The 1,142,462-nt window shown below is 40.6% G+C and overlaps 4 protein-coding genes and 1 non-coding gene across 11 annotated transcripts; 2 read left to right on the forward strand and 3 right to left on the reverse strand.

The window, feature by feature from the left end:
• Positions 1 to 30,596: 30,596 nt before the first annotated feature.
• Positions 30,597 to 33,934, reverse strand: OXSM (3-oxoacyl-ACP synthase, mitochondrial). Its single transcript, XM_016198876.2, has 2 exons — positions 32,829 to 33,934; positions 30,597 to 31,114 (listed from the first exon to the last, which is right to left on the reverse strand). The coding sequence occupies exons 1-2, from the start codon at positions 33,806 to 33,808 to the stop codon at positions 30,712 to 30,714; spliced, it is 1,383 nt and encodes a 460-aa protein (XP_016054362.2). The 5' UTR covers positions 33,809 to 33,934; the 3' UTR covers positions 30,597 to 30,711.
• Positions 33,935 to 39,291: 5,357 nt separating this feature from the next.
• On the forward strand, positions 39,292 to 70,806 carry NGLY1 (N-glycanase 1). Of its 3 annotated transcripts, none has more exons than XM_016198798.2 (12): positions 39,292 to 39,422; positions 43,555 to 43,669; positions 46,254 to 46,499; positions 48,221 to 48,386; positions 51,817 to 52,039; positions 54,192 to 54,313; positions 55,306 to 55,451; positions 57,192 to 57,302; positions 58,511 to 58,675; positions 61,959 to 62,144; positions 69,357 to 69,534; positions 69,904 to 70,806. In XM_016198798.2, exons 1-12 carry the CDS (start codon positions 39,292 to 39,294, stop codon positions 70,077 to 70,079), a joined length of 1,965 nt encoding a protein of 654 aa, XP_016054284.2. In that variant the 3' UTR covers positions 70,080 to 70,806. The 3 variants fall into 3 exon arrangements, with proteins under 3 accessions (XP_016054284.2, XP_087681039.1, XP_016054283.2); XM_016198797.2 differs by lacking the exon at positions 39,292 to 39,422 and adding an exon at positions 39,982 to 40,055; XM_087824913.1 differs by lacking the exon at positions 69,357 to 69,534 and having other exon boundaries at positions 69,904 to 70,058.
• Positions 70,807 to 103,090: 32,284 nt separating this feature from the next.
• TOP2B (DNA topoisomerase II beta) lies at positions 103,091 to 157,884 on the forward strand. 2 transcript variants are annotated; one of them, XM_087824914.1, is made up of 36 exons: positions 103,091 to 103,171; positions 114,334 to 114,504; positions 115,408 to 115,498; positions 116,807 to 116,870; positions 119,894 to 120,039; positions 120,892 to 120,989; positions 121,705 to 121,917; positions 124,905 to 125,078; positions 126,490 to 126,591; positions 126,681 to 126,818; positions 128,666 to 128,804; positions 129,111 to 129,268; positions 129,411 to 129,536; positions 130,476 to 130,586; positions 130,669 to 130,774; positions 132,057 to 132,166; positions 132,485 to 132,577; positions 132,672 to 132,786; positions 134,131 to 134,252; positions 134,452 to 134,600; positions 135,342 to 135,573; positions 137,230 to 137,364; positions 138,002 to 138,202; positions 139,208 to 139,403; positions 139,549 to 139,640; positions 142,449 to 142,604; positions 142,752 to 142,835; positions 145,195 to 145,389; positions 147,693 to 147,837; positions 148,083 to 148,250; positions 149,737 to 149,938; positions 150,828 to 150,907; positions 152,134 to 152,244; positions 154,742 to 154,864; positions 156,358 to 156,452; positions 157,394 to 157,884. In XM_087824914.1, the coding sequence occupies exons 1-36, from the start codon at positions 103,115 to 103,117 to the stop codon at positions 157,559 to 157,561; spliced, it is 4,866 nt and encodes a 1,621-aa protein (XP_087681040.1). In that variant the 5' UTR covers positions 103,091 to 103,114; the 3' UTR covers positions 157,562 to 157,884. The 2 variants fall into 2 exon arrangements, with proteins under 2 accessions (XP_087681040.1, XP_087681041.1); XM_087824915.1 differs by having other exon boundaries at positions 103,098 to 103,171; positions 114,349 to 114,504.
• Positions 157,885 to 157,935: 51 nt separating this feature from the next.
• RARB (retinoic acid receptor beta) lies at positions 157,936 to 707,485 on the reverse strand. Of its 4 annotated transcripts, XM_016198793.2 has the most exons (11): positions 707,362 to 707,485; positions 703,080 to 703,158; positions 559,200 to 559,251; positions 471,807 to 472,260; positions 264,651 to 264,799; positions 227,669 to 227,810; positions 177,603 to 177,763; positions 171,430 to 171,606; positions 162,122 to 162,326; positions 161,158 to 161,316; positions 157,936 to 159,424 (listed from the first exon to the last, which is right to left on the reverse strand). In XM_016198793.2, exons 4-11 carry the CDS (start codon positions 471,982 to 471,984, stop codon positions 159,228 to 159,230), a joined length of 1,368 nt encoding a protein of 455 aa, XP_016054279.1. In that variant the 5' UTR covers positions 471,985 to 472,260; positions 559,200 to 559,251; positions 703,080 to 703,158; positions 707,362 to 707,485; the 3' UTR covers positions 157,936 to 159,227. The 4 variants fall into 4 exon arrangements, with proteins under 4 accessions (XP_016054279.1, XP_087681042.1, XP_016054281.1 ...); XM_087824916.1 differs by lacking the exons at positions 471,807 to 472,260; positions 559,200 to 559,251; positions 703,080 to 703,158; positions 707,362 to 707,485 and adding an exon at positions 293,844 to 293,912; XM_016198795.2 differs by lacking the exons at positions 471,807 to 472,260; positions 559,200 to 559,251; positions 703,080 to 703,158; positions 707,362 to 707,485 and adding an exon at positions 292,988 to 293,485.
• Positions 707,486 to 907,036: 199,551 nt separating this feature from the next.
• Positions 907,037 to 907,172, reverse strand: LOC148091417 (small nucleolar RNA SNORA8). The gene has a single exon (XR_015715744.1). It is a non-coding gene; the product is annotated as a small nucleolar RNA SNORA8 (small nucleolar RNA).
• Between the last annotated feature and the right edge of the window lie 235,290 nt (positions 907,173 to 1,142,462).

The following is a 1,142,462-nucleotide window of genomic DNA, read 5'->3' on the forward strand; positions in this document are numbered from 1 at the left end:
AAAAGATCAATGGGAACTTTTACTTATTGAATAACCTAAATCTCAGGTATCATTGACCCATTTACTAATGCAACAGGAATGTAGAGAGAAAGGAAGAGAGGAAGGGAAACGGATGAGAGGGAAGGTTGAGGAGAAAGAGAACAGAAGGAGAGAAAGAGAAGACAGGAAAAGACGAAGGAAAACTACATCACGACTACCTCATGAGGCAGGTATTACCAACCTCATTTTTCAGATCAAGAAACTGTGACTAAAGATTATGCAAATTACCCAAGATCACTAATTAGTAGGTGGAAAAATTGGGATTCCAGTTCAAGTGTGTCTACCTGACCCCAAAGTATATGTCTTCTCCACCGCATGGTTACCCACATTTTTGACACTTGACACGAAATTCTTAGAAAAGACATTAGAGGGCATTAAAATAGCTTACTAAAAATTCACGAGGTACTTGAATTTTTTAATACTATATGAAAGTCTGAAGTTGAAACAATAGCCTATTTGGAGCCAGAGTGTGACACCAAATAAAGGTAAACACAAATTATTCTGCCCCCTGAATGTGTAGCCCCAAAATGCTGCCCTGCTTACTGCTTGGGGCCTAAAATTTCCAAGAGGGAAACTTTGGTCTCAGGTAAAATTAAAATAATCAAACCTAAATACAAAGAAGGAACAATGAAGAAAAAATTGATACATCACGTTACAGAAAAATTAAAGCTATGTATGAGCCAATAATAAAGTTAAACTAGAAATCATGTTTATAATATTTATGACAGTTACTATTCTTAATAAAGAGCTCATATTCAGAAAAAAATTAATGCCTCAATAAAAGTAGGCAAAGGACAAGATAAGTGCATTTGGCAAATAAATGTATGAAAATATGTCCATGCTTATTAGTAACTTTACTATTTGTCTATCCAACTACAAGTCTTCTCTGTGTCTCTCCTTTTTTTAATGATCAGGTTTGTGAAAGATATTATAAAATTTGCTTTCTTAAATATTGCAAGTGAGTGTATAGAATGTTATGTATTTTCTGTGCCCTAATTAGTCAGCAGTATCAAAAGCACCTAACGTCTCACTACCCTTTGACCCAGCACTTGCATCTTTTGGAATGGATTTTAAGATAAAAATTAGACCTCAAAAACTATAAACAGTAATATGTTTATACAAAAGTACAAAAAACAAACCCCCACACACAAAAAAAATCAAAAACAACCTAATGTGCAAAAATAGCAATTGTATAAAGAAAGTTGATTCATCCACATGTTAAATTTCTTTGCAACCACTAGAAAGTAGCTATAACAGAATGGTAATGTCCTGAATAATTAAGTGAAAAGGGAAAATTACGAGACTGTCTGTAATTATCTATACAATTTTATATACACAAACATATATATTATATATAACATATCTATAAATTATATACACATTTTTTAAAATATTCATCAGATATATACCAAAATATTAACAGTGGCTTTTTCCGGGTAGTAGAGTTTTAGGAGATTTTTACTTTGCATATGTATGTTATCTCTATTTTTCAGTTTCCACAATAAATTAAGTAGCATTTTTATAATCAGAAAACAATTATTTCAAAATTAAAATGCAACTTCTTCAATGAGGAGGCCTCTCTATCTTCACCGTGTGAAGGATGATTCCAACGCAACAAAACACGCAGCACGTTTCTAACAAGAGCAATTTGCTTTTGATGATGAGTGTTTGCCAAAATAATTGAGACCTTGCTCAGAACCTTCAAAAGCAACTAACATTATAACATACAATATAAAGAATAAAACACAAAATCAAAACAAGGTCATCTCATCAAAAGCAAGGGATTACTGTTGACAGCGCCTAGACCCCCATTAAAGGCATTTAATTTCTTTAATAATGGTTTTGATTCGGGAATGCTCATGCCAAAACGGCTTGATTTTCCTCTCTTAATGGAACTGTCACGATCACGTTCGGAAATCTCTGAGAGTGCTCGGTGGTTGTCTGCTAAGAAGAGTGTGATTGGCGAGAGAGAAACTGTATAATCTGCAGTAATCAAAAGAAACAAAACAGATTAGGCTTTGTGCTTATAAAGAATAAGAATGTATTTTTTTTAGTTGCCTACAATCATGGTACAAGCTGAATTAGGTGGAAGCAGGTTTGGACCTCTCTGCCTGCTCTTCTCTCCTTCCCAAACACTTCTCCCACCGCATGCCAACGCGGCCAAAGTACACCCTGGGGTGTATTGAAGGCATTTACTTTATCAAGAGACTTTCGTTGTTTAAAAGCAAACACTGAGCTAAACTCAGTTCCGTTCTTGATTAGCTGCAGTCACCTGAGAGTAAGAAATGACCAGCAAGAGCATCCCAGGTGAGGGGACTGTTTGCCAAGGACATATGGGAAGACATATGGAAAGCAAAACAGATGATGGATATAATCATCAAATTCCAGGGGGCGGGAGGGGGGGGATGATGTACTTTTAAAGCCAAGGAAGCCCCATCCCCTTTATCCCATCCTATTGATGAGAGGAAGGAAACCACCTGCTCCCCAGGAGGAGCTGCCTCCTCCCCTAAACACAAGGCGGGCCCTCTTTAGGATCTCCCAGCGCAGATTCCACACTCAGAGCTGCAACAGCGAGGGCCTCGCATAAGAAACACCACTGACCAAAGAGCTTACATGCATATATGCACGACCCAGGGACACAGAGGACGGTGTGGCGAAGGCCTGGGGGGCAGGCAGGGGGTGGGGGGCTGGGGGGCCGGTGCAGAGTGGAAGGGATCAGTGGAGTAAAAAGGGGGACATCTGTAATATTTCCAACAATCAAGATACATTTTTAAAAAGAAACACCATTTAGAGACCATGCTCCCCCCAGTCATTTCCATTCTAAAGAGAACTCGCGGCTATGGGCCACCCTACCCAGGTAGAGAGGCTTCTGTCCGAGGGGAGCCTTCATTACTGGTGCGGCGCCCACAGGGCACAGGCCTGGAGCCTGCCCTCTGCCTCAGATCTCCTCTTCCCCTGCCCCTTCCTCTTCATTTCACTCACACACTCCCACGGCCATTGACCGTATTGCCCAGGAGAAAGGACACGCCCAGTTCCTCCAGTCAGGTGTTTCTCTGGTAAGGTCACTTGGACACTTCTCTCTCCCATCTCTCACGTTCAAGGCGAGAAACATCTGACACATGGCGTGCAGGGCTGTATAAGTACATAGCATGTTATTTAAATGCTTCCGTTTCAGAGGAGCCGAGAGAGATAAATGGCATGTTTATAATTATTCCTCTGCCATCAATAAGCTTCAAATCACTCTCTGTTCTCAAGGGCAGAGGAAATTTGAAAGATTTTCATTAAATATCAGAAGTTTCATATTCAGTAATTTGCTGTATCATGGAGTGCTAGATGCAGGAGGTGTCTTGAGATTCTATTTATATAAAGGAAAGTTTTCAGTTTATTGTATTGGGATATAAGAAGACTGCCAAGAAAAGCCTGACCACTAAGCAAATCAGGTTCCTTGAGGTTCACAAAAACTTTCCCCCGAATTACCAGCCACTGATGTTACAATACTTGATTCAACTTATCTTCCTATCAATTTCCTTCTTTCTAACAATATTTTCTATTACTTTATTGATTTATATATCTAGTCAACAGACATTCATTAAACAGAATTGCACACAAGCATAGTGGCGGGCCCTAGGAAGACATAAGGCATGGTCCTGGATCTCCACAAAAAGGATTCACAGGCAGACAGATACAGCTGCATAACAAAGCATTTCAATACCACATGCCTAATGGAATGGAACATGGGCTGCTTGGGGGATCATGGAAGAGGGAAACCCAACTTAGCACAGAAAGAGAGTTTAAGAAACATTTCTCAGAGATAGCTTCTGAGTTGTCTTAAACAATGAACAGAAGTTACCTCTCTGCACTGTAGATATATTCAAGCCCAGCTGCTCTCAGCACATCCACCTCTACCGACCTAGTCCATCATCCGTCTACCTGGATTATTGGCAATAGCTTCTAACAGGTATCCCTGCTGCAAACTCTTGCCCCTATAGTAGCCAGAGTGAGCCTCTTAAAAGGTAAATCAGATGGCATCACCACTCCAATGACTTTCCTGCATTTTAAAACCACACTCCCTGTATGGTCTGGTGTGTGGCTACCTACTGGACCACATTTCCTACTAGTGTTCCCTTGGCTAACTGTTCTCTATTTACACTTGTACCTTTGACATTCTTCAAATCCACCACAAAATATACCTCAGGGCCTTTGCACTTGCTGTTCTCTCTGCCTAGAAATATTCTAATGCCTTACTCATTTCATTTGGGTCTCTGGTCAAATGTCTCCTCCTCCGGGAGGAAGCCCTTCATGACCATGATCATACCATCGAAAATAATACTCTCAATTCTCCTACTTGGCTTAATTTTTCATCTTAGTACTTGTCACTATCTAATGTTATATGTATTTATCCATAGTGTACCTCCCCTCTAGAATTCATGTCCTGTCAGAGCAAGATTTTATTCAATTCACTGCTGTATCCCCAGCACCTGCAGCAATTCCTGCACATAGTAGGCACTGGATAGACATTTGTTTAATAAATGAATCCATCACATGTCCCCATGACTCCAAAAAAAGAAATCAAAGAACAGTGTGTTCAGAAGTTGTTTACATGACAGGCCCAGGTTCTTCCTTCCCATTTTAATTGAGCTAAATGGTTTGTTCCAGCTAACAACATGAAGCCAAACAAAAAGACCAGGTTCAAAGTGAGTACAAAGGGGAGAAGGTATTTCTTTATGAAAAGCTTTAGAAAAAGCATTGTCAAGAATCAGAGCCATGATACTAAAGGGCTTTTAAATCCAACAAGTTCTAAGTGATGGCAAGGCCCAAGTCCACTTGGAGACACATGTTCAGCCACCAGGCTTGATGTCACACTCTAAGGAAAGGGTTTTCTGATGGACAAGGGTTCCTGGAAAAACTTTGCTGTCCATGCTCAGTGGGAAGGTATGAAGAATTTCCTACACGCAGAGGCAAGAGTCTTTAAGATGGCAACCAAGATGCCATTCTGTAATCAGAGACTCGGGAGTGCGGGAGCTAAACTGTATTTTTAGCTTTTTTAATTCATTGCCTCCATTCAAACATTAGATTTTATATCAAAATCCATATTTTCTATTATCTCTTGAAATTAGAAAGATCTAGTGACACATAGTAGTCAGCTGGAGTCTAGTTGCAGCTGCTCCCTTCAGACAGGGCCAGCGCTCTGCAGCTTGCTGTCACACTTAACATGACTTCTTTATGGCCTCAGGTGGTTCTAGCATTTATTTGACTTGTCTGAGCCATGGAGACATTTACTTTTTTTTTTTAACCTTCACCCGAGGATATTTTTTCCAATGATTTTTAGAGAGAGTGGAAGGGAGAGAGAGAGAAACATCAATGTGAGAGAGACACATCGGTTAGTTGCCTCCCTCACAAGCTCCCTCTGGGGCTGGGAGTGAACCTGCAACCCAAGCACATGCCCTTGACTGGGAATCAAACCAGCGACCCTTCGGTGCATGGTCCCATGTTCTAACCACCGAGCCACACTGGCCAGGGAGAAACACTTACATTTTGATTCCTGACATTAACCTTGATTAGTTATTTGTCCCAGAATCAGGAAGATTATAAAAGAAGCAGAAACGCGCGTAATGGCCATGAAGAACCACCAGCTATTAAAATGACATAAGTCCCTGGAGAAGTGTAGAGCTGGAAGGGGCCTCAGAAATTATTCAGTCGGCTTCATTATTACAGATGAGGAAACAGAGGTGCAGGTAAGTCAAACACTGAACAGAGATTGGATCTTCTGACGCCCAACACGGGTCTTATACCTCCCACTGAGTGGCTATCACAACAGGTATTTGCAGGTCAGCAAACATCACCACAAAACCGGGATCAATGTCATAGCCACTCAATGGCTCCCATCTCTAATATTGTGAAAACATTTTTAAAGCCTAAATATTAAGAAAAGGTACTATTTCTAACTATTTAGGGGAAATTAAGAGAAATCCAAAGAATAAAATTCTCACAAGGCAAGGATAGGATCTGGAGAACTGAAGTTGGCCTAGATCACAGATGAGAAAATTCTTCTGGTAAAAGGCAGAGGGTAAATATTTTCAGTTTCGTGGGCCATATGGTCTCTATGGCAACAACTCAACTCTGCTGTTGTAGGACAAAAGCAGCCACAGCTAACGTATAAATGCATGTTACTGTGTTCCAATAAAACTTTATGGACACTGAAAGTTGAATTTCATATAATTTTTATGTCGTGAAATAATATTCTTCTTTGAATTTTTTTGGAACCACTTAAAAACGTGATGAGCATTCTTAGCTCAAAGGCCTTAGCAGAACAGGCAGGCAGGCGGGATTTGGCCTGTGGACCGTAGCTTGCCTAACGCTGGCCGAGATCGTGGGGATGGATAACAGAAGCAGCCAAGCCTGCTTGTCCTGGTCTCCCAGGGCTTCATTCAGCCTGAGTACAGAGCTCTTCTTCCAGCCAGACAGGCCTGGCACTTTAACAGTAGTATTTGAATTTTCTTACAGTTTATTAATTTTCTTCCACTTACTCATATTCTCTTGTTTTTGTCTTCACAATGATCCTCTGAGGTATTTTTCTATTATCTGTACCAAAATATGAACAAATTTGAAATGCAATATACATTTTTGTACAGATTATAATGACATATAACAGAAGAGAAATGCACCCAAATATCCACCTCAGGAAAAGAATATTTGACATCTGCTTTATATTCCTCTGCCCTTTTTTCATATGGATGCAAAATTTTACTGAATTGCCATCATAATGTGGAGAGAAAGGTATATTCCAGTTTTCCACATAACGAATCTCTGCATTACAGTGTTTTACTAAATAGACCTCCTGAAGAATATTAACAATATTAACAGGTAAAAGAATAATAACACCATTCGATTTTTAATATGCTTTGGAAATTTCTTTCAAAGAAGTTACAGCAAAGCCACCAGCACCGCCTGGATATACCAAAGCAGAGTTTTCATTAGCGCAGAGTTAGAAGAATGGGCCTCGGAGCAGCCCAGCTCCGTCAGCCTCTCCCGTGTGAACCTGGGAAAGTAACTTCTACTTTCAGTTTCCATTTCCCCACGTGTCACAGGAGGAAAATGATCTACGCTTTCCCTGAAGATTAAAAAGGGTAACCCATGTAAAGGTGACCCGTATAAGCGATTTCCAAACACTGGAGAAGACATCATGGTGATAAAGATGTTGAGGAGAACAGGACACGGGTGATGGTGATGGTGATGATGAAGGTGGTGATGACGCGATGAGCTTCAGTTGGTTTACAAAGGGCAGAGGCTCAGCCTTAAGGGTCTTGCCCAGTGCCACCCCGTGGGGAAATAGCACTTCAGACACTGATCCGTGTTTTTTCTTGTTTCTCTTTGATGGCACCCAAGGATCTCCCAGGGCTTTGGACGTGCCAATAGTTTTGATCACTCTCAGGGGCATAGTCCTGTGCGGACTGACTAGAAGTCCCAGGCATCGGCCCATCTGTTCCTCATGGAGCTGAGGGCCGTCTCGGTCCATCTCTAACCTGCTACACAAACCCAGAGGTGACGCTTTTTTTCTTCATATTCTTTTTTAAATGAAGCAAGTAACAAATGAACATTATATGACATAATATTCTGGCTTCAAGCCCTCTTATCAGCCGAGTCACCAAACTTGCCACAACAGCCCTTTCCCTTCTGACACTGTTGCGTTTGCTATTTAAAGTAGATGCCAACATGAACTCATTTATATTCATAGTCTTTTATCTGCACTCTGATATTTCAAGGTTAATGAAATCATTACTTCTGAAACTGAGAATTAATATCCAAGAAGAGTTCATGTATGAAAAAAATGTATTACTTCCTCCTCTTTATTTCTTCTTTTACAAAATCAGCATCCCTAAGAAAGGTCAAAATTACAGCGTCAATAGCAATCATGAGAATTTTGATGAAACTTACCATCTTTGTCTATATTCTATAATCGCATTCTGAATGCAATGCAAAGGAAAGAGTCTACAAATTTTCTGGGCAGCTTTCCCCAGGGCTGAATCACTCCTCCAAGATGCTTTCTGTAGGCTCACTCGTGGACACAGTTGTGTTTCTGGTTGCACTTGATAGCAGCTCTGATTTAAAGTATTTGAGGCAAATCTAGTTCTAGGAATTACGGCACTTGTCAGATAGTAAAGATTTTATAGGCTTTGCAGGCAAAAGGCCTCTGTTGCAACTACCCCTCTGCCAGCAGGGCACAAAAGCAGCACAGACAATGCGTAAATGAGTAGGCGCCGTTGCATTCCCAGGGAACGGCGTTGACCAAAGCAGGCGTCGGGCCGCTGACCAGGACTGGCTGTCCCCTGGCCTAGGAGCTGATAGAACTTACGCTCTTAGACTTCATTGACACTGGTATTGTCTTGGCACTTTGGGGCCCTTGATAACACTTAAATGGCACATCTGATTCTAATTTCTGGTGTTTTCTGGCACTTTAAGGAACCAGCATGTGGTAAAGGCGTCTTGGGGCTCAGTGGCACAAACGGTTCTAGACCTTGACAGCATTTGCGGCTCTGCCCCCGGGGATCCTTGGCTGTGAGTGCTGGTGGCATCTACATTTCTAGAAGGTTGTTGTTTAATGGCATTAAGGGTCATTTGCTAATCCTAAAGTCATAGCCCCAAGCCCATAGTAAATACTCAAAGAATGTTTGTTGAATGAATCAATCACCCCTTCTTGGGTCGCCAAGGTGTGCTAAAAATTATAGCTGTAATATTTACAAATTTCTACACTCCATGCCTTGTATTCAGCAAAAGCCAGCTACTTAATTTGGAAAAAGTGACAGATTTTGGCCAACAGGTAGTTTGGGTTTTCATTAATTTATACTTGCAGTCACTGTGCCAGCACATATTAATTTAGAATCTACTATGGATGAGTACAGGACTTCTAACTAATCACCTCAACGATTGTGCCAAGGCACCTGGCTTCACTAGCTTTATAAATACCTCTTACTGAAGTTTGGTATATCTTCCAAAGTACTATATAGAAATTCCAAAGGAATGGGAATGCTATTCGATACAGATTCTGCTGGTCTCATTCTTAAATAAATAACTATAGGATTGTATTTCTCTCTGCACCACCCTGAGAATGCACTATATTCTGTTTAGAAAACTCTAATTTTACAACAATAAAATAATGAGAAATGTCAGGTCTACCTGCCGACGTAAGAGCATGATTAGAAATAAAACATTACTTTGAAAACACAATTTTTTTTTTTAATTTGTGCTCAATGAATTTGTTTGTGTGTTAAAATAAAATAAACAGCCAGGGTCGCAACATCCCTGTAGAAGGAGTTTGCAGGCAGTTCTGAAAAGCTGTATCAACTACCAAGCTTTTGGCGCCATCATGTGGCCATTTAGATTTATCCACTAACAACTCAAGTAAATTCTGCATAGCCAATGAATGTATTTCCCCCCAAAATCACAACCAGTATCTGAAAATAAAGGGGAAACACTTCAAGTCTGTGTTTCCATCGAGCCTGTTCTTCGTCTGACATAGGACAAAAAAATTATGATAACCAAATTACTACCTGACTTACACAGTTAGCCTGCCGATTTGAACCCATTTATGGTCAGGCCCTGTAAAACTGACCGGGTAACTGCGACCTTATAACTTTCTGTCTTTCCCCACTGCCAACACCTTCACCCAGGAACTTGTGTCTGGTGCTCAGCCAACCTGTCTCAGAGTCTCCTAAACCCAATTCCCTGTGTATACTCTCGACTCCCCCAATTCACTCTCCACTCTGCTGCCACAGTCATTTGTGTTAATATAAAACTGATCGTGCAGTTCCTAAACCCTACCTAAAACCCTTCAATAACATCCCGCTTCTCCTAAGAAAAATATCCCAATGCCAACATAGCAAACCACATAGCACTGTCCAGTACAGCAGCCTTGAGTCACGGTTGACTGTTGAGGACTTGAAATGTGACTTGTGCAAATTAAATGTGCTGTTGGTGTAAAATATACCCCAGACTGTGAAGACTTAAAACACAGAAAAGAATGTATATTATCTCCTTAATAATTTTTATAGCCATTACATGTTGAAATGATCATGCTTTGGATATGATGAGTTAAACACAGTATATTATTAAACTTATTTTCACCTGTTTCTTTTTACTTTTTAATGTGAACCTGGAACCTGGAGATATGAAGCAAACAGGAAACGCTCCTTTCTCTATGGAGCTTACACTGTCTTGGGGAAAATGTATGAGATAAACAACAGACATCAAATAAAGTTTGTAAGATAGTGACACATTCTAAAGAGGCGCGGGATAGGAAGCCCCAGTACAATGGGCTTGAGTTTTAGGGAAGCAATTCTAGGCACTGCATCCTTGAGGAGGTGATTTTGGAGTCCTGGAAAAAGCGAGGGAAGATACCAGAAGAAAGTCATCACAGGCAGAGGAAACAGCGAGGGCCAAGGCTGAGGCAGGAGCAGCCCTTGTTTATTTAAGAAATAGCGAAGAGGTGGCGTGACTCCAACTCTGGGACCAGGCCGGAAGGGGAGAGGTGGAGGTCAGGGAAATGACAAGAGCCGGGTCATCTCGACTCTTAGGGAGCACAGTCAGGGCTTGAGCTGGGGGGCAGGAAACCCCCAGAGGCTTTAAATACCACAGTGATGTCGATACAGAAATTTTCATCTCCAGCCCCAACTCTTTCCTCTGTTGTCCAAAAACCCTTTCAGACATTGTGTATTTAAAACCGATTCCTGATATCGCACCCCAAGGCCTGTTCCTCCTCCATATAAACCTATGCAGCACTTAAATAAAAACGATTTACAGTAAAAAGCTCCCGATTTCAGCTCCAATATGGAAAATGATGGGAAGACGTCACTCCTACCTTATAACAAGAAAAGCCTGAACAAACTGAAGATCAATGACTTTTCTAAGACCCATCGGAGAACTGAGGTCGGAGGGCAAAGAGCACCCTGGCATCTGGAGAGGCAGGTGCCTGAGGACCCAAGGCCACACCCTGCTCACCTGGAGCAGAAGCCGCCGGAGTCAGAAACTGGTAGCTACACTCCCCGTGGTTTGCTACAATTAGAATGAGAATTGGACCCCCAGGCACCTGGCAGGTGGCAAAGGCTTTTGTCAGTGAGAAATGAAACCCAGAAGTAAAACACTTGCACAAGCCTTGGAGCCTAAAAGAGGGGTTTGACTACATAGAAATGAAGAACTTCTGCACAACAAAAGGGAAACAAAGTTAAAAGACAACTAGGAAATTGTAATTATTTGCAGGATAGGTAACAAAAGGCCAATGTCCATAATATGTAAACAGCACCCACAAATCATTTTTAAGACAACCCAATATACTGAAGTGTAAGCAGGCACTCTGAAAGAAATATATATATTGGGGAAAGCCTGGTAGACTGAGAAAAAATCTTAAAGGGATAGGTAACATTCAGTGTTAATAGGAATATAAAGAAAAAGGCACTATAAAAAGGCATTGGAAGTGTCTATATTAATAAACCTTTCTTGGAGGGCAGTTTGACATAATTTGCCAGAATTTTAAATATGTAGGCTTTTCGAGCCAGGGATACACTTCTAGAAATGTATTTAGTGGATCTATAGACATAAATGTATGAGCAAGTTCTTGCAGCATTGTCGTCAATGCAGAAAAATTGGAAACAATCTAATATTTACCATTAGGAACTGATATGGTCGGGTGTAGCTTCAATAAGGTTCTATGCGACCGATGAAAGCACCGTTATAATTCACCTACTGTCTCAGAGGAACCCCCAGGATTTGTATTTAAATGACAAGAGCATGACAAATGTTGAGAGTCTTAGCGCAAAACAAAGTATTTAATTTATTTATTCCAGACTTCTTTTATAGCCCCACGGTGGAGTTTACAGTTTTCCTCCAAATGGTCCTTTACCTTTTTTGTTAAGTTTATTTATGGGTATCTTACAGGTTTTGATGTAAATATGAACAGAATATACTCTTTCATTGTATTTTCTATATAAATTTTTAATAGCTTATATAAAATTTAGTACTTTTATATAAAAAATCTGCTGTTTTGTGTATTATTAACAATTGGGCACCTTATTTTTTTTAGTAGTTTGGTAACTGTACCTACCCATGTATTTCTTACTTTTCCTCTCTATTCTCCAAGAGAAGCTGTTAAAAATGATTGCGGTTCAGGGGAATTTTATTGCTAAATGCCCAGGGAAAGAGAGTAGGGAACCATAAATTACACATGTTTGAAATAAAAGAGTTTTACAAAATCAGAAAAGTAACTATGTTGTCCCTGAACTAAAGTTGCTAAAGTCACTCTCGGTCAAGGAAGTGGGTGGTGTTCACACATTTTTTCAGGCAAAGTAGCTCTTTTCCAAATGAAATTTGGGGCAGAAGCACAAAATCTAAAGCTGAGTTTGTCTGCTTGACGCTACATGCCAGGGGCTGGGGCAGGGGCTGGGGGGGGTGGGGTGCAGCTTCCCGGGTAGAAGTGAAAACCTCTGTTCAACCCTTGAAAGGCTTTCTCAGAACAGCGCACTGAGCACAGTCTGAAAACCCCCACGGGTTCCTATTCTTCCTCCCCACTCATTCCCGAGAATTGTGCTCAAAATGATTTTCTTCCACAGTCCCATACTATTCTCATAATTTACATTTCTCTCCAGCCATAAAAATTCATCTTTTTCAATGCATGGGGGTCCCCAAGACAACTTTTGGACACAAGTATAGAGCATTTGCACACAGTCCCAATGGGATGTTCCATGTTCATCTTCTGGAATTGGATTTGGCTTCAAGGAACCAGAAAACAACAACAACAAAAATGCACGTGGTGATTCTTCATTTTGCAAATTATTTAACCAGTTCTTGAGAATTCCTACCAGTTGACCTTAAATATATCTGAATAATTAAAATCCCGTTGTTTCTGCCCATTTAGGTCTTTCCAAAGGTTACCAGCTCCACAGAGGTCTTACTCTGTGTGCCCACGGTGGCTGGAGGAGAGAGCACCTCTGCACACGTCAGGAAAATTAAATCAAATCAAAACTGGAAAGGAAGCCAGAAACTTAAAACAGCCCTGACCCAGGAGAGGGCTTTGCAGCAGCAGGGCTTCCTCCCGGCACCGTGCCTGGTACAAAGCCTTCCTCCAGCCCTGTTTACAGAACTGGCTAAACAGAGAGGCCTGCTGCCTGGCAAGCACTCGCGTGTCAACCCAGCTCTCCAGCTCCGACGTCAGGCTGGGCTGGAGGCTTCTCTGCCCACCCCGAATTCCACCTGGTGGGAGTGGGGTGATTTGCCTCGCAAGGCCCCACGTGGTAAGTGGATGAGATAACGCATCGGTGTTCCACATGACGAAATTGCACCTCCAAGCATCATACTTTGGGGTTAAGTGACTAGGCTGAGCCACTTTGTTTTCGAGCAAAAGCCTTTCTGTGGACATTACGGCAGAAGGAGCTGCCGTGCTCCGAGCTCCGAGTGATCGCCCCGGCCAGAGGCCTTGAAAGTAAACCTGGCAGCTGTCCCAGGCTCTAGACAGAGCACAGTATGGCGCAGGGCTTAGACGAGTATATTTGAAAACTGCTCTGCCACTATTGGTATAAAGAGAATAAATACACAGCTGAGGAAATTATAGCTGTCCAGACGCACGTTACTTAACCAGGTTAGCCAGGACCGAATGCACTAAGCGTCTCCCCCGCAGGCCCTGCTTTCCCTTCTCTTTCCTACCAGTGCCTTGTGCTCCTGTCCCCAGGCTCAGGCCAGGCTCTAGGTGTCTGTCCAGGTGCAGGTCCCGCCTTCTAAGCTGCTGGATGCAACAGAGCCACACGGTGCGTTTACAAGCTGCATTGGTGCCCACAGAACCCTCCCATGGATTCTGAATATGCCGCCCGCTTGGTTTGAATATACTGATGAAAACTATGATGTCATTCTGATTTTCTTTCCTTTGTAGGTACTGTGTTTTGGTGTGTTTTTTATCATAGCCTTTAGGACTTTCTCTTTAGCCCTAGTGTTTTGGGGTTCTACTACAATGTGTAAGGTCTAGTGCCTTGGGGCTTCTTGTTGTTTGTTTGGTTTTTTTGGCATATGCACCTCCAAGTGTTCCAGCACCATCCGTTGAAAAGATTGTCCTTTCTCTATTGAACTGCATTTGCTCCATTGTCGAAGATCTGTGAGGGTCTAGTTCTGAGTTCTCTATTCTGTTCATTACCCCACATCAGTCCTGTGTCTGTTCTCTCACCAATACCCTGCAAGGAAGGCTCACCGGTATCTATTCCCACCAACACGGTTTCACATCGGCCTTTCCTCCACATTCTCGTCAACACCGAATGTTATCTGTCTTTTTTTTTTTTTTCCAATCTACTAGACTCTCCGTCCCAAATATCTTATTTTTACAATATGCCTCCTACCCTTCAATATATTGGGCTGTATTTTTAATGATTTGTCAGCACTGTTTACATATTCGAGACATTGACTTTTTGTTACTCGTGTTGCAAATAGTTGCCTTTAGCTTCCTAGTTCCCTTTCGCTCTTCTATTGTGCAGGATTTCTTCATTTTTATGTAGTCAAACCTGTCTTTTAGGTTTTATGGCTTATGTAAACATTGTGCGCCTGGGTTTCATTTCTAACTTAGTGGGGAAAAAGCCTTTGACATCTGCCAGGTGCTTAGGAGTCAAATTCTCAACTTAATTGTAGCAACCGTGTGAAACCTGTGGTTATCAAGTTTTCATTTGAAAGTTTTGCTTTCTCATCGCAACATTCAACCTTTCTTAATGTTATCTAATATCCTGTTTAGCTAACATATTGACTACTATCTCTATAAAAGTTTGTGTCTTACAGGAAATATATTCCAGAATGAAAAATAAATGGGTAAAAATAATTGTACGTCCCACTCTCAAGCATATACACAAAAGAATTGAAACCAGGTGTTCAAACACAAACTTGTACACAGATGTTCACAGCAGCACTATTCACGAGTGCCAGAAGGTGGAAATAACCCAAATGTCCAGGAAGAGATGTGGTAACAACATGGGGTGTATCATACATTGGAACAGTAGTCGATTGTTACTAGGAATGAAAGACTAAACATGCTACAGCCTAATGAACCTTGAAAAACATTATGCTAAACAAAAGAAGCCAGACACAAGAGTTCACATATTTTATGATTTCATTTATATGAAATATTGAGACTAAGTAAACCCACAGAGACGGAGAGCAGATTAGCGGTTGCCAGGGACGGAGCTGAGTAATGAAGACTGACGGACGGGGTTTCCTTAGGAGGGGATTAAAATGTTTTGGAACTAGATAGAGGCCGTGGTTGCACAACATTTGTGATGATATTAAATGCCACTGAGTTGTATACTTTAAATGGTTAAATTTATATTCTGCAAATTTTACCTGTTTTTTTGTTGTGGGTTTTTTTTTGTAAGTACAGATATATCAAAACATGTCTTTCCATGGTGGGGATCGTAATCCCTACCTATAGCAAATGATTGTTATAATACTTAGAGGCTATGCAGTAAGTTAAAGCATCGTATAAACATATCACGATCAAATATATCACAATCATGATCCTTTTCCTTCCTGGGACACATTCTGCCTTCCTTTCAAAGCCTCTCAGCCGTGGTGTGTCATTTGGAAATCTGTTAGGCCAACGAATTGCTTGGTTTTTACCACTGCTCTTCTTGAATTTCAATCTAAGGAAGGTCTCGGTTAAAATTCTAGCCCATCTCTGTCTTTGCTCCGATTAGGACCAGGCAGCTGGTGTTCGTGCTGAGTGGGTTACAAGCTATGCGGGCCCAAAAAAGCATGACTGTGAGCCCCTTTCCTGAGGGCGGGATTCACTTCAGTGTACCCACCAGGGAGTGTTGCTTTTTCATTAAAAAAAAAATTTTTTTTAAATATGTCTTTATTGATTTCAGAGAGAGGAAGAGAGAGAGGGAGAGAGAGAGAGAAACGTCAATGATGAGAGAGTCATTGATCAGCCGCCTCCTGCAGGCCCCTGACTGGGAATCGAGCCTGCAGCCCGGGCATGTGCCCTGACCAGGAATCAAACCCCAATCGCCTGGATCCTAGGCCGATGCTCAATCGCTGATTTACACCGAGCGGGTGCTCTTTCATTTTCTTAATCAAAAATTAAACGTTCTGAGCACCAACTATGTGCTAGTCACTATTTCAGGTCTTGGGATACATTCACCAACTAACCAGTCAAAGGTGCCAGCGGTTGTGGAACTTGCCTTCTGTGAAAGTCGAGAGAAAAATAACTAATAAACCTACTAAGGAAGTAAATTTTATAGTATGTTAGAAGGTGATGAAATGCGATGGAAAACAGGAAAGGTAAGGAGCAGGAGGAGGGTAAGAGGGTGACATTTTCAATAGGTGACCAGAAGAGCGGCCTGTGATGGGTTTGAGAAGAGGCAGGGAGGTGAAACTTTCAAATGCCCACCCCTGCCCTGGCCGGGCGGCTCAGGTGGCTGGAAAGTCGTCCATACGCCAAAAGGCTGTGGGTTCAATTCCAGGGCAGGGCACATACGTAGGTTGTGGATTCGATCCCTGGTAGGAGCGCAGGTAGGAGGCAACCGCTCGATATTTCTCTCTCACATCGATGTTTTTTCTCTCTCTCTTCCTGTCTCAAAAGAATTTTTTTTTTAAAAAAAAAAAGGTTCATCTTACTGCTTTATTACAATTCTGAATGGAAGGCTTGGTATTTAATACATGGATACTAATCACGCAAATGAGGTTTGGGGATTATCTGTGGATTTCAAGGATAATTGGACTGAATATGGAATGAAATTCAATCCTGCTTTAACTTATGGGAACTAATTATCTCATTTCAAAGTCTAAAGTGAGAATGGACAAAAACTTTCCGTTAGTTCAGCATAAATATTAATACGAGCCCATGGGCAGGGCCCGAAAAATGAAGTCAGAGTCATGGCTCTAAATTTATATAGAGTAATGCTCACTGTGGTCAGAAACTAAATTGCACAGCATTTTAAGGGTTGATGAGTCTGATTAAAAATATAAGTAAATTAACCATCTTTTATGCCAACTTTCAAAATAAATTTGGCTTATCGAGTTAGTCATTTTCCCTTGTTCTTAGTAATTTTACTTTTCCATTTTCTTTCTGTAATTGAACAAGTAATTATTGATCTTCCTTTTTACCACTGAAAATATTTTCATCTATATGAAAAATAAATAGCCCAGGTAAATACAAATAGGAATGAAGTCTAGGAACTACTAAGGAGGTTTTTGTTTGTTTGTTTTGGTAATGGGTGTACATCATCACTTCAGCTAAAGTGCATTTATTATCTTGGGGAAAAAAAATCTAGAAAAATATATTAAGGTTTAAAAAACTACAAGTAAATATATGTACCAATAAAAAATATATAGCTAAATCACAATGTATCCGTTTTCTGTTGCCACATTAATGCTGTGGAGCAAACAGCTACAAAGTCTCATTGGCAGACAACAAGCATTTAGTGTTCACGTGTCCATGAGTTGGCCATGGGGTTCTGCTGATCTTGCTGGGCTCACTCAAGTGTCTGTGGGTTGGGGAGGTGGCTCTGATGGATCAGAGCTATATTGGATCCACTTAATTGGGCAGCTCTGTTTTCACTGTCCTTCTGGAACCATCGGACTAGCCAGGAGCATCCTTCTCAGGGCAATGGCCTAAGCTCAACTGCAAAAACACTTTTCAAGACTTTGCTTGTATCACATTTCTAACATCCCATTGGCCAAAACAAATCAAAAGAGTCTAACGTATATCCCTTGGTCTTGCCTTAGATTGACTATGCACACAAATTCAGCTGTCACATTTTTCACGCATTGTCCTCTACTTTCTACCAAAACTGGCGATTCCAGCTATCCGTATGTTAACATAGTCGGCAACAGCTTGGCATCGTCATGAAGCAACATATTGCAGCCAGACTTCCTCGTGGAATACGGAGTTGGTGGTATGTTCATTTTAGTAATTGAACAGCAAATACCAGTTAGAGATCACTTTTGTTTCTTCCCTCTAAACTCCCGTAGTTCATTTTTTTCAATACAATTGCACTTCCATATTAATTTACAATTTAAATTCTTTCCTTTCAGGCCCTGCTTTCCTTCATTGATCATATATTCCTTAAAGGCAAGACAAGCATCTATTAATTATTAAAGCTTCTGAATACCTACTGCGCTGCCCGGAAAATTCTAATTCTATTTCCATTTCTGAGCATTAAAAAATAAACCCGATGAGATAAAATTACAAGAGCTCTGAACTTTGCAGAGATGCAGTAGACACCATTCACTTCCCAATACTGTCATCTGTCACCGAGAAACCTGGCTCCGGTGAGAGGCTGCAAGTGCCAGATGTTTACTCTTGTAGCCTTGCTGGCAGCTAGGGAATTAACCGAGGTCTGGAAAATGAGATCTATGGAGAATTATTTCTCTGAGGGATGGACCTCCTAATTGAAGACAGGGGAGAAGGAAAGAATGTGAAGGGGGGGGAGAGACGGAAAGGGGGAGGAAGGAGAAATGAAAGGGGGAGGCGGAGGAGGTGTCGCTTCCTGCTTTGGTTTGATTCTGTATGTTCTGACCAATTCCAAGAATTGGTGTTTTTCATGTTAATACTATAACATGATTTTAAATAACATGAATTGTGTTTTTCTTAAATTTTTTGAAAGTTGGCTAAGAGACATTTTTCTAGAACATAGTTGTAGCAAATCTAGACTAATGACAGGATAAATTCAAAGGCCGTTTTCCTAGGCCAGGTCGGCTCAGTCACTTACAAGAGCATATAATTACTCAGCATTTACACCAAGTACTTTTCATGCCTTTGCCAAATGAAACCATGCAAATGCTATAGAACAGACTTTAAGCAGAGCAACTGATTCAAGAAAAGCATAAGCGTTTCACTTTCAGGTTGCCCAATCTACCACAGAGGATGGTTTGGCCTTCGACGGTCACGCATTTGTGCGGGCGAACTCCAGCCTGTTTAAATGCAAACACGCAGAGGCAGAGCTCAAGCTGCCCTTCGGGGCTCGGCCTTGCTGTTCACAGCGGGCCCAAGTTAACTGTTCATGTCTGCTTAGCATGCACACTTTCCTCTCTCCTTTGTTCTGGTAGCAAACTCTGCACACGAATCACAGGCCTGGACATGTGACCCAAACTGAACCGGTCCAGCGAAACATCCTCCTGACCCCAGGAGCAAATTGCTTCCAAATGTGCATGTGATGGACACAGAATCCTGCTCTCGGCTTACTGTGTGAATGCTTTTAAAAGTCTGTCTCCAATAAGAGGGAATCAGCTCAGCACAGAGAAAGAACGCGTTTCCTTGTCTGGATCAGGCTTTTAGCTCACGCATAACCAGCAGGGTACGGAGCCAAGTGATCTATGGCAAATAGTCACTGGTTATTCTAAGGATGTGACTCAACTGCTCCTCCAAGTAGTAGCCAGCAAAAAGTGGGTAGTCAAGTCAGCTGCTGTCTAAATTCAGGCAGAATTTAGAAATGACTTGTATTAGCTATCTCACTGAAACACTGATTAGCATAAAAGCACAAATGGGGAACAATCGAGAGGGAAGATTAATTGACCCAAAGAAGAATCTGGAGCAGCACTGTCCTACAGAAACATCATGTGAGCCACATGTGTAATTTTATTTTATTTATTTATTTTTACTTTACTATACTTATTTTATTTTAAATATATTTTTATTGATTTCAGAGAAAGGAAGAGAGAGAGAGCTGAAACATCAATGATGAGAGAGTCATTGATCGGCTGCCTAGCCCACAACCTGGGCATGTGCCCTGACCGGGAATCGAACCCCAATCTCCTGGATCCTAGGTCGATGCTCAACCGCTGAGCCACGCCCGGCCGGGCCCCATGTGTATTTTATACTTACAGCTACTATATTGGATAGTGAAGGTCCAGAGAATAAAATTTATTGGTTTTTAATTTTTGCTGGTAGCTCCCTGATATCTTTTTGAGCTGAGAATTGGCGTGATTCCCTTAAATCCAAAGCTTCATTTATTAGTATAATAAATAAAATTCCACCCTGGGTATTTTAAATGGAAAATTCCAAGGTTACATGTGGGTGTGGGTGCACCCAAGCCTGTGTGCACCCCTTGCGGACTATTACACCTCCCACTGAAAACACACCTTGAATCATCTCTTCTGCACTTGCACCCAGGTTGCTGAGGTCTCTCTTGGAGAAAAATCACACAGGTCTGAACATTGGTACCATCGCAAATTCAGGCTTCAAACCTCAACTGGAAACTCACACTACCCAAAAGCCCTGGTTAATTCCCTTTCCCCGGGTCCTCAACAGCTATTTCACACCCTCACCATTTCCCTTAAGCCGGCTACCTGGGCATCCCACCTCCTTCTGTCACTTTTTCCATGGATAACTCTGATCTTGCTTCATAGAGAAACGTGAGCCTCACATAAGTGCTCCATTTCCCTACATGTTTCCTCCTTCAGACTTCAACCTTTATCCGTCCCTTTTTGCCTCCTGTCTAAGTCCAGTTCTAGCCACCTCCCAACTTTTTCAGGATTTGCTCCGTCAACTCACCACCCCCTGATCATTCAACCTTCCTTCTCTGCTTCAGTTTTTCTTCAGCATATAAACATACTCAAAGTTCTGTTTATTGAAAATCATATACATCGAGTTACTGCTACTGCTGGCTTTCTCTGGGCCCTTTTTAAGCAACCTACCCACCTTCCTCCATCAGAGCCGCCCTAAGACCATCAGACGCCTCTTCCTGCAAAATACAACAGAGGCTGTCCTATCTCTGTGCTCTTGTTTCTCAGCAACCTGTAAGAGTTGAAAATGCTGTCTGTCTTGAAAATCTTTCTACCGTTCACTTCATGGCACCACTAACTCTACTGATTTCTTACATTTGGGCTACTCTTATCAATCTCTTTGCAGCCTCTCCCCCCCCCCTTTGTCTGTTATTTAAAAGTTGCCGTTTCTTAAGTCTTAATCATCTATCTCCTTGGCTTTGTAAGCGCGGTCCCTGGACCAGCAGTCTCGGGGGCTTGGTGGATGTTCAGAATGTTGGGCCTCACCCCAGAACTGAATCAGAATTCGCATTCTAGCAAAGTCCCCAGGTAACTGGTGAGCACATTCAGGTTTGAGAAGCACTGCTTTCTACCTGCCGCTCCTCCTTCTACACATTTTCCCCACGTGATCTGATCCACTCATGACTTTCGTCGCAACCCATGCATTGACGGCTCTCGAATGTGCACCTCCCGCCAGCTCTCTCTCCTCGGCCTCATCCACATATATAAAATTTCTCACTGGACATCTCTACTTGTTTGCACAGTAGCCACAGCAAACTTAGTATAATCGCACAAGCATATCTGACCCCCTGTTCAGATAAGGGGGAGCTCGCGAGAGAGGAAGGATCATAAAAGAACTCATGTTGGAGTTGGGATGAACTTGACCTAAGCCAACAAGGATGGGGAGGACTGGGATTCAGATAAAGGGAAAGTAACGCGAGACATAAAGCACATTTATCTTAATAGTTGATATGTAGCCCTTTCTCGGAGGCCTTGGTGTTCCCCCCGAAAACCTAAGGAAAAGGTCACTGTTCAGGGTTTCTTCAGCTGGTGTGTGAGTTCACCTAGACCTCTTGGTCTCTATTCTCTTCAAATTTCTTTTCACTCATTGAACCGCTGTTTATTGCTCCCACTGTGTGTCAGGTACTGTTTTAGACGCTGGAGATAGTGCAATGAACAAAACACAAAAATTGCTGCATTCACATTCTTGATAGAAACATTTCTTTTCTCCCCCTTAATGAGTCATTTAAAAAACAGATTTTTATGCAAATCAAGTCCTTTTGTGATGAAGTCCCTGTCAAGCTCCAGGGCTCAGGAAGAATTCCAAAACATCACATGACATACTTCAAGGAAAAGACTTTACTTAGGTGAAACTTAATAGCAAGGGTCAGTGGGCAAAGAAGGCCCGGCTCCTTGTTCCCATTGTCCCTACAAAGAGGTTTGCTGGCAGCTGACCCCTTTGTAGCCTGAAATGACTGATGCATTTATTCAGGGCTTATATATACCCTGACATCACAAAGAATAATAACATCTGTGGCCCTGCAGCAGGGACAGGAGGTCATGTGCATGGAACAGTGCAAACCCACCCCCACGTCTCAGAAACTTTTTCCAAGTAGATTAATAGGTTCATCAGCACACATAAAAACACTATGAAACATTCTATTACATCTTTTCTTTTATACACATTTCACTTGTGATAAATTCCCCATTGCTTTGATAGGCTAATTCAGAGCAGCACCAAAGTTCAACTACCATAGTACACCATAAAAAATAAACCAGTGACACATGCCCACAAATGTGCAAGTGAGTCTGTTAGAATTCAGTGATGAGCAGAAAAATATTGATAACAAAACACTAAACCACAGAAAATTTACAGTGGAGTTACAGATGAACTGCGAAAATGGAGCGTTCCCCTGACACTTTCATAAATTGATATTTTCCTCACCCCTCAAAGATCGTGCCCTTAAATATGTTTGATCATTGCAAAAATTTGAACTGCAAGTCACCACACTTATCTCTTTACAGTTTGCTTTTTAGACTACATTTTAGTGCTGATAAAACAAAACAGGAGAGAAATAAAGTAGATCTTTGATATCAAGCCTCTTACCTTTTCATTTGATTTCAATCCCATTATCACAGAAATATACAATAGTGCCTAATAGCTTTCTCAATCTTGGGTTGATTTTCCCGTATATTAGCTGTCATTGTAAAATGATTGTGCCTCCTGGAGACTAAAATTCCAGACAATGGTTACTGACAAATTTCTCTATAGTTCACTGATTCCTCAAAGAAAATGGATTTTCTACCCAGCTAAAATTAATTACCATTGTTACAGAAATTGGAATGCATCTGACAGCTTGAACAGAAAGTACTGTGTGCTTTGGTTTCCTTTTTATCGTCTCAGTAATCACTTTCTCCAAAATCAATTTGTGTTCTATACTCTTTCTAAAGAAATAGCTACCCACTATAAATGCTTACTGTGGAAGAGTCATGGAGTTTGCGTATCCCCCAGCCACAAAAATCTCATGAACACTGGGGATGCAGGTTTGGGAAATAAGAGAAGGCATCAAGGGATAGTTGATCACCTCCAGCCTGCCCACAAAATATGCAGGGTCTGGGAAAGTGAGACGACTGTACAGAGCAGCCAAGATGGGAAGTGCCAGGGTATTTAAATGAGTACTTCTGCCTACCAAACCACCCAAAACTTAGTGGCTCAAAACAGGTGTGTTATTTCTCACTCACCTACGGGGAAGCCAGGCAGTTTGCTAATCTGAGACCTCTTCTGTGTCTGCAGTCAACGGGCAGGTTGGTTAGATACTGGCTGATCACCAATGGCTTTTTCAGCAGGAACAACTTGGAGGTCTCAGCTCTCCCCAAAATGGTCTTCTCACCTTTTAGCAAGCTAGCCTTGGCTTATTCTCATGATGGTAGCAAGGAGAGAAAGCCCCTGGGTGACCAGGCTTGATATTGGCATCCCGTGAGGTCCCCTGCATGCTATTAGCCAAAGCGAGTCACCAGTCAGCCCAGATTCAAGAGGCAGGGAAATGAACTCTTAACTCTTGAGAATATCTTCAAAGTCACATGGCAAAGGACTTAAATATTGGGGTAGAATATTATTAGAGTGTTTTAGCTATAAATCTAACATATATAGGAAATCCCTGGATAACCTCCTTGGGTAATACATTTCTACCTGGCACATCCTTGGGGATCATGTTCTTGCTGTGACTTTATCTTACTGTGGCCCAATCCTGCAGATGCCGTTACACTCTAAAGGGCAAGTCTGAGAAAAGATGGGGCAAACCAAAAGAGGAAGACACTGCCTGTGTCTGCAGGACTTTATTATCTCTTAGCTCCCACCAATGATACACCCAAAACCCTTGCTATGGCCTCCTGGTGGGAAGAGTAAGCTTCCCTGCCCCTTGACTTTGGGAGAGCCATGTGCCTTGCTTTGGCCAGTGAGCTAGGCCACCTGCAAAAATTTAAAATGTGTTTCTGCATTAAGCTTATTCTATTACACTTAGGCTTTTGCCCTGACAAAAGCATACCCTGGATAGACACTGCCTCCTTAGCATGCAGCAAACCAGCCCGGGCAACGCACAGATGCATGAGCCAAAAACAAATGCTTACAGTTGTATGCCACTGAAATTGTGATTGTTACACAGCAAACATTGACTGAATTATTGATACACTGAATTAAAAGAGTAGAAGATGAGGCAAGGAAGAGAATGGGAATTTTAAAGGCAGGATACCAGCAAAGAAGTGACAGAGTCACCATCTTTAATCCATGTTTATTCAACACATGAATTTTCTGGACACAAATCATGCATGGAGTCCATTTCTTCACTTAGCATAACAAGCATTGATGAAAGAGCATCTTTTCTACCACACGTGCCCGTGTGTGTGTGTGTGTGTGTGTGTGTGTAAATATGTTTGTTTAAATAGTAGGTGCTAGTCGTGGCCAACCATTAGAAGAGAACTTTGCACTATTTTTGTAAGGATAACAGGATACATCAGTGTTTGCTCAAGAACTGTCCCATGTTCCCTGATCTGTGAAATGGAGATTAACATTCTGAGATACCTCAAAGTGTTTGTTTTCTGTTTTTTTAGCTTTTTCTCCCCCCAAAGAAAGGAAAAAATAATTGAAAGCATTTAAGGAGCACAAAGTGATATAAACACTAACTAATAATCACTTGTGATAATTGAAATAAGAATTGCTTTGCCAAGAATCTTGAGTTGGATTATAGCCCCATATTTGTGAAGAACAGCTAATGAGAATCTTCATTAAAATTTCTAATTTTCTACTGATGGACTCTTTACCAAATCAAAATTATTAGCAAATCTATATTAACCATCGTGAAACAGAATGATATGCAGGTCAATCAGCTTCATTTTGTTAGGGACACGGTTGACCAGGATGTCAGAAGTTACATAGCTGTTGCAAAAAGACACGGTACTTCCAATTAGAGGGGAAAAACAATGTTTTCCCAGGCAGATAACGCTTCACTAAGATACTAGGCTGGGGCCTCTAGTTAGTCAGTTGGAAAGCTAAATGATGTATTTATACTACCACCATTCTGAAAGTCCTATTGCTGATTTACTTTTGCACACTAATAATAACAGTAATAATAGCTATGACTTATTGAACAACTACTGTGCACCAGGCACTTTATATATTATCTTATCCCCAATATCTATTAGGTACAGTTCTTTATACATAATAGCTCCCAATAAATGCTTAATGAATAAACACAAGGTAAGTATTGTGAAATCCTTACAGATAAGAACAGTGGGACTCAGTGAACTTAAATAACTTGGGTAGTAAATGACAAAGTCAGAATTTTTTTTTTTTAAATATATCTTTATTGATTTCAGAGAGAGGAAAGGAGAGGGAGAGAGAGAGAGATAGAAACGTCAATGATGAGAAAGTCATTGATTGAGCCCGCAACCCGGGCATGTGCCCTGACCGGGAATCAAACCCCAATCGCCTGGATCCTAGGCCGATGCTCAACCACTGAGCCACGCCCGGCCGGGCCAAAGTCAGAATTTAAAGAAACTTTTTCTGAATCCAAAGCCTAGTCTCTTTCTATTGCATCTCACTCCCTCTCCAGTGTAGACACAAAGAACAGAATATAAACCAACAGAATCTTTGCTCTTTAGACATTTCTAGCCAAAACCAGGGCAGCAAAGTTACCTGCTGCAACCTGAGTTCAGCTGGGTCCAGCCACCCTGTGTAAGGTAAGATGGACCATCACGGGCCCGACACATTCCTCTCTGATGCCCTGGAGGCTGTGCCCATTGAAAATCAGTTTGAAGCAAGATATCCTGGTGCTTCCAAGCAGAGCCCACCCAGTAGGGCTCTCAGCTTCACCCCTTCCCAAGTTCTTCTAATTGGTCTACGCCCCGCTCAAGTACTAACCTGCCCTTGTTCCTCCTATTCTACAAAGTTGTCCCTGTTACTCAGCTCCAGGGAAACACATGGGAAAACTGGGGCTTCCTGTGTAATTTCCTTCTTATCTGCCTAGCTGCCCAGAACACTCCCTCCATCACCTTAGCTCACCATATACCTCTCTAGTGTTTGCTATAGTACCATGAGCTTAAAATTTGAAGCCAGAAATCCCAGGCCTATCATTTACTAACTGACTTTAAGGCTGTCTCAAAATTATTGCAAGCCTTGGTTTCCTCATCTATAAAGTGAGGATGAACCTAAACAGAAAAAAATTGTACTTTAATACAGGCCTTTGAAATCTCACGGAAGGTATCATTAATCTAAGAACTTCAAATAGAATATCATGACAAGCTAGGGTGAAGTAGAGTGATTTTGTGTAGGGGGAGCTTTCTCTATGACCCTAAGATCAAACCCCGGGGAGACTTCCAGATCCCTTGTCTACATCAGCCCTGAATCATAGCTCTTAAAGAAGCAGAATTATCTGTTCTCTGCTAACAATGACTCTTTTCTAGTTAATATGCTGCTCCAGTAATGTCTTGTCTCAAGGCTTACCTCCTGGATCTTTGCGTTCTACATTATTATTTATTCATCTTTCTGAACTGCAATATGATAACTAAGCTTAGTTATTAAAATAATCTAAATCCTTCTGTTTCTGAATGCATTTTTAATCAACCTTCCCCCTCTTGCTTCAGTCTAAAATCCAATTTTAAAAAATTCTTGAGAGAAAAAAAGACCCAATGGCTTGTATAAAAACATAAGCATTTGAGTCTTGTTAATCTCAAGTATACAATTGTAACCAGGCAGGGACAGATTCAGGTCAGGAGCCGGTATTTTCTACCATCACTGTGTACAAAGGATTTCACATCAGCAGTATTAGCATAATATTTAAATAGATATCAAAAAAACAAAACCACAGGCTACAAGGAACCTTGAGAGGTCATCTAATCCCTCCTCTCCCAGCTGCTAGGAAGGGCAGGGCCTGAATCAGCCAAGAGAGGCAGCTTTCTAACCTTTTATCTCTTCAGAAGGGATTTCATAAGCTTCTTTGTTAACATTTCTACGCTTCACACCACTTATTTTAGGGGAAATTCCTAAAGTCTGGGAATGATGCTTTTTACCTTGACAAAGCTTTTCATCATTTAATAACAGGTTACAAGGATGATGCAATAACAATTTAATAATAATAATAATCATGAATCAATAGAGATATAGAGATATAAAAACAATAAAATCCTAAACCAAGTTTTTCGGACTTATTAACCAAGCTCCTAGAGAACTTATTAATATGGAAAAGATGACACTTGTCTCTTAACATAATAGCCATTCTGTACAGGGAATTACATTTAGTGTATTAATCAACCTTATTTGAGGCTCAAAACCATTTTTGCGAAAGTAATGCTATTGATTCTATTTACAGGTGAGAAAACTGAGGCCCAGTGAGTGTGACTTAAAACTAGATCTATCGAGAACATATTTGCCAATGACACATTTGATAAAGGGTTAATATCCAAAATATATAAGAAACTCATACAACTTAACAAAAGAAAGACAAACAATCCAATTTAAAAATGGGCAAAGGACCTAAATAGACACTTCTCCAAGAGGACATACAAATGGCTAAAAGACATATGAAAAAATGTTCAGCGTCGCTAATCATCAGAGAGATGCAAATTAAAACCACAATGAGGCATCAACTCACACCTGTCAGAATGGCCCCATCAACAAATCAATGAACTACAAGTGCTGGCGAGGATGTGGAGAAAAGGGCACCCTAGTACACTGCTGGTGGGAATGCAGACTGGGGCAGCCACTTTGGAAAGCAGTATGGAGTTTCCTCAGAAGATTAAAAATTGACCTGCCATTTGGCCCAGTGATCCCACTTCTAGGAATATATCCTAAGAAACCCAGAACACCAGTCAGAAAGAATGTATGCACCCCTATGTTCATAGCAGCGCAATTTACAATAGCTAAGATCTAGAAACAGCCCAAGTGCCCATCAGTAGATGAGTGGATAAAAAAGCTGTGGGACATTCACATCATGGAATACTATGCAGCTGTAAAAAAGAAGGATCTTTTATCTTTTGGGACAGCATAGAGGGAACTAAAAAGTATTATGCTAAGTGAAATAAGCCAGTCAGATAAAGACAAATACCACATGATCGCACTTGTATGTGGAATATAATAAACAAAATAAACTGATGAACAAAATGGATCCAGAGACACAGAAACATGGAACAGACTAAGGGATCTCAAAAGGAAGGTGGGGAGTGGGTGGGAGAGATTAATCAAAGAACCTATATGTTTATAAGCATAACCCATGGACACAGACACTGGTCTGGGAAAGGCCTGGGGGTGGGATGGATGCGGGGTGGAGAGGACCAATGGGGGTAAATAGAGGACATCTGTAATATTTTCAACAATAAAGATAAAGAAACTTAAAAACAAAAACAAAAACTAACCATAGGTCTATCGAGTCCAAATCTCCCATATTCTCCATCATATGTCATGCTGGAAAGCAAGATCTTCAGGTGGGTTATTTGCCACCAGGCTGCCTTGGATAGGACTTGGCTGGGTAGAATTAACCAGTGAAATGATAAAGAAAATTCTTATGTGCTGTTTGCTAAAGTTAGGCAAGACCAAAATGGCAACACACATTTTAATTCCTTTGAGGTTATGTTATTAGCCAGTGTGAGGGTAGTGTAGAATAGGCTGACTTATATTCTTCTGCACTGCCTTAATTGTTTAAAATGAGCATGTACCACATACCATCTGATGGTAAATGAAAAATATACCATCAGTGTTTTTACCTATAAGTTAATACATCCTTTCTTTAAGATACTATGATGGTTTTAATTATAAATGAAAATGTACATATGTTAAACCTGGAAAGATTACATATATTTATACCTAAGGAAGGATCATTTTGTTTAAAGTTGGGTTTGGTTATCAGACTTCATACATTCTAATATAATGTACCTGCATCTTTATTATTTTTTCAAACAAAAGGAGACGTTTAATAAACTCTGCCTCATTCATTCCTCCAACTCAGAAATGAGTTAGCTCTGCCCCTCCCCAGAGGATCTCCCTTGGTAGAGAGGCTCAGTCCTTGCTCTTGGGCAGCTGACATATTTACGAGCTTAAAAGCCTGCTCTTTGGAATCAGAGGTCACTCGAGTCCCTGCTCTGCCACTGCTTGACTGTTATGTTAACTTTGGACCAGCTTTTAAATTTCAAATTCCTTATGCATAAAATGGGACACCTATATTACTAAATCACATAGTTGTTGTGAGAATTAAATGAAAAGATATTAAGAAAGGTACTTAAACAATGCTGGGTATGTAAGTACTATACAAACATTAACTATTGATATTATAATTATTATTCCAGTACTAAAATCCAGTTTTCCAATCTTACACGGCAAAATTTCTGGATACCCTAGTAACACAAAAAATTAGCTAGCTAAACCTTTCAGAGAATGTGCTTCTTTGAAGAGTTAGAGTAGTTTTCAAACTACAGCACATTGGCCAACTCTGCTTCTCCCCTCCCTGAAGGCAAATCTTCCCACACCCACCTATTTGCATGGTCTAAGGCTGCCTTTGCTCTACTACAGCAGAGCTGAGAAGTTGCAACTGAGACCTTATGACCCACAAATAAGCCCTTGTGGGGTCAGCATTTATGGAAAGACATCTGGATCCACCAACTCCCATCCTTCAGAAGCTGGTTGTTGCCCCTAGTGAATCTGTGCCCTTTTCCATCCAAACACTTCCAGCCAATGGAGATGAATGTGACCCATTGGCTTTAGAGAAAGCCTCAAGGTAGAAGAGTAGTAACACCAGCACTTGTGGTGAGATGGTGGAAGGAAACAAAAAACGATCTACTATAGCCGCAGTAATGTGAGAGGTGGAACAAGGTAATGTGTCTTGAATCACCAACTTCTGTTCCACTTCCTAAGGACCCTCATCTCCATTAATCACTAGGTGCTGCCATCAATACAAAAAGACTAAGAAAAACCAAACCAATTTCACTTCCTTCTTTCAGGGAACTGATGGCTTGGGAGTTTAGGAAAATTCCACTAATTTACTGAATCTCGGTACAGATAATATGAAGAAAAGAGAACGAGACAGGTAATGGGTAAAAAGATCGTTGCTGGCTGACTGCTTTACTCAAAGAATGTTGATCGATGATACAAGCTTTGTTATACCTGTATCCCCTTCCTATGTATGGTACGGGAATGGCATGCCTGGAGGTGTACCATGTGGTAACCCTACCTAGCGCAAAGCAGCTACTCACCAAATGGTTAGGAAAGAGACAAGAGCAGGTGAAATGTCATAAAGACCTGTTTGATCTAGAGTATTAGAAAAAGTTAGATCAGTGCTTTTCACATGGGGGCTGTTTTGCCCCACAGGATACATTTGGTAATGTCTAGAGACATTTTTGGTTGTCACAACAGGGGAAGGGTATGCTTGCTATTGCAATCTAGTGGGTAGAGAATAGGATGCTGTGAAGCATCTTACAATGTAAAGGACAACTGCCCTTTCCCCAACAAAGAATTATCCAGCCGAAAATATCAGTAGTGCCAAGACTGAGAAACCCTGACATAAATAAACGGTATCTGGGTGCTAATATATAAATATATAAATTTATATAAACATAGTATTTCTCCACTTAATATAGTTTGTTTATAACATTTTAAAAAAGCAATATTTAATTACAAATGATGTGTCTGTCCTACATGCCAGCAATGCAAAGTGTTGCATTAGTACCACCAAAACCAAAGGAATTGGTGAGTCCAATACGTCTTTTCTCAGTTTTCCATTCCTGTGCCTTTAGGGGAACATAATTGAGATCAAATTCTGGTTCTGTGCAATCCAGGTTTAAAGTAGGTGGTAGCTGTCGATGATAACAAGCCAGAGCAGTAAACGCTGCCTCAACCGCCCCTGCAGCTCCCAGCAGGTGTCCCGTGGCTGCCTTAGTTGAGGAAACGGCAAGGGCATGTGCATGGTCTTTGAAAAGATGTTTGATAGCTTTGTTCTCAGCAGCGTCTCCTAGTGGTGTGGAAGTAGCATGTGCGTTGATGTAGGATATCTCTTCAGGCTGTACATTTGCATTCTTTACAGCGGCAACCATACATCTAATAAAATAAAAGAAATTTATCAGAACTAAGTTTAATTTTAATATGGGATTCATTATCTGTATGGCTTATGTGAAAGAAATACCCAAGTACACTGGATGAAAATAATCCTTTGTCTAATAACAGAACCCCATCTTGGATTACTATGTGAGTTAGAAAGCAATCTGCTTGAGAATATTGAGTCACCCCAGTACCCTGTACTGATTCATCATGAAGAGATAAACATATATACCTATGGATTATATAATCTCTAACAAAATATATTTCCATTTATCTTAACAAAATATATTATCCATTTTTCCCTTGGGGAGGGGAACACATTGATTCAAGCCTAAAATAATTTTTCTTCCTAGAATTTTTATCAATGTGTGTGTGTGGGGGGGGGGGGGTGCCTATGTGCATGTGTGTGTGTGTGTGTGTGTGTGTGTGTGTGTGTAGATTTGAAATGTGGAGAAAAATTTTTAATTTTTTTCTCATATTTAAATATAAAATTTGGCATATGTCCCAATAATCTAAAAATGTCTGCACCATTACTTCACTGCTTCAAATAACCTTTCAAAATCCTCTTTATTTGGGCTATAAGAGTTCTAAATAAATGAAGTTCAAAGCTAAGCCAAAAACAAACAAATCCAAAAATAAAACATTTCTCAGGAAGAACCACTGAAAATTTCATGGATGTCAACACCTTCTTTTTTAGTTCCTGATCTCTGGGCTGCATATATTTCCTTAAGAGGCAGCTCAGAATATAATATAAAGTTTGCTGAAAGGTTTCATCTAAACATAACTACTTCTTCATCTAGCTGGCTACATCACATTTCTAGCACTAGCAACTACGCAAAAGTATAATTCAGGGGTAGGTAAATTATGGCCCCCGCCAGATGCCTGTTTTTGTGAATAGTTTCACTGGAATATGCCCATTCATTTATGCGCTGTCTACGGATGATTTCACACTAGAGGCAGAACTGAGTAGTTGTGACAGAGACCCTATGGAGCAAAACGCTGAAAATATTTACTATTTGTCCCTTTATACAAAGGTTTGCCAACCTTTAGCTAATTTAACTGGTTACAATATGATATGATCTAAGCAGGGTAACCTATTAGCTAACACATTAACAGGGATTTTTTTTAAAACTTAACTCACTATCTCTTCTACAATAGCAACTAGCAACTTGCTTTTCAAAGTATGGTCCTCAGACCAGCAGCATTAGCATCACTGGGAGCTTGTCAGAAATGCAGAAGCTCAGACACCACCCTAGACCTATAGAGTCAGAGTTTGCATTTTAATAAGATCCCTGGATGCTTAAAGGTTGGTAAAGGCCAATTTAATAACAGCAGAACCCTGCAGAAATGGAGCACAGACCAGACACATCAAGAAGAAAGGGTTGACTTTACTGTCCAAGTCTGATGAAGGGCCAAAGAGGAGGGTTTTGGGAGGAAGCAGTCTGACAGTTGTTAAGCACAATCAGAGGTATGATAAGTTAGCAAAGACATACATGGTCTTCTTCACCACTTTTGGCCTTAACTAAAATCCAAATGCTTTCAAATGCTTGAAACATGTTAAAGCAAAGAACTCAAAAACACTATGTGTAGTCTAAAATGGAACAACAGAGATACCATACACCAAGGCCAGAGACAATTTCCCCTCATTTGACACTCTGATAAAATGTCTTATTTGAATAAATATTTTGACTGAAAAGAAAAAAACCACCTTTACCTTAAGGCACCTTCTCCTTCAGAGTCGGGGGCAGTTATGTGACCAGCATCACCTGAGAGTCCATAGCCCAAAACTTCTGCATAGATGCGGGCTCCTCTTTGAATAGCATGTTCATGTTCCTCCAGCACCAGCACGGCTGCCCCTTCTCCCATTACAAAACCATCTCTCTTTGGATGAAACGGTCGACATGCCAACTTAGGATCAGGGTTTGTGCTCAGAGCGCGGGCTCTCGCAAACCCAGCAAGAGATAAAGGGCTAATGCAAGAATCCGTACCTCCGGCCACCATCACATCAGCATCGCCATGGGCTATAAATCTGAAAGAGTCTCCCACAGCATGAGCTCCTGTGGTACAGGCCGTGGACACTGCATGATTGGGGCCCCTGAGTTTGTAGCGGATGCTGACCTGGCCTGCTGCCATATTGACCAGAACCTTAGGGACAAAGAACGGGCTGACCTTATTGTAACCTTTTGTCTGAAACATCAAAGCAGTTTCGGAAATAACTTCAAGAGGAACCATGCCCATGCCAATTGCAACACCAGTAGCCACCTGATCAGCTTCTGACTGCGGATGCCAGCCAGAATCTTCCAGGGCTAACTCTGCAGCCCCGATGGCCATAATGGTTGGAGAAGACATGGCCTTCAAATCGGATTTGGACACAAAGTTCTGTTCGTTGAACTGACCTTCATCACCACCTCTTGGCACGAAAGCAGCCACGCTGCAAGGGAGACCGCGATAGCCTTCGCCAGCCAGTGACACAATCCCACTCTCCCCGCGGATCAGCCGGTCCCACACCAGCTGAGTCCCAACACCCAGCGGGGTCACGAAGCCAATGCCTGTGACGACAACCCGCCGGCGCCGCCCGGGTGCCGGCCCGGTTCCGAAAAACCTCCTTTTATTTACTACCCGGTGGCAGAATCCTGAATATAGAATGTGAGCAGTTGTAATTTTTACGATATTCTGCGAGCAGTTTGAAAGCATGGCCGAGATGGAGATGATCAGAAACACTGCAGGACGGGACCTGGGCGCCCGGGAGGTGGCGGTGCGAGCAGCTGACGGGCCTACGACAGGCTCCGGGGCTGGTGCGGGGCCGGGGAGCTGGGAACGAGCACAGGGAACATAACGTTACAGAGCATCAGACCACCTGCCTGGGCTTCATTTCCTTTTTAGGCTGTAAGTGCCCTCAGACACTCCGAGAGAAGGAGGGGACAGGACGATTCATTCAACTCACCGAGGCAGAGCCCTAGGATAAAAAGCACACACACCCTGCGAGCCCGATCGGGCCGCGGGAAGCACCCCTTTCCGGGATCACCGAGGCCTTATTCCAAACTGCAGTTCCGGCGCCAGGGGCACTAAACACGTTTCAGGGCCTATAGTCTCTGAGGCGGGAAGGAGTTAACAGACTTGATTGATTTTCAAAGAGTAGAGACAGCCAGGGTTTCCGGGCCCTCGGCGGCCACGGGCGGGGAGCTAAGGGGCGTGGCCAACCCCCCCCCCCCGCCTCTCAAGCGGCATCACACACCCCCGAAGGAAGCAGGCGAGAGGAAAAGAGGCCAGACCCCGGGTCCTTAGACTCCCCCGTCCCGCCCTAACAGCGCCCCGACTCGGCGGTGAAGGGGCGGAATAACAGGAGCACCCAGCAGCCGGTACCTTTAACTAGCGCTCCCGCCGCTCGCGCAGCCGCAGGACCCGCGCATGCGCACGCGCAGACGCGCGCCCGCCCGCCCGCGCATGCGCATGCAGAGGCACGCGGCCCGCCCGAGCCCGCGTCACCTTGGCGGAGGTCAGGCTGCGGGGCGCTGGGGTCTGGAGCCCTGGAGGCATCGCCTCGCCTTCAAGCTCAGGGATCCCAAGTTGCTCGAGAGCACGCACCGAACCGGATGCCGTGGCATTTTTGCCCATCACAACGGAATTCTTTTTTTTTTTTTTTTGGTAATGATTATGCCCACCTAGCACCCTGTCGTGGGAGCAGAACGCGCTCAATTCTACTGGAATCCTAGGAAAGAAGGACATTCCTGTAGCCTTAAAGCTGTTAACCTACCTCCCAGAGTTATTGATAATAATAAAGAAGAACTAATCGAAATGTCCAGTGCCAGGCAATTGGGGGTGTATTCTGTGAGGACATCGAAATGCTGTGCAACTGTTTAAAATAACTTTATAAATGACTATTAATACGGGAAGATATTGAAACTGTGTTAGGAGATACAAATTACAAAAAAGTGTTTATCCATTTTTTTTAGAGTTTTTAAAGTATGCAAGGGTGTACAATAATTGTGATGTTACCGCCCTTCCCCCTTTTTAAATATGTTTTCTACAATAAATAATGCTTTTGCAATAATAATTATTTTTACTTTTTAAAAATTGTTGGATCTGGAGCAGTGCTCAAAATATCACACCCAATGTCTGACAAAAATAGAGACAACAGAAGAATGGAGAAGCTTATTTCTAAGTGTCTGAAAAATTCAGTATTTTTATTTGCTCAGAGCTGGCTTTGAGTCTGTGAATGGGAAATGCAGTATGAAACTATTTTAAAAGGCAAGAAATCATCGAGGTGGCATGTAGATAAGCATCTCTGTTGCTCACGTGTCCTCAAGGTGTGAGCTTGGTATTATTCTTCCTCCTTTAGATAAAGGATTGACTAAATAATCTGCACCTGAACCTTCCAACCATTTGGCTTCTTTTTGGGCAATGTTTCTTTTTTTTTTCCCCTTAATCTTCACCCAAGGATATGTTTTTATTGATTTTAGAGAGAGGAAGGGGGCGGGGGAGAGAGAGAGAGAAACATATGATAGAGAAACACCCATCCGTTGCCCAGGATGCCCCCCTACCAGGGATCAGACAGCAACCTAGGTATGTGCCCGGACCGGAAACCGAACCCACAGCTGTGTGGTGTACAGACAATGCTCCATCCAACTCAGCCACCTGGCCACGGCGGGGCACTGTCTCGAAGTGATCGCTTCCAATTAGAGTGCTCAACCTTCTTTCCCAGGCCAAAGAAGAATTTGGGTCAAGTTTAGCTCTTTCTGGTTAGTACTGGATTTAAATGAGTTTAGAAATGTACTTTGTCTAAAAATAGTTCTGTGAAGCCCAGTATGACCTTAAGTCATACTTGATCCAATGCCCATTCAGTCACTTCTTAGCATGACCTTTCTTCTATAATAATAGTTACTTTAAGATAAACACATGTAGTTATAGAATAACTTAAAACTTGATAAGTAACCAAAGTTGTACTCTTTCATTTTAATATAATATTTTTAAATCACAGTGTGAAAAGAACTACAATATTTTCTTTAAAGCCAAACTCATACAAAACATAGTTTTAATATGCTGTTTTATGTGTGTGTGTGTATTTATATCACAAAATTATCTTGGATAAGAACTGAAAAATCAAAATTCTTTCCAAAAGAAAAGTAAAACCACAAAAAGTCATTTCATTTTTCATTCTACCTCTGATCTCCTTTCTCTTTGTTTGGATAGGGGTGGAAAATGTTATATTTTAATAGCTATATGTGATTTAGTACCACATTCCTCGCTACATAACACCATGGTGTTTTCTGGCATCAAAATCTTCAAAAGTGCTCCACTTACCATAGCCTTCTGTTCAGACTTCCCAGGTTTACTTAAATATGTTATAATCTTATCCCAAACTATCTTTCCAGATATAGCTCCCATTCTCTACTAAATAGACTTCCACCCAGCAAAACTGATCTCCCTATCTTTGGGTTGACTTTAGCTTTTCTTTTTCATCTTTGTATCTTTGATCATTCTTTCTTCAGTGTCCGTTTTCCTCCTACCTTGTGCTAGAAGCTGGCATACAAAAATGAGGACATGCTCTTGCGTTTGAAAAGTTTACAGGCTAATAGAGGGAGACAGCCATGGAAGCATATGTGCAAAGTACTGAAACAGGTGCTTTCATAGAAGAATATAATAGAATTTTATATAATAACACAGAGGGACAAGTAGGTCAATGCTCCCTTCCAAATTCAGGAAAGCCTTCAAACAAGTGGTCTTTGAGCTGCATCTTGAAAACGAGTAAATGTTTGTCCTAGAAAATTGGGTGGAAAAAAGCATCCTGACAAAGGCCTGGAGACAAACTACTAGTAGTTCAATATTGCCAATATTGGATTTGAGGTATGGGACAAAACAACAATAAAAGCATGAGGGTAAAGCAGGGGCCAATCACCAAAAGTCTTGGGTGTCATGCTGAAGATTTTGGATTAGAGCCTGTAGGTCAGAGCTGATAGACAGTCCTGGTCTAATTGGTACTGCAATCATTTATTGAATCTATATTCCTCTAGGAAAGATGTAAATTTATTCCCTTCACCAGGGTCTCTGCTACTCCTTTTTGACTTGAACAAAGCCACTTTATACGTTGAAGTTACTTGCATGGGTCCTGACACCATTTGACCTTAGAGTGTGGGCAAGGAGTAATCATAGGAAACAATTTATTATAGAGTAGTAGGTGGTACCTGTGCAGCCAGGGACTACATTTCCCAGCCTGTCCTCCTTTTGTCTAGATGGGGCTTCATTTTTGCCAACAGCATGCTAGAGAAAATGCTGTATGTCATTTCTGGGCCCATGGGGGTAAGCAGGTAGGCCTTTTTTCTGCTCAACCATTAACTAAATGCAGACGTCTCTATAAATCTCTCTGTGGCGGGAGTTTGCAAACTACCGGTCAATCCAGCAGTTTTTATATATAGTTTCATTGGAACACAGTCAAGCCCATACATTTTAAAGTACTGTCTCTGGAAGGAGAACTGCAGAGACAGAGTTAAATAGTTGAAACAGAGACCCTATGGCTACAAAGCCTTAAACATTTACTCCTGGTCCTTTACAAAAAGTATTTGTTGACCTCCATTCTATGGGATGGAAGGAGCCTGAGCCCCTGAATCATTACATGGAAGAAAGCAACCCTCTGACTAATGACACCTGCATTATTAAACTGTTATGTGAGCAAGAAAGACATTTCTCTTGTGTTAAGTCACTGAAAGTTTTAGCTATAGCAGCTAGGAACATACTACCAATTAAACAAACTATTCTTGGCAGCTGGCCCAACACTTACATATTAAAAACTTCTCACAAATATTTGGCAGATGTGAACAGTAACTGAAGTAGATGGCATAGGCAGGGTCTTGCTCATAGATATTGGGAGAAAATTTCAAATTTTAAAAGCAAACAGAAGATAAGTATCAAGAACAGTTAAAGAAGTTACTTAGGCAAGTAGCTTCTCTTAAAAACATAAGGTCAAGACAAATATTTGTTGAGGTTAGGGAAGGAATTTCTGCCAAGACGGAAGTACAGTACTGTACGTTTTCAAGGACACGGTAAAGGCAGAGAATGGATTAGAGAGGTTAGGATTCGTCTCCTAAAAGGAGTGATGGACACTGATCACATCATCTACCTGCAAAACAAAGCCACAAAGTCATGCTTGCCCTTACTCTGTGGGATGTGTATTTTTACCGCCTTTGCCCTCCCCCCACTGTCTTCTACTTCGCCCTTACTGTGTATGTATGTGTTCTGTGCGGGTCACACCACAAGGTAAATTGAGTCCACGAGACACTGTATTGCAACCTGCGGTCTGAAAAACACTTCTTTAAAGAGCCGTCACGCTATCTGAGCTGGGACTTACTCAAGAAATTCTTCGCCTAATTCTAGAAATAATTCGTATACCAGGAACCCAGCAGGGCGGTGGTTCTCGCCCGTCGGCCGCTCCTCGCTCCGAGTCTTGCCCCGCGTCTCCGCGGGAAGGCTGCGGCTCGCCGAGGGGGAAGCCCGCGGGCTGTGTCACTGGGGGAAAAGCGTGGCCGGAGCTATGGGGGCTCCCCACCTCGGTACCTGGCTCTATTTAAGTCGGGAAGACCCCACCCCCGGCCTTGACCACAAGCCAACCCATCAGTCCTCCACAGTCCCCGCCCCCATCCTTGGACACCCACCAGCAAGCACCCCACCCTTTCCGGTCGAAGCCCCGCGAGCCCTGACAACCAGGCCTCTGCCCTTCCTGGTCAGAGCCCCCTCACCCTCCCGGAGCAGCCCCCATCCCGCCACGCCGAGGACCCCGCCCCTCGGAAACCCGCAACCCGGCTCCTCCGCAGGCCCCGCCCTCCCCAGGCCCCTGCCCTCTCCGGCCCGAGACCCGCCTCTGCCCCCGGCCCCGGCCTCCCCAGGCCCCGCCCCCACAGGCCCCGCCCCCACAGGCTCCCGCCCGCCCCCTGCCGGTCAGGCCCCCTGCCCTCCCGACCAGGACCCGCCTCCGCCCTCAGGCCCCCGCCCTCCCGCTCCCGGCTGAGCCCCGGCGCGTCCCCGCAGCCCCTCCCCCCTTCCCGGTGGAAGCCCCGGCTCCGGGCTCCCGGCTCCGCGCGCCCAGCCCCCCGCCCTCCCTGCTCGCCGCGGGGGCGGCCGCGCCGCGGCGCCTGCTCAGTGCGGGACGCGGCGCGCGAGGGGCGGCGACGGCCGGGCGCTCCAGCATGGCGGCGGCGGCGCTGGGCAGCTCCTCGGACGCCCCGTCCCCGGCCGTGGCCGAGCTCTGCCAGAACAGCCCCGAGACCTTCCTGGAGGCCTCCAAGCTGTTGCTCACCTACGCGGACAACATCCTCAGGTTGCCCCCCGCGGGGTCGGACGGGGCTGTGGGGTCGGGCGCGGCGCCTGCTCCGCCTGGGTTTGGGGGCGCCCGGGCCCCCGAGGGCGGCAGGTCGGAGAGGCTGGGGGCCTGGCCCTGGCTCAGTGCCCTCCGGGGGCCTGGAGGTCCGGGCTAGACCCCACCCGCCCGAGAAGAGGGAGTTTCTTTGCACTTGCGACTTGGCACCTGACGTCGGGGTGTTGGGCGAAATGGAGGGCCCCGGGGTAGGGCAGGGCGAGGGAGGTGGGAAGGCGCGCCCCCAGGCTCGGCCTCGGACCCCCCTGTCTGACACTTTCACGTGACGGGTCATCAGCGAACCGGCCTTTAGTGCCCACTGCCCGGATTTGTACCGAGCGGGGTGCCGTCCATTTCCACGTGCTTATCAGAAGTTAGCAGCCACCAGACATTTTCTTCCTAACATTTTGCGAACATATTAAGCATCATACCAAATTAGTGAGGTGGTTTTGGGGGGTTTTTTAACCCTTTTATGGCCTTTTCTGCCCATTTTGGCGATTGAAACATTATTAGCCGCATTGCTTTTAAAGTTACAGCCTTCATGTTCACATCTGGGGTCCGCCGTCGACGCGCCTCTTTCAATAGTGATTCGGGAAGGTGAGCGCCTTGGGTGAGAGTAATTGGTTTCATTCTCCTGTGAGCAGACTTGCAGCTCTAGGCCTCTGAGGGGCCTGTAGGGGAACTGGGGGGCAAGTGTGGTCATTGATTCGGGACCATTACCGCCCCATCCCCTGGACGGACCGACGTGGCGCCCCCAGGAGGGACCCGGTGGGCGGGGGAGGGAGGTGGCACCGAGCTTGAAGGAGCCCCGGGCGCCCGGGGCTGTGCCTGCTGCCTGTTTATCAGGTCAGGATGCTGGCCTAGGTTCTCGCCCAGAGTGCACTTGATTTTCTGAGTGGTGGGTGTTGTTGGCATGAAGTCTAAAAGGAAGTCCCTCCTTAGTTTCCGGTTACAGATTTCACGTGGCTCAATTTTAGAGACATTAGTTGCAAGTGCAGTGTTTTAACCCTTGGCAGTTATAGTCGTCATATAGGTAACATTAATGATTTGAAAATAAATGAAAGGAAAAGCAGAGCAAGCCCTGTATTAGGTGCCAGGTGGTACATGGGGTGCAGCGTGCGCACTGTGCACAGCTACACAGCCGTGACCTCTGTGGGACCACCTTCCTCCTCTGTGACCCCTTCTCAACTCACCTTCGCCCTTAGGGGTCTTCAGAGTGCCAGGAGGATGCCAGTGGACTGTGCATGAGTGAACTCAATAGTTTGAGTTCTCCAGACCCCATCTCCTACGTGGAAAGCCACCAAACTTTTTAAACCCCACTATTCAGAAAAGGGAGGCAGCCTTGAAATGAGGATTTACTTCTGCTTTCAATGTGATGAAACCAGAAAATTCTAAGATCAAGGTATTTTGAGGAAGGAGATCCTTTGCACGCAAATGTCTTGGCATTATGGTCGTCATTATGAATGTTTACCAAGCTCACAGAAAAAACTGGCATGCTGTCAGTTCATGTTACAGCCTTGTGTTTCTAATCTTTAAAAAGTGTTTATCTAAAAAGGGAATTTGGAGTTTGGAACTCCTATAACTGGAGATGGTACAAAAGCTACCCTTTTAGTTTGTTTTAAGTAATAGTATTAGTGGCTGTCCTCATATTCTTAGAATTTAAACTCCTGCAGGCGTCAGGGAGGGAACACTACCTTTCCTTTCTCTTTCAAGTCCAGTGACTTGCTAACCTCTTAACAGAAAAGCTTCAGATTTCTTCTTTATTTCTAGCCACACTACATTACAGATCTGCTAATCTAACTTATTTGAGAGTTGAGAACACCAAGGTTTTCTCTTTTGTTGTTTGGGGAAATCTGTTAGTGTTAGGGATAAGGGGCTGTAAGTGGTGTCTTGATATCTCTTGTTTCTACCTCAGAGTCTGACATAGTATTTCATAGACTAAGAGCTGAAATGAGAATTTCATTAGCAGTGTTTTGGTTTTTTCTGGCACTGATACTTAGCACTACGCACAAGTGAAAATAAAACTTGTGGCCAAGTTTTAAGTTTCAGTTTTGGGTGATGTTTTTCCTATTCCCCCAACTAAGAGTCATAAAGCTAATGAAATTGCAGAATAAAAGATATGCTAATTTGCATACACAATCGGCCATGGATTTGAACCTCTTACCTTTTTCCAGTTCACTGACTTCTAAATAAAATGGTCCTTCTTCAGTGATACCTACTTTCTCAAAAATCTGTAATCGTTTCACTGGCATTCCACATGGGTTTCTTAGATAATTTATTCCATTTGTTCTTTTTAAAATTTTTTATTTTCCACTAATTTCTTTTGCAAACTTCACACAGTTATTGGTTATGACAGCACTATATATGATTGGGAAGCAAGAATGGAAAGTGGGTTTTTTCCTTCCAAGAAAATAAATATGTTGGGAGAAAGACACGGGTGTGGAAAATAGCCACAGCATAAAATCTAGAGAACAATTCCAAGACAATGTTTAATCACATGTTTATGTGAGGAGATAGCAGGGGAACCTAACTTGGAACAGCTTTGAGAACAGAGGTTTGGTAAGATGTGTCCAGTTGATGGAGTAGCAGAGAACATATATTTGACATGATAGGCAAGACAAAGTAATTAGTTTCTAGACTGAAAGAGAAGCATATGAAGGAGGTTTGTGTAGAATAATGATGTAAGAAGACACCAGGCATGGATTTCTTTTGTGAAGCTCTTGCAGTAATCATAAGCATAAATGCGGATAGAATGGAGAGAGAAGTATTATAGGCAGGGATTGGCAATTCTTGATGACTGAATGCAAGGAGAACTGGTGATGGGAGGAGACGACCGAAATAACTTCAGATTTCTATTCTAGGTTACTATGGACACCTGGAGACATTGAGAGAGGGTAGTTAAATGATTGGGGAGTTTGTTGGCATCTTGCATGGTGGAGAACATGTAAGCTTGTAATCAGGCTGGTGGGTTTAAATCCCAGTCAACCATTTCCTAAAAGTGTGATTGTAGGCAGTTTCTGTAAATTCCGTGGGCTTCAGTTTCCTCATTTTTAAAAGGAAAGAGAAATACCTACATTGTAGGATTGTTACAAAAGATAGAAAAAAGGACCTGGCACATATGTCATCTATTGTTGTTACTCAGTTTTTCATGTTAAAAAAGCTAGATTACCTGTATGTTTCCCTTGCTGCCAGCTACAGAGGATGAGTAGAGTTAGAGCCAGAGATGGGTCTAAGGCAGATATTTTGGAAATTTATGTGTATCTCAGAATAACAGATTTTCAGAAGGACTAGAAATAATTTTCAAAATGACCTACAAAGCAACTTTTGTGATTAGTAATGAAAATACAAGAGTAGAGGATGTACTCATGTACTAGGTTTCCATTTATGTGAACCCTCCTTGGATTTTGTGTTCCAAAGAGGGAGAGGGCTAGTAAATGATCAGATATATTTAATTCTCAGTGTTTCTTTCTTTTTTTTTTTTTAATGTCTTTATTGATTTCAGAGAGAGGAAGGGAGAGGGAGAGAGAGAGAGATAGAAACATCAATGATGAGAGTCATTGATTGGCTGCCTCCTGCACATCCTCTTACTGGTGATGGAGCCTGTAACCTGGGCATGTGCCCTTACTAGGAATTGAACAGTGACCTCCTGGTTCATGGGTCTATGCTCGACCACTGAGCCACTCTGGCTTGGCTCATACACCATTCTTGATGATTGAAATCCATCAAAACAACATAGGCAAAACCTTCTCCCCCACATCTCTGAGGCTGACATGGATTTTTTCCTTAGCAACCTAAAAACTCATAAAGGTATCTCACTTTAAAAGCACAGAATTAAAATGTCATATGGATTTCCTTATGGCAGCATTAATATTTTCATCTGTAAAGTTAAACAGTGAGGTTGTAGTAAATGGATAGTGAGAAACAAATCACAAAATGCACTTTTCCAGACTGTGCTCCCCATTTCTTTAAAGTTGGGACTTATCCTACCCTGTAGGAGTATAGCTAGTATAAAATGTGAAAAGGAATGCAAAAAACATTGTGAAAAATATTAACTGTTACATATAACATGTAATCAGACTTTTTTTTTTTAAATCAGAAACCCTAATGATGAAAAATACAGATCTATCCGGATTGGAAACACAGCTTTTTCCACTAGACTCCTGCCCGTCAGAGGAGCAGTTGAATGTCTATTTGAAATGGGCTTTGAAGAGGTAAGTCTCTTTAAGGGTTCCTTCTCCTCAATTCATGTACAAAACATTCACTATTATTTTGATGGATAATTACCTAAATAAGATAATATTTTGGAAATCTGTGGAACTAGTTATTTCTTCACCTATTAAACATTTAAAAGTCACAATAAATATACTGTAAAATCACAGTAAAATATAACAAATCTCCCACAGGGAAAAGTCTCCATCCAAACTGTGAGGTGAGACATGCAACCCAAGTACTAAATTATGCCTCACTTTAAACTTTTAGCAAAAACCTGATTTGTGAGAACACATGAATACTAATAAGGTGCAACCAACTGTCTCAGTAATAAATGAAAAGAGTAAACACAGAAAAGCTGAACTTAGTTGTTGCATATAAGTTCTGTAACAGGAGAAAAGAACTTCTGTGTGTTTTTTTGTTTTAGGTCAAAAGATAAGTATGGTGTTTCCATCTTCTGTCATTTGGGGCATAGTTTAATTTTATGACACAATGAAAGTAGTCATCAAGATTGTGAATTTTCTTTGTATATGCTTGACCATTTATAGTTTATGGAATGCTGAAAGAAGTTGGACCAGGTTATGAAGACTGTCGTCAGTAGCAGTCAGAATTGACAAGGCTGTAGAAATTGTTAAAGAAACATGCTGATTTGCTATAGGATATACTTTTCCTTCCTGCCTCTCTGCTTGGCTGCCCCACATTCTGTTCCAGGCCCTGGGGATATAGTGTTGAACTAGGTAAATACAGATCTTTTCTTACGTGAAGCTTGCATTCTAGTAGGTTAGACAGATAGTAGACATGAGGCATTGGAGGAGGGCAGTTTGGTTGTCTTGGTGACTGGAAGATATTAATTACCAGCATTTAGTGGGCAGGCGGGGACCACATTTGCTTAACATCTGGCAACGAGAACTGTCTCAGCAAAAATGTGTTGAGAAACACAGGTTTGTTAAATACTAGAATTCTCATTGACGTCTTAAAATGTTATTGGATCTATTACATTAAGCCTGTAATTTTTTCCTTTAATGAAAATATAGTGCTATTGATTAAACCTGTTTGGTACAGATACTTTGGCTATAATCATTTGTTCTATTAGAACTTGTCCTGAAAAGAATGGAGGGAAGAGAGCCAAGGCATGAGCAGCATCTCTGTCTTATCAGGAGCCTCTCTGACGTGTGGACTGAGACACAGTCCCAGATACTTGTCAGCTATTTTTCCATCGCTGTCCATGGTGTCAGCTATCTTACTCAGTGCTCCTCCACTAACAGCAGTATGAGATCAGAAGCCTCTATATTTGGCTTTAAACCAGATGTCTGGTTTCTCTTCGCAGACCTCACCATAGATGTGAGCTGGTTCCTTCTAATGTTGGAAAAATCATTGTGTTCCAGTCTGTTCCAGTTATCATGTAGGTTATCATCACAACTGTAGAAAAATTATTTTTGCTCAGCCCTCCCAACTGTACAGACATGTGGGTTTTGGTCTGTGTTCAGTCTAAGAGTCAGTTATAGCTTAATTAAGATCATGCAGTTTGAATCCTTGCTCTGACAATTCTGTAGCATCAGGCAGGTTAACTTTTCTGAGCTTTCATATTTTCATGTAAAAAGTGGAGATTAACCTAATGCCTCTCAGGCTGGTTGTGACAATTACTTGAGATAATATATGTAAAGAGCTTAGCACAAGGCTACAACACATAAACACAATAAATGGAAATAGTCTTTTTTATAGCTATTATGAGTAATGTATGGAACTTGCTGGCCTCTTTCAGTTTTTTTAAAAGGATTCATGTGGAACTGATTTTCATGTCATTATTGAGTAATATCTTGGCCAGTTAATTCCTTTAGGTCTGCCATCACCAGGAAAATAAGGTTATTCTCAGTTGTGGGGTTTAATTTAAATGCTTACAGTCTATAAGTCTGCTGCACTTTGTAACAACTGTTTCATCTCATTTGCAGTTGGTAGAATTAGTGTTGTAACACTGCTGCTTCTCAACACTTTGAAAATTGATTGAATATACTTTCATTTCACCTTTTTTCTTATTTTTTAATTTGTATTTTACATTGTGAATTTTGTTATGTTTATTGTATCTCAAAGCACACTGATAAAATTATGGATATTTATTAAATGAACTACATAAAATATTGGATTTTTTTAATTGATATTTTGTTTTGTTTGGACCAAAGACATGCTCTTAGTAGACTAGTATATATATCAGCTTTTATTTCTCTAGTCCTTGGAACAAGTATTGCTGTTAACAATCATCATTTTGAATTAACCATCAGGGTGTACTTCGTGTTATCTTGGTGGAATTATGAGGCTTTCTGAAAAGATAAATATTTTTCTGAACGTTCTTTGAACTAATAAAATAGGCTTTAGCATTATATGCTAACAAAAAGCCAAATTTTCTTAATTTTCTGGTTTTTGTTAGGCATTACCTTTATATATTTAAAAAGTGCCATACGATAAGAAAACAGAATGATTATTAAAATATGACATATTCTATAGTATTGGCTTCCTTTATACATATTTATAAAAGAATGACTATCAGTATAAAGCGAAGGTTAAAATTTTTTCTAATTTTATAAATTCCAGGGAGAAACACACCTTATCTTTCCTAAGAAAGCGTCAGTGGAGCAGCTGCAAAAAATTCGTGACCTCATTGCCACAGAGAGAAGTAGCAGATTGGATGGATCAAATAAGAGCCACAAAGTAGAATTATCTCAGCAACCTGTAGCTAGTACCCAGCTTCCTACAGCACAGTCTTCAAATCCTAATGGGTTAACCCAGCATGCAAGGAACAGTGAAGGGCGGTCATCAAATCCACCATCTGCTCCAATGGTAATGTTAGAATTAAACCTTCCTTAACTGTTTTTTATAAAGTGTTGAAACAGCAAAAGCTTTGAAATATGTTAGGACTTATTCCTGAATTTATGCCTCAGCTATTCTAATACATCCAAATTTTCCCAACTCTAAAGAATTGTCAAATTTGTAACAAAAATGGGGGAAATGGCTTTCTTTTGTTTATACTTTTAAATCTTAACTTGTGGTTTATTGCTTCTGAGGGTAAGTTTTGCTTATTAATAGGCATATCCCCTGTACACATGCTCCCTAGCTACCTCCATGCTGTTCCTCTGACAGAAATGGTCTTTTCCTTTCCCTATTTACGAGCTGCTTCTCCTCCTTCATATTTTACCACAGACATCTTATACTCAGGGAATGCTGGGGCCAGAACCCTGTAAAAGCCTCACTGTCCTCATTATTTGCTTTGTAACTCTTATCATACTTATGAATAAGTTTTCTAATTTACCATTATATCCCCAGTACCTAGCAAATAATAAAAGGTCATTAAATGCTTGAATAATTGAACATTGTTTTTCAGTGTGTGTTTGTTTCTGTATCCATAGATGACTTACTCTTTGAGGATAATGTCCTTGTCTGTTTTGGTTCTGTCATTCTTCTTTGCTAATGCCCCTCCCCCATAGACCATAAAGTGATCATGTCTGTCTTGTGCATTCATCCCCAGTGCTTAATACAGTACCTGACATTGAAGTAAGTATTTCACAATGGTTCTGTTTTTTTTTAATCTATCTCTACCTTTTAATACACTCATTTAACCAATTCATATTTACTGTAATTGAACTTATTTCTGACATTTTATTTTGTATTTTCTATGTTCCTGCTTTCTTGGTTTTTTCTCTTTCTTTCTTTCTTTCTTTCTTTCTTTCTTTCTTTCTTTCTTCTTTTCTTTTCTTTTCTTTTCTTTTCTTTTCTTTTCTTTTCTTTTCTTTTCTTTTCTTTTCTTTTCTTTTCTTTTCTTTTCTTTTCTTTTCTTTTCTTTTTTTGTGTAAGTGGGCTGTGCAAGAAGTAATTGTTCTTAGCGTGCACACTCCTTTTAAGAATCTAAGCGTCTCCCAGCACTTTTCAGAGGCATATTCTTTGTTGACAAGGAGTGTTGGGGTGAAGGGTTGCAAAATGTCTAGGTGTTCTGTTTGCAGGGCCCATCCAGTCTCCCTAAGGCTTGCTTACTCCAAGGCCTCTTCCTGCTCTGTGGACTCTGTGGCTCCTCTGCCTTTGGGATTATTTTGAGAACATTTTTTAGTTTTTGTAAACACTCTCTGGAGGACATATTGCTGTGGTTCCTTCCTTTAATTCATTTGTATCTGCCTTTCCTCTTTAAGAGTGTTTCTCCTTTGCTAATGCTGAGTAGAGTTTTAAAAAGTTATATTACTTATTACTTACAGGAATTTGAAGTGGAAGGGGTTGTCCTATGCATTGCACAGAGCATTGTCATGATCCAAGCTTCTGGTCAAGAATTCATAGTACCCTTGTTTAAATATATTCTCAGTAATATAAGATACTCAAAGAGAAAAAGTAGATATATCTTAGACTGTGACACAGATACGGCTATCTCCTAATACTAATTTTGTAAAAGTTTTAAGTGTAATTATTTCAGTAAATCCATATATTCCTCTTTATGAAATCATAGATCCAGTGTTTTTTATGTTTTTTTTGTAGAATATGGAGAAAAAAACTAATTTCAATTTTTTTTTTTCTATTAGATTACTGCTGATTCAATCATTCTGAAAGTTCTTCGATCCAACCTTCAGCATGTACTGGTCTATGAGAATCTTGCTCTCCAGGAGAAAGCATTGGCTTGTATTCCAGTCCAAGAACTAAAAGAGAGATCTCAAGAGAAATTATCTAGAGCTAGAAAATTGGATAAAGGTAGTGGCTTTCCATAACCATTCATTGCTAAAAATGCATCATTGCTAAATAAACAGAAACACTAAATGGAGCCTTTTGCTGCGTACATTGTAAATATCTAACCTATTTCTATTTGGATTTTTAAAGAATACAATAACAGCATAACTGTATTGCATATACCTAATGGACACATCTGTTAACATTTTTTTTTTTTTACCTGAATGTGTATTTGCAGTTTAATCATAATCATTGGTATGTGAATTTTTTTAGGTATAGTAGAACTTGAGTCCATGGAATATATGATGGCATTATTAGCGAATTTTAATTTTAATGTGAATTTGACAGAAATCATATTCACAATTCATAAGATTAGACCGTTGATTCACTTTGGTTAAGAGAGAGACATTATTTACTAATTAAGAATGTAGATTTTGAAGCCAAGTGCCTGGATATAAATTTAGCTCTGCCACTTACTGTGCATCACTGAGCAAGTAATTTAATCTCTATGCCTCAATTTCTTCATTTTAAAATGGGGATGATAATTTTAAGAAATAAATGAGATATTACTTGGAAATGGCTCTGAACAATTCCTGCCACATTCATTTACCAATAATTATATGTTATCATTAATGGTCTTCAGATTTTAGTTGTTAAATTATTCCAACTTCTGCATTTTACTATGAGTTTCTATGTACTTCTTATCTGGCTGTTGTAGGGACTCTAAAGAGAAAGATGATGGCAGTGCTATATTTCTAGAAGTTCATTTTTAATCTAACATTCATGAATATCTTTTTTGTTGGGAAACTCATATTATGCAGGAAAATCTAAATTCTCCTTGCCAGTCCTACTCTTCTTCCATAGGTAACAGCTAATACCTCGTGATGTGTTTCTTTTCATATATTTTTCTCTGTATTTACTCATTTACAGTTATCTGTAAAAATTAATAGTTTAAGTTGTGTGGGTTTACATAAAATTTATCATCCCATGTATCTTCAGCTCCTTGGTGCTTTTCATTTACTGTTATGTCTTAGAAATCTTTTTAACTCTCCATGGTGTCCTATAGTATGCATATACTATTGTTTGTACAGTTCCCTATCGAAGGACATTGAGATTTTTTAACAGTTTTCTCTATTCCAAATGCTGCTTCAGTGAAGATTCTTGTAAAGCATGCCTCCTGGTATATGTGCACAAATGTTTCCCTGAGATAGATATAGAAGTGTCATGAGTGTGTAGTGGGTGTTTGTTATAGTGGATTCTGCCAAAGAAATCGACTTCCAGTTTATACCAGAAGTGCCTGAGAAGTATTGGTTTCCACTTAATGAAAGTATTGAACTTCTTTTATGGACTTTTAAATTTTTTCTGATGGGTTTGTTAGTATTGTTACTGATTTGTAGAAGTTCTTTATATATTCTGGGTACTTTTCTTTGTTAGACATGTTACTTTTTTTTTACCCCAGTGTTCTTTGTTTAATTTCACTTAGTATATATTTTCATATACAAAGTTATAAATTTTATAAGAAATTTAATTGTTTTCGGTATTTTACAATTTTTGTCTTGGTTAAGATCATAAACATATTCATGAACAAAAGTTATAAACATATTCTCTTGTAACTTCTATTACTTTCTAATACTTTTATAGTATTTCCTCTTTATATGTAATATATCAAAGATATAAAATTAACCAAAGAACTTACATGTTTATAAGCATAACTCATGGACACAGACATTGGTATGGGGAAGGCCTGGGGGTGGGGTGGATGTGGGGTGGAGGGGATCAATGGGGGATAAAGGGAGACATCTATAAAAAAAAATTATATATACATATTAGGATGAATTAAGTACAGTTGGGATCCATTATTTTGATAGCTACCTGTCCCAATATTTATTAAACATTCCATCCTCTTAGAACTACTTTGAAAGACTAACTTTATTAAATATAGTTTATTTTAGTAAAATCTCAGACATTTCTCGTAGCAATATTTTTCTGATAATATCTCCTGAGGCAAGGGAAACAAAAGAAAAAACAAAAAACAAGTGGAACTACATCAAACTAAAAAGGTTTTGCACAGCGAAGGAAACCATCAACAAAATGAAAAGATAATCCACTGAATGGGAGAACAAGGGGTTAATATCCAAAATTTATAAAAAACTTATAAAACTTAATACCAGAAAACCAAACAATCCAATTAAGAAATGGGCAGAGGACCTGAATAGATACTTCTGCAAAGAGGACATACAGGTGGCCAATAGGCATATGAAAAGATGCTCAATATCACTAATCAGAGAAACACAAATTAAAACCACAATGAGGTATCACCTCACACCTGTAAGAATGGCTACCAATAAATCAACAAACGTATTGGCAAGGATGTGGAGAGAAGGGAACCATCGTGCACTGTTGGTGGGAATGCAGATTGGTGCAACCACTGTGGAAAGCAGTATGGAGCTGCCTTACGACCCAGTGATTCCACTTCTAGGAATATATCCAAAGAAACCTGAAACACTAATTCAAAAGAATACATGCACCCCTATGTTCATTGCAGCATTATTTACAATAGACAAGATTTGGGAGTAGTCCAAGTGCCCATCAGTAGATAAGTGGATAAAAAAACTGTGGTACATTTACACCATGGAGTACTACTTGGCTATAAAAATGAAGAAAATCCACCTTTGTGACAGCATGGATGGACCTGGAGAGCATTATGCTAAGTGAAATAAGCCAGTCAGAGAAAGACAAGTACCATATGATTTCACTCATATATGGAATCTAATGAACAAAATGAACTCTCTAGCAAAACAGAGACCCATAGATAGAGAGCAGGCTGACAGCTCTCAGGGGTGGGGGGATTGAGAAAAATGACACAACAGTGTGAGGATTGCCGGGGCAGGTGCGGTGGGGGAGGTTAGACATGCTCGTGTTTTTATGTGTTTTGTGGAGAGTATCCATTAATTATGTTGTATGTTGAAGCACTGATAGAAAAGCTAATAAGATGATTTTTAAAGTGTCTGAAATTTCATGATTTCTGCCTGTGCTTTTGTGATTGTTTCATATTTACTTGTATATGTACTTGACAAATTTAACATAGTAATTTTAAAATGTTTTTCCAAATCAGGCTTTTTTCGTTACTTCCCATGTGTTTCAGAATCAATTCCAAACTGATAGTTCCCTGAGAGATTGTTGTGTTCAGCTCATAGGTTAATGGGTAATGTCAGTTAGAAGGTACAAAGTGTAGATGTCCTACTGCTCTAAGTGTGCAGTGTATCATTAGTGTATTCCAGCTTCGTTCACAGTATACTGACGTTTAGTTTCCTTCTTGCATCAATATTTATGCAAACCTTGTAGATCACCTTATATTTTCATATATTTCAGCTCATATTTGAGAATAAAATATGTGGATGTTTTTAGTTTTTGTAAGCTTTAGCTCTTACTTGGTTCTGTGTTAATTTCTCAGGTACTAATTTAAGTGATGAGGATTTTCTTTTGCTGGAGCTTTTACACTGGTTTAAGGAAGAATTTTTTCAATGGGTGAATGACATTTTGTGCAGCAAATGTGGTGGCAAGACTAAGTCTAGAGGTGAAGCGTTATTTCCCACTGACGATGAGTTGAAGTGGGGTGCAAACAGAGTGGAAGATCATTATTGTGATGTGTGCCAGTTCAGCAATCGATTCCCGAGGTGGGTATCCACTAGACAGGAAAGTCTTAATGTAATGGGTAGAAGAGAATTTTTATTAAATGAACTTTTTAATCTTCATTTTAATTATTAGGACAGGGATCAACAAGCTTTGGCTAGCAGGCTGAATCCAGCCCACATCCTGTTTTTGTAAATAAAGTTTTGTTGGAACACATCCGGGCTGATTTCATTTGTGTGTGGTCTATAACTACTTTTACATTACAGTGGCAGAGTTGAATACAGGTAACAGAAATTATACAGCCTGCAAAGTCTAAAATACTTACTGTCGGTCTTTTTATAGGAAAAGCTTTTCAACTCTCGCTCTTGAATATAAATTGAGTGTAGTCCTAGTGCATTTAATGTTATTAATTTTGTATTCTTTTAATGGAATAATTTTAAATTTCTGATAACTTTAATATTGGCATTTGATAGAATATAAAAATACTACTAACAACATTAATAATACTGATGGTTGTGATAGCAAATACAATGCTGTACCTTATCATCAGATGGTAATATGGAAGGTGAAAGTATAGTACCATCATATATATATATATAAATTTAGTACTATATAAATTTATACTATATATATAGAGAGAGAGAACCATCATATATATATATATATATATATATATATATAAATTTCTAACTACAGAAATTTGTTCTAATTAGGTGCCTCCCCCACCCAACCTAACCTAGCCTCATATCTTTAAATTTTCAACTAGGGAAGCTTGAACTTTTTAATTAATTTTTTAATTAATATAAAGGCCTCTTATCAGGTTTTCTTAATTGGCAATACTTGCAAAGTTTGGTTGTATCAGGCAAGAAAATATATCATGTGTTTGAGATATCTAATTTGGAGGGCTTAGGGACTTAGTACTTTCCTAATGAGAACCATCCCTGTGATACACAGAATATAGGATAAACAAAACCCAATATCCAATAATTATCTAAAATTTGTACAAGTTATTTCTTCATTCAGCATACATTTGCACAGACATTTTGCAAAGATTTGAAGATAAAAGATATACATATATAATTAAATCCCTCTCTTCATAAATTCTTTCTAGGCAATTGGATGTAAATTGATAATGTAGTGTGCAGGGGCCCAGGCTAACAAAGATACTTATACAGTGTTACATTTTTTCTTTCTAAGCATTTGCTCACACTGTTAGCTGCTCTCTGTATAGGGCTGGGATGACGAGCACTGTATTTAGAGGCTGAGTTGGTCATTCAACTTGGCACAAGTAGTATACAGAAGATGGAGGCATAGGATTCTGCTATGTTACTTCTTAATGTAAATTTATAACTTTTCCATGACTTAATTACCTAAATTATAAATTCATTTAACTTAGCTTAAGCAAGAGCATCTGCTTAAGACAAACTTCTCATTGCAGAGTCAGTTCATTCATGCAACTCTGTCCTTCCCTCCCAGACTCAAGGCCAGCATTTTTGCTCAGCTGGGGCACTTAGCTTTATCAGCTCAAAGTCCTTCTCAACACAAATGCAAAATTTGCTCTTGTCCAGTTTTGTGATAATTTTATAATTGGAGACATAGCAAATATCTTTTAAAAAGCAACTTCCGAATTAGCGCCTTTAAGTAGTTCAGAAGAAGAGCATTTCAATCAAAATAATTATTAGAGACAAAAATAGTATTTTAAGTAAAATTGAGTTCAACCTAGCTGAAGAGCTTTATTGAGTAGTCTGTTAAAGTTGTTTACCTTCTAAATACAATGAGCTACTTATACTACTTGTTAGGATAATACTAATGCCCAAAGCAGATTTCCTGGAGAACCTTTGCCTGTGCAAATCCTGTCTGTCCTTCAAGGCAGGTTCAAATACAAGCTTTCCCCCCGCAACCACTCTCCTGTAACCCTAACCTGACCTATTGTATGGTCTGTATCACATTCTGCTGTGTATTAAAGTTAGTCATGTTAATCCCTTCTCCATCTTAGGACTGTAAACTCCTTGAAGATTGTACCACTGTTTAATCATTTTTTCCAAAGATTCTAGTACACTGCCTCATATATTCTAGGCTCTTTAATCGTTACAAATGAAAGAAATATTACTGTTTAGCACAGAGGTAACATGAATTCTTTAAAATTCTTATTTTTTATAATGAATCAAATTTTTTTCTGTTGTTATTTAAAACCAGGTATAATCACCCTGAGAAACTTTTGGAAACGAGGCGTGGACGGTGTGGCGAGTGGGCCAATTGTTTTACACTGTGCTGCCGAGCCTTAGGGTTTGAAGCTCGCTACGTCTGGGATTACACAGGTACAGAACTGGAATGAGCAGAGAGCATTTGGGCTTTGCAGATTTAAGGACTGGGCTTTACAGTCTGGGCTTATTCTGTTCTGTCTGTTACTACTTTCTGGCTTTGTCGGTCTGAGCTTCCATTTGCCTTTTGTAAAATGACAATATACCAATCTCTCACGGGTTTTATGTGAGGATCACAAGATTTTGTAGTACACTTAGCATTTCGCCTAGTACTTTGCACTATGAACATTCTTTTATTAATAATTTACCATGACATTTTTAGTAATGGTGTTTCAGTGTGGATAAGAACATGTGTAATGATGTGCTATAGAAATCTTCACTTTTGTAGGGATTAGTATAAAAGACTTAGTAATCTTAATATACAAAAAGGTAATTAAAGCCATGTGAAATTTATATTGTCCCTTTTAGAAATGACTTGTCTTCTACACATTAAAAAGTTGTTTTCCTTGTCCTCAGTGTTTTACTTGTGTTTCATTGCTGTTGTTTTTTAAATAATAAAATGAAAGCTTCATTTAATAGTTATTGCTCTCTTACAGTCAAACGTAGAACATCAATAACCAGAGATCCTCTGATAGAACTGGTTCTGGATCGTAAAGGCTGAGAGAGACTGCATTTTCAAAAGTGGCGTTAACATCTTCACATTAGCAAACTGATCCCTGGTTTCTTTATGCTATTTTTCAATATGTTAACCATCTTTTAAAGTTATAGCTCACATCATTTTTAATTAAGACTAAAACTGACCGTACTAACGGAGATACTCCACAAACATTTTCAAGGATTTCAAAGAGACAGAGAAAACAAGTGTTCTAGAGTCTTGTGTGCTACAAAATGTTCAGTCTTAACTAAAATTTAGAATATTACACATAACTTTATTTGTGATTCTTCTCTCAGGAGTTTGTATGTATATAGTTATTGGAAGTCATTGTGGTTTTATAAACTTAACTTTTTCCCCCCCTTTTTCCTGTTGCTCTCTCGTCTCACTTGAGTAGACCATGTCTGGACAGAAGTCTACTCTCCTTCTCAGCAGCGGTGGCTGCACTGTGATGCCTGTGAAGATGTCTGTGACAAACCTCTCCTTTATGAAGTAGGGTGGGGCAAGAAGCTGTCCTACATCCTAGCATTTTCTAAAGATGAGGTAGGGCATAAGAGAAAAAAGAATAAAATAAAAAATTGTCAGCTTTTGAAATTATAGTTGACATACAAAACATGGCATATATTTAAAGTGTACAATTTAATAAATTTTATCCTTTATATACACCTATGAAATTACCTTTACAAAATGAGGAAAGTGAACATAGCCACTGTCCCTGGAAGTTTCCACATGTCCCTTTGTTATCCCTGCTGCTTGTCCCTATCCAGGCAAACACAGATCTAGAGTTTTATGCAAATGGAATCATATATACAGATGGTTGGACTTACAATTTTTCAGCTTTGTGAAGGTGCAAAAGCAATGCGCATTCAGTAGAAACTGTACTTCGAATTTTTGAATTTTGATATTTTTCTGGGCTAGTGATGTGCAGTATCTTGATGCTGGGCAGAGGCAGTGACCTGCAGCTCCCAGTAAACCATTGAGACACACGGTACCCAACCAGTACTCTATAGTGGACTAGTATTAAGTGCATTTTCCACTTACGGTATTTTCAGCTTATGATGGGGTTACTGGGATGTAACCCATCACAAGTCAGGGAGCACCTCTATCCTCTGTGGTGGGCGGGGAGGGGAGAGTCTGGTTTCTTTTACTCAGTGTAATTATTTTGAGATTCGTCCGTGTGTTTTCATGTATCAATGGTTATTATTTTTATTGCTGAATTTCCGTTGTATGGCTTTACCATAGTTTGTGTATTCATTCACCTGTTGATGGACATTATTTATTTACTTTAACAAATTTTTTTATTGTTGACACTACTAAAGATGTCCCCTATTTTCCTCCTTTTGTCCACCCCCCCCTCCTCTGGCCATCACCACGCTCTTGCCTGTGTCTGTGGGTCATGCGTATATGTTCTTTGGCTAATCTCCTCACCTTTTACCCAGTCCCCCTACGCCCCTCCCCTCTGAGGTCTGTCCGTCTGTTCCACGTATCCATGTAGTACTGAGCATCTTTTTATGGGCTTATTTGCTATGCACATGCCCACTCTGCCCATTTTTTTTTAATTGGGTTTTTTTAATTGATGAGTTTGAGAGCTCCTTATATATTCTGAATGCAAGTCTTAGATACATGCTTTTCAAAAAATGTTCTCCTTATCTGTGGCTTATCTTTTCATTCTCTCAATGAAGAAAAGAAATTGATGAAGTCCAGTTTGTCAATTTGTTCTTTCAAGGACAAATGCTCTTTGATGTTGTATCTAAGAAATTTTTGCCTAACCCAAGAAACAATGATTTTCTCCTTAGTCTTTTTTCTTTTAGAAGTTTTATACTTTTAATTTTACAGTTGGGTCTGTGATCCGTTTTGAGTTAATTTTGTGTGTACTTTGGGTGTGGACAGAAATTCATTGTTTTGCATATGGATAATGGATTGTTCTAGAAGATTATCTTGTCTCCATTGAATTGCTTTTGTACCTTTATCAAAAATTAGTTCTATCATATAATTTTATACAATAAAGATAGAAAAGGTTTTTTATTTGTTGAATTTTGTGAAGTCAACTTTGTAGATAAGTTTTAAAAAGCCTAAATGTTCTGAAAACTTCATCTTACTACAGTCTTTCTTGGAAGCACGCCCCTTAGAAAATGAATAAGAGGCATGTTCTCTGATTGTTCCCCACAGGTTTTCAAACTTGTAACAAAGAATGGCACTTAAATTTTATATTTAAGAATTGTATTCTAGGTATTTAAGGTTGATGGTTGTAACTTATTAAGTATTTGTATTCTGTAATTGGAGGTGGTTGATGTCACTTGGCGATATTCTTGTAAACATGAAGAGGTGATTTCCAGAAGAACTCAGATTAAAGAAGAATTACTTCGAGAAACTATTAATGGACTTAATAAGCAGGTGGGTGATGGGCATTTGTCCTTTTTGAGAGGACATTAGAAATTTTTTATGTAATCAAGAGCTGGTTTTTTAAGTTGTAGCATTCTTTTACAAGCAGAAATATTTTAATATGTTAAATGTCTTTTTGTTCATTGAAAATTTTGATGACCTGTTTTATATATTGTACTTTTTTCCTTTAATTTGTCATGTCTCTTAAAGTTCAGTGAAACAAAATTTAAGTATATATAATACTTGACAAAAAGTATGTTGTTTTATTATCCAAGTAATTGTGTCTTGAATGTACTTATACATACACACTTGTCCAAGTATGGAAATTTCTGAAACAAGACACAGGAAATTGTTAACAGTGACTGCTTCTGAGAAGACCTGGGGGTCCAAGAGGGAAGATTCAGTTTTTATTTTCGTACCCCTTTGGTGGTAGTGAAATTTTTTAACTTTATACTTGTATGATTTTTTTTCGCTTCTGTGATTAAGTCGAAGGTGAAGTTTCAGTCTGTTTGGAATTTCACCTTCTAAGGTGTAGCTCTTCAGAGATGCTAAGCTGAAAACCTAAAGTATTTACTAGAGACCCCCCCTCACCTTGGAAGGCTCTGAACTCCAATTATTTATTTTCCAGCACTTTGTTTTTGCCAAAAATTCTGCTTTGTTTTTCAGTGCTTTAGCCTCTGCTTTGTGCTTGGTTTCTGAGCCTCTCCTCCTCATTTCAGTTAATCATTAGCAAGTGCCTAGAAGGGAAAGAGGTGCAGCCTTGGTCCACCTGTTTAGTTCTCTTGGGGTCTTAGCTTCTTCAGTTCTGGCTACGTTGGTAGTTTTCTGTTGCATTCAAACAGGTGTTTGTATGTATATCTGTGTGTGTGTTTTCCCCCTTTTCTAGCTTTTCTCAGCAGGACAGTTGGTCTGATACAAGCTAGTTTATTGTGGCCAAAAACAGAGGTTGCTACCTTCATTTTAAATCTAGGACAGTAAAAGTCATGCAGGGTTGGATATGGGTATACAATGATCTCTTTACATAAGTTTTATAAAATTATTTTGAATTTTCTAGTGCCCATTTTATTTTCCAAATAATTATACATATGAAAATAAAGTTTGTTTGTTTTTCTTTTAAGATTCCCTTAAAATACAAATGTTTTAAGTATATTCTGACTTTGAGATGGACCTCAACATTTTTCCTAACTTTGATAACTGCTTTTTTTAAACACAAATTGCAGAGGCAAATATCTTTGTCAGAAAACAGAAGAAAAGAACTTCTCCAGAGGATAATTGTGGAGCTTGTTGAATTTATATCTCCCAAAACCCCCAAACCTGGAGAACTTGGTGGACGAATATCTGGGTCAGTGGCTTGGAGAGTAGCCCGAGGTGAAATGGGCCTAGAGGTATTTCATTCATTATAGAATGATAATCTTCTCACTTTCCTGCTTCTCATACTATGCTCTCTACTTCCTGAAAAATGCATTGGCCGTGACCTTTCGATTTTCAGCTTAATTACTAAAAAATGTAAACATTTGAAAAGCAGTGAGTGACTGACATCTAATCGCATACAAGAGAGTTGGCAAAACATTTTAAAATAGGATTTTTCTATTTATCTTAGGTAAATTTTGAGCGTAGTATAACTTCTACTGAAGTATATACAGAAAAATGCACAAATTGTAAGTGTACAGCTGAACAAATTTTTACAAATTGAGCACCCATGTAACCACCAGCCAGAATAAGAAATAGACTTGCATACATCTGGTATTGGCTAGAAATTATTGCTTCTGGTATGATTACTATTATATTGTCAAACTTATTTTAAGATATCTCTTGATTAACCTCCCAAAATTAAATAATGAATAATGGAAATATGATGTCTATAATTAGCAGCTTAGTGAAAAGCTCTAACAGACATAAAGAAAGTACAATAGCCCTGGCCGATTTTGCCCAATGGTTAGAGCGTCAGCCCTCGGACTGAAGGGCCCTGGGTTTGATTCCAGCCAAGCGCACATACCTCGGTTGCAGACTCCATCCCCGTTCAGGGGATGTGGGGGAGGCAACCAGTCGATGTGTGTCTCTCTCACATCAGTGTTTCTCTCTCTCCCCTCTTCCACTCTTTCTGAAAAAGCAGTGGAAAAAATATTCTCAAGTGAGGATTAAAAAAAAAAGAAGAAAGTACATACAATGACTGTCCCTTGCCCTTAGGGAGTTTAAAGGTGACTCACTAGAAAGTATTTTTACATGAAGGTCTAAGATGATATGTGGTGAAAATGCTTGAAAGGAAAATAACCCATCACAGTATCAGTATCGACAGTTCTAAACAAATTAAAGTTTTATGTCTACTTTTTCTAAATTTGCCATTGTTGCAACTCATTTCTCCAGTAAAAAATGTGTCCAAAAGGGGTGAATTATCCCCAGTAACTTTGTTTACTTTTTAATTTACCCCAGCATCTTTAGCAGGCAGTTGGAAGTGTTGGTTCAGCCATAGAATTACAAAATCTAAATTCAACAAGTCATTCAAATCACTGCTGATGCAGTGCAAGCTGCAAGTATAAATCTAAATGAAGCCAATTTAAAAGATCTAATTTAATTCACAGCTGTGCTCAATTTAAAACATTGATATTATTTGGTCTTCATTTCTTTTTCTTTTTATGGATGGGTGTGCTTCCTCTTGAATGGCATATAAGTTGATTAAACTTTTAAAATATGAACTGGGTCACATTCCCAGATTGTTTCCCCTTTTGGATTTTTTTTAAATTTCTCAATTACTGATTTTTTTTTAATTTCTCAATTACTGTATTAGGGCCATGGATTTAAAGTGTCATTTTCCTCTTTAGCAATAGATGCTTATTTTAAAAGTAAATTGAAAAATGTCAGTCCTAAAAAATTATGGAACTATACCTTGAAATGAATTGGAAAAAGAAGAAAACATTGGTGATATTTCCAGAAAGAAGTTTCATCTTAACTTTAGATTTAAGAGAGTTTATGAAATATTGTTACTCCAGATTGTTTGTTCAATTGCATACATTTTATGTTCAGTAACATATATTTTTCTTTTCCCTTTTGCAATTAGTTATCCTTTGTAAAATATAGATAATGCTACTTTAAATTTTATTTCCATTTGGCTTATGTTGACCCTGAAATATTTTTGTTGTTACATGCTTGTTTTGAAGTATAGTACACTAATTTATAATACCAATTTCTAAAAATAATAAACTGCTTTTATTTTACCTTTATGGCAGTAATATTCACAGGTTCTATAGGGAATTATCTTATTTATACATTTAATGTTACTATTTTGTCATTCTAACAGTGATCATTACACATATACATATGTAATTATTTTTTTCTCTGTTTCTAATATATATTTTTACTGATTCTTGTACAAAGTTTTTATAATGTTTAATACCTAGTACCCAGTGTTGACCAAAAAAGCATTGCCTACTGTCTTGATTGATTAGTAAGTACTGTAGCAAGACATTAACACAGACTAGAGCACTGGTTCTGCAAAGGTGCATGATTTTGCCTTCCAGGAGATATTTGGCAATGTCTGGGAGGAGGGAAGCCACTGGCATCAAGTGGGCAGAGGTCTGGGATGCTGCTAAACAACCTGCAAGGCATAGGGCACCCCACAACAAAGAATTATCTGACTCAAAATGCTACTAAGCCCATGTCTAAGGGAGAGGGACCATTGTGTCAGTGGTACGTAAAGACCAGATGAATATATCATCTTTCTCAAACTTTAGATTCACTCAGTGATTTTAGGATTTCTGGGGACTGTTTTACATTAAAACAAACATGGATTTATTTGGGGCTAGAGTACACAATTTGCCTGGAATTTTAAGGTAAAACATGAGCTTTTGTAGTAATTGCACACATGCAGACTGTTATTTCAAGCTCCCAGACACTCTTCTACCTTAGGGTATTAGGAAAGGACACTCCGATGAAATGGCTTTAGGTTTAGGCTTGAAGGATGAGAAAGAATCAAATTTATGGAAAGTAGAAAGCACAGCATTCCTGAAGGGGGGAACAGCATGTGTCAAGGCCGTGAGGCAAAAATAGGCTGGGTCTTTTTGAGAAACTAAAGGAGAAGTAGTAGGTGGGAGCATAGAGACAAAGGGGAAGAGTAACATGAGATCTGGTTGGAGAAGTGGGCAGGGGACAGGTCATGTGGCCCTGTAAGCCTTGGTAACGGTTTAGAGTTTAAGTACAGTGGACGTCAGTGTAGCGAGTTAAGCAAGGAAATCACATATTGCAATTTACATTTTTTTAAATCACTTTCATGACTATGTGGAACATGGACAGGAGAGGTAAAACTTGAAAGCTGGGAATCAATTTCATAATAGTCCAGTTAGAAGATGGTGATGGTGGAAATGAAGAAAAAGAAACTACTTTAGATGCACTTGTAAAATCACAAAAACATAAGTCAGATCTGTTATTTGTACTTCTCATTTTCTGTCTTGTAGCAGTTGGTTCTATATCAACATTATACTGATCATGTTAACCTATAAAAGATTTTCTGAATTTTTGATGGCACCAGCATTTCATTTTCAAGTTGATGGAATCTCTTACCGTTATACATAGCAGTCTCTCACTCTCCCCGCCTCCTCCCTCCCTGCCCCATATTTATTTATATATATATATTTCATTATCTTGAAAAAAGGCTAATTCTTCTTTCTTTTTAAGAAAAAAGAAACCATGTTCACCCCCTCTGAAAATGAGAAGATTTCTAAACAGCTTCACCTTTGTTATAATATTGTGAAAGATCATTACATTCGAGTTTCAGATAATCATCAAACCACTTCTGGATGGGAAAGTGGTGTGTGGAAGACGGAATCCATATTCAGAAAAGTTGAAACAGACTGGAACATGGTAACTTAATGCATGAAACTGTTTAAAACCTTTGTCATTGTTTAGACAGGTATAGATTGGCTTCATTTTTCGGTTGTGCATGATGTGAAAACTGGTATGTCAAAATTAGTTTTAGTATTCCTTAAACCTGTAGAAGAAAATTGTTTCCAACATTGAAATCAAGAGACCATAAGAAATTTGTGCACTTAAAACAAGGAAGTATCTGTTTTCATCAAAGAGGCTGAGTTTAATGCTTTCGTGGGGAAAAATGTTCCAGTATATGACCAATCCATGTGACTCATTTTTGCATCAATATATAAAGTATATTGTTATTTAATTTCTTCATAGATATGTATTGATTGCAGGTTATTGTGGAATATAGCATTAGGTCAAATTCCTAAGAGCTTAACCATTTAACACCCCTTCACTGCATAATAATGTGGATGCCTGAGCAGCGATGTTAGTTATTTCTACTTTGTCTTGAAGAATGAAGAAGTGGGTTGCTAGGACTATAGTGGTTCCCACAGGGCAGCTTGCATATAACTTATATAGGGAGCTTTTAAAATTAACTTGGCAAGTGTCTGAGTGGGAAGGGAGTTGTTCACTTGTAAGACATTGGATAGATTAAAGAATGAATCACAGATGAACAGCCACTAGGGCGATGAGCATCTACTCCATGCGCATCACTGTCCTTGGCTTTAATCGGAATACAGAAGATGTACAGAGATGAGGCCCCTGTGCTTTATTCCAATCATAAGTTTTTGTTTTAAAACTCATCCTGGTGATCTTTTTGTATTAAACCAAGAATAACTTTAGCATTGTTAAAATTGTAGATTTAGGAATTGTCTTCTTTAGGTAAAGAAGGGCATAAAAAAATAGAACTAGATAAAATTTTAAAAAGATTGGAATCTGTATCTGTAATTGATTACATAGTTGAGAGGCGCTGAGCAACTTCTGGAAGACTGTCCTTGGCCTAAAAATTTTTCTGAACAGATGCAGGATAGAATAGACATGTGTTCTATCCAAGACCTAAACTCGCCTGGCACGCCATTCTTGTAACCAGCAGTGTGAAGGCAGAAAGTCATGGCAGAAGATGCGATGTGCTGAGAAAGTCTGTTCTGTGGCTTATTTCTTCTTTGTGTGACTCACTCATTGGTTCTTCAGCAGACACATGCTGAGTGCCTGTCGTGCTAGGCATTGTTGTCAGCCACGTGGATAAAAAATGAAGGTACGGTTTCCGCGCTCTCAGTCTGCGGAAACCAAAGCATAAACAGCCGTCTTAACTGTGACGAGGAGCGCGCTAGTGAGGGTGTCAGCACATCGCCATGGAGACACCAGGAGGGCGGGATGAACCCCACAGAGCAGGCGGCACTTGAGCTGACGCTGAAGGATGAGGAGCGTTCCTAAGGCAAGGGAACGGCAGGGGAAAAGCGTGGAGTACGTGGCATGTTCTGAGATTTCTAAATAGAGCCTTGCGGCCAGGGGATGTATCGTCATGAGAAAGATTTAAATAATGTAAATGAGATGCAGAGGCCATTAAATGAAAAACAGGCTCTCACTCAAAGTTGAGTGAATCCATTTTCAGTTATAATATTTAGTGCCAAATGAAGAAAAATAGTAGAATCTTAACTATATTGTAGAGACTAATAACTCAGAAATAATATATTGCCACTAAAACTTGACTTTTCCCCCTAACTCAGCATTTTTAGTTCTCTACTAGCATGTCCCGTTAGGGATTCTCTAGCTCCACGGAAGAGAAGCAGCCTATTTCTTTTTTTCTTTTTAATTTTTTTGCCGATTATAGTTGACATTCAGTATTTTATATTGGTTTCCGATGCACAGCATAGTGATTAGACATTCATATAATTTATGAAGTGATTCTCCCGAGAAACCCAGTGCCCACCTGGCCCCACACATAGTAACACAACATTATTGACCATTTTCCCTGTGCTGTGCTCTACATCCCCGTGACTGTTTTGTAACTGCCAGCTTGTATTTAATACCTTCACCTGGACTGTTTCTCAAGTCTATTTCTCACCACACCTTTCTTCAGTAATCTCCGGCATGGAATCAACATAGATCACATGCAGCCTGCTCTTGGGTATTTGGAACAGATTCTTACTCTCAGTGTGGTAGCCTTCCAGGAGCACTGGGACTTACTGTATTGTACTGCTTAGCAAGTACATCCTTCAGTGATATGTGGACTTGAAAGGAATATAAAAAGCTAAATCAAGAAGACCGGTATACTTTTTAGGAGGCAAGTGATAACACCTTGATAAAAGTGATGTTAATAGTTTCCCAACTAGTCTCCCTGCATCTGTCCTGGTCCCTTCAAAGATGTTCTCTCTGCTGTCGCCATAAAAACTTTTTCAAAACCTCAATCATTACCAAATGCTCTTAGGGCAAGAAACAGCTCAAGTGTCTTCCCAGTCTGGCCCTTGCTTCTCTGGCCTCACCCCGACCGTGCTCCTCCCTCCCCTAGTCCTCCACCCTCCCCTTTGCATTGTAGCTGCCCTGCCCTCGGCCCTCTCCACAGAACTTCCTTTACTTGCTTTTTTGTTAGATTAACTGACTCTTGCCCTTAGAACTTGGCTGAAGCCTTACTTCCTCTAGTCCCAGCAAACTGGACTAATTTCTCCCTTTATGGACTTACTACGCCATGTACCTCTCCTTCATGATGTTTATTCAACAAATATGTGTAGGAATAGATTGCATCTTGCCTATTAGATTATAAACCTTACCCGGGCAGAGACCTTGTGTTTTTCTACTCACTTTGGTACTACTCTCAGTATTCATATATTTATAATAGTATCTGATATATAAAAATGTTCAGTAAAGTTTGGTGAATGTAAGAAAGAATGATTGAGTGTACATGGCATAAATTGTTCATCACCCTAGGGCTACATAGACCACCACAGACTGTGTCGCTTGACTGGTCTTAGATACTTTGCATTTTTGAGCAATTTTATCATTCTCTTTGTTGCTAGAGTCATTTTAGCACTTTTTGATGTATGGCATTATATCAAGAATTGATTCATTTAGTTATTCAGCAAACATGCACTTTGTCAGACATTGAGTTTGACACTTGACACTTAGGATATAATGTTTTTTAATGTCTTTTTTTAAAAAAAGCCTTGGCCGGTATGTCTAAATGGTTAGCACATCAGCCCTCAGACCAAAGGATGGCAAGTTCGATTCCCTGTCAAGGGCACATACTCGGCTGGAGGTTTCCTGCCCTGTCCAGGCCTGTGTGGGAGGCAACCTGTCAATGTGTCTCACATCGATGTTTCTCTGTTTCTGTTTCTCTCTCTCCCCATCTCCCCTCCTTTCCCCCCTCCTTCCTCCCTTCCACTCTCTCTAGAAATCAATGGAGAAAATGTCCTCAGGTGAGGGTTTAAAAAAAAAAAAAGGCAAGCGTCAAGGTGAGCATAGGCTAGTGTAGGAGAAAGACACATGGACCAGCAGTTTAGATGAGTAAGGTAAGTGCAGAAGCATATGATGCTAAGGGAGAGAAGACAGGAGGAGGAGCAATTGTCCCTTCTTGAGAGAAGCCCTTGCAGAAGAAGTAATATCTGAGTGGGCTTTTGGAGGAGGTGCCAGAGGGAGAGATTCTCAGTGTAAGGACAGGATGTGGAAGGGGAGGGTGTTTGGGGGCATGAGAAAGAGCATGTGCAAAGGCACTGAGGAGAGAAACACCTGACATCCAGGGAAGGGTGCATAGTAGGGGGCATGGGGCAGAATAGTGGGAAGTGAGAGGAGAGAGGTAAACAGTTGTCAGGTACCCTGGATGTTGAGTACCTTGCAGCTATGTAGTAGAAACCCATGAAAGAGTTCAGGCAAGGAAAGGACATGATCACTCCAGGGCTCCAGAGGTCATTGCAGAGGCTGCAAGCAGAAAGAATCAGAAACGTCGTCCAGAGAGATGACGGTGGGGTCTGATCTGTGACCAAATGGAGTAACCAAATGCAAGGCCCGTGAGCAAACCAGTTTACTGCATCCAGCTAGAATCTCTTGAAGTACAGCTGCTCTGCTGGGCATCTGTAGGAATGACTGCCTGCACGGTGTCTGCCGTACGGTGAACTTGTTCGAGTGAATCCTAGCAGCCTAAGTGAGGAATAATGTTAAGAGCATCCTAGAGAACAACTTCAAATAGTGCAGTAAAAAGGAGCCTCCAGGAATCCATAGCAGCTGGCAAAGCAGCCTGGCAGGTAGTTGTCAGAAAATCTCTAGGTGAAGATCTCCTGTAGAACCTGAACTATGTAAAAAAGCTGACATGCAAATTGTTCTCCGTCTTGAAAACAGTGGCTACAGGCACAACCCAGAGGACAGGTTTCATTGGTGTACATTGCGAGTGCTGTAACTTAGACCTTAAGCCACAGACACATGGTCTTGTTCCCACCTACGGGTGTGATGTGCCTGCTTGTCCTTACAGATGCCAGACAGGGCAAGGGGGGACCGCTGGGGCTGCTGCATAGACTTCAGGCAGTAGGGGAGCAACTCCATGACTTCTGTAATATCACTGCTGCCAACGGGGTAGCAGCACTCACCTCTTAGTAGTCCCATAAATTACAAAAACGAGGAAGCAGAACTATATACGATAATGACCCCTATGAATTTAAAAAGCCAACAGGCAAAAAGTTGTCTAACATAACTTCAGAAAGTTAGAGACGTACAGCAGTTACAAAAATGCTTTTTGGGGGTCTCAACCTAAAAATTGAATATCTGAGACCTTATATTGTTCTAAATAAGTTAAAATTATTCATTCTGTTGGTATTACAGGACCACATTTGGAGGTTTATATAAATCCTATTGTTTTGGTTTATTTCAAATCACCAGTCTGAGTATGCATGCTCTTGGTAACTTCCTACCACCTCTAAAAATGCTGAGTTAGAATAATTTGGTTAAAATGCTCCAGACAGACTGTGTGAAAAAGATGATATGAGTTTTCAATATAAATAGGGTCTGTTTTATCTCCATATACCATGTCTTTGGCCTGAGACCTTTTATTTGCCCACAGTATGTGTGACATTAAGTGTTCTAAGAATTCAGTGATGATCCATCTTATTTAACTATTCAGAGTCGTAAAAGGTGATGCCTTTAGGATTGACAAGTGTAAGTCTTAGAGCAAGCAGTTCTCTCAGACACGTTCAACAGCTGTGTGTTCCTGTAACAGTTAAAACCACAATTCTGGCCCAGAGCCACATGATATAATAAAGACAGTTCTTGGAGTAAGCTAGAAATCTGAAATTTACTCGACTTCAGCCTATCATATTTTATACCCAAACTTATCGGGGAACATTTAAAACTACTGAGCTCTGAAAAATCTATTACATAGAAGTATATACTGAGATATGAATTTGAAAGTATTAAGTATTTCTGTATTAAGTATTTGAAAGTATTTCTGTATTAAGATTACTTTCCCCTAGTCTTTTAATTCTTTCCAACCCCCTTCCTGTAACCCTGCTGTTTAGCTCATCTTTTCGAGTTAATGTCTTTTACTAGCCTCTTCTTTGAAGGAGTAATTAAGCTATGGATAGTCGTAGTTTAGGGTAGGTGAAACCAGCGACTCCCAGGGGAGCATGGGTGCATTCCTGAGCCCCAGGTTCTCCTTACTAACAGCTATAAGAGGAGCATGCAGTAGGAACATGTGAGCATTAGAGGATGTTATAGTGAGGTTGCCCTGAACTTCAGTGGAGCAGTTGACAGTGCCATACATCTAGGTTTGCCATCCAGAACAATTGTTGATTGTACAGATCTAGTCTAAGGAGTTCAAATCATTTTCCTTGGAGGGTGACTGTTCAGTTGTTTTATAATCTCCAGCTCACTGATTTAAAAAACTTTAAAATTAGATTAACTGACATTTAACCAGGAAGAAAAATATTCATAGGCTGCCAAATACAGTAGAGTATCAATAGAATGCTGGAAGTGATTTCTTACTTGATGACTGAAGACATGGAGCAGGACAGTTTCATGCAGGTGTGTTTCATATGGTACTTCCAGCTATTTGCCCCTGAGAAGTAGATTTGGCATTTCTAAGAGAATATGTGTGTGTAATTTTTAATACTTAAATACTAATTAAGTCCTCCCATTCAGAGCTGTGCCCCGAGAGAGCTATGATTTGGCTAAGTCAGATCATACAAGTACAAAAGTAAAATAGTTGCATTTGAGTAAGGGAATATTGGTAGTTCAAGGTGGGGTAAAATTCTGGAGGACCATGAAAGCTAAGAGTTTGGATTTAATGCAAGAGCCAGGTGCTTGCTGTACATTTTAGACCAGGCAAATGATAGGAAGGAAGTGGGGTTTTATAAACATTAGTTAGGCAGTTGCACAAAGATAAGGCAAAGTCGTGACTGCGGTGGTAAGTGCAGTATAAATGAAGAAAGGGCTTTTTTCCCTACAAGATTTATTTTTTTTTAAATGCATAGATTATTGTTGAGGACTCTCTAATCCTAATGATTAAAGAGTCAGATCCTTAGGGGTTTGAGCCTGGGTGAATGCAGTTACCCATGAAAGACCATGGCTGTGGGGATGTCAGTTTTCATGTCATCACATCGTTTTGAAGAGTGTAGATGAAACAGAGGAGACAAGCTGAAGGAGCCAATAAACTTGGATGCCTTAAATAGTGTAGGTTCAGAGTGGGAAGGGGGGGCATTGATGGGGAGGGAGTGGGGGTGCAGAGTGTACTATTTAGGAGGCAAGCATGGTTATTACCGTTTATTAAACCATTACTTAGCGATGACTGAGGTGGGTTTTGTTTGTTTGTTTGTTTGTTTATTTAGAGGATATGGCCCATCTCACTTCTAGGAAAGCTTATATGAAAGTCCAGACTTTGAAAAGAAGACAAATTAAGAAATAATTGTATTTAAAAGGATTCTTCATTTTCAGCAGGATTCATCATAAAGTTTATTTTAAATAGCTGGACTTATTTTAAAAAATACAACTTACCAAAATTTGGTCAGCATGTGGCCCTTAAGGGCTGTACTTGTTGGGCTGCCTGTATTCAAATAATACCTTCCTTCCACAGCTAAAGATACTGTAGGAAAAACTGCTAATGAAAATTTTAGCCATAAAAATGTTTTCAGTGGGGAAAAAATTAGGTTTTTAATAACCATTTGTACATAGTGCCCTATAACACTAGGACTTTGACTATATGTGTTTTCCACTTTGACTATATGTGTTTTCTGTACTATTTCATTTTTTCTGACAATTCCTCTCTTTCCTCCTACCTTGTAGGTGTATTTAGCCCGAAGAGAAGGATCATCTTCTGCTTATATTTCCTGGAAGTTTGAGTGTGGGTCGGTTGGCCTAAAACTAAATAGCATTTCCATTAGAACAAGCAGTCAGACCTTTCAGACTGGAGAAATACAGTGGAAACTGCGATCTGATACAGCACAAGTAGAACTGCGGGGCGGTAAGCATTTGCCTGGAGAATTAGTCGCAATGGTATGTTTGACACTATGCGGAGGAGTTGTACTTACCTGAGAGGTAGCTTTGAGCTTTTGATACCCAGGAGTTCCTCATACTGTTGCAGACAAATGTTAACTAAACCTGTATAACCTCATTCTGTAGAAGGACTTGTGTTTCATTGTGAAACACAAATGGAAGAAGAAAAGTAATTTCTTTGTTTCAAAGGACGCATTTCCTCCATAAAGAATAATTTGTATTTCTATTTATTTTTTAAGGGTTGATTTTTACTTACAAGTAAGGTGTATAAAGTGCATTCCAAAACTCTATGTTCTTTAAGTTTCCAGAAGCAAAGGTATTTTCTTTCCTCCAACAGATGGAATTCTTCGCTCATATGATGATTTTTCTGGTGCCACTGAAGTTATTTTGGAAGCAGAATTGAGCAGAGGAGATGGTGTTGTTGCTTGGCAACATACTCAACTATTTAGACAAAGCTTAAATGACCATGAAGAAAATTGTTTGGAGATAATTATGAAATTCAGTGACCTTTAAGAACCTGAGCATTATAGAAAAGCTGGCAATAATCAAGGACTTACCGTGTTTTAAATTAGCCTGTTGGTTCAGTGCATGCTTAGTGGGCAATTTACTACCCTCCGCTAGCATATTTCTTTTGCTGGCTATCCATCATGTAACCCTCATGAAAATATATCTTTGTACTATGGACCATAATGAAACCTTGAATTAAAAGCTCCCTTCCATATGTAACTATAATCTGGAGTAAAGTCTTATTGCCCCAATATGAGATTTTCATCTAAAAAGTGTTAGTTTAAAAGTAAAATGAAGGTATTCATGATTAAATGCTGTTCATGATTATGGTAAAATCTTAAGCTAATAATAGTAACTTGATATTTTCTGTTCAGCCATTAATTTCTTCATAAGTTAAGTCAGGTTTTCTAATATTTTTAATTTTTAATAACTGAAAGTGTCATATCTCATAAGTTATAATGCATGAAAATTTTTATGATTGTAAATACATAGGCATTTAAGAAATAAAATGAATTATTTTGCTTTATATCTTTTTAGTGGTTACTCTGCCTAAATAAAAATCTTGGAAACTGCTTGAATAGACAAGAGTTATGAAAACATTTTACATTGACTGCATAAGTTCAGATATATTATAAATCCATAATATGTAGACACTTCAGAAAATGCTTTACCTGATTTTCGTTTTGAGCATTTTTATCTACCTCATTGAATAAACTCTGTCTTGACTTTGAAACTGTGTAACTGTGTTATACAGTACTTATATATGCTGTATCAAGAGTTGTTTGTATGTGTTTCATATAACCTCTCCAGTTAAACTCAGTGTACATTTATTAGCATGTGTGTGCAAAAGCGTTGTGATGGCACTGGGAAGGAGGCAGTGGGGAAGAAGGCACAGCCCCTGTCCTCCAAATGCCTTCGTGATGTTCTGCAAGAACACTTTTCATACAAGAGAAGTACATTCTCTGAGATTCTCACTCTGTGCACCTCAGTAAAACATGTACATGTATTATGAAATATATACTACGATCCCAGAACAAAGGTTTATATTTGCTTTTTAATCATAGTCAAACTCAGTTGAGGATCGCTTTCTTGCCAAAAAGTTTAATTTCAAAAAAAGTCGTTTGTGCATCTGAAGTTATATGTTTTAATGTTAGAAAGTTTTCAGGAATTGTCAAGACCCTTGAATTAATAGCATCATATGGATACCAAATACCTAAAACTGGAGACTTGCCTCTTCTCTGTCTTGAGGTGTCTGTCTGGTGTTGGCACGTGAGTATTTTGATGATCAAGTGAACCAGCCCTCTCAACCCTCATGAGAAAAACTGGAGGATCTACAAGCAGTTTTATAAAGATGGGGAGCTCACCTGAATAAAAATGTGGGGAATTCCACTGAATGTACTTTATCTGTAAAAAGAATACATTGTAATTCTTACTGTGGCTTTGAGCAGAAAAATGATTGGAGTTCAGATGTCCTACATGTTACAGAGCTGGACTGCCGAAGAGAAAAGGTAGTTGCACACCTTTCTCAAATGTATTCCGTGAGAGTTTCCACCCCAGTCCATGTTAATAGATACTTTATTACACAGAAAAAGGTTGGAAATCGTACAGAGAAGGTACGGGACAAAACGGTCCTGGGTAATGTATCAAGCTAAGTGACGGTGAACTGGCCAGGCAAAGGCAGCTTGGCAACGGCGGCCGTTAGGACCGACGCACTCAGCAAACTGGCGCCAAGATTAGGGGTCGCTCTTTACAGCCGTCACTTGGTCTGTTGTGACTAAAGAATGAGTGCAAAGCACTGAAGACATAACTGCCCCCCATTCTTGAAACACTGATTAGCCTGCTGCCGCTGCTCATTGTTTAAAAAGAATTTATTCCTTGGTATCAGGTCTGAGCCCATCACGATGAGTTTCACAGTCTGTTTTCCGATGCAGTGTCTTTGTTTTTTAAAGTAAGTCGTTTGCTGAAAATCACATTCTCAAGATGAACAGGAGACATCTGGTGCTCTGATCAGTTTACAAGGAGAGAAGGTGCCTCGGATGAGGGGAGGGCTAGAGAACACCGTATCGTGGACTGTTGAGGTGGGAAGGGTTGTCAGAGATCACTTCACCCAGACTCCTCACTTTTCACTGAGTAAACTCAAGCCCGGAGGAGTTGCAGGACCATCGTCCAAACGATTCAGTGGGTTTGTAACACAGGCGGGATTCACATATACACCTGTCTTTCCTTTTATCACGTTGCAGGGTTGTAGAATTAGAGTCCTGTGGTGTGGGTTGCTGGTTTAGTAGGTGTGTCATGAATACAGATACTTTGATAGGAACATGCTATTTGAGGAGGTAATGAAATTGATATTAGAACCAATGACTTTTCTAACTATAGTTAAACTTTTCTGGAAAATACATTTTCATTTGATGGTAGAATAGATATGGATGCATTTGTATTTGTGTGATAACTTTTGAAGGTTTATGATTCCTCTACAGCAGATTAAAGTGGGTTTTGATTTTGTAGTTAGAGTGAGTGCCCTCATAAGCTAATAGTGCTGGCCTGACCCAGGGGGTGTTTCTTCCTTAAGTACTCCTGGAGAAAGAAAAAGAGGAAACCAACACAGGTCATGGTTGGCTTCACTCCATTCAGCACGGACTCCGTCACCTCTTCACATTGGCCAAAACAGTGCTTTATTTCTGAGAAGAGATTTGGAAAGGACCCAAATTAAAACGGCCACCTTTCGAGTGTCTAGTAAGCGCCAATGACCAGTGTTTCACTTGATGATAATCGCATTGTACAGTAGGTAGTGGGCTTATCCCCATTTTTTAGATGATGAAACAGGCTGAGAGCCAGCCTCTTACTGTCCAGGTCCAACTGCCATTCCCTCTTCCTTACACCACAAGTGGAAACAAGCTCAAGTTGAGACCTTGCTTCTCTTAATCTTCTAAAGGTTTGCTCTGAGATCAGTGAAATTGTGGCAGCAACTAAAAACCCATAAGGCAGAAAGGGCCTCTGAAGAGCTAAAATAAATATAAAGTCTAACCAGTAAAGCCCATACTCTTTCGTAGAAGAGGGCATTTGGGGTTCTCAAAGTCTGTTATTCACCAATTGTTTACATTTTTAAAGCCATTTTTGTTAAAAATTCAAGCAATACAATATTATAAAGCAAAAGTGCTGCCTGCAGTCCCCACACACTACCATTTTCAGAAGTAACTGCCAAAATTGTTATGTCTTTCCAGAGCTTTACTGTAGACTTCCACATTTGTACATATATACACAGACAAAATCGGTTTTCATAAATTTATTTCTTTTTATGTAAGAGGAAGTGTATTTTCTTTTTGTTTGCTTAACAATATGTATTATTTAGAAATCTTTCTTGGTTTTTAACTGTGCCACAGGGTTCCTGTACCCATTCCCTTATTTACAGGTACTTCGGTTTTTCACTTTTTGTTGTTTTTGTGATTGCGACCACTGCTGTAGCGGACTTGCTTATTCCTATTTCTTTCACACCCACCCTCATGGGTAACCACATTTATTTGGTTTGTTTGGGCTTTTTTTTTTTTTAATGTAAGCAAAACTTTCCTCCCCCTTTTCATCATGATAAAAACTGTACTGTCTTACAGACACTGTTTTGCACATTGCCTTTTCTTACTTGCTGCCTCCTGAGATCGCTCAGTATTTAACATTGTTTGCGGGTAGTTTTTATCGCGCGCTCTACTACCAGTCAACGTAAAACGTATAAATACGCTTCCCGCATACAATGTGTTAAGAGCTCCCTCGGCCCTTTTGCAGGCGCACAGCATTCCTCTGAGTGGCTATCTCCAGCCTTTTGCAGACAACAATTTAAAGTTCTATTAGTAGATTTAACAAAATCTGGGTTTCAACTTACGTGGAAAAAGTGCATAATGTGACAGCACTGTGCTCATAGTGGCAGACCGGTAGCTGTGCCTCACAGGACCTGTATCCCCACACCCTGCCCCAGTTCCATGCCGAGGCCCAGCGTCAGCCACCGCTTACTCTAATACTAGCACTATTTGCTCTTCTTCGAGAAATATTTTTCCATTTTCTCACGTATACAAAAATTGTAAAATCAAAGGCTAAATGGATTGCATGGTTTTATTTATTCATTAATTTATTCTTACCTACAGTCGCTTTACTCATAAAAGTTATCTGCCTGTACGTGTTGGAGTTTGTAGCTACCCTGAGGGAATGTACTATTTCACTTGTGCATACCTCGGTCGAGTTTAAAGTAATTGCTTTATATTACAAGTTGCTTAAAGCAAGATAATTTGACATGTTGACTAGCCTTTGGGGAGAAGACTGTCTTTGAATTTTCAGGAATTTAGAATCCATCAATAACTTAAGATTGTAGGAATTATCTCCATGATCAAATACAAATGTACAAGACTTTATTTTTAAATCTTTATTTCTAAAATGTGTGCCTTTCCCAACTTCTTTCAATTTTCTGTGAGGCAAATATATTTAGTTCTTTCTTATAGTCACCTTTGGATACTATAAGAATAATGACTGCTTCTCAGAATGCTTATAAATACCACCATTGCGTTTTGTGACACTAGCTCTGCAGGCTGGCCAGCCCCACCGTGTCACTCGCATTAAAAAGCACTTAGCATCTGTAGTTTGTTGTTTTTTCACATTTCCCCTGCTAGTCCTTGTTACTATTTTAACTTTTTTCTGATACAGAGAAATCCAAAGGATGAAGTGACAAAAATCCAGTGTCCTCTCCCCTCAAAAGTGAAATGTATTATCGTCTTGTTTCATTTGCTTATGCTTGTAATGAAAAAGCAGCCCTTAAGAAGTTGGAGCCCCCTGTGGACCTTATTTCAGTCCCATTCCCTGTTTCTTCCCCTTCCTCAGAAGCGACTATAGTCAGGAATTCAGAGTTTATTTTTTTAACTTTTACTCTATACGTACATTAAATAATACCTAATATTGACTTGGGTACTTTTGAATCTACCCGAGTGGTATTATAAGTAGTACATAATGTTCTGCAGTTTGCTTTTTCAGTCATTTTCTAACCTGTGTTGATACAGATTGACCTATCTTAACTCCTGCAAGGGTTTCATCACTGAACAGCTCCCTGGGTTATTCCCCCCTTGCCAACCTCCTGGCTGTCGGCTTATTCTCAGTGCTTATTACAAGCAGGTATTGTTACTATTACAACCGATGCTGGCTGTGTTTCCTTGTGGATAAATGCAGTTTCTCTAGGATATATTCCTAGAAATAGAACTGCTGAGTCACGGGCTATGGGCTTTTCAAACGTATTGCCAAGTGTCCTCCAAGGTGTTCCGCGCCAGCTTGCAGTGTTATTTGGCAGTTTACTCAGATCGCTGCTGCTCTGCACCCTGGCCTACACGAAGCACCGTTAAACTTCCTAATTTTTGCCATTATGATCTGAGTTAAATAGTATTTTGCTGCTTTACTTTGTATTTCCCTGACTACTGATGAGTTTGAGGAGCCTTTCACATTAGATTGATCATTTTGATCCCCTATTCTGTCATTGCCAGTCCAATATTTTGCCCCCTTTTCTATTGGGCTGTCCTTTCTCGCTGATTTTTTAGTTCTTTGTGTACTGGGGACAGCAGTTATGTGCCTGTTATGTATTTCTCTGCACATATGACCTGTCTTTTAATATTGTCGATGGTCCTTTGTCAGAAACACCACATAGCACAACAAAAAGCCGTCTCCCCTGCAAGACCTATTTAGGAAGATAGACAAGCCCCCGAAGCCAGTCTTACTAGGAAAAGGGCTTTGCGGGAAGAAATGGGGCAAAGCGGTATCTGGTGGCAATAAAGAATCGTGCCGACTTCCTGGCGTTCTTGAAATGTAGGCCTGACTGGCATTCCATGCCTGATGGCAGCATGCCTGTAATTTGGAGATGTTTCAGCTTAGGGAGAAATAAGTGCTTGAAAATGAAAGCATCCTCATGCCGCATTCTTTGGTAGAAAGAAATACTGTCCATTTGAAACGTTATGTCATCCCTCGCAGATGTAAAAGACTAAAAAAAGCAAAGAGAGCCTTTGATCTTCACTTAATAAATATGGAACCATCAAAGCTCTGAGACTTCTTGTAAACTTAAATTTGAAACAGATTAAACGCTCAGGGGGAATGATGGCGGGGGGACTTTGTAAAATGAATCCCGGAAGCAGTTGAATTACAAAAAAAAAAAATTCATGGTTGAAAAAACCAGTGCTGTAATTTCAGTTGGACCCAACTCATCTCACGAATGAGTGTTAGCACTGAATGGTCATGCAATCGAGTCATGCATCTTTGCCACTAAGGAAAAATGTGATATTTTTATCAATAAAATGCTATTAGCCTGAAAATGCCAGGTGGCAGAGGAGTTGTCCAAAAGATAGAGTGCAAACCTAGGTAGCAATCTTTCCTTACCCAGATGTATGGGAATGTGTGTCTGCCCTGAGGTGTCACAGGTCCCTGTTCTACCTGAACTGCCAGGCAGGGCTGGGCGCTTCACCCCGCATCTCTGTGGAGTCCTTCATGCCATAGGGCAGCTCAAAATGACTCAAAGAGCACACAGGTCGAACAAATCTGTGAGCGGGTTGAAACAGTTCCGAAGGTGAATCTGGTGCATTCTCTCTCCCCTACGATCCCAGCTGATAACCACTGCTAGCCTCTGCCACAGCCAGGCGTTAGAACTCTAAATATTTATTCAGTGATGGGAAAGTTTTCCTGTTCTCTCAGCTTAACTCCTGTAAGTACTCCTGAAAAATGTACAACTTGCTGACCAGTGGCTGCCAGTGAGGGAAGTAAAGTAGGTTAACCAGATCAATTCTGGGTAATATTAGATGATTCTGGATCGTTAACTCCCTAACAATGGACTGGAATATGTGTATTTCTTTGGTGTGTAGTCAGAAGCTCTTTTAGTTCTTCCGAGTGCCCGCTCTGAGCTTTCTAATTGTAGTTGTCCATGTTCCAAGCGGACTGGGAAGAAATGTGGGAAGTCAGCTTATGTTTCAAAGTTATTTAAAATGTGTATAGCTCTTTTAAGCTATGGTGGGCTCTTCTTGCCAATAAGCTAAGTTTAACATTTCTCGCAATGTGCTGGAGTGATGTTGCTCCTGGAAATTGCTATTGTGTAGATTAGAACCTTAAAGAGTAATTATATGTTCCAAGGGCGTCAAGCCCAGTTCTACTACATGTTTCTTGACAATTTTGCCTCCAGCCAGTGTGATAATACTACAAGCTTCTCCTTCGGTACAAGACAACACCTGTAGCAGAATCTGAAAACACCTGACGGCGACCTCTGAACAAGTGGGAGTCGGCAGGAATATGTGATGTGATACATGAAAGAGGCAGGGACTTCCTTTGAATGCCTCACAGTGGGAATTATGTTTCATATCTTTTATTTTTACACAGGGAGCACTGCCTTCTTCAGAAGCCTTTTCTAGTTTATTTTAGTATTATCAAAGCTGTTCTGTTATTTGAATTAGAAAATGTCAAAAGAATGTACATTATTGATTTGATTCTGTTCGTACCAGACAACCAAGAGCATTAAGGCAATAATTGGAGGCATGTTTTGCAGAGATTTTTGGAAAAGTTATATATTATGAAGGCTTTTTTCTTTCTTTTTAAAAATAAATCAGTGGTTCTGCTATTCATAAATACAGGCTCCAGTTTACCGACAAGTTGTGTTCCATAAGTCTTTTTTGAAGTCTGTTAGTCAACAGAGTGGAAAGACCAAGGGCTGTTAAGTAAGCCAGACCCTGCCAAATCTTGGTTCTATTGTTTCTTAACTGGATGAGGTCCCTAACCTTTCAGAACCTCTTTTTACATGTGTGGAAAGGGAATAATATCTTCCCTACTGAGCTGTTGGATAGTTTAAAGAGAATATATGTAAAATGCAGAGTATAGGGCTTGGGACATAGTATTTAAATAACAACACTAATAGATTAAGCTGTAGTAGACATAGCTACAGTTGTCACAATTTAGAAATATAGGTTACTACACTGTGTTACTAAACTCATTTGAGTTTTTGTGGAGCAGCCTGGAGATTCATCCTATCTTATTTAAAACCAAGTCGAACAAAATTTTTTTAAAAAGTTTCCATTTGTAAGAGCACTAATCCCTATTCTGAGGGCTCCACCCTCATGATTAAGAACCTCCCAAAGGCCCCACCTCCTAAAACCACATCAGGCATTAGGATTTCAACATATGAATTTTGGGGGGATGAAAACATTCAGACCACAGCACCCCCCTACCAGTGCACACATATTCTGGAAGGTCTCAGAACCAGAGTGGTGGGGGGAATTCCAGAAAGTCTGCATCACTCAGATTGGGGTCTTTTGGTTATTAACTACGTAATAGTTGACCACTGACCAACTGTTAGTAGGGTACCTCTTGAAGCATCAGGAGTTAGTGCACCTTGTTCTCTAAAATTCAACTACATTCTATGATTATCAGGATCTTCGAAAGAGCTTTTAAAGTGTTTTCGAAGTTTTTAAAAGCCTGAAAAAAACTTTGCATTCTAGTTCTGGAGAGCTCTAGCACAAGGCTGAAACAACATACAGACAAATGTGTAGGGTAGAGGTTTTAGTTTTTAAGAACAGGAAATACGGCTTTATTTTTTCTCCTTTCGCATTGTTCACAGCATTTTAATAACAGAGCCCATGACTAAATAAATTGGGGTTTTGAGGTTTTCAGGATTCAGATCATGAGTTGGTTTTATTACTTTTCTCCAAAGCATAATATATTACTGGGTTTCTTTCCCCAAATCCAAACAGCTAATAGGTTTGTTGAACTGTGCTCTCCTCCCCCAAAAAGGAAATTCTAATTAACTCAAGCACTTTGATTCAACCTCTAAGCAATTTAAAGACGGGGGATGGAGCTACATTTGGTCTTAGTTTCTTCTAACGTCCTTTGTTAGCCTCATAAAAACTCCTATGGATATGAATCTTAATAGATTTCAGTTCTGTTCTATTTTCACATTCCTGCCTGTCCTGAGGGAGTAGTATAGCTTGGTTATTGTTGGTCTGGCATGCAGCTGGAAGAAGAATGTGGAGTTTATGGGAGTAGGGGGCCTCTCTGCTGGTTGCTGCTGCCAGAAATGTGTATCTTGCAACTCCTAGGTTTTGTGCAAGACATGTTAAGAAAGGATCCACGGACCCTGATGGGTATAAGTGAGCCGGCTGAGGTCGGACTTACTTGTGTGTAACTTAGTCAATGAGGAGCTAGAAAGATTATATTCTGAAATATTTTCTCCCCTCTTCCCTCCTCCCATTCTTTTCAAATGACTTTCCATTCTTAGAGTTACTTGTTTGGGTTAAGACACTGAACTTTGAAGATGCCTCTTAACATGCTGATCAGATAGCTGATTTGTCATCTGAAATGGCAGAGGCCAGAACGTTGGCACAGTTGAGCATGGGATGGGCCGATTTTGAGAGAGACGTTAAGGGACAGGTTCAAGGTTACACAGCTAGTACGTGTTACACCTACAACTGATCTCTGACTTCTTCCATTGCTCCAAGCTTCTCAACCTGCCCGTGGCTTTGCTTCCTTCCCTGCTCAGCCTAGACTCTGGTTGAATTATTTCGGCTTCTGCCTCACTCACCTACCAACGCCCGTCTCTCCTCAGGTCTGCTTTTCCCTGCATACCTGGGGTTTGTCAGGCTGCTGGTGAAAACCGATCGCCTTGCAGCCTCTTCCCACTTTGCATGCTCTTCCCGGGCCAGTGTACCTACCTTTAGTGCTTCACCTAGTAAACCTGTGCTGGCAAGTTGCAGACTTTCGTCTGCAGAGCAGCTTCTGTCCTGAGACCCATTTCCTCCCAGTGGAGATACTTAGACATTCAGGCAGGACTCATCTACTTCTCTTTCAAAGCCACAACTCCCTCTGTAGTCAAGACCCCAGGGGGAGCATACAGTGGAGTAAAGACAGTCTCTTCAATAAATGGTTTTGCAAAAATTGGACAGGTACTTGCGAAAAAGTAAGAGATGAAACAAGACCACCAAATTATACCATACACAAGAATAAATTCAAAATGGATAAAAGACTTAAATGTAAGCCACAAAACCATAAAAACCCTAGAAGAAAACATAGGCAGTAAAATCTCGGACATCTCACATAGCAGTATTTTTGCCAGCACATCTCCTAACAAAAGGGAAACAAAGGAAAAAGTAAACAAATGCGACTACATCAAACAAAAATGCTTCCGCACACCAAAGAAACCATCAACAAAATGAAAAGGGAACCCACTGTCGGGGAGAACATATTCGCCAATGATACACCTGATAAGGGGTTAATTTCCAAAATACACAAAGAACTCACACAACTCAACACCAGGAAGACAATCCAATGAAAAAATGGGCAAAGGACCTGAACAGACACTTCTCCAAACCGGACACACCGGTGGCCAATAGACGTAAGAAAACATGCTCAACGTCCCCAATCATCAGAGGAATGGAAATTAAAACCACAATGAGGGGCAGTGCCCTCAGCGGTCCCCCAGATCTGTCTCTTGCTTCAACAGTGTTTGGAAGGAACAGACCCAGAGCCGCCCCTTCAGCCTCTGGCCACCCTCCGGCCTCTTTTCCAGGCACCGCCTTGGGAACCCCCTCAGCCACCCTCAGCCTCCGAGGCCAGCCAACGCCGTTTTCTTACCTTAACTCCTTATTGCCGAACAACCACGAGCTCCCGAACTCATCAGAATTATTGCATCGAGGTGGAGGCCGCCTTCAGCCACCCGGCCACCCTGCATCTGCAGGCCCCCCGCACCTACCTCCGGGCTGCTGCTCCGCCGCGAGGACGGGCTCTGCAGGCCGCGGGCCGCTGCTCCCTGGGCTTGGTGGAAACGCTGCGTGAGGGCGCTGAGCGGCTCCTAAAGATACAAAACCAGCAAGGTGGCCGGGTTCTCTTCCAGGACCTGCTGAAGCCTCCCCAAGATGAGGGGGCAAAACTCAGGGCGCCGTGGAAGCCGCCCCGGCCTTGGAGAAGCGCCTGAGCCGGGCGCTCCGGGGCCTGCGGCCTGGGCTCCCCCCGCACAGAGCCCGCACCAGGGAGCCCCGGGAGAGCCGCCTGCAGGGCGGGCAGGTGGAGCTCATGGGGAAGCGGGGCAGCAGCTGCCCGGCCTCCGCAGCGGGCAGGCCCCGGCTGGCCGGCCAGCGTCTCCCGGAGAGGCTCGCCCGCAAGCGCCGGGAGGAGCCCTCGGGGCCCAGAGGCCTCTGAGGCCCCTCTGCGTCCCCCGGGGTCTGGCTTTGCTGAGCCTCTCCCTGAAACCACTAGCCATTCTTTTAACCACCCTGGAGCCCTGTCCCATGCATTGGACCAAATGGAAACAATAAAGGTTCTTGCAGGAAAAAAAAAAGAAAGAAAGAAAAGAAACCTACAATGAGGTATCACCTCACACCTGCCAGAATGGTTACCACCAATAAATCAACAAACAAGTGCTGGCGAGGGTGTGGAGAAAGGGGAGCCCTGGTACACCACTGGTGGGAATGCAGACTGGGGCAGCCACCATGGGGAACGGCGTGGAGTTCCCTCAAAAAATTAAAAATGGAGCTGCCATTTGACCCAGTGATTCCACTTCTGGGAATATATCCTAAGAATCCCAAAACACCAATCAGAAAGAAGGTATGCACCCCTATGTTCATAGCAGCACAGTTTACAATAGCTAAGATCAGGAAACAGCCCAAGTGCCCATCAGTAGATGAGTGGACAGAAAGGCTGTGGGACATTTACATCGTGGAATACTATGCAGCTGTAAAGAGGAAGGATGTTGTACCCTTTGGGACAGCATGGATGAACCTGGAGGATATTATGCTAAGTGAAATAAGCCAGGCAGAGAAAGACAAACATCACAAGATCTCACTTATATGTGGCATCTAATGAACAAAATAAACTGACGAACAAAATGGGACAAGAGGCATGGATGCATGGAACAGACTGAGGGGTCTCAGAGGGGAAGGGGGAGGGGGGACTAGAAGAGATTAGCCATATATGTCCATGCATATATGCCCATGGACACAGACAATAATGTGGTAAAGGCCTGGGGTGGAGTGGGGGCTGGGTGGAGGGGGGCAAAGGGGTAGTGGAAATGGGGGACAGCTGTCATAGTATCAACAATAATAAATAAATGAATTAATTAATTAATAAACCCTAGAGGGGGAAAAACCAAGAAATCAAGAGCCAAGAACCTGGAATCATTAGCCTCTTCCCCTCATCCAAAGCTAATTAGAGCCTAGTGCATTGAAAGCTAGGCTGACATCGCCTCATGCTTTCATCAGCAACATTATGATCTAAGTCATTGTGCACAGAAGTTCAAAGTTTCAGGATGGGACATGTTCATTCATTTATTAGGTATCATTAATGATGCCAGATATGGGCCTGGATAAGGAGAGTTATTTAGACAAAGAATGCCTGGGCGTGCTGGTTTCTTTATATGCACTGGGGTATGTTAAATATTTCTTGAATAACCAGTCTCCCTGGGATATGCACACTCCTTTTAAACATCTGTACACTACCCACCTCCACCCTCTTACCGTGGGAGTAATTTGTATTTAAAGCATCACCCTGAATGTATACCTTTCGAAAAGGGGCCACAAAGAAGACCATTGATTTCCTTTGGGATTTATATAAAATAAATGTCACACTGAATGGGGGAAAAATCATATGCTTTAGCCAGGAAAGAACTGTAAGATCAGGTGTGATTAGACCTTCCCTGAAGGGCTGAGCTAGATGAGAAGCTTTCAAGTTGTGGGCAGGTTCCTTGTTGTAACTTGATTACCATGATTGCAGAGACTCGCGCACTTGTCCGAGCACAGTTCCGACGGCCTCCGAGCGTGCCTTGACCTTGCCGCAGCAATGAACATGTCTTGCCATTGCCTTTACAAAAGAACACCGTGATGATTTCGTTTTTACTTCTCCAACAAAGATTGTCCAAAAATAAAGGTGCACCTGTCGAGGTTTGGCTTTTTTTGCAGGGATATGTTAAAGTGGAGAAAACAAGGATCCAGAAGCCGGTTTATGTTCCTATGAGCTGTGTGATCTGAGCCAGGTCACTCTACTTTTCCAGCTTTGGTTTCCTCTTGTGTCAAATGATGGTAACACTCGGGAATTTATTGCTGTGTGACAAATATGTTTTCCCAATACAGAAACACCAACTATCTTACTTTAAGATCTCTGTTATTTTGATTCTAAGATAATACCTGTGTTTTCTTTAAAAAAAAATAACAACACACACACACAACAGTCGTTAGATTTGAAGTAATTTTATTACTTGTTGGATGTGGAAAATTAATGTTAAAACTCTGGTTACGGCATTACCGACTGGGAGCTGTTAGCCACCAGGATCCCTCGTACAGCCTAATGGTATACTTTAAACTGGAGTAATTTATTGGAGTGGAGGGTGGGGGCCTATGAATCAGAAAGAAAACTGTAAGAGTCAAGATGACGGAAGGGCCTCTCACTAAGGTGAAGAATACAGGAGAGAGCAGGCTGGGGACTGTGGAGTCTGGGTGGATATGAATCAAGTTGGCATGTGCCACCCTCCTGCTCAAAACTCAAGTGGCTCCCACGTCACTAAGTAAAGCACTGAAGTCCTTTCTACAGCCTACTGGACCCTGTTACCAGCTGGTCGGTCACTGCTGCTTCTCCAGGCTCACCTCCCCCCTCCCTCCCTTGCACCCTGTGGCTCCCGCTGGCCATTCCTGGGACAGACCAGCACACCTCTGCCTCGGGGCTTCGGGCTTCCTGCCTCGGCCTGGAATTCTCACCCCTCCCGGCCCCCACCGCGGCTCACTGCCTCGCTTTCTTCAGCTCTCTACTCAAATGCCAGCTTATCAAGGGGCCTTTCCCGACCACCACACACAAAACGACACACCTCGTCCCACTGCCTTGGCTCCAGCCTCCTTTCTTTTCCTTACCTGCCTTTCTTTTTCTCATGCTCTTACCACCATCCAATGTCTGTTTGCTTGTTTATGGTCTGTAGGCTCCGGTTGTGTGAACTTCAGCGCAGGGGGGAGGGGATGCTAAATTATTACTGTATCTCCAGCATCGAGGACTGGGGCAGAGGAGAGGTGGCGAGGGGAGAGGCCGGTTAGTTGAGTCGGTAACAAAATGTTTAAACGAAGATGGCAGATTAAATTTGTCTGCCGATGGAGTGAAACCCGGGAGGTGGAGGGACAAGATGGATTTGAGGGTACAGACGACCTGACCACATCTCCTCCGCTGTTGAGCAGAGGGAGATGTAAGCAAACTTGTGACAGCGTTTAGGCAGCGGGAGCAGCAAGAGGACGTCCTGCCTGGGGCCCTCGGTTTATTTACTTTTTTGCAATAGAGGAAGAGGTAATGCTATTTGTTGACAAGAAGGAAAAAGTAATGGGTGGATTTCCACAAAGAGTGCAGTAGTCCCCCCTTACCCGTGGTTTCACTTTCCATGGTTTCAGTTACTTACGGTCAAGCACAGTCTGAAAATATGAAATGGAATGTTCCGGAAACAATCACTTCAAAAGTTTAGCGCAGGTCTGAGGGGCCTGGTGGAACCTCGCACACTGTCCCTCGCGAGAGGTGAACCACTCTGCTGTCTGGCATCTCCACACTGCGTACACTCCCCGCTCCTTAGTCTTTTAGGGCCCAGCTCTGTATCAGATCAGCTATCGAGGTATCGCAGTGCTTGGGGTCAAGTAACCCTTATTTTAATTAATAATGGCCCCAAAGAGCAAGAGAAGTGATGTTGGCAATTTGGATACGCCAAACAGAAGCTGTCAAGTGCTTCCTTTAAGTGAAAATTTGAGTACAGTGTGATATTTTGTAAGAAAGAGGGAAGAGAGGCCGCAGTCATGTAACTTTTATTACAAGATATTGTTATCTATTTTATTACTAGTTATTATTGTTAATCCCTTACTGAGCCTAATTTACAAATTAAACTTTATTATAGGTAGTTATGTATAGAAACAATATAGTGTATATACGGGTGGGTATAATCTATAGTTTCAGGCACCCAGTGGGGGGTCTAGAAACATATTCCCCACGGATAAGGGGGGGCTGCTATATCAAGTTTGAAATCACAGCTCTTGGGACTGGGGTAACGCGCTGCCTAGGAAAGCCTGCCTAGGGTGCCCAGCGACGGCCGAAGCCAGTTGTGACCGGAGACCATGACTCTTGCAGCCGCACCAGTGTTTTGAGTCGATGCCTGCCCATTTTAATGTGCACGGGAATCACCAGGAGATCTTGCTACAATGCAGGTTCCCGTTCCGTGGACCTGCGGCAGGGCTGAGGTTCTGCAAGGCCCGTAAGCTCGCAGGTGGCGCCAATGCCGAGGCCCTTTGCTAGGAGGTGGGCTTTGCACTCAATAGCCCTGGAGTCAGAGTGGAGCTGGGGGAACGTGGGAGCTGGTGGAAAATGGGAGCCAGGGCTGGGTTCTGCCAGGTGGGTTTACTAGAAGGAATGGGGGAAAGGGAAGCTGAGGAGTTTCAAAGGAGACGCTGAAGCAGGGAGCTACTGGTCTCATGAGGATGGAGGACTTGAAGGTGGGAGAAGGCGTCTGGTGGGGTGAGAGTAAAGCAGGTAGGTGCAAGTTATCAGATGTGCTTGGCAAGACAGATCAGAAACAACTGATGCAGTTCCTGGGGGCTGAGACAGAAATGCAGCTACAACTATACATAAAACATTAAAGGAAAAATACTGCCCACTATCAGTTTATAGTACTTTCTAAACACAAAAGTTAAACTGAGTGCATTAAAATTCTTTTTTTTAAAAAAAATATATCTTTATTGATTTCAGAGATAGGAAGGGAGAGGGGGAGACAGAGATAGAAACATCAATGATGAGAGAGTCATTGATCGGCTGCAGCCCACAACCCAGGCATGTGCCCTGACCGGGAATCGAACCCCGATCTCCTGGATCCTAGGTCGACGCTCAACCGCTGAGCCACGCCTGGCCGGGCTCCATTAAAATTCTTATCCTCTCTCTTTTTAATTTAACACTCCCTTGTCCCTTGTTATCTTTGCTCTGGATTTGAAATTTCTGCTGGGCAGAGATTTTACTTTGAGATTAGCATTTATATAGTCCTACATTGCACAGGGAGCTTGGCCGATTAATATATTCAAGTACTTTTCTTCCGGGCAAGTAGGTGGACTTAAATGATCCATGAATCTAATCATTCTTTCTCAGTAAAACAGGGTAATCCTATTATTTCAAAGTTTATTTTTCTTTTGAACAAGGCATCACCGACTTTCTTAGAAACACAACTCTGTCCAGAAAAGGACTGAAATAACGTGGCAAGCAAATAGTCTAAGCACTACGCTGTCCAGTTATACTGTTTTCATAGCAAGGATCTTTTATATTTGAATAAATCATTATTAGCAATCCTTAGGACATGGTGCTACAATGCGTGACTGGAAAACAAAGAGACATAAGATAGGGCCCCTTCTCTATGCTCAATTCAGAGACCAAGATACACACCATACGGGTGTACAAACAACACCAGGCAGTATGGCCATTACGTATTGGGATGAATGAAATAGAGTTTGTACTAAAGGCACCTTGAAAGGAAAAGTAAATACAGGTAATTAAAAGCAAAATGCAGTTACCAGCCCAGCTACAGTGTGGCTTAGTTGGTTGGGTGTCATCCCCTCCACCAGGAGGTCACGGTTGGATTCCTGGTCAGGGCCTGTGCTGGGGTTGTGGGCTCGATCCCCAGCAGGGCGTGTGCAGAAGGCAGTCGATCAATGTTTCTATCTCTCTCCCTCTCCCTTTCTCTCGCACTAAAAAGCAATAAAAACATTTTTTTTTTTTTTTTAAAAGTCATTACCAGATTTTTTGACCTTGGGATTAAATTGAAGGCATAATTTCCACTCAGTATTAATCCTAACTCGGCCATGAGTGCTATAGTTTTTTTTTTTCAAAACCTGAAATCAATAATATTAGCGATTATTAGTTATCCACCAGCACTAAAACTGAACAATTTACTGCTTTAAAATCATTTATCATGAGCTATTCAGACATACAAAAAGGCATAAAGAATAATAAAACAGATACAAAATAACTATTCTTTCCTGCTCATCAGTCTTCAGCCTCAGTAAATGTTTGTTGAATGAATAAATGATTCTCATTTATTATTTAATGCCTTGTCTCTCCATATTTATAGTATCCTTGGAACCAAGGACAATGTTTTAAATCTGTCTTCCTCTCCATGGTGCCTATATAATGATCGTTATGTGCTCAGTGTTCAATAAATACTTGCAGGTTGTCGATTATTTAAGTCTAGTCCCCCTATGTTTGTAGCTATCTTTAAACTTTAACCCTAACCCATAGGTCTCTTTAACACAATACTTATCCTAATTGAAAACTTTTTAACTGTAACGCATTGATAGACACACACCTCTACAACACTAAAGTGAGAAAAGCTGAAAATGATTTAAACTACAGCTTTTACTTAATTTTATTACAGGGATAACTCATTTTATTTCCCTTTATTGTGCTTCACAGATGTTGCATTTTTTACAAATTGAAGGCATGACCCTTCACCAACAAAAGAATTGCAACTCACTTTACCGCGGTGGTCTGGCACTGAACCCACAATATCTCCAAGGTATGACTGTACATCCTAACATTCCTTATTATTACCTATCACCCGTCAGTCCTCCCACCCCTCCTTCCCCAAGCTGGTCACCAATCTACTTCCTGTCACTATATGCTTTCCTGTTCTGGATATTTCATATAAATAGAATAATATATGATCTCTTGCGACTTCTTTCACTTAGGATAATATTTCTAAAGTTATCTACGTTGTACCATGTGTTAGTACTTTATTCCTTTCATGGCCAAGTAATATTCCATTGTGCGGACATGTTTTGTTAATTCACCCATCAGTTGATGGGCAGATGGGCAGTTTCCACCTTTTGGTTATTGTGAATGACGCTGCTGTGAACATTCCTGTGCACGCTTTTGTGTGGATGTACGATTTCAGTTCTCTTGGGTGGAACTGCAGAGTCAAATGGAAATTCTGTGTTTGTATGTTGAAGAACTGTTGGGCTGTTTTCCAAAGTGGCCAAACCATTTTATTTCCTATCAGCAGAGCGTGAGGGTTCTGTTTTCTTCACATTCTGGTAACACTTATTACTATCTGATTTTTTAGTGTGGCCATTCTACTGGTGTGAGTGGTTTCTCATTTTCGTTTGATTTGAGTTTCCCTGGTGACTGATGATGTTGAGCATTTCCTTCACATGCTTATTGGCCATTTGTTTATCTTCAGAAAAATGTCAATTCAGATCTTTTTGCCCTTTTAAAAACTGGATTATTTGGGGTTTTCTTATTATTATCAGGAATTATAAATGCCTTATTAGGTATATGATTTGCAAATATTTCCTCCTATTCTGTGGCTTGTCTTTTCACTGTCTTGCTAGTATCTTTTGCAGCATAAAAGTGACTAATTTTGATCAAGTCCAGTGGCCTACATTTTTGTTGATGCTTCTGCTTTTGGTGTTATATTTAAACATTCATTCCGAATCCAAGGTCATGAAGATTTACCTCTACATATTTTTGACACTTCCATTTAGATCTTTGATGCATTTTTTAAGTTATTTTTTGTATGTGGTGTGAAGTAAGGGTCCCACTGCAGTCATCCGCTGTGGCTATCCAGTTGTTCCAGCACCACTTGTCTACAAGACTGTTCTTTCCTTATTGAGTGATCTTGGCACCCTTGCTGAAAATCAATTGACTATATTATAAGGATTTATTTCTGGGCTCTGAACTCTATTTCATTGACCAGCATGTTTATTCTTATGCTGGTTCCACATTGTATTGATTACTGTTACTTTGTATTAAGTCTTGAAATTGGGATTTGGGGGGGTCTTCCAACTTTGTTTTTTGCTTGCTTGTTTGTTTCAAGATCATTTTAGCTATTCTGGGTCCTTCTCGTTTTGTATAAATTTTAGGATCAGCTTGTCAGTTTCTACAAAGAAGCCAGCTAGTATTCTGCTAAGGATTTCATTAAATCTATCTATCAATTTGGGGAGTATTGTCATATGAATAGAGTTAAGATTTCCACTTTATGAACATGAGATATCATTCTACTGATTTGGATCTTATTTAATTTCTTTAACACTGTTTTGTAGTTTTTAGAGTATAAGTTTGAACTTCCTGTGTTAAATTTATTCTAAAGTATTTTATCATTTTTGATGCCATTGAAAATAGCTTTATTTCCTTAATTTTCTTTTTGGACCATTCATTCATTGTTTTTACTCAGTAAGGACACACAGAGGAAAATTCAACTGTTGGTATTTGCATGGAAAACTTTGCTCGTGTCCTATGAGCCAGCATTTCTCAAAACGCATTCCTTGAGATTTTATGTGGAGAAAGAAGTGTTCTGTGTCAAATAATTTAAAGCTTCATAATGCCTGTAAACATATAGATGGGCCTGAGAAGTCAGGCAGCACCCTGAAGCTTTCAATCCTATAACAAGGAAAGCCCTTTGTCTCTTTTGAAGTACTTATTCCTGAATACAGATGATTTTTACATCCCTCTTAAGATGTGATAAGACACAGAATTTATGTGGCTGAGATCTTGAAAGACAAAGTTAGGCTATTTCATAATTTTGCCTAGAGGAGACATTAATAGTTGGTCAGGATATTTGTTGTAAAATGCACTCTTAGTGCCAATGAAAATAGTTCTTTTTTAAAAGTGACATTTAAATTCAGCCAGTAAAGTTCTGATTTTTATTGGATTTTTTTCCTTTGGATTAAGTATTCTAAATAGAATTCTAACTAAATGTTTATATCAATACTCCATAATGACCAGAGTAGGATATTTAAGATTGGAGAAATGGGACCTTGGGGAACTAGTAGATGGAAAAGCATACAGTAACTTTAAGTCTAGGAAAGTAAGGTATAAAAAAGCAACATGGTCTGAGATGACCATACTCATATCGACTCTTAGCTCTATCTGAATGGCTTGAGTTCGAGGGGACATATCTAACGGCCTCCCCAAATCTCATTTGCATCACATTAAAAATGCTCTTAATAGTTATATCACTTTATAAAATACACGGCACGGTACATACATAACTCAGATGTAAAATGGCTTTGTTCCCTGAAGCAGGGATACAGTATTTATTATGCCATTTCGCACTTGCTTTAGCTGTATCCTTCAGATTTGTGTCTGATGTGAAGGAACACTGGAACTTAAATTCTGGAACCAGTTCCTGGGCTAAAGAAAGTGGATTCAGGTGTTCCACCTATTTGAACTCAAAGACGGCCCTTGGCAAAATTTGTACCCAGGGGATTTATCTCCAGTGTTCCCCCAACTCTTTTTTCATCTTCTTGTTCCGTAACACATTCGCTGTTTCTCTCTAAAATACCAGTCTGTCCTGACAAAACCGAATTTCTGAAAGTCCAATGTGTCTCAGTCTGTTTGAGCTGCTGTAACAAAATGGGTGACTTATAAACAGCAAACGCGTATTTCTTACTGTTCCGGGGGCTGGTGAGTCCGGGATCATGGTGGCAGTAGATTCAGTGTCCAGGGAAGGACCTCTTCTGGGTGGCAGAATGCCAACTTCTTGGTGTATACCAATGGGATGGTGCAAGGCAATTTGCGTAGTCTTTTTTTGATGAATAAACAAATATTAAGACTATAATTAGTTTTGTAGATTGTTCCCCCTAGTTTGTGATTTCCTCAAGGGCAAGGCCATCCCATATTCAGTTTCTGTTAAGCTTCTTCTTAATAAGGTCCTTCATCTCATTCATGAGGGCTGTGCCCTCAGGACTTAAACACTTCCCCAAAGGCCCCACCTCCAAATACTGTCATCACATTGAGGTTTCACTATGAATTTTGGGAGGACACCAACATTCACACTGTAGCGTAATGTTAAGTAAAATTGAGTCAAGTTACCTGTAGCAGTGATATTGCAATTTTTCTGTCCTCTCTAAACGTGGGTTGCAAGGCAGTATTTCTAGTTAAATAAATTTTGGAGCTTTGTCAAGGAGGGTAGCGAGAAGGTATTTTGAAGAGATGATCCTTTCCTAATGCTCCGGTTGCATTATGTTTGCCTGATGACCAATAATCCCATTCCACCTCATCTGCTTGGTTCTAAATCATCAACTTTCTGGGGAAGGAAAGAATTAACTTCAGATTTTTTATGCTTTTTTGGCTTGAGGTCTGGTGCTAGGAAGCTGGGGTGGGAAGGAGGAAAGGAAAGCTGGCTCACGAGGAGACTAAGTAGACAGACGAAAATATTAGTAGAATTTAGGCCCAACAGTAAAGCACGACAATGTGGCCGCTAGTCTTTCTTGTTACAATCTCCAAAAGGTATTTTGTACTAGAGATAACTCTCCAAACATACTTGTTGGCATGAAAATAGAATTATAAGCAAATTACTGAAGGCTATGGCATTGAATTTTTTTTTTTACTCTTGATTTTCTTACAGTTTAAATTTATTAGAAAACAATTTTGTGACTTATTTTAAGCTGATGATTAAAATTTAACATAGGCCCAGCCAGTGCGGCTCAGTGGTTGAGCGTCAACCAGGAGGTCGTGGTTCAGTTCCGATCAGGGCACATGCCCGGGTTTTGAGCACAATCCCCAGCAGGGGGCGTGCAGGAGGCAGCCGATCAATGACTCTCTCATCATTGGTGTTTCTTTCTCTCCCTCTCCCTTCCTCTCTCCAAAATCAATAAAGACATAAAAAAATTAGTCAAGGGGTAGAACAGGGAGTTTCAGAAATAAAAACAAATCCGTTCAATAAAAGTTCACCCAGCCCATGTGGAGGCCTCTAAGGGGCAGGCAAAGTCTAGATGGCTGCTCCTCAGAAGTGAAATGAGTGATGAGCTCTCTTGGGGTCTGGACAGCCCTAAGCACTAGGAATTTTCTTTCATGGGGACTCCAGGCTCAGCTCTCTCCAGTGGAAAGGGAAGCGGGGTGATGACGTCAGGTGAAACTAGAGTCCCCAGAAGGATGACTGTTCCCCACCACGACCTCTGATGAGGACACTTTAAGGGCGAGATAACAAAATGATGTTTTTTTTAACAGCAAAATTCATTTTTGACATTGCCAAGACCACACCCAAAATGGATCCAGTCACATGTCTCTCTCTCCTAATTTCAAATGAGAATATTTGAGTTTTGAGGCCTGCTGGTAAACAATGGGGCTGTCATTCGGGCTGTTGAAAGAAGCCTGGCTGCGTTCATTCTTTCAAAAGCCAGCAGCGTGGGCAAAATGTGAAATGTTTGGTATCAAGTGACAAAAAAAGAAGGTTCTCTAAAGCGGTGAGGGGAGAAGGCAACTCATTTGTCATGTTCTCAAATTACTACTCTTACACTTGAGTCACGAGGAGAGTAAAAAATTCATAGAACTATTTAGCTTGAAGGAAGTATCAGAGCCAAACTCCTTACATTTTAAGATGAAGACACGAGAGACCCAGAGAAATTATACTTTGAAACGGTGGATTTAACAACAAAGAGAACCTGTAACACTGAGGCCAGGGAGTTAAAAAAACGGCTGTGAAAAACATTATGTGAGGTTAATTCCTGCAGACAATTGAACAAACAAGAAATGTAATGCGAAGAAGTGAAGGTGGGAGATGGTGTGGTATAATAAATTCCCTGGGAGAAATTCGTGACCGACGTGATGGCAAAGACACTTCCTGGCCTTGCTGCTCTTTAGTATCAGATGTCCACAGTCAGGTGAGGCCGTCGCCATGTGGTTGTCGGAGACCCTCTGGGACCCAGCTATCAGGAGGTGACCTCAGCACAGGTAAAAAAGCAGCGAAATTATGGATGATGCATTCGGGGAGGCAGGTTTTTAAATGACAGCCTATAAAGGCTGGCTGCCTGGACTCGGTATCAGGATCCCTGGGAATTTTTTGTTCCTAGAACTCTGTTAGCAATCACTCTTTATTCAGCATGTTATTCCCGATCAGAATATTCATCAGAAGGCATCGTCTCATTCTACAGGTCTCAGAATTGAAGAACAAACTAGAAGCAGAGCTTCAATAGTAACATATCCTCTGCTAAGCTCTCAAGGCCTCGGTTCATTGTTTAAGCAGAGGTCCCATGATCCCCAACAAATTTAAGGCTAATACTCTAAAGGAGCCATTACTTGTTAGTAAGAGGGAGGCGGTAATAACCCTGGCCATCTTTATTTCATTTTTCTAGTAGTGAAATAATTTATTGTAATGAGCCAATTATTTAATTTCTAAGACTTGGTCTCTGATTTCCTTTTCTCTGAGAACGAGATAATGGTGATAATTAGAGCAAATAGGATAGGAAAGTCCAAATGTAATCATGATGCTCCACCGCTTAAAAATCCTTCATTGGTTTTCCGTGGATGTTTTAGGACCAAAGAGAAAAGTCCCTAACGTCGTCCCATATGCCCTGCTTGATCTGGCCTGAGCACAGATGTCTTCTCTCACTCCCTCAGCTACACCGTGATCCACCCTGCCTGGGAGTCTCACGCATGCTGTTGCTGGTCTTGGCTGTTAATTCACATTCCATCTCAGGGCTCATTTTTTTTTAGGAAATCCTCTCCAATACCCTACCTCATTATGTTTCCCCCCACTAATCACAGTTATTGAAAGAACCAGTTACTTAATGTCTTTCACACACGTTCATAGAGGCACGTTTTGTGCCTCTAGTTTACTCCTGTATCTGAGGCTCCTGGGCTACCATCGGGCACATAATAGGTGCTTAAATATTTGTGGAACAAAATAATAGCTGATTTAAATACTCAGTGCAGAATACATAATCCATATTAATAGCGATATTAATTTTGAATTTGTTTCCCTCTCCCTCGGTTGCCTGATCTGCCTTATCATCAGTTGTTTGGGGTTACAAGCTATCTGCCCAGCACTGGGGGTGAAATCTGGGGTGGTATGCACTAGGAGCGGGATACACATCTGTAATCTTTAACGATGGTGACAGCAAAGCTGCTTGGGCCATAAAGATCTAGAACCCTGATCTTGGGCCTCTTACTAAATTAAACTAGGCTTTCTCCCAGGGGCGCTTCCTCATAGTTAAATACATTAACTGTGGTGATACTACATTAACTATCTGTTTTAAAATTCATAAAGTTTAGTTTAAATGTTTATTATAAGTGACTTGTTCTGCTATGGACACTTTTAGAAAGCTGAAAAGTTTTAACTCCTAGTTCTGTCCGAAGAAGCCGAAGGATGTTTGTCAGAGCTAAGAGATCTTTAATTTATTTATTTTATGCTCAACAAGCAGCGATATTCACTGTTCTGATGATCTCCCTTAGAGGGTCTCTAAAACAACCCGCAGGGTAGTAACATTACAGAATTAGAAAGGACATTAAAATGACAAACTTGGGGGGGGGGCACTAGGTTCATAACTCACTTTTGCTACCTATAGCAATGGGACCTTGGGCAGATCAACGTTCCTGACCTTTGTTTATTCTTCTGTAAAATTAATAATATCAAGATGTTCAGTGAATCCCTTTTGCCTTGTTGAAAATAACAACATAAATATCCTTCTGTACCAGTGAGAGTGGTGGGAGGGAAGGATTTGGTCTCCCAGGGGACAAAATGCCTGGACACGTTTTTGTTTGTCACAGTGGGGGTGGGTAGGTGGTGGGTGGGGAGAGGTGGCATGCTGCTGGCTTCTAGTGGGTAGGGGCCAGGAATGCTGATAAACATCTCACAATGCACAGGGCAGGTCTTCAAAGAATTATCCAGCTTAAAAAGTCAATAGAGTTCCTGGCTGAGTGCCTATTTATAGTGATATGGTTAAACCATCACTGCGGTCATTAAAAAAGTGAGCTAGATCCATGGGCAGACAGAAAGATTTCTAGGAGATTGAGTTAAAGTAAAGCAACCCACAGAGATGTATTAATATGATCCCATTAATTGCTGAGCTCTCTTCTGTATGCACGTGTGTATTTCCCCACACATATAAAAGGCCTGGAAGAACACATACGGACCTGTTAATCAGTGACGTTTATGGGGGAAAGACATGTTAAAGAATGTTTGCATTTCTTACTGGACACACTTTTTATTGGGTTTTTACAACCAGAAGGTATTACATTTATAATTTGGAAAACTTCTGCAAATAAATTCTTAACTCAAAGAGTTCTTGTGAGTATTAAAGTACATAATGCAAGCAAAGTGTAAGCACAGTGCCAGTATGTAGCAACCGCCAATAAAAAATAGTTACAATTATTGTTTGTTACTAGGAAAATTGTATACTTTTTCTTCTTGAAAATTGAGGAAGTTAGCTCAGGAAGTGAAGGCATGCAGGTAAATGTAGTAATTAAAAGGTGTCACTAATGGTTTTGCAGAGCTTCAGTTGTGGCAGCATTCTTTTTTTTTTTTTTATCACTTTTCATTTTGTGCTCACTGAAAGATCTCTTCAACCTTATCATTTCATGCACCCATAAAAAGGAAACATACGTGAAATGAATTGGTAATGGTATTCCTACCACTTCACATTTAGCGTATAAATCTTCTAAATCGCTGATCAACTGAGAGGCATCCATGGCCCTGTCTCTCCATATACTCTCATCCTTATTTCTGTCAAGTGTTGGCAATACAGCATTTTTAAAAATAAACTTTCAAATTGAAAGATAATATTCATATAGGAAAATGTAAAATTCAAGAGTATACAGCTGGGTGAATTCTCAAAAGGAATATAATAATATATTCACCACCTGGTTCAAAAAGTAGAAATGATCAGCACCCAGAATCTTCCTCCTGCAGGTAACCACATCCTGACTTCTCACGTCATAGGTTACTTTTGCCTGTTTCTAAATTGCACACATAGGGAATCGCACAGTATAGTTTTACTGTTTGACTTCATCTGAGCATTTTATTTGTGAAATTCACATGTTAGGTGTAGCATATCACTCATTTTCATTGCTGAGCACTATTCCAGTCTATGTATATACAATATATCCATTCTGCCATTGATGGGCATTTGGGTTGGCTGGGCTATGACAACATTGTTGCCATGTATCTTCTTGTGCGTCTTTTGGTACATGTAAGTGTGCATTTCTATTTGTGTATACCTTGGAGTGGAATTTTTGGTTCATACTTTCTGTGGATGTTTCACTTTAGTAAATGCTACTGAACAGTCTTCCAGAATGGCATTACTAAGCTACAGAGTAGCCGCAGTATGTGAGAATTCCTGTTGCTCCACACTCTCGCCAACAGTTGGGATTTTCATTTTAGCCGTTCTGGTACAATAAGCTTATTTAAAAATTTTAAATCACTTACTGGAGCTATATTTATAAAAGGAATAGAATGCTATTCATCAAATTGTGAATAGTAATTATCTGAGTGGTGGAATTGTGGGTCATTTTGTTCTTTGCTTTATATTTATGTATACTTTCTAAACTTGGAAAATAAACATGTTGTAATAACAGAGAGAATATAAAAAGTGGCAGTATCTCTCAAAGTCTTTTCATTAAAATAAAAGTTCCAAGGGCATTAATAGATACTCCTGAAAATAGAGTTTCAAAGCTAAGCAAGTTTAACTTGGTTTTTGCAGGATTGCTCAAAGGCTCAAAAATGCTAATGTGTTCTATGAACCCTTTATGCATGGGTACTATACAATAGTGTGCATGGCTTCTAGGACCTATTCTTTCCGAAATACCCATTTATACCTCAAGGAATTAGTATACTAAGAGACGTCATTTGCAAAATATTGGAATGGGAGATGCCAAAATGTAATACATAAAAATAAATCACAAAAAGGCAAATAATCCTTATAATAGGTGTCTATGAACAAGTCCTCCCTATATGACTGAAAACTTTTGAGAATTTTTTTATGCTTCTTTAAGGATCTTCTACTATGAATTTTTAGTTGCCCAAAATGTGAATCCAAAAGTCCAGTCCCATGGTACTTCTGTGTTTTTCCTCTTACATTTGAAAGTTAGCTCTTTGAGAGTCTATCATTATAACACTGATTTAGAGTCTAAGGCTTACAAGCGTATGGGTAGAGAGATGTCACAGGACCCACAGGTTTTTTGAGGTTTTGTGATGATCCTTTGTCTCTGAAAAGCAACTTATTTTTTAACGAGGTCAGAAAAAGCAGATTCAGGCTGGTTTCAAAGAACTTCTAGTTAGTCATACAAATTGTAGATGCATGTCATCATAGTTCAACAATAAAATTTAACCACCAAAGGGTTCTACCGAGGGCCAGAATCATTCACCAGTATCGCCAAGTTCCTCGTCCCTTGCCAAAGAAGCTATATTGCCAAGTATGTTAGCCAAATTGTCAGTGTGACAAATAGGTGTGGCTTGGAGTGAGAGAAGCTTGGGTTTGAATTTCAGTTCCACCAAGCACTGGGCATGTGGCTTTCTGAGTTTTCATTTCCTTGACTGTGAACTAAGAATGATAATCCCTCGCTGAGGGTTGTTGAAAGTTAATTACGCTCATAGGTAGGAAAGCGCCCGCCTGGTACGTTAACAGACAGATAGCAGCGTTCTCAGGAAATGGGCTTTTCCTCCTTAATGAACTGAAGAGTAAGCACTGAGGGGGCTACGGCTGATCTGCCCCCCAGCAGAATGCGTTCCCTTTCTCCACTCAGTTTCACACGATGGGGTGCCTTTGTTACTCGGATGTCTGCCCCCCCATTCTTTCTCTTGGTACCATAACCTCTGGCTTCTTTCCCTCCTCCTATCATGCTGATTTGCATTCCTAAAGAGGAGCCAGGCTTCAACCAATTCTTGATCACTGATAACAGGTAAAGAGTAAGGTACTTTCTGCTCTCTGGTATTCAACCAAGAACACTTGGAAAAACCAAAGACTTAAGGATCCTGGCCAAGTGTCAGCACCATCAGGGGCGGTGGGTGAGATGTTTTAATTCGAGGAACTTCTCGATCTGACTCAAATTCATTCCATGAGCAATTATTTATTGAACTCCTATGTTCCAGGTGCTTTCTAGGGTCAGTTAACACTGCACAGTGTACCATGAACAGGCTGGTCTTGTTCTTATACTTTTCTCAAACGCCATTTAAAGCAGAGATAATATTCCTTGAAGAGTCGGCATGCTTTTGGGTCTTTTGACAATCAGACAACACTTTCAAAGTAAAGAAGGAAGCTTATAGACAAAGATCTTGGCTAGTATTATGTAACACATCTGGGCTTAACTGTTCCGAAAATAGGAACAGTTGCATTTTTGTTGCTGTTAATCGACACAGTAAAAGATGGTACCTTTTCAAAGTTCTATTTTTTAATTATCACCTTAGATAACTTGCAGGTGCCTTTTTGGTTCTGTTCCAGAAACCCCTCTAACTTGAAGGCTTTATATCTTAAATTCTTCTTTTGTAAATATTTCTCACACTTCCTGGGCTTCCCCTGTCCCTATTAAAATTTTTTAACATACTGCAGAATGAAAATAACTTGGCAACTCAAGCTTTAGAGTCCCCAGCTCTTCTGAAATGGAAACAATTTTAGTTAGGAAAGTCACTGCTATCTTATTTCTTTAGATCTGAGTCTTCTAAACCTACTGAGTAACTGAATCAGATGACTCTGGGGAACCAGAAACTTCGAATACAATTTAGCAATCCACATGCTAGAATCTATTGGTGAAAGTTAGGTGAATGATGGCATGTAATGTTCCCCCAAAGCTGGGTTTTCCTACAACAAAATGCTTCTTTGAAAGTCCAAACCTAATAATAGGCCCTTTCAAAGGTCAAGAATAGCCTTTTTAACTAAGGCATGTGCTAATTATATTCTCCAGGATATGTAATTCAGTATAGTTAAGAGCCCTCCCAAGAGCATCCTCACCTGGTGAGGAAACAATGACAGATAGGCAGCCTGCAACCGGAAAGAGGGCCCTCGCCAGAACTGGGCCACCCTGGCATCCTGATGTCAGACTTGCAGCCTCCAGAACTGTGAGACATAAATTTCTGTTGTTTATTTTTTTAAAAAAAGAGCCCTGAGTTATTGCTGATCCATATAATCTAAAACAAGTGAAACATCCCTTCCATCTGTACAAGTCATTAGAGACATTGCTGGAGGGTTATTATAGCTTAATTGGTCACAACCAATCAAAACAAACTTCTCTACACCAAAAAAGTCAAACAAAACAAATATCCCATACTTATTATAGGTAGAAAATGTTTTCCCAGTGGTGATAATATGCAGAAATGTGGTGATCATTGATGTCTTCGGTCATCCATAAACACCTGTTACCTTTGGTGCTTAAATACCCCTTTAAAAGTAAAAACATACTTATGAAATGTTCAGAGCAATTAAATAGTCACAAAAATTAGAGTTAATAATCTATTATAGTAGTTACTATAGAAATACTTATACCCAAAGCTTGAGAGTAGCTTCCTTTCCTACCGTGAGCTCACTTCTAAAAAATACAACCAACTAAATTACACTGAAAACATTTAGTAGTCATTACCTGGATAACCATTTATTGAGCTAACTGTAAGCTCTAGGTTTTCTTCTCATTCTTAGCATAGCAACTTTGGCTACATTAAGGATCCATAAAAACTAACACAGTGAGAGGGAGAGGTAAAGTTGCAGACATTGAATTTTGAATTTAAATGTTATTTTATTTAAGTGCTCACTGGAGTAAAGATTAGTCCCCCAGGCTCCAAGGGAATCTCAATGTTGGAACAATACATGATTTGAATGAAAACTATTGAAACTTTGTCAGGTTACAGAGGCATACAGTTTTGAGTTACTGTCTTCTTAGACAAAATTTTTTTTAATGGATGAAATTACCTACTTTATAAAAAGTACCATAATAGGTGTGACTCATCAGGTAAACTATGTATTAAATAGCAGATGAATAAATATAAACTTGCTTTTTGATTTGGAAGATTAGCTAAGAACTATGTAAGTCAAGGTGTAAAGTCAAGACAGAGGCCTAATTTCACCCCTTTTTTGAATTCCTAGGTCCTGACTACCTAACACATAGTAGGCACAATAAATATGTTTTGGTTTTTTTTGATTACTAGAATAAGGAAATGTAAGATCTAAAAATAAAAATTCTAGAGTTGTTAGAATAAGCTCCCATGGAAGTTACTCAGAAAGCTTAATTAAATAAAGGCCTTTATTTTTACAGTTCATAGACCTGACTTTGATTTTTGTAATTCTTTATTTTGGTTGGTGTTGTTATGGAGTGAAAATTATCTTTAAATATAGTATACACGTATGGATAAAGTAGTATTTCAAACAAGACAAACCTGATATAGAAGCTTTTTAATGTGGCAATTATTGCTATAATTACTGTGTAAATGAAAATTATTTGACAAAACCCCAGAAGGGAAAGCTGTGCTTAAGATGAGTACAGCCAATTTTATCACAGATATGTTCAGTCTGCTGCACACAGCTGCAAAGGCTAACAGTTCTTCAGGAACTGAGATACTTTTTTTCTTTTAGGTGGGAATATAATATTTACAGGGCTTAGCAAAAGTAGGTTCAGAGTTGTAATGCAAATAATTAATGCCATAATTAATAATAATACAGGAATAAACTCTGTTTCAGGTCTTCACAGCTGTAAACCCACTTTTGCCCACCCCTGTATTAGTTACAAAGAAAAATAATGGTAGCTTTTGTAGAGAAACCTGGCAAATTGCACCTTGAGAGATACTTTTGATCTAGACGCTTTCTCCCATTCATTTATCACAAATCTCTGCTCTAAACTGGTGATCCGCATCCACATATAATCAACAACTTTTATCTGCGATTCTTTTAAGTTAGCGTTTTCATAAGCGTCAAGCCAGCTACATTTACTAGCCTGTTTTCTGTTTAGAAAACAGACTCAATGCCTCACGTAGGAGGCGAATGAAAAGATAACCGTGACTTTCATGCATTAACCTACTTGACTTCGAATATAGTTTATTCACTTCAAAATCTGAGGCTGAGGAGCCTGGAAACATGAAGTTCTAAAAAAAAAAATTAAAAAAAATGAGACGGCTACATATTTCATAGCTTGGCTTTTACTTAGTGCATGCATCTTTATTAAAAAAAAAACAACAAAAAGAACTCACAGCCTTTAAAACTATTTACCCCCTTTCCAAGTTATAAAATACGTGTACTTTGAAGATCTAAAGCCACAGTAACTCTAAGAGCAAAAACCCTGATGTTAACGAGGCGCGGAGGCTCAGGGAAGTTAAATGCCAGGCCCAGGTCCTTCAGCCGGTCAGGTTCAGAGCCCAGATTGGGCCCTGCTGTGTCTTGATTTACAAGCTTGCACCTCAAGTTCAAGGTAAAGAAAGGCCTCCCTGTTCTGAACCCAGGTTCCAAATACGCCGAGATGACATGGCCACTGGAGAGCTCATTAAGAAAAAAAAAACACCCAAAACTGTGTTTAAAGCATTCCCACGTCCTAGAGGTCCCCACCTCTCTGGGTCGGAAGGCCGCTGGAAGATGCGCCCGAGACATTCGCGCTCCCCCTCCAGAGGCAAAGCCCAGCTGGAAGAGAAGCTGAGACAGTCCCCAGGCCCGACTGCGCGGGGTCTGCAGCCAGGGGCCCGTCCCTGCGCGCGGCCGGCCGGGGCAGGGGGCGCGCGCCCGCGGGACTTGTTGAGCGGCCGGGACGCAGCCCCCGGCGCGGGGGCGACGCCGCCTTGCAGCCCCGGCGACTGCGGCGCGGCGCGGCCCGTGGGGCCTTTCTGTTCTTAGAAAGCTTTCCCGCGGGCGAAGGGTGCCTTAGCGCGGGGACGGGCATTGGAAATACTCAGCGCGCCTTCGTAGAGGGAGCAGGCACACGGCCTGGACCGAGAAGGAAGAAGGGACAGTGACATTTCCGCATCGTTTCAGGGCAGAGAGAAAGGTCAGCGGAGAGGAGCGGCAGAGCCCCCGGCGCGACCTGCGGGAACGCCGGGTCTCTAAGCATTTAAGCGCTTTCAATGCAGTTGTCTGCAAACGGACCGTAACCCTGCCTTTCGGGACGCAGGGGTGGAGGAGGGGAGGTCTGAGCAAAGCATTCTTTAGGCAGCAGCGGCCACTTGGGGCCTCGCGGAGGCCGGGGTCACAGGGCCCTCCCGGCACCAGCGATCTACAACGTCTTGCTTGTGGTTTACAACCGCTCTTTAAAAATACTTTCCCTTTGGGACAGCCCGGGGCTGCTTCCTGCCCCTCCCCCTCCCCTCCCCTCCCCCCTCCAGCAGCCCGAGTCAAAGACGTGCCTTGGCTTTGAGCAGGTCTTAGCGTAAACAGCACGCTCGGAGGATTACAATCGACCCCAGGCGGACTCTACCCTTTCCCTCCGCTGCCCTCAAATGACCCTTGACAGCAGCCCCTGATCTCCCTTCAAATGGAAAACCCACCGACACACACACACAAACAAAAAACCCCAAGTCTTCCCTTCGGTTGCTACCCGCAATGACGTTTCCCCCGCGGGTCCCGCCCCTCAGGGGCTTGGAATTTTGGGATTGGCCAAGAGGCTGGGCCACAAGGCCCCGATTGGGCGGCGAGGTGCTGACTGACAGCGGGGGCGGCCGCCGCACCCTCCCTCCCTGGTGTGCGAGTGTGTGTGTGTGTGTGTGTGTGTGGTGTGTGCGCGCGCGGTGTTATGCCGGACAAGAGGGAGGCGACCGCGGCGGAGGCTCTGTTTATTGTCCCTCTTGGTGTGTGGATGTGAGGAAGTCGGGGCTGCAGCTCGGGGCCACGAAGTCCGCCTCGGAGGCAGCAGCGACAGGCGTCGACTCCGGCACCCGGGAGCAGCCCGCCTTCGCGGAGCGCGAGGAAGGACAAGGCGCCTCTGCGTCCCCGCCACGTCCGGACGCCCCGGGCTCCCCGGCCGAGCTCGCCGCTTGCACCTCTGGACCTCGGCCCCGCTCGCTGAGGCGCCGACCCGAGGACGAGGAGGCACCGCTGTCGCGGAGCTGCCGCCTGGCGCCCTCCCGCTTCCTCCTCCGCCTTTTCCTCAGCGGCGGCGCTAGGCCCCGGCGACGCTGCTGCTGCCGCGCCTCGAGTTTGAGGGCAGCGGGCGGCGCGGCCTCCTCGGCGGGCTCGGCCGGGCGTCCTCCCCGGGTCTCGGCGATGGGGCGCGGGGGACGACGTCGCTAGGAGCCCGGCGAGCGGAGCGGTCGGTGGGGAGCAGCGGGGCCGAGCGGCCCGCAGGGAGGCGGGAGCGGCGGCGGGGCCTCGGGGCCTGTGAGCGGAGGCACAGCCATGGCCAAGGCGGGCGGCGGCGCGGGAGCCGGCGGCAACGGGGCGCTGACCTGGGTGGTGAGTGCGGGCGGCTGGGGGGCGGGGGTCCGGCCTCGGCATTGTTCCTGGCCCGCAGCTGGGCCGGAATTCCGCCGGGCCACGGGGTGGGTGGGGTGGGTGGGGTGGGGTGGGGGGAAGGGGAGAGAGGGAAATCCGGCCCTCGGGACGAACGGGCCAGGTCGGGCTGCTTCCAGCGGAACCCCCAGCTCCCCGCCCCCTTTCTTTCTTCTCTTCACCTCCGTGGAGGCTCCGGCTGCAGGAGCATAATGTGCACTTGAAACTTTGGGGGACGAACCCTGGACGTGACAGCCCCCCCCCTCCGCTGTCCCGTACTCTTCCAGGGTACTCGGGACGAGGTCACGGGGTGGCGACCTGCATGTGCTGTCTCTGTGGGTCAGCACTTTCTCCCCGTGCGGCTTAAGAAAATCCCAGAGGAAAGTGTGTGTGTATGGAACGTGCAACCATTTCCGCCGCTCTGAGAAGAATGGATTCACTCGGCGGGGGGATGTGTACGTGTGCGGCAGCTGACACTTCAGTTCCGAGAGCCCCGCTCGGGACGGTCGCCGCTTCGCAGCCGGGACTGTGCGGCCGGCTCGGGCTGTCAGGCCCGAGGGTTGAAAGCGCGCTCGCCGCTCGCGGGTGTGGGCGCGCCGGGGCCGGGGCGGGGCGTGCGGAGGGTGGGAGCGACTGGGGTGGTTTGTCCCCGAGTTGAAGGATTCCCGCGCGCAGGTCCTGCTGGGAAGCGGTAGCGGAGGGAAGACCTAGAGAGACCCAATTCCCACGGCGGATCGATAATTCACTGGCGTTTCCCTGGCTCAGCATAGAGTTCACAGCGGGGTCATTTCCGACACCGAAAAGGACGCAGCTCAGCCAACTGACTGGGTACCCAGGAGAAAGGGGGAAAGGCGGCACGGTCTCCAGGGACTTTTCACAGACCCTCCCTTTCTGGAAGCACCTGAGGAAACTTTCAGACTGGCATTTTTATTACTCCATTCTTTATTATCTCTTTGCTTGGGTGAGGTTTAGGTGAGTTTGCGAGGCCCTTCTGCCGTGTGGACAAGTATTCCGTGTACAAAGCATGCTGCTGGCAGCAGGACAGCATTGCGACCGCTTGTGTACGTGTGCCACGAGGTGCCTCGCCAGGCGCTCACTGCCGAATCTCCCCAGAATGTGTGTGTTACTTCAGTAATGCAACAGGAACAGACCGGAGGCCAGAGACGTAAAATGTCATCTGACATAAGATAATGGTCCATGTGGACATTCCGGGGAGAGGGCGGATGTATAAACACACAAAAAATGACCTTTTAAATGGGTGGGTGGCCCTTACGCGTTATAAAATCAGACAACTTCTAAAAATGGACTTAGTTTGCCAGGTGGTTCTCATTGGCTCTTTGGAAGTGTTGGGGCCTGATCAGTGCTTTCTCTGAGGACCTCTGAGAAATGGTAAACATGTTGCTCCAAGACTGAATGAATGTGCTGGCTTTAACATTTGATAGCAACATCTTAATTTACTGCTATTTAACTAGCAGTAAATTAAACAACCACTTTTTCTTTGAAACTCAGTAAGAAACTTTCATTTATATAAGAAAGTTTGTGAAACTTAGAGGGTCTCATTCAGTATCAGAAAAATTCATTTGAAACTGAAATTGATGTATTGATTTTTTTTTTCGTTATAAAACTAATAATATAGGAAATGTAGTAAAATGAGAAGAAAAAAATTGGTATTTTATTTATAGATTATATTCTTTTGAAGAATTAGTTTATTAAAAAGATAATTACCCGAGAAGTCTACTTTAAGATTTGATGCATGCTTTATTTAAGTCAGATTATCTGAGCATCTTTATGTCCATAATATATACCGTTGATCACAGACTTGCTTAATTTTGTGGGAAGTGATAGAGTGAGGTGATTATGAGCATGGACTTTGAGGTTAGATTGATGTAGATTCAGATCCTGTCTCCAGCACATAGTCAACGGGACTTTGCACAAGGAACTTAATCTTTTTAAGCTTGTTTTCTCATCTGTAAAATAAGGTTACATTGAAAATTGAGATAATATACATAGCACAGTGCTGGGCTTAATAAATGTTTATTTATTTTTTTATTGGTGAAGTTCAAGAAATGCACAATCAGAATGATAGTTATCTTACATAAAATATCTTTAAGCCAGGGTGAAACCAAATTATTATTTTTTGCTAAGTTCAGGGGTTTGCTGCAGTGGTCATCTGTTTCTGAAGAAGGGTAACTTTGTCTGCTTTGTTGAAACTAGTGTTATGTTGCCACCTGCTTGTGGGTAACAGGAAGAAGTAAAATGGAATTAGCCTCTGACATCATCATTTTGGGGATTGGTGGGTAATGCCATGTGTTCCTGGTATTGACTTCTGTTGAGATGCATGCCAGTATGTAGTGTTAACATTGTCACTGCATGAAAGTTTACATCACAATATCTGAAACCACAAAGCAAAGTCGTTTAAGACTGAGATTAACTTCTTAATAGTGTATTTGGTTAGTGTTGAATTTGCAGTTATCTAAAATTTTAAGGAGTGAAAAATATAAATACAGTAAAACTATTTTGAATTAAAATAGCTATGAAGACTTCTCTGAACCAAGAAGAGTTTCTTGAATTAACTTTTAGTTTGTAAAATTTTGATTAGTAGACCCTAATAGTCTATTTTATGCCAGTGTTTTATCACCTTTAAGTGGTAGTAAAAAATAAATTTGTGGAAAGATTAGAATACAGTCAATCACTTTGTGAATATTTCCCCCCAATAATATTCTAATTTGGCAAGGTTAAAAATATTGTAGTAGAAAATATAAACATATAAAAAAAGTGGTGGCCAAAAAAGTATAAAAACTTTCCCTGTATCATTAATCTTCAGAAATTATCAATTCAAGGTCGCACACCTTTCCCTTTCCCATTATTTTGAAGCAAAGTAAATCCTAGAATTATATCACATTGTAAATATTTCAGCATTTATTTCTAAAACATGTTTCTTTTTAAAAAATACTAAACCACAATGTAGCATTTTTAAAAATATATATGTATTGATTTCAGAGAGAGGAAGGGAAAGGGAGAGAGAGAGAGTTGAAACATCAGTGATGAGAGAGTCGCAATTGATCAGCTGCGAGCCTGCAACCGGGCATGTGCCCTGGCCCGGAATCGAACCGCGATCTCCTGGATCCTAGGTTGATGCTCAACAGCTGAGCCATGCCCGACCGGGCTGTAGTATTTTTAAAGTTTTGATGAAATATGAAACATAATTTTGTTTTGACGGTGAATATTTCTAATTCAGGATTTGTTTTAAGAACCTTGTTTTAGTGGCTCATTATCACAAGTCTAATCTGCTCAAACAGATTTTCAAAGCCATTTCTTTTATAAATTATGTGCCCTCCTAAACAAAATATATTTCAGGTAGTTCTCATAGTCAGATTTATCCCTTCACATTCTCCTGCATGTCGTATTTATTTTGGTCAGTTTGCTTTTGCATGCTTACCTTTCATCGGGAATGTCTCCTTCTCTCTTTACCAGTCTAAATCTTAATTACTCTGTGTGAGAGTCTCACCAACCTTGTATCCTCCAGTGTATACTCATCTTCTTCTGCTACTCTTATGGATCATAAAGTGTAAATGTCTTTTTCTGTAACTTTCATGTGGGATACTTTTGTCTTAACAATTAGATTATAAACTCCCGAAGTCAGAGTCCATGTACTTTACTAGTTTGTGTCCTTTATAGTATTTAGCAAAGAGCTGGATACATAATCCAACCTCAGTTATTGTTAACAAATTGGATAGTTAATATTGTACTTAACTTCCTGAAAATAGTTAATCAAGTAGTTGAACAAGTAATCATGTAGCAGTGTTCTTTAGATACATTCTCAAATAACATAATAGCAATATTTAGTAACAGTTTTTATAAACTGTGCTAGCTTTTCTGAACAGAAGTGAGTGTGTTCATCTGTATGGTTTCAGATCTGTTTAATACTTAGGTGATAACAACAGTTGCATTTTTCTAAGTATGTTTTTTTTTTTAAATAAGCCTATTTAAAAAAATACAAATATGACCCCGTTTTAAAGAAAAGGTGATTTTTATTTAAAGAAAAGGTATAATTATTCCCATTTACAGAGAACGAAACGGTCCTAGAGATCAGGTAACAAAATATTAGGGCATGGCTAAGGCAAAGGTGGGATTTAAATCAGTCTTATGTTCTTAACCATTATATACTCTAACCCCGCCACCCCCATTTGAAAACATTAAGAACCCAAACAGCTTATCTTTTATACCCTGATGGGGTAGGATAAACAAAGCCTTCTGGGATATACCTGTATCTTTTTCTACAAACCTTTTTCATTCACACAGAAAGCTAGGAAGTACATTTCCTTTATGGGGTATATAAATTTTGTATAGCATAATGCTCTTTAAGAGTATGGGCTATAAAATCACATCATTTGATTTAAGTACTAGCTTTGCTAGCTTTGGGAAAATACCTAACTTCTCCAGACCTAGTTTCCTCACTTGTAAAAAGAGTGTTATAATAATGATGTCCACTTTATGAATTCTTATGAATGTGTAAAGAAAATGTGAGGATTAATTGAGATTATTCATATAATTCCTATAGTTCTTGGCACATAGTAAACTCTCAAATGGGTACTCAAACAAAAATTTTTCTCTTTTAAATCCACTGATAGGTATTTTCATTTCTTTTGTCTGACAAAAAGTGTATTTTTTAATATTAAGCAATTATCACCACAATAACTCTAAGTTAACATCCACCATTCTCTTAGCAACTTTCAGATATACAATAAAGTATTATTATCTATAGTTGCCATGCTGTACATTATACCTCCGGGACTTACTTTGACTATTTCCACCCTTCTCCCCCTCTATTCCCCACCTCTGGCAATCTCTGTGTCTATTAGTTTGGGTTTTTGTTTGTTTTGTTTTAGATTCTTCATAATTGAGATCATATAGTATCTGCCTTTCTCAGACTTATTTCACTTAGCATAATGACTTCAAGGTTTATTCATATTATCACAATGGGCAAGATTTCCTTTTTTATGGCTGAATAATATTTCTGTGTGTGTGTGTATGTGTGTGTGTGTGTGTGTGAGAGAGAGAGAGAGAGAGAGAGAGAGAGAGAGAGAGAGAGATTTTCTTTATACATTCCTTCATCGATGAACACTTTAGCTTGCTTCCATGTCTTGACTATTGAAAAATAACATTGCAGTGTGTGGGGGGTGCATATATCTTTTTTGAGTCATTATTTTCATTTTCTTCAGGTAAATACCCAGAAGTGAAATTGCTTGATCATATGGTAGTTCTATTTTTAATTTTTAGAAGAATCTCCATACCAGTTTTCATAGTGGCTGCACCAACTTACCTTCCCACCAGCAGTGCATAAGGATTCTATTTTGTTCACATCCTCACCAACAATTGTTATTTCATGTCCTCTTGGTAATAGTTTTCTAACAGATATGAGGTGATATCATTATGGTTTTGACTTGCATTTCTCTGATGCTGAGCACCTTTTCATGGATTGGTGGCTATCTGTATATCTCTGGAAAATATTTATTCAGATTCTCTGCCCATTTTAAAAATCAGATTGCTTGTTTTTTTGCTGTTGAGTTGTATGAGGTCTTTATATGTTTTGAATATTAACCCCTTATCAGATATATGATTTGCAAATATTTTCTCCCACTTGGTAGGTTGCCTTTCATTTGTTGATGGTTTCTTTTGCTATGTAGAAAGAAGCTTTGTATTTTGATGTAGTCCCATTTGTTTGTTTGTGCTTTTGTTGCCTCTGCTTTTGGTGTCAGAGTCTAAAAATCACCAAGACTGATGTCAGGGAGCTTACCATCTATTTTTTTTTCTAGGAGTTTTATGGTTTTAGAGCTTACATTCAAGCCTTTAATCCATTTTGAGTTAACTTTTATTTGATTTCTGTGAAGAAAAAAAAAGCTGTTGGAATTTTGATAGGGATTGCATTGAATCTGTAGTTGCTTTGGGGCAGTATGGACATTTTAATAATATTAATTCTTCCAATCCATGAGCATGGTATATCTTACATTGATTTGTGTCTTCTTCAGTTTCTTTTATCAATGTCTCATAATTTTCAGTACACAGGTCTTCACCTTCTTGGTTAAATTTTTTCCTAGGTATTTTATTCATTTTGATGCAGTTTCAAGTTGGATTGTTTTCTTAATTTCTTTCTGATTGATTGTTATCAGTGAACCGAAACATAACAGATTTTTTTATATTGCCTTTGTATCCTACAACTTTACTAAATTCATTGATTAGCTCTAGTAGTTTTTTGGTGGAGTCCTTAGGGTTTTTTATATATGATAGGTCATCTGTAAATAGTGATCATTTTTTTTTTTCTTTCAGATTTGGATGCCTTTTACAGAAAGTATTTTTATTATTATTATTTTCACAGTAGACATTTTAGCGTTTTTTATGATCTTAAGTAACCCTCATCTTCCACATTTCTCCATGTCTTTGTCCTTGGGATGACATTTCTGGAGGAGCATAGATGGAAGGCAAATTGATGGTTTTCATTTGCAATAATGGTGGGTAGATAACATGGCCCTTGCCATTGTTATGTAGGTGAAATATGGCTAACATGGATATCAAGCATGGCAGCCTTGAGGGAGAAAAGGGGAGATGGTACAAAAAGGTAATCGAAAGTCTGAGGGGATCCGACAGAAGACAGAAGAGACTTGTTGCTAAAGCTTTTGCTAGTCCCACTCTTGTTTGCTTGAGAATGGTGAGATGTCTGTGCTGATTATGTGAATGAGTGGCTCAGTTCCTTTTTAGCACCAACTGGCAGACCATCTCCTTTCTCCTCTTTGGCAGCAATTTATTCTCCTTAGAAAAACAGGAACTGTGGGTGATTGCCCCAAATTGCTATATTTTAGGTGACAACTCTGTGCAAGAAAAATATTTTTTTTTACAAAATGATCTTGGTTTATACTCATTCTAAAATAAGGAGTTCATTTTATTGGAATGTTTTTCTTTTCTGGTGGTTGAGAAGTATTCTTGATAAAGGTTGTGTCTTGCATAAGTATGAAATCTGTATTCTTATACTAGGAGTTAGAGGTATTGCAAAAGTGTTATAAAATAGATTAATATTTTAAAATAGATTTTATGTATTATTTTGATGCTTCTGTTATAATTTAAAAGTCCTATTAATGTATTATTTAATTTGGCAGCCAACTTTTGAACTTTAGAAAGAGTCAATTATGTTATCACCAAAGAATAGAATTAAAACAACATTTTTAGATATCTGAAGGATATTTATCTTAATATGAGATTACTTAACATTTTATTGTATTTAATTTACCTGGGAATGAACATGTTGTTCTGATTTCTTAGATTCCAGTGTGATTGGGTGCTGGAATTATTTATTACTATAGACATTTTGGTAATTGAACCACAGAATGAATAAAATAAATTACAAGTAAACTTAAATAATGTTTTCAGTTTTTATCAAACTTTGATGAAAGTTTATTTGGAATGCTTTTGGTAATTGATTATCTTTAAGGACATATTGTTAACTTTTAGGCAATGTGGAATAATTAGCGTAGTTACTATAGTACAAGGTATCATTACTATGAACGTATAAAAAAAAGAAAAGGTTAAATCATTTTGAATCAAAAGACCTTTCTTTTCAATATTTAAAATGAGCATAATTCTCTTAGTCTACAGATATCAAGTACATATCACTCTCCTCCATCATCTGTGGATCGAGCATGCTTTTTATAAACGTGTACGTATGAGTTTGCTGGTCTGCTTTTGTTCCGGCTAGTTTCTTGATCTTTTTTTTTCTGAATATTATCAGTAACTGTTGCAACTGAAGAGCTACTCTGGGTGACCTTTCCTTCCTTCCCTCCTTCCTAAGATGAAGATAGTGATAATTACATCTGGTGAGCAACATATATTTTCTCATTTAATTTCTCTGTTCTTAGGCTGTGGTTGTTTGTATTCATACCTGCTCTAGGGATGGAACCATCCCACTGAAAGGGGAGGGATGTTGTCCTCTCTTGCTTTACCCCCAGACTTTGATTTTTAATGGCATAATGAGCATTACTCAGGTAGTAACTTTGCTAATAAACAGGAGCTGAAAGAGACCATTATTCTAGGTTTCTGTAAGAAAAACTTACAGACCTCTCTGGAGAGAACCGTCTTTCTTTGTTGCTCATGAGCCAGTGAACACTGCAAACTACCATTTGTTGAGAATGGGGAGGGAGACAAATTGGACAGCACTGTGAATTTCTGCTTTCTGCTCTCTTAAGGCTACCAACATTATTTGGGTTTCACTCACCTTTTTGCCAAGATTCTAGTTAGAAAGTTGGGACAGCAGAAGTAATAAGAAGGTATAAACTTCCTCGGGATAGAGGAAACCTTCAGTTTTATTCTAGCTTAATTATGTTTTTACATAAATAGGTTAATACGCTTTTAAAATACTTCTATATGTGTACATTGTAGAAAATTAGAAAGAGTGTTTATGTGAAGTTTTAGAAATTATTTAATATCATAATTGAGTTGATTTGCAATATGTACAAAAGACCTCAAAACCTCTGTTTTATTATGGTATTCTATAAATAATATGTATTCCTTAATGGTTTTCATTACTTTAAATAGAATGGTACCTCTTTTTCTTCAACACCTGTCACATGATACTTAGGAAAATATATTGTGGCACAAAATGTGTTAAATATATTCTCACATTTCTAATTATGTAAATACAGGGGTGGGCAAAGTAGGTTTATAACTGTGAGTACGTGAAACAGTTTATTCTTGTATTATTTATTAATTGTATTTTCCATATGAACAACTGGAAACCTACTTTTGACCACCCGGTATTATTCCTAGAGAAAATTACAAATAGTAATCTGACAAAGCCAACTACACTTCACATGCTGTCTGATTTTTGAGACATTCTAGCAAAAAAGACAACCTTTTGAACTTTATAAGAATCTGATATGTACAAGCCAGACATTTCTTATTTTCATGTATCCATCTGGGAGGAGGTGGTGGCAATTGGTAGTAAGGGGTTGTGGTAAAAGTTGTAAATTCTTGAAAAAGCAGTTAGGTTGAGCTTCACTCCTGTTTTCCATACTTGTGAGCCACTTTAGTTCAGTGTAACTCATCAGGGCCAAATGCAGAAGTCCAAATTAAGGAGACGTGAATCTCTGGTTGAGTCTAATCGTTAAAATGCTTTCTTTGTGGTGGGATTTATTTTGGAAGAGTAGCCTCGAATAGAAAAAAGGACTTTACTTGCATGGTATTACAAATTCCTGACCTTCACGCCAATAATTGCAAAGAGTTCTAGGCTAATGGTAAGAAGTTACCCACCTTGGGTTCCATTGCATTTATCATCATTAAAACATTTTTGTAAAGAGTGTGATCTTAGTCATTATGATCTTTGTTCTATTTTGTTTTCATCATTAGATTTGTTTCTCTAAATTAATCATCTCAGCATGAAAAGCAAGGAACATAATTAAAATATGGAGACTATCTGTTATTTTATTTTAATATGGTTTTTTAAATTGATTTTAGAGAGAGGAAGGGAAAGGGAGAGATAGAAACATCAATGATGAGAGAGAATCATTGATTGGCTGCCTCCTGCATGCCCCCTACTGGGATTAAGCCCAAAACCTGGGTATGCACCCTGATGGAATTGAACCATGACCTCCTGGTTCATGGGTCAATGCTCAGCCACTGAGCCATGCTATCCAGGCAACTGTTATTTTAAAAATACAGTTCATATTTCTGGCCAGCTAGTTCATAATCTAACTCTTGTCAGAAATATAAGACTTTATGAAGATTTTATGAAACAGAATTATTTTCTTTGGTCCAAAGCTATTTTTAATCGACTCTGAGCAGGGTTAATGGGTAACTTTATAAATGAGAGAATGTATAAAAATATAGCTTAAAATCTAGAAAATGAGTTATAATACTGTTTACTATTTTTAAATATTTAAAGCTCTTTGATTTTAAGTTTGTGGAATTAGAATATTATAATTAACATTTGAATTTTCATAGGGTTTGTATGTTACAATTCTTGTGTTGGTTCAGACTCCTCATAGGTTCTTTATTTTGATTTTTAAACATACATGTAAAGGCTATGTAATGACATTTAAAAAAAAAACAACTTTAACGATGATGGTATGGCTGTGTCTAGGACCTGAACTGAAGTGGTATACTGCTTGTTCAAATGCACAAAATCTCTCTCTCTTCCATTGTTTGTCTTCTGATTGTTTCATTACTACTAAAGTTCAAAGACCTGCAAAGATACCTCATTTTTTCATTGTGTCTTATATTTGAGTTATTTTTTTGACTCTGAAAAAAACAGGCCTCATAATACCTTTCTTTTGGTGGAATTTCTTAAGTGTCAGTATTAGTGAATTCCAGAAGGAGAGAGGTGTTCTCTGATGCTGTAAGGAGACAGGGAAATCTCCAGATGTTGGGAATTTGAGTTTGGGGTTCTTATCTGCTGCAATGGTTAGAATTAGGATCACCAAACTTTGCCTCCTTGGAACTAGCAGAGAAACTAGAATCATAGAGTGCTTCAATAGTGGGGCACCCATCACTGATAATATAAGGAATTATGACATGACCTGCAAAAGTGTGAAATTTGAGATTTCATAAGCCATGCTTAGTATTTATTCTAAGCCCTATTAGTATATACTAACTACATAGGTTACTAATTTATGTAAGTTACTTTTGCCCATTCTTTACTATGATCTTTAGTAGGTTAATGGCAGGGAACTTAATTTGGAAGTTTTGGGGACCTTTGCAGCCAGCCAGGTTCAGTCATTGTGAACCTGTAACCTGATCAGAGCTAACACTTTTTGGGTAGTTTTGAGAACTACAAAAATTAACTTGATTATCATATAGAATTGGGGGATGTTTAGATTTCTGGATTGAACAGATACAGCCTGTTCTAGCTATTCTGGTTACTATGTATACCTACTTTTTGAGCTCAGTAAAAACTGCAGTTTCATACTATATTATAAAAAGAACTTCACTGTCAGTAAACAGATTGTTCTCTTAGGACTTAAAAATCAGTGAGCCTGAAAGATAATTTTGCTATTAAAAAGAAAACCTATGTCATGTGTCCATATACATTTTAGTTTACCCCTTGGTAGGTTATTTAAATTTGATTTTTTGGTTAATTTTAGACTCTTTTTGATCAGAACAATGCTGCAAAAAAAGAAGAGTCAGAAACTGCAAACAGAAATGATTCTTCAAAGAAGTTGTCTGTTGAGAGAGTGTATCAGAAAAAGACACAACTTGAACACATTCTCCTTCGTCCTGATACATACATTGGGTCAGTGGAGCCACTGACACAGGTAATTATTTTTAAATTTTATTGGAATTAGGATATGTATATTTACATCTACTTTTTAATAAAATTTTTAAGATTATATGCTTTGTAAGTACATAATTTCATGTCTCTGTGGTCATAAGCAAAATAGGGAGAGGAATCTAAGAGAGGTAGAAATGTCTTTATTTTTTGTTAGAGATTTAAAAGAAACAACCTAGGAGATAAAACCTACCAGAGGTAAGAAGTATAGAGTAAAATAGATATATGAACATTTTAAAAAGTGCTTAAGTTCATGCATGCTGCGGTTTACAGATATTTTAAATTCTAGAATTTATACATACACATTAATGACTTATTTAATGCTTACTATGGACTTGGTTTACACATATTACCTTGCTTGATTTTAACAATTTTGCCAAGTAGGTGCTGTTATCTCCATTTTATAGGTGAGGAAACTGAAGTTTAAAGTACCTTGCTCAGATTTACAATTAGCAAGAAGAGCTGGGATTCAAAGCTGGGTCTCTGTGACACCACTCATGCTGTGTTCATATCATTTTACTCTCAGCTCCTTATATAATAGAAAGATATATAGCTTGAAGTAAAAGTGTAAAGTAAATATAAGATATTTTCATTTTTTCCTATTTTATTTAAATACTGTTTCTAACAATCCTTGGTGCCTTATATTAAAGCTAATTTTATGGATAAGACACATGTTAAAAAATGAAAAATTTTTCAATTTTGAGGTTATTTAAATTGATTGTGAATACAATGACATTGTCACTGAAGTATATGTGTGTGTTTTTGTTTGTTTTTTACTTTGAAGATCTAAGTATTTACATCAGAAGTGGCAGATGTGGGTTTATCCTGTGTGAAATTGATGGTAAACACTTTTAACTTCATAAGTCCTTTTGAATTTTTCTCAATGCAGCTAATGTGGGTGTATGATGAAGATGTAGGAATGAATTGCAGAGAGGTTACCTTTGTGCCAGGTTTATACAAGATCTTTGATGAAATCTTGGGTGAGTACTTGCTTAATATTTGATGCATCTGTTTCTACTGATGTCATTATAAGGCCATATTAAGGCCAGACTTACACTATACATTTTAAAGGCATAGTTCTTTTTTTACGTTGGATATAAACATTCTTCAGAAAATTTATATAATTTGCTGTAATATTTTCATATCTGCTTATATCTCTGTGTTTTAATTATTCATTTGTAAAATGAATGTGTTATATTTGATTAGTAATTCCAAGTTGGTTTGTGGTCCTGTATGTGCAATAATCTGGGAGTTGCTTGCATCCCAGTCACCTGGGGGCATGTTAAAAATAGACATTACAGGCCCTGAGTCTTGCAGATTCAGTGAGTTTGAGGTGAAACATGTTTTTCACCAACAAATTAAGTATTTCTGTTGGGCAGTAAAGTTTAACAACCTTAGTTCTGAATGACCTCTTTCCTCTCCAAATCACATTATTAATTAAATCACAATGAAGTTCCTAGTCTAATTGACTCCTAGGGATACTTGCACTTGGGAAATGTTTTTAGCCAAGGGCTTTCTGGAGACCGTGCTGTGTCCTCATCAGTGCCACCTGAGGTTTCCTAGACAGCAGAGTTGTGTGGGTCTGAGCTTCTTCCAGTGGGTCTTTAGGAGGATAGGAGAGTAAAACCGGTTACTTACGTTTTGTTTTTTTCACTATTGCCTCCCAACTGTCCACCCAGTTTTACTTTTAGGTGTTTATCAGGAACGTATTCCCTCTATGATTGAAGTTTAATTTGACAGCTAGCTTGTATTCAGATTTACTGAAGCAGTGATTAATGTATACAAGTATATTATTATTAGTTATAGTGCATAAGATTTAGAGATTTCTAAGGATGCTAAAGACGGCCTTTGTAATTCAAAAATAACTGATTGGCTTTAGCTCATTCTGTCCATAAAATCACTAGTTTATTGAAGGAGATCAAGAGAAAGTGGTTATTTTTTGCGAAGATTAAAATATAATTAAATCCAATTTTTTGCTGTTAGATCTGGAGTAGGGGGTTGTAACTGCAGATGTTTGCTCTTATTTAATTTGTTTTTATATATCATAAAATAGTCCCCATTCCTTGTTTTGTGATATAAGACGTGAGAATAATTTGGTATGATATAAAATTTAAGAATATTATTTGGAAAATAAGGTTTTGTATTAGAAGTTAACAGTAATTATTTCCATTAACTATTACCATATGTAAATGTTTATATTAAGTCATGATGCACATGCAGTTGTGTCCATGTATTTATTTATATAACTTTACATTTTTGATTACTTATTGAAATATTTAATTTCATAGTTAATGCAGCTGACAATAAACAGAGAGATAAGAACATGACCTGTATTAAAGTTTCCATCGATCCGTAAGTATATTTCAAGTTTAATTTTTTTATGCTAAGTTGTTTTATTCAGATATTCCCCAACTTATGAGTTTTCCTCAAATGAATAATGTACACTATCAGTGCTCTGTAGTGTCCCTATTGTTTAGGCCTTCTTATTTTCTCTCCTTTTAGCCAGAACATTATACTTTTTTTTTTTTAATCTTCACCTGAGGATATTTTTTCCATTGCTTTTCAGAGAGAGTGGGAGGGAGGGGGAGAGAGAGAGAGAAAGACATTGATGTGAGAGAGACACATCAATTGGTTGCCTCCTGTACATACAGGGATTGAACTGAAACCTGACCTGCAATTGAACAGTGACCCTTTGGTGCATGGGATGATGCTCCAGCCAACTGAGCCATACCAGCCAGGGCTGAAGTTTTAAGTTAGAAATATAGTTGTTACATTTATCTTGCTTTCATTAGCATGCCTTTTATTCAATATTACATTACATTTATCCTTTATAATTTCATTAGTAATTTAACATGATTTTAAGATATCTCTCTAACATGAAAATTTAACAATTTAGGTATAGCCTTCCTGTCAATAACCTGATTTCAGATGGCATGGTTAATATTAATGATATAATTAAAATATAATTTATATTTGGTTATATCATGAAATTAACTGTATCTTATATGAAATAATTACCACATAACTATGCTTTTAAAGTTCTTGATTTTTCTTTTTCTTTTTTAATTTATTTTTAAAAATTTGGATCATTTTTATAATGAATTTATTCTTGAGAATTTATATGGTAAGATATGTAAGATACTTATAAATTACAACATATACAGAAGTTTAAGAAAATTTTAGCTGTCAAGATTCCATTTCTTCCATATTTAAGAAATTATCTGTTAAAAACTATAATTTATTATGTTTTAGGAGACCTAGTTAGGAGTAATAGATGTTAAATGTTTTGTATGTTTAATTTTTTTGAAAAAAATAGTATATCGATTAGAGAGGGGGAGGGAGGGGAGAGAGAGAAGGAGAGAGGGAGGGGAAGGGAGAGAGAAGGGGGAAGGAAAGAAGGGAGAGAGGGAGAGAGGGATGGGGAGGGGAGGGAGAGAAAAAGAAAGAAATATCAATGTGAGAGAGAAGCATCGATCTTGGCTGCCTCCTGCACACCCCTCACCGGGGGTGGAGCCCACACCTGGGCACGTGCCCTGACTGGGAATTGAACTGGCAACCTTTCAGTGCACAGGGATGATGCCCAACCAACTGAGCTGCACCGGCCAGGACAGTTTATGCATTTTTAAAATTTAGATTTGAAAGATTCTGATTGAAAACTAAGGAAGAAGGGGCTTTCCTTAAATACATTCTTGATGAACATGGTTATGATTGTTTGGTTCTTTTCATTGTTTTGGCCACTTTAATCCAACAACATGGACTTTAAAAAGAGCTTACAAAGAATACCATTATAACAGAGTGATCAGGAAGTGGACTATAAAACAACTCTGTAGATCAAATAATAGCTCTTGGAGGCATGATACCTTAGGGTTATTACAGGCTCTCGACAAGGAGTAATTCTATGCCTTTATTACTCTCTTTCTAACTCCCTTTTCAGTCAACAAACATTTTTATATGGGAGTAAGATCATACCTATTTTTAAAAAATATATCTTTATTGATTTCAGAGAGAGGAAGGAAGAGGGAGAGAGTTGAAATATCAGTGATGAGAGCGTCATTGTTGACCGGCTGCCTCCTGCACACCCCTGACTGGGGATCGAGCTCGCAACCTGGGCATGTGCCCTGACCGAGAATCAAACCACGATCTCCTGGATCCTCGATTGACGCTCAACCGCTGAGCCATGCCCGACTGGGCCATACCTATTTATTTTTGTAAAATCATATCAGTCATCTATCTCCCTTCCTTTCTCTCCAAAAATCAATTAAAAAATAAAAAAGATACAAAATTTGAGCTTATGAGATTTGGACAGTGAACCTATATATGGAAAGTGGAGGAAAGAAAAGTTGGTTGCTGATTTGGGGAAAGAAGATAATGTATTAAAAGTCATTTTTTAGTTTTTTGTTTTAAATTACTTTTTTATTCAATTAATTTCCTCTTGAATCTTTGATTTTCACTTTGACTTTTATAACATTTTTAAGTTGCAATAATTACTTCTAATAACTATTTAGAGATTAAGTTATATGTGAAGTGTATTAAGAATATGAATCAGATTGGCAAATGGTAGCTTTTTAAGCAAATTCGTAGTGTTTGTTATGAAGCTGTGTTTCTTTGCAATTTTGGATCTTAAATGAGTAAAGGAACTGCAGTATATACTACTTAAAACAGCAGGGTAGGCAAAAGTTTTCATTGGGACTACTGCCTATATCAAACTTCTGTTAGCTATAGGATCCTCTACTCCATACCATTCAGAGCTAAAATGTGTGTTTTTTTGTGATAGAAAAACCTAAAAGAACCTGAAATTGGCAATATCTACATAGTATAATACCATTAAAATTAGTCTAGTGCAGTGATTGCTACAATACAAATAGCCCTCTAATATTTAGCATGAAAATAGAATATAGTTCAGGCTGTCTATCCTTTTATCACCTGTACTGCTGCAGCAGTTTGGTAGGAAAGGAAAATGACAATGGCTGCTGGCTCTTCAGAGCTAGCTTGTGGTTCGTAGCTGTTTCACTGGTAGAATGAAGCAGGAAGATCATGGGTAATGTACATGAAAAGAAAACGGAATCTCTGGCTGACTTCTTACTGTAAAAGCTTCACTGCTTTCACTCTTTTCTGGGAGGTTGAGAAGAACTTTTCCTGAGAAATTTTGCAGTATTACTTGCAGATCTTAGTGATCTTAATTTGAGTTATAACCCAGGGATAGAAATGTATTTCCTCAGTAAGTAGTTTCTGGAAAGGTGATTGAGTGTCTTTTAATTAGTAATGACTGGTGTTTTGCTTATAATTATTCAGGTCTACTCTGGATTACTTTGCTTTTGATGGAAATTAATGTCTTTAAACTATTTAAACTCTAAACTCTGCTTATTTATTTACAGTGAATCTAACATTATAAGCATTTGGAATAATGGGAAAGGCATTCCAGTAGTAGAACATAAAGTAGAGAAAGTTTATGTTCCTGCCTTAATTTTTGGACAGCTTTTAACATCCAGTAACTATGATGATGATGAGAAAAAAGTAACAGGTAAAGAAAGTCTAAATGGCTGATTAGAATTTTTATTAAAAAATATTGCTCTCAACATAAAAGCTCTTATTATTCTCATATAAAATATTACAGAAGAGGAAACCTGTGAGTTTTATTGTGAGAAAAATTCCAAAACTATCATGTGTAAGCACTGTCTTGATTATAGTCTGATAGATGTTTTAAAAGTTGAACTTGATAGTACATCGATTAATGTTAGATCTCCTGGAACTCTAAGCTGGCTGACAGATTGAGTTTTGAATTACTGAGGGAAGTAAGATGTGTGATCCCTGTATGTGTGAGTTTGTTATTTCATAAACACCATGTATTTTGGTATCAATTAAATTACTCTTAAACTGTTATCTTTAAGAGGGTCAAGACTGAAAATATAGAGTCTGTAAACAGAGTTGAAAATGTTTTAACCAGACCAACCAAATGTCTTCCTACTTATTATGTTACCCAAGGAGGTTGATAGTTTGTTTTTTTTGTGTGTGTGTTTAAAACCAAAAATTAAAAATTTATAATAGAGAAGTGACTTTGATAAAAAGTTTAAATTTTGTACTCAACATGGATTTTCCTGGATTATAGGAGATACCAAGCTTAATGTTAAAAATTGTGATGAAGATAATGAATGTACAAAATGCATATTTTAATTATACTACTATATATGCTAAATCTTAATTGTATTTTTCTTTAAATGAAAAAATCTGTATTCTGAAATATTCAATTGATGATTGTTAAGATAGTGCAATAAGTGAAACTGTTTTGCAACAGACCTGTCCTGTGGTAGGTAAGTTAACAAAGTTCCTTTAAAATCATTTTCATTAAACCTTTCACATTTAATTGTTCTTACAGGTGGTCGAAATGGTTATGGTGCAAAACTTTGTAATATTTTCAGTACAAAGTTTACAGTAGAAACTGCTTGCAAAGAATACAAACATAGTTTTAAACAGGTATGATAGAAATGTGTCTAATTGATTTTTTAAAATAATCATGTTTTGTTGCTTTGCTAAGATAATAGAACCTTAGGTAAATTGCAGTGACACACACACACACACATTTTTATGTGTTAAGCACATGATCATAGTATAAAAGACTTTAGAATGCCCGGGAGATTTTATATAAGCCTATCTTTCTCCTTTTCCTTGAAAACAAAGTACTTTATTTAACAGACTTTTCTTTGAACCTAGTTAAGCTTTAGTGAAAATCCTCTGAACCTCAAAGATAATAGAAGTATATCCACTTTGGATGTTCAAAAAATTCCTCCTTAAATCATGAAATTCATATTTAAAAATTGTTAACTTATGTTACTCTTCTATGCCTTTGGAAATAGTTTGAAATTTTATATAAGCTAAAATAATTTTCTTAGGAAAGCACCATACCTATTTATTTTTGTAAAATTCTATATAGTCATGTTGAAGAACTTGATATTTTATTAATAGTGTATAAAGTTGTGGAGTTTATTTTGCTTATTTTCAATATGAGGTTGTTTTAATAGTAGTATTTAAAATTTTTTCATCTTTAATATCAGGTTCAAAAATTTGCTTGGTTTATTGTGAAGCTGAAAAATGTATATAGTTGTGGTAATCATATTTCATGAACTGAGTCTTTACGTATTATAAAATTTAGAAGCATTATAAAATATTTGAATATTTTTTTCTTTTAAAGACATGGATGAATAATATGATGAAGACTTCTGAAGCCAAAATTAAACATTTTGATGGTGAAGATTACACATGCATAACATTCCAACCAGATCTGTCCAAATTTAAGATGGAAAAACTTGACAAGGATATTGTGGCCCTCATGACCAGAAGAGCGTATGATTTGGCTGGTTCATGCAAAGGGGTCAAGGTTATGTTTAATGGAAAGAAATTGCCTGTAAGCATGTTCTAAAATAGTTAATGCTTTGTTATTTTGTAGATGTCTTATGGTTAGATTTTTGAAAAAATCTAATATCATAACCGCTTTCTTTTAACTGGTGTGTTGAGGTGATTCAGTTTAAAGTGATTATTGATATATTTGGATTAAAACATCTTGCTAGCTGTTTTCTATTCATTGTTTTTGTTCCTTATTTCTTATTTCCTTTTATTCTGCCTTCTCTGGTTTTAATTGAGCATTTTTTAATGATTCCATTTTATCACCTACATTTAGTTATACCTCTTTTTAAAACTTTTTTAGTGGTTGCCCTAGGGTTTACAATTTCACTTGTAAATATTTTGAGTCTACTCTCACATAATTGATCACTTCATGTGTAGTGAAAGGACTTTATAACAGTGTATCTTCAGACTCTTCCTCTCATTTCTTGTGTCACTGCCGTCATATATTTCATTTTTACATATAGTGTAAACACCAGAAGAAGAAAGAGAATGAGGCAGAGGAAACATTGGAGAAAATGACTGCAGACATTTTCCCACTGTTCGTAATGTTGTGTTAATGCTTTAAGCATTCAGTTATCTTTTAGAGAAATTAAAAATACAATACCTTCATTCACTCCATTTCTAATGCTCTTAATTTCTTGGTGTAGGTTTAAGTTTCTGATTTTAATTATATTCCTTTTGCCTGGAGATCTTTCTGTAACATTTTTGTAGGACATTTTTGCTGGCAATAAATTCCCTCAGTTTATGTTTGTCAGAGAGAGTCTTTGTTTTCCTTCACTTTCAAAGACTATAGAAATTTCATTGGATACAGAATTATGGGTTGACATTTTTTTCTTTCGATACTTAAAGATGTCACTCTGTTGTCTTCTTGCTTGCATGGTTTCTGATGAGAAGTCTGCTGTAGTTCATATCCTTCTTCCTCTGTTGGTAAGGTGTTTCATTTTCCTCTGGCTGCCTTGAAGATTTTCTCTTTGTCTTTGTTTACTTTGAGTGTGAATATGCTTAGGTGTGTATATGGGTGTTTTTGTGTGTGTGTGTTTTTGCATTTATTCTGTTCGGTGTTTGTTGCCCGTCACTGATTTTGGAAAATTTTTGGCAATTATTTCTTCCAGTATTTCTTTTGTACTGTTCTTTCTTTTTCTTCTATTGTTTCATTTATGCACATGTTATATGACTTGGTATTGTTCCAAGCTCTTGGATGTTTTGCTCTGCTTTACTCATTCTTTTTCTTTCTGTTTCAGTTCTATTGCCCTATTTTTTTTTTTAGATGAAATGGTATTTTAATTATTTTATGACCTATTTTTAATTTTAATGATTTTTTCCTTTATTGTGTCAAGTTTACTGATGAGTCTGCCAAAGGCATTCTTCATGTCTTCTGTTTCTGATCCTGGCATTTCCATTTGATTCTTTCTTATAGCATCCATCTCTGCTGAAGTTGCATGTTGCCTACCTTCTCCATTAGAGCCTTTAACATATGAATCAGTTATTTTAAATGCCCTATCTGATAGTTAAAATACTTGTGACATTATCTGAGTTTGATTCTGATGATTGCTTTATCTTTTCAGACTGTTTTTCTCCTTGCCTTTTGGCATACCCTGCAAGTTTTTGTAGAAAAACAGCCATGCTATATAGGTAGTAGATATGGAATAAATAGGCTTTAGTATGAGGATTTATGTTAATTTATACAGGAAGTGGGATTTGTTTGCAGTTTGTTGTTGTTGTAGTTACTGGGATTGAAGTTTGTTGTTACTGTGGGCAACAGAGACTTCAAATTCTTTCTTGTTCTTGTCTTTCCTCTTTGATTTGGGCCTTCCCTTTGAGTTGCCCCTCAAGGAGGTATATCTCTTGCAGCTCCTCCAGCTGAAGCCTACCATTATTATTGCAGGCCTGCTAGCATGGTGGTAGGTTATACCTGACAATGTCTTAGACTTTGGAGTGTATAGTGGGTCTGTGTCTCAAGGGTTTGGCCTTTAAGAATATTTCTATTCCTCTTCTAGAAGTAGAGATTTTTCTTTGCCCTCTGTTCCTTTCCCTAGTTGCAGTAGTTATCTGCCAGTATTCTCATTCAGTATTCTTGAGGCTCCCTGCCCTGCAGAATAATAAGTCTCTTTTTGTTTTTAACTTAAATGACTTGGGGGTGGGATGGGGTAAGCCTGGGCAGAATTACTTCATTCCAGCTACAGTGATATTTTTGCCAATGCTCTCCAGCAGTATCCCTCTCCTGGCAAATAAAGGTTTTTATTGGTAAGGGAGATGGGTATGGGTGGAATTTCCAGGGGCTGCTCTCTCCTCCCCCAGCCAGCACCATTGGAGGATCTTTTTAAAGATTTTCTCTTCCCTGTGAGAACCTGCTGGGGTTCCTGAAGGAAAAGCCTGCAAAAGAGTGGGAACCCCTTATGACTATAGCCCTCAGGGGCTTCACATACTCATATTGGTCCACACTTGTCCTATAGCAATTTGTCAAATTTTCTGGTTTAATGTTCCTACTGGCTTATATGACATTACACAGCTTCTGGCCCAGTTAAGGAAATGTTTAGGTTCTGTCTCCTACAGACTCCTGACTCTCTTCAGACTCAGGATGGCCAGATGTCTTGTGATCTCAATTTTTTGAGGGTTCATAAATTATCACTTTTCCTGACCAGCTCTTGTAAGGGCAGAAGCTTCTTTTTTTCCCCCAGCCCTCTCCATGTCTGAACTCAAACTAGAAGTCTGCTTTGTTATTTAAAAAACTTAAACTTTTGAAAGATTTTATAATACTTTGTCCAGCTATCTATTCATAACCTTTCTTTATCAAGTACATATGAAATGAATTGCTTTTTAAAGGGTAAGGATCAAGGATTAGAATAGGGGAAAGTCATGAAGGTTTGGGTCTGCTGAATAAGCTGTTGTGAATAAGGGGAAATGGAAGTATAAGAGTACCTGCTGGCACTCACCCAGTTGAGCTGCCAATGTAAGATTGTTTATTGTTTTTGTTTTTCAAATTAATAGGTAAATGGGTTTCGAAGTTATGTAGATCTTTATGTGAAAGACAAATTGGATGAAACTGGAGTGGCCCTGAAAGTTATTCATGAACTCGCAAATGAAAGATGGGATGTTTGCCTGACACTGAGTGAGAAAGGATTTCAGCAAATCAGCTTTGTAAATAGTATTGCAACGACAAAAGTAAGTAGGCTAATTCTCTTTTATTTTTAAGTCAGTGATAGAACAATGCTTCATTAAAAACAAGAAGATAAACAATAACAACAGCAAAAAAAAACCACCCAAAGCTGCTTTGGTGAAATCAAAATTGACTTATGAAAATGAAAGCTTATTGTCTGTGAAATAGCTGTCTTATAATTTATTATCCACTGAGAAATAAGTTTATACTATTAGTGTTTATAGTTAAATACATTTATATTTTTTGAAATTTAGAATGATAAATTCCTTATTCTGTGTTCTTAGTTTAAAATGTAGAAGAAAGACTAATAGGAGATGAATGTGTTTAGGATGGCCATTCTACTGAGTTTAAACCCTCTAAGCTTTTGGATTTCAAAATTAAATGAAATTCTTCTCATTTAAAAGCATTTATCCATGACCATAATAAAGTATTATTAGGCAATACAAGCAAGCATGTATCCTTAGAATAATCTAAAGCAGTAATTTATTACTTTGTCACTCTTCTTTAAGCTTTAACTTTTTAATGTTAAATTTTAAAAATAATTTAGCATCACTTTCTCTGGTCAACAGAAATACTGCATCCATTATGATTGCATTTTATTATATGTAATAGAAACCTAATGTAAACATGTAAAGATTTTATTTTTCCTCCTTTATCTAGGGACCAGGGGTAGGCAGTCTTAGTTTAGTACTGTGACTCCACAGCATCATCAGCGATTTATGCTCTCCCTGGCTTTCTTTTCTGCCACCTTTAGTATCTGGCTTTTATTTTCATGACTTTTAAGTTGCCTGCTACACCTCTACGTCTCATTTCTAAGTTCCAGGGAAAGAGAATCGGGTCGGGAAATTGCACATGCCAACTAAATTTCTCCCTTTTTATCAGGGATGTAATAGCTTTTTTGGAAGCCCCATCCAGTAGGCCTCTACTAACATCTCTGGCTAGAACTGGGTCATGTGGATACCTCTAACTGCAAGGGAGTCCAGACTGGTGATATTTGTAATTGGGCATGTCATCAGATAAAAACAAAAAAATTTGGATTTGTCAATAAAGTAAAAGGGGAGAGTGGATATTGGATGGACAACTGCCAATGGCTGCCACAGTCCCTAAGTTGAAATATTGTGAATGTCATTACCACCCCCATGCCAATATTCATTCTCACTTCCATGTCTTTTTCCCCCCCAATTGTTTTTACTTTGTATGAAATTGGCTAATTGACTCTGGCCAAAGAAACCTTATTTTTTAAATCCCAACTCTGCTATTCTGACACTCATATTACTCTTCTGGAAAATGGGTTTAATAATACTGACTTCACAAAGTTGTTGTAAAGATTAAACACTCATTTTAGAAAAAAAATGAATATTTAAGTACTTTGCTACCCTACTATAGAAGACTTTGGATTCTTTTTTTTCTCTTTAGGGTGGACGACATGTGGATTATGTAGTTGATCAAGTTGTTGGTAAACTGATTGAAGTAGTCAAGAAAAAGAACAAAGCTGGTGTATCAGTGAAACCATTTCAAGTAAGTGATGGTTTATGTATTCTGTTAAAATAGTAAATAATATCAGTTCTGATGTTGACCTTTTTTTTTTTTATGTGTGTTTTCAACAGGTAAAAAATCATATATGGGTTTTTATTAATTGCCTTATTGAAAACCCAACTTTTGATTCTCAGACTAAGGAAAACATGACTCTGCAGCCCAAAAGTTTTGGGTCCAAATGCCAACTGTCAGAAAAATTTTTCAAAGCAGTAAGTAAAACTTATATTATTTTTCAGTGTGTTTTTATTGAGAGTTAAGTAGTTTTCTTTATTTATTCTGTTTGTGATTAGTTTCTTATATTAATTGTAGGTATAGGTGTATTTATACTACAAACTAATACACTTAATTCTGCAGACTTCAAAGGGTAATCTTTGTTTTGTAAGAATGGATTATTTTGCCAAGAATTAAAATAGGTAATCATGTATTTAATTGTGTTTTTAACTTTGCATTGGCCATTATAAAGCTAGATATCCCCTAACAGCTGTTCAGGTCCTTATAGGACTTCTGATTTCAACTTTTCTACTCATTTCAACTTGATGTCCAGATTTTTACCATTACATAGTTTTAAAAAAAAACTGTGGTAACGTGTATAACAAAATTTTTTTTATTCTACAAATTTTAAAATTTTATTTTACTTTGCACATATTTATTTAGGCTGCCTTAACCCTTCTGAAACAGGTGAGAGTACAAATAAATAATAAATCTTAGATTTATAACCAAGATTTGTGACTGCTAATAGCTTCTTATAGTTTGTTGTCTATAAGTGAGATTTTCCTCAGTTCCCTTATTCAGCCATAACAACAAACATGTTAAATAAGCATATATAAAGTTCCTTTAAATAGTTTGCACTGAGGATGTAAGGCTCAATAAATCATAGCTCCCCCAGTTTGGCAATTTATAGTTTGATGGAGGAGTAATTGTGATAGTGGTAACATACTTATGAAATTCTATTATCAGAATTTCAATGGTAGGTTCTCAAAAACAAAAACAGAAGTTTTTTTTAGATTGTAACTTAAGGCCTATAGAGCCTGGCCAGGTGTGGCTCAGCAGTTGAGCGTCAACCTGGGATCCAGGCAATCAGGGTTCGATTCCCGGTCAGGACACATGCCTGGGTTGCTGGCTAAATCCCCAGTCGGGGGCGTGCAGAAGGCAGCCGATCAATGACTGTCTCATCATTGATGTTTCTATCTCTCTCTAAAAAAAAAAAAAAAAAAAGGCCTATAGAAATAGTACTTTTGGATCTGATCATAATCCATTCAGAATACAAATGACCCTATGTTAATGCTTTCCCAAATTTATGCCCTCATATAAGTTCTCATTATGAACTGATTTGATTTTAGATTTTATACTCTTTTATTTTTGGCAGATTAAATTTAAATTTGGCAATATACTTCACCTCTTTTTATATCTTAAACATTCCAGAAAACTCTTCCATACACCTAAAATCAAACTACCCAGGATGATGAAAAATAAATAACTCCCACTTGGAGGTGCTTCACTTTTTTTCTTTTTGGGTAAACGTGTTGATTAATTGCAGAGTGACACAATTTGCAATGTTGAAATAAATGCTCATTGTCAAACTTTATTAAGAATAAGGACTATTCATAAGTTCTCGAATTTATCCTGATGTTCCCTTCATGTTAATATTTTTTATTTGTCAGCAAATTCAAGATTCATATTTTTGTATTGACAGATATCAAAAATGTCAGTGTCTAGAATTTACCAGCTGGTAAATTCAAGGGTGGATCAGCTTTACCTGTGTTAATTTTAGCAAAATTAGCTTGTAAGAAAAGCTATGTATATTTTCCATGGAGTTTATTATAAATGAATTTTTTCATATCTAGTAAAGTCACCCTTTCTTCATGTGTTTATATTTCAGTATAGTTACTGCTAGAATTAGTTTTACTATAGTTAGAATAAAATTTACTAGCACTTACCATTGTTATCATCATTATTGTTTTGCCCTATAACTGCACAGATAGCAAGTATTACATTAATTTTAGGTAAGTGTATGAACTTCTGGCTTGTTTGTATATCATTATTCTTTGATTTTTAGGCCTCTAATTGTGGCATTGTAGAAAGTATCCTGAACTGGGTGAAATTTAAGGCTCAGACTCAGCTAAACAAGAAGTGTTCATCAGTAAAGTATAGTAAAATCAAAGGTATTCCTAAACTGGATGATGCAAATGATGCTGGTAAGATTTAGATTTTTAAAAAAATATTTAAGTTTTTATTTATCCAGTTATAGAAAATTTTCATTTTCCACATACATTTATACTATGAACATAAAACCCTATAGTCTGATTTCACTTAATTAAAATTGCTACATGTACCACATTTTCAGGGGATAGGAATTCAATAAAATATATAATATTTAAACTATACTGAGCGTAATGTAAGATGACTCTTACAGTCTTTCACTATCATTATTGTGATTATTAAGTTTTCTCATTGGTAAAATTGAGGAATGTGGAGTATATGTCTTTTTAAATTTCTCTCAGGTGGCAAACATTCCTTGGATTGTACACTGATATTAACAGAGGGAGACTCTGCCAAATCGCTGGCGGTGTCTGGATTAGGTGTGATTGGGCGAGACAGATATGGAGTCTTTCCACTCAGGGGAAAAATTCTTAACGTACGGGAAGCTTCTCATAAACAGGTATATATTTGTGTATTCACACGCTATATAAAGTATGACATTTTCATACTTCACTGAAATTGTTGAATTTTTAAATGTAAATTGTGACTCATTTTTTGCATATTTCAATACTTTAAAATACTTTCCATTCTTTTATATACAGATCATGGAAAACGCAGAAATAAACAATATTATTAAAATAGTTGGTCTACAATACAAGAAAAGTTATGATGATGCAGAATCTCTGAAAACTTTGCGCTATGGAAAGATTATGATTATGACTGATCAGGTTGGTTTAAAAATTGTTAAATATTTAAAATTAATATCTTTTTCAGATTGTCCTCTCAATATTTGTTTTGAGACTTGCTCCAAGATAGTACAAGTGAAAGTAATTGTACATCAGTGGGGAAGAAAACATTGTTTAATGGCACTGTTTGTGTGAAGCACATTTTACATTGTCTAATTTATTGGGTAACCATTTTTTTGGTTATTTATTATAAAAATGTTTTAAAATATGACAAATATGAGAAGAGTAGAACATATTGTACTACTAAAAGGTTGAAGCCTACCTATAAGTAGGAAGGAAATGATGAAATTTATAAGTAAGAAAGATTAATCAATAGGATACTGGTTAATATTTTTATATGATGGCATAATTTCGTATCCACAAAAACTAGAAGGACTTGAACAGTAAAATGACAGTAACTAGGAAAGAACTAGAAAATTGAAAAGGAAGAATTTTATATGCATCCAACTGCTTTTCTTTTATGTACTCTAATTAAAAGCATTTGTAGAGAAAAATTTTCAACTGAAAAAGCTGCTTACAGTGTTAAGCAGAAATATAGCAGTTTTTATGTCAAAAGGCGGCTTGTGAATACCTGTTCTCCATGGATGATTTTGCCTCCCATTGCCCAGTGAAGTTGCATTATAACCATGTTTTCTGTATGGCTTAGGGGAATCTGGGTAAACCATAAAACAGATATAATGATAATATATTTTGTAATCATAGGAAAATTCAATCTATTATTAGCTATATTTTTTATTTGAATTTTAAGAAAAATTCATGACTGTGATAATCTAAAGAATAACAACTACTGTTTTGTAACATGCTGTTGTAAAATTTGAATGGAATTTTGCCTCTGCTGCATTAATACATTTTAAAATTTGATTATATAAGTAATTATATTTCATAAAATTATTATAGCTCTCTTTACTAACATTTATTTAGGATCAAGATGGTTCTCACATAAAAGGCCTGCTTATTAATTTCATCCACCACAATTGGCCATCACTTTTGAAGCATGGTTTTCTTGAAGAGTTCATTACTCCAATTGTAAAGGTACTATTTACATTAATATATTTTTATACTGTTGTCCTAAGGTTAGTAGGAAAACTAATTTTTTTATTTTTATTAATTTAAGGCAAGCAAAAATAAGCAGGAACTTTCCTTCTACAGTATTCCTGAATTTGATGAGTGGAAAAAACATATAGAAAACCAGAAAGCCTGGAAAATAAAATACTACAAAGGTTTGTATTTTAAAATATTTAATTTTTGTGAAGTTACTACTGACATAAATTTATTTTTATTAGAGCATTATAAAATATTTTGAAGGTTTGTCTCTTTTAGACTTTAAAAGTAGCTATTGCTAATTTTAAAATAGTTATTATGGAATAGTTTATAAAGTACAGAGAGTAGTATAATGGACTTCCCATGTACTTAAACAGTCACCATTTCATGGCCAATCTTGTTTCACTAAACTCTTCTTATTGCCACCCTTTTAGTTTGGAGTAATTTCCAGATATTATATTATTTCTATAATACTTTTATATGTATTGCTTAATGTTTTTTAAAAAGTCCATAATACCATTTTCATATCTTTCTTTAATAATCTAAAATAGTCACCGTTAAAATTCTCCTGCTTGTATTAAAAAAATGTTTATAATGTTTTGTTTTGTTTATTTATGTTGAGTCAGGGTCCAAACAAGGTTCACACATTGCATTTGGTTGATAAGTTTCTTAAATCTTAGTATATTGTTTCTCTTTTCATATTTTTCTTGTAATTTATTTGTTCAAAAAGTTAGATTGATTGTCCTGTATCATTTTTCACATTCTTGATTTTGCTGAGTGTCCCTGTAGTGTCATTACATTCCTCTGCCCTTATTCTCTGACAGCTGGTAGTTACATTGGAGACTTGATCAGGTGTGGATTAGATTTATGTGGCAAAAACATTTAATAAGTTGTGTTGTATACTTATGTCAGGGGGCATGTAATATATGGTTTGTCCTCCTTTGTCCACTAAAATTAATCAGTTGGTACAACTGTTGCCAGCTTGAGCCATCAGCTTTTCACATAATGACTTTAAACAACCATTGATGTTCATGATTTATTTAAAAATTTTTTCAGCTTTATTGAGATATAACTGACAGATAAAATTGTATACATTTAAGGTATACAACATGATTCGTTGATAGACATGTACATATCCATCACCTCACAGTTACCCTTTTTTTTGTGTATGTGGGGAGAACATTTAACATCCACTCTCAGCGTATTTCAAGTATACAGTATATAGTACTATTAACAATAGGCGCCATGATATTCATTATATCCCCAAAACTTAACATCTTATAACTCAGAGTTTGTACTCTTTGACAGACATCTCACTTCCCCTGCCCCTTCCCCAGCCCCTGGCAACCACCATTCTACTCTCTGAGTTCAACTTTTTTAGTTTCCACATATAAGTGAGAGCATACAGTATTTGTCTTTCTCTGTCTGGCTATTTTCATTTTTATTTTTTAAACTGTGCAGGGTTGGGTACCAGTACAGCTAAAGAAGCAAAGGAATATTTTGCTGACATGGAAAGGCACCGCATCTTGTTTAGATATGCTGGTCCTGAAGATGATGCTGCCATTACGTTGGTAATAAAGCTAATTTTAAAAAGTCTCTCCTCATATCCATCTCCCTACCTTCTATATGTTTCTTCCCAGTCTGGGTTTTTTATAGTAAGTCTCTTTTGAATTCTAATGCCCAAACTAGTTAATTTTAGTGTTTTTCCCTGATTATGCCCTGTTTTCATAGTCTTTAACTGAAATACCTCTGTTCAAATGTATTTTTGATAAAAGTATATTGGAAAAACCAAATTTCCAAGAAATTAATTAGTTATTTGCCTTTATAAATTTTAATTTTATAATGAAATTTATTTTTAATATGTGAAATAATTTCCTGAAATCTTTCAGGCATTCAGTAAAAAGAAGATTGATGACAGAAAAGAATGGTTAACAAATTTTATGGAAGATCGGAGACAGCGTAGGTTACATGGATTACCAGAGGTTAGTCATATGGAGTGGTGATCTGGGGGGAGAAAGAAAGAGATAAAACTGATAAAGTAATAATGATAATATTGCTATATAACTTTTCTCTTAGCAATTTTTATATGGTACAGCAACAAAGCATTTGACATACAATGATTTCATCAATAAGGAATTGATTCTCTTCTCAAACTCAGACAATGAAAGATCTATACCATCTCTTGTTGATGGTAAGTAGCTGTCATTTAAATTTTTTTCTCATTTTTGTATATTATTGAGTGTAATTTAATTTCATGTACTTTAAGTCATCCCTATAATAAATTTTAAAATCTAGAAGTTGCTTTAGAGATACTATGTAGGACTGAAATCTTTTATATTTCTTTATTTGAATCTTTTAAAACCATTTTTGAATTTTTCAGGAAAATTAACTTTAAGGCAAAATTTAAACGCTCTTGACTCAAGTTGATTGTAGACTTCCTAAAATAAATAGTAAAATGGGATTTTGATAAGTTCTAAAATATTTATTAGAAACTAAATTTTAAAAACACCTTTATACTTCAATACTTTATTTTATTTGACAAAATGAAAATTTAGAAACTGCTACCTTGTGATTAGAGCAGCTTTTGATCTTCTATCTAGCACTTTTTAATTTTTATAACTTTTAGCAAGTAAGTTGGTCATTGTGTTCCTTGGTTTTTCAGCTAATAGCAAATGATTCTACTTGCCCGTCAAGTTTTAGCTTTAAGCTATATCCCTTCAATGAAGTCTTTCCTAACAATTTCAGTCTAACTTGGTCTCAGATGCCTAAACTTCTGTGCCAATAACTGTGTGCCTGTTATTTTGTGTTAATTTTGCCTTCTCAAGTAGATTATAAAATTCTCAAGGAAAGGGGCCATGTTATTATCCTCTTGTTTCTACATTGCTCTGGGCCCACGATGATGATGACTATAGCTAGCATATACTGAAAAATGTATTACTATGCTCATTGGTCTAGAGCAAGAAAAATGATAAGGAACCGGAGTGCTCTCCTTGTATTATCTCATGTAATCCTTATGATCACCCTATTAGGAAGGTAATTATTTCTATTAAACTGATGAAGAAATCGAGACTTACTGGTTTAGTAATTTGTGCAAAGGCACATGATAAATAGCCTAGCTGAGAAGAGTATCCAGATTAGTAACTTCCACATACATCTCTTATTTGTAAAGGTTATCCTGATTTGGGATATTCTAATAAAAGTTTCAGACTCATTGATGGTTTGTTGCTTCTTTAATTACAACTGACATTTTGGGACATGTGAGTGTTTGAACTCTCCTATGAAAGAAGTTTGGTGCCACTGAGCAGTTCTTTAAGATCAGAAGGTGGTCTTTCAATTAGTACTTCACTTTTGGAATAGATTGAGATGATAACAAAACATGTTAGTTTGTACTCACTTTATTAGAGAATCTCAATTATTTTTAGTTATTTTTCAAAAGCAAACTCTTTTTCTTTCTTGAATATATAGTTGTAAAGGAAACATTACAACTATATTTTAAGTAATATTTTTAAAAGAGGATTGTTCTTTTTAAAAATAGGTTTTAAACCAGGCCAACGAAAAGTTTTATTTACCTGTTTCAAAAGGAATGACAAACGCGAAGTTAAAGTTGCCCAGCTGGCTGGATCTGTTGCTGAGATGTCTGCTTATCATCATGGAGAAGTAAGCATTAAGTTTGGAGTCAATTGAGAATTATGCTTATAGGCATAAAAAATGATAATGAAGCATAAAGTATTTTTCCTTTTATAAGGTCTTTGAAAATGTAAAAGAATTGAGAGTTTGGATTTTAATAAAAATTAGGGAATACATATAGAAAATTAAATTCAGAATATTAATGTTATATTCTGTTTCAATTCTGCAGCAAGCATTGATGATGACTATTGTGAATTTGGCTCAGAACTTTGTGGGAAGTAACAACATTAACTTGCTTCAACCTATTGGTCAGTTTGGAACTCGGCTTCATGGTGGCAAAGATGCTGCAAGCCCTCGTTACATTTTCACAATGTTAAGGTAACAGTTTGCTAATGTCATAGTATAAAGTTTTGTTTAAAGTTTATTGGAACTAAATATTTAATAGAATTGTAAGTATGGAGAAGTATGATTGGGGATACTGTTGAGGATGAATATTTTAAATTATTTGATAGTAAATAAAATGAAGTTTGTTGATCTAAAGTTTTATGCATTATTGGTGAAACCAGTTGTAATAAATGTAAGGATTTTTTCTGACCCAACTTTACTCTTTAGGCTGAAGATGGGTTTTATGATTTAGTCAGAGTAAGAGGAAATTCTTAAAAAGTTATTTATCGCCTGGCTGGGCATGGCTCAGGGGTTGAGCGTCCACCTGGGATCCAGGCAATGAGGGTTCGATTCCTGGTCAGGGCACATGCCTGGGTTGCGGGCTAGCCGATCAATGACTCTCTCATCATTGATGTTTCTATCTCTCTCTCCCCCTCTCCTTTCCTTTCTCTGAGATCAATAAAGATATATTTTTTTAAAAAAGTTATTTATCAGTACTAAGAATTTAGGTAGATAAGTACTGAAGTAAAATTGAGTTATTTTATTCTGGCTTTATGTCTGAGAAAAATATATCTAGTAATTAGGCTAGGTAATATTTACTGTGAAGCACATGTAATCAAAATTTTTAAAATGCGCTCTTTTAAAAGGATTGTTTTGAAATATAGTCTTTAATTATGTATAAAATTTTGTTTCCAAAAACCATGACATTTTCCCCCTTTTTCCCCCTTTCATTAGCTCTTTAGCAAGACGGCTTTTTCCTGTTGTGGATGACAACCTGCTTAAATTCCTTTACGATGACAATCAACGAGTAGAGCCTGAGTGGTATATTCCCATAATTCCCATGGTTTTAATAAATGGTGCTGAGGGCATTGGTACTGGATGGGCTTGTAAATTACCCAACTATGATGCTAGGGAAATTGTGAACAATGTCAGGCGAATGCTGGATGGCTTGGATCCCCATCCCATGGTAATTATTTAGATTTTATGCTTATATTGTTTATTTAACAAACAGTAATGTGTAAACTACAAAGCCCAGTTATTTTAGTAAAGTAATGGAACCGTTTTTATTTTAGAACATATTATAAACAATAACCACTTTATTAGTGTGTAATTTGATATGTACTTATTGTAAAAGATATAAACTTTGGAAAAAGCCTAGACCTGGAGACAAGGTTTATGGGGAGACACTATTGAAATTTAAAAATACTCAGTATTTCAGGCTTTTATATGTCTAAAGTATATAGAGAATAATGTTTTTATGACAAAATTATGTAACTTTGGGATATGTTCTCAAACTACTGAGTTATATTAGAGTTGTGAGGATGCTTAAAAACGCATTGTATATATTTTAATGTATCCCATACTTTTTATATTTGCCCTTTTATTACATCACTCACTGTGCTCAGCTCTTCCCCAAAAAACTCCCTCCAAGAAAAACCTCTCAAAAAAGTGTCCATCCCTCTTCTACATGATTTAAAATCATCTGGAAATTTTCTTTTTATCATGATACACTTAAATAAGTGTATTTTTATTACAAAAATGGTAATGCTCATTGTAGAAAATATAAATAAGCAAAGAGGAAAATATACTTCATAAACCTACCATATAGAAACAATCTTAATATTTTAATGTATTTCTCTACAAGTTTTATTTTTGTATTTTAAAAGAAAACAAAAATTAGGTTATATGATTTAAAATTTGTTTTCCCTCTTAAATAGTTCAAAGTATCTAAAAATATTTCTAACAGAAGCCATCAAACTACTTTATGATTATAGTGTTTAATTCTTTCAGATATATTTTAGAGTATTTAAGTCCATGTAATTAACCATTCCATACTTTTTGTATGCCTGATTTATCTACTTATCTTGATCTGTATCTATCATCTATCAATTTATCTATCTTTGAGACGCTGTGCTAAGTGGTGAGATAAAAAACTGTGATCTCTGTCTTCAAAATGATAATCTGTTAACAAGACAAGACATCAGGGCATGAAGTTTATAGGAACAAAAGATCATTGCTTAGTGTGTCCTGTGCTATATGTCCAACTTCTTAGTGATATAACAAATATGAATTTTAGAAGAGGATGAGAGCACTTGTAATTAGGCTGAGAAAAATGAGTAAGATTTCTATAAATGAATTGGGTGTGGGGAGCTAAATATGTGTCAGGGCTTCTGGATAGAGTGAAAGTGAGAATAGCAAAATATGGAAGAAGAGTAGTGGTCTGGAAGGCAAATCACTGGAGAAGAGGTAGAATGTTAGATTGGATAAAGGCTGTGGAAGGCTTTCAAAGCAATGTCCAAGCAGTTTGAATTAAAAGGGTTATTAGTCTAGGAGAGAAGGAGGTGTGGAGACTATAGGCTGGGAACAAAGGTAATATTCTAGGAAGACTAGGAAAGGTGATGCTAAGGTTTTGAGATGGGGGATATTCAGATTATTTTAACAGAAGCTGTGAATTCAAGAATGAGTGATTTTTTTTGGAGAGGGACTATGGAGGATGAGGAATTGAGTTTCAGTTATGTTCATCTGGCAGTAGCAGTAGACCATAGACTAAGAGGCATTCAAATGTGCTATTGGAACTCAGGACAGGTGTCAGAGCCTTAGTTATTTTTCTTTTTCTTTGCAGCTTCCAAACTACAAAAACTTTAAAGGAACAATCCAAGAACTTGGTCAGAACCAATATGCAGTCAGTGGTGAAATTTTTGTGGTGGATAGAAACACAGTGGAGATTACAGAGCTTCCAGTTAGGACTTGGACACAGGTTAGTATAAGTATGTGAGCTGTCTGTGAAGAGGGACTGCATTAAGCAGTTCTTTCTGGGAAGAATATGTATGATTCCATCTTTGTTTGCCCTGAGTCTGTATAGTGTTTAAAAATTCCTATATACATTTTTGACCCATTCCATTGAACTTGTGCTTTGAAGATTCAAATAGTAATTTTAAAGTTTTTCTAACTTCTCTAAATGTAGAATAACTTAAGCTAGCTTTTGAAGAGACTGTTATCTTTGTTTATCTTGAAATTAGTAGAATATATGTAAGAAATAGTTTTAAACCCTTATAAATATGGCCAATAAATTCATGTCAGTATCAGCTGTTACAAATCTAAAGGTATGCATGTCATCTTTTGTCAGTTCTAGTTGATGTCATCGTTTTTTATATGCTCAGCCTTTCCCTTACCCTTTGGAGTATGAGCAATCAGAACCATTATCTTATATATTTTCTTTCACTATTGAGGTCCCCATAGTGGCTGTCTTCTATGGTGACTGGACAGGAGATGATAGTGATGGTGGTTCTCCCCTCCCCCCCCAGGAGCTGAGAATTTTAAAAAATTGCGTGACTTGTGGTATGAGAACATGAGTGTGTCATGAAAAACATTACTTATTTTTAAATCTTTTATAGGTATACAAAGAGCAGGTTTTAGAACCTATGCTAAATGGAACAGATAAAACACCAGCATTAATTTCTGATTATAAAGAATATCACACTGATACAACTGTGAAATTTGTCGTGAAAATGACTGAAGAGAAACTAGCACAAGCAGAAGCTGCTGGACTGCACAAAGTTTTTAAACTTCAAACTACTCTTACTTGTAATTCCATGGTAACTATTTAGATTTACTATTAACCTTTCTTGCATGCCGTAAGTTGTATTTTTGTAACTGGTTTCATGATGGGAGTGGCTATAGTAACTCTGAACGCATCCCCCATACATTTGCTGTAGAATCAAGACGTACATTTATGCCTTTTCCTCTACTATTATCCACTACTCTTAATCCCAACTCCGCATTTGTGCATCTGGGCTTGCACACACAGGATACACACACTGACTAAAAGTTATGAGAGTGATTGTTGCAGGCTTTTTATTTGCCTTATGTCTGTCTCCATTAGCACTTTAATTACAAAGTACTTACCTCCTCCTAACTCTAACCTGTGATATTAAAACTTGTATATTTGTGTTTATATATAATTGTGGAGGAAGGTAGAAAATTAGTATGTTTGATTACCCTCCATTCCCATCCATTCCCAATTAGCTTTTAGATTTAAAGAAAAGAAAAAGTCCAGCAATAGTATAGTGTCTGAGAAAAAGTGCCATAAAAAATGTCAAGAAAACCTGACAGAAAAAGAAGAAAAACGATAGAGAAGAAGTAAAATTTCTAAAAAAAATTGAGAAAGTTTGGGTGAATTATAGCACAGTTATAAAAAAAAAAGAAAGAGGAAAATGCACATCCATTGAGTATATGGGAGAGAGGACTTTAAATTTAACAATTTTAAACTTAGAATGTGTTTATTTTTAGTTTGAAAAATCTTTTTTCATAGGTGGTTTTATAGCCACATTAAATAAGAACCTTCTTGTAAGAACCTATTTTTACCTTTCAAAATTAATTCTATTTTAAATATTTTCACAGCTTTGAGAATTCAGTTCATCAGTTTCTTGGATTCATGAAAGAAACACAGAAATGTTAATAGTTTTGGTTTTGTTTAATGGCTTTTAGGGGTGGTGTGTGTTACATAAGTGTATTAAGATTTTAAGTACTGTAGATGTCACATAAGTTAAAAATACTGGTACAGATTTATGTAATCTTCAAAAACTTTGTGTTTTGCTTAGGTACTCTTTGATCATATGGGATGTCTGAAGAAGTATGAAACTGTACAAGACATTTTGAAAGAATTCTTTGATTTGCGATTAAGTTACTATGGTTTACGTAAGGAGTGGCTTGTAGGGATGTTGGGCGCAGAATCTACAAAGCTTAACAATCAAGCTCGTTTCATTTTAGAGAAGATACAAGGGAAAATTACTATAGGTAAGACACAACTTTTAAAAATTTGAACATTAGTTAAAATGGAAAAAAATCTTTATTAAATAGAAGACATTTTTATCAGTAGAATATAAACAAATACAAATTGAATCTCTTTTCTTGATCCTAACTTTATTTTTCCCTCACATAGAGAATAGGTCAAAGAAAGATTTGATTCAAATGTTAGTCCAGAGAGGTTATGAATCTGACCCAGTGAAAGCCTGGAAAGAAGCACAAGAAAAGGTAATCATTTGCAGAACAAGACATTCAGAGAAGCTTTTAAAAGCAACTTCCGAAACAAAAAACCCAACCCCTAAAATTTAAATTTGGTACTGCTTAAGGTGCTGAGTTGTCTGTTTGGAGACTGAAGTCTTCTGTTTATCCACAGAACAGATACAGTACAGGAATTTGCAGTGCACACCCACCACAAAGCACTTTGCCAGTGTGACTCAGCCGGGGCCTGGAGAAATGGCTCCAGGTGTGAGAAGGTAGCTCAGTCTCCTTGGCCTTTTTTCTGAGCCTGCCATTAAAGGGTGACAGTTATGGTGGTGGTTTTTGTGAGGTGCATGTATATTTTCTAGGAACTACACTGGTAGTACATAAGTCATTTCACACTGGTCAGTCTCGGGTCACAACATGGTATCCAGTCACATTCACTTGATCTGGTTTCATTTTTTTCTGGGAAGCGTAGAGGCAAAATGTTGAATATTATAGTAATTATCAAGCACCATCTCTTCTGTATTCTGTCCCGGGCTTAGATCTTTGGCTGGAGATTTAAAGCCTGGAACTCCAGATTAAAAGTCTGATGTTTTAATTAAGTTGTCCATTTCAGATCATAAAGTACTAATATTAGTTCAGTGAATGGAATATTGAAACTTTAACATTCCTCTCGAGAATTAGTTTCTTGCTGTCATGTATAATTAAAAGAAAGTTTTACAAAGGCAGTACAACATTATGACTGAGAACACAAATGTACAAAAGGAAGAAAATGGTAAATGATTAATTTTTTGATACTTAATTAGGCTATTAATACAAATGATACTGATAATGTTAGAGTCTTTAAAATACAGTTATGATTATGTGACATAACTTGACCTGAAACTTTAAACTTCCCTACATTTATGAGTTCTCAACCATAATGTTTTTCAGATTTTTCATCAAACTACATTGAAATGCTGTTCATTTACACTCTTATAGCTTTTTTCAATTTTGAACACTGAATACAATGCTATACATTAGAGTGAGTAAAATTTGAGTAAATTATATATTTTGCAAATCCTATTAATAGACTTATTCATCATTTGAGGAAAAAAGGGTAGGAAAACATGGGGAGCATTCAGAATTAAGATGACCTAAGCATTTTCTTTCCTTTCAATGTGTTTTATTGCATTCTTAAACCCCAAATTATAGTTTATAGACTACTTGCCCTTCTGTGTCACTGTTGGTTTAAACTGTATATTAAAAAAATTAACTAGTGAGCTAATGAACTTAATGCTTAGTTTTAAAAGATATGTGTTTAGAGTCTGAGAATTCCCTTCTGGTGGAAATAGACTTGATGGGTAAAATCTAGGTCTTGGTTTTAATGATTTTATTGCCACCATCAAAATGTTCTCTGCATCTTGGTCATGGGTTCATTTTGTGGGTTTGAGTAACAAAAGGAGCTGCCCTGACAAGCATGTCCTATTGTGTAGAGTTGGAGAAGATTATAGTTTTTTTCAAAAACATAGAATTTGATCATTGGAACTTGAAAAGTTTTATTTATTTTTTTATTTCTGAAAGTATCCTTAGTCACCTTCAAGTTAACAATGATAGATACACATCTTTTAGAGTGCTCACTAACAAACAATACTCTGGTGTCATCAAAACCTAGAGCATAGATTTCTAAACAGGATTTTATGACACTCTAATAATATTTTAATAGTAGTGTAACAATCTAAATATTCCATAGCAACACAGTTTCATAATGAATTTTTTAAAATTGTAGAATTTATTAATTTACCATGAGTTATCTAGGTACTTATTAATCATCTATCAGCTCAACAACAGTATTCCTTATTTGGCTACTGTTGCTTAATTTAATTTATAGTTTTGTTTATATAATGAGGCATCTTGCTCTGTAATTTTTATCCCTTTGCTTCTAGAGTATACTTACTTAAACTTGACTTCATTTATATATATTATTTTACTGAACATTTTAAGTTAAATTGTAAAGCTTTTTTTTTTTTTGGTTATCAAACGTGAACTTTTTGTTTTATGGAGTGTCATGGTTAACTCAGTCATTTTTAATTATCTACGTGCCTTAAGTAATTTAGGTGCAATTTTATGTAATGGCTGTTATTTTAAAAAAATTAAAGGTGATATCACCTACAGTTTCTATTAAATTCACTTGATTTTGAAATTTAATATTAGCATGAGGATTTTTATTGTAATCCTTTCTATGAAAAAGACCTTATGAGTCAAACTTTAGAATAGCCCTCATATCTCATACTCTTATTTACCAGCTCTTAAGTTCTTAAGTGAATTTTCTCTTGGTCCTTACATGACTAGTCTTGCTTTAGAGAATTTTTATTAAGAATTCATCCTTAGACTGACTGTACCTTAACATATTTAGTATAATTGTAAAACATTTTTCATAAGGGATATTTATTTTGGGTTTCAAATTGTTCATTCACTCTAATATAAAAATCTGACAAGATGCAGTGATAAAACATTAGTTCCACTCTATTAATTTTAAAATGTCGTGTCTTCTCATTTTGTGAATTATAGTGCCTGGGCAAAGCAGTTAATATTTTATCACATTCCTGGATAAATAGGGACTGAATATACCACTCCTTTTGAAGACTTTATTATATATTTTTAGAAAATTTAAACTTTTTATAGGAAATATATTTTTTAGGTAATTTTGAAGATAATGTAAAATAACTCCACTAACTGAAGATGTAGCATTAAGAGTATAGCATTAGTGGAATTTTAAAATCCGTATTCAATAAAATTCAACGATGATTTTATGCTATACAGGACTTTAATATAAAGTTTATTATTTTTTTACAGGCAACAGAAGAGGAAGAAACACAAAACCAGCATGATGATAGTTCCTCTGATTCAGGAACTCCTTCAGGCCCTGATTTTAATTATATTTTAAATATGTCTCTGTGGTGTCTTACTAAAGAAAAAGTTGAAGAACTGATTAAGCAGAGAGATACAAAAGTATGAACCTTTGTGGGTTAAATAAATTGAAACTATTTCAGTGTTAGCCATATCTTTTACTTTTTTCAAAAATAAGTATTTTGATTTACCACTTATACATTTTTTCAATTATTGGATGTTTAAATCATACTACTTTTTTTATCATAGGGGCGAGAGGTTAATGATCTTAAAAGAAAATCTCCTTCGGATCTTTGGAAAGAAGACTTAGCAGCATTTGTTGAAGAACTGGATGTAGGTTAAGTCTCCATTAAGACATATTTAGAAAAGTAATATTCATGAAACCAGAATGAAAGTTCTTTTTAATTATTTGTTTCCTTTAACTCTCTGAGGTTAATGTGTGTATAAGCTGCATTAGAATTAAGCTTCTATGAAGTTACAAAGAAAAGTTATGTCTGGTATGAATGAATATATAAAGCTATTGAGTTGAAATTTAGACTAAATTAAATACTAATAATTTCCATTAGTTAAGATTTCATTAGTTAAAATTTCTTAACTGACTTCAAATTAGCTTAATGATGATTTCAGTTTAATGTTTTTCCCCCAAAGAGCAATTATCATGTATATATGATAGAATATAGGTACTTTGATTTTCAGAAAGTAGAATGATAGTCTCTTTAGGTTTATAACAGAACAATTTTAATATTTTTTGTTGTAACTTATTTTTCTCCAGGTAGAATTCTAATTTTAAAAAAAATTTAAAAAGTAGAGAAAGATATAAAATGTAAACATTTTCTAAAATTGGCCAGTTTGTTTTTAAGCAATTAACTCACTTAAACTTATAGAATTAAATTAATGTAGTAATATGGTCATTTGATTTTGAGTAGCACAAGGTAATTAATATTTATTATTACTCATATGATACTAATTTTTAAAAATTTGTCATTGTTTCACATACTCTAGTTTTATTTTCATGGCCTAAGTCAGAATCAGAACTATTAACAATGAGTGTGGTATGTTAGTTGCCTAATAAAATTTCTGGAATATTTTAATGCTATTGTTCTGGGTTCTCTTAGTGATCTTCCAGGTGCCACAAACATGAGTTTGCCTTGACTCATGCTTTTCTTATATTGTCAATGAATTACATTTTTAAAAATTTGAGACCCTTTTAATCTGCTGACATACATTTAAAAATATCCTTTAAATATGAAACAATCATATATTTATTCAAAGGGAAAGTATTGTTCCTGATTAATACTAATGACATTCTAATATTGCTTTATTTTATTTTTATTTAAAATATTACAAATGTCCCTTTATCTCCTCAATGACCCATTCCACCAGTTTAGATTTGATCTCTGGCTGCTAACATGAGACATAGAAATTTTTTGTGGTTATGCCTATAAATTTCCTTATTATTGAAAAGGCATCACTCAAAATAATCCCAGTGAATAAAACACTATTTTTTTAATTCCTCAACTTATTTTATTATTTGATAGTTAGCAAAGTAGATCCAAAGAACTAATTTATTCTGGATATTTTTTTTTTACATTAAAAATATTTAGACCTAAATTTCATGTTTATCCATGTCATTTAAAGTCTAATGATGCAATTAATTGAATCTCTATTGTCTGTTGGCACTGCATTCTTTATAATCCTTAGAGTGACTCACTCCCACCACCACCCAAAATGAGAGAGGTTATTTATTATTAACCTGAAATATAATTATGAAGGAGGTGGGGTGAGAACAGGTGCACAAATGAAGATCCTGAAGCTTAGAGAGGTTAAGTAACTGACTTAAAGAGGAATTATATCATTATGATTAAGAGTAATTACTTATCCTCTCAAGAGTCCCAGCTTCCCCATCCATAAATTGGGGATCACATGATTTTTAATGCCTAGCACATATGAATTGTAAATGTAATTTCCCAAGGATTTATAACTAATAGTGGAAGTGCTAAGATTGGAATCCAGATCTGGTTTCAAAGCTTATTTCTGTTAAGCTATCATACTACAAGGTTTTCTTAAATAACTTTTCAAGAGATTAAGATGACATTTTCCCTAGTACCTTTCAAAGTTTGCTAATTATTTGAAGGGATAATCTTGTAAAATAAAGAATTTTAAACATTTTAATCATGATTATATATCCTCATTTATTATTACATAGGACCTCCTTAGTTCGATCTAACTGTATTGGCCCTTTTAATTTTCATACTTTATGACTTTGTTTATGAACAATTTTTTTTCCATATTTTCTGTTACTGCTAAAGCAATAGTAAAGAATAGCTTCTTGCTTAACAGAACTGCCTTTTTTGGATGATTTGCTAGGATTCTGGTGATACCATATCATCAGAAGTTTTGATTCCATAATACAACATAGGATCCTAGAATTGGAGGGGACCATATAAGTCATTTAGTTACTACTCTTGTATTACAAATGAGAAGCTAGTTAGACAGAATTGGGACTACAACCCAGGTCTTAGAATTATTGTTATTTTTTCCCTTTACTTATCTTAGATCACTTGAAAGGAAAGCTTTATTCCTTACTGAGTGAATAAAATTAGTTTTCTTTTTTTATGTAGTAGTATTATCTTTTCTAATGAGTTATTTATGCACCTGTTCTCGCCCCACTTCCTTTATAATTGTATTTCAGAAAGTGGAAGCGCAAGAACGAGAAGATTTAATGGCTGGAATGGCTGGAAAAGCAATAAAAGGTAAAGTTGGCAAACCTAAGGTGAAGAAACTTCAATTGGAAGAGACAATGCCCTCACCTTATGGGAGGAGAATAGTTCCCGAAATTACTGCTATGAAGGCAGATGCCAGCAAAAAGTTGCTGAAGAAGAAAAAGGTATGACGTATCTCTTAGCTCATTAGTAAAAACCACCTCCATAAGGATGTATATATGTATTTTAGCTTTACTATTTGCTTAAATAATGCTTTATTTTGTTTCTAATATATTCACTTGTAATGGGAAAGCATTTGCTGTATAAGAGCAGTTGATCCATAGAAGGAAAACATTAGTCAAGGACCCACATATATGTAAAGAGCTACCTGCTTGATTCCATTTTTTAAAATGAGAGATAGAAGTACTCTACTCAGCAGCATTCTAAATTAAAATCATGGAACAACAACAAAAGATGTATATAAACTTTATAAACTTTAGTACTATGTCATGACCAATTAAGAAAGTCTTAACAGCGGAAAAGGGTTTGTTTGGTTGTTAAAATAAGGTACCATGTTTTATTATTTATTTGTTTTTACTATTAGTTAAAAAATCATTAAGCACATCCTATGCCATTGGCATTGATTGGTGCCATTGAGGATTTAAAAGTATGAGACTTACCTACCCTCCAGCATATGGGCAAGAGTTAGCCAGAGGAAGGAAACATTGAGGATACTGTTCAGAGCTGAGGAAACAGGAGGCCTGATGTTCTGAAAGAGGCTAATTTTTCTGGGCATGTTGATTTTAGAACCCAGGGGATATACAGATAGGTAGGTCCAACAGTCTAATTAGAGCTTGGGAAATGAGCCTAAGAGCTGGAGTGAGATTGGAGAATGTTCTGTACAGACCTAATATTTGAAGTACAGGAGCATTGTGATATCAGAGAGATCACTTCTCTTCTACTGTTCTAATAACCTGAAATCTATACTACTTCTCTCTTACCTGGCTCCCCACCACACAGGTTAATTTAAACATGGACTTGCTTTCTCCTTGGGAAAATGCCTTCTCTTCAGTTGGTGTTTCTCAGGTTCAGAGCTTAGCGCTGTTTTCTTCACCTCACGTAGTTCCCTTGAGTAACGTTATCTATGCCCAGAGCTTTTCCCACTGATACAATGACTCTTACATCTATGTCCCTAAGCTTTTCAGGAGTGCCAGGCTACTACAGCCATTTCAATGCCCAGAGCCCCTCAAATTCAGCATTTCTGAAACTGGACTTACTATCCTAATTCCAAAACCATGATTTTCGCCTCTCTGCTTTATCCCAGTTACTGGCACTATCAGCCATCACTAACATAAGCCAAAAACCTGGGAATTTTCCCATTTAATCAGTAACTAAATCATACTGACTGCCTATGAAGCAATTCCAAAATCCACCTCCTTATCTCGGTTCCCATCGACACTGCCTTAGGATTCTGTTTTCTCTGAGATAATTTAAAGTGGTCCTCTTAACTAGTCTTCCTGTCTCTAGTCATCTAATCATGAATTCTACCTTTTTCCACTTCATTCCTCTCAGTCTTCTCTCTTACTACCAGAGTGATATTTCCAAAAAGTAAGTCTGATTATTATACAAGTGCTTGAAGGCTTTCAGTGATTCTCCGCTGACTACACACAGACTCCTGTACACAGTGATTTAGCCCCTGCCTGCCTCCCTGTGTTTCTGTATGACTAATCTTTCCTCTCACCTTACTTTGAATCCTAGCAGACTATTTGTAATTCTCTGAACAATGTAGCAATTCATTCCACTGTGTCTTTTGCCCAGGATGCTCTTTCTTCCTTCCTTCTCCTTACCTGACAAATGTGATTACTTCAAAACCCAATCATAAAGGCCCCTTGATGTAGTCTTCTGTCACCCTGCCCTAGGCAGAGTTGCTCACTTCTACCCATGGGTCACTGTTATGTATTGTAATGACTTGTTCTCTCTCTCTCTCTCCCTCCCCCCCCCTCCTCTCTCTTTTGCTCTCTCCTCTCTCCCTCTCTCTCATCTTAGAGGCAGAGGACTCTGTCCTGTAATGCCTGGCTAGCAGTGCATGGCTGTGTTTGTGTGGCTTATTTTCCTTTTTCTAATATATAAAGACCAGAGCTATAGCAACTTATTTTGCAGGTAACTTTTGGTGTAGTTAGCCATTGGTCTTAAAGTCCCATTGATAATCAAAAGTGGCTTTCTTATTTTTTATGGTTGCTTTTAAGTAGCTGTCATCTCATAGTGCTTACCAGAAGATTAGAGTGGTAAGCAATACCATTTACTACAGATAAATAAAGTAAAATATGGTCTGATCAAAGTTATCTGTTAAGACCTCAATAGAATTACATTTTACTATTCTCATTTAATATGAAGAAGCAATATATTGGCTGAAAATGTATCTCTAAAATACATGGTATTAATTTAACTTTCATTTTTATTCATGGTTTATTTTGTTTTTAATGTGTAGGGTGATCTTGATACCTCAGCAGTAAAAGTGGAATTTGATGAAGAATTCAGTGGAACACCAGTAGAAGGTACAGGAGAAGAAGCATTGATCCAGTCAGTGCCTATAAATAAAGGTCCCAAACCCAAAAGGGAGAAGAAGGAGCCTGGTGAGGATTTGTTCAAGTTTTGTGTGTGTGTGTGTGTTGTGCGTGTTGTGTGTGAGAGAGAGAGAGAGAAAATCTATATATACAGATTACTAGATTCTTTTTATTATGCTTTTTTCTAATATGTACTATCTCCAATGTTCATGAACATTTGTTATTTTATAATGGACTTTTCATTAGAACAGTTTTATTTTTGTTAATGGCATTTGTATGTGTTGTTACATATATTATTGTTCTTTTGGTCTTAGGTACCAGGGTGAGAAAAAGAAAAGCATCTACATCATCTGGCAAAACCAGTACAAAGAAAGTGAAGAAGCGGAATCCTTGGTCAGATGATGAGTCCAAGTCAGAAAGTGACTTGGAAGAAACAGAACCTGTGGTTATTCCAAGAGATTCTTTGCTTAGGAGAGCAGCTGGTATTGTGATACATTTTATATTTATTTTATTGTATATTGTAGTTTGACAAAGTATTACTCACATAAATTGGTATCCTTAGTATTTGTTATTAAAGTACTAAACTATTAGTATTCCAGAAGTTATAGTTTATGAAGACAAAAATTGCTTTATAGAATCTTTTCTAGCAAAGTTGGACATAAAACAAATTTTCCCAGGTTCACATGTACATTTCTATGATACATGATCTGTATATTGCATTGTGTGCCCACCACCCAAAGTCACATTGTTTTCTTATTGATATTTATTATAAAGTTTGGGTTATATTTCCTCCATGGTTTGAAGATTTTTGGTAAAAGATGTATTTTGGTAGTATACCAAGTGTGGCAGGTCAATAGAAGTACTTCATAGTTTTGTTTTTGTTTTAGTTTCCTACTTTAGGAGCCTAGAGTTAGGCTGCAGGTTCCCATTTTGTTATTATATATTGCTGTTAAGCATGTGATTTGATCATGTCTGAATATTAACTTGAAGTCTTCCAATAATTAATAACTGATGAGTGTCCTATTTTATACTTCTTCTCAAATTTTAAGTCCTAATTTACTTAAAATGAATAATAGGGCATTATGGTTTTTTTACCTCTGGGAGATACTTTTTAAATTATATCTCAGGCCTTACACTTTTTTGGTTCTCTAATCACAAAGTGATTGAATTTCTTTTCCTAATGTGCACAGGTAGTGCAATATGTGTGAATTTTTAACATGTGTAACTTAAGTTACATGAAAATTTATTTATTAAATTATATTCTTCAAAATTATATTTATGCTTTTTCCATATATCTAGAATGAAGTAAAAACTTACATAGCATCCAAATGATTTTTTAAATTTTATGTCATAGCATATGCTAGAAACTGTGATAAAACTTATTTGTATTATACCAATGTGTCTTTCCCCACAGCTGGTACCTTTTTAAATATATTATATTAAATTATTGTTTTTCATATTGAGGTCTTACCTCTACTTTTTCTTCTGAAAAATTACGATCTCTGTTATTTTGTAGTAAAACTATCATATATATAAGATAGAAGTTTTTGTGCAAAAGGTTAAGAGAAAGATTAGCATTTTTTTAAACACCTGTAAAATTTGTGTTTTGTAATTTTAGAAATGGGAAATCTTATATTCATAGTCACTTTTACAGTGGCCATAAGGACTACTTCCCTGTTTTTGAGTAATATTTAACTATGACAAGCAACATCCTCATAATTAATCTCATCAGTTTATGCTCTCCTAACATACACAGCCTTATTACCCTATAGCCTCCTGAGAAGTACAAGATAGATGTCAACACTATTAAAATAAAGTTATTGGTGTTTATTCTCTAAATGCTTGTCTCTTTTTTCTTCTTGAGTGTTTTCAGAGATAGCTGGAATATTTTTAAAATGCATTACTCATCATAACATTTCATGTGGGTAAAGCTGGATTTGGTTTTTACATTACTTTTCACTCTTCTAGCTGAGAGGCCTAAGTACACATTCGACTTCTCAGAAGAGGAGGATGATGATGCTGATGATGATGATGACAATAATGACTTAGAGGAATTAAAAGTTAAAGCATCTCCCATAACGAATGATGGGGAAGATGAATTTGTTCCTTCAGATGGCCTAGATAAAGATGAATATACATTTTCACCAGGCAAATCAAAAACTATTCCAGAGTAAGTAATGAAGCTTTTCAGTTATATGGAGCAGTTAGTTAACCTCTCTCTAAGAAACTGTTACTATTCTAGGTAAGGTCCTCCTCATGAAGCAGTACATTTGGTTAGTATTGCAGCTGTTTACATAACTGTTGCTATAGTTATAGAACATAGGTTGGCAAAATTTGTTCCATAAAGGGCTCAATAATAAATATTTTAGGCTTTGCTGGCCATATGGTCAATGCCACAACTACTCAGTGCTGCTGTTGCAGCAAGAAAACAGCCATAAACAATATGTAAAAGAACTAATGTAGCTTTGTTCCAGTAAAACTTTATTTACAAAAATAGGCAGCAGGCTTATGGGACATAGTTTGACAACCCTCTGGTTCAGAGAAAAGTTAATAGATCTTTAGAAATGGGAAGTTTAGTTTTCTTTCCTAGCTTTGGCCTTGATTGATTTTTCTTGCATGAAGGATGTGAAGTGTGTGAGCTAGTTAAGATTTTTTAAGGAAGTATTTTACCACATGTAATCTAGGATCAAAAATAGCATTATTGTCTACTCTGATGGAGATTCTGACTTTCTTTGTGGATTTTTGCCAATAATTTACTGATGTTAAATTCTGGAATGATTCTACCAACCATAAAATTTAATTTAGTGACATTTTTTAATAACTAAGCCTTTATTCAGTTTCCAGTCTCTTACATTAAATCACTGGTTTGTCTGGTGTCTGTATGTGTATGCACATTTGTGCGTATTAGAGAAAAAGTTTGGTTGCTGTATCTTTAACAGAGAGAAAAACAAAATTCTGTTCTATGATTATAATCCTGCAGTATATATTATATATAATTTACCAAGGTTGAAACCAGATATTTAAATTATATTGTGGTGTTTAATTTTTCTTTCTAATAGAAAATCTTCACATGACAAAAAAACTCAGGATTTTGGGAATCTCTTCTCATTTCCTTCATACTCTCAGAAGTCAGAAGATGGTATGCTCATTTCATCTTTTCACTGGTCACTTATATTATTGCTATGACTTAGTGGGGAAGAAAAACAGTAGGTAAATCATTAGGTCATGATTTAATTTCAGGATGTTTTTTGACTAGATAACTTACATTCTTTTTACATTTTCCTCAATGTAATAAGGTTTATTTACTTTTCTTGAGGTGATTTCCCAATCACAGGAAAAGTTTGTTTGGTAAAAATAGGCATCATGGAAGCACTTAGGTGGATAGGCAGATGCTAATCAGTGTGTGTGTAGGGAGTATGGGTGTGGGGGTAGTGTTTTAATTAGAGAAAAAATATAGAAAAATTCTGGAAGATTGAAATCTGATTTTCATAGCAACATGAATGTATATATGACAATATATTTTAAAGCTACATGGGTACCAATATGCAGATTTGTTTTACTAAACCCTAGTAGCTGAAAGACTAAACCTTTCATAGAAGCAAACTTAATCAGGGTGTGTATTTTTTATTTCCTGTATTTATGTGTGTGGAATTTTTAAGGTCAAAACAATCTGGTTAGACTGAATTGACTTACTGTCTTGAATTTTTTAATACACACATACATATAGACAGATATACATAGATCTGGTACATGTTCTATATGTATAGATAGTTATGCATTTTGACAGCATGTCAAAATAGTTATATGAAAGTAGCCATTTTAAGAATCCCTATGGGGATAATAGAAGGAGGAATTAATTTGAATGTGAAAGTAAACTGAATACAAGCCTACATGCCTTTTAAATTAATCTTCAATGATTTAAAATTGATTTAAAAAGAATAATTACCACTGTCTTAGATTTGACCATTATTACTTTAATTCCTGAAATGGTTAATAGCATTAGATGTGTAGATACTAAAATAACCACAGTGAGAGCTTTTTCATATTTCATTTTTAAATAAATCATCAGTATTTATTTTTTAATTGGTCAGTTAACTTTAAATGATTAGCTTTTAAGACTATTAAAAATTCATTACTCTATGCATTTCTATACTGTTTTAAAACAGAGTTAGCATTTTTGAAATATAACATTGTTATATTTTTTATTTTCAGCTGTTTGTATATTGTGGATTATAAGATCACAAAATAGAAACTTATAAGATCAATTATCTAGCTAAAGAGAAGTCATCAGTAAAAGAATCAAAGTTTAACTTTATGTGATCCTTACAGAATCTCTTTATTGAAAAAAAGCTTTGTAATTTTTAGATTCAGCTAAATTTGACAGTAATGAAGAAGATTCTGCTTCTGTTTTTTCACCATCATTTGGTCTGAAACAAATAGATAAAGTTCCAAGTAAAACAGTAGCTGCTAAAAAGGGTATGTACTTATATTTGATTTTTGTAAGCATTGCATAAACCATGTAGAGATAGTTGATATTAAAGGAAATTTAATATAATTTGAAACTAGTTGCACTAGGACTTCAATAGAATATAAAGTATAAATGTGTATAAGGAGAAGTCCTCTTGTTTTCTAACCATGTGAGGTAATTTAAAATGATTTTAAGACCTTGTTTTAAAGCTGTAATTATAGGATAATCCCGTGCATTGATACTAAGATAGTACAGATAGTAAAGCTCTCCTGTAGTTGTTAGGTTGTAAAGTAGATTAAAATTTTGTCTTGCTTGTAGCCTGATTGTGTTATCTATGTAGGTCATGCCTTAACTTCTCGTGTGGAATGACTGGTCAGTTCAGTTGGGTTCCTCTTTTGAGTCATAGGGCGTCTTTCTTTTCCATAGCCTTAGATAGTCTATGAAACACTAAGTTGATTCATGAATCTGTTACTAGTACCAAGGTACATACCTTGGTGTTTTTGAAGAAGTTAAGTATTAAGTGTTTTGTGTTTAAAAGATAATTGCTACTTATACAGCAAGTAACAAACAGTATGGACTGTCCCTTCAGGACCTTAAAAATGCACAATAGACAACACTATTGTAGAAACAAATGTATTAGATGTAGCAGAACAATAATAAAAGTCCCTACTTATTCTGAATGCACTAGGAACGTGGTGAGAATTGGTTGGCTACAGGAGCCCCTCTAGCCAACATACTGCGTGCCCTGCCCATATTCCCTTGCCCTTACTTCAGCGCACGTGGGCCAATGTCTGTATTTCTTTGCCTCAGGACTTGCTCTTTATTGCTATGCTGGAATATTAACATTTCCCCACCCAGCCACCCTCTACCAGTGATTGAGGAAAGCTGGTCTTGACCCTCTGGGATAGGTTTTACATTGGCTCCAAGAGATTCCTCATGGGATTAGGCTCCCAGATCAATGACAGTCTTGACAGAACGTACCAATCACTGGCTGCCGTCTCTTCATCGTCTCATTTTTGTACTCGTTTTCCTTTACCTTCCAAATAAGTACTTGATTGAGTCTTTGTCCTATGATCAAATGGGGTCTGCTTCTGGGGAACTCAAATCCAGATGCCCTATTATTTTATTTCCCTTTTAGCACTTTTTTTTTTTTTCAATCTTCATATTAGCATCTTTTAACAACCCTGACAACTTGGGAGCCTTATCAGTTCTTTCAACCTGTTTCCTTCAAGCTATTCACTCCTATTTAACCTAAAGAGTTAGAGTTTAGCATTAACTAAAAGGATGTATATCATTGGTTGTTTTACCAGGAGCTGAACTAGCCTTATGTCAGTTGACTGAGTGACACCTGTGTGGTGTGATTGCAGGGACCCAGCAAGCCCTCAACCTTCCTCCAAAAATACAGTTCCCACAAAATACTAAGGAGAGGGTGCATTATGTCCCTCTGAGGGATCATGTATGCTAACTCCAGACACATAAATATACAAGTTAAATTCTGTAGCTCCAGTAAGTTTACAGAAAAAGGCTGTTCATAGTACTCTGATGTATGATTTAATATTTGCCCAGTACAGTTGAAAGTGCCACCTAACACTATAAGCCTGGAAACCCTTCTGAAGAAAAAAGGTGGTCCCTAGAACACCCTGCTATGCCAAGGCCATACTTCTGCTAGGAGCTGCTATGTGGCTTTTGTGGTAGATTTCAGCATGAGGACTCAGAAGGGGAAAAGCCACAAGAGTATGGGTTCCTCCTATTGTTTTAAAAAGGGGCTTTAGCTCTAGCATCTCAAATTGGCACTGGAAATACATTTTCCACAGAATTAGCGTGTTTGTTTTTAAATAGAAGTCTGTGGTTAATTAAAAAAATTTTTTTCAAATTAGGTTTTACTAATCACACAAGTGATCAGTGATAATTTTCACATTGACTGTAAATGAAGCTCAAAGCAAGATGTATTTTTAAAACAAAATTCACCAAAACAAATGTCTTTGGGTCTGTTGCCTACTTTTCTAGAATTTTCATATTTTTTTCCATATAAAAGTGCCAAGTCTGAATTTCAACTTAGTGGAAGTGAATTGGTTTCTGTTCTTGGTATTTGAGGGTCACATAAAAATGATTTTATTCCTCTAAAATATTTTAGAAGTTAGAACTTAACATATGGTTATACTTGGGTTATAATTAATATGTCAAATAGTTTATTGTCTTGAGTATACTGCATTTTTACCACCTTTTAAGTTACTGCTTAATTCATTTTTTAATGGCCCTTACTTAAAACATTCACTTGAATTATCAAAAGCAAATGAAAATGCGTAATTAAATAAAAAGCATTTTATCATCTATGAGAAATTGTTTGCCTTTACATTGGCACCAAGTGAAGAGAACCATTTTATTACTTAAGGCTATTCAATTTCATGTCAGCTGTAAGAAATTCCATTGTTTTAGGACTCACTTCAGCTTGGTTTGTTGGTAAGTACATTACATTGATCTAAGCAATGGAAATTTGCTTAATAGGAAAACCATCTTCAGATATAGCCCCTAAGCCCAAGAGAACCCCCAAACAGAAGAAAGTGGAGACTATAAACTCTGACTCAGATTCAGAATTTGGCATTCCAAAGAAGACTACAACACCAAAAGGTGAGGATTATCTTTGTATAACCCTCAAACGTGCCGTGTGGAAAATATCTAGTCTTTTCTACTCATTGAATTTAGAAAGACTAGGTACTTATTTTATTTTAAATTGCTTTACTCCTCAATAAGCAGTGTATCTAAGAATCAGTGCTGAATCAATCCAAAGGGAAATGTAGCAATTTAGTCACTTTGTTTTACAAATCAAGAAATGGAGACTCAAAGAGGTAAGCAAGCAATCTGCATATCTAGGTAAGGTTCAAAGACCCCATGCGGCGGGCGCACTGGAAGCAGTTACTAAAATGGTAGGTGAGAGTGTAACGGCCGGGGGTGGGGGGGGTGGGGGGTGGGGGGGGCTAGGACTCCTGGACCGGAGCCTTTTGCTGATCTAGGAAATGAAGTAGCTGTGCTCAGGGCCCCGCAGGGGCACCAGCACCTGTTCTCCCTGGTACCCTCTTTGCCTTCAATATTTAGAAAGTACTTACAGATCTTTCAAAAATATTAAGACATGACTTTCTCTAAGGGTAGCTGTTAAGCCTTTTATCCAACTGTGTTAATTTTATTTCTTAAAGTGGCAGCTGGGATAAGGAGAGGTAGACCTACAGGAAAAGCAGGGAGAAGAGCAGGGTGGAAAAGGAACCTTGTGATTGGGGCGTCACTGCTGAACAAGGTTTCAAACCAGGACCATAAATACAAAAATGCCATTTCATTGATTCAGTTCATCAAACATGAATCCCAAGGACATCCCAAGGTCATCTAGGTTATCTTTCCTTACTAGTACAATCTAGTTGGTCACAGCTGTTAAGGAAATTTTACAAATTTAGAATTGCATTTTGGTTCCATTTTCTTGCACTCACTGGAATCATTAGAATAGAGAACATTTAAATACCTCTTCCCCTTCTCCAATGACGAGAGTAAGAAGTTGGATAGATGAAAGCAATAGGCTACATGTGGTAATTCTAGGTCTGAGAAGGGATATAGATTTGACAGATTATTTCCTTGTTAACTTGGGTTTATTCTAAGATTGTGCCACTTAAAGTGGGATCTGCAATTGGTTGTTACTAGTGTGTGATAAGTAAAATTTAGAGTAAGGATTTAAACCTTTATACTTTGTGTTAAAGTATGTATTACTTTCTAGTAATTCATATTATAGTTTTAAAAATTTTGGTCTGTGACAAATTAGAAACTAAATTTGTTTCTCATCACATACAATTTAAAAAGCACTCTTTTAAGACATTTTTCTTTTAAGGCCCAAGGATGACAAGTGCAAAATACAAATGTTTTATGCATTAGGGGCTTGGTCATTAAAATTTGTCATGAGGACCTTAAATGTATTTGTAAAATACTCTTTCATCATGTCAACTCCAGAACTGAAATGATGCTGCCAAATTGTTTCTACACCATTCATATCAAGAGATCAGGGATGCCAAAGAAGTAATGTTTTTGTCTTTCTATATTGTACTTAACCTTGGGGGAAAAAAACCCCTTTGTATCATTTTAAGGTAAAGGCCGAGGGGCAAGGAAAAGAAAAGCATCTGGCTCTGAAAATGAAGGCGATTATAACCCTGGCAGGAAAACAGCCAGACCACCAAGCAAGGTAACCAGGAGCATCTGTGTAATGCTTGGTTTTGTTTAAGATGATCTATAACTGGCTTAGTTTTCTTATTACTATAATGTCTTGTAATAACTTTAAACCTAGCATCTTTATCCTTAGGGGGCTTGTATATGGTTAAAGAATCATCCAAGTCTAGATCTATATAATCAGGACTATTTCTTGGATAAAAGTGTGGTATAAATTAACCTACTTAAGAGTATCTCATCCAACGAGCAGTAAAAATTGTATATTACTTGTCTGGAATATTACTTTCTTAGACCAAATAAAGGCTGTTTCTTTATTTGATCAGGGCTAATTTAATTTTTTAACTTAAATTTATTTGACTGTGGCTAATTTTCCCAATTAGTCTGACCCTTCTCCAGAAGTAACTATCTCTTTTAGGTAAATGAAAAACATCAGCTATCCCCCCCTTTTTCCTTTTGTCCATTAAAACTTAACAACATAAGTGACTTTAGCTTTATGTTGCTTTCCACACTGACCTCTTCCATCCAGTCTTCTACACCTCTGGTCCGTCTTGGTGACTTTTCTCTGCATTTTTATAAACATAGTGTGCAGGACTTACTGTGCATAAGTCTTGTTTTCCTCTCATGAACTCATAGGTACTTACAAATTAGACAATTTGAATTTTTACTAATCTGGTCATTGTGCATATTTGCTGAGTGATATATAAATTCTGAAAGAAATAAGTAATGGTGATAATACAAGATTACTGAGGTGGCAAATTATTATACTCAATCCTTTTTTCCCTTCATAAAGATGATTAGGTAAATCCTTAAGTTATTACAGTTCTAATTTTAAAAGCATCATTATTTATAATTCCCAAATGTAAGTGAAGTGTAAGGAATGAGAGTTCTTTTTAACAGTAGTCTAGTAGTCTTGTCTTTTATTTTCTCAACTTTGGGGTTTTGAATCTACTGTTTTAGAAACTGAAGAAAACATCTTTTGATCAGGATTCAGATGTGGACATCTTCCCCTCAGACTTCACTTCTGAACCACCTTCTCTGCCACGGACCGGTCGAGCTAGGAAAGAAGTAAAATATTTTGTAGAGTCTGATGAAGAAGAAGATGTTGACTTTGCAATGTTTAATTAAGTGCCCAAAGAGCACAAACATTTTTCAGCAGATAACTTGTGTTGTCTTTTTGTCTTTTCTGTCTCAGACTTTTGTACATCTGGCTTATTTTAATGTGATGATGTAATTGATGGTTTTTTATTATTGTGGTAGGCCTTTTAACATTTTGTTCTTACACATACAGTTTTATGCTCTTTTTTACTCATTGAAATGTCATGTACTGTCTGATTGGCTTGTAGTATTGTTATAGATTGCCGTGCATTAGCACAGATTTTAACTGTCATGATTGCAGACTACAGACCTGCTTTTTGAAATGAAATTTAAACATTAAAAATGGAACTGTTTCTTCTGTCTCTTTACTGAAAATGAAAGTGTAATGAAGGCTCCCACACACCTTTAAAATAAATATATTTTATTCTTTGCCAGGAGACTCCATGGAAAAAGGTAAACAGTATATGAACATAGAAAGCATTGTTAAACAATCTCAATGTACAAACAGAGCCAGTGAAAGTACATCACAGACTTGCTAAAATATCCAAAAGAAATCCACTAGTGCTTAAATGAAAACTAAGAAACTGACACTTGTATCTGTTAACCACTCTACCACAGCTTTCACTCTGCTTCATAGTGATTGAACAAGGTCAAAGAATGCATATTCTCCGCCCATGCCCCTGGGAGTTAGGGTTAGCCCCTGGACATCAAGAAGGCTGGGAAACCCCCAGTGTCAGGCATGAGTCAGGAAGGACACTAGTTACATGGGACAGGCCGTAGACCAGCCTGTTAATTATACCAAGAAATTTCCCTAATGGCTTGTGAATAGGTAAACAAAAACTTATTAACACTGAAAAGTGTTTTGCCTTGGAGGCTATCATTACTGTAAAAATGTATCTTTTTTAAAAAATCGTGTAGTTATGTCATTAAACAAGTAATAAACCACTTTTAATTTAAAGTGACATTAACAATTGAACAATGACATTTGATTAACTGAACTGGCAGTTACACTGATACAGAATTCTCTTCTGCTAGTACAGTGACTTTGTATACTTTTACTGGGCAACATGAAATAAAAGATGCAGTCTGAGAGCATCAGAAAGAGCAAGGACAAGCTTCCACACTAACTAAATTAGAATGCCGTTAGCCTTATCTGTTCACACTGTACGCCAGTCCCGTTGCCTTACCTTGATGTCCTGGTTATCTGCGAAGGCAACAGTTACCTTGCGGAACCTCTCTCAGCTGGACGTGTACAGTAGTCTGTTTCATGACCTTGGTGTCTTGGCTATTTTGAGTATGCAAGACAAAAGGGAAGCACCAAACATACAGGATAGAAAGAACAGAGCCATATTTCTGTATGTACAAAGTCTTCAGAAACTTAACCAGGGCGTAATCATTCTGACTGGGTCTTTGCCATGCAATCTTGAGTGTTCAAAGAGGAAAATAGAAGCTTTTAACTAGTTTCTGGTTGCATGAAATGGCCGATTTTTAGAATTTAAAAAGTTTGTATTTCTAGGTAAGTTAGACAGTGAGGAGTATAGTATATATGGATACATACGAAAACGTCTTGGTCCTTCTTGAGTTTTAATATATTTTCAGTCCAAAAACTAAGCAGCAGTAAAAATGTTTGTTTTTCTTGCATTTCAAATCCCGGAACTGAAGGTACTGGGAATGTTGGAAGTAGCTGGGAAGTGTCTTATTGCACCAGCGGTGACTGACTGACACCGCTGTTTTCCACTGAGCTGGGCGAGATGCTGGGACTGTGCTCTGCTGTGTTCCCACTTGAACTTGGGGTCAAGGGCTCATGTCCTTCGGAATTCTCCAGCATTTCCTGAATAAGAGGTGGCATTGATCCGGGAATTTCCATTTTCAAGGTAATTACACGTTCTGCACCTTTTAAAGAGAGATAATAGGAACCCGGTAGAGATAAGGAGTGAAGCTAAGTGAGTAACTAGGGATCAACCTTCATCTAATTGAACAAGATTGAAAATGGTGTCACCAGTGCCTCCCAGAACCTCTGTTGATTTTACATTAAAATAGGTTTACTCTGATCTGTAGATAGGGCGACGTGTTTAAATTTGGTAATTCCATGCCTCAAGTGGGTTTCAGGAAACAGTATTAGTATGTATTTACTTGACATAATTTACAAAGAAGTTCCTGATAAAAGACCAGAATGAGTATGTATCTTGAAAATGAGACCATAGGAAGGACACCAGTAACCAACAAACGGAGGGAGGGAGCGATCTGAGTGATGAAAGTGTGGCGATGGTGAATGTGATGTAGCACTGCACTGTTCAGCGTGGCGCTGTATATTTGAATTTGTTAAATGCAATTAAGAGGACAGTGCCGCAGTTGCACTGGCCACATTTCAAGTGCTCGAGAGCCACAGGTGGCTAGTGGCTACCATAGAGGACAATGCAGATTACAGGATATTCCCATAATCCCATAAATTCTATTCGCACTGGTCTAGCTAGATACAGGAAACGGCCATGTTACGTTAAATAGCCGCCCTGCTTTAAAGTTCGAGACGTCGTAATTACAGTGGCCAAGCACCGGTATCTACTGTTTGCCCTGCTTTTAATCCCATGCTAGGGACGAGCTCATCACCTCACTGAAGACACCTCTTAGGAGATCAGGGAATGAGACTCTGTCAAGCAAGTTCACGGGGCCTCGACGCGCTTTCTGAAATGTGGAGCTTGTTCCTTGGCCCACCAAGGTCATCGGGGACAGAGTATGCTAATGGGGAAGGAGAAGGCAGGATCTGGCGCTAGGGATGGCCGCCGTGTTCTCTACCTGGAAAAACCCCGCGCTCACGCAACTGTGACAGGGCTCCTGGCACTTCTGTCACTGCTCGGATTGCCAGACGCTGAAAATCACTAGGCCAGGCACATGCCTCTCAGGGAAGCAAGAATTCCTTTGCTGAGAAGCGCGCAGAAGTAAATCTGCGCCCACACACGAGGGCAGGGCTACTGGCTGACAGAAACGTAACCAACGACGACACTAAGCACGAGTCACTTTTCTGGGCGCTTGGATGTTCAGAAAAACGAGGCGAGTTTACATAAACCAGAGCGTGTGTGGGAATCTGGAATGAGATGCATAAAACTAGCACATTTAAAAGCTTGTCATAGGGTACGTGCCCTTTTTAACCTCACCCGAGGATATATTCTGACTTTAGAGAGAAGGGAAGGGAGAGAGAGAGAGAGAAACATCGACGGCTGCCTCCCATATGGGCCCCAACCCGGGATCGAACACGCAACCTAGGCATGTGCCCTGACCAGAATCGAACTGGCAACCTTTTGGTGAGCAGGACGAAGCTCCAACCAACCGAGACGCACCCTACGGCTAGTACATACGTTCTCTTAAAACAGCTTCTCCAGTTCTTAGTCATCGGATTTTAAAGCTCTCATAATCTAAGATTGAGTCGGGTAAAAGTTCCTATTTTCTTTTTAAGAGTGGGTACTATTTAATTCCTTTTGATTACAATGAGAAATAAATTCTAAAACAAACAACACAAAAGCAGCTATTATCAAACATCCTGAATTAAAACACAGGGTTTAGAAAAGCAATATGACCTGGCCAGGACTGCAAGCTCCCGGTCAGGGAGGCAGCGCAGACTGAACACATACCTTTAGCGCTGATGCTGCGGAGATCCGTGATTTTCATTAAGATCTTTGGGAACATGTGAGGCTTGCTGGGTCGTCTCTTTCTGATATAAATTTTTAGGGCTTCCAGCAGTGGTTCTTGTAGCTTATCTACTTTTGTTGGTTCCTCAAGGTCCTGGCGGTCTAGACACCAGAAATAAAGTATTAAACAATTAGTATCAAGACTGAGTTTTGCCCTTCCCAGGCTAGAGGGTTCTCCCTGGTTCCAACGATGTTATGTCTTTATTAACTTGATGATTCAATCACATATACGAATTTGAAGATATATGCAACTGCTTCAGGCAGTGATACTTGGAAATGATTGTCCCCCTTGTTGGTGGAAGGCACACTTTGATGGCTGGTTGCTTTTGTCCCAGGGAGTTACTTCTCATGACCAGGAGGTGTCACTACTGAACTGAATTAAAACAAACCTTGAGCAGGACGGTTATGAACGCGAGGTAAGTCGGCCCCCTCATTAAAACCATTACGTTTTAGCCACTATGATTCAGCCTCCTGGAGGCCGGTAGGGGTCAATACAAAGAAGAAAGCTTTTATTTTATACCAGTCATCTCAGGGTTGGTACGGGGCCAACCCAGTGACTTGTATTCCCGGCCACTAAGTTGGCAAACAGCACATGCAGGTCCCTTGGATCATCACTAAAATGTCCCTAGGCAGTTTATCCCATAGTCCAATCCTACCTTAAAAAACAAAACAAACCTGTGGCAATGGGAGAAATAGCATTTTAATATTTTAGAGCTGAAGGACCCCACGTACCTTTATTTAATTTATAACAATATGGAAAAATGCAACAAACCCCAAGCATGCATGCCTGGCTTTATTCGCGTCTTTTTCCAAGTAAAATAACTCCAAAATGGAGATGAAGTTTCCCCCATAAATGACAAGTGTGTTATTCTTGGAACCTTGAGAGGGTTTTCTAGGTAGTCGGTACCTCCACAGATTAAGCAGATGGCACTGAGAAGGCCTGTTTCTGTGTCATCCATTTCCAAAGGCAGGAGCTGGTTGGCAAAGGTGAACACAAGGTCAGTCAGGGGACCAAATCCAGCATTGTGCATCTGAGTTCGATTTAGGGTAAGGCCATCTGAAAAAGTCATGGTGTCTTGTTCTGGGGTATACCTGGTGCAAATTCTAAGAATCTGGAAGAAAAAAAAAAGCCAGATTTGATGGATCGTGAAAGCCAGCCTGTCCTGAGCATCACTCAGACCTAGGCGGGAGATGGCACGAGGATTTCCAAGGTGCTCCTGCCTCCTGCCCCCCTTTCGGATGCTGAACGTCTCCTCCAGCTCTTTCTGGAGTATAGAAGTCACAACACGGGATAAAGTTATTTTAGGAATAATAAGTAGGACACAAGAAATATCTAAAAGTAATCTATTTGAGTCAAATAAACATTTACCAAGTACCTACTTACAATCCTAGGCACTATGCCAGGTGCTGAGGAGAGAAAAATGAATGAGTCTGTTTTTTTAAAGAGCTTACAGCCTACAAAAAGGGGGGGCAATATCTATCATTTATTAAGTGCAGAGTGTATATCAAGTGATACACATGCCCTAATTAAAACTTTCAAATGACTCGGTGAAGTGAATTATTATTCATATTTTACCGGTGAGGGGCTGAAGCTCAGAAATGTTGAGCCATTTTGCCCAGTGTCACACAGTCAACACGTGACTGAACTGGATTCACACCCGTTAGGCTCCCTCTTCCACTGCCTCTGGTCACACAGTTCCGCAGACAACAAGGGGAGAAGCGGACCCAGCAGGGAGCCAGGGAGCCAGGGAGCCCAGGAGGAGGCAAGTTCAGGCACAGCCAGGAGGGAGCGGAGCGGACTTATGAAGAGAAAGGCGTATGGTGGGATTTCTAAGGCAAGAGGCCCGGTCTCCCTGCCGCAGGCTCCCAGTCCTACCAGACTGGCCCCTGGTACATGCATGGCCCTGGGCCACCCGAGGACACTTGCTCCCCAGGAGCCACCTGCTCGCTGCACTGTAAACAGACAGACGGACAACCCCGGCTCGTGCTCCACTGCCCCATGGGTCCTAACTGCGGCACCGAGCTCCGTGCGGCCCGGGGCACTCACCCACCAGAGCACGCTCCTGCGCCAACTGTGAGCCTGCCAACCAGGGTCCTGCGCTTGAATTTCCCTTGAAAAAGGCTCGGGGCTGCTTGGAGCACAGACAGAAATGAACCCGCCTGGACAGAAGCGACAAACCCAGCAGGTGCGGGGAGCTCGGGGTGTTCCCCGGATGCTGGTGCTCAGGTGATCAAGAAGTCTGACTGGGTGTCTTCTTGGGTGGAAGACGACATCTCCTCGGGGAAGGGTGAGTGATTAGCACTCAGCCCCCAACACAGGACGGAAGCTGACGTCTGACTGGTCGCGGGTACACGCCAGCTGCATTTTTACACGTTACCCAATTCTCTCCTCGGCCCAGGAGCCCGGTATTACTGTTACCCGTTTAACAGATGGGGAAACAAGCCCAGTCAGCTTGTCCTTGGTGGCGTGACCTGCTGTCTGTCTCCAGTGCCTGTGCTGCTAACCTCTGCGGTGAGGTGGCCGGCCCTGATTTGGAGATCAGCCCCGTTTGTCCCCTCGGCTGGGGGCCTTGTGCAGCTCCCTGCTCATGGGAGCCTATGGCCTGTGGCCTCGAGATAGAAAATTCTACAAACTTCACTTTGTTTCTAAATTGAGACATGTTCTCACACCTCTTGATGTTCCTATTGTATGGTCACGTGGCACTTGAATGAAATGGTTATGAAACATCACAAAGGTTCCTTCCTCTTCACTGGCTGGGGCTCATCCTCAGCTCTCAGGTACCTGCCCAGGGGCCTCTGAGCCCGGCTGGCTGACCTGTGGCACTTCATCCTGGCGGCGGATGGGGATGAAGCCATTCCAAGGTCAGAGCAGCAAAGGAGCCCAGAGGTCATTGTGTATCAGCCTTTCCTCCCCCTGCAAGCCCTGGGAGGTGAAGTACGGTGCTCGGGATCACACAATAACGGTGCCAGGGCAAACACGGGACTCCTAATGCCCAGTCCAGCTCCTTCAACCTCCTGGAGAAACAGGAGGAAGCGCTTCCCACACAGGGAGCGACCACGTGATGGGCAGTCAGTACGCTCAGTGTCCATGGCTCAAAGTCTCTAGACACGGGTCTGATCTGGAATTAAGTCTGTGTAGTGTCAGCAGGCTGCCAAGATGTGAATGCATGAGCTCTGTCCCTGCAAGAAGGGAAGAGGCCGGGACTCGCTGGAAAGGGACAGGCGGCTGGGAATCCGCCGTCTACAAGCTGCCAGTGGCTCGGAAGAATCCAGGTCCAAACTGCAGGGCACGAACACCGCCGTCACACTGCTCTCGTATCTGGGTTCTGACGAAGCATTTAAACTAGGCCCAGTTGCTTTCCTCCCTAGAAAGTCCAAAACCCAAACCAAGGGCAAACGGGCCATCCAGAGAGGAAGGTGCGTGGCCTCAGGTGGAAGGACGGTCAATGTCTTCTTTTACTAGGGAGCCTGTGCCCACGCCCTGCCCTCGCCAGGCCCACTGGGCAGCGCCCCCTCTCGGCTCTGGCCAGGCTGCCGCTGGAGGGAAACCAAGGACTTTGATTTTGTCACACTAACCTCAAATGCCAGTGGCAAATACCCAGTGCTTCCCCAGGATTAAAACACCCTTTGTTTGAAAGGAGGGCATTGCATCTGGAGAGAAGACGTAAACGCCATGAGATGGGTGCAAAAGAGCCCAGGCAAGGCTGGCTCACCCAAGGAGGGCCCTTTCTGAATCTCCAACAACTCGTTGCTGCCGCAGGCCATTTGCACCTGCTGCTGGCTCTGCCTTTGACGCTGTTCTCCCGATCTTCACGTGGCTGACTTCCCACCAGAGCTCAGCTTGCGTCACCCCCTTGAAAAGCACAGGAACACCACTTCCTAACACCCATGACCTTCTATCATAAAATAAACCCACAAATCCATTGCCAAGAGTCCTTCTAAAGAGTGAAGCTTCATTCCCCTCCCCTTGAGTGTGGGATGCACCCAGTCACTCGAGCCTATTGAAAGAATACGGGGGAAGTGATGGGCGTGACTTCAGAGGTGAGGCCACGAAAGTCATCATGGCTCCCTTCTTGCTCTAGTTTCAGGGGGAGCTGGCTGACCTGTCACAGGGACACTCAGGCAGCCCCATGAAGAGGGCCATGTGGCAAGGAATTGAGCTCTTCCGTTGCCAACAGGCACTAACTCACTAGGCAAACATAATAAGCGACCTTGGAAGCAGCCCTACCCTGCCAGCCCGTCAAGCCTTCAGCTGATGCAGCCCCAGGCCACGACCTGACTGCAACCTCAGGAGAGACACTGAGCCAGGATTTCCCAGCTAAGTCAGGTCCTGACCTACAGGGACTATGTGAGCTAATAACAATTATTGTTTTAAGCTGCTAAGTTTTGTGGCAACTAGTTTTGCAGCAACAGATAACTGCCACATACTGGTCTTGAGCTGTGCACACATCTCAAGTGCAGCTGACTCCCTTCCCTAAGAGTACGCCTCGGTGACCACCACGCAGATCAAAACACTCATGGTTCTGGCACCTGTCAGCTCCCTGGGCGCCTCCCGATCAAACCCCTCCCCCAAAGTAACCACAACTTTGACTTCTCTTCCTGCAGGTTAGTTCTGCCTGTTCTTGAACTTTAGACAGATGGAATCACACAGTAGTCTCTCCTGCATCTGGCTTTTACGCCACATCACATCTGCGAGATTCCCCAGGTAGTGCACGTAACAGTGGCGCTTTTTCGTCGCCGTGTAGTATTCCACAGCATGGCCCACCGCCCTGCTTCCTTTTCTCCACAGCACCGTTCCCCTCTGAGCGCACCGACCCATCGCCCCCGAGACGATGAGCTCTTAGGAGACAGAGCTGTTGCCTTGCTCCCTGCCGCCTCTTTAGCAAGCAGGGCAGTGTCATCCACACAGCAGACGGCCAGTGACGATTTGTGGAATAAAGGAACTGGGTGCCCCATCAGAATCTCTCCCACCTTGTAATGCCCTGCAGGGGCATCCGGGGATTTCTGTTCTTAGGCAAAGGAGGAAGCTGAAATGGCTCGCCCAGATCATTCGGAGCACTAACTGTGTTAGGCAACCGGTGGGCAGATCCTGATCTGATTTGGCCGTTTACCCCCCAGTGCTTGTGGGAATGTTGAAGTCGTGATAATAGTAACAATAACGCACAGAGCGGGCACAGCCGCCCTCCCTGGCAGCACATGGCACCTATCGTATGAGCTCCTGGGAACAAACTGTTTCCCAGAGGGACCTGCCACCAGCCTGCCGTTCCTGAGGAGGAACCGAGCTCGGGGCAGCAGTCTCGTCCTACTGTTACTGCTTCCAGACCAGCGCTCCAGGAGCCGTTATTTTAAAATGCTAAGAGAATTATGTGGAATTAAATTTAATAGAATATTTTATTTAACTGAATAGATCCAAAGTATTTTTGTTTCAACATCTAATCAATACAAAAATCATTAAAAAGATATTTTACATTTTTAAACACTTAAGTCTTTGAAATCAAGTGTGTATTTTTATAATTACAGCACTTCAGATGCTCAACAGCCACAGGTGGCCCGTGGCTAACGTGCTGGAGAGCACAGGTCGCGTGTGTGTGCGTGCGTGCGTGTGTGCGTGTGCACACGTGTGTGAGCACGGCCTCACAGTGACTTCGGGTGACTGCAGGGTGACTGCTCCACACTGCAGGCGAGAAAGCGGAGACTCAGAGACACGGGACCTCCTCCCAGCGGCCCGGCGCTGGAGGCGATGCTGAAGCCTGAACTCAGGCTGCGGGGCCCGAGGGCAGAGTTCACGCCTCTACTGAGTCCCTGGGAAGGCGAGGAGGCCGGGTCCCCGTGGGAATGGCCCTTCATTGCTGCACAGTCACTGGTCCCCAGGGCCCCAGGAGCCACAAATCATGTTTTGAAGTCAGGCAGGGCAGTCACTTTGCGTCACCGGAAGCAAGGTGCCACTGTGACGGGCATGGGAACGTTTTCCTCGGGGGAGTGAAGGCGGCAGGTGGCAGGACCCAGGGAAGCCCCGTGTCCCATCGGGAAAGACCTCACACTTGAGGCGTCTGTGGACGCAGTCCTCGGACAGCAGTCCATGCTCTGCAATTCCGATTCTGATCTTAAATTCACTTGCTCACGCATCCGTCCATCCATCCATTCACACGTATCCAGCAAATGCCTCTTTGGTGCCTGGGATTCTGCCAGTGACCAAACCCGCGTGGCCCTGCCCTCACTGAGCAGCGGGCCAGTGCAGACCCAGCAAACACGATCCCAACGACAGGACATGTCTTGCATGCAACGAGGGAGACCAGCGGGGAGGGTTAAGAATCGAGGGGCTGGTCAGGAAAGGCTTTTCCGAAGAGGTGGCATCTAAGCTGAAATGAGGAGTTGGCCAGAAAAAAAAAGTGGGGGGCTGAGGGGGGCAGAGGGAGGGTATTCTAGATCAGGGAATCCTCGGGGGAGCCCTGGGGGCCTTTAGCTTCCCGTTGGGCCTGTCTGCAATCGGGGATGGTAACAGAATCCCCGGGATGGTGCAGTGAGGCTCAATACTATGTAAGGTAGCTGAGGCCTACAGGCTCCCAGCACTGCCCAAGCCCGTGTGCTCGTTTCATTCTCCCCAGGCCCTGAAGGAAGCGCCCATTAGCACCCTCGTTTTCAGTGTGAGGAGACTGAAGCTCAGAGAGAAGTAGTTTTCCCAAGGCCACACAGCTGTAAGCAGCAGAGCCCGATTTTGAACCCAGGCGAGCTGGCTTCAGGGCTCACACTCACAACTACGGCCAACGGCTGGAACAAGCTGAAGGGAGCTTGGACAGATGTGCAGCCTTGCTGGGGAAGGGAGGGTGGCAGGGACACGCTCTACGGTAAAAGTAGGAGCAGGTGCAGGGCCAGTTCAAGGCCTGGGCTGCAAATTCGTGGGGGGCAAGACTCAACTCTCCTCTCTACCATCCCATCCCCAGTGCCTGGCACATAGTAAGTGCTCATTAAATACGTGTGGAGTTTCTTCCTTCAACCTACACTCACTCATGCTGTATGACAAGACAAATGAACATGTAAAACAAAAGCCAGACCACGGCTCACCTCTGATCAAACCCCAGTGACTCCTTGTGACACTGAATGAACATCTACTTGCGATCTCTGGCCCCCTTTCCTCTCGGATGAAGGCCCTCCTGCCCCCTCACTCACTCCCCTCCAGGCACACTCACCTCCTCACTGTTCATCAGCCTCCCAGGGCCTCCCCTGCCCTGCGGCCCTTGAACTCCACTTTCTCCAGGCCCCCCTTCTACTTGTACCCCTCTCAAACGAGTGATTTTACTAGTTCCAGCTCTTCCTGTCCCCTCATTCAGGTCTCTCCAAAGGTCACCTCTCCCTAACCACACTGTAGAACCAGCTCCTGCCCCCCAGTCATGCTCTCTTTCCAGATCCTGCTTCTATTTTCCTTTGTAGCACTTAAGACATTGCCTAACACCCGTCTCCCCACAGCAGGAGGTCAGCCCCACGAGGGCAGGGATTAGGGTCTGTCTTGTTGGCTGCTCTGTTGTCAGAGCCTAGAACAGTGCCTGGCGCACAGCAGGTCCTCAGTGAGTGTTTGTAGAAGAGGGAGGAAGGCTGTCCTTCCCCTTGGACCTGTTTCCTGAGGGCCTCCCACCTCATGATTATAAATCAACTCTCCTGCCAGGGCCTCAGGCGACCATCGAGACCAGCCACACACAATGCACGACGCACTGGTGGCCGAGAATGGGTCACGGCTAGTGACTTTCGGCACAACTTCTACTTTCCCTTCCAGGGGCTGAGAATCACCTCAGCCTGTGTCCGCCCGTCCATCCTTCTGGTCTGTCTGTCTCACTCTATCTGTACATCAATGGTTTAGATGAGAACATTCTTCTAAACAGCTCAGCCAGTTGACATTCTCAACCAACAGATGCTCTTTGAAGTTGTGCATTTTCAGGATCTTGGATGAGTTGCCTTTGCTACAAATTCTTGGAAATAAGTTCTTTTCTGGGGCCAAATAAGTATTCCTTCTGCCTTGTGTCACATGACTGCAGGTCTCTGCCCTTCCCTGGGCTTGTGCCAGTTTTGCCCGTTTTCAAAACCACTGATGGGACCTACTATATGCCCCATTATACCCATGACCGCGATTAAGCCCATTTAAGGAATTACCTTAGTTAATGCCCTATTGATTTGTATTCCTATTTTACATATGGGTAAACTGAGGCTTAGAGAGGTTAAATAACTTGATGAACGTCACAGTATTAGTCCCTTTTCTCTCTTCACCAAGCAGCTAAGGGCTGAGCCTGAGATCCATGAGCAAACCTGGGGAGCACCATAGGGTTCAGTGTAAACAAGAGACATGGGGAGATGGCTGCTGGAAGTTGGATAGGATTTTAAGAGGGGATCTGACCACGAGGCAGGTGGCATTGTAGAAACGGTAATTCCCTGGACGATCTCAAAGCATCCCTCTCATTCCATCTTTCCCAAAGGGCTGGAGTCGAGGGACTCACAGATTGTCACCACCTGGCAGCTAGACAAACGGGGAACTAAGAAATGAGCTGAGGGCCAAAGTAGGGGCCTGAGCATCCAGAAGGTTCCGAGCCCCGCTGGGTGGCCACGTGATACAGGGGACTCAGAATCCCACAGCCTTCCCTGGTGCAGACACTGACTAGCTGTGTGTCACCTCACCCATCTCTCAGCCACTCTAGGGGTCTGGGGCACCTCTCTCTAATCATGTGGCAATCGCTCCAGTCTCCACTAATATCTGGGGGGTGTTCTGAGGCTTAGGGGAAATTCTACTGAGCAATACATCTGAAGCATTTGTAAACCAAGCATTAAAAAGGTAATTATTCTACAAGATCATTATTAACATCATTATTGATTTGCCCAAGTTGCCTCTTGTATAATCTCTGGTGGTCTGGCTGGTTCTCCCTACGAGGCCGACACCTCCCACATCATGTCCTGTTTATGCATCTAATCCTCCTGTGTCTGCACTTCTCATGGCTTTGGAGTCCAAAGGTTTGGGGCTTGACTTTTGGCTCCAGCACTCACCCGAGTTGGGTCACTCACATGGCCTCTAGCTCCTTATCTGTAAAATGGGCTCCATGTCTATGCCCGGGCTCACTGAGCTGTGTGAGGCACAAACGAGCTGAGATCTGCAAACTCTCCAGGGTGTGGGTAGGTGACAGATTGATGCTGCTCTGATGTTTTTGTTTTTTTTTCTGAACATTCCTAGGTTCATCCCAAACCCTCTGATTTTAGGAGAAGAAAAAAATACCACATACACTCTCAGGATCCCTGGCGCCTGTAGGTTACCGAGTAATCATTACCACTCCCCCTCAGATCCAACCTGCGAGCAGAAAGACCCGTAAACATTCACGCTTCCTGCACACCTGCCCTGCCCAGGGTCCTTTCTCCTCCTAAGCAGGGCTGCGTGTGTGTTTAATTATAGTAAGTAACTCTTTGCTTTGCAGAATTGTTCACACCCAAAGATGTAATAAAAAGAAAAATCTACCCTTTTAAAGTATCTCAAAAGCTAATTTTCCTTTCCAGATTTCTGATGCCTCCCTGGGGCCAGCCTGGGAGCTGCTTCCCTGTGTAAGAAAGCCACTCCAGGCAGCACTGGCCGCCCCACCCCTGAAGCCCCCAACAGGGAGAGGCGGCCATCCAGCCAGCAGAGACCTGCAGAGGACCGGGTGTGACAGTGCCCTGACCCATCCGAGGGCCCTAGAAGCCACAATGCGAGACTAGCAGGATGTGGACAGGCATCAGGGATCCCCTTTGCCGTTTGGAAACTGAGGCCCACGGAAGAAAAAGATTTTCAAGGCCACCAATGGCAGTGGTGTGAGATCAGGGGGTGGGACAAGGCTGCTATGTGCCACCTCCAGTCGGTTTAGCCTGGAGGCTTTTCAAAGACCCACAGGCTGTCCCATGGAAGGGACTGGGGGTGAGCAAGCTGTCACCAAAGGCCTGTGACCAAGACTGGCTGGGCCTGTTCCCAAAGTCACGTAGAGGGGGTTCGCACACTGGGTAGGGAGGGTTGGAAGGGCTCTCCAACTCCAGAGGGTCTCTGAGCTTTTGGCAACTGAACTGAAATGCTGGCAGGGAGGACGGGACTCATGGGCCAAGGCGGTGGCAGGAAGAGAGGCTGGGAAACCAAAGCCTCTGGAGGTCTTCAAAGCAACTCGGTCCCCAGTTCCCCGCGCCCCAAGCCCCTGAGTAGGAGTTCAGAAGGGCACCTACCAGGATGTCCAGGCAGGCGGCCTTCAGCAGGGTGATCTGGTCTGCGATGGTCAAGCTGGTGAAGCCCGGCAGACGTTTAGCAAACTCCACGATCTTAATAATGCACTTGGTGGCCAGTTCACTGAATTTGTCCCAGAGGCCCAGGTCCAGTCGGACTCGATGGTCAGCACTGGAATTCTAAGAGGGAGAGAAAACACCATAGTTGTCCTGGACTGTGGCCTGGGCTTCCCCGAGGCCTCAGGTGCCTCTGAAGGCAGAACTGAGCCATCTGGTGACAGGCAAGGCTCCCAGCCGGGCACTGGGGCCTCTACCCAACGTCAGTAGTTCAGCTGAGGGTACCATGCATCCCAATCAATGTCTTTAGTGCCTCACCTCAGTGGAAATCAGTTTCCAGAGTCAGTAAAACTAGCTCTTGGGTTTTTTGTTTGTTTGTTTAAATACATTTTTATTGATTTTAGAGAGAGAGTAAGGGAGAGGGAGAGAGAGATAGAAACATCAATGATGAGAAACATCGACTGGCTGCCTCCTGCAGGCCCCCTATTGGGGAAGGAGCCCGCCACCCAGGCATGTGCCCTGACGGGAACGAACAGATGACCTCTTGGTTCATGGGTCAACGCTCAACCAGGGAGCTGGCCAGCTGGGCCAGCTCTTGTTCTGAATGCAGGCGAGGAAAGCCCGAAAGAAACGTTTGCATAAGGGATACATCCACGCCCTAAAATGCTGGAGCCAGCACTGCCTTCTGCAGCTTTCTTTGGGAAAGCAGGCCCGCGCCCTGCAGATTTATTGTGCTCCCTCCGCAAGGACCTTGGCGGAACGCAGTGCACTCGAGGGAGCGGAGATCAAAATGTGCGCCGCTCGGGCTGTAATTAAATTTAATAGGCAGTTTATCCGGTTCGGAGGAAGACGCGGCTGAGGGGGCAGAGAGGCGAGCCCACCGCGGGGAATCACTTTACAGTGGGGTACCCATCTGGAAGCAGAGGCATCGCCCCGACGCGGCCCGCGTGAGCGGGGTCCCCATCGGCACCCTACGCGGCTGCTCCGCCACCGGCTGAGCGGGCGCGGCCTGCGCACCTGCTATTAAAAATAACGCGCCCGTCTCTACGGCATGTAAATCTCTCAGTATTATGCAAACTGAAGGCAAGAGCCAGTTAATAAAACACAAAATAACCTGGTGTTTTATTAGACTGGCTGCTGGATTCATGGGCACGGGCTGAAAATGGCTTATATGTGATCTCCCGGCTGCGGCAAGTGGGCAGCGCCGCCTGGCGTGGTCGGAGGAAGGCGGTTGCAGGGGGCTCGGAGGACGCCTGGGTTTCCTGCAGCCGTTCTGAGGCCAGGGCGGGGGAGGAGAGGGGCGGGAGAAATGGGGCACGGGGGGGGGGGGGGGGCTGTTGGCAGCTAATGAGAAGCAGAGGCAAAGCGGGAGGAGGCGAGGCAGGCCTTCCCCAAACTCACCACCCTGCCTCTGCTGCCTTCAACCTGGAGGGGAGCCTCCTCCAGGCAGGCGCCCGGCCGCCTTCCCAGGGGCCCAGACGGAGGGCACCTCCCGAGGCCCCCCAGGGCCATCTTCAGCAGCAGAAGAGCCTAACCCCACTCTGAAGCCAACGGAACGGCCGTTTCTTGCCCCGCAGCCGAATGCCTCCCCTGGTTCTGCGCAGCCACGTGCCGCTGTTCCGACTGGCCTCACGCTCAGAACAAGACCGTCGGTGCCGGAGGACTCGGCAGTGTCTCCACCCCCCGGCTGGGCCAGCCCCTGGGGCTTGGGCAGGGCTGCCGCCTGCTCCTTTTTAGCTAAAGAGGACCCTCGGTTTCTTCAAAGGAAGAAAGAGCCAAGGCTCCCTGGGGTGGCCGCCTTCCCCCCTTTCATGTTTCTCAGGGAGCCACCCCTTCCTTGGGCCGGCCCCAGCCAGGCTCCTTAGGTGCCTCACAAGGAGCCCCTTTCCTGCCCACAGCACCTGCATGAGGCAGGTACCGTTGCCATCCCCGGAGGCTGAGGCCCAGAGAGGCTAAGCAACTGGTACAGGACGCCCCAGCGGTTAGGTGGAGGGTGCAGGATCCGCACCAAGCGCCGGGCTGCGGCATCGGGCTCCCCTCCCGGGCTTGGGGCGGCGTGCAGCCTGCCTCCCGGGCTCCTGCAGCGTGCTGATTTGTGATCTCCCTCCTGGCTGCAACTCTGGCCTCCAGGCGGTGGCGAAAAGACACCCAGCATCGCTGTGAAGGAAATGTTACGTGCCAGGCCAGCACCTCTTTGTGGTCAACAAACACATCCGGGCACTATGACAACGTGGCCTCTGGAATGTTCCAGCTGGGTGTGTCCATCAGTGGGCATATGTAACATTCTCCTCGGAACCGGCTGCTTCCAACAGGTGGGGACACAGGCGGCTTGGCAGCCACCCTGCGACTGTGAGCGGAAAGACAGGCGACGTCTTAAAGGCGCAGCGCAGCCCAGGGTGGAGAGGGCTCTGGGCCCCGGGAAGGGGCAGGTAGCGAGGACCCCGAAGGACCTCCAAATGTTTCCTGGAGGTCTGGCTAAAAAGCAAGGGGGATGCTGCAGGACCTCCCTGAAGGTGATGCTTTAGGAGTGGTTCTGGGCCCCCTCTGTCTAAGATTCCTGGGCTGGGACAGGAGCCGGGAGGGGCCCCTCTGGACAGCTGCAGCCCCTCCACTCCTGGTATCCCAGGGTTCAGAGACCTCATGGAGCGCAGGGGGATGGCCTTCGCAATGGCCCAGCTGCAGGATGCAGGGTGGAGATGAGTGCTGGACGCTCAGGAGATGCTAGATTCTGATTCTCGGCTGATCACAGTGTGAGTTGCTAAGATGAAAGCCAAGTCCACACATGGCTGGAACTTCTCGCAACATCCTTCCTTTTCTAAAGCACTCATCTCCTGGAAAGTCTTTGGGAGGTTTAATGATTCTGTTGGCGGTCATTTTTATTGAGTAGATTCAAGGCTCCTTAAATCTCCATAGCTCAAGCTCACGAGCCCCTCGGAGGGCAGCTTATGTCCCACAAGCTCTGCAAGGTGATGGAGGGCTGTACACGGCCCTGCAGTGGGACACGGAGCAGATGCAGCCCCGAGCCAACGGCCAGGCTGGGGCCGGGACGCCTGGACCCCTCGCTTTCCCGCCCTCCCCTTTACTTTTCCAAAACCTGGGCACATGGCTCTGAAAAATGACAAGATGTTCACAGCAGGGCCACGAGGAGGAGCTTTGCTCATCCTGCACATTCCTGTGCCAGAAACTGCACGAGGCGCTCTGGAATATTTATCTCATTTAACCATCCCAGCAACCCCATCGGGTAGTTACTATTTAAACCCCACTATAGAGATGAGGGAGCTGGGGCTCCAAGGATGCTCCAAGGTCATGAAACTCTTAAGTAGCACAGGCAAGATTTGAACCTGGGTCTAAGGGGCCCCAAAGCCTAAGTGACAGTCACTAGGGTTTGTCCCAAGAAAGCAGAGCAAACACCCTCGGAGCCGGATGCTTCCTCTCGTTCTCACTCTCCTCCCGTTTGCAGAGCTCAGTATAGACAGCCACGATCCTGCCACCGCCTTTCTACATGGAGTCCCCCTCCTCCCCTTTGTTTTTGGAGGGATCACTGGTTAGAAATCTTCCCAAAGTGACTAGCTCTGAGGCACCCTGCCCAGGCCTGGACACAAAAGGTGGAGGGCATACGTTTCTGCCTCCCCTACCCATTCCTGTGGGCTCCTGGGCCTGATCCTTGCTCTCAAGTCTACCCAAATTAGGGAAGAAAAAGGAAGTACTCTATCAAAGACCTGTAGGGGGGCAGCTAGCTGCCGTTTTAATTCCTCTCTGCCTACTTATTCCCAAGGCATCCGACAGGGATGCCAGGCTGGTGAACATGGCAGGAAGTTTCCTGGCAGTGGAAACCACCACCTAGCTAAAAAAAGCTCTCTATAAAAAAAATGCTCGCCTCGGAACTAGGAGCTTGCAGAGAATGTGTTATGGCTGCTGTTATTTATTTATATCGCCACCTACTTCCAGAAAGGATTTGAAGTTGCTTACAATAAAAACAGAGCTAGGACTGTGTGCAGAGAGTAGAAATCAAGAGACATCCGGAGGAGACACTATCGGAGCACCTCTGCTGCTCCTGCAAACAGGCCGTGTGCACCTGGAGGGAGGTCGGGCTGCCCTGTGCTGGGGGATCAGCCTCTGAAGATCGAAATTGTGTTTCCATTTTCCCTGCTGGGTCAAGAGGTGCACAAAGTCCCTGCAAAGTGCTTAGAACAACAGGTACCGACTGGGGACTGATGGTGTCTTGTCCCCAAAGAGGAGTGAATGGGAAGGAGCCCTGGAGGTCCTCAGGGACCCACCTGCAGAAGCAGACCATGAGATTGGGATTTGAATGCGAAGATCTTATTTGGGAGGAGATCCCAGAAGCCTGGAGGGAGAGCGGGGGCATTATCCTCCACCCCCTCTTGGTTCATGGGCCTGCTTTATCTCCCGAATTAAACTGAAAGTGCCCGTATGGTGTTCAGCCTTGTCCAGCTCTGTGTCTGCTTTGGGCTAGGACAGTGCTCCCCAAGCTCAATGAGGGCTTGTCCACTGAGTCCAGCACCTCCCTCGGCCTGGCAGGTAGGTCCACAGCCTCACAGATTAGAGAGTAGGGCACCCCAGGGTCTCTCCTCCTTGACACCAAGGGTCTGGGTGTGTCCCTGAAGGTCATCCTGGGTCTTGCTACTCAGAGTAGGTTCACGGCCTTTGCTGTTCAGAGTGTGGTCTGTATACGAGCGGGATCAGCTCGACCTGGGAGCTCATTAGAAATGTCCCACCCAGACCTGCTGATCAGAACCTCCCTTTTAATAAGAATGCCAGGTGCTTCATAAGCACACTGAGGTTTGGGCTCTAGGTCCTTCCTCTGTTTCCTAAGCCAGTGGTTGGTTTGGCCAGCGGACTTGTCTAGGACTACTGCCAGCCCTTCGGAAGCTGGTGCCACCCAACTGCACAGTCTCATGCTCACCTGAGAAGCTGCCCTGGCACGTTCTAGCAACAATTTCCACAGCAAACCCTCTGGGCCTGCTCCTGGCCTCATTCACAGATAAAATTGTAGCACCCACACCCAAATGCATGACTGCATGTGCCCCAAGAACTGCTTCCCACCCCCTGCACTCACTGTTTGTTTTTATCCAGCAACACCGTTTCATCTTATGTCTGTGACCTTTCACCTGTCCTTTCCTAGCACACCAGTCACGGAACCAGCAAATGCGGCAATATTTGCATTTTTAAAAAAGTACGTTTACTAACATCTAGGCCAGAACACCATTCTAGTTATATTTATTCATTCATTCCCTCAACAAATATTCATTGAGTGCCACAAACTAGGACTATACATCAAGGAACATAATACATGCAAAAAACACTTTAAAAAAGTAAAGCACTTCATGGCGTCTCTACCGGCTCATCCCAGACCAGGAAACATGCCTCCTCTGATCCCACTTTCTCTCCCTCCACCTTCTCTTTATTTCTAACCCCAGTGAAAGCCATTCCCAGCAGAACCCTGGGAACAAAGTGGGACCACCCGCCTACCTGGGGAAGGGCCACACCTATTTTGCACTTTTCCAGGCCTTGGCTTAGGGGTTGAATACAAACCCTTTCTCACGCCAGACCCTGGCCCAGGGGAGGACCCCAATAACCTCTGGTGGATCTTACAGTTGGGTCAATGTTTTTAAAAGATTGAGCCCTTACCCCTCTGGGTTCCCACTGGGCTCTGTACAGGTGTCTGTTCTGATCCAAGTAACACCTCACTAGTTTCACTTGTCTCCTTCCCAGACCCTGAGTCCCTGCAAGCAGCAACCTTACCTTATTGGTTCATGTTGCCAGTGCCTCCCACACGGCCTGGCATATAGCAGGTGCTCAATTAGTGTTTCTTAAGTGAATGCACGCACGAGTGACTGAGTCGGACAAAACACCACCCTGCTCAGAGAGTGTCCAAAGGCTACTCCAAGGAGGAAGAAGGTGGCGACTGCAAGGCCCCAGAGCCAGCACGCACGTCCTGGGCCGAGTTTGGGTTTGGGTGAAGGTCCCCTCCAGACCCAGGGCAGATGGTGCGTGTGTGTGTGTGTGTGTATGCGCGCATGCATGTGCATGCATGCATGTGTGCACAAGGGCCTGAGCCCATCCCCCCGGCAGCCCAGGGAGGGGGAAGCATCTCTTACCGTGGTGTATTTACCCAGCTGGCAGAGCGAGGGGAAGGTTTCCTGGTGCGCTTTTCGGATCTTCTCCGTGAGATCGTCCAGCTCGGCTGTCATTTCATAGCTCTCCGTGCATTCCTGCTTCGAAGGCTCCTTCTTTTTCTTGTTTCTGTCATTCCTGACAGCTGGAAACGAGAGACAGGGCACATCAGGGGTCACTGGCGGCTGGGCCTGTGCTGCCTGAGAGGGAGGCTCCAGCTCCCCACGCCTTGGGTTCATTTGGCACTGGGAGCAGGAACAGCGGGGAAAGGTGCTGTAAACACATCTCCCAAGGAAGAGGCTCGGCGGCCGGGAGGGCCAGGCAGAGCCGAGATGGTCTTTCTGTGTCTGCATGTGCCAACCGCCTCTGAAGGAGAGCCTGGGCGCGCCCAGAAGGCTGAGAGTCTCTGTGTGTGGGGAGAGCTTTCTACGTGGACTGGTCCTTACAGACAGAATTTTCCCAAGCATGTTCCCCCAACTCCAGGGGGGATGGCTGGAGAGGCATCGCAAAGGAACCGCTTCTGCCTGGGAGACATGTCCCCAGACAGAGCCCTGGTGGCATCATAATCGGTGATTCCAAGCTAAGCTTTGTGGTTTGCTATTTTGCTTTTTAGTTTTTTCAATGAACTAACTGGCATGTCCGAAGAAATTCATCTTAAAGGTAATGGGATTATGGTTTTTGTCCCTTCATGCTTTTCTGCCTCCAGAATTTTCTGTATTAATCATGTTTTATTATTTATAAAGTTATTTAAAAAATAATAATCTATGGACTTTGAACCCTGGACCTGGAAAACCATTCATTCATTCGCTTATTCATCCACAGCCGCTCGGCTCCATGTCTTGTCTGACGCCCAGACCCTCAGCTGGTGTGTGCCTTGGGCTCTGCAGGCATCACCGAGCTCAGTACTGGGCAGAGCTGGGGCCCAGGATCCTGGGGCTGTGGAAGCTGGTGCTTCCTCGCACAGCACAGGCCTCTCAGGTGACTTCAAATCTGCTGTAACTCAAAGCTCTGGCCTCTGGCCTGGCTCTCTTGGGGAAGGAAACTGAAACCCGGGATGCCAACAGGTAGAACTAGCCCAGGTGCCCCCCTCTGGGCATCCACATTCCCTGGGGACCCAGGGGTGGCCAGGCTAGACACTGCCCAGCTGTGTGTGCCACCACTGTGACCTGGGAATCTGTGCTGCCAACCGACCCAGGGCACAATCCAATCGCCCTAAGAGGATGGGGCCTGGGCTGCCTCTTGAGAGCATCCGGGCGAGCTGAGAACTGGCAGTTCCCTGGGTCCACACGGGGGGAGGGGATCCGAGGCCCTGCTTGGAGCTGGAGCTGAAGGCAGAATAAAAGGAAGGCATGGGAGAGGAGAAAACAGGAAAGGGAAGAGATGGGAATGAGGAGGGCGGGGGAGAGAGAAAAAAGGGGGAGGGAATGAAGGGAACTGAAAAATACCAGTGTGTATATAAGCCGCTCATGTCTGACCTGAAAGCAGGGTGGCCGGGGAAAAACCCCACATTTCTTGAGTATCTTGAGCATAAGAACGTCTGCAGTGTCTCTCACTTAAACCCCTTATCAGGGAAGCAACTTTACACCCATTTTACAGATAAAGAGACTGAGCCTCGGAGGGGCTAAAGTGCCCACGTTTACGCAGCTGACAAGTTCTTCCCTCCCTCGCACTCACTTATTCCTAAGGAAGTGGATGTCCGAGGAGAAAACAAAACCTCCAAGGTGACTGTCCTCCCCTGGGGCTCTGAAATGACGCTGCTCTTTGGCTCAGAACATTTCCTGATCTAGAATGAGTGGGCAAAGGCAGTGGGAGGTACCCCGGCCTCAGAGGCGGTCTTTTCCACGTCCCTAGACTGTCCCCCGCGGTTCAGGACACAGGGTGAAGGCTGAGGGTGGCGTGGTTTACAGCAGGGAGAACACAACACAGTCAGCAAAGGAAAGACAATCAGGGAGGAAGCAGGCAGCTCGTGGCGGCAGGGACGCCCCGTGTCTCTACGGGGACGGAGTCTGGGTTTGTGAGCGGAGGCCGAGGCCTGAAGGTTTGTGTGTGGGCACAGTGGCTCTCGGTGCAGGTTAGACCTCCTCCTCTCCTGGGTCCTGCCAATGACCGTCCTCTTTAGCCAACACAAAAGTCACATCAGAGTAACGACAGTCCTTCCAAAACAGAGCCCTGAGGAAGACAGTTTGCAGCGCCTCAAAAAGTTAACCATGTAGTTACCAAGGGACCCAGAAACTCCACGTTTAGAGACATACCCAGGAAAACAGGAAATATATGTCCATGCAAAACCTGTACACAAATGCTCAGACAGCACTGTTCATAACAGCCAAAAAGTACAAGCAACCCACGTGCCCCTCAACTGATGAATGGAGAAAGGTAACGCAAAGGAATACAAAGGAATATTACTCAGCCAGAAAAAGGAATGAAATACTGATTCACGCGACAACATGGATGAACCTTGAAAACGCTGTGCTCAGTGAAAGAAGACAGTCACAAAAGGTCGCATGTTGATTGGCTGTATTTATATAAGATGCTCAGAATACGCAGATTCCCAGACAGCAGATCAGTGGTTGCCTGGGGCTGGGGTGGGGGCGGATGGGAAGTGATGCTAATGGGTATGGGGTTTCTTTTTGGGGAGATGAAATGTTCTGGAATTAGATAGTTGTAAGAGTTGTACAACCTTGTGAGTATACAACAAATCACTGAATTCTTTAAAATGATGAATGTTACACTGTTTGAATTATACCTTTAAACAACAACAAAACCCAGAGCCCCGGGGGAGGCCACAGGTCACTGGACACCAGAAACTGCTCAGACTAGAATCAGAAGCCAATGGCACCTAGGACCACCTCACCCAGCAGTCACAGTCATGCCAGTTATTGACTGCTTAGCAAGGGCCAGCCATGGCCTTAAGCAACTAAAGAAATCGAGCTCACTGAATTCCACAGTGAACCAGGTAAGGAGAACATTCTAACTCCGTTTCTATACTCTAGGAATCTGAGGCCCAAGATCAAGTAATCAAGTCGGGATTTCAGGGGAATGTACAGAAAAGCAGAGAGAGGAATGACAGCCCAAACTGCCAGTCATCCAACCCCCAGGCAGGTCTGCGGGCCTGTGTCTGCATTCCTAAGCTTTCTGCCTCACTGTTCCCGAGCCACCAGGGCCCCCTGGACAACTCAGATGAGCCACCACAGCTTTGGAGGGTTACCTAGGAGAGAGGGATGGAAGGAGGGACACTCTGAGTTACCACCACTGAGCATGTACACCAAGCCAGAAAGTGAAAGGCAAGGTCAGGGGGAAGGGGAACTCAGGGAGCTGTGGCAAGGATGTGGAGGGGGCGCACTGCATTGGGTTGTGCAGTAACAGCTCCCACCATTTGCAATATAATAGCTGCAAAGCCAAAGCTCCATCCTCTGTGATTTGGGGCCCAAATTTGGGGAGCTCTTAGCAATTGACCATTGGCCAGGGGACCAGTGTATAGCCTCATGCTCCTTTCCAGAAGGCTCCTGCTCTCCCAAGGCAGAGTGCCTCCCCACAACCCCACTGTCTCTGCGACTAAAGGACTCCTGGGACTCTCAGGAACTCCCCACAACTGCCTAGACACCTCATGACTAGGCCCCAATTGTGCAAAGGTTCCTAAGTTCATGGACACATGTTCTCCGCACGTGGCCTCAGCAGCTGCTTTGCTCGATGGCTTCAGACTGCTGTGGAATGCAGACATGGCATCTGGGCCAAGTGTGGGGACGGCTGCCAAGAGCCCGCAGAACCAAGGAGATGATGCGGTGCCCGGAACACCAGGCGGGCCTGAGCACCGTGGCTGTGTCCAGCCTCCACGCTTCACGGTCAGCAGCTGCTGGGACCAGGCAGGGGGTGACACCGGTAACCCAGGCGGGGGCAGGGGACCTGGCACAAGCAGCAGCTCCACTGCTTTCCATCACAGGAGTCAGAGCCTCGCTCCTTGGACGGGAGCACCCTCCCAGACGCGCGCTAGGTGGGAAGGGGGGCTGCTGTAAAGGCTAACGGAGGCCCGTCACACAGGGAGGGGGGGTAAGGGCCCCTGACTGTGGAAATGGGGGAACCCAGATGCGGAGGACTAGTGGGCATTGCTGGGGGCCCGTGCTGTGCGTGGCCATGCTGCTTTTGAAGAAGCCGTCTGACAGCAACAGCAAGTGAGCGGGAGGACTCATTCATTCCTCATTGCTTTGCCCCTTCATTCATTCATTCATTCATTCATTCATTCATTCATTCATTCATTCATTCATTCAAACTATTATTTGAGCCTCTAATACGTGCCATCTGCTGTGGGGATAAAATGATGAGCCCACAGATGGCTGCTCCTGCCATGGAGCTCGCTAGGGTAGGAGACATTAATCCTATAATAACAGTGATGGTAACAAAATAATGAGCGTAATGTCGACGTCACTATTGTCACACGTTCTGTGACTTAGATGGAGAATCAGTCATCACACTCCTGCAAATGTTCATTACAACTACACAGCCGCTCCGGGGCACTTGCTGAAACCCTGTATTCATATTAGGTCATTCGATCCTCACAAACCTGACAGGAAATATCATTATTACACCCACTTTGCAGATGAGAAAACTGAGGCACAGAAAAGTAAGTGACCTGCATACGGCCATGCCTTCTGTGAATGACAGAGCCAGGATCTGAACTCAGAAAACCTGGCCCAGGGCCCCCACTCTTAACCACTGTGCTCTGCTGGGTCTGTCACACACATACATGACTCTACAGTGTGGCAAGTGCTATGAAGGATGCTTCAGGAGCTCCGCATTTGTATCACAGGTGTGTGTGTGTGTGTAGGGATGGTCCAGGTTCAGGGGGCTGATACTGGGTAAGGGGAGGGGTGAATTAATGATGGGAAGGATGGGATGGTGGGCCGGGAGCTGGGCTCTGAAACTGATGCTCAGCCCCAAACGCTGCCTGCGATGCTAGATGGTTGGGCCCTTCTTTCACTCTGGTTGCAACTGGCTGGCACGTGCACCAATACCCCTGAGACAAATCAAGGGCTCTAACAAACTGCTTTCAGGGGCAGTGTGTCACTGGGAGGGCGTGGGAAGCAGGGGAGGGGCACACCACGCAGTGAGTGGGGCAATTACTGTCCACACAGCCTTTCCCTCCTCATCTGTGGACATCTGGAAGGCAAGGGCCAGATTTTACTAGCATCTGTGTTCTCAGGGCTTAACAGAGCGTCAAACCCACAATGGGGGCTTAAAATCAGTTCTGTGAAGATGAGCAGGTGACCAAATGTGGGATTCTGTCAGCTGTCAGGGCCTCTGTGGGACAACACGGAGCTCACACCATCCCCTCGGGGCCTGCAGAGGTCTCACTCCCCACTCTCCACCCTAAGGTAGGAGTCAGGAGGTTGATAAAGCAGGTGGGGCATCCAAAGGGTCGAGTGCATGATTTACACACTTGGGAGAAGCCTGCCGATGTCGGCCAAGCGCTTCCTGGACGAAAGGTGCTCCATAAAATATCAAGTATTCTCCTCGTGAGGGCTAAGTGCTACAAATCAGATTTGGTGGCATAAAAGTAACGTATTTATGATCCACTATCATATTGCAAATGAAATGAATGCAATAAAAGTGTCACTTATACAAATACCTCTGATGTACGGATCTCGACCTATGAATATGAAAACAGACACCCCAGCACTTTTATTTCAATGTCTAATCATGAAAATAAATGAAGTCATGTTCATTTTAATGTGTGCACTTGTGCATGTACCTGGAATATTGATTTCCATGCGCACAATAAAAAAGCAATGCAGGAAACATGCAAGAGATGTGGATTTCACTTGGATTCAGAAAACAACGCTTTATGAAAAATTTCTTCACGGCAAAAGAAAAAGGAAGGAAAATACAATCGACAGTGCTTTTGTCCATAAAATTTTCTATATCTTGTTTAGCAAAGGAAGCACAATGGTCTATTTATTCTCACTTGAATATCAAAGTCTGGAATTTGTTCATCTTGACTCTTGGCCTCCTTGCTAACTGTACGAATCATGGGCCACGGCTGGGGATTAGAGCCATCTGGCTGCCATCCGTGGGAGAGGGCCTGTCACTAACATACAGATAGGCTTAAAAGAAAAACACAAAAATATTTTAATCTGAGCTTAAAAATAATTTTTAAAATTTATTATGCAAATGGACTACCCATGGATTTGAAGCCAGGTGGACCTATGATAGATAGAGACATAATTATCCCATAATTCCAGGATTTGGGGGCTGGCGCTCAAGCGTTTTATACACCAGGTTCCCACTGTACGGGTGGGTAGAGTTGGGTGAGTTAATACTCCAAGATCAGAATCCCCTTGAAGGTGGAGACTGTCTATCTCTTAATAGAGTACTTGCCATGTTAAAGCTAGTAGAAATTTGAACAAATACAGAGAGAGAGGAGGTTGGAAAGCTTAGACGGCTAAGTTTTCTCTGTCTCTCTGTCACTGAGGAGACTCATGCCTTTGGGAACAAGCTGAAGGCATGGTCCCAAGTGTCTGTTTCATGAATACAGTCCCGTGACTGGACCTCGATTGCAGGGTTTGGGAAACAGAGGTCAAAATAGCATCCTCGGAGGACTGCTGTAGCCCTGCTGCGTGGCCGCATGTGTGCAAGGACTTCAGGGGCAAGTGATGGCCCGCACAGTGCCGAGTGTAAGGGACGGCTTAGCATTCACAGTGCCAGCGGCCGAGTACAGAGCATAGGTAGCATTTTTACTGCATATTAAATATGCACGTCTTGGGGGGAAATAATCTGGACGTAGCATTCGGAGAGTTGAACAGGGATCTACCGGCCCAACTCAGCTGTTAGTTATTCAAAGCACTTATAGAAAATGCCTGAATATCAGGATGTGCAAGTGCCAAACACTTCTTTCTAGTTAAAGTGGTAAATTATACTAATCAGACTTTCAAAACAATCTTTGCTTTTTTTTTTTTTAAATTTATTGATTTTTGGAGACAGAGGGGGGCAGGGGAGGAAACGACAAAAACAAACTTCCCAGCAGAAGACTGTTCCAGGTAAACCTACAACCTTCCCTGTGTAATATATATTCTTCACAGCAAGTTATGAGCTTTCAAATATTTAACAACAATCTCTGTCATGATGAATTCTAATGACCAAATTGTCCCATGCCTCCTTTCCTCTAAACCCAATTAATTTTCAGAAAATGAACTGCAGTTCTCCTTGACATTCCTATATTTTCCCTCTTAACATGTTTTTAAAAATAGAAATGAGGTACTTCTCTTAGCTTGGAGAAATTTCTGAGAAGCAGCCTCTGTGATTCCCCGTGGGGACTAAAACCCTTGGCAAACTGTGCAGAACTAGAGGGACAGGCTGAGAGTGGCAGGAAATGGGGACTGTGCCTGCATGGTGGCTCAACTGCAAAGATGACCCTAATCCTCCCGGTCTCCCTGTATGCAGCATTTTGCATTGTGATTTTGCAGCCTCTCCCATCGATAGATGGAGACTCTTCTACACCCTTGTACCTGGATGGCCATGACTCACGTTAACAGCTAGACTCCAGTGGTAGTAATGTTGTACCATTTCCAAGCCTAGAGGAAAGCTGGACAATTTTACAACTTTCAATGGGTTCATTTTTTATGGTAGGATTTTGCATGTGAACTTGGCTTAGTTAACAGATATGACCATGTTCACCTCCTTGGGATCCAACTTTTTCAGATACTACTTGACACATCTGATGACCTTCTGCCTGAGTCATCCATGCATTTATCAGTGAGGCATCTGAGAGACAGACAAATGTTCTGCAAGTCTGCCCAATGCTTGCCAAATACCCAACTTAGATATTAATGTAGAGAAGCTCCTGCACATTGTCAAATAAATGTTAGAAATCCAAATCATCACATGTAGAAACTGTCTACATGTGAATGTGTGTACACACTTAGTTTAAATGAAAAAATCTCACTTTAAGACATTTAAAAGGGTTATGTCAGCCTCTATACCCCTCAGTGATTCTCACGGGGGTCCTTGAAACACTAATGTTCCTAAGGGTTTTCAGAATCATCAAGTAAGAATATTGTTCAGTATAGCTTTTGTTCCAAATACATTCTATTAATTTTAATTTTTAGAGAATTGGCAATCCATGTATGAGATATATACTAGCCAGCTATTGGATATGGCTAGTCAATTAACCATAACCTCCTTTCCTATTAATTATGGATAAATTTAAGTTTACTGTTACTGTTTTTGAAGGCTGACTTAACTCTCAAGGTTATTTTAAATGGAACTCTTATGATGGGTGGGAGATAACCACTAAGGTCACTCTTAACTGCAGGCTTTTCTTTTCATCATCCGTCTGTCTATCCATTCATCTATTCATCCATCTATCCATTCATTTATTTGTTTATTTATACCATCCATCTGTCCAGCTATTCATTCACCTTCCATCTATCCATTCTTTCATCTATCCATTTGCCCTTCCATTCAGCTGTCTGTCGCTCTGTTCAACTACCCATCCATCATCCATCCATCCATCCATCCATCCATCCATTTTTTCCTCCATTGATTGGTCCAGCCACCTACCTATCCATTTGTCCATCTGTCTCTTATCAATTTTTCTGTACATCCAAATGTCCATCCATCCACCTGTCCATTCATCCATCTGTCTAGCCATCCATCCATTTATTTATTTCTCCATGTGTTCAAACAGTTATTGAGTACTTACAATGCACCTGATGCTGCGATGAATGTTAAAGAACCAAGAATGAGAAGGTATTATTCAAAAGACTCCCATTCCAGAAAAGATACAGTCACCTTAACAAATAACTATCATGCAGTGAATGCGATATCAGGAAGGAGATATTCATTTACTAATTTAAGCAACAGGAATACAAAAACTAAGGGGTAGGTTATGAAAGAGTACTCAGGCCCACAGATGAGGGAGCTGATAGCTCAGTCTGTGGGAGTCATAAAAAGCATCGCAGGAGAGAGGAATCTTGAGCTGAATGCTCTGCAGGACTGTGCTAGGTCTCACTCCTTCAGGTGTCTTCCATGCACAGGACAGTGTCTTTTCCATAAGGGATGCTCAACAAATCTCTCTTAAAGGAATGAGCCCTGGAGGTCTGGGAAGCATCTTGGGTCAAGAGAACTACATGCAATGGCCTAAGGGTGGGAAACAGCATAGATACACGAGGGAAGTTAGCTCTGCCATGGTCTTTAAAGGACCTCCCATTGGGGAGGCAGAAAGAGGCGGGAAGAACATTCTGGATGTGGCGGATATGAGGAAATGCTTTCAGGAACGACTGCATCATGTCTGTAGGACAGTAAGGCGGCTGGTGTGACTAGAAAAAAGAAGTGAAGACAAGGATTGGCGGGGAGAAAAGATAAGGTCGGTGCATTGAGGAGGGAAAGGAGGGATCTGAGAGAGGCACTGCAGTGAGAAATCTGCTGGACTCGGTAATGAACATGGGGAACGAAAGGGAAGACTCAGAGGCAACAGTAAGATTTTAACACCGGTCCTGGGACTGATGGGATCACAACAGAGAAGGAAATTGGGGAGGCTGGTGGGAAATAGGGAATCCAGTTTGGGGCAGAAAAATGAGCTTGGCTTGAGGGGAAGGGGGTCAGAAATCCAGACAGCAATCTCAGAGGTTGTTAGGGAGATGGCACTGTGGGCTTGGTGAGGGAACAGGTCTGAGGTTAGATTATTTAAGAACCAAAACCTTAGCAATGACTGCTGAAGTCATGAGAGGGATGAACAATCTCATGATGAAAGGAAAGAAAAAAAAAGAGAAACTGATCCTCTAAAGAGTTGCCAGTAGTTGGTGGAGAAGAGAATTCAGTGAGGGAAGCGGATGAATGGTGGGCAGGATAATAAAAAATCACAGAAATCAGTAAAAAATAGAATTTGGTGGTGGCAGCCCGGCCAAGAGGCCCATGCAGCCGACAGTCAGAAAAAATGAAGAGGGGAGCAACGCTCGTGGGTTTCAGCCATGGAGAAAGCGGTGACTTTTCTAGAACATTGAGAGCAGAGCAGTGAGAATGGAAGCCAGGCTGCGGGCTGGGGAGGTTAAGAGGAGCCCAGAGAGAGACCTTCAAGGTCAACCTCGGACATAAGCCAGGGTCCAGGTCCTGGAAAACTTGCTTTTCTGTAATCAAACCTGCACGAGACGTCAGCGGAAGCACCCGTGTTTACAGACACCAGGAGGCTGTGTGACCGTCCCAGGGAATGTGGCTTCATTTGTAAGGGCTCAGTGGAAGGTGAGCACGGGGCAGGGCCTTAGAGACGCGCTCGCGTAGGAACTGTCTACGCGGGCAGGCTTCGGCCGGCTAACCGAAGGCCAGACGGTGGCAGGGCTTCCAGGCAGAGGCGGAGCAGGACTGAAGGCACTCACGCGAGCGACGGGGCAGCTTCGGGGCTCTGCGAAGAGCAGGCCCAGCCCCCGATTCGGAGTTGAGGCTGGGCCACAGCTCATGGGATCTTGTGAAGCGTGCCAAGGAGATTGGGGTGTTAGGTTCATCTGGGGACACAGTGGCAGTGGCATGATCAGAGTTGCATTTTAGAGGGTTCACTCTGTTCATGGTGGAGAAATGGTTGGGGGGGGCGGTTGGAGAGATCACTGAGGTGGTTGCTGGAAGTCCCAAGTAAGAAAAGAGGGATGTCTGAGCTGGGGAGGGACTGTGGGGGAGGGACGGGGTGCCAGGTGGTGGGGAGGGTCAAGGGTGACAAGCTGCTTTCTGGATTGGACAATGGTGAGGGGACACGGGGGAGGAAAGGATGTACTAACTTCCAGGTGTCCGTGTGGCGTCCAAGTGGTGGTGTCTGGTGTGTGTGGTACGCAGCTGGCTATCAGGGACTCGGGCTCAGGACAGTGACTGGCTGGAGACAGTCCCAGGGAAAATCCACTTATGACGGGGACGGTAGCCATGGAAAGTGAAGGCAAACCCCTCAGTCCCTCTGGGTTTGGTTTCTTCCAGCTCTTGTCTTCTGGATTCTGACTTAATGAGAAGTTAACTCAGCAGTTTGGAACTCGACATTTATTTATTCATTCTACTGATAATTCCTGAGCTGTAATTATCAGCTCTGTGTGTCAGGCACTGGGCTGCGGCAGGAAATCTAAAGTCCCTGCTTTCATGGACATAGCATGGTGTGAGTGTGTGTGCAATACCACGTAGAAGCAAAGCACCCAAAGGGAAACTTCTTTAAAGTGTAGTCTAAAAACCCCCAAATGAGAAGTGCCTTATTCAAATTCATAGGGTGAATCCATATCATTATCGGTCTACCTTGGATATCAGAAACTGTCTATGAGAAAACACTGACTAGTCTTCACCCTTGGCTTTGAAATGCCAAGAGGGAAGAAACTGACCCATCATGGAAATTCAAACTTGATATTCTGTGCTCATGGATCAGAAGAAATAATATTGTTAAAATGTCTATACTACCCAAAGAAATTAGAGAGTCACTCAATACAATCCCTATCAAAGTTCCGATGACATTTTCACACAAACAGAACAAATAATCCTCAAATTTGTATGGAACCACGAAAGACTCCGAGTTGCCAAAGAGATCTTGAGAAAGAAGAACAAAGCTGGAGGCACCACACCCCGTGATTTTAAACTACAGTAATGAAAGCCTAATGGCACTAACATAAAAACAGACACATAGATCAATGGGCTAGAACACAGAGCCCAGAAATAAACCCACGCATATATGGTCAATTAATTTACAAAAAAGAGCCAAGAAGATACAATGGGGAAAGGATAGTCTCTTCAGTAAATGGTGTTAAAAAACAAACAAAACAAAACTGGACAGCCGCATGCAAAAGAGTGAAACTGGACCGCTCTCTTACACCACACACAAAAATCAACTTGAAATCGTTTAAAGACTTGAATTTAAGATCTGAAACGATAAAACTACCAGAAGTAAACACAGGTGGTAAGCTCAGAATCTCTCACTGTCTCAGACCAGGGCTCAGCCAGAAGGACGGTTTGGTGATAATAGGAAATGTCACCCCCACGGCCAGCCCCATCCCTTCAGCAGGAGGGCTTCTCAGTGCCGTGCTAAGTGGTCTACACAAATTACCTCATTTAATTCTCACAGCAACCCGACGCAGGTGGTACTATTACTCCTGCCCCAGAAAACGGAGGCTAAGGGACCTTAGATGTCACCTAGCCAGTCACTGAAAGGGTCAGAATTCGAACCCGGTTCTAACTCCCAATGATATACTGCTCATAAAATGATTCTTACAATGGTTTGCTTTTTTAAAAAAAGATTAGTGTTTATAACAAGAATGCACGAGAACTGTAATTAAGGAAATTTCCTCCTTGGCCTTGGCTGCCCTGAATGGCATCAAGGGGTCACTCTCAGGCCACACGTGTGACTGAAAGGAAATGTTACAAATGAAACAGCAGAAATAAGCCACAGCCTCCAAGTCAATCTCAGCATGTGAAGTGTTGGCCAGAATTGGAGCCAACTTAGCTTTCCCCCGAGTGAACTTATCAGTTTCTCAATATAAATAGATCATCCCAAACTGCCCTCATCGGCGAAGGATTGCTAAAATCCTATTTAGTTCGCAAAAAATACTCTTTCTGGCCTACAGAACTTTAATTCTCAGGTATTTATTTCTCTGGGGAGTCATTGGGGAAAGAAATAAAGCCATCTTCACCATTCTCTGCATAGCTCCCAGCCACATACTTGGATGTTTGACATGAACGGAGAAATGAGTTTCTATTCCCGGGAATGCTTCTGCTAAGGAGTCAAAAAAACACAGAGGTTCAAGAGATAACAGCGTTCCTGCCAGACCTGCACAACTCACTTCCCTCTGCCCTTCCTTTTCCCTTCCTCTGACACCCACACCCACATCCACAACGTGCTTTTCTCTCCTTTTAATCAAAAAGACATCTGCTAACGCTTTCTGGGGGAGAGGGAGCCTCAGGACTCCGGAGAGGAAGGCAGTGCCTAGAACAGAAGGCGGTGGAGAGCTCCAGCCTCCCCGTGGCCTCCTATTTATTAGCAATCCTACCTTGGGGACGTAAGTTCAGATCTAGTGCAACGGCAGCTCACACCCAAAGAAACAACGAGGGGACACACAATGAAGTCCTGAACTGCATGCAATTGATTCTAGATGCGATCATTAATTTATAAATATTTACTGAACGCCCACTATGTTCCAGGCACTGTTCCAGGCGCTGGGGATGTAACAGTGAATCAAGCAATGCTCCTGACTTCTAGGAGTTTATTTTCTCCTTGGGGAAGGCAGACAATAAGCAAATACATATACAATATAGTGTCAGACGATGATAAGTGTTATGGAGAAAAGTCATGCGAGGAGAGATGGATGGGGAGGTCGGGTTATGAAGTGTGGGCAGAAGAGGCCTCTGTGGAGATGTTTGAGAAGAGATGAGGGAGGGAAGAAGCACGTACTGTGGATATCTGGCGGCAGAAGGTGCCTCAGAGACTAGGGGGGAAAGTGCTTTTCATGAATTAAAGATATGAGCTCCAGTAGCAGTTTGTTAATGTACTTGTTCATTCATTCATTTTCTTGAGATGTTTATAGGGAACCCCACTATCAAGCACGTGTGTCCAGAAGGCTCGAATCCCCCATCTCCAGCCCAGACCTTTCTCCTAAGCATCAGGTGTGTGTCTCCGACTGCCCACTAGACATCTCAGCCCCTCACATCGATCCTCTCCAAAAAGGGGCACTCAGCTGTCCTTACATGACTCCTCCTTGGTGCTGTCATCTCAGTGACTGGAACCGTAACCCATCCAGGGGCCCATGTCCCCGTGAGAGAGGCAGGGCCATCCTCCTCTGTCCCTTGTCCTATGTATCCCAACAAGGTCCACTTTGCCTACCCACTACTGCTTTGCAGACACCAGCTCATCTGAAAAGGTAGCAAAATACAATGTAATACAATAAAAAGTAAAAGTAGTCCTGTTACAGGCTGCCTGGTTCCACAGATGTCCTCATCTGTTCTCTTCTGGGCACCAAAAAAAAAAAAAAAATCCTGTGAACCTCTCCGATACCCTTGGGTCCTTACCACAAGGCCATCAATTAAAGTCCTCTCCTTCCCACCTAAGTACTATCTGCTAAAACTCTGTCCCTAAAGTCCACAATGATTTTTCTCATTAATATTATAAGCCATCTCCTTCTTAACCCCTAAGACACACACACACACACACACACACACACACACACACACACACAGTCCCTTTCCTTAAGGTTCTAAGAAATTGCAGGATGGTGAGCCAGCCTCAGAAACTGCCATTTTCAACGGTTCAGATCCTTGGTTAATCAGATCATGAAAGACCACCACAACTCTCCATATTTGTGGCTGGTCAGAGCACAGTTTGAAAAATTATTGTTTTTTGTTCCGGGCACCTCATTTGAAAAAGGTAGTTATCTAGAACCGAAAGCATGATCCCAAGCAGGGTGACCTGACTTGGCTTTTACTGCCAAGTACCTAAGTGCAACGGGTCCTCTCTCTCTCAAGCCACACTTATTTAAGCAGCAAGTGTTCTCATACTAACATCTTACTTGGGTGCGATGAGAGAGTACTCCCTCCTTATGCTGGGACCATTTCTGAATATCAAGAAATGACCGTGAACATGTATCCTGAGTGGAGACCTACTGAATTTTACAGTTGGAAGGGGCCTTCATGATCATTTAGAATCAGTCTATGGAGAGTCCTGGTTATGGCATAGATCACAAGGGCTGGGTGAGAGAGACCTGGGTTTAAATCTTGACTTGATGGCTTAGTAGTTGAGTAAATTTGGGCAACGGATCTGGCCCCTCTCAGTGTTAGTTGCCATGACCATTAAGAAATGGTAATCTAAGAGAGGGGTTACAAAGATCTAGCATTCAATAAATGATGGCAAACTTTCCTCTTCTGCTCAGAGCCCCTCAAGCAGTGTAGAGCAATGATCTTCTCCCTATATCTGATTTCCTCCACCCTATGTATTTTCAGTGAGTTCAGTTCTATCTCATAGCAGACAGTGTGTTGATTTCATGCCACCGTGGTCACCCTGCTTTGGATCATACTCTCAGTTCTAGGTAACTTTCTTTTTCAAATGAGGTGCTTGGAACAAACAACAAAAACGTTTCAAAATGTGCTCTGACCAGCCACAAATATGGAGAGCTATGGTGGTCTTTCGTGATCTGATTAACCAAGATCTTAAGAGGGGGGACATGTTACTATGCTGAGCTGGTTCAGAGCAAGCCTGTGGCCCTCAGATCATCAGCTCTGGTCTTCCCCAGCCGGTCCTTCTGCTCCTGATCTGGCTGACTCTGAATCAAGACTCAGTGTTCGCCTCTAATAAATGGCATCTTGTGTGTACCAGCCCATTGTTTGCTTCTGTTGAGACCTTCTGGAAGCTTCGAATCTTCAGAACTTCTCATTCTGCCAGGTTCATATCTGGGACCAATTGTAGGAGAGGCCTTTTGAGTCTCTAAATGTCCTGAGACTTGAAAGCTCTTCAGCCTCCTTCATTCTGCCTGCTGCCCCTAGGTGCTCCCACTGGAGCTCATAAAAGAGGCAACTCTGAAGTGCTATTGCTTGTTGGGTGACCGGGTTTTGATATCATTTCATACATGCCAGATCATCCAACTCAGCCACAATAGGGGATCCCATCATTACTAACCTAGATTTCGACATGACTGGAATTGGTTAGAAGTCACAATTATAAAAAGCACAAGTTACTTCCCCAGGTGAGTCAGGCCTCTTAGAAAAAACCAAGAAGCACAATCAGGTAAGTATTAGGCTCTAAATATAGTCAAACCGCCTCAAAATTAGATATCCTGTGGCTTTCCCTGAAACATTCGTAATGTCAGCTGCTGCTACAATGGATATTGGAAAAATATTTAGAACTAAAATATGGTATTTCTCCAGGGGATGTATATCAAAAATGGGGAGAAAGCAGCAATTACTAGAGAAACTCAATAAATAACCTGGCAGCCTGTCAGTCTTCTCCAGGTGCACCAATATCATATATTAAAGGATTCAAATCCTGCTGCTTCCTCCCGAGAATTTTTTTTGGTGGGGGTCAGGTCTGGCAAAGTTCCATTCAGATCACGAGCAGGAAAAAACACCCTATATAATGCAGTCAAAGGCTTAGAAGGTACTTCACATTTCAAGGAATGGGCTTACCTAAGACTTTCCCTTGGCAGTGCCTTAAAAATCAAGGGAACCCGAATGTCGGCCCTCCTGTATTATTCATTATATAATTGCTGTGTTTTATGAGAAATATGATCTATTATAACCTTGAATAGAGTACATTAAATGACATTGAAAATTAGATTATTCTGATTATTAGAGAAGTGAGAAATGTGCTAAACATTTGTAAGACTGATAATCAATCAGGGTATCCATTTGAGTGTAATAAAAATCAATCTGGAGCCAGTGGGTTTAAATCTAATTTTTTAAGCATGACATTTTCCTCAGAGTTTCTTTCTAAAATGTCACCATCTTCTACAACGGTGATTGATTCTGTCTCTAGGGAGAAGCACTCAATCCAATTACTTCATCCACTGCACACAAACCATGGTCCACTTTAAAAAAAGCCAAATGAATCACAGCAATAATAATATATTTTATTGGGGGGGGATACAGATTTATGTCACTCAAGTTAGAAAATCACTCATCTTTCTCCCCACCCCCCAGCTCAGACAGACAAAATATGCTACTTAGATCATAATGTGGCTCCCCTGACTTTCCTGCAACAGAAATGAGGGATTTTCATATTGGGTTGTTATTTCATATGAGGAAAAAAGAGGAAAAGAGATTGGCTTATATAAAAACACTATTCCCCTCACCATCTTTATAGAAAAAGAAACAGTACAATGACTGTTAATTTACCCTTCCTACCATCCATCCTAAACTTTTCTCCCTCCCTCCTTCCCTTCCTTTCTTCCATCCTCCCATCCATCCATCCATGCATGCATGCATGCATCCACCCACCCATCTATCCATTCACCCATCTATCCATCCATCCTTTCATCCATCAATAACCATTATTGAACTCCAACTGAGTTTCAAAAGACTGGTCAGCCTGGAGCTCTTTTTTCTCTTGAGTATATCTGAATGTATACAAGGTCAGAAGGATGGCTAATGAAATTATGACCAAAGAAAAGTTACTGAACTCATCCTACATGCAGAGAGCTCACTAGGTTGGCACAAATAGGAACAACTGTCCATTAACTCGACTTGGTCCCTTAGATTCGCACATGTGAATATTTCCTTTATGGAATTTTGGTATTTTCCTGGAAATGGTAGGGGAAGGGGGAAGATGACTTTTATTGAACATTTCCCATGACCAAGAACTTGACATTCATTACTCATTACATCCTCAGTGGTAGGAGGGCACCTCTGTGTCCTTAGCCTTGGGTTTCTTTGTGCAGTTGCTTCAGTAGAGTGACACTCTTAACCTTCCTCCCCACCTCACTTTCTCATTTCCCCGGGGGGGGGGTGGGGTGGGGATGACTTGTCTTGGTGAGCCTAAGGGAAGACACTTAGTGTTCTGGGTTCAAGTCCTTCCAGGCCTTCTTTATATCTGCCTGCCTTGCAGGAAAGGGCACACGGGCCTGCTCTCCATGATATGGAAGCTCCCAGAAGCAGGCCCTGCTGTAGGAGGTGGCTTTCAGGTAGCAACATGGCCTGTGACAGGGCAGGTAAGCTTATATGATTTGGGGGTGAAGTTTAAGAATCCCACTGGGCCACACATGTGAGCTGCATCTTCCAATAGGCACATGCCTATATAAAGATATTCATATCCATATTTTTTGCTAATATACATAATACTGCAATGAACATCTTTGTATATTATCATTGCATACATTGCTATTTTGTTAAAATAGCTTCCAGGAAGGGGGAGTGTAAAGACCTTTGAAATACAGGGCCAAATACAGGCAGTTTCTAGTGTCCAGTGGGCGTTTATCTGCCATAAGCTTGGTTCTTGCTTTTCTTTGCAGAGCATGGGATACCTTCTGTGGATGGAGGTTACTTTTGCATTTCCAATCTCACTTACCTTTGTGGGGAGTAGACAAGTTCCACTCCTGTCAGAACGGCCCATCTGCTAACCCCTGTTAGCAGGACTATTACACAATATTTTTAGTCAATCCACTGTTCCAAAGAACATTGCTATCGTCCATCTCACTTAGGTCAGTGCTGCTGGCTTAATAGTTCCCCATTGGGCCACAGATGGCCAATGAGCGGATATAGCAACATAATCTGATTACAGGACAACGGTGACCCCTTCGGCCAACCTCAGCCTTGCTTTGCAAACAGCCGCCACCCAGAGGGAGTGGATTTGCCAGGCTGCCTCTCCACACAGAGCTATTGAGGTGCTCACGGAGGGCCCATCCTGAAACCGAGGGTTTTAATCAGTCTCACTGCCTGAGCAGACCCACTGACCTTTGTCCGTTTTGAAAGATGTGTGTCAAGAGAGAGTAGAAGCTGGAGGGTCTTGGAGCAAGATTTCTTCCCGACAACTCACAGTTAAGAAAATATTAACAGCTGATTTCTACTCACAGTGAGTTTCATCTTCTAAGAGCTAATTCATGTGCACGTTCAGACCCCCAAACACTATGAGCACTTTATGAGGTCACAAACCACGCATCCATATGTATATACATCAGGGTTTCTCAACGTTGGCTCGACTGACATTTGGGGCCAGATAATTCTGTCATGGGGCCTGTCCATGCATCCTGTGCATGACAGGATGTTTAGCAGCATTCCTGGCCTCTACCCACCATAAGTCACTCCAACTGTAACAACCAAAAATGTCTCCAGATCCTGCCAATGTGTCTGGGGGACAAAATCACCTGTGAAGTCCAAATGTGACTTTCATACAAGGTGATGTGAAAGGAAGAGCTCTGGCCAAGCTTGCCTCCAGACAGAGCTAGATTCATTCATCCATTTCCCACACATATGTGCCCAGCACTGTTCCAGGCACCGGGGAGACAGAAGTGTACAAAGAGACAAAAATCTGTGCCTTCGTGTATGTTTCCAGTTGAAGTAAGGGTCAAAATGGAAGACAGAAAAAGAGTGGTCAGAGAGACAAGGATTCACTGTCACAGTGGAGAAAAAAAAAGACACTGTCAAGAATAGTGGTCAGGAGAACCAAAGGCAGCCGAGAGGCTGAAGCGAGTGAGGCTAGATCAATGGATTTAGTAACAGAACAGAGGTCAGCAAAATGACTTTTGTAAAGGACAAGATAGTACATATTTCAGGCTTTGGGGGCCATCCAGTCTCTGTCACAGCTATTCAATTCTGTGGTTGTATTGGGAAAGCAGCCACAGACAATTAGGGTCAACAAATGGGCATGGCTGTGTTCCAATAAAACTTTATTTACAAAAACAGGTGACCCGCTGGCTTTGGCCCATGGACTGTGGTTTGGTGACCTCTGAATTAGGTCATTAGCAGGCTTGGGAAAGTGTTTCCCCTCCCCCCCCTAGTGTGGTTAGGGTAGAGGCCCCATGTAGGGAGTTAGGAAATGAGTGGGTCAGAGTAAGTCAGGCAGCCCCCAAGGAGGGTTCCACTATGAACTGAACTCTAGTCAACCAGCAAGGAGGGGTGAGTTCTTTCTTTTCCCTTTAATCTTTTCTATTATTACTTTCCTTAATTACAAGAGTCATACATGCTTATTATAACATGTGAAACGATGTTAATGGTCTCCTGCCCACTCCTCCTCCATCCCTGGCCCCCTGAGGCAAACCACATAAACTGTGTGGTCTGGTCCTAGGCCACAGGGACCATGCCATCAGAGGCTGGGGTGCTGGGTATAATCAGATGCGCAATCTGCATGTTATGGAAACAGATGTCACGAAGTCACAGCAAAGAGACCTCCCTGATCAGCAGTTCTCCAAGGGAAGGGTGATGAGGGAGGCAGCCAAAACCAATGGCATGTCCACCTTGGGGGCTTGCTGATCAACTCATGTTCTGGAGAGTTCAGCAGCTAGTTGGGATTTTGTTAATTGGCTCACCATACCCTGAGGTGTGGACCAAAGAGCAGGTGCCCACCCAGACACTGAGGCTCCAGATCAAATTAACTGGGAAGATTAAAAGGATGGAACTGCTTTCCTTCCACTGGGCATGACTTTTTCTCAAATTAAATTATAGGATTAAAATTCTGAAGCAGATATTGTAGAATTCCACTGGTTGGTTGGCTGGCTGGATGCTGGGCTGGATGGTGGGCAAAGGGAGGAATGAATCGATTAATAAATTAGTGGGTCAATAAATGGAAAAACTCGCCCAATGAAGATGCTCGTATAAAAGAGACAGCATTTTTATCTTATTCTGAGACAGCAAGGTGATGTGGCTGCTAAATAGGGAACAGTATTAAGGTGCATCATAAGAAATACAGCATGTGGACTGAGGGAGGTGGTCGGTTTCCTACATTCTGGACAGGCCACCTTGGGAACGCCAGTTTCACTTTGGGAGGACTCTCCCGTTTTAGGATGGACACCGACTACAGAGAATGTAGAGTGTGGCTAGAGGGTGAGACTGGGGATGGAGCACCGAATCCACACCACACGAGGAACCATTAAAAAACCAGAGATATTTGGCTTGGGGCAAGGATGGAGATTCGGGAGGGGGATGTGCCCAAGACCAAATACTGGGACTTATTCTTAGTATCTTGAAGAGGTAGATCTAGGGCCAAAAGTAGAAGTTAGAGAGGTAGGGGTGGGCACGACACAAGGAAGGACTTTAACTGTCCCTACTGAATGCTGTGTACCGTGGCACATTTCTCCACAGCACATGGACTGTCCGCTGGACAAATCAATGCCAAGGGGCCGCATGGACCTCAAGGGTCTCTTCCAAACCTTGAGCATCTAAGCAGTTACAATCTTTTAACTGCTTTAGGAAATTAGCCAGTCTGTTGGAGTCTCAATGGTTTTATGAATTAGAACGCAAATGTTATTTGTTCACAGGCCATTCAAGGTCAACTGTACACAGAGACCTCCTTCACAAAGCTTAGGTAAGAATATTTGCAGATGAGCTTCCTTTAGAGTAGAGCTAGAAGGTGACACCACACATGTGACAGGCTAGCTTTTCTTACCTCTCTGAGCCCAGGTTTATCTATCTGTAAAATGGGCCTTACAATGCGATCCCCACTTCCCTTGTGACACTCGCAGCATCAGGTGAGATGAGGGATGCTGTAACCACAGCTTTCCTCAACTACCTGTGGGGAAGGACCAGGATCTTTTTTTGCCTGTTTCTAATCCATAACAAATACTTTTACAAAATACAATAAAAAGGAATCGCTAGAAAAATGAAATGCTGCTTGGATGTTGAAGCAATAATAAGTTGCTGAAAGTTTCTAAACGTCTACTCTCGACTTCTGTACCTACGTCATCGGGTCTGGTAATAGTTTCGGGACCAGCTTTGGTCCACGGACCCCATCTTGAGTTGCTTGACTCTAAAATGTTGAGAAGCATTATTACACAACAGCATTACTGGAATGTGAAAACATTAAAAAAATCACAATTGTAAGACAGAATCTAAAACACAAATGACAAGATAATATAACTCAAAATAATATGTAGCAACCAAAAGGCCCCCCTTCTCTTTTGATAACCAGTGTGAGTTTAATGATATTTACTGGGTCAAATTACAGGAATAAGAAGGAAAAGTCCATAATTATGAAATGGATCCCAGCCTCCCATTCTGTCAGACGCATGGCGATCTCCCTGGACACTGATGTACTGGCCTTGGCAATTTCACTTAAAGTCCTTTCACAATCGAAAAGGCTGAACTGATTTAGAGTCTGACAAAACCGTTAAAAAGATAGACACTTGTTACCGGGAAACAGTATTTCTAAAAAAGAAAAAAAAAGAAGGGTTTTCATTGTTGATTTTAAATCTAAGTGATTACTTGGAGGCCTCTGCAAACTTCCAAAGAAAAGGCCCTAGACACTAGGGACTCTGTTTCTCTAAAGCATCAAGGCACAGTTTGCACAGTTAACTCAATAAAATAACACTTTCTACATGGATAACCTGACCTAGATTTTCTGACTTCCATGCAGAAACAGCACAGGCAGGTTGAGATCTTGGGAGCTGTCTGTGAGGAGAGCAAAGGTAGGAGATCAGGGCTGGGGCAAGGTCCTGGGTGATCAGCAAGATTCCTTATTTTGATTCTAATGAAAATTTCCATCCTCTGCTTTCTGAACTGCAGGGGTCTGTCCCCAGCTTTCAGGGAGTTCCTAAGTCAAATGATATCTCCATTCAAGGTTGGGCCAATAGAAGAGATCCTCCTGATAAAACAGTTCAGAAATACACGCTGGGACATGCATTCCTCTCATTCCAGAAGCATTTTAAGGATATGGCAAAGTGGGCTTAGGAATTAAGTGCCGCAGCCAAACAGCCCTTACACCGGCAATATGGGAATTATAGTATCTGCCATGTTAAATAATGAATTGTGAAAACTGAATCAGTCAGTGCGCAGTACTGGGAATAGAGACTATTATCAATAAACCATGTGTGTGCACACGCACACGCACACCCGCACACGCAGAGTTACAGCCCACACAGAGCCTGTTCAAACACAACCAATCCTGACCTGCAGGGTAAGGCAACCTCAGGGAAAGCTCCATACACAGTTGCAATAATTTACAAGAGCACAGCTCACATTACTCAATTAGCTTGGCATGAGTTTAAAGCAGCAAATGGCCCTTTCCAGATGCTTCTCGTTTTCAGCCACTTTTCTGTTAGCAGGCCTCTCTTCACCAACCTCCCTTCTTTCCCACTAGGCCAAACCACATTTTCAACTCCCTCAGTCCCTGTGGATTTGGGGTCTTTCCTTGGCTCAGGTCCAAGTCACCACCTCCCGCCTCTTACTGCAGCAGGCCCTCCCTCGGCAACCTGCAGAGATCCCCCGAGCCAGCGTTTTGATCCGGATGCTCCTCAGGGACGTCTTGGATGAGTCTTTCCTCATGATTCTTGGAATTGAGTCTCTTACTCAATTTCTCTGAATCCGGTCTGCCATCTTGTTTGGCAAAATGTAGGGTTTTTTCCCCTTTCTCAAGCCAAAGTTTCACGGGAAAACTCCCCAACTTTCTTTTTCTAGGGCTCCTCTGGTTTTTGGTTCATGGTCATGCTCCTGCCCTCCTAAGGGGGAGGCCTTGGAGGGACCAATGCAGCCCTGACTCCACCCCAGCAGCAGAGGCAGGAATTGCTCCAGTTTTCAGTGCACTGGCTGTGCTGCCTTTTTTCTGTTCTTTTAGAAAGATCTCAAAGGACTCTACACAAATCAAAATGCAAATCTGAAACACGCTAGGATGTGTTTACAGTCATGCACCGCACAAGGACGTTTTGGTCAATGATGAGCTGCATGTATGATTCTGATCCTATAAGACTGTAACGGAGCTGAAAAAGTCCCAGTGACATCACAGCTGTCCCAGGGCACCACGCCACACACGTGGCTGTGCTGATGCTGGTGCAAACAAACCTACTGAGCTGCCAGTCATGTGAAAGCACAGCACACACAATTACGTATGGTACATAACACTCGGTAATGATAAAAATGACTATGTTACTGGTTCATGTATTTACTATACTATAATTTTTATTGTTATTTTAGAGTGTAATCTTTCCACTTAATAAAAAAAGTCTGCTATAAAACAGGATGCCATGTCACACCATACATCTCGTGTCTACCTCATCTCTTGATTTCACCATTTTCTCTTGTGCCTGACTCAGTCTTATGTGGTTTTGTACAGTAACATGCTGTCCAGGCTTGTAGCCCAGGAGCAACAGGCTCTGCCACACAGCCTGGGTGTGTCGTAGGCTCTACCATCTAGGTCTGTGTAAGTGCCCTCTACCTATGATGTTCGCACAACGATGAAATCGCCTACTGGTGCATTTCTCAGAGTCTATTCCCGTCGTTAAGCGACACACGACTGCATTTATAACATTTTTCTGAAAAGAAATATGGCCTCTGACAAGAAAAAGGCTGCATCCAAACAGGAGTGTTCAGCAAACACTGTGCCACAGGGGCCCAGGACACTGGTTGTGTGCTTACACCAGATGCTTAATGGAAAGGGGAGAGTGGGAAAAGCACGGGCGATATTCCCACAGGATTTATGAAGCAGGGACCGCTCTCTGCTTTTACCTAAAGTAGAAAATCAAGTTTGAGAACCCTGAGTATTCCTCAGATTCAAAAAAGGTCATTGAACACCTAAAATTAATGATAATGATAATAATAGTAATAAAAATAACATAATGGTAAAGTAATAAAAATAACCAACATTTACTGAGTTGAGTACTTAGCATGTACCAGGTACAGGTACACAGAACCTAAGCACGTAAGTTCCCATCCAACCTTCTCTACCTTTGAGGTAGGTACCATTTTTACTCTAATTTTACAAATATTCTTGGTTATTTGCTCAAGATTTCATGGCCAGGAAGTGGTGAGGAGGGGTTTCCAACTCAATGGATTGATTCCAAAGTCTATACTCCTTGGGATTTCCATTCACTGTCTATGAAAGAATCAATCTAACCCTTAATACTGGAAGAAGTTAGGGCTGAGTTGATTGAAACATAATCTGGGGGTTTCTTCAAGGGGCACATGGTAAAAGCATTTCTTAAGTTGGGATACATGGAAAAGATGAGGAAGGAATGGTCTTGGCTTCTCTAAAGGAACTCCGAGAAGCCCCAGAAGAGCACTGGAGGTTCAGCAGGAGTCAATGTCACTACCGCAAGGGAGAGAACCAGGGTTTAATTTAAGATTAATTCAAAAATGTTAGTGTTAAATAGTAAAACATTTTGATTTTGCCCAGGAGTTCAGTTTTCTTTAAATCATGCTCTCACTTATATAACTTAATAACTTTTTATTACAGACAGTCCCTGCTTTACCTTAAACTTTATAACTGATTTTCTTCGTTCATTTAGCACTGTCTACTTGAGAGTTCTGAGTTACTTTTTGCTCCTTCAGATCACTTTATGATTTCCGCCAATAATTGAGCATATCAAAGCAGCAAAGTAGAAACTTAGATATATCATTTGCAAAGTAAGTTCTTATTTTATTTGCTGGCATATAAAATGCAATCTGCCCTCTCCTTTCCCACCAATAAAACATATCAAAACATTATCCTCCATTCTGTGTGTTTGTACTGCCCATGGAAACCAAAAATCCAAGTTGTAAAATTATAAACAATTCTACCTTCTTGTGAAATAACAAACCACAAGCCAGGCAACTCATTAGACGTTAAGTGTGACCCATTATCTTAACGTTTTAGATTTACTTACGTTAGTACTATTGTAACCTTGCTATATTCTATTATTTCCTGATACCAATATATTTATTTTATCTCTGGGATTTCTTATTCAAAATTAGTAAACCACCACCATATATCCAGAACTTGTTACATCTTGTACAGAGCACAGTACATTTCCATGAACACAATAATGTCCCCCCTATAAAACCACATTAGAATTCTTTTCAATGATTTTTGTTGGTATGCACTGACATAGCCTTTACAATGAATCCATTGGATCTAAAAGTGGAGGAGGCCTCTGTAGTATTTTTAGGGAGTGTTATTCTTTCATAAATAATTCTCTTTTGGTTCCTCAAGACCTTTCAAGTCAGCCCTAGCTGTGTATAATAGGACATCTGGCATGACCTAGGCACTGCCTGCCACCAGGTGTCACCATGCTGAAATTGCAAGCATAGGGCTCAAGCAGGTTCGGGAGCGCTGGAATCGGAGAGGCTAGCCTCTAAAATGAACTTTAAATGTTCTGGAGAGCAGTGCCTCTTTCCAAATTACTTAATTGCATTCCCTGGGAAGAATCCCCTCATCTGGTGGCTCAGTGCCTGGGCTACTCTCCACTAAGAACGAAGTTAAATTCTCACTTTAGAGACAGTTATAGGAAGCCTCGTCAAGGCTCCAGCCATTTGGACCATGCTCTTAATTATCTGAGAGCTGGATCTTTAACTCTTCTACCTGGATCTTCGCCAGAGAGCATTTGCTAACCAAATCAGTTGGTCAAGCATATTCATGTAATATATGGCAGGTTTCAAACATAATATTACTCTTGGGAAGGAAAGGGCTTCAAAAAGAAAATAAATGGTCTCCAGAGAAACTACCCAAAGTCTCTAAGTAGTTTCCTCTCTCGCTTTGGGAAAAACAGTATCATAAATAGGAGAGATTTCTTCTAAAATAAAAAATGCTATTTGTTTTTTAACAGCTCCTCTCTCATCCCTCCCCCTCCCCAGTTAACAACATCTCATCTTACATTTAAGCAGGAAGAAAATGCAGTCACATGATTTAAAAAGCGTGTGTTTATGACTTGCCATGTTTAAGCACTGCTGAATAAATGTATATTGAACACATATTTCAAGAGAGAAGCCATAATAAGGGGTTTGGAGATATTCAATATTACTCTACTAATTCATAGCACACCATAATTATGGAATATGTAGACTTTCTACATGTAAATTATCATCCATGACTCGGCAAGAGCCCTTTAAAGCTCTAACACCCCACAACACTACACTCTTCAGGCAAATTGACACACAGTAGAATAAATTATGTCAAAAGCTACATAGGACCATTATTCCAGCCTTAAACATTTCATTAAAACTAAACAGCTTGAAATCTCCCTTCCCCACTCCTCCCTCCCAGCCTGTGTTGAAATGAAGTCCAAAGATTCTGAATGATGGAACTTTTCACATTTTGGGGATGGAAAGATTATTTTTACCAACAAAACTAAATCCAGATTTCTGTTCTTGTCCCTTCAGCAAAGACCCCGAGGGAAATTAAACTGAGCTCTTCTTTGCCTCCCTCAAATTCCTACCTGGCAGGAAAGATTCCTGACACACAATTTTTATAACTTGTAGACCAAGAAAGTGTTTTTCTTTCTTTCTTTTTTTTTCTTCCTTTAAGTGTCTGTATCTTTTCTTTTTCTCAGATAAAATCTATCAACATAAAAAAGAGAAAAGTGAGTGCCTTCGGCTGAAGGAGGGATGGGTTAGGGACTTTCCTGCTAGGAGCCCGGGACTTCTCTACAGAATCCTTCAGAATACAAGTTGGAAAGCTCCTGAACTCTCCTTAAAGGAACCCTTTTAGTCACTCGGCACCATGATTCTACTACAACGATTTTCAACCTCCTTCATCTCATGGCACACATAAACTAATTACTAAAATTCTAGGGCACACCAAAGTCTATTTTTTTGCCTATCTCTCACACACACACTCACACACACTCACACACACACACACACGGCATAATTTTGATTCATTTGCACCGGACAGCTACTGTTGTGTTGCTGGTTGTCATTTTTTTATTTGACAATCCAAGGGAAAAGAGGTCAGTGCCCCTAACTAAATAGTTAGGTATTGGATGTTTTACAAAGTCTTGTGGCACACTGGTTGTAAATCGCTGTTCTACTACGTTCAGATTTCCAAAATTCCAATGCAAGTGTAACAGACATTGCTGGTGCTCTGCATATATATGTACGTACCCCATTCTGGCCTGACTGCCAACTGCCAACACTTGCATTTCGTTGCTTGAGGGCTTTCTTTGGCCCTGGAGTGCAAGTGGTCCACAGGGACTGGGAAATAAATTCCCCTAAGAGCCGCACCTCAACCAAAAATTAATGCTTCTTGGGAAATAACCGAGCCTCATATTTCCCGCTGCCCCTCATGGTTCCCAGGTTAAGTTCCACCTACACACGGGTAAATACCTTGTAACACCCTCTTTATTGCCGTCTGCTCTTCCCCAGCTCCCTGGCCTTCCCACCACATGGGATCACATGGTAGAAAGCGAGCTCTCCCCCATTCCTTCTCCAGATGAAACTAAGCTTGAAAGAGGGAAACATCTGGGCGTGTGCGTTACCTCAGCTCAACACCAGGGGAGGGCTGGCTCCAGGCATAGTGTGTGGCTGGTGCTGGAATTGCCCCTGGCCCCCCACCCCAGTTCAGTGCCCCTAAAATGCTGCCTAACAGGATCTCAGGCCGCCGGTGCACGGAGTCATCTGGCCTCCAGAGGGCGCACCTGAGACTCGGCTCCAGTCCCTGCCCCGCTGCTCCCACAGTCCAGCTCTGCTAGGAGTAATTAATGCTGGGCCCCTCCAGGCACGCTGTCCTTCAGCGGTTTAATTGACCATTTCAAAACTGTTTGACAAACTCCCTTGGACTCCATGTTGGCCAGGCTCTTTCTCCTGGATCTCGATGCCTGGCTTTGAGTCTGTCTTCCTTCCTCAAAGTCCACCAGCCTCTTTAGTTTCCTTTCTCCTGGTGCCAACTCCCCAGACATTACCGATTAGTCGAACATCAGTGCCTGGCAAGCGTTTTCCTAAGGCCCTGGCTCAGCTTCCCTCCTCTGCAGGCCTCCCGCTGGCTCTGTGAGGGGCCTTGTCGCGGGAGCAAACGCAGGGCCCATTATGCTTTGAATAGGAGAGACTGGGGTACAGAAACAAACAGTGAGAAATCTGGGGGGAAAGAGCTTTTCTTCTGAGGTTTACAGAGTGAACTGTTTGTTTGCTTTTTCTCTTAAGTTCCGCAGAGGCAAAGATAATTACCTACAGCTAATTTTTATCCACTCAAGGAGAAATAATCACATGTAGGTTTGTTAGAGCAATGCCAAGAACATCCAGTCACCCTCCAAAAACCCCTCCTTGCCTCAAAACATAAGCAGATAACTGTCCTTTGTTCTACTTACCCTGTGCTTGGAAGGATCTGGACTAACTATACAAGCAGATCCTCTCACAACGTACCACTGAGGTAGGCTTAGCCCCATTCTGCACTCACGGGAACTCCAGTTCACTGACAGCTTGGGGTTGTTTGGAATCGAACTCACAGCTAAGCTGCTTCAAAGCCCGGTCTCCTTGACCTCTATGCTACAAGGAATTGGTGTACTTGAAACATACAATTACTTTTCACTACCATTTTCAGTGCTTCTCAGTCGAGGGTCTCCCAGCTAGGTCTCCCCACAGAGGAAACCGAGTCACGAAGGGCCCACCACTAGTTGACATCACAAGGAATCCCTGGAGCCTTTGTCTGAGGAACGACGCTAGAACAGTGGATGCTTATGCTGAGGTGCAAGATTTTGGTCACTTAATTACACAGAAAAAGGAAATTTGGAGGGTTGGATAGAGTAGACTTTGAAGGTTCCAATTTGGGTCAGAGAGAGAGCCATTCCTGCCACTGACCTGATGTGACCTCAAGCAAATGCTCCGCCTTCTCTAAGCTTCAGGTTCTCCACCTATACAAGGGGCTGGATGGTGTCGACCTCATTGGGCAGCCCTGAAGCAGCCTGTGATAAACAGTCACCACGTGCCTGGTCCAATACAAGCCTCCACAAAAGCTGGTTCTCCACATACCCTGCTCTCAGGTGAAAACACACACACACACACACGCGCACACACGCACGCACACATGCATGCAGCTAGTTGCTTCCTTAACCACAAATCAGGTTTCTGGCAAGATCAGTGGAAAACAATATACCTTCACCAGCAGAACTCCATCACTATAATCATGAGTCACGAATCATGGGAATCTAGGGACCCATTTGAGGAAGGGGAACATCACTGGGCACTAGCACCCTATTTAAAGGTGTATCACCCAATTCTCTTTAAAGGTTGAGATTGGCCTGCCAGAGTTGTATTGAAGGCCAGAGAACTAGTAGCTATCCATCCATCCATCCATCCACCCACCCACCCACCCATCCAGTCCAACATTCCCCATGTGCCTTTTACGTGCAATGTAATGTTGGTTCTAGCTCCAATTTATTTATCGAAATCTACCCACTTCTCTTTATTTTCAAACTCTATTTTTCACTGCCACTGTCTTAGTCCAAGCCATCATCCTCTCCTGCTTGGACTTCTTAACTGGTTCCCCCACTCTCATTGCTGGCCCCTTCCCTAACCCATCCCCCACACTGGGCAGTCAATATTTTAAAACTGCAAATGTGATTCTGTTGCTCAGTGTTTATCACTTATCAATGGTGCGCTGCTTTACACTGAGAATAAAGCCAAACTCCTCCAGCAGGCTACAAGAGCCTGCCAACCTACCCTCTGGCTTCCTCCCCTCACTCACTGTGCGCAGCCCCACTGGTCACCTTTCATTTGGGCTCCCACAAGACACGACTTATCCCTGCAGCAAGACCCTCTCTCATGCTGTTCCACTGCCTCTAAAGACCTCACCCCTCTATTGCATCAACTCCTTTTCTGACTTTACACCTCCTCACTGAGGTCTCCTCTCATCGGCAACCCTGAATCCTTTCTCCCACTTATTGCCTATCACAGCGTGATGCTGAGCTATGTATGTACTCTTACTATATATGTATATTCCTAGTTTAATGTCTACCTGACTTGTAAAATGAAAGGTCCAAGACCATGTCCATGATTATATCTGTTTCCTTTACCACTTGACCCTCAGCATAAAGCACAGAGCTTTGCACCTGCTGTTCCTCTGCCTGGAACCCTTACCCTCATATCTACATGGCCCACTCCCTTGCTTCCTTTATGTCCTTGCCCAAATGTTACCGTGCCAGATAGATGTGCTCTGACCATCTTTTATCAAATAGCCCCCTTCAGCCCCATAATGCTCTGCTTTATATTTTTCTTTATAGTTCAAATGTTCAGTAGCCATAAGTACTGGCTACCATATTGCACAACACAGTTCTAAACTGTGATGACCACCTGATGTATTACATCAAATTGCTTATTAATATCTGTCTACCCTCTCCCCTGCCCCAAAGAGAAGCTCCATGACATCAGAGACTTGCTTCAATGTTGACTCTCTGCACCTAAAACAGTATCTGGCATATAACAGACACAGAATACGTATTTTTTGTTGAAAGACAAAATGGCAAATACTCAGGAATTATGTGCATAATTAAGTGAACTCATGGAAGCATGAGCCAGAAACGATTTTCTGACGCATCTGTAAAGACAATGAAGGCAAAATTTCTGACTTCAAGGGGTTCGCTATTAAGGACAGGAGACAGGGGCAATTTGGAGTCACATAAATGTCCACCTTGTCTGCATCCAGCCCCTCTCTACTCCTCCCACACCAGCACACCCCAGCACCCTTGGAGTTTTATTTTCATGATAGAGAGATTTTTAAGTGTTTTCCCCCATCCATTTACCACCACAAGCTTGCAGGCTCTTTGAAGAGCTTTGTCGGTTCACTTCATGGGGCTGAACACTGAAAATGTTCCACATCAAGTATAATTTCTGATTGCACCCCAGCGCCATAAAAGCAAACCTTCTCAAAATGGAGAGCGAGCGAAGACAAGAACTCCTTTTGAAGGCGGTGTGTTCATCTGAGGTTTTAATTCTTACCTTTATGAGATGAAAAAGACTTGTGCAAAATTACTTAGGAGCCTCACCTTTATTCCAATCAAGACGGAGGGAATGGTGATAGCAGTGAGGCTGCTGATGACTTAACCCTAATTTCTCCTGGGGAAAGGTTCTGATTAAATTCTCCTTTGATCTTTTTGTTCTGGCCAACACCTTGACTAAAGAGACCTTAAAAGCACTAATGCACTTTACCTCTCTTTCCTTGTTGTGCATTCTGACTTTTCAAGGAGTTAGAACATTTATGCTGGGTGCCGTGGTAACAGAAGTAGGTCACCCTGATTTGGCTGCTCGTCTTTCTGACTCCATCAGAACTGGCAGGTGGGTGAGGGCCCGGGCTGGCACTCCTCGGGAAGGAAAGCGAGCATTGGCCAGGAAAAAGGCAGCGCCCCATTTAGCTCTGCCTTCAAAACGCTTCTTAGGCAACCTTCAGAAATCCCTTCACTTTTTAAACGAATTCCCTCCTGGCTGCAAGGAGTCTCCTATACTGTATTGAGGACACAGCAGCGAAACCCCACAGAAAATTAAATGCATCAGCCTTGGGCATTGCCCATAGGATATAAAGCTATAGCTTTTTAAGAAGCAGTTTTCAAACTGTATTTTCTATGGGAATGAGATGGAGAGATCCGCCCACCCCTTACTTCTGTTACTAAAAATGGCCCATTTTAAAAATTATGCCGTGCTACTAATAGGTCCTGTACAGGTGAAAAGGAGTTCGTAAGAATCGCTGTGAAAGTTTTATGGTCGTTCTCTCCCCTTTTCAATCCTGAAAAGTGTGAGTAAGGGCTGATTCTTTATTCAGATAGGAACGTGGCAAGCAAGCTATCTTCCCATCATGTTTAAAAGGCATTTGTTAAGCGTTTGTTTATTTATTTTTGAGGGCACTGCATCAAGTACATGGGGCAAACGTGGCCCCCGACTTCTAGATGCTTCCGATTTGTAGTTTATACAGAGCAGCTGGTGAACATGCACTCCCGAGAGCAGGACGCGACGGCAATAAATGAAGACGCGCTCCCCTCGGAGTCAGGGCTCCCAGGTCCCATTCCTGGCACAGCCACCGCGCGCCACTGACAGCAGCCAAGTCACTTTGGTTCTGTAAATCTTATACTCCTAGGTCTTTAAATAGGATTTGAAAACAGTATCTCCCTTGCTTGCTTCACATGATACTTGCCAACATCCAGTTACCTGAAGGGGACTGCTCCTGTTATAAAAGGATCCCTCACTTTACGAAAAACTTGCCCCACCCTGCCCTATACCTAAAAAAAACCCTCCCCATTTCTGAGGACTTGATTTATCCTGCAAGGGGCCAGAAGTCAAGCGAGTACAAGGGCAGAGAGCCATCCCGCTGGGCAGACATCTCTCAGCTTCTCATACATAAAGAGAAAATGCTTCTGGTTACCTTGGCAGAACTTGCTGGAAACCAGTGATATTCTCAGTGCATTCAGGCATTTGTTTATTATGACACCACTGTGTGTTGGGCAGTGGGTTTCTGAGAAAAGTTGTCACCCATCGAAACATTTCTCTGTGTTAAATATGACACCATAACCGTGTAGACCAGAAGCTGGATTCTGACCAGAAGCGTGTGTACATTCGTCCCTCATCCAGCGCCCATGGGGGCCATGCCCTGGACGGGAACTTGGGGACCAGACAGCCTGTGTCTCCTGCTCTATGTACAGAGCCCTGAGCCAAGAATCCGGGGCCATAACCATGATCCCCAAACATATCTCAGAGTCTGTTACAGACACGGACGAGGGGGGCAGGACAGGGCCACCTCAGGAGTGGAGATGCTGGGGAGGCTCTGAGAAGGCCCCCGGACCTCTCGCTTCCCCCGGACCAAGCTTCCAGGGCGGAGCTGCTCCAGGCCAGGCCTTGCCCGCGTTCTCCAGGCCTTCCCGAAGCCCCTCGGACTCTCCTTCCTTCCTCTTTCTCCACGTGCCCTGATGCGACGGAGCCAACACTGACTTCCTCTGAAGTCCCCCAAAGTGATCTAACCTGCCACCTCTCCCGGGACAGCTTCCCTCTTCAGGGACCATACAGAGAACCCGCCTGCGGAACGAAGAATGCTTCCAGGGGGGAAGCCGGCGATGGGCGGGCTTCGCCTGGGACCAGGGGGGTGGGGACGGGTGTAAACTGTCACCTAATCCTAGATATGCCCAGCTCCCTGTGACTACCGAGGGGTCGTTGACATCCATTTCCTTAGTTTCTCTCTTCCCAATTACAGTCTAGGGGCAGTCTAGGGACAAAGAAGTGCAAGTCTTCTCATTATTTTAAAATCTATACATTCCCACTAGATCCCTGTGAATCGTAGAGTGTAAAATTATAACTGTCCTTCTCTGACCGTCCATCGAGGCATAGAGCTCCTCCTCCTGACCATTCCGCTTGAAGGATTTTCTTTCTCTTCTTGGGCAAGGTAATTAACCTCTTTGTGTCTTAGGTATTTCACCTCTAAAACGATCATACTCTGTTATAGCTGGCCATGACGGGATGTTCAGAGACTCCCCGCATTAAAAACTGACATATGAAGAAAAAGCAGTGAGAAAAGTCAACCCTGGTACATCATTATGTTCGAAAATTTTATGAGGGGCAGAGCCCAGGATGAATTAGGCTTCGCTGCAGTTGTGTCCTGGAAGCAAATGTGATTTTCAATGAAGAGGTCTTACCAACTCTAATTAAAGGGATGTTACAGTCTATTGTTTCGGATTGTGCGATGCCTGGAAGGGAGCCTACCAATCGTTGCCTCGAAGCTCTTGTTTTACAGATGTGTAGTACCCAGAGAGGTTAACTGACTTGCACACGGTCACCCAGCTAGCCTCTAGGTCTCACCTTGGGGATGCTCAGTGAGGTGCTTTTTAACAGGCCGCTATTACATTAAACCACAGAGGGTGTATTCATGACTATTGCACGGATCTCTTCTCCATTTATCAATGAATTACAGTCCAGCAGAACCAAAGCCCCAGTGGATCTTTTTTTCAAACATCCTAGAAACTGTTGGAGGCACCAGGAATATCTTAGAGACGCTGTCAGCTCCTGCGGCAGCAAAGAACACGTGTTGATTTACCCTTGAAGCAGGTCCCTCTGTGATGAGACCGGATATGAGGCAATGTTTGGAGCACCCCTGGTTCTGCATAATTAGACTCTAGGAAGAAATTCTCAGGGAGATGACTGTGTCTTTTAGATGAGCAAAGTTTGAAAGCTAAGTAGGTCGGGAAAGTTCTTCTGGGACAACAATATGCAGAGAGTACGTTGCTCCACTGGAGGTGGGCTCTGCATTGCGCAGATGGGAAGTCTTGGGATTGCAGGAGAAAAGTAGTGCCTTGTCCTTTGTCTGATGGGGGGGGTGTCCCCAGACAGAGATTCTTCTGCAGCCTTGGATCAGTAAAATTAATCACAATTCTATCTTCTGTTTCTCCAGCACTGTCATCTGGCAAAGGACTTTCACTTTTCCAAACTTTTGTTCTCACAAACTCCCTTAGATGTGAAAAGGGTAGGAATGTGTATCTTGATATTACAAGTTACAAAACTTGTAACTGCCATCTTTAAAATGGGCCAGGACACCATGCTAGCCCATTGAAGCATGCTTGTTTTAATTTTCTCTTTGGTAGTTTATAAAAGGCATCAGTGAAGAGTAATACATTTGCCATGAGTTGATGTAAATGTTAAAGCATTTCACTATATATAACGTATGGGGTTTAACATAACGTGACCATTTAGACAAAAAGATGTCATCCTGAAACACTACCTGTTCCAACCCTGGTGCCCCTGCGCACAACAATTTCCTCTCTTTGTCTAGAACAGCTTTCACAGCCAATTTCTAGGCAAGAAAATCAAGCTCATTTATTCACAGTTTCTACTTATTTCACCCCCAAAAGAGCTACTGGTTGGATGTTTAAGTTTTCTTCACCTGTGTGTGTTTAAAAAAGTTACATGGCTTTATGGTTAGCTGCATTTCTATCCAGAACAAAATCCTTTCATTTTTCCTGCACCTAACATGAAGGATTTGGGGGAGGGGGGGTGCTGGGAGATGATTTGTTTGTGAATTTTCAATCCCAAATTGAAATTAGATGTGGTCCCTATTGAATTATCAAGACATGACTGCAAGGCACGTAACCACTGAGCAGGTCATAGGAATCGGGACAGAAAGGAAGGTATGGCTACAAACTGCACATATGTTTGCCATTGAACTAAACTCTCATAACCATTGTTTGAATTAAAATGGAAAATTTAAAGAGTGAATGGATTATGGCAGGGGTTGGCAAACTCCTCTGTAAAAGGCCAGATACTAAGCATTTTCGGCTTTGTGGGCTCTATGGCCTCTGTCGAAACGACTCAACTCTGCAGTTAAAGCAGGGAAGCAGCCGTAGATAATATGTAAATGAATGTACGAGGCTGTGTTCCAATAAAATTTTATTGATAAAAGCAGGCAGTCGGCCAGGTTTGGCTCACAGACTGACCCCTGCTTTATGGTCTATTAAATTGAGGTAAATATGGACGTTATCCTCAGGCATCAAGATGTGTGAATGTACAGGAACGGATTTGCTCCCCGGGGGAAACAGACAAATGCAAAACAGTAGCAGCGTCTATTTTCTCGGCTGTTTCTATCTAAAGCATTGTCAACACCCAATGTTCCTTAGCCTAAAGTGCTAGATAAATAGAAAAACAGAAGTTCTGCCTCAACCTAAGGGGCAAACCCGATTTTTAAAAAATAGCGTTTCTTCTTTTCTTTATCATACAACTAACAAATGTGCACGGAATTGAAACAATAAAATAAAAATACAGGTAAGCCCAAGGAAGAATATAACAAGGTATTTTGAGCTGTATCGTTCAAACCTGTGTTTTTATAAATGAGATCAAACTGTGCAGAGTTTTGTTTTATATTTTCTAATTTAGCACCACGGTTTTCTATGCCCTTTATATTCCAATTTGGAAAACACGAGATTTAACGATGTGGAGGGATTTCCTAAAGAAAAGCAATGAAAATGTCAAGGACATCCTAAAGAACATCTCCCAGTTCTCGCTTTATAAGGACCCCAGGAGACATTCATCCCCAACATCAGTATCTGGAAAACCTGTGATTCTCCTGAACACTGAGGCTGTTTTCATCTTGTGGACACAGAGTATCCTGCCTGGGACTTTGCTCTACCAGGAACATCAGAACCAAATGGATGCCCTTGTCCAACATGTACTCACTCGGTGCGCAGATCGGACTCCAAGGTTAATTCTCCTGTGTTCCCTTAAGTCAATTAGTCTAACATTTTTAAAAAAATCCTTTGGCTGTTTTTAAAAAATTAAGATGAGTTTCTGTAAATGCAGAGCTTTGTCTTTAAATGTGAACAGTCTCCCAGAGAAATTCTTTTGGTGGCTGTAAAAAAACGTAGGTTGTCTATTCTACCAGACTTTCTTGTTAACATTGCTAAGCCAGTCTCCATTTGAACACTTACTAGTTTAAAGTCTCATTGGCTTTAATGATTGAGTCAACATGAAAAGACATCTTATTGGGATTCTTCTTAATTATGGAAAAGTGAAATAGTCAACTAATTATTAAACTAGATTCTACACAGCTTCTTAAATCCTACTTTGACTATGTTACATATCTGAGAGGAATTTACTGACACTACTGGCAACTCATCATTTAAAAATAACAATTCTTATGTTATCTTTTTTTAAAGCTGTTTATTATTTGATGGCTGAAATAGTTTTCCAAAACACAACATGCTGTAAATGGATCCATGGCTATTAATTTGCAGGGCATGGCACTGAAGGGAAAAGCTCGTTAGGTAGGTTGATGCAATTACAGGTATTACATAACCATCCTCAGAGAACTCAGAGTGAATCGGGGATAACATCCCATTGCTGCCTTCCAAGCCGCCTGTGATAAAGGTCCAGATCAGATGAAAAGGCAAAAGACAGAGAGGTGCAAACACCTCCTGAACAAATGTTAATGTGTTAAAAGGGAAGATTCTTCCAAAGAGAGGATGTTATAGTTCTCATCTGTGATAACATGATTTCTCTACCCACAGGAGGGAATGGCCATCCATGGCCCTCTCCAGCACCACTTCCACGTTCCAATCTTTTCTTTTCTTTTTGATTGAGATAAAACTTACATGACATACATAATTGTGTATATGCCCACAAGGCTCCTGGGGGCAAGGCAACCACCATGCTCAACTCTATCATGTAGATTAGTTTTGCTCATTTATACAAATGGAAATACACAGAATGCTCTGTTTTATTCTGAGTTCTTTTATTCAACATTACGTGTCTGAGATTCCTCCATGCTGTCACACTTACCAGTAGTTAGTTCCCTCTTTATTGCTGCGCATATCCGTTATTTGAATTTGTCACAACTTATTTACGCATTTTACTGATGATGACATGTGGGTTGTTTCCAGCTCTGGGCTATTCAGAACAGAGCTCCTGTGAACATCCTTGTATATATCTTTTGGTGGCCTCTGCACTCACTTCTCTTGAGGATGTTCCCAAGAGGGGAATTACTGAGTCACACAGATACTTTTGGCTCAGTTTATACTCCCACCAGCCACCCATGTGTGCTAGTTGCTTCACATCCTGCCAACACTTGGTACTGTCGATGTTTTTAACGTCAGCACTGCATTTCAATTTGCTGGACAGGATTATTATTCAGGAACACAAAGCCAGGCACAAGGCACTCTTTGGGAGAACAGGGCTTTGCCTTCTGAGAACTGGATGCCATCGTCACCCTGGGGAGCCAGGGACGGCGCAGCCCCAGGGCCCAGCACGGGGAAGTCCTGGTGTCTCTCATCCTGAAATCACGAGCTGGGTTGCACCCCTGTGTGGGGTTGGGGGTACATTCTCAGCCTGCCTATTTTCACATTTCTGAGAGCTCAAAGTCCAAGAGCACCACGGCCAAGTTTCCGTTCAGTTTACAACTGCTCAAGCATTTTGTCCGGACACTTTCGGCACACAAAGTGGGAATCCTTCACTCATTACATTTCACACTTGACTCTCTTCCTGTCCTCATTAAATCTCCTGGGCCGACAGACTTTACAAGGAACAACATTTACCACTCTCTTTGGGAGGGCAGATCATGACTGGCTTCTAAGGGGGCCGTTTAGAAGCTTCAGTGAAATCCCTTAGTTCTATTTTAATATTTAAACAATGTTGCTGAATCAAAATACTGTTTACAGGCCTGACCGAGTGATGTTATAAAATGCCCCCCAGAAACAAAGAAAAGTGGGGGATTTGCATTCTCCAACATCAAAACAACACTTCTGTCCTAAAATCATTTTGAACATAAAGCAATCCGAAAGTTTTAAAAAGTCAATGCAATGAAATGTTGGGACAATTAGGTGTGTCTTTGGGACAAAAACATTCCTTCTCTTGAGGAAATTGGGTGTTCACTCTCCTTGGTCCCAGTACTAAAATGATGCCTGTCTCCACTAATCTAGCTCATCGAATAGCTGATCAAATCATTGTTTTCCAGTTTTAAAGGGAGACGAGTAAGAGAAATAACTGTGGCAGTTAATATTTTGTGAGGGCAGAGGGAAAGGAGACGGGTGGTAAGTGCTCAATACCACTCCAAGAAGAGCAAATTCCAGACTGTACTCGACGCATGGATTTATTGAGCAATTTAGGTAGCCACCCGCCAGAGAACTGCTGTCACTGGGAGATGGTACTTAAAGGCCATGTTCGTCGCCTGGAACACAGGGACTGCGAGAGAATTTCGGGTTCCTGTTTTCACGGAGACATCTGCTTCCAAACCAAGGGCTCTCTGCCAGCTATTTTAGAAGTGCTTGCATGTTTATTCAGCCCGCTCTCTGTGCTGGGGATTGTCTTTGGGCTCTGAGGTTTTACCAAAGTCTGTTTCAAGCAGAATGAAAAAACAGCTCAAGATGAAAACATAGGCTATCTCCAGCCTAGAGTGTGAGATGCTTCCTTTTCTCACAGGGCTGATGTTTGGTTTCTCCCTCACTCCCGATCTGTCTTACAACCTTCAGTGTGTCTCAGTTTCGTTGCTGCTGTTCGCTTTTTAGTGGTACTTAAAAATCAGTGCACCTAACAAATTCTACATTTGATGAAATATGGTGTGTAGGTGTTTCAGTTTTGAGAGGAAGCGAATCTTCTCTATTAGGACATATTTACAAGCCCTGTCTGATCATGTCCCCTATGGAACACACCAGGTCAAGACTTCATGTCATCAAAGGGGTAAAATGCTAGTATCCATATGGTGCAAATTAGAGGAGGCGGCAAAGTGGAAAAGGCAAAGACTGGCTCGTTGTATCAGTGGGACATAATCAACTCTCTAACTCTTGGGAAGATCAGACAAAAGTTCCTGATTTAGCATCTCTACTCCTCAAGCGCACTGTTTCCAATCCATTCCAGAAATTTCTTTTAAGTACAAGGTGTTGGACTTACAGTTGAGGAACCAAATGGGAATAGAATGAGACTGAGCCTACCCTTAAGACGCTCACAGCCAGTGCAGAGAACACTTGTGCACATTCCCTCTCCCTCTCTCTCTCTCTCTCTCTCTCTCTCTCACACACACACACACACACCCCTACTTACATACCTGCCTACCTCCTGGACTCAAAAATAGGTTTGACTTTCAAAGTCACCCAATGGAGGTGCCACTGACATGTCACACTGTGGAGAGGTGAGAGTAGGTCACACCCGCCCCGTCGGAGCTGTGTGTTTGCGTGTTCAGGAGAGAGGTGGCGGAAGGATGAGGGGGAAGGGTAGGGGCTGTGCACCCAGGCAGACAGAACAGCACGCACACCTGGAGGCTGCACCCCGTGACAGGGTGCTGAGGGCGAGGCAGCGGCTGGTATGGGGGGCGTTTTGGGGAGCTGACAGGGTCCTGGGTGGGCTGGGGCAGGCTGAGCAGCTATGCAGGGCTCTGCCCACTCTGACACACTTGAAGACGATTCTGTAAAGAGATGAAGGGCCAGGAATCCTAGCACAGGATCATCTGGCTCAGAGCTGGCATGTCTTTAGTTCCTACCAGAAATTCATTCATGTATTACTCCCAGCAGCCATATGAGGTAGGTCCTATTATTAGAGAGGGAACCAGAGGCACAAAGATGCTCAATAACCTGCCCCAAATCACACAGAGCTAAGGGGTGTGCTGGGTTCAAATCCAGCTGCCCCTCAAGTCTGTGCTTTATGCCACAACACTACCCTACCGGATTTCAGAAGGTCTTGAGGTCTCCCTGGTTCCTCATATTCCCCACATCAGTTCACCTAACTGCTTGAATCCCACACTACCAGTTCCACCCATTCATCGACCCTTCATTGTACAGAACAGGACTAAAGCCTGAGGATCCAAGAAAAGCAAGACCCAGCTGCCCATCCTCGAGTTGTGTACAGCTCAGGATAGGGGAAGGGTTGAGGGGTGGCTCAGTGGATCCCAAAAACAGCTGAGGCATTACAGGGGGCTCTGAGGGGCTGAGACTCCCCCAGACTCTGCTCTATTCCTGTTAGGATACAAGAACACTTGACCAGCTAACATATAAAAACAGATTTCATCGAACTTCAGTACTTCCAGTACGATCTTGACCATTTCCACACACTCACATGGCCTTTCCACTTCCACTATACTCTTATGGCTTCTGTCTAAATTGATTTTTTTTGCTCAAATAAAATTTAGAGAATTTTATATTACTACTATAAAAAAATCGTTTACTCTCCATAAAGAGGAAGGTAAAAAGTCAACAGGGTTTTCAGGTCCAGTGCCTGATTTTGTAAATAAAGTTTTATTGGAACAAAGCCATATTCATTCATGAAGCTTTCATGATGCAATAGCAGAGCGAGTCAAGTAGTTGCAACAAACACTGAATGGCCTGCAGAGCCTAAAATACGTGCTATCTGGCTGCTGAAGCAACAGTGTACAGGCCTCTGAAATAAATACAATTTAGTGTTGACTAGGTATGGCTACCTGTCCTCTCTCTGTATAAAAGGGGGATTAGTATAAAAGTTCAAGAGCTAATAATTAAGACTGTTCTGGCATCAAACTGAGATTTTCTTACTGGCAATAAAAGACTGAATACTGAAAAGGGAATAACTTTATCACTACATGATTTGATATTAGTCCGTGCTAAATTCAATACTCCCTAAAATTATGTCTCATATCACCGTGTGCAGAGTTTGCACTTGGGAAAACACTGCATTAAACTAGTACATAAATCAAATCATGTATGTAAATCAGAATACGTGATTTGGGAGCAAAGATGGGTGAAGATTCTGAAAAGTTTTTAGCACTAAAAGCACACAAGAACTCTACTTGTAAATACTGGGACTGGAATTGGGTAGGACCCGTAGGTTAGAGCCAGCGTTGTGGCTTTAGACAGGTTTCTTGGCCTCTCTGAATCTCAGGACACTGAGGATCATCATACTATGCCTGTCCCACCTGCCACTTCGGATGACCTGAAGTCTTGGGAGGCTGTGCTGATGGTAAAACACTTTGTGACCATCAGCTATCCTGTTATCACCAATGTCCTCCCCAGCCTTCCTTCCAAATGGGTGACAAAGGGAGATACTGCAAGGGAGGGAGACTTTGCCTCCTTGGTGATTGGGTGTGGCTTTGGCACTGCTTGGGAGACCCCGATGGCCTCAGCCTGAGCTAACTGATGCAGGAAGGGGGCCAGGCGTCCTTTCTAACACCCCAGTTCGGTTTTCCCCTTGGCGTTGGGTTCCACGATACCAGGATCCTGTCCCATTCTCTGATTACACACGTTTCAGCATCTCCAGGCAAATGAACCATCTGCCTCCCAGTTTCCAGTAGCCGAGGAAGGTGGATATTTATGTTGGAAACGATGCCTTCAAGTTTTATTTTTAATGCTGTGACTTGATATTGGGGCTGTACACCTACACTGTGGCATTATAAACCATTCAGAGTGAATAGAGTCTCCACACATCACTTTTCTCCTGACATAACCCCCCCCCCCCCCCGAAATACCAAAAAACCCCACAGCTGTGGCAGCAGCAGCAAGAGCAGGGAACACGGCCTGTGTCACCACTAGAGGAAGAACCCAAGAGAACAGCTATCATTTATTTAGCACCTACTGGGTGCCAAGCATGGTGTTAAATGCATTATCCTCACGAAGTTCAATGCACAACATAATCCTGCAAAGTTTCCATAAGCCCCATGTTGTGGGTTAGCTTGTCCTACCTGAAGCAAAATTACACATCTTGCCCAAGATGAGACAGCTACAGGGTGCGGTCAGATTTGAACCCAGCTCAGGCTAACCCCAAAGCCCTTGGTTCCCTCCTCTGCTCTGTCCCACTGTGTAATGAAAACTTCTTTTTCTAAGGTGAGAATGTGCTGAGCATCCCCTTTCCAGGATACAGGCTGCAGGGAGAAATGTGTTAGTAAAGCTGAAGGAATTTTAATACTTCCTTTGCAGTCTGAGTGTTAATGGGCTTCAAGTCCCACGGTGGCAGTGACATCACTGGGCTGTCGGTGCCCAAACGGAATTTGTGGGTTTTTTTTTAATCTCCTGGACAGATGCAGGAAAACATTAACATTTGGCAAGTGGAAAGGGGCAGCAGATTTTTAGTTTCAAGCTCCAATGACATTTTAAAATATAAAAATATAAAGTTTCCAGCCTTTCATTTACTTTTGTGGGGGCTCTTTGGGGAAAGGAGAAGGTGGGGGGTTAATGCTGCATCTCTGGTGAGCAGAACAAAATGATCACAGTGAACCCTGGAAACGCAGTAACAGGCTAGGATGTAACTAGGGAACAAATGAAGAAATAAACTAAAATTAGAAAGACATTAAGTGCCCTGATGATGATTTTTATGTAATTTCCCAAGTACACAGGGCAACCTACAATATGAATTTCCTCATTATTAAGCCAGTAAAATCCAGCCGTAGGACCAATGCGCACATCAATATAATTTGTGCACCAACAAAGTGATTTTAACTGAGGTTAAGTGCCTTTAATCCAAAAGGTTTGTTTTAATGTAAGTTTAACATTAACGGGGAAATGAGAGACACACACAACAACAGAAACCTCTCATGGAAGTATCTAAGCATCCGTACAAAGCTCATTCATTCCATCCAATCGACCCATGGGGACATTCCTGTCTAAAGTATAAATCGGAATTTAGAGACTTTATAAAAAGCGGTTTTTAAGCTCAATACGCCCCAAATGAGAAGGTGTCAATGAGTGCTTAGGGACTCTTAAATTCAGAGATTATTCAATTGCTCTATTCTACAAGTACACTTATGAAACTGTCATAGGAAAAAATGCTGTGAAATAAACGCTAAACGGTATTCTCAAACAAAATCAAAGACATGCTTTGCCCGCCACTCAAAGGCAGGGGTCACGCACACCTAAGCTCAAAGAGCAACCTGAAGTTCCTTTGTGAATCAATGGCCAGTGGTCTTCAGGAAGAAAAGAAATAGAATGGGGGTGGCAGCCACAATACCTTGCAAAGTTTCTCTGTTACAGACACGGGGTGGGGGACACCCCATCTTCAAGGGCAGAGGACCATGGGAACTGGTCAAACGCTAGAAGTATCCAGGGCCCACTACTTTCCCCTTCATCACAGCGCATGGCCTAATTCTTATCTTCCGTTTGTCCCACTGGCCTCCTGACCCTGATGACTGTCCTATCCTGTCCCTGGATCCTCTCCTTTTGTCAATGAGCAACTCGATAGCCAAGGTGTAGCGAAAGTGAGCGAGCCCCAACCCCGCCATTGTCCACTGCCGCCTGCCCACCTGAACGGGGCCCCTGCCACGCAGAGTTGCACAAGATGCCCGCACCGGTCGAGCGTTTTCAACAGCAAACGCACGAGAGGCTGCAGTGTCTTCTAGCGGAGGGAGCTGGCGAGGGGAGGCAGATCACAGAAACGCTGTTGTCTAAACAGGATTAAAAGCATCGATTCTCACATCATGCCCGTGCTCTCAGTCAACCCTGATGTTCCTCTGATCCTGGGAGAAAACACAAACCCAAAGAAGCTGAATTACTTGTTCTGGGCCTGGATCAAAGAAGAGAATGGCTGAGAGCTGAACAGATGCACACCCAGAATTGTTCTGAGTCTGACAGCTTTTCAGAAAGTAAAGCCAGGGAGATGCTGGATTTGGCTGTCTTCAAAGGGCCACATTGAACCACGTGACCAACCTGTCACTGAGCAAAGCACCAAGCTACCTGGGACTACAGAATGAGGAAGACTGATCCTTGCCTTTTAGGGGTTTAAATCAAGCCAGGGCGCCTCCCTGGTGTGTGCACAATCACACTGTAATAAAGGTGGTTCACAGAGGTGTGTTCAAAGCACTACAGGGACATGGGGAAGAACGAATAACTGCCTAGAGCGCGGGGCGGGGTGGGGTCCAATGGAGGTGTCAAAGAGGAAGGGACATTACAGCAGCCTTGGGGCTCAGCTGAAGGAGGGGGAGGGGGAAGTCCAATGCCAGGGAACAGCCTCTGCGAAAATATGGAGGTATGAGGCTCGTGGGTCCCGGGGGGGCTGGAAGCTGCAGTGGCCATTGGTAGGAGATGAGTAGATGAGAGTGGGAACTGGAGAGGAGATCACACAGCAGCCATAAGTGGCATCCCGGCCTTTGGGTGAGCTACTTAGAGCAGAAGTAGGCAAACTATAGCCTTCGGTCTAAACCAGCCCTTCCCCTGCTTTTGTAAATAAAGTTTTATTGGAACACAACCATGCCCATTTGTTATCTATTTTCTATGGCTACTTTTGTGCTATGGCAGAGTTGAGTGATTGAGGGAGATCATAGGGCCCACAAAGCCCAAAATATTTTCTATTAGGCCCTTTAAAAAACATTTCCTGATCCCTGGCTTAAAGGTTTGAACTGTTTATTTGAATTTCTGTAACTGACTCAAATGCCTTCATCAGACTTTCAATCCTCCTACAGTCTCTAAGCAGCATCGTCTTAAAACTTCTCCTTCCCCATCTCGGACAATTAGCTGTTTATCTAAATCATAAGCTTATCCAGACATCTCATTCTCAATCCCAAATTTTGTCTTCATGTACTGTTTCTCTTTTTCATTTGTTGTTTTTATTTTAGGGCTTAGCCACATACTTGCCTGTGCTGACACTGGTATAAGCCTCCCGCCCCACCAGCAGAAGCTCATCACTCAACGCTGAGGCATTTTGCTTCCTTTGCCTCCTTCCCAAGTCCTTCATAAATTTTTGTACCACTTTTAGAATGCTGCTGAAAATCGATTTTTTTCACTTGCTGTTACCGCTTTCAAATTCCATGCTCTGACAAATAGCTATTCCTCTGTAAAAAGGCTCCCCCAGCCTTACAAACCCCTTGGAAAATATAAGGTATACCAACTTGCATTTACAGAAGAATGAAAAAATATTCATGCTTTTCTGATGGGCCACACTAAAGGATTTCTTTTCCTAGTAAATCCCCCTATACATTTAAAACCAAATTGGATCTATAAAAATTAAACTTGCACATAATTTTCCAGGGGTTTATCTCTAATATAGAGCAAGGAGGGTGATTATTGTTTTATTAATAACCACTGGCAATAAGGTGGAGTCGAAAAGGCAACTCAGAGTTTTAAAAGCTGCTTTCTATAGCATGCAGTGTATATTACTACCTGGGTCCAAATCCCCTTACTGTGTTACCCTGAGTAAGTTAATTAACCTCTCTGTGCCTCAGCTTCCTCATCTGCCAAAAAAAAGGGGGGGTGGGAAGATTTTAACTTATAGGGCTGTTGTGAGTGGCAAATGGGACCAAGTATTTGAAGAGGTGAACCCAGTTCCTGGCACATAGGAAACACCTTCTCTTAGCTATTACTATAATATGATTCTTAGGTTTCTTTCTTTCTCTCTCCCCATCCCACTCCCCCTCCTGCTCCCCTCCCCTCCCCTCCCCTCCCCCTTGCATCAGCATAAAGAATAAGAATATCCTGGCGACAGCACTGTGTGACCATCCTGGTGGACGCAACCTAGTTCCTGCCTCCTGCCTCTCAGGCCTCCCCACGCCGGGCCTGGTCTGGGCGAGGTGGCACTCAACCCTGTCTCCAGGGGCTGGCGTGTCACTCAGACCTGGTAATCACAGCAGCCCTCTCCCAGCCCAGCCCAGGGCAATCTGCTCCTAGAGGGGCACATGGCCTAAGTGTCCCTGGGCACTGGTGAAGTCCCCCTAGCTGCCCGCTAGACTACAGGCCTGGAGCTGCTGGTAGTTATCTTGACGGGCCCCAGGAAGAATCGTCCTGGAAGTGAAACCAACATGGCAAAAAACAGCTGTGACAGACGAAGAACATCGTCCCGAAAAGGAACACGAGCCCTTGGATCCAGCTGTGTTACCCTGAACTGTTAAGTTACACGTGCCGATTTATTTTTTATTTTTTTTAGCTTATGCCAGTTTAGCTGGGTTTTCTGTTACTTACAGTCAAAGAGTTCTGACACATAACTAACTAACTGCCCTGCCCTGTGACTACAACTGAATGCGGATCTTGCTACTCTTGGTATTGCAAAGGAAGCATGGCAAGGAGGGGTGGCAGGCGTGACCTGCAATCTTGGTGTGTCTTAGCCAGCTGGGGATCGCTGGGAAACCCGTTTCACCTTTCTGGGTCCTAGTGTACTTGTATGTCAAATGAGAGAGGTGAGTGAAAATCAATCTCTGAGATCTCTTTTCAGTTCTAACATTCCACGAGTCTCTATTATTCTTGGGTTCCTTTCAGTTATGTATATTGTGGTATAAATGGTTACCGATTCTCACATTTTCCTGCTTCCTCCTGTTTCAACTTTTAAAATATTCTATTAGAGCCTCTGTCCCTATACTCCAAGTGTTTATTTCTTTCCCTTCAATTGCCTTCTACAGAAAATATATTTATTTTTGTGTACTTGGGCATAATGATCCCATTTTCTTTCCATTTCTATATTTTTAAATCTAATTAAGGTGATACATTCCTTGAGAGTTGAAATTAGAGTTTTCCTGTGGGTGTAAACATTTTTTTTTTTTTAATTGCTAACCAAGTTGCCAGTTTTTACAGAGCAGCAGGATATGGGTTTTAAGTAATGTAAGCAGGAAATGGGTCTCCAACCCACACAAAATAAATGCAAAAGTACTGATTTTCCTTGAGTCCACATCTGGCTTACTCATTTATAATTTCATCTTGAACTGAAAGTCTCCCACAGAGCCACAGTGTGACACCCATGTTACGCCAAGTGTCACACCGAATGTCAGACCAAAAATGGAGCATTAGGTGATCATCCTGTGAGTCCCACTTGCACCTATAAATAATATGGCTATTTCAGATAATATCATGCTTTTCTCTTGAATGATAGGATGTGGGGCCTGAGCTAAGTGAATATTAGCTTCATATCTTCACATTCACTGATTTTAAGTAATTCAATAGCTCTAAAGTTTGGAGGGATCAAAAGGAGCTGGCATAAATGTGGCCAACTAATCCATCATCTAGAGAGAACCGTCCAGAGGAAAAAGACTCTCCCAAATGGGATGACACATGTAGGATGCTTTCCTATCTGATGACCCAGTCCATTCTTTTCTATCAGGACCCAAAATATGCACAAGACCCCAACCTCAACTGCCTTCATGGCTACTTCTTGGCAAATATAACAAAATGATCTGGAGGCAGAGGTTTCAGGGTTGGTTTGTTTAGCAATTCAATGATGCCATTCAGGGTGTGATTTCTCTCTCTCTTTCTGCTCTCCCATCCACACTGCCTGCTTTGCCCCACAGTGAACTTCCCTTGCGGGTGGAGAACAGCTACTCGTGGCTACTTGCCTCCTTGTTCATGTGCACTGGAAGGGAGGGCAGGTCTGTCTCAATATTCTAAGCATGAGGTCTTTTGTTTTGGCAATTTTATTTTGATAAAATTTCAAATTTGCTGAAAAGTTGCAAGAATAGTACAAAGAATTCCTGTATACCCTTCTTCCAGATTCACATTTCTTAATATTTTGCCACATTTTCTTTCTCTTTTTCTTTCTTTGCTACACACCCATCCATACACCCCCCCCCCCACACACACACACCCACACACAACCCTTGAACTATGGAGAGTTAGGGGCAGAAATGGGAACAAAAACATTCTCTTTCATGACAATAACCCAGTGATCAAAGTCAGGAAATTTAAAGTTGATACAATGCTTATTCTAATCTATAGTCCATATTCAAACTTCACTATCATAATAATGTCCTTTATAGCTATTTTACCTCTGATCTCGGATCCAATCTGGATTATGCATTGCATTTAGTTGTCATGTCTCTTTAAATCTGGAAGAGTTCCTCAGTCTTTGTCTTTCATAATCTTGACTTTTTTTTTTTAAGGGGACTGGCTATTTTTTGTAATGGAGCTATTTGCTTTCTTATTATTGAGTTTTATATATTCTAGATACAAGGCCTTTATCAGATGTCTGCAAATATTTTCTCCTAGTCTGTGGCTTGTCTTTTCATGAATTTCACAGTGTCCTCTGGAGAGCAGACATTTTTAATTTTGACGAAGTCTAATTTATCATTTTTTTCTTTTATGGATCATGAGCATGAGTTTTAAATTCATTCCCATTGGACTAGACTAGGTTACATGTTCACAGCATGAACCAATCACTGTGTCTGGGACATAGAAAGTGCTAATTGGCTTGAGTCAACTGAGTTGGTCCCAACCCTGAAGTGTAGAACTCTAAGAGGTAGAAAAGCAAATTAAACTCGGTACAGTTAGGATGCTGGGCAGGACACCAAGAAACATCCCCAGGCAGTGGCTCCCAGCAGAGAGCCCGTCTGCTAGGTGAGCACCCTCAGAGCCATGCTGCGTGGTTATGGGGCGTTGCCTCCCCAGTAAGCGTCCTCCTCTGTGGCCTCACTTCCCAGTGCCCAAATCCAAGAGCCCTTAACTGGTAACATAAGTCTTCAAACCCCACTGTGGGATTGTGGCTAAGACACCTGGCTTTTAGTCCCACACTCTTAGAGGGCAGTGATCATGTCTCAGTCATCTCCAGAGTCCCCTCACAGACCTAGCCCAGTGCCCAAGTCACAGTCTGCCTTTGCCAAATACCGGTGATGGGATGAATGAAACGAAAGCAATCCCATTAGGTGCTTCACCGGCACACATCCCAGCGTCTTCCTTAGGGCTGCCTGAACCAAGCCATTTGCCCACCAATTTCTTATTCCCTGCATTTGAAAGCATCAGAGAGAGAGTGTGAGAGTGAAGTATTGTGTACTCTGTCTACATTAAAGCACGTCTAATTCAAACCCCTATTATATGATGTTTATAGACCACTAATTTTTAATCTACTAAAGTGTGTTTTTTTTGCATTAATAAACTGTATAATTGTTTGGAAGAGTGGGTGGCTGGGAGAAAAGAAATCTACATCAAGTTTGGAAAAATGTCAACATGCCAAATTTCTCCATGCTTCTTCCACAACAAAAATTTTACGCTTTCTCCCCTCTAAAAAATTAGGGCAAATTATCGCTACTGTCAACATTCATGCCTCATTTTATACTCACCAGTACAAGCAAAACTCTTTATTCCCATTGTCAAGATGGGGAAATGGGGTCTCCAAGAAGCTGTGTGGTATGTCGGAGATACTATTGGCTCTGAAATACCCAGTGAGTAACTGCTCTGGAATACAAATCTGCCATCCACGACACCCAACTCCTATGTTTTCACCAACTGCCACTCAAGTTTTATCTAAAAAAATCCCCACAGTCATTCTATTTTCATGCCATCTCTGTTTACACCTGCCCTTGGCAATATATCATTAGTGTCACGTCTGAATTCCACATGCTGATGCCCCCATGACTCAATTTGGGAAGTGGAGCAAATCATATTTATAGATAAGGCAAACGGGAAAAAAGGTTTTGAGATCCACTTACATTCTTTGGACATTCCCACTTCAAAGCACTTCTGGAGTCGACAGTACTGGCATCGATTCCTGGTGACTTTATTAATAACACAGTTCTTATCTCGGTGACAAGTGTAAATCATGTTCTTCTGGATACTTCTGCGGAAGAACCCCTGCAAGTCAGCAAGCAAGAGAAAACTGAGTGAAACTACGGAGCTTCGTGAGAAATCAAAGGCAACCTTATCGATGCATTAATGGCTCGTTCTGAGTAATGAAGTGACGGCAGCAGAAATGTTAACTTAGTTAAGCCTGAAAGTCCTTGTGAAATATTAATAGTCGGTTCTCCCTTTTTTGCAAACCAGAGAGTCCCTTTTAATCAAAACTAGACCTGACTGTTATTATCTTGCTAAAGGAAATTAATACCAAGCTGATTCACTTGGAAAACATAATGCAGAGTTGGGTTCCCTCCAAACAGGCTAACTTCGTAAGTGGTTCCCTTGCCGGCCAGAATGATTTCAGATGAGTCCGCTATCAAGAAACCCAATATAAGAGGCACCAGATTTGCAAAAGAAATGATTTGATTAGGGACAGAATTAGATCTTTTCAAAGGAGTCTTCTCTGAGTTCTTTTACATATTTAACTCCTGTTATAATATTTAAAACAGGATATAATTTATAAAATGTTTAGAAAAAAATTATCCAGAAAATAAAACAGCAAAATGACTGCCTGTTTAATGGCATATTAGAGTTGGTCTTTCCAATATAATAGCCACCAATCACATGTGACTGTTTAAATCAAAATTAGTGGAAATTAAAAAAAATTAAAATTCCAACTCCTCATTTTCACTGGCTACATTTCAAATGCTCAATGGCCAGTGGCTACCACACCACACTGCACAGCACATATACACAGTATTTTCATAATTGCAGAAAGTACTGCTGGGCAGCGCTTACTACATCATTGACTGACAAGCTTACCCGAGTCATCTAATGCTCTTGAGAAATGTTACTTTGTTTGATTTCCTATTTACTACTGATTAGACCCAAACTCTGCAAGGATTGTAGAAGACTGGGAAATTACAGATAATAATTGTCTAGTGTAGGTACAAAGGATTTCTGCTTGGTTGAAATATACCCCCACAAATTACTGTTTTATTGCCATGTAGGGCATTCACGAGTTTTATATCTAACTTTGCAATCTTATGCCGGTATTCTTTTTTCCTTTTATTCCATCCGTCTGTCCATCCATCCATCCATCCATCCATCCACCCACCCTACCTATCCACCTACCTAGGACCAGTTTAGTCACTGGTTCCCTCATTAATGAGTTAAATAAGTCTTCAATGCGTGCTTACTGCATATTTGGATGAATTACTGTTTTTTAACTCTTTGAAAATTATATTTTGACAACAGAAGAGATGTTTGCTGATTTTTGTGAAGCACTGATGAAATACAGCAGGCTTGGGCTCCATGAGCACAGGTCCTGGCCTTCTCTTTGTCTTCCCCACTTCTAGATACAGCCCTGCAGACAACAGATAACCCAGCGATGCTGGCGAAACACGCAGACGGACGGACGGGGAGTGAGGGTGTACCCGCTGCCTTTCCTCTCTTCCGTTGCCCAACAAAAACCTCTATGTCACTGTGAGTATTAAAAGCAAGGAGTTTTACACTCTCAATTGCCATGTAACTTTTACCTACACGAGAAACAATTCTCTTGAATGGAAGAAACAACCATCTAAACGTGTTGAACGGCAAATAAGACTCGCCATCTGAGTTCAACTTTCCCTGTAGTACATTAACACTCCAGGAGCCAGAACTAAACACATTCAAAGCTAAAGCACATTAGCGAAGAAAGCTCATGTAGCACATTGTTTAGGATATTTACGTGGGCACCCTAGGATCTTAATGTCTAAATAAACATATTTTTACTGGCATGCTTCAACTGTAAACGCCTGGAAATCTTATTTAAGGTTACTGCTCCTGTCACATCCCAGACACATACATTTTCCAAGAAAACACAGTTTATTTTTATACCTCGGGAGCTACAAATATGCCCAGAATTGAAAATAACAGGTTGCAAATACTCGGAAACCCTCACTGAATCTGTGCAGAGTGGTCATCTCCAAACACATTTTTTTTGTGCAAAAAACCCCTACAGGACCCTTTTGGCTGCCACATGCACACACTCACTTTACAAAAGCTTCTTGCTCTCCTGCCAAAAACCACCCACCCAATGGAAGACCCAGTCTTTCCCGCATGTGAGAAGCAAGTGAGCTATGGACAGAGCTGACCTCCGTTTAAACACTGAATATTCAGCTCAGCAAATTCTCAGTGAGTGACCGTGGAGGAGAGAAAAACAACCTCACGATGCTGGGATGAAAGAAGAAGACAGAACTTTATATGTCACTAATTATCCAGTCAATGTGGTTCAGTAACAATGACAGCAGAAACTAAATAGGACTTCTTGGTTTTCCAAATCAGATTTTTGGCTGGATTTCAGGAGAAGGTCTAAGTTTCAGTAAATCATTTCCACCAAGGTAGAATACTTGCTGACGAAACTATACGCTGTGAGGTATTTTTATACCTGGGTCAGGCAAACAGAAATGCCCTGTAAGGCCAAAAAGTGGTTTCCGTTGTATGAATCCTCCTTGTCTCTAGTAGATATTGTGAACTGTTACATAAAACTGGCTTCCTCTCAGACCTCTGGCTTGAAGACCTAGTGAGTGTATGTGCGTGCACACATGCTAAGTTTTACTTATTTAATATTTTTGTTTAGGTTGACTCTTTTTATAGTTAACATTATTTAAAATGGAAACTTTTAAACTCTAGCTTAATTGGAAGACCAACCCCAACTGTTGGTATTAGAAGGCACTCATAAATAAAATGGAAGTCACACCAAACAATAATCAGATGTTATTTTACTTTCAATGGACACTGGATCTGCTAAGGGCTTAGAGCCTCAAGTCTCCTCACTCCTTGCTGAAAAGGGAGCTGGGTGGCTTATTTCTAAGATCCTTCCCAGCAATAAATTTCTGGGTTTCCCATGTGGAATCACACCAGGGAGTGACAAGTTGGGATGGCCTCGGAGCTGAGAATGAGGGAGTTCCTGTGGACAGAGATAAAGGCCAAGGAGGAGGAGGTATTGGAAGACTAAGGAAGGAAAGACCCTCCACCTGTGTGGGCAAAATGGCAATTTCCTGGGACTAACCTGGGGCTTAACAGACACCCATATGAGTGCTTTCATATGGTTTTTATCTTTATCTTGGAACTGAGTCTTCACAACACCTCTGTGCGGGACCTCAGGCAGATACAGGTAGCTAGATGGAAGCTGGAACACTTCACTAAATGGCCCATAAGCTCATGGCTGTCAGTCTTCAGAAAGTGTTCAGGTTTGGTTTTGACACCAAGTCTAGGGTTGCTGACACCACAATTTCACTCTTTCACTTTCCTGGGACATCTTTTTCTGAGTAAACCCAGAAAACTACTATTAGGTCTTCAAGATGTACATCACCTCCTCCACAATGCTCTCTCTGATAGATCTGAGCACACATGAATGCTTCTTCCTCTAAGCAACCTTGGTATTTTGCTTTCCCTTCTCTGTTACAACTATTTAAGTATGATATTGAAAATATTAAACAATAGAAATATCTACTTCTGAGGTTCCATGGGCAACATAGGGGAATGCCAGCCTGTGGCCAGTGGTCACAGCCTCAGGGAGCTAAATGGGATCATATATTTTCACATTAAGATGCCATGGTACCACCACCAAGTGTGACATCTTCCTTGCTGGGATCCAGGCCTCCTTGACAGAGGGGAAGAAAAGTCATGGGGCCCAGAACTAAGGTGGACAGTTTAGTGGGCTCCAATATGGTCTCGGGGCACTGCTTATATGGTTTCTCTGGAATCAAGACAGTGGGCGTGGTTAAGGGGAGGGAGAGACTCAAGGCAATGGCTACTAAACAACTGGTAGGAAAGTATTTCAATACTTCAACACCTAATAAAGTTGTATTGGTACATATCCCCAAGAGTGGGACAGATGCTGGCATACAGTAGATATCAATAAATAAACGTTGGTTGAATGTATGAATGAACTCCTCGGCCATAACCAAAGCCAGATGGACAGTCCTGGATGTATTATATCTTAATTCCATAAAAATTCTTCAATAGAAACGTATTCCTTGAGGGTGATATTATCTGTACCTAAGAAAACAAGCAACCAATGCTATTTTACTACGGTTTTGCAAATGTTGCCTTTGGAAAAACGAATATATGGGACACAGGGAAAACAAGAAAAAAAGCAACCAGATATCTCTGAGTTAATAGAAGATCCACTGATTTAAGTTGTAATCAGGTTAGCCAATCAGAACTTCTGTTGGTTAATCATGACTCTTGTTAATCAATCACGACTTTCTACAGGGCAGAAACAACTCTAAATCAGAAGGAAAGATAGTCTCTTTTAAAACAAAATATTCTCCTATACCTAAAAATCTAAAATTCATAATTCCCTGATGAACTAGTCTCAAAGCCCAAATCTATAGAGACCATGGAGAAACTAAAAGTGGTTTATGTCACTCCTTATTCTGATATGAGATGAAGTCGGGCCACCTTTTCTCTGCTAATACTCTCAGATCACTGCTCTAGGTCTTATAATGTCTTTTTCCCCCTATTCATGGAGCCTGTCTCACCTTCTGGTTTTCAGATGTTATCACACATCACATTTTCCACCTTCTCCCACAGAGGGTGAGTTTTATCAGTTTAGATATGGCCTAGTGATTAAGAATTAGGCTTTAGTTCAGGCACATGTGTACTTAAACTCTGACTCTGTCACTTACTACCTGTGTGATGTTGAGTGAGTTACACTAAGGCCTCAGTTTTCTATTCTGTAAAATAAGGACAATAAAAATATCTGCCTTGCCCTGTCGGGCATGGCTCAGTGGCTGAGCATCGACCTAGGATCCAGGAGATCGTGGTTTGATTCCCTGTCAGGGCACATGCCCAGATTGTGGGCTTGATCCCCAGTCGGGGGCCTGCAGGAGGCAGCCGGTCAATGATGACTCTCTCACCATTGATGTTTCTCTCTCTCTCTCTCCCTCTCCTTTCCTCTCTCTGAAATCAATCAAGATATATTTAAAAAAACAAAACAAAACCCTACCTCATGGGATGACGGAGTGTACCCAGTTAGGGAATGCATGTGAAGTGTTAGCACAATGCCCAACACGTAGCAAGTGCCCAGGAATGGGATCTATGGTTATTGACAAAACCTCTTTTTTCAAAGCTTTCTTCTGAGTAATTTTCAATATACTTTATGTTTAAAACCAAGATTCCCGAGTAGGATAGAACACTCTGCTGGATCTCTGGACAGGACAGGCTGTCGTGGGTAGACAGCTTCATGATTCCAAAGGCCATCTCGATCTCTGCTGGCTCCTTCTTCCCTCCAGTGCCCATTAACTGGGCCTCTTGGACACACCAAGATACACGGCTGACCCTTGACCAACATGGCTTTGAACTGCATGGGCCCACTGATACAAGGATTTTTTCCCCCAATAAATATGCACAGTATTATAGATATATTTTCTCTCTTACAATTTTCTTAACATTTTCTTTTCTCTAGCTTACTTTAAGAATACAGTATATAAAACATATAACCTAAAAAATATATGTTAATCGATTGTTTATATTATCAGTAGGCTTCCAGTCAACAGTAGGCTATTCGAAGTTAAGTTTTGGAGGAGTCAAAAGTTATACTCAAATTTTCCACTGCATGGGTGGGTTGGTGCCCCTAACCCCCATATTGTTCAAGGGTCAACTGTATAAGGCATGGTTTCTGCCCTTTCTCAGTCCACCAGGAGTGGCAGTCAAGTGAACACAATGTAGCAGATGCGACACCAAGCACTGTGATAATTTTAATGGAAGCACAAAGTGAAAAAGTGCCCAGGATAGTGCCTGGGTGCATAGAGTAGGCACCCATAAAGACCATCAGAATCCGAAGGACTTAGGGGGTGAGAAAGCACAGGAAAGGGCCAGCGGTCCAGTTTAGCAGAGATGTGAATGGAATGTGTGTGTGTGAGAGAGAGCGAGCAAGAGAGACAGACAGACAGCTGGAAGACTGGACTGATGTTCAGATTGAGTAAGATCATGAAGACTACACAAGGCATTTACTGGAGAGGCATTTCCTTTTCCGTACAGGAGAAAGTTAGGGTCAGAATTATATTCTGCCAAGATTATTCAGAAAGCTGTGAATCACTGCTTTCCTCATGCTATTTTTTTACACATAATAAAGTAGATAGTGAACTCTGGGTATCAATACAAACACCTGAAACCCCAAGCCTGCCCTCAAATCTGGGCAGAAATGTAGACCAAGATGCCTTGATTTCTGAAATAACATTGCAATCTGCTGATGCATGTTGAATTATAACGTTGTGAGAATTCATACCGCGGTGTTTTGAATGGAAGTTGCTTTTTAGCATCAAAACCACTGACAACAGGTTTCACATGTGCAGAATGCGTCATGATCATCTGAAGAAAGGCACAGAGTAAAAACTATTTCTTTTTTTAAAAATAAAGGCAACTTGGCACTATATTAGTCATAAAAAGCATTGGCTCAGAAGAGATTCGCCCCAAAAATAGTGTGGGAGGCACATCTGTCTGAGTTGGGCTTTTGCAGAGTTAATTTCTATTCCATGTAAAGTTCAAAAGGGTAATTTCTCCTGCCAGAGGGAAAGAAGAGAAAGAAAGTAGGGAAATCAGTTCTGTCTTGGTCATTAGAAGAAAAAGATTTCAATCCCATCTCAACCAAAAAGTAACCAGGTGGCTGCCCCAAATAGCCCTTCACCCCGGCCACAGGCTGGAGCGCAGTGCGGTGCGACCCCAGGCCTGCATGGAGCTGCGATTCCCATTTCCAACCAGACGCAAAGCAGCCGCCAGTAGGAGGTGAGTATGGAATAATCCCATCACAGCCACTTTGGGAAACAGTTTTCAGACCAGGAAACACGTTGCCTTAAACAAACAAAAAACACCCTCCGGAGTGAGTGGAAGTCTATGCGTGACAACGTCTAAAAAGTTATTAATAGCAAGATTTGGGAGGGAGAAAGAGAAAAGTAAAGACCTTTTCACCCCATTGAAAGACAATGGGTAAGAGGGAGGGAGAAAGTAGAAAAACAGCCTCCTGTTCTGATGAGAGACCTAGAGTTTCCTCCTGAGCCTGGAGGGTGGGCATGAATGTACCACAAAGGACACCGAATCAACCCAGTTAGGGAGGGGCCGCACTCTGAGCCACAAAAAAGAAAACAAGGTAAGATTCTTACTCTAAACAAGAAAGTTGAGAAGCTGAGTTCTCCCAAGGGATAGAGGCTTAGAATTGTTTATTTTTTGTTAAAAAAAAAAAAAATGTGCACCAGGACAAGGCCTCACTGTTAAGAATTTAGTGAAGATGAATGGATGACAATAGTGAAGATTGAGTGCTCTGGTGTCTAACAGCCATGGCTCCTATAATCAGAACAAGTGATTTCCCTACTTTTATTCTGCAGCGCCTCTTGCCTGCTAACTGGGAAAAATCTCTTCTGTCCTTTCCTTTTGAACCTGACCATGTATTTTAGGCCTAAACTGCCTCCTTTCAACTTCCTCGGACCAGAAGTTTCCTTAGCACGTTCACTCTTGCCTAGGTTAGAAAAACGAGCCTTTATTTTGGGAGATGCCCGGACAGATGGTTCTAAAGAAGGCAATGACTACAGAATTAGCAAAAACATCGTCTCCGTGAGAACTAATCTTTCCGGAAGAGTGTGATCACGGCATTTTCCTGGACTTTGTCAGGTGAAGCCCTGAGAGCTCAACCTCTGCTAGACCCAAAGGCCAATGCTCTCAATCCTTTTAATCCCCAATTAATTAAAACTCCCTGGGAATACTGATGAAAAGGCAGCCCAAGTTCTTAACTGAGAACCTGAACTCACAACATCAGAGATCAAGGCCTAAAATGCCAAAGTTTAGATGGCCCAGGAAGGGCAGTGAGCCAATGCATTCAGGTCATGATGTTCTTTACTTTAGAGGAACACAATCCAGGGAAGAAATGCTACTAGGTAATATAAACTGAAAACCAGCAGCAAAGCCAGTTAATCAGTTCGCTAAAGTATTTTTTGATTTAGGTTAAAAAAGAAAGTCTTTTTTGTATTTCCAACACATGACCTTGTTTAAAATAATCATATATTAAAGTGACCGGCTATCCTATAGGTCTGATTATTATAACCGCTAATTGGCAGGCAACTAATCCATCAGGTTTTATGGTCAGTAATCTCCAAACAAAATTTTGGGGTAGAAAGTTTCCTAAGGCAAGGAAACGCTTTTAGTTAAACCAGCTCTTTTAAAAAAGGGACCAGTGACAGGCAGGGCCAGCTTCGGGAGTGTGCAGCCTGTATTGTCACTAAGGGCCCCGTACTTAGAAGCACCTCATGTATGGTTTATTGCTCTGTAGTCAATGTCTTGAAATTCTGAATCTTTGAAACAAGAGGCAAGCATTTTCATTTTGCATTGCTTCTTGCAAATTAAGAAGCAGTCCTGGCTCTAGAATACCATCTATAGCAAAGGTTTCCAGCCTTTTTCCTTCGTGAGGATATGGAAGTCTTGGATAGCCTCTCTTCGCCTCTGGTTGACCTTAATGCTAGTTTTAAGATTGTAGATCAGACAGAGTTAAGCAAGTCTACCGCAAGCACACTGTCCCCTCAGGACCCCCCTGGAAGCTTCAGAGCAATTCCATGACCCCAGCAAGAACCGGAAAGAAAAGCCATTCAGGAGGTATTTTATGTTCTACTACTGGACTTTATTTCCCACATGCATAATGGCCTTTGGAGGGGACTGGGAGGAACAGGGAGAATACAAAGAACTTTTTCAGAACTGGATAAAATTTCCTCCCTAATAGCATATATATTTAGGTGCAATTTCGGGAGGGTGCTCAGCAGCTCATTCATAGACCTCTTAGCTGCCTCTGACCCCCACTTGGGAGCCATCTAAATAAAGAGTGAATTAGAAATAGGGGGAAGATTGGGGGTTTGAGAAGTTAATCTGTTATCCAAAGAATTTCTGTACAGCAGGTTAAATATTATAAATACAGCTTGGGGGCCACTTCCCCTGTTCTCAAGGATCTGAGTTGAGATGTGGCAGAAAAAAAACTTAAGACAGGAAAAAACTAAAATGGATGATTTCACTGGGCTCCATGTAGCTTTCTTTAAATCTGGGCTTGAGAATTTAAACCAACTAAAGACATCTGTTTTCTAGATTACTTGGGTCAGTTATTTTGTGCCCTTCCATGGCGAAACCCATAGTTACCGATTTATTATCAGGATTACTCTAAATATAACAGGGCAAAAAGCCAATGCATTTTAAGTTTTTTAATTCTCAATTATTTTACTGAGAAAATGCACCAAAATAGCTCCTAAGCTACAGCCCAGAAGTTAGCAGACCCCAGCTGCTTTGCACATTAATTACTAAATCTCATCTGGCCCCAAATTAAAGATTCTCATCTGGACTGAAGAGGGGGAAAAAAAGGTAGGCAGAAGAAAACAGAGCCAAAACGTGCTCAAATCTATTTAAACTCTGCAGAAGAGCATGACTTTTAAAATCTCTTTTAGAAGTTTGGTATGCAACATTTTGCCATCAACAAAGCTAGGACTTAGCTCTGTCATAACTGCAGATTGATGACAATGTCCATCACCACGGCAACCGCATATCACATAATTCAAAGGCCTTTCACAGGCACCAATAATTATGATGTACTTGCATTGTTTCATGATGTTAAAAGGGACCTAAATTAGAAAAAAGAGAGATGCTTGTCCACAATTTGTGGTCCTTTTTCCAAGTTAATTTAATTTTCAATGTCATTCTGAGATCTTCTCACTCAAGCTTTTTCTCACTCATTTTAAAAGTGGCTACATCCTGAATCTGAAGTGAAAAGAAATCAGAGGAGGTATGAGTAGAAGGGAAGCCAGTCGGGCATTTACACTGAAGTCTTCACGAGCCAGACAACTAAAATCATGGGCATTTACTGGATGTCGCCTTCTGTTTCTCTGCTCTGACAGTGCAAAGATCTCACTAACAGTTTATGGAGAAAATATTGCTTAAGCTCCAGCTTTCAAAATGGATTCTGTCCTTGTATGGAAAAGCCATGGTGACTCCGGGCTAAGACCTGATCCAGTGAATTATCCCAAATCCACAGAATGGTTTAGAGTCCGCCTGCCCTCAAAGTTGCACATGCCCTTTGCCCAGTCATAGTTATCCAGGACCCCAAACCTAGAGTGTTCTCTCTCTCCTCTGTGCCATGCTATTGCCTGTAACTCAAAAGTCCTTTCCCTGCTTTATCCTTTGGTTCCCACCTGCTGATGCTCCAAGATATAGCCCCCAAGAGGGGTCAGGCACCCGTGAATGCCGACCTCCCATCCTAGTATATCCTGTTGCAACATTCATTCTACAACATTGCAATGACTGATTTTTGTGCCTAATTTTTCCTCCAACAGGAGTCCTTTGCAGGGAGGGATGTATCTTAATCATCTTTGTGATGGAACATGAGCAAGGTTTATAATTTAAAAATAACACGTCACAAGTTATCTTGCCTTTTAAATATCATATGGAGATTCCGTGTAGAAGGGAAGGGAGGAAATGAAAGGTCAACATAGAAACCTAAATTCAATAAATATAACCACCAACCAAATTCCTTAAATGTAAGGAAAAGGGAAAAGGGAAGTTATATTTTCAACAGTGAAATTCTAGTATCATAAATTCAGACAGAAATACTAACTTCATGATTTATCCCAACCTCCCTTCTTTCTGATTCCAAATTAGCAAGAAATAGGCTCAAATTTCACCCATAGCTCCTATTTCTTGATCTTTAAAATTCAAGTTGCTATATTATGTCAGCACGGTGCCAAGACTTGAAATTAAATAGGTCCCCAAAGTAAAAGGTAAAGCTCTTTTAAACAACATGAACTTGCTCACAATTAGCACATTAGAGCTTTTACCTAAGTACCATGTGTATAAAAATACACGCCAGCAGCTACTGCTGTTTTGAGGGAACTTGACTTTTCTCCTTTCTATACTGATCTTATAAGAGAAAATCGGGCAGAATACACGCAATTAAGTTTTTAAGTGTTTCTTCTCCGCTTTTCCATTTCATACCTGACTTTAGATGCTAAAGAGAATGGCAGCCTCTTGATTCCACCAGAGAGAAGGGGGAAAGATGGTCCTCGTAATAAAAGAGGTACCTGCCAATTAGTTAGATTGTACTTCAGTTTTCAATTAAAGGCAGCCTAATGGATGTAGGGGGACCTGTTTTATTTTCCCTGACAGAGCCCTTATTTTTAAACTCAGCTTCATTTTCCAAAATTGCTGGCTTTAGACAGAAGAAACATATATCTTGAGTGAAAGCGGTACGTTCCTCTTGTATTTCCTGTATCAAAATTACATTTTTCTCCTTGGTGGCTACTTCCCAACGCTTCCTGCGGCCCAGGTCGGGCTTGTTTAAGGGGTGGCCGTGCCTGATGTGCCACCTGCTCCAGCAAACGGCCCAGCAGACCCGCCTCCCCTGCTCCCTGGCCGGGAAGCCTTGCCAGGGAGCTGGGAGGATGTTTTGTCCTATTTCTGCTCTTTTCAGATGGTCATTCCATGAAACTGCATTTACCCTCCGAATTTTCTCCAGAAAGACAAACAAAATAACTTTGGTGGGCGTGTTTATTTTGAACTCATCTAAAAGCACTTCAGTCTCTCTTAAGCATCCGCCTGTGTATGGAACTGGGGAATTATGCCTCTCAGATCAAACAGGACTAGAAATTTCCTTGGATGTGTTTGGCCTTCATCCTTGGAACACACACGTTCAGGATTCATATTTTTACCCAGAGTTTTCTCCAATGAATAATTAAAAGATGTCCAGAGGCAGGTGTAGGGAAAAGAGTTGGGCCCCCAGAAATCCTCACCAAGCTACATTTAACCACCGAAGGACTGAAAGGCTTTTTGTAAACAGCTTAGCAGTTTTGTTTCTGTGAGACAGCCCTGTCCCTAGACTTTGGGGATTTGTGGGGCAATTCCCTTTACTGCCACCAGCAGCTGGAAGAATCCTTCAGGACTGGATCAACCACCCGCTCAGGACTGGAAAATAAGTTGTGAATCACTTCGTCCTGCTAATGTGAGATTTAGCCTGTCTATGGGGGAAGGTAAAAGGCATCACTTATTAATTCCTATTTGTTTTTAACATCACCTGAAGTTTACTCGGCTCAGACCAAAGACGGCTGCGAGAGACACATTAGGACTGAGCATCACACCTTAGCGAGCATTAGAACAGACCTTGTGAAAACACCAGGCGGTGCCACAAAATCATGCTTTCATCCTGCCAAGAAAACGGAAAGGGCTTTCAGGGGCCCCTCACAAGGAGGGTCTGAATTAATTTGTAATTTCAGGTTTCCAAATGGCTTTTAGGAGCTTGCTTATCCAAAGCATTTCAGAGCATCATCCCCTTTAATTTTTAATTTTTATCCACGCGCTGTGCTCCAAAAATATCCCGATCTGAATCATTGCCCCTCATCTTGTTATCTTAATGGGGGAAGGGTAGGGTGTCACGCCGCCCATTCCGCATTAAGTGTCCTCATTTACAGATGGCAAAAGAAAAAAAAGTGCCGGGCGTAAATTATTTAAAATCTATTGTATCAGTGTGTGTACTGTAAGCATTCACTACCGGCAAAGCAGACAGATTATTTTTCACTTTTAATTGTGTTGCTACCTTATCTGCTCTGTGGAAAGTGGAGAGTGGTATGTGAAACCACCGCTCACGCCGGGAAGCCGAGAAGCTATGGGTCTATCATTTAAAGCCAAAGTCACCCACTTAGTGGACGTGCCTCTAACACGCTCCAAAGGAAGGGGAATGTGCGGTTGCTCTTTACGTTTGTGATGCGTCTATTACCGGGCCACGTACGAATGAAGCTAACACGGAGCGGGGTTCCCTAAAGAAGCTCTTAGCTGAGGAACCGGTGACAGCAGCCCCTTCGCGTCACCGCCCAGGCACAAAGGCAGCCATCGTGTGTGGGTGAGAAGGGGCATCGCCCTCCCCCGTCTGCCCTCTAATCTCAGGCGTGCTGTAAAGCACGAAATCATAAATCGGATGAGATCCTCTCCAGGTGTGGGTGAAGACCCTGTCCTAACCTGAAGCAAATCTTTAGCACAATGGAAAGAGATTTAGATAATAAAGTTACTAATCACTGATTGCGATAAAATTATACATAGGATGCAAGGATGCGGTACTGGGAGTTCAAACGGAGCCCTGATCGCTCCCGTCCCTTTTGACCCCCGAAAACTAGCAGCAAGAAGTGCCCACAGGTACGGGGTACATCAGCACGTTGCCCAACGTATGTCACCATTATCTGAATTTAAAATACCCCTTCCAAGCACAGCAACTCGCGAATTCCTTTTGGTTCGTTGACAGATGAGCGGTAGAGTGTATACAGACAGCGGCTGGAGCTTTTTCTGATGTAGTTTTATTAAGTTGAAGACTTGTCATAACTCTTTTGTATCCTCAGCACCAAATCCGGTACCTTATCTGGCTTTTGGGAAATATTTGTGTATATGAATGGGTGGGAGGCTGCACGGGGAGTGACTCAGGTCCCCAAACTTCCTCTGCAGGGTGGTGGGGAGGCCGAAGGAAAAAAGGACCCGAGTGGAAGTCCCAAGGGCCGGGAGCTGGTTTTACGCTCTGCCTTTAACTGGCTCTGGGGCCCCAGGCAAACTTGAACTCCTCTTGCGATTCCATTTCACACATTTGGAACGATCTCTACACGCCTTCCAGCGCTGACACCTGAGATTTCTACGCGTCTGGACAAGGAGACGACCATTCTCATGTCCCCAGTGTGAGCCTCAGGTCTGTACCTTTTGTGATGTGTCTGGCTCGGTAAACGCAAGGAGGCGGAGAGAGCCCAAATATGGGTGCTTTTCGCACCGAGTCAAAATCCAGCAAACGGACAACTCCCAGCAAAATAACCAAATCAATACCGGGCCACAGAAAATGAACTGCACCCCATGTGACATGTGTGAGTTTCATTTCCACACTGTCAAATATAATTTGTGGCAACCCACTTCAGTGAAAGCCAAAAGTTAGTCACCACGCTGTTCTTACTCTCCAAACCTCAGCACCCCAATCCAGTGTGAGCTTCAGACTGAACTCCTGACCTCGCCGGCAATTATCCCCGGAATCTAGACAGCCCCTCATCACCTCCAGCCAGCGTGCGAGAGACGAGGCAGCCAGGAATGTTCTGCCTCTGCTCCCGAAGGGCACCAGAGCGAGGGCGAGGCTCCTGCCTTCCTTTCCATCTGGTTTCTCCAATAAAAAGGAAAAAAATAGATGGAAATGAAAAGTATACAATTAAAAAAAATTACATTTAACTTCCTTTTGCTAATGTCTGTAAGATGATTTCTGGCCTGGCAGGAGATTCCAGATGGGCTGTATAATGAATATAATTTAATACGAAAAACCAGAGTTCAAAGGAACACATTTTTCCAAGTCAGGAGGTAGTGGGTTGTCTCACACTGTTTAATGCAAAACACCGGGACAAATCATTGCGTTTCTTTTCTTATTGCAGATTGGCCTTTAAACCCAATATCAGTGTGGCCAGACCCGAAGCCATCAAAACCAGAAGCGATCCCCCTCCAAAATGGGGCCGGCTCTGGTGCTCGCTCACCCAAAGGGCCAAAGACCACTAACCACGCCATGTGTTTTCCTCTCGGGTCTCAGGATTTATACCACCAATTAAGGCCATAATGAGTGCCCCAAGTTGACCTCCTAGGAGCAAGAATTAATTAAGCACAGTATTTCTTAGAAAGAATGACATTTTTCCAAACGAGTTACATAAGGTAGCTGTATTTCCTGACATTACTGAGCTGCTGTGGACAATCCTTAATTGTTAACACCAATAGAGCATCCCAGGAATGGGGCTTAGTTTATGTTTTTAATTTGACAAGAAAACAGTCTTTACTCGCATCCTTACTTTGGGGGCAAAGAGAACGTTCTGAGTACACTGTGGGTAGAAACACAAAGTTACTGGCATCACTGGGACACTGGCACTTCTTTTCATTATTGATATTGCCACAAAAGAAGGGAGCCAGGGCTCCTACTTACCTTTCCTCCTCAGCTTTCAAAAACAAAGAGCTGTGTTTTGAACCTCTTTGCTCCCCCAAAGTTCTTATGATTCTATACATTTAGTAATCAAGCTGTTTTAAAAGGCTAAGGCTTCTATTTTGTAAACTACACCTAGGGGGTTTAAGCCAGGGCTTGGCCGCTGTAAGCCTTTCGGGCTGTGGACCACATAGTCTCTGCCGCAAACCCTCAGCTCCGCACGGGGACAGCGGCCCCGGGCAATTCCGAATGGACGGGCCTGGCCGTGTTCTGAGACCACTACTCATAAACACCGAATCTGGTTTCACCCCACTGGCACGTGTCATAAAATAGTCTATTTAAGATTTTTTTTTCAAACTTTTAAAATGCAAAAAGATATGCATTGCTTTCGGCTGTACAAAAACAGGTGGTGGACCAGGTTTGACCTGTGGGCTGTAGTTTGGCAACCTCTGGTCTAAAGCATATGTGTATTTTTAAGTAGTCAGCGAGGTCTGAGAAAACAGGATCTCTGTCTGTCTCTCTGTTTCTCTTTCTCACACACACGCATTCACAGTTAAACACAAATACACCCTAATTACCAACATCATGGTCTCTGGCACCGCTGATGTAGTACAGAAAGAATGTGGCTTCGAGCGTGTCTCTTTAGTGCTGTGAACCAGAATATGAAGGAAATCTGCCCTGAAGAAGCGTTATGAGGGTGATGGAAGGAAAGACCTCCTTGCTCATGGAGAAAATTCCCACTCTAAATCAGAAACCAGGTCCTCGCTTCCTTGAAGGAGTTAAGGCAGCCAGCTCAGATCTGCAAATCCCTGCAGCCTACTTGCCAATTAATGTATTTAACTCTAAAGAGCAGGGCCTTTTTCATTTGGTTCATCCATCACTCATGGAACATTTTGGAAGAAAATATTAGGATTTCCAAATAACTTTATAGCTCTGTAAATTGCCAACATACCATCTGCAATCGAATTAACATTTATAACCAAACTGAAATAATAAATAAAGCAAATTATGCTGCAAATATTCGCGAGTGCCCAATATGCACTTGAGAACGATAATTAGCATTTGATAATCACGCTTCATTTTCTTTACCCAACTCCCTGTCACATTAATGATAAAATATTTTAAACTGTGCTCTATCAGCGGATGGCAGAACAGTCTCTACATTAGCCATTCACTAACACGGAGAATGAAACAGTTTGTGCTGCTGACATTATGCATCCAGAGAAGTTTTACTCCTAATCACATTCTCCAGTCTCCCTGGCTCTTATCTCTGTTTTTATTTTTATTTTTCCATACTACCAAAAAAAAAAAAAAAAAAAAAAAGAGCCCAGGACACCACGGTTTTATTTGTACCACCTGAAGCTGAAGCTCTGTAAGAGCTAAGGGTGCACATTCTTTCACCAGTAGGGGGAAAAAAAAAAAGAAATATGATTTTAAAATGTATTATGCTCCTCTGATCTAAAAAAACTGAAAGGGGTCTAGAGGTCAAGAAGCTTAAGTCACTCAAATGGAATAACTCTGGTCCTCAAATAATTCCTTCCGAAGTTCTCTCTCATTATTATCTGACATCCTCGACTGTGGTTTGTGCAATTTTTTCCTAGCTCCAAACAAAAATTAACTTGACCAAATAAATCAGTAAAGAATAAACACACACATATATGTATTTTTTTCACTGCACCAATTAGCAAAATTTCCCCAAAGTTTCCCATTATCTCCTTCCAAAACCACTTCTTTAAAACAATTGCATCCAGATGCTTTGTTGATCCCTTTCTGCCTTGTGCTCCCCCCCCCCCCCCTTGACATTTCAGGGTTTTCTCACTGGGCTGCTTGGCTCTGTGTGTAATTCCCACATCTCTTTGGTCCAAACTGAGATGTGTTATAAGTGTGAAAGTAACTTCCGATTCTGAAGACCAAGTAAGAAAAATAATGTAAATCTCTCAATAGTTTGATATGAACTCATTGTTGACATGGTAATATTTTGGCTATTGAGTTAGATGACATACATTATTGCAATTAACTTGTTTCTTTTTACTTTTTTAAAAATGTGGCTACTGGAAAATTTTAAGTTACATATCTAAGTCACATTTGTGGCTAACATTATATTTTTATTGGACAGTGCTGGTGTAGTGGGTCCTAAATGGAATGATGCCTGAAATTTTTTGAGTTCATGCTCTGTTATTGACCAAAATGATTATCACTAAGAGGCCAAATCAAGTAAAGCTTTTGATCAAATAAATCCTTCATGAGTCCCATCGGGCAACTCCAGGCATTTCAAAGAGCAGTAAGCCTGGTCTCAGCCTGCAGGCTATGCATAATCATATTTTTATTGCAATAAAGGTTCAATGAACCAGATGTTTACTTGGAGATAGAGGGAAAGTAGAAATCATTCTATGGGCTGCAGTGTGCTCAGCCTGCTCACCCGTCCAGGTCCTATTTTCAGGGGTTAAAACCCTTACTGTAGAGGTAGCATAGTGGTTGTGGGCTTGGCTCCTGCTGCTGGACTGCCTGGGTTCAAATCTCACCTCTGCCTGATATTCACTGTGTGATGTTGGACAAGTCACTTAACCTCTCTGTGCCTTGTTTCCTCGTCTTTAAAATGGGGAAAGTAATATTTTCTATCTCATGAGGTTGTTATGAAGATGAAAGGAGCTAACAGATTAAGAGCCTAAAAAACATAAATACTCAAAAACAGTAGCTATTATTATTGCCTGTCCACCTTTAAAGGTAGACAGCAGCTTACACGAGGCAAATGGAAGTGGCAGAAGGTGCTAGTGAAGCTGAAACCAAAAGTAAGATGAGACCACGAAAAAAAGAAAGCTAGATGTAGGAGGTGAGAAGAAGGGGGAAAAGTCTGGGAGGTACCAAAGGTACAGGAAGGCGAGGGTGAAAAGAAACACTGTCCCGCTAGGCTCCTTCACACGAGCATGCCTGTCCCTCGCTGAGCTTTTCACTGACCACGACTCACAGGTTGCACATGCCAACCCAGGGAAATACCTTAATTTTAACAATTCGTAATTTGCATTTCAGGTTAAAAGGAAAGTACATGCTGTGGGTTTCTGGACTAGCTTTTTTCCCTTAATGTAAAATTTTTCATATTTTTAATCGCAGGGAAGAAATTCAAAAAGCTTCGTTCTCTCACTCCCATCAGTGATATCTTCTTAGCATCCAAAGCAGAAAGTGCAAACTGCTGATCTGCAAGCCAAAAGACATGTTTATTTTGGCTCAGGCGGTGGAGGCCCGCACAGTCTTTTAAAAACTTTAAAATGTGTTGCCAGCATTTAAAAAGTAGGAGATTTCAATTACAAAAGAGGTTGGCTTAATGTTTCTGCTTAATATTGTCTTGATTAATCATTGTATGGTCAGAGGGTTTTCCAGGAGTGAAATGTCTTAAGAGAACCAGACAAGATCTTGAATAAACCACAGTCCCCAAGTCATAGAGTGAATCACTTAAAGTATTGGAAATCCTGGGAAGGCTAGTCCCAGTTTCCCATAGGGCAGTGGCTCTCAAAATGGGGTCCCCAGACCAGCACCCCACATTACCTGGGAGCTCATTGGAAATGCAAATTCTCAGGCTCTATCCCAGACCTCCTGGGGGTGGTGGTGCAGCAATCTATAGTTTAACAAGCCATCCTGGTGAGTGGGGCCCATGCTGAAGCTTGAACTCCATTAATACACAGTAGCAATCAATGAGGAGATAGCTGCTGTCTCTGTCACACTCCCCACCACTCTCTATTGTGCCAAATTAGCTTATCTCCTGGTCCTCCTGATAAGGAACCCAAATTCTCAACTCCAAACAGTAAAAGTAAATACAACTGCTCGATGGGGCTAATTTTTGCAGAAAATGATCAGGTATTCTTTTACCCTGAACTCAATTTCAATGGAATGAAATATGCAGTGCCTTTTACATTCCGAATTACATGAAACATAACCGAAATGCATTCTTGCCCTCCTTTCAAGAAGTAATGAATCAGAGGATGTCAAAGATGAAAGTAAGTAACCTTAGTAATTATTTGAAACTATCCTGGCTTACCTGACAGGTGGCGAATCATGTCCTTAAAGGAAAAGAGAAAGCGAAGTGAGCTGGGGCCCACTGACTTGGCCCAGGTCTTACACCTCCTGCGAAATGGAGCAGCAACAGTAGCTTCCTCACAGAGCTGTAGTGAGGATGAACTGAGTTAAAATATGTGTCTGGCACATAGTAAGTGCTAGATCAGTGCTTTTCTCACTAAAGAAACACTGGGCTTACACTACAGTGTTTCTTTCGCAAAATCTAACTCTCAGATGAGTTACTCTCCCCATTCTTTGAAACAAAGCTGGGTTTCAGTGGCTTGTCCAAGAAAGGAGAGGAGGCAGGATTTGAACCCAGTTCCCAGTCCAATGAAAATCATGAGCTCAGGCTGAGGGGGCGCCAACCAGCAATAGGACAAGCAGGTACCACACCACTGCAATGTTCCATCTCACCAAGATTGAGCCCACTGTGAAGTATACAAACCTCTCTTTTCTAAAAAAATACAACCCATCTTTCGTTATTCTGGGATAATGTTCAGTTTGTGGGCCATTCAAAATTTCCCCCCGCTTTCTGGTCATCGCCTGGCAGGTAATGCGTGAACAGGGGAAGGGAGAGAAGTCAAATCAGTCTATTTCACTCCATTTGGCTGTAACGCAAAACATCCGGTGGGAGTAACATGACCTGTGGACTCTGTGACCAGTGATAATCCAGCCTCTTTTATAACAGAGAGTGGAGGCTTGGTAGGTGGTAATCCAATGAAACGTTTGAGACCAGTAATAGATCTGAAGACGTCTGCTCCCTCAACTCTTGCCTAACCAAGTAACAATTAAAAGTCACCCCAAAACACTTCCATCGTTCTATAGATCACCTTAAAACCCACAAAATTCAATACTTTAAAGTCATTGCCGCAAGTATTTATTTAGAAAAACAAAATTGGGCACGTTTTACTTGGTTTTGTGTTTAAATTTTAAATAGGAGCAAATTATTACATAGCTGGGTGAAAAAGGTGAAGCACTTAGGAAAAAAAAAAAAATTAATAGACACAGACAAAGCATGGTGATCGATCACCAGAGAGAAATAGGGGGCAGATAGAAGAGGGTATGGGGGGATAAATGGTGATGGAAGGAGACTTGACTTGGGATGGTAAACACACAATACAATGTACATAAGTTGTACTATAGAATTGTATACCTGAAACCTACATCATTTTATTAACCAATGCCACCTCAATAAATTCAATTAAAAATTAATTAAGTAATAGGTTGTGGGCTTCTAATCTAGTTTGAAATGTAAAAAAAGGAAAATAAAATATATGGTCAGAGAGGGCATGAATTGCACAACAAGGCTGAGATTCTTTTTGTTTTTTATCTTAGCAAGAAGAAGGGAGGAAGGGGGGGAGAGAGGGAGGGAGAGAGGGGGGAGAGAGAAACATCTATGTGAGAGAGAAACATTGATTGGTTGCCTCCCATACATGCCCGGACCAAGGTTCAAACCCTCAACCTGGGTATGTGCCCTGACTGAGAATCGAACCTGCCTCCTTTTGGTGTATGGGACCACACTCCAACCAACTGAGCCACACCGGCCAGGGTGCAAGGTTGAGATTTATAAAAGCAGCCATCTAAAATACAATAAAACATCTCTCATTTAATAATCCAGTCTACCACAGTAAAACCAATGAACATACCATGATGGATTCACTGAGTAATTTTCAAGTAAATACCCCTGCATATTTTCTCACTGCCCTTACCCTGACATGCTGTACTTTATAAAAATTCATGTCCGAGTTCAAAGAGAAAAAGAAGAAGAAAGACAGACAGCATTTTTTACACAGCCCAGCCTTGGAAATATGTACAAAATTTATGCGTGTTTCAAGTGTTCTTTCTCCTTTGCCAGAGGGTGTAATTAAGGGCCCATAGACAACTTCCAAACTGAGGCCAAAGAGAATTTCCGTCCAAGTCAATGGGAGTTCAGCACCCTGACCATGCACAGGAATAGCGTGCCCAAAAAGGAATAAATAACTCTCGGCTGGGAGCTCAGGGAAGCACAGGAAAGAGAGCATCTCACATTAGAACCCACATTTCGTGAAACTAAAAATCCACTCAGTGGCCCAGAATCAATAAGATGATAATCATATGATCTGACACAAGCCAGGGGAGGGCAGGGGGCATGAACTTGAGGCTGGCTCCCTGGGAGATCAGCCGGCAGTCTGGTTCAATAAAGCTGGCAGAGCTGGGTTCAACCTGGGCCTTCTGGTTTACTCTTTCCTTCTCTGCTGTCACAGGCATTATGTACACACTAAGTGTATTTCATGTTTTAAGTTACCTGTGAAGCAGGAACCCACTCAGAGCAGCTTTAAAGGTGGGTGGTAGCCAGATGCTCCCCACCATTTAACTCAGTGAGCACACACCCTAACAGGGCAAGACTGGTGGCTGGTGGCAGGAAGCCACGGTTCTCTCAGTCCCTTTAGGTTCCCACCTCTTTTACAAAGTGAGCTATGTGTCTTCCTACTACTTACAGATGCAAATTTTTTCCTACAATAGACTCCTACGGACAAGCCACTCACTGCATCTGGCAGCTACCTGGAGAAAGAGCCTCTGGTGCAAAACCAAACCCAGTTTGAAGCAGACTGGATTTTCCAAAGATGACCACCACGGTATCTCTCACTTATAGATTCTCTTCTAGAGTGACTCTGGCTCTATCCCAATGAGAAAAGAGTCTATGTTCTTTCCCCTTGAATCTAGGTGACTTTATGACTCCTTTAACAATAGAATTTGACAAAAGGGACACTATGGGACTTCCAAGGAAATAAAAGGCCATGCGGCTTCCACCTTGTCTTCTACAGCCTTAGCTTTTGGACCTCTGAACGCCACGTAATAGGTTTGATGCTCTGAGACTGCCATTTTGTGAGGAAGCCCAAGCCACATCAAGAAGCTGCATGGAGGTGCTCTGGTCAATAGGCAAGATCAACTACCAGATGCCTAACTTAAGACACCTCCAAATGATTCCACCTCCCAGACAGTTATTTTATGTCTCTGAGATTTGCAATGGTTTGTTATGTGGTAATGATAACTGGAACACACTATCAAGGGTCATTTTATCTCTATAATTTTTATCTCATACACTTACATTAGAAATTAAATCCAAAGGAAGAAGGCATCCCCTCTCTCTGTCCTACCTATATAACAGAGTTATAAAAAGCAAGAAGTAAGCTGCAGTATGCCCTGTAAGATTTATCATTTCATAATGAAAAGGCATCTGTATTTCACTGGTGTATATGACAAATGGGGAAAGACCAATATTTGAAATTCAAAACCAGTTCAACTTGAGGCTAAGAAGTGACCTTAATAATTGATAAGAAAAGTCACCCTTGGCAGACACCAGCAAGCCATCTCATCAGGTAGCAAACAGAGCCCAAATGTCGTTCTTGGTCATCTATTCCACACCCAAGAGCAGTGTGGCAATGGGTAGCGGGGAAAAGACAGCAAGACAGATGGAGTGAACCCCCTGCACACTTCTGAGTGCTCAGAGAACGTGCGTCCTAAAAATAAAAATGGGTGAATAATGATGCCTCCTGAAATTGTCATTCTTCACGTCTTTCCTGTCTAATCCATTCTCAGCAACATTGTTCTAACCACGTCTCTATCTGTCCCCTCGCCTCTCCCTGTGACAGCTTGGACCTAACACTCATTGGGCGCGAATGCGCTCTAATCCTGTTTGGTTTTCCCCTACCTCTTCCACATATTATCTATTACAGATTCCTTCCAACAAACATTTATTGAGTGTCCGCGTCATGCCAAGCTTTGTGGTAGGGGCTGAAAATAAAGAACAGAATAAGACTTACAAGTCCCCTATTCTCATGGTGCTTACATACTAGTGGGAGGGGGAGAAAAACAGTGAACGCAAAGCAGTCAATCACATAATTTCAAACAGCAGGAAATACTACACAGGAAGGAACACTACGGGAACCCTGGCACGAAGGATGGCCATCAGCACTTTTATTTTAATGAAGACGCAACAGGCCACTTTGGATAAATGGTGATTATACAGAACAGGACAGCTTGTGGTCCTAGCTGGGGCTCTCACACAAAGAGAGGGCTAGAAACTGTCCTTGAACTTCTTGGGGTGTTCCCTAGAGAGGTAGGGAAAATTATTAAAAAACAAAATTAGAGATATGTTATGATCAAACTCAGTTCAGAGAGAGGAAATTTTGGGTGGAACATAACAGTTTTTCCTGAATCTATCCTGTGAACTATGCTTAAGGAACCTGTAAAAAAAAAAAAAAAAAAAATTGGCAGAGAAGAATGGTGTAGCAAATAGAAGGCACAGGCAATTAAGAGTGTTTTTACCCGAGCGGCTTTCCATAAACCAACAGAGTTTGATGCCGATGGGGAGAGAATTCTCCTTCCACAGCATGTGAATGCAGTCATATGTTCATATGTATGAGACTACGGCACTGGCAGTCACATGAATATGGGAAAGAAACAATCCGCCGTGATTCTCGGAGCAGAGCAGGTTCAACGTTAGAGATGTTTCATCAACATTGTCCATTCTCCTTCTAGACCCATTCTCCTTCTAGATCCTTTTAGAGAGTTTCCAAAAACTCTCTAAATCATGTTCTCTATCCAATTTGTTTTACATGTCCTTGTAGGTATTTCAGCTTTTTTATTTTAAAATAAGTTATTAAAATACTAAACACTAAAATACTTAAACACATCTTCAGTTTCCACCGTAAGCCTAGAGCAACTGACAGTTGCCCACCAACCTTGACATAATACATGCAAAGAATAGTTCTTGGAGGTCACTATTGTCCCCTCTCGTCCAATGCTCTTACTGCTATTAGTGTACATAGTTGAGAACGGCAATGATACTTCTGAGGCCCAGAGCTCATAAAAGATAAGATGGATGAAGTAGAATCAAATAATAAAGGAATATCTGATCTAAACTCACTAAATCAAAATACTCTTTTAGGTTTCTTATACTACCATTTCCATGGTATCAATCCTGTGAACTCTTTTACAGCAAACTTCCCATCATGTGGATAGCAAAAGAAATGGCTTCATTATGAGTCTGGGTTTAAAACCAACTACATTAGGTGGTGATAATTACACTCATTTAGGCTTTGTTATGCAATTTATAATTTTGTGCAGATGCTCTCTGCCATAAATATTTACATAAATAAATTCATTATCTTTATATGTTTTTGGTCAACAGGCAAGGATTAGCACCAAATAATCATTTAAATAGAGCATTATTCCCACCTCACTCTTAAAGCAGGAAGTAATCATTTGAGACCAAAATACAATATTGGATGAGAAATTTTACATTTAATTCTATTTCAGAGAAATAAGCAGAATTAGTGGACTCGAACTCTTATGTCCTCTTCCATAATATCTGGCATTGGACTGATAACTTTCAGACTTTTTCTATCACAATTCAACACAACAAATATACTGAAAGTTATTCAAGCATTTTAGTGTAATGTTTTTGATGGAATATTAAACATAGTATATTATACATTCAACTGGAAAAGATGCCATCAAAGGATATAATGAAGTACTGCATCTATACATTTGCTAATTTAGGGTCCAACGTTAAAGGAGCATCTTACACAGCAGGACACGACTCTGGAAACTGATATTTTTAAAAAAACAAGTCTCCCCACCAAATTTTATTATCCAGTAACTAATTCTTTATGTTAATAAGGAGTAATATAAATTACATCATCAGCTTTCAAAAGTATTTCTGGGCTAAGAGTATGGCCACACGCTCAAAGTCCCCAGATATAGAGCAGCTCATCTACAATTTGAGTACAATATACAGAAATAAGATCCAAACTGAAATTCTCGTTTCCCTGAGGAGCAGTCTGATGATCCCTGCTGGGCTGGACTTACAAGGACAACTTTCCTGATTTGGGGGACTTTCCAGGCCCGCATGAATGGTGGTGTTGTGTACTTAGTATGCTGCTATTTTCAGATTCAGAAGCACAGAAGAGAACTCACACAGCTTAATCATTCCAGTTTCTCCAAATTTGATGAACCATGACAATCCTTTAAAGTCTTCTCCCCCTCACTGACCTACCTTAGCGTTTTCTACAGCTCATTATATTCAGGCTCACAAGAACCTGGGAACTGCATCTGACATGCCCCAGTTCAGAGCTGCAACCAATATAAAGGACTTTCCAGGCACAGAAAAAGCCTCGACAGATGCAGAACTCAAGGGGTCACTCAAGATTTTGCCTTTTTTTTTATTGGAATATTTACTTTGCAAATCCAGCAATCTCTGTTATAAATGAAGCATCACGTGAAATCCCGAAAGGGGGGTGGGTGCCCATGTTAAAATCCACGAGCTGCTTCTGGGACACTTGCGAACAAGTTAATGAGTTAAATTTACTGTGTATGCTTCTCACACTTGGACACCGGCGAACAGGAAGCAGGCGCCCTGGCAGACGGGCCACCTTGACTGTCCTGACAAGTTGCATGGCCAACTTTATAAAAACAGTCCTACCTTGTACACTTAAGCAGCCTGCACTTTGCCGCTTTGAAGTAAAACAAATCCAACGCAAACAAAAATGCCCCAGGCGACAGCGCTGGCCACAGAACTGGTGCCAGAAATCCGGGCAGGACGTTGCTAGCAAAGGAATGCCATCCTTTCAGCATGGAACAAGCAACAAGACTCTAATGGGGCAGGCCTGCCAGGGCCCCAGCTTTTCCCCTTCGCCCCGGACAATGCCAGCATTGTGCCGGCTGGAGATGCACGCAGATTTTCATTGCCCTCTCTAGGTTCTTTTCAGGGATGAGTTCTAGGATCCGCAGGACAAAATCTTCCCCATCCTGGCACTGCTTACCCGCATGACACATCTAGCTGCCTTCCTGAAGCGGAAAAATACCGAACATCATCAAAAAGACACAGCTCGTAAAAGGATCAAGAGAAATTCCAATCCCAGAGAAACTATTATGGTAAGAGAAGCTCAGTGACAAGGAAATATCTAGAAAGATGAGTGGTTTTCGTGACATGAGCACTGTGTTGTGCTAGTCTGATGCCTGTGCATAAGGGCAGATATTTTTGGTACAATAGAAAACAACTATTTCATCTGGGGCTCCGCAGCACGAACCCCAATCTGTTTCCAAAGCTGGAGGAAGAACTGGCTTTGCAGGGCTTAATAAGAGACATATGTCAGTCTCCAACTGTCTGCTTACCAAAGGGATTTTCTGGGGTCATTCCAACTACATGCGATGTTTGCCTTGTGAGATGTCACTGGAATCAAACCCGATAAAGGTCGCATTCTCCTGGGTAAGGCTTTCCCAGCCTCTCAAAATGTCAAACAGAACATACGAGGAATATGAAGATGTTTAGAATCATCCAAAAAAAAGATAATTTGATAAGATTCAGGAAAAATTAAGTGCAGAAATGCATCCATGTTTGTTTCCACAACAGCCATTTCAGCGACAGAATCAGATTATAAATCAAGGGCTCAGAGGGTAAATTTTAGTCCCATGAACTCTATTTTAGCTTCTTCATCTGGGAAACTAATTCCACCTACTTCTCTAATTGTTATGAGGGTCAAATACTAAACCCAAGGCAGAAACTGTTAGCTCTTCACTGAATTCATTCTTTCTTTCTATAATAATAGCTCTGTGCCTGGGCACGTGGCTAGATGACATCTCTTGCAGTTGGTTTTGGTCCTGTGAGCAGCTGCAGCCAGTGACATCTGCACTCTGGGCCCTGGGCCCTAGGAAGCAGGTACACTGCCTCCTCCACGCTCTCCTTCCTATTGCAGGCCACGCTAAGGACATAGTGGACGCCAAGCTGTCCCACTGGAAGGAGCCTGGCCGCCTAATCTCTGTGTGGAAAACCAACCAGGAATACACGCCTCGAACTGTTGCATGAGATAGAAAGAAATTCTGTATGAGATACTGCACATTTTGGAGGTTCCTATTTTGTACCATGGCTAAGCTCAGCCCAATTTAATCCCATATGTGAAAGTACTTTAGAAACACTAAGAAGCAATAGAAATGTAAGATATTTTTATTGTTTCTATGGTTTTATAGTTGTGCAGGTGGGGAGAGAGGCAACCATGCAGAGTGGGAAGACGGGGGGCAAAGAGCTGTGTCCTCATGAAGAGAAATACAGGAGCTGATACAACAGGAAGAGCTTCCCAGAACATTTCACTTCTTATTACTTCTTTCCTAGAGCTCCCCCAGGAAAAGAAACACAGAACTGAAAGCTTTCTATTTAACCTCTCGAGTAAAAGGTTTAGGAAGAGGGAAGGCTGAAATACCCCTCTCTCAAAAGTAACTAAATCGTTACCTATGATGGTGTACATTTTATTTAAACAGGAATGATTTTCAGTCATAATTTATAAACACTCTCAGGAAACCCCCAAAGTATACGTCTATTTCTCTGATGAAAACACATTTTTGGTTTTGTTTGGTGTAATCGCGATGCATTGCCATAATTCATTTTTAGATGATGGTCAGTCCCTAGGAATTTTGTAAAAGTAACTTATTTTACTCTTCATTTGATGTAAATCAGAAAACAGTGTTGATTTCTGGTGATATTTTTTAAAAGTTGACCAAAACTTCATGAAACAGGCTTGAGACCTCAATCGACAGGTTAACTACAAATATTGGAAATTATTTTTCTACTGCACATCAAAGGTAAAATCTTTACCAAAACTTGCAGACTTTTAGCTTGCTTGATTCACCAAAAATAGCAAATGAAAGTGTTCTTGATATTTTAAAACAACACAGCATTTAAATAAGCATTTATAAACTTTTAACTATTAAAAGATTTATAAACCACTTAAAACCAACAATTTAAACAAACTATTATCACCCGGCCAACGCACACACAAATTCAGGGTTGTGGGCTAATTCAGAATTCACTTTCCACTTCCTGTTTATTTATGCACCAGAAGGAAAAAAAAAAAAAAAGACAGATTTTCCTGTCTTTCCAACCCAAAATGATTTCTCAATTTAGAACAACATTTATCCTGAAGAAAAAAAGTTTTCTTTTCCTGTAGGAACTATTACTAGACCACCATCTCAGCAGTTCTGATGTGACCAGATCTGGAGGTATAATCTAGATGTTGAGATTTTTATTTTCTTTATATTACTAAGATCCCACAGCATTCTTGAGTACATCATTCCAGTTGCTAGTCCTTAACAGTTTGCTTAAAGACACCTCAAAGAGAACAGATCTTTTGCAGTGAAGGGTTAACTCAGAGGTGGGAGGCAGAAATTACTGAGAAAATGACCTGGGCTTTGGCCACCAAAGGCCTTGTCCAGTTTGGAAAATTTCACAAAAATTTACATGTACATATCATCACAAACCCTATATGAGATGCAATTCATTACACAATTAGAATATATAAACTTATACTATTATGTGCATTATCATATAATTATATCTGCTTTATTATGTGTCATTTATAACTATATTAATTACTATATATTCAGATCTAATTTCTGATAAAAACACTAATGCATTGAGGCCCTACTATTTGTAGAGCACTATGCTAGGCATGGGTAGTAAGTCTGTGATGAAGGACCAGCTCCAGCCCTCCTGGAGTTTATAGTCTGACAGAAGGGGATGGTATCAAGCAAATGAGTCCATAAATAATAAGTTAACCACAGTTAAGTGCTACAAGGTAGAACAACAGAAAAGGTAAAAAAAGGGGGGACCTATCCTGGGGGTTCTAGAGAAGGCATCTCTGAAGAAATGATATGTAATGAGCCCCATCTGAGCAAATGCCTGGCTGATTCACAGTTGCTCGCACAGATCTATGCAAAATTCATGTTAACAGTGTGGGTGAGTTTCCATTTTTCCACAATATTTTTTCAAAAGAATTTTTATTGATTTTTTTTTTAGAGAGAGAGGAAGGGAGAGGGGAGATAGAAACATTGATATGAGAGTGAAACATGGATCAGCTGCCTCCTGCACACCCTACTGGGGATCGAGCCCCCAACCAAGGCATGTGCCCTGCCTGGGAACTGAATCGGCAACCTTTCAGTGCACAGGTCGATGCTCAACCCACTGAGCCACACCAGCCAGGGCATTTTTCCACAAAATTTTTTATAGGTTATTTCAAGTTCCCTTGTTTTCCTGTTCATCTACAACTTCTCCCTAAAACAGCCTCTCCCCTTCCTCATCTGAAAAATGCTCACACCCCTTTTAACTGTCTCTTCCATAAAGCCTTCCCTGAAGGTGTCAGAGGGGTCTGAGGCTCCTCTGAGCCCATCAGGCCCCCTCACGACAAGAATCACAGCACATGGCACATGCGTGTTTACATCCTTGCCCATTCACTTATCCCTACATTCAATAAATATTTACTATGCGCCTATTATTTAACAGGCACTGTTCTATGTACTTTCTAAAAACAATGGGACACAATGCTGGGAACAAAATACATAAAAACCTTTGGATTTGTGTGTATATGATTTAATTCTGTTTTAATTTTGATTTCATTTTTGTAGAATGGAGATTAAACTTCAGATCTCCTATCTAAGAGTGATATTGTAAAGATAAAGGAACAGGTCAATTCAAGGCCTTTAAATACGTTATTTGAGCTCAAGACAATGTGATCTAAGGTGTTTTTATTGCCTATTTCTTGTATAAGTTAATGCAGCCACAAATTAAAATGCAATATAAAAGTTCACTACGTATTTTGATCCATAAGAAGCTGCCCCCATGAGACTTGGCCATGATGACAAACCAAAGCACAGTCCACTCAGATGTGACCATGGGTCACACAGCTCAGAAAGTTTTCTTTAAATTAAGAAATTTAAAACTTAAGCAATAAAACATCCCCATGTCTTAAACACACACACACATCTTTAATTCCTATACCTAGAGTCTGTCTCACAGAAGATGTTTAATAAATGTCTGATGAATGAGAGAATAAATAAATTCTCTGTCGGTCGATTTTAATAAGGAGAACAGCTCTTTGGGTCTATAAGGGGATCTACTACCCTGGTTCAGGGACCAGAATAATGAATTTGATGGCAGGCTTCATAATTCAGTTTTAGCTACTACAGCATGCAGACGCTGTCCTGTTTTCATTATTGCCTTTAGTGTATTATATTGTTTTTGGGGCCCAATACTGTGATGAACAACTAAACAGAAGCAACTATTGGGGTGCGCAAAGTAAAAAATGTTCCAAGCAGAGCAGAATGTTCATGTTTACCCACGCCAATTAAAATTAAAAAAACAATGTCCTCTGAAAGGGCCTTGGTCAAATAAAATCACTAAGCACATTTATAGTATTTAATAGAAGTTCTAAAATTAAGCACAGACATCCATCTTCCTGATTGCAAAACTTTCTGTGCCTGACCACACTACTTGCTGTCTGCCAGGAAAAAAACAGCCCAGCAGCCGAACACCGTCATGGAGATGAGGGCTCCCCCATTCAGAGGCAAGGAAAACAAAGGCAGATGAGAAAATGGACAAAATTAGCCCGGAGGGACCCAGGGGGCTGGTGGAGTTTAATCTCCTAAAGGCTGCTTTAAATAGAAGGCGGCCAATGTGACCTTGAGCAAGCATTTCCTCTGCGCCCTAGCGGAGCGGGCGCGCCACCGGGGCTGCACCCGGCCTCACCCCAGGGGCTCCGCATGTGGGGGACAGTGGCTCCCAAGTGCTGCGTGTGGATGGGAAGTTTCCACCCATCAGTGGCCAAGCAGAGGGAACAGGACAAGCACCAGTTGGGAGGGTGCCCGTGGGTGGGTCTGTCTGTTAACTGTCCCTTCTTAGAAAAAGGCTGACTTGTGAGCTCTTCCTTTTTTATGTTTTGTTGTAAAGATGCCTTTTCTTTTATGAAATGATCAAAACAATAGGGTTGTTTTTCTTTTAAGGATGCCCCCACCTGTTGTTGTTTTTACTCTGTTGCCCCATGAAACCCCCAACCTAGGCCGTACCACACCACTGCTTCCTACCTTCTGTTTCCAAGTGGCTGAAGCAATGGGGTGTTTTCCAACAGGCACAGGATTTCAATCCTAGCCCTTACAAAGGCAGGCTGTGTGACCTCAGTCAAGTTTCTTAACTTCTCTGAACGTCAGTTTCCGCCTCTGTAAAATTATAAAGCCTACCCCCTGGCAGGGCTGCTGTGAGAATTAAATTAAATATGGGCATAAAATGCCCAAATGCCTGGGTTAGAGTAGGTATCTAACACGGGCAGTTCCCCGCTCCCCCCACCCCAGGGACTCCCATGCCCCGTGAGCCATCCCTAACAAGAAATCAGTTCAATTTGGGGGTTCACTGTTTTTAGTGTTCGTATTTGGCATAGCACTGGGTTCAAACTCGTGGATTTGCTTTCGTTTTGCAGATTTGCTGAGGCCCAGACAAGTCCATGGACACAGCCCAGAGGGGAAGAAATGGCCCTCGATCCAGTGTTCAGTTTCTGAGCTAAGATGCCTTCCCCTATTACTCACACATCTTGTTCCTGCTTAGCCATGAGATCTCACCTGACCCCTATCAAATCAGGTACCCTTCCATTATTCTTTACCCCACGGTTCTGTTCATTTCCTTCCCCCTGTGAACTGTTTATCATCTGCCTTCCTGTACAAGAAGGAACTTGTCTGTGGGGTTCACTGTTGTATCTCCAGCACCTGGCCCAGGACCTGAAACTTAGGGGGCCTTCAATAAAGATCTGATGATGAAATGGTGAATATAGCTGTCTGAAGAGACTTACTCATGAAACCGGGGGAAACAGAAGACAGCACACAATCAAATGCCACCTCGGGTATACTCAGCCTGTTGCAAAGTGACTTTGCCACTTTTCCGCTTAAGGGATGCCGCCTATTTCGCCACCCGTGATGCAGGCCTGAACGCGTAACTGGTCTGGCTAAGGGGACATTAGCAAGTGTGATGCAACCAGGGGTTTGTACATTGGTGATGTTTTTTCTTACTGATGAGAACCCATCCACCGCCACGTGAACAAGTCCAGGCTAGGCTAATGCATGAGGAACGACAACACGGGAAGAAGATGCAGTCATCCTGCCAAAGCCTCAGTCATGGGAGCGAGGCCATCCTAGACCGCCTGGCCCAAGCCAAGCCAGCCAGGCCAAAAAACCTACACAGAATTAGAGCAAGTAAATGTATTGTTTTAAGCCAACAAGCATTTGGATTATTTCTTAAGCAGGAAGATCTAATACATTCCCAAAACCACTCCAAAGTAAGATACCAGGTGCTTTAGATAGTAGCAAAAGCTACTTTCTGACTTATAAGAAAATTATGAATTTTTCTGACTTTGGGAGATAAGAGGGAGCTGAGTGAGAAAAAAGAGGTAGAGGAACACCAGACAGGGACAGTGGTCTTGAAGCTCCCGCCACAGAGCCCTGGGCAAGCGGATATCAGCTCTTGTTAGGCAACTTTCCTGAAGCCAGTGGAGAGGAGGAGCGGCAGTCCCAAGCCTGCAGTCCACCAGAACCGGCTGGCCTGCCGCCTTTGGCATGAGTGCTTTGGACTATGAGTTCTGAGTTTCAGAAACTGTAAGAAATGACACACCACCGTATACTTTAGCAGAGGCCAGGGAACAAGGCCCAAGGGCCAAAGGTGACCGACTGCTTGTTTCTGTAGAGTTTTATTGGAACACAGCCATGCCCATTCCGTTACATATTGTCTATGGCTCCTTTCATGCTGCAGTGGCAGAGTTGAGTAGTTGCAACAGAGGCCATATGGCCTTCAGAGCCTGAAGTGTTTACTATCTGGCTCTTTATGGAAACAGTTGGCCCTAGTAATCAGGGGAGGGTCCATGGAGTCATTGGGTCTTAAGCTGAGTCTTGAAGGAAAGAGGCAGTGTTCATTTTGGTGTAAAGAAATGGGAACTGTTGGAAGAACATGATAAGAAAGAATACTAAGATGATAACCGATGTTACATCAGTGTGTGCAAAAGTCAGTGTAAGTTAATGACAATAACTAAGCACGTATACCTCATAGTATGTTCCAGGTATTATTCTATATGCTTCATAGTTATTCATTTTATCTTCACGGTATTATCATTTCCATTTTTCCAAGTAAGAAAAGAGAGACACTGAGAATTAAAAATGATTTCCCAGAGTCACGAAGCTAGCAAGTGCCTAGCCAAGATTCGGACCCTGGTAGTCTCACCCCAGACTCCAAACTCTTTTGAAAGCCACAAAAATGGAAATGTAAAATATGAAGAATGCCAAAACTGTGCATAAATTCTAGCCATGAACAATGAGACCGTTTCTTACATGAAAATCAGCTTTATTACTTTATATTATTAAACCTTGTTGGCTAACCACACCACATGTTCATTTTATGTACGCTTTGTCTTCTGCAAAAAATTGTCACTGCTCAGCTGGAAATCCCCTCAGGGGGCATCCCTATGGCAGCGCATCCAGTGGTTATGTTGCCGGGGTGATGCTGTGTCAACACAGCAGCCACTGGCCATTCCCATGGGCGGACTACAACCTATTATTCTCTGGGGTTGAGACTGCCACCTGGTTCCTAGAGACAGAAGGTTCTCTTCCCCAAACAGTAATCAATATGGTCATCCTGGTAATGACAGGTAGAAGCCACTTCTTTAAGAAGGCCATTATTTCTTACAATTATCAAGTGGGTTCTGTTTGGGAGCCCTGCTTTAGAGCAGAGGCTCTGCCCAGAGGAGTGACCTCTGATCTCCAGCCAAAGGATGGGCAGCTCTTACAGGTCCACCAGGGGCCCGGATGCTGGTATCCCAACATGGTACCAAGCATGGGGCCCAATATGAACCACCACATTAAATGTAGGCAGAATTCCAGAATAGAAGTTGTTTCTTGACTCATTACCTTACTATCACAAGAGAGAAATTCCTAATAGAGAGTTTCCAATAAGATTAGTTGTTACAGATTAACAGCTTAAATTTATATACCTTTTCTAGAGGGTCTTTTGGTAATTTGTATCAAAAGTCTTAAAACTGTATAAAGCCAATGACCTAGAAATTCTACTTGTACTAATTTATCCCAAGGAAATTACCACATACATACTTAAAGTCTATACATTAAAGCATGAGTTATAACAAAGAAACACTGGAAAGACCCTAATTGTACGATAGGTGATTAATTAAATAAATTATGATATAACCATAAGCCACTACATTAATGGTATAACCATAAAAACTATGCAGCTTAAATTTTGGTCCTGAAAGATTAAACCAGGTTAAAAACCAATGTGCAAGGTAAAATTCTATTTTTGTAAAAAACAAAAAAATATACACATAGAAAAACAGGGTCGGGGGGGTTCTCTCCCAGGGTGGAACTATGGTTGTTTTGGTTTTGTAGTTTTTTATATAATAAATTCTGCACTGTATTGGTAATTATAAAAAAATGATAATAAAAGTTATTTTTTTTCTTTGGGTGTTACATTATACTTTCACATTCTCGTTTTTCAGTTCTGTGAATTGTGTCACTGCATTTTCCCAGCAAGACAAAATGCTGACCAGTCTTTACCAAAGGCAAAAGGCAGTCCCCATTTTCCGAGACCCGCCTACAAGGCAGAAATTCTCAAATTTGACAACTAGCTGGCTGGCGAGCTCATCTGACCTTACCGGGCTTGTAGCTCTGCTAAAAGATTTATTACAACATGACTTGGAAGAGCTTAACCAAGTTTATCAAAGTTGCTTGTGTTGATATGGGTTTTGTTTTCATTGGGGGTTTTCCTAAAAAGAGTCAGAATCCTAAATTAAAACAAGAGATTCATGGAATTAGCTAAAGGCTGATTACAACAGTTTGTACCATGCAGATTGTGAAACAGCTCGACATGCAGGGCCTGGGGTCTGGCACGAGAAGAGTCGGGCTGGGAAATTTCTTTTCCAGCATAATGGGAGCAGGTAAGCTGAGTTATAACCAACCTCATTAAGATTTCTGGACATGAGATGACTTAAAAGTTTTTGAAATAAAGGAGTGTCTTTTCATTTAACTTTCAAATGAGTATTAGAAAAGAATGTTAATATTGCACAACAAATTATTTACATATTGGACAAAGTGAACTGGTACTCTGAAGTCTTGCCAAATCTCAGGATACATCTAGATTCAGCTAGAGGTTACCAATAATAAAGCGATAATGAGAGGCACAAATGTTTGCTTTCTATTCAGCTACCAACTGGTTGCCGTGTTAACTTTCCTGAAACTACTGAAGGAAAGGGAATTCCTTTAAAACAACCAACACAGTCCCAGAGGCAGAGAGATGATCCTACGTCTTTAATGAATGTCCTCAAACTGGCCTTACCCTGTAAAGTAATACATGTTTACTCAAACGATTTGAAAGAAGGGAAAGCACACATAGTTTTGTTGAGGGGCTGAGTGACATTTATGTGTTTGTTCGACCTGCATCTTTAAGCACCCCCTGCATGAGAGATTGTGTGTGAGGTGCTGGGCAACAGAGCTCGAGTCCTATCTACTGTGTGTTCATAGGCAGCTAGACGTGCAGTATAGTAGAGTGAATGTCAAAATAACCCCAATTTCCCTCCCCCTGTATTCCTGCCTCTTACAATATGACTTTGCAGCTCCTTGAATGAAGAAGTTGAGTTTATGTTCCTACCTCTTGAGTATGGACTGGCCTTATGATTTGCTTTGGCCAATGGAATGGGTCAGAATGACAGTGTGCCACTTCCGAGCCTAGGCCTTCAGAGACCTGTGTGCCCCTGTCCTCTCTTCTGGAATTCTGCCTATGGGAACAGCCAGGCCCAAGGGGAATGAGAGACCACATAGAAGGAAGCTGAGCTGAGGGTCCCCAGCCAACAGGAAGTACTACCCTCAGAAGCAGAGCCAACTAGCTAATCTGCAGCTGACCAGAGATACACAGTGGAGCACCGCTAGGAGCAGAGGAAGCACCCAGAGGAGCCTGGCCTAAAGTGCTGACCCAGAGAACTGTAGGCTACATAAAAAGTTATTGTGTTAAGCCACTCAGTTTTAGGATGGTTTGTTACACAATAGTGCCTAACCAATACACACAGGAACAAGTGCTAACTCCGATGAACCAAATGCAAAATGCCATAAAGCACCTGTAAGATTACTCCAACATGTTTACGATTACAAATGAATCATGCAATTTAGGTATATAAACAGCAGACCTGAACACCCATTGGAGAAGACATAAAGAAGCTGTATATCTAGAGAAGGGCTGGCTCAAGACAGCCATAGTTCCTTTGAAAAATTGTCTATGGATGACTTAGATTTGCCTGTGAAGTCATTCTTTGTTTCTTTTCTCTCTTAAAAAAAAAAAAAAAAAAAAAAAAAAAAAAAAGCTCTTTCACTCAATTAAGCCTGCTGGACTCGATAACAATTGTCCAGCTTGATTCAAAGCAGCCATAGCCTCCCTGACACATGTTCAGCCTCCACTACTCTGAAGGCTGGAATTTTAAATCCGGTCCCCCTGAATTTATGACACACACACAGTAGCAAGTCCCTACAGGCTGAAAATCAAACTATAATTCAAAGGCCACAGGGCTGAGGAAGCAGCCAGAAGATAAATCCCAATTTCAACCCTGGATTCTCTGCAAGTTGATTCAGTGGCCTGTCAGTCATATTTAAAAATAAAATAAAACTACAGAGACGCCAGACGGCACGTTTTAAAGAGAAACAGGATGATGCTTTTCAGAACTCCTTCAAAAGGCTCTTGTTACCTGAAAAGGACTGTTCTGTGTTATTTTAAGGGCCCTAGAACATTTGGCCCCCATCAGTCATTTGTGGAAGTTTCTGAATTTTTAACTAATGAGATATAAGTAAGAAGTGAAATCATGAAATGCAACTGAGGCCACCACACTGATGGAAGGTGATGTGACAGATGTCAAAGCAGCCCATTTCCGGAGCCGGGAGGTCACCCTGGCCGAGCACGTGGAGAATGGGCGCATCAGGCACAGAGCCGTGGCACTCACCTTACAGCCCTCGCAGGCGCTGACCCCATAGTGGTACCCCGATGATTTGTCCTGGCAGACGAAGCAGGGTTTGTACACGCGAGGGGGAGGAAGCGGAGACGGAGGGCTCGGGACGAGTTCCTCAGAGCTGGTGCTCTGTGTTTCAATCGCTACAAGGGAGATGGGCAGGGGAGAAACAGAGAAAATGGATTTCAGTTCATTTCTGTTTTACCAGTGAATTCATAGGACTCTGTCCCAAACTCAGCAATAACGCTAGCAAAGATGGGTCCACAAAAGCAGTCATCACAGTAGGCACAGCGGTGGGGATACTGACTCACATTGATGGGGTGCCCGACAGTTTATGAAGCGACCCATATGTCTCTCTCATTGCGAGGGAGATGCTTTTATCACCATTTACCCTTAAGAGAAACGGAGAGTCTGAGGCACACAGTGACTTGTCCAAGATCAATAGGGCAGTGGTAGAGCCTAGATACGGTCAGATCTTCATACTGCAGACCCCAGGTTCTTTCTACCTTTTGTTTCCACTAGCTTCTGATTTAGTTAGAGGCTCAGAAATAACTTGCTTGACCCTGTTGCTCATTTAACCAAAAGCAAATTTCCTGAGGACAAATGAAGAAAATGCCCCAAGTTGCCATTCAGCAAGTATATGAGGAGGGCCTCTGGCATGTGTCCATAACCAATCTTCATCAATAATAATATTGGCAAGACCTTTGCTACTCAAAGACGGCTCCCTGGACCCGCAGCATGAGCGTCACTTCAGAACTTAGTAGAAAACATAGTATCAGGCCCCATCTTAAGCCTATGGAATCAGAATCTGCATTTTAACAAAACCCCCAGGACACCAAATGTACAATTAATGTTTGAGGAGCACTGTTTTGCACTGACCATGGCACTGATTCATGTTGCTCTTTAGTCTAGATTTAAAAATACATAATTCCCCCATTTCACTGTTTAATCACTCAAATTCCAGGGGAAATAGGAATTTGTAGAACTTAAGATCCAAGTATTCTCCAATCCCTATTCTCCAGATTTTATGTACAAAGTCAAAGCAAAGCCCAGCCTACTCCAATCACAGGCAAAAATGCTCACAAAGTATGATGGATATGGGGAAAGGAGTGATTGAAAGTGATCAAAAAATGTTCCAGAATCTTCCAATCTCCAAACCACTTGACAACATACAGATTTCCCAGGTATAACATTTCCAGTTGTTCTACTGCCCCTAGGCTCCCAGATCGGATATTCTGCTGACTGAATTTTCCTATAGCCAAACTTTCAGCAAGTCAAGTCAACTGTCCCACTAGACATACTGTTAAGCCTCATCTCGAAATCCTGCTGCTACAGCAGGCTAGGAATCCACCTCAACTACTGCAATAGCCTCTTCACTGTACCTACTCCTCTACACTGGAGTCCAGTTTTCAAACAAGCAGTAAGATAACTGTTCAAAAATTTTAATTCATTCGCTCTCACTTACCTGTCTAAAGCTCTCTGGTAGTCACCAATTAGATCAAAGCCCAACTCCTTACTATGTTCTATGAAGCTGTACATGATGTGGCCCATTAGCGACATCAATGATTCTCCTAACTTATTGACTTCTAAACATTTGGCTTCTATCCTCTCTCTTAAATAGGCCAAGTTCTTATACCAACTTAAGGCAACTAAATACTAACCATTACCCCTACCTGGAAATTCTCAGACCTTCACATCCCTGGTTCCTTTTCATCTCTTAGTTCTTAGAACAAATGTCACTTTCTCAAAGATGACTTCTCTAAGTAAAATGCCCTACCCCATTCCTCACTCCTGGTCATTTTATCCCATTATTTTATCTTATTTTCTGTAAAACTCTCTAACAAATTCTACCTTTAGAAACTTTGTATACAATTTTATATTATGCCTCTGGCACACCCTCAAGTATGGGCTTAATGAGGCTAAAGGAATTATCTACATTGTTTACAACTGTGCCCCAGGCCTAGAGGAGGTCCTGGTCCATAACAGGTAAGTAATCAATAAATATTTGTTGAATTAATACATAAACATTTTCTTCTTCATTACAAACACTAAGTGCCCCTTTAAGTCATGAAATTATAAAACTGGAAATCGAATAGCTTTCATACACTCCTTTACTTACTTAAAAAATTATCCCTTTGGAATAGAACCAACTATTATAGAATTTACATAATTCAGAAAAATCTTGGAATGAATTCATTAGAGTAGCACAGGTCTAGTAGTAGATAAACCTATTTGAGTCTTCACTGGTTAGAACCTCGGTATCTGGGACAAAGAAAGCCCTTACTCTGCATAGCTTGGCACAATTATGTCAAGTGTCCTACAGATGGGTTGGCATCTGAGGTGTCCCTAAAGCTTATCAGATCACTTATTAGGCTGTGAAGGCAAAAGCATTCCTCATAGTAATCAACGTCACTGAAAACAAAAGAGTACTAATGACATCAAGAAGAAAGCAGTACTTGTTAAAAGTACAAAATAAGCCCTGGCCGGCGTGGCTCAGTGGTTAGAGCGTCAGCCTGCGGCCCAAAGGGTCACGGGTTCGATTCTGGTCAAGGGCATGTACCTGGGTTGCAGGTTCGTTCCCTGGCTCTGGTCAGGGCGGATTCATGAGGCAACCAATCGATGCCTCTTTCTCAAATCAATGCCTCTTTCTCACATTCATGTTTCTCTCTCTCTCCCCCACTCCCTCCCTCCCTGCCACTCTCTCTAAAAAATCAATGAAAAAAATATCCTTCGGTGAGCATTAACAACAACAAAAAGTACAAAATAATATACTACTTTGTTAAAACCAAAACAAAAATAACAAACACACACACACACAATCACCCACAATCCTCTCACTCAGAGAAAAATCACTGTTATCATTTTGGCATACACCTTCCAGCCCATTTTTCTATGCATATAAGTATTTTTTATTTGTTTGTTTGTTTACTAAAATGGAATTATACTGTAGAGTCTATTTGGGAATTAGTCTGTTTAACTTTTTCGGTCTGGAGTTTACTTCCTTATAAAAAAAAAAATATTTCCCCACAAAACATTCCATTAGGATGGAGATCTTTTCAGCTAATCTCAGCACATCTCTGACTATTTCCTTAGGATAAAGTCTCAGAAGTGGAATTATTCATTCAAATGGTATGGTTATTTAAAAATATTTTGTTAGTTTTTAATTCATGTGGGTAAATTGACTTCTAGAAAGGCTGTGTCCATTAACACTCCTAAAATCAATAAATGAGTCCCTCCCTAGATGCTTCTCAAAACTTTTAGATTGGTTCTACTTGTGTGCCTCTATTTCTACCCAAGTGCTCCCCCAACTCTGACAGAGCCCTGTCCTCACCACCACTCAATCCTGCATTGTGTTCTCTACAGAAGCAATGGCGGGGGGAGTTAATGTCCTACTCGCTCATGTAGAACAGCTAATCTGGCTTGACTAGGGAAGTTGTAAATAGAATTGTTAGGGCTGGATTCAGCTGTCAGAGCTATGCCCTGAATTTCAAAAGTGGGTGGTAATTTCCATAAATATGCCACTTCAAATACATGTACTCAAGGGAGTCCAGCATTTCACCCTCCCAAAGAGAGGAGCAGAACTGCAGGCAATTTAATACCCAAGAAACTCTGGGCAAAGTACACAAAAAAGAGGGAGACCTCAAAAATCCCAAAACATTTTACAAAGGTTGGACAAAGATTTTTTTCTATGGATGAGAGCCATTGATAACAAATGAATGACTCTAGAAGGCTTTTCCTGAATGACTGCCATGACTGGAAATGTTCTATTGTAAGCAGTCAATTGTGAGGGCTCTGGACTTTTATTAAAGCTGCAGGGATTCCACCTGCAATGGTATGAACTTTCCCATATCTGGACAACGGATGCTCACATCTTCGATCGTTTATTTTTGCTGAGTGACTATAACATACCAAGCATTGTGTCTTATGCCATGGGCAGTGCATGGTATAATCCCTTAGCCTTGACAAGTTTGGCCTAACAGAGGGTAAATCAATGATTAGACTATAACAATAGTTCCCAAACGTGGCTATCTATTAGAACTACCTGGGGAGTTTTCAACCATCCTAGCGCACAGGTTATATCCCAGATCTATTATGCCAGAATGTCTGGGAGTGGAAGCTAGGCATGAATATGTGTTTTAAAAAATACACTCCCAGGTGAATCCAAATTGCAGCAGTTTGGGAACCACTGGTATAATAATAAAGGTGGTTGCAAGCTTTATTCTGCCCAGGACAAATCAAGGGAGGCTTCCCAGAGGAGATGACCAGGCTGTGTTTTGAAGGATAAATTATTCCTTCTATTGTGGTTTGAATTTGAATCCTAAGAATGCCATAGACGAATCCCACACAAACATAAACAGAGACGTTTTACATATGACAATAAATAATCATCTTTAGAAAAAAATTCCCTACCGGTAATAAAGAATTAAATATTTGTGATTTCATATGCTCCAATATCAGCCTCTAAACTGGTAATCCCTGGTCCTTTATTTCCTGTGTGGCCTACAACACTGAGCATAATGCAAAACTAAACAAGAAATAAAGAAAAAGTCTCAGTGGTCTAGTCAGACTGCCAAAGCTAGTCTCAAACAAACTCTCCACAGCAAGTTCTAGAATCAGGGGCAGGATACGGCCTCAATATAAAAGCAGATTCCTACTTGAATGCAACCTCTGGCCTTTTTGATAATGTAGCAAAATACTCTGGCAAAGTTTATTAGTGCTCCTCTTTCCCTTCCACCCCCTCCCACCACCAGCACCAGTAAAGGCAGTGGGAAACAAGGGAGGCAGGGCGCCTAATGACTCCCCTTTCACTAGTCATTTTGGTGTTTAAGGTAGCTACAGAGTGCTTGGCCATTGATTTGTTCACTGTCATCCCGCTTAAATCAATAATCTATTAGTCCCTTTAAATTAGAGTTAGATTCATCAAATGCCCTTGAGAGGCCTCAAACATTCCGTTCCTTATCCAGGCAAGCGCAATCACAGTCTATGGAATGATAAAATTTTTGCTGGAAAACTCTGCAGGCTCAGCAGACAACGCGTCCTGTATTAGCTCATTCAGCTATCTCGGGCAGGCCAAAAAAGCAGTTTTTAGACTTCCCAGGGGGCAAAAAGGAGGCTTGTGTCATTCAATCAAACAATTGCACTCCGGCCATCCCGATGTGATTTCAGTTTGGGGAAGCAGCCTTTGAGGAATGATTTGGATCTGCGTTTTGCCTCTTGCTTTTTTATTTATCTCCTTGCTTACTTATAGTCCTATTCAGTGCTCTTTGGTGATTGCATCCCAGACAAGCAGCAGCCTCCGATGTGGCATCTAAACTGCTCACCAGATGGGCTGCCTTGCTTCGTCAGGGAATGGTCAAGACCGAGAAACTTCTGCTTGACTCCGTGGGTCCTGCCCAGAGCAGAGTCAGCACCAGAGGTGCTGAGGGGGCTTCTCTGGGCTGCACACATGCAGGAGACAGCAAGCTGCACCAACCTGCACAGACAGACACAAGCTTCCAGCCCGTATTTTAAACCCCTCCATCCCTGCAACATAGAGATGGCTGTCACTAAAAAAATGAAGCTCGAATCACTTTCCTTGTATAAAAATTCATTATAGGTCTTGTTTGTCTCTAAATCAATGCTCGTCAAGGTGTGCTCCAGACCAGCAACCAGCAAGAGAATTCCTGGGGTGAGGGGGGTGCTTTAAATTAGTAATTTTCACTCTATCTATGGTAAAAGACCATTTCTTACCCCCCCCCCAAATCCATCATGGATTGATAAAATTCAGTGAAAACAAATCCCTAGGAAAAAAAATATATAAAATGGATCTCTAGAAAAAAGGAATTAAGAAAAAGGTGTTAAAAAACAACAACAACACACAAGCTCCAACTTAGAAAAAAATGTTAGTAGACATAAGATCACTCTGTCCAATTACAGTAAAATTTTCTAAACACTTGCTCTCAGTTTCTGCACTTACTATGGACTGGCCACAGGCAGTTTAGGAAAGGACACCGGTCCGAAGATGGCATTTTAGAAGCACTGCTCTGAAGGACTTCAAACTCAGGTTGTTTGCAGGCAAAACAAAACCAAACTAAACAAAATTTCCACCCACAGAGATGGCGCGAGGTAGAATGCCTGCACTGCCAGTGACACAGCTTCTTGAAACAGGGCCACAGTTCTGGGGGTTAATTCATTCCCGAAATTCAAAAGAAAACCACAAATTTAATGCTGCTGCCTGTTAAGAGGACTTGGCACTTACAAACTTAACTCACCTGAGAAAACACAGCATAAATGTCCTTGTTGTTACAACACACCTGAGTGTCATTTAAACACACAGAAAGTCTCCAACAATAGCTCCCTTCACAATTCCTAACATGCTTGGCATTTTTCTAAAGGTTAGACTAAGTAGCAGATACCATTTTTAAGAGAGAGCTCAGTATACAGGTTTTTTTTCTTTTTCTTTGTGAGAACTAATTTACTGCTGCCTAAACCATGTTGACAGATTTCAGGATTTTATGTTGGGCCTGATTAGAGGCAGGCATCTCGCATTATGAAAACCCTGCCTTTTTACTAGAACCTTCCATGATTAAGACAGTCTTTTAATGCACTCTCTGGGCAGCTGAGCCTTAAAAGAAAAAAAAAAAGAGTTGTAAAGCAAAAGGCATTTCCTGCACAGCCCCCAGGGAATTCTAGCCCAGAGCTCCAGACCCTGTGGGAGGGAGTAATTTCGGCTAATTAAGGGAGACGAGCAAAGTGTTGCATTTGGTCAAAACATTCAGTTGGGCTTCATTTTTGTTGGCACCAAAGAGAGCCGGTCTGGATTTTTTCCCCTCTTTTTCTGTGGATTCACTGCAGGATTGCAAGGCCCACAGCTCACATACATTAGGGAGAAAGTCAAAGGAAACGCCAAAGTTCAACTAAAGTACAAGTAATTAGAACCAGATTGTCCTCTGCATGCGTGTGCGCATGCGTGTGCGCGGCGTGTATAGATATTTTATTAAAATATAATTTACATGCCTCCAAATGTTAGGGTGGCGGCAAAAGAACTCCATCCCGTCGCTCACTTAATTTTCCTGTCGCCTCTTCGTGAGGGGCTCTGCTTTTAATCAACTTTCAGGAGAAGCGTTTGTTTCCACCCGCACGGGTTCTGCAAGCCTGGGAACTGCATTCTGAAATCAGGGAATTGCCAAGCAAGGAAAACTCGGCTTTAAAATGGCCTTGCCGCACACCGCTGCTGGCTTTGTTATTATTAAGCAGCTCCAAGATTAGTGCCGGGTTTGGGGCAGGCAGGGGAAGGAGGGGGTGTTGGGAAAAGGAAAACATCATTGTGGGGCTTTGGCAGCCCTGACTCAGTAACCTGCCCGTGACCCTGCAGGAGTGTGTGTTTGCCCGGGTCACCCGGGATCCTGGCGGAGCGCTGGAGCTGGCTTATGAGAATCCCTGCTATTCTGACCACACATGCAACAGGTGCGGAACCCGGACAGGGGACAAAAGCAGGGCCAGGGGGGAGACTTTGATTTCTCACTCCATTAAAGAAAGCCTTGTTTTGCAAAATATGGTCCAGGGCGGGCAGCAATACCATCACCTGGCAACTGGTGAAAATGGGGCTCTCAGCTCCACCCAGGAACGCCTGTCCATCAAAACAGGCATCCTAAGAAAATCCTCAATTAATTCCCAGGAGCATGAACAACATCTGAGACACCCTGACTTATAAAATTGTCTTGTTACTGCCCTCGCCTCCCCAGAATCCCAAGCACTGTGCTGAGTCAATCTGGCATGGGAACTCAGTCAGCTTCCCTTTTGCACAGGTCCTCGCTAAATGCCCCACCTTGTTAAGTACTTAATATATTAAGATCTCCAAGCTGGGTGTGTGTTTATGCTCACCAGAAACCAGAAGCCTTCGTCCTGTCCCACGGAATTTTGGCAGTGGATTTGAGTTGGCAGGGGGTTCAAAGTTGCACGGGAAGAGCCTGAACTAATAGTATCTACTATTTACTGAGCCCTTACTGTGTGCCTGGGGCTGTGCTAAGTGCTTAATACCCTTCACTCATTTACTCCTCCCAAAACCACACGGGGGGAACCAGGAACTCTGCACCTGAGAATTAGGAAATTTAAAAAGAAAGCACCTCTCTCAGCCTTTACAGGAGAGATGTAAACAGCTTCCTACATACTACTATTATTTCACAAGAGCCCACAGCTCTTTAACTTCTCATTTTCCATCTCCCTCATTTATTTCCTTTGCTAGAAACATTACTGGGTATGGTCTTATTTACCCAAATTTGAGAACTGCAGAATTGCATCCCTTCCTTTCCTTTAATTCACGGTTATAATTTTCCAAACACCGATTTGATCCCAGACATGGTTATATCTAACAAGATCGTTTGGGCCTTTAAAAGAGAGAGTGAGGCTCAGCATCCACTAATCACTGTATTGTAGCTACACCTGCCTGGGCTCCCGGCCAGCAGCAGAAATTATTTCTGGGACTGACTTCTAGCATGGGAAGTGCTGTCATATTTTCATAAGGGACCATGACACGTTCAACACCTACATTTCATTTTTATAATGTGCTTTCTTGCTTCAAGGAATATAGTCGAAAATTATCTCACAGGTTGTTTTGGGTGACGTTTTTAACAGACGATGCCTTATATCACTATTTTCTAGGGCATACTAAGGTAGCTTTGACAGGGTTCAAATAAATTCTCCCTTAAAATCACTTAACAGGCAGACCCGTCTAAGTACTTATTAATGATCTGAACTGAGGGGCATCAGAAATGGAACTGTATTAACTGAACAAATGCTGGAACGGGCCTCGGGAGTCGTGTGTGCATGAAGCTAATTGCATCGCAATATTAAGGTCCCCCTGAAGAGTTTATCTCCATACCAAGCGATTCAGTTCCATATTCTAATCAGGAATCTCATCATTTCTAAAAAGCTATTATTGCACTAATAAATGACATTCTATTATCTGTTCAAATTTCCTGCACACAAAGTAGATTAAAATAGGAAAGCATTAAAATGTATATCATCTCAGATACACAATTCGTGGCTTCTGTACTGTAAATATATTTTTAAACCACGTTGGGGCAGCCTTACAGAAAAGCAATGGGGGAGGTACTTTTTGGAATGCTTAAGGAAGATGCAAATGAAATTTTGCTTTGTCACATGGGAATCCTTGCCAGTCTTCTGAGGTCTGAGAAAGTTGAAGTGCAGTTACACCAGAATTCAGCCAAACCCCTGTTAACGAAATAACGCTCTGTTTACTCGGTGATGTTTGCTGCAAAGGATCTTTTCTGTTTTGTTTTTTATAGGTATACATTCATCTTAGTGGTCTCAAAACAAATTTAATCCTCACTGTGTGGGTTTTTTTAGTTCCAAAAAAGAACTGAAACACCATGAACCTGCAGAAAACTGTGTTGCAAGAAGTGATGGGAAGGGCACAGGTTTTACTGCCAGATGGGCCTGAATCTGAGTCCCTCTTCTGTCACTTTACTTCTCTGGGCCCTAGTGTCTCCTTCCTGAACATGCTGACACTCCTAAAATTCCTGTTGGTGAATTGGTGAAAGGCAGACAGTATTTGCAACTTGTCTGACACCATACATACAGTAAGTGCTTAATAAGTGATAGCCAACCCTGACTCCCCCACTCCCCCCCCCTACACACACATTTCTCTTCTACTTCCTTAATCCAGGGCAGCTGTTCTTAACCAACACAGATTTTGCCCCCCCAAGAGACATTTTGCAGTGTCTGAGGACATTTTGGCTATCATAATTGGGGGCCTCCACTGGCTTTTAGTGGGTACAGGCCAGGGATGTTACCATACATTTCACAATGCACAGGAGAGTCCCCCTCCAAAAAACAACAATGAATTATCTGGCCCACATTATAAATAGTGCAGAGGTTGAAAAGCCTTGATCTAGGGTAAGGATGCTACTTGTGGGGAGATTTTAGGACAAATGAGTGGGATAGTAAATAAAATCATTTCCTGTAGCACCAGGGAAGTGGGAGCTGCCACAGCCAAGAAGACAGAACGAGCCCTGGCCAGGTGGCTCAGTTGGTTGGAGCATCTTCCCATACACCATACACCAAAAGATTGTGGGTTTGATTCCGGGTCAGGGCACAAACCTAGGCTGTGGGTTCTATCCTCGGTGGGGACACATACAGGAGGCAACTGATGGATGTTCCTCTCTCACATCCATGTTTCTCTCTCACTCCCTTCCTCTCTCTCTAAAATCAATGAACGTATCCTCGGGTGAGTATAAAAATTTTTTAAAAAGACAGAATGCATATGCTCAGCTCCTAACTCTGCCTCTAGGCAGTCGCTTCACCTGCCTGAGCCTCAGTTGCCTAATCTGAAAGGCGGAGATGACAAGTACTCATACCACACTGCAGGGTTTACATTTTGTAAACTACAAAACCGTAAAAACACATAAAAATAATCGTTAGCACTTCGTTATTAGAGTACTTCAAAAGGTGGGTAAGCCATATCTTAATCTGATATTATGACCTTAGAAGATGATAGAAACATCTCCAGAGCCTAGTGCAATAATAACTTACAATACTAATAACAGTTACGGAGCGAGCGTGCACTGTGGGGTAGCCACCCCCCATTCTGCTGTGAGCATTTTACACCTATTCATTCACTTGACCCGCAAATGATCCTGAGATAGCTACTCTTAGTTTCTCTTTTTTACTAGAAAGAACTGGAGACACAGGGTGGTTAGGCATCTTGCTGAAGGCCATGCAGACAGAAACTCTGAGCAGGGATTTGAAGGCAAATGGTCTTGGATTCAAGAGAATGGGTGTGAACCAGGTGTTGGGAGAAGACAATGACATTCTCTCTTAGGACTACACAGGACTTTCTGGCAAGAGGTTGGCAAAATCTGGCAGCAAGTTTGAGAACATATAGACTATGTCCAAGTCAAAGAGACACACGGTTACCCCACGGTGAGGACCAACAGTTAAACTGGAACACTAAAAAGAACCTAAGGGGACAGAAATAAAGCCCTTTTTTTTTTCTTTCCAGTCAGAGCAATCAAGTAGGAAAGTCCCCAGACGCAAACACAGGAATGAGTGCACACACACACACACACACACCCCCTCTAACCCCTCCGGCATCTTCCCCGCTGAGAAACCAACCCCAGCAGGCAGAATGGCAGCAGCTAAGACCCAGGTTCCAAAGGCCTTTGGCTGCGGTCCAAGGGCGGCCAAATGTGGTCAGCCTACGGCCAGCTGCCTCGGGCTCTGCGGGGGTGGGGGACTCTAAAACGCCACCACCACCCGCCCCTGCCCCTAAGCTGCTTCTCGTCTCTTCCATGGGCCACATGCACTCCTTCAGCCAGCGCGTATTTGGCACAAGAATGAAACGAGCGTGGAGAACTGTCGCTGCCTGCAGATTTGGAATGTCCCCATGGGGGGCTGAGCTACTCTCTTCCCTGAGACCCAGGGGGTGTGGGAGTGACTAGAAGCAGAAAGATAGTAAATAAACATCCTTACCAAACCTTCTCCTTGACCAATATGAAGATTTTTGGTAGTGCTGGAGTGGAGCAGAACACATCAGTTCAAAAGGATACACTTGGGGATATTTTGTTTTAAAAGATTCTTAAGTTTCGATATGGAATTGTTCATATTAGAGAAACGCTATACCACTCATTATTTTTCTTTCATAACAGTGATTTCTCAAGACTTCTTGATGTGAGAAGAATGAAGATTTCAAAGTGCTTTACTTTTACTTCTTAAAGAAGAAATTGCTAAGGAAAACTTGAAAAAATCAAAGACATTTTCACTAATCTCCCAACTATGAGCAGGCCCCAAGGCTCAAGTGTTTTGGGATATTTCTTCCTCTAGGAAACTTTCTATCTTTGCAGAAAAATTGAGGCATGTCGTTGGAAATGTGAACTCTGGAGCCAGCCTGCCTGGCTTCAATTCCAACTCTCCTACTTATTAGCTGTGTGACTTTGGGCAAGTTACTTAACCTCTCTGAGAGTCAATTTTTCCTTATATAAAATGATAGTATATCCCTCCTCAGATCATTGGAAGCATTAAATAATAAAGCACTGTAAAGCACTTGACACAGTGCCTGTCATGTAGCAATGTTATGCAGTTATCATTGTTACTCTATCAAGGATTGATGAATCTCAATGTTACCTTCCCTTCTTTCTCCTGCCCATCAACCTAATATCATGATTGCCTGACCTTCACTTCCATTTCCCTATCAGAATAGTAGTCCCTCCTGATGTGTCTAAGAGATTCCTTACAAGCTAATATGAATACAGCAGGTTGAGTCATCTTTGCCTCCTTACACTCTCAACTGTCCCTCCCCAGCCTCTCGGGCATTAATCTAAAGTATTGCAATGACCATTTCCTCTTGGTTTTCCTGGCCCATCCCCAACCCACATGCCTAGAAGCCTCAGAAACAGCTTCTTTAAACAACTCCTTACCATAGAAATTTGTCATTGGAGAGCCTTCCATAGTTGCTGTAAACCCCAAGTGGCAGACCTTTGGATGGGCCGAATGGGGAGGCTGGGCAGCACGGGGCACTGACGACCAACCAACAACATCCAGCTGCTGACAAATCTTTATCGAGCACCTGGCAGGTCCAGACACCGTGCTAAAGGCTGGGTTATAGGGAAGTTAGAAGACACTGTTCTTGGCCCACGCAAATGGACAACTAAAAATACCAGATGGTAAAAACGGCCCAACCTGGAAGAAGGACCTGAAGGGTGCCTGAGGCTGCCATGACCTGGCATATTACACACACAGAGGCTTCGGCTGCCTTGCCTTTAAACACCCAGGGCTTAAAAGAGTGCTCGGTACAGAGCGTGAGCATGATAAATGTTGGTTGAAAAAAATTAATGAGCGAAAAGAATGCAATCTGCATAGATAACAAAGGAATAATGGCAGTTTTGGCCAATTCGGCAGAATCTGCCAACGGCACACATTATGTGGGGGTGGGTGACTTGAGGTGTTTTCACTCACATCACCCCACTTGCTCCCTCATGATAGAAGTGTAAAGAAGAGCAGGGACTATTTTCATGACCAGTTTTTAAATCTCTATTATCGCAGGAAGAAACTGAAGCTTAGAGAAGGTAAGTGACTTGGCCAAGGTCACACAGTTAGACAAGATGATTATGAATGAGAAACAAAGCACTCACTTATAGTCTAAGCCGTCCTATGAATTTTTTAATGTCTTAAGACAAGGTCGGCAAATTTTTTCTGTAAAAGGCTAGATACTGAGTACTTTAGGCTTTGTGAGCCATATAGCTGGTTTCTGTCACAGCCACTCAGGTCTGGCATTGTCAGGGGAAAGCAATTACAGGCAAGATTTAAATGAACACGTATGGCATGTTCCAATAAAACTTTATTTATAAAAACGGGCTGCAGGTTAGATTTGGTTCAGTTTTCTAACCTCTGCTTTAAGATAAGGGATTTTTTTTAATTGATTTTTAGAGAATGGGGAGAGAGAGAGAGAGGTCAATTTGCTGTTCCACCCATTTATGCATTCATTGGTTGATTCTTTGTATGTGCCCTGACTGGGGATTGAACCTGCAACCTTGGTTATCAGGATGATGCTCCAACCAACTGAGCTTCTGGGCCAGGGCTAAGATATTAAAACTATTTCTTCATATAGTAACTGCACATGTTACTATAAAATCCATGCTTTTCTTTGCTTCCAGGGTAAAGACAGTATGATAGCTATATGTCAGAGATGTGGGAAATATTTTAGGATGCCCACACTACAGTGTATATAATATTTATATACACCATAAATGTGTAAGGTCTGCACCTTTCCCTCAAAACCAACCTCATGCATACATTTTTATTAGTTAGGGAGGTCAATATGTCTTATCATAAGTTCATTTTAAAAGTCCTCCCTACATATTCTGTCTATTGAGATTATTTATCACGCCTTGTTCCCTGGCCTAGAGCCAGGCAGAATATGGGGGTTTTAATACCTTTAATCCATTACATGGATTTTTTAGAGCTCCATAAGACAAAATAAAATGCACTCTCATGGTCATACATGCAATAAACCTGATATGCCACTTAATATTTCACATCCCACTTTATATTTCAGTGTGATGGTTTCCAGCTTTCAATGTGCAAAATGACACAATTTCAACCATCTTTTTTCTCCAACTTTTGTTTGTTTGGTTAGAGAACTCCTGAGAATTCAAAAATAATAAATCTCACTATGACTTTGAGGGGTGATTACTAGTGCTCCCCAATTTTCTGAAAAAAGTAATGACGTAATTGTCCACTGACATATGCCACCCAGTTGGCAATCTGAATTGGTCCTTGTTTATTTTTATTAGGCCATGTTACCTTGTTTTGAGTGCATTTATTCCTATAGCTTGTTAGCATGGTATCTGGGCTCTGAAGACAGCCTGCTCAATGAACCATACCTCTAGGAATCCACACCATCGTGTGGGCCTTTACCCTCGAAACTGAGCTGCTACTGTGATTTCCTTTTGATTAACAGAATGTGGCGAGGGCAACTCTGTGTTACACATGAGGCTAGACCATAAGGAGCCCTACAGCTTCCATCTGGGTTTCTCTGTAATGCTTATTCTGGGGGAAGCCATGTAAAGGGCCCTGGGACCACCATGCTGTAAGGAAGCCCACATCACAAGAGGAGGCCATGTGGAGACAGAGATGCTCAGGCAGCGTCCAGCTGTTCCATGGATCTCAGCTGAGGAACTAGACATGTGAATGGAGACCCATGTTGAGCATCCAGCCTAGTCAGTCTCTCAGGTGAGTAGAGCCCCAGCACCATCTCACTGCAGCCGCATGAAAGACCTCAAGAGAGATGGAACCTTGAAAGTTTTAAGCCACTAAGTACCGGGTTGGTCTGTTAGGTAGCAATAGATAACTGAAATTAATTCTATTGTTATTATTAACTTAAGATTATTTATTGTGGAGCCATGAAGAACTTGTGGTGAGGGCCCACCTCAACTCTTCCAGAACCTGGTAGATAATAATTTGACACCACATGCACTGTCCAAGCTTAACATGCATCTCTGCCAGATACAAGAGCAATGGGATAATTCCATCAAAAAATCAAGAATTAAGACATTCTAGATAAATAAAAAAAGAGCATGATAATTGCTTGGCTATAAATTCAAAGACTGTAATGATTAAAACATCATGGAACAAGGCCCTTAAAAAATAAAAATATCAACTGTAATCTAATGGTATTTTTTTCTCAAATTGCTTCTAAAACTCACTCATATCCACCTGAGCCCACATGTGAACACCACCTGCCTATCACCTGCACACATTTTATTTTGAAATGCAGCTGTCTCCTTATAGGGTCGTTGTTTTTAATTTGTTCCTCCAGGGGACAGATTGAATTAGCCTCCCCACACTGGACATTGCAACTCAAAATAATAGCAAAAGACCTGCAGGTAATGAGCCATAATACTCACTTGATACCCACTAAGGAGGGTTTAGATCACTTGCTCTCTGTTACCTTTCGTGAAACATCTGTTTCATATGAGCCAGTTAAAAGTGCATACATCTGTAAATAATAAGCCTGTGTGTGCACATAATTTAATGAATTAGGACATAAAAAGGAATTGAACAGTAGGGGCAAAGCAATTAGAGTAACTGCCCATTTTGTTAAAAAAATGTATTGTTTCCAGCTTTCACTTGGAAACCCTTTTATTATTCTGTGGGTTCTGAGGCTTCCAACCTTCCTCATTCCCCCTCCCCACAAAGAAAACAGGAGGGTACTTTGCATAGTTGGCAGAGGGATGGGAACCCACATTATGCAAAGCTGGGCGGGGAGCTTCCACCTCACTTTCTCCTATTCAAGAGATCTGAAGTGGGTACCTGACCCGCTCTGTGCCTGGGAATTCTCATCGGCAGAGTTGAGAAATAACTGCGCCTCCTCTTCAGGGGGCTGTGACGTTTAGATGACATAAGCCATTTTGTGCACTTGGCAGATAATAAGCGTTTAATATTAATTATGAGGATGACAGTGACTATTTCATTAAAAAAAAATTACAGCTTGCAAACATTCAGGGGGGAAAACACAAAATCAAAAGTTCCTGTTGTCCTAGCCAGTGTGGTTGGGCACCGTCCAGTGCACCGAAGGGTTGCTGGTTCGATTCCGGTCAGGGCACATGCGTGGGGGTTGGGGGGGGGGCGTGCGGGAGGCAGCCAATGTTTCTCTCTCTCCCTGTCCCTTCCTCTCTCTCTGAAAATCAGTGAAAATATATATTTTTACAGTTCCTCTTAATTTGGTACTATTTCTATTTACTTTCTTCACACCATTTCTAGGGATGGGCAGAAAAAAAACAGTGGGGTGGGGTAGGGAGGAGCAGCAATATGTTGGTTAATTGAAACACAATTAAAAAATCTACTCCTAGGGAATCAAAGTAAGTGCCAGAAGCTCAGGGAAATATTCCACTCTTGTATCTTCAGGCCCATTTTCCAGCTAATACATTTATAAGAGCTTCCAAAACTGCCAACTCGAACCTCCTAAGTTTTGATAGCGCCCTCAAGTTTGCTTTAGGTGTTTTGAGTCATCCACAAACACGCAAATAAACAAAAACTGACACCACTTGTTATGTTCTCAATTTTAAGTTTGTTGTCACTGAATTACTTTCAGTATCTTTCTTGAACACCTACTGTGTGCCAGGCACTCGGTTACAAAGCAGAGCACATATGTATGAGCAGGAGAGGGCACTGTGGGAGAAAGAGCATGGAATTTTCTAGAATGCACACTGAGGCTTCCATAGAGTACAGCTTGTTTTTGTCTGCTTCTCTGAAGTTTAAGTTGAAAGCAGCTGAAAAAATGTTGGAAGATACTCTGTGTCCATTTGAAAACCAAGCAGGAGTGGAGCACAGGGCTAGAAAAGGTATGCCACCCTGATAGGATTGCTACAAAGAACAGGATTAAGCCCAGCCCACTGGGATCCTGTGCAAATCTTGGTTCAGTTCCGCAAAATAAGTGTTGGCAAAGCAAGTGCTAGCAAAATATGTGCTAAGTATTTGCCAGGCCCCAGGAAAAACAGTTCCACCCAGAAGGAAAGCAAGTTAAACAATGACTGAAATCACCATCCCGCAGCTTTCTGTTTACATTCCCCCCAGTCTATTTACCAGCTACATAAAGAGATAATTAGGCCTCCGTAATGGCAACAGGAAAGAAGAATGGAGGAAAAGGGAACTAGAGAATGAACAACTATTTAAAAAATATTAACAGCTGACGTAGATAGGGCTGCATTGTTCCATATGGTAGCCACTAGCCACATGTGGCTACCTAGAGCTAAACAGACTGAAATGAAATAAAATTAAAAATTTAGTTCCTCAGACATTTGGCCACATCTCAAGTGCTCAAGAACCACACGTGGCCAGCAACTACCGTATTGGACAACCCAGAATTACAGAGGATTTCCATCACTCTAGAAAGTTCAACTGGACAGGCTAATACCCAGTAGAGTAAGTGGTGATATGCTTGAACATGCCCATGACTCAACCAGAGTAAACTGAGTACTGACCAGGTAGGTACAAATACTCCACTTGCCTCGGAAAAGCAGAAGTAAAGGGCACATGATCTAACCTCAAAGACTTCCCAGGTGAGTAAGGGACCCCAACCAATAAAACAGCCTCCCCCCCCCCACACACACACACGGAGAAATGGGTAGAAAACAAACCTGTTAACTTTAACGATAGATGGTGAGAGTATCTGGGGTTCCCTATAGGATTCTTTCAACTTTTTTGCATTTAAAAAGTTTTTCATAATAAAGTATTGGGGGGAAAAATCTCTTACTGAGTCTTATATATCAGGTCCTTTAAATACATCTTTTCTTATTTAAGTCTATGATAAGCTTGCGAGGCAAGCATTATGGATCCATTCTATGGATGAAAACACTGAGGCAACTCAGAGCTCCAGCTCCCACAGCAGAGGCACAGCATGAAGGGCGCCCAGCTCCACTGTATGCCACTGCAGGCCACCATGCTGGACACACTGTAGCACATAGCAGCACCTTCTAGATTTAGATCTACTTCCATCTACAACCCACTACATGACCTTTAGTAAGTCACTTCAAGTCGTCTGTCTCTCTACTTCCTCAAAATACAGAATTCAAAATTAGATTTCAAACAAAAACAAAAGGAACAGGTAGAATATGGCACATAAAAATCCCAAACAATATATGCATTTAAAATCACCAAAATAAAAGCATTATGCAAGAGGCTAACTTCATTATTATTAATGTAAACTTCATGAAATAGTAATAGTTTTCTTGGATTTGGGGCACTCTAAACAAAACAGACACTTAAAATAGGAGGCAAATACTAAAATACTGATTCAACTCCATCGCCTCTTAGGAAGTTGCCTCCCTTTTTTAAAGTGGTAGAAGACACAATTGTGCTGCTTAACTAAGAGACACCAGCTAGTAGGAACCACTGGTACCCATTTCTAGATGAGGGTTACGAGTGAGCCAGGGTAACATGAACCCTTTATTTCTCATCTCTCACTCTCCTGATTTCCTGATGAATACAACACTAAGCCTGACCCAACGCCAGTGAGCCGTAGGGCTAGGCCAGCACAGACTTCAGCAACAAACAGGAGGCAAAAATAAGGACAACAAAGCCAAACAGCTTCAGAGGTTCTTGTACAATTTAAAAGGCTGGAGCTTCTATTAGAGAGATAAGGTCATCAGAGGGAATTATGGGAGTTACAGTTCTTTCTCTCTCTCCTTTCTGCATTGCCCCCAAATCAAAACACGCTGTGGTCCTTTCTTGGCATTATTAGGGCATAAAAAGTGTTTCAGGAATTCTTCACTCAGCTGGCAGAGATGACAGCGGAAGCTGATGACCCCTCGGTGAGTAACTGCACGTGGAGCGTGGCGAGAGCTTCCTGGGATTTAACCCAGCTCCAGAGCTGTGTGACTTCGGTCACGTCGCTCACCTTCTCTGAGCTTCATTTTCCTCTTCTGTAAAACGAGGTTAACCATTCTGTCCTCACAGAATTGTTTGTGAAGATTAACTGACAATAATGTATATACAGTCATGAGAGTAGAATTTTGTTAAGTATTTGACCAGCCAAAAAAACACACACCCCAAACTAAAATCCCACTGTGCCTCAACTTAGTCTCTATTGTCAGAAGACAGTAATTTCTGTTACCCTGGGGCATATATGTGATGACTGTGATGGTGGACTGAAGATGCTGCACATTCTCTGTCCCTCCCCCACTGAGACCTAGACTCACCGAAACTGGCCTGGCCCCGTGGCTGCTTAGCAACAGAATATGATGAAAGGGACTCTGTGCCAGCTCAGAGGACTGGGAGCTCCGCTTCCTCCCTCCAGGAACGCTCCCTCTGGGAAGATCTGTGCCATGCTGCGAGAAGCAAGACACACGCAGCCACTCCAGTGGACGGCCCCAGCTGAGCTCTGCACCAACAACATCGGCTGCCAGCCAGGGGAGGGGACATTCTGGGGCTTCCCGCCCAGTTGAGGCCTGGCTGATGCGGCCTCAGCTGACAGCACGTGGAACAGAGGATCTGCCCAGCTGAGCCCGGTCCATCCGCAGAATCATGAGACAATGATGTTAGGCCACTAAGCTTTGGGGAAGTTTGTTACACAGCAAAATGTCACAGAAACAATCATAAGGAAATAAGAGATGTTTTAAAACCTCACCTAATCAGGCTCAACCCCAAAAGAACATTATTTAACAAACACTCCAGAAACATTCATATGAGAGTCTTTAGGAAGCATGTTTGGAAGGTATGCACTTATTCTGTTGCTCAAGATAAGCCCAAAATTCTGCTCTGTGAATTACATTTAGAAATCACCTATGAGGCCTACACACCGGAAAACTTCAAGCCTGCTCCTTGCGACAAAAATGTGTCACCCACTTGATCCCTCACCTTACGCACCAGCTGTGGTTCTCAGTGGTTTTTAATTCTTACCAAAATGAAACTCAGGTTCAAAGCTCTGAGGAGATTCTTGTGTTTGTGCAATAAAGGGGCTGTATCACAAGGACTGTATGCACAAGTTTGTCCCATACATTGGGAGTCCTGGGAGAGCAGGGAGAGAGCCATTCATCCTGGTGTCCCCCACAGAACATATTAGGGAGCCTGGAACATGGCAGACACCCAAGAGCCCTTTGTTGAATGGAACGCTGCAAGATCTAATCCATCAGCGAGTAATAAAAACGTACTGCGCCCCTGACAGCATCCTTGGGCGATGTGTATTGTGACAACTTCGAAGGTGACAATGCTCACTTGTAAAAGTCAATCTATTTGTACTAAATCTGGGGGCTTGGCTGAACGGATGGCGCTGAATCAGGACCACAGTGCTATCCAAACTGTGACAAACGGGAAGGACTATCACTTAAGTTATGAGCCGCAGAGAGAGGAACCATTGCACAGAGGAAGAGGGAGACCGACTGAAAAAAACCTGTTCACTATTAGCCAAGGCACATAAGCTACAGGTGTTATGGAATCTGAGCAGAGGGGCTACTCAGTGATGGCGCATGTGTGTTTTCAGGACAAGAATGGAACCTCATTTACTTTATCTCTCATCTTTCCACAAATCCTGCAGTGTAGACATTATTATTCCCATTTCATAGCTGTAGAAATCGATCCTGTGTCAAGTCGGACTATCTCCATTATCTCAGACCATCAGGCAGGGAGGGGGCTACAGGTGGAGAGGTGCAGGGGAGGGTGACGGATGTGAGTGGGAGTGCAGGGGAGAGGCAGGAAAACTCTCAGAGAGTGACAACTTTTCACAGGGCGAGGAAATCATTACCCCTTCTCTAGAGAGCTCTCGGCGGACAGGTGACAGGACAACCTCTGTGACAGTATTTGCAACGTCTGCCCACTGGAAGCCCAACATGGGTTTCTGGAAACTCTCGCTCAATTATCAGAGAGATGCCTGTTCCTCAGCATCTTCCAACTCTCCAGAAGCCAAACCTGTTCATCCTATCTCGAGTTCCTATTGTTTCCTCTGATAAGCAGGGCCCCAGTGAACAATTAAAGCTTTCAATAAATAATCTCTAAGTACATTCATTTGATTGACTGTTATTTGATACAGCAGTTAGTTTCAATGGGGCAGTTAATATTGATCACATAAAGTACTCCAGACAAACATGAAACAGTTCCAGAACTCCATGGATTATTACCCTTTATCTGCCAGTCATCTGGGTTACTTGTAATGGTCACGGAATTTAAAATCAATAATAACAATTAGTGTTCTGTACACCAAAACGGATGAATCATGTGAAATGGGTTTTCATATAAAATCAAAGGGGAAGTGGGCCTATAACCATGGAGAAAGGCTCCCTGCATTTCCAGGGCACACTTGGCAAAGTCCTTTTAGGCAAGTCTTCAAGATGGGCAGCAAGAGAGAAAGAAAGGTACTTAGGAGGAGATGTGGCCATAAAAACGCACGTGAAACCCTTGACAGTCTTAATCCTAAAAGATGAAGCGTGAAAGATAAAAAGTGATCCAAATAAGTGCTAACAAATGTAGTGAAATTAATGGGACTGGCAATTTACTTCCTCTGAGATGTGGTTCTAGCTACCTTTCTCAGCTTCCTATTCATAGGCATTAATCATGATTTTTTTTTTTTGTAATAAAATGGCAACAACGGTATTTTAGCTCACCGGCCCCACCACTGCAATGTCTGGATAATTAAAATGCAAAGCAATAGAGAAATGTTTCATCATTAAACTGTAACCAGCGCACTATGTGAAATCATCCATTCCAAAGACTTGTTTTTCATCAATTATTTGTTATTTATCTGATGTAAATATAAGGAGAACTAATTAAAATGTATGCCTTTTTATACAGCTTCTTGTCATTAAAGCCAATGAAAGCATTCTGAGGCCCATAATGAAATAATTATGTTTGCCTTTAAGAATTCTCTTCAATAACACATGGCAGTACTGAGCTAAATTAAAACATCAGGAACTAAATTTCGCTTGCCTCCATTTCCATTTTAGTTAATTATACCCCCAAGCTTTCCAATAGACCAGACCCTAAAAAATCTTTTGAAGCTGAAATGACCTTGAGATCATCGGCCTTTTCATAATTATGGACTTTGATGACAAGACAAAGGTACTGTAGCCCTGAAAGCTTTAATATTTGTGAGAACAGGAATTTATTCTATGAGGTCTTCATTTGCTCTGTAAATCAGAGAAAAATTGTGATAAATGTGATCCCTACCACGTCCCAGTAAACGGATGCACTGGTCCTATCTGCCTTACTTCTATCGTAGTATTTTGAATTCAGCTATTTTTTTTTCCTGACTTGGTAAGATGTTTATCCTCCTGGCGAACAGTAATTGATGAAAAACAACAACAAACATTTCACTGAATCTTATCAAATTAGGAGACTAACTCCTATTCAAAACTAAAACTTAAAAAAAAAAAAAAAAAAAAGGAGTCTTTACGAAAGGAGTAGACTGAAGACAACCTATGAACTTGAAAAAATAAAATAGGACACTTCTATTCTAATTTCTCCTTCTCCAAACCACCAATTGGATATGCTTACGAAAGTAAAAAAAAAAAAAAAAAAAAAAAAGCGCTTAAGAGAAAAGGAAGGTGGAAAGAGGGGAGGAGAATCTGCCCAGTGTTTTCTGGGCTGGTGCCTAATGAAACGGCTTTGACGACGCTGTCATATGATGCGGATGGGGGTGGGTGCTTGGTACTTAGAAAAGTAAACAGGAGTCCCAGGGATTAACTCTGACAATGTGAACTCCCTCCCATTTTGCTCTATATGGAGACCTGGCATGATTCATGGGTTATAATATTTGGTGGCTGCTGGATAGGCTGTCTCATGAGACATCGGAGGGTAACTGTTGACAGCCACGAAACAAATACCAACTGCCATTATAATCTTCAGTGTTTTTATTAAAATCACTCCTTTCCGCCCAAATAATTCTTTGTTCCGTTTAGAGCAACCTCCTTTTGGGAATGAGGGACACTGTCACCCACGATCACCCCTGTTCAAATGAACTTTCTTCTCCCAGCCTGAGCTGGTTCACTTCAGCAGCTGCTGTGGGAGGCCTGGGGGCTCCTGGGGTCCCTGTGCCCTGCAGAGAGGAAAGGCTTGGCCAGCCTGAGTCGCTTGGCTGACGTCAGCTCCTGTTATCCCCGCCTTATCATGCTGGGGACCAAGGGTCTTATCTTAGTGAATGGCCCCCTTTGAGCTCCCCACCCTGCAAGGCCAGAGAAAAATCAAGTCAGCAGTTCCATCGCCTGTTCGAATTCCCATCTAAGAAGCTCCAAAGCTCAGGATAAATAACATAATGCCTGCAGAGTCACCCTCTATTGCTTCCTAGGTACAGAGAACTTCTGCAACTTAAAAAAAAGAAATTCATTTAAAAGGGTTTAGGGGGATGGGATGGGGCAGGAATCATGCTTCTTGATTATGAAGTAAGGAAGCTGGGAAGGAAGAGGAGAATTCAGGGCAACATATTGACTGATGAGGTTGTGTTATTAGATCTTACAGATGGGGCAGGTTATCTCATCTCCTATTTAACATGAGGTACTTAGGCCAAGACACTTACAGACAGAATACTGATAAATCTGAAACCCGAGTTTACTCTGCTCTCCTCTTTCCATCACCCCCAATTCCAACTTTTTAAGATGAAGCTGAAGAAAAACTGATACAGATTTGTTCACGGTAATTCAATTTAATAATTCTACCCCCTCCCTGACTCCCAACACACACACACACTCGCGAGCACACGCGCACGGGCGATGGAGTCAGAACCACGATCACAATCCACAAATGCATTTTGCAAGGGATGTCTTCTATTTACACAAAAGGAATTGCCCCAAAAGAATTCACGTTCAGAAGAATGACCCAGAAGCACAAGGAGATCTTCAGTAATAATGTAAAAATTAAGCTGTGAGCACTCTAGTTATATTGACCATAGAATCCAAACAAAGACTTTCTGTGCCACTCCTGGGATCAAGGGGCAGCCTAGGAGATGTCGTAATATTGAAATATCTGGCATATTTCAATGATTTATGTGGGAACTGTGGCAGTATATTTGAAAGTGGGTTATTCTAGAGAGCCAGAGATATATGATTGCCATAACTACCCTATAATTTGAAAGGCAAGATTCCACATTAATATCTTTTGGAAAGGTTTTTAGCCAAGATTTTTCTGATTAACCTTCATCAAAACTCCCATTTCCGAAATGGTCTATTTAATTGATAGTTAACTGAATTTATATTAGAACATTCAAAGTATAAAAATGTCATTTAAGGATAAATTTATTGGCAGTTACATGTAACTCAAACTCTATAGAAGATTCTTTATAAGATGTTCTAAATTGAACACTGCACGTATTGTTTCTAGTAAGTCCTGTGCGAGTTGAAAAAAGTTTTATATTTTGCATCTTGGTTTACATCTCCATCTGCCTCCCAGAGAGTTACTTTCTAACGAAAAATTTCAAGCCCTTAAAAAATTGTTTTGCTTTAAAGATAATAAATTTCTCGAGAGCAGAATTTATCACCTTTATCATTTATCATGTATTTCCCTTCTGAAATCCTTTATTGATGCTTGTGGACTATATAAAGGAGAAAATCGTAAGGTTTCCTTTTCTTTTCAGCCAACTCGGGGGCTTAACATGCTGAAAGTAAATTATAAACATCTGATATCCAGAAGAACTTTCTTTTACTTTTATACTGTAAAGAAAAGTTCATGACAATACTGATTGGTGATATATGGCCAAAGCCAGGCTTCTAGAAATGAGAAGAAAACTGATTCAGGACAGCTAACTTATCAGAAATTCTCTTCCTGATCATTTATCTACAAAAAAAAAAAAAAAAAAAAAAGGCCTGTTCCAATTCGAGGGCTTTGCATTTGGGCTGGAGACTGACTAGAGCTTTCAAATCAATTCCATAGGCAAAGTTTATCTACCGCTCCTACTGTTTTGTTTTACTTTTGGAAACTATACTTTACTGGTGATAAAATTTGAACTCATGCACTTCTTCTTCTAAGTTGCCCATCAATACCTCCCTACCCAAAGCACCAAGTTATCTGGATACTGACAATACTTATTTTAGTAAATGTCCTTTTTAATACAGGGAAGAAAATTTTGTGACTCTTCCACTTGTTTTCAACCGATCCTGTCCTGCACATTCTGAGATTTAAGCAAAAGTCCCTTTTCTTCTGTTCTGATGGTATTACTTACCACCGTCATGTGGCCGAGCAGCAGAAAATTATGTCCTACTTTAGAAAAACAATTGAGCCTTTTCACCGAAATATTTATTCAAAACCCCATTCAATTCGTAAGGTGGCTGTCAGTCTTTATTTAGTCTCTCTTTCAGAGGGTATCTTTGATTTTGCCACTTTGACCCCAATTTATATCTCACTAGGAGAGGATTTAGATACTGTTTAATACTTAAAATTCAGGTCCCAGGGCTCTGAGAAGGGGATTTTTTTTCGTTCCTTAATCACACATAGCCACAGTTTTGTGGGTTTTAAAAAAAAAACAACAAACAAAAACCCCCAGTTTATTTCTTCTCATTAATGGGCAAAATACTGTTTCAAAAAGAATTTTTTCCCCATTTTTCTTTTGATGTGTTGAGTAGGGAGAAGACAGGGAAAAGGGCCAAGAAATTGTCACACTCATTTCACTGAAAGCAACTATATTTAGACCACAAATATTAGGATTTATCCTATGCCCACTGAGCAATTAATGCTGAAAACATCTGGAGCAGCCTAAAACCAAGATAATCCAGGAGACATCTGAACAGAAACTTAGAGACTCCATACCTTCCAGGGGCAGTCTTAAATCGTATTATTTAAAGTACATTCCCTTAGTAGCCCACTAATCCTGACTTCACATTTTTATAACCAGCAATTCACAGGCCCTACTCCAACAGCAGCTGGTTGGCATATCATTTTTCTGTCTTTAAAATTAAAAATTAAGAAAAAGAATATTCTAACACTTTTCAAAGAAAGCCTCTGGTATTTTTGAGTTCAAAGGGTTACTCTAATTCCTACACACACACACACACACACACACACACACCATTAAAAAATCAGTAGGATCTCAAAACAGAAAATAGTTTTGGTTGGAATTTAGTACAAATTTTTTTTTCCTTCTTGCCCACTGTTTCCTCTGCCTTAAGAGCACAAACAGATCTGCTTCTCGTCAAAACAGTCATTAAGTAAAATGGAAAGGTTGTGGCTTTTATGTTCTTACTTACACAAACGTAGCCCTAATATGCTTTTATTTCAAAAGCCCTAACTAGCTACGTCCTCTGGACCAAACACCCCGTGGCAGACATTTGGTAGAATTTTTATTTATGCTTAAAAAGTTAATCACTTGAACACCTAAACTGACCAGTCTTAGAGAGGTTTATGGGAGAGAGAAAGCAGCTCTGAATGGGGCATAAGCAATATTTATATTGTATTCATTTAACCTAAAGTTAGGGTGTGGGATCCAAACGCTTGTGAAATTGGCCACAATGAGCACTAATTGCCCTGCTTACAAAAATGAGACACTGGAATTTCTGAAATCCCTTTGTCAAATGTCTTTATTTACTTTTCCTAATGCAAGTTTCTTTGATTAGCTGAACTTTGCTGTTATCAACACTTCTTGCTTATCGACTGGCCCTAGGCGAATGACACATTTACCGCTCCTCTTCCTAGATAAGGCAAATCCCTTGTTTAACTTGCTCAAGAACAAACAAAGCTTTTTCCCCTACTCCTACAACTTAATGGGCATGTTTGGAGGCTTAATTACAAAAGGGAGAATGCCTGCTTGTAAAAGCTCTATTAGGTCTAATAGCTTTATGCCAGGGTCTTCAGCATTTTTCCCCCTTCTTAAAAAATGTTTCATTGGAACTTTCTCCTACAAGAAAAAGTTTGAGAGAGTCCCAGTTCCCTGAGATCCCAAGTGAGATTGTTCACAGTTTTAATTGCTAGAGAGGACGGGTCTAAAAGATCCATCAGTGAGTTCGAAAATTATTTTGTAACACTAAGTTTCTGCAAAGAAACTAGGGAGCAGGAAAGAAAAGGCATTTGGGGAGCAGTTGAAGACTAAGACGCCTTCTGAAAATGATATTCTTTTTTGCCCTGGTTATGGCTCTACGAAATATTAAGTCAGCCAGCCAGACTGTTGGCATCAAACGGTTATTGATTTTTCAGCTGCAAACCTGTTGATTTCCTGGCCCAAGAAGCAAGTCTTTATCCTTAAGAAAAGTTTCAGAGAGGGCAATTTAAATCTTGTCATTGTCCCCTCTCCTCTTTCTTCTCTCTTTAGATAAGCCACCATGTTATTAGGAAAACTCAATTTCTCCCAGTTAAACTTTGACCTCTTTGAAAACAAAGATTTAAAATGTCATTTTCAGGCTAATGCTCCAATGAATTGTCAAATAAAGTACTAAAAACATTTTGATAGATAGCTGAGCCATTTATCTAAATCACTGTCAGGACTAAGATGCATCCTGCAGGCTCCCACTACAGCCACCGAAGGTGGGATTTTCTGGGACTTCTGGTCATTTCTCAAGCCTGCAGCCAGGCTACTGTTGACCAGATGCGTGCCTCGGCACCGTGTCAGCATCAGATAACCAAATAGTCAATATTTTTTTAAAAAGCTGGGCTACCCCACTTTTATTCCCTTTCCTATAACCGATGTCCAGGTTCCTGACTGAATTGCAAGATATGGAAAATAATGAATGGCTCAGCCCAAGGGGTGATCATTGCCAGTAGTTTTCTAGCAAAACAGCAACTTCTTAGAGCAACAAAGTGACTCGGAAAGGTGGCAGCAGGGTCAATGCTAAGAAATATTGCTTTTCCTTAGCAAGGAAAACATTGGAGGCTGCAGCTTTAACTGGTGGTTTACGAACTTCAGGAGCTGCAAGCCATCTTAATCAGGCTAAGTTCCTTGCAAGGAAGATGTCATATTTTAATTACTTTGGACTGTTGAAACACACGGGGAGGGGTGGGGGGATATATACAACTGGTAGCTAATCCAAAGAACAGCAAAGTTAAATTCCCCTCTGCATACATCTCAGTAAAAACTGCACAATGTGTCAAACTGCCTCACTTGAAGAATGTTTCAAAGTCCTGTGGTCACCCTCTACTCTTTTTCCCCCCGTCCATGCAGATTTTTAAAACTGTTTTCAAGAGATTGTAAGGTTGGCAAGGAGGGGAGCAGGGGTCCGGAGGGGTTGTTTGGGAAGAAAACATCTAACAGGAAATTTTCAGCAGAGGGGATCAATATGCACACGCCAGCATATCACACCCTTTCAGCATTAAATCATTAAATCCTTTGTCTTGCTACCAGTGCAGTTTGTTTCCAATGTCTTTATTGCATGCAAGAGAGACAATTAATTTTTTTTTTCTTGGTAGAAGAAGGGAAAAAATAAACCTACATTGAGCAGTGTGCCGATGTTGCCATTCGGTTTGGGTCAATCCACTGAAGCATGCTTTGAGAGCTTTCTCCTGGAGCATGCAGGAAGACGGGCTCGCAGTGTAGAAATCCAGGATTTGCCCAGGACTCACTGACAGAACATCCATACAGTCAAACATGATCTCCCCTGCACCGAATGTCTGCAAAAGTGCTTATCCTCTAGGTGTGGAGGCAAATGGCATAGAAAAGTCCACCCAACTCCATCAAACTCTGCCCCTTTTTTGGCACGTAGGCTGTTGGTCTTTTTCCCAGCCCCGAATCATGAATTATGACAGACAAGCCAGCTAAAAGCCTGTAATTGATCCAAATGATCATTTACCATTTTCCAGGCTTGCTCGGCCAATCCAGCCGGGGCGGGGGTTCCCAGAAAGATCCCAAGTTCTCCTTCCAAGCCAGTGCTTGCAAAAAGCCTTCCGAATGCAGTCCGGGTCCTACCCCGACGGCGCCCAGGCCGGCCCCGCGCGGCTCGCTCGCGTCCTCCGCATCCCAGTCCTGAACGGCGCGCGTGGGGGAGTGCCGGTCCCCCCTCGGGCAGAGAATAGACCCTCCTGCCTCTGAACAGCTCACTTCCTACTACTTCTGTCACACGGAATGAAAGATTGAATTGCCTAATATATGCGAGTGAACTTTCGGTGAACCCTTCCCGGGCTGCTAACCTTCAAATGACCCAACGAGTCTGACATCACCAACTCCCAGGATTCTCACAGCGCTTAGACCCTCCCCGCAGCCCGCAGACGCAGCAGCCGGCGGCGCCCCGCGCCCCGCGCCGCGCCCGCGCCCCGCGCCCGCCCGCCGCCTCTTTCTCTCCCATTTCTCACCTTAAAAACAATGCAAGAAGAGCTTTTAAAGCGAGCGGGGGAGGAGCCAGCAGGGCGCTCCCGGCTCACGCTGGGCGCCGGCTTCTCCCCCTTTTCGCCTTTTTATTTGCAGCCGCCGAGCTCGCCCGCGCCCGCTCCCCCTCGCCCTCCCCTCTCCCCCCAGCCCCCAGCCCCCAGCCCCCAGCCCACCCTTTAAATTCCTCTGTGCGCCTCTCTGTCTGTTAAATGCCTTGTAACATGTATTTTTCCACTCCGGGAAAAGCGCAGGCAAGCCCTGAGCTGTAGAATAGGGAACAGCCACCCCTCGGGGAAGCCTTGCGATGAGAAACTTTCCATTTCATAGTGTTTTTCTTCTTATGCCCCTTTGCAAGCCCTGGCCGAAGGCGCTGCACTGGCGCTGGAGTGAAAAAGCCAGCTTTCTGGATTCGGTGACTTTGTAAAAACTCTCAAGTCTATGGGCAAGCATAGGGAGTGGTCGGGAATTAGCGACTCCCGCCCCGAACACGCAAACAATGACAGGCGGGATTTCAGGCCCTGACCTGAGCCAACATCGCACACAGTGGTCAGGAGCATGGGTGTGGGAGTCAGACGGAACTAGATTCCCAAGTCCAGTGCCTGTTCTGTCACTTACCAGCTGTGGGATCTGGGACATGAATTTAACCTCCCGGCCTCAGTTTTCTCATCTGTAAAATAGGGATATACTACCACCCGCCTCAGTGGGGTGCTGTGAGGACAAAAAGAAATAGTGCTTTTATGACACTTAGGACATATCCTGGAATAAACATTAGCTGTGAGTCATCCTCTTATTTTTTTTTTAAGTTTATTTATTGACTTTTTAGAGAGAGAGAGAGGAAAACGTTGATGTGCTGTTCCCCTTATTTATGCATTCGTTGGTTGCTTCTTGTACATGCCCTGACTGGGGATTGAACCCGCAACCTTGGCATATCCAGAGGACACTCCAACCAACTGAACTTGGCCAGGGCCTCACCCTCTTATTTTTCAACCAGGGAAATAAGAGCCCAGGGAAGCTGAGACCTGCCTGAGGTCATATAGCTCAGAATGACAACTAGAGCCCAGCTCTCTGGAATCGCAGTGTAATGCAGAAGTTACTTTGCTGTTCCCACAGCCTTGCACCCCGATAGCACACTGGTGGCCTCTCTCATCACACAATCACCACCACCACCAAATTAAATACATGTTTTGAAAACTAGTTAAGTGTGAGGGTTTTGTATTTCCAAGGGCCAATTTTCACCAACACTAGCCCCTGTCCCCAATCTGGCTACTTATTTAGAAGAGCTTGAAGAGAAAAGAATTATTTTTGGACTTCCTACACTGACCCTACCTAGAGGAAGGAGAAGCTTTTGAACCAAGTCTTAAAACATTGAGAGGGACAGATGCAGTATTTACAAATAAACTCAGGCAGACAGAGGGCTTTAAAGGGGACAGCCAATCCACCCTGCAGCCATTTTGCTTAAAGAGAGCAACTGTCTGTCCTTCAAAGAAAGGGAGCTCTGGGGAGGAATTAAAACACCCTACCTCTTCCACTGCCTCTCCAAGATTTACTTATAATTCTCCCAGAAAATAGGGTAGGCAAGTGGACAGCCTCCTTGGCCCTGGTGAGGAAGAATGCTGCTCCCATCTCCTTTCCGTGGACAGTGCTGGGATGTGCACTGGCATCCAGGCTTTTACAAAGCCCATTGGGGGGCACCCCGCCCCACACTGAAACGCTGCTCTGTCTAGTGGGGTTGCTAAGTGGCACTTGGGGTGTAACATGAAAAGTATGCATAGCACACACGTACCAAGTTCAAGATCCCTTTATGAAAGTACATTAAAACAATTTTCAGTCCAGCAAGCTCAGTTCTTGCTTTTGAAAAGCCCAGAGTGATAAAGGGGTGAGATTTTGCTGCATCTGTGTGTTTATGTTCTCTCTCTCTCTTTTAAGAAACCCTTTAGTTACAAAGAAAACACATTTTAAACAAGGAGTTCAGAAGAATTTACAAAACATTTAACACACTGTCGTTAAGATAGTTGTAAAGATACACAAAGCACAACATTATGTGGCAATTTCTCTGTGGTCCATGGGACTTATAGCTCTAAATGTTTATGTAAGGTCCTCAGAGTTCCTTGGAAACTGGGCTCATTTTATAACTGATACTGGAAGTGGGTGAAAAGTTGTTGAGGGAGATTGGAGGAAGCATCTCTATTTAAAGTACAGCAGGAGAAACTAAGAGATGAGACAGTGCAGCACTGCCAGGTGTGTGTGTACAGGTATCTGCTACCAGGAGAGGCCGTGGCACTTCTTACTCAATATCCTTCCACAGGGTAAGGTGCACTGGTCACAGGGAAATGAAGATGGGGTTAGTGTCCCCCGAATTCTGTTCACTCTCATTTCTGAAGCTAGAGAATCACCCTCATCTCATAAGGGACACACCTGCTCCCAAATTTCTTCCCTCAAAACTATGTCATAGCACAAAAACAGTAACAAAGTGTGTGTGTAGTAGGGGCTGGGAGATTTGGAGATTTCTTTGCACAAGAAAATTTAAAATTTATAATCACCTTAGGGTTTTCTTGACTGTAGAGAAATAAACTTGGGCCTTGAAATGAACGATCGGTATTTAAATCCCTGTGAACAGAATACTATGGGTTTCTTATACTGCAACAGCGTTCAGTCTATTCATCATTTCTCATCATGAATTAATTATGCTGAAAGCAATTATGAGAACTATTATTTAAGCCAAGTATTAATTTATAAAGCAGCCCCACAATTTAGCCACATGTTCCTTATCATTTCTTCATCAGTAAATCTAATTCTTATACTTCTTCAAAACTTGATTCTTACTCCAAATTTTCATCTTAAGTTAAGGAAAGACACACAAATAAACCACAATTCTTTAAATATATATCCATGCATTAGAAAGATTAATGAATAGGTAGAAGGTGAAAAATGGCCTAGTTATTTCTTGATAATGAAGTTTAAATTATTGACACCTCTTTTAAACATTAATCAGTTGGAAGAAACCTTTCCCAAATATCCTCTTGGTATACAGAATAAAATAAGATTTGGATACATGTCATCTCCTCTGCAGTAAATCCTCACTTAATGTTGTCAAAAGGTTCTGCGACTGTAAGCAAAACAATGTATAACAAAACCAATTTTACCATAGGCTAATTGATATAAATAAGTTGTTTCTAATACATTTCATCAACATCATAACGAAACCACATTGAACGAAATGATGTTATTCGAGGACCTGTATTTCCTTTGTGTTTGATCCATGATAAAAGAAACTCTAATAAACGTATTTCCAACCCAAACAAACAAAAAAAGCAAAAGTTTGAGACCAAAAGCCATTTTGTTTCGGAGTAACTGTGTATTTGTCAGTGTGACACAGCACATTTGAAACCCATAATCATAAAACAAAAATTTATAGCCAGGGTTCAGGGTCTACATCTGTTTCTCTGGTTTTCGCACAGCAATTACCCACTGGACAATCCAGAAGGAAACACCATGAATCATGCTTTGCAAACATGTTGGAACTGGGCAGTTTTGTGAAGAAAGAACAGGCGTCTCTGTGCAACAGTATTGCAGCCGGCCGTGTTCAAAATTGGTCGAATGCTTTGTGTGATGTCTAAATAAAGTGACTCTTACAGGCGCAGACACATCCAACCCAGGCACAAGTCATGCAAAGTGCAGGAGCTCACGGGAGGGGGCTGTGGAGGGAGGTGGACACTGACTGTTTTAAAAAGACACACCTGCCTCTTTCAAGTTTAAAAAAAAAAAAGTATTTATTTATTTTTGCCCTTAATCTCATATAAACCGCTCTTGCCACAATGCTGCCAGAAGAACAAATGGTTAGCACTGAGTGATGTGCGTGTTTCACAGGGGGGCCAAGGCAGAGATGTGTTGCCAGCACAAGCCAAGTGCTGAGGCTGCTCCCAGGGCCTCCACAGCACCAGCAGAGCTGCTGGGAGAAGTTCTAACATCGTCACACAGAGACACTGCTCCAGGCCCTGCAGTCGGAGCACCTGCTAACGTACCAGGACTGTTGGTGTCCGCGGATCTTATACCAGAAGACACCGAAGCACTTTCCAAACGTGAACCTGCAAGGTGGCTGTCCGCATCACTGCAGACTGGGCCCTCTTAGGGCCCCAAGAAGCATTTGGTTTTCCTCAAACACTTCTCTCCACTTTGTGTGTTGGCCACTGTGTCTTTCTTTTATTTGGCTCCTTTCTCTCCAGCTTCCTGCTTTTCCCAGTTTCCTCCTGGTTACTTAAAAACATCATTTTCCCCAAGACAAGGGGCATACTTCTCTCTTCCCCCACTTCTGAGTTGTTTTCTTTAGTACCTCTCGGCTTTTGCTGTGCATGACTCATAAAGATACCTCTTCAAGCCCAACAGTTTCTGTGGGTGCCAGCTTGACACTTAAATACATCCCTTCCTGAATGCCTCAGTACTGAGCAATAAGCTGCCGGCCGTGTCTCAGCTGACGGCCACTGCTGGTGGCATCACCTCAATGATCAATTTGGCAGAGACCTATTTTTGGCTATTTCCTCTTATTTACTTCCCCTCTTCTTTAATTTAGATTTTTAAAAAAGTAAGACATATTCATAAAAACTCAGAGAGTCTATCTAGTCTGGAAGATATAAAGGGATATATATATCCTTTATGTATTCACTCATCAAATGTTGAACACCTACTATGTGCCAGTCACTGTGATAGGTGTTGGGCACATACTTGTATATCTCTTAGGGAGGATTGGTTTTTGCTTTTACACAAATATAATCAAATAATACATATTGTTCTGCAACATTTTTTTTATTTAACAATATTTCCTGAACATCTTTTCATGATAAACAGGACTTTCTCATTTAAGAAACAAGTACATAGAGATCTCTTTTAAAAACTTGCCCTAGCCAGTTTGGCTCAGTAGTTAGAGCATGGGCCTGCAGACTGAAGGGCCTTGGGTTCAATTCCAGTCAAGAGCATGTACCTTGGTTGCAGGCTCGATCCCTGGCCTGGAAGGCAACCAATCGATGTATCTCTCTCACATGGATGTCTCTCTCTCTCTCTCTCTCTCCCTCTTTCACTCTCTCCGAAAAGCAATGGAAAATAATATCCTTGGGTGAGGAATTAAAAAAAACAAAAAACTAAACAGAGTCTCTGCATTAATGTGCTCTAATTCATTTAACCAGTGTCCAGCTACATTTAGGTTGTTTCCAGCTTTTCAGTATTCTAAGAAGTACTGTGCATATGTGTACTAAAACATCTGCTGGATAAAATTCTAGGAGCAATATTGCCAGGTCAAAGATGATATGCATTTTTAAATTCGATGGTCCCACAAAACTGTACTCCGGGATGGTGGTGCTAATATAATATGTATTCCCCTTTTTTTCTAAAATATGGGTCAGTAAACGTGTCTATATAGGGCCACAGGAAATATGTTAGGCTTTGCAGATTGTAAAGTTTCTGCTACAACTGCTCAACTCTGCTACTGTAGTATAAAGGAGGAGCTGTAGGCTATATATATATGTGTGTGTGTGTGTATACACATATATACATATATATAGTGGTGTATATATATATAGCGGTATATATATGTACATGTACATATTTATAGTGATATATAGTGGTACATATATATGTAAATGAAGGGGAATGAGTGGGTTCAAGGAAACTTTATAAGAATTAGCAGTGGGCTGGAGCTGCAGCTTGTCCACCTCTGCTCTAAATCAACATTTCACCCAATTCTGCATTGCCTTGTCTCTATCCCTATAAAACCTACTTATATACATTGGGGTTTTGTTAACACTTTAATCTGCCTTCTCCTTTAAAAACTTCACCCAGTTTCAGTGTGTGTACCACATGAATAACTGGGTCTTTATTATATTCCTTCATCTAGAATCACCTCTCCTTCTGTCTTGGCCCCTACTTTCCCGCGTCCTACTTCACTGTCTTACCTCCCTTCTGTAAGGAAGGGTAAGATTCCATTTCTGCCTTCGGACGAGCCCAGGTGCCCCCGTATTTCCTTTTCTCCACCCCCAACCCTTGCTTTGAAGCCTATGCTTTTCCTCAGCCCCTCTCTCCCCTCAACAGATGACGGCAGCATTGGGGAGATGGAAGATTTGACAGCGATTCCTGAGAATACATGTCAGCGGCCCCACCATGCTACAACATGCCCACGACGTCCCTGCGTTATTCTGCCTGAACTGTTTTAACGTCTCATCTCAATACATCCCCCACTGAGCTAAGATTAGATGTGCCACCCGGTTGGCAGAGGGCTGAGAGGAACAGCGAGACTCTTTCAAGGGTGGGAAGAAGCAGAAAGGATCCTAAGAGTGCTTTGCAATTATTTCATGTTAATATTATTAATAAAAGATAATGTCTACAGCTGAGATGCCTAACTTAATTCCTAGCTCAACACTTCATTTTTCGAAGATCCTATGTATGAACAGAGGCGATAAGTTGGCTCTGAAACTGCTGTTTAAATTAATTAAAATTCAATACAATTAAAAACTTAGTTCCTCAGTCACCCTGGCTACACTTCAAGTGCTCAAAAGCCACATGTGGCTGGTGGCTACCATTTTAGCAGCACAGATATAGAGCATTTTCATCACAGCAGAAAGTCCTGTTGGACCACAGGGCTCTCAAAGGCCAGCTCAGTGAGCAGAGAGGCAGGGTAGCATGGTGGGCGGGACCATGGAGTCAGGACATCAACTGACTGTGCCCGAGTCCCAGGCTCCGCTCTACTCGTGTGATCCTCGGCAAGCAAGTTAATCTCTATATGCCTAATTCTCTCGCCAGCAAAATGGAAATACTAATGGTACCTATGTTACAGGGCTATAGAAAAGATGAAGTGAGGCAACACAAGATAAATGTACTTAGAGCATTGCCTGAGATATAAGCGATTCAAAAACATTGTGTGGAGAAGGCCTGTGGGGGACACGGAGGGGACAGATGTGGGGTGGAGGGGATCAATGGGGAAAAAGGGGACATCTGTAATACTTTCAACAATAAAAATAAATTTTTAAAAATGTTAGCGGAAGGTCTGCAAGGAGAAAATGGAGTCAGGAACCCATAGCTCAAATACTAGTGCCACCATACAGTCTCCTGCCAGGCGGTCACTCTCCACCAGGCCACGACTTCCAGGCTGTGGGGCTCAGGTGCGTGCAACTAGGGCAAGTTCTCCAAGAGAGGCTACCTACCACTGCCCTGAAGTGTGCGTGAGTGCACGCATGGGTAGTCTAAAGGAGGGTGGTTTCTTTTCTTTTACAAAGCAGACACTGAGTCAGAATGGCAGGGAGCTATGTGACCAGCCCCACCCTGCTGCTCCAGCCGGAGGCAGGAAATACATCACATGACTTGGTGTTTTCTGCAGAAGTGGTATTTAGCCTCAGCGACATCAGCCCAATGACAGCTACTAAAATGGCAAGGGTATTGTACAATATGGAAGGCTTGTGTTTTCTGTCCTATCCCACCTTATCTTTCCTTCCCTCCACCCATCGCCCCAGTCGTCCCTCCATCCATCAACCCCATCCACCTGCTCATTCATCCGCCTGACACCTACCCGCCTGCCCTCCACCCAGGTACCCTCTACCCTTCTAGCTACCCACCCACTTGTGCACCTGCCCACTTACTCAGCCAGCTGCCCATCACCCCAAGCTCTGATCGGTGGCAATACAGAGAGCGTGGCTTTTTGGCAGGCCATGCGCAGAGTTAGGGAGAGGCACAAAAGTAAAGCTCCTCAGATTACACACATGTCTTTCTCCAGAATCCTTGAAAGGATTTCCTGGTGAGATGTGCTGGCAGAAATAAGGTCAAAGGCACTGGCCCCTGGAGGTTTCAGTTAAACAGGTTTGATGATGCGGTTGTGGCTGGGCACCCCCCAGATCTAACGCTGATCCCTAACAGCAGCCCCGGATTTGAAATGCTAATGAGGCCGAGTTCTATTAGCAACACAAAAGTTTCTGACTCCGCAGGGAAGCTGAAGGCCCTGGAGGAATTTCCATCGGCTTCTACTAGCAAAAGGGATGGAAAAAGTCACAAATGCCTCGGAGAAGCCATTGGAGAGGGACTGGAGTTTAAATTCACCCTGGTGTCTGACAGGGTAAAAGGAAAATGAAAACGCCCAGTGTGACCGCGGGGACTTGTGAGGGGAACAAAAAGCCAGATAGAAACTTCTCTGAAATTTCTGTCGGGGAAACGATATGTCTATGCATACATCGCACGCGCATGCACACGATAGGAATACGACATAAATATTTTTATGAAAAAATGTCATTTTTCTCTCTCTTTTCAAACAGCAGGGTATAAAGCCACCCCTCAACATCTACTTCAACGAAGGGCTTTGGCAACTTCTATTTCAAACAGTACCACTGTGGCTTCCAAAATTAGTTTTTGACATTTTGTCATTGTTTGCTTTTTTTTGTTTTGAGTTAGAGGTGCTCCTAAAGAGAGCAGCAAAGGTTTTTCAGAAGGCAACAGTTTTAAAATTTAAGGTAACAAATTTAAGGGAGGGCAAGAAAGTGAACTAAGAGAACTATGAACATCTCCCTCTCTGTTTAAGTCAAGTGCCATGATAAAATATAAGATCACTGCAATGATTCCCAAAGCATTGCAGTTCTAGGGCTTCCCGCCCAGAGCTACATCATGAAAATTACTAGGGTTGGGGTGAAGTAGTCTGCATTTTAATCAAGGTCCTCAGGTATTTCCTCTGCACACTAAAGTGTTAGACCCTCCGCTCTGCTGGGACCGTCCACTTGGTGAATGTCAAGACACAGGCCTTTAGAGGGACCCGTGTGAAGAAAAAGGAATTGCTAGGCGTGGAAATGGCAGAGCTCTGAGCCTGGAGGGAAGCCCTGGCTTTGTACTTAGTGGCTGTGTGGCTTTGGGCATTCTCACAATCCTTCTGAGCCTTACTTTGTCATCTAATAAATGAAGATGATGTCTACTTCAAATGATAATGTCTACCTACCTCAAAGGAAGATAATGTTGAAGAATGAAATGAAATAATGTGTGAGAAAAAACTTTATAAATCTCTAAAGTATCATGTAATGTTAGACATTACTATTCACACTTTAGGTAAAAACATACAGAAAAATATTTTCACCACTTTTTATAAACTCTGTGGCAAACTGTCAACTCCAGCCTCCCTCATAATTCATAATCCTCTTTAAAAATCCACAATCGATTTTTAGCTGAGCACATGGCTACCCAGATAGAGATGTTTCCCAGATTCCTTTGCAGCTAGGTAGTGGCTATGTGCCTATGTTCTTATTGACAAAATATGATCATCATTCCTTAAAAAGCGATTTCCCGTGTTTAACTTGCTATCTTTTCCCTTCCCTGCCAGCTGGAATGCTGTGGGACCTGGAAGACAAAGCAAAAAGATGGAAGGCACCTGAGTCCCTGAATGTCCCTGTGGAGAAGAGCTACCCTGCCAGCCTGGACGATTTATCTCTAGACAATTACACCAAGAGAAATACACTTCTACTTTACTTATGCCATCATAGGTTTTTTTGGGGGGGAGGGGTCTCTATATTCCAATTAATCAAATTTCCTTTGATGTGTTTAAAATTTAAAATAAGAAAAAAGATGATATTAATATTCCGCATGCAACTGCCCAACCCCTGTGAGGTCTAAAGGTTAAAGCCCTGTTTTTCTTCCCTAGTTGGCCCAAGGTCTCGTCTTCCTTGCTGGGAGGACTGGTCAGTGGTTAGAGACCACAGCTGATATCCACTCCATGTTCTAGATTCAAAGAAAAAATGACAGAGTTTCTCTGTGTGGCATTACAGAATGTGTCACAACTCTAAATATTACCAGGAGCTTCATAGCAAGGGCTCCCATCCAGGCCTCAGCTCGTTCTAGCCCGTGTGGGCTGCCCTTGAAGAGGTAGGCCGCCCTCAAAGCTCTATTTTGGTCATATATGTAATTTGTGGTAGATCTGGAGGGGTAAGGACAGGCTAGTGTACCAGAACTGAGTTGGGAGGCCAGAGGTCTATCTTAACACACACAGCTTGTGAGAACTTGTCTGGTGCGATCAGTAACATGAGGAGCTGTTGTGACTCATGGTGGCAAATACATGGCTGGAGTACCTCCTCCAAGCCCACGCCAGAATTACTAATGTGTATCTGAAAGGCCTGGGTAAGGCTGCCCAGCACCAGACTAGCCCAGAAGTTGGCAGATTCCAAGGCCAAACCCAGCCTACCACCTGTTGTGGTGAAACAGTTTTATTGGAGGACAGGTGTGCATTTATTTGTTTACTGATTGTCCATGACAGCTTTCAACAAACAACAGCGTCGAGTGGTTGCAACAGAAATGGTGTTTCCCACAAAGCTGAAAATATCTATGACCTGCACCTTTATTTTAAAGAATTGCTTACCCCACCTCTGTAGGCATTCACTACCAATCCATCTGAATTGGCTTTGAAGGTGAAATCGACCGGCAGTCCCCGAACTGGATGCTATGGAAGGTTTCTTCAAGATCTAAAATTCTCAATTCAAAGATCTAAAATGCCCCAAGAACCCTCTGCAGCCATTTTTCAGATGTGCCAAACATACTCCTTCAGCATCTTTGAGTGTCCTTTTGCTCTGCCAGGAATACTCTTTGCTTAGATATCAATATGAGTTATTAAACCCCTTTCTTCTGTTTCTTTATGAATAGGCTGCCTTACTTGAAACACTAATGATCCTACTTAAAATAGGACTCTAGGTCATGTTCATCGCTATCTGTTCCTTGGTTCTACAGTTCAAAATTTGTAGTCATTATTACTACCTGGCATACATTTATTCTTTATTGTGTGTCTCTGATAATAGAAAGTTATCCCCTTGAGGGCAGCAACCCTATCCAGTTCACTGTGGTGGCCCCAATAATAAATAGTAATGACACATAATAATCATTCAATAAATATATTGAATAAATAAATAATGAGTGAGTAAACAAATGTCATTCTTAGAAGACAGTGATTAATAAAGCCATGGACAACTTGATAGAAATCTGAAATTGGCAGAAACTACAATCTAGTGTATCAAGGCAATTAGAATGGCCTCACTGAAAGTAAAATAAAATTAGGACTAATTGTTAAAAGACATCATTTAAAAAATAAAATCTATGGCATAAGCCTTATACTTTCAATTCACTGATAAGGAAGTTAACCTATATGCAGACCAGGAGAAAGGATGGTCATTTCAAAAAACAGCCCTGGAACAATTGCATATCCATTGCAAAAAACAAACAAATAAACAAATGATCTGCAGCTCACTCCAAGTACAAAAATTAACTCAACATGGGTCATGGACCTAAAAATTAAAACATAAAGCTATCAATTTTTAGAAGAAAAATAGAAGAAAATCTTGTGACCTTGGGTTGGGCACAAGTTTCTTAGATATGACACTAAAGTACAACACATAAAAAACAAATTGATGATTTGGATTTTATCACAATTAAAAATGTCTTTCCTTTGAAAAAAACTGCTAAAAAAAATGAGAACACAAATAACAGATTAAGGTTTTCCCCTTAATCTGAAAATGAATTTGTATCCACAATACATAAAGAAATTTCAAAATTTAATAATAATAATTAAAGCACCTCACCTTCACCCCCAGTGGGCAAATGATTTGAACAGAAATGTCATTGAAGACAAAATGCAATGACAACGAACATCTCAAAAGATGCTCGACATCATTAGTTATTACGGAGATGCAAATGAAAACCACAATAAAATACCACTAACTGCGTATCACTGTGATTACAAAGACCACCGCCCCGAGTGTTGCTGGGGATGTGGAGGAACTGAAACTCTCACACGCTACTACGAGAAGTCTAAAACCACTCCAAGACTTTGAGAGGAGTTTGGAAATTTCTTGAAAAGTTAAACATGCACCTACCAGATAATCCAGCCGTCCCACTCCTCGGTATTTACTCAAGAAACATTAAAGTATGTATTTAGTGAATAACATGAATGTTCATAGAAATTTTATTTGTAATAGCCAAACACTGGAAACAATCCAACTGTCCATCAAGAGGTGAATTGATAAACATACAATGGAAGACTCTTGGCAATAAAAAGGAATGAACTGATATGTACTGTGATGTAGATGAATCTCCTAATAATTATGCTGAGTGAAAGAAGACAGACACAAAATAATATTTAATGTATGGTTCCATTTATATAAGGAAATTCTAGGAAATTTAATATATTGTAGCAGATTGCTGATCAGTGGTTGTCTAAAGACAGGATTTGGGGGAACAGAGATGGACAGGAGGACAAGATTACAAAAGCACATAGAGAAACTTCTGGGGAAGGTGGTGGATCTGTTCATTATTACAATTTTTAATTGAGATATAATTGACATATAATGTTACATTAGTTTCAGGTGTATAACATAATGACCTGATCTGCAATAGCACTGCACACCCACCAGCACAGCTAAGCTGAGAACAAACCAACGAACAGTGATACCAAGGATACACGAAGATGTGGAGAAACCTGAATTTTCATATACTGCCAGTGGAATTGAAATTTGTACAACTTCTTGGAAAACCATTTTTCAATTTCTACTGAAATCTGACACACCTCCATTCCTGTATATATACCCAGTAGAAATGCATACATATGTTCATATAAAAACCATGTACAAAAAACTGGCCATAGCAGCACTAATCATAATAGCAAAAACCAGAAAACTACCCAAATATCCATTAATCAGAGAATAAATAAATAAAATGATATATTCATTCTTTAAAATACTATCCCGCCATAAGAACAAATGAACTTCAACCACATGCAATAGCATGGATAAATGCCACAAACATGATGTTGAATGAAAGAAGCCAGAAACACACAAAAAAGTATAATTCTATGCTCCTATTTATATAGAGTTCAAAAATAGGTCTAATTAATGTATGCCTTTGGAAGTCAGGATCCCTGTTACCCTTGGGTCAGGATTAGTGACTAGAAGAAGAAACAAAGGGGCTCTTGGTTTTCTGTTTCTTGATCTGGGTGCTGGTTAAATGTGTATGTTCAGTTGTTAAAAAAAATTCCAAACTGTGAACTTATGATTTGTGCACTTCTTTCTATGTATATTTCAATAAAAGTGTTTACTTAAAAAATAAAGAGTGGATGAGACTGATGACTCTCAGATTTATTTTTAACTCCTCTCAATTGGTCCTTGGATTGAAAAAGTTTTAGAACAACTGCTCCTGTCAACAATCTTGAGAGGGTGAGGAGCTCTTACCATAAGCACATCAAACAGTTGGGGGAAGGAGGGTTGGGGAGCTTAGAAATCACTGCAGAACTAGCTTTGAATATTTAACTCTAAAGTACAAAGAGCATTTTGATGGAACCTCATGTCAGGATCGATATAACCAGGTTCCTTGGTTTAATAGCAACATCTAATAAGGAAACACCAAAGCCTCAGCATATCAGGATATAATTTTTATCTTTAAAATAAATATCTAAGAAATCAGATTCAGGGGAAAAAATAAAATGAGGACAACAGGAAAATAAGATATGCGTTTTCCTCTAGGTAATTGTTTGCTATCAATTCCCCACCAAGAAGCACCTTAACCACAATGTATTAAAAGAAGCCAAGAATGATTGGATAATTTAGAGTCATTTCCAGGGAGTCCCTGGCTCTGTAATGCCCCTTAATGATTGTTCCTCATGCCACCTACAATTCCTGGATGACGGACAATTTTTTAAGCAGGGCTGGTGATTCCACTTGATTGCCATTTCCCCAATGTCGCTGCTTCTGCCCTCTTTCTCACACAGCCGCCCAGCTCCCAGGCTCCTGCTGCACCGACCTGCTGGAAAGGAGCCTTTCTGCACTGTCCCTTTCCCTAGAGCTCCCTATTGTCTCTCCCCATTATCTCCGCATCCTCTGGCCTTGCTGCAAGTTTGGGTAGCTTGAGACCTCCTCTCTGGATGCCTAGGTATCACTCTCAGCCAAGAAATTCCTTTTTGATACAAGCTCATCAAGTTAAAGGGGGTACATACAAGGCCAGGCCCTCCAGGGCAAATCTTTGGCCTTGATTTGGAGTATGGTTCTCACCCAGGGCAGCGCTATTCTTAGGCTGCTTTGAAAGATATTTTGGTTGCCTCTTTAACTGGGGAACTACTGGCATTTAGTGGGAGGTGCTGGAGATGTCAGTTGTTCTGTAGAATGAAGTACAGCTACCCACGTCCCACAGGACTTTAGAATGTAAGTATTACTTACCTGAGCCTAGAAACAAATTCCTTCTTTAAAAAATTTTTTTTTTAAATCCACACTGGAGGACATGTTTAGAGAGAGGAGGGAGAGAGGGAGGGAGGAAGGGGAGAGAGAGAGAAACAGAGAGAGAGAGAAACACTGATTGGTTGCCTTCCATATGTGCCCTGACCTGGGATCAAACCCACAACCCAGGTACGTGCCCTGGTCGAGTCAAACCAGCAACCTTTTGATGCGTGGGATGACACTCCAATCAATTCAGCCACTCTGGCCGGGCACAAATTCCTTCCTATGTACATAAACACAAACTATTTTTGCATGGTTTTAATATGTACTTGTTCTTTCAAGATGTATCTACCTTGTGGATTGAAGGAAGAGTGTATTTTGTCTGGAGCGGAATTTTACCAAGAGTTGTTTATCATTCCAGAAAATCATATTGATTCACCCAACCTCACCTCTGCCAGTCGGCATTCTGCTTTCATACTGGTTCTAAAAGGTATAAATATTTGGCACCTTATCTTCTAGTGTAGTCATGCCCAAACATTTACATATCAAAATATAAATGAATCTATTATACTTAACTTTCTTTTCATTTTTATTTATATTATCATTAGGATATGATGCTGATTTAAAAAAAAAAAAAGGTTTGTAGCCAGTAGGTTATATAATATAGGGGATATTTTGTAAAATATTTAGTATACAAAGGAGATACTAGGTATCAAAGGGCTGGGATCCACTGGTATAGAAAAATAGCTCCAATTCCTTTGAAAAATTTCCAAAGGCTTTTGTAAGATCTTTATTTTTTATGCCAAATACAGACTGACCTTTGCCCAATGGTGTGCTGGTAAATATTTAACAACTGGCTCTCTTTGGGGGAGAAGTGCAGATTTGCAGTGCATGCTGATTTCTATGGTGTAAATACTTTGATCATGGCCAATTTTAAGAATCATTTAACATGACATCACTGGACACAGAGTTGGGTAGATACACCAAATATTAGCTCTTATGAACTTATACAGGTAAGGGGACCTGAGGACCCATTAGTTATCAAATTTCTGCCCTGACACCACTCTATTTTTTTCCAACAGGACTTTAGAATAAGTTAGATTTTCTCTAACAGGGTTCAGGGGACCATGAAACAAATTAAACATAAATAAAAAAATAAAAAAACTCAACAAGTCACCACCATATATGGGTAACACATGCCTCTAGGCTCAGATAGCTCACTGATCCAAGATTCAAAGGCAGTGAAGACAAGCATGAATTAAATAATTCTTTATCAAGTCAGCTGATATCAGTTGAAATTCCAGGATAAAAGAACTGCCTTGTTCAGATGAGAGCTAGAGGACATGGCAATATGTTCTCAGCATTTATTCTGCTGCCACTTTGAGAGAAAACACTGGAGACAGATTTGTGAAACTGTTTAGACTTGTGAAACTATTAAGGACAGGACCTGGAAAAGCACCATTTAATTAGCCAGGTAATGGGGATTCATGAGTGGCAGACCAGGCGTACTTGGTTGTCCCTTAGCTTGTGAATGTGCGCTACATGAAAGGAACAGCAATCTAGTGTGGGCGGCACCATAGCTCACACTCAGTTGTTTTGTTACCAGTCACTTTTTAGGACGGAGGGATCAGCACAGTGTGTTTTGGCCAGAGTACAAAATCTCAGCACGAGAGAATGATGGATGGATTATGGACTAAGAGAATGGTGCCTGACGTGAAAAAGGGATCTAGAGCTATAGCAATGAGAAACTGTCTAACGCAAATACATGTCTGATTTAGAACCTGTCCGGGGTACAAATCAGAAATATTTCTGTTGTTTCTCCAACTCCCTGCTAGAATTCTTGTGACAGGGAAGTAAGACCCCATTGTGTACAAGGCATGAAAGTACTTTCTGTCCTTATAGGGACTTGAACAGTAACATTTCTGGTGGGTGAACATGGGGGAACTGCTCAGCTGGTTTGGACATGAACCCTACATTTGATTGGCTAATTTAAATTCTGCATATGATTAAAGGGGACCCCACCACCAAGTCCTTTGTAATAAAGAAAGCAACATTTTGTACAGTTTATACTCTGTGTACCTCTTTAGTGCTTTCAAATCTTGAGAAATTTCAAGCACAGTCCCATTTTAGATATTCTAATGGCCAATCAAATTCTGGGATTTTGTTTGCCTTCTCTATAAATCCCAAATATTCAAGTTGATTCCAGAAGGTTCTTACACCCCATGGCCCTGTAGAAGTAATACAATTTTGAACAAGGCCTTGAGTTTATGATAAATGTGTTCCAGACATGCCCAAGTTTACGGTGACTGTCCACCAGGAAAATGCACAAGCCCAGCAGATAGCGGCATATGGCGTGCGACCCGGGGGGGAAAGAAGGTTCGCAGAGCCTTCACTAGCAGATGCTCAATGACAAGAGCAAAGTCAGTCGTACGGTCTCTTGGGAAAAACAACAAGAAAGTAAATGTGAAAAAAAAATTGTGTTGTGTCAGTAGAAGATATTCATGAGCTATGCATTTTCCTCCGGTAACAGGAATGGAGAAAGTCTATAGTCGTGGGCTTAGGCCACTGTGGCCAGAGGGTCCTAGGTCATCAGAGAGAATCGCAAAGAACCTGCTGCCTTGGCACACTCAGTCTTAAGCATTTTATAGCATCCCAGCCTTTCTTGTTCTGTTTCATAAGCCATGGCGGCATCTACCATGGCACTGCTTGCTTTGCCTGCTTTGTGGAGCTAGGCGCGTCTCCCTTTAACAATCTGTAATGGGAAAAGGACTCTGGTGGTGCTGGAGACACTACATGAACCATAGCTCCCAACTTCCTCGTGACAATTGTCTGGAGTGAGCACCAGTTGTCCGCAGTCCATTATGTTGAGTGTTACTGCTGAGTTAAGAAGTGAGAGACTAAGCCTCTTCCGTGTAGTTGATGAAAGACGGCACATGTTAGGTTACTGTCTTAGTTGGGTTCCCCCAGAAACAGACATTGAGAGAAGGCTTTGAGTGTATATAGTTAATGCAGGAGAATTCCATGGTGAAGGGACATTGTTGTTGAGAAACTGACATTGTGGGCAATTGGGATTCAATCCTGCTGGGATCTTGGCAGAGAGGGTAGAATACACTTGAGAGTTATCCCCCCAAAAGGACAGAAAGGCTTGGAGATTTATCCATCAACTTCCCATCTGTCCTTGTTGAGGGCTGTTTAATTTTCCGAGTCTTTCAGCTGGGTTGCTTGAGAGCCAAGGACACTCTCATGGCCAGGAAAGAATGCCTTCAGACAGGGAACTGCAGGTGTTCACATAAGCTGCCCCTTTGGTGTACCGAGGCCAGGGGGACAGTATATGCATGAGACTCTGACAGTTTTTTGCAACATGGAGTAAGCAGAGAAATAAAGCTAAGCCCACCTCTCAGATCTGTAAATGTCATTTAGCTAGATTTGCAGTTTGCCTTAAGGGATTTAGGATTATACTCCTTGTATTTTTTTCTCTGGTCCTATAGAATCACTTTTATTTCCCATGGATTGAAAAATATTTACAATAAATACGAACTGGGCATGAGGCCTGTTGAGATCCTTGACAAAACATAGTAAGCAAATTATGTTCTTTGAGAAGCAATCAACAAAGGAAGGATGGGTGTGAAAGAAGAGTGTATGTGTGTGTGTGGGGGGGTGTTTTCCAGGACAGAAATGCTGAAAAACTTCACTCGTTTTATGTGACTGTAACTAACATTAATGTATTATCCATGAGGATCTTTCTTGTAGGCAATCCTTCAACTACAGGGGCCCTGCCTAATTCATTGTGGTCCCCTCTCCCCATCCCATCTTTACCCTCCACTGTGGGACCTTGCCAATAATTACTGATCAAAATGTCTGTTAGAGAATGAAAAGGAGAGAATGCTGAGAAATATTTCTGCTTACCTTCTCTATACTGGGCCAAGTCTCCATTCCCTAGAACCATACCCCTTATAACAATGGAAGAGAGGAAGTCAGCCATCCTGTCTTCTTTTGCCCTAGTAAGCAATAACTCTTAGAAAAAAACAGTGGCTCCAGTGAGTTAAAGGGGGACAAGCATTAGCAAGTCAACTTTCTACCAAGGAGTATGTTACTGTTGGCTACACAACACTCCAGGCCGGCTAAGCTAACTCTGCTGGTATGTGAGATGGAGTGCAGCCAACACCTTGTGCTCATGGAAGGAAACCATCAAGACTTTGCCAAGACTACTCATCAGTGAGAATAGACTTCTGGAAAAAATGAAGTAACAAATATTGCTGAAGAAAGTGTAAAACAACCTGAGAATCCATTGACATTTCGACAAATCTCACTCCTCCCCGCTTTCCTCAAATCAGAATCAAGCAGTGAAAGGCTGAGCAATTTTTTAAATAGAGTTTTCATAGTCCAAGATTAAGCTTTTCCTTGCCTTATCAGCAGCCTCTGAAAGGCTTCTGATCCTGTCCAGGAAAAAAAGAAATTCACTAAAAAGTAATTAGGGAAGCTTTGCCTTTCAACTATTGGCTTCTTGGTGGTGGTGGTGGGGGGGGGGGGGCGGGGGGCGGGAATCTAGTTTAAAAATATTTCTATAAAATGGAATTCACAGCTTGTGAAACCTGGCATCTTAAAAAAATAAAGACGATAGCTGATTTCTTAAAAGAAAAATAATTTGAAATAAAGTGCTAAAATACTAGCACTTAAATGTCAAAGAAGAAAAGATTTTGCAGGAAAATATCAGAACTGATCAAAAAAGCTGAAAAAGTTATTAGGATGGCAGTACAGTTTGGGACATAGCCTCTTCTCACATGAGAGAAAATACAAAAAAAATAAAATCACAGAGCTAAAACTTTCATTTTTGTTCTGATTCTAAAGGTAAGCCAGGGTAACTTTATTCTAACCTGATTTTCCTAGGTTTACTCAGGTTTAAAGGCAAAGCTGAGGTCAAATTTAACTCTAGTACCTCATTCTCCAGCCGAAATCACATGAACCATGAACTCAATGAAGCTTCACATGGTTTTCCTTCTAAACTGCGAACAAATCAATAGTGTTGGATGAAACTGGCTTTGAGTAATTGGGTTTTATGTAGCTTGGGGGTTTCAGATTATATTCTTTAACTGGTAGTGATGTTTTCCACCAATTTTGGAAAATTCATGGCCTTTTTCTCCTTAAAATTTCTTCTGTCCCATTCTCTCTCTTTTTTCCTTCTGGGAATCCAAATTTATATAAAATTTTCACTGCTTCCTATGTTACTTTTCTATATTTCTATCTATTTAGCTTTATTCCATGCTTCACTCTGAATATTTTTCCCTAATCTATCTTACAGGTCTCTTATCTTTTGCTGTGTCCAATGGGCAATTAAACTTATCTCCTGAGATCTTTATTTCCATTAATATTTTTTATTCCAGAATTTCTACTTGATTCTTTTAAAATAAAGTCTAGTTTGCTGGTTAAATTTTCCATACTACCATGTATTTCTTGCATATACTAATCACATTTATTTTAAAGATAAGTACAATATCTTCATCATCTATGGGTCTGTTTCTATTATCTATTTCTTCTTGGTCCTGTTCCATAGTATATTTGGTAAGTTTTGATTGAATGAGGGATACTGAGTATGAAAAATCTTAGAGGCTCTGGATGATGTCTTCTTTCTTTAGAGAATATTTACCCTCTCTGAAGGTAAAAAGTAAATCTAGATATTTAGGTAAATCTAGTTTCCCTAAAGACTCAGTTGACCAGAGAGAGTTTTACCTTTCTTAGACCTGGTCTTCTTTGGGTTCACCTACTCCTATGGTGTTGCCTTTTAGGGGTCCCATGAGGAGCCTGAGATATTATATGAGCCTCTCCTCCTGAATTTGAATTTTTGTCTTTCCAGTACCATAAGATTCTGAAAACCCACTCTGCTTTTTAACAGCTTTTCTTTTACTCGGCTTTTTAACCTCTTGCCTTATACAATTGAGAATGAAAAATAAAAAATGACTAAAAGGGGAAAAGTCCGGGGCCTTTCTTCCTCAGCAGGTTTGTCCCCTCAAGTGCTGGATGCCTTCCTTGGCAGATCTGATGCCTTCAGACAGAATTTTATTTTAATTTTCTCTGGCCTCTTTTTTTTCTTGAGATCATCAGTCTGCTACAAGCTACTTCATCAGAGCCAGAAGTAGAAGTGTTGAATAACTGTGGTTTTTGCAAAAGCAAAATCCCAGAGGCAGAAAACTATCAAAAACCCAACTGGGAAACTTCACTCTAGTATACTGGTACTGGAGTTTCAAAGTGAGTAAGATGATATTTTACCCCAGGGGCGCTCACATCCTATCAGGCCTCTTCTAGGGTGTACTTGATTCCATTCCATACTGATTCTCTTTTTTGCTCATTTTAATACTTAGTCCAAGACCCCCAATAAACCTTTGCTGAGAGATTCCGGCAAATATGAAGATCCTCTTTCTCTGACACCTTGTTACTTATTATTAGCACCTCGTAGAACAGCATGTCACAATGTGCGAGCTGTTTAACACGCTGTTCCCTGCTCCCTCACCCACCAGATTGCGAGTTCTCTTGAAGACAAGAACTACGTTTGATACTTATGCCGAAACCCGAAACCTCCAAATCCACCCAATATAGATTTTTTGGCATTTTTCTTTTTTTCATCATGATCGCTCCTAAGGCAAACTCCCACACCCTTAGTATCTTTTGTGCGGGAAAGAATGGGGAGAAGGAAGTGGCGATTTTTATGGGGATCCTGTCTGTGGAAAGGGGAGAACTGCACGGATTGTGTTGCTAGGGGTCAGTTCTTTTTGCCTATGCAGAATTGTTAATGCTTGGCCTTTCTTTTCCCAGGTCATAGTAATAATGGGTAGTATTTATTATGTGCTTCCAGGATGCCTGGCAGTATTCTAAGCACATTATGTATTATGTTATTAAATCTTTAAAGCAATTCTAAGAGGTAGGCTCTATTGACATCCCTATTTTGCAAATAAAGAAACAGAGATATAAAGCGGCAAATTACAAAACCCAGCCATAAGGCTCAGCTCTCTGGAAACATCGGCTGAGACCCTAACCCAAGGCATTCCTGGCCATGGTCCCTCATCCTAACTCAAGGCAATCCTGGCGATGGGGCTTAGCCAGGGGTGGATAGCTGATGGGAGACTTGCTGACTATATATATTCTCTGCCTGAGTGACAAACCTTGAATTTTCTTCTGGTTCCATCTAACATTTTTTCCTTTCCTTTCTAGTTTGTTTCACTCTGTCGATCAGGCCTGAGCTCAGTCACAGCAGCTACAATGGCTTCATGAGCTAGGGGCTTATGTTTGTCGCAGAAGGAGGATTCTGGAGGTAGGGAGTCAGGTCTCATCCAGTGGCTCCCTAACGCCCTGGGGGACCCAAGCTCTTTCCACCTTTCTGCTCTGTTAGGTTCATATGCAACTTTCATCATCACACTTGCAAGCTGGTTGCTACCTCTCCAGCCTTCTGTCTGCAGGTCAGGTAAGAAGGAAAATGATCGAGGGGAGAAGATAAAACGTTAAGCCAACCATTGGGTTCCCATTTCAGTAGCTTTCTCCGAGGCCCCATTAAGGGACTTCCTTTCCATCTAGTTGGCCAGGACTAGGTCAGACACGCTGCACCTCGTTACAAAGGACACCGGAGGTGGAATATTTTAAATGGGTAGATTCTATACGGAAGAAAAGCAAGGTTCTTTTCATAAGGAAGAAAGGACAATAGCAACCCAAAGGATCTGCCACAGTTATTAAAGTATTAATTGAAGTTAGAGGAGACAAGTTCATCAGAAAGAAGCAGGTGCAGTAGACCATAGTCCTCAGTGCGCACCACAGTGATACATGGAGCTAGAGGAAGAAATCCACAGCCTCCTGGGTCATGTCTGGGCATGTCCCCATCCGCAAATGACCTCATGTCCTAAAGCCATGATGGTACAGCGAGAAGAGCCCTGAACTCAGCAGCAGCAGAAGAATGGGGATCACATGCTGCTTTTGCCACATATAATCTGGGGGCCTTGGGCGAGATATGAACTTCGCACGCCTTATCGGTAAGATGGGCACCAATGCACAGGTCCTGCCCACTTCACAGAATTGGGCGGGTCACCATAATGAACACAGAAAGCTTTGAAATCTACTGACCTTTGCGTTTTACTTATTTCTTATGACATATTTAAAAACTAAAAATGGAGGAGTATAAATGGAACCCAGCTAATTATTTTAAAAACCTTTTTATAAGTTCATCTAAAAATATATATACATTTATAACATTTTAACTTTTGTATATAAAAAATATATGAATGTAGTAATTTTATAACATTACAGCATACATACACATATGCATACAGTTTCTTGTTTAATAACATGTTGTGATTCTTCGTAGTGGAATGTGGTGGATTTTGCAATGCTCAGTTTTAATAATTACTTCAGCTCCTGGAACCCACCTGGTTGCCTAATTTACTTCTTTAGCTCATCCCATATAATGGGGGGAAAGGGCTGGAAATTATCAGTGTATCTGAACATTAAAACTGTCATCTCTCTCATTGGAAATATGGCAACTGTGCTGTGTTTTCCAAGATATATGCCAGCAATATTTCAAAATATGATTAACAGTGCCAATACCTTGTAAAGTTGGCACATCTTTTCTCGTTGTGTCTTAGTGATGTCGTCTATCTTTGTGAAAGCTGATATATTAAATAGCTTTTTAAAAGCCTTATTGTGGCCTTTTTCTCCCCTCGGTATAGTAGTGTAACTTTTATCGATAATAATGGGAGTTATGCTGGGGCATATGGGGTGGTTATGTGGCTCCTGTAGTTAATGGTGATGGACCAGCCTTGAAACCACCACCTGGAGTTCAGGAGCCTGTCTCAATTACCTAAACCCTCAGAGGGGAATGAAAGGTGCCTGCCCATATCTCTTTTAGCCAGTCCCCCAAACTTGGAGCTTTTTCTGCCTTTTTATTTTGGCAGAAACTAGTGAATGGACACATAAATTATGTGAGATGGAATGATAATAAATTTCATGTAAAATTGTATGGCACCCAAAATCTAAAATTAGGGGAAGTTTCACCCAAAAGATTTACCTTTGCATCAGTCTGAATTTTCATGAAAGAGTATATGAAATGCGATAATTTTCAGTTAAAGTTTGTATATATAAGCTCTTGAGACTTATACAAGGAAGCATATTTTTTCCTAATGAAAAGAGCCCACCTATTTTTAAAAAAATCACACAGTTATTGAGATGGAAAAAACCCTGTAATAATGGAATTACTTCACAGATGAGGAAATTGAGGCCAACTGTGGTTGCATGAACTACCTAAAGTAATAGTTCTAATCCCTGATCATGGATATAGAAAACATTATAATAATGTGGAATTTGACCACTGGGAAAATATATATGTATAGTTGGGGCAGAATGGATACTCAATAAATACTTTTAAAATAAATTCAATATTTAGGGTTTTTAAATGCAAAGGACAGAGCTAACCTAATACAAAAATTTTTATCAAAATTATTCATGTTTTACTGAAAGTACTAGGAAAAGTAAAACTAATATAATAGTCCTATAGGGCTTAGCAGAATGCCCAGCATAGAATAAGAGCTGAATAAACATTTGTTGACTGAAGGAAGGGTGTTAAAAGTTTATTGTGCACAAGATAAAATATCCCCAACAGAGTAATTTTTAAAGCTACATTACTTTTTCCTTTGATGGTGGCTTTTATTATTGTGATGCTCAAACTTGATAAAGATGACAGACTATGTATTTGGTTATTCTACTACATATTAAAAAACCCGTGCTATTTTTTGAAGAGGAAAAATGAATGTATCTACTAATACCCAGGTACATCTGGCGCTTTACGTCCCACAGGCTGCCTCTTACCTGATAAATAAGCCCGGCCCTGGCCAGGCCTTCAGCCCCATCTCTCACCAGCCTCACTGTGCCTCTCCAGCCACAGCCCAGTCACATTTCTTACAGCTGCTGCTCATCTGTGTAGACCTTTAGTCTTGCTGGACCCCTGCCTCAGTGCTCTTCCCACCTGGTGCGCCTTCATTCAAGACTCAGATGCCTATCATCTTCTCTTTTAGTCCTTTTCAAGCTCTAAGGCTCTTCTCTGTGCCCCATGCAACCCAAACCTAACCACTAGTATTTCAATTATTTCTCTACACAATTTTATTTTCTATTGGATTGTGAATTCTGAGGGGGCAGATAGCCACACAGTCTATTTATTTCTGTGTCCGCAGTAAATAAGCCCTGCTGAGAACAGACTGGATGGACAGTGACTACTGGTAAGATGAATGAACGAAAAATGGCAAGCCCTCCCACAGACTAGACACCCAGTTCTCTTCACTGGGCCTCTCTACAGGCTACGTTAGTTAGCTTCCTACGTGCTGCAGAGCAATGGCTAGATGCATGACCACATTTCATCCCCACTGCAACCCAATGGAGCTGATTCTCTTACTGGCACCTTTTTACTGAAGAGCAAACAGACTTGAGGGATGTTTAATGATTTTCTCAAACTTAAACAGCTATTCAGAATGGTGTGCTGTGGAAAAACGAGAACCGTGAAACAAATGGACCTTGCCCGGTAAAAGCCACAGCAGTAACAAAAGCCATCCAAACCCAGGATTTCCATAAAGAAGCCATAGAACAACAACTCCCAGCTTATTACTGTGTAAAACAGGAAGGGCAGGGCAGCCAGAGAACTGATAGGCCGCCCAGTCAATTCTCATACCTGGAATTTGGTCAGAAAGATCTCCAGCTTAAGAATTTTTGCTGCCTCCCCCAGGAAGCCCTTCTGGATTCCCACCATGTGGAAATGTGCCCTTTAGCTAACTTGAATCTGGCACGCTGCTCTCTGAGCACAGCTGGCTCCACACATCCTGTGAAACTGCTTCTACCCTCTTCCCTTTCCTTTCTCCTGCAACCAGCACATTTCTGTCGCCTAGTTTATTCAAAGGGCTCATGCTTTTCTATTCAATGAAACAGATCAGTGGATTTTCTACCACTAAATCAAAAGATCTCTCTCCTCTGACAAGTTCAAAGAAAAACAGTTAATATCCAAAACAGTTTCTAGATTCTTTTTTTCTAATGCCTAGAAAGTCACATGGCAAAGGAAACAGGAAAAAAATCTTCCCCACCTAGCCCATGCGTCTGTGAATATTTACAACGCCGGCATTGTTTACGTTCAGTTCTGTTCATTTTTGTCAGCAGGCTTCCTTTGTACAGTTTAACTACCTTCTCATGCCATGCTCTCTGTGAATTGTCACAATGGTTAATGGGACATTCTGTATCAAATACGATTTAATTTTAAGGCATTGCTGCCTGCTAATTTATTACCAACTGCAAATTTCGTTTTGCCAGGGCAAAAATCAATTTGTTTGTTTCATGTTGAAAATAGTTTTTCAAATAAATTCTGATGGTACACTTATCAAGCCCTCTTATCTTTCATTAAACTAATGCTTTCAAGCATAATTAAGAAGGGACTGGAAACTAAGTATATTGTAATCCTCTGATATTAAAGAAGACATATCAAAATAAATTTGCAATCGTATCATTACATCAATCTCTGCTATGACTGCAATAGTATTATAACCATAATTAATTAGCTAAAGGCACAAATTACTAATAAATCTTTAGAAATTAAATGCCTAATTTTTCAAAACCAAGTCTTCGTAAATTGATTATTTAGAATTTAGAGGCTTTTTAATTAGGAAGAAATTTATGCAATGCTGTATGGAATAATTAGGAATCAGGTCTTCTGCCATACTTCTGAACATCAGCAAAAAATTAAATCTTGGGAAAGGAGTCTGGGTTAATTATAGTATTTCACTGTCAAAAACCAACACATAGGTAAAATTTAGAGGTTAATGCGGCCTTTCCATTTCTTTAACTTCCACCCAGCCTTATGTTCTCAGTGCTGGGATCGTTAACCGAAGCCAAAAGTCAATGAGAGGGGGGGAAAAAATCTCCCCAGTGATTTATGCCTCTAGGAAAGTTTTTATTTTATCTAATAGTTTCAGCAAACCTCATCAATCCAGGTTAAACATTTAACACTCTTTCCCCCCGACCTTATTCCCCAGGGATAAAGCAGAGATATTTCTGAGTCTAGCCCATCATTTTGGGCGAGTGATTATTTTGACATAAGACACAAAAGCTGCTTTGTCAGAAGGGTGGGAACATCATTTGGGGTCGAACAAAGGCATTGCTGAAGTGCGACCTCATTATGTGTGTGGTCAAAAGCCCTAAAGAGTCGGGGAAGAAGACCTGATGGTGAGCTACTTTACACCCACAGAGGCCTGCTGCGTGCGGGTTTCAAAGCCAAGGCCCTCCTGTGTCCCCAAGACTGGCTGGGAGGTATCCAGATCTTGTTCCTGTTTACACTCGGGCCTGCAGGGAAATGCTAATGCGATACCACAGATTCTATGAAAACCAGAATGATTGCCTGCACAATCCAGAAACCAATTGTTTCTCCCTTCCTGCTTTACCTCTTCCTCACTTCAGGCCTCTGGATTCGATCCCGCCAATGTGCTTTGCTCCACAGGTGCTAGAGGGATAAGGCCATCCTGGGTGAACTCAGTTTTGCTCATCTAAGCACTTTCCCTTATGTCTTCCTTTCGAATCCATCTTCCTCAATAAGGAACTGAATCCTGAGTTCTCCCAGAGCCAGTGTTCCCTGGTCTGCCCAGGAAACAGGATTATACTTCCCTGCTAGCTCCAAAAGGAGTTAAGCCCCTGTTTTCTCCTCTTGGGTTTCCGTTGTATATCACCAAGCCATTTCTTCAACTGAAGGTCTTCCGGAAAAACTATTAAAACTCTCGAGCACATGACTCAAGAGTGACAATCGCTAACAGATGCATTTGTGCTCGGGCAGAATTGGTCTGTAATTGTTGCTCGTAGGAGAGAGGAAGGGAGACTGTAGCACCTCTGTTCACTGTTGCTGGCAGATAACAAACTGGAGATGAAGCCACACTGATGGGGGAAAAATTGCTTACGCCCACAGAATGAAATTTCAGGCTCTGACAGCTGCTAGGTAAGTAAATGAGGATCATTTTATTCTGGGTAAATGCAACACTGCACATCTTGAACAATGGGAAGGAGCTGGTGGCCCGAGGGTGGTGACACCCAGGTTATACATGTTCGGAAGAGTCTCCTAGGAGGAGAAATATGGAACAAGTGGCCAAACAATTGTCCCCTTGTCAAAGCATGAAGATTTCTCATAATCTTTAGTGGAAGGCACAGCTCCCCTCAAAGGGAGCTTTGAGAAAGTGGCTTTGATTCCCCTCTTTTCAATGCAACTGACAAATACCACATGCACACAAACTCAGAGGAAGCCCTACTTGAATGCCTAAGGCTGGCCAGAATCCAGGAGACCTTCATCTCATGCCTGGATGCTTTTAACGGCCTCCCAGTGGGTATCCTGACTTCAATCTCCACTGTGCAGCCAGAAAAGAAGCCTTCTAAAAGGCTATTACTCCCCTGCTTGAAGTCCTTCAAGGGCCCTGGCCTGCCATCAGGAGAAGTCCCACTTCTTTAGCTTGATGTACAAGGCCCTCCCACACTAGTCCCCTGTTAACCTTCCCAAACCCATTTCTCACCATAAGCCTCCAGGCATTCGAGACTGTTCCCTCTTTTTCCTCTCTCTGGCCAATTCCTATTCATCCTTCAGGTGTCAGCTTAATCGCTCATTTCCTCCAGAAGCCGTCTCTGACTCTATAAGTTGGGTCAGGTAGCCTCCTTTGCGGTCCTGGGACAGCTCTGTCAGACTGTATTGTTTACTCTTTTGTTGTTTTTTGTCTCTCGATTTTTCAAGGTTGCAAGGGACAGAAACTCAACTCGAATCAGCTTAAACTACAAAGGAAATTTATTGGACTGGGTTTGCTCACAGAGCCGAAGGAAATGCTGAACAATCAAGCTTGAGGAAAACAGAAATTAGGGTCCCTTCCAGGTTCTGCACCAGGGCCCTGAAGACTGGCCTGGGTGTGTCAGTCTGTTCCTGCTCCCTGCCTCTGTCTGTCTGTCTCTCACCCCTCCCTCTGTCAACAACATGTTCACTCTTATCAGAGGGATGGAATCAAGTCTGCCAGGGGCCCAAGCTCACATTTTTCTTGGCTCTAATATGAAAGGTCTTAGGGAAAGTCTGATTGTTCCTCTTTGGGCCTCATACTTGCTCTGGACCAAAAACTGTGACTCTGACTCAGGAAGGATGTCAGACGATGGTAATTCCATTTGGACCACATTTCAAGCTCTTGGGTAGAGGGAAGAGCACCTAGGAGGACAGGGCAAGGGTGGGGTCAGCATAGGATCACCTATAGTTGCAAAACCAACAACCACAAGATCTCAGTGGGAAAGTACAATAAGCACTGATTTTTCATGCAGTTGCAGGTTGGCCGGGTGTTGGCCAGTATAGACCAGGGGACTCTGCTTCAAGCTGCAGGTCTGGCTGAGCTGGGCTCCTTGTGGTGGGTCAAACTCAGGCCTTTTCCATTAACGAGCCTCATTCTGGTGCCCAGGCTGAAGGAGAAGTTCTTAAGGCAGTAACAAGGGCAACAAGGGAGGAAGTGAAAGCCCGCAGTGGATCTTAAGGACCAGGCTCCGAAAGGGCACACTGCGTTCTACAGGCTAAATCAACTCACATAGCTGAGCACCACGCCAAGGGCTGGGGAAAGGTACTGTCCCCTCCGTGGGAGGGACTGCACAGTCCCAAGGCAAAAGGCATGGATACAGGAGGGGGTGAAGACTGGGGACCAATGATTCCAATTACAGGAAGAATTTTTCAAAGGAAGGGTGATATAATCTCCAAAGATGAAATAGGTCCAAACAGGCAAAAATGATGATGCCCATTACATTCTCCCTGCTTATGGCCTAACTTTTGTGCAGGCAGGAAATATGGAATACTGACCTGTTTCCATAGGCCTGTCTAACAGTGCTTGGCACACAGAATGCACTCAAAAATTACATGTTGCATTTAATGTAAGTGATTCGGGCATTACAGAGAGAGCAGACACTCAAACCACTTCCTCTAAAAACTCGAAATAAGTTGAGTAGACTGAATTTCATGAAAATAACTGGTACGAAAAAGGAAGAAATATGCTCTCCTTTAGTCCAGGCAACAAGCTATTGGTATGATGGGGAGGGAGAGATGAATTCCAATCAAGTAAACTTAGGAGGTGTCCTTGGAATAGGTGGGATTTAAGCAGAACTTTAAAGGAGAAAGAAGCAACTTTGAGTATTTACTTCGTGCCAGCCATTCAACCAAGCTGTGGGCTGTCACCGCCCTCCCCTACACATCCGAGAGGGAGGCAGCCTTCCTAGGATTTTCCACAAAGAGGTTTAGTAACTCGAGTGCCCCAAAGTTCTCCAGGTAGATGGTGACAGGGCCTGATTTGGACACAGGTAACTGGTCTGTCACCTTTTCATTGTCTGTGTCTTGTTCAGCCACTGACAATACAGATGCTCCCTAAATGTGAATTGAATAAGTGAGTAGATGTATGGAGTCCAGTTCTCTTTCTTCAAAACTTTGGCAAGTGGAGGTCAGGAAAAGGCATTCAAGACAAAGGGAAGAGTCTGAGTCTGCTGTAGATGCCCCGTGGATGTGCGTGTCTGGAGTATCACATATGTGGAGTGCATGGCAAGCCACAAGCTATGAAGGGAAACGGGAGCAGCCTGGAGGGAAGGGTGTGTGTTTTATTTTGCCTAAAGGTATCTGTTAGGGCCACAGTACTACTCAATATATGACCCCAAAGATAAACGTTTATGATGCATTAAGACAGAACAGATTGTAAATGCTGTGCAATGTAATAATTTGGTGCACCTCACAATTCTTTACTATCAGCACTCTAATTTCTCCCCCCCAACCCTTTAAGAATTGGCTGGCTGGTCTTCTACTCTTAAAAGCATACAGAAGGCTGGACTGTCTGAAACTGCTCTTTTTTGGAGCTGAAATAAATAGCTCACTGCTGCCGAACATGTCACACATCAGCCCCCCTCCTGCCACTGCAAGCTCCTAGCTAAGAAAAGATCAGTCTCAGGTGAGGATTCCGGAGGAAGGGGAGCCAGTTCTGTGTGCGGGTGTGACCACTGGGCCCGGGCTCCGACGCTTTAAAGAGGACAAGGCTGAGGGGCTGGTCCCTGCCCTAATTTCTAACATGCTGTCACCCAATGGCTATGCATGACCTTCACCACTGACGCCTTTTCACTTCTAAAGGCAGGATTCAAGAGTCCAGTTTATAGTTCTTAATGCCAGGCCTCTGCCCAACACAGAGGACAAGTCTTTCCCTGTTAGTCTGTACAATGACTCTCGCCCCACCCTGTTGGTTAATAGGAAATAACAACAATAAATAAGCTAGAGAGAGAGAGAAAGGGAGAGAGAGCGCTACTGTCTGGCTATTCAGATAACAACCAGACAATTTAACAAGTGCCATGCAGCAATGGGGGCTCTTCTGGGGGCACATGGACCCCAGGTCATTCTAAATAGACATACTGGATATTTGGGAGAAAGTGGATTTTGTTTATTTGTTTTGAGAGGTTGACGGGACAGCAGTTAAATTATGTTTTTGTGTTTTTCTTCTTCCAAGTAGAACCCATCCTAACACCCAACTGAAAAATGACCTTATAGACCTGTGTGGTCTATTTTAATTAACATGAAATAAAATTAAAAATGTAATTCCTCATCTATGGCTGCCATATTGGATTGCACAGATACAGAACATTTCCATAGCAGCAAAAGTTCTATTGGCTTTCACGCCTACATACTAATGTGGCCATCCTCTACAGCCCCTCTTTCTACCAGGCTGAAGTTTGGGAGGCTAGCAGAGGCTATCAATACGTAGGCTGCCAAATCTAGGAAGGAAATTACTTTCTCATTTCTTAGAATCAAAAAGGGGCCTCCCTCTGGAGCAGCAATGCTCCTTTCATGCTGAAGACCTGCAGGGCATTCCGTGCTGTGGGCTGGCAGAGAGGAGCCATGTAGTGGAAGGGAAAATGCCCTGGGCTGGGATTCAGAGGTCATGGATTTGTAGCTGCACCATGACCTGCATTCAGGAATTATTGCTCTAAGACTGAAATGTGCACGCCGAGCCTTCTAGCCTAGATGTCCTCACTTTGTTTCTTCTCTGAGGATTTCTGGGAAGTCTGCCTGTGTTTGGGGGTGTTTCTAGCAGCAGGTGTCAGCTGTGTTTTTTTAATGCAATTAATAAGAGAGATGTATGTGACCCTCCCCCACATTCAACAGATAGTTTCACAAGTGCCGGTGGATCACCTGGTGCTTATCAGGACATAGGCAATGCCACACGGGTCACATCTATGGATGGGGCTACCTAGTCAATGTCCCTGAAAGAGGACCGTCTCCAACCACCAAGGAGCTTCCTAAGGAGAACACAATGATTTGCCCTAAAAAGTATCAACCTCAACAGGTCCCAAACATAAACCAAAGTGGACAACTTAGAACATGAAAGAGAGGTGATCTGATCATTCACTGCCAGGTGACCTGATTACTTTGAGAGGTGAAAGGCCAATGCTGAAGCCTATGTCCGGACTATGAGTTGCCTATTTTGAGAACGAAGGCCATCTCTTTGTTTTGATCTGTCTTCAGCTACCGAACACTTAGGAGCTCTATTCTTAGACCCAAAGAGACAGTTTCTTTACTGTGAGAGGAGATGACACCATACAGTTAGAATATTGCTACCTCACACCCACAGCTTGCTCGCTACTCAAGTTGCTCCAAAGAGCATGCCACGGACCATACAAAGGCTCACCATGCTGCTGGTGGTGGTTGGGGAGAGGTGGGTATGGCTAAATTTTGTATTTGGACACACTTTTAGAGCAGAGAGGATATCTACCATCGGGCATGGTTCTGAAACTTCAGCATCATCAGAATTACTTGAAGAGCTTGTTAAAACTCGAATTTCCTGTCTCTAGTCTTGAAGTTTCTGATCCAGTTGGCCAGGGTGTGGGTCAGGGGTAGGGCTTGAGAGTTTGCATTCCAAGGACTAAACTTTGAGAACCACTACTTTTTCAGCCTTCTCAAACTTGATCTCAGGTGGACGTATGCGAGATGAAATATGTTTCCCAAAGTGTATATTTTCTTAGGTTTGAGACCAATTTAAGTAACTTAGACAAATGATAATAGTTAATTCTATATAGATTTATAGTGTTATAGGCATGGTCCTAAGTGCTTAAATGTATCGACTCATTTAATTTAAGACAGGCATTATATTGCCATCTCTATTTGGCAAATGTGGCTTGGAGAAGTAACTTTCCTAAGGTTACACAGCTAAAGTGAGAAGTAGAGCTGGGGTTTAGACACAGGAAGCCTGGCCCTGGGGGCCTCGGCCATCATATGACACTGCCTCGCCCTCCCACCTCCTCTTGTCTTCTTCCCTGGGTAAATGACAACATTCCTTTAAGGGGGTACTCCTTGGGAGGGTCTCCTAAATGCAGTGCTAGCAGCCTCAAGGCTGCAGGATGGTGGTCTTGGCCCAGTTTATTTTTAATACCCACTAACCATAACAGAGCACAGCTTCTCATTTACCTACACGCTGACGTTTTGGGAGTATCTTTGATTCAATAGTTACTTTATGAGGGATGTGGAACTGCTCGACAAATAGAAAAACGGAAACCTGAGCGAAGGAAGAGAAATAGTAAACAGGAAAGAGAAAATAATAAAGCAATAGGAAGAAGGGTAAAAATAACCAGATGGAAAGGTCGAGATAGATAAAACGTGGGAAATAAGGATTCTATAGAAGAAAAAAATCCCAAAAACTAAACATGCATGATAGAAAAGTTAAACTCTGGGTCGATGTCACACTGAGAAAACAGAAATATAAAATCTCCAAGTAACACCAGTCAAGAGGGGAGAATGCAGGAAACAGAAGGAGGGGAAACTCAGAGGGGGAGGGAGACAACCGATGCCATTAATTGGGTTTTGAACTCCAGTTGTTATAATCGGGCATTTAAGCTATATCAACATTCTTTTTCATCGTTAAAATATTTTGCAAGCTTTTAAAAGACAGGAAACGCCATTCGATTTTATCCCAACTCTGGTCACTGGAGTCTTGGTTGCTTGTTTATTTTTTCTTGAGCTAAAGAAGTTGCACTAAAGGTTGGCATGCAGGATAAATCTTTTAGAGGAAAAGGGGGAAATAATTCAACGGGAAGGAAGGATTCATTATGACAAGGGCCGGGTCAGGGAAATGGCCACATAACTGCATTCCTGAAAGCAAAGGCCTGCAGAAAACTAAACCTGCAGTTAGGCTGTTTGCTCTGCCCTGGGATTGAATTGGGGTCGCCTCGGAGGCCGGTCACAGGGCCTGAGCCTCTGAACGTTCTGTTTTAGATTAAGAGCCGGGTTCACGCAAGGGGTACAGCGCGGAGAAGAGTATGGGTGATGTCAGCTCTGGTCTAAGGGCCTGCGTCCCGCATGGGGCACCTGATTGCTCTGGAACGTCTCTAGGAATGAACCGCTCCACTCAGTGAGGCAAAGGAAGGTGGGTGGCAGGGAGGCAGCGTCCACCTTTCAGTCTGCCTCCTTCCCCTTACCTGCCAGATCCTTTTATCTACACTTCTCTCTTGATGTCATAGGAAACTGTTGAATTTTACAATGGAATGCTCGCAAAATTTATCACCTTCCTCCACAAACTAGTTCCTACCCAGCTCAAAAGTTAATTTTCCAGCCATGGAGCTGACAAAGTCTCTTTTCCTGCAAAGTCTTTTAGCATCTTCCCTCCAGGGTTCCATTGCCCTCTTCCCTCCGCTCCCTCAATCCAAGAAGAGTCATCTGTGAGGCCATGTGACTACGTTTCATTGACTCTAAGGCACTACTGAGTATAAGGAAGAGGCATCATTTATTTCATGTGCCACCAAGAAAATAAAAAGTCTGCTTATTCGACCATGATACACTAGCGGTTATCAGGTATGCTCAATTTCAGAGAGGTTACAATGTTAAATAAACGAGGGATGTGGCATCTCCCCTACTGGACTGTAAGCTCTTTGCACATATTGGCTGTGCCTTAGTCTCATGACTCTTAAGCCACCCCCAAGGCAGAAAATAGCTGTTTGTATTTCCCAAGCTATCTTGCTAACAACTTTGAATTGAGAGGGAGAGGAGAGTTTGAATGTGTGTGTTTGAATATGCATTTGTAGAGCATGTTATTCCCGTCTCGCCCTTACATTTTCCCAGGACACTTAGGAACTAGGCAGGAACTGAATTTTCCCTGTTTTACAGCTGACCAGCCTGAGGCTCGGAGACACGATCTGATGTACCCACATCACAGCACCGATACGAGTTGAAACAAAGATCTAAAGCCAGGTCTGAGTCTGGCCTTTTCCTGTGCTTTCTACATCCAAGAAATAGTATACATTCCAGCTGCTGAGAAAAACCCTGCAGTTGGTTGGAAAAAAGGAAGGTTTCATGTCCCTGCTGGGGTCCCTTATTTTATCTCTGTGGCAGCTACCTGTCAATGTGTGGTGCTTGGAGCTGATGGCAGGGAGTTTGTACACACCGAGACTATCTAAACAGACCATTAAGTGGTAGTAAAGTAACACATGTGAACGACAGGTCAATAAATTCCCAAGAACTTATGTTGCCTGCAAGGAGCTGGCTGTTGCTGAGTGTTTTTGTGTTTACATAAAATCAATTTTACAAGCGATCTTAAATAATTAGGAAGACGCCATCATACAGAGGATATTTTACATTCTCGATAATAGCTTTGGCATTCATCTCATTGATCTTTTTTTTGTTTGATATTGTGTGGGGGGTTTTTTTCTCTCCAAACCAGCTATCTTTTCTGATAGCCTCTTTATGAGATGCTGAAATGCTATAAGGAACCAAGACACATTTTTACTAGTATTTTATAGACTAAAGACCCTGAAGTTACTTATTAGCAGAGTCTTCATGAAACTCAGCTTCACAAGTATTTTCCTTTCATTCTCTAATCTCAAGTGCTTTTGGGGGAGAGAGAAATCAGGGGAAGAGAGTATGTAGCATACATACTAAATACAAAAGTTGGAAGAAAAAGAAAACTGTGTTGGGTTGACGATAAAAGCAGAGAACATTTAGACTAATGTGAGCTTCTGTCTTAACCACCTAGCCTTCTGGGTGATGCTTAGTTATCTTCATAAAGTTAAACAAAATGGATCTTTAAATGACATCAAGCGCCCATTCATGATGCATTGCGGGGGTACAGGATGAAGCCAAAGGTACCTGTGGACAAAATCTCCTTAAGGGACTTGTGTGCCATTGAGTCACAGACCGGCGGCATCGCATCGCCTCAGCTGCTCCCTCAGGTAGAAGGGGCCGCTCTGGCCCGTGCCGGGGGTGCTATAAATCCACTCGCCACGGAGGCCCCAGGCTCCATATGTTCCCTCGAGTGCCTGCGTGCACGGAGCCCCTGAAAGACATCTGCGAGGTGCTCTCGCGCACACATGCCGGAGTCTTGCGCTAATGCAATGTGGTGATTGTGCAGCTTCAAATAGCGTCTGTTTTCATTGCCATTGTTAAGATCAAATGCTTTGCAGCTGTCTCTCTTTTGCAGATGAAAAACATAAGTTTGATGCTGACGTGATGAACCCTCACGTTCTATTTCCCCATCTTCGCGCCACGCTTCCGCTCCTGTGTGTACTATGTGCTTAACAAATATTTTTAAATTAAAAAAAACTGTGACTAGGAAGAGGCGGTAGGCAGCAATGTGGAAAAAATATGACTCTCAGATAAAAAAAAAAAAAAAAGTGCGTTCTGGGTTTTGCTAGGCTACCGATGAGCCACACGACCCTGGCAGTGTGGCCAAACCCTCTTGTGCCCCTTTCCCCATTTGTAAAATGGGCATGTTGGATGAAGGGACTCAGATTTTTGCCAGCTCTAAAATTTGGGTTCTAATTTTTTTTAAACTTTCATTAGCATATATTTTATGCTAAATTTACTCCCGGGCCATAAGATTTGTTTCTTTAGTTTCTTCTGTGTTCTGTGATATCTTTTCTTTTGCTTTTTGCCTTTAGCTTTTCTTTCTTTTTTTGTTGTTGGTGCAACCGCCTCGCCTGGGTTAGGAACAATCTGCTCTTTTTCAGTAGGATCATCTCCGCGTGGCAGGGAAGCTCATGTAGGGGCTGAGCCGCCCATGAGCTGTATGAGTTCTGCGCTGCATCTGGGGAGCTCTGTTCACCTGGATGTGCTCAACTACCAGAGAATCTACATCTAAACCCTTCGGTTCAGCACTACTCCCTGCAAGTGTAAGTACGTGCACAAAAACTCAGCACTCTTTTTGGACCAATGACCCTGTGCCCAGCACCACTGTTTGGCCTGGGCACACCTACCAACTCCACCATTTTAATGACGGATGGTACACATTGCTTCTGTAAAGTGACATCCTTCACATACTTGATGGCTTTCGGATATGCATACCCTCGAAGGCCTGGGCAGTTTCATGAGTGTTCTTAAAGTGAACACGAAGATTTGAACCTCTTGATTTGCATGTTTTTTGTGGGGGGTTTCTAGGTCAAGTGAATAGTGACCCATTTTCAGGGGGGACCTCAGGCCACTTACAGAAAGAGCTGAGTTCTAAATGTTAACCATATGCCTCTCTTGGGTAACTCTAAGCCGTGTGAATTTTCTTATCTAGGGAACATGACTCAGTTGGGAACTTATGTCTCCTCTCCTTTCCTTTACTCTAAAATCCCAGCTAAACCTTATATATAAACCAGCACAGAGAGTTTCAGTTATCATTAATCACTTATTTTAAATGAAACTACATATAGTACTATAAAAGATGACTTAATTAACTCTGCCTGGTGATTTTTATCTGCTTATGAGGCCCTCTTTCCTACTACCATACTTTAGATAAATTATTTTTTTATTTTTTATTTTTACTTGAAGAAATATCTGACCTATGCAATGCCATGCCTAGCACTTAAGAATGTTCCTATTCTGTTAGGACTGTTTATGTGACGTCCACATCTGCCTATCTGCACATTTCCCCTCTGTCTGCCCTGCACAGGACAAAAGCAACACACCACTCTGAACACTGTTTTGTTCAGTCCCCTTTCAATATGGTTGGTATTTAGTTTAACAAGAAAAGCAAAGAAAGGACAATTAGACAAAATCCAGGAATACCTGTTCTTTCAGCACTGATAAGCTCAATTGCGTGGGGCATGTCTGAGCGGAATCTGTCATTAACACAATGTACTATTTGTCCAAACATTCGCAGTTCACATTATTTCTCTACAAGCCAGTGAGAGCAAGAGCAAAACCAAGAGGAGTTATTAATCACTTACTCAGTATTTCTCAAGCAACACCGAAAAGAAAAAAAAAGGGCTAACATAATGGATTGAAAGAAGATTACACAGAAGAAACACAAGGCATTTTTCATTACTGGGAAATGAGCCCACCCAAGTCCCACTAGGTCCACGTCTTACACGTGGTGTACCAGGTAGGCTCTGGGGGCCACGCAGGGCTGGAAGTGGGACCAGCGCCTAAGGAGGGACACCCCGGTGGAGTTCTCATTTCCTCCAGAAGGAAAAAGAAGTTCATGTCTGCACGTCTTCAATATTTGTTGGAATTGCTTCACTAGGGGCGTGGGACACCCAACGAATGCACTGAGCTGAACAATGCTTGGATCAGACTGATACCATCAGAAACAGGGAGACTTGGGGAGAGAGATTCCAGGGTCTGTGAGTGTTAAATAGAAAGAAATGGTGTATTTTCCTGCTACCCACAGCTGCCAAGGTAAGAGGGAATTATACAAGTAGCTTGCATTTTTACACATCTGTCAGCAAAGACTGTTTCCAAATTTAAAAACCTACTACTCAGGAACAGCATGTGTTCTGTTGACCTGCCCAGGAGGACTTCCATTTTAGAACAAGCATGGATTACAAGGTGACATAAAAAGACATAAAGACACGGCTGTATCTGGGGCCACAGGACTATAATTACTGACAGAGACAAAAATTTCTTTTTCTTTCAGTGTTCTCTGCACTAACAAAAGATAACCTTTTGAAACTAATTGGAATCGTGTCTTATTGGACTACAGACATCCCACAAACATTAATGGAGTCCCTACTCTGTGTCACCCATCAGGCACTTTTCTGGGGTGGTTCATAATGGGCCTACAGGGAGGTAGTATTGTGGTGGTAGAGGCATGGTAAGATATCCAAGGTGGAGTGAGAACAATGCCATTTTATGTAGTGGGTTCTACACAATACTCACAGCTTGTCTTCGAGGTTTTCTTAATAAACAGGGCAATGCATTAGACCTGCAATAAAATAATACTCTAAGAGCTAGCAGTGACAGGGTACCCCTGTGAGTCGGCCACGGTTGTAAGAGCTTTACATGGATTAGCTCATTTACTCTTCCTTCATCCTGAAGAGGGAGATGTAATTTTAGCCCCATCTCAATGATGAGGAAATTGGACCACAGGGGGCTCAGTAATGCCCCTCAAGGACACATAGCTAGTAAGTGGTGGGTGGAAACTTGAGTCCTGGAAGTCTGGCTTTGGAGTCCATGTTCTTCATCATTCTCACTAAAAGAAAAACGGTGTTGCTAAACGCTTGTAGCTTATCACAGAGAGAACCGCAACGTTGACCGTGGCACATGGGCCCCAGCATCCGTCTGTATGTTTATGGTAGTCAGAGGGATTGTACAGGTTCTTTCATCTAACAGGTGGTGTCCATTTATAAACTGAAGGATCACAAAAGGATCCAAGTTTGCCTGAGACAAATGTATTCATTATTTAACCGATATGTAATAGCCCCATTTAGTCCCTTTATCCATCAAAAGTGTGAAATGGTACTTATTCAATCCTAACAATTAATCATAAAAGCCAAAGGACCCCCCCCCCAAAAAAAAAAATCACCTTCCCTGACTCTGTCATCATATCTTTGCAGAGCTCCTTAGTAAGGCGGTAACCACTGGTATTAAAACAACAATAGCACTTAGTACAGGAAACTTAACGATTGAGGGTTGATGGTTGTGATGTAGACTACAACACCATGGTTTTCTAGACATGAAATAGATCATCATTATGAGGTAATTCAGCTCCAATGACACAGTGGTAGAAATACACCATTATCATTGAGAGGGCCCTGGCTCACCTACTATGCGTAGGGTCCTATTTTATTGCCTTGTTTGAAGCTAATGATTTTTCATGGGTGAGATATGCTGATGGAGGATAATTTTCCAGGCTTTATTTTCTCCCTGGCAAATATCCCTTAACAGTTTTGGTGACTACCACCTTGGAGTAATGATTTCTCATTGTTTTTTGACAACCTGGTTTATTTCTCTCTGCTTTAAGTTATCAGGAAAAGGCTATTCTCAGCCTGGGAGATAATCACTGCTTCCTGCAATAAATAAATAGTTTGGGTTTCAGAAAAGATATTCAGGGAAAAAAGGAGAGACAAAATAATCTTAGAATTTTCCCCGTGGAGTTTTCCTGGATGTGGTCCTGTAGTTCTTTCCTAGGCAAAGTCCAGGTTAGAATTGCTTAGTGAGGTTAAATTTCTGCTAAAATCATTAGCATCTGAAGAGAGACACCCTACTCACTCCGAAAAGCAGAACATACATGTTAGGCCGAATCCACTCATACCAGAGGGAGCCTGTGGGGGAAGTCTTCCGTTTTCCCTCTATGTCTATATTCCCCACTCTTCTTTGTGTCCCAAGAAGCTAACACTTACTCCGGCTTCTGGCTGACTGGCAAGTATCAGGAGACTGAGGCTGAGATGCTTACTCCCCAGATCCCTCCCAAATGGGGGCAGCAGGTTGGCTGCATTCAATTCAGAAGGCCGGGGCTCCTGTGGGGTGTGCCCTCCCCACAATCTGATAAGTGTTTCCTTCTCACACCCCGCATAATAACGAAGCCCTGATACTGCTAGCACCAGGATGCTTCTTCATCTCTGTTGATCTCTCTGAACCCTTCCCACACCTTCAGATTCTCCTCAACTAGCCAACCTGTTTCCTGCTGGGAACTTACCTGATGCAAAATGCTGTTCTGGGATCACTGGTCCTGAGACTTGCTCATCTGTTCTCGATCCTTGGACCCCGTTCCTGTTTCCCACTACTCTGTGCACAGCGTGAGCATAGTGTATAAATGTATCGTCATGTCTGACTGTGCTATTTTGATGCCGGCCCCAGTCCCTGACTGCCACATCCAGCTCTGTCCACCCAGCCTTCCCACTCTGGACGGTCACCGTGCTCCTGCCTGCCTGTGCTTGGGCCTTTCAAGGCTTAGTATGATTCCAATGTGAGCTTGACTTTGTTTGCTAGTGGCTTGAAATATTAAAACATACCTGAGGACTTAATGCAATCATGAGTCTCCTTCACTTTTGAAAAAAATTAATATACAATGATTTCCTCACCATATCCGTCCAGGTATTATTCTGGCTTCTCATCTGTGAGCTATTCTGATTTCTGGTTCATTCTTTTCCTATCTATTTGTCTTCCATCACCTGGGGCTGAACATCAAACCAAGACATAGAAAAATGGCTTCTCTATTTTGACATAGTTTGGGTGACTAATGGGTATTAGCACTGATTCACAGAGTTAGAAGGCTTTGTGAGAATTTACATGGTCTATCCCTTGCTATGACCATAGAAGGGAGTCTAAGACCCCTTTCAATGACCAGAAAAGAATAATACTTGAAAACGCAGGTCTTAAGAATCTGAAGCGAATAGTTCTTTAGGACATCGGGCATCTCATTTACAGACTAGACTTTTTCGCTGAAGTGATTCGGAGAGAAGAAACATTTTGGATCTCTCAATGCTACTAAGGTTTTTCATTCTGACTTTTGGGAAATGCTTACCTCTCCTTGTCTTTCTGGTTCAACAAAAGCAGCAGCTAAAAAGTGTAAGGTCTTTCATGAGCCTTAGAAGATCCTCCGTTGTTTTTCAGAACCACCTTTACTCACTGGGCCCTGTTTCTTGATTTCTTATTTTGGCTTCTCCTCTAACACAACTTCAAGAGTGGGAGACCCCAAGCTCAGTCCGGTAACCCCCTTTCCTCCACCCTACGCCTACACTCTCTCCTCTCTTCCAGTCTTCCTCCTCTTTCCTCTCTCCCCGCCCTTGCTGAAATCTCATCTTGACCATGGCCTTAAAGATCATTTACATGCCCCAAACTCCTAAAGTTATACTGCTAGCTAGACCTCTCTCCTGAACTCTAGACTTGGACAGCTAGTAGCCTACTTGACTTACTTTCTCCCTTGGGTGTCTAATAGGTGCTGCAAGCAAACATGTGACTTTCAGAAATCAGAACGTGGACTTTCCTTCCCACACTGTGCCCTCCACCCAACCTCGGTCCTCTGTCATTCTTCCTCATGTCAGTAATAGATACGCTATTCACCCCATTGCCCATGCCACAGACCTTCTTTGAGTCTTCTCTTTCTCTTCCACCCACACTTCTAATCCACCAGGAAATCCTGAGACTCTACCTCCAGCACGTATTCCAAATTTACTTGTTTCTTTCTCTCCCTGCAATTAGAAACCACTATTTTCTCTTGCTGGGGCATAATACAGCCTCCTAATTGGTCTTTTGGCTTCCACTATTACCTCCCCTACAAATATTTCTCTGCATGGTAGCCAGAGAGTGATTTATTAAATCAATGGTTCTCATCTGGAGATATTTTTGGTTGTCATAGGTAGGGAAAGTGGGCTTTACTGGCATGTAGTGGGTAGAAGGCAGCTTTCCTACTTTGTGTAGGAAAGCCCCCCCAAACAAAAAATTGTCTGGCCTCAAATGTCCATAGTGTCAAGGTTGAGGAACCATATTCAAGTGGAAATAATATCATGTCATGCTCCTCTTTAAAATCCACCAATGGCTTCAGCTTGTATTTAAAATCCATACTTTTTATTATGACTTCCAAGGCATTAAATGACGCGATCCCTCATCACATACTCCTTTTTCCCATTCTCACTGTCCCTCAGACAGGCTAGGCTTGTCCCTCAAGTTACTGATAGTAGCTGTGAGCCTGAAATGTCCATCACCCAGATTTTCCCAGGGTTCACTGTCACATGCCACCTCCAGGAAAGGTTAGCAAGGCCTTTCCTGACCACCCAGTCTCACACTGTCATATATTATTTTCTCTTAGCATTTGTTACTCTGCTATATTTTTCTGGTTTGCATATTGTTTATGTATTGCTTGTTAGCTCATGAGAGCTGAGAACATTCTCACCCTTTATTTAGAACGCCACAGTAAATGCTCTGTAAATATTTGTTGAATGAATTAACTTTATGTTTGTACAGTAAGACTTCACTGGCTTTGTGTGTTTTTGAGCGGCCTAATAAGGAACACCTACATGCAAGAATAAGTTTTGCTCCAGGACCAACATTTGCTCAAAAACACTTAATGAGCACCTTCCACAGGGCAAATACTCTTCTCATCTCTAAATGTTTACAATCTTTCCTTTACTGGTTTGCTTGCAAACTCATTCATTTGTTCAGTATTTTAATAATCAGCATGTTAGAAACCATGGAAGGTGCTTTGCTCTTAACAATGACAAAAACATCTCCAGTCCTTGAGAAACACTCAGGCTTGGCTTGCTTGTACCAGCTTCCAAGAAATGAAATCTGATAATATTACTTCTCTGCTTACGATTTGCCCCATCAGCCCTGTAATGGGTTGGGGTGTCCCCCTGCTCTGCTCTCTCCCCCAGCCCAATAGGACTTGTCCACATCCTAATTCCAACCTATGAATTTGACCTTATTTGGGAAAAGGGTCTTTACAGATGTATAAGTTAATAATTTCTAGATGAAATCCTCCTGGATTATCTAGGTGGGCCCTAAATCCAATGACTAGCATTTCTTAAGAGACCTACAAACAGAAGAGAAGAGGCAATGTGAGGGTAGAGGCAGAGACTGGAACTATGGAGCTACTAGCCAAGAAACGTCTGGTGCCATCAAAAGCTAGAAGCAAGGAAGGATTCTCCCCTAGGGCTCCCGGAGAAAGCATGGTCCTGCTGGATTTCAAATTTCTGGTCTTCAGAACTGTGAGAGAAAAAATTGCTCTTGTTTTAAGCCACCAAGTTTCTGGTAATCTCCTTTGCAGCCACAGGAAACTAACCTAAGTACCTTAACAATACACATCTAGTTCTTCAGCATGTCACTCAAGGCTCTCCTGGCTTCGGCCTCTACCTGTTTTTCCAGTCTCGTCTCCAGGTTCTGTCACTGCTTTCCACATGCCACACCTTTTCCCAGGCACACAAGCCATGCTTGAGGCAGATGGGATTATTTATGTTCCCTCTTCCTTTATGCTTATTCAGCTGGTCCTTTTGCCGGCCCTGCTCGTCTACCCCTTCCCACTCTAGGTAAGCCAGAAAACTCTTACTCATATTTCAAGGCCCAATTTATATTTTTCTGGTTCCTCACTTTTTCTTCAGCATCTTTCTACCCTTATTATACCAATTACTCCCCTATGGAGTCTCCACAGCTTGGAGTACCCACCTTTACTATAGTGCTAATTTTTATGCTACTATATTTTAAGAATTAATATTTATTAATAACAAAGTATTTGTATAAAACTGTACCCTGTTTTTCAGTTCTCTAAGATTCCTTCTAGGGGCTAATCAAAATCAGCATAAGCAAAAGAGATTGCTACGTAGTTAAAAAAATAGAAGCTATGTTCCTGACTTACTCCTCTGCCCAACTGAAAACAATTATAATTGGAGATTTCAGAATCCACTCATAAAATGCCACCAGCATTTGAAATATGTAATTAAAAATACATAAGTAGGGCTTTTTCAAGAGCATGTAACTATGATGTGGCTCAGCTTCCTCCCCTGTGTTCCTACCGTGGTGCATGTGGACAGCTGATTGCAGTGAGCAGGGTCTGTCCAGATCCTCGGTTAGAATTTACAGGTAAGAAATAGAGGCCGGGGGTAAAACAAGAGGAGCAATGGATCCCACTGGCTGATCCCTGGGCTAGCACCACATAAAATGAGGCAGATTTTGTTTAGAATGTAAGGAGCACACATGGAAATGTGCTCGCAGCCAGAAAGGGGCAAGGAGCTCATCCAGCAAGGCCAGGCCCGTGTGTCAGCAGCCTGGACGGCAGGGCCAGGAATGCCTTGTGATGGGGGAGGTTTTCAATGAAAACACATAACGAGCCCTTGCAAGCAGATTGTCACCTCTTGTACTTGTAGATATATTTTTGGTATTTAGCTTTATGAGAGTGTGTGCGTATTTAAATAACATATGATAATGAATATCTTTGAACTTGTCTGCTTGTGTATAGGTGCTGTATACATCCGAATTATAGCACATATAAAGGATAAATACTATTTTTCCCAAGTAAGGTGCTATAGCTACTTATCAACTTCGTTGCCAAGCGTACTATTTAAAGAATTCTTTGCTTTCTCTAAAATGGCATGGCAAAAATTCTCAATTGCCTGATCTACAAGTTCTCAGATCTTCGGGGTCTGCTAGAGTGGCCAATTTTTCATTTCGCCAAAGGAAGACATTCAAAAAGAAATTCAACTATCATTTACTGCCATCACCATTTCATAAAAGGAAAGATTTTTATGCCCTCCACCACCCAAAAAGCTCAGAAGGACATTTTCAGAATAAAGGGAAGTCTTTTAGTTTGAAGAAATGTAAGGTTATAAAAAATTTAGGTTTACAGAAAGATTTCCTTATATGTTTTTGTTTCACAGAGGAGCCCTGTCAACCTGATCGCCCACAAGCCCCAGCACAGGCACAGTGCTGAGAAACCACCTCTCCAGCCTGGCTGCTTCAATACACCCTGGGCTCTCCTGAGTTTCTTCTATGAAATCCAATACAGCCACAGTTAGGCAAGAAGGTTGATGCAATTCCACCAGCATTTACAGAGGCCCTACTACGCGCTCAGCCCTGAGGGAGGTGCTTCGCCAAAGGCTACAAAGGCAGAAATGCTAGCTTGTAAGTTAAGACGTGTTCATTCCTGTGCTCACTTTTGCCATTTCAGGGGGAGGAGTTCCTGGCAAAAACCAGAGAGTGGAAAGAAAATTCTGATGACAAAGTGTGACTGATGTCATTATTCCGGGTATCAAAAAAAGCTCTATGCCAATGTTGAAAACCCAATTTTCAAGTAAACTTTAATAAGCATGTCCATCTTTTGCTTTTCCTGGTGGGTATTCCAACCTTTTTAGAACTCTAGTTTTACACATTTAGGTTAACAGGAAGGAAACGAGGGAGTATCGACCCTTGTCTGGTTTAAAGAGGGTATGAGAGAGGCTGCCAGTTTAAGAGTCATTCTCTCCTTCCCCTCTCTCAATCCAAATTTCTTTAGGACATCTGTCTGTTGCTATAATCCCAAGGATCTGTAGCAGGAAAGGCAAAAATGGCTAAATATGGGCCTGTCCGTATGTTCGCCACTCTGGGAGTGATCTGCTTACCTCGTAAGGTAAAGTGAGGCCCATGAACCATTCTGTGTGTGTAGATAATATTCAGGAAATGCCCTCACTCAATACCCATGTTCTCTGTCCCACAGAGAGTTCATTCGCACTCACAGAGACCCAACATATGCAGACAATATAACAACTCTTAATATAGATTAATAAGAGCAAGTTGCCCTCACGAAGGTACACTTTTGGCAAGAGTAGTTGATGGCTGTTTAGAAACCATGAGCTATAAATAATTTGATTGTGTCTAGAAATTATTTATTTGTAATTGTCCAACTCATGTCCCTCCCAACCCCACCCCAGTTTTCAGAGATCTGGCTCCTTAAATTTTCTAGGAATCTTAGCGCTATGCACATAGATTCTACAGCCCCTCAAAACAGAGGTTGTTTCTGTTAATCTGATTATTTATCTCACACAGTTAGGACTTAGTTGCAATTTTGTGCAGGCACTGAATAAATGGTGAGTATAGTTGAGATTCACACCTATAGGGAAAAGTCTGTAATAGGTAATATGTCCTATGCTCTCCATAAAGATGCTGCTTATATTTGTAAGAGTGTGGTGTTAAAAGAAACAAAGAGCCAGACTGTTCTTTGACTCTCTTCCCACAGAGAGGTGGGTCTTTGCTCCTCTCCTTGAATGGAGGCACAGTGTGACTACTTCAGTAGAACAGAAGTGTTGCCATGTGATTGTGAATGTTAGGTCATAAAAAGTTATGCTGTTTCCACTTTGTTCATTAGAACAGTTGCAATGTAGCCACCACATAAATTTGATTACCCCAAGGCCTCCATGCTGTGAGGAAGCACAAATCACATGGGAAGTTAGACGCTTCAGTCCACAATCCCAGCCTTTGAGCCCCCCAGCCAGGCGTCGCACATGAGTAATCCTCCACGTGATCGCAGTCTCCAGCCTGTATGTCTCAGGTGTTTTCGGCTGAGACTAGATATTGTAGAACAGAGATATGCCCTGCCCAAATTCTTCAGTTGGAATCTGTGAGCAGAACAGAATGGTCGCTTTATGGCACCAGATTTTGAAGTTTGTTACACAGCAATTGTAACTGGAACATGGAACATATTTTTAATTTGGGGGACAGAAAACACAGATGGTTCATTTCTCTTAAGGTACACAGGACATTCCGGGAGAGGAGCTAGGAGCCCAGGTGGTCTCACTTCATGTATTCTCACATTCGGAGGGGTTTTTAGGGCTTTCAGGTGATGGGGCAATTCTTCCAGATATCCCCTAAATAACAATCAAAACACAGCACAAGATGGACAATATCAAATTGAAAACTTAGTTCTCATTGAGTCAAATGGCAGCCATAATAATAATCAGATACTAGTGGAATGATACAACTGAGACATGCTCTCCCAAGTGTAATGGGAGTATGCTGATAAACTAGAACAGTTTTCATGGGCTATGGGCGCATGTTAATTGTCATAGTGATGAAGTATGCAGCCACGCCTTTTGCAAGAGGGAGCTTGTCTTTCAGAAATTCTATTAATTTCTGAAATTGAAGACAAACAAGTTGTGCAAAGTTTCACACTGAATTAGAGATGAGTACAGGGCAGAATTAGCAGCTCCTCATAGCTCCCTATCACCTTCCATGTTCAATAGAAATGGCCTCGCCCTGGCACTCCAGGCCCTATACAATACAGCCCAAACTTGCCTTCTAGTATTCTCCTTTATTACATATTCAAGCCAAATGGGTCCTGCTGAGTCTCTAACACAAGCCACACATTCCCTCCACTGAGCCTTTGTTCTTTCTGCCTAGGACATAGGTCCTTAATCTTGGGTTCATGGATGAGTCTCAGGGTGTGTGTGAGCCTCCTGGAAGTGCATGCAAATTTTTTGCATAAATTTGCATATGCATATCATTCTGGGAAGGAGGTACATAAGATTTACCAGACTTACAAAGGGGGCTGTGATCCAGTTGTTTAAATAGTACTCACTACCTCTTTTTTTTTGTTGTTTTTTTTAAATAACTCTAATTCCCTCATGAGTCACCCTATTCATTTATCACAAATATTTCTTGAGCACCTGCTATATGCCAGGCACTTAGGATACAGCAGTGAACAAAACAAATAAGGATCCTACCCTTTTGGAACTGATATTCTAGCAGAAGAATGTAGGCAAAAACATAATAAACAAAAAATTATATAGTAAGCTAAAAGGTAAGTTCTGTGGAAAAAATAGCCTATAAGGAGAATCAGAAGTTGGAGGTGGGAGCATTCCTATTTTAAACAGAATGGTTAGGATGGGCACTATTAAGAAAATGCCATTTGAGCAAAGAGTTGAAGGTGGTAAAGGAGTGATCCATAGGAATATCTGAGAGAAAAGCATTTCAGATTGTGGGGAAAACTAGTGCAAAGGCCCTGAGGTGAGAGTCTGTCTGGTATGTAAGGCGAACAGCAAGGAGGCCAATGTAGCTGAAGCAAAGTCAGGGAAGGTGCGAGTAGTGGGAGAAGAGAGCGAGAAGCACTGCTGATCACGTAGAGCTTCAAGAGAAACAGAGCCTAGGAGAATTCGGAAAAATAGATGATGGGATCTGATCTGTGTTGTGCTGAGAAAAAGCAACAAGAAATGGAAAGGGTGGAGGCAAAAAGAGCAGCTAGTAGGTTACTTTAAGAATAATCTAGATGAGAAACAGTGGTGGCTTGGCCCAGGATGACAGGAGTGGAGAAGTTGTCCGAGTCTGGATAAAGGGCACTAAAGGGAGAGTCAATAGGATTTCCTCATAGATCAGATGTGGTGTGAGAGAGAAAGAAAGGAGCCAAGGACGACGCCAAGGTCTGTGGCCTGATCAATTAGAAGGATGTTGGCCATCAGTTAGGATGGGGAAGACTGTAAGGCGCAGGTTTCGGGGTGAGGTTGGGAATTCGGCTTTGGCATCTGCATCAGATATCCAGGTGGAGATGTCAGGCTGGCAGCTTTATGTGTCAGGAGTTCCAGGGAAAGTTTCGGCTGGGGACAAATATTTGGGAGTCATCTATTGTAGATATTAAGGACAGCCATTCCCAACAGCCTCCATCCCCTCTCCGATCCTCTGAAACATTTTGATGTACTTTCCTGGTGAACATTCTTTCATTTTTCTTAGTACTATAGTTTTCTAAATACTTTTCTCACTCTCCTTACAGGGAAAGAAAGTCCTCAGAGTTGTGTCGTATCCAACTCTGAATCCCTTGTTCTGCCTCCAAAAAAAATATTGATTTAAGCTCCTCTCCATGAGACTTTCATATGTCAATTGCCAAGACTTGTCAATGGATTGAAAGTAATAATTTAGATTTTTCTTCTTATTCATCAAGACTTGCCATAAAATCCATTTTCTCTCTAATGTGACTCCATTCTTCTCAAGCCAATTTTCTCTTTAAAATAGACTACTTTTAAAACACTACGAATATTTATTGTAAATGAAACAAGAAAAAAAATGTCCAAAAGGAAAAAATGAACTTAAAAAAAAAAATTCTCCTCTTATAGTTTCCCTGAAAATTAGCTTTTGTACTCTGCTTACACTTAGCTGGGTGCAATGAGCTCTGTGGGTCTCAAGTTTCTCATCCAAAAGATAAAGAAACTGGGCTAGAAGGATCTAAAATTTTACAAACACTTCTTCTGAAAAATGCAGAATGGGTCGGTTAAATCACTCAAGTTGCTGGAGATGCATCATTTATTCTGCTTTAAACAACATGCGATCAGAATCAACAACAGTAAGAAATAGATCTTGCATTCAGTAATCTTCACTACAGCTCTTTTCTACTAACTTGCAAATAAAGAATATTCTTTTAAATACAAGGGAGTTTCCAAGAATGACACTGAGCATTTTCTTTGGAAGAATGAAAGAGTCATTTTCCCAAGTTTCTGTTTACTATTTTTTAAAAATTAATGATAGTGAAGTCTATTATAGATCCATCTCATAAAACAATAAGAGACCCATCACAAGGTAAACAAAACTATTCTCTGTGTTCTGGCCTAAGAGTATTTCATGAGACTCTAGGCTACAATTTGCATGACTAAACTGAATCTTGTGATTCTTCCATTAAAACTATTTTAGCTAATTATGAGGTTTTGAAAAGTATTGTGTTCACAATGTCTTGCTTTCTTTTTTGTTCAAGTCTGCTAACAGAGGGTTATATTTAATCATGAACATCATGGTGACTTGCAAATGGCTCTTCTCAAAACTACTTTAGGGACTCTCTTTAGACTAATGATAATTAAAGTAAAAAGGTCAGATCAGGCTCAGTGGTTAGGAGGGGAAGTCAACCACAGGTGGAGAGGGGAAGACCAACAAATAAACAAACAAAAAACACCCTGTGGCTAAAGAAATTCCTGTCAAGAAGAGGCTAAGTGAGACTTTGATTGAAGTGCCTCATTGTATGACAAAGGAGTTAAAACACAGGGATTCCATCAGATTGTCTCAGATCTGAAAGCCCTTGGAGCAAGTGGAGGCCAGCCAAGGAAAACCTTGCCCTCAATAGAGTTGAATGGAAAAGATTAAAAAAAAAAACAAAACACCAAAAGACAGAAAACCCAAAAAACCCCCACTACTACCAACCAGCCCAATGGTGATAACAGGCTTCTCGGGCTTGATCCTGGATGGATGTATCCATATAAACACCCATATTACTCTCTACAATCTGACTTTTTTTAAATATACATATATAGCACTTTGTGCATGTCAAACAGTATTCTAAGAGCTTAGCAAATATTTAATTTTCCTATAAACCCCATGAGGTAAGCAGTATTAGTATCTCTATTCCTTAGATGAGGACTGTAGACACAGAGAGGTCCTATAACTTGCCCAAAGTTGCACAACTAGTAAGTGGCAGAGCCGGGGTTTTCAAACCCAGACATTCTGGATCCAGAGTGTGTGCTCGTGGTCACTGACTAGCCTGTGCTGGAGGAAATGGGTAAAAGACAATGCAAGTGAATTTATGGGATTCCAAACTTCTCCTTTTCCCACTTTATGAAACTCCCAGTGAGCATGCTGCATCCTTTAACCACTGAGCTGCAGCAAAGCATAGGTTGTTTTGTAATATTAGCACCTCCGGTCCCCTAAGTGTGTAAAACTCTTTTACCAATTCATCAAATGCAACAAGGGCAATAACAAAATAACTGGGGCATTTCATGTGGAATAGACAACAGGGATGCACAGTTTAGTTTACACTGAGTGGCTGAGAGAGGCGTTGAGGGGAGGCCAGTGAGTTCCGCTTCCAGCTCTACACGTTATGAGGCCTAATGACCTGGTTCGCTTACACCACGGGCAGGTTTTCCATGGCTTATGATAGTTCCTTTTCTCCATTGTACAAAATAACATAAAATGAAATAAATTGGTAGCTTATATTTCAGGGTCTAAGAGGATGTTGATACGAGTTTTAGAAACGCAACAGACCACCCCCAAGAAGAAATTTCAGGGGGGAAAAACATAACATCAGGGTACACATGATCCTAACCTGATTTAGCATCCTTTAAAACCACAGTCTCCTCAAGGATTTTCCTGATTACTGTCTTCAGAAGCATGAAAAAGTTACATGGGATTTTCCTGATTATTGAAAGTAAAAGCATGAGAAAGTTCCATGAGTCACAGGACAGACTTGTCTGGTTTGAAGCCTACCACCAGGCAGTTTTGAGGGTTACATTTTTATTACTGCTACATAGCAGTTCTGGGAAAAGGAAAATATGAACTCCTATTCTCCAAGTGGCCCAGAATCCCTCCATCAATCATTTTTCACATTTTCTTTTTGGTGGTGGGAGTGGGGAGGGTGACGGATCCCTGTGAGAATCTGAGGAAAGCTGGGGAGCATCAATGCACTCCCTAGAAAAATGCATGGGCATGTAGTCATAATATACTGCATTCTATTCCACGGGGCTCACAAACCCATGAACTCCCTGTCCTTAGGAACCATGTGATATATTTAGGTCCTAATGGAATTCCATAGATGGTTTAAGATGATCGTATAGAACTACTTGAAGGTTGGACTTACTGTTGCAACTGGGTCAAAGACTGCTGTGCCTAACTCGGGCAACTGCCTGGTCTCCCCATAATCACCGGGCCAAAGGAGAAAAATCTATGGGTAAGAAGTATGAAAATACCCAGCGATGGTCGGCCACGTCCAACATTGTTATCAGAGAGGCAAAGAATAATCTGAATTTTGGTTTCAATTGTGTTTTTCACAAACATTACTGAATCTACTTGGGGTAAGACAAAATAATCTCAGCAGTAGTTTTCCCCCCGAGAAGTTCAACCTTACAGTTAAGTTGAACAAGTTAAGAGAGAATCAGTTTCCAGTGAAAACTAACTGGAATCAGCTAAAAAAGGGCGATAAGACCTTCCCAGAAATCCTCATTGATACTTCCAAGCACAAGAAGCAAATTGAAATTGTCCAGGATAAAATTTCCTCATTCAGTCACTCATTTATGATTTATTCATAAATCCCTTTAAGCAACTTTCCATTGAGACTCTACTATGTGGCAGATTCTATGGTGTGGTGATACTCAATTGATTCAACAGATCTTGTCCAGGGGTGACAATAAAGTACTGTGGGGATTCAGAGCCAGGTTTCCTGACTGTTGATGTCAACTGCATCATCACTGACCAGTGGAAAAGGTAAATGAGACCAAAAGCTAAACTGTGGGCCCCATGCTCTCATGGGTCTGAACATTAAAGTGAAGGCAGCTGTGTGCTGCTGCTGCTGACGCTGACCCCTCTGAAGGGCAGGAAGGACCTTTCCTCTATCTCTGAATTCTAAGAGCCTGATATTACTTGGTACATAATAAATGCACCATTAGTGCTTGCTGAGTAGATGAAAGCTCTTAGTTCTCACTTGGCTGTTCAACGACTCCACAGCAGCAGGGTAATCATGACTGTTCCTTTCATACAGATGAGAAAAACTCAGTCTTAAAGAGGTAAGGGGATGCCCAAAGGTACCATCACACATTGCACATCCATGACTAGAACTCAAGACTTTCAGCTCCTGGTACAGTGTTCTTCCCACGATACGCACAGGCCAACAGGATGGTGGGAAATAAGGAGTGATTTTTTATACCCCCCTGAAATGGATGCAGTAAATCATGGAAGATGAGAGTTATAAAGCTGGACTTGATCCTGTTCAGAGCTGCCCATAATTCTGTGCCGCTGACATTAAATGGGCCAGTTTTGACAGAAATGAGCAATAATCTAATTAGTGACTGAAATGGAACCAGACAGAAGGAGAGAAAGAAAAAGACAATAAATAAAAAACATTACTGCCCTGGCCAGTGTGGCTCAGTTGGTTGGGCATTGTCCTGGGCACTAAGGGTTGCCAGTTTGATTACTGATCAGGGCACATGCCCTGGATGAGGGCTTGATCCCCACTGAGGGTCATGCAGGAGGCATTTGATCAAAGTTACACTCTCACACGCTCTCCCTCTCCCTCTCCCTTCTTCTGTCTCTAAAAACCAATAAACTATAAAAAACAAACAAACAAAATTATGTTCCTTAAAAACTGGGACAGGTTAAACCTGCAGAAATCAGACACGAGCAACTCAAAAGGGACTTGCTTGCCAAAGGTGAAATAAATAACAGGGTGTTTTAATCTAGCTTCTGGGACGCTTCTGTTATCAGAGGCTTCAAGGCCGTTGCCAAACCCAAGAGAATTTGGGACTGTTTTCTTGTCCTAGTTCTGAAGAGCCAAGGGGCATGTTCACATCAGGAAAGATGGGGATTCAGAGGGAGAGAGGGAGAAAGGAATCTGGGGTGATTCCAAAGGGGATAGAGGTTCACATTCTTGTTGAGGTTCTGCCACACCCACGGCCAGGTCTCGGTTTGCTTTCAGGAGCTCAACTGAACTATTTCAATGCAGAATCCCAGATTCACACACAGACTCAAAGCTGTTTCTGGGTTAAGTGGAGTGGAGTGGTGTTTGCATATGGGGTGCACACTCCACAGGCCATGAGGGTCTCTTACTCGGATCTAAAACACACGTTGTGTTCTAGCATCTCTAGGCATAGGGTCTGAGATGTCTCAGAAAACTCTGATGCGCAGCTATAGCTGGTTAAGGTCATCACGATCAGAAACAACACTCGCATTAGTGCTTCTGAGCCTGTGGATGAAGTTGTCACACTCCAGTAACACAAGCAGAGCTGGGAATGGGCACGCGGTGGGGGTTGGAACATGGGAAAACAAAAAGACGTGGAGGAAAACAACCAGGACGCAATCCAAGAGAAACATTTAAAATGCTTTTTCAAAGCAATTACTTAACCTTGTTTGAAAACACACACAGATGCCTCCTGGGCTGGTGAAATGGTTGAAAACCGCAGCACTGAGGGCTGCTTTGCACGGAGCCAGGATGAATGGGTTTCAGATAAAGAAACTCCTTAAAAGATAATAAATAGGCTGGGCATTCAAATGAGAGGCCTCCCAAGTGAAAGATATAGGTGACCTGTAACCAAATCAGAAGCAGGCACGTAAAATTCATTAAGCAAATCTGATCTGTTTTTCTGCGATCGATAAACAATCAAAAGAACAAATGGACAGGAGGACTGAGCAGAAACAGGGACTCAAACCCAAAACACCAAATTTCAAGGGAATGCTATAGGAAAGCAGCACAGAAAGAAAACAAAATTGGTAGGAAGCAAAAAAGAGAGAGGGGGAGAAAGAAAGCAACTCCCTCCCCACAGCCCAGTGAAAGGCAGAGCATAATGAAAAAAAGCTATGTGGTTAAGCCTCTTTTTAGGAATGAATAGCTAATGCCCACTAACCAGTTTTAGCAAGGAGGGGGCTACCCAAGGTTTAATTGGAAATAATATAGCACTGCACCAGAGGCTGCTCCTTAAAACGAAGGCATTAGATAAAGCCAGGTTCATGTTTCTCTCACCTCTGTATTTGGAAACAGGAGCACAAAGCCTAATTGGCCAAATAAAGGAGCTGGAGGCTGCATAGAAAACCCTCTAAACCCATGATTGATGCCCACTGACACCTCTGAACAATGACACCCTGGGAACCGGCAGAAGGTGCACACCATACACAACAAGGGGCGCAGCCCAAGCCCGATGGAGAAGACGCAAACCCCAGCCATGGCCCTGCATCAGGACAACAAACTTCGGAACTGTCTTGTCTGCCTCGTAGGCATATTCTTAAATAGGACATTTCTGTATTCATTTATTCAACAGATATTTTTGCAGAGACTTGTATGTGCCAGGCTCTGTTGTCGGGGCTGGGCATCCAGCAGAGAGCAAAAGAAACTGAGTGCCTTCCCCTGGGAGTTTTCCATTTACACTGAGAGGAGACAGACAATAACCAAGTAAAGAAGTACTTAGTGAAGTGTTAGGTGGTGGTGAGTGCTGTGAAGGAAAAAAAAAAAAAGAGGCAGCAAGATACGGCAGAGAGAGTTACTGGAGGAATGTTTCAGTGGGAAGTTAAACAGAGATGCCTGTTCAGCAGATACAGGTCCTTGCACTCTGAAAATTCTCAGATAAAGTCAAAGCTATGTTTCCCTCTTTAGGAGGCACCGATGTCCATCTCGAGACTGACTCTCTGCCCCTGTTTGTGCAGAAGTGCCTGACAATGGAATGGAATGCAAAGCTCTCAAGCAGCAGGGAGTAGAAGATGCTGTCACTTTGGTGGCCCCAATGACCCACCCTTCTTGGAGTTCATGCCCTGTGTAGACTGTCCTCTTGAGTTTGGGTTGACCCAGTACTTCTTTTAACCAAAAGGATGTGATGGAAGCAATGTTATGCCAGTTCCAGGCTCAATTCTTTATAAACTTGATTTTTAAAATATTTTTTTTATTGATTTTTAGAGAGAGAGAGGAAGGGAGAGAAACAGCCATGTGAGAGCGAACATTGATCGGCTGTCTCCTGCATGCCCCCTACCAGGGATCAAGCCTACAACCCAAGCATGTGCCCTGACAGGGAACTGAACCAGCAACCTTTCGGTGCACAGGATGACGTCCAACGAACTGAGTCACACTGGCCAGGGCAGGCTCAATTATTAAGGAGGACTGGTAGTTTCTGCTTTTGCACACTGCACCTTATAACAAGTTCTACTACCCTGAGGCCGTCCTGCTGTGAGCCCAAACTAGCCATATGGTGAGACCACAAAGAGGAAAACCCAGGCGCCAGTCAACAGCCCCGGCACCAACTCATCAATGGAGGTGAGTGAAGCCAACTTGGCAGTCGGCTGTCTTGCCCCAGTCGAGCACCCAGCTGACCGCACCTGGAGCAGAGGCAAGCTGTTCTAGGGAGCACTGTACACATTGCAGAAACATGAGCAAAAGAAAGAAAATGATAGATTAAACCATTAAATTTGGGGGCCTTTTTGTTATTAGTAAACCAAAGCAATGAATTTTAATTTCAGATACTAAACATAGTAACTTTTTATGCACAGTTTTCCCTTGGAAAAAACCCTTTTTCTGGTTTTGATTTTTTTTTGGTTTTGTTGTCTATGTGTTTCATTTTAAAATACCTCATTTGAGGACATGAATTGCTGGATCTCAAAGAGGGGGGAAAATATGACTTAAGGCTTAGAGATAGGGACGTCTGCTATTAGGAAGACAAGAATACATTTCTGCTGACCTATTCCTCTCATGCGGGCCAAACTTACGTCCTGCTATAATTTTGTAGGTAGGAAGCTGAACTAGAATTGACCTCAGTTAGCATTTCCCAACTCAAGTGACAGCACCCCGCCCTGGAATTCCTGACAACACTATCAACCTCCTACAGCAGCCACTTTCTGGCCATCCTCGGAAAGTGCTGGCAAGAAAGTCTTTCTAAACAGGGGACAAATCTGCCTGGCTTTATGCAAAGGAAAAGGAAAAGCAGAGTAATTAATTCACTCTGGGGAAACATGCTGAGGTTATGAATTCGCCAGGTAGTGCAAACTGTCAGCTGTATTCACAGAGAGGATGCGCCATCCTTCCCTTGTCCTCTGGGCCCTTTCCGCCTCCATTGTGGGGGAAGGGCAATGGGTGATGTGGGAAGGGTGGTAAATTATCCATTTAGGGCACAAATGGATAATGTAAACCAGAATATAGTGGGAACATCACTTCTTGATGGCATTGATCTTAACTATATTTGTGTCATATGCATCAAAATTCTGGGGCAGGAAACAACCCACAGGGGTCTTCAAGATGATCGACTGAGTGGTTCTCAAAGTATGGTCCTGAGACCAGCAGTGTCAGCATCACCTGGGAACTTATCAGAAATGCAAATTCCTGGGCCTTACCTAAGACTGACTGAATCAGAAACTCTGGGAGCAGGGCCCAGCAATCTGCATCCTAACCAGCCTTCCAGTTCACTTTGAGGCACACTCAAGTTTGGGAACCACTAGTGTATTGCCACTCAGGAAGAAAAATTTGAACATCTACTTATATTTATTTTTCACTTTAAAAGGAAAAACAGTAAGCTTTACTAACATTTAAATGCAGTTAACTTTCCTGTTCTCATCTGATTCTGAAGTCTTGTGTCATATGTGATATGAAGTTTCCACAACCTAAAGGATTTGAGATTATTATGCCGACTTGTTCATTCATTTTTAGCTTCTTTTAAAACATTACTCTTTACTTATGCCCACTGGTGTATTTGCAAATGATAGTACCTAGTTTTAAGCTCATTTACCTGTCTCAAATGGCCAAGTGTCTTAAAGGATTCCTGCAAAGAAAGTAGCCAAGCTGGAGCAAATAAGAAAATGGGCAGAATCGACCCTTACAATCTGCTCCCACTTTTACAAGCCACAATGTTATTCCCTTTCCATAAATATTATTGAAAATATTTTAGTGAGGACCAAAATAAAAATTTATGCAATATAATAAAATTTAAAATATTTAAGATATTATTTATTTCACCCTGTATCATCTCTTAATATATCTATTTTATATGGTTTGATAATATAAAATATATTAGCACAGAAGTACATTTTTATATATTCTATACATATTTTGGGAACTGATTCTCAAATACCTTTTATTGATAGGATATACTGATATACTCCATCATGGTCTTTTAAATTGAATTTCTCGGTAGCAAGTGTGCAGATATGCACAATAAATTCTCGAGACTGTACAGCCAACGTACATTTTTTATCCAAGGCAAGTGGAAGATATCAGATACAATAATCAGAAACAATTTGGAAATGGTGGCACTTGGGTACCTTTTTGTAGTATATAAATATAAAATATGAAAGACGGTTAAAGTTCACAGAATCAATGCCATAAAATTAGCTGATATTGCTACATAAAAACAATCATGTGTAGGATTTAGGATAGTTTACATATAAGAATGAGATTTAGCTTTTACCTATTTCAAATCAGTACTTGGTCAACCCCATTTGACAGGTAAGGAAACTGAGCTCACAGAGCTTACATGAATTTATCAAAAATCTAAGGGAAATGGACCTTGAGGGCATTATGTTAGGTAAAATAAGTCAGACAGCCAAAGACAAAGAGTATATAATTTCACTTGTTTGTGAATCTAAAAAAAAATAAACTCAGATACAGAGAAGAGACTGCTTTTGGACTGCTAACTTAGACTCCCTTGTCACTGTGTTTGGAAAAATAAATTCGAACGAAGCGAACTTTATGTAAACGTGATAATAAATAAGATAGAGAAGATAAAACTTCACTTAAAAATCTAAGTGTACTTAAAGACAATATTCTTTGTTACCTATCACTGATCATTTTTTTATAACATCATCAAGTGTCATTTTCAGCCGAGGGGCAACGGCTCCATTAGATGGGCGACTCCACTGAACACGACACTCTGTATTTCTCTTCACAGGCTCAAGACCACTGGTCGAGTGCCATTGGGGTGGGACGCCTCACGCATTTTTCACTTACGTGATTGAGCTTGCGTTTCCCATTTCATTATCTCAGAACTCTCTTGCCCATGCTTTAAATTACCTTGGACCCTGGCAACTTCCTCAGAATCCAACTTTCATGACCCTCACCCTGGATATACCCAGTTATCTCTTTTCTTAGGCTCTGCACTGGGGCAGCTGAGCCCTGCAGAAGAAAACTCACGCTAGCTTCATGGCATCAGTTGTACCATCTCATACTCGGGTATGTTTTCCTGGTTAACTTGCTCCTTCATTCCCAACAACCACAATATTGACCCTCCTTCCCTGTCCTCAAACCTGTATTTCCAGTGCTTTCTCTTCACAGCACTCATTGCAGCTTGTATTGACCTATTTGGAAGATTATTAGTAACAATGCTCTCGTCAGCTCGGCTAGAACTTCATGAGGGCAGAGCTGGCATCAGCTGTGCCCCCCATCCTCTCCTTTTCGGGGTCTAGCACAGGGTAGATGCTCCAGTGTGTATTTGAATATTTACTGCTGCATGAGAGAGGAGCGGCTGATTTCAAACCCTGACCTTTGGGCCGAGTCCCTCTCCCAAATGCCAGCGGGCCTTGTAGGGGGCCTCAGACATTCTTGTCTAAACAGCTGTGTCACAACATCCTGTGCTGATGGAGGCTGCAATCAGTCACTTCAAGTTTCCTGATTAATTGGTGAGGGAAACCTAGGGCACATTCTGCAGTGGCTGCAGAGTTTATAAGTGGGGTCCCATGTTAGCCATGGAATAAAGTTTCTAAGGGCAAAATTGCCAGGGGCTGGTGAGCTTCTCTGAGACATACAGGAAATGGGAAGGAGAAATAAAAAGCACAAAATTCAATAAAGATGCTAATTCATTTCGCCATCAATTTTTAATCATTTGACCATCTAATTAATCAGTCAATTAGTTTTGTTTGGACTGTGGCTCCTTCCTGAAAGCATTTGGGGCCAATGGCCATAAAAGACACAAATAGAATCATCCCCAAAAGTTATTAAAAATAAGTCACACGAAATGTTGGCTCTCTCCCTACCCTGTCTCAAAGAAAATCCAGGCAACCAGGTTCAAGGGTGTTACGCTTGGGGATGTTCTAATATGGCACAGATTGAAGAACTTATAAAAGGAATTTAGAGACAGGGCCAGATTAAAAATAAGTGGAAGTTTTATCTGAATAAAGACCAGGCTGAGAGAGCACAGGGAGAGAGGCCTCAGCTGTCCTTGCTTTGGCCATTGTAGACCAGATAGCCCACAACTAACAGCAGCTGACTACAGATTCATGCACAAACCCAACTGAGATCAGGCAGCCCCGGCCCAGATCAGAAGAACCACTCATTTTAGCCCACCCCAAAGGGCAGACTTGCGGAATCAGGAGCTTATTAAATTGCTTGATTTAAGCTACACGTTTTGCAGATGTTCCGTATACAGCAAAAGCTAACTAATATAGTTCATTTCACATAATCACCTTTTGAGAAACAAATACTTATTTGCTTCCATCTGCAGCTTCAACACACTTTAAAATCTTTTTAAGCTTTTCCAGAGTCCATTTAAATTTAGTCCTTTCATAAACTTCACGTAGCTTAACCCTTTTCTGTGATGGACATAATATATGGCCATTAGACATAATATCCAGAGGGGGAAAATAAAGTACTATGAATACCTGCTCGGTAGTCTCAGTTGCTTCTTTTTGAAACAAACTTAAAAATACTCCAGAGGTTAAATTTGGCTCCTACAGCACAGGGCAAGCACTCTGGTGGATTCTGTTTGTTCAGTTTTTTAATGTTCTGGGGGGTGGGGTGGGGGTGGGTATTAATACTACTGAGTTTGACTTGGGAACACTCTTTCTTTTTTGGAAGCTTGAGTCAGGGACTAACCTAGCAAATCAACACCCACATTTATTTTTTATAAGGTGGTAAATCAAACAATCCAAACCTCAACATGTCTGCCCTCCCATATCAAGATGGTCTCTATTTGTAAACCAAACAAGCAGGCAGGGAAAAAGAAAGAAAATGCTTAAGAACACAAATGTATACTTTAACTTACCAACACAAACATGCCGAATACTTTTCAGCCAGCATGCGTGAGGACAAACAAGTTCAGCTTAAGCCCTAAAAGCTTTCTACTCTCCCTGGCTCCCACAAGTATATAAAAGGTTGAAATGAACACGAAAAACATGTTGGGATTAGGATTTGATTCCAAAAAGCTTTTATAGTCATATAGAATGACAGGGAGTTACACTAGCTTCAAAAGACACACCAAACAAAAACTGATTTTTATCAAATAGCATTAATACTTTATGGAGCGAAGTTGTTTTCACAAAGTATTTACATAAATGAGGAGCTCGCCTAGCTGTGTAAATGTTTATGGCTTTAGGGTACTCATTTTAGAGCTTTCAAATTCAGTCAACAGGAAAAATCATGTGTTTGTTTATTTGAACTTTAAAATTTGTCACCAGGTATCAAACACAATACTTTTGAAACATGAATTCTAGGCCCGATCCTGACTCAGTTTACCACTTTGACACAGTGATCATTTCCCCTTCCACACTAGCGTGCAGCGGATGCATTTTCCTAAGTCATTTCATTTCTTTGTTAATTGACCCAACCACTGGCAAGTCTCTCTGACATAAACATTACTCAGAAATTAATTGTTCTTGATTTGTTAATGTGAAAACTTGCCCAAGACCCCAGGACCTTAGACAAAAATTAATCAACACAACTGTTTTTTCACAAAGTACCATTTCTTGACACATACGTTATCTGGCTCTTCTTAAAATAACTCTAAAGTTTTCCACAAACATGAGCTTCTAACTCATTTCAAATACAAGTATGTGAAAGAAGGCACAAGGGGCTCAATTATCCCCTTACCCCTGAGGCAACTGGGTTAGAGAAGTGGCTAAGTCATTAGAGGAAGTTTCTGGAACACACCACCAGGCTCTTCATGCTTAGCTTAAAACTTCTGCCAAATGCTTTCTTTGGGCTCCACACTGAGCCACACATTTAGAGACTGTCAGAGCAGGCACAGAACTCAAACTTTCCTCTTAGAACTTCTGTGTCTTTCTGTCGGCTTGAATTTTCCATTTTATTCTAGAATTGCCTTCTTCTATCCTTTCAGTCCTTCTTCCTGTAGCCCCCTTGTCTCCTCATTACAGGCCTGATGATGCATGACAGCAGCTCCCAGACTCTGCCACGAGGGAGAAATGGTTTGGTAATCATTAATCCATGATTTTTTAATTTATTTTTTCATCCTGGGACCCTTTTCGGGTTTCCCAATTAAATAGGGTTTTGAAGAGCAGCAAACCATATACCTCTTAGAAAGGCACAGCACACACTAGCATCTCAAAGGCAGCAACTGCTAAAGCCAGTATTTCCTAAAGAATGGTGTCCCTTCACAATTACACACTTAAAAGACTAAAGGGAAAAAACCATAGTGTTCAACTAAGAAAATACTGACTGAAAATGCCCTATAGACATGGCACTCGGCTGGAACCGAGACGACAGCAAGAAGACACGGCCCTTGTCTCCCAGAAGCTCACAGTCTAGTGGAGAAAATAGAGCCGCAGAAGGAGGTGCACTTTGAAGCCCGCATCCAGCAAATCTGTAGAGCAGCTGCTTCATGCTAAGGTCTTTCCCTCCCTGCAGAACCTTTAAACCTGCATCTGAAATTCTCATTTTCTAACACCCACTCACTACCCAAAAAAGGGGGCCTGCAAAATGTAAATGGGCAGCTAGCCAGGTACACTTTGTATCCCTAGTATTTGACTTTTCCCACTTACACCTCGAGCTCTGGTATCTCCCTATTGTACTCACCACAGTGGAGACTGGATCCCCCCATTTCAACGCCACAACCTCTACTGCCTCAGATTCTTTTTTTTTTTTTTTTTTTAACTTTGTGCTTTAGATAAGATTTAAGCCCAGACCAAGTCATGCTAGCTATCATCTCCGTTTCTACCCTTGCATCATTAAAATGATCACGGAGGAAGATTAGCTGCCAAGGCAGAAGACAGTATCATCAGGTAGGACTGTGTTCAGTTGGAGGTAAGAGAAAACTCTGACCGTAGAGGCTGAAGCAAAATGGGTGAGTTTCCTCACTGAACCATCAGCCCAGACGTAATCATTTTGCTGATGTTGGTCCAGCCAGGAGAAAGAAGGTTGGTGCCTGTTTGCCTCTCCCTTTCATGAGGAAAGCAAAAGCTTTTCCAGAACTCTTATCTTAGCAGACCTTGGTTTTAGCCCATTGACCAGAGCGTGTCACATGGCTGTGGGAGGGAGAGAGCATAAGAAAATGAACCTGGATAGGTATTATGGGAGCCAATAAGTCTTTGCCACAAGGTCATTCCTGGTTCAACTTCCAAAGATTTTTTTGTTGTGGTGGTTGATATCCAAGTTCTTTTACTGGTAGACCACTAAAATGCTGAAATACTCAATAAGTCTATAAATTAAAACTTTATACACAGAGGTGTTTGAATATTAGTTTTACTTCCCCTTCACACCATGAACTCATCACTTTCTTAAACTGAAATAGAGGAATGATCCAAAACTATCTGACACACTTCAGGTGATGACTAAAACTACAGCTCTACTTAACAACCTGAGTATGTTCTGCTCATTTTATAATATTGGTCATTTGTTGATTCATCCATTCAACAAAGATTTATTGGAGTTCTACTATAGTGATAGGTGCTGGCATTCTGATAGGTGCTAGGATACAGTGCTGAATGAATTATAATTTCTTTTTACAGGAGGCTTCGTTTTTAATGAAAGGAACAAAATAATGTATTTAATTATAATTGTGATAAATCCTATGAAGGGGAAGTATAAAATGAGATGAGGATTTGTGGGGAGTTAGTACAGTCTGAGGTGTGTCAGGGAATCCTTCTGTAAGGTACACTGAAACCAGGGTTTCTAAGCCCCTGCACCGCTGACGTTCTGGGTTGGATAAGTCTTTGTTGTGATGGGCTGCCCTGTGCATTGTAGGGGGTTCAGCAGCCTCTCTGGCCTCTACCCACTAGATGCCAAGAGCTCGCCTCTCCCAGTTGTGACAACCCAAAATAGCTCTAGACGTTGACAAATACTCCCTGGAGGCAAAACTGTCCCCAGTTCAGAATCACTGACTTAAACAAAGCCTTGAAAGATGACTAGGAGACTCTATTACACCAAGAGGGAGAGGTCAACAATTCAGAGAGTTCATCTTTCACCTAAACCTCTTCCTTTGGTAAATTTTTAAAACCCTCTTGCTTTATTCAAAGAGCTTTAAAAATCACTTCTTCTAAAAGTGTTTGTCGAATAACTAGAAAACAGGTGCTAAATTCCCTGTGGTCCGCACCCTGAATAAATAGTAAATGTTATGGCCTTTTCTTCTACTTACTGTTTCACAAGCTACAAAGTATGAAGTCTGGAAACACAATGTTATTTCACCTTTCACAGGCTGAGGATGTCTTTGATGAGATTATGTTTATTTGTCTATGTTTCTGGACTTCATGGACAACCTGTGTACTTACTCCTGTTCCTTTGACCACTCCACAGACAGGCATTGAGCGCCTGTTTCCACACCAGGCACTGTCCTAGATGTTATAGTATAAATATAAATAAGGAAAGACCTGTGGTCTCCATGAATTTATTCTCTTGTTTCATTCAGGTGCAATACTGAGTTGTAGAGACAAACCTTTAGTGTTCAATCAGTTATATTCTGATACCTGTATGTCCTTTTGAATGAAAACAGATTGAGAGGCCAGAGCAAAGCCTATTTAGCTCATGATTCAGCACCTATGACATTATAAAGAGAATATTAGCAGATTTGATTGATAACTCTGATATTAAATGATTAATGACAGTGATTCTGCAACTCACTCAGACAACCTGCAGCTGAACTGGCAATTCCACTAGGCATGATTCTTCATAATTATTTGCTGAATCAATTAAGACTTGGTTTTCATTGGCTTCAAGCTCTATGGATACCTTCCCAAAGTGAGACCTCTCCAAAAATTCCTTGCTAGGCTTCTGACATACTTCCTTCTTATCCTTTCTCCCCGAGACAGACCTTCCCCCCAAAGCTCTCTTGTTCATCGCCTGCCTGGCCAAGTCAACTGCCAAGGACAGGAAAGCTAAAGGGAGGCAAAACACTTCTTTCCTGCCTTGTGGGGCCAGATACTTGAAGTGAAACATTTAGAAAGTACTCTTTTGCTTTCTAATTAATGTTTTCTTTTGATCAGAACCACACACGGATTCACACATCCCCAAGCAGTTCATAAAATAAAACCAGAGGCATAAAGGCTGACAAGAATACACATTTCTATTTCCTTTTTCTACAAAAGGGAGCTTGATGGTGGTGGCTCATCTTGTGTGTACTGAAGAATAAAATTGAAATTTTAAAGAAAACAGGGCTCAAAATGGAGAGATAGGTACAACTGGAATTCAAATAATTGGGAGATTGAACTTTTATCTGATGGAGGTGAAAGCAACTCATCAAGGAAGCTCCCTAAAGAAAAGAAGATCACTAAAATGGTGCAATGAGGTAAGCACAGCGGTACAATAGAGCCCCCTTTCCTTCCATTGGCCATTCAGAATTTTGTGGAGTCAGCGCAGTGTGACGAGTGAGGTCAGCACCCACACACCTCACTTTCTCAGAGGAAGAAAAATATCAGCAGGTCTTTGGACTTGAATGTCAATGAATGACATTTGTCCCAAGTGTTCCCCCTTGCTTTACATGTTCCTTTCCAATGGTTTAGTAGGCTGAATACGAACCATTTAGTAGGTCTTTGTATTCAGATGTCCATGCAAGGACCTTTCAACCAGTTCAAGATCTCCTGCTTATCTTAAGCTCCTGCTCATCTCCACAGTGGGGCTCTGATTCATTTATTTCGGAGAAATCATGTAAATCACAGCATAGAAACGATGGCCAGAGTTATGAGAGATTCAAGCGGTGTTACATGGAAACTGCCGAGGACAAAGTTCTTTTCCAGAAAATGAACAGGTTGCCAAGCATTGCAATATATATTATTAGCTGGACCCAGTCCTCAGACCTTCTCTGGAAGCACAAGTCTGTGGCGCCTGGGAATGCAATACATTGGGCTCATATATCCCAGCTGCAGAGGCAATTTAGCAACGGAGGAGGAGATCCCACTGCATTTGTGGGTGTATGTGTTGAAAGCAGAATGTCCTTTCTTTAGAATTGCTCTCAAATTTGGCAAAGTGTGTGAGGTTTGTTCGGGTAGGGCAAGGCCACAGAAACATATCTTGGATGACTTCTCCTTTAGGATGTCTCAAAACAGTTCAATATTTTCAGATTATGTGAGTTCCATCTCTGTTAAGCTACTCTTGGATTTATTATGAAGTAAGGGACATAAAACTTTCAAATGAAAGTCTCATTGCCATTACATCTCAGGCAGGGTGACACTCAAATATTTATCACGTGGAAGGTAATGGGCCCTGCTACTCAGAATGGACCTCAGCTAGTCTTTCACAGAAGGCTCCCTGCTATGCCAGGCAACAATATTTTAGTGGTGATTTTGGGAAGGTCTGGTGAGGGACTCTTTTGGGGGAAACCCAGGTGACCCTGTAGGAGGGGGCTCAGGATGGAGAATACTTGCCAAGTGGACACAAGTACTTCAGTATTTTAATAACCAAGTACAGCTATATTGGTGTAAATGGCTGAACACCAGCCTGAGTTTCCTGGGTGAAATTAAATGAATGGATGAGTGACTTTGCTTTTATGAATAATTAAGTTGTCCAGAGACCTCTAGAAAACCATAGAAGCTTCTAAGGGTCAGTTCAGCTTGTCAAAGCTTCTCTTAGGAACTTTTCTATGGATGAAAGGTTGTGAAGAGCCAAGTAGGCTAGCAGCTGCCTTTTGGCCCTATGTCAAAGTAACTAGAGAGGTTAAATGATTCCAGCCAAAGCTATCAATAATTGACGGCGGGTAATTCAGTACATATATTCCCCAGCCGCCTTTCTACAAAGGTGGCAAAGAGAATGTCTCTCTGTTTCTCTTCACCCATTCAATTTAGACACTAGCCCACCCTCAAATAGTGTCACACATTCCAATCACGAAACAACAAACGGTGTAACAATAGCCAGGGACCTTCAGACCAGAGCATTCCCTTGGTAAACAGCCTCTAGATGCTATCTCCAGCTCTCCCCTGGGATGCCTGCTGCACCAGAGGCTGAAACTCACAGTTGGGTGGGTTTGGAAATTATGGGTTATATCATCTGTGTGACCAAAATATAGCACATGGGCTCAAGAAAATGTCTTTGTTTTGGCACTCCGTTTAGGGGTGTATGTGTGTGTGTGTGTGTGTGTGTGTGTGTGTGTGTTAGGGTGCTCAGTAATGGTGATTTCACTCTAAAGCCTATGACTCAATGAAAGATACAGCGTTAATTATTTGTAGAATGAACTTTTACAATTTTTTGATCTAATTTTCTTGAGCTTTCAACTATTCTCCGTAGGTAAACTCAATTCAACCCAATTAATTCATTTATTCACTCAACCAATATTTATTGAGTATCCACTGCATTATCTACTCTTTTAGGCTCTGGGGATGTAGGAGGGAAGAGCAAACAATAAATCTATACTTATGGAAGTTATTCTAGAGAGAAAATAGATAAATAATAAGCAAATACATATCTTACAATGATCAGGTAATAGTAAGTTCTCTAAAGCAAATTAAGCCAGAGGGTAGAGATACCTTAGCTGGGACAGTCAGGGAAGCCCTTTGTAAAGAGATGACCTCTGAACAAGGAACTGGGCAATTTGAGGGAGGGAGACCTGTAGCTACTTGGCTGGAAAGTGTTCCAGGCATAGAGGGGACTAAAAGCAAAAGCCTTGAGGTGGGAATGAGCCTGGTGCATTCAAGTCACAATGTCTGGAGTGGACTGAACAAGTGCCAGTGTAGGACATGAGGGGAAATGTTGCTCTTGCTATAGCCGCTCAAGCTCCTGCCTTCCATCAGATTGAGGAGACTTTTCAAATAAATGCCATTAAGTCCTCTCTGAAGAACCAAACATTTCCTCAGCTACAAATGTGGGGATCAGGCTACTGAATTGGAGAATGATATTCCTAAAAAAATTTCTTTATTACTGTTGTTACCTAGAATGATTTCCCATATGATTCAATAGTGAACATGCTCTAATTTTCCCTTTGTTTTTCCTGTGAGGGAAGAGAGGTGAGTATGGTGGTGCTAGTTGTTGACATATCAAGACTCAGAACTAAACACAAGATAGAGCAAAGCATGCATTTCTGATTCCTGCCTCTTCTGATTTACTGAAGAGCCCCCACTCCCCCTTTTCACACACTCTCACTGTTGCACAGCATCTCCTTCCAACAGACTGGGATCTATGAAGTTTCCCCACTAGAATGTAGTTTCCGTGAGGGCAGGTTTGTTTATCACTGTATCCATGGGGACTTGAAAATAGATTCTGAATGCATGTCCACACTCTGCCCAGCTTCACCTACTTCCTTGTCATTTCCGTTTCCTCCCTTAAGCCTCACACACTAGGACACGACTCTGAGAGGAACCCCACAGGACACTCTGGGTCTCGCCAGCGAGCAGTTCTCCGGTGCCAATCACACCCTCTCATCCTGAACATAATGTGCTACAGGCCATTTCTTGGAAAAACCCCAATCCCCCTGGTATTGCTCAGCCACATTAACCTCTAGGTAATTGGCACTAAAGTTAGGAACAGTTCAGTGGAGTTCCGGGTAATGAGAGAGGTGGCCCCCTTGGTCCAAATAGTTCCTGCCATTGTTGAGAACTGGCTCCAAGTATCCTAAGCTGGTGGGCAGAGAGAACACCCCACGCCCTCCCTCTCCAAAGCTGGGGATTTACAAGCACTGAACATCAGAAGAAAATGGGGCCAGGCATCTGTGTCACAGAGAAGACAACCCCTGGTTCTTGCCTGCAGGAGGTTTAAAATCTACTGAGGTAACAGTACTAATAAGATGCTATTAAACTAAATGCTAAATGAATAAAGTAAATTTCATTACCAAAGTGCACTGAATCCTAAACGTGTCCAACAGGGTATTAGAAAACAAGTACTTAAGTATTTGTGGAATTAAATTTAATTGCATTATTTATCTAGAGGTTATTACTACTTATTTTTTAATCACATAGATTTTTCTCATGATGAAATAATAGTCGTTCTAAATAAAAACACAAAGAAAAGAAAGGGAGTAAGGAAGGAAATAAAAACTATTCATAATCTTTGAACCCAGAATGACCTCTTTTAACATTTTGGCTTATTTCCTTCCAGTTGCGTGTGTTTTTTCTCCTTACATAGATAAGATCAGATGGAATACATAATTTTATTTCCTATTTTCCTCTTAAGATCGTAGCATGTTTCACATGTTTTTAAAACCTCTGTTTATTGGCTAAGTAATAATCAAATAAAAGCTTTATTAATTAGACTTTGAAAGTTGTCCTATGGCTGTATTTATTACTGCATACTCCAGCAAAATTTCTTGGCTTTGGATGCTTCATACAGACTACTCTGCTTTCCCTGGTCACATAGGTGAGAAAATATCAAGAAAAGAATTCAGCCCGGAGCACAGAGACAAGGTCTTTAGAGGCAGAAGCTGGGTGTTTGCTTGTCTGCCCTTGCAAAAAGTAAACATGTGGGATCTGCCTATTTGGCTGGGTTATCTGTTCTCCAGCAGGGCTCCTCTCAGGAAGTCAACTCTCGGTGGCCTTTCAGTTGACAGCCAAAAGATGGGGTGATTGTTGTTAGCAGCGATGCCGGGGCAGAATCCTTCGGAGGCGACGGCACCAGTGGAGCCAGTGGAGCCAAGAGAAGGTAATGAAGTGACAAACCTGGCCTGACGTGCAAAATGCAGGAGGCCGAAGCCAAGCACATACGCATCCACATGCTGGCTCAGGAGGTCTGCCCAACAGTGGATTGCTTTTGCAGAGCTTTTCAGTTCAAAATCAGGGCCCTGTAACTAACAATTATTTTTATCAGCAAATTGTTTTTTAAAAAGTCCATGGGCTTTGCTTCCTAAGCATTGTGGATGGCTTTCTAGCATGCACTTAACATTTTATGATGTGTGTTATTAACTGAAATATAGTGATAACTACTGCTTACAGAGCATTTTGTATATGTTAGGAACTGAAGCACTCCCCAGATATGTATCCACTCTTTTAATCTTCCCAACAAACCTACACAATATGCTTGTTTTAGTTCCATTCCCATATTACAGATGAGAAAACAGAGGCACAGAGAGGTTAGCCAGGGCCCATGCTCTTCACGATTCTAATCTTTCTCCCTCCTGAAGTGACCCCCAAAAGGAACATGGTTGTGTCTTATCATCACATCCTTCACAACTCACATTGATTTGAAAACAGGAAAGTGACCAAAAATAATGTTGGCTTGAACCGAATTAAGCCATGCTGGAGATCCTTCTTTTTGTGTCCTTTTAATTTCTTTGTCAAAGTAATACATATACATAGTTTAAAAAAACAGTGACAAAAGAAATAGAGCGATTAAACTCCACCTCCCTCCCTATACTCCCATCTCTTTCCTTTCAATCTCCTTTGGAGATTTATTCTGGTCTCCAGATGGCCAAGTGGCTTATGTTGATATTCCTTAGTGTATCCGTTTTATACATTGTATACTGATATCCTTTATGAGACATGAGACTCTAGCTTTTATACTATTATCTTCACCCTATTTTTAAATATATGTATTTCTAATAATAAATTAAGAATATTTTATAATTCCTAATAGTGTTTTGTTAAATCAACAGTGTTTTAAGAACCGTGTGTGATTTCCTGCAGAGCCAAGGAGTGTACTATGATTATTTTTCATTTCTAATACAAATCTGTTCGTAACTGCTTCTCTCTTAAAATTTGCTTTGTTTTCTATATATCCATCTTTAATTTTCTTTTAAATGCCCCATTATTAGTATTATTTTCTAATAGTCAAATAGACCAGATAATACATCGATTTCCTTTAGCTCCCTCCTCACCTACCTTTGGAGAAGTCCTTCCCAGAGCACTTTGTTCTCTTGATCTAATCTGAACTCCTTTCTTTCTAGACTCATGGTTCAGTTTGTCACCTGCAACTTAACCTTTCCCATCATCTGGATATTGTTTTACATTTTTAATTCCCTATGTTGGATACCCTATTTCATTGATCCTTTGTATTTAGTTAACTGCCTCATTTAGCTAAAGCTAAACCTCATGGATCAGATTAGAAAAGCAGGCAAGAGAGATAAATATTCTGAAACCCTGCATATCTGAAGATGTATTTATTCCATGTTTACTCTGTATTAAAAGTTTAGACAGGCGTGGAATTCTAGAGTGAAACTCTTTCCTCTCTGAATTATAAAAATATTGCTTTTATGTTTTCCTCTCTTCTAATGTGGCTAATAGGAAGTCTGATGCCTTTCTGATTCCAATTACTTTGAGTACGACTTCCCCCCCCTTTTTTGAATACTTTGGATCTTCTTATATTTGTTATTTTAAAATATCCCAGTGATGTATGTTGGTGTGTATCTTTTTATTTGTTGATTTTTATATCACTTTACCTAAGCATTTACTGTGACCTTTTAGTCTGGAACTTCATGTCCTCCAGATCTTGGAAACTTTCCCCCTTTAAAAAAAATTCTTCTCATCCATTTTCTTTCTTTCTGGAATTATTAACAGTCAAACGTTAAACCTTCTGGGTTGATTTAAATCTTTTTTTCTCCCTCTCGTACAAACCCTTTATGGTATTTACTCTACAATTTATAGAGAGCTTCACGATATTTTAATTTAGCCTACCTATTAATTATTATAATTTCTATTAAAGAATGTTAATTGTGACTTTACAGGTTGTCTCCAAGTTTCAAGAGAGACTCCAGGGGCTGACAACAGAACTTACAGATCCATTAAGGAGATGCTGGAGGCTGATGAAACCACAAGGTAACTAGTTTATTGAAAAAAAAAGTTGGACTTAGAAGGCTGAAATTGGGAAATTAATTAATTAATTTTTTAAATACCATAGTCTGTCAATGACATTATTTTTGATATTTTCTTCCTGCCTTTGAAAGAAATTTGGGCCATTTCCAGGTATTAAAAATAGTCTCAATCAGACAATTGTCTTCACAGACAATTGGGGACATCGTGCCTAAGGGCCCCTTCAGGATGACTCAATTTCTGCTCCTTTCCATAGTTCCCACCTGTGACCTGTGGAAGGCACAAAGCTTTGTTCAACACCCAGCGGCATGCAGGCTACTCTCACTACAGCCTTTCTCTTGATTCTACAGTTGGGGCAGCTAGGAACCAATTACTCTGTCCCCCAAAACAATTTTAGGGAGACATATGGCAACAGCGTGGAGTGTTTCTGTGTAAGCTAATTTCCTCTCCCCAGAAGGAAAGGAGCAATGAAGAACACACTGGTAACTCACTCTAAAGACATTCTCACTGTAAATCTACTCACCTCTCACACATGCTTAAGGTGAGTCATGCAAAACTGCCTTATATTCTCTTATGTGGGCTAACTAGGTGATCTGGAATCTGTTGATCTTGGATTTAGCTAAAACTGAGGCCATAAGAAAATTCTCATTTAATGTCCTGTTTCACCTTAGCAATTGTATTTTTATTTCCAACGTGTTTTTATTCTTTCAGTTTCTTGCACTTTATTAACAAACAATATCTTCAAAATAATCTGAGCCTACAAACTAGTCATTTTCACGATTTTCTTCCATTGCCTTTATCATCTCTGTTTCTTTCAGGTTCCTCTTTTGTTTGTTTATGCTATTTCACACCGGAAGCTTTCCTTAAATGCTCGGTGATTCTTGACTGTCTCTTGTCATTCAAGAGTGAGGTACTAGAGTCTGAGGGGGGTTTTGGAAGAAAGATAAACTTGTGGTTAAAATTTATCACGTTTAACTGGAAGGTCTCTTGGACTTTGAGATCATAAATTCACTTTAATTTTTAAATCTTATCACCACATTAATCCATTTTAAAGGCCGAGGTTTGTGTTTTTTTCTCCCAGCTGTTCCTCTTGGTGTGGGCATAAGAGGTCCGGCATAAAAATGTGATCCTTCATTATTCAGGACAGCTAAGGGATTCTGAAGAGTTTCCAAACCAGAGCTTTCCAAGTCATGGGCAAAATACTTTGTATCAAAATGAATGAAATGTAATATAATATATCAGCCCAAGTTATGGCATCTACTTCCTTATTCCATTCATTCTGTCATAGTTCTTATTTTGGGGGATTTTGAATAAAAGTTGGGTATTTAAATTGAGTAGGCTACTATTAAAGATTATGGTCACTCCCAGATTATTTCTGTTGAGGATAAATACTGGGGCACAAATGGACAAGGTCATCTTTCGGGAAAATGTGGCACATTTTCAGAGTCGTACTGTGGAAGATTGTTTTAAAAAATGGCCACAGCAATCCCCACCACATCCCAGGTGCCTTTTTGCAGTATGACTAGGCCAGCCCTCCCACCGTGAGTCTATTTCACCTCACCTCGAATCTGGGCTGGCCCTTGAAGTTGCTTTGACCCACAGAATGTGATAAAAATGACACTGTGTGACTGCCAGGGTCAGGTCTTTAGAGATTACATGGCTTCTGTGTTTGCTCTAAGCCTCCAAGTAGCTAAATCCAGTGCATGCTGTTGAACAGAGGTCACATGGAAGATTATGAGGCACCCCCGCCCAGAGACAGGACCATGGCCCCAACGTGGAAGTGAGGCCTCCTTGGATCTTCCAACCTCAGTGATGTTCAGACAACCTCACCTGAAACAGAGACAAGCTGTACTTGCTGAGTCCTGCCCGAATTTCTGACCCACAGAATCATGAGCAATAAAATGGTTCAGGTTTTAAGCCACTCAGTTTGGGGGTGGTCATGCAGCAATGAAAACTGTGACTAACTCACTTTAGAAGAACCAGTCAGAGCAGGGGTGTCTGTACCTATGTGTACTTTTCACAGGATGGAGTCCACAGCTTTCATCTGATTCTTAAAGAGTCTTCTCTCCAAAAAGACTGCACGCCATTGATGTATGAGTCATATCAAAGTTAAATAGGGTATCAACACAGGTTTTAGTTTTTGTTTATCAAAATAATATGTCTGTACTATTATTAAAATGAGGTTACAAAATTGAATAAAAGATTGTCTCCAAGGCATGGTACAAATCTTGGTGGATATCCTTCCAGAGTATAGAAATATTAAGAATCTATTGGGAGAAATTAAAATGGCATATGGGTACCTATAGAGTGTGTCTCTATGTGTACATGTATACTCATATATAAATGAATTACTTGGCTCAGTAAGAAAACCAGATCTTTGAACTATGTATTGCAAATATGTCGTATTAGTTTGTTGTTTTCTGACTCTTGATGAGAGCCTAATTTTGTTTTGTGGTCAAATGTACCAATATTTTACTTTATAGCTCCTGCATTTCATGTCACTCCTAGAAAAGTCCTCCTTCCTTTAGCATAAATTGTATCCATGATTTCTTTCAGAATTTTGCACTTTCTACTTTTCCTCCAAAACAATTTTTTATCCCTTTATGGTTTATCTGAAGTTTATTTTATATGGTTTAGCTGAAGTTTATTTTGGTGGGAGGAATGAAGTAGGAAGCTTGCTTTATTTTCTCTCCCAACATTAAATAGTATATCCTTTTACCACTCATTTAAATGGCCACCTAATATACTGATTTTTCATATGTATTGGGGTTTCCTCTAGAATCAATGTTGTTCTACTCATCTTGCTGTTCCTGTACCAGTAATTTAGTGGTTTTTGTTTTAATTTATCTTTATCATTGAAAGTATTACTGATAGCTTCCCTTTTCCCCCCCAATTAGTCCCCTCCACCCTTTTTCTGCTCCCTCCCCGGGTCTTTCCCTCACTATTGTCTGCCCATGGACTATTCATATATCCATATAAGTTCATTGGTTGCTTATCATTAAATAACTCTCTTCTTTGTCTCTTTTTACAACCTTTTTTCCCCTTTAACTATTAACATCTTTTTAATTCTCCAAGATAAACTTAAGAATCATCGCATCAATTGTGTATCCATCTTCCAACTGCCTGTGTCTACAAGTTCCTCAAACATCTTTTATAGTTTGGAGGGCATCACACTGGGCTCAAAATTCATTCTGGGGAGAATTACAACTTTATAACACTGAGCCCTCTTACCAAGAACAAGACCTATCTGCATGTATCCAAGAACCACAATGGCTGATGACTCAATTTAAAATTTTTCATTTGATCTCTGTTAAGTTTATCTCCAGATATTTAAACTTTTTTGGTAAAAAAAAAAAAAAAAAAAAAAAGACAGTTTACAATACAAATATTTAGTTAGCTCCAGCTTGAAAGAAGCAGATACATTACTGCTCTATCCAAGTAAACACCCATGGCTTTCCCCCATATGTTTCAAAGACATTTCAGTCAAGTTCTCAAAGTTGAAATGTGCCACACATAACTTTTAATGAGTCATCTGTCCTGTTTAGCTCAGAGATAATTGCATTTGACAGCCTTGATGGTTTTCAAACTTACTGTGCCCAGTACTAAAAGGTCCTCCTGTTGCAGTGAGGCAGATCTGCACACAGGCACTGTAACACTTAGAAAACAGTGCTCCTAAAGAGAAGCCTAAAGTTCCTTTGACGGGCTTATACAGCTCACAATTAAAAGGAGAATATAAAGAAAAAAACCACTTTTAAATATCAGTGTTGTGTGGATACCTCAAAATTTCCCGGGTACAAGCCTCTGTTCTATAAATCAAAGTGTGTTGAAGGGATTAAATGATGAACAGTGGGGCTTTACCTGGGATCTTATGATGTGCTTTGAGAATGAAGAAAGAAATAGTTGGATTAATTTACTGGGAAAGAAGCCAAATAATCCCTCTGGTGCAAATATGTATGTAAATCCTAGATTTCAGCAAAAGGCCCTTTAGTACTTTTTTGAGAGACATGTTAACATCAGTAATTCCACCCATGGACCCACATAAATGAAAACCTTAATTCTAAATGGTACTTTGGCACTACAAGGAAGACATAAGAATTTAGAAACAATAAAGTAGATATTTGACGTGAGGAACAATTTAAAACCCAGTGATATGGGGGTGGCACAGTCCAAGGAAATGGCAGAGGAGAAAAGATGTGGGAGACACTGGGCAGGTGGGATGGTCAATTGGGATGAAGTCAGAGCAAGAAGGCCCCTCAATGGCGAGTCTTTAGATTGTGTGCTTTGGCCCCGAAGAGCTTCTTTTCCTGAGTCATAATACAGTGGGTCAGTTCCCAAAGGTGATCAGACAGAAATTCAAACTGAAGCTGGTGTGAGAGAACAGAGCAGAGAAAACAAGGTCTTATGCGGCAGTGGTCAGGCCTTATGAACCATTTAAATTTACTACAATATTTTGAGGAAAACTAGTGAAGGTGTGAGGAAAAAAGAAAACACCCTAATATTCTTTACAGAAACATCTTGGCAATCTCTGATGACTGCGTAGATGTGTGTGTGTGTGTGTGTGTAAAGGAACCCTAAAGTTTAGGACCTGGGGATCAGCGGGTTCTAAGGTTGGGGAGCTTTTTGGGGTCAGAAGTATCTCGGCACCCCTTGCCTTGCTCTTTTCTAGATTGATGCATCAAGAGATCCAAAAGCAACATATTCATTAGTAAAAAGATGGTCCTTATCACTTTCATGTTTAGTTGCTCATTCCAGAGAAAATATCCACACTATTCCAGAAATAGACTGATGTACAACAAGACTTTGACCTCCCAAATTAAGTAAGGTTATCAAGATATCTCCAGTTACTTTCTGCACTGAATAGCTCCAGGCTATGTCACCTTTTCAAAACAATAATAATAAAAAAATGGCCTGAGAGTGTATCCTGAATAAATAAATGTCTGAAATCCACACAGTACCGAATCCACTGTCAACATTATTTTTTCTGTTACGGAATGTAAAACTCCTTAACTCCACAAACACAGTGTTCACTTCGTCCTCAGATTGCATTCTCACCATGACCGTGCCTTTTCAGGCACTGAACTCTGCTGTCGAAGAGAAGGAACCTAAAACTGCCACGTTTGCATGGCATTCTGCTGAAGTCAGTTCCCAGGCCTGCGGGGGAAGGCCCCTCACTCGGCCTGCATGGTGCTTGGCCACTCCTCAGTGATGGCTGGCAGAGGAGCTTGTCTGGGCTGAGCCATGGGCAATGGGTATAAATTCAGAAAGCGATGGGGGGAGTATGGGTAAGGAGTTCATGAGCATCCTACCCATAATGCAGCAGTTGGGTTCAAAATACTCAAGTTCTCTCACCCCTGGGAACAGCATGGCCACGCCACAAGAGGGAAAAAAAAACTAGTATTCCTTCCCATGAACGAGATAAATACTACTAAGGTAATTCTTTGAAGATTCAGTAATTGGGTGAGAATTGCCTATGTCATCAAACTGTATCCCAGGAGGGTCATGGAACTGTGATGGCAGAAACATAGGATCCCATGGATGGGAGGGTCTGAAAACATTTATGTAAATTTCATTATTCCTCATATTCCCCTACTTTTTGGAAGATGAAACGGTATCATTCATTTAAACCTGTCTTCAGTCATAAAAGAATTTCCTTTCATCTCCCTGGCCCAAGAACACAAATATATTGGCCCAATATATCACTAAAAACCACCTTTGATATTGTTGTTACTAAGAATTAACAGCTAAATCAGGTCTTCACAGAACTACCTTATTCAGTAATCCAGCACAAACATGGAGCTCAGGGTAAAGATGCAGCATGAATTACCACAAATGCTGGGCACCGCAAGAGTTAAAATAAAAGGTTTGCAAATGGACACAGAGAGAAAAGGACATTAAGGATATGGCCTAAGGACAATGCTGAAAGTAATCAAAACCTTCCTGAAATTCCCTTTGTCTTGCAGGTCATGAGAGAGTCTCAAGATGATAATTTTAAAATGTGGGGGCCCCTTACAATTTTTCTAAGAACGGTTATAGTGGCCACATGGTTGGGTGGATATCATTCTTTTGGGAAGACCAGAGAACTCTGCATTTTTCCTCCCTAAAGAGTCTCTCCTTTAATAAGGACTGGAGCAGATCCCTGTCACTGTTCTAGATAATAGATTACCTATACATACATTTTCAAGTGTAATGACACTCTTGCTTATTAAAGACCTCTCAGCTGAAGGGGCAGAATATTATGAACTGGCCGAGCCATTCATTTTCTTGAATATGTTACTCAGTATTTTATGCTAAACCAGCAATACACCATCCATTTTAGTACAATGATCCTTATGTTCAATAAAATTGAAGTGTCGCATCATAAATCATTATAGTTATTTATTTTACATTAGACACATTAGCCACTATATTCCATAATCTATTACAATAAGGTGGATTTAAATGTACCCCAAGGAACTGCAATAATAACTCAAGAACCAAATATAGCAATTTATGGATAAAATATGCTTAACCTAAAACTGCACTAGCTGTCGTGATGGTTCTGAACTCTGAATGGAATTTAGTGCTGATGGTGACTGAACTTAGCTACACACAGAGAGAGAAGGAAATGGCACTTCCCTCTAATTTTCTCTTCATTAGTTTTGAAAATGTATAAGATGAATAATTACACAATTAGTGAGTGAGACAGACAAAATTCACCGGGGGAAGGCATGCTCAAATGAAACTTTTTCTGAGTAACATATGTTCAAGATCTCTAGTTAACCATTCAACAGGATGTCTATTGTTTCCAACAATAGTGGAGTCCTGGAAAGTTCATCAAATTAGACTAAATCCACTCATTCCAAACTTGTGAAAATTCAGCCAGAGGCCAGGTGGTGTGAAGAAAAGGGTTTGCACATCTAATTAATAGTGCAAATGAAGTCCCAGGAGAAGATTTCGGTACCAGATAACTGTCTAAAAGCATCCTTAGTTTGTAGAAGGCATCCTTTCACTTCTAACTGAGATGCTAGTTACACAGTCTTATCAACTGATGAAAAGAGATTCCCAATGATCTCTTCTAGATAAAATTTTATTGGGCTACTCCATTTTCTTGTAGGTATCTAAAAGCCATAAGATTGTGTTCTATACTTCCCATTCTCCACTAATTTTGTATCTCTCCACTTAGTCATAAATACTGAGGTCTTGTTTGTAATTTATGCAAGTGATTACTTATCCATGCTATTGACACTCTTGGGCACCTCTCTTGGCAATCTCAAGTCTAGTGACCATAAAAATTAGACTGGTTTTATTGTATTACCTGATACCAAGTACTTGCTGCTTAGGATTGTTAAAAAGTGTGTTCACTGCTGTATTCAATCTGAGAACATGGCCCAGAATTGCCAAGGTCAGTTCTTCCTTGAAATTAGAGCCCAGATTAAATTTCCCCCTTGAACGTCACTCACATGTCCTTCGACCCACCCTCTTACCCTCTCCTCCTCCCTCCTTCCCTTCCTTCCTTTCACCCAACCATCTAATAATCAACCAGTGATCCAGCTAATAAATATACAACATCTATGATGCCTTCTCTGTGCCAGACACAAAGTAGGCACTAAGGATACAATGAAGAACCAGACACAGCAGCTCCCTTTGTAACAAGATACGGTAAGGGGCCATAACCGTGCAAGCTTATTTAACCTCACTTAACATGGTGGGGAGGGTCTGTGACTTTAAGCAAAATGACATATAACAAAACGAATTTCACCACAGGCTAACTGATATAAACAAGACTTAGGTTTCCACGGCCTCTCATCAATGTTATAACAGAAAGGTGTTATTTGGAGACCTGTTCTACCTTTGACGATTATCTTATTTTTAACCTATTCAAACATGTGGTTTGTCACACCATTTGTAATTATCAAAAGAGTATGGTTAGGTACGAACATTTCCCTCAGTCAACATTTATAGAATTGTAAGTCCACACATAACGTAAAATTCTCAGGGGAAAGAGAGAACCTTGTTTGATTAACTGACCTGATAGGAATTATTTATTCTTCATCTGTACCATAAGGGGGTTAACCAGGTAGTTTCTAGGATCCCTTTTCAAGTTCTAGGATTGCATAACTTTTGCTGTCCTTTAATGAAAATGTCTATCACACACACGACAAAAAAAGAAGTACACAATTTCATCATTGTTGTATTTGCTGGTCCTCGGCAATGCAATCTGAACTGCTTTGTCTTTTCTTTTTACCATTTACTACTAGCATCAGGTTTGCTGTTCTCTCATCCATTTGCAGTCTAGGTTATGCTGTTAAAAATTGTTATCATCTGATTATAGTGCTAACACCAAATTCATTGTCACTATTTTAACCCTCTTTCAGCATCAACACCACCCTGGGTTTTTCTCTTCTACTGATATGTCTGAATTATATATTATTTCCCCCGGGCATGCTTTTCCAAATGAAATAAAATTTCATTTTCTGTTCCAGTTCTAATCCACTAGATTCCTTGGCTTAAAATATTTATAAATACCACTTTGTATCATTTTTTATAATTTGGCCCTATTACATGTAATATATCTGGGGCTTTCAAGGGGTTCTGAACTGTGTTCAACCAGAATTAAGGTTTTTTTCTAATACAATATGTCACCTTTTGTGTGTCTGTCAATTATGGAGAAAAATGACACTCCCATCTCTCAATAAATAAATAGAATAGAAATGATATAAATATATAAAAAGGACACATGATGTAATGGCCCTCAGATTAACCTGTGAGCTCAACTAGGTGCCACATATAAAATGTTTATTGGAGACATTAGGCATCTCCCTGTACAAAATCTTTAGGTCACATCTGGAAATAATACAAAAATTTTTAAGCATATTCTTTTAAGCAGAAATAGAGTACAGACTGGAGACCAGTTAGGAAAACAATCCCATTCCGTGTGATCCAGTGGAATGAACTGAATATAGTAACTAGTCTAAACTGTTTTGTAAGAGCTAAAAACTGAAGGGGAAGGTGATGGAGACTAACATAGGTAGGAGGCCACTACCTGTCCTAAGGGTGGAGGGATAAGTCGAAGAGAAGGTGCTTACAAAGGCCAAACCCAGCTGGGAGCAGCAGGTTGAGAGGGGAGTTAGTGAGGCCGAGGCTTAAGGGACTCTCACTATGTAGGCCCTTTATACAAGGCCCCGGGAGGGCACTAGCAATTTGTATACATATGTACACGGTCATATGTATACAGTTTGAAAACGATGCTATTTTAACTGGTTACAACTGCTTTCTCTTTGTACTCTGACACCCCTATCATCAGACTTTCTCTCAAGTTAGGTGGCATTAGAGTTGCCAGGGCACATTTAGGGGCTGGCTAGGGTGGTTGATTTTAGTTGGTGTCTGGTGGGATCTCTGTATGTAGCTCACATTTATTTCTGTGTAGAGCTGAGTCTGGTTGTGGTTGCCACAAGAGTTGTGGGTTAGTAGTACCACTAAGTATGTAGAGGCTGGAGAGGCTGGACAGCCTGCTGACGCCAGACGGTCCCACACTCCTAAGGATTTTCCTACTTCTTGCATGAATTGAAATGTCCCATCGGACATTCAGACGGGTGGAAAAGGTTTTGCACGGTGTCAGAATGGCCTGCAGTGAAACACGCCTGTGCACTGTGCCATTTCACCAGGTTTTCAGCTCAGATGTCTTAAGTTGAGCACACTCCTGACAACCAGCAGCATAACAAACTTAAACTGACTTAAAATTTTACAGCTCTTCTTTGATAGCAACTTGGTAGAGGTTTGCCCGTAATTAACAATGATCCCCAAAGTTTATAGAACCACATTAATAGTGAATTGAGAAGAAAAACTTTGCCACGTTAAAATAAAAGTTATTCCAGTCAGCTCATTGAATTATATTTATGCTTTTTTTCCTGTAGCAATTATTGTCATAGGAAGAAACAAACAAAAGAGTATAAAGTCAAAAGTTCTAGGGAAAAAATTATGAGAGACATAATTCAGTAGTTAACTAATAAAAATATGACCTTAATTTTCCATTTGTTCTATTTTTTTCTCATTCTAAGTAAATTTTAAAAATTTGTGATTTGCTGTAATTTTTTTCCTCATTAAAATCCTCCCTTTTGTACATAACCCTGTGTTCATAATTCTGAATTATTCTTATATGAGAAGGTCCCCAAATTGCATACACAGCTGCTGAGGCAGGAGCCTGGGAAATATACTTTACAGCAGTTGCTTTGTGTGACACAGTAGAATAGGGGAAGGATGGGAATGAATCTGAGAGCCAATGGGCAGAAGACAGGACTACAGGATCTTAAGGAGCTCACAGTTTCTTTGTGGGGGTAGAGAACAGACTTGGAAGTTATACAACCAGAGGTAATAGCTGACCTCACACCAGGAACCGGAAAAAGCCCAGCTGCTTCCTATCCTGCCACACATCCCAGCCCGCACTGCCAACTGCTGACGGGGGTTATTGAGTGGCACCACTGACACATCTGCCATAGCTGTCGCCAGAGGTGCAGTGCAGCTCTTGTGAGATGAACCACACTCATGCATGTTCCTTTGAGTCATTAGGTGTCACATCTAAGTTCTGGTTCATCTCCATTTGATCAGAGGAGCCAGGGTCACTCACTTGTGTCCTTGATACCAGGGAGGCTTAGAAAACACATGGGTTTCCTTATCTTCATAAGATGGGGAAGAAAGAAATAATGTTGAAAGAAAAAAAAAATCCCAAATATCCACTATAAATTGAAATAAAAACAAAAGCTTAAAGAGTGAGAGCAATCTGCCCACGTTCACATGGCTAGAAACTGGTAGAGCTAGGAGGCTGCCTCCAGACCTGGGGACACAAATTCAAATGCCTCCAGAATCCAGGGGGTGATGCAGATGAGCAGGGGCAAAATGACAGCACAGGTGAGATGAGCAAGCTCAACTAATCCTTGGTCTCCAGGACTGGGGATAACAGAGAGCGGAAGGGACTGTGGCAAACTAGAGCGCTCATGGCGACAGAAAGGGACAGCTGTTCCTAGGCTCTTGCTGATTGTGGCCATGGGGAACACTGGCCTGTGAGACAGATACGGTGATTTTTAAGAAACAGGATAAAAATCTTGATTTTACTGTGAACTGTCCTGATTTTTAAATGTTGTTAAAAAATGTTAAGAACTTCACAAATATCGTTTGGGCCATAATTGTGCAAGCTCATCTGCTACTAGATTAGGACCTTAGGCTTCTATTTGCATTTTCTTCTCCAGGGTGAGCCCTTGCCCACTGAATTACATTGCCACACGTCCTCTCTTAAGTGGACAGCATTTTATACACCCACTGTTAACTTCCAGGCTTTGCTTTTCCTCTATACTTGTCCAGACCAGAGTTAGAATAACTGTTTTTAGTTCTGGCTTTCCTACTTTTTAGCTGCATGATCTTGAGTGAGTCCTACAACTTCTCATATTAGCTTCTTATCTGTATAATGAAGACTAACCCCCCCTACAGAACTCGACCTACCTTCCAGGCTTGTGACGGAAGTCAAACAGAAAAACGGATCTGAATGTTTTCAAAACCATCATGATCTACAGAAAAGTCAGTATATCATTTTAATAATAACCTTAATTTTCCAAAAGCTAATTAGCCAAAATTCCCCCTTTCCATTTATAGAAAATACCACAATAATTTTCCCTCTGTCTCTGCTTCTACCGCCATCCTCTTTGGCATTTCAGAAATGATTGCGTTAAATTCACTAAGTTCATTAAATACTTCCCCTTATACCGCAGGAAACAACTCATCTGTCCCAACTCACATTTTGGACACAGCATTTATTTTTTCACGTATCTCTGTTTTTCTTTCTTTCTTTCTTCTTTCTTTCTTTTTTTTATTTAACCAAGTACAGCAGTAATGAGTTTTGTTTTCAGAGTTTGTGTCACGAGCCTGAACTGTCTACGTGCCATATGTGCCCTGGGGAAAGCCATTGTCATTGAAAGGCAAAATAAGCCCATCGCTTACATGAAGAACAGACCCCATTTGGCAAAGGTATTACTTCCACAGTTCCCTTCTCCAAATGTTTCGCTGCAGCGCAGTGACGGGCTTCGGCCTCTCCCCCAGCTTCCCAGTGGGAGCCCTCGATGGCCCCATTTATACTGACATGGCAATATCTGCCACCAATGCAAGGCATGTCCAGGGAGGTACATCTATAACTGGATACTGTAGCTATTGTTAATTAAATAAAAACTGTAAATAAACAGAGAATCTGTGATAAAAGGAAAAGGCCCAGATAGGCAAAACTCTTTTTTTAAGCTATGGTAAGACTTTTTGATTAATGAAGATATCTCTCACTACAGACCTAGATAGTATGGCTGGCTGGTATTTTATCTTTCAAAATTTGTATCAGTGGACTCTTCCAATAATTGTCCACACAGGGCTGGTCAGAATCTGGTGCTCACTCCCAGTCTCTGATCCTGCGGGGTGCGACATTGTTCCGCTTCACAATACACTACGTTCACCCTCTCTGCTTTTCCTCTTGTCTGACATGGCCCTCCCTGATGTCCCCCACCTACCTAGAATCTACAGTCCTTCCAAGCTGGGCACAAGTCCAACACCCTCCATGAAGCCTTCCTCGATCACCTCACCCTCATCCCCACTACACCTCCCTTTCCCTGACTCTGACCCACAATGTCACACCTTGTGTCGTGTCCTGGTACCTAACTGTCAGTCTCATCTGCCTAATTGAACTTTAAGTTTCAGGCCATTGTGTATACTTCTCTAATCTCCAGAGTGTCTAGTCCAAGGGGGGGACTTGCACAGAATAGGAGCTCAGTCAAAAAATTGATTCACATGCAAATTCTGACATTGGGGGTTTCACCACAAAGTGTAATTGCTTACATTTCCTGGCTTCCAAGGCTTGGGAGCTTTGGAGAAAAAACATTCAAGCAGATAAAGGTGCTCAGGGATGTAACACTTCCTCGGGAAGCAGTGAGCACACCATTTCTGAAAACATTCAAGCAGAGTCTGGGCATCATTGGTATAAATGGTATAGAGTGGATTTAAGCATGACTGAAAAGGGGTAAAGGAAACAGTGGCCTAGACAGATGGAGCGGTCAGCCCAAAGTCATACAGTAGATAAATGGCAAAGCTAGCACTTAAAGGCCCTGGCACTTCTGTCCCCAGCTGGGATCCCTTCTCATGTACTCCCTGATAGCCACACACCTGAAGACATTCAGGCTGAACATGTGACATTTTGTCTGCCACATTGTATTTGGAGGAGCCCAAGTCTAAATGATCAAACCATCTATTTCTACAAGGGTAGAGACTATTGTTTGGTTTACTGTGCTAGGCCAAGTACTTATTATATAGTAGGCAACAGACAAAGAGTTGCCCAATGTTGAATGAATGAATGCCTGGGAAATGTGATTAGCAGTCAGACAGACTAGGCTATATTGCAAAAACAACCCCCAAATACAGGCACTTATAAAACCAATCATTTCTCACTCAGGTTCTATGTCCATCCTGACTTATCAGGAGACTGTTCCATGCCAGCATATTTTGAGAGCCAGACTGATAAATAGCTACCGTCTTCAATGCTGCTGGTCACCATGCCAGAGCTGACCAAGACAGCTGATTTCATGCATAGTCTGAATCAACAGTGAGATGTGGTCTCCCAAAAGCAAACTAAATTTTAGTTTACAGTAACAGAAATGTAACTGCTAGAATGATGGTAGTAATGATGTTACCTAGTTCCATACTGGTAGAACTACAATTGGAATATTGCATTAGTACCTGGTGATGGATTAATACATCCAGAGGAATGTGACTGGGCAGATAAAGGACTTGCTACTCTACCATAAAAGGAATAAAGAAAGTAAACACTCATTCAAAAATCCATGGTTTTAAATTCATGATTTAACCTACTCTTACACTTACTTCTCAGGACGCAGCTCTGAACAGTAGTAGCAGCTACCCTGGGCCACCGTGACGTAGGAGAAGATTTTGAAGAAACACAATACTCTATGGCAGGGGTTTGCCAAGGGCCAGACAGTAAATATTTTAGGCTCTGCTGGCCATATAGTCTCTATTGCAACTATTAACCCTGGTGTTGTAGTGCAAAAACAGCCACAGACAATATGTCAACAAATGGAGCGGCTGTGTTCCAATAATACTTTATTTATAAAAGTAGGTATCAAGGTGGATTTGGTTCATGAATCATAATTTGCTGGGGACACAGAGGAGGATTCTAGCTAGAGAAGCTGCTTGTCCAAGAAACTGACACTCTCTGAGTGCCTCACCTTCCTTCTAGTAATAAAGACACTGAAACAAAAACGTCAGAGGATCTACTGCTCTCTGTCTGAAGACAAGGAAACTTAATAGTCCCTGGCTTAGCAAGAGGTAGAGAGAGCTCTGTAGAAAGCACTGATATTTGTGATAATGGCTTGAAAACACAGGAGAGTATAGTAAAAGAAAATGGGATTTGAGGAGAGATAGTTTTGCTTGACTTTCAAACCTGGCTCATGGCACATCTTAAGAAAACAAAAACCAGAGATACCATCGAGGCCTTGCCTGTTGGCCGAAGGACTTTAGAGATGGGCAGTAACTGTGTAATAAAATCAGGACTAGGCCAGGAACGTATGCGGCTATATTATAGTTCTTAACTAACTTGGAGGAACAACGAATAGGGGCCATCGGCGATTTCTGGACCACAGGAAGACCAGACGTAGGTCTCCGAGCCTAGGAGAACATGAAGGAATGGGCCTTAGCATGGTCAGCTTAACACGCCAACCTCAACAGGCCGGGACAGTTGAAGTTTGTACATCCATGCCTCTCGCCAAGGGTGACGCCAAGGCAAGCAGGCAATTAAAACAGATTAATGGCTTTTGATTTAAACTAAGAAAAGCGTGCAACCCACCCTGCTATCAGCAATGTTTAGCTCATCCTCAGGCATTATTCTAATGGCATGCAAATTGGAGAAACGGCAGGCATTCCTTCCAACTATGTTTTCATTAAAGATTCAGCTTTTTTCTTCCCTCAGAATAATAGTAAATGACATGCGAACTTCATATGAACTATAGGTCATGAAAGGATTTAGTATTGGCATTTTTAATCTAAAAAGTCTGGTGCCAGAAAATCAATATGTTTCAGTTGCCGCATTCGAATGCAATTTTCCTCACGTAACAGGGTTTCTTTCTTTCCTCCTTTCTTTTCCTTCTGAGTCTTTTTTTTTTTTTTTTCCAAAGAATGAATAATTCCTGGTTTTTCTATGAAACAAGCCGCTGTATTATAAGGTAATGACATCAATAACACATTACATGTAAACAGAAAATGAACAAAAAATCATTCAAGGCCCTTTTGAAACTGGAGCGCTTTTCATCAGCACTATTACAGGTTCCATTCACATTATCGGATTGAACCATCCTGCATAACCGAGGTGCTGACAAGTCCTGATTACCCAATAACTCCTGGATCCCTTTCAGGCAGGTTCACGGAGAGGACAGGAATACCAGGCCTTCCTGGGGGGCAGCCAGCCCGCCACGGAGACCCAATCAATGAAACCCAATGCTCTCTCACTCCCCTTCACCGAAAATGGGGCGCTGGACTTCCCGGTGTGTAATTGGCCTTTTCTTCCCATGTTCTCAATTGTTTCAGATAAGAACTGTTTATAATAGAGTCGAGGAGGGGCCAGGCTAAGCCTTGGAAACTCTTTCTTCCAGATACTTACAAGGCTCCAGTTGGGCCACCTGAGTGTTGCTTAAGTACAGGAACAACAGAAAGAGCTGGGACGCTCAGGACAAGGTGGGCCCCAGACAGGTAGAATCACTTGCCTGTTTGAATGTTTTCAACAACCAATCACTTACTTGCTTTTTACTCCTCACACTTGAGTGACACCTCTACCAGGATATCCAAAGACCCTTCTCTGTCATTGTTTTTTAATTTAATTTAATTTTTTTAATCCTCACGCGAGGATATTTTTTCCATTGCTTTTCAGAGAGAATAGGGGTGGGGAGAGAGAGAAACATTGACGTGTCACATTGATTGGTTGCATCCTGCATGTGCCCCAACCAGTGCTTGGGATCGTTGAGCCTGCAATCAAGGTACGTGCCCTTGGTCAGAATCGAACCTGGGACCCTTCAGTCCGAGGGCCAACGCTCTAACCACTGAGCCAAACCGGCTAGGGCGTCTGTCATTGTTTATTATTCCACTGGGAGATAGTATACTCTTTCTTGGGGAATTCTAGTGGAAGCCCAAGCCTGCCACTCAACAAATGGACTTCTCCCTCCTCACAAGGTAGAGAGTGTGGAGGACACTATCCCTCAGGTGTGGCAATAACGAAAGCCTGATGTTTGCAAGCCAAGGATGGTCTTCCAAAGGCAGAAAGTCAGGGCTGGAAGGACCACAGTTCCTTTTTTCTAGACAACTTTTCAACTCTTGTCCGGGACCTGCAGCCCACTGCTTGTGATGCAGCTCTGAGCAGCCGCCAAGCCAACCTAAAACAGCCTTTAAACAAGCAAACTGTGGTTTTGCCTTTTGGGTGGTATATCACCATATATTTGACGTAATCTTCAGCTTGGGGGAGATCATATTTTTAAAACAAATTTCTTGGCTTCCAGCTTGGCTCTGGGATATTGCTGTCTGAGCAACTTGGGCTTCCCTAATTAATTCTGGCTCCAGACTTCCCCCCCCCCCCATTCCTTAAAACCTTTCCTCCAACAGTTTAAGTCACACACTGATACATTTGCAAACATAAAACAACAAATAGAGTGCTGGACTCCTTACAGAAACATCTAAAATTAAAATGAGGGTCTAACAGTATGGCTTTGCCACAGTTTAGTGTATCCTCTGTCTAGAGGCAGGGTGGGGCAGTGGTCAAGCCCATGGATTAGGTTTAAATCCCAGCTCACCACTTACTGGCTTTGTACTTTGTGGAAAGTTTCCTAACCTCTTCATGCCTCAGTTTCCAATCATGTAAAACATGTAAAAGGCTTAGAACAGTAAGCACTCATTAAATACTAGCTATTATTATTAATGTGAATAGTAAAACTCAGTGGAGAAAGTCTGACTTGTTAGGGTGGCTTGGCAGAACTTGGCGGATTTGGGATTTCATCCTATGGGTGGTGACAGCCTTGGAAAGCTCTGAGTAGGGGAATGGCACGACTGGAGTTATAATCTAAAGGATCACTCTGGCTGATAATGTGGAAGCCAGTCCATTAGGGGAGAATTATTGGGGGGTTATTACAGTAACTCAGGTGGGATCAAATGGAGCCTTGGGCTTGTGGCGGTGGTAAGCAGTGGTAAGACTCTGGATGGCTTTCAGGATGTAGCCCATAGACTTGTGGCAGGACTAGATTTGGGGAATGAAGAGAAGGACAGAGCCAAAGATTATTCCAGAGGTGGATGGAGCAAATGGAATTGATCAAGGTCAATAAAAAAAAGTCCAAAGGAGTGAAGATGAGAGGCCAGCTGAATAATGAAGAAACAGGCCATTCTGGGTGGCCTAAGGAGATAGTACTAGAGCACTGCAGGTTCTGATGCCTGGAGCAAAGAGGTGGACAGGTTTGAGATCCTGGCCAAGGGGCAAGGGCTTAAAGGACATTCAAATCAGAAGGAAAAACTTGAACAAAGGTGTGGGAATGGAATAAACATTTAATGTCAAGCAAGGAGGAGACTTGCAGAATTGAATTGAGAAGTTTTGCTCAGAAACAATAAAAATAAGGTCAAAGGAGTCAGGTGTAGCCAGGGTTTGAAAGGCCTCGACTACCTGCCAGACGTACTCCCGTCTAGTAACAGGCTGGGCGTCTGGGCACTGGCTTCTAGGTTCAGCCATGGTCTGTGCATCACGTAAGAGGCCACTTTATTCTATGAACCCCTGGATGGCTGTAAATATATGACCAGAGATATGTTATGAAAACACTCAGACCTTAAAATTCCCATTGGGTCATCCAAAATTTAAAGATCATTCCTTTACATGAATACTGCTCTGACTCCAAGTTTGGACAGTGGAACACATCTTTTGTGCATTTTACTAACCTAAATTCAACACAATGTGTGCTTCTGGTTATGTAATTAACATAGCAAAATTACATTTTGCACATGCACCATTTACTATATGCACTGCATTTCTGGGTGCACTAAGCACCTACATTTACATTAACCCTTCAGGGCTACAGATGTAGAGCCACTTATACGCTAGTTCATGAGCAACTTAAAGGATTTTTTGAGAGTAAATTTTTTCTATTCTCAATTTTTGCCTTGGATATGGGAATGTAAATCTTAAAGATGTCACTTTGGGCCAAGCACTAGTTCACAGTCTTGGCTGCACACTGGAATCACCTGGGGAGTTTTAGAAATAAGTGCCCCACAGGTGCTGATTTCAGTGATGTGGGATGAGGCCTGGGCAGCAAGATTGTTCAGCTCTTCTGCTTTGAGTCAAATGTACAGCAAAGTTTAAGAATCACTCAAGTTTATTTTGCTTATTTTAAGGATATTTTTAAGATCAGCAGTGGAATGGCGTGCATGCGCCCGTGTTACTGAGGACAAGGCGGTTCAGTGTGTCTTCCCCCACGTCTCCATGTGCCTGTGGCAGAGGTGAGATGCACCCAGGAGGGGCTTCCACGTTTTGTTTCTCTGGAACTGTGTAGCTGTTCTGTGTTCGTTTTCATACCAGGTACCACTAAGCCTCAGGATAGTACTGGCTATGCCCTGGCAGCATTCCCAAGCCTTGTTAAACAAGCGGGCCACCCACAGTCCCACTGCATCCTTGAACCCTGGACTCTGTAATCTGCAATTAAGAAAAAAACACACCAAGACCAAACAAAATAAAATGAAATGCAAACACGCTGCCAGGCTGGCGGTGGCTCGACTGGGTTCAAAAAGTAGCTCTATTGAAATTCCGCCAGTGAGTGTGGCAAGTTGTTCTTGTATCAGAGTTTCACAGAGAAGGAAACCTGAGCATCTAAACAAGCCCTTTATCGAGGGAAGAGGGATGCTGAACGCCAACCGCCAGGCAGAGAAGAAATCACTTTCACTTGGAGAGGTTTCTGCGCTGTGGTGGGTGCCTGCTGGTGCCCGCCCAGCTACAGATCGTGGGGGATTAGAGAGAAAAACCAAATACAGACAGGACGGGGGTCTTCATGCTGGCTTTCATCCAGCCGTGGCCTTCTGTTTTACATATTCTTTGGGCTAGCTCAAAAATACCAGCTGAAGCTCAGCGTTGCTACTGTTGTCAAATATTATGTTCTAGCTTAATTGGGGTGATTACCGAAGAGAAAGCCATAGGACAAAGTTCGCCAACAGGGGCTCATTGTTAAACGCACTTGAATCAGATGAAAGGGGCTTGGCAAACTTGAGGATAAAACCCAGTGTCAGTTTTCTTGGCTTCTTGGGTCACAGTCCCTCTGAGCTCGAGTTTTCTCAGCTGCACACGGAGGTCATGAGACCTCGCAACGTTCTGCCGAGGCTGCTGGGCTTCGGGCCGGGCCTGCCGCGCCTGCCATGTGGCTGCTTGTGGAAAGGGCCAAGGAGCCTCCTGGGGGGGGACTCAAGGGGATGAAGTCAGGCTGCCGGCCGTCGATGGGCAGAGTCAATCGAAGGAAAGCAGGGAGCCTGCATGCAGAGTCTCTTCTAGACCAGCCCCTTTAACACCAGGGAAATGTGGATGTAAAGAAAAATACTGGAAAAGCTCTCTCTCTCTGTCTCTCTGTCTCTCTCTCTCCGTCTCTATGTCTCTCTCTCACATGTACACAGATTGTGTGCCATGGAGAACAGCATTCTAACACCCAAACCATAAAAGTGCAGGATAAGAGGAGCTACTCTCCCAGGACCCAGTCTGATCGCCACGGGGCTCAGCCCCGCTTTGGTGGGAACTCACTGTTTTCTTCTAACAGCTGAGATAGAATTCACACAGCATAAAATTTACCCTTTTATTTTTTATTCTATTTTATTTTGTTAATCCTCACTCAAGGATATTTTTCCCATTGATTTTTTTTAGAGACAGTGTAAGGGAGGGAGGTGGGGGGAGAGGGAAAGAAACGTCCATGGGAGAGAGACACACTGATTGGTTGCCTCCCGAATGCGACCAGACAGGGAGGGGAATAAACCCGAAACCCACTTATGTGCCCTGGACTGGAATCAAATCTCCACCCTTCGGTCTGCAGGCTGATGCTCTGACCACTGAGCCACGCCAGCCAGGGCAAAATGCACCCATTTAAAGTGCACATTCAGTGCTTGTAAGTAGTCACAAAGTTGTGTAACCATACCACTGTCTAATTCCAGAACATTTCATCAGCATTGGGGTCATGGTGACAGAGAAATACCCTCCAGCAGCCTCTGAAACAGAGGAGGCCCAGCCATCGCCATCATTTAAGAGGCCACGCAGAAGGAACATGGCCCACGTGGGGGAAGTTGGCAGGCGGATGTCAGACACCCACAGGAGGTGCCAGGAAATTGTTTTGTGCATGAGGCCGGGACTCCCGGAAATAGCATTAAAGGGAAGGACTAGAATCCCATAAAGAAATTCCATCAGATAAATACCAGCAGGTGCAGCCTGGAGAAATCTGAGGATTCAATGGATGATGTACATAAAAATGACCTAACACAGAGTCACTCATGTAAAAGGCCCTCTTATGTTCCCTGAGTATATACCTGAACATGGAAAGAACTGTGAGCCTGCTCCTCCTGCTAAAGTCTCTGTATCAGTCTGGCCCCCCAAGGGGATGTACTGTCAGCCTTCATAGGCAGGGATCTATCCCACCCAGGCTCCCTCCATTCCTCTCAGAGGACTGCCCACCTAGAGGGGTCCCTGCAGGGTTGCTTGTATTGCAGGACCTTGTCCCCTTGGCCTCCCTCATGGACCCAGGAGCACATCAGACGTGGACAGTCACATTCTCTCTTCTGGAATTTGGAATGAATGATTCAGAGACTAGGCTGTCTCTGCTAATGGTCCATCCAAGAGACCACGTGGGTTGAGAAACTACGCAGACACTGTGTTTTGCACGAGACAGTGTCTTACGTGCTGTGAAAAATCAGAGTATTTCAGGCACATGTTCGACAAAGCACAATCTAGAAGTTGTGCCACACTTTGCAGGGTTTTAATCAGTTTTCCACATCAAGAAGCATGTGTTTGTGCTGAACAAATTACAATGCAAGGATATTTTGTAGAAAATAGTGTCATCTTTTGTCACAGAGGAGAGTGTTTATCAGAGACTGCAGCAGCGGTAATGGCAGCACAGGTTAAATTCAGAGTCGTGATTCTCAAGTGATTTCACGTGATATCTCCTCCTGCACCGTATCTTACTAAGGCATGGACTATGAAACTATAAAGACTGCTGAAATGAACAGTTTGGTGTTGAAATCGAATCAAATGAACTAAAAATCAATTTGATATATGTTTAATGCCATGGGTAGTTGTAATTATACTGAATGGCAATTAGACTTAAAGGCAAACTGTTCAGGTGGATTCACACAATTATGATGACTTTTCCACAGTCAGCCGAGGAGGGCAAATGATTCTCAAAAGGAGAGACAAAGGAATTAATATTTCCTAGTCTTTAACTTTATCAAAATCTTTCTCTTTTTTTGGTGCTACAGACCTTTTAGTAGCCTGGTGAGGACCATGAACCCCCTTTCAGAATAATGTTTCATCAGATAAAATATATAGGATTGTAAAGGATACCACTTTTATTAAAAGACAGTTAAAATATTTTTTAAAAATGTGGATTATGTTCCTCTTTATTAACTCATTAAATAATATATTACTGGTAGCTTTCAACAATTAGCATAACTTTGAAATAGTGATGAGCATGAATAATATTTTGAGATATTGCAACAATTTCAATTTCAATTAGGAGTGATTGATAATGAAGATACAATCTTTTTTTCCTATCAAAGTTGACTGATCTTCCGAATTTATGTTAAGAAGCCTATCCTGAAGGGAGAGGCCAAAAGCAATGAACCACCATTCTCCAGCACAAGCTCACTAAATGTAATTTCTCATAAAAAATAAAAGCTGCACTACTACTAACTGTTTTCATATTACCTAAAACTGAGCTAATACACTGATTTTTTTTTTTTTTTTAGAACAAGTCACCTTAATGCCATCTGCCAGAAAACTGTTTTAATAACTGCACAAGTCCTTGATATCTACGATGTGAAGGGTGTCCCCTTAGATGTGCCGTGAACACTGACACATCAAACATGGCAGCCTTGGCACGAGGCCCCTCCCGGCTGCACCAGCAGTGACTCGCTCGGTCTCTCCAGTTCTCTCCCGGCCCATGGAATCAGAACTGACTCTCTTCGCCTGAGTAAAGCCCTAATAGTCCTGGGACAATCTGGGGAGAGTTGAAGAGGCCTCCTACCCCCAGAATCAGGTTGTATACAGCAGTTATTGGAAAGCCTTTGGAATTCTGCAGTTTTCATTCCCAAGCCCTCCCAGGGAGGCTGGGAAGTTTTGCTCTTCCTTGGAATCAGCAGGCCCATGCATCCTGCCTCCTGCAGCACTCGAATCCAGGACAGGTGATGAAACTGGGCGCATTACCAGTGTTGGTGGGATCAGTGCACCTGGGACTGGACATCAGAGATCAGCCTTAACTTCCCACTACACGTTCCTGAGACACAGACACACGGTAAGTTGTTGAATTAAGGGAACTTTAGAGCAGCCTGTGCTGGTTCTTTATCACTGTATCTAAGCCGAATTTTTAAACTATACTAGATGAAAAGATCTGGTAGCAACTCTTAATAAAATTATATGAGTGTTTACATAGTCAAAATGGTCCTTTTGTAAGCTGCACAAATAAATACGACTGCCCCCTCCCTCGGAACCTCTTCTTTGAAGAAAGAACACACGCTTAGCTGTCCTTTGTCCTATAATACAAAAGAAAAGCCCTTTTCTGGGGAATATCTGAATCATCCACTGGCAGTTTCTCAAGGTAAACAGAGTAAATTAAAAATTAATGTTTCTCATATGTATATACACACACATAAGAGAATGCTTGCCTCACCAGGCATTAAGTGCAGTTGAGCCCATCCGTCATTACAAAAAGCCACTAAAAAAAGTGGAAATGCTAGGACAACATCAAAAAATTATGAAAACAATCTCCTGGATAAAGATAAATGTTCCTTCAGTGATTCGTCTTGTCTAATTAATCCCATGCGTGACACTAGACAGAAGGATGAGGGGGGAAAATTGGATCGACTCTTGCTTTTAATAGGGGAGAAAACAAAGGAAAAAAATATAATACTTTATAGTTCTGATATCTTAAAGGAAAGAAAAAAAAACAGAAAACACCCACAAGGATCTGCTTTTTCCTGCATGATTACCTTCTCATGAATTGGGTTTCTGATAAAAGCTGTTTCAGATTACAAGAAAACAAACAAACCATGATTCTTATGAGTTCATATTGTATTACATCTTGGTAGAGAAGGCAGGAAAGCCTTTGACCGGTCTAAATCCAAAATAAAAGGAAAAGTAAATGATAAGTTGGAAAAAAGAAAAGTGGCTTCGGGAGCTGCAGTTTTTTTTACCTGTAATGTCAGGGTAGGAAGGGGGGGCCTGCAGGTTTAAATGAGTTGATGATAAGCTCCTTTCTCTAATAGTCTATGTTTTAGTTATCGGTCAGATTATTCTGCAGGTGGGAATTCTGGGCCTTAATTCCCCTTCATTCCCCTGTGGCTGCTGGTGGTGAGGGGGTTGAAGAGTCACGGAGCTTGTTCTCAACATGTTCCTTTCTGCTTCTGATGGCCTGCCTCACGCTTAGGCTGGTATCTAATACCTAGTATTTTGGTACCTTAAAAATTCCATTTCATCAGCCTATCACATCAATTAAAGCAGGACATGGACAGGCCACGACTTTAGGAGGGGCCTCAGAAAATTTTCAGTTAATACTTAGAACACAGTCCTCACCATTAGGCAGATTTTTAAAACTGCCATCAGGTTGGGACTATTTTTAATCTTACTTTACAGACAAGGAAACCGAGGAAAAGAGAAGTTAAATGGCTCAACATCACACAGCAGACGTGGCCAGGATTTGAGCCCAAATGCTAAGCAGTCTTGTTCTTAACCTTGACACGATACTGCTTCTCTAGCGTAAGAGAGTTACAGGGTAAATGGTAACATGTAAGTCCACCACTTAGGGTTATACATGGTCCTTTGGGAAAATGAACAGATTAAGACTGTCTTTACAGAAAAACATATAGAAATACTTTCTGGTATCCCATGAGGTTAGGGTAGAGGACTGATCACAGAGTGAAGGGTTAACTGGGCCACTGTTATCTACTTATATGCCTTGGTATCCTGTGATAAGGGGCAGAGCAGGGGAAAGACGGAATGGATTTGAGAGCAAATCAGCAAAACTTGTGATTTTTTTCTTTTACTTTTATAGGAGCAGGAGGGGAAAAGACTGGGAAAACATTAATAAGTTGAGGACTGGCTCCCAGGAGTTCCCACAAATGGGTGGGGTGCAGCAGAGGGAAGAAGCCAGGACATCACTCCCTCTCTCCCTCGCCTTAGGTGGCTTCCCTATGTGACAGGATCTCCTCTGGAGTTCTAGCTCCCACCATCTGCCCCGCTCTTAGGCTCAGGTTGCACCATCTCTTCCTACCGTCCCTTCAGCCTCAGCAGTTTCCTGCTGAAGCTAACATCTGGGTTGTTCCAACTTCCAAAGTTCTTCTTTCAGCTCTTCCATCAATCAGTTTCCTATGTTAAATTCCTTCTGTTAGCAATAGCTGAAATGGTGTTTATTTTTCTTACTAAATGCTGACTGATGGACAGCTGGGATGAATTCAAGACTGAGACTTGACTAAGGCCACACAATAAGTACTGAAGTTCTTGGGGTTCACATGGCTTTCTACAAGACCTAAACCTTTCCAGTTAGAACATGCTGCTCCAGCGAGTACCCAATGATGAAAATTCACTTCTTAACTGATGACAAAATATACATATTTTAAAAAACCCTTAGTCTTCTTCATTTTTTCATTTCCTTTGATCTTTTTGGCAAGTTCTGATTTGTTCACAAAATTCTTATAAATGTGGGGTCCTTTCCTGGGAAGCAGGCTGCATTTTCCTTGGTGAATCCTTTGGTGAGCATCCCTTCTTACCTCCTGGGAAGTTATTGTCTCCTTGATACTTGGGCTGAAGCCGAGGAGGCTGACTGAAGGGAACAAAGCCCTTCAAACAAACCAGCAGGGTAAGGGCAAATGGGTCCTGAGTAGCTACCCCTGGCTATGACATGTGAAATTAGGGGACAGCGTTCTCTGCTTAGACTGTGAAAATGCAACTAGGCTGTGACCCTGTGAGACTGGCAAGGGTAGGTGCGGAGAGCCAGCTCTTTATTTTGGTGGCAGAGAACAGACAGGAGGCAGGAAACACAGCTAGACACATACACACACACACACACACAGCCAGAACCCCAGAGCCTGAGGTGCTTCCATCAAACAGGATTATAGAAAGGGATGGGGATACCAGGTTGTGATGGTTTTAGCAAACTGGATGAGTTGTTGCCATAGACTCAAGCTGATTCCTAGCTCTGCATTTTCTTAGTGAGTGACTCCAGCCTTGGGAAATTACTTTCTTTTTGTCCAGTGTTCTGCAAAATGTCACCTGAACTTGGAAAATGTTGTGTTGTATGTTGGGTAATGTCATGTGCATCCTTCCTGTAGTGAGCAATGTCAACAATACAACAGCATCAACTACAACGAAAACATTAAACATGTTCATAGGAACTAACATTGGAGGGCTAATGATGGGCCAGGCTAAGTGATTTATTATAACATGATGAATACTCTTAACAGCTCTGTGAGGTAGGTACTATTATAACTTTATCTTACAAATGAGGAAACTGAGTGCAGGGAGGTGGCATCACTTTCCAGAAGTGATGAAATCAGTAAGAGGCAGAGCTAGGATTCGAACACTGACAATTCAGTGACTTTGCCCACAATTTTGACGATTGCCCTGTACAGCCTCTCCAAGGTGCATCAGAACACAGATATAGGCATGTGGTGAAACATCAGGCACGAAGTGTGTAATCTGGTGGTGTGACCACACGGCCAGGCTGTAAGTAACTCGCATAGCTAACCTTGGGGCTCCACGTGGCCCCCGGCCACAGAAAACAAAACCTGACTCCCTTTACTGAATGTCTAGGATCTTTTTCTGCTCTCGAGGGGATCTCTAACACACTGTACTTATTCTGCTTACATTTTTAGGGGGGCTCTTCAGTTTCACAGACCCCCAAAGTTGCCTTCAGGCTAATGCTATGACACAAGCTATTTCTGAGTGGTCAGCCCTGAATAGCATGAGATAAGTTTTTCTCTTAACACAGAGCTCCGACTAAAATAACGGGCAAGTTCACACAGGCACATTTTGAAACCGGGCCTTTATTTCCCTCTTGCCGATGGGGACAGCTGACCATATCAAAGGGAAGGGAACTCCTGAAGCATCTGATTTCTGAGGACTTAAGAAAGCTAAAGAGGGAGGCATTAATATAAATCTTTTCTTGCCCAACTGCATCTGTGATATGAAGCTACACAGAGCAACGCAAGCTCCCTCTTGTTTTAGAAGTACCTTTTCATCTCATAATCTACTTTTTAAAAAAAACTACAAAGGTTTGTTTCTGTAGGCTTTTCCCCATCTCCTCTCCCTGCCTCCAAGAAGACAGGGCCCAGCGCTTGCCGCCTCCCCCACCCCCCCCAAGAGAAAGCGCACCATTTATTTAGCAATGTGACCCTGCCCACATGAAAGGAAGCTCTCAGTGTGTCCCACTTTGTGTTTATACTTTAGGACACTGGGGAGGACTGGCTCCATGCAGGGCATGTCTTGGGTTCATTTCCAAATTACATTTTGGTGGGATGGGGGTGTGAGGGGGCCAAGATACCATCTGATGGCCCTTCTCTTCATAAGAGGAGCGAGGAGCATCCCTTGTCTTTTTGTTAATTAGCGCAATTCTCCTATTGGGGACCAGAGAGCCAACTTCCCTCAGCAGCAGTCCCTGAAACAGAGTATTCTCCAAGCAAGGGCGGGGAGGCCTAGAAACAATTCATCTCTATCAGGGTTTGGCAAAACAATGGGAGGAAGGCTTACTCCCCCTTCCCACGTATTAAAAACAAAGTCCTATTAAATTGGTAAAAATTTTAATGAGAGGAGAGGTTCTGTTGGACCCCCGGGGGGGTTGGGTGGTTAAAGTCTTGGTTAAAGATTAATATTCCAAGTTCAGAACAAAAGGATGCTCTTTTGTGGCTCTGTGCTTATGCCTCTGAATGTAAACATTGTTCTGAGAGCCATTTTTTCTTAGCCAGATCTTTAAAGGGTAATAAATTAGCCCGTGGACAGCCATACAAGCTGCTACTAGATGTGAATGTGAATGTGTCTGAAGAAAAGGCTGACTTTCAATCAAAGTCTATTGAAAGAATGGTTGGATTTTCTAAAGAAGCATGTTGTGCCTATTAACCAACTTACAAAAGGGGCCATTTCCTTGATTTATGTTTGGTTGCTATAGAGATCCTGCAGCCCAGACTGGCAGGTGAAGCTCCCCTCTAACAATCTCAGAGGTTTTTCTTAGTTATCCTCAGAGGCCAAACCGTGGCGCTGGGTAAAAGGCCGTGTGCAAACAAGCTGTGTGTGTTTAAAAAAAAAAAAAAATCAAACATCTGGCTCAAGCATTTTCACACATCTCTCTTAAATGATGACTTATATGCAAGACTTCGGGCAAGCGTTTTTACAGCCCTTACAAACATGAGTACAAAGCAAAGTTAATTGTTCTATTTGGGACAATTAATGATTGGTTTCTGCAAGTGAAGCTTATTGCTTAAATAATTTTACAGACAACACAGCATTCGGAGTTTGAATTCAAAGTGATCCTCAAGCACAGGCTGTGCCTTCATGACCTGAGGGGAGAGATGCATGTGTCTGTATTTTTGTTGAGCAGATGGATGTGAATCATTGCATGTCAATGCTGGAGGGATCTTAAAGATAATTTGACCCTGGCCCTCTATTTTTCAGAAGTTAAAACTGAGGTCTTACAGAAAAGAGGGAATGTCCCAGGGTGACATAGATGATACGCAGTATGGCAGAGACTGTCCCTTTAACAATGCTCTTGCCACATCCCCTACCTCATGAGTAAGCCATAGAAAATTCCAGGGTCAGAGGTGAGGAGAGGGCTTAGACATTGATGATGGGGTAATTTTACATATAATTCTCAAGGAAAACATTACCATGGGTCAGACACAAACCAAAGCTGATGTTCTGGGGGAGAGGGGGAGAAGGGTAGAGGCAGGGGAGTGAGTGAGCAGAAAGCTGAGTGCATTCCTCACTGTCAAAGGTCCTTAGAAAGGCAACAATGTCCTGGAAAGAGGTCAAGACAGCCAGGGGCCGGTTATCAACCGAGAAAGCACAGTCTCTTCAAGGAGGTGACCTGCATGGGTAGGGTCACTTCTGATTCCTGAACCTTTTTACCATGCACCCCGTTAGAGCTTCCTTGTGTCAGGGCTACTCCTCATGAAGCCTCTTGGATATTTTGGGGGAGACCATGAAGGAATCTTCTTCCCCAGCCAAGAGGGTATGTTGCGTGAGTCCCTTAACACACAGTGTATGAGTTTGCTAGGGTTGCCATAACAAAATGCCATGGACTGGGTGGCTTAAACACAGCCTGGTAGCTAGAAGTCAAAGACTGAGCATTGATTGGGTTATTTCTTCCCAGACCTCTCTTCTTGGCTTGTAGATGGCTGTCTTCTTTGGGTGTCTTCACATGACTGGTTCCCTCTGTGTGTCTAAGTCCTAATCTCTTCTCATAAGGACACCAGTTAGATTGGATTAAGGCCTATCCTAGTGGCTTTATTTAACCTTAATTATCTCTTTAAAGGCTTTATCTCCAAATAGAGTCTCATTCTTAGGTCCTGGGGATAGGAATTTAACAGATGAGTTTTTAGGGAGACACGACTCGGACCATAACACATAGTTATAAGAGATGTCTATTGGAATAGTGGAGCACTTCATCAGCCCAAAGAAGGGAAAATTCTCTAGAAGGCTCTCCTAAACCCCCAACTCCAAGCCCCATAGGGGGATTTCCACAGCCCCTACCAATACCAGCCAAAGCCTTCTTCTAACTTCCAGTAAAGCCAGGATTTCTTCACAGCTCAGAGTTGTGGTGACATCCTTTCAGCCCCTCAGAATTCCTGGTAGCCTCAGGAATCTTGGAGTCTTTTGGCTAAGAACTGCTTGCTAGTGGCTGAAAAATGAATCCTTTGGTTTAATTCCAAAAATAATTTATGGCTTATTCCATTTCTCTCTAGTACTTCCAAGAAACTGAAGGGAATGGCCCAGACAGGGGGAAAAAAAAAAATCTTTTTCCTCCCTCCCACTCTTTTATTATGCTATAAACATTTGTTAATAGAGCAATTATCTTTTGAGTTGTAGAGGCTAAGTAAGTATGAGGAAGAAAGGGGTGAAGGGAAAGTGCAATTCTTCAAGCTTAATGAAGTCAAGTGAGATTATCTCAAGTGGTTGGGAGTTATAGAGAACAGAATCATTTAGGGTTTGTGTGTGTGTGTGTGTGTTTTTTGCCAAAGTTTAATAAATGATAACATGCCATTCTGTTGATCTAAACCTCCCTATAGTTCAGTTTTGTCAAACTTCATACATGAATACATGATAAAGACATCTGTGGACAGGCCTGGCCTTTTGGAAAGGGAACTTTGTGCTTGGGAGATGGTTGGGAGTAATGAGGAATATGGTTGTCTCTTTGATAGCCTGTAGTTCGTAAAGCTATTTTCATTGAGCATTGGCAAAGTGTCCACTATCATGCTCAGTGTTTACACACGTCTCTCATGTCAACTTCCGAGCATCCCTGGGAGAGATGCCTTATTTATCGTTTTGGCAAATGAGGAAATAGGGTCAGATACAGTAGGAAACTTGACCAGGGTACTGCATGCAGCATGTGGGAGGCAGAGCTGATATCTGAATTCAACTTCTTTGGCTCTAAACCTGGGCTCTAACCCAACACATGACCCATCTGAAAAGGATTCTTTGCTGCTCTCGGCCATGGTGTGCATTTGGATGGCATAAAGCCTTGCCTCAATGGTGCAACAGTAAACTGAATTAGCATCATCTTTGGCTCATGGGATTATTATTCCCAAACATAAGGCCTCCAAATACAGGTGAAGGAGGAAGGGTGAGGGATAATGGAGGTTTCTGATCCTTGGACTGTTGGAAAATGACCAATGGATGGGAATTTGCATAAAAGGGAGGGTTATAGAAAAGGGGACAGGTGGGGAAAGATCAGTGTTTCAAGTTTCTGCAGAGGCAGTTAAAAACAGAAATTTCAATCCTTAAGAGATGAGAAAAGGAAGAGAGGATGACACATTCTCTTGGAAGGTGGCAGCTCTGGGATGATTTTACTTGGCTCTCTTTCATTGTTTCTGCTGTAGGGCGTTCTGCTGGTGATCAGGAGTGGAAGCATTTCCAGGGCAAAGACAGTCTGTGGCCAGGTAATCATTTACCAAATGGATACCACCTGGGGTAGAGTTCCTCATACATGCAAATTGGCTGGAGTCAAGTCCTGCGCTCATGGGGTATTTAAATGAATGCACAGCTGGTATTTGATTTCAAGGGGCAGCAAAAAATACTGAGACTATTCTGCACCAAAGATTTGGACCAAAGAAATTAGCACATTGTCTGTGTCCTCTCTGCCTCAATTAGCTCCAAATCTTGCAGTAACTCCCACCACCAGCCTGGCATGATTAGCTGGGGAAGAAGTGATCAACTGCTTTATAATCTGCTTTTGAACTCAGTTCCAAAGTCTCCCTACATCATTTATTTTGTGGCTCTGTGTTTATTTATTCTTTATATTCCAGGGCATCTTAGCCATTCCTCCCCCCCCCACCCCCACCCCAAGCCTGGACTACAGCACAAACAGAATTGATTGCTAAATGCAGTATTGCCTGTAAACCACAGTGGACAATTTCCTGTAAATGCTTTATAGTATTTGCAGCTTGAATTTCTTTGACAATGTTTTGCTATATTGGCCACTTGCTTTTAATACTAAATGTAATATTTTTAACTGTATGAATGGAAAAAATATTTTATTTTTATTAAGCATAAATTTTATTTTAAAAAATTTAATGGTGAAAACTTTCTTTCCCCTCCTGGCTTTTTAATGCCCATCGAATGTCTCAGTTTGTTCCCCTACATGCACATCTGCTTTTATCAAGCTCTAATGAATATGACTGACAACGAATGGAAGAGAAATGTTCCTATCACAAGCTACAATTATTTCTCAAGATGTCTATTTGCATCCTTCCTGGATTTAGTTTTCAAAAGAAACTAAATAGGGAAAAATATGAAATACACAAGATATTATATCAACACAGAACATTCTGTAATTTACAAAAGATTTTTCCATGCATTTCATCAGCTGACAAAGCGGAAGTTCCTTTAAAATTTTTCAACTCATACAGAAGGAGCTGGAATTTTCGAGGTGATTCCTGATGCTGGAGAAGGCTGCTGGCCCGATACTAAGGGAGGCTGAGGGTGTCTATGTGTGGACCAGGATGGATGGGAGCATTTACCATCCACACTTCCTCCTTCTGCCCTGCTAATGACCTCAGTTCTGGCCGGCGGGACCAACATCCCTTAGAATGAGAGGTTATTTAGCTTTGATATGAGTGCAGCCTTGGGACTCTCTGTAGAGAAACTGCTTATTCCAAAAATTTAGCTTCTTTCTCTTTCTTATAAGTAGAAACATAGGGAGAAAATGTGGCTTGGAATAAAGAGTACATGAGAGAAACAACGCCAAGTCAGAAATGAATTTCAGGTGGAAAGAGTGGTATAATCGTTGCCTGCAGAGAGAGAACACCAGGATCTATACAAGAGCACTAGGATGGTTAACTTTGTTCAGGCTGGTGTGCATTTCATCAATGCATTTTTTTCCACAAGACACAAAACCTGCATCAATGGTAGGATTTGAGTTAATTTATGTGGCACACAAACACAAATGACAAAATTGAGTCACACAGTGAGAAACAAATAGCTTCTTTCATTGCATTTAATTGTAGTCCAGAGAATGTCTTTATAGTCTCAATGAGTCTTAACCACCTCTCTAGTCTCATAGGGGATAGGGCCATGATATATAAAGTTTTAAATATAGTTAAGTAAAAACACAGGTGTATTTAAAGAGGAGTATTGAAAGAGAATTAGTATGGGTGCCACTCACTGTGGGGGTCTAACCCCTTGAGCCTTGATCTACTCCTCTGTGAAATGTGAAAATGCTAACCTGACAGGAAGGGCAGAGATGGGGAGAGGGCTGGTTCCACACCCACATGTGGCAGGTAAAAATTGGGAGGAATATCTCAGCTGCAGAGGCAACCCCTGAGGAGTGAGGAATCCCAGCCCCATACCAGGTCCCCCAGCCCGGGGTTCCAGTGCCAGGAAGAGAAGTCCCTGTAACTTCTGGCTGTAAAAACCAGTGGGAGCAGGCCTGCGCCTTTCCCATCACCCTCTTCTGTACCCCCCAGGCGTGTTACCTCTGCCTTTTCCTCTCCTAAGCTTCAGGGGGCGTTCTTTTGCTTCTGAAATTTGTTTCTGGAGCCTATCCAGCCCAGATGACTCACTTCTACTACCTCTGTAACTTTCTAAATAAACTTTCTCTTATAATTTGAAAATGAACGGGCAAAACCCCACACAAGAACAGCAGGGATTATGGTTGAGTCAGATGGGGGGCTGCTGGCATCCCAGGCATTCCTCTTAAAGGGCCTGCACATGGACGTACTTGGACTCACTCACTCTGAGCTCCAGTGTTGACGCAGGAGCCGAAAGGCACCAAGGACATATGGGGAGGAACTGAACTGTCTGGCATCAGGGTGAGAGCTGCAGGGGCAGCTCAGTTTCCCTCTGACTGGTTTTCCACACTGCAGCCAGAGTGATCTTTCCAAAATATAATTCTGATCATCTCGCTACCAAGTGCCCATGTATCTCCTTTCCTCTCTTGTGATTGCATCAAACAAGGGGTCTCCCAACACATGGCTTTTTTATATACTATTTCCTTTGAGTGGAAAGCTGCCCCTTTCCTTCTTCACCTAGTTAATTCATTCCCTTATTGGCATTAACTGAGCTTCTTCAGCGAAGCAGTCTCTGATCACACATGTGGCTCAGTCTCCTTTATCAGGGCTATTCACATACTTTGAAAAACTCATCTCAGGTTTTAATTATGCATTCACTATTGTGATCATTGAGGCAATGCTGTTCTCACCTGTAAAACTGGAAGCTCCACAAGGGCCCCACACTACCTGGAGATACGCAGGTAAAGAAATGAGTAAATAAATGAATAAACACATGTATGAATGACTATTGGGGCACTTATCTCACAGAGCTTCTCTAAGGACACTTGGTAAATGCAACTACCATTCAAACACGAGTCAAGATTTTGATTAATAAGTCTGAATATTCCTGAATGCACATCCAAGTGGTTTTACTAAGTATCTTGAGACCCTCTTCTATTTTTCATCTTATAGGAATTTATAGAGCACTGAGTACCCATATATTAGAATGCTGCCTCCCTCATTATATTTACTATTGCCGCATAAAAAAATTACGCAAAGCTAAGGCTTAAAGCAACAACGTTTATAATCTTTCAGTTTCTTTTGGTTAGGAATCTGGGAATGGCTACCTAGGTTTCCCTACTGGCTGCAATCAAGGTCTGACTAGGCTGTGGTCATCTTAAGGCCTGACTGGGGAAGAATCAACTTTCAAGTTCATGTGTATCTTTGCAGGATTTAGTTCCTCAGGAGCTGTTAGACTGATGGCCTTAGTTCCACAATGGATATTGGCTGAAGACTAATTGCCATGTAGACCTTTCCAACATGGCAGCTGGCTCCATCAAAACAAGGGGGAGACACAGACAGAGAGAGAAAGGACAGAGACAGAGAAGAGCTTCAGCAGGACACAAGTCAGTCTATTATCACCTAATGTTGGAAAGGACCCCATCATTCTTGCCATAGCTATTTATTAGAAAATCACTAGGTCCACTCCGCACACACAAAGGGAGAGGATTATACAGGGAGTGAATGGCAGGAGGAGGGATCATTGGGAGTCATTTTAGAAGGCTGCCTGCCCTGCTCATACAAATGCCCAAGGTGGAATTCCTTAGAGCCCCTACCCTAATCCTGTTTGCCTGGGCACCTAACCCAGTGCCATCCACACACTGGCCCCTTAGAAATGTGTGTGAATTCTCTTGATAATGGAATAATCCTGCTTGGTATGGCAGCCCCACAGCACATGACCTTATTGATTCACAGCTTAAACTTTCTCTGTTTCTTCACAAGGTGTGTCAGGGAGAGAAACAGTCAGTTTGACCCAGCAAGGTCATGCTCACTCCATTTCCATTAAATAAATATTCATACACTCTAGGGAGACACCTCTGAGGTGTCAGGTATTACGCACTAATTTCAGCAATTATGTGGCCTCCTGTCAGACTGATGTGACACCAGCGCTTAGATACAGAGGAACCGGAGCATTTCCATTGGGGGTCAGGCCCAAAATAGAGAGGGAGGTCACTGAATGTTCTTCGACCTGAATAGACTGGGTGTTAGCAAGGAACCTGCCATCGAAAAGGTTCACGCTGTCAGTTGCTATTCTCAGGGTTCAGATTCATTTCCACAAGCCCAGCCCTGCTTTCTGGTCTGGTCCACACTGGTAAGAGTTAGGGTCACTGTGGTAATTCTAGCAGAGAACAAAGCCTTCCTGGGGACTTACACTCTTGACTGTGGCTTTATTAAGACTATGCTGTGAGCAACCAAAAGAGATGATGTGAAGGGAAACAAGGGCTTCAGAATGCGGAGGCCGGATGGTGAGCCTGACCTAGCGAATGACTTGTGCAATATTATGCAACCCTGAGCCTCAGCCTGCCCATCCGAAACGGTGACAGTGGCCCTCCTTCACGTGCCCATAAGGTCCTATGGCAGATGGTGGGATTGGCTTCCCTGGACCTCATTATACCACCTTCTATTTCGAGACGTTAAACATAGATACCGCACTTGTCCAATTGTCTTCCTTGAGGTTTGGAAAGGGGGGAGCGAAGCAGAAGCCACCGTCCTCTGGCTGTGAAGGCTGATGAGGAAGCTCCCAAAGACGTGAGTGGCTGCAGTGGCAGGCTGTCCCAGCGGCACACTTGCAGGACATTGGCATAGTCTCCGGGTGCTGGGACCTTGAACCTGTAATTCTAGCGGTAGCTTCCTGGCTTCCTCTCCACTAGGTCTTCCAGTGATGCTATAAGCAACTAATTCACTCAGTAAATATTTATCTAACACCATCTACAGTCCAGGCATGGATCTGAGCCCTTGGGGCGCATCAGTGAGTAAGGGATACAGAATCCTATGTGCAGACCTGACATTCTACTATGTATGTGGGAATAAACGTATTAAGTAAATATTTTGTATTTTAAAAGTTAAGCGATGCGAAAAACAAAAAAAATAAATAAAATGGTCTAAGGCATCAGAAGTACTGAAAGTGAAAGTGAGTAGCAATTTTAAAGAGGGCAGCTGGGTAGGCCTCGCTGCAAAGGACATCTGAGGAAAGATTTGAAGGAAGGGGAGTTGGCCATGGTCTCTGAGGAGAGAACATTCCTAAGGGAACAGTCAGTGGGAGTGTGCCTGGGGAATTCAAAGAACAGGGAGGAGTCCAGTGAGGTTGAAGCAGGGCAGGGAAGGGCGGGAGAGGACAGGAGATGAGGTCAGTCAGGTACCAGAAGCCCAGATCTGATACCTATTTCCCTATATTAAATCCCCTTCTGCTTGAAACAACTAAGATGATCTCTCCTCTACTAACCTGTGATTGACATACCCTCTGCACAATTTTATCCTGGTCTTTATCAGACTGCATTGAAATTATGCTTTGGGTCTGCACCCACCCACCCCGAACACAGTGCCTCATTCATCTCTGTACTCCAAACAGCTAGCCCAGGCCTTACAGAGTGGGAACGTGATATAAAATGATTGACAACACAAGCATAGTCATATCCAAACCACTGCCTCTTCCAAACAGGAGGCTGCTCTATGGGAAGATGGAGCCTCCAACAGGGCTGGGTACGTGGGGGGATAAAGATCTTCCTTACTGAAGTAATCCATTTAGTATTCTAATGAAGTAATTATAAAAGTAAGTAATTATTGAAATAACCACATCAACTCCCAGTCATTAAAATCCTCCTAAACAGAGCTGGCAGGATGGCTTAGGCTATTAGAAACCTTGGCAACCACCCAACGCCTACAATAGCTTCTAATTAATTGATCTCACCTCTAATCTGCTATTGTTAGCCCAGTGCCGATCATTTGTTTGGCCTACAGATCCTATTGCCCCTTCCTTTTGATTGTATTTGTTACTGTACACTCTCTATCTCTTTCAATTAAGCACAGGTTAAGTGGTTCACCCGCAAGAGAATAGGAGATAATGGCACCAATCAAAGTAATCTCTTTAATTTGCTAAATGGATTACAGGGAAACCCCAGCCAAAGTGAAGTCATAGCTAGTGGCCTTCACTTGAACTATACACAAAGAGTATCTAATTATTAACCCACCATAAGCCAAGCTTCATTGCGGAATAAATGTCTACAGAGTTAGCCAGGTAGAAGCAGTTTTCAATAGCAGAGATGGCTGTCCGTGACTAAATTGTTTTCATGGTAATATGTCCCCCCTGGCTCCTTCCCAAATTTCTCGCTTCCCTTAACTTTCAAGTGCAACACACATCCTCATATACCAATCAAAGTACTGCCCAGCATGCCAGTCAAGAGAGTGGATTTATAATCTCCTTAAGGACATGCTCTAGCTAACATTCATTTTTCTTATTTATACTATAAATGCAAATGCAGTTGCATAGGCAGGATGACTCTAGCTTTTGCTGACTCTGGAAAAAAAGATATATTGAAGAGTAAACAAGTTTGTCCTTAAGCTGGTAAGTGATCTTCCTTCTCTTTGTGACCCTGCTTTTTCTCTCCCTTAAACACATACCTGACTCTGAGACCCAGGGTGGGGTAGAATCCACACCGATAGGATTCTGGCTTTGCATGTCGCCTTGGTTTGTCATGTGAGCAGGCAAGCGGGGGGGGGGGGGGGGGGGGGGGGGCAAAGAATGTTAGAGTGAGTCATTTTTCAGTAGATGAAGAACAATGGGTAACAGCAAAATAAAACTCTGCAAACTTTTCAAAGATTGAGGTATTTGTATCCTAATTTGAATAATTCAGTAAATATTGGTGTAACCACTGTCTTTAAGTCTTTCAGTTTTCTGGGATCACCCCTTTTTTCAATATCCCCTTAATATGATTTGACCCCCAATCTCCTATGTTCTGCAGAAAGCCTAGTGACCTTTCCAACATGTCAAAGTATTTCTGAGGAGGCTTAGGTCCAGGTTATTTCCACTCAGCATTCTTCTCTTGACTCAGCCCTCCACCTCCACTTCCTGTCCTGCCCCCTGGGACACTTGACCTTCTGATCTTCCCTCTTCAACCTCAAGGCTGGTCTAACCCCTCCTCCTTTATTTTTTAGCCTACCACTGACACAGGATGTGTAATATAATTTTACTGAAGTTTGGGGCAAAATCATCCAGAGGGGGCTTATAACACAGAGTAGAAAAGGAAATGCCAGCCTTGTTTGTCCCAAGGCCTTTCCCAGGCTAAGTGTCCCCCATCATTTCTATGATCACTCTCTGAAAGTAGAGGGGCACATCTTGACATGCTCTCTTTTTCCAGAAACTTTATAAGTAGTTAATAAATAGTCTGGGATTACTAAGACTCACTCTCTAGTTATTGAGAGAGGAAAATAAGATGTGGAACGAGTCTAATAAAATTCCTTCTATATGTTTCACTTCACTTGGTTTTCTATATTCCCATTCCACTGAGACCTATTTATCTATTTATTTGTTAGGATTTTGCTATACACATATATTTTAAGGCTTTTACATGAATTATCTCATGTAATTCTTACATCATCCCCACGATGTAAATTTTATATTTTACAAACCTCATTTTACAGAATAGGAAACCGAGCAACCCAGGGATATTTTGGTTTCATGAGGCCATCTATATGGCTCTAACCTTGCCGCTCATTTTATTTTATATATTTTTTAAATCCTCAGCCAACGATATTTTTCCCATTACTTTTCAATGAGAATGGAAGGGAGAGAGAGAGAAACATTGACGTGAGAGAGATACATCGATTTGTTGCCTCCCTCACATGGGGGATCGAGCCTGCGTCCGAGGTACTTGCCCTTGGCTGGAATCGAACCTGAGACCCTTCAGTCTGAGGGCTGATGCTCTAACCACTGAGCCAAATCGGCTAGGGCCTTGCTGCTCATTTTAGGATAATCTCATTTAACTGAACAAACACTTACTAGGAACCCATGGTGTTCCAGCCATTGAACTTGGCATTGGAGATTCACCCACAAACAAAGTGGGCCCAGTTACTGCCCTCATGGGCTCCTAGGCTATAGGGTGTACAAATATTGAACATGCACGATTCTGAGCGTAGTGCATTTTGTCACAAAGGGCAGAGCAGAGTCTTCCTGTGGTTGACAGTATAAGGGGGCAGCTTTAGGATGTTTCAGGCAATGAGTCAGGTGCTGAAAAATCCAGAACCTAATGACTTAGGGCTCTGAGTTCTTAAGGGAGCTGCATGGAGAGCCTGTGAGTACAATGTTGTAACCGCTATGATTGAGAGGCATGCAGGTCGCTGAGAGCACAGGGGAGGAGCACCTGAGAGCATGGGGCAGAGAGACACTTCAGAAGTTACTTTTTTTAAAAGACAACATCTCTAAGCTTCTAAGCAAAAGTTGACCAGCTAGTTATCCTTAGATGGAATATGGAGTTGATTACAGTCTCACACCGTTTCCTTCCCTCTTTGTCCTGCCATGGTCTCTGTGGGCCCAGGGCCTTCCCCATGCCATTGCTGTCAGTCTTGCTCATTGACTTGGCCAATGGACTGTGTATAAGAGTGACAGTGGGCCAGTCCCAAGCTCAAGTCTTCAGATGCTTTAAGTGTTTCCTGTTACCCCTCTCATACTTCGGCAGCATCGTGGAAAGAATATGTAAGAGGCAGAGGCTGGTCACAGAGTAAGGAGACAGGAGGAGCCTGGGCGCAGCCCTCACTCTCACCAAGCCCTGCAAGGCCCTGTAGAGCCGAGCTGACCTACAGCCAAAAGATGCCTGCTGTTACAAACCCTGGGGATTTGGGGGATGTTTCACAGCCTTATTACAGCAAATACACACAGATGTGCCTTGCGCCCCATTTCCAGACAGCCGGGCTCCGTTTTCACCAGTTTCATCACTGTCTCAGCAGGCCCACTGTTCCCTGGTCATCTGGTATAAAGGGGCAGTCCCTCTCCATCCCCCCATCTCAGTTACTCTTTGTTTTTTCTCCTGCTTTATTTTTCCTTACACTATAGAACAGTGATTTTCAACCGGTATACTGAAAGAATTTTTAAAATGTCCAATACCTGACTATTTGGCCAGAGGCACTGACCTCTTTTCCCTTAGATTGTCAAAAAAAAAAAAAAAAGACAACAGCCAACACAGCAATAGCTGTCTGGTGTGAATAAATAAAAATTGTACTTTTTTTTCCTTCAGATTGGCAAAAAATATAACGCACTTTTTGGTGTGCTGCTGAATTTTAGTAATTAGTTTACGTGCGCCATGAGATGAAAAGGGTTGAAAATCACTGCTATAGAAAACCATTTTACACATGCTGTATTTATTTACTTCCTGCCTCCTCTTCAATCCTCTATTCTACTGGGAATTGCTCGGCTAATATATACTTTGTTGTGCAACTGAGTGACTCAGTCTAGAGTGGTTCCGAGTCATGGCTGCACACTGGAATCACCTGGGGGAATTTAATACCCCCTCACCCCAAACTGCAGCCTGGGTCCCACTAACATTCTGATCAAACTGATCTGTAGAGAGGCTTGGTCTGCAGGCTTTAAAAAAGCGTCTGGGGTGGTTCTCATGTGTAGCAAAAGCTGAGAACCCCTGAACAATGGGTGTGTTGGGAACTGAGGTCCGAGATGTTTTCCTAAGTGCAATGCCTGATCTGAGTCTTACAAGATGAGGGTGGGGCAGGGCTAGAACTGCACTGTCCAGTAGGGCAGTCTATAGCCACCAACCACATCGGAGCACTTTGAAATGTATCTTGTCCAAACCGAGATGTCCTGTAAGTATAAAATACACACTGGATTTTCAAGACTTAGTATGAAAAAGGGAATGTAAACTATTTCATTAATTTTTATATTGGCTACTTGTTGAGACAGTATTTTGAATGTGCCCGGTTAAATAAAATATATTATGGAAATTAATTTCACCTGCTTCTTACTTTTTTTTTTTTTAATGTGTAATAAGAAAGTTTACAAATTCATAGGTGGCTCAGAGCATATGTCTACGGGGCAGCTCTGGCCTACAGGGCTTTTCAGGCCAGGGAGACAACACAAGCAAAGTCCAGAGTAAGAACTATCCCAGGGTGGGGGCGGGTAACTACATGGAGCTTGGTTGGGGCACACAAGGCAAGCAGTGCGGGCAGTGGCGGGCCAGGAGGACTCCCGGAGGCAGGATACTGAGACCTGATCACCATGTTTAAGGTGGCAGCTGTACCCTGGAAGTGCTTGGGAAGGGTCTTTCTAAAAGCAGGGTGCCAGTGCACGGCACAGACATTTGGTGGTGGACTACAGAGGGGACTGGAAGATACTAAGGACGTGAAATATTTGTAATAGTGGAGCCAAGTGCAGGCTAGCAACCACTCTCCTATTCTAAGGCACTTACAGCTTGATTCATGGGCAATTTGAAACTATAAGCAGTTATGGTGATGAAACACACAGACCAAATGATATCACATTCCTTATCTTTGCCAGTGAGCACACTTGCCCCTCTGCCTGCTGTCACACACATTGTCACCTTGAAAGGTGTTATCCCATCACCGTCTCTGACGGGCTGAGCAGGGAGATGTCACTTCTAACAGCACCATGAGCTATGGGCCCATTTGAAGAAGTATTAGGCTGTTTCTAAGAGAGCCAGCCTGCTTTGGTAAGAGACAAGAGGAAAGAAACTGAAGGCATAACCAGATTAGAATGTCATGTAAACATGACTTCCACCTCAGTGCCCATTAGGTGATGATTTTAAAGGCCAGTTGTAAACACTCCTGGAGAAGGAAATGGAATGATTGTACAAATGAGCAGCTGGAAAGACTTGGGATATAAAAAGAAACATTAGCTGATCATGCACAATAACTGAGGCTGGTTAGAGCCCTTTGTTAGATATGCAAACATCCGTGATGATGCTACACTCAATGCAACATGTGGATCCACATAGAAGACGCTAAATAGTCAGCTGGAATCTAAACACAGTAGATGAAACCACTTAGTATTGGTCACCCCATTCCCCCCCAGCATGCTGAGACAGCTGTGCTATTTGGGTAAACACAGGGTGCTAGTTGGCTTGCATAGCATCATCTTATGATGAATATAAAATGCATATGAAGTAGCTAGGATATCAAAAGATAAAAGATTTCTATCCATAATTATTATGAAGAGTTCTATTTGATCAGATTAAGTAGGAACTGGTGTTCCACAGACTGATAGAATTTGGGTATGAGTGAAGATAAACCCTCTCACTGAACAGGGGAAGACACTGAGGCCCAGGAGGGATAGTGACATCCAAGGTCCACAAGTCAGTAGGAGGGCTGGAAATGAAGCCTGAGTCTCCTGTGTCCCTCTTCAGTGTTCTTGTTTAACTTGCTACCTGTGGTTGACCCAGGGGCTGAGATGTCCTAGAATAGAACTACTTGAGATGCTTGGAACAGGTCTTAGGGTAGTAGTTCTCAACCTTGGCTGCATACCAGAATACCTGGAGGAATTTTTAAAAAATCCTGGTTATAAACCAGAGCAATTAATTCAGACTCTCTGGGATGGACCTTAAGCATGTTCATTTTTTAAAAGCTCTACTGGTGGTTCTAATTTGTAGTTGAGAATTACTGCCCAATGCGCTACCTGAGCGATCCTGGAGACCCAGCCTTCAAAGGCAGGGCATCACCTGCCTGAGATGACTGTCATGTCCACATCCATCTAGAGGCCTCTGCTATAGAGAAGGCGGAGCTCACACCAGCAATATTATCCTGACCTTAAAACTTTTTTGTTAGATACTGGCTGAGTTGCAAAGTCACCTTACTGGTGCACGTAGTAGGAGATCATGGCATATCTACCAGCCCACCAGCTGATGCCAGCTTTGTGCTTAGTGGGGCAATGGTAGATTTTCCCACCCCAACCCCATGTCACCAGTGTGATACATAATCTAAGTTAAACAAGTTTTTAAAGCAAGCATAAAACTGTACACAGAACTTTCCTCAATGATGAAAATGTTCTATATCTGCACTAATACAGCTGCCACCAGCCACATGGCTACTGAGTAATGTTGCAAGTATAATTAAGAAGCTGAATTTTAACTCACTTTATTTTAATTATTTTATACTTAAATTTAAATAGCCACACATGGTTAGTGACCACTGTATTGAACAATGAAAAAAAAGGTCTTAGGATTGTTTTAAGTGATATAGAATTTGTAGATGACAAGAATAAGCATTTTAATCTTAAACTACATTGTTGTCCTTTCATTCTACGCGCATGTCATTCACTTGCTCAGAGGGACTGGACATTAAACAAACAAACAAACAACCTTAGCAGACAGTGGCCTGTGACAATAACGGCACAGGTAACATTAATTTTTAGAAGGCCATTTGAGCATTTGGTTTTCCTTTGTAAGCAAGCTTAGCGAGTCGAGTGAGAAAATTCCTGACTTGGAATGTTAAAGTCTATAATGAGAACAAGTTTTAGGAATGGCGAGGGTCTCATAGCAACTGCCTTGCTCTTAGATGCTTAAGAGTTATGTTGCAGGAATGATGGAGCTAATGACAACCTTTCCGTGGAAACTCTTCCAAAAGCAAGTTATTTGAATGCCAATGTCAACTTATTCTTTCAGGAGCACAGAAAGCAACAAATTCTCTTAATACAGAGGCCCTTGGCCAAGGAACATGACTAAACTTTTCTGATCACTTCTTTCAGTCCAAGAAACAGACATTCTTTCAGGCCCTGCATTTGCAATGAGATTTTTGGGATGTTGGAATGCTTATCCTATATGACACTCCAACGGTTAAGTTATTTTTGGTTAGCACCTTATTTTTCATATGAAAAACCACATCATGTTGATGGAAATATAAACCTGCTGCCATCTCTATCTTGGTATTTTATCTCATTCTTAAATATTTGACAGTGTTTCTTGATTGACACGAATAAAAAGTGAGGAATTGTAAATTTAAGCCATATCCCATCATACTTGGTGGTTTTAATAACTGACCAACCTCACTTTACTACTGTAGAACCAGAGGTTATGAGAGACCCCTGATTCTTTGTCAGCGGGGGTATGAGTATGTTTTGTATTTCACTGAAAGGAGGAATAGGCGATTCGTTCCTGGAGTGAAAGAAGATCTGGTCAAGGGATGGTTTAGAAGACAGCACGGCTGTGGGTGCCTCAGGCTGAGGTTCAAATCCTGACCCCAAACTTACCAGTAATGTAACCTCGGGGACTTAGCTTTTCTGAGATCCATTTTCCTTAGCTACACAATAGGTGTAGGAACAATATTACTTCAAGGGGCTGTGAGAACGCGAGGTGATGTGTTTTCTCATGTTTTGTAAACTGAAGGTTTTATCCAGGTGTGAATTATCAGTGTGGGATAACACAGCCAATTCCTCTCCCAGTAAGTCCTGTATATAACCTTTCTTTTTTGGGTTTATGGTGGACATGAGCCAGTATGTACACATTCCATTTGCTTCAAACATAACATTCTTTAAAAGAAAAATTTTGTGGTAAAATATACAGAACATGCAATTTAATATTTAACTTTTAAAAGTGTACAGTGCAAGAGCATCAAGTACACTCACAGTGTTGTGCAACCATCTCCAGAAGTTTTTCATCTTTCCAAACTGAAACCCGTTGCCCACTAAACAAAAGGTCCCATTCCTCCCTCCCTTCCCCCGCTCTAACCTCTGGCAACCACCATCCTACTTTTTTGTCTTTATGAATTTGACTCATCTAGGTACCTCATTATAAGTAGAATTATATAAATATTTGTCCTTTTGTGTCTGACTTATTTAACTTAATATACAGTTGACCATTGAACAACATGGGATTGATGGTTCATGGGTCCACTTACATATTTTTTCCATAAATATGTACAGTACTATAAATGTATTTTTCCTTATGATTTTCTCTAGCTTACTTTACTGTAAAAATACAGTATGTTATACATATAACGTACAAAATTTGTGTTACTCGACTGTTATCAGTAAAGCTTCCAGTCAACAGTGGGCTTTTAGTTACATTTCAGGGGGGTCAAGTTATACGCAGACTTTCAATTATGGTGTTGGGTGGGGGAGTTGGCATCCCTACTGCATCGTGTAATGTCTTCAAGTTTCATCCATGTTGTAGCATGAACCAGATTTTCATTATTTTTAAGGTTAAATAATATTGAATTGTATGAATATACCAATTTTGTTTATCCATTCATCTGTCAATGGACATTTTGGGTTGTTTCTGCCTTTTGGCCATTGTGACTAGTGTTACTATGAATGTGTGTGTATGGATATCTGTTTCAGTCTCTGTTTTCAATTCTTTGGGTTTATACTCAGAAATGGAATTGCTGGATCATTTGGTAATTCTATTTTTAATTTTTAGAGTAATGCCACAGTTTTCCTACCAGCAATACACAAACATCCCAATTTTTCTACATGCTCTCACACACACTTATTTTCTGTCTTTTGTTTGTTTTTGTTTTAATAATCACCATAATGGGCATGAGGTGGATTCTCATTTTGGTTTTGGTTTGCATTTCCCTACTTACTAGTGATGTTAAACATCTTCACATATGCTTGTTGCTATTTGTATATGTTCTTTGGAGAAAATTTTACTCAAGTCCTTTGACCATTTAACCATGGCATTCTTCATGCCAATGAGTATATACACATTTTGTTAAAAAATACTTTTTTAGGATCTACCAGCAAAGTTATAATGTCCTTGGACTTGTTGGATCTTCACACCTGCTCTGTTAGTATTCCTATTTCATAGTTAAGGAAACAGACTTCAAAAAGCTAAGTAACTTGTCCAAGCCCCATGCAGCTATTAAGTGGAAATAGTGGGATTTGAACTCAGGCAGTCAGACTAAAGCCCTTGTTCTCAACCACTGCACATTACTATTTCTCAGTGATGGATGCTGCTCAATGATCCGCTGACGAACCTTATGGGACATGCATGTTAGAGGAACAATAAATAATAGGTTATTGCTCATGATCTCTCATTTCAGAATACTTAAGGAGATTCATGGACTCATTTCTATGACTACTCTATGTTCTTCTGAAGTGATCCAGCAATATGGCTATCATTTGCTATTATTTAATATCCCAAAGATGAGATATATTTTGGAACATACCTGAAAAGTTATATCCTCAACACCATACTGTCTTTTTTTTTTTTTTTAAACACCATACTGTCTTGGCTTGACAGTTTACTAGACGGAAAAGGTAAGTCATAATTGTGTTTGGTATTGAGCATTCTTATATACTGGAAGAGACATTAAACCTTTTCCATGTATTCCACAAATCTTTATTGACTGACTCATGTGCGAGGTACTATTCCAGGTTCCAGGCATACAAACAGATAAAAAGATAAAAAGCCTTGCTCTAATGGGTGGTGAAGGGAGATATGACAGGCACTGAACATGCGATTGCATAAATATTTCATTATCCAGTAATGGTGGGGAGTAGGAAGAAGAGTAGAGCAGGTAAGAGAAGAGAGAGTTTCTAAGGTGCAGGGAGGGACTGACAGGGCTGTCAGGGAAGGCTTCTACGATGAGATGATGTTTCAGAGAGACCAGATCAAAATGAGGAAATGAACATTGGTAAAGGGCATCTCAGACAAAGTAAACAGCTGGTGCAAAGGCCCTGAGGCAAGAACCTCCCTGGAAGGTTTGTGCAACAGCAAGGAAGCCAGGGTGAGTGGAATAGAGTGAAAAGGAGGTTGAAATATATTAACCCTGCTGTTCCTTGAATTCTCTATGGTAACAATGAAATTTATCAAAAGTCACGGACCAGGTGGGGGCCAGTATTGAAATACACCATATCTAATATATGGGGAAATAACATGGAAAACATAAATTCGCTTTCGTAGAGCATATAGAATCTGGCTTATTTTTCTATTTTCTATGCAACCATGATTCAGAAGTGTTATGAAAGAAAAACTTTTTTCTCTGGATTAAAGATACTGTATGTGTTTACCTGCACATGCACACTCCCAAATGGAAGTTGAGTTATTTCTTCTATATCAAATGATAAGCCCTTCAATCCTGGATGCATTTGCTCTTTCAAAAAACCAATGATGGTCACCAAAACCTCTCAAATGGAGAAAGAAAAAGAAACCTATAGTTGAGATTTGTTAAAAGATTAAAAGAAGGGGATTCATGTGTGAGGGTTTGTCTGAGTCCAAGTACAGATTTTTAATTTTTATTTTTGGGTAAAATTTTGTTGAAAAAGTTTTACCATTCAACTATATGTTCCAAGAAATTTGACACTGGAAACCACAGATAATTCAAAAAAAAATATATACCTCTTCTAGCATTTGACAAAACCTTTGAGAAATTATCAAAATTAAGAAAGTATATTAGTTTCAGTAGTATGTGTATACCTCTGCCAATATTCCATATTGGATTTCCAGAGTTAATTCTGAATATCTCGATCTATAAACACTGGAAAATAAGAGTACTTAATTCTATGCCATTATTACATATAATGGCCTGATTTTTACTATATACTTAACCAAATACTGGAGTAACCACAAATTATAGCCCTTCAGCTCAAATAAAATGAACTCCCACCTAGATAACTCCCAAATTTGAGCAACTTAAATGACTGTATTTCAGAATAATACCCAAACATTAAAAATCTCTTTGCAAAAATAGCCTGTCGTATTTGCTGTGGAATAAAAACACCCCCAGTCAAGTGTGGGAAAGGAAGGTTTCTGTAGGGTGGTAGCTCCCAATCACCGCTGTTGAGCATGGAATTTCCTTCTTACAAACCAGAGGATCCTGAACCAGAGGTGGCAAGTTGAAGACAGATCAAAGAAGCAGGTGGAAGAGTTAGGAAAACCTGGAGTGTAAACTTGGAGACAGAGAGAGACTAAAAATAAAGACGATGAAATCATCTGGGAAGAGGATTCGCAGCAGCAGCGTGAGGTGGACACAAGGCTCGCTAAAGGCCACCGTGGGGCTGATGACCGCAACCTGGTCGCTAAAGAGAGCCCTTTGCCATGTGAACAATCACATAAGGCTGTGTTGCCACCGTTTCCCTACAATGCCTACTATATTATAGCTGCTTAAAATTAATATTATATAATCTATAATTAAAGTCTGAAGAAAATGCAGGTGCTTAATAAATACTGAGAGTCAAACCCTTCCTCCATCTCGAGGTGGGAGCAGAGGAGAATGTCAGCTTCTACCAGTATTTGTGATGTTTCGAGTTTATAAAAATTCATAAACATGTTAATTTTCTATTTTATGGAAGACATTTTCATTGGATTGCACTAAAATAAAATAAAGCAATATGTAAACTTGGCTCCAAAGTAATTAAAAGTAAATAAAATAAAGCAATATGTAATTCTGTCTCTAAAGTAATTAAGAGTAAGTTAATTGCTAATAAGCTGTTCAATTAGTTCTCTCAGACTTTTGGAAGATGCCAGCAACAAAAACCCAGGAGAGGCCTGGCAAGCGTGGTTGAGTGGTTGGGCGTCGTCCTGTGCACCGAAAGGTTACTGGTTCAATTCCCGGTCAGGGCACATGCCTGGGTTGATGGCTCTATCACTGGTGGGGGTCATGCAGGAGGCAGCGAATCGATGTGTCGCTTGGATGTTTCTCTCTCTCCCTCTCCCTTTCTCTCTCTCTAAGCCAATAAACACACACACACATACCCACATAACCGGAGAAATGTGGACTTTTCATGGCACTGTTCAAGCTTTTTGCGAGAAGTCATTAGAAAACAAAATAGTGGCTTCTGCCCACCCTACCTGTAAAATGAAGGAAAAAAGCACCCCTTTGCCTCAGGGTTCTCCAAGGTGTTCTGGGGTGATGGTACCCCTTGAGTCTTTTACACTTTCTTCCCCATTTCCTCAGGTCACAGATCGACCAGGTTACAATTTAGCAAGAGCTTTGACCTCAGTGAAAAACAGTGTCAGCTTTATATACAAAGTTGTCTGCAACAAAACAGAATCAACCCCTAAAAAAACAAAAGTACCCAAACTAACATATATTTTATTAGTTTACCCTGCCGCTAATTGAACTACCGAAAAAGTGAGGAAGTCGCCTGAAAACATATGAATTCTGTGGCTGTCGCGCCAAACAACCTCCTAATATCCCTTCCCTTTGATGGCTTCTATTACATTCTAGAGCCCTAAGAGAAATAAGCTTGTCAGTACAAAATGCCTTAAAGGCCTCTCCCCCTTCAGAACTGCTGAGAAGACACAGAATTTGTTGACTATGAGGAAGCGATCAGTGTGTCCCCCAGAGACAGCATCAAAGGCAGATGCTGTAAGCAACCACAGATTTAATGCGTTTCTTCCCTCCGCCTTCCCTCCCTGCACGCTGGCCTTCCCCTGGGACTGACTCTCATTAAACTGACAAAATGATCATGTGTGGACTCATGGTTAGGCCCAAGGATTTTCCCGAAGACCAAGGTGGCTTTGAAAGATAATACACAGCTCATTTTTACACTTGAGGCCCAGATCCTAAGTGTCTTAGAAGTTGGCCGGCTGAAAAATGCCAAATGGAGCCAGCTAATTCACTCAGTTCTTTCCTTAAACCCATGAGGCTACAGGCTATTGAGTTTCATGAGAAATAAACAAAATTTCAAATTAACTACAGTGACCTCCTATTCATGTAGACTGGTCACAGGAGGGATTGTTTGGGTTGGCAGAATAAAGTGGTTAACTCAGAGTTAACTGTATACCATGTCGGCTGACACCAGGCAAGTTATTTACTCTTTCATGCCTCAGTTTCCACATTCATAATATTGGCAATAATAATTGTGCCTATACCAGAACACTGTTATAAAAACTAAACGAATTAACACATGAAAAGCACAAAGGACAATGTCTTACATGTAATAAAAAAATAAATGTTAGCTATGGTAATAAGAATAATGCAACTTATATTATTAATATCACATATTCGTTGACCAATTTTCATAGAAATGGAATTATTAACATGAATAACTGTAATTACTGAGCACAGGTTAATCTCTCTTCTGTGCTGGTCCTTAAAGAGATTTTAGGTTATGTCTAGGTATTTGAATTATCTGTATTATTTTAAAAACATTTATTGAGGGTCTACTATTTGTTCTTAATACAGGAATTAAAAAATGAGTAAGACCATAAGAAGGTCAAAGTTAAGTCAGGGAGACAGACAGATACAGGAATGCTGAAGTAATATACAAATGTATCAAATCAACAAATGTATCAAATCACCTCAAACTTGCACAACATTATATGTCAATTACATCTCAATTTTAAAAAAACAGGAACAAATACTATGATGATATTTATTATGATAGAGATAATAGAGTTTTATGGGAACATGGAAAGGACATCGTGGTAGGCAGAATAATAGCCTGTCCAAAGATGTTCATGTCTTAACCCCCAGAAACTATGAGTATGCTATCTACCTGTCGAAGAGGAATTAAGGATGCTAAACAGCTGACCTTGAAATAGGGAAATTATCCTGGATTTTGTGGGTGGGTCCAATGTAAACAGAAGGATGCTTAAAAGTGGGAGAGGGAAGTGGAAGAGTAGAAAGGATGCAACGTGAGAAGGACTTAACCAGCCATCATTGGAACTGAAGCTAGAGGAAGGGGACCATGTGCCAAGGAATGTAGGTGGCTTGGGGAGCCTGAAAAAGGAAAGGAAACAGATCCAATTCAAAGCCTAAGGAAAGAGACAAGCCCTGCAGAAACTCTGATTTTAGTCCAGTGAGACCCATAGTAGACTTTAGACCAACAGAACTGTAGGATAATAAATTTGTGTTGTTTTAAAACACTGCAGTTGTGGTAATCTGTCACAGCAAACATAGAAAACTAGCAAGGGTGGCATCCCAGGAGCCAAGGAAATAGTTTTAAGCAGAAGGAAAGGGAACACTGGGTCAACTGTAGCATGGTTCAGAAAAATAGTAACAGGTGATGGTGGCCATGATCATTGCCATCCTATAATTGTAATAACAATGACAATAGCAACTAACACTTCCTGATCATTCACTATGAGACAAGTACTGTGCTTTATTTAACCAATGCATATCCCACACTTCCTATCAGAAACTACTCCAAGTGCTTTATAAGTTTTAACTCATTTAATTCCTATAACAACCCTATGAGGTAGAAACTATTACTAGCTCCATTTTACAGATGAAGAAATAGAAACAGAGAGGTTAAGTGACTTGCCCAAAATTACTCAGTTAGTAAGCAACGAATCAAGACTCTCTAGAGGCTACTTTATTAACCTTAAGTTCTGCTGGCCATGCCCTATATCATTTAATTTTTGCCATACAGTAGCTAATGAGTAGGTTCTGCCATCCTAATGAAACAGATAATGTAGCCAAGGAATAACAAAATTAAGTAACTTGTCCAAGGTCAGCCAGCTCCAGGGAAAGGCCTGGACAGGTGAGATCAGGCTGAATGAACCAGCCTGCATACTGAAATTAACACCATTGTAACTGGAAGGAGGAAGTTCCAGATGACATCTCTCACAAGACACAGGTCCCCCCCTCTCTTCTGTTTAAGACACAGGGTCCCTCTTTCCTCTTATCTGGCAAATAAGATGAAAAGCTGATCCAGTCCACCTAAGAACTGAGCTGGGTTGGGGGTGGGTGTCTGTTACGTAAGACTTGATTCAATTCTGACTTGATATTATCCCTTGGGTATGGGTGCTCTGACTCCTGATTGAGAGCCTGGTGGGTCTCTGTCTCCTGCTGGATTATGGAACATTCTGTCCTACCCTTTGGAGTTTTGTTATTTCCCCCCCTCCCCCCCATATCAAGGAATGTGAACAAACCCCAATTAAGTGAACTTTTTGGTCATTTGGTTCATGTATAACCAAATGGTTGGCCAATATCTGGGACATTTCTCCTTTAGATTAGGAATTCTCTACTGGCTTAAATCAGCACATGAAAACCCATATCTAAAAAATCAGAACATGAAAACACATATCTAAAAACCCATATCTGTTTTTCTCATGCTACACAAAATACCGCAGCTTTCTTCTCTGTGAATAAAGTCTTGCAAAGCCCTGGTTCTTGCATTTGCTGTCTTCCAGCTGGACTTAAAGGAATGCAAACGGGGTCCCCTATTCGAGGGAACTCTGAGCACTGGGTATCAGAGGCTGATCTCAGAGCAGAGACAGTACAAACAACAAACAAAGCTGATATTCAGCTGGGCTTTGTGCCCAAGAAAACGAGCCACACACGAACTCACACCATGGGGGAAGGAGAAAGGGGAAAAAAGTTCCAAAAACAAAATGAGGAGAGAAAAAGGCAGGCTGAAAGGCTGGCTCCACACTGACTGGCCCCCAACATGAATGTGAGAGACAAAGCCTGAGAAAATCTTCCCTACATTAGCCCAGGAAATGAGCTCCAATCTCTCGTCTTATTTGGAAAATAGTGTCAGAGACCAAGAGCTCTGACTCTATGGAGAAAAGAGGTGGCTTCGGTTCATGAATAAAATAAAATAAGTTTTGTTTTAAAAAATCAGAAATGCTTTAACAGCTCTATTTTTATATGTAGAAGTCATCCTAATTGAAGCATTTATTTGGAGTTGTATGGATTAATTAAGATAAATGTCTTAATTTTCTTTTAAATGTTCTTTGTACTTGAGGGAACCTCAGAGGTTCCTTAGTCCAATGTTCTACCTAATGCTCAACCCTTTCTATCATGCCTCTGCCAGCAATCCTTCAACCTTTATTAATCAACAGCATATGTCCTGAGGCACTTCCTTGAAGCTGAGGACAATGGAGTGATGAACACCAGTTACTGACTTCATAATTTAATAAGGAAGATCACTATGTACACAGATATTTACAATATAAGTAGGTAAATGCCATAGCTAAGGCAGGAAGGGATTGCTGTGGAATACAAATAAGGGGTGGACTAAATGAGCTTCAAGAGTAGACACTGAGTTGTACTTTGATGGAAAAGGTTGAATTTTCCAGAATTGAAAAGGTAGGGTGGTAGGAGGGGTATCATAGGAATGGGCTTGAAGGACTACAGGTGTTATAAGGGCCTGGGGGAGGGAAGGGGTCTAAAAATGAAAGAATAAGGGGCCTGGAAAAGATAGAAGGGGAACAAGGTAGGTGAACAGAAGTTGGATAGAAAGGGAAGGTCTGGGAGAACTCCTGTGAAACAGAGAGCATACAGAGCCCAAGAAGGAGTGGAGGCAGCAAGCACACGGTTGGGCTTGAAGGGACTTAGAAACAGGGTCTTTAGCTTAAAAATCTCTAATGATACAGACGTCGTGATGAAACTAACTTTATATCTGAACAATTTTATTTATTTTTATTATTATTATTATTTTTATTATATCTTCATTTATTTCAGAGAGAGGAAGGGAGAGGGAGAAAGAGAGAGACATCAATGATGAGAGAGTCATTGATTGGCTGCCTCCTGCAGGCTCCCTACTGGGGATCGAGCACGCAACCCGGGCGTGTGCCCTGACCAGGAATCGAACCGTGATCTTCTGGAACATAGTTGATGCTCAACTGCTGAGCCACGCCCGGCTGGGCTATATTTGGACAACTTTAGATGTTGTGAAGGCCTTCTCAATATTCAGCCCAAATCTGTCTCACCATAGCTCCTACACTTTTGCCCTGATTCTACTCTTCTAGACGTGTAGATTGAGCATAATTTCTTTTCCACAGATCAACCCTTCAAGAATCTGAAGACAGTTGTTACGACTCCATGAGTATCTTCTCTTTTCTAGGCTAAACGCCCTCTTCATGTGTTTTCTGTGAGGATGGTTTTAATCCCCTATTCTTTCTTATCACAGTCCTCTATGCTGGACGTATTCAAGTCAGGCAACATTTCCCTTCAAACGTGGTACCCAGATGGAGCATGCTATTCCAAGTGTGGTTCACCAGCACAATCTTTGATCTGCATTCGAGCATCAAATGAAGTCACCGAGCAGACATACCGTGTTACTAATCACGCTGAACTTCCTGTCAATCATCAGGAGTGCTGCTGGTAAGCTCATTCCCTATTCCATTTAGGGGCAGATGGTTTTTGAATGTGAGAGTGTAATTTTATATTGATCCATTTACATTTCCCTTGGTAAAAGATTTGGTCTATTTTTCCAGGCTGTCAAGAGCTTTTAGGAAAGTACTTCGACTTTTATGATGTCTTGGACAAGCATGATACACACAAAGCCAATGTCCTCCTCTAAGTTCTTGGTAATGAGACAAGGCTAAGACAGAGCTGCAGAAGCTGCCACCTAAGACCCCTCAAACACAGGCTGTCTGCGCCACTTTTTATCTTCAGCCTTGGATATTCTCACTTTCTCCCATATTTTAAGATCTTTCATTTTCATATCTGGGTTCGTGAGAGAACTACAGAAGCAGCCAAATTAGTTTCTTGAATTTTCTTTATCTTTTCTACTCCCTGGACTAGAGAGTCGGAATTTCATTTCTGACACTGTCCTATCCTTTGTGAGAAGGCTGTCTTCTGAGTCATTGTTCATAAATTTCTACTAAAGTTTGCTCAAATATTTAAAAAGTATGAAGTTATGGTTATATGTCTGATTATGAGCCACTTGCCAATATAGTGTTTTGTGGTTTTGGGGGGGTTTTTTTGGTATAAATTTCAGAAATACAGGGTTATCCTTGGAGGGTCTACCTCTTTCATCAATTCCTTTAATTCCTCCTTAATGATTAGACAAGTTTCCCTCATTGTCACTCTTCCATTCTAGGAGATTATGTCAACAAGGGTGGTACAACACAGGGAAATGGATTTTCTAGACTGAGAGAGCAATATGAGGAAAGACAGCTACGTAAACATAACAGCATATTCTGTGGGTTCTTCATGTATGTATATGCAGTTCATAATTCTTAAGTAGACTGGCATTTTCTTGATGGCAGGAAGGGACCACATCTTTTCTATGGCATATTGGTCCTTTTGCTTCTATCACACTGGAGTGTTAAGCTCACAATAGGGGCTCTGTGAATATTTTTGATAAACTAACCACAACTTCAACAACGACATGGTTTAATGTTTAGATGCACACATACTTTACTTACTGGTTGAAGCAATTAAGGTCTTGGAGATTAGTCCAATATAACTGTAACACTATTCCTCATATAAATATTTATAAACATAGAGACATTTACATGATTGATCAAGAAATAGTCACAAATAAGTCAAAATTTAGTAGAAATTCACTTTTAATAAATCTCTATGTTGTATACCTGAAACTAATGTTATGTCAATTAGGCTCCAATTTTTAAAAAAAGAAATCTCAATGAAAAGTCAGCAAACCTATATGAAATAAATGTTATGAATTCTCACACACACACACACACACACACACACACACACACACACACACCCCTATACCCACAGTGGCCTTTACTTGCTAAGCCCAAAGTTATAAAAATAATCACTTTATTTTTTTTTAAAAGTTGTACATTTAAAAGGTCAGGTTCTGGTTGTCTTTGGACTTTATCAGCTCAACTAAAAAATAGAACTATACTGCATAAACCACTCTAATCTGATGTAAAATCTCACTGAAACCAGAATCTAAAATTATGTGTGTTTTTTCCATGCATATTATCAGCTCTGTAAGAGACCTATATGGCACTTATTCATGAGGGTAAAATATTAGCTCTTATTTTTTCACTTACAAGGTGCATAATGATTAAGAATTCTTGTTGCCAAGGGTGAAATGCTGCTTCCAACTTGAAGTTCAATTGTTTTGTGAATTTGTAATTGCACCCTTTCTGAGGGATAGGAAAGGCAGAGGAGGAAATTCACAAAAGCGACACAAAGCAGATAATAACATAGTCTATGAAGAATTTATAATGATGTTCAACATGTGAGGGAAAGAAATTGTTTTTTCACAAAGAATGATCTCTAATCACCCCCACTAGTTAGAGAGTTGTAGGTCTAAGGACCCACCTTGTGTTCCAACAACAAATTAAACATCAAAGTCCTGATCCCCAGAGGAAATTCCCATTTGTCTGTGAAGATGGGGGTAAGGTGGTGTTGTTTTTTTGAGAGAACTCATCAGGCACTCACTTTATTCTCATTCTAGGTGACAGAAATGAGTAGGCGTTAACCCAAAACTAAAACCAAATTTAAATCAATCAGCAAAGTTGACTTCTTAACCAATATTGAGGGCAGCTCCAAGGTTAGACTGAGAGAGAACCATAAAAATGAATTTTGGTGGAGAATGCACTAGGTATCAGGAATAGTGCTGTTCCACGTCAACTAATTCAGTAATCATTAATATATCCAATTTATAGACAAGATCACCAAACATCCTAGAAACACGGAAGTTGCCAGTGTTACGAAGTCAGTTAGTGGCAGAGCCTAGAATCTCTCTGAATATCATTACACTGTCTTCAGCTTCATCCTACCTCAATCTTGTACTCTCCCTCCTTTTGCCCAGATTCAGTTCCAAGTACTTTTGTGAGGTGGTTCCCTCCCACCCAAATTATCCAGCACCCTCCCTGTCTCCTACACATATACCCCAAGGCCATGCCTTGACATTAAATATTTCAAGCATGTTTTCAATGCCTTCTTTTTAGGTCATGCATGTAAGGAAAGCTGTAAGGGAAGAAAAGAACCAATTGGCTGCTAGAGGAGGCCCTCAATAATGGCATTGTCTTGGTGTGACATCCATCAGTTTCTTAGCTTTGCAAAAGCAGAAGTGTGATGTCATTAGCTCATTCAGAGATGATCAGGCCATAGGTCATTAACTAATAATCACCAAACTTGCAAAAAAACTGCATACTAACACAGATACTCATTTACTAAGTTAAGAAGCTACCTATGCCCACAGATATAAATCTTGTTCTCCAGAGAACTGCTTCTCAGCAGTAAAGGTACCAGAGAAATCAAAGAACAGAGGAAATATTCCTGAAGTCTATCATCCAGGCTGCAGAAAGGCTGGAAAGCTATGTCCATTCCACAATAAATGCATATCTTTTCTCTGATGACCTGTATCAGCTACATCTTTCTCCTTGACCTAATTTATGCTCAGGAAATACTGACAAATTTTTAATGTTATATTTCCTTTCTTTTTTTCTGTGAGTCATTACATGTCTCTTGATATCATGCGAACCAACAGGTTGACATTTTATTTCAGATCATTTTACCATATCTTCCTTAGAATACACTATTTTAGTAACACGTTTACACTCTTGTCTTAGGGTGTTTGGTCTGGATAGGTTAAGTTCATCCATTATGAAATGGATGATGGGACAACTGGATAGCCACATTCAAAGGAATGAGTTTGGACCATACCTCACACCATATACAAAAATTAATTGAAAATGGATCAGAAACCTACATGTAAGAGCTAAAACTAGAAAACTGTTAGAAGGAAGCATAAGTGTACATTTTTGTGACCTTAGATTAAGCAATGATTTCTAAGATATGACACCAAAATCATAAGCAAAAAAGGGGGGGAAGATAAATTGGACTTTATTAAAATTAAAAACTTTTGTGCTTCAAATGATACCATCAAAAAAGTGAGAAGGAAACTCAAAGAATGGGAGGAAGTATTTGAAAAAATCATAGAACCGATAAGTGATTTTTATTCAGGATATATGAAGACCTCTTATGACGCAACAACAAAAAGACAAATAACCCAATTAAAAATGGGCAAAGTATTTTAATCGACATCTCCAAAGAAGATATTAAAATAGCTAAATAAGCACATGAAAAGATGCTCAGAATCACTAGTCAGGAGGGAAAAGCAAGTCAAAACCACAACAAGATGCATGGCAGGCTTGCTAGGATGGCTACAACCACAGATAGACAAGCACGAATGCGGGCGGGAAGGTGGAGAAGATGGAACCCTCACACATTGCTAGTGGGAATGCAAAATTGTGCAGCTGCTTTGAGAAAGTTTGTCCCTCAAACAGACAGATACAGAGGTAGCAAACGACTCAGAAATTCTACTCCTAGGTATATATCCAAGAGAACTGAAAATATATGTCCACACAAAAAGTTGTACATAAATATTTATAGCAGCATTATTCATAACAGGAAACAAGTAGGACAAACCCAAACATCCATTAACTCAAGAATGGATAAGCAAAACCATGTATCTGCACAATAGATAGTATTTGGTCATGAAAACGTATAAAGCACTGATAGATGCTACAACACATTGAATACATTTATTATAAGTAAAAGAAGTTAGTCACAAAAGACCACATATTGTATAAGCCCTTTTGTATTAAAAGCCCAGAATAGGCAAAACCATAGCGACAGAAATAGAATAGTAGTTGCCAAGATCAAGGGGAGGTGGAATGAAGAGTGACTGCTAATGGGTATGGGGTTTCTTCTTGGGGTGATAAAAAAGTTCTGGAATTAGATAGTGGTGATGGTTACACAATTTTGTGAATATACTAAAATCCACTATATTGTTTACTTTAAAATAGTGAGCTTTATGATATGTGATTTATATCTTAATAAAGCTATTTTTTTAAAAGAGTATATCTGAGTTACTGAGGAAAAGCTTATACATTATCATATTTTTGGATTTGCTTTTTAAACAAAAATTACTTGCCTATGTAAAACAAAGCACTATTTATAGTATACATCTCTCCCTCTCCGTAAGATATAGTAAAATGCCAGACAGTATTTGAAATGTTTAAGTTGAAAGAGGAAAATAAATGACAAAAGGGAAAAGAAACAGAATATTTATTAAAATAATATTCTGGTTACTTTCAGATCATTTATTAATGCTGTCTTGGGAAGCCATCCTGAGAGATTGTCTAATAAAGGGCACCAACTTATTTTAAGATCATTTTAGCTCTTTAGTAACCAAATTCTCTAAATGGATTGCCCAAAGTATACTGAATATTGTTCTATATAGAATTCTTCTGTTGTGAGGTATTAATGCAAGAAAGCTTTTAACTGTTAAAGGAAATCTTTTCAGATAAAAAGAGAATTTTAATAAATGGAAAGATGGCAATTATGATAATAGCATAAGATATCTGCTTTTAAGCAAGACCAAAAGTACAGAAAAACTATCAAATGTGGAAAGGGCACAGTCTGATTAGTTCGGTACTGGAAACTTATTAACCTGTATTTAGAGTTAGGTAAAGAAATAGAATAATAGCACAGACAAATATCAGAATCATGTTATTTTCATAATCCCTGAGGTTTTAAATGAAAATGACAATATTAAAGAATATTATAATATTAAAGAAGTACATTAACCATATAAGCATTGATGTGAGATCTTCCAGATAAATCATAATGTCTAAATTAAAAAATGGTCCTACTACTCTTTATAAAAAAATATTATATGAGGAAGAGTTCTGATCTATTTCTCTAATACCCTCTACCAAATACAAAATTCAATATAAAATGCTAGATCATTGAAACAATAGAAGAGTGTTGATGCAAACTTTAGCATTTATTCTCTCTATGACACATGTATGTATTCATGTTATAGCTTGAAGCACTAGCTCCTTCATAGTTCTTAAAGTGCATAGTGAGGGGAAAAAATAATACTCCTTCCTTTCCTTTCCTCCACCCTTCTCCCCTCCCTCCCTCCCTCCCTCCCTCCCTCCCTCCCTCCCTCCCTCCCTCCCTCCCTCCCTCCCTCCCTCCCTCCCTCCTTCTTTTCTTCCTTCCTTCCTTCTATCTTATACTCCCCATCACCCCTCCACCACATTAATGTCTTTACTTACTGTTTAATTCTAATAATCAATATTGTTCTTGGCACAATTACTATCTGTCGAATGAATGTAGCGAGACATACAGCTATATTTATAAGGTCATCCGTTTATATAATGAGATAACCACATCATGACTACAACAGAACTGTGACTATGTCTGGGGGATACACAAAAAGGCCAAAGAAGATGAAATTAAAGCTAAGATCCCCTGAAACAATTCCCATGTTCTCTTTTCTCAGGCTATGTAGACTTGGGGTTGACGATCTTATAGGGTATCTGGAGATCTTTGATTTATATGACCCCAGAGTTGATTTTAATGTAAAAAACAGAAGTGAGCAAAGTCTCTTGTATCTGAATAAGTATTGCAGTACTTTTTGGCACCACAGATACAAGCACCATGAGGAAAATCTTGAGATTTCTATTTCTATTTTAATGCACAAATAAAAAAGTGAGTACTAGTCAAAGAAGGACTTTTGTAACAAAGCATTTCTCCCCCATGTGTGCATCTGCATGTGTTTCTCCGTCTGCCCTGTAACCTCGTAACCTCACTGGGGGCTGTAATAAGTAATAGAAGAGTGGTTAGCCACATGAAACAGGCGATTTGCTTATTACATCTTCGGAATGTTGTGTCTGTGATTCGAGTGAGTAAAAAGCATGATGACTATCACAGGCACACAGGAAAAGGCAGCTGAACTGCAACCACAGTGAAGAGTGAACACCCTCCACCTTTTCTGAGACTCTGAACCTAAACCCAAACTCCTTTTGGTGACAAGAAAGATGCTAACTCACCTCAAAGGTCTGTCAACCTTTCAATCGACTGTCATTCTAAGCTCCACTTCCAGAAGAATTTTTTTTTCTGGTCTTCTGAGTCGAATTTTGCTTATAATATTTGATGGCAAAAATGTGCATTACTTGCCAAGACAGAATAAGTCTGTAAGAAATTCTCTCTCTGCATATTACAGCCAAAGAGTTCAGAGAGGATACAAAAGGCAATTCCCTGAGGACTGTGGAAAGTAAATATTCAGTTGTAGGCAGAGAGTGAGGAAAGTCAAGACTTGAAGCATGACCAGGCCATTGAAGTTTCTGGTTCACTGAGGGCAACCTGAAGGCCTGAGCCGCAGAGCTATGCAACGGGCTTATGCAGTAACAACTGAGAACACCCCCTCTTTCTGGCCAGAGGACCAGAAAAAGGGGTTCCTGTGAGCCAGAAGTCATAGGAGGAATACCAGAGCTTTCTCCCCCTCACCCAGCACTGCTCTGAGGACAGTCCCAGTCATGAGGGTAGTAGGGGCAGGACTTGGGTATACAAAACTCCAAGAGGAACACTTGCCTCTCCGGCCACAGGAACCAGAAAAGGTGGTCCCTGAAGTCTGGAGAGCATGGGGAAACCTCTGTTACTTATTTCCTTCACCCCTTTTCTTCTTCCTTCCCCCAGTGGTGAATGTGGCAGTTCAGAAACGTGCAAGAGTCTAAGGGGAGAAACCCATCTTTCTGGACAGAGAAGGGGTCTTGCTGGAACTAGAGAATATGGAAACATCCCAGCGAGGAGAGGACCGAGAACGCAGAGGAAGCAGAGGAAGTGACGGGAGACAGTGGTCACGCTGTCCTTCCCCATTTCATGGAATTATAAATAAAAATGGGACCCTTCCTCTTCTCCCACTAATCCCCACATCTCAGGAAGATGGACTGACAGGTAGAAATCAAAGCAATGCCCCATTTACCAACAGGAACTGTTATTAAAAACTGGAATGGCTCATTTCCAGTATGAATTCTGTATTATGAGCTGATACGGGTCCCAAGGTCACCCCCCAGATATGCACGCATGGAACAAACGTAAATGACAGGATTCAGAGCGTGCTGCCCCAGAGGATGCACCTAGGTGCACCGACTCTCAAGCTGCAGGAACTGGAGGAACGACAGGTGCAGGAAGGACTCTCCGAACTCGCCCTTCTCCCCTGAAGCAATACACAAGACCCTGTGGCGAGCGGTGGCCCCCTACAGAGCCCCTCATCCCCAACGATGGAGGCTGCAGACAGGAGCCCAAGGGAACAGGCCTTGCTGAGTTTCCCCGGTTCTCTCCTTAGCTCCCCCCATTTTGTTCTACCCCATTTCCCCATGTCTTCCCACTCTTCCTCAAGCCTAGTCTAAAAAGGCTCAAGTCTAACCATTTCTTCAGGTATTCATTTCCTTGTGAAGGCTCCCATTATATATAACCTATAATAAATAAGTTTGTATGATTTTCTTTCTTATTCTGTCTTTTGTCAATGCAATTTACAGGGCCTCAGCCAGAATCCCTCAAAGAAGATGTGTGGATGACAAGCATTTCTGGGTTTGACTGCAGATGAGCTGGAGCAGACCCAGTAATCAAAGGGACCTTGCTTTTGTGGCTTCAGAAGGAGACTGCTGTGGGAGGGTCAAATAAGAAGGTACAGCTCTTCTGTTTTCTGAGAAGAGTAGGCACTTCCTTGCTGCGCTGTTTACTGACGAACAGTCTTTTAGTTAAACTTTCCAGAACTACTGAGTTCTTACTTTCAAATGTCTCTCTGGAATAACCCTTCAAATTTAACAGCAAAGTGTAAGTTTGTTCTTAGATACTGGGTATTAAATATTTGTTTGTTTGTTTTAAGAAGGGGGCTATTTCCCAAAAGTTGAGAGCCAATAAAACGAACTTGTAAGGCAAGTTCTGTATTTTGGTAAGATTTTCTTATTTTCATAAGATTTTCAATAGAGGAATTTTAGAGATATCATAGTTCTTGTTCAGTCATTGGCTATCTAGTATTGTATAACAGAAAAAAAATTAATCTTATAGAAGACCAGCTAGATCTGTGGTATTTAATATGATAGTGCTATATGGTTATTTAAATTTTAATGAAATAAATGATTCAGCTTCTCCTCGCATTAGCCACATTTCAAGTACTCTATAGGTACACATTCTAGTGGCTACCGTATAGGACAGCACTGCAATAGTATAGTCTAGAGACAAAGGCTGTGGTTTCCATCCTATAATTCTGGGCTAACCTCAGCTTTTGGTAAACTGAAGAAAGAGTGCTTCCTATCTGGGAAGATGAAACTAGGTGGTATGTATAAAATGCCTATTGGCATGCCTGACATGAAATAAGTACTAAATAAATTTTAACTATAATGATAATTATTGTTAGAAATTGACAACTGGGCAAGTATAATTCAACTGAAGAATGTAGCTTGTCTTTGAAAGAATCTACTCCAGTTTGGAGGCATAATTTATGTGGGCGAATAGGGCATTATTTTGATTTCTTCCTGAGATTTGGAGATTAGTGGGGAAGGGGGAAATGTCTCACTTTTATTTATAATTTCATGAAGTGGGGAGGGAAATCTTGACCACTATCTCACTTCATTTTCTATGTATCTCTGTGTTCCCAGTGTGTGAAGAGGCTTGATATATGTTGAGTTCTGGAAAAAAATAGCTATAAGTTTATAGCTATTATATTGTCCATAATAATTATAAAATCACTCTTCTCCAAATAACTATGAAGAAATGAAAGCATTTGGAATAGAGTGTGTTTGCATGTAAGAGAGAAGGGCAGTAGGAATGCAGAAGAAAGAAGGGAGATCTTATGTATACCAGAGATTCCTAGGCTAAAACTTCAGGATAAGCGTACTTTATTCATTATTTGTTTTCAGTCCTTTGGTGTCACTAGGCACCATCATTCATAATGTATTTACTGAAGATCCTTCCTCACTCCAGAAATATGGTTTGCGACGTAAGTCTTTGGTGGTCTGAAAGACTAGAGTACACTTCATAACCAAGTATCCTTGGAGGGAGGATGAGCTTCAGTTGGGTGACCTGCTACACCCAGCTCATCCATTACAGCTCTTGTCACAACTGTTTACTTTTTCACACTGTGCTGGAACCATTAAGAAGGAACACTAAGGTAGGATTGGCTACATGCTGTTCTCCTTTTGACCTGCCAGGGAATTAATCTTAAATGCTCAATTTAATGCTTTCTAACAATGACTACTGGGGGTGGGGAGGTAGGGCGGGGGAGTCAGTTGCCTTTTTTTTTTTTAAAGTCACCTATTTAAAACACAAAACTAAATTTTACTGATGTATATGTCTATCACTTTGTCTTTAACAGAGAAATAGTAGCAAAAGACCCACACATCTCTTTACCATTACACCATATAGCCCGTGATTATGGGGGTAGAATGCTTATTTACAGATTAAGGTGAACAGATACAAGATACCAATTTGTAAAGGTCATTGCAAATGATGGTAATTGATGGAGAATCATGATTGTATAGCAGTGATTTGAGAGAGGACTTTAAATCTTTTTTTATATTCATCAAATACAATTTAGGAATCTTTATATTTGTACACTTTCAAGAAGTCACAGGAAACTCATACAGAGATTACAAAGTACAAGTATATGTATCTTCTTTCCTAAAGTTCATGGAAATGAACAAAAGGAATTAAAAATAGGGTAGAAAATAGAATTCATAATTAAATTAGAATATAACCATAGATCAGGACTGTGAAGATAGTTTACCCAAGACAGTGACATTGGTTCCAAATTGTGATTTTAAAAATGCCAATAAATCCTTGCAAACCTCTTTAGCAGGCTACAAACTGTCCTAACGGTGAGTTAGTGAGTCCTGAGAGACCCAGGTAATAGTCTCTCCCTTGGAAGACCGAGGACTGAATTAGTAGATGGGATATCAAGGACAAAAAATGTCCCTGCAGACGTCTAGTTCCTTGTAATGTTGAGATAAGTTACTAGAGGTGAGATGAACGGAGAAGAAATGAGGAAAAATGAAGAGAAACGAACTGGAACTTGGTGAGGAAACCTCACGATGAGTCACCTAACCTCCACCTCAGTGATTTGCTTCCCCAGGGGAGAAAGAGTCTTTGAGAGCAGAAGGTCCACTAGTGAGAGTGTCCTTGTTAGTCTCAGCCTACTCCCCATATGCATGCTTTGGCTTATGCTAGTGGTGACAGAACAGAAAGTCACACACAGATGACAGGTACTCAACAAAGATCCAGCATGACACCTGCACGTGGTTGCCATTACATGTCCTTGTCTCCCATCTACAAAAAAATAAAAAGTTAAAAAGATACATAAAAAGCAATCCATAAATTTCAGCAGAGTGGAAATAAAGAAGACTACAGACAAATACTCCTCTATACTTTTTTAAAAAATGGAAAGAAACATGGAATCCTTGATAGGTGGGAGGAATATCAAAGAATCAATATAGGAGATGAGAGAAGAGATGAGGTAATTAAAAAGATGTAAAGCAATCTGGCCATGGTTAGGAAAGAAATGAAAGAAAGCAATAAAACAATTACTAAAGAAGAGAAAACCACATCAGAACAGCCGGAAGGGGAATGGATTCTGCTAAAAATAGAGGCCATGCCGTGGAGGACAGCACAGGGAAACAGCATAAATGCAAAGGAAAACAAAAAATCATTAAAAGTTATTTTTATCAGGTATGGCAGACAGAGACCGAAGTATCCTTAAAATAAGAAACTGGCAAGTGAGTAACCAACCAACCAAACAAAATCCAAAAACCCTCACAGCCCTCATAGAAGAAAAATTTCCTGAGAAAAAGGAAGTTCTGTATCTGTAGATCCAAACGGCACGGCTGTTTTTCATTAAAAAAATAGTTACAGAATAATTAGTAACATAATATATTTTGAGGCAGTTTTTGAACTGCAAGGATAGAGAAAGAAATCTGAGGATACGGAGACAAAAAGTATTATATCAGTGACAAGATAGAAAGATCAGGCTGGCCTCAGACTTGCCCCAGCCACACTAAGTCCCAGAAGACAATGAAGCAATGCCTACTGGTTATTAAAAGAAAAACAAAACTACTATACCCTATGCAGATTTCAGTCACTTTTCAATGGGAGTAAATGTAACTGAGCCACTTTCTTTGCCTTCCATAGCCAGATGTAAAGATTCCCTCTAAAGGTACCTCTGTGTGTCAGCATGGACTGTACTTGTGTTATGAGAAGTGAAAAAAACCAGGCACAGAGTATATGAGTCTAATTGTGAACTCTGAGGGGGAAGGGTAGGACTGGTAAAATAAAGATCTTTTAAGTAGAACTTATGACCAGTATGAAATTTCTGCAGCACTTTTGTAATTAATATCAAACGAAATCCCCCTTTGAATGGATAAATATTGTACCTTCCACACTTCATCAAAATGCCAAGTTGATGATTTGAGCGGTTTCATTGCACAACTTATTCTGCTGGAAATATTTCCTTTATTTCACTCAAGGTAAAATACTCAGACTTATATTTCTCTCTAGTTTCTATATTTTCTAAATGTAGTTTCGGGAGAACTATTTACCTGCCAGTGAACTCAGAAACCTATCAAATGGCCATCTTTTAAACTGGACATGTGCTGTCCCAGTACTGGGGATCTCTGTAAACAAAATCGTCAGAGTGTCCAACTGTCAGCTTCTGGAATAAAAACCACACCCTAGAGTTTGAAAGTAACTGGGCTCATCAAGGAAAGCAAAGCACCTAATCAAGTCAATCAACAATAATTATGCTAAGTTTAAATGTTGTGGGCTATTGTATAATCGGTCTCTTCTGATCAGTAGGAAGATCATGGAGTTCAGTCTTCCTGGGGTGACACTGTGGATAACTGTAAGCCCTCCCAAAGTCCCTGCCTTCGGCCTTTCTGAACCTGTCACATCCTGATCCGTTTCTAGTGTGTCTCCCTGTGTTTGAGCGCAGAGCGGTCTGCTGAGGTGAGACATGGAGGCTGGAAGAATCTGCCAGAAAAGTGAAGAGAGACATTATTTTTGATTGAGTTCCCGCTGGCAATTCATACAGCAGCCAACGTGCTCGAAGACAAGTAGAATATAAAATCAAATTCATGTCCCTCAGCAGATGCTGTACTTGTTCACCTGTCATAGATGTAGCAGAGATTATATTAAGACATAAGAATTGGCAGGTGTGCAGGTTTTATTCAGAGAAAACAGGAAAACTTGTATAGAGAGCTCCATAAAGTGCTGGTAAAATTAATCATAAGGCTGATTTTAAGTTCCCTTTCAAAAGAGATGGGGTCATAATACCTTTTTCCTAAGAGAAATAGTGCAATGGAGCTATTTGGGGACAAAACTAGATGATCCTGAAGTCAGAGCAAGTTCACTGCTTTTAGAGTAATTGTAACCTAGCTCCATTGTTTGTTTAATAAAGGCTCTTGTACTACCTACTAAAATAAACTTCGATAATTCCCTGGCCGGTGGCTTGGTTGGAGCGTCATACAGATGCACCGGGGTTGCAGGTTCCATCCCCGGTCAGGACACATATAAGAATCAATCAATGAGAGCATGAATAAATGGAACAACAAATCGATGTCTCTCTCTCTTTCTCTCTCTCTTTCCTTTCCTCTCTCTCTCTAAATAAATTAATAATTAAAAAAAACTTCAATAATATAATAGAAGTGCTTAATTTTATAGAGTAATCATGAAATTTAATCGAGGATATTTATAACTCTATGGATTCTCTAAATGAACAAGAAAACACAACATTAAAAAAACCCAAAGGCAAATAATTTAGAAAAGTGGACCTCCTCCTTCCCTGACACATCATATAAAACTGAATGTTCATGTGGGCAGTTTGCCTGAAAAGGCTACAGTTTTCTTGATCAATTATAGCTATCCGTGGACATTTAAAACAACCAGGGACTCAAAAATTACTTTATTATATAGATAAAATTACTTTATCTATTTTCTGGTTTCAGGGGTAATAAATGCATCCTTATTTGGAAGGTGACCAAAGAACTCCACAGCACATAAATCTGTAATGGGTGCTAGGATGTTCAAATCTAGCTTTTCTTTTTTCCTTTTTCTTTTATTATTATTATTTTTTTAATCCTTACCCGAGGATATTTTTCCATTGCTTTTCAGAGAGAGTGGAAGGGAAAGAGAGACCCTTCCCCCCCATCAATTGGTTGCCTCCCGCACACCCCCAACCAGGGGCTGAGCCTGCAGCCGCGGTACATGCCCTGGGCTGGAATCATACTCGGGGTCCTTCGGCACACAGGCCGACGCTCTAACCACTGAGCAAACCAGCCAGGGCCAACTTTTCTTTTTTTAAAGTCCAATCAAAGATATCCTATTGAAGCAAATGAAAATAACCTATTGATCAGAAATTACTATTGTCAATATTGGTGTGGTTATCTCCATTCAAGTGTGCGTGTGTGTGCGTGTGTGTGTATACGTGTCCATATCATCTATATCTAGTTGTCATGTTGCATATGAAATTCTTTCTTATTTTTAATTGAACATTATAACAGAAAGCTCCAGGTAATGCTTTCTTCTCTTTTTTTTTAAAGCCAAATCATGATATTCTGTTCTATCAATATCTCATTTTGAGAGACTTCAACACTTTTGTTATGGTAAATTAATTATTAGAAATTTAAGGATTCCAGAAAGTATGGGATCTTAAATTATGCTGCGTCCCATCTGCTTGGTATTTAAATCTGACCAAATATGATGTATAACTCCCTTTGAAAGCATTTATGCATCTCCAAAATGGATCCAGGGAGGAGACGCCTGCTATTGCCCTTTGCATAGAGTTCCTTTGCATCCTCAGGAACACCTTCACGATGTTAACCTAATAAAATGCATCACCTCGTACAAGGCCCAGCTCACATGCTGCCTTCTCTTGAAGTCTTCCTTAATTCCCTTCCCACATTGCAACCCTTTGTTTTTTTCCAGAGAAAAACACTACTAGAGAACATTACTCCTTCCTGTGTTACAGCACTCAAGCACTTAATATTTAATAAGTAATTTTTGAGTTGATGGATGGATGGAGCGAGCCAGAGTTTTATCTAGTGGCAAGGGAACACTAAAGCACTGATTTGGGCATAATCTTACTGAATTTGTAAAACCAACACAGATCAGTTGTATCTTAGCGATTTACCACATCTATGAAATCTATGGTATTGAAGAGACCTAAATCTGAATAAGTTGTATCAGCTGAATTCAAATCCTTGTGAATGTTATGTTGTATAGACAGAGTGTATGACAAGAGCTGAAATTAGCCTATTAAGATTTCAGGTGCAATGCATTCCACTTGAAATTTCTGGAATATTTAGTGATTTGGTAAAGAGAATACATCTTAAAGGCCAAGCAAAGGTTTAGTTTAAGACGTATAATTAATAAATGTTGACACCTACTGAGACATCCAGTTGAGTTGAGGTTTAGCCTGTTTCAGTATAGAATTTGGCCTTCTTTTATCTATTTTACTTGCCTTGGCACAGATTCTAGTTCAAGGTATGTAGCTTCTTGTGAAAGCTATTTTTTCTCGACTTATTCTAAAATACCAATCAATGTAATAGACTGCACACTCCCCCTTCTCCCGAGTCAAGTTTGAATATGAACTAGTAAGCAAACTAAGAGATCCCCTTTGTTTTTGGTTCAGTTCTGCAAAATAACTGCTTGCTTATTGGGATGAATAGCCCATTAAAAAAATTATCTTTGATTTCACAAAACTCACCAGCAAATATTGTGTGAATTGTGGCAACTCATTTTTGAGAGTTCAGCTTCCTGTTCTGTTAAAATGAGGACATTAGACTAAACCACCTTTAAGTGTTAGTATTCTACGGTGTTCTGTTTCCAAGTGTAGCATCCTTTGGTTATACTTTTATATGTTTAGAAAAACTCTTAAGAGTGAAGAGAATGCATGATTCAGAAAATTACTAAATATTTAGAAATACTTTTAAGGCAAAGAAAAGGACAGGGCATAATAAATGTCCTGAGCTGATTATCTTAAAGCTGGCAGTTCAGGATAAAATACACTGGAACAAAAAGGTTTTAAAAATGCACAGGTGATAGAGCTAAAAATAGGCCTGTAAAGAACTTGAAATATGTACAGAGCACCAAGTCACTTTGCAAGCACTTTTATGCTAAGTGCTCAATAAGTGGTAACGAATGTAATTTTTATATTTTACTATTCCTTCTCTTGAGGGACTGCTCTTTTCACATGGCTGTTGTGCATGGATGATGAGCGTCTATTAATGTCTTCATTCACTCATTTAACAATGATTTGTAAAGTACCTAGTAAAAGCAGGCACTGGGTAGATACTGCAGATTAACAGCAAAGCGAGAGAACATGGTTCTTGCCATCACTTAGCTTTCAAGACTGCCACTGTAAAGTGTTACATATACTGGAATAGAGGCATTCGTTTTCTAAACAAGAATACATATTGCCACCTCTATGCCTGTTATTAAATTTACATGGGTATTCTTTCTAGCTAATATTTTTAATATCCTTTAAACTTTTTTCTTGTAAAAATAAATCTTAATGAAATACTACTCCTCAATAAAAATGAAAAAACAAAGAACAAAAAAACAACAACCCATGAATATATACAACAACCTAGAGGCAACATAAAAGAAGTCAAACACAAAAGACTACATGTGTATTTCATTTATATGGAGTTCTAGGAAAGGCAACATTACAGTGGCAGAAAGGAGATCGGTGATTGCCTAGAGCTGGGTGTTTGGGGATGGGATCCACAGCCAAGGAGCATGAGGGAACTTTTTAGCGTGATGGCATTGTTCAACATCTTGAGTGTGGTGGTGGTCACATGACTGCATACAGTGACTGAAATTCATCAAAACGTGTACTTACAAAGGGTAAATTTTATTGATTGTAAATTATACCTCGATAAAGCTAAAAAAAATCATAAATTGTTATTTACCTCCAAAAAAATTTCAGAGGAGAGAAGTGATATTAGAAAAAATAGTAGAAAGAAATGGTTCCATTCATTCCTACAGGGTTTCTAACTCTATTCCAAAAATAAATTATATAGCTGAATCATATTAGTTTTGCTTTCCACATAAATGAACATGTTTTAGTTAAAATATATCATTGACTTTATCAAAAAATGAGAGTAAGACATCATTATGAAGAATACTACTGCATTTTCAATGATATTACCATTGAAGGGAAAGCCAGTAAATTTTTTGTTTCCTAAGATATGCATCTAAATAAACATTCTTAGACTATTAAAAAGTAAGTTTTCAAAAAAAATTGGTTTTCATCCTTTCAATCCATTATGCCTTTTTGATTTTGTTGTCAGGAAGCTCAGAGGTAAATATAATACCAGCCATATTAGCCTTGATTTCTTTTTTTAAAAGAGAATCTTTTATTTTTGTGTGTGATGTAACTGACATACAACATTGTATAAATATAAGCTGTACTACATATTGATTTCATAGATTCATATTGCAACATGATTGCCATTGTAGTATTAGCTTACATCCTTATTGTGTCACATAATCATTTCTTCTAGTAATAGGAACAATTAAGATATAGCCTTTTATGCAAATTAAAACCACAATTCGATATCACCTCACACCTGTCAGAATGGTTATCATCAACAAATCAACAAACAACAAGTGCTGGCGAGGGTGTGGAGAAAGGGGAAGCCTAGGACACTGCTCGTGGGAATGCAGACTGGTGCAGCCACTGTGGAAAGCAGTAAGGAGTTTCCTCAAAAAATTAAAAATGGACCTGCCTTTCGACCCAGTGATCCCACTTCTTGGAATATATCCGAAGAAGCTCCAAACACTAATGTGAAAGAACGTGTGCACCCCTATGTTCATTGCAGGGTTATTTACAATAGCCGAAATCTGGAAACAGCCCAAGTGCCTATCAGTAGATGAATTTTTAAAAAAGGCTGTGGTACATTTACACAATGGAATACTACTTGGCTGTAAAAAGAAAAAAAAAAAGAAAGAAATCTTACCTTTTGGGACAGCATGGATGGACCTGGAGAGTATTATGCTAAGTGAAAAAATCCAGTCAGAGAAAGACAAATACCATATGATCTCACTTATATGTGGAATCTAATGAACAATATAAACTGATGAACAAAATAGAAACAAGCATGGATACATGGAATAGACTGATAGGTGTCAGAGGGGAGAGGGCTTGGAGGCTGAGTGAAGGGTGATGGGACTGAGCAAAAAAACCCCGCGTATACAACTCATAGACACAGACAGTGTGGTGTTAGCCAGAGGGAAGGGGTGGGGGAGCAGGCGGAGGCAGGAAAAGAGGGGATAGGGAGGGTAAGAGACTGCTTGGGGGGATGAGCACACGACCCAGTGTGCAGATGTTTTTTTGAGTTGTACACTTGAAACTTGCATGATTTTGTGAATCAACGTCAACCTAATAAACTCAATGAAAAAAATCATCCTTTGAAGTAGTCTGTTAGTAAGTGTAATGTTTATACTACAGTTTTATTGACTGCAATCCCTGTGCTATGTATTAGGTCTCCAGGACTTACTACCTACTAGTGGTAAGGCCTTGATTTTTAGTATCATTATCTCCTACCTTCTTTTTATTGGAGTGGCATCATTGTATGGGTTTCTTTTTTAAAAAAAAAATTGGATCCACTTTAGAATCATGTAGGGTAGGAATCAGACAGAATTCCAGAGGTGCTTCAATGATGACAGCTCTGAAACTAAATATTCTCAAAGTGTAACTCTTCAGGAAAGACCCAATGGCTCATTCCTACACCCAAAGGAATGAAAGTTGGGTATCTCTAGACCAGTAAAGAATCCTGAGATTAGTCAGAATAGAAAAATCAGAAGAGTCTGAGGACAGATGGGCATTCATCTGAATAGTTTAAAAATAGCTAAACTTCATAGGGTAAGAAGAAGGGTGGGGAAATCCATTATACAGAGCCTCTTGGGCCTTAGGCTGTATCATGCCGAATCTGCCCCCGGAGGCTTTCTGCACTGGATGGCCCTGCCTCTGGAATAACACCTTATTAGTGGGATTCGCTCTGTTGATGAATTACACTAATGCATCATTAGAATGACAGGTCACACTGGTGATGTATTGCCAAGTAACTTAATGAGAGCAATAGCTCATTCCGATTACGCTCCCATGAAAGGAGGGCTCTGTCTTCAGAAGAGCTCATCTACAAGCCGACTCTGCTTAATTACAGGATACAACATACGCTAATAGTAATGTCAAGATGTTCTTTGGCACCAAGTTTTTGGCACTGATAAAAATATAATTTATGGCTCTGCTCTGCACACTTGGAAACATTCACATAGGACACACAGTCTCAAGATGAGAGGCAAGATACTCTGGAATCTACTTGGTTTTGGGGCTGGAAAAACAAACACATTTCTACTGTAGATCTCTAAATAGGAGCCTGAAAGATACAGGTTTGAGTGCTTGTGTCAATCAAGTTGTCTTGGAAGCTGCATTTGGTTCAAGGGGGGGGGGGGGAGAAACAGTGACTTCCCTTCAAGACTGGCAGAACCTATTTATTACACAGGTTCTCTTCACAATGACAGATTTCTTTCATATAGATTTGACATAAAAATAAACCCACCAATGCCAGACTTGTGCAGAATTTTGATAGTACCATTATCGGGAAAGCAATAAAAACATAATAATAATGAGGAAGAGGAGGGCTATTCATAAAACTATTAATAATAAACAGTACCATTTATTACTTGCCTAAACAATGTTATCCCCATGAATCTAATTTAAAAATATTTCTGCTTTTGTTTTAAAATTCCACTTAATAGTCAAAAGACCATAAAGACACTCATCAGTTCAGGTTTAGGTTATACTTGAGTTATAGGTCAGATTTGCTGTCAAGTGAGTTATAAAAAATATTTCTGAATACTGGACATATATAATCGTAGAGAAGGGAAGTGGAACTGTAATGACTGTTATGTACTGATGGCAGCACTGTACCTCTCAAAGAGCAACTCAACAACAAGTAGGATTTGGTGGTCCCATTGTGCGGGTGGGGAAACTAAAGATCACATATACTAAGTGACCTTCTTAAGGCCACCCAGTAAATGCCAAAGCTTGGATATAAACTCCTGTCTATGTGGCTGTAAAACCAGAATCTCTCCAATGAAGGATGCAGCCTTTAAGACTTCATGGGTCTATAAGGTAAACTTTCCTCCTCAACTTGAACCCAGGTATATGGTTGAATTTGGTAATAATCTAATTCATTTTTAAATTTCTTAGTATCCCCTTTAAGGTCCAGATATCACACTAGGAATCAGTAAAAAAAATAGAGAGCTATGAATATAATTCATTGCTCAGGTCATTTCTGGAGTATACAAATGCAGACATGCCAGGCATATGTGTGCCCCTCATATGATATAAAGATGTTATGAAAATGCACAACCTAAATTCTTACAAGGGTGTTTTCCATACGTTCAACATGTGGACATATCAGTAGAAAGGTGGCTTTTATTTAACAATATTCTAAAATAGGTTTGAGCAAGACTGAGTCACAAAAAATTAATCAGTTTTATGTGCAGCAACAACGCTTTACCAAATGAAGTACATGAAGAACACAGGTCGTATTTTAAATAAGATATAGTGAAAGGACAAGGGGCCTCTCAATCAGACTGGAAAGGCTATGCAAAATGTGTGTTTTCCCTGTTGTCTCAACTGCTCGGAAGCTTAGGAAATTTTATTTTCCTTGATGGTAGTTCTTTCTGATTTCTCTTGCCTCCATTATCTGGTTGCTGCTCATGCATCCTTGTTCAACTGATTCTATTATATCTGTGTCCTGCATCATAAGACGCTTCAAAAAAAATTTTTGGAAGTGGAGCATAAGCTACAACTAAAACAGGAGCAGATCTGCAAAGCTGTTGAGTGTTTGTGTGTCTCTCTGTGTAAAAACAAAACCTAAAGAATGTCTCACACTACTTATCGCTTTACACTTCTGCAAGTGCTATTTATTCATCTCACTTGACCTGCATCCGTGACCCCATTAGACAGCCAAGACCATGAATGGCCATCTGCACTTAATACATGACTGTCGAATATCACATCAGGAATAAGAGGCTGAGTTAGCTTTTGAACCTGGGTCTTGTAACCTCAAGATCAGTCAGTTCTCTTTCTCTTCTAGAGGGCTTTCTCCAAAAGAATCACAGCACTAATCAAGAGAGTTTTGATAACTGTTAAATACTGGTTAGAAATGTAAGAGCTAAGCTAGTGCAGGATGAATTCTCATATACAGAAAAATGGTTGCTCTGTTTTTCTAAAGAGAAGCAAACGGTCTATTGGCTGGTGTGTGCTGAACCACGCGGTTAGGGAGACACAGCTGTCGGAGTAACTGAGCCAGAGTCAAGGCGAAGGAGCCCAAAGGCAGTTCAGTTACGACACTTAATCAATGGTTGCACATGAGGGCTTTGAGAAACATGTTAAACGGCTGATTTTTATGTAAGATGATACAGACGTGTTCTTTGAGATCATTCTGTAACCCTATTTAATAACTGTCTATAGAAAAAAAGAATTCAAATCAACATATTTTCCTCAAACGTGTTACTCTGAGCAGAGTGATACTAGTTTTAAAATGAGGTGTGTGCGCCACATTATACAGATTTACTCCTGTTTCCGATCGCAGGACATTCTTTCCATTTCAGGGCTCGCACCCCAGCCTCTGCGTGAGCCCACACGCCGCTACGAGGCCGGCGGGCGAGTGTGCAGCCGCCTGCGTGCTCAGCCACGCCAGGGGCGAGTCAGCCCTGGACAAACGGCGGGGACTTCCTGAGGCCTCACGCTGTGGTTCACGAGCCAACACGAGTGTCCAGAAAATGCCATGTTTTGAAACAAAAACAGCGAGCACGTGTTTTATCCAAAGATTCTGATAAAACAGGGTTTGGACGTGGGGAGGGAGGAGGGCAGTGTGCAGCCCCTTGGCCCGTGTGATATAACAGCAAGGGACAGACCCCTGCAGATCCTGTCCTGGCACCAAGAACCACTAGGTTCTGGAAAGCAAATTGTTGATTGTGGGTCACAAACAACACATTAGTGTCGCTTCAAATTGTAAAGACAAAATGGCTCAGGCCCAAGAACAACTCAGAGCTGTTAAATGTGTTACATGCTTACTCTCCAACTTCGTGTGAATGTGCACACTCTTTTTTTTTTTTTCACCAAAGCAGCCAGAAAATGAGAAGAAAGCGGCTTTAGAGATCCTTACTCTTAATACAAGGTGATGTGTGGATACGCATTGATTGATTGGCCTCGAGGCAATTTTTTAATTAATTTCCTTTTAAGAAAGCAGATCATTAAAAGTTGGTTTTCATAGGGGTCTTCAATTACTATATATAATAATATATAATTATATATCAATTACTATATTTAATATATCAATTACTATATATAATAATATATCAATTACTATATTTAATATATCAATTACTATATATAATAATATATAATTATATATACATACATATACGATCATTCTTCTACTCGACTATAAGCACCTTGAGGGTACTTGGTTCCCTACTACCAGGGACATAGTGCTTGACACATAGTAGGTGCTGAATAAATACTTATAGGTGAATAAATGGACCCTTGCCTGATGGGTAGACTGAAAGGAAAGATCAGATTCAAGCGTCTGTATCAACTGGGAGTTCGAGTGCAGGGGCCAGGAGCCATCTCACCAGGGGCAAGGCTAGAAACTCACACTGCCCGAGATAAGTAGAGACCCAGGGTGGGGGGCACAGAGACCACTGGATGGGGAGGAGGGACAGCTGAGTGCTAGCCCGGCTCTAGCAGCTCTGTGACCCCGAGTCACCTTGCTGAGTCTCAGTCTTCTGTTTCATAACATGGGGATAGAAGTGTTGCCTTAGTCTTCCTCACGACTGTTGCAAGGATAGTGGAAGCATAGTTTTGGACATTGTGTAGCCATGAAAGCATTCTTCCAGAAGAGATGATAAATCACAACTGTGATAGATTAAAACAAATAAAACGTCTTATTTAGGAATTCCTAAGGATACCAAAAATCAATTCGCCACCTTTTTGGGAGAATGCTAGAGAGAAAACTGAACCACCAGGTAATCAAATAGTAGATGAGGGGACATTTTTCCTCACAGGGATATTTTGATAAATAAAAGAAGAAAGAATGATAGAATTGGAATATCAACCCTTACCCTGTAATGAGTGAAGGGTAAGTCAGTGGCTGTTTCCAAGACAAAAAAAGGATCAGACTCTTGATAAAGAACACAACACCTAAGAACATGTCTTCCTCCAAACAATCAAACCTGAATATGGTTAAGCCTCTAGATTCAACTACCAACTTGCAGGAAATACAGAGGCCAAAGACAGATGTTGAACCACAGCGTGGGGATGCAACCAGCAAAACTGAGGTGAGGCAAACTGCACAGAAGAGATGACCTGGTTTCTTCAACAGATTAATTGCAATGAGGTAAAAGAGAAACGATGGGGCAAAACTATCGACTAAATGACAGCTAAATGATACTGAAAAATGAGAATAAGCAATGCTAACTCTAGTGTTTGGGGATGTACATTTGGATAATAAAACTATGAAAAAAAGTAAAAAGTTGATTAGCATAAAGTCAGGATAGTGGTTCCTCTTGGGGGTGGTGGGAGGGCTGTGTTTGGGAGAAGGCAGCTGGAGGGCTCCCGGGGTACTCAGCAAAGTGTAGGTTCTTCCATGGGTGGTGGTTATAAGGGTGTCCATTTCAGTAAGTAAGCTGTGCATCTGTTACTTGAACAATAATAGGTGTTTTTTAAATATACGGCTGTGTGTGTGTGTGTGTGTGTGATTGCTCCTCTCTGACTTGCTGCAAGCACATCTTTTCAAGTAGTAGTGTAGGGCTCTGAGGTCTAAAAGAGTTAGGTAATGGCCTAGAGTATAAAGTGCATTTCTGGGGAGAATCCTTTTAAAAACCTAGCTTATTTAAAATGAAAATTCAAGGTTCTTTCTTCTTTATAAACCGTTAGTTCCAGTTTGGTTTAACAAATACTAGAGACCCCTACCAAAATACATCAGGAATTACTTTCTTAAATCACAGAGCAACTCCTTTGGTAGAACAGTCCATGGAAAGCCGCTGATTCTGCTGACTCTGAGACCCAGCAGCCTCTTATTTTCCACCTTTATGTACCACTGGTCTCTCTTCACTCCAAGTTTCCTTTCCAAGGCCTGAAGGCCAGAGGGGCTGTGATGGGCCAGTCACGGGAGACGCTGGCTTCAAATCATCCCATAAACAAAACTCTCCTTGGTAGCCTTCAACATGCCCATCTCCCCCCCCACCAGGTGTCCAATTACTTTCATAAATTATGTTCTTCATTTGTCTCTTCACTAACATGCCTTATGTATAACAGTTTGCACTTTGTCAAACCCTCTCACACTGATGCTTTCATTTCATTTTCAAGCTTTTTTTAAAAAATCACATTCATGATTTAGATTTAATTGCTTAGTCTACAAAGGCATTTCATCTCAATCTGCGCTTCTCAACCCTGGCTGCAGAGAATCACCTGGGAAGCGTTTCAAATCCAGGGCTGCCAGGGCTTCATCCTGAACCAAATGAGACAGAAACTCGGGTCCTGGAGCCTGGGCCCCAGGTGACTCTGTGTGCAGCTGCGATTGACAGCCACTGGCTGGGATCTTCACAAGCTTGGGTGAAATCAATCAGCCCCATCTGACAGGTGTTTATTTCTTTGCATATTTCCCATTTTGTAGTCACTGTACCTATGTTCCAACCACCATTCGCTCCTTCCCTAGCCATTCCGACTATCGTGTGTGGTTTACATGCACCCTCAGAAAGGGCCTCTGCAAATCCTCCCCGAGGTAAGAGTGTGATAATGGGAAGGGAATCGGTGAAGGTCACAGCTCTATCTATTCCTTGCTAACTACATGACCTTGGGAAGGTGGCTTAGCCCCTCTTAGCCTCTGCCTTTGCATATGTAAAATGGGAGCAATAAAGTAACCCTTTCAGGGTTACCGTGAAGATAGAAAATGATACTGGCCCATAGTCAGAGCATAGAACATGGGAACTTTGAATCTTATAATTCCCTTGGGAAGCCTGTAACTTGTGCCAGAACCACTCAATCCCTGAAGTCCTTTCAGATACATTTTCTGATACCTGTCAAATTTGTGCTCAGGATACTTACAGTATTGAAATTCTTCTGCAGTCACATGAACCCAATGTGAAAAATATGTAAGACTTAAACACAAATATGTATATCACATATTTATATTTAAATTGATATCTATTTGTATTATTTTAAATGGCAAAAAGCCACTGAACTCTATTAGCTCAGATGAAGTCCCCGTGTGTGGCTGAAATACCTATAACTAGCACTCCTCAAAGTTAGCAAAGTGCTCTCCATTAGCAAGAGTCCTTACTGGTGGGAAATGCTCCCACACAACCCATTGGCTCATCTCACTCCCTCTGGAATGCTTCTTTTACCAGGCCAGAAGCTCTCCTTTTGAAGTCAACACAAGTTCTTCCAGAACAAAGAGAAAGAAATCAGCAAAGCCAAGGACAGGGCCCCATGGAGAGCTTCCTCCTACATGCATGTGCTTTCAGGCCTGAGTTCCAAACTTCTGAACTTCTGTTATGTTGGGAGACCTCACACATTACATTTGACCTCAGAACTTCCATATATCAAAGTCCTCTATCCTGATTATAAAATTATAATAGAAATGTTGCAGCTTCAAAGAAATATCTAAAATGCTCTGTATGCATATTTTTGGTGAATTGGCTCCTCCGGATTATTAAAGTCATATTTTTACTAGTACTTCCATGCTCTGATAAGCCAACAGTCTAGGAACATACCACAGAATTCATTAGTTTATTCACCAAAAAAGAGTGAGGCATAGTGGAAAATGAAGGATTTCAAAAATGACTTTTTTTAAAAGATAAATTTATCAATGTAAGGGTGGAGACTTTAAAAATGACGGCTGCCTTTCAAAGGTGTTCTTCCTTGCCATTTTAAACAGCAGTGATTGACCATGGTTTGACATTTTTGCTCAGTCAAGGTCAACATAGTTAAGATCAGTTATTGCTGCTCTGCCAAAGCACAGCAATGCTCCTATGGTAAACACTGTTCTAAGCACTCCTAAATGTTACTCCAGTTCTCATCACTTGCCATCTGCATGCCTGCCGTTAGCAGGACTCATTTCTAATGTGTTGTTTAAAAATTGCTGTGAGCATCAGAAAACTGTTCGATAGAAACTATTAAAGCTGAGCATATTCACACCCTGTGGCTCAGCAGTTACACTTGCAGGTGTATAGTCAGTGGTCATGTGCATATATGGAAACCAAAAGACAAGTCCTGCAAGCTCATAGAAGCCATATCTGCAATAGTCCAAAATGGAAAACTTCTCAAAGTCCCATCGATAACAGAATAGATAAGTAAAACTCTATATACTCTTGCAATGGAAAACCTTAAGAAAGTGAAACAGAAGAAACAATAGGGACCTGCAACAATATGGATGATCTCACAAACATAACGTTGAGTCAAAGGAGCCAACACAAAAGAGCCCAGACTGTGTGACCGCAGTACACAGAGCACAAAAACAAGCCGCACAAACCTATCCTGCCAGAATCAGGACAGTGAGACTCTTGGGGGGCAGTGATGAGAGAGGGAAGGGGCTCCAGAATGCTGAGAATCTGGTTTCTGACCCGGAAACTGTGAATTCATTAAACTGTTTATATATAATGTATATTTTTCTATATGTGTGGTATGCTTCCCTAAAATGTTGAAAATAAAGAGCTGTAATGAGCAAGAAAAACACACAGAGAAAAATCTATTTGAATTAAGACTATGTGAACTCTGAGGAAAGCCTGAGAGGTTGGTTTCTGAGCCAAGAACAAAAGCTTTAGTTGTCATGATGCTCAGGGACATCCCTTACTTCCTTTCTGTGCCCTAGTTTGGGTTCCCAAGTAAATAATCTCTGATAATTAAGATTTTTACTATACATAGCTTTACCTAGAATTTCCTTGGTGGAATTGCTTTATTTTTTCAGTTCATGCAGATATGGACTTCAAGCTCATAATCAGAGGTTTTAAAGCTGTTTTTTTCTTCTTCACATTCATAAAAAAGTAATTGGCACAATCATTAAAAAAGCACCAGACTGAGACATAATTTGATAAATGATATGAAGATTTAGTAACAATGATCTGGATAGCACACTGTCTCATTTAACAACATACTCATTCCTTTAGAAATGAAATCAGTATCTTAAGAGATGTCTGCACCCCCATATTCATAGCAGCACTATTCACAGTAGCCAACGTAGTGACATAATCTGAATGTCTGTCCACTAATGGCTGAATGATACATAAACAGAAAAAGTTTTCCAACCCCTGGTTTAAATGACAAAATTTACATTTAGATTTCAAATTTTAGATTTGAACCATGGGGAGATGAAATAGGCAGCTGTTCTATCCCTTGATGCTCTCAGGGTATAGAAAAAAATTCCATATATCTTTTTCTATGTTATTGATGTTTATTAATAAATTTTCGTTAGACCATAATAGCTCTTGCAATATATTGCAAAATATACTACATGCAGGGCATTACGCCTTCCATTACTTTTGCAATTTGCTGAGTGTTTAATATGTCCCAGGCATGGGTCTGAGTGCTTTACACTTATTAACTAAATTAATCCTCACAATTATATCAGGTAGGTATGGTTATCTCCTTTTTGACAAGATGAGGAAACTATAGTGCAGAAAGGTAATTTGCCAAAGCTTTACAGTTAATCAGGGTCTGGACCAGAAACTAAATTCATACTGATATTTAAAAAATAATATTTATTGAACAGTAGATCTAAAGCATGAGTCTGCCAATTTTCTTCTATAAAGGGTCAGGGAGAAAATATTTTAGGCTTTGAGCGTCAGATGAGTTCTCTTCGCACATTCTGACTTTGTATCGAGAAAGCACCCATAGACAATACACAAGGCAATGGACACAGCTGTGTCCCAAGAAAATCTTGTTTACAAAAGCAGGCTGCAGACTAGATCTGGCCCACAGGTGTAATTTGCCAATCCTTGGTCTAGATATTCCTATTAACCTACAGATCTTACTATCCTATGTGCCTAGAACTGTGCTGGGTATGTTGGATGGGAATGAGGAATATTCTCTCTAGAATCAACCAATACAGTGTAGACTGTCATTGAAAATCCATCCTCAGTTGTCTGACTTCACAAATCTTATCTGCTAACTAGTATCTAATTCTATTACTATCTGGCCGAAACTGATAACCTGAGAGTTAGGGAGCCTGTCCAGAAGCCTCATCTCCAGAAAGCAGAACCAGCCCTGGAGGCAAATGTTGGTGAAAGATACCCAAGAGAGCCCTGTGGGTTAATTTCAGGGCCATGTTTTCTACAATAATATGTCATAAATGGGATAGTCAAAGTTACTTTTTACTACAGAATTTCTGTTTTTTAACTTCAAGGTCAAAATTAAATGTAGGAAGATGGCAGATGAAAGCTTTCCGGTAGTATTTTCAGTTATACCACAGGGCGGATAGGTGCACAAGGTCTAAAATTCATTCTGAAGATGAGCTAACCTTCCAGCAAAAGGGAGGGAGATGTTTTCACTGACTCTTTAGTTTATTTTTAAATAGGATTGCATTGTAAGTTAGAGAACCAAGTCAGTTTTTTTTGTATTTTGTTTTTTTAAAAATATATCTTTATTGATTTCAGAGAGAGGAAAAGAGAGAGAGAGAGAGAGAGAAACACTGATGATGAGACAGTCGTCATTGATCGGCTGCCTCCTGCATGCCCCGACTGGACAGCGAGCCCACAACCGGGGCATGTGCCCTGACCAGGAATCAAACCTCGATCTCCTGGATCCTAGGTCGATGCTCAACCGCTGAGCCACACCCGGCTGGGCCCAAGTGGTTTTTGATTTCTAAAGTGATGTGGTGGGGAACAGGAGAGCTAGGAATGTCCATGCTGTACAATTGTGTATGTTGCTCCCAGCAGAAGCAGGTCCAGCTAAGGGGCTGTGGCGGGGCTGAAGTGCACTGTCCCAGCCATGCATCCATGGGGTCTCCCTCCCTCCAGGATTTTTCCTTTCTTGGATCTCATAAAGACACCCCATGGTTTATCAACTGTCTTATAAAAAAGCAACTTGGGCAAATCTTTGTGTTAATTATGAGTGCATGGACAAGAAGTATAATTTCATCCTACCCTATATGATTACAGGTCCTCATCGCATCTATATATGTGCCTGTTAGGAAGAAAGGTCAAGGTATCTTCAACACCCACCCAAGGAATGACTGTACACCTAAGAGGGCGCTCGTGCTTCCAAACAGAAGACATAAATAAAGTAACAGTAAGCCAGGAAAAACAAAGGGAGGAGTCAATAACTTCCTTTGGTCTCCAGTGATCTTTGCCTAACTAAACTGACTCTGCCACCTGCACATGGAGCTCCAGTTGACTGATGAGGGGGTCCAGTGGTTGGGACACACAGCAGCAGAGTATAGACTCAGCCGGCCTGTGGACTCATATATTTGTGGTCACTTGTCACAATGACAGTGAGAATAGGTGGCACGTCCTCAGCCTTCTGCTTCCTTTTAACTTAAAGCCCTTGTCTCAACACAGGGAGCCGTGATTCATGTTTGTTTTCTAGCGTCAGACGGAGCTCGGGCACTTGACTGCTTACGCATTCTGTGGGCCCACTTGATTAAGTGAAGAGCTCCTTGATAAGAGGAAAGACCTTTTCATGACCTGCAAGGATAATGAAAGAGTGAGCAGCTTCCTAGGAGGACGACTGGCCCTGTGTCCAGGTCACCTTCCCTTGATGGTTAAGAGAAGGTACAAGTTCAGCAGCTTGGGAACTGGCAGCCAAATCTGAGGGGCTCAGTGTGATCCCACGACATTGTTTAAGAGAGGAAAAGCAGTTCTTCTGTAACACAAGTGTGGAAGAAGAGACAAAAGTGGCATGTCAGAGGCTGGATCAAATGCACTGTGCAGGGGATATTCTGTCTCTTTTGTAAGAAAAAGAAGACTGAAACAAATTCAAAAATGGTAGGGAATAATGCTATTTTTTTAAGACAGAATGATGCTATACAGACAGCAAAGGAATCGTCAACAAAATGAAAAGGCAACCTGAGGAATGGGAGATAATATTTGCAAATCATCTATGTGATAAGGGGTTCATATCCAAGAATATAAATTTAAAAACTGCTTAAAAAATGGGCAGATGGTCTGAATAGACATTTCTCCAAAAAGGACATACGGATGGCCAACAGGCTGATCTAAAGATGCTCAACCTCACTAATCGTCAGGGAAATGCAAATCTATTAGAATGGCTATCATCAAAAGGACAAGAGACAAGTGCTAGCAGTGATGTGAAGAAAAGGGAACCCTTATGCACCATTGGTAGGAATGTAAATTGGTACAGCCATTTTGGAAAACAGTATGGAGGTTCCTAAAAATCAAAAAACGAACCATAAGATCCAGCAATTCCACTTCTCGATATTCATTCAAGTGAAACAAAATCACAAAAAGACATCTGAACCCCCATGTTCACTGAAACATTATTTACAATAGCTAAGACATGGAAACAAACTAAGTGTCTATCAGCGGGTGAATGGATAAAGAAGATGTTCTATCTATCTATATCTAGATAAATGCATTTGTATAAGTTTTAAATTTTAAAAAAAAGAAATGTAAAATGATAGCACATGACTTGCCTGAAAAGTCAGCAGTAGAAATCCTACTGAATCCTTGGAATAAAGCTGAGCAATCAGTTCCTAACTGTCAATATGTGGGTGAGCCTTTTGATGAATCAAGATCTTCAAACAGAATTTATTCGGATATCCTGAATTCAAATTTTCAGAATATTAGAACAGGAGCTTCCTCCTATTCTATAATTAGCTTCCTCCGATAGAAACAGGGATCTTTGGATCCTTCAGGTTTAATAAAAACCCCCATAAAATATGCTACCCCTATGAAGAGTCGGGATTACATTCATCCATTCATTCGACAAATATTTACTGAGCTCCTTGAGGCTGTTCTAAGTGCTTGCAGGACCTCAGTGAATGAAACAGGCAAATGTCTTTACTCCTTCAGAGTTTTCAGTCTAGTAGGAAAAGAAAGACAAGATAAGCAGATGCGCTGGTGCACAGAGAGGTCTAAGCACAGAGAGAATGAAATAGGAGGGAAGAGGAATATTGGCATTTTAATTGATCTTTGTTTTGCAATTTTACTAGTTATTACTACCTGTCAAAAGAGAAGGATTGCTTGTTGTATGTGTTTGATATGTGCTTTGCTTAGTGCTATGCCGAGTATGTAGGCAAAACATTAAACTAGAAAAGAGGAAAGGAGATGTGAGAGCACGGCCCAGATCGGCTGTGTTCCTTGGGCAAAGCCCATGACCTTTCTCAATCTCATGCCCTCATCATGAGCCTAAGGGCATTGAACTTGATCATGACTCGGTGATTCTAAGAAGGAATCATTACTTTCATCAGAGAGAATTAAACAACCATGAAAAGAAAGGTGCCGGGGGCAAAATCCCGTCCGTCATGAAACTCACTGTTGCTCACTCTCCCGTGACTAAGTGGCTTATGAGTGCAAGAACTGTCCCCAGCCACAAGCTTGGGATGGGTGACCGCAAAGTTCCTAAAAATAGATTCCAACACTCAGGGTAGCTGTCAGTCTAGGTAAGTTGTAAACATGGGTGAGGAAAAGTAGAGCCAGGGTTTAGGGCATCTCTTGGAAGTTAGGGGCTCCATAGCACACTCGCACTGTGGCAGTACTCACCCTAATCTATTTTTTCAGGAAGAACTGAACAAGTTCAATCTGCAAAATGAATCCCAATATAAATTTTATGTGTCTTGTTCTGCTACTGTGCTGCATCCAAACACTATTAATTTGGCAATCTACTTCTCTTTAAATGGTTCCTCAAGCACACTTGAAGCTAGAAAGAAGGGTTGTCTGGATTGCATAAGATGGGAACGGGGGATGACTCTGAGGGAGTTCTTCAGTTAAGGCTCAAAATAAAAACATATTCTGGAGACCTGAGCTGGCACTATATCCCCAGGCAAATGACCTCATTACTCCCTGACGACCAGCAAAATTTCCACTGGAAAGCATCAGCGATTTATGCATTTTTACCTGAAAGTTAAAATGTGACCTGAATGATTTAGGAGTAAAAACTTGAGTAAGCAATAGAGATTTCCTCTTTAGAATGAGAAATTTCACTTGGACAAGACTTAAAATAGCAAATAAAGAAAGGATACCAGCAACTAAATTCTAGAGGCAGCCTTACACTGCATGGGCAAACAGAACCAGGGATGGGGACCATCCAAGATGAAATATGGCCACTGCCGGTAAGTGGAGTTGGGCAAACAGTAAGCTGTCTTAGCATCTGTAGTATATAGGCATTCGGGCAATTAGGTAAAGCGGAAAAGGCACCTGAGGGTAGGTAGTATCTATCCTGCTTTAAAATCATTTGTGGTGAGTTGAGTGTTCATTTTACAGGAAAATGGCAGTGGACTATTTCTCTGATGATCAAAAGGCTAGGTGGCCACGAATTAGTAACTGATGCAGATGCCCTCACTAGGAGAGGCAGGCCCATGTCGACACTGATCGTTTCACAGCATCCCCACTGCCAGCACCTGCATCCCTTTGTGAGAGGGCTTTCTCTGCTACCTGAGCCCACTTCTGCTGTGGGTGTGGTAGCTGGATGTACTGGGCACTGAGCATCTTTCCCCAAAAATCTCAGTTAGTGAGATGGTGGGTAAATAACCAAGGTGCTTACCCCTCGGGTGGGGTAACTGAAAAATGCATGTTCTGCCCCATGGTAATTTGTATGATAATGCATACTTCACTGGCTTCCTTCTCCTACCTGTTTTAACTCCCCACACCCCTCATTTGCCTGCACCTCCTAATATAACTACTTGCCCTCATATCTTTGTCTCACAGTCTGTTTCTAAGGGAACCCAAACTAAGAAACTGACAGAGGCCTCTGGTATGCTTCAGTTTTTCTGGCCTGTAATAGCTCCCCTTGAGAGATATAATAATAGTAAGGCATAAGAATGTCCTGCTTAAAAGTCAAGTGCTATGGAGAAAATTTCATCTACATATATAAGAGATTTTGAAAATTTAATAAAAATTCTATTACTGGTACACCTGGTGACCTACTTTGCAGGTAGATGCAGACCATGATAAAGAATTTTTTAACGGCTCAAAGGAAACAGGAGAACAAAGCAAATATAATGACAAAACTCCCCAGCAACCTTGTATGCAAGAACTCATTAAACACAGAATTGATTTAAATAGAGTCACTGGTTCTAGAAAATTAACAGACTGCACATACTTCAGATATGTACAGTTTTGGATATTTTATGGAAGTTGTTTATATTTTGATGTATCACTGCAAATGTTTTATCAAGCCATGGTTTTTCCTTTAAATATGTGATTAGATCCATAAAATTTCTACAAATAATTTTAATTAGACTTCATACTCCCCCTTTTTTTTATCCTGAGAATGAAGCTATAATTTCACAATAAGTCAATGGTAAAATGTAATCCATTGCACTGAAATTCACTATCAAGTTCAATTTCTAATGTGCTTTTGTTCCATTAAAAGCATTTTGAACTCACTGAACTTTATAAGGTGCTAAGAAAATGCTTGAGAGTTCAGTAAAGAATGGAAAGAGGAGTAATAGAAGTGAAATTTGATAAATTTATCTGGAATAAATTCAGAAACTGAACATGATATTACGAATAACTGAGCTAATGCCACAAGTACTTTTTTTGAATGTCTGAATCATATTAAGAAATACTACTTTAGCATGTTACTACTAAAACCTACCAACCAAATCCAATGATGTTAAAAATCTATTTCCTTTGCCATAAATAACTATAAAAAGCTTTTTATCAATTACAGCATCAGAAATTGCATATATAAAACACTGTATATTTTTAAGTGATTTTATTTCAAGAATAAGGCCTGCATTGATGAGGAATTGGTAGGCTCTCAAGAAATAAATATCTGCAGGTGAAACTGTTTGAAAAAGAAATTCTCATCTCAAGACCTACAGAGAGAACAGGCACCAGTTTGTGTGGTGTGATTTTAGTGGTACCATAAAGACCTTTTGTACCGAGAAATAGCTCTAGTCTTTCAAAGACTGGCTGATGTCAAACATGCACTTTTAGAGTCACATTCTAATATTTTTAGTTAAAACTTGTGTTTTTGTTAAAACAAAAACACATGGGTAGTGTATGATAGTAGGCCCTATTAGTCATTTCTCCTTGAGTATAAATTTCTATCCTTTGAGCATGCCTTAAAGAGAGGGAGTCAGGAGAAGAGAGCACCACTGAGTTTCGAAGAGGTTCAGCCCAGAACAACTGTCGTCACTTTTTGCTACTGTGGTTCACAGATATCAACAATATCGAACAGTCTTATCTTAATACACAAATGTGTCCATCTAAACTGAATAGCTAAATAATAATTTTCCTAACTGGTTAATCACATATGTAATTTTAAATATTTTTGCTATATATTTAAAAACCGAGTATAAGTATGTGTTATGAAAATAAGTCATATAAACATATAAATGATCACAGCACATGCTTTATATAGTCTCTTCCATTTCCCATCTTCCTTTCCCATCTGATCATTTTCTTTCTTACTCTAAAAAGCAATAATCTACATATAAAACTGAAAGAAAATTAGAAAGGAAATTGTTAAAATGTCTCCCTACAAAACACATCACAACAGCTGCTACCAAGAGAATATATTCCAAAGTTGCATGAACAGATAAGGGAAATAAACACTAAAATGATGAACAATGAAATTTGATTATTTCTACTCTTTTTTATGACAAATTTATTGCTTAGAATAAAATGCTGACAAGCAATTACAATTGAGTTAATTGAGACATATAAAACAATAAAAAGCACAATCAGATTGCAGTTTGATGGAACAGAGAAGTGATTCCTGAACTTTTTAGGGTCTTAATGTTCTTATATTTTTACTCCCATGCAAACAGATTTGTTTTTTGCTTGAAAGTTAATTTTTAAAAGACTTCTTTCTACGTTGGAACAATCTTTGAGGTATCTAAATACCAGTGGGATATTGGATTCCATTCCATGGGAAATTAATTTTCTTTGGATTAGGCAGAATGTAAAATTGAGGGTTTGGGAGAAATTGGGATCAGTGGAAAAGGGAGACACACAACTAAGCCCAAATGGTCAAGATCAAAAGTGGAGGGGTTAATGGAGTGAGTGATATAATGCTTTTCCATTGTCTGGAATAAGGGAAATAGCTACTACTTGAGGCCTCCATCCCTGTAACTCAAAGTTTCCTTTTGCTTATTTATCTGGCTCAATCGCGAATGAAGTTTTACATACTGCTTTTTCCACTTACACAGCCTGCAGTAGCACTGATTAAGAACCTCTTTCTTGAACGTAAGTTTCATGAGGGGCTGACCCTTTGTTTCATTCCCAGATGTATGTGTATTCAAAGTGCCTAGAAGAGTGCCAGACACACAGTAGGTGCTCAGTGTTTGTCTACAATAGACCAGGCTCCAAGTCAATCACCTGCTCCCACAGACACTTGTGTTTCTCAACACAGATGCAGGCTACTGGCATTCTGAGCAGAGCAATTCCTTCCTTCCTTCCTTCCTTCCTTCCTTCCTTCCTTCCTTCCTTCCTTCCTTCCTTCCTTCCTTCCTTCCTTCCTCCCTCCCTCCCTCCCTCCCTCCCTCCCTCTTTCTTCCTTTCTTCCTTTCTTCCTTTCTTCCTCTCTCTCTCTCTCTCTCTCTCTCTCTCCCTCTCTCTCTCTCTCTCTCTCTCTCTCTCTCTCTCTCTCTCTCTCTTTCTTTCTTTCTTTCTTTCTTTCTTTCTTTCTTTCTCGTGGCACAAGATTGTTTGGTCCACTACAGATGCTGAACATCATTGGCTGGTATCCATTAGTTGCCAGTGACAGCCCTTAGCTGTAAATGACAAACGAAAAAATTCCTCCGTATTTCCAAATGCTTTTATAAAAAGGTTTTAATTCTTATTACATGTATATTAAAAGTTCACTTTTAGTGTCTGTTATTTTATTGAGTAGATGTATCTTAATTTCAGTAATTTTTCTTTCACTGATCAAGAACAATATTTACATTGTGTTCAGACTTTTAAGGCCCAGATTCACTTCGGCCCAACTCTACATAGAAGTGATTTATTCACTGCGCAGACTGGAACATGAAGGTCCAGTGACTTCCTGTGACAACTAAATTTCCAGTAATAATTATACCCCTTAGTAAACCTGTAAATACAGGTGTACCATGGATTTATCTTCCTTTCTACCTTCAAAAAAAGGCCAAAATTGATATTAGTTGTCAGCATTAAACTTTTTAAATCAGTCATTTCATTCTTAAAAACTTATCCAAACTAAATTTTTTTAAATGGGGAAAAGAAAACACTTGGCTGTGAAAATTACAATTTTTTGCAACAGTAGAAAAGTTAGAAACCATATAAGTACTAAAGATGCATATAACAGTTTACCTCTACTCTATAAAATGTCATTCAGAAATTAAAATAATTCTGAAGCGTATATAATAATAATAAAAGAAAGAGTTTCTTGTATAAAGGATTATGTAAGTGCCTTATGTAACATAAAACAAAATTAAAAAAACACACACACAGAAAGTTGGTGGAAAAAGTAGAATTGGAGGAGGGAAAGAAAATGTGATGCGCGAAGGGAGGCAAGTATGGAAAACATCGCTCGTAAGTCCTGAATGTAAAGCAGACCACAAAGGTGACTAAGCCTTCTAGGGAGCAATGCAAAAAGGGAAAAGTCATCATCGAGTGGGTCTCTGTGGTTATAAGATAAAAAAGGTTTTGGTTTTTTCGCTCACCAGAAATATGATGATTTGTGCTGCAGAAATCAGAAAAGATCTTTCCCCTATAAGGGCTCATAAAGAGAACTGTGGATATACAGCAGGCCATATCCGCAGCAACATGCAGCAGAGCAACAAGCGGCAGTGTGCCTCGGTAACAGAAAGAGAAGCGGAAACCATGAGGAACAACTGTCTTTGCTTCATGGCTACAACGACATAAAATTGTGAATGCCTATGAACCAAGCCCAAAATAAAAGCAAGGAAAATATAGTTTAATTTTCTAGGGTAATATTTTAGACAAATTACATTCTAATGACTCAATATTGGGGCATTTATCCTATTCAATAAATGCACGTGTTGAAATAAACTGCAGGCTATAGTATGTAATAATAAACACGAGAAAATAATCTAAGCTGTAGTGGCTAATATCTATCTTTATTGTATCATTCTTGAAAACGTACTTAACTCCGCAAAAATGACCGACCAATAGTTTTGAAATAATTACATTGATGTCTACCAATCAAAATCTTTTAAAAGGGTAGCAGGAAATCTGGAGAATAATTAGCTTATGAGAGACCCCAAGGGGCTACAGGGTTTCATTCTATTTGATCTATAAATTATTTAACTATGAGACATTATTTAGTTGTACATAAAGCAATCAAAAAGATTTCTGATTCCTATTCTGATATTTACAAAGTCTTTGGGCAATAATACTACCTTTATGTCCTGTAAGATCCAAAGAAAAAGAATTACATAAATACTAGATTTTGAGCATTCAAACATCTGTCATTGTTGCACTTCTGCAAAGCTGTTTAAATAAGCCCTTGCAGAGTAACTGCTGTGACTCTGTATCATGTCAACACTCGGTCTCTTCCCCTAAGAGACTCTATGTTCCCACCTCTACTCCTTCCTCTTCTCCATGCCCCCTCCCCACATTCTTGCCTGCTTATATTAAAGGAAAACGTACACATCAGCAAATTCACAGGATGCCTTGACTATGTAATCAGAGACAACATGAAAAATTTTTTCTCCCAAAGATTTAATTTGTCATCAAAGCACACTACTGTGCCTTGTTACACTGGATTATAGATAATTTAATCTCCACTGAGAGGCTGTGATTTAGGAATGTAGAATTCCTGCTTCGGGAAGGTACCATTTCAAGTCCTTGCTCAGATGATATAAACCAAGTTCAGGTCTCCCCCCCATGCAAGTTGCTTCATGACTGCTCAACTCAGTGACTGTAACACAACCCAGCAAAGTGGTTTAAAAGCTCAGTAGGATCTCTCCACTTATTCCCCCACATGTTTTGGAACAGAAATTCATAGTTATTCATTTTTTGGATATTTTTCTTTCATTCAACAAAATTAGTGAGAATCTCCCTGGTGAAAGGTATCATCCTAAGTGAAGTCAGACATAATGTGGGACTTACCCTCAGCTAGATGAGCATTTCATGGGTTTAAACCACTGACCACATTATAAGGTGAAATAAGCAGCATTATTTCTTACAGACATAGAACTCATGTGGTGAGGGTCCAGAGGAAGTAAACATGAATTCTGAAGGGAACTTTTATCCAAAAGGGGAAAATATTATCCCACAGGCAACGTCTACGTTATTTATGCGATGCTAACGCCAGCACTGTGAGTGACAGGCTATATGGGAAATATGATTGTCTGGGGTTCTTCACACTGTCTCCTCCTATCTCTTTCATTGGACTAAAATGTCCTTTTAGCACATGAGAAAAACACAGAAATTATGCTAGGGTCTTTAATACACATGGACAACCTTCCAGTAACTCTGAGTTTACAAAATTCTTTTTGTCTTCTTCACATGGATGGAGAATAGCAACAAGATGGGCGAGGCCCCCAACACAAACCCATGTAAACCAACCAGTTGTCTTCAGGGGATTAAGGGACTCTGACTCCATCTATCACAAGTTTCTGAACCGGATGATATTTTTTGATGGCACATCTGGCAACATCATAAAAACTCCAGGTCCCAAGTGATTAGACAGGAATTACTTTTGTAAATCATTTATGACTGTTACTGATGTGAGCTCATTCTGAGCAGCAATGGACAGAAGTAGCCAAGGACAAAGAAGGAAAAAAAAAACATCGGGGGGTGGGGGTGGAAGGAAGATCCTTTCTCTTTGAGATGCCTTTTAGAAAATGCTGCCATTTATCATTTGAAACTAGAAAATTACCATCATTAATAGGTGGGAATTAACTAAGCATACCTCAAGGAATCACCAGACAGTTTCTTTTTCATTTACCTGTTAAAGAAAAGTATTCTTTAGTTGAGCAGTTGAAGCTTTCCATGAAAAAATGTGGCACATAGAGACCTCAGAGAGAACTTGCCAGTTAAGCATCTCTGCTGTGCTTTGTAATGCAAGATCCATAAGATTAGGAAATACTTCATATTTCCCCCAAGTTAAAAAACCAACAACATATTGTCACATGTATCTATACCTTAACGACCACACAAAAACAAGGCATCATCCTTTGGAAACATAAATCATCTCCTCCCATGAGTGTTTTTATTGAGTGTGTGTTTCTGGGGATGGGGCCGAGAGAGGCAAGGGGGTCATGGAGTATATTCATTGACAATTTCTTCCAGTGTCCACAGAAATAACCTGATTGGAGAAAATGCACCCTTGAATCCATTTCTTTCCATGAGAAAGAGTCTTACTTCTGGATATTATTTTCCATTTTCCCCAACTCCTTGTCTCCCTATTAATAAATAAAATTTAATCCCACGTAAAGGGATAAATTAGGCCTAAGTGAGGCTCTATGCAAAGTCCTCCCCAAGCATACTTTCATTCAGTCCTCACACTGACCTACTTCAGGCAGATAAAATTTGGGTATGGCAGTGCCAAGAGGACAGTGAGAGTTGAGGTAATTTGTCTAATTGTCACACAACTGAGTGACAATGGAGGTGCTTCTGACCCCCAAGTCTATGCCTTAAAAAATTCCACCAAAAAAACTACTAGATCTGATAAATAAATTCTGTAAAGTAGCAGGATACAAAATAAATATCCAGAAATCAGGTGCACTTTTATACACCGATGATGAACTATCAGAAAGGGAAACTAAGAAAACAGTCCTATTTACAATTGCATAAAACAAAACAAAATAAAAAAACAAGCCTTAGAAATAAATTTAACCAAGAATGCAAAAGACCTGTGCTCAGAAAATTATAAGACACTGAAGAAAGAAATTGAAGAAGATATAAATAAGTGAGAGCATACACCGTGTTCACAAATAGAAAGAACTGACATCATTAAAATGTACATACTACCCAAAGCAATCTATAGATTCAATGCAATTCCTATCAAGATACCAATGGTGTATTTCACAGAACTAGAATAAATATTCCAAAAATGTATATGGAACCACAAAAGACCATGAATAGTCATAGTAATATTGAGAAAAAAGAACAAAGTTAGAGAAATCATGCTACTTGATATCAGTCTATACTATAAGGCTCTAATAATCCAAACAGCATGGTACTGGCATAAAAACAGACATATAGATCAATGGAACAGAATAGACAGCCCAGAAATGAACCACACCTTTACAGTCAATTAGTATTTGACAAAGGAGGCAAGAACATACAATGGGGTAAAGATAGTCTATTCAATAAATGATGTTGGGAAAATTGGACAGGTACATGCAAAAAAATGAAACTAGACTACTTTCTTACACCATACACAAGAATAAACTCAAAATGATTACAGACATAAATGTAAGACTCAAAACTGTAAAAGTCCTAGAAGAAAACATAGGCAGTAAAATCTCAGACATTTCTTGTAGCAATATTTTTTCTGATATATCTCCTCAGGCAAGGGAAACAAAAGAAAAATAAACAAATGGAACTACACCAAACTGAAAAGTTTTTGCACAGCAAAGGAAACCATCACAAAATGAAAAGATAACCTACTGAATGGGAGAACATATTCTCCAATGATATGTCTGATAAGGGGTTAATATCAAAAATGTATAAAAAACTTATACAACTCCACACCAAAAAAAACAAGCAATCAAATTTAAAAATGGGCAAAGAGCCTGAATAGCTACTTCTCCAAAAAGGACATACAGAAGGCCAATAGATATATAGAAAAATGCTCAAAGTCACTAATCATCAGAGAAATACAAATGGGGGGAGGGGGAGCTGGGAAGAGATTAACCAAAGAATTTATATGCATATATGCATAACCGATGGATACAGACAATAGTGTGGTGAAAACCTGGGGAGTGGGTGGGAGGAGGGTGGAAGGGGTCAATGGCAGGGAAAAGGGGACATCTGTAAAACTTTCAACAATAAAGATTTTAAAAAAACCCACAGTGAAAAATCACCTCACACCTGTCAGGATGGCTATCATCAGTAGATCAACAAACAAGTGTTGGCGAGGGTGTGGAGAAAGGGGACCCTCGTGCACTGTTGGTGGGAATGCAGGCTGGTGCAGCCACTGTGGAAAGCAGTATGGAGGGTCCTCAAAGAATTAAAAACAAAACTGCCTTATGCCCCAGCAATTCCACTCCCGGGAATATATCTGAAGAAACACAAAATATTAGTTGGAAATACTGTATGCACCCCTATGTTCATTGCAGGTTATTTACAATAGCCAAGATCTGAGGCAGCCCAAGTGCCCATCGGTAGATGAGTGGTTAGAAAAGCTGTGGGACATACACACAATGGAATACTACTTGACTGTAAAAGAGAAGGAAATCTTATCTTTTGAGACGACATGGAAGGACCTGGAAAGTGTTATGCTAAGAGAAATAAGCCAGTCAGAGAAAGACAAGTACCATGTGATCTCACTTATATGTGGAATCTACTGAACAAAATAATCAAACAAAATAGAAACACTAATAGATACAAAGAACAGACTGACAGCTCTCAGAGGGAAGGGGGTTTGGAGGTGCTGGGTGAAAAATGTAAAGGGATTATGCAAAAACCCCAAAAAACTCATAGACACAGACAACAGTGTGGTGATTAGCAGAGGGAAAGGAGGGTGGGGGCAGATAGGAGAGGGTAAAGGGGGATAAATGGTGATGGAGGGAGACTGACTTTGGGTGGTGAGCACACAACACAATATACAGATGTATTGTAGAACTGCACACTTGAAACTTATATACTTTTATTAACCAATGTTACCCCAATAAATTCAATAAAAATTTTTTAAAAAAGGAAAAATAAATAAATAAACATGCTGCTCAATATTTTCCATGGCCTGGTGTTTGTTGGAGCTGATTCAACGTTATTTTGTAAGGGAAATCCCTGTTTCTAGGGGTGGGACAGGCCTTCAGCTCCTTGGGTCCTTGTTAAGGGAGTATAACCTCAAATTCATGGGTTCTCAGCGCTCACAAAAATCCCTGGCTGAGGAAAATGGTTTTTATGGAGAAGTGCCTGAAGGCTATGAAGACCATTTATTTATCTTGACACTCTAATATTTATTTTTGGATTAAGTTCAGATTGTGAGAGAGCTATGTACCTAGAGACATTGTTTGGGATCCCCACAGGGACCTGCTTTCACTGACTGAGCTCTAGAATGATTAATTGGATCTACATTGAGGGATGTTATTAAAAACACAAATATACATAAACAGAGTTGGATTTACAATATTATTAGGCTATGCCTGTCTGGGTGGCTGAGTGACTTCATGTTATGAACCCTATACTATATAAGCATGTGAATTCTCTTCTTGGGATAGGCTTTTTTTTTAGGTCATCTGAGCAACACTATTATCTACCTCATAGGATATATTTAATGCACCTGCCTCAAATTGGTTTCAACCAATTTTCCCCATACTTATTTTCTCTATCCCCAAAGGTACTCCTTTGTGATTTTAAAAAATTGCACATGTAATTTGTATAAGTTGTTATAAGGTCTTTATTCTCAAATAAAATAGGATATACATAAGTTAATTTTTAAAAATACCTCACATATTTGTTGCAGAAAAAAATGAGATGATGGATATACTTTCTCATATAGGAGGTAATTATAATTTTTATAGGCAGTAATGTTAATAATAATTGTAATCTAGCTGGAGTCTATTTAAGCAGAAGGGGACTTGGGCATAGATGGATTACATGGCTATCATATGGTAAAGTCTTTGAAAAAGCTGATAGAATAATTTGGAAATTCTACCACTGCAGTCAGCACCTTAACTTAAAAGTTACCATTTCAAAATGCAAATGTCCCTTGGAAGGGTTAATTCCTTGGAAATGGAATCAGACATGAATACCTTTAATATGCTACTTAGCTCTTGAAAAGTAAGAATTCTGATTTAGGTAAGACACTAGTTTCAGTTGAATACAACTGAATTAACTCACTAAAAGGTCTCCCTTCTTTTAATTAATTACACAAGCTATTTAATGCATTAATTCATACAACAAACATTTAGTGAGCACCTACTATGTGCTAAGCACCTAAGAGCAAGGATACCACAGTGAGCAAGACAATCATGATCACTGAATAAAGAAAGATAAAGAAAACATCATGGATAATTCCGTGACCTAGAAACAAATACTATTAATATGCTCCCCAGACTTTGTCCTACACCCAAATTAACACCCATGAACATATAACATATTATATCTGTTAAAAAAGAATAAGTATTCTTAATACTTAAAACTAAATTCTATTAGTTCTATAACTAGTTTTTCCCATTGAACATTTTCATGTCAATATATTTACTCCTCCATCAAAATTTTAAAGAACTGCTTAGTATGTTCATTATATCTATATTTTATTCAATCCCTTTTTATTAGGCAGGAAGGTTGTCTCCAGCTTTTTTTTTTTTTTTTAATTATAAACAAGTCTGCGCTAATATCTGTGTTCTCCCAAGCACACCAAAACATTTACTTCTTAGGAACAAATTAATTGGAGCAAAAATGCAAAGCCATCATTTTGAATATTTTCAGGCTTTTGTCATTTACTGCAAAATTATTCCATAGAAAGAATTTATCAATTTTCATTCTCACCATCAAGGCTGTATATGAGTATTTATTTCTCTATAGCCTGGAAAACAATGGCAACTTTCATTTAAATCTCTGTCTTCTCATGAACAAGAAATAAAATCTTAATTTGCATTTCATTTTAAAATTTGCATTTGTATAATTACTTTTAAGGCTAACATTTTTTTACTGGCCTTTTGTCTTTTTTTTTAATATGCAAATTTTCTGTTCCAGGCTATTGTCATTCCTTTTCTCTACTTTTCCTTTCTCTTGTCTATTGCTAACACATGAAGGGTATATGTAGTCATACTTTTTCTTATCTTTTTATGTACTTATAACTACAAAAAATAAATGTAACATATATATGCATATGGTACGAAGTACATTAGTAAAAGGAACATTTAAGAATCGGCACTAACACTTCTGCTGCATTCCCCTCTCCCGTGTGCTCCTCCCCTATCTCATCCACTTACCTATCCCCTTTAACTCCTAGGAGATATCTATTATCTTGAATTTGGCCTTTATTATTCTCTTGAATAATAAATGTACCTTACTATAAACATCACTGAAATTAAATGGAGCATCATCCAAGAATATTTTTAAAGTATATTTTGATTTCTTAAAGTATATTTTTCTCAACAATGCTTCTTTTAGATTTATAAAAATGTTAGCATCCTATACGTAGCCTTAAAGAATTTGTTTTTCTCAATATTATGTTTCTATATCTATCCATGTTGTTGCCTGTAACTTCATTTTCACTGATGCATTATTGAATTTAGTGACTATGCCATGATTTAACCTTATATTCATCTGCTCATAGATATTGGGATGGTATCTTATTTTTTTAACAATTTGCAAACAGTACTCTGTGAACATTCTTAAACATGGGTCCTGGTATTCATAGTAAAGAGTTTCTCTAATAGAAACTAGAAGACTAATTGCTTGGTCATAGGCAATCTGCATATTCAATTTGACAGGATAGTGCTAAGACATTTTCAAGGTGATTATAGTAATTTACACTCTCAGGGGCAATCTCTCTCTGAGTATCTGTTGATCAATATTCTCTCCAGTGCTTGGTATTGTCACCACACTTCTTAATTCGTGCAACTTTGATACAAAATGGCATTGCGTGGTGATCTTGATTAGCATTTCCTTAAATACCAATGCGAGATTGATACGGGATATTTGAATTATTTTTTAGTAAAATGAAGTCTATTGTCTATTTTTGGCTTGAATTATTTGTCTTTTCCTTCTGATTTGTAAAATCTCTTTACATATCCTTTATATATTCTGTCTTTGTTCATTGTGTTGGCAATGTGAGTGCTGAATTTCTGGAGTCAAGCCTTGTCTTTTTCCATTATTCCAAAGCACTTCCCAATACTGGACATAAGGCCTCTTCTCTGTTCTCAAAGTGGAGATCAGAAGACTGTGGAAAGTACTAAAGATGACGTTAACCTTTGCAGCAATGTGTATATACTTAAACCTATTAGGGGATTCAGGATTGAACCAAAAAATAGTATCGATAGTGGCATATGCATCCTTTGATTCGTTATATTGGCTTTAGTTCTAGAATAAGATTTCTTGCAGAAGAAAAAAGAAATCCTGAAATTACCTACAGGAAATCAGGGCAGGAGTCCAGGATGGTGTAAAGGTCATTTCATATCTCGGAGATTTTCATCAGAACTCAAGGAAATCCCTATTTTCTCGAATATTCCCTCAGGCCATTCTGATAAAAAAGGTTTACTAAATATGCTGAAGGGTAGCTTTCCTTGTAACCATGCAGTCCTCACCAAAGTGCTATTTGCTTGTATGAAATGTCATTATTAATGTTTTTTTCTTTAGGTGTCTTTTTGTGGATTGGCCCACTTTGCAACCATTAAGCAATTAACATTAGAGTACCTTGGTATTAACAGAAGCAAAACCATAATGTTTGAGAAATGTACCTTACTATAAGCATCACATGCCAAGGGAGCCACATAACAGAAAAACAAAGTCACTATGAGGATACAATTATGCAAATAACCAGAGAGGTGAATATCCAGATACTTTCAGAGGGGCCAAAGATCAAATAGTTTTTTCTTCTTCGGTGACAGGAAGGTATAGTTCCTATTAGTTTCCCATGGCTGCTATAATGAAGAACCACAGACAGTTCTGGAGGCTAAAGGTTCAAAATCAAGGTGCTGGCAGGGTTGGTCCCTTCTGAGGGCTCAGGGGAGAATCCATTCCACAGCTCTCCCCTAGCTTTGGGTGGTCTGCTGGCAATCTCGGGAGGCACTCTTTGTCTGGTAGCAGAGTAACTCCAATCTTTACACTGGCATTCTCCCACATCCAAATATCCCCTTTTGACCTCATCTTCACTTGATCATCCGAGAAGACCCTATATCTATGTCAAGTTACATCCACAGATACTGGGGATTAGGACATCAATATCTTTTGAGGAGACACAATTCAACCCACAATAGCCCCATAAGTATTTCCTGGTAAATCCTAAAATGACATCTCCTTAGAGGTAGACTATGACATGATGCACAAGTGAGAACCAATCACTCTGATGGATTTACCCAGCAAATCATAGGACAGACTCTGAGGTACCGACTGCAGTACCTAACACATAAGTGTTAAATAAATATTGGAAGAGTGAATTCATGAACAACAGTACACTTATGCCCTTTTGTCTACCTTGGGGTCACTGGTAACACACCAAGAAATGGAGGCAAGGGCTGGGGGTTCCTTGCCAACCTTACATGCCATCCAAGATGGGAAACCTAAAACATTTTCCTACTTTCTATGGTTCTTCTGAATATGGCTTTTTCCAGGGCCATGTCCATTGTCCCACATCTGGCATAATTAATGGATTTTTGATTTTGCAAACCCCTCCCTATGCATTTCTCTTATAAACTTTCTTCTTCTCCTCTCAACTGGTAGATAGTTTACTCTTGAAGCAGTTTACTTGACACTTTTAGTTATTTTCCACTGATTCATTCATGTATTCATCCATCTATTCACCCATTCCAGTAATCTTTAACATTTTGGAATCCGTGCTTCTTTTTAGTAATATATTTTATAACACCCACTTTCCTATTTCAAACTGAAAGTTATAGATAATAAAGTCCACCTACACATATAATTTCAAAGTGGTTAATATAATTCCCTAACTACAATATCAAGGATGAATTCAAACAAAGTAATTTGTGATAAAATAATAGTTATTTCAATATGTAACGGCTAGACATAAAGAAGTATAAGATACCTGCCCCTATGTGCATAATTATAGGAATATTTTAGCTACAAATGCAGATCAAAAAGAACGTATGGTATTGGTGACTCAAATACCAAGAATAGCAATAATCAGTGATGTGATTTTCTGAAATGGTAGATGACTCTCAGAAATGTTCAAATAAAAGATCAGCCGAGGCTTGATTTACATGGCAATTGCAGTCCTAAATAATTCAGGGTATAATAAAAGCACACAATATGTTACATTTATATATAAAATGGAGTTATGGTTTAGGTTTTAGGTAATCATAATTTATTCCTGGGGAGCTCTTAACATAACTGTCTAGTGAGACATTGAGAAGTCACAAGCATGTGAGATAATTCTTTATATTATTTGCAACTGTTGTGCACAGTGCAGGACACTCAGCCTCCTGGCCCCTGCCCACTAAATGCCTATAGAGCTCCCTCATTGTGACATCCTAAAGCACGTCCCCAAATTTCCCAAATCCTCGACCAGTGAGAACCACTGAGTCAGTCACTCCACATACCTCCACATGTGTCAGGCATCAGGTTAACAGAGCAGCAGAGGAGGAAACGTTATGAAAACAACTAAAGACAGCAGAATAGAACATGTATTATAAATCAAAGCATGCATAGTGGGTGTGTAAGTGGGAGGGGATGTTACAGGCTTTACAAAATCAAGGCATTAGAAGGCAAAGAGCAATCATGGTTTTAGATCTAAATGGTTTTAGGTAATTACGACTTCCCAGTAGGAGTGCAACATCCTTGAAGACAGATACAGTGTTTTAAAAATATTTTTAATGCCTTGATATTCACAGCCAACATGCAGCTTTTGTGTGTGTGTCGGGGGGGGGGGGGGAATGATCCTTACCAGAAGACATGTTTAGAGAGAGGAGGGGAGAGGGAGGGAGGGAGAGGGGGAAAGAGAGAGAAAGAGAGAGAGAGACTGATTGATGTGAAAGATAAACACTGATTGGTTGCTTTCTGTATATGCCCCAACCCTGGAGACCTAACCACAACCCAGGTATGTGCCCCAACTGGGAACAGAATCTGCAACCTTTTGGTGCACAGGACACTGCTCAACCAACTGAGCCACTCCACCTGGGCCAATGTGGAATTGTTAAAAGAAGACTGATTTCAGTCAGAGCAAGAAGATTTCAAACCCAGTCTCACCATTTTTGTCTAAGCAACCTTATGAAAGTTGGTTACCTGGGTCTATTTCTCTTTTCCAGTTGGCAGACAGAGATAACTACATGTAGTACACTAAATAAATGGTAACTACTTTTAATACTGATTCTCATGACAAAGAAAAAAAAAAGCAAGAGAATTGATGGTACCACCTGGCAATTGGTTGGCCTGGTGGCCTCAAGTTCTTGGAGGTGGCCTAGAGCTCAAAGAACAGAATTCATTAGCCTCCCTCTGTCTTTTCTTGTCTGTCAATCTCTTTCTCTTTCCCTCCCTCCTTCCTTGCCTCCTCCCTCTTTCTCCTCTTCTCTGTTTCCAGTTTAAATTACCAAGAATCATTCAAATATCAGAAGGAGCCAAAGTAGGAAAACAGAGAAGCAAAGATGGAATATGGAATGACATCATTTTAATGACACAGCATAAATCTCTAGAGCTTCTGCTGGACTGCCTGACATATGCCCTGAAGAAGGTCCAGAGGGTGGCCATCTGGTGGTGATTCTACCTGTCCCCATGTCCATCCACCTGTACAGAGGTTAATCTCCCATCACTCAAGTTCATCTCAATGGGTTTTTCTTCATTAGGGGAAAAATAGACCATATGAAATATATAGGAGCTGTAAATTGATGAATTCATCAAGACAGAAATTTGGATCACATCCAAGTTCTCATATATCATAGTCAACTGTTTTGGCAATTCCAAATTTTACAGGTTCAATTTTCATAAGGTCAGAAAATTTTTTTAATGTCTCTGTTTAATTTAACTAATAAGTACAACAGCAAAAGGTATTCTAATATAACTTCTGAACCATCACTCTCTTTTCTCCATTTTCCATTTCCTTCTCTTTTTTTGTATATTTTTCCAAACATGCTCTCCTTAGGAGTAATCATTGGCAGGAAACTTAGAGATAAATCCATTACTGTTTTTATAATATCCTCTGTGGGCTGAAAGCCTATTTATATTGAAGAACACACTTCCAGAGTTGAGATTCTCCTTTGGGCATTGTAGTTAATTTGATAAAATTGAACAATAATCTTTTTGTTTCTAATTCATGTTCACATACTCTTGATCCCTTTGGAGTAAAGTTCAACAAACAGAATGAGCCCAGCTTCTCATTAGAACTATTCAGAGAATTACACACTGTACTCAACCAGAGAGTCTGGGGAAACTGTAGATATTAAGAAGACACAAAAATTCCTTTATCTTAGCGCAAGAGAGGCACTGTACACAAACAATCACTACCTGTCCACCTTTAAGAAATTAACTCATATAATACACATGTGGCTCTAGGCCTATGCAAGACCACTAGAACGATTCAATCATCCCAAAAATGTAAACTCTATTTCTAAAACATTCAGGTAAAAGCATTTACCTCTCTCAGTCTCAGAACTTCAAAGTACCCAATGACCAAAGGCAGATGAAATGGGCCAAACTGTTATAACAATTTTCTTTCACTTTCTTTTACCTTATTTTTATTTGGCTTAAAAATGGGAAGGATACATATATATGACCTAAGTATGTATACATATATATACATATTTGGTATTCACTAAATACCAACGATATACTAGACATCTTAAAATTAGATGTTATCCTTGTTCAGTGGGGTCATTGTGTATGTTTAAGGACAATTATAACTCACAGTAGGAAGAAGACAAGACCACAGAGCAAGAGTGATGGATATTAGGAATTAATGCATTGGTTTCAGTAACCATTGATCTGCATGTATCTGAAACAGAATCAACATCTTTGGGCCAACTGTCCTCAACATGCAGTAAGAAAGTTTAATCTGGCCACACACGCTGCTTTAGACAAGTTGAGTAACAAGGCTCCCCTTAGTTTAAGACAACTTATAGAAATAAGACTCATTTTATGTCCTGTCGGTAATTGTGAGACTCACAGTCTGTCTCTCCAGAATGTTGGGCTTTTTTTAAGCGAATTCCCCATTTTGTAATTTTGACAGGGAGCACTTTCTGATCATTAAAGGAGCAGGGGAAAGAATTCTCATTTTAAGATGCTGAAGTTAAACTGAGATCATTTTGAGGGCAGCTCTACAGCCAAAACTTTTAACAATATTTCCAGCTTACAACAACCTATAAAAAAAGCACATGTGTGGCAGTAAAACAGAAAAAGCAGCATGAAATGAACATAAAGAGACAGACAGACAGTTGTCCAACTCTCACAGAGCTCAGGAACATGAAATTTTGAGTGTTCCCTGGCATGGCATATCAGTTTCCCTCTCGTTGGACGTCACGCTTGCCTGGAGGTGACAGGCTCTCTGCTCATAGGATAGAGCTAAGCAGAGGCATATGCCCTAAATTGACTCCTTGACTACAGGGTCAACCCTCATTTCCCCATTTTCATGAAAAATGATAGCTGCTTCCACAGCAGTTGGTGAAACTAAAGAGGCTGTGAGATCCTTTCAATGTCCTTCATCTCCAAGGACTTCATGAAGCATCACGAGAAAGAGATATCCTTTAATTGCTCATTGTGGATCTAAGGTTTGAGCTTGGAATTTGGCTCCAACATTAACTATCTGTGTAAGCTCTTTACTTTCTCTAAGCTTCATGGTCTTCATCTATAAAATGGGACTGCCTCTCATGGCCTGGGAGCAATGTTAGGAGGCTATTATAAAAAATTAAGAATGATATACATTATATACTATGCTCAGTGGATTATCCAGGAGTTGCTTGATACACAGCAGTTTTTTATTACTTATTTTAACTCCCTCTTTTCTTATATGTTTCCTGATTTCTAAGCTTGTAGAGACTCCATGATACATGAATTAAGTCAGAACTCAAAGACAAGAATGTGTAAACGTAGAAGATGCTTTAAGTTCACCTCTCTCCTGAAAACCATTTTTTCTTCCCCCCTCTCCTGAGGGTTAGAAGGTTCTGGAGAACACAGTATCTGAAAAGTGGCCACATCTTTCCCTCTGAATTGTGAATGGTGACAAATGGTTACACCAACAGCTAAGAATTTCATGCTGCCACTACTGGCACCAACCAAATAAATATGGGTTGTTTGCCTGCAAATGGCTTGGGGGCCAGGAGAAAAAATCTGACTATACATCTCCTGCTAGAGTTGAAAAGGACTTGGAGATGATCTGATTTCATCCCTTTATAGTACAACTTTTCTTTCTAATTTATACCCTCCTTCATCCTTAAAATATTTGAACATGGTAATTAAAGAAGACTATTCTTTAAATAAAAAATATTTTATACTTGATGGGAGAGAAATTCCAAGAGGTTATATAGCTGATACGCAGGGTCAAGGACGTCTTTATATGTGGGAATGGAGACATGTGTACTATAGGAAAGAGTGATTAAATATACAGAGTTCAGGTTCTAATCCACGAGGACAGGTGACCAGAGAATCAGAAGTGAATTGACGGAGGAGTAAGGAGTGGGTGTGACATCGGCAGCCATATGGAAATTGCTCTCACTCCCTTTTGAGGTGGAAAGTTCTTGAGCCTTTATAATACGAGATACTTAAAAGAACCTTGTTACAGGGCAGGAGAATCTGGACAGGTACTGATTTTGAAAGAAACGCCAGCAAATCCCATAGTTCAATGACATGACCCCATAAATGTCTGTTCCCTTTACATCCCAGATTAGCCGGCTTTTCCACCCAAGCGTGGGTTTTGCTAGTTATTGAGACTTTATAGAATTTGGCTACCGCCCTAATTAACCTCAGGACATGAATAAAACTCTCAGTTTATTTTTAGCCAAGAAAAAGTCTGCGTGTAACTTTTAAGACCTTATCGTTGTTCCCCGGTCTTTCCACACCACAAGCTCTAACAAGGACAACTCCCTACCCAAGGGCCAACTGACAGCATAGTAACAGTAACTTCTTTCAATAATTTTCATCTGAGTGGCTTTCATGTGCTTTGTCTGTAGCTACAAGGAATAAAACATATTAGCCAGGGTTTGAAGTAAGCCAACATTACGGCTTCCAGCCTGAACTTTCTGTCCCTCAGTTCTCTTTCTGCTCCTTCCCCAGCCACCTTCAAGGTGCAGCTACCTAGCACCCTAAGGCCCTCAGAAAAAACTGTCATCAATTAGGTACCCCGCTTTTTTGAACTGCAAACCCTCTCCTTCTAAAGGTTGAATTGTATAAAAATTCCACGGTTTGACTTATTTTGGTATAGAAAAATAGCAATTGTCTTGTGGTTTAACCCAGGAGTGATAGCATCGTGTGCTTTATTAGTAATTGTGAAATGAAAAGAACAGTCTTGTATTTAGAGGTATTTAGATATGATACAGCCCAGTTCCTTTAGGGTACAGGCTGGGAAGAATATTATGTCTTGCTTAACTCCTTGGCTATATCTACAAAACATACTTCTGATCTTGGGAAAGAAATGCATTAGACATGTTGTCCATCAGGCTGGCTGAGTTATAGAATTAGATACAGAGGCTCTTGGGTGAAATTTTAACAGCTTTAACAATCATTTAGTCAGACTCCCTTTATGTGTTAGCTGAAAGCAACTTAATTATATCATTTACAATAGTTGAACAATATTTTGAATACAGGAACTTTTTCTATCTCTCCTGATACCCAAGAAGTTACTTTGACTATGTCTACTCTCAATTTGAACTTGAGAAGCATGGGAGGATGCTATTAAGCATTTAAAAAATAATTATAGATCACATGCTCTGATCAGAAATCTAAAACACAGAAGAGTTATAGTCAGGTGATTCCAAGAAGGAAAACAAGTCTATGTTTATCAGGCATGACAATACTGTGATTGCCACCAACATCACTGCAGTGAAAACCTGTCCATCCGTCCGCTCATCTGTCCATCCATGCATCCAGACATGCAGACATTGAAACATCCCCTACTATTGTACCAGGAGCTAAGGGATCCTAGTTAGGAGGGATGGCCTCCTGCTCCCGGTGAGCTAAAAATGTAGTAGGAGAGAGAAGATACAAAGAACACAATACAAAAAAAATTAAGGCAGTTCTTCAAAATAAAAGCTTCTAAGCACCAAGCAAATATTTGGAGGAATTCTTTAAAAAGCTTCAAAAAGCAAAATAATCACCAGGAAGACCTCTGAAGTGCTCCTGTCAAGCTATGAACCAGCAAGAATCTAGGATATGTGCTGTGGATTCCTGACGCAGCACAGTGGAATCAACATATCTTTTTACCTCCAGATACCAAACCAGGCAACCTTTGAAAAGGTGGGAGAGCTCACTGGCTACCATAGTTTGTCCTCAAAGAAGCAAAATATTTTTTAAAATCACATGACATAGATGCTTTCTATAAGTAAGTCATATCAGTCTTGAAGAATTCTAACTCTATTTTTATTCTATTGTACTTTATACCCAACATTTTAGAGAAGATAGGAAGTAGGAAACAGCTTAGTAGAGTCAAAAGTGGTCAAGGACATTTAAAAAGCTTATGTGATATGAATTGGTAGCAAAGGTCCCTGGGAAGTTAAGAACAATTATGGATATTATCAGTGACTGGGAAATGAGTAAGAGATTCAAAGGGAACTTTACAACCCAAATCAATTTTCAATCCAGGATTAGCATTAGTGATTTTTATGGCGCCAAATACTAATTCACTGTTCACATCATTAAGTGGCCAATTTCTTCAGGTATATTGGTCACATATGCTGATTACTTTCTGTGTTTACATTTTATAAAATCAAGCAAAACATTAGCATGGTTTTGAATTACCCAAATTCTAAAATTCACCATTTATCTGGTTTCATATTTCTTCCAATGGCACTAAACTCTAGACCAAGAGAAATCTACGTCCAATGGAATAAAAACTCACTCTGGATATGAACTATCCTGTTCTCTCAGGTCCATTAAGCCAATCAAGAGAAAAAAGAGCAAATTCCAGTGGTACTTACTTGCAGGTGACGGGGTGCTGCATCCACTTGGAGGAGGGTGCCCGTGAAGGCCATGGAGGGGAGGCAGGGAAAGTCCTCCGATGACCGGCGGAAAGAGTAAGGGGTAGGGTGCGGCTGGGTAGTGAGTCATGTGTCCATTCACTGCTGGGACGGGACATGCGTGGCTACTGGTGGTCATGTTTCAGGCTTCACAGAATGGAAGGTGCTCTGGGATGGGAACACATCACTCCAGGCCTTGAACCAAAGTTGGAGAGGTAAGTTCAGGGCAAGACTTGAGTCTGAGCTGTGTTCTGGACCAAAGGCAAGACAGTTCAACAGATGACCTTGCTTCTTCCCAGCACAGTTCACCCACCTCTCATTTTGCCACGGTGATTATGGATGTCTGTTTTCTTTATTTTCTTTTCAGTTTGAGGCTGGCAAATGTTATCACTTTAAAACTCCAGACCTGCTAATCCTGTAAGAAAAACATGTATGCATGTATATATTTCACAAGTCAAAAATATTATCCTCTTAATCAAGTTATGTGAAAAATCTATAATATTAATCTGTCTTTTAATCTGTCCCAGTTGTTCCCCTACACTCTCTACTTTAATTTTCTTAAATGTTCACATTCTAATATAAAATGAAACTTATACACAATTTCAAAATAACTCCACCTGTTATTAAATAGCGATCTCCACCCACCATCATTCCTACAGTCCTCACCCTGCTTAATTTTCTCCATGACACTTAACTTGATCTGTTACACAGTGGGAGTGTTTGTTTTTGTCTGTCTGCCCTATTAGAATGTGCTCTCCAGGAGGGCAAAGTTTTTCTGTTTTGTTAACAGCTATGTTTTAAGCTCCTATAAGAGTACCAGACAGGCAACAGATGCTCAATAAATATTTATTGAATAAATGAATGAAAAAATGATGTTCTGGCTTCTTTTAGAAAAGTGGATTAATGCTGTCGTAACCTTTGTGCTTCCAAGATCTTACATGTTTCATAAGAAGAACTTTGAATTTTAATGCAGCCATTGGGAAGGACATGCCCAACAAGATAAATATAATTGTGAGAGAAAGCTATAATCTAATGAAAGGTAAGTACAAGATACAGTCATCAAGGATCAGAGAAATATTTTATATCAATTCCTTACTGTCAACAATATACACTTTTCTTATAACAACACCATCTACCCATCCATCTCTCCATCACTTGATCCATACAGCCATCATCCATGTGTCCGTCCATTCAATCACCCATCAGTCAGTCAAATCACAACTTACTCTTATGTGCCAGGTGCTTCCGTAAGTGCCAAAGATAACAGAGTGGAGTAAACTAATCTGGTTTCTGTTCTCATGGAGTTTCTAGTTTTAACAGCTCCTGATCGAGGTCATGTTGTTCAGGAGGAGGAACCTGTCCTGTCCTTGCAAAGGACATTTTAAGGATGCTCAGCATTTAGAATTCCTCAAGACTGGGGATGGAAGAAGACTGAAACAGATTCTCGGGTGGGCTGGCTATGAACTTCAGAGGTTTACCTTGACCCTGATGACCAATATTCTGTAAAAATCTCAAATTCTGGAGCTCACTGAATGGCAAGCCCTGGATGTAAGCCATGTGTCAAGGTCAGCATAAGGGCCAGTAGTTAAGAACCTGATTCTAGACTCAGACTACCTAGGTTCAAATCATGGCTCTGCCCCTTGGGCAATTATCTACCTCTCAATATGTCCGCTTTTATTTTAAAATTGAGATAGTAATAGAATTTACTTCAGAGGCATGTTATGAGGATTAAATGAGGTAATATCAAAAGAAGAACAGTACCTGGTGCGGAGTAAAGAGTAGGTAAATAGTAAACACTAGGCAAAAGCTTGCTATAAACACATGTATTGTCCCATTAAATGATATGCTCCTGAGAACAAGCCTGTTGGAATGGACAAGGGCAGGGAAGAGAACACATTACAGTAGTCCTAAGAGAAGGGTGTTAGGACTAAAACATTTGTCATCACAGTAAAGAAGAAGAGGTAGGATCTAGGTAAATTTAAGAACAAAGACTCATAAAAGCTTACGGATTCCTCAGTTTGTGGAGTTAGCCAGTTTGATTATTACTAATCCTAAAATGTTCTTATATGTAACAACTTCCATTGATTTGTTTACCACATGTCAGGTGCTTCACTTATGGGCTCTAAGCTGTGTAGCTCTAGGAATAGTCCCGTAGGAAGTTATTTCTATCCCTATTTTCCAGAGGAAAACACCAAGTCTCAGTGGGTTTCAATGATTTGCCCCCAATGCCACAGAGTCAGCCTGTGGCTAAGCCAGAATTTGCACCTAGATCTGCCTGGTTGCACCATCGTTGCCCTTTCCCCTCAAAAATGCTGTGCTTATATTTATTCTGAGGGCCTGCATTGCCCTGGTTGTACCCCACAACAAAAACAGTACGTGAGCAGTTGTGATGTAAGTGGTTGTCCTCACTTAGATGACATTCTCTGCGGGCCTTGAATCCCTGGCCTATTAATATTAAAAATGAGCATCATCAACAGTCAGGCCATATGGTCCCAGGCTCCCTGCAACTGCTCGAAACCTTACAAAGGAGACTAAATTCCTGGTTGGCTTATGTAACACTCAAAAGGGTTGTCCCATCCGAAATATCAATGTCCTTTTCAAACTTTCAAACCATGGCTTGTTTCTCTAATGAAAAGAAAGCAAATGGACTATGAGAGGTGAATGTATCGGTGCTTTCTCTCCTAAAAATCACACACCATCTAACATATTTAGCACTTGAATTTTGTAGTTTGTAGCAAATTAATTAGAAAATAAACAATACCATTTAGTGTTTGCTGCATTTCCACTCAATTTGATTTTTAAATCACACACACAAAGCTCAGCATTGTTATAAGTGGTCTTTTCTATCTCCATTAGACAAACTGCCTCATTAACTGGTAGAGCTGACAGTTCAGCAAACCCACCCCCGCAGGGCGCAATTCTTAGATTTTTAAAGCTGTTTGTTTGTTTGTTTTTATCAACCAGGGACTATTTCTACCCTCAATAGCCTTTATTTCTCTTTGCTTTCAAACACTTCAGATCTTTGGCATCCTGCCTGCCTGGTTGAAAGGTCTGGTATCATGCCTAGGATCTTAAAAAAAAAAATTACTGATACTGATAATGGGCAAAAGAAAAAAAAAAAAATCAATGTGTCGGGAAAATCCTGTTATGTTGGTGGAAAACCATCTGAACAGTCACCGGGTCTGTGTTCACATATGTGACTGATTAAGGCTATTCCTGGAAGCAGAGAATTTTCTTTGTTTCGGGCTTTTAGAAAAAACGATGATCACTGGTATTAGCAGTGCTTTTTTTTTTCATGCCCGATTTGAGTTTGGGCTCATTCAGGGTTCTTTCTTCACCACCTGAGGCAAAACAAACAGGAGCTGGGGTGCAGGAGGGGAAGGAAGCAGGGACTGGGTCAGGAGGTCTTGGCTCTACCACCCATCATCTCTGGGTGTCAGTTTCTTCGTCTGTGAAAAGGGTCAAGAGAAGACGATTAGGTTTTAAATCAAGTTTCTTAAACCGTGTTGTTCAGAAGACAACTGTCTTATAAGGAGATAAGAAATTTTAAAAATGCTGAAAATAGTATTTTAGAGCAGGAAACAGAAAAGATTTCTAGATAACTGTTCGCATAGTTGATGTTGTTATATAGCAGCCTGCCTTTGACGAGCAGTAGAATGACAGGAGGCAGAGCCATAGGCCTGCTCTCCAGCGGCTGGGAGGATACGTGCCAGGGCGGTGGCGGAGGCCACAGAACTTGTGAACATCTATGCCTGTATGCGTGAGATCACATTATCCATAAAGCACAGTATGTTTTCTCCAGTTCAATTTGTTAAGGTTTTTGTTCCCATATAAGGTTTAAAAAATTATACTTTAATCATTTCAAGTCACATTTAATCCACTGGGGGTTGTTTTTGTAGTCCTTTCAGAGTAAATTTTCATGCATGCTTCCAAGCTTATACTTCTAAATATTTATTTTATAAACATGACCCTTACATATGAGTTTTTTAAAAGCCACACAGTTCCTTTAGCCCAGTGGTTCTCAAAGCAGAGCCCCTGAGCCAGAAGCATCAGCATCACCTGGAAACTTATTGGAAACACAGATTCCTCAGGCCCCACCCGAGAGCTACAGAATCAGAAATTCTAGGAGAGCCCAGCAATCTGTGTTCTAACAAGCCCTCAGATGGTTCTGATTCAGCTAAAAGTAGAGAACCACTGCTCTAGACATGAGATTGGCAAATTTCTCCTGCAAGGAAAGCAAATATTTTGGATGGCAGGCCATACTGCCTCTGTCACAACCACTCAACTCTGCTTTTGTATCAACTTCTTCGGGCACAAAAGCAACCACAGGCAATCCATAAACGAGTAGGCATGGCTGTACTCCAATAAAACATTATTTACAGAACCGGCAGCCTGCCAAATTTGGCCCATGAACCATGGCTTTCTGACCCTGCTTAAGGTTCATAAAGAAAAACAGCAATCGACCTTCCCCATCCTTAAGCTCTCTTCCCTACAAGCAACTACTTGAAAATATTTTAGCTGGACTTTTTTTCCTGTTGTTTATATTTATAGGTCATATACTTAAACAATTTTTTTCATAATTTTGTAAAATTTTCTTTACTACCTATTGGTTTTTTACTGTAAACATGATTTAGCTCTTTCAGGCTATTGCCCACACATACAAAACTCTTCCTCCTCTCTTCCTCCCAACATAATTTTATCACAATTTAAAAAATAAAAATCATTCAATCATTTATATTATCATGCTTATATAATTCTGACTCGATAAATATTGTTACAGCTGAGCCACACAGCCCTATATTTACATTTCTTTTCTTATAAAATTTTTGTTTTTTCCTGGAGTTAATAATTGCTTTGTTTATATAATTTTTATTTATTTTTTGTATCTATGAATAATTCTTTCCCAACTCTCTGACAATTTTGCCAGACATGTCATATGATATACGAGTTCTACAATTGGGGACATTCCTCCCACCCCAGGGCTGACTGGCTGCTTTCCTAGTCTCATGCATAGCTGTCAAACTACAACTTTCTATTATTGCTTTTCTGGTTTTTTGGAACTCTATCTTGTAGATCTCATGTCTTTCGTTTTCTTGGTTGACTCCTTCATCTTGGTGGCTTTTTTCCTAAAAGCTTTCTGAGAAGTGGTGCATGGGAGGAAAAAGTATTTTGAGACTTTGCATGTACTAAAAAATTTATGCTACACCACACACCTGATGGGTTGGCTAGGTTAAAATTGAAGTACATTGCACCACTTTTCAAGCTTTCTACATCACTCTGGAAATTTCTAATATTATTGTGATTTCAGATCCTTTGTGTGTGACAATTTTCTTTTTCCGGAAGTCTTTACAATCTTCTCTTTCTCCTCTGTGGATCTTTTCCTACATTGTATGAAGACATTTGGGAGGGGTCTTCAATTTGGTAACTCATGTTCTTCTGTTAGGGAGAATTTTATTTTATGCTTTCTTTGATAATATCTTTTTTACTATTTATTTTGTTCTCTCCTTTTGGAAGTCTTATTAGATAATAGACCTTCTAAATTGAGTCTCTAATTTTATTAGGTTTTTTCTCATCTTCTACTTCTTCATCCATTTGTTCTATTTTCTGCAAGATATCCCCACCTTTAACTTCCAATTACTGTATTGAGTTTTATTTTTTAAATTGTTTATTGATTTTAGAGCAAGGAAAAGGAGAGAGGCAGAGAGGCAGAGAGGCAGAGAGAGATATTGATTTGTTCCACTTATTTATGCATTTATTGGTTGCTTCTTATATGTGCCCTGACTAGAGATGGACCTGCAAACTTGACATGTTGGGATGACGCTCCAACCAACTGAACTACCCTGCCAGAGCTTTACTCTATTGAATTTTTATATTTATGCTACCATACTTGTAACATACAAGAGTTTTTACCATTTTTTTTCTCTATTTATGGTTCTGCTTTTTGTCATGAATGCCTTATCTTTCCTGAATACCTTTAGGACATTAAGAATAGTTTTTATCTTATTCTGCTCTCTACATTGACTCTGTTTCTTTTCACTTTTTTCTGTTGCTTTATTTCCTTTAATACTATATGCATTTCTCAATTGTATTTGTGCAGTTCTAGTTTTGTTCATTTATATCTAAAAGGGAAAACCTATGGCAAGCTCTGTTTTCATGAGCAAACCTTGTCAAAAGGGTGAGTTTCATGAAAAAGTAATCTAACTTGGACATTTCATTGTGGGATTCCCCAAATGTGAGTTTTAGGCTTTTCATTTGGGGGTTGGAAGGGAGAATATGCCACCCCCAAAATATGTTGCTTTAGTATATTAATTATTTTGAGAAGTAGGCATTTGAAAAACACACACACAAAAACAACAACAATAAAAGCAGGAAGAGACTTTTTCTGAACTCTCCTAATCTGCCTAAAGACAGAACTTCCAAAAAGAATCCAGTTACCATAAATTTCCTCCTCGGAAGTTTCATCAACCACCACGGACTGTCACTTATCACCGGAGAGGAGAATCTAGTCAACATCATACCCACACAAACTCTGTCACAAACTATCACTCCTCCCACCTATTCAGGTAAGAGCCCACTCATCTTTCCTAAAAGTCATTTGCTGCACTCTAAGAGGCTCCATATCCCCACCCCTTTCCCTATTAAGAAGATATTTAATCCTGAATTCTAAGCCATCTCTGGAAGGACTCATTTACCTTTGGTTTACTTCAACATAAACATGAGGTGTATATGTTAATAAACTTTGCCTGTTTTTCTCTTGTTAATCTGTCTTTCATCCAAGAACTCAGAATGGTAGAGCGGGGATTATTTTCCTCCCCCACAGGTTCTTTGGCAACTTCATTGAGAAATCCTCTAACGTTCTGCCCAGGATGGGGAGGAAAGAAAGAGGCTTACTGAGAATACATCTGGTATTTGAATGGGGGAGTAAGCCTGGGGCTGTGGTGGGCTTACTATTAAATACGTCGCCTTTCACTTCTTCCTCCTGTTTTCATCCAGTACCACCTCCCCACTCCACATGGGTACTGGGTGTCCAGAACTCAGTAACTTCTCTAGTTCAATATCCTCAAAGAATAGACTTACCTTTCCCACTGGGGTTGGGTTGCAGTGACCACCAGAATGTAACAGTTGGAAGAGCAGCTATATCTTCTCCCTGTTTCTAACTTAATCTTCCATCTCAATCATCACTCCCCTCTCCCAGTGCCTGTGCTCTCTGGGACTGTCCCAAATCCTACAGCTTCCATCTCCTTGTGTCTTTCTTGCATCAACTTTTTTAGGCACTTAGCATTCTGCACTTTGCTAATGTATTCATTACTACTGCCCATCCACTTTCCATCCTCAAAAAATGTTGCCATTTCCTGTCTGCAGTGAGCATCACTGGTGTTCTTGTTAACTTCAGTGGTTTCTTCTTTTTCCATCTCCTTCCTATCCTTTTAGTAAATATTTGGGAGGGAATAAGGGAAAGTTCATGTTGTTCATCTATCATATTTCACTGGAGGGTCGCTAAATTTAAAAAAGTGACTTGTGGTCCAATAAATTTGGGAAACCTAGACTGAATGATCCCTTAATGCTATTCAGCTCTAAATTCTTTCTATGAAAAGGGAATTAAAGAATAATCTAAGAGGAAGGGGTTTGCTCCAGTCCCCAGCTGAGATAAGGTTAATTCAGCATGTCTAAATTGTTACCCGTGTATGGCAAAAGAAAGACAGTACTGGTCCCAATCTGAAACTAAACAACAAACTGAGATTTGACCTGCCATCGCGAACGTGCTGTGGGCTTTGTCAAACACCTTCTACCAATAAACAAATAAAGGTGGGATTTGATCTGCCTCAGTCATGCACCTGCAGGCATATTGGATAATTAGAAATGCCATTTAATTCGTAGATGACTTTGTATGTGCTTTCTTGAAGACTCCAACTTGGAGAGAGGACTCTCGTTAGAGTTTGCTTTGAGACACAGGAACCAAACACTCTCACATGGCAAGAAGTGTTAGTTTTACTGTGGTGGCTTCAAGTGTCGTCCAAGCAACAAAACAGACAAGATTTTTGGAGAAAACATTGTATCCATTTCCTCCTACTAAAATTTAATGGCAGCACTGACTGTTGTGGCTAACATAAAAAACAGGCAGAAGTGAACAAAAGATAGATTTTTAAATTTCTTGTGATGGAGCTCAGAAAACTCTCCTGGGTTTCGTGAGCTGATTTAGAATTTGCTGTGGGGAAACCTTTGCTTCAACAGACACTACCTGCATTGTCCTCTTTTTGCAGTTTCTTTCAGCTCAGACCTCCCTATTTATTTAAGGCATTGGTTCCAGGTAATGCCACTTAGAATTTCTCAGATGCATTCAGCCAAATACCTGTTTTCAGCAAAAATTCCAAACTCAGCACAAATTGTGTCAGTTGCTTTCACTGCTATTCTTAATAGAAAAGAAACATGGCTGTAAGGAGGTCAGTTTTGCATGCCTGGTAGTTTTGCAGCCTTTCTTATATCCACCATCTTCATCATAAATATTACTGATAAAATTATGTTCAACTTAAGCCCAGGGAAACCACAATATGTAACTTAAATTTGACCAAAAAGAGATATCTCTTACCTCCTATTAATTTAATTTGGGAATGAATGAGATAGAACAGTTATTTAGAGGAAATAACACAGTCCGAGGAATCCCTTAGACCACCAAATGAGCAGAGAGTGAAATCCAAATCACTGCCTCGGCATCAGGAGGAAGTCATTTGGCACATTAAAGACCTATTTTTAAAAGCATATACAAAATGTCCCTGTATTCCTTTTTAGGCCATTTTTATAAGATTCCATCTGCTAAAGACACACAAAGTGAAAATACGACTTTCAGAAAATAACTAGCAGAAATATACATCCAGGAAAATGTACAGAACTCTAAGATTTAACTGAAAAAGTTATGTGAGAAGCAATGTAAATATGGGTTCTTAGGGAATCAACATTCAACCCAAAGTTGGTTGGTATATATGCTAGCATGGCATGCACCTCCTGAAAAGTCAGATACCTAGGGTCTTTTTGTGTAGATTCCAAAACATAATCTATGGAGTAGTGTTGGAACAAATATCTGATGGTACCATTGTTTGTTTTTAAGGATAGTAGCAGCAGGCAACCCCTTGTACAATGGCTTCCATGTTTTGTATCATGGAATCCCACCAAGCCAAGCAAAATGACTGGACTAGAGTTTGGTTTTCAAGGGTAAGTCAACCACCTATATGCTGGTGAGTGGCTTGTGATGCAGCCTAGAAGAAGTAGTCTTCCAGGAATCTCCATACTGGATGGTGACCCATCTATCCCATCAGAGTCTTACTATTAATTGGTTTTGAATGCCTAACACACCAAGGAAGACATAGAAAGGAGACTGGCATACACCTGTAAAGATATGGAGAAGCTGGCAGAAGCCAAGAGGCTAGAGAAACCATGACTGAGCAAGAGACATGAGACAGTGAGGACAATAGAACCAAGGTATTTGTAAAAGTAGATAAAACAAGTCACAATAGCTGGAATTGCACTTCTAAAGTTGGCTATGGTGTCAAGAACAGCACTGGGAATTTGGTGAGGCCTGAATCTTTAACTGTTTAATTATTTTACATTTTCCCCTATTTTTCTCTTTCCTACAACAAACTACCAAATTGTATCTCTAAGAAGAGTGGGGAGGCAAAAGGACAGAAGAGAATGATGAGAATTGTACATGTCTGAGCCCATTGAGACCATAAATTAAGTCTGGAGGTGTTTCTGAATGACAGTCCTACATTAAGCTGAAAAGGACATTATCTTAGTCTGCTGGGGCTACTATAACAAAATGCCAAAAGCTGGGTAGCTTATAAATAGTAGAATTTATTTCTCACAGTTCTGGAGGCTGGAAAGCCAAGATCAAGGTCCAGCATGGTCATGTTCTGGTGGGAGCCCTCTTTCTGGTTCATAGCTGGTGACTTCTTGCTGTGTCCTCACATTGTGGGAGGGACAAGCTATTTCTCTGGGGTCTCCTTTATAAGAGCACTAAGCACTAATCCCAATAGTGAGGGCTCTGCCTTCATGACTTAATAACCTGCTAGAGGCCTCACCTCCTAATACCATCACCTTGGGTTTGGGATGTCAACATGTATTGGTTGTGGAGGGGGTACAAAACCAACCAGACCATAGCATACATAGGATTAGTTCTCTGTGTAAAGCTCCCCTAAACCAACTGTGGTAAACTGAATAAAGGGTCCATATCCTCATTCCATGAATCTGAGAATATTACCTTATATGGGAAAAGGGACTTTGCAAGTGTGATTAAAGTTAAGGATATTGAAATGGGGAGATCATCCAGGGAGCCCAATATCATAACAGAGATCCTTGTAAAGGGGAGGCAAAGGGAGATTTGATTACAGAAGAAGAGAAGGTGATATGACGAAGGAAGCAGAACTTAGAGTAATGCGCTTTAAAGGGAGAGGAAGGGGTAGAGAGCCAAAGAATACAGTCAGCCCCAGAAGCTTGAAAAGGACAGGAAACAGATTCTCTCCTCAGAACCAGAAACAACCAATTTGGCTGACACCTTAACTTTAGCTCAGTGCAGCTGATTTTGGGCTTCTGACCTCCAGAGCTGTAAGATAATAAATTTATGTGGTTTTAAACAACTAAGTTTGTGGTCATTTGTTACAGCAGCGATGGGGAACTAATACACCAGCGCACTCTAAATCTTGAAGGATCTAGTTAAGAAAACGAACCGCAAGCACTGCCATATTACTCATCCTGAGCCAAGAGCCAGTTTTGCCAAAATAGAACTTACCTCCCCCAAGGGAAAAATCCCAGTGTGTGGTATTATGGGTCAGGGAGAGAAACTTGAAGATGCTCACCACTGTCTATTAAAACGTTCTACAAAACCAAAGCAGGGATGAAGCCCAGTGATGTCAGGTGTAGAGATGTGGGTTTAAAAAGAGGTCAGGGGTCAGAGTCATGCCAAGAGAAGAGGCAAGAGTGTGGTATCTTTGCTGGTAATGTGCAACCATTCCTGAACGAATGCTTAAAATGTTTATTTGACAATTTTTGCCTTTCTACTATGTCATGTGAAAATTGTACAAGGTCATTTATTTATCTGCAGCCTCAAAGCTTCCCTGAAAATTGCCAGAGTCTGGACATAGGTGATAGAGCTGTTTAACCTGAAGCGGATGCGACAGAGGCAGTTAAAGAAAAGAGTGAGAGGATTTGTGAGTGCATGTGTGTGTTTATAAAGAGAGACTGAAACAAAAATAGCAACTTTCATGGGTTTCCTTGTTTTTTTACTTCTTTTAAAGAAATGTTTTTTATTAATTTTAGAGAGAGAGAAGAGGGGAGAGAGAAAAATATATTGTTGTGAGAGAGAAATATTAATTGGCTACCAACTGGTGCCCTTTTGGTGCACAGGATGACTCTCAACCAACTGAGCCACACCAGCCAGGGCTGTTTTATTCTTTTTTGCTGAAGGATTTCCTTCACTGTCTTAATGATCATATCTGTAGTTTTCCAGAGACTTGGGAGTAGAAGAATGAAAAGTAGTAACCTCTTTCCCACAAAGAAGGACTTTTCTGAAATACCTTCTCTTATTCTGTTAGAGAGGGAAAAAAGACAAGGCCTAGAAGAAAAATGGAACACTTAACCTCACTTGAACATTAAGTTTGGTCTTCTGCCTGAGGGAATGGGGTATTTCCTTTTTAAGTTATCTCAGTGCTTTTTTCTCCCTTGGCAGTTTTGTTGTGTGGTCCCCAGTCCCATCACAGGACCTGCTGTCTGTCCCTCTGTTTATCAAAGAGACCACCCCTAAAAGATGTGACAGATCAACGATGACAAATCTCAAAACTGCTTTGTCTACCTCATCTAAATGGAAACACATATGGGACATGGATAAAATGTAAAACCAATATAAGAAATCTACCAGAATGTACTTCCAAGTGATATTTTTACTTCAAGGCAGTGATAAGAGTTTATTCAGATTATGCTACAATGACTGAAGACATTTTAGGAACACCTTTTTGGAAGAGAACATCACTAGAGGTAATGTGGCAGAGACATGGCTATGTTCTCACCAAATCCCATTTCCTTTTCCTTCCAGTCACATCCCCTGCAATTAGGTAGGGGCACGACTGAGCCCTGTCCAGTGGCATGTGGGTGGATCGGATATGTGCCACCTCTAGGCCTGGTTCCCCAAACCTGCTGTGGAATTCTTCATGTTCTCTCTTTCCCTCAATTGCTAGCTGGATGCATAGGGTCTAATATAGAGCTCTGATGACCTAGGATACAGCAAAGCCACCATGTAGAAGGAGCCTAGGTCCCTGAATGGCTGTATGGAGCAGACTATTGACCTGAATTGGATTGTGACATTAGTGAGAAATAAATTGGTACTGAATTAAGTAACTGAAATTTGGAAGTGTATATTCTAGTTAGCCTGGCTAACAAAGCCATTGATCATATAAAAATAATGAATTCATGACTATATTTGTAGTTCCATTTTTCATTCCCAAATCTCCTCTGTCCTATTGACTAAACTTCCAAGTAAAATTATATTTTCAAAGCAAATCTATACTTAGCAGGAAGAGTGGTCACCTTCCAAAATAAACTAATGCTTGCTACAAAGGCAATTAAAAAGAATTCCAAAGAAATTTTAAGCATTGGTAGCACCACTGAAATAGCTTCTCCAAGGTCATCTTTGAAACCAATAGCACTCACTTAAATACATAACTGAGTTGATCAGGGACTGTAACATAGTAAAAATTCAAGCCATTGATTAAAAAATAATATTTAAAAATAATTACCACTAATTAACATTCTAATATTGTGGCGTGGTTTGGTTCTATGTATGGTGTAAAGTGATGATGTGATCACCAGGTCAAATTATGGTAGCCCAGTTCCCAGAATAAAAATAGGAGAAAGGAAATTCGTAAGAAAATATAGCAGCAGTATCTTGACAGTTTGGCTGGTAATGCATGAGCTGCAATGTTTCTTATTTGTATCTGTGTTTGGGCAGGAAATTATAGTTGAAGTGTTTAACATCAATTGTAGAAATATATTATGGATTAAAATGCCATTTATCAAGTGTTGCATTCTTTCAAAGTCAAGAGACCCACATTTTGGAAAAGTTATTAATTCAGAATGTGTCAGATGATAGACGTCCTGGATAAACAACAGTCTGCTGCATTAGTTCTGATATGTTGGGTTAAAACTGCCAGGCCCATTGCTTTGTGAATTCATACCTTGCAAATGAAGAGGTGACGCTTAGTCTAGGAAACAAGTGATTTCAATAAAGCTATTATGAGATGCAAAGGGTAAAATCTTCATTTTAATAAGCCTCAGTTGCCTGATTTGTAAAATGGGATTCTATAACAACAGTACTTCCCTCACCAGTTTGTGACAGGGATCAAACGAGTGAACGTTTGCAAAGTACTTAGAGCTGGGCCTGGTACCTAGAAACAGCCAGCCAGTTATTCCCCCTGTTGTCGAGCCCATGAACGTGCCTGATTATTTTAAGCATATTCAATAGATTGATCAAGCCAGTTCATACCCACGGGTGCCTGGAAAAAAATACTTTTACTCCATACTTATTTTTGACAAATAACCTATTGTCTCCTATATTATTTATCCATTTATATCAGATGTTTAAGTACACACAAATGCAACATATATATTCTTTTTTAAAAGTCAAAATTCTTGACTTAAAAATCATTTTAGGAAATTTCTTAAGGAAAACACAAATGTATGGAAATGGTCATTATTTCCTACTTGCTGTGATCTTACAAGCGCCTACCACACTCTCTAGCCTGACTGGCCCCAGTTTTTCTGCCGGCCAGCTAGCCCTGAGTTTAACTGGAAGGCCTGCTACATTTTGAACTATTATGTCACTCCAGTAATCTGTAAGAGGCAGCACCTCTTTTACCCCTGCTCTCGTTAAGACTCACCCTGTTTCTCTATTGCTTAAACTCTATTTTCAGGAGGAAAAAAAAAATTCAGCCTAAGAATTCCTCTGTGCCAAAACACAGCCTTGGGCATCTTATGCTAAGAGAGACTCAAAAAATCTGGCTGAGGCGTTGTTTTCAATCTGTTGTAGGGAGGAGAGAGTCTTCTTTTAGATTCTGTGCCTATTTTTATAACTGTTTAATTCTCTCTTTGTCGACACTTAAACATCAAAATAAAAAATTAAGTGAAAACTCGAAACACCACCTTTTATTACTATTATTATTATTGGTTCAAGAATCTGTGCAATTGGATTCACTTAAAATGCAGAGAAATTAACAGCGAGAAAGCTCTCACTGGTGATGTGAATGGATGGCCACATTTCCATGACATTTTACTGCATCCATTCAAACAGATGGGGTTCCAGGGCTAACTGGCCTCTGTGGAGATGAATGAAATTCCACAACTATTAGCACATTGGCATAGAAATGGGTCAGATTCTGTTGCAGAGGCATTCTTACAGAAACAAAGAAGATCACAAAGCTATCCTGTCCCCAGTGCCCATCAATGCGGGCCCATTCGTTATCGAACCCCATTCATTCCAGCTAAAGCTACATTCAATATCAGATGACCCTCTTTAGGCTCCTCCACATGGAAATCCTGAGGACTTGATCAGCTATTAACTACAGCTGATGCTGATGTGGCTGGTTCAGTAAACAGAAGACCAAACCACATTCTCACAACTGGTGATACAAGTCAGAAAAGCACCAGGCAAAAATCAGACAGGCAGAGAAAAAGCAGACTCATGGATAAGCAAATGGACTAAGGCCTCCTGTGTTGGCAAAGGTCATCCAAGACATTGAAATTCAATGAGGGGGCTTTAAGTTAAGGAAAACAGGCAAGCACCAGGGAACCTATCATGTAAAAAGGCTGGGGACCAATGCCCTCTTTCCTATAGAAAGGAGCCAGCATGGGGTATGCTTTGCAGATGGACTGGGAGAGCACACAGGCTGCAGCACACATCTGGCACACAGGTGTATGGCCTGGATTCCTAAGCCAGCCATCAACAGTCATGTGCAAAGAGTCCTATTGCTATTTTGGGTGGAAAGCAAGAGGAATTATAGCTGAGAGATCATAATGCTTTTCAGAAAAAAAAAAAAAAATGTATGGGTGCCTGCCAAAACATTCTTCCTCTAGCAGATTATATTTTTTAATCCACCTACTTAATTAACTAGCTCCTCCGTGGATCAAATGATATTAGTGAGTTAGAGTAATATTGTCACTGGAGTGGCCATTTAATTCTGGCAACTCTAAAGCAAATTATTTCATAAACGGATAGTTTATTCAATTCAGTTCAGTTCCAATTCAATTCTGAGCCCCTTGTATGACCAAAGCACTGAGCAAGACCCATGGGGGAACAGAAAGAAGGAGGAACAATCCCTACCCACAGTTTAACAAGAGAATGGTCATCGCTCACGATGTATAGCAATCTGGTGCAAATAAAGTGTATGTGTGCTGGGGGTGCGGTAGGAGGAGATAGAACTGTTCAAAGAGGGCAGGGATTACTTGCACGTGTAGGAAAGCAGGAAAAACTTGATGGAGCAGAGTACGTGGAAGATGAATATTGAAACAGACAAAAAGGAATTCTCCAAATAGAGATGACGGATTACAGATATATTTTGGGACTAGCACTAGTCCAATTTAGATGGAATATAAAACATATATAGAGAATGAAGTGATAAGAATCTAAACTAGATCACAACGAGAATGGATAGGAGAATGGAAGTGAAGATAACGTAATGAGTTTAACAAGTGATTGAATGAATTGGGCAAGTTTCATGAACACATGATTGCTGGATCTACTCTGGATGCTGGGATACAAAACAAAAGACATACTCATGCCACTGCTCCCTTCCCCAGTAGCTCACAGCCTAGTGGGGGAAAAACAACCCATTAGGGTTGCTCCATGCTCCAATGGACTTTTGTGCTCAATATTATGAGAGCACAGAGGATGGGTACCTAAGCCAACCGAGGGCTGGTGGGGGAAGTGGGACAACAGAACTGAGGGAAGGGATTTCTACACAGAATAGAGAAAATGCAGGATATGGGCCAAGGAATAGTGTGAGATTGAGACGGGCAAGGAAGGAACTGGATGGAGGAGGCATTGTTATGAAGAGTGGACTGTTTTCCTGAACGTAACAGCCAGTGAGCCATTAATGAGTTTCAAGTAGCAGAGTGATGTTATCAGATTTGCGTTTTACAAAGGCCACTTTTGCAATTGTGTGGCAAAGACTGGAGGCTGGAAAACGGGAGGCGAGACTATTGAGCTGGTCCTTGGTCTGAGGTCATTATGAACCCAAAGGATTCATAATGGGGTATTAGGGATAGAATAAGACATACACTGGACACAGGGCATTAAAGGAGAGTAAAGAATCAAGACTTACTCCAGAACTGAGGTTTCAGGAACTAAATGAAGGGTGGTGCCCTTCAGGAGCAACAGGTCTCATGATGAACGCAGTTTCGGATGAGTGAATGTGAAGTGCCTGAGGAGCACACTAGCAGAGATGTTCATTAGCCCAAACTGATGTTAAAATAAGTCAAAATGTTGCAGAAGAAGGAAAACCAAGATATCTCTAATTATGCACCCCAACATAGCAGGCTCCTTAAAAATCAGCATGATTACAGAACAGAGTAATTCAGAATGAATATAATAAAAGTGAAAAGCATATAAAGATAAAGCCTCAAATGCAAAAAGCTTCCATTAGTGGAGGGTCTCTGAATTCTTTTATATATCTCTTTAGAGATAAGAGCTTTCCGAAGACACAGTAAATGTCAACAGGGTCTGAACTCTAATTTGCCCAGCTCTCTGATTTAATAAGCACTTAGTGAGTAGCTGTTACATACAATATTCAATCCTGGGTAAATTGAGGAATATCAAAACAGACCTGGCTTTGTCCCTGACAGTCAGATGTTATCCATGCGGTTGACAGGACAAGCATGCAAATGACCGTAACACACAGTGAAGCCTTCTTGCAGATGAGCAATGAACTAAGTGCTTTGGGAGTTTAGAGGTAGGTGGGGACAGGACAAAGTCAAAGTAAACAATGGGGGACAAAACTGAGCTGGTCCTTGTTCAATTTTTGGTATTTTTGCATCATGGATTTTTTTGCATTAATTTCTATTTTTTTAAAAATTGAGTTAAAATATTAGCTTGATTGCCGAGTTTTTTGGTGCCCCTGCATAGTGTATGCCTGAGGTGAGCGCCCTACATGCCTCATATCTCAATCCTGGCTCAGGAAAAGTTATCTGTAATTCACAGGAGGCAGACAACCAGGCAGGGATTATCAAAGCCCTAAAGTGATTTCCCCTCCTAAATTACTCCAGTATCTGAATTATTATTCATCCCTCTCATGAACGGAGCTGGCTCCTCAAAACAGTTTAACCAATAGTTACAATGAGAGCTCTCCTTTTCAGCAAATGCTCTACAGTGAATTAGCAAGAGAAAGATGATTATTATTTATTAGCTCAGGTTTACATATCACTTCCTCTAAGGGTAATTTCCAACTTAACATAAGTATGTATTTTGATTTTCATTAACACTATTATTTCCCTCCATCCCCCAACAGGTCTATGCCTTTCAGAACCCAACAAAAATATTTTGAGCAAACAAAGTTGGAGTTTGCTGACTCCTCTACTGGGGACAGAAATTCTTTCCAGCAGATGATCTACTGCATCCTGAGTGCCCTGGGCTGTGCCCAGACCATAGTGGTATTTAATTTGCCTGAGTGTTGAAAACAGAGGATTCTTAACAACTACAGTAGCCACCATTTATAAGAACAAGTTAGAAGACAATGATTTGAGTCAGGGTACATCGTATCGCTAACTCAATGAAGAAATTATCTCTGCATGTTCTCAGTAGGGGATAAAATGTTGAGCCACATTTTGGCAGACAGAGAGTTTACCGGTGGAATTTTGATGACTAACCTAATTTGGAAATTTCTCATTAAGAGGCTGAGAATGATGTGTACAAAACAAAACACTTCACTATGTTGTGTGTGTGTGACTGCTACACACATTTCCTGGTGAAGGATAATTCGGGACACCTCTCGTCTCCTGAAAACACATGAGCATTGTAATGAGCGGCACCCATCCATAGATTCAAAACTCTTCTGTACTTTTTCCCTGAGGAATTTCACGTCTCATCTCCCCTCAAATGTTTGTCATGGTTCCACTCAAAATAACGTGGAGAGACAGCTCCTATCTACTACTGCGGCCCACATGTTTTTAGAGGCTTTGAATGTTCTTGGGAAGTCTCATCCAGCTCGTGGAAGCACCCGACCTTGTTCAGATTATGAATTCTGATAAGCACATAGGCCAAAGCATTACTGCTATAAGGAGCATTTTAAATGATTTTTAATGTATTTCCACAAAAAGTTAGCTGCCAAGACTCGCATTTGTGGACTCCAGGATATAGGGACTATGTAGAATGTTTTAATATTACAAGTAGTTTTAATGTACCAGGCTGGTTGATATTACTGTTTCTGTGTGTGTGTTTGTGTGTGTGTGTGTGTGTACATGCACCATATAACTATACAGTTTTCATGGAATCATGTATTTCTTTTCCTCCCTAGGTATAGTGTTTAAATCTATTTAATAAATTGCAGTTTAGTTCCATGCAAGTAAAAGAAGTCATCAATAATTATTTCCCCCCAGTTTTTTTTTATTCTTGTACCAAAATAAGATTCCTTTGGACCTAAGAGAAAAGAAGGTACCAATTATGAATCTACTTTATAGCATAATATTTTGTACCAATAAAAATATATTGCCCTGTAGAAAAGGGTAAGATCTTTAGCTAAGTTATTCTAAAGTAAAAAGACATGTAAGTGGAAAGCACTGCGATTTGAAATCACAAGGAAAACTGACTCTATAGATATCCACATGTCTAGGGAGTATTTAAACTATTTCACTTTAGAAACTCCAACGGGGGATGTGATTTCTGGTGTTCTGGCTTATAGAATCACTTGGGAATGAATAATTCATAGGCTTTTTACCAAGTGTCAAGTGTAAATCAGTCAAATATAGCAACACGATATTCATGCTGAATTTCTAAGTACTTAAAACATTTAGCTGGAAACTTTCTTTTCAAGAGAGCGGGAGGAAGAATGTCATTTTCCCCCTGCTCACGTTGCCCAGGCATATTCGCGTTACGTACTTAAAAAAAACAACAACCTAAATGAAGGGATTTAATTAAACAATAAACCAGTTAGATGGCAGAAGTGAGGAAGAGAAGAGCAACAAAAACTTTCTCCGTGTTATGTTTTCTTTATTAACATACTGATGTGAAACTAAACAGAAAAAGCAATCTAATAACAAACATTCCTTTGAGACATGTTCAGGGAGCAAAAGGACATCCACTTATTGTTCCGCCCATCCGATTGGTCCATATATGGCAATAAAGGTACAATAGACGGAAACAGGAAACAGACGGGCACATCTGTAGTATCTTATTAGCAGCTAATGGATATCTGAGAAGAACACGCATATGATGTTGAATCGTCTGGGCCAATCTCCGAAGCAATTACTCTTAATTAGTGAGTGGGTTCTGTTTATAGATTCAACTTAGTGTACCCTTATGTATCAAAGAGATGAAAGCAGCTGGAGACGAAGAAATGAGGCTCTAAAAGGAAAAGTATTCCAAGATGTTGGAGGATCTCTTACTGGTCAAGTGACGCTTAATGTCTTTCCCCTTCCCTGCCCGACGGCGGCGCTTTCTCCATTGCGAGCGACTCAAGGAAAGGTAGACAAACAGCTTCCAAAGCTGGCTCGCTATGAAAGATATGCGGGTCATTTGCCTTAGGAAAACATAAAGGAAGTCAGTACAAAGTAATTGGGCAGGACAGAGACACTCCCCCAAACTGTAACGCTAAACATTTCCTGGAGGTGCCACCCCCCCTCCAGGCGAGCGCAGCACTCCGGATGACATGCGGCACCTGCGCGCGGTGTCTGCCAAATTGGAAGCCAAGGGGAGAAACGGGAGGTGGACCAGCTGTACCTCCATAAACGACAGCACACAGAATGGCTGTTCCAGGCCAACCCAGCCGGGAGGGCTCTGAGAATATACAGAGAGCCTCTGAGCCAACTGCCCAAAGCCCGTACATGGAAAAATACTATCTAGGTCGGCCTCGCTCCCCCATCCAACACCTCCCGCAAGCCTGCCTTAAAGAAATAAAAAAGGAAGCTCCTTTTGGTTAGTGGATGTTCGCTTCGTACGTTACTTGCTCCCATGTAAACAGCTGTCTAGGCATCTTTCTCAGAGGCCTAACTGAGGTCCTGGCTCTTGTGTTAGCTATTCCTAAACTACTAGAAGCCTTGATTAATTAAGCAGTTCTGATTCTTTTTGCAGCACACTGTTCTACTCCCTTGAAAGTCAAAGAATTTCTTTCCTGGTCTTGTGTAATCCTTTCCGAAAAGATCATTTTGAACACACAGCCAGTGCACTGACCTATAACCTGTGACTGTTCTCTCAAATGGCTTTGCTCTGTGGATATGTAGAAACAACAACAACAACCACCACCACCACACAACTGGGCTGGATATCTCAGAAGGGTGAAGGAGGAAAGTTCTTCCTTGTCTGGAGTTTTCCACGCCTCAGAATGGAAGCGATATTTTTTCCATCTGCCTTTCTGAATGCCTAGAAGTCTGTACTTCATTCCACTTCCTACCTAAAGCATCTGAACCAAGAGAAACCCAAGAATTGGCCATTTCCATGGTCTTGAGTGACCAGAGAAGGCTGAGTGGTGCCAGGTCCAGGCTTGAGGCTCTAGGAGTTGGCACTAGAGGGCAGCTGCTACAAATACAGGCTGTTCTTCCCTGGGGGCCCCCTGCTTCCTGAAACCAGCTCTAGACTGGCACCTCTGCCTGTCACATGATTCAGCCTCTTTGTGGGGCACTTGATTGTTTAGGTCTAAAGTCTAAGATTCTGATGCTCATGATGTTCTGATGCTAATGAATGCAGTCAAGGGTGTTAAAGTTTCGTTAACTTTATAAACAGCATTCTTGTGCTGACCTGTTTGAGGCGTGTAACAGAATTGCTGGTAAAGAATGATATATAAATGGAGGCTTTTTTCATTTAAGAGAGAGAGAGAGCATTGTACCTGCATTAATTCATGCACAGTTAAACTACACGGACTGTGGATGTGGGAGGTAAGTGGGAGACAGAAACAATCAATTTAATACTAGATGGTGATCATCTTTCCTCCTTTTGAGCTTGTGTTTCAGTCCCAGCATGAAACAGGAGCCATGGTACGTATCTTTAGTTGGCCTATTTTCCTAGCAGCTCTCATGGTGTGTGTATAACATCAACCCACTTAGGAGATAATGAAAGTAGTTCAGAGAAGTAACTTGTCCGCAATCACATTTTCTGGTAAAACTGTGGTCAGCATATGCGTTCTTTATTATATACTATATATTATTCTATAGGTTATACATCTATATATAGACATTACTGCAAAGGACTGTAGATGCCAAACTGCACATGAATGGTCCTCTTTATGAGTGATTTGATTTTCTAGGGTAATTTTGACAATACTCAATTGTCAATAGAGGCATTTTTTAAGGATTTTATAACCGAATCTTGTGGAAGTTTCACTATAATGCCACTATATAAATATTTCCTACAGATGAAATCATCCTCTCTATGCACCCTCCTCCCCCCATTTCACTCCTCTCTCCCAAATGCACACAGGTAGTAATTAATTTTTCTTCCCTGTTCAAGAGTGTTATTTCTGGATGAAGTTCAAAAAAAGGTAGTGGGATGGCCATGTCACTAGATGGTTACAGTCCGTATCTATAGCTTTTGAAATAAAATGAATTCTTTACTTCTATCTTGTGCCTTTCTACCACTCAGGGGCTGTGAACATAGACCCGACACAGAGAGGAACATTTGATGTGAGCTAAGATGATGAAGATAATTAAATGGAAAAGAAAGCAGAGGACGCAGCTCACAGCCCCTCACTTTCAGGGGCTGCCTGAAACTGACTAAACTGTCCAAGGGTGGACACCTAAGCCATGGCTTTCAGAAGGAAAGGAAACATTGGGCAACTACTTACTAGGTAAAAGGCTCTATGACTGGTAGTTTTGCATATAATAATTTGGTTCAAACCTTTCAGTAATGCTAAGAGCCACAGAATTATTATCCATACTTTACACATGAGGAAACTGAGACAAAGAGAAATTAGATAACCTGCTCAAATTCACAAACTTAGAAAAATTTTAAGCAGGGTCTGACCTTGCATTTTCCATTGCATCAACTGCTTCCAATAAAGAGCAGCCATACCTATTACTTAGTAATCAGTGATCATCTCATTAAATATTGTAGGAATGGCTGTTGCAAGTCAAACTAACAGTTGATCCAGTCCAGGGAGCCATCAAAACCTTTGGAAGGTCCTCTCTCACTGATCCAACCTCGCTGATTCAATGATATCTACTGACCCAGTGATTTTGTAACACATCAAGGTTGTCATTTGTAAGAGCATTTAAACAATATTTTTGTAAAGCAGTTGCCATCTCATTTGACAATTACATTTAACAAAAAAATTCTGCCCACAATTAATGAAAGCAATCCTGCCTCTGGCCAGCAGATAGAACAATTTTCGCTTTTAAAACCTGTCAGAAAAGGGCCTTCCTGGCTGGCTCACTGAGAAGGTTACATCAGCATTTCAGGGTGTAAATGTCTCTTGACCATTGCACCCTCTTTAATAAAGATGTAGCTTACATACCTCAGTTAGGAATTCTTTTAGCTGCATGTAACAGAATTTCTGAGTGGTTTAAGCAATAAAAGTGTTTGAGTATGTGACATAAACAGCAGTCTGGAGACAAGGCAAATCAGAAAAGGAGTACAGTTCAAAGAACTCATCGATGACCCCAGGTCCCCTTATCTTCTTTCTAGCTTGTTAGCAAGTTGGCTTTCTGCCTCATGGTAACAGATGGTTGCCACAGTCAATGCAGGAAGGCGTGAGAGAGTGTAAAAGGATATGTACACCTTTTACCAGGACAACCAATGCTTTCTCCAAAGGACTCTGCAGCCCGGCTGGCATGGCTCAGCGGTTGAGCTTCGACCTATGAACAAGGAGATCATGGTTCGATTCCTGGTCAGGGCACATGCCTGGGTTGCAGGCTTGATGCTCAGTAGGGGGCGTGCAGGAGGCAGCTGATCAATGACTCTCTCTCATCATTGATGTTACTATTTCTCTCTCCCTTTCTCTGAAACATCAATAAAAACATACTTTAAAAAAAAAAGAACTCTGCAGACTTCTGCTTAAGTCTCTATGGCCAGAACTATGTCAAGTGACCAGCCCATGCCACAGAGGAAACTGGGAAAGTGCATGGTTTTCTAACCTCTTTAGTGGAAGCAAAGAAAGTTTAGTGGGAGAAGATGGTTGATATGGCCCTTGGCAATGGGCAGCATGTGCCTCTCTGATGTGCTGATGAGAAAAGAGGATTTTGTTTCAGGCTGTTAACATTACGATGTTATTTTGTAATATCAGATTTCAACATACACATTGCTCTCTTTATTTGTACTGTAGAAAAATTTCCAAAGCCTGATATAAGTCTCTCTGATAGTCCCTCTTATTATTATTATTTTAAAACTTTGGATGAGAGGCAAGAGATAACCATATTCATACTAACAGTTATTTCCAATGACTTCCTTTGCCACTCATAGACTGCCTGGGTCATCTTCACACACATTTACAGTTACTATCACTTATTAACCAACGTCAGGTCTTATATTTATTTCTATTCACCCTCCATACCTAAGAAAAAAAGGGTAAGCCTTTCTAGCCCCAAACTGTCTCCCCCTTCCTATGGTAAGCATTTTGCTTTAATATAAAACTGGGACTCTTATCCTGGAAATAAGACACATCACTTCAACCCAATCACCCAGGAAAATCTGTATCACATGGTGGCCATACTCTCCAGACTGGAACCAACCTCAACATTCCTACTCTGGAGTATCTCCTTTGCCCCGTATGTGGCTTCCCTAGCAATGTGGTCGTAGCCCCTTAGAACAATGGGCTGCCCTGGCATGGATCTCCCAGTCTAGGTGCTGGAAGAATCTAGAAGCCAAGAACTACTTAATGGAGAGAATAAGAAATAAGGTTGGGAAACTTGCCTAGCTATAAGAATCACTTGGAGTGCTTGTTAAAAATACAGATTCCTGGGTCCAAACACAGAATTGAATCAGGATTTGCTGGCAGAGGTCTGGACACCTATTTTCTTTTCTTTTTTTAACAACTGTCCCAAAAAGCTTTATCATCAGTGGCTCTCAACCCTAGCCGCTCATTAGAATTACCTGGAGAACTTGTATAAAACACCAATGACTGAAGCCTCACCCTTAACCACAATATCAGAGCACACAGCCCAGCATTAGTATTTAAAAAAAAAAAATCTCTGGCAATTCTACTGTGTGGCTGTGACACAGGCAGACTCTGACATAGAAGTCCATATGCAAGTACGACTGCTTAGAGAAAGAGCTGAATCAGCCAAAGGAATTAATTCAGGATCCCAACTATGTCCAATCTCATGTTCTGCCTGTTTCATAAATAAAGCTTTATTGGAACATAGCCATGCCCATTTCTTTATACATTTTCTATAGCTGCTTTCTGCTCTACCCTAGAGCTGAACAGCTGCAACAGACATCACATATGGCCCACAAAGCCCAAAATATTTACTAGCTGGCACCTTCCAGAAAAAGCTTACCAACCCCTGAACTCACTGAACATCTGGACTGAGAGTAGTGAACAAATTAAAATAATAACAATAAGCTCTGCTTATAAAGGATGCATGGTTCTGAGTGCTTGTATCTATTAACTCTTTATTCCTTTTACTAACAGGAAAATGGAAGACCTGAGATGTTCAGAAACTTATCTAGGGTGACAGAGCCAGCAAGAGACAAGATCAGAACTTAAATGCAGGCTGTTCGACTCCAGACCTCAGAATGTCCCTTTTTAATTTAATTAGTATGTCTCTTAGGCATGACTTCTGTGACAAGGTGTAAGAGGAGCAATGGTGAGCCAGGAGGACAGATGTCTGAACAATCTAAGTTGCCACTTGTCTTTCCCTTGTGCTTAGTGTCCACTGGAGCAATCAGACCGAAAAGGATTCATTCTCTGATCAAGCTTAAAAAATGGTGAGTGCTGAACTGTACAATTTCTTTTTCTTTTTAAAATTTACAATGCTCAATATGAGTAACTCTGTGAGCTGTAGCTCTAAGAATCATTCACGGCTCCCAGACATAATGGCATTATGATCACTTCCTTGGCTGCATTAAGCCTCACACCCTTAATTTGTTCAATGATATATTCAATATGTTCCTAGTTTTCCACCCGGTCAGCAGGATAGACAGTTTGCTGGTAAAGATTAGACATTATTCTGGAATCCTTGTTGGCTGTGGCTGTTTGTCAGGGGAACAGCAAAGCAGTGGGAAGAGGAGAGCATGCGGCCATTAAACGAAGAGGAATAAAGACCACTCGGTGGCTGGTAAGACAAAAATAGCAATTTTATCATTGATATTTTGCTTTACAGGGAGCCAATAAAGCAATTAAAACATAAATTATACGCTGAGATAATCTAGCCCACAAAAGGGCCTTGGGGGTAGCTTCTGGATCATCTACCACTAATAGTAGAACTTACATCATCTTAGGTGCAAGGACAAAAGCCACAAAAGGACTAATTAATTTTAAATCAAAATTGTATATCCCTAAGTTAGGCATACTGTATGCCAAAGTGCTAATCAGACAAGGTAAATGAAGGGTGAGCAGAGTCCTGAGTCCTACTACCCCACTAAAATTCCTCCATTGGTTTAATTTATTGTTGATTGACCTATATAGCCTTGAGATGCCTGACCCCATGCTCGTGTTTGCCAGGAACCACATTCTAGCTTTATTTGCTGGCAATGCATACCAGATATTTAATATACAAAGTCAGGCTGTGGGTAGGGCTGACAATGGTGTTACCAATGGGAGAGCTGCACCAGGTCTACTTGATATTTACCTCAGCTGAGATAAGCCTATTTAGCATCTGGCGCCATGACAGATACTCAGATATTATCTGAAGAGTCATCTTAGTCAGTGAAACTTTTCCATTTTTGGTCTTGCTATATTACATTGCACCCCTCCTGTTCTTAAAATGTGTAATGTAGATTTGATCTGAATTCTTTAACCAGAGAACTTTGGCGTCTGATTCTAGGCTGACCACCTTCTCCCCCCCTTACCCCGCTACACTTTGGGAACAGTTCTCCTTATAGTACCCACCCCTAGTCCCACTCCAAACCCTCTTCCACAATGCTTTTCTCTCTCAGGATTGCAGGAAAGGACTGTTAGTCTCTTTTCACCCAGAGGGTGGCAACCTCTCCTCTACATTCCAGGGGAGAAGCTATCATTCTGAATGATCTCCAAGTGAGGCCATGAGTACAGATAATAACCAAGGACCTAAGACCTTAGTGCTGATGTTACAATCTAGAACGTTCAGATTTGGTAACATCAGCACTAAGGTCTTAGATTTGGTCAATCTGAATATCCTAGATTGTAAGGGGATCTCCCAAGGCTTCGGGCTGCCATTTCTCACAAAACCACAAAGCCCCAGAAAGGTAAAGAAGCAAAGCAGAGGATGCCCTGTCTTCCAAGGATGCATTCAAGACCTACAGAGGCTAGCAAGGCATTCTGTGGGCATTTCTGGGTTAAGGAGACAGGCCCAAGAGCACAGTGGCCTGGTTAGGATGCCCAGGTGCCCCAACTCTCACCTGAGCTGGTGTGGCACACACCTTTGGGAACCTCCCCATCTAGGCTGCATTATTGTGGATTGGATCAGGGGGCACTGACATTTATCTAAATACTAGGCCAAACTAAATTGCATGGCTTAGCTAAGTCATGTACCAGAGGGGTGTTAGAAATGTTGAGGAAAAATAAAAAAGGTCATAGAAATGGTTAATCTTGTTGGGCTTTCCATAGGAAATATAATTTTTAAAGTGCCTCAGTAATGCACCTTTCCTCATCACCCCTCACTGTCAGAGAAGCTTAGTAGCTGCCTCTTTGAATTTGCTTCAATGTGTTAGCAGCTGCTAGCTAAATTAGAACCTCTAACGGACTGCTAGGTGAGCTGGGAGAGCACGTGTAAGTACAGATTCCAGAATGGCAGAGTGAGCAAAGGATTCATTGGCAAGAGGCTATTTACTTAATATCAGTGGATACTCCAGGCTAACTTCCATTCAGAGTAAATGCCCCCCAGCTAAACGCTCAACTTCTCTGCCTGCCCCAGCATTCAATCCCCCTTTCAGAAACAGTCTAGAAGATTCATATCACTGATAGGATATTTTTTTAAAAAAGTATATTTCAGGTAGATATCATTATCTCTGAGGCTGGATCTACTCATGCTGCAAAGGCCTAGCCAAGGAGATAGTCTGGAGTTGTTTACTAAGCAGCTACAATTCCTCTGTGGTCCCATTTTCTCCCTCATCTTGACCACAGGTCATGAGATAAAGCACAAAGCGGCCAGCTATGGATTACAGCCTGTTTGCTGACTGTTGTGCTCTGCTCTTGGTTCCTGTAGGCTCTCTCAGAGGTAGGATTCCCCCTTAAGAAGGCAGAAACACCATCTGCCTGTTAACCCAAAGTTACCTTTTTTAAAGCTAACGCAGATGGCAAATGGCCATGTAACTCAGACATGCCATTGATGGGCTATTTAAAAAAGTGATTTCTTGCATTGGAAGGGGATTGGAGTGAGAGAGGGTAGGGCATAGAGATCGTAGCTTTGCCTCATAGTGTTACTGTGAGAGATAAATGAGCTGGTGTTGGGCATAGTTTATAAAGCTATAAAGCAGGACTTCTCAAACTTCAATATGCATTCCAGCCACTTGGAGATCTTGTTAAAATGCACATTCTGATCCAGGAGTTCTGGGGCCAGAGATTCTGCATTTTAAACAAGCTCACAGGTGAGGCCGATATTGCTGGTCCTCAGACTACGCTCGCCTTAAGGCTAAGAATTTTATGTGCGGACCTCATCAGAAGTATTAGTATTGCCAATACCCAATCTTAACACCCCCCAATATGTCACATGTGTATACCCCACTCACCTGACTTTCATGTCACTATGCTACCTGTAGAAAGTTTGGGAGACCTTTCATTTATTATAAGGGTAAGTTAATTTTATAAAAACCTGGATTTATCCAATTGATTTATACCTCTTAGAAAAGAGCTAACTTTGGGATTCCTAGAAGTAGAAAGCTTCCCTACTAGGAAAATAATTATTTTTAAAAGTTCTACTTTGAATATAAAAGTATGGGAAACCATTCATGATTTAAACTGGTAAACATCTAAATTGGGACATGGAGGGAAAAAACACCACAAGATTGAAATGATAGCCCTTTGACTCTATTTGAATGGCTAAATCTGTCCTAAGGCTTTTTAGCTACTTCTAGACAATGGGAAGCAGATTTCAATGGATAAGAGTCTAAAACTGGCAGATCTTTCTACCTGTGAGTGCCCACCTGGGAAGTAAATGAACAGGTCCAAACAAATAGGCTGGGTGCTTTTAAAAAAATCACTAGAGATACAAGTCAGGCTAAAATCAAGCCAAAAGACCCTAGAATTGATTCTATTTGTACCATCTTTACACATCTACTATAGTAAATTCAGGATGTATATTTGCTAGTGTGAACAGTTATCTAGGGAAAGGCAAATATCTTTGAGGAAATTTATCAGTTTCCTGCCTGATACTGTGGATTTTGGTTTACAGTGTTTTTGAACTCTCAAAGAACCATATGCTCTACAGAATCACATGATGAAAGAGACAAACTTTTTGAATACAGAACTCTTATTAATTAGAAATTCTAATACTTAATTTCTTCAAGGTTGAAACTAATAGGCTTTTTTCTTTTTTTTTTTTTTGCTTATACGTGGCCTCAGTTAAAAATACTGTAGTGATTTATGTAGAAACATTATCTATGCTGACAGTTCCTCCAGATAATTGATAATAACTGTAATAACATAAACTAATCTTGAACAGCCACCTTGATTTTCTTTTCTTAGAAACTAATATTGTTTTTAAATGTCCCCTCATGTTAAATCCATCAAGAATGAGGACTCACATTGTTAATCAGAACCCTGGACTGAAATCCTAAACAGAAACAGTAAGACAAATACGCAAGTTAACTGTCTGTTTTGCATTATCTTGTACACCTTGGTGTAACAAACCAGGAGCAGGAACTGAATGAGTGGTCCTATTTGGACCAGTGTTTAATTTAGAAACTGGAAGAATTTTCTTTAAAAAACCCAACAACAACAACAAAAACCCCATCAAAGATGGTGCTGCCTTTTAAAGGGCATCATAGCCTGAGGGAAAGATATAAATAGCTAACTTTTAGTAACTCCTTCAGGGATATGTTTGCTTTCATCTATGCACAACTGTAATCTGAGCATTCCCCAACAGTCTCCAAACGCCTCCTGACTCTTGGCCATGCCAGATGCTGGGGAATAGCTTGAAAGACAGGCTTGTAGCTCCCTGAAGACTGGAATTCCCTGTAACCCTAAGGTATAGCCTCTGAAATCAAAACAAAGCCTTCTTGACTTGTTCTGCTAGAGTCCTTTATCTCTTCAGTTGCCTGGCCATGCTTCCCCGGAATGAGATCTCAGGTCTGATCTTAGGTAAGAAGGATGTTTTGAGCACCTTTACTCCTGTGACAATGGCTGTTTTAGAGAGCTCCAGTCATTCAAACGCTTCTTTTAAACTCAACTAACCCTTGCCTTTTGTTCTTACAAAATGGTTCTGCCTCTCAGTCCCGCTGAGGGTGAGAAGACAGGGATAACTGGGATTAGAAGGAAGGAAGGACTCTTTGGCCAAAATTCTTTTAAAAATGTCAGTGGGACCTTAACAGGACTGCATGGCTTCTTATTACACAGTCATTTAAGTGGCAATAAACAAAGCTAAGAGGCACTCATAGGTCTGGTAAATCTTACTGTAAGGTATTAATTTCTGCTAGAAATACAGGAACACAGTCAAGCTCAACACCAATGTGCTTATAACATGAAAGCTCTTCAAACTTGAACATCTACATGGAAAATAAAATTTTCTACTGAAAACTTTTTGCTTTCTTTATATCTGACCTAATCGATTTCAATGGGTTTTCTGTAAACCACTGTAACACATCAATAAACAAACAAACAAAACCAAAACACACTGTATACATGACCCAGTATTCCTGAATTTCAATATTACCAAGCTTTATAAAGGTAAGGAGGAGACAGAAATCACAATCTTGACTCATTTTGCTACTGAAACAGAAAACATACAATACCAACCTACAGCCTGTGCAAGAAATAAGAAATTATAAGCATTCTTTGAATTTTAGTGCTTACAGCTTATTTTCTTTGGCTTTGTAAGCCCATTCTTTTAAACACTACTCAGTTACAGTAAAATATCTTTTAAAATGGTAAAAATATTCAGTGTTTGAAGAAAATAATAAAGCTTTCAGCCTACATTACAAATCCTGGGACTGATGTACCTTCTTCTGAAAGCAGGGTTTGAGCTCCTCAGTGATTATGATACCGTTGTAATTAACCTAGTTATGAATAACAGGATGGGAGCGACACTTTGTTCTTTTTCAACAACGTAGGCGCAATGAGATGACTGGCTCTTTTGTGCTTTCAGCAGATCGGCTTGGTATTCAGTCCATTAGCAATCTCAGCCCATCCTCACTTGCTGAACATATATCACTCTATTTCCTCCTTGAACTATCCAATAAAAACAGCCCTAATCCTTCCCACAACATGCCCTGAACCCAACTTGAAAGCCAGTGATGGTCCTCCCAAGGCCCTCTTGCCATCCTTCGGTACTGAAATCCAGTCCCACCACATCTATTAACCCATCTTCTTTTCCCATTTCAGCACACTGCCCGTTGTATGTACTGTTAACTGGGGACATGAGGCATATGCTATATTCAGCTTTGTGCTGCTGCTTCCATTGCAGTCTTCTATGGCTATTTAATTAGTCATGCACTATATTTTAATGCAATAATCTAATAATCTAGATATGCAGCTATTTATGAAACAAATTAATCCAATGTGCTCTATGGGTTATATTAACCAAAACACAAAATAGATGTTCTACTTAAGGTTAAAAACTAAGGGAAGTTTTCACAATATGCTATAAACCTATTCAAACAGGGACCGCATATGAATTTTTATACAATCATCTCTTAATTTGAAAGGAATTTCTTTATATTTATATATAAGCATAAATAAAGAAACCAGCTTATCCACAGGTGTCCTGGCCTTGGCTTTGCTAAGTACTGATCATGCAGTACAACCAGCACCTACCATCTTCAATAGAGCCTTCAATGAGCCCTTAGGATAAAACTTCTGGTTATGACATATGCCTGCCAAGGTTTCAGTCTGTTCTGGCATGCTGAGGGACCAGTGGGCCTAAAATACTTAGTATTCTGGAGTTTTAGACACTACATTACTCATAGTCTCAGAAGAGTCAGAAATTAAGTTTGCTGAATTGAAGAAGGTTGGGTCACAAAGGAGTAGTTCTACATATGAATGCTGCTTATCCTTCCAAATGCCAAGACTTTCCTTCAACAATTTTCTTTTTTAATAAAACAGTTACAATTTTATATTTTACTGCCTCCACAATAGGAATTTTTCAAAGATAACTTAAGCTTTTTCTTGATGAATTAGTTTTAACACTATGAACACTGTCCATGATACTGGGACCACCTCTGACGTTTGCCCTAAATGGAGTTTTTCCCCTAGGTAAATAATGGCCCCAGATTGATATGTCCTTATGGTTCTACTGTCTACTATTTCTATTTTATTTCCTATATTATTTGTGCTTCATACACTGCCTGTCTCAAAAAAGTGACTTAATACAGTACTTGCTTTTAAAAAAAGTCTTTGCTCTCTTTTTTCCTACCATTTAGCTTTATCTTCTCACTGAAATCAATGTGTTTCTGCCTTTCCTGGCTGTCTTATTTTATGCCCAATTGTTTAGGTGCGAGTCCCAGTGCAGCTCAACCTATCCTCAAAGTGTTGTGTACAACACTCTGACATCACCAAGAATCATCTGTAACATAGGCTAATTAATATTTGTCATTCCAGGCTTTTCCTACTTACCTGTTTGTTCAGCTAGTGAATTATGTTTACATTTCCTAAAATGTAGATGATGGGTAAGAGGGATCGTTTCTACAATTTCCAAGACAACAGAAATAATATGAAGTAGAATATTTAGAATGTTCAATAGGATAGCCAAGAGCCACATGTAAATAAAATTAATTAAAATTTAAAAATCAGTTACCTCATTGGACTGGCTATATTTTGAGTGCTCAACAGCCGCATATGGTTAGTGGCTACTATGTTAGATGGTGCCAAAAACATTTGTAAAGTCACAGAAAGTTTTGCTGTACAGTGATGCTTTAGAGGCTAGGGAAAACATGTTTCTAGGCATATTAAACCTAGACTATTAAAAGGAAAGAGATGATGGGCTCCAAAGGGTCTGCCTGTCCCAAATTCTCACTACCTTATGTTTAGGCAACATAGAGTTTAATCTTCGTATATATTAATATTTTTAAAGTTCATAGAGTAAAAATCCACTATGGGGAAAAGCCTATGTAACAGCAAGAAAGCTTTAGATGTAATGCTGGCTTTATGATTCAGAATCAGGGAGAGGTAGTGATGGTCAAGGTTGAATCCATCCCTATTTACGGTCCAGTTCTTCTATGATGGGTATATTAACTGGAAACAAGCATAAGTCCAGTTTAAAAAAAATCACTCAATTTTAATCCAATGTGGATCTTATAATCTTTTTGTTTTTGTCTCTAACATAGACTATTTTGTTATTGGGTAGAATGTAGAATCCAGTTTTGGGGGAAATAAAATATTTTAGTTGACAGTAAGTATCTACATATATTATCAAATTATCATACTAGCTAATACCTTTGATTACTATGTATCAGCACTTTACATGTAGTAGCTCATTTAATTCTTACAACAAACCTGTCAGGAGGGTACCTGTATTCAGTTTTTGACCAGTTAAAAGATTTCATAATATAGAGTTCCAAAATTCTACTAAATATCATTTAATATTTCTTTGTTGGCTCAGAAAACAGTTCAGATGTTTCCAGATCTCTTGATTTTCATTATAAGCAAGGGTTTCACTAAACTAGTGATTTGTAAGGTACCGGAGACCAAAGAAGTTTGGTGAAAAAAACGTTAGGCAATTGGTTTACTTCTCTGCCTTTGCAAGTAGACAGAAAATATCAAGAGTAAAAAGCAGGTCTGACAGGGATTGCTGCAAGAAAAATGAAAGAAATGCTCTTTGAAATAATGGCAAAGTGGCTCTTTAAAACACACACACAAAAAAAACACCCCAAAAGCAGTACTTTCCAGGAAATCTCAGTTTATGTTTTTGTTCAACCAGGACTGTAATATTTAATTAACTTCACAGCTGGATCAACATACTGATGATATTTTATACTCATTTTTCTTAAATGTTTCAGTGGAAATGATCGTTCTCCCAATGATTCCTCATCCCTCTCCCCAATTCATAAACACTTTTTTATCTTTTATCAGTGCTGATCAACTTTTCTACTTGGAAATATGTATGTGTGTGTGTGTACTTCTTTACCAACAACTCTGTTTATCATATCTTCATGATGCCTCTCTTTGAATCCTTAAAAAGATGCTGTGTAGGCAAAATGAAAACCATGTGGATTATGTGTGGTTACAGAACACAAAAATCTTTAAAAAAAATGGGTATACGTTGAAAAAGAAAGGCTGACTTTTGGATAACTTAAGAGACATGATAGATACTTGGGATTTATTCTCAGCTCTGCTTTAAACCAAAGAGGCAGTAAACCACATGCCATTGATCCTAAACCACATAACTGTTCCCCCTTTAATATTTCTGCTGACAGTTCCTGTCCTCAAGGATGCTGCTGTGATGTAGCCGTTACTGACTACGTGTGGATCTCACAACTTTCACAGTGGGTACCAGAGGCTTGGCAAAAATTCTGAAGCCTTCTTTTAATATATGTGCATCGCCAATGTTCTTTCTTGATGACATAAAGTGTGATACTCTTAGAAAGACTGTGCTTCTGAGTTAAAAAAAACAATTGAGAAGAGTCAGTCTCTAAATGTCAGAAGTCTAGAAACATCTTAAACCATGCATTTCACTCATACTTCCCCTTTTATATATGGTTAAGAGTGATAGATGACAAGAATGTCTAAATTAAGTCTAAAAGAATTATTTCAATAAAGATAAAAATTCTAAGTGATAACACAGCATATTGCCACAGTTTAACTGCTAGTAGCTTTTTTTCTCATTGGTACATCTAATAATGGTGTGTCTTATAGGGATACCCTCTTAGATTTAACAAAATACCATAACACAGTAGCTCAGAGCATCAGTTAGTTGAACCTGGAATAAGTCCTTGACTGTCTTACTCTTACCTGCGAGTCCTTTGATGAGTTACTTTGCATCTGTGATTTTTAATTTCATTGTCTTTTCAATGAGGACCTAAAAGTACTTGTCCTAGTACGTCAGGGAGGATTACAAGGAATAATGCAGGGAAAGCACCGTAGCACACTGCCCAGCACACAGCAAGGCCTCTATACACGCGAGCTCCTACTGTTGCTGTATGTGTTAATATGGGCAAGTCACAAAAGTCTTGAATGCTGAGTTTTCTTGTCAAGTTGAGTCTAAAATTTCCTGTGTGATCTCATAGGGCTGTTGTGATATTCAAACAATAATATTTATGAAAGCACAAAATGGTAAACTGCTATAACAAATATGCTATAATAGTTTATGATTATAGTAGTGATTAGTGGTATATTAAAAACAGCGATCCTGCCTCCCACGGTTATGAGGCCCTTGGTACAGAAAGGATTTACTGCCTGGGTTCAAGCAGAGATTGAAAGAAGGAAGAGATTGAAACCTTTTCTGGGTTGTAGAAGAGGAGGAACTGATATTAGGTCATCCCTAAGATTCCTTCCACTTGTAAGATTTTTTGAAATCGAGTATCAATAAGGTTTATTGCACTGAGACAGAGTAATGTGTCAAGATGGAGAAAATTGTCAAGACTGAGAAATGTGTAGCAGCCAAGTACTTGACTCTTGATGGAGCCATAGTCCTAAGACTCTTGTTTTTTATTTTCTTGGCTTCAATCCCTCCTCTTCTCCAACCTCACCAGCTTTTGTAGCCTTAATCCCATTTTCTCTCCTTTCTCCCATGAGCGCACAATTTCCTCTGTCTTTCTAGGGCTGGTAATGGTGAGAAACTTCTCAGCTCAGTATTTTGTTTCCCTTAATTTGGTGCGGGGGATGGGGAATGGGAAGGGGAAGAAATGTCGATTTTGGCACTGTTTCTCAAATTAGAATTGTAAACGTGTTTTGGGCCCTGTCTTCTCTCCCACTAGCTAGCCTGGCAGACGATTCTACCCTCTATTCCCACTCCCACTCCCTTAAAAGTATTTCCTATGGTGAACAGGATCCATCATAGACTTTTGATTCCTGAAATCTAAAACCTTTACAAATATATTTTTCTTAGCAGATGAGAAACTGAAAAATTATAGCATGCCAGACGGGTTTAAACAATTCATCTGGTATGTTGAAGCTAATTAGACATGCAACATAAACACTGCCATGATAAAAATGTACAGAAAAGGCATTTCACAAACAATAAGACCATAAAACCCTACATCTGATCAAAAATGTTTAAAAAGAAACTAGGCTGTGCCAAGATTATTTTCCAAAGTCCTTTATTTTTAGTGCAACATCGGCAGAAGGAGCCAAGTCACTGAAGAACTTGATGTTTAAGAGTGAAGAACTCAAGCTAAACACAAAATGATTACAAGGGGGAAGGCACGGGCCTTCATTGGCTTTTCTTGTCCTTGGCTCTAAGCTTATGAACTTAGCTCAAAACTTGGCTTCATTTGCATACACCTCACCTTGCATAGCTTTTGGGATTAATTTCTGGGCGTGTCCTAAGATCTCAAAAAGGACTTTCCCTTCAGGCTGGCTTTCCTGAAGACAAAGAAGTTCATTTCACAGAAATAAAGACAGAGTTTTGGAAGAATTCGTGATAAAGATTTCCGATGTGTCTGCTGGGACACATTGATATGCTGTATGAGATGGAAGCAGAGATGAACAATTTGTTCACTCAAAATTTCCAGGTCATGCATTTTCTATATGCAAAGATGGGACAGCGGGAGATGAGATGAGTGAGACAGAATTCTGGCCTCTTAGAATTACTGCAGGAAAGTCAGGACATTTGTAACAGTAACTACAAGAGGTGACGATATTCATTCTTGATTTTTAACTAGAAAAGCAAATGCCCCCCCCCCCCTTTTAATACTTAATAGGCAGTGTAATCCCAGGACAGCAAGAGTGAGAGAGAAAAAAAAATCAGTGAGGCAGGAAAGAAAAAGAATAAATACAAGGTGAGACATTACTAATCTGGCCACTATTTTATTAAAAAAAGACCACAACATGGTCAGTCTTGCTGGAAAAGTGCTGGAACACAGCACCTTCGAACAAGCCACTAACCTCTGATTGTCCGAGTTAGTCATAGAAGGTGTTATCCACCTGACAGCACATTTTAATAAGAGTTCAGCTGAGAACGTTAGGAGAAGTCTCCACATTGTAGGTGGCACTTTAGGTGAGCCTTGAAAGACTAGGAGGGTTTGACAGGCTCTCCTGGGTGAAGGGCATTCCAAGGCGGTAAAAGGACTCAGCAGTGACTGGTGCCACTAAAGGCACAGCTGTTCTGTCCTCCTACCTGGAAAAGAAAAAAACAGACCAGACACCCAAAAGGCCTGTCATGTGTCTGTCTGTGTTCTCTCATGGTCACATCATGGATGGGAAGAACATTTTGTCTATAGTGTCCCATACTGGGGTAGTCAAGTCTCAACAACGCCTTTAATAGGGTTTTCCTGCAGATGTTCCAACCTGGGTTTTCAAGTTCCAAACTGTGACTAAGGGGACTGTAGAGGGTTCGGTGAAGAAAAGGCCACATGAAGGGGAGCTTCTAAAATACAATCATGTAAAAATCAACTTATTTATTTATTTTTAAAATATATCTTTATTGATTTCAGAGAGAGGAAAGAAGAGGGAGAGAGAGAGATATAAACATCAATGATGAGAGAGTCATTGATCGAGCCCACAACCTGGGCATGTACCCTGACCGGGAATCGAACCCCGATCACCTGGATCCCAGGTCGAAGCTCAACCGCTAAGCCACGCCCGGCCAGGCAAAATCAACTTTTAATAGTCAGGAAATACTACTAAACAATTCTAATCACTTTCTTCCTCTATGATTCTGTACCAAGAGAGTAGGTAACTTAACACCAAAAATGATCACTCTAACATTTAGGAAGACAGCAAATCCAACCAGATGTAAAAGCATCCTTTAATTTAATTTTTTTCTTTTAATTAATTTTCTGAAGATTTGAAATCAATTTATAGTAGTCATTAATTCGGTCACTCAACAAGTATGTATTAAATATTACCTATATGCTGAGAATTAGTAATAGCTGTCTTTTATTTAGAATTAAATATTTTCTAACCTATCATCTAGACAAATTGAGAATTTGTCTAGAGACAAATAAAGTGAGAATGAGTTTAAATGCAAAGACTGAGACTAACTGAGGTTAGTTATTTTAATATAAATAGAACCTACAGAAACTGAGTCTAAATGTTCCTGTTATATATTTATATTCCAGACTGATATAAACAAATGGAAGCTCGGGAAACCTGAAACCCTTTCTCCACAAAAAGACACACTCAACTGAAACTTTAAAATATCTGTCGAGGATGATAAAAGGTAAGTCCATCTTTGTATGAAAACTCAAAAATAGAAATCAAGGGTTCTAATATTTATACACAGGAAAAACACTGATTAAAAATGTGGAATGATTAGTATAATCCTTTTGCACCAAACTTATCTGCTGCTTTAATAGTTTATCGCCTACAACCAGTAAAACAGCGTGAAATAAATCTAGTGCAACACTAAAAGGGGAAAAAAATTTACCAAAACATCAAATTCTAATTCACTGGTGGGTTAAACACTATATATTTTTCAATACATTGCCTCTTCCTCATCAGATCCTATGTTGGACCTTCTCAGCCTCTCCTCCCTGCCTTTTAATTTCTGTTTCATGTTCTATCATTTTGCCTTCCTCAGCTAATCATGTCATTTCTTCAGCTCTAGCTTCTCATTAACTGCTTTTCCTTTCAGCAGGTTCTAATCTGCTGATTATCTCATTCATTGTTTTCATTTTTAACTATTGTAATTTTTCTTCTTCTTTTTTCCCCTAAATCTCTTAAATTTCCCCCAGTTCCTTATTGTTTGTTTAGGGACTGACTTCGAGCTGCCCCAGCATAGTTAGTTGCTTTCAATGGGAGGCCTCCTGGTTGTCAGGTTCACAGGCCTGGCTCCCTGTGCAAGCCCAGGGCCCCCATTCGTGTTGCGGTCCATGTAAAATTACATCTCTGAGTTGGTGCTCCTGGAAACCATGGATACAGGTAAACCGAAGTGATGATTCCTTTACATGGACTGCAAAATAAGGGCTGCCTCTTAGAACTGCGTAGTCCCCAGTGTCCCCAGGAATATAAGCCTGGGTACTTTATCTAAAAGACTTCAAAGCCTCACCGTGACAGATGCTCATTTTCATGTTACACTCGACAACGAGGAGGCTCAGAACAGTTCAGGGACACTCTCAAAGTCATGTGACTCAGGAGTGACGAGCCGAGATTTAAATGTGACTTGATAGACTCCACAGTGCACATTCTTTGTCCCACCTGCCATGGAGTGATCACTCTGAGGTGGATGATTCTGGCTCTCTGGGTCTTGGGTTGGCAGCAGGCTACAACACCCCACTAAGGAGGCCAAGGCAGGGAACAGACACAAGTGAGCCAGAGCACGTCATCCTTCCCGGACCGCGGACCGTGCGAGCCTTAGCTGACCACCTAGCCATTGTTTCCTCTGTATCCCCACGCAGCACGAATGCATTATCCACAGCGGAGAAACTTTATTAGGAGTGTCATTCTTATGCAAATATCCCCAAATGGTGCCTTTTTCAACCCATTTGTGTTTGTGGAAATAAAAGTTAATGATGTTACTAAAACTCAACACAGAAATGAACTATTCTTGATAAGAAAGCATTTTTAAATCTAGAAACTATACATAGTAATTTTGGTTTCTCTTCCCTAGAATAAGAAAGAAGGATAATTTCTAATAGTACTCAGTATCAAACTGAAAAAAGGGGAATGTTTTGACCCAAGGTGTTAGGATTGCTTCCCTCCCTCCCTCCCTCCCTCCCTCCCTCCCTCCCTCCCTCCCTCCCTCCCTCCTTCCTTCCCTCCTTCCCTTCTTCCCTGCCTCCCTCCTTCCTCCATCCCTCTCCACACCACTCTATCATCTACTAAATGCAATGTCCTCAAGAAACATATTCTAGTATGGTGGTGGTAGCCAGAAAATAAACAAAAACAGAGATACAAAAATGAGACTTTCAGACAATGATAGGGGCTAAAACTGAAATAAAGCAGGCAGATGAAACACAGAGAAATGGGGCACAGTGAGTTAAAAGGGCCTTGAGGGACTGCTACTCAGAGGAAGTGACCTGAAGAATCTGAAGGCACCAGGAAACGCCTCTCAGACAGGGAAAAGTGTCAGGGCAAAGCTCAGAGGTGGGAAAAAGATCGGTGAGTTGTGTTCAGCAAATAGAAAGCTGTGGGCTAAAGTAAGGCTCAGTGGGGAGAGGGCCCTGGGACAAGGTGAGGGAGATTTGGAGGGTCCAGTCAGGTAGCGTTTTTATGCCATGGTCATGGGCTTGGGTTTTATTCTAAATACAGGGGAGGCTGTTGGAGGATTTTAAGCAGGGAGTGACCTATTTTGATTTATACTCTTCAAAGATCACCTAGCTGCTATAGGGCAAGAATGGAAGCAGGGAGATGATTAGGGGGCTCTTTCAGAGCCCAGGTGAGAGACGTGAATGGACCTGACTGGGATGGGAGCGTGGAGATGGAGAGAACAGGTTGGACAGAGGGTGTATTATAAAGGGACAAATGATAGGACTTGCTGATGCATTGAATATGGTGTGTGAAGGAGAAGGAATGACCAAAGACGACTAAAGGTTTGTCTCGCCTTTTAGTTGCCTTCAAGGCTAATTCTCAGATGAAGGAAGCAACTGCTGATAACTCAACTGAGTGATTCTGGCAAGTTATCCAAAAGGCATGGACATGGAGAAAACTAGTCAGATTGTAAACACAAAGCTAGTGTTTGAATGACCGATGACGGAGTTTACTGTTCTGGAGATAACAGCTATCACTTAGAGCCTTGGCTACTTAAAGTGTGGTCTGGGACAGTGGCACTAAATTACCTGGTGGGAGATGCACAGTCTCAGTCCCCATTCCGGACCTGCTGAATCAGAATCGCTTTGTAACAACATCTCCAGGGGATTCCTACGCTCACTAAGGTTGGAGATGCTGCGACAAAGAGAGGTTCTGACTACTTGGAGGCCTCATTCTTTAAGAAATATACAGAGGCACCTTGCTCATTTAGTAACCTTAAAAAATAGAGGTTACTTTTAATGGAACAACACCATAAGACAAAACATTAAAGCTAGCTCTTGTAAGCTTGCTTCAAGCCTCCTTACCAGGTTTCTTTCCCTTTCCAATAGTCTTACTTTCCTGTCATTTTAGTAATTGCACCCAAGGGGATGGAAATCTGCACAATCTGGTTAGCAGACTTCAGGCTCTTATGGTCAGAAATACTGCTCTCTGGTAATATTTTAAAGAAAACATTGCTTTCTTCAATTATAAATAGAGGTCATAGCAATTTCTGCACAGACCCCTAAATGTTTTATGATGTTTTTAATGAAAAAAAGGCAAAGGAGCTAACTCCTCAATATATCACACACACAAGAGCAGCAAAAAATTATAATAAAAACCTATGTACTCAACTACATTTTCAACAGGCAGTGAATTTACTGAGAATGGGGCCATTTATATATAGCTCATTGCTCACTTGAGTTCAGGGGGACCTCACTGAGAAGCGCACTTCCCTCCAAATCTGGGTTTCCTTCTTGGAGAAGTCACTAAAAACTGTACGCAAAAGCCATCTGTTTAAAAACTAAATCAAGATGTTTTCCAGAGCTGTGCTGCTGATACCTCTGTTTCTCTTGCACAGGGGTTATTAATCAAAGTTTGGAGAGAATCAAAGTTCAATTCAAGTCAACAAGCATTTATTGAACACCTATAACACTTAGGCGTTTTTTGAATTATGTGCATACGAGCTACTGAAAGTTGCTGATTGAGAAGTTTTTACATTGACAATTTCAAAGACAAAAGAAGTGAACTTTCCTTAAAACTTAGAATGCTCACAACTATGGAGATTTAAGTGGGCTTTTAGAGTATTAAATTTATTGTCTTCTCTTCCTCTTGTTAAAGATCTGAACCTAGCAATACTGCTTAAACGTCCCTTCCTCAGAGAGATCTTTCCTGTGCACCCAATCGAACATCAATTTTTGCTCCTGCTGTTCTCTTATCTAATCTAGTTCTTTCACAGCACTTACACAAGCTCTAACTGTAGTTTGTGTGTCTTTGTTTTTGCTCTGTCTTCCCCTTAGACTACTTCTCATGGGAACAGGGGCTGGTCTGATTTGCTCTCCAGTGAATACAAGCAACCTAGTGGGGCACTCTTTCAGGCAAACAGTAAATATTTGCAGAATGAGTACACGAAGGTGTTTGACTGTCCAAATCTCTTTTCTACTCTACCAACTACCTCCTCATTTCAGATGCCCTGATTAAAATTCACTTTTCTTTAAGTTTCTTATTTGTCTACTTACTCACTTAATGGTGCTATGTGTGTCTGGGTAAAGTGCATTTGTCTAGAAGATAATGCACATTTTTAAGGCCTCTGAATCTAAATCTCAGCTCTCCAATCATTCAACAATCATGGGATATTAGAAACTTTTTATGGCTTTAATTTCTGATTTTCTCATTTAAATCTATATGGAAGTCAGTAAAAAACTAGGTGATCCTCACCAAAGATTTTTATCAGTGATTAAGAGCTGAACAATTAAGTCCAACGTGCTAGTAATTAGTACCAAAATTCCCAGGAAAATCATTTGTCTTTTACTAAATTAGCCACATGAGTGGTATAACTCAAAGAAAAAATCGAAAAGACTGATCTATTTAGAAAATACGTAAGGAACTTAGAGGTGACCCAGTGGAATGGGTCCTGGTTTGTACATGGACCACAGGACAGCTGCAGCCAGTCTGACAACAAATAGAAGGCTAATAAAACCAACGGCCCGCAGATAAGAAACATGAATCTAATTGAAAGAGTAAGCAAATGCCTCCATCTCAACGCGTCTCCAGGCCAAAACCTCCAACGAAGATGCATTTCAGTGGACACGTTTAACAGGCTCACAGGGAGCCGCACAGAGAAGTTGGGGGAAATATTTAGAAACATTTCTGAAACAGTCGATTTTGCTTCAAAGGAAAAAAAGTTCTCTAACGGTTCATTTGAATGCCCAGATCCATTATGCCTGTAAAGGTTATAAAGAGGGACTCTCGCGCACATTCCATTCCATGCCTGGTCCAGAATCAAATACCTATTAATTTGCTAAATGTACTTTTCCATTATAAAGTAATAAAGATATAAATGAAACTTTAGGAACTAGAGAAATAAAAGACATCACCCACCATTGCTAACATCACGGGGGGCACTGATAAACTGATCGCAATAAAATGGGTAGCCAAATAAAGTTTGTCTTCTGTTCATCTGTTTAATATATTTGTCTGCCAAGATTACTGGAAGGAGCTCAGTGTATTGATTTTAAAAGGGGGGCACCGAATGCATTCAAGATAAAAAGGAAAGCTTAATTGTAGTTATTTGTGTTCTCTGGCTTTCCACAAATTTCTTTTCTAAATAATCAGTAGTCTGAGGCTGGGAAAGACTTTGAAAGGCCATTCAGCTCATAACACTGACTGTGCTGGGACTCTTTCAGCTCTGTCAAGTCTCATTTGTAGTGGACGCTGTAAAGGACTTAGGTGCTTAACATTCGTCCCGCTCCTCCCTGCTTGAACACTGGTTACATAGTTTGAAGGGTTTACCTCTACTAAAGAGGTGCATCTGATTTTTCAAAAGTTATCCTTGGTTCTGATTGGTCCGAGACTGCAATATTGTGGCCAGGGAGATATGAGAAAATGTTTGTTATTGGCTTTTGGTGAGTTACAGAGAAAACCACAGGAAGTGAGCTGAATGACATGAATTAGAACAAGGCGTGGGTTTACCTGGCACACTACTGCCTTCTTTAGGAACTAACTGAAATGAATGAGGAAGGACATGGAAGAAGGTGACCAGCATTGTCTTGGGTGTAAGCCTCCAAAGAGCACAGTGAACCTCCAAAAGGCCTCCAAATACCTCTAGTGTTATCTTCCCTTGTCCTCTTATCAAATGATGACTCTGGAATGTTCAATAGATAAATCTTGAAGAATGGGCAGGAATGAAATGAATCTGAATAGGTTATTTATTCATTCCGTAAGTATTTACTAAGCACTTACTATGCATACATTACTACAGGATATTAAAATAAATATAAAATGCATACATGGAATATATTCTTTGCAAAGTATTCTTAGGAAAAACAAATCCACATTCCTTTCACAGATTGGAGTCTAAAATCTTGTTAAGCCAAAAAATCAAATATCCATTGTTTTCAACATCAATATTTGAGAAAAAAATATTATATTGTGCTTAGACATTTTTCTTAGGAACTATATTTATTGTCCATCTTTACTGGGTAGTTCACATGTCAATTAGCTGTGTTATTTTCAACTATTAAAGTGAGTCAACGGAGCTATTTCAATAAATTTAAATATGGACCTACATATTATGAGAGCTGAAAGGGAGGTGAGCAAAACCCTTTCTGGCTTCCAAGGCATTGCTAGCAATCTACTAATTCACCTTTTATACTAAAATCTAAATGTAACAATACTGCATTCCAGAACTATTCATATTCTTGTTTAGTAATGAAAAAGTTAATACAGATTTACTATACTTGGGCCTAAAGAACCTGGGATATTGATAAAAATTTTAATGGAAACTTTAAAAATTTTACTATATATATTTTTTCAGTCCACACTGTAAATGACACTACTTAAAACTTGATGTTCTCTGGATACTCTATTTATTGAGATTTTTTTTTTAATGACCAAAGTGGGCATTTATTTACAGCTGCTTTAAAATTTTCCTGAGATAAAGATTAAAGTTGTACCTTAAAACAGGGAACTCTGGGACCTTCATTTCCCATCTGACTGTGTTATAATGGACTTAAAACGACTTTCTAGGGAGGATCTTGGGTTACCTGGGACTACTCAGTTCTAAGCAAAACCACTTCTACTGAGGCATATCTCATAGTTAAACACCTCAAATTCCACTGGAGGGTATTAATTCTACCCCTAGCTTGGCTGGAAAAGCACACGGCTTAGCATTTCTTGGCAAACACAGGGCAGCTGTCCTTCATAAATTTCTCCAAGAATATAGCCTTAAACTTGTTACTGATCCAGCAATATCTTTAAAAAACTTGGTAGAGAGAAGATGTACTTATGGAGGATTCCCCCAAAGCTACTTCTATTCCTCAAAAACAGTGAAGAAATTAAGTTCTTTCCCATTTTGACATCCAATAAAATACACAGAATGTACTTATACCCACAGACACAAGGTCAGAAAAAGATATGCCACAGTCCATCTGGGGATTGATGGCAGACCATCACAAAGTGACAATCGGGGCTACATAAGGTGGAACCTGATGGAAACAGTCCTTCATTCACAGAATTGATTTTCAATTAATTTTGCCATAGCAGATGCACTGGTCCATATTGAGAGAGTGTATAGCAGAGAGTTGATGAAGGTTATCACCGCGTTTTCAATGAGGATGTCATTCGTGACATTATCCAGTGTCTTTCTAGAAAGACTTATTGGAGAAATTTTGCTTTGGTCTCAATATCAGGCAGGATGTGGCTTCTGCGAGCACTGGGCTTCATCTCACTTATGAACACTGTGAATCATGTTTGCCTCCTCTCTTGGGCTGCTGAAGCACTCAGTGTCAAACGTGGGGCCCTTCTCTACAGAGGGGGTCAGGCTTCAGTCATGTGTTGCTCCAATTCCTGACTCTGTCTCACGCGTCAAGCATCATCTCTTTCCTTCATCTATTTATTTTATTGTGTTGTACTGATCAGATTTTAGTCGCACGTTTTAGAAAGAGTTTCTGAACAAAGAAGGGTAGGAATAAGCAATTATTTCCTTTGGTGTTTTGTTGCCCCAGTGACTGGCTGCACTAATGACCCGGTTACTACCGCAAACACCCTGACAGTCACGCTTGACTCCTCTCTCTCCCCGACGCCCACAGTTCATGCTGCTGCAGATTCATCCAGTGCCACTGCCTCACCTAGGCCAACGGCATCTCTCTCCCGCGCCTCTGCAATGACTTAACTCGTCTTACTTCCTTGTGTTTAAGCTGTTTTCCTATGCGAACTATTCTCTGAACTTCAGCTGTGCTGGAAACCCTATATCGGCCTTCCTTTGGCTTTACGATAGGGTCCAAATTCCCTAGAAGACCCATGAAATCCCTGGAAAATCTGGAACGAGCACTTTTTAATCTAACTCATGGAACAGTTTTTTCTTCCTCAAAAGTACAATGTCTTCTCCCTCTTTTGAACATCTGAACATGCTGTTGTTCCCTTTCCCTGGAATAGTCCTATTCAATGTTCCTGGCTCACTTTTACTCACCTCTCAATTTAAATGTTCCCTTTTTTGGGCAGGTGTTCTGGCATCTTAGATTTGATTACACATTTCAGGTATGTGCTGCCAGGAGCAGTTATTATTTCGGAAGTACAGATTATTGTATTTATTTGAAGATAATGAGTGGCTAGTCTGTTTTCCCTGCTATACTCTAGCAAAGGGACACACTTGTGTTCACTGCTTTCACCTCGGCACCTGGAACATTATGGGAACATAATAAATACTGGTTCAGTGAGTTACAGAATAAGATAAATCACCATTAAAGCACCAGAAATTAGGAAGGGCAAAATACAAGATTTCTGGCCAAGGATATCTTTAGTGGATTCACAAATTTAATGAAAAAAACCTGCAAAGTTGCTCCTGCTTATTTTTATGTAAAACAGTTTCATTACCTTTGCTTACTCTTTTCCTATCTTCTAGTATTTTCACCTTAAAATAGAGGAGAATTCACACAAGCACATCACCTCTAGGTTGATTCCCTTATTCAACTGCCACAATCGCCCAGGGTAATGCAGCCATGAAAGACAAAGCTAATCTTCAGAGATCTTTCCACTTATCAAGGGATACTCTGTTATTTAGACTTCAAGGCGGGGCTGGTTGACTGTGTGAGAGAAAACAGAGAAGAGAGGTAACTACCAAGTAATTTAGAAATATCACTGACATGCCAAAGTCACTGGCAATCTCACTTTCCCCTCGTGCAGCCAGTACGGTGCCACCTACTCACGGCATCACTAGTTTCTACCTTCTCACTAAAATGAATTATGCTGTTACCTTTTCTGCACCTACTACAAGGAAAGACAATATCACAAAATTCTACTCTTGGGTTGAATGTATGTAGGTAGATTTAGGATGGACCAATAGGTACTGGGTTTTTCTCCCTTTACTTCTTTCACTCTTGACTCTTGCTCATTCATAAATTCTTATGAGATGTTACTGTTCGATACATGGCAATCATGTGGGTCATGAGTTCCACAAAATTCAGAGAAAACGATTACTCTTACTTTGGCCAAAATAAATATTCTACTTCAAGGATGCCTATAGGACATTTCCAAACCAGTTAACACCCAATTACGTGTGAATGGAGAGGGTGGCTAGAGAGCTCGATTTCTCAGACTCGGCTGCATCTCTGGCCTGTGTTCTAAGACATGCCCTGTGCTCTTCTACAGTGACCTCTGTTACTTGAAACCAAGAGAATCTGAACTAGTAGAGCAGGTAAACTCAGTCCTTAGGATAGGACACACACAGGCAATCTGAGGTACGGGATGTCACAGAGAAAGTAAAGAGGATAACGTCTTGAGATATCTCCGTGGGAGAGAATCAGGGGGCTCCTTAAATAGAAATAAAAACAACTTTCAAAAATGAAAAAGTGAAGAATACTAAGAATAATTAGAAATGTTGACTTCTTCTGCATAAAGATTCAGCTCAATTAAGTAATCGTCTTTTACGCATACACATGTACACACACTCACCAAAGTATTACCTGCCCCTCTAACTACTGAATTTTATAGACTTGAAATGCAATCAGCAGTAAAGCATACTTTTTAAATGCACTACTACAAAACAAAACAACCAACAAATAATACTGCCAATTAAATGGTGACATAGGCTTTCTTACCATGTATTCTTTTTATTTTATACTCCTTGAAATAGCTCTTTTGATTTGGACTAATTTTTAGCATTTATCATTCTTATGTATAAAAAGGGAAAGCTGGATTAATATATTGGTTAAGGTACTGGGAAACCATCTTTACACTCAGAGTCCAACCCTTTCAAATCACTTTTTAATTCAATCTTTGATAATTATGCCTTTCTTAGAAGATTACTCCACTATTCTTTAAGCTGCCAACCATCATTTGGCAAGTTTTCATGCTAGAGCTTTCTCGATCTTACCAGAAGGTGTCAACAGAACATGGTCAGACAATAACCTAGTCTTCCTTCCTCAAATGGTCCTTAAATGGCTGTCATACATGTCAAGAAGGCATGGTTGTCTAGTCATGCGACTAGAAATAACAACCATGTTCACGCATGCGAAATGGCAATTATGTCACAGCTGCTGCCAACGACACTTGTGAGATGCCATAAACTGTAAACTACATCCTGCTTTTAGAGAGAATGGAATGTGCATGCATTAGGGAAGACTATATCTTGGAAGCAATAAAATAGTGTTAGAGACAAACACGAAGTAAAACCCTGGTGATACAGGCTTGCTCATTTACACTTCTGTGAAAAGCACATTTTTACTCAAGGATACTTTTAGAGCATCCCCAAACTAGTTAAATTTCTCAGCTACTTGCAAGTAGAGTAGCTTAGTGGTAAAATAATGAACACAGAACAACTATCCCAACTAACTGGTTTGTGCACACGTATCTTCTTTAGTAAAAGGAATTTCACCGGAAGCTGTCTTGATCTTGAGGAGGCAGAAGTTTCCCAAAGGGCGACAGTTCCACTTCTCCAGATACACAGAGACAGGGCAGATAGGACAGAGTAGACTTGACACACGACTGGCTTAAACATCTCATCGCCCTACCTCTCCCGCCCCCCCCCCTTACAAAAAGAAAGTTCATGCAAGTTGCAGTCATTTGAAACATTCGAGAAACAAACCGGTTAAGTAGGTGTGAAGGTTGACAAAAGATTGTTTATACACCACCTTTGAATCTCTCAAGCTTTTTGGGTTGATCCACAAGTTCCTTCAAACATAAAGTCTAGGAATGATACCAATACATTCTAGGGGAGCAGGGCAGACCTTTCTATCCTGAGAGGCCCCTTATACACGTACACTTGGCCTCTGCCTTCTGGGGAGAAGGGGTGCTGCCAACACAAGCAAACTTTCCTGTTCTCCACTCCGTGTCTTTTCTTCCTGCCTCGGTGGCCACTGCTTGTTGCCGGGAAACTTTCTGGCCAGTGTTCCACTTATCACCTTTAATTCCAAATTCCTTCCTAAGTCCACTGTCTACGTTCCTGCTGGGTGACAAGACCGGGTCAGTCTCTAGCTGAGAAGGTTCCAAGGAGATTAGCAGGATTTGGTGAAGGTAATGCATGGGAAATCAAGTGGCAGCTCAATTATTAGCAGAAAGTTGTACAAAAAGGAATAATAATGTAAGTTATTCCCTTTCTATGAAATAAAAAATTATCTTTGTCTTGCTCTTGCACTTTATTCTTCAAATAAGAAAACAAATAAACCCAAAATATTTACACTGTACATTTTATTACTAAATTAGCTCTTAGGGTTATCAAAATATACGGACTATGAAAATTTAGACTTTTAGGAAATTTACAGTGATGCTGAAACATACCCAGAGGTAATTTAATTTCCTTCTCCATCTCTTCCAAGAGAAACTTTGAACAGAATGTGCCCAAGTCTAAGAAGAAATCCTGAAGAGAATGCAGAATATAAGCTAACTGCTAATTGTAACAATTAGTACCAGACCATGTCAGTTTAGATAATACAAATATGAAGGGGCAAAAGCAAGGAAATTCTCAGTGAGAAAGAGAAATAAGAAAAAAAAGATCAGAATAAAAATAAACAAAGTGGCAGATCACCTTATACTATGCTGTGTTTTAAAATAAATGGCAAGTCAGGACAAAAGCATATAAAAAAACTGGCTCTCAGTGATGCTGAATATCGAGAACTATATAAAAATAGATATTTACTAGATAAAAAGAAAAATACTCTTAATATTCAGAAAAAAATTTGAAGATGAATCTAAGAAAGTGCAAGGAAGACTTTACAGTCCCATAAATTTTATACCATCAGACCAACATGTCTCTGCATAAAAAGTAGCATATTCAAAATCAATTTCTTATATACCCAGGATAGAAAAATATCTTAGCTTTCATTTAAAATTTTTATTTTTAATACACCATAATATAGTTAGGAAAACTAGCATGTAATGCAAGAAAATGTCTCTTTTTAATTTTTACATCAAATTTTAAATGCAGATTTAAGTTATAAGATTTTGAGAAATTTTGTTAGTACATAATAGTTTAAGTGGATTCTTCTTTATTTTTTAGGTGTTTAAAAACGTGGATTATGTTTTCAAATAGAAAGGTTAGTTCTCGCTAATATTAGGAAACCATAAATATTAAAATGCTTCTAGGTCAATATATCTCTGATATCAGTGCTTCTCAGATTTTGTAGTGTATACAAACCAACTGGAGTTCATGTAAATGCAGAGTCTGATTCAACAGGTCTAAAATGAGGACTGAGAATCTGCATTTTAACAAGCTTTTAGGTGATGCTGAGGCTGCAGTTCTGTGGGCAATGACTTGAGTAGCAAGGCTCACCATGTGGCCTCTAGTATTGATGGGTCTTTCCCTAGTGATGTGTGGAACCCAAAGGGTGATCAACTTCTAGCTCAGAATCATGTCTGGGGTCAGTTAGGGATTTTGGTTTAGATCACCTATCTCCAAATAACTGTTAACTTCTGTAAGAGCCTGATCTCTCTTTTATTTAAAAGCATTATCATAATTAAAACACTGAACAGTTGCCTAATATCTGTGGATTGGCAGGTTAGGTTATACAGAGAAATACAGACGCCTACCCCCTAGAAGTTTATAATCTAATACAAAAACACGTGTGCATGATGCGTATGTGACCTTGCAAAGAACAATCGCTACATGAAAGCAAATGCATGTCTTCAAATCACAACTAAATCAAATGTTTCATTTGTTTCCAGAGTAAAAAAAAAAAGATAAAAGATAAAATTTGGTGGAAATTGAGATGTCTTAGTTTAGGAAACTTAAATTGTAACGTATATTATAGAGCTGTCAGTTTTCTTTGGGACAATCCTTATGAGAGGGCATGACATGTCAGAAATGATGAAAAAAGTGAATTAGGCTGCAGGGGAGAGAGCATTTTCACAGCACAAGAAATAATGGTTACAGCTGTCAACAGCATTCTTGGTGATTAAAACAGATACTAATAGTGATCAGGGAAATGCAGATCAAAACCACAGAGAGATATCACCTCACACCTGTTAGCATGGCTATTATAAAAAAATAAAAATAAAAAAGATAATAAGCATTGCCAAGGATTTGGGAAAAAGGGAACTCTCGTATGCTGTTGGTAGGAATGTAAATTGGTATAGACATTATGAAAAACAATATGGATGGAGGATCTTCAAAAACTTAAAAGTAGAACTACCACGTGATCCACAATCCTTCCACTGGGTATATATTCAAAGGAAATGAAACTGGTACCTGGAGCAGATATTTGTGATCCATGTTCATTGGCATTATTCACAATAGCTAAGATATAAAAACAGCTTGTCTGTTGACAGATAAATGGCTAAATATCATGACATATATTATATATAATATACACATACACACAATGGAATATTATTCAGCCTTAAAAACGAGATCCTGCCATTTGCAACAACATGGATGAACCTGTAGAACATTGTGCTAAGTGAAACAAGCAAACACAGACAGAAAAAAATACCTGTATGATATCACTTATATGTGGAATCGAAAAAAGTTAAATACATAGAGGCAGAGGGTGGAATGGTGGTTACCAAGGTGGGAAGATGTGGGAAATGGAGAGATGTTGGTCAAAGGGTACAAAGTTATAGTTATGTAGAATTAAGTCTAGGGATCCAATGTACAGCATGATGGGTAGTTAATAATACTAACTGAATATTGGAAATTTCATAAGAATAGATTTCAGGTGCTCACAACACACACAACTATGCGAAGATGATGTTAATTAGCCTGACTATAGTAATCATTTCACTATATATATGTATATCAAATCATCAAGCTATATACCTTAAGTATATACAATTGTTATTTTTTAAAAAGATGGTAGAGAACTTAATAGCTGCTGGTAATTTACAAGTAAAATTAAGTATCATTTGACTCTCAAATATAATTGAAGCACTTCCTAAAATTATGCCACTAACTTTTCCTCCAAAAGCTTTATAAAAATATATCTCTCAGTAAATGAAATCCAAACAGTATTAGGACTGATTACTTGCATCTGAAAAAACAAGATGGATTTGTTCTGAATTCTAGACTTCCTTGCTGCCATGGCCATATAAGTGTTTAGCTGGTATGAAAATAATCCTGCCAAGTTTTAGAAAGACTCGAGAGGCTGGAAGGAGAGCCAAGATGTTAGAAATATCTCTCCATTCCCACTGTTCCCCTTTCTGTCAAACTCATAAAAATGTACATAATACCTACCCATTTGTAAAAATATACTCTATTTATGTCAAAGTAAACTTAAATTTGGAGCTTTATGTGTCTTTCACATAATGCAGCTCATTGTTTCCCTGAGAAATAAGGATGGGATATTTTGATACCTGGGGCAATGCTGAGGTTATTCCATTTGATTTGGGTAATTAAGAACAGATTCTTACTACTAATGCTTGATCAGCTTAAACTGTTACAACATACAAGATATTCCTTCTTCCTGAGATTTGGAAATTTAATATCTTTAAAAATGGGAAAAGCCAACAATTATTCCTCTTCCAGAATAAGACATAATTACGGCCTTCTGAGGCTGCAGCTACATGACTAAACTAAGCCAATTTATTGCATTGTCTTTCTGCTTTACAATGTCAACTGGCATTTCATTCTCTCGGCTTAAGAAGTCTTAATATTTAAAACAAAATTTGCTTTAAATGAAGCAATTGGTGCTTTTAAAACATTTTCAAAGGGTAGCTTTATAGTATAGAGGGAAGAGTATTGAATTAAAATATCTGAATTTGAGCCCGTGGCTCTTCTACTTACTAACACAGTGATTTCAATCATCTTAGAGGTTGGGTTTCCTTATTTGTCAAGTTCCTCAGAGATGGGAAGAAAGCACTAAATAAGATAAAAGATACAAATGCCCTTTGAAAAACTATAGAATGCTATGTTAGTTTTACCTTATTTAGGTAATAATAGCAGCAGCTACCATAAAAATAATCATAAAGATATGTCCCTATATTAAAAATTTCTGTATTAAAAAAATATTGTAGCAGAGACTGAGATCCATCCATAAAAATCCATTCTACCTCTCTTCCTGGGCAGTGAGTTAGACTACATTACTCAGGCTCCCTTGCAGTTACGTGTGACCACATGACAGTCCTTGCCAATAGTATTGTGAGTGGACTGATATATGGTACTTCCTTATCGGGCCTTAAAACCTCAAGCCTTCATCTTTTTTCTCTCCCTTTGTGTAGATACAGATGATATCAAGAACCTAGGAGATAGAAGAAGCTCAAGTTGGAGGATGCCTGGATAGATGTTTTATGTCACGGACAATAACTACCTAGTGATCTCCACCCCTATCCCGGGCTTTTCTATACGTGAGAAATGAATTTCCATTATGACTGGGCCATTCATGTTTGAGTGTATGTGTTTCCACTGCTTAATTTATCCTCAATGAATATACATGTGATTTTTAGTAATTACACTAATAATACTAAAAATAATAATGTCAGCTAATATCTATTAAGCTCTTACTATAGTGTTAGAAACTGGTCTCATCATAACACCTATAACTACCTTCGAAAGACCTTTCCAGGCCATCCCTCAGAAGCTCTCTATACTTTGCACATGGCATAAATGAGCCTAGTTAGATGGTCTTACAGTTCAAATTCAACTAGGGGGAGAAAACTAGAAAACAAAGAGAAAGATTTATCTGTTAGTAAGATCACTGATAGCAGCATGAACTGACAGCTGATAGCTTGATGGCAAAGGAACACATGAACCATGTAAGAAAAAAATGCAATCTGGGGCCACTTGGTGCAGGGCCATGGCTCTATCCACAGGATAATTGCTCCTTTTGATAGTTGACATCTGTAATAATGACTACGTTATCAAAAAGTTAAGTCATGTTCCCTAAGCTCTGTTTAAGAAAGCAGAAAAGTGTTACAATATGCCTATGAATATTTTCCAGCTGACATGGTCAACATTAAAAAAATCCTGCTGCCTAAGGGATATGCTTTAGTTAGCTGGAAAATGTACTTACATGAAACGGCAAATTCCTAAATGCTGGTGCATTACTGTGCATTTGTTTATCTGAGAAACCATCCTTTGAAACATCACAACTATAAATCCTGCTGGAGACTCCGATGGGATTTACATTTGATAAAATGCAGAATCTCAGAAACAGTCCCCACTTTTTAATGGATTCCCATTTCCTGGAACAAGCAACCTCTTCTACTTCTACTGATGTGAATCACAAGAGCTCTTCCTCATAAGTTGTTGCCGAGGCTCCCATTCTGGATGTTAGTTACCTTTCCACTGTCGTCATTTTGGGGCATATACTGTCAACTGTGCAACTCATCTGCGCTGCTTTCCTGCTGGGATTAGTAACAGTCACACTAATATTACTATGTAATCTACCTGGGGGTTGCATTTAGATTACATTTGATATCTTTACTTGGGAAATGTGTGCTTTAATTTTTCTTTTATGTTAAAATTGATAATGTGTAGAAAAGAAGATATCTGCTCATGACACTGACTTGAGAAAGTAGGTATGATGTGCTTTATATCACCCAATGTGCATTTATAATTCAGACCAGTTAGCCTATGGAAAAAGGAGCCTGACAAGTCAAAACACCGGGAATGGAGACAACCCCAACTGCAAGGCAGGTATTAGAAGACTCTTCCCCCTACATACTAGGGGAATTTCAGGAGAATGCAAATTTGGTGATCATTTTCTTCCAACCCCTCTCTCCCAATGCACTGAGGCCTATAAACAGCCAATTCCATTACTCACAAGAAAAAGGTCAAGGAAAGAACTAAGATTGTTATTTTAGAAGAAGCAGTACAGTCTTACTTGGCAAAAAAATATGACTGATGCTTTTTATAGCACCATAAATCTTTTTGTTGTTGTTGTTTTGCACATGTATCCACTAAACAGCTGTCCCTTCTTTTTATACCTGTTATGAATTTTTTAAAAGTGCTATCAAAGCACTTGTTTTACTGTCTTTTTACTGTCTTTTTCTTTTTCTTTTTTTCCCTTTTACAGTAGGTCTCAGAAGCCTGGCTGCGCATCCTGAAGCTCATTAGGTCGGGAGGAATAACTTGTAGTCGTGCGCAGGTTCTCCGCGGGGACTCAGGATGTGTGCATGTGGTATAAACCGCAGGGAGCCAAATAAAAATTCTCTGACACTGAAAACTGTGCAGTTATGAAAACACTTCACCATTAGGGTAAAACCCTTGAATTCAACTAACTTTTTCTTCATCATTAAGAACTTTCAAAATATTTTAACTTTTTATTTCTTTTAAATAAGTTTTTAAAATCAATTTTGAGAGAGAGGGAGAGGGAGAGAGAGAAATACCGATTGGCTGCCTCCTGCACGCCCCCTACTAGGGATCAAGCTCACAACCCGGGCATGAGCCCTGACCAAGAATTGAACTGGTGACCTCTTGGTGCATGAGACGATGCTCAACCAACTGAGCACATCAGCTGGACTTAACTTTTTATTAAACTATATATGCTTATGGAAAAGTTCACAAATTCTAAATGTACAGCTGAATGAATTTTCACCAAACACTCATGTGACCACCATTCAGATTAAGAACTAGAAGACGACCAATAAGCAGAAGCTCCCCTTGCAGTTATTACCCCCACTTTTCCAGGAAATTCCCCTCCCCCCAACTTCTAACACTGGAGATTAGTTTTGCATATGTGTATCTACCCGCTGGAATCAAACGCTTTGTACTATCATAAAAGTGAGTCTCATCCATATTGTTGTATGTGGTTGTGCTTCGTTCATTCTCAGTGATGTGTGTTATTCCACTGTTGGGGATATATCCCAATTTATTTATCTATTTTAATACTGAGAGGGTTTGGGGTATTTTCTCGTTTTGAGCTGTTAGGAATAGTATTAGTATGAACTTTTTATACCTGTGTTTTGGTAAACTGAAAAAATGTAAATGAGTTGGACCATTATGTAACAACATGGAAAGGTCTCCAAGATAAATCTCTAAGTAAAACAGGAGCTTTGCAGAACAATATGTATAATATATAAAACAATGTTGAAAATGGTACAACTAAAAATAATAATTTACTAAATGATAGGGAAATATTTTGCATACATTATAAAGCATCTTAGAATTGGTGAGTAATGACTAATGTCAAACATTAGCTGGCTCTTTGGAATTTGTACAATAAATTTAGATACAATTTCCCCCAACTCCTCCTATAAACTTTCCAATGGTATCCAGCCTTGCATCAATATTTTCCTTCCCTGTCCCCACTCTTTATACAAGTTCTCAGTTTTAATAATTATATGCCATTAATGCCTCTCCCACCCCAATATGCTGGACTCTTAATTATTTCACAAACCACTGTCAAAGAAGTAATACTCCTAACCCAAGCATCTAGTGAGTCAAGACCAGTGGAGAATACTTGGAAATTATGACAAGAACCAGCCACATTGAATGAACATGCAACAAAGGGCATTATGGAAATTGGCTAATATACTGATTTACTTAAAATTATAATGTTGAATAAAATAATTACAGTGGCAGGGAAATGATGGCAATTAGGTAGCCCAGTAATGGGAATGAGGCAGAGGAGAAGTCCCTTTGCCATCTGTAACCCAGGCCTTCACTTCTCAGGCAGTGAGCGCCTGCTTTCTGCCATAAACATGGAACTATTTGGAAGATGCAGATTTCAACCGCATGGAGCTCTTCAGGAGAAAACAAAAGGTGCGGGTTAAGAAGACATCACTATTAACTTCAAAGCACAGGAAGGAAGGATCATAAATGACTAAAGTAAAGTCAGATGACAATACTATTGCTTTTCTTTTTCTCCAGAGGCCGATTTCTTCCTTTTTCTTTTTTTGCTTTTTGATGGTGCGGTACTCTGGCCACCCCCAGAAAGATTCCAAAATCCTCCCTCGGTTTTTTATCCCTGCAGTTGGCAACCTACACTACCAGGAAATCCATCTTTAATACAAAGCTGAATGCCTTGTACTGTCATTTGGGTTTAAATATATTTCCCCTGAGCTCTGGCCTCAGTAAAAATAGCAGACAGCTGGTCACCATGTTCCACACCATAAACATGTTGGGAGGAAGTATGGCCAAGGGGGTTGGCTTGCATCAGAATGACTTGGAAAGCTTGTTAAAACACAGATTTCTGGACTCCACCCCTAGAGTTTCTGATATATAGGTCTGGTGTGGAATCCAAAAAGTTGCATTTCTAGTAAGTTCACTTAAGTACTGATGTGGCTGGTCCAGAGCCCACACTGTAAGAATCACGGCTATCAACCAATCCCAAACCTACAATCTCAAAAGCTATGGCAGTGGTTCCCAAACTCCGCTGCATCTCAAAAGCACCTGGAGAGCTTTGGAAATTCCAGTGCATTTTATACCAAGTAAATCAGCATATCGATGGAAGCATCCACATTTTTTTCAAAGCCAGGAATCAGTACTTTTCAAAGGTCTCCCTGTTATTGCAACATACAGCAGAGTTTGGGAACCACTGGACCTAGAGACAATGGGAAACAGCAACTGACTAGCGGCCAGAAGAAGGAAGAACAGCTTTTACTAATTGTGATCTTGGGACAATCATTTCATTTCCCTCGTCTCTCTTTTCTAATCTGCCAAACAAGAGGACTATCCCTTCATTTTCCTCTCAAGAATCAATAGCAAGAAAAGAACATAAAACAAGTACAATGGTTTTGAAAATTAGGAGCGGCCTAGAGATATAGCACATGCCTAGGGAGGCAGTATTGTCCAGAGTAAGATGCAAAGGCTTTGACCTCAGAAGACCTGGGTCAGCACCCTGATTCTGAGCAGCTCTGTGACCTGAGCAAGTTACTTTAATTACTCTGCATTGCAGTTTCCTCTTCCATGTTTGTTGTCTTCCCCATGGGGTTCCTCCAGAGAAATTTTGCTATTTGCCCGAGACATAGTGGACGCTCAAGAGATGACTATTACGGTATAGTTGATGAACAATATACTATATGTCATCATTCCTTCATATGGAGAAGGCATCCCCTTGGGAAATAGTTCAAAGAGAGGTTAGTGAAATTAACAATGGAAGGGCTAGAAAACATTATCAAATAGATCTCCCATAAGCAAACAATAGACAGTTGTGGGGACCAAAGATGTAGCTCCGTTTAAGCAACTCTATTGCTGGGTGTTAAAGCAGCAGGGTCCTTAGAATTACAGAGTTTTACCACCCTTTTCTCCTGTGTCTGGACAATACCCATTTACAAGCTGGTTTGATCCTTTGACACTGTATGTATTTACTGGTGGTTAGTCTGAATTCGGGGGTACCTTCAGATTTTATATCTGATATTTCTTTCTCCTGGACGAGTCAGCAAATTGCTTGAATTTCATAAGATTCATATTTTTTATTTTTTTATTTTTATTGATTTCAGAGAGAGGAAGGGAGAGAGAGAGAGAGACAGAAACATCAATGAGGAGAGAGTCATCATTGATTGGCTGCCTCCTGCACGCCCCCGACCTGGGATCAAGCCGGCAACCTGGGCATGTGCACTGACCTGGAACTGAACTGTGATCTCCTGGATCCTAGGTTGATGCTCAACCACTGAGCCACGCCCGGCCAGGCCAGGTTCATATTTTCTTAGCACACCCATGGGTTGAGAATTCTGGGTGCTTGATAATCATCAATTTCTCAACTCATTTTTCACAATGCCCCCTTTTAGTTTACCCTCCACACAGCTTCCAGAATAATTTTTTAAAAATTCAAATTCCATCTCTCGACTTAAAAGTCTTCCAAGGTTTCACACGGAGCACAGGGTCCAGTTTAACTTGCTTAGAGAAGTTTATAAGGTTCCTTGTGCTCGGTCTTCTGCTGATCTTCCCAAGCTTGGCAGAAGGGCAACAGATACAAGTTTGGTGTGGCCAAGATTTAGGCTTGAAATTCAGCCCAGCCTCTGACAAGCTGTGTACCTAACAAAGAGTTCCATAATCTCGCTGAACCTCAGTTTATTTATCTGCAAAATGGGGGAAAATACTACCTCCTTTCAGGTTTGTTGTAAAACTAGAACTAACAAATGCGAAATGCCTGGCATATTATATATTTCTCTGACCCAGGAATTGTGGGCTCCCTCAGTCATTCTATGCTACCTCTGTGCCTGTTTGACTTTGAACAGGTGCTTTTCTACCTCGTCAGTTTGGAAACCCCTCACCCTGTAAGACCCAGATGAACAAGGTCACTCACTTCTGTGATGGCTCCTTGCCCCACACACGCAAAACTGCCTCCTCCCCTTGGTGCAACTGCCATGTTGGAACTGAGCCTCATCTGTCACACTCCAAGGCAATTAATGGTTTATATGCCTGTCTCTCAAACCAGCTAGAGGGTATCATAAAGATCAGAGATGATCCCATAAGCATTTAGCATACCATGTGACTCACATGTAATAGGAGATCAATGTTAGCTAAATATCTCCCTCCCCACAGTCTGCCCTCTGGCATATGTACAAGTTCACATATAGCCTGATACGCCGTAAGTTCACAGAGGGTGTCCTGTACCCTTGCTGCCCATAGATCATACCCATAGACATCACCTGGGTGTTTTTCAGGACCAAAGAGCGTCAGGCCCCTCCCTAGACTTCCTGCGCCAGGATCTGAACTTTACCAAGACCCCCAGGTGATAAGAACACATGTTAGAGTTTGAAAAGAGCTGTCCTAAACCTCTCTATACACCCACCAGAGGCACACAGTAGGCATTTGATTAACCAACGAGAGTATGAATGATTCATTGTGCCTTAGCAAGAAAGGAAGGTGCTCTAAAGATACTGCAACTCCAGCACAGTGCTGGTCACAGGAAGAGTCCTATATTCTAGTCTATATAACACTGTGGTGGTGATTTACAATCTCCATGCTCGCAGGAGGTCCTGAGAAACATCATTCCTTCCTTTCACTGACAAAAATTAAAGTAAAAATAAAACAAAAATCTACTCCAGTCCAGATGCTTGCATAAAAGGAGAAAAGTCAGAGCTATCAGTAGTGCTAAATCACAGAACTAAAACTGAAACAAATAAAACCTAATCTTCCAGTGAAGAAAGTAGCCAAAAATTCATGCAGAAGAACATGTTCACTGTGAGCGAGGGGATTCTAATTTACCACCTGTTTAGAGCAAGGGATGACCATGACAGGGGACTGACCCAAAGTCAGTACCACTCTGAGCCACCCTGTACTCTAAGTGAGGAGGGAATGCCACTTAACTGAACACAGCAATTGGAATATTGTAACTTAAAGTCCCCTTTCCCTCATCTCTGTAATGCTATAAAGAACGTTCTGGAGTTGTTCTGAGCTGCAGGCACAGCCCCCTCTTCCTGCCCCTAAATTAACACTAGAGGCTGAATAGGGCATAGGGGAAAATGATCTTTGTCTCAAATATCTTCCTGCAACACCTAGAACTCAGGTTCAGGTGACATTGCTATCTGGGAATCCACTCGGGAAAAATGTCCCCGTAGCCAATAGCAGTTCCATGGCACAGCAACATACTTCGCAGAGACATGTTTTATTACAAATAAGGTATTTATAAAGCTTCCGCACAATTGGCAATGCGATCTTACTTTTTTTCTGGAACCAAAGGAGCAAGCATGTAATTGGAGTCAAGATGACAATTTCCAGGTAACAGCCTCCATTCAGGGGCGGCAGGGGACAGGGGCAGGAAAGGACAGGGATTGCGACCCTTCTGACACACCGGGAAAGGTGGCCTTCGAAAGAACGGCAAACATGAAAGGGACACGAGACAACCCATTTTTACTTCCATTTTCTCTGAATCCTGGAGGAATGCCTGCCTGCAAAGTAGCAGAATAGAGACACTTTATTCCGGAACAGAGCTTCCTTTTTTTTAAAGATCTCGGGCAAACAAATGAACAAAGAGTGCTAAGTGCAGCTAAGAGAAAACAAGGCATTTGGAGGATTTGCTTAGCCATCTTGTTCTCAAAAAAGCTCAAACATCACAATAGTTTGCAACCTTTTTGGTTGGATACTTTTTTCCATCGCTTAACAGATGGGATGGAGACTTTGTGAACTTTTCTAAGCAACCGACAGGACCGCCTTCTCCCTCTGAAGCGCCTCGTCAGCAGATTCCTGGAGCCTGGCTGTAAAAGCACTTGTTTCCACTTTTCCCCAATCTCTTGAAAAGATGCCTCTTAAGCTATAGTGAGGCAGAGCATAGCCATTCAATTATTCAAATACTAAAAGTCTATAAAAGAACACTGCGCTGCAATTGGTTTCTTAATTTGAGTGAAACAGCATGCCCAAACACATCCCCAGACCCTGAAAATAAATCTCCATACAACATCTTTTGGTTCAGCCACGTTGCAGGATGCGTTTGTATCAATTTTGAGATAGCTTGCAGAATACTAAGACCATAGCAATATGATCCCAGCATCACAGAGGAGAAGATAAACCCCAAATTAAACCTTTTTACATGGCTATTGATACTAGCAACAACAGATTTTATTGTTTGCCTTTTTTTTTATACAGATGTTCAGATTTCAATTTCCAGAATGGTTTTAAATGCATCCAACTGTTTTAATGTGACAAATGCATTTTAGTGCCCACTCCACAAATATTCCAGTCATACTTAGCTGCGTGCATTTATGTCTACGACCACTCAGAGAATAAGTGGGGAAAACCTAACCAAACTGAAAGCAAACTAAGAGATAATTGTGCAGTCTATAAAATTTGCATCTAGCCCATGTGAAACAGATGGTGGATTTTGTCAAAGGCATAAAGCAATGAACTGTCCAGTTTAAGATTTGGTCTGGAAGCAGCTCTTTTCTGGAAAAGAAAGGCAAGTCACAGAGTCTGCACAATTCTCCTCTTTGCCAAGGACTCACCTGTGCTTTGAAAGAGGGCAGTAGCTTGAGAATTCCTTTTCCTAAAGAAGTCACAAAATCCCAGGGACAGGCTGAGCTCAGCTTCCAACCTTTGCCATTGGGAGACAGTGCTCCCTCAAACCTCAGAAAGCAGTCCGGATTGCACACTGCACATGGTCGATTCTCCGTACATCTTGCAAAACCCCCCAAAAACCTTTCACTCACTTGTGTGGATCCCTTTATTGCAGTTGACATGGGCTTGCCCAGGGGACTGACTTGTTGTTCCGTAAAGATCCTTAAATAGGCACTACTGATGAAACATTTAATCCAAGCCTCGGGATCAAATGGCTGCTACTTCCAGGGACAGTGATAGAAAAATCTATTCCCCAATTAAAGAATTGCATGCAAAGCTAGTATGGTTCATTATGTCATTTAACCTAGTTCAGTTTTTCTGGAACACTGCCAACAGCCTTCATATTTTATTTTAATAATACGTATGTAGTACTTTGGAGATCGTGGATTATTTTAAACATTTCGTGAAGGAAACCATCTCTTTCCCTCCATGAAAAATGGAGTGTGAGCTTGAACAGGCGATGCTGGTGATGATACACTGCACGGCAATTGCTCATTTCAGTACATATTGGCTGTTTCTGAAATTTTTCTCTGCTTACGATTCAAATGTTCTACTTTATTTTTTGGGGGGAGCATTTTTGTCTCCTAAGTACCATGAATATTTTATTTTTGCCTAATCTGTACTGTTTATACAGGAAGTGAAAGGAGATTTATTGACTCTATATTAAAGGACTGTATCCCAAAAGTATAATAAGAAATCTTGTCCCCCAAAGCCAAAACATCCACATTTATATGACAGCATCAGACAATAGGAAGGTGGCTCAATGGAAAACTTCCAGAATGACACTCTGTTCCAAAGCTTCAGATTCTTAAGAGCACAGGATTGAGTAAAGTGATGGGATTTTTTTTTTTTTTTTTAAGGAGAGGGAAGTTACACACTGAACATAGGTAGTGAAATAGTTTTTAAGATCAGAACATTTCTGCAAAATAAGTCAAATACTGGTTTTGAAATACAACACTGTTAGAATTAAGAACAAATATCAGAAGGTTGGAGGGGCTTAAAGATATCCTACACATATTAGAATCTTCCCTCCAATCACTATGCTTCCCAGCAAAGAACTAAAGCCCACTGAAGTGCACACTTTTCATCTCTATAAGGTTTATTTTGAATGAAGTTCCCCCTGTTGACATGCGAAGGTGCCAAGTTCTTTCCGATGAAAAGTGAGATCAGAGTTTGCCTCTCACCTCTTTCAAGGAAATGGATTTTTAATTCTTCAGAGTTGTTCCACGTCTGTTATTTTGTGCTTTCATTCAGATTAACTATGGATTTTAATTACTGCTTCCTGTCATTTGGTTAATGAATATTTTTCTGATAAGTCACATCAGGAAACCTGCATTGAAGTTACAGCCCACATTAGGTCAATGCTAAGGGACTGTTCTCCAAGGTCCATTGATTCCTGTGTCATTAAGTGGCCACGCTGAGTGCTAATGTACCGACATCTGGGAACTGTCGTTCTTCTAATTTCAAAAGATTCTGATTTAACAAGGAGTACAATCTGCGAAAAGTACTCTTTCCATTCTGACTTCAGCATCATTCACATGGGAACTATTTATCAGTTTGAACCCCTTTAAAGAGGAGGAAATGAATTGAAAATGTTCTTGGCTTCTCTTCCAAGGAGAGGCTTGCTATTGCTGAATCTCACCGCGATAAAACAGTGCAAAAAAAAAAGCAAATAACTTTAAATAATGCCTACATCAATATGCAAATAAAAAAATGAACTACAGCATGCTTGCCTCAGACCACTTTAAGTCCCACTTCAATGGTAAGAGCTGTTTACTTAGCAAATACAGTTAACTGATATTAAGCAGTATTTCAACATAGCTCTTGTCATAATTTGAGATGTTTTTGCGGGATATTTTCCAGTCCCCACCAGTGCTTACAACTCCCTTTGATTTTCTTTGTTACTTCCTTTATTTATCCCTGCTGGATCAACATTCTCAATCACCAAAATACTTTGTGTAAATAAACCACCTAAAATCAACTCTATTCAGTGATACATTACTCTAATTTGGCATTATAATTTATTTGCAAATATATATATATTTAATTTTTTTCTTCTGAATAAGCTATGAACTATCACAAAATATCTTTAGCTGGCAGGATAATTTTTAGGGAAGAAAACCAAAATAAACTAAAAATGAATTATAAAGTCTGATATCTTCACAATGAATATTTTAAAAAAATAATTGGCTCACTGTATTCTTTCCAACACTTGAGAAAAATCTCTAATTACTTTCAGAACCTTACTATCAATCTTTGCATCCTAAAGAAATGCACAACCAAGAAAATGTCACTGACTCTTTTTGAACTAGGAACATCTAAAGGGGGCAGGATGAGGAGAGAGCATGGCCTTAAATTCAGCAAATACTAGCATGACAGGTACCACAAGCTACATTGTTATGAAGCTGGCTCTTCCCCCCAAAATGTATTTTCTTTCTTTTTTCATTATTAGGGGGGAAAAAGACGTGCTATTTAAAAAGAGCTTTCAACTGCTCCCCAGTCAGCGACTGAGCAACTTGTCAGAGACTCTGGAGCAGCTTTTCAATATTAATAATTTGAAGTACTAATGTCAAATTTTGCTTTTGCAGTAGCAAATATATCTGGTTCACCAAGTAGCTCAGCTTTTTTTTTTTTTTTTTTTTTTTAATAAATGTCTCACAATGAATACATTAGCTTTAACATCTATTCTTTTGATAAGCCATCTTGAGGTGGTCTGACTTTTGTTTTCTTTACTTTCACAAACACGCTCCTCACCATGATTAATGGCCTCCCATTGGGTATATGGAAAATTTCCCAGCCCAGTTCCCTTGAGAATGCTCCACTACATGGATTTCTAGGCGAAGCTAGATTAAAAGAGGAGGAGCATGAGCTATAGTCCCCCTACCCCACAGCCATCAATTACATACAGTTATAAATCAAAGTTTTCAGCCGAAACAAAGACCAGTGTGGCAAGCAAACAAGGGCGTTCATGGCAAATTCTTTTGAAGCCGAATAAAACTCCTGACGGAAAACAATGGAGTCGGCAAAGCCACTGTCAATATCACTCTAAAGTTTAGCTGATTTATGAAGAATTAGACATGGTGTATCAAGTCACGGGAGGATTGATTGAGAAAACAGCAAAGAGAAATGTGAATAACCTAATATAAAACTAAATGAAGCTCTTCCTTGATCACCAAAAGTTTAGCCAAATAATGTTTTTATCCATATAAATTTGACCCCTTGCTTTAGATCCTTATTGTGAAATCTTTGTCAAACACACTCTGTCCCTCCCTCCCTACTTACTTTTGGTTCCTCTGCTAGCAAAATTTCAACCTTCCCATGAACCATGGTTTCAGGCTCTTACCTTCCTTTTTATTTTGATTCTATACTTTGAAAGATTTAATTTCACTTGTTTCAGATACTGTTTACATGCCTCACATAAAAATCTATTTTAAAAGGATAAGCAGGAAAATATTGACTTTTGTGAAAACAAATAGAAATAACATCAGGAAGCAAAGCAAACGCAGAAGGCATGAAATTAAATAAACAATGCTATAGTTTTCTAGGGTATTTTTTTAAATCCTGAAAATCCAACATTTTTCAATAGCTTTCTCGTTTAGAACCAGAAATTGTTTACATCTGTAAAGCATGTATGTACTTAGGTGAGAGAATAAAAAATAATTCTAATAACAATCACCATTACTATTATAACTTTTATTGAGCATTTTATGTGTATTATTTATTTATCAGAAAAAAAACCTATGAAGTTTTTACTATTATCCTCTGCATTTCATGGTAGAAGAACATAATGCATAAAGAGGCTAACTTGCCTGAAATTGCATGGTTCAGAAGTTACACAAGTAAGACATGGTGGATCCTGGCTTTGAAACAGGAAGTATGATTTCTTGAGTGCATGATCTTAAGCACTACAACTAATCTTACATTTGGGATAAAGTAAAATAAAAAAATCTTCCTCAAATCACTCAAAGTGATTCAAAATCTTCACAAGTCAAACAATTTTCCTGAGAAAAGATATTCATATTTGCCCCAGTCATCTTCTTACCTTAGCAACTTGTGAGAATGAAACAAAATTATAGAGTATACAAATATAGAAGGGAAATATTTTAAGATATATAAAACATCTGCAATTATCTTGCTCATTATTGCTCCCTTTGTCTTAATAACAGAACTGCCCTTTCATGTAGATAGCTCATTCCATCTTCTTCTGGTAGGAAATGGACAAGTAGTAGGCATATGATTCAGGCCTAATTAGAATTCATCACTCACACAGTCAAAGTGAAATATGAATGGGTATGATGTGGGCCACTTCTGGGTCCAGACCATTAAGAGGTGAGTGACCCTCTGTTATGTTCTTTTCTCTTCTACTAAGAGACATGGATGGGTCAACCTGTGTTGACCATGCTGACTTATCAAGGGCCAAAGATGAAAAAAGCCTGGGTCCCTGAATCATTGTATGGAGGAGAGCTACCTCCAACCTAAATACCCATGGTGGATTGTTATATAAACAAGAAATAAAATCCCATCTGGTTTAAGCTTTATGTAGTTTGGTCTATTTGTTACAGCTGTTAAGACTACCCTGATTAATATAATAAGAATGCAAATAAATTTGCTATACTTTAAGTTTAGATTATTTTATTAGTCAGAATTAAGATCATGAAAATGATTTGGGGACAAATATGAATAATTATGGAGCGGCTGAGTCAGGAACAAGTAAGATAGAAAAAAGATAATGAAGCCAAGAATTTCATGGAAGTAGGCCCTAATCAAGACTAAGAAATTAAATTTTTCCAATTGGAAGTGTTTATCTTTGGTTTTGTCCTCTGAAAATAAGAAAGAAAACAAATTCAATGGGTAAGAGAGTAAAAAATATTGGCAGGGGCCAGGTAAGAGGCTAGAACAAGCAAGAGAAATGAGAAAATTGTTAAACAAAATTAAAGCAATAATCCCACCAAACAGTTCTTACCAAAATCTAGAAAGTCCTCCATGAACAATTTATTCAAATTTTTTCCATCAATGATATGATTGCTAAAAATAGATCCATTATTACAAAAAGAAGAAAACCTGAAAACAAGGTAACCTGAGAATGATTACCTCATACTCCTTGATAAGGTATCTAATCATTCTGTTTTTTATTTTTGTTTCTGATTTTTTGTTTTTTGGCTTGTACCACATTTCTTAAAGAAATTCTGCTTTATTTTCATACTTCAAATAGATGACACTGTTGCTTGCTAAAGAATAAATCCCAATTGATACAGTAATCCAGTATTTTTGAATATCAAGTGGCACAGCTGTAGTCATTGTCTCTTGGTAGTCTACTTCTGAAAGGAGGCATACTTTATGCCATTTTCAAAATAATGGAACCTCTTAATCTGGAGGTTCAACTGAAAGGGCGGTAAATTCTGACTTACAATTTTATAATGAAAGGACAGTACACAAGTTATTTCTGATTTGTTATGATTCTTACATAAAAATGTATTGTAGCATTCCGCGAAGTGGTAGCATAAATGCTGATATTTAGGAAATTAAACTGATTTATGGTGGCAAATACAAGTTAGCAAATGCTCTTTTAAAAAAGTATTCAAAATAAATTGACTTCAAAATCCAATTAATAATTTAGATTAAAATAAATATACATTTTACAAATAGAAATAAAATTTAAAGAATTTGAAACAAATGTTCAAAACCCCAAATAGGTGGAATGTTAAAAGGGGAAAAATACAAGAGTAATATAATTAAAGTCAAAGAAATAATAGAAAATATATCACCTTTCATTTTCTGATGAATTCTAAAAGAACAGCTTATACATCCCATTTTAAGTAGTATTTCACATGCTCCTCCACAAATTCCAATAATTTTTCTAGTCATAAAAAAATCTGAGAATAGTTTGTTCTATATAGAAAGATTAATTATTTAATCATTAGCCAAATTCTATTTTTATCCAAAGGGTGAAACTCACGAGGTCTGGCAGAGAATACTTACTGGCAGTGGGGAGATAAATGAAAATTTCAAAGGTCACATAGAACTTTAAAATTTTTCAATTTTGTTCAAAGTGGATAGACTTTGTTGCGTAGCAAGATCATCCAGGTGAAACTTTATAAAGGTCATGCCTTAGAAAAATGGCAACTCTAGTCTATAATATGCTCTACTTTAGATTTGTCCCAATAAAACCTAAAACCAAACTCTAGCTACTTAAGAGTCCACTAGAACACACTCAGCCATTTTAAAAAATGTTTTTATTGATTTTAGAGAGAAAGGAAGGGGGAGGGAAGGAGAGATTGATAGGTTGCCTCAAGCCTTGACTGGGAATCAAACTTGTGACCTCTTGGTTCACAGTTTGGTGCTCAACCACTGAGCCACACCTGCCAGGCCCCAACCCAGCCATCTCTATAGGATGATAATATAACCGAGATGTTCAACACAGCAGTCATCATATCTAGCATATATTCAGTAATTAATAGATGATAACAGAAGCAGGGAAATAAATAACCATGAGAAATAAAACAAAATGCAGAAATACAAACATGAAGCAGGTGTTAGAATTGGCAAAATTGTTTTTCTTAGCAGAAACTTTGCAGGCCAGAAAGAAGTGACACCATACACTAAAAATGATGGGGGAAAAAAGCCCTGCCAACCAAAAATATTCTACTCAGCAAAGTTGTCCTTCAGAATTGAAGAAGAGATAAAGACTTTTCCAAATAAGAAAAAGCTGAAGAAATTCAAAATCACTAGACCAGCTTTAAAAAAATGTTAAATGAACTTGTTTAAGCTGAAACAAAAGAGTGCTAATTAGTAACAGGAAAACATGAAAGTATAAATCTCATTGGTAAAGAATATATTGTTGAATTCAGAATAATCTATGTTCTAATGATGATAGGTTAATCACTTATAAATCTAATATGAAGGTTAAAAGACAGGAGTAGTAAAAACACCTGTAAGTACAGTAATATTTTAGTGAATACACATGATAAAAGATAACTTGTGACATTAAAAATATAAAGCATGGGTAGATAGAGCAAAAATGCAGAGCTTTAGAATGTGTTTGAACTTAAACTGTTATCAACATAAAATAGACTTCTATAAATATAAGCTGTGTCCTGTTGAGCTTCGTGGTACCACAAAGCAAACACCTGTAGTAGATACAGAAAAGATAAAGAAAAATGAATTTAAGCATACCACTAGAGAAAGCCATCAAATTACAAAGGAAGAGAGCAAGACATGAAGAAAGAAACAAATTATTAAACAGACACTCCTCAAAAAGCCCAATTACCAAAATGGCAGTAAATCCTTACCTATTAATAGTTACATGTAAATGGACTAGATTCTCTAAAAGACAGAGTGGCTGAATGTATAAGAATCAAGGCCTAACTATTTATGTCTACAGGAGATTTGCTTCAGCTTTAAGAGCACAGGGAGGCTGAAAATGGAGGGATGAGAAAAGATACCTCACGCAAATGGAAACAGAAAGAAAGCTGAAGTAGCCATACTTACATTAGGCAAAGTTGACTTTAAGAAAAGACTGTACTATGAAATGAAGAGGGTCACTATATATAATGATAAAGGGGTCAACCCAAAAGAGGCTATAACACTGAATATTTATGCACCCACAGAGAAGCACCTAAATATATAAAGCAAATATTAACAGATCTAAAAGAAAAAATAGACAGCCGTACAATAATTGCAGGGTACTTTAATATCCCACTTTCAACAATGGATAGATCATTCAGACAGAAAATCAATAATGAAACATTGGATTTAAATGACATGTTAGTTCAGATGAACTTAACAGACATTTACAGGACATTTCATCCAAAAACAACAGAATTCACATTTTTCTCTAGCACACATGAAACACTCCCCAGGACATATTTTATGTTAGGCCACAAGACAAGTCTTAATAAAAGCAAGAAGATTAAAATCATCTTTTCTGACCACACTGGTATGAAACTAGAAATCAATTATAAGAAGTAAACTGGAGAAACCAAGAATATGTGTAGATTCAACATGCTGCTGAATAATCAATGGGTCAAAAAGAAATTAAAAGAAAAAAATATCTTGAGACAAATGAAAATGGAAAGGTGATATATGTCAAGTCTACAGCAAGCCTACAGCATGCTCAACAGTGAAAAACTGAAATCTTCCCTAAGATCAAGAACAATACAAGGATGCCCACTCTCAACACTTTCATTCAACAAAATTCTTGTCATCCTAACTAGAGCAATTAGACATGAAAATAAATAAATACAAGGCATCCAAATGGGAAAAAAGTACAGCTGTGTCTACTTGCAGGTGATATATTACATATAGAAAACTCTAAAGAGTACCAAAAACTTAGAATAAACAAATTCAGTAAAGTGTTGAGATACATAGCAACATAAAAAAAAGTGGCATTTCCGACACCAATAAATTATTGAAAAAAAATTTTTTAATATCCCATTTAAATTGCATTGAAAAGAATAAAATACTTAGGAATAAAATTTTCCCAGGAGATGAAAGACATACACTAAAGACTATAATATGTTGATGAAAGAAACTTAAAAAGACACAAAAAATGGAAGGATATTCCATGCTCATAGATTAGAAGAATTAACATTGTTAAAATGTCCATACTTACTACCCTAAGCAATCTATTAATTCCATGCTATCTCCATCAAAATTCCAATGGCATTTTTCACAGAAATAGGACAAACAATCCTAAAGATTTATATAGAATCACAAAAGACCCCAAATAGTTAAAGCACTCTGGAGAAAGAAGTACGAAGTTGGAGCCATCACATTTCCTGATTTCAAACTGTTACGAAGCTGTAGTAATTAAAACAGTGTACAGTAGTATTGACAGAAAAACAGACACATAGATCAGAAGAACAAAATAGAGAGTCCACAAAATAAACCCACTCATATATGGTCAAATTGTGGTATATTCATACAATGGTACACTTCTCAGCAGTAAAAAAGAACAAACTACTGGAACACATTACATCATAGAGAAGTCTACAAAACATTACACCAAGGTAGAGACAAAGTGAAAGATTCATTTATATAAAGTTTTAGAACAAAATTACCTTATGATAATGAAACTAGAACAGTGGTTGGCTTGGAACGGGGAGGGGAAGAAATTTACCAAAGTGAAAGAACTTTCTGGGATGAGGAAAATATATCTTGATAGGAACATTGTTTGCATTCACGTATGCATGAGTCCGAACTCACTGAATTCTCTATGTAAGGCCTGCGCATTTTACTATGTGTACATTGCAACATGATAAATAGAAGTATAAAAATGTTTCTTCAACGTATTTGGTTTATAAGAAATCGTTTAAGAAAACAGAAAAACATTCCATTTGAGGAGCATATTAATTATCAATATTTCAGTTGAGCATAGAGGGAAGACCAATAATTCTTTTTACGCCTAAATCAGAGTTGGCTCGTTGTAGATGACACACAGTAAGTGACCAATAGACATTGCTCTTTTTCTACACAAAGATCTAAAAGACTCAGAAAAGCAAAGAAGAGATATGATGCCCTTGGTTACCATGATGTCCATTTATAGTTCCCATCATCTTAGATTTGGTTTGGAAACCCCACCCTCAGAACCTCTGCCTCATGAGAAACACCACAGTCCTTAAGGTAAGTCCATTTCTCAAGGTAGACTGAGGGTCTCTTGCTCTCCCACATATTAATTAGTTTGATTTGAACAAAGACTTCAATGACTTGACAGGTTTTGGAAATACTTTGTGTAATTAAAGAAAAAACTTAAGATATTTAATTTATTGTAAGACCACAAAATTGATATGAAAATGTTTAGGATGACTCCTCAAAAATGGGAACATAGTGAGAGAACCTTTCAAAGTTACTTGAACATAGAGTCATTTATTCACTAAAAATGTCAGCAATGAGTTGTTTCATAGAAAGCACACTTGGGACATTTTAGGACAGAGTCAAGTTTGGCGTGCACTTGAGGCCTACAGGGAAGAAAACTAAATGTGAGCAAATTCAGGTCAAAAAAAGACACACCACTCTAGTAATTGGTATTACACTTATAAGTCATATGCAATGCTCCCAAATTTAAAAATTAACTTCTTCTGTAGATACTACTGAGTGTTCAATTTATGGGCTTGTTCATTTAACCGAGGACTTAAACCCTTGAATAGAGTATTGATTTATCCTAATCAAGTTTGATGAGAATACAAAGCAATAAGCTATACCTGAATTAATTTTTAAAAATTGACTTTGATGACCAGATGCTCACTGTGGGTTTTCCAGCACCCTCTTTCAGACATCTAAGAGCACAATCAAATAACGTGTTGGTCTATAAACCAAAGTAAGAGAGGTAATTTATCAACTTGTTGATTGCTCATGGACACCAGCCAATGAATGGACCTGGAATTATTATTATTTTGTGCGCTAGCTCCCAAGTTCATACGTTCTTTCCTGTCAAATAATTCCAAAACAGTGAGTTGATAAAATACTGTATCAGGGGATTCTGCAACAAATGTCATTGTGATTCGATTTTCTAGTTGTTTTTATTTGAGGTTAATTCTCTCACTAAATAATCTCCACCCTTTATTCCCATCCTCAACACCGATTATAAGAGGGCTCTCAGCAATTAGCAGAATTCCAGTAAAAATATTTCCCCCTCACTATAATGCAGTAGTGGTCAAGAGAAATTGAGGCAAACATTTTTCCTATCTGTTTTAATGAGTGCACATCCAAGCAGGGATATGCAGGGTATATGCTCAGGCATGCCCCAGGCTCAGCATCCATCTTTCTGCTGCTTTACCACTCCCAGACTGACAGCTAAATTACTGCACAGAAAAGGTTTCTGTGGGCTGTAGCCATAATACTGCCACTGAAACTAGTTTGTTGGCTATAGGATAAACAGAGATTGAAGGACGATTTTCATTAACAGAGAAAGATGGGGTATAGGAGAGGAGAGCTGGACCTTCGTGGGAGAACAAACAAGCTTAGCAAACTAGAGGACAGAACATGAGTTGACGCACTCTAATTGAGCTGTAATTTTCTTGTCAAGTGGCAGGCACTTGCTAACTCCTTGGAAGGACCCCACATCTGCATCTTAGACTGTGCAATACATTTTTTTTGTCCCTGATGGTTAAGAACAGAGGAGGTTTATACCTATAAATGGAATTGAAATGAGAGCAATAAAGACAGGGAGTCAACAGTGTTTTGAAACAGAATGGACAATATTTTCAGGAAAATGAACCTTGTTTGTTGAAGCATTATCAGACCATAGGACTGAAACTATGATTGAGGAATGTGGGGGAAATCAAGCCCGTATTTAGTAAACTAGTTGGCAGATATGCACAAGACACTGCACTCCATGTATATGAGGTGGGATCCTGGACTCAATGATCTTACAGCTTAAATCAGGCAGAGGAAAAACATGTTCAAATATATACTAGGTTATAAGAGTCAGGTTGGCAGTCATCATATTTACCTTGCTGTCTACTTCATTGCCAATTGTCAGCAGTACAGTAGATATAATAGGCTCTTCATATACATTTACTGAATAAATTAATGTATTAATTTTTTTAATAAGAGAGAAAGTAGTAACAACCATAAAAAAATTACAGGTATGAGTGGTGGGCTTCAAAGGGTGAAGGGTTTCGGTTGGAAGGGTTAAGATGATTTTATAGAGATATGGCATGTCATTGGAGCTTTAATATTTATAAATATTTGGAGGTTCGGAATGACACCGAGGAAGAACAAAGCAGTAGACAGAGAGGTGGAGATTTTCTAGAGATTAACAGGAAAGAGGAGTGGTATTCTTAATTCTCAGTAGCGACTGTCCTGGCTAAAATGAACACACTCTTGTCAGTCTGATTTTCAGCATCTGATGAGGAAGCAAATGCTGTTTGTAGCTACCTATGTAACTACAAGCCAAGTCAGGTCTTAATATGACTTGGAAAATGGTTGTGCATCAAACTATTTATTTAAAAAGAAAACACCACTCTCATTCTTTTTTTGTTAGTTTTCCATTCTGCTAAGTTATGAACTAAAAATGTACATTTTAATTTGATCCCTGGCTTTAGGTTAAAACTGGCATTAGCTATACCAGTAATTTAGTTCCAGGTTCTATTCTGTACCTGACATATTGGCTGGCACATAGTAGGTGTGTAAGAAATATTTGTTGAACGAATATGAGAAGTCAAGTTTTTGTCATGTACTAAGGAATAAATTATTTTATAGAGTAGGCTTCCCTTCCCACCCTCTAGTCACGCTCTCAATTTAAAACTCAAAAATCCAAACACTCTATGAATGATAAGAAAGTCTAATTTGCAAGGTAGTTGATGAAAAAAAATCACAACTGCTTCCTACTTCTACTTCATACACTGAAATCCTGGTTTCTAACTTGTCAAGGTCACTTACAGGCATTCTTATTTTAGCCAGGCTACTTGTTTGTTTTCAACATCTGTTCCCCTTGGATTTTCACTTACAGGAATTACACTCACATTATTCACTGCAAAGTGAATTACTACGTGGTCTTCCAAAGTACTTTGATGAGGTATCCACAGAAAGGGGTCAGATGAGTTTGGGAAATGCTTCCTACCCTAAGCTTTCTCTTGGAGATTCACTTTGTAAATAACACATTTGAAGTTCTGACAAGCATTGCAGTAAAGAAACCCAATGACCTCTGTTTAACCTGGTGTTTTTTAAACCATCCTGACCATGGAACCTATTTTGAATGGTTTTTGCTCTCTTTCAGAACAAGTGTTCTGAATTGGATCCTTGGAACAATATCCTAAGATAAAGATTAAAAACTGATGAGTTGAATGGCGTGCTAAACTTGAGTGATCACACACACTGAGAGTGGGAAGAGAAATGTCAGCACATTCTGTCGACAATGGTTCCCACATTCTCACCTAGCATCAGTCCTGCTACCCCTTTACAATGTGCATACTTTCTCTGCTTCCTTATGGCTCTGGCATTCTCTTTCTCTTGCTCCCAGATAATTCTGGATATGTACATCATTTGCCTGGTTCCTATAGATATGTGGCTTTGGAATTCTTGTCCTGGAGTATCTTAATTATTCAGTTGTTCTACCACTCTTTTAGGAGATAGGAATGGCAGTATTCAAAAGGCAGGAAAAAGACAGGTGATTATAGTAGTCCCCTTATCCTTGGGGGATATGTTCCAAGACCCCCAGTAGATTGCTAACACCTAGGATAGTACTGAACCTTATATATACAGAAAACAGTATGGTAGTTACCAGAGGGAATGGGAGCAGGGGATAGTAAAGGGTAAAGGGGGTTAAATATATGATGACAGAAGATTTGACTTTGGGTGGTGGGCACACAATGCAATATACAGAGAATGTATCATAGAATTGTACACTTGAAGTCTCTATAATCTTATTAACCAGCTCACCCCAATAAATTTAATAAAAAGATGAATCCCCCCTTTTAGCTATTAGAAATAATTTCTGTACCTGCTGAACTTCCAGAAAGAAAGGAAGAAAGGAAAGAAAGGAAAGGAAGGAAAGGAAGGGAAGGAAGGGAAGAAAGGGAAGGAAGGGAGGAAGGGAGGAAGGGAAGAAGGGAGGAAGGGAGGAAGGGAGGAAGGAAGGAAGGAAGGAAGGAAGGAAGGAAGGAAGGAAGGAAGGAAGGAAGGAAGGAAGGAAGGAAGGAAGGAAAGAAAAGAAAAGAGAAAAGAAAAGAAAAGAAAAGAAAAGAAAAGAAAAGAAAAGAAAAGAAAAGAAAAGAAAAGAAAAGAAAAGAAACTTGCCCCATTCTTTGCATTTGCAAATCCATAATTCTCTTAAAATAATACAGGAATCTTAGGATGTTATAAAACATTATCACTATCTACAGAAATGGATCCTCACTTCTGAATGGGATCATTCCTTATTTCATATTTCAGATCTTTTTAGGCTCACACTCCAATGATTGGCTGCCCTGCTGGTCTATGGGGCTCCAGGCTGAACTCTATCATTTACCAACAAACAGCACTGGGTCTTCACAGTATGAAGCCTTCATAAGGAAGCTCCTGGCTCTCCAGAATGGGTCCTTATTTCCTCTTGTTCAAAAATATCATGCTTATTCTTTTGAGGTGATATGCTAAACTGGTCAGTTGCATGATTTAAAGTGTCTTAGTTTTGGAAAATAAATTATTTTTCTAGATTTTATAATTAAACATATTTTAGTTTGCAAACTTTTGAGGCAGTGGAGGCATTGGGAAAGATCAGAAAACCACAAGGGACATTTGGCACAAAACCATAATATAGCCTTCTACTAAAATAATCAACACAGAAACCAGGGTTTTTCAAGAGGAGAGCATCTACAGGGCCCAGATGGCAGAAAGACAGCCTGTCCTGTCTATGTTCCACTCGTATTCTCCAAATGGTATATGTCACTCATAGCATGACTCGTCTCAAAAATAGCAGATTCCAGAAGCATTTGAGACATCATGTTGATGGCACCCAAGCATCTTTAGAAAAAAAATTTTTAACCAAAATGTCCCACCATTTACTTTATTTTTCATCACTTTGGGCTAAAAAGTAAATTTCAGCAATGTCTCTCCATGTACTGTAAGATTAGAGTTTCTTCTCTAAATATTTTCTCATTTGAAACTTTTACCTTTTTAAAGTCATGTCACACATAAGTGTTTCATAATTCATTATTATCTTCCCTCTAAGTCCACTGGTTATATTGTCACCAAAAGGATGTAACCTTAAGGCCTGAAAGGAAAGTAAAATAACTGAGTTGCAAAGAAGCAGCTTCCTGTTTATGTTTTCCTCCTTAGGCACGAAGGAGTTTAAACCAGAAATGCCACACACGCACCAACCACTTAGGTCAGATGAGGCATTTGGATTACTGTTGGTCCGGGTGTAGAAGAAAGGGTGTATTGCTTGACTTTCTCTGTTGGCTTTGCTTCAGTAAAGTCTCTCAGATCAGTATATCCAAAGTAACATGATATGTATTTTAAATTTTATAGCCAAAACAAAGTGTTTATAACAGCCAAAAGCCAGTAACACCCTCTGTTTTCCCTGAGTTGGAATTGCCTGCTAATTGCTCTCATCCATTCATTCTACAACTATTTCTTATCTCCTAATGGGCCAGCTACTCTTTTGGGTACTACAGAAATAGCAGTGAACAGATAAAAATTCTAGCTGGTGTGGAGCTTATTTTTGAATGGTCATAATTCTTCTATTTTAGTGACTCAGCTTTGTACTCATTTTTGTCAATGGCACACAAGATTTTGAACAAACTTGGTGGACTTAGTCTGGTAAATGTCAACTCAGCAGCCAGGGCAAAGAAGACCTTCAGTGAAATCCATTTCAGCTATGTTTTAAATGCTAAAACCCTCCACTACCTCCCTCTTCCCAAAACTACAGCAACAAGGCAATGGAAACAGAGATTCTAGGACATTGCACATGTTAGAGTAGGAAACAACCATGGAGTTCATCTTTATCTCAGTCTATAGATGAAATGACTCAGGACCACAGGGACTGAAAAACAAACCTTGAGAACATAAGTTCTACAAGAAAAGGGCTTGACCTTCCTTGTATTTACCATGTAGGATTGTTGTGAGGGTTAAATAAATGTAAAGCACTTAGAATTGCGCTGACAAATATTTTTATGCTACTGAATGTTAGCTACAATTATTATTAATCACTACTATATCCTCTGTGTCCTGTATATTGTGTAAGTTAACATGTTTATATAATTATATCTTTATCTGAAAGATCTTTGATCATGGGATACTGCTGTACTCAGGTACATGGAGGTTCCTGGAAGTTTGGTGGGGAGGGAGGTGTTATTCTGATCATCACAACTCAGACAGCATCTAGCAGTCTTTAATACCAATGATTTCTAGTTAAGTGTATATTGTATTGAATTAGAAATATTTCTTTAAGACTATTCAATTAAGATTTTAGACAAACATCTCTTGCAGTCATTGTCACGAGTTTAAATGTTTTTCCACCCTTCAAAAAAAAAAAAAAAAAAAAAAAGAGGTATCTCAAAGTCCTAATCCCAAAATATGACCTTATTTGGAACTAAAGTCATTGCAGATGCAATTAGTTAAGCTGAGATCACAGTGGAGTAGGGTGGGCCCCTAATCCAAAATGACTGATGTTTTATATGAAGACATTCATGTGAAACAGAGAGATATAAAGAACAGTATGTAATGGTCAAGGCAGAGACTGGTGTTATGTGGCTGCAGGTCAAATATTGCCAACAAACAATCAAAAGGTTGGAAGAGTCCAAGGAAGGATTAGCCTCTACAGGTCTCAGCATGGTCCCACTGACACCTTGATTTTAGACTTCTAGCCTCCAAAACTGTGAGATGAAACATTTCTGTTGTTTTAAGCCACCTACTTTGTAAAACTTTGTTCCAGAAGCCCTAGGAAACTGGTCACAACTATGCCTCACTGAGTCATTATCAGGAATTGAGGACACGAGCTTCCTAAATGGAGGCCACATCACAAAATGTTTTATTCATTTTGTGACTCAACACTTATGCATGAAATATTTGCCTCTAAAGGGTCAAAACAGACTCAGTTGTTCCCAAATGATGCCTTATTGTTCATCTAACGTTCCCTTCTTACAGCTTTTCCTCAATATTTCAGATGTTCTTGAAGTCAGCCAGGTAAAATATTATAACAGAATATACACAGGGAGCCTCAGGGGATTTTTGCAGGGTGTCACAAAAATCCCACTAGATTTAGAATGTCCTCACCGTTTTATATCCAGCATGTAGGCAGTGAGCCGTGGGGGTATTTGAGGCAGACAGGCAGACTTCAAATGCAAGATTACTCTGGGAAGTTTCCAGAGTTCTTGGTGCCTAAGAACTCTATTCAATATAAAATCATTCCTTGCTTGGATGGAAAGATGCAGCAGATAAATTTGGTACAGTATAGGCCAGTTAATTCAACAAAATGTCAAACTGTCTTGGAAAGCCCTTAGAAAAGGTTTACTTTCTGTGTCACCAGGGACCAGAGTGATAGGAAGGAAAGCTCATGAAAATGAGATTTTCTCTAACTTCTGCCTACGGAGAATAATCAGTGGGATTTTTCAAGATCCTTTAATATCAATGAGTTTATCTCATAAGCAGGAAAGTGTTTACAGGCTCCAAAAAAACCTCTCTCCAGTCTTCTTTCTTTTCTCCTTTCCATTCCAGCCAACTGCTTTTCTTTTCCTTCCCGCCCATTTCTTTCCCCTTCCTTGCCCTCCTAAGTACTCTTTTCCTTGCATAGTTACAGGAGGAAGGATTTGTCTGGCAACTGCTCTCTCCTGTCTCTTAGCCTCTAAAAGTCACGATGAGTGTGGAAGTCTTCACTTTTTGTTTTTTTGTTTTTAAAGGAGATTTAGTCTCCCTGCCCTGAACTGGGTTTAGGGTAATTGTGTATCTGCTTGAGGCTGAATCCAATCTCTAGCCCTTTTCATAAAGTTTATGGCCCTGGTGCCCCTTTAGAAGTCTCATGTGGCTGATGGATAGGCTCATTTCTGATACTAACGGTAAAGAATTGGCCATCCCGAAGATAAGCGCTCCTGCCCTGCGCATCGCAGGAGGCGAGGGGAGGGCGCAGGGCCTCAAGACGGGCCTGCTACAGGCGGCGCTCGCCGCCCAACCGCTGGTCCTTCTGCAGCCCCAGGGCTCCGAGCTCAGGCCTGCACCGAAGGCCATCGGCACTCAGTGGAGTCCTTTTAGCTCAGGGCTACCTAAGGATTAAAACGTCTTCGTAGACAAAACGAAGGAAGCAACAGCTAATTCCCCATTTCCCAACGTCTGTAAATTTACCCTTGATGTCATTAATCACAAGAGAAGTTGGCAGACCCGCAGACTCTTCATCATCCAGTCAGCTGAGCCTTTGTGTTGCATCTCAAGTATTTCTCAAAATTTACCTCTTTAATACTTGTCCTTAGTTTTCATGTCAATCTATTTTTTCCTCCCTCTCTTCAAGCTATCTTTCAAATATCTTCACCAGAGAAGTACGGCGATTAGTGACTTTTTTGTACTTCTATAACTTGTCTGTCCTGGTTCAAAGTGGCGCTGGGATTCTTAGGAACAGGCTGAGATGTGGAGAGGGAGGGAGCGGAGTTCAGAGGGCAGGGCAGGCGGAGGGGCAGGCTAGGGACACGCACTCACACAGAGGGAGGGGCAGAAGGAGGGATTTTACGTATGTTAAACTTTAATTCTTAACTAACATTTAATTTCCTGGAGAAGGGAGAGTTCATTTGTCCCTAGCCAAAAATTGTCACACAGAAAGATGTTGCAGAAGAATTGATATCACCTGACAGCCTATCAAATGCGGAAATTCAGAAGGAAGGAATCAAAGACCAGAAGGACCTATAGGGCAGAGGATATATAGAAGTAGGTTTAGGACAGAAGATTTATTCATCATTCAAATATTTATTGAGCACTTTGTATAGAATAGGTATGGTACTATGACTAGGGTTATCCAATTAAGGCATAGTCAATGCACACGAGGAACTTACATTTTAAATAATGGAAACATCAGAGCTGTACATCAAATGTTAAAATGTGATATAGGCATTTAGACACTTTGCCAATACCTCTGCATCCACTTCTGTCTGGCGTTCTTACCTACATCACATCCTAAAACAGCCCTCATCAGTGTCATCAATAACATTTGTGGTGCTAAAACCAATGAGTATCTTTCAGATCTTATTGTTAACAAATAGCATTTGACCCAATGGACAACTTCCTCCAACTTGAAACATTCCCTTCTTGTGCTCACTACATATCACATACTTTGGTTTTCCAACAACTCCTGTTTCTTCTCAAACACCTTTGCAAGCTCATGTCCTTTTGCCAACCATTAAATGTGATTTCTCCAAGGTTCTACCCTGTGCTTACTTTTCTTCTCCATACTCTCTTAGGCGATGCCATTCAACCTCTGGCTTCAATGACCTTTAATAAACTAAGAACATTTACATTTTGTCTGCAGGCAGACTTCTTCCTATGCAGCCCATGGGGAGCTCCTGCCTCTCCCAGGGGCCCATTCATGGTTAACCACAGCCTTGCTGGGGCACTTACTCAATGAGTTTGCGTCTGTCTGTATGTGCCACTTAGGGCCTGTACATTATTCAGCTCTGTGTCCTCAGCTTAGCATGGCGTCTGGCATGTGGTAGGGGTTCACCATCTGCTCAGCTGTTGACCGGCATTGGGGCAGGGCTTGCGGAGAGCATGTGCAGCAGCATCCCACAGGGGGTGCTGGTCACTCTGCCTTGGCAAGGTGAATACATGGCCAAACAGTTGAGCTAAAATAGCTAAGAGAACTACTTTTCAGATGATAATCTCTTAATTATGAGTGGTTTAAATGAGATGATGAAAAAGAAGTATACATGGGATTTAACAGATTAATTTTTTTCTGTTTTCCTATATTATCATAATTTTCTACACTGGATATATACTACTTTTATAATTGGGGATTTAAAAAAATTAAAGTTTTTTGAGGTCTGCTTTATGTATTGATAGGGCAAGAGAGAGAAAGGTCTGTGTATGTACACACACACACACACACACACACACAGTAGTGAAATGAAAAAGGGGAACAGAAACTACTAGCAGGAATTTTGTGAGCTGGAATTCCAGGAGTTAGAGCAGACTTTTCTTCAATAAACAGTATTGCTTAAATTCTTCAATAAACAGTGCCCAAATCGGTTTTGTTTTTAAGTGACTTTTAGGGAACAATAGAGCAAAGAGAAATTATTTACTCAAATGGCCTGTCACTCTGGATTTTCAAGAATGAGCACAGAAAAGTACTTGGAGATAATAAATTTGATAGTAACATATGCCCTTCTGAATTATAACTCAGACTATAATCTTTACTGATGAGTGCTAGACACTGACATCCTAGTCAACCAATTCAAGCCATTAAAGTAAACAACCCCTTATGAAAATGAAAATTGAATATTACACTGGAGAAATTGAAAGCATGCTTTATCAAAGGCAATTTGTCTATTATCTGACAGCCTTGGAAAACAACAGGGAAATTACATCTCTCACATTAAAATGAAAAGGCAGCAGCTTCTTTAGACACCGCAGTAATAGGGGAAGCATGGGTCATTCAGAAGAAACCTGATTATCCTACATGCAGGCACTGATATCCCGATCCTTGAATCCTGTTGGGGATGGGGTAGGGCACATTTCTGCCCTAGTTAATGGATCACAGAGGAAGGCAGTACCAAATTCTTCCTTTAATGGTAAAAGAGTGACTCTACAGACCTATCGTAAGGGCTATCAAAGTGTTAAAATCATGAGGTGTGCCTGGTAACCGTGAGTTTCTCCCTCTCCAGCAGTGAGGTAGCCAACACATTCCATCCGCGAAGAAGCCCAATGACACTATTCTTCATAGGTTTGGCTGGGTTATGTAAGGCGTGTACATCCTAGATTCTCAGATATGGTACCTAATAACATCTACAGAGTTTGATAACTATGCATTTATTTAAGGGACTTTTAGTCTCTGCCCACTGTGGTAAGGAAAGCAGCCACTTCTGGGAATACTCATGTCCATACCTTGGTCATGGTTGTGACTTGATCATGAGCATAGCAACAGAAAACTTCACTAGATGTGGCACATCTAGTGAAAATAACTTCTATAATGCTGGAGTCAGCATAACACCATCAACACTCTTTATAGCTAGTGCTGCTTGTGTACGTCAGAGATTCACTTATTTTATTACATTAGTTTAACATCATTCTTTGAATGTAAAAATATATTCAGATTTCTTTTCAAAAGGACTGTCTAGAGAAAAAGTATAATTAGTAAGCCAATAACTAGTTCTTTAATGCCAACATTTCAGTTAAAGTTTCACTAAAGCCCTATTTGATGTAGGAAGAAATTATATGCAAACCAGGTGAATCTCAGATTCTTTGCAAGGGCTTTTAATAACTAAAATAATAACTAAAAGAGACTTCACAGTTAATGTAAAATTAAATTCCAGAAATGGGGAAAAAAGAAAAGTTGTAGGAGAGTAGTTAAGATCAAGTATACCTAACTAATTTATGCTTTCTTATGTTCTTCAACTAAAGGAACCTCATTGATCATGACATTTGATTACTACCTTTGAGGCTAATAGGCTCAGTGGGTAAAACATTTCATTTCTGAGACCTTGGAAGGCTGATCCATGTGAACATGGTCTGGAGTTCACTTTGGGGACCTGGGAGTGTACTGGGTTCAAGAGATACAGAGCTCTGTCACTTTCTAGCTCTGTGATCTCAGAACATCAGTTTTCTAAAACATAATTTGGAACAACATTTTCTTCTAGTACAAGAAATAATAATATATAAAAGTATTAGTTTCCTTCTCTGTGCCTTATGTTCATTTTAGAGTAGCACTGGGTAAAGCTGCCTCCTTTCATGGATGTTATTTTCCCCCTCCTGGAACAATTAGCTACATGAGCCATAAACATCCCTTGGTAACAGTACAAGGACGTTTCAGTGAGCACTAAGCAGAAGCTCACCCTATTTTTTGATAACCTGCAACTATACGTTAAAAAAAACTCCTAAAAATAATGCCGTTTTCGATTGCTGATGTCATGGACATTGGCAAGAATATTGAAGCTGTACATCAAAAAGATATTCTGGAGATAAGTCAGCATAAGAATAAAACAGAGCTCCCGAGCTTTTATGGAATTGAGAGATCTCCTTTGTATCTAAGTATATTTATGAGAATGTTTCAACAGAACGGAGGAAAAAAATGAAAATCCATTGCCATTATATTACTATTTTGTTGAAATGGCAATCTTATAATGAAATCTAAAATTCCAGTTCTCATATCCTAAAGTGGGTGCCTGCTTGCTTTAATCTTGGTTATCATTATATCGCTAAAGCAATCATTGAAATTAGCTTTGGCATTTTACAAAAAGGCATGATAGGTCTTCCCTTCCTCCCCTTCCTGCCTTTTCAGAATCCCATCTTTCTGCTCTCTGTCTGCCCCGACAACAAAAGTTCAAGAACACCCAACTGCAACCAGAAATGGAGAGACTGTAATTTGGCATTTGGTAATCACAGTCTTTCCTTATTAAGTCTCGCTAAATCACAGAGGAAATAATTCTGGTGCAGCTGAGCTAAACCACACCTCCTGCGACTTCTTCCTAGTGATGTGAGGAGAGAAGTTACCAGTGCTTTTCTTCTCTTGAACCTGGGTGTGAAAATGTGACTCCTTGCAAGATGTCAGCATTCCAGGGTCCCTGTTATCTCATTTGTCAAACAAATGTCTTGAACCAAATGGTCTACGGGTCCCGTAGTACCAAGATTGTATGACTGCTATAGTCTTTAAGTTCTTTAAATTTCAGTTATTCAGATCCCACCAGCATGAATTTTGCCTAACAAGGCAAACAGCCATCATTCTTATTATTTTCATTGAGGTCAGCACACTTTTTGTGTGTTTTACTTGAATAAATGTTTACGGGGGACAAGTTATAATGCTCTAAAAGTGATAAATCAGCTTAACTTAACTCAAGTAAATGATAAATTGTAAAAATAAAGAGGTGAAACCAAAACAATGTAATTGAGTCCTGGTTAGATGGGGTGGCCTAAGGATAGCTCTGAGTCTTAGGACTGGTCTCTTTTTGTAAAAAACAAACAAGCAAGCAAAAAACAAACAAAAACTACAGAAGATGGAACACCATATCAAGTAGCTTCTCTTACCAAGAGAATCTAAAGGTTTGGAGGACAATTGAAAGGGGAATAAAATATTTTCCTCACTATAGGATTTAATATGATTTAAATAATCACTGGTACCACCACTGGTATAGATCCCATTTGCTGAGAAAACTTCTGTAACCATTAAAAGGGTGTGCTACATTTTCAGTCTCAACTCTTGACTACTGAAGCACTGATAATCTTTATTACTCCCTATTTCTAAGAAGCCATCTCAGAAATTGCCTTAATTTACACTGCTCTTGTCTTGTTGTCTAAAAAGCCAAAGGAAAGTTCCATGGACTCTATGAGTTGAATGTCCTAAGTCTCCTCATTTCAAGTGTTAAAAGTGTGTATTTTAAAAAAATTTTATTGAGATATAATTCATAAGCCATAAAGTTCACTTATTTAAAGTACAATTCAATGGTTGTAATATATGCACAGAATTGTGTAACCATCAGCATGGCCTAATTTTAGAACATTTTCATCTCCCCAAAAGAAATCCCATTCCCATTAGCAATAATTTTTTATCTCCCCTTCCCAGACGCAGTCCTAGGCAATCAATAATCTACTTCCTGTCTCTATATGTACATACCTTAAACCTTTTATGTAAATTAAATAACGTGTTCTTTGGGAATGGCTACTTTCATTTAACATAGTGTTTTCAAGGTTTAGCCAGGTTAAAGTATGCACTGGTACATCATTTCTTTTTACTACAATAATATTTCATTTTATGGATATACCACATTTTATTTATCCATTCATCAGTTGGTAAAAATCTGGGTGGTTTCCACACTTTGGATATTACGAATAATGCTGCTATGAATAGTATGTATACAAGTTCTGTGCAGACGCCTCTTTTCATTTTTTCTTGGGTATACACCTAGGACTATAATTTCTTGAAGATATGCATTTTTGATGAATATTTCATTTCTAAGTTATATATCAAAACATAATTTTGCAGTCAGGTAGTACAAGAATAAAATAGATCCTGTGTCTACTATTTGTACTGTTCTACTTTCACTTTTCTGTTATTTTCCATGTTTATATGCTAACTATATATTTCAAAATCAAATAAAAAAGTAGAAAGCACTTTATAATCAGAACACATTAAAAATAATATGGGATAAAAGAGATAACCTACCCGCTCTTCCAATTCCAAACCCAGAGGCAAGTATTGTCTAAAACTATAGTGTTACTTTTAGCAAAAAATTATACCTTGCATTTCTCAATCACCATTGACATATTTCCACATCATCTGACATAGATTGACTGCATTTTAATAAAAACAATAGATTTTCCTTATATTGAGGTACCATGATTTATTTAACCAGTCTTCTATTTTATATATTTTTTTTTTCTGTAACAAAGTACAATGAACTTCTTGAACATATATCCTATGAACTTGAATAATCTCATAGAATATTTTCTGAGAAGTTAGGCAATTGGGTCATCATACAATGTCTATAATTGAAATTTTAATAGAAATTGGCCAATTTTGCTCCACCTAAAATGAGAGTGCCGATGTCCCTATGGACCCACCATTGCTCAATGTTATCAATTCTCAGACACACTATATATATTTTTACATGTATTTTAGTATTAGTACACTTGAACAATTTTTAAATTTTATTGACCAGCCAATGGTATTTCTTTTAAGAGTATCCCATTCATATCATTTGCCTATTTCTCCTAAATTATTTATACTATTCTTATGAATGTGTCTACATGTACGTGTTCCATATTTGTTGACAAAAATCCTTTAATTTTCTCTTTTGCCATAAAGACATTTTACATTTTTATGTCTTTTTTTCTCTTTACTACTTCTTGACTGTACCATTATTTTCCTGTTTAGTTGAAACGGCACTTTTATTCCATATTAAATCCCTCTATTTAAATTTCTTTCTAGACCCTATTCTGTTCCACTGATCTCTTTATTCCTAAGCCAGTGCCAAAATTTTTTAATTACTTAAGCTTTATTAAAATATACACTGCATATCAGATTGGACAAGTTCTTCATTCTCAAAAAATGTCTCAACTCTATTCACATACTTACTCTCACAAATGAACAAAACAACTTGAATCACTTAACTTTTCCCCCTAAATTATATGCCATCATCATTAACAACAACATTTAATTAGTATGGAATGCTTTGATTTCGGGAATATAAAATTAAATGAATCAATACATTGGTGTTAAACTACAACAATAAGTTAATGGGGTATTTCAGTTTACATTTAAAGTTGGATGAAAAGCTAGGTCCTAATTAAGAAAAAGCAGCAACAACAAAACAGAAGGAAGCTGTGTTCAAATCTTAAAATATTCAACTGAGTGTATAACCACACCAAGTAGAGAAAAAAATAAAGTTATCAAGTCATTAAAAATATACATTAAATTCCAAGTGAATTAGAGAAAGCAATACAGTTCTTTGGAACTGCTATAAGAATTCTGTTTTAAAATAACCAATTGAACTTACCTGATACGTTCCCTTGAAGATTAAATTAACATATGATTATAATATGAGAAATTTATAGTTAAGCAGCACTACATTAATTCCTTATTTTTCCCTAGTACACTTTAATGTATTTTTTTTCCTGCTATTCTCTGTACATACTTATCTTCCCAATAAAAAATATAATGACTAATGGAGGAAATGATGGGTAAATGAAATTTTATTTTTACTATAATTAGATTTCCTATCTCAAAAAACTTCCCATCTTCTTAAATCACTATGAATTAAACTACAGTGTTTCCTTTATTGCAAAAGTTCCATGCCAAGCCTGTTAATCTTTTCTCAGGAACATTTTGGTATAGTCATATCTACCCAATCTTTGCAAACAATATGAAAATATGACCTTTAAGGGGATCTATAAGATATAAGTCTGTCTTGTTGAGATAACAGTAAATTTGGTCAATTTTTCCTTGCTCAAGGGCTTTATTTTTGCAAGTACAAAAATGCTGCATTTGTCCCCACAGCTATAATGGAAACTCAAACCCAACTCTTTTCTATCTATACCCCAGATATTCATTATGTTTATTGTTCAAGTGTGTGTATTTCTTCTCTCTTTACTCACCAGGTATGGGTCCTTGGGCAAATCACTTCATCGCTGCATTACTCTATTTGACCTGTAAAATGAGGAGCTGTGTTAGACGACCTTTCCAGTTCCTTTTAATTCTAACATTCTGTCACTGTATTTAATACAGCCATTTGATTTTCTTAGTATTATTTAATTTTGATAACTACCAGTCACAGGGAAAGATGTTTGCAGAGGAACATACAACTTAAGATTTTCTATTTGTCCTTTCTATTGGAATGCAGTCTTCACAGACAACCTGCTTTTCCCATTGGTTCACTACAATCTCTTTCAAGAGTAATCATAGGAATTCTAACCATATTTCCATAATTCAATCCAAAAATAAATTGCTCATCAGAAATTCCAGCAAACTGATTCTTGGGGACAAAGATTCCTGACCCTGAGCCCAAGTTTGTTTGTTTTCTCTAAACAATACTTTTTTTTGGTTCCCATTCTATTGCTTATGTTCTCATTTGTACCTTGTTGACTTGCTTTCGTAAAAAGCATAACCTTCAATTTTGTCTTCATAATGCTCATGTCCTAGAAGTTCCCAACTCCTCTAAATTTGATTTTGTTCCTAGTTTTATTTTAAAAGCAAAATTACAAACCTTAAACAACTATTAAATATATATTCAAATTTCACACAAAATAAAAAACACAGAATTCTTTTTGTAGTCATTTCGTGACTACTGAAATGACAAAAGTTAAAAATTAAAAGAAGAACTTAGTAAAAGTGACATGTGGAGAGAAGGGACATGTCTCTAGCTGGTGAAAGTATACATCAGCACAGCTTTTTTGGAGGGGTAGTATTCTAAATTCAAGGCCTCAGGAGTTAAACCAAGCAATTCCATTTTAGGAGTGTTCCCAGAGGAAATAATTAAAAATAAGAAAATGGATAGGCATCCCACTCTTTATAAAAGTGAAAGACTGGAAACACTTGAAATGTACGCAAATAGTGGCTTGGTTAAGATGCAACAATGTGATTATATGCAGCCATTAAAAGTATAATGTAAAACAATATAAAATGTCACGGGGAAAATGTTCATTCTAAAAAGCAGAAAATGGCTGTATAAAAAGGTGTACAGTAAGATTTTATTTCTCGTAAAAACGCATATGTAGAAATACTTATACGTTTGTCAGAAAGTGGGCGATACTTGCCAAAATGTTAATATTGGTTCCCTCTTGGTGAAAAAATTATAGGTGGATCTTTTGGTAATTTTCAAGTTTTCTGCATTGGTCACATATTATATGATCATGAGAATTATTTAGGAGCAGTAAATTATAGTTCTAAAAATAACTTAAATATCTAGATTATGCCTACCCATATAACCAGACCCTTATGGAATCAATCATTTCAATGATTCAGTAAGTATATAATTTTAACTGAATCTAAGTAAATAATTGCATAATCAATTGCTCATTTTTTATTTGTATTGAAGAAAATTAAAATTAATGATAATGAGCAATAAAGAAAAGAATAATAATACCATCTATCACTTCACACCCTCTCGTCCTCTGTCTTAGGACACTAGGTCTTTAATTTTCAAGCTTTCTTTCTTCTTCTCTTACAAATTGAAATAACTGCATTCATTAACTTTTTATTTGGTTTAGATTTGCCATCCACTCAATTGTAAACTCCTTGAGGGCAGGAGTTTTATCTTTTTGCTTCATTTAGCATAGATCACATTAAATAGTTCAATGGACTACTTAAGTTTTATAACATCTTAAAGCCAAGTCATTAGATGGTCACTGTTCCTATAACCTAAAATGACCCAAGGTTGGAAAAATATTCCCTAAATTTAACCACTTGGAGCTTACAAAACCTAACCAAGACAAAGGCCAAGTATACTATGTCAACATCCAGTATATTTATGAAAAACCAGACAACCAATCTTGATGATTTAGGGAAAATTAATCTTTTTTACCTGCATTGCCCATATTTTAATTTTATGCCTTTAAAAGATTACCTCTGATAAATCAGCTATAATCAAAATTTTGAACTCCAAATGTAATTAACCAAATGGCACCCCAGTGTCATTTAGGTGAATGTTAATGGGCAGAAAGTTCATGCCTTAAAGACATTTTTTACAACCTGAGTAAAGTGGAGATGCATAATTAAACATTGGTTTGGATGGTGTCAAGGAGAAATAGTTTAACTCAGAAAAAATACATATAACTATAATGCTAATTATTCAGAAGTGTATCTTTGTATCACCGATAAAGACAGGCTTCCAAAGCAAATTAATAGCATAAGAAACACGTTTTTTAAACAACCCTTTATAAATCATTCTTATCTAAGCAATCACTCAATTTTTCTAAGAGCCTTCTAAAAAGACTTTAATGGTCAAGCTCCATAGTAAAAACACTGTCTGTAGTAAAATACTGTTTGTAGTAAAAAATATTCTATTTCTTTTAAAATAATTGACAGTTTAGCTTTCTCCATCATTTGGACTAGTCTTCCTCTAGTGAGTCTGAGTGAACAAAAGGTCATCATCTTCTTAAAATATAGAAGCAAGTACAAATATAATTCCAAGGTCAAAAGAAGTCTTCATATTTCCTTTGAAGCTGCTCTCATCCCACTGGGGCTAAGAATGAGTAAAGCCCTTCCTGCACCAAGTCTTCAAAACAAAAAGTGCAGTGGGAAGTTACTCAGCTACCTGGCAAATTCAGCCAGGGCTAGATTAATTGAAGCTCTATTTTCGTACCTATTTTTGCTTATAATTTTTCTAAGAGATTAAGTGTTTAAAATTTGGTCTCTAGGTAAGTATTTTTGTTTTAAACTTTAAGAAGGGGAAAAATAACTAGGATATCAAAACCCAACTCCCATTCTCAAATATAACTAGAAAAATTATGGAGCTAACCATAAGTTTCTTAACAATGGAACATCTTAAGTCATAATCAGTACTACACAAGAGTGCTTACTGCAAAAGATTCCTAAAATGTCTATTCCCTACTGGTTTGTAACTGCCAATAGGACCTGGTTTGCATGTTGAATGCAAAAAGCATGGAAGTTTCCAGCAGAAACATTAATAATGCTTAAATGTAGCAGTGGGACCATTTATACTCAGCCCAAAGATTAGACGCTAGCATTTCAATGATCTGCCTGATCATCGATGGTGAATCACTGTGAAAACCCCAAAGATGGCGTGGTACATGGGATCAATACAGGCAAGCGCCACTATAAAATACAACTCTGTGAAGATCTAACAATGAAGGCTCATACACTAATGTAAGGTTTACTTCAAGGCTTACGAATTAGTGCTACATTCAATCAGTGTACATGGACGTTAGTGGGGCATTGGTCATTAAAGAGATCTTTTCCCCCAATGACTCTGAGGAAGGGCAAAGGAAGGATTGCACTGAGACAGTATTTTATTTCATATTTAAAGACAAACATCATTACATTTAATTGAATAGTTAAAAGAATTCCTTTTTCCCAAAATGCTGATGGCAAAACTCTCAGCCAAAATAAGGGTTTAATTTATCTTCCCTGGATACACACAAGTATTAAAGAAATCAAGAGGCATTGGCTATATACTGAAGATTTCTCTACAATGGAACCTGCTACTAAGAGCATCTATTTCTCTGAGGCAGAGTCCCAACTATTAAAGAGATGGCAGGAATCTAGTGGGTTCAACATTCCTCTCCCTTTCTATATTCTGGAAAGTTTTCGATCAATGTCCAAACCATATTTATGTACATATGAAGCTCATTCATTTTAGACATTCAATGTTGCAAACTGGTGGGCTACAGGCCAAATTGTGCACTCAAATGTATTCTTGAGCCAGTACTCTTTAAGATGGGTGTATCTCTGGCTCTTCAGAGGCTCCCCTGTTCCTTGTTGCCTTAAGCCCAGCTATTTGAAAGCTTTGTCACAATGACATATCTACCATACCTTTCCTAGTTTGTTTTCCTAACTTAGTAGAGTACCTACTATGTGTCAGTCCTCTGCCACCAGCCTGTGACCAGCAGGAAATCGACCTCTTAGCCCCCTTGAAACCTCTCCCTGCATGTTAAGCTCTGAATTGAGAAAACTGCCAAGAACTGGGTATGTTTCCCAGGAAGATGATAGTAAATTCTTTACTATCCCCATGGACTGGTAAGATTAAATTCTCTCCCCACATTTAACGATAATCACAGAATATCTGACATGGCTGATGTGGCAGAAGCTTCCAGGGCACTGTCCACAATCCCTCAGATCTCTTTCCTGTCTTCCCACACATCAGCTCCCCACATGCTTTCACTCCCAATAGCCAAACTGTGATTCTTCATGGGTGAATCATCAGACATCAGAGGAATAAGTACACCAGTTCCTTCACTCCTGGTTGCAATGACTCTGGGTATTGCCCAGAGCTCTCCAGCATGAGAGGACCTAAGTTACTCTCCAGGGTACTTTTCTTGATACCGTCCCTTTTCTTTCCACTTTCAGCCTCCCAACTATTTCTAATTATTTTCTCCCAATCCTCATCATAAGCTTTGCATAGGTCCCCTACTTAAAGACAGCTCATTTCCCAAAGTGGGAAGAAATAAGTACAGTGGGTGACCAACCCTTCTAGAGACCTTGTGGTGTTTCCATAGAACAAAGTGACACAATTTTTAGACTTGTGTGAGTTACACTATATGTACATCTCTCAGTACAAACATCAGTTACAAAAGGATGCTTGACGTTGACAGTAGATTCATTCATCAAACGCATGCATGGCACCTGGCAACAGGTATTCCATGACAATGTCAACTTTTCAATAAAATGCAAAAATTCCTGTTGCTATCAATGAACTGTGGGACACACTACCGGTTCAGCTTTTTAAAATATTTTACACAATGAAAGAATTAATTTACAAGTTGAAATCCCAAACGTCATGGTTATAAATTTTAAATTTTGAATTATATTTCTGAAACTTTGGTTTCTCATTTGTTCCTCTTGAGAATCCCCTTCTGGCAAAAGCAGAATAAATAAATGCTAATGCTATAGAGGATGCTGGTTCAAACACTGGGTTACAATTTTCTAATACATGAAGTATTTAAAGACTGATGAGACAGTACATTATATTTGCATGGTAATTTAGTTCAGAAGTTCACAATTATTTTATTTTCAATATTAATTGCTTTTGTCTCTCAATAAATGACTCTGTAGGAAGTGGAATTCAATTTCATTCATTTTCAATAATCGAGATTGCTTTGAACTAGCTCAATAACTCTCGGCTCCTCTTGGCCTCAGATATATTGCTCGTGGTAGCACATAAATAATCTGTTTTCTTTTCAGATTCCTACGCGGAGCTGGCCTTTGGCAAAATGGCTGAGTTGACACAGTTTGCTCTTTATGCTCCCAGACCTTTTGCCATGGCCTCTTCAGCATCCACAGTCTCCCTGCTTGTCAGGTTTCTCATGCTGTTATCACCCCTGTCCCCTTCTTTCCCCAGGGACAAGTGATAGGAGACAGTTATTCACACACCTGAGATTCCTAGCCTTTGCTCATCCTGTGCCCTCTGCCTGAAGTAGCTTCCTGCCTACACATCCAGGTGCACCACGAAGTGAGATCTGGGTTCCCATCAAAGACCACCATCTCTACAGAGCCTCTGCAGATCTCCCCAGGTAGAAGAGCACACAGCTGCCCCCTGGACGCCTTTGTATCTCTCGCACACTCCTTTACCTCTTTATGCTGATTTAGATAGAAGTATTCAGCCTGGCTGGCATGGCTCAGGAGGTCAAGGTTCGATTCCAGGTCAGGGCACATGCCCGGGTTGCAGGCTTGATCCCCAGTAGGGGGCGTGCAGGAGGCAGCCGATCAATGACTCTCTCATCATTGATGTTTTTCTCTCTCTTCCTCTCCCTTCCTCTCTCTGAAATCAATAAAAATATATGAAAAAAAGGAAGCATTCACATGACTTTCTCCCCTACTAAACAATCAGCTTCTCAAGGTCACAAATGACAAGCCATTCATTCATATATTTCATGTAGTGCTTAGTTGTTTTGCTTGTCCAAAAAAGTCTGCATGAATAAATAAACCAATGGATGGATTAATGAATGGGCATTAAGGTTAAGAGAGGCTTGTCTAGGTTTTAGTCACATGAAACTACTTTAGTTCCTCCAACACAAGTTTCACCAACTCACCTCAGAGCATGTCTATATCCATAGATTCCAGCCCCGATTAAGTGCTGGTATTGTGTTCATGTGGTCCCCTCCCTGCCCCCACTAGACTGAAACTCCTCAGGACAATGACAGTGTTGTGTGCCAGGCCCAGAGCAGGAGCTTAAGTCATTTCTGTTGAGTGAAGAGGATCATGGCACTCTGGGATTTCTGCAATTTTCCGTCTCAAAGTTTACATTTCAAAAGATGATCACCAGCAGGGTGTTTCATGGATGACTGTGTTAGAGGCCACATGGTAATGTCATCGAGGGAGAGCGACAGAAGCCTTACCCACAAACTCTAACCTTGCCCCTGTGTCCTACTTGATTGAGGAACTCCACAGAAGCTTTGAAAGTTTTTATCCAACGTCCAAAGCGAAGTGCTTTCCAAACTCACCTATCAGCACTCCATCAACATTTACGGAACACATGGGCTGTATTTATCAGCACTGGATTTCTTTTCATCTGTTTGCAAGTCATGTTCGAGACTGTCATAAGCATTTCCCCACATAGATCACAGGTTCCTAGAGGAAAGGCCATCTGACTTTTCTGAAGCTGGCTCCCAGCTGGAAGGCAGCAAAACGCTCTGCATCTGGATCTTAGGGACTGCTGCCAAGGATTCAACTCAATTTAGGAGCATCTACTGTGGAACTGCTAAGCAAGGGAAGCTGCATTTGGATTAGGAACAAGGTAAATATAAACAAAATCCTTACCCCCAGGAAGCTTGCAATCTTGGGGAAAAGACAGGTAAGTAATTATGTTTGAAACAAGGGGAGTTGTAGAGTGTTTTTTTTTTAAGAACAAGATGCTTGATGTGATAGTGTAAAGGGGTTGAGTTTAATTTCATAACCTACAGTATATTCAAAGAGTTGGGAAAAGTTTTGATAAGTGTCTGGTCTCCTTCCATGTAACCAATGGAATGTCCAGGAACCACGCCCAAAGGTGTGTTATCTGACCTGGTCCTCACGTTCTTAATTATGTGAGTCTGTATATGTAGGGGAGTATCTATAATATTTACCCAATAAATTAATCACCATCATATCCTGTCATAAGCCACACTCCCATGTGGCACAGGGGTGGTGTTGTTTCTAAATTAGATGTGCCTTCATTTGCTTAAAGACTATAATCTCTCCTTTCGGCCTATTTCAGTTCTTTTGGCCTTTTCTTATTAGGGATACTTCCCAGTTTTAATTACTTTTGATGTTCTACTCTGAACTCACAGTCTAATCAAGTAGGAATGCCCCAAACTAAAACAGTAAACAAGCTAATAAAAGCTGAGTGCAGGCAACCCAGAGGGAGGTCAATCTCTGGTTGCTTCGGCCTAGTCTTCTCCCTGAGCATCTCCAAGTCCTACAATCTTTTCTCTTTTTCGTAAAAAACAAAACAAAAAAATCAAAACAAAAACCGAAACAGACTGTTTCACATCTTACTTGCTGTCCCACCCTTACTAGGCCTGGCTTCTTTTTCTTGTTATACCCAAGAAGCCACTGATTTCTGCTGTTTTCTACAGGAGAGCATGGAACTGCCTTCGGTATGAGGGAAAGATACTTTAGGAAAGAGGTGTAATTGTTACGTTTCAATCATTTTCACTATTTTTCCCTGAAGGAACTTCCTGCTAACCTTCAGGAACATACTTGCAATTAGAATCTAACCAACTTCTCTCTATGATTGTATGGTTGTCCATCCAAAAGAGTTTAGATATTTCCTACCAGATTTTGGATCTGTAAAGGTCTTCCGTAGGGTTGCCACAAAACATGGAAGAACATCCAGCTAAATCTGAATTCCAGATAAATAAGAAGTAACTGGGTATAAATGTGTCTCACTGATTGCATGGGATATTTTTACACTAAAAAAATATTTATCTGAAATTCAAATTTACCTTGGTGTTCTGTTTGCTAAATCTGGCAACTGTACTTCACATCTCAAAATTGAGTTTCAATGAGCCTATAACAGAACTGGGGAGGCAGTTTTATATGATGATCCAGAGTGGAAGTTCTGGAATCATACATAAAATAGTTTGCATCCTGTGTTTTTTCCATAGGGTGACAGTAACTAGGGCTCCTTACAAATACTCTGGCACTCCTCTCCTCAGGATATAAGGTACAAATTCATGTCCTCTGTCAAGTTTAAGTTAGGTGTGGCCAATTGGCTTTGGCCAATGAAATGGGTGTGGAAGTCCCTCCCCTTTTCCTCCCTTAGTGCTCATGGAGGCATATACTGAGGTGGAGTCTCCATTCGTCCGGTCCTGAGTAAGTACAATAAGCAGGATGCCTTACAATGGGCAGGTAGCATGAATGACAAGTACATTTTGGGGGACCAAACTAGAGAAATTTATATAATAACCTAGCTTTTGTGAGAAAGGAGATTGACTCTGAAATCACAAGACCTACATTTAAATTTTAACTTTCTACTTACTCATGTTGTGATGTCTGGCAAAGTGCTGCACAGGTCCCAACATCAGTAGAAAAATGGCCTTGACGATTCTCTGTCATCCTAATAATCACTATAGAGAGCATTTACTGCCAAATTTGATAATACTGTGAGGAACACAGAAATAAGTAATCGGATACATCACCTCATCAATGACAACAGCAAAACAAAACCACACAAGAACCACAACACTTGGACTCACCACAGTCAGATGTAGTTCTAAGCACTTTACAAATATTAACTCATCTAATTATTACAAAACCCTTTGGAAGAGGTGCTCTTACCATCCTCATTTTATCCGTGAGGAGCTAGGCCCAAGGAAACTAAGTGGCTTACTTCTGTTAATTGATAGCCTCCATTATAAAGGTTTGGTAATGGTATCTGAGCTACTAAAAGGGATAGGCGATGTTGAGACAAGGAGCAATAATCACAATGTAAACCAACACATCACCTTTTTCATTGACGTAGTTTTAATTTGGGGGGTGGGATGGGGTCAGTTGAGTTAAACAAGGGGCTTAGTGATTTACTGGTGCTCCTTAGTTTCATTGCAGACCCTCTCTCTTCTTTAACCCTGATGTTCTTTCTTAAATTAAATCCACATTTCCAATATTCTCTTGGATATTTTCCTATGGTTTGAGAACTCAAATTTATTATATCCACAAACAACTCATTTCCTCTCTAGTTTCTGCTTCTAATAACTTCTCCACTTCTGTGAATGGAACCATCACTAATGCAGTTATCCAAATTTGAATGACTGACCTCTGACTCCCCCTGTTCCCCCTTCCGACTTTCCTAGAGTGTGTGTGTTTTAAAATATTTCCAGTTACAGTGAAAACACAATATTATATTAGTTTCAGGTGTACAACATAGTGATTAGACATTTATATAACTTACGAAGTGATTACCCTGATAAATCCAATACCCATCTGACACCATACACAATTACAACATTATTTACTATATTTCCTATGCTGTACTTGACATCCGTGACTGTTTTAATATTTGGCAATTTGTAGAGTGTGGTTTTCTATCCCTTTCTTCACGTTTGCCCCATCTTCCCATACCCACTGTCAATAAGCTGCTTTACATTTTCCTTTGTCTTCTTTCTACTCCTGCTATCACAGGATCCCACCTTCTCACCCTACCTCCGGTACGATCCTGTTCTAAATATATTTTACCTATAGCTGCCTGATTGCTCTTCCCAAAGGGTAGCTCTAGCCTAGTGTCCTACTCCAAAGATTTACGAGTCAATTTTTGCAAGTACCTCTGTCTTCCTCTCTTGCTTCTAGTATTTCCATGCACTTGAGATTCAAAGAGGCTGGAATCGACTCTGTTAGGCATGAAGCCCCTTTAGACAACCCTTCGAAAGTATTTGCAAGCTTCCTTTTTTTCTTTCTTTAAAACCCTCAGAACAAGACCTGTCTTTTTATTGCAAACACTCCTCTCCTATGTTTACAAACAGAACGTTCACAAGGACAATTACACCTTTTCATTCCTCCTCCATTCGTGTACTTTATCTGTGTTACTTACTAAACTCTGCTCTGCCTCAACACCTGCTTTTCCTCTGAGATGATGAAACACTTCACTTAAAATCCGACTCCTTCCTTTTCTGGGGCCCCACATGCAAAACTCTATTCTATTTTTGTTAAACAAGGCATATCAAAGAAACACATTTATCTCTACCTCAGCCCCCAAAGCATGAATCCACAAAGCTAAAGAAGATGGGAGAGGAGACAACAGCAGATGATAGATGTCAACAAAATTTTAGTAGCTGGAAAGCATATGGAAAACTTATCAGACCAGAGAGAATTAAAGCATTAAATTGTGAGTTGTGTCAAAGAGATGTGGGCGGTCAACAAGAACCAAGCCAAATTATGTGATGGAAGGAAGTGTAATCACAGTAAATGGCATATTCATCTATAAGTGATATTTGCACAATCATGTGTGATATCGAATATTGATTAAGTTAAAATTGTGATTTAACTATATTGGAACCGAGATTTTAACTATATTCATGGGAACTGAGCCCATGAATATAATATGAAAGTTATATCTTTGTCTTCTACAATTGGATGCCAGTAAATAATTTCTACAATTGAACACTCCCCCCCCCACAAGAAAGTATGGATAAGTAAATTAGAAATATTAGAATAGAATCAACTGCTGAAAGGTTGAAAAGCATTGCCTCGAGGGAGCAGGAATAACTGCTGGGAAATGGTAGTGCACAGAATTGCTGTGCTTTGTTCTAAGTCATGTTGAACCCCCTCCCTTCTTGACCTCAATGCTTGTGAAACATCTCCTCGAAAACAAAACCACTTTACTCGAGTGTGACCGAACATAACGTAGCTTTTCTGAAATCATGAGCTTTTGGGAAGTAAATAATTATTTTAAAGGTATTAGTTTGTGGGTCTCATCTTCAGGATTAAACCTTGTATAACACATTAATCATTTAATATGACTTTAGTTGTGAAGGTCATGAAATGTGTCTCGTGTGCTAAAAGAAGGCTAACCCTGTGGTAGTGAGTGTGCCACCTGCTAGGCCCTATCCACAGTCACAGCCTGGGAATGGGGGGAGGAGGGGTAAAGTTTCCTAGGCTTGGTTCTTCCAGTCACGCCAATACACCACCTAAGTGTTATTCTGTGAATGAAATTCTGTGAATCTAGAAACCCGCGGCACTTGCTTACTCAGTCTTTGATATCTGGACTAAATGCTCCTTCTTCTATGGAACTTTCCCTCCTGGAACAGTAAATGATGTTCTCTTCATGTCCACTTGATTAAAGTACTCGTGACACCACTCATAACCAATTACAGACTTTGAGAGAAAGAACTGTATTTTATTTATTTTCTATTCGGTGTCAAAAATATTTATCAGATAAATAGATTTAGGAAAATAGGCAGCTCCTTTAAAATACCTGAAATGTTCATCAACTTCACAGAAAATTATCCACAGCCCACCATCAGCAAATCCAACCAATGTGAAGATGCTGAGCTAAAACAAAATGTTTCAATTCTTAACACTACAGAAGAGGCATGTTATACAGGCAAATACATCAACAGAGCTAAAATGTTCACAGTATCCACTCTTGCTTTTATGGATCTCTCAGCCTGTCCCAGAAAGTCTCCTAACTTTTCGTAGCAAGCATCTTAAGGAAAAAGAAGGTTGAGTGGTAGAAATTAACAAGGACAGATGGCCAGTCCAAATTGTCCATATTCCACCAAATTCAATGCTGAAATTCTTGAAACTCTAAATCAATATTTGGTAGACCTTGGACAACTCTGAGTCAAATGACACGAATGCTAGAGTCTGTGGTAGAAGACACATTTGTCTAGAATTGGCATGAGGACATGTTTCTTGATGACCGTTTGCCTGCTTTTCCAAACCTATTTCCTTTCTCCCAGTTTCTGGTATCTCAGTTCTTCCACAGGCACCGGTAAGGAGTCCCACTGTTCATCTGAGGCTATTTCAACCTGGCTTCCACCACAAGACTTCTCCAAATCAGCTGAAAATTATTCCTGGTTGTAGTCTCATACCACACAATTATATCTAAGCTAAGGGGAAGAGAAATGACCTTCATTTCTTTCTCTCAAGTTGTATATTTTTTATCCCCTGAAACTAAAAAAGCATAGCTGGATGAAACACATCCATCAGATAAAGAGTAAAGAAATCTGAGATTAAGAGTCTTTGGCCAGCTAATCTGCCAGTTTTCTGCCACAAAGATTAATCAACACATACAGAATGTCTCAGATACATAGACACAATTATAAACACTTTTTAACAACTTGAGTGAATATGTTTAAGTAAAACTTGTGCAATGAAATAAGCCCTTTGACATCATAACAATACATTCCATCAAAATATCAACATTCTGATTTTACTGACATGTGTTAACCTGAAATAGTTGAATGCATTTAAGTGGGATATTATATATTGGGTGAGGGGAGGTGGAGCTACTTTGTACAAAGTATTCTGCAAAATATAGCTATTCACACCAACAATGTAGGAAATTCAGACTGATCATTTAACCTGCCCAAATCACCAAGTTAACTATTTTTCAATCTTGTGTTTTTCACTGTGTAGACAATATTTATACAAAGTGAAGAGATGAAATGGATAATGATCCTGCTAATGTATACAAGCAGAACAACCGCATAATTCAGTCCAGAAATACATGGTGCAGTGGGAAGAGGAGGTGTTGAGACCCAAAGGGCCTAGGTTCAAATCCTTCCAGCCACTCAGTTTACTTAGCTGTAGAAATAGTACAACCACAGCAAGAGCCACTATATTGAGCTATTAGAAGAGAGCACCTAGCATAGACTTAATAAATAGTGTTGATTACTCCAAAATTACACAGCTCCTCAGTGTCTTTCACCCATCTACACATAGCCTCAAGTTGCAATGGAACACCACGATCCTTAATGTTAGCTATGGCATCTTACATAGTATGTGTGCAGACTGGGTGAGTCTTTTAAAAGCTCCCTTTTCTTCATCCACTGGGTTCTTTTACATAAACATTAAAAAGATAAATAAATCCACCCCCCCCCCCCCAGACTTTCCTTTATGGATTGTGCCCCTGACCTAATTACATAAGTACCTGATGGGCTGGAACACTTCCAAAAGGGCCTCTTAGGAAAAACAATCTGAAGGGTTTTCTTCCCCTTCTTTTGTAATTACATAATTACTCAGCTGACTAATATGAGTCACCGTGTGCCATTCTAATCTCCCAGGCACAAAATAGTTTTATTATTTTCCTTGGAACTGCCTAATTACCCAATGGATAGCAATAACTCCCGGGCTCTTTTCAGTAAGTAATCTGTAAAGCTCGAGGCTGAAATTTCTCCAGGAGTCTTTGAAAAGAGGAGAGAACTTAGAATAATGTTCTCTTTCATCACACGAGGCACTGGGGTTCTTGGTGATATGGGTGGTATAACGGTACACCACGAATAAATTCGGAAAACAATTGTAAGACTTTGGGCATGAGGTAAGTTAATGAGGCAGGTTCTCCCTGCTGGAGTGTTCTTGATTGAGGCAGAGCAACAGTGGTTGAGTGCACATCTCATATGTTAAAAAAATTAGCAAGCATCCCAGATATATGTGTATTTATTTATAAATTATATGCATCTGCCATGGTTGACCCATATATTAACTATCAGTAAAGCATATTATATTTTGATAAAACATAAATATCAGTAGAAGTTATAATATTTTCCATATCCCAGTGGAAGCCTAATGTACCCTGTTTTGGACAATGTTTCATTCTAGAACACCAAAGTCTCCAATATGTTCTAATATTTGTCTATGATTGACCTGTAGTCTCTCAGTGTCTATTCACTTAGGGAATAGATTAGGACACTGCCCAGTTTGAGTCCTTTGTTTCACTTTTAAAGGGATGTGCAAGAAAATCATAAAAGCCTGTGAACACATCAGTCTATCCCAGGATATTTTCTAGGGGATGCTCAGAAACCAACAGACACAACAGTCTTCTCCTCATGCCTTTCCAGACTCTTCTTTCTCTAACTTCCCATCCAGCCCCAGCAATGGTGGGTTTATGAAAGCCTCTTTCTGGCCTGTAGTCTAAAGGGTTGGGGAGACTACATGATTTACAAAGCCAACATGCTGGCCTAGGCCCTGGGTATGATGGGTTTCTACTAAAAAGCAACCCATATTTAGCCAAGCTGTTGAACAGCTAGGTCTAATCAATGTTAAATCTGATCAAGTCATTTTGCAATGTTTAACAAAATACTAAGTCATGTTCATAAATTCAACTGCATTTAGAACTGTCTGCTATAGTTCATATTCATTAAAACATTTTTATAAAAAGGCTACATTAAATTTTATTTTAGAACTGATAAAAATATTGAACCTAAAGAACTTCTGAAGCTTCACTAGGGCAGCTGAACCTAGTAATATGCTTGTAATTTACTGAAGTAATTATTGATTCAAGTCCATGACAATGAATTTTATATTCCAGAGAATCCCAGCTCACATTTTTAAAAAGCTTCATTGGTGTTATAAAAACTTAATCTGAAAAATGGTTCAGTCAAGTCTGGTTCTTCTGGTACATAAACCAAATAACACGCTATAGTAGACGCAGCAAGACTGAAGCCATTTGGACAGTGGGACACAAACAGAGGCCCCAAACAATGAATGCACAGCAACAGTACACTGCCCTGGAGGGAGGCAGCTCTGGCTTGGAATGTGTGGAGGGGAGCCAACAGGCTGTCCGTTACTTTAACCTCTCAGATACCAACAGTTACTTCACTTTCTCTCTTGGAAGGGCCTCCTGATCAACATTCTCCTGCTCCATCCTGGACCCCCAATCTTTCTCCACTCTGTTGATTAGGGGAGGCAAGAAGAGAAGAAAGCCAGGAAGCTTACTGGCACATCTATAAATGTACCACTCCGCATTCTCTCTTCCCACCTTGGAAATATAAGGCTCTCTTTTCTCCATCCAATAGCTGGGCAAGGAGGCACTCTACCTGGGCTTATCTCAACTTTTAGACCAGAGATGTCCTAGAAACAGACCTGACATCTTTCTTCCTCTCTCCTCAAACGTCTTGGTAACCACCAAACTATACTTTATGGATTTTTGAACTATGTCTTTCAGAAATCATTGGTTATAGTCCATTCCTCCAAACAGAACAAAAATGGTAGGAAGATTTTGATGATCAGGTTGGTGACTCCCCTTCAAACTATGAACTGTCATGTAAAAAGGGAATTCACTGAGACTAAAGGGGATGAATAAAGAGGAATAGGACTGCTGTGTGGGAAGGCATGGTTCAAAGATTCCAGGACTGCCTTAGATTTTTTGTTGACTATCACTTGCTCCAGATCCCATCATGACTAGTAAGAAGTTTTACATAGTTGTAGAATATTTCAGTAATATTAGATAGTTACTTTAATTTACTATTCATTCATTTTGCAAAAAGTTGACTACCTACTATTTTCCAGACACTATTTACAAGGAACCAGAGAGACATAATTTATACACTTCCCCAATATATTTCGAGTATAAGCCAGGCATGTGCTGACCACACACCATGAACTCTGCACATGGAACCTTGGTGTACCAATTCTAGGCTCTGATTACTATTGTAGGGCCTGATAGGGGTGGACTGAGGGGTTATTTGGAGCCTTAGAATCTATAAAAATAACCTTTCTTCCTTCCATCATTCTAACATATATTAATAAAGGGTCTATGTGTGTTTCGTGGAACACTGGGCACTGAGGATACTATAGTGGAGAGACCCAGTAGTATCTGTTTGACTCTTAGACAAGTGGACACACACCCAATTTCTTCATGTTTTTCCCAATTGGAGAAGATGTTAATGTGAGAATCACACAAACATCTAAAACTGCAACTATCATTTGTCCTTGGTATATCTTCCCCCCTCTCCCTCAGCTTTACTGAAGTGTGACTGACAAAAAAAAATTGCATATATTTAGATTATATAATGTGATTTTCTTAAAAGGTGCATAAAGTGATGATTTAATATACATATACACTGTGAAATGATTATCACAATTAAGTTACTCCATTACCTTACATAGTTACCATTTTTTAAAGATCTACTTCCTTAGCAAATTTCATAGTATACAATATAGTATTATTAACTATAGTCACCATGCTACACATTAGGGCCCTAGAACTTATTCATTAGAAAAAGTTTAGACCCGTTGACCAATATTCCCCATTGCCCTGCCTCTTACCCTGGCAACCACTGTTCCACTCTCTGGTTCTATGAGTTTGACTACTTTAGATTTCACATATAAGGGAGATCATAATTGTGATTAGTCCTTGAAGGCGAGGGAGGGAGGGCTGTGAAGCATTCAGCAGAAGTGGGTCAAAGGAAAGGGAAGTATTTACTAATAACTGATTGAAAGGGGTTTGTTGTTTCAGATTCTTCCCTGAACTCATTTACCTTCTGTTGATTCATTTTCATTAACTTGAGAGGATCTCATTGGACTGAAATTCTAAGTAAAACAAAGTAAAGGGAGAGCCTGAGAGGTCTGCAGAGCATCAGCTTCCCATCTGGGATGGCTTGCGCTCCAGTTCCTTACTCAGGCACATGGCTTCTATTAAAACCATGGAGAAGCACTTCTGAACAGCATCAACCACACGTTTCCTCAGTGAGCCACAAAATAAAGTGCTATTAATTCTCACCAATATTCATGAAATGATTGCCTTTTATTGAATATGTCTAACTTCCTACCATGGTCTTGAGGTTTCCTATACTTTCTGACCCACGGGCAAACCTCTTTGCATCTTTGGGAGCATGCTGAGTGGTCATAAAAACATTTAAGGCTGCCTGCAGTTACAAAGCCTACTACGGTATTCAGATAGAAATCATCTTGAGGTAATTATAAAATGTCTTTTTATTTCTTTCAGGAAAAAACTCTGTAACATTTACTTTTCCTTCCCTCTCCCTGAACTCAAGAATAGGAATAAGCTTTCTTTCTGGAGAAAGACATTCTTTTGAATCTATTAATACATAACGCCAATTTTCCCTTTCTTCTTTCCTTCCTTCCTCCCTTCCTTCCTCCCTTTCTCCTTCCTTCTTTCCCTCATCCATCCTTCCCTCCCTCCCTCCCTCCCTCCCTCCCTCCCTCCCTCCCTCCCTCCCTCCCTCCCTCCCTCCCTCCCTCCCTTCCTTCCTTCCTTCCTTCCTTCCTTCCTTCCTTCCTTCCTTCCTTCCTTCCTTCCTTCCCCTTCTCTTCCTCCCTCCCCCTTCTCTTTATTTCTGATTCATTTCCAAGTCCTGTTGAAAGCATTTTTTTTAAATGTTATTAAAAAAACACATTACCTTTTACATCTACTGTGACCATTCTCAGGTTACAAGCCTCTGAAGTGTGCTTGGACTGTTGCCGGGCGTATTTATTACCATTAATAAATGAGTCGCTGGTGTAAGAATGCAAATTTTATGTGGCCCATGTATAAATGAGCCTGTTAAGAATGACCAGATACACATTTTATGTGACTGCTAAATAATTATGTCATACAAGTATAGCTTGTGAATTCAACATTAAAAAAAGAAATGAATTCGAGTAATGTTAGAATGAGTATTTGTCAAAACATGGTTTTGGTGAGTTAAGGCCATAAAAAAAGGACATGAGAAAATGATCAGGCTGTAGAAAGAAAAATGTGGAAGCTTAAGCTTAGCACAAGAACCTCCTACCCCACTGGCCTCTGATGGCCACGCCCCTACCCTCACATTGCTTTCTTATGAAGGCACATCCAATTGATAAAACTGCTTTTATGTTTTCAGCATTTTCATCTGTGAAGACAGGTATTGGATGAGGGACAGCTGAAACTTACCACACAAGCAACACAACATCAGAATTGAGAAAAGGTATCAGGTGATGGGGACAAGGTAGAGAGGAGATAGATATAATCTTGGAGCTCACATGCTAGGTGGGTGTGGGTATTTAACAACTAATCATATAGTGCATTATATTATTATAATTGCATTAAGTATTATTTGGTGTCTGTCAAGGGACACAAACCAGAGTTCTTCGAAGTGACATTTCCATATAAAGATGTCTCATCAAATCAGAAGTCTGGATGCTAATTTGATGTCATTTCTCTAGGCTGAGCATAAAGTGGCACCTTCAAATAATAGAGAAGGGCTCAGATTAATTGGCCAAGGAGAGAGTCAAGAGCAGACACTATGGCATTCTGCAAAGCAAAGGACTATAGAGCTTAGTCTTAGTCTGAACACAGCTTTGGTACTTAATTTACATTCCCAATGTCTTCATTAAATATCGTCCTGTCATTTCTCTTTAATTAGTAGATCTGTTGGCAAATGAGTAGGGCCTGGAAGGGTTTCTTTGGCCATGCAATGCTTTAAAATTATTGTAAATCACTGCCAAAGCTTAAAATTCAAATCAAATTTGACATAAGCAACTACATATCCAACTTTTTCTTTTCTTTTCTTTTTTTAAAAAGGAAGGTCTGGCAATATTCTCAGATTCCCAGGCATTGGCAGGTGCACAGTGGCATTCAGCTTCCCTTTAAAATGGGGGGAGGGGGGTGCCTTCCACTTTACCATAGCCTCTTCCTCTTCTGATGTTATTACACCTTGGGGATGGGGGAGGCAGACTTCAGTCACTGACTTTACATGCCTGCCTTTGGAGGCAGCTGCTTTGCAAACGTCAAGCTTCCATTGCATCATTAATTCAGACAGTCCGGGCTCTTCAGTATTTTGCCTTCCTCTACTTTCCTGAACACCTATATTCATTAATCCATGCATTCCTGCTGCAGTTCCAACTGTACCTTTAGCTACTTATGCATCTATTAATTCAATAGATACCTATTATTTCATACTAATTGGGGGTTAGGGTGGGCAAATAGGTGAATAAGGCACAGTCTCTGTCCTCAAGAGCTCCATAATCTGAAAGAGAAATCTAGAGTTGAGGAGAGTAGCAGGGATTTGGAAAATTCTTAGCTGAAGAGCCCTGTGTCAGACCATAAATTCTGATCTACATTTTGTAGGAGGACAAGTGTAAAGACCTTCTATTTTGTCACGTCCTCCCTCTTATCTATGTTTTCTCTCTTTCCCCCTCCTCTTTAAGGATGGGAGGCAAGTTATTTGGGCTAGGGGACAAAGAACAGAATATACATTTCAGAGCCAAATCCATGAACTTGGCTCTGCAAACTTTCTAAATGCAAGCTTTTAATGATAATGTCAAATGATTTAAATATTTAAATAGCAATCTTGAAAAAATATTTGGGTAGAAAATGTATCAGCAGAAAAATTAATTCAGCATGGAATGTTAGAGCTGGAAGAGATACTTAATATTTTACAGGTGGGGAACTTAGAACAGGGTAAGTGACATTTCTCAGACTTGGAGACAATCAGTAATAGACAGAACTCAATCTCAGGTTTAAGCATCTCCAGATATTTTTTGTTTTTAAACATCAAATAACAATACAGACCATCCGATAATCCCACTGCCACCACCCCATCATTTTTTAACTTCTAATGGGCAATAGTAAAATTTTAATTATTTAATAGATTCAACAAACACTTATTTAGTTCTGTCTCTATGCCAGGCGCTGTTCTGGGTGCTGGTGATACAGCATGAACTAAACAGTCAAACACACCTGCCCTCGAGGAGCTCACATTCCAACAATGTACTGTCTCTGAACCCACCCCACCTTCCAGGACACTAGACAGACCTCAGACCCACAGCCCATTTACCACCTGGGACTATGGTCACTATCTCCTGAGACAATGGCTAGGAAAAAGTTCTTTGTAACATCAAAGTGCTATGCAAACTTTTGTCGCAAACTCTTAACATGTCAATGACTGATCCAGCACATTTGGCCACTCAGGATGTAAAAGAAACCATAGTCATAGATCCTATTTTCCTATGAGCTATAAAATATTTCCATTGGCTTCATCTTAACCCGATTTGATGCAAGTCTGTTGAAAGAATGGTGCCTCCACTGACTATATATATATATATAAAAAGGCCAAGCAGAGACCTGAATATCAGGTCTCAATTCCATCACCACAGAAACATCCTAACTGAATAATTTGCTCCCCAAAGAGCTCCACATTTTCCATTTCATTTTGTCTCTGTTGACAGAATTTTTTTCACTGCTTCCACAACACTTCAGACCAGAAAACAAAAATGAGCATGCAACCCACATTACCATAAATGCCCCTGGCTTGGCCTCTAGGCTTTACCCTCAGGACATCAGGAGAATGTCATCATTAAGTTGACTCTCTCCAGTTAACATCTATTTCTCTGTTATGAGCCAAGTGAAACCCTCGTGTGAGCAGTTGCGTCTCCACTTTCTATTCCAATCTACAGGACTGTTTTGTCTTCCATCCAGCAAAAATGATGTATAATGAACTCAACCGGCGGCCACGTTCAATTTTCTGCAAAAAAGTTTGCAATGATTCTCCACTTTCCCTACATTTCTCCAAAGACATCCCTACGTCATTACTTGACACGTCTTCAGACTGGGGAACTTCTAACAGGGATGAGACTCAGGAAACCAAAATCATCTACAGCGCCCCAAATTCTCTCTGCAAAATAACCATAATAAAGGAAGCAAAGAAAACAGCTTCTTAACCTTTAGGTCTCAGCTCTCATCTCCAGATGGTTTCTTAGGTTTCCATAACTTTCAATAATGCACAAAATAATGATAACAACATAATCCAGTGTGTGCTTAGTTAATGTCCATGTCCACCTAGAATGTGAGCTCCAAGATCAATCTGTCTCCTCGCCACTGTGTCCCTGTTCTCTGATATAAATCTTCCCACATTGGAGGTGCTTCATAAGTATTTGTTGAATTAAAACAATTAAGAAATTAGAAAATGCATCATTTGAACTATAAACTCCCTTTGATCGGGTTTACCACAGAAAAGCATATTTTTTTAATCAACAGACTAAAAAGGCTTTACTGCTCTGGCCCACCACTGTCTTATTTAATTCATAGCCCATTTTCCATTGAGGTTTGGTCTCAGCTCCAACCATTTCCTGCTACTACAACAGGACTCAACATTCTTAGGCTCCCCTTCTCCCCTGCCTCACCCTGCTTTGTCTCATATCAAATACAGGGCGCAGGAAATATGATATGTGACCACATTAGCACAGCTCTATTTTGCTGTATTTTTGTCAAGCCTGTACAGACAAGTGGAAAGAGAATTGAAACAGAAGCTGGGAAAATACTGCCAGAAATTGTGTCAACAAATAACTTCAGAGTTTACCTTCCTATTAGTTCTAAGCCTTTTAAGCAAAGTAACTCCTCTTTTGTCTATAGGTCAAAGCCCAAACCTGAATTGGGGGGTGGGGGGGGGGGGGAAGCAAAGCAAATCCCTAATAGAACATTTTTCATCCTGTGGTCTCAGAGATTAGACTTCTTTCTATTTTTACTTAAAACAACAGAGGTTTATGCCTCCTTGTCTTTCCAAATCATACCCAGAGGTGGGCAATAAGGCTCCAGTTGGTAGTTAATAAATCTCCAGTAATGTATCTATCACTCTTCATGCTTTTTGCTATTGTTCTTAAAACATAAGAACTGGCTCATTATGTTAAGGAAAAAAAGGACAAGTTTCCACACTTAAATGCCAACCAAGGAAAGAAATCCCTGGGAAGCTAATAATGAAACAAAGGTGGTTTTCTTCGGCAGCACTGTGTGCACTAAATTGCACTTTTATGTGATTTTTAGGGCAATTTGCCACTTTCTTGGCACCACTTCATCACTTCCCTTCAGCACCAGAAAGAGAAAGCAGGGCCACAATGACCTATATATTACGGTGCTAACAATGTGTGGGGGTCGGGCTCTCCAAGCCCAGGAGCCTGACTTAATAACGGACACTTCATTTTCCTATCTAAGTTAGGGAAATTTGGGGGTACATTCTCACTTCCCCTAAGGATGTTACTGCTCCTCCCAGCCTATCCACCAGAAAACTGTTATCTCTTAAGGTCGGGAAGAGCAGCATTTCCATTGCCTTCGTTATCGATTATGATTTATATGTTACACGTAACTTCGTTTTTACACAGATGCCTCGACTTCCCCGGGGGTGGGGGAGGGTCAGTTCACAGAACATCTATCAAATTCCCTCATCAAAAAAGGGAGAAACTGAGGCCCAGGGAAGTAGTGTGACTTGCCCCACCCATGCGGAGCATGGGTGCTAATGGTTGAAATGGCAGGAAGTTAGATTATGCTTTAAGGTGGGGAGAACAGTGACCAGCTGAGTGACACTGAAGAGGTTTCTTATCAGTTTGGGCTTCTTTTTCCCAGGTCTAAATGGGAAGATACCTATGATGCTGGGTTGTTCCATACCCCAGTGTTGGGTATGAAAACAGGAACTACCCCCTTGCCTGGAATCTTATTTCTTTCCTCTCCCTCGACTGGCTTTCCCAGGGAAGTGCCACCCTTTCTCTTAGGTCAAATTTTACATCTCTGCAGGAAGCCTTCCCTGGTCTTGCAGCTAAGTTAGCTCCACAGGCGCTCAGGGTACCCTGCACTTCTCCCTGTAGTTGGGTCGCAAAGGCGATGAAATCATGTGTGGGGGTGGGCAGGGGCCTTACTGGTAATGTCTTTCTGCTCCACTAGAGTACAAGCTCCATGAAGGCAGCAAGTCCATCCTTACCTCTGCTCCTTCTTGCACTAGAGTACAAGCTCCACAAAGGCAGCAAGTCCATCCTTACCTCTGCTCCTTCTTGCACTAGAGTACAAGCTCCATGAAGGCAGCAAGTCCATCCTTACCTCTGCTCCTTCTTGCATGCTCTCTCTTGTGCCCAGCACATAGTAGGTGCCCCATAAATGCTTGCTGAATGAATGCCACAGTAGGCACATACCCAGTAACTAAAAGTCAGTGCTCATGTCTGTTCTCAGCCTTTCTGGTTGTGGAGCCAAGAGACACATACTCAGCCCCTCCGGCCTCTCCTAGAGCAGTTCGCTCCTGCCTTTAGAAATGACTCAGTTCCTGGTTTCTGGGCAGTGATAGCAGCTTCCCGGTGCCTGACGTCTTCCCTCTCGTTTCAGTGTGAACAAAACAATTGAGGAAAAGTCACTTCTGTGTTTAGCTCTTTTGGCAAAACAAACCTCCCTCTTCCTTCCCTCCCTGCCCCCACCCCCACCCCCCACCCCACATTTGCCCTGAATTTGACTTCACCGCAGTCTACATTAAGAACAGCAGCTAAACCTTCTTTGAAACTTTATTCACCATGGCCAACAGGAAAAAAAAAAAAAAAAAAGAGCTGGTGAAATTCCTTTAAAATGCGCTTTAATCTAGCTGGAATGCCATAAATTGCTTCCAGATGTGCACGATACAAAAGTCAATCAAAGCTATTTATACTGACACTCTACAGTCCAAACAATCCGAAGCCAAATGCCATGTCTCCGCTTCAACGGAGCTATAAATGTCAGTTTTGTTGAATTTGGAGAGGTGTTGAAGAGTTCATGCAAGTTTGAGTTCTTGACTCTTTTAGAGCCAGCAGTAATTTTGAAAGGGGGGAAATAAAACCATGACACACACCAACTTTTGTAAATCCCCATTTTCACGGAGCACACCTGACACCTAGCATATATGACCTTGAAAGGTTTGAAGACAATACTCAGTTTTATAAGACAGAAAAAATGCAGTTCTTGGACAAAACGCCAAAGAAACCCAAAGAATCTGGCCAGATCCCCTGGACACAAACACACACACTTGGGAATCAGTTGGCTGCATGACTTGTCTTGATGCCTTTTTGACATCCTAGCAATCCCCATGCTCTCTTTCCAAAGCAGCCCCCCACACAAAGAGTTCATGCCGTGGGCGCCGCACTCAGGTACGGGGTGAGCAGAGAGCCTGAGGTCCAGGAGGCTGGCTGGCACTGTTTTTCCCTTAGAGACATTCGCTGTCTCTCCCCACTGAAATGTAACCTCCAGGCTTGTGTATCTACTTTTTCCAGCATCATGTTCCCAGTGCCTGGCACACAGTAGGCCGCTAATAAATAATGTTGAAATTGCATATTTAAAGGAAAAGTTGACCTATAGTCTAGGACTTTCTTTCCAGGGATATAGGTGAATCAGAATAGAAACTCCAGATGCGTACACAGTAAAATGGAGACAGCTTGGGGTTTGGGGCTACAGACATGTGATTCAAATCCTACCTTGTGGACTGGTGAGCAGTGTGATGTGCTACGTGTTTCTGAACCTCAGTTCCCTCCAAAGTCCAGGGAACTAACAATATCTCATGCAATGAGGCTGTTCTTGTTTCATAGTAGCCTTCACTGTTCATACTTTTCTTTTTGCTTCCATGGGGGCATGCCAAGTGTTTAAAAGACAAAAGGAGCCAGAAACAATTCCAATTTAGAACCAGAAATAATAAAGACCTTAAAAGTAAATGCTAGCCAGTTTTCATCCACAGGCTGGAGTAGCACTTAGGTTGAACTCAATGAACTTTCCAATATTTGCAAACAGCAATTTCACACGATTATATCCCCTATGAGGATCACGTGAAGGACCATGTTAGGACATCCACTGTCCTCCTTGGCAGTTCATTCAGTTTCTGAATGTATACCTGCCTTGGTTGTCGCAGCCACTGAGGCTCACAGGCTCTGGGTGTAGGCAAGGGTTTCACAAACTATAGCCTATCGGCCAAATCCAGCCACTGCCGGCTTTGGTAAAATTTTACTGGAACACAGCCACACCTGTTCCCTTAGGCATTGTCTGTGGCTACTTTCACTCTACAAGGGTGGAACTGAGTTGCTGCAACAGAAACTGTAGAGCTACGAAAGCAGAATTAAATTATTAACTACTTGGTCCTTTAGAGAAAAAGTCTGCTGACTGTTTATGAGCCTGGGCTCTTGAATTAGATTCTACTTTTCTGTACCAACTTCTGACTGCATCATTTCCTTTGATTTGACTCGGGGGGGGGGGGGCAGGGGGAGGTCCTTAACTCCCTTAATCTCAGCTTTTCATCCATAAGATAGAAATAACAGCTACCTTGTAAGTCTGAGAGAATTAGATAAAAAATTAGGTTAAAGCACTTAGCACAGCACCTTGCACATGGCAAAAGGTTAAAGAAATTGTGGCAGCATTACTACTATCAACTATCAATATTTCCTTACTTATAAGACATATTATGTCACATGTGGAATGATAAATGGCAAAGGATATGAAGCCTGTGTGCCAAGTGACAATTCAAAGTGGTGGGGGCCATGACAATCAGGAGGGCACTTGGTCTGACAGGAGCAGTTTCCACTGGATTTCCCAGAGACACCGGCCATTTGGATATTTACGTAAAACCTCCCATTTTTAAATGCTGGTAATGGATGAAAAATGTTTAAAATCACTCTATGAGCCAAAAACAATCCATGTAGTCTCATTCCTGTTTTTGTTACTGATGTTGGCCCGAGAGAAAGAAAGAGAGGAAAGAGGAAAGGGGGAGGACTCTCTGTACCGGGCATGGAAGATGGCAGATGGTGGCGTGGACCTAGAACACCTTTGTTTGGCCATAAAATAATCTGTTTTGGTGCCGTTTTATCTTTGCACATGTATTTCTGTGATATTGAACAAACACTTGTATCCGTCTTCTGCTGCCTAGAGAAATGGCAGTCTATACATGTTTTCATTTGCTCACACCCATGCAAGCATTTATTCTGCACCTTGTCTGGGAAAGAGGCTGCATTTCTAAGCTATGGTGCAAAACACCCTCCAAAGCACAACGCTCTACACCTGAGAGCCTGAGCTATATCCAAACCATCCACCCCTAGACTGGGTCCGTGGTGAGCAAGGGATGAGAGGCTCAAACACACACTCAGAGCAACCCGAGTTCTGCTGAAGGTGGCTGATCCCACAGCCTCAGCATTACTTAACGATGATAAGAATCAATAACCTAGAGACACAGAGTTAGCAAATATAAACTGTCTAGTCTTCAGTCACTCACGAGATGAGGTCGAGAAGAAACCTCCATGTACTTTTGTTGGACATACATTTTTCAGCAATGCGGGATAGAAGGCTTAAGCAAACAAATACATATTGTGGTATTTTGTATCGAGCCAACTTGGCTAAGCTGAAATTTGTTTCCCAGAACCCACTTCTCTGTATGGGCTCTAGTTATAGTTGGTCGAGAACAATTTGGGATCTGGAAGGCAGAGACGAAGCGGCAGCCATTACTTTGGGAAGGCTTTGTGTTTAATGTGGTTTACTTCCCAGCTCCTCCCACAACTGAGTAAGATCTAATTCCTGTGATAAAATCCCCTATCCCGAGACTCACTGTGGGCTCTGCTTCCCTGACTGAATCCTTTTACAATAGTAAGTGATCACTGCTTTGTCTCTGCCCAACTGTCTGCAAGTTCCTGGGGAGCCAGGACTCCTTTGTTTCTTCTTAAGGCTCCAGAGCCTTATAATGTTTTTTGGTCAATAAATATTGACTGACTAAAAGAAATACAATTACTATGATCTGTACCATTAGATCATCTCTCTATTTTAAAAACAAAAGCACAAATTTTATCAGTAGCAAAAACCTAGGTGAATACCTGCAGCCCTAAGACATTTACTAATGATTTGATTAAATGAATTCAAAGAATGACTTAAGCTGAGATGTGATATGTGACTTTTCAGTTCAACTTCACAGGCTTGAGTGTCTGGTTGCAAAATACTGTATTCATGGCACAAGGTAATTCATTCATGGTTGACAACTGAGTTGTTTTGTTCTGTATGACTGTAAACAGTGCAACCACAACATAACCTTGTACTTTCATCTTTGTGAAATTTTGTGAGAAGATTTGTAGGACAAATTCTCAGAAATTGAGTTGCTGGAACGAAGGGTGGGTTCATTTGTGATTCCTGCATCTGGTATCCCATGTCCCTTCCCTCCTGCTGAAACACCCTCCTTTTATGATGTACCAACCTATACTTCCACCAGCAGTGTATACGAGTGCCTGTTTCCCACACATCCTGACCAATGCTATATAACTTTTCTACCTCTGCCAATCTGATGGGGACTATGGCATATCAATGGTGTTTAAAGTGAGCATTGCTTTTGAATACTCAGTAGTGCCTGAAGTTCTCACCTTTCTTTCACTTCAGATCCACATCATCAATCAATAAACCAGTCTCATCCTCGGATGGGATTAACTTTAGAAACCAACAAGGGATGCTTAGCATTTAAGTAGCACTTCAACTAATGACTGGAACTGGCTCTGAGAAAAAGTGTTGCTGCTAATTATCATAGCCCATAGGGACATTAGCTTTTACTGTCTTTGTTTTACCAGTACTCCTATTAGGTAAAGGGAAGGTGTAGAAAGCAGGCTGCATTATGCAGACTATGGGTTAATTAAGATAAATAAGACAGTTCACTGATTGCTGATAAGTCTTTTACAATGCAATTCAACACTGGCTACTGCCACCAACACTGGCTAGTGCTAGTAGCAGAGAAAAACAATTGTCAAGTTTGTGAATTATGGACCCATTAATAGTGTTTTGGGGAAACAAAATAATTTTAGTTTAACTGATTCTCTGCCTTGATTACCAGGTTAGGAGATGGGTGTGGATGTTTAGAGGAAAACAATCTTTCTAATGGCTTTAATCAGGACAAAAATCTCCCAAGAATAATAAATTATTAACCATAACAATAGAATGATTAGAAAAGTCAAATTTATTAATTTTCTTACTGTATATTTTCTGATGTGGATTCTATCCAGGCCAACCTTACATTGTTTGGTTTATTTTTAGTTTTATTAGCATTGATATTAACCCCCTAAAACTGGAGTAAGAGTTTAGAACAAGTATATAAAGACACGGAATTATTTGCAGCTACCCCTTTTGGTAGTTCTTACTTCATACCATGGTAAGACTAAAAGGCTGATATTTTCAGGTGTGACTAATGAAAACAAGGATGTATGGGGACAGTTCCCTTCTGAGTCACTACCCCAAGTGCTTGCTACACAGTGAAGGCAGGTGGGGGAGTGTTCATCAGGTAAGAGAAAGCAGGAGGTGAACAGAGCAGGGGGACACCAATGAACCTATTTAGTCTCTACTGCATTCTCTTTGCCATAGTATATTCTCCCTATCTCCTCCCCAAATTCCCTACCCCAGATATCTGCAAAATGTTTTTATTATCAAGCAGGGGGGCTTATAACATATATTTTCATTAAAACAACCAGCTCTCTTCTCTTGGGCACTTGTAGGAAAAGCTGATGGAAGAGAACAATAGAACTTGCTCAGGGCCTGTCCCAGGTGTCTCTGTTTCCTAAGAGTTTCTCAGTGTGAGCACTGACCTGTGTGTGTTAAGCAGCATTGTGATAACCTAGTGGTTCTCCACATGAGGGGTGGAGGGAAGAAATTCTGGCCCCTAGGAGACATTGAGCAATGTCTGGGCACATTTTGGTTGCCCCAACTTAGTGGAAGAGGGTGCTACTGGCACCTGGTGAGTAAGGGCCAGGACTGCTGCAGCTAAACATCCTATAATAAGCAAGACAGCCCTGAACAACAGAAATTATCATGCCCTAAATGTTGGTAGTGCTGGATCAAGAAACCCTGCTACAGCCCATCACAACAAAGGGTTACTCTAATTATGACAGAAGGTGACTGGGAAGAAGCCACCAGAATAATATCTTGCAACGAGAATATTCAGAGACTTTCTGCTGCATATCCCTGTTGAAGGGGGAAGAGGGATTTTTGTTTGCTTGTTTCAAAGCTAACTAACCTATATTTTAGTATCTAAAATTCACTGAGGACAAACTAGAAAAAATACCGCAGGGCCCTAGCTCTTGAAGAAGTTACGTTTAGGATTATAGGAAACAGACAGACACATCTAGTAAATTCAAGAGAGCTCCAGAACATGACAAGTAACAACCAGCTCTCAGCAAGGCCTGACATTCTCCACAGCTTTTCCAGAAAGCTGCAGAAAGTCTAAAAGCTATGTGACAGAACATCATGTTACCTTAGGTACCTCTACTGCCAAAACCTGGAACTTCGCTAGGCCCCAATTTATTTATTTTGATAGCTGCAAGGAGGGGAAATAAGATAATATAACACAGATTATAAAAGTTTACTAAATTAAACCTCAAGACTGTTTTCCTCACTCAAAAGCTCTGTGAAACAGCTTTGGAATTATTGTGATTAAAAAGCTCAAAGATATCAAGTTTCTAACCAAAACCAAATCTGTGGAAGAATATGGAATTAAATGTTAATATGTTCAATACTCTTTCTGTGATTATAAATTTCAGAATTGCATTCCCAACCTAGCTAAATGATCATAGAAAAAAGGCAGAAGAAATTACTCTAGGGTGATGATTTAAAAAATAATACAAAGTAATCTTCAGCTAGCACTGCTGGCTGTAACATTAGTAGGGGCAGAACACAAAATTCAAGTTGAACAATGCAGTATTTTTCCTCTCTCCGATCTTCCTCAATCTCCCACAGGCTCCAGCAGAAGATAATAATTATTTTCCAGTAACATAATAATAGAAAAGGTATTGACCAGCAATGCAATCTACTTGATCACCCTGCAGGACTCCATTCTTAGCACTGAAAGCTCAATTTGATGGCATGAGATATCTGTCTCTCAAAGGAATACAGGGCTCTCCAGCTGCACTATAAGTGAAGGATGTGATTTGTCTTGCCTGACACCATATTCCACGAGTCCCCAAATTCAGTAGCCCTGCCTCATACATCATCAAGCAGATATTTTCACTCTGGGTATGGTTTCTTGGACCTACTGTTCTATGGCAGCTAAATGCAACTAAAGGATTTCCGCCTTCTACTGTGTCCCATGTTAATTTCCTCTTCCCATTTGGATGAAATAGTAGCATGACCCTTATTGCCCATTCCTGAGATGAAAAGCAGCACTGCTGTGCCATACGTGACTTATTCACTGGTTTATGGACCCTGATCTCTCAAAGGATTATCTTTAATACACAAGGTCTCCGGGAGTGCTAAATGGTGCTTCAGGGTGTCGGGGAAGTGGTTGAGAAATGGGTCAGAATCACATGGAGAAAAGGAAACTCCCCACTGGCCACACATTTTAAAAAGCTAAGAAGGCTCATCAGTGAAGACCAAGGAAAAGGCTCCCATGGGCCATTTATCCATAAAGGGAATTTGGAAATACTTTCCACTTGGAATTTATCCCTAGGTCACTAGTTTTGAAGCAGTTATGCAAATCAGAGTTGGGCCAAACTCAAGACAAATTCGTTTAATTTATTTCTTACCCTTGGAGTTTTATTTATGTTTTTATTTGTGTATGTATTTTTTTATGTATTTGCTGGGGGCTTCTGCTTACTAAGAAGAGGAAACATATCAGTCATGCGAGTCCTTGGTTCTTCAACACTGACCTATATTTTTATAAGAATCAGAAGGATAGTGGTGGGAAAAAGTCCTGGGCTTTCAGATTATGAGTGGGTCTTCCCCAGGATATTTTCCTACTCTGTAAAATGCACTTTTTATAAGTATAGAATCTGTCAGTGCCCCAAACAAGCTTTATCCGATTAAAAAAAGGTCCTAAAGTTAAAGTTAGACTATGCTGCATGGTGGTTAGGATTCTACAAGGAGATCTGTCCGAGAATACAAGAATGTGCACTTCTGTGCTTTACTTTGGAGAACTCCCTGCCCCTAGGATGGTGTTGAGGGCAAGGCAGGGCTCCTCTGTGCTGGTGACATGCAGTGGGCTAGAGCTGGAAGACGGGCGAGGGCAGGGTGGACTGGGGGTGGTATGGTCAGGAAGGGGAAGGACAGCCTAACCTTCTACTTCCACCTCCACGAGGTCGATTCCTCTTAAACTAGGTTTCCTCTCTCCCAACTGTCCTTTATCCTAATATTCTGGAAACCACAGAATCATTCTTTCTCACTGCTCCTCCTTTTTCTTCTCAACCTGCTCTTCCTCCAAAATGTATGTATTTTTGCCGGGCTAATATTCTCCTTTCTCCAATCCCAACAGAGCTGCCCAAGTCCATTATTTTACATTATACTTTGGCCATAACTCTCTCTCTCTCGTTGAACCCCACAATCTATCAAACTCTTTTTTTTTTTTTTAATTGATTTCAGAGAGAGGAAGGGAGAGGGAGAAAGAGATAGAAACATCAATGATGAGGGAGTCATTGATGGGCTGCCCCATCCACGACCCCTACTAGGGATCGAGCACGAAACCTGGGCATGTGCCCTGACTGGAACCGTGATCTCCTGGTTCATAGGTTGATGCGCAAACATGGAGCCACACTGGCTAGTCTCCCAAATTCTCAATGGATCGGGTCTGAGTGAGGTCCAGTAATTTGCTGCATCCCTAGCAAGTCCCCGAGTGATGCTGAGACTGCTAGTTCAGGGACTGCACTTTAAGAACCACTGGCCTAAAAAGGTGAAAAGTGTGATGAACAAATGAGAGAAAGCATGACTTCCTGAAATTTTCTACAGAATGTCCCATCAATTAGCCTGCAGTAGTCACTCTGAGGGATTATCAAAACACAAATGCTGCAGCAGGGTTCCCTTTTCCCCACATCCTCACCTACACTTGTTTGTCGATTTATTGATGGCAGCCATTCTGACAGGTATGATCTGATATCTCATTGTGGTTTTAATTTGCATCTCTCTGATGATCAGGGATGATTAGTGATGTTGAGCATCTTTTCATATGTCTATTGGCCAACAGTATGTCCTCTTTGGAGAAGTGTCTATTCAGGTCCTTTACCCTTTTTTACAGAATGGAATACTACTCAGCTGTGAAAAAGAAGAAACTCTTACCTTTTGCAAACAGCATGGATGGAACTGAAGAGTATTACGCTAAGTGAAATAAGCCAATCAGAGAAAGACAAATACCCCATGATTTCACTTATATGTGGAATCTAATGAAAAAAATAAATTAACAAAAAAAATAGAAACAGAATCATAGATACAGAGAACAAGCTGACAGCTGTCAGAGGGAAGGGTGTTGAGGGCTTGGGGAAAAAGTAAAGGGCTTTAGCAAAACAAAATCAACAAAAAACCCTCAAACACTGGACTCCACTCTCAAAGTTCTCCCCTATCAGGTCTGAGGGTGGGTCTGCGAATTTGCATGCCTAACAAATTGCCTGGTGATTAATGCAGCTGGACCAGGGAACATATTTTGAAAAGTACTGGGATAAGGGTCATGTCACAAAATAAAGTAGGTGGGGTGATCAACACTTTGTAAGCTGGTTATTTTCATTTCTAGTCAACACGTAGTTATATACAAAACAGTTTTCTAATGGTTATGAAGGCATATTTGTAGGAGAGTAAAAAATCCATGAGCCAATAAAGACCTCTGGTTTTTTTCAGAGAGGGTCTTAAGTGCAGGAAACTGTCATTTTTCTCTTAAAAGAACCTTTTCAAGACTACAGCCAGGAGGCTCCCTACTGTGATGCGGTCAAAACATAAAGCATGCACACACTCAGGCTTAACTATGAACTGAAAGCAAAATTCCTCTGGGGTCGCCCTATTTCTGAAATAGTTCCCACACATACCTGTCCTTCTAAGCCAGGTGCACATGTAAATGGGTTACTTGTAATTGCTTCCAAGGCTTGCACAAAAAACAAACAAACAAAAACCAACACAGAAAGAACTAAGTGCTTTGAAAAAAAACTTTCTTAATAAAAATCTTGCATACTTTTAGAGACAATAGAATTGTGGGGTTTTTTCTTTCCATTGAATGTATCTTCTCAGGTGACTATAGAATATGTAAGGGACAGGCACACACCTGACCTTTAGATTGTTTTTGAAAACTAGCTTATAGAGACAGAAATGAAAAGGACTTGGCAATTACAGAGTAAGTGATAGGATCCCAGAATTTCAGAGCAGAGAGGCTCCAGAGAAATCATCCAGAGGGGGATGCGTTTTAGAGAGTGGGAAACTGAGGCTCAGAGAGGCTGCTCTTGCTCAAATTACCCAGCTTGTTGGGTGAGACAAGGATAGGAATTCAGGTCACCTGACTCCAGGGCTCTGTCTTCCCGTCATGCCCCACTAATTCACTGCCCCGTCTAAAACTAGTTCTCCCTGCCAAACTCCATTTCTGGTCTCATTCATTCACTTTGAATTGCTCCTGTTGATTTTTGCCCATATTCTGTCTGTCCACATGTCCCATAGATCCTCTCTTGATAATTTAACAGGAAGCTGCCCTATTTTTCCATTCCTAATGACAGAATTCTACTTACCTGACTCAGTGGTGTGCTGGAGCGGGTTTGTACTGGCTCTTGAGTAACCATTGTTAAATTTTCAAGAATTTTGCTAGCTGATAGTTAAACCAACACAGTCACTAGTAAAAATTAAATTATATCAGCTTACAAACATGAATGATATTAATAACAAAATAATAAAGACTAAAATACTCATCTCCTCCTAATTATTTTACTACATTTTACTATTATCTGTGCTCTTGAGGTTATTTTTGTCTACTGAATGAGGATGGTGAAATTGCTATGGAACATATTGCCCCAAGTCTGTGTTCAATGATGTCATGTCTGCAATCTGAAATCAGAGATGATGGGAGTACTTACACCACAGAAATTGGCAAATGCCAGAGAGCCATTCGTTTACAATCTACCAGCACACCATTTGTTATGGGCTGAATTGTGCTCTGCCCCCCATCCTCCAAATTCACTTATTGAAACCCTAATTCTCAGTACCTCACAGGGTGACTATATAAGAGGAAATTTGGACACATAAAAGGACCCCGAGTGTATGCAAACACAGAAAAGAGGACATGTGAAGACAGAGAAAAAAGGCAGCCATCTGCAAGCTAAGGAGAGAGGCCTCAGAAGAAACCAACACCTTGATCTTGGACTTGCAGCTTCCAAAACTGGGAGAAAATAAATTTCTGTTCTTTAAGCCCATCCATAACTAGTGCTTAGTTATGGAAACCCTAGCAAACGAATACACCACTATATTTGGACCTTCTCACACACAGGTCCTTCACTTGAAATCCTTGACTTCAATGTTTTAGCAGTCCCCTCCCCCGTATCCCACAACTTTATGCAAAAGTGCAGGTATCTAAGAAGGTCCAAAGCTTTAAACAAACTTATCAGAGAAGGTGGTTACCAATAAGAAGTTAAAATTCACTTTATTTTTCTATTTCTCTTACTTGCACATTGTTTCTGAAAGCACAGATTATCGTTCTCAATATTTGGAATTGCAAACTACTAGGTTCAATCATAAGAAATTGCTGATAGCTGGCTTTTTTTTTTTTGGCTATAAAAATGGCAAAGTCTTCAGGTTCAATTTAATGGAATTTGACTATGTAGCTTGGATCCTCTTTAGTTTTCTTATTCTTTTTAAAAAAATTTTATGAAGGTGATGTTGGTTAATAAAATTAGATAGGTTTTAGGTATACAATTCTATAATACATCATCTGAGTATTGTATTGTGTGTTCACCACCCCTAGATTTCTTATTCTTACAATGGCTTTAGCAAACTGAAGATTAGGGATGAGAGTCATGAGTCACAAATATTATTTGTTCCACAACATGTTTATTTGCAATTTTAATCAGCCCAACATTTAAAAATTGAGTTAAGTGCCCTAAGGACTTTGACATTCTGGGTTTGTTTGAAACGTGGGAGATCAGGCAACACTGTGCTCATGCCCCACTTGGCAGTTCATCCTTCACAGTGGGACACACTTTCCCAATTTTCCCTGTCCCTTACGCAGGCCATGTTACTCATTTGTAATTTCTGCCTGGCCTTAAGCATATCTGTGTTGGTAACTGTGAAATATATATTTCTTCCTTTAACTTTCTACTACCTTGCCTGTGTTGAATCTCATCAATCAGTTGAATATATACAAAATTAGATAATGAATCACCCAGAGTTAAGAGTGCAAGCCCAGAAAGGGAGGTTATTGAGAACTTAGCACAACCCTATACGGTTAAGTTCAACATGATATAAACTTTACTTCATATCTGCAGACAAGTCAAAAGGAGAAAGGCTCTGAGACCCCAAACCAACTGGTCTCAGTTAGTAATGAACTAATTTGCTCACAACTCCCATGAGCATTTGCTATCATCTGAATACAATTAAATGACACTTAAAGTTCATCTTGGAAGTGCTATGTAGATAAAAATGTCATAATTACTATATTTCAGAAGGACAACATCAAAGGAGGAATATCAAGTCTTTACTCATATGACTGCTTAGATCTTTTATTGGCAGATATGGTTTTCTCTAACCAATTTTTTTAATTTGAGGATTTCATTTAATTTCTTATCTTGCTGCAGCTGAAATCACTGTCTAATGGCTTTCTAGCTTGTTAGGTTATTTCTCCTAATATTTAGGGACTATTTCAGTTTGTTTTATTGATAAGAAACTTTTCTTAGGCCCCTTTTATTATCTGCAAAGATGATAAATAGAAATTGACCTCAAAGGCTCAATTTGTTGCTTAATTAATGTTTATGACAGTCTATAATTACTCTAAAATGTTATTACTTTTTATCATGTCAGCTTATATGGATTAAAAAGTACAACACAATGTATCTCCAAATTCTCATAGTTAGGGTAACACACACTCAAATATTTCCAAAGTATCCTCAGATAGTTTTATTGACTAAAAGTCAATAAATAATATCAACCAAATCATTGCATTTTGGCTTTATCTACTAATCACATAATCACTTCAAAAATTAAAGAGATAGAACTACTTTGGTTTTCTAGGGGCTGCAAAGAAAAATCCACAAAAATCTTATTTTTTCTGCATGATTTAATTATCTTAATTTTCTAATTTGAGAGTAAGGGATTAGGCTGTTATGGAAGGCTCATTGGAGAGCATGTTATCATGGCTGATTAATAATGGAAGTCTCAGACATTAGAGCTTGATAGTCCTTAAGGATTATCTCAGGCCAATTCCTTTACTTCAAGGCATAGAAACCAACGTCTGGAGAGAGGCAATGAACTGTTCAACAACACAGAGTTAATGGTAAACTTCAGTCCATAATAACATCACACATACACACACACACACACACATACACACACACACACACACACACAGAGTCATACTCACAGATATCCTCTATCCCCAAAACATCCACATCTAGAGAGATTTCTGAATATTACTTTTTAATTTACTCTAAATTAATTTCTCAAGATCATTATGTTGTCAAGTTAATGCCCATTTAAATAGCTGTTCTGATCAACTGAGGTTTCACTAGGTAAGCTAGCATGAATGTCCACAATGTCCTTTCACTCTGTATTGTATGTAAACATCAATGCAGCACATTTACATATTTCATATGCTCATGTCTCATCACAGAGACAAAAATCCATCTCAAGTCCCTAGTAATAGTGACCCAGAGACCACAAACTCAGACTCTGGTTTTGATCAGTCTGCAAGAAGGATATGCTCCGTTCGTCATAAGGCCAGGCCACCTACATTTCCTTTATGTTGGAGGAAACCTCAGCTACATCGGTATATACTCTGAGTGCTCAGGAACACATACTGAACACGCAGTCTCATCACTTAGTCAATATAAAGGCAAAGCCAGCTTTCGTCTCAATGTTAGTAAATGAAGAAAAGACTATGGAGTTCGTTTTTACTGCATCTGTCAATCAACCTCCTATTCAAGTGCTTAGAAATCATAAAATAGGTTCTTGGTTAATCAGATCAGTGCTAAGATTGTGGCCAGACTTATTTCACATTGCTGTGAAGTATAATTAGCCCCCCACCCCAGTTTTGCGGAATAGGTTACATATTATAAAAGGTCCTCTGGTTATGGTGACATCAGGTTCAAAACTTAGGTCTACTATGGACTTCTAGGCCTACTATGGACTTCTAGGCCCACTCAAGCCATGCAGCCACAGAAAGAAGCCTTTTTCTCAAGACCTGAAGCTGTCCTTCCGGGCTACTATAGTAGCAACTGCTCCATATGCATCTCCCTCCTTTCTACCCACCCACCCTTCTAATTTGTATTTTGTGAGGCAGCTAGAGCGATCAGAGCCAATCTGATGGGCTCTTATTTTCTTAGAGTCTTATGATGATTTTACGTTGCCCTGAGTATAAAGATGAACCTCCACGGTTCTGGTCTATTGGGCTACTACTTATATATCCACCTCGTCACATCTGATTACCCCTCCTCCTGCTCCAGCCACACCTGCCCCCTCGCCAGCTCTTCTTCCTCATGCTGGCCCCTGCCACCAGATCCTTGCACAGTGCTGTTCCCTTTCCATGGAATGCTTTGTTCCCCTCCTCCTCTAGTTCACTGTACTTCACCACTGCACGCTCGGCTCAATTTTCAGTAACCCAGGAGCCTTTCCTGAGCTCCCTCTTTGGAAATGCAATTAAAATGACAATGTGATACCACTATGGAGTGGTTAAAATGACAAAGACGGACAATACCATGGGCTAGGGAGCAGATGGAGGAACTGAAACTCTTGTACATTGCTATTAGAAAATGCAAACGGCTCAGCCACTTTGGAGAACCACTTTGGCAATGTCTACTTGTGATGAATATACACACTCCTTGATCCAGTAATTCCATTCTTGTCAATCCCATATATCCACCAAAAATATTTACTTGCTTTTACTAAAACGTATAAACTAGAATGTTCATAGGAACACTATTTATAATTGACAAAAATGAGAAACTGCCATTGCCCATTCATACCAGAAAAGACAAACTCAAGTGTACACATGGAATGGAATACTGTACAACTTATACACAATAATACAGATGAATCTCACAAGGTAATGTTGAGCAAAAAAGTTGATATAAGAAATACAAGCAATGTGATTTTTAATATATAAAGTTCACAAATAGAAGCAATATGCTGTGGATTTAGATGTCAGGATATTGGTCCGTATTGGGGTGAGTGGTGACAATGTGAGGCTTCTGAGATGCTTGTGATGCTCTGTTTCTTTATGAAAATTCATCAAGCTGGACATCTATGATTTGTTTACTTTTCTATGTGTATATTACACTTCAATAAAATTTTTCTAGAACTTTATTTAGGTTCTGGAGATAACAAATACTTATTCTTTGTAGCATCTGTCTCTCAGACTTTTACCTTGATTTGTGTCATTGCTTGATCAATGCCTCTGTTGCCCTTTAAAGACTTGACCATAAGGTCATTACTCTCTAGCACCTAACTCAGTATTTACCAAGTATTTGATAAATTAAAAAGAATAAATGCAGGAGTGCACATTTTCACATTTGGTATAAATTTCTGATTATTTGGTTATACAACCCACCTTCAGTAATCCAAAGTGTAAAACTGAGGAGCCAAAGACCTATGTCCCAGAACTCTTCTTGTAAGAGCAGCACATATTTGGCTGAGGGAAGCAGTGTCTTGTGTCTCTTGGGCTGACCTCTATTTCTCAGGCACTCAGTACAGTATTTGGAACATTACAGGTCCTCAATTTTTTGTGCCTCCTTTTGCTGAATGAGTGGAAGACTGAATGCACATTAAGTTGGATTAAGTATCTTTCTGGTATACAATACCCTCGAGTGAACAAAAACACCAAGATAAACAACCCATTTTATTCTACCCATCTTGGTTAGGAGAAATATATACCTAAGTATTTAAGCCCATTCCTCAATCCTGCCAGACTCCATGTCCACAGCTCATCACCTCTTGGGCCCAGATCCCATTAACTTCTGGTTGTTTCTGTGAGTTTACAGCTTGTTTGTCAGGTTCTTAACTTACAAGGAGACACCTTAGGGCACTTTGCATCTAACTGAAGGAATAGGTAATAAACTATGGCTTCCAAATGACAAGACTATAAATAAGTCAATCTTCTACTTTGTCAGGCTTGAAACACTAGAAAAAAATTGCTAGACTGTTTTGAACATAGAATCATTTAGGGATTAAATGATTAAATACAGATTTAGGATGTTTCTTACTTTAGGATGTAAAATTCTATTACACTAGTAATATATTACTTTCAGAAGTAATACTCCTCATCATTTCAAACTATAGTATTGAAACTCCAAATGCATTTTTAAATGTCTCCGCCATCAAAAGAACCATACCTTAATCATCTAAGAATTTCCAGAGTCATTTTATTTCCGTTTGAGATCTGACTTTTTGAGTCCATGTAAAATGATGCCACTGGAGTCAAGCCTTAAGCACTCATTTGTAAAACCTTAGGATTCATTACTTATTTATTCATCCTGTAAGTGTTTGTGATCACAACACAGGCACTTGCTCTGTTGCATTTGAAAGTGATCTTCAAAGGCCTTTCAGCCAGTGAAATCCAACACCATGTTAAATTTGTCTCTTTTTGAAAAAGCGATTCTTTTCCCATGGCCCCTACAGGTATTCAAAACCAGCATTAATGGAGAATGTATCAGGCTAATCTGTTTTCTCCAAACAGGACTCTTGGTTGTTCAGTATAAAGTGACTATGAGACCATCTCATACATGAGATGCTTTATAAAGACTTGAGTATGTAAATCTGTGCCTTTTATTTTAAAAACTAATTTGGGGTAAAATCCCCTCTATATTGAGTCACGTATAAAAGGTTACATGTTCTGTGGAGGTTGGAAAAAGCCACCATGGGGCAGGTAAATAAAAACATGATGTTCCCCAGGGTTCAGAGTGTGAGAGGTGAGCTGCGAGATGGGTGGATATCTCCTCTGGGCAACTTTCTCAGAATCTACAGTGATCTGGAGTCTCTTTAATGTCCAAGTCCTAATTCTCAGTTCTGCCCTGCTGCCTATGAAGCAAGGTTCCCCATGGAAGATTTCACAATTTAGAGCCAACTGAAACTCAGACCACGCAGCGTGGGTCAGCCCAGCTGGATAACAAGCATGCCAAAATGCCGTCATTGCCCCTGAGTGCCTTGCTTGCTATCTTCCTAAAGAACAAGGGAATAATCATGCTAAGCCTTGGCCCCTCCACCCTTCCCCTGCAGCCAAAGGGAGTGGAAATGAACGCCCGCCTGTCTTTTGAGCTACTTACAAGGCCTGGCTATTGTCTGTGCTTCCCTCTCAGAGGCACAGATAAAAAGCTCTGATATTTGCATTCATCACACATTATATACTAATGCAAATTAAGCTTTCTGAACCTTGAGCTACAAAGAATTATTTTTAGAAGGTTATAAACCTATGAAGAAAAAGGGAATCTGGCAATCACTGGCACCCTCCTTTATACAAAACAGATTTCATATGCCAATCCTTACCCAGCCCCAGCCATAATCTCATTTCCCTCTGTGCTATCCTTCCATACTATATCATACTCTCTGTTTCCTTTACTTTTTCTTGGACTTCTCTAACAATAATGCTGGCTTTTTTGCCTTACTTTTATTTCTTGAGTTTCTATTACACTCAAATATAGTTCTAAATTTGTTTCAACATTTTTAGGGCATTTTCAAAAATAACAATCATTCAACAATACTAGGCATAAAATTCTCTCTGCCCAGTACAGCTCAGTGGCTGCTACAGTGAAATGTTCAAATGAGGTATGACATGGGAACTCCACAGCTATATTGAAAAGGTGATTTCCCATGAGTCCTCTCTCAGCTGAAGCCATTTAACTTGAAAACTAGCTCAGTACTTGAGCAAGTTCTGTTTTTCCTTCTATTCATGGTTTATACAAGCTGTACTTTTATGCCAATCATAAGTGGGAACATGTTTAATTGAAGTCTTTAGCTTTGTTAAACGAGTTTGTAGCATCAACTCTTGAACGAGGATGGTAAGGGGGAAAATGACTAAACGACTGAAATTAGTTTAAACATATGTGCTCCCAGTGCTAGTGCTGGTAAGTTTTTTATAACATCAATCACCAAGAAAACTTGCTATTTTAGAACAGTTTAATGGAACTAAAGCTTAAGAAATGAAAGGAATTCTTGAGTTTTACATATTAGCAAACTTCAGCCTGGGCAGCATAGTGCTTACCCAAGGTGAGTGACGCCCAGACTTAGAGTCAGACTTTTAAAATTTTCTGACTTCACACACAAGGCTCTTCTAGGTGCATGGAACAGCATCATCTTAACTTTTTAAATCAATGTGACTTGTTCGTATTTCGTAGGATTCAAGATACAGGAGTCAATGTCTTTTAACAACTACCTATTATTAGTGACAGCCTTCAAAGAGAGAATCAGTTGTGATAAAGGAGATATCTTTCAATTATTAAGACTTTGAGGCATGTTGTCAAGATACTAAAATGCTTGACAATTTCCTAAAATAATCTTTCTAAACTGACTTTCTTCCCATCCACTGCCATAATTGATTCCAACCTATGCTAACCAGTTCAACAACTGGAATTCCAGCTACTGAGAGACCAGATTGAGAAGAATTATTGTATTTCCTATTTTTTATAACAATGCACTTACCTACTTATCTACGATGGCCTACAGTTGCAGGAAATATGATTTGACTGTATTTGTTATGCTCTGTGCTCAATATGTTTGTTCTACTGCAACCATCTGTGCCTGTTGTAATTATGCCATCCACCCAGTTAAACACTGAAAAACAGGCCTTCTAAAACTTCAAATCTACCTACATATTAAGGTTGAGATGATTCTTTGTGATCTTGCATTTAAAAAGGAAGTGATTGGCTGTGATTCAGAGGCACTAAGTTTAGTAGTACTTATTAAAAGTGCCTTTTATCTACCTTAAAAGATAAAGAACTATACTTGACACAGTATTAACAAGCTGTCTTCCTGTTTCTTTCTTATCTCCTGTCATATAGATATTCATCTTTAAACAAAAAGGTATCTGATCAATCAAATAGCTGAAGTCAAGATAGTTATTATGTGCAATGCTTTCTTAGAACATTATAGGGGAAATGCTCCAGACAAGCCAATGCTCTAGGGGAAATGTGACCTTCAGTTTCTTTTTAAATTTTATATTTGAAATGATGTTGATAGATTCATCAAAATGGCAGAATTTTTCTTTCTTTCCCCCCCCTTTTTTTATATGATGAATGACTTGTTTAAACTTTGGGAAGATATAACCTCGGTTATGTGGAGTCTATGTGGAAACAAAGGCTTTTTATTAATAGCCAGAAGAGAAATTAGTTATACTGTAATTGAGTTGAACTCTCACTTTAGAGATTTGGGAGCATAGGCCCAGAAAGGGGGCAAAAAACCCAGTCAACTGGTAAATAACGGGGCCAGCACCCAAACATAGATGTGGCAAAGTGTATATTCCAATGCTGGCAGCAGCAATCTCTCTCATCCCATGAGCTCTTCTGTAATGGGACCCTACCTCTCCCCAGTAAGACTTGGAGTCTAACTCTCCTCTTCTTGAACCTGGGATGGCTTTAGTGACTCACTTCTAATCAATCCAATACAGTGAAAATGATGCTGTGTGAAGCTTGTAAGGCTAGGTCAGAGAATCCTTGCAACTTCTGCCTTGGTCTTCTGAGATGAATGCTCTTTCTCAGAATCCAGAGACATTAGAGCATCTAATTAGGCAATGTAAATAAAATGCTAGTGACTGGTTAGCCATTACCAATATTTATTGCTCTAGAAGTGCCATCAGGAAGACTGGGGGTGGAACAGAAGAGTTCTAACGCAGGCAATTTAGGATACAGACAACGTCAAAAGGTAGGGAGGAATGAGGAAAGGGGAGGAGAAGAAGAAATAGCAGAAGAGAGGGGAAGGAGAAAAGGGAGGGGGGAGAGAAAGAAAGGGAGAGGGTGGGGGAGGGGGGAAAAGGAAGGGAAGAGGGAGTAGAGGGAAGGGGGAAGGGGAGGAAAAGACTGGGACACAAGAATTCATATGGATCAATTTAAGGATAATTAAATTAGGTACCAGTCAAGAGAAAGTAGAGATAGTAACTTACTGAAGAAATTTGTTATGGAAACTGATTACAAAGTGAAAACAACCCATAACCCAATATTGACCAAGAAAATCACATACAGTATGGTGCTAGTCCATAGTTTAACCAAAAGGTTCTTGAAAGATGAAAATGGCCCCTAATTGTGATTGTCTTAAGATAACATTCACCTTTATTCCAACCATCCCAATTATTTAGACAGCCTGTGGAATTTCCCACCTCTCAGGATGGTGTAGGAGCAGCAGAAAGACTTCCCTATATCGAAGAACAGCACAAAAGTAGCTGAGAGCAACCAAATCTTGAAGAGACTTCAACACAGGGGAGATAATTGATTTAATACTGACCAACATAGACCAATGGCTGAGGTCCAGATGGAATGATGGGCATTGCAAAGGATACTAGAATAGGCAAATGATGTTGGAACTCATCCTTGATTCCTGGGCACTATGACTCTAAGGCTTGACATACTCTGAAAAAAACAATTACTATTTTGACCATGATTAAATTTCTGCTATCATAGTGGAATGGGCCTGGAGGGTGTATCACATTAGAAATTAAGTAAAATTCCCCCAAAGTAAAGCTATATTTTTGACACACCTAAGTCTGTGGTCAGATGATTGTTCCCACTGCACTAACTTTCTCTGGAGCCCAGCCTTGTAGGAAAAATGATGATTATCATTGATGTTTTAATTACAGAGCATTTCATGACATGTGATTGAAAACCACAAGTGTGGTATCCATGACTGTTCCAAACCTATAGCACTCAACCTGAGATGATTCCTTTCTCCCACTTTGCTCCAGCAGAAATTGGTCAATGCCCAAGGACGTTATTTATTGGTCGTTGCAACTGGGGGAAGAGGGTGCTATTGACATCTATTGGGTAAAAGGTCAGAGATGCTGTTAAACATCTTACAATCCACAGGGCAGCCTCCCAGAACAAAGAATTATCCAGTCTAAGATGTCAATACCACTGAGGCTGAGAAACCTTAGCAACTAATTCCCCACAATAGCTTTCCTTGGACATGAGTTAGTGTAAGAAAGGCTTATGTGCACAAATAAAAGTATCTCAATCCCAGATTCCTACTTCATTTCTTCCTTATTCAAATCTGTAAATCCAGTGTGCCCTATGTATTACTCAGCAATACTAGCACTTCCCCAAAGTTATGCAAAACTACAGGTAGGTGACTCCTGTCTCATCAAGACCGTTTGTGTCCTTGTTCAACTCCAATCTCTCCACTTACTCATTCAACCAACAAATAACATGCACCTATTTTTCTACCAAAGACCTGAAGATCCTATGAGATCAATGAAGAAATTAATATATTCCAAATTTTTATAGAGTGCTTTTCTGTAAATAGATTTAAAGAAAAATCTGGGGGCAAAAACCATTGGGGCCACTTAAGCTATGGTGGGAAGAATCAACATGATATGGTTAGATTAATTTATGGAAGTCAACATGCTTTAAGCCTGTCAACATTTGTAATATTCACACTGTTGTATGTTCTCACTCTATGTGCTGGTCCACTGATTTCTTAAAAATGGCTTGTAGTTTATATTCACGTGCACTTAGTCTAAATGCACTAAATCTATTTCATCTAAGGCCAGAAAGAGAAAATATTGCCCCCTTCTTGGAATAACTAACAGCATGTAGGGGAATAAATAAATGGCTTTTAGCAATTTTAGACTGCATCAAGAGGAAGGCTATGGGAATCAGGCCCATTTTGTTGGCAATGTCTAAACATTACAATAAGTGAACTCTTCATACCAGTTTGGAATTATCAACAGATTCTATTAAGAAGTTTCCCATGATGCCTTGTTCAGGAAAAAAAATATCTCAAACATAAATGAGGGAGAGTGTCACCCACCCCTTCCACTCTGAAGACGTTTAACAGATTCAACTTATTTCACAGTTGTTTTAACAAGTTGTAAAGACAATATGCTCTCTCATGAAAGATTCTATTTCTGGAAAGTATAAAGTATTTCTCACACCTCTCCACGAAACACACTGCAATAATAAGAAATTTAGAATGAGCTAAAAACAAAACATGAATTTTAAATACTTTGTGTTTAAGAGATCTCAACCTATAAGCATGTTTCATTCCCTCCTGTGCTTTTTGATTTAACATAAGTTACTGTGGTCAGTATTACTGGGTATTTTTGAGGTGAAGTCACATCATCATATGCTTTATTTTTTTTGCTGCAGAATTTTGACTTTTCAACATGCTATGTATAGAAAGTAATTTGCTTCTAGCCATACTCTCAAAGTCCAACTTTTCAAGACAACAAAACACAAATTGTGAAAAAGTTCTGATTGTAAGCATTTCAAATTTGTTTGTATATAAACAGGGCTCTTTCCCTGAATGTCTCACACTCACAGAGAAATGAAAAAAGGAAGTAGAGATGATTTTACTTTTTAGAAGCTCCATAAAGACATATAGAAACAGTAACAGGGACAAAGTTAGGGAAATATAATCAAAGGTGGGGGGAGGTGAGGGTTTTGCCTGAGTAATTATTCCTATGAAAATATTCAACTTAATAAAACAAATCTAATAATATCCAATTTCACTCAAAAATCAATTAAAGACTTGAATGTAAGACCTGAGACCATAAAATTCCTAACAGAAAACAGGCAGTAAGCTCTTTGTCATCAGTCTTGGTATGATTTTTTTGGATCTGACTTCAAAAGCCTTTTGTTGTTGTTGTTTTTGTTGTTGTTGTTTGCAACAAAAACAAAACCAAAGAAGTCAGACTATTTAAAACTAAAAAGCTTCTGCATAGCAAAGAAAATCATAAATAAAATGAAAAGCAACTTATTGAACAGAAGAAAATATTTGCAAATCATATACCTGATAAGGGGTTAATATCCAAAATACATGAAGAACTCATGCAACTCAATAGCAAGAAAAACAAAACCTAATTTTTAAAATGGCAAAGGACCTAAGTAGACATTTTTTCCTCAAAGATAACATATAGACAGATCACCAACAGGCATACAAAAAGATGCTCAACATCACTAATCATCAGAGAAATGCCAATCCAAACCACAATGAGATATCACCTCACCTCCACCAGAATGACTATCATAAAAAGACAGTACCAAGTGCTGGTAAGGACTAGAGAGTAGGGAGCCCCTGAATACTGCCAGTATGAGTGAATATTGCTGCAGCCACTATGTAACACAGTCTGGAGGTTCCTCAAAAATTTATAAATAGAACTATTGTAAGATCCAGTAATTCCACTTCTGGGTATTCATCAAATTAAACAAAAATACTAACTTGAAAAGATATATGCAGCTCCATGTTCATTGAAGAACAGCCATGCCATGAAAACAACCTAAGTGCCCATGCGTGAATGAATGGATAAGTGGTACATACATATGCAACAGAACATTACTCAGCCATAAAAAGACTAGACTCTTGCCATTTGCAACAACATGGAATGGACCTTGACGGTACTAAGATAAGTGAAATAAGTCAGACAGAGAAAGACAAATAATGTATGATTTCACTTATATATGGAATAGAAACAAAAGCAAACAAATCCAATCCAAACCAAATGAAACCAACAAAAAAAGCCAAGATCATAGACACACAGAATAGACTGGTGGCTGCTACAGGAAAAAAGAGTAGAAAGTGAGATAAATGGGTGAGGGGGGTCAAAAGGTTCAAACTTCCAATTATAAAATAAATAAGTCATGTGTATACCTGAAACTAATAAAATATTGCAAGCCAATTGTAATTGAAAAATGAAACATTTTTTTAAAAGTAATGTGGATGCCACTTACCACAAGGTGATTATGAGTAATAATATTGTACTGTGTATTTAAAAGTTGCTAAGAGTAAACATTAAAATAACAAACTATCCCACAACTTAGTGGCTTATAATGGTAACTATTTTATTTTATTTATTTTAATTTTTTTAAAATATATCTTTATTGATTTCAGAGAGAGGAAGGGAGAGGGAGAGAGAGGTAGAAACATCAATGATGAGAGATTTGTCATTGATCGACTGCCTCCTGCACGCCCCCGACCGGGGATCAAGCCCACAACCCGGGCATGTGCCCTGACCGGGAATCGAACTGCAATCCCCTGGATCCTAGGTCGACGCTCAACCGCAGAGTCATGCCTGGCTGGGCTATAATGGTAACTATTTTATTGCTCACAAGTCTGTGGGTCAGGAATTTGGGCAGGGTTCAGTGGGGTTAGACCATCTCCACTTCATGTGACATTGGCTGGACTTACTCACTTAGCTGCACCTTGGCATCTGGGCTCAACTGGAAGGCCTAAAGCAGATTCCCTCGCATAACTGGGGTCTTAGCACTGGCTGTCAGCTTGGGAAACGAAGTTCTCTTCCCTGAGAGCATTCTGTTCACATGCTTTCTCCCTCCAGGTCCTCTCCCACCAGGGGGCCCCTCTTTCGACAGGGATAGCCTTAATTTCCTTACATGGAGGTTCAAGGGAGAAGATGAATGAAAGCAGACGTTTCCAAGACTCTTGAGAAATGGGCCCAGAACTGACACAGCACAACTCTGTCACATTCTATTGGTCCAAACAAGTAAAAAGACCAGCCCTGTCTCCAGGGGTGGGGAAATGGACTCCATCTCTTAATGGAAGTAGAGACAATGTTATCTTGCAAAAGAGTATGTGGAATCAGAGGCCATTTTGGGGGTGGGGGGGTGCCATATAAAGACCTAAGTTACACAACAACCAGAAAAAAAGTGCTCTGTTTCTGCTTGAGTTGATAAGGGGATAAAATAGTGTTATTTAGAAATCCTAACTATGTACCAGAAACTGTACCAGATATCTTACAATCAATTTCTTATTTGATCTATGGAATCGACCTTATTATTTTCATTTTTCAGATGTATCCATCATATTGTTTATGTGCAATAAAGCCTGAAATAATCAAATTATTCCATTATATGACCACAGACTTTGTACATCACTATTTGTGTAGATTACTTTTCCCCTAGAAATAAGATAAAGTGTCTAATTTTCCCTCCTACCTAAAGAGAAAGAACTCTAAATCACCTCAAACAACATTTATAAGCTCACTCATTAGAAAGTCAAAATATGCCAACCTGCAGAAGCGATGATACAGGGCATTTTCCTTTTCAGGCCTTTTACATGTAATAAGACAGTTAAAATTGAAATCAGCATATCATTCAAGTTTTTAATATGTTGATGTGAGCAGCTAATAGTCCTGGGCAAGGAGAAGTCCTCTGTTACAGGGCATTTCTGAGGCTGGCTAATTATCTGAACTCATGTGGATCTTGTTAAAAATACTCATTCTGTTGCCCTACACAAGACCTTCTGAATCAAACACTTGGGTGTGGGACCAAGGAATCGTTTTTTGTGTGTGTGTGTTTTAATATATCTTTATTGATTTCAGAGAGAGGAAGGGAGAGAAAGAGAGAGATAGAAACATCAATGATGAGAGAGTCATTGATTGGCTGCCTCCTGCATGCCCTTGACCAGGGATTGAGCCCACAACCCGGGCATGTGCCCTGACTAGGAATTGAACTGTGATCTCCTGGATCCTAGGTCAATGCTCAACTTCTGAGCCATGCCTGGCCAGGCAGGAATTTTTTTAAAACACTTCCCAGGTGATTCAGCTTGTTAGATGTATGAACCACTTTTTTATCAGAAACAAACTGCTTTAAAAATCAAAGTGAATTTCCCACATTTAGATAATATTTTAGAATGTTAATATCAGCATGAAATATTAAACATATGCATCACGACGCTTTTGAAGTGCCTTCGATTTCCTGTTTAGTGTTTAGCTCCTCCAATTTAATCCAGAAACATGGAGACATTTACTCAGTCCAAGTCAGAAAGTAGATGAAGCTTAATTATTTTCTCCTCTGACATTAAATTTGTATGCTATGATGGAACTGTTTGTCACTGCTTCTCAGTGTGGGATTTCCAGTCCAACTTCAGTGATGTCAGTCTTCCCTGCCCTATTAGCATTGTAGTCTCCTCTCTCTCCCTAAAATAATGTCTCTTTTCTCTAGGTACTGGATCAAGAATCAATGCTCTGACCAACCCCAAGCCTTAGTGATTTTCATTACTTGAATTCACAGTGTTGCTTATATTTTGCCTTAGATAGACTTGAATCCTAGGTATGAGACTGGTCTGTATAGATCATAAATAAGGTCCACTAAGGACACACTGGTTTCTGTGAAGTTGTTTTTAAGATAAGAGCTTGCTGAATAGTGGATGAATGGACGGATGGAAGAATAACCTAGCTCTTAATGCTCAGTTGGATTATTAGCAAGCTGCTAACATCTCATTGGTCAATCTAAGGCCAAGTAGAGAAACTTGTGCCCTTGACCTCTTCAGGCCTCAGGTTCCTTACCTATAAAATGGAGAAAGGTGAGAAAGGCCAAGGTAATTCCTAAGGTCCTTTGTAGTCTAATATAGCTAAAACTGGAAGGAAAAATCCTCCAATGTTTGGCTTTACTTTAAAAAATATGTTTTAAATTCACACAAATAAAATGGCACTGGTATATATACACAGCTCACTCCCTCACCTTCAGGTTCTGTTCAAATGTTACCTTCTCAGTGAGATCTTCTCTGACCCCTCCATGTAAAAGTGCAACCCCTGCCCAACTTTCCTCTCACCTTCTTTATTTTTCTTCCTGACCTATCACCACCTGATACTACACAATTTCCCTGTGTATTCTGCTTACTGCTTATTTTTCTTCATTTGAATGTAAATTCTATGAAGACGGGGATTTCTGTCTGTTTTTTTCACTTCTATATTCCTTGCACCTAGCCAGATACATTGTCAGTATTCAACAGGTAACTGTGGAGTGAAGAAATCACCAAAAAGTAATGGTATAGCTATAGATGAACTCGATTCAATTCAAGAAACCTAAACAGAGTCACATTTAGGCAGGTGTGATGCGTGCTGGGCGTTGGGAGGGTGCAAAACAGACACAAAGCCTTGCTCTTGATGGTCCCACATTGAGAAAGAGAGAAGTTTGGAGAGACAGGCATGGTCAGAAGACAATAATCAGAGGCAGAGTTGCATAAATATCAAGCAGAGCCACAGACAGCGTTCTGCGTGAGATTAAAGGAAGGAGTGATTTGATTCTGACCAGAGGGGGACTGGGGAAGGCTGTGAGGGGTGTCCTGGGAGTAGGCCCTAGAAGAATTGTGACTGGGCAAATCACAAAACCTCCCTGAGCACCATTTTGGTTTTCTAGAAAAAACAGAACACCATAAACTTCCCTTACAGAGATACCCTTAGGGTTAAATGAAAACGCCCACCTCAGGTGCAACCAGAGGGAAGATTCTCCAACGGTTGTCGAACCTGAATCCCTACAATAATTCGTTGCTCCTAAAAAAATTGGTGTCCAATATCATGGTGGATATAGATTTTAAAACAGTGGAAATATTGTGTTATATGATTAAAAGTCTCTGTTCAAAGTAAAAGATTATACTCTCTAAGTCAGACATACATATCAGGTCCATTGTATGTTAAAATTACGCAAGTAGTTTTTTTCAAATCTTGTGCACACACAGCAATAAAATTGACTGTCATGTCAATGCTTTAAAATGTGATCTAATTAACTTTAAAAATTTGTGACTGTGTTAGTTATACAAGGCAGAGAAAGGAATGTTTAGGTTCCGTTTGAGGAAGGCATGGGAGACTGTAGGGGAGGCTGTTGTTTAAGATACGGAGTCTGATGGAGTAAGGGAGTAAAGCCCATTAGGTTTTCTTCATGCCTCTGTCCTCTGGCCCTCAATATTGGAACCCTGTCTCACAGGAGAAAGAAGGGGTAAGTAACCCTAAGAAAACCTTTACCTGAATTAAGGTTATAAAACACAATCCGCCAAAGGGTCATGACCCAGCCCTTTGGACAGGCAGAAGGTAAGAGGGGCTCCTAGAATCAGACAGCCTGGCTTTTATAAAATAAGAAACAGCTTTGACGTCAGTGCTGTCCCTGAACTGAACTGCTTAAAGGTTCAAACTGGGTTCAGTTAAATTATCCTTCCTTCCTGCTTGTCTCCCCTCCACTGCTTCCCCTAACCCTGACACCGCAGTCATTCCACTCTGACCTTTACCAGACAGAACAAGGCAAACAAGCACATTTCCCAGCCCCCTCCGAAGCCTTCTGGAACAAGGCTGATCCCAACTCACAACCCCAGAAAATGGCAAGAGAGACCTGGTGAAGAGAGGTCAGCTGTGGTGGGGCCGGGGTGGGGACCCCATGGAGACTCAGCTGTGGAATGTGGTAAAATTTCGGAATATTTGCAATGTGAAAAAATGAAATTTATAATTATTTTAAAAGAGAAAACTGCTCCATGAAACTCAGTTATGAAATTATGGAGCCAAGAAGATAAGTATATTCTGTCAGTCTTTCTGTCCCTCACCCATACACCCATGGTCCTTGTCTTAAAGTCATAAAATTTTAGAGACTTTATTCTGTGTTAGCCAGATACACCCAAAGTTAAGTTAGTTGCTCAAAGACACCAGATGTGGCAAAACGTACATCTGGTTTCCTGATCCCTATCATCGGTAACTTCTTAACAGGTTTCTTTGGGCAAGAAGATTTCGTTTCGTTGTTTTTAACTCTGAAGCAAATTCAAGATTACTAGAAATATCAGATCTTGAGAAAACCATTGAAGAGGATACTACTTACTACAATTAGGATTTGACTTTAATATTATCTTTTACTAGTAAAAGTTCCATATAATGAAAACCTGGAATTGATAAATAAGAATTTGGAAAGCATACAAAGGAGGAAGGGCATTATTCACATGACCAAACTGCCACTGTCTGCATTAAATTGGGAGTAGCCATATCAAATGCTTAGAGTCAGGTTGGTAATATATGTATGAGTCAGACAGGGTTAAAGAGATAAAATGTCTGCTTCTGAAATGGTGCACTTACAGCGAACCAAACTTTTTGCCGACAAGGTCTCAAAAAGATGGATAAAATTGTGATGAAGACGGTCATCATCATCTGTTCCAAGGCATTCGAGAAGTACCAAGGCCTCCAGGACTTGGGGGACCAAGAAGGAACCCCATTGAGGCAAGCCCAATATTTGACATAAATTTCCCACTCAAGGCATTCAAAGACTTAAGCAGTGCCCCGAGAAGCTTCAAAGATGAGAAGGCAGAGACGCAATCTGAGGAGAGCTTTCACAATCTCACAAGATCAAACCTAAGTTCAGAGCTGCTAAGACAGCTAGGACCTGTGGGGCCAAGCTCCTGAGGCAAAGTAGGCAAAAGGAACCTATGGTGATACAGCTCAGAGCAGTGGTGATCTGCAGGTCGGAGGAATGGGTAGGGTCGGGGTACACCAAGTGGGTTTCTACGCAAAAGCAACAAAATTACAGGGGGTGATAGGGTTTGTTGCAAACTGCTACGGTGTGGTGTGCATGGCCCAAGCAAAGACATTCAAATTCCTACTTCTTAAAAGCTGTATTAGCCAAACAAATCACTTCTATGAGCCATGTTTCAGCTTGTGGGAAGGTATCTGTGTATAATTTACTATTATAAGAGCTACAGATACAAGTTTTAAGATTCAGCTAAAATGACAAGAAAGAGCATTTTAGTTGCCGAAAGCTGTGTGAAGGCCTTACACATATTTTTTATTTTAACAAAACCATGAAAATCTTGTGAGTAATACACAGGATGGTCAGCATGGTATAATCGCCCAGGTTCTGTAATGTGCCCAAGGTAACATCTGGGTGTGTGGCAGGGCTGGGAATCAAGCTATGATCACCTGACCCCAAATGCAGACCACTCTACCACCAAGATAACAACACAGATTGCATAGCATCACAGAGCTTAAAGTGGGAGATCCAGAAACAAAGACAAAACATCTTTGAGCTGAAACCAAAGACAAAATGTGACTTCGGAGAATTATATTTTTTGCACAGTGGGCACTTGAGGCTTACTAAACCAGCACTTATTAGAACTTTTTAAAGTTTTCTTGTCTTTTCTCCCCTATTTTTATGTTCTAACAAACGCATGAACTGCTTTCAGAAAAATCCCAGTGTAGTTTTGGTCACTAGCCTTGAGCCCCCCATTTCGAAGAGCATCCTTTATTCATTAGTTACCCCTCAGTGACTTCCGCTGACTTGGGTAAGATCAAAGGGCAAATGTTGCAATTTCCTTTGCCTTCCTATTTGGAGTCATCAGAAGATCCAGGCCCATGCCCTTTCACTTTATTGCTGGTTCCTTAAGTACCATTGCACTTATGCTCTATCTTTTGAGCTTGGCAGATGCTAAAAGTTTAAAGTATAAATCAAATTCCGGGCTGAAAGTCACAGTTCCTTTCAGGATTCTGTGCAATATTCACACTCACTCTTACTTAGAAGACAGGGAAAATAAAGAGGTGTAGGTGAGTACTATGGATTCTTACTAAATATCACACCAGAGGACATTAGACCGCTGACCATCCCCTTCCACATAAGGAGCTCGTGTACATAAAAACATTTGTGTTGTTGGGAAAAAGTTCTGACTATTTAGGGAATTTATAAATCAAACAAGTGCTTCAAACAGCAAAACTCAAAATAGAACTCCAAGGTGTAACGCCTGCCTCGGGAGTGAGAATGGTCTCAACAAGAGGAACAGAGAGAGGAATGAAAATCCATGTTCCAAACCTATTATTATTATTTTTTTAACCTCACTGCCTGAGATTAATGTATAAGGTTTTTTGTAACAACCCTTCGTTAAACCAGAAGTAATCAACACTGAATCTTTTTTTATGATTATTTATTTCTGTCTCATCATTTTTTCAAAAGACTTTTTTTGAGCAGTTTTTGATTCACAAAAAATTGAGAAAAACATGCAGTAATCTGCAATATACCTCTTGCCCCTACACTTTTATAGCCTTCCCTACTACTAGCATTCCCAGCCACAGCACTGCATTGGTTACAGCTGATGAACCAGCATGGAGACACCATAATTACCCAAAGTCTATAGTTTACCTTGCCATTCACTCCTGGGGTTGTGCATTCTATACATTTGGATAAATATATAATCACATGTGCTCAGCATTAGGAAATCATACAGAGTATTTTCACTGTCCTAGAAATCCTCAGTTCTCCTCTGATTCGTCCCAGCCCACTCCCACCACCCAGCAACCACTGATGTTTTTCCTGTCTTCATAGTTTTGCCTCTTCCAAAATGACATATAGTTTATATGTTTATAGCACTTTCAGACTGGCTTCTTATTGGTATGCATCTGTTTCTTCCTGTCTTATCATGCTTGATAGCTCACTTTTTTAAGTGCTGAATAATTTTCCATTGTCTGGATGTGCCACAATTTATTTATCCATTCACCTACCGACAGACATTTCGGCTGCCTCCAACTTTTGGCAATTATGAATAAAGCTGCTATAAACGTATATGTTTAGGATTCTGAATGGACATAAGTTTTCAACTCTTTTGGGCAGATAACAAGGAACACAGCTGCTGGATCATGGGGTAAGAATATATTTAGTTTTGTAAAAAGCTGCCAAATTTGTTCAAAGTGGCTCTACTGTTTTGCATTCCCACCAGCAATAACTGAGAGTTCCCATTGCTCCACATTCTTGCCAGCACTTGGTGTTGTCAGTCTCCTGGATATGGCCATTCTGTGCAGCGGTATCTCACTATTGTTTGTATTTGCATTTCCTGATGACATAGAATGTACAACATTCTTTTTATGTGCTTGTTTGCCACTTTAGCAAGGTGCCTGCTAAGATCGTTAGCCCATTTTTTAATTGAGTTGTTTATTCTCTTATTGTTGAATTTTAAGTGTTCTTTGTAAATTTTGAATAACAGTCCTGTATCAGGCAAGACTTTTGCAAATATTTTCTTCTAGCCTCTGGCTTATCTTCTCATTCTCTTGACATTGCCTTTCATGGAGCAGACATTTTTAATTTTAATGACATCCAGGTGAATAGAAAAAATTACATTTACTAGTTAAAAATCAAAAACAAAAGGTTTTTTTGGTTTTTTAATTTAAAAAAAAAAAAAAACAAACTAGAGGTAATTTAATTTTTAAAAATCAGACCTGCAGGTCAAGGCAGTACTTAAGATTTCCATGGGGGGGAAAACTAAAACCAGATAAAAGAAGCCACAAAAAAGAAGATGTCTCTCTTTAAATAAAATACATGAGCCAAAATAACAGTGGTTGATAATTAATTGAGTACATAAAGGTACCTGGATAGTGCCCATGATATTATTGTACCTGCTCTTCCCCCCCCCCCCCCCCCCCCGGAATTTGCAAGGCCTATGAAATAGTTGTCTTACTTTGTATTGAGATTAGATGGGGCCAGTTAAAACTTACATTCTAGAAATAAGTAAAGCACCAGTACATTAAATTTTTGAAACTACCAGGATCCCTAAATCATTGCACCCATGTAAAAGTAGACATTTTGTAGTTGACATCTGTTGTTTTGACTTCTCAGTATCCTGTCTCTCTTTTGGAAATATAACACCTCTTTTTCCCTTGTGTAAATTGTCTGTCTGTCATTCCAGTGTTTGAAGTCTGATCTCCATTGCCACTGAACTGGTTGTGTGACCCCTTCCCCCTAGTTACAGATCTCAGGAGTGAGTTCAAGATTCAAGCAGAGCTAGTCAAAACATTTTCTTGGATTAATGTGGCTGTTGGGGGAAAAACGGGTCTGACTCCCTGTCTCTCCCCCATCTCTTTTTCTTGCATCAAAGGCTACAAAGAAGTAATTCTGGAACTGTCTAGGGCCATCTTTGCTACATGTGGAGAGAATGTCCCTGAAACTAAAGTTCACACAAGGGAGTTAAGAGATGGAGTGAGAAAGAGGCATATACTGCCATCGCTAAAGTTCACTCTATCCCTTAGAGAGATTAACTACAAGGGCTAATAGAGTCCTCTGTGCTTAAGCAAGCCTAAGTTGCATTGCTAATGAATACAACCAGAAGAGTCTTGGGTACTAGCATTCTCACTTTGCCATTTTCTTGTTGGTCCTTAGCTTACACACTACAGTCCAAGAAAAACCCATGTTTCTTTCTTCTCCGCCTGTGTCTGACAATTTGATGTCATGAACTACTGATTTTAAGCAGACATGCGCAAAAGTACCCATCTATAGGCTTTGATTCCTTAACTGGATCTGCCTCATACCCCAATGTCCATTGGACATGGGCTATGAGCAATGAAAAGTTGCCTTCACTGATAATCAGAAAAATATGTATTAAACATCAAGAGATTATATTTCAAACCCATCAGCAGGTAAACACTAAAATATCTTGCAGTATCAATAACTGAAGATGTAGAAAAGTGAGGACTCTAATATGTTCCTGGCAGGAGTAAATGGATACTACAATGATGAAAGGTAGCTTAATGGAGTAGTTGAGTGCCTCCCTATGACAATAATTTCTGCTTCTAACCATTTACCTGAGAAGTATTCCGGAACACCAGGCTCTTCAGCTGGCACACCTAATTACAGCTGAGACAATTTTTATGGCTGGCATCCACTCCTATTGTTCAGTACCCCACTATGATGGGCTGGCACTCATGCTGTACAGATTTTTAAGTAGTTTGACTATCACTGCAGTAACATGTGTCCAAGAGATAAATACAAAAAAGTGCACTGCGAAATCATCAAAATAAGGGAACAATATAAATGGCCATCCATAGGGGAGTGGAAAAATTGCAGGACAGTCTCGTAATAGGTCACTATTGTATGGCAGATACACTGAAGAATTAAATCTACATCTACCAATAATGTGATGTTATCAAGTACACAATACCAAATTTTTAAAAATAAAGTTGTAAAGGGAAAGAGCAATGTGATAGTATTAAGGTAAAATGTCCAAACAGAAGAATCCAAACTACATATTGTTTAAGGAAATGAGCTAATGTTACCCAAGTACAAACACAGGAGCATGTGTGCTAGAGTATACTCTCCAACCTCAGGGTGTCATTATCTCCCCACGGAGCAAAGCAAAGAAATGGGATGTGACACATCTTCAGCTACACGTGGATGTTAAATTTTAGTGTTTTAAAGCTTATTAAGTCCGAGAGAAAGGAGCATGATGTTAAGTGTCTTCATGTTTTTTCCTGTATTTGAAATATTTTATAATTTAGAAAGCATGATGCACATGCATTTGCTACTTTGAATGAAAGAGAGATCTATTTAAGGGCCTCTACATCATTAAGGGTTTCATATGGAACAACCATATCCAGCATCTCAACCGAGTTCATTCCAAAGTATAGACAACTTCTCAAGTTCTCTAATATTTACTGAAAAAATGGAGTTCTTAAAATTAATGTTAAAAGGAGAGACGTCAAGGGCTGTATTTTTTGTTGCTATATTTTGTTCTGGTTTTGTGTGTATGCATGTATATGTGTGTGCATGTGGGTGAACACACGTGTGTGCTTGAGATCTTTGTGTATGGGGGTGCGCAGGAGGGCACAGATAAGGAGCTTGAAGTGAGCGAGCTGCGTAGCTAAAACTCAAATCTATTACCTTATTTTCAACTTGCCCATTTAAAAGTATGTGGAGTTAAATTTGGAAATCTTTTCCATTTTCCATCAGGATTTAGACCTAAATAATCTCCACATATATTTTTCTCTCAAAACCTGGCCTTTCGCCGTCCAGTACATTCCCTCAGGAGGAATATGTCTCTTGTCTTAAAAATGGAATATATTTCTTACGTTGCCCCGAAGCAAGTTAATAGCATAACAGTTTCCATCAGAGGAACTCTCTCCTGCTTCTCACCCCCTTGCAGTGTGTATTTAAGATAAAGATTCCATCTGCCCCTCTGGGTCATCATTTCTCACCCTGCATCATTTCTCCATCTGAGGCCTTTCTTCTTTGCTGGTCTCCTGATCACAGCCGCTAAAGGGCTTTCCAGTTAGACTTCCATCCTAAGGACCCTTGGGTGTTTTAGTGGCTATGAGTCTTTACCTTGAAATGTTTTAATAAAAAATGGTGGAGGGGGACCCATGGGCCAGGTGATGATTTTGAGATATAAGTTGGGACACAGCAGAAACAGCAGGCGGCTACCGGTTTCTTCTCCTTAGAAAGTTCTTCTGCACTTTGCACTGTGACTGCATGTTCCACTCACTGCCCAAAGACTGAGTCAAGTACCTTCCTGAAGGCTAATGGCAGACCCAGCACTAAAAGCTGGCCTATTAAATCCGAATTTTCTAGGGAGAAAGGCATTGCATTTTCAAGCCTATATTTTTCTAAGTATTAGCTTTCTAAAAATGGAAAGATGACCAAAGTTGGATGCTCTGAACATTCTCAAGTCATGTGGTTTCGCCAGGCTCCTCTGGGGTTCTCCAGCCGAGCCGGGGCGTGAGGCCTGCGGAGGGGTGAAGCTGCTGAGGTTGCTTGTCCGCCCGGCCCAGGGCGAGAGTTCACCACGCGGCTACCAGGAGCACAGGGCAGCGCGCCCTGCGACTCGCCAGGCTGCTCTCCACCGAGTTACAGCACCGCTCAGCTTCTCCGAAATAACATCTGTTATTTGAGCCATAAAACACGCATGCTGCAATCTCCCAGAAATTAACTACAAATTGTTTTCATTCTCTTGTTTAATGATCTTTATGAATCAATTAGAACAAAAAATAGCATTATGCAAGCAGAATCCAGAGAAGACAAATTAAATTTCAGCAACACAACATTAACTACTATTAATATTTCTTTAACTAAAACCACAAAACCCATTTGGACATTAATCCCAAAGTAATCAACAAACAGCCAAGACTAATTTTGGAAAAGTAAAACTCTGGCAAGAATCAACTGCGGAATGGGGAATTTTATATATATCTATATATATATAAAATTTCTAAAATAACTTTCATATTCTGGATCTTAGATCTTTATCTGCACGATACAGATTTTCTCTTGAAGTAAGTAGGAGAGAAGTGGGGCATATTGTTAGTAATGTTGAATGATTACCCCCACACACAATATATTTAGCATTTTTACCACAGTGGAAATATTGATTAGAACTGAACATGTTCTGTATAATCTTAAAGTTCTGCCTTATCCACCTCTATATTTCCAGCCTCAACACAGGGCAGAAACACACAGACATTCAATAAATATTTCCCGAGTCAATGAACAATACAGCATAGTGTTCATAATCGAACAATTTATTGTTGAGCACTTAGAGCCATCTTGTCACCACTCTAGGTGATCTTACCCATGGTTCTTAGAATTATATTCAAATATCCCAAGGCCGGGGAGAAAAGTGCGTCCATATTTAATCCCATAAATATTTTATGGTATATTTAATATGGACACAGCTGAGCGCTAAGTCTCTGCTCCTAGTTTATTATTTTTCCTCTCGCCGCCTGCCCTGTCCTTTCCGAGCCTGTGACTGTGACGGCAGCGGGGTACTGCCTGCCATGCATGGAGGCTCCTGGCTGCCAACGTGGCAGCAGGCACTGGCCTCAGCGCCGTGACATATCTATTTAATTAACACAGCTGTTGTAGCTACTGTGTGAAGTACAAAAAAGTGGAACTGCCCTGGAAAAGGCATGGCTCGTAAAACGGAAAAAAATGAACAAAATTTCTGGAAACAAAAGACTCACGTCTCCCCTTTCTCCAAGAGCCACACATGAATTCTTTACGTTTTGCTTTTGCTCATCTAGAGGTTCCAACCAAAGAGCCCTTGACATATACTTTGTGTTTCTTGGATCATGATCCTTGTTTCAATTTTTCCCATAAGGAAAACTTGTAAGGTGAAATTGCTTTGTGTAAAATTACCCATTAACTAAGCTATCGTACCAAAGGTTTTTCTGTGTTGGTTGTTTGTTTATCCCCTTCAGGTTTCACGGGGAAGTCACATAAACTGTCTCCTTATTTTAACTCAGATATAATATTGTTCAGTTGGGAAATATTCTCATCAAAAATAACCACAAGCAAAATGTCGTGGCAGTGATGGAAACAGCGTAAGTCCAATTGCTGTTGCTAAGGTTGTGAGATGTTCATGTGCAATCTCAATGCCCCATTAAATTTCATGGTGAGGAAGGGAAATTCTTATGATCTATTCCAACATGCGATGTTTGGTAGCTACTAAGTTAGAATATAAACAAGTAAAAGTCTATGAATTGAAAAACATATTAACTGATACTCTTTTGAAAAGAATCTTTACCGTTTCCACACTAGCAAGCAGTACTGATGATTAACTGGATATGACAGTTTACGATACGATGGAGGAAAAAAAATCAAATATTTATTTAAAATATTTGCAGAATCAATGAATGAGATGATCCCTTTGAATTTTGTAAGTCAAACTCCCCACTTTACAGGTAAGAAAACTGAGCTTCGGAAGGGAGACGTGATTTGCCCAGGGACACTCAGAGGTTAGCAGTAGAGATCATATCAGGAGCAGGTTATAGGTTATTGCTTTTTGAATTTATATTTCACTGAGCTAAAGATGTTATGTGAATTGTAAAACATGCCCCTTCCTTTCTCCTATCTTTCCCTTCTAATAATCCCAGAATCTAACATAATGTTTCTCACCAGTATGGACTGAATAAATATTAGTTAAATGATAAAGGACCAAATGAGTAAGTGATCACAAACTTATTTTCCATAGCTTATATAATTGTTTTATGCTTGCTTCCATGTTGTTATTACTTTATATTTATTAATATTAATACATAATATATATTTATTAATATTTCCACCTGTTCTTTGCTATTTAACTTATTTTTACACTATAGTGAATACCTTCATTTGTATGGTTTATTTCTTCCCCTTTGCTCGACTTAGCTTAAATTTTCAGAAAAGAATTACCAAATCAATAGTAATGCACATTATAATGACTCTGGATTATATAGCCAAATTGCTTTCCGAAATGATTTTATTAATCTATAATGATACTAACAGAGTAGTGGCAGAACGGCTCCATCACAGCTAAAGTGGAATTAGTGAGAATCATGAAAAATGAAAACTAGATAGAATTAATCAGAAATTGCCTATGCTTTTCATTTGGTTTATTTTATTGCATTGTCTATTGCTACATGTCTTTTTTTTTTTTGGAATTATACTTACCCTGTTCTGAATGTTTAATGTTCTTTAGTGTCTTATTTTAAAACTTAGGTGAAGACCTCCCCCCTCCCCATATTTTATAAGCTAATCACTTTCTTCCACACAGTATGATTTAGCCATGGCTGGGGTCATGGAGGAGAGGTAGGACAGACAGAAGGTACCCCCTTTTTAAACATTTATAAAATATCCTGAAATGTAATTCATAGAAAATAAAACCTATCTACAGATATTGTTCTAAAAAACTAATAGTTTCTAACAGCAGGATAAAGGATGAACAAAAAGTATATGATAATGATGTAATGCATAATTTTGTACGGAAGTGCTCAGGTACAATTCCAATAGAAGCCATAATGAGGTTGGCAGATGTATACACCCATATGCAGTATCATCAGGGATGTATAGGTACAAATGCTGACGAGCACGTGTGTGTTTTACTGGCAACTGAAATACCAGAAGTGGTACTGTATCAGTGATGTATGCAAATTTACAAACAAAAGAAAGCAAGATCCTCTTTCCATTTATTTGGTTGTTAGATTCTTGGAAAACTTAATGTATGTATTTAATACATGTGTGCTTATGTGTAAGAAGAAATTATAATATAGGCTCAGATCATTTTAAATAGGCTTCTTATCTATACCAATTTCTCAAAGGACATTTGAAGGTCATGCAGACACAGGATGTATGCATTGCTGGATAGGAATCTAGTGATTTGAGGGATGTCCCTCAAATGTCCATAGAGTCCCCCAATCATGATGATACCCCAACCACAAAACACTCCAACACATATCTAAAATCCCCGCCTTGGGGGATTATTATTATTAAGAGCTGCTGGCAGAGAGGAAGTTGGAGCTGGCCAAAGAGGGAAAGTTAATAAAAACCAAAAAACCAAAAAACACCAACAACTTCAGAGAATTATGGAAAGAGCATAAAAGGGAGAAGGCTCAGAGATTTAAACTCTGATGTCTCTTACAGTCTCTTATACCCAGAGAAGAAAGGATTACATAAATAAGAAAAGAAAGCCAAGGGTGCAGGGAACCAGCAGACCCAGGACTCTGAAAGGAGATGGCGCCCCAGACCACTCCCATCCCAACCCCACGTGGAAAATGGCTGCATCGGAGCCCACTGAGGAGCTCAGGGTGTGCAAGCAGGAGAGCCCGAGCTTAGCTTTCATAAATCAGCCCCTCTGTGGCCTGGAAGGGAGCCTGAAACTTTCACATGCTCTGAGAGAGGACGTAGAAATTAGCCAAGATCAGGGATAAGTATCAGGCTAGAAGGAGTGACCTACGTCAGAGGCACAGCCAATCTCAGAGAGGTTGCAGAGCCAGGGAAAGCAGAGGTGGTGCCAAGTCAGCAAGAAGAACAGCTGGGCCCTGACCAAGCTGAGAGAGAGCACAGGCCACCAGGCCACCAGCTGCAGATATCATCTGACCGCACACACCAGCAGGGCACACAGTGACTAGGCAGGCAGGAGATACCTCTGCCGCAGAGGTCTGCCAGGGCCCAGAGAACAGCACAGGATGCTGAGGGCCCAGCCAAGAATCCCTTCCTCTCCCCACTGTCCAAAAGTCCCACTAGCCAAACTACTACTCATCCAGCTGCACAGACACCATCTAAGAGAATTTAGGAGCAAAAGGAAAAAATACAAGACTCTCTGCATATTTACCTAAAGAAGCTCGGTTTAAGATACCTCCTCACCCTCAAACCCATCAAAACTTTATATTATTGCATTGGTCTCAGAGAAAATTGCTGGATAGAACCAAATTAAGTATTTAAAATTTTCTTTCTCACATCCTGTAAGATAGGGGAAATATAAGATCAAATGGTAGGAAAATTAAACAAGCATTTTCTTTGCACACCTTGGTGTAGCATGAGCAAATTTGCACTTCATTGAATCAGCTAATTAGAATTTAATTCAATAATAATAATAAACAAGACTGTAAGCTTCAAGAAGTCAGGAATTTTATCTGATTTCTTCTCTGTTACATCCCTAGCACCAAGAACAGTGCCTGGCATGTAGTAGGTGCTCAAAAACCTTTTCTTGAATATTCATTTAGTAATAACAATACTAATAATTATAATAACAACTATCATTTATTGAGCAACATTAAGGGTATATCATTGGAGTTATTAACCCATGTTATCTCTCACCATGAAAGCAAAGTTTTAACCTTAATAATTCAACTGACATTCATCAGATTTTAGCCGCAAATCCTTATGCTATTCACTATAAATGAAGGACAAATGGATCCTTGATTCATTTCAGGAATTCATTTAAATTCAATTGATTAATTAAAATTAAGTAAGATTTAAATGTCACTTCCTTAGTCATACTGACTACATTAAAGTGGCCATTCAATAGCCGTATGTGACTTACGGCTCCCCCAGTTTAGCCCCAGAAACTAAACAAACATTATAGAACATTTCCATCATTGCAAAAAAAGTCTCTTAGACAGTGCTAAGTAGAGTGTAAACACAGTTTTTAGCCTTCTTTAAAGGCCTCTCCAAAGCTTTCCTCCCCTTCAAAATATTGATGGTTGAGAGTGTTCCTTTTAGTGGAGCAGCGACTGAGAAAAAGCTTTATGTTTGACATTTGCCGATACCCATTTTCAGTCTCTTTTGTATTTCTATAGTAAGACTTAGGGATAGCGCACATTTGTCTATGCATATATTGGTTAACTTGCCTCTATCGGGATCCTAATAACTCATACTCAGCCTTGCTGTAAGGGAAGCCCATTCTTTTATAGGAATGATTGAAATGACAGTGGATAAAATAAGGAGATTTTCTTCCCCTGCCCTTCAGAGGCCTAAGCTGAGTCAGGTCAGATCATTCCATAGGATATTGTGATGGCCGTAAGGCTGGCGCCAAGGAGAAGTGAAAACGGTGAATGAAACAGCTACTGTGCTGAACTCTTACTCCCCACGCGGGCTTCTTTTCAAAGGCAGGTCTTCTACACTTTCATATTTATTCATGATATTGGAAATACTTCCATGCTTCACATGAAATCACCAAATTTTCGGACCCTCTGGATACAGAAGGTTATAGGATAAAATAATGTATCTGTGCACCAAATAGCCAAAGCACACCAAGCCCAAGTTATGCTATTTTTGAAACGTTATTAAAGCCAGAGGAGTAATATCCCTACTTCTCCACCTGTTGAAGCCACTGCCCGGACCTGAAGCTCATCTCCTTCATCAATACTTTCGTAGATAGGTGTGTGCTACCTATTTTAATGAGACAGCTTCCGAAAACAGAACTTTATTTTTTTAATTTAAATTTCAGCACTTAAAGAGTAAGCTGTAATTATCTAGCAGCTTCATTTACAAGATATTTCACAATATTAGATGCATATGAAATTACTAGAATTGGTATATTTCTTATTTAAAACACTACTGTTATTCTAAATCTATTAGTAGAGTTTTAAATGTGGTTCAGAAACTAAGGGTGATTAACATCCAAAATATAATTTATGTTCAAGATTTGGCTTCTCATATTTATCTTTAGATAACGGCAAGCTAAAGTCCAAACAATAAGCCCAAGGGAAAAATGAATAGTTAAAGATTAAATGATTAACCTCTTCACTTCAGTTTCCTCATCTATTGAGTAATAATAATAATCACATCTACTTCAGAGACTTGTTGTGACAAGTAAATGACATAATGCATGAGGATAACTGGCCTGGTCCCCAACACATCATCAGCCTTCAACAGATGTTGGTAGGAAGTCATTTATATGATCTTATCTGTTAGGTTCTGAGTATTGCTGCCATCTTTGAAGCAATATGTAGGTCTCCTGCACTGGTACAACCAGGTAATAGAGTTCAGCAGAGCATTAGGACAATGGATACCGATAACATCCAAGGTAAGAAACTGACAGTGCCCAAAGTAAGCAACAGAAAGTGTCCAGCTCTGAGCTGAATCACAGTATTGAGGGTCACATCACAGCTGTGGAACAGAAACAGCAGTAGCCAAAGAAATACACTTGGCACCAGAGGTGTAGGTTTGAGCCCCAGCTTAGATTAATAAATTTCATGAAATTAGGCAAATTGCTCAGATGCTCTGAGCCTCAGTTTCCTCCTGTATCAATTACTTTAATGAATGCCAAGCTCACAGGATTTTTAAGGAGATCCAATCAGAATCCTCAAGAGACAAACCAGCAGTTAGTTATAAAGATAATTCTTGTGCATGTCTATAAGCAAGGAGGGGCCTCACTGAAAATGGTTTGGGCATTCAATGGAAAGTTTTTCAGCTACACTAAAGTCACAAAGCTCCGAGCAAACTTCCTATTCTGACTTGGAAATAGAGTAGGTGAAATAGAGCAGTCTTGATGGAACAGTCTGAAATACAAGTTTATGCACCAGAATGGCTCCATGACAAAGGAAAATATAGACAGTATTGTATGAATACTCTTTTTCCAACTGAAGGGACTACCTTGTGTGCCCTCTCTGCTTTGAGCACTAGATCATATGTCTTTTTAAAGGTGTTAGAGTAGATACTGGCAGCGAGGGTGTGCATGTGTGTGTTTAAATGACTTAACTACAATTTATTTTAATCAAAAACTGGATTTGTCCAACACTTATTTTACAATTTAAATTTACAGGTCTATGAAATTCACTTAAATAGACCATGATCAATACCCATCTCCAAATGCGAAAGACACACAGAGATGACCCCCCAAAATGGAATAATCTTAAAACTGAATCACCTTCTTGTTGGTTATTTTAAATGTTTATGAATGACACCACACTCAGGAAGAAAGCAGGGACATTGGTGGTAGTTTTAGTTCTTACCATCAAAAACAATTATACTTAGAGGTGAAAAATTTCTTAGCCATGCTCTTTTCTCTCTGTTGACTGCTTAAAAGATTTAGAATTCCTTCTAGGTCAAGGGTGGATTAACCATGGCCATTGTTGTTTTGATCATCTGACTCACTGTTGTTTTGATAAAGCTTTATTGGAACATAGCTACGCTCATTTACCTATTGTCTGTGGCTGCTTTTGCTTCGAAAGCAGATTTGCAGCAGAGACCTGATAGCCCACAAAACCTAGAATATTTACTATCTGGCCCTTTGCAGAAAAAGTTTGCTGACTCCTGTTGTGGGTAATAGTTTTATTTTTTCCTTTTACGTGACATGAGGTCATAGTATATAAGGTCCTGTCCAATAAAAGATTTACTGAAAGATTTGAACATTGTGTAGTAGACAGGGCTCTTCAGCTACATATAAGGTTTGGCTGGGAAGGAAATGCATAGCTAAAACTATATTTAACAATGAAACTGTAATGCTCTAAATGGACATGCCACTCTCTGAGGAAACATCTTCACCACAACTCCTATTATCCAAAGCTTTGAAGCAGAACTCTGTGCCTCATCACAGTCATTGGGAATTACACAGAGGGCTTAGAGAGGAAGCAGTAATTGAAATTCAACCCACTTTCTATCTCTCTCTTCTTAAAACAAAATTAGTTGAAAATGTGATGTACTGAGACAGACATAATGAGTATCTATGCTCTGGTATGGTGAAATGAAATGGCACATAAATAACTGAGGGCCAGGAAAAACTTACGCTCAATTATGCCAAGATTGAGCCTCATGTCTGAAAGACAGGCGTGTTATAGAAAAACAATGGCTGGTCTAAATAGACTTGTGGCTTTTGTATGATCAAAATCTCACTTCTTGGAAAGATGCTGTAACTGACATTATTACTACTATTTAGCAATAATAACAACAGCAGAACTAGGCATCACTGTTGTTCCATATTGCCCCTCACAGATAACATTTAGAGTGTTCATTACGTGTTGGGGGCTGTGCTAAGCTTTTAATTTTGTCTTCATAACAGCTCTCTGGGAAAGTCACTTCTGTGGTATTCTTTTTTACAGATGAGAAAACTGGGAATGAGAAGGAAATAAACATGCATAAAAATGTGACAAATATTTTCATATTATATAACATTTACATACAGATTTATACAACTTCAAAACACTTGTCATTTATATGTTTTTATAAATTATTCAGAGTGAATAATGTATCAGAATTACAAATCAGTTTTTCCCCTTCCTGTGCCTACACAGGTAATTCATTGATTATAGGAAGTGCATTTTAAAAAGGATGGCCAAATATATTTAAAATTACCCAGAAACTTGCTTAGCACATACAAGGTAATTCACATGCAATAAAAGTGAATTGGCATGAATTTAAAAGAATACTTATAGTAGCTCGTCAGCTTAATGGCCCTTCATTGGTTCTTGCCTCCCTGCATCCGTGTCATTGGGTAGTTCACTTCCACACTGACTCTGGGCTTGGCCATGTGACTAGCTTTGGCCAATGTTTCAGTAGCAATTGTGAGGCAGAACTTAAAATAGGCCTGCACCTGGCCGGGCACGGCTCAGTAGTTGAGCATTGACCTAGGATCCAGGAGATTGAGGTTCGACTGCCGGTGAGGGCACATGCCCGGGTTGTGGGCTCGATCCCCAGTAGGGGGCGTGCAGGAGGCAGCCGATCAATGACTCTCTCATCATTGATGTTTCTATCTCTCCCTTCCTCTCTCTAAAACCAATAAATATTTTTTTAAAAATAAAATTAAATCAAATGGGTTTGCCTTCTCCTACTGCTCTGAGAGCCCCATAAACACCATATGAACAAACCCAGCCTAGCCTGCTGGGGAATGAAAGATAGGTAACCTAGCCAAAAGCCAACCAATCAGTAGATATATGAGTGAGGCCACAGCGGACTAGCCAGCTCCCAGCTGACCTGTCAGTTAACTATAGAAGCAGGAGGTAGCCCAGATAAAATCAACGAAACCTCACCCAGCCCAGGAGAACTTGCAGCAGAATCAGGAGCTAAATAAATGGTTGTTATTTTAAGCCATTAAGTTCTAAGGTGGTTTATTACATGGCAAAGTTAACTGATTCTCTAGCCTCAAAAGGAAAGGATATTATCTTTGTCATGGGAAACATGAGAAATATAGTCTTAGCAAAAGAATGAAGATCTTTTACCCAGTCATTATAGGAAACATTGCTTCAGGGGAACCCTTTTAAACTGATTTATGTAGTAGGTATATAAAGACAACTAGTCAAATTGGACAACGTGGCAGATGGTATTGGATTTATGCATATTTATGGAGCACATGTTTAATTGCCTACTTCGCTGTCCATCTTATGCCCCTTGAATAGATGGTTATTTATAATAATTGTGATACTTTAACTGGCTGGCACTCCAAACACAGCTTTTTCCTTTGGATACACTAGGAGAAAAAAAAGACCAACCAACCAACCAAAAAAAAAGCCACCAAATCTCCAAAGGGCTATTATAATTGTTTTACTGTTTCATTAGAAAACATCCTGTCTGTTATGCTTGCTTCCGGAGGAAACTCTAATGATAATAGTGTTTGTTGCTACTGCTTAATCCCCCCTCGGGGTGTCTGCCTTTTACAGTTACAATTACAATTGGAAAGTCATTCAACCACATGTTCACATCAATTTAACCATTAATTTATTTGACCTGTTAATCCATTAGTTATTCTCCGGGTAATCCATTAAACTGCTTAAAATAATATTTGTAGTCTCTAGTGTGGGATGCCTTTGGGTCAAAGATGACGAACCCAAATTATTAATGATGAAGCTATTTTATTCATTTTGGAAACTTTGATAGCGCTATAAAGCAAACTGTGAATGCCTTCTTAATTACATGACTGCAGAGGAGCTCATAAAGGCCAGTGATAGGGTAATAACTCATTCTGAGGCTCTCCTATCATTCAACCAGTTCCTTCTGTATCCAGGAAAATATGCCGAAAGACACATGTGTGGGGGAGAAACTGCTGCTATCAGAGAAAAAGTGTGAAGAGATTCAATTCTGCCCCGAAAGGATGACCATGTGAATTGACGAAACAAATTTACAAGGCAACTCCTTACAAATCAAAGAAAGGAAGGGATTAAACCCCACTCTAACAACTTGCTAAGGGCAACATAGAGGATTGAGCAAACCCAGGAAGTATTGAGAGATGATCTGGCTTCTACTCCAAGGTCATAAACGCAAACCATACAGGAATGAGACAGATACTTTAAGGGACTGAATCCTGCCAAGGGAAAGAAAAACAAATGGGAGTGGTGGGCAACCATGACCAACTAGAGACTTTGTACTCTGTCAGAGGTGACAGCCACCACAGAGTTCTGGCCACTGCTAAGGAGGATCATGGGCCAGTTGCCAGATCTTCTGATTTTTCAAGATAAAATGGAAATCTGTAAGTGTATGTGAAATCATTTACTTCTGAAGTATGTGCAACTCGATTAAAAAAAAACACATAAAGCAAAAGAACCACATCAATGGATTTACTTTGGAATTGAGACAGCTGGTCTGTGACTTTCATGATAGAAAGCATCCTGGGATGAGCAAAGAGTAGAGGAATGAAAATGTACAGTGAATTCAGGGAAGAGTGTGCATCAAAATAGCTGGAGGGCACAGGGTGTTATTAATTAGCATATGTAAGGACCACCTGAACTATATTAAGGTTATCTATGGAATATTTTAAGCATTTATAATAAAAAAGGTAAAAGCTGAACCTGAATTTTGTTGTTGTTGTTCTGTAAAGTGAGTTATCCATTACTTTAGCCATCCCTGGTCTGCTAAACATCTGCCCAATATCTGCACCGCTCTGCTTCTTGTTAGTGACTTCAGAGAGAGGAGAGACGAGCGTAGTGTAAACCAAGGTCAGACACAGATAATGCTAACATGACCCTTGACATTCCTGTACTTAATCAGACCAAGGAGTGTGCTAAGAAAAACACACACAGAGGTGTGGAAACCATAAAATATCACTAAGGAAATGAGAGAGCGAGTTGGTTAGAAATGCAAGCCACCTGCTGATATTGCACAAGTGATAGAGACAAATATGAATAGAAATCCTCAAGCCTTAACCCAACACGCATCTCCTTCTTTCATTTTCTAGAACTGTTTCTCCTAAGCGATTAGATACCACTCCCCACCTCAGTCACCTTCAATCTTATGCCTGGCTGTCCGAACATAGTCTGTCTCTCTCTTTCCTTCTGATGTCCTCAAATTCAATCGCAGACACATGTCTACTCTCTGCTTTGGAATGTCTTTGCAATTAAGTATTAAAAATGCCAAAAGTCAGTGCTAAACAGAAATAATTTAATGACAATCTAAAATAACAAAGTATTCAAAGATAAAGGTGTCGATTCTGCTGTATTTTGTTGTTATTGTTGTTAATCCTCACTTGAGGCTATTTTTCCCATTGATTTTTCTTTTCTTTTTGTTTTAGAGAGTGGAAGGGAGGGAGGGTGGGGAAGAAAGAGAGAAAGAAAGAAACACTGATGTGAGGGAGACACATCGATTGGTTGCCTCCCGAATGTGCCCCAACCAGGGCCAGGGATTGAACCTGCAACCCAGGTACGTGCCCTTCACTGGGACTCAGTTATAATGACAATACCAATAAAAGCGACAGAACCAGATAACTGTCATAGTAACAAAAAGGATTTATTGAGATTTTACTATATAGCAGGCACCTTTCTAAGCATTTTACATGAATTATTTTTCAATTAAACCTTACAACCTGATGGGGCAGATAATAAATTCTACTGTACTTCACAGGTGACAAAACTGAGGTACAAAGAAGTAAAGTAACTTGGTCAATGTCATCCAGTGACCTTTGGGATGATGCTAAAATTCAAATTAACCAACAGGCCCAGAGCCCATGCTCTTCATGACCAAAAACATTGCCTCTTCATAATGCAAACTCTGGTTTCCTGATTCAAAAATCTATTTTAAAAATTCTGTTCCACTCCTGAACCTGAAAGACAAAGTCAACTACTTTTTCCCTCTATTAAGAGACAATATGTCATCAACCTTCCCCAAAAGACTCCAGTGAAAATATTTCTGGACTCAAATATTTTGATTTTGTTGTTGTAATCATTTGACAGGACCATTCTACTCCAGTATTTGGGATTTCTGTATTTATTTTTATACTCTCCTGGGCGCTCAAAATATACAAAGTACCTGGTAAAAATATATTCAATACAAAAAAGTGGAAAAAATGAGAATGCACATGTTGATGTCATGAGATCCTATACCCTTACTTGAGATGAGTCCAGTAAATGTGGCTGTGAGCCAACATGAAAAAAAAACCCAAAAATGGATAATTCATTATATAACTAAAGACATAGTTTCTCTAAATCCAGAATTTAGTTTCAGTTCTGTCTTTAGAATCAAAGCAATTCACCTTCACATTTTTACTTGTCAACGTTTCCTGTCACTACAAACAGCTCATAAAAGAGACCAGTACACATGAGCACCTGCCTATGCGATGGTAACTAGGGAACCTGCACAAAGCACTTGCTATTAGAGACTTAGAGATGTGCCTTAAGGGAGAACACCAAGGGAGGGCATGCTTTTGGAGGACTTTGATGACAACGTGCAAGATGCCTGGCAAAGAGAAGATTGCTAGGATGTCCCCCTCTACATATCTCTGCATTTGCGCTGAAGAATTCACCCTACTAGCTAATGGTGACTTCAACTGCACTGGCTGGTGGGCACCAACTTGGGGGATCAACATACTTGCACTCCATCCAAATCTACTCTCCTTTACATGTTCAGAATAATCATGCATCAGCCCTTAACAATCTTGAGTGTCTTTTCAGGATCTGAAGTTTTCTGAATGTTAAAAATGATTAAATATAAAACGGGGAGCAGAAAGCAGTGGTCTGATACAAATTTTCTTTGGTTGCCAGGTACCGAAAGGAAGCTTCAAGAACAGTTGCCAGAGGCAAATACTAACAAAGCTAATGCTGCATGTGATATACGTAGAAGAAACGGGATATTTCTCTTAAGGAGGGTGAGCAGTGAACAGATTCTCTTGAAGCTATTTGATTTATAAATGCCTAGAAAATATCAATCACTCTAGGCACAGCTTTTTCTAATAAAATAAGCAAAAAAACATTTCTACCATGCCAACCTTACTTTTTACAAAGGAAGCCTGATTGTACCCTATACAATATACGCAGAAAAAATTCAATGTTTTGTAGTTGAGTAAAAACTCAACATTAAGAAATGTTCTCAGTCCCTTTTGTTCTGTTCAAGCATCATTTGTCAGGTATGGAAGCCCTCTGCTGGTCAAGTTTGTATACAAGGCAATTCCCTAGAATTCTGGAAAAGACTTTTTAAAGAGAAAGTAGAGGTTACCACTCTGCCCCCTCCAAATTACAGTTAGACTTGTCCCTGAAGTTTCTTTCAAAGATTAATTAAATATTGATTGAACCTAAATAAGTTGTTTTCTAAAGAGAAGAGAGTCGTTTATTCTAGTTTCCTAACTTTCTTAGACATTTTCTCCCGGGGCACTCCTAGGACTGAGAGCCTGAACTGTGAACGGTGCTCTGGTGGAGACCCCCTGCCCAGGCCACCGGGTTCCTCTCCTCTTACTGCTTAGAAAACGGTTCTTGGCTGTGTGACTTGAAATCTCCAGCACTGCTACGGTTTTCAGGATTTGGAGGGTTTAGTTCTAAAAGTTATTCTGCTTCCTGAATTTGGTTCATTAAGCAAATAATAGTCATAATGTAATGGAAAATAATCTCATTCTCAGAGAAGGCTAACGTCAGGCCAATGCAAGCACGAGAAGGCAAACTAGATCAAGAAGCCAGGAGCGTGACAACAAGGAGGGGAAGCCATTAGGCGCTAATGCTTCAGATGCAGCACAGCTGACCAAGGACAAAAATAGATGAGCTACCAGTGGCTGGCCCCTGTGAGAGCCTCTTTAATTAATTCACTGGCATTTATATGAACTTATTCCTTTGCTTGATGTTGCAAAGAAACTTGCCCAGAGCTTACCCCATTTCAAACAGGCAAGAGGCCAAGGAGAGACCCACCATCCCTTTGTTTTAAAAAATAGAAACAACATCAACAGCAGATTTCATAGTATCTAAGAGATGTTCACAGGGTGTTAAAATGCATGGTTCACTAGTAGGCACAAATCACTTAGGTAGAACAAAAAAAGAATAAATGGTTAAGATTGTAGAGTGCTATAGCCAGACTGAAGGGATTAAATTATAATTGGTGATCTCTGCAAGTTAACCTTTCTGTGTGTCAGTTCCTCATCTGTAAATGGGGATGACAACAGAATAGACTTTATAAAGTAGCTATGACATTCAATGAATTAACACATATAAAAACCTTAGAGTGCCCGGCACATGACAGTCATCACTTAGCGACCACCTACGGCTGTGATTTTTAACCACGGGTGATTTTGTGCCCAGGCAATATTGGCAATGTTTAGAGACATTTTTTGATCATCATGACTGGGGTTGCTATTGGCACCTCGTGGGTAGAGAGAGGCCAGGAATGTTGCTAAATATCCTAAAAATGCACAGGATAGCCCCCAACAATAAATAATATTTTGCCCAAATTGTCAACAGTGCCAAAGTTAGGAAACCCTGATCTAAGCATATATTTTTAAAGATGCTCCTAATAAAACAGGATCTGTTACAGAGATGTCTCTCCATCTCTCTCATACACACACACTTTTGGAAACCAAAATACTTTGTTCTTATAGGCATTAAGTGCACAGTGGATATTCTCCACCCTAGATAACACAATCCAATGTAGTCAAATGCTTTGCTGGTGGCCAAATGGCCTCTCGGAGTCCCAGTTTCCCGACTAGACTATCCAAGCCATCCCTTGTTTTGAGTTGGCCTTTCATGTCTAACACTCAAACACGCTGACCATCATCAGAACCTCTTGCCCCACACTCCTCCCACAGTGTGGTGAGCTTCTCTCAATTCATCTCTCCAAATGACCTGTGGGGTCGCAGATGATTTGTTCCCACAGAAATCATGAGTTATTATCTTTATTAGTAGCAGACTGCTTGATCTAAAAATATTAATTCCCGTTTTACAAATTCTCTCAGATACAGCAAATGGCCAATTGTATTGTGATTTATCAATTTCATCATCAGTTAATACCCACAAAGCTGAGTGATGAAGCCATTAGTCTGTTAAGATTTCAATGAGAACGTGATTATGTTATTTCCAGTTATTCATTACACAATATTTGTTTCTGGTCTGGAAAAGAGGAGGAAAATTAGAGCTCTTGTATAACTACCCTAGCAGGGTGCCTTGCATAGTAGATGCTCAATAAATATTTATTTACTGAACAGCAAACCTTAGGTTCCTATTTATCATTAATATTTACAATGGCAACGTACCTCACACAGATAGTGCTTTGCAGTTTTCAAAAATGCTTTCTTATTTCTCCTCTCATGTAATAGTTTTAACAGGACAGACTGCATTAACTAAATTGGACAAATAAGGAAAAAGACCTAAGAGAAGTTAAATCCTCTGCCCCACCACCGCTAGTCACTATCAAGATTTTGAAACCTGCTCTTTCCCATCTTGCATTGTCCTCAGTTCCACCACACATATTTTATGTTTATGTCAGGAGATACTGTCCTAATAATCGCATATTTTATTCCAAGTTTTATTTAAAAAGAGGAAGATAGGGTTGGGTTGATAAAAATTTTCTACTATTAACTTCCAAATATGTAGAAATGAGGAGTATTATATGACACTCCTAAATGGAAAAAAAAAAAAAAAATCCAAAAGCCTAATTCTCAACTGAAAGTGGCAATTTTCCATTATTTAAAATACAGCCTATGGTTGTAGCTACACTATAAGAAATTAAATTATTTCATCCACAGCATTTTACTTTGGGTTTGTTTTAATCAGGAGCAATAGGTTGCATATTCAAATTTAGCATGCCTGGAAGGCTGCCACAGTTTCCCATTTCCCATATGGGCTCCTGCCAACACCCGGTCTACCCCATCTGACTTGCTCTGCCCCGGAGCACAAGTACACATATAAAAAGCATGTGGGCTCACATTCACACACACACACAAATTAACAGGATGTCTGGTCAATTAAAAAGAAAGAATGAACTCATCATAGATATGGAGAAAACTTTTTCAGTGAGAAAAATTTGGGGGTGGGGGCGGTAAACTATTTTTCCCAGGAACATATCTCAACATTTATAAAAGCCATTGTGATGTACAACTTACTTTGGCAGACTGTACTACTGATAAATTCCTAGAATAGATTAATTTCATAAGATGCATCTAAACACATTTTAAATGCAGTCTTCTGATATTCAAAGATCCATGCACTAAAACTTCAATTTAAGTATTGGATGAGTTTTCCACCCTCAAAATAGTAGGCTATCTATAATGCCATTATAACTATCAGGAAGTGTTCAGGGTTAGAAGCTCCTGAAAGAAAAACAGTGGATGATAAATTAGAGAAAACGATGTCCACATGCTCAGCACCATCCTTTCTCTTGCTGTGATTTATTGATCATTCAGTGTTTGGGTGTTTGTATACCTTTTTTTTTTTTTTTTGAGGACTAGCCACTGTCTTGAGTTCTATGGATAGACTGGGACCCAAATCCCTAAATCTAATTATCAAGTGCCAGATCTTGAAGATGTCTCCTAACTTCACTGAGTACCCATTTTTTTCAACTGTAAAAGTAAAGATAATAATGCTGATTTTATAGGGTTGTGGTGGGGATGAAATAAAATGACTAAAAATAGGGGGCTTGGAACATAATAGGTGCATTCTCCTCTCTTCCTCATTTCCCTTGTTCCTTGACTCTAACCTCCCTTTTATTAATGAGAATAAATGAAACAACTCACTGTCAAATTATTCAATTTTATTTTTGTTTTGTTTGTTTTTTAAGCTTCGCCACCATTTTGACTTAAAATACTCCTAAAGAAATCTCAAGTACGAATCCCAAGAGAGTGACTATATGGTCATTCATGGCCAAAACATTCATAGTACAAAGACCACCAGACTTCAAGAAACATCGAATTAGCAAATCTCAATTTCATGAACTCCAGGAGTCTATAAATCCTCTTAAATGAACACATGCTCGGTGTCCTTGCTGCTCACAGAGTGGCATCTCAGTGAAGTTTACCCCTCATGGTGTAATGCATCTAGCCCTGTCTGTGGTAGTTCTAGAAGAAACCACAGGGAAACTTCTGACCCATGAAAAAGAAAAAAAGAAAAAGAAATCCCCAAGAGAGCTGCATGGATTTCTAAAAATCAGGGTGTGAGAGAATTTGAATGGCTCTTTGTTTATTGTTTAATTAAATTGCCTTTATGGTCGCTTTGGCAGACGTCTAGGAACCAAATGACTAATTAAGAACAGAAAGAGCAGTTTTCTCTTTGCTTTATTAGAGGGGATAGAAGGAGACAGAGGTTTGAGTAAACTATTAATTCTCCAATTGGCTGGGTGCTTTCTGATGGTTGAGGAAACCTCTGCCTGGCTGGGGAAGGCACAAGTACTCTTCACAGTCTGTGGTGTTTTTAACACATCCGATGCCTCACCCCCTTCACCGTGAACACCAGAGTTTAAAATATCTGAGTCCCTAAACTATTGAGTGAGAGCTCCCTGGGCCTGGCAGGTGGTGTCCTGAAGCTGGCTTGCTCTGGCTCGTGACAGCCAAATGTTGAGTTTTCGGGGATTTTGGTGAGCAGGTTGTTAATGTTAAACATAAGCACCAATAAAAAGTTATATTATATAAACCTCCAATCAAATTATAGTAACATAAAGGTAATAGCTTTTCAAAACTCATTTGCTAATCTTTTGGTTACACTGCACTGTTATCTTGAGTTTATTTATACCTATTTTATCTACATGGTGTGAACATATATGATGGAATAAAGACTCCTGAAATTATGCTGGAGGCACAAATCTTTTTTGCCCACCTACCCACTCTTTTCTAAGGGTATCTACTCTGCCCACTCAAGTGTTACACAGGCAGGCACATTTCCTGTATCTGTGACTGGACCCTCCCACAGACAGCTGACTGGACTTCAGGCAGGCATGTGACCCAAGAGCAGCCAATCCGCTGCCTGGCTACTGGCCTGAGTCATACTAATGATACAGCCTGAGAGATTCCCAGAGCTGCCTTGGGTCCAGAGCCGCCCTCTTACTCCCTGAGCCTGTAGTGCACAGTGGCTCTTATTCTGGGGCCCTGTCTCCCCCACTTCCCCACATATACTCCTAGGATTAAATGCCCTTTATGTGAGTTACCTCGAGGGGCTTTTCTTTTCATGCAACCAGACACAAACTGAAGCACTGACTACAAAAAGGCAGGCGAACAAAAACAAAAAGAAACCCCCAAATCCCCAGACCTAATAAAATCATCCAGAGAGTACTTTGTAAAATTATATATTAAATTCTAGAATGAACCAAGCAGGGATGTCTTTTGATAGATTCTTCTTTCTGTAGAACATAGAAGAAAAAAAAAATACTTTCATCCACAGCTCTGAGAACTCCAAAGCAAATTAATTAACCTAATCAGAAAACAATTTTGCCTTATGTTCATTTGACTAAGAAATTAGTATTGTTTTATAATTATAAGTCAAATTTCTCTGTCTTTCAGAATCTAAGAGCATTATGTATAGCATGTTCATTCAGTAAATGGCTAAACTGATAACACTTTCCGGACATGTACTAAGCGCCAAACCCTGCTCTAGACACTGTAAATAGTGAGGAATACATAATTCTGCCCTTCTCCCTTCTGATTGGAGATAAAGACATGTGTATAGACCAAATTTCTTAAACAAGTTGAATGTCTTGACAGATATATGAAAGCACAGAGGGGCAAGCAATCTGACAGGAAAGGGACATGGGCTGGGGATATCAGAGGAACAGGTAACCATGAAGGCGATGCGTAAGCTGAGTCTTGGACAAAGAATAGTTTTCGGCCTGTGAATGAAGGTCATGCCTCGCTGTGGAAGATGTCATGGGATGAGAGGAAAAATAGTTTGGGGTAAATGGAGCAGGAATCCATGAGAGTGGGGAACTCTAATGAAGCAGATAGGGGTGAGGTCGTGAAGAGCCTTCTTTGACATTCACAGAGATCTAAAATTTATCCTGGGGTGTTAAAAGGAAACAACGAATTACTTCTAGATGAGGTATTTAGAAGACAGAACAGGCAGAATTTGGTGACATATGAAATATACAAGGTACATGAGAAGAGTAAGTTTCATATGATCCCCACATTTTTGCCTTTGGTAACTGAGTCAAGGACATTGCTGTTATCTGAGAAATGGAATGTATTAATGGTTCCAGCAAGTATTTACTGCTAGGCACAGGCAGGAGCAGATGAAGGGCCAGGGAGGAGGGAGGAGAGGAGCTTAGTCATTTCAGTCATATTCAGTTTAGTTTTCTAAAAGAGTGGCTATTAGGCAAATCAATCCCATACAGAGAAAAAAAATGTTATTAATAATATTTCTGGCAAAAGTATTTGGTCTCAAAAGCAGGGCTGGGGTTGAATTACTCAAATTGCCTTTGGAAATCAACACATTAGTTGTACACGCTTTGACTCCTCCATACCAAAGGCTTTACGTTCATTTCACTCTGTTCGTGCAATGGATGAACAAGTTGGACTAACTCAGTAAAACTGATGGGAAAATTGCCACACATAAAAATGGAGACTAGAGTTAACACACAAACCGTCTTAGGGGGATATAAACTCTTGGTGAATATGTGAGAAGAATATGGCTTAGTTTGCAGCAAGAATACTAGAGCTGTGGTCTTAAATCCATGTACATCACATGAGGCCCAATTTAAATAAATCGTCTGGAAAAGTCTAACAATTTGCAAATGACTTTGTTTGAAACCTCCAAATAATCAAGGTAAGAGATTAGCTATAAGTCTCCTAGCATCTGGATAAGAATTTTGTTTCCTTAAATTCCATGCGTAATCACAGCTTTACACAGAACCAGTCATTTCCGTTCTTCTTCCTCACAATTCCGGTTGTGCGCACAGGACCTTGTCCTTTGCCATTTCGTCACTGTCCCAATAGAAAGCTAAAGCAAACTGGGAGCACATTTAGTGCATTCTCTCCAGTGCCACAGACTAACAACTCTGATGGGCCCATGTTCAGCCAAATGTTCCCATTAGCTTCCTCAATGATGTTTATAAAATAACCACTTTTCTTCAAACTTGAAAGAGGTCTGATTTTAGACTCCTTAAAGGGGAAGAAATAATATTTTTTCTTTGGGTTCCCAGGGCTCTTAGTCTCTTTCTGAGAAGTCGAGGTACCCTGAGAAATGCAAGCCAACACTCTTCTAGCTGTTCCAATCTATTTAGAAAACAGCTTGGCCTTGTGTGTTGGGTTCTGTAGTGTTCTGTCCAGATCCCGCTTCAGAAGGGAAGCACTCATTACCTCTGCTGCCTGCAATGTCGGCTGTTGTCCTTTCTGGCAATTTCTCTCAGCAGAAGAGAGACACCTTGTTCAATGTCACTCTTCCTCTACAGAAGCAGTAGCATCTAATGGTGGATTGGTATGGAACACAAAGATCCAGCCCCTTTGCCTCAATTCTGGATAATTCTAAAGGACCACCCCAACTCCATAACTCAGCAAGGGATTGGCTGAGAACCTTAGGAACTGTTGCAACTGTATTGAATTTCTCCTTCCACCTGATCCAGTCTTCCTCATTTTCTCACAGGTATAGATCCCAAGGGAACTTTCCAAGAGCCTTCCTGTGTGCCAATATCCAGCTGAAAGGTTGCTGTTTCCTGGGGAAGCTGACTAAATCCACTTCTTAAATCTTTGTATGACCTATGACCATGATCAGTCACTACAATGTTAAGAAGATTCACTATATCAGCCTTCATCAGTATTGAGATCAAGTTATAGATATTTCCATGCATGTGGCACCAGTTAATCATGTTTGACAAATGGTTGCCCTGTCTGTATGTTATGTTCCCTGGGTACAGCTGCAAGCCACCAGTGGTAGCTGGGATTATGACAGAAGGCAAAGGGCTTGGGACCAGGTTTCAGATTCTGCATTTCAGAGCCGGGTGGAATTAGTTTGCCTTTCAATAACCTTCAACATATTGGAAACCAGCCTCAGCGCCTCCAGACCATTAAGGCATAAGCGTTAACTATTCTTCCGTGAGGCTGGTTAAAAAGAAAGCTGTCCCAAACCCCAAACAATAGCTACTAATAGTTACTATTTGTCCAGTGCTTTCTATATTTAAACCCTTTAAGTTCTCCTCCTTTGATCGTGACAACTTACAATGAAAACATTGTTATCTACATTTGACAAATGATAAAACTGAGATATATAACTATTATTTTCATTGTCTCCCCTCTTCTCTCACCCTCCTCGGAATCAACATGAGTGTCTCTCTTTTCTTAAAAATATTTTTTTTCTTGCCCTGGCCAGTGTGACTCAGATTGGTTGGGTGTTGTCCCGTGCACCGAAATGTTGCTGCTTTGATTCTCTGTCAGGGCACATGCCTGGGTTTCTGGCTTGATCCCCAGTAGGGGGCGAGCAGGAGATAGCTGATTGATGTATCGCTCTCACCTTGATGTTTCTCTCTCTCTCGCCCTCTCCCTTCCTCTCTCTCTAAAAATCTATTTAAAAAAATTTTTTAAATATATATTTTCTTTCTCTACTTTCCCCAACTTCGGCTCAAAATTCTACTGCATTAGCAGTAACGATGGCCTCTCCTCTAGGCTCTCAACTTTCTGTAATGTGGGGGACTGAAATACCCAGGTTCTAGATTCTTGGAATTCTCAGTTATAAACCTTTGAGCAAATTAAAAGCTCTCTGTACCCCAGTTTTTCTTTATCTGTAAAATGAAGGAGTTGGATTTGTTCTCTGTTTTTCTAAAGCTCCCCAAAGGAGCACACCTTGACTTCTGATTTCTTCATGATTGCCCACGGCTTCAAGCACAATTCAGGACTCAGTTGCTATTTAATGGCCCATAAAATGGGGTCTGCTTTTTCAGGCTGTCAGAGGTTACACTGCAGAGAAAATAATAGGACTGAGCTCACATTCTTACCTATTTATTCTGCAGAGTCCTTTCGAGGATTCAGACCAGTGGGCACATGCCAAATTTTAAGATAGCTTTGCAAGGTCCTATAGCTCACTATCACTTAATAAAATGTATAGCTCTACCGGCTGAAACTGCCCATTGTCATTTTAAGAATCAGGTGGAATCACAATGTGTTAGAACATCTGAAACTGGAAAAAATATACAGAGGTACCTGTAAAAAGAGCAAGCACAGAAAACACTAAGGCAGGAAAATCAGGGAGACACAGAGATGGGAAAAAGAGGGTGAGAGAGGAATCAGAAAATAAGGGTAAAGAAAGAAAAGGAGAGAAACAAATAAGTAAAAAGCAAGGAACTAGAAAAGGGTGGGGGGAAGGCTGGTCTGAGTACAAAAAAGAACAAAATAAGAACAAATGAAGCCCTTATTTATTGTAAAATAAAGAAACTTTAGTGGTCAGCTGACTACCCTCTTGTCCCCCAGCACAAGTAGCACATTCAACCCTCTGAAGAAAGTTAATCTCCGAGACAAGGAGTCAAGTAGGAATTGAATGGGCGGAACACTTCATAAATGTGATAATAAGAGAAAAGCTTTGGAAGAGTCAGGGAATGCATACAGAGTGGGAGTAAAGCAAAGAGAGTTCTATTTTTGATTTTGACAGAAGAATTGTTTTGGAGAAAAAAAATCTGTAATTTCCTAGGCACAAAGGCCTCTTCTGACACATGAAATCATTTATCTACTATCTATTCAGCGTCTATCTATCATCTAGCTATCTATCATCCGGTTATCTCTATGGCAACGATCCCTTTGCATGGAGGTGTTTTGACACTCCAGAACCAAGCTTCTAGTTCATGGGATCTGTCACCTGAGGTGAACACAATGCAAAGAAAGTGTTTGTGGGGGTTCTTTCTTAAATGCACTGGCGTTACAAAGGTGGTGTTCCCAGAAGACTGCATTGCTTAGCAGTGTGAAGGGAGGCCCCGGCCCTTTAAAGCAATTTTAACCAAGATGCTCCAATTATTTTAGAAAATAAATCAGGTATAGATTGCTTTTTCAGGTTTTTGCTTCCCAATCTTCTCTTTTTTCCCCCTCCTCACCTACTTTTGAATATGCATTTCTTTCCCCCACTGTGCCTGCTGGCAAACTTCCAAGGATTTTTATCAAATGTTCTAGGGAGTGAATTACTCATTTTAGGTTATTTAAATGAAAGAGATGCATAATACCACTTCACATTCAAATTGCATGAAACCCTGCCCATGAACTCTTTTATCTTCATGCATCTACATGCCCCCAAACCCCAGCTCAGTCTATTAGCCTCTCCCTGGAAGGGGCTATAACTAAAGGGAGTTCATATGACACTAAATAATCAGAAAGGATTGTGTGTGTTTTTGTGGGGGCTTTTTTTTTTTTTTTTTTGCCACAATGAGTAGTTTCAATGGGATATACTATATATCCTTTCATAATTAATGTGCACTGTGAACTATATTATATCCCTAAATTATACAGCTTCTAATGCAAAAAAAAAAAAAATAGTTTCACTTTGTGGCTTTGTTACCTTTTAACATACTTCAATGAGTTGCATAAACAATTTAGAGAAATTAAGGACTGGGTTTAATGTCTTTGTAATGAATCCGTCAGGGCAAGGTGGGGAAGAGAGAAGGAAGAGCTAATGGGAGAGAAAACAGCTTCCAAAAGCAGGTACATAGAGCAGTCTTCCTAGTAATTAATTGGTTTAATAAATGTTTATTGAGCACCTACTATTCCAGGCACTGTGGTAGAGGCTGGGAGGCTGAGGGTGGGCCAAGCCCATCCATCCTTGCCTTTATTGGACTTAGAGAGGAGGCTATTTGAACATAAGGAAGGGTGAAGTAGTGCTTAGGACTGGGAGGTGGTAGAGAACAGGATGCATTTTAGGAAAGGAAAACCTGGAAAAGAATTCTATAGAGGAGCAAAGTTTTACAAAATCTCAGGAAATGTGTATACCTTTGATCTACAAACTTGGGGGAGAACTCACTCCATTGATTCATAATACAAATATTATTTACAAAACATTTTCCTAATCGTCGTTTAAATTTAAACCACGAGAGAAGCAAATGCTACTTTTTCAAAAGGAAAGTTATGGGCAAGGCTGAATTTGTTATTTCTGTCCAGCTAAATGGTAAAATATTTTGATAACTGCCCCAAATAAAGAGTTAATCGCGATGTGTATTTTACAAAAAGGAAAAGTGTATTACCACATTTTCCGTTTCCAAATTGCAGAAATTATGCATTCCTCACAAGAAAGCAAACATGAGTCAAATCCCTCTTCGCTTTACCTGTAATGTTAATTGATAAACTGTTTACCCTGAATGTATACGTGCATGTGCAAAAAAGGACGGAACGTCCTAAGGAGCAGCGTCTCTCCTCCTGCATCTTCTACTTCTTTGGGGGGAGGGGGGTGCTGGTATTGGTTTTCTACTGACTAGATGAGCTCCGTTCTCTCAAATATCTATAGACAAGTCTTTTGGGACTGTATTAAAGTCAGTTGCTCCAGAGCGAGTGCACCAGAGATGGGCCCCACAGCACCACAATAGGCGCCTAGTAGGAGATTGTAAGAAATTATCGACCGATTTACCATGAGGCCCAAAATTTCATCACTAGGAACATTAATCTCACAAAACTTCCACAATCATTTTATTTCACACATTTAATTCTCACAAGACCTAAATCATCATTCTCTTCCTTGGGAAGTCCAATGAGCCCTAAACCTTGCACACAGGGCCCTGTCCCTGGCCACAGCCCCTTCACCCTTTCACGTGTTACATGCACTGACTCCTGCCCTGCCCACCAGGGCACCATGTTTCCCCCATCTGCATGGGCTGTGTGTTCTATCTGGATTCTCCCTTCAGCTGCCCCTTCTAGAGGTAAACTTGAACCTGGGCAATGACACAGTAGGAGACAGGAATGACCATCGCTGAGTAGGGAGAGTAAGCACATAACCTCAGCCCTGGACAAGATTCTCTCCATGCTTTTCACATGGTTCCTGTACCTGTCTTAACCCTGTCATGACATCTGTTACCTTAGATGTCACTGAAAAAATGCTGCTTTCAAAGCTCTTCCTCCAGGGGAATAACTCCTCCCACATATCTCTACTAGCTGTGTCCTGCTCTTCATCTGCGTGTCCTTCAGGCCTCTGACTCGCCCCCTCCTGCCGCAGGGCTTGGTGTCCCTCCTACACACACGCACAGCATCTCAAACACTCAGCACGCTGTATTCACGTGGCTGGAACCTACCAGCAGAGGGCAGTGGTAAAGGAGGGCACATCAGAATAATCTAGAGGGCTTGTTAGGACAGGTTCTTGGGCCCCATCCCCATCATTTCTGATCCAGTGTGGGGATGGGGGTAAGGGCTGAACCATCTGCATTTCTAGTTAGTTTCAGGTGATGCTGGCACTGCCAGCCCTGGAACACACTTGAAAACCACTGCTCTCCACTCTGCTTTCTTTGTATTACTTGCTCAAGCTCTCATTTATGAAACAGCATCCCTTTTCTTTTGCTTCCTTTTGCCTAATCTTCTACTTTTTTTCCATTTGTTTTTCTTTTTTTCAGCTTCTTTCTCTCCTGTGCCTTAGGCCTTCCAGTAGCCCTGCTGGGCTGTGTAGCTCTGCTCACAGCAGACAGGACAACAATGGCTCCCATCTCCAGCTCCACTCTGTTCACCTCTCAAATACCACATGGAGCTGCACGTTCTGCCAGGCAAAGTAATCTGTGATATTTCAAATGCACTTCATGGACCAGAATAAACTAGCATATTCAAGCAAAGCCGTGTTCTGGATATATTAAAGTGTAAAAACTGGCATGAAAATCAGGTCTCATGTAAACAGGAGATTATTATTACTTAGAATCCTATAATGTGCCCATCATATGGATCTCTAGGGCATTTGCAAACCCATTTTTACATAATTATGGGAAGAACATGTATTTTATATGAGATGGTGAAATTAAATACAAAATAGGGCATTTGGAAATGGCTGTAATGTTTTAAATGAAGAAATGAAACTGTTTCGAGACATATGTAGGGGAGAAAATTTATAGACAGCAGTTTCTAAGAGGCTCTATTAATTCCAAAGAAAACACAGGATGAAAATGAAATATCCAAAGAATAAAATAAGAGGTCTCCCATAAAAATCAGTCTATGTGATTCAAATGGTTAGGCTTGCCTCCTAACAATGCGAATTTTACAACAGGATGCTCACTCGCATTAGCATCTCAATGGCACAATATTTTTGTTACACACTGTTGCGGGTGCTGCAATCCGCCTCTTCCCTCTTCCCTCTGATCTTGGGTGTGTTCCAAAGGCACGGAAATATGGTTGGCTGGTGAATCTTGCATTAGTTTCTTACACCTGTGCCAAACCTAGGCTAGCATTTTCTACCCAGTGGCTGGATATTGGAGAAAAAAATTAAAGGGACAAATCAAATGTGTCCTGCATCCATTCAGAAAACGTCAAATTTAAAAACTAGCTTTTGAAACCGAAGAGGACTTCATTCCAGCTCAGATTCCAGAGTAATGTCCTGCATGGAGGAAATCCCAGGGATGCTTACAATCAAAGACTGAAATAAATTTTAGATCAAACCAAAAGATTCAAGGAGTAGATATTCTCATTTTAAAATTTAATAGCGACATTTTGTTTTCAATTTTTAATGTAACACGTCTTCAGAGAGAGCAACAAGAAAACATGTAAAATCACTTTACAAACTCTAAATTGCCATAATGTTAGTTACGTTGACAATTTGCCTTTCAACCAATTTGATTTTCAGTTTCACTAGTCACCATTTTCCAACACGGTGAATTGGGGGGGGGGGGGTCCACCTATTTGCATGATTTTCTCCAGGGGGAAAAGGAGAATTATATACTTTTTACATATCCTAGAGAAGGTGCTTGGGGTGACCGCATCAGCTGTGACGAGGGAAAGTTTGTATTCTGTGACACTGTTTTCTTTCACTGGCACCATTTGCAACATAGCTTTGGGACAATCATGGCTGTCCCCTCTCAGGGAGCTAACCATCTGCCACCTGAGGTCATCAGCAGGGAGTAGCTTCACTCTCCTTCTAGGGTGGGAGTTATTCTGCTGCTTTGACATTGGAAAACTATGGTTCTAAGAGACAAGAAGGATGGGCAGTGAGGTTTCCTGTGTTGGTAGGCAGCTGATGAAGTGGGTCACGAGGTAACCAGGGCTGGGAAGGTCCCAATCTGTGTATATCTCTTGGCCTTGCTTTACAAAGAGATGACAACTAAGGTAATGTTTTTGAAACCAAGAGCAGGTAGGGGAAACAATTATAGGAGTTATATGAATGGGACATTAAGTAACACTGAATCACAGCATGAGAGCATTTTTGCCTCTTAAATTTTCTTTCAGCCTTAGAAAAGCAAATTTAAAAAAAAAAAAAAAAAAGCCCTAGAGGTTTCCTAGCCTAAAAAAAGGGACCGAGTGGAAAGGCTGGGCATAATCAAATATCTTTTCTGCTCCTGTTCATCCACACCCTGCATGCTGAGTTTTTATAACTTGCAAATGGAGAAAGCAATGTCACCCAGCTAGAAAAGGAGCAGTGAGGGTTTGAACCCAGAATTTTGGTCATAGCTGCATCCCCTCTGCCTGGACTTTCCATCACTGTGGGCAGAGGAGTCTGCTTCTATAACTGGTGCCATTCCAATGGGCACATTGAGACTAAGTCCTATAGGGTGCCAGTGCTTCCTTCTCAAAGACCCTTTCAAGCATCTTGAGTAATCTGGCATAATGCCTCATGCCAGGCTGGTCTGAGAACAGCATCTTGAGTCATGATATGAAAGAGACACACGGGTTTTAGTTAGACTATGGTAAAGATATCATCAATTGTGTACTTGTCATTCTAGATGGAGCAAAGCATAGTGCTAAGGAGCCTTACATGTGTTACTTATATAGCCACGTTTTGAAAAAATAATATGTAACCTTACTGCTATGGTTAAGGACCATTTATTAGGGTAATGAAACCTACTATGCTACTCTAATCCTGCGAGATTAGATAGATGGAAAGTCTTTGGCACAAGCCACTCTCACTGAAGGTTACCTGCATATGTGAGCCTTCTTTGCTGCCACAAAAATATCATAAATAAAAATGTGCATGTTTCCATGTAGTGGAGGAGATGTCAGCTTATAGCCTGAAGCTCCCTTTAGTCCGACTTCATGATTTACACATGTTCTTTTTCTCAAAATGAAGCAACACTTTTCCTCAAACATAAAATGTCCGAGATTCAATCAGGTAAATTACCCTTCCAATAACCCAATAAACTCAGTCTGGTTTGCTACAAAATGTGCATCTGTAACCCTATTAGCACTATGGGATTGGTAAGTAGAGGAATGATATCACCTTAAGGAAGAAATTACATAGGTTCATATATGACTCTTCCCACTACATGAATATTTTTAGTCAATAATAGTAGTTGAACACAAGACCTTCTAGTACAGAAAGCTATGGGAAAATGTACTGTACACAATTCACTCATGTTCCTCTTCTTAGCTCAATTTGGCCACATGCCTTGTCTTGGAAAGGCTAATCATATGGTTCTGTCCATCCAATCTGAGCTCCATAACTTGGCAATAACCTTACCATCAAGTCACTTTCACTTTTCTAAGGGTAAATTACCATATATATAAAGCACTTTTTTAGGAGGAATTAAACATGTTTCAAATTACTATGGCACCAGTCATTTTAAATTAGGTTTATTCATATTGAGATGACAAAATAGCATCTCTTTTGAGTGGGCTATTCTGCCATTATTAATGTATCGTTTTTCAGCACTCCAGGTTTTCCCAAGATTGTATGCACTGTATTAAAGCAAAAGTGTCTGTGTGAGAGTTAGCTCAGTAGGTAACCTTATTTGCAACACATTCTGCAGAGAAAGCATAATACTCTTCACTATGTGCTGACTGTTCCAAACTGCACACACACACCCCTTAGTTTCTAAAAGCAATAGATTTGGTTATGTAATTATAATTCAGAACTGGCTGCATTTTAGTAAAAATAACATTCAACTCTGGAAAAATATTGTCCACTAACTATACAGCCACTTGAATTACAATCATGCTTAAGTAATATATTATGGGGTTCTCAGGATGGCTTGAGACGTTGGAGTCTGTGAGTTCCAAAAAGAACAGTGGCAGATAAACTTCCCAGGATAAATTAGTGTCCGTTTGAAAGCAGAATATTAACTACCGTGAGCTGGTCTCATTGCTCACCATCCCTAAGCCCCATGGACGCCTCACTGACTTCAGAGAGAAGTAATGCTGCAGGGAATTGCACCAGGTGTCAGGAACAAGAAATACATCGTTGTTCAAGTCTGTGGCCTGCTGGCTGGAGGCCAGCATATAAAGACATTTCAATGACCAAGTACACCAAGGGAATTCCCTTTTAATTCTGGGCAAAGGACGGTCACCAAGAGTAAGATTCTGGAAATATACTCATTCAAAGAAGCCACCTTTCTTTGGGAAAATAGGAATGGAATAGACAAGGCACTGAGAAAAAGAACCATATGGGAGAGGTAAGATGTTTCATGAATTTTTGCCTCTATCATGACCTAAACTAGCTGGGCCCTGGGAAATGCTAATCAACCATTTCCCTCAAATGTCTAGTGCACCACTTGTGTTTCACTGGATGTGTGCATGTGTGTATGCGTGCATGCACATGCACACACACCTGTTATCCTGATCTAGTTTCAGTTCAACTCCTGGGTAACATATGATGCCCGAAGGGTGACGTAGGCACTATCACCTCAAAGACTATAGAGATCCTTTTGAAAGAAAAAGAGAATAAAGAATCATAGGTCCCTCCCCATTCTTGAAAGATGCAGCGTATTACGTAAATACGCACAAACATGAAATGGTCAGCTCTTTATGTCTGAAGTGCTCTACAGCCATAAAACCAGGAGAAGTTAAAGAAAACCAGACACCTAAGATTGTGAAAGAAATGACACCAATCACATATCTTCAACATAATGGATGATATGAGATTGCGGAAACTGTGTCACGGTTCCCCATGTGACTGTGGCCTCACTGTAACGGCCCAATTCCTATGCTGTTGTCACAACACCATTGCTTTGTGCTCTGTGGAAATTAATTTTCCCACTTCAGTCCTCTATTTAAGCCACTCAAAAACCCTTAGTGTTACTGAACCTTCATTGGCACAAACATTTTTATCTCCATGTTTAGTCTGCCTCTGTTCTCCCCTGAATAATGGTCTGCAATTAAAGTAATACTAGTTGGCACTAGCAGGATAGTAAACACCACCACAATATGGTCATCCAGATGATCAAAAATACACTCAGATCCATTCTACTTAGGTTACAAACGCAATGCAAACAAACAGAACAACTCACCCAAAAGAAACTCACCAACCCTCAAGAATGTTCTCAGAGACCCAAATTTGAAAACAATCAGCTTAGCACAGAGTATCTAAAAGACAGAATCCACACCCAGAACAACAGGGTCAGACATTCTTAGGCTGAAATTCTGTCTGCATCACGTTTATTTCTGTGATTGTAGGCAAGCTATGTAACGTCCCATAGGCTCAGCTTCCACATTTGCAAAATGACAAATGGAGCACACATCAGTGTAGATGAAATGAAACAATGATAGTCAAATAGTTGAAACATAGTGAGCCCTCAATAAATACCAGCTATTTCTATGATTTCAGCAATGTTCATTCAGCAAATGTTTGCTCTGTGTCAAGTGCTGATCTCTGGGCTGGGGACCCAGAAAGAAAAGGCAGAGTTTACATCCTTCAGGAGGTGAATGTGTGGGAAAACATATGAGAAAACAGGACAGTGGGGTATAAGTGCCATGTGAGAGGAGATGCTCAAAATACGCTTATTGATTTGAGATTGGTTACCAATCAGTTGTGTGTGTTTTTGTCACTTTTAAATAACAATCCAATCCAATCTCAAGACGTCTCTGAGGGAAGCAAGGATGTAAATTAGGTTTACCATGGGCTCTGAAACAGGCTATCATCAACACATCCAAGGCTTCAGCATGTCCAGGTAAAGGGGGCACTCTGGAGTTCGATCTTGACACAGTATAGGGACCCAAAGCTCCCTTGACTATATCAATTAATGTACATGCCATGGTGCTATCTTCCTTAATTGTTATACACACAGAGACACTGTTAGATACTCACGATATTGTTATTCCCTTATGTTTTGAATCAGAACCACTTTTCTTTTCTCCATTCATTTTCACTTGAAAATTAAAAGTCAAGAATGTTTGATATTGAAACAAAATATCCTTTTAAAAGTCTCCAGCCTCAATACCATAATAACCATGGCAATTGACCCCAAGAGATGTTAAGTTTTCAAACTCACAGCCAGACTGCAGATTCTAGCCTCTGATAGTCTGTCATTCCACTCTGCTTATTCAGAAAATGGATCCATCTGTAGGTGCAAAATGCAATTTTCAGGAAAATGGCACCTTAAAATACTCTGACACAATGTTCCATCAGCAGTCCTTATAGTTAGAAAAATAAAGACAATGAAGAGCCATGCAGACCTGTTAACATCTGCTCAAAACCTGCACCCTCATTTCCTTGCCTCTGCTAGCACTAACTCAAGCTAGAATTCATTTAGATAATTCCTTAAGCTCCAAATGCTTAGCATGTCACATTTCCACCAAGTCTCATTTATATAATTAGTGCTAACATATGGCCCACAATCAACATTGGAGATTTGGAATCATTTTTAGCATGCCGTTAGACCTAAAGGGGTATGGATTCAATATGGAGGGGTGAGAATTAGGCATGCAAATTCCATTTGCGATAACAAGAGCGTAGCAATGGAAATTTACCCCCAAAAGGTTTGGCTGCTAATCACATAGCAAACAGAAAGAATTACATTCTTAATAACCTTCACCAAGTGCAATAAAAGGAAATAGAAGTTTGTTTTATGTGAGGCTTTTGGTTACTATTTCTCCTGGCAAACTTAGAAGTATTTTACAAACTTTGTGCTAACCGCTAAGATCACCCCAACAGAAGTCTCCCTTGCGTGGTCTGATGTAGGTGTTTAGGTCCAGAAATGCTCTTGGAATTATTCACTAAATTCATAGTCAACACTGTGGAATCCACAGTGACTAATCTTTGCCTGCATTGCACTAGAAGCTTTCTAATTCATCTTTTATTGAATCCTTGTTCCAAATGTTGGCCTTTCCAAAAGTTGGAAGCCCAAATCTAAGCCTCGTTTCCCTAAATTTTCTTAATTAAAAAACTTTGATATAGACAGAGGATACAAGACATAAAAACATTAATTGATAAAGCTAAGTTCTAGAGACTTCACAAATTAAAAACTGAATCCTTAAGTTAATGGAGAAAGAAATTCCCTAAACCAATACAGCTCATTTTTTCTCACAAGTCAATACCACTAATGCTCTTGGTAATAACACTTGATGTGTACTTACTGTGTGCCAGGCAATGTAGTGCAGATGTAACAAATAAAGCCCTTGGTCCTTACAAAACCCCTGAAGTTGAGATTAACTTGATTTCACAAATGAATAAACTAAGGTCCCATGATCTAAGGTCTCTCAGGTAGTAATGGCAGAGAGCTCCAAAGTCTATGCTTTTAACTTGCTATACTACTCTGCTCCCAAATTCTTAATTCCGCCTGTGTATCTTTGACTTCTCTAATTTCAGCCTATGGTTAATTCACCATCAGGTCTTGTTGGCTCTTAACACCAAGTTTTCTCAAATCTGTCTGTTCATCCCAAGTTAGCACATTAGATTAGTGTCTTACTCTCTCAGATATGAATTAGAGGAAATAAATCCTAAGGTTCATTTTAACTGTAAGGTTTGGTACATTTATAATGATTGCTTTCTGGATGTCTCTTGAACTAACCATAGTTCCAGAAAGTTTGTTTTATTTTTATTACTCAGCACTTAGCACAGTTATGGCACCTAAGAGGTGCTAAAGTAGTTGAATGTCTAGATGACCCGGGAATCGTGAAACATGAGTTCAATTTCAGTCTCATTTTTTTTTTTTTACCCCAAAATGGCTGTGAGACCTTGACCAGATCACTTAACTCTTCTGAACTTAAGTTAAAACATCTGTAAAAGAGGAGCTCAGACCAAAACACAATCTGAGAAAGCTTCCACATCAACATGGCCAAATCATTCCTGTGCTGTGGAACATTTATCTTCTCTTTGGGGGGGAAAAAAAAACCTTAAATCCTTCAGCTTGGGTTCCTGATTAGTCACACTTTTCTCTCATGGGAAAGTTTGATGAGACACAAAGAGGACCACAAATCTAAAACTTGGAATTACCCCTAGGTCTTCAGCCTCCCAACCATGTGAACTGGGCAAGGCACTTTATGTAAATTATAGTCTCCTTCACTTTAAAAGAAAGAACTGGAATCTCAACTTAAGATTCTCAAACGCTGGCCCAGGCACGAAGAGTTCAACAGGTGCTGGGAAACTGAGGCACATTTAAGGACAACACAGTGAATTCCTTGAAGTTCTTTTAATTCGGTTTAAAGGTCTTTCATTTATTCTATGGTTGTTTATTTCTTACTTTTGCCTTAAAATACGCTTTCTTTTAAGAAAGAATGATTTTTTAAAAAAATACTCTTTGTGCCCAGCCGGGTGTGGCTCGGCAGTTGAGCGTCAACCTAGGATCTAGGAGACCAACGTCCGATTCCCGGGCGGGGCACATGCCGGGATTGCAGGCTCAGTTCCCAGTCGGGGGCATGCAGGAGGCAGCTGATCAATGACTCTCATCATTGATGTTTCTCTCTCTCTCTCCCTCTCCCTTCCTCTCTGAAATCAATAAAGATATATATTTTTAAAAATCTTTAAAAAAATACTCTTTGATATAAGAAAACAGGGCAATCCAAAGTTAGTCCAACATCTCCAAGGATGCTCAGGAAGGCCCCATTTCCCCTAATAATCATTTGCCTTCGTTTTCTGTTTTTGATCAACCCTGTAATCTTCACCTATGACTGTTCTTTCTTTGCAGCTCTATTAATACAGAAGCAGAACCCCCTTTAACTCATCCTCACTCTAAAGTATTGGCAATACATTTTTTACAAGCTATTAGTAAGAGAAGGGGGTTCCATTACAGCGTGTAATTATAAACAATTCAAAATTTAATGCCTCCTGGACTTGCTTTTAAAAGTCCCTTGGGCAACTCCGTTTTGGATAATTCTTCACTGACTTCCTTCTCTCCCTGGGTCCCAATCCTCATTTTCTCCCAAATCTCTGTACTGTACTGAATGAGGAAACTTAATGCACTAAGAAGTTAACCGACTTAATCAAGTTGACAACATCAGTAAGGAACAGAATGGGACCCCAAGCGCAGAGTCTTGTAACCAGAGCCCAGGCTTCCCCAAGTGCCATCGCTGCAGCCTGGCAGAGTGGGATCCTCCGGCCCTCGCCTGTCCCCATGTGTGTGGAGTTTGAGTGGCTAGCTAGGCTGAGGGCGCAGGTGACAGGAGCTCGGGTGGTCCAGCTAAAGGACAGTGCCCGTGGGGTATTGCCATGGAGATGCAAGACAAGGGCAAACAGAGGAAAGGAATTAGAGAGGAAATCTGAGTTGTTGCTCAGCCAGGTAGTTCACTTGAATAATTATTTTGAAAACTAAAATGGCTTGCAGTCCTTTCTATTCTCTTATCCTATTGTAAAAAGTAACAGGAAATGTAATTAATTTAGGTCTTTAAACAAAAGACATGGCTCCTTCTCTGCCAGGTTGGATCTCCTCCATGCTGTCAACATCACAGACCTGTATCTCAGTCCTGAGACTTTTTTTGAGCCAGTAAAGAAACTCCCACCCACTGAGCTGCTCCCATTATTTCCATGGCTGACTAGAAAGGACTATTTGGTATGAAATTGTCAAATGAACTCCTTTTGTACTATGAACAGATGAAACGATGCGCCACACCTTTGACTGCAGATGCAGACCACCGCCACCATTTAAAGGAGACATGTAGAGATTACTGCCAACAGTGACATTTCTTTTCTACAGAAGTCAACAGTGAGCAGTTTCAGAGCTCACTTTCACGCTACACAGCCATCCCCAGAGCTCATTTACATAACAAAATTAAAGTGTGCCTAAATGAGTGAGAATTGTTTTGATGAGGATCGTGAAATTTATTTAAAACAAGTGACATTTGCTTATTAAGGGAAAGCATGGCCTGAACTATTACTTGTGTGTGTAGGTTGTATTGTATAAATTATTCCTCAGTGTGTATGCACATGTATTAGCATCATTCTGAAAACACACTTCTTCATGTGTGATTACATGAAGGCATTTGTGTAGTATGTGTTGTAATGTGCTAACAAACTAACTTCCGGTATTAAATGAATGGGAGCTCAGAGGATTTAACTTTCTTAGTTTTACAAAGAACAGGCTCATCAACTGTGGTAGTTTCCATAGAGGAATTTAAATTTTACAATAGTAAATCTTACATGATAAGAATAGTTCATAAGAGACCAAAAAGTGCTGCATACGGGCTTGAAAAAGAGAAATAATAGTGTTGATCAAAATTTGATGAAACTCTTTTTGATTAGAGTATCTAGGAAGAATTTGCCTTTTTCCTGACCCAATTAGTATTTTCTGGGCAAAAGAGGAGCCCAGGGCATGCCTGCAAGTGAAACAATTACTTTTTCAAGTGATATCCTTAAATTATACAAGAAGATGAATCTTGCATTCTTTTATAGACAATAGTCAAGAAAGACTCATTTTTACTTCTTATGACAGCTTCAGCAGAACAGACTAGCACTGAAGACTTATCCAGGCTCCTCATAGATATTTAACCCAGGGATGGCCTTTTCCTTTGGAATTTTGGCAAAGTACACCCTACACACTCCACAGCATTTAATTAACTGGAGAGCATTCTCAAGTACACTTAATTATAGGTCAGTATTCTGACTATATAAATCATGGAAAAGGAAAGGAAATGACACAAAAGCCCTAGACTAATATAATTTATAGCTATCTGAACGAACACAAGGGGGAAAAAACGGTACTGCACTATAATTAAAGATTAGGTTAGTGCCAAAAATCATAATTTTCTGCCTGGCTTTAAAAGCAAATGTCATGTTAATGACAGTTAACTTTTGATTATGCAGGGATGATTATATATAGTTTGTGGATTATCTATGCCCTCATTTTCTTTCCCTCTTCCTCGTGTTGCTTTATTGCTAATTAATCCCTCTATCAGAAGTCTGATTAGGGAAAGGAAGAGAGGTAGAAAATCAAATTAGTCATTTGGGCTGATTGTTAGCTGCTGTGGGTAAGACTCTTGGTTAAGCTGGTGTGGAAAATGCCTTTCTGGCTTTTAATCCCCTATATTACTTCATGACTTTTTAACGAAGATTATCTGAAGTTGGGTATCCTGAGAATGTATAAAATTATGTTACAGATTATATAGTCTTGGAATCTTTTTATTGAGTCACTACACAAAATTTTAAAAAAGCAACTTCTTTACTTAATGTGTTAATTTTTAATACAAATAGCACCTCAGGAAAAATTCTAAAACCCCAATCACCATCACACACCTCAAAATCCTGATGCTATCTGCGAACATTTGCATCTATGTCATGTTCCATACAAACAGGAGCAGGGCGATACCATTCACATTATGAAAACTAATTGAGAGGACTGTCTCTAGAATATGACTTTGAGACCACAGAGGATATTTTTTTAAGGCACATTTTGGCTCTTCAGCAACTACATTGTTTCCAGAGTTAAGTTCTGAACAACATCCAGTTTCCCTCAAATTAATTTTCCATTTTATATACATTCTCCTAAAATATCATGAAACAAAATTCATCTACTTCATGCCAATTCGTTGGTGGTGGAATCAAGGAAAGCTTAAAAAACGAGTAAAAACAATGAACAATCAGGCAGAGCTCTCTTCCGACAGGGCCTGCAGTAAAAATAAGCCAACAGACGGCCATGTTGTGGCAATTCAGTTGTGATTATGCCGTATTAGAGTAATCATGTAAGAAAGTAAAAACAAACAATCCAATTTTTGAATCTAAACAAGATTCCCTCATCCTGACAGGCCTGCTTGAAAACACTCCACCAATTTGCCATCACAAGTCGTCTTACCCTAACATATGGCAGCATATTCCGCGGCCCGAGGGTTGTAGAAATCAGCAGAAACCTAATTTTCAAATATCTGCCTACAGAATTAGGGGTGTGAGCGTTTCAGAATGCTAACAGATTTTTAAAATTAATTTCACTTCTGTGAAATCAGAACAGACTACGATCCAAGCAAGGATTGAAGTGATTAAAAAAAAAGCAGCAGCCCCAGAGAGAAAGTAACATTTTGAATAGAATGGGTTACCAGGCTTTCATCTACTGTCACAGCTTTTTGCTTTTTTTTTAAAGGCATGGTTATTTCTGTTTGTTGGCTTTGGAGGTCATATACCAACTGCTCACCAGAGAAGAAAAGGAATTAAGTACTATTTTCTTCCCTTTTTTTCTTACCTATGGGAGCTCAGTGGGATGTATACATAGAGAAAGACATAATGCCTTTGTTCTATACCTAAATGTAACAAAGCAATTTGACTTCTGCTTAAAACCTGCAACAGAGTATGAAAGTGCCTTATAGATTAAATTAGCCAGCTACAGCCCATTACTCAGCTTTATGAAGAAAATGACAAAACATTAATAAACAGCTGCCTTTCAAAAGACACCCACCTCTGGAAAACATAAGCTAATGCAATCAGAGTCCAAAAGGAATGTAAACCAATATTATAATACCGCATGATATGGTTCGTTAAACACTTCAAGTCTTTAGGGTGCTTTTCGAAATTGCGAAATATTTCTGTCATCTCCCCACTGTAATTTGGTACTCCAAAATACCATTAACTTTTAAATGTACCAATTTGCTTTTTGCTGCTTGATAAATCTTATTTGTCATTCATAAGCCCTAAATTCATTTATGTTTTATGATAGCTCACTCAAAAACTTTTTCCAGTGCAGCGAATTCATCAATAAAAAACTTGGAAATGAAATGGTATTTGGTCCTAACAACGCAGAAATACAACCAAGCATTATCTTCTTTGACATTAAAATTGATATATTTATGACAGGAAAATTTATTCCTATTTTGATGATGAAAGCAACCAAAACACTTACTAAAACTAAGTACAGCTGTAGCAGAGGAGGTGTGAAATTATTAGTTTCATGCACTAGACTACAAAAGGACAGAAGTTTCTACCAATGGAGATTTCAGGTTTATTTATACACAATTTATAGAGCAAGACCAAACTCAACTTAATAAAAGTAAAAAATTCATAGTGGTATGATCCTTTACCAGATGTGTAAGTAAGAAAGATAAAGGCAATTTAAATCTTCAAAGTCAGCCAAATAATACATTAAAAAGAGCTATTCTTACCAGAAAGATCTGCCAGATTACCTCCGTGTTACATGATTTCAGGCCGAGATGTGCAGCTAATTTTTCCACCCCCGCCAGGATGGTAAGGCAAAGAGTTGCCAGATTAACACCATTAACACTTGGCTTTTGACTTTTCTCTCTAGAGGGCCACACAGGGGTGGCTTTGCTTTTCCCCTCCTCTGGCCTGCTAGGGCCCAAGACACAGCTGAATTTCACAAGTCACGATGAACACAAAAACTCAGACAATACCTTTTGGCAAGATAACAATTGAAATCACTCCATTATTTATCATTATGCTCTTCAAAGGGAACTTCATTGAGAAGCTGGGAAGTCGGCTCAACAAAACCAAACAAAAACGTCCTTCTCTGAAGTTTCCACAGATACTAAGAAAAGTTTCTGTTCTCTCATTAGGATGTGTGCAGTTTATTACCTTACTGGAAAATACAAAGTAAATGTGCATGTTTTTGTATGTACTTGAGTTGATAATGTTGATATGTTTTGTTTCTTAGTATTTGTGTGATACTCTTACTATGTTACACGTGATCATCAAAACGTTTTGTATTGTGTTATTTCTTACATAAATTGTTTTAAAATTGTTAAAGTGGCCATTTTATAAAGAATAAGGGTTTTGGCCTTCTAGGGCATTTGTTTCCCTGAGTGTTTTTTTGTTTGTTTGTTTGTTTTGATTTTAGAGAGAGAGAGAGAACTATCAATTTGAGAGAGAAATACTGATGGGTTGCCTCCCATATGCACCCTGACAAGGGATTGAACCCGCAACCTTTTGGTGTATGAGAAGATGCTCCAAACAACTGAGGCACCCAGCCAGGGCTCTCTGAGTGTTCTAATCATTTTTGCTATTGATGAGCTTGGCTGTGCATGCGCATGCTAGGTGTGGAGTCCTGATTTGCAATAACCATCAGACCACACTGCCTCTCCCGGCTGGAAGAGGTCCTGCTTTGAGCAGTTAAAATCCTGCTCAGAGTCAAGGCTGTGAAAGGTGAGGGTCACTAAAGAGCCTAACAAAACTAACAGGTTTGAAAACTCAGTTTTATTTACATGGCTTCTTGAAAAATTCTTTATCAGTGTTCAAAAATTACCTTTAGGACAAGTTTTGAAATAGGCTTAGAAAAATAATGTAAAAGATGTACAATATTCTCTCCTAATAGATGAATGTTTTAAACAGTATTTTCATGTAGATCTGTGCAGAAAATTTATAGCGAAATACTGTTGTTCTTGGTCTTTTTCCTCAAACCAAAAGTTAACAATTCTCCTTTATAAGACTGAAAAGATGCAGAGGATTAGATGAAAGAAATGTTTTGCAGTATTTTTATATTTTTCCATTGCTTTTCTTTTAATAGATTCATATACAGGGAAATAACTTCAATTAAAGCTGGGGCTTCAAAAGTGGGAGGGAGGCCCAGCCCAATTTTAGATTTATGACTTTGGGACACTGCTGGGAATTACTGCCTTCCTTCCCCTTTTCTCTGTATTGTCTATCAGGGAAATGGCTTCAACCATCCTGGGTTGACAGACCATCACTTCTTTCTCATCAGAGCATATGGTACTTGGCATAGGTGAAAAGATCCAAAACTTTTTCCTTTCTTTCACACAGTCTCCAAAATTTAGGAATTTGTTTATTGTGGAATTCAAAGGTACCTAAAGATATAGCTTGGCATTCTGTTGGGATTACCTCAATTGTTCTACCAAGTAAAATTTTGTGGAAAGAGGTATGAGTTTAGACACATAAGTCTACAAACTGCATGCTCAATACTTCCCAATTAATGGCTAGGAAGACAGTGCCACACTCTAGGGGCCTTGTGAAGTAAGTAAGTGCCCAACTTATTCTATGAAAGCTTATTGAGCCCGTACTGTTTCCCAGCAGTGTTGCCCTGTCTTGTTGAGCCAGTCTACACTGCCCAAGTCCAGGAGGCACCATTCATGTCCTAGACTATGGGAATGCCATAGACAGATGTGTGTCAAGGTATGTGTGAAAATGACTGCACTGACACGTGTAATGTCTAGAGAAGCTATCAGTGCACACTTTTGAGTCTGTACCCATCACTCCCTTTATACCAGACACAGTGCTAGAAACTGGGTCACGTATACAAATTAGACAACTCCCTGCAAACTTCATAGAACTGGTTACATTTAATCTGGTGTTGACAGTTCTGTAGAACTGGGGTTGGCAAATATATCTCAATATACAAGATGACTGAGGTATAAAATCAAACGACCTATCGAAGGCCATTGGGATATTTTATGATTCTTGTACTCTAGCCATAGGGTAACAAAAGAGAAATAAGGTGGAAAATAAACAAGGTCAAATTAAGAAAACACTTAAGTGACATGCCAATAAGTACAAGCTTATGTGGTTGGAAGGTGGGGCAATTTTCTGGCAGGAGAGAGAAATAATTGGGTATATGCTTAGAAATATGTGAATGGAGAATGGAGGCATTAATCATATGAATCAGTGGCTTTCTCTAAATTCTTTTCATGGAGGCACAGCCAAGTAGTTAAAAGCATGACTGTGCAGCCAGACTGCCTGGGTTTGAATCCCAGATCCACTACTTACAAGTTGTGTGATCTCAAGCAAATTAACTTTTTTGGTATGTAAGTTTCCTCGCCTTTACCAGGTTGCATATTTCCCAGAGTTGCTTCAAGAATTAAGTAGTTACTATTTGAAAAGCAATTAGAATAGTGTCTGGCACATAGTAGGCACTATGCAAATGTGTGGTAGATGAACAAGTATTAACTGAACTCCCATAAACTACCAGACTTGGCAATGTAAGAATAAAAAGACAAGGAGCCACCTGCTCTGACAGAATTTACATCAAAGCAACATCTAAGGCCCTATCAAATGGCTTTTGGTTTTCTTTAATGATAGTGAATTAAAATGACTACAATTTTGTTGAGAATTTTGTTGAGAATCTTAAGACTGTAAGTACAATCATATTTTTCAATTCCAGCAGGACTCATAGATACAAAGTTAATGGTGGTAAAGCTTCCAGCTCTGGATGCATCCCACCTCTTACCCATTTCCCTTTCCTTCAGAACCATAAAAGGGTAAGACCCCTAGCACATGGCCCTCCAAGGAGAGTTCTCTGCACTCCGCCTAAATTCAAACAGCTGTTGTGTTATAATTTTACTTTATACTTCCTCTTGCCATTAATTCTATTTTAATAGACCTGTTTCTGTTCTCAGTGCATTAGAATGTTCTTTGACACTATGACCTATAAAAAAGAGAAAACACCTCATCATTGTTATTTTCCATCCAAATTTAAATATCCTATCTTGAGATAGATTCCAGAATGCTGTCAATAGTCCTTTCTAAAAATATCTAGAATTGTAACTGCTTGAGCTATCATATTGTGTACCAGATTATCATTAACAATGAGAAAGAAAAGAAAGACATAAGAACAGCATATTAAAATAGGTAGAATGAGATAGACATTGTTTTCATAATTAAGAAGCATTCTTCATAATTACTTCTTCATAATTATTATTTTTTATAATTATTTAGAAAATGTTTCTCAAGAAATCAATCCAAAGAAGAAGTACTGGCCCATGTAGCAGCACTGCCCAGGTATTCTAGGTGGGCCATATTGACAACATAGGTATTAACATCACATAGAGTTTGGAAGCTCAGTTTCCTCTAGAAGTGCTAAGAAGCAGATGTTAGAAATGGCATAAAAAGGAGACAGAGGAAATAGTTTAGCAATGTAGCTGTTAGATATGAGCCATAAATTATTGTGTGTTTTAACCCTACATTTTCAGAATCTACCATGGTGTTTATAATTATGTAAAGAGATTAAAGAATTATTTGTTTAATGAATGAATGATGACCCATGATTTGTTGGCTTTTTTGCCTAAAGTCATATTCCTAACAGCAGAATAAAATTGCTCTTCTGTGCTCTTTCGTAAGTGATAGTTCCAAACCATCATATTACAAGCTACAGCTCAGGACATATTTCCCCCAAAATGCATTTTTATTGAAGATCATCAGTCATGTTTCTGCTTACTCTCAGAACATGGTGAGATCTGCCTATAATTTATCCATAAGAATAGCTCAGGTAATGTGCAAACGCAGAGATTTCACCATGCACTCTAACTTCCAAATCATTTATTAAAATATTAAGTAAGGCTAGTACCCGAGTTCACCTCTTAGAGGATCCCATTAGTCATCCATTGTCCTCACTCTGTTTTCCCTTGAAATATTTGAAAATACTTTCTATTTCTACATGTGTTTGCTAGTTAAATTAAATCCTATTTTCAAAGAATATTGTTAATTTGGCAGTATAGTAGTTGAAAAAATATTCATGTTGCTTTTACATCATGTTGTTTCAAAAGCCCTTTTTCTAAACAAAATAGGCATTTCAATATATACAATAAAGACCAAGAGATAACCTGATCAACATACTAATAGTGATCATTTCTGGGTGGTAAGATTCTTTTTTCTGTTTCAAGGTTTGTTGTTACCTGAATACGTAGCTGGTTTCTAAAACCAACCCAGTTTCTAGGAATTACTAATACAAACTAAGCATGGCTTGTTATACCAGATTATTTAGAATTGCTACACGTGATCTACGAAATCAAAAAAGAGAGAATCTGTAAAGAAGAAAGATGTTCCTATAATTGGAGAAAGTGTGAGTGAGGACTCGGGGGCTGGGAATGTGAATGAGCCACATGTATCTATCTGTGGAGGGACAGAAAACCCCACTTGGTTTCTAAACGACCTTGAAAAGCATAAGCAGACAGTGAGATGATACTTCTTGTTGAGAAATCATCTTAGCTCTGAAGAATCAGAACCACAAGAATTTTTAGAGATTGAATCTAAGTTAAAAATGGTTAAGACTATAGAAAAAAGGAAACAATTACTTAACTAAAAGAAAAGTTCTTTAAAATTGAAAAATATATATTATTTTAAGTACATAAACATCTCAAGAGGTAAGAACTATCTGTTGCCCTAGGTCTTTGCATCTTTATATTTAATGGTGCACTGAACGTTAAGGTGCAGTCAGTTAACAGATGGGTTGGGCTTTAGTACAAATACGGATTACACCTTTGGCATGTAATAGATGGATCAAACTTTTGGTACAAAAAGCATTTGATCTTTCTTTTTATTTATATTTATATATTTATTTATTTATTTAACTTTAGTATTACAGATGTCTCCCTTTTCCCCCCATTGATCCCTTCCACCCTGCATCCGCCCCATCCCCAGGCCTTCCTCATACCAATGTCTGTGCCCAAGTGCCCATCGGTAGATGAGTGGGTAAAAAAGCTGTGGACATTTACACCATGGGATACTATGCAGCTGTAAAAAAGGAGGATCTTTTACCCTTTGGGACAGTATGGATGGAACTGGACAGTATGATGCTAAGAGAAATTAGCCAGACAGAGAAAGACAAGTACCATATGATCTCACATATATGTGGAATCTAATAAACAAAAAAACCTGATGAACAAAATAGCTCCACAGACACAGAAATATGGAACAGACTGAGGGATCTCAGAGGGAAGGCGGGGGTGGGGGAGTGGGCGGGGAGAGATAAACTTAAGAACTTACATGCTCATATGCATAACCCCTGGGCATTTGATTTTTCAGTTGCTGCCCACTGAGACCAGGGATAATGTAAGAAGTACATTAACCCCTTCATTTATGACATAGTGCACACAATGGAAATATCAACAATTGACACTGACTCTTCTTTATCCACTGACTTCCAATAGCATAGATCCACGTGAACCTCAAAATACCACCAGGAGGTGAGTTTTGCTTTTGTAAATTGTTTTTCTTTTCTCAGTCAAGATGAACAAAACTACAGGTTCCTTTGCATGTTTCTGTGTTCTGACTATACATCTTCAGCCTCTTACCAGAACTGCTGCGGACACTCAAGTGTTTAAGACCTGATAAATAAGCAGGTACTACATAGAGCCATCAACCCAATACAACCCTAACCAAAGACAAAGAGCATGGTCACTGCATCCCATGGTCACATAGAGCCAAGTGGGCTGCAGGATTGCCTCATATAAAAACAGGGATACTACAGGCATTTAAAAATTTTTCCCTTTAGGGTCAATGGAGTATATAAAGGGTTGGGAAAAAATAGGTTTACAGTTGTGAGGACACAAAACACAGAGTTTACTGTTGTATTATTATTTATTAATTACTGTATTCTTTTCCATATGAACAATGGTCAACCTACTTTTGTCCCACCCCGTACTTACTCAGGGACTCAATTGAGGGACTAAGAACAAGTGATTCCTATATAAATAAAAATAAATTTAATGATAATTAAGTTTCTTCAGGGAAATTACCATGTTTTAAATTTTCTGCACAGATCCAAGAGTCTAGTAAAACACATAGACATTGGATGAAGTATTTGATTTGGTATTAGAAGAATGAAAATGATTCTGCAAGAAAAATGTAATTTAAGGATGAGGGCGGCTAGGGTAATGACATTATTGGATCAATCTGCCCTGTTACGGTAGTAATGAAAATAAGGCTGGAATCCATTCTCATCTTTAAGGGTCTTGTGTGTACTCTGTAAATTAATAAAATCAACCTTCGATGGCTCTTGTTTAGAAATTCAGCTGAATTATGGCAAGAAAATATTAAGACTGGCCTTTTCACTTAATTTCTTAAGCCAAGCACATTTGGTTTGAGAATAGAGTAGTGATGGGAGTATCATATTAAGCCTCATTTGGGTAATTTATTCTGATCTAAAGATACAACTATTTGAACAGTATAATTTGTTCTTACAGCAGCCTAGAAAAAGCACCCAGGGGCTTTGATTTTTTTCAAGAGCACGCTATGTATCTACTATGCTCTCCCTGTTGTCTTATCCATCCTGATATATTTAAAACCAAACTCCTCATTCTTACCACAAAAATAGCCCTTAATCTTCCCATCTTTCCTTGGCAACCCCATTGTCTCAATCAGGCTCAAACACTCTGAAGCCATCACTACTAACTCATCCCTCTCGTTTAACAGCTATATCATAAGTCACCAAGTCCTGGCGACTTGCTCACATTTCCAGTGATATTTTAGCGCCACCGCACAGGTAATTGCTCCATTTCTCAATTCAGATATATTTGGGGGTCAGTATTCTCACTCTAGCTGAACCTGTACTTGCAGGCAAGGACTTTGTCATTTGCATTCAAAGCCAGTCATGGAGAATCAGTTAGTTGCTGTGAAACACGCTTTGATTCCCACCAGCTAGGGTAACCTATACCCCCACATAGTCTTCAGTTTCATATCTCTTCACTGCAACCTGGCTCCACATGACAAGATCCTTCTCTCCACCTAGTTTCTAATACTCTAATGTCTCCTGCTCTTGCCTCATGCGCTTCATTCAAAGACTCAACATTATAGGAATCCCACAGTACATGAAAATGCCAAGATATATCTTTTTATTGACAACCTGCTACATTCCCAAAAGAGTAGGGGGGGCTTCAAACCTATATACCATCATGAGATTTCCTTTAAAAGGTGCCGTCTAAAACAAATATGGCAAAATATTAACAATCTATCACCCTTTGTGGGCAAGTGGAGTCTGTCATGTTTTCTGTGTTTTCATATGGTTACTAGTATTTTACAACTAACATCAAATTAGAAATGATAAAATGAGGATGATATATTCTTGCATTTAGTAAATATTTGAATGCTTTGGGTATGTTAGGTAGACTATAAGGTTGTAGGGATATAATTTTTTTTCACTAATTAACGCATATCAGAGGGCTGGGGAAAGGTGAAAATGACAAGATTCGACCTTGTTACTATGTACTCATCTGTGCCAAGAGGATATTGGGTCAGGGAAACGGGGACAGTGGCGTGTTCAGTCCAGGAACTGATGATAAGGGGTCACATTGTCTGTAGATAATTTAAATAATTTTTAAAAATACTGAATAAAAGCCTATCTGCATTTTATGATCTCAAATGCTTCAGCAAGTCTGAACAATTTCGGTGATAAAACACTCCTTGCCACTGGGCCAAACGCTGCCACTGTCTGTCCCCTCTCCTCAGTACATCAATCATCTGTGCAATTAAATGTTATGATTTTTTTAAAGGCTTGGGAAGCCATATCTGAGTTGCAGAAATCAAAGAGTAATGTTCACTGTCATCAGCATTTTGCATGTGCCAGGCATTGTGCTAAGTAGTTCACCTAATTCCTAAGGATATTATTCTGCAAGAAGTAAGTTAAGACACTGGCCTCAGTTGTACCCAGCTGCTAGAGCTAGATTTTGAACCCAGGCCCAGTAAATCATGTCCTATAGAGTACAATGCTACGTTCCTCCCAAAATACAGAAGTGGGACTAAAATACTGATATATTCAAATGCACTACTATACTATCCTACACAACACACAGTTCTCATGTGACTTTATATACTGACTGAGCAAAAATATTCAGAGCTTTGCTGCCCAGTATGGTTGCAACCGATCATATCTATCTCGAATTAAAATGAATTTAAGTTCAAAATTCACTTCCTGAGTCGTGCTAGCTACATTTCTAATGTTCAGTAGCCGTATATGGTCATTGCATATATAGAAGATTTCCATTATCACAGAAAGTTCTATTAGACTGTTCTAGAACCTAAGGCTTCCTCAACCATGGTTCCTCGGATGAACCAAAAAATGCAGTAAATCCTGTGAATGACTATTTTTACAATTTTCTCAAAGATAGTGCTTGGTTCTACCATTCTAGATGCAAAGGGTGCTTCAGGACATTGGGGTTTACTTCTCTCTAGTACCTCCTGTTGAGAAGGGCTGGTTCTAAACTCCAACAGAAATCAAATGCCTATGATTAGAAGACTATGGTTACTGGAGTACAGACTGCTGGAGTACAGACCTGACCGAGTCACCAGATTTTGTACTTGAACAAGCCATACAATCTTAATGGGCCTCATTTATTATATGAAAGGTGCAATTTGACCTGGGGGTTTCTAAGATCTCATTCTGTTGATTTTTTTTTTTTAATCCACAACCAAAGAAACCACCCTATTTACCTATTCCCACTCCAAGTTGACTGTTGGTACTTTTAAGAAAGATTAAACATTTACCACAATCTAGGAATAAGAATTTCTAGGTATTCCCTCACCCTTTGACAGCCTTTAAGCTGCAGAAGCTATTAAACTTAGGTCTGTTCAGTCCCACATTATTTCCTGAAGCCATCCCAACAATTCCATGTAATTTGGCCAGCTATCTCTAGAATTATATAGTCTTCTTTAAGTTAATTCTTACACCTTGCCCTAATCAACGGACATCTAAAGTTAGTGCTTGGTGTACTAGAGTTTAATCTTGATACCTTTGCTCAGTATTTTAAAAAGCCAATTGGCAGAGCTGAGACTTTGCCTCTACATGCTGCAGATTCAGAATAGAAAAAAAAAAAAAAGAAGAAGAAGAAAGAAAAAGGAATGCCTATATAAGGTTTTAAAATAACGATTCTATAATTATTGGTAGATCTCAATGGATTTAGTACATCACTAATTATACTGCATTACTGTCAAATGAATTCTTTTAGCATGATTAGTGTTATTATGCCAAATCCCAAATTAATTCACAATGAGTATCTTAAAGTCTCAGCAATGCTTTAAAAGGGGGGGGGGGGGGGGTGAGGTGACAAATTAAGCTGGGCCATTATAGTGAAATAAGGAGAGGTTTGCTATCTTAGCACTTCAAATATATTGCTAGAATTAACCTATATATTTATGAAGCCCCTTTCTGATCTTAGTTCAGTTTTGCAGTAGATTTCCCATCTGGGAAGACAATGTGCTATATGAGTAGCTAAAAACTCAGTCTCTTGACCTTTTACCCTTGTCGGAACATTTCTATTGTTTGTGTATCTTTTGTTGCAACCTGCCACAAGTCATCATTTTGGAAGACAGCAGGATATAAATAAAAAATCTGAGAACAAAGAAAAATATAGTCTCTTTGTCAGTTACTTTTTTAAAATTTATAATTACTCAGTTATTTTTCTGATACATTTATTCTTCTCTTGTTGTCCCAGGATTTCATTATTCCTGGCCCTGTAGACCATGGAGACCCTGGGGGTTTATACCCAGGACACCCTCCTCCCCACTCCCTTTCAGCAGGATATTCTCAGCAGAGCTGGAAGCAGCCAGCTGTAGCAATGAGCATTTAGTCTTTCCATTCTGAATGCAAGGCTCTGTATTTCAGGCTCAAATCTGACCCAGTTTCTATACATTTTTTTCTTTGTACCATCCATGAGGCAGCTTAATGCAGTGGTTAAGAGAGTAGATTTAGAGGCAGACTCCCTGTTTATATATTCTGGTTCTCCAAGGCTGTATGTGTGACTGAATAAAATACTTAACTTCTTTCAAACTCAGTTTCCTCATCTGTGAAATGGGGATAGTGAATACCTCCTATAAACATCTACTACTGCATAGGCTTGATGTGAGGACTGAATGATTTAATAATGTTTGATGCAGTACCTAGAAAAATATAAGCGCTCAACACAAGTTAGCTTTCATTATAATCTGTTCCCTGCAAACAATGGATACAATGAGCAGCAAAACCAAATACTGCCAACATCATCCGCATCATCTCCCCCAATATAGACTCCTATGTGCCAGGCGCTGTGCTAACCACTTAGCAAACTATTTCATTGAACCATATGCATCTTCATTTCATGGGCTGACAGAGACAGGGGTGGAAGAACCAGGGTTTGAAACATGGTTGTTAAACTCTAGAGCCTATGTTCTTAATATTTGACACAGAAGTTCTTTTATAAACCACTTTCCAGTATCAAAGAAGGTAGTGGTATCCTCATTTTACATGAGGAAATGGCACCTTAGTAAAATTAACTTGCCTTAGCTCACAGGATCATAACATTCAAGAGTAGAGATTCAACTGCAACTCCTGAACCCAGAGATACATACCACAGGATAGGAATGTCTGCTGAGATCTGAGAGGAGAGAAGCAATGTAGGGCCAGGAACAGAAGGCTGCATCGAATCTGAAATCTCCAAGTCAGCAAATGCATGAGTCAATACCAGAATCAGGACATCTGAAATGTATCATTTCTTATAATTGTGGCATTATCTAAGAATTGCTGCATTGGGTCACTAATAGCAGTTATTCTATACGAATTCATTCTGTTCCTGCTATATTTACTTCTTGGTCTAGGTTCAGAAATATTTCAGTAAGCCTCAGCAACAGGAAAGACAAAGTTAGTTAAAACTCCAACTCTAACGGCCCACTCTAAATTCTTTTTAAAAAAATCTGTGGTAGCGTATCTTAGAGAGATCAGACTGGTAGAGTGTGAAGATAAATTGGGGAGATGGCAGTTGGCACTATTGAAGGCAAGAGAACTAGTGTAGCTCTCTGGGGAGGAATGATACAATTTGCACTAGACCATGTGGGAGGGGAGGGCAGAGGGGATGAGTGGCTCCAGGGGTTTGAATGAGAGAGCTGCAGGGACCTTCTCACCGATTTGAGTACTGGGATAAAGAAGACAGAGCAACAAAGACTGAACTGAAGGGGAAGGTAGGAAGCTCATTGGTAAACACATTTATTCTTCTGGCACACGGTCAGCTGGACCAGAGGTGGCTGTGTTGATGCAAGGTCACAGGAATGCTGGTCACAGGGATGCTTCATTTTCGTCCAACCAAAGACAAAATGTGCTCCAGCGTCTGGCTCAGGGCTGAAGTTATGTGAAGTTGAAAGAAAAGAGGGAAGGGTGGTATGGACTTCCAGTAACCTTTAGCTTGAGGGAGCAGAGGGGTGCAGAGTTTATTACACTGGGGAAGTCAGCATTATTTTTCATTAGCTCTATGAACCTAATGAACCTAATGCAGAAGTCACAAACTGATAGTTTCATTGGGCTATATTGGCTTTGGCTATATTGATTACTCAGTGTTTAAAAAATTAGGAATAATCTTCCAGCATTTACTAATTGGGAGGCTTTATACAGAAACCTGGATTTACCATAAAAAACAAACAAACAAAAAAAAAAAACTAGAGCAATCTGGCAACACTTAGAGTACTTAGCTGGAGCTGAGTCCTAACTGCTCCCAACAGAAGAGACAGTTGTCACCTTGACCCGTTTTCACCTGCTGGGGTTTTGTAGGCGTCTCACCTAAGGGCATGGCTATGGCTATAACAGTGGGAATTAGAGGCCTCAGGAGGGGCAGTAATGCTATAGATGGCTTAAGGGAGCTGATAATTAGGAGTGAAGGGGACACTGATTTGTCCCTCAAACCCTTTTACCTAAGCAGGACTGACTCTCTCATTCTGCTTCTTGGGGATGTGTTATAAGTGCAGCACCCAGTTAGACAATTGCCAGTGGTGAGCAAGACTAATGGTGACTGAAAAAAGCTGGGCCACGGGTGAAAGTTGGATCTCTGGAGGAGTTTATGACCCACGGAGCTAAACACGGAGTGGAAAGGGGTTGTGGTATAACCAGATATAGAACTCAACACAATGCAGTGGACAGAAAACGGAATTGGGAGTCAGGAAAGAAGAGTTCCTGACTGGTGCAGCTGCCAACTACTGTTGTGACCTTGCCCAAGGTCGTATCACCCTCTCCTTAGTTCTTTATCTGGAAAATGAGAAAATTGAAATAGATTCTTTTAATCCCCCTATTTTAATTTAATTTTATAAGATCATGGAAACTAACAGCTGAAGCTGAAATGTTTAAGAGAGACCTGGAAAGTCAGAGGTGACAATGGGTATGGGAAAGACTACCATTTTTAATACAATATTTACATGTGTTGATTCAATGTTTTCCAATTTTAAATCTGTGAATATCCTTTTAGAGCTGGTTGTAAGTCTATCATTATATTATATATTTAGGAAATATTTGCTCCACAAATTAATAGGATTAATGAGATTTCTTTTGGATGTTAACCTTAATTCGAGGTGTGAATGGACTGTTTAAGGACTTCAGCACATTCATTATTTGTATGTAAATGGCACTGCTAATTGACAAATTAAAAGAAGTCCCAGCAGGACCTCTTCATGAAAACACTTGGTTAACAGCTAGTTCACATTGTTAGTGTTCTTGAAAAGTAATAAAATTGCTTCTTATTTTCAAATAATCTTAAATTCAGTCTCCTCAGTTTGTATGACTGGCATTCTCCCAAGTTCTGGGAACAGAAATTTAACTCTTATCCTCTCACCACACCCACGGACCCCTAACAAAATTGAACAATACCCTGTTATTTGTCTCATCTGAGGCTTCTCTCTCAACTGATGTCAACCAAAAATTACATTACAAAAGATAAGCAGATGAGTGTCGAACAAAGTCATCATGAAATGAGCTTTTAAAACCCCAAGCATTTGACTTTGTAGACAAAGACCTCAGGCCCTCATTTAGCTCTTCTGGACTTTCATATACAGTTGTATCAAGGCTGATCACAGAGTTCAGCAGCACCACAGGACGCTGCAAATGAGGAGGAACAGGATGCTGCTAGAGAGAGCACTAAAAAGTCTGATGAGAAGAAATTAAAGGCACCTCGGCCAAGAGGGAGATGGAATAAAATTAGAAGATAACGAACTAGAAAAGTATACCATCCTGGGCTCTCTCAGGAAGCTCTACAAAACCCCAAACCAAATCTTAGGGGCAAATATTATTTGAGATTAAGGTCTTTGAGTCAAAAAGAAACAGTGAGTTCATGGTCAATTCCCCTAAATCATCATTATGATCGTAATAAGAGTCGACATTTATTAAGCTCTCAGCGCTGTGCTAAACACTGTGCTAAAGTACTGTGTATCCAATTTAATTTTTATAGCATTAATATGGGGTAGATACTACTGTTATTCCTATTTTATAAAGGAGCAAAGTAAATCCCAGAGAGGTTAACTTGTAGAATTCAGACAATAAGATGAAGAAAATCATATACCAGATTCCATTCTCATCATTCCATTTTCATTATTTGAAAACTCTACTATCGTAACATTTTAGAGAGACTCCAGTAAGTCTATGTTTCATATGCTATTCTTCATGGCTTTGAATATAAGCATACCACAACTCAGCTTTCGGACATTTTCATCCCTCCCAGAGGACCCCTCTTGGTCATTTACAATCAACCTCTATTCCCCTCTGGGCAGCCATTTACCTATTTTCTATCTCTCTAGATTAGCCTTTTCTAGATATTTCATATAAATCAAAACTTACAATATGAAGTCTTTGGGTATCTGGCCTCCTTCACTCAGCAGTGGTTTTGAGGCTCATCGGGCTCATCAAGGTCATAGCATGTATTAGTTTATTCAGTTTCATTGCTGAATCGTATTTCATTGTATGGACATACCACATTTGTCTATCCCTTCACCTTTTGGACATTAGGATTGTTTCTAGTTTTTGCTCTTATGACTAATGCTACTCTGAACATCCCCTTTCAAAGTCCTTACATGGACCTATGGTTTCATTTCTCTTGCATCACATCCCATGTCTAGACTTGCTGGATCGCATGGCCAAGATAAATTAGCTTTTTAGAAAAATGCCAAACTGTTTTCCAAAGTAGCTGCACCCCTTAACATTTCTACCAGCAATGTATGAAGGTTCCAGATTCTCTATATACTCACCAACACTTGCCTTGTCTTTTTTATCATAACAGTTCTAGTGGGTATAAAGTGGATTTTGGTTTTCCCTGGAGACTAATGACATGGAACATTGTTTTGTGGGCTTCATCAGCAAAGAGACTCTTCAAATCTTTTGCCCATATTTCATTGGGTTGTTTTATTATTGAGTCGTAAGGTAATATATTCTCCTAATCTGTGATTCACTTTCTTAATTTTTTGATGCATAAATGGTTAAAATTGTGTTGAATTTACTAATTCAACAATTAATAAATTTAACAGTCTTTGTTTTCTGTGAATACTTTTGGTGTCATATCTAAAACCTCTGGTTAACCCAAGATCATTAAGAGTTTACCTTTCTACAAGTTTTACAGTGTTAACTCTTATATTTAGGGTTGTGATCCATTTTGAATTAATTTTTACATATGGCATGGGGTAAGAATCTAGAGAAATTTGTTTCCACTAAAGTATCAGAGTTTACAAATAATTTCATTTTCCTCTCCTTGTAAGACTTTATGAAATTTTTCAAAACACAGAAAAGCTGAAAAATTATACAGTGAATACCCATAGATCTATCACTTAAACTCTGTAATTGTTAACATTCGATGCATTCACTTTATCACATACCTATCCACATACCCAGCCATCTATTAGTTCGTCTAACTTTTTGATGCATTTTAAAGTAAATTTCAATCTATCTTATTAGAGTTCAAAATGGTTTCAATTCTATTTTATTTTCAAGGTAAAATTTGCATACAGTGAAATGAACAAATTTTAGTTATACATTTGAAAAATTCACATACTTTTCTTCACACTTTGAAAAATTCACACACAGTTTTTGCCAATATCCTATCAAGATTTAAAAGATTTATCACCCCCAAATTTTTCTCATGACCTTTCCCAGTCATTTCCCCCCACTCCACCAACTATTGCTCTAATTTTTTTAACCTAAATTGATTCTGCCTCTTCTTTAACTTCATACAAATGGAATTATATAGTATGTACTCTTTGTATGAACTCTTGCGTAATGCTTCTCTCACTCAAAGTATGACTGACATTTATGCATCTGCTGCTGCTGAACAGTATTTCATTGTATGGATGTACTTTGTTAATGCATTCTCCTTGTGACAGACATGAGGGCTATTTCTCAGTTTAGAGTAGTAGTAGAAACACCCTTCTATCTGCCTCCTTGTAAAGTTTTTTTGGACAGTAAACAGAAATGAGACTGGTGGGTCATAACATAGATGTGTATTTAATATTCTGAGAAAGTGCAAGGCTTTTTACCCAAGTGGTTGTGCCATTTTACACCCCTATCAGCAACACAAGAAACTCCCAGTTGTACACGTCACCACCAACATACTTTCTGGGAAACACCACTCTCCTGGAATGTATGTTACTCACATCAGACACCGTGGGTGCCACAGAAGGTAAAAGAATTATTCTATAACATGTCTAGAGGGAGTGGGTAATTTAACTGATGCAGGCATCCATTTTACACATAGGGGACCAGGACTTTCTCCTCGGGTGTTGCAAGGGACACTAAGGTTCAGCACAACAAGCTGAATAAAAATCACTGATCAAGAGACACAGATCGTATTAGTCCTACTCTCCTACTGCCTTTCTATGGGGCCTTCAATACATTAGCAACAGAAGAGAGCCAAGGTTGATGGTCCCTATGATTCTTTCCAACTTTCTCTTTTCTGCACCCATGAGCTGGAGTGGAGGTGAATGCTGTGCTACCCTCTGAATCCTAAAGAGGGCCCTCCTGTTCACTCTGTCTACTGCTTTCTGTGAAACTATTTTTTCTTTAGCTCAGACATAAAAACAAACACCTCTGTTTGTGTTCTCGTTGCACAGAAGTAAACTGATATTGACAGGCTGATTTTCTATTAATTCTCCATGTCCACTAAAATCAGCAAACCTCCTTAAATCTTCTGAACACTTTCTAGTTCTGAAGTGCTGTAAGGCTCTGCTCTGCCTTGCCCCCCGCCCACCCCGACTCCTTCTCTGAGCCCAGCTTCTAGAAGTTCAGACTCTCCCTTGAGGCACTAGGGCTTTCCTTGCCAGCTTTGTAATCAACACTTCATTTCTTGGCTTCAGAAATCCCATTCCTTCCACTGATGCTGTGTCTACAGATTGATCACTCAGTTTAATGCTCTTCTTCCTCACCTGCGTTCATACAGACCCAGGTCAACTGATTACGTTTCCAGAAGAATGCTGTTTTGGGAGCTCGCCATGGCTGAGAAACTCATCTTATCTTACTTGTCAGTTGGAGCAGATCCAAAGTCACATATCACACAGACAATGCTGTATGGCAAATACAGCACCTGAAAACGTCCCTCCCATTCTGAGTGGCTTAAGAAGCTCTCTCGTGAAACAAAATTGGGACATTTACTCTCTAGTCTGAAACGGCTCCCATGGATCAGGCATGATTTCTCAGCAAGCTAGGAATATGTCCTTTAGTTATGACGGCCACATTGGCTTTTGAGCAGTGGAGATGCAGGTCCTCAGAGCTGAGATGTGTTGTAAGTGTAAAGTGCACACTGGATATTAAAGACAGCACCAAAAAGGTAAAAAGCGCCAGTCACTTTTTTAATATTGATTGCATGTTAAAATATTTTTGGATATACTAAGTTAAATAAAATCTTTAAAAATAAATTTCACCCGTGTCTAAACTCTTCTCAATGTGACTATTAGAAAATTTAAAATCACGTATGTGACTTGTATCACATTTCTATTGGACAGCACAGTCTAGAGCATTTTAATGGACTCTTTCTTTCAAAATGGTTTGTTCTTGTTTACTTTAACTTTAGCATGTGTCAATCAAAGCCAAGGGAATAAGTGCTTCAGATACGCCTCTTAGAGAAAGTTCTTTCCCCTCCACTAAGTGCAGAGGTTTAAAAGGCCACTTCTACCTTTCAACCAGCTTTAAAAGCCAAGCAATATGGATCTCCACAGTGCTACACATGATAGCTAGGTCTTCCATGCAAAGCCATACTATTAGATCCACTTTAATAGACAGAGTGACAAATCTACAGTGTTATAGAAACTGATGGCAGTAAAGTATACTTGTAACATGCATGTTCTTAGGACAGGCTAGTAGTATCTCTGTTAGTACTGAGATCACCACATCATTCTGGCCAATTATATTTAAAATATAATTGGCATAAGGTGTTCCATGTGCCAAACCCAGAGAGTTTAGTTGCCTCGTCCCATGAGCAGGGTGAGGCCCATCTGAGAAGGCACGATACCCCTCCTGCCCTGCATCCAATAATGCAGCAGCATCATCTCCCACCTTCAAAAGCTTTGAAGCTTCAGTGAGTGGCAATATTCCAGTAATCCAAGACTCTGCTCATCACTGAGATGCCACAGGAAAGCTCTGGAAAATATTACCAGTCAAGACACCAGAGCCTGAATGGGTCCTTCCTGTGCCTCTAAGTGATGTTAGATCATTTAGGCATTCTGTGCCTCAGATCCTTTAGCTATAATATGTTGGGAGTTTTAGAGGGTGGAGTGATATAAGATTTGGGATGATGGTATCTCAGATCCCTTCTCTTTCTAATGACATTGTGTAACCAGTGTAATGAACTACACAATTCCCTGTATGGTTGGCATTGTCTTGAACATGCCCATCTACCTCCCTTTGGCTGTAGCTACCTTCCATGTACGGTTGATTTGTACCTATCTCCATTGCATAAAACAGAGAAGCTAGCTTTACAAAAAGCTGACTTAATTTCCAAAATAAATTATTCTGTTTCTAAGACATAGTGAATAACCCAGAATGTCAGTGGGTAGTGCTGGAGAACTGGTTTAGACTAGACATCCACTATTCCCTCATGTTGCTTCTAGGCTAATTCATGAATCTCTACTTACTGAGCCAATCATTAAGATTAATCCTGAAGCTTCTCTCACCAAAAACATTGAAAATATGACCTATAAAGACCAGTGTTCATGACAGGCTTAGTTTTACATTGACTGTTCAGCAGACTGAGGTTGTGCATCATTTTAAGCAAAGAATAACCACCTTATGTGTGTATTGTCACCACAGGTCTTCAGGGTCAAGCTTTCTTAAAAGATGATATACCTGAATGGAATAATTTCCTTGACTATCCTCCAATCTCTTGCTGGAGTTGAAAAATTAGTGGCTTCTTCTATTTAAATACTCCCAGTGCTAGAGCTCATCGCCCTGTGCCCTGGTTCTACTTTCATCCATTTCCATAATTATTAAAAGATTCTCTATGTTAAGCTGAACTGTGCCTTCCTGTAGCTGCTTCCATTCTCCCCACAGGGCCACCTATAGTAATACTAATTCAACTTATACTTGACAAATATAATATGTAAAGACACCAAATATTACTTACCACCTATTGAGATTTTACTGTGTATTGTGTATCATATTAAATATGTTAGGTGTATAATTTACTCTTCATAACAATACAAAGAAATGGGCACATTCATCTTCCTTTTATAGAAGAACAAACGGAGGCAGGAGAGGTTCCCTAACCCATCCAATACTGCAGATAATAAACTGAGGAAGTAGGCTTTGAACCCTTGGTCCTTGCCAACACTCGACCTCCTAGACACTCTTACAGAGCCATGTCTCCTCCCTGCCTCGTTTCCCTGCATCCACTGGGATATTTAAGCACAGGTTGCAGCATGAAAAAGGCACTCGAGTAATACCTGATGATGATGCACCTGAGTAAATGTTACTCAGAATGGTTCTGAGTACCACGTTCATGCCCCTTAGCATTCTGGAATGTCATCTTCTAGGCCTGGAGACCTGAATTTCTGTCAAGCTACCACATGCTCCGTATTTTCACCAATCGTAAGACTCAAGTCTTCTTATATCAACAGCGTCTAAGCCTTTTAGGGGACCATCAGAGGATGCTTTGACAATCTCATGAAAGCCATGGACTCTCTTCCCAAGAAAATACACCCCAAAGACACACACTGTAACCCTCAACTTGATAACATTCATAGATCCTCTGATGCCATCCACGGAGGAAGCAAAAGGCGAAAATTTATTCAGATCTTTACAGTGTTAAGTGATACTACTTTAAGGCAAAAACAAACAAGAAATAAAACCTAGGTAACTCTTTGACAGTAGGTAACACTTAGGCTTGACTCTAATTCATGGGACTATTTTTCCTCCATTTTTCTCCAAATATGCAGCAGAAATTGGTTGTTTCTAGAGTTTTCTTCAGACAAGTCAGCTTATCCAAGAATTAGCATTCCCAAAATTGTTCTTAAAAGTTCTTACTACTCATTTTTGTGTTATCTTGGTAAAAATCTCCTCTTTGCATTTTGTACAAGTTCCTTTCTTTTACAATCAAACCGAACAAGGCTGTCAATGTCACTTATTGAGAGGTCTGCTGGTTCATTGCTTAAGAATTCTAATTATCTTCCACTGAATATTGCAGCTGTGAATGAAGCCAAATAGATTTGTTCCAAGAGAAAATATGGTTTTATCCTAGAGATACTTTTAATTATTAAGCAGTCCAACTTAATTCATCATTAGCGCCCATAATGAAACGCAATAAGGCAATTTCGAAGGAATGGAGCAGAGGTGCTATAAAATAAAATCTAAAGTCATAACATTTATCACAGCTTGCCGCAGAGAAATTTATTCTGCTAGAAGCCATAGTTTTACACGTAAAGCTTGAGCTGTTAAAGAACTTATGTCCACCCTGTGGCAGAAACTGCCTAGCTGTTCACAAAATGCAGTTCCTCTCCCTTTTGGGCTCACAGGCTACTTCCCTTGAGCTAGAAGTAGCCACGTGGCTGAGTGCTAGCTGGGGTAATGGAGCAGCAGGCATGTACGCCATCTGGGGGTCTCTGCACGAAGTCCTCCCTCTTAACTCCCCATGGTCTTTTTTTGCTTCTGGTTGGCAGTATTAGAGATGAATCTCAGGACAGACTGAAGCCCATACACGAAAAATTGTAGGATTACCCAATGGAAGGAAATGGAGGCCTTGAGTTCAAGCTTGGAAAAGAGGGTCTAGACCAAAGGTGCCCAAGTTGGACTATTCTGTGAGCAACAAATAACCCTTCCTTCAAGGAAGCCTCTGGGACTCGAGGGGGTCACAGGTGTATCTGTACAGCAGCTAGTATTATTTTCAGTAACACAGCTTCCATTTATAAGCACAGATATCCTTGGGTCCTGAGACATTGCAAGGCTTGTTACATTTACTCTTTACTTTACACTTTACATGCAATTTGATTTTTCTTGAGGTTTTTTACCTTTGAATATTAGAAGTTTTGGGGTAAAAAGAGTTAGTGTTAGAGGTATTGCATCTGAGGGAAAAACTATAAAATTTACTTGAAAGTCTGAAAGAAAGGCAAATAATTACATATTTTTGCTGCTCCCCCCCACACCAGTTTCTAGGTATAGGTAGACAATTTTTTAAAATATGAAATTCAATATTTAGCTTTTTAACAGGTGGAAGCAATATGGAGGAATTAAAAAAAGAGTTATAGAGTCAGACTGTCCCAGGTTCAAATCCTTTCCCAAAAATGGGGATTAGAAAGACCCAGATTTACATTTGCTGTGAAATTGAATAAAATGATGAAGTACCTGGCACACAGTACCTTTTTCATAATCCTATCTAGAACAACTGAAACCAACATTCTTTTTTTTTACTTTTGTGACATAAATATTTTAGGGAAAGATATATGGAAGTTAGAAATGTTTCTGTGGAGAATACACACACAGAGACATATACACACATGCATACTCATCAGTTACTCAGTAAAAATAGGCATTTATGTGCACATGCAATATATGCATTATTAAAATCCTTATGCCCTGAAAAATTACACATTGAAAATTGGAGGGGACAGAACAAAAATAGGTCAAGGCAGACCATTCAGAATGTACGCACCTTGTAACCAGAACACAAGCGAAAATAACATTCTTCATAAAAATACAGGCCCAGTTAAAACACACGATAGGTAAGCAAAACTGCCGTATACACAAGAACTTTAACTCACAAACAAAAAGGAAAGGTGGGGGTAGCTCAGTGGAAGTAGGTATAAGGAAAGGTTAAACCTGAGTCTTCGAGACAAGGTAAGAACGCAAAAAGATGAAGACTAGCCAAATTAACCCTTCCAAGACAAAACTCACCGCCACACTGAGTCAGGGAGAGGGGGGCAGGAAACGGGCACCGTGCACACGGCCACATGCCCTCATCGCTCGTTGCATTGAGCTGGGTTAGTTCATTAATGCCCAGCATTAGTGTTCCAGGGAAAACCAAGATGACACCATGTTTACTGACATCACTCTTCTATTTACCAATGGGTATGTGCTAATTCATGTTACAGAAACACACATTATAGCAGGACGTAGTAGAGGCTCAGTAAATATTGATTGAACGGATAAATGGAAAAAGACAGCCAGGTAGGAAAGGGTGAAGTATAAAATCTGTAGCATAAATCCTGACTCGAGCTCAAGTCTATTGGCATTTAACCTCTTAGAGACTTGGTTTCTTCCTCCATAAATAGGCCATCATGATAATACCTTGCTTCCCAGGGTTATCATGAAGAGTAAAAAGGATACCTTTTGGAAAAATGCTTCAATATTTCTAACGTATTATACAAATGATAATTGTCAGTATTATTAATAGTATGCTTTTCTGCTGAAGTCCTCAGCCAAAAAACACTTTATGGAAAAATTAGGATTCAGCTGCATCATGACAGGAGATTGCACATGGACAGCTGAAAGATCTGGGGAGGTAGAAAGAATTAAGACACAAAAGTTGGTGAAAAAATAAATTTATATTTTACTCAAATAATACTGAGTCAACTAGGTATGTTAGTGTTGATAGTTTATAGGTCTAGAAAGGTAAGATGGGGTTAGTCTCAGTCTATTAAGTGCTAGGTCAATGCATTTTTCTGTTTTATTTTTCCCCCCTAGATTTTCCATACAATGTGAGTTAACTTTCAGGTTAGCCAAAAGCACAGAACTGCTTACTTCTCAAGAATTATGGACTTTTAGAGCTAGAAAGGCTTGATGTTTACCTAGCCAACTTACCCTCCTCTCACTAAGGGGGCCTTGATTTGACCTCATTGCTGCTCTTCAAGGAGGCATTTCCAAGCTAGAGCAGCTGCCCTGTGTTCATTACATTGAACTAAGCTGCATACAAGCATTAGTCTTATCAATGAGAAGATCCAAACAGTTAAAGTTCTTGCTTCATGGATTGGCCTTGACTAAAGCTGTGTGTATTGGCTTTCAATACACAGAGCATATGGTGACTACAATCTCTTCTAGTATAGATTTTACTGCTACATATTTTAAAGAAAAGAGGCGCTTAAAAAAAAGTAACATTAAATCATATAGGCACTGTATGTTACAGGGAGGTTACCTTTAACTTCAGATAATTTTTTAAAGAAAGAATTTAAGGGAGCAAATGCTTTAAAATCATTCTCATGATAAAAATCCAAGAATACTTCCAGGAGACCAAATACCTAGACAAGAATCAGTTCTATTTTCTCTAAATTGTCCATCATCCAAAGACTTAGAATATGCCGTAATATTGCATAGGTAGGATGCTTTGTACCTATGCCTTATGTATAATCTTAGATTCAGCTAAGAAATTCCACCCAATTCCCAAGTTTTTCTGGGGGGTTGATAAACATATGAGACCTCCCTCCCCAGTGACCCCTATAAATCATGGTCAGGTTTAGAACTGCAGAGAGAACATTTCCAAAGAGTGTTTAATTGCTGGTTTTACCACTGCCCATAAAAATAAGGTCCAAGTGCTTTCTCATTGGCTTCAGGGCCCCCTTATTCCTGTTCCTCTTCATCACTTGCCATTGTTTTTTCCCAACTCTACCCACTAACCTTTCACTTCTTTGAATACTACATGATCCTCTGGCTTCCAGGGCTTTGCTCATAACTCTTACTACTGTCACACACTCTCCAACTGTCTATTTTTATACTCAGGTATCCATTCCACCTTCTCTGCCTAGATTAGATCCTCATTTTACAGGCTAGCTCAATAGTTCAGCCTCATTTTTTTGTTGAGTTGTGTTTATTTTCTGAGAGGGGCTGGGGTTTTACCTTCTATATCCTAGGACTTAGCTCAGTGCTTTGAGTATACTAAACTGAAGGAAAAAAGTCACCAGAGAATTCACTGTCTTGTCTAGTCTAGACAGGAAAACCAGCAATTCAAACCCCAAGCATTAAGTGCTTTGAGGTGAAATATGACCTTGGTGAAATAGTCAAAACGGCATTTGTTACAGGAAACCTGACAGTATAAATAGATATTAATCAAATTCGTGTAAGAAGTGTCAAAAAGGCACCTTTGGTTGGTGCAACCCCCAGTGAAGCTTTCAAGGATCTGAGCTCTAGAAATGTCTACAATTACCATCCTGTGATGTGGGACTGTTCCTCAATCTTGTTGCCTCCCTCAGGATGACGGCTGCTTCTCCAGGTTTCAGGCAGAAAAAGAGTGGAGATACAAAGGACAAAATGCCTGCCTGTTCTAACTCTATTTTTTTGAATTACAGAAGAGAAAAGTTGTCTAAAAGTTTCACTCCAGTAGTCTCCCCTGATGTCGTGCTGGGCAGGACTCTGTCGCTTGACCATCCCCAGAGAGCAAGAGCGGGAGGCTGAGGATTGGCGTGAGTCAGCCCATCAGTGCTGAGCACCATCAACACTACCACTGGAGCAGAAAGATGAGCCGAGTAAGGACAGATGTGGTCAGATGCATAAAGGAGGCAGAGAGATATTCACGTTGTGCTCAAAGGTTGGATTTTGCCTTAAGACAGTGAGAAATAAAAGAGATATAATTGGATTTGAATTTTAGAAAACTCATTTTTACTACCATTCTAGTCACATCTGAAACTACCAAATCAGGAGCCACCCACTGTAAGGAAGACATGACTTTTCACTCTACCATCTGCAAAATGAATTAATCACAGATTGACCGGCCCCTGTTAGCACCTTAAAGGCTTTGATTAATTTCTTTTAATGGAGTAAAGGAAATATAGCTTAAGAAAATAAACTAGACTGAAGCCATGGAAAAATGAGCCATGATGGCAACAGAGTAAAAAGCAACGCACCTGGAGCAGAGTATCTGCTCTGTGCCGACACCTGCATGTACTGTGGCAGCCACGGGAATGCAACTCACAGGCCTTCAGCGACAGGTACTACACCTGTCCCAGGGCCCCAGCTGCTGTGCTGAGCTTGCCTTAGGCTGCACTGAGGCCCGAAACTTTCCCAGCCTTCCTCCCTTTGTCCTTGCCTCGGGGTCAGACTTGCACGCTTTCGGTCTCCGGCCCTCCTCGTCTTCCCCGGCTACCTCCTCATCATCTTTTGCAGGCATTCCCTCTAATAATATCCTAGAGCATTTAATCCTGTCTTGGCATCTGCCTCTCAGAGGGCTCAGGCTAACACACATGGTACATCATTTAATCCTCAAAACAGTCCTATGAGGTCAATGCTTTCTTTCCCACTTTAGAGATGAGTTAAGTTTAAAACACTTGTTCAACAATAGGCCCTGTATAATCAGTAAGGGCAAGAGTAAAGATCCAACTCTTTAGTTTTGGAACTAACATTCTGATTTTCCTCCACTTTAAGGGAAAAGACTGATTCCACTAGATACATGTGGAAACCAAGGCCAACCTCGGAACAAAAACAAAGAGTATATGTCAAATCATTTCAATGTTTCCAGAGAAACACATCACTTACACAGAACACTGAGCATTTTAGAGAAGCTCTCAGTTACTAGAAGACCAGGGTAACTGTCTCCTGCGACCTACTTCACATAAAATTTTGCCTTAATGTAATATATTTTTATGGTTATGGTCTCATCCTACTTCTCTGTCCAATGTATCATTTTAATTTTATTTCCCATGGTCAAAAGGTCGTCCTACTATGAAAAATAAAAAGTCTTTTGGATTGAATTATTATTAGTTATCCTATTTTAAAAAATATGAAAAAGTCTTCTAGCTATTAAACATAAGGAGAAATGTATTGGAAACTGATTTTAGTGATATGGAGCTTAAAATTTTTCAGTAAACTTTGGAAGCACCTCAAATGGTTTCTCTAAGACTTGTCAAATGACTATTAATTATGCCTCTTGCTCTTTTGCTTATAAGTACCTTGTTTATTTCAATATACTTTGCAAGATTTAGAAAAATTGAAGTATTTTTAATTTAAAAACAACTTTACCAATATAAAGAAAAATATTTTGATCTTATGTGCACTGTAATTTTGCTAAAACCTTTAAACCACAAATAGAGTATATGTAATTCATGTAAAATATGATATAGCCAGATTAGCAAAGTCAGTCCTTGTTGTCAAACTAATCAACCAAATTAGAGTTCCATTTACGAGAAAAGGTAGGACTTGAGTTTTTATCTCAAATAAGAATGTCAACAAACATTCCTATGATCACCATAATCATTCTCTATTTTAAAGAAACAGAAGGACCAAGTGTTCTTTGAGATGTCAGGAGAGAAAAAGGGGAGGTGCCCTGGCCACATGGCTCAGTTGGTTAGTGTTGACCAGTACACCAAAAAGATTGAGGGTTCGATCCCCGGTCAGGGCACATACAAGAGGCAACGTATCAATGCTTCTATCTCATATCAATGTTTCTCTCTCTCTCTCTCTCTCCCTCTCTCTGTATTTCTCTCTGTCTCTCCCTCCCTTCCTCTCACTCTCAAAAATCAATAAAAACATATTCTCTGGTGAGAATTAAAAAAAAGGGGGGTTGTTGTTGAATAGTCTCATCATACACAGTTGTCTGTATAATATATTTAAATTCAGAAATTTCTCAATATAAAGCAAATTACCCATTTTAGCATGTCAGATTGTCCTCAAAAGAATATGTTTCAATGGCAAAGCTCTACCAATGAGCCCTGGAGGGTAAGAGGTGTTTCTTTTGTAAAGCGAAGGAAGAGATGGTTTCCGCAGAGGTCCTGAAAGTGATTCCCTGGAAATTTGTATGCTTTCTGCTCTAGTGATTTACCTCCCCCTGAGGTTAGGTTAACATAAAAACCTAACAAAAATAAGGAGATGTATTTTGGAGACAGTGCTCTTAGTTTCTCGGTACATAAATCTCTAGTCAGGTTCTTGATCTGTTCCTTTCCAGCCACAGGAACTTGGACAAGTCACTTCACCTTCCTCAATCTCAGTGAAACTGAGGTAATAATGCCATCAGTCTTGTAAGGGGGTTAAGGGGTTAGATGAAGATATATGTATGAACCCTTAGCACCTGGTATAGTAAACGCTCAATAAAATACAGTGTACATAAAGGCCTCATGATTGTATAATTTAAGAGAACTTCCAAAGAAGTGAAAACTTAGGGAGGAAATGTTGCCTCCTCTGGCCACTCAGAGAAGGCTCCCTGAAGGAAGCTCAACTGGGCATCACAAGAAAATTTAGATAAAGAGGAGCTAAGAGACATGCTGGAACTTAAGTCCCTAGTATTTGGAGCCTACTCACCATCATAAGATATGAATGGAGCTGAGATTTACATATGATTTTAAGAATTGGCCATTACAGTCTTTGGTAACATTGTGCCTACCTTTTTATTTTATTTTATTTATTTTTTATTTTTTTAAAACATTTCTTTTTTGTCTTTTTTTATATATCTCTATTGATTTCAGAGAGAGGAAAGGAGAGGGAGAGAGAGATAGAAACATCAATGATGAGAGAGTCTTTGGGGATTGAGCCCTCAACCCGGGCATGTGCCCTGACTGGGAATCGAACCCCAGTCACCTGGATCCTAGGTCAACGCTTAACCGCTGAGCCACGCCCGGCCGGGCTACCTTTTTATTCTTAAAATCCCCATAAGGCTTACATTTTGTTCTCTTATCTTTTTTCCTTCTTTCAAATAGGGGCACCATGATAATGCCCATTATTTCTCTCTTTTTTTTATTTTTGAAGAATTTTGTTTTTTATTTCATTGGTTGTGTCCATCCACCTTAATACTCCTGGGCTCAATGGAAACATCCCATCACACACTGTCAATTGTAGTCCTTGGCTACCCAGGAAGGGACACAGCCTTTGAAACTGTTCTGTGGCTGACAAGACCAATCATATAGCTCAACCCCCTACCTGCCTTTTTCATGTGATCTGCCATCAGTTCACACCAAGATCTTTACCCAGTTCACACCAAGTCATCTACCTAACTCGAATAGTTAACAGCATCGTTTAAATCAAAAGATGAGACTTGAACATATTTTAAGCCTTGGGTTACATGAAACCTATCATCCTGTCTTCAGATGCATACAGTGAGCCTTGTCTGTATGCATTCCCAACTACGTGAATGAGTTATTCAAAAACCCAAGGGCTATTTATTGTTTCACATTCCCTTCGGTTACAAGCACCCAACTTTTCCCTATCATTTTATTAGACCATCACTTTCACGGCATCGCCGCTTAAACTGAATGTGTTACTTGCCTCCGATTAGACATGCCTGGCACCATTTTTAAGGACTAAGATTGTCATTAAATACAGCGACATCAGCCCCCTCATGCCATCTCTAGAGAAGTTGGCCAACAACTCTATTGTGCTAGCTTTGAGGAAACATTTCTTAAAGCAGGCTTTGGCAAATTAGATAATTATTAAGCAAAACAATACGGCGCCCAACATGATGCATTAACAGTTTCTAACGTTATTGAGCTGAACGACAAGAGAGGCACTTTGTTCTTCCTTACTTGGCAGACAATTACTCTTCGCTCCAGCCATACTTCATGTGCATACTTCCAAGGAAGACTCATGAATGCAAAGGTTCATTAAGGGAATGAGAGAATCGATTGTAAAATGGAAAAGGCTGGCTGAGGTCATATTTCAAAGAGATGAATATAGTACACTCCATTATGTTGTAATCAGCCTCTCTCTTTCATTCCACAAACTGTAATAGTTTATCCTAATTCTGAAAAGGGGGAAAACAATTCTCGCAGCCTCCTGACCACCTTCGGCCTACAGCCAGGGAAGGAGTCGTGCACGCTGCAGGCATTTTCCATTTACCACCGTCCTTGGAGTCCACCAAGCCAATGTTCCTGACCATTTTTCTCTTTAATAAGAAAAACATTCAAATGCTACTATTATCGCTGCCCCGGCAAACCACACTTAATAGATGGGACTTGCCCTGGACGTGACACGTACAACATCAATCAAGACTGAATTTTATTTCAATTTATTATGGTTGCTGTCCAAATGAAAAAATGCTTATATCGTAAAAGTGTCTTGCAATATAAATGTGCCAATGATGTAATCACAGATTTCAGGCAAAAAAAAAAAAATTCAGGATTTGGGTTAAACATTTGCCCAACCTGCCTCCTAAATTTTTCATTGAAGTTAAACGTAACAAAATAATGGGACTATTAAGAGGTGATGCTGGTACAAAGCAGAAGTCACATGTTAAATATTTTATATCTTTATGAGGAAGCTTTATTATATTTTCCTTCTTTAAGGAGGGAGTTGATATTTCCAAATGATCTGGGATAAATGACTTTAATTTTGCTTTCATTGAAGGCTCATCTGCAATTTTTTTTTACACCCCTTGGAATGACCATTTATCAGGGGAGCAACACTACCCAGCTTATTAGTCTGGAATTCATCCGTGGCCTCAGCTGTTGGCCGGCAGAAGGTCCTCTGGGTCCTACTCAGTTCCCACTGGGCTTTTATCCCCAATGAGAGGGAGAGGCAGATGTCAAGAGATGCTTTTCACCAATGGCAAAAAAATAAATAAAAAATAAAAATTGTCCAACCTTCCACCTCTCACATGACTGATTGGTGACCAAATTTTTCTACAAGGAGCACAGCAGGTTTCTCAAGGAGCTGGAAGGATAATTAAGTACCTATTCTAGGCGCCAAATCCTCTCTTTCAGGGGCTCTCAAACCTGAGAATGCCTCAGAATCACCTGGAGAATTTGTTACTCTTTGTTACAGAAGATACGACCACTTCATGGTTGTGACCTTTGCCACTGCTCTGCTGCTGTCTTGAAATTTTTAATAATTTTGGAACTGAGACTTGACATTTTGTGAACCCCACAAATTAAATAGCTAGTCCTAACAGAAGGTCAAGGGTAGAGCAGGAGGATTTGCATTTCTAACAAGATCCTAGGTGATGCTGATGCTGCTGGTCAAGGGATTACACTTTGAGAAGTATGTGCTAGAAATCAGAATGCTAAATACTTGATTTCTAAGCCACCTCGAATAAGAGGTGGTCAAGAAACAATTTGGGCAAACAAATTGTGAATAGAATTTTAACTGAGAAGCGCCTCCCTTCTTTAGTCTGCAAAGCCCTTCCCCTGCCCATTTGCCTAGAATGCAGTTGTGGTACCTGGTGCTACAGCAGCCACCTTGCAACAATGAGGACAAACATAAAATGCTGACATGTTGGAGCAGAAAGCTGAAAACAGCCACCACCTTATGGTTTTCTCCTGTAACGGAAGGAGAATTTCCTAAGAAAAATAAATCAGAAAAATAAATCTATCTACTATAGTTACCATATAAAATTGAAAAGTACTCACCCAAAACCCTTACCAAAACAAAATATTGCTAACATTTAGGCATTGTGCCTTCCAATCTTGTTTGTTCTATACATAGGGTTAATTTTTAGACATTGCTGTGATAATGCTATGTAATCACACTACATACAAAAAGATGTAATCACAATAACAGTAAATACCCAAACTGTTGTCCAGTCATACTTACCATCCGCATAACAATGCTGTGAAATTGTCTGTGCTTCACAGTGTGCATGGCCATTAGCATTATCTCACTGGCTGCCAACAATCCTGAGTTGGGTATGGGAGGGGGCAATGCCCCAATCCAGGGATGAATCATCAGAGTTACAGAAATGCCCAAGGGTGCCCAGCTAGCTAACTAACAGAGTAGGGACACAAACTCTGGTCCTGACTCCTAACCTCATGCCTTTGGACTCCAAATTAGCAGGGGGGAAAAATCTATTTTCAAGGTCATAGAACATCAAATAAATTATGAGGTCTACAGTCTTTGCTTCCTTTATTTTTCCAATAAGGGAAGTTGAACTAGACTAACATTCTCCAAGTCCTTTTTATTACCCACTACCCCTAAAAGATGCCTCTAGGAAAATAAAAAGTTCTATTATCAGTAAGTTTTAGAAGAACTAAATTTGACACATATCTTCTTCTCAATTTACAATGCCAGTTAGAAGTCCTGTAATTTTTTAAAAGTTTGGTTTAAACCAAAATTTGTCAAAGTTATTTGACCAAACAACACTTTCTTCAAAGAAAAAAACTCAACACCTCTCAGAACATTCTGTTCTCTGGAGATAAAAGTCCCTTCTGAGTTTAAGCCTTTATTGAATACATACAATAGGCCCCCCTTATTCACGGATTTGCTTTTTGTAGTTTCGGTTACCTATGGTCAGCCTCAGTCCAAAAATATTAAATAGAAAATTGCAGAAATAAACAATTCATAAGTTTGAAATCACAGGCCATTCTGAGTGGCGTGATGAAATCTCACACTGTCAAGGTTCGTCCCACTTGGGACGTGAATCAGCCCTCTGTCCAGCGTATCCAGACTGTATACACATCCATGCTCATTAGTCACTTAGTAGCTGTCTTGGTTATCAGATCGACCATGATGGTATCACAGTGCCTGTGTTCAAGTAACCCTTTATACTTAGTGATGGCCCCAAAGGACAAGAGTAGTAATGCTGGTCATTTGGGTATGCCAAAGAGAAGGCATACCCACTTCTTTTTAGTGAAAAGATATGCAAGTACAGGAAAAGCACAATATATATAGCGTTCAGTACTATCTGTGGTTCTAGGCATCGACTGGGTGTCTTAGAATATATCTCCCACAAATAAGGGGGGACTACCGTAAAGGAAGTGGAAGACCCAGAAAAAGAATGACAACCACATCAAGTTATCAAATATTAATCTTGTACCCAATATTTGACCTAAACAAATAACTTTATCATTTACAGTTTCAAAATATAGTTTTCTATGTTTAATATACTTTTATAGTATACAGTTATGGCATTTTTAAGGATTAATAAGCTTGGTTACTTTGATGTAATAAAAGTTTTATTAAAATAAAAGTGCGGTATTAAATTCAGGAACAATCTTCCCCTTCACCAAAGCATAATTCAAAACGAAGAAATTTCTTTTGAGAAACGCCTGATCAAGACCTACACAGGCTGCTCGAAATTAATAGCCCTAACTTGAGTTGCAGAAATCACCCCTGAGCGTTTCACTCCCTATATTTATTTTACTATTAGGTGTTTCAACAAAGTTCACTGTGGTCACATTTAATTGAGCTAAACAGCCATGCCTAAGGTTAGAAATTACGAAATGATGGATTTGGACAACTAGCCAAAATGGCAATGCCCGGCTTTATGAAGGAGGAGAGACAGGGCATGATGCCGGCTTTACACGTTTATTTAATTAGCAGCCGTCTAATTTAGACCTAAGTGTCAGAGACAGACACCAGGGATGCCGAATCAGACAGGCTCTGACTTCCAGCCATTTCCTAAGCGCTAAGCTTACAGGCAATGGCTTCCCATTCAGACAAATTGAGACATGTTATTTGCCTGGAAGCCTGGCCAGAGATTGGATGTGAAGAGTTAACATCTGGGCAAGTTCAATGTGGACATTACTTTTCTAGGTCAGTTTTCATAACTGCTCAAATTTTGGGATAAGACATATCTAAAGCAGAGGTTCATGTTTCCACTGTCGCAGTAAATACTGCTCCCGTTTTAGGTTCATCAGTCACTCAAGCAAGACTGTCCAGCTTTAGAAAAAGACTGAGATGAGCAAGAGGGAGTGTGTGCCCCTTTTTTATGGTCATAAAATAAGCATTACAAAATGTACAATTTTAACACTTATGTGTACAGTTCAGTGACATTAAGCACATTCACAATGTTATACAACCATCACCACTACCTATTTCCAGAACTTTATCTTAAACACACTTTGTACTCATTAAGTAATAACTCCCCATTTTCCCCTCCCCCCAGCAACTACTATTTTACTTTGTCTTTATGAATTCGACTGTCCTAGGTACCTCATATAACTGGAAACTTGTAATATTTGTCCTTCAGTGTCTGGCTTATTTGACTTAGCATAATGTCCTAAGGTTCATCTGTGTTGTAGCATGTACCAGAATGGCATTCCTACTTAGGGCTGAATAATATTCCATTATATATGGACCAAAATTTGTTTCTTCATTCATTCACCCATCAACATTTAATTTGTTTACACCTTTTGGCTACTGTGATAATGTTACGTTGAAAGTGGGTGTACAAGTATCTGTTTGAGTGCCTGCTTTTAATTTGGGGGTGAATATAGCTAGGAGTTGAATTGCTGGATCACACATTAATTCTACATCTAATTTTTTTTATGATCTACCATGACGTCTTCCACGCAATATGCACCCTTATACATTCCCATCAGCAGTGTGTAAATATTCGAATTTCTCCGCACCCTCATCAATACTTGTTATTTTCTGTGTATTTTCCAATAGCCTTCCTAAAGGGTTCACAGTTCTCCTTAAGAGGCCCACTTGTAGAGAGCAAGTGGGACAGAGATAATTAGTATATGAAAATAGAAAAAAAGTGTAAATCTTACAGTAATCCATGAGTCCATTTTAAACATTAACACCTAGATAAATGAGCCTTCTCTAGTCTATAGCACTGGTTCTCAAAGTGTGGCCTGTGAATTTTTATATGGCCAGCTATTCCTTAGATCTTCCCATTTGTCTGTTTAGCCAGGTTTCCCTCCATCCTACGGGAACCCACATTTCAAGGTTATCATCAATTAGACACAGGACAAAATCACATTTCTCCATGGTGCTGCTCAAGAAACACAAGTCCAATTTCCCAGAAAACCTGATTGATATGAACATGGGTCTTGAGTTTCCCGGAATACCCCATCAATAACTGTGAGAGACTAGTCTAAGGAACTTCAACCCCAGGCATGGTCAGGAACTTAGCAAGTTAAAAGATCGTGCAGGTTGATGCTCAGTGACAACGGGGAAGAGAGGAGAGTCACCACAATTCTTATTGAACTGTTATTGACAGCACCAGCAAGGCCAAAGTCAAAGATCAGTGCTTTTAGATGGTAGAAAAATGAAAACCTCCAGGAAAAAAATGGAAAGGGAACATACAGGGTAAGACACTTGGCAGTAAACCATGGTCATATCTTGGTGAGCCTAATTCTTCACCATTTTCACCTGGCAATGGAAAGTTGTCATACATGTAATGACTGTGTGTACTACTGATCACATTACAATAATGAGTGCTACACTGACATTATTAAGGTTTTCTTTCATGGCAATCTAAGAAACTCTTTTGACTTAAGGTTTTTGGGGTTTCTTTTTTACATTCTTACTCTTAGCTTGAAGGTAACTTCTTTGAATGGTTTGCCAACCATTCTCAACAACACTTTTAATAACAGGAAACTTTTCTTATTTCCAGAACCCTTTCCTATCTTGGACCTCATATTAAAAAACCTAAAAATCTCTACAAAGTAGAATTTGTGTCCTTACTAAAGAAAAAAAAAAATGTGTATGTGTGAGTGTGTGTGTATATGCTCTATTAGTATGTAACTACACAGATTTGGAGAGGAAAGGAAGGAAGAGAGACACTACTTAAACACTAACAGTAGGAACTAAAAATTTAAAAATATTCTAAACAAACATTTGCCATGAAGATTTCAGGAGCACCAAAGTTGCCAACAACTTGTACATATAATTTCTTCATCAACATAATAATATCTTTGGAAACACTAATGTTATGATTTGCTCCAGGTATTTCCTGAGCTAATTTTCACCCCTTGGACAAATAGCAGGTAATAAATAATGTAAACACTGCAGTAACTGGAGGTCGAGAAAACATGGTTTTGCAAAAGTTAAGATTTTCTCTGTTCCTTTGAGTCACCAATGAGAAGCCCATATTTGAATGAGCGAAGCTGACTATCTTATTAGTGAAATTCAACTTCCCAAAGAAAGCAACACTACTAAAAGAGGTGATGATGGTTTGTGGTGACAGCACTAGCATCAGGAAGTACAAACAAAGGGAGACAGACTACATTTCTGTGGCTTTTGATGAATGCACACATTTTGTGGCTTGGATTGTTTGCAGCGAGTGCTTACATAGTTCAGCATATTGCTATCACTTCCTGCCCTCAGCAGATTGTCCCGTTTTCTATTTTCAAAATTCTCAATAATTCTATTATCCAATTAGAGAAGGAAATTCACAATATTATCAAGAGGAAATTAGACTGACAGTTGCTGTTTTCCAGTTAAATAAGATCCAGGACTCTCAGATGTAAAGTGAGGTGAATTTGCTAAAAATGAAGGAAGTTGAAGCATAGCCTGGAGGCAAAATTTCTCTACACACTCCTGCTAGAGTAACTCTAGGGAGTGGATTAAACCAAATATTCCAAAACAACAATATAGGTACCATCCCCTCTCTGATTACCATCCCGCCTCTGACTACCATTACCCCTTCATGTGTGCTCATGAAACATGTAAATAAACACCAGGCTGTTTTATACTCATCAATTGATAGCCCTTGTATTTCCATCATTAAAATTATACTAAGCTAATACTTACTGAGCATTTACTATATGCCAGAGATATCATAATCCTCGAGGCACAGTTAGAGTTAAGTTCTACTACTATACCCATTTTATAGATTGATTGAAAAGAAGAAGAAAAAAGCTTGAGTGTCAAGTACCAGGATTGTTGGCACTTCAACCCAGCTTTGGCTGATTACAGAGCCTTAGCTTTTAACCTCTATGCATGGTTGTTAAAAAAAAAAAAAGTTGTGATTACCTGGGTTAAAAATCTACCATCACCATTATTACCTGTGTAAGTTGCTGTACTTTTCTAGCCTCAGTTCTCATAGGGTTATGGTGAGTGTCTAACAAATTGATATATGTGAAATATTTTAGCTTAGCATGTACCAAGTGCCATCCAAGTATTTACTATTACCTGCATCCTTGTTATTGTTATGCTTTTAAAAAACAATTTCATATTTTATGTAGAACAGCCCATCTTTCAAGTTTCGGGATGTATGAAAAGGGTCATATCTGGCTATTCCAGTAATTCCATGCAACAAAGGTGAGTTTCTTTTTCCCAGAATGAAGACCCTTGGTAATTTAGTCACTGAGTGTCATGTAATCATAACAGTATTCACCATGTATGCCATGGGCACTCAAACCATGCTGAAGGATCAGCCAGTCACACAGCACATATGGGCCAAGATCCAGATAAAACCCTTTGGGGCTCTGCTGCTTCAATCCCCACTGCACTGCCTCTACCCAGAGGCTGTCAGCTTCCTCCTCTTGCTGGCCAAGAGTGCAATGCCAAGGTCATACCACCAATGGCAAAACTAAAGGTTGCCAGAGTTGCTACAGGTCAATGGTGTCTTCCTCCCAAGTGGCCAGGAACAGGAATATGCCATTAAAAAATGATTGAAAGAAAAAATAATCTTTAAGAGATCTTAATGTACAGGCAACTGTAATACTGAGCGTCATTTCTAGAAGTACAACTGTGCAAGGTGCTAGATTATTTCAGAAGTTGGGCTGCCTGTCATATTCTTTCCTTACAATAAGTGACAATCTATTGTTCATTTGCTGCTATGTCTCTTAGTAAAGCATTTACCAGCCATTTAATAAATATCACACAAACGCATAACTATGATATTCTCTCATAAGTAGTTCTAGGCTTCAAAGAAGGTCCAGTTACTAATCCTAATGCTAAGGGGCATGGGGACTTAAAGAAATGAGCTTCCATGTGAACTTTCCTGAAGAACTTCCCAGGGTTACTACATTGCAGAAATGTGCTATAATAAATGGACCTCAGCCAAAATTTACTTTGTAATATATCACAGATATAAATCTAACATTGTGATAAAAGCCTGAAAAAAAAAAATAGTTTCCATTGTATTAGAATTACCCTTTTGTCTCTTCACCTGGCTCCCAGAAAGTTTACACCATACATCATTTTTTCTCATGTGCACCAGTTAACAGAAGACATCTGACTTTAAATCCTTTTGCAATTCCTCTATGCACAGACTATTTTGTAATTGATGGTCCTTACTTATGAAACCTAAATCTGCAGGTGATCAGAATGCACCGATTTTCATGCCTCTGTGGCATTAATTCAAAACAGCAGGTATTAGAGAAGTAGAAATCTATGGTTCTTATGGAGGGAATACTTTTCAAATATTAATACAGTATCTTATGTAAAATGTGAATCTCAAATGTGAATCCATAACTATAAAGTCAGCCACTTTGTGTTCAAAATTCCCAAAGGACGAGAGAACGTTTAAAGAATAATTAGAAACCTTTTGTGAGCACATGCTCAGTACATCATGGACACTGAAGCTTGATATAGGAAAGCAGCCTGAAACTAACTTAAACAGAATGTCTCCTTTGTATCATTGCCTTTTACAGACTAGCCTTTCCTTGTGGTCCAGGCTGCCCTAAGAGTAGCAAGTTTCATGTACTACAAATACGTTTACCTGGGGACTGGGCATCACAAGGCTCCTGCAACCCTGTCTTCTCAATTAAGGATCAGGTGAGCCCGGCACCTCATCCTGGAGGACTTCAGAGAGGAGTGACTCAGTGCCCCCAGCAAAGGGTGTGCAGTCTAGTTGGAGAGGCCAGAGGTACCCAAGCTACAAATGGAGGGAAATAAAACCAGACATACTGCAATGCCAAAATTTGTCTTTCAGACAAGAAGTGTCACCGGGTGCTAAGATAGGGTTGCCCAGCCTTAGCCATGTCTGGCAGGGAAGGGTTCACAGAGAATATGGGGCTTGAGCTGACCTGGAAAAAAAGGAATTGTTGGATAGATAGAAGTCACAGGTATCCTAGTATAGGGATTCGGATCTATGTCAGCAAATGAGACTATAATCACAAAGTCAAGATCCACCTTTGAAAATCCCCTAATTCACTCTATAAAGTACAGAATAACATATAAAATAGTAGGTGGTATATAATACATACAAATAGGGAGGACAGTTTTATAGCACTATTTAATATATATCTGTATAGCTCAAATAGCTTCAATTAAATGCACATATGATACAACTTTGGTGTAAAGAATTTCTGATGGGCTCTTTGAAACACTGTCTTCTCAAAAGTCCAGTAGAAAAGCACTCTAGGAATTACAGACTCTGCTTCAAAGGAAATGTTTCTTCAAGTCCCAAGGTCTCCAATCTATACCTTAATTTTGTGTCTTAACCCAATTCTAGTTTACCTGTCCTAACATTAGGTCCTGTTGCCCACAAGTAGGATCCTGAAGCTCCTGCCCAGCACATTCTTGACCAACGCTGAGGTTCATTCCGCTGTCAGTGATTTAGAGTTGCATTCACTACAGACATGCTGGACTGCACCCGTTCTAGAGTACAAGTCCATGAATGTACCTTAAAACACCTTGATTTAGAATGCACAGCTCTCCATGAGACTTCATTTAAAATTTAGAACCACAGATTCTCAAGATTTGCAAAAACAGCAAAGCTCACTTGATCCAACCATAATTCTGATGCTCAAATCCCCATTAAAATGTCCATGTTAAGTGGCCTCATAATCGTATTTGAGAAACTAACTGGAAATTCCCAAAGGTAGGCATCCCATTTCAGCCACCTAAGAGTTCCTTACAAATTCCTCTCCCTTTCCCTCTCTCCCTTCCCCCTCCCTCCGTCTCTCTCTCTCTCATTAATCTTACTTAAACCCTTTGAGACCAGCAGTCAAACTCCTCTTTAAGATGACCACACCACTTGTTTGCTCAGTGAAGACCTTGTATATAATTGTTGTGCCAACCTAATTGTTAATACAACCTTCCTTTCATTCTCAAAGGCATCCCCTTTGGAAAATGAATTAAATGGCTATCCTAATATAATGGATCTTGACCAGCTAGTCGACTGCCTGAGTCTGAGCATCCTTTACTCACAGCTAAAATTTCCCATAGCCTTCAAAAAGTCTTTACGTGGCATAATTTAAGTTCTGCAACCATCCTGTTTTCTCCTTTTGAATACACAGTAGTTGGTCTCTGTGTGAGTTTGGGAAAAAGATATCAGATCCAGGTTCCCTATGGTGTGAATATATTGTTTTACATTTGACAGTCAGTCGCTTCATATCAAGTATTCAGCTTGTATTTTTTTTCTGATGAGGGGTAGCTTCTATTTCTGACTTGCAGAAATGTTGATCATTTTTGTCTGTTCTTCAAAATGAGGTTCCTACAAAGAGTTAGCCTTTTATTGAGGTCAAAGACATTACATCCCATTCAAGGATTTTTAACCACTTGGTAACAGTTCAAACATTATTTGAATAACTTCACGAAAAGATTTTGTAAAGAAAACTAGAAATCTGACTTTTGTTGGCAGGCACATAAAGCCATATACAGATGATGTATCATAGAATTGTGCGCCTGAATCTATATAATCTTATTAACCAATGTCACCCCAATGAATTTAAGTTTAACAAATTACAACACCAAAACAAAAATCTACAGAAGAAAGGAAACCACAATATACTAAGAGGCAGGACGTAATTATTAATGAGATGTGAGGAAACAGCACTAAAACAGAAAAACCAAGCCCAAATCTACCATCACTGTGTCACAGCTATTTAATCTTTAGAGAACATCCTTGGACAGACATTGTGCTCTGTATCTTTGAGAAGTTTGGTGATGCTCTTTTGAAAGTTGTGCCCTCGGTATTTCCACCCTTGTCCCATGGATGGCTTTAAAAGAAATTCGTGTACTTTTCCTCAAACTAGTCCTTCATAAAATGCACGATCAATAGAGGCCCTAATGGCTTTCACATCTCAGTCTAATAGATGCCATGCTATTGCCCTGCCAGCCTCTTGCTGCAGAATCACGGCTTCACAGGCACGTTTTCCTTTCAGCCAGACTTCACACGTGGCAGTCACAGGACACTGGCATTAACATTTAATAGAGTTTGTGGGCATAAAGCACTTTTATGGACACCTGCTAGAGAGCTTTATTTTCCTTTGAAAGTTTTATTAGAGCTGTTACATTTTTCTGCAGTGTTTTATGTGACTTGCTGTAAATGATGATTGTATTGCATTAAACAAAACAAAATCATCGGTGTCAGGCAACTAAAAAACCATGTGACCAGATGCTTGTCACCTATTTGGAGGAAAGGAGAAATGAATCTAATATTGTACAGAAGCCCTGGTGTTGCTGGTGAGGGTGATGGGAATCAAATAACCACAGAGGGTCCAAAGTGAGAAATTTGATATGATACCTAGATACGAATGAATTGTAAAAATACTAGCAACGTACACAAAAATCATTGATTTTCCCCCCCTCTGATTACTATTTCAGTGATCAGGGTATATTAGGTACTTGTTTGCTTGCAATGTGTTTTATTAATGCTCTATATCTGACACCCAATTTGGAAATCAATGCTTATTTCATCATTTTTCTCTGAGGGGTTCTATTATTTACAATTGATTTAACAGGAATGAAAGGCTTACCATTAACAAGACCCAGCTGCTGACACTCCGCAGATGAATTATTGAACTTCAAAAACTGAATTAACTTAACCATCGTCAAGACTGATGGTTTGATGATTTTTTGCGCCAAGTCTAATGTATTTATAATTAGAATGTCAAAGCAACTGTTTTCCTGCTTTGCCCTCTTTCTCAAGTCTTTCACTTTATAGTATTTTAAAGTTTGTTTGCTTCATAGACCACCATTCCTTTGAGTTTAGAAGTATTATTTTTGTGGCCTCAAAAAATACCAAGGTATGATTATTGCAAGTCTGGTTTCAAACACGTCCAAGTAAATGTGTATTTTTCACCCTTGGGTATCAAAGAACTGATGCACATAAAAGGCTGTAATTATTAGAGGTCAATATAACTTTTAAATGCCACTTACTCTTGGAAAAAGTTGGTTCAATTCCTAATCAGAGCACATGCCCAGGTTGTGGATTTGATCCTGGTCGGGGTGCATGTGAGAGGCAACCAATTGATGTTTCTCTTTCTCTCTCTCTCTTCCTTCCCCCCTCTCTCTCTAAAACTCCAATGAAAACATATTTTTTATAAAAATTGTACTAGAGGTTTTGATCAGTGCAGCAACATGCCCTCATCCGCCCTCCCCCACCTGCTCCAACATACAGGGCAAAATGATTGAAAAAGGGGAGCAAGAACCACAGATAATAGGATCTCAAAGAAGCTACAAACACATTTTTAACACAATATAAGTTTCTAAAATTTTCTGGATATAAAAGTCAACTATATTTATATACTATAAACAAGCATAAGATGTGATCTTTAAAAAGCAGTTATTAAAAATAATAAAAATAATGTATCTATTATAAGTCAAGCAGAATTTATATCACTTTCATGTCGAAGAATATAAACATTCTTGAAATATGCTAAGAAATCAAAAAAATGAGAGAAGCAGCATATTCACGCGTTACATCTGCACGTAGAGTGATCCACAAAGACAAAGCTGCTTCAGCCCAAATCCCTCCAGACTTTTTCATGTAACTTGACAAGCTGCTTCTGAAAATTATTAGGAAAAGCAAAGTAAAAGGGAAACCAAAACAGTCTCAAAGAAGTACAAAGTAGGAGCCTTAACCTAACAAACATCAAGACTTAGTGTAGAAGCAAGAATTAGATAAAACAGTATTGACAAAGAGTAAACTTATAAACAAGAAAGAAGAGTCCAGAAAGACAGACACACAGAAATATATGGAGGAAAAGATATTTATTATTGAGATAAGGCTAGACGGACGATAAAATAAAGTGTTGGGAGAAGGTGGTTTTCATATTGGGGAAAAAAAATAGATCCCTATTTCACACCTGTGACAGAAATCAATTCCAAATGAATAATGTGAAAGGAAAAACCAAGATATATATAAGAAAATAAGAGTACTTTTAGTTCCTTGAGATAGATTATAAAATAAAATTACAATGCATCAAAATTAATAAGCTGTGTTCATCTAAAGATACCACAAAGATAATAAGATATGCTTCAGTTTGGGAGTTTATATTTGTAAAACATCATTAATAAGAAATTAGTCTCCAGAATATTTAAGAACTTCTAGAAATCGACAGAAAAATATCACAGATGTTTCATAAAAGACAGAACATGTTCACTGAACATGAAAAGAAGCACAACCACACTGATAAATTAGGTCAATGCCAACTGAGATCACAAGATATTTTATTACACCAAGCAAGTGTGGACAAATAAAGAAGTTTAGTGGTACAAAGTGATGGTGAATATATAAAACCACAAGAATACTCATACACAATATATTATTCCAACATACATACACATGACAGAATCATGAACAAGGCAATAATTAACACAAAACTCAGGAGAGGGCTAAGGTTGCATTAGGAAAAGAAACAGAGGAAGTAAAAGGGTACACAGGAGTCTCAAAGGTAATGATGACATTCTGCTTCTTAAACTGGGTATGGGATATGGAAGTTTTGTTTTATTAATGTATTTTACTATTTAATTACTTTATTGATTTTTCTTGTATTTGTTGGTCTTATTATTTTACTATTTATTATTTTATTGCTGATTATTTTATATTTTATAATTTATTTTTTCATTAAATATTTATATTTATTATCCTGTCTACTATTTTCAAGTATTTTATTCATGATTTTATTATCTCTTATATACATTCTTCCATATCTTTTATATCTATTCTTTCATGACTATAATTGCCATGAAAAAAGAAACTATGAAAATTTAATCTACAAAGCAGAATGAAAATCTTAGATAAAATTCTTCATTATTTCAAAGCAATTAAAGAATAAATGACCCTTATGAAACAAGATTACAAGGAAGGGATGCAAGATTTTAAAGGCAACAGAAAGAGATGAAAATTTAGCTAGACTAGCTCAAAAAAGAATGGCAGTGTAAAACAAAACTATTACAGAAATGAAATCACACTAAATCAACCAGACAAGCATGGTAAAAAATGGTCAGTAACTTGAAAAACAGAGCAAAATGAAATTAAGATGTTTAAATGGAGAAAAAGATTACTGATGCCTAAGTCAGATCAAGGTTATACAGGAAATGCATACAGTCTATTCTTAATAAAAGGAGGAACAGAAACAAATATTCAAAGAATTTTTTTCTGAAATAAAAAGAGGCCTGCACCAACAAATGAAAAGGGAATAGTGGATGTTGGGGTGGGGGTGGGGGGTAGAGAATAAATAGCCAACACTAGAGCATATTTTTGTAAAGTCACCAGATTCAAAGAAAAGAAAATAATAGGTGGGCAACCCCAAAATGAAAAAGGCAAATCTATTCTGGACTGGAATTTCAATACTGCAGCGATGACAATTCTCCCTGAACTATAACTATAAGTCAAACTTGATTCCAGTTTTCAAGTGAGAAAAGGAGTGTGCTGGAGACGACAAGAAGAGTAATCAGGAAGACCGACTGAATTATTAACGCTTATAAAGTTTTAGTAAATAATGAATCGACAGAGAAATCTATGGAACCAAATAGAGAAACCAGATAGAGACACACATGATAATGGCTTGCCAATGGCATTTTTAAAAATTATAAGACTTCATACTGGCAACAGAGCCATAAAACGAGTCACTTTCTTATACCCTGAGAGCAGTGTCCATGTGTCTACCTTATCTGAAAAGTATTTTGTCTGTATGAATGAAACTCCCTTTTTGACTTAGAGACCTAGTGGTTCCATCTCTAAGAAGCAGTCCTAAAGGAACAATCAGTATAAACACAAGTACGATTCTATTTGTTGTATACTTATGAAATACAACAATTTGAAATAGTTTAATGTCTACAAAAAGAAATGGTCATATATGCTACCATACATCTATATAATAGACTATACACAAACCTTTTTTTTAAATCACAATTTCAAAGAATAGTTAATGACAGGAAACATGTTGCTTAGAGAACTGTCTACTTACAGTATAATTCTAATTTAGAAGAGGGAACACATTAATGTGTATGCATTTTAGAAAGCTGAAATGTTTGGCGAGGGATTCATCTGCTCCATACTTTTTGTCTGATGGATCAGGACAGAATGTGACTGTGGTCGATTCTGGCCCCTACAGTATTATGAGCACTGAGTAGTGGCCATCCTGCCTGCAGTCAGGACACTACGGGTGACTGCGTACGTACTCACAGCTAAGTGTCTGGGTGAAATGAATACCTTTAAATGGCAGCAGTCAGAGGAGAGGGGAGAAGTTGATAAAACATTCCTACTTTTCTAAGTAAGAGAAAACAAAAATAAAATCCAGGAGCAGAGACAGATGGAAGAGACTAGGAGAAAGGGGGGACACTTGAAGGGTTGAGGTCCCCGAGGAATTGGGAAAGGGTGGCACCAAGAGCCTAGGGTGTGGGACTAGCCTTAAGCATGAGGAGGCACATCCCTTCCCCCCACACCAGCAGGAAGAGGGGGAACATGGAAGCTTCAGGTTGAGCAAGAAGTTCAGCTTCTTTATTTTTTGGTAACTTCAACTTTATCAACAAAATAAGCGGTAAGGCTATCAAATAAGATTAGCAAGGTTTTATGTTGGGGACATGAGAAAAGTGGAGAAAATAATACAGCAGCAGTCTTTAAAAAAATAAGTCAAGCTTTTCACCAATTCAGAGTATACCCCCCCTCCCCCCAGTTAGTGGAATTGGTGGTGGTCTCTAATTGACACCACATTTATGGACGGGCAGGACATACAAGAGGTTTAACTCCCTGTTCTCTGTTTTGGCATCCACTTCTTGATGTTCTCCTTCACCTAACCCACGTTACGCTGACATGATCTTTGACTTCCCACGGAGAAGTGTTCATTTTAACTGGCAGGCAAATGATATTACCCTCTGAAGGCCCATCATGCTAAATGACCATTAAACCATTACACTTAAGAACTGCCTCTCAAGATGGAGATTTCCAAGTGCTTCACACGGCATCACTGTTTAACTATCAGCATTTTATAGACAGGGAAATGTCATCGCCAAGCTCACATGAACTCCTCGGTTATAAACAAAACATCTGTGGCTGGTTAGCTCCCTTGGTTGGTTCATCCATGAAGTTAAATGACCAAAATCTTGGGTGGAACCCTTGTAAAGCTCTGTTAGGACGGCTCTCTTTATAAGCCATTTATTCACAGCTCCAGTTAGATGAGCCTTCTCCCAAAAGGAGGCCCTGATTCAGAGAGCGTGTGGCTGCCATCACCCCATCAATCAACCTCCCTCCTTTTCCCTTACCATGGCCCCTCCATGTTCACCAGGCTCTTCTCCTTTCAGGCTACCCTGCTTCTGTGCCTGTCCCCAAGTTCTTCCTTCCACCGTGTTATTTTGTTCCTACCCAACCCCTCTGCACTTCAAAGTTTGCCTCAACTTCACTGCAGTCCAATATTTTTCTCTGGTAACTCCAGTTTTCACGAGTGTCTATGCAGCTGAATGACCACCCTTGGAATTTACATTCTACTCTTTAGTTCACAATTATATTTGGTTTGACACATAAGCTGCTCAAGGGCAGCAAACACAGGTATGGCACAATATAATGCAAAAAGGAGATCTGTTTTCTATCTCAAGTGCAGTACTTCCTAGCTGGGTAATCTTGGATAAGGCATCTGATCTCTGTGGACATTCATTTTATCACGTGAAAGATGAAAAGCCATACAGTTGTAATTATCTGCCTGATACTTTTTAATCACTTATCTCTTTAGTATCACTCAATAAACACTTGATGACTGATGGAGTCCTATTAATAGATAAATACAAATCCATAACCAGAGTGCAAAAAAATCATGCACATAAAACCCCCAACCCTATGGGCAATGTAAGCCCCCAGGAACAGTTCTTTTCCTTTCTCTTATATTCAGCCGTATTTTTCGAAGTTGTGAAATAGTGCTAATTGTGACACATTCACTTACATCTTTAACCGTTCAGTTGACAACTATCTTTAGAACACAACTTCTTATACTTGAACTTGCCTACATTGATGTATACCTATGTCCAAACAACCCTTACCAAGTGTTTGAAATAAAACCTTTTAATCACAGAAAAGCAATAAACAAAACATAAAGAAACCTTTTGCCATATGACGTGTTGAAAAGCAGCTGCCAAACTTCCAACTCCCTTAAGTCCTGCTAACTTGTTAAAGAGCAAAAAGAAGGCTAAGAGAAGATGGAAGCAGGTGAAAGGCCACAGGCTGGGAAGGTGGAGTGGCCCTGATGCAAGAGGTGTGTTCCTAGGTCCCACAGCATCAAAGCCCAAAATGCCCCTGGTGTGTTCCATAGGTCACACTCCTTTCTTCTCCCATAACGCACAGCTGAAGATATGTTTTCTGAGCCTTGAGGCACTGACTCTCTTGACCTGGGCCCAGTTCTCTTTGGGAAACCATTACTGTACCGTGAGGGAGACATAAGGTCTCTGTAGTGTTAAGGCATACAAGCTAAGCAGAGATTCACAGGACAATTTGCCTGCTTTTATTGATCCAGCTCAGAGGCTAGCAAACCACAACCTGCGGGACAAATCCAGCAATTTTTTTTTTTTTTTTTTTTTTTAAATTCCAGCCTTTATCTGGGGGAAAAATATCATGACACCTGAAAATGTAGACTTCAGCTTTTAGTATCCGTAAATAAAGCCTTAGTGGGCACACCATACTCACTTCATTACATTTTGTTGAGGGCAGCTTTACTTCTATAATGGCAGAATTGAGTAACTGTGACAGAAACCATATGGCCTACAGTATTTACTTTCTGGATATTTACTTTCTGGAAAAGTTTTCAAACATCTGATATAAACTCCTAAATCCCCCATCCCCAACACAGAGCATATAAAGCACATGTTTTAGATTTTAATATCTTTGCATATTTCACCCTGGGAACCCTTAATGATTTAGCAAAGCACACTGATATCAGCTGAATTTAGAATTTTGTAGGACATGCTAACCTAGAAAGATTTAGAATTCTAAATCCCACTTAGAGTTGCCAGAATACAGCAATTTGAGACCAAAATCCTCTCAAGTGAGAGAGCTGCTTTAGAGTTTTCTGTTTAACTTCCAGGTGAGTACAATAACAGCATGGCAAGGTCATTCTAATGTGTATTTACTAAAACTGTATGAGAGTTGAAAGACAGACTTTTTCTTACACCACGAGGCTCTAAGACAAAATTCCACCCCTCGATACTCAACCTCACTTTATCTGTAGTAACTCACGTTCCACCCCAAACAGAGGCAAACTGTCCAACCCCCAGAACCTTGTTTCAGGAGATACTTCAATAGGAAATAGGACGGCAACATCAATTATCTTTTCTCTGAGTTCTTCCTGCCAAGAAACTATTGTCATGGTTCAAACCAACTGGAATACATATTCCAAAACCCAGATAAGGCCAGTTACAAAGGGAATCACTCAACACGGCTGCTAACAAGAGTATTAGGAGCTTAAATGGGGTAAATCTGAACATACCTCCTGTCTGTAGGTCCTGAGAACAAGTGCCTAGATGAGAAGGATGGGTGACAGTCTCTTTACGGTGATAGTCAGGACCCTGCAATAAAAATAATCTTCATTTAGCAGTCTTAAATAGCACGATGCAGAAAAATAAATGTAAAATACATTTGATTATTTAGAGTCTTTGCCTGGCCTCATGACACCTCCTTTCCATGATGTGACGTGTTTTTTTCTTTTCACAATGAGGAGGAACCACCAAGCTCCTTTGCTAAATCTTGATCCAACCTGGAACATCTCCACTGAAGTTGCGATCGTTGAGAGAAAACCGAGTGCATAAAGCCTGTTTGTGCTAAGCTTTGCATTAACTGGGCTCAGGTGTGAGCTTGGTACTTTACTGTGCAAAAGAACTCTCAAAGTTGATGGACAGTGATTGTAATGGTGCATCTACCATGATAGGTCTTTGACTCGATAGCAAATTGAAAGCAGATTCAATAGGAGTTCTGCTAAAATCCAAACCAATGAAGATTGAAAAAAAACAAGGACACATCTTGTGATCTTCTTGGGTTCTTCATTTTTTACGTGATAAAATAAGTCCTAGGGTCTACTGAGAAATACTTCTCATTATATTGCCTTGCCCATCTTAAGGAAATATGCCGAGGGCTTTAATCCTAGCTTTCCCTCAAAAAATAAATCCTCATCTTCCAAATTGTCTTTTATTCGGAGAACATAATTTGGTTTTCTTAATTTCTGCCTGGCAGGGAAGCTAAATAACTCCTCTCTGGATTAGCCCAGATGCCCCTATCTGCCTAGGGGAGGAGGGTGGGAATGCTCAGATTACATCTCCACAGTAAGATCCCTCCAAAGAAACAGTCAAATGCAAATCTCTGAATTTTTTTATTTATTTATGATGGAACTACATGGTCCTACAACCACCTGCCAAGCAAGGTCCCCAGCCATTTAACACAGTGGGACTCTGCGTGTCTTCTTGAATGTACTTGTGCTCCCATTATATCTGGGGCCGGCCGTTCTATGAGAGTATCTTCCAGGTGCTGCCAATTACCTCTCCCGACATCATTTTCTGGGGGAATATTAAATTCAGTTCCTTTTATCCTGTGCCCAAGGCCAACAATGAAGCAGTTGATCTCCATAATTCAAACATGTCTGATACCTTAGATTCAATTGCCCAGTTTAAGACAGGCATTTAATGAAGAACTGGCGAATGAGAAGTTTAATGGCTAAAGTGAAGACACTCCATCTTACAGATCTCTTCTTACTTATGTGGAATCATCAGCCAGGGTTATTGATTTGCATTTACTGACTGGGCTTTCTATTGTTTTCAGATGTTGTATCCCCAGTCTGTGCCTGCAGGCGATTAGTTTTCAGGGCTGTCCTAAAAAAAACCCAAGCCTTCCCTACTTAATGAAAAAGCTGAAGCATTCACAGGAGCCTAGAGAATCCAACACATTTCAGAAAGTGCAAAAGCATTTCACTGATTGTTTTTATTTTACAATAATAAAAATCTACAGAGAAATCATTAAAATCTTAAAAAATGAAACATGAATCCCTCTTTACAAAAAACAGCATTATTGAGTTATAGTTTACAGATATAAATTTATATATGTATATATGCATATATATACACATATAAATTTGCATGTATATATGCATATATATACATATACATTTATAATTTACATGGAATTCCCCTATTTGAATGTACAATGTAATGATTTTTGGCAAACTTACATAGTTGTTCAGCCATCTCCACTACCTAGAGCATTTCCATTATCCCAAAGAGAAACCTCAAGCTCATTTATAGTTACAACTACCAGCCCTGGTCAACACTAACCTACTCTATCTCTATAGATTTGCCTTTATGGAAATTCCATATTAATATAATCATAAAATATGTGGTCTATGTGCCTGGCTTCTTTCACTTAGCATATTATTTTGAGGTTCATCCATGCTATAGCATGCATCAGTATTTCATTCCTTTTTATTGCAAAACAGCATTCATTGAACAGCTATATTATAATTTGTTTACCCATTCACCAGTTCATGGACATTTGTTTTGTTCCAACTATTATGAATAATGCTGCTATGAACATTTGTGTACAAGCCTTTATGTGGACATATTTTCATATCTTTTGGGTAGATTCCTAGAAGTAGAATTTCTGGATCATATGGTAAATCTATGTGTAACATTTTTTAAAAATGCCAAACGTTTTTCCAAAGTGGCTGTTCCCTCTTATAATTCCACCAGCAATGTATGAGGGTCCTGGTTTCTCCACATCCTGTCCAACACTTGTTATTGCTTATCTTTTTTACTATAGCCATACATGGTTCACTCTAAACGTTGAAATAAGAGTGATTTCAAATTTGTACCACAAATATAAAAATACACCTAACATTTGTCGAGGGCCTACTTTGTGTAATGTTCTTTAAATATATTATTGTTAGCCCATCATAAACACAATGACATATCATCCATAGTTTACAAATAAAGAAATGAGGCTCATAAAGGTTAAACATTTGCCCTTGGAATCCCAGCAAGCAGGTGGCAGGATCTGAATTCTATGCCAGATGTGTGTGATACTAAACTAAATATAAAAGTTATTCATGCAGAAGTGAAGACATATTTGAAACATAAGCATGGGTTTCATCTTATTAATCATGGCCAAGGCACTTCTGTTAATGTCATCAAAAAGAGGGATCAACAAACAGTAAACTCATCTGTTTCAAAAAACTACAGATTATTTTTTTGAAGAAACTGTACTGACAAAATGAAGAGTTTTAGAAGTTCTAGAAAATAATTTCACCTTGAAATTTTCTCTTCAAATGACAAATCCCACAGTTGTAGTTTTGATTGAAGATTTAACTAGCAAGATATTTATGACAATCAAAACTCAAAAGAAACATGCTTCATAGCCATGAAATTGCTGAATGGTTTTTATTAACTGTACTGAGTCATTTGCTACTGTCTAAAGATGTGAATCCTGACAACTGCTGTTCATGTTTGAGTGCTCAAAACACATTTATTGCTGGTTTCTGGCATCTCGTCTGCGATCGAAAAGTATTGATGTTTCATCTGGCTCACATTCCATTACAAATATGCTGCTGGCAGAGTGGTGGTGGCTGATATCAGTGGATGCAACTGCTCCAGCTCAAAATCGGTACCTTACTCGTCTCTGTCCATACCTCTTGTTCTACCCACTCTCCTACCACCACTCATGACTCCAACTCTATCTGATCTGTTCACTGTCATTCAAAAGGACACCCTGCTCTCTCAAAGACTTGTTCTTTTCTGTCTTGGAGATGCTCTCTGAACACTGACTAGAAATGCTCAGCATTTAAGAACTGGTACCTTTATTCCCTTTGGATTCAATATTTACCTGGCTGACCTAGATGTTTTGCTAATGAATACCTGTTTCTCTGTTTTATTTTAGACTATGTGGTGAGGTAGATTGTTGCTACTTAAAGTATAGTCCACAGACAGGCAACAACATCAGCATCCCCTAGGAACCTGCTAGAAATACAGAATTTCACACCTCGACCCTGACCAATCAGATTTTAACAATCTGCCCAGGCGATTCTTAACTTTAGCTAGATCCTCAGCTTGAGCTGGTATGGACTCCATGTCTAACCCCCAGACCCAGAACCTCACATCACCCAGCTGAAAATCTGCCCTCACCAGGAATAAGAGCAGGAACATGTATCGTTCAGAAAGCACTTCCTCTTGCCTTCATAGGTTTCTTCTCTCTGCCTCCAAACATAAGAAAGCCACTCTCTTCAACAACAAAACTCTCCTGACCTTGTCACCCTGTGAGGAAGGGTGCACTATTGTTCACGTTTGTCTGCTTCCTCTCCCAGCAGGAGTATTAAACAGACCCATCCTGTTAAACTCAGATTTGCTTATATGACTTGCTTTGTCCAATGAAATATAAGCAAAGGTGGTAAGGGTCATTTTTAAGTAGAAGTTTTAAGAGTCAGTTGATGCCTTGCCCCCCCACCCCCCAGCCTTTCTCTCTCATCACAAGACTGGCAATGACCCAGATGGAGGAGGCACTGTCAGCTTGAGTCCAGAGAGCAGACAACACAGGGCAGGATCTAAGGCGACCTAGGGAGGGAAAGTAGACGTGCTATTGAAATCTACAGACATTTGAGGTCAGTTTGTTACAGCATACTTTAGCAAAAGCTGAAAGATATACCTTGAATCACTATAGTTTATCCCTTATCCAATTAAAGAAAAAACAAACAAACCACACCTAGAGAAAGGAGTCTTACTTAGAGGCACACTTACATTTGAAATCTCTATTGGAATGTCCCCTCCTCCTCTGCCAACTCTAGCAATATTTTTAAAATTCTTCTTCTTCTGATTTCCAGATTCCTCCAGGTCTATTTTTATTCCTTTAGAGCAGGGATCAGCAAATTTATTCTGTAAATGTCCAGATAATAAACATTAAACATTTTGGGCTTTGCAGGCCATATGGTCTCTAGCAACTACTCAGCTCCACTGAGATAGCATGAAAGTACTCAGAAACTTTATAAATAAGTGGGTGTGGCTGTGGTCTAGTAAAACTTTCCTGGTCTAAGGTTCAAAATTTATAGGTTATTCTTAACTTGTCCCACAGTCTAATCCCGTCTAAACTAACCAGGGATTAAAGACTAACAAAACCACAGAAATTTCAGCTCAAGGGATAACAGGCATTTTTCAACCCTATAATTTTATAGATAAAGAAACTGTTACCCAAACAAACTAAAAAGTCACACCAAAAAATAATGTGGTGAAGGCCTGGAGTGGGGTGGGAGCAGGGTAGAGGGGGGCTAAAGGGAGGGAAATGGGGGACATCTGTAATATTGTCATCAATAATAAAATAAAAACAGAAGTCTAGTTAATGTTATGCATACCCTGATATCTTCAATTTGCCTTGAAATGCATCAAAAAAAAAAAAGATGGATTGATGAATAGGTAAAGAGATAAGTATCTATCGATAGGTAAAGCAAGGATAATAAAATGTTAATTGTAGAATATGGGTGGTGGCTATGTGGATATGCACTGTAAAATTCTTTTAACCTCTCTGTATATTTGAAATATTTCACAATAAAATGTTGGGGGGCAGGTAAAGTATACCAAAGCTAAAGTCTATATGTCTGAGACATAATCAATTGATTTGTGAAGTATAATTCCACTTGATAAATATCCCATGAGAATTTATCTAACTGAGTTTGAAAAACTGATCTAAGTAAGACCTTGAGAAATCAGCTCAAATACTTTCATGTTCATTCAATAAATACTTTTTGAGCCACTGCTATAATGTTAGGTACCGGGACACCTTGGTAAAAAGAAAGATGCTGAACTTGCAGTCTAAAGAAAGACAAAAAACAGCCAATCCTCGGTGATTTTAAAATTTTCTAACAAATATTGTCTGTACCACCTGTTAGACACTTAATGTTTACTATGTTGTGTTTGAGCCTCACGTCCTCCATGGAGATTGTAAGCACCTTAAAACACAGGGGTCCATGCACTGGCCTCAGGGTTTTATGTATGTCATACCCAATTGCCGTGCTTAAGATGGCTCCCAAGCCTAGTGCTGAAGAGCTGTCTATTGGTCTTAAGTGCAAGAAGGCTGTGATGTTCCTTACAGAAAATGCGTGGGTGTTAGATAAGCTTCATTCAAGCATGAGTGATAGTGCTATTGGCATGAGTTCAATATAATGACTCAACAATACCTATTAGATAAGCCATCTTGGAACAGAAACAATCATAAAATAAGACTATGTATTGATCAGTCGACAAAAATGTTGTGAACAGAAGACCAAAAACCTAACCCTGTATGTCCCCTACGGCTAACTGTTCAGTATTCACTAATTTAGGGTTCTAGGTGTCTCTATAGACCATAACTATCATGAACAATGATAATTAACTGTATATCAAATCAACTTTACACGTTATCAGAAAGTCCTATGACCAGCAGCTTCCTGAGAGCCATTATCAGCTCTCCCACATGCACTCTTACTTCATCCATGAACAGGTAAGGCATGTAGCCAGAAAGACTGGTTTGGGGGGATATAGGCAGGATGAAGTAGATCTCACAAGGCAACAAAGCTCAGGACATGCCTTTCCTGAGTGGGGAGCAAGGAGAAATCACATCATCAACATCAAATCAATTATTTCTTGTGCTTTGGGTGGTCATAAGGCATAGACCGATATACCGAGATACAAACACAATTTATGATGATCTTAACGGTCACACTAAAGCTGGATTTTTTTTTTTTAAGTAACTCTCGAGGACACCCTGAAGTAAGAGACAATCCATCATGGAAACAGATGGGATATAGAATGTGCTGCTGTGTTGCAATTTGTAAAGGGGGTATGGATACAGCAGAACTCATTATGCTGAAAAGCAGAGGCACTGCAAGCAGCAAAAACCCTGTGGTCAGCCACGGCTGTACACTGAAGGACACATGTACCACTCCTGAGGCAGAGACAAGACCCAAAGTGACAGAGACACCATCCCAGTTCATTTGCAGATGCTCAGCCCCAACAAGAAGAAGCATTAAGTAGTACTTGACCCAAATGGAGAAATCAATAGGTTTGAGAATGTTCTAGTCATGGGCCAACAGCAATCACCTCTACTTGTAAAGAACAAATTTTAAAACGGAGTTTTTGAGTTTGATGGGTTAGAGACCTACAGCCCAGAAGGGCAGAGATTTATTGATACTATATATTTGAAAGCAAAACTACAGTCCTGAGGCCTTGGAGATAGCCTTAAAATTCCCTCTGAATTTACCAGGGCAGAGTAGCCCAAATGCAGGGCAAGTGGCTATGGGGAACCCAATGTGTTTGCACATTGGCCAAGTTTGTATCCCAAGGGTGACATACTGCCTTGCTATTCAAAGTGTGGTCCATAGACCAGCAGCAGGACGTCACCTGGGGGCTTGTTGGAAATGCAGCTTCCACTTCGTTGCACTGAATCAGAGCTTGTGTTTTAACAAGCCGCCCAGGTGACTCACACTTGAAAGCCGTAGCAGCAGTAGGCTACACTGAGGGAGATCAGCCGCCTGGAGTCTGGCATGAGAACTGAAAGTCCGGGCTGTGGGAAGCCTCTCATCCTAAGGCAACCCGGACCGTTAGTCACCTATTTATCCCAATACCACAGCCGCAGGATGTTCTCAGTGGGAAGAATTGAGATTCACAGCCTCTGAGGGATCGTTGCACCCTGAAACAATTTCCCAGGCTTGCTTTTGGAGGCACATTTGGTTTTGTGTAGACCCCACATAAGGAAAGCAGAACAAGGCCAGAATTCATAAGACAAACTGAGACTTTAACAATCTTCCTCCACACCCAATCCTTTTGCTCCAGGACATTAACTGCCCAAAGGATTTTGAAACTGAACAGAAAGAGACCAGGAGACGTGCTCCAGGAGCCCAGAACCATGCTATGGGATTGGTTACATCATCACCAGACCTTTCAAAGCCAGGGTCAGCTGCCCCAGTGCCATGGTTCTTAGCCTTTAGTTATGTCAGAATCACCTGCAGGGCTTGTACACGCAGACTGCAGGGTCTCACCCTCCGACTAGCTGATTGAGGAGGTCTGGCGTGGGGGGACTACATTTTGCATTCCTAGCATGTTCCCACAAGATGCTGATGCTGAGGCTGGGATCACACTTTGTGAACTACTAACTGTTCTAAAGGCTCCCAGCTTCTCCATTCTGGGAAAAATGGCTCCCTTTATTCCATGCCCTGTTCTCCAACAAACCAAGCCCCAACAACAAAGCAATGAAGTACTTTGCTACTCAGAGGTGGTTCCGGGCCAGCAGCATTCAAATCACCTGGGAGCTTGTTAGGAATGCAGACTCCCAGGCCCCCCACAGACCCACTGAATCAGACTCCGTATTTTACCCAAAGGCCCCAGTGACTCGCTTGCACAGTAAAGTTGGAGGAGCATGCACATAGGGACTGTCAGAGGTCGTTAAACCTGCATCCTGTGTATAAATACAACTGCTTAATCTCCCCTGAGCCTGTATTCCAAGCTCTGCTCTCCCTTTTATTTATATATTTTAATTTTAACCACAAAAGATGAAGAAAGCTCATTTTCTCACAGCTCTGCAGATTCATTGGCCCAATGGATGAAGCAGCTTCCCTTCAGCAGCAACAAGAGAAAGCTCTATCGCTGACGGTGAAGAGCAGGTGCACTGGCTCCAGGGACATAGGTCTGCTCTCTCCAGGGAAGCAGCCACTCAGGGGAAGTCACCACGGTCTCCTTAGGACACCTGGTGCAGCCAGTGCCTCGGAATCCCTGCTTTGCAGGTTCCTGCAGCCTCTGAGTGGGGGGCAGCATTTGTTGGCCGTGGTTCCTAGGAAGGTTTCACTCCTCCCCGTGTGTCTTACTAAAAAGCAGCGCATTCCCTTCTGCAAACAGGCAAGGCTGCCATCACACTTTCTACCTCCACATTAGTGTTGCCAGTACATAAGGCCACATACCCCGTGATTTCTTCTTTGGGTTCCCTGAACTAGATACCAATTCTCCTGCAAAAGTTAAAAAAGTATCGTGGTGCCTCGGTTTTTTAATGTGATCAGTTCCGGAAGCCCGTTCGAGTTCGGAAACATCCCAAATCCGAGGGATCAGCAGCCAACAGCCAGGCCTCAGGATCTTGCCCTCAGCGGAAGCCATGTGGCAGGTTTGACTTCTGAGGCGTGTTTGAGAACCGAAGCATTGACTTTCGGGTTTAGGGCATTCGTAACCCGAAATGTTCAGCAACGGAGACATTGGAAAACCAAGGCACCACTGCAATAGCTAATACCTATGAAGCATAAGTTACGTCCCAGATAGTGTCTTCAGCACTTAACATCTACTACCTTATTTACACCACACAACCACCCAGTAGGTAGCTGCTAATATGTTTCACAGATTAGGGGGCTATGACAGAGTGGCTAATTAGCTTGCCCAAAGTCACCCAACAAGCAAATTCCAGGGCCAGCCCACAAATAAGAAACGTTAAACCATCACTCTTGTCGTATCCTTTCTCTCCATAAAATTATAGCTTTTTTAGAAAAAAAAACCTGTAATAATGGAAAGGGTGCCACACCCAGGAAGGATCCTGCTGCACTGGATAGAATGTCCCTTTGAACTGGTGAGCCTCTCGGCTTCCTCCTGTGGTCGGCAGGGTAGGGAAAAGCTCTGTGCCTCTGCCCGAGGTTTTGTATAAGTCTGTGCCTGTGCGTGTAAACTGTAAAAGCACAGGATGAAGTCAGTGATCAAAGGGAAGATAATCACCCAAAATAATTCCTTAATTCTCACAACATCCTTGTGAAATACAGGAAATTGAGCTGGGATTAATCGTTGGCAACTGTCATTCAGAATGTGACTTGCCGAGACTCTATTCCTGCTCTTCAGGTGGGTGGAGGGGGGCTTTCTGCTGCAGAAACTTGACTCTCAAGAGGGGGAGGGAATGTCAAACCTCGCTAGGGAGCTGCAGGAGAAAGAGCCAGAAGGAAGAGGGCAGTTCCTCTGTGCACAGCAGTAATGGTGAATGGATGATCACCCAACTGGGCGCCCAGCGAGGTTGCATTTCCCAGCCTCCTTTGTAGTTAAGCATGGCTATGTGAATCTGTTTTTGACTGAATGTGAAGTGAGCAGACGTCATGCTCGCTCCTCCAATTCTACCCCATAAATACCTCCCATACGTGACCCTCTCTCTCTCGTCACATCTGCCAACTGGTTGCAAATACCCAGGGTAACTAGGAAACCATACATGGAAGCTGGCAGAGCCCATGTCAGCCTGGGACCCTGAATGACTGTGTGGACCTACTGCTCCTCTTCAGTCCAGGTATGTTATAATTACACTGTTACATACTTACTATATAAAATTAAATTGTTTAAGCCACTGAGATGTGGGAATTTGTCTGTTACCACAGCTGGTATTAGCCAAACTACTACTATACTGATCAACATCCCTTTTATCCCTAAATCTGTTGTATGCTAAGTTAAATATGTCACTCAGATTGTTGCAGATTCTCAGGAATAAAGATTCCATCTACGTTAGAAAGAAAAAAATATCCTTAAAAGGATTAGGGGACATTTTATTCTTAAATGTGTGCCAATCTGATTATTTTCCTCCTGACTCCCACCTGAGGTCAGCCATGCTGGCTAAATAAGAGTTTTGATTGCTGGACAGAAGGTCGGAAAGAAAAATTTGTAGTGAAGGAGAAGTTTGCTAAGAGGAAGACAAAGACATTTGTCATTCTGAGTTCATCAGATTTCCAGGCTAAAACAGCTATACAGTAAGGTAGGATGGCTCCAAAAGAAGTCTTCTGATGACATTTTTGCCAAGACTGGTCATGGGAGGAGAGAGAAAGAAGAGTGTTAGAGGGTTAAATCACTGGGGAGGCAGATTCCAGATCTCAAGGGTCCTACCTTGGTGTGAACTTTAGTGAAATACCCTCTGGGTATAGGTGGACAAAACTTGATCCAAATGTGTTTATCACAATTTTACAGATCAGGGAAGTCCCATATTTGATTTGTCCAAGGTCATGCAATATAATTCATTCCTCAAACCTTCGAGAACCTACAGTTTCCCATTTTCCACAGTGCTCAAGACAGTGAGCTCTCTCTCCATTTCATCTTTCTCTGGGTAATACCAGCTCCCAGGTTCCTTCCTCCTGAAAACACCCTATGGCAGCCTATGAACCAGCAACTAAGAAATTTGAAACCCTGAAACCAATGAGACATTTTGAGACCTAGCCCAATTAGTCACAGAGGTGGGAAAATATGACCCTGACACAGTGCCCTTGTACCTACTCCTTTGTCCCTTATAAGCAAGAATGACTATCACCAAAAGAACTGTGGCACCAGCCTCGCCAGGAAGGGTACAGAAAGAAGAAAGGCAGCTCCCTGGTCTTTGTTCTGGCTGCACGCATTTGACAGGCTTTCAGAACCTCAGCAGTTCTCCTGGCAGGAACAGCAGTGAGCAAACCCCTCCTCCCCATTGGACATGGGTAATGCCTCCTGGCAAAGACCTTAAGCACATCCATCTCTCTCCAGGCCCTTCTAGGGCTGCTGTGCGTCTGCAGAACAGATGGGAGAGTCTGCTTGTCTGACTGTTGGCTGTTTTATTTCACTCAATAAACATTTATTGAGGCTCTACTTGTGCCAGGCCCTATGCTGAGGGATGTTCCATTGGTGTGTGTGGAGGTGCATGTGCATGGATCTGTCCCAGGGTCCAGATGCTGAGAGAATATCTTGAGTGCATCTGTCCCCCAAGACATCACCAAAACAACAGGTGAATGGTGCAAAGGAATGAATAACCAATAGTACAGTGGGTAGACTTTGTCAGGAAAAAAAAAAATGGTGTGGTCCATCTCAGTGCCTCTCAAACTTAGCTGTGCACACAATCACCTAGAGACCTTATGAAAAGGCAGGTTACGATTCAGCAGGTCCAGGTTTGGGCCCAAGATTCTGCATTTCTAACAAGCTCCTAGTTGATGCTGATGCTGCTGGTCTGAGGACCGCATTTAGAGTAGTCAGAGGCTCACCTTATTTTCATGCTGCTCTGATATGTTACTCTGCTGTTGTGCTGGCAGGTAGGAAGTAGATATTTGATTCAAATCTACCTGTGCCCATGAAGGAAATGAGCGTATGGAGCTATCTTTATAATGAGTCTATAACCTGCCAGGTACTTTGCCTATTTGAATTCAACAAATTTTCACAGGTAGGTGCTGTTACATCTCTTTTACAGGTGAGAAAAAAATTCAGAGCAATGAAGTGACTTGTTTGTGGTCCCACAGCTAGTAAGTAGTCAAGGTAAAGATTTGAAATTAAGTCTCTCTATGTTTTCAAATCCCTGTTTTAGCCACTCCCCTAAGTGGTCCTCTTATCCCTTTAGGTCGACTTCTATCTGGAAATAGGCTGTTTGAAATGCCATAGATTTAGAAATGGGAGTTGCCTTCACTTGGGTCTTAAAACCCAGTAAATTCTAATATGTGATTCTCTGCTTAGCAGCTTTGCTTAATTAATCCAATTTTTAAAAACACAGCTATTATTAAAACCTCTAGGTGGTAAAAAACACACACACCACCACCAAATTAGCTGATTTTCCCCTTCTGACAATGACTGGACAGCAACGAACAGGTATCAGTATGTGGAAGGTGATGGATTTTTGCCACGTCAGAACAAAACAAAAATAAAAGGCCAAGGGTGAAGTTCCTCCCACCACAAGAAGAGATACTGTAAGGACTGTTTACCAGGAGGCCTTTGGCACAGCCCAGCAGTCCCTGGAGAAAGAGCGCATGACGATCGCCATGGCAGCTCAGCCAAGTATTCAAAATATATCGTGCTTCATGCTTAAAGAATTATGTTTATCGTTTCCTCTAATCAATTTGACTTCACAAAATAAAGAGTAATATATCACTCTTAAGTTCTCAGAAGAAAGGAGTGTCAGAAATCTTACAAATAAAGTGTGTGTTAAAGAAAATGGGTAGAGAGTGGGCTCTTAACTGACGAGAGGAAATCGTGACCTCGAGAAAGCACCCCTGATTTCTCAGGAGAACTATTACTTAACAAAATCTCCACGATAACAATGAGTAACGGCCTGCCAAAGAATATAAATAGAAAAAGATTTAATATATATCCCGTAGTCATGAGATTATAGGCCAAGGGAGTGTGGTGCTAATAAGATCACTCCCTCAGCTCCCAAATCAAATTCCGCACAAAATAATATTCATATTTCTAACTCTATAAGGAGAGAAGATAATCCTCTATAATTTGCAGCCCAGTTGGCATTTATTTTTCTATAAGGAAAATAAAGAATTCAAAATGATAAAATAATTTCATTTGGAAGTAGTTTTTAATATGCTGATCGAACTATAGCTCTGAATTTATAATGGGATAGTTTCCATGTTTTATATATAAATACAATGAATCTCTGATAAGAACGAAAAATGAAAATAACCTGAATTATTTCGCATTCATTTGCTTATTTCCATAACTGTAGCCCATCTTGGGCAGTTCTCAATCTTTTCCCTCTCTACTTCATTCTATTACTCTCACGAATGTTACTCAATAGAAAATCGAACCAACAAAAATGAAGAATTCTTAATGCATCATTAGGCCTTTGGAGCACAAAAATAGACTCCATCAATTAAAAACAAAGGTCCAGAAAGATATTTTCTGTGTTCTGATTATTAAAACTAAAAAAGGGGGGCAGTTTTCAATAAGTCCTTTCATGTATAACTTTAATTATTAGCTCCATGTAATAATATAAAAGATAATGGAGATAAAAGTCACAAAATATATTCATTAATAAATACATTTTAAATAATAATTTCTAAAATGTGTATATTTTATAGTTTCTAAACCTACTGCACATCCATTATTAATATATAAGACTCCTGTTCATAATTATGAAATTTATTTGCTAGTAATTTCATTAATAATAAATCATTTTATTAGTTATTTGTTATGTTAGAGACACTTTTAAAGAAAGACATTAGGATTAGAATCATGTAATTTATTTGCCTTCTGTTGGTCTAATTTTTCTACTCATATAAAATATGAGATGGACACAATAATATTCAGTTTTGATGTAAGAGGTTATACATTTGCTTTAATATTTTTCCTTCGAAATCTAGTTCTTAGAGAACTTGCCAAAATACTATATGGTATTATACAGCTACCAAAACCACAACAGCATACCTTCTGGCATATCCTAAATTAAATAGGGACTTTCTGATTCACTACAGCAGCTTGAGAAGGTTACAGTGACTCTCATGGCCATGGCCATGAGCTGTGGTTGAAAAACAGGGTGTGTGTATGCATTTCCATGCACAATCCACAGTGATGTTACCACTGGGGCTGTCATAGGTAAATTCCTCCTTTTCCAGTTGTATTTTGAGATCTTAAGTAATACTTTGAGAAACTTGACCAAAGGTGAAAAATTGGGAAAATTGGAATTGTTCAACTGGGTGTACAATAACTAAAGTTCAGGAAAGCTAATAGAGAAATATTTGGTTTGTGTGGTTGATTGTTTTTGTCTTTTAGAACATCTCTTGGATGCTGATCTCAAGCAAAAATATATTTTAATGATAATTCATTTAGGATGTCTTCCTGGATTCTCTCCCCAAACTAATGCCCCATTGTGTGTTTTTTATGTGTTTTTAAAGGACAGTCTCCCTATTTCCAGAATACTTTGCAAGAAATTGAATCAAGGTGTGTATCACAATGTATTATGGTGTTTATCTTCCTGGCTAGGACTTGAGTTCCAAAAGGTTAGGGACTGTGTCATTGGTTTGTGTTTGTTTATTTAGTTTATAGCCCCTGAACCTAGCACAGCTAAAAGAGGAAAAATTCTCAATAAATATTTATTAAATGATCCAGCAGGGGCTGTGCCGAGTGTCATCTTCCCATTTTCTTTGCTCTTACTCATGGCAGACCAGAGAAAATGGCCCAGTAGGGGAAGTAGCAAGTACACACAATTTAGATTCCAAATCTGTGAAAAGCATTTATATACACTGCCTCAAACAATCCTTTCAAGCTTATTGTGATTTAGAAAGCTTGTTTTTCTATTTCACCCAAAGGGAATCTAAAGCTCAGAGAATTCAGGTGTATGTCCCATAGTCATGTGGCTTGGCGGGAATGTTGTAAAAGCAGTATTTGCATCCAGGTCCTTATGCACCAAATCCACAAGTTTTGCTATGAAACCACAGCAATATTCCATTCTGGGAGTCTCTGGGCAAAAGGAAACCTCCCATCTTCTTCAAATAAGACAGCAACAGGCTACAAAGAGATAAAACATCACCCCGGAGTTCAGATTCTAACTAAACCTAAACTATTCCTTCATGCCCTCACTGTTTCATCTAATAAGGGACGGATAAACAAAGTCCTATCTAAGCAGCTACACATTATGTCTTTTTAAAATCCACAGCATGAGAATTGATGGCAGCTGATAAAATGCTGGGTGCCCAGATCTAGAATCATGTAACAATAACCCAAGTGCTTTAAATGGATCAGTCCATTCAATCTTCACAACCACCTCTGAGTCAGGTGTTCATGATTCCATTTTGCAGGTGAGAAAACTGAGTCCTGGAGAAGTGAAGTAACATTGCCAAAGGTCACACATCTACTGAGTGGTAGAGCCCTAATTCAAGGTCTAATTAGTTTGACTCACAGAGCTGTGCTCTCAGCCATTACACCATCAGACACTCTGCTCCTACCCAGTAGGAGATATTTATAAAACCCTTATGAACCTCAGATTCAATCTGTGCAATAAATTTTTTCAGTCCTTTCCTGTCTTTTTATACATTGTAAAATAAATTCTTCCTTTAAATCATTATGTGTTTTTAAAGGACAGTCTCCCTATCTCTAAAGACAAATGTAATGTTGTACCAATGGGGATCCACACTTGAATTATCCAAACTATCCGTTCACACTCTTTCTAATTCAGCGGATAATTTATCGCACTCTATCCTGACCCCTTTGAGCCTGTGTAAACCTGAAGAGTCTAAACCAAGAAAAAGTGATATTCTAGACACTTGTGTGAGTTTCAAGACTCAGGAAACAGCATTATAGCATTAATTACTTTCCTCATTTGTTTGTGTGGGGTTTTTTATTTTTACTATAGGTTAACAAAAGTAGACCCCTAAAGGCACTGTTAAATCTGGAAGCTGGAGCCAAAAACTTCCTAGTCTTACTAGATTTGAGTACTTTAATATCTCTGTCAATGCCAGTTCCTCAGCTGAGTATTTGCTGTCAGTAAAACTTTAAATTGCTAATCGGCAGCCCACATGCCCAATTTAATCCCCAAATATGTCTGGGCATTCCTATTATTTTCAATTTTGATTTTGTTGGCAAAAAAGAAAACCTGGAGATTTCATGCAGATTTCCAGATTCACACAAAAACTCCAGATTTTGAAACGCTCATTTCATGCCAGACATTTGTCACTACTGGACTGAAATTGCTCCAGAGCAGAGCAAGTACCTAGAACTGAGGTAGGGATCCCTCCTTAACATTCTTAATCTACACTATTGCCACACATCCAGGCTGCCCCCTTCCTGAGTCCTCACTCCTGAAGGCATTTGAATGTTGCACCCCAGGACTGAAAGTCTCCTTGGTGATTTAAGCTTGCTTTTTGGAGGTCATGTCTTACAAAATTAAATACTCAAGGTTTTTCTTTTTCATACTATAGGTTTCTTTAATCTGCAATGGCTCTGTTACAGAGTGTACTAGAGCAACACAATTTTTCACTTCCCCAAAAGTTTATTGTTTTCCAATCAATCTAGGTGACAGGTTATCTAATCTATCTCAGTTGAAAAGTATATTCCCAGAGGTAGATCTCACAGGCTCTAGGATAGGTAAAATTTTGGCCCCTCTGTCATCATTCCTGTGAGTACTCTACCTTCCTTGGCAAAAGGGACTTTGCTGATACAATTAAGATTACTAATTGGTTGACCTTAAACAGAGAGATTATCCTGAATTATCTGGCTGGGAGCAATCTAATCAAATGAGCCCTTAAAGAGCAAAGAACTTTCTCTGGTTAGAGAGGTAGAAGAGATGTGGGAAAAGGGAAGTCTGAGATATTTGAAGCATGAGAAGGGCCAAATCCACCTTTGCTGTTTTGGAAGATGGAAGGTTCCATGAGCCAAGAAATGCCGCTAGAACTTGAGAAGAATCCTCAGCTGACAGTCATCAAAGAAATGGGGACCTCAGTCCTACAACCACATGGAACTGAATCCTACCAACAACTTGGATGAGATCAAAGGAAAATTATTTCCCAGAATCTCTAGATCAAAGCTCAAGGCTAGACAAGCTTGACTTGTCTAGCCTTGTGAGACCCTAATCAGAGTACCCAATCAAGCTGCCTGGAATTCTCACCCACAGAAACTACTACACAATACATTTGTGAGGGTTTAAGCCACTAAGTTTGTGTTGACTTGTTAAGGCAGTAAAGGGGTACTAACACAGGCTCCATGGTCACTAGTGACCCCAGAGGGCAGTATCAGAAAGACTCAGAAAGCTTCATCCACAGCAATCATTATTTCTTTGCGGGTGTGACTATGTCATTAATCACTTTTGTTTCTAAGCCAATCATATTGATTTTGAGCCTGTAATCATTTTCTATCACTGCCATAACAAATGAACACGAAGCAGAAAATAAAGAGGCCAAAATCGGTACTGAGAAAATTAAGTAAGTAAGGTAAAAATCTCATGGAAACTGAACCTTTTCGATTTAAAATGTTCACAATGATCTCTTATAACTATAATGTTGAATGTATTGACGTGTAAGGCAAGGGGGGAAAAAAGCTTTCTACACTAAATTTGACTATATTAAATTATTTATCAAAAGAACACTACAATTGCCATTGTATCAGCGGAACATTTGCTACAGTTTTAAAATTAAATGCAGAGAGCATTCACAGAAGTAATCAATTCAGGACCTTCTTTTGTCAAACTCTGGTTTTCAAGTAATATTTTAAAAGGAAGCCTTATTTTACTAGTGCAAGAATCTTATATAAGAAATATATTCCCTCAATACAAGACTGTTTAAACTATACTTATCTCTGAAATATGTACCATTTTTAGCAGAGGAGAGATGGGGACAGATGACCATACATTTCAGTGTTTAATACCACGAAGGTATGGAATCTTCACTTAAACCTATCGTGCTCCCAACTCTATGCTAAAGTTTTTTTCATAGGGTATATCACTACCTGAAATTATAATTTTGTCTACTTTATTGCAGTATATGCCTCCTAATAGAAAGTTGGCCACAGGGGCCAGTGACTTTCACTTCTTTTTGATCGTTAGACATCCAACCTTTAGATTTGTGTCTGGTATATAGTAGATTCTCAATAGATACTTGTTAAATAAAGACATAAATGATAAAAACCCAAGGTCAGCATCCAGCAGTTCTGATTATACTGCTTTTGATTATATTCATCCACTCACCAAATTGTTCCTATGCCTTTTGTTTCTAAGCTTAATTTCTCCAGTGTCTTCATTAAAACAATGTCTTCCCTTCTTTATTTATTCAACAAGGACTACTGAGCACCTTGACTATTCCCTCATTCACTCAATATTATTCATTCATTCACTTACTCACTCATTCAACAAAGAAAGCCAAGAAGTGGGATCAGAAGAGTAACAGGGGCCTAAGTCAGGAAGAGCCTCCTAGGCCACTGTAAGATCTTAGGCTTTTAGCAAGAGTGAGAGATGGGTGGCCACTGGAGGACTCTGACACAATAAGTGTCATATTGTGACTACCATTTGAATAAGACCAACCTTGCTAGTGAAGCACCGATGAAAACATGGTCATAGTCAGGAAGCTGTTGGAATACTCATGGTTTCTGACTGCTCATGCTCTCATGAAATTCAAGCTAGAAATAAATTTTATTAGAACACAGGATTAATTTTAGAAGCTGTGGTAAGACACTCAGCATTCATTATAAATTGTTGTCTCTTTTGCACAGTCCCACCCCATGCATAGAATCATAGGATGTTGACACTGCAAAAAATCAAAGAGCCCAACTGACTGTAACTGCCTCAGTTTACGGAATAAGGGGTTCAGTTTTGCTCATTCCAGGTCAAGGTTCATTTCACCTACACCATGCTATCCTATTTCTCCTCTGTTCAAACCCAATGTCTACTCTACTCACTCTCATAAAAAATTATCTATAGCACGTTTGTCCCAAAATTTAAAAGCTCACTGCCTTGAAAGAGGAAAAAAAGAGCATTTGCTGGCAGCCACTTAAGACTCTCCCAAAGACTATGATGCTGGGTCATCCCACACTGAAAATCCCACTGGTTTTCAAGCTTCCCCAGTAACCACATTGGAGAGAGAGTCTGTACTAAGTTGGCTTTATCATGCTTTCCTGCGAAGAACTTAACTTTATGATTTACTCAACCGACCTCCCATACAATTTGAGTGCATAGGGCCAATGAATGCCACTCTCCCCACCCATCATTTCTTTGAGGTGTGTCCTATTGAAGCAGATACTATGTCTTCAGCGTATCCTGTTGCTCACTATAACTATGAATGTATTCATAGTTTAGAGCCTGGGTACCAAGGAAGTACCTCTGCTATAGTATAGAGCACAGCAGCTAAGAAAATCTGAGATGCCACTCCCACACTTTTAGTTCTGCAACCTTTGGTCAAGTAATTTCACCTTGTTTGGTCTGTTTATAGTATAGTCTGTCTACAATATGGGCCCACCAGGAGTGAGGGATCAATAAAATAATACATATCAAGCATTTAGCACAGAGCCTGACACATAGCGAGCACTCAATAAATAGTATCGTCGTTTAAACCATTATTCTAGGTATGTTCACTGTGAAGATGGACATGCACCTTCCAAAATGATAACTGAGCTCAGAAAGCAGGCATTTCTACCTTTATATCACCTGGTGATAAAGACTACTTATTGGAAAAGGGTCATTCTAGAGCATGGCAGTGTGAGTCCACAAGCAATTCAGCCAACTCCTTTCTTCCGCCTCTTAGATGTTTATTTGTTGACATGGGGAAAACTGAGGCAAGAATTTTAAGGTTCTTAAAATAAGTTTGAAGCGAAGGATGTGGAGTTTGAGTGCCGGATACAAAAAGCAGGGGCAATGGGGTAGATTAAATCCCCTAACAGGGGAACCACCAAGGTCAAAGGCACAGGTAGATCTTTCCATTCTTTTAGTTTTTATCTATCTAAGAATGATGGGGAAAGACAGTAAAAAGGAGGACGGCTGGAAGGAGGGGAGAAAACAAGGGAAGGAATAAGAGAAAGTTAAGAAGGAAAAAGCAAGGATTAAAGAAGAGAAAAGAAGAAACCAAATGGTGAAAGAGGGGGCAAGAAGAGCGAGGGACAAAGGAAAGGAGAACAGAAGGTTACAAAAGGCTGAGTCTGCGGCCCAGCATAGGCCGAAGGTAAACGCCAGGACTAGCACCATAAGGCTAACGGAGAACACGAAGCACATTCACAATCGAACACATTTTTCTTACATTCCTGGGCCTCTTCTGTAAATGAAAATGCCTTTATCTTTAGAAAACTGAAGGTTTGGATTTTCTTGATCTTTAAATGCCAATGACATCACTGAGCAATTACTCGAGTCTTTGTTTTCATGGTTACATGGACGTCATTGCTATCCTGTTGAAGGAAACCTTACAACTCACAAGTGAGGTGAATACAAAGTGAGATGTCCTCGAGGACATCCGTTTTGCCAAGAATACTGGCCTCCTAGCAAAAGAGGGCAAGACTGGAGTGATAAGCCATTCTAGAGTTGACAGTGATTATACAGCTTAACCCAATTATTCTGCTTTTATTTGCTGCTATTTGTCAAAATATATGTACAGCAACATTTAATATTCTTGATACCACCTCTTAATTAGATTTCTAGATTAGCTTATTGATTGAATGGACTCTGTTGGACAAGAGAAACAAATAGACCATTCAAGATTACGATTAAACTTTCTTTAGTGGTAAAACTTTGACTTCATTTTCCCAGTTAAATGCAGACATAGTATTCCAAATTTGGCAAAAAGTCGACAGCCTGAAATTCCCTAATCTGTTGTTTAGGTGTGGAAGCCAACCAAGCATATTTCCTCATCCACAGATAAATTTCTCTTTAAAAGTATCCAACCTCTTAGTGTTAAATTAGTAGGAAGTTTTACAAGGTAGATGTCCTTTATTGATGTCCAACTTCCTAGTACTAAATTATATGAAATGTATTTCACATAATATGTATAATTTAGCAAGTCAGTTTAGTTTTAAATAGTGACACTAATCATAACAGATGAGAGGTGATAATTGGCTTGGATTCTGGGGATTACAGTAGAATGGGACAGAGGTAGGATAGATACAAGCAGGAGTAATAGTAAAACATATTTATCAGCTAGTATGGTCAAGTCACTGGCCAATCAGAACAGATGCAGATATAAGCCATCAACACTGGTAGGCAGACCTGTATGTGTCAGGTAAACACCTACCCAAAACCCACAGTACATGATGAAGAATTAAGAAATACGTTGGCGGTAAAGGGGTAAAATTTCTGGATTTCATGATTGGGTATATGATGGTGCCATTTCCCAAAATCAGAAAGACTAAAGAAAAACTAAATGTAGAGTGTTGGTGATAGTGGTAATATAGACTTTAATTTCTAACGTAAGAAGTTATAGGTGCTTGTGAAATAATCAAATGAAGAAGTAGACAGTTGAATAAATGTTTCTGGAGCTCAGAGGCCAGGTACAAACTAGGGATGCAAACTGAGTCAGCACATAGATAAGATTTAAAACCAGGAGAATGAAAAATATTACTTAAAGGAGGGGTATGGAGAGAAGATATAAGAAGAGGACCCAAGAAGAAGGCCCAAGGTTAGAAAGATTCACCCTTTATTTAGAAGCTGAGTAAGAACACAGCTCACTTGATCTTACCAAATAACAATTACAGCTAAAGTTGTTCCATAAGTGGTGAAGCCAGAGGCCACGGTGGAGCAAGATGGATAGGAAAGGAGAGAGGGAGCAGAGATAACATGCATAGAGACAAGACTCATAAGAAATCGGACAATGGCCTGGAGCAGAGAAATGACAGAAGGGATGCTGACAGGAATGGGGTCCAGAGTTTGCTTTGAATATATAAGATATTAAAATGTGTTAATATGTAATCTTCACAACTCCATGATCCAGTGATGTTACTTTCCCCCATTTATCAGATGAGAAAACTGAGGCTCAGAGAGGTTAAAAAATGTGATCCAGATCTCACAGCTAGGAAGAGGCAGAGCTAAAATCTGAACCCAATTTATCTCCTTCCAAAGCCCTAAAATACACTGCCACTTATCACAGTTTATTGCACTTATTTATCCACATAAAATCTCCCTCACTTTTTAAGTACAAGGACTGAGTCTAACTCATCCTTGAATCCCCAGCACCTAATGTGACATCCGGTAGTTAATAATGGGCACTTAATAAGTATGGTGCAGAAATAAATAAATAAATGAATTAACCAAAAGTCAAATTCTGGCCTTTAAAACAAAGAAAAAATACAGAACTTCTCTACAGTGCCATAGTATGAAGAACAGTAGAAATACAGAAAAATTGGACAGCCTTAGAAATATTTGGAATATTGTGAGAACACAGAGAAATCATGGCTTTTGTTAAGGCTGAATATAACACTTAAACCTGTATGCAAAATGTACTTTCTTCACACCGTTGCATTTCTGAAGTTTGTGACCAGCAAAACAGAAAGAACTTGCCCTAATCTTACACAATCACCAGTCTCCACAATAATGAACCACTCACATGTCACTTATTTCCCCCCCTTGCACTTAAAATACATACAAGGTCCTTAATCCCACATGGAATCCATTCTCAGGTAATACTGATTTCATTGTGCTGTTCCACATGAGGCCAGCATATTTGTTACGAAAGGGAAAAGTGTGTTCAATCATTGTGATATTTTGTGTGCCTGGCAAGACAAATGGATTTTTTAAGCATTCATGTGATTGACTGATTCCTCTCAACCACTGCATGTTCTGCTCAGCTGTTTTGCTGGCATATTACTTCAGAGCTCTTTTAATACAGGTATTAATCGTTCCCTAAATCATATGAGGAAGGCAGTTTTAGAAAAGTTCCTAAGGTTAAAATCATGCATAAGTTTTAAAATGTGTGAACTGATGTTTGTCTTAAAATGTTAATAACTTAAGTCTCTGCTGAAAGAATTTTGTTTTGAGCTTCCTCCAATAAACATCTTCCTTCTCAGTTTCAGAAAATTTACCCTTGGAAAGTTTAACTAGGAAAAAAAAAAGAGTTTTTCAGGTTAACAAAATAGATCACATTGGATTGGTTTGGTTTGAGTTCATTAAGATTAGGTAGAAAAGAAATTTAGGGTCTGCCTATTGACTATTTACATGTATATTGTCCAAAACTACTTCAACCAAGTTAAATAAAATAAGGGTACCTTGGCAGGCTGAATCTGTTCTGATTACTTCCAGACAGCTTCTAACGCTACAAAGTTTTAAAAAAATCTTTTTTGTGCTTAATGTAAAGATTACCTGCCTACCAATTTCCTTCAGTTATCTATAAGCATCAAGTATTTTTTTTTCCTAAAGGGGATATACTATACAATTTAGCTATTCATTTATGCAAATGATAGTAAACAGAATTATAAAGACAGATAATAAACAGCAAATGAGGTTATTTTGTTTCACGCTTTATGTTGTCAGAGTTCTGAGCATGGTTTAGTGTTTTCTATTCATGACTTTATATTACCAAATTACTCCCTGATGGTGTCTCAGATGTGCTTTTGTCTGCAAATGAGAAGGAATAAAATACCAAGACATTAACGTTAAATTACAATCGTTAATGGCGTAAATACGAAAATAATTACTGCATCATACCATCAATTGTTATGTGTTCATTACTGAAGTTCTTGTAAAGCCTTCATTTTCTTGTTACAATTATTTTTCCCCCCTTTATTTTTGTCTGGCTATTTTATAGCCCTGACAGTACTTTAGCAACATTCAGCAGTTACACAAGCCATTTAATCCTGCTCAAAGCTTCATTTAAACTTCGTTTTAGCTGCACTTTATTTGTGTATATATGCCTTTTACTTCTTTCTGACAGTCGAGAGGTACTTCTGGAGTAGGTGCTGGAAAGATGCGACGGGGAGATGATCTGAAACCAGCAATGAACTTCAGTGAGGCTCCAGGCCTGCTCGAACATCGCTCCCCAAGGACCTTCTCATCAAGCAAACTTACTGCGCCCCACCCTCGAAGATTTTAGCTTCAGGGTCCCGCCCCCCCCACCCCCCCAGCAGCATCTCTTTAAAATTCACTTACAATTTGACAGTGAATCAGGCAAGATGCTTTCAAATCTCTGCTCCCTCCTTGCCCCCGTCTGGTTACTTCTCATGGGCTCCCCTTCACCTGTCTCTTCTCCCCCTCCCTCTCATCCCCCTGCTACCAGGGTTTTCTCCCTGGCTGGCAGAAAAGGGATCCCCTCCAGACACACACGCACACAGACACACGCCAGCCGCCTGCCTTCAGGGGGTCTTGCAAGTGCACCCTTTTGTCTGCCGCACTCTGAGACCCTCACTTGGCTCCCGCCCGCCAGCCGCCCCTCGGCCGGGGAGCAGCAGGAAAACTCGCAGGGCGGTCGCCCCCTGGAAGGGGCCGGGTGGGGGCTGGGCGGCCCGGCGTCCCCAGCCGCCGTGCACGCGCGCGCACACTAAGAAGTCACCTGTTCGCTTTCAAAGCCAGCTCCAGTGCTGGGTAAAACTTATCCCTCCCCGACCCCGACCCCGACCCCACCCCCACCCCCACCCTCACCTCGGGGAGTTCGCTACCGGAACGCACCCCGCGCAACGCTTTTCCAAGACTCGGAGGGGGCGGGGAGCGCACGCCGCGCGCCGCGCTCACACACCCCCCAGAACCTCTCCGTCCCTCCCTCCCTCCCTCTTTCCACCCGTGTCCTCCGCAGTCACACACAGCCCTTCCGCGCCGACACGCGCGCACAAGGAGCACCCCACCTCCGCTGACAGTCCAGGCTTGGGCGCCTCGGTCCCCCAGGTTGTCCCTCTGTCCCAGTCCCTCTGCGGGGCGCCAAGCCCCTGCCACCGACTCCAACTGCTGCCGCGTGCAGCCCGGCGCCGCCGGCTCCCTCACCCCAGACGAGGTTCCAAACTTTTTCTCGTCATTTCTCCGGCCCCGGATCACGCGCATCCCGCAGGTTTGACGCCCTGGTCCGGATCCCAGACCACGCGTGGGAACGGGGCGAGGACCGCTGCCGCCTGGGGCGCCAGGTCTCCAAGCGCCCAGCCCCAGCGTGCGCGGGACCGCCCGGGCCCGGCCGGGGCGCGAAGGGGGCGTGGGCGGGCCCGCCGGCAGGTGCACCTCGCCGGCGCCCCCCGAGTTCACGCCCTGAGGGACCGCGGGCTTGGCCTGAGGAGAACAAAGCTGGAGTCCGGGGACACTGTCAGACTGGAGGCGTTAAGACAATAGCAATAAAGGGAACTTGGGAGCAGGACCGCTGCGCAAAGTTGTCTCCAGTCCGACTGTCCTGGGACGAGGGCAGCAGGCTCCCGCCGCAGACCCCAAACCCCCCTGGCCCCGGCCCGGCCGCGAGACACGCAAAACCCTGGCTCGGCGGCCGTTCCCTGGATGCTCTACAAATACCCGGGGCGTCCACACTCGGCTTAGGGCTCCGGGGACGCTCGGGGACTCGGACAGCGGCTGCCGGGCGGCAAGGCCCGCCGGCGCGCTCTCCCGCCGTTACCTTTCCGAGGGCTGCCTGGGAGTCCGCCGCGCCGCCCGCCGGCTGCGCCCTCAGCCCCTCTCCGCCGCGAGCAGACGGCAGGAGCCGGCTCTCCGACCCCGCCCCCCGGCGCAGGCCCCGCCCCCCGGCGCAGGCCCCGCCCCTCCGCCCCGGCGGACCGGCGCGGAGCTCAGCTGGCCCAGTGGGGCTTCCGCGCGGGCTGCGCCGAGCGGGCGGCTGCAGCTGCTCCCGCTGCTGCCCGCGCTGCCGTGGCGCGGCCGCCGCTGCCGGAGCCTCCCGTAGGCCGGGGTGCCCTGAATTGTCCAGGGGCCTCCCCAGAGCAGAGCATGGGAAATGCCCTCTAGAACTGGACGAGCGTGGCCCATGCACCTGCAGCAGCAGCAGCAGCAGCACCCGGAGCTTGCTCTTAGTGCAAAATGCTGAGCTCCACCCCAGATCAACTGAATCAGAATCTACGGGGGTGCGGCCTAGCATTGAGTATTTTAACAAGCTCCTGGGCTGGTTTCAAGTACGTTAAAGTTGGAGAACCACTGCTCTTTTGCGCAAGAACTAAGGGGCTGATAAGATGCAATCCTAAAGCCCGGGAGCCCACCCGGCCGAGGGTTTAACTTGGCTGTGTTTGCAAAGCCGGAGAGTACGGAGTACGCTGTCTGCGCCCTGGATGTCATTCATCTTGCTTTATTGACTGCGAAGTCTTTAGAGATAAACAGAGGGGGGAACACATTTACTTCTGATCTGACAGCTCTAACGAGCTCAAGGAAGAATTATGTAAACATTATTAAGTGTAATAAACACGTGTCGGCACCAGGCAATCTTCTGTGGAGTTGGCAAAAGCCCGCACGAGCCAACGTTTTATTCATAATGTCTTTTTAACTTTATGTTGCCTGTGTAATAGGCCTTTGGCTTTGCTGTTGCCCAGACGGAAAATCATTACCCCGGTAATGGATGAGCCAGTTCAAAAGGAGAGCCACTGAGATGCTGAGCACTTTCATTCATAAAGGCTGTGTATCAGAGAGGGGGAACCATCTCCTGCCAATGTAGCCATTTTAATTATCCAACTGTTGTCCAGGCTTCTTGTTTCAACTTCCTAAGTCACAACATGGCTTAAACTGAAAGCCGAATGAATGTTAGCCATTCGTAGCCTTACCACATTATTTGTAGTGAGCTCCCTGGCCTTTTTTCTGCTCTACTTTCCACAGCTTCAGGTCTTATTAAATGGATCCTGGAGGACCTGGTGATTGTTTGCCAGGGGGAGAACAGGAGAGGGCTCTTTGGCTTCCACTGCTAGCTCCAGGAATTGATTCTGGCTTTGAACTCTTAGTTTTTTGTAGATTTGGAATCATAAGGGCAATGGTGACAGAGCTCCATTCTTACCCAACTCCACGTCAAGGGAAGATTTCTTAGTTCAGGCTGCAAGGAACAGGCCCTAAGTGAGGATTTATTAAGAAATCTTGCAGGTGATTGATTAAGAAAGTGCTCCCAAGGGAAACCACAAAGGGAACTGGAGAGCAGAATAGAGAAGAAGACAAAGCCACTTAAGGGTCTGGAAGTCAAGTAAGGCTCCACCTGCAGGGAAGCTCGGGAGCTTAACTTAAACCTCTAAAGAGTCCCAAACTGAATTAAGAGAGCTGGGCATTCATATTCCTTTTCTGGACAATATATTTTCTGGACAGTTAACCACTTCCCAGAGGAAATAACTTCTTGGTACTTCAGAAGGCTCCAGTGGCTTGAGGGCAGTCCCTCACAGGAAAGTCAAGGTTGCCAGCTCTTTAAAGCAATGGGATATCAGAAACTTAGAGGAGGTGAGATGTCACACAAAAATAGTAAAAAGGATCTGAGGTTATCTGAGTGGAGCACTGACTTAGTTTTTCAATTTGTGAGTTTCCCATTCCGGACAATAGGCAGGAGCTGAGCGACTGAAACCCGACCCAAGAGGGGTTAGCACTGGGAAAGGGAGGCTCGGATGGAAGCCACTACAGAATGTCCGATGGGGTCAGGTGGTGGGGGCAAAACGGAGGGCTGGGACAAGCTCAAGTCATGATGGGGAGGTGAGCTGAGCTGTAGGCTAATTTGGCAGTGTCTTCATAACATTGTTGCCTGGGAGAGCCAGCATTTTGATGTCTGGAATGAAAATGTATAAATGATCAGCCCATCTTAGCCAGAGAGGCTGTGCCAATCCACACAAGGCAGCTAAATACAGTGTTGAGAATTTGCCCCTCCCCTTTCTGCCCTCCCAGCCCCTAAGACCAGAGGAAAAAGGAGTTATGCTCTGAAGATAGAAGGTAAAAAGATATCCCTAACCAAACATCGGTTCTCCTGGAATCCTAGTGCTGCTTTGATAAGAGAAATAAGCACAGGCTGTGCCCCCCTACCAACTTTAAGGCTCCTTAGACTTAAGACTGGCCTGTGACCAGGAAGAGAGCTCTGAACTGGAGATAAAACTAGAAACTTAAACTTGATGAACTTTTAATACAGGTAAGGGAGTAACTGAAAATGACCCAGAAGTTATGAAATCTGTCTTGTTACGTGGTCTTCTACCTGGTTAGGAAGAGAGATTTCACATACCCATTTGGAATCAGTGGCTTGAAAGAAATATAAGAGTTTCATGTTTACACTTCAGTTTGTACAATAAATCAGTAATCACTGGGACTGTTTACTTCTCCCGTCTGCCTTCTATGATGTGTCCTCAGGTAATTTCCTCTACCTTAGAGGAGGCTCCACACCAGTGTTTACTGTGATGACTCTGGTCTGGCAAGGCTTGTCCACTGCCTGAGGACACATCATGCCTGACTGTCATATGCCCTGAAATGTTGGAAATATTAGCCAGGCCAGGGACAGAGGAAAAGCTATAATATAATTATACATGGTTAAACACCATGTCTAAGTCTAATTGTTTTGCTTTCTTTTAAGGTAAAGCACTAGCTTAGAAATATGCAAAGGATGGTTTCCTCTCCTTAGTTTCCATTTGTAATTCCCTTTAAAATATTTAGATAAGTATTTCATTTTCATTTGGGTTAGAATATGTGGCTCTGGTTATATACCCATGGGTTCAATGCTTGGGGGAATTGTTATGACCATCCACTGGACTGCTTCTGATGATAATCTGAAGCTGGGAGGATCTGTTTTTGCAGATGTTATCATTTTCCCACCATGAAGGTGGCAGGAACTCACTGTTGGTTTTCACCAGTATTTGGAATGCTTTGCGTAGTTCCAGCTGGAGATTCCAGCCCAAGTTTTCTCTCTGAAGCTCCCTAATCTGCCTTCTAGCCCATTTCTATTTCCAGACCTCATTGGCTTCATTTCCCACTTGGACCGTGACTGTAACATAAGATACACAGTACATCTTGTGCTGAAACCGAGTGTGATAAATATAATTCATTAAACACAGCGTACATCAACATCAGGCCTGGGTAGAAAATATATAGCATAATGAATAAAATAGTCTACAGTTTGAAATTCAAGAAAGAGCAGTCATCCCATGGAGGGTTTTCAGTGGCGTCATCAATCATGGAAGTAAAAGTGGAGTCGTTTGTGGTATTACTAGAATACCATAAAGATAGGCTGTTTTCCACTCGCCTCTCACTCCCCCACTAATCCTCACCTGCTTTCCTTAGTGATGGTAAAATCAACCCACTATCTGTGAGTATCCCACAATTACCGTGTCCCCCGATTGATACAAATCTTTAGGGTGTCAATTAGTGTAATATTATTTTCCAAGAAAAGCTTTCCAAGAATAATAGTTTGCCAAAGTTTCATCACTAATCAGGGTCTTAGACTCTGATATCTCAGAAAGAGTTGAGTTACTAACCTCCCAAAGAACAGAATTTTTTTGGAAAAAAAAAAATCGTAAGATCTAGTTCACACTGCCCACATGAAAAATTTATTTCCTGATATTTCAAATTATTTCTTAAAAGCTCAATTTTCAGGGAATTAATAATAGTGATGTGGAAAATGTGAGTCTATAGAGAAAAATAAGTATTATGAAGGATGAACAATGTCTCTAAAACAATGGACTCATGGAAATTGTTTGCATAAGTGCACTTGTTGAATTTAGCTTGATTGAATAGTTGTTTTGAAAGAGCAATTTGAGCTACCTGCCATATAAAGTAACTCACTTTTTTATATGCAAATGAACGGCACAAAATTCATTCCAAGAAATATTTACCAAGTGCCTACTATGTGCAATACAATATGACAGGTGCTTTAAGGAGTCCAGAAATAAATTTTTTCCTCAAAAATTTGAAGCATATATTCCTTATTGTAAAATAACATCAGAACAAAAAATTATGGAAAGAAAAGGAAGACAATGCATAATCCTCATCTTCCTAATAACAATTCCTTACTTTTAATTCAAATTTTTGAACATTGATTGTAATACAGTAGTATACTCATGGACCACAGTCACACTGTAGGCATTTTTCTATGGTACTAAATAATCTTCAATACAGTTTAACAAGCAGATTCTCTCACTTATTTATTTTTTTTCCCAGGTTGACATGCTAATTCTAAAATTGATATGGAAATGCAATAGTCAGTACAATCTTAAACAAGAAGACCAAGTTAAGGGAGCTCCCACTTTTCTATTTCAAAACTTACTACAAAGCTGTAATAATCAAGCCTACATAGTACTGGCATAAGGATAAACACGTAAGTTAATGGTTTAGAAAATAGAGTCCAGAAATAAATCTGTACATTGATGCTCAATTTATTTTTGGCAAGAGTGCCAAGACCATTCCATGGAGAAAGAATAAATTTTTCAACAAATTGTACTGGGACAACTGGATATCCATATGCAAAAGAATGAATTTGGACACCTACCGCATACCACATAAAAAATTAACTCAACATGGATAAAAGATTTTAATGTAAGAGCTAAAACTATAAGATTGTTAGAAGTATACACAGGAGTAAATATATTTTACTTTGAATTAGTCAATGGTTTCCTAGATGACACTAAAAGCCCAAGTGACAAAAGAATAAATTGACAAATTGGACTTGATCAAGACTGAATACTTTTGAAAATCAAAGGACACTATCAGAAATTGAAAAGACAACCCATAGAATGGGAGAAAATATTTGCAAATCATAGAGATCTGATAGGGATAAGGTCTTGCATCCAGAAGATGTAAATAACACAGCTCAACAGAAGAAAAGACAAATAACCAAATTTAAAATTTGTCGAAAGTTTTGAGTAGACCTTTTCTCCAAGAAGATGTGCACATGGTAGAGAAGCACAAAAGTAATGGGCGATAGTATGTGTCGGTGAGGACTGCAGAGAAATCGGAGCTCTCATACATTGGTGGTGGGTGTGCAGCCATGAAAGGGAACAATGTACAGATACATGCTATAACATGGATGAACCTTCAAAACATTACAAGTTAAAGAAAGAGACACGAGGGGCTTATACTGCATGGTTCAATTTATATGGAAGCCCAGAATAGGCAAATCCATGGAGACAAAGGAAATTTGTGATTTTCAGGGGCTGGTGATAGTAAGGAATGAGTGATGAGTGATTGATTGATAATAGGTATGGGTGGTTTTTTTCTCTACTTTTTTTTTTTGGTTTTTCTTTTACTTAGACTTTATATTTTAGGGAAGTTTTAGGTTCACAGAAAAATTTAGCAAAAGGTACAGAGACTTCCCTTATGCCCTTTTCCCTGCATATGCATAGCCTCTCCTACTATTAAAATCCCCCACCAGAGTGGTACATTTGTTAACATTGTATATCGTCCAGGTGGACTCAGCACCTTACTCCTTCAAGGCTACATCCTTGAAACAGCTCCTACTGTGGGCAAGGACAGGGGAGGCGTTGAGGAGCCTCTGAATGCCTGGGGCCAGCTCACAGGTCAACCTGGAGGTCATGTCCTCTCAATTACCGGCTCCAACCATGGAATATGATGTAACGAGAGCACTTTGCCTCTGTGGTTTTCTTCCCCAAAACTCAATCTATTCATGAGTAAAAAATCAAATTTCAATTAAGGGCCATTCTACAAAATACCTAACCAGCACTCCATAAAACTGTCAAAGTTATAGAAAACAAGGAAAGTCTGAGTAACTGTCACAGCCAGCAGGAAACAAAGAGAACAACAAAATGCATTGTGATAGAACAGAAATAAGACATTAGGTAAAAACTAAGGAACCCCAAATAAATTATGGACTTCAGTTAATAATAATGCATCAATACTGGATCATTCATTGTAGCTAATGTACCATACTAATATGGGACGTTAATAATAGGGAGGAATGGGTGCCGTGTCTTTGGGAACTCTCTGTACTATCTTCATAATTTTTTGTAAATCTAAAACTGTTCTCAAAAATAAAGTTTACTTTTAAAACAATATTAACAACAATTATTAAAATAACTAATATTCATGGAGTCACTCCTTGTTCCTGTATAGTGCTGAATCTAAATTTTAAGTTTTGCTACTCAGTGCTATTTTGCATACAACTCTTTCCCAGTTCTTAAATTTTTCCATCTGATATGCTCCTTCATAGATAGAAAACCAGAACATCCTTTTAGGCATGTCTTTCCAACAAGGTTCTTGGGGTGGTGACATTCATTAGTCTATGCATTTCTGACAGTTTTTTGTTGTTTTTGTTCCTTACTATAAACAATACCATAACAGGAATAGCTATGGTTAGAAACAAACAAGATTTGCCCTAGAAATTTTGTGGAGGTTCCTCCTTTTCTAACATTTGAATTCTTATATAATCTAATTGAGTTTTCTCTTTGGGTGATATGATATTTACCTACTAGTACTTTAAAATTTTAAATTAAAAAAGTACATTAGAAAATGTTTGAATATGGGCTATTTTCAGTAATGTTGATTAGTCCCCTTAAGAGCGCTTTGATCCCAAGGCTTAAGATTTTCAGGGAAACTTTCTATATTCTTAAATTTGTAGCAGACAACACTTGGACTTCTTCCTTCTAACAGAAGCTCAGTTGTATTCAGTTATCTGCACTCCTTGCCTCAACCTAGTTTCAGAAGGGGTGAGAGGGTAAAACATAATTGGTCTAAGTCAGCCGTAGTGGCCCCTTTCCTGAATTGGGGACATGATCCTGGGATGCAATTTCAGCCAATGAGTCAAGAGGAAAAGTCTGTATATGTGTGTTGGGGGGAGATGGGGGAGATGCATGGAAAAGGGTTCTCTTAACTAATAAAAAAGGGATACAGTATTTGTTCTGCCTTTGTGACCACCATCCTATAACAACCAGATAGTATAATATGAAAAATGCGGTGAAAAGATGAAAAAAGCTTGGATGACAGTCTTTGGCCCCTATATTAATCTAACCTAGAGCCATCCTATTTCCAAACTTCTTGTTTTAAAAGATAACCACAAATTATCATCTCAATTATTTTTAATTGTTTTATTCTACTTGTAGACTAAAAGCATTATAATGCATTTTTAATGCTTTTTAATCTATTCTTTTCTTTTTCTCTCTGTTCCTAATCATTTATATAGAACCTTCCTGATATATTTAAAGAAATTTTTTTATGCAAGATGACCTATCTTCAGAATATGATACAAAATATAAAAGTAGAGTGCAATGAATTATTAAGCAAACACTGCTGTAAGCACCACTTTGGTCAAAAAATAAAACATAGCCAGCTACCCAGAAGCCTCAGCATTCCACTCTCCAGTTATAGTCCTTCCCCTTCCCCTTCCCCTTGGCATTAATCACTCTCCTAACTTCTACAGTACTCGATTTTTTCCTCTCTTCTCTATAGTTGTTCCAGTTATGCATGCATCCTTAAACAATGTAGTTTAATTGAATTATTTTGCATTTTGCATGATTGTAAATATACAATACGTATTATTTTGAGACTGCTTTCTTTCACTTATTATTATGTTTGTGAGACTTACTGGTGCCATTTTGAGTACAGTCAATTATTTCTGTTGCTTTGTAATACAGTGTTCCAATATATGAATGTAACACAATTTCCTTACCCATATGCTTGGGTGGATAATAAATTGTGTCTAGGTTTTGCCTATTGCAAACAATGCTGCTATGACTAGTGGGGCATATGTATCCTGATGTTACTATCCACCACTTTCCTGAGGGTATGTACTTTCAGTGGATTTACAAGATTGTACGGTATGTATTTAGTCAAATTTACCAAAGAAATGCCTAGTCATTTTCCAAAGTGATGGTGTTCCCCAATTAAGTGCATAAGAGTCTTCTGTTGTTTCATATTTCTGTCGGCATTTGGTATTATCAAATTTTAAAATTATTTACCAATCTCTTGGGCAGCAAATGGTACTTCATTGTGATTTTACTTTTTATTTCCCTGGTTATCAGTGAAGATGTTAAAAACATTGCCTTTTTTGTAAGTTTATTACCCTAATGTATTTCCTCTTTTGCTAAATGCCTATCCTAGACTTTTCTGTGCTTCAGTGAGGTATTTATCAAAGAAAATTCTGATTTAAGAACTTTAACATTGATAGCATGGAGCCTTAAAGGAACTTGGCATTGTTAAAATGAATATAACTCATCACTCCCAAAGCACTTAAAAATCATTTCACTTGGACTTTGAACCCCTTTTAACATTTCATTGCCAAACCAAGCCAATAATTAATTGTAAATGCTGGAGGAAAATTAATACACTTAAATTCATTAGTGTGTCTACATCTGGAAGATGAATTGTTTAAAGCTCTTAGCTGCAACCTGTAAAATATATTGCAAATACTTTTGAAACCCTTTTGGGTGGTGTTCTGACTTAAATTTTATAGTTAAAATATCTAAAATACCACATTCTGTCCTTTTAGTATAGGTTTACATTTTTAGTAGATTATTACTATATTACAGAAATACAGAAAGATTAATGGCAAAATCATTTATTGAGCTTATTTCCCCTGAGAGTAAAGGTCCTGGTGGAAATTGGTTTGGTAAGTTGAACCCTGTCCTTAAGAGGCAAAGATCTCTACCTGAATTAGTCATAATTTGTAGACTTCATGATTTGTAGAGGTGATTTGTTGAAATATAGGTATATCAAATCACCATGCTGTACACCTTAAACTTACATGTTATGTGTCAATGATATCTCAGTAATGCTGGGTGTGGGGAAGATTACAGAGTTAACCTAACAATTGGTGTCCGAGTCATCCCATACTTTATTACCCTCCAGGTTTATTCATGGGTTAACTTTACACTTGTCTAACTGGAGATGACATCAGAATCAAAGTCATAAAGAGTGATGGTTGCTTTGCCTTGTGCTGATTTCACAGCTTGACCTGTGAAATGTTGAAATGTTGAAAATGTTGCAGATGGAAGCAGCTGAGAACAATTCTAGCTAGCCTTTTGTAAAGGAAAGCTCTTTTGCCTTTTAGTGACAGTTCAATGGTTTAAATATGAATGCAAGTAAGCAAAAGAGAGAAGGAAAGGGAAAGAGAAAACAGGGAGGGAAATTAAGGTGATACTAAAAGAAAATTAAGATGCTATCTCATTTAAATAGTATATTACAACTCAGGGCTTCAGAACAAAATATACAAGTAGCTTTGGGGCAGTCAGGATATAATAAATAATGTTAGTAATAAAATGAACATGACAGAATTTCACCAAACCAGATTTCCATGGAATAACAGGCAGTCTTTTGGATTGTAATGCTCCATACTTAATGACGTTCTTTGGCATACAGGAATAATCAATATTCATTTATTGCCTTCAAAGAATGCCCAAAGAGCAGTTCCTATAGCTACTTGCTATATGTGGTAGGTAAGATAAGGGGAAGGAAAGTAGCTATGACAGAGCTTTTACAGTGATCTAGCCATCGTACTAGGCTTACTCTATGCCATCTGTTTTTCATTTTACCCTCCTGAAATGATAAGATCAATACAAATATACATCTCTGTTCTCAGGAATTTTAAATATTTGGGGTGTTAGAACTGAACGGTTAAAAAAAATCAGCAATAGCTAATGCATCTAAAGTACTTTTATTTGCCAGGTTATTTACATTCATTTTCCATTTTATTTCATTCAATCCTCAAATCAGCTTTATGGGTAGATGACTATTATGGTATCCTAAATCAAAAGAGGTGAAGTGACCTGTCAGAGGTCACACAGCTGGAAATTGTAGGCAGGGTCCAGAGGGTATATGTTCTTAACCATGACTCTACTGCTTTTTTCTTTTTTTTTGGAATAAAAATAACTCATCAGTGGAGGAGCTACGACCATAGGGGTACCAGTGACTGTTGCCTTTGCAATAGCAGCAGCAGGCATAGAAATATTTATGGAGCGCTTACTATGTGTCAAATCTTATGTGAAACACTTATATGATTTTTGTCATTTAACAGAGCCCAAGACCTTTTTTTTTTTTTAATTAAGGGAAATGAATGTATCTGACAAGAAGTGCCCTCAGGCAACATTGGTGAAGAAATTAACATTGTCTAAAGTCAAGGTGAGAGGTAGAGAATGGTCTTTACACCAAAGGTGGAATTTATTCTCAATTCAAAGGAGTATACGGAGAAGGCAAATTAAGATTCATTCAGCACTGTAAGCCAGACTCCTTACTGGGCTACTTAATATTCACGATCTCATTCAGCATTATTTATCATTATTATTTCCATCTTATAGATGAGGAATTTGAGGTCCAGCCAAATTAGGTAACTTGCCCAAGGTCCAACGGCTGGGGTGGTAGTCAGGACCAGGCTCAACCTATTTGGCTTCAAGGTTCCATTAATCTGCCGCTTGTAAGATTTGTGTTGGCTGAAAAAATAACAAAGAAGTCTAGATGGGGGCTCAGGAACAGAAATGGGCATGATATGACCAGATGAGATACATGAGACAGCTGATCAAAGCAAAACGCTAATGCAGGTCTCATGAAGTGGAGCACATGTAAAAAGCTAAACTGAGACAGTTTATGGCTGGCATAGTTTTAGAGTTTAAATATTCTATTCTAGACTCTTACAGAGTCTCTGAAATTCTTGAGCAGGTGCATAGCATGATAAGTATGGTATCTTAGAAAGATATAAGAAAGCAAATAAGAATCTGAGAAATATATGTTTAACAACTTTTTTAAAAAATATATGTTTTTATGGATTTCAGAGAGAGCAAGGGAGAGGGAGAGAGAGAGATAGAAACATCAATGATATGAGAGAACCATTGGCGGGCTGCCTCCTGCACGCCCCCTACTGGGGATTGAGCCTGAAACCTGGGCATGTGCCCTGACCAGGAATCCAAGGTGGCCTCCTGGTTCATAGGTCAACCCTCAACCACTGAGCCAAGGCCGGCTGGGCTGTTTAACAATTTTTAATGAAAATACTAAGCTAGCCCATCACATATTGTTTTGATATACACAAATAAATGTTCTGCCACTCTCAAACACCATGTAATTATTGCAGTTCAATCTCAAAGTAGAGAAACAATATGAAACCCATCCCTCGGCCACGTTCAGGCTTCGGAGACTAACAGCACTGTTTTCTTCCTTTTCATATCAGCAGGTCTTACACTGGAAGCCACTCCTGAGAGTCCTTAACTTGAGTCAGAATCCTCAGAACTTATTTTGAAACATGCCTTTAATTAGCATTGTATGTGTGTATGTATCTCTGTGTGTGGCATGTTTGTGTGACCTCTTCATGCAAAGGTTGAGAAGTTATGATTCATCTTTTTTTTAAATTTCAGCATTTGTCTCTGAATCTGTGAGGCTAAATATTAAAACCTATTGCTTATCACTTTGGCAACATATAAAGAGAAAGGCTCTTAGTAGCAACACCAGAGGCACTTTGTTTAACACATTGGCATAGAGTTAGGGCAGACTGAAATGTAGTGGCGAGTTTCTGAGTCTGCGAAGTGTTCTCTCACCACATGTGAATTAGTACAGGACACACGCAGAGACACAGGAATAAAATCTTCCATTCCACCACTGTGATGATATCTTTATTGGCAAGAAAGGGCAGGAGTGAACCAGGGAAGATGGGTGGTGAGAAGGCAGAATCTTGAGCTAGTTTTTGGCATGGACACATCCAACAGCTGCCAAGAGGGGGAGGCTACAACCACAGATTCTTTTACTCCCAAAACATGCTAGGCCTTTCAGCCTGTGTTTGGAAAGTAGGAAACTTCTCTTTTTTTTCCCTTATTGATAAGTATTTCTCTTACTATTAACTTGCATATACCTCTTAGAGCAGGAAAATATAGGCATGACCCTTGTGAAGCATCTTCCACCCAGCAGCTGTTGACCACCCCCCGTCTTAGGATGAGCCCATCCAGAATCTCATCCCAGGGACCTACCAGTGGAAGCTGGGCCAGAATTTCATCAGCTCGATTTCTCTTAGGATCAAGCAAACACAGAAGTTCTGTAGACAAAACTCACTCGCCGAGAAAGACAAAATGTATCTTGCCTTATTATACATAAAGGGTGGGCAAAAGTAGGTTTACAGTTATAATACAAATAAATCATACAATAATTAATAAATAATATAAGACTAAACTCTGTGCTTCACATACAACTATAAACCTGCTTTTGCCCACCCTGTATATTTTAAAATAAAATAATGCAAATGCTCTTTGAAGAGGTTTCCAAAGGTGGGAAAAACATGTGACATGTGCCTATGTCATTATTAGACCCTGAAGGGATAATCCGAATATGTCCACTACCTGATACCACTCTTTATTCATTCTAGTCTGAAGACAATATGGACAAATCCCATGATGTCAAGTCACATGGCAGCATTTTGAGACTGAAAAAAGAAAAACTAGGAATCCCATCACAAGGGTACAAAGGGTACTTGAAACTCTACCTGTGCAAAGTTACTACATTTACGAAGCAGTGGCTTCCCTTCTGCACAGAGGTATTGCTATTAAAACACAGTGAGCACCTAGGAGATGGCGAGGGCTTGAAATGATTGGTTATTGAGAAGCACTGATGTAATATATTCCCATAGGCATACCTGTTAAATAATCTTTAATGGCCTCATGTACTAAAGAAAGCTGAACTTCCACCCCTTCCACTTCCATGTTCATCTCTCCCTCCCAAAAATATTCCCAAACTTTTCTTTTGGTTGAAATCCTAATGTAAGAGACTTGAAATAAAAGAAATATGAGCAGTTGGTTCATTAGTCCCCAGTGCTTCCCAAAACTATAGACACATATAAAGAACGATGCAGTTATTACATACTATCCTGACACCCCTGAGAGAACAGGAACCTGAGAAAATGTAATCACAAAGCCTAGTAATGACCGATTTAAATAAAATACTATCATCTGTGACTTCATCCTGGATTATAACCTTTGTCATTTGTGCTCAATGAGATACTAAGGGGCAAATCTTTTCTTTTTTTTCTTTTTTTTTTTGAGAGATTTCCCATATCCAAATTTGTTTGCATGTAATTTTGGACTATGTATATGTTATTAACAACTGTTCTTTAATCTTTGCTAAAATCTCTACATGACACAGAATCTGTCCTCTCAGATATGTCAAATGAGGCTCCAGAGAGGAGACTACGAGACAGCACGCCATTTGCAATAAAACCTACCAGAAGATCATGCTATAACTCAGACAGTCCTGACTGCTCCAACACTTTAGGGAGAAATGAGATTATTTACTCAGCAACTCTTTATGGAGCCCTGTTAGTGGATCAGCTTCCTGATGGGGCTGCTTTATACAGCAAATAGAAAGTTTGGGTGTTAGAGTTACACACACACATGGTTACAACTGGCCTCTATATTTTATTCTTTGAATTACTTCAGCCAAGAAAGTTAATCAGGAGAGTCGGTCTCTTGGACAAGTTTCTAAGAGATCGATTCTCCTGCAGTTAACTTTAAAGTCAGAACAAAATTTATATCAATTGCCTTCAGCCTCTGGAGAGTTAAAAAAAATTAAAAAGCAGATTTTGGGGGGAAAATGAAACTTGGAAAAAGCAACTGGCATGGGATAAATTTCCCATTTTTATAGATTTTTGCCTGAGAGGAGACAAGAGTGAAGCTATGGCATGGGACAATTAAAATTCTAGTAGGAATCCTACCATCTTTCTGTCCCAAGGAGTCAAACAGAGTCAGGGACAACAATCGCCATTGGAAAGTGAGGAAGGAATTATAGAAAGGAGAATATAAGCTAGAAGAACCCACAAATTTTGAACATAAATTCTGTCCAAGTCTCTGGTTGACCCCTAAACTATATATGTGTGAGAGAGACTCAATGCAGATTGTGGCTAAAGCTGTTACCTACCATAAGCAAGACAGTATTTTCAGTTTGATTCTAACCAAGTTAATTAAACTCTACAACAAAAACATCAATACCCTTAGGAAGAATATATAAAAATGTCAAGATATTATCCACAAACACTCAAAATATACAAAACCAAGAAAATACAACTAATTCTCAAGAGAAAATATAATTTTAAAAGAAAACCCCAATATTAACTCAAGTGTTGGAATTATTAGGTAATGAATTCAAAATTATAATAGCTATACAACCACAAGGAACAGCCAAATACGTTTCTTTGTTTCTACTAAAGGTTACTTGATTGTGTCCCTTCCTACAACCTTGCAAAGATTACCAATGATCCAGTACTAAGCACATGGTAAATATATCTACTACAGTGTGCAAATTAAATCAGAATTGCTCAACAGACCAGACTTTCTCAAGCTGCACATCTTACATGCTTCCTATTCCTCAGAAGTACCCAGATTTAAAGAGAATCACATTTAACCGTAATACAATTTTAAAAGAATCTTACATTTTTCTTACATATTGCTTAATTTATGAGTCATAATATATCCTAAGACAATTAACTCGTAGCATAGAATGGCTCTTCCAGTTGCTCCAGGTAACTTTATCTTTACTTTTATTGTGTTTACTTTAAAAAATAGGAAAACATAAATTAACAAATAATAGTCCTCTTACTGGAACCAAACGCCACCCTACTCATGTGATGCCCAGTCGCGGCGCAGGTGAGCAGGCCTCCCCAGGGCGGCGCGCCCGCTTTTCCCACTTGTCTTATGGTGCCAGCTCACACCGTGCAAAAAGGCTGCTATTAAACTGTAAAGAGGAGTATCTGTCAATATACTACAGACAGATTTAATCAAGAGAGAACAAGGGTGACTAATAAACTCCACAAGAATTAAGGAGCTGTGCAAGAAGCTGAATAGACGCTGATGTATTGCTTGAAACTATGACAATGGTTTCCCTGAAATGTCTCTTCATGTCAAGCTCCTGAGATGCCTGGACCCTGGCAGCAGCTCCCAGCACCCGAGGGAAGGCGGCCACATGAGTAGAATCATTAATGCCGTCGCCCACGAGGAGGGGAAGCAGGGCTCGGGGGCCCAAATAACAGTAGTGCGGCCACCAGAACAAGAAGCTGAAGAGGATGGGAGCCGGGGAGGGCATGTTCTCCCTCTCCCTCCGCTTGCTGCACCCAACCACAGGCTTCCCATCGCCGGGGAACGCACGGTGCAGCCAGAGTGGGGGTGATGGGGGGAAAGGGGGGAGCTTGTGTGTTCTAATGTGACCACGGAAAATGAGCTTCCTGCTATCCTAGGAGGCTGGAGGGTGGGGTTCTCTCCTGTCACAGCCTGTCCAGGGGCGCTGAAGCATATTTTCCGATGCTGGGATAGGTCTATATGAGGTTTAGGGATTTAGAAGACACCTTGAACTAGTGTACAGTTGGGATCAGACCCTCTGAAGGAACTGGATTCCCCAAACATGCCAGATCAACAACAAAGACAAAGTGATAACTGAAAGGAAATCAGCAAAATGAAGAAACAGCTCTGGCAGAGTGGACCAATCTAAGGGTCAAGGAAGAATTTACAAGGAAGTGACAATTCCAGGTACAAGGCTAAGACAATGGCCCCCACCCCGCCATCTCTCTCCCCGCTCCCATGAAGGATGCGTGTGCTCTGGGCAGGAGAGACAGGTGGTAGAGAGCCGCCTTTCTCAAACTCTGGGGGACATAAGAATCAATGGGCGCTCTGTTCAAATGCAGATTCTGATTGAATAGGCTGGGGTAAGGACAAGGGGACTGAGACTCAGCATTTTACACCTCCCAAGCGATGCTCGTGCTGCTGCTGCAGGTGACAAGGGTCAAGTGGGTTGCTGGGTCACAGAGGATAACAGCTCTACCCTGTGAAACAGCTGTTCCTAAAAAGCAGAAGGGACTTTTCTTGGTCCGGCAGGGAGAGGACCAGCAGCGATCACCAACGCAGAGGAGAGCCGCACTCCCTCCTGCAGCTGGGAGGCACAAAGCGTAGTTCACTGAAGGTCTGTAGGAAGCAAAGTGGTTAACCGCTCAAGAATTAGTATGACTCTGACCTGAATAGTAACCCTGGATGGCCTGCCTCCTTCCTCTCTATGTAACCATAGGTAAGCTGTTCAACATCTCTGAGACTGCTTCCTCATCTACAAAATGTGGGCAATAACTGTGCCCACTTTCAGCGGTGGTCGTGAGTATGAAATGACAGGGTAGATATAGTCTGGCATCTACATAGTGCACAGGAACTGTAGATGTTGGTTGTTTCCCTTTTGACTCTCAGCTCTATTCCCAAACTTCCTGCCCCAAAGCAGTATTCTCCAGATTTCCTTGTCAGCTAGATTCTGATTAGCCTCTGCTAATTGGGAGACACTGGTGGGAAAGTAAAAGGCAGGAGAAGAGATAAGCCATGTTTCCTTCCTTTGCATCTGTCTCTGGACGTGGCGGCAAGAATGCCAAAAACCTCAGAGCATGGGCTCATTGACTCTGATTGCAGCAGCTGCAGCAGCAGTGACAATGGCAAGGAACTGTAGGTGACGGCCAGGTGCAGCATTTGGGGCATGGATATGGCAGCTGCAGCAGCTGAAATAAACAACGACGGGCTCCAGAAGTCTCAGCAACAATTCCAACAGCATCAGCAAGACTGGGCTCCGGGGCTCCTGCAGAGTCAGCAGGAGTGCAGGCTTCTGGCTTCCTGCAGAGCAACAGGGGTGGTGGTTTTGATAACAGCAGAGATGCTAACAGCACTCCAGCACCCTCAGCAGCACAGCCCATGTGGGTTCCACGAAACACCACTGTCCCTTCTGTCCTTGCAGCTCAAGGGATGCACTAACCCAGATGTTAGTGCCTCTCGGATACTAATCTCTGAGTAACATCTTATACTTTCCCTTCTTGAATCCTTGGTCCTTTCAACACTTTTATAAACAATTCCTTCTGTTAAATTCCCTCTGTTTGAAATTCCACCTTGCTGACTAAACTGACAGTTACAATTATTATTATTATTATTACTATTACTATTATTGACATTAACAACTTTGGGGGCCTGGGGGTAAAGTGAGCAAGGGAAAAGCATTGGCTACTAATCTTCATCCATAGCAGGTGTGTACCTGAAACCACACTTTTCCCCCCCATACACAACAACCTTCCCCTAATAACCACACATATTTAGATATTATAATTCCAGGACTTCTTTGTATCCTGAGCACCTGGCAACAAGAGCACATAACACGTGCTCTCATCTCATATGAATTATGAATGATTAAAGTAGGACTCACTAGTATCTCCAATTGTCATAACATCTGTAGCCCACCAGTGACTACTGCTAGAAATTCTCCTAGATATCAGAGCTGGACTTCTTAGAAAGTGTTGTAATTTTTTCTTTCTTCTGTAGGTGCCCGGAAAGAATGCCCTTTGCAAGCCAGTTCATTTCGTTGTCAGCATCACTCATCATGGATATTTAATAATAGATGATGGATGACAGATGATGGATAATGATGATTAGTATTACATGGGGTGCTTTTGGTTTAGTAATCTAGCAGATGTGTACAGAAAAACCACTGCATAAAAGTTAGTGGTGTACTGGAAAGAGCACAGGATCTTAGGCTGAAGATTCTGTGTCCTTACTTAACTCTACCACTTGGCCACTATTTGACCTTGGCAACATTTAACCTCCCGTCAGCCTCTATTCCCTCTTCCATAGAATGCAGAGGATAATTGTATATACTGTTGTGGTAAGAATTGCAAAACTATAAATATTTGTAATTATGCAAAAACTGCTCAAATATATTAAGCTTCTGTGCTGAGTGTTATCTAAGATATATCCAACAAGATCTCTCTCAAGCAGCTTATAGTTCTGTTATAAATCAACATGAGAAAGACAAATAGCCCTTTAGAGAAATCTGCAAAGGGTATGAGCATTCAGATTGTAGAAAAAGAAATACAAATGGCCAAGAACATATGAAAAGACACACAATCTCACTCAAAATTTTGAAAATGCAAATCCACACAATAAAATCTATTTACCCTATGGACACTTGGAAACAAAAACATATGTATAAGATTATTCATGACATCATTAATAACATACACCACTAGCAATTTAAATGCCTATCAACAAGGGATAGCTTAAATGAATAATGGTTCTTACAAGCAATGAACTATGTTCTCCTTAGACATTAAAAGCAGTTATATCACCTGTGTGTATAGGTTTGTGTTAATACTAACTGCTGACACCAATCCCAGAGTTCCAGTGTCTTAACCATATGAATCTGATTTCTTATTCATATTATAGCCCAGTGCAAGTGGCCCAGCCAGAGGCAGGGGAGGGGGTCAGGGGAATGTTCCTTGCAGTCCTTCAGACATGCAGGCTGATGTAGGCTCTGCCATCTTCAGCACCTCCATAGCCACCCTGGTAATTAATATCCAGCTGGCAGATAGAAAATGGGGAAAGGATCATGCATGGATATTTTTATGACCAGATATGGAGGTGACTCGTATCACTTCCACTCCCATACCACTGGCTAGAACCACTCATCTGGCCACACCTAATTGCTAGGGAGTGTTGGAAATGTAGTCTGTCTGTCAACCCAGGAAGGAAAGGAGATAGGTTGGATGATGAAGATAAACTCACAAGATCTGCCATGATGGTTTAACGTCAATTTCCAAAACAGAGAGGTAAGAGAAAAATGCAATGTACAGAACAGCATGGGTGTGTATGTATGGGTGTGTGTGTATAAATATATGCACACATATATATGTACACACACACATTACATGTGTGTATAGTTATATGTATATAGATCCTATTTATTTAGATTTTTTAAATATATTCTTAGAAAAGCATATACCAATAATGTATCCTGTTTTCTAAATGAACACTCAAGAAAATAATCAGGGATTATTTTTGTGAAGGGGACTAGGGTTGTGGTGAGGAAAGAGGCTTTACTCTTTGTGTTAAACCTGCCTTTTTAGTTAAATTTTTAAAATTATATGTGTAAGATTTGTATTTTTTAAAATGACTTTAAGCAATGACAAAAATATCCCATTGTAGATACATTACTAATATACGTGTCTTAATTAGAATATAATTCATTGGTAAACTAAAGCCATGGAGTGTGCACATTACGTGTTGAATGAATGAAAGAATGAGTTCATGAGCAAACTGAACAAATAATAGGAAGGCAATAGGAACTCAACTAAGGGAAGAATCCGGAGGTGTTATAGGTGTCATGAGAGCCCTCTTGAAGGATACAGGGTAGGAAGTGGGTCTTGAAGACAAAGAACAAAAGGCATAGAAAGCCTCCTATATTTCTAGAACCATTTTGTGATCACCAGCAAGCTTAAATTGGCCATTACCCAGTTTCCTCTTTCACAGATTTTAAAACAATATATCCTGCTGTGTTGTTTTATTTATTTATTTATTTTTTTGGCCCCTGATATGACCAGGATTTTTCATGCTTGTTCTGTTTACCGGGAACCTGCTCATTTGTTATTTCTCAGCACCCCTTTGGCCTCCGCTGCCTTTTATAGGAGACTCCCTGCCTTTATGGGCGTCATCTTTCTGTGGACCGTTACCCGGAGAGGGGCCCTGGGACTGCCACCTTCACTGCTCTCTCTTACCTTCAGCCCTCCTGCTCGTAATCATGTGAGTAATTCAGTTTTACTGATGAAGGTATGCTTTTCTTCACTCCGGGGCTCTTTGTTTTGTGTACCATAGTTAAAAAAATATGTACAGAGTTATGACGATTGTATTTTATCAGCCAGTAGTAAGGACATTAGATGAGGAGGAACGGTGGCTTATAAAAGATATTATACGGCTGCTCTTGTTCTGTATCCTGCAGGTAAACTGACTGATATTTTAATTTCCTCAGACTCTTTTGAAAGCTCTCTAAATGAATGTTCTGAAGAAAATATATAACTTTGGTTATCATACTTTATGGTTATTACTGTGTACACATTAAATGTGAATTAATGCAATAAAACAGTACATTTCACATAAAAATACTATGAATTTCACTGCTGCCACTGACATAGCACATGTATCAATATAATTATGGGTTACAAATCTTTGCCAAGAGAGGAAGTAACATTTATTTGATATTTACTTATTGTGGGAATTCAAAACAAGTAATGCACTTTGATATCACACTTGTACCTGATCTGTTCCCTTACCTGAGGTTCCTTTTAGGAAATTAGCATTTTCTTTAGACTTAGCTTTAATTTGATAACAGGTGGTAGCATTGGAGATATTGAGCAAAGACGGGTACCAGTGAAAATCTATTTGCCACTATGCATGGGTGAGTTATCCTCAGCACTGAAATTTAAGGAACTTCTGCTGTTTGCCCCATATATCATCAATTTTAACGACGTATTTTACAGTCTTAATATTACACTAGGTAGATAAAATAGTATGTACATTATAGCGAATAGTTAGATGTTATCTACTCACTACAACAGGCACAACTAATAAATGCATTCACGGAGGTTCAATTTGGAACTGTTATATGTACAACTATACTTTTCTACTTTAAATGGACTAGCCAAACTTCACTAAAAATCAACAGTATTTATCAGCAAATAAATTTCACACATCCTGAAGGAAGAAAAAAATGCTCACATAATATTTAGATCCATAAACTATAAGATTTTAAAATGATTCTCGAGAGTCAAATCTTATCAGACTTTCTCCATATCTCCTAAGACAGAAAGTGGATGCTAAGTGCTTACTGTCATGGTTTCTCAGAAGTCATTCTTACCCCCTGCTACAGCTGTTATTACTACCCAAACTTAGCACTGTGGGTCTGAATATGAGGGTGTACATGTGTGTATGTCCCACAAGGAAAGGACTCTGACATATTTACATCAGAAGCTATTTGCTCTGATTGCATGTTTCTCTACATAAGTCATTTCTATATCCTTCATCTTTGTTAACAAAACTCTCCTTATATTCAGGAATTAAGCAGAGAAGACTTGATTCCTGGAAAGATGGGCCCAGGCCCTGATCTAGGAATGGGCATGAGTCCAGTTCTGGATAGTGTGTTATGAGGGGGTATCTTCTGAGAATGAATTTTGCTCTATAATAAGAGAGGGGTCACTTGAGAAGTGCTTTTTGCAACACAACCTCCTGTGTCTGGCCTGTGAATCTGTGTGAGGTGGAACCATGGTGCTTGAAACTGCGTTGGAAAGACCAAGAGACATCAGCCTAGCATCTTGACATTGTTGAGTCTGGAATTAGCCTGCAGCTGCTTGCCTCTGGATTTCTTAGTATATGAGAAAAGCACTACAACTCTTTTTTTTATTTTTTCACAGCACTGATAGTTTTGTTTTTCTATTATTTTTTTATATGAGTGTCTATTTGAAGACTATGGTCATTGCCATAAATTGAAACCAGTCAAATGAGTTGTGTTATATTTTTTTCATCAATGTTCAGATGAGTCCATTTAGATGTTAGCTCGGGCTGGGGTTTTACCAAGTAAGTACAATAAAGGGAGAAGGGAATAGGGAGTTCAGGGTGTTTACAAAAAGATTATAATGAGAATCATGGAATCTAAGCAAGATGAAGAGGGAAGGGAATATGGAAGGAGGTCATATGAGGTCACCTTAGGTCTTTATCAGGTCAGATAACTCTTGCAGTGGGCACATTAGAGTAAACAGAGGGTGGTTAAACACTAAATGCTTAAAATTGGACTAAGAAGTGGGGGCATCACTGATGATTACAAGTCCTTGGGTATGGCTCTGGGAGTGATGGCTGAATGATATAGAACAAAGGACTTTGGAAATGTGGATGTCAAAGTCCAGAGAGATAAGTCAACATTAAAAAGAATGATCTCTCTCTTCTCTTTCTCTCTCTCTCTCTCTCTCTTACACATACACACACACACACACACACACACACGATGACATTCATATGTGGATAATATATTTAAAAATCCATTTGCCTTTCTCATGTCTATTTTCCACCATCCTTTGCTCTGTTCTGTACCCTGTGGAGGTTTGTCTCTGTACTACATCACTCATGTTTCCTAGTATGGTGGCTTTCAGTTGGGCTCGCCCAGGGAAAGTGTTCTTAAAATCAAAATTGGAATATTTCTTTCCTTCCCTATCTCCTCCTTACCGTGGCTCTTGCAGTGGCTGAGTAGCAAGGTTACAGCTCTTAGTGGAGGGGGAAGGGCCTCTTTCACAGCTCCAAGCTCTTTCCAGGTTCCTATAATGCTTCTCCCTCATTGTGCTTCGGAGTGGTAATGGCTTCATGCAGGGTTCTCGATCATTCTGCCTTTGTTCCCTTATCTCAGCTCAAACCTTTTAAAATAATTTCTTTATTTAACTTTCTTCAATTAAAATTTTTTGAGTGTGCTACATATCTTTCCACCTAACCAGACTATTTTAGTCGGTTTCACAACCTACAACTATGGAATAATGAACAATAAAAATAAAATAATATATTAAGAAAAGTGTCAAATATTTTGATACTTAATATGAAATAATGAAATATTAAACAATATGTTGAAATATAATTGAACTGCAAAGTTTCTGAAACTAGAATTGTCCTTAACCACCAAAACCAAATCAAAATTCTTCAAATTGCAATTTTCTTTTTCAATACAGAGAGGTTAAATGAGACAGATAGCCCTTGTGGAACAGGCTCTCACGACCATCCTATTCCAACCTATTTTATCTGGAGAAATAAACTATTATATGCAAAATAGAACTTAAAAAATGTAAAATTTTGCTCAGGGAAGAGACAGTAAATTTATTTATCTTTTAACTGATCCTAATTTATATAGCAATTACCCCTTCCCTTTGATATATTTCTGGTATTCCTAGATTCATATTTAAAGATCATCTAAAAATGTCTATCATTTATCTTTTCACAATAATGCAACTGCTTACAGATAATTTTAAAAGGTAATGCCATATCATCCAGAGGCTCACAGGAAGGCCCATATAATTACTAAATGTGATCCCATGCAGCTACTTTATTTATTTTTTTGTAATTAAAAATTTTTTTCTTTGTCACTCCAGTGCCAGAAGTATATTTCATTATTATTTCTGACATTGGCTACAAACACTAAAATTTACCTTACCAGTGGTTAAAAGCTCCACTCAAGGTTATTATATCTTTACAGGAGATATCTCTATAGAGATAAAATTCTGATAGGAATGTGCACATATACTAGGAGACAGAAGAATAAATACCATGAACCTTATCTTTTCTATTTGTACAAGCAGCAGGAAATATTTGATGACAAACATTCTTATTTCCATTTGTCACACAATGCTTTTAACAACACATTACCATCAGCTCATATACCAAGGGGTTGCCATTAATGTTATGTGTCAGAAAGATGCTTTTCTGATGACCTTTAAATACCACAATCCCAAGTGATGATGCAGAATGACTTTCTTCTATCCCAAGACCTTCTTTTAAAAATTCAAATGCTTTGGGGTATGTCATTGGGCCAATGACGCAGTGTTATATCTTTTGCAAGATGTTAGAGGAAGAAAAGGCTGTTAAACATTGAATGTCAATCGTTACCTTTTACTGAGCTATTTTTATCTTGTGTATTTGTAACATTTTCCTTCTAGAGAGCCCAAAGGACTTTGTACAAAAGAGTACAAAGGACCTCTAATACTTCAAACTGTTCCAAGAAGGTGGGATGTGTGTGTATGTGTGTGTGTGGGGGGGGGTGTCAGGCAGCTGGGCATCATTATAAAAGTTTTTGAAAGGAAATTATCCCCTATGGTGATGACAATAAGAACACATTTTAAACTAGACTGTTCCATCTGTCAGGTGCCACACTTCATGTATAAATCTGTGACACTCACAAAACCCTCACACACAGATCAGGCCCTATGTTCCCAAGAGGTGACCTTGATTTTGAGCTAGCTGTCAGTATATGCACACCACGTCAGAGAGAATATTTCCTCCACTTCGCTTGTGTAAGCCAGATCCCGTGGGATAATAAAAAAGCTACTTCTCTTCTCTCTAAAATACCTATGTCTCGGCATATATCTGTTATAATGTGGATAAAATTATTTCCCAAAATTCCTCTCAGAGAAAATACTGTGCCTATTTGGAAAAGATTCTTTGTAAAATCACTTAAGGTTGAAAGAAGACCCAAAGGGCATACTGGAGGCAATATAGGGTCCACAGAATGTCTTCTAAGGAGTAGGGAAGGGGGGGGGTCTTATAACTAAGGGACATTTTGATTGTTGAGCACTGCGGTCGGTGGGGCTCACAGATATGGAAGCAGAGCAAAATTGTTTAACCTAAGAGGGAAGATTCTAAGCGTCATTTAAAGAACATGCTGGAAACAAGAAAGACCATGAAAGACAGCTGTGCAATGGAATTTGTGAAGACTATAAGCAATGCAATGTAAATGTAACTGTTGTTTGCAATGAAAACCCTCTCTTTCTTTCTCACCTATGAAATCAACATGAAATGTTACAGTATGTGATAATAATTTTGATGTGGTTGGGTCACCCAAGGAGAATGTAAATAACTGTGGGTATGAGGCAAACCCAGGGACATCTCAACATTTGACCTCTTTTTAGATTAAAAGGGGATTCACTTCTTCAAGGACTTTTTCTCTGTCTTATGGTGTGTAAGCAAAAGTGTTGGTCAGTCTTACTCTTCCCTCTTCTCATAATGGTGCATGGAATATATCTTAAAACCTTTTATATCTGAAGGACAAAGAAAGGACACTTGACTGTGGAAGAACCTTGTCTTTTTTTAAAAGTAGAGCAGTGGCTTACTCTTTTAGCTCTGTAGAACCTAATTTTCCAACAGCTAAAAATGCTGTCTTCCCAGTGGTCCTACCAAAACTAGTTTGACTTAACATTAGAAATTATCTCAAAAGAGTCAAGAAACTTCTAGCTTCTGCTTGAGATATAGAACTATAAGAAGAGCTATGATTCAAAGCTTATAACAACAACAATAAAAAAACACACAAACAAATACAAGTTCATGACTATTCTAGAACACATCAGAGAGCTGATGTTGCTGGAACCCAAACAGCCAAAATCTCATGAGAGACGGATGTATGTAGGGAGAGATGGGACTTGAGAACAGCAGGTCCTTGAATTACATCGTTTTATTCAACATTGCTTCATTACAACATTGATGAGTTGCCTTGGGAGCTTAACTCTTGTTCATATCAATCAGCCTATGGTAAAACTGGTTTTTTTTATATGTCGTTTTGCTTAAAGTCTCAGGATGTATGGACAATGCTAAGCGAGGACTTACTGTACTTGCTGACCTGGAATAGATGCAGCTCAACACTGGTAAGAATTAAGCTAGAATATTTATTGGATTGGTGGAAGCAGAGTAGGGGCTGGTGAGAGTTTGTGGAGCTTAAAAGATGCAGATCTAGAGGAGTTCCTACCCTTTTCAAGGTTTCCTCCTCAGACTTAATCATGATCGCACAAAAATGATTGGTGAGAGGCCCAAGAAAGCGTGCAGGCCTAGGACAGGGAAGCAGCAGCCACTGTGAGAGAAGCACAGGTCCAGCCTGAACCCTCTCCCCTGTCTCTCCTATGACAAATAAAAGCTGTAACCTAGAAGGTGAAGGACAACCAACATTCTCACCCTGAGGGCAATGGTGAAACCCATTGTGTCTTAAGAGGGTAAAAGAAAAGAAAATCCTCTACCCTTGGGGAAAGACCAGAAATATGTGCTGGACCTACAACTACAGTTGATCCATAAAGAGGAGCATTGGGAAAGTTACCCCGGAGACCAATGGACATAGCACCTGTCTGTGACTAATCCTGAACCAGAACATGGGCTAAAAGTACAAATCGAAAAAGTAACAACAAAGCACTGCTGGAATTATTGAAAGAATTTGCAGACAGACACTATCTGAGGCACAATACAAAGGGAGGACCCAACACTGAAGATAAAGCAGGTATTAAGTGAAATGTACTAGCAAACCAGCCCCCACCTAAAATACAAAGTATCATCAGAGGAATTTGAAGCCTGTGGAGCACTGAGGGTAGCCATAGTAACAACAAACCGGGAATAGATTCCAGCTATTGGCTAGATTAATTTAAACATGCACATTAAAGGACTAATGCGGGGGGGGGGGGGGGTGCCTAGCGGAAGAAAAAACATCATGTCCATTTGTATTCACCTTTGTCTCTATTGTCCAACACAGTATGTCTCATTTTCAACAACAAAATCATGAGACACATAAAAAGTCCAGATAAAACAAATCACTGCCAAGAGACAAGCAATCAACAGAACCAGACTTAGCTATGACACTGATGTTGGAGCTGAGAGGTCATTTATATGTTATGATTAATATGTCAATAATATGATTAATAGTAATTCTGATTAGTGTGCTAAAGGATCTAATGCAATAGGAGGAAAACTTGCATTAACAGAAGGGAAATTTCTGCAGAGATGCAAAACTACTTAAAAAATCATTAAATGGAAATACTAAAGATGAAAAGCACAGTAACGAAATGAAAAATGACATCAACAGGCTCATGAAGTGAAAGACAAGTCATTAGAAATCATTCAAATTAAAGATGAAAAAAACAGCGTGAAAATAAAAACAGGACAGAGTATTCAAGAGCTGTGGAATTATATCAAACAATCTAATAATTCCTCAAGAATGAGGCAGAGAAAATGGGGCAAAAGAAACACTTTTTAAAATAATGGCTTAGAATATTCTAGAATGAATTACTGACACTAAGCCACAGATCAAAAAAGATATGAAAATAACAAGCAAGATAAATATATAAAAATATCACGTCAGAAGAATAGTGAAACTGCTGAGACAAAAGATAAATAGGAGACCTTGACATAGCCAATGGGAAATCAAGTATGATACACATAGGAACACAGATGAGAATCAGAGCCATTTTCTTTCCAGATGCTCCGCAGCATTAATCATGCTAGGGAAATGCAAATTAAAATCACAATGAGATATATATCTATTAAAATAGCTAGAATGTTGAAAGGTTATAATACCAAATGCTGGTGAGTACGTAAAGCAACTCAAACTCTGATGCACTGTTGAGGAGAAAGCGAAATGGCACAGCCACCTTGTAAAACAATTCGGCAATTTCTTAAAAACTGAACACACGGTCCAAAGGACCACTCCTAGGTCTTTCCCCAAAAGAAAGAAAAATGTGCATCCACATAAAATTCTATATGTGAATGTTTGTTTATAATTGCCATACAGTAGAAACACCCTGACATCCTTCAAGTGATAAATGGATAAGCAGAATGGTAGAGCCATAGAATGAATAAGCAATACCCAGAAATAAAAGGTAATAAATTACTGATACATGAGACAACCTGAATGAGCCTTGAAAACATTTTGCTAAGTGAGAGAAGCCAGACTAGATGGTATAAGGTAAAATACAAAAAGAACTGTACACAGTTACTGTATTCAAGGTAGTATTTTCTTTCTGACAAGGGTATGTGTTGGGAATTCTGAAACTACTTTATGAATATATCAGAATTGAACAAATAAGTAAATATACTGTAGGTTTCTCACTGTCGGAAAAAGAAATTAAAATTAGGAACAGGGAAAATCTAAAATAAACTGGATGTTGTATTGGAATAGGCAGTATACATATGAATTCTTGTTTATTATTGTTAATGTATATGCAGATAGGTACTGAAATTAATATAGATGTGTGTATTCATAGATCAGTAACACACACGCACACATTTTAGTTCTTTCCACAGACTGGATCTAGAAGCAGCTACATTTTGGGAGTTATGAACATATTCATCTCCCAGATCCTGATTTCCAAATAAAAGGATCCAATGTACCTTAGTATGTAATTAATCCCAGGTCTGGGGCTCAGAAAACACCATCTGAGCCTGGTGCTTCTTGTGGTGCCAGAAATTAAAGCTACAGCAGGCAGAAAGGGCAGAGGAAACAGCCGGAAGACCGCCCAAAGGCCAAAGCTGGAACAATTTGAAACAAACAAACAAACAAAAAGAATTACAATATAACCTATAGAACAAAATATATATCCATGAGGCCATACTGATGTGAAAGAAAGAAAGAAGAAAGAAAGAAAGAGAAAGAAAGAAAGAAAGAAAGAAAGAAAGAGAGAGAGAGAGAGAGAGAGAGAGAGAGAGAGAGAAAGGAAGGAAGGAAGGAAGGAAGGAAGGAAGGAAGGAAGGAAGGAAGGAAGGAAGGAAGGAAGGAAGGAAGGAAGGAAGGAAGGAAGAAGGAAGGAAGGAAGGAAGGAAGGAAGGAAGGAAGGAAGGAAAGAAAGAAAGAAAGAAAGAAAGAAAGAAAGAAAGAAAGAAAGAAAGAAAGAAAGAAAGAAAGAAAGAAAGAAAGAAAGAAAGAAAGAAAGAAAGAGAAAAACAGCTCAGCTTGTCTTGGAATAGACAAGATCCACTGGTGGATGCTAAAATAACAGGTGAACGGTTGAGCAGAAACAGGGCATTTCTATAATCTCAAGATATTTTCCGCAGAATACTTATTAATGACAAAGGGGAAAACAGGAACTTTACAGTGGAGAAACCCTGCAGAAAGCAGTAACTTGAATCTCAATAATGAAGGTTCACATCACCAGCAATAAAACCTATCCACATGCGTTTCCTCACCGGAGACACTGGGAAGAGCAGGCCGTCTCTGTGGGGGTCTTGTCAAAGGGGCCTGTCTACTTTCTGCCTTCTTATTCTTCATTGATTTTTAGTCTTTCTACTCATTATTTTATGCTCACATAATTGCTATTTTCTCACCATTTTTTTCTTTTGTCTTGAGCACGCATTTTTCAACTTTCACCTTTGAGTTGCTACCATTTTCGCTTAGGTTTGTCCAAGATGTCTGTTCTTGATAGTAAAGAAATGGATTAAGAAACACTGTGGGGATTTTTTTGTTTGTTTGTTTGTTTCCACAATAAGAAACTGTGTTTTTGATGATCACCTCTGGTTAGTGCCAATCGGTTAAAAGTTGGGATTAATGGCTTCTTTAAAAAGCCATTGCACACACCCTCAGCCTCGGGGTGTCTCTCTGTCTCTCTGTCTTCCCTGTTTTCTCTGTGTCAGTGTCTGTCTCTGACTCTGTGTCTCTTTCCTCTCTTTTTCACATCTTTGTTAGGAAAAGCAGTAAATCCCCATGGTTAAGAGCAGAGCTCTAGCGCCCCCTGCCTGGGAGCGCACGCGCTCAGTCCCCAAGCCTTGCGACCTTGCAGGAATCTTTGAACTCCTCTGGCCTCCCATTTCCTCATCTGTAACAAGGAGATAATAGTACCTACCTCACAGAGTCCTGTGAAGATTAAATGAAATAACACAGTTAAAACACTTAGAGGAATTTCTTGAACACAGCCAGTTCTTAGTAGCGATTATTACCTATTTGATATCTAGATTCAGAGAACTAAACTCCATCATAATCAATTTGGATAAGTGTTTCTCACTATTCCTTCACTGATACTCAACACGCCCTTATAATTCCCCAGTCCTCTCCGACAATCACTCTACCCTATTTAATATATGTTTTTAGGTATATATTACCTAGAAAAATGTGTGTGTGAGAGAGAATATAAATCTATAGCACACACCCATATACATGTTGTATATATGTGAGTGTGTATATATTTATATCTGTATGTGTCCTTGACATATGGGGTGGGCAAAAGTAGGTGAGAACCCGTGCCAAAGTGTACTTGAGTGTAGCAAGCATACTATAAGAATGTGTAAATAATGAAGGCTGGCAATTTGAGCACTTTCAAGATTGTGACATTCTTTTGAGTTAATAAAGCTATTGTAATAATCATAGCCTGCATGTCTTTTTCCATATGAACAGCTGTAAACCTACTTTTGTCCACTCCTATATACACACAGATATATTAGTTACATTTTTAAAGAACATAAAATATTTAAGATGTATCCTAATTTTTAAAATATGTATGCACATTGCTGGACGGCTTTCTTATTCAATGGTTTTCAACACTGAAATCACCTAGAAAGTTTTTAAACAATATTAATTCCTACCCTCTATCCCAGACCAATTAATTCAGGTAAAACAGTTTAGACATTAAGAATTTTTTAAAGTTCCCAAGGTGAGCAGCCAGGATGAGAACCACTGCTCTACTTCATTGCCTCTAACTGCTTCATAGCAAGCCTCCACTGCCATTCGTGCATTCATTCATTCATTCATTCATTCATTCATTCATTCCTTGGTGGTGGATGCCTAATGTTCTTCCTTTCCTCTACTACCATGTGCAATGTTTAGTAAGCATCCTCATACACGCCCTTTTATGGGACTGGAGAAAATGTCTCCCGGGTTGTATATATGGGGTGCAATTACTGGGTTGAATCCCTATATCTGACTAAATAACACCAGGATGGGTGCACTGGTTCACTGTCACACAAGAGTGATGATGAGTGTATTTTCTCCATGTCGCAAGATCTAGAATGATTTCATGGGTGTGCAACTTCTATAGTTGAGGAGGTCTGCACACTCGGCTTAACGCTCTCCTATCGCCATCTTCAAATTCTTCATCACTTCATCTTTGAACCTCTGTTTTGTCAGTGAAGTCAGACAGGGCAATGTAGCATCCATGGGAGCAGAGGAGATCCACCATCTGCAGCAGAGGCATTCAGTGGTGGTCCAGCCGCAGGCCCAGGGCTAGGGCACATACATAGTGGTTTGCTTGGGGAAATTTGGGGTGTTGTTGTGGCTCAAGGGTCAGCTGCACCCACACTGGTGGCAGTGATGGCAGCCACAGGAGTGGCAGTGGTTGTAGCAGGTGTGGTGACCCCTAGAGAGAGAAGAGAGTCTGCATGGGAGTCTTGCCCCATAGCCAGACAACCACTGATTTCCTTTCCATCACTATAGATTACTTTGCATTTTTTAGATTTGTATACCAATGAAATCAAGCAATACGTTTTCTTTCTTGTGTGACTTTTTTGGCTCAGGATTATTTGCAATTCACCCATGTTGTTATATGTTTCAATAGTTTCTCCTTTTCATTGCTGAGTAGCATTCCATCCTATGAACAAGCTACAATCTATTATCCTTCACTTTTTGGTAGACATTTAAGTTCCTTCCATATTTTGTCTAATACCAATAAGGCTGCTGTGGACATTCATGTACAAGTCTTTGCGTGAACATACATTTTCATTTCTCTTGGGTAAATAACGGGGAGTGGAATGCCTGGGTCGAACGTTAGATATATGCTTACCTGTATTTAAGCAGCTTCCAAATTACTTTCCAAAGCGGTGATACTCATTCCCATCCCCAGCAGCAGTGGATGAGGGTCCCAGTTGCTCCATGTCCTTGCCGACACCGGGGCTGGTCCCCCAGATTCTTATGGCTGTTGAGTGGCATCACATGGCAGCTTTCATTCTCATTTCTATAATGACTAATGAGGTTGACTATCTTTTCAGATGCTAATTTTATTTGTATACCTTCTTTAGTGGACTTGCCTCTTTTTGTTACTGGCTTGTTTTTATACGACAAAATTCTGAGACTTCTGTGTACGTTCTGGATGCAAGTCTTCTATCTGATTTGAAAATTTTTCTCCTAGTTTGTGGCTTGTCTTTTCGCTGGATTTTGCTCTTAGTGCAATAGACTGCCACCCGAGGGTCCGAGTGGAGGGGTGCGGGATCTAACTCTCACTTAGATCACCCAGCTGCTGTGTTCAGGAGAGACGGGGGGGAGGGAACCGGCTGAAGCAAGGAGCCCCTTTATAAAGCCAGGAGGCAACCGCAAGAGCCCGGGTAAGACAGGATGGCTCCTGGCCCGAGCTGGCAGCAGCCGGGCGGAGGAAAGTGGGGCTGTGGATGTAATTTGCACTGGCACCCCAAGAGTGGCGCTGCGGAAACCATCTGCTCCAGGCCCCCGCAATAGGTGGGGAGTTGTCTGCAGAGGATTTAAAAATTGTATGAACCTGCAATTTCCAACAGAGCCGGTGATAAAATACTCCGCTGAGAAGAAAACCCTTTATTATTTTAAGTTCCCAACGATCTCCGTAGTTCCTGAAGAGTTTTAATAGTATACATGTGAGCTTCGATGTAGCACGGTTTCGGTCTTATCTTTTAGTAAACAGTGTTTGCCAGATGGAGGTTCGCTCAGAGAAAGCTGTTAGCCTGTGGGCCTTGACACACACGGGTGGACTGACTCAGCTGCTGCACGGGTTCTGGGCGAGCCTTTGCACAGTGTTCAGGAGTCGCCTGTGCTGGGGTAGGAGGACTTGCTGTCTCCAGTGGGGTGTGGGAGGCGGTGGGGGTGGCGGGGGGGTGGGGAGTGTAGCCCCTATCCCCGCAATTCAACAACAGGTTCAAAATAAGCAATAGTGCAGTGATTGCCAAGATGAAGCAGCACAGCTTGAATTGCTTCCTTTCTGTCATTCGATGTGACCACTGGAAGTTTTCGAGTTTATAACTTCTGGGGCCCTAGCAGGTTTGGCTCCGTGGTTAGAGCATCGGCCTGTGGCCTGATGGGTCCCAGGTTCGATTCCACCCAAGGGCATGTGCCTCGGTTGCAGGCTCCATCCCCGGCCCCGGCCGGGGCACACGCAGGAGGCACCCAATCAATGTGTCTCTCTCACATCGATGTTTCTCTCTCTCTCCTTCTTTCCCTTCCACTGTCTCTGGAAAGCAATAGAAAAAATATCCTCGGGCGAGGCTTAAAAAAAAAAGCTTGTAAAATTTCTGGGTTTTATTGTGAAAATGGGAATTTTTTCTTTGAGACTTTTTGTGACCACTTTGTATTGATTAACTCATATAATTTAAATGTATAAAGTTTTCTTCGATCAACTATGAAGGTAGCTGGACAAATCTGGCTCTACTCTATTAAGTACAAATATCTCAAGAAAATCAATTCTGTTGATTGACAAGTTTGCAGAAGTTGAGAATCAAGCACTTCTTTAATGCAAAAAACAAAGAGATATAAGTTCTTTGTTTCATAAAAATAGTAAATCAAGTAGTATTAATCCATTGCTTTTTTCTTTTTTGTTTTGTAATCTTTACTTTGTTCTTTATTTTTTGACTTGTGATATTTTTCTAGCATAACTTTATATATAAAGTTTAATGAAAGAAAAAAATCACTGTCTGCATTTCTTTTCTGGCCACTATTTTTGTTTTCACTTCAAGATTATTATTATCTTTTTACTTCATAATTATTACTGAAAATAATTCTGTCACACAGATGAGGGGTTGTTAATAAAAAGATCCACTTTGGTTGTCAAACCTTGATAAACCCCTGATAGTTTGCAGTGAGGGCCAAGAGCATTGCAGGGTGTGGGTGAGGCAGAGAGGTGTTTGTTTATATGTTTTATTTTGTTTTGTTTTTGCCCTAGCAACTGAAAGGATGGTGTTCTCATTTACAGGCTTGTATGGGAAAAGTGGATGTTTGGTTTGGGGACATGCCAAGTTCATGATGTCTATTAGAAAAATAAGTGCAGGTATTAAATCTACTGTAGCTGTACAAATCTGGAGTTTAGGGGAGAGACCCCCAGCTGCTCCAGCTGCGCAGCATCGGCACATGGCTGGTATTTAAGACAAGGAGAAACAGATGAAGTCACACCGGAGAAGACACACAACGGAAAGGGGGCCTGGAGGTGAGTCCTGAGCTATGCCAGCATTCAGAGACTCATCCTTTGGGACCCAGCATATGGCCACATTTTTATGAATAATCAATGTGTGCTCAGAAAGAACACATTCTCTTTTTACGGTGCATGTGTGTGTTGGTTAATATGTCTGCTTGATCTATAAGTTCCCTAAACACGTATGTTAAAATTTCCAGAGTAAATTTTTGACTTATGTGCCTCTCCCAGTAACCCTGTCACACGTTGCTTTCTCTAATAGACTTTATGTTTTAGAAACAGTTTTAGATTTCCAGAAAAATTGAGAACGTAGTACAAAGAGCTCCCATGTGGCCCTGTGCATGGTTTCCCGTTATTAACATTTTACATTAGTGTGGTACAATTAATGAACCAACATTGATACATTATTATTAACTAAGTAATTTATTCAGTATTCCTTACTTTTTACCTATGTCTTTTTTCTGTCCTGGGATTCCATCCAGAATACCTAGTATTATATATTTGTCATACTTACTTGAGCTCCTCTAGACTGACAGTTTCTCAGATTTTCCTTTGTTTTGATGACCTTGAGAGTTTGGGTGTCCCTCTATTGGACTTTGTCCCATTAGGCAGGGGTTATGAGCTTTTTGGAGGAAGATAGCTGTGCAGTGACATTTTCTTAGTAGCATATCAACATGATTCATGACCGTTGATTTTGACCTTGATCACCTGACTGAAGCAGAGTTTGTCAGGTTTCCCCACTGTAGTTTTATTTTTCCCCTCTCTCCCCACTGCACACTTGGGCGAAAAGTTGTTACGTGCAGCTCACATTGAAGGAGTGGGGAGTTATGCTCTCTCCTTCCTTTAGGGCAGAATTTTTACATAAATTATTTGAAATTGTTTCACATGGGCACGTGTTCCTCCTCCTTTTGTTAATGTATTCAATCATTTATCTATATCAGTATGATCATGGATATTGAGTTGATACTTCGTGAACTAAGCCAGTATTACTGTCTTGTTATTGGCCAAGTTGCTCTAGCTCTGGCCATTGGATGTTCTTTCAGCTGGTTCCTGTGCCCCTTGAAAGTTCATATCACTTGTTCCTTATAGATGTTGTATGTACTCACTCTCTCTCTCTCTTTTTAAAAATTCTTTATTAACAGTACAATGGGTCACTTTTATCTTGGAGCACTGCATTCTCTCTAGGGTATGTGTGCACATGAGTGTGTGCATACACACATGGCCCTCCCCTTTTCCCAGCCACACACACACACACACACACACACACACACACACACACACACTCACCATAAATATTCTAGAATAGCTAGATATTTTAGTCTTGGTCTCTTTAGAATTGACTAGACATAAAACTACTTATGCTAACAAGCCATTTATCTTCATAAGTCAAATGCAATTTAAAGAAAGCACTTTCTTCTCAATCACAGACATCTATCATCTGGAAGTAAGTATCTCATTCAATTATACTGCATCGTGCCAAATAAAAATCACATGAACCCTAAAGCATGTTTGCGCTTAAGAAAAAAAAGAAGAAAGCTCAGTGGGAAGTACCATAAGTAATTTTTTTTTTTTTTTCCAAAAATGTCTCTCTTATTTTTTTCTAACATGTGATTATTGATTTTTAAAAGGTGATACAGGTTAGGAACATGCCTGAGAAATAACTCTGAAGGAGTTTAGCCTCCCAAGCAGTTAGGGTGTACTTTTCTCATCTAAATTTTCTTCAAATTCTCTTGTGACTTTATTTTTACATTGAATTTTCAGCAGGAATTTATTTTGCTATATTATATTATGTAGGACGCTATTTTTTTTTCCAAATAGTTGGCTAATGATCCCTAATTCCTTATTTATTGAAAAGTACAAATTTCCCCCACTCACTTGAAATTGTATCACTTTACTAAATTCTTAGGTTATGTGGACTTGCTCCTGGATTTCGTGTTTGGTTTAACTGATTCTTACACCCATCCTTAGGGCTCAAGCCCCTTGTGACTTCACATTCCAGTACATTAATTGTCTAGGTTATCTCAATTTTATTCTTTCAAAACAACTCTTGGGTCATTTGGTTGGAATCTCAAACATGGAAAATCTAGTCGGTGTTTTGGTTGGGAAAACATTACATTTATAAATTAATTTGGAGAGAATAAATACTTTTGTAACACTGAGTCTTCCAGAGGCATTGTGGGCCTTTCCATTTATTTAAATTTTTTCTGTGTCCCTTAGCAACTTTCATAGCTTTCTTGTTGTAAATTATGTATATTTATTGTTATTTTCCCAATACAGTTTTCTATTTATTTTCCCCTGACATATAAAGAAACTACTGTTTTTTTCTTACATTTATTTGTTCTTGGTTGCCTTATTATAGTTCCTTGATGATCATAATACCTGTCTAGTTCATTCTCTTGGATATTCTTCTTTATTTTATGTTTTTAAATCACCAATTTATTCCCCCATGCCTTCTTTCACTTCCTCCCACCCCCAATCGCCATGCTGTTGCCGTATCCATGAGTTCTTTCTCTCTTTTTTTTTTTCTCAATCCTTCTACCCATCCCCCAACTTTAAACTCCTTCTTTGATTGAGAGGCCTTCTTATTAGCTATAATTTCAGTAAATTAGAAACATTTGTCTTTATTTTAAGATATAAAATCCTAATTTTTAATGTATGTTTTTCTTTCCTAAAAGTGTTTACTTACTATAGTTTTGTGATTTATGCTGTCATAGATGATTCTTTATATTTTAAAATCATAAAACACATAGAGCATAGTATACCATATGTTCAGGGCATTGTGTGTCCTCTCACATGAAAGGCTGAGAGGAGTGTAAATGCTGATTGAAACAGAAAGATTAGAACAACACAAATAAAGGACATAGCCAATGTTGTCAAGAATTTCACCAAAAGCCTGTTTTAAAGAAATAAATGAAGGATGTGAAGAGAATTTACAAAGGACAAGTACAGGCAGCCAATAAACACAGGAAAAAATGTTCAACCTCAAAATTTATCCCAAAAATTTCAGATTAAAAAAAAGCAGACTATGTTTTTTTCCTGGAAAATTGGCAAATTTTGATTAAATAATTAAATGTCAGTTTATACATGACTAATTAGACAAACACGTAGAAATAAGGATTGTTCCCAAGAGTTATATATATATATATAAAAACTTACATAAACTTATATATATATACACTTACAAAAATTTCATATTTTGCAATTAAGAGAGAATTTATTTAAGTAGGGGGAAAAAATAGCTGTAAGGATACCTGAAAGCATAGAGCCAAATAATCAAAGTGAAGTTGAAAGTTATCTCCTTCAGTTTTCTCCTAAAATTTGCTGGTATTTTCCTCAACAGTTTGGCCTTCTAGAGCCCAGTAAATAAAACCATTATTTTTGTTTGTTTATTGTTTGGGGTTTTTTTTTAATTGACTTTTAGAGAGAGAGAAACATTGATGAGAGAGAAACATCATCAGTTGGCTGCCTCCTGCATGCCCCATATTGGGGATCGAGCCTGCAACCCTGGCATGTGCCCTGACCAAGAATCGAACCAGTTGGGTCAACGCTCAACTGCTGAGCCACACCAGCTGGGCAATATAATAAAACCATTATTGTTGCTTATTTAGTAAGTAGGATTATACTTGAATAGTTATAATTTAGAACAGCAGATTTTTCTGTAAAGTGCCAGAGAGTAAATCTTTTAGTCTTTGAGGGCCATAAAATCTCTGTTGCAACTATTCAACTATTGCTGTGGAGTGAAAGCACCATAGGCAACACATAAATAAATGTGGCTGCATTCCAATAAAACTTTATTTATAAAAACAGTCAGCGGGCCATATCTGGGCTGCATTTTTCTGACCTTTGCCTTAGGATATATTTCTATGTTGTTCCTTAATCATTATACATAGTATATTTATTCATCTGAGGAAAGAGCTAGGAAACCTGGGGTGCAGGGAGAATTTAGAGGCCAAATTTAACCAAACATAAGCAGAGAAAGAATGGTGACCCATGAGAATAATCTATAAGTTATTATACTGGCTGAAAATATCTAAACACTTGGTGTAAACCAAGGAAAAAACGCTTTGCTGGTGGTAATTATACACAATTCATTCAGAAACTTTTTGGTTAGCCATGGGAACTCCAGATCTCTATCCACTGAGCAGCTGAGTAGAGAGATGAAATTGAGAAAAAATATGGGGGTGGGGGGTTGCATAGCAGAAAAATCAGAGAAGGTAAGCTCTGAACTTTCCTTGAAAAAGAAAACATGGTCTTAAGTTTAAAGGAGGGTTAGAGGAAAGTGCATTCCAATAGTGTTGATAATAGCCACTGAAGTTCCTGCTGTGAAAATAACCTTCATGAAATCGGGAATAAACCAACCCTCTGATACAAGAGCTGTGATTTGGGGTCGCATTGTTTCTTCCTCTCGTCCCCCTTTTCCTTTTTCCCTTCTTAAATTTCCCTGACCTCCCCTCTCCCACTGTAGGGGTGATGATTCAGTCAACGAGAGCACCCCGATCAGAAGTCCCTGACCATTGAGCCCTGCCCTTGGTTATTTAACCGTGATGGCTATTTCTGAGAAGGTCATCGTTTCTTTCCACTGCAATGAGTGATTGACTCAACAAGGAGTTCATATTGCACCAAACACTTTCAAAAATGATTCATGTTAATGGCATGTCTCCGGGGATTGATGCTAAATAGAAGCTACAACTAAAGCTTAAAAAATGATTTAGCAATATGAAATCCCACAGACCACGGCGCACGTAGGCACAGTTGATGGTAAACATCAAAGAATAAATACAACGAAAAGTCATAAAATTGGATAGACAATAAATCTGACAGTTCAAGACCTTTTGGGGCTTGAATCATAAAAAATAAAATGACTTACTCAGGCATTCTTAGCTTTATTTATTTATTTATTTTTTTACTTTGTGCCACGCATCTTTTACAGGGCAGTGAACTGAAGACAGTTTCATATTTCTGACATGTTAGTGCGGTTTACAAAGGTGGTTGCCTCACAAAATAAAATCAAATGGACATATTGAAGAACTACCTCCCTTTTGTCCATAATACTGATCACTCCTTGAGGGGGGAGGTTGTTGGGAATTTATTCACCAAAATCATACTTGAAGCTTTTATAGTCTTCCCATGGCAGCCACAAAAATGCAGCAAAAAAGAGAACAAATATATCCAACTCGTTTTAGTTGTTTGTTTGTTTTTTTTTAATCTCCTAATAGTCCTTTTATCTTTGAAGGGGGTTATAATTGGGTGTTTAGAATCTACTTTATTTTTAAAAAGGATTGTATATTTTAGATGAACTGGAGGGAGAAAATAACGATACAAACTTACTATTAATGTCAAAATTATTTTTCTTCAAATATAAAATGTTTCATTTGAAAAGCTTCTCTTAAAATATCTAAATTTAGCTCATTCTAAATATATCTTTAAAGGAAAAAGGTAAGCAGACTTATATTCTCTTTCTTCTCAAGAATTACATTCTATCTTAACTACTAATTCATAATTGAAACAATATTCAACTGCCATTTAGAAGGCACTGTGTTAAGACCTCTGTAGCATTTAACAATGAACAAGACAAGGTTCTATCCTCAAGCTTTTGTCAAAAAGCTCCTCAAGGGAAAGATAAAATCTCTACTGAGTGAAGGAAAATGACCTTGGCTGTCTCTTGCTACTCACAAACGACTCTAAATAACCTCCTGAATATATGTCCTTTTTTAAAAAAACTCATTTCCCTGTTAGACATTAAAATCCTTACTACTACGTTCAAGAAGTAGTGATTGCCCATTTTGTGTCAGAATCAATTCAACAGTGACTAAAATAGACATGCTCCTGGCACTACAGAGCTTGCCACTGGGTAAGAGAGATACTGAACAATTATACAATGAATTCTCTTATTAATTTTATTTGTTATAAAGGCAACAATGAGCATTGCCTGGCAGGTTAATTTTATATGTGTTCTTTACACCCACATTGTTTGAGGCCTTCTGTAAAGACAGCGAATAAGGTTGTTGGTTATTTGACACAATGAATTTTAGGGTTTTCTTAGGTTCCACAGTCTAGGCCAGGCACTTTCAATGAAAACAATATTGCCCCTATCGGATGAAAATTCGTTTTGATGGGATGAAAAAAAAATCTCTTTTAATATATAAAGCATATATATATGGTACATAACCAGATATACAGTATATCTGAGATGATAAAATTTCATGAGGGAGCAATTAGGAAAAAATTGTCTAAAAAGGCTCCTTTGGGAGGGAGGCAAAAGTGATAAAAAGATTGAGAAACACTTGTCTGGGCAGTGTCTGCTGCTTACTAACAATCTCTTTGTGTACATCCACTCTACCCAATGTTCTCCTGCTCTTCCGCCTCCTGTGGGAAGTGCTGTCATCAGCCGCCTCGCCAGTCAAATCTCTTACCCTTGCCCCTTGCTTTGCCAGATCCCGGCTGTAGGACTCATAGGCGACAAAGGCTACAAGAGGCATGGGGGTTCTGGTTTAAGAGAGCTACACCCTTACAGCTGATTTTTATTCTGTATGTAAACTGGGGTTTTTTGCTTCATTGCATACTATATTTTATCTTCCTAATCGATTCAATTACACTTTGGCGTTGCTTGGGATCTATACCAATTGTACAAATGGCAACGTGAAGTAGCTCTCAGGTGATTAACTGGAAGGAGTCACATATCTACTGTAACACTCAGCAATGGATCATTTCGGTAGCACCCTTCAACTTTCCTTGAGTCTCACTATAGTGGGGCTAAAGCTAAAGAATAATAGAGTCAAAGGAAGGCACATGGTTGTCCATGGAGATAGGCTATGTGGGGCACCCTCCATTTAACTACCTCCCAGGGCTATCCATCTCCTGTGGCAGTATTTCTCAAAACATGATAGCTTTTCAAATGCAGGTTCCACCTAGCTGGTGTGGCTCAGTTGACCGAGCCTCATTACCTGCACCAGGAGGTCACCAGTTCAGCTCAATTCCCAGTAGGGGGCATGCAGGAGGCAGCCACTCTATGTTTCCCTCCGCCTCCCCCCCTCCCCAATCAATAAAAACGTATTTTAAAAAAAATGCAGGTTCTTTAATCTCATCCCAGGACTACTGAATCAGAATGTCAGAGTATAGCCCAATAATCTGCATTTCCACCAGTTCTTTAGGTGATGTGAATGTCTTCCCAAGCAAGAGGCAGTTAGTCCTTAGATTAAAGCCGGAGTCCTTAATGCTCAGTACCCACCAGGTCCAGGCACCACCCTCTGCCACACCACACCACAAACGTCAGGTTCTGACCCTAAGGAATCACCTGAGGTTCTCTGGCTTTTTCCTACTTCCTGTTTCATTCAAGACCTACCTTGTTATTTACTCATTTCACCCTTTAAGGGAAGTTTGAACTTAAAAAAAAAAAAAAAAAAAGATGTTGAATGAATAAATAAATAAGCAAATAACATGAAATGTTTTCTGCATGGCTGATGGCTGATGGCCTCTAATTACACTCTAAAGTCAAATTAAAAGTCATACTCTGCCTGTTTGCCCCCACCCCCACTTCTCCAAAGTCATGAGCATAACAATAACTTTGTAAACTCATGGGTAGGACTCTTTGCTTGGTATTTATGCCCTCTCCTTGAAACAACAATGCCTCTAATTTATGAACTGCCACTTTGAACTAACTCCTGTTTCAGTTCAAATGGCTCAGTGGTTATTTGAATAGCTCTATCAGGGTTCAAACCTTTTTTAAAAATGATGCGGTATCTCATAAAACTATGGTTGATATGGTTATAAATTTCAGGAATGAGACCTAGGATCTTTGTGCAACCACATTTAGGCTCTGGGAACATTCCTTGGAGGGGGTGGGGGCTCCCACTCTGGGCTAATTATCAGGCCACATTCGAATCTCCTCCTCTGATGATAAAAGCTCTGGCTGCCTTTGAATGAGGCACTTCAAAGTCTTCCTTTCATAAGATTTTTGAAATCTCAGCCCATCGAGACTGTCACAGCTTGACATGCTTGTGCATTTGTCATACTCTCTGGAAGCCTGCCTCCCATCCTGACCTGGGATAAGCTGAAAGCTCTTCCCACTGATAACACTTCTTAAGGAAAAAAAGAAAAAAAGACAGCACGGTGTCATAAAATAAGGGGGAAAAAAATCACTCAATTTGGTCTAGGAATTTTAAGCGTGGAGGTATTTCCATGATATCAGAAGGAAAGGATTATGGTCACCTGAGAGGTTTCTCTGGACAATGTAGGACCAGGCTCCAAATAGAAAGTAGGTTGGTGGATGTACCTCAGTGTCCTGGCAGGAAACAATGGTATATTTGAGAAGAACTTAATTAAAATTTACAATTTACAAAGGTATAAGTAGGACTTAGGAAACCAAGTCGGGATGGTGTGGTACCCTGGAACTAACTATTGTGGGGAGCCATTAGCACCTTAGGCCTAAAGGAGTAAGGAAAGAGAGTGGTTACAGAACCCAGAGAGGTGATTCAATGGACCTGACCACTCACCAGGAGCTGTGGCCTTCCACTGAGGGACAATCATCTCGTAGCCGCTGAGCAAGGAGGCAGGTAGGGAAATAAATGCTCCAGCCTCACTCTCTCCTTATTCTCCCAAATCCTGCTCATTTTTCCCCCCATCAATGGAACTTATAGCCAGAAGGCAGGGGAACCCACTGGTGGTGTGCGTGTGGGTCAGCGTCACAGGCCACAGTGCAAGAGGCAGGAGGCAGGAGGCAGTGACTTACACCTACTCTGCTTTAGGTTCTATCAAGGGGCCGAGAGTCTGGACCAAGGATAGCATGTAGATGTTGTGAATGAATTTTTTTTAAATGACATGCTGAAAGGTGGCAATAATAATGCTTAAATTGATAATTATCTGAGAATAGGCCGTTTCAATCTTCATACCAATTACACAAATGAAAATTGTAAATGTATGCAAAGACAACAATGGCCCTTGTATTTCATATACATCTAGATCTATTTCTGGTGGGGACGGATGATCTCAGACCTGACTCCAGCCATAATCAAAATCAGTGACCACCTACATGCTGTGACTAAAGCAAGGAGTGACAATCTCCAGTGCCTGTTGTCCTCAGTTCTCCCCAAAGCCAATCACTCTTGTCTGGGATTCTGTTATCATGGAACCATCTTTGTGTTTCCTATGCCCCAGATTTGCTGGTATCACTTCCGAAAACTCATGCACTCCTAAAGCAGTATCAGGTTAGTTATTGACATCTTGAGTCAAGCAGTAGCAGTAGTAGTAGGAATTAGATTATTAGTCCCATTTAACCCAACAATTTGCTATAGTTTTTAAAGTAAAGAAAGTGGACTTGTTGCACAGGCCACTGTCTGAAGAAGACAGGCTCAGATGAGACATCATCAGATAGTGAGACAATCTCTGGATAGTGAGGGGACACCAAGTAGTAGCTAGAAGTCAGCATCAGAGGAACAGTAGAGAAAGAAATCTAAAGGGAAGGAAGGGTATGACATAGATTCAATAGACTGTATCTCTTATAAACAATATATTTTGTGCAAGGCATCATGGTAAGCTATTAAAGAGAATTGTCCCATGTATTATTATTTGTGATATCTATTATTTGTGATATCTCCGATTTTCAGGGTACCAAAGAAGACCAGTTAAGAAAGTAGAGGTGTTGCTAAGAGAAGCATGTGTATAGCCTAATCCACTCTCCATCCCAGCCAGACGGCAGGGATCTTCTTGAGAACTGGCTCTTCTAGGCAAAAACAAACAAACAAAACCGGGGGAAGAGATGCTTTCATTTTGCTTCCTGGCTCTGATCAGAAATCTGCAGCGAAAGACTTTATCTTTAAGGGTTAACATTTTAAAAGATGGTTTGGCTTTGGTCAGATAACACAGAGAAAGAAAAACACTAAAAGTCGCAATTTACAAATCGGACACATTAAAGGCCTGGACACACTAATTAGTTCTTAGTCAATACACTGTAAGGTTACTCCGAAATTATGGTGAAATTGAATAAAAAGATACATGCTTGGAACCAAGGGTGGAAATTGAGAATTTGGGAAATTAAACTCATTACTCCATATACCTCTGTTATGACTCCATTCTTTTTCATTGCCCCTTTTTGAACCTTTACTGTGTCTATTGTGCTCCTGAGATGAGTAATGGAATTTAATATTAGGTTCTGTTTTTCCAATTGCAGGTGTTATTTGGTCTTGCACAAGAGCAGCAGGACATTTAACAGTCCATGCGGAGAGACTTAGACAATATCCAAGGAAACGTGCCTTTCCAGCATGCTGGGGTGGAGTTGTTCCAGAGGAGAATGGTAATGAGCTTTGAAGTTTTGACAGTGGCATGAAATGTATGAGGTAGTAGCAATGGGCAAAGAGGCAAGGTGGGAATGGAAAGCGTGCTGAACTGGGAGGCTAGAGGCTGGGTCCAAGTTCCAGCCGCTCTCACAAACAATGTGTGACCTGGGCAAGTCACTTCACGGGGTGGAGGCGGTGATGTGCTATCTAGACCTTCCTTTCAGGATCGAAGGACTCATTTCCCCACCAGCCTGGAGGAATCCTGCAGAAAGCCTCAGCTGTCAACCTTTACAAAGATGGTTTCAGTTGAAGAGCGCAGCTCCTCCACCCAGGGTAGTCCACACCCACTAGCTGTCAACAAAGCAGCCTGGCTGGCCTTCTTGCCCCAAATCTGGAAGCAAAGGCCATTTTACCTCCAGAGGTCCCCAGGAGCTCAGTTGATGCTTTTGCTGAGATTTCACTGCAGCTCAACTTCTCTATTTGCCCACTTTCTGACTCTCCCTGGGGTGGGTGCTGATCCCAAGAGGACCCCCTGATAAACATCTGCTCATAGTCTCCACCTCACAGTCTCCTGCCTGATTTGATTCCCAGTCGGGGCACGTACTCAGGTTGCGGGTTTGGTCCCTGGTCAGAGCACTGACAATCGATGTTTCTCTCTGACATGGATATTTCTCTCTTTCTCTCTTTCTCTCTCTTTCCCTCTCTCTCTCTCCCCCTCTCCCTTCCTCTCTGTATATATATATAGTTTTAAAAATCAATGAACACATATTATTTTTTAAAACAATAAAATTTTTAAAAGATGTTGGAGTCTTAAACTCGCACACTATCAATAAGGCCTCACCTAAAAATCCTGATTTCAAATTTCTCTGGAAAGGTCTGATATTTTAGCAACACTAGGCATGCATTTCCTTCTAATAACCAAACTCTAAGGGGAATAGTGATTGCCCCCTTTAAATTAACTCTCAAAGATTTAAAAAATCTCTGCAGGTTATCTGTATTCTTACAATTTTTTATCCTATTTCCAATAGGCAAGAGTAAAAATTCGCTACAGTATTTTTATTTTTTTCATTTTCTTCATATAACCATGTCAGTGTTTGTTTTATATATATTTAAGGCTGTATTGTTAGATTCATATACATGAATATAATGTATTCTTGGTGGGTTGCTGTTTTTATTATGATTTAATGTCCCTTTTTGTTCCTAGCAGTTTTGCTTTAAAATCTATTTTTGTCTGAGTCAGGTATTGCTACAAGATGTTCTTTTGATTATTCCTTGCCTGCTATATGCTTTTCCATTTTCTTATTTACCTTACCCCTCACCTCCATTCCAGCCTTTATTCCTTCCTGAATATCAGTTCTGAAAATCTTTTCACCTGTACCCTCAAACCCAAAGAACCAGATCTTGCATCAGCATCTTGGCCTACCATCTGAGCGGTCGCCGGGAATTCTGAAGACCCCGTTGGCATTGCCAGGGGTCAGCAAGGCCAGGCACCAGGGGAGAGGCTGGGTCTGATTCCTATAGTGTCACAAATAACTTCTCTTGATTTGGATCTGGCTAGGGTTTTCTCTATTTTTAAATTTTCTCTTAAAAAATATTTATCTGTTATTACTATGCATGGAATTTGAAGGTGGCTGTGGCTATTTTTCAAGGTATGAATCTACAAAGCAAATAGACTAGACATTCAGGAGATGTGATAAAGAGTGTGACAGATACAGGCAGTTCCAAGTTCTGTGAGGAAAAACTGGATCTTAAGAACCTTCCTCAGCAAAACCAATGAGCACATAGTTCCGTAAGCAGCGCCTCCTCCCCTTCTTCATAGCTGGAGGGCGGATCTGGAAATATGAGTATCATTCCTAAGGTCATAATAAAGCTTAAGAGCAAATGTCTTTAAATAAGTTGCATATTATCAGTTTAAAGGGAACATAAATACGTTTGAGTATTATATCCCTAGCTTTCACGGTGTATCTCAGGTTCCTCATCAACACCATTAGTATGTGATTTTGTTAATTAACAATGCAATATTAGAGACAGAGACACAGAGAAGCAGAGACAAGTGAACAGAAAAAAATAATTTACCATGAAGTTGAAACTACGCATGTATTTCAGGAGCCTAAATTTAAACAACACAATGCTTTCACACACTGAAAATCAGCCTGCCCCACTATGTCCGTTCGGATTTCCCTAATCTAACCACTTCGATTTATTGTTCACTAATTAGATGGAATTGTCCAGAATAAAGAAATCACTGCCCAGTAATTACTTCATTGTAAAACATAACGAGCATCGGAGCACTGACACATACTGTAAAAACCGCGGCACAATAAATAGAACACTGTTTTCCAACAATAACCCGGCAGTGAATTCTGCTAGTGTATTTCTTCGTGAAACATGTTTATGTGATAGTCTTCCAATTTTATGGGGGAAGTTTATCACCATAAGGTGCATTTCATGACAGCCGAATAACTACATTCAGTTAGGCCTGTCACCATGTGCCTTCCGTATCAAGACACATGCTGATTGTATCAAATACTGTTGACTGTCTTAGTGCCACAAATAGAAAAGATGATTACACTGCTCTGCGTAGATATGATGCAATATTATTCACATTGCAGGAAACCGAAGGTCAAGGTTGTCTAACAACATTAGAAAGATTGGGCATTGAAAGCTTCTTAATGCAGTGATGATTCACTAATGGGCAGATGACAGGCGCACCTGAATACGTGGATGAGTCTGTACGTAAGCGGGTGGAATAGAGGTATATGCACGTCAGATCACTGAGTGTTCTTGGGTAGGGATAGAAGTTATTCATTTATCTTTTCAAAAATAAATAAAAGCAATGTTTTAGTCACCCCAGCCCTTAAAGTGCATTTGTTTATCTTAAAGGACCCTAGTAGAGGACAGGAGATCTAAAATTTTGCCTCTGTCCTGCATAGAAGCATTCTGTGATGACACTGGCAAATAACGAGTTGGTGCTACACGTTGGCATTCACCTGCATTTCTGGCTTTAGCATAGGTACTTCTACTCTCCTTTAGTGTATACTGCAAAGCACGCATTCATTAGGCTACACAATCAGGTTGGTTTTTCTAAAATGGCAAAGGTCATGAGCAAGTTAATCAAATTTGAGATCTATTTACATGCTATTGTCAAACAGCTGATATGGTCTTATCCCAGCTCTGCAACTTATACAAAGTATATGACCCTAGAAATTGAATTTCTCAAAATCTCATTTTGAGATTTCCTAATGCAGTTACCTTTGATCTCGGTGAGGTCTTAACAGTTCTTTATATTCATATTGTATAGCTCAAAAATATGAATATATGTTTACTAGGATGATTTTTACAACAGCATATTTTTCATCAATTCTCCCTTCACATCCACACACTCTTGAAGTAACTGAAAACATCATAAAATTGTAATTTTAATAATATACCGTATATATGCACATTAATTTAAGAAACTGAGCTACAACCAGATTGAATTATCTTGGTTTAAACGCTATTGAAATGTCTGTTGACATAACAACTAAGTCATGGGGACTTGACTGGCTTTCGAAGGATAAAAGTTAGTTTGATGTAATTAACAACACACATGTGTTTTCCATTTAATCATAGCATTTTAAAAGATACTTGCAATTCTCTAATCCACAGCCTTTTCTAGTATAATCCACAAAGTATCCTGGAAAGAGCCTGTGAGCAATATTCAAATGGGCAAAGTGAGAGGCACCTTGATCTGAGATTAGGACAGAATAGATGCTGGATGAAGCCCAGTTGGAAGAGAGAAAAGAAAATATTCAGACAAATCAATCATGTGGAGTAGGAAATTTAGTTTTACCCATTAGGTGGTAACTGGAAAATTGAAAAGAGTGTCTTCAAAGAGTTCAGAGAGACATAACAGGCTGTTCCAACAAGTGGACAGAGGTCGGGAATCTAAGAAAGGGACATAACTGCAGTCTCAAGCTCCTCCCTGGTAGAGCCCTTGGGTAAAAGAATGAAGAGATCACAGGCAGAGATAAACTACATGTGTGTTGGTTCTGTGGATGGAGTTGGACAGCGATATGTATTACTGCATAGGCCTAAGGAAGCTGAAACGGAAGATTGTGGAAGGAGCCAAGGCAATGATCTCTGTTCCACAAAGAAAAAAAATTAATGAATGTACAAAAAAGTAAGGCTGGGCCTTAGAAGAGTAAGAACTACATAGACTGAGGCTCAAGGGAATGGGTTCATGGCCCGCAGTTCAGAATTGAGAATCTGTATCAGAAGATGTTTCCTTTCCCCCAACATATGGTATAGGTATTCCTGGGGTGGGCTATTGGGCCGAATGAAATCAGTCAGCTGAATGTATGTAAGAATGGGCTACTTCAATTGTCTTAACAGCTTAACTGCTTAGCCATTTGGTGATTTAATAAATCTGCCCATCTAACCATTATGCCAATTATAATTAAATTAATACAAAAATAGTAATAGTGCAATAAAGATGCAACACATTCATGATATTTGGGACCTTTAAGAGCAGATATGTGGGGCCTTTAAGAGCAGATAAACTGGGACGTTACAAAAAGAAATTTATTCTGAACTTTGTGTGTGGGGTGTGGGGGTGGTATTTCCTCATTATTCGTAAAACACAAATGCCCGCCTTAATCCAAAAACAAGAGTTATCTCTTGGTTAACTGATGATATTTTGGCATCTGTGTTTTTATGTTTCAAAATAAATATAAACTTTACTTTGCAGGGAATATTACTTTGGTTAGTTGCTAGAAAATACATCTTTAATGGATTCACAGTCCCTAAAGTCTCGATTAAGAAGTATACTTTATTCTCCAGGTCCATCCATACTGTCCCAAAGGGTACAAGATCCTTCCTCTTTACAGCTGCATAGTATTCCATGGTGTAAATGTCCCACAGCTTTTTTATCCACTCACTTACATGCTACGCGAAATAGAACAGGCAGAAAAAGACAAACATCGCACTATCTCACTTATATGTGGAATCTAAAACACTTAATAAACTGATGAACAGAATAGATTCAATGACATGGAAGCATAGACCAGACTGATGAATCTCAGAGGGAAGGAGGGGGTGGGAAGAGATTAAACAAAGAATTTATATGCATAACCCAAGGACACAAACAATGGTGTGGTGAGGGACTGGGGAGGAGGGTGGAAGGGGTGGAAGGGGTCAATGGGGAGAAAAAGGGACATTTGTAATATTTTGAACAATAAAAAAAAAGAAAGATACTTTATTGCCACATAATATTCCATTGTATATATGAAATCCTGCCATTTGCGACAACATGAATGGATCTAGGGGCTACTATGCTAAGTGAAATAAGTCAGACAGAGAAAGACATGTTTCACTCACATGTAGAATGTAAGAAACAAACAAAACAAAAACAGACTCATAGAAACAGAGACCTCATAGAAGGAGGTGGGGATAGGTGAAAAGGAGAAGGGGAATATAATCAATAATATTGTGATAAATTTACATGGTGACAGATGATTACTAGAATTAGTGGGGTGCTCACATTGTAAGGCATAAAAATGTTGAATCGCTATATTGTACACCTGAAACTAAAATAACCAATATAAGGTTGTATATCAACTGTACTTAACTTTTTTTAAGTATTATTTAATTATTTTGGGGGCGATACTAACCTACATTTTTAAAAAGTTTAGCAAACTCTAATCTAGGAGTACTATTCATAATTTAAAGTTAGTAGTTCCAAAGAGGTTGTTGCAAGCTTAAACAGATACATTGAAATTAATATTTTCTGTATTGATTAGACTTTTCATCACTGAGTCTAGGATATGTTCTTCTAAGGGAGTTTGTCAATCCAGATATTTCTGTGACATAATTTGGGCTTCTCTGTCTACTTGCTGCCCCAAGGATTAAAAATATCAGTGTTTGCATATTTTCTCAGTGACGTGGCCAGAGCTTGATTTGGGAAAAAGAAGTGACTGGAATGGTTGAGATTAGATGTCACCCACTTCAGCCACTACCTAGGGTCAGTCAGGAACAAGACTCTGATTCCCTTCATCATTATTGTGCCTGACACTGACTCACCCCAGTCAAAAGTGCCAGAAACATGAAACTATGTGCTGACTCAGGCTCTCTGGTCTAAAATTGAAGTATATTTGTGAATTACATAAACCCTTTATTCGTTAACTGCTTACTTGCTTTTGGAACTTCAGTTTCCCCATCTGTAAAATCAGAGTCCTTTGAAGTCTAATATTTTATAAATGTTGTTGTAATTGTTGGTAGTAAGAATCTTTCAAATATTTAAATATGGGAATTGAGTTGTGAAGAGAAACACAACAGATTGTTCTGTTTAACACTTATTCCCACATTAACCAGCTCTGGGTCATTAACTGGTATATAAGGATTGATGGTTTTCCACCTTGCCTTAGTGAAACAAGTCCAAAGCTATGGAGAAAATGTTCCTAGAATAGGAGAATTCATTACAGAATGTTAGGGGGGACGGGACTGCTTCTGCAGAGAAGGGGGGCAAACAATACCCACATTCTGAGCAATAAATAGAACAAACTTCTTACCCATTGTCTGAGGAATAATGATTTGAAGGAAGAAAGAAAAACAGAGAGAAGGAGGAAGGAAAGATGTCAGAGAGAATGACAGAAAGAAGGGACCTCGAAGGAATCCACAACAAGCTACCTGTCAAGTTCAATGCAATAGCTGAACTTGAGTGTGGGCTCCAAGAGGCTGCTGCCCATTGACGGAGGACTGATGATATGACCCTGAGTGTTTTTATTTAAACCCAAGTATCCATCATATCTCAGACTATGTGAGAAGCTAAACAAAACAAAACAAAAAAACTATTTCTGCTCTCTAACTCAGTGGCCCCCAGTTCATTCAAAGGGGAGTGGCTGCCCAATGGGAAAATGAAAAGATAGAGAATAAACCTTCACTTCTTTAGTACATCAGACTTCATCGTCATTTATATCAGTAGCTTGCAATTAGTGGCAGCTGGAAAACAGGCCTAAATCACAGATATAAGGAAAGAAAGAGACATTTTTCCACCCAGATTTTCTTTTCCTTATTTGCACTAACTAGCCCACCCCTAAAGTCGATGCAATGTGTCGAAGAGCTGGAGCAGAGGACACTTAGGCTTTACCATGAGAACACACAGGCCAGCAAGTTGGAGGGTGAACACGTGGAGCAGAGCTGAGTTGCCCCAATTGTCTGGGCCTAAGCCATCCCTGACAGCTGACTCCCCTCCATGTGAGAGAGCTCAGCCAAGACCAACAAAACCACTAGCCAGTGAGCACACGCAGTAGGGCCAGAAGAACCACTCACCTGGCCTGCAGATTTTAAATAAGTGCCTATGGTTTTGAGCCAATGAGTTTTGTAGTTGTTAAGCACCAGAATTGTGGCAATAGATAACTGATACACTGCCTTATGCTACCACTTGTGTTGTCAACCATTGTTTTCACATAACTCTTGAATTGATTCTTTTTTTTAATTTTTAATTTTAATTTTGATATTTACTTCATTGATGATAGGAATAGTGTCTATACAGTATTCATTGATTCAAGTGTTACTTATTGAGCACCTAATATAAGCCAGGCCCTGAGGAAACAGAGGACAAAGACAGTCTTAGCCCTTAAGGATTGATTCTTGATATGTTTTACAATAGTAGTATAAGTACCTTATATTTATTGAATGTGTTCTGTGTGTCAGACATAGTGAATGTTTTATTCATTCATTCATTCAACTAACACCTATCCAACACTGCTACATACCAAGCACTGTGTTATATATTAGGGATGCAGTCATGAGAAAAAACAGACAGAGGCCCAGCCATTATAAGTTTAGTCTAGCTGGGAGAAGTCCCAGCCTGGCTGGGAAAAGATGTGCATTAAATCATCTTACAGATGTATAACAACTATGATAAGGGCTATAAAGAAAAATTATAAGGAGTTAGTAGCACTTAGAAAGGGGGATTTAATCTAACTTTAATATCAGGAAAGGAAGATCTTCCTGAAAAAGCATATTTAAGGGAAAGGGAAAGAGTGTTGCAGGCAGATGAAATCATGCATTGTGAAGATCCAGAGGCAAGAGGGAGCTGGGCTCATTGAAAGGAGAGTAGGGCTGGCACAGATGGAATGTGCAGAGATGAAGGTAATTGGAAATGTGGGCAGGAGCTGGAGCTTGCCCTAGTGAGGTTTCTTGGTGTTTGGTCTTATGCAGTAGAGTCCTTGAAGGAATTTCTCATTCAATATTCACTATTCCCCTAGCACATAGGTAATATTATTATGTCCATTTTATAGATAAGGAAACTGAGGCTTAGGGAAGCTAAGCAACTTGGCCAAATTCATTATTTCATAAGTCATGCTCCAGAGCGAGCACCCCAACATTCACCTATACACCTCTGTTCCTGATACCTTCATTAACATCTTGAGAGCAAGCTATGTCATACTTTGTGGGTTCTACCCCATCTGGTCCTTAACAGAGAGGCCTGGTATGGCAAGTAGCACAGGCCTGAGAGTTGGGCAGACATGGGTTCAAAGGCAGCCCCGGCCACTGAGTAACCTGGAATAAACAATTTAATTTTCCTAAACCTCTGTGATTTCTTTTTTTTCACATTGAAAAGGGGATAATGCTTTCTATTTGCTTCATTGATAATAGGAATAGTGTCCATACAGTGTTCTTTTCAGGCAGGGTCATGGGGACATATAAGTAAAGGACTTAGAAAATAGCGATCCTCAATAAATGCTGGCTGTTATTATGATTACTAGGGATTCAGTAATGGGATGTGGACCTAATGTTTACTCACTATCACTATCATCAAAAGGCAACCAGCCTTATGACAGTCATAAGTCAAAAAATGACACTGACATTGAACTTCACCAAGGATTAAATGGCTCAATTAGTAAGAAGCCCTGCTAATTTCCCAATCCACATCCAACTCTGGACAAGGCCTCAGGTCTTGTGCCTATGGTCTTAATGATTTGCACATGTGCTCCATCCATCTGACCCCCTTCAGCATCCTCTGATGGGGAGGGTGCCCTGGGGCCTCTCAAAGCTCTCTTCCGGGGAGATACATCAGTCTCAAGGTGACTCCAGGAAAATGCAAGCCTTTGGACTTCTCTCATGTCCTCCATTTCTCTACAAGACTTATTTCCTCACCTCTGTCTTCCTGGTTTGAGTTGAGTAGCCTCAGTTTACCTACTGTGTAGCACCACTGGGGAAAGCACACAGCAGGATATACACACCACCTAAGGAACATTAGGTGGATGAAAAGCCACATCAAGTGGTTGAAATCAACATAATAGCTTCATTCCAGCACCTAATGTGGTGTTTGGGCCACAGAAAGGCTCATTTAGTGTTTGAGAGAATACTGCTTTGGATGTCTGTATAGTATAATGTTGTATATGTAAATGTCTGTGTAATATAATGGTGACGAGCAGACTTCTGGATTTAAACAACACCCTTCTACTATAAGCTGTGTGACCTGGGGCAAGTTACTAACCCTCTCTGGGCCTTTTCTGTCTGTAAAATGGGGATAACAACCATTTTATGGAGCTTTTGTAAGGAACGTACAGATCATGTATGTAACATTGTTAGTAGAGTGTCTGGTACTCCATGGGGCTACACACACACACACACACACACACACACACACACAATGTAGCTACTGTTACTATGAACACTGTTGAGACCTCTCAGAGAAGCTGCCTGCAGTCAGTGTGTTTATTTATTTACTCAGGTAGAAAAATGCAACATAGAGTAAAGAAGTTTTAACTTAATACATAAAGAGCTTCCTTTCCCAGGCTCTTACTTACAGGGAGAGGGTTGCTTCATGGTTCCCCTTCATAATCCATTACTAGCCCTTGAAGGCATATAAATCCCTTCACGATTTTTTCCAAGAGAGTGGATCAAAAAATAAATAAATACTTGAGTTCTCTCTAATGAAATTCATAGTGTGCTAAAAATACTAGGAGGAAACTATGAAATTGCTATTTTTGTAGGTCAATATTTGTTTCTGAGCTAACCCAAAGAAGCCCCATGGCTAACCAGACCAGAGAAGTCAGGATATGTCAATAAAAGTTTGTTATTTTTTAAATACTTGTTTGTTTGAATAGTCTTCTTTCATAGTTCCTCTGATATAAGCCATGAACCACACAGCTTGGATTTCCCAACACCCACTTCACTCCACAAGACCTTCCTCAAAGCAGCTCTCCTGGCTATCACGTTTCCTTGCTGTTACCAGAGTCCCTTCAGAGAATCAAAGAGCCCAGGGGGAGGAAAGACCTCAGCAGACAAGACTCTTCCCCCGTCACACCCTATCCAGGGGTAGTGCGCCACCCACTCTGTGTCCATAAATGAGTATGGGCCCAGGTCTCGCCTTGCTTAGATAATTCCTTCCAGGGGTCCACCAGCCAGTCAAGGTACATGGTGGGTACTGATTCCTTCTTCATCACAACTTGGTGTTTGGAGTGCAGTTGATCCTTGAACAATGGGAGTTTGAACAGCCTCAGTTCATTTATAAGTGGATTTTTTTTTCAATAAATACAATTGCCGTTTGTATCCATAGTTTTCTCATCCACGGATTCAACCAAACACCGATGGAAAACAATATTTTCACATTCCCAACTGCAGGTTCCCAATCACAGATTGAATATACTGTTTTGGATCCATGGTTGGTTAAATCTGAAGATGCAAAGGGCCAACTGTAGAGCCAAAAGTTTTACTCAGATTTTTGACTGTATGGGGGTCATTGCCCTTCCTGCATTGTTCCAGGGTTAACCAATTTTCAAACCCACAGCCTGGACGCCAGGAATTAGTTCCATTACTTTTCAACATTGTGACCTCTCAGTCCTGGGAGCCTCAAGTCCCCTGTTTGAGAAACCAGAATAAGATATGTGCTGCACTCTGAACCCCCAGAGCTGTGATGGGGTTCAAATCCCATCTGACATGAAAAACGTTTTGAAAACTTGTCAATTGCCCTGCAAACACTTATTATTACCTATCTGTGGGCAAGTAAATAAGATACTAGGAAAGCCTGTGCCCTCGCTCTATCCAAATAACTTTGAAACCTAGCTTTTTTTGAGCATGCCACTCTAAAAGTCCTGAACTTGGAAAGCAAGTGAGACTTGACACAGACCTAGGAGGCACGGCAGTGAATGCTTGATGGTTTCCAGGGCTGCCCAGGCCTGGGGCTCAGAGATAAGACTAGGAGCCAGGATGCCCAGTCTCAGCCAGGTAGCCTTTCTGTTGCTATGTTGTTTGACACTGTGAAAATTTTTAGGAAAAAGAAAAAAGAAATGAATTTATTGACTGCTTTTAAATTAGAGCAATAATTCTATTTCTGCAATGAATGATTCCTTTCAATTCAGGAAGAATAGCATTGATTTGTTTTCTGAATGAATTCAACCAAGCATCTTAAAACACGGTTTAATAATATAGTTATGATTATTAGGGAATTCCTGGATTTAAAAAAAAAACATACAGACTCAGAGAGTCTTCATCTCTGAGACATTCACTGACTTATTCACTTAATCATTTATTCAACAAATATTTATTGAGCATCTGCCGTGATACAGGAGTGTACTGTAGGTGCGAAGAACACAGCTGTAAGTAAAGCAGCCAAAATATAAGATCTCCATTCATTCAAACCATGTCTAGTCATCTAAATGATCAGGAGGGCAATGAATTTAATGTGAGATGAACTTCTAGCTAACCCTGTAAGTCTCAAATGCTCTGTGAGGAATCGCTGAATTTTGCATCCGTCCGCATTTCTTTAAATAAAATGTGGTGTAAGAGAAAGGATACAGGAGTGAGATCATAAACCCGTATTCTGTGCCTGGCCTTGCCGCAGGCTCACGGTGTGGTTGATATGGTCCCCCCCCTTCTCTGACCCTCAGTTTCCACACCCATGAGACAAAAGTGTTTTCTAGTTCAAATGCATATGAGTCTCTGATTCCGTGACTATTTAATTCAGCTGCTAAATGGCTCCTACATCTGATTTTCGTATGGTTTAGAATCTGTAAGAGGACAACGCACGGTTAATAGTCCCCTCAGCGCCTCAGAGGCCCGCTGTGAAAGCTCCTGTTTGCCTCTCCTGCACCCCACCCCACTGTGCAGGTGGGTGAGCGCCCAGCCCCAGAAACTCCGCTCCGCGACCCACAGTCTGGAAGTGCCACCCACGGGCCTCGGCCCCTAGAGCCGGGAAAGCTGTTAGGGATGAAAGGGGCCCAGCAGGCCATCCTCCAGATGAAGAGACTAGGCAGAGAGGGCCAAGGGCGCCCAGGGCGCCAGTGGCAGGTGGGATGGGGATCCAGGCCGTCGCCCCGCCCGCCAGGTGACGCCGCTGGGCATTGTGGGAAACTCCCCGCCTCCTGCGGGGATGGAGCGCATCTCCGTGTGCGCGTCTGTCGGACTCAAGCATTTGGGGACTGAGTCGTTCCGTGACCTTCCATGTGTTGAATGCTGAACGGGCCAGGAGGAGACCCTGATGTGGCCGAATGGAATGAGGAGGGGAGAAGGGGCTCGGGGGGGAAGAAAAAAGAGCAGGCAGCCCTTCCCCTGCTAGAAACGATGCTCTTGCTCAGGCAGGGCGGTGAGGAAGGCAGGTCACGCAGGGGTCTCCCCTCCAGGAAATAACCCTCAGCAGCATTGTTTTCTAATATGGGGGAAAATGAACAACACTGTTGATCCAATTTGCTCTTTTTTTTTCTCAGCGTAGAACTTTCCCCCTTGCTGTCAACCCTTCGGATTTATGGACACTATAGGGAGTTTGGAGAAATATAGATATTACTTTGGCTTTTGGGCTCTTTGTTTCAAAAGAAATGTTTGAATTGTCCTATTTAGCAAAAAAAAAGAAAAGGGAAAAAAATAAATAGGCTTGGCAGTCAGAATGGCTATTTCTTACGCTGAAAGGAAGCAAAAGGAAAGGTGAAGGAAGAAATAAAACAGGTTTTTATTCTATGGGTTGTGTGTGTTTTTTTTCAATTAATGATAGAGAATGTCAAAGATTTTGGTGGGTAAAGTATGACATAATAAACAAAAAACCCACACCTAATAATGGAACAATCTTTGTTATTAGCTTGATAGCTTTGCCCCGCAAATATCATCAGAGTAGCTGGCCAGAGTAATACTGGGATGTATTAAATATATATATTTCTCCCTACTGATAGCATAGAACAACTCAGGTCAGGCTCTGTTACTGGATACACCTAATATTGTTTTCTAAATTTCAACACCTATTCAAATAGAAGCCCTGAAAAGAAAAATTGCCTCTCACTCCAAAGCTTTAAAACACACAAAAAGGCACCATATTGCCACTTTAGGGACACATTTGTTCCCTGCTGTTGCTATTTTATATGTCATTTCAGTCCTGCAGTTAGCTATAAAGCAAATCTTTTCTTTTTCCAGAGAGGCATAAGAGCTGCCCGAAGGGAAACAAGAATGGGAAGCATCCTTAAAATGACTGATTTACAATTGGCAAGGAGATACAATATGAAAATTATAGCTTTCTCATTTTGAACGTGGGAGCCTCGGCTCTTACTCTAAAAGTACCCCCTAGGGGCCCCCTGTTGGCACAGGAGAGAGGCTGTCATGAAGGGGCCATTTGGGTTTTCAGAAGATACGGGGGAAAGTGGGGATGTGTGTGTGTATGTAATGTCTGTATGTGTTTCTGTGTGCTATATTTGAAATGTGTGTGTGTATGTGATTGGAGGTGGTAGTGTGTGTTGTGGTGGTAAGGGAATGAATTCAGCAAGGGTTAGGTAGAGTTGAAAGGAAATTCAAAGAAGTTAGGACATGCCACAACTCATTATGCACCGGAGGTGGTCCAGTCTAAACATAAGCATTGAATTCAGATGCGTGAGTTGTAATCTCTATTCTGACAGTGACATATGGTGTACCCTGACTGTGCTTTGACCCTAACTTATCATCTGTAATAAGGAAAATAACACCCACTGAAGAGGGATGTTGTGGAAATTTATTTATGTTGCCAAAGGGCATGGGGGACCATAGGTGAAAGGTTGAAGATAAGTCAAACACTCTTTGCTTGTCAGCAACTCATGTATAGTTTGTGTGTCATTCCCCATGGCTTTGACCTTCCCTTCATGGCCTTCCCAAACTCCCCTCTGGGCTACGGGCAAATGAAAAGGATTCTCTGGTCTTCCCTCAAAGAATAAGGAAAAGATTCACATAACTTGGTATGACAACAGATCCCCAAGTTGGCCCATTGACCCTCACCTGCTTGTATTCTCTTCTTGTGTTGTTTCCTCCCACACTGAATCACAACTAGGTATTACCCAGTGGAGTATGGAAAACGTGTGACTTCTATGGCTTACTCTGGAAGAAATCAGCTACCACGTGATTAGGCCATTCAAGAAGCCACAGGAAAAGATCCAAGTGGAGAGGAACCAATTTACCAACATCAGCTCGCCAGCAACATGTATGAGCCATCTGAGAAATGTATCTTTGAGCCACAGTCAAACCTTCAGATAACAGCAGCCCCATTCAACATCTGACTCCAATCTCATGAGAAACCTGAGCTAGAACTGCCCAATCAAGTGACTGATAAATTCCTGACTCACAGAATCTGCAAGATAATGAACTGCTATTCTTGTTTTAAGCACTAAGTTAGGTAGTTATTTGTTACATACCAATAGATAACTAATACACCTAGAATGGACTGGGTTGGGATAATCCTGGTGTCTTTCTATTGAAGAACCTCCCTTCAAGCTCCTGTCATCTTTGAAAGACTGATTATACTATTGTGAATGTTCTCAGAAGCCTATAAGTCTATTGAATAATCATTAATTTATTCACTCATTCATCCTTTAATTTGCCGAATAATTTACTAAGCACCTGCTGTATCCTAGACTCTGCAATGGGTTCTGGGAGAAAAATTCAGTTAAACATATTCTCATCTAGTGCACTGGTGGAGACAACCATAACATAGACAATCATAACAGTGTGTGTCAAACAATGATGAGAGTTGTACAGAGAATATCATGGGGGCCCTTGCTTGAGGGCAACGCTAGCTTACTCTTGAACCATCAGTAAGGATTGCTCTGCAGAAGGGACGTTTAAGTACATCTCCAAAGGTCAGGTAGAAGTTACCAGAGTGACACAGGAGAAAAAAAGAGAGGGCTGCAGTGTAAAGAATGAGCTGCTTGTGTAAAGACAGGCCAGACAGACCGAGCTGCAGTGTGTAAATCAGCCCAAGTGCACTATCAGTGGCTGGAGAGAAAGGGATTTTTTCCCCTTGATTTACACCATAGGTAAATGGCCCTTTACTAACATAATTACCTTTCTCTTGTAAAGTCAAAGAAATGTTCAACTACACAAACTCTAGGTCAAGCCATGAAACAAAAAGACTTCACTTCTGTGTCCAGACACACTTTCATTATTCCCCCCCCCCGGTTGCCTTCCCTAGTCTGGGACCCTCACACTCTTCGTTCCCTTTCACAGCTAGTAAAGGGAGGTCACTGACACCCCAAGGGAGGTCATTGACACCCCAAGGGACGCGCTTAGCGCATTGTGGTCACTAAGGAAATAATTACATTCCTTCAAGGTGGTGCATGGCCTGCTCCAAGAGGCCTTCTCTGAGTATTCCAAATAGAGTTAGTCTTCTGGGGCCCCCAGGAGACCTCATTCATGAGGGTTTACCCAGAACTACTAGAGTGGATTGTCACCTGTTAGGTCATCTGAGGTTTTTGTTTGTTTGTTTTCTCAATTAGACTGAAAATCTGGTGTCCCGGTGATGAATGGCGCCTCTATTATTTCAGTGTCTGCCATACCCATAGTAGGCCCACTTCATTTTCTCTCATACTACCCTAGGCTTCTCCCTTAGAGCCTTTTTTAAATTATTTGAAATTTCTCACGTATATACATTTATAATTTGGGGGGGTGTTCATTTGTTCAGTATTTCTCACCCCCACCCACCCACACATGGTAATTAGAAGTTCTGTCATAATTAGGACCTTGCATGCTTGTTTACCACCATTTATAAAGCCTGTCACTGTGCCTGGCAATTAGTTGACCCTCAGTAAATGCATTTGAAAAAAAGAAACAATTTAATTTAGTGATTAGTATTGAATAAAAAAAAAAAAAATCAATGTGGTTTTGCATTCTTGCACATTTGTGAGTCTTTGTTCTGCCTTTCTTAGAAAGTTAATCTTCGATACCAAAAACATAAATGCCATTTTTCAGGGAGATATAGTGAGCTTTAATTTGGTTCGATAAATTTGTTTTTAGTAACCTCATTATCTACCAACTCATTTTTTGAAAAAGCACACACGCAGTCTCATAAATATGCAAAACCAAAGTCTGTATCTTTTCATGAATTAGAAAATTAGACATAATTACATATTTTTAATAATCAATTACCAAGTAAGTGTTGAATTAATACTTAACAAGATAGCAATGCCCTGGCAAGTGAGATAGCAAAATTCCTCAGCCTGTGTACAAGCCATTGTGTTTTCACACTACGTCTAATGAACATAAATAATGCCTTTGACACAAATCTAATGCTGTTAGCCTTGGAGTTCTCTCTGCAAGCTGGGGGTGTGAAAGCAAAGCCCCAGGTTGTTTCCTTAAGAAGGAATGTGTTTGTTTGGACTGGCAGCAGGGGCCTAATCAGACACCACCTCTGCACGCTGCTGACTGGCAGGTGGAGGTGAGAAAACAAACTGCAGGCTTTTCTGAGGCCCAGGGGAGGGGCCATGGCTGAATAGGTGAGGAGCTTGTCTGGCAGGGCCTGGGGAAAGGGACACCTTGGAACAGGGGTTGAAATGTTGGCCACTAGCCTCAAGGAACCCAACTGCAGTGTGACTGGCCTTTCTTAAAAGGAGAACTCAATGGAGGAATGAGAGAAGCTTCCCATCTTCCTCAAACTAAAGCCCCTCCTTCTGACTTGCTGGGCAGTTCCTTGAAAGCCACAGCTAAATGGATGGTGGTGGGCTGGGAATGAAAGGGGGGATTCCAGGGCGCTCCCATATGCTGGTGATAAGTGATGAAAAGCTGAAAGTTAGTATTTCCTAAGGTCTCCCTCAAAGAAGAAACTTGTCCATGGATCACTCCAATGTCCAAAAAGGCCAATATGAAGTTATTTGCTTATTTATTTTGAATAAATGTCATGTTTCCCTTCCTAAATATACCCTGTAGTTAGAAAACTGATGTTTTGTTTCAGAATAATAGTCATAATGCTACTGGATACAGAGAGCAGCAGCTGAATTAATGGCTGTAAATTTGATATTATCATTAGAAGATGAGGGTGGTAAGAACTGAATTACAATCTTACATGTTACAAGGAGATAAGAAAAAATAAAGCTTAAAATTGAATGATCATGGTCTGTCATCACTGGCACAAATACTAGTGGGTGTTTTCACTGGAGGGGAAGAAGAAGGGAGGAAGAGATGCCTACCATGTGTCCACAGAGTTTGACCATAGATGAAACTCTGTACGTTCCTACTAAGAAAAAAGGTGGGAATTGGAGAAATAGAGAAAAATTCTGTCTGATTTTAAGACTCAAGTAGTGTCCTCAAACATGTGGCTCACTTCCATAAGAAATATGGAGATGCTTCTTAGAAATGCAAGTTCATGACAATGAGACCCATGAATCTGCATTTTCTATAAGTGGCTCAAGTAATTCCATGTACACTAAAAAGTCTGAGGACAACTAAACTAAAAAGAATATTTTTACTAAATACTTTTGTAGGATAGACATATTTCTTTAACCCACTATCTAATAAACTAGATAAGATCTCTTGGGATTGAAATAGTGTAGAAATCCAAAGATCTTCAGGGTTTGTTGTGAAACTTCTAACCAAAACTTTTCTGGAAATCCCAGTATTTAGAATTTCTATGATACAAGTACTGAATACAATTCCCTTACTAGATCACAGGATCTGATCTTTGGGGGACCCAAACAGAAGCCCTATAAATGGCAAAAGGATGTGTGCAGGGAGCTCCAAGTTCAGAAAAGTCTCAAACAGAACCAGATATAAAATTCATAAAAATATAACAACACATGATTTTTTCCAAATTAATAAAGTGGCCCAGATTTGATAGAAATAAATATCTTATAATAAAATGGATTTTTATCCTTACAACAACAGTCCTGTGAATTACACAGTATTCATATCCCTGGAAAAACATGAAAAAGTGCTGTTTGTAATTTTAGGTTCAGATAATTATCAAGAGATTTTTCACCTAAATGAATGCCCAGCAGGACATTCAGAAGTTGTACTGGCTGTGGCACCATTGTTACTGTGGGAGTCGCCCTCACAGTGCAAGATCTCTAAAGGAAATGGCCCCTGCTCACTAAGTGCCAGTACCCTCATTATGGGATCATTAAGGAGGTCCTGTGTCCTTTGACAACTGCTATTTTATTCCTTCCTTATAAAGTCCCTTTCATCCGGTCCCATTAGAGTTACACGCTCTCCATCAGGACAGGGACCTCCAAGCCCATATTATACCATTTAGTGTTTGAATCTCTTCGACAACATCTCCACCAAGTGGTTGTCTAACCCAGTGTCCTAAATTTGGCTATTCACATACAACCATCACCATACTTAAATAGTCCAATCCCCCTCTTTTCTTGTATCCCTGAAAAACATGTGATGGTGAACATGGAGATTCAATTTATACAAATTCACACTAGCTGTCCATTTCATCTGTACTGTCTACATCACAGATGGTTTGGGTGAAAACTTCAGTTATCAAAATCTTGAAACAATTCTTGACATGCCTGAACACACCACCTATAGTTCTTGCTATTTGCAGAGTTGGAATCATGAGTTTGATGTACTAATTATTTTCTATATATTTTAGTAAAAGCAAGTGTATACAAATTAAGAGATGAGCTATGTGCCACCTAAAATATCTTGCAGTCCACACTTTGAGTAACACTGGTCTGTTCTATTCTCAAGCATCCATAATGTGGTTTTTGTGTCAAATTACAAAAATGTACTGCAGTGGTAACCTGAAGGCCTATATATATAGTCTTAATTCTGCTTCCAGTGCCCTGAGGCTGAGTTCATGCCCAGGCCTGAGCCTGAAATCCTGTTCCCAATGTCGGTCCTCTCTGCAGCTCAAGTACACTTGTCTGTAGAGCATTTTACCTACGGAACCCCTTGATCATAGACAATATCTCCCGAGGCCTGTTTTGTAGAGTTCTAGCCTTCTTTTTGGGATTTTCTCCTCCAGAAACTAGCTAGTACTGACTTCTGGCCAGCTGTTCTTATAAAGAACATAGCCTCTCTTTACCCTCCGGATTCTGGGAACATTCAGCTCTTCACCAGGTCACAAGGGAAAAGACAGAGAAACATGACCTAAATTGCCACACGGAGGGAGCACCACCTAGCTTTTTTGTTTACCCCTGAGGCTGCACAGTCAGATTGCTTGGATAGCAGTGAAAGTTTAGCATTAGTTGAATACCCATGACCTTTCCTCACAGTCAAGGTGTGATAGCTGAGAGAAAATAAGTCTTTCAAGTATTTCACAGGCTTGAGATTAGCGTCATTGCTTTTCAGTGATTATCAGTTCTGACATTATTGGTTAAAGAAGTGGCAGTGACCAGTTTAAGAGCAGATCTGCCCTTAACATGTTTTCACCATTAGTAACAACAGATCCTTTTATTGTATAATTATGCTGGACAGATATCTTAGCACATTCAGGCCGCTATAACAAAAGACTATGAATTGGGTGGACAATAAACAGCAATTTATTTTCACAGTTCTGGGGGCTGGGAAGTCTAAGATCAAGGCATCAGCAGATTGGGGGTCTGGTGAAAGCCAGCTTCCTCATAGATCACTTATCACTTCCTCATCTTACCACTGTAACCTCACAGGTGAAAGGGGCTAAGAAGCTCTCTGGGGGGTCTCTTATGTAAGGGCACTAATCCCATTTATGACCCAATTCCCTCCCAAAGACCCCACCTCATAATACCGTCACATAGAGAGCTAGGATTTCAACATATGAATTTTGGGGGGATTTTTCAAGAAACCCTTAACCATCTCTCCTCAATTACCAAACTGCTTTTACCCTAACCAAGCATTTTGCCCTATCAGGTTTATAAAAATGGCAGTATATATTCAATGTTTACACTTTAAAAATGACCACTTTTACTGTAACACACGAATTATAATAGCCAATGTTTGTTGTTTCTAGTGCTTAAAACATGCACTCTCATTGCACCCTCAATGACTCCATAAGGTATGTATTTATCATCATTATTCCCGTTACACAGATGAAGATGCTGAGTCACAGAAAGATTGGCTGAGTTGCCTAAAAGTCATATAATACTAAGAGGTGGAGTCAGAATTAGAAAGCAAACAGTCTGATTCTAAAACCCACACTTTCAACTATACCATAAAATTATCTGTATATCCTCATTGGGAGGAAATGTCAAAGTTTAAATCTAAGATCTTTCAGGAAGATGACACACACACACCTCCCCCCCCCCCCCCCCACACACACACACTGTTTCTATAATAGGCTTTGAAGAGACATGCGAGCAAACAACTTAGAAAGACATGCAGGTCTGGACAAAATATATTCTTATCGTCAAAAGGGTAAGATGTTGGGGCTCAGCTCCTGGGTATAGAAAAGCATCAAAAGGAAAGTTTCCCATATCCAGAGACCAACATTTAACACCTAGACTTCTATCCTAAGCTCTCTCCCTCAGGCATAAAATTCTACTTCCGCACAAGCCTGGAATAAAATTACACCAACTAATTGTGTTCTGCAGCTCCACACAGGTTACCTACCGCAAGTGCAAAGAGACCAAGTTTCTGATAATTAAGTCTCAAAATTAACTTCCTATTAAGAAAATGAAGAAAGTACTTTCCTCTCAGTGATAATGTTTCAGTCTGGCTGTTGATTCAGCAAAATTAGCAGAGATTGATTTACATGCTAAAGAAAGGGTGGCTGGGGGGAGAGGGAATGCCTCATGGAAAGGAAGGCAAATCTAGGTCATCGCTCATGATCTCAAGCACATGGGCCAAAATATAGTTTATTTATGTCTGTGAACTCCCAACTGCTTAGCATCTGACCTCGGCAAGACAGGCTTCAAATCAGGAAATCTGGTCTTTAGTCCAGTTTCTGCCACTTATTAGGGCCACGACCCTGGAAAAGGCAATTGACCTCTCTGAGTTTCATTTTTCTCACCATTAAAGTAGGGATCACATGCCAATCTCACTGGACTGGGGGGTGCGAGGCGGGGGGAGGTCCTCATGGATATAATATGTATACAAGTCCTCTGGGGACACCATAGGCCACAAATGATGTAACTTTCTTTCATCATTAATATGAACGGGGCCAACCATTTTTGTGTAACTATATTTCTTCCACCGGAATAATTCAGTTCAAATGACAAATTTTACAAACAGCTCAAGCCGAGAGTTGAGGATCAGTACAGCTTGGTTCTTACTGTCCCAGTGCTTCCGAGCCAGAATCGCTAGGACCAGGGCTCTACTCTTCAAGCAGGACCCCTGGAGCCTGCCATTACCTGGATGGAAATGAGTTTACTAATTTAGAAACACAACCGAGTTTATTCCTGGCTAACCGAATTCATCCAAAGGATTGAGGGGGATTAATCAGTCTAATGACTGAGAACATTATATGCTACAAGCTGATTTCGAAATGTTAGTAAAACCAGCTACGTTGTTTGGAAACGCAGGGAATGCTGTTGTGTGGTGGCCAAGGGGGAAAACAAGACAGAATTGACATATTGTATTATCAAGCACTGACCCTGGCTCGCTGGGGGAAATGGAGGAGACATGTCTTCTATCCCTAGAAGAAAGCGAGCCAAGGTGGCAAATACAAGTAGCTCAAACTGCAAAGAAGAAGACATCCCGATTTGGGGGACAGGTACAGGCTCTTCTGAAAACGGGTTATTTCTGTCCCCTTAAGCTCACACGTAGTACACAGAGCTGCCCAGCCTTCCTAGGAACTTTTATTAAAAGTTGATGACTGATGAAGAAGCATCAATCAATGGAAAGCATAAGAAAACTCAATAGAAAGATTCTAGATCATATACTTTCTTAAATACTTTAAAAAAATGGTTTAAAAGAGAATAATTTTTTAACTTCCCATTATTCTTTACATCTCTTTCCACTCCCCTCAAATTCTCATCTTACTTCCATCATATCCAAGTTTCTCCCTGCTTTTATTTAAGGTCTTTCTCCAAATTTTCATATTTTTAAATGAAGTTCCTCTAAGGGTTCCTTCTAGCTGATAGATATAAGTATTTAAATGTTTATTACATAAATATTATAGCAAGAATCAGTGTACAGCTTTAAAAAATTAGAAATAACTGTCTACAATTCCATGGTGTCGCTCCAACAATTATTTTCCAAAGCATATATTTATATATAAATAGCTTGAATCTAGGTTAAGTACAATCTGGAATTCTATTAGTATACATAACATTATATCATAAATATTTTGGTGTTAAATTTCTCCCAATGAGAACTATTAATTGTTATATCTTAAACTAAAATTGGTAGATTAACTGATTAAGGAGCTTTCTGGACTATTTAGATTAAGCAGCTTTTTGAAATATATAGGGCATTTTCTTCTAAAAATATTTTAAAAATATACATCTTTATTGATTTCAGAGAGAGGAAGGGAGAGGGAGAGAGATAGAAACATCAATGATGAGAGAGTCATTGATCGGCTGCCTCCTGCATGCTCCCTGCTGGGGATGGAGCCCACAACCCGGGCATGTGCCCTGACTGGGAATCGAGCCTCAATCTCCCGGACCCTAGGTCGATGCTCAACCACTGAGTCACACCGGGCCAGGCTAAAAGTACTTTTTAAAGAAATAGCACAACATGAATAATTATAATGATAAAATGTTACAGTCAGAGCTGCCACATATGGTTGTGTAGGTTGAGTATGACTGAGCTCTAGAGGCCATCACTAACACTTCTAGTCACCATAGATTTATACTTTTCTGATGCCACTATTCCAAAAGGTGGCAGGAAAGTATCTAGATAAGGGTTGGCTTTATCTGACTCATAGGACTGGCCTGATGTCGAGCTGCTCCTAGTCATTAAATCTGTACCAAGTGACAGGCTCTGTTAAATGAGCTTTTCCCACGTTACTTTATACAATCCTCTCAACAATCCTATGAGGGTAGAAACTATTATGTCAACCCCATCTTACAGATTAGGAAACTGAGACCTTAGCTTACTCAGTCAGCAAGTGGCAGGGTAAGACTTTAAGTTCTTTCTGACTCCAGAATCCAAGTCCACCCAACAGTTAAACTCTATGTTATACTAATTTTTAATGAATATTAATATCTGTGTAACCACATATTATCTACAAACTAAAGAGTGATTTGCTTTTTTTAGATTCTTTCTTCAAAGGTAGAATTACAGGGTCAAAGAGTATATGTATTCTTAGGGTCATATAATTCTACCTTTGTCACCAATAATATAGCTAAGTTCCAGTACAATTTTTCATCCATCATTTAGAAAATATTTATTGGTCAACTACTACCCTTCTAGGAGTTGGAGAAAGGGCAATGACAAATAGACCACTTTCTTGTCTTGAAGAAGCTTAAAATTAAGTGGGGAGATGACAAGTCAGCATTGTATGCTGTTGTTCTCATTCCTGTTTTCTAACTTGGTCTCAATAAAATGTTAACCTCACTATTTAGATTTACATTTTTAATAAGTGGTAATGGTGGCCATGGACCTCAGTGAACTAGAATAATTGTTGTCCGGGTGTGTATGGAGTAGCGGTGGAATTGAAACAGAAAAGTCAAAAAGTAGTTAGGAATTATTTCCCCCTTCTGAACACTTCCATAGCGCTTTGTTCATACAATATCATCACACTTTGCGATTTGGTTACTTGTGTGAGTGATCTATCTAGAATTCTTTCAGACAGGAGTCACATTCCGGGAAATCTATTTCAACATACTGTTCTTTGTGGGCACTCAATAAATACCTGTTAAGTGAATGAAAACACTACCTGAATGACCAGTAATATGAAAAAACTAAACTAAATGAATTAGTAATTAGACACACACACACACACACATACACACACACTATTTATAGGGTGTCCAAGTCTTTTTTTTTTTAAAAGGAAGTCTTAGAAACCATGACTCCACAACTGTAATTTATTTAAGTACACCAAATATGCAATTATTTGTAATACGTTTTGCACTGTTTCCAAATCAGAACCAATTATAGATATCAGTTTTGAAAAATAGTCATTGCTAGGTGCTTCCTCATAGCACTGGATCTAGTTGGACTAGGAATCTATTTTTAAGAAATTTTGCAGGGCAAGTCTTATAATCAGGCAGAATTTTTAAAAACTATTGTTGAAAGACGTGCGACATGTCAGCCCTTGCAATGGATTTAAAATATGAAGAGTAGAGAGTTCTAAATAGGTGAGCACAATTTCTAATCTCTTACTTAATGCCGGTTTGACAGATAAGATTTGGGGGGTTACGTATATGCCTGTTAGAAATGGCTTAGATGTTACTGTTGTGTGTTGCCACCCTCAGTTTTAAAAATGGGTTGGTAACATGTCCATATATAGGAGAAATAATAATTGAAGTTCCTTAACAAGGTAGATGCCACATATAATAGAAATCCTGTAATTAGACTAGCAGAAGGAGTTTCCACGTTAGATAATGCTCTCCTGAAAACAGAATTAGAATTAAATAATGCCTATGTGCTCATGCTAGCTTGTCTTGAGTTGCACATACGCAAGTGTACTCATAAACACATAAACATCGCAAAAGCTCCATGAAACGGCAATTTAATTGCCATGTGTAACCCAGCAGATGTCTTTATCTGTTTGCAAACATGTCCAAGAGCGCAGGGACGTACACGGCAAGAGCGTCCACAGCCGCGTTCATAACGGCCCCAGCCAGGAACAACCGAATGTCCGTCAGCTGCGCAGCAGTGAAATAGACGGAGCATCAGAATATTGTACCGCGACGACAATAAACGCGTTATTGTTCAAACAAGATCAATGAATCTCACAAATACATTTGTGCACCGGAAGCCAGCCATACGAGAATATATACGGCACATTTATGTAAAGTGCAAAGCCAGGCCAGCTAATCATCGGGATTAGATGCCGGGAGACCGATTGTCTGGGGTGACTGCTCACTGGGAGGGCCTCTGGTGGAAGTTAGTTCATCAGGTGCTGGTCAGATGGGTGGGATAATTTTGTGGAAATGTGCTGAATTGTATACTTGTAATTTTTGCACGTTTCTGTATGTATCCCACTTCACTGATACACCATTTACTTTGAGAAAAAGACCTGAGTAGGTTTCTCTTCCACTCCTGCCGTTGTTTGTGCAGCAGGGGAACGGCTGTTGACTGTCTCCCCCGATGCACAGGCTCCTGTCCCCCAGAGAAGAGCTCCAGAGAGTCGTAGAGGAAATGCGTGACAATTTGCAGAGGCAAAGATGACGCCTTTTACCTACTCCCCGCCTGTTACTTACTTGGAAAGTGTTTTCCAGTAATGGCCCTGTGTTTGTGCAGAGTCGTCCTCGCCTCTGCCAGACCCCCGGATGAAGACAGAGCAGAGAGGAACCTGTAACTCACTTAGGCCCATGGTTCTAGTGAAGCCTGCGGAAGAAGAGACCAGGGCCGGGTGCTCCGAGGGTCACCCCTGCAGGCGCCTCCCCGCCATCACGAGCGGCCACTGCTCCCCGGCCGGGGGGCCCTGTGCGCACCTTTATCACCGACGGGAGCAGCAGGTCACTATCGCGGTTGAGAACAGCGAGGCTGGTGCTGGGGTGGAGCTGAGGAGCTTTGCAAAGAGCCGCATGGAAAACAGCCTCTATAGCTAACGAAGTGGGTAGATCCCTCTTTACTGTTTTGGGGGACCTCTCTCCAACCCTCTGGGGGCTCTCCCATGCAAAGAACCTACAGCTCTTTCTCAGAGGACATTTGGGGCTCCCCGAGCTGTTTCATCAGCACCTGCAGGGCACTGGGGTCTAGAAATCTGCGTCTCCCCAGGACAACACTGAGCAACAGCTGCCTCACTCTGCTCCCGAGACGCCAGAGCCAAGACCAGGACAAGGGCGAGACGAGGGAGGGGGTAGCAAAAAATTCGGTAATCAATATTTAAGTGCAATACTTTAAAAAATCAGAACGAACATAAAAGTCATGGTGATCAGAATATCACCATTTTGAATAAAGGCAGGAGCGGTATTGCCGATCTTCCCTTTTACCTCGGGTTCCAGCACGGTTCCACAGGACGCGTCTCTGAGGCGTGACATGCTCCCCAGCTCCCCTCTGTGTTTGTCCTCTCACTTTGGTGGCTGTGGGCAAAGGGGGAAGGGCCGTGTCATTTTGATTTGGGGTTTTCTCTTGCCTCACAGGACTGAACGCCCTCCCCAGGCTTGTTTTCTCATGTCCATCCAGTTCCAGGGGGCACCTGGCCCAGGGCTGTCGCCTGCCCGGGCCGCCTTCGGAGGCGCTGCTGGCTCTGGGCCCTGTCCCTGCGCTGACGTGCGGATCGGCCCGGACTCTTGTCCACTGCTGGCCTTCCCGCGGTCTCTCTTTTCCTGGCGATGGTTTCAGCTCAGCCTCTGCCCTTCCCTTTCACACAGTGGGACCCTCCGCGCCACCCCACTAGCCCAGCCTGAGGGACAGTTTGTGTGGAAAACAGTATTTATTTTTCTACCCGTGGGTAATGCGGACCTCGTTCCGCTGAGGGCACTGGATCTGTGTGCTCTTATTTGTTTTTCTTGTTGATTGGTATAATTACAGGATATTTGGAGGGAGCTGGATTTCGTCAGCTGCTATTATCTTGGACCCCCAGAAATCCTCCCCGGCCCCGTTTCTGACCCCTTCTGGGGAGTCTGCTGAGCCCAGAGCCCTCACCTACTCAGCTGCCTCCTCTGGGCCTCTTTCCTGAACCCTTTCTCCCATCCTCAAGCCAACAGCATCGGAAGCAGAAAATGTGAAGCAAAGAAAAGTGCATAGATCCGAACATTCCAAGTGTAATTTCCCTTTCACAAAAAAATAATAACCTCCCCTAAAAATATTTTACAATTCATTACAGGTCATGAAGCTCCAATGTGAAAATCAAAACCCTGTCCCATAAAAAGCTCTAACTATACATGTAAACAACTATATACTCTAAGTGGAATATGATGTCGGATTCATGTCTTTAAATTTATTTCATTACCAGCTATCTTGTGGCAAATGAAATGCTGGGAAGCTGGAATGAAAAGTGACTGCTCCGTTTCCTGGTTCAGGATTTTCATGCAGCACATTCAAGGTGCCATCTCCTGGCGAAAGCACTTCTATGCCTCTAAACCATCACAAGCATTTTAGCTGTGTGTGCTGAAACGGCTTCTAATAATGTCATCTGGCCCACTTATTTCTGAAATAAATATAAAAAGTGAAAGTCCTTTGTTATTTAATCGGTTAAAAATGGGAATCTTCTAAATAAGCGATGGGGTTTCTATCATTGTTGGTTTCCTGGTTTTGATATGGTAGGATATTGTCTACATGCGGGGAGGCTGGGTGATGGATGCAAGAGGCCTCTGTGTACATTTCTTTGCAACTTCCTGTGTATCTAGAATTATTTTTAAATAAACATTTTAAAAGATTTTTTTTTTAAATGATGAAAAAAGGGTTTCCTCATCCTATAGGAAAAGCTTTCGGTTTGAAAGAGGGCAGCGCTTGTTAGCTGAGATCCAAGAGACAAGCTGCCCAACAACCTAAATCCCATTGTAGATAATATCTTCTAGAATTGCTTCATCTGGAGCAAGGCTTCGTGTGCATCTGAGAAATTACATGCACTGATACCCAGGGCCACAGGAATGACTGTCTCAGTGCTTTAGCTGACACTTGTCCTGAAGTGCTTGTCTCAATCCTAACCTGCCAGGCTGGTAAATCTTTCTGAGCACACCTCATGCATTGTGCAGTAGTCGGCTGTGTGTCACAGGCTGAATAAAAGCCCCTAGAGATATCCGGTCCTAATCCCTGGATTCTGTAAATGTCACCTTGTTTTGAAAAGGGGCCTTGGCAGATGTCATTAAGGATCTGGAGGTGAGGAGATCATTCTGGCTTATCCAGGTGGGCCCTAAATACAATCACAAGTGTCCTTAAAGAGAAAGACGGATGGAGAGTCCACACAGACACCCAGAGGAGAAGACAATGTGAAGACAGAGCAGAGAAAGGTCTGCAGTTTCTGATCTTGGAGAGTGGAATGATGCAGCCACAGGCCAAGGAATGCCAGCAGCCACCAGAAGCTGGAACAGGCAAGGAACAGATTTTCCTCTAGAGCCTCTGGACACCTTGATTTCAGCCCAGTAATAGAGATTGTGGAATTCTGGCCTCTAGAACTGTAAGAGAATAAATTGCTTTTGTTTTTAACCGCCAGGTTTGTGGCAATTTGTTGCAGCAGCCACAGTCAATGAATGAGGTGAGGAAGCTTGCTGCACTGACCCAGGAGGGGTCCTTTGGACACCGTGGATACAGCACTGGATGGGGTGTCAAGAGGCTTATGTTCTGGTTGATCTCTGAGGTCGCTTCTGACTCAAAGGTACTGGCATATTATTAAATTCTGCTATAGTTGCAACCTCTTGCTCAATGGGAAAAATAAGACAAGTCTTCTAAAAGTGTTTCTATCTCATATTGCAATAGGCAAATTCAAATGCTAATTAAGTCCATTATCTTATCCTACCATATCCTGAGTATGGACTCTAATTAGTTCCAAATCCGCCCTTGCATTCCTCATTATATTGACATAATGATTTTGAGAATGTTGCAACTGCAAATGTGATCTCTGCATCAGCATCACCTGTGAGCTGGTGAGAAATGCAAGGTCTCAGGCCTCGCTCCAGACTTACTGAATCGGAACCTGCATTTCAACACAACTTGCAGATGACTGTAGGGTGCATATTAAAGTTCAAGAAACTCTGCTCCAGGACTCAGGAAATCAGCAACATCTTAAAATGGCCTCACACAGCTGAGCCTTCATGTAAGTTCTCAACCCTAGGTTTTACCCTGCCAAGAAATGTCAGTATTTTAAAGGACACCTTACCTTATGCACAGATATAGCATCTGCTCCTGCACCGGCGTGCAGGAGATCATGTTGACATAATACATACCATCCATAACATTGTAAACACGGTCATTTCTCTAGGAAATAAAGACTGTGTCTTTCCCCCAGCATTTGCTAAAATACAGCTTTTATTTGTGGCTCTCCCACTGCCAGATTTCATGTTGTTTTCCTCAAGCAGTTATTCTGGTGCCAGCTGAGAAGGGCGAGCTCAGCCCGCTGGGTTTTTCCTTTCCTATTATCACTATGCTTGCAAGCCAGCAGCCCCGCCTGCCTTCTCTGGTACCCAGTCTGAGAGCTCCGTGGGTGTTCCCTGGGCTCATATTGCACAGTTTGTTTGGGGGCGGTAATGTTTCCGTAGTTCCAATTGCTCTGTTTGTCTGGCTTCCCTCTACCAGTGTTTGCAGTCTCACTGGAACATGGGAGGCCTTGCTCGCATCGCAGTAGTGCAGCATTTTGACCCGATTTCACAGAAACACCCAGCGCATTTCTCTCCACCCTGCCCTAATTCTTTAGCTTACAATGTTTAGAGTTTGCCCCCTATTTTGTCAGTTTTAAAGCAAAAGTTGGCTTCCATCTTTTAGCCATTCCAACCCACATTCCATGGACGTGAAAGTGGCATTCTTGAAGCTCATACATGGAGACACACTTTTTTTTTCTCCCCTATTTGTTTTTAGAGAAGGTGATTTTCTGGTCTATGTTTGTCCATTGGAAAGCAGTCAGTGATCACCAAAGGAAAACAAACAAAAAAATATAGCTAATTACTCAGAGAAACGCCTCTTTGCTGCCGACTCACTGAGTAAGAGAAACACAAACCCCACACCAGCCTGATTTAAATCCTACCTCTCTTAGGATCAGGCCTCCTGGGGCTGCAGACTATGCCATCAAAGTCACAAAAAGCAAATAATCCAGGAAATCGCCAGGGCCGGAGGACAAGTAGGAGCAAGTCAGGTTTAAGTCTCCTCTCTTGGCCAGGAAAAGCAGAGGAGAGATGGGAATGGGTTCGAATGCTACCCATTCCTCAAGCCAAATATTTATTTAAAATAACCATATGGCCACTGTTTACTTAATTTGATATTTGTCTTTGTTTTCTATTTCCTCCCTGGCAAACTGAGAAAGAAATGGCTATGTATTTAAATAGGATAAAGTGACTTTACATGAGAATTATATAACAAAATCCGATTTATTTAGATGTGAGAATCATATGAGAGCCCATGAGGACTTTTTTTCCCTTAAGAAGGAAGCTTTTCTAGTAGGCAATACTTCTGAAGTTGCTATTTCTGATGGGTATTTATTCTATTAGCATGATGTTTCATATTCTATCTTGCTAGATACACATTCTAACTCACAATTAGCAAAGATTCTGCTACTCATAGTGTACACAGCCATCATCAAAGTGGAAATGCCTTTATTGTTTCAGATGGATATTTCTTTCAATAACTGCACATGAAATGAAGAAATGACATCAAAGGAGTGTGAGTATTTACAGAGAACTATATAAAACAGTGTTGTAAATTCTGTAGTACCCATCGGAGTCCTGGAGAAAGGAACTATCAGGTTGACATTGGTGAGGTTGTGTGACCTTGGGCCAAACCACCTTTCTGAGACTCCACTTACTGCAGCTTAAAAGGTAAAGTTATATCAGCAAGTCCTGACACTGTGCTTGTGAAGATTAAATAAGATCCCAAAACAAAGCACCCAGGACTCTGACCCATAGTAGCTCAGTCTCTTGCTTGTTGTTAGAAACTACATTCCAGGGGCACTCCTGTCAGTGTGTAAATTATATACCAATGTGAAAACAAAAAGACTTCAAAACCTGCTACATCTCTGTCTCCAAATATCCCCACACAACACTAATTCTCAAGAAAGCTAAACAAACCGGTCCTTGGGTATGACTAAGATCATTCCCTGTTCTCACCATTTTCACTCCTTAGCAATTCTCAGTCACATGTGGGCAGAACCAGCCACTGCCACAGGGATCTTGAACCATAGTGGACACGGCCCTAAGCTTTTGGTCAGGGAGAGTGTGGAATTCCAGACGTGGCCTCCCTTTTCTCTATGTTGTGGCCTAATACAAATACCTTAGTGGCAGGTAATACCTTACACCACTTATCGGACATTGTGTCTTGGACTCAAATAATAGGTTAACTAGGGATCTCAAAGGATCTTTTGATTCACTGGTCATGGGAGTTTGCTTAAGACCTTGGGATATCACTGAAAATTCTATAAAGCAGGGGGGAAAAGCCCAAAAGCTGGAGCTTCCAAAACTCCACGTCTGGCCCTGAATATATATGAGCAATTTTAAATGATATTGATGTGTTTAGACAGTGATGATGCAATAAGCCTTTTCAAATATTAAGAAATACTGGTGATACAAGGCTCTACCCTCCCCTACCCATCCTTTGCATTGCCCTCTGCTGATGACTTCTGTAAGTTCGAAATGTTTCTTCTATTTTTTTAATTCTGTAGTGTGAAATTCTCCTGTGACAGCCACATGCAACTTGTTATTCTCTTAAAAGATTGCTTAGTTTCATTAGAACTAGAAAGGGCTTTTGGAATGTTACCAACCTGGCAACATTCATCTGGCAATAGATCTTGGCCTTAATAGGGTGGGATTGGATTGAATTAAAGAGCTAAACCTTCAGAGTGAATCATCCAAAACTTTTGGAAGAATATCAACAGCGTTTGCCAAACTGAAACAGGTACCTGTAGGTCTAGGCAGGTGAAAGATCCTTTTACTCTGTTCACTTTCATTGGTACATTATTTGCTTCGCCAGTTGCCCAATGAAATGGTTTCTTGGAAGGGTTATTACTTGACTTCAGAAATTTCAAAGCTCTGATATGTCCTCTTACTCAAGAGACTGATACCATTGCTTGGTTTTGAATTTTCAAATACTTGCTTTATCTTAATATGTGGTTATAACTCAAAGTATTTTATGTCTGAGAGTTCTTGAGCCCCCAGAGCAGTAGCTCTCAACTGAGGACAATTTTGCCACCCTGAGGACATCTGGAAACATTTTTGGTCGCCACAACTAGGGGTGGGTTCTATTGGCATCTACTGGGTAGAGGGCAGGGATGCTGGTAAACATCCTTCACAGGTCAAACCCCCCAAAACAAAGCATTATCTGGCCCAAAAGGTTAATAGTGTTGAGACTGAGAAACCTGCCCTAAGGTGCCTGTGGGATTCTGAAGGCCTAAGAGCCTGTCTGTGTCTTTGAGGTCCTTAGAACTGAGATGAGTAAGACAGTCCTCCCAAGGTGTGACACGCATATGTGATGTATAGATTTAACCACTTACTCTACACATATCTAATTGGACTGTAAACACTCGGAGGCAAGGACATACTTAACTAACTATTCCTTGGTCAAAAAGTGATGGTTATTTAGCCTTTCTCCAGTTTCCGAGGTTGGGGGGTAGCACAGTTCTCTCTCAAATACTCAGCAAAATAAGGGTTGAAAGAAGTTAAAGATCCAAAATTATGGTTGGAAAGTATGGTTGAAAATAGGCACAGATGGATTTTATGTAAATGGAAGTAAAGCTATATTCAGTAATTTAAAACATACTTTCCATTCTAATATGTACGTATAATAAAAGTAAATAATAGCACGTAATAATTAAGAAACATTTAACATAAATTACTTGAAAAGATTGTCCAAAATTATTATATACTAATATAGTATGTTATTGCCCATATCTTAGCTGGCCATATCAACCCCACTCCACCCCCAGCTCAACCTGATGAGCTTCACAAAAGCTGATGTACGCAATCTTCATAGACATTAATTAACTTGCAGATGTACGCAATCTTCATAGACATTAATTAACTTGCAATAAGCTATATATCTGCCAAGGTAATACTTGTGAGTTGACAATCTATAATTCAAAAATTTTTTCTTAGTGTGAGAGCATAAGAACAATCAATCATATAATTTAAATAACATCGGGCCCTGATAGCCCAATAGCCACAGAATAAAGCAGTGGGATTTGTGCCAGGTCTTCAATATAATACAAGAGTGATGTTTGACCTATTATGGAGCAGTTAAATTTATTTCTCCTGTATTCCGGACTTTCTCACTTCCTCCTCCTTGTCTTACAGTAATTAAAATGAAAATACTCCAAAACCAGACCTTTAGGGACATTCAACACTCTGCTCTCCTAAAGAAATGAGACTGAGTGATGTAAACAGCAAAGCAGAAATAAATGGGCCACTTTCACCCTGAGGGTATCAGGAAGCCCTTGCCGCTGGACTTGTGAGAATTTCTGTTCACTGAGCTCTTTTATGCTTGACTGTTAAAATCTAAAGCATCCCTGTTTATCTGCAAGCACTACCAAGAAGAATCAGAACATGACTATGCAATTAGATATGATGAGCAGGCCATCGAATGGCAGAAATGAAGAGGGATGTCACAGATATAACAAACAGGAAAGATCATTCAGGAAGGACATGAAGAGCAGTGGATTCACATAGAGTATGTTTAGGGAAAAGATCAATAAAGAATTTGAATGAGATCGTTTTATTTCTAAAACTAACTTTCCTCGATCAGGTTTAGAAATGTTCTTTAGAGTAACGTTATTACTCACATGAAAACATGCACATGTTGACTTAAACCCCAAAGAGAACATACATATTCCATTTATGTGAAATTAAAATCTGATGAAATTATCCCATAGAGATAGAGGATAGATTAGGGGTTACTTCTGGAGGGAGTACTGACTGAGAGGGGGCATGCGGGAGCCACCGTGGTGCAGGAAATGTCCTATATTTCCATTTTGATGGTGGTTACATGAGTGTGTACATTAGAAAAAATTTATCAAGCTATAAACAAGATTTTTGTTACTTTTATTGTATGTTATATCGTATACCTTAAAAGGAAGTAAAAAGTGAACATAATAAAAAAGTATCTAACCTGTTCTTGTATATCATGCTATCTATAGTTTACTAATTTAAAGGCTATAACAAGCTTTATAAAAACATTGAAGGAAAATGCTTATATTTGGTTCATAACAGTCGCAGAATATCAGAATGCCAGGTTCTCTGGGTTATTCATTCAACAGTTGGCATATGTTGACTTCCTACTTTGTGGTAGCATTTCACACAAGCAATTTACTTCAAACTTCATAATTATCATCTCCAATTCTCAGGTAAAAAAAGGAATGGGCCTTACAATGGTTGAATGAGATCGATGCTCTGGTAGGTTTCACAAGGGACATTCAGCCTCAGACTAACCGTCTCCCAGTAATTCGTTCTCTGTTCTCTCCACTCCATAGTTCTACTTGGCTGGAATCCACTGAGATGCCACTGATTCCACTTCCTATAAAATGGGGTTGCTTCCAAATGCCAAAAAAAAAAGGGGTCAGATACATTCACCTAAACCACTCCTCAATCTTTCTCTTTTTGAAAAAAAAAACAAAACACTTGTTGGGGACACTATGAATTAGCATGGAAGATAGTACCCAAGGCTGCGCAATTTGAGGAAGGCCAGAAAGTTTAGCTCATCCCAACCCCTTGCCACTTTCTACCTGTCACAACATCCTCAGTGCAACTTGCAAAATCAATTTCTTGGTCTCTTAAAGGCACTGCGGGATGAGGGGCTGAAGAATCATCCTTATTAAAATTCAAACATTCCTGGTGTGTCTAGAAGTGAGAAAGAAGAAATATGAGAAAAATCACTATCGCCAAGGTCTGTCCTCTTGATAACTTTGCACATGGCCATCTTTCCCCTGTTTATCTGAATGATACCAGTGAAATCACGCTGGTGGCCCAGCTTTCCATTTCTATAGCTGCCGGAGCTGCTCTCATCTCGCGGCTCCGTCGCAGGCAGGACGCCCGCGTGGTGGGCACTTTGATGACTGCGGGCTGGGACTGAGCTGGGCTGTCGACCAGACTGCCTACACCTGCCCCTCGGGTGGGGTTAGACATCTGATAGGGCAGGTGGCTCCCACAGGAGTCCTCTGAGTTTCTAGATCTAGGACAATAAAACCCAATTGTCCTTAACCAGGAGATGGCAGGTGTTGCTGATAAAAAAAGGGGTGGGGTGGGGGTGGGGTAGAGTAAGAGTAAATGCAATCCTGCGTCCGATGCAGGACTCCGCAGAAGAGAAGCTTCAGCGATAGCACATTTTCTAGAAGGCACAGGACAATCTACCCTCTGTAAGGTTCCACCATTCCTCAGCCAGGAAGCACAAGATTCACATTTGTATTAAGAGTGAAAATAGACAGCTATGCCTACTTGTTTGACTAGAGAGGCTCTTACACGTCAATAAAGTGCTAGTTTGTCAACATTATGTGGCATGTGGGCCCATAAAGAACACTTGCTGAAAGTCTTTGCACATTCAGATTAAAATAAAAACACTGAACAAAAGCTATATTGTACATAGGCCTGAGCTTGAATAGCTAGAGGGCTTTTTCTATGAGGGTTTTTAGTGACGTGTACTGAGAAATACCTACCTCTGGTTCAGAGCTTATGAAAGAGCCAGAAGTTTTTTATGAGCAAATATATTTGACTGAATTGTATTTTCTAAAGGATTACTTTATACTTTCGAGTGCATTGAATTCACATCTAAAAGCTAGAGTTATCTGTTGAAAAAAACCAGTAAGTTGATCAGAAAGTGGGCAAGTGATTTCATGTTTTATTTTTTAAAATACAGTTTCTGAATGTTGTTAAAAATACATGTAGAAACCAAAGGCATAGTCAGCTTCGAGGAAAGAATGACCTGCAGCCTCACACTGTCCCCGATCTCACCCACAGCCCAGGCACCTGGGGAATCCTCACTTGAAAGTGTTCTAGCCACAAGATGAGTAAGGCAATTTTAAAATAAAAAATTAAAACATATTAAATAATTCATATACAATGTCATCCTTAATTCACAGAAGCCCTGGGCTGTTTGCCAGACTTTGTTATTTCTTCAGAGAAGTTAGAGACCCAGGATTTTACCTCTACAGCTGGTAGAAGGACAGAAAACTCTCAGATTATTCTAGAGCTGGATTTCACAGATAATTTTTAACAACGCGAATGAAATGGAATTACTTTTCATTAACTCCACGTGTAACAGTGGCGACCTCCTAATGATACTAAAAAAATCAGCAACATTGGCCATAGCCAAGTATTCGCTTCAAAAGGAAATTTTTTAAACTGCATTTTTTCTTTCAATACCTGATATCACCCCAACTAGGGGTTCATACGTTTAAATAAAAATCCAATTAAACACAATTGCATGTCTTGATTTTCCACTCTACTGAAAGTGCAAATTTATATAGATTCACAGTGATATTATTTAACAATATCCCATATTAGCTAAAATTTTAGAAGCTAAATATTTAGCAGAAAAAGGAAACGCTCTGGTGTATAAAAAGGATCATAAGCCATCACTCTGTCCTGAACACCAAATAAAATTTTCTGAATCTCCTAAGAAGAAGCCTTGATGATTTGAACAGTAATGACCTTGAAAACTGAAACCAATGCCGTAGAACCCACGGCTGGGATCGGGCAAGTTGAATGAGCGCGTCTCAGACGCACCACCAGGTGGCAGGAGAGGAGAAAGAATCCCCAACCCGGCCCGCTCAGCTTTTCCAGGCCAGAGGGTGACAGTGTCACAGGAAACCTGACACATCTCGTCACGGACATGTAGCCGTGGAAAGTACCAGCAGGCATCCCACCCCCTGTCACGGGGCCTCCAGAGCCTGCCTTCCAGCCCCGGTTCCCCATTAACTGAAGCAGGAGGGGGGTCTGTCACATGATAAGCTCTCTGGGCTGCAGAGTCCCGATTTCTTTTTTAAAATCAAGCTCAAATCCTACGTGGTGATCTAGAGTTTATAATGTTTAAGTGGAACACTTCAACTTTTTCTTCTTAGGCGATATTTAACAAGGCCTGTGCTGCCTGAGTTAGTGGCCCGGGGCTGCCCCACTGTCCTGCCCCAGGGGTGCCATTCCCACAGATCTCCAGGGAGCCTCCTGAGCGCCTGTGCTCAGCCTTCCTGCCTGCTGAAACCAGGCCAAATAGTTTAGAGATCCATAGATTCTCTGAAAGGGCTTCAAAGAGCCTCGAATGCAATTCCTTTACCACTTCCCTGGGGAATTTTTTCAGAAGGCGTGTGTATGTCTTTGTATATGTTTATGTATGTACGAGAGATACACTACATTACACTGACTCACAAAGTCTCTGAGTTAAAATTATTTATTTATCCCTTACTTGGACTTAACATAAGTTACTTAAATCCTCTGTGCCTTGATTTTCTCCTCTATAAAGCAGAGTGAATAATTTCTACCAGGTAAAGTTAGGATGAACAGGGCCATTTGAAGACATTCATAGGCACGAGGCACTTTGGAAGTTTCCTCTTACAAAACACTATGCATATTTTAAAAACCACTTAGACTCTTTATTAAATATAAGAAATCATCTTTTAAATGTTTGAGAGGTTTATCATTTTATTGTCAAAATGATGAATAACCATTTCAATGCTCCAGTTCTCCTTTTGTATTTTGGAGCCAATATATTTTTTTCCAAACCTTGACCAGTTTTATAATTCACTGGGGAGCCATAGGCCTAGACCCTGTTCCCACAGGGGTAATGGATAATACGGCTCTTACTGTGAAGTTTAAATGAGATAAGGCACATGAAGCACTTCACACTGTGCAGACCCATAAAAAGCATGTGACGACTGTCAGCTGGGCTTATCCACTGTCTTTACTGCAGAACTTCTGAGCCTATTGGAGATGAAAGAAGAAATCAGCTAGAACCAGGAGGTTGGCTAGCCAGCTAATGACTCTCAACCCGGGCTGCATATTTGAGTCACCTGCCATGGTCACTTGCCAGGTCGGTTACAACAGACTCTCTTGGGGTGGGACCAAGGTGTCAGCATTTTTAACACTTCCCAGGTAACTCCAGTGTACAAAGCTGAAATCACTGAATTAAGCAGAAGTAAGCATTTTTCATGGGCCACCACAATCAGGAATTGTCCTCTTCACAGAATAAGAATGTTTCCCTTTGAAGTAATGGTTCTCAAAGTGTAATCCCCAGACCAGTAGTTCACTTGGGAGCTACTCAGAAAAGCAATTTACAAGACCCTCTGAATCAGAAATTCTGGGGGCCCAGCTATCTGTGTTCTAACCCGGCAAACAATAAGTTTTGAGAATCACTACTTCAGAGAAACGTGTCCGTGTTCTGCCAACTCTCAGGACATCGTAACTGATTATTTGTCAAAATTTGGGGATGGCGGGGCTTGAAAATGCCAATATTATTTGAGTCACAGCACCAAAAAATTCGTTTTCTTCAAATGGCTGACAAACAGGTTCTTAATACCTCCACCTCAAACTACCTTCTCAGATCGCAATCACACTTGGGACAACAGGTGTAATTGTCACAATTGTGTTTCCTCGTAAATGTGTTAAACTCTCCCAGTCCCTACTCTGACTTCTCAACGGCTGAAGGCGTGGTGGGTGGAGTCAATTTCTCCCCTTTCCATAATCTTTTGGTTCTATGATCTATAAATTCCCTTTCCATAAAAACTCTTTTAAAACCTCTCCCTGTTCATTCTTCAGACTTCAGGGTTCATAAGCACGTCTTTGATATATCTGCAATTACCTTTCTCCTTCCTAAGAGTGATTCACACACCAAAGGTGTTCCTGGACCCACTCTGTGGGAGGATTGCCTTGGCCTCGCACACAGGGCTCCTGGGTAAGTGTTTCATATTAACACCTGCTTTTGGCTCTTTTGTGGGTAACTGTCACTCACTCCTCTCATACTCTTTGCAATGCGGGTCTTTTTTCATTTTGCATTTACCACATTTCATCCAATAGCCCTACTGAACATCGTCTCATCCACTATTCCAATGTATTTGAAGAGCTACTTTCAAAGCACTGCTAATGCCTTGCAACTTGGTCACAATTTAGAAACTTTCAAAGCCTTCACCCCTAGGGTGATGGCTATAATCTGAGTACTGAACCTAGCTGGTTTTTACTCATTTCTGTCTCACTCTTTCCTCAAATCCCAAACTTGGTCCTTTGGGCATCTAATGGGCTGTTAGATAAGCCCCCAATATCCTTCCTCTCCCTTAGCACCCCCCAGAGCAGTGGCTCCAAACTTGGCTACACGTTAGGACAATCAGAGCTCTTTTTCTGGAACTCTAAGTCTTACAAAATCTGATTGAATTGGTCTGTCTGGACTTTGATGGGGACATCAGGTGTTTTAAAAACTCCCCAGGCTGTCTAACATCCAGCAAACTTTCAGAACCACTGTCCTAGAGGGGAACCCAGGCGCCCCAACGGCTCCCACGCCCTCGGCAGGCCCAGCTGCCTGGCGCTTTGCTGCCCTCTGCTGGCTTCTTCCAGCTTCTTCAACGGGCTCAGCCCTCTGACGCCAGCAGCAGCACCCTCTGGTTTAAAGGTGAGTAGAAAAGCCGGTGGCAGGTGTCCGTGGCATTTAGTATGCTCTCACTCTCCCTTTTTACTTTTTTTGTTTATTTTTTTTCATCTGAAAGAGCATCTAGGCAGGAAATGGGACTTTTTGTTTCCTAGCCAGATGCCTCTTCCTCAGTGGAGTCAGAGAAATTGATGACTTGGGTGGACCAGGAAAGGAGAGAAACTGCAACTGTTCCCGTTTGTTCAAAGACACGCCCAGCCTGCGGGTCAGAGACAAGTTCTATGGGGTGCCGAGATTCTTCTGAAATCACAGATGGTGCTGGACTAATGCAATTTAAAAATATTTGAGGGTTTTCATTTGTGTGTTTTTAACAATCATGCTGTACTTTATCACAACAAAAACAGCAATAATGTGTAGTTTTTCTTTAGTTTTTATTCCATGCCAGCCATGGTTATAGGAGTTTTACCTCTCACCTTATAACAATCTTTTATCCCTACTTAAAAGATAATAAAGATGCCTCAGAAGAATTAAGTGATGTGTCCAAGAAAGCCGAATAGGTGACGATTATAGGCTGAATTATGTCTTCTCCAAATTTTATATGTTGAACTCCTAACCCACAGTATCTCAGAATGTAACCATATTTTGATATAGGGTCTTTAAAGAGGTAATGAAATTGAAATGAAGTCACTAGAGTGGACCTTAATACATCTGACTGGTGTCCTTATAAGAAAAGGAAATTTGGAGGGAACAGGGTGTGAAGACACCCGGAAAAGATGACCACATACAAACCGAGGAACGAGCCTAGAACGTAACCTGCCCCCATGACCCTCCAAAGGGATCAACCCCGTTGACACCTTGATCTCAGACATCTAACCTCCAGAACTGTAAGAAAATAAATTTCTGTTAAGCCACCTTGTCTGTGGTACTTTGTTATAGCGACTCTAGAAACATGCAGACAGTGACAGAACTAGAACTCAAGCCCAGCCTGCTAATTTCAAGCCTTTGCTCAGTCAGCCACACCACAACCTTAATCCTTAAACTATAAGTGCTTTTATAAACTATTAGAAGCTAGTACTATGGATGAGCATTAAGTATAATGTGTCTCATTTTCACTTTTCACATAATTACTCTCTGCACTTCCGCAGCCCAAAAGAGTCCTACTTCAGTGGAATGATCTTTACAATACATCTTTATATATTTTTTAAATGCTGTTTTTTTCCCCTCTCTCTAGCCCTGCCATAGAATTTTCCTTTGAAAGCTTGAACTTCCTTACCTTTCAGGTTCAATTCAATCTAAAATCGTTTCCTTTTATCTTCCTAAGATCATAGGCACTCTCCATGTTCACCTCTCTCATCTGATTTGCCTTCCACAGTCACATTTTAATGGTTTGCCCTATTTATGAGGATTCTGAATACCCACACATTTTTCATATTAAAAAGTAGATAAGCATGCTCTACTGAACTTTTATTCTAATAGACAACTAGATAATAGGTCATTCAAATTGCTTGTTCTAGCCAAGCCCTGTTAATAGGTAATGATCTCATAAGCCGCTCAAAAAAGGATTCATCCAGTTTTTGCTAATTTAGAAATCTGCCTTTTCTTTCTTTTTGTATAATAAGCTCCTTGTTGATTTCCAACCTGATATATATTTTAAAAAAAACAACAAAAAAAAAACCACCCTTCGATCACCTTTACCTTTGTGAATGAAATAACAACCACACATTTTTGGATCCCACTTCCTTCTACTTGCCCCCTCTTTCATTCATTTGTTTTTTAAAAAGTTTATGTTAATGCTTTTTCAGCACTTTGAGGCCAGCAGGCAGGATTTATAGATCGTCTTCCTACTGCAACATCGGGATGAAAATACCACTAACATTTCCTGGGCCTCACAGCCCACCTGAGGTTTCCTATGACTCAGAGCGCTGAGACAGTCTCTGTGAATCATGTAGTCAGGGTGACCGCAGGGCTAACCTCACGCCTCCAGGACTGAGGGTAAACAGCTGGATATAGATGCTGCTCTTATGTAAGCAAGCAGGCCTTTCTGGAGGCTTCTGGGTGAGCTGGGTCCTGGGGTCCCTTTGGAGACACAGTCTGCACCCCACATCCATGTGGGTTTGGATGCTCACCTCTCTGAGAAGGAAACTTAAAGCTCCCTACATGGATGTCCATGGTGCATAACCAAGCTTCCTAGTTGAAAGAAGCAGACAGTGACTGGATGCTGTAAGCAGGAAAACAACTGATTGAAAAGATATTAGAGAGCTTCCAGAATGACCACGAGGGCCAGGGAGCTGAGCTCGGAGGCAAGTGCAAGCAGACAGAGGCCAGGCCACACCCTGGCGCAGGTCCAGCCTGGAAGGGACAGCGCTTTCGCCTCCACTGAAAACCGTGGGCTGCAGTGGCCTCCTAAGATGGGCTGCTGCTCAGCTGCGAAATGGAGCCTTCGCTGGTTGTAGCTGCCTTGCATCGCAACCGCCAACCTCAAATATAGACCAAGCCTGTGCAGTTGGCCACATCCAAGTCAGGTGCTTGCTTCCAGACCAAACTATGAAATTGCTCCCAGGTGGTGGAATGCAATTACCCCTCATTTCTAAAAATGGACTCTTCCCAAAGGGAGAAAACTTAAAATCTCACTATTCACTGCATCCGGCTCTAGTGAAGGTTCTCTGGATAATGCCAGCTCTTCTGGTTCTGTCATGGCCCTGTCTCAAAATTCTCCTTTAGACTCAGCTAGATAGTTAAGCATCTCCACTACATGCCATCTAACTCGATAGCATACAGGAAAAGGGAAGAGATTAAGTTAATAGATAGTATAAATTTTTTTTTAATATTTTTTTTATATCTTTATTGATTTCAGAGAGAGGGAGAGAGAGAGACAGAAACATCAATGATGAGAGAGTCATTGATCGAGCCCACAACCCAGGCATGTGCCCTGATCGGGAATCGAACCCTGATCGCCTGGATCCTAGGTCGACGTTCAACCTCTGAGCCACGCCCGGCCTGGCAATAGCATAAATTTAAAAATCGGCATAAGTAGATACATGCGACTCACCGCACCGGAGGAAGTATGGGCAGGAACTATAAGGTTACAGTTCTCGTTTTTACAACTGCAGGCAACTCTTGGTATTTGTGACTTTTCTCTGCTGGTTCTCCTTCCCAATTATTATGACCTCCACTGACTGGTGTTCTTTAACTGGTGAGATGGCTGAACCTCCACCCCCGAGGGTTCTCACACCACAGGAGTACTATGCTCACTCCCTCCAGCCTCCACTATATAATACCAGACCTATTGCTTCTTAATAGTATCAATTTTCAAAGCACCTTTTTTCCCCAATTAATTCATTAGGAAAAATAGCAATGGGCATATCTTTCCCTCGCATCACTTAGTTCTTAAGCCCGTGTGTAGACTATAAAAAATACACTGCACCCAATATAGGCCACTCATACATACACATCTTACTAGACAGCACCCAAATCTCATAACGTGTGGTCTCTCAGCTGGTGCCATAAGAGAGTTTTAACAAACCATGCCTCTGTTCTACAAAGGGTACATGTTCTACATGGGAAAGAGAGTACACGATCCGACCAGTGATTCCTATGAGTATCCACTCATTGCTTTACTTCTCTTGCTCTAAGTCTTCCTGATTTCGAATATCATGGAATATCACAAGGGTGTAGAGACAGTGAAGAAGTCCATGGGTCGTGATGCTAGAAGGACTATGACCAGAGAAAAGGCAAATCTAAATAGTCAACGAGATTCCCTCTTACTCCATGACAAAAGGGTTCCATAGTAAACAATACAGCACTTGAAATCCATAGTGAAAGACTAACGGCACCTTTTGGGCAACATATTCTGAAGTGTGTGGAAGTAACAAATCTCAAAATAAAAACAAAAAATTGTATAACTTTGGATAGAAAATGAGCTGGGTCCTGGAGTTTTGTGGACATGGAACATGCTTAAAATATGTTGTTTCTCTACTTGTTTCCTGGACAGTGGGATTCAGAAACTTGTAACTGATTTGTTCATTTATTTATTCAACAAACACTTGTGGGTAACAAGCCATGTATCAAATAAATCATTGTATATACAAGTAACCATTGTACACATAAGGAAGAGTTCAGAAGAGGCCTTTGAGCTAGGAATAAAAATACCTGTGGGCAAGCTTCAGATGGCACCTGAATTGGTGAGTGTGACTGAGACAGCCTAGGGAGCAGATCCAGGGGAGAAAGAGATGTTCTAGTCCCAAGTCTTGATGAAATCCAGCAGTTAAAGAGATTAATAGACATCTGCTATCTTCCATGTCCCATATCTAGGGAACATATACTTTCAACAATAAAGATAAATTTTAAAAAACTCTAAAAAAAATCTAAATTAAATATAGCAAGTTAAACCTCACTTGTAAACATAGAAACTATAATATATTATGGGAAAAATTATATAAACAGGGCTATCTAATGACTAATGTAGAAATGTAGAAAAATGAGGGTGAAAATAGTTCTGATGTCTCCAGTACTGTGTCCAAGAAGAAATCAGGTGGTTTTGATTTATTTAGAGAAAATGTTTGCCTATAGTGGAGCAGTTGAATCAGTTTACAAGATTTAATAGAATTGATGTGCAATGCTTTCTAACCACATGTTCCCCAATCCTATATGCAAAATGCAGATAAATTTGAAGAGAAGCGGGGACAGATTCCTCATTCTTTGAGCCTGGAGGAAGGAAAGGAAGGAAAAGTGTGTATATAGAAAAGTGGATAGCTCAAGGGCAGGAAGGAAAGGGAGGTCATGCATGGCAGCAAGTCCTGGGGACAAGATGGCAAGAGGAAATATTGTCATTTGATAATTAAAGGAAATGGGACAAATAGCTGACTTAGAACAAATAAGGGGATATACGGGTGTCAATGAAGTTTCTGTTAAGCTAAGTTACCATGAATTTTTTTAAAAATATGTCTTTATTGATTTCAGAGAAAGGAAGGGAGAGGGAGAGAGAGAGAGAGATAGAAACGTCAATGATAAGAGTCATTGATCGGCTGCCTCCTGCACGCCCCCCACTGGGGATCAAGCCCACAACCCCGGGCATGTACCCTGACCGGGAATCAAACCGCGATCTGGATCCTACATAGGTCAATGCTCAACTGCTGAGCCATACTGGCTGGGCCATGAAATTTTAAGTAGGGTTGCTTTATACAAATTTAAGATAAAACTGTCTTTATAACACTAGTAGTACCTTGAATTTATGGTAATTGACATCCAAACAATCAGCTGTTTAAATTTTTTTGATGAGTATTAAGTGTTTAGCAGATAAAATTATTGGATAGCTAAAATTTTTACTTCAGAGATGGTTGTTTTTGATGGCACAGTTACACCTCATTTTTTCTCCCTAAACTAAAGCAATTAATGTGCTATTTCATGGCCTTTCTCTAAATAAATCATAAAGAGCCAGAAAGAGGCAGGGAAGGGGTAGGGGAGCCTGTTATATGAGCTAAGATTGGCCTTAATAAATGTTTACCCTCTTTGGTCCTCACTTCCCATCACACCAAAGAATTTACTCCAGTAAGGTTCCAGCCCCTCAAGTTACCACCCAGCACTCTACTTCCCAGCTCAAGGCAATGACCAGCCACAAGGTTTTCAATCCAGAGCCACTGTTAATCATGTAGACCTGAGCCCAGCCCGCAACTACGAGCAACGGCCCAGTCGTATCACGTGCCAGCAGAGGGCATCTTCCCATTCACAAGGAAAGTTAACCAAAGCTCATAGGCTTTGTTAGTGCTTTTTGCCCCTAAAATGAAATCAAGGCTGAGATAAATTAATGACATGTCTGAGTGTGACTGGTAGATAAATAAAAGACCTAGTCTTCCTTAAATTGCATGTTTTTTGTTGTTGTTTTAACTACGCAACATGAACTTCCTCCTCTGTCCCTAAATATTTTTCTAGATCTTCCTGGAACTTGATTTTCCTCTTTCTAAAGAAATGTTACTAGTTTCGAAGACATAAGGATTTTGTTCAGATTGCCAATGCTGCCCATTTTTGTAAAATAAACATTAGGCAAAGAGTTCACTGATAAGCTAATTTTCTAAATTATTAGAGGGCTATTTTGAGAATGTTAATAAAAATTCCATTTCCCAGATATGCATTTCTCCAACAAGCATTAGAGAAAATTACTGAATTTTATCAGCACCGTGTTTTCCTACATGTTTTTCTAGCCAGTCTCTCCATTAGTGAAATCAACTTGAAAGCCAGTAAAATATGTCAACGAGATAGACTTTTAATATTGGCTAATGAAACTAATTTCTTGACTCATCTATTTGCTTTTTCCAAGGCCATCCAACCAAACAGGCTTTTAGAAATATTAATATGTTGTCTTCCTTTTATTAAATCAACCCTGAGAAATTAGCCAAAAGCACTGTAGAGAAAAGTCCAGCTCTCCCTTTTCAATCCTGCTGCGCAACCCGACTGCATCCACTGTTTAGGGCCCATCAAAAAAAGAGCAGCCTGACTGAGATCTGCATGAAATCACTGGGCAGCACTTTAAACTTGTCTCTCTTTAGCACCGAGTTGCTCTCAGTGAAGGCTTACGCCCTTGGTTTTCTTCCTTTCTTTGAATCTGTAAGTGTTTGCATCCTATCTATATATCACCTTTAAAAACTGGCTGCTGGCCTGGCCGGCGTGGCTCAGTGGTTGAGCATCAACCTAGGATCCAGGAGATCCCGGTTCGATTCCCGGTCAGGGCACATGCCCGGGTTAGGGGCTCGATCCCCAGTCGGGGGCGTGCAGGAGGCAGCCGATCAGTGACTCTCTCATCATTGATGTTTCTCTCTCTCTCTCTCCCTCTCCCTTCCTCTCTCTGAAATCAATAAAGACATATTTTTTAAAAATTAAAATAAATAAAATAAAAACTGGCTGCTATTACCAGTGTTCTTTTTGAATTTTATAAAGAAAGAAGCCAAGTCTCTCTGCTTGCTGCAGCAATCCCTCTTCATAAATATTATTCTTAATTATTTAAACAGAAATTGCTATATGTTTATCATATAATCTTATGGCCATTTAGAAAAGAGTATGTAATACTTATTAATAAAAGTTAAACATATATAAACTATTTAATTACTTACACAATCCCTATATTCTGTCTCTCATACATCTGTTCATACCTTTCCAATGCGTGTTGTGTGTTGTCCCCCCACCATAGCCATCCATCCCTGTCCCTCGCTCTCACTTTCTTTCGCTCTTTCCTGAAATCTGGATTTCTAAAGCTGCCCCCGAGGGACACTGCGGTGCCCTGCCCAGGCCCGGGACCCTTCTCCCCACCGCCCGTGCCCGCCCCAGCCCCTGCCCGCGTGGCTGCCCCCAGCTGGCACGTGTGAGGACTCGGGGGCCGGCCCTTGCCTTGGGCCTCCTGGAGCCGGTCACCACAGGCGGAGAGCTGGCACCGCCGGGAGTTATGCCTCGGCTCGCCCATGCCAGTGACTGACCGGCAGGTGCAGGAAGGTCAGCTGCCTTGCCCTGCGGCTGGTCACATGCCGCAGAATTTTAGTAACTAGTTGATGCGCGCTACGAGGTGGAAAAGGTGGCAAATCGCTGCTTTCTGTCCCACTGCACTCTGATGGGGGGCAAGGGCTCTGTTCCGCGCTTTGGCCTCCCTGCAGAATCATCGCGGTTTCCCACTGCAGTTTGTTCCCAGCTGCATTGCCTGGAGCCTTCTGACTCTCAACGAGAGGGCGAGCAGGAACAGCAGGGTGTCACCACCTCTGGGCTCCCGGCCAGGAGCCACTCCAGCCCCGCAGGCCAGCGTCCCTTGCACCATAAGTGCCTGCCCTGCTCCAACCTGCTTCCCCAAACCACCCAGCACACGCAGCCTACACGGAGGCAGCCACTTTCTGTACGACAAACGGGAGAGAGACTGCTTAGACGGGGCTGGGGAGCAGCAGGAGCTCCCCACGGGCTGCAGGAATTTTCCAGATCAGAGGGCTTGGTGACTGCAACTGTTCACAGTCCCCTCCACTTGCACGGGGCGGGGCTTTATCAGGTGCTCTGGCCTCCCTGCAAGATTGCTGCCAAGCGTGCACATTCCCGGACACAGCACCCAGGCCCATTTCAGGCCCAAACAAAATCTAGAAATTTCACCTCCGGAAATTTATCTAAAGAAAAGCCCAAAACACTAATTCAAAAATATATATATGCACCCCTATGTTCACTGCAGCATGACTAGTAATAGCCAAGATATGAAAGCAACTTAGATGTCCATCAATAGAGGAGAGGCTAAAGAAGACGTGGTGCATACATACAATGGAATATTATTCAGCAATAAAAAAGAATGGAATCTTGCCAATTTGGACAACATGGTTGGACCTCGAGGGTATTATGCTAAGTGAAATAAGTCAGGAAAAGACAAATACCATATGATTCCACTTACAGGTGGAATCTAACAACAAAACAAAACAAATAAATACAAAACAGAAACAGGCTCATAGGTATAATCATCTGATGCTTGCCAAAGGGGAGGACAGGTTGAGCAATGGAAATAACAGGGTTTTTTCATTTTAAAAAAGGAATTAGGGATTCTGACGCATTCTCCCAGAAATGCAGCACTGCCAGCTACCATTTGTGTCATGCGCTGCAGTGAAATATAGTGTTAATTTTGAAACACTGTCTGGCACTATGAGAGAAATATAACATCAAAAATAACCAACAGTTTAGGCAAGACTTTTTATATGGAAACTGACCAATTTAGATTTAGCTTACCTTTATTTAGACTTGGTTTAGGATTTCTTGGATGATACAGGCTAATGATGTGATGATTCATCTTTTCTAACAATAGCTTGATAAAATGTCCCTTTACCTATTTTTGTTTGGAAGAACAAACTCTGTACTTCAAACTTTAAGAATTTGGCAAGTATTTATCTTAAGCTATTTCTACAAGAAAATCATGCTTTGATTCCAATGATATTATTCTGAATCCCCTAAAATATCTTTGCCCTTTGTGGATGACGGTGTTTATTGCTCACAGCCACTGTGCCACTTTTGTGTTGAGGGAGTGGGCGAAGATCTCCTGATGGCTGGAGAGGGAAGCCCCTCCCATCCCCAGGGGATGAAACCAGCTCTGATCATTCCTGTTTGCCAATGATGGGCCCAAAGATGGGCAAGTAACCCAGTTCTGGCCAAAGAGATGTAAGGAAAAAAATGCTGGGAAGAGGCATTCTACTCCAAATAAAGACCAAGCCTTCTCAGAGAAGGTCTTTTGCCCTTTACATAATTCTTTGGAATGTGGACATGATGCTTTGGTTTGTCACAGCCAGTTGGGGACAAGCATGAAAGTGAAAGCCAGCACATTCAAGATGACAAAAGCAGAAGGCTCGGACGAGCTGAATTCTTGAGACCGTTGTTAATAGTTGAACCAGCTCCAGCAACCCTTACCTACCAGCTTCTCAGTGTATAAATAAAATGAACTTTTATTTTTTTTTGCTCTTAGAAACTGAACATATTCATAATTACTATGCAAAGAGAGTTCGTGGAGGAGATATGTTGGTAAGAATATAACCCAGTTATTAATTACCTTAGTATTTTAATTTTAAAGTCTACCTATCAGTATATTTTTATTTGCAATATTGATGATTTTTTTAATCAAAGTCTGATACAGAGACACAAATTTGCTTTAACTGTTCTTTTGTTACAGGATTATCATTAATGACCATAACATTTGGCTTTTCAGCCAGAAGGATATATTTTATTAACAAGATTCTTTCCCCTTTTTTTTTCAGATTCAGGAATGTCACTCTCTCTTTAGATAGTTTCCTTCTTTGATGGTGTTTAAAATAGACATATAAAGATCAACCTGATCTTTCTAAATAATTAGTAAGTTCTAAAAAATCATTTAAAGTTGTTTTTTTAACTAGCAGTTTTACCAAGTCTAGTGAGGGCAAATAAATCACTAATCCTCCTGTATACTTTCTGCCTCTGAGCAAGACATGGCTCGAAATTCCTTCTGAAAAAAAAATTATAAAATCAAATTTAAACTACCTGTTCCAGACAGCTACCAACCAATCAAATCTGTAAAATAATACAAAATGTATGTACAGCCTTCATCTAGTCAGGCTGGCTTGGCAGTTAATTTAAACATGATTATTAGTCGCTTAGTAGCCTTCTTGGATATCAGGTCAGCTGTCAGGGTAGCACAGTGCTTGTGTTCAAGTTACTCTTACTTTACTTAGTGAAGGCCCCAAAGTGTAAAAGTAATTATGCTGGTAATTCAGATACTCCAAAGAGAAGCCATAAAGCGCTCCCTTTAATGAAAAGGCCAGGACAGTAGAGTAAGCTCTTTTGAAAGAGAGAGAGGCCACGTTCACAGACATAACTTTAAAGACAGTATATTGTTATAATCGTTCTATTTTATTGTTATTGTTGTTAATCTCTTATTATGCTTAATTTACAAATTAAACTTTATCACAGGTTATGCATGTACAGGAGGAAACATAGCATATAGAGAGCTTGGTACTATCTGCACTTTCAGGCACCCACCGGGGTCCTGGAATGTATCCCCTCGGATAAGGGGGGGCTGCTGAACTCTACAAAATTTCCAGAAATGGCCTGGTACACGCACTCTTCACAATTTATGAACAAAAAGGAGAGAAGGCCAAAGAGTGGCTGCGAACAGGCAGGTGTCTGTGGTCCTCAGTGCTGGGCATGAAATAAAAGCAGAGCTGGTGCTTTCAATGACCCAGACGCTATTAAAATAAAATGAGGAAGCAGACACAGGGAGTTTTCTGGTTATTGAGGCAGCCGCTTAAGGGAAAAAGCTTTATTCCTTGATTTGAATGCTAAACACAACCTAAGTACCTGTCCCAACCTATAAAATCATAAGAAGATTTTAAAAGATTCTATTCCTTCTGCAGCCTATCTTTGGGGGGTAAGAAAGGTGAATCTTAATTCTTCTTCCTTGGATCTGGGTCACTTGTTCCACCTTTATATCCTGTGTGTGTGTGTGTGTGTGTGTGTGTGTGTGTGTGTGTGTGTGTGTTCCTAAATGCCACAATTATTGCAGCAACCTCTTGCCCAGCCCTGGGGTAGAATCTGGGGCTGGGGGGAGCAGCTTCCCCTGCCTTGATCTTCCACAGTGGCTGGTGAGAATTAATCAGCTTGCCAAAGGCTTTCTCAGTGTGGACATGAGTGTATCATTATTCATCAACTTTAATATTTTTAGTGATTCATATCTGAAATTAGGTCAAGGGCCTGACCCATTTAACTTCAGCAGGTTGCTGGTGGTTGAGAATTGATAGGAAGCCATAACTTTGGCATATTGCAAAAACTGACGATCCCTAGCATGTAAAGTCATGAAATGAATGACAAATGTTAAATATTGTCTTAGAAGGAAGGAACATCTATATTGCACATTGTAATTATAACAACTTATAGAAAAGGAGATTGCAAAGTATCAAGAAAAGAATTCCTGCTGATTCAGGTAAAAATCATGTAAACATCTTATATAATTTTGAAGATAGGATTTGCAGGCATTTTAATTTTTGGAAGGCTATTGGATGAAATACCTAAAAGGCCCTTTCACTAAAAGAAACTAAAATTTCGGGGAGGGGGGGGCCTTAAATATTTCTAAATGTATTGTGGAACTGGGAAGAAAGAAAGGAGTCCACAGACACCAAGGAAGGAAGGGAGGGAGGAAGGAAGGGAAAGGAAAGAGGGAAAGAAGGAAGGAAATTAGTTAGATGGGAAATCTGGGGTACAAATTAGCACCCAGGCCTACTTTGCTGTGGTATTTGATGGTGATACAGGAGATAGAGGCATAAACAGGACCCCAAAGGTCTTGTCTCAGAGAAAAATAAATTTACAACACAGAGGGAGATAGCAAGGTGTCTGCCTGTCTCATCGTGGCCCTGTGTGTACAGAAAACTAATTCTTCCCTGAGGATTCATGACAAGCCAACCAGGTATGGACCCAGAATTTCTGGAGTCCAAAATTTCAGCTAGTTATGGAAAGAGGCCTCCTTAGCAAAATGAATACAAGATTACGAATGTAAGGATAAGTATTAAAAACATTTATTTAGAATAAAAAAAGAAATCACAAAATATAAATTTTAAGATGCTGGCAAATAGCCCAAAGGTCAGAAAGTCCAGAAGAAGGGCATAACATGTTCTATTAAATAATTGCCTAACATAGCACTTTGATAGTGTTTTCCCACATTTTTGGCTGTAATTCCTCAGTCATCTCTTTATATGACAAAAGTTTTGTTGTATCAATTCTATCGAGAGATTAAAAAGGCAATTTAGTCTTTTCTGACACGTTTGATCAAAAACAATCTTTTAAAATCAACACTTTAGAAAAGACCCCTCAGCTTCACAATTTATTATTGGCAAGATGAAAATTTTTTAAGATTATTAAGTGTAGCAAAACCTCTATTGTTTCTTCATTTGTGAGCTGGAAAGTTTTCAGGGATTTTTTACATTTTCTTATGCAGGGACCAATCTTAAACATATCTGAATTGATGATATGCATTAAGGAATCTATGTCCTCATTAAACTGATGTATTATGAGTGTTATGCTTTCATCTTCAATGCTAATATCTCTTGTCAAAACAGCATGGAACTTAAATTATTTTTCAACATATTTATATGTCTCACCTCTGTTCTTCAGTTAGATTGTAAACCAATAAGATTCTACTTGCTAATTCTACTTGACATTTCTCTCCTTCTCTTAGTGAAATATTGCTTTTGGTGTGATAAATAAATTTCTTTTTGATATAATTTACTATTTGATGTCAAGATAATTTCTCTTGATATTGATAATCTTTATTGCATTTGTTAGAAATTCCACTTTTTCATCTGATTATCTCTCAGTTATTTAGGAAATAAATTTTAAGATGACAAAATATATCTGAGAAAGGCCTATAATTAATGACCTATTTCATTAAAGCATTCCAAAATGTCCTTCCAAATGGCAGTAAAAATATTACATTCCCAACTAAATTATTACTCAGATCCCAAAAAGCCTGAGGCAACGCCAATGTCACCCAGTGGGAAGAAAAGTGTGACAGAGGAGATGCTGGGATGTAAAGAGACAGTAGGTTGAAGCAAGTGCTGTTTAAATGTCATACGCTGACAATGCTGATAAAACATGAGCCCCTGGGAGCACACTGCTATTTCTTCTCCAGGCTTTGTATGTGTCCTGCCAGTGAGGATTCCCACAGGAGCCTATAGCTAAATTTCATTATTTTCCCAGGAAATTCATTTTTCAAGCCAACCTTCACATCACTTGAAAGCTGGAATTCCTGCAACATGTATAGAAAAGAAAGCCTCGAGTGAGAATTTAATTTACAGTGGCCCCCAGTTGGTTGTGCCCACAGGTAATGTGATGATAGCACATTGAAATCCCCTGTGGAGGGATTAATTTTTTTATTCTTATCTCAAAATATTTCCACTTCACTGTGAGTGCCTGAAGAAATTTATAGACTTCAGAAAGAAACTTTCAAGACATGGAATATTGGAATTATGGAATATAAAAATGTATGCTAAGTACATTTGAAAGCATCAAAGATAGGCAGGAAGACATGAACAAAGAACACGACTTTTTAAATATATATATATATATATATATATATACACATTTGAAAATAAATCAAATGGAACTTTAAAAAATGGTATTTGTTTTTACAATCAAATTTAAAACTAAATAGTAGGCTAAATGGCAAATAAGACAAACATAAAGATGTTATTAGTGAATTGGAAGAGAGATTTAAAGAAATTCCAAAAGTGAAGCACAGAAAGACCAAGAGAAAGAAAATAAGAGACAGGGAGGCTCAGAGGCCGTATGGAGAGGCCACAGTAAGTCAAATAAACATTCCAGAAGGAGCTCAGAGAGACAGCGTTGAAGAGGCTCTGCTGAAAAGATCATGGCTAAGAACTTTCCAGATTTGTTGATACGTAAATTCCTCGTATTTAGAAAGTACAATAAATCCCCAAAAGGATAAATAACAGGATGTATGTACAAAGACAGAGAGCAGTCAAACTTCAGAACAGCAAATAAAAGGACCTTAAAAGAAGACTGAGAGAAAGGACAAGTCCCCTAAAAACAAACAGCGAAGACAATCATGGCTAAGTTCTCAATAACAACAGGAACTAGGGAAAAGCAGAATTACACCTTTAGAGTTCTGAGAAAAATAACTGTCAACTAAGAATTAAATACCCAGCAAGAAGATTACCATTTTAAAAAAATCGATGATGAAATAAAGATATTTTTACACAAAAGCTGTTTATCACTGACAGCAGTAAACTCTCACTAAAGTAAAATAGTGAATGTATGTTACTCGAGCAGAAGGAAAATCGTTATTGTGATTATTCTAAAATGAAGGACAGATGAAAACTATATCAGTAAATATGTGGGTAAATCTAAACAAATATTGAATTATGAAATGATGCTGATTATTAAAATGACTGATTATTTGTAGGGTTAAAAAAGCACGATGAAGGCCCTGGCTGGGTGGCTCAGTTGGTTGGAATGTCGTCCCATCCACCAAAAGGTTCCGGGTTTGACTCCCATTCGGGGCACATACCTAGAGTGTGGGTTGGATCCTCAGTCGTGGCATATATGGCATGCAAATGATTGATATTTTTCCCTCACATTGATGTTTCTCTTTCTCCACCTTCCTCTCTCTCTAAAAGTCCATTTAAAAATATTTAGGAACTCAATGGACAAGTTTCATAGAAGATCAGACAGAGCAGACAATAAAATTAGTGAAATAGAGAGTAGGCCAAAAGAAATTATTAGAGTTGAAATATAGAGACACAAAAGGATGAGAAATATTGAGGAGAAATTGAGCAACACAGAGGTTACCATGAAAAAGAACATTACTCAGAGATCACTCACTGTTCATGGTCCCTTCGTAACGACTATTCACCAGGAAAAATAACAATTCTAAATTTTTATATGCCCAGACTCATCTTCTAAATGTATAAAGCAAGATCTGAGAGAAATACAATGGAAAGGTAAATAACTCCACAATTACAGTGGAAGATTTTAAAACAGTTTTTGTAATTTTTCAGACATGCGCCAAAACTATCAATAATATAATCATAAAAAGCAATCTCATATATACAGAGTATTTCACCCAACACTTACAGACACAATTTCTTTTCAAAGAGAAGCTGAACATTTGCACAATCATTTACTGGGCCACAAATCACGTCGCAAGAAAATTTAAAGGGCTGAAAATATACAGAGAATGTTTTCTTATCACAATTCATTTAAGCAGGAAATTAAAAGCTTCAGTCAGTCAAAAAAGAGACGACGAAAACTCCCATATGGTTATAAATTAAAGCTTAATGTTTATAAATCACACATGCTTAAAGAAGTAATCAAAATGGAAATTAGAAAGTATTTTTAACTGAATTACAACAAAATGCTACATGTCAAACCTTATAGGATGCTCTAAAGCAGGTTTGTTCGACCTCAGCACAATGATCATTTGTGGGGGGTGGCATTTCTGGGTGGGGGTCCCTCCCTGTGCATCACAGGATGCTGAGCCATACTCCTGGCTTCTAACCACCAAAGGCCAATAGCACTGTCCCCCCATCGTGACGATCAGTCCCCTGGGGTAGGGCAAGATCGCCCAGGCTGAGGACCACTGCTCTAAAGTGATGCCTCAAGAGAAAGGAAAAAGCGCTGAGCATCCTAAGCCCAGAGCCCCTGCATCTGCCTGCTTCAGGAGGCCTGAAGAAGAGTCGTCCATCAAAGCCTCGGAATGCAGGGGAAAGAAAATAGCATCCGTAAGAGCAGACAGACAGACAGACAACCAACGATAGGGACGCGCCGGAGCTCGCCTTTCCTTTTGGAAAGGATTAATGCAATTTCTGTCTCTGGGGCAGATTAATCAGGTACAGGGAAGGAGACGCAAATGAGCAGCAGCAGTAATGCTCTTTCCCACAGCAAAAAGATAAGATATAATAAGGACAACTTTTATGTTAACCAATCGAACATTGGATGAAGGGGGGAAATTCCTAGAAAACCACATTTTATCAAAAATTCAAAAGTTGAAATTAAAAACCCTGACTACTCCTATAACTGTTAAAATGATTCTGTAATTAAATGACCCTCGGACACACATGCAAACAAAAGAACAAACACAACACAAAAAACAAATACACCACCCCAGGCCCGCGATGTCTACACCGGAAAATGTGATCTATACCGCGTAAGGCAGAAATAACATCCATCCCAGAGAACGAAAGGAGAGGGAATGGCGTCCACCAGTTCACTGTGTGACGCAGCAAAACCTGGATGCCACAGACCAACACAGAGGCTGCGAAGGGAAACCACAGGCCAGTCTCACCCACGGGCACAAATGCAAAAACTCTAGACTCGGCCTGAGCCAACAGAGCCCAGCACAGAGCAAAGATAAGGCCCACGACTCCGCTGACTTCGTTACAGGGACACAAGATTATTCTAACATCAGAATGTCAACTGTGCAACTTGCTACTTTAACAGATGGAAAAGAAAAGAAATATATGATCATTTCGACGGATGCAGAAGAAGCATTTGGTAAATTTAACATCCACTCGTGGCAATACAGCTACCATCCCTCCCTTTCCCAAATGTCCTGTGCACCTAGGGGAGAGCACAGGTGGGAGCAGAGCACGAGACCAGGACTTCTCAATCCATCGAAGGCGGAGTTTACCCTCTTTTGATGGAGAAAGCTTTCTGGGACCTTCTATAGAGTTGAATAAAATCAAGTACAAAATTAACCTCCGCGAGGGCATCATGCTACACACCTGACCTCCCCGAGTCATGGGAATGCCCCGGGGATCAGCCGGCCAACCGGCCTCTCGCTCCTCACTGCGATTCTGTAAGCACAGGACCCAGCATAGGGGAGGCAGTCAGCAGACACTCAGGAAATATCTGTGGGACGGACAGATGGATGGACGGACGGACGGACGGACGGGTGGATGGTGGGTGGATGGATGGATGGATGGATGGATGGATGGATGGATGGATGGATGGGTGGGTGGGTGAATGGATGGGTGGGTGGGTGGGTGGGTGGATGGATGGGTGGGTGGATGGGTGGGTGGGTGGGTGGGTGGGTGGATGGGTGGGTGGGTGGGTGGGTGGGTGGATGGGTGGGTGGGTGAATGGATGGGTGGATGGGTGGGTGGGTGGGTGGATGGATGAGTCGTACCATATAGAATGGAAGAGAAACGTGATACCAAACGATCGCCTGGCCAATAGAAGCGCTGTTGACCCTGCTCTGTGATTAAAGATACGTACCTCTGTCTTTTGTGTTTGGCACCACCAAATTCATTTTCCGTTTTCACTGGACAGTAGTTTACTTTTGCACGATAGATATATTTTAAAAGACAACAAAAATATATTTTTTTTAATCTGCATGCTAAAACCCCAAAATTTTCAGAGACGATATTTCAGTTCAATTCTGCCATATGGAATATTGCAATTTAGTTCTATCGTCCCATATTTCTATAGAATATTAACGTGAGTGTGATGCATTAACTTCATTAATGCATTCACTATGAAAATAGAGTAGTAACTTACATTCACTGTAAATGGACTCATTATGAAAGTAATTTGCAAATTACCTTAAGTCCTTACTTTCTAAAAGAAACCATATATTTTATTCACATTGTAAACTAATTATTATTTTAAAAGTCCTAGACCATATTCCTTACTTTACAAATTTTGGTTTGCATAAATCTCCCAAGCTACTCAGAATAGTCCCAGCTTATCCGCAGGGGATATGTCCCAAGACTCCCAGTGGATGCCTGAATGTGCCCAGAGTACCGAACCCTATCTACACTAAGCTTTCTCTTACATACATATCTTTTCACTTAAAGGAAGGACTTTGCAGCTTCTTTTTGGCATATCTGAATTGCCAGCATCACGACTTTTACACTTGGGGCAGTTAAGTAAAGGAAGGGTTACTTGAACACAATTCCCGAGATGCCACCACAGTGCATCTGATAACCAAGGTTACTGAGTGCCTGACGGGTGGGGATCGGACGCCGCAGGCAGATGCTGGACAAAGGGATGACTCACGTCCTGGGCGGGCTGGAGCAGGATGACTGGAGATGTCATCATACTACTCAGAATGGCACCCAATTTAAAACTTGTGAATTGTTCCTTTCTGTAATTTCCCATTTAATATTTTCAGAACCACGGTTGGCCGCAGGTAACTGAAACTGCAGAAAGCAAAACCATAGATAAGGGACTATGTATATTCTTTTTTTTTAAATTGAATTTATTGGGGTGACATTGGTTAACAGGATCATATAGGTTTCAGGTGTGGATTTCTATGCTACAGAATCTGTACATTGCACTGTGTGCCCACCAGCCAAACTCACACCATCTTCTGTCACTGCACATGAGGCCTCCTTCACCCCCAGCCCCTGTGTATCCTTTACATAAAAATTACATCATGTATATTTGCCCAGCAGGATTATAATTACCCCACTTACATAAAGCTTGAAATAAAAGTGAAAATTGTCACTTAGAACATTCTACATTTAAATGCAATTTCCGTTCCCTCTCTGATTTGTATATTCCTGCCTTGACCCTGGGAAACAGTGAAATTGTCTTTTTTTTCTATTTTTGTACTGTCATTTGTTAAACTCTAAAATGTAACATAGAATTCAAGCAGCATCGTAAGAGCTTTAAATACAATGTTTCAACCCTCTTTGGAGATATAAAATCCATCATCCAAAGCAGGTTTATGTACTTCCTAGGTAGTAGGACTCATAACACTGTTTATTACTGAGAATGGACCCGTGCAATTTAGTTTCCCAGGGGAAGGAAAAAGCCCCATTTATTACTCGTAGCGCTGCCCCGTGCAATAGAGTCTCTCATTCTTTAGCAGCTCTAATTGAGTAGCCAGAGGATGTGACTGTTAAAGGATAATTTACCAACAAAAGCAATAGAACCAAATTGCTTAGAAATGGCATCAACAGGGACCGGCAATGACCGTAAGTGGGCGTCAGGAGGAAACAGAGGGACAGGCTCACTTATGCTCTTCCCTTCCCTTGTTCCACCGACCTCCCGTCTCAAGACAGATGACCAGTAGTCAGAATTCCCAACCGGAAAGCTGTGATCTTGTTAAATCTTTATAATACAGTTTCATAAAGAATCTCAATTTGAACAATTATGGCATTTAAATCATTTTTAGGAACATAATGAAAGGTTTAATGTTGGCTAAAAAAAAATTTCCTGAATGTTAGTGTGGCTTAGCAGATTCTAAATTTAATAATAGCACAACTTAGGGATTCTTTAAGAAGGTAAATAAAAACTAAAGATTTGAGTGAATGTATTGACAGTTTAATGTAAATGAAGGTTTAGTGATAGAGAAAGAATAGGTGTCAGACATAAATACCTTAGGAAAACTTAGTTGACTGTGTTTAAAACATCTAGTTGTCTGGAAATGGCCAAGATCAATACCAGTGTTATCTTCCCTGGTAGATATCTACAAACTGTCAGTAAACTATTCAGGTCACATTTAATTATACTTTATGTTTATTTACCTTAAAATTAAACATATATGAAAGGAATGGAGTCGGTAATAAGTTGTGCAAGAAAACTTGCTCTATGTGGAAGATGGCAGTGTTTCCATGAAAGTTTCAAGAAATCTGTTTTTTGTTTGTTTCTCTTTTATGAAAATAAACAAAAGAATGTAGCCAGTCTCAAGCCACAAAATCAAGTATGCCGAAAGATTTCTTAATTCTATATTCTTTAAATCAATTTACCATTCTGGTAAGGATATTCAACTCCAGCCATTCTAAGGTTCCCCCAGCCCACTCCTACCCAACGCCAAGTTTAGGCCAATGACCGTGCTGTGTTAGAGCACACAGAGGCTTTGGAAAGATCTGCACATCAGCATCAGACCTGTTTGCACAGGTTTCTTCCCAGATACAAAGTGTCCTGGTTCCCACAGTTCCTCCTTTTCTGTCTTTGAGACATAGAAATATTTGCAGACACTGAGAATCTGGGGTTAGGATATGGAACCCCTAGATGTGCCACATGACCATTGCTTGCTGAAGTCTCACTACATACCAGAGCGATGGCAAAGAGCATTCTCTCCAACTTGTAACATTTTCATGGTAGCTGGCTGGCACATCATCAGAGGCCCCTGAGTAACTAATCTGCAAAGATGTCCCCACAGGAACCATGCCTCCTAGTATTCAGACCCCTGCGTAGTCCCTTCTGCAATGAATGGGGTTGACGCTGTGACTCACTTGAATTGAGAGGTGGCAGAAGTGATGCTGTATTAGATGTTCCAATTCCGGCCACCACCTGATTGCAGTTGCCCCAGAGATGTCAACTGAGACAAGCAAAATAATAAAAATGAAAACCCAGTCAATCCAGAGGATGGAGTAGGCAATAGGGAGGTCAGGAGACAGGGTTGAGCCAATTGGGTGGTTCAAGTTCAGATAGAGGTACCCAGCTATTTTTGTTTCAAAGTTGATTTTCAACCAGCATCTTCTGGGTTTGCCCCCAGAAGTGATGTCAAATGACAACTACTTGGCAAATAACATCATTTTAAAGCAACCACAAGCACTCGTGTTAGTGGAATGAAATGATGTCTTGTTCTGTGATGGTGAGCAAAGAAATCTGTTACCCTCACTCCCACCCCACCAGGCACAACTTCTTAAATTCTCAGCTCAGTTCACCCTTCACCCACTGAGATTTCACTCCCTTAAATAAGAATCAGCCATACTTTTCTCGCTGTATCTTCCAGCAATCAAATTTTTACAGTTTTCATGGTATGAGTCACTTTCAGGAATTCTTTCCTCTTGTCTGGGCATTTTCAAGTAGAATATACATGTGCGGTATATTTTTGAACATGCATTGAAAGAAATCTTACAGCATAAAATTACATAAATGCTTTCCAGTTGCTACAAGATTCCGAAGTTGGCAATGAATTTGTCACCAGAATGTAAATCTTCTTTACAGAATCGTGTAGATTTTTATCAGATCTGACTGCTATGGCCAACATTTACTCCACTGAGAACTTCAACTTCACTATACACACTCTCGTTGGTGGAGCAGATTTGCACCCAGGCTGGCTCACCTTATAGTCCCAGGATGGCTACAGAAGCTCTGGGACTCACAACCAGACTCAGCAAGGTGAAGACGAAGGGGAGAATGTCTCCTCATTGGTGACTTATGAGCAGTGAAGGGTTCTCAAAGTCCACCCTGCAGGGTCACCATTGCATCATACTGGCTGGGATTGGGTCACAGTCCCATTTCTAATCCAGACACTGGCAAGGGGATGTGTTTGGTATTGGATACTCAGAATCCACCTCTTGGAGCTGGAAATGAGGTCAGTATCCCCAAAGGTCTTGGTCCAGAGAGGAGTAGAATTAACACCACCTGTTGGCTTGTTAGAAATGCAGGTTCTCAGGCTTATCCCCAGACCTGCTGCATCTTAGCTAGATCCTCAGGTGATTCATGTGCACAGTTAAGTTTGAGAAGCACTGCCCTAAGTTAGGACAGTGGAAAGCAGATACCCAAACAGAATGTGAGTGGGTCTGGTGGCAGGAAAAGCAGCTGAGGGAAATAGTCACTGTTCAGGCCCACACTGTGTCTGCCCATACCATTCATTTACAATAACAGTGCTTCAAATTGAGTATGAAGTTTGAACTTAAGTGTAGAGGATCTGAGTCTCAGCCTACATGTTTACAAAATAGTTTATTGTGTTGCAAACTAAGCTTGCTTTCTACGTTGAGCACTCAAACCCTGGATGGTAGGGATGGTAGGCTCAATAATGGACCTTCAAAGATGTCCAAGTCCTAACCCCTGTAACTTGTTACTTTATATGACAAAAGAGGCTTTGTGGATGTGATTAAATTAAGGATCATGAGATGGAGAGATGATCCTGGATTATCCAGGCAGATCAATATAATCACAAGTGTCCTTCAAAGAGAGAAGACACTGTGAATGTGGAAGCAGAGAGAGAAGATGCTACATAGCTTTGAATATAGAGGAAAGAACTTCAAGCCAAGGAATGTCGGTGGTCACTAGAATCTGAAAAAGTCAAGGAGATTCTCTTCTAGAACCTCCAAAGGAACACAGCCCTGCTGATCCATTTTAGACATTCGGTCTCCAGAACAGTAAGATCATAGATTTGTGTTGTTTTAAATTAAGTATGTGGTAATTTGTTATAACAGCAATAGGAGACTTACCCAGTACTTTAGACCCAGCCTTGAGGACCCTCCCTGCCAAGCCATCTGTCAAGATCCTGGGGAATCTGTCCCACTGCTCAGATGCTGGGAGAGAGGTGCCCCTGGCCTTCAGTCGTCCGCCCACACGTGGCTCCTTTCCTATTTGTGTGGGCCCTTCGGCTCCACGATCCCTCTACCCCAACACCTCGGAGCACAGAATCCAGAAGAATCTATATGGACAACTACTCTACTATTTCTAGGGTCTAGGGTAAGCTACTACTTAATTTGCATGAAAAGTAGGGAGGAAATGTTATTAAGCATCCTAAATATAAAGCTTTTCCTTTTTTTCTGCTGTCTCTCTTACCTTGTCAGAGTACTTTTTTTTCTTTCTTTCTTTTTTTTTTTGCTATTTACTGCTTATTAAAGAAAAATTAAAATATTTTATAATTACCATGAATTTCACTGTTTATATTGTGTAATGCCAGTTTTAAATGCAAATAGAGGAACATCTAATGCATATGCACAATCCCTAAATTACACAATTCGTCATTTGCAGCTAGTGCATACATATGTATTTTGTTTTTAACCACAACAGTGGAGAAACTCTGCAACAAAACTAGCCCGACAGTTTCTATTTCACTTCTTGATACGGGTACATTCCACCAGGCTTTACCTTCAGGTTGCTGATGAGTGAGGAAGGACCGAAAGAAAGGATCTGCGGGTGGCTTTGACATGCCACTTCCTTCTGCATCGTCATTTTCAGCCTGGGTGGGTGACGAACCTTGGAAAGCACACGAGGAGGAAAGGACACGTCCGATCCCTTGGTCGAGGTCATTCGCTTCTCAGGGTGTCCTTGCCTTCCTCCTGCGTGTGCAGCACCTCTGGTTCTGACGGGAAGCGCAGGCTCCTGGGCTGTCCCTGCCTCCGACGGCTGTCACAGACACAGGCCCCGACTCACTGAGTCCACTGCAGTTCTGAGCTCAGGCAGTTCTGGAAAATGGTCCTCAGCTCGTGCACGGGCTCCGTTTTCCCATCAGGCCTCACTTACAAAACACAAGTCCAGAGGCACAAATCATTAGGGTTTTCAAGGAGGCAGCGGCGGAGCGCTAATCCAAGCACGTGGCCTTCCTGAGAGGCCGCTTCCCCGCGGGGCTCTCCCTTCCTCCCCAAGGCCTCGCCCAGGATGCTCGGCCCAAGGGCTCTCTACTCCATGACCTCCCGTCTCCACTTTCCCAAGCGCAAAAGAACCCTCATCTCGTTGGGGAGACGGAAGCAAATCTCCTCCCTTTATTTTCCCCTAACCCTGTGCCTGTGTCTAGAATCCTCTCCATTGCCCTGAGGCTCAGGCCACTTGCACAGCCCTGGAACAGCGCGCAGGCTTTAATGCCCTTGTCTCTGTCCCTGCTCTGGCTCACTCCAGGGGTGGCCAGAGCAGAGCTTCCTGGGATCTTTTCTCTGTTTTCTGGATCCTTGCTTCCCCTCTGGGCATGTCTGGTCTTACCTGCTCTCTAGGTCAGTGACTGGTAAAGGCCACTTAGCCTAACCTAGTTTTTTTTGTTTGTTTTTTCTGGAGTCCATGGCCTCGAACATTTTATTTCCAGTTGCAAAATCACTAGCCAGGCTATACTTCTTAGGACCTGTTAAGCCTAACGAGAGGCTGTGTTAAGCCCTCTGGAACTCTCTTTAAAAAGACTCTGGAAGTCTTTTTAAGAAATTTAGCACTCCGGGCTAAGGCGTGTGGTTAAATATAACGGTGTAGGTCAGGGTAAGCAGGTTCTATGGGAGAGTTAATGAGGCACTGAAAATTATGTCATTTATCCCTAATGTAGTAATAAAATGTGACTGACATCTCACCAATTCCATTTCTCCTCCAACACACATTCTTATAAAAACTCAATAAAATAGCTTCTATTGAGAACAGATGTTGATATTTCTGTTAGCTTCCTCAATAAGTTGCCAGATTTCTTTTAAACACAAATTTCATGGACACAGTTAATTATATGTTTAAATGAAAGTGCATTTAAAATATTTTATTATTACTGTCTAAGTAATTACCCAGAGGCAATGTAAAAACCATGTGTAATTGCATAAACTGGAGATATTTTTATTTTAAGGTTTTGTGCCTTGAAGAAGGAAACTGGCATAAACTACTAGAGAAACATTTCTCTATTCAAGACTTTATCAGAATGCCTATGTATATCTAGCAAATTCCCCTGTGCGAATGTATGTGTGTCTAGGTGGATGAAGGGACCTTTAAATATTTACAATAATTTATTTATATAGTCGTGGCTCATAGGTGAAGGGAAAAACACCTCTGTCAAAGTAAATACCAGTTTAATTGCCTTTCCTTCCTGTACTATCTCATGAAAGTCAAATTCTCAAAATGCTTCCAAGGAATAGCAAGTTACTTTGCACTTACACTACTGCTTGTTCTTTATCAAAATCCCAGTTGGAAGCATATGACATCAGGAGAAAAAAAGGAACACAATGTTTAGATCACAGGACTAAGGACAAGGGACAGAAAGTTGTATATTCATAAAGGCTGTTACATTGGGCCACTCCAGAGGGCACCATCTCCACTGCTCTCTGCACTGGCAGCCCTGAGGCTGCTGTTCACCAGCCCGTTGTTTCCTACAGTTTCCCATTATTTCCGAATCTGGTAGGGAGGTTAGGAAGGCGGTGACTGCTAAGTTTTGAATCTTCCCACTTCTTCTGGAAACCAAATAGAACCCCAAGGAGGGCAAAAATAAAGCCATGAAATACATCTTTGGCGAAAGTAGGAGACAGAGAAAAAATCCACAAACTCCAAATTATGTGTAAATGGGGCCAAAAGAAACCGAGCCCAGGTCCTGTGCAGGAAGCTGCCAGATGTGGTGGGAAAGAGTAGGGAATACGGACGAGGCCCTTTGGTATCAGATGTTAGAAATCAACAAATACCCCACCCAGGGCAAAACCTATTTGAACAAAAATGGAATATTCCAGGGCATAAGAGCTGAAGGAGGTGAAGAAAGGCATGACAATTCAGAGTGGAATCCAGAAAAAGCAAATCTCAAAAAGAGCCCCCTTATGTAAGAAGAGGAGAAGGGATGTCTCAGAAGACAGAGGCTCTGGCCTGACAGGAGCAGCCAGTGAAGGGCCCTAGAGAGTTCAGGGTTTGTGACAGGACTGTGGAATCCAGTTAGGTTCTGCGAGCCTTCAACTTTATATATTAAAAAGGAACACCGTAATACGAGTAAAACTAACCCAGGACAGTCAGTATTAAAATATATACTACTAAAATTATCAAAATTTAAAAATAAAAATTCTTTGGGCAGCAAGATGAGATCAATTCTAAAAAGAGAGGAAAGCTAAGTATCAGACCTGCTCACTGCAACATTTAATACCTGAGCACAGTGACCCAACCTTTGCACAACACCAAGGAAAAGAGCATGCCAGCCAAGCATTTTTACAGCCAGCCAAATTGTCCAAGTTTTAAACATGAAAATTAGAGTGGGGAGGGGAAGGGGGGGGAGTGAGTGTATGGTATAGGAGAGGACCAGCCATTTTTTAAAATTAATTATTACAGGCAAAGTCCTAAATAAAATTTTATAGAGTTATTGAATCATAGATTGGTGAATAGAACATTTCTGAGAGGCGTGCTAAGGAGTTTCAGATAATCCTGTAGCTTCTGTTACCCTGCACTAATAAAACATGATTGACTGCTCCACACCCTGCAAGGGTGACTCAAGAGGCATAAAGACATGTTGACTTAGGATTCCTGCAAAAAATAAATTGGCAGCAGCATTTTCTGGATTTGGAAAAGGTCATAAACAGACTTTGATAAGTGGTTTGTCTATTTTGTTAATGGCCTACTTATCTGTAAGGAAAATACGTAACATAAAACTGAGCAGTAATAACTACAGCTTTGGTTTTGCTAATAATAAAGTCCTACCATGAGCCTTCATCTTTCAACAACAAGACTGAAGGACGATATCAGAAGTGTTCCTGACAGCACTTGGGCAAGATAAGAAAAATTTAGTTCAAATGTCATTAAGTTCAACTTGGTTTTCAAGTCCAAATCTTTAGATTCACGTTATCAAAATTGTTTTTTTGTTTCTCTCGATTAGTGATTTAAAATCGGAATAATCCTCAAGATGATGAGAGTATATGACCTCTGTGTGAGTCAACGTCTGATACTTTCCTGGCTATGTGTCGCAGTCTTAGCTGGGAAGCTCGTCAGGTAGCAATGATAACAAGTGGCAATTGATTTAGGTATAAATGTTTCTCAAAGGGGAGGTTTTCTTTGCATTTTCCCTTTTTGTCTTTCATATCAATTGATAAGATTATTTCAGTCATCAAATAAGGCACTGAACGATGAAATACACCTTCACTCTTAGCTCTGTTAGCAAGAATCAATGAAATGGTTTTTTCCAGTAGTTTGTAACTCGGCAGGGAGAGAATCTGGTGCAGAAACTTTCCTCCTTCCGCAGACTTTGCATATAATTCCAGGAAGGTCAAGGCCCTGAAGCTCATATGTAAATGAAGCCCTCAGAACAGGGATCTGAGGTTCAGCATTCTTGAGCTAACCCTTCATTAAAACAGCACTGAGAAATCAGGCTTTTAATCATAGGTCTTGAGCTCATCTCAGTCACATATTTAATTAAGACATATTCTTGAAAAATAATTCCTTACTGTAAGCCTAAATTACATGAATTTTCCTATATGTTTTCCTCTTGTCATTTTATGGTGTATATCTATCTCCTAAGTTTCCCCCAATTGGAATATATATGTGTGTGTGTGTGTGTGTGTGTGTGTGTGTGTGCGCGCGCGTGTGTGTGTGTATATATATATATATATATATATATATATATATATATATATATATATATAAAATCAAACTTGAGCCTCAGCAACTGGTGTTTAATCTTTTCCATTTTAATGAAAAAAGACAAAGGAGTTATCTAGGATGGGAGAGAGTACAAAGAAGAAGGGAATTTTATTCCATCAGATTTTATCATTCTAGGAAAGGAATAATATCAGTTTGGAAAATATATTAAAGTGTTTCACATTCTTAGTATTAGAGTTCTGTGTGTGGTATATATATATATATATATATATATATATATATATATATATATATATATATATATATGCATATACGTAATTTACTATAAGATGGTAAAAAAGATCATATGGCTACATGTTTAGCTAATGAAAAATGGAGCATGCTGAATAGAGTATTGAAGAACCTGTTCCCAGTTAATGAGTATATAGGAAAGAGACTAATTTTGTATTTCTCAACACTCATGACTTTAAGTGTGATGAATCAAAATCACAGTTGAAATTCAAACAAGTAGAGCTGAGGTCCCAGCAAAGGCTGAATTTACACACAATAGATTCCATCCATGCCAACTCCTTCAGTAAAAGGGCACCTTTCTGCATTTCATTATATTAAACTGAGAAGAGCTTTATGTAAATAGCATGAAAAGTTAATGAAGCACAGAAATCAAGTAGTCTGTCAACTCCAGCTTGAGGCAAAGATGAAGAAAATCCTGGGAGAAGTCTGTCCAATGGGATAAAGGCAGGATTATAGGGTGGGGTGGGGTTTTGAGTAAGAGCGGTTAGACTGCGGACCTGTGTGCAGAGCAGCTCTCAGTGCCAGCTATCTTTTTTGTTTCTCCCACATCTTTGTTGCAGCCAGGGCAGATAAGACACGCACTCTCAAATATATGTTTCCATCTCATGTTATCACTGCAAAAATTTGGATTGAAAAATGCAAGGCTTATTCTTGGGTTTCTGTAACAATTGGTTGGGAATTATAGTGATGTCTTTATTGGTCTCTCCCTACCCCTCAACACCTTCCTCAGAGCTGAGCCCAAGAGAGTGTGGGCGTAGGCCCAAGGATGAACTACCTATATTTACCCTGCCTTCTCAGTATTTACTTTTTAACCTATGTATTCAAAAAAGTATTTTTAAAATGGATTAAGTAAATTTTTTAAGAAAAAAAGCTTTCATGAGATTTTTGAAGTCACTTTACACATGTAGTATATATTAACTGCTTTAGGCAAATCGACATCAGCTTATAGGATATAAAATTTACAAAGCCATTGTCACTAGAGATCTGCCTAAATATTTTGCATGGGAATTGATATATCAGCCTTGGTCGTAATGGTAGAGGCATGGAAGATTTATAAAAATGAGTCTTGAAATCCTTGCACATCCTTGAATTATGGGTAAAATTATTGACTCGATATTTGTGTACTAAGAAGAATCTATTTTACATTTGTGTCCAGGAAGGTCGTCTGTACCATATGTGTAATGCTCTTGTCTACACTAATTCAGCTTGGGGAGTGAGACAGATTTTAATGTTGCCTTTATAATATAAATGTTCAGAAATAGTATCTGATATTTATATTAGGCAAAGAAGATTCTGAGGTTAAAAATCACGTGGAAGAGAAAATGATTGGTGAATTGTGTTCATTTACCTTCAAAGAATCTGAATTAACTAATGCATTATGCTCCCTATATCTAACTGCTACCAAAATCCTTATTTCAAAAGTATATGTACTGTTTCCTTCAAAAATAGTCTCAATCTCACTTAGTTGAAACAAATATATATATTTTTAAGTTTAAAAGTGCATTTCTTTTGTTTCCAGATATGACAGAGTAGCTGGATTTAAACTAACCCTCCCACTGAGAACATCTGTAAACACTTGTGTAACATGCCAGACAGCCCCAAAACAACACTGCTGGGTGAAGGCACTAGGGACGAGGCAAGTCAGGCAGGGGATTTTTTTAAAACATAAGATCTAACCACATATTGTTTACAAGAGACACATTTCAAACAAAAGATCAGAAACACTAAAAATAAAAATATTAAACAAAGAAAGGCCAGAGTAGAAATCGAACAGCTCGTATAATTTAATTTGAGGCAAAACACAGAAAAGGAATAAAAAGGGCACATTAGATGCTGGTAAAAGACAGGCTAGAGCAAGGCCGTGGCCACCGTAGGGCTCCGCGCTCAACACAATCCAGCTGCGGGATGTTCGCAGACGTCTAGGGACAAACGCATCTATCAGTAATTGCGGTGGAAGGTGCTTATACACTAGTCTCAGAAACAGACAAAAAGTAAGCAGATATATGAGAAATCAGGGCAACTCAATAAGTTCCCCAATGTAGGTATATATGGAACCTTCAGTCAAAAAGAAACAGATGAAGGAAAACATTCTTTTTGAGCACAGGAGAAATATTTTAAAAATTGACTGCAGATTAGGCCACAAAGGTAACTTGAATAAATTCCATAGGCTCACTATTATATTGACTATATTATTTGGTCATAATGTAATAAAATTAGAAATTAGTAATATGAGGCCAGATTTTTTAAATTCCTGTACATGTAGGAAGTAAATTATATATTGCTAAATAACTCTTGGACTAAAAAGGGGACAATGAAATGCTTAAAACTAAATGGCAACGAAACACCCTGTGTCTAAATTTATTTGACACAGCTAAAGCAACACAGAGAGAGATTTATAGCTTTAAATACTGCGACCTAGGAAATAAGAGAAGTTAAAAACCACAAGCTAAAAACTCAACTCAAAAAGTTAGAAAAATAGAGACAAAGGATATCCACAGGAACATGACTGAAAGAAGTAGTATAAAGATAAAGACAGAACACAATGGCATGAGAATTTTAAAAAATCAATAGACAGTATTAACAAAATTAAAAGGTGGGTCCTTTAAAACATTAATAAAACTATGGCAAAACTGGTCAACAATATGGGAACTAATGAAAATAAACAAAGTAGAAGTGGAAAAGTGAGACATAAACCCAAATGAAATAGAAATGTTTTAAATGATAAAAGAAAACTTGTGAAAAATTAGATGCTAATAAAAATGAAAGCCTAGACGGATAATCAAATTATTTTAAAAGCATAAAGAAATTAACATTGGAACAGGAAAAGTATAAGCCTTTCCATTCATTCAATAAATGTGAGAATCCAAAAGTTCAAAATAAACTGTAAGCCAAGTCAATGAATTAAGTGCATTGAAAATAATTAGTCGTGATCAAGAAGGATTTACCTGGGAACGAGACGATAGTTCACCTTGAGAACAGCTCTCAGTGTGACTCTCCACATTAACAGACTCAAGGAGAAAGCTCTGATTCTCTCAGAAGATTTAGAAAAATGTTTCTTGAAGTTCAACATCTATTTATGATTGGTAAACCCCAAACTCTTACCTACTTGATCACGTTTATTTTAAAAATTAGAGGAAATATAATAGGTAATGGAGAAATTTCAGATGCATTCTCTTTATGACGGAGAACAGACAAGGACACCCATTTTCACTGCCACCGCGTAAGACCAACCCGCCGCTATGAACGCAAACTAAGCAGCTGGAGATCGGGAGAGCTGTCACTGTTTGGAGATGACAGTGAGGATGGCTCCTAGGAAACCCAACAGAATTTTTTAAACTTCTGTAAATAAAGATAGAATTTAGTAAAATTGTTGGGTACAAGATCACCTTAGAAAAACATCTCTACCCTATAGGTAACCAAATGAAAATTATAAATAAAAATAAGAGACCAGTCCATAAAGGAACAAAAATTATAAAATATCTAGAAATAACAAAGAACACACAAATGCTCTAAGAAGAAATAATTTTAAAACTAATCAAAGATATAGGAAATTATCTTAAATTGGAATATATTCCATGCTATGGGATTAAATAACTTCATATTATAATAATGTCAACTTACAAAAAAATTATGAATCCAATGCAATCCATATAAAAATTTCTTGGAATTTTTTTTTTTTTTTTTTAGAAATTCAATAAACTAAAATGTAAATGAAAGAATAAAGTCACATTATCAGCTAAGTTAACTTTGAATGAGAAAGTAAATTTGCCCTACCACATATTTTAGCCTATAAGGCCAACATTATAATATTGTATTGGTTCAAGAATGGAGAAATTAACCAATAAAACAAAATAAGGACTTCAGAAAAAATTGCGTGTATGAGAAAACTTCATTATTGAGATGAAATCACAAATGTGAAAAGAACCCAGTGTAGCGCAGGAAAAAAACCTGACTCATCCATGGAGAAAAATTAAAATGGGTAGTTGACTAACATAAAGATAGAGTCACAATATATTAAAAACCTAAGTGGGAAAGTGAAAACACTGAAGTCAATTGAAGATAAGGTAGGACATTTCTGCGGTTTAAAGTGGAATTAAGGAATTACAGATAAGAACTTCAGAATTAAAATCTAAAAATATGAATTGTAAGGGGAAAAAGAGATGAACTTGATTATATCGAAATTTACAACCTCCACTCAATGACTGTGGACAAAAGTAACAGACAATTGGCAGGTGGAAAAAACCATAGTGATCAATATCTAGAATATACAAAGAACTCCTATAAATCGACAACAAGAAGACAGCTAAACATGGGCCACAGACAGGAAATTTATAACTAAGGAAACCTAAAAGGATAGTTATCTGCTTGTGGCCGCAAGAAGTTGAAGGCAATCATAAGAACATGGACAAAAAATATGTACATATAATATGACATTTTAAAATTCCAAAATCTTTCAAAAATTCCAGAGGTAACCGAAGGCAGAAAAGACCACAGGATATGGAGAGAAGCAAATTATAGATTTTTATGAAAAAATTCTTTTGAAAATTTCATATTGAAAACTTACAAAGTAGGAACCAGTTTAACAATAAACATACATTGTTGAAATTCACAGAGACAGAAAGTATAATGGTGGTTGCCAGGGGCTGGGGGAGGGAGGGTAGGAAGTTGTTTAATGGGCATAGAATCCAAGATTAAAGAGCCCTGGAGGTGGGTGGTGGTGATGGGTGCATATCATTATGAATGTATTTAATACCACTGAACTGTATATTTGAAAATGAGTAGGACGGTGAATTTCATGTTATGTGTGTTTTATCACAATAAAAAATGGAAAAAGAAAAATACTTTGTTGATCTAATATCTCAAGTAACCCATGCCAATAAATAAGAAACCGCTCTTCTTCAGTGTTGCTATTTAGTGCCTTGGCTAAATTTGACATTTCAGATTGCTATTTATATATTCTGCCATTTATATATACACCTGAATGGAGCTGTTGAGAACCAAAATAAAATTTACAAGAACTTTAATTATGTCATTAAATATAATGTAGCAACTGAATATATTTAGCTTTAATAATCTATAAATAAACACTATATAAACATAATTATGCTAATTTATTCTAGTAATTGTTTTTAATAGAAATTTCACTAGTATAAAACTTAATCACTGTTAAAATAAGTAGATTAAAGTGTTATAAATTCTAAGATAAAACATTTTTTCCCAATTGAAAATAGAACAATTTGTGTAGAAAATCAGAGTCAGAAAACAAAATATGACATGGTGTTTAAAAGGAAAATAAAATATAATATTTGTATTTTAAAATAAATTTGGGGGAAAATAGCTGGAAGGCGAGAAAAATATTCAAGTTAATTTCTATTAGGTAATTTCTAATATTTCTATTTTAAGAGCTAATAACTTACAGTTATATCACTAATGGAGCAGAATATGAATTTATTTTCTAATTCTAGCTCAATCATAATAGATGAATCTCAAGAAAAAAGATGATAAAAAAAATCTCCATTAAAATCAACATTCTTTCTGCTCATAGAACTACACAGCTGTGTAGTTCAATTAAAGTGCAGACCCTCATCCACTTCAAGCATGAAATTTTAATTTTCCGAAAGAAAGAATAAGTACATTTCAGAAACATTAAACACAAATCTGCTCCTAAGAATTCTATATGCTAAACTCTTTGGGAATTAAAAAAGAGAGAGAATAGATTCAAATACTGGCAGCAGCATCTACCACATATTTTTAGTAAAATAAAGAAATCCAAATGTCCATCAAAAATAATGTTAATATTCAAATTGTAAATTAAAAATATCTAGCTATTAATGACATAGAACAAGAAAGGTAAAAGCATACAGGTGTGTTACTGTTAAGACTGATTCAGATGGTGAAAATACTTTATTATTTTATGTTAGAATATTAGTTTGGAATATCTACAATGAAACCAAAACATTATAATAGTTGAGTGTGTAAAATAAAGTAACAAGTAAATAAAATTATAGAATATGCGATGAGTGAAATCTCTTCAAGTAAGGTAAAAAATAACAAATATTTCTGTCATTCTCAACACCTATCGTAAACAATGGAAAACAAATAAAATTACTGATAGAGTTATGGTTTCTCCTAAATATTTCATTTTATGAACCATTTGGGATTTTTTTCCAGTAGAATAACAGGAGCATATAAACATAACCTGGTAGATAATTTCCATTACCAAGTCTAGACAAAATAATTTGTGGGTCCAGGGATACAACAATGCCACAAATGTGTGTGGAAAGCATGAGAGCTTATAACAACAACAACAAAATTCTAAAAAGACAGAACTTATAGAAAATTCTTTATTCTTTTTCTTCATATTTTAAAACTTGATAACTGAACAATAAATTTTAAAAATCTCAACACCACTAATTTTTTTATAGCTTCCAACAGCTATCCTATGAATTTTGGGCTTCAGTGAATTATTGTATATATTGAATAAAAATACTGATATAAAACATATTTACCAAACATAAATTTAAACTGTTACCAAATACACAATGGGAAAGTAGAAAACAATGTTGTCTTATCACTAAAACTTCAAAATGAAAATGTATTAGAAATTATGCAAGTTCTACTATAACTTCACCAGAAAGGCTGTTAATTCTAGTAAGTGGGACTTCAGATATTAAAGTAGGTAAACTTTGAAACTATCCGAAAAAATTTTATTACTGTGAAAGCAAGATATGTAACTTCTATGACAAATTGTTAAATCCTAAGACCGAATGCCTAATTATCGTGACTAAAATTTTGCATTTTAGAATAAGCTCATGTTTAATAATTTGATCTGTATAATTCATACATAACACCATTGCTTGTTTTAGTTACTATTGATAATTAATGTGCCAAACCTTTTTGGTATTTTTGGGCTAGCAGTGGCCTGGCTAGTTACTGTATTTGAATATTTTTGAAGGGCTAACCAAAAATTCTATAGTGAATGAACTATTTAAACTGGTTAAATAATTAAAAGGTTAAAAAAATAATTCCCACAAATCATTACAACTCCAAGCCTTCAGTTATAGATCTGTATCAGATGTTGTCCTGAGATAAGATAATATCACAGAAGCTGAGATGAATCATTTGTAATGGATTGTTATTATATGAATCATAGTTCTTCTAGATCTTTCATTTGTTTAGTCAATAATTAAAAAATAAATAAGACAAGAATAAACTCTGTTTTGTGTACTCACAACTTCACACCTACTTTTGCCCACCGCTGTTATTTCAGTACTCTATTAGGTATATATACTGCTTAATAAACTGCCTCAAAGGGTAGCCACTTAAATGGACAAGCCTTTTTGGGCACCCACAGTTTCTGAGGTTCGGACTACGGGAGCACCTTAGCTGGGGGCCCTGACCCAGGGTCCCTCAGGAGGCTGCAGCCCGGCTGTCCGCCCTGCCTGCCATCCTCTCCAAGCTCCGCTTAGCCTAGAGGACCCAGCTCTAAGCTCACTCGGTCGTGGGAAGGCCTCAGCTCCTTGCCACGTGGGCCTCTCCTCTCCATAGGCCTTTGGACAGCATGGCAACTGGCTTTCCACAGAGAAGAAAGAGCAAGGGAGCACCCAAGGGAGCAGCGGCAGGACATTGTAACCTAACCTCAGAAGTGACCTCCCATCACAATGCTGTGTCCTCTCGGTCACACAGGCCAACCCTGCTACCTGCAGGAGGGAGCTAACAAGCGCGTGGACACCAGGAGGCGGGGATGAGTGGGGCCAGCTTGCAGGTTGGCTCGTACACACGCTCCACTGGCTAAGAAATGCGCTAGGCACTAAGGAGACAATCAGACACCAACCCTTCTTCCATGGCGCTTTCATTTTGAAAGCAAAATTGACCTTAAATAAATAATTAGGTTTCTACTATCATAAAACTTGTCTGAAAGAATGAGCTCATGGGCTCTAGGCAAGTATAATAGGGGAATCCCTGAAGGCTTCCCTGAGGAAGTGTCGCTTCAGCTGAGGAGGAACACAAGTAGCTATTTAATAAGGCTTTAAAGGCAATACTGGGGGTTTAGTCTGGGGAAAGATGGTGTTGAAATAAGCTTTAAAGCTGAGAGAAGGTAGAAGGAAAACTCATATGTTCCTCTGTAGAAAAACATAGCATCATAAATATGTTTTTGCATTAAGAATGGAAGTCAGCCAAGCCGGCGTGGCTCAGTGGTTGAGGTCGACCCAGGAACCAGGAGACCACGGTTTGATTCCCCGCCAGGGCACATGCCCGGGTTGGGGGCTCGATCCCCAGTAGGGGGCGCGCAGGAGGCAGCTGATCAATGACCCTCATCATTGACGTTTCTATGTCTCTCTCCCACTCTCTGAAATCAATAAAAACATATTTTAAAAAAAAAATGGAAGTCAACTTCTGAACAGTAAATCACATAGCAATTAGATTCTGAAGGCTGAGAGATAGTCTCAAAGCAGCTACAGGCCTGATTTCACTGGACTTGCTATTCTGAAACTCTTGACACCCAAGGACAGGTAAGAGTTTTCCCAGTGACATTAAACCTGTTAATTGACTTTCTTGCTGCACACAATTAAAGGCCTTGATGTAATTGGTTGTTTACAATGCTTGTGAAACATTGTTTAGTTAATTACTTCAGTCATAAAACAACAGCTACTGTGAAAATTAATGATGGGTTAAAAGCTGTAACTGTTGTAAATGATTCACAAGTAAGCTTACTAAGCTTTTCCTAAAGGTGTATTTTACTGAAGGGCTATAAAAACAGTTTGCAAATAAGTCATTAAAAAAGCTATGCTACAGTTCTCATCCTACTACAGTAGGAAATTTTTAATAAGGTGATTTATAAAATCTTCCCCCCCACATACAAAACTGAGACTTGATCCTGGGGGTAAAATAGAAAGATATGGGTGGGGGGAAATCCTTTTCTAATTTATATGTCTTAGAAATTTTTCACATTAAGTATCACTGTATTTGTTAAAATGGATATCTGACCTGACCTCTCCCATAACATGAATATTCTGCAGTGTCTATGTGTGTGCGTGTGTGGCACTGGGAGAAAGTACACCCCCAGACCACCAGCAGCAACATCTCCTGGGAATTGGCTAGGAATGCAGATTCTCAGCCCCCACCCCCGATGCTACTGAATTAGAAACTTTGAGGGGGAGCCCAGCAGCCTGGTTTTTAACAAGCAAGGTGATTCTAATACACTGAATAATACTCATTATTGTCAACTCTATGTTGTCACTTCTGTGACTAATCAGGGCCCACAGAAGTGGTTTTGCAATTGGGAGTCATCAGTTCCACCAACTCTAACACAATGAGCTTCACAGGCTGTTCCCATCCACCTCTCGAAGTTGCAGGATTCATAAATCAAGAGCGGAGATGTGTTGACAAGGGATTACTTACCGCTCTTCCAAGCCTTCCATAAATTTAGCATTAATTTGGGGAAGATGCCCTGTCTAGCACACTGTGATTTCATCGATGCTTGAACAGTGAAAAAGACAAACAATGGGGTACAAAAGAGACTCCTCTGGACGCGCAGCCAGGTGCTCCGGACAGACTCAAAGTGACTATGAAATGGGATGACCCCGCTGGCTTAACCCCTCAAGCCTCCATTTCCTCATCTGCAAAACGAAGGGGTAGTTTCCTACAAATTGCATCTTTTAAAAAATATTTTCCTCTCACATTTAATTTAAATATACCTTCAGAAATATATCATGGGTAGGGTGACGAAACAACCTGGTCGCCTAGGACTTTCTGGTATTAACGCTGAAAGTCAACTCATCCAGAGAACCCCTGAGTCCCAGGCAACCTGGACGGTTGTTCACCCCATGTGCACCAGCTGGTCAAGTGACATCTCACTGTTAAGAAATTTGATTTGATTCTGACTTTATACCAAACTTATATCAATTTTTCTAAAGGACTTCAATTTTTTAAGGGAGTTTTTTTAAGGTTCTAGATTGAATTAAAATTAAGAGCAGTTTAACGTTGATTCTTTTAGGATCAATACATACACCTAAATATAACAAAATCAGGCTTAGGTTTTGCAATGGCAAATGACTTTATTTTGACTACTTTTGACAGCCATTCAAGAAACCAAGTCCTCTTCTATTATGACATACAGATACCAGGGTGACAACCATCTGGTTTGCCCTGATTTTCCCCATTTCAGTTTTGAAAATCCTGAGTCTCAGGAGAGCTGGTCACCCTACCAGTATGTTTGGTTGCTGAGTAATACAATCATAAGCTTTGCATTTAAAAGTTCTCTTCTTTAAAAAAAAAAAAAAAAGTCTAATTGGCTAATTGTGCCCATTTGTCCCTTGGTTTAGTAGATTTTAGACAAGGAGGAATCAAAATTTCAAACACTGTGACATGTCACCTTGCTCACAATCATTGATCCCAATCAAACAGTAATTTCCAGGGAGAAAGAAAGAAACAGACGCCAACACCTTAGTCTGCCTGCAGAATGTCCCAGCAGCAGCCAGGTCTCATCTGCCAGGTGAGTTATTGTCAGGAGAGGACCGTTGGGGGGACTACAGCTCTCAGAAGTGGAGATTGTACTTGGAGCTGGCCCTTCCTGGGTGGCCTGCTTAAAACTTCTATTTCTTTTTCTTTTTTTAATTCATTTTTTTTAATTTACTTTTATTGTTGAAAGACTTACAGATAATCCCTTTTTTTCCCCATTGACCCCTTCTACCCCCAGGCCTATTTCTTAATTGTGGCACTGGTAGCCAGATGCCCAAACATTGACCTCAGTGGTAGCATCCCCAGTTCCCATGGGTAGGGGTGACCACATGGCCAAGTGTCCATTCACAGGTCTTGTCTTGGCAGATGGCAGCCATTTATTTCTACTTCCAGTAGTTTCCAAAAGTGAGTATGTGTGTATTTCTTTCCCATACACTGACCATATAAATAACTTGCTGAATTCAGCGGTAGAATCACATAGTTTTGTGACTAGCTAGAGGAGCCCCTGGGAGTGGATGATTTCTTCACACACTGCATTTCCTCATAGCGCTATAACAATATACTTTTAGTGAAGTACCTCTTCAATTATGCTAATTTACTGAGTCATCTGGATTTAAACTTGGCATGATAACTGATAACTGTCATGATGAAAATAACCCTTAATTCAGAATGTGAGTTTTTATTCTAATTTTGCAGGTCATTGGCTAGTTGACATTGGCAAGTCATTTCATCTCTTTGGTTTTTAGCCTATTATATATAAAATGGTGAAATTAACCTTTGCTTTTATGATTGAATATTATAATATAAGCTGAAGGCAAGTATATATGATAGGAATAGTAAAAACATCAGGAAACTATCAAACCTTATAATGATTCAAAGCAATAAAATTTAAGATTATTTTAAGCCTACCTGTTAGGAATATAGAAGTTCTATCTTTTAGAAGTAAAGCAAAGTCAGTTGGTAATATTTGATAGGTTTTCCAAACTCCAGTTAATTGGCTCTCCTTCAAAATTGTTCCTACATTATATGAAATTAGAGTGTCAACTTGGACAAAATATTCCTGTTTGGGGATCTCTTCCAGACAGAAAGGAGAAACCCCACTGCGGTGCCCATCCACTCCGCACCCAATTAGCTCTGGTTTATTCTTCCAGGCAGTGCCTGCAGCTTGGCTCACAGTGTTTCAAACGTTGCACCTTTAATTTAATAGAGACCATGGTATGTGTGGGGCTTTTCGTTCAATGAAAATCTTATTGGGTCTGTTCACGTCTCACATTTCCACCACTGACACATTTTTGGCCTTCAATATCTTAATTACTACATCTTTGTTTCTGGTAAAAACTTATTTGAAGGCCCAGCCAAGCATGTTTTCACCTGGTAGGAATGAGTCTTTTCCGAGCCCTTACAGAGACTGGGAATAGCTACAGTCTACTGCGCTCTGTTACTGTGGAACTGCGCCTGAGCTTATTGCGAGGTTTTCCTCGCTAAACTAGAGCTTGAGAAGCGCCCCTCGGGGCCCAACCAGGTTGGGAAGGAGCCAATAGTCAGGGATGTGCTGCGATTACTCCTCAAGAATCACGGCATCTCCAGGGACCTCCTGCGCCAGGCAGGTAACCCATCTTCGACGACCCGCTGCCCTGTGGGTCTCCGCTCACAGAGCGTAATTCAAATTCCAGGCAGAGGGAATATGCCAGGCCCGGCTGGATCCACACGATCCCACTGTGGCGAGAGGGTGGACTGTGGACAGCAGCCTCACAGGAATCCCATGGGCGTGTGGGTGTGGGTGGGTGGGTGCAGTTACTAGAGCCAGGGTAGGGAGGGTGGGGTGGAAAATTTTTGTCTAGCTTCACATGCCCACATCCCATCCTCAGATCCTCTATTTAACAAAACATGGGAGAAGAGACAGACATGCCTTGCAGAGAAGTCCCTCCGAGCCCATCCTGGATCCTGAATCTCACTTATGATCTACTTTCTACAGAAAGAAAAGCCTTCCTCCTCCGTATTTCCTTCCTGGTTTCCCTCCTTAATTTTAATCGGAAAAGCAAGAGGAAAACTCGTGAATTTAAAAAAAATACATAGATCTTTCTTTACAACAAAGAGGGGCTAAAAAAAAGGAAAAGTTAACATGCAGAGAAATTTTGTGGAGAGGACAATTGAAGATGCTGAGAATGGGTGGTACCCATTTTCACATCAAAGTAAGACGTGATTCTTCATCTGGGATGGAGGTGGGAAGAGGTGAGTAGAGAACATTTGCAAGACTTACTATTTTCAACTAGGAGAGTTCATTAAGCCGTTGTCTAAGAGTTTGAATGGCTTGAGCAACTGAAGTTAGAAGCATGTGTTTCAATGGGCCTAATTATCTGCATGCACCCAGTGATTAGTTGGAATCTTGGATTTATGTTTGAAATCATTTCTGTTCACCTTGTTTATGATTACAAAATTAATATGTGTTCACTGTAAAATTTTAGAAAATACAAACAAAAACAAGAAAAAATAATACTAAGAAGTAGCTATCATTACCATTTTGTTGTATATCAAGATTTTTTTTCTGTGCATAGGTGCAAATATGAAGATTTGAAATATCCATGTTTTTCTTTCAATGTAACAATTCTATATCCAGTGTCAAAAAATTATAAAATGCCAAAACACATATAGAACAAAATAGACAGTACTCATAATCAAACACTTTATGCGTAGCTGTATATAGGGATATATTTTCTTAAATAAAAATAGGATCACAATGCTTTGTAAGATCACTCTGCTTTGTAACCTACTTTTCTTATTGAAAGATATCATCTCCCTTTACAAAATATTATCCCTCCCTGTTCCAGTGGTAATTTTGCCCCGAGGACATTTGTGAATATTTGGAGACATTTTTGGTTGTCACAAGGAGTGGCATGTAGTAGATAGAGGCCAGGGATATTGCTAAACATCCCACAGGGCAAGGCTCCCCATCCTGCAACACAAAAGAATTACCCACTCAGAATGTGAATAGTGCCAAGGTTGAGAACCCTGCCCTATCCCCCAAGTTCTCCCCCTCTTTGCAGGTATAAGGGATTAGAGGAATATTTCAGTTACTGTGGCAAACTGTTAGGGTCCCTATGATCCCAATCTATCTCACAAATACTGCCAAGAATCCCTTTTTCTTCCAACTTGAGAACAAATCTGGCAGGGATACTGATGGGTGGAGGCAACAAAGCCTCCAGAATCTTCTAGCACATGTTTCTTACACTGACAAGTATCTGGATTCCTGGGAGGACCCACAGGCCTGCAACCCCTGAGGTGCTCTCGCACATAGATGCTGCCCTCACAAACAGCCGAATCTAGAAAGCCCTTGCTTCGTCTCCCTCCTTCGGACTCCACTCAGGATACCACCCAGGCTTTGCCCTCTGCGCCACCCACTCGTTCCACTGATTTCTGAGCTCCAGCAGGAAGACCCACCTCCTTGTACGGCAAGAAGGTCTGAGGTCCTAGAATGCCTTCCTTGGTCTCTGTGCTGTCCTTTCTCAGAGATAACCCTAAGTATCGGGTGGTTGTCTTCTAAATGTGTAACAACCATGGATGCCTCTGGGACCAAGACTCTGCAAAAAACAAGATTACTTGTCATCATATCTTATAGCTAATAGAGGTAAATTGACCTTTTTTTTCATACCAGACCTCCCTCCTATTTGTCTACTTATTTCTGAGAGGCCAATAGTCTGTTTTTATTTCACAATATCCCCCATCAGTTCTAATGGCAAACTAGAATTCCATTATGTAAGTGGATTAAAATTTAAGAAGTCCCTCACTAGTAAATATACCTGGTATTCTGGGGGTTTTCTCACTATTCTGAACAACATTTTGATACGCATCCTGTCCATGTGCCCTTACAGAATGTCTTATTGTTTCTCTATGATAAATTTCTAGAGTGAAATTACTGATTCAAAAGTATTCCCATTTTTAAGTATACTTATAACAATACTACACAGCATAGTTGTAATGACATATGTCATAGTTATAACAATATATACTGTAGTTGCAATAATATACAGCACAGTGGTAACAGCACACAGACTCACTGTTTGTCGTATGTACACAAAACACTTGCATGTGGACATCAGGAGATGCACTCAAATGTCTGCAGAAGCATTATCTGCAATAGCCACATCTTAGAAACCATCCATATGTTCATCATCACTAGGATGGATAAGTAAATAGTACTAGTCACACAATAGAACACGACTCAGCGATGAAAGTGAGTGAACTACAACTATATCCAACAACATGAACAAATGTTCCTGCCACAGTGTTGTGTAAAAGACAAGACACAAAGGAATACATGAGATAAATTTGTATAAAGTTTAAAACTAGGAAAAACTAAATAGTATTTTCAGTGGTACCTATATAGGTGATAAACTATAAATAAAAGCAAAAGAATCATTATCATAAAAGGTAGGAAAAAGGTTATCCTCAAAGGGGAGTAAAGGGGAGTGCATTCAAGGACAGCCATGGGGCTGGTAGATTATTGGCAATATTCTTTATTCTTATTTTGAGCAATGGAAATAGGTATGTTCACTTTATTATTATTCTTTAAAAGTCATACATATTTTATATACTTTCCTATATGTGTGTTATATTTTTCAATTTCTACTGAGAAAATAAAAGTATCCAGCCCACCAGAGTCTTGCCAAGCATCTCATCAGATGCAAGGCATCTGCTCTATCTACCTCCTTCACACATGGAGTCAGACTATCCAATCTAATCTAGAAGAAGAAACACCACCAAAAATAATCAATGCATAGTTCTTTGGGTAGTGCATGCATGGTTTAAAGAAAGACAATAGGATAGGGTTCAAATCCCCCAAAGTTATCTCTTGAGCCCAAAAGTTTTTCAGATTTGGGGCACACAAGATATTTTGAGCAAGATTGCTTCCTCTCTCAGTGAAAAGATTGTTAGGGCTCTAGACTCAGGTAAACCAGTTACTCCACTGAATAGCTTCTGTGAGTTTCTTTAGGGGCCCAGGGAAGATCTCCAGGAGTTCAGAGATCTGTCTCCCCCAGAAGTAATTCTGGCATCTTGGATGTCTTCTCTCAGGTTAAATTTATCAATGGCTTCAGCCAGAAAGGATAAGCCAAAATATTTTTCACTTCTGATATACATGAATAAAAGCCACAAGTGCACCTTACTTAGGATTCTTAATTGCAAGCAACGGAAGCTACCTCTGGTGTATAAAACAGAAAAGGAATTTCTGAAAACAATACGGGGGATCTCATAGAATCATTGGGAGGAATGGAAAGCCATACCCAAACTCATCTTCCAGAAACAATGTCCAAAACCCTACAGCAGAGCTGGCCTGGTGAGTAATCAAGGACCACTGCCATCTATCAATGCCACTCTCAGGACAGAAACTCAGGCTTGTGATGGTGGTGACACCAAAAGGTGGAGGCCTCTGATGTCACCGTAGTGGAGTCCATCTGGCACTTCCTTCTCGAGGTGCTCACTTTCAAACAGGTCTCACATCTGATGTGTCTGGTTGATAGAACCCAGGTTCACACGGTACACTAGTTATAAGGGAAGTTGAGAATGAATGTTCTGGGTTCTACCAATGCACTGGGCAGCCAGATACCATGAACAATGTCTATCTCCAGGTAGGCACCCATGCTCCTTTGCTTCAAAAACTTTCTGTCTGCTCTAACTTATGGAATAACAAAAATTTAGTTAGCTACTGCCAAATTCTAAGTACATGATTGATGATATTTTTAACTCTCCAGAAAAAAACATGAAATTTCACCATCTGTTTTGCTCTTTTGTCCCTTGTGGGTAATACATTTCACAAAGTCCCCATGATTCAGAAGAGTCAGAGGTGGGGCCTTAGATCTGAGTCTCTGTACATATTTCATATCCAGTCTCATATCACTCAAAGAGGTTGAGTAACCAGAAATACCCAATTCAGCCCTTCTGAGGGAAGTGGTTGGCACAGGAGACTCCTGCAGTGCTGAAAATGCACCTTTTGGGGATTCTAAACTCCCTGAGGCTGACGGCGAGGGCTTGTGGAGGGCAGCCACAGGCTGGATGGGATGCCAACTTTATGGCTAGTGGCCATGCCGCTCCCCCACAAGCTGTTGCGTTTTGAAACTATCTTGAATTTCTGGAGGGATTTAAGACGGTGAAAGTCAGGCCCCTTTTTTTCCTATTCTAATTAGTAATTCTGAGACATGTGCTTTCTACACCAGGACCTTCAGCCCAAGAGGCCATCATCTCTGTGCATTTAAAATCTATTTTTACATAAAAACTGAAGATACCTGGTGGGAGTGAGGAGGGAGTTGCAGTTAAAGAGAGAAAAAGCTGCTGGGATTCCCTCTCACCTAAAACAATTTAAAGCAATTTTCCCATTTTTTGGTATATTATTATTATTATTATTGTTATGATTATTTTTTACTTAGAAACTAGAGTTCTGAGGTTATCATCAATCCAAGTTTTTTGAAAGAATATATAGTACCTTGCTGCCCATTTTCCTAAGAGAGAATCTCTCCTTTTCCCCTTTTCAAAACGTTGGGATGGAATGTCAGTGTTTATTGGAAGTCACAGAGAACTAGAGGGTTTTGTTCAAAACATTGCAACTCCTCTGTTATGTATACACACACACGCACATATATATGATGAGAGGGAGAGAGGGAGAGAGAGAGGGAGAGAGAGAGAGAGACCTGCAGGCTCCAGACAGAAATGAGAATGTGTGACCTAAAAAGATGATCCATGAAATACAAGTTGGGAGGTGGTAGAAGCTTCTGTTATGGAAACTTTTTAAGAGAAGACAGCTACCAAATGAGTCAAAATACACTGATAAGGGGAACATGAAGAGTTCAAATATATACTTTGTAATAAACGAGGACTTAATAAGTGATAAAGCCCCCATTCCAGTTCACTGGGGAAGGGTGGGTGTTTTAGTTAACTCAGCTGGCCCAACTGCCTGTCCATCTGGAAGAAATAAGAGTAGACCCCCTCTTCGCACCATGTGGAAACAAACACAACATAGATTAAAGATCTAATATTTTTAATATAAAAATATAAGTATGAAGTATAGAAGATTATGCATAATTTAAGGGTGGGTGAAAAGCATCTTATGCAACACCAAAACTAGACATCAGAAAAAAAGTTGACCAAGGTACATCAAAATAAAAAAACTGTGTAGCAAAGATTCCATAAACAAACTTTGTTTTAATGCTAGACAGGGAGAAATTATTTGGTTAATATCCCCTACCTATTAAGAGCTATAACATATTGATAAGTAAAATACAAATGTGAGCAAAAAAAATATGCATTACAGTGACTGAAACTATGAAAAAAGTGCTCAATAACACTGTAGTTTTGGGAATTAAAACAGTGAGATGCAATTTTTCACAAGGAAAAAAAAGCAAGTTATGCTTTTTTACTATATTTAAAGTATAATATTTTTTCAAGAAAGGTAGAAAAGAAGGAAGGCCCTGTGTGTGTGTGTGTCTATGTATGTGTGTATATGTTTTGAAGGCTACACACCAAAATATTAAATTAACTACCTCAGGGTCAGGGGAAGATACTGAGCCAAAAGAAAAGAAATTTAATTTTTCTCTTCATATATCTTTGTTGTGTTTTACTTATCCTAATGAGAATTTATTAATTTTTGATTTAAAAACAACACAACAATAAAGCACTACCTTAAAAGTAAATGGGTGATTGACTATTGTGACGAATTAGTACAAATAAAGGGTTAAGCCAACTGACATGTCATTTGTTGAGATAAAGACATTTTCATTGACACTAAAATATTTTCACATAATAAATTCTTATTTATTTATACAGAGAGTAAATATTGGTCTACAGCTAATGTTCAAGAAATATTTCTTTCAAACCAAAGTTATTTAGACTCTGAGTTCTTCTTCTATCACATGAGGCGGTTGGGACATTCTATTTCTGTCATGACTGGGCTCTGTCCAAGGTCCCACCAGACATCTGGGAAATGATAAGGCTGCACTGCTATAACAAAGTGTGGGAAAGGAGGGCTGGACTTGGAGGCAGGAGATATGGGTGGAGGCCAGTCTTTTACCTTCCAAATAATCTTGGCATGGTGATGCAACTCTCTGTGCCTTGGTTACCTCATCTATAAAATAGGATTGGTATCATTTGTCCTGCATGGCTCACAGAGGTGTCATGGAACCATGGTGTTTAGTCCTGTTCAAATGACCCATTCGCAAGCTCAGGGTGATCTAGGACTTGGCTGAATGACTGCCAACTAGACTGTATGAAAACAGCCTAGTCTTTGAGAGGATAGTGTGTTTACAATTAGGAGATCTTAGAGAATCAGACAGAGGTGATAAGGTTGATCTGGAATTCAGGTCTCAGAAAGTTAAATCAGTAGAAGCCTCAACAGACCTTCCTTGGACCTAAGATCTCTTAATATCTAGAGCTAGTGTTTCCTCCAACAAAACTGTTGCATTGAATAGTTTATTCTTAAATAATTAAACTGAAATTATCTTGATTTTTTTTGGCTTGTTACACAGAAATTCTTGCAGAATGACTAAAGACTTTATTTAAAATGTACTGGATAGCTCTTTAGTGAGATGATTATTATCGAAATCCTTCTCCAAAAAGTCTAAGAAAACAAGGAGGTGACTTATGAAATGTTCAACGAATGTCTGCAATATCAACGGCTGTGTTTACAGCCACAATTTAGTACCATTTCCCTGGGCTCAGTGAGCATCCTCTGAACTAAGAGCACCCTGTACTTACAGTATCTGAATAGTGCTTTGTCCACTCTGTACAGTTAAGGTCAGGGAAGGGTTAAAAACTGTTTAGAAAAGAAGAGCCCTGGTTTTATCCTGAATTGGTCAACCATTAGCTGTGGATATTGGGCCAGTGACTCTGCCTAGGTCTTTGTTTAACCCTCAGGGTCAATAAGGCAAGTCTACCATCTAGGATTTAGATTAATTCCTTTCTGTTATAACATGATAACAGAAGGTACCAGCTAGTGGGTTTTTGCTTTTTAATTGTCTAGATGTTATATCACATGTGTTTCTGGGCAGCTTGTAATCTTTACATATCAAAGTGTAGTGTAAGCTCTGATAGCTGTTTCCCTTTTTTATAATGCCAGGGCCTGACATAAGTTTTGATGACTGAGGCATTTTCCTCAAAGTCTGCTGTCTCCAATGAATACATTGGCAGTCATGGTGCTGGATAAAGAGCCGGGCCACCTCCCCCCACCGAGGTAACTTTGCTTTAGAGATCTTAGTTAATTTCACTGACCAGTTGGCCTACTTGTTTCTCTTTTCTCTTTCCATGCCTTAAATTCTCACTCTTATGTTTTAAATTCACCAATGAAGAGTGAGCCTCCACTCTGACTCAATGTCTATATTCTCACTGAGACTGGGGCCCTCACTGCCACTTTCTCCCCAGTGCCTCACACCCTGGTGTTCATGGTCTGGGAGCTGCTACTGAAGAAAGCTGAGGCATGCTCTGAGGTGCCTGATTCTTATCTCCTTTGGCTCAAACTTGATTTCCCAGAAGAGCTGTGCCTGTAATAAGTCACTTTCTTAGGGTTGACATAGCAAATTACCACAAACTTGTTGGCATGAAACAACAGAAATTTATTTTCTCAGTTCTAGCGGCTTAAAGGCCAAAATCAAGGGTCATGCTCCTTCTGAAGGCTCCACAGGAGAATCTCCTCTTGCCTCTTCCAGCATTCCTAAGCTTGTGGAAACATAACTCCAGTCTCTGCCTCCATTTTCATATGGCCTTCTTCCCAGCGTCTCTCTGTGTCTTCTCCTTTTCTATCTCTTAAAGGACATCTGTTGTCATTAGATAAGGACCCACCCTAATCCAAGATGATCACATTTTGAGTTCCTTACCTTACTTACATCTGTAAGGATCCAATTTCCAAATAGGATCACATTCACAGGTATCAGAGTTGAGGCTTTGGATATATTTTTTAGGGCCACTATTCAGCCCACTACACCCAGTGTCCAGCATCCTTTCCAAAAATTCTCAGTGCCTTCCCTTCTATGGGCTTCATTGTCTTGTGTGTCCTTCAAACACACTGAAGGGACTCTACAACGCTTGCTTCCTGGGGCAGGGAGAAAGGAGCCAGCTAAAAGAATCCTCTGAACAACAGTGTCTCACTTTAGCTGTGTACCCTGGAAGCACTGAAATCTGTAGGGTGCTTCCCCTTTTCAACTGGCCCTGCTACTTGCCTTACCCTTACTTCCATGGCACAATAGCAGGTAGAAAGGACACCCCCTTCCATCTCCCAGTCAGCGTGGTCCCATTCCTACAGCCCTCACTCAACATGCTCCTCTACCCACCAGGAGAATGTCTCATTCACCTCTATTAGATGCTCTCCCATTGTCTCCCACCCACACTCCCTCCACGGAAGCTGAATCCCCAGGCCTAGTAGGGCTAGGTCAGATATGGAGATTGGGATTGGGCCAGACTTAAACACTTAGCCTGCCAAATATCCACAGGCTAAGTTAGGCTAATTGGACTCCTTTCGGATAGATAAAAACGAAGCAGCCTAGAGGCTGAGCAGATCGAGCAGGGATGGGCACTGCCACTGGCCGTGAGGTCTTGTACATTCTGAATTGTTGGTCGTGTTGGAGTAGCAGCCCTGTGGGGCTGTGTGCAAGCAAAGGAAGCCTGACTGAAAGGGGGCGGATGTGTAAAGAGCTGTAGACACGAGAGAACATTTGGTCTGAGAGCTCAAGACAGAGAGTGAGATACTTAATAACTTCCCACTTTCCTCACTTCCTACATGTTATTTTTGAATGTGTCCATTACTTTTCTGTAAACCCCCTTTTAACTCAAACAAACCTAAGTGGATTTCTGTGCTTTGAAACCGATAAACAACCAAAACCATTTCGGATTTATAATGTTACTTTAGGAAGACCAGCCTAATGGGTAGAGTACCTTATAGGAAAGAGGCATTCCATTAGCTGTTATTAAAAAAAATAAACAACAAAAAATAACAAGACCCAGTGAGCAAACTCTTCTTGGGTCATAATAATTTAACAAATTGGTGTCATGATTTATAAATTATTTCCTTGTGAGTTTTGTCAATAAAATTATTCTTCCCCTCAAGAACATTTGTAGGTGATCATTTGTGGGTGAGCTGATAAAGTTGGGTTTCGGAATCTGAAATCTGAGGTGACAACCACAACAATCACAAGGACTTGATTAGCATCTTGGCAGCTCTTCACATTCTTACTTCATCTGCTACAGAAGGTTCTGCCAAAGAGAGCACATGAAAATGGGAGGAGAGACAGACGCCTAGTACTCAATATTAGATAAAACTGACCTACCTAAGGCTCAGATTTAGACTTTTACCTTTGGGTAATCATTCGTGTTTTGAAGCTACGATAGGTATAAGATGTCCGTGGTAATATGTATTTTGCCTGTTTAACATCCTTCCCTTATCTCCCCAAATATAAACGAACAGAGAAATTCAAAGGAAATACCCAATCATAGGAATGGTAGATATATAACAGTTCAGATTGTCCATTTTCATGGAAGAGAGTGTCAGAGAAAAATGGTTTGAAATTTTTGTTTTCTATTAAATTAAAATGCATGTGGAGAAAACTCTGAAATGTCACCTTTTGGTGCCCTGCTTTAAAGTTCACATATTGGGCAGAGGAAGAAGAGGTTTGATACATCAGTGCCAGCTTTGTCAATGTGACATTATGATGGGAACATGGCTAGACAATGCATGGATAACTACACCCAATCCCACCTTTAACACTGAGTAAAAATAACCTACAGCATCTACTCTATTAACCTCAGTGGCAATACATTTGTACAGAAGAAACAACTAGTATAGGTAAATAAAAATAAATATTCTTATCTAACGTGATTGAAAATGAAATACTCTATTTTAGCAAAGACATATTGAATGTGGATTACCAGCCTTCTAAGGATAAGCACATGACAAATTTTGGGGACTTAAGTGTTCCTGAGATATGGGAAAGCACAAAGATACTTATGCCTCACAATGTGACCATGGAAAAAACACTTTTAACCTTTCTGAACATTATTTGTTTCATCTGTAGCATGATAATACAACTCATTTCATAAAATCCTTCTGTTACTTAAATAAGATAGTATGTTACATTAGAAACTTTATTAAAGCTTCTGCCACATAGTGAGTATAAAAGAAACAGTAGTTAAGACTTATATACTGAGCCCTCAGTCATTGTAAATAGGAATCATTACATTCTAGTTTCCCAGATTGGCTGAGAGTTCCAGTTTGCCAAATGCTGACTCATCCAGCCTTTTCCATAGGGGTTTTTAACCCTGACTGCGTTCTTTGGGATTGACTAACTTTGGAAAATTAGAAACTTGGCTGTTTAAAGTCAAGCTTGTGGTACATTATTGTGTGGTACATTTCCACACCCTCCTAAAGAATCCTTAGAATTCTGATTTCCATCTTTGCATTGTCAGTCAATGTCAAAAGCTACCAAACATTGCCAATTTGTGGAGCTTGTGTAATCCTAAAAAAGTTTCCACCAAAAATTAGGCTACTGAACGTGTTCTTCTTAAAAGATGTTACAGGTCTGAACAAAGATTTTTCAGAACCTAGTGCTATATCTAACTTAAAGTTCCTGTACATATATATGTCATGTATCATTAGTCTACTTAAATAGTCAAGATAACAGCTTATAAGAGTTTAAATCAAATGGGTAATAGCATACCCTTTACATATATACTCTATGGTATATCACTTTAGCTATGCAATTATTAAATTTTAAGTTTTCATTATCCCATGTGTTTTATTTATAGAAATTAAAATTGTCAAAACTTATATTGGGTATTTATACTTCAAAGCTTAGATGTCTAATACCAGATTGAAGTGAAAAAATACATTTTGAAATAGAAAAATGCACAAAATATTTGTGGACGTACTTTCAAACAAGCTTCTATTGTGCCATTTCCTCATGCGTTACTGTAAAACAGTCTTCCAACTCCTTTAACTATAGATAACAAATATACAACAAGAAATAACATGATTTAATGCAATTTTTTAAAGCAAAAAGAAAAAAGTAACCCCAGTGTGTTTTTAAAGGGGAATACATAAGTTTTTTAAATAAAATTATTGGCTAGGTTACTCAACAAAAAACTAAATTCATTTTGAATATATGGGATTTCCATGAAGCAATAAATTCTGGAGTCTCCCTGTCACACATACACACAAACACCGCCTACCCAGCCCCTAGCTGCCCAAGCCTATTATTTTCCCAAGTGATCCAGACCTGACCTCTTCCTCATAGGCATCAAAATTCCATGCACTGGGAGGCAGTGGGTAGCAATGGTTATTAACCAGGTAAATGTGTTCCTTTTAATGTATCAGCCAACTAATGCATGAAAGAGCTTAACTGAATGAAAGGAATCGCATTAATTGGCTTCACTGAAGGAACTGCAGTGAGTGGGCCCAAAGGGAATCTCCAAAGGGTTGTTACTCAAATCATGATCCATGGCCTACCACCATCTGTGTCACCTGGCAGCTTACTAGGAATGCAGGATCTCAGTGATCACCCAGGCCTACTGACTCAGAATCTTCATTCTAACCAGGTCTAAACATAATTCATATGTACATTAAATTTTGAGACTCGGGAGCCAGTGTCGGGTGGTACCAGTCAAGTAAGAACTTTCCTGTCCCCTCTTAACTTTCCTTCCCTTCTGTGCTTACATCTCCATGTTTGGAAACATCAATTATAGATAGAACTGGGGAGAAGGTGAGGATAGGAAGAAGACGTACTTCCAACGAACACGAAAGAATCAATTGATATATTTGATTGAACACTTGAAAACACAGGATTAAGTCTATGTTTACGACTTAAAGTGACTGTAGAATTTTATTTCCTGAGATTGGCCAGAAGTGTCATGGGGCTGCCCTGGCAGGAGAGGAACATCACCTCAGAGCAGGCTAGAAACGAAGAGTTAGTCAAAGAAAAAACAGCTCTTTAAAGACTATGAGTCCTGCAGCTTCTGGTTACCATTTCACACGGTAACACTTGTCTCCCAATCCTTGATTGATGTCATGTATCAAAGCACTGAACACTAGCCAACTGGCACACACTACAAAGAGAGAGGTTTGGCCTAGCAGGCTATAAGAATCTGCTAGAATTGCTAAAAACGTCTAACCAGAAAAGAGATGCCCATTGTCATATTCCTTGAATGGCTTGGGCAAAAGAGACCCTCTAGCCCAAGATAATACATTAAGACTTTCTCCTTTAGATTGGAGATAAAGTTTACATTGAACTTAGGGCCTATAAATTGTGTTGCAATATAGTTATGCCCTAAAGTCTGTGGAATTGTCTGTCTCTTTATTAGTAACCAAACTATTACCTAGGCTTCTTGACTTTTTACATCTATGACTCTTTACATTTTTCCATCTCTTCCCATGATATCGGCTTGTCAGTTATTAGATGTCACCTGCTTCCCACTCATTCTTAATTTGCAATTTCCAATCATCTGTGGGCTGCAAAAACATATGGCCCAGCCTGAGAGAGCTGTGTACAAACCAAGTAAACAGACTGCTTGGGAGGTCCTTATAAATAGAGAATTTGGACTCTGTGTCATCTACCTGGTCACTCAAGGGTCTTCTCTGCTTATCCTCTGGTTCTAGCGAACTTGTTTAATAGGGAAGGTAGGTACCCAGAGAAGGCAATTGACTGTAATCTTATACATTCAGCAAACCTTGGGAGAAGTGGTAATTTAAATAGTTCTAAGCATCCTTGTAGGGCAGGTAGTTGAATACGTGAATCTCAGACCTCTGGGTGCAAATTCAGATTCTCCTAGAGTAGGTAATAATCACAGGGGAGATCCTTAGCCTCCAGGGCCTTTGCCTTTTTACCTTTAAAACAGAGGTAGTAATACTTTGCAGTGTTGTGGGAACTGAATCAGCCGATGTTTGTGGTGCACTCGGTATGTCTAGGGACACAGTAATTTTAATTCCCTTTCCCTACTCAACTTTACCTTTTCTTCAGCTCTTGGCATACAATGCACGTGGGATGTAAATAAACTGACGTATTTGTAGAGAGGTGTAAAACTAAGGCAAGTGAGCAGCAGCTCAAAGACCTGCAGGTGTTTGCTCTGAAAAAGGAAAGAACCGGCAAAGAACTGTTGTCTTCAAAGGTTTGAAGGAAAGGCTGGCGGCAGAGAGCAAATGAGTTCCTCTTCTTTCTTTCCCGATTCTAGCCTGACTGTCCATCCACACCGCCACCACCTCATGCCAGGCAAGGGTCGTCTCCTGCCAGGTCCACTGCAGCGACATCCACACTGGTCTCCTCTGCCCTGCTCCTGCCCTATCTGCCTCCAGTCCCCTCTCCACACCGCATCTAGAATGGCCTTTGAAAAACATCAAGCCGGCTATCCCGTGCCTGTTTAAAATTCTTCAGGGCCCCGTTGACAAAAGCCAAGCTCCTCAGCACCCAAGGGCATGTGTGCCTGTCACTCAGCCCCCTTTCTCAGCCACGGGTCTCCTCCCACCTATTGCCTCCCCTACCTACAGGTACCTTGTATTTGCCAAAACCAAACCATGTGAATTTCCTTTCGAGATGCTTATCTACCTCGCTGTCTTCATGCCAGTCTGTTTGGAACAGCCTTCCACTTGCCCTTGGGGGGAAGTGCTCAAAATCAAGTCATCTTCTCGGAGGACCCTTCTTGTCCTATCCTCTGACCCACCTTCCACCCACAGAATTAACCACTTGTATGTCCTGCCTCCATATCTCTACTGCCAATCGCATGTCATAGCTGTGTGTCCTCTTGACTGTGAGCTTCCTTGCCACACACACTCTAACTCTTCCTCCAGTTCCAGCACAGTGCCACGGGGTCACCATTGTCAACATCAACAGCATAACACTTAAGACCTTAAGCACAGGCTGAACTGCCGGCAGGATGCTCAGTAGTAAATGCTACCATCCAGGTGCCTGCTACCTTGAGGAGTCACCATCTTCAGGTCATTATGGTGTCTTCAGAAGATAAAATAGTTTATAAAAATTGACCTACTAGGTTCCTCTAATTTAAAAATGCTACCATAAAGTGGAAGGATTAGGTCAGAACAGAGCTTCTTAAATTTGATATGCACAATAATCACCTACAAACTCTTGATAAAATGACAATTCTGATTCGGCAGTTCTGGGGCGGGGCCTGAGAGTCTGCATTTCTAACAAACTCCCAGGTGTGGCTGATGCATCTTGAGTGGCAAGGATTTATAGATTATCAAATTCAACTGGAATTTGAAAGCTGGGTTTAGAATAAAATTAAAGCAGAAAACCTAAAAGTCAATGTTTTAAAAACCCAAGCCAAAAAAAAAAAGTCAGTTCAATTATGATATCCACAATGGAGTAATGGCAAGTGCTTTCCAAAAAGGGGAATTTAAGGTAACATTTCAAAAGTCCAAAGATTCAGTAAGGCAGAAAATTTAAAACATGTATATGACCTATCCACTTGTTCAAAAGCACTTATGATTGGTTGATTAAAATAATTGTTTTCAAGGAGTTGGCAGACTCTGTGTAGAAGTGGAAATTCAAAGCTACTGAAAAGCCGAAATGAAAATGTTACTAAATGATAATTTCCAACTGTTAAAGTTAAAGCTTTTGATTTGACTAGAAAGGAAGGTAAGTGAATTACTTGCTTTTTAAAAAAGAAATAGAACTGCTCCTCCTCCAGAGGTTTCTATGGTTTCATTTAATACTTTTGCTATTAATAAATACAAAAAATGGGCTCGAAACATAATGGACACTAATTAGGAGGAGAGTAACGAAAGGTTCAAATCATTTAAAAATTGAAAAATTGCTTTATGCTCCTCCAGTCAATGACTCATAAACAGAAAAGCAGTGGAAAATATTATTCATTCATGTTGCCGGGCAGTCAAGTGATAAAGGAGCATTTCCAGATCTCCCGTCTTGGGAAATTGTTGGCTCGGTACAAAGAGGTAGGGAGCTGGAGGAAGGGCGTGTGTAGCTTACCAGGCTGCGGAGACAGTGGCATTAACAGGCCTTTTTGAGCACAGGAGCCCATGCCCCCTTCATCAGCCACATTTCTATTAACAAACTCCCGTAGTGTAAACGTCTCTCATCTAGAAACAGTGCAGACAGAAGACTTTAACCAGTAATACCAAGCCACAGACACTATCATTTAGTGATGCCCTCCCATGGACGTAAGGGCAGGCTGCACTATACAAAGAGCAATACCTTTGATGGGGAAATGCCACAAGCAGCCATGTCCCATCACCAGCAAACGTGAACTTCATCACTAGCCGTGTGTTCTTTGCTCTGAAAGCTGAGAGCTTCCAAAAGACATTACTGTTGTTCTGGTCTTACCCAGACCAGTGATATCACAGCCAGTTCTCGGCTCCAGGAGGAAGGCATAGGCTTATTCGCCGGAGACATGCAGGTTTTCTCACGGCTGTTTGCTGACAGCCACAGGCACGTTCCCTAGTGGATTCCAAAGGGAGCTGCCCCCTCTTGCGTGAGCCGAGCTGTACTCCACACGCCCACCGTGAGCCCTGGTGGACAAGCCAAGTGTGGCTCTGTCCCAAGCTTCTGTCGTCTTGTCTGGAAATCCTTCCAAACCCAGAGCCAGGAAACGATGATGATGATGATTGTTTTATTGATTGAATTTACTTATTGAAGTTGTTGGCGACACGGGTTAATAAAATTATATAGGTTTCAGGAGTACAATGCTATAATACATCATCTGTATATTGTGTTGTGTGTTCACCACCCCAAGTCAAGTTTCATGACCCCCTTTACCTTCTACCTCCCCCCACCTTCCTTTGCCTCCGGTAACCACCATACTGCTCTCTGTGGTTTTGAATTTTATTATATTTTTTGCTTAATCCCTTCACCTTTTTCACCCAGCCCCCAATCTCCCTCCCCTCTGACAGCTGTCGGTCTGTTCTCTGTCTCTAGGAGTCAGTTTATTTTGTTCATTCGATTCCACTTGTAAGTGAAATCATTATTGTTTCTAAAGAGGCCACATGTGCTTAATAAGATCTTAACAGATGGAAAAACCAAGAGCATTTACATAAGACTACATGAGATATGAACTGTAGACATCTATCACCAACAGCACTGATTTTAGAAAAAAATAAAAGAACATTTCTTTCCCAGCACAAATGCAACCAAATCTCCTTGATTTTTCTCCATCATCTAGTCAGGAAACTAAAACTTCTTGATCTGGTCCCAGAGGAATAGTCTATTGAAATGATTAAAATATGAGCCCTGCCCTTGCCCCCTTCAGTGTTATGCTTACATGTGTCATATTTTTTCCATTAGAAAACATGGGTACATTTTACTCTTTGGAAACAATTTTTTTCATTGTTTTCTTTCTTTTCTTTTTTTTTTTCATTTTCCCGCAGAAAAGATTAGCATGAGCCTTTGTCACTCCTTAGTGTAAAAGCTTATTAGCATAGTTAGCTACAGCCAACTAGTGAGGTCAATGTCATGAATTCAGTCCTGGGAGTGACAAGGAAAACAGGGTTAAGCTTCATTGTCTAAATCCTCTTGTCAAATTTGAACACCCAAACCTATTGCTCTCAAACTTATCTGTACATAAGAATTACTGGCTTCTCCCCACACTGCACTGAGTCAGCCGAGGGTAGCCTGGTGAATCTGCTTTTGTAACCATCACCCTTGAGGGTGCTGATGCAGGTAGTCCAGGACCTTGCTTTGAAAGACTCTGGTAAAGTCACTGGTCTGTCCAAAATTATATGTGTTGGAACAACGGATGACCCAGGAAGAAAGTAAATGCAGCTCTTGGTAAAGATATGGTCCCCACTGAAGAAAAAAGTTTATTAAAGAATGATTGCCTTGGAATACAAACAACATAAAAGACAAATCAAGGGGAAATCTAAATGCTGATTTAGATTTAAAAAGTACCTGCTGAGAAATAAATAATACACTCTTTTTACCCAGTTCTTTGCCTTAAAGACTTTCCTAATTAAAGAACCTAGAGAAAGAGCTGTCAGTTTTGTCCAGAATTGTAGCAGTTGGTTTAAGTTTAATGCATCAACAGTTCCAGGAACTGTTGGACTTGAGGTATAAATAGGAAACAGTACCAGAAGCAATATATCATAAGAGTTAAAGCAAAGTATTTTAAACAATTTATAATCTTGGAGTGGGGGAAGGGGATGGTGGGTATAGAATCAGAGATTTACCCTGCTTACTTTTATCACAGCTGCGACAATCAAAGGAAATGCCTGGATTTCCGGCTGTCCCGCGGAAATTCTGGTCTTAGTGAATTGAGAAGGGGTGTGTGCGGGAAGCTGATATGCACCTATCTTTTCCATCAATGCAGTCCATGGTTTAGAACAAGAGTTTGCAATAGGTATTATTTCCAGGAGGAGAGGCGGCTTATAGGTGGGAGGTTAGGAGTTGGGTTGGGGTGAAGGAGGGATCTAAGGTGGGAATGAGGTTACAGGTGGGCTGTAGTGAGTACAAGCCAGAAGAGGGAAGGCAGTGAATGCTCCCATTTCCACCTCAGACTGAAGCTTTTCTGAGACTTGTTCCCTAGGTGATTGGAGGTGGGAACTGCAGGGAGAAAGGTGATAGAAATGGTGACACTGGGCCTTTGATGGGTATCTTAGGTTGAGTTCCCCCAAAACATACCCAGACAAGGGTGTGGCACAAAAGTTGACTTAGCAGGTGATCCCAGGTTATCACTGTAGAACTAGGGACCAGTCCCTCTGGGGAACTCCGACTAGCTGAGTTGAATACACTTCAGCATCGCCCCAGTAGAGGGAGGAGCAGCTGGGTTATTTTCCCACCAACATCCCTCAGGGGCTGGTTGAGTGTGGCTCCCAGAAAATGTTACCTCCTAGCCATTTCTGGTCTGCCCCACGCATGGATTAGGGGAACTCCCACGACCAGAGAAAACCCTCAGGGAGAGCGTCCCAGGAGCTTAGAGGTTGGGGTACCCAGAAATGTGAAAGCTGGGGTGAATGGGTGGGACACTGAGAGTAACTGGTACAGTGGAAGACACAGGATGGACTGAGAGTCAAAGATCGGGATATCCTGAGAGGATGCTCCATTGGCATGTAAAGGATCAAAGGATGTCTTCTGTTGAGAACAGGGTTTGAATTGAATTCATCTTTTTTCTATTTTAGAAATATGCTTTCTGTGGTCAATCTGCCCCCATGGTTTTTCCTGTGGAAAAACCTTGTAGTCAGCTGTATAATTTTAAATATAATGTAATATAATTAATATAATAATATAATAATATAATAAATATATGAATTTCATCAACAGCTGCCATGGTAGAAAATGGAAGCCACATTATTTTTTGTTTGACTAACATAGCTCCTCACTACCACATCATTTATAACAATAAAAAAGAATCATGTTGGAAACAGTAATATTTAATAACAAATTAAACTGTTGTTTAATAACACATTTTTAAAAATAGCTGAGGATATCCGCTGGGTAATTTCCTAGTGGAGAGGCACTGCCTCCTCCCATAAGAGCTGCCTACTTATCATTTTTAGATCTTGTTTCTTCCATAATTAATCTTATAATTGTAGCTTGGGAATAAATTATTTAAGCTTTTTCCTCCTTTCCTATATTTATTTTCTTTGTTTTTACTGGCTTTCATGTTGAACGAGTTGGGGAACTGAAAATCATCGTTGAGTTTCTCTGGGTTTCTGGTTTCGGTCTAGGCTCGGGATGGAGATGGTTCCCAGCGTCCGGCCTTCCCCAAGGCTTCCCGCCGGCGCGGTGCAGCAGCCCGGCTGCTGTAATGTTACTCATTTCCAATAGGTGTGTGCAAGGCCCTGGGGGAGGAAGGTTGGCTACTCTACAGACTCTCTCGGTTACCAAACTACCTGCCAAGGCAGCTTGGGGCTGAGACAGATAGAACAGGGAGATAACGCGGAGGAGACAGCTCCAATAACCCTAAGCCACACTTGAGAGTACCCCAAGAGGATGCCCTGGAGGGAAAAAATCAGATATCAGATCCCCCTAAGTGGAAATTTCCCAAAGGACTCCATTTATCACTAACTGTTTGGTTCCAATGGAAATTCCCCAAGACACTGAGGGGCTCGGTAGAGAGTCGTAACATTGGAGGGTCGGATGTGAGAGGGATGGTTAACCAGGTCACAAAAGTCAGGTCTTAGTAAGTAGTCCCCATAACTGGTGGTCCCCTAGAAATCCACAAGGTTTAAAGCTGCTATGATATTATAACTCCAAGTTCCCCTGGGTACCCAGGTATAAAGCAGCCTCAATTAACCAGAATGTATAGGAATTTGGTTCTTAGGCTTCAGTTACTTTTTCTGGTTATAAAGCCTTCCTTTTATTTCAACACCTTTTTTGAATTTTTTTTTTCATTTACTTACCTTAATAAGAAAATCTAAAGAACAGACACATTTTATTCATTATTTGAGTCATTTCAGTGTTTAAAATGGATCATTCTGAAAATGCTTCTCACCATAACCTATTTTTGATGCAATTAGAGAAGGAAGTAGAATGTTAGGTTCTTAGTAGACACTGATGTCAGTTTATTTCTGGATGTTTTGTTCTTTCTTTAAAAGTCTAGGTAATTAAGGGTTGTGATTAAGGAAAGTTATGATTAATCACGGTTTTGCTATGGTAAATTTACCCTATGTTCATTTGTCCTTGCTTATGAATTTCCTTGGATGTGATTTTAAGTTTTTCCATTTTGGTTTGGCCTACTGACCAGGTTAAGGCACCTCAAAGGCAAGGTCCTGACTGTATTTCGGTGAACCAAATGCCCGCTGACCATCTGCGTGCCCAGGACCCGACGTCATTCCTTTCCTGCCCTGCCATCTGACACTGTTCACTCCCTTAGGGATCACTCGGTACATGTGTTTGGCAGACACACAAGTGAACTACCAGAACCATCCTGTGGTGTCAGTGACTTGTCACTTGGTTTCTCTTTTATTTGCAGTTCTCATGAAAATCTCCCCAAGTCCAACCACTGCCCAGGCTGCTTGTCAGCCCTCTGCTAGAAAGATTCTTGTCTTCTGCTCTTTCAATGATCACAGCGCCTTTGGATGCCCAGCATCAATGGTCAGCCCCAGAAGAACCCACCCACCGTCCACACCCAACCCCTGGCGACACAGGAGTGAGGGCTTCAAAAGAAGGGGGTCGCCTGGCCCCTTTATACTGTTCTCTGGTGCATAGATGGGATGGACTAATATCCAGTCAAACTTCCTTAACTTATCTGAAAAAGGCTTCTTTTATCCAGTATGCCTGAAACCAAATACTAATATATGCCTGGGACCTGGAAGCACTAGCGGTTCATTGGACGGGTAGAGCAAACAGGCATTTATAGAATTATGGGCCCATGACCCCTGCCTTCTCCTTGGACCTGGGCCCTTCTCCCCCCCATCGCAGGGCCATAGCGGAGGCTGCCTGCTCTGCCGTGAGCACACGTGATTAGCTCTGAAATGATCACTGAATTTTTCTCACATCGATGTTTCTCTCTCTCTTTCCCTTCCTCTCTCTCTAAAAATCAATAAAAACATACCTCAGGTGAGGATTTTTTAAATGTACCATATTTTTAACATTGATTTCACCTGTTGCTTTTCATGCGTGTGGCTCACAATTGTGCCTCGTTGTATTTCTACTCAACAGTGCTGGAATAAAGCATGATTATGAAACCGACTGTAACTGAGTCCCTTGATTTTTGCATCTCATTTTAGATTCATAGATTTCCCCTATGTCTCCTGGACTGGTTCGCCAAAGAATTCTAGTTCCACCTTGATTCCCTTTTTCTTGTTGCTTACCTCCAGAAATAGTGTAAGGAGTAGAAGGAGATGGTCTATGGCTTGCCGAATTCTCTTGGGCAGACCTTCTTCCCCCTTCCAGGAGTACAGCCTGTCCCTTGACTTGGGTCCAGACGATTAGGGTTGGAAGGAACCCTCAAGATAATATAATCCTATATTCTTCACTTATGGATGAAAAATCCAGAGGTCTAGATACGCCAGTAAGTACACCTAAATTATGTTTTTTCCACTACCCAACACTTTTCCTCCAGATGGGCCCAGTTGACCTAAAGCAGAGTTTTATCTTCAAAGCCGTATGTTTGCGCTAATACGTGGGAGCAGATACAATGCAGATTTGAGCACTTCTTTGGAAATGATGAGAGAGGAGTTGAGGTGATTCATTTTATAAAACTATTATTTCATACAATGCGTAGGAGGCAGGTCATCTGGAGAGAGTTTGCTTAAAAAGAAGAAATTAATAATTTGCAGAATATGGGAGATTGTGGGGAGGGGGCAGTGGAAATGTGGAGAAATGGACAGGAAATCAACACGAGATGAATAAAAGTTTTCCAAGCGGCAGTGAAGGCTTTGTTCTCTAACCATGCATCGCAGTACGTGGGTGTTCAGATAGAAAACAGTATAAAAAGGAACATGTAGGAGCCTTACTGCCCTGTGTTCCCTCCTCTAGAAATAATTGATAATGTATAGCAGCACTTACTTTGATTATAGACTAGAAAATGGGACACTTCTATGATCCACCAGGTTTTCAATATAATAATCACACCATATGTCTAGGAAGAGACTTCTTCCTCCTGCAGATAAAATTCACCCTCTGACAACACCAGGTAAATATCCAGCACCGCTAGAAAGGCGAACTGGCTGGGAGCATCAGTAACAACAAACGGCCAGGAGAAGAGCTCTTCCTTCCCGCTGGGCCTGAGTCTCCCCTCCCCCAGCAGAAGGTACTAAGGGGGGCCCAGGAGCACCAAGAGGGATCTCATCACGACAAGCCTGGCTATAAATTTCATGGTCTCCCAAGCCCATGAGAGTCCTCTCCTCACCCAGAGACACAGGGATGACCAGTGGGTACCGTACAGGGAGATCCTGCCACAATAAGCCCCTGGCCTGAGGAATGTTCTCCATCTCCCAGGCAGGAGTAATAGCATCACTAATAGAGCCTGACCAAGGAAGCCTCTTTGACCTTGGGAGCCTGAAACTCCCTTCCCCTATGGAGAGAAACCTGTGGCTCAGTATGGAGAAATCCTTCCCCACCCTTAACAGCATCATTAGGGACCAGTGGGGTCCCAGTGACACCAGATGAACCAAGCAGACCAAAGTAACAGCGCAAACACTTCAAAACTTAATCTGTCATTGGGACCACAGCCTACAAATGTAAGCCAGAGCCTGCAGAATAAACCTCCAGAGGGACTGCATGCTAAAATAAAGGACCTAAATAGAACCCAGAGGCTCTTACCATAGTAGACAAAATGGCCTGGATACATATTAAAAAAAAAAAATCAACTATCATACCAAGAACCAAGAAAATGACAACTTGAATTTAAAAAGACAATCAACTGATGCTAATACTGAGATGAACTGGATGTTGGAATTATCTGACGAGGATTTTAAAGCAACTGTCATAAAAATGCTTCTACAATCAAGTACAAATTTCCTTGGCATAAAGCAATAAATAATTTTAGCAAAGAAAGGGAAGTTATTTAAAAAAATACCAAGTGGAAATTATAGAACTGAAAAAATACAATACGAGAAGTTAATAAAATTGCTGCCTGGGCTTAATAGTAGAGTGGAGATGACAGAAAAGGTACAGATGATGTTTGCTGACTGTGACTTAGGACATTGATTTCCCCAAATTTTGTTCGTAGACCACGTGCATCAGAACTAAGTGAAGAAATAAGAAGTACAGACTCCATCTCTCCCTGCTGTCTCATTGCCAACAGAATACACTGAGCAAGAGCATAAGGCATGAATCTGAAAACATGGGTAATCTAAAAGATGATGCCTCTTCCATTTATTTTATCTCTTAATGAAGCACAAACGGTTCTGTAGAACCACACAATAGGGCTTCTGTTGTCTGTCTTTTATGCTACTGCAGGTAAATATGGATTATAATGTATTTCAGCTTGAGAGAGGGGCTCAAATCCTTAAATCTAATCTGTAATTGAGTGGTCTAGATAAATAAGAAATACAGATAAGTAAGGGACTTATCCTTCTGGAGAAGCTATTTGGTTATTTGTTTACAGAACTCATATCACTAAATCCAGAAATTTACTCAACAAGCACTTACGCAAAGCCTGCTATGACTGAAACTGGGCTACAACACTGAATAACACAGGTGAGCCCGGCCCTTCCTTCTAGTGAGATGGAAACTAGATGTCTGAAATTCCCGGGAGGAAAAAAAATCTCACTTCTTTTTCATAAGAGTTTATATTGTATTTTCCTAATTGGTTTAGGATGAAAAATACGAATCCATGGCTATTGATTGTCATGTTTCCAAAAGCTGTTTACGTGCTTCCATTCTCAATACAGGACAAACAACACTGTCACAAAGGGATGAGTCCACCTTCCTCCAAGATGACAAGGGCTCCTTGGCGAAACTAGGGAAGCTGAGCATTTGTTCTCACTTATGTGATTCAGCGTGTAGACAGTTTATTAGAACATTGTATCATTTGGTTTGGAAAATACTGTTTTAGAAGCCATGTAACTAGAAGAAAACTCCATGGAGTCTTTTGTATCATTCATAAGGACAATAATACTTAACAATAACCAACTTTTAAGGAGTGTTCATTTATGGTAAGCACTGTGCTCAATAAATCTTGTATATGTCACATAAATGCTATAAGGTAGGTATTATTATAATTCACATTTTACGTATTAGAAAGCTAAGGCTCAGAAAGTTTAATTATTCATTCAAGGTTAAGTAGAACTTCCTGACTCCTAGGCCTGTGTTCTTAAAACACTATATTACATGTGGTTATAACAAGGCAAGCCCTGGCTGCGCAAAAGTTTATAAACCATGGCCCCTAGAAGATGGATTTTTTTCCAGCTTTGAACTCCATCTTGATTTTCAAAATATAAAAGACAGAACAAACTGTGTGAACTGTTTATTATCAACACTGGAAAACTATGGAAATATTTGGCATGAGATTACCATAATATTATATCATATATATTTGCAAAAGAATCACTATTGATCAAAACCACAAAAGAGTTGACACTCAGAACAGCATTTAACTAGTATACTCTTGGGATAAATATGAAAAATGGCCCTGCCCAGTGTGGCTCAGTTGATTGGAGCACCATCCTGCGCACCCAAGGGTCACAGTTTCAATTCCTGGTCAGGGCACATACCCAGGTTGTGCATTAGATCCTCGGTAGGGGTGCATTTGGGAGGCAACCAGTGTTTCTCACTCTCCCTTAAATCAATAAAAACATATCCTCGGGTGAAGATTAAAAATATATATATGAGAAATGAAAATAGTAAAACCTTAAAAAACATTTAAACCTATTTCAATAGCATATGTGATTCTGGCAGACTTCTCTTCATTTATTTGGCCTCTAGGATTTTCACAGTATTGATGATATGCCCATAAAAAAAGAAAAATAGGCATGACTGAAAATACAGATCTTATTTAAGCACTCATAAAAATTCCAATTTCAACACCCAGTATTCTGGGTGTTTTGTTTTCATTTGGGGAAGGGACAAAAAAAATAAATTTGTTTGATGTTAAAACTGGAAACTTTGGGCATTCCCGTTTAAAAGGGTGTTGAGCTAGCCTCTTTGTCTTCCAACTAAAATAATTTTGGAGTTAGAAAAGTTTACAACAATGCTGGAAATTAATACAATTGATTTAAGGCCAGAATCTGGAAGGCATTTCTAACTATAAGGCTATTGGAACCGGATGGAGAAAAAATGGAGTATAACCAATTGATGCTATGCACATGAGGTAGAGCATCCTTCCCTGCCTTAAAGAATGGAAAGAATGAAGTAAATACTTCACCCCCTTTCCACTTCCCCCAACTGGACCTGGGGCAGGAAGAAATATAAGCAACGTGCTCCTGCACAATTCTGCCTTTCTGGGTTTCCGAAGGAATAGCTCTCCAGTATCTTTATAATCATATTGAAATGGTGACTGCCAGAACATAGCTGAATAAAAAGCGGAGCGTAGTTTAGCATGGTGGAGAGCTGCGGCTAGCTCTGCAGTGGTGCCTTTTACCTCTAATCCCCGAAATAAAGGTCTACAAGAAGAGCCGGGAGCACTATGCTATGGACTGAATTGTATCCCCAGAATTCACTGGAGGTTGAAGCCCTAACCTCCAATGCAACTGTATTTGGAGACAGGGCTTTTATGGAGGTAATTAAGGTTAAATGAAGTCATAAGAGTTAAGCCATAATCCCATAGGATTAGTGCCCTTATAAAAAGAAACACCAGAAAGCTCATGTGTGTGCTGGAACCTGCTCCCTGGCTCCTAGCCTCCTAGCTCGCTGACTCTCTCTCTCTCTGTCTCTGTCTCTCTGTCTCTGTCTCTCTCTCTCTCTCACACGCACACACACACACACCCACCCACCCACCAGGTAAGGACCCAGTGAGAAGGCGGCTGTTTGCCAGCCAGAAAGAGGGGCTTTCAACAGAAACTGAATCAGCTGGCACCTTGCACTTGGACTTGCAGTTTTCAGAACTGTAAGAAAATAAGTCTTTTGTTTGTTTGTTTAAGCCACCAGTCTACGGTATTATGTTAGGCAGCTCAAGCAGACTAAGACACGCTAAAGACGGGATTGTCTTTTGTCAAGTGTTGATCACTTTAGCCCTACAAAGAACTTGGCAATGGTGGCAGAAATAGACTGCAGCTCAGTGCTCTACCTGAATAACTGTCATGTTGAGAATCATGGAAATTTCATTAACAGCATTAAAGAGTACCACAATAGTAGGGAGACAGCCATGTTCATGGATACAAGATGCGAATGTTGTCAAGATGCTAATTCAAGGCACTCTTTAAAAAAGAGAGACAGCAAGATTTTATACCGTTCAACAGTTTTTTCTAAAACTTATATGGCAGAGCAAAGGACCAAGAGACGCACAAAGAACACATGGGAGGGGAGAAAACACTTAGGGGGACTTCCTCTGCATGACATAGGACTCGGTATAAAACCAGTAAATAAGACCGAGGTATATGGTACAAAGATGGACAAATATATCCGAGCAGGGAACCCAGAAACAAGACCACCTATACGTAGAAACTCGATATCTAACAGAGCTGACATCGCAGGTCAGTGGGGGGGGGAATACATGAGTCTGTAGAAAAATAAAATTAGATCCCTATCTCACACCACACACAGTTCCAGATGGATTAATGATTTATATGTAAAAAGCAAACATTTTAAATCTTTAAAATCAATATAGGAGAGTATCTTTATGATATCAAGAGCAATAAACCAGAAAACAAACCAAACGTAGGCCGCAGTAGCAATGTTAACATCAGACGAAACAAAAATCAAGGCATCAAAAATAAAGAGCAACGATATATGCTGGAAAAGGAAAATAATATCAAAGGGATATGAGATTACAAACGTATGCTCCTAAGGAGACAGGCCCAAAGAAAGTAGAGCAGCAACTGAGAGAAATCAAGCGAAAAACAGACACATCAACAGTTGGAACTGGAGTTTTCAACATGTCCCTCTCAGAACCAAGTAAATTAAGCATATTTAAATATGAAATTTTTAAATATTAAAACTAACATATAGATCTATATGGAATTGACTCCCAAGAGAGGCAGCACATATTTTTTGGACTGGAGAGCACTCACAAAAATTAATTATGTAAAGTTCCACAATGAAAACCTCAACAAATTTTTTTAAAAACACACAATTACCATACCTACTACATTATCTGTCCATTAAGAAAACTTGGAAATCAATAACAAAACAATAAATTTAAAAGCTGCCAGCATATAGAAACTAAATAACATTACTAAATAACACCTCCACTAAGGGGGGAAAAAAATCATAAAGGAAATTGAAAATCACTAAGAGGTGGAAAACTGGGTAAACATTTTACCGAAAATTTTAGGTCACAGCTAAACAATATTCTGTAGGAACTTTACAGCTTTAAATGCACACAACAGAAAATAAAAAGTACTGAAAAATGAACAATGAAGAAGGTCGGGAAAAGAGCAATAAAGCAAGCCCAGCAAGACTGGTAGGAAGGCAATAATAAGGTAAGTGAAGCAATTAAAGAAATAAAACACAGCAATAATATAGAAGATTAATAAAATAAAAAGATGAAATTATGAAAACCTTCGTAAGATAGAATGCTGACAAAAGATAATTAAATACCACACTCACTCAGGAACGTGAATCCAAAGTTAATTAAACACATGATAAATGCATAGAACGAACGCTTCTAGCTAAGGAAATCAACAACGTTGTTACTGTTTTTCTGGGGGTTTTTAAAGTCATGACTGAGCAGGATTTATCCCAGTCATGTAAGAAAGTTTTAACATCAGGAAATCTATCCATGCAAAACACCATGTTAGGTCTTAAACAAGGAAAATTGGATGATTATTTAAATAGATGCTGAGAAAGTAGTGGTAAAGTTTACCATCGATTTTTTGATTAAAACACTGGAAACTAGAAACAGAGAAACTTACTAAGTTGGTGAACATCTATGTATCTAAAAATCTGTACCAAGCATTGTACCAAAATGGAAAAACTATAGACACATTCCAGTTAATATCACAATCCAGAAAAGAAGGCCGCTCTCCCCACGACCGCCACACGTGGGACCCAAAGTCTTGTCCAACTGTATGTGCCAAGCAGAAGGAATAAATGGTGTAGGCATTTCCCCCAGATATGACCATCTCCATTTAAAACACAAACGAACCAACAAACATTTAAATGAATATCAGAGCACAGCCTGGCCGGTAGATATAAAGTCAACTTCTAGACCATCAATAACCGAACAGTGAATAAGATACAGATTACAGATAATACAAGGAGAGAATACAATGCCGCTCAGCGTAGCCACTAAGAATATAAAGTACATTCCTTGGTCACCCTCTCCCCCCTCCGTCCCTCTGACATTCGTCAGCCTCGTCTGTGCTCCGTGTCCCTGAATCTATCCTGTTCATCAGTTTATTAAGTTCCTTAGATGCCACATAGAAGCGAGGTCATGGGATGTTTGTCTTTCTCTGCAAATCAGGATCTAACAGGGAAACACAACCCCGTTATTAGTTTTTAAAATGGAACAAATTAAAGCTGCGGGTTGGTTTCAAAAGCGAGAAAAGAGCCAGACGGGACTGAGAGCCAACCCAGAGGCGGCGACAGAAAGGACCCAGGGCCGCTGCTCAGTGGGCCGAGGGAGCCCGGGGCCAGGCTTACCAGGTAGCTGGGCCCCGGTGGGGCTGCCCAACGGGAGCTGGCAGGGGAAGGAGGCGTGAGGGGAAACCGCTGGGCCTCCCCCTTCCTCCTGCCCTCGGTCATCCGCCCAGCCCGGGGGAGGCCGGGAAGCACAGCTCCTCTGCCCGGGCCAGCGCCTCGCAGGTGGCCCCACTTCCCAGCTCCGGCCTCCGCGCCCACTGACGGGCCCAGCGGGCCCGGGGGCGCCCAGCTGACGCTAGTGCCCCAGATCACAGCGAGCACCCTGCCCCTCCGCACCTGTGCCTTGTCCCCTCTCACCCTGCCCTCGCGTCCCCAAATAGCCCCGCATGAGGCCTCTCCAGCACCTCCTCTGCGGGCGCCCCTCGCTCCCAGACCCGTGAACGCCGAGGGGGACAGAGCCGAGCTTCCTTGACCCGCGCTCGCAAACGATGTTTTCTTCTGAGTTGTCCTCCACGGTCAGAAACAGAAAAACTCAGGCCCTGGATGTACAATGAGAGGGTTCTTCCCTAAAATGTAAAATAAGATATAACCCGGTCCGTGAAAAACGCAAGTCGCCCTTCAAAACTTATTCCTGCATTTAGGAAAGTACTTCGACGCCAATTTGACACTTTTTTCTCAAGCGTGTGGAGAGGGTGAGCTTTACAAGCGATCAGAAACGTGAAATTTAAAGCGTCCTTTTGGAGAACGTGTTGCACCATGTGCTTCCAATCACTGGTTTTCAATTACTGTCAAACAAGAATTTCGTTTAGTAGCTTCAGCTATTTTCCTCTTTTTTATCTTCTTGATTGTGAGTTTTTTTAAATGAGTAACTTAGAGAGGGCTGAAGTTGTCATCTATAAATTGTATCACTCCTCTAGATAGCTATGGTATACGGCTCAAAGGATCCATAACAGATATTCTCATTCATTAGAGATCGTCTCAATTTCTGAACAAGTTCTTTATGAAGAGTCAAAAGAGTTGTGTCCATTTCTTAGAAGATATTGTGAAGAAATCATTTCTAGAGTGAAAGAAATCATTTCTAGATGCAGGGAAAAGGCCAAATCTACCAACACCAATGGTGTGTTACTTTTAAGATGAAGATTTTTGGTCCCATTCTTCAAATACTTCACCCCTACTCTCAAGACCTCATCAGGCCCCTTGTTTAAAAAATATTCGCAGGACTGATTTTAAAACCATAGTGGATCACATTTTGCCAGCTTTGTGACCTTGAGCTATTAAGCTCTTTGAGACTCTGCTTCCTCATCAAAAAACCAGCAATAAGCCCGGCTGGTGTTGCTCAGTGGTCGATCGTTGACCCATCAACCAGGAGATCTTGGTTCAATTCTCGGTCAGCGCACAAGCCCGGGTTGTGGGCTCGATCCCCAGTGGGGAGTGTGCGAGAGGCAGCCGGTCCATGACTCTCACATGTTTCTCTCTCTCTCTCTCCCCCTTCCTTTCTCTGAAATCAATAAAAATATGTTTACTAGGGATCGAGCCCACAACCCAGTCATATGCCCTTACAGGGAATCAAGCCATGACCTCCTGGTTCACAGGTCAACGCTCAACCACTGAGCCACACCGGCTGGGCAAAATATATATTTTTAAAAAACAGCAATAATATTAATAGCATCTACTTTGTGGGTTGCTGCGGATATTAAGTAAGTTAATACATGGAAAGAAGTTAGGAGAGTGCCTGCCACAATGTGTTAATTAGTAGAATGTAGCAGTTACTCTAGTTGAAACTCCTTCCATTATTACTTGTTATATTGAGACAAATAAGAATATATGTTCTTGGCAGAATTAAATTAAACTAGTGAAATTACTATCCAAATCTAAATAGCAAACAATGCACTGGAGAAGGGTGGGACAAGGGGAAATGATGTAAATTAAAATTAGTATAATACAGTGGCTTTTCACTTCTAAAAATGGGCCCTCACTTATAAAAATTAGCTTGGACGTTGCTCGCTCACATTTCCTCAGTATTTAGTACAGGTTCAAAGGTGCCACAGAACCCTGGACACTCAATAGCATGTGTGCAGAAAATCACAGAACAAACTAGAAGCGTGGCTATGTGGGTGATCGTTCTTATATATTTTGTTAAACTTTAATCTAGTAACACTTTCAGGATTCCCTAGTTCAGTAACATTTAAATTTTAGAGTAAGCACATCGTTGGTTACATAACCTCAATAAATGTTAACTGACACCGTCATCTTCATCGTCACCATTGTCATTATAATGCAAGTAGGACTAGCTAATAATAAACTTGGGATTCCTCGAGTACAGCTTGAGAAGATCGGTGTGGAATGGCTCTGTAGCCCTCACCTCAAAAGTTCACTTAGAACAAACCTGGCCAGTGTGGCTCAGCGGGTTGGAGCATCGTCCCACACACCAAAAGGTGGCGGGTTCGATTCCCGGTCAGGGCACATACCAAGGTTGCAAGCTCGATTCCCCAGTCAGGGCACGTATGGGGGCAGACAACCCATGTTTCTCTCTCACGTCAATCTCTCTCTCTCCCCCCCCAGCTCCCCTTTTTCTCTCTAAAATCAATTTTTAAAAATTGATACCTTTATAAGAATTAATCCATGGCATGGTTGCACTGATGATTATAAAACACTGCCATTTGGAAGAATCCCTCCCAATTAGGGAAAGAAGACCAAACCTACAACGACAATACCCTTTGCTTGTACTACTTCTCTTAGGTGTAGTGTTTTTCTTGGAAAATCATTAAGTAGATGATTTGACTATTTGCAGTGTGAATGTACCAAGCATCCACATTCTTTTAGTTGTCCAGAAGAAAAACCTGATTAGAAAACTCACAAGGCGTTAGTTGCTTTAAATACTAGCGGTTTTGTGAAGGGATTTAAATCATCATGTAAGCTGACTCTGAATGGATGGTTCACTAAGAGAATGACCTCCTGTTTTGCTCTTTAATAAATAGCAACTGCATTTATTAGGCATGGTCAGTCATGCAAGGATTCCTTCTTACATTGGATCATATTTTAATTCTTCTACATTTGCCACTCATTGGTACTTCTGAGACCCACCAATAAGACAAACTGATTTCTTTAAAAAAAAAAAAAAAAGGCCTCGTAGAGAGAGGAGCAATATTCAGACGGCCACAGTCCTGCAAAAGTAAGAGGTCAGCTGGCCTGAAAAGGAGCCAACTCCAGTTGTATAATGAAAACTGACCCTGGCTCTGAAAGCTCACTTGGAGGCTTCCAGCAAGATTTCGTCACTGCGCCCAGACTATGGTATTTATATGGGATGGGCTAGTTTAATAAGCTGTTCCACCAGCTTCTTAGCTTTCACTGAAAATATTTCTCCAAAAGCCAAGCCCTCCAATCCCGCTCATTTTGTGGGCTCGAAGTATTAATTATAGTTTAGAATCTATAAAAAAAACATGTGGAAGAACTGGACATTTCTATGTCTCTTGGTTCCTAAATTGCTTGGCCATGACTGTTTGTTTTTTACTCTGGTTTAATCCCAGTTAGCAGAAAGTTCAGCATTTTAGAGAGTCAACATAATCTATAGATCCTGAAGTTTTCTACCACTCCCAATTCCTTAAAGGGCCATTTGTCTCATTTTTCAATAGATGCTACTAGTTCAGGCTTAAAAGTAACAACAAAGGGAAGAAGCTCAGTAGGCCATATGCGTGAACCAAATTTGGTTCAAATTTCAACTTAAGTCACTTAATGGCGACTTTTACATCAAACTATTCTTGGGACTTATTGTCTTTAAATTTTTAGATAAAATATTTATTCCTTCCATAAAAAAGAAGTAAACAAGAAATATTTTACCATATTCCACCAATTTTGTAAGAATAAAGATCTTTTTCTAAGCCCCTAAGGTAATAATACATAGCTGATTCTTATATGATCATAATCATTGTGTGCATGCCACAGGATTGCTATTTATAACTTAGCAAAGTTTTCTGTGTATCTCTCAAGTCCACATATCAGTCAGATATGTAGGCAATAAAATATTTGATTGATATACCATAATTAACTAACTCAGTTTCTTATATCTGAACATTTGTCATGAATTTTAAACTATATACATTATGATTATGTCTGTGTAGTAGTTTTTTAGGGCTGCCATAACCAAAGTACTACAAACTGGGATAGCTTAAGACAACAGAAATTCATGCTCTCACAGTTTGGGAGACCAGGAGTCTGAAATCAAGTTATTGCCTTATTTATATATATTTTTTTCTTTTCTTTTTTTTTTTTGCGCCTTCTGGTATCCCCAGGCATTCCTTGACTTCTAGCAGCTTAACTCCAATCTCCAACTCAATTGTTTTGTGGCCATATCCCTCCGTGTCTCTTCTCTTTTTATAAGGACACCAATGACATGAACAAAGGGCCCACTCTTCTCCACTATAAATGGCAACTTCACGAATTCCATCTGCAGCAAACCTGTTTCCAGATAACATCATATTCTAAGGTTCCTGGAAGGACATAAAATTTTGAGGGACGTTTTTCATCCCAGTGCATGTACCTAAACCATTACTTAGAGATATGCTAACACTCCCAGTTTCCAAGGGACAAGAAAATAAAATGCTCTCACATTTTCAATATATGATTTCCAAAAATATATATATGTTATTTGTCTTCTCTCTCCAATCTGTGAGAAAAAGAAATTCTGTTTTTCATATTATTTTTAAAAATGCTGATTATCCCGCAGGCATAAAATCTGACTACAACCCATTATATATTTGAGGAAACAAAAAAGTTTCATAGCAATCACGGATTTAGTATCATGTCCTGTAATCAATGCTCTTTTTTCCCAGAGACAACAAATTTCTGCACAGCTTCCTCTCTATGACAGGGGTTTGTAATGAAATAAGCAGTTTCTATTCCTCAAAGTCTATACAGAGGATCTCATTGTCCCAAACGAGAGGGGAAGCATATAAACAGAAAGAAAAAAAAAAGACATTTATCCCTCACCTTCACCATCACTCTACAAATATTTCTTGATCTTTAGGAAACCCCAATATACTCTTGCCAGAAAAGGGAACATCCAAAATTTAAGAAGAGGCCATAGTCCCTTCAACGTGGAGAGTCTGGAGAGGCAAAGTCCAAAGACATCAGCTTTGCAGACATTACACGGGTGGAAGATCTAACCTGTACATTCCCTCAGCCATCTTTTTCAAAAGGGTTAGGCACCCACACCCTCAGCTCTTACTCTTCAACGCACAGACTATCCGAACATCGGGCACGTTTTCAAGGGTCTTGACACAGCACACGCAAGACACTGTGTGAGAGGAGAGAGTGACGCCGTATTTATTCTGAAGACTGAGATCAGTGGTAAAATATTACAATTTGTTGTTTTATTATTAATACTTTATTTTTTAGAGCAGTTTGAGGTCACAGGAAAAATTGAGGGTGAGGCCCCCTTACTCGCATGGCCTCCCGATTATCCACATCCCCCTCCAGGGGGGTGCATTTGTTACAGCTGATGAACCCACACTGACACATCATGATCACTCAGAGCCCATGCTTTACCTTGTGGCTCACTCTTCGTGTCGTACATTCGATGGCTTTGGACAAATGTATAATGACATACGGCCATTAGGATGGTATTATACAGGTCATTTTCTGCCCTAAAGACCTCCTGCGCTCTGCCTTCACTACCCCTCCAACCCCTGGCAAACACTGATCTTTTCCCTGTCCCCATAGTTTTGCCTTTCCCAGAATGTCCTAGAGTGGTAATCAGACGGCATGCAGTCTTTTCAGATCGGCTGCTTTCATGTGAGAATATGAATTTAAGTTTCCTCCATGTCTCTCCATGGCTTGATAGCTCATTAGCTCATTTCTTTTCAACACTGAATGATATTTCATTGTCTGGAGGTACCACCATAATTTATCCACTCGCCTCCTGAATGGTTACTTTCAGGTTTGGGTAATTATAAGTAACGTTGCTATAAACTTCTGTGTGCAGGTTTTTGTGTGAACATAAATTCTCAGCTCCTTTGGGTAAATGCCAAGGAGCATGATTGCTGGATCATATGATAATAGTATGTTTAGTTTTGTTCAAAGGCTCCAAACTCTAAACTCTCTTCTAGGAAGCCCTTTGCTTGCTTCCACAACTTGGAAACAGATGACCGTGCAATGGAGTATTTTTAGGCCTTCACAAACACCAGCTTTAAATTGCTGTTTTCCCAAGGAAATAAAGTTATCCTGTAGCCCTGTATAATCACTATGAACATGTAATGCTTGTACTACATGTCTTCTTTCCAGGAAGCCCCAGATGTGAAACACGTATGAGACCTGTAGCATTTTTTAATTTGAAAATAACAAAACCGCTTTCACCGAAAAACATTTTTAGAAATACAAGGTTAGACCTGGCCGGGCGGCTCAGTTGGTTGGAGCATCACCCTGTTCACCAAAAGGTTGCCAGTTCGATTCCCAGGCAGGGCACATACCTAGGTTGTAGGTTTGATCCCCGGTCAGGACACATTCAGGAGGCAACTGATGGATGTTTCTCTCTCACGTGAATGTTTTTCTCTCCTGTCTCTCTCTCTCTCTTTCTCACTCTCTCTCTAAAATCAATAAACATATCCAGGAGGATTAAAAAAATATACAAAGTTAGTGATGCAGGCTGCACTTTCCCTTTCCCAAGTGACAGCTGTGCCAATTCCAAAGACAGGACACACTCAGAATGAGAGGCCAAGATAAGGCCACCACCATGCAAGGAATGGGCACAGCTGCTGGGGGACTTGGCTCTCCAGGAACCAAACAGCCATGCCTCTTTTGTTTTCCCTTCTCAATAAAAAAATTTTTTAAATAAAAATGAATGCTCAGCTTCAAGGTATGCAGATATCGTTCTATCTGTCTCGGAGTCGTTAATGTAAACGCTCTGTGATGGGCACTACTAAGAAGAAATAGATAATCAGAAATAAAGAGTTCACCGGGAAATGGACCACCAACAGTCAGGATTCTATAAAGCCCAGGAATACCCGTTTCCCTGATATTTCAGACCGACGTGGAGGCCTATTCTGTTCTCCGTAGTGTCTGTACCTAGCATGAGATGCAGTAAATGTTTGTCAAATTGAGTTGAATCAAGTGTAATAACAAAAAGTAATCAGCAGCTTTTTTTCTGCCACCCATCTGGCGTGGAAATAGACTGCTTTCTTTTTACTCAATTCCTCTTCTCTGTGTTGTGATAGTACTAACCCTTCGGCATAAACATTTTATTCACTCTATCTAGATTTTTTTATGTACTAGCAAATATCATAATTCAACCGACTACCGTCTATTATAATTCAATCTTTTACACCTTTTAACGGTGATAATTGAGAAATCAAGGGTTTCATGTTCTGCTTTTAGAGCTTCACCATCAACTTCCTTTATTACGCTGAGATCACTTTATCGCTCAGGAAATACGTGACCCGCAAATTTGTTTGGAAAGCGTTATCACTTCAAGGGCCTCTTCTATTAGGCATTTGACATTGACTTTTGATGTGGTTACAAAACTTGACCCCTCCATGTAAAAAGGAGACCCACTTATAAAAGAAATAATTGATGCCATTATTTCCAACACTCTTTCTATAGCCGAGGATATGGAGATTCAGAGGTTATGATCGAGTTTCATTCTCTTAAAATCCTTTAATGGCTTTCCAAGGCTCGTAGGACACATAGGACACGGTGAAAAGCTCTCAGCGCGGCTCGCAAGGCCTTCTATGACTCGGTCTCAGCTTTATCAGACCACAGTCCTGCAGCCACTAGCACCACGTGCACTCGGCCCGACTCCCTGCGCTCTGACACCTCTCGCTGAGTCTTTAAAATGCTGTTTCCAGTACCCTGGAAAACACACCAGCACTCTCCTATCTTATCCCGTTGCCCAATTAGTTCTTACTAATCCCTCAGGTCTTAGGCTTCCTCTGCTCAGTCTTCCCAGACACCCCCAGATCCTTTAGATTCCCCTTCTTTCTTCAGGTGCCTAAATGACTCTCCTTGTAATTACCATGCGGAATCGTATGCTGTTTCCTGGCCTGTAATTTAAAATCCTACCTCCCTTACCCAGCATCATCCACCCTCCTTACGCGGTTCTATTGTTTTATCAATAACATGCATCACTTTTTAACATACCATAGAATTTATTCAGTGTTCACTCCTGGCCGTCACAGAGCAACTGGTATATAATTAGTACTATTGACTATAAACACCAATAAAATTGGGGAAGATAAATATTTTCAGATATTAGACAACAGGCAGTGCAGGGTTACTGTCCCCGAGAGAAGGGACATTGCAAGGTGAGCTCCACCACAGCCATGACTTTTGGCCTGAAGGCACCTTCCAGGCCACGTGAGGGGAGGCGCAGGGCAAGCAGAGCTCGGTGGCCTTGCTGAGCTGAGGGGAGGGGGGAGCCCGGGGCAGGACAGAGTGCTGGAGGGGAGGGACTCGCAGAGAAGGGGCTCCAGAAGCGTTCCAGGGGTCCCATGAGTCACCTGCTGAATACCAAGCTATGCACCTGAGGACAAGACTCCACGGAGCCTGGGAGCAAACAAGAGCCAGGGAGCAAGGAGCTGAACACAGATTCTAGAATGGCCGGGTCACTGGAACTCTCAGCAGACATTGACTTATGGGGAAATACCGAGCAGGCTAGTCCGCCTGCAAAGAGGGCTACAGACAGAGGGAAGGGTGGGGACAGAAAAAAATATTTTTTGCAAAAATAATGTCTGAGAAAAAAACCAAAAAAAAAAAACCTCACCTATCCAAAAGCTCAATCAACCCTACGCAATATTTTTAAAAATAAGAAGAAATGAAGGAAGACTGCATCCAAGCACATTCTAACCCAACGTTAAAACCAACGCAGAAAGAAAATCTAAAGGAAGCCAGAGGGTGAGAAAGACACGTTTCAGGGGCGTGGTGGTGAGGATGGCCAGGGAGTTCTCCCCAGGAACCGTGCAGGCCAGAAGACCATGCTGCATCGTTGAAGAGCTGGGAGGAAAAGCTGTCACCGTGAATCATGGGTCTAGCAAAAATAGCCTTGACAAAATCAAAGCAGGCGAAATATATTTCAAGAGGAACAAATGTGAAAACTTAACCACCAGCAGATTTCAAATAAGATTTTTTCAGGCTGTAGGAAAATGATCCTGTATGGAAACTCATAAAGGAATGAAGAGCAGTGGAAATGGAAAATATGTAACCATAAAAGTGGGGTGAGCAAGAGTCCACAGAGAAGAGGGGCCCAGCATGTGAAATCAGAGGCTGAGGGCAGTAAAGAAGGCATCCACTAGGAAAGAGAAACGGCCCTAGCTGGTTTGGCTCCATGGTTAGGGCATCGGCCAGCGGAAGAGTCCTGGGTTCGATTCTGGTTAAGGGCATGTACCTCGGTGAAGGCAAGGGAGGGAGGCAGCCAATCGTTGGGTCTTCTTCCACATCAACATGTTGTTGTTGTTTTTCTCTCTCTCTTTCTCTGAAAAGCAATGGAAAAAATATCTTCAGGTGAGTATTAAAAAAAAAGAAAGAATAAAAGAAAAGAGAGAAATGACTGCAGAACTGAACCAGAGAAAGTAATAAATGAACGTGGAACATTCGTTGTAAAGAAAAGCAAAAAATGGTCAAAGGAAGATGGAGACATGTTTAAAGGACTCAGAAGCCAACTTGAAAACCAGCAAAATAATTCTGAGCAGCAAAATGAATTATGACAATCATTGATTATAAACTATTGATTAAAATGGGAAACCATGCATCCATACTGATGTAAATAAATGAATGAATAAATTCAAAGTTTATGAGAAGCTGGATACTAGCTTAGTTCCAAAGTACATCCCCATAAAATACTTATAAATTATAAGGGAGAAAAAAATAACTTTACAGTAGCCTGGCAGACACCCTCTTGATCAAGTAACCAATGTGAACATCATCAGTAGAGGGATAAATTGAAATGATATGCCACCTGATATGATACAGTAAGAATACAGCAGGACCTCTGTAATATCCCTGCCAAAGAAGTATAATCTGAACCCTATGAGAAAATATCATGGAGAAAAATCAAAGAACAAGTCTACAAAATAAAGACATTTGATCTTCAAGAGCGTCAAGGCCGTGGAAATCCAGGAAAGACCAAAGAACTGTTCCAGAATGAACAAACATAACAACTAAAGGCAACAGGTGACACCGAAGTGGACCCTTCGCTCTATAGAGAGGATATCATTGTAACGACGGGTGAAACTGGGTTGAGGTTCGGAGATGAGGTGGCAGTGACAGATCCATGGTCATTTCCTGATTTCAGTGGTGGCATTGTGAGTTAAAGAATGTACGGGTCTGTAGGAAATGTGCACGAATGGAAAGTGTAATTAGACCAAACACTCCGAAAGGCAGGGATCGAAGGGCCTACTACATCCTGTGTGCCAGAGACACACTTTAAATACAGAGAACTTCCTCAGATACTACGTTCATTGTTTGTCTTCTCCCAGGAGAATGCAAATCCCACAAAGACAGGACTTTTTATAATGTTCCCCTTTCTTTCTCAAGACCCTCAGAACCTAGAACACAGCTTGGCACATCGTAGCCATTTAAAAATGTTTACTGAATGAGTAACAAAATACTCTTTTAGACTGCAGGCTGGAGGACAGAGCCCATGCTTCCTGCATCACTGTTTCCCCATGGCCTGGCATACAGAAAGCCCTCGATCAACATTGGTGGGATGAACAGAAGAACTGAGTCATTGGCTTTGCCAGTATGGAATGAGGCCAAATTCACATGAAATTTCTTGTAGTTATTTTAAAAGAAATTAAAACAAATAAAAAATTAAATTAAGCCATTATCTGTTTTAAAAACTGTATGGCTGCTGGAGCATGGAGACATACATTTACTAAGTTATCTATTATCTGCTCCCACCTCTACAAAAAAAAAAAAAAAAGCCTATAAATGGAAACATTTTACCAGGGTTTTTATTTCTACTGGAATAGATATCCCAGGTATTGATTACCAGATGGTCATGATAATGACCATGAAACTTCATTACCACTAAAAATGCTGGGCCCAGCAAAACCTTGCTTACAGAGGTTTTGGGTTTCTTATAAGATATACTGATAACATGAATTAAAATATCTCCTTAAGTATACCCTGCCCTGATTTTATTCTTGCCTGTGCTTCCATGCATGAGAAAAAAGAATTTACTTTCTCATTGCAATCCAATATAGATTAAACCAATTTTCTTTTTGTATAAAAAATGGAATTATTTTTTAAAGTAAAATGGGAGGTAATCTCAATTTCTTTAAAAATTTTTTTTTACTAGCTCTGTATTTGGTGACTATAGAGCTAATATTTGTCTCCAAACTACCACACCCGTGCTCGTATTTATTAATCCCTTCTTTCTTAAAACACTAATGTAACATTGTAGAGATTAACTTTTTTGACGTTTTAAGTGGGCTTATTATAAACATACGGAAAACTACTCAAACTATAAGTGTACAGTTCTTATAGCCCAAAATGGACAATGAACACAACTATGGAATCAGAACCCGGGTCAAGAAATTGATTATTGGCACCCCAAAAGATCACCCTTTTTCCCTCCCAACCACTACGCCTTCTTTTCTCCCCAAAGATATGTCCTCTCCTGACCTCAGACATGATAGATAAGTTTTTATCCCCCTTTGCATTTTATATAAATAGCATGGTGCAGTATGTACATTTTTGATATCTGGCCTCTTTCACTTAACCTTATGTGTTTATAGGGATTACTGTTTTATCTTAAATTGAAATCATTATTGAATTTTGGGTGATAAAATGTAATCGAACCTTATCCTTGAATTCATTCTCTTTACGAATAACAAATTTTAGCAAAATAAAATTTTGTCAGACGTTACAAAGTCGCTAAAATAGATACTGAAAACAAGAGTAGCTAAAACAGATTATTAAAAGTCATGAAAGCATTCAAATGAGTGCTCAGCCAAGTGATCTGCAACCCACTACTGAGACTGTTTCCATTGGTAAACCATTCTACCTAAAAATTATTCAGACATATCGAGTGATATATTTTCAAGGCTCTGTATAGTTCATTGCTCTTTGATGTTAGATTTGAAGCGGGTTATTTGTAGCGAGAGCTATGCATCTGTGTATCACTCAAGTAACATATACACTCTATTGGTCCTTCCCTTTCACTCGGCTGTCACCGATACTATAGAGTTTTACAGATTACAGGTTTTGCCTAAAGCGCCAGTCAGCTCTGTTACCCAGTAATTGGATCGACAGATTTGGCTCAGCTCAGCAAGTCTGTAGTTTTCTGTATGCCAAAGCAGCCCAGAATTGAAATGCAGCACCCTGGCTGGGTCAGGATAAACAGAGCTCCGTGGGGAAGTTTAGAAAATCTTGTTAAATAGTATGGGTCCCGTTTCTACATCTTTACTAATTGCATTTCATGGTTTCTGGATACATATACTAAAAATAATAATCCCAAATATTGACTTTGTTGAAGAGGATTTCTGAATATCAAAACATTGGCTTCTTTAAAGATGGATGTTTTCTAACTTTCGGCATCCAGGTACATCCCCAACTCGAAGCTGATTTTCAGACCATGATATTTTTGTTTTCAGGGCATACTATTGCTATAAAAGAGAAATAAATGACACAAGGCTATGAGCTGCTTTTTAATCTCAAAAACTCTAAAATCGAAAGTGGATTTGTTCATAGCACACTTGCTCTGCTCAACCAACAAACAAAAAACACCTTAAATCTGGAGTAGTCTGGATAATAAATTTAAGTTCAGCGTGGGTGAGCCTATGACACCATGAAAAGCTCCACTTTTTCACTTCATGAAGGTATTGCCCTATTGGCCAACATATAAGGCTCTGTTCGGCTGTCTTAATTTTCAAAAGAGAGGAAAATTTCGAATTGGAAAAACAACAACAAAAAACCTGTCACGTAAAACTTTCCATTTCTAGCCCCCAGGGCAGCTGCCGGAGTGAAAATGTGCCCTGATACCCCTTCCTTCCTTTTGCTTCAGGTGGTTCCAGCTGGTGTCACCGATACTGAAATTTAAATATAATTGCTACTTTAGCAGGCCAGCCAGCCTGTTACAAGTTGCATTCTGTTACTCTGCTGGCTCCGAAAAGGGGCTAGTGTCTCACAGAGTCAGGCATTGTTAGAAACAGAAAGCGTTTGAACATGGAGATTTTTAAACAGATTTCGGATGATTTAATCACCTCCCTCCTCCAATTCTTCCACTGCCTTCTCTCCTCTCAGCATCTCCGGAGGGGGGCTTGGTAGCGATTCTTGGATTCTTCGCGAAAGTGGGGAAGGTGCTTGGGAGCCGCTGCCTTCCAGCTTGGCCGAGAATCCTGACCCTCCAGAGAAAACCAGCGGATCCTGGCTTTCCATTTGCCGTTCAGCATTGTGCGAGTTTTTTAACCTGCGAGTTTCATCACCTGTAAAATGGGAATAATTTTCTCCCCTCGCGGGGATGTTGTGAGGATTACGTGAAAGCACACGAAACCCTCAACACATTAAAAGCGCTAATAAATAGCTATTACGACTAGAACATTTGGAGCAACAGGATGGTGGGCCCAGGCTGCCAGGGTCCAGCTCAGATCTGCGTCGTTTCTTCTTTCCCTGCCCGCAGCGAGGCCTTGTACCCCAGGCTTCTCCAAGGAAGGCGGGGTCCCTTGGCTGAGTTCTCGCCAACAGGATGTGAACAAAAGGTTTGTGTGCTACTTTCAGCTCAATGCTTTTAAGAAGTTAGTGCCCCCTCCACCCTGTTTTTCACCTTCTGTCTACATGCAAAGGTTTACAAGCCCCTAAGAGACGGAGGAGCCACAGATGGGAGAAGCCACGGTCCCAGAATAACTGCGTGAAGGAGGGCGGCCACCGCGACACCCCAGCCAAGAGCAACGTCCCCGGACTGTTCTTTGTGCCGCGATTTATTTTGGGGCCTATTGGTCACTGCAACCTACCTTGACTAATTAAAACAGCTGGCAGGGAGCCAGGATTCACATTCAAAACATTCTTGGTCTGGTAGGTCAGAAGTTCTCACTATAAAACAAACGAGAAAATTTTTCAATTAATTAAAGGTTTCACTTAGCCTCGTACCTTCCCATCTCCACGTGGTTTCTCCCTTGAGCTGCACTTTTCCCCGCTACTGTTCTCTCTGCACGGCTCCCAGATATATGTGCTACGTTTTTGTCTCCTGGACCGACTTTCCTTAACGTAGCCAAAACAGGGTGCCATTTTTCTGTGCCTTACTGAAATTCCAAGGGAAAATGAAACCAAAATAAGGAGTGTGGTTTTCTAATCCTAAGAATTCCAATAAAAGTTTATGCATGGATTTTATTGAGCACAGAAGCGCTGAAGACACTGAACTTGGAGCCTGTCCTGTTTGGTTCCTGGCCTTGGGTGGACAGCATCATCTTGCTTTATCTGCCTGAAAGCAGGCTCCCAAAATCTGCAGCTCTGCTCAAAGACAAACACCAGCTCCCTGTTTCCAGTGGAACGCATTTCCTGTTTCAGGCGTCCCCCACTTCACTGGTCTGGACACCCCAGGACCATCTGCACTTTGGAGGATCCACTTACTTTAGAGTTCATGTGAGAGCCAACAGGGCTTAAATAAATGCATGGAGCCCCAGTGCCTGGTATGGCCGTCCCCCGCTCCAGCAACAAACGCCACCTATTTCCTGAGGTGTTTGTTCTATCCCTAAAGTTAGGCATTGTTCATATATCACAAATATTAACTGTACGACTACCCAAGCATCACCTAAAACATAAATTTTGGAACTTCTTAGCCATAAAACAGAAACTATCAGTAAGGCAGCTGTTCGGTTTGAATACAAATTAATTAATAACCTAAAGAGAATCGACCATTCAGCAATCACAAGATTTAAATGACTTGTAGGACCAAAGTGTATGGTATTTCTGGAGTGTGTTATGAATGACAATGCTGAAGCAGGGTTTCTCTATCAGTATAAAACACCTCGGAACAAAAACAACTGAAAATCTGAGCTTCATTACCAAGGCAAGTCCTCCTGTCTTTCGTCTTTTAGAAAATAGTTAAGATTTCCCCGATGCCACGGATGGTAGGTTCAAACCACCAATGTGTATATACATATATACATATACATATACATACATATATATATATTCACACACACACACACACACACACACACACACATATATATATATGTCAGTGATTTGAAGACAGCAAGGGGACTCAGTCAGCTATCACCAAAAAATACAAATTCGAAGGCAGGTTTAGATGCATTAAGTAAGTGCCCAAGACAAATCTGAAAGCAGACTTCAGTGCATCCCTAGCAATGGTCAAGGAAGATCACAACCAGCTCTTCTAAAAAAAGAGTCGCTTTACAATGTTTCATTAACATCCAGGAGTGAACACCCTGAAATCTCATAACCAACAATGTGTAGGAAGCCATTCTCCAAGGTTTAAGCCTCTCCATAGTGCTATTTTAATTATGCATTGCAAGCAAACTGTGATTGTGTCTTGCCAGTATTTTATTAGAATGTCAACTCAATTGAATTACATCCCGTGGGAAAGATTAGCATGGATTTTGGTGTGATGTGTGAACGTGTTGCTGTGCCCAGGCCAGCTTTTTAAAAGTTGTGCGCTAATGAGAGTGAAAATGGAAAGAGAAGTGTGAGATTCGCAAATCCAAGAAATCCTGCAGCTACTCTTCCATTCCACGGTAATCCTCAGTCTGTTTGCAAATGCTGCAAGCTGAACACAAGGCCTGCCAGACATCGCAGCATCTTTGAGCAGTAGAAGATTAGAGGGATTTAGAAAGGAAATGTATGTTCAGTCATCTACTCTTCAGCTTAAAGCTGGAAAGGAATCAAGTATTAAACTATACACCTGGTGGAAATTTAGTTGAATCAAAATGTGTAATCTCTCTCATTTCGAATACATATACAAAATGTGTATTCAAAAGAAACTTTGAACAGCAGACTTTGAGAAAATAACCCACCTTTTACTGAAGAAAGGGAGGCAGAACCTTGGGGTCAACTGACTTACAAATTAGTAGCAGAGAAAGGTCCCAGGTCTCCCAAGTCAGTCCGGTAGCCTTCATTTATACTATTATTGTAAGTTTCTAGTTTCTAGACAATGTTCCAACACTTCCCATTTTGTTTTCTTCTTCTTCTTTTTTTTTTTTTTTGAAACTTGTAATTAAGGAGAAAAATCTGAGTATATAATAATACAGACAGATGAGTACTTTCTTTGGTGGAGTAAAAATAGGCCCCAGTAAAGGAAATGGGTAAAAATAAAGGAGGGATGTGGTGGTAAAATCTCTTTCTTTTTTCCCGGACCCAACAGTGCTTTACAGGTGACTGGTGCTTGAAAACCAGCTGAGGCAGGTCCCTGAGAAAAAGCCTGGGAACTGCTTTTTTGAGCCCCCACCCCCACCCCCCAGTTTCTGAGGTCTCCTTCGATTTTAATGCCGGGTGTTTTCAGGAGTCACCCCTGGCTGCCCGAGTGAAAATGAAAATCACTTCTGAAGCACTCCAAAGAGGACTGCCTCCTGCGTGATGGCTGGGAGATGAAGCGGCCCTCCGATGGCACTTGCAGGACGACGTGCGGAGCGGAATCCGCTCCCACCTGCGCCAGCCGGCCTCCGGGCTCTCCCCTGGCACTGGCCCCGGGCAAGGGGCGCTCTGGGGGGCAGTGCGGTGGAACTGGGCCAAGACCCAGGCGCTTCTGTTTTCAGAAAGAAACTTGGGATGTGCTAGCGTTGCAGCCACTGGCTCAGGCAGTGACCCCCCACCCCGCCTCCCCTCACCCCCCACCCCACCTCCCCCGACCCAGGCCCTCAGTCCCCAGCCGGCGAGGAGATGGGGACCTAGCAGGGGGGCGGGCCCCCGGGTCCGGGCGCCCCCGCAGCGCTGGGCCCCCAGCGGGCCAGGTGAGCTGCGGGGCTGCTCGGGGACAGGGGCCCCCAGCCCCGGGCCCGCCGCACGGAGAGGTCAGGCCCGCGCAGAGCATCGGGCCGCCTGCGCCCGCGTGGACGCGGCTCACGCGCGAGCAGCCGCTGGCTTTCAAAGCCCAGGGGCATCGGAGCAAAACCCGGCGACCCAGAAAGTGCCCGCGTGACCGTCGCCGGCTCTCGCCTGCTACCCATCCCCCCACTTCCCGGACTCTCGGCGCTTTCCTCTCCCCGCCCACCTCCGCCCTGGCTCCGGGGTGCAGATCCCACAGAGCCATCCCCCCAGGCCCCCAGCTCGCGGGGTCCCCACTTGCCTCACCTCCCTCACTTCTAGGCTGGGGAGAAAGAGCGCTCTCTCTCCTCCAGCTCCCCCAGGCTCTGGGCTCTGGACGCGCCCGCTCTCCATCGGGACCCTAGGCTCTGGCTCCCAGGGGACCCCCCCCCCCAGCTCTTTACCCCGGCCCCGATTCTGTACTCGCGAGGGGGGACCTCCCCCGCTTCCCCTAGGAGGCGCCCGACCGCCTCGCGGGCCCCGCTCTCCAGCCCTCGCACCCTCCTCGCTCCCTCCTCCGTGCGGTGCCCGGGGCTGCGCCCGCGGCCCGCCCTTCCTCCGCCGCGGGGTCACCCGGGGACACGCGCCTCCCCCGCCCTCCGGCGGCCGGAGTCCAAGCCTCGGGCGGCGGCCGCGGCGAGGCCGGGCCAGCGGGGAGCCTAGAGCTCGAGCGCGACACGAACCCTGTCCCGCCCCGCGCCCCGCGCCGAGCGCACCCCCCGCCCGGCGCACCCCCCGCCAGGCGCACCCAGCAGAGGCGCGCGGCCGGTGCCCTCGGGGGGCGGGCGGCGTCGTTAGCGCTGGAGGACAGAGAGCCCCGCGGTCCTCAGGGCTTTGCACCCGGGGTTTCCTTGCCCCGAAACCGGGCGCCGGCAACCTTCCCGGGGCTCGCCGAGCGAGACCAACGCGGCGGGCGCGACGCATGGCCCCCGGAGCGAGCGCCCAGCTCCAGGGCTCCAGGCCCCCAGCACGTGGCAAACGCTCCCCGGGGCTCCCGCGCTCTCCCGGGCAGAGCCCCGCCCATCAGGGTTCTCGGGCACTTTTCATCGCCGTGCAGAGCGTGTCTCACACGTGCCCCTGCACCGCTGGGCGGCTGTGCACACTTTGCACGGACCTGTGCAGCACGCAGGCAGGGACGGGAACAGAGGGGACCTGCCCCCGTCGTGCCCTCCCCGCCGCGCCCCGCCCCGGCGCCTTGCAGCCTCTGCGCCCTTCCGCGGGCCCAGGGCAACCTTTCTGATTCCAGCAGCAGATTGGTTTTGCCTGTTTTTATACTTTATATAAACGTGGCGATAGAGAATGTGCTTTTTTGTGTCTGGTGTCTTTTCACTCAGCACCATGTCGTCTCATTAGTGAGATTCATCCTTGATTTTGCCTCTGGTTGAAGGTTCTCATTTCTATATTTTATTTTCTTGTATGGAATATCCCAGAACTTGTTTATTTGTATGTTTTCGTGGGAATGTGGGTAGCTTCCAGCTCCGTGATTATTTCTGTGGATAACTACCCAGGAATGGAAGTGCTGGGTCACAGGGAGGCCTAGGTTCAGTTTTGGTAAACTCGGCCAAAGAGATGAGCAAAGCGCTGTACCCATGTATTTCTCACCAGCAAAGGAGGGGAACTCCCATGGCTTCAAGACCAGGACTTACTGAGGACCTGCTTGTGCAGTGAGCAGAATACACTGGGCTTCTGTACTCAAGGAGTTCTAGCCGGGAGACAGGCGGCAGGCCCATTGGCAAACACCTAGACTAGCTGATGCCTGAGGGTGGTAAGAGCTGGGAAAACAATAAAGCTGGGCCACCAGACGGGGCAGGGCACTTAAAGTGGGCTGCCCCGAGAAGGCCTCTAGGAGATGACAACCGAGTCCAGGCCTCAGAGATAAAAAGGCCACAGCGGGAAGGTGTTCCAACTCTCTCCTACCCTCTTCTGCCTCCCATTTTACTGGGCTCCCCGACTTGGGGAGACCAGGTTTTAGCCTCCTAGGTCTTCGCATTCACAGCGCTGCTGCTTGGGTGGGAAAGTCTCAGGTAAGCACCTGACAGGACCACCCATCTCTTCTGGCCTCTAAGCTCCCAGACACTTCTCTCCCAATTACACCCTCGATTGTATAATTAGTGCTTATTACGCTTTATGCCTGCGCCCCTCAGTTTGCCAAGTACTTTGCAACTTGAAAAAAAATATTTCTGACTTCCAGTCACTGATGAGGGAGCCTAGTGTGAGACACACACATCAAGTTCCCACAAAGGAAGCAGACAGCCGTGAAACATTAACATGCCCAAGGCCAAAAGGTTAAGTCAGGCAAAGATCAAAGGTGGCTGAGGGTAGTTCACATCACCCTCCAGGCACTGAGGAATTTTCCCAATTCACTTGAAGTCACAAAGTTAATTAGGGGAATTTGGAGAGGAACCCAGAAACGTCTGACTTTGACACCCAGTGTCTCAGGTCAGGTTCCCTGGAAGCACAATCTACGAGGAAGACTCTTGTTGAAGGGATGTTTGTACCAAGTGCTTTCACGAGAGAAGGGAAGCAGGGTGGAGCAGGTGGGAGAACAGAGCAAGAACGAGGTCTTCACAAGAAACTGGCTTCAGTCTGTTCCTCGGAGAACATGAATTGCATCACCGAGTTAGTCTCACTTTGAAGTCAGGGGGAAACTTTTGTACCCACTGTCAGCCAGTCCTTGCCATTTGTCCAGAGAAAGGGACATCTATGATCACTTGAGATATGATCAAGTCTTAAGTCAAGGAAATGATTCTTTAATGCAGCAGTTCATCAATGTTTGGGTCTGAGGATCTCTTAACACTCTAAAAAATACTGCGGTCCCCAAAGGGCTTTGGTCCTGTGGATTATGTCCATCAATATTTATAGTATTAAAATTGAAACTGAGGAACGTTAAAAAAATTTTAATTAATTCATGTATAATTTTGTTAACCAGTGTCATCCCCAATAAATTCAATAAAAAGGGAAAAACAAATTGCAGAGAAAGAAACAAATAAAAATAGCAGTGGTAAGCCATTATATGTTGATATAAATGACATTTCTGCACATTTCTTTAAGTCTAGTTCAATAGAAGTCGGCTGGAGTCTCGTACCTGTTTCTGCATCCCATCTTGTTGTTGGGATGTTGTTAAGGTTGAGGAACTTGGAGGAAGTCCGGTTTCACTCTGATCAAAAATGGAAGGACCTCATAAACCCTGGAAATGGTCACTGCCCCCCCCCAAGGGTAGTGGTAGGGTGGTCACTGCCCCCCCCTCAGTAGAGGTAGGGTGGGCATGGGGAGCTCAGACAGGAAGGCTGAAACCGTGTGAAATCAGGCCAGAGAAATGAGGCCCGTAGGTCATGTCAACAATCTGGGTCTTCCTCCAAAAAGAAACAAAAGGCCAAGTTTTTAGTGAAAAGGCTCGTGATGTGGGTGAGGCCTTGCCGAAGCGCTTAGGGCAGTCTAGGCAAGACAAGGCGGGAGCTTCCGCTCACATGGGTGGGAGGAGACGAAGGCAAGTGCGGGAATTTGAGATTTGTCGGGGGGCGAAACTGAAGGGACCCAGTGCTGGGTCTGACCTGGGGAAGGAGACGCAGGTGGCAGGGCTGCCTCCCACATGGCCACAGACGTCCACTGGGTACCTCCTGTATGCCAGCCACCGCACCAGGCTCTCACGTCACAGCAGGCTAGGTTATTAGGCTCGCACTCAACTAGGGGCAACAGAAAAAGAAAAGCTAAGCATTGTCTAAACAAGACAGAAGGTTTCTTGTTTGTTTTGTTTATCTTCTCTCATGGAAAAGTCTAGACGCCTGAGGCTCAGGACTCTCCTCCATGAAATCCTGAAGATTCAAAATCCTTTGACCTATTTCTGCTCCCGGCGGAGCCTCCATTCCCAACGGGCCCTATGCTGGCTGGCTCCAGCTCCGCCATCAAACTACACGGGCATTAGACTTGCAGCCATCAGGAGGAGAATTGGAAAGCAAGGGACAAAACATTAAAAAAAATATGTCCCCAAGCAACCATACAACACTTCTGTTTATATCCCTTGCCCAGATTTATACACCTGACCCAGAGAAGCTGCAAGGGATGCTAGGAAACCTAGTCTTGACTCTGGACAGCTATGTGTGCAGCTAGAAATTCTATTACTTGGAATAAGAGGGAAATATTGAGGGACAATCCACATTTCCCACAAAAACAGAATTAGAAGTGTCGCACTTTTAAGGGCCTCCAACCATTCAAGGTCAATGGTTTTCAGCTTCCAAATTTCAGTGTTTCTCATCTGTCAAACAAGAGGGTTCCTGCAAGGTGACCTTTCTAACTTCTTCCAGCTCTAGAGCACTGTGATTCTATGTACACTTCCCTTACAATGAGGGCCTTTATAGTGATTCATTTGTCAAACCTATTGATTATATTTGATTTGTTACAAACAAATACATTTTGCTGAAGACACATTCCCTGCAATGATTCTCTTTGCTAACGTTGGATTAACCGGAACCAGTCAAACATGATGTTTTGCTGGCTCTTTATGTATTTGATGCATTTATTTTATGAAAAGTAAAATACTCAAACAATGGAAAAATAGAAACTTTTATGTTTGCTCAAATTAACCACGTGATCTAAAAAAAAACACGTTAGCCATAAGTATCCCTTCTTTTAAAGAAACATAAACAAATACTACTTCGGTTAAAAATAATTTTTAATTTTGTAACGGTGAGTAGAACAATCAGAAATTAGTCAGCATTATTATCAACCCTCCCCCAAAACTATCTCATCTCAGGCAGTTGGGGTAAAGAGGCAGGTCACCTATTCTGGTTTTGTTTGTTTGTTGTGATCACGTTTACTGTTCGATGCTGTTTGGTTTATCTCCAGTGGTTAGCCCGAATTTCCTGAAGTGATAGTGGGAGGTAACCCAGGAAAGTATTGGTTACCCACAGGGAAAGAACTCAGATTTATCATGTGCAAGGTTACACCAGATGCAGTCATTCATAATGCAGGTTATGCAGCTTTGCCAGTTGTCTCTAGGCTCTTCATAAATCTAACTAGCCATAGAAAACAGCCAAATAACTTGGACTCTGATTCCAATTTACTATTGAATTAATTGAATCCATACTAGAGCAAAGCAATAGTACCCATTTCATTTAGTATGCAAAACTTTCTTGATTTGATTTACTATAATTGAGTAGTTCAAAGAACTGCTGGCATGAAATAGGATTCGACCTGTTTTCCATCAATTAGGAGTTAATTCTATGAAAGAGCGTAAGGAATATTGAAAAGAAGGCATTGAATATATAAGTTTTTTGAAAGCACTGTTCAAATCATGAAACATATTTCTTGTTAAATTAATTTAAATAACCAATTTAGCAAACAAGGTGTTCTTTAGAAGTATATTTTCTCTTCAAATAAGGGAGATTCAAAAATCAGTGAGAAAGTACATTTTAAAATTTACCTTCCCTCATTGCTTTTCAACCTAAAATTCAAGCACAAACCTTTTAATGTGAATGTGTGTGTGTGTGTTTATGTGTGTGTATATGTAGATAGGTATAGATGCCAATATTTTCATCTATTTTCCTGCATGGGGCTATTTGCCCTGGAAAATAAAGCATGATTTATATCGCTTTGTATGACCTTTGAAATAATTTTTACAGTGAGATAATTTAAATATAAATGACTTTAAAACTATTAATCTTCTGATAACTTCATAAATACAGCAGCCAATGAATGATTTATCATAAAATACAATTTGCCAACTTTTAAGGTACGAGCTCAACTTGCTTGTTCAGATTTAGGCAGAGATATGAAACCTGAATATTTAAGCAAGGCACACTCTAGTTTTACAGTTGCTCAGAGATTTAAATAAGGCAGAATGATTGTCTATCACAGCTCATAATAATGCTCTTAAATTTAGAGCTCCAAATACCCCCACTTACCAGTCGGCATGGTTCTCAAAGCTTCAGGCTGAAAAACTGCAGCTGTGTTTATGTGATAATTTAGAGCCCCTATTGCATATGCAAGCAACTGGGCTCAGTGACTCAATCACAATTCATTCATTTCGCGTTTTTTGTATCGAAGAAATAAAATCAGAGAACTATATAGCATTATGGCCAGCTCTTAAAAATCACAAAAATCAGGAGATTGAAAATTATAGTCCCACAAAAAAAAACAACAACCCACACATCTTTTCCCTTCCCCACTAAGTAAAGTTTACAACAGAAATTCCAGATATATGTAGTTAAGGTGTGGTGTTCAGCTCAGCAAACATTTATTAAGGTAATTTTTTAAAAGCCCACGTTATCATCATAAGATAAATTAAAGCATGAGTGAGGCAGGTCTCTTACCCTGAGGATCTTGGAGCCTAACAGAAGATGTTTGGAATGAAATTGTGTGTGTGTGTGTGTGTGTGTGTGTGTGTGTGTGTGTGTGTGTGTGTGTGTGTGAATGCACAGGGAGTGCTCTTTACGGAGAACACCAAGAAACAGACCAAGTTTGTTTCCAGATATTAACAAATTCTGGAGTATTTTATTTGGGGGATAGTACAGATCAGTGTGATTCATATTACCTGTGATTTAAAAAGCAACAATTTCTAAAGAATTTATTCATGTCTAGGTCCACAGTCACCCTAGCAAGAGTATGCGTAGTTCATCTCACTGCCTATAATAGCCGGATTCGGAAAAGTTGTGTAAAAAAATTGTTTTTGTGTAAGTGGAACACTAATTTAATAATGCTTAGTGATTAACTCGATTTTTAAAAGTCACAAACTAATTTAGGAGTTTTTGTAAATCTGAGCTCTCCTCGCATTATTTTTGCTCCTCGGATAGGTGTGTGCATGGAAGAGGACAATGCACTGGCTCGTTGCGAGGGAGATTTTATTCTGAAACATTCGAGCACTTTTTAAACGGCGCTACAGAGGAGCGGCACTTTTATAATTACACTGGAACATAAACCAGGCCGCGTCCCAGCTACTCCTGGGCTGTTTCAGGTGTTAAGTTGATGGGAATGCAAAGTTTCCCCTGGATACCATCTCCCATGCTGGGTTTTCAAGGAAGCACACGAAAGCAAATCACTGACCTGACGGAAGGCCCTGCAGTAACTGTTTTTCAACACCTTTTTTTTTCCTTTGAACTTTTGAGTGCTTTAGGCGACAGAGGGCAGCAGCCTTCGCACTCCGCTCCCGCCTCAGCAGTGACAGCCCACAGCCTGAGTCACAGGGACGGCTAAGCCAGAGCTCCGGAGGCGATGGAGAGGTGGCTGGGGAGGAAGGCCTGCAGGACAGGCGAGGGAGCTCGGGGTGATGGCAAGGCGGGGCAAACGGTAAGGGACCTCTGTCGCTGGGATTCATGGAAGGAAAGGAGACATCAAGCAGAACGACTCCATTTACACACTCTTTAACCTCCAAATGCTTAAATAGATGATAGATGATGATAGATAGATAGATGATAGATAGATAGATAGATAGATAGATGATAGATAGATAGATAGATAGATAGATGATAGATAGATAGATAGATAGATAGATAGATAGATAGATAGATAGATAGATAGATAGATAGATGATAGATATAGATAGATAGATGATAGATAGATAGATGATAGATAGATAGATGATAGATAGATAGATAGATAGATAGATAGATAGATAGATAGATGATAGATAGATAATGATAGATAGATAGATGATAGATAGATAGATGATAGATAGATAGATAGATAGATAGATAGATAGATAGATAGATGATAGATAGATAGATAGATAGATAGATAGATAGATAGATAGATAGATAGACAGACAATAGATGGATGGATGGACGAACAGACAGACAGAAGCTTTAGAGTCATAAGAAAAGACCAAGGTATACATGCAGTGTACATTCAGCAGCTATAAGCCTGAAGCAAAGTCAGGTTACATGGGATCTGATCTCTGATTTGCTACTTGGAAGTTGCATGATTTGGGGCAAGCTCTTAAACCTCCCTAAGTTCCAGATTCTTTGTCAGAAAAAAAAAAGGAAATAATAACAGTACTGAGCTCATACAATGTGGTAAAGGAGCAACTGAGATAATCCATATAAAGCGAACGGCACAAGTCCAGAATATAGGAAGCAGCAACAGCATTTTACGGCACGTAGTTGAAGGCTGCAGGGATACTGAGAAAACCTATTCAGCTAGAGGCCAGTTCCAGTCTAACTAGATCTGTGACCTTGAGTAGGTCATTCAGTTTCCTTGGGGCTCAATTTCCTCAGGTAAAATGAGGGGATAGGTATAGATAGACCAGTGCTTCTTAAGTATTTGTGTGCATAGAATCTCCCAAGGATCCTATTAAAATGCAGACTTTGATTCAGCAGATCTGGGGGAAGGGGTGGGAGGCTGCAAGATTCCAAATTTCTAACAAGCTTTGCAGAATGAAGCTGAGGCTGCGGCCTAAGTACCACACTTTGCGTGGCGAAGATCTAGATGGTATCCAGCAAGGCTCTCTTCCAGTTTCAGAACCGTAGTGTATAACTATGATCGTGGCCCACTTTTGCACATAAAGAAGGGATGAAAGATTCGGGTTCACCTGAAAGGACAACCAGTCTCAAACTACCCTGGGTATTATACTGAGAGTGCCTATGGGTCTTGGAAGTGAAGGCCAGGATAGCTAAGGGGTCAGAGGATGGGTGGCCGCTGAGAAGGTGGGCCCAGGGGAATTTTCCTGATGGGACCCTCAGGACAGAGGCAATTTTAAGAAGTGGAAGGAATTTAAGTTGGGAGATTTCTTTTTTCTTGATTCAGGAAGACAGCATGGCATGACAGTGAAGAGTGAGAGTTCTGTTTTACCTGGGCGCGTGCGTGCGTGTGTGTGTGTGTGTGTGATCAACTAGACACGGACCGTTTTCCAGGCTCTGCAACTTAATGGCTGACCTTGGGCAAACTGCTGAATTGTTCTTGGTTCATTCTCTCTTCTAGAAAAACAGAATAATAGTATTCTGTTGGGCTCTTGTGAGAGGGAATTAAATGAGCTAGTGCATAACATACATAGCATAAAACTTACATTAACAGTAAGGTTCACAAAAGATTATTGATTAAAACGACCATTGTCATCACCATTACCACCATCAAGTTAGAGGCACTGTCAGGCAGAGCATTATAATCTCAACTTTAGTTTAGTTTCTAGAGCAATAGTTCTCAAAGGTCAGTGTGCACAGGAACCAACTGGGCAGGGGAGGGGCTCGTTACAACACAGACTGCTGACCCCCGCCACCCCCCAGCTCTGATTCAATAGAGATGCTTTGAGTGGGACCCCAGATTCTACATTTCTAATGGGTCTGGAGGCCACACTTTAAAAACTTCAATTCTGCAAAATTAATTCCTATAACTGGCGTGATTAAGGGGCGGGGAATCCCTGGCCACGGAATGTTCCATATAAGTGACGCTAACCTCAGGCGGGACACTTTCTTATTTCAATCCATTTTGATGAAAACTTCTCTAAAATGTATCATTTTCACTTTTGTCTCTGTGAGCAGGTGCTCTTAAATACTTAAATTTACTTTTGGACTGAAATCATCAAGTCCTTCATTTTGATTCCAGAAGATGGTAGGTGTGGCTTTTTGATATATGAACTTACGATCAACCTGACTCTTTCTGGGATGTATTTCTAAAGGGACAGTCACAGATTCATGAAGGAGATAGTGGTGAAACTCAGAAGTCAGCCTGAGTTCCCCGGCTAACTTCATTTATCATTATTATTTTTTTTTACGATGGCTAGAGGGGTAAGTTAGCGAAGTGATGCAGGCATCCGTGTGGGAGGCAATATGCGTATGTGTTGAGTTGGAGGCGTGCCCGTGGATTCTGTCCTCAGTCTTGTCTTGTTTTCTCTCCATTTGGATGTAAGTATAGATGGCAAACTGAGCCAGAATATAACACGGGTGTTAAAACACAGGCAAGAAGACCACCTGACAGGTCTTCCAAGAAGACCACCTGGAAGGGAGGCCGGGGTAGACTTTGAGCCGCCTCCCGCCCCAGTCAGAACCGTGGTTCTCCGAGAGTTATGATCACTTCTCATGGTGCATGGCCTAAGAGCCGACGCAGACAGGCGACTGCCTTAGGGCCTTTGGTCTTTGTAGCTAAGATGTCAGCAAATGAACTCTAATTCCCCACACACTCATTGCTGCCCGCCCAGCTCTTACCCCTTCATATGTCTCCTTCCTCCAACCCATGCTGAGATTGCTCTTTCAACTCTACAAAGATATGTGAAACCAGATAACCAGACTTGATAAGAAATATAAATGCAACAGGGTCTCACAGGGTGTTTTTTTCTTATATGTATGTTCCAGAGAAATGGGATTATCTAGCCTTTGGCCTCCAGAGCTGTCCTACGTTAACTATAAAAAGACTCAACTATCTATTCAGTCATCATTCACATTTCAGAGCAAATTGTGTTCATTTTATTAAAAAGCGACTTACAAAAAGGGTGCTGCAAATGAATAGACCTGAAATAGCATCGTGCTATATGTTCTGCTTGAATATATTTGTAGTTCAATTAAATTGAGTTATAAGCTCAATGTTAAGCAAAATGTATACATACATGAACACATACCCTACAATCACTAATCTCTCATTTGTTATTGCCAAGGGGATAACTCCCAATGACAGATGGAAAAAATGGTTTTTTTTATATTGTATCAATAAAAGTACCAGGTTTAACATGCATGAAGCCAAGAAAACCAGCAATGCCAGATACTGAATTTATATCAGTGTCCTTTAAACACCCAGCAGAAATAGACAGCTGAACGCAGAGGCCCTGCAGCGCAAGAAAATTGTTTTAAATAGAAAGGTGTTCAGAGAAAACTTAAATAATTCTCATTTTACTTCATTACTTTGTTCGATGTCTTCTTTCCCTGGGTGGCACCATGCTAGCGAGGACTCTCTTAGCAATACATCAGGTTTATTTGATAGGCTGTCTAATTCACACATCTCCCATAATCAATGGGTTCTTAAGTCAAGGCTAGGCTGGGGTCAGACAGGTTTTTCATTTATCATTCCTAATGATCTGTAAATATTGCACTACCTTAGGCTCTTATTTCTGAGATAAACATTTTGCTAACTGGTCACGGGTCACGCAAGCACATTAACAACTCCCTGCTAATTTGTCATCGTTGGTCAGCGGACTGTCAGTGGGTGAGCCAGGTCCTCCCCTCTCTCGGGAGCCCCTGGTGCTGGCACCGGCAGTAACCATGTGTTACTTTTCCTCATTTACCACCTGGGGAAATGAACCTGATTTTAGAGTCCTTTCAACCTGATTAGGTTATATAACTGCTGATGTATTCTGAAAAGATGAATTGTTTCACGTTGCCGTGTTTCCACTGAGTAATACCGTGGGTAAGTCAGGAGAAAAGTATAGAATTAAAATTTAGATCTACTGGCCCTGTATTCAGAGACATTTATAAAACGGGATGAAGTGCTGTTATAAGATATTGAAATACATTCTAGGGGTGCTATTTCCTAGGTTATTCATTTCCTTAGCTACATTTTTGGGGACTATTGCCAAGCAAAAGAATTGTAGGTAATTTGTAATTACTGAATGTGCTGTTTTGGTTTGTTGTTGTTTTTTTTTTCTTTGCAGCAACATTTGTAAAAATCATCTGACTTCTTGGTTCAATCATTTCTATCTATTGGGCAGTTTGTGAGAAGTATATTACTTAAAATGTCACGCTTGCAGAATTTTTTTTCTTTTCCCATCTTTGAAGAAAAGCATTAAGTTTTAATTAAATTAAATTGTTTTAGAATATAAGTGGATTAAATAACATGTTATTAATAAGCTCCATATTTTTCTCTATTCTCTATAAGCTGCTGAAACCTGCCAGTAAGCAATTTCTTAATCTGGAAAATCCTTTCAGCAGCAAAATTAAAAATTTTCTGACAATGGAAGATAGAAAGAGTGGTTCTCAACTGGGGATGAGCTTGCCCCCTAGGGGACACTGGGCAAAGTCTGGAGACACTTCGGGTGGGAGGGGGAGGGGAAGGAGGCGATGGGTGGATGTGCTGGTGGCATCTGGGGGGAGAGGTCAGGGATGCTGCTCAGCTCTCTACAATGCAGAACACAGGGAGGATTTACCCAGCCCAGAATCTCCATGGTTCTGAGATAGAGAAACCCTTTTTCTAGAATCTTGTTTTAAATACAAATGCAAATGGAAACCACTGAGGCAGGCTGAACTTTACTAACTGGGCCACTACCCTTTTCAAAGGTGAAAACGTGGCAAGCCTAAAAGAACTCAACCCAGGGTAGGAGAAGAAAGGAAATATCTGCTCCTTTGTGCTCCAAGCCTCATTAAGAACTACAAGTGCACGAACCATTCCATTATAATGATTCATGACCACATGCTCTTCAGTTCTGACAAATTGTCTTATTTGTCCTCCCTAACTTTAATATGCTGTAAATTAGGGTTCGGCATCACCACACACCACGAAATCCGTCCTTCCTTTTCTCAGAGCGCCTCAGCTGACGGCGGGATGTGGTCCTGAACTTGCCCGAGCAGAAGCTGCCCTCTGTTTCTCATTCTGCTCACAGAGCACAGCCTTTCAAACGGGGTGATAATTTGAAGCAGATATTCTTCTAAACTTTTTTTTGTTGTCCAAACCTAGCAATATGACAAGAGGGAAGAAAAAAACAAAACCAGAAAAGCCTTGATGGGGCTTCAGGATAACTATAAATCATATATTTCACAATGATGTGAATGTTAGTTCTTTCTTCTTGCGGGATACATTCTGGCGTATTCCCTTCCCACTTCATTCTTTCATTCTGTCCTACCCACCGCTTTTTTTTAAGACAATTTTTAAAAATGTGTCTTTGTTGTTTTCAGAGAGAGGAAGGGAGAGGGAGAGGGAGAGATAGAAATGGCAAAGATGAGAAAGTCATTGATCGGATGCCTCCTGCATGCCCCCTACTGGGATCGAGCCGGGAATCGAACCCTGATCTCCTGGGTCATAGGTCGGTGCTCAACCACTGAGTAACACCAGCCAGGCTTACCCACTGCTTTAATCCTGACTTGATCCTGGTTTCTGCCCATAGATATGAAGATATATATGTATATATCTTTCCTAAACATTTTTTTCCCAATGACCATTGCCATATATTATAAAACCCTTTCTTATAGCTTAGAGTTTAAGCAAATTATCTTGGATAATTCACTTAATATCTTACAAGTCTCTGTTTCCTCATCTGTAAGTAGAAATACTTCTACTATCTCTCTGAGAGGATTGTTGTGTATAAGCAGGAAAGTGGGAGCTTAGGAGGTGTCTGGCATATAATAGATGCTCATGAAATAAAGCTATTATTTCTTTCTGAAACAAATCAGAGCAGGATTTTGAAACTATATACTCATCAAATATTTATTAAGCACCCTCTATGCATTTGGTACTATTCTAGGTGTTTGGGATACTTCAGAAAACAAAGCAGACCAAAAAATAAACCAACCCTACTCTCATGGAACTGGCATACGCACACTCACACACATACACACACACACAGAGGCAAACACACACACGGGTAAAAACACACGCATATGCAATGATAACATAACATCCTACAGCTCTTCCCTTACTTATTTTAGGAAATAAATGAGAGTAAGCACTCTTCCTCCAGTTGGCCAAAATGGCATGGTCGAAGACAGCTTTAGAATTCTGAAGGAAGACTTTTCTTCCAACTACCATTTCTTTGGGGTTTTAAGAGAAATAAAAGTATATTTCAAAAAATATGAAGACGATCTCGCTTAAGAAAAAAAAAATCACACCTAATGGCAATAGGTCTCAAACCATGGGGAAGGAAGGAATCGGCTTTTTAGACACTATTTTAATAGCTGGCAAGATCATTTAAGGAGAAATATATCCACAGAGGATTTACTTATTGCTCTTGAACATGAAAATAAACAATTCATAGACTGCAAACAGACCGAGTGAATTACAGCGCAACACAACTGCTAAAATATGCACAAAAAGTGAATAAAAACTCATTACGGAGCACATGAGCCTTCCGTGCGTTCTTGATAGAAACTCTTTTTTCTGCTTGAGAGCTTTGCTCTCCCTTTGCCTGAAATAATTCCCCTCCCTCTTCACCTGGCTCCTGCTCATCCCTAAGCACTTAGCTAAAATGCCCCTTTGAGAGAGAGACCTTCCTTGACTGTGAAACCTTCCTTTAGTTTTCTTGAACAACACCCTGCCCTTGTTGTTCTGCGTGCAAATATTGCATTCGCTGGCCTTGGTCTGTTTTTTTCCCTGAGGATGTGGCATAAAATGAAAATTTCTTGGTCTGGTGATGAATCCCCTAAGCCAAGCAAAGAACCAGGGATAGGTAAGGCTTCTGGGAAGATGCTGCTCAATTACAAGAGGGAATGGAAGGGACCTACGGCTGTTCTCACCTAGAACTTCTCAAGCTGGATGTTCACCTCTAAACCTCAGCCATTTGCCTCTGCCCCATCCCGGCCACAGGACATTGCCGAGCTGCCCTCCAGAGGTAAAGCCTGGTTTTCCTTCCATCCAACCTGGATTGAACATGCGACTTGCTTTGGCCAATAAGACTTCTGTGTGACATAAGCAGAGACTTACAAGTGCTTGTGCTTTGGGGCTCGCTCTCTTGATGGACTTGGGGCTCTGAGACCCCCACGTGAAGAGGCTGAGGTCGAGCAAAGCTGACCCATCCCAGCTGAGGGCCTCCCAGGCTGACAACCCCCAATCATGTGAGGGAAGTGATCATAGATTACCCAGCCTCGAGGGAAGGAACTGCCCAGAGAACCCCCACAATCATGAAAAGTAAATGATTTCTGCTTTAGGCCACTAATTTGGGGAGTGGTCTGTTAGGCGGTCAAAGCTAACTGATATAGTCACAGGTAGCATATTACTATGGACCCGTCCAGGAAGCTATAAAGTGTAAGTTTGGCAGCAGTCCCCTAAGGTCGCCCAAGGTATAAAAAGGGACTTCCTGATCCCAAGTTTGGGAATCAGTGCATTCTAAAGAATTTTCCACTTCGAGATTCTCAAAATGAACTGAGTATTAAAAATTCTGAGGAGCCACACAGTAAAAGAATCCTGCTAAAAAAATGCTGAAGGCATCCCCTCACCTTCAAACTTTTATGACCTCTTGGCAACCCAGTCTTGGCATCATCGCCATTGCCGAAACCCTCCTCTGAACGCAATGGTAAGGGTACTGGACAAGAAGTGTGAGATCTTCGTTCTGCTTCAAGGTATAACATTTACAAACCACAGACCTTTTACGAATCTAACTTGGTGAAATTAGGTAAAATGAGAGACATAATTCCTGCCTTTCTAGGTCATCAACCTATTCATGTCACCTTGGATGGAAATTTAAATGACGCATGACAGTGTTTTCTGTATTGTGTTCAGTGTATGATTAGCCATGATAACTCTGAAGTGCCAAACCATGCATCTCAAAACGCCTTGTTGAGAGCCTGCTGGAAGCCAGGTATTGTTCTGAGCACTGGGGATATGTTAGTGACCAAGTCTTTCAATGACGACGACAGCTTGTATTCTAGTAGAGGAGGTGGACTACAAATCTGCAAAGAAATAGCTAAGATTATGCCAGAAGGTAATAAGGGCTGTGAAGCAAAACAGAGTAAAAGGCTAGAGTAGTGATTCTTAAACTTCAGCTTGCACCAGAATCACCTGGAGGATTTGTTAAAATCCACATTTCTAGGCCCCATCCCCCAGAGTGTCTATTTTAGTGGGTCTCAAACGGGCACTGAGAATTTTCATTTTTAACAAATCCCCAAGTGATGCTGCTGCTGGTGGTGGGAGCATTGTTTTTTATGAACCAATGGGATAGAGTGACAGGAAGTTGTTCTTTTAGATGAGGTGGTTAGAGAAGGTCTCTCTGACCACCAGAGACCCCCCTGAAATGAGGGAGGAAGCCATGGGAAGATCTGGGAAGAGAACTTTAGGTAGAGGGCACAGCACAGCATGTGCAAAGGCCCTGTGGCAGAATTGAGCTTGCTGTGCTAGAGGAAAAGCAAGGACTTATTTTCCTAATAGGCATCGATATGGTAGCAAACCAGTGTCCTTGTTACATACACGGCCTGAATTACGTGTGGCAATCTTTTCAGGACAGGGCCTTCAGGGTCCAGTGGGGGCGAGCTTTCTACCAAATTATTTCCTGATAAGACTCATATCTAGAAATAGTCAATAGAAAAAATATAACTGTAGGAGTTGAGGAGTTTGGGTTAAGTATGTCAAGACAAGAAGAGGAAACTGCTCATGTGTCATATTTCACTTGCAGAGATGCACTGGTTGCGGCTCTGGGTGTTACTTAAATGTACAACATCCCCAAGTCCTTGCCCGTGGAGTGTGCAAGGGTCTGTAATTTCTCAGGTCAAGGAATGTCATTTCAACATGGCTCCTTTTGTATGCGTGGGTTTTCCCAAGACAATACACATTATGTATTTTAGAACAGTCTACACTCGGGACACGTTTTTCACATTCCTTATGTCATTAGATCCTCACAATTTAATTTCATGATGCAGAAAGGCAGAAACTACTATCCCCATGCTACAGATGAGAAAACTGAGGCTCAGGGAAGCTAAGGCTCAGAACCATTTCTTTCTTTTCTCTTCAGATGCTCTTACCTTTGGTAGGCAAACTGTCCAAAGCTGTGACAAGTACACAGCAGCACCGGAGCAGGGCACTGAAGACCAGGCCCACCATCTTCCCGCCACTGCCTCTCTTGAGAACGTTTGGTCTCAGGCCTCAGCCTATCACTCATGTGAATTTCATCATCAGCCTCAATCCTGAAAATGTGTGGCCTCCCTCAGAAGGCAGATCATTTGCGAGAAGAAAAGGAAAGCTGACCTCTACCGAGCCCCCGAGATGCAGGCGCTTAGCTCAACATTTCTAAGGTGTGACCTTCGTGAATTCCCCACTTTGGATTTTTCCCACTTTGGAGGTGGGCTCAGGGAAACTAACTAATGGATCTGAGAGCAAAAATGTGAGTGACTCAACATCCCCCCTCACCACTGGTGCTCCCTCTAACCTCAGTAGCCACAAAGCCTTCTTTAAATACCACACAAAAGTAAACACATGATAGGAGTAAGACGCTTCCTACTGGGGACATTTTCATGTCCCATACTTGAAATCATACAGTATGTGGCCTTTTCAGATTGGGTTCTTTCATGTAAGAATATGCCCTTAAGTTTCTTTCACGACGTGATAGCTCATTTCTTTGTAGCTCTGAACAGTATTTGACGTGCCACGGTTTAATTATTCGTTTACCTACCAAAGTATACATTCTGGATGCTCCCAAGTTTGGGGAATTATGAATAAAGCTGCTATAAACAGGTGTGTGCAGGTTTCTGTGCGGACATAAGTTTTCACATTCTTTGCAATTGCTGGATTGTATGGTAAGAGTATATTAATTTTGTAAAAAACTGCCAACCCGTCTTCCAAAGCGGCTGCGTCAGTTTGCACCCCCACCAGTAAGGAATGAGAGCTCTCGTTGCTGCCCATTCGTGCCAACATTTGTTGTTGTTAATGTTGTGAATTTTGGCCATTCTAATATGTGTGTGGATGTCTCCTTGTTGTTTAAATTTGCATTTCCCTGGTGACATAAGATGTGGAGCATCTTTTCATATGTTTATTTGCCCTCTGTATATCTTCTTTGGTGAGGTGTCTATTAAGGTCTTTGGACCGTATCTTAATCAGGTTGGTGGTTTTCTTATTGTTGATTTTTAAGAGTTCTTTGTATATTTTGAATAATAATCTTTTATCAGATAGGTCTTTTGCAAATATTTTCTGCCTGTCTGCGGTTTGTCTTTTCATTCTCTTGACATTGTCTTTGGCAAAGCAGTTTTTAATTTTAATGAAGTCCATCTTATCGATTCTTTCTTTCATGAATTGTTCTTTGGTGTTATATCTAAAAAGTTACGGCCATTCCCAAATAACTTAGAGTTTCTCCTATGTTATTGTTTAGGAGCTCTATAGTTTTGCATTCTACATTTACGTCTGTGATCCATTTCAAATTAATTTTTGAGAGGGTGTAAGGCCTGTGTCTAGTTTTTTTTTGTTGTGGTTTTTTTTTCACTTATTTGTTTGTTTTGCATATGGATGTCCACTTGTTCCAGCACCATTTGTGGAAAGACTATTTTTGCTCTGTGGTATTACCTTTCCTTTGTTGTCAAATGTGAGTGACTATATTTATGTGGACTTGTTTCTGGGCTCTCTGTTCTATTGGATTTATCTGTCTATTCTTTTGGCCAAGATCACACTGTCCTCATTACAGTAGCTTTAGAGTAAGTCTTGCCATTGGGTAGTATCAGTTCTCAAACTTTGTTCTTCTTCAACATTGTATGGGCTATTCTAGGTCTTTGCTTATCCATATAAACTTTAGAATCAGTTTGTGAGTATCCCCAAAATAACTTGCCGGGATTTTGATTGGGATTACATTAAAACTATAGATCAACTTGGAAAGATCTGACATGTTGGCAATATTGAGTCTTCTTATCCGTGAGCCTATAATATATCTCCACTTATTCAGTTCTTTAATCTTGTCCATCATTATTACTTTTTAATGTCATGAATGAGTGCAAGAAGACTGGGTAGGAATCACTGAAGGAAATACCCGAAAAGAACATTTGATGACCTGAATGTATAGAGTCTTGCCATTAATTAATTAAATCCAAAAGTTAGGGCAAATTCAATCTGTAGTTCATCCAAACAAACAAAAGCTTTCCATCATTTGACTTACATTTCTCATGGAAAATGCTATTAACATGCTCAGGGAAACAAAGAAGCTGTTTTGCTGCCTTCCCCCAAAAAGCTGCCATTGTGGATGGAACTTGAGCCCATTTCATTTTTACCCCATAAAGTGGAGAATCATACCAAGGCCTGCTTTAAAAAGTTAAATTTTCTAGGTTCTTAGTTTAGTGAATGAATGCAAAAATATTATTATTATTTTTTTTAAAAAAAGGAGCTCTCCATCAAATAAATGTCTTTCTCTGGTCATTGAGTGGGGATAAAATTGCATATACTTCCAAAATGTAAAAGCTGGGGATTATATAGCCAGTCCCTTACACTTATTCATGTGAATGGGAGGACCAGGAAATCAATGACTAGGCCAAGAGAATACAAGTTATTTCATGGCTCAGGTCAGATCAGCCAAGCTCCAAATCCAGCATTTGGGGATTTCTGGGTGACTTTACTCTCAACTGTATTGGAAAAAAATTCCAGGCAGGCATTCCAGAAACTGGATGTTAGAGAAAGGCATTCTAACTTAAGAGCTTAGTAGCAGTTAGAAAATGCTACAGAAAAAAATATTCATAAAAAGATTTTTCTAAGAATAGAGTCATTTCCTCCAAAACGCCATCATTAAAGACTAGAACTCAGAGATCAGCGAAGGTTCTGCCTCCAGAAGGTGGTATTTCTGCGCATCTCAATTCAGTCATGTACCTGGGTTTGGCTCAATCTTTGCCAAAGATAGGAAGGCTCCTCTTCTTTCAGAGAATTTACATCCTGTCAGTAACACATAAGCTCCCAAGAGGAGGGATTTTTGACTGCCCTGCTCACTGGTCTCTCCCCAGAGCCTACAACAGTGCCAGGAGTAGGGAGTTGGTTAATATTGTTACAAACATTTGTAAATATTTGTTGAGTCGATTAATTTAGGAAAAAATTGTACTTCGATGAAAAATTGCCACATGTAATTTTTTTAAAACATAACATTTTGTTTTGCAACTATACCCACATTGATGCACCTAGGCCTAGTTCATTATTTTAACAGCATCTATTTAAAGAAAAGATGATTTATGCTCTGATGGAGTTTGGCTTGGCTGATGTGTATGTTGGCATAACACTAACTACTGCAACAAATAAGTTTTCGAATTTCAATGGCTTACCACAGAAGAAGCTGATTACTCAATCCCTGAGCAGTCCAATGTGTCTTCTTCGTCTCTTTTTCATGGTCTTTAAGGGACCCAGGTTCCTTCCAGCCTGTGACTTACTAGTTCTGCCCAGGGGCCTCAGAATCTTCTACGTCCAGCTGGAAGACAAGAAGAGAGAAAGAATGTAATTAGGAAATGTTCTAGCTTTCTAGCTGGTGACATGCATGTTTTATTTAGGCTTCTTCTGGTCATCCCAGTGCACGGCAGCCCCTTCAGCAAGGAGCTAGGAGATGCCTCATGACTCCCAGAACATGTTCACATTTTCCAGCCCCGTGACGTCCTCTCCTGCTTACAGGTAACGTGGTGGGCTGCTTAAGAGGATATACAACCTCTGCCACGAGTGCCTGGGCCTGAGCTTGAGCAAATCATTTGATAATCCTACGTCTTAGCTTCCCCATCTGGAAAATGGAGTGTGTAATAAATAATACTGCTTCACAGAGTTCTTGGGCAAACCTTTAGAAAAGTATTTAGGGTAATACCTGATACATAATACATGTTTAATAAATGTTAGCTGTATTACATGCTCCTTGTTACAGTCAGCCACGCCAGAATCTCCAACATGCATCTCCAACATGCCGTAGGCTTTTACCACAGCAAAGGGTGGAGTTTTTTCCCGAGGGCCAGCTTCAAGGGCATGCAATCTGTGCAGCTGCACAGGACCCCATGCTCAGAAGGGCCCCATGCTCCAGGCCTGGTACCTGGTTTATGGCTCTGTTTTCACCATCTAGAGATGCCTAGTAATTTTACCTTTGACTTTGTAAGTGACATGATGTGTGAGAGGTCAGCAACACTGAAACTGCCTTCTGTTCCAACCAGAACTTGTACTGAATGCAAAAAGAAGGCAACCACCAAGGAATTCTATCATCGCCTGTCTTTCTTGTGTTACTTCCCTGTACTGGCTAACCAGTTACTCTGAAAATGATGACACTGAAGGAAAGGGCAAACCACAGTTCCTTTTCCTTCTGGTTCTTCCTTACTCATTAGCACAGTAAGTCCAAGACAGAGTGCTGGTAGAATGAGCACATAACAAGAGGTAAAATAATAATAATTGCATTCGTTTTGAGCTGATTCCACAGTTCTGATAAGACCAAAACAGACGTGCATATACCAACTACAAAATACAGATGCACATACTAGCTACAAAACACAAATTGTGTAATTTTGTTGATTTTTTGCATAGGAGTTAAATGCTCTTCTATTTGCCTTAAAAACTAGCATGATGTAAAGAACAGTAAAATTGATGCCCGTGATTTTAAATGTTTGCTTTTCTTTACTTAGAATGATATTAAATAGCAAAAAAAAAAAAAAAATTGTACCATGACAATTCCAAAGAGAGAACATGGAAGAAAGGAGGTAGCTTTATATTTTGCACCTTTAGTAGCATTTTTTCCTGCTTTTTAAATATTGGGCCCCACATTTTCATTTTGCCCTGGGGCCTGAAAATAAGAGAGCCAGCTGTGTCTTTTCCTCTCTCTTTCTCCCCAAAGTTCCACCCAGCCACCTTTTGTAGGAAGCCTTACCTTATCCCTGCCCCCCATTCTTCATGGGCTATCGTGGTCTCCAAGCCAGCAATCACCTAGAGATTTATGTTTACATATTCCTTATTACACCTTCACCCTTAAATTAGTTTTGAAGATGCCATCTCCCCTAATTGTCTGCCTTTCTTCCTGAAGAGCAGGAACAGACTTGACATTCTTATCTGTCTGGCCATGGACCAGAATCACTGGGGCCCTCAGAGTCAAAATAAATCCCAGCAACTAACCATGAACAGAAAGAATCCGAATCTCCAGGGCTGGGTCATTTGGCTGCCTAGCTCGCTTGAGAAGCGGTTGCTGAATAAATGAAAGAATACTAATGGTTCCAGTCCCTGGAAGGGTCATTCCTTTGGTTCCAACCACACTCTGGTAAAATCTGGTCTATTCTTGGACTGTTTCAAGTGCTACCTAGTTCTGGGAAATCTTTCTGGTTTTTACCCTCACCTCACACCACATCTCTAACTTCCTAACCTCAAGTTCCTTAACGTCTATTAGTTATCTTTGACACTGGGAAAATCCTAATGGCATGTTACTGTTCTTGTTAGACTCTGGTAACATGAGGGCACAGCAGAGTGGGGTCGAAGGTGAGGCAAGTGCGGCACTTGCCTTGGATATAAAATTTAAGGGCGGGTCCAAAACCTCAGTAACCAAGAGAAATTATATTTTAATGCAGTATTTTTTAAAATCAAACTTAATCCATGATGAACAACATACCGAATTTTTAAATAAAAACAGGTTCAGGCCCTGTACAGGCACCACTTTGGTCTAATCCCAGCCATGTTGGATCCTATGTTTTATTTATCTTCTAACCCCAGTTGTCATTGAATGAATGAATGTATGAATGAATTGCTTCCTCCAGCTGATTCATCAGCTTGAAATTTATAGATCCTGGCAACCAAGATGGATGGCTGTGGTGGAATGTGCTCCTGTCATGAAAATGGTTGTGTCTCCTGAAATCTGCTGGATTGGAGCTGCCTTCAATCAGGTCCCCGTAAACTTCTCCTTCGTTGTTCCCACTAGTGGAAACTCAGAAAAACACACACACGCATGTTTTGTTCGTAACTGTTCTTTACCATCACGAGGCCTGTAAGACTGCCCTTGGAGGGCCGGTTCAAGTGGAACCCTAGTCGTTCATGTTGTTTCAATAACGTGGCATTAAAACTGTCCTCCCCATTGTTCTAGAGCATTATTACAATCATAGTCTCATGGATTGTTTGAGTAATGCCACATTATTTATTTAATGTTTTCATTTACTCTGTGCTTCAGAAGTTTCCAGGCAAAATGAGATCAGAAAGGCAAAGCCATTTGAACAAAGGGGAGCAACTGTGTTTGTTGTAGGGCATTCTCTGTGCCGGGTTTCCCACTTCAGAAGGAACTTAGCCCCCAGTTATACTCAAGGAGAGAAAAAGTGTCAAGTTCCCGCAGGCTTTAAGTCCCACCATCCACCTTTCTGAAGAAAGACTGACGCATGGCTCACACCCACCACCACCACCTTCACCATTTCCCCTTGTTACAAAGTTGTTTACCGACTCCAGGGGCCCTGCCATGACCAGTCTGTCAACTGTCCTGGCCTATTTTCGCTCACAGTCAGCCACCAGGGGGCCCCTGTTTGGAACAAACAGTGAGACGCCAACAGCTTCCCTCCAAACCAACCAAAACATCCTGGGACAGCCTTGGCGCAAAGCTCGGGAACTTCCCTGCAAAGAACCACTCACCAGCTACGAAACTGCAAGTCCTATGGTGCAGCCTTATTTACGAGCAAAGAAGAAAACACGGATGTGTCGCCAAGTACGGAGGGGAAAAAGGGGATCCGTGGAGTTGCAAGGGCGAGGCCCCTGGCTCTGGCCGGGGAGCCGTGGGGTCTTTGGCTTTCTCTCTGCAGGCGCCGGGAGCCGCTCCTCATGTTCTTCTGCAGGGGTGGCGGCTCTCGCCCCTTTCCTTTCCGTGGGATGCTCCCCAGAAGCTGGAATAGTCCACACGCCTCTGGCTGGCAACTTAAAAACTCTCCAATAACTGACCTATACATTGTTCAGGCAGTCGAGGTTACATACGAATCTTCATAGCTCTCTCACATTGTTTGTGATACAAATGCATATTGACTAATGAAGTCGGAATTACGTTAATATTTTCTATGAGAAAATAATTGTACGCTGTCATCTGTAGCTTCTTAAAGGCTACATTCTAGCTTCTGGGGGCACTCAGTAGTTTTACAAGCCTTCTTCCAGCGCAGAACGCAGCTGCCCGCTTCCTTTTCCCCCCAGTCTAAATCCTTGGCCTTCAGGGCTTTGGGGAGCGGGCTGGGGACGCTTTCGAAATTCATATATGCCTGGGTACAATTTTTCAAGAGTATAAATTATTTCTGTCTTCCGGCTTTATTTGTACTTATCGAGGGCAAAGACAAATGAATAGGGCGGCCCTTCGGGAGCCTGAGGAGCGTCTCAGCGCGGGCACGCATCTCCCGGGAGGCGCACAACGGAGTGGAGGGGTGTCTCCCTCGAGGGCAGGCCAGGTATTTTCCAAACTTCCGTTCCTGGGGCGGTGATGGTGGGGGAGCACCAGACGCCGCAGCCGGGGGCAGGCCCCGGAGCAGCCAGTGCCCGGTGTCGCCCGACACGCGCCACAAGTGGTTTGGAGAAAATGGGAGGAGCGCGGCCGAGCCGGGCAGAGTGAAGCCCGCACTTCTGCAAGTCACCTCCTCCCCGCGCCCCTGTCCCTTGTTCCCTGTTCCTTCCACTTCGCCTATTAGAGAAAGGTCGCCCCAACCCGAATCCCTGTGCCCACACAGCCGGGCGGGTGGACTCGAGGCGGCACCGCTACCCGGGCGCGGGCGCCGGTCCCGGGGGGAGGCTCGTCCGCGAGGAGGGGGAGCGGCCGCACCTGGGGAGGCAGGTGTGCGGGCGGCCGCCGGGTGGTGCGCGCGGAGGGGACGCGGCAGGGGACGCCAGCCCCCAGCGGCTGGCACAGCGGGCGGGAGGCGGCGGCGGGACCTGCGGCCGGGAGGCCATTTCCTCGCTACGCCCCTGGCGGAGCCCCGTGTGCCTGCTCTTGACTGTCGCCGCCGCCACCGCCGCCGCGCGAGTCGCCCGCCGGGAGGGCTGCGGGGGAAACCAGGTCAGCGGTTCGCAGCCGCGTCGCGGAGCGCGCGCCCCGGGCTCGGAGGGAGGCAGCGCCCGGGCAGCGGGCCGGGCGGGGCGGGCGCGCGGGGGGCCGGGGGAGGCGGGGACTCGGGCGCGCGGGCCACACTCGCTTCCTACGCCTATAAAAGTGGAGAGGCAGGGGAGGGCGGCGCGGCCCTGGCGGCGGCCGCCCCTCTTCGCCCAGGGAGTTGACATTTTGCAGGACTCGCGCGACGTCCCGTCGCCGGCGCTCCCCGGGACCCCGCCGCCGGGAGGAGGGGGCGGAGGAGGGTGGAGACTGCGGGGCTTGGCCGAGGAAGGCGCACATCCTCGGGCGGGCGGCCGTGACGCGGCGGGGATTAACTTTGCATGAATAATGTGAGTGCGCCCGGGAAGGAGACCTTCTGCTCCCCGGGCTCGGGGCGAGCGCCCGCCGCTGCCTTCCCCGGGCAGGGGCGCCCGACGCAGCCGGCTCCCGGGCACTGGTAACTCGGCGAGAGGAGCGCGCGGGCGACGGGGGGCGTCGGGGGCTGGGGGGAGGGGGAAGGGGCGACAGTTCCAAATGTCCACAAGGGTGGGCAGGGTGATGACAGGGTGTCGCGGGAAACTGAAGGGGTGCGGGCGGCAAGCTGAGCGCGCGCGCGCGGGCGTGGGTGGGTGGGCGGGTGGATGGGGGGCGTCCGCCCGCCGCCCTGCTACCTGCCCCCGCGGGGTTTCTGCGCCCGGGGGCTGGGAGGAGGTGCCCCCCGGGGCTGGGGCGCCGCGCGGCGGCGCTCGGGCGGCCACGGCGTGGGCAGGGGCAGAGCTGGGTGGCCCGGGGCCCGCTCCAATCGCAGCGGCTCCGTGTCTCAAACCCCAACCCGGCTGTTGACAGGCTCCTTGTGAAATGGAGTTTGGCATCGTCGGCGCCGAACCGAGTGGAAGTTTCCATGATGAGGAAGTTCTGTGACACGGGAATTCGGAAAAGGTTGGCAGACACGAGGGGTGCGGTTTAAAGGGACTGTGGGTCCCCCCCCCGTTTTGCTCCTGCCCCGGAACTGCCGGGTTTGGAAAGGAGACTAATCCTGAGTATTGGCCTGCGCCCGAGCCGGTGCGGGTGCCGGGCGCCCGGAGGCGGCCGTGGCCACCCCGCAGCCGCCCCGCCGCGCTGCTTGGCGGGGCTTCTCTTAGCGCAGCATCTCCGTCCCAGGGGCTGAAGTCGGCTCCGCACCTGGAGCCGTGCGGGCCGCGGGCTCCCCGCCCCCGCCCCCCGGGAGGGCTGATGGGGGCGGTTTGTTGACACCCGTGGATTTCTGTCCTTGGCCGCTGTTGTCGCTCCGGAGAAGGGCTTCCCAGGGCCCTGCAGGGCTGTTGCTCCTGCAAGTCTTAAGCCTCCCGATTTGCTGGGGACAGGGGGCAAAGGGGCGAGTTTTTATTTATTCCTTTTAAATGCATAATTGTCTCCAAATGGGAACTTGTGAAGGGTCTGGAAGCCTAACGATTGGTAAAGTGAGTCAAAGGAAAGAATTCACCTGGACTCACAAGTTCAGAGTCTGCGTCTCCCCCTCTCCACTCAGGACTTGCCACGATTCAGACGCGGCCCCTCCTCTGTAAATAAATGTGAAACAAAGTCTTCCACTTAGCGTGTCGCCGGCCTCCTGGGCCAGTGAGGCTGATCTGAAGACCTGTTTGGAGGTTCAGAAACATAAGCGTTCCTTTGACACACTGTGTCAGTGTCAGCGCAGCGGTGACATGCGCCGGGTAACGCAGACCTGCTGGGCAACGCCTTTATGTTATTTTGCCCTATTTTATCTTAGGATATTTATTTATATTGTGATAATGCGTGGCATGCATTGGATTACAGAGTAAAAATTACATTTGAATCAAAATGTTCCATGATTCACTCTGAATATTCACCCTGACGGCTCCCTAATTCACGTCTGTTTACCTCTCTTATTCTGATAGGAGCCTGGGACTAGGAAACATTTTTCTTTCTTTTTTTTTTTAAAAAAAGGTGTTTTGATGAAAAGTATTTTGAGCAATGGATGCTTTTAGGAGTTTTCATGCCACTTGGCTAAGTGTTTTAATTGGCTCTAACAGAAATTCAGTTGTAAGTGGTTTATTTGGGCTATTGTATCGGAAGGCGTTGGTGAACAACCATTTATTATTTGTGATTGTTAAGCAGATACTAGCAGAATTTTATTTTCATGAATTTCAAAGTTTTGTTATATATCGGAAGGGGAACCATCTGCTAGTAAATATGATTTGCTTTTATTTTCCAGCAAGTGGGAGTAAATGATACTGAATATAGCCACAGAACTGTTTTTTATGAAGCAATTCCTGTTGGCGTTACAATTCAAAGGCATAATTTTATTGACTTTGGAATATTGTTTTATAAAGTAACTGACTTTCCAAGAGTTATAAACATTCCATTTCTCCCCTACAGATTCTTTGTGGTAAATTCTGCTATAGAGATGAACCAAATAAATTCTGCTATTAAAATGAATTTTAACCTCCATCTTTGAGAAAAGGTTATTTCTTAAAATTTCCTTAAGAAAGTGGAGGGTTTTCTGTAATTATTTGAAGCACAGGCTGTGTGGAGCCATAAATGAGGTTGAACATTTCTTTTTTCAGTAAGCTCATCTTTTCGATGGAAGTCAGAGTAAAGGGGATTGGTTTTTTTAGCTCCTTTTTGTCATTCTAGTGTAAGATTATGTATCGCCTTCTTTAAAAGTCTTTCCCTGACCACTTGAGCAAAGGCAGTCCCTTATTCCTTCTGAGACTCTGGTTTCTGTTTCTCCCCCCCATCCCTTTTCCTTGGTCTTATTTGTAATCTGAATTGTTCATTTCAGTTGGCACTTACTGATTCCCTGTCTCCTGTGTCTGGAATATACAGTCCATGAGAAAAAGTGTCTTGACTGTATTATTCACTCTAGATTCTCCAACATCTTGAACTGTGCTTGGCACACAGTAGGTGCTGAATAAATCTTTGTTGAATAAAGGAATGGTTTTGCCCAATATTGTGTTCCCCAAAATACCCGACTAAGCATCCTAAATGGGTACCAACTGGGTATGCCAGGATCTGTGCCTGTATGTGTGTGTGCTGTGTATACATGGGTCCATCTCTCTCTCTCTCTCTCTCTCTCTCTCTCTCTCTCTCTTTTTCTCTCTCTCTCTCTCTCTGAAAGCTAGCCCCATTTTCTGTAGTGAAGGTGCAGAGCTATTTCTGTGAGTTTTTCCTGAGGGCATTTGCCTTGAGTCCATGGAATTCCTCAGCAGTGGTTTGTCTTACCTGACTCCCTGAAGACTTTGACCTTCAACATGCTGGGTTTCAGCAGAATTGTTATGCATTCCAGAAGTATTGTCGATCTAAGAGTGAAATTCCAGGAAGCAGACATCGCTGGGTGATAGCAGTGCCTTCTCACTCAGCAGGTTCTTTCGCTGATCTACAAAAGTGGTGGTTGTGGAAGGGGAAAATGGGGCTGTCAGGTTCCCACACGAGATAGAAATAGCCCTTGGAGGTAGATTGGAGATAACCTGGTGGTTACTCTATGTTATAGGTTAAGTCAGTCAGCCTCCACGTTTGCCCCTTTTTCCCACTTTCATAAACAGATTTTTGAACCAGATAACCATGAGAAATATTGAATTACCTGAGTTTTCAAGTGACTGAACTCTGATACCCAAGGGGTTATCTTCGAATTAGCTAGTCATGGAAACTCTTTTGACAATTAAGACTAAAAGGAAGTTACAATGAATGATGATGGGAATTTGTTTTTGTTTATAGAATATCAACTTTCAGAAATGTGTCTGAGTAAATGAATAGTAAAGATTCCACAAAATGAAGAGACTGGTAAAAATGGTAGGGGAAGAAAGGTAATTAAACTGAAATCCTGCATGCTTATTGCTTTTGAGTACTTAATTTCGCTCTGAGCTTCTCAATGGCCAAGTTCATAGGGGGGAAAAGGGAACTGGAGTATGCATTAAAATTATAAAGCTCTATCAGATAACATTGGCAGAGTGCTCACTAGGGTGCCTGACAACTAGTATATACTCCTATGAAATATCAAATCATATAATGGCCAACACTTGAACTTCAGTTCTCCAGAAAATGAAGTAAAGACTTTATATGATCACATCTTTCACCAACCCTGGAGGGAAAAAATATGCAGAAGGCATAGTGATGAAAAGTAACCCAGTGGGAGTTCATCTTTGGCGCCTAAGCTAGCGTGGTCCAGCGGTGGAGGTTGTGGCGACCGTCCCCCAGGCAGAAAGAGAGCTCAGAAAACCTAGAGGAATGAATGGTTGACATGTTCTTTAGGCTGACTTTCTCAAATATCCAGTGTCACGGCCAAGCTTTTCACTAAAGCAATATGAGAGGACAGGACATCCAGGTACTTGAAAATGACACTATGGCCATAAACCTCTCTGAACAGGTGGCCTTGCTGCTGTGTGCTTTAGTCTGTCCAGCTCTTACCTTCCTGTGCAGCAGTTTGTTTTTAGTGTCCGTTTCTGTCTCCCCACATAAATTACGATGAGGCGCTATGGGTTTACTTATCCTTGGCTCCCAGCACCTAGCAAAGAGTTCCGCGCAGGAGCCCAGGGCAGTGCTTGTTGAAAGAATTAATCTAGCGTTTCTTTCCGGAAGAAATGAGTGAGAAGGGGTGGGGCTTCCCTTTCTCTCTGATGTTGGTATCAAGTGTCGTCTTCTGACTTGATTTTGCCCAAAGTGAATGTTTGCTGCCTGGGTTGCATCATATCGCAGCTGAGTATTTTGCTCGAAGGGCTTAGTCTAGTGTCTGAGCTGGCGGAGTCATGGGTGGCAAGTTAACTCCTTGTGTTATTTAAAGTTATTTCAATTACTTGACTAGATTTCTCATTACGTCTACACAAATCTGTGTACCTACTATGTGCCTGGCCTTGCTAATTGTTTTGCAGCTCAGCTTGTCGCCCCATGACCTTTAAGACAATATGCATATATGAATACAAAGGGATTCTGAAATGGTCTACACTGTGATAGAGTGGATTTGCCTATTGGGGTCTCTGACGCGCCCCCTAGATGAAATAAAGTTATTGTGATTGTTTGTGGTTTCTGTAGCCCGTGTGTATTAGCGTAAATTGCAGTGGGATTTGCCCAAGATTCTCTTGATATCCACGTGAGGTAGGACTGAATATGTTTAGGCCGGTGAGTCTCTCATTAAGGATATTCACTCTCCACTTTAAGTTCTCTAACTTATTAGTCAAATGACATTTAAGTAAGTATGGGGGCGGGGCAGAGACGGTATCCAAATCATTGAGTCACAAGAAATGACTTTCCATATCCTCTCAGGAACCTGGCCACCTGACAGCTAGAATAATGATATATGTTCAATGCCAATGTTGTCTTGTCCATGCTGCCCTAATTTCCAGGGACTTGGGAGACTTTATGAATTGGCAGCTCTTGTGCAGTACTTTTTATTGAGCAAAAAACTGAGCTCCATTGTGAACTTAGGTAACTTTTCCAAATGGCAAGGCCAAAGAGCCTGGAATTAGGATCCAGGAATCTTGACTCTCTATCCCGGGAAGCATATTATAGCCTTTATATTGTGACAGTCAGACACATATATATGTATACGTATACATATACATATACATATACAGCACATATGTGTATATTATAATACATAATATGTATATAATAATATAACAATACAATAATATTTGTAATAACATATACATATACCTATGTGTGTATATGCTGAGATGGGGCACATATAGCAATTAGGAAAGGATTGATCTGAACTAAGTTATTCATGCAGTGTCCTAGTTCCAAAAGAGAGCCTTCAAGCATTATGGCCCCTCTTCTGTGATCAAGAGTTTAGGGATTTGTTCAGAAAGTCATGAGTGATAAGCTGATTAAAGCTGATTGGACAAAGGAATGCACATTAACAGCAGGTATATCTTCTTAATTTGGGAAACCTACTTGTGGGACTCCTCTGGTGGCTCAGGAATGTTTGAGATGAGGGGAGTGGAGAAGATAGTCTTGGTTTTAGTGGCATAATGTATGATCATGACATTCAGGAACCCATTGAGTATTCTGACTCTTGTGACATACGTTGTTCTATAGTTCTCAGGATGGTTCCAACATACAGTTCCCCTTGTTTGTTTCTCTTAGCAGACTGTTTTCCCAGATTTCAACAATGGTTGCACAGAATGGGTGTTCAAAAGCAATTGTTGATAACAATCATGATATTTGTGGGTTTGGGTCAGTTTTTCGTATTTCTCTTCTGTAAGCATAAATGTCTCACCTACTTGCACGTCCATACATGCAGAATGTGCCTCTGTGAAAGGTGTGTGCCGTGTTCTCCCAGAGAGTGGAAAAGGCTCTGCTTGTCTCTGGCTTCGGCTGTGGTTCCCATGCCCAGCTTCCAAATCTCAGGGAGAATTCCACAGTCACGCTGGTGCCCTAAGCCACAAATCTTGTCATCACTTTTAGTCTTCCATAATCCTGACTATTTTGGCAGATCCTCATCTTATTTTACTTTTAACTTACTTTACTATTTACTTATGTTACTCTATGGACAATTATATTTGGGGAAATCCTGAGTTTAGCAACTTACTGTGGGAGTTTTCAGAGCCTGTTTTTATACTTGTGTGCATTATGAATATCTAAGAGGGAAAGTAGGTAGCAAAACATTTATTTGTGGCCCTGGACAGGTGACTCAGGTGGTTGGAGCGTCATTCCATACACCAAAAGGTTGCAGTTCAGTTCCCAGGAGTTGGCAAACATTTTCTAAAATAAGTTATATAATAATTATTTTCAGCTTTTCAGGACATACAGACACTGTTGAGGCTACTCAGTTATGCCGTTGTAATGCAAAAGCAGCCATATATAATATGCAAACAGACCGGCATGGCTGTGTACCAATGAAACTTTATTTACAAAAACAAATGGTGGGTTGTAGTTTATTAACTCCCGCTCGCCCAGCAGGAGGCCATTAGAAATACACCCTGAACCACATACGTAGTTTAAAATTTTCTAGTAGCCACTTTATAGGTAAAAAGCAACCAGTGAGTTTAATTTCAATAAAATATTTTATCCCACCCAATATTTTCAAAATATTATTAACATGTAATCAATAGAAAGGTATTGAGATAGTTTACTTTTTGTACTAAATCTTAAGCATCTGATGTGTATTTTACACTTGCAGCATATCTTAACTTCAACTAGCCACTACATTTCAAGTGCTCAATTGTCATTTGTAGCCACTAGTACAACCCAATTTTAGTCTTAAAAATATATAATTTTATCAAACTTGTGCAAAAATAACATAAATGCATTATTTCAAATGATTGAGACACTTTCGTTTTCTTGCCACATATATTGGTTAGGAAAGCACTATGTTTTGAAATAAAATTAAAAATGCACAGAGGCTCAAAACTAGAAGTTTATTTTTCACTCGTGTGAAGTTGACAGTTGCTGTTTCTGATTGGTTGGTGGCAGTGCTCCACAGCGGTTCAGGGTTATTGTCGATACCTTTGGTCTTGGGCTCCTCTGTCTTCAGCTCACGGCTTCCAAGGTCATGTGTTCATTGCATCAGGCCACTGAGGGGAATGAGAGTGAGGAGCTCACCAGCTTCCTAACCACCTTGGTTTGGAAGTGACACAGAATCATTTTGCTCAGATTCCACTGATGAGAATGAATCCCATGTGCCCTCGGGGCAGTTGCCTCCTAGCGTTGACTCTATACCATAGAACGGGGAACAAGAATTGTCTAATGAACTGTCTCCGCAACACTGTGCTACTCTTTTGTTTAATTCTTAAGTGGATTTCATCACATCACTGTCTTGTTGTTTTTGAAGGCAAGGGATGGAAACATCTTTATAGTAATGAGGTAACCCAGTTCTATTTCTTGGTGCAGTACCACCCTCCTATCTGACCTAATTCTGTTTCCTGTCTTCCTTCTCACTCTTATGGGGCCGTCTTCAATCTTGCTAGGCCTGGTTTTTTCCTTTCAGTCTTTGACCTTCATTTTGATTTTTTTGGTGGATCAATGCTGTCTTAAGATGCACATAGCATTGGGAGCTTGTGGTCAATTCTGGTATATTACTGGCACATCACTAATGGGCTCTTTTATTTTGAAGGTAAATACAATTTAAAGTAGAGTTTTAAGGAAGCAGAGGCCAGAGCTGATTCTTGGTGTGTTGACAGAGAGGTATTGAAGCCATTTTTCCTGGAATCATTTTACAGAGCTTTAGACTGTTTAAATAAATGACTCATTACATAACGTCTTGACTAAAAATACCAATTTTTCTCATATTTATCCTACTTATCATTGCTTACTACAATGGAGAACCCTCCCTTTTTTAGTCAAAAAGGATGTTTTTGTTTTCTTCCCTTCCCAAATTGTCAACGTGCTTTATCAAATATTTAACCCAGTCCATAGAAGTACCTCCCATGAAGGAAATTTAAGAGGGGCATGAATAATAAAAGTGAGGTAAGTAAAAAGAACAAAGAAACTTTTTCCTTCTAACTATGCATATTTTATCTTTCTGAAAACCTTACCACTTAATTATTATTAAAATGTCTTATTCTAGGAAGTAAGGAAGTACCTTTGGGATTATGAAGAAATAAGACTAACCAATGATAAGAAGTATTATTCTGAGGACACATAAAAGACAAAGAAATAATTGTATGCCCTTATATTAGCCTACGTAGGGCTGTCTTCAACTCCGCAAGTCTACTTTTGTAAAATATTTTGCAGTGTTTTTGAAAATGAAAATAGCAATATTAAGAAGTTAATCCTGACAAATGCTTCTTGGGTACGGAATTTAGCTAATTCTTAATATTCCATAATAGGGGAGAAATAATTCTCTCAGTAATCCCCAATTTGTTACTGGTTCATCACTAGGATCTCTGGGGCCCAGGGTAACCCACAGTATAGGCCCCAGGAATGTCCTAGTTTCAAGCCCTGTCACAAAGCAGGGATTGGCCACGTCTGCTGTAGGGAGGGTAGGAGCTGGGAATCCTGGGTCCTGGCTTGGTGAAAGCTGGGATGTTAGAGAGAGAGACCAGGGGGTAGGAATGGGGTGGTAGATAATCCACACGGATTGAGTTGGATACCTGGTCTTGCCGCCTTGTACCTGTGGTCTCTCAGGCAAGTTACTTAACCCCTTTGGACATCAGTCACCCCATTTGTGCAATGGAAATAATATTAATACTTTATAGCACTGTAGAGATGATTAAAAGAGATAATGGTTATTAATTGCTTAGCATGTATAGTGCCTCGGGAGTGCTCAATACATGCAAAACTATTTTATTATCACTTTATCATTACAAAAGTTGTAAAGTTGATTGTGTTAAGTAAACCTGCACTCTGGACGTAAGGGGGATTACTGTCTAAAAGGCAGGAAATCAAAGAGAGAGACCCGGAGGTCAATCTCCAAATTTCCTTGCCCTCACAAATTTTTGTGTCATTAGTTTATTTAGTTGCGAATTGTTACTAGGTGTTTATTGGTAGCAATCTCCTTTCTGTAGATGGCCTAGCATTTTTCAGCCTCAGCAGATATGTTCCAGGGTCAATCATAGAAGTTAGTGAACCCTCAGGGTTTGTGGAGAATCAGAATAATAGATGTTTGGATACCTGCCCCGGATCCCTGCCTCTTGAATACAGATTTGGCTCCCTCACTTGTATTGAATGTGGGGCGTACGCTGACTACCTTACCTCTGTTTTTATAGCAGCTACTCCTCTCCCCTGTTCTGATCCTCTTCAACCATCCAAAATCAAACTTCTATCCTTCAGAGTCCAATAGATATTTTCCCTTGCTTCTGTTACACCCCAGCTTCCCAATAGCCTTACTTCAAGAAGCTCCCAAAATCCTTCTGTAATGAATTAGGATCGAGGTCCAAATTCTCTCTGCTTCTGCTCGGCTGAAACAGGCCACTTCGTGGCGGTTCCCCTCACCCCCTTGTCCAAAGCTTACGTAGTTAGTCACTTGCTATATATATTCCTCCCTGTTCACTGTCCGAGCCTTATGTTGGTCAATGAGATGAATAATTCTTTGCTGGAGTTGAAGTTCCAGGAGGGCAGGGACTGTGTGTTAAACAAGTGTAGTAGAGTCTAGAAGCACAGGCCTAGCAATAGGTGCTGAGTAATGCTTTCCTGCTGTTTTGACCAACCACACGTAGGATGAATCTAATTTTAAAGTGGACAACCATGTGTCCTCAGATGAACCAGAATATACACTTACAAGGCCCTGCTGTCCTGCATTATAAATAAGGGAATAGGTTGTCCAGCAGAAAAGCAATGCTGTTCTTTTCTCTTTCAAAAAAATAAAAAAAGCTATCCACACGTAAGAACTGAGATAGAAGATCTTCCCGTCTGCTCGACTAAGCTGGCAAGAAATCAGGGTCCCAGAGTGGATGTTCTCCACAAAGATGAAACCCAACAAAAATCTGTGATCCGAGAAGAGAGGCTTCTGCGGATGTATAAAGAAAGGCCCCAAAGAATGGCTTATGGAAATAGACCCCCCCAAGCTTGGCAGCCTGATTTCTCAACTCGTATGACCACAAGGACTTCCTCAGGTGATGGGTTCAGGCTTCTGCAGGGTCAACATTCTGAGACTGTTCAGAAAATATCAAGCTACATCTCTTTTTAAATGTCCCTTTTGCCCATGTGAAGAGCCTCTTGGACACATTGCTGCTGTGGCATCTTTCACAACTCCTGCCTTTTTTGTGGACTTTTTAAAAAAAAAAAATTTTTAGCCGTCTCAGAATTTCCATTACATGGAAGATGAGTGATTTACCATCACCCTGAGGGGGTTTACAACTCATTTCTCTTCTTTATCTAAACACTGTTTTGAAAAACAACTTTTATTTCTGCTATTTTATGGCTTTAAATCCCTGCTGGTGATTTATTAAAGTTTCATTCGAGCCAAGGAGGTCATTCCTCTTGGCCTTTGCCTCTTTCCAGCACTGGAGTAAGACCCCCTTCTTGGAGTCAAGATTGTTACTTTAAATGAGTTCTAGCAAAAGTTTGACGTTAGGGGCATTTGAGACTAGGAGGCATTATGTTGCATTTCCTGCAAAAGATGTGGTTTTGCTGCTCCTCTCCATGGAAGAGAGAGGAATGTGCTAGAAACTGTGTTTCTGGTGGTCCGAGAGCAGTGGGACTGGGAGGAACCCGGTGATTCTGTGCTCAGGCCTTGGAGATGGAAACGTCAGCCCTGCTGAGAGGGGGAGACTGTGGAGCCAGAGAACACTCACATCAGAGGAGCCTGAGGGGCCAGCGGCTGCCGGCCCAATATCCCTTCAAAAGACCCTTAGACTTTGGGTTTCCCAGAAGCAGAAGCTGAGGTGAACATTCAGATGTGAATTATTTTAGTAGGGGGGAGTGAAAAAAAACCCAATGGAGGAGTGGGGAAGGGAGCCAGAGCAAGAACAGCAGCCAAAAAGGGAGGCATCCAAACCCTGGGATATTTTAACATTTTCCCCAGTCGATTCTGCTCCACCTGCTGCTCCACCTGCTATGTCCTACTTCCACCGGGAATCACTGTCCTGGTCTGTCTGTTTTCTTTCCCCTCCCTTTCCTCTCTCTCCTCTCCATCTGCATTGTGTACAATTGCAATTTGGAAGGTGCCACTTTAAATCCCTGCTCCTCATTTAAAGGCTCCTGCTCAAGTTCATAAAGCAAATACTGTAATGGCAAATCAGCTAATAAGATACTTAGTACAATGTAGCCTATTTTTAAAATTATGTTTATCCATTCATTCTTTTATCAAACATCTATCCAAACATGTGCCAGGTTCATGCTTGGGTACAGCGATGGAGCAGCAGACTCTCTTGCCCCGAGAGGTTCACAGAATGATTGGGAAAGAGACAGCCTTATCAAAACAGAGAATATTTTTATTTTATCAATCCATGTACACTTCAAATTCTGGAGGCCGGCAGTATACACAGAACCAACACTGCATGAGAAACAGTTACAGTTGGGGCCTGGCATTTTCCTAGTTTGGGAAGTCCAGCTCTGTGCTTTAGAGTTGTGAAATCGGGCTTTGAACTACAGGATTCACTCTGTCACACTCAGAAGTGTTTTATGAGCACAGTCCGCCTTGACAAGCAGGTTTCGAGGTTTAACAAGTGCTTGAAATGAAACATGAACAAATCTTTCACCCTCTTGTTTGCCGGCATGCCTTTTGCTGTTCCTGCGTTCCCCGTCTAGCAGGTGTCCACCTGTCTAGGTGACCGCTTCCAAGGGGGCTTCCAACCCCTCAGAGACTGGGTTTCCCGGGCTCTGCTTCATTTCAGCTGGGGGTTGGCTAAAGAGAAAGGAAGCAGTGCAAGGATGACGGAGGGGAGGGTTAGGAAGGCGCTGATGTCACCCCGAGATCTGCTGAAGGAGGCCTGTCTTCCTTTGCCACAGAGTGTGCTGAGCGCTGGAAGTGCTTGGGGTGACCTCGGTGACCCTGGAGGGCAGCATTAGCTGTCAGGCAGTGCTGTGTCCCATGCAGTTAGCTTTCTTCCCCTCCCTCCCCCCAGACTGACTTCTGCCACCCCCACTCCCACCCCCACTGCTGCTCAGGGTGTGCTGCTCCCCGACCAGCCCATCCACGCCGCTGAGAGCTGAGAGCCGGCTAGAAAGACAGACTCGAGGCCCCGCCCCAGACCTGCCCAACCAGAATCTGCATTTTTAACAAGATCCCCAGGGGATTCCTGCGCTCATTGGAGTTTGAGCACATCTTTAGTGCCACTTCCACCTTTCTACTTCTCCTTAAGTAAAAATATAGGTAGAATCCCAATTATCAAAGAGTTGATGGGGGTAACCCTGGTGCGTATTCACAAACCCCATTCTACCTAGTTCATTGTTTTTCAGACTTGATTACCAGCATATTAGTGGGCCTTCAGTCAACATAATGAGTCACAATCAACATAAGTTTTAAGTAAAAAAGACTAGAATAGAAATTACTAGAGTAAATTACATATTTTTTGGAACATTTATTTCATTAAAAAATGCAAATACACTCATATGACACACACCTTTATATGTATGTCGTGGGTCATGATTACAAAATAGAATTCTGGGGTACCTTTAAGAAAAACCTTGAAAACCACTTTCATAAAGACTTACTATAGCTCATATATATATATATATATACACACACACACACATATATATACATATATATGTATATATGTATGTATATGTGTATATGTATATATATATAGATCAGCGTTTCTTTTTTTAAAGATTGAACATATGCACTTGACAGTTTGGCCACTTGACTCTAACCCATGGTCATGAGATTATTATATTCTCCAACTCAGATTCCTGAACGCATACAATGTCTAAATAGCACATAGGAATGTTAAAATTACCTCAGTTGCAAGTTAATGACAATTAAAAATTTTAATTTTTCACTGAATTTCAGAAAACAATGCTCTGTCAGAGAATACCTTAAAATCTTGAAAAAGACACCTTTAAAGAAAAGCTCATCTTAAACCAGGAAGAAAACAACTGTAGGGCGACCAAAGGGTATGCTTAATGTTTCTAAGGTCCTTGGCAAGAAATTCCCCAGGTTATGGGAGATACAGGGTGTCCCCAAAGTGGCGCTGCTACAGTTTTAAGTTTTTATATCTTCCTAAGCTACAAAAGTTTGTATATGCTACAAACTTACAAAAACATTGCCTGGAAGCTTAATCATTTCCACTTCTTCAGCACTCATGTAGCTTTGCAGATTTTGAAAAGAAATTTTCATTTCAATATTTGGTTTCAGCCTCCAGTCGAAGTTGGCACCCATTAGAACAATACATTAACATGAAACATTTACTCTTCCAAATCCGGAAAGCCGAACGAGTGTTGAAGAAATGCAGATAATGGAACTTTCAAAGGTGTTCTTGTCTGGGTGTGTGGCATCAGTCCTGCTGAAGATACTAAACACCCTGTAGAGGGAAAGAAAACCATGTCAGCCTTGAAGCGCGGGTCTGTGTGAAGCCGAGGCGCGGAGACCTCGCAGGCTCGGGTTTCACCACGTGTGGGAAAGAACGAGTCCTGGGGCTGAAACCGAGGCGCTTTGTGCGGGAGGGCGAGTGCCAGGGCGAGACACGGTTTCAGGGAAGTGCTTGCAATCTCGCGGGCAGGATCTGTGCCAGACAATGACTTGTCTCTGAAAGTGCCTCTGCCGGGCCTGCGGCGGCCGGGCCACCCCGGGCCCTGCTCCCTCGGGCTCCCCCTGAGCTGCCAGGGGCGCGGGCCCTGCCTCTGATGGAGTGAGCGCTTCCTGCCCTGGGCTTGGATGCCAGTGAGCTATTGCGAGCGATAGTTTATGAAACATGATTTCAGATATGTTTTTAGGGGACAGCGAACATGTTTCTTTGCTTCTGTCATAAATATGTCGACTATAGAGAATTTCAGTTTCATTAAAATTCTAAAAAATGATGGTGTCCATATTCGAGAATGCTGTGTTTAGGGAGAATTTTAAAATAATTTTACATGCTATGAAAGGTGAGAAAACTAGTGTTCCCTCTCAGGTGTAAGTGTTAAAATACGTGGTTTGACTCATTTTGTTTTAATTATCCTGTTTGTTTGGTCCCAAACTAATCTGTTTGCTAGTTTACTGCCCTTTGAGGAGATATATATGTTCCAATTACATAATTTGAGTGTATATGAATATATAATCTGAATATATGTTGAATACATATTAAATATGTTTGAGATCCATATGAGAAAGGATATTGGAGGTATTATAAATGGTAGCAGTTTATAACAATTTCTTACATTTATTTCTAAATGGAATAAATTACAATTCCTGAATATTGTGGCTTGATTTTTTATGAATTGTTTTTTATTTTACCAAATAAAACATTAATATTTCAATAATATCAAGTTGTAGTTATTCATATTTGCCATAATGTAGTTTAGCTTTTTTTTTTTTTTTTTACTTGTTGGAAAAAAACCCTCACTTGGTATTTCGGGCCCTGGCTTCCTGTTGCATCGTGGTTGCAGTTGTATAAAGTAGCACTGCTACGCTCTCCAGACTAACGAGAACATGACAAATTTTGAGGTCCATGCCAAATAGAACATTTTGTTTTTAGAACATTAGCTATAGAAAACCACATGTTAGTATCGTAGCTTTCCTTTGTGACTTATCATAGATGTTATGTTCTTTCAATTAAAAAGTGCAGCTCATTGTATGAAGTCATTCTTCTATCTGCAGCATCTTGGACAGATTTCATATACACACTTTTAGAATTAGTTAGAAACGGAAATGTTTCAACATGCACCAATCTGATAGGAGTCCACACAGTCGAATCAGCTGTGCCCGTCTGTAATTGTTTGGGGCTTGAGCATCTCCCTATAGCTCCCGTTCCACAGTTCCCTATGCGTAGCAGGCATTGTCTGCAACAGTCTTCTGATGCATCAAAAACATCAAGATTTTTTTAATGAGGTATAAAGGACAGAATCCTTGCTGGATGTGTATTTAGGTTATTTAGCTTTCCCCCCCCCCCCCCACATAAGAAACGTACACTGACAGTAGGTATTAATTCTACAGATTCTGGTAGGTCTATCACAAAGCCTAAGATGGCAAATAGTTTTGTGACAACTCAAATAGGTTTTGGCAGCCGATGTACCTGAGAAGTATTGTGAGGCCAGATACAGGACTTAGCGGTAAAGAGCATTGTGATTGATTAGTATTTTCAGCTATGGAATAACCGATAGTGACAGCCTGAGCGTCATGCCTGGTCTTATCCTGTGTCCACACTTACAGAAGATTAAATCTTTAAGTCATTGTCCCATTATGTTGCTTTTGGCTTTAGTTTGTGCTTTGAAGTGGTATTGTATGTATTCTGAAGACTTGTTCATTTTCTACTCAATAGTAAATCAGAACATTCATTTGTAAATCAAAGAGACTAGGTAAGAGTATCTTCTGATTGGCAACTTTAGCATAATATCACATAAAACAAAGCACACAGTAAACTTTTTATTATCTCTGCTTTCTGAGTCCTGAGACTCTATGTATAAATATATCGTTAGTAGTACTTTAAAAAATTGAAATATCAAAACAGTGGAACGCTTTCAAGAAAATGCTAGGTCCTTAAAATAAAATTGATGATAATATTTTCTGTTGTATTTTAAAATGCCAAAATTGTGTTTGTGTCATTTATCATTTGGACTTTATGGTCTACTTTATATCTCAGTTACAATACTCATCCTCTCAGGAAGCTTTGGCCAGCCCGTTGACATTGAGAACGGGAAGGAAATGGATTGTATATAAGATAAGTCAGATGAAGGAGCCATAGGCAAGCTCATATTGTGTCTGCAAAGCTAGAAAGATAGAAAAATTTGGCAAAGAGGCCACAAAAGTGCAAAACTGTAGTTTGAAGTTAACAGAGCCTGTTACTTATTTCATGAAGTAAAGCTGAGTCTCCTGCCAATCATTTGGTTGCACTCTTTTGAAATCTGCCTTTGAGAAGACCTGAGTAGTGTTCCCTTCCACTATTATTCAACTGTCTGCCAAACCTGGAAGCTCATAACTGCTTACATTACATTAAGTAACTACAAGGTCCTCAGGAATTAAGGACGTGAGGAAAGAAATTTTCTGTACAGTTGGTTTTGGCACTCTTTCCATAGACAGATGAATCACCCTTAAACAAGTCCAGAACTTGACTTTGTGAAGACTGGCAGAGAGAGCAGTAGGAGACAATTGGCTTTGTGTTCTAGCCTCTTGCACAGTTCACTTTTCTTTGTAGGGGCTGTTAGTCTTCAAGACAGAAAGAATTGTGGCCAGATGTGTCTAAATACCTTAGGGGATTCTTCTAGAAGGGTACCAATTGCTAGATCCCTATAAATGTTTCAAGATGGTTTTCTGGTAGCTGGAATATGGATTGTTTTGACCCATCAGTCACCAGGTTTTGTATTGTCCGGAATAAAGGGTGAGTTAAGAGGGTCAGAGTCTCAAAAATCATCTGAACGTCTTCTTGACTTGTCCTACCACATACAGCCGCAGTAGTATTAATATAACACTGTAGGTGAAGTATGAACCTCGAGTCTACCTATCAGTGAATGTTGGTAGGTAGACCTGAATATAAATACGGGTGTCCTTAATAACTGGCTGATACGACATTCAGATAAAATTACTTACCTTCTCTGACTTTTAACTTCCATTTTTGTAAAAATATTTTAAAAGCTGCCTATGATGAAGAGTGGGGATAAGCAGTTAACAGTGTAAAATTGAAAGGAACTGGTCTAAGCAGAGCTGTGTCTTTAGTCTGAAAGTTTTGAAGGCATGCCTGGCCTCCAGGCCATTTTCTCCTGGTCGGGGCAAAAGGAAGAGTAGGAAAAAGGTAGGAAGAAAGGGAGACTTAAGAAGAGTGCCCGTAGATGCTCTGCTCATAAGGTAAGCAAGTCTCTCATGGTGTCCACCTGGATAAGATGGACACTTGCAGGCTGAAAACAGGAAATGTCACATGTCGCTCAACCATACGCACAGGATATTTTCATAAAATAATATCAGACTGGAGGAGAAGGACCTGCCAAGGACCTCTGGCTTCTGCCCAGCTCTTTGTGGATGTTGTGGGTGCCACCATGAAGCCATGAATGACATGCTTATCCAGTGCTCAGGGGTCACAAAGCTGAAAAAGAACGTGAACAGAGAGAGCTTTGGAGGGGCCAGAACAGTAGGTTCCAATCAAGGAAGCCTAAAAGAAGATTTAAAAACCACATTATATTAGATACGTGTGGGAGGAACAAATTCCAGGAGACCACTAATCATCTATTTAGTATGAGCTGATAAGCAATGTGGTGCCTCACCCCCTACTGTGGCCCTAAGTTCCATTAAAACAATGGTTCTCACACTTGAGCTGTATCATAATCACGTGGAAGGCTTTTGAAAAATACAGATTACTGGGCCCCAACTCTAGAGTTTCTGATTCAGTAGGTCTGAGCTGGAGCTGGAGAAGTTACATCTTGAGCAAGTTCCCGGGTGAAGCTGATGCCCCTGGACTGGGCACCATGCATGGAAACTGCTGCATTAGAAGAACAAGTTTTGCTCAAATCTAAAGGCACGACTGTAATCTCCTGACATATTGAAGCAATTTTGCGTCCCACTCTTTCAGTTAGAAAGAAGCCGGAAGGATGGGAAGAATTCTGGCAACAGGGTAATGTTAAGGACCGTTGAGGAAAGGAGAGGTTATGGAAAAGAGAAACACTTCGGAGATGTAGTAGCTGCCTTCAGACACTTGCGAAATCAACACGTGGAAGAGTCTTGTGAAGACTGTAATCCGTTGGAACCAGATAAACCTGGACTTGATTCATAATTCTACCATCCTTTCAGGCACTGAACAAATACTTCTGTGGTTCTTACTAAGTACCATGATCTGTACAAGTGCTTTACATGTTAATTTATTTGAACCTTATAAAAAATGACCTTATATGGTAAGTTCAGAGAGGTTGAGCGACTTCCCTAAAGTCACAGAGCTAGTAAGTGATGTAACTGGGATTGGAATCTAGGCAGTCCATGTCCTTAAATCCTACATTACATGTCCTCCGCCCTGTTGGAACCTCTCCACTTAACGACATTCCCAACTCTCTGTGACTCAGTTCCTTCACCATTAAATAGAGACAATCCTTTTCTTATAACGTTGTTCTGAAGAGTCAGAAACGATGGTATTAGTAAAGCATCCAGCGTGTGTCTAGTGTGTAGACTCCTGTGATGGGCAAACCTAAGGAGCAGTGGGTAAAGTCAGTGTGGGTCACACGGTGACTCAAGAATATAAAGCCTACCTGTCAGTTTTGTGGTTCAGGAGCGGTGCCAGGGCCTCAGCTTTGGGAGTGTTTCGTGGCCTCCATAAGGACGTGGACAGCATCCCCACCTTGAGGGGGGAGGCTGGACTTACTGATATTCTGACTTTAACATTTTATGACTGTGTAAAACATTGAGTTCATTCATGGAAATGTCAGTCTGCATCAGAGTGTTTGGATGTTGCCCCCTTGCTCACTTGAAGCTTTATGCAGATTCTAAAGGATTGTGCCTGTCGCAGATAAGGTAGTTATAAAAATAAGTGACCCAAACTGTTTTCTGTTCCTTGCTGGTACCTCTTCACCCGCACAGGTGCCTTTTCAGAGTTTGTTGCTCTTTGACACTTCCCTCTAAATAAGTTAATAAAATGTATTCCTATATTCTGTATGTCTTCCTCTTTCCTTTCCTTAGTAATGATGTATTTTGATTTTTGCATGTATCTGAAACCTTCATATTTTAAAACAATAATAATTACTCACAGAGCTATTTCATTATACTCCCGAGAAGTAGATTGAATGCTTTCCCTGATTTATATGTGGAAAGATGATAAGAAAAACCAGACATCTAAGGGGCAAGCTTGTCTGGGGTGTCCTGGTTTGTGGTGGAGTTTCACAGCCAGGGGTAGGACTAATGTTGATGCCACAGACCCATGACATTGTGGTTTATTTGAGGTGTTTTCCCAGCTCCTGTGTGGCTCCTGCATGTACAGGCAGCTCCCTTACCTGGGCTGCCTCGGGAATTAATAACTCATGACTCTATTGAGCTTGTTATGTGGTAGTAACTGTGCCAGGAGCCCAGAAATCCAAAACACATACAGCTGGTTCTGAATGAGGGTAGACATCTAACGAGGCAAGTACAGATTCAGGGGGATAGCTGCTAAGAGAGAGGGAAACCCTGGGTTCTTTGAGATCATTTAGTTGGGGTGTCTCTTGGGGAGATCATGGAGAACTTCCCAGAGGAGGTGATGCCTGATCTGTTTTTGAAGAATAGTAGTAGCCTGGCAAACTCATGCATGTGTGTATGTGTGTGTGTGTTTGTGTGTGTGAATTAAGTAAATGTGGACATACTGGATACACAACTCCCAGACCTCCTCCCCCATTGGGCTTCCAGAACCCTAGCATCCAGACCTTTTACTTTGCAAAGCAATAGTTTGAAAAAAACTATTTTCTGGGAAATCTGAGCAGCCCAAGAAGAAAGATCTAAAGCTACTGAGTAGAGAGTACCCTGAGTTCTGTCCAACCATGTCAGTCTACAAAGTAAAAGGTGAAGGTCAGAACACCTCCCAGAAAGGAGGAGAGAAAGATAATGATGGTAAATACGAGAAGGAAAGAGAAACAAAGGCTCGGTTTAGTCGGCCCAACATCTCTGTAAGAGAACTAGTGGGAAGAGAGGACAGGGGCTGGCCAGAGGGCCCTTTAACAAGCTGGCTCAGGAGCAAGTGTGTGCGGGGCAGGCGGCGGGAGAGGGGCTGGGGTGCGTCCTCTAGTAAAAAGATGTGGCCTGAAACAGATAAAGTTTGAATGTGAAAGCGGCTGAAGGAGCTTAGAGGGGCTATCTCTAGGGAGGAGGAGGTGGGGGGGGGGGAATAGGAGAACTGTTTTCATAACAAATCTTATAAAACTGTTCCATACTTTAAACCGTGTGCAAGTGCAAATTTGACAAAACTAAAAACCAAAAAGAATTTTCTTTACCTCTAGAGAAAGAGCAGACTATAGATATAGAGGAAAAATAGGAATGAACTTGGAGGTAGTGCTGATGAGATCACCGAGCCTACAGCTAGGACCCGGAGATTCAAATGAAAGGCAAACACTGAGTCCTAGACAGGGTCCCTAACATCAGATCCACACTTAGACTCGTCCTGTGGAGAGCGCAGCCCATCAAACATAAAGGGGGTGGGATAACATGACTTGCGAAGAAATCCCAAAACAGCCAGCTCACTTCTCATCGCCAGCAGTAGATGCCAGACACAGGCAGCATGTGCTTTTCAAAATGCTGAGCAAAATTGTCAACCCCAAATTTTATACTGGCTAAAGTATAATTACAAACTGAGGACAAATTGAAGATGCATTCAGATAAGTAGGCCTGGGCTAATTAACTTGGCCGAAAGACGTGCTAAAGGATACACTAGAACGAGAAGAGAACTGAACCAAGGAAAATGGGGTAGGTTGCAGGGAAAAAACAGTGAGTAAAGAAATCAGTATAATGGGGAATCTAAAGAAGCGGTTGGTGAAACCAACAACAGAAGTAATAACTGTTTTGGATGAGTGTTTGTTAGAAATCATACAGAACTTAACTACTGTGCCATAATAGCCTGGGCTGAGGAAGGGATGGAAGTAAGTCTTCCCAGTCTTCGTATTACTCTAGGAAATAACAGAGAGAATGGTTTTCTTTAGGTTTTGGTTGGGATACAAATCTAGGGATACATTCTATAGAAACAGAATGACCTGCAAGCCAGTGAAACGGAATAAAGAAAATTCAGTCAATTTAATAGACAGCAGGAAAGGAAGGGGGGGGGGGAACCTGAGCTTTCCAGTTTGAAGACAGAGATTGCCAGGTGACACAAAAATATGGGCTCCCACTATATACTCTTTGCAAGCATTATACCTAGAACATAACGACTCAACATATTTTAACGTAATTGGGATGGAAAGAGATATATCAGGTAACTATGCATTCAAATGAAGCTAAAGTAACCATATGCATGTTAGGTTAAGTAAGACATTAAAGTGACACTTAAAAAAAGACTACATCATCATTATTGATTATTTGGCTCAAAATTTAATGACTTAAATTTATCTTTATCTGGACATTTGCACTGAGATGCATCGTATTTACCAAGTTCATGCAACAATTTCTTAAGGGATTTCTTGGGCATTTTTGAAGTGTCAGTAACTCTTTCTCGAAGGACTGCATTTAACACATTACTGCATCAGTGTCCTAAGTGGTGGTCCTGTGACCTAAATAGTTTTGATCATTAATACTGAGAGAATAGGTGGCAATACTCGCAGACAGCTTCTGATTCTCAGGAAGTAGTTTGGCTACGGTGAGACTCCAGGCCCAAATCAAGTATACTTTTGAAGCAATTTCTAGTCACAGTGGAAATGACCTCAGCAGCATATACTATTTCTAAACTTGCTTCATGTAGCAGTAACTTAATTACCTGTGTCTTTTAAAATATAATATCACAGGGTCCTTAAAGCTTATCAAACTTAGAAATGAGATGGTGTGAAGAGAGCCCTCCCTGCTTCAAACAAGTTTTCTACTAACAGAGTTATGTAGAAATCTTAACCCTTTTAACATTCTGTTAAAGTTTCAGACACTCCTTCCTCTCCTCTTAACTGGCCCTTGCTACAGAAAACAGCCCGTGTACTTACTAATCAGGCCAAAGCAATCTCTTTGTCAATAGCAGGGCCCAAATAGATACTGTGGGATGAGTGTCCCCTCTGTCCAGGAGGAAGCCAAGTTGTGTAACCCTACAGCAGTGACAGGAGTGGGGTTACATGGTGTTGGTGGAAATTTGTTCTTGCTCATGTGCAGAAGCAGATCGGCTTTAGGTACTAGCTTCACTCAGCTGGGTGCCTTGCCCAGAAAGGGGTGGGGCTGGTAGCCTGAGAAACTGGGTATTTTTCCCAGGCTTCTGGGTCACTGCTGCAGCCTTTCAATGCCCTTTAAAAAGCACCTCGAGGAAACTTCTCATTGGCAGCCCAAGAGCCCACTGGTTCCAGGGGAAGAATCTGGGCAGCAAAGAATTTTCTCCCCTGTCTTTTGCAGGGCTCGTGGAAAGCGGGAGTTAGGACGTTTGTTTTAGACACAGGGCCAAAAGGCAGCAGTTGAAAACATAGTTTATTTTCCCTTTTGTATTTGAGGCTTCAAGCAACCTGATTTCCTTGCTACTTATTACCATTAAACAATTGTAATCACATTAGATATTTTCCTGATGTTTAAGAGTTTAGATGAGGGTACAGCTTTAACAATACCTTGCTCCCGAAATGCGGTGTGAGTTCCATTTAATTCAAAGGATTTCACATCAGAATTTTCTAAGAAAACCATCTACTTCTCATAACAAGAGTTGGTCCTATTTGACTTTTTTATTCCAGAATTATGGCCATCAATTGTGTGGGGTTTTTTAATTGACTTTGTTTAGGACAAATAAAATGTCAACCCATTTCAAAGGTACAGTATATAGAGAACTGTTCAAATTTGTTTGGGAACCCATATTTATGTTGAACTCCTTACCCCTTTCAAGTGATTTTTCCCTTTTATTTTTAAATTATCAAATGAATAACATCCTTGTTATTCTAAAAAAAAGTCAATAAGACAGGAAATATTAAAAATAAAAAGATGCCATTCCAATGTCACTCTTGTGGCCCCATTTACCATCTGTGAGCTAGCTTGAAAAACAAAACAGTTTTCTGCAACATGTGACCACATCTGGAAACATAGAGATCATTTATCCAAACCTTGTCAATTCCAAAGAGCAATATTTGGTTTATAAGGGGGAGGTAACTTGTCTGAGGTTATCATTTCTATATGCCTGTGAGTTGGCCTTGGAATTCAAGTCCTTGCCTTCGAGGACCTTTTCCAGGATTTCACACTGCTGACAAGTTTTTAATTGTTAACCAATCATTGTTAGTACCTTTTATTATCATTCTGGTCACAGAAGGAATAAATGCTCCTTGTAGAAACTCACCTGTCAGTTTACCACCTACCTTTGATGTATTTCCTTCCAGGCATTTTTCTGTGCCATCTCTGTGCAAAAGTGGGATCAAACCTCACATAATTTTGTGCACTGCCTTTTTTCTGCTTAATGTAGGATGAACATTATTCCATGGCATTGGACATTACTCCTTAAAATTATTTTTAACAGTTGTATGGCAATCTGTGCTGTAGATGTACTATAATATCTAGTGAGTCCCTTAAAGGCCACTTGAGAAGGCACCACTTTATGTTTTCTTGAACATGGCTGAATATAAATCCTTGTATATTCCACATGCTGTATGAAGACCCTGCACATAGAATCACAGTTGTTCCCCAATTTAAGAAACTTTTGGAAGGATAGTGAATCTTTAAAACCCAGTTATTTCATGTTGTTAGATTAGATATCTGATAGTTAAAGTAAATAAAATCAGGTCATTTTAGAGAACAAATCTACGTAGCTCTGACTTGGTCAAATATGACTTAATTATTATTAATTAGCCACACCCCTGTTTTATTAGACAACTGGAAGAAGTATTAGAATAATCTGCCTTATTAGTTAGTAGATAAAGCTTCTGTATTCACAGTGTATTTTATAATGCAAATTAAGCAAATAATAATGATAATAGAAGCAGCTACTATTTATTGAGAGTATACAGTGTGCCAGCTACAGGCCAATGTCTACAAACACACTTAATCTTCACAATAGCCCAATGAGGCAGGCACTAGTTTTATCCCCGCTTTATAGAGAAAGAAACTGTAGCTCAGAGAGGTTAAGTAACTTGCCTGAGGTGGAACAGTGAGTGGGTGGCAGAATGCAGACTTGAACCCAGACCTGCCTCACTCCAAACCCCAAGACTGGGGCCCACCTCTCCAAAGTGATTCTGATAAATTCATTTTATTTCTTGTGCATTTAAATTATTTGATTAGTAGTGATTCTTAATCTTTTAGGGACTGCAGAACTATTTGAGAATCTGTACTGTTGCTTAGAAAATGGTATATTTGAAAAGATATGCACAATTTAAAATCAAATATCAATAGAATCTCTAGCCTGAGAATCCCTACAAGAGGGTCTTTACAATTTTTCAATCTTATGGAATTTTTTTGCTAAAAACAAGTCTCTAAGAGGAACAAACAGAGGGCTTATCAACTAAAACTGTGGCATTTTCGTGGAGGAAGACTCTTAGTAAATGGAAACAAAGATGGCAGGAGGCACTTGTTACACATTGTATTTGTTCTTCATTTTTTCTGGAACCAGACAGTTCTGCATGTGATCCCTAAAATCATAACTAAAGAATAATTTCCAAGATATGCTGTCGTAGCCAAATGATTAACTTTCAAGGCACCCAACAGTTGCTCAGTGAAATGTGGAGTAAAATCTTTGTCCTTTCCACTTAGATTAGGGTCAGTGAGAGGAGCAAAAGGTAATCTTTAAATATTTAAATATTAGTAAGACATGCTAAAAAGAAAGAAAACATTGGGTGCAAAAAAATTCACAAACATTGCAAAACTAACACAGTAGTTTAAAATGTTTCTACATCCCAGCACCCATTACTAATGCGTATAAATGAGAGTAAATTGCTTTTCAGTGCGCTTTTTCTGATTGTCTCTGAACTCTATGATGCCCCTGCTGATATTAGTTTTATAATTTAAACCATTGGATTCATTTTTCCAGTGTGATTGTAAAACAAGAAATAACTTCTGCTTAATTTTAGATAGACAAATCACATAGATAAGCCTGTTATTTTAACTTTTCTATTTTGCTGTCCAATTAACAGATTTGCCAGATAATGTATCCTAAAATTCCATTAAGATAATGTGCTGAATGAAACCTCCTTAAAGTACATAGAATAATATTCTTTTTAGGGGAAGTGGGAGCAAAGTAATTGGGATAGTGGGTAAGCTGTTAGTCACTGTCTGATCTATGTGGTTTAAATGATTTCTTAGCATTGAATAGCTAAAACTTAACTCTTTTGTTAGTATATTTCAAAAGTAAAAATGTGGCATTGTGCCCTCCAAAATACAAATAAATACATTCACAATATTTATGTGATAGGTACCTATGTAGTCCTTAAACTAGGTACATTGATTTGTGTTCCTTTTAGAATATTTATAACATATTTGAGGATTAAAAGCCATACTACATGAACATTGGACATCTGAGGACCTACTGGTTTGGAGTTTGATCTTTCCTTTGGAACAGTGTGAGTCTGATTCTCCCAATGTTAAGTTGGGTGTTCACAAAATAACGTTCATTCTTTCAGGCCCCGATACAACATTTACTGCACTGTAGGGGTATGAGGGGATGCTTGACTCAGTCAATTTCACCATTTATAAAAGATTTGATGGAGGAAATTGAAACTAATAGCTAAATTATTAGCAGTCGACCCATTAACTAGTACCCTACTGAGTGGCCTAAAGGAGTTGAAAACGTTTAACACACTGAGAGGCAAAGAGATTGCAACTGGGAAAAAGAAAGCTCTTTTTTTAATACACAAAGGCAATTGAATATAAATTACAGACCATAATTTCCATCTTCTGTAAAAGTTACAGGGACTTGAGCCTAGTTGGCCTGCTTGAGGAGAGCTTGAAAACAGCCAACCAAATTCAGCTGCTTCATCTTTCAGGAACGAAAAATGATGCTGAAATAATATATCTGGCAGCTATTATCAGCCCACAATGACTATCATTTAGCCTCAAAATGTTTTCCTTTTCTCTCACCTTGCAGCATTTCTTTAGAACTTTGCTATTCTGATGTGGGTTCTGGGCCAATCCCATAGACAGCCGCCCCGAGAGCTTGTTGGAAATGCAGAGTCTCAGACCACCCCAGACCTGCTGGACCAGAATCTGCATTTAACAAAATGCCCAGGTGATTCATCAGTGTCTGAAAAGCCCTGCTTTAAAACTCTGAAGCACTGACTGAATAATCGCCATCATTATGACCCTGAAGAGTTCATGTAGTTTCCAAATGTGCCCAGCCTTTCTCTAAAAGCAAATATCCTCCCTGGAAAATTGACCTGCTATTTTAGAAAAGAAGACAACTAAAAAGTGTTTTCAGCTCCTTTCTCTTGAGATTTCCTTCCTTCCCTCCCTTCCTTGCTTTCTTCCAAATAGGTTAGGGAGTCCAATAAAGCCTAACTAGTAACACAGTTAGGTGGGATTTGCCAACTTGTGACACCAAAAGTCCCAAACATCACGATTTGCACTTGTTTCATCACCTTTCTCTCAAAACTATTTCTGGGATGACAAACAGATCAGGTATTAGATGAATTCACAATTCAGTGCCGTTGCCCCTTTACTCCCTGCCTGGAATGGATACTGACTAATGGCCAAAGGAATAAAAACTCAGAGGGAGTATTATTAATCAGCCTGGATAGAGTACAAACAGGCTACTGTATGAGACGAAGACAATTCAACACCCTCACCGCTATCGTGTACAGAACTCTATTTCATAGCCCCACAACCCGGAGAGGAGCCTGGTTTCCTTTCAAGGTTGTTTCTGTCTGGTGACAACCGAAACACATTGCATGAACACATTCCCATAAGCTTCATAAACACTTTCAACTTATTTTTAAATGCCTTGCTCTGCGAATCTAAAAAGACCGTATGCTTTCTCTTTTACTGACTTCGGTGAGAAGATAATCATTTTCAGAGAAATTCAGTGAAGCGGCTGATAAAAATGCTTTTAAAATATATTTCAGAGAGTGGAGCAATATAGAGATGTCAGAATGGTAGCCTCATGTTCTCCATCCCACTCCCGGCAGCCCTGGGCCCGGCATATCCATGTCTCCTCCACAGCCAGACAAATGGACTAGTAAAAATCAATCTGTATTTCATTGAATTTTATAATACAGTTCTCTTCTCTGTCTGTTAATAAAATATCCCCTTGGCAGGAAGCCAGAATTCTCTTGGGCAGTTTAGACTTTCTGAAAAAGAGGGAAATAGGAAAGGGAGGTAGCCAAGGAATATAGAAGTAAAAATGAATTTGAGGTCAAAATTCTTATCTGAACAGATGGCCTAGTCCAATTATTATTATTATTTTTCCAGTATTGTCTCAATACCAGTGTTGTAAATTGAACCATCAGTAATGAAGTTATGTTGCATCCTCAACTCTCCACAACACTAAGAAACAAAATCACCTTTTAATTCACATTTCTCACTGATGCCCGCAGAACACACAGGGTAATTGAAGCGCCCAAGTTGGGTGAGATCTCTCAGGATCTCAAGAGCAAGTTGGGAAGAAAAAAGAAGGGAATAGGTAAAGAAATGCTCTGCTGGGAAGGTTGAAGAGAGAACACAGAATGAAAATGAGATCCCACCTGCAGTGCCTTCCACACTGCTCAGGACTGAAGCACTGAGGCAGCCAGTCCCAGCGTCCAGACCGGTGAAGACCTCGCCCTCGATGTTAGAGACCCAAATCTGAACTTCCCAGTCTCCGCTGTCTTTAAGGAGATAAATCTTTATTCCCAGTTGGCTAGCCCATGGCCAAGTTCTCAGGCAAGGCTCATTGAAGGAGTGGACTCAAGAAGAAACTATCATACTTTGGGCGGAATCCCTTATCTGCACGTGAGACTTAGCTGCATAGAACTCTGGCCTGGGCTGTTTTGGAAAATGTTATTCACTGCTCTACATTTTACGTGGTGCTGTTGAAAAATTTAAAATAAAGCTTTCATCAGGAAAGCCCTGATTCTCATTACTTTTATGATCTCTGTTGGGGGTGGAAATGTGTTCTCTCTGGGTCTTAGTTTCCTTATTCTAAAATTGTGATCTCTTACATTTCGTTCCACTCTACAGTTCTGTAAACCTGGCCCTAGAATTTCAAGCTTGTCTCTAAACAATGACAGAGAGAAGAGACCAGGAATTATAAGAACAGAGTGAGATCATAAATTCTTTATGAGAACGTTTCATGTAAAACTCATTTTCTGTGCTTGAAAACAAATTATAAATACTCTTTGGTTAAGCCATACCTATTCTTGTAAATGCCAAGCACATGTCTAATTTTAAATTATAGTGAAAACTAGATTGTGCTACTTTTTTATAGCAGCTTTATTGAGATACAGCTCACATGCCATACAATTTACTCCTACCCTGCCCCATCCCAGCCCTAGGCAACCACTAATCTACTTTCTGCCTCTATGAATTTGCCTGCTCTGAGCATTTCATATATGTGCAATCATACAATGTGGTCTTTTGTGACCGGCCCTTTTTCACTTAACAACATTTTCAAGGTTTATTCATGCTGTAACATGTAGCAATATTTTATTTCTTTTTATTGCTGAATAATATTCCATTATATGGGGACACCACATTTTATTTCCATCCATCAGGTGATGGACTCTTGGGTTGTTCCACCTTTCAGCTATTATGCATAATGCTGCTAGGAACATGTGTGTGCCAGTTTTTAGGTGACATATACCTTCATCTATCTTTAGTATATACCTAGGAGTCGAATTGCTGGGTCCTATGATAACTTTATACTTAACAGGATTTGCCAGACTGTCTTCCAAAGTGCTATACCATTTTACATTCCTATCAGTGGTATTGAAGGGTTCCAATTTTTTCACATCTTCACCAATATTTAATATTTTCTCTTTTTTGTTATTACTATTCTGGTGGTTATAAAGTGATGTCTTGTTGTGGTTTTGATTTGCATATCCCTTATGGCCTATTTTGGAGAAATGTTCTCTCGTATATCATAAACTTTGTTGATTTTTAAATTGTGCTGTATTTTTTTATTATTGAATTCTTTATGTACTCTAAATACAAGTTCCTTATCAGAAATATGACTTGTAAAACATTTCTCCCATTTCTTATCCCAGTCTTGAATGCATTTATTTCCTTTTTTTTAAGTATTGAAATTCTAAAGAACAGGTACTTTGATCTCAAGCCAAATAATTGCTGATTATACAGAGACATAGAGAATCTCGCTGTATTCCTAAAACATCTATGACACAGCAGGACCATAGAAAATTGTGTACAATAGATCGTTCAGCTGTTTTCTGATGAGAGATTTGGCACCAATAAAAAAAAAATCAATCTCTAAGTTATGAAGAGAAATAGTCAAAAGATATGTGATTCAAGTTGTCCATAGTTTTTTAGCAGATATTTATGGAACACTACTATATATTGGGATTAAATAAGAACAGTTGAAAGTCTGATTCTTATCTTATTGGGATTGATAGTCATAACAACAAAAAAGCCAGATATACTGTAAGGTTTTTAAAAATCATTCTTTAGGGCCATGGCCAGTGTGGCTCAGTTGTTTGGATATTATCCTGTGCACCAAAGGGTTGCCGACTCGATTCCTGGTCAGGACACATGCCCAGGTTGTGGGCTTGGTCCCCGGGGGAGGGGGGGCAACCGATCAATGTTTCGTTCTCATATTGATGTTTCTCTCTCTCCCTCTCCCTTCCTCTCTTTCTAAAATTCAATAAAAAATCTTTTTTAAAAAGTATTCTTTAGAGATTTTCTTTTATTTTTCCTTGTATGCATTTTCCAAATATTGAATATTTGGTTTAATAATTTTTGTTCACAGTTTGGAAATAAAGAAGTAGAATACATATGTGTGAGGGTGGCCTCTCTTCCTAAAATCAATTGTGCTGATTATTTAAGTGCCTTCTTCAGTTAATTTGAAGAAGTTTTAAAAAGGGCTATCCCAGGGTTAACTCATTCACTGAACAAATAATTGCACCATCTGTATTCCAAGGTTTGGTCTAGGGACTGTAGTATGATGGTGAATGAAATAGATCTTGATTGTGCCTCATGGAGCTTACAGGCAATAAACAAGTAAAAATACAAATAAATGTAAAGTTACAATTTTTTTAAATTGCTATGAAGGGAAAGAAGAGAGTGCTAAGGGAAAATACTAGGGAGATCTACTTTAAGCTGAGGGGTCAGGGAAGTACCCTGAGATATGGAGGGTTAGATGGAGCCAGCCGGAGAGGGAGGAGAGCATGTGGCAAAGGGAACAGCATGTGCAAAGGCCATGAGGCAGGAAAGAGTTCGCTAAGTCCAAGAAAGGCAAGAAGGCCAGTGGCTAGAAAAGTAGTGCATGGGGTGGAGAAGGGTAGGAGACAAAATCTAAGAAGAGAGCAGGAGCCAGTTCACATAGGAGGTTGTAGGCCACATTAAGGAGTCTGAATTTTATTCAGAAAGTAGTCTAATTGTTTTCAGGGTATTAGCAGAGCAAATGACATGATCTAATATAAACTTTAAAATGAATCATGTTGGCTGCTTCATGAAGATTAGTGTGTGGAAGTAAGGTAGAAATAGAACCAAATGACCATTCAGGAGCAATTCCCTGGGTGAGCAATGATGGCAGCTTGGACTAAGATGGGGCAGTGGAAAACCAATAAGGTGAATTATGGCTAAGAGTATGTGTTCTAGGTTAGAAGGCTAATTCCTGCTCTTGGGAGATGTATGACCATGGCAAGTTAGCTCTCTATGCCACCATTTTCTTAATAGTAAAGTGGAAATAATAATAGGAATCATCTCATAGAGTTATGAAAATGGAGTCATTTCCTATATGCATCATGAGAGTACCTGGCACATAGTGAATGCTTTAGTAAGTGTTGTTACTGGTATTGTTTTTACTATTTAAATGGACAGGTGTTGGTGATGGTTCGGATGAGGAAAAGGAGTGACATGTCAAAGACAATTGCCATGTTTCTGGCTAGAGTACCAGGAGACTGATGGTGCCCGGTCTTGAGATGGAGGAAACTGGAGAGAAGCAGCATTTGAGGAGAGGATCAGGAATCTTGTTCTGGGGCATGTTAGCTGGAGATATGCATGAGACAGCCAAGCGAGATGTCAGGCCGTTGAATCTGGTGCTCAGAGTAGTGTCCTGGGCCAGAGATCGAGCTTGCATTCAAGATGAAACTAAAATGTACCTGATAAGTCTGCAAAATCTATCAGCACTTGGGATAATTCAACCCTGTGTCTGGCCAATGGGATAGCAAAACAGTTGGGTGACTGACCTTCCTTGCAGTGGTGGCAGATATGGCAAAAAGAGTGTGGAAATTGTTATGAGGCCATCTTGTGAACTTTACTCCCCCATTTACTGGGGTGTCCGTGAACACTTACACGTGATCATTAACAGTTCATAGATTCAGTGGGCTGGAGAGGAGGAATCATGGACAACTCCCAGTTTCTGTCTCGAGTGCCAGATGGTTTGTAGGCCCAGTTCCTGGGATGGAGGAAAGTGTAAAGAATACATTTCTCAAAACTTCAACTTCCTTAGCTGGAGATTAAATACCTTCCTCATAGGTGAGGACCAGAAAGAATATGCATAGCATGTCTCATAGTACCTGGCACATGGTAGATGCTCAATAATGATTTTCCCATGTGCTCTGGGCTCTTCCCCACGTCATACTCCGGCTGTATCTCCACCACCCTGCCTAGATCTGCTTCCATTTTTAGGTTAAGGTATAAGATGGGAACAGTGAGGTGACAGCAGGCCCAGGCTAGGGTGAGGCACATGAGGCACTCACCTTAGCCACCAAAAAACTAAGTAATCAAGATAAATATTGTTTTAATGCAATATTTTGAAATATCAAAATCAATGCCAAAAACCCCGAGACAGGTGAAAAGAAAAAAAATGCTTCCACGCTTGGGTCCCCAAGTCTTTCATTCCTCCAAAAGCTGGTAGCTAAGAGCCAGTCAGCAAGCTTGTAAACTCCAGTGACCTCTAGATGCTAAAGGACATGTTCTAACAGCCTGTGACACAGGGTAAACTTAAGATTGGGGCTTGAGGCCTCTCCTAGCCCAGCCCTGACCCTCCTCTATCAATTGCAATGTGGGAGTTGGAGCAAGATTTTCAGGTTCACCCCACCTCAGTGAACGCAGACCCCTGTGACCCTGGAACTGTTGAGCAAACACCCAGTGAAATAAGCCAATGCTCTATTAAAGGCTGGGGTTCAAAGGTCAGCTTTGTGCTTAGCGGCTGGCTGCAAGTCTGATTCACTCCCTGGATGACTCTCCGGGAGTTCTGCGCTTGCAACATGGACTGAGAACATGAGCGTGTCCACTCAGAGCGGGGAGCTGTTTGCTTTGCAAGGACCTGGCATTGCCAACAGGAACACAGCAGGTCAGGAGAGGGTGGAAGATGAAGGGAGGTCCCCGAATGTCCACGGAACACTTCCTCCTGGTTTTGACTTAGGCAGCTCCAGGTATATGTGGTGCCTGTGTGGCTTGTGGCTTTCTGCTCTTTCCCACAAAAATCAGAAAATTTCCAAATGAAACCCTTTGGTGATTTAAACATTGTCAGCAGGTGGATAATGATTACAGTGAAGGACAGATTTGTCAGAGCTCTTATCTCTCATGGAGAAACCAATCGTGGAACTTTGTGCTTTTGGGTCACTTTTCCTCTCACAAAAGCTGGGTATGGGGAGCCAAATTTTAAGAAGTTATATCAAGTATTTTCATTTTTATTTAAAGAAAAAATTCCTCTGATTTTTAAAACATGCAAATATAACATACCATTGTAATGTGCATTTATGAATGATTTGGAGTGAAAGATATTATAGAGTCCCATGAATTACCCCGAAGCTGTTGCTGAACTCTGTCCACGTGTCAATGGCACTTTAAGATTGCAACATTGTGTTTGGTGACCTTCATTCCACTTGACTGCATGCACCTTAGTCTGTCTGTCTGTCTCTGTCTCTCTCTGTCTCTCTGTCTCTCTCTCTCTCTCTCTCTCAAAAAAAGCTGAGCCTGCTATAGATTGGTCAGTCCTTGGTCTTGTTTTGAAACCCAGTTTTTCATTTACCTACTTCTTTATAACGTCTGGTTGAATTTGCACAAAAGGATGAAGTTCATCGTGTAACTCAGAAACCCACCTTTGAGTTTTAAGTGCAGGGGTTGTCATGAGTTGAGCCCGAAAGGCCTCGTGGTACACTTGAAAGAATAAAAGTAAAGAATGCTTCAGAAAAATTATAGAATATGTACACAGAGGTACAAAGGGAAAGAAAATGCCATATTCTGTAATAAAGAATCTTTCAGACTTCGAAATTTGTCATTAAAAGTTCAGGAACAGAATAAATGTTGGTTCAAATCAGCTTTTAGGGCTGCTAATACCAAGACTTTTCAGACTGTGAGTAAAAATTGCATGGTCCCTGAGCTAAGGCATACCCATGGAAGTCTTATTCCTTAGAGAATTAACAAGATTTTTCTACTGCATAAGTAAGAATATTAAATAATTAAGCTGTGATATTTTGTTTAAAGGGGTCTAGTTTCCTCCCTCCCTCCCTCCCTCCCTCCCTCCCTCCCTCCCTCCCTCCCTCCCTCCCTCCCTCCCTCCCCCTTCCTTCCTTCCTTCCTTCCTTCCTTCCTTCCTTCCTTCCTTCCTTCCTTCCTTCCTTCCTTCCTTCCTTCCTTCCTTCCTTCCTTCCCTCTTCATTCCCTCTCTCCTCCTCCCTTCCTTTCTTTGTTCATTCACCTTATGATGTCCATCTGAGTGCTTAAATTATCTTATTTCTACCTCTATAATTATTAGTTTTAAATCAAAGCAGTCCCATGAAGAAACTAAAAGCCAAGTTAGTGTCTTTTTTTAAGCTCCTATTGTTCATCCAAACTGAATCTTCCTTTTCCCTGTTATTACGTAATTACTAAAACTAACATTTATGCAGAAAGTCTCCCCTGTATATTGCCTCCTTTGAGTTAAGATATTCATACACACACACACACACACACACACACGCACACACACACACAGCACTTAGCTGAAAAATAAGGCTGATATTCTTTAAACTGGCTACCCTATTTTGAAAAATCTTAACCTTTCTAAATCCAATGCGAATTGTCACTGCGTTTGTAGACAAGCATTATGCAGAAAACCGTTTTTAATTTTCAGGAGAGAAAGTCAAAAATTCCACTGCACATTAGAGCTGTTGGGCTAAATGCTGGTCTGTTAATAAGCAGGGGGAACACTTTAGCTACTTTCCCTGCTGAGCTAAAATATAGTGCTGCTCTCTTTTCTCTGGAGGTGTTTTCCACCATGAGTTTCTTGGTCCTGGAAATTTCCCGTCAAAAAGCCCAACCTGTCCATCAGCCATGGCAGGTTCCCAGGAATGGTTAGTGAGGCCGTGGTGTGGCACACTGTGATCGGGGCCTGCCCCGATTTCAGAAATGGGTCCTACATACGGGAACCCTTGAAAACAGTTGGGAGCAGGTTTAAAGTAAAGAAAATTCCTTGTACTGTTCACTGTGCTTCTACTGAAACACGTCTATAAGCAGTATGCACTCAAGAATTTGAAATCAAGAACTTTTGGTCCCCTGTGTCCTTTCCTCTCTCTTCACGCTGACTATGCAAACACTGCTCTGTTACCCCTCTGACGGCCATGGGCCTGCCCATCCCTCCCCTCTACCAAATTCAGAATTCGCCCTTTGCCTTCAAACTCAAGCCATTCCTGCTTTCCTTGACCTGGTGTTAGCTGGTTTGCTATTCTCTAAATTCACACTTCCCTGGCCTGTCTATATGTGGGCTCCTCTGTCATTTAATTTTATTTATTTATTTTTTATGTTTTATTGTTGACACTATTACAGATGTCCCCATTCCCCCTACCCCCGCTTTGCCCATCTCCACACAGACCTCGCCCCCCTCTCCTGCCTTCACCACTGTGTCCATGAGCTCTGTATATATGTTCTTTGGCTAATTTCTTCACCTTCTTTTATCCAGCCTCCCCCACCCCACCCTCGCCTCTGGTATCTGTCAGTCTGTTCCATGCATCCATGCCTGTGGTTCTATTTTGTTTATCGGATCCCACATATTAGTGAGGTCATGTGGTATTTGTCTTTCTCTGACTGGCTTCTTTTGCTTAGCGTAATACTCTCCAGGTACATCCTTGCCATAGCAAAGGGTAAGAAATCCTTCTTTTTCACAGCCACATAGTATTCCGTGGTGTAAATGTGCCACAACTTCTTTGTCCGCTCATCTACTGATGGCCACTTGGGCTGTTTCCAGAACTTGGCTATTGTAAATAATGCTGCTATGAACATAGGGGTGCATATATTCTTTCTGATTGGTGAGTATATCCTCTGTCATTTATTTTTCACTGATGGCACATTGTCCTTCACTGTCACCCCCAAACTTGCATTCTCCTTTCCCTCCAAAGCCAGCTGCTGGTCATTTCTTTTCTGAAGAAACCTTCCTATATTTAAATATTAGATTTTTGTACCCACAACATCTCTTGACCATGTTAATATGCATTTTTAATCAAGCAACCTGAATTTGTTATAAACTTTTAAAGACTAAGATTTTTATTTTTTATGTTTGTAATCTCATGACAGGTACTTAATGGGTATGTCTCAATGCAGGAAATGAACTTCCAGGTTGTGGCCCTGGCAAGATGGGAAGTAAACAAGTCTATTTTAATGAAAACCCCCATATTTTAAGGCTGCTTCTCCATCTGATGGAACAAGCCAGGGAAAGGCTTGCTTATGGTGTATTATAGCTTTTTTAAATAATAGCAATTGTCTCTGAAAATTTGTTTATATAGTTACCTAAGGTGATGATTAATGTTATCAACATTGTAAATTATTTAATCTCTTGATGTTATTGCCTTTCTCAGAGTTAAGCTATAACAGTTTTTCTAATGAAGACTTTTCTTTGCTTTCTTAACCATTTTTAAGTGTACAGTTCAGCGGTATTAAGTACGCTCACATTGTTGGGCAACCATCACCACCCATCCCCAGCACTCTTCTTGCAAAACTGAAACTCCATACCCATTAAACAATAACTCCCTTTTCCTCTCCTGCAAACCCCTGAACACCAACATTCTTCTTTCTGTCTCTGCGATTTGACGACTCTAAGTACTTCATGTAAGTGGAAACATACAGTATTTCTCCTTCTGTGACTGGCTTATTTCACTTAGCATAATGTCCTCAAGGTTTATCCATGTTGTTGCTTATGTCAGAATTTCCTTCCTTTTTAAGACTGAATAATATTCAACTAATGCACAACTTTTAAAGAATTTTGCAACAGCATTTTGATCTCTGACTTGTGTTTATATGTGATCATACTGATTATTTCATATAAGCAGGTCTTTTTTATAGTTATTAGGTAAACTCCTATTTTTGTTGATAATCACTGAAGTTAAATTATGATAGTGTTTACTTGATTTTCCTTAAACTCTCAAGGTCCTAAGGCATTCACAATTAATAGCAGTTTTATATTTTATTATATATAATAAATTATATATTTTCTATTTTCTTATATCAAGAAAGAAAATATTTAGTTTAAGAATTGCTATTTTCACCCGTGGCTCAGCAGTTGAGCATTAACCTATGACCCAGGAGATCGAGGTTCGATTCCCAGTCAGAATATGTGCCCAGGTTTTGGGCTCCATCCCCAGTGGGGGGCATGCAGGAGGCAGCCGATCAATGACTCTCTCATCATTGATGTTTCCATCTCTCTCTTCCTCTCCCTTCCTCTCTCTGAAGTCAATAAAGACATATTTTTTAAAAAAAGAATTGCTATTTTCATCACCAAAATTCAGGTTACATTAATAACTTCTCAGAATTAGACATACCTTAAGCATTCACAAAAATTAAACATAATTTTTAAATATATAAATAAAAACTTTCCTTATTAAAATATTTATATTACAAAACATTTGGAGAATGGATACTAGAAAATAATTTATAATTGTATTATTCAAATATAACAGGATTTTAGTGTCTTTCCCTCCACTCTTTTTTGCTTACATATATTTTTAGTACATGGTTCTAATCATGGTATATAATAAATGCCTTCAATACTCTAAAACAGAAAAGCTGACCCATAGAAGTCAAGGTCCCTTCTTCACAAAGAACATGACCACTTGTTTGTTTGCACTCAAAAGCACCTTGGGAAGCACTGTGAGAAAAAGCACAGTTAATGTGTGTTCTGACATCAAGGTTCAGCTAGTCCCCGTGATTAGAGACGATGGGTAGACAATGGGCATTCCCTAGCGACTGCACCAGATCTGGTAGGAGCCATGCTGTAATTGGCCATATTTATGGAAAACAGATCTGCCTCTGGAAGAGAGACAAAAACAGAGACAAGCAGAGATGAGAGATGGAGACCCTGTGGGCATCTTGGCAGAGTTGAACTCCCTGGCTCTTACAGCTCTTCCTCAGAGCCTCAGGATGCCTCGGGATCCTTCCATTAAAGCTCCTTTTCTGATCAACTTTTGAAAATTGGGGTTCTGATTCTTGTCACTGAAAGATACCTGCCTAGTCCACCTTGCCTTCGACCTGTTTCTGCCCCGTTTGGGTTGTCTGAATGATTTACTAGCCTGATACTACTACTCTCCAGCGAAGCTGCACCCAACAGGCAGGCAGGTGTAGTTCCCCCTGTGGGCCCATCGCCGGGCTCTAGGAGGTTCTTCATAAATGCTTACTGAGTGGATTAGCTTTGATGACAAATAGTGTCTCCTTGAAACCTGCAGCAACCTTGCTGGGCAGCAAGAAGCATCTACTGTCTCTTGATAGTTCAGAATCCTATGATTTCATGTGGGTGACGGCTGAAATATGAACCCTTCATCCACATGCCCTCCCGTTTGCAGAGCGCTGATCACTGACGGATTCTAAGCACAGAGGTGATCAGATTCTCTCGAATTCTCTTAGTTTTCATTGGTGATTTATCATCCACTCTGTACCCATCACTTCCTCTCCAGGACACATTCCTTAGACTTTTTTGGTATACAGTCCTTTAAATTTACATGAAAGGTGACCACCATCATTCATTCTAAAGAAGAGGGCCCTAGTGTCACTGATTAGACACAGGATAAGTAGAAGTAAAGGAGGAAGAGTAAAGATATCCCTGGGTCGTAATGGTTATACAATTGAAAGTGACATCTTGTCATTGAACTTAGATTTAATATGTTAACTGGACAAGATAAAACAAAACACATTCCTCTGGGATCAAACCCTCCCCTTTACCACAAAGAAGGGAGGGTGTGGCTTGAGAAACGCCTCCGCCTAAGTTTACTGCAGGTTCACATAGACCTGTCTGAGTTGTTGAGATTGTTTTAAGTTCAGAAGTTGAATTTTTATGATTAAACCCAGTTAATTGTTACAGAATGGTGAATTGTATGGAATAGTCAATAACACATAAAAAGAGTTGATGAGCTGTTTTTTTCATGGTGATGTACTATAATTTATAACATTCATTATATGCTTCAGATTTTTTTCCTAATTGAATTAAAACATAATAGTTGTTTTTTGAAATCCCATTGATTTGGGTTGAAAAGCTATTGGAAAGGGGAAGCTATGCTCATCAATTTTATAAGTAAAATATATGTTGCTAAAAAGTTTTCATCTACTTTTCAAAGTTACTTGATTTCTTATAAAAACAAAGGCAATATTTGCATAATTGTGTCCCCTGTAATCATAGGGGACTAGAAAGTTGCAAAAAATACTTTACAGCCCGGCCAGGTGGGGCTCAGTGGTTGAACGTTGACCTAGGATCCAGGCGATTGGGGTTCGATTCCCGGTCAGGGCACATGCCCGGGTTGCGGGCTCGATCCCCAGTGGGGGGCGTGCAGGAGGCAGCCGATCAATGACTCTCTCATCACTGATGTTTCTATCTCTCTCTCTCCCTCTCCTTTCCTCTCTCTGAAATCAATAGAGATATATTTTTTTAAAAATACTTTGCAAAGAGAGCAACGGTCTCAGCCATTTGCAGCTGGGCTAGAATGTGGTGTAGGTTGAACTGTTACTTATTCCCTTGGGAAAATAGGGGTGTGATGAATACTCTATAATATGACTTGATGCAATGACCCAAAAGATCCAACTGTACCGCTACGCTCTTTTATAAGTCGGAGAAATACCAACATCAAGACCTGAGGCTTTCATTAAGATCAGAGGAGAGGGAAGGCCCTTTTGCCTTGTAATGTTACATATTCACAGATCCCAGGACTAGGATGTGGACATCTCTGGGGACCTTTATTCAGCCTCCCACACCCACATTATACTTCCCAGAACCCTAGAGGGCACCCAGTAAATATTTGATGAATATCACTGAGAGATTGAATTAATGGTTTTTGTAAAGCTCCCTGGATTATGCTGGTGAAGGAGAAATGAACTGCTGATGTCATCATCTCAGTAGGGCTTTGCAGGAATCTTCTAGAGTATAAGCTTTTTGAGAAAGGTCTTTCCAGTGTAGATAGTGTTATGAAATGATAATTTAGAGAAGGCAGAAGGCATTTCTACAGAAATACGCAGCATTCCCTCAATGATCACTCAGCATGCCGACCTCCCTCCTGACCTGCTTCCTGTATTGGGATTGCTTTGTTGTGGCCAGACTTTGAGTGGGAGGAAAGTGGAGGCTGGCAGAGCTGAGCTGAGCTGAGCAGGAAGAGGCCAGGGTGGAAGGAGCAGAGAAGGAATTAGCCTGATCTGATGGAGAGACGGCTTCTGAGATGATTCCTTTTAGAAGCTGAAGTGGCTCCTGCGTCACCCACTGCACCATGTCCCTGAGATCCTGGAATAAAGTAGAGGGACATAAACGGCAGGCTTCTTCATCTCCTTAGAAGGTCATGTCCAAGGTGTTCAGCTTCTTGTTTTTCTTACCAATCTTAGTTTTGTTTTCATTCTTTATAAAGTAAATTTTAGGTTGATATTTGTTAAAGAAAATAAAAATTACCTGGTCTAATACTCAGAGATGGTCACTGTAACATTGTGGTATATTTTCTTTTAATGTTTTTTCCTGTATATATCGTTACATCACAGAATCAGGGCCATGGTCTAGATATAGTTTCATATCTTAACTTTCACTTGATTAGGAGCATTTTTCCAATGGCATTAAATATTCTTCAAAAAGTGATTGTTTAACGATTGTCTGATATTGCTCTTTGAGATGTAGGGCTGTAGCTGAATGTTCATGCTTCCTCCTAGAATGAATCTTCTGCCATCTTCTTAGTTGCTTCTACCTAACAGTAGGTACAATCAAGGGCATGAACATTTTTATAGTTCTTCTTAAACATGGCCAAAGGTATTAATTTACATTTCTGTTGGCAGCATCTGAGAGTGTCTGTCTCTCCTCATACTCAGCAGCATTAAGCATTCATCATTTAAAATTCTTTTTGAGTGTTTATCAGACATTTATAACAATTCTTTTGTAACTTGTTGATCTGTGTTCTTTGCCTTTTGGTCCATTATGTTAATATTTTGCTTATGAACTGTCTATTAAAGATTCTTTGTATGTCATATTTCTGGAAATTATTTTCCTAGTTTGGTGTTTGCCATTTAATGTTGAATATTGTGTCATCTAATATATGGTTATTACTGCAGTCAAATCTGTTATTACTTTCCGATGTATTCCACTACTTCTATGTTTGGGGAAGTTCTTTGCTTGGCCCAATATCTAATAAATCTATATTTTTCATGATCATTTATAATTTTATTTTTTAATTTAATATCTAATCCATCTGTAATTTAGTTTGACATATTGTATGAGGTAGAGATATAATTTTTAATTACTGAAATAGTTACTCCAACACCACTTACTGAATAATCCCTTTGTCTTCACTTAGTTTAGATTAAATCTATCTTTAATTACATTAGTATATATATTTCTGTATCTGGGCTCTCTATTCCATTTCTTTAACCATCTATTGATTATTATAGTGAAGCTATATTATATTTAGTATAGTATATTTTCATTTCTGATACGGCAAGCCTTCATTAGTCTGTATTTTAAGTGTAGTTTAGCAATTGTCATTCTGAGCACACTTCAAGGTGAATGTTGGAATTAATTTTTAAATTAAAAAAATCCTGATGTATTCTATATGAATTATTTTGGAAGAGTTTGCTTCTTTACAATTTTTAATCATTTCACAATATGCCTCTGTTTTTTTCAAGTATTGTTCAATGTGACAGAAAAATTATTTCTTCATACAGTCCTGCATATTTTAAAGTTATTCCTAGGCATTATATACTTTTTATTTGATTATACTTGGGATTTTTTTCTAATTGTGGTTGCTGTTATATAAAAACTATTTATATATTTTACTTTATTAATGATAATCATTTTTCACCTAGTTTTTCTGAATTTTCTTAGTAAATCATATTATAACAAATAATGATTCTGTTGTCAAAAGAGCATACCTCTTATTTCAGAATTATGTCTTACAGCATTAGCCAGAATTTCTATAGCAATGTTATACTTACTTAGTGGTATTCTAGTCTTATCTTGTTTCTGATTCTGTCAGCTGTGATAGGTATTTCCAAGCATGTTAAAGAAATTTTATTGCATTTCTAATATGCTGAAAGTGTTTTTTAATCAAAGAAGGGTTTTGAAATGTTATAAAATGATTTTTGATTATTTTGATAAATTGTCACTTATGAGAAATATATAAAATGGAAGCCAGAGTATAGGGTTTATGGCCAGACAGACCTGGGCTCAAAGTACCCCTCTTCCTCTTAGAATTGTATAATGAGTGCGTTATTTGTCATCTTCCAATTTCGGTTTCTTACGCTGTAATATGAGGGTAATAATATAAATATATTGTAAACATATTGCGAGTATCCAATAAGAATTGTTTGTAGTTCACTAGACTTGAAACAAAGTATCATATTTTTTTAATTCTTGTGTAATTTTTGCCTTTGATCTATTAAAATGGTGTACCATGATCACAGATTTCCTAATATGTAATCATCTTTTTATTCTTGGAGTAAAGCCTAGTTGGTCATGATGAAATGTTTTTTTAACTCGTTGCTGTGTTCAATATTTGTTTCAAATTATTGCATCAATTTTCATAATGATGTGGCCTTTGGTTGAATTTTTTTTTGCTGTCTTGTTCGTTTTGACATCAAAATGATTTTACTTCCTATAATAGTTGAGAAGTTTTTATCTTTCTGTGCTTTGGATCTATGGGAATTATATTTTTTCTTTGAGAATTTGAAAGAAGTTCCTTGTGGAATTTCCTATGCTTAGATTATTTTTTGAACCAGATAATGCTTTCACAGCTTTTCAAGATTTTCTGTTTGTTTTCTTTAATCATTTGGTCTTTTTAGTGTGTCTATTTCTGCTTGTTTCAATTTTGATAATTCATGTAGATCTTAAAATTGTCATTTTGTTAATATTTTTAAAATACTAAGCATGGAATTGAACACAGTCTTCTCTTAGAGGATTTCTAAGATTTTTAGATCTGTCTTGGTTTATTTTATAATGCTGAGGTTTATTTGACTTATTTTTAAGAACTACTTCTTGGATTTATTTATCCTACTGTTTTTGTGCTGCTCACTTCTGTAGCATAATCTCCTAGTGTTTAGATCTTAGTTTTTTATACTTTTGACTCTGCCACCTCAAAAGTAATCATCGGCGGTTAGCAATCATTTATCGAGTACCTCAAAGGCCACCCTAACGAGGTAGTTGGTGTCTGTTTTCATTCTGAGGCTATGACATATTGCAAACTATTCTGCCTGGGTTCACGTCCCAGCTTCCCCACTGACAACCTGTGTAATCTCCAACAAGTTACTTCAACTTCTTATGCCATAGTTTCCTCATTTGAGTGTGAGGCTATGAAGCTCTAAGAACAGTGCCTGGCAAGTAGAAAGCGACTGTGAGCTATTGTCATTATTATATTTAAGAATAAACATTATGATTGTTCTCTTGGTTACAGTGTATAGACATAGCTGTAGATGGAAAACTTGAAGACAAATTAAACATTATTTTTATTTGTAATGTTTGGAAGGGTATCCAGCCTTTAGAAAAACCAGACACTGGAGGGGAAAAAGGCCATGACGTTACAGTTAACCTGTTCAGAGCTGCCCTTGGTGGAGCCTTGGCCATATGGTTCAGTTGGTTGGAGCATAATGCCATACACCACAAGGCTGTGGGTTCGATCCCAGGTCAGGGCTAGTACAGGAGGCACCCGATGTTTCTCTTTTTTCTCTCCCTCTCTCTCTAAAATCGATTAAAAATATATTCTCTGGTGAGAATTTTTTAAAAATACAAAAAAACTGGCATTGGTAGAAAAACAGCATTTCCTCCCGTGCTGTCCCATCTGTGTGGGTCCTCACATACCTGCTGCCGTCTGTATCCAAAAGTCAGCGATAAAGGCGTTTTCTTGAGGGAGCCAGCAGCTTACAGAAATGGGGCTGAGACTTTTTTTAATTTGGGGGGTTAGTGTTAGGACGTTTCTGTTTGGAGACGGTGCTCTCACGCAGAGCTTTTGCTTGTCTGCCTGGGGTGTGGAGGGCACTCTTGGTCGTAACGGCGGCAGGCCAGGTGAACTTGGGCTTCCTCGCAGTTATCCTGGAGGCAGGCGAGCTGATAGATGGCAACCGGCGATTCAGGCGTAGACGCGGATTAGACTGTGCTTCAAATGAATTGCCCCGTCTCGATCCCCTTCTCTCGGGGGGCTGTGCTTCCTAGAATACTTTCTTAACCTCTGCTGCTTGTAACAGATCCTGTACCTCCCCGAAGGGAGAGGCATTCGTCAGTGCCAGTCGCTTTCAGGGTAAAGTTCAAAGTCCACAGCAGGGCACAGGGGCCTCCCCAGGCCCCTCTCCCGCTGCCAGGCCTCGGTATGCCTCGCCACGTTCATCGCTGCGGCAGGCGGGAGCCTGCGATGGCCCCCAAGGTCCCCACCCCGCTGTGCATGCCCTGTACAATCCCCTCTTTGCTGTGGACAGGACCTGTGACTATAATGGGATTGTCACTCTCTTCACTGCTGTACCTGATTCCATCTGAGCAGAATGAAGACAGAGAGGTTCTCCTGCTGTCCTTGGAGAAGCAGAGTCCATACTGTGGAGAGGGCCCCACGGTGGGGGTGGGAGGGGGCCTCTAGGAGCTGACAGCAGCCCCCAGCCGACAGCCAGCAGGGAAATGGGGACCTCGGTGCTACAATGCAAAGAACTGCATTCCACCAACCACCGGTGAGCTTGGAAGAGCACCCCAAGCCTCAGATGAGTTTGCAGCCCCAGCCAATCAATACCTTGATTTTAGCCTGGTAAGATCCTGAGCAAAGAGCCAAACTAATCTGACCCATGAGACTGGCCCATGGAACTGTTAGATCATAGGTTGTGTTGTTTGAAGCTGCTAAGGTTGTGGTAATTTGTTTTGCAGCAATAGAGAAATAGTGCTGTGAGCTAGGCTTCTTGTATTCTGTGTCCTTCAGTACAGTTCTTTTCTACGGGTCCCCAACCAGGGCTCGATGACCATCCCTTTGGCGTCCCCAGACTTGTCATCCTGCTATACAGGAAAGAAAATGATTTTCTATTCTTTTTTTAAAAAATATCTTTTGATTGATTTTTAGAGAGGGAGAGAGAGATAGAAACATCAGTGATGAGAGTCATTGATTTGGCTGCCTCCTGAACATCCCCTAATGGGGATCGCCCCCTACTGGAGATCAAGCCTGCAACCCAGGCAAGTGCCCTGACCAGGAAATAAACTGTGATCTCTTGGTTCATAGGTCAACGCTCAACCACTTTGCCACACCATCCAGGCTGATTTTCTGTTCTTCAATCATATTCTAAATTTGGCCTTTGTCTCCAGAGGATTCTTTTTTCCATAAAAATATTACCAGCTTTATATTATGTTAAACAAACGTAATTGCAGATATTTTGTAAATTAATTATTTTGTATTCTTCAAAACTCAGTGTATCAGGATACATATCTGAAAGAGGAAATTCTTTGTCAAATTTAGACTGGGTCTTGGAACAAGCATGACTTAAGCTGTGTGAGAACTATAGTGGCTCCTGGGAGGGTGGTTTCTAATTGTAGGCTATGAGGACCCACCCTTGGCCTTATCAAGGTATTGTTTTCTTACCCATAATTTTAGTAAGGATATAGATTGCATATTTATCAAAGTTGTGGTTGACGTGACGCTTGGAAGCATAGCATATAAGGATCCGAAGAGAGAATTTCAAGTTGGAATCATGGGCCAACTCTTAACAAGATGAACTGTCATTGAATAGGTGTAAAAGAACTATAATTAAGTTTAAAAATCAATCTAGAAACTAAGGATGAGGTAAGACAGCATTTGCAAAAATATTTAGATTCATTGTTGACAAGTTAGTATAAATCAGTGGTATGTTGGGGCTTGCAGTAGAGCTTATTTGAAACATGAAGTTAATTTTAGACTCTATTAATTAAACTGTTGTGTCTAGAACAAAAATAGTCCTACTCTGCTCCAAGTGAGTCACACCACTCCTGGAGGGTTGGGTACCTCCTTTAACAGGGTCGTAGACAAACTGGAATTTTTCCAGTGGGCAGGGACCCAGTGGGTGAGCAGATCTGAGATCACGTAACACTCTTGTAGAATAATCTGAATTGTGGATATTTTGCCTATGGAAGAGAAGGTATCTAGGGATTCGACTTCCTTTCCATGACTTTGGTGAATAGAAACTACAGGGAAATAGATTTTCACTTATAGTAAAGAGTTATTAACTTATACTTAATAGCAAAATAGCCTTGGCTGCCTTTGAGAGTTATTGAGCCCACTGTCCCTGAGATGTACAAGTAGAGGTTTGGGGAGGACAGCAGATTTGTTAAGTCTTTTGCACACATTGTCTCAGTGAGACAGTGATGGACCAAAAGACACCAACACACGTAGTTAGAGGCTAGAAAGTTTTATTGGAGGTAGAGACTACAGAAACTTACGTATATGGTTTCATAACATAGGAGGTAACATAGCATAATCCCCAGGCAGAAGATTGGCACCCCCAGGTTGCCCAAAGTTCCCCAAGAGAGGGCATCCACCCCTAATTAGGCCACCTATGTGGAACACAGATTCCTCCAGGTGTGAGAAGTTGCCTACAGACGATGCTGTTAGTGCCCCACTCAGATCCACTTCACTGGGCTGTTGCACCCATATTCCAGCTGCTGTGGGTGTTGGCTGCCAGCTTCTCACATCTGCACCCTTCCCTGTAGAATTGCACTTGACTAATCCAAAGAAGCTGGGGGGTAACAGCCCTCATCGCTTGGGGAAGCCATTGGCCAATGACTGGCTGATGCAGAGATACGACAGCTCAGACCCTGTTAGCCTTGGTCACCTTCAGGACAACCTCTGAGATGTCATTTGAACTCCAGAGCTCCTGGTGGAATCAGGCAGGACGTCTTCTGACACATTCTTGTTGCCTTTCCCCTTGCCCTGTCATGCTTTCCTCACTCCCACATATGTTTCCCCAAAGAGCCCAGACTTGCACAGGGATTGTCACCTTAGACTTTGCTTCTAGGGATCCTTACCTAAGACACCACCTTTGCCTGTCTTTTGGGGATTTATAACCCCCTGCCCCTCTGATACAAGAGCTTCTGCCTTTTCACCTCTCCTCTGACCCAGGGCTAATAACTGAGCCAAAATATCACTCCTCTATGTTTCCATTCTGGGACTGGGTAAAGAGAGGGTCATTTTGCCAGAAGCATCCCCAGCGGGCTCAGGCCCTCTGCCTGTCTGAGGACCTCTCCAGCGGCACCTGAAGAGGTGCCCTCCCGGAACCCTCCCCATTCTAACATCTATGATTCCATAGTTCTCATAATGCCACTTTATCTCCTCAAGTGCACATCGTGAGTACACACACACACACACACACACACACTCACTCACTCACGCACTTCTTTTTGTTCCGTCTCTGACAATGGCAATGATATCCGACTCTCCTCTGCTGATGAAAAGATCGGAGGCTTTGCATATCTGGCAACAGTGTTCCAGGGCTTGTCAGATTAGAGAAACATGAAGATCAGTTGGCGCCTGTCCCCTTTTCTCTTTTTAATGGCCTTATGTTTCTGCTCCTTTGTTCTTCTATCCAGACATCCCTCTCATCATGGGCTCCTGGCTGATCCCCAGCGTATAAGGTGGCATGTGGGCAAGGAGCAAAGGCTCCGTGTGGGGAGAAAGACAGCCTGGCTTGGGAGGAGGTTGATGTGTTTGATTCCTGACTCAGGGTCCAGGCTGGACAGCCATGTGACCTTCAAGCCATTGAACCTTTCCTAATGTCCATTTCCTTGTGTAGGAAACGAGTAGAGTGTGCTGACAGGCTCAGGAAGACCAAGTCAGACAGTGCATCTGAAGGCCTTTTATGAAAGTGTAACTCCCTTGGCAAACATGAGGTGTTATTCAGATGATGTATTCAAATGCAGGCCTGCCCTGGCTGGTGGGGCTCTGTTGGTTGGGCGCCATCCCATGCACCAAAAGGTTGCTGGTTCGATCCCCAGTAGGGAGCTTGCAGGGGGCAACTGATCATGTTACACTCTCACATCACTGTTTCTCTCTCTCCCTTTCTCTCTCTCTAAAAATTAATAAACTGTTTTTAAAATACTTTTAAAAAATAAAAATAAAATGCAGTTCTGCTCCTGAAGATCTTGCAAAATAGTAGGGGAGCTGAGGTCTGCACACAGATAAAAGCTATTTAAGGCAGAGATGATTTGGGTCATCAGGGCGACAGATTTCTATAGGAGTTCAGAGGACGTGTAAACCCAATTCCTGCTGGGAACCTTTGTTTTGGGGGCACAAAAGTACATTCATCTTCTCTCTGCTCTTCCTTTTTGGCTGGGGGCATGTAGACAGCAGGACCCTCATATAAATCCAGAGAAATAGCAAAGACCTGCTCCCCTTCTATGCTTAATGGGGAAAAGGGCCTCGTCCACATACATAGGATTGATGTAGGGACCGAGTAATCTCTTTAGAATCAACCCTTTGCAATGAGATGTAATTCTCTCCGTTTTCCCATGGATTTAACTACCCCAACCCGATCCGAGAACTGGAAATCTTTCTATATGTATCCATTTTTCACATTGATTAGTTGATTCTTTGTTCATAATGTGAGCAGGTTCACGTTATTATGATTATACTTAAAATGCCCAGAGCAGCTCGAAGAAGCTGGACAGAGAGATAGCTAGATGTACGCGATTTTCCAGGCCACCCACCCTGGGGATGATGGGTGTGCCACGCATAGAACGGCAACCTCAGCGCCAATGCTCAAGGGCAATGCCACGATTCCTGAGATGTAGAATACTTTCCTAATCATTTGAACTGTTGTTATTTTTGACGATGAGGCTTAGCGTGAAGCTAAAAAACACCAATTGCTCTCATTCAGCTAATTTACTCAAGCAGATGCACTTTTTAAAACTCAAAAAATAGGAATTAATATATGTGTATATATGTATTATACATGATATATATACACACATATATATACATGATATATATATATATACATATATATATACATATTTTTTTTAGAAACCTGACTTTTGAGTTCTGACCCTGCCTTTCGTGGTTGAGTCATGGATCAAAGCTTGCGCTGGTGACTGCTGTGTGTTTATAAACGATGCTGTCTTGTCCGGAAGGCCCAGACAAAGAATGGTGCCTGCAGCTCTTACACTCCCTCCTCGCGCTGGGCTGTCCTCCCTGTGCCTCAGTCTCCTGCCATTATTTTTTCTTCTTCTGTTGTTGTTTTTTCTTGGAAAAGCTGTGCAGCTCTTTTGATCTCCTTTGCATAGTCCTTCTTATGAGAACAGCACAGTCCCTTGTATGTACTCCCAGATACATATGGCCATGTTATTCCAATTTTCTTTCTTTCTCTTCTTTACCCTCAAATGGGGACCCCATTGTTTCCTGACTCACCCTGGGATCTCTCTCATCCCCTTCTCAGGACATATGTGTCATTTGTAATTCTCTTCCAGGCCTTGCTTTCTCCCACCACTGCTCTTAAGGGCACATTTAATGATTATCGTGTGTATAAGCATTTATGGAGCTTTTTTTATTTCTCTAGTCGCTTAAGCTGCAATTAATTTCTACTTCTGTGAAAGAGAATTAATTATACAGAGGCCTAATCATCTCTTCTCCCTGAACACTGCGGAGGGCCAGCGGAGCATCGGGGTGCGTGCACATTGCTGCGTGCTTTGGTTTTGTTCCTGGGCCCGCGTGGCCTACTGTTTCTAATCTTGCTTTTTCAGTACTTTGGGGACTGCTTTTGTTTTCCATTTTTGAATGGTTGTGGCTAGAGCAGGGCTGTCCCTTCCACTATTATGAGAACATGGGAAAGTCTCATTGCCCTTGACTCCTTGTAGCAAATACACCGAGCTCATGTCTTGTGCAAGACCAAGGTGTATGCCAAGTGCTGTGAGAGCGATTGAGTCAGGGAGAGAAGAAATGTCCATCTCTGCACGGGCGTGCTCTGAGGCCTTGGGATTGGGGGGTGGCTATGGGCCACCTATTTCTGCCCTTGATTTATTGGACTCATTGGTGCACTTGGCACAGCTGACCAGACCCCCTCCCTGCTCCTCTCTCTACATTTGCTTCCTTTGACAGTTCTTTTTTATCTCCTCCTGTGTCCCTCTGCTTTCTGTCTCCTCTGTCTCACTTTGCTAAGTGGCTCTGCTCCCCAGTGTCCTGATTCTTTCTTCACCTTCCATCTACCCAGTGTCCTAAGTGTAGTTTCTCTGGTTCCAATCCTTGTTTTCTCTCCCTCCCCTATTGCTTTCGATGACTTGGCCAGAGATGTCACTATACACCTAATCAGCCCAGCTGGAAACCGCTGGGTCACTGTAGATCTCTACTCCCCAACATCCAGTTAGTTTGCAACAAAAGGTGCCTCCTGTCCAGCACCTTATCTCCACATCCTCTCACAGCTCCTGTCCCAGGCCTAAACTATAGCAAGATCATGGATACCTCTACCAGTATTTTATTTTTTATTTTCTAAAAACAAGTCTGAATATGCCACATCCCTGATGATAGATGTCTTTTTGATTGCTGAACACTACACAATGAAATTCAGATGTCCAGCATGGCACACATGGCCCTGCGGCGTCTGACCTTGGCCTCCTCTCCTGCAATTGTCTATTCCCCCAATTATGTGCCAGACACACTAATGTCCTAGTATTTGTAGAGGATGCTTTTCTGCCTATGCATATTTTTTCTCCCCCAAAATTTCCTTTCTCTAGCTGGCAAAGATATATTCATTTTTCAAAACTATCTTGTAAAGTTTTCTGGATTTTTTCATGTTGAAGAAACTGTCCTTCTGTGTGTCAGCTGAGTGTTGTCTAAGTCTCCAGCCTCTATTATGACATTTGACCCCACATCGAGTTTTAAAAAAACAAAGAGGATGCTTTGCATTTGCAGAATAATTTATAGATGGCAAAGCTTTTTCACAGACTTTCTCTCCATGGTGAGTTGGAAAAGGCAGAGATGTGAAAGGGAGGTTGTGTACAATAGCACTTTGGTGTTGGTTCTATTTTGGTCATTTTTGATCCCCATGTACTATTATCTACACCTTTAGTAACAAGGAAATTGTGTCAAACGTCCTGCCATCCTTCTTAGAAGGACCTTTGTGATTATACTGACTCTACCAAATAATCCAGGCTAAGAACCTGGGCAGAACACCTAGTGAGGATGGCCAGCCAACCCTGTTCTTGAACTAAAGACAGCCTTGAACTAAAGACAGAAGGACCCAGGGGAGATCTATATGTATTCTTACAGCTAGGATTTTTTTGGCTAAAAACCATTCTTTGTAAAGCATTGAATATGTTTTTAAACATAAACTTAAGCTAAGAAGTGCTCGACTTCTTTTTTGGTTTAATCATGGAATTAGGCCTGTCTGGTTAATCAGTGCCCAAAGCAAAGATAACCTAGGCGCAGTTGGCAGTAGGTAATTTAGACACTAACCACAAGTTAAACCAGAGGGGAGGGACAGAGTGGGCCTAGAAAGCTTGTGTTGGACTACTCAAGGAAGAATATAATCACTGAATTTTAGAGCTTGAAAGGATTTAGCCTCTAATTATGGCTGAAGAATAAAGCCTGGAAAAGGCAGGCACCCATCAGGACCCTCACCATTAATGGCCATGAACTCCTAACACCTGCAGAGAATCCTTTCCCAGCCTCATTGATACACGTGAAGGCATTAAAAATGGCTTATGAGGGAAAATAACCGAGTGCACACTAACACAGTTAATTGCGAATCTGAGCCTTCGTTTTGGGCAGATCAGGTGGATGACAACAGTAATAGAAGCCAAGAACTTTTTACTGCTTTATCTCTTTTGATCCCCACCAAAACCCTGTGAGATGCTGTATTCATCTTCTATTGCTGCTGTTAACAAATTATCACAAGCTTAGTGGCTTAAAACAGCACAAATATATGACCTTACAGTTCTGGAGGTCAGAACTACAAAATGAGTTCCACGGGACTAAATTTGAGGGGTCTGTATGCCTGGTTCCTTCTGGAGCCTCTGAAGGGAAGGTACATTTTCTTATTTCGCTTCTAGTGGCCTCCTGCTTCCTTGGCTTGTGGCTTCTTCCTTTGTCTTGTAAGCTCATCACTCTGAACTCTTTCCACCATCACCTAGACCTCGCCGCCTCTGATGCCTCCTGCATCCTTCTTAGAAGGACCTGCCAAATAATCCAGGATAATCTTCTCATCGAGAAATTCTTCACTTAATCACATTTGCAGAATGCCTTTTATCATATGAGGTAATATATTCACCTGTTCCAGGGACGAAGACATGGACATATGGGGGGGGGGGGGGGTATTATTCAGCCTACTACAGAGAAGTACTGTTCTACAGCTGAGGAAACTCAGGCTCAAAGAAATTAAGTAACTTCCAGAAAGTTACGTAGGTATCAAAGATCAAAGTCACTCATTCTTTACCACTATCTCCAAATCTCTGGAACTGGGTGAGAAAGAATAAAAATAAATTATATAAGTGATCTCAAGGTAATTATGATATAGTATTATTAGATTTTTTTTACCAAAAATATACTAAGCCTGTCGCCTGAATTATAAAATATAATCCATCAGAAGGAAAAAGGAGGTTCTAAATATTTTCTTTAAAAAAGAACCCAATAACATTCAACATAATTAAAAGAATTTAAAAGGTAATCCTTGGACTATAATAGGCCACCACCCAGAGTTAGTCATCCTGTTGGCTGCTGTGAGCTGATATTTTCATTTTCAAAGCTTAAATCAGCTTCAATACATTTCTATCCCTTGGTAGTGGGTGGCCACTCTATATGCAGAAGAAAGCTAACATTTTTAAAACTTGACAGAATTTCTTTTTAATTTTTGAAGCCAGCTATCACATTTCTCCTAACCTCTCTCTCTCTCTCAGTTGAATATCTCATGTTCAAATTCAGTTAGCCATTTATATGAAATGGATTTTTGACATCCTAGTTTCCGTATTGGCTTCCCCTAGGAACTCTCTAGTTTGTCAAATATGTCTCATAAAATGTGGTTTCAAGGATTGAACATGATATTACAGTTATAGTTAAATAATTCTGAATATGTTTGAGATGTTTCCTGTCCCTTAATTGGAAAGTGTACCTCTGTAACCTTGCCCTGTTGGCATGGAATTAATGGAAAGTTGTACAGACCAGCCCATTTAAGAAAAAACAAAAATTTAACCTGTATCATGACTGATAACCCACTCGAGGTCCAGAGAAAGAAGCAAAACATTCCTTTACACCTTGATCACATGGCAGTACTATATGGGCAACCTGATGGGGTTAGCAAGGCCTGCCTTCCTTGGGGTGGGTCTCTCTCTCTCACCTTTCCTTAATTTATTTTATTTATAAGTAAATTTACATATTATAACACATATGTAGGCTATGAAACTTAACAATGAAATAAATCTCCCATTAAACCAATGCCCAACTTAAGAAGTAGGACATTACAATTGCTGGTGATATTGAATATACAGCATTCCTTGCTGATCCTATCTCCTACCTTCCTCCACTGTGATACAGTGCAATGAAGTTTACATTTATTATTGCAATTTTTTTAGTTGTTTGTGTGTATATATTTCCCTAAATAATATAGGTTATAAATGTTTACTTTTCTGTGGGCTTTATAAAAATAGTAACATGCCATATATACTTTCTTGCAACTTGCTCTTTAATTCACAGTTGTATTTCTAAAATTTATCAGTCTAGTATATAAAGGTAGAATTTGTTCATTTACCCCAGCTGTATAATATTCTATTGTGTGAACATACCACTTTACTTATTTGTTCTTCTATGGATGGATTTGTGGGTTATTTCCTGTTTAGGGAGTTTGTTTCCAATGATTTGCTATTACAAACAATGCTGCTATGAATTTTCCTGCACGTGCCTCTGTGCACATGAATAAGAGTTCTCTAGGAGTGGAACTGCTGGGTGAGAGGATAAATACATTCTTTACTAGGTAATTCAAAGTGGTTGAACCAATTGACACTCCCTTCAGCAGTGTATTAGAGTTCCAGTTGCTTCACACCCTTGACATTTGATAATGTCAGGCTCTTCAATTTCACCCATGTAAAAATGTGTCTTACTGTGGTCTGAAGAAGCGTTGCCTTGCTTTATAATGAGATTGAATATGTTTTTTTACCATCGATACTTGCTTTTTTGTAAAATATTGGTCATATTTTCCCTCATTTCTCTCTAGCATAATTACACACTAGCATAATTTCTTGAGTAATCTGTGATTTCCCCCTTTGGTCGCCAATGCCCAGGCTTTTATAAATTGAAATTTTATTTATGTGAGACTGTGCTTGGTCTTTCTATTCTATTTCATTGGATAGTTTGTCTGTTTCTGTGTCAATACTTCATGTTTTCTTTCCCTTCCCTCTTTCATTTTCTATTCTTCTGCCTTCCTTTAAGGATTCTGGGTCTTTCATTCCATAATTCACCTTATGTCCAAAGTCAGCTAGTTTTTTAGGAACATCCTGATAGACTCCATGGTGATTTCCTCTCAGAGCACATGCCAGTATGTTGTAAAGTTCCCATCACCACCAGGATCACCATGGATGATGGGAGTGAAGGGGACCAAGAATAAATTCTGTTACTCTTTCTCTGAGGTCTCACTAAATTTTTTTTTTTTCATATTTGCCACCATATCACTCTGTTCACTCAACATTTTTTTTCTCTGCACTGCTATCATTCAGATCTCCCCCAACCCTATGCCCTGCACTTCCTAGTTAATTTTTCCTATTAAATGCAGTACTTCACCTTTTGCTCTCTAAATTTTATCTGATTCACTTTGACCCACTGTCCATATTAGTTTTGAAATATGATAATATTATCTCAATTATCCAAACCATTCAGCTGTGATGATAATCCTCTCTATCTACATCCAAATCAGTAAAATTTTTGACAAGACAGAATTCAATAGCGTATTTCTACACACCATCTTCTCAATTGACATTGACTGATTAATTAACAACTGTTCACTGTATCTATTCTACCATCTTACTCCAGGGTATCTTGCAAGACTTTATCAAGCACCTTGCTGAAATAAGCATACGATGTCATTGGTATACCTTGATATGTATGTATGTACAATATAACTTAACATATACTATATGTTGTATCACATGTCACATATCACATATATATTTGTTTTTATCTCCTCCCCAACCTCATGCTAGTCTTTACGGAATACCTCATCACTCAGTAGTATTTGCAGATCATTTATTTAAATATAACTTCTACGACTGCGGTTTTTATGGGTATGATATTGCTTCCCACACCTACCTTTCTCCCCCGCTCCCTCCCTCTTTTGATAGTGAATACAAAATTTATTTTTCTCATACATACTTTTTATCTTGATGGAAATTACAAAAGCAACAAGGAGAAGGATTGTTTTCCTTCCTGTCTGTCACTTGCTAACCGTCTTATGCTAGCGGGGTACCATCTGGCTCCAGCCATGGGTCCACCTCCTCCTGTTCTTCTTGCTCTGAATGTAACCAGAAATGCATTTTACATATTTTCAGCATTTTCTTTGCAAGCTTCAGCTCATCTTTGACTCTATTGATGTTATTCTGATATCTGTTCATGCTGCCGACAACCAAGTTGGGCTAGGAAAGGTAAAAGAAAGCTTATCAAGACCTGGTGAAGCTGAACCTTAAACAAACACCAATATTGCTGGTGACACTGGCAAGTAATCCTACTGGGAGCTTATTCCCAAAGGGGAATTGGGGGGCAAAGAGATAGATTTGATCACCTGAGACGGAGGCACCCATGCACTCTGTACGTGAGGCTACTACCATATGACAAAGAATATTCTCTATGGCATCTGAAGGATGGTGCTGAAATAACTTCTGTACCTAAGAATAGCAATATCTTCAGTAACCCAGTAACAGGCACATAGTAGTTACTCATTAAAACTTTATTATTAAGAATGAGAAAATACATATTGGGGGAGAGAAAAAAATATTCTTTCCTTCCAGTCACATGAAGGACTGAACTCGAGAATATGGATTTAATTTTTCATGTCATCTTTGAGCTGTTATGACATTTTCATTTTAAGACTCTGACCACTTGACTCACAGGGAAACATGAGTGGTGAAATATGAAGCATGCTTCTTAGAAAACGCATTGTGTTCACAGATTAAAGACACATAAGCTAGAGCAAATATTCACATCTTTCTTGTTTGAACTGAAAGGGAAGGAAGCAAAGGAAGAAATTAATGGAAATTTTTCAAACCTTAGTCTCTTTCTGATATTTTTGATAAAAGCCTCTGGGAATGAGTCAAGAAGAAAGGAGACTAGCCAAGTCTTCTTGGTTAGAGATATTGTAATAAAGATGCAAGTTCAAACATCCCAGAAAGGCATTTAATGTTTTTTTTGAATATTGATGATTATAACTGTTTTAATATCCTCAGTTAACACTCTCTAAGTTTGCAGAAGAGTTATAATTATGTGTGTGTGTGTGTGTGGAAAGAGAAAGAGGGGAGAGGAAATACTTTTTCTTTTCCTAAGGTTCAATGGTTCAATAAATGATGTAAAACCTACAGGGCTTTGCAGAAATTAAGTTGTTGAACAACTCCTGGTGTTGTGGATAATCTCTAAATTTTCTCGAGTCCTTTTAGAAAGGGGCGTAGCATAAGTGATAGATTAGTAATCCATTTCCTACATATTGGTGTTGATTCTCTGTCACTACTCACTTGCTAAACATTCATTCAAACGGAGACCCTTTTTTGGTTATCAAAAGTCTGCAATGATGTGAGCTGTGTTAACCAGTTACTGGCTGGAAGGAAGAGGTATTCCTCAGTCACAGATCCAACTTCAGTGCAGGGTTTGCTATTTTTAATCCCCGAACTCAGAAACTTAATTTCGTTAAAAAGGGAGGAAGTTGTCAAGGGAGGGTTGCTAAAAGTTCATGCTAAATTTGCTTAGAACCAGATTGTGTTCATTAATATTTATACATCTACGGTTGGGAAGGGGCGATTATGCTTCTTTAAACACACTGGGGATTCATTTTCCATGTATCGCTTAGCCTTCTGATGAGGGAAGGTGGGTTTTCATTGTACGATCAGTGAGATACAGATGGAAACCATCTGGCGCTTCATCCCCTTTTTGTCAAAAACCTTGTCTTGTCTCTCACATGTCAATGATGAATGGAAAGATTTCCATCTCTAGCTGAACAATGCAGTTTGAATCCCTCCGCTAGCCAAGGGTTTTTTGGCAAGCATCGATGGGCTTAATCTTTTAAAGAAACCAGCAATCATTTTAATTCATTAGTTGAGGCCTGTTGTTCTAGGCAGTGTTTTTGATTCGTATTTTGGGCATTGGCTTTGTTTTTGATTCACAAGCGTGTTCCATATGGGTGTATTTTCTTTTCCACAGTGTAAATCATGGGAGAAAAAAGCGGCAGTTTTATCTGATAAAATGACCAAAAATGCTGAGAGTTTCTTGGAATCGTCTTCTGTATTAATTATGATTCAAATGAAGTGTTCAGACCAAAAATTTCCTTGTTAGCTGGTACAGAGCATGAATTGAAGGACACCGAGTTGAGTTAACCCAACTATGGACAATGAACCTAACGATCGGTGCAGTTCCCTGCTGCTATGTGACAGGAGACTTGGTGCAGACCCGTCTTAGAGCGTCTTGGGTACCACACTTTCATGGTTTGTCTGTCTGCTGAAGGTGAGTTCCTGGTGGAAGCAAAGTGATTGACTCACATGGTTAGCGTTGACAGTGATAATTCAGCTAACAAAAAACAGATTGGTTTTCCTGCACTCCACATTTAGTAGAAAAAGGTGAATCGCCGAAAAGTAAGTGGATGCCAAAGCCTTATTTAGAAACTCATTCCCAGAGTACTTCCTGGGCTGGTGGAGATTCAGCCCAACCCTGTGTACCTACCAGACTGGTGGCTTCTGTAGCAAGTATAGGCCCTGCCCCCTGACATTGGTGTGACATCTGATTTAGAGAGCACATAACGTGTAAATTCCTTTACTTAATTATAAGGATTATTGTCTTAATACATAGTGTTTGTTCCCTGCCAGGCGCTGTTCTAAATACTATATATATCTTTACTCATTTCATTCTCACAGCCACTCAGTAGACAGATTCTGTTAGTATCTTCATTTTACAGATGGGGAACTGAAGCCCAGAGGGACCAAGAACTTGCCCAAGTCCCATAGCCATTCGGTGGTAGCACGGGGTTCAGATCCGCATAGCAACCTGTGTACTTAATCACTATGCGTGCTCTTTCTCACAGTAGCCATTGGAGATAGCGGTCATTTTGTGATTTCTGCTTTCTGAATAGGAAACTAAGGCACAGAGGATTTTCTTCTGAGAACCGTTTGTTTTAAAGCAAATAAGGGTTTTCTTTGAGTAAGTCATATACCTGAGTATTTTTTTTTCTTTTACAGTGAAACCAGATTTAATAAACAGATTGCCCTGAAAGCATTAATATAAAAGTACTTGTAATCATACTTGACCCTTGACACACTACACTAGATATAGTCTCTGACAATTATAAAGCATTATGATTCACCTCCTTAGAATTGCATAGGGCTAAGCTGTTATTATATGTTTGCTTTACACACCAAGCGAACGTCTGGCACATCAATGAACATGGATGCTCATGCCACATCAAGGCCACGAATGAGTGCTGAAGTGCATCGAATAAGTTCCAACCTCTGAACAAGTTGTGTTCCAAATGCACATTATAGGTTAATTCTTGGGAATGCAGAGTTCACTTGCCTATGGAAATAGTAGTTGTTAGGACCCCTTTTTAAAAAATTCAAAAGATGAGGCAGCCGGAGCCAGGTGGAACAGGTGGCAGGGTGGGTTACTCTCATCAATCCCCTCTTTCTTTACCTCATAAACGCTCCCCTTTGCTGTGGATCGTCATCCTCCCAAGCTGTTTCAGTTATTTCTTGTTGTATAACAGGCTACCCTACAACTTAGTGGCTTTTAATAACAATAATTTCCTGCTTCTCACAGTTCCATGGCTGAGGACTGCAGGCCGGGTTGGCTGGGCGGCTCTCTTGCTCCATTTGGTGCTGGGTGGAGGCCGCTCATTCAGCCTGATTCATCTGTGGCTGCGCTGGAAGCTCCAAGACAGTTCCATTCAGTTATCAGATGACCTAGTGTTTCTCTCGTGGCCTCACCAAGTCGCTAGTTTTGGCTTTCACAATGTGGTGGTTTGAGGGTAGTCAGACTTCCCACGTGGAAGCTGGTTTCCGAGAGGAACGCAAAAGAAAAGGGGCGAGACGGCTGACATTTGCTGAGTACCGGTTATAAGCCAGGCATGCATCCGTGTCATGTTTACCATACCCATTAATTCATTTCACCTCCAGTACAACTCTACGAGGTGAATAAGTTCATCATTTTATAGATAAGGAAGCAGATTCTCAGAGCAGTTAAGTGATTTGCATGAGGTGACACAGCTGGGAAGAGGTGGAGCTGGGATTTAAGGCCAAGTGTGTCTGGCTTCAATGCACTTTTTCTTTAACCCCTCCGGGCTGCTCCATGGTCGAGATGGAAAATACCCACTCTTCCTGGGTGCAGTATTATGCGGTGATCTTTCCACCTCTGCAGAAATAGATTAAACTATGATTAAAGGTATATGGTTTACAATAATGTAGAATTCCTGTCAGCAAAGCTTATTAACATTTTCTCTGGTAAGCCCGACTCAAGGAAAGGTTCTCAAAGATAGAAACTGTGATATGTAAATATGATCAAGATATTATGTCAGAATTGCAGGACAAAATACTGGACTGTGCCGTGTTGTTTTTGTAAGCTGATTGCATGCAGGTGGTTAAATCTATGAGCAGCAATGAACTAGGAGTCCGGAGACTGGAATTCTCCTTTTGACTTTAAATCACCTTTGGTAAGTCATTTGACTTCTCTGAGTCTCACTATGAATGGAAAAAAGAAGGATCCCCTGGCTATGGTAAAAAAAAAAAAAAAAAAAAAAAAATGTTTCATCACAGTTAGAACCCTAAGTAGAATTCTCTTTTGTTTGCACCCAGGGAAGGAAGCCCAGGTTGGCTTTACATTGAGAGGGGAGTCTTTAGGCAAGAGGGAGGGGAGGAAAGAGAGGAACAGAAGGAGCCTGTATCCCAGTACACTGAAGGTTTCTTGAGAGGGCTGGCTTCCTCACCCTACCTGTGGGCCTCTGTTCTGCCTGCCTTTCGTCGCCAGGGCTGCCTGCCTGGGACAGCAGTGAGCCTGCCAGCAAGCTGGGAGAGGGCATGCGTGATGCTTGTGAGGAGGAAGAATGCAGGAGCTCTAAATCTGCCTAGTCTTTCTCAGTCGTGGTTTAAACCTTTTTCTATTTTGTTGTCCTGTGGGCAAGGACCAGAGGCCCTTTCCTAGCTATTGCTCCAGGCTTGATTGTGAGTGGTTTCAGTTACAGGTCCAGACTCAACCAACGAGATCGCCATGATTGATACAGGATGTGTGTCACGGGGACTGGGCGTATAGGGGCTGGTAGGCGGTGCTCATATTGCAACAATTAGACATTTGCCATCCTAGCTCAATGTAGACTTTCCCGAAATATTTGTTGGATGACTAACTGCCATTTCTGTTGGTGTTAACTTTGTTATAACTATGAGGAAACTGCAGTCCTAGAACTTGTCTAAGAGTCTAGAAGATTTAGAGCACTGGCCTATCTAAGTGAAAAACATGGCTTTCTGCTTGATTTCTCAGAGTGTGGATCATAAAATATTTGCATGAGAATCACATAGTGAGCTTGTTTAAACTTAAGATTCCTGGGCCCCATCCTAGACTTGCTAAATCAAAATCTTTAGAGGATGAGACACAGGAATCAGTATTTTCATGAGTGTACTCAGTGGGGTGTGTGTGTGTGTGTGTGTGTGTGTTGAAGTTGGAGAATCATCACCTTATAAAATTGGGTAAGAAAAATTATATTTTTAAAACTGGCGATAACTTTTATTTAGTACATCATAATCTCAACTAAGAAGCCACTTTGTAAATGGTGCTGGAATTCAGTAGAGGGCTATAAATACACAGTTTGATTAAATTTTTCAATGTTAGGTGTGGAGGGTCTAGGGAAATAAAACTTAAGGACATATACTTTTCTTAAAAGTCTCATAGTTGTAAGCTACTCAACCAAGTATGCTCGATGAGGTCACATATACATGTATATTTCCTCTTATCCCTTTGATATGTGTGTGCGTGCGTGTGCGTGTGTGTGTGTATACACATAAATGTGCAAACCATGGAAGAGAAATAGGGAGTGTTGCCAAAGACCACGACAAAGACTGAAGGGTGGAATCTAAGCAATGGCCAACTTTTGGAGAAATTTAAATAACAATAAGTTGATGAGTGAGAGCAGAGTAAAAAGGGGGAAAGAATAGGACACATTTTTAGAAAGTTTTTAGAGAAAGTACTCCGACCCGGGCAGTCACATGACAGTGGAACAATACTGTTGAAAGGACACGGGCAACCAGAATTTGAGTCTCACTTTGCCACATAACCAGTCCTGTGATTATGGCTAAGTTACTTAATTCCTCTACATTCCGGTTTCTTCATTTGTGAAACTGGATGGTGATAAAACCAATACAACCAGTGGCCCAAGTGGCAGTGGGACTTAACAAGGAAAACCAGCCTGAAGAGCCGGCATGTGACAAACACTCAGTGGCATCCCATGGAGAGGTGCCAAAGCTAAAATGACTTCCTTCTTGAAGTGTGCTTAATCAGTATTGTTGTTGGTGATCTTGCTTTAGTTTTTTTTTTTTACTGGCAAGTTACTATTTGCTCACTACAATCAGAGCACTAGGGGGGCACTAATTTGCTCAAGAAATCACTCTAACTCATTTGGGACATGACCTCAATCTCACCCAATTGCATTTTAGATCTAGAGGAGACCTGGGGGATCATTTAGGCCCATTTTATAAATACTTATTGTTAAATCGGAAAGAATTACTTGCCCCCAACACTACACACTAGCAGGTGGGTGTCCTGGTGATTTGCTGTCCTTTCTGCTCTACGGTGATACTTTTGTCAGCGAATCTTTTAGGGAACACTGCTTTGAGCAACTCAGACACCATACTGCTCTCAGATTGCTCACCAGCTAGGAAGACCCATTGATCAATTTACTGTATTTTAGCAAAAAGTATCATGGGAGAGTATAGCAAAGGAATGTCAAGGAAGACTTTCCTGTTTAGCTGAGCCTTCAATGAAAAGGAAATTGGTCAGTAAGAGGCAGTGGGGAGGGAAGATTTAATGGTATGAAGCAACGAAGATATGACATCACTAAGATGGGAGAGGCCAAAGGAACTCAAAAGTCCTGAAATGCCAGTGAGGCAAGAGCACAGAGAGAAAGGGGCAGAGTGATGCGAGATGATGCCTGAGCGGTGAGCAGGAGAAAGATAACCCCAGGCCACGCGGGTCTGGTTGAGAACAGGACCTTTACCTAAAGGGTTATGGGGAGTCACTGGGGAGCGAGAGAGAAATGCGGGCGTCGTGGCCTGTGAACGCTGACTGCAAATGGAAAGGCGTGTGGTGGGCAAGAGGAGGAGCAGTTAAGGTGCCACCGAGTCATTCAAAGAAACGACGGTGGCAGGAAGCACCGCGGTGGTCATTTAGGGTGGTGCTTTCCGCCCGTGAAGCGTTGGCTTTATTCCCAAGCATTCAGACCAGACGAGCTGCCCTCAGACACCTTCCTGGCTGGGTGGCCGCCAGAAATCTCCCTCCCCCTCGTGTCCCTTGTCCTCTCCAGCTGTGGCTCTCATAACTTAGGCCAGAATCCAACTCGGGACCAACCGGGGCTCAGCCTTGCGCGCACTCACCTCGCAGTGGGGCACAGCCAGGTCTGTTTCATGGCCCAGAAGCCACCTGCTGTCGCTCCCTCCAGGTTGGACCCACCCTGTGGACGATTACAGACGTGTAGGGTGGAAAAGTAGGCAGTGTGCAAAAATATACTTCATGCCATTTGATTCGTTTAGCAGAGCTTTGTTCTGTTAGGGGATTATTATTTCTTAAAATATATATATTCTTTGTCTGGATAAAAACAATACATACTCATTGTAGAAAATCAGGAAAATAAAGGAAACTTAGAAGAACGAAATCACCCCAAATTGCCCAATTCAAATCAAATAGATGTATCTAATTTTGGAATATTTTATATTCCAATATGTTAAAAATATGCCTATTTTTCTAGGCATATTTTTAACATATTGGGATCTCGCCAGTATGAAAAGTTTCTATACCATTTTTACAAAAATACTGTTAGCATTTTTGCATGCTTATTGTGTGCGAGACTCTGAACAGAGAGCTTTGCAAACGTTACCCTAATTTAATCCTCAAAACAACACTGTGAGGTAAGAGCTATTATTATTTCCTTTTGTTGATGGGAAAACTGAGGCATAGAAAGCTTAAGAAACTTTTTTAACAGTTTTATTGAGGTATAATTGACATACAATGAGCTGCACATATTTAAAGTATACAATTTGATAAGTTTTCACATATGTATATTCCTAAAAATGTCCACAGCATTCTAGATGATAAACTTATTGTCACCCCCAAAGTTTTCTCTCGTCCCTTTGTTTTCCCTTCTCCCCACAGCCCCTGTCCCTAGGCAACCACAAATCTGCTTTCTGCCACTATAAACTAATTCTCCCTTTCTAGAATTGTGGGCTCATGCAATATGTATTATGTGTGTTGTCTGGCTTCTTTCACTTAGCATAATTATTTGAGATTAATCCATGTTGTTGCATGTACCAACAGTTCATTAATTTTTATGGCCACGTAGTATTCCAAGTAGTATACCACAATTTGTTTATCCGTTTACCTGTTGATAAGCATTTGGATTGTTTCCAGTTTTTCACCTTTATAAATAAAACATTAATGAGTATAATTTACAAATCTTGTATGGACATATGCCTCCATTTTTCTTGGGTAAATACCTAGAAATGGAGTGGCTGGGTCACATAGTAGATGTATTGAGAAAACATAAAGAACACTCAAAACTCAGTCATAAGCAAGCAACCCAAAATAAAAATAGTCAAAAGATTGGAACACACACTTCACCAAAGAAGATACACAGATGGCAAATATGCACATGAAAAGATGCTCAATATTGTTAATCATTAGAGAAATACGAATTAACATGATAGAGAGACACCACTACTCTTATCAGAATGGCTATACATATACATATACATATATAATAATGTTTACATGGTTCCTTCTCCTGCTTCTGTCCCATCACCAACTCATTGCTAGATGGCATACTGTATTTAGAAGTATCCTTGAAACTTTTAAACTATTTGACAAATAGTCTTTCAGCCATAGTAATGACCAGATGCTACTCAGTTGATCAGATCCCAGATCCCCCCATTCTGACTTGATTATTTAGATCAGGGTTTCTCAACCTCAGCACTGTTGACATTTTGGATTAAAATTTTTTCTCTTGTGTTCCATACTCTGTAGGATATTTATAATCATTCTCCCACTGGTTGCCAGTAGCCCTATCCCTTCCCACATCCAGTTGCGACAATCCAAAATGTTTCCAGGTATTGCCAAATGCCTCCTCCAGGATAAAATCAGCCCCGTTGAGAACTATGGATTTCAGTCAAAGCAGTCAGATGGCATGCAGTGTAATAAATGCATTTAACTTCTATTCACTAATTATCATGATATTTTGTAATCTTCACAACACAATCAGGTTGAACCGAGAGCAATCCAATTAAATTTCACAATGGTTCCCCGTCATCGGGCTTGAAAGAACAACCCGGAACATTTTGCTTGGCCGTGTGACTTAAACAGGAGAATGACATGATTGCTCAAAGTAAAATATCTCAGAAACCTCTTTTGGCTCATTTCTCCCTCAGTAGCCTATGTCGATAGTAAATTTGAAAAGTCATCAATTTGATAACCAAGTTGGTGTCTGTAAATGAATTACGCCCTGAGTTTTAATCTTCTATTCTTTGATATTTACAAAATGACCCCACCGCTATGTCCGTAATTCTTTCAGTTGTCTGCCTTGGATTTTGGGGCAGAGCCAAGGCTGTCTGAGCCGGTTGCTCAGAGGGGTTTACGCCATGACAGTGAGACCAATGTCACAGTTTCAGTCAGCTTCCCAGAGGAAGCCGCCAGCGTCGCAGCAGCCGCCGACTGACCTCGCCGCCGCTCTCAGGCCGGGCCGGGGGAGCCGGGAGCAGAGTGCTGCGGGCTCGGCGCCCCCAGGGCCATTTAGCCTGGACCCGGCCGGGCAAAGGTCACATCCCACTGATCGGGTGGCCCTCCTGTGTCGCTCTGAGCGGAGGAGCCTCTCTAGATCAGAGCTGCCTTTGCAGCCACTGTAGACCAGGGAGGCAAAGGCTTTCTTATTCTAATTTTTTTGGAATAAACAAAAAAACAAAGCTGCAGTTTTCAAAGGTATTTAAACCACTTTTAGTTCTGTTTTCGCATTCCCAGTTTTGACCATTTGTTTCCAGGAAGTCCGTTTTAGCCACTTACGAAATTATTTTCTAATCATGCACTTAGAAGGGTGGGTCATTAGAAACATAAATTTGCCCGCCTCTCAGTAAATATAATGGCTAATTCAGGCAATTTTTTTATTGGAATGGGAAGGCTTTTATAAGTATTGAAATGGAAATTGAATTTTACTTTCATTAAATATAGTTTTGTATTGGCAAAGAGGTATTAGCTAGGATCCCTGACACCAGTTTCTCTTGTATAAATGTGTGTGTTATATAAAATGTAACCTGCATAGAAGCATGGCCCCTGCACCTGCCCTTTATTCCGAAGACTGGATTCAATTCTCCTTTTGGAATATTTGCATTGTCCCTACTCAACTGCCTATATAGTAATAGATGCAGGTGGAGCTTGGCCAGTTAGGTTTATAGTCTCAGCTCCAGCACTTAAATACATTTGTTTCTTTTCATTTTCCTCTGGTCTTTGAATTCTGATCACTCCCACCCAATCCCAAGCCACATTTTCCCAGTAGGGAGCTTATGGAACTCAATATCATGTATGTAATTGTTTTCCTTTCTCGTTGCTGCCTCAGTTTTTCTTCTGGCTTATCAAGAGATCCACAGAAATTTTCAACAATATGGGTAGATATTCTGGTGAACAAATATTCATTTTCAGGCTTTTCCATTCAAAATGCAGTCAAGTTTAGTAGCCTATGGAGAACATAGCTTTTAGAAATTGATATTTACTTCACCTTATCAAAGGTCTGCCAAACACATTGAGTCTCAGATGAAGAACAGTGGACAGACCAAACAAATTGAGCCTTGAGTACAAGAAAATCTGTAGATGTTTCCACGGATTGCTTTTTAACCAATGAAATCAGGAACATGTGTGTGTTTTTAATTGATTTCTACAGTTGCAGCTGCCTGGGTACCACATTCTCTCAGCTGCCTTTCTGTTACCATTAGTGTTGTATTCAGAATCTCTTATTTCAAAATGCATGATGTTCTCCTCTTTTTAAGATTTCTCATATTTGTTGAGCATTTGTATTGTGCAAAGTGCTTTCGTGGGTTATTTTGTTTGTTTTTTACAATGGCCTATGTCACACAATAATTATTATTCTCCTTCTTGTACAGCTCAGGGAACTGCAGGGTAAATGTTAGTCAGTGGCCCAGAGCCATATAGCTAACACCAACACAGGACAAAGCTAGGACCTGAATTTGGTCTGTATGAGTCCAGAACGCATTCTCTTACCGGCTACACTGTATTGCCTCCCAGAAGTCATTATCACACAGATTTGTATTTTTTTTTATTTCCAAGAATAACTATGAGTTTATTTTTATCACATCTGATTTAAAACAAATAAATTAAAATATCCCTAAATACCTTTTATGTCACCCAAACCTGAATTCCTACAAAATGTATCCTGCCTGTGCACATTTAACTTTTCAACTCTGCTTTTCGTGGGTATTAAATTTGTAGCTACAGATTTGCTCATGTTTTGAGTAATCCTATTTCACTCCCTGTGACATTTTGGGTACTTAAAATATGTTCAATGATGTTTTAAAGAATGCAATTTATACCACTTCCTTTAGAAGACTATCAATTAAAAAGTGGTAGAAAGTGTCAAACCATAATTACATCGAGGGCTTTAGTAACCTCATAAACCACAAAAATGAAATACCAAAAAAAAATTTTTTAACTGCCAGCATCAAAGTCTCATTTGCTAATTCTATTTTTGCAGCGTTGATGGAAGTAATCCAGTTAGGTTGACATTTTTATAGAGGATAGTTTAGTGTTCAAATAAGCCGTGTTATTTCACCATCTTTATTTTCTTTATAAAAAAGGTTTTTTTTCTCCTGTAATGATTTGAACTGTGCTATAAAGTAAATAAAAATGTGTCTTGTAGGTTGGATTATGGCTCCAAAAGACACGTTTTAGTTGATGTAAAGGTCTTTGCCATAACCACAGTTGATGTTTACAGATACACCCCTCCTAATTTTTAATGCTGTTGTATTTCTTAATGAATCTAATCACAGAAAATGTGTCAAAAAAAAACAGAAAGTTGGTCTCAAACATATGTTTGAGTTTCTGTTAGCAAAAAACAAATGTCCAAATGCGATTGCATACAAGCTCACACACATGCTCACACATGTGCTCACACATGCACTCAAGTTTGGATCCAAGTGTGAACCTGGTAAAATGGTGGTACTTAAGGCCAAACTCTAAGCATATGTCAAAATTTGGTGTGATCACAACAGCAGAATGTTACAATATTGTGTCATTCAATCTCATGCAGGAAGAGAAGCCAAATGACAGGAAATCATAAAACAAATGTCATTCCCTTCTAAGAAGCCTTATGTTTGAATAACTAAGGGAAAAATAAAACCAATATGTTTCAATGTGACTTACTTGTCATTGGAAAATTGATAGATACATTTTGTTCTGTATGGGAAAATAGACTAATACCTTTAATGGTGAAGATAAAATTGCTGTTAGATAAAATTGATAAGATGTTAGATAAAATTGCTAAAATTTGATGTTTCTGTTTTCTAAGTCAAAATATATCTGTCACTCATTTAAAAAAATAACATCAGAAAATATATGTAGTTCAGTCTAACAGAATAATATTTACTGTATTCATCTGAATAATTTTTTCATATCTGTACTTTTAAAAAGATGACTTTTTAATCATGTTAAAAAAAAGGCATAACTTTAAAGATGGACTTTATCAATACAAATAACTTGTATATAGTTCAAATATTTTCAATATATCATTATCCATGAGTTTCCTCTTGAAAGCCAAGGAGAGAATAGTTGTCCATAACTGACAAATTTACCAAGAATGAGAATTAGAATTCTTTTAGAATCCTTTGATACCTTTGGCCAATGGGCAAAAGGTAATGACCAGGAAAAGTAAATGGGGACCAAATTTTAGAATATATTTGAAATTATCCTTCAAAAAATGCCACACTAACTCAATAGCATTTCACATTAGAAAGAAAGAAATACAGTTTCAGCTGGTGGGTCTAGTATTACATACATATCCTTTGATGATACCCATGGGAATGAATCTTGCATGAAAACATAGGAGTGATATTTCCTAGCAGAGAAAGTTTGTAATCTGCAGATCTAGGCACCTCCTGAAAACTTTTCCAAGATCAGCAGAGACTGCTGAATTCACGAGCAGAAAGTTGATAGTGTGCCTGGAATCAGCATAGGGTCATAGTGTTGAGGGACATCTCTGCAGGGCATGGTGAGACCTGAGGAAAAGTCAGTGCCACCACCAGACAACACAGTTTTCATAACTAGTTGCTTAGAGCTCTTGGATTCTATGTCTCCTTCCTGCCTGACACCCACTGCCAAAGTTTGTTTTCTCTGAGCTCAGTTGATCTAAAGTGGCCAAGCTCCAGGAATTGACCTTTTCTTTCTTTGGATGTGTTAATATCAGGGATTAAGCTCCATAGTTGGTCCCAATCCAGTGACTATCCATTCTCATAGACCTAGGAGAAGAGTTAATTAGCTCAGTGCTTGTAGGAGAACCTGATTCCTTTATCTACAAGTTGTTTTTTGAAGGGATGGGAGCACTTCAGATTGCCCCCATTTAACAAAAAACTAAAATCTAAATCTGACTCTAGTTGATGTTGCTGTTTTTAACTGCATGATTACGATATTCCTCTAGATTATTTAGTGGAGTGAATTGATATCATATTTCATCTTAATTTTTTGTACCCCCTTTTGTGACTTATGATTTGTATAAATTTATAATCTTAACAGCTGTAAACTATTCTAGGGGTAGAAAAAAAGATGTGACTATTCCAGTTTCTTTTTCTTTTATAGGACAAGACAATACTAAAAAAGATGACATTAAAACCTTATAAATCAACTTCATCAATTGAAAAGTCCCAAGTAAAACAGCATCAGATTCGATATAGCAAACCTTAAAAGCAGTAACAAATCAAAACCACAAGAGTTGGGTCTGAAGAACATAAGAAATGTTACTATTAGAGAAATCTGTTGTTATAATTCATCTTATCAATAGGTTAAATAGGAAAAATTTAATCACTATAGATGCCCCAAAAGTACTTGATTTAATATACATTGCTGATGAAAACTCTAACAAACAAAAAGACTACTTAAATTGATGACTATTTATTTGAAACGAAGATTAAATATTTCACCTAGTTGTCCAATTCTGTATGAGTTTTCATTAAATTGGAAAACAAGGAAAAGATTACAAATGTATTGACTGTTTTCTTCAAAAGTCTAGCAAATATAATGACAAGGGGGGGAAATGGGCAAAGTAATCAGAAAGGGGATGTCAAACGAATCCCCATTTGTCTATATTGAAAATTTAAAAGAATGAACTTAAAAAAACCTATTGGAACTGTTGGGAGTTCAGTGTGGCGTCCACTTACCAAAATAAATACACGCAAATAAAGTCTAGTTATTAGCTATAATCATTTTCAATATCCAGCAGGCAAAGGAGGCATGCAGTGGCTGGGGAGTGGCTGGCAGTGCCAGTCTGTGTGCACACCGGAGGCTGAGGGCAGGAGCCTGTGACTGCATCCTGGGGGGCGGGGGGGGCGCTCTCTTTTCTGCAAACCTGCCCCCGACTTTGCTTTCCTCTCCTTGGCGTTGGCAGCCTGCCCTGGCGCAGACAAGGGCAAGCCTGCAGGTGGCGGCTCCAGGTGCTCGGCCTCAGCTCTCTCCCACCCTCCTTCCTCTGTTCCTTGGTGCCTCGGTCACCTCCTCTGTTGAGCGGAGCTTTGCAAAGTTGAGCATCAGAATCTTGGGGTGAGCTTGTGAAGACACATATTCCTGGCCTCCCACTGCAGAGCTTCAGATTCCATAGGTCTGGGGTGGAGCCTGGGATTTACCTTTGTAATAAGCTTCCAAGTGATATTGAAGCTGCTGGCCCGTGGACTACACTGAGGTGGAGCCAATAGACTCACCAGAGAGAGCCAGCCAGGGACTCAAGGAGCTGAGCAATAAACTGATGTTCACTAGAACTATCAGCCATCCATTTAAAAATGCAGACACGGCCGCAGTCGTTGTAGTAGCTTTACTAGTGGTAATGGTAGTAAGAGTGGCAATAGTAGCAATACAAATAGTAAGATTCATAATGAAATTACAAAAATAAGTCACTAAGGATCATTTTTCATTGCATGTTTTGACAAGAATCTTGACCATGATCTGCCAGAACAGAGACAAGATTTCAGATGCAAAAGTGTTATGAAATCACGAATTTCAAAAATGTCTCTTGAAATGCATGTGTTACATTTTCAGTGAAAGCAAGGTCTTTAAAAACATACCAGACCTGATGATCCAGAAAAAGGTGTTTCTTTTTCTCCTACAGGGTATTATTTATCTTTGGCTAATAGATTCAGCCAAGCCGTTTTTATAGACTCATGTTATCAAAAAGTTTTCTATTGCTCAATCTAACTACTCCCTTTCTCAACCGATTGCATTAATCCTGTCTTTAGAAGCCAAGTATAAACTGAAGTCTAGATAAAAGGGATTTTAAAAAACCAACAACCTCATTTGTGTTTTTCCTTTTTGTGTTAAATTATGAATACAGTAATTGGTGGTTAATGAGATGTAAGTGCTGTAGCCTCAGACACTTTGGGTTACTCATGACTGTACCATTTTCATCCGGCCCTCATTTTCCAAACAGCAGACCTGTAATTATGCCAATATTTGTCCAAGCCAGAGAATATTTTGTTTTGCCGTGTTGCTACCTACAGACCATAAAGTTATGGAAAGCAATGGACATGCAAAATTAATTTTACTCCCCTCCCCAGTGAAAATTCTGAGGGGCAACTCAATAAAATGTAATTAAAGGGAGATGACTCACTGATTTGAGAGATCACTGAGACATCCAGAAAGCACCTGATCTGATTGTTTGGCTTTAGTATCAACTCCATGTTTCAGATGAATTAGCCAAGGCTCACCAAGATAAAATATATATGAAGCTGGGATTCGAACGGGCCCTAAAGCCTGTTCCTTGTCAGGGGTTGTTGGCAGCTGTCTTTTGCCTCTTTGAACAGTGTTGTTGTTTTTTTATGTTTTCTTTTGTTTTGATTCGTTGCTGTTTTTTGCATATGCAATTGCCAGCCTACCATGAACCCTTTCATCACCTGGTTGAATGTTTTTCATAAGTTTTAAAGCGTTGTTTGTACTTAATTTGTACAGTATCTTTCAGGGATGGTGTCCTTGCACCAGATATTTTTATTGACTAAATTTACACATAGACCTGAGTGAGGCAGATACGTGCATTTTGTTGTGTATAAAAAAGTTCAGGGCTCATGTTTACGTTGAAAATGTCAGTCTGTGTTTCCACTCAAGTGCTAATCTTTCTAAAAATGTCCCACACACTGAAGGGCGTCCAAAAGGCAGAAACTTATTAGAACTTTGGGTTCAGATTACAAATGTGTTTGGCTAGCTCAGTGTTAAAGTTCAAATTATCTCAGAAGTATTTTAAATATTTGCACAGGAACACTGATTAGTTTACTAACGTGTTGCCTCATAACCATCCACTAATAACCACCTTGGTCATGATCATTAACTCCAAGAGCTCAAGTGTGTTCTTGGCGAAGGTAATTTGCTTTAGTGTTTGAAGCTGTCATATGATGTCTTTACTCTAAGATTTGGATGTGTTGACTCAGAGAAGAATTTGAAACCTCATTTTTAAACTGCATTTCAATCTTTGCACAGAAGAATTGAAAAAGAAGTTCCAATAAGTAATGTCCTTCCTGCCCCCTGCCCTCCTTTTTTGTTACTGTTTCCTGATTATTTACATTTAAACGGGAGACCAGTAGTGTGGTGTAGGGGAAAGGAAGCCAGGATACCTGGGGCTTAGCTCTGGCTCTGCCATTCAACTCATGACCTTAGACAAATCATTGAGTTTCTCTGGGTGTTGGTTTCTGTAAATGAGAAGGTGACACAAGTCATTCCTAAGCTGTAGAGTCCGTAAATGTGTGTTCTGCCAAGAGAAGCTAAACCAGCTAGAAGATAACAGGTCTACCTATGGGACAGGCAGTCCTCTGCCTCTCTTGTTTCTTGCTTTTTCTCAGAGCTGGTGGCTTCGTGGGTAGCGACCTGTACGGTCACACAGGGTGCTACGCTCTACAGGGCCCTGTGCTTGGGTTAGAGCTTTGCTGGTACCAACTTGAAATTCTTAATGATTTTTTTAGCAAGGGTCCTACATTTTCAGTTTGCTCTGGACCAGACAAATTATGTAGCCAGTCCTGCCTTTCAGTAATATGCTTCTTGCCAGTGTGTCTACCGCTGAGTAAAGGAGTCACATCCTCAAATTGGTCACTTTTGCCACCACTGTATCTTTGGGGTAGACTGAAGAGAACAAAAAGTTGACAAAAATATAATATGTGGATGTTTGGGGTTATTGTCAATGATTTGAGTTTTTTATTGTCTACATTTTCCTTCATCTATACCTCCTTGCCCCGCCTCAATCCCACTTTTAAGAAAATAAGAGTTAATCACTGATATTTACCACTAAGAATTTTCAGTCTCTTCACCCAACATCATTCTCGCCATCACCATGTAACCAGATAGGGTACAAACCGAGGATGCTTTTGGCTTTTTATTTTTCTGGAGAAGCTGCAATTACAACAGGTTGACAGACCAGAGAGGCTACTTCTTTTCCACCAGCAGCTGGTTTGTTCTGACCAAATGAGAATAGGGTGGCCACCCAGGACTGTGAGAGGTCATCTCTGTATAAAAAGGGGGCTTGCTGAATGTGCTAAAATGCATATCCATGCATGTTAACATTGACAAAAATTACTCTGGGTTTGCAAGGAACATATGCTGTCCTGGTTTATTCATGATTGCATGCAAAGGCTAACAGAGCAAAAAAGCCAGAGGAAAGTGTTTGTGGCCCCATTGATGGCTAGACATGGTTTTACATTATGAGTCTGCTTTCAGAAACTTGGGGAAAATCTCTAAGCAACTACCTGGCCAATTTACATATTACACTCATGATATTAAATTGCTTTGATGGGTCACTTCAGTGCCTGTTTTCAAAGCGCTGAAAATGCCAAACCAGTCCTCAAACACTTCTTTTCATAATCTTCCAAAATGCTGTCTTTTTGCCCTAAGTTTATAAAGTTTTATCCTATTTCCTTTACCCTTGATAGTAGCTGACTTTTAATTAAATATCTGTACATTTTAAAATATTTAGTTTTTTTTCCTTCATAAAACTGAAGTGAGAGTCTCTATGTTGAGTTGTAATTGCTGCCCTGACATATAACTTCTAGATTGAGAAACGTCGTTTTTATTTTTTAAATCGCATAAACTGGTGTTTTGATTCGCAATTGTGCTTCAAAACAGGAAAGAAAGAATTGGTAAATCTCCTCCAGGAGATGAGGCCACCCACTCAGCTGCTTCTCCTAAGTTTCTGTCTCTTCTATGGAGTGATATTAAAGATGCCACCACAATGATAACTCTTAGCAAGTGTCTGAGATGACTCCTTATCTCACAGATGCCATCCAATGGGACATTAGGTAGAAGCACCCATAAGGTGATGTGATGATTACTGTGGCATTTGGCCCTCAACAGGGAACTCAGTGTTTGTACCTTTGGCTGCACCTTGGAATTACCTGGGCAAAAAAGTAAGAAATACTGATGCCTGAATCCTGCCCACAGAGATTCTGATGTAGTTGGTCTAGGGTATGGCCTGCGCATGGGGATTTGAGAAGTACCCCCAGGTGATTTTATGGGGAAGCCAGGACTGAGAACCAAGGTCCAGAGTGAAGGTTTTTGTGGGGTTTTTAATATATGTAACAGCTTTACTGAGATATAATCACATACCATACTATTCACCCATTTGAAATGTACAGTTCAGTGGTTTTTAGTATATTCACAGAGCTGTGCCACCATCGCTGCAATCAATTTTACAACATTTCCATCACTCCCCCTAAAAGTCCATTGGCAGTCCCACCCCATTCCTCTCCCACCCCAACCCCAACCCCAACCCCAACCCCAGGCAACCACTAATCTACTTTCTGTGTCTATAGATTTGCCTATCCTGGACGTTTAATGTAAATACAATCACACAATATGTGACCTTTTGTGACTGACTTCTTTCACTTAGCTAATGTTCTTAGGATTCATACATATTAGAGCATGTATCAGTCTTTCATTCCTTTTTATTGCTAAATAATATTCCATCGCAAGGATATACCACATTTTGTTCACTTGTTCACCAGTTGGTAGATATTTGGGTTGTTCTACATTTTGGTTATTATGAACAGTGCTGCTACAAACATTTGTGTGCAAGTTTTTGCACACATGTATGTTTCCATATCTCTTCTGTATATACCTAGGAGTAGAATTACTGTTTTATATGGTAACTTTATGTTTAACTTTTAAGAAGCTATCAAACTGTTTTCCAAAGCAGCTGCACCATTTTCCATTCCCACCAGCAGTGTATGAGGGTTCCAATTCCTCCACATTCTTGCCAACACTTGTTTTTATCTATCTTTTTTATGATACCCATCTTGGTGGGTGTGAAATGGCATCCCTTTGTGGTTTTGATTTGCATTTCCCTTGTGGCTAATGGTGTTGAGCACCTTTTCATGGGCTTATTGATTGTCTGTTTATATATTGTCTTTGGAGAAATGTCTATTTAGATCATTTGCCCATTTTCTAATTGTTATTTGTTTTTTCCATTTGTGAGTTTAAAAATTCTTCATATATTCTAGATATAAGTTCTATATAAGAAATGTGATTTACAAATATTTTATTCCACTCTGTGGGTTGCCTTTTCACTTTCTTGAAGGTATCCTCTGAAACACAGTTTTTAATTTTGATGAAGGCCAATGTATTTTTTTCTTTGTTATTTCTGCTTTGGTGTTCTACTCAAAAAGGCTTTGCATAACCCAAGATAATGAAAATTTTTTCCTGTATTTTCTTCTGAGAGTTTTATAGTTCTAACTCTTACATTTAGGTCTATAACCCACTTTGAGTTAGTTGAGTTAGTTTTTCTGCACAGTGTGAGGAGGGCTCCAACTTCATCCTTTTGTATGTGACTATTCTAGAATACATTTTTGAAATGGCCTTCTTGTGATGGTAATGAACATCTTGCTGAAAATCATTTGTGTGATGAACTTCATAGGATTTGGCACATGGGGCCTCTATACCAGAAATGAACTGCCAGAGAATTTCACCTTCTTTCTGCTCTCCCCTAGGAAACCCATACACTGGTTGAAAGTCTAAACACCTGGAACTACCAAAGAATACATTTACACAGCTTCTAGTTTAAGATCTCCCTACTGGGTTGGGGGGACACTTAGTAATGAATTGAAGAGTAATATCAATTACTGAAAGCTTCTGAAAGAGCTGAGTTCATTTCTCTGCACTGATCCATACAAACGCACTTGAACTATGGTATGTGATCTGTAAGTCAGGAAATGCCTAGCTTAATGCTGTGATCCTATTTGATGATATTTCATTGCTTCATGCTCTTTCCTCTTTGAATGAAAGAAGGACCCTTCCTGAAAATTGTGAGTCAGAAATTGCTTACAGGAAGATAAGGAAAATGTCTTATCTAAAATTGCTTAAGAAAGGAGCAGATAAACCATACCTCCAGATGGCCCTTGAGGGAAATGTAGCCTAAGGCTCTCAATGTGGTAGATTTCTCTGTTTGCTGATGGAATTGTTCCTAATCCTACCTGCCACCCCGACAGCCACAGAACTTTGGGTATAGATGATACACCCTTCTACTTTTGACTACATTTCACTCAAGGGCCTTCTGGAGGGATGGAGACTTTGCTTGGGGCGATGGGCGTAAGATGCAGTGTGCAGATGATGTCTGATGAAGTTTTGTTGAGTTGTGCACTTGAAACCTGTATGGTTTTATGAACCAATGTTACAGCAATAAATTCAATTAAACAAACAAACAAACAAATAAATAAAAGTGCTGATTCTCATGCATGCAAGTTCATCTTCCAGAAACAGTCTCTGTGTGCTTGTCTAGGAAGGAAACATGCAAGACAAGTGTCTTTCCATACTGCTGAGCTTAGGGAGGACACATTAATGTATGCTTTGGGGACCCATATTGAAACTTCCATCACTTCCTATAAGTCCCCCAGGCCAATGCCATTTTATCTCAAGAAAGCAACAACAAAAGTAAGCATTGAATATCATAGACTGAGGTCCAAAGCCTGGCTGTACTACACAATCTGGGTCATTTTTAATGATGTATTTTTCTTTGAGCCTCATCTTTCTCTTTTGTATTATGGGAAATATAAAAATATTTACTAATGGTCATTGTTGGATAAACTTCGGTAACAAATGTAAATTCCCTGGCCCACGTTGGTAATTAATATATTTTATTCCTCTACTCTTTTCCATACCAGATATGGTGGACCCCAACTTCAAAACTCATCTTGGGGGCCTTAAATCCAAAGAATTAAAAGGACTATTTCTTTAAAATGGAGGTTGGATTTACAATTGGACATGTAAGATCTCTCCCGTATATCGTGCTGTTCAGTGGTCCTAAAGCCCTTATTTCTCGACAGGCTATAAGACCTCACCTCATGAGGTCTTCCTGCCACCCTTAGAAAAACCTCACTACTGTCCATGATTTTGGTGATCCATCAGCATTCCAGTGAACTACCCAGCTGTTTGAAACAGCAGGTATTTATTTTCTTTGGTCTGAATATGCAAAGATGAAATGCAGCTGCCTGTTTTGGGAAGAGCTTTCTTGGACTATGACATTTGGTTAGACTCAGTACTGGCTAGAATGCATTATGACCTTGGTCTGTGCACTAACCTCTACCAGGTGCCCCTAGGGCTTGTTTGTGCAGGTATTTATTGACCACAAAACTGGAACTAAACCTGAGTTCTCCTAAGATGCTTTGAGGGGGGGGATTAATTGTTCAGCAGGCATCTTTGTTTCACGCTCAATGGGAGGGAATATTTACCATGACAAGTGTGGGAGGCCCTGTATAGAGAAAGTTACTGTAAGGAGGCATGGGATCTGGCTTGCTAATTCCGACGACCTTGGATGTTTCAAGCACTTCCATTCCCTCTGCATGAAATTGAAATACTGATCTTTTCTCCCATGAGCCTCCCTGTAAGGTCATAAAGATTGTCAGAAAGATAAGAGGCATGGAAAGATTTCTATCAAAGAGCAGTGCAGTAGATGCTCCAATGGTGGCATTTGTATTATTGGTATTCCTTTGGAATTTGGTTCAGTTGTTTTCTACAAAAAAATAAGTTTTATAAATGATAATGTGTTGAAAATTGGGACCAATTAATTTGAGAACCATACATGAAGCATGGAAAGAAACATTAATTCAGTAGTGAATTTAGCAATTATTTCAATCATATGTCCTTTTGTAAACTTTGTGAATGTAAGTAGAGTTATTAAAAAGTAGAATAAACACTTAGTCTTTATATCAAGAGAGGAGAACAGAGATGTAGATACATTTCAAGTAGTATATGTTCCAAACCTCTGAAAATCCTTTCTGGAATTTGGCCCAAATGTATAAATCTAGACACATAAGTACAAATGTTACTCATATAACTATAAATATGTAAAACCTAAACCATTTGATTTTGACATGCAGTTATCATTGAAGGCAATTTAAATACACTCCCTATTTCTGCTGGAGTTCAGCACATCGCCTTGGAAAATTCAGGACTTTGCTTTATAATAGGAAAAACAGAAGCACAGTGAGAAATTTGAGTATGATTTACAATTGAATATAACTTTAACTGTTTTAGGTAGAGAAGTCCATAGTGTTAAGATTAAATCTAGAATTAATTCTCTGTTAAATCTAGAATTTTCATCTGGGGGGGCGGGGAAGAGAACCCTCAATAATTCAACAAAATAAAATATTACATATTTTCTCCAGACTTGGAAGAAATAAGGTGGGGTTTCCAGTTTAAACAAAACTTATGTGTGGTTGTAAGAATCAAATGAAAAGATGCACATGAAGTGCTTTGGAAATGGCAATATACTCGCCAGGATGCCAAGAGGGGCCGCAGAGCATACTGGTAAGGGGCCTGGTTTTGGAGCCAGAATGCATGTGTCCCACCCGCAATATGACTGCTCTTGTGTGACTTATTTAACCTCTGTGTGTCACAGTATCTACAGCTGCAAAATAGGAATTATAATAGTTCCTATTACTACTATGAAGAATTAATTAGTTAACACATGTAAAGTTCTCAGGATAATGCCTGGCATATAGAAGGCCTCAACTGATGATGATGATGATAGTGGATTTGGGGAAGGTGAGAATACAAGAGGAAGAAGTATGTGTTTTTGAAAATGGGAAATGGTCGAGTTGACTCAATCTGTTTAAAGAGGAGTAAACAGAATATTAGAAACAAATTAAGTTCAGAATTAGAATGGAAAGGGACATCCAGTTCATGAATATAGTCTAAGTTGAGATAATTGTCTTTCTTTCTTTTTTTTTTTTTTAAACATATCTTTATTGATTTCAGAGAGAGGAAAGGAGAGGGAGAGAGAGAGAGAAACATCAATGATGAGAGAGTCATTGATCGGCTGCCTAGCCCGCAACCCGGGCTGTGCCCTGACCAGGAATCAAACCCCAATCTCCTGGATCCTAGGTCGATGCTCCACCACTGAGCCACGCCTCACCAGTTGGTCTTTCTTGATACTGGTAGAAATATTATTATCAGCATTTAACATAGTTTTAAAGTAAAATATTCTGAGCAATTATTGCACATATACTATGGAGCCATGAAGATGCAGTTTAAAAACAAAATTTAACAAGGAATCACTACTGTCTCAGGATTTAATAATAGGTATCATAGAGATTATAAAACAATGATATGGGGTAATAAACATTTTTATTGCCACAAATACGGGATGACGGCATAATTCGAAAATGGTAGACAAAACAGCATGACTCCAAGGAGAGAGGGGCCACTCGCCACAAGACCTTTTCCAAAGCTGAACTATAGTTGTTCTTTATGCCTTTGACTATATTTCATCACCCATTTTCTGAGACAATGGCTAAATATTCCATGCTGGTGAGCCAGAGCCACCTGGGCCTTATTCTTGTGGCCATGGCCCAGGTGCCTGAGCAGCCCCATTGCTCTCCAGAGAAGCTCCCCAAGGGCAGCCAGCTCTGCCCACTCACCTCCCCTCTTGCCGCACTGCTCCTCTGCGCGGGCGGGCAATGCACCTGAACTCTGCCTGTGATGCCATATCCCTCCCGGCTGCCACCAACACAGGCTGGGCTAAATCGCCCCTAAAGAGATTCAGAGTTGCTTCTCCGCCAGCTGAGGGAATTGTCTGCTGGGCTGTCTCAAGTCTGCCACAATTATTCCAGCAACACTTGGCAAAAGCCCCGGCTGTGAGCTCTTCATGCTAAAAATGGAGAATCAGGGCCAATATTCTCACGATAATTTTCTTAATTCCAAGAGCTTAAAAAATAAATAAATATCTATATTCAGGAAAAGGACTGGGAAGCAGCTGGGCAGCCAGGCTGAGAGGCTGGATACAAACAGAGCAGCTGTGTTGGCCTTAAGCCTGAGCTGGCTGCATAACCCTTGATTTCTTTTAGCTCTGGGTCTGAGGAGTCAGGGCCACAATACATAGCTAACAAGTGTTGAGCTATCTGATTTCTTGTGAGACATAAAGAGTAGAGTTGATTGCCAAGCCGTTAGCAAATGGAAAGTATTGCAGAAATGCTTATAATAATAAAGGGCTAATTATAGCACTTTCCCAGGTTCTGGGACCGCTGCAATGGGAAAGATGGCACATGCAAGACCGAACACGTCTATAAAGAGCTGGCAGGATGTCTGCTAAAGTACATTCTCTATTATATATGGTGATATCTCATTTGCTGATCAACATAATAAAGTCTAGCTGGACAGCTGCTAAAGTTTAAGATAAGCAAAGCAAGCAAGGGAGGGTGTGAAAGCCAATTATGCACAAGTAGCTATCCCTAAAGGATGTCTCAGCTGGAGAGTAGGGATGAGGGCTATCTCAAGCCTCTTGGCATCTTCGTGGTACCTTATGATTGCAAAGTGCCCAGTGTTCTGCCTGGCACACAGTCAATGACCAATAAATCATCGGTTTTTTCCCTTCTCCTAGCGTTTTGTCACCCGTGGGAGATGGCTTGGGGGAGAGAAGCATAGGAGCTTGGAAGCCAGGAGCACACAGGCTAAACCAAATCAGTGGGTTTGCTCTACAGACGTAGCCTTGGGACAACACCTCTAGTTCCTCCTTCCTATCAGGTTGTCCCTTCTATGCCATGCCTATGAAGACATTTCGAACTGTCATTGGTTACCTTTTTTATTGAGTGAGTGCAGCAGAAATGCCTGTTGACTCAACCCCGTCTCTCATGGACACGTACAGCATTCCGAGATCGCGTTTCCCTGCAGTAAATGCTGCCCAACAGATTCCTACTTGTTGAGTATTGCTTATTGCTGGAGTTATTTTTATTAACACTGCCAAAAGCCTGTAATCCTCGCCGAGTTGAGCGTATCTTTGGGGGCTGTTTTTGTTGTGAAAACTAACCCTTGACGCAGAGTGGTGCAAGCAAGGGAAGGGGAGCAGCCTGTAGAAGGAAGGATCCTTGGGAAAATGCTCCCCCTCCGTTACATTTTGCATTCCATTAGAGAACCCATGGAAAACAAAGCACAAATCTGGCTGAGAACCTGAAAGGCAAGTTTCAGCATGAGTGAATTTTTAACAGCCTCAAAGAGGGGGTTAAAATGAAATTCTGACAACCTTAACTGCACATCTTTCTTAAAATACGGCTATCGTAATAAAAGGTGAAATGTCAGCAGTCACGAATTAGTCTAGCTGGCAGTAGTCGATCATTTTTCCTCTGTGGGAGCACTTGTCCTTTTACAGTTTTCTGTGTTTTGACTGACTGCCCACAGACGGCTATGACTTGAGCCATTTACCTGCACTCGGGCAGCGCGGCCAGGACCTGTTCTGCGTTGCTGAGTTCTCCAGGCATTTGCTCTGGGTGACTTCTGCCAAGCAGATGAGTCCTATGATACGGACTGCTTCCTGCCTCTGGGTTTTAAACCACTCCAATACCCTGTATTCTTCTGTCAGCCTCGGAAACACAGTAATGGTCATGTTTCCTGACAAGGAGAGCCCAGCTCCTTTCTGTTGTCAGGAAAACATCTTCATACATCCAAAAAGTCGCAGGTTCTCCCTCAGAATATTCTAGAAGGGTAGATAGACACTGCTCATGGTTATCACAAAGTGGTGAAACAGGTCTTTTATTTCATTCTATTTGTTTAACAAGCGTGCTTTGAACAAGTGCTGTGTTCACCAACCTAGGGCATCTGCTGGGAAGAGCTGCCAAGATGACTATTACACAGACCCAGCCTGGAAAGAGCTTACATGTTGTGGGATAAGTCAGATGAGGAGTGTAAGTAATTGAGGGGAGCAGGCTGACCAAGAGTAGCCTGCATTGAGTTTAGAAACTGGAATACTGGAGTCAGTCATGACCCATCAAACTCAAATGTCCTCAGAGTTGGCAGGTAGAAGAAATGAATGAAGGACACTGGTAAGGACTGTGACAGAGTGGAGTGTGTGAGTGCCATTTAAATGGGACTAAATGTAAGCTATGGAAGCAGTAGAAACATGGTTTGAAGGTTAAGTTTGGAAATTTAGACTATAGTTTCCTTGCAGATCTAAATACCAAGCTGAGGAGTTAAGGTTGTATTCCATGTGGTGGGGAAACAAAGAGTGTTATGAGCAAGGAAGTGGTAAGATCTGCTCTTTGAAACAATAACTCTGACTGTGAATCGTGGAGAGATGAACGGAGACAGTGGAGTGCCTAGATATAGAGGAGGAGGCCCCCGATTATGGGCGAGGCACCTTGTGAGCAGCACAAAGGCAGGGAACGTAGAAGGAAATGGAAGGAAGGGACTTACTAGAGGTGGAAAAGAAAGGATCTGGTCATCGCAGTAGCCCAGGTTTTGAGTGTTCAATGTTGGGAACACAGGATGAAGATAAAGTTTTGGGGTGCAAAGGGAAAATGAGCTCAGTTTCAGGTTGTGAAAATGAAAGTTTTGGGCCTCAGAAGAGAGACTGTGTCTAGAAGACTTGGGAACCTCCACTTTAAGGTTTCCATGGAGGCTGGAGTTTGGGCGAGTGGGGTCAAGGTCATTAAAAAAAAGGCATCTAGGCTGAGTATTCTGAAGATATACATTTAAAGAGAAGGTAAAGGAAGCCGATGTTTAAAAAGTCATATTCTACATCAGATTGTTTAATAGGAAATGAGCTGCTACTGCGGCCACAGGCTGTGAAAGTAGTATGTGAGCTTTTAGTTGCAGGGGAAGAATAAATGGTTAAGGAAAAACACATGAGGATTAACAGATAATGATTTATCTCAAAGTTTTCTAGAAGCTCAGTAGGCCAGTTCCACATGGGAACACAGCCGGACTTCCCAAGAATGGTGATGAGCTCGAGTGGTTCCAAGTGTCTAAACCGTTTGTTGGCTACTCAGTGCACACATTTTTCTGTTACACCACCATATAATGCTACTTAGATCTGACTTGTTTAGATTAAGTGTAGATAATACTTTTATTTTAATGGCAATATAATCACAGGATCCCTTTTTGTTATATATGTTTTAAAATCCCAAGGATTTAAAAAGCAGATTATGCTGAATGTAAAAGGAGGAAGCAATTCCCCAATATTTAGAGTACAACAGTGTATCCAGCCCCTCCCTGCTTCTCCAGTACATAGAAACGCCGTGCCTGCTTGCGTGTGTGTGTGTCTGTGTGTGTGTGTGTGTAAATTGTAGTGTATTTATTTTTTTCTGGGAATTATTTAATAATTTGGGTGTCCCCATAGATATAAGTGTGAATGCCAAAGACCAGAATGGAAAAAAATTTTCTGATTATTAATAAAAGTTCACCATTTCAAATTACATTCTCATGTGCCAGCATTTATTAATGGAGCTCCATCTTTAGGACATCTGCAGAACATCATTTATAACAGAATTCTTGTTATATGGTAAAATTTTTATTAGACCTTAGAAATGATATTCAGGTTGTGACACTTATTTTTTTTTGTTAAAGACTTCTCTCCCCAATGAAGAAGGCTAGGGGGAGAGTCCCCTAGCCTTCCAGAAAGCAATTGTATCTTTATTTCAATTTTGTTTGAATTGAGGTATCACACTCATGCAATGTGCAAATCATAAATGTATGGCTCAGTGGATTTTTACGTATGTATATACCTGTGGAGTCACAGCCAGATCAAGTTTTAGGCTATTTCCATACCCAGAAGCTTCCCTCCCTCATGCCTCATCATTGTCAGTATCCTTCCCAATGGTAACCTCTGTTCTGAATGCTGTGGCATTGGCCAGGGATGCGAGGGTTTTAAGTGCAATGCTTGCATATTAATACATTCTGAAATGTGTTTTTTCTAGCGTGCTAGAGCACTAGAAAGGACTCTTGACTTCTTTCCACAGGCCGCTTGTATAAGAGGAACTTTTCCTATTCAAGTGACTAATCCTTCGGCTTTTGCAATCAGAAGTGGCACACTCTAATTATACTAAGAGTGAATTATACCAAGGGTGGAAATTATTCTAAGGGTGAATGATTTTATGATTTCCGTCCTCTAAAGGAGGTCATAGGCTTTCACTATTTTCACAGAGTTGAAGCTCTGCTAAATGTTTCTCTTTTTCACCATTCCCCCATCCCCAAGGGTTCTAGTGGGTATTATCTGAGTGAGATTTCTTTATCATTATATATATTATATTAATTATATTATATTTTATAATATATTATTAATAATACCTTTTAATACTTGATGGCTTATCTCTATCTCCAGAAATTCTCAGAGTTGTGACAGTTTCCAACACAGAAGAATGCAGAAGTTGAGAAATAACCAGAAAAGATCATACCTCTTATTTAACAGCTCAGGAAACGTGAAAGCAACACCAAATGGCCTTGTTTTCTTTCTGACCTATAGGACTTCTAGAGGGTTGTTCTATGATTGTATTCTAAACCCAAACTCACCCCCATTTAGAAATGAAAATTAGATGCCTGAGGCTCATTTCTTCAACCCAATCTGATAAATGAAAAGATGTTGATGATCACATATAAAGGTGACAAGGCTTGTTGTGGCCCAGATTGCTGCTGCTGATGCTGCTTGATGCTAAGATAATTCTCCAGATTAAAGAGGCATCCAAGCGAGACTAGCAGTAGGTTACGTGGAAATAGAGACCAAGAAAGATCTCTTAGGTTATTAATCTAAACAAGTCTTCCCCAATAGTGGAGAGTTTGCCCTCTCAAATTGTTGTAGGAACTGGTAGTACTATCAAGGGAAGATTATATAAGGTGAATTAGGGTAAAGTGATTCCTTTGTTCATTAATCAAAATCAAGAGAATCTTGTTTCATACATGTTGCTCCTTTCTATGAAAAGACTGTGACAGTGTGACTGAATTTCCAGGAGGAATTTTCTAACACCTTTAATGAGAGAAAAAAATAGTGTTTGCATGAATGAGTATACAACACCCATAAGAATGCTTGTGAGAAGATCTATTTACTCTACACTTGAAATAGAACTGAATTGAGTTGGCAGGAAAAGAGAATTGTGTCAATATGCAGGTTTTGCAGCATTACAATTATAGTTCTAGTGACAGGGTATTAAGAAACTAATTACCTTTGTAGGCTGAAGGAGAAAATTTTAAGATACACTTGATCTCATGTCATCAGCAAGGAAGTAATAATTTTGTTATGATAAATTATTTTTTAATTATTTAATCCACTTAGTAAAAGTAAACAAATGAGGATATTTAAAATTAAAAGTGAGTCTTTTTACTTCTCTTTCCCATCCCTGTCCTTAGCCACAACCCCTACATAAACATGGTTCATAGGTTCTGTCAGATATTTTTATTGCAGCTACAGGAGGGAGGGAAGGAGGAGGGAGGGAGGGAGGGAGGGAGGGAGGGAGGGAGGGAGGGAGGGAGGGAGGGAGGGAGGGAGGGAGGGAGGGATTGACTAGAACACATATTTATTTATCTAATTTCTGAGTCAGTTATCATCTTGAGGATTTAATGATGAGAAAAGATAGGTACATCACCAACTTTCCTACAGATTACAGTCTAGCAGAGGGAAATAGAAACTAACCATACACAGATAAATGTATAATTATAAATTAAATGCAACTAAAAGGAGCATATGAGTTTCTCTGGGGAGGTGACCGTTGTGCTGAAATCTGAAGGAAGAATGAATAGCTTGCTTCCCCAGCTTCAGCTCCCCCTTCCAAAGAGTTATTTTCACCTTAGGTGAGTTGATGTCATGGTGGTAGGTCAAGACTTGTACTGTAAAAGCTCATTCTGTAAAAACGTTTACAGCCTACAGTGCCTACTGACCCCTCAGAAAGCTGCCCTCTCCATGCTATGGCATTTGTGATTCCCCTCAAATTTATTAAACTCTCCAAGAATTGCTTTCCTCTCCTAGAATTACTTTGGCGATAGAGAGTAATTACTCTTGGATCTGTACACTGTTGTGTCTCTCTTTCTCTGATCACAATCTTTCAAATATTGTTTTACTGGATTGTATCTCTTCCTTTGTTTGAATGTTGTTTAATATTTGAAATTTTTACTCATCTTACTAATTTAGAAGAAGGGAATTTTGGCTACATGACCTTCACTTTTATCCTTTTTGGATCAAATTTTCTTATCTTCAAAATTGGAACCCTATCTATAATTGCTACCCTATCTACTTTTTAGGATCAGATTAGATAATGTATTAGAAAGTTCTTTGTGATAAGCAACCTAGTATTATGCCTCAAGGAACTAGGTAAAGAAGAACAAACTAAGGCCAAAGTTAGCAGAGGGAAGGAAATAGTAAAGATTAGAGCAGCAATAAATGAAATAAGAAAATATTAACAAAACTAAGAAGTGGGTTTTTTGAAAGATAAACAAAACTGACAAACTTTTAGCTAGGCTAACCAAGAAAAAAAGAGAGGACTCAATAAAAGTATGAATGAAAGAGGAGACATTACGATAGATATCACACAAATACAAAGGATCATAAGAGACTACTGTGCTTAATTATACATCAACAAATTGCACGCTAGAAGAAATGGATAAGTTCCTAGAAGCATGGAACCTACCAAGACTGAATTATGAAGAAATAGAAAATCTGAATGGACCAGTAATGAGTAAGGAGACTGAATCAGTAATCAAAACCTCCCAACAAAGAAAAGCCGAGGACCAGATGGTCTCACTGGTGAGTTCCACCAACAGTTACAGAAGAATTAATGCCAATTTTTTGCATACTCTTCCAAAAACTTGGAGGGAAAGAACACTCCCAAGCTCATTTTACAAGGCCTGCATTACCTTGCATGACCAAAGCCAGACAAGGACAATGCAAGAAAACTACCACCCAGTATTCTCCACAAAATACTAGGAAACCAAGTTCAGTGGAACATTAAAAGGATCATACTCCATGATAAATGGGCTTCATCCCTGTAATGCAAGGATGGTTCAGCACAGGCAAATCAACAGATATCCTATATCTCATAAATCTTGTGTGCCTTGGACAATCAAGTTTAAACTTGTACTAGAGTAATTACTAATAGTGGCTCCTTTCCCTCTAATGCTTCTTTTTCTCTCTTTCTTTTAAAGACTGAATTCTGCACACTTTCTTTCTTTTTTAAATTTTTATTGAATTTACTGGGGTGACATCGGTTGATAAAATTGCATAGGTTTCAAATGTATAATTCTGTAATACATCACCTGCATATTGTTTTGTGTGTTCACCATCCAAAGACAAGCCTTCTTCCTCACCATTTATCTCCCCTTTACCTTCTTCTTCTTCTCCCCACCTCCTCTCCCTCTTCTACTTACCATACGGTTGTTTGTGCCTGTGAGGCGTGGTTTTTTCTTAATCCCTTCACCTTCCTTACCCAGCCTCCCTTCTGACAGCTATCAGTCTGTTTTCTGTGTCTCTGCTTCTTATAACAAAATAAAGGACGGTGATCATCATAGGGACCTTGACCAAGGTTGAAATAATGGACCAGTAAAGGAAGAGGCCAATGCGAAGTTATAAAAGAGGAAGAATTTATAGAATTTGATGCATTAGGGTAGGAGGGAGGAGTGAAGAGGGGAGAGTAAAAGGTGGGCTCAAATTTTCTGCAAGAGAAGCTGGGATAATGTGTGGTGACAGTGATTTTTCAAAAGGCGGTTTTGGGGGAACTGGAAATAGCATGGTTTAAGGAAACAAGAGTTAGTTTGTTGTGAACTGTTGAGTTGCAGGAATCAGGGAGGATCCAAATCGATTGATCACTCCTAGAGTTGTATGATGAAGCTTAGGAGTGATTCATCACATTCATAAAAAAATTATTGACTGTGCTCAGCATGTGGAGCAGAGCAGAGATGTCACCTGAATCACCTTTCTGAATTATGAGGACTTGTCACACAGTCCTCAGGCTCAATAGGATTTACCTTGTAGTACTTTCCAGTCCTAGAGGGGGAAAGCAGCTCTGGCATAACAAGTAATAATCAAACACCCCAGTACATCCTGTTAGAGCTCAAAAACCTTTCCACCTCAGGGATTCTGAGTCGGCTGTTTCTCTTGGCTTTAGACACAGGTTCCTTTTCATGTCAGAAAATATTCTCAAGATTTTTGTAGCCTTGGCTCACCCTTCTTGGAGCTCAACACCTGACAAATAGCAGTTGACCTTTCTTATCTCTCAGTTTGTGGCTTTCTGTGACTTAATTGGGAAACTTTGCTTGCTATGTTCTAAGTGAGAAACATAAATCACAAAATACCATGTATAGTTATAACATTCAGTGTACAGTTATAAAAGTGTGTGCATTCATGAATGTAGAAACGAACACATAAGTGCATATGTAAGCGTATATGTGTAAACACACACATCTAAGGAAGTGTAGTGCTTAGATGCACAGGCTTTGGAATTAGGCAAGCTGTGCACCTCTATCTATAATGTAGGTGTAGCACCTGCCTCACAGAGTTGTAAAGGTTAAATGAGATGATGATTATAAAATGCTATCAAGTGATTCTGGCATTAAAACAAACAGGAGAAAAAGACCTAAAATAGATATACCCAATTTTTAAAACAGTTGTATTTGGGTTGCAGAATTTTGGAAAATTGTATCTTCTTTATGTTTATCTCTTTTTCCCCAGAGTATCTGTTATCTTTTCTAAAAAGACAAATTAAAATGAAATTGATATAGTAAAATTTTCTATTAATAAAATGAATGTCCTACAATAGTACTTACCAGTAGGGAAGAAATTCATATCGATGAAAAAGTTTTTGAGTTCAAAATTCTCAGTTCATGTATTTCCTGGCCGTGGATGTCCCTCATGTCTCCTTGAAGCCCTTTTTCAACTTTTCCCCTTTTAAAGAGGAAAGGTTCATTGGCCCGTTATACTAGGACTACTCTCACTCAGCCTTGAAGAACTGAGAGGCCATCAGGTTAGAAAAGAGATACTCAGTATTTTTATAGATCGTTTGGCTTTGTCTTCATTCACATTTTCGTCTTCTTACTTCTAAGAACTAGCCTTTCCCTGGTCGCAAGGCTAACAGAGTAGCACTGTCTGTTTTCAAACACAATTGGAATTTCCCACGAACGTATCTTTCCATTTAAACAAATCGGAAGCTACCTTTAGGTCTAAAGCAAGTTCTTATTCACTGTGGAACTTACAGGTGATCCTAACAAATAAACACAGATGGCTAACAAATATACTTTTACAACATTCATCCAAATATCTGCACAGTCTTTCCTCCTTTTTATTCATAACTTCAGTCCTAAATGGCTATGTGTAATTTTACATATTACAAAGCGCCGGAGGTATTAGGGCATTTGTTCAAAATCTTCAAGAGACAGCAGAGCAGGGCTGAGGGAGAACACTGACCCCCTCGCCCAGTTCAGTCTGCGCCTCATTCACACTGTGTTTCCCTGGAGCCTGGATTACTAGATGATAGAATTGGTTTCATTCAGCCTTGTAAACAGAGGAGAAAAACTGGTCTAAGAATCAGCAAATTGGGGCATGGAGCAGCCATCTAAGCTTTTTCTATAGCTTGGTCACTGGATTCCTGTATCGCTCATCTTACGCCCTTCCTTTGTTGGCTTGAACAAGTCACTTTTATAAATTGGCATTAACCTATTAATTAGCTGACTTTGGAAAGTCGCTTATTTCTAGGCTCATGAAATGTTGTAGCTTAGAAAGAACCCTAGAAGGTCTCCCCTTCTCAGTTTACAAAGGATGAGGGTGGGGGGTGGGAGGGGGGATCAAGGTAAGCGATTTGCCCAAGATAATACAGCCCTTTAACAAGGAGCCAGGACTATCCATTTTCAGCTATCAAATGTTAGTTCTCTCACTGAGAAGTAACATTGAGTCACAGTCTACACGGTCTGGCATATATGCCTCTAAGGCCCGGTCAGAACTGTGATTGCTTAATAATCTAGAACTTGAACAGTTCTGAATCCCACTCTGCCAGGTTTGCAAAGTCCTTTTGACAGAACTAAATCCTAGAGCACAAATGATGCCATCATGGCTGCATCTCTGCTCCCTCAGCCTTTGAACAGGCTCACTTTATGTCCCATCAGCACCCCTACTTTCAAATCTCACTGGTTTGGATAACCATACTTTTAGGGAGCATGTGCCAAAGAGTACTCTCATTGGCCCACCTTGGGTCACGTGCCCATCTCTGTGATCAAAAGGTAGGACATTCTGTTCCTCCTAGTCATGTGGCTACTAGTGAGAATGGGGGGCTCTGGCTAAACGAAATGGAATCAGTTCCCCACAGGAAAGAAAGATTTTCTTGCAATCCATTTGTGTTACTAGAAGTAGAAGACATATTGGGCAGGCAGAACTAGCTATTCACTTCTGAGATTCAAAATTACAAGTATAGTAATTTTTTATTTGATGGTGGACATTGTGGATGTGGGGGTGTTAAAACTTTCGATGTCTTTGTCTTCCTTTCCAGAGGGGTGAATTTTGATCTAGCAGGCATTTCATATTCTGGCAGATGAGCTCTAGTCAAGGCTTGGCTTTAGGCTTTGTTAGGACAAATCTAGGGTGGTCCCTACCCTAAGATGACAGTGATCCTTCTAAGGCATTGCTTTTGGGAGTCTCAACTGAATCTTGAGAGTGTTCAACAAGATCTCTTTTCTCTGGCTGGTTTGTAACTCCAGCATCTCTTGGCAGTGTGCAGCCTTCTGAAACGCTCTGGCTAGGCTTTGTGTATGCTCTGCTTAACATTCGGCTAAAGACTCAAGGGAACCCCTATGCATATTCCTGGAGCCCTTTCTTTGTGCAGCTTCTTTAATACCCTGCTGCACAAGTTCCTGCCATATCTGCCCTCCAGATCTCAGCTTCCTCCACCCAGCTGCTGTCTGTTTGGACTCCACTTCCCTGAGCCGCAGTTTGAAAAGTGCCCCTAGGCAGAAAGCCAAGGTAAATGTGGAGCTTATCTCCTCTGTTTCCCTCCTGTCGAGGATCACAGTCATGTGCTGTCTGTTGTCCAGCGTCTGGAACTGTTGCTTCAAAAGTTTGCCCAGGTATTATAGTTGCTTATGTCCGTTTATCCATTAAAGCCTATTGTAAAACCATTTTTGTGATGCTGCAGCTGAGACACAGAGATTTGATCACTTCCCAAGCTTGGCTCTATATGCAGAGCTACTTCATGGCCACAGAGTTTCTAAACAATACCGAGGACAAGTTCAGGCCTCTTTAAAATGAGTTATGGAAGCTGGCAACTTAATCTGGGGTGCATCATTTGTGAAAACTAATAATCCTTTCCTAATTTATCTATATCTCTGTTAATTCTAATATTTATTTAGCTCCTTATTTTCTTTTATATGAGAATATGGTCATGTTGTAACCGTTTTGGCATAAGGTAAAGAGAATTTGACTTGAATGGAGAAGATCTGGGTTCAAATTCCAGCAGAGCTCAAGTCCCTGGGCTTGAGCTTGTGTGTAAAGTGGAGTAAAAATATCAGTTTTTCAGTGTTGTTATGATGATGTCGAAAAAACTTTTCAGAATCTTGTTATTTTTCTATCAGTAGTGGTACAGGGGACTAGGCAAATTTAGAATTAGGTGACATTTAAGCATGTCCTTTCAAGTAGCTTTTGTTGTTTCTTTTTCCCTTTTTTTGTATAACTAAATATACTATTAATAAAATCTTTGGACATGAAGTGTTTCAATACTGCAAATCAACCACATCTAAAATTATCATTGAAAAGAAAGGCAGTGTGTGCTGCTTTACAATCTGTCCATTGGCTCTCGGTTTGCCTTATAGAGGCTTGCGTTTCTTTTCTTTCTTTTCTGTTAATCCCTGAGTCATAAAATCTGCATCTTTATAAAAGAAAAGTAAAGCAGGGGGGAAATGTGTGCCAAAGAATCCGTGTGTTTGAGTTTTGTATCTAGACTGTTTAACAGTTTCATAATACAGGTTTATGACTTGATGAAAACAATAGACTACCTATTTTAAGCACTTGGCTTTGCTAAAGATTAACTTTTTACGTGCCTGGCAAGTGTGGTGAAATTTAAGCTTTGAGGGTCAGAGAGAGAAATGTTTTCCATCACTGCCCGTGTTCTGAATTTTTGTAAGACACTAACACTTATCCTCAGTGCGTTCCATTCATTTGTTACCATGGGATTGAGTCAAGCATTTTATCTTTGTGCACATACGCACTCTTAGGAGAAAGTGAAACAGGTAGGTCTGGATAAACAAAAACTTAATTTAGCCTCATTTGTTTGTGTTTATTCATATTCTTATTGAAATCTAGAAAAATATAAAATACTTAAGAATCTTCATATATATATATATATATATACACACACACACACACACATATATATACATATATAGGTGTGTATATATATAATCCTGATCTAGATTCCACCCATGCTTTAATTCACAGTTATTTTATGTAATTTGAAAATTTTATAATTTATTTAATTGCTTTTAAATAATCGTATTACAGTCTTAAAGACTTTTTATTCCAGCAAGGAGTTATTTTACATTGGTCTTAAAAAAGATGTTACTTTACAACACAGGGAATATAGTCATAGTATTGTAATAACTTAGTATGGTGCCAGGTGGGCACCAGACTTATTGAAGGGATGACTTTGTAAACTATATAAATACCTAACCCCTATGCTGTACACCTGCAACTAATAAAAATTAATGTTGAATATAAACTGTAATTGAAAATTTTTAAATGTATGTGTATATACACATAAACAAACATATTTAAATACTTTACACATACACATACTTAGATACTTTAAGCATAACAGGAACAAACAATATATATATATTCTCTTCCTGTGTACTTTTTCATTGTAGCTTCAGGATAAATATTTGCTTTTAAAAATATGTGCTTCAGTTTAGATCTTATCTCTACCTATTTTCTTATAATGTTGTCTCAGAAAACATTTGGTATTTAACATTTGTTCTGAGAGACCCTAAGTTAATACAGTGCAGAGCAAATGAAATCTATACCATTTGATTGGGTGTATCCCCTATGTCTCTTTTTTTCTATCTGAAATAGTTAAATTACTTTGACTAGTTAAGGTGTTTTTCTTTGTTTCTTTGGTTTTCCATCTGAAGTGCGTGATAAGGTGACTGTGCGTTTGTAGCTCTGAAAGCCTGGTGTTTGTTTATTGGCATTTCCAGCTTCCTTTTCTGTGTTCATAGAGGGCTTATCAGAGGTCTGGGTGGCCTATGCTAGAGTCGCCCCAGCAAGTGTGAGAAGAGAAGATACCTTTTGTGTGCTCATTCAGGCAGCCAGGAGTCATGGCTAGCCTCCAAGGTGTCAGCTGAGGACCTGGAGTGCCTGGGCTGTTTGAGAGGTCATAATTAGAAAAATCACCAGGGAGGTTGCCATTCAGGGTATCCACTTGCTTACAGAGTGGATCAGACTGAGGCGGAAGGAACCTGTGTGGTCTTCAGTTTACACACACCTTCATTCTTTAAGTGTGTTTGCACATATATTATCTCTCCAGATCATGGGAAAAGAGCAGCCAGAGGTCTCCCTTTGTTTTATGAGAGCCAATATCTCACACCAAGGAGACTTGTTTGAAAATTAACAGTCTAGACTTTGATCTTTGTTGGGGTTTTCCAACTTTTTTTTAAACTCATAGAATCCTTTCTTTAAAGAAACATTAATCTGACACCCAATATATAAAACAGGTGACTGCTTTCAATTGCATTTGGATGGAGGGTCCAAAGTCTTTCCCTTGTAGGCTTTATCTCCAAGTCCCTGGGGAGGCCCCTGGGCCCCTTGGGGCTCCTTGGAGCATAGTCTGAAAAGCACAGAAGAAACAGAACTAGGATTCTGTTGGCTGACAACATTGCCACCTCTGAAATCCCATATTGCTTTCAATGAGTGTCTTGCACTTCCTGTTACATTTTTTCAGAAATCTCTGTTTTTCAGTGATGGTACAGTAGTGAAGCCCCCTGGTCATGCATCAGTCAAACTATGTGACTATGAACATGTCATTTGATTTGCCACTTTGGCCTCCCCTATCTGTAAAATGGGTATGGTCAGGCCTCATGGAAAAGGCTGAGATCTTTGGCTAAAAGATACTGTACCAATGAGATTAGACTGAAGGGAGCTGTTGATTTCTTACTCGTTCCAGTAGACGTAGTGATCCCTGGATCACCCCAGGGATGGCTTCTCTGTTCATTGGGTCATAGCAAGGGCAACACTATTGTCTCTGGTGTTCATTGGGCAGACAGAGAAAAGACATGACCAGCATGAACTAAACCTACTCTTTCCTTCAATAAGCAGATAGAATGAGCATCACTCATGCAAGATCTTATAAACACAACATTATATATGCTTTTAAAGAATTATAAATAGCAAATACCTTGAGGTGTATTTAAAGCCATTCTTTAACACGGAACCATAGACTAACAAAGGACAAACACCTTCAGCACTTCCAAGGCTTAGGACCACTGAGTACTGAAGGCTTTCTGTTGGGCATCAGCATCCAAAGCGCCCTGGCTCCAGCCTAAGGATGCTTCTGCTGATAGTGCTAGGACATGACACCAGTGAGGCTCTGGGAATAGTGTGCTCCCTAAGGAAGGTGCAAGAAGCTAGACAGCTTCTGACTGTGGGCAACACTCACCCATCGGCACCAAAACCTGGATGAAAGAGCGGGCATGGACAATCCTAGCACTGCTGGCGGTTTCTACAGAGGCTTTCACATTAAACCTAAGAGAAAATCCACAAATAAAGCATGTTGCAGACAAATGATAATTGTTCAGATAATAGCACAAAATCTCTACCAAGTGTACGTCAAAGGATATGATCTTTACCTTTCAGCTGAAGGCATGGTGGGATCATGTTTTAAGCATTGTCTTCTGTTCATTATACCTCTCTCTTTTTCGTGGCCCAAGACTCTGGATGATGTTGCCCTGGGGTCTCTAGGGTTCTTGGGTAGAAATATCTTCATGAGTGGTGGGAAGAGACAACCCTGTACCTTTTGTTTTACACTTTAATCTTAAGCTAAATTTATCCCTTTGGGATTGTATCTGTCCTTCATAGAATTTTTAACCTCTTGCTCAGAAATATACTGGACAGGTTAAGAGAAAAGAGTTAAAAATTAGAACTGCCTTCGACCTCCAGCTCTATTACCCACTGTTTCCCTGACCTTGTGCGAGTTTTTTTTCTGTTTTTCTATCTTCCCGAAGCCTCTGTTTCTTCATCCATCAAATGGGGCTAATAATAGTCTTTCTTTCCTGGGGCTCTTTTTGAAAATTACATGCAGGCAGAGCTCAGTTCATGTGGAGTCTTTAGCCTCTTCAAAGAGCGAGTCAAATGATATGATGACCTAAATTCAAGTGATGACCTCACTTGAGGTCTTGAACAGCAATGCCATGTAGTGAAGCTGGAGCCAGAGTGGCTGAAGCTAAAATCAAGCCATCTCCCAGCTTGGGGAGCTCTCGGAGCCCGTCTGAATTGGTCAGAAGTAAAACCATTGAGGAGATATGGTCATATGGTGCCTTAAGGGTGGCATTGCGCACGAGGAGATTCCCTAGCACTCCCTGTCATTGTTCATTTTGGTTCAGGAGGGTGAAGGGGAGTTTTCCCAGACCAGTGAGGGGCCACCAAAGAATATACTGGAACACTAGAGCATTCTTCCTCCCAGGTAGTCACTCTGTGGATCATTAGCAGTACTGAGTGGTGCATCCCATGTTGGAGAATCTTCCCCTCCTTGGGCACACTCATGTGCACATGTAACACCGCCCTGCCCTGATCATCCTGACACTGTGCCACAATACAACCAGTGGCAGTGGGGCTCGAGTAGGTAGGTGCCCAGGGCTCTGTGAAGTGATGAGCATGCCAGAAAGAGGAGTCACCCATACTTTTTGTTTTCTTCTAAAATAATGATTCCAGGGCAGAGGCACACCAAGGGTGAGATTGTGGGAATGAATGGCCTGTCTCGGGCACTGCTTGCAGACAATGAGGAGGCACGTTGTCTGTAAAGAATTGGAAAACAGTAAAACCTACAAAAAGTAAATTGGCTCTTTACCATTACCCTGCCTTGTTCCACACAATCTAAGAAATACAACACTCCCCCTGAAAAATATATTCTGTTGACCTAAGTTCTAAACAGTTGCTGCAACGACTGTTGAGTTTTAATAAAATATTTCCACTTCAACTTAGCACATTTTATTTCTTATTTTTCTAATAAACATAAATTCACAGGAAAGTTAATTTCGAGAAGCCCCAGTTGTCCGGTCGGCCCCGGAACGTAGGACTCAGCTGCATGTGTCTGTTTCCATGTTAGTTTGTGGACTTAGTTCCTGAAGGTTTGAATGATGTGTAGTCTGTGTCTCCAACCCTCAGGACACTACATAGATAGCCCTTAAATAGATTCAAAACAAACAATGATAGTTCATAATTGCACAGTCAGAGAAGCAGCGCCTGAGTTACTTCAGTTCTACAAAACTGTAGGACCTAGAATTTTTATTTGTGTTTTCAACTTAAAACAGTGAAACAGTGTGCTCTGTGAGGTGAACTATTTTCGTTTGGTAGGTTCAAAAACACAGGAGAACATGTTTGTTTCACTCAGTGATTGTTGTTGAAGAAATGTTGTTTAGAGGAGGGGAGTGTTAAATGACCCAGCCTGGGGGTGGGGGTGCCCCACCATGGGGCTCAGGCCGATGGAGAGGCTTCCAGCTTTCAACCTCTTACAATGGAAGTTGATTTTACTATTTTCGTTTCCCCCTTCCTTTCTGCGTTTGTTCCCAAAGTGCAGATCTCCCTGCTGTGGCAGCCACGTGCAGTAAAGGGCACTTGGAAGCCTCTAGAGACCTGGATTCAAACCTCAGCTCTCCCACTCACCAGCTAGCAGGCCTGGGATGCGGAGCTGAATCTCCATTTCCTCTTCTGCAAATAAATGGAGAATGAAAGCCGGTGACAGTCGTGATAACTGATCAGATGCAGCAGGCGAAGCGTGTCCCACGGCGTGTCGCGTGGTGGGTGGGTGCTAGTTTGCCCCTCTCTCCACCTTCCTCCCTTCCTGCGCTGCACTGTCTGCGTCTGCCAGTGCTCTTGTCTTTACAGGACTAAGATTAGTGGGAGGTAATCTCACATCATACTTGCAGTGCCTGGTATCCTCAGCAACTAATACATGACCACTGCTTATAATCCGATCAACCCCTCTGAACCTTCCAGACTCCACTCTCAAAGGCACGGGTTGTGTGAGGGGCCATCTGAACTGCGATCCAGGTCGAAAATGTTGTGCAAGTCCTGCCTCGATGAGCACAGATCCCATGTAAAAATAAGTCTCCACTAAGGAGAAAATATAAGGCATATGAAATATAAGGCGTGTTATTAGATGAGATGCCTATAAAGTAATTGTACCATATAATATTTAAGCTTTTAAAGTTCAGATTTTTAAAAATAAAATTAATATTTTTAAGAAAATGAAATTAATTCTTCTAGATGATGAAGACCATCCATGTGATAATTGACCACCTTGTCGACAATTGCCACATTTCTTGCTGATTCCCAAAGTTGCAATCGGTTTCTAATAATGACTATTAATGGATTTGCTCCTTACAAAGTATCTTACTACAGCCCAAGGAGTAAACTGTCCAGGGACTTTATGAAGCCGGCACACTATTAACGTTGTTTAAGCAGTTCAGTCGGTTAAAAAGCCTTAGTTTGTTTTTATAAAGTCCAGTGACACAAAGTTGGCTGGAAACTCTGTGGCATTCATCATTTCCACTCTGCAGTGTGTCAGCTTCCAAACATGGGCAGAGAGTGCCCGTCCTGCCCGCCACCTGCCCCCGCACCCTCCTGAGCACATCCAGGTTCACAGGGAATGAACTTGATGCAGTGGCTCTTTGGGGCCTGGTGCCCTCCACGGAACTCCCGGTGAAGAAAGCAGGAAATGATGCTCCTGCATAAAAACTGGTCAGGCTAATACATGTGGCAGGGAAATGAGTTTTTATAAGCACAGGGCTTAGAAATATGTTTTTAAATGAGGGTGTTTACCTCTAATTTGCTAGAAATGGAGAACCTTTCACTTCTGGCATATTCTACATATATGTGGAAATAAGATATTAGAGTGAATAAAATTAGGAAAAATTGGTATTTTGGTATGTAAAATCTGCATGTTTATATATAGATATATAGATGAGTTATTGTCTCACTACAAAGTAATGTAATTTATTTATTTGTTATTTCTTTGAAGCAACACCAATAATTTTTTTAAAACATTTAATATTTCTCCATAGAGAGAGTTTTTCAGGGCCTACTTTTTAACTGTTTGTTATAAAAGGTATAACCTGCAGTGGCTGATTATTTGCGTATTTTTGTCTCTCTCATTTGTCCTGTGAGCACTATCAGTAGCCCTTTCCCTGGGGAGCAGTGTAAGTCACATCCAGTCATTATTTTTTGTTTTCAGGTAGGTGATGGAGCAGAAAGATGTGGGCCCTAGAATCAGGAGTAGGTTTGGATTCTGATTTGCTTACTTAGATAGGTAATGTGGAGCAAGGTATTTCACCTTTTCAAACCTCAGTTTTCTCATCTGTAAAATGGGTACGCCAACATCTACTTCATATAATCATTGTAAGGATTAGAAATAATTTGTGGGAAGTTCTATCTTAAAGGCTCTTATTGAATATTAGCTATTATTATTAAAATATGAAGTACTGTACCTGACATAGAAGACATTTAGAACCACAGCATTCTCTTGCTTTGATTGGCACGGTCAAGTCATCGCTCTTATAATATATCAGATGGTTGTAGTACATCAGGATGCTGATTGGAACACTTCACTGTAACTGGTCTCTGATATATTCTCTTCGCATTTTATTCACACTCCTCTGTTAGCGTTTCCAAAACTTCCCTCCATCTCCCTGGCTTATTTTTTCTACCGCCATATGCTTTTCAAATACTGGTTTGCCGAGTAGCCCTAAATAAATCATCATTTGCATTAAGAGTACAAGGTCTTTACAGCTGAACCCAGCTCTATTTTGTTTCAATGAGGCTTAAGTGGAATTTTCATGTTTGCAATTCAAGCAGTTATTCTGGATACATGATTGAACCTTGTGTTACTTCCCTGGCTCCATCCAGTTTTAGTAACAAAATAGACAATTAGGGACTTATATAAGGAATGGAAAATAATCTCAAATTCTTTAAGGGTATTTATGTATATTAGAAGGCAGAATGGTGCCACATTTTCCTAATTTCTTTATTCTTAGTATAGAAATTCATACTTGTGCACTAGCAAAATGCACATATGTGATTTTTTTGGAAATTCTAAAATGTATCACTTGAAATTAGTGAGCTTAATATGTCAAGACACCAATTTACCTTTTGTGTTTAAATTGTATTAAGGACTTAAAAAACATCCCAACCAGCACGTTCATCACTTATTTGCCAAAACATGTTTTCTGCTTGTGTATATTTTTTCAGACAAGTTTTAAAAGGTGTTTGGAAACTTTCCTTTCTTTTGTTTTCATTTTCTTTCTTTCTTTCTCCTTCTAGTTTGTTTTTTCTCCAGAGAAAAATTTTAAATCTTCTCTTCCTTGAACTTCACTTTGGTTTGGCCAAACACCATTCAAATGAATGCCCTGTGGACTTTGACCCACTGAAAACATGGGCTCAGGTAGATTGCTTAACATTCATCAAGTGCCCCCAAGGGGTTAGGTGCATCCAGCCAGCCCAGGCATCCTGTGTGTGGCGTGACCTGAATTCTAGCCAATTTATTCCTGAATAAATTAATGAACTTAATCCTCACAAAGATGGGTGCTCTAAGTATCCATCTTCGTGAGGATTAAGTTCATTGATTTATTGGGTGCCAGCTATGTGCCTGGCATTTTGGGGGGGACTGGAGATACAACAGTGAACAAAATAGAAGGAAAATTCTGCTTTCAGGAAGCTGACAGTCTCGTGGATGAGAAACAGTAAGAGAAATAGTAAGTAAAATATTGGACATTGGCAGGTAGGTGAGAAGTGCTTTGGAGAATAAAAGAAAAAGGGACTGTGGGAATCTGAAACAGGTTGGTCTGAGAAGGCATCACTGAGAAGGTGACAGGAACACTTGTGACATCTGGGAGAAGAGAGTTTGCCACCTAGGGGACACATGTTTGAGGACTAGCGGAAGTTTTTGGAGACTGGAAGGGAAGGGTAGGCAGAGGGGAAGAGTAGGAAGTGAGGTCAGAGAGCTATCGGGTAGAAAAGGGAGGTGGATGGATGTAGCGCTTTTTTAGGCTTTGGAAAGGACTCTGCCTCTTAAAATGGGACCCACGAAACAGTTTTAAGGAGAAGGAGGCAAGCCCGGCCGGGCGTGGCTCAGCGGTTGAGCGTCGACCTGGGATCCAGGCGATCAGGGTTCGATTCCCGGTCAGGGCACATGCCCGGGCTGTGGGCTCGATCAATGACTCTCTCATCATTGATGTTTCTGTCTGTCTCTCTCCCTCTCCTTTCCTCTCTCTGAAATCAATAAAGACATATTTAAAAAAAAAAAAAAAGGAGAGGGAGGCAAGGTCTTACTTCTGTTTTAAAAGAATCAGTGTGACCAGTGTGTTGAGAATCAGTATGACATGTAAGACATCCAGCACAGCCCACAGCTCTTCATAAGCATTTGGTAATGATCTCTGTTGTTGTTGTTGTTGTTGTTATTATCGGTGGTAGTATCAACATCATTATTATTTACTTTGATGTTGACACTGCCCCTGGCTCCGTAATCATCACGAGACAAACGCAAGGATGTGGGCTGTTAGTATTAGATTTGGGGCCAGCTGTCTTCTTGCACCTTCAAGTTAAATCATCAAGAGGTGTCGGCACCAGCGAACTCAGCAACTGGGACGTTCTGCTCAAAGCATCGTCAGCTGTGTGGCTCAGGTCCCCAGTGCCTCCCCCACCCTGCCTTAGCTTCCATAAAGCTCTCGCTGCTTATTAGTTCAGGCAAACAAGCCTAGATATGAGGAGCAGCCAGTGGTGCAGAAACAGATGGGAAACTTTGCTTCTGGCCATGATATTTTTTTGCACACCTTTTTCCCCCCAGTTCTAGCTTTTCTTCTTGGGTCTGCTTTCCTCGATTTTGCTTCATCACCAACGGTGCTCAGGCAGTGGGTGAAAATCATGACAATAGCACCTTGTTCCTACACAGTGCTGTTCTTTCCAGAACATCCAATTGCCTCCTGCCCCCTCTTGTTGTTCCCTGGTTCTGCTGGCACTTCTGGGCATTGCACTGAGCACAGGATCAGGCACCGATCATTACTATCAGGCCTGGACCATCTCTAGTTTGGGCTGTGTGTTAGACACGTTGACAGAAACTATACAGTGACTCCTTTAAAAGCTGGGATGGTTACGCAATGATTATGGTGTGTTTTTCCAGGACAGCAGTAGTGGTGGCATTTGTAATAACCTGACTTTGAGTCGTCATGGACCCCCACGTGCGTGACCTGGGCTTCCTACATCTGTTCGCAGGTACACACACACACACACACACACACACACACACACACTCACAAGCAGCCTGCAGATGTGGTTTATTTTACTTGCACGCAGTTTTTTTCAAAAATCTAAATCTGTTGACAACACACTATGAAAATCTGGGTTTTAAGTTTCTTCTTCAAAAATCAGAACATTTGGCACTCCTCCACCCCAGTTTCTCCATAGCAACCATCAGCTGGAGCTGCAGGAGCCAACCCGGTGGCGTTCAACCTCGATAGCACAATAGAATCACACGAGGCGCTTTTTCAAAAATACCGATGCCCAAGCCCCACCGCAGGCTGATTAAACCACCATTTTCAACAACGGCAGCAGCAGCAAATGTTTCCTGAGTGCTTATTTTGTGCAAGAAAGTACCCTGGAGAGAAAGCTGATATATAAAATATATCCATGTTGGGGACGCAGAACGTGTATGAAAATGATGATAAACAGTTGTCCAAGATCCAAGACCAGCTTGGTACCAAGGGAGGTATAGAAAGCACTGGCTCTAGCTTTGTTGCTAATTCACACTACCTTGGGGGCTTTGAAAAATCCTGATGACCAGGTTGCACCCCAGACCCATTAAATTGAAATCAAGAAGAAAAAGAGGAATTGAGGCATCGGTATGTTTTAAGCTAGGATTCCGGAGCCCAGGAACAGTGCAAAACCAGGGAGACAGAGCAGCGCTTCTCGGACTTGCAGATGACTGTGCCTCACTTGGGGGTCTTGTTAAAATGCTGCTCTCGATGCAGCCGGTCTGGGTCGGAGCCTGAGCATCTGCATTTCTAACAATTTCCCGGGTGAGGCTGATGCTGTTGGGAAGGGGGCTGCATTTTGAGTTGCAAGGACGTGGAGAGTAAACTGTGCTACCTTTTAGCTCTGTGATGCTTGGCCAATTCTGTTTATCACTCTGAACTGCAGTGTTGGCTATAAGACAGGCATAAAAATCCCTCCCGCCTTGAAGTGCTATTAGGATTAAATGCAATAATTAACATGTATAAAGTACCTAGTACAGTAGATATTCAATAAATCTTGTTTTGTTCCTGGAATTGAGAAGAGTCGAAAATGATTGAGAATTGTGCACAGGGTCATGTCTTTAGCGGTCTTTGAAATAAGGCCCCTTATCTGAGTAGAAAGAATAGCTAGATAGATCTTTGTCATGAGTGGTTTCAGTAATCCTGAAAACATTTATTTTTCATCTTAATTCTTTGTTCATCTTTATGTAAAATTGCTGCCAAATAACAAGTTTTTAAAAAATGGATAAATTAGTTGATTTTCCCTGGTCCTGCTACCCTAGGCAGAGACACCAGGAAGCTATAAAGTGACCAGGAGGAGGTACCAGAAAGAGCAGACAGAGAAAGCCAAGGTCATGCTGAAGGCATGGCTGTCCCCTGTTACATGGGCAAAGAGGCAAAGAAGGCAACTCAACTGAAAATTTCCCTTCAAAATTTAAATACTTTCCAGTTCTGTATCATGTCAGTGTTTCCAGAGGCAGAAATGAGAGAAGTAAAAGATTGTAGAAAAGTCCAGCGTAATTGAAGTCATGAGAAAATTGTCTAGGTGTCGACCAACAGAAGGTGTGGTGGTTTTAAAACATGGTCAAATTCTCTGACCCTCTCCCAGCAAGGGGTAGGGGTGTATGCCCCCTCCCCTTGAATTTGGGTGGGCTTGTGACCACTTTGACCAATAATGCATGGTGGAAGAGACACTACATGACTCCTGAGACTGGGTCATGAAAACTCATGCAGTTTTCCTTTTGTTCTCTGGAACACTTGCTCTTGGGTCCTGAGCCACCATCCACGAGTTCCAGCTGCCCTGAATCTGCCATGCTGGAGAGGCCACATCTATGTCCCCTTGGAAATAATCTCAGCTGAGCTCAGCCTTCCTGTCATTCCTGCCTAGGTGTCATGTATGTGACTACCTCTAGACCAGACCAGCCACCAGCTGAATATCACTGAGTATCTGTTAACATCACATAAGAGCAGAAGAACCACCCAGTAGAGCCCTGCTTCAATTCCCAGTCCACAGACTCCAGAGAGGTAATAAAATGATGGTGGTTTTAAGCCATTAAATTTTGGGCTGGTTTGCTTCCCAGTCGTAGGTGACTGGAAAAAGAAGGTTTCATTTTAGTGTTTGCATAAGAGTCATCTTCCCACTGAAGAAGATTACATTTCATCTGTGCATGTTACGTAAGGCAGTCAGGAGAGCATAAAGAACATTCAGAATCAAGAGATCTGGGTTCATGTGTTGATGCCGTTTCTTCCTAAATTAATCCATAAAGCCATCTGATCTCAATCAAATGGGAAGAAGGTATTTTGGAGGAAGGGCCGACTGGTTCTGTGGCTTCTGATCTTCTTAGGAAAACACAAGCATGTGAGCATCGACGGGCAGCGTGCAGCGGGAAGGGGAGAGAGAGGAGGCCCCGGGCTAACCCAGATGTCAGCGCTCACTGTGAAGCAAAGGAAGTGAAGACAGGCCAGTGCCAGCACTGGAATCCACGGCAGGTCAGCAGAACAGAAGAGAGGTCAGATGCCATGTAAATATTTGCGGGCGTTTGGTATATGATAAAGATGCCATTCAGAACAATGAGAAAAGGGTGGGTTATTCTTTAACTAATGTTGGGTCAAGTGGCTAGCTATTTGGGAGGAGAAATAGCAAAGCTGAATACATAGCCACTACTTATGCCAAAATAAATTCCAAATGAATCAAAGATTCCGACATAAAACAAACCGTGAAAGTACCAGACAAGTTTTTAAAAATAACTCTAAAGCGCCTAAGGCCTTTCTAAGTAAGACACAAAACTCAAGAGCTGTAAAGGACAGGTATTTATGTCTGAGTATATAATAATTAAACATTTCTTTATGACAAAAAATATAATATCAGCCAAGTCAAATAACAAACACGACACTGGAAGGTGCACTGGTAACACAAAGGTAAAATGAAGGCTCCCCTAATCACTATACACAGAACGCTTATGAATCGATAAGAGAAAGACCAGTAATCCAATAGTGAAATGTGCGAAGCATTCATTTACTTTTTCTGAGAGTTTACCAGGAGCCAGTCACTGTTCTTTGTGCGAAGGATACAACAGGAAATGAAACTAAGTTCCTGACCCCATGGAGCTCCCAGTCTAGCAGGCAGATGCAAATGACCAAAAGGAAGAGGCCCATGGGTCCTTGATTTCAGGGGGTGACAAATGCCACAGAGGAAGCTAAACACCGCAGGGATAGATGAGGGCGAGCCGTGGCTAATGTAGGAGGTTTTCATCAAAAGAAACAAGAGACAGGAACAAGTGAGAGAAGTGTATGGAAAGATGCACGTGGTTAAAATATATTCAAATAGCAAAGCATTGCTCATGCGACAACCAGAAAGTGCCTCATTAGGGGAGTGGTTGAATAGATTGCAAATGGAATTAGAGTTGCCCCTTGAACGACTCGGGTTTGAACTGCGTGGGTTCACTTATACGTGGATTTTTTTCAATATATACGCACAGTGCTGTAACTGTATTTTCTCTTATGATTTTCATCATAACATTTTCATTTCTCTAGCATACTTTATTGTACGAATAGTATGTAATACAAAAACAAAATATGTGTTAATTGGCTATTTATGTTATCGGTAAGACTTCCAGTCAGTAGTAGGCTATTAGTAAAGTTTTTGGGGATCCAAAGTTATACACAATTTTCAACTGTGCGAGACGTTGATGCCCCTGACCCCTGCACTGTTCAAGGGTCAGCTATACAAAGGAACACTACGAAACCCATTTAGAAGAAGGAAGTACATTTCACTATAACAAGAATTCAAATTAAGATCCAAACAAAATAAGCATGATAGATATATAATATGAATTTTCATCTATGGGAAAAAGGACATATAGATATATTTGCATGTGTGAGCAGGAACATTTCTGGGAGGGTATATCAGGCTTTCCTGGTTTATGGTGGTCAGTGCTAAGGAGACTCACTTTCCAGGGCATACTCTTGAAATTTTCTTTCGGCCACACATATGTTTTATTTCTCTTTTAACAATAAAAGACACAGGAATTCCTGGCCCTGGTTGGGTAGCTCAATTGGTTAGAGCATTGTCCTGATATGCCAAGAAGTAACCAGTGAATGCATGAATACGTGGAACAACAAATCTCTCTCTCTCTCTTTCTCTCTCTCAAATCAATTTTAAAAAGAGAGAGAGACAGGAATTTCTGTCCTGGTACAAGTTTAAGACTGAGAAAGTCAAAGTCAGTTCACCTTTTGGTCCTGACTTCCCCCAACTATGGAAAAAGGAATTTGAATGAAATTATCTCTCTCTGTTTCTTTAAGCTCTGAGATTTCAAGCCTGAAAGATTGGTGTTCTTTTGTATACTATTTTCTACTAAGATTTCAAAAAATACATAAAAGGAACTAGAAGAAAAATAAACTGCAGAATTGACTCAGGGTTACCAGCCTGCTTTCTTTGATTTCAATCTTTAGGCCAGATGCCCCAAAGTAAATAAGAGCCTTATATTTTCGTTAATTATTGGCAATAGGTCACTGAGAATAGTAGGTAGGTGCTGACTTTCTAAAAGTGGAAGCCTCTATATATTGGTCCCTTCTCTGATGTCATGTTACATTTAGTTGTCATGTCTCTTTAGTCTCCTTTATTCTGAAACAGTTATTCAGCCTTTCTTTGTGTTTCTTGGCCTTGACATTTTTGGAGGGTGCAGGCCAATTCTTTTGAAGCATGTCTCTCAGTTTAGATTGCTGATGTTTCCTCCATATTAGATTCAAGTGGAGAATTTGGGGGAGTAATACTGCAGTGATGTTCTTGCGTCCTCAATGCATCATATCAGGAAATACGTGACCAGTTATTTCATTACTGGTGATGTGAGTGTTGAGCACTTAAGGTTCTGTCTGCTAGGTTTTTCCACTATTAAGTTATTATTTTCCTCCTTGTAAATAGTATATCATTTGAGAGGAATTACTTTGAGACTATACAAATACCGTTTTCCTTCCCAAATTTTTACCCAGTAGGTTTAACATCCATTGCTTTTTTAACTATTGTGTCTTCTGTATTTATTAGTTTTTATTCTGCTCTGAGTAAGCGCTTTCACAGTTCTCCTATTTATCTATTTACTCATATATTTATTTATGTCAGTGTGAACTTATGCAGAAAGCCTTCACCCTTGGATCTTGGGCCTTTTCTGATCTCCTTCACCTAGAATCACCAAAAACCAGCTGGAGCTTCCATGTAGCCAACTTGGAGCTGCCTGGAGTGGGGACATGGGAGGGTGGATGTTGGGAAATCCTCACAGCCATCGGGGTTTATAGTCTTGTTTCCAAACCGAGATATTCACCCTGGGAGTTTGGAGTTCCTCACTTTTACTCACAGATTGACAATGGAGTCCTTTCTTTGAGAGCAGAAACCAGAACAGAACACAACCTGCATCCCGTCTCCCCTTCCGTTCAGGCTTCCTTCTCTCCCCTCCAGTGTGTCCTCTTAATGACCCAAATATCAGTTCCGAAGTCAGTAGTAAATGTCTTAGCCTAAGGACTGGAAGATGTTCTGAGATGCTGAAAAAGTGTACCTTTCCTTTGTAGACCCGAAAGCCCAATGGGTAGGCCCTGATGATTCTTTATGCCTCAGGCGTTTTTCCAAAGTTAACCTGTTTCTATCCAACTTGTGGTAGCATCCGAAGTTCCTCTAAAACTCTTTATTTAGAAACTTTCATTGAGAGCAGGCATAAGACTGCCATATTGTAGATTGTGTGCCCATCCACATTACTGAGAAATTGTTTAAAAAATGCAACAGGGTTAGCAAGAGATAGAGCGTAGTAGCTTTGTTGCCAGGGCCTCAGTATTTACAATTTGCCCCGTGAACTTACTTTATTAGATTTTGTTTTATTTAAATTAAGAGATAAAAACAAACTTCTTCACTAATAAGTGGCTTGCTCATAACAAGGTTTTACAGGAGTTTTCATTTCATTTTTTTTTTACAATATGGAATGATCTGCCAAATATGTAAAGGCAGAGAAATAAATGATAAAACAGGTTAACTTTTTTCCTCCCTGCATCTGCCAGTGCAACACTGAGCCTTTGGTGCGACACCCTATTGACAAGCTCAGTTCAGGAAAGTGACAGAGTAACTAGGACCCACATGACAAACGAGGAGACTGTAGCCTGCGTGCAGCTCTGCCTGCTAAACTGATTAGGACTGTCCTATGGCCCTGGCTTAAATGTGGCAGCCTCATTTCTCTGACTGCCTTCATTTCCTCTTCAAATAGCTGTAGGGATGACTGGATTGCTCCCCTTGGCCTGCAGCCAGCTGGGCGACATTCGTTGCTAGAGGACTAGAGAATTCTGTTGGAATTTACGAGTGTGTGTGACATTCATATTAACTGCGTGGACTTTCGGCTAGGCCATCTCAATCTTTAATGTTATTTATGAAGTACAATTTTAACTCGTTCCACACAACCCACATGAAAAAATATATAAGAAAAAGTTTTCCTTTTAAGTTGGTCTCTTTTCACGTAAATACGTCCAGAGGGCCAGAGCTCACATTTCTCTTCTGCTTTGCATGAGACTCACTGATGCATCCAGTGGTCCTGTTCTCAGTGTTAAGTTAGAAAATTAACTCCAGAAGTTGTCATTAAAGAGAAAATGGGCAAAGTTTCCAGATATTTATGAATCAATTAATGAGCAAATTAGAATTTATAAAGAAATGCATTATTACATTTTTTACAAGAGCTTTTATTTGTCTAGCTATAACAATAAATTGATGCCTATAGTGGAAATTTTTGGGGAACGGGGAATGGCATTTATTATTGACTCTTAATTTCATTAACCAATGTTTGTAGCTCCTCTTATTGTTTTTGGAGTGTTTCTTCCTAATCATTTTCTATGCATATGTAATATATATATGTGTGTGTATATATATTTTTTTAATAGTTAAATTCATATTTTGCATGTATAGTTTTCATCCCACTTTTTACGTTTATCATGTGATTGTGGTTATTTCTCACACTGTGACTTCGCAAGTATTAGTTTTAATGGCTGAGCCATTACTTTTTTACAGCACTCTCCCCCCAGTGTGGAACTTACAGGCCCCTTCTGATTTCACAGCAAAGCAAATGCTCCTGCAGACACGTGCGCGTGCAAACCTTAGTGTGCGTTCCTGGTGCCCTCCTTGCGCTGAGCCCCCCCGAAGCCGAGGCTCCGTTTCCCAGGAAAGAGGTGACTCATGCCAGCCCTGTTGCATTCCTCAGCCCTTGCGGTCCCTTTCTGCTGCAGGAGTGACCGGTCACGCTCCCATCCCTTCCGCACAGCCTGGTCCTCCCGAGGACAGTCCCCGCCAACCCGACCACCGCGCCGGGCCCCAAACAGGCCTTCCTTTCTCCGGGTGCGGAAGGTAAGCCAGGATGGCAGCGTGCCCACCGCGCTTCAAGACCCCTTTGTGGGCAAAGTTTTGTTCATAGGACCAGGCGGACCGTGTCCAAATACGGGTTGTATGGAGGTGAAATTTGCTCCGGTGTCAGGAAGATAAGGCTCCTTCTCACATGCCCGGCGGGCTCCTTCCCATGTGTCCGCCAGCGCCTCTGTAGACACGCGGTGCCAGTGGCCTGGGAAGGACTTTACACCCCGAAAGGAGAGATAAAGGAAACCCAAGACCGCGAAGCCCTTTATCGCCGCGATGCACACAGATGCTCACACCAGCCTGCACTGTCGGTCGCGGGACCCTTTTGTTCCTCTCGCAGAAAGTGGCTTTGTGTGTCTCAGGGCGAGCCGGCCGCTCTCGCCCAGCTGTCGGAACTGCAGGGGAACTTCATGGAAAGCAAGGGGCTCGGCTCAGGGGGGCTCCCGTCCCTCAGCCACAGTCGCCAGCTGCTCCCGGGTGCCCTCTTGCCGCAGACATCGTGCCAGTGGGGGGGTAGGAAGTGTCCCCCTTACAGGTACTGAGTTTCTTGTTCCTAGAGAAGTGTCACTTGCAACACCCGGTGCCTAGGAGGACCTTTTCTCTCCTGGCCCTGCCCTGACTGATCGGCTATGTGCCTTTGAAAGCTGTTTTCTAAGGACTTGTTCTAGGGAAGGTTATGTCAACTTATAAGGATACATACACTGTAATAAGTTAACATAAACTAGAAAAGGGAAAGGGCAAGGGGGCAAAGGGAAACATGGGTAGACACTAATAAGGAGTTGGAGATAGGTTAATATGCAAAGTGTATAGCATTATCCATTCAATCCCTTTTTACTGAGTGCCTAATATTTGCCAGAATCCTTGTGTGACAACACGTCTTTCAAACGCACTTGCAACACATTAATGACCCATGAAACCATCTTAGTGAGTGACCACCATTTTTAACAGAATGAGATGTGTAAGGCTAGGACAGAACAGAATAGAAAATATTAGAGGGCACTGCACTAAGTAAGGGCGTTATTTACTAAAATGTATTTTCAAATTCATGCGTGTGTTTGTGCATTGAATCATGGTACGAAGTGTGTTTCTTGCTGTGGCCCTAGTAAGAGGAAATTTGTAAACCACTGACCTACAAGAATGCACAAATTTTTATTATAGAAGGTATCCTTGAATTTTTCCTAGTCCAAGAGCAACCAAGATGGTTTTTGTTGGAGGGTTTTATCAGATTGGAACATTTTCATTTCAATCCCAGTTTGCTGGGGTTTTTATCATGAATAGATTTGAATGATATAAATGCTTTTATATAAATGCTTTTCCTGCAGCCACTGAAATAATCATATGCCTTTTTCCTATTTTCTTGTTAATGGAATGTTTTACATTGATTGATTTTCCAATATTAAACCAACCCTCTACTTCTAGAATAAAGCCCTCATGCTCATACTGTGTTATCCTTTTTAAAGTATCTCAGGATTCGGTTTGCTAATATTTTTTAGTGTTTTTCTCCTAAATTAATAAGAGATATTACTTTATAAATTTCTTTTCTTATAATATTCTTGTTTAGTTCTGGCCTTAAGGCTGTGCTGGCCTCATAAAATGAGTTTCATGTAATGAGACACGATCTGTCTTTTTCTGTATTCTGAGTAAACTATGTAAGATTGGTGTGGTTTCCCCATAAGTATTTGGAAAAAGTTCACCAGTAAAGCAGCGTAAGACTGGATAATATTTTGTGAGGAAGTTTCTAAGTACAAAGTCCATTTCTTTCATGGAAATAGGACTATTCACATTTGTATTATTTTTTTCCGGTTTTGGTCAGTTTTTTTAGTGGTTTATCCATTTCATCAACATTAAATATTGCCACGAAGTGTTCATGTTTCCTCTTATTACTGCTTGCATTTGAATTTTAGAGACATTTTAAAACTAAGACATTGCAATTATTGTTAAACAGTTAACATCTATTTAGCTTTGCTGCATATTTTCCATTTTTGTAGCTCGGTGTTCATTTCTGTGTCTCCAGGCTCCCATCTGAACCTTTTTTCTTCTGCCTAAAGTAGGCTCTTTAATGGTCTTCTAGTGTTGGTCTGCTGATGGAAAATTCTCGTAGGATCGCTAGTCTAAAAATGTCTCTACTTGGTCATCATTTTAAAGCAGCCTTATTGACGTCTAATTGATATAAAATAAACTGAGTGTAAATTTAAAATCTCCAGTTTAGTAAGTTTTGACATTTGTATCCACTGTTAAAATGTCACCACAATCAGCATCATGAACATATCCTTTACCCCCAAACTTTTCTTATGCCCCATTTTGATTCTCCAAATGCAGAGAATACCTTTGGGGGCACTTGGAACAAACCCACATTTTCCTGGGCCTTTGCACTGAGTTCAGCAGGAAACTAGATAAATATCTTCCAATTTCCTGGGCCAGCATAATCACAATAAGAGCTAACAATTCCGTCATGCTGAGATGTGCCAGGCACTGTTCTAAGCACTTTACACATTTTAAACTTGATTTACTTAATTTAATCTTCATCAAACTCTATGGATTAGGTATTATTATTATTGTCCCCATTTCGCCACTGATGAGCCTGAGGTGGGCACTAGAGCTCCCTAAAAATGTGTCTCGGGGCATAATCGAACATGTGCATCCTTGAGCCTGGTGAAAATCTTCTACTTGGAGGTTCACTAGTGTCTCGGTATCAAGCACAGACGTGTTATTTTCAATCCCTTTGTCTTATTTTTATTTTAGAAAACTTGAAAAATATGGGTCAATATACAGAATAAAGTTTAAATCATCAATAACCCAGACACCCAAAGATTACCACTTTCAGGGTTTAACTGCATTTCCTTTGAGTCTTTTGCCATTACAGACAACACAGCACAGACATCTTTGCCACTGAAGTTTTGCGTATGGGCACAATCAGTTACTCTGAGAAGTGACAATGCCAAACAAAGGAACATGATGCACTCACGCTTTCTTAGTTGGGTGGGGAAGGAGGGTACACAGTAAGCAGATGAATGTCAAAGAATCACATGTAAGAAAGAATATTCCAGTACCAGAGTACTGGCAAGAAAGCCACCAAAGGATCTCTGATATAATAACTCTCTAGTGTCCCTTTATTTCTTCCTTTCAGAAAAAGAAAATGGGTTTTTATAATTTTAGTAAGTAGCTTTCTTTTGTTCGATACCACTGAATATGGAGATATAGAGCCTTTTGATTGTTTACTTGTTTGTTTTTACTGTTAATTATGTTGCTCCAATTCCAACTGTGTTCACTTGGTCAAAAGAATCATTACCAAGTTCGTTCTGGTATATAATCTGGACTGACAGCCTCAACGCCCAGATTCCGCCACGCTTTGTTTGGAGATCCTGGGGGTGGCTCTCGGGAGTGATGAATGCCATCTTTGTGCAAAGGGGCAGGAGGGAGAATAATCCGATTCTACCGAAGGGAGAGGACAGTAAACCGATCCTGTGTTTCCATTGCTGTTGGAAAAAGAACAGTAAATGACAGCAAAATTGAATAGCTTGATACTTGCACGGTATAAATTACCCGGCGGAAGAGATGTGTTGAGAAGGAGAGTGAGGATTTGGTCTCTGCCTTTCAGTTTTCAGTCATTGTCAACCACCAAGTACAAAAGTTGGCTCAGCAAACCTTGGCTTCATCCAGGATACTAGGGAGAGAGCCAAGAGATTTTTTCCCCCTGCTAAGTTGCTCTGGATTGTCTTTTGTGGCTGTGTTTACATTGGTGGATAAAGCCTGAGTGCTTTCGTCACTTTGCCACAGTAGTGTTTTTCAGACTGTGGTTCGGGCCCTATTAGTGGGTAATGAAATCAATTGAGCTGGCCATTGCTAACTTTCCTTTAATGAAATAGTGTTTCAAACAGAATATAATCGAATATAGAATGGAATAGAAAATATCAAAGTGCCTCACATAAATAAGAATATTATTTTATGAAACTTTTGCTTTAGTTAGATCCACATCCATATATATGTACATGTGTTATGGATTAAAACATACTTTTTATTGTGGGTCATGGTCAAATAATTACTGTGGGGAATTTTTTACATTAGAATTTTTTTTTCCTGGGAGTATTTTTGTAGATAGACAATTTTCCAAACGTTTTTTGTTTGGAATGAAACTTATCAAACTTTGGGGTTTGCGGTTGAGGAGGTGAACAGGGAGTCTTCACATTGATATGGGCAGTAATTATCTTTTCGATGATCAAAACTCTAAGTAGAAAAAAATTGGCTTACCTGAGTCTGTCTTTGTTGCGGTCCTGTGTGGAAAGCAACTCTGATAATGACACCTCTTTTCAAATGTCAGATGGAAAATGCCCCAAAGTTAGAAAACTATCACAGTGGCGTTCGAATATCAACCCATGGGTCACCATACTCTGACAAGAGGATGGTTCATGGTGATACTATTTGGAGTGAAGAATTTACCAAACAATGAAGACACCAGTAGTTGATTGCGATGACATGAGCTGATTTTAAAACATTACTATGATAATTCAATAATGGAATAAGTTTTCACGTTTGCAATGGTTTTCCCCCTAATTCAGTTTAATTCAAATCTGTGTTGATTGCTTTGAGTTAACACTAAGTGGATGTGTGGACTTGGGTGAGATCTAGGCGGTGGCCCAATTGTATATTAGTAAGATTTTCATATATGAGAAATATGCACATGAATATGTATATAAAGATCATATCAGCCCGTGATACGTTGCACCAGATGTATTCATTCATTGGTACTTCATCTTTATGAAACTAAAGAACAGTCGATACAAAAAAACAAAAACAGTCATCCTAGAAAACAGCAGTAGCTGCCTGGGGTGCTACTTGAGAAGGATTTGGAGATTATGTTTGGCCCCAGGAGTCATCAGGAAAGGTTGAGTTTGATTAGTATCTGTTGTGATGAATGGGGGAGGGGCACAGTGGTGACGTATATGCCATGTGTTTCTCTTGGAACTTTTCAATTTTGTGTATCTTGGAAACATGAATTGCTTCCCCCATTTTATAGGGCACGGGGAAGGAGCAGCAGGTAGATGTAGCCAAAAGTTAAACCTTGTAGGAATCTCTGGCTCTTATTTATTTCTGTTCACATTCATCTAGACTACTTGTTTAGATAGTGCCTCCGAAGTGTTTATATCTGTTCAGCCCTTTGCATTGCCACTGTTACATTTTTGATCCTCATTAAAAGAATTACTGTAGAAACCTTCTAGATAACTTCCTTGCCTCCTGCACTTACAATTTTTGGTAGGATCAAGGGTCATGAACTTCACTGAAAACCATGTTAAAGCTACGTACCATCTCTCAGAAAACTGCATGCTTGCACAAACTCCTGCCAGTTTGCCCAGGTAAAAACCCCTAGTCTAGTTGTCTCTCTCCAGTCTACCCCTCAGATTTCTATCAGGGTAATATTCCTAACATCCAATTTTAATCGTATTACTCTCTGCTCAGAACCATTTCATTTCCTGTTGTCTTCAGAACAGAAGTCCAGTCTGCTGGGATTGGAATCCAAACTCAAGCTCTTGCCTTTATAGCATCATTGCTCCCTCCTCCCAAATACACAAACTTCTAAGCCAAACTAGAATATTGCTATTTCCCCAATGTCTCCTTCACTTTGCTCCCACAGTTGCTGCTACTTTCTAAACTTCAAGCCCAATGTCTCTTCTTACTCTCTTTATTTTTGTGGCTGTAGCTCTCAGCACTGAGTCCTACTGGTATATCTTGCACATCATGGTGGTATATTTGCCTGTTGGCCCTCAGATCCTTTTCTTGCCCTTCCCTTGTATTACTGAGGCTGCTCACTGAGGGTTGTGCTGTCCAGGTTCCCGAGTCAGTTGGCCTCCATCTGGGTTCAGCCATAGGAAAGCTCTGGGATGGAGGGAGAATGGAAGAGTGAAAAGGGAGAAGCCAGGGTGTTTCTTCCCCACACTCTCTGCCTCAGACAGTATCGCTGATGGCAACTGTGTGTCCTCGAGGACTTTCGCTTCCCCTAGAAAGGACCTTTGGGCCTTCAGCTTCTGTTGGTTGGCCCTTGTTCCAGGGCTCCACTATCAACATTTCCATTCTTTGTCCCTATAGCTCAGGGATTTCCTGCAGTTACTGAGTCCCTGGATGCCTCATTTCCCCATTTGCCTTCACATCTTTTTCTTTGCCTGTGTAATCAGTGCCTTGCATTATAGTTCTTCTGTTTAAATACTTAGACCAGTTTATACTTTCCTGGTGGAACCTTGACTGATAAACTTGGTATTTGGTGGATATTTGCTTAATTTTATTACCTAATTTTAAACTGTCTTCTATGTGGGCATGTCTTTTTTGAGGGAACCAGGGGTAAGTCCTATATCCGTCATCTAGTGCACAATAGCATTACATGGAATTACTTGGCACAGTAACAAAGTACCTCAAAAAGCAATAGTTTCAAACAATTGGCATTTATAAGTTCATGAATCTGAAGGTTGGTTGGGTGGTTCTTCCACTTTGATCTGGGCCCACTCATGCATCTGTGGTCATCTGTAGGTCAGCCTGGTGGCTCTTCTTATTGTGCCTGGGCTTTCTCATATGTTTGGGGCTTGGCTGGTCAAGGCTGATGTAGGATGGCCTTGGCAGAAACAACTGACATGAGTCAACTCCACTCCATGTTTCTCAACCATGATAGGCTAGCCAGGCACGTTCTCTCGGCAATCACAGAAAAGCAAAAGAAAACACTTGAACATAACAAGAGCTTTTTCAAATATGTGCATGCAGCATGCCTGCTAACAGTCCATTGGCCAAAGCAAGTCGCATGGCCGAAATCAGAATCAAAGGGGCAGGAAAATAGGCTCAACTTCTTTAGTGAGAAGAACTACAGAGTGGCATGGTGAAAGGGTAGGTGCAGGGAGGGGTGAAGACTGCTGGCCGTTAATGCAATGCAGTCAGTCTGCTCAGGCTCCAAAAGATTTAAACAGACCAGAGACAACAGAGATGATTGATTGATTGATTGATTGATTGATTGATGACAATAGATGGCATTAATTTTTTGCCATAATAGTAACCCTTTTAAAATGAAAACTTTGCAATAAAATACACATTATGTATTTACTAATCTGTTCCGTACTGTTCATTTGTACATAGTTACTGAATGAAAAAAATAGACCAAGTAAAGAGACATTTATAAATAACATATTAGTAAACCAAGTTCAAAGGACTTTATTTATCCTTTAACCTTCAACTTGCATTAATTGGGAGCAGTCCTGGAAAATTGTGCCAGCCTCACCTCAGGTCAGATGGCTTTACAAAATGAACTGTTTCATGCCCAGAAATAAATGTATTCCAAATATAAATATGAATCAGTTACAAAACAGATTCTTTTGAAAGTACAAAATAACCGCACTGTTAATATATTTGTGCCCCTATTAAAAATGTGTAAAGAACACACATTCACGGCTAACGTTGTGCCAGAAAGCGATTCTCATTTTTGCTTTGAATCTTGGGTGTACAAACTGGGCCACCTCCTTTGAGCCATGAGTGAATGCACAGCTCCCTGTTTCCTAAAGAGAAGAATAAAAAAATAGGTATGTTTAGGTTGGATGGGTCTGGAGCGCGACCGTGCTACTTCAGATTTCCTTCATCACTGAGAAATCACTTTGAATATGTCTACTTGGAGGCCTCTAATTCGGTTTGTTCTCGGTCTGAGACACACCATGAAAGAGATGCTGTCTCTCTGTGTTATAGCAAAATTTGGAAGCTACCCCAATGACACTATTTTTCTGTTTCCTTCTCTGCAGTTTTATCTTTAGGACCTGAGCCTGTTCTCAGTAATTCAGAGCAAGGCCTGTGACACCCTGCTACCTGGGTGAGAGTCCTGCCTGACCTCTTCTTCACTGCTTGACTTGGGGCAAAATTTTAAACCTTTCTCTGCCTCTCCTTTTCTCATCTGAAAAATAGGCTTATTAATAATACCTACCTCACATGTTCATTTTGAGGATTAAATTTAGTGAAATGAGGTGAAAGAATATTGTATAACCCAGCCCACAAAATGTGCTGAGTAAATGTTATATATGAAAAAGCTGATTATTATTAATCATTATATGAGAATTTTTAGGTTGTTTATCCTGAGTCAGGTCCATATAAATTCTTCAAATTCTAAATCAGAATTAAAGCCTCAAAAAAATAAATCAAAGTCTAATATTGTTTTCATACAAAAGGCACTGTTTGTTTTTAAATATTAATGTCAAGGGTAGTAGTGAATATATACCGTTTTCGCCATAAAAACACAACAGTTACAAACACAAGCTTCTTCTTGGCCTTGGCAAGTCAGTCTTTAAGAATGTTTTTAGAATATGTGTCTTAAATGTCTTCATCGTTGGCCTCATGCTCTCAGAGTTTATGATTGTCTAACAAACAGCAAGGTAATATTGATGGCTTGGGACCTGAAGATTCAGAAGAAGCACAGTGGAGAGAGAGACTGTGAAGAAAAAAGATAAATACCACCCCAAAGTCTTCCTTAATGTTGCTTTAAAAGGGAGGAAGAGAAATAATAAGCAGGTCAATTTTTAACAAATATATTCTGCCTTTTAATACATTGGATGTTGATTCTGCATGGAGTCACCCTGCAGAAGAGCCACTGTTAAAACAAGACAAGGCAACATCCTGAGAAGCTCAGAGTCCACCGGCAGGGAAAACTCACACCTACACACATACATCTGCACACCCACACATAACCAACAATCACTTAATGATATAACAAGTGCTTTTACGGTGCCATAAACGTTGGGTGTTGGGTGAAAAGACAATGACTGAGCATATATTTATTCAGTGTGGCAGCTAAGGGGGTGAGCTGGAGACCCACACAGTTAGCTCTCACATACCTAACGTTGAGTCAGAAATGCAGAGGGATAGACACATATACATAGATTCATATCTACAGATAAATTAAAAACACAGCACTGGGCATTGTCCTGGATACACGTGTTGTATGTGAATGTTTTAAAAAGTGGACTAGAGAGATGCAAACATATTTATGTTCTGGCCTTGGAGTGGGGTTGGCAAGGAGATTATACCTACGCTTTATTTTTTTTTAATTAAAAAGAAATAGCAGATGTGAAAAAATTATATCCGTGGTCCATTCTGAGTAGCAGGAACCCAGACATTTGTTCTGCTAACCTCTGTTTTTCTGATCGCTAAGTTCCATACAACAAGAACAAAAAATTGGGGACCACAGTTAGTTGAAAAGCAGCTTCTCATTTGTCCAGATACTTGGCGACATTGTCTGCTGCAGAAGCAGATGCTACAGTTTGTGTGGACATCTCTTTCATCTGTTTATACCTGTGGGAAGTGTCCCCAACATAATCGCACTTAACACAGTCTAGACAGCGCCATAGCGTCGTGCTCCGATGCACAGCCTGTGGTTTCACCACCGGGCACGGCTGGAGCTTTTATTTAAGACCTATCCTGGAAAATATCCTCGGAGACCCAGCTGGACCCTCTTGAGCACAAATTTTCTAAATTGTTTAAGATTCACATTTGTCATTTTGTCATTTACTCAGGCTGAGAATCCAAAACTCCTGAGTCCTGTCCACAGAAAAGTGGGTCTTTGGGATCCACAAGGGTTGTCCCATGCCTCTAGTGTGTTACTATAATCCTTGGGCTAAAGGATTCTCTGCAACCATCTCCCCTTTGGAATGAGATTTTATCTAAATCCATTTGCATTTATTCAAAATCAGAGATAGCTCTGAAACCAGACCCTCTTTAAACATAGAAAGAAGAGCAGATTAAGCAAATGTTGGGGAAAGTTTAAAAAAAAAAAAAAAAAGCACTTCTATTTATTTTCTTGTGTTTCCTTTCTTCCAGATCTGCGGTTTCCCTCCCATTGGCCGTCCTGCGTGGGTGCCAAGTTCCACACGTGATTTCATGGATCAGAAGGTCAGATATCGGGCCTGACTCGGGTGTTGGCAGCCTCGTGATCTCTCAGGTTAATTGTCACTTTTCAGTGTTATGGGAATGATCTAATTTGTGGCTTTGCTGCTGTTGATCTTTAACATAGTTTTGAATTCTGTATGTATTCAGAAAAATGGGCTAAAATAATAATAATAATAATAATAATTGGAGTAAAGGAATGCTACAGATTCACTGGGGGGAGAAGAGCACTGATAAGATGGGGAGAGAACGGAGCCCTTTTTCGCTTGTTATATGGGAAAACTGTGCCCAATGAAGATCCAACAGCCTTCCCCAGTCTCTCTTTTGCGTGTTAAAAGGCCTGAGAATTACATCAGCCTGTGGTTGGAGCACGGGAGATAGGACACAAGCACCCGTGCCGTGAGGATCCCCTGTCCTGGCTGACAAGCCCCCTGAATGCTTGTCCTTCCCAGGTGTTTACGTTATAACAGCTTCAGTTTGTCTCTGCAATGAAGGTTGTGTCAGCACTTCCCTTGCTGTGTTAGTATCTCTAGTAGTTTAAGAGTTACCCATGAAGAAAAGTGGCTTTCTGGCTGTAAGGTGACATTCCGGCGGGGCCAGCGTCTGGTGGAGTCTATGGAAATGCTCGCTGGCTGTGGGAGCCGGGTCTTTTGAATGCTGTCTTTGTGCCTCCCCTGGCCCAGGGCCCCTGGCCTATTGTCTGGGTGCCTCAGTTAGGGGTGGCGCTATCTGATGGTAACCAGTACTAATATTACAGCGCTCAGTGCCCAGGCCCTCCCTGGGGGCCCCCAGTCTGGCTGCCTCTGTCTCCCAGCCTTCTCTCCAGAGGGCCAGTCACGGCTCTCATATCAGAAAACACTATTTGTAATTTATAGGATGTTCAGGGAAAGGGATCAGTAAGGATTGTCTAGACCTGTGGTTCTCTTTTTTTTTTTTTTTTTTTTTACAAAGAATCCTTTTCCCAAATGAAATCTTTCAGTGAACCCCAATTTGTAAGACATGGAAAAGTACAGCTGTTTTGTATACAGATGAGAGGGTGCTGCAGACCCCACTCCAGCTTCCTCTGCACCCACCCCCAGTCTAGGTGACTTGTCAGGTCCCTCACAGCTCCCAGGAAACCGGCCACTGCTCAGAATACCTTACACCGTTCTTGCAGGGAGGTCCCCTCAATTCACAGATAAGGAAACTAAGAGGTGATTTTTATATACGCCAAAAACATGAGACACTAGACACTAAAGAGTTCTCGCTGTGTTCATTCATTTGTACATAGTTCTAGAAAAGGCACAACTAATCTATGGTGATAGGAATCACAACAGTGGTTCCCTCGGTAAGAGGAGTGGATTAACTGGGAAGAGCCACAGGGGAATTTTCTGGAGGTGATAGAAATGTTGTATAAAAACAGAGGGGAAATAAAGTAAACATACTAGACATCAAATGAATAAAAATACTGATGAACATTCTTATATGCTGAAAATACTGATGACTTTCCTTAATGCTATGTAGGCTATTTATTAAGTAGGATCCAAGGTCACCACGCAGAGTTTCAGAAAAGAGGAGACCATGCTGCTTTTCCAACCCTTTTTTTGTTCAGTAACCACCAAAACAAGAGGGGGGAGAAAGACAGGTAATTCCAGACAATAGAACCATTGAATACCTTTTGGGGTCTTCTGTCCTATAATGTGGCTAACGGATGATATGGGAGTTCTGGGAATGGAAACCTCAAGTGTGATACTCGATTCATTCATTACTTGGACATGTAATATTGCCAATACCGGGAAATTCTCCATAATTGTTTAATCCTTTGCTGCCTTATCTGAATGCTTTTTCATGACCTATAAAATGCAAGGTACCTTGTCATATATCTTAGCAGAGTGGAACCTCTGGTGACTGAGGTCGGAAGACAGGCCTCAATGGCAGGATAAAATAAGTGACAGCCCGACCAGGCGTGGCTCAGCGGTTGAGCACTGACCCATGATCCAGGAGATCATGGTTCGATTCCCGGTGAGGGCACATGCCCGGGCTGCGGGCTCGATCCCCAGTCGGGGGCATGCAGGAGGCAGCCGATCAATGACTCTCTCATCATTGATGTTTCTGTCTCTCTCTCCCCCTCTCCCTTCTACTCTCTGAAAACAATAAAAATATATTTTAAAAAATAATAATAAACTACAGATGGATTTAGTTTTTTGCTTTTGATATGTGTCAGGTATTCTCAAATGACTGGCCATGGACTTGTACCATTGCAGTAAGGCACTTTGACCCTCTGAAAAGCACTTTCTTCCCTCTGAGATACTTTGAACCAGCTCTATTTAAATTTTTCTATTTGTGTGTTTTAGAAATCAGGCAGTAATAAGGAAGGTCATTATTTTGTTGAAATGGGTTGAGGACATGGGCCAGGGCAGTAGGACCCAGCAGCCAACTCTGCCTCCTAGAGCCTGATGAGGAAACTGGGGCTGGGAAGACCAAGAAATTTGTTTTTTAAAGGAAATAATGACAGAGCTAGGAAATGCAGAGAGGGCCCCATTGAGCCAGAGCAGGAAGGATTGAAAGCTACTCCAGTGTTCCAGCTTTTAAGGCTGTTATTCCTCTTCAGAAAGGACAAACCGTCTACTCCTTGAGTGATTTCCCATCCAAGAGCCATGGCCTATTTAATTCCCAATGCACATCCACACTGACAAAAATTTAGTTCCCTAATGAAGCTATGGCAAAACTTACGTAAAAAAGAACATTTTCAATAACCAGGACATTTTTAAAATTCACAATTACCGAGCTTTGCCTGCACGTACACGCAAATTTCCTAATCAAATTAAATTCAATTAGCAAGAGATTTTTATATAACCAATTCACTTTAATGTGCCTAAGAGCAGAAATGAAAGCACACAATGTAAGAGTTTGCAGAATCTGCTTTTTCGCAAAACTCACTTTTTTGCAAGTCTGTGTTCATTTGAAAGGAACTGTTTCTTCAAATCTTCAAGAGACAACCTATCCAAATGGAAGGTACCAAGACGCAATTGTGTGTCTTCTCCATTTCGGTGACTTAGGGCAAGTGATTTTCCTGGAGCCAACGTTTTTGAAATATATGTATGTATGTGTTTATTTACTTACTAGGTCAAGTCGTCTTATGAAATGCAACTTGTGTAGTCACATTTCTGCTATTCATATGAGTGAGAGTGAAGGTAAAATGTCAATAATTGAAGCACAGTCTATTGATATTTTTTTCCATTGACTTTTTAAAAAATTTATCTTTATTATTGAAAGTATTACAGATGTAGCCTTTTTACCCCCATTGATCCTCTCCACCCCGCTCCTCCTCCCAGCCCTGGGCCTTCACCACACTATTGTCTCTGTCCATGGGTTTGCACATATGCATATCAGTTCTTCGGTCAGTCTCTTTCCCCATCCCCTCCTCCCGCCTTTCCCCTTCCCTCTGAGATTTGTGAATCTGTTCCATGCTTCCATGTCTCTGGATCTATTTTGTTTGCCAGTTCATTTTGTTCATTAGATTCCACAGATGAGTGAGATCATGTGAGACTTGTCTTTCTCTGACTGGCTTATTTCGCTTAGCATGATACTGTTCCAGGTCCCTCCATGATATCTCATTTGACCAGTGATCCCACTTCTAGGAATATATCCTAAGAATCCTGAAACGCCAATCAGAAAGAATATATGCACCTCTATGCTCATAGCAGCGCTATTTACAAGAGCTAAGATCTGGCAAGAGCCCACTGACTTTTTTAAATCAGCAACCTGAAGCTTTTCAGCCACTAAACTGCTTAGAAAGGCTGTTAATAAGTGAGAAAATATCCTGATTTGAATTTTATCTCCTTTCCCTCCTCTTAGCTGTTTCCTTATTGGTGCTATTGGGCTCATAACAACTAAAAATCAGGATGAAAGAAAAATAACAGACACTTTCATGTGTAAATTATTTTTCTTGGTTTCCAGACAAGGAAACTGAAAATAAAACAAGCAGTCCTAAAGACAGCGCTGTCACTGTGGGCAGGGCTGGGACTTAACTCACATCTTTCTAAGCCCCTGCCTTACGAAGAGCAGCAATGGGTTGAAACTACTCAATATATTACTTTTGCTGGATTGGAAATATAGCTAAATTTGTGGAGAGAACAAACTCTCTGGCGCCTGCCCATAACAAAAAACCACACAGTGATAAATACACAAAGGTGTTTGTGTTTTTCTTTCCAGGGCAGCAGGTGGGACTCTATCTTTCTATATTTCTATTCTTAGCAAGATGATTTTACCCTTAAGTTTATCTCTTGCTCCAAGATAGCTGCTGGAGCTCCAGCCCTCACATATGAGTCCTAGGCAGCAGGAAAGATGGGAGGAGGGTGATAAAGAGGCACCCATTATCAGCTCTGCTTTTCCTCCTTAGGAGAACTTACCAGAATTCCCACCCAACAAATTCTACCTACAATCACAGACTCCTAGTTGCAAAAGAAGCTGGAAAATGTAGCTGGGTGCTTTGCCACCCAGAAGTAAAGTGAGTTTGGGTTATAAAGGAATATCGGCAAGCACCTAGCAGACCTGGGCACAATTAGGCAGCTGTGAGAGGCTCTCCAGGTACGGAGGGGAATGATCGGGGTGGTGCTTTAGAGGAACTGCTCTTGTAGCCAAATGCATGGTGAATAAAGGGCCCATAAAAGGTAGATCTGAGGACTCCAGCTTGTGGTGATGAGCTTTGTCTTAGTGAGGTAGCATCAGGGACAGGAGAATAGAGATGAGTGTAATAAAACTTGTGTAGAATGACTTGACCAAAGGACATGTTTTCATTAATTAGCTGTTCAATTCAAAACTATGTTTCAGTAAACACACCACATACACAAATACATGTGCATGTGTGTATGTGTATAAAACATTATACCTGTGTATATATAGTGATGTACGCACACATGTATATAAATGACAACGCAGGAAAGACATTAAGCCAAAGTTTTAGGAAAGAGGGTCTGTCTGGATAAGTAACAAAGTTCCATGGTGTTTTTCTGCACAGCAAATCGCCTGGAATTTCAAGACTCAGCCCCTGAGCAATATGTAAATAATACATAGATACATACATACATACAAGACAAACAATGTAAAACTTTCCTTGGGCTCTGTACGACCAACAGCAATGATTTTTCAAACTTTGTCATTGCTAAAAAAAAAACAAAAGAAAACAAAAAAGGAGCTAAATTAAACATTTTTAATGGGAGGAGAAGGAGGAGTGGTAAAGATAACTAAGAAGTTATCATAAGACAGTCAAGCCAGAGGAGGCTGGAAAGTCAGGATGGGAAGGAACCGGTTTTTCTTTCTTCTTCTAACCTTTCCTCCTCTCTCCTTCCTTCCTTCCTTCCTCCCTTCCCTTCCCTTCCCTTCCCTTCCCTTCCCTTCCCTTCCCTTCCCTTCCCTTCCCTTCCCTTCCCTTCCCTTCCCTTCCCTTCCCTTCCCTTCCCTTCCCTTCCCTTCCCTTCCCTTCCCTTCCCTTCCCTTCCCTTCCCTTCCCTTCCCTTCCCTTCCCTTCCCTTCCCTTCCCTTCCCTTCCCTTCCCTTCCCTTCCCTTCCCTTCCCTTCCCTTCCCTTCCTTTTCCCTTTCCTCTCTCTCCCTCCCTCCTTTCTCCTCCGTCTCCCACACATGCACTTGGCCCTTATGTATGTAGCTCACAGGGTTTGTTAAGCACAACTCTCAAGGCCCTATGTGTTTGAGACCCTTGGCTGCCAGGCAAAAATGATTTTTCATGTTAGCTTTGAAAAGCAGCTAATGTTGAATAAGCCTAACTCGATTTTCTGATCTTAACGCCTCTGACTGCCTTCTGTAAAGCTAATGGGAGCCCCGCGTCTTCCCTCCAAGTGTTGGCGGGGGCAGGTTCGGATGGCACGGGCTGCCTGCCAGTGCAGGTGTCTTCTCAGGGAGTCTGCTGGGGCAGGCATTGTAATTTCTGCTGCAACGTCCTAGACAAAGTCTCTCATTAAAAAGTAATTGGCTATACACTTACATAGTAAAAGTGTAAAAACATGCATGGGAAAAACACATGCCAACTGTAAACCGGTGGCTAGCTTGGCAAGAGAAGGGAGGGAGAGGAAAGAGGTAGGGAGATGGGTAATTAGTGTTTTTGCAAAGCTTTATTTCCTATAAAGAGAGATGAAGCAAATCTAAACGGTGGATACGTGGGTGTCTCGGTATTGTTTTTACGGCCTTTGAATGTGTGCAGTATTTCATAATTTACTTTTTAGTTAGGCAGATGCCCTTCATATAAGCAAAGTGATCTGAGCCCTTGAAATTCTTTACTTTACCCATAATAATCTACTTACAAATTATATATATTCCTGTGTCTTTGCGCATGCTCCTTCCTCTCCCGCCCACTTCTATCCTACTGTCCTCGATATACCCTCTTCACCTTCCCGGACTCAGCAGAGGTCTCACATCCTCCAGAAGCCTTGCCTGATCCCCTGCCCCCAGTTCATATCTGGGTTGGGAGGTCCTCCTCCTCTCTCAAAGAACATCGGGCATGTTTGTATCATGGCCTGTGTTACACTTGTGCAAACATCGGTTGGCCTCCCTGCCTGCCAGGACTGTCGCGTCTGGCTGAGCTTCAGTACCCCGGTGGGCACCATTTACACACTGTCGACCTGCACAGGTATGGGGGCAGTCCTGCCTCCTTCCCAGCAGAGAGAGACCACCCTTACACCTCTGTGCAAGTCAGATACCTATCCTGGTTTAGGTGCTGGAATCGGCACATATTTACATAACAAACACTTGTCTGTTAATGAATGAAAAAGTGAGCCGTCAAGCAAACTGCAGTTTCCTTGATGAAGAATTCTTTAGACAAGTGGTTCTCAAAGGGTGGCCCCTGGACCAGCAACGTCTGCATCACCTGGGAACTTGTTCAGGTGCAGATTCTCCGGCCCCATCCCAGGCCTACTAAATCAGAAGCTCTGTGGGTGGAACCCAGGAAACTAACAAGGCCCCCAGATGATTCTGCTGCACGGTTAACTTCGAGACACGCTGGTTTAGACTGATCAAAACTAAAAGCAAAGGTTTTATCTTAACTTGGTTGAGTCTGGAAAGGTGAGGAGGAGTGATCTAGGCCGGCAGAGGAAACCGCGTATGCAAAGACACAGAGGCATGTAGGTAGACTGCTATGGATGAAGCAAAGAATTCAGGCTGGAAGGGCAAGACAGACAGTGATCAGGAAGCCTGTCTAAGGTGTTTGGGTTTCAGTCTGACAGCAATAGGGAGCCATTTAAAAATTTTAAACAAAGCAGTGATTTGATTCAGTTTTATATTTTAGAAAGGGTCCTGTGTCAATGATGTGACAGATGGGATGGAGGTGAGACTGGCCACTGTGGGCCAAGTAAGCAGCTATTAATTAGGTGTGAAATGATGAGGGCTGAAGATGAAGAGATGGTGGTGGTCACTATCTGCGAAACCTTCACTGAAGGGAACAGAATTTGATTCAGGACTAGAAGAATAAACAGCATTTGACTTTTATAGAAGAGGAGGAAGGGAAAGGGAGGTTTAATAGTCCTAAAACCTATTTCCACTATTTAGCAGGGGCTTGTATGTGTGTTTTCATTGTTGTTGTAGGCAGTGGGTGGTTTCATTTGTAGACATTTGCTTATTAATGGCTTAATGCATGTCTGAACAGTTGTTCATTTCTACTTTAAACATTTGATACACTAATATATTTTTGAAGTTGAAATTCATCAATGAGGAAAATCTAACAAAGATTCAGACTTGTAAGAAAGAGTGCATTTCTTTAGAACTCAGGGGCCAACATCACCATCCAAGCAATGCCTCTCTTCTGCAATGTATTTTACAGACATCTTTTTTTATCTATATATTTTTATTGATTTCAGAGAGAGGAAGGGAGAGAGAGAGAGATAGAAACATCAATGATGAGAGAGAGTCATTGATCGGCTGCTTCCTGCACGCCCCCTACTTGGGATCGAGCCAGAAAGAAACAGGGGCATGTGCCCTGACCTAGAATTGAACCATGACCTCCTGGTTCATGGGTCAATGCTCAACCACTGAGCCATGCCAGTCAGGCTACAGGTATCTTTATTATAGACATCTCATGTTGTAAATGCTCAGTCAGATATCTACCTACCCCCACTCACTTGAGCCAACTGAGCAAAAGGCTGGAATTACTCACCTTCTCACCCCCTAAATGCCAGCACTTAGGAAAGTATTCAGCACATAGTATGTGCATTCAATGAATATGGTGAAAAATTATCTGCCAGTAGCCAAGAGAGACAAAGAAATAATAGATAAAAAGATCATATATAAGCTTCCTTTTGATTTCTATTTAGTCTAGTTGTTTTAGATAGTACCTACACCAAGGAATTTAATATCAGCATCAAATGTATGGTGACAGACACACACCTGGAATTGAAAAACAATTGATATGATGGAAGGATCTGTGAAGTGTTATCTTTGCTCTTAATATAATAATTTTTTTATACTAATCAGATACGGAATGAGAAAGAGAGGTTCCACTTTAAGCAAACCTTACGTGGGAGCATTTGTACTCACAGAACAAATAAATTGAGTAGCAAATATTTATTTAGGAAAATCCTTCCTTGTCTTAAGATTCAAGATAGCTGCTTTATGTAACAAGTTACTGACTCAACTTAGATGTGTTTTGTACCCAGCTTTATCAGAGACCCAGCTGGGGTGTGAAGGGGGCTCATTTGTAGAACTATTTTAGGAATAAAGGAGCTAAATATACATTCGAAAGAACTAGTAGATAGTAACCTTGATCCACAGCAAGATTCTAAAGTGATTTGGTGAAAGACTCTCAGACTTAATTTCTAAATCCCCCTTTTTAGATACTCCTCAACAACTGATACTATGACTTTTGGAGTATTCTAGCAAAGGCCCTAAAGAGTGTCTGCCCTGCTTATGTCAACTATTGGTTTTTGGTCACACAGAATTATAGACTACTGGAGATAGAAGACATCCTGGAGACCATCTCCCTTCCTACTCAAAGTGTAGGTTATGGCCAGTAGCATTGGCACCACCAAACACAAGTACCATATGATTTCACTCACTTGTGGAATTTAATGAAAAAACTGAACTACCAAATAAAGAAATACTCATAGATAGGAAGCAGACAGACCATTCAGGGGGTGGGTTAGGGGTGGGGGATTGAGCAAAAAAGAAAAAAAAGAGAGAGAACTCATGGGCACTCATCAACAGTGTGGTGATGGTGCAGAGGAGGGGGGAGGAGATGGAAGAGAGCATAGGGGGATAAATGGTATTAGAAAAAATAAAATTAATAAAATAATAAAATAAAAACAGAATGTCAGGGCCATCTCTAGATCTAATAAATCACAATCGGCACTTTAACAAGATCCCCGGGGGATTCTTATGCACAGTAAAGTAGAAGGCTGAACCCATCCTCAGTGCCCTTGAGCTCTTCATGGCTGGCTGCCTTGTATGATTGTTGCTGGTGTCAGCCTAAGAACATTTCAAAACAAAACAGCCATCAACAATTTCTGTCTTGGCTTGGGGAGCAATTGCCATTTTAAAGGGCAAAAATGCTGTGTCCGGGAAACAAAGAGAGAAAACAATCCAAAATATATATATGCTTAAGCACTATGATTGCCTGGGGCCTGGGTTTGTTGGAACAAGTCAACTTGTTAAAGAAAACATGATGAGGACTTTATCAGGGGCCACTTAATGCTCATCAAAATGAATGGCATCATTTTATGGAAATCTTGGACACTAATAGGACTATTTCTAAAAGTTTGTGGTGGAGTAGGAGGTGGAGTGAATGGGAGACAGGTAGGCATGAATGTGGGGCTCATGAGAAAAATGAACTTATGGCTAAATTAACGCATGAGATGCACCTGTACCAACCTGGAACTGACCCACTCAATGGCACCCAGAGGTGCTGGCATTGCCAAGGGTGGCAGGATGTTAGGAAAAGGGATGGAGGTCAAGGGTTTGATCTTTTCTGTAACAGAATAGATGGAGGACTGTGTCATAAAATGAACACAAGTCTGTACCCACACGGTGCTCAGCCACAGAAGGTACAGGCTTCTATAAAAAGAAATATCTTTCAGTAGAATGTTCTAGCTGAATCAAACCTTACTCATAACAATGGAGAAAAATTACAATAATATTCTTTTGCACCTGGGCAACTATACCCTGAAGGAATTAGCTTTCAGTTCAAAAGGAAAAGCTGGGGAGAGATTCTGATGCCCCCCATATCTGAAGACCAAAAGACAGAAAGCTGCCTTCCTGGAGCTCCAAGCAAACAGAGGAGCTTTGAGTGTTGCTCTAAGACTTTAATACTTTAGCCCAGTGAGGGATCATAAGACAGAGGTGGGAACTTGACCAGCCCCAAGGAAAATTCAATAAACTCTGTGTTACTTGGTGCATGTTGATTAACAACAACAGGTTTGGGGCGAAAGCCCTGTTTGATAATGAGGGGAAAATGCCTTTTGCTGAAGCATCTATTTTCTTTGAGTTGGACAGACACTGTAGGTTTCAAGGATTTGAAGTTTCTGATCATCTTTGGTTTATCTCACATTTCAGCAAAGCTTTGCAAAAAAGACTTTAAAGAAAGACTTTATTCCCCCTTTTCTGCCTCTAGTATGCTTATACTCTTCAGAGAGTTTTAATTTTATTATGACAACGTTTTCATAACCTTATTTTTATGCAGTGACTTTCAACCAGGGTGACGCAAGGAGATGACTTGCTTCAAGGTTTATATGACTGAGAAAAGGTCTGTTTTGCAAAAATCCCATAATAGAGAGCTCAGCTGGACTCTTTATTTACCCATCCCCTAAAGGGAGTTATGCTACAGGTATGAGGTCCTGGGAAGGGCACATCCTTGCTTTACTTGTTCCACAGCCATGCCAGTCCAGCCAAGATGTGTAGTAGGTTTTGTTCAGTGTTGATCTCTTTTCTTGAACCACAGAGGTTCTATATGATCCATTCTCTGAGTTTCATATGAATGGCGAAGTGTTCTGTGCCTTCTGCTCATCTATACTTCTGATGATCAATTGATCAATCAATCTGTCAATTTATAACTTTTTAGTGATATGTAACATGAGTATGCTAAAGTACATAAGACTTGATGAGCTTTTATATAGGTGGACACCCATGTAATCACTATTCAGAAGGAGCTAAGCAACCACTTCCAGCATTCTAGAAGGTGTTCATGTGCCACCCCCATCAAAACCAAACCCTTACTCCAAGGATTACCACTGTTCTGACTTCCATCACCATCGATTCACATTTTTGCCTGTTCTTGAACTTTTATATGTGAAATTACCTAATATGTACTCATTGGCATTTGACACTTTTTTTTGCTCAATATAACACCTGAGAAATTCACACATACTCTTGCAAAGATCAGTATATGATTCTTTTTATTGCTGAGTAGCGTTGATTATATTAATGTGCTATAACTTATTAATTCTCCTGTAGATACGCACTCGGGTTGTTTCCCGTTTGGGGCTGCTTTGGGTAAGCATGTACCTTTCCCTTGGATGTATTCCTAGGAGTATAAATGCCAGGTCATAAAGTAGGTACATGTTTAACTTTTCTAGAAACTTCCAAATGGCTATCCAAAGCAGCTGTATGAACTTACACCGCCACCAGCGGTGCGTGAGAGTTCGAGGTGCTCCGTATCCCCTCCAGTACTCGGTTAATGCCAGTCCTTCATCTTTCTGATGGGTGTACGGCGGTGTCTCATTGTGGCTTTAATGTGTATTTCCACCTAAAACACATGAGTCATGAAGTGTTGAAGTTCATGAAGAAGCTTTTTAATTCTTGGCTCAGGCTATAGTTACAGTACATGCAATAGCTGTTAACCCTTTACAGGAACCCTGTTTCCCCTTCCTCAGAGACATCATGCCTAACAGTGCAGCTTTGTCAGATGTGAGCTGTCCCCAGAGCATGGCACTGATCGTCAGAGCACTGGGAGACCCAGCATTGCTGCCACAGGCACCTGGCGATGAGTTTGCCCCTACAAACACAGGGCACCCTGCTGTCAATAAGTACCCAGTGAGCATTTGCTGAGCACCTCCTTTGTTCTGGGCACTGTGCTGGGCATTGTGGACTCCTTGGGGGCTGAGGCACATCCCTCTCTTGAAAGGCTCACAGTCTAGTGAGGGAGACAGGGAGTGAGCGCAAAAGTATAAGATAGTATAAGTGCTTTGAGAAATGTGTGTGCTCGGGGGGCTTTGAGGGCCAGAGCAAAGGTGCTTGGAAAGGCCCAGAGCAAGGAAAGGCTCCCCAAGAAGACTGATAATCCGAGTGAGTGTTATAAGAAGCAGAGGGAGGGCACCCATCTAAGGCAGCTGCGATGCAAAGGCACAGAGGTTGAGCCTCCATGTGGGTGTTCCTAGGGTGGCAGGACAGCTGGGGCATAAGGCTTGTGTGGGAGAGCATGGCCCAGAGATCAAGCCAGGATGTGTGCAGGGCCCGGCTGTGCAGGGCGCACTCAGGTGTAAATATACTTTGCAGAATTTCAGCCCAGAGAATCTCTTTCTCGGTTTCCCGCGAGCCAGAGGAACTGAGACGTCCCTTTGACTCTTGTCTCTGAGTTTTGAATTCTGTTCATCTTTTGACATTAGATTGCATGGTGTTGGACTTCTTATCTAGACACAGACACGTTTTCTATTAAATAGTTTGCAACCAGTGCTTGCTTTCTCGTACACAATAGTCTAAGAATTATATTTTCTTAACTAGGTTGGGTTTTTTTTCCTTATATGCCTTCCAGACCCAGCTGGCTCATGCCAAAGCCCTGAGTGTGGCCTAAGACAATCTTAGCTTTCTTGTAGAATGGCATTTTATTCTTGCTGCTCGTGGCTATCCTTTTGATTGGAGGAGTGAGGCAGACATTGACATTCCTAACAGAGGATCTATTTTTCATCAAGTCAGTCCTTATAATGTCTAACACCTTCTTGCTCAAGCACAGCCAAGGCAGCCAGGGGGCATGAGAACTACCTCCATTATATTTACCAAATACTCACGTAGCACGTATGTCTTTCCATTTTCCAGGCAGTATTCTAACTACATTACACCTAGCAACTCATTCAGTGCTCACAACCACCGTAGAGTTGAATGATGCTATTCCCATTTTATAGGTGGGGACACTGAGGCACCAAGAGCTTAAGTAACTTGCTCAAGTCACAGATGGGGTTTGAACCCACACATTTATTCTTGTATGCACTAGACTGTGCTGCTACCTCTTGGCACTTGTGAAATATCCAGCAGAAACTCCAAGAAACAAAGTTCATTCCGCAAATACTTATTGAGCAGCTGCCTGGTGGGTGAGTCAGCAACACCTTTGCCCCAGGACCTCTTAACCTGTTTGAGGAGACAGAAAAATATGTTTGTAATGCAATGTTAACCCGAGGGGGAAAGTAACTAACTTTGCCCGGGGAAGTGAGAGAAGGGCTTGGCTCAGCCTTTTGAGAAAAGGAGGGGACAGGAGGGGCGGCTGTCAGAGTCATAGGAGGCAGAGCCTGTTTGGAGGTATTAAGGTGTGCTGCGGAGAATGTGAGTGTGGGAGGTAGGACGGTGGGAGTCCGGGCTGGACTGGAGCGTCTTGTGTACAGGCCAGAGAGTAAGATTATATCTTGTACCCAGTGGGAAGCCACTGAGGATTGTTAAGTAGAAGAGAGAGATGATAAACCATCTTGATTGCTATAATCCAAGAGAGGATTGTAAATTAGCAGTGCAGAGTATTTGGAATCTAGGAGTATCAGGTGAGTTGACAATAAAATAGAGTCTGAATGATAGCATGCAGATGGGGACACTCGGAGGGGAGGGGACAGACAAGTGTGACAAGAGGGAGTAGAGGAGGAAGAGATGGGAAGAGGGAGGGGAGGCCAGAGTGGTGTGTGCTGAAAGGGAGGAAGGGAGGGAGGGAGGGAGGGAGGGAGGAAAGAGGGAGGAAAGAGGGAGGAAAGAGGGAGGAAAGAGGGAGGAAAGAATGGAAATGGAAAAAAAAAGGAAAAGATGCCAGTACCTTAAAAAAAATCTCATGGTACAATGTCACTGGCAAAATCCCCATAGGACTGGCGCTTTCTGAAGTATTTGCTCAGCCAGCTCTTGTTTTCGTGGTTCACCAGCAGTTGTTTTCATGGCTCTGTAATAGCCCATGGAGATGATTTCCATTTGAAGATAATTTGTCGGGCTTATGTAAGACTTCATTTAGGGGGCCTTGCCTTGGCATGCAGACACCTTCCAGGCCTTACACGCCGGCAGAAACATGCTATCTGCAGAGTGCAGAAAAGCAAATTAAAGTCATTGCTGGGCACCCCGGCAGCAAGCAAGTGCGGCTATATGGGGCATTTTCAGAATAATGCCTTTCTTTAAAACCAACCCCCCAAAAAGGGCCATTTGAAATGCAGCCTCGCAAGCCTCAACCATGATGGCTTCAGAGCCAAGGAAACCTCAAATATATGGGAACCAATAAGCCTCATGTCAAGGCAAATTACCCCTGTCCTCTTGGCCGGCTGTAAGCAGCGTAATTAGTGGAGTGAGCTATTTTATTTCCCTCTGCAGTTATGGGGATCAGGCTGGAGGAAGGGAACTGGAGTTGGGAGAGGGGTGCGTGTTCTCATGGCCCGGCCTGGAGATGCGGATAGGGTGGCATGTCAGGTGTTAGCGGGCCAGGCAGCCTCCTGGTGTGATCGGAGTCGCATTTCACGAGGGGTTTCGGTTACCACGCGCCTCGCCGTCCCCCTGCTGCGAGACTGGCCCTGGGAGCGGCCGGAGGCCTGGTGCGGGCCCCAGCCGCACAGGGCGGCCTGCAGCGGGGAGCTGTTTGTCCAGGGAGCGTGTTATGTGGCAAAATCCATGCAGTCATGACATCACCCCGGCGTCGGTCCACACAGGCCTCTGAGGTGCCTTTCCAGCATGTGTAATTGGGAGAGCTCAGCTACGTAAGTGCAGGACCTGGCTTTGGGTCCCAAGCAGCCAAGCAGTTTATTTGCTCAGAAAGTCTCTGTCCTGCCCGACTCTGAGGCGGAGCAGGAGAAGCGCATGCTGAGTGTGTGGAGGTGTCAGCAGGTCCTGAAAGCCGGTAGGACAGCCGGGTAAGTGTCCAACCAGCCCTGGTGCTCCCTGCGTGGATGCTCGAGGAGATTTTGGTAGCAATTGATGTGGGGTCAAGACCTGTCCATATTGTCAACTCTTCCTAAAATTCCCATAGATTGTTGCTAAGGGTGAGATCACACAAACTGATTTTTTCGGTGTTACTCATATATTTTGAATTGGAGTTAAAAGTCAAAAAATATGTAATTTCTGGATTTCAGGTTTTCTTGGTCGTGGCCGGGGTGTAGGGGTTGGGGAAGTTGGTGGTGGATAACAAAGGAATATAGATTGTAGTGCTGTATCTTTTTAAAGTTTAAAATTTTAAGATTGGTAAGAGGAAAATGAATTCTTTTTCTATTCTTAAGTAAAACATTGAGTGGATGTATGAATAAAAAATTGTAATCAGTTGCTAGCGCCATACTTTGAGGGGCTTTGAGTTCCCTCCAGGAACGTGAGGGAACAACCAGAATGTGTCCATAGACTCTGAGGCTTTGGAGATGATCCACATCACACAAGAAAGGTGGGAGGCACGGGGTGTGCTCAGTCTGGAGAAGGCAAGAACACAGAAGTGATTACAGCTGTTTTCAAGTAGAAGGACTGAGGTGTGGAGTAAGGAGACCACTTGGCCTGTATTTCCTTAGGAAAGAGGATTTTATCCTTTGGGGATAACAGACCCCTTTGACAATCTGACAATTAAATAAAACTATTCCCTAGAAAAATACACTTATATAAACGCACAATTAGCACATAATGTAAGGGATTTCTGGGAACTTTATGAAGTCCATGCAAAGAACTCCTGTTTTAGATGGTAGGACTGACAATGAGTGGAAAATTCAGGATCTGGCTCGACTCAAGAAAGAATTCTCAAATAGCTTTGGTAAACACTACATGGGAACTGGATCTTTCATAAGGGATCCACTCCCCATCACTGGAGGCTGAACGAATGGTAGTGTGGGCCTTAGACCCACTGAGACTCGGGTCTGGTGCAGGTGGTGCTACTAGCTGCGTATCCTCAGACCGATTTATGTGTTCGCTCTGCTGTGAGATGGAGGTAAAATCCATTGCAAGGTGGTTGGGATAATTCAGGGACAAAGGTGTCTAAAATGCCTACCTGAGTACTAGAGTAGGTGAAGAACAAAGTTAGTTGTTCTAAGTCATTCTCAAAGATCGCAAGTTTAAAGGAAACACAAGGCCAAGCCTAATTCCTGCTTCTGTATAAGTTTTTTATAATTATGTTCCTTTTTCACTGTTAACATTATAGAGAGCTTTCTAGCTTTGCATGGGAAGTCCTTATAATAAATGCCTAACTCTAAATATACACCAGATTTATATATTTTTTTTAAAACTTTTAAAATGAATTGAAAGGTAATACTATGGTATCATGAAGTATTTTAAAGCATCCTAAGCAAAGCGTGAATGGGTAGTGCAGGGAATGAAATGTCCTTAAAATATTCAAAGTGTTTTCAATAAAGAGAAACTGATCCTGAATTTCTGTTTCATAGAAGAGGAAATGAGGCTGCATTTTAAGGCAATACTTAATAATGGGAAGGAACAGTAACTACATATCAAGTGAAAAGGGGGTAATACTAGCTAATCATAGAGTATATAACAGAAGTTAAATGCCTATCTTCAGGATTCTAGAAAGGAAGATAGTTTTCAAAGGCTTTTGGTAATGGGCTTTCTAAAATGCCCAACTGGGATATGAACTGGAGGATATGAATGTTTAGTCCTGTGGGTGACAGGATATTCTTAGCAGCTGACAGCTCCAGAGAGCAACTCCAGAGCATTTGACGCAATGTGAATCGTATTTCATTCACCAAGCAGCAAATGCTTCTGGAGCACCTCCTATATCTGAAGCTCTTTCCCAGATATTGCTTGTGTCCCCCATTCAAGGGATAAAAGCCAGGTTGGGGGGTTCAGCACAGACTCATTAAAGAATGAGGGTTGGAGCAATGATGTCCCGCGTTATTGAGAGGGAAGTGAGAAGGTTGTGTTGAAGTTGATGACATCCTTCATGAAAGATGTGAGAACTGAGCTGGGCCTTGAAAATTCGAAGGAGTTCCTACCTTCCCATCTCAGTAAATGGCAGCGTCATTAATCTAGTTGTTCAACCCCAAAACCTTCCTCTTTTCCTCACCCCAAATCCAAACTCTCAGCAACCCCTCAATCGTCTCCCTCCAGAACATATCTTGAGTCTGCACACCCCCGCCATCTCCACTGCCGTCATCCCGGGTCAAGCCACCACCATCCCTCTGAAATGCGTCAGTAGTCTATTAACTGGTCTCTCTCGCTTCACTTTTGGCCCATCCTAGAACCTATTTTTCCACAAAGCAGCTGGAGTGATGGAGCCACTACCATGATTTAAACTCTTTAAAGAGTTCCCGTTGGGCTAAAAATAAAGTCTTTGCTCCTCGCCATGGCCTACTTGGCCTTGCAGGATGTGGCCTCACTGATCTCGCCCCATCCTCCCCCCCTTAGCTCACCATGGTCCAGCCACATTGCCGTCCTGTGATGCTTTCATCTGCTTAGATGTACAATAGAGAAAAAGGAATGTGAACATTGCTGAGGGCTAGATCAGATCAGCTCTCAGAATTAGCAGGAGAGCTGGGGCCTGCGATGATTCTGCCACACGAATGTGGGCATGGAAGTAAAAAAATGTCCACAGCTTGGTTTGATTTCAAGGACCCCCCGCCCTGGGGAGGGCTCCTATTGTATTTCAGAATTTATCTCCCAACCAGCTTCATTAAATTCTCTCCCAGGATAATATATTTTATTAAGTTGCCACCAAGAAGTACAGCCAGTATTTACCACTTGCCAAGCACTGTGCTAGGTACAGGAGCTATGACATGAGTACAAAGGACATGGAACCCCCAGCTTCTTAGTGTTTCAGGCTACTGGGGGGCAAAGACAATCACAGCAGGAGATAATCACAGTGAGGAGCTTTAGAAGATGCCACAAGAACACAAGGGTGGGGCACCCAGCTCTGACTCGGGGGGTCAAGGAGAAGTGCCGTTTTAGCTGACACCTAAAGTAACTGGGTTGTGGGGCAAAAGACAGGGACAAGTATTCAAGTATTCTTAGCAGGGGAAACAGCCCATGCAAAGGGATGTTATTAAGGGAGAGCATAACACTTTCACGAAATCCAGAAAAGTTCTGGATGATTGCGACATAATGGGAAGGCTGGGGGAGTGAGGAGATGAGGAACACAATCTCAGAAATAAGCAGTGGCCTGTGTACATTGAGCCTTATAAGTGATCATCATGAGGTCTTTGGACCTATTAGTGGCAAATGAGCAGTTTTAAGCAATGGGGTGACACGATCTGATATGTGTTTGGGAGAGCGCACTCTGGATGGAGTACCAAGAGGGGACAAGTCTAGAGATTGGCAGGCCAGTGGGAAGGCTGTTCTATAATCCAGCAGAGACAGGATATTGGAATAAACCAACATAAAGGGAGAAGTGGTTGAGAGAAGTCCAGAAGAGAGATTTAGAAAGAATAACCCACAAGCCTTGGAGAGGGACTGGGTAATACAGAGATGAGTGAGAAAAAGAAAAAGCAGTGATTCATTTTCACCATGGGCAGCCTCTCCCAGGGTACCAGTTGCTAAGATAGGGTCTCAGCTATAAAAGGAAAGTTGACAGAAGTCACACTTCGTAGTGAGATAGCTTTTTTCTTTTTAATCTGAGAGTAGGTTTTCTTTGTGGTATGGGCTCTAGAAATTCTGAAATTAGATTGTTGGAAGAGTCTATGAAAAATGGAGAGAAGAGACCAGAAGGTAACCAAGGCAATCCTTAACTCCTCTATTTTGTTTAAGCCCTTGCCAACCAAGTTCTTCTGTCATTAATAAATGATATTAGAGAGAAATATTGAGTCTACTAGATAACAGCAAGGTCCCTTCCAACTCCATTATTTAGTGGTACGTGGTATTTACATTTTCCACTGTCAAGGTGTGTTCATAATCTTATCTGCTTGGGGCAAGGTTATTACAGCCCCTTGGGGAATAAAAATGTTTATCCATCTCAACTGCCTTCACATCCCTCTTCAGCCATACACAGGTCCTCATTTACATTTTGGATGAGTAAATGTCTGGACTGTATGGTGCTTTATAAGTTTAATGGACATGTGAATGTGAGAGAAACAGACAGGCACAGAAATAGATGACAGTAGATATGTGCTTGAGACACCACCCAATTAATTTAATTTCTGTGACATCATCCCACTTTAGTTGAAGGCTTCTGCAATGAGTAGCTCTTGTTTTACCTGTAATTTAAACTCTTATTAAACAATGTGCCTGCATGAGAAAGAGTTCCTTTAAAGCAAGGTTTCTCAACCTTGGCACTACTGACATTTGGGGCTGGGTTACTCTGTTGTAGGCACCTATCCTGTGCACTGAAGAATATTTAGCCGCATCCCTATACTTTACCCACCAGATTACAGTAGAGACCCCAACACACACCTAGTGAGAAAGAGACTCAGTGTAGGAGCCAGCAATCTGTGTTTAAGAAGCCCGCCCCGTGACTCGGATGCACACTAAAGTTGGAAAGGCTCTGCACAAGAGCAAATGAATGGTCACTAAAGTTTCCCAAGAAAACAAAAAGATCTTCTCTCTTCTCTTTTCCTTTCTTTCTCAATGAAGGAAGTGAAAGTACGTCATTTTGTTTCTGAAAGGCAAAGATCATTGATAAATAATTTCCTACCATGGAGATTCTTGTAGGTGACAACAATTTTTAAATCACATGAAAAGTTTGTTACTCTGAACAGAGTATTTTTCCTTAGTTCACAAAGATCAAACAGTAACAGCGCGATTGGGTATCGGATTGACCAAGAGAGATTTTAAATAAGCACATGGAAAAACTTTCTGCAAGTAGACTAGAAATGTGAGCCGGAGCTTCCATTTAGGGTAGCCGCCCGCTCACCCGCCCCAGCACTCAGTAGCATTTGGGAAGCAAAGACAGATGTCTGTGTAAGGAAAACCTTTCCTTTGTTTTCTTTCTTAGCTTCCTTTCTTACCTGTTTGTTCACTGGCCCGTTTGCCACCCAAACAGCACTAAATAAGGGAGTGGAGTTTTCTGGTTTATTTAAAGAGCAGTTTTATAATGCATCCTACCAATTATAAAAGTTCAGATGAAAATTCTAGTCTTCAAGTGTGTTTTCAAATTCTGTGGGTTGTTGAACAATTCAGTGATGTCAGTGTCTTCCAAGAAATGCCTATTGGGTCTCTGAACATCAGATTGGACTCTGAAAATCATTTTATCAGAAAAGTAAATAACAACCCACTTAGATAATTATATACCCACTTAGATAAATATACTTAAGAGCACACATATGCCAAAATAAGGAAGATAAATTTAATAAGATCTTGCTCATTAATGTATTCAGGTTTTACATATGTTGGTTTGTTCAAAAAATATTGAGCATCGACTCTACAGCAGAGAATAAAGGCCAATATATATTCTCTGACCACATGGAGCTTGCTTTTGTTTTTGAAGCAGAAAACAAATAGCCCAATATTTCAGATTTGGGGTTTTACTCTATTAATGGGTTATAAGATCAACTAAGTGGGTCATAGACCATTTTGTGAGTGTTTAATGAACAAACTAGAATAGAATGAAGAACCAGACTTCTCTCTCCCAATGTGTTATCTCATTGAACTGCCGTTTCAGTTTTACGTATGTGCAAGGGCCTGAATCCGTGATAAACATTTCTCATTATGAGTACTAAAAGTCTGAAAAATACTGAAATTTTTAAAATACAGAAATAAATGTTATGATTTCAAATTGGACTATATGCTAGGAAAAGGCTAAGGGGCTAAGAGAGAAAATAACAAAAAATGTCAAGTGCAGGGAGGCAGCACCGCCACTATTAGCTGTGTGGTCAGAGGCGGCCCCTGACGGAATAGCATCCAGCTGCGCCTGGCCCAGGAGGGGAGCAGCAGGAAGGAGGAGACAAGCGGGCCTTCCAGGCAGAGCGAGCAGCAAATCAGAGGTTCTCTTTGGGGCCTGAGTACCTGGAGTGTGACAACTCAATGGCAAAGAAAATGGACACTTCACTTCCTTCCTTCCTAGGAAGGAAAATTCTAGAACTTTTGGTTGATAGAGGCACAAAAACAAAAGAGAGGCATGAATCTGTTCCATAAACACAGATAGAGTTCACTTCAAAGACATGGAAAATTCCCAATTCAGATAACTCATAGAAAGGAACCACACATTCAATTAAAATTTAGCAAATATTTGTTGCATTTTTACCATGAGCAAATAATTACACTATGGTGAATTCAAAAGTGAACAAGAGTTTTAAGATTTAGTGTAGGGTTGTAAATACACATATACACAAAAGACCAAGGATTATAGTTTACTAATTAATAAAAGTTGGCCATTTTCCTTTTTAAGAAGGCCTATTCCACATGCCTGAAATTTATTTTTCTATTTGGTTTCATAGGAAAGATTTCATTCACTCCAGAATGGTTTATGCCCAATTAGATAACGAGTGGTTTTCTGCCTAATTAGATTATTTGCTCTGATTTGTATTTCAAAAGATAGAGATGTTGTGTGTCCAATGGTGGTTTTATAATATAGGTCTTCAGAGTTTTGCAGAGACTTATGACCTCTAGAACACCCTAATTCTGTACCCTAAGAGTCCCTAATGCTTTCATAGAACCCCAAATTCTAAAGCCAGCACCTTGATAGTAGGCATGTCTGTTTGTAAGAAATTTGTTATTATTGTTATTGACTATCATTATTAGTATCTATCTCCTTGCTACTGCATTCAGTTCAACCTCCTAACTCCTTTTACAGCCCTACTAAGCACCCCTTCCCCTGCCTTCCTAAAAACTTACAGCCTGCAACATCTTCAAAACTCAACCTCCCTTTTTCTTTCTTTCTTTTTTTGGCCAGATGGGGAGAATTCAGAGGCTACAGCAATGACAACATCTATTTCAGTGGTCTCTAATACATACTCATAGCCCTAGTCCTAATGACTACAGTAGACTGTGGAGCCTCAGATCACTGGCAAGTGGTCTGGAAACTCTGGAGACAATATTTTATACTGAGCTCAAGGCAGCTGGAATCCAGGCAAAACTTTTAGTGTAGACAGAGCAAAGTCACAGGGAAATTGGTGGCAATTTGGGACACAACAATTTGCAGTTGTATCAAGAGCCCCACCAAATGTTCATACTTTTTGAAGCAAGTAATTTGAGAATTTTCTGGAATACTTCTGAACCTTTTTTCTAAAGAAATAAGCCAGAATTCAGAGGCAGATGTTGGCACAGAAATGTGATTTGGGACATTATTTGTAGTTGAAAATCAACCAAATTTTCAATAGGAGAAATTAAATGTATGTTGTTATAGCTACATAGTGGACTATTTTAAGTCATTAAAAGTGGTACTTAGAAAGAGATTATAGCATAGAAAAATGGTTAAGTTATAATGTTAGGTGGAAATGATAAAATTTGGAATTTATGGTACAAATTCAACTATATATATAACAGATGCATAGAAAAACTAGAAGGAAAATGAGTTGAGAGAGCTGGATAGTTCCAGTACTAGACATTTTTTTCTTACATTTTTGTGTATTTTTAATTTTTTCTACAATGAACATATAGTTCTTTTATGTTCCAAATAAAAAAACTTTAACTCATACATTATCACATTATTTGTCTTCAGTGAACTTAAAAATAGTTGATGGTTTCAGATAGTATTCAGTATACATACAGCACAGTTGTAAAATATCAAAATTTGCTTGCCAGCATCAATAAATATACATTTGTCTAGTTTAATCACAGATTATTGCCCAGTAATAAAGCAACATTAATAGTTTATCATTTGCTGTTGGTCGTATTTATAAAAACAATTAAGAACTCTCATGGAAGATTTCGATTCTTTATTATGAGGGAAAAGAGAATGATGTATAACCATGGATTGCTTTAAAAATGTGATTTTTATTGAGAACCAGATATGCTAGTGTAATTAACTGAGTCATAATAAATTAGGTACTGCCCTAATTGATTACTAAATTTTGTCAATTAATTGCAAGAAAATAAAAAGAATTCTATTTGCATGCAGATTTTAGATCTCTTTAGAAGTTTCATTAGCTCCCAAAGCCCTACACAGTTACAAGTTACAAGGTTATATATTATGATCTACAAAGTTAGATCAAGGACTTTGAGCAATGAACTGTAGCAGAGGGTTTAAACTTAACACTTTCTTTCTTTACCCAGTTGTGAAACTATTTGCTATGCCTTAGAAAAAACAAGCCCAGCTACCCCTGACCACCTTGAAAATTTGGTGTCTCACCCACCTCCATCCCCAGCAGCCAAGTTAGTCAGCTGTGAGCAGGCAAATACTAAGAAAGCTTATGCTCCTCTGTTTTGGAGAATTTTTCCCTGTTGCTCAGCCCAGTTATAATTTTTGCTCCCAGGGAGTCTGTATTTATGACAACCTAATCATCTTGGCCTGTGCACTGCGTCTCAGTGTGAGGAACCAGAGACTTCTGAGGAAGGCAGCTTTATAGAGGAGACCACACTGTTGACAGATTCATGCCTCCTCCCTGTGGGTGGTCAGAGGCAGGGAAATCGGAGCTTTCCAGCTCAGGCCTGCCATGTGCCAGGAAACTCAGATGCAGGGAGCTGTTATCTATTACAGCTAGGAGCCTCCCCAAAACCAGAATTACAGGTAACTAATATTCCTTCTGCATGCCAGAGCAAACCCCAAACTCTTAATCCCAAAATAACTCAGCTATTAATATTAAAATTATTTCTTTTATAAAGCGTGTGTAACGATTTGTTAGTCTCTGGGCAAACACACTAAAAACATCATTGCAGTGCTTTAACTTTAAGCACATCTAAATGAACAAGGAAGGGAGTGTGTTATCTGTTGGGAAAAGACTCTTTCTGAAGGAGTTGGTCCATGAGAGGAGATAGCTCAGATTTCTTGGGAACCAAGTCAGTCTTAGAAAAAAAGTTCTAAGATAGTAGAAGGAGCCAAAGTAAGACAAGAGTGAAGCAAAGCTGATTTTGAATCCTGCAGAGAATTGGGTGTCCTTGGGCAAGCTCCTGAATTTTTTTACCCTTTCTTTCCTGATTTAAATAAATTATAATAAATACTTTTTACAGTAGATATCAGAGGAAATGATATAATGCATGCAGAATGCCTTGCTTTTGTGGTGTACATTTCACATACCTCTTCATCTCATGATGAAAGCATATTATAATGCTTCCAACCCATGGTGACCAGGATGCCCTTACTGGGAAAATGTACTTCCCATTTGGTAATTAAAGTGCACCTTGCGTATGGTCATGTCTAACTTAGTCTGGGTTCAGTTACCACCTATTATTTCTACCAATCTATAAACAGATACTAATATCGATACCTGCGCATCACCCTTAACCTCACCGGGCACATGCCACTTCTATTGCCAGCACAAACCCCAGCACGAGCTTTTCATGCTACTTACACATTCCCACCCAGCACCACCATATACGGTCCACAGTCCACTTGCTAGTTCCTACCTCCACACCCTTGCACCCTATAGAAATGATTTTCCAGGTTAATCCTCAGAGTAAATGCCTGGATGTGTTTATGCATGGAAAATATTTGTTATGCAAGAACGAAATTTGTGGGAGGGAAGAATTGTATGAGCAAGTTCAATATAAGAAGTTTGGAAGATAGACTGTGATCTTGAGAAAAAGAAAGGAAAGCAGGTAAATTTAGGAGAAATTCCTGAAGATGGAGCAACCCACAGCCTTTTGTGTATCAGTGGAGGCCAGCTGCATGGAGAGCAGTGGTTCTCAAAACTCAGCATGCCCTTGAGTCACTCAGGGGCCTTGGATTCCTGGACCCTCACCCCCAGCGTGTCTGAGTCGGTAGGTCTGGGGTGGGGCCAAATAATTTGCATTTCTAACAAGTTTCCAGACAAAGCTGATGCTGCAGGTCCAGGAAACACTGTGAGAACCACTCATCTCTGTAATTCATAAAATGAATTTAGGAGCTGTTCATTTTCTTTGGCAGTCTAGGACAGTTTAAATAGTACTGGAATCATCTTTAAAAGTTAGTTGGAACTCAGCTGTGAAATGACTTAATCCTGATAATTTTCCTCCCCTTTTAAATGATAGAATTTTAATTACTCTTCCAATCTTCTTTTATTAAATTTTTCTACTTCTTCATGGGTTAGTTAATTCTTATTTTGTTAAGAAGTAATTCATTCCCTCTAGATTTTCACATCCATTGCAGTGGGATTCAATGAGTACTTTCTTATAATTATTTTAATCTTTGTGTGTTTCTTTTCTTACTCATAATAGTTTTCTCTCTTCTTTCTTTAATCATACTCATGATATGGCTTTATCTTTTATGAGAGAACCAGCTCTTGAATTTATTTGTTCTTTCTCCCATCTTTGTTTTCTATTTCATTTATTTCAGTGTTCATCTTTATTAACCTTTCCCTACTTTATTTGGGTTTATTCTTTTGTTTTCATTGAATTTTTTAGTATAAGTACTATGTTCATTTATTATAAGTCTTTTAATAGCGAAGCTACCATAGCCATAAACTGTATGTTTCTCTCTGAATGTAGCTTTAGCTGTGTTCCATGAGTGTGGGTAGGAAATAAATATTCCCCTTTTCATTGGTCCTAGATAACTTATAATTTAAATATTGCTTTTCTCATTAATCCTGGAATTTTTCAAGTAGTTAAGATTGACTAGCTAGTTTTATTATGTAATACCAATTTTACTTGCTTATGATCCAAGATTATGGTCTATAAAAGGATCTACTTTTTAAAGTAAGTTAAAGTTTTCTTTTCAGCCTTGTCATTTACATTTTATTAATGTTTTATGCTAATGCAAATTCTATGCACAAATCTATTAGATTGTGTGGCTTATGTTTTTCAGATCTTTATGTCCTTTCTGGTATTTGGGCTCCTTAATCAGTTTTGAAAGTTCCCAAATTGTTTCCTAAAGCCAACATAACCTTTACTCCAAAACTTATAAACAAAATATGGACAAGAAAATGTGGACCAATTTCACTTAAACACATAGGTGCAAACTTCTAAATAAAATATTACCAAGTAAAATCCAGAGGCATCTCAAAAGAATCATACGCTATGACCAAGAAAGATTTGTCCTTAGAATATAGACATGGTGAAAAATCAGGAAATCTAACAAACTAATTTGTTTCATCAACAGATTAAAGAAAGGAAAAAAGTGATTATAGCAATACAAGTGGAAAGGCATTTGTAAAATCCAGCCATTTTTAATTTTAAAAATCTTAATTACTTTGTTTTTATTTCAATGTGGTAAAGACTACCCACCAAAAATTAACAAACAGAATTCTACACAGTGACACTCTAGGCCTCTTTATATTAAAATCAGGCACAAGAGAGTGGATCGATGACCTATTGTCACAATAATGCTGCAGAATTAGTAGTGGGGACCAGGGGATCTGAGCTGGGCTTGCTCACGTGACTGGGGCTGGCTGGCTGTGGACTGATCTACAGTGACTTCTGCCAGAACGATTGGGAAAATTGTACCCTACATAGCATGTTCTCACCTTCCAGCAGGCTAGCCCAGGCTTGCTCCTATGACAGTGACAGAGGAGCAAGAGCCAAAGCAAGCCCAATATCAGAAGCACTTCCAGACCTCGGCCTGCAGCACCTTTGCTAACACCCCGCTGGCCGAAGCACCCACAGGGCTCAGCCTGCACTCGGCGGGAGAGCGCTGCGGCTTCATGGCAAAGGCCGCGGGCACAGGGGTGCTTCAGAGCTTCTGCGCAACCTTCTCCAACAGCGCCTTCAGCCTTCGGCCCCTGTGCAGCGGCAGGCTCGCTGGTGTGCTGCCAGGGTTTCTAAAACACGCAATACCTGACTATTTAGCCAGGGGCACTGACCTCTTTTCCATTTAGATTGTCAAACCACAACAAAAAAAATGGCAACAGCCAACACAACCGTATACATCGGGCGTGAATGAATCAAAATTATACTTTTTTGTTTTTGTCAGATCGGCAAAAAGTAAACTTTGTGGTGCGCCACAGAGTTCTAGTATTTTATGTGTGCCGTGAGATGAAAAAAGGGTTGAAAATTGCTGTCCTACAGATAGGGATCCTTGCTTTCACTAATATTATTCATCATTGTTTCAGTTTCTAGTGAATTTGGTGGGACAAGAGATAGTTGGCATATTTCATGCAACCAAAAGGTGATATCTTTTTTTGTTGATGGCATTGTATAGCTACAAAAGTCAAGGAACTCCAGGGAGACACTGCTGTAATTAAGAACTCGTGCGACTAGATTGGGCCCATCTGGATAATTCGAGAGACTCTCCCCATCTCAAATTCTGTATTATTAATCACACCTGCAAAGTCCTTTTTGCCAGAGAGGGTAGCATCTTCACAGTTCCAAGGGTAAGGTTGTGGATGGACATCTTTGGGGACCATCTTTGTGCCCCACAAGCTTTTTAGAGAAGATTTAGGAAGAATATTTTCATAACCCAGATGTCAGGGAAATGTCAGTGGGGTTATAAAAGATGAGCGTACTGTGCCATGTCATTTCCTTTTCTTTTTAACTGAATTACCAAGCATATCCTAAAGGAACTCAAAAGACATAAGCTAAGTGTCTTACAACATGTGGCACAGGGTTCATGTCTGCATTTTTACAGCATTCAAAGAATTGATAGAAAACAACCAACATTTGAAAACCAGGGAAATATCTGAGTAGTCAATTTGCAGAAAAGCCAATCCAAATGGCCAATAAAAACACATGAAAATATGCTCAACCTTAGTATTTTACAGAAAAACACAAGTTTATGGTAACAATGATTACATATATTCGTTTCCTAGGGCTCCCATAACAAATGACCACAAACTTGTGGTCATTTAAAACAACAAAAGTTATTCTCATAGAAAGAAGACTGAAATCAGTCAGGGCCATGCTCCTTCTGAAGACTCTAGGGGACAATCCCCCCCTGTGTTTTCCAGTGTCTGGTAGTCTCAGGTGTTCCTTGGCTCGTTTGGGCATAACTCCAACCTCTGCCTCTTTCTTACATGGTCTCCTCCTCTTCTCCCTCTGTGTCTCTCACCTGTGCATCTCTCTAAGGATACTTGTCATTGGACTTAGTACCCACCAGGTAATCCAGGATGATCTCATCTAGAGATCCTTAGTTATATCTTCAAGGACCCTTTTTTCAAATAAGACATTATCCATAGATTCTGGGGATTAGGACATAGACATATCTTTTGAGGGAGGCAGCGGGGGTTACCATTCATTCAACTACTGTAATGAGATATTACCCCTATCATCAAATTGGTAAAAATTTTAAGAGTGATAATACCCACAACTGTGTTATAAGAGATGAGGGTTGGGATTCTCATATACTGCTGTGGTCTTATGAATTTTTGAAAAGCAATCTAGCAAACTATAAATGCAAAAAACACACATATCATATATTGCATGACTCAGCTTCTGGGAAACTAGCCCATAAAATTAAAAGCACCAGTATGCAAGACTCTGTATACAAGAATGTTATTGCATCACTGCTGTGGTGTGGGGAAAGAAGAATCTGGGAACTAAATGAATGCCCAGTAATTGGGGAATGGATGAAAAAAATTGTGGTACACCTATATCATGGATATGTATATATATAAAAAAGATTTCAGAAATATATGGAAGGATAAGTATCAGCTTTTATAATGGGCAAAGAGATTGGTCAATCATGCAAAAATTCATGTTTGAGGTTTTAAGTGGAAAAATTACTTTATTTTGAGTCACAATGCCTGGGATCCTGTATAAACATCTTAATTCCCTAATCCTTGGTATAACTAGACAAAGTCCTGTGTAACCAGCCACCCTGAGTCTTGGTTGGTCTTGGTTGCTCAACCCAAGGTAGGAGGGAGCCCTGGCTCATCTCTCAAGCTCCATCCTATGAGTATGTGCTGAATTCAAGGAGCAGCAAAGTGTTTGGGCTCTGCCCTAGTTGAGGCATAATGAGAATATTGTTTTGCGATTTAACTAGACAGATCTAGCGATGTCATCAGTGGCTTTTGACAGAGTCATTGCTGAGTGAGAAAATTCCTGGGCCATCTTGTCCAGGAACTGAGATGTGTCACTCAAAGTTGTCTTGCCCCTGCTTTCTGAATTCCCCCAGAATATTTTGAGCAATGGGAACACATTGAAAAAGATACACAGCTTCCTCTTCTGGAAAAAAAACAAACAAAACTCATGCATTTAAAGGTAAAAAACCCACACTGGCTGAATGGCTCCGTTGGTTGGAGCATCTCCCTGTACACCAGAAGGTCACGGGTTCAATTCCTTATCAGCGCACATACCCAGGTTGCAGGTTCGATCTCCAGTCAGGACACATGTGGGAGGCAGCCAGTTGATGTTTCTCTCTCCCCCTTTTCCTCTCTTCCTCTCTCTCAAAAAATATATTAATAATAAATAAATAAAAGTAAAAACCCCTGGTATGTTTGCTTTAAAAAAAAAAAAAAAGAGGGAAAAAAATGGCACATTTGCCCTGAAACCTCAAGGCTTCCTGGAATCTCTGTTAAGAGTTCAGATGTACTGATGATAAATTTCTAAACACCATCATTTCAGCCAACACTATCAATAAGTGGGGGGGGAAAGCCTTTGATCCTAGGAACTGTTTTGTTTTTTTTTTAAAAAAAAAGTGGGGAAACCATTAAACCTGGTGATCTCTGAACACCTGAGATCAGTTAGTCATTGAGCCTTTCAAACCATTTGCATTGCGTATGGCACTGCAGGTCTGTACCAACTCCAAAACACACAGAAATACTTAGAAATGAGTTATTCACATCAAATCTCTTAGAAAGCACCCAACGTAACTCTGCCTTCCTTCAGGAAAGCTGGGCTTAAAGGGCTTTCTTATTTTTAAAGAACCCTTAGGTATAACGCACGATTCTTAGTTTCGTCTTCTATGTGTTGGTCTTACTCTACCATAAAGACAAATTACTTCTTTAATCAGAAGAAAAACACATGAACTAAAAACTCATCTATATGAGTTGAGAATTACAATTCATAAAGTGTTTTGGAAATGGATTTTTAAAGAAATAGTTACAATCCATAATCAGAATTTCATAGCATGAATGCCTAGAGACCTTGTTTCATGTTAATATTTATAGGAGATTAAAGTCGCAGTTGGTGACAAATGTGAGACAACGCAGGTTGGAGGGAAAGGCCTTCTGTATAACAGGGACATAAAGCCAAATCTTGGCAACTCATCTCCTCTTTATCTCCCATGTGTTCATCTGTTAAATAGAGATCATTCTTACCTTTGCAGATTGTTACAAAGCTTAGGGTTAATGTTATAAAGTGTTGGAAAATTGCACCAACAACTAACAATTGAAAATGTAGGACAATATTTCTCCCCCATTTTCTTCTTTCTTGTTTCAAATAGCCACAAGCAAGAGCAATACAAGATGTATTAGGCCGTTTGTCCTCAAAATACTATTGGCTTCTTAATTATCTCTCGATAATTATTTACATCTGAATAGGCCAACTTTACTGCAATTTGGTAATGGGAGCAAATAAAACTTTACAAAGAAAAAGAGATGTTGGGAATCAGGTTTGCGGTTCCTGAGGGGCCTGGGCAGTGCCTGCAAGGGAAGGTCCTGAGTGACTAGTCAGCTTCGGTTTTTTGATCTGGGTGTTGGTTGCACAGTTTGTATAGTTACATCCTGTGCATGTGTCTATAAGTGTGTTATGCTTTAATAAAAAGTTGAAACCAAAAGGAAAAGGAAAAGTGATGCCTCAATAGTAAATATCCTGGACATAGTCTTTAATGGACCTCATCATTTTTTAATCCTTACCTGAAAACATGGTTTTTTTGGGTTTTTTGAATGTCTTTATTGATTTCAGAGAGAGGAAGGGAGAGGGAGAGAGAGAGAGAAACATCAACGATGAGAGTCATTGATCGGCTGCCTCCTGCACGCCCCCGACTGGGGATCGAGCCCCGCAACCCAGGCATGTGCCCTGACCGGGAATCGAACCCGCGACCTTTCAGTATACAGGACGATGCTCCAACCAACCAAGCCACACTGGCTGGGGCAATGGACCTCATTTTTTTATTTGAATCTATCATAGGCACATCAGAGGAAAAATCAAAGTTCAGTGCTGTAGAACAGAGGTCTTCGACTAAGTGTGGGCATCAGACTGACTCGGAAGTTTTTTAGAAAGTAAAGATCAAGGTCCTCCCCTACAGGTGGTGATTCAGTAGGTCCGGAGTGGGGCTCAAAAGTCTGTATTGTTTGAACTCCAAAATTAGGAACCACGGCTCTGAAGTCGAAAGCAGACGTTCTTAAACTTTGCTGCATGTTGGAATCACTTGAATTTAAGAAATCTTGAGGGCTGGTTCCACCCCCAGAGCTTCTAATTAATTGGCCTAGGGAGTGATCTGGGCACCTGGATATTTTAAAGTTCCCCAGATGATTCTAATGGGCAGCAATGTTTGTGGACAACCATCTAGAACAGAGGGAAGGAGCTTGGGAATCTCCTATAGGTGTTTATCAACAGCAGCGAGGGAACTGCAGCCTCGCTTAACTGCCCAAGTCCAAGCTGCCAGCACTCCACCCACCATTTACCCTGGCCTGTGGCTTTCACATAAGGCAAATATTTATTGCATGTAGCTATAATGAGTATGTATTTGTTTATAAGGCCTTAATATCCTGTCTGTGTCATCACCCTCCTTTTAGCCTGTAAATTTCTAAACGGCAGGGGCGAGGGCGGGGTAACTGCTCCTACAAGCAGCTAAGTGCTGCAATTAAATGGATGATCCCAATAAGGCAGAAATTCCTTCCTGCAGCTTGCGGGAGAGGCAGACTCCAGCATTTTGTATCCCACCTGCCCCAGTGACTATAGAAAGAGCAAATGCAGGAAAGCAAACTTCTTGGAGACGCAATGTCTCAGTGTCACAGAGGGTAGCGTTAGACTCTCAGAAGTAAGGTTCATGTTCCAAGACTCAGTCTGGTGATGGCTGTTTACACAACTTCAGATTCTGTGCTTCCTCTATAACCCATGGATTCGAGCTTGCACGCAGTACTTTAAAAGACTTCCCTCTGACATGCCTTAGAATTTCCTCTGTTGTGTCCAAGAGGTGGAGCCAAGCGGGATTGGAAGGGGTAGGGCCTCTTGTCATGTATCAAGAAGTGCAAGTTGCCCCTTGAAAGAAGCAAAGAGAAGCCAAGGTTTGAATCATTTTACCTGTTTGAGAAATTGTTTAGCTAAAGGACTCTTGAGGAGTGGCAAGATCAGCTCTGAAGTCTTGCCTTTTTCTCTGAAAGTTAAACGCAGAGCTTGTGGACAGCCCTGTTCAACTGGCATGCCTGAAGGAGCCATGCTCCGTGTCAGAAATGCCCTCCTCTGTCCTCCATGCTTTGATAACCTCCTGCTCGCCCTTCACATGATACCTCCTTTCGGAAACCTTCCTCCTTTGCCAGGAGGGAGGAGGAGATTTGCTCTCTCCTCTGTACTCTTATAGACATTGTTCACCTGGTTCTAGGATGTGTTACAGTGTGTTACAAATATTTTGCCTCTGGCCAGGCTCCTCTCATAGCCCTGGGCTCTTCCCTAAGTAAGATCCTGGGCTGGGATCTTATAGTCCCAGCCTCAGAACTCAGTTCTAGGCCTTGGCAGGTGGTAGGAATCACACCACATAGTTACAGTAGATGATGTTTGGCACAAGAATTGCCTATCTTGCTGATGTTGCCATATTTATTAGCAGAAGTTTTAGAGAGTAAACTTCTAACTAAAGCTGACATTATCCTAAAATAGGAAGCCGCATCAATGCTGCCTTTCAACTCGATACATGCCAGATTTCATTCCATCCAAATAACTTCTGACTCTCCACCGGGGCTCTAATGGAAGATCAAAGAGGCTCTTAAGACCTCCATTTCAAGAAGTGGGTTAATACTGCAGGTTAATTCTAAGCTCTTGACTCTAAGCCGGAATGGCAACGGAGGCATATCTGACCTTTAATTCTAAGTGAAATAAAAAGACAGGGGAGTTGAAGAGGTGAATATAGGAAAGAAAGTAAGTACTAAGTAGAACGCTGGGGTAGGAGGGGAGAATATTCAGATGAGAAGGGAACTGGGTCACCTATCTGGACTGTCCAATGCTGCAGCCACTGGCCACAGGTGACTAATTTAAATGTAAATAAGTAAAATGAAAGAATGAAATATTCAGTTTCTCAGTCACACTACCCCCATTTCTAGTATTCAATAGCTATATGTGGCTGATGGCTACCATATTGGACAGCGCAGATAGAGAACACTGCCATTATCACAGCAAGTTCTGTTGGACAGCACTGGATAGATCCAGTCCTTTCACAGGTGGGGCACCTGACAACTGGAGTTCAGGGACTGGCCCAACAACACACAGTAGGCCAGGCCTGAGACCCAACCTCAGGAACCCCAGATGGCCTCATAACACTCCACGTTGTGATATTTGCCCACTTGCATTGTGTAAATTGTCTGCATAGGTTGAAGAAAATGAGGAAGGCTAGTATTTCTCAGTTAAATTCAGAAGTACAGAATAGCCATTTGTGCTATTACACTAAGCAAACTTACTGAAATAAAACTTGTAAGGAAAAAATTCATGGCATAGTAACTATCTTAAATGGAAAACTAAACTTCTGAACAAAACTTATCTTTGTACTTAAGTCAAAATGCTGTGTGGCCATAAAAAGCAGCATCTAATCACTCAACTTAATATCAGGTGAGGAAATTACATGCTAATCAATAACCTCAGCACCTACACTTACAGCTATTTAACTGCCTGTCCTGATATCATCATTATATATTATTGTGTAATAAAATATTCCCCTCCAAAAAACCACATTTGCATCTTCTAAGCATGCATGGTTGTTGTTAAGGCCGTCACACGTCACCATTGATGTGAATTACTTGGCTTTTCAAAATGTTTCTTATTTCATTCTCATATCTTGAGCATGTTGCAATAATATAATGATGGCTCTGTATTTGAGTTCCTATAAAGAGTATCAGCTTTCTTTATGCATTTAAATTGGGTTTCAAGAAACCAAGGTGGTAAATTTTCAGACCTGGGGCAAGATTTAAAATAAGAATATGTGAGAAATTTGATGCCATAGTTACCGGGTGTCATAGTTACCAGGTCATAGCTACTGGGTCATTTTTTTTAACATGGTATTTCAGAAAGCCATCAGGGATTTTATTGAATTCACAGGTAATTTATCTTCTTACATTTGAGTGAGGATGTCTCTATCCTGTTTCTCTTAGCACCTCGGATGACCGTGCTCAGAGCCAGTTTGTTATTATTGGAAAGCCACATACAGCTGGCACTAAGGAGACTTTCCTCTCTGTTCACTGGAGTGACTTACTAATAGCATTTGCATTATTTGAACGAAAGTTGCAGAATTCCAGACCAAAAGTGATTTAAAGGTGTTTTAGCTTACAAAGCAAGAACTCCAGAAGTAATTGGTTTAGTTTGGCAGTTCTATGACATGACACGATCATCAAGACCCCCTCCACCTTGTTGCTCTGCCCTTCTCCCCATTGTTGCCATTCATGCCCAGGCTTGTCCCCTCAGAGTCACAAGGTGTCACAGTTCTATGACATGACACGATCATCAAGACCCCCTCCACCTTGTTGCTCTGCCCTTCTCCCCATTGTTGCCATTCATGCCCAGGCTTGTCCCCTCAGAGTCACAAGGTGTCACATCTCCAGGCATCCTCTGCTTGCACAACTGCATCCAAAGCCTGGGAGAGAATCGGTTTCTCATCATATGTGTCTTCATTACAGGAAGAGACACTCTTCCAGAAATCCTCTCTCACGCTACCCCTAGCAAACTGCCCCTTACATCTCAGTGTGAGACATGCTCATCCCTGAGCTATAACTGATTCCCTTCACTATGGGTTATCAAGGATGTATAACAAACCACCCCCAAGCTTCGTGGCTTTAAACAAGCTCTTATGTCCTGTGATCCTGCAGTCTGGACTGGGCTCTGCCGGGTGGTATTTCTGCTCCACATGGTATCGGCTGAGGCCGCAGCATCCAAAATAACTCCTTCATCCAAGTGTCTTTCATCTCAGCTCGGATGGTGAGATTACCTGGGGGCCGGCCAGGCACCTCTCTTTCTTCACATGACCTCTCCATGGGGCCAGCTCAGGGTGGTCTGACTTCCTACCTGGTGGCTGACTTCCAAAAGAATGGGAAAGTGGAAGCTGCAAGGCCTCTTAAAGTGTCATCTCAGAAGCCACACAAAGTCACTTATGCACTTGTGGGTCAAAGCAAGCCACAGGGTCATCTCAATTCAAAGGGCGGGGACATCAACTCCATCTCTTGTTGAAAAGAGTGGCGAAGTTTCATCGTCACAGACATGTAGGATGGAAGGAATTGTTGCAGCCTTTTGTGAAAACAATCAGCCACACTGGGAAGGCAAATATCTGGCATTTTCTAGACTACAGAGGGCGTGGGAAGAGTCTGGGTAGGGAAGTTAACCAGAAGTTAGCCCACACTAAACTTGGTGCTTCAGGCTTCATAGTGGCATCTGCTGATTTCAATTCAACTTTCCAGATGGCCTTTGGATCTACAGTACCAGCCTTGCCTTACTCTGGAAACGATACCCTGCGCCAAAATTCAATTCGAGAGAAGTGAGTTAATGTGGCCTCGTTTTCTCTCAACTTGAATTGGTAAAAGAATAGTAACCAGAAGAAAAACATGCATGGGACCGATAAACACTAAATTCAGCAGTGTGGCAAGACCATGCGATTCGATCAATTGAGGTAGCAGGCCCTTGGGTTCTGTTACACTGTCTTCCACACTTTTCCGTATGTTCCACACACATTCCCCTGGCCTTTCACAGTCCTGTTTGTGGGGCGCTGAAGACTAGGCTCAGTTTAAAGTGGATCTGCTGGAACTAATCCCCTTCAGTATGAAAATTGGTGACATTTCAGGTTACTTGTGCCGTTTCCCTACAGTAAGTCATAAAAATTTCAAGAACCATTTTAGGACCTTAGATTTCATGCCTGAGCACATAGAAGAGATTAGCTCCTAGGGCTAAACGACTGCTTTGGGGTCTCCATGGAGAAGATTTCGAGGTTAGTCATTCCTGTGCAATTCCACTGCTCTGACCGATTTGAACACCAGCTCAGGCTCAGCCACTGAGAGAAAAATGAAGCTCCTCTTGTCAAAAAGATGTTTTTTTTCAATTTCTGTTTAGTAAGGGTATTTTAATCAATTAATTGTGTGTTGCATCTCTTAGAGCAGGAATTGAATTACGCCATCAGAACATTTTTAATGACTGAAATCCTTCGAGTGTATCTGAGAAGGAGTTCTGACCCATAATCTTTCTGTCTCTAAATGTTTTTGAATACAGTTTTTGATGTTTACAGTGGGCATGCCTAGGATATGATGCTGACTTGAAAGAACATTTTGTTTACAAGATGCCTCTTGTGTCAGCTCAGACATTTCTAAAGGGTCCCGGACATGAGAAGCAGCACACAGAGAAGGGTATGGCCCACGGAGAGAGACACGTGCATTGCTTTTCATCAAAGCAACTGCATAAACTTTCTGGAAGGTTTCTTTTCCCTCCTTCATATCTTGAGAGAGAAAAAAATAACTAAGCACCAAATATTTTTCTTTCTGCCAGCGTTTGGGGGTTTTTCTTGGCTCGCTTTTGTTCAGCTCAGACATGGAAAACTGTTGCCTTACAGACACGTTTCTGGGCGGTTAAGGAAATAAAAGGGAAAACACAACTTGGTTCATTTCTTTTCTACAAGGAAATAATATTCAGAAGAATAAATGTTGTCGGCCACAGTTAGAAATCAGGAGAGGAGCTAGGTATTGCCTTGGAAAGGAAGGAAGCTGTTTTATGAGATGTCAGAATCAGAGGTCTTTGCTGGGGGAGGAGGAATCCACAGGCCACGTTGAAGAGATTTTAGATTTGTCAGCATGTCAGGGAACAGTTCAGTACTCTGAGTTTTTGTTCAAGAAAAGAATTTGTAGTCATATCAATAAGTAAGGAAACTGATTTCAGTCTCAGGGTATTTAAATATATTTTAGAGAGATTTCATGAAAAAAAAATTGATAGCCTTTTGAGCTGTTTCAGCCTGGGCTGCTTTCAGTACTTATGGAGCAAGAAACAAACTCCTTGAAATCATTAGGTTTCCTATAAGTGCAGCTGAAATAAATAGCCAAATGGTAGTTTAAGTTTTGCTTCCTTTCTGAAAGGCAACCCTGTATTTTAATCCTTCACCCCCAGCTCACCCCCTAAAAAAGATTGATAGATGGATCAATAAATAGATGGATATACAGAAACACGCTGTTCTGCCTAAAGAAAAATCGGAATGCCATTTCTTTGAAGGCAGAACCATATAAAATTGGAATTTTATAGGTTAAAATGACCAGATCGTTGCAGTGTTTTATGTTTCAACCTAATAGAAGATGCCTCTTAAACACACTTAAGCTTTTGTTTGCATTTACTAAGCATTTAGAACTTTGTGCAAATCGTCAACCGCACAGTTTATGAAATTCCTCCCTCAAAGTGAAGCTGCATACCTAGAGATCTTGTTGGTGTTTTCAATCCCATGTGCTCAATTTCTTTTAAAAAACTCCTTCATCTTCGTGCAGTTAATAAGCCACGATAATAAAGCCCTTGTTTGTCCATTTGCCAGCCCTCCCATTTGGCCAGCAAGCCTCTGGCTTGAAACCCCATCCTGGGCTCTTGTCCATTTTCTGGGAGTCTCCTCTTGCCCTCCCTTCTCTTAGCCAGCCCCCTGGACCTCAGTCAGAAATCAGAAGGGCTCTATTTCCTTAAGCAAGTCGCTTCTTTCAGCGTCTCTGGCATTGCTGTGGCGCAGTGGGTTTCAAATGGACAACCACAGTCCACAGTAAGAAATACATTTTACATAACTATTGAGCCTCCCAGTGGGGTGTGTCTGCAAACTCAGACAAGTTTCACAAAACAATTCTTACTCTTAGGAAATGCAACGAACTCTGATGCTTTCCAGTCAACTGTATTTAATCTTCAAAAAGGTGCTTCTTGCTCCCCACGAAATTGATTCCACAGCCCACTAATGGGCTGGGACCCATAGTTTCAAAAACACTGCTTTAGTGTACTTGGTTCAGCCCGGGAATCTTAAGTTTGGCAGTCAATCACAGGCTCGCTTATATCGGCAGAAAAAGGCAGGACTATTCATTGCTCGGAACACGGTAAAAACATCCTTTGGCAGCTTCCAGAAGACTTTTTAATAGCAGTGGAATAAACAGGTATTAAGGCTATTAATGGAAGAGTGCCTCAGCCAAAAAATAACAAGGGGTTAAAAAAATACTGCCCCACAGTCAGAAGGTAGATGGAATCCCACAGATTCTAATTTTAGAACTTTGCTTTCAAGTCCAGCTCTCAGCTGATAACAAAAGAAGGTAGGCCAGTTTTCCAGGTAGTAAGGAATGTAGATGTTTCAGATGCAGACGGTGGAAAAGAAAACTCTGGATGTTGACTTAGAAAGCCTCCCTCTGCAACTGCCAATCCTGCCTCATTTCTTGTTGGGACCAGAAGCTGAGTCTCCCCTGGGCTTGCAGCCGCTGGCTTTCTTCCTCCATCTCCTGGCCTTCACCAGCTTTCCTTTTATTACCTTGGGCCAAATCTGTTCTGCCCTGGCCACCTAGGTGAAAATTTGTTTTCTAGATTTGGGACCAACTGAAAGATGTTCTTTAAACCTGAAGGAAATTGTGTATCGGGTGTTCCTGATACCATGATGTATTAATGTCCCAAATCAGAATCCTATTGAGTACAACTTCAGAGCTGCAGCTTTTGTGACAGCTATAAAATCCCAGATAAGTGCACAGGAAATTCTGTGCTTGGCAGTTTCCATTAGTTATATGAGTAAATGTTCTTTCCTTCTCTCAGTCTTTGGCTACTGATGTTTCCTTTTAAACCTCATGCCAAAGGAGGATTGGGAATTTATCAGGTGACAACCGAAAGTGGACTGGATGTAATCAGTCCAAGGGCTTAGGTTTTCATTGTTTTCCTACAACGTAACATCAAGTTTAACTTCAAAGAGGCCACTGAAGGTGCTCTGCCCTCACACGTTTGTGTTCCCTACACCACCCAGAAAATACTGAAAGGCCATCAAGAGAAGATCCTGGTGATAAAGATCCTTGGGCATTCTTGAAGACTGCAGAAAAAAGCTGGAACGTCTCCCCCATTGAAAGTCAGTTTTCTTCTCTCTCTCAAATGGACCGACCAAGAAGAGCGGGAAGAGTGTTCATCAGGGTATCAGAACCCCTGAGGACAACTCCCATTTCACCTAGAAATCAGGAGACTGTGGCCTAGGAGAAGTTATGCCTCCCTACAGCTTACCTTCTGCTCATAGAGTGGATGTGAGCATCAAATCATGCACATGAAAACACTGTGACAAACATAAAGTGCAATTGCTAGGTTCCTTCTTGTTTTCAATCAGTCTGGACCTAATGCTGAGAAGGGGTTTGGGGTATAGGGATGGGAGTGGGGGGACTCTCTAAGCCCTCTTAGCCCTAGGAGTCTGATTTTTATGGTGAATGTGCAGGATTTAGATCTGAATAAGGAGAGGGGGCTTTAAACAAAGGGCACCAGGTAGGGGAAAGCCAGGCAGAGATATTCAGTGGCAAAGAAAGGCCATGGAAAGGAAGCTTGTCTATCTATTGTGTCTGCAGGTTATACTGGATATTCCAGAAATTCCCAGGAAGGGCCTGGATTCCCACCACAGGCTGCAGGGGCCTTTAAAGGGTTGTTTGAAAGTACCTGCAACTCATGAATGTTGAGTCTTACTCATTGGAACTTCCCCAACTTTAACTTCCATCAAACTTGATCTTCAGACGCTTCATTTACAGGAGCACACTTGAGTTGAGAGTTTGAAGGGCCACTGAAACCCCATTCTTGTGTCCTGGTTCTGCACCCAATCCCACCCTGGCTAGTGGTGAGAAATGTAGAATCTGCCCTTCCTTATGCAAATATGAATGTTTACCAGAGTAAGAGAGGTAAAGAAAGGTGTTAAGAACGGTGTTTTCCCAGGAAAAGAAAGATGTTGCTGTGATGGGGCAGCTTCATTTCGATAGAAAATGTCTATATCTTCTAGTCACACCATGGTATTGAGCCTTGAAACTGCCACTTTCAACATGAATAAGCAGAGCTACTGGAGACATGCTTGGAGCTTGATATGAGTGACCTCAGCCTAAAAGTGGCGCAACATTCTTCAGCTCTAGCTACAAATGATCTAGCCGTTTGTCCAAATACAGATTTTTGAGATGTTTCAAGGAGACAACCCTAACCGTTGAGGCTGAAATATTAAACCATGTGCATCAAGTAAGCTGCACACAAATTCCTTTTTTGCCTCTCAGCTTGGTGATGATGACAGGGTTGAGCAGTGAAGAAATGGAGCATTTTTGGGATTTGTTCCTTTCTTTGCACCTCTAGAAATCTTCTTGGACCACACCAGAAGATAATACTTAATGCTTGCTTTAGAGATTACTATTTTATGAAAGCGTGTTGGTGTTGGTGAACCCTGCATGGCTGATAAAGGCTTATAAATGAAAAGAAGCATGTCTTAGTCAACTCAGGCTGCTATAACAAAATGCCATGGATTGCACAGCTTAAACAGCCAAAATTTATTTCTCACAGTTATGGAAGCTGGGAAGCCCAGCTTCAAAGTGCTGGCAGATTCGATGTGTGGTGAGGGCCCTCTTCTAGGTTTGCAGACGGCTGCCTTCTCATTATGTCCTCATGTGACCTTTCTTTGGTGCGTGTACTCAGAGAGACTGAGATTTCTCTGTCTTCCTCTCCTCTTCTTATGAGGACATCAATCCCATCAGGAAGGTTCCAGGGTGAGTGCTTCAGCATATGAATTTTGGGGAGTACACACCTTCAAGCCCATAACAAGGCATAACCCTAAAATGAACATTAAAAATGCTAAATAGCTTCCTCAAGGATCAATGTAATGCAAAATTACTTTTACTCTAAATTATCTCTTGTCAACCATCACCAATCTTTCTTTAGCACTTGACTCCAATGTCGTATCTCTCAGGCTTCCCTGAGCACACACCACTCTCCCTCCCTGGCCCACCCACAGCAGACGCGGGACCCACCCAGCTGCTCCCCATGCATTTGCTCCGTGTTTAATTGGTGTTTGACTCTTCACTTCTATACACTAAATCGCCTGCCCTTGTCCATCTCTGTATCCTCAGGACCGAGACTGGTGCCACACACATTATGATAATAATAATACTAACCTTTACTGCATCGTTGTCATGAACTGGGCACAAGGCTAAGTGTTTGCGAGTTCCTTTTCTCATACCACCACCAGTGACGCATGTTTCACCACTGTTCCTGTTTGCGGATAAGGAAATTGAAATTTATAAGGCTAAATACTTTGCTCAAGGTCAAAAAGTTGAGAAATGATGGAGCTGGCTTTGAACCCAGGGAGCTCCTTGATCTCAGGCCGTTAATCACTGCACTATTGTAAGTGCATAATAAATGTCTGGTGGATGCACTCACTCTTTAGTGAAGGATGAATGAATAAATAAATAAATACTGACTTGATTAAAGCTAATGATGAAAGCTTTCAGATGAATTACCTAAAAGTTCATTCATCAACCAGTTGTACAATGTGAATATCAGTTATTAAAACACTAACTGGCAACATTTGGGAGAATGGTTTAAAAACTGTCAAAAAACAGTACTGTTTAGTGAAGTTGTATACAATAAAGACAGTTGAACTTGGCCCTCAGTCTCCAAGGATGATAGAGTGGCTTAACTTACAGGCTACCTATAAGAGCATGAAAAAGAGGCTAATGAGAGAAACGGAAGAATACAGGGAGAATTTCCAGACTCCTTTCAGTTCCTGGGAAAGGGACAGTTTAGGGGTGAGTACAAAGCCCACTGATGTGCCTACTAAGTCCAGTGGCTATTCAGCACATCGAATCCCCCAGAGAGAGCATTTTCCAGATGCACAGGGTTCAGAAGGTGGGGTGACACCTACAGAATCAGATCCTCAAAGGGAATGGCTGTGTCCCTCAAGTCATGTTAAAGTCCCCAGGTGACTGGCTGTACACTGGCTTTGATGTCTTCTCCTAAGCAGTTCCTACAGTCCAAAGAAGATCACAGGAAAAAAAAAAAAAAAAAAAGCCCGTAACAGTCACTCACAGAGCTAAGTTGCTCTCAGAAACCTGAACAAAAACATACATTTCCATCCTGCTCATGTCAGAACCAAATAAGAAATATAAATGTGGCCAAAAACAGTTTGCCATGATGGTATCTGTAAAATAAGAATCATTGGAAGTGTTTTTTTCCCTTAACTGCTTTTCCCCTCATAAGAGAAATATCAACCAATAAAGTTTTCAGCAGCAGTTAAAATAGCAGCGAAGGTGCTCCTAACTGTAGGCAGGCCTTTCCAAATAGAACATTCTTCAGAGTGAGAAATGTCCTCAGAGCTTGTTCATTTCGGTGTCCTCATTAATAGATTAAGGTGAGACCAGTTGGTGTTGCTCAGCTTTAAAAGTTCTATAAATTTGGAAGTGATTGCTAATGCTTTGGGCAAGCTGCCAGAGCATTTTTTTTAAACATAATGTTTAAATTAATTTTCAGTTGTGCAAAACTATAACATTTTATTGATCCTTGTGTGAGAATTTAGAACGACTGCTTTCTATATTCTTTTTCCAAACAAACATTTTCTGTTTGTGTTGAAACCCAAGATGCAAACTTCCTGTTTTAAAATATTTGAAAGAGGAGACTGCCAGCCAGGAACCAAGTGGCTCGCTGGGGAAAGCAAAGGACGGGACCTGGGACGATGTCACGTTCCCTGATAAGAGCATATCACGTAGACTCCCTGAGTCTTGGTTTACAAATCCATAAACAGTCCATTATGTGAGAGCAGAGAAACAGAGTGGGTTGAACTGAAAATGGAGCTGGTAGTAAAATTCAGGTCAGAAAATATTCGAAGGCTACTTTTGTCCTCGAAAGAGGTCTATTCACATCCTGCTAGAATTGGAGATCGTTCCTGCTGGCAGGAGCAGAAACACAGAGATCATTGGGTTCAGGGTTTTCCAACTGCAAGTTGTGACAAATAGCGAGCTTGAAATGAATGAAGGGGGTCACACCCAGCCTTTTCTAGTGAAAAATAGTCGATTAGAATGGAAGCTATCATAACACATCTCCCATAGAAAGGTTGACTATTGTTTCACGGAACTTCTGTTTTCGAGTATGTGGGGAGAGTCACAGTGCAAAATATATTTCTTATTCCAGATCATCTAGTCCAATAACCTTCACTTTATAGATAGAAAAAAAAATTTAAACCAAAAGAAGTTAAGTGACTTGCCTGAAGTTGTACTATTATTTAATATAAATTGAGAAAATAAAAATTTAAAAATCAGCTCTGTCCCTGGAAAACCCCAGTTGTTTCCAGAATCTGAGGAAGGACTCTCTACAAACAATGACACAAATTCTCCTTAAAAGAAAAGCCAGGAGCGCAGTGGAGGAGCCGTAGGCCCTGTTCCCGTGGGATGGGAGAGTGATGGCTTTACTGCGCTCAGTGACAGGGCCCTGTAGGAATGACATGGCCTCATTCTCCGGGCGGGTCGGCAGCTCCTCGCAGGGCATCTCCTTTCAGGGATGAGCACGGGCCGGGGAGCCGGCAGTTACCCCTGCCAAGCGGGGGCTGCAGAGTGGATCCAGAGCCGCAGCTCACTCCTGGCTGCCCTTCCCACTTCCTCTCCAGCTGATGGGTAGATGGGTAGAGAAGAAGGACAGACCGATGCCCGAATTCTAACCTACACACGTGTGTTTAGACTGCAGGTGCTGTACACTCCATAAGTACAAACCTGACCAGAGAGCGTAAAAACGCCCCCTCGGAGAAAAACAAATGGGAAAGCGCACAGCATAAGGCATCTGTGTGAAATTTTGCTGGCAGTACAATTTCCCTTAGGCTCGGTGTTTCTTAAAATGTGATTAACCGATCGCCACTAACTGGGAAGGCCACACCGTGGTGGTTTTGCAGCGAACCAATGCGATGAGTCTGCTTCGCTTTCTCTAGGCAGGTACCCTGTGAGTTCCAGCCTCTGTGTGCGTCACAACCAAAATATAAATGCTTTTGAGTATGACCATAAAAAAGAAAAAGAGAATTAGACAAGTTGGGAAAAAGAGAAAAGGGGAACAGAAAGCAAGAGTCATCAAAAGTAGCCATTACAAAAGCTTTTCTAATTATTTATGGATACATCCAATCCAGGTTTCTTGAATAGTCTTTTTTTTATAGTTAGATAATGTAATTCATGAATGTCACCCACAAAGAAAGAACATAAGTGGATCTATAGGAACTTAAAAATAGTTAACGCTAATTTTCCTCCCCAGTTAACCTTAATTGTTTATCTCTTTGTTTTTTGCTCTGAATATTCTATAATTTCAGTCCCCATAAACAGTATGTCAATATGGGCTATACCATTAGGTCTGTGTAAGTACCATCAGTTGCAGAGAATTGGAGATTAAGAAAAGTCAATTTGCCACAGACTCAGTTACCGAATGGAAATAAAAATAACTTAAGGCTGGGCTCTCCCAATCACTCTTAGGAAAACACACTTTGAAATTAGAGGGCAAAGAACAGAGAGAAAAGCTCCAAAGCTAATCTAGTCCATCCCACCCCTCCAGTCAGTCCTGACACTCTCATTGTCAAACACACTGTTGCTACTCAAAGTGTGGTCCTGAGACCAGCAGCACCAGCACCACCCGGGAGCTTGTAAATCATGCAAATCTCAGACACCCCAGACCTGCTGAATCAAAGCCTGCATTTCGAGGGGGGCTCGGAGGATTCAAGCGCATGGTCAAGTTTGAGAAGCATGGTCTGCACCCTTGTAAGGGGAAAGAAATCCAAAGCTACACTGGAGCAGTTGAGATCAAAGTACAACCACAACCACCCAAGTGGAGGGAAGAAAACAAGATGTGATTTGATTGTCATTGTGGGATATATGAAATTCTTGGAAGAAGTTTGGTGATTTACCCTTTACAAGTTAGAACAAAAGGAAATTAAATTATCTTGGGAGAGATGAAGGTTAACAGTCAGAGAGAAAGAAACCTAAAATGCTTTCTATCTGACCTATTTCAATAGAAGCATGTGCTAGATTCCCCCAGGTGGTTTTAGGTGGACCAAAAAAATCTTGTTTTGCTTCTAAAATATTCATTTTTTAGTCACCTCCTGCTTATGGCAAATGGTGCTGGCTTTCCATTTATAGTGGTGATATAATACTTTCTTTGTAAAGAAGTTTATTTCAGTGTTTTTAAGTGAGTCAGTTTAAAGGATTGTAATAATTAAATAATAGGGCAGATGGGTTGAGGGTGGAATATGAATGACTAGGAAGCAGGCTTGTAAGACTAGGTCAGTATCACCCTCAATTTCACGTTGCACAGATGAACATCATGCTTAAAAAGGAACGGGGCCCTGCCAACCTTTCTATTTTGCCAAGTAAAGATATTTGAAAACAGAACAAACCAACGTTTACTATCTGCTATTACCACATAAAAGAAAGAATATTTTAATACCTCCAAAAAGCAGAAAGACAATATTAGGGGGGAAAAATAGATCTTTCCAAGAAAATATGGCAACCTTACAAAGACACATATGTATAGGTCCACAGTCCCTTCACCAAAATCCTTGCCATACAAGTTTCAGAATTTGGATTTTTGGGGTGGGAAGGGGTTCTAGAAAGGTATGAAGGTAGCATTGTGGCATCTGAGGCAACATCCAGTACCATAGCAAATATTTTAATATTTCTGCAGTGAAACCATATGAACACACACTACGTTGAATCAATAGATTTATAGAACACCCCAGTGAAATCAGGTCTGCTTTTACCACCAAGTAAGTTATGGAAAACTTTCCATTTTAAGACATTTTTTTATTTTGAAATTACAAATAAGGAATTCTGCCCATATTTTCTGTAGTGTTGCCTTTTTTCTTCTCATTTTGCTGTGAAGCATGGACCACTCTATCCCTGATGGGCACAGGTCTGAGAATGATGATGCATCGAGTGTGTGTTTGGCCTCTGATCATATAATTTCTTCTATTTCTCCAATTATAACCATAGCCCTTTGGTGATGAGCTATATTAATTCATGTCATATTCTACTCAAATATTGTTGGAGACATTTCCAAATGGTCACGTGCTACAATGTAAGTTCCATGAGGCATCGATGTCTGTTCTGGTCACTGATGTATCCTAAGCACTTAAAAGAGTGCCTGACCCATTATAGGTGCTCAGTATTTGTGTGTTTTCTTAAAAAAGAAATATTTGCAAGGTAACAGCTCATGCAAATACTAAAATTATCATTGACAGCTCATGGATATAGAAAGTTGAATTATGGTGTGTGTGTGTGTGTTCAATTCAGAGCAACCTATTACATTCTTTTTATGGAAAAAAACACGCACATGTGAGTGCTTCCCACTGGTTCTTCAGTTGTAAACAGAATTTGGATAAGGGAGTTCCAGATGATGTCATACATGGAATCATCTGAAACTCTGAGTCAACAGGAATAAGTATTTGGTACTGATGATTATTTTTTTAAAGACAGAATATTTCATTTTCTTTGCTATTTTGGATCCAGATGGTCAAAAATAAGAGAGAGGTCAGTGAACTTTAATAGGAAAAAAACACAGTAAAATAATTTAGTGGAAATAATGAAATAATTCAGTAAAATAATTCAGTGAGATTTTTCAAAGAAACTGCTTAGCCACCTAGGATCTGAATTGCTCTTCGTGGTCACAACAAAATAGAACTGCAGCTGGAAGAAATGTGATGGCAAAAAGAAACTCGTGTAATTACGGCCTAATTCTTCCAGAAAGAAAGTTAGTTTGGTTCTCTTGACTCATATGAGTATGGTTTTGATAAAAGTGTGATTAAATGAGCAAAAATTGTTTTCCAAGAGAAAAAAATTATGCCCAACTAAGAGTAAGGCAGTATCATTATCGTTTAAATAAAGGCAACACAGCAGCACATCATAAATTATTGGCAGTCTTTTTCAGAACTAAGTCAAAATCCTGCAGACGCTTACCAACCTCAGTGTGCAGGGAAATTTTCTATGGCCCATAATCCTATCTATCCAAACCTTATAGAGCTCAATTGTTAGTAAGTAGACATTACCTTCTAAATACAACCCCTTGACCATCACAATCATAATAGCTCTCACTTAGTGAGTTCCTGCTATTTGCAAGACACTGTACAATAAATGTTACTCACCTTAAAAACTTATGAATTGGTGTCACTGGGCCCCACTCCCATTTTACAACTCAGAACATTGGAATTCCAAAAGGCTAAATGACTACCTAAGTTTATACCACAGTAAGTGGCAAAGTTGGGGTTGTAATCCAGGTCCATCTAATCTATATATTGTCTACTGTGCCACACGGCCTTCCTCCAGCCATGTTAGTAGCATGAAACATTTTCAAATTTGTGGCTCTCTGGTATAAGGTAATTGCTATCCAACAACAAGCAATTCCTATTATTATAATTCATTTTTTTTCTGTTGAGTCTTGTCATCTTCTGTCACTGCTTATGACAATAAATGTACCCATAAAGTCAAGAGTGATTCATCTCAGCTAATTGTCTTTTCAATGTGCCATTATGTTCTCACCTAGTTATTGAAATTGTTCATTTTGAAATACAGGGTGGGACAAAAGTTGGCTTACAGTTGTGAGTACGAAAAGCACAGAGTTTCTTCTTGTATTATTATTTATTAATTATTGTATCATTTTCCATATGAACAACTGTAAACCTACTTTTGCCCCACCCTGCAGATTCGTGGGAATTTAATTGTCCATTTAATTGTGTTCTTGTACTATGCTATATCTTAAATAGTGAAACTTACTTACAATTTTGCCGGGCACCACCGGAAATGAATTACAGAACTTCTAAAGTACAACCTATAAGCAAAGATTCTCCATAAGTCAAGCGAAGAAAATATTGTCATAGAAGCCAAGTGTAATTAAATCGCCAATTCATCCCCTGAACAAATGCATCGAACACACCGGTATGTGTTGGAAATTGGCAGAGGTGCCTTGGGGTACATAAAATTCAATTTAGGAGGAAGATGCTGAGTCTTGAAAGTGAAAAGAGCCTTTAAAATAAGGCTGATATTTGAAATGGGACCGTAAAGGCTAAAGATGGTTCTTCAGTCACAAAATATGTGCAACATGGCATGTTGTACTGTTCCCCAGAGAGGGCTCTGCACCCCTGGGGGCCTCCTGTTACTTGCTTAGCACTTTGTGTGGACCTCCCCTAGGGCATTTACCTTTTCCTATGGTATATTATAGATATTTGTGTGCTGGTTTTATCTACCCTAAAGAACTGACAGCGAGGTTGATGAGTGTCACTTTTGTAACCTTCAGAGCCTTAAATGAGGTGAGAGATGAATAGCTACAGTAAACTGAAACTAAATAGTCACCCTATTGTCCCCCCAGTTGATGAGAAAGAGAAGAGGAGGGGAGGGAAGGGGAGGGGAGGGGAGGGGAGGGGAGGGGAGGGGAGGGGAGGGGAGGGGAGGGGAGGGGAGGGGAGGGGAGGGGAGGGGAGGGGAGGGGAGGGAGGGGAGGGGAGGGGAGGGAGGGGAGGGGGGGAAAGAGGAGGGGAAGTTTAATCTGTTGGACAATTGACATCTTTATGATGATCTGTCCCCTTAAAAAATCCCAGTGAGTTAACTAACTGATTTAGTTACTACTAGAGGACATCTAAATATTGAAGACTTTAAACTCAAGTAATTGCTCCCCCGCTATCTGTGAACGGGACATTACCAGAAAATTTTCCTCTGGCATCATGTAAGACTAACATTTACATACCACTTGAAATATAAAAGTCAATATTATTATTTTTATTAGCTGTGCTTTGAACCTAAGTACTCTATAATTTTCCTATGCATTTGAATGTATTTCTTTATTTAAGGCCCTTGAGCTAAAATGCAAACATGAACTTGAGACCTTTACTCTTTCCTCAGCGTCGTTTACCACGTGTTAGGGATGTCGCCCTTCAGCTTTTACACTGAGACAAAATTCCCTGGAGCCCCATGTCTGTAGTCTGACTGTTAAATTAGCTTCTTTCTCAAAAAAAGAGGGCTGTTGTCATGGCACACGTGGTACATACTGAGGCAAGCAGTTGTGTGATTGAGAAATTAGGCTGTAGGAATATGCAGATTATTGTTGTGGACTCAAAAGTTACTAATTTTTTTTTTACTAATTCTGGTAAGACTAAGGGCTTCCACATATTCAAAGAAGGTCCAGTGGGTGTCTTTTCTCCTAAGAACCTCTGTTTGAGGAAATTTGGGGAAGTCTTCTGTTTCTCCCCAATCAAGATCCGAGTGCTGCTTCTTATAGGATATTAGAGGCCCTCCCTTTGCCCTGGAAAAGCCCTTTAATAGCCTCACTCCACAGCCTTGGTTCCATAGCCATCGGCTTTCCAAATTTAGCCAAAGTCAGCATTAGGTATTCTAGAAAAGTCCAAGTCTTATCATCACCGCTGTCTTGTCCCTTCCTTTTCTAGAGCTGCTGCAAATCTTGGAAGGTGGAATAGAAAAAAAAAAATGTTCTGATTTCTTTGGTATTTTCATAAGCCACATGAATACAGGTGGAGGTATAAAATGCCCTGGTTTAAAAAAAAAAAAAATGATAGTTTGATTTTGTAAAAGAGAGAATGGCACGTTGGCTCCAGGACTAAGTATCCTCTTGGTATATAGATCTTTGTTACTGACTCAGATCATAACGTACACTCAAATATACTAATAAACTAAAATCCCCAATCAATAACTTACTCAGAGCAAACAGCATCCAGTTACTATCCACACATGCCGAGGGAGGGCTATGTTTTGAAAGTGTGTCTCTAAAAGAAACATTGCTTAGCCCAGAGCATCCAGAGAAAAGGTATTTTGAAAGAAGGAGCCTTCTTGCCCAGCCTGGTGTAGTTAGAGTGTCGGCCCTCTCACAGAAGGGTTTAGGGTTCAATTCCCAGTCAAAGGCACGTACCTGGGTTGCAGGTTCGATCCCCAGCCCAGGTCAAGGTGCATGTGGGAGGCAACCAATGGATGTGTCTCTCTCGCATCAATGTCATTCCCCTCCCCCCGCCTCTCTCTCTCCCCATCCCTCCCTTCCACTCTCTCTAAAAATCAATGGGAAAAAAATCCTTGGTGCGAATTAACCAAAAAAAAAGGAGCCTTCTCGATACCCTTGAATCATAAAATTGAGTCCCAAGTAGGTAGAATTCTAAACATTTCTGTGCAAGATTCAGTGTAAACTCATGCTTTTAATAATCAAAGGATGTTAGGCTAGGAAATAACTTTAGAAATACACTAATCAAGCCTCTACATTTAGATATTCAAACGGCAGGAAGACTTGTCCAAGAGCTCCTGGCTGATCCGGGAAAGGGCTGAGGCCCAAATTCACATCTTCCGATTCCCAGTCCCGGGCCCTCACCAGGAAACTCTCGGACTTCAGTCTCCTGTCCTGATTAACTGACCCATGGCTGGCTGCTAATTCAGCTCCTTTCCAGATCCTTGCAGGAATTACAGGGGTGCTCTCAATGCTCCTATTAAGCCCCGGCTGGAAGGGCTGGGAAGTATCTAATTTCTAACCACCCTGAGTAATGGCATTATAGAGAGATGCTTATAATGTTAGCACCCAGGCCTACAGCCTCCCTTGATTAAATGGCAGCATGGATACCTTTACATTCTTGTTATTTTGATAATTAGATGGAATTTCCAGTTTGTCTGTGACCCAACACTTGTATTTCATTTTTGAAGTGAGTCAGGGAGTGAGTAATTCATTGTAATTTTGCAGAACAAACTGTACCTATAGCTCATTAAAATGTGTTTAAAGTTTAATAAAATTGTACCCCATCCTGTAATAAACCTGGTTAAGTGTTTAGAACATCATGCATGCTTTTAATGGCCTGTTTTTTAAAGATAGGAAACAAGACAAATTGTTAAAAAAAAAATTTTTAAGAGATGCAATATTGCCTTAAAGTTGCAGTTCAAATTTTTTTTTGCCATTTTTAATAGAACCATTTATGTTTGCAAAATATAAAATTCTGACCTATATGATGACATTTTAAAAAACATTTCTTTTCCATTTCATCTGAATAAATACCACCCATTTGTAAGAAGTTAAATAGCATTGTTGAATTCATTGCTACTCGAATACATCCGATGTTGCAAAAAAACAGTTTTAGGAGAAAAATAATTCAGAAAAAGCCAAATAAGAAAGGACCAAAAGTATACTTGTATAAATCATTAATATAGCTATCCAAAACAAATTACACTTAATTTCTTTTTTTTTTTTAATATATCTTTATTGATCTTAGAGAGAGGAAGGGAGAGAGAGTTGAAACATCAATGATGAGAAAGTCATTGATCAACTGCCTCCTGCACGCCCCCTGCTGGGGATTGAGCCCGAAACCCGGGCATGTGCCCTGCCCTCCGGGAATCAAACCACTATGTCCTGGATCCTAGGTCAATGCTCAGCTGCTATGCCAGGCCCAGCTGGGCTACATTTAATTTCTCACTAATATAATGGACATCTCTGCTCAAGTTACTTGTCAAGGTGAATAAACTAGAGATGGAACCACAAAAGCTGATGTGGTTACCCTTAATCAGAGATCATTTAAATGATATATATACATGTTGCCTTTATTTCTTATATTCTTATTTTGATATGTTTCTTATATTTTTGCTTTATATATTAAATTCATATGTGAATTTAAATATAAGAAATAAGGCAAAATATAAGAAATATATCAAAATAAGAAATTTTTTTATATCCATTTTAATAAGCTGTGGGAACTTCTGCCTTGTTGACTAAGAGGCAATGTTGACCCTTTCCTGGAGATGACATTAGTAAATCATTAAGACTGTAATCCCTCTCCACTTGCATTGCGTGTTTCCATTTAATTCAAATCAACAACATTCATTAGCAAGAAGGCAGCGTCTCATGCTTGTGGAGAAATGACTAAGACAGTACATTGGTGATAAAGCAAAATGTCAGTATTGTCTTAATTCCATGACCTTCTGGGGACTAAGTCACTGCCACACACTATCTAATTCCTGAGGACATGGGCCACGTCTGCTGGTATGGCCAACGGTGCCTACCTACAACTCTAGCCTCGTGCCAGTGCTGGAGTATGTACGAAATTACTCTATTTTCTTCTTATACTTAGAATGTTGCTTTCATAAAATATATTAATGTATATTGTTTAAAATTTCATGTAATAGAATATAGCATTTACTATAAAAATTTACATGTAACAGAAAAAGTATGTAAGAAATAAGACAGGATATAATCCCAAATTCTACCATCCAGAATTACCAGCACGAACATTTGGAGAACACTCTTTCTAGATTATTTCTCTATGCATATGTACAAAATGGGGGAAAGGGAGAAAGGAAGGATGAATGCACAGAAGTAATTTTATAAATATGGCAGCACATTATAAATGCTACTTTAAAACGTGTTAAATTCGATTTTACTTGAATTTATCTGAAAAAGAAACTGAAGAAATTGCTGAATTTTGGCTAAATATTTCTTCACCCAAAGGATATTAGATTTCAAAAGATCCCTATGAAATTAAAAGATTTTAAAAATGAGATCATTCCTTTTTTCATTTTCTCCATTTTAAATAATATTAACAACTCCCATTTTAAAAAAAGAACTGCATTTTTCCTACCTCGCCCCTTCCCATTCTTCCAGCTTTTGTTAGTTATATTATTTTTACTTTGTCAAGGTTTATAACACTTAACTTCTACTTTTGCCAATTGTTTAGTCCTACTCGATGTGTAAACCAGCGGTGCTCACCGACAGCCTTTTCACCCAGGCTTCTCTAATCTCGTGTTTGGCTAGATTTCATTGTCACGTGTGTTTTGTTTTGTGTTGGGTCTTTTTCAAGAATCACTCGGGTGCATCAATTCCCTGAGATTTCCCCCCCCTCCCCCCCATCTTTTAAAATGCATGTCTTTTACATCTCACTGGTGTGAGCTGGGTCCACTTACTTTCCCTCAGTACTTTGAGAATAATTGCCCCATAGCCTTTGAGGTTGAATGTCAGAGTGCAGAAATCTTGGGCTGGCCACAATTACTGCCCTTAAAGGAAACTTTCTTTTTCTGTCCTGTTGACTAAAAGATTATTTTTTTCGCCTTGAAGCTCATAACTTAACTACCATATGACTCCTGGTCAGTCATTCTTTATCAGTTTCTTCCTGGAACATTGCTTGCCCTTTTGATCTGCAGATTTAAGTGTTCTTTCATTTCTCGAAAAGTTTCCAGTATTACACCTTTGCATTCCTTTTCTGTTACACTTCTTGTCTCTGGAAGCACCAATTATCCTTATGTTCCTTTGTCTTTGTTCTATGCCTCTAGCCACTTCTCTGTCTGTAAACTCTATCTCTTCCCTCTCCATTGACTATTTTATGAAGCCTTTCTTTTTGTTGCTATTTTAATTTTATATTCCTTGCTGTTTCAATGTTTTTATTCCTGTAATAGTGGCATTTTGGTTCTCAGTTTGTTTTCCTCATTTTGCCATCTCCCTTTTTATTACTCTGTTTTTTTACAAATTTGTTTTAAATCTCGTTGTAAATTGAGCGCTCAGAAATTTTTTTAAATTTTCTTGGGTTATGTTTTCTTCATGGGATGAACTATGTTCTCTCTCTTACGGTCTGTCTGTCTTTCTCTATCGCCCCACCTCCTTCCATTGGTACATGGTCTCTCTTTTCGTCTTGTTCACTCTTAAGGGAGAAGCTCTGCCCATACCTCCTTTTTACTGGAGTGTAGCTAGATTTTTCTTGAGATATTTCCCCCCATCATCTCAAAGTCTTTTGTTTTCCTCTCTGAGTACAGTTTGTGGGTGGAGTATTGGGCCCCCCAACCTCTTTTCTAAAGCAAGAAAATGCAAATGGGGAAGCCCAAGTACAGCAGGTTGCCTTTGCTGGGACCCGGCTTAGCTCCCTCATCTACATTTCATTAGATAGAGCAAATCAGGCTCTCCACCAACTGCAGTGCATCCCATGGCCACAGTCTTCCCCTGATTCCCCAGTTCTGCCAGCGCCCCATGATCATACACAAGAGCTATTACTTTCTAAGGTGTTTTTCTTGACTTTTCCCAGGGCTACCTTTCACCTCCCTCAGCTCACTGCTTTTCAAGTCTAGAGCTATCATTAGAGTCTCTGGATTCAGCCTATTCACTTTCTCTCCTCTGTAATGTCTCAGTGGTGGAGGGGTTCAACTTACAGTGCTCCAGTCCACTACTCGTAATCCTCTGGCCAACACTCTTTAAGAGGAGGATATGGAATTATACTTCGTTTCTGTTTTGTGGTTGATGGCAATTTTTTGTTTTGGTTTGTTCCATTTTAATATATGTTTTTGTTCATTCATTAAGTATTAAAGGAGGGACACCCCCATGATCTAACTTCCCACAATAATCTTTTCTCCCTATCATCTCAAAAACCCCACATTCGTTTCTATAAAAAATAACAATACTGCCCAGATTTTGAAAAGTTTAAATTAAGATAAAAATTTCCATGCCAAATATTTAATTTCATTACTGATTTTATGATTATAAAAGAATGTGTTATTTGAAAAATAATTTAATATAGAAAAGCATTGCAAAGAACACATAAGCATTCATTCTCATAATATTTTGGTGTGTTTTACTATTTTACTTGTCTGTGTATAGTTTTTAGAATTTGGATTCACACTGCATATATGGTTTTTATTTTGTTGCTTGTTTTGTCTCTAACAGTGCACTATGAGCATTTAACATAGCCTTAAATATTCTTTGAAAAGGTATTTTAATCATTTGGAGGCATGCTAATGTATTCAAATAATCTGTTGTTGAACATTTATATTTTTTGTAAACATTAATGTTAGGATGAACATCTTTCTATATAAGTCTTTCGTCCTTCCTTTAAAATATGTCATAATAATCCTTATTAACCTTGATTATTAAACAAGGTTATAAAGGAAATAAAGAAAAATTTTCTACCAGATTAACTCTTAGGACGTAAAATTTTGAATAAATTTAGGTATATGTATCTTACTGGTTTTTTCACCATAAATTCAAGGTCTAAAATCATGTGAATTCTGATGAATTATTTCATGAAAGCCACTGAGGCATTTTCTAAATTGTTTCCAAAAAGTTCTACTTTGACTGCCTTCATCATTGCCCTTTGGATTTTTCTACAGAGTTCAGAGTAGCATAGGGATTCAGTGCACAAACTCTGGGGCCAGAAAGATGTGGGATCTAATCCCAACTGTGTCACTTGCATCACCTGATGCCCTTCCACACTTCCCTCTTCACCTCTTCTTTCATTATGTTCTGATGACAATGACCTTTCTTTCTGTCCCTCACACAGGCCAGGATCATACTCCACTTGGCCCCTGCTGTTTCTTCGAGCATAACACGCTCCCCCCAGTCTTCTCATAGCTGACAACTTGTCGTTCAAGGGTTAGTTCTCTGCTTAGCTAATGTTCCTGTTAACTTTCCCTCAAGATATTCTCTATTCCATTACTCTACTTTATCTCCTTCATAGTACTTTACATCACTTAAAAGTATCTTAATAATGGCTCTGTAAAATAATAATAATAAAATAATGGCTCCGATTGATGGTATGGGTGCTCACCTCAGCACCCATAATTCCCTTGGACCCACCTAACAGCCAGGGTGCCCTTTTGCTGTGAGGGAGACTGCCCTCTTGTGGACTTTTATGATTTTGCTACTAAAGGCACTAAGTCTGTTTTTATTTTTTGCAAGGACGGGATTGTTGTTTTGGGGGCTTCTCCAAGTGTCAAATACCTGAGACTTGCCGATTTTCAGGTAGCAGACTAATAAGTCTTAATCCACCTGAAACAGGAATGGCTTTAAATGTTATGAAATTATTCCCAGTATCATCTTCAAAAATAATTGAAGGTAAAATACCAAAATTTAAATGCTAGGAAATTGTGTTAATTCTATTATGCACATTCATGGCATTATAATATCATTTTTGAAGTGTCTGCTTGGGGGTGGGGATGACAAATTTCCTTTCACTCTCTTGTTAGCTGTGCGTTCTTGAGCAAGCCACTTTACCTCTCTGTTCATCTGTCCCGTTACTTGATAAACAGAGATAATGCTCCCTAATTTGCATTAGTTTCATAATGGTTAAATAAGATAATGTGTACAAAGAGTCTGGCATACACACTCAAGACCTGGCAGCTGCTGAGTGAAAAAGAAAAGGAAAAGAGAGAAAAGGAAATTGGAAACAGCCCAGCAGGCGAGGTAGGATTGGCAGAATGCCCAAAATGACAAAGTTACTTGATGTCATTGTACATAAATGACTGGAAGCCATAAAATAGCCGAAGAGAAATAGCATCTTCTGTTATGTTTGAAACTAATAATGGAATGCTTTGCTCTTCTATATCAAACTGATATTCATTGTCTTTCAGTCTTGGGCCCAGATACTCTAGAAGAAATGTTTAACTTTAACCCACCATCTACATTGGGTAAAAGAAGTCTTACAAAAAATAAATTCTACAAATAAATATATAGAGTAACTGCTATGTGGAGATAGAGCAATAAACAAAGTAGGGGGTGGGGAATCCTGTCCTTATGGTGGTTACAATCTAGTGGCAGAGAAATACGCAATAAATAATATGAAAAAGTAAATTATATTACTTTTAATAGTAAAAGTATATTAGAAGATGAAACACTCTATGGAGAGAAAATGGGAAAGTTGGAGTGATTTTAAATAGGTGGAAATTCTTAGAAATGCAAATTCTCAGGCCCTTCCCCAGATCTCCTGATCCAGAAACTCTGAGGCTGGGGCCCAGCAATCTGTTTTCACAAGCTGTCCAGGGGATTCTGATGCACAATAAAGTTTGAGAACTGCTGGTCTCTAGTAACAGACCATATGGTACAGATGCTGCTCAGGAGTAGGTGTGGTCCTGGGAGCATGGAGAGTTGTCCCAGGTTACTTCTGTTTTCTTGGGGAAATAGGGAAGGAAGGACATTAGCTGAGAGCAAGGATTAGGGAGAAGTTATTGGAGATCTGAGGAAACAGGAAAGGTTTGAAATAGTTCTCTAGGAGATTAGGAGAGGGAGTAATCCAGGGAATATGGTGTGAGTGCCTGGGAGCATTAAGTGCTCACCTGAGGTCCAGGGTCTCATGTCTACATAGTGACAGTCTCTTTGTGTCTTTTTCTCCAGCTATGTCCAGCTGAAGTTGACAGGGGAAAGACAAGTGCAGAGGAGGAATGAATAAATAGCATGACTAATATCTTACAGAGATGAGCTTTATGGGTAAACATTGCTTTCCAACATGGAAACTGTACATTTCCTGAAGACCAACGTACTCTTGGTAGCCCCATGGTGAAAGAACCATGTCTGCAATCTTGCCACCACCGTGCATGTCACGGGTCCCAGGTGCTGCATATGCCAGGGCTGCCAGGCTAGTCGGATGGCAAACCAGTCAGAGCAAAACTATACACCCACAGATTTCCAGAAAGAACTACTTCTTCATTTCCTCCCATGCCCACCATATTTTCTTCTTTGGACAAAATCATTCTTTAAACACAAACTTGCCAGTCATGAAAGACCATGTACTGTATGTTTATGTGAAATTTCCATAATGAGTAAATTAGTAGAGACAGAAAGTAGATTGGTGGTTGATTGGGGGGCGGGGAGAGAGAAGGGAGTGATAGCTGAAGATAACGGGGTCTCTTTCTGAGATGATGATATGTTCTAAAATCAACTGTGGTGATAATTGCACATACCTATGAATATACTAGAATCCCTTGATGTATACACTTTACATAGATAAATTGTATGGTATAGGAATCATAGCTTAAAGCTGTTTTAAAATTGGCATCCCCACACATTTAACTACTAATTTGTATAGATTAACGTCCAGGGTTTATTAATGAAAATAAACCAAATCATTTCGACCTGTAACTGAGTTCTTTTGCACTTAACTTTAAACAGAAGAGCTTACTTCAAATGCTGAGAACTTTTAGATGTAGGTAAAACCCAAAACAAAACCGAAAACTTCTAGCCTCTGATATGGAAAATAACTTCTAGGAGTTAAGTAAGAAAGAAAGCCAGTTCCCATTTGTAGTGCTGTGTTGTGAAAAACTCGGGCTGGAAGCCGCTGTGAATTCTACTTTTCAAAGCTAGGTCCTCTCAAACAAATCAGAACAAAGGTTCCCGGGAGCCTGGAGGCGCTACGTTCCTCCTGTGTCAGAGTGGCATGTGCTGCTAAGAACACACTCATTCCTGCTTCCGTCAGCTTCGTGGCTGAGCACTAATCGTGTCCTGAGTTTCACTTTTACATTAACTTTTTGCTCTGAGCTTAGGGAAGCACACCCCTTTTCATACCATCGTTGACATGTGCCCCTTGTTTCTGTTTTAAAACATGCTGGCACTTCTTTGCCTCGTGTTCCTGGTGATATAAGTGACCCCTCAGTCATTCATCTTGGCCAATCTGTCTTTGTGTAGGAAGAGTCCCAAGACCACATAGTCTTGTCTTTCAGTATCTGAAAATAAATTCTCATACTCTATTTTTTTTAAATATCCTTTCTTTTTTGGTTTTTGTGGTTTTTTTAATTATCGATTTTAGAGAGAGGGCATGGGAGAAGGAGAGAAACACATTGATGAGAGAGAGAAACACTGATCGGCTGCCTCGCACACGCACCCCGACCAGGGATCGAGCCCACAATCTGGGCATGTGCCCCCACCGGGAATCGAACCACGGACCTTCCTGTGCACGGGGACCACACTCCACCAACCAAACCGCAGCAGCCAGGGCCCACCCTCTATTTTTGATAGATATTTATGGACGGGTTCTTGGATACGCCTGGGACTTTGCAGTCAGAGCACGCGAGAAGCATCAGGGGGCCCAGTTAGCTTTCCAGCCAGGGGTTCTGCAGCCCTGGGCGGGCCGTTTAGTTTCCCATTTCCATATCTCAAAAGAAGGTGCTAGATCAAGGGACCCCTGGGGTTCTTCCCAACTCTGGCCTCTAGAAGCAGCATTGAACTTCCCAGAGGTGAGCAGCTGGGGCCCTAGCGTCAGCGTGACCTGGTTAGGATTCCGGATTGGCTATTTCTGAGTTACTGTGTTCTAATTTTTTAGCCTCTCTATGCCTCAGTTACTCCTGTGGAAAAAGAGAGTAAAAATCAGGCCCACTGCCGAGGTACAGCCTGCAAGCTGCTGATCACAGGGCTTGCGATGCAGTCAGAGCTGTTGGCATTTACGGTGATGATTCGTCTGTGCTCAAATCAACACAAGCAAAAGAGATGACCCTGCACGCACTTTTAGTCTAGCCGGGGAGCCAGGCACGCACGAGATTACTAACCACCTAGCACGAAGCCACTGTCCAGGAAAGGGTTAGACGACACACACAAGAACCGGAGTTCAAGGCCCTCAGTTCAGGGCCGGGACTGTGGGCTGGGAGAAAACGTAAGCTGAAGCTCTACTTGTTTGTTTGTTTCTTTCTTTCCTCCCCTCTGGCTCTCCCAAGTTTATTTTGGTTTTGAAACCAGGCCCACCCAGGGGAGCTCACCAAGCAACAGACCCTTCAGCCTTTTCCTGTCTCCGAGCCTCAGACAGGCGGGATCCCCCCGCCCCGTTGGCTCTCAGGCGTCGCCTGCCTTGCTGGGTGCCCTTTTTAAGTTTCTGATCTTCCCCCAAATGATTTCTGGGCCCCAGTCTCGGTGCCTCATCCTGCTTCCCAGCATGCTGCCTTTCGACTTCTCTTCCTCCCTCTCTGCTCTGTCCAAAGGAACACCTCTCCAACCCTGTGGTAAATAAATTAATGCAAAGAGAGGGTTTTGATTTATTGCGCCAATCTGATGTAAAAAAGCTACAGAAGGGGTCCTTCGAGCAGTCAGTTTCGTGGCAGTGCACTCACTGGTTTGCAGGTGCTGCTCCGGGTTTGAGGAGCCAGACCACATAACTGGGCTCCTCGCTGCAGAGTCCCCGAGTGAGGAACCTGGGTGGCTGGCTGCTCGGTGTTGGGCTCGGCTGTGACTCTCAAGGCTTCATCGTGACTGTGGGAGATCGCCCCATGTGTGTTTACCAGCGTGCATTCACTTGCTTGGTTAGCGAGTTTAATGCATTATATAATTCATTGCATGTAAATTGTGGAAAGTGCTTTACTCTTGGGGCCAATTAAGAATATCCCCCAATAAAAGAAACTGGAGCACCCCACTATTTAGATCAGGGGTCAGCAAACCACAGCCCGTGAATACAGTTTGGGCTGTGCTCATTCATAATGCATTGTCTGTGGCTGCTTTCATACTACACAGCATGGTGGAGTCGTTGCAGAAGAGACGATTTGGCCCCAAAAGCCCGAAATAATTTACTATCTGGCCCTGTTCAGATAAAATTTGCCAACCCTGGTTCAGATGTAGAGACACCAGATATGATGGGTCCATTGAGCATAGCTATGTAAATTATCTAGTTTTCTTTTTTCCAGTGAAGCATGGATTTTTTCTATAGATCATATAAAGATCCATTCCATTGTTAAACTAAAATGTAGAGTATCAATAGCAAAATATTGATAAGCTAAGGGGTCTCTCTGGAAAGGTTGAGGTCACTCATGGATGTTTAGGACTGGAAAGAGTAGCGTCTAATCTGACCTCATCATTTTGATAAGTTGAAGAAACTCGGAACTAAAGGATGTGCCCAGAGCCACATGACAAGTTATGGCTGTCACGACTGATAACCCAGGGCTCCTAACTTCCTGCCCAGGGCTTTTGCCAACCCTGTTAAAAATAAGTCAGTGAGCCCGGCCGGGCGTGGTTCAGCGGTTGAGCATCGACCTAGGATCCAGGCGATCAGGGTTCGATTCCCGGTCAGGGCACATGCCCTGTTTGCAGGCTAGGCAGCCAATCAATGACTCTCTCATCATTGATGTTTCTATCTCTCTCTCCCCGTCCTTTCCTCTCTCTGAAATTAATAAAGATATGTTTAAAAAAAAAAAAAAAGTCAGTGAATAGAGCCAATTGGTGCTGCTATGAATTCAGGTGACCAGCCTCAGATGGGCTGTCATCATTGCCCTGAAGTCTTCTTACTAAGTCTCTGTTCAACATACTCCTCCACTTCCTATAATGACTGTTTGAGACTTCTCAGTCCTTCAGAAACCTCTAACACCCCCTGTGCTCCCTTATTCTCATCAGATAACCTCACCTCCTACTTTAGAGAAATGAAATCTATCACACAGAAACTCTAATTGTCCCAACACGGAACTCGTGCACCCACCTCTATCAGTGCCCACCCTCCTTTCCTCCCTTCCTGTGTGAGAGTTGTCCCTCCTCTGGATGGGTGGGAACCCTTCCCAGGAATTTTTCAACATTAATTATTCATTCTCTCTCTCTCTCTCTCTCTCTCATTGCATCCTTCTCATCAGCTTTTAAAAATGTTCACATCTCCTATTTTTTTTAAAGCCAATCATCCACACATCTCTGCAGCTAACTCCCAATTATTTCTACTCTCATTCACAGCGGAATTTCACTAAAGTGTCATCAGTTTCCACCGTCTCTCTGTCCTCACTCCCAATTTTCTTCAGTCTAATCTGCCTGGCTTCAGGTGTCCTCTCACCAACCAAATAACAACTTGTTAAAGTCGTTGATGACCTTCATGCTGTTACATGCGGTGAACATTTTCCAGACCTCTCGTCAGCATTCACTACCACTGATCACTGTCTCCTTCTTGACATGATACTCTCCCCTGTCAAGAGTTTCAAGACATAAAGCACCCCAGGACTTCTTTGTACCTCGCAGGCTCTCTTGCTAGCTCACCTGCTGCTCAGATTCCCTTATTAGCTCACTTTTTCCTCCTGACTTTTTAACATTAGAGTTCACCAAATGTTGATTGTAGAGACTCCTCTTGGTTGATTTGCTATCTTAAAGCAGTCTCACCCATGTCAACACCTCCAGTCACCATTTACCTATATGCAAGTGCAGGCCTCCTCTAACTCTTTCAACATGCATGGGCCCAGTGATTTTTGAAAGGGGAATCTAACCATTTCCACTTCATTCACTCATGAAGAGTCTTCAGCCAATTCTAACTTAGGATTTAGTATAAAATCCTGCCTATGGTCTAAACAGCCCTGCCTGGCCAGCCTCCTCTCTGCCTCCCCAGCCCCATCTCACCCCCTCCTCCCTACCCTCACTCCTCTGCCCGCACCAGCCCTTTATCACCAGGTTATGTGGGCCAGGCTCCCTCCCCTCTCTAGAATGAGGCATGCACATGCTATCTCTATGCTTGGGGGTGTCCTTTCCTCCTTTTCCAGCTGGGCAACTCTCACTCATTCTTTGTCTAGGAATCTCATCCCTTGTTCTAAGAAGACTTCTTTGACTAAGTCAAATCCTGCTTCTGAGCCTTTCCCTTATAACACTTAACACAGTGCTAATTTTACATTGAATTGCATAATTCACTTGATTAATAATATCTATTCTCTCCCACAAGGCTGTAAGTTTCATAAGGACAGATACTGTGTATTATTTTTGTTTTGTACTGTGTGCCTAGCAATGGTTGATCAGTAGTAGGTGCTCAATAACTATTTCACAAAAGAATAGATGGAGGGAGGGAGAGATGGGTGGGTAGATGGATGCACAGGTGGATGGACAGACAGTTATGACGTGCTTGGTCTAAGATATTGTTCTTTAGCATAGGTACTACACTGATGGGATGACTATTGTGCAGATTTTCCATTAACTAAGGGCAAGAGAAACATAAACATTTGACAACAATGGGATTGTTGAGGTTGATGCCTTGGAGGACATCTCCATGCCACTTTTATACTCTTCCCTGGGACACTATTTCTATGGGAATATAATAATAATAACAAGTGCAGCATGTGTTTCTTAACTACCACAAATATTACTAAAATGCAAACTTGTGGCTTCTGATTCATACATGTTGTTAGAGAGGAAACTCCAAGCTGTCACAGGGTCATAAATAGCTCTGCATTCTTCCTCGCTGTGATTCTACATGACTAATGTCATTAGCTGACCACAGAAACTAAGCCATTGGTCTCAGGAAAACAAAAATGGTGTATGCTCTGGTTGTGTTTGGCACAAAGCCTTTGTTTGGGCAAATATGCATGCCAAGGATCCCTAAAATGAACTGCTTTATAGCACCCAATCAGGGCCAAAGAATTGAGCTCCTATTAAACACACACACACGCACACACACCCTATAACAATCAATTGCATCTGAAGTAATGAGCCTTTTACGAAATGCCTATGAGGCTAGGACATCTGTGTTGACTCCTACACATTTAAGTGCAATCCTCTTCAACTACTTAGTAGGAAATGTATTTATTTTAGTAATATTGCCCTTTCTCTAAATATTTGGAACCCCTCTTTGGGACTGCCTTCAAGGCCGAGAGTATATTATTAACCACATCCTCAACCTTTTGAGGGTAGATTTGATTTTTTTAGAAAAACCCAGTGTTTTAAGGAATCAAATCTGGTGACTAAAATCAGGGGTCAAGCCGAGCATTGTGTCCAAACAATACTTAAGCCCAAAGGGTACAGATTTTTCTTATGTAGAAAGCAAAAAAAAAAAAAAAAAAAGCACTAAGAGACAACTGGTTTTCAGTGAGGAGCTCCATAAACGTTTGAAGAAAGGGAAAACATGCATAGCTTCTTCAGATGACAGGGCTTACAGATTCCAATGTGTTTGTTTTAAAACTCAATCTCATTTCTTTAGAGATTTGAACTGGCCATCCCCCAGGCAAGCTTTGGCCCACAAGATGTGTTTTATTTGGCCAACATGGTGGTTTTATTTAAAAATTGAGTCAGGATTCAAATATCAGGAGAGCTCAAGTACATGTTTGGATTTCTGATGTCCTCTGGAAAATCTGAAGATCTGGCAAAATTGTCCCCACAACCCCACATGACAGTCCCCTCCTGGAACAGTTTACCTGTCCCTTCCTCTATAAAGGAAACAGGCTGCATCCCTCACTGCCGTTGTCCACTGCCCTGACCTCACATTTATAACCACACTCCCTTTCCCTTTTGCTGTGTGTCGTTCTATATGCGATTTGTTCCTTTACTAGTCTGTGCCATCTCCCTCTAGACTGAACGTTCACAAGGGCAGGGATTTTTTCCTGCGTTTAGTCATTGCTCTATCCCCAGTGCCTGGTACACAGCTGGCAGTGATGTATACCTGTTGAATGAATGAATGTTTAGCCCCCGTGAGCAGTGGAGTTTACAAGCCTTGTTCTAACTCCCACCTCTTAACCATGAGGTTTCCTCCTCATAGGCCCACAGTGGTGTCAGTTTCTTGTGTATCCAGCCATAGATATCCTCTGCGTACACATTTACATATCCTCCTTTCTGTGTTCATAGATGTTACCTACTGCATACAGCTTGCTTTTCTCACTTAACACGGTATCTTAAACATCATTCCATATAAACTCATAGAGTTCCGCCACCTTGTACTGACTCTCTGACCTAACGTGCCACTCCTCCCAGAGCAGACTGCTGTGTTCTGTATCCCTCCCAAAATGTCCACAGACTCACCCCAGGAGTCAGCTCCTAACGTGCAGAGCATTCCTCCTGAATGTGTACAGGTTTCTTATTTTCTTTATGATCCCAGCTGAGAGGACGCAACAGACGTACGAGAGGTGGGGAGCCTGTAGCCCTGGCCCTTGTCTAGTTTTTGGGTCGGAGGCCAGTGGCCCCTGCCTGAGAGATCCAGTCCCAATGCAGAAAAGACAAGTTTTCCTGGTGATGACGCAAGGTCACACGCCCCTTCGAGCTGAGTTCTTCATTTTGTCATGTGAAAATACCAGAGAGCAAGCATTGGTCAAAAATAACCTTTCAAATATGTAGAGGTTTGAAAGACTATGCTGAAATATTAGTGGTTAACTCTAGGACAGGTTTCATTGTTTTCCCTTTATGCTTTCTGTATTTGCAAACATTTCCATGTGAACAAGTGTTATTTTTATGCTTAAAAAATAATTCTTAAAACTATGACCTTTTGAAGCCTTCTACTCTACTACCCTTCAGCGTAGGGTTATAATTTCTCACACATGTTCCGTTCTTGGCTAGAAGTCATCATTTCTTCCACTTAGCAGAAGCAGAGTCGGGTTCAGTCAATGACGTTGTTGCTGGTGCTGCGCTGTCGTTAAGACTTGATACATGCGCCCGGCCAGTGTGGCTCAGTGGTTGAGCATCAACCCAGGAACCAAGAGGTCACGGTTCAGTTCCCACTCAGGGCACATGCCTTGGTTCCAGGCTTCATACCCAGTAAAGGGCATGCAGGAGCAGCCAAGCAATGATGTTTCTCTCTCATCGGTGTTTCTATCTCTCTCTCCTTCACCCTTCCTCTCTCTCTCTCTCTCAAAATCAATCTAAAAAAAACTTAAAAAGAAAGAATTGACACATGCTGTAAGCATGCCACCAACATACAATAGTCAGGGGCCAGGCAGAAAGCAAGATGACAGGGATAATTCAAACAGAAGGATTTAGTGCAGAGAATTGGAGCACCTAAAGAGCACAAAGGAACAGTGAGGTAATCCAGTTGCAAGAGGCAGCTGTCACCCTTAGAGATGGGGTTACTGGGATCCAGTGGCTCAGAAAGCAGGCCTGTGGAGCTGGCACTGGGGACACTGAGCAAGGGGGGCCAGGCAGTTCCTGCTAGAACCTCTGAGGGATGCAGAGACTGCTTCCCGAAATGCTGAAAGAGACAGGAGGCTCTAGCCAAGAGCCCCTGCTGACAGAGTTCACAGGGGAATGAAGAAGACAGGGAAGGAAGAAGCTCTTCTCTCTTCTCACCTTCCAGTCTCCCTCATGCGCCTCCTGTTGGCAGAATCAGATAGAAAGCCCTCTGGCAAGGGACTGGGGAAGAAAAGAGACTGCAAGGCCTAAGCCCCAACATCACAGAGCAGAGAACAGAAAGGTGGATTTGGGGCTGAAGGGCCATAGGTGACAGCCTGGCACCCAGATTTTGGGTTGGAAATCTGAGGTTTTGTAAATGACAGCCAGCCAGCTTTTTCCATTGTATTATTCTAAACCTTTCCTTTGATCCACTACTGACATCCTAAATTTCCAAATATCTCTCTTGGCTTTTCAAGAAAGGCACCTTTCCTTTATTAAGGGAGGCTTCATTGGTAATCCCTTCAAAACCCACTTCTCTGGCAGCATCAAAATGGGATTGAGCCTGGTAGCATGGGAGGGGTGGGGACTCAAGGGCGATTCACTTTCACACACTCCTACCAGGCTGGTACACTCGTTAGGTTTATTCTCATGAACTGAAGTGCAAAATGATAGAAATAATATCCTCAATCAAATGTATCAGATTGTTAATAGAATTTCTCACTTACTGAACAACCAGGTAACTTTTATCGAACTCAGAAAATGTCCCATCTCTAACAAGAAGTGTTTGCCTGCCACTTAGGTAAGGGGCGTCTTACTAACAGGTGTGAGAGGGTTTCAGACTCATAGATGGTGAACTTTTCAAATAATGTGTGTCAGCCAGACCAAATCTTGTGTTCTGTACATTAAAACTTCAGCTGCCTGATAGTCTGAGCTAGAAATGTCACAGCTTTGCATGCCAGTTCTACTCTCACCGGGATCCTATGCAAGTACTTGGTTCTCCAGAATCCATGATTAGCCAGGCATGACAGTGACAACTCACATCTACTGAACCATTACTATGCGCAAGGCAATGCCCTAAGCACTTTTCTTGTATGAACTCATGTAATCCTCATAACATCTCCATAAGGAATATACTGTATTCTTCTTTTAGGGACATATGTACAGATGATATTAAAACAAGTTGATGGAGATATTCTGTCCAAGCGTCCAGATTGCATGGTCAGAACGATTTCTGAAAGACCCCCATTCTGAAAGACCCTCAGTTCCCCACTGGAGCTTGACCGGGAACACTGGCGTGACCCCTGGGCAGGGATGGCGTGATGATTTGTGGGACGTCTGTGTGCTGTAGCTGCTGTATTTTTAGTTACCTTTTCCCTCCCACACACTCCCATCCCCTCTGCTCTTCTGATAGAGTACCCAATACAACAATCTCCTCTAATTAGAATTGTGTGTGTGTTCTGTCATCTCTACAGGCGGTGCTTGCCAGAGGGAAGCGAGTAGAGCTTAGTCACTGTGTGCCCATCATGGCCCTGCACATGGTGTGTGGGAAGCATGCGACTCAGCAGTTGAGCACAACGGGTCTTGGTTGGCTTTCTAACACCTCCATTCACCCGCGAGGGGACAAAGAGCGAGTTTCTCTGGCCCTCTGACCCTCTGTTTCACCCATGAGCAGGGAATAACTCTAAGTGTCTCTTCCTTCAAACGGTCCAGTTATTGATGACATGGTGACTGTGTCCCCCTCGGGAACTCTCTGGAGACATAGCAGCTATCCCCAGGGGTCTTTCTACATCACAGCATTGCTCACATCTTAGGGTTCCCCAGTGAGAATGTTGAAGCTGGGACTCTGGGGAGCCTCCTGACCTTCATCCAACCAGACCCTCTGTGCTCAAGCAAGCATGTGGCAGGACTGTGAGCAGAGAACAGGCAGAAGAGTCAAGGCTGTTAGCTCCAGGGGAGGGAGAAGGGTCCTCACCGAGTTGTTGCTATTCATCATGGTCCATACGTGTTGCTAGGTGACCACAGTATCAGGGGGTTAGAAGCATGTCCGCAGGGCTGCTAGTCCAGCAGCATCTCAGCTCACAGCTGCAGACGAGTTGGACTCTGTGATGGGTGGGACAGGGGTCATCAGTAGATGGTTATGTAAATCTGGCTGGAGTTTTCCTCGACATTGTAAGTTCAAAAGGGTCAATTCTACACAAAGCTCCGTTTTATAAAAAGTGACTGCTTGCTTTCCAAAACTGCTCATCCTGAAAAAGGCCAGAATTTGGGGAAGTATGGAAATTATTAGCAGAAAGCCATATAATCCAAACAAATTACTCCGGAGTTAAGCCTTGATCATAAATTTTAAGTTACTTTTCTTTATTGACTAAGAGATGTTTCTGGCAGCAAATAAGGGCTAAGGGAGGTCTTCTTCCCTCCAGTTCCAAACCCAAGCCCGAGAAAACCCTCATGCCTGATAAGAAATATTAACAGCCTATGTTTCTTCTCAGCTTTAGATTTAACACTCTGTGTGATGCTTCAAGTTAAAGTTTTATTGCGCATCACTTACATAACAAAGTTCACCCATTGAAGTGTACAGTTCAGTGGTTTTAGTTTATTTCCAGAGGTACACAGCTATCACCATAATCTCACTTTAGGGCACTTTCATCACCCCCAAAAGAACCCTCCTACCCATTAGCAGCCACCCGTCCCTGCTCGTATCTCCCTCCCACCCTCACCCCTGCTGCCCAGCCCTTGTCTCTATAAGAGTGATTTTTTTAAACCTAGACATTGCCTGGCAATCCCCTCTCTTGACTTATAATTAGAACCAAATTATCATTATTCCCTCAAAATCCTTCATTTTTTGAGAAAATGCTTATGTTCTTCATGCATCACTGAGCTTTCCCTCCTCCGTTCAGCCGTACCTTCCACCACCACCTACAGATATGACCATCGTTATTTAACAAGCATTTATTACAGGCCCTGTGTGCCTTCGGGTAGTCAGTGAGCAAACCAAAGACCCCTGTCCTCACGGAGCTGCCCTCCTTGCAGAGGAAGACCAAACAATACTCAACAGCAGCAAAACCAGAAGTGAACTGTAACATTGGTTCAAAGATGCTACGTACTATGGGGACAAGAAAGCATGGAGCAGGATAAGGGGCCCTAGGAAGGCGAATGCATGAGGCAGGCAGGCCCAGCAGGGACTGGGATGGTCAAGGTGAGCATCCCCAAGAAGTTAAGGTTTGCAAGTCCTATGGAGGAGAGGGAGAGACCCAAGCAGTGTCTGGGGGATGCGCATTTCTGGGGCAGTCACATTGCAAAGGCTTCTGGTGGGGGCATGGATGGTGTGTTGGAGGAAGAGCAAAGAGGCTGGCGAAGCTGAAATGGAAATGAGAAGTGGGAGATCGCGACAGAGAGGCCAATAGGGCAGATCATACCACGGTGAGATTTTGAGCAGCGGCTGCCACGCTCTAAATTATGTTCTCAGAGGACCACTCTGAGGCCCTGTGAGAAGAGATCAGAAGGGAGCCAGAGCAGAACAGGGAGAAGGCCCGGATGCCGTCTTAGAGGCCGCTTCAGGGCAGTGGTTCTCCGCCTTGGCTGCATATCCGAATCACCTGGCAGCTTTACAAACCCGAGGCCTGAGCTACAAAACACTAATTGGTTTGGGGTGCAGCCTGGGCACTGAGACTTTGCAAAGCTGCCCAGGCGATTTGTACGTGCAGCTCAGGTTGACCATGAGAGTTTCAGGAGCTCCCGCAGTCCCATCCGTTAGCCTTCGCAGCTGGGACACAGGAACCTACAGCTGGCCCCGGCTGCTTATTGGCAAAGCTTATTGGCAAGGCTGTCTCGAGGCGACCAGAGACCTCACTGCTATGGCAAGGCCAGAATTGGCACCGCAGACAGTGTTCCAACCGGGATGGAGCTGGATGGAGCCCACCTGGACCGCCACGCACACCTCGAGGAGCTCAGGCCCATCCTTTGGCCGGATCCAAACTTCAGCCTCCGAATGGGAGAGCCAGGCTCTCTCCCTGCACCGGGCAGAGGGCTGGTTGCAATATGTCAGGGTAAGGTTGGAAATGGGCATGTGATTCATTCAAACAAGCATTTTTTGAGAATCATAAATTCTGATTTAGGCATTGTGCGAGGATCTACCGATTAAATGATAAGCTCTAGCCGTCCTTGCCCAAGCGAAATGGCTCCAAGTGAACGCCGTATAGTATTTCAAAATGTGTTACTTGTGGGAAGGCTTTAAATAAACCAAAGGGAGGGGGGACCCTTCCCTTCGACTGCATATCTGAGCTGTTGGCATTTCTAATTCAGAGGGATGAATAGAACATCACTGTGTTGCACGGGCACAAGCACAGCAGAAGAAAGGGAAAAAAAAGATGCTCGGAGCCGGGAGCCGAACATGAATCAGCAATCCTGTTCTATTGTTCAGAAAATAATTATGACGCTGGGAGTGTGCTCCAAAAATGTTCATGGTGATGAAATAGGAATATGAGTTTTGGTAAATAAGTGCAAACCAGGGAAATATCCATAAAATATTTTTAATCCTACAAAAAAAATCATGCAGAAAAGCCTGTCCCCCCAGCAGGAAACAGACACTGGCTAAAACATTGCGTCTTGTTTTTGGCTTCCTGGGCTCAAAGGAATGTAAAAAACTCAGAGGGGATTTAGGGAAAGCTGATCTGTAAATATGGAAAATACGGCCCATAAGAAGGGAGATGATTTAGAGGCAGCGTTGGCAACGCAAAGGGGGCATTTATTCACTTTCTGATCAGGAAGTAGAGCTGCCCTAGCTTCAGTAACTAACGTTTCTTGAGTCCCTGCTATGTGCTGATCACTGGGCCAGCTGGTGGGGAGAGGAAAGGAGCGGTCCCTACCTTTGGAAGACCTTCTGGTCTGTGGCAATGAGCAGGGAAGTGCAGAGATACTATCAATCACTCCTTGTCGAACTCCAGCATGCATCCGAATCATCACCTGGAGGGCTTGTTAAAACACAGACTGCTGCGGCCCACCCACAGAGCTTATGATTCAGTGGGTGTGGGCTGAGCCTGAGCATCTGCATTTCCAAAGAGTTCCCAGGTGATGCAGATGCTGCTGATCTGGGGATCACTCTTTGAGAACCTTGCTCTAAGGAAATAAGGGCATGGGGCAGGAGAGGAGGGTGAGTGTGAGTGGAGTCCAGAAGTCCACTGGTAAGGTGCAAGTGACCTATTAGTACTATGAAGATGCCACTTTTTAAATGTGTTCTCCAGTGCATAGGTTATGGTTTTTCATTAGCAATGTGCTTTGGATAAACCACATGGGCCATGATTTTGCCACCAGTCAAGGAAGGGTGTCAAGAGGCAGGGGAAGAAACTTCTCTGCAGGCCTGTAGAAGTCAAACAGGACATAATGCAGCAGCGAATCAGAACCGATGAACACATGTGTGGACTCATAGCAGCTGGTAAGAGAGCAACAGTAGGGTGACCTATCACTACGCTTGTTCTCATTGTGAAGAGGGTCTCTCATGAGCGGAAGTTCTCGGTGGAATCAGCTGGGAGGCCTTCTCCAGGTACACATGCCTGGGCCCAGCCCTGGACATGGGGAGCAAGCCTCCTCTGCTGATTCTGCCGTGAACCCTGTCCTATAAATTAAGAGCTACTTTTTTTACATCCGTCATGATTGTGCCCCAAACTTACGTTAGTAGAGTGCAAAGCCAACCTCTTTGAAAATGTGAAACTCCTGCAAGTATCGTGTCTCACTGTCACTTTATTACTACAGGACTTGAGTGTCTCAAATTCAAGGGTGCCCACTGAAAATGCAAGTGGCCTTCCCAGAAGGTAACTGTACACCAACAGAGCCTGGTCCCTTGGTACCACCTTTTCACTGGCAATGGTCTAGACAGGGCCTACTGTGCCTTGGAAAGAAGTGTGGGTGCCTGCTCAGCAACAGGTGTAGCCTACCAAGATGGCACCTCAGTTCCTCTAACATGTTCCCCAATCGCTTAAGCTGTGGCTCCCAACATGTGATTCCTGGAGAGTAGAGTCAGATCACCTGGGAACTGGTTAGAAATACAGGCACTCAGACCCACCCACGCCCACACCCAGCCTGGCTAAATCAGAATTTCTAGGGGGTCTGTTTTAACAAGCCCCCCAGGCACTTGCCCAAGTTTGAGAACCACTAGTTTAGTTTATGTGTATCTTCATTGCTACTTTTTAAAGTCAGAAACAGAACAGGATGGAAAAGCGGGCAAGCTGGCACTTACAGATCTACTCATGTATTCTGGCATGTTAAGCATTTCATGCTCATTTGTCAGATTTTCACCTAAGATACTAGTATCACACCAGCTTCTTAACTACCTTTGGCGACCCTGTAATTCCCAGTGATAATGGGACTTCTTGCCATCCCCTTGTTAGATGATGCAAGGGCTGCATTCTTTTACCTTTTAGAGACATCAGCACAACCCCCGCATGTGATGGGGTCTCAGGAAGCACTTCTGAATGATGGTCGGGTCTCATGTATTCCAAAGACCGGCAAAATGTGTCCTGCAAAATGTGTCCCATTCTCATTCTCCACAACAGTAAGCCAGGCTCACTCACTCAGCTGTGTGAAGCTGAAAGACCAAACTGTGACCACGGCCTCACAAAGAGCGAGGGGGTGAGGCGGGATCATGTAAACCACGCCCTTGGACCCTTCACTGATTCCCAACACTGTTACAGCGTGGTTCCCAAACTCTACCGAGACACCCTGGGAGTGTGCCAGCAAAGCCACAGGGACACAATGGCATGTCTTTCATGTTGAGAGAAACACAGCAGCACTGTCAGACACCACACAAATACTGCTGTTCGGTTCTTTGGACCTAATTACCTAATAAATAAAATGTTTAAGTATTTCTTTTGACCTGGGGGTGGGAGGGTCACTGTGAAAAAATTACTGAAATACTAAGGGTGCCATGAACTGGGAAAGTTGGGAATCTCGGTGTTCTAAAATCAAGGAGCCCAGGAGGAGGCGTATTTTGACTGTACAGTTTCTCCTCAGAATCATCCATATGAGCCAGCACATTTAAGGAAATATATATTCTAAATTTAACTTAAATGTCGAGGGGGGGGGAGAATCTATAAGAAAATTGCAACTACATGAATCTTCTATGGGCTACTTTTCTTTCTTAACTTTCCTACATAGATCTACTCAATCCAACTCCTTAACTCATCCCTTAACTATAGTTCCTTTGATTTTTTTAAAAAATAGAATTCTAAATTCTCACTTGGTGCTCCAGCCCTTTCTTTATGACCTAAACATAATGAGTTAATGCTTACAAATTTGAGTTAATAATTGCTCCGGTGCATTCTTGAAAATCACCTTTAAAACAAATTATTGAAAATCAAAATCCAGGCTGTGTGTGTGCTGCAATATGTACACGACACCTCACAGGAATCCACAGAAATCTGCCAATAAACTCGGCCAAAAGGACTTTCGTCAAGCAGTATCTAACAAGAAGCCAATGACGGGTGAATGGAGACTATGTAAAAATTTTGAAGTATATTTCTGTAGAGACTTTGCACTGTAGTTCCCCTCCCCCACCCACCACTTGGCATTTAAGTAATAACCAATTACAACTATACTTATCAGGAGAATTTTATTTTATCTCCAAGGAATTTTAGGGGCAAAGCAGTCTTCCTAACACCTTTTTAGGAAGATTCTTCTCTCTATCCCAGAGGTTAAAATCTGCAAGGAGCTCATTGCGGATCCCAGAGGCAGCAAAACATCAGCTCAGCCTGGGGGAAGTAGCGCCCTGGGATGCAGATGGCTCTGTCAAGGGATCAAGTGCCAGAGTCTTTTCTCGAGAAGCTGTCCAGGGTCCAGGGAGGGAGGAGGTTCTTGTTTGTTGTGGTTGCCTTATTTGTCAGCAAACACTTTTAAGAAGTCAATAATAAATTCTTTGCTTTACTCCTCAAGTTTAATTTTCACATTCCTGTTTGTTGTTTTTCATGCACGTGTCTCAGTGAGTCATCCAACCACAATTATATATTCAGGCATCTGGTGGTTCTATGTGGTGCCCTCATTCTCAGGAGCTGTTTAACTCCCCTGATATGATGAATGTGTTTCCAGCCCCTTCAACACACACACACACACACACACACACACACACACACACACACACACACTTTATTTTCTTTGGCACAGGAAAGCTACCCTACTCTCCACCAGGTGTCAGTAAAGTCAGTTTTAACCGCTTGCTTTGGCCAACGGGGCATCTGTTGAAGTTTCTCCTGCTGTTAGACATTTCCTCAAATCACCCATCTGCTTCCTCTTAAGAGACTAGCTTCCATTTTTCAGAAGCATTTGGAGATGATAGTCCACCTGTAGAGAAAGGTAGCTCCCAGGAAAATATGCCAGAAACAGAGCAGGCAGTCAAGTTGATTCTTTTAGAGCTGGCCTCATAAAACTTTTACTGGCTGGTTTTTTCTTGACTTTTCCATCACTATATTATGTGACTAGAAATTGTTCCAAGTTTCACTCAGCGTGACAATTAATTAGATGTAGCTGATTGTTTTACATTCACAGGGGGGTTTTGTGTTTGTTTTAAAGCCCACTCTGACCCCAAGAGCCCCACTCCCACCGCTGCTGACCTGGTCCTCAAAGCAGAAACAGGAATTCACTCAGGCTGTAGCGCCAGAACCCCGCATGCGAGGACGGGAGAATTCTACCATGTGTCAAGTGCACGTATCCTATTTAAGTCATGCATTCCCTTTGTAGTGAATGACCGTATACCTAGTTTGGGAATGCAACTCTTGGCTTTTAATATCCCCTCTGTCATTCTGTTGGTCAGTGGCTGGGCCCACACTCTTTCCATGTCATGGTAATTTTGCCTGAAAGAGAGAAGGGAAGAGGGAGAGAAGGGTCCAGTGACTTGGCATGGACATGGGTTATGATGAAGAATAGAAATGCGCCCCACCATGAGGTTGCTGAGCTTGAATTAAAAGGCATGGATGGGGTGGAAGTAAAGATTAATCATTTTGCCAAGAACAAAATAATCTGCTTCAGCAAATTAAGCTCACATTCAACCACAGATCCTGGTTGTATTGTCTCACTCCCTCAAGGCAAAACACAGTGACTGCGGAAAATCCGAAATGCAAGTGATAGCTTTGCCATTCAGTAGTCACTTGATGTCTCTCATGTGGGACCCTAGTTTCCCACCATACCCAGAAGAGGAACCCCGACCCTGCCTTCTGCTCTAAGAGGTGGTCCACTAGGACGAACCCCTGAGCACAACACAAGGCAGAGCTCGTACTATTTTTCAATGTGTTTATTAACTAACTCAGAGTCTTAGGTTCTTTTTCAATCATCCCCACCCCCAGTGTAACTGCGCTGGCTTTTAAACTTTTTTCTCTTACTTGGCTTTTTATACTACACTCCCAAATAGGGTTAGGGATTGACCAAGTGGAAAGGCTGGATCATTGTGTGGTATGATTTGAATGCACCTTGCCTCTCTTCCCTTCTATTTGAGTTCTCAAGTTATTACCATCATCAGAAATTCAACAATTATATATTCACTTCATTGGATCCTAAATTTACTATACAGGGAAGGACAACTTCGCTGTATTAAGGATGCTATCAAACTGGGTACAAATTCACCTGTGTACCCAACCTCCCATGTCCCCTCAAAACAAATTTAAATGAATATGAAAGGTAACCTTGAAAGGGGGGGAAAAATGCACAAAAGGTAAAATTCGACCTTGGAAGAGGAGAACGGCAGGGGAGCAGTGAGCGATTCCACCTCCATTCTATCTTGGTGATGCTGGGGTCTCAGGAGGCGGGCTTCTGTGCTGCCAGGAGTCTTTAAACCACCTCAGGGCACGTCAAAGTGGAGGCCTGATCATAGCCCCATTCCCCACACCTCAGGGGTGATTGGGAGATCGTAATAACAGTGACTATAAGAAGGAAGAAATCTTCCAGTAACTAACATTGGGGTCCTACTTTTAAACTTACAAAGCATTTCCAAATTCTCTTGGTCTTCATCAGAACCTAAAGGGTGGGGACTGTGAATTCACTTTACAGATGAGGTTCAGAGAGTTAAGCAACCTGCCCAAGACCCTCAAACCTCTGAGCTGAGACTCCAACCCGCCTGGAAAGACTCCCAGCCCAAGAGTCTTTCCTCCGTATCTGGGATTGAACTTGTTCTTAAAATATTTCCCGAATGTCAGGTGAAAGGTTTGATGGAAATGGGTGTTTCCCTCTAAGGGGAAGGGGGGAGAAAGGAAACTACAGGAGGGAGAGGAATGCTTTTCAAAGTGGGGGCAAGAGGCAGCCAGTGGAATTCCACAACCTCTTTGCCCTCCCACTGTGGGGTGCGGCCCACTGAAGGGACAGCTATTTGCCTCCACCCAGCTGTATTTCCAGATGCCACAGGCAGAGCGGTGGCAATGCCAAAATGGGGACAGGGTGCAGTGTTTCCTTTTAATTATGTACAGATTGTATAAGCAATGACTCAGTAGGTCCATATGGAAAGATTTTTTAAGGAGTAATTTTTACAGTTGTCCCTTCAATGTCCTAGTTTCAGTTGGAAAAAAATGGAAACACAGGGGGACAACGGGAGGGCAGCCAGGGCGAGTGTGCTGGAGCTTTACAAGCTGGAGTTAGGGGTGTTCTCTCTGACCCTAGTCTATCCAGCTTTGCAACCTTGAGCATGAAGACAGGAAAAGAGCAATGACCTCACACAGAGGTGCCACCGGAGGGTTAGCCTCCTGAGGAGTCCCCCTCCACACTGTGGCAGAGTGATCTTTCTCAAATAGGGTCGTACCCTTCAGGACCTTCCAGGGCTCCCCATTTCCCACAGGATCAAATCCAACTTTTCTAGCAAACCTCTCAAGACCCTTCACCACCTGGCCCCAAACAACATTTGCAGCTTCATTCTTAACCATTCCCTGCCCCCTCCCCACCCCAAATCATATATCCTGTGCCGAGCTGCTGTCCCCTTTGCTCTTATGTTGTTCAGGAGCCACCTTTCATCCCAATACTATTTCTTCGCACGCCCCTTGGCCCATGGCAGCTGTGGCTTGTATTTTTAACTGCTCCTTGCCAACAGATCCTGCCTTTTCCGCCAGCTTGTAAAATAGATTGTAGATCCCTTGAGGGCTGAGAGCCTGTGGTCTTAACCTATTTGCATCCCTGGTGTTTATTCCAGTATTAAATACTCGTATCACACTCATCACTGTCTTAGCGTTTCTACCTCCTAAATGTCACTTGAATTTCTGCCCCCTCCGCTCACTGCCTCCAGTGCCACTACGGGAGTTCTAGCCGCCTTCCTCTCTCCCCAGACCTGCTGTAGCCTCCTGACTGGTCTGCTTTCACTCAGCAGCGGCTGCTAAGCTTTAAAAACTTAAGCTGGATCATATTGCTTCCCTGCTTAAAAGCTGCATGATTTAAAGGTGTTTCCCAGTTTTGCTATACAAGGTTCATTCTTACAGAGTAGCCTGTGTGCCTCAGGAGTGCATGGGTGAGAATAAAGCATTAAATCATGACACGGGGGAGGCCTGCTGAAAAGAAAAGCCTTCAGGTTCAGAGTCACCTCCTCCAAGAAGCCTCTCCAGATAGCCCCAGGTAGAAATGACCTCTCCTTCCTCTGTGTCCCAGTCTGCTCTGGCGAGACACTTAAGGGGAAACCTATATACACTTTCACAATTGTTTTTTAGTGCAATTCCCTCCCTCTGCTAGATGGGACGCCCCTGGTGGACAGGCTGGAATGCAATCTTTGGACAAAGCCAAGGGCATGGGCTGAACAGAGTAGGCCCTCAATCAAGGCCCCTCGACTGACCAACCAAATAAATGACTCATGTAAAAAGAATAGTCTCCATTTCAGGAGCCCTTGCCTAGGAACCAAATTGAATGTGGTTTTCCCTGTCAGTGTCATTGATGCTGAAGTGTTGAAGCTGTTAAAGGACCCTCAACTTCTAAGGCCCAGCACACAAACCCTCACTGGATCTAGCTGAAGACATCCTGGCCTGTTCTAACGAATTACATGCAGACCTGTGACTCCCCCTTCCCGGACTGAGAGTTCATTGCCAATCTTTCATTAGCATAGTCCCCCACCCCCCCAACACATGGCTGCCAACCCTCCTCTCCACTTACCTACTCAGTGGAGCTCTTTGTGGTGTTTGTTGCCCTTTCTGGCAAAGGAAAAAGCTCAGCTTTCTTTAGTATTAAGCTCTTTGGATTTTGTTTTCTCCTTTGACCCCATGACCGGCTGGTGAGCCCCAGGCCCTGCCATGGCTCTGGAGGGGACCTTCTCTGCCTCTGCTCCTCAGCACAAAGCACTTAGCTGATGCCACACTGTGTGTTATAGGACTACCAGGCAATGGGGCCCTGGATACCTGCCTGCTCCGGGAGATTGTCAGCTTTCCTGGAATTACATTTTAAAACTCTAGAGCTCACTGAAGGAAAATAGCACTACATACTAAAGTACTATAGTAATAGTCATAGAATTAATACACTATTAATTCTATACTAATGGTAATAGTAGAGTAAGAGTAATACTAATATACCATTAATGCTATAGTAATGGTAATAGTATAGTAATACTAAAATACTAGAGCACTAAACAATACTAAATAGTACTCTAGTGGAAGGAAAACAGTACTAAATAGGAAAATTAAAACTAAACTTTATTGTGATAACAAGGTTTTTAGAGACTTAGATTTTTTTTTCCTGTTCCTGGGTTCTTCCTGCTTCACACATAACTCCTTTCTATGGTTCATATGCCTACTGAGATTTTGAACACAGAGATACTTTTAAATTGATGATATAGTAAGAACAGAACTGGAATTTTGTAGTTTTACCTTCACAGTGATAGGACACTCATCTATTCTGAGACGATTGTGTTTATGTTGTATTTTAATGTTGGTGTATCAGTCAGGATTCTTTTGGTTGCAAGTGACAGAAACCTGACTGGAGCCAGGTTAGGTAAAAATAGGGGTTGTTTTGCTCAGGAAATGTCGAGGAACCAAGCCCTTGGAAGGGCAGGAGGGACCCAGCCTGGCCTCAGGGAGAACTGAAAGCCGGGGTTCTCTGTGAACGTCAGATCCATCCCTTCTCTTACCTTCAGACGGGCTTTTTCCATGTGGCTGAGAGACGTGGGACTAGATGACCTTCTCGCCTCCTTCTCTTTCCCTCCCTCCCTTTCTCTCCCTGTTTTTTCTCTCTCCAAACATCCTGAAAAAGCATCTTATTAGCCCACCTCAGGTCTCGAGCCAGTTTGGCCAAAGGTGGAGCATTGTGACCACTGTGGCTGGCCCAGCTGGAGCCAAGTTCTTCATCCCCCCAGGACATACAGGAGCAGTGTCACATGAAAACGTGGTCACTTCCATGGGTTGGGAGGTGGAGGTTAGTGGCAGCTTAGTTCCTAAGAGCAAGAGTCTGAACATTCGATAAAATATGTAAGATCTGAGCTCTCACCTAGGGTATCTCAGATCCTGGTCCCTGTCGCTCAAAACCAGCCGACCAGGTGACAGTAGAACAGACAGCTTGTGGCTGGTGACCCCGGAAATGTGAATCAGTAGCAGGAATGCATTTTCCTAGTAGTTCATCGTGATCTCTTCTACCAGATGCCAGCTCAGGGTGCCTATCCCATGCCATATCGGCATTCACTGATTTTATTTTACTCAGTTATTCAGCAAAAATGCATTGACTATCTATTATGTACCTGACATTCTGCTCAGTGTGGAAGATATAAAAATAACAAGGACAGTCCCTGCCACAGAGAGACTGCAGTCTAGTGGGAAAGGTAATTACCATGTAAACAGGTAATTGCCACAGGTGTGGCGAGAACTCAGTGCTGCAGGGATGAGCTCAGTGCTGCAGGGATGAACTCAGTGCTGCAAGGATGAGCTCAGTGCTGCAGGGATGAACTCAGTGCTGCAGGGATGAGCTCAGTGCTGCAGGGATGAGCTCAGTGCTGCAGGGAAGAGCTCAGTGCTGCAGGGATGAGCTCAGTGCTGCAGGGATCAGCTCAGTGCTGCAGGGATGAACTCAGTGCTGCAGGGATGAGCTCAGTGCTGCAGGGATGAGCTCAGTGCTGCAAGGATGAACTCAGTGCTGCAAGGATGAGCTCAGTGCCACAGGAATGAGCTCAGTGCTGCAGGGATGAGCTCAGTGCTGTCGTATTAAATGTGGAGAGAGAGTGAATGGCCATCTATAACTCCATGCTGTAAACATGTGCTTACTTCCCCTTCCCCAACCAGTTATTTAACTATTTCCTCCGCATCCGATGGTCCCATGTGCAGACTGCACATGAAACCACTCTTGCTCACATTGTTTAAACTCAGAAACATCAGCCATGTGAAGTAGATTGTGTATTATTTCCCTCATTTTGCACATGAAGAGATAGAGACTCTGGTGCTTTGAAATTACTTGTTAGGTTCCCACAGCTAGTATGTGATAGCATCCACCCTCAAACCCATGCCTGGGGCTTCAGTGCCCGTCCTAAGCCACCATACCACCACCATCTACCACTGAACACAGAAGCCCCTTCTAGAAAAAGAAATCTAATCCTGATCTGCCCCCAGCTGTATTCTGAAGGACTCTGACCCACATTCGTCAGCCATCTGGGTCATCACCTGCGCACATTCTTCAGCATGTTCCCCTGTCGGGACCCCTCTGCTCACTGAGCACACTGTGCCCCCATCCCAGGTCTGAGGGCCACGCCTGCCTCTTGCTCTGAGGTCTCGATAATGTAGGGGGGAGGGGAAGGAGTTTGGCGCTGACAGAGAAAGTCTCAGATGGGAAGCTGAGAATACAGATTCCATTTCCCAGAGCAGTGAGTCTGAGACTTTGAAGTGCACATCAGTCACCTGTGGATCTTGTCCAAATGCAGATCTGATGGAGTGGGTTTGAGATGGGACCCAAATTTTCTGTTTCTAACAAGCCCCCAGGTGAGGCAAGGATCCAGATTGAAGATGCTAGTACATCATAGCGACTCGAGAAAAACAGCAAGTCATTGTGCTGGTAGCTTTCTTTAAACCTTGAAAGTAGACATGTGATCTTGAGTAAAATACTATTTTAAAGGCATCTTTATAGAAGGAGCCCTGGGATCTTGTAGACTTCTACCCATCACATAGCCCCTTTGCTTCAACCTCCCCGGGTCAGACTTCAGAGTAACAAATTGCTGATTAACGCATGTGATATTGTTTGGAACAAAAACATTATGGAAAATGCTGGTTATAACCTGTGGTATTTTTTCTTTTCTTTTTCTTTGTAGGAGATGCCAGTGAAGAAAAGGGCCCAGAATGATCACTAACCTATGACTCCCAACAGTATGACAGGTATCTGTACTTTTTACATTTTCTTGGTGTGTCTACATTTTCGTTCCACTTAAAGAGAAATATAAGAAATCGAGAAAACTTAGCAACAATAATTTCCAAACCTACAAGTGTTATTAAGTGCAAATGCATCCCGGGATTATATCCCTGCAAACATCTTCTCATCTTCTTGAGAAACTATGAGATGTGTCGCCACCGCAGACATGATGGGGAGGAAATGGTAATTCACTGCCAAAGGCTAGTTTTAAGCCATCCTAAGATCTCCCTTGCACACTGAAGACATTCACTTTTTGCATTCATTCCGATCAATGTAATAAATGATTCTACACGCTCACAGACCCCAGAGTCCAGGCATCTTCCCCGAGGCGGGCTGTTTATTCCATCCAGCAGTAGAGTCAGAATGGAACATGACTCAGTCACACAAGGTAAAGTGAGCTAGAAGCTCTTAGCAAGGGACAAAGGAGCAACAGAATGACCCCCAAGGAACATGAGATTTCAGTAGCATAAATTCTTTGTGCAACACATAGAACAGGGGTCGCAGACTCAAAGGCCCGAGGGCCGGGGCGGAGAGGCCAATGCCTGAGACAGCGGGGTGTGCAGACAAAGCTGTTCTCTCTGAAGAGAAGCCACACCTCCCTCTAGGCAGTCACTGATGAGCAGAGGGAAGCCCAGTGTGTCCAGAAATGCTGAATTTTCAAAAGTTAGAAATCCAGGTTTAAATAAAATACCCCAGTTATCAATGTAAACAGTAAACATATAAAAATATCAAAAACTCACAGGCCAATCAAAATGTCTGCTGACTGGAATCAACCATGGACTGTCAGTTTACGACAACCTCTGCTATCCAGCCCAGCACCGAGCCGTGACTGTCCTTTTGGTGACTATGGCAGGAGACCAGGTACCCTAGACTTCTGTGTGTCATGGGTACAGCCTCGCTTTTTGCTGTTCTTATTAATGCTCGCCTGAGGATATTTTTCCATTGCTTTTCAGAGAGAATGGAAGGGAGGGAGGGAGAGAGAGAGAGAGAAACATTGATGTGAGAGAGACACATGGGTTGGCTGCCTCCTGCATGTGCCCCGACTGGGGGCAGGGAGCAAACCCACAACACAGGCATGAGCCCTTGACCCCGTGACCCTTTGGTGCATGGGCCAACGCTCTAACCACTGAGCAACAGCGGCCAGGGCTACACCCTCACTTTTGATAATCTATGTAGGTCACTTCCCCACCCAGTAACAAGCTAAATAGACAGGACAATTCCTCCCAGAATTCATTGAGAAATTGAAGCAACTGAAAGTGGCTGCTCCGCCTTCTGGAAGTTTACAAGCCTGATGTAATGACCATAACATTACATCCCCCAGCATCACTGCCCCGCCTCCACCCATCTACACTTGAGTTCCTGGGGCAACAAGCTAGAGTGCCTGGCAAGCCAGAGTGAGTCACTCCCGTAAGAAGTGAGGGTCTCAGAGCCACCTCTCATCTTATTTCTCATTAGCAGCCACCACGAGGTACCCACTCCCATCTCTGTTCCACTGCCAGCCTGGCCGATGTTCTGAACTAAGCCAGCTCTCGGCCAATCTTGTGAAAACCCAGTGCTTTCCTTGCAGGCTGGGCTGGAACCCAGCTGCCTCCCAGTGGAGGAGGGAGCTTTTCTTTCCCAGCATTTGCTTCTTAGAGTAGAAACTAACAGTAGTTCTATTTTCAAAAGAAATCGACTCCATACACACATATGCTCAGTATGTTAATGGTCTCAGCTGAGAAAATCATCACTTTAGGCTGTTTGCGGATGAAGCAATACAGTGCCCTTCCTTCTCTCTCTTTTGCTATGGTCTTGGACTACATATTTATTTTAAGAAACTTAAAGGGAGACCATAATAAAGTTGTAACACATCAGAACTAAGCACTTGCTTTAGGAGCTTAACTTAAAGGGAAAATATGCATAATAGGTAATATTATTGTTATGCAAAATAGAATGAAAAGAAAACCATTGTTTTAAATGAACAGAAGTAAGAACATTAAATCTATTTTCCTAAAACCAACAAACCAGCATTTTCAAATAAAAAAGCTACCTCACACACAATTCTTATTACAGTTATATTTTGTATTAACTCAAGTGGAAAATTGTTTATTTCCGGGGTTATTTAATATCAGCTACAATGGAGTTGGGTCATGCCAAGATTTTCTCATTGCTTTTTTCGACTAATTTGAAATTAGGACTGTATGAAATAACTCACTGAAAAATACTGATTTATAAAGAAGCAAGTAAGAAAGTGCTTTAATATATTGTATTAGTCTGGAATTAAGTGCTGCTTCCTAGATAAGCTGAGGGAATTCTGCTAACATTTATGGCATTATAATGAGCTCTACTTTGCATAAAACCATGACTCACAGCATAAAGGAGTTCGTTTTAAGATATGAATACCTAAAATGTTAAATAGCAAAATTAGAGGCTTTGGGCCTTGGTTGGAAAGGAAACTAAGAACTCGGACTCCTCTAAATGTACCTGAAAGGCCAGAAACAGGAATCTTTTATGTTGGGACTGAACCTGGCTTTATGGAATTAATATACGATATAAAGTTCGCCCTGTTGTGATGTTGTCATTTTTTTTCTCAAGGCATTACTGGTGAGTACATCCCAGGTACCAGGGGAGGGATGTTGGCAAGGATATGCGTGAGCTTTCTCGGTTGTTGCCCACGTGTTCTCACTGTCATCCTCAGAGTATTTGCTCGCTTGTTAGGATGGAGCCATTTGTTAAGCAAAATTAAGAATTACATAAGCTTTTTTAAAACTTACATTTCCCATTATTCCTGAGGTTAAATATTTTTCATGATTATCACCCACTTGCATTTCTCCTTCTGCAACTCTGTTGTTTATATTTACTGTCTAATTCCCCTTGGTGGATTTTTCTATTATTTGTTGAAGCCATTTATTATATATTAAGGATAGTAACTACACATGTTACCTAATCTGACTAGATCTTGAATTTTTTATCAATTCAATGAGAAAAGTGAGACTAATTCATCTCTGGTTCCCCTTCCACTTTTAAGATTAGATTATCTATGCTTAAAATTCAAAGACTTATAAATCAAATTTTCAAAAAGTAAGACATGGGCACAGTGATGGTTGGTGTAAAGGGAAAGATCATCCTGGAGCAATATAGTTAATGTTTTGAGACTATCCTACTGGACAAATTTTTCAGAGTCAAACAAAACATTTAATTTGGCAAAACTCAGTATTTTCTTGGAAAACCCAAGTCATTTTTTTCAAAGGTGGCTCTCCAGCTGTTCCTTGGGCTTTTCAGCTGCTCCTTAATGACCATCTCATTACTTTAGAAAGGGAATCACAGGTGTGCTCATGTCCTACAACCTTGTACATTTTTTTCTTCTTTTGAAATAATTCCATAATAACAGAAAAGTTCCAAGATTAGTTCAAAGAATTTCCAGTTACCCTTTACCCAGAGTCCTCAAATGTTAACATTTTATCACATTTGCTTAATTTCTTCCCTCTCTCTTTCCCTCACATACATAATTTTTATTTTGAACCACTTACTAATAAGTTATAAGTATGATGGTATGGCGTTTTTTTGACATACAAAAGTTTTTAGTTTGTATGTAGTGAGCTCTATTGAGGTGTCATGCTCTGATTTATGTCTTTGTTATCTAGCTTAGAAATATGTCCTTATAAGTACAAGTGACAGAGTTCAGTGGGTTCTTTGTGATGAGTTAACACTTCTATTTCAACACGTAGCTCTTTTTCATTAAACACAGGGATGACTGGTTAAAGTCAGAGATCTTCTCAACAAATGCCCTCTCATATTGACCCTTTATGCACCAACCCTCCACCCAGAGTACCCTAGTCCTAACCTTTGGGGGCAGGGAGGGCAAAACCTGGAGTTCCTTCTGTCCACCTCCCAAAGTCAGGACAGCCAAAGCCTAGGTCTTGGTACCGGTTACCCCTGCAAAGGACGGAACCACAGAAGCCCGACGTGGTCTCTGCTTCCTTTCCCACGTTGCTCTGCCAGCAGGGAGACTTCATATTCATTGACATACTCCTGGCGTAATTATTCTAAAAGGGCATCTGGAGGCTTGTTTCACTTCCTTCCAAATTCCTCTTTCCCCAGTCGTGGCCGAAAAGAAAATGTGGCCTTGGATTCCATAGAGCCATCCACGCACAATGCAAATGTTGCCACAAATAGTTTTGGAGAAAGAGAACTACCAAGCTCCCCAAATAGCTAGCTCTCCTGTTGGTGGAACCAATGACAGAAAGGATCTTGGATTCTATTCCTTGGGTATTTAATGCAATGAAGCAGCTCCCTCCTCTGCACGGTGTCACTTCTAAAAAAAAAAAAAAATCTCACTGCAAGTAGGCTAGAAAGGAAGCATCAGTCTTCCCGAAACGCCTCGAGGGCAGAAGCAAGGCTGCTACACGCATCACACTGCAAACCTTTACATTCCTCCTCTGACATCTCCCGCAGTAACTGCTGAAACCTCATGTACTCTTCCCCCTCTCCTGGAAGGCTAAAGGTCCTGGGCTGTGGATGCTGCGCACACTGCTTCCCTCCCCCTCCACTCCATCGTCTCTACTCCACCTGGAACCCCCCCTTCATTCCTTGAAGATCACAGCACCTTCTCCCCACCGCTCCCATTACATCCCTTTTTTCTTATTTTAATTTTTCTTTTTCCACTGTCATTGACCACCATTACACACCTTCACCATTCTAATGAACTCACCTCTACCTCCTTCAAGCCTGCTGTAACCAAGAATTGCCCAGCACATCTCCCCTCAACGCCTCCCAATCGCAGATAACAACCTTAACCTTCCAGGGTTCTGTTGTGTCAGGACCTATCTTCCTCTCTCTTCTCCCACATGCCCCTGACGTCCACAGCGGTTGCATATATGTAGGTGCAAACTCCTTCAAAAATGTGGTCCCTAATGAATATGTGAAGTTATTTTTGTTTGCAGTGAGCTGAGAGTTATTTTTCTATGCCACCCGCAGCTGGAAAGTCCCAGGTTCGTGTTTTATCCCTCTTGGCTTTCCTTCCAGTCTTGGCAGTGAGCACATTCTTGCTCTAGGATTTGGCTGTGCTGCAGAAGGGATGCTGGTGTGCAAGTCCAGCTCCCCAAGCTGGTAGCGTGCAGATGCATTCCTGCCTTGATGCTGACACTGAGCTGAGGGTCATTTTCTCCAGTCCTCGCATTTTAACATCAGCAGGCAAAGGCCAGTGTAGTGAAGTCACTTGCCCTGGGTCACCACAGCGGACTGTTGAGTGTTTGGACCATCAGCTCCCCCTACATCTGCCAAAAAAAAAAAAAAAAACCACTAGTTTCCCATCATTAGATTTCATTCTACTCATATAGCATCAAATCATGGCTCCTGTCTTTCTGCCAAGACTCTTGCTATTCCCCCACCACCATCACCTTCCTTGGATCCTGTGGTTTCTAACATTTTATCTGCCAAACTGCGTTTATTAAGTAACAGAATTCATTGCCTATTTTTAGTAATCAAATATATATAACCTGATATTTTTGATGAGCAGGATGAAATGACCAATGTTCCCACACTTACACAGGTATATAGAAAAATTGCTATATATTTTTAAAAATCAGAAGGCATAAGATTTTTCACGGAAGTGGCATAAGCTGCCTCATATCATTGTATAATTTCCCCTGGGCCTTTTCAAACTTTATAAATTGCTCATAGTTTTCCTCAATACTACTTTTACAGACCTCAAGTTAAGAGCCATTTGAATGAGAAAATTCTGACTATTCTGTACTCTAATTTTCTCAACTTTGAGTAGGAATTATACTCCTATAATATTTAGCTAAATAGAACTATAAATGAAGCCATCAGAATTCCAATTACTGCTGGTACTACCTTTAATCAAAAAAGTCTTTTAGTATTATTATAAAATCGTTCTTCAAAGATTATGTCTATGTAAATGAATATAAAATAGTCTATCATACTCAGTAATGCATAATGAAAATATTCATGAGAATTTCAATCATTTGATACTGTGCACCAAATTAGATCAAGAAATCATTGGCATAAATCAGAACATTAGTAAATTCTTAGAGATTTTTCAACAGAAAATTCTAATTAGATTTAACATTACAGCATCTTAGATATTGGATTCTAGACATATACACATAACTAAGAAACAGTCCTTACCTTTGAGGAGCTCATAGTCAAGAGATCACAGTTCCTGAACACATCAACACATATTTTTTTAACATCTAAAAAAACTTACAGAGGTTTGAAATTAGAAAAAAGCTTAGAGACCATCTGATCCAACACCCTAAATTACAGGTGGAAAAACTAAGCCCATAAACTTAAACTAAAGAACATGCTATGGCCATGCAGCAATGCACCACACAAATGTGTTGGGTTTCATTTGTGTGTGGTTTTTTTGTTTTATTTTGTTTCTTTTTTATTTAAGTTATTGGGGTGACATTGGTTAATAAAATGATATAGGTTTCAGGTGTGCAATTCTGTAATACATTATCTGTACACACAGATATTTTGGTGGTTCTCAGTGATTCTTCACACCTCTCACTTTTTAAGCTCCCACTGACTCTGATTGCCCTTGTAAAGGATTTAATGATGTAAAAGATAAAGTTATTTGGAATCATAAAGGGCCTATTAGTAAAATAATGTTCTCTGTTCTCTGCTGCAACAAAGTGAATTCCAAAGTATCTTTGATTTCATACAAAAGAATTTGATAGCTGACTTGTTAAGTCCAGTGTCATGTATTCTTGGTTGGTGAGTACTGTTCTCTGTGATAATTTGGGGACCCAGGCTCCTTGCATCTACATTCACCTCTAGGACTTCAGAATTTTGTGGGCCAAACCTGGAATCGGTGCCCAATGCTTTTATTCATTCCATTGGTTAGAACTCAGTCACATGTCCATGCCTCACTACAAGGGAGGCTGGGAAACGCAGTACAGCTGTGTGCCCAGGACATAGGGAAGGCACAGATCTTGATGATGAATCTGTGTCAAAAGTAGCTATACAAATGCAGGATAATATTATGGAAATAAGTAAGCTCAGTAAGGACTTAGTCTTTATATTGAAGTCATCTTTTTAAAAAACTGTCTGTTACAGTCCTCCAAATCTTCTTTGGCTGGCATTAGCATCTCTAGAAGGGGTTAGGATTATCTATTTTGCCCACATTTTCTAGTTGCTTCTGGAGCTGATACCGCATAGTAAAAGGAACGTAGACTTCAGAGTCATGTGTCCTTAGATTCAAATCCCCACTTATTAATCTTGTGAATTTGAGCAAGTTGCTTAAGCTTTCGGAATCTCAATTTCCTTACTGTAAAATGGGGACAGAAAGCATCCTAGAGTTGTGCTGAGACTTTAATTAAATTAGTCAGTAAACATTTGTTGAGAGCCTCCTGTGTGGCAAATTCTGCAACACACTCTAGGGGCAGTGATTTTCAACTGGTGATTTTTAAAACATGCAAGACCCGTCTGTTTAGTCAGGGGCACTGATCTCTTTCCCCTTAGATTGTCAAATAAAAAAAATGACAGCAGCCAACACAACAATAGCTATCCGGTGTGAATGAATCAAAATTACACCTATTTTTTATGTCACATCTGCCCAAAAAAAAATCTATTTTTTGGTATGCCACAGAATTTTAGTAATTAGTTTATGTGTGCCATGAGATGAAAAAGGTTGAAAAGCAATGCTCTAGGGAAACAGCAGAGATAAAAAAAGAAAAAAGGCAGAGTCTAGATGAATAAATAATACGTTACAGTCATCGCCACTAGCAGGTACTCAATAAACATGAATGTTCTTACTTCTCCTTACCACCCTCCAATGCTCAATCTGCAAATTTGGTAGGATTTCTTTTTTTCCCCCCAATACATCTAAGCTATGAAGACCAGTTTATCCCTAGAAATTCCTGATAGAATAATTCAGCGAATAATAATACATCTGAGAGATTGAGAAGTCAAGTGGAAAATGTCTCAATTGTTCCTGTTGTTTGGGATTGAACTGACAGGGTGAGAATCCTAGGAAGCATGTTTAATGTGGGAGGTCTTAAAACGTAGTGATTTGAGCTACAAACAAATACTGGTTCAGTTCCAACAAAAGTAAACAGAGGAACATCAAAGCTGAGAGCCCTCTTCAAGGCTGGTGGCCGTTACATTGCAAAGCGCCCTTTTCAAATCAGAGGACGGTCTTCAGAGATGGTGCATGGGTCCCTGAGGGCCAGGAGGCAGTAAGGCTGCAGCGGCCCCTCCTGCTTGCTGACGGGTCAGGAAAAGCAAGCAGGCCCCCACGAGGAGCAAGATGACAGTATCTGCATCCTTCCCCCCTCGCTGCTGAGGCCTCGGTCTTCTGGGTGAGGCTCTGTCCAGAGATCCCACCTGGGGGAACCCTCACCCCTCTCTGGCCCTCCTTCACTCCTCGTCTCTTGCCTCTTGTTTCAATGCTTCCCATGATTTCCAAACAGGACAGAGGAGCTTTCTGTTTGCTTTGTTTGAAAGCCTGCCTTTTTTTTTTATTTTTAACTCTCTTGTTTCATCCTTTCTATGAAGCTCTGTTTTATGTCTCTTATTTGCTTTTATCTTTTTCTCTTCAGTGCATAATAGGATGGCAGGGGGTGCCAGGAAAACAATGAGGACAATATGTCTCTGAACCAGGAAAGCGTATACCGTCTTCACTCCAATTATCTTTGCACCAACCATTTTTTAATGCCTCCAAACCATATCTGCATTGCTGACCCTTAAAATGCAACCGAGGGGCCAAGGGCACAGGCCTGTGGTTAGAGCCACCGAGGGTCCAGTGTGGCTCTACCTCCCCAGCTGTGACCTTGGGTAGTTGCTTTCTTTATACTCAGTTTCTTCATCTGTGAAATGGAGGCAATCATTTATTTATTTCAATTTTAGTGTACAGGTCAAAAGAAATAATGTAATGTGCTTAGCACCATGACTGAAACATTGCTAGCCTCAAGTAATAAATGATAGACCACCACCATCTCAGTATCTCTAGGCCAAATGCACCACCCCTGCCAGGAAAGCTTAAGGAGACAAAAGCAGCTGTCTCGTCTTCTTGCTTCAAATATGCTAGAGGATGGATTTCATACATTCCATAACCAAATGCCATCAGCTTTCCAGAACAACCCCGTGCAAAATCAAAGAAACAGTCATGTTTCTTTGTGACTCAGAAATGGGTCTCTGGTTCCACTTTCCAAGTCTGATCCTTGAGAACTGTCCATTCATTTTAAATATCCCTTTAGGATTTTTGTGAAAGAAAACACCACTGAAAATCTATTACTAAAGCTTCTAGAATCCTTTTGCTGCTGGCCTGCCTCCAAAATACATCTAACTATATCGTCCCCCTTTTCCAGACAAGGATTTCCTAAAGATCCTTTTGTGTGTGAGTCTTAACCCAGTTTGCTGTTAGAAAACTCGGGATGTATTGACCAGGCCTGTGATTGGCCTCATCTCTGTTTTCAGGCAGGGGCAGTTGTAGCCATGGTACATTTCCTCTCCTTTCAAACTATGTGGTTCATAGCATGTTTAATTAACAGAGACCTGCTTAAGGATCCGAGTTTCCAAGGTTAAGAATATGCTGTGATTTCTGACCCTGTCAAACCCTAACCCATGACAAGAATTTTCCATGTGTCACAAATTAATCTCCACAAGCAGTGAACAAGAGAGCACGAATTAAATTGGCCAGAGCATGGGGCCCCTGGACCTGGGACAGGTTGGCCCCATCCAATGATAATTTCACCAAACACACTTCCTAATTAGCCTCCTCCATTCCTCTCCCCTCGCCCCTGCCCTCGCCATCTAAGGGTCTGGTCTACTTGGTACCCTTATAGATTTCACCACTGTCCTCCACTTCCTTTGTTCACATCATACGATATTGCCTGAATTGCCCACGGCATCATAAAATACCATCGTTTGCCACTCCCCAGGGCTGGTTTAGAAAGTCTGTCAACTACCTTGTCACAAGGAATCATCTGAATGCTTCAGCCCAATATTATTTTATCTTAAATAACCAGCAGCTGTCTTAATCCTAAGGACAGATTATAGATCCGGAAGACAGAGGCTGCTAGTTCTGGAAACAAGAAGCTTGCTAGGTGAGGGCTACCTGGCTTCACTGTTTTACCCTGAACTGTCTCAGCTCTCCCTGTGTCAGGTGGGAGGCTGCTGATGGAACTTTGTATTAGGAGTTGGAACACTTGTGGCGTTCAAGGCTTGGTTTTGCTTATAACCATCCAAATGGCCTTGATCAAATGAGGCCACCTCCTTGGACCTTGATTTCCTTTTCTGTAAATTAAATATTTAAACTGGTGTGAGCCCCAAGGTTCCTATAGCCCCAACTATTCTCTGAATTTTACTACTCAGAGCCCATTGGATGAGGACCAGTTGAACCAGTTAATTTGCCTCTGAAAACACAGCATGAACTGTTGCTGCACATCAAGTTACCATACATGCCCCTAGCTGATGGTCAGAAGACCAAAGTAAAGGGGGAACAAGGTAAAGTGATTCACAAAGTCGGCCCAGTGTGGCTTTGCCAAGTTAGGATCACTTCGGTTTGGCATCACCATACACTGGCATAAAGGAGATCAAAACCCTACATTTATAAGCCTTAAAATGAAAAGAAATGACTCTAAAGCTCATCCCTACTGCTAATTATTTTCTTCATGCTGTGTCTGTTTCACTTGCTTTAAATAAAAGCCTACTCACCTGCCATCCAAATATAGGTCCACAGCAGTTCAGAGAGAAGACAGCCTAGGACTTACGGTAGCAGGGACATTTCAAATACCTAACAAATGGGCCCTGTCATAACAAAACCTACAAGTCAATATCAGTAATATAGAAAGAAAATAAATTAGGTTTGTTTAGGGCACAGGAAGTTTCTTTCCTTGCTGAAAAGGTATTGTGATCAATACCAAGTACAAATGATTGCTTGTAATAAAAAGTATTCATAATTATATTCCAGTGAAACCACATCCCAGATTTGCTTATGTATCTTATGACTTCAAAAGGTGAGCAACGCTATATAAATTTCACCAGCTTTCCCATCTACTAAAAGTATGTGTCCATGTTATTATGGCACTCTCACTAGAATTTCAGATTGGAGCTGAGTTAAGATTAAGTTAGTGAGCCACTTAAAATACAGGTGTTCCTGTTTGTGCTGAATCTATTACCATTTATACCTCACTGCGTATTAATTCATTCAGACTGTTTCCTGGAATGAGTCCCACTGATTCGTGGGGGAATGATAGCAGCTATAAACGAGGAACTCCAGTACCTAGGGTCAGAGTAAGAGCACTTTGAATCAGAGATCTTGAGAAACTCACTTCACAGTTTACCTAAGGCACGGTTTCTCAACTTCAGCACTATTGGCTTTGGGGCATGGACAATTCTTTGTTGTGGGAGGCTATCCTGTGCATTGTAACATGTTTAGCAGCATCCCTAGCCTCTACCCACTAGATGTCAGTAGGGCAACACACACTCAAGTTATGACTGCCAAAAATGTATCCAGACATTGCCAACTGTCCCCAGGAAGGCAGAAAACCTGGCTGAGGACTGCCAGCCTAGGGTAGCCCCATAGGTACTCGTAGTAATTGTAGTCTCTGTATCTTCTTTTGAGTCAATATATGGACCCACCAAATAACCCTCATAGAGTGGTAACATACAGGAGTGGAATTTTTCATCTGGAAGCTTCTTCCTCACTTTGACAGTGGCCTTCCTTCTCCCCTCCCCCCCCCCACCCTTTTCTCAATTTCCAGGCAAACATACCTCTAGAATTAAGGCTGTGGTAAACAAAGCAGTCCCAGGGAGTGTACTGCCCATTCTGCTTGGGGTAGCAAGTTTGGATCGTTTTGTGACAATTTCCTCTTAACTTGTCACATCATTCTAAATAAACATAGCCATAAACATACACAAGAGACCATGTATGTAGGTTGAAGAGCACTTTGGTACCACTATTTTGGTAGCTCGGTTCACTCTGCTGAAGCTGTCTTCTGTAAGCATATGCCAGATAAACAGGATAATTGCTAACAGCACAATATTTTTTCTTCTTTTGGTTACTATTTAGTCAGAAAACATCTCAGGCCAGACTTCATAAAGCTGTAAATGTTTGTGTCTTAAGCTGTGACCTTTTTTTTTTTTCTTCAAAATCATGCCTTTCAAGTCCCCAAGCATCAATGTTCTCAGACACTATTGTTTCATGGTCAAAATCAGGCAGTTTATTTGGACATAATGTCCTTCCTACATTTCTAAATAAACACACCCTTTGACCCCATTCTTTTGGAGGAGAGATTTTGCTTCTGAAGCCAAGTTTCCTGAGGAAATAGAGGAATCTCTCTCAAAGCAATATTTGTGCTGGGAGATGGTCCATCATAATTCCATGGGACTTCCCATTTGCCATCAGGCCAGCTTGGCCCATCTCAAGGAAGATTCTGAGCCCAGCACTGCCTTTTAACTAGCTTTGTGACTTGTGGGCAAATTATTTATTTCTCTGGGCTGTGATTGTCACATCTGTAGACTGTAGCAGAGTGGTTATGAAAACAGCTTCCCATTCACTGTCTGTAACTTTGGGCAACATTTTTAGCTCTCTCAGCCAAAGTTTTATCACCTGTGAAATGGGCTAATAACAACTCTTTCACAGCCATTGTTGTAATGAGTAAATAAAACACAGTATGCACCATTCCTGGCACATAGTAGGCCTTCCATAAGAGTTAGCTCTCACTATCATAAGCTCAAAATGTAATTATCCTTTTATCTGTTCTGAATTTAGTGGCCTTTTAACCTTTCAGATGGGCAGCTAGAAAACAAATCAGTTCTTTCTTAGCTTGGTTCTAACTGTTGCTTGTTTTTGCCTTTTTTTATAAGTTTTTTGGCCACTTGGAGACAGGGCCCGTATCACCATAAACATTAACTTTTTGAAAAATCATCACCGGCAGCCAATGTGGGAAACAGAATCACTCCATGCACAGCTGTCTCTTATTTGATAAATTTACTGGAAAAAATGACATTTTAATTAGAAAAACAGCTCTTAGTGTTTGAGGTATAGAGTGAAAATGTCAGAATTTGAAAGTGTTGAGATTGAGCAATAAGTCCTTGTGGTATACTAAAAAACATATGTTTTCAATTAAAAGATCATGGGATAAAGAATCAGAAGACCCATCTCAGCTCTTCCTCTATATGGGTGACTTTGAGTAAGAAAGTGACCTCTCTGAGCTTTAGTTTCTTTATTTCAAACCTCTCACTATATATTTCAGCCCATAGAATTTAGTTGTTTTGCCTGTGGTGATCATCTAAGTCACTTGGTGTTGACTTCCCATAAGCAGGTAAAGGGCTGATATGGTGGGCTAGACCTCCTTGAGTTCAGATCCTGACTGTATCGTTTAGTCACTGTGTGACCTTGGGGAAGTTGTTTAACCTGTCTCTTCCCCAGTTTCCTCATTTAAAAAAAAATGAGTATAGTGTTTCTACCTCATAGAGTTATGGTGAAGATTAAATTTAAAGTGTGCAAAATGGGTGCCTGGCATATAGGAAACATACATTAAATGTTAGCTCTTTCTCTTATTTCATTGGCTGCCTCTAGAGAGGAAAACTTTAAGAAGATGAATTATCAGAATTCTTGGTGTTTGGGGGTTTTCCATTTCATGAACCAAATTTACCAATTAACCATTTAGGAAATAAAGACATTAAATGCCCATTCTTTTTACTTCCCTAACCTGCAATCCATCAAACACTGCTGTCCCTTCTGATTCCTGAATAGGAAAAATCTTGTCTCTCTATAGTAAATATTTTAAATTTGTTAACCACACGTTTAACAAATTTTATCTACTTTATATGGAGACTGTGTCCCTAACACTGTGTCTTAAACATCAATGTGCACATGAATCACACGAGGACCTTATTAAATTGCAGCTTCTGACCTATCAATTCCGGGGCCAGAATCCCACACTCCTAACAAGCTCCCAGGTGATACAGATGCTGCCGGTCCTTGACTACACTTCCAGTACCCAGGCCTTAGAAATTCACGAGCCATTTGGGGATGGAGGGCGCATGGGGCACACCTGGCCCTCGGGAGCAAGCCGGTTGGCAAGGGGCAGGCCCTCCCGTCTCTAACCCCAGGCTCACCAGTTCTATTTTAAGTAGTTGAAAAATTTAAGGAAAAAACAAAAAGGTATGAAAAGGACAATAGAAATCCCACCTCCTTCTCTTGATTCTCCTGAACTGTAAAAACATCATAGGACAGATTGCACCGAGCAGTTTGACCCTTCTGTGATGCTAAATTACCTTCCACAAGGCAGGCAGGGGGGGAAGCAATTTAATTCTCCCCATTTCTGCTCCTGGGACAGGACTTATGCGGCAGAGATGCTACTAAGCCAGATCCTCCTGGGGGACATACCCTACAGGGGTTGTGTCACACCACTAGGGCCCACTTAAGGAAATGTGTTTTTGATGTACTTAGTAGTATTCTGAGGGCCTGAAAAAAATCCCCGAAGCTCCTTCTCTCAAGAAACCTCACCAAAGTTTACATGTAGCCCAGCCAGTGTGGCTCTGTGGTTGAGCATCAACCTATGAACCAGGAGGTCAGGGTTCTATTACCGGTCAGGGCTCGATCCCCAGTAGGGGGCAGGCAGGTGGCAGCCGATCAATGACACTCTCTCATCATTGATGTTTCTACCTCTCTCTCCCTCTTCCTTCCTCTCTCGGAAATCAATAAAAAAATTTTTTTTTTTTTTAAAAAAAAGCTTACCTTCCACACGACCAAGAGTAAGGAAGATGCACGTAATGTGGCAGCATTTCTGTTCCTGAACAAAAGGAGAAACCAAACTTCCCCAAATTAAAAAGTTTCCTCCTCCCTAAATGAATTCTGCATTGATCTTAATCCTAGTTACTTATTTGCACAAAAATATACGTATGGAAAATGGTAGTGAGATTCTCTGGAAGCCCATAGGAGGGGGAATCTGTAGGCCTGTATGTTACTCTACTTTATTGACACCAGCATATATTTTTGTCCACGTTTTGATCTCTGGGTGTAATTTATGGAAAGAATGTGTGTGCTTTGCTGCCGAGTAATGAGATTCCCTTTATAGTGTGATGTATAAAATTGACCTGATCACCTAAGAGTCACCTTGTGTTTTTCTATTGGAGAAATTGTACATCTCAAAGTTTATTCTTTATCCACAAATTATGCCCTGGTTTTAGTTTCCAAAATTAGAAAAGATTCGCATGCATTTCCTACTCTTGGAAGGGGTATTTCAAGTTTGGAAACCTAAAATGGGGTCGCTCTTACAGGCTACCTTATGTTTTTTCAAAAATGTGGGTTCAGACTGGCAACAAGAATAAACATTATGATCTGAACTTTCATACAGGAGAAATCTAATCCTGGCAGTAAACATCTGTTCCCTTTTATGTGCATTTGTGGCTCTTTAATATGAATGTTTCTGCAACAGCTGTAGCTTTTCTAATATCCTAAATGGAATCTCCATGGCCTTTAGAGTAATTACCTCAAAGTTTGAGTCATCCGACCTGAGGCTTCTCTGATTAAATCGGTATGAATTATGGAAAACCAAGTGACCATTCCTAGGGGAGGATTCCATTGTGTCCCCTGGAAAGTACTTTCCCAGTCTCTGGGGCTCTGGTCAGTGTTCTAGCAGGCAACGTGCTCAGATGTGGTTAAATAATTATAAGATGTTGCTTATGAACTTGGTCACTGCCATGTTTTCATGCAGCGAAATTCCAAGTGGAGTTTCCACCGTGATCTTTCCACTTTGTTTTACCCTGAACTTTACAAAAGGTTCTAAACACGCACTTGTAAAAAAAAAATTTTTTTTAATGGTTTTAACTTATTATCAAGAGATTATCATTGTAGTGTCTAGTTTCAGAATAATTATTTGAGGTTTCTATAGCTATGATGATTGTTTTTCATTTGGATGGTGACTGCCTAATGGAATAGACAGGAAAGCTGGAGGAGTGGGAGCAGCCAGATAAGGAAAAGATTTGTTTCTCTCTTAGCAGCTCCCAGATCTCACTCACTTAATGGACTGAGAAACCCTGCCAATGAAACAGGAGAAACCCTCCGCGATAGCGAACTTGAATTCAGCTGCACACAGGGGCACTGAAGGCCAGTCTCGGCCAGAGGGAAAATTAATAGGCAGGTGCCCAGTGAAAGAAAGACAAAACCATATAGCAATGGAAAGCCGCCTACCTGAACAAAGAGGCTAGTTTTGCAAGACTGTGCCTACAAAAAAAATATTTCTGAGGACACATTTCAGGTAACTAGACAACGGCTGAGCAAGGGCCTCAGCAGATCCGAGTTTATAAAGTCTCAGGAGCAAAGCAGCGAAGTCATTCTGCAGGAGTGTACACTCCGATTGGAATATTCGAGCACATTACATGCTCCTCAGTATTCCACCCATCCATTCATTCATCTATAAATTTTCAAATAAATCATAAACAAAGGGCCCGGCTGGCATGACTCAGCGGTTGAGCATGGACCTAGGATCCAGATGATCGGGGTTCGATTCCTGGTCAGGGCACATGCCCAGGTTGCGGGCTCCATCCCAAGTCAGGGGCGTGCAGGAGGCAGCCGATCAATGACTCTCTCATCATTGATGTTTCTCTCTCTCTCCCTCTCCCTTCCTCTCTCTGAAATCAATAAAGACATGTTTAATAAAACATAAATAAAGGGTTAGTATTTTCTTCTCAAATGCCAGCATCCAGTCTCTTTAGAGGCCTCTGCTGCAGATCTTGAACTAGCCACAGGCACATGACACTCGGAAAGAGGAGGAGCTGAAGGAAGAGAAGTTTGGGGAAAACAATAAAGGGACCAAGAGAAGATATAAGCAAGGACGCTTAGCTGAGCAGCGGGAGGCGAGCACAAGCACAGAGGAGAAAGATTGATTCCTGTTTCCCACTGGGCTGCGGAGGGCAGGGAGAGAGAGGCAGAGAGCTGCCAACTTGAATTCAATTTACTCAAGGCAGCGAGCACTCACTAATGGGCCAGGCCCCATGCCACATGCTGGGGCACATAGCTAAACAAGTCCATGTCCCAGCTATTAAGGAGCTCACAAACCTAAACAGGAAATTAGTAATCACAGCATATTGTAACACATTCTGAATAGAGACTTGAGAATCAGTTAACATCTCTCCACCCTTATTTTCTCATTGGTTAAAATGACAGACACACTATCTGTTTCTTGGCATTGTTATGTGAGTGCTTATAGCTGTGGGAATTGAGAGACGGGTTAAGTTCATTAGAGTCCAGTAAAGGGGGGGAAAGGTGTGAGTACCATTAACACAATACAGGCAGGACGTCCCTCCTTGTCTTACACAAGAAAAACACCATAGATATTTAGGAGAGAAACCCAAAGAGGGGGACCAGTTTGCCCAAAGTCACACAATTATTAAGTGGCAAAGCGAGAATTTGAACCTTGGCAGGCAGAGCCCATATTCTTACCCATGATCATACTATCCTGCCTGTAAAAGGCACAACGGTTTTCATTGGCACTAGCAGTTTGGGGAAGATAATACCATTTGTAGTAGAAAATCTGCATTGAATTGATTTTAGTAGGAATGAGTCCTTCTTGTTACTTACCAGTGGCTTTCGGGTAAGAAAAGAGACGTAAAGTCTGTGCCCAAGATGTCGTTTTCTTTTTACAAAGTTACCAGATTATTAGGGGACAGTGAATATTAATTAGGACATTTTGCTAGGGACTGTGAGTACAACCCAAAAAAAAATAGGGAAATTACACATGTATGCAAATGATTATGTCATGAGGTAAAAAGTAGCACATGGAGGGAGGGAGATACATGGAAAGTGTTATGGAAGTTTGGAGGGTGGATGGATGCCCTCAAGAAAGCTTGAACAAGCTAGGCCTTGAAGGCTGAATGGTGATGGAACCTCTGTTTTCGTTACTATGTTGTCTGACCCCAGCTAAGCAAGCCAGGAATGATGATCGTCAGGCCAGCCTGAAAGGAAATTCCCGCTTCACCAAAATACCTCTCCCACCTGACTAGCAGAGCAAGCAGAAATCCAATTTTAGACATTCATTCCTTGGGCACGGCCCTCTTCTTCCCAGGCATCCTTTTTAAAACACACCTTCCACCGCGAAGGGTGACTCCTCCCAGGGTCTCAGCCTTCACATAGTGGTATGAAGTCACTTATCAAACTCCTTTCTCTTGGAGATGTTCTTTGAAAAACACGCTTAAAGGAGACATGAGTTTGGAGGGTGGGCAAAGGCAGGAGGCAGTTGGGTGCACAGAGGACAGAGTTAGCCCTTCAGGAGGCAGGCCCCAGTCAAAGGCCTTTGTATGCAGTAACCGACTTAATCGTCACAACAACCGTACGTTCTTATCTTACAGATGAGGAAGCCGAGGTACAGAGAAGTGAAGTAACTGGCCTAAGGTCGCAGGGAGATTTGCGGGCAGGCCATCCGCCCATAGTACAGCGTGAGAATAGCAAGCACTTGGGACGAGGGAGAGAGGAGATGAGAAGGGAAGGGGGTCAAAAGGAGACGGGAGGCCGTCCACAGCCGTCACCTAGACCGAGATTCGGCTTAGGACCAGGTGGCGGTGGTGGTGCTGAGGGAAAGGTAGCTATATCCACTGAACATAGAGTTCTTTTATTAATAAAAGTAACATACTGTTTTATTAAAAGTATTTTTCCCTTGGGATGGAAATAGAACTATATGGCCTCGTGCATAATATAGATGAAATAGTTACAGCTCTATTTCTATCTGAATAGCACGTAACTATAAATACTTTCACTTACACTCTCTCACTTGATTCTTATTAAAAAAGAAACCCTTGAGCAATATTATATTGCACTTTTACAAGTGAAAAAACTGAGACTTGGAGAGAGGAATTGATTTTCCCAAGATTAGACCCTTCAGCTGGGATCCAGATCTTCTATCCCCCCCTTCTCCTCCCTCCACTAAAACAGCGCCTCTGGGCCCACGCACGGGCCCAACCTGTTAGGTTTTGCATGTTCAGTTATCTTCTTTGAGAAATGCAACCCTCATAGGTTCTGAAAAAAAGGGGAAATGCAACCTTCGTGTAAAAAGAGGCCAGATACTGGTAACCGCTCTTGGTACATCGGGAGGTGGATATGTAAGGACCGGGAAAGGATACTCCAGGCACAAGGAAGAGCTTCTGCAAAGACGCTATGGAGGGAATGAGCTTCGCAGATTAGAAGCCCGGGTGGCCAGAGGACAGAGAGCCAGGGCAGAGGCATGGAGAGGCGCTCAGCAGGGCAGGAGGGCTAAGTCCCGTGGGCCTTAGGACTTCATTCCAATAATGATAGGAAGTCATCAGAAGAGTTTAAGCAGCAGAGAAATATGCGCTGATGTATATATTTTTAAATCTCACTCTGGCTGCTCTGCAAACAGTGGATTGTTGGTGGCTGAGACTGAAACCTGGGAGACCAGTGGTGAATATAAGTGAGTAATTGGGAAAATTGAATAAGACATTAAACACAGTTAATTAAGAACTTTCAGAGTACTAATCAAATGATGACTATGAATAGGCCAATGGCTATTCATCAAATTAAGTCAAATAATGAGACGAATCTGTTAGCCAGTAGGAAAGATGTGAAAGAGCAAATGAAGTGCTTCTCTGAGTTGTAGGTTCCTTGCCAATCAAGCAGTTGTTATTGTGTACTTCCTGGGATGTTCATAAAGATCAATAAAAGTGTCTGGCTCAGCACCTGGCCCGCAGTAAATGCTCAGCCAAATATTAGTCTCCCATTCTGTATGAGGCCACAAAAATAGGTTAATATGCACATAGCCTGCGAATTCAGCAAGGCTAAAATGTATGGATTGAAGTAAAAAATTAAAATGGAAATTAAAGACATCATACTTAATAGCCTGATGCTATATGATGATAATTCTACATACTCCCTGAGTTTGCAGAGCATTTTATATACACATTCTCTTAATACAGAATATGGTTTGGGGTCTTAATACCTAATATTGATGGCCTTTGAATGCCAAGTAAACACTCTTAGAATGAGTGCCTTGAAATCCCCGCCTACTCAGCTGACCCTTTCTGACCCCTTTGTCATAATCCTACTTCCTCTGCCTTGGCGCTTTTCTAAGGTGACAGCCTGCTTTGGTGTCCTGAAATACATGAATATTTTAATATAATTCTCCCTTTTTTGACGGACAGATTTATTTTCTATCATCGTTAATGAAATTTCCAGAGATTGGCTGCAGGTAGTTATGTTAATGAGATTTATGCTTGCTTCTCCTTTGAAAAAGAACCCTTTGGAGCAGTGCTGTGTCATTCAAAGCCACTAGAATTATGATCAGTGAATGCAGACTCAGTCATTCCCATCTCAACTCTCCAGAGGCACACAAGCCAATGTGTAGAAGTTATTTCAGTAACAGTTCACGTGTCCCTACTTTGTTATAATCTTTAATTTTACTTATTTATTAATTTGCCTCATAACTGACAAATTAGTTAAGTGTCTTGGTGTCTAGAATATGAAGCAAGAAAAGCCAGATGTTAGTTGGGATCCATTAAGGAGCAAAGGGTTTATATTTCATGTAAATAGCAAGATATGATCATTTCTAGAATCCCCCTTTTTTAAAAAAAAGTATTTCTACTACTGTGTACATTGTGTCCCTGATAATGCTCAAAACAACAGGTTTTTCAGTGAAATTTAGTTACTTCCATACCTATAAGATAACATGCAATTAACACCTGCTTTTTAATGCTTCACATAAAACATCTCAAAACAATTGATGAATTTGTAATTATAATACACATTTACTCCAAGACTGTGTAAAACACTAGAGTCTGAGAAGGAGATTGCCAATAATTATCCAAAACTTGCCAATAATTTGTTTGCTTGCCTTAGATTTTCTTAACCCTGTGAATCTCAAACTCTATGGTATCAGAATCATCTGGAAGACCTAGGAAATATACAAATGCCCAGGCCTATCCTTCTTCAATATGCCTGGTCTCCATGGTCTTTAACAGCGCCTCGGGTGATTCTGAGTCTCACCAAAGTTTGAGAATCACTGACTTAACCTTTGATATTTTAATCCATCTAAAAAAATATCTCCCTGGTTTGAGTTTCGAGGGAACCAAAGGATGAAAGCATCAGACATAGAAATCACAGGAGATTCCTGGAAACCATTCTTGCCAAGCAGGCATATGTGGAGGTACCTTGTATTTGTCCCAATGACAGCATGCCCAGTAGGCAGGATTTAAGGGGCCTGGTGTAGTGGGTGCCTTTTCCCTCCTTGGGAATGGAACAAGAATTGTATGTGCCCCCCAGCCCCTGTTTGGGGGAGGATTGAAACCAAGAGTGTTCCTTAAATGAACCCCTCTAGTTTTCCATGACCCAACCAGAATTTCTGAGCCCCCAGGTTTCCCAGCAGGATCCCCAACCAATAAACCTGCCAATTAAGCAACTGAATATCATTATCATGAATGTAATTATAGACAGTAATTATAAGCTCATAAATGCCTCAATGAAAGAAGCCCTTTTCCCAAACCGTCTCGGCCTCTTTTCTTGGGAAAATGGCAGGCAATCCTATCCCCTGCCTCGCCCCTAATACAGCCTCCCCTGCTTAGGGAAAAAAACCCTGCCCTTGCTGGCCCAGGGGAAATGCTGAGCAAGCTTCAATAGGCTGTACTCTAAGGAGGAATTGCCCCCTTGGGTGGAGTCCCTTTCAGCATCTCTCATCCAAGCCCTGTTCACTAGCTCCCTTCACTAGGGAGCAGTAACTACCCAGTTTGGCTGTATTGCTTAATTTCTGTTCAAGCAGGGAAATTTATACCAAGTTTTAAGAATTTCTGTAGAAAAATGAAATGTTGGAGGTTTTACACAATAGTGTGATCACTTCAACATTGCTTAAAGTGTAGCTCTACAGGATGCAATTTGCCAAGGACTTAGAGAGTCCCAGAAAATAAAGTAGACATTGCAGAAACATACATGGGTGAGAAGGCTTTTCATGTCTGTAGAAATAAAATGAATCTCTTTAGGCCCAGAATTAATTCTTGCATTCAGTAACTTTATATTTAGCTCATGAAAACCTCAAACCCTCATGGATAATAGGTACTTGAATGGCTTCTACATAGATACGTTGAGTCTGAAATGCAATACAATCTCCTCAGATCTTAATCTGTTTTCTTTTAATGGATCGTGAGCATAAGTGCCTGTAATTGCACCAGTAGTGGGCCTGGTTGAGTCCAGGCCTTGCATTGAAGAATGCCATATAAACTCTTAGGAGAAAGGGCCCGTGTTTCTTTCACTGACCTCACGTAATGCCTAGCACAGCTCTCTGCATAGAGTGCACTGTCAGGGCTCTTCTCTGAATAAGAGCAAATGTTACCTCCAAAAGCAGCCGCATTGTATGACTTTTTAAATAGGACTATTGCTTACTGGCAAA

Source organism: Miniopterus natalensis, chromosome 15 (assembly GCF_054644295.1).
Source record: "Miniopterus natalensis isolate mMinNat1 chromosome 15, mMinNat1.hap1, whole genome shotgun sequence".
NCBI lineage: Eukaryota > Metazoa > Chordata > Mammalia > Chiroptera > Miniopteridae > Miniopterus > Miniopterus natalensis.

What these genes read in the sequence shown, in the direction of transcription:
- OXSM (XM_016198876.2), bottom strand. Translation starts at nt 33,808, where the DNA reads ATGCTTTCAAACTGCTCGCAGAATATCGTAAAAATTACAACTGCTCAC. An exon ending in GAAGGAGAAGGTGCCTTAAG is followed by an intron (nt 31,115 to 32,828) that starts GTAAAGGTGGTT and finishes TTATTTTATTAG; the next exon opens with ATGTATGGTTGCCGCTGTAA.
- NGLY1 (XM_016198798.2), top strand. Translation starts at nt 39,292, where the DNA reads ATGGCGGCGGCGGCGCTGGGCAGCTCCTCGGACGCCCCGTCCCCGGCC. An exon ending in TTAATGGACTTAATAAGCAG is followed by an intron (nt 57,303 to 58,510) that starts GTGGGTGATGGG and finishes CACAAATTGCAG; the next exon opens with AGGCAAATATCTTTGTCAGA. An exon ending in GAGGTGAAATGGGCCTAGAG is followed by an intron (nt 58,676 to 61,958) that starts GTATTTCATTCA and finishes TTTCTTTTTAAG; the next exon opens with AAAAAAGAAACCATGTTCAC.
- TOP2B (XM_087824914.1), top strand. Translation starts at nt 103,115, where the DNA reads ATGGCCAAGGCGGGCGGCGGCGCGGGAGCCGGCGGCAACGGGGCGCTG. An exon ending in ACGGGGCGCTGACCTGGGTG is followed by an intron (nt 103,172 to 114,333) that starts GTGAGTGCGGGC and finishes GGTTAATTTTAG; the next exon opens with ACTCTTTTTGATCAGAACAA. An exon ending in GAAGACTACAACACCAAAAG is followed by an intron (nt 154,865 to 156,357) that starts GTGAGGATTATC and finishes TATCATTTTAAG; the next exon opens with GTAAAGGCCGAGGGGCAAGG.
- RARB (XM_016198793.2), bottom strand. Translation starts at nt 471,984, where the DNA reads ATGACCACCAGTAGCCACGCATGTCCCGTCCCAGCAGTGAATGGACAC. An exon ending in CATCTGCTTAATCTGTGGAG is followed by an intron (nt 161,317 to 162,121) that starts GTACCGACTACC and finishes TCTGGTGTCTAG; the next exon opens with ACCGCCAGGACCTTGAGGAA. An exon ending in CCGCAGCATCAGCGCTAAAG is followed by an intron (nt 159,425 to 161,157) that starts GTATGTGTTCAG and finishes TCTCTTTAAAAG; the next exon opens with GTGCAGAACGTGTAATTACC.